The 1,057,500-nt window shown below is 43.8% G+C and overlaps 4 protein-coding genes across 12 annotated transcripts; all 4 read right to left on the bottom strand.

The window, feature by feature from the left end:
• Positions 1–100,906: 100,906 nt before the first annotated feature.
• On the bottom strand, positions 100,907–621,456 carry COMMD10 (COMM domain containing 10). 7 transcript variants are annotated; one of them, XM_073553629.1, is made up of 8 exons: positions 621,227–621,376; positions 602,723–602,813; positions 583,398–583,508; positions 556,687–556,842; positions 519,692–519,802; positions 178,143–178,202; positions 121,517–121,576; positions 100,907–103,384 (listed from the first exon to the last, which is right to left on the bottom strand). In XM_073553629.1, exons 1-8 carry the CDS (start codon positions 621,256–621,258, stop codon positions 103,346–103,348), a joined length of 660 nt encoding a protein of 219 aa, XP_073409730.1. In that variant the 5' UTR covers positions 621,259–621,376; the 3' UTR covers positions 100,907–103,345. The 7 variants fall into 7 exon arrangements, 6 of the variants coding, with proteins under 6 accessions (XP_073409730.1, XP_073409883.1, XP_073409952.1 ...); XR_012221993.1 differs by lacking the exons at positions 100,907–103,384; positions 121,517–121,576; positions 178,143–178,202 and adding exons at positions 482,562–482,795; positions 482,888–482,984; positions 493,014–493,130; XM_073553782.1 differs by lacking the exon at positions 178,143–178,202 and having other exon boundaries at positions 621,227–621,375.
• Positions 621,457–637,514: 16,058 nt separating this feature from the next.
• On the bottom strand, positions 637,515–651,103 carry ARL14EPL (ARF like GTPase 14 effector protein like). Its single transcript, XM_073576243.1, has 4 exons — positions 650,899–651,103; positions 643,195–643,295; positions 638,819–638,952; positions 637,515–638,212 (listed from the first exon to the last, which is right to left on the bottom strand). The coding sequence occupies exons 2-4, from the start codon at positions 643,285–643,287 to the stop codon at positions 637,987–637,989; spliced, it is 453 nt and encodes a 150-aa protein (XP_073432344.1). The 5' UTR covers positions 643,288–643,295; positions 650,899–651,103; the 3' UTR covers positions 637,515–637,986.
• Positions 651,104–699,393: 48,290 nt separating this feature from the next.
• LOC141080544 (uncharacterized) lies at positions 699,394–703,533 on the bottom strand. Its single transcript, XM_073565817.1, has 3 exons — positions 702,857–703,533; positions 700,861–701,145; positions 699,394–700,750 (listed from the first exon to the last, which is right to left on the bottom strand). Exons 1-3 carry the CDS (start codon positions 703,531–703,533, stop codon positions 699,517–699,519), a joined length of 2,196 nt encoding a protein of 731 aa, XP_073421918.1. The 3' UTR covers positions 699,394–699,516.
• Positions 703,534–716,195: 12,662 nt separating this feature from the next.
• On the bottom strand, positions 716,196–941,693 carry LVRN (laeverin). Of its 3 annotated transcripts, XM_073553353.1 has the most exons (20): positions 940,626–941,470; positions 865,562–865,704; positions 863,721–863,860; positions 850,436–850,562; positions 840,654–840,808; positions 838,973–839,086; positions 812,471–812,614; positions 809,861–809,926; positions 809,656–809,721; positions 808,989–809,158; positions 798,214–798,290; positions 788,983–789,119; positions 782,896–782,951; positions 781,725–781,872; positions 777,537–777,631; positions 772,676–772,786; positions 766,433–766,606; positions 760,743–760,874; positions 754,122–754,206; positions 716,196–716,514 (listed from the first exon to the last, which is right to left on the bottom strand). In XM_073553353.1, exons 1-20 carry the CDS (start codon positions 941,381–941,383, stop codon positions 716,356–716,358), a joined length of 3,057 nt encoding a protein of 1,018 aa, XP_073409454.1. In that variant the 5' UTR covers positions 941,384–941,470; the 3' UTR covers positions 716,196–716,355. The 3 variants fall into 3 exon arrangements, 2 of the variants coding, with proteins under 2 accessions (XP_073409454.1, XP_073409408.1); XM_073553307.1 differs by lacking the exon at positions 754,122–754,206 and having other exon boundaries at positions 940,626–941,690; XR_012221962.1 differs by lacking the exons at positions 716,196–716,514; positions 754,122–754,206; positions 760,743–760,874 and having other exon boundaries at positions 766,566–766,606; positions 772,676–772,781; positions 940,626–941,693.
• Between the last annotated feature and the right edge of the window lie 115,807 nt (positions 941,694–1,057,500).

Below are 1,057,500 nucleotides of genomic sequence, written 5' to 3'. Positions count from 1 at the left end.
CAATTAGTGCCAGGAAAGCATGTCTCCCTTCTCTACCATAGAAGAGCTTAACAGTATCAGTTAAAAGAGTGGTTGTCCTCTTCCCCCTGTAGCTGCATTACTGGACAGAGTGATTTGTGGAAGCCCACATGGCAGTGATGGCGGTCATGAGATCTCACTGGCTGATGCAATCATTGGCAATGTGTGAAATGGTACTGGATATTTTTAGGCAACACCTGTGTATTGAAGTGTAAATTGTTTAAATTCACTGTGACTATTCTGTCCTCACTAATTGAAGCAGACTTCATGCAGCTTAAACAGGTAGCTAAACCGCTATACCAGGGTCCAATAAGGAGACTGTAGGTTGAATCTGTATTTTATTGAGAATGGTGGTATATTGATGCGGTGAAACTACAAATAAAACATATACATACACTGAGTCAATGCAAGGTACATCAGGGATACATAACACATTAAGAATCAACATCTGCACTACTAGCTAAGGCCTCTTTCACACTTCCGTTTCTGACCATCAGTCAAAATCCGCCAGATTTTGAAAAAAATGGATCCGCCATTTTTTTTTGAGGATCCGTTTTTTTCCCCATTGAGTTGCATTACTGGCGGATCCGTTTTTGTGAGGATCCGCCACATTTTTTGCGTCCGCCGGCATGCCTGGACGGACCCTGAAACGTTCTTTTGGTTGTTGGATCCGCATTTTCTCTCTCTCTCTCTCTCTCTCTCTCTCTCTCTCTCCTTCCCGGCCAGCAGTTCCTTTAAAATTCTTCATTTTGCGGATCCATCAAAAAATGGATCCTGTTGCATCCGCTCACATCAGAGCAATGGATCCGCTTTTCCGCCTTTTTGGCGGATTTTAACTGACACAAAAAACTGAAGTGTGAAAGAGGCCTAAGGAGGGGAAAACTAACTAGGCAGGCTAATATGGGACGGAAATTAGTTACAAGAAGCATGTTTGCTTACCAGCGATGCTGTCACAAGGGGAGAAGAGAAATGAGATGTTTCCAGGATGCAGGCTGAGAGAAAATTGAGAACTGGAGGGAAAATGGGGGCTGCACTAACCATGATCCTTTGCAAAACTTACCAGGGTGCCTTGTAACTTTCCCAGAATACATTGTGAACGGAGGGCAAATAGAAGCAAAAATGAAAGTAAACTAGAATAACACTGCGGTTATGATTCTGGCCACTAGATGGAGCCAAAAACAATGAAAACATTAGAATCTATAGAAAACTGAACATTCTATATATTCTCAATATATCATTGGAAATATTATCAAATAGACAGTCAAAGGTTGGGAATTAGAGGTCAGAGACAGAACAGTGACCTCTAAATTTCATGAAATTTGACACAAATTTGATTACCATTGAATCAATTCACTCATCTCTAAATTGCAGTACATCACCCAAAAGAATGACTGAAAGATCCTCTGGAACAGAGTTCAGTCAATGTCCTACAATAGTATTATAGAGTCTCTTTTAAATTTGTATTCTAAACTGGATAATATATTACATTCAACATATAAAAACACAGAACAGTGATAACATTAAAACCATCTACCCCCCAACAAACCTAACAAACCTATAAAACAGCTATGACACTTTGAGGTTTGGACTGCACAAACCACTGAAAGCTTTCTGTAATATCTATCACCAAGACAGCAGCATGTCCTTTAAAGCGGTTCTTTCCCTCCTCAGTTCCTTGTATAAAACCTAAAACAAACAGCAAAATAGTGCATTACTTTACCCTCCCCAGATCTAGCACGGTGTTCGTGACACTTCTCCACTGATTTACACAAGGCTGCAGTGGTGAGATCACTTTGACAACACTGCAGCAAATCATTGAGATACAGTATGTGATATACTTGACATGAAGGGATATAGTTGTTTAGGTTAGTGGAACATATCTAAAAAACTTCTACATGAATGCCAAGACCCAGTTCTCCATGGACCAGTTCTGATACTTACCCATTGTAGACTATGACACTTTAGTATGCAGACAGACCGTCCCACACACAGCAAACTGCAAATCGCTATGGCTCCCATTCATCAAGATCGGTGATGAGATTAATAGTTGAGATTATATCATGGTAGTATGACTGAACTACTACTTTATTATTAATTTTTTCTACATTCTGTTCACAGGTGATTTGTGCATTTCTTTTTTTTTTATCAATTAGTGTTTATTAAAGATTTTCAAAACAATACAGTGCCATCAAACAGTAATAACAGTAACAGTAACAGTAACAGAGGTTAACCAAAAATGACCAGAAATAAGTAAGGAAAAGAAAAAGAAGTAGGGGAGAGAAGCGGGAGGAGGGGGTAGGAACGGTAAGGGGAATAGGGAGAAGAGGAAAGGAGTATAGGCATTCACAAGGCACTGTCTAGCAGTTCAGTTATAGACAAGGGTTCCTGGCAAACTATGGCAAAATGAGAATATTATGTCAATGATGCTTACTTATTCCCACTCAAGTAAACGGTCAAACAAGGTGGAGCGGGTTAATAGAGGAATGACCACTATGTAACCAGGGGTGCCAAATATTCTGTCTTTTGGTTTTGGCAGTCATGGAGTGAGCCAAGGCGAGTTCATATTGGCAGTGGACATTAAGTTTATCAATTAATTCACTAATATTGGGAGAATTAGTGTCTTTCCATCTTGAGGCGACTAATAACCTGGCAGCTATTAGAATATGTGATAGTGTACCTCGAAGTATGTGTGGAATTTCCTCCAGGCCAATGTGAAGAATGGCCTGCCTAGGTGACAGATTCAGCTGGATCCCCAAGACCTGTGCAATTAAAAGGTCCATATCTCTCCACCAGGGCCGAAGAATTGGACACGACCACCAGGCGTGTTCCAGAGTTCCCCTGTGACCGCAACCCCTCCAACATTTGTCCGACCCGGCAGGGTCATAGTGAGCCACCTGAACCGGATATTGATACCATCTAAGGTGTACTTTTTTTAATTGTTCGAGATGATTGACGCAGGCAGATACCCGTAACACCTCACCCAGCCCCCCCTCCCAGTCTATCGGGTCAGATAGGAAGTTCAAATCCTGTTCCCACTTGATCATATATGGCAGTTTAACATCTTCTGCTGGGTCGTTTAAGGCTTTATATAATATTGAAATTCCCTTCGGGCCAGAGTCAGGCAACAAGAAATAACCATTAACCCTGTTATTTAAATGTGAGTTGAGAAAAGGCGAGTTTGGGGAATTATGAAGTAGATGACGTATTTGCAAGTATTGATAGAAATATCTTCGGATATTCGGGAAGTTAGAGGCCAAGTGGTCAAAGGGGACAAGGCCAGTGGCACCCAATATCTGCCCTAATGTTACGGATTCCAGCATCAACCCAAGGCTGGAGATTAAGAAATGGGATGTGTGTCTCAAGGGCTTTTAGGGATAGGGAATCATGAGATAATTTAATCAGGGAAGGGACCAGTGCCCTCCAGTAGTGGAGCGCGGTTTTCATGGTTGGTAAGGTAGGGGAATAATCAGTGATTGCAATTGATTCAGCCTCAAGAATTGTGCGGGTAGATCTAGTTTTGGCATAGTAGTTCTCTATTTGGAGCCATCTATGGTCTTTGTCCACCTGCCACCAATCTCTGAGTCCAGTTAGTATGGCCGCTCTATGGTACAGCAGGAGGTTCGGCATTCCCAGCCCTCCCCGTTTGAACGGATAGTACATCAAGGTCCTAGAGATTCTAGATTTTTTGTGTGACCAAATAAAATTGTATGACATAGTTTGTAATTTCAAAATCAAACATTTGGGGATTTTTAATGGGATACACCTAACGAGATACAGTATTTTAGGCAGGATCATCATTTTGAAAACATTAATCCTTGCAATCCAGGACGTCATAACCATGTGAAAATGGTCAAGTTGTGACTTAACCTGTGTGATCAACTTAGAGAAATTCTTCTCGACAATCTGTTCAGAACCCGTCAATATAACTCCCAAGTACGGGATACCCTCTGTCATCCATGTAAATGGAAATTCTGCTTCCATTTTTGACTTGGCCGTGCATGGAACCGCCACCGGAAACAACAAGGACTTCGTGGGATTCAACCTGTAATATGACACATTACTGAATTCCCCGAGTTCCAAGATAATAGCTGTCAAGGATGTCTCCAAGTTGACACAGGACAGGACAACATCATCAGCATATAGGCCAATTCTGTCCTCCATCTGTCCAACCCTGATTCCGGTGATATTAATAGAAGTTCTTATGCGCTCAGCAAGCGGCTCCATGCACAGTGCAAAGATAATAGGAGAGAGTGGGCAACCTTGACGAGTGCCATTCGTGATCTGAAACGAACCAGATAAAAAACCAGACGTCAAGACCCTGGCACAAGGAGTCGTGTACATAGCACAGATTGCTGAGAATATGGGGCCTGACAGTCCAAACTTCTCCAATACTGCCCGAAGGTACCCCCAGTGCACCCTGTCAAAAGCCTTCTCAGCATCAAGTGACAGGAATGCACTGGGCAGGCCAGACAGCTCGGCTATTTTAATCAGATTCAGCATGCGCCGCACCCCATCTTTCGTCTCACGTCCAGCCACAAAACCCACTTGGTCCGGCGAAATTATAGTTGGAATGATAAGCTTTAGTCTGGACGCTATAATTTTAGTGAATATTTTGACATCCGAATTGAGCAGAGCAATGGGTCTAAAGTCACTAGGGCGTGTGAGGGGTTTCCCAGGCTTGGGTATGGTAGATATGATAGCCTCCAAACCAGGAGCCGTAACAGCACCCGAGTCTCTCCACACCGAGAATAATCTCTGCAAATATGGAGTCAACAGCAGATGAAAGGATTTATAATAATCATTCGTCAACCCATCTGGACCTGGGGCCTTATGAGATTTAGTTTGTTTAATCGTCGAGTTAATTTCTAAATCAGTGAAGGGAGAATTAAGGTAGTTTAGCTGCTCAGATGTGATACGGGGTAATTTTATAGAGTCTAGATATTTATAGATAGATTGGTGATCCGGTTGGGGGGTAAAAGGGTCATCTTTTAAATTATACAAGCCGGTATAATATTCTGCAAAGGCCTGGACTATGTCCTGAGGGTTTCTGAGGGCCTTCCCATTTCTATCTAAGATATGGTCCACTCTTGATTTAGCTTCCCTCTTGCGTACTCTGCGTGCCAGGAGTGCACCCGCCCTATCACCTGCAGCATATAGATTAGTCTTGAATTTCTTCATGTTATGTGCATATCTAGCCAAGAGATTTTCTCTCAATTTAAACCTAGTTTGATAGATCTCCTCAGAGATGGAAGGCGTGGGAGCAGACTTGTTAATAGTGTCTAAATATTGCAGGCGGGAGAGTAATACCTCTCTGCCACTCTCCCTCCTCCGTTTCAGGTAGGAAGCTTGTTGGAGGAGCACACCTCTAATCACTACTTTATGTGTCGACCACAAGGTCTCATCAGAAACCTCTCCATTATCATTTATCTGAAAGTAATGTTCCAACTCAGAGGAGATTCTACCCAACACCTCCCTATTCAGCAGCAATGCGTCGTTTAATCGCCACCTAAAGGCTGTGTTAGCTTGGTGTGCCAAAGTAAGACTCAGAGTGATGGGAGCGTGATCAGACCATGTTATTAAGCCTATAGTTGCGGATCTACATCTGGACAGAGTTGCATTGTCTGTTAGAAAATAATCAATACGAGAGTATGTGGAATGCCTGGAAGAGTAAAAGGTATAATCCCTCTCAGATGCATGTGAATATCTCCAATAATCATGCAAGTGGAATTCGCCTGTGAGGAGAGTCAAGTCCCCTCTAGGTCGTCTGCTGCCAGAAGAGCAATCAAGGTCCACATGCATGGGGAGATTGAAGTCACCACATATTATATTACTACCCTTCACATTCGTAGAGACTTCATGAAGGGTTGTTCTCAGGAATTTATGTTGTCCCTCATTGGGAGCGTAAAGATTTGTCAACGTGTGTAACTCACCATTCAGTAGGCACGTAATAGTTAAGCATCTACCCGTGGGGTCATTATTTTGCGCTATCAATTTAAAAGCGATTGTATTTTTCACCATGGTGCACACACCAGCCTTTTTGGTTGGGCCATTAGCAAATAGAATGTGCGGGAAGAGGGGATGACGAAGCCTGAAATTATCCTCGGCCAACAAATGGGTTTCCTGCAAGCAGATAATATCTGCTTTTGACCGCTTCACCTCCCTCCACATCATAGATCTCTTCTCAGGGGAGTTTAAACCCCTGACATTCAAAGAAAGAATTTGTAAACTCATGGTACCATTATACTAAAGTCTATACTGCCAGTATTATCCAGTGACCCCACCAATGGTGTGCCGAAACTTACATACAAATAACTGCCAGTTCCATAATAGCAATCAAAAATCAATATAGACAGAGAATGCCCGGGGATTTGGAGAGAAAAAACCTGGAGGGAAGAAAGGAGAAGGGCAAGTATGTAGTCACATCGGGGGGAGACTCTTAATGTATGCTGAACAGAGTAAAAAGAACCAAAAAATAAAAAGGAGTAAAAACAAAGGAAAAGAAAAAGAAAAAAACAAAAAAAACAAAACATAGGTAATCCTTGTAGGAACGTCGGGAACAGTCCAGACAATCCGCAGAACAAAATCTGCGTGGAGGGGTGGAAGAGAGAGGTTCACAATCCAAAGGCCCACTAAGGGGTGCAGTAGGAGAGCTCAGCAGTCCAGACACTGTCCATGTGACCCTGTCAATCCGTTGACCAGTCCGAGGCTATTTTCCTTCCTGTATCCGCAGGTCTGGGAGCAAAGGGTATTTTCCAGGCCGTAAGCTTCTCCTCTGCCTGTTTGGGTGAGGAGAAGACGACTGTGCGTCCTTCGTATGTGATAATCAAACGCACAGGATTAAACCCCCATCGGTAACGTATGTTGGTGTCCCTCAGAGCTTTACAGACACGGGCATATTCTCTCCTTTTGGCCAGGGTAGCAGCTGACAAATCCGGGAAGACCTGGAGATCCCGGAATTCAGGGGGTAGATCGGGGGGGCTCCTTATCTGCCGCCGGAATGTCTCTTTAGTAGTGTACAGATGAATCCGTGCAAGGATATCTCTAGGAAGAGATGGATCTAGATGCTTGGGCTTGGGTGTTCTATGTATCCTATCCGTCAGTAGGTCTCTAGAGGAAAGTGAGGGCAGGACAGCCTGCATAAAATTCTGGAGGAAAGCAGCTAAATCTTTATCTGCAACATCTTCAGGGATTCCTCTCACACGTATATTGTTCCTCCTGGATCTGTCCTCTAAGTCGTGCAGTTTATCAAACGCCCCTTCTAACTTGCCCTTTATAGCTTGGTTTTCATCCACCAGAGCGTTAATTACAGAGACATATTCGGACATTTTGTTTTCCAAATGATCCGTGCGGGCCCCTAAAGCGTTAATGTCTCCTCTTATCTCCTTCAACATATCCTGCATATCCTCTTTTAATGAGGCGCATATAGATGTGAGGAATTCCTTCATATCCCCCCTGGTCATAGGTGCGGAGCTGCTAAGCTGCTATATTGTGCTCCTGCTGAGGCCTCACCTCTTTCTGAGTCACGGGAACCACGGGAGGAGTGTGATGATCTGGAGGGAGAAGCCGCCGCCATTTTCCCTGCAGCATGTGCGGTCTGTGACCGCGGGAAGAAATCTGGCAGGCGAGGAGGAGAGGCCTTCTTTTGAGATCTACCTCGGGTCATCATGTGCCCAGTCGTGCTACGATGCCAGCAGTAAGCGCCTCAGCGGTCAGGAGAGTCAGTGAAAGCCGATATGAGCCGCTTTATGTCTGGTGGTGCCGGAGCTCGTCACCTCATTTTAGGTCCAGCATAACAAGGTTAGGTGTGGGACAAGCCCAGAACAGTGCACCCGAGAGTACAACCCAGTGATGATGTTGCAAAAGCAGGAATACAGTCAGGGCTGTGATATTAGTAGAGAGGAGAAACATGCAAAAAAGACGCTGTCTCTGATAAATGTCTTATTGTTCTACTGTGTGCTGTTACTGGAGAAAGGATGGGATTCTAAAGAAGTAGTTTATCTTCTTTTATGGAGGAGGGTGACAGTAGCACACACTCAGCTGTGCCCGCTCAGAGAAGAAAGATCTGTCCCAGCCCCCACACTGTGAGAACAGGTCTATTGTTGCAAGCGTGTGCAGGTAGTAATCACCACTCTGCTCAGGGGGAATCTCCTTAATCTGGCTGTGAGCAGGAAAGGATTAGGGAAACTTCTGGGAGATGATAAAAGCGCTGGCCTTTCTGCTGTTAGGTATTTGGGAAGCAAGGAGTGCAGAGAGCAAATCACAGGCCCCCGCTCTCAGGGGAAGCACAGGCCTGTCACACTCACCAGGCCTCCAGGCTCAGGTTCCAGAGATCCCTTCACAGTCTGTAAAATCTATTTTCTTGTGGTCCACCAGGCGCAGCACACTGTCATGGAGGCTTAGACGTTAAGACAAGATGATTTACAGCAACAGTGTGGCCGATGGATGTTGATTTCCAGGCTTGAGGTCAGGAGCCCCTGGAAGAAGCTTCCTCTCTTGATGGTGCCTAGGCCACACCCCTGCATTTCTTTCTTGATGCTATAGGGCACCACTATAGGACCCCAAACTAAGCACCTTCTCTATTTACATGGTATGTCATTGACAAATGAAATGCATTAGAAAGGATATAAGTGGCAGACATGATATCTAGCAGTAATACAAGTCTAGACATAGTCTAATTTAAAAGAAATACATACACACCATTTTAGATCTATTATGTTGAAATTACATTTGATTGATGTATACAGGTTCAGAGCTCAGGAACTAATGACAGTGCAGTGGGTCAATCTATCCGTAATGATACATAAAGCATGTGAACTAATTCTTTGATCTTTACAAGAAAAAAAATTAGCCTGAGCAACTTAATAAAAATAAATTAACAATGTGATCCCCCCTCTCGACAATGGTCAGGTCGCAACAACATTCCTTTGCTCACAGATGTAATTTAGTCCATTCAGTACAGAAATTGAATAATGTATTTTCACTTTTCATTGTATCAAACAGATTATGCAAAAAAGTGAGTCTAAGAACTAACACCTGGGTAGTTGCTAACTCACTGCCTTTTGTACCAGGCACCAGAGTGGTCACTGACTGCTCCTGCTGACGATTCAGCTGCTCCTTGTCAATAGGACAGCTAGCTTTCTTCTTCCAGGGTACTCTGTTGACAGGTGTGACTGCTGGCCTCATGCTGATGGACAACCGGATTCTTACAGCAGGGAGCTGGCTGCAAATCAGAATGACATGGGTAGTCAAGCCCCGTGACCAGTGCAGAGAAGAAAAGAAGCCGCTTCTACGTCAATGTGACATCAGCGGAAGCAACTTCCTTCTGGTTAGTTCTTCGGTACGTTAAAAAAAAAATCCTCAAGTAGTCTCTTTAAACTTATGAGCTGTCAATACACTTCTTAGTGTATCAGTAAAGCTGAATAACACATTTATGTATTAAGTGGTGTTAATCAAGGCATCCCAATACCTCATAGTACGAATATTTCAGAAAATTTAACTAACAACATTTTTTAGGACATTAGCCTGTAATTGTTAAAGTCTATCATCAAGGCTCTGGAGCACTCACATAGGGGCTGATTCATTAAGACGTTCGTGCCAGTTTTGTGTGTAAAACATCTTAATGAGTCTCAACATTTTTGCGCAATTCAGAGGTTGTGAAGAAATAAGTTTTTGCCATGTTCATGGCTACATCCTCCATTGAATTCATTAAAAGCTACGCCATTTTAGTGATGTTATTTATGCAAAAAATGTACTCCAGTAAATGACCAGAGTACAATAAATCTCTGGTGAAGGTGCACAGCATTTGTAAGATGCGCCTCTTGGTCATTTCTGCTGCAAGGAGCCTCAGTCCACACACTGCACAGTGTTTATCAGTCACTACTTGTAGGCGGCTTTGGAGCATCCTATGGGCTTGTGGGGCCATCAATCTGTGAAGGGTTGGGGGCTATGGAGGCCATCATAATAGGTAGGATCAATCCAACTGTGCCAGGAACTGTAGGGGCCATCATACTGTGTGGAAGCATCATGCTGTGTGACTGGGTTATGGGGTCAGTAAACTGTGTGAAGGTTCTGTGGGAGACATCCTAATGTGTGGGTCATGGTGGGAGCCATTATACTATGTGTGTGGATGCTGTGGGCATAATCATACTATCAAAAGGGGTTTGTAGGGGCATCATAATGTTATGGGGTTTGTGGGATCAACACACTTTGTGGGCCATCATATTATGTGGGAGGTGGCTTTTAGGACCATCATATTGTGTGGGGGCACCATGCTTTTTATGGGTGAGTATATGGGGGTATCATACCGTGTTGGGGGCTGTTGTGACATACTGTAAGTGGTTACTTTTGAGGCATCATACTGTGTTGGACCTCACTGTGGGTGCCTCATAATTTGTGTATGGGAATCATGGAGACATTGTACTAGAGGGGTTCATTGTAAGGGCCTCATAATGTAAGTCATGCTGTTTTGGAGGCACTAGTGGACAAGCAAAAGGGTAGCAAAGATTTGAACTTTTGACTATAGATAAGCCCCTGATGGCGGTGGCCACGTCTTATATACCAAAAAATAGGTGACAGATTCCCTTTAATGTATTTTTTTCCCAAACTGCATTTTTCCTGATATTCATGGAAAGATCTTTAACTCACGCTTTATTTTTAGAAGCAGATAGCAGTTTTAACATCAGATCTGTTTTTAGATTTTCCCTGATGCCACCACAGTATATCTTTAGAAATGATTGTAGTCAGCTTCCATTTCCTTCTTATCAGGAGAATGAGATTTTCAATACTAAAAAGTGATGGAGTCTGTGTAATTTGAGCTGAAATATAAGAAAAAAATCAGTTTGATATGTTGATTATTGCCTCTCGAGAACAAAGACTCGGTTGCTACTCACTGCATTAGTTTCTCATAGCAAGGAAATACATTTAGTCAGTACAGCATTTAGATAATTTTATAGAATAATCTATTGGCTAAAATTCCTTTGCAATCCTGCTAAATGCACACTTATTTCATTATCTGCCTCAAAGGTCGGACACTGACAGCTTGGAGCCCCTGTGCAAAAGGTGCATCTAGACCGTTTTCCTTTCATGGTGACAAAGCTATAGATTATTCAGTGAACATAAGGATGAGTGACCTCATGGAGATCAACATCCAACACTGCGGAGACACCATCACATGTTTCTCAACGCAGTGATCTAGAGCAATGCCCCCATCCCTTATGGGAAATATGCAAAAGCATGTAAATCAACAGCCGCGGAGACACCATCACATGTTTCTCAACGCAAGCAATGACTAGCCAGGTCTTTCCCCGGGAAGGAACAACCACGGGAAGGGCAGTCTCCAATGAAGGAAACCACCTATGCCAAAACATGGTATCCATCCACAGACAGCTGTTTCGGGGTATTGCCCCTCATCAGTGTGGAGTAGGAAACTGGCTAGTAGGAGCAATGCCTAGTGAAAGGCTATGAACATAAGGATGAGTGACCTCATGGAGATCAACATCCAACACTGCGGAGACACCATCACATGTTTCTCAACGCAGTGATCTAGAGCAATGCCCCCATCCCTTATGGGAAATATGCAAAAGCATGTAAATCAACAGCCGCGGAGACACCATCACATGTTTCTCAACGCAAGCAATGACTAGCCAGGTCTTTCCCCGGGAAGGAACAACCACGGGAAGGGCAGTCTCCAATGAAGGAAACCACCTATGCCAAAACATGGTATCCATCCACAGACAGCTGTTTCGGGGTATTGCCCCTCATCAGTGTGGAGTAGGAAACTGGCTAGTAGGAGCAATGCCTAGTGAAAGGCTATGAACATAAGGATGAGTGACCTCATGGAGATCAACATCCAACACTGCGGAGACACCATCACATGTTTCTCAACGCAGTGATCTAGAGCAATGCCCCCATCCCTTATGGGAAATATGCAAAAGCATGTAAATCAACAGCCGCGGAGACACCATCACATGTTTCTCAACGCAAGCAATGACTAGCCAGGTCTTTCCCCGGGAAGGAACAACCACGGGAAGGGCAGTCTCCAATATGCTTTTGCATATTTCCCATAAGGGATGGGGGCATTGCTCTAGATCACTGCGTTGAGAAACATGTGATGGTGTCTCCGCAGTGTTGGATGTTGATCTCCATGAGGTCACTCATCCTTATGTTCATAGCCTTTCACTAGGCATTGCTACTACTAGCCAGTTTCCTACTCCACACTGATGAGGGGCAATACCCCGAAACAGCTGTCTGTGGATGGATACCATGTTTTGGCATAGGTGGTTTCCTTCATTGGAGACTGCCCTTCCCGTGGTTGTTCCTTCCCGGGGAAAGACCTGGCTAGTCATTGCTTGCGTTGAGAAACATGTGATGGTGTCTCCGCGGCTGTTGATTTACATGCTTTTGCATATTTCCCATAAGGGATGGGGGCATTGCTCTAGATCACTGCGTTGAGAAACATGTGATGGTGTCTCCGCAGTGTTGGATGTTGATCTCCATGAGGTCACTCATCCTTATGTTCATAGCCTTTCACTAGGCATTGCTCCTACTAGCCAGTTTCCTACTCCACACTGATGAGGGGCAATACCCCGAAACAGCTGTCTGTGGATGGATACCATGTTTTGGCATAGGTGGTTTCCTTCATTGGAGACTGCCCTTCCCGTGGTTGTTCCTTCCCGGGGAAAGACCTGGCTAGTCATTGCTTGCGTTGAGAAACATGTGATGGTGTCTCCGCGGCTGTTGATTTACATGCTTTTGCATATTTCCCATAAGGGATGGGGGCATTGCTCTAGATCACTGCGTTGAGAAACATGTGATGGTGTCTCCGCAGTGTTGGATGTTGATCTCCATGAGGTCACTCATCCTTATGTTCATAGCCTTTCACTAGGCATTGCTCCTACTAGCCAGTTTCCTACTCCACACTGATGAGGGGCAATACCCCGAAACAGCTGTCTGTGGATAGATTATTCAGTGGCATGTAAAAGTTTGCGCACCCTGGTTAAAATTATGTTTATTGTGAACAGTTAAGCAAGTTGAAGATGAAATGATCTCTAAAAGGCCTAAAGTTAAAGATAACACATTTCCTTTGTATTTTATTAAAAAAAAATAGGGGAGGCTAGGTTTTCATGAAGCTGGAAAATTTGCATCACCTGGCCTTTCCTAACAATGATAGTTTACAAGCCATAACCATAACAGGTTAATTAAGGTCTGAAACCTTGGGAGATGAGATCTGAATCTGAGCTCACGCGGGCTCCAGCAGCCATTTTCCCGGAGGCCACCGCATCACAGCAATGGAGCTGCTGGGGGTCACCGGGCTTTGGGCATATGCCGGCGGAGCCCCGAAACAGGACATAGAGCCGCCGCCGACCCCCAGCAACAGAGCCCCCATACTACACAAGAGGAGCCGCTGCCAAACCCAGCACAGAGCTGCAGATAGCACCGCTGCCACCAATGAGGTAAAAGGGGGATGATAACTCCAGTTATATCTTCTCCTGTGAGATGCCCCCTCCCTTGGTCATCGGGACCACTCCCCCACTATATGCAGATTTCTCCGCACCCGGCGTATAAAATGATACACGGCGTATAAGAAGACCCCCCCCCCCGACTTTTAAGAAGATTTTCTATTGGGGGGTCGTCTTATACGCCCAGTCATTTTATATGCCGGAAAATATGGTATATATATATATATTTTTAAATATGGAAATACATATATATATTACTTACCTAAAATACAAAGGAAATGTGTCATCTTTAACTTTAGGCCTTTTAGAGATCCTCTGCTACTCTTGACACAGTGATAGCAACACCGTAGAAGAAATGCTAGTCTAAGGGGGTCAGATTCCTTGTAGGAATGCTCGGACCTGACACACATAATGTGGTGGTGCATCATCTTGCTGGAAAAACTCAGTGAACGTGCCATCTTCAGTGCATAAAGAGGGAAACACATCATCATGTAGAAATTTCAGATATCCAGTGGCATTGAGGTTTCCATTGCTGAAGAATGGCCCCACTATCTTTGTACTCCATATAACACACCAGACTTTTACATTTGGGGTCATCTGAAGGCAATAGTCTATGCTGTGAAGATACGAGATGTGCAGCATCTGAAACAATGGATACTGGAAGCCTGTGCTAGCATTTGACAATCCAACACAATGGGCAGCACTGTGAACACATTTTATAAGCGTTCATAAACTTGTAAATAACTCATGAAAGAATAAAGTTATGTTAAAACCAAGCACACCATTGTTTTTCTTGTGAAATTCTCAATAAGTTTGATGTGTCAAATGACCCTCTTCCCATTGAAAAAAATAAAGTTGGATCCAACATGGCAGACTTCAAAACGGCCACCATGGTCACCACCCATCTTGAAAAGTTTCCCCCCTCCCATATACTAATGTGCCACAAACAGGAAGTTGATATCACCGACCATTCCAATTTTATTTAGGTGTATCCATATAAATGGCCCACCCTGTATATACTGTACATATAATTTGTGAGTAGAATCAATCCACATTAAGTTGACTATCTGGAAGTGCAGGCCATGGAAAGTTCAATAAAATGAAAATGACACCATGATATCGGTGATCCGATGTGTTATTTGAGAGTAATCCACCTTTTTCTTAATATGTAAATGAGCTATTAAGATCTATGAGCTGGACACAGATTATCCCAAGAATCTGCCTTTAGAGCTTATTTTATATGAAAGGGGAAGTTACCAGTGATTGACATATATATTAGGAGAGCAGACTGTCAGTCATTACATGTCTCACAATGGTAATGCCTGCATTATCTGCATTGTCATGTAGATGGAGAGTTGACCCTGCTGACAGATTCCCTTTAAGGATGGCAGTATACATAACAAGAAAGAGTATGGAAAGAGTATGGATCTATGAAACTTTATCTTGATCTGGATGCTGTCTGATAAAAAAAAATCTAGCATCATAAGGACATTTCACATGTATGAATGAAGGCTTAGGGAGGTTATTTTACAAACAACAGTATTACTACTGTTAGGTCCACCAGGTGAGGTGGGTCCTTTAAGTGACAGGTCCGGTTAGGCATATGGACCCCAGGGACTGATGCAGTAAGCAGGAAGGCAACTTGCAAAACCCGACGTGGAGCACAACAAAGAGCAGTGGACTCACGAGAAAGAAGTGGGGGCCAGACTCCATAGGACAGGAGTATAAAGGCCCCTTTACATTTAGCGATGCACCAGCGATCCCGACCACGATACGACCCGGTCAGGATCGCTGGGGCATCGCTAAATGGTCACTAGTGAGCTGCCAAACAGGCAGATCTCACTAGCGACGCAGCGATGCTCGGCAGTCACTCTTACCTTTCAGACGCAGCGATGATGTCTTCTTCCGCCTGCGTCCATGGCTCGCTCGTCGGCGCCAGCAGGAAGCTGATGACAAGAAATGGACCAGGCCGATCTCGCGCAATCAGCGATAACCAGCGGGGGAGCCGGTCGGAGGCAAGTATCACATGTAGCGATATCGCTAGCAATATCGCTGCTGCGTCACAAAATCGGTGACGCTTTAGCGATATTGCTAGCAATATCGCTATGTGTAAAGCCCCCTTTACAGAACCCATCCTCTTAGGGTCCCTCCAAGGTGATTGATTGAGGATGCTCAATGTGATATTTATTGAGCAGGATAGGATCATCTATGTTATTTTTAGGCACCTCAAATCTCTCCTCAGGACCACTAATCATTTCACAGTCCATAACTAACTTGATTGATTTTGTACTCCGAAATGGAGCTGGTAAAGATGCTATCAGGGACTTAGCACCCTCTCTGGACATTCCGCCATGGCTTCACTTTTTTCAAATCTTTTTGCCAGGTACTTTTCTAAATGATAAAAAACCTGCAAGAAACAAAATGAGCAAAAACCCTGCTGTAATTAAATAAGTAAAAAGCAAATGTGCATTTAAATAACACAGAGTTCTTAGTAATACTGTTTATGATCAAAATTAGCAAAAAAGTTGACCCACCATCGACAAGGTGACTCTGAACGGGACGGTCCTACACTGTCTAATATTGAAAACTTTACCATGTGTCAGAGTTGACCTCAGTTTGTGAATAAGGGCAGACAAAAGGACCAGGTCCTGAACTGTGGACACCAGTCTGGGGAAGCCTTTAAATGTAATTGCCAAGTCAGCAGAGGGAGGCCACACCCCGGCTTGCACAGAGTGCAAAAATACAAAGAAAAAAAACACAAAAACTGAGCTTGATTTAAGTTGGTATACATGTAGCAGATAAATACATGTTCACATTGGCCATAAAGCATAAAAAACCCACAAGAGACAAAATGAGCAAAAACCCTGCTGTAACTAAATAAGTAAATGCAAAAGTGCATTTTTTTCTTTGTAATTTTGCATTCTGTGCAAGCCGGGGTGTGGTCTCCCTCTCCTGAGCTGGAAATTACATTTAGGCCGGGGTCACACTGGCGAGGAATACGGCCAAGTGAGAGGCACTAAAAGCACGCATTAGACACGGACAAATGATTCTCTATGGGGTCACTCGCACCAGGCGTATTTTTCTCATCCGTATCCTACGCTCCGTGCCAATCGCAGCATGCTGCGATTGTCAGTGTACTACGCCCGTAGTACGCCAATGCAAGTCTATGGGCGCGCAAAAAATACGGATTACACATGGACCAGACGTGTGACCTGCGAGCAATACGCAGGTCACACAGGAAATGGGCCAATCCATCATCAGGAAGCCTAGACATGCAAATGAGCTCAAAAAGCGCTCCAGACATCCAGGAAGTACGCCTCCACGGAGTACAGCAGCAGCATGGCGTCCACGTACATAAATGTTGAGATGCTCATTGTCCTGGTGCAGGAGCGTCCCCAAATCTGGGACCAACGCGATGCAAATTATGCAAACCGGGCAAGAAAGGAGGCATCATGGAGGCGCATCTGTCGCCAGATGTACCATGACTTTTGTGACCGACCACGTGAGGAGCAGCATAAAATTCGTAAGTACAATGCAAAACATCAGTAACCTTATCGCGCAAGAAAAAAGGAATATAGAATCAGCACCCCCCTTCCTGTGCATGTACTTTTAGCCTCATCAGGCCGTTACATTTGGATGTGACACGTGGCTTCACACAGCCATAATTTGGGGTTAGGCCACAAGCTCCTCATCCTCCTAGACAAAACAATTATTAAGTGTAGCTAAAGAGACCCTGTGTATCTGCCCAATTACATATGCCACCATGGGTAGAAAGCACACCCCAGAAGGCCCCATGCCTAGACTACTGGTAGAAAATGTGACCTCTCAAATATGTGAATTTGACAATATTTCCTGTCACATTGCAGTGGAAGATGTGATGAAACGCTGGCGAACCATCCGGGACCAGTACCGCCGGGAACGCCAGCAGCGGTCCAGGAGTGGGGATGCTGGATATGTTAAAAGGAAGTACATCTACTATGACCGGCTGTCCTTCCTCGCCCCAATTCTAGATCTGAGACCGTAAGTAGATACCTCACACCACATTACACAAATACTTTACAGGGCGAAAAATATTGATGTATTTTTGCCTCTGTTCTATTTCATAACAGAACTCAATCCAACCTTACGGATCGAGGAACGGCCTCAGAGGCAGAGCCCATAATAGATCCTGTAGGGGATGAGGTGGCTGGCCCATCTTCTCCCCCTACAAGAAGGATGGCAGAAGATGAGGCATCACAGGACAACCCAATGGCTGCCAAACACACAACACCACCAGGACGGTCTGCTGCTGCCCCATCACCCATCCTGGAAGAGCCGGGAAACTTGAGCAGCAGCCCAACTGGCCAGATCAGGGCCTCCCCACAGGCTGCTCTTACATCACGGCGAACACGAAGAAGGCGCCAGGTCACTATTCAAGAGAGCAGGACCAATGTGGACACAGGGGTGCTCAATTATTTATCTAGAGTAACTACAGATGATGCCTACGCACGTAGCCTCACCCTTTATCTCCGTGCCCTTACCCGTGAGGTCAGGCTCCATATTAGGGGATGTATTCAGATCCTGCTTGATGCACCCCCCCAATACCCCATATGAGGTATTCGAATTTCTGGAGAGGTGGCAGCTCTCCCCCCGAAATCTAATGCGCATGAGACCATCCACACAGATGCTTGCTCAAGCAGGGTCCGAACAGCCTCTAATACGTGGGCCAACACCTCAACCCCTTCCTCCCACTACCCAACCTTCTATTCCGCAGCCCCAAATGTCAGCCTCTAGCCAACCCCACCAATATGGCCACTTGTACCCACCCAGTGTTGGAGGCTGGTCCCATCCTGGTTGGGGACGATCTGGCTATCTTGGTGGGTATGAGCCACGTGCCTACCACAGCCAACAAGATGCCCCTCACCATCATCATTACTCTGGCCAGTATCCCCAACAGTCCCAGGAGGCAAGACAATTCCAGCATCATGGGCAACAGTATGGCCCCACACAGGGCGATGTTGGCCACAGTGTCCAGCAGCACCCACAGGCTGCTCTTCCACATTCCCCTTCCCCAACCTATGAGGATTTATGAGTCGATGGCCGGAGATGTCCAGTGCGGTTTAACTGGTGCTCCAAATAGAAAGGAAAAACAGGTGTTCTCCATCACCAAACTTTTTTACATAATTTAACATTCTAATTTTCTCACAATGTTTTCCAATCATATGAAAGAATCCATCATGACAGGCAAGGCTACCTCACGCCTTTCAGACAGATATTACATGTGTGTACAAAAGAGAATATTTCAACGCGCTATACTGTAAAATGAAAGGATGAAAATACACTACTCACTTGCTAATGCCTAGGAAAGGCGTGCTGGCCTTAGTGAAGTAGTCACCTTTTTTTGCTAGCAATCTCGAGTAAAACAAATCAAGGCGACCAGCCTTCAGAATATCACGCTTTCTCTATGTCTTAACAAGTGAGTTTTGTTTTTTCATCCTTTCCAGTATAGCATGGTTAAATATTCTCTGTTCTACAGACAGGTAATATCTGTCTGAAAGCCGTGAGGTAGCCTTGCCTGTCATGGTGGAATCTTTCTATGACTGGAAAACATTATGAAGAAATGTGAGTGTTATCTTTTAGCATTTATTTTGGTGATGGAGCTCACCTTTTCTTTTTCAAATCTAGTTTAATATTCTCATGCAGCAATGTTGTTATTGCCTAATCTTTTTTTGGGTTATGTTATGTAATGATACTTTTCAAAAAAGTTAAAGAAGGCACAAAGGGTCATTTTGCCCATTGCCAAAATGTTCTTAAGGCAATATTATGTTTGCCTTTAAGCAAACCAAAAAAAAAGGCAAAACTAAAAATTTGTCTACTATAGTTAACGTCTCTGTGTGATTTTTCACAATCCCTCAAAACATACACTAACCAATGCAATGAAACAGTCATAGAATCATAAGGGGTTGAGTAATATATATTTAGACACACTTAAAGAAACAAATTATAACATAGACACAGCATACTCTTGCCAAGAAGTTGCCACCTCAGGTGAGATAAAGTAATTAGTGAAAATATCACGCACTTTGAGGCCAGAGAGCGGTCTACGCTGAGGGTTCATAGGTGGTCTCACCCTGCGCACATTGTCCAGCCTACGCACAACACCATCAGAGGAGGAACAATCATGTATCCTGGTAAAGTTAGGCAGAACAACACAGGCTTTCACAACTTCATTCACATTTTGTTCACTCAACTGAATGGCAGACTGTAGTACCCGCCATTTGGCACAAAGAATCCCAAAGGAACACTCCACCAGTCGCCTAGCACGTGATAGGCGCAAGTTACAAATTCAGCGCCTGTGGTCAAGGTTGCGCCGGGGATATGGCCTCATGACATTGTGCGATAACAGAAAGGCCTCATCTGCCACAAGGACATAAGGGACTGATTATTCAGGGGAGCCTGGTAGCTGGCGTGGTGGTGGTAGATCCAACTGGTTGGTGCGTAGCCGCCGAGCCATTATGGAAGTATTGAAGACTCTAGAGTCTCCCGTCCTTCCATAGGCCCCAATGTCACCAATTATAAACTTGTATTGAGGGTCTACCAGAGACAACAATGCAACAGAAAAGTATTGTTTATAATTGAAGAATTGGGATCCAGAGTTCGGCGGATTACGCACCCGGATATGTTTGCCATCCAGGGCCCCAATACAATTTTGAAACTGGCAGTCCTCCTCAAAGTCCCTTGATATCCTCAACCAGTCTTCCATCCTGGGCTCGGGCATGACCACTTGATGGAATCTTGTCCAGATTTCTGTACATGTAGACCTCACTATGCCTGAAATGGTTGATCTTCCAATGAGAAACTCATGGTGGAGGGCGGCATAAGACAGGCCAGTGGACAGGAAGCTGTAGAACAACATAAATTGATAAGTTTAGAATGCCTAAAGTCCAAAAACATCAGTTACATGCCAACCAAACTTGGGAGGAATTGAGATAGAATACCACACACATATTTGGTTCCACAATGACTAAGTGATATGCAGTACATATTAGAGCTAACATTCTGGTGTGTAAGTTGAAACATATTTGGAGTAAGATGAGGGCATATAACTTTGTCCAAGAAGGCAAAAAAACATACTTTAGCACACACATTATGAACATAGAGAATGTAGTTGTGTAGTACATACCGTATTGTGAGTAGAAGTCGCTCCTCTGCAGATATCGCTTTGCGCATCCTTGTGTCCTGAAAGGTTATCCCAGGGCGCACTGTCTCCAAGAGTCGATCAAATGTGGAAATGCTCATGCGACAGTACTGGTAATATTTCTCAGGATGCTCCAGCAGAGAAGAATAGAGGCGGTGAAAATGACCTCTTGTGAGTCGTTGCCTCAAAAGTGGATGGACCCACATGCGTCTCCTCCTCCGCGGATCCACTATCACTGGGTATGGTTGCCCAAAGCGCCGTGCCAAAAGCCAGTTCAAGAGAACCTGCTCAGTTGTATTGAATCTCAGACCCTCTGCCATGTTGCACAAAGAACACCAATACACCTCGTGAAAGCAAGCTCACAAATGGACAGTATGGAGGCAGCCACCTGTTTCTGAGTGTAGAAATAGGGTGCAGGCTAATGATTTAAATAGTTAGCAGGCCTCAAAACCGTTAAATGTCCATTTTGCAAGGCTGCGAGAAAATCTCGCCATACGGATTGCATACGGATACCATACGGATTACATACGGATGCAGACATGCGCAAAATACGCGACCGCACCTGGCTTACGGATGACCTACGGAGCACTATTTAGGGGTCATTCATCCGTATTACGCATGTAAACTACGGAGCGTATTTTGCGCTGGTTAGTGTGACTCCAGCCTTAAAGGCTTCTCCAGACTGGTCAGACTGGTTGTACACACGTCGGGACCCAGTCCTTTTGTCTGCCGTTATTCACACACTGAGGTCAACTCTGACACATGGTAATGTTTTTAATATTAGACAGCGTAGGACTGTCCCAATCAGAGTCACCTTGTCGACGGTGGGATGGCTTTTATGCTATTTTTTTTTAATCAAAAACAGTATTACTAAGAACCCTGTGTTATTTAAATGCACTTTTGCTTTTACTTATTTAGTTAAAGCAGGGGTTTTGCTCATTTTGTGTCTTGTAAGTTTTTTATGCTTATTGCCACGTTTATGTGCTGCATGTATACCAACTTAAATCCAGCTCAATTTTTGTGTTTTTTTTAACTTTCTTAATGATGATAGAGAAATCATAGAGAAAGAGCTGGGCAGGAAGCGGAGGACAGTTTCATGCAGCTCTACTGCCATTTTCTACTGTAGTCAATGGATGTTCAGGAACACTCCTGACATGCTGCTAATGATTAGGGCATTCTGGCCATGGGCCCTGAAGCCCCAGGCTCTGGATGTCAAGCCAGATTGGCCTTATTATAAACCACTTCTGTAGTGGCACCCACCCACTTTTGGGCCCTGATGCTACTAAATCGGCACTATGTCCCTGGCCTGCCCCTTCCATGTCATTTTTTCAAGGACCATTTCTATTGTTATATATTTGAATAAAACTCCAGTAATTCAGTACAGGTAGTTTTATATTTGGATTATAAATGTAATTTAGGATCAAACAAGTGTAGGTACAATAAATACACAAAAGCCAAAGTAAGTGACAGTGCCTTGCATAGATCATTTAGGAGGTTATCTCAAGATAATTATTGTCCATATGATATATACATTGCTCAAAAAAATAAAGGGAACACTTAAACAAAATATAACTCCAAGTAAATCAAACTTCTGTGAAATCAAATTGTCAACTTAGGAAGCAACACTGTTTGACAATCAATTTCACAAGCTGTTGAGCAAATGGAATAGACAACAGATGGAAATTATTGGCAATTATCAAGACACCCTCAATAAAGGAGTGGTTCTGCAGGTGGGGACCACAGACCACATCTCAGTACCACTGCTTTCTGGCTGATGTTTTGGTCACTTTTGAATGTTGGTTGTGCTTTCATACTCGTGGTAGCATGAGGCGGACTCTATAACCCACACAAGTGGCTCAGGTAGTGCAGCTCATCCAGGATAGCACATCAATGTGAGCTGTGGCAAGGAGATTTGCTGTGGCTGTCAGCGTAGCATCCAGAGGCCGCAGGCGCTACCAGGAGACAGGCCGGTACACCAGGAGACGTGGAGGGGGCCGTAGGAGGGCAACAACCCAGCAGCAGGAACGCTACCTCCACATTTGTGCAAGGAGGAGCACTGCTGCCAGAGCCCTGCAAAATGACTTCCAGCAGGCCACAAATGTGCATGTGTCTGCACAAATGGTTAGAAACCAACTCCATGAGCACAGTCTGAGTGCCCGACGTCCACAGATGGGAGTTGTGCTCACAGCCCAACACCATGCAGGACGCTTGGCATTTGCCACAGAACACCAGGATTGAATATCACTAACATGTCTATCGGTCCTCTGATTTCCATAATTCCACAACTTTTCTGTTACGGGCTGGGTGGTGGAATCACTGTGCCAAAGCCCAAGGAAGAACTGCAGGGGCATGACTAGGAGCCTCATCCAATCTGACCACGTACATGCAGGAGTTAACGACACTGAGGTCCATGAAGAGACAAGGGAGGTGACCAAGGTGCCACTCCAGGACTGACCTTGGGTAGATGGTAGCTGACCCCTAGGAACAGGTAGCTGGGATGACCCGGGGAAATGTTCAACAGATGCAGGCAGGCAGAGACAATGACAGGAACCACAGGTGCGGAATGAGCATTGGCGGGTGCAGCTGACTCAGCTGCCATTGAGGTACACACTGGAGGGAGCATCTGGCTCGGCTGCCGTTGAGGTAAACACTGGCAGGTGCAGCTAGCTTAGCTGCTGTTGAGGTGTGCACTGGCGGGTGCAGCTGGCTCCGCTGCCGTTGAGGTGAGCAAGGGTGGGTGCAGCTGGTTCTGCTGCTGTTGAGGTGAGCACTGGTAGGTGCAGCTGCCTCAGTTGTCATTGAGGAAAATACTGACAGGTGCAGCAGGCTAGGATACACATACTGGGACCTGACAACTGACAAGCATGTTAGGAACAAACTCACAACATTCCACAGGCACCTCCATGTTGGGGGAGGCGCTTTAAATAGTAAGAGACCTCCAGCTATTGGCTGAGGACACTTTAGAGGAACACATGCGGCACCTTTAAGAAAGAGGAAGTGTGTGTGCCCAAAGCACAGTGCCTGGAGAACTGCTAGGAGTGCACACACCACGGGTAGCAGCATACCTAGAAGGAGCAGGACGGGAGCCTCGGCGGTGAGTACGCTGATGTCTCTGCAGAAAGAGAGGGACTGCAGGCAGAGATGTGGGCGCTACATTTTCCTTCTTCCTGCTACAATTCCAATGTTGAGAAGTGTATGTGTAGCAAACTCGATATGAACCTATGAACAGCTAGATATGTCATATAATATTTCATGAAACACTGAGAATAATGAGAAACACTGTTACCAGTCTCATGTGACAAACACAATTACTTCAAATAAATGCAATTGTCTGCATGAGAGGAAAGAGAGTACCCCATGGACCATTTTGGTGCATATAACAAGTCTACAGGGATTTTTTTTTTTAACCCAAGTCCTTCTGTCTATGCAGAATGTTATATAAATATTTTATGAGGGATATCACTGGACTCACTTGGTCATTATAGATGATCCCAGATTGGTATTTCCTATCTAGACTATGTTTTAGAAATGTTTCATAAATTAAGGTTAATGGAAAGAGTCAGAAGTGGTCTTTTCAATGACCATGATGGAATACAATCTTTAACATCCTAGAAAGGTCATTGATATAAATTAAGAAAAAATAAAATATCATAAATTAAATAATGAAAGTGAAACCTCATAACAAACTATTAGGATGTATGGGTGCTGCATTATTATACAAGGAAACAAGATATTTTATGGGAGAATAAGAATTTCACATTAGTTTAGTGGATCTGTAGACAATGGGGTGGGGAGAGAAAATGATAAATTGAAGGTCGGGTTGGGGAGAGCAAATGATCTAGGGGGAGAACAAATAATGAATTCTGAGGGTGGTTGTATGTAAGGATTCCGGATGTTCCATGGAGATTTTTTTGCCCTTGTCCAAGATGGATTCTGGTACTTTGCCCTGTCCTGAAACTTCCTGTCTGTCCTGCAATTTAAGTCCGGGTCAGGAGATTATCCTTGCCTGAGTATTTTATTGCTGTCTGATTCTGAGCTCCCTCCTGGCTTGCCTCTGGAGTAACTGCTGCTGCTCGTTACTTGGTGCTCTGCCTCTCCACTAACTGTTGTCTTCAGTCTCTGAGCTGCTTCCAGATTCTGCTGGGGTTATCTATTGTCGTACTTATAAGACTGTGCCTGTGCAGGCTGCTGTGCAGGACTTGAGCAGGACTTTTCAGCCCAAAAAGGTACTTCTCCTTGTTATGCTCCACCCGTGTTTTTCTGGACTTCCATGAAAGGCGTCGTCTCCTCTGTCTACATAGTTCTGGACTTCCATGCATAAAGTGCTAGTCGCACTCTTGCCTCTAATTACTGCTGGACTTCCTCATATAAGTACCATTGCATTATTGCTTCTTATTATCGCTGGACTTCCACATATAAGTGCTCTTTGCACTATTGCTTGACTTCCAACGTATCAGTGCAGTTCACACTCTTTATTACTGTTGGACTTGTTTGCTTTAGTGGACGCGCACCGCTATTACGTTTGCTGGACATTTCTGTTTATGCTGTGCATTTTGTCATATATGCAGGAAAGCCACTGTTAGTTTTTGTTGTATTCCTTACTTTGTTAAAAGAAAGTTTATTTGTCTCAACTTTGGTCTCAGATCCATTTTATCTCGCGCTATCAGATTTCATAGTACCTACAGTTAGGTCCATATATATTTGGACAGAGACAACATTTTTCTAATTTTGGTTCTAGACATTACGACAATGAATTTTAAACAAAACAATTCAGATGCAGTTGAAGTTCAGACTTTCAACTTTAATTTGAGGGTATCCACATTAAAATTGGATGAAGGGTTAAGGAGTTTCAGCTCCTTAACATGTGCCACCCTATTTTTAAAGGGACCAAAAGTAATTGGACAGATTAAATAATTGTACTTGGTTGAAAACCCTTTGTTGGCAATGACTGCTGAAGTCTTGAACTCATGGACATCACCAGACGCTGTGTTTCCTCCTTTTGATGCTATGCCAGGTCTTCACTGCGGTGGTTTTCAGTTGCTGTTTGTTTGTGGGCCTGTCTGAAGTTTAGTCTTTAGCAAGTGAAATGCATGCTCAATTGGGTTGAGATCAGGTGACTGACTTGGCCATTCAAGAATATTCCACTTCTTTGCTTTAATAAACTCCTGGTGTCACGGTCACGTGTGTCTGGACGCAGATGTTTCCGCAAGGCGAACCCATAACACACATGACCCTGGATACAGCGCCTCCAGTGGGGCGAATTTAAATAATAATACGTGCAGATGGATACACCGCCTCCACCTGGCGAATTTAGGTATTACACGTTAATATAAATTCTGGAAACCCCGCCTCCAGTACGGCGAATTTAAATAATAAGGGGGACCTGGGAAACATTAACAATGGTGGGCCCTGCGATAGGGAAAAGGGAATTGGAGACCTCCTGAGCTCCCCTGAGCCAGTGTCCCTGCACTCCTAATGTTCCCTATGCCGGTTCCGCACCGGGCGCCGCACACGTACCTCAACGCCCTTGCTCGCCCTGACCCTAAACCCTCACTAGGGAATTGGTCGGTGCAGAAACTAATCCCACCACTGCACTAACAACACACATGAGGGAAAGAGACAATACAGGGGGACACCACTTAGCTTTATGCTCTGTGCTTATGCTCCTGCAACAGAGCCCTCCACCTGCGTGCGTCTTCTCCTCCACCCGGATCCATCACCATAACAGGATCCTTCACCATAGAGCAGCCTTGGAGCAGAGTCCACCACCAGTTGCTGCTGCTTAGTAACAGAGTCCCAAAGATGAGTTCAGCTTCTGACACAAAGTCAAGCATGCTTGAGTCCAGCTCAGCAGCCAAGTCCCACATGGTGAGTGCCACTCTCCATAGTCGCCACTCCACCAGTCCATGCAGACACTTCCCGCTGACACCATCACTGCGACCCCACCACGCCATGCCAGCCCTTCGTCCAGACACCATAGCTGACACACGTCCCCCCTGGCTAAGCTGCGCAGGACTCCTCCTCAGCTCCATCCTTCCACCAGGCTCTCACCAACTCAGAATCCATGAAAGAATGAATCAGTATCACCAGCAGTGATTACACACCCTGAGACTCATTTATAGAGCCCCACACCTGAATCATAATTACAGAGAACTTTAAACTGAAAACCTAAGGTGCGATACCACTAACCACCACCGGGGACAGTCAAGTCACCTTGGCAACTTGCCAAAAGGAAAAAAGTTCACTCTGTGCTTTTAAAACTGTCAGATCAAATTCAGATCATGACAGTACCCCCTCCTTAATGAGGGGCCTCTGGACCCTCAAGACCACCCCTCATTAGGGAAACACCTACAGCGGGGACACCCAGATCCTGAGTTCACTCACCACTACCTGACACATCAGGTTTATGACAACACACCGCTGGTATTGGCAATAAAGTTCATTTTGGAGGCACCACTCATCTCCACAGCGCCGACCTGGGGAACGAGTTTATGTATGTGTATGTTTGTTTGTTATGAGCTGATCAGGCTCCACAACACACTTCCACAAGATGTTTTTTGGTGGCACACATACACGCTCGTTCACACACAGGTCCGGACCTGAACGTTTATTGCACACATTCGTTAGTCATATTTTGGTGAATTCATTCTGGACTCGACAACAGAGGCGTCCCTCCGCTGTCACCACACTCACAACCCCGCTATTCCCCAAGGGACACCACCCTCCAACCCTTTCACCATGAGGTCTGCGCCTCCCAGGGTTGGTTAATGGCGAGGGGTGAGATTTGTCCCTACTCCCCTGCAGCACACCTGCTGCTCACACCTGGAGGTGAAGGGACTGGGATATGGAGGAATATACACTCGATGGTCGCCTCCACACGACCAGGAGGGGCGGCTTCTTCGGTGGTATTTGAAGATTTGGCGTAAGCCCCGTGGACTATCACACCAGTCTGCTCACTACAGGGACGTACCCCTTCACCTTGGGGAACCCCAGACAGCACCATGGGGACACCAATTCCACCCACCTGTCTGGTTACATCCGCCTGTATGAACAAGTCCCGCTCCCCAGCAGCGACTCTAGGGGGCACTTTGCCAGAGCCGCAGGAATATGGAGGAAAAATACACTTGCTGGTCGCCTCCACACGACCAGGAGGGGGCAGCTTCTTCAATGGTATGGAAGATTTGGCATAAACCCCGCGGACTATCACACCAGTCTGCTCACCACAGGGATGTACCCCTTCACCTCGGGGAATACCAGGCAGCTCCGTGGGGCACCATTCCTCCCACCTGCCTGGGTACCTCCCCGTGCATGAGCAAGTCCCACTCCCCAGCAGCGACTCTAGGGGGCTTTTTGCCAAACGCCGCCATTTTGATTTCCTGGTTACCTGAGCAGAGGCCCCAGACCCTGATAACTGCTGCTGCAGCGGCTCTAACACACCATGCCGCTCCCCACTCACCTCAGTGAGGCCCAGCAGCAATTACCACAGTCTCCACATGGCCAAGGCTCACCAGAAAAAAAAAGTATGGGCTGGTGATAATGTCATGGTCACTGTGTGTCTGGACGCAGATGTTTCCGCAAGGCGAACCCATAACACACGTGACACTGGATACAGTGCCTCCAGTGGGGCGAATTTAAATAATAATACGTGCAGATGGATACACTGCCTCCACCTGGCGAATTTAGGTATTACACGTTAATATAAATTCTGGAAACCCCGCCTCCAGTACGGCGAATTTAAATAATAAGGGGGACCTGGGAAACATTAACAATGGTGGGCCCTGCGATAGGGAAAAGGGAATTGGAGACCTCCTGAGCTCCCCTGAGCCAGTGTCCCTGCACTCCTAATGTTCCCTATGCCGGTTCCGCACCAGGCGCCGCACGCGTACCTCAACGCCCTTGCTCGCCCTGACCCTAAACCCTCACTAGGGAATTGGTCAGTGCGGAAACTAATCCCACCACTGCACTAACAACACACATGAGGGAAAGAGACAATACAGGGGGACACCACTTAGCTTTATGCTCTGTGCTTATGCTCCTGCAACAGAGCCCTCCACCTGCGTGCTTCTTCTCCTCCACCCGGATCCATCACCATAACAGGATCCTTCACCATAGAGCAGCCTTGGAGCAGAGTCCACAACCAGTTGCTGCTGCTTAGTAACAGAGTCCCAAAGATGAGTTCAGCTTCTGACACGAAGTCAAGCATGCTTGAGTCCAGCTCAGCAGCCAAGTCCCACATGGAGAGTGCCACTCTCCATAGTCGCCACTCCACCAGTCCATGCAGACACTTCCCGCTGACACCATCACTGCGACCCCACCATGCCATGCCAGGCCTTCATCCAGACACCATAGCTGACACACTTCCCCCCTGGCTAAGCTGCGCAGGACTCCTCCTCAGCTCCATCCTTCCACCAGGCTCTCACCAACTCAGAATCCATGAAAGAATGAATCAGCATCACCAGCAGTGATTACACACCCTGAGACTCATTTATAGAGCCCCACACCTGAATCATAATTACAGAGAACTTTAAACTGAAAACCTAAGGTGCGATACCACTAACCACCACCGGGGACAGTCAAGTCACCTTGGCAACTTGCCAAAAGGAAAAAAAGTTCACTCTGTGCTTTTAAAACTGTCAGATCAAATTCAGATCATGACACCTGGGTTGCTTTGGCTTTATGTTTTGGGTCATTGTCCATCTGTAGTATGAAACGACGACCAATCAGTTTGGTTGCATTTGGCTGGATCTGAGTACAGAGTATGGCTCTGAATACCTCAGAATTCATTCGGCTGCTTCTGTCCTGTGCGACATCATCAATAAACATTAGTGACCCAGTGCCACTGGCAGCCCTGCATGCCCAAGCCATCACACTGCCTCCACCGTGTTTAACAGATGATGTGGTATGCTTTGGATCATGAGCTGTACCACGCCTTCGCCATACTTTTCTCTTTCCATCATTCTGGTAGAGGTTGATCTTGGTTTCATCTGTGGAAAGAATGTTCTTCCAGAACTGTGCTGGCTTTTTTAGATTTTTTTTAACAAAGTCCAGTCTAGCCTTTTTATTCTTGATGCTTATGAGTGGCTTGCACTGTGCAGTGAACCCTCTGTATTTACTTTCATGCAGTCTTCTCTTTATGGTAGATTTGGATATTGATACGCCTACCTCCTGGAGAGTGTTGTTCACTTGGTTGGCTGTTGTGAAGGGGGTTTCTCTTCACCATGGAGATTATTCTGCGATCATCCACCACTGTTGTCTTCCGTTAGCGCCCAGGTCTTTTTGCATTGATGAGTTCACCAGTGCTCTTTCTTTCTCAGGATTTACCAAACTGTAGATTTTGCCACTCCTAATGTTGTAGCAATTGCTCGGAGGGTTTTTTTCTGTTTTTGCAGCTTAAGGATGGCTTGTTTCACCTGCATGGAGAGCTCCTTTGACCGCCTGTTTCCTTCACAGCAAAACCTTCCAAATGCAAGCACCACACCTCAATTCAACTCCAGGCCTTTTATCTGCTTAATTAAGAATGACATAATGAAGGGATTGCCCACACCTATCCATGAAATAGTCTTGGAGTCAATTGTCCAATTACTTTTGGTCCCTTTAAAAACAGGGTGGAACATGTTAAGGAGCTGAAACTCCTAAATCCTTCATCAAATTTTAATGTGGAGACCCTCAAATGAAAGCTGAAAGTCTGAACTTCAACTGCATCTGAATTGTTTTGTTTAAAATTCATTGTGGTAATGTCTAGAACCAAAATTAGAAAAATGTTGTCTCTGTCCAAATATATATGAACCTAACTGTACATAATTGTTACAGTGTAATAAATATATTGAAGGACTCATGAGTTCATGAGTCTTTTTACGTGGAGCAAGACACTACAGAAGACAGTTTGTAGGTAAAAAAGTCTATATTATAAACACATGGTGCTTCAACCAAGTGCAGAGAAAACTCAAGTCCATAACACAGAATAACTGCTTAACAAGTCTGTGAGAAGCCTCAGAGGGAAATGCAATCAGCAAAACTGTCATGATCCAGGACGGAGTTTCACTTTGGCCCGTCCTGGTCTGATTGGGGGTTAATTATTCCGCCTCTCCCTGGCAGACGGCGGCTATTTAATGCTCACTGGACCTAGGTCCTGTGTCAGTTATACTCCTGCCCTCGGCTGAGTTAGTTGACCTTGTGCCTGATATCTTGCTTGCTTGTTCGGTTTTGATTCAGTTCTGTCCCTGTTACTAGTTCTGCCTGTCCCTCTTGTACTGCGCTACCTCTCGTGTATGACTCTCTGCTTGTGACCCGACTTCTCTCTGCTCGTCCCCTTGGTACCGCGTCGCCCTCTTGTGTATGACCTTTGGCTTTGTCTGACCTCCCGTCTTTTTACCCCTTCTGTACCTCGCTGTCCATACTGTGAACGACCTCCGTTTTGCCTGACTCTGAGTTTGCTGTCTTCTGTGAAAGCAGGACGCTAAGCCCGCCCTCTTGCAGTCACATGACCGTAGGTCCCGTGCCGGCTTGCTAAACTGCATCACTAAGGTCCTGTGCACCTATACTTTCTGGCTATTCTGGTCCCCAGGGGTCCCTACAGTGCGGGTGAGTCCCTGCTCAGCGGAGGCTGTACGCCGGCGCTGTCAGGATCCTGATAAAAACAGTCTGTGAAGCGCAGTTTGCACTTGAGAATGCTGGAAACAAGTGGTCCGTGTCTAGTCAATGCACAGATAAGCAACTCCAAACAAGGTGTTAGATTATCCATGGAGGCCACGGTAGGAAGTCTCAGATTAAGCAGAGCATTCCTGAGCTTTGTAGCTAAATAAACAAAGGCAGAACCAGAGCATCAGCCAGCTTACGTGTTGCAGGTGAAGGTCAGCGGCACCAAGGAAACAGCACAACTAGTTAGGTGCAGGAGGAACACTGGCACAGATGAATACAGCAGAACTCAGATAGCGAGGAGCAGGATATTCACACACGTTTGCAGGAGCAGCTGGAAAGCCAGGAAACCACCATGAACAGAACACTGGCAGAATAATCTAGCACAGACTAGAGTATGGGGTGGACTTTTGAGCCAAAAAGACAAGGGGCACAAGAAACAAAAGACGCCATCTTGAAAAAGGCATGCCCAAAAGGTAATCAAAAATATTCAGAGTCCTGACAGTGGGGGAGTAGATGATGTATTGAATGTTGGGTAGAGCAGTTGAAAATGACTAGAGAATGGGAGAGAAATACATGACAATGAATTTGGGGGGGAAGGGGCATGTAAATATAATGAATCGGGGTTAGGGTTAGAGCGGGAGATATATAGTGGAGGCGTTGAGGATGAAGTGACTGGTAATGAATTGGGGAAAGAGTACAGGTGCTAATTAATTTATATATTAAATGGTGAAAGTGGATATTTATAGTTAGTGGGTGCACAGTGGCGGATTATATCTTATATTTGGGATGGTGGGTTACATAATAACCAATTGTATATTGATGGTGAGTGTACATACATATTCCGATGTGTAGTGAAGAAGAAAGGGAAAAAATGGGGAATGTGCTCAGGAAGCGGTGCTCTAGGTAACTGTTGGCAGCGGATTATTCAGGATACTCTCCAAGCATGTGACAGCAGAGCTTCTTTATTTAGGAACAAACAGGAACAATATATGACAAGCTTAATAGATCAGGAATAAATCATGCTTGTGTCTCTAATCTGTGCAGCAAATGCATTCACATGCTCTCCCTGTGTGAGTCTCTGGAAGGTTTTCTTTTTTTACTTTATAAACAGCATACAAATTTAGCAACTAAGCACTCATAGACAGGAAAGGAGTTGGTGCACCAAACATATTCCAACAGTAACTGTTATTTTATGCAGAGATGAGACCTCACTGGAAGAACTGACGTCGGTCTGTGCTGGATGAAAAAGAGAAGCAAAGCTGAAGGACTTCAGCTAGAGATGTCACTGGTGAGTCAGTGTGTTACCTGTACGCTGACACTATACACTGCATACTATATACAGAGCTCCTGTGTATAATGCCACTGGTGATCACTGTATTATCTGTACACTGACACTATATACAGATCTTCTGTGTACAATGGCACTTAGTATTGTGGGTTTTTTATTAATGATCAGTATTGTAGTATTCAGTCACTATGTGGTGGTAATATTTGATCTGGTCATGGTGTTGTGGCATTTGTTCCTTGTTTGTGGTGGTAATATTTGGTCCGGTCACGGTGTGATGATATTTGCCCCTTATATGTGGTATTAATGTTCATTTGAAAGAAAAATGTATTTGATGCATTCCCTTAAAAATAAATATATTTTTATGTATTTTTTTTAACAGTAGAGTAGGGCCCCGTCTAAATAGTCTACCGTGTCATGGCGGCAGCTTAAAAATTCTTTTGGCCAGAACAAAAGCTGCTGGTTATGAATGTGATCTGGTGTTAGATGGGAACTGTTAATATCTGATTGGTGAGGATGTGGTGGAGAAGATGAGTTTTCCCATGAGTGGGTGGTGGGACAGTGGAGATGGAGCTGGGGTGGAGCCTGGGTGGAGTCTCAAGGGGGCCCAAAAGCTTTGTCTGTATGGGGCCCCGAAATTCCTAGTGGCAGCCCTGATTGGCGCAATCAGGAAAAAATGGGCCTCAGTTTGTTGTAAAAAAAAATTCCTGATAGCCCTTAGAAAAATTAAATACTTGGGGCTAAAGCAACATTTTAGTGGTAAAAACATAATTTATTCTTTCTTCACCGCTCAGCAGTATAAAATTCTGTGAGGCACATGTGGTGTCAATATGATCACTGCACCACTAGATGAATTCATTGGGGAATGTAGTTTGTAAAATGAGTTCACATACAGTGGGGAAAAAAAGTATTTAGTCAGCCACCAATTTTGCAAGTTCTCCCACTTAAAAAGATGAGAGAGGCCTGTAATTGACATCATAGGTAGACCACAACTATGAGAGTCAAAATGAGAAAAAATCCAGATAATCACCTTGTCTGATTTGGCAAGATTTATTTTTCAAATTATGGTGGAAAATAAGTACACACATGGTCAAAATTGTTGGTACCCCTTGTTTAATGGCAGAAAAACCCTCAATAGTGACAGAAATAGTGTGAATCTGACAGAAGTAATAATAAATCAAAAATCTATGAAAATGAACAAATTAAATACAGACATTGCTTTTCAACTATGCTTCCACAGAATTTTACAAAAATAAAACTTATGAAATAGGACTGGACAGAAATGATGGCACCCTTAATATTTTGTTGTACAACCTTTCGAGGCAATCACTGCAATCAAACGATTCCTGTAACTGTCAATGAGACTTCTGCACCTCTCGACAGGTATTTTGGCCCACTCCTCAAACTGCTCCATTTATCTCATGTTTGAAGGTTGCCTTTTCCAGATGGCATGTTTCAGCTCTTTCCAAAGTTGCACAATAGGATTTAGGTCAGGGCTCATAGAATGCCACTTCAGAATAGTCCAGTGTTTTCCTCTTAGCCATTCTTGGGTGTTTTTAGCTGTGTTTTGGGTCATTATCCTGCTCCATGACCTGCGATTGAGACCAAGCTTTTCTGACACTGGGCAGCACATTTCTCTCTAGAATCCCTTAATAGTCTTGAGATTTCATTGTACGCTGCACAGATTCTAGACATCCTGTGCCAGATGCAGCAAAGCAACCCAAGAACATAACAGAGCCTCCTCTATGTTTCACAGCAGGGACAGTGTTCTTTTCTTGATATGCTTAATTTTTCCATCTCTGAACATAGAGCTGATGTGTCTTGCCAAAAGGTTCCATTTTTGTTTCATCTGTCCATAGGACTTTCTCCCAGAAGCTTTGTGGCTTGTCAACATGTAGTTTGGCAAATTCCAGTCTGGCTTCTTTATGATTTTTTTTTCAACAATGGTGTCCTCCTTGGTCATCTCCCATGAAGTCCACATTGGCTCATACAACGAAGGATGGTGCGATCTGACACTGATGTTCCTTTAGCTTGAAGTTCACCTTTAATCTGTTTAGAAGTTTTTCTGGGCTCTTTTGTTACCATTCGTATTATCCGTCTCTTTGATTTGTCATCAATTTTCCTACTGCGGCCATGTCCAGGGAGGTTGGCTACAGTCCCAGGGAGCTTAAATTTCTGAATAATATGTGCAACTGTAGTCACAGGAACATCCAGCTGCTTGGAGATGGTCTTATAACTTTCACCTTTAACATGGTTGTCTATAATTTTCTTTCTAATCTCCTGAGACAACTCTTTCCTTCACTTCCTCTGGTCCATGTTGAGTGTGATACACACCATGTCACCGAACAGCACAGTGAGTATCTGTAGCCCTCTATAGAGGCCCACTCACTGATTCCAAGATTGTAGACACCTGTGATGCTAATTAGTGGACACACCTTGATTTAACATGTCCATTTTGTCACATTATTTTCAGGGGTATCATCATTTCTGTCCAGGCCTATTTCATGAGTTTTATTTTTTTTTTTAAATTCTGTGGAAGCATGGTAGAAAAACAATATCTGACTTTCATTTGTTCATTTTCATAGATTTTTTTTTTATTTATTATTATTTTTGTCAGATTCAAGTTATTTCTGTCACCATTGTGGATTTCTCTGTCATTAAACGAGGGGTACCAACAATTTTGACCACGTGTGTATTTGGTCACCTAAAAACATGCAAGATTTCTGGCTCTCACAGACATGTAACTTCTTCTTTAAGATGCGCCTCTGTCCTCCACACATTACCTGTAGTAATGGCACCTGTTTGAATTTGCTATTAGCATAAAAAGTCAATTGTCCCAGAGGGCCAGCGGGGGAGGAGGAGCGGCGGAGCAGCGGGTCACAGAGGCAGGAGTCGGCTGTTGCAGGTGTCACTATGCCCGCTGCTAAAGAGAAAAGATTAATTTATCTTATAGTGCGCACAGTGACACCTGCAGCCACCGCCTTCCAGAAGACGTCCTACTCACCCTCCATATGCGTGGAGCGCATATTCATTACCTTAATGAGTGGGGCCACATGATCGCTCTTCAGGAAGAGCTGCTGGCGCTGGAATGAGATGCATCAGGGAGCGCAGAAAGGTGAGTACGATGTTTGTTTGTTTTTAATATGAAACATGCATACAACGACAGGGACCGTGGAGCCATGCATTATAACGACAGGGTCCGGGAAGCCATACATACAATGACAGAGACCGGGGAGCCATGCATACAACAACAGGGACGGGGGAGCCATGCATACCAGGACAGGGATGAGGGGACAATGCATACCCGGTTTATACTCGAGTCAAGCTTACCCAGTTCAGTATTTATTTTCCACCATAATTTGCAAAATAAATCTTGCCAAATCAGACATGGTGATTTTCTGGATTTGTTTTCTCATTTTGACTCTCATAGTTGTGGTCTACCTATGATGTCAATTACAGGCTTCTTTCATCTTTTTAGGTGGCAGAACTTGCACAATTGGTGGCTGACTAAATACTTTTTTCCCCCACTGTAGATGTAGATACCTTTGCAAGAAATCCTGGAAGTGTAGCATGAAGAGAAAGGAAAACGTACCCTATGACTATCCCTGAAAGAGAGCAACCAATACTGCAAGAACCACTCACCATCTTGCAGTTCATATGTGTTGTGGTGCAGAGTGGTGCTTGCAGTATTGGTTGCTCTCTTTCAAGGTTGGTGTTAGGGTTTGTTTATCTTTCTTTTTGTGCTACACTCCCAGGGTTTCTCACAGAGGTATCTACCTGTTCTCAACTTCTGGAGATCCATTCATGTACTAATGGTGGTTCTTGTGCGGCATTCATGTATTGATGGCGATTCTAACACTGCATTCATGTACTGACGGTGGTTCTGATGTTGCATTCATGTTGTGACCATAGTTCTGGAGTGTGACTGTTTGAGGTTGTGGATAGGTGTCTTTTTTTGTGGACAGGTGGCTGACTAAATACTTTTTTCCCCACTGTAGGGGGGGTTTCTGTTGTTCTGGCACCTCAGGGGTTCTGCCAATGTGACATGGCACCCTCAAACAATTCCAGCAAAATCCGAACTCCAGTATGGCACCTCTTCCCTTCTGAACTTTGCACTGTGCCTCAAAAGTAGCATTCCCCCACATATGAGGTATCGGCATACTCAGGAGAAATTGCACAACAAACTGTATGGTGCAAGTTCTCCACTATCATGAAGTGCAATATGTCTTGAAAAAACAGCCTCAGAATCACCAGGATACCATGAAACATTCCAGAGTTATTACCACATAAAGTGACAGTGGTCAGAATTGTAAAAATTGGCCTGGTCTTTAATTTGCAAACCATGTGTTCTGTCCTCACTCATTGAAGCAGACTTCATGCAGCTTAAACAGGCAGCTAAACCGCTGTACTGGGATCCAATAAGGAGACTGTAGGTTGAATCTGTATTTTATTGAACGTGGTGGTATATTGATGTGGTGAAACTACAAATAAAACATATACATACATTGAGTCAATACATGGTACATCAGGGATGCATATACATAATACATTAAGAATCAACAGCTGCACTACTAGCTGAGGAGGGGGAACTAACTGAGCAGGCTGATCTGAGACAGGAATTAGACACAGGAAGCATGTTTGCTTACCAGCGATGCTGTCACAAGGTGAGAAGAGAAATGAGATGCTCCCAGGATGCAGGCTGAGAGTAAATGGAGAACTGGAGGGAAAATGGGGGCTGGACTAAACCATAATCCTTTGCAAAACTTACAAGGATGCCTTGCAACTTTCCCAGAATACATTGTGAACGGAGGGAAAAATAGAAGCAAAAATGAAAGTAAAATAGAATAACACTGCGGTGATGACTCTGGCCACTAGATGGAGTCAGAAACAATGAAAACAATAGAATCTATAGACAACTGAACATTCTATATATTCTGAATACATCATTGAAAATATTACGAAATAGACAGTCAAAGTTTGTGAATTAGATGTCGGAGACAGAACACCATGCTCTGGGGTAAAGGGGTTAAAGCATTCAAGAGTTATTACCTCCTAAAGTAACACTCATCAGAATTGTAAAATTTGGCCTGGTCAGGAAGGTGAAAACAGGCTCAGGGGTGAATGGGCTAAATTGGTAACTGAGATGTTGAAAAGAAATGGCTAAAATTTATGTAAAATAAAAACATTTTTGATTTCTTGCTGATTCAAAACAGATGTACTAACATTAAATTTAGCTGTCAAAGTAAGGAATGTGGACACTTAGACCACAGATTGACTATAGCAAAACCATGGCGAGATGGAACTTCATTTCTGGTGGCAGTATACAAAAACTCTCAAAGCATCAGTTGCAAGGTGATTTTATTCAATGATGTATATACAGTTGGAACAGAAAGTATTCAGACCCCTTTTTCTTTTTTTCACTCTTTGTTTCATTGCACCCATTAGGTAAATTCAAAAAATTTCATTTTTCTCATTAATGTACACTCTGCACCCCATCTTGACTGAAAAAAAAACAGAAATGTAGAAATTTTTGCAAATTTATTAAAAAAGAAAAATTAAATATCACATGGTCATAAGTATTCAGACCCTCTGCTCAGTATTGAGTAGAAGCACCCTTTTGAGCTAGTACAGCCATGAGTCTCCTTGGGAATGATGCAACAAGTTTTTCACACCCGGATTTGGGGATCCTCTGCCATTCTTCCTTGCAGATCCACTCCAGTTGTGTCCGGTTGGATGGTGAATATTGGTGAACAGCCATTTTCAGGTTCCTCCAAAGATGGTCAATTGGGTTAGGTCAGGGCTCTGGCTGAACCAGTCGAGAATGGTCACAGAGTTGTTCTCAAGCCACTCCTTTGTTATTTTAGCTGTGTGCTTAGGGTCGTTGTCTTGTTGGAAGGTGAATCTTCAGCCAAGTCTGAGGTCCAGAGCACTCTGGAAGAGGTTTTCATCCAGGATATCTCTGTACTTGGCTGCATTCATGTTTTATTTAATTGCAACCAAACATGAATGCAGCCAAGTGGAGGATTGCAGTGATAGTTGACGTTGTGGAACTTTCTCCCATCTCTCTACTGCATCTGTGGAGCTCAGCCACAGTGATCTTGGGGTTCTTCTTTACCTCTCTCACCAAGGCTCTTAGCCCACGATTGCTCAGTTTGGCTGGACAGCCAGGTCTAGGAAGGCTTCTCGTGTGGTCCCAAACATCTTCCATTTAAGGATTATGGAGGCCACTGTGCTCTTAAGAATCTTGAGAACTGCAGAAATTCTTTTGTAACCTTGGCCATATCTGTGCCTTGCCACAATTCTGCCTCTGAGCTCCTTGGCCGGTTACTTTGACCTCGTGATTCTCATTTGGTCTGACATGCACTGTGAGCTGTGAGGTCTTATATAGACAGGTGTGTGCCTTTCCCAATCAAGTCCTATCAGTTGTAAACACAGCTGGACTCCAATGAAGGAGTAGAACCATATCAAGGAGGATCACAAGGAAATGGACAGCATGCAACTTAACCCCTTTCTGCCATCAGACGTACTATCCCGTCCATGTGCCCTGGGACTTAATTCCCAGGGACGGGATAGTATGTCATAGCGATCAGCGGCGCCCACGTGGTGAGCGCCGCTGATCGCGGCCGGGTGTCAGCTGATTATCACAGCTGACACCCGGCACAATGTGTCAGGGGCGGTCACGGACCGCCCCCGACATGTTAACCCCTTGCACATCACATCACGATCGCTGATCTGTCACAGTGATCTGTGATGTGACAGATCAGCGATCTGTCACAGGACAGTGATGTCCCACCTGGGACAATGTAATAAAGTTTAAAAAAAGTGTAAAAATAATTTTAAAAAAATCGCTAAATAAATAAATTAGTAAAAAAAAAAAAATTCCCCAATAAATTCATTTTTTGAAAATAAAAAAAACAAAAACAATAAAAGGACACATATTTGGTATCGTAACGACCCGCCCTATAAAACTGTCCCATTAGTTAACCCCTTTAACGAACCCCTTAAAAAATAAAAATAAAAAACGAAGCAAAAAATAATGATTTCTTATCATACCACCGAACAAAAAGTGCAATAAGGCGCGATCAAAAAGACGCATATAAATATCCATGGTACCGCTGAAAACGTCAGCTTGTCCCGCAAAAAATGAGCCACCATACAGCATCATCTGCAAAAAAATTAAAAAGTTATAGCTCGCAGAATAAAGCGATACAAAAATAATTTTTTTTATATAAAATGGTTTTCATTGCATAAAACCGACAAAACATAAAAAAACGACCTAAATGAGGTATCGCTGTAACCGTACTGACCCGAAGAATAAAACCACTTTATCAATTTTACCGCACGCGGAACTGTGTAAACGCACCCCCCCAAAAGAAATTCTTGAAACGCTGGTTTTTGTTCATTCTGCGTCCCAAAAATCAGAATAAAAAGCGATCAAAAAATGTCACGTGCCTGAAAATGGTACTAATAAAAACGTCAACTCGTCCCGCAAAAAATAAGACCTCACATGACTCAGTGGGTCAAATACGGAAAAATTATAGCTCTCAATATGTGGTGAAGCAAAAACTATTTTTACAATAAAAAGCGTCTTTTAGCATGTGACAGCTGCCAAACATAAAAACCGCCATAAATAGTAAATCAAACCCCCCGTTATCACCCCCTTAGTTAGGGAAAAATAATAAAATAAAAAAAATGTATTTATTTCCATTTTCCCATTAGGGTTAGGGTTAGAGCTAGGGTTAGGGTTAGGGCTAGGGCTAGGGTTAGGGCTAGGGTTAGGATTAGGGCTAGGGTTAGGGCTAGGGTTAGGGCTGAGATTAGGGTTAGGGGTGTGTTGGGGTTAAGGTTGGAGTTATAATTGGGGGGTTTCCACTGTTTGGGCACATCAGGTGCTCTCCAAATGCAACATGGCGTCTGATCTCAATTCCAGCCAATTCTGCGTTGAAAAAGTCAAATGGTGCTCCTTCCCTTCCAAGCTCTGCCATGCCCCCAAACAGTGTTTTACCCCCACATATAGGGTATCAGCAAACTCAGGACACATGGCAAAAAAAACTTTTGGGGTCCAATTTCTCCTGTTACCCTTGGGAAAATAAAAAAATTGGAGACTAATTGATCATGTTTGTGGAAAAAATACGATTTTTTTATTTTCATGCCTGGGCATTATAAACTTCTGTGAAGCCCTTGGGGGTTCAAAGTGCTCACCACACATCTAGATAAGTTCCTTAGGGGGTCTAGTTTCCAAAATGGGGTCATTTGTGGGGGTTTTCACTGTTTAGGTACATTAGGGGCTCTCCAAAGGCAGCATGACACCTGCAGACCATTCCATCAAAGTCTGCATTCCAAAACATCACTACTTCCCTTCAGAGTCCCGACGTGTGCTCATACAGTAGTTTTCTCCCACATATGGGGTATCAGCGTACTCAGGACAAATTGGACAACAAAGTTTGGGGTCCAATTTCTCCTTGTACCATTGAGAAAATAAAAAAATTGGTGCCTAAAAGATCATGTTTGTGGAAAAAATACGATTTATTTATTTTCACGCCTGGGCGTTATAAACTTCTGTGAAGCACTGGGGGGTTCAAAGTGCTCACCACACATCTAGATAAATTCCTTGGGGGGTCTAGTTTCCAAAATGGTGTCATTTGTGGGGGGTTTCTACTGTTTTGGTACATCAGGGGCTTTCCAAGCGCAACATGGTGTCCGATCTCAATTCCAGCCAAAAACGTCAAATGGCTCTGCTTCCCTTCCGAGCTCTGCCATGCGCCCAAATAGTGGTTTACCCCACATGTGGGGTATCAGCGCACTCAGGACAAATTGCACAATATCTTTTAGGGTCCTGTTACCCTTGGAAAAATAAGAATTGAGGGTGAAAAGATCATTTTTGTGGGAAAAAATATGATTTTTTAATTGTACGGCTGTATGTTATAAACTTCTGAGAAGCCCTTGGGGGTTCAAAGTTCTTACCACACATCTAGATAAGTTCCTTGGGGGGTCTAGTTTCCAAAATGGTGTCATTTGTGGGGGTTTCTACTGTTTTGGTACATCAGGGGTTTTCTAATCGCGATATGGTGTTCGATCTCAATTCCAGCCAAAAACGTCAAATGGCGCTGCTTCCCTTCCGAGCTCTGCCATGCGCCCAAATAGTGGTTTACCCCACATGTGGGGTATCAGCGCACTCAGGACAAATTTCACAATATCTTTTAGGGTCCTGTTACCCTTGGAAAAATAAGAATTGAGGGTGAAAAGATCATTTTTGTGGGAAAAAATATGATTTTTTAATTGTACGGCTGTATGTTATAAACTTCTGAGAAGCCCTTGGGGGTTCAAAGTTCTTACCACACATCTAGATAAGTTCCTTGGGGGGTCTAGTTTCCAAAATGGTGTCATTTGTGGGGGTTTCCACTGTTTTGGTACATCAGGGGTTTTCTAATCGCGACATGGTGTTCGATCTCAATTACAGCCAAAAACGTCAAATGGCGCTGCTTCCCTTCCGAGCTCTGCCAGGCACCCAAATAGTCATTTACACCCACATATGGGGTATCAGCGTACTCAGGACAAATTGCACAATAACTTTTAGGGTCCTGTTACCCTTGGAAAAATAAAAATTGGGGGTGAAAAGATCATTTTTGTGGAAAAAATATGATTTTTTAATTGTACCGCTGTACGTTATAAACTTCTGTGAAGCCCTTGTGGGTTCAAAGTTCTCACCACATATCTAGATAAGTTCCTTGGGGGGGTCTAGTTTCCAAAATGGGGTCACTTGTGGGGGGTTTCCACTGTTTAGGTACATCAGGGGCTCTCCAAACGCGACATGGCGTCCGATCTGAATTCCAGCCAATTTTGCATTGAAAAAGTCAAACGGCCCTCCTTCCCTTCTGAGGTCTGTCATGCGCCAAAACAGTGGTTCCCCCCACATATCAGGTGTCAGCTTACTCAGGACAAATTGCACAATAACTTTTGCAGTCCAATTTCTCCTGTTACCCTTGGTAAAATAAAAAAATTGAACATAAAGTATTTTTTTTGTGAAAAAAAGTTAAATGTTCATTTTTTTAAATATTCAAAAAATTCCTGTGACGCACCTAGAGGGTTAATAAACTTCTTGAATGTGGTTTTGAGCACCTTAAGGGGTGCAGTTTTTAGAATGGTGTCACTTTTGGGTATCTTCTATCATATAGACCCCTCAAAGTGGCTTCAAATGTGATGTGGTCCGTAAAAATAAAATGGCGATGCAAAAATAAGAAATCGCTGGTCAATTTTTAACCCTTATAACTTCCTAACAAAAAAATTTTTTCGTTCTAAAATTGTGCTGGTGTAAAGTAAACATGTGGGAAATGTTACTTATCAAGTTTTTTGTGTGCCGTATCTCTGTGATTTAAGGGCATAAAAATTCAAATTTGGAAAATTGCGATATTTTCAAAATTTTCGCCAAATTTCCGTTTTTTTTCACAAATAAACGCAAGTTATATGAATGAAATTTTACCACTAACATGAAGTACAATATGTCACGAGAAAACAGTGTCAGAATCACCGGGATACATGGAAGCGTTTCAGAGAAGACTGAGAGGAGACTTAATAGCTGTCTACAAATATCTCAAGGGCTGTCACATTGTAGAAGGATCATCTTTATTCTCATTTGCACAAGGAAAGACTAGAAGCAATGGGATGAAACTGAATGGGAGGAGACACAGATTAGATATTAGAAAAAACTTTTTGACAGTTAGAGTGATCAATGAGTGGAACAAGCTGCCACGAGAAGTGGTGAGTTCTCCTTCAATGGATGTCTTCAAACAGAGGCTGGACAGACATCTGACTGGGATGATTTAGCGAATCCTGCTTTGAGCAGGGGGTTGGACCAGATGGCCCAGGAGGTCCCTTCCAACTCTACGATTCTATGATTCTATGATTCTATGAGTTATAACCTCATAAAGGGACAGTGGTCAGAATTGTAAAAATTAGTCCGGTCATGAACGTGCAAACCACCCTTGGGGCTTAAGGGGTTAAATATGAGTGTCTGAGCAAAGGTTCTGAATACTTATGACCATGTGATATCAGTTTTTCTTTTTTAATGAATTTGCAAAAATTTCTACATTTCTGTTTTTTTTTCAGTCAGAGTGTACATTAATGAGAAAAAAAGGAACTTTTTTGAATTTACCAAATGGCTGCAATGAAAGAGAGTGAAAAATTTAAAGGGGTCTGAATACTTTCCGTACCCACTGTACATGAAGCAAATTCAATAGGATACATACAGTGGCATGTAAAAGTTTGGGCACCCTTGGTCAAAATTACTGTTATTGTGAACAGTTAAGCAGGCTGAAGATTCAATTATCTCTAAAAGGGCTAATGTTAAAGATGACACATTTCCTTTGTATTTTAGGCAAAAAATATATATTTTGTCATCGTTTACATTTTAAAAATGCAAAAAGTAAAATGGGGCGATGGAAAAATGTTGGTACCCTTCGGGGTTTGTGTGCTCAGATAACTATGACCAAGGTTTCAGACCTTAATTAGCCTGTTAGGGTTGTGGCTTGTTCACAATCATCATTAGGGACCCTCAAGGAGAGTCACCGTGGAGCGGAGACTCCATTTGTGTCCAAGAAGGTGCCAGCCTCCGCTGACAGGCAGGGATCAGGGTAAGGTACAGTATAGGCTCAACACCCTCCCACTCTTATTAATAGCCTTGATACTGGGTATGGTATCTGTGACTGGGGATTTTTTGTGTTCTTGGTTTCTGCTTTTTTTTTTTTTTTTTTGTATTTTAATAGATACTAATAAACAGTGATTTTATGTGTATAATATGGGAATCCACGGGAAATGTCTTCCGGTCTCCCTATTTATACAGCTCACTGGACACTATTGGCACCTGCTGCAACGGCGTGGGGTGGGCCTGTTTATTCATATAGCCCGCTTTGCACCAGTGATATCTCTTGCGATAGCATGGGATGTGCTTGCCTCTGTACTTGCAACCTTGAATTAGGTGTGTGTTTAGACCATTTCAGCTGTATATCATTTTATTAACCTCCCAGTGTTTAATATATTTCCATATTATCCTCTACTTTCTAAACAGCAATTCTATACAGGTATACCACTTTGACTTCATTACTTTGACTATCCCACAGTCTTTTGTTGTTCCTTGGGCACCCTTCCACTTGAGCCGGTGCACTATTATAATATAATATACTGTATATACCATATGTGATATCAATGCATTTTGAAGTGTATAGCTATTTAGCACAAGTTCTCTTCTTTTATTATTATACATAATGTTAGCTTAATAGCTGTCTGCTATATACTGTATGCCCTTTGTGCCTGAAGTAGTCATATGAAGTGATGGCCGGGGGACCAACACAATGCAGGGAGACTACGGTACACAAGATGAGGTGCAAGCAACAAAGAATTAATTTATTTACAGGCAAGGAATGCAGTGTATAGGAAAATGCAGAAACAGAGGTATACAATGAAAACAGACAATTTACAAGGATAATATTCTTTAGCTGGGCTGTCAAACAGCACGGAGCACCAACTATAACAGCTCAGCGTATTTATCCAACTGGCAAGACAAGACAGTACAGTAATGTATGATGCTACACTAACTATAACCTATCTGGCCTTTGCCAACCTGGCCACATGGCTGCCGTGCTCTATCTATTGCAGCCTATCCTAAGCCCTAGCATGTGCACAGAAGGGGTTAACACTCACAGTAGCGTTGGTATCTCAGTCCATGCCCGGGGCCCCTGAAGCTTTGCAAGATGGTGCGCATGTCTTTCCCGGAAGCTCTGTGCAATATGATCTTTTCTTTGTGTGCAAGTTCAATGATGCTCCTGGAACGGTGGATTCCTCCTCTGGATCCCTTTCTTGTCTTTTCTTCGTAGCTTCTCATGGCAAGATGGGAAAGCCACCTTTTAATCCCAAGAATAGTTTACAAAGTCACAATCGCAGACTAAACGTTCTTTTCTTCACAGCTCCAGGCAGGCACCCCTTCTTCGTGCAGAAATCTCGGGTCCCTCCTAAACACAGAAAAGCAGCCCCTCCCCTCTCTAGTCTGGCAGACGAAACCAAACAGTCTTTACAGCAGGGAAGTGCAGAATGTCCCACTGCCCTAACCAAGGGGGTGCTCTCTCTTAAAGTGGCAGCTTGTCTCTACGGTCCATAGCAATGCCACTCCACACATATAACTTAGAAAACAAGATTTTTTCCTGCGAATAGGTTTAATATACATATAATACTGTGTTTACTCTCTAGATATGTGTCTCCACTTAACTATTTCAATCAAATGGATATGTTCTGTTCATTACTTATTGTATGAATTTTTCTATATCTACAGTTGTGCTCAAAAGTTTACATACCAAGGCAGAATTTTTGCTTTCTTGGCCTTTTTTCAGAGAATATGAATTATAATAACAACAAAACTTTTCCTCCACTCATGGTTAGTGGTTGGGTGAAGCCATTTATTGTCAAACTACTGTGTTTTCGCTTTTTAAATCATAATGACCCTGATCAAAAGGTTACATACCCTGGTGATTTTGGCTTGATAACATGCACAGAAATTGACACATTGAAACCTCTGTGTGCAGCCCCAACGAGGAATCTTACGTGAAACGCGCGTTGGGGCTGCACACAGAGGTTACCACAGTGGAGACTATGGGTAAGAGCAGTATTTGGCATTATTTGTGAGGTTATCGATCTCTTAAAGTGATATACACCTTTTTGTTGGATTGTCTTTTTGGATGGGACTATTTTATCGCCCAATATATTTATCTACATTTCATACTTTTCTACATATTTTTGATGAATTTACAATTTTATGATTAAATTTTGAGCGATTTTTATGCCCCCTCCAACAAGCCTTCTTATATTTGATCGCTGTCTTATTAACTGCACTTGGCACTTTCACCTGAGGTTTTTGCCCCTTAGGGTGTGTGCACACGCTGCGGATTCTGCTGCGGATTCGCAGCAGTTTTGGCCCTGCGGATCCGCAGCAGTTTCTGCTGTGGTGTACAGTACCATAATATCCTATGGGAAATGGAAACCGCAGTGCAGACGGTGCAGATTTTTCCGCGCGGATTTGCTGCGGCTTCTAATCCCCAGAAAGAATTGACATGTCAATTCTTTCTGCGAATTCCGCTGCGGTTTACCATCTCCTCCATTGTAGAGGTGATAAACCGCAGGCTAATCCGCACATAAACTGAAGGTCTTTTGACCTGCGGATTTAACTGCGGATTTTGCAAAATCCGCACGGATCAATCTGCAGCAGAATCCGCAGCGTGAACCCTCGCCCTGGTCTCAAGTCATTTGCATTCTCTCTCAGGTTTTCCTCCAGGATTGCCCAGCATTTAGCTCCATCCATCTTCCCATCAACTCTGACCTGCTTACCTATCCTTGCTTAAGAAAAGCATCCTACAGTATCATGCTACTATCACTATGTTTAACGGTGAGGATGTTGTTTTCAAAGTGATGTATCTTGTTAGTCTTCCGCCACACAAAGTGTTTTGCATTTAGTCCAAACAAATCTACCTTGATCTAATCTAATCAGAGCACACTCATCCACATGCTAGCTGTATCACCTACATGGCTTCTAGCAGACTGCAAATTGGCCTTCTTCCTCTTTTCATAAAGGCCAGATTTGTTGAGTATATGACTAAAGGTACTGTCACACTTAGCGATGTACCAGCGATCCCGACCAGCGATATGACGCGGTCAGGATCGCTGGTACATCGCTAAGTGGTCGCTAGTGAGCTGCCACATAGGCAGATCTCACCAGCGACATCGCTGGGGACGGGGATCGCTACTTACCTGTCACACCAGGCGATCCTGCGTCCTCCCGCCCGGCTCCATGCGTCGCTCGTCCTCACAGCAGGAAGCGCCACAGGAAGCTGACGACGAGAAACAGTCCAGGACGTTCTCGCGCGATCAGCGATAACCAGCGGGGGAGCCGGTCGGAGGTAAGTATCAGACACAGAGATATCGCTAGCAATATCGCTATAACGTCACTAGTTATAGCGATATTGCTAGCAATATCTCTTAGTGTGACATGCCCTTAACAGTTGTAAAGTGGATAGAAAAATATTCAGAATTTAGAGTCCTCAGTGGTTGATACCTTTTAAAGGCTAACTGAAAAGATGGTAACAAATTGCAAGCCAAATTGTTAGCCATTAAAAGGTATCAACCACTGAGGACTCTCAATTCTAAATATTTTTCTATCCACTGGCTAACATGGTACAAAGATATACATCTTTCCTGTATCATGTGGATAGATTCTTCCACCTGAGCTGTGGATTTCTGCAGCTCCCCTAGAGTGACCATAGACCCACTTGGCGTTGTCTCTAATTAGTGCTTTCCTTGTTTGAGATGTAAATTTATGTTGGCCATCGTCTTGGTACTGTAAGTTTGCAGTTGTGCGATACTTCTTGCATTTATGTAAGATGGAATGAACAGTGCTCCATGAGATATTCAGTGCGTGGGCTAATTTTTTTTTATAACCTAACCCTACTTTACTCTTTTGCATAACTTTATCCTTGACTTGACAGCTGTATTCCTTGGTTTTCATGATGCTGTATGATTCTTAACATTCTAAAACAAACCTCTCAATCTTCTTCACAGGACAGCTGTAGTTAAACTGTGAGGAAATTAGCCACAAAGGATTTTATTTAGGGGTTTCAGACAACTGGGGGCTGAATACAAATCAATGTCACAATTTTTCAGATTCATATTTAAAAAAAAAAAAAGAAAAAAACTTGTATCATGTTGTATAAAATCCCTCCCAGAATACATGTAAAGTGAAAAAATATGAAAAAGTTTATGTATGTATGTCCACTTCTTCAAGGCACTTTATGCATGTGATTTCATTTGTTGAGCTATCTTGTTATCGTTGCATTGTATGCTGTATTGCAGATGTATTCTCCCATAGAAGCTGTGACAAATTGCACAGGGGAAGGGGGAGTCGACTTCGCTCACCTCAGGGGAGGGGAGAGAAGGACCCAGCAGAGATCGGATCCCTGGCACCACCACTTGCCCCAGATCAGTCAGGGATCAGCACCACTGGCAAATAGTCACCAGAAAGGCTTCCCTTATAGGTACGAGTTATTGAGGCGCTCCTAGTGAGGGGGGATATACATCACCAGTCCAGGCTGGGGATATATATATATATATTATATAAATCCAACAATGTAGACCAGCTCACTCCTGTGAACCACCTGGAACCTCAGCTGACCTGGTTAACTCCGTTGTGCCCGGATCTGGATGTAGGAGTCCATCCATACAAATGTGAACAACGACAAAGCAAAGTCCAGCAATAACGTGAGCAATCCAGGATGCTGTTAAAAAATTATTTCTTTTTATTCATAAATCCATTAAAATGCAATGGTCCAAGCAGTTCAAAACAGCAATAACAATAACGTTATTGCTGTTTTGAACTGCTTGGACCATTGCATTTTAATGGATTTATGAATAAAAAGAAATAATTTTTTAACAGCATCCTGGATTGCTCACGTTATTGCTGGACTTTGCTTTGTCGTTGTTTATATATATATATATATATATATATATATATATATATATATATATATATATATATATATACCTCCCGGCCATCAATGTCAGGGCTTCTCGCTAACACAATACCATATGCTTCCACCAGTTCCTCGTTCGACATAAGCCCCGTCCGACAGCAGGCTTATATCAGGTCAGAAACCAACCTGGGTAGCGTATAATATAACCACTCGAGCGCGCAAGCGTAGGGATTCGTGTATCGAGATAAAAGAGCAGCCCAAGATTAATTTTATATCTAATTGCCGAAAAGGCGCAATAGAAAAATACAGGTATATATATATACACAGAACAATATACATGTCAAGCTGCTACAATACAGGTAGGTGCAGGCTCCACTAGATGGCAGAAGAGTGTAAGCAGGACTGCACCTAAATAGAGCTGGTCTGCAGTCTAGCAGTGAGGCTACCACAAGAGGCAGCAGAATAGTCAAACAAGCCAGGTCAGATCCTAGACAGTAGCGCAGTATTAAAGGAATAAGCAAACTCATGGTCAGAGACAAGCCAGGGGATCAGTAATGGTCAGGAGCGGATAAGCAAAAAGACAGAAGCAGGTCAGGATACAAGCCAAATCAAAACCAGGGAGTCAGCATACTAAAGGGAAACACCGAGTCAAGACGGGAATAGGGGAACACAGATATGGGTTCAGACAGCATATTCAGCAGGACAAATCAGAGAAATCAGAGTCAGCTACAGTATCTCTAGGCAAAAACTATAACTGACATCGTCTGCAGGAAGCAGCAGCGATAAATAGCCAACCTGAGCCCAGACTGAAGCTAAGAAAGGTTAACTCTTGACATGACCAGACCGGGAAAAAGGAAAAACAGGACTCAAAACCTGATCTGGATCATGACAGTACTCTCCTCTCAAGGGGGGTCCACCGGAAACCCAGGTTACCCAAGATGCCGCGCATGAAATGCCCGAACCAATCGATCGGCATGAAGGGATGGCGCCGGGACCCAGGATCGATTCTCAGGACCTTAACCCCCTCCAATAGACCAAATATTGCAGAAAACTGCGGACCATGTGCAAATTCACAATCCGTTCCACATCATACTCCATCTGCCCGTCCACAATAACCGGAGGTGGAGGGGATGGAGACCCACCAGAGGAAGATACAAATGACTTCAGGAGAGACTTATGGAACACATTGGTGATCCAAAGTGACAGATGTGGGCGTAAGCGAAAGGCAACTGGATTGACAACCTCAATTACCTCAGAAGGACCTATAAACATGGGATCTAGCTTAGCAGAAGGAACTTTCAGCCGAATGTTCTTGGTAGACAATAATACTTTATCTCCTACCAGGAATATAGGTCCTGTAGATCGTTGCTTATCCGCAAACAGTTTATATTTGCCCTGAGCTTCCCCAATGTTCCTGTGGAACTCCCTCCATACCTCCCTCAACCGTTAAATGGCCGAATCAGCCCCAGGACACCCTGAGTCCATCCTGGAAAACTCACCAAAATGGGGGTGAAAGCCATAATTACAAAAGAACGGAGAGGTGCCTGTGGACTGATTAATACGACTAAACTCAACCACTGGTAACAAAGAACACCAATCATCCTGCTGGGACGTGGCAAGACACTGCAAAACTTGTTCAAGAGACTGGTCCTCTCCGTCTGACCATTGGTTTCGGGATGTTAAGCCAAGAAGGCCAAACTAATACCTAACCTTTTACAAAAAGCCCTCCAGAATTTGGACACAAATTGTACTCCTCTATCAAAAACAACACTCAAAGGCACACCATGCAATAACACCACGTGCTCAACAAACAACCTAGAAAGTGTTTCAGCATTAGGTAGTCTCGCCAAAGGTACAAAATGCGCCTGTTTACTGAATCTATCCACCACCACTCATGCCACAGTTTTGCCATTGGAAGGAGGGAGATCAGTGATAAAGTCCATGCACAAATGAGTCCAAGGTCTATCCGGAATTGGCAATGGCACCAACTCTCCGGCCGACTGGTTATGGGAAGTTTTACCACAGGCACAAGTATCACAGGAAGACACAAACACGGTGACATCAGAAGCCATAGAGGACCACCAAAACAGCCTAGCAATAGCTCTACGAGTGGCTGAGATTCCAGGATGCCCACTAAGAGAGCAGAATTGTGGAACTCCTGGATCACCCTCAACCGGTACTGACCCGGGACAAAGAGCTTGTTGTCAGGCAATGACGGAGGAGCAAAAGACTGAGCCTCATGAATCTCCCGCTCCAATTCTGAGGACAGCGCTGCCACGACCACCCCGTGCTGAAGAATGGAGGAAGGAGGATCGGGAGGTGATATCGGATCCAAGCTGAGAGATAAGGCATTCACCTTGACATTCTTGGAACCAGGCCAAAAAGTGATAGAAAAATTAAAGTGTGAAAAAAAAGCAACCACCAACCACCTAGCCTGTCTGGGAGTCAAACGTTTGGCCGACTCGATATAAGATAGATTCTTGAGGTCCGTAATCACCGTGATCCGATGAACAGCCCCCTCCAAAAAGTGCCTCTATTCTTCAAAGGCCAACTTGATAGCTAAAAGCTCCCGATTCCCAACATCATAATTCCTTTCAGCGGGAGAGAATTTTTTTATGAAGAAGGCACAGGACCTCAAGTTAGTCAAAGTGGCGGGTCCTTGGGACAACACTGCTGCCACCCCCACCTCAGACGCATCCACCTCAATGATGAACGGTTCAGACGGATCAGGCTGGACCAAGACAGGGGCAGACATAAAGCATTTTTTTAATAAAGCAAATGCCACCACAGCCGGAGCTGACCAGTTTTTGAGATCAACCCCCTTACAAGTCAGATCCGTGAGGGGCTTGACCACCAGTGAAAACCCCTTAATGAATGTCCTATAATAGTTTGCAAACCCCCAAAAAAGTTGAAGACTCTTTAGGTCTCTGGGTTGCACCCAATCCACAATAGCCCGTACATTCCCAGGATCCATACGAAACCCCTTATCAGACATAAACCCCAGAAAGCACAATTATTGGACAAAGAATGAGCATTTTTCAGGTTTCGCAAAAAGCGAGTTCTCCCGTAAACTCTGGAGAACCGCACGAGATAATCCATGTGGACTTGTTTGTTAGGTGAAAACACAAGGATATCATCTAAATACACCACCATAAAGCACCCAATAAAATCAGAAAATACATCATTGATAAAATTCTGAAACACAGCTGGCGCATTAGTGAGACCAGAGGACATAACCCTTCAGAAGTGAGAAATGCCTTTTTCCACTCATCCCCCTCCCAAATTCGGATTAGATTATATGTTCCCCTGAGGTCCAATTTAGAAAACCATTTGGACACTGACAATTGATTGTACAATTTAGGGATGAGCGGGAGGAGATAGATATTTCTCACTGTGATCTTTTTTAATTCCCGAAAATCGAAGCACGAGTGCAAACCACTATCTTTTTTTTTTACAAAAAAGAATCCAGCTGCCACAGGAGAGACAGAGGGATAGATTTGGTCTTTACGTAGACTTTCAGAAATATACTCCTTCATAGCGGTTCGCACCAGGCCAGAGAGGTTGTACAAACGGGTATTGGGCAATTTAGCACCCGGAACCAGATTATTAGCATAGTCAAAAGGGCGGTGTGGTGGTAAAACCTCGGCCTCCTTTTCGGAAAAAACAACCTCTGGAATACCTTCCATATTAACGGATGACACAAGTCCAGAAGGCAACTTTTAACACAATTAGGACCCCATTTGACAATCTCCTGAGATTCCCAGTCTATCACAGGATTATGTAACTGTAACCAGGGGAACCCCAACACTAGTCCTGCAGGCAGAACAAAACATGAAATACATTCCTGGTGCAAGGAACCCACTTTAAGGAGAAACTCCTCCAAGACAAAATTAATGGCATTCTTCACCATTGGTGTTTTATCAATGGCAACAATATTATTATTTATTTATATAGCGCCATTAATTCCATGGAGCTGTACATGAGAAGGGGGTTACATACAAGGTTATAGATATCGTTAACAGTAAACAAGTTTCCACAACAAATTTACAATGACAAACTGGTACAGGGGGGAGAGGACCCTGTCCTTGCGGACTTACATTCTACGGGATATATAGGAGTTGCCAGCCTAACTGTCCCTAACTTACACTTGGTCACCAAGTTAGAGTCATAAAAGTTCATGTATGACCCTCAGTCCACAAAATCAGAAGTGGGCGTGAAGCAACTTCCACAACTAAGTTCCACTTCCAACAATACCTTAGAAAATGAGGAAAACGGTACCCAAGAGTCTGGGTGACCACCTCGACAATCACCCAGACTCAGCTACCTGTTAGTCGGTGGGCAGGAGAAGAAGTCTTTTTCCAATGTCCGGGATCTCCGCAGTAAAAACAGTTTTCCTTCACATCGCCATCTCCTCTTCTTCTCCTTGAGGTTGGTGGCCCCACCTCCATAGGTTCAGATGGTGGCAAAACAACAGGTTGAGCATGGAGCAACGGAACTTCTCGCTGTGTAACATCTCACTCCGCAGCCTCCGATCCATATGGAGTCAAAGCCTCCTGCAATGAGCTGGGTGGTGGATGGAGAGGCAGACTGTCCTTCAGGTGATCCGACAGTCCTCTCCTGAACTGACACCTCAGAGCAGAGTCATTCCAGGACACCTCCGTGGACCATTGATGGAACTCGGAGCAGTACCATTTGGCCGAAAACTTACCCTGAAAAACTCATGATTGTGTCCTCTGCCACGCTGACCCGGTCAGGCTCATCAAAAATCATCCTAAGGCCTCAAAGAACCTATCCACAGACACACGTTCCGGGGTAGAAGCAGGTAAAGAGAAAGCCCACAAATGAGGTTCCTCCCGAAATAAGGAAATGATTATCCCCGCTGATTCTCATCTCCAGAGGATCGGGGTTTAAGAGAAATCAATAGCTTGCAACTCTCCTTGAACGTATGGAACTTCTCCTTTTCCCCAGACAAGGTGTCTGGGAGCCTGACAGTAAATTCAGGAGAGTGCAATTATACATCAACAGTGTCAGAGTGCTTACAGATAGACTGGGAAGAAGATCCCTGCAAAGATTTTAAGGTGTCAGAAAGCTCTCTTTGCAGGTGGTTATGAGACGTGGCCAAGGCCCTATGATCCACAGACAGCTCCTGCATCATTAGTGTCAAACTAGTCATTTGACCTGCCAAAGTGATGAGTGGATCCATAGAAAGCAGAGCAAAAAGAAAAAAAAACGTCTGTTTCTGGTCAGTTATACTGTCACGCTGCAGGTAGGAGCAGGTTCCACTAGGCGACAGTAGATTGGAAGCAGGACTACACCTAAATAGAGCAGGCCTGCAGTGCAGCAGTTAGGCTACCACAAGAGGCAGCAGAATAGACAAACAAGCCAGGTCAGATCCTAGACTGTAGTGCAGAATAAGCAAACTCATGGTCAAAGACAAGCCAGGGGATCAGTAACGGTCAGGAGCTGATAAGCCAAAAGACAGAAGTAGGTCAGGATAGAAGCCAAGTCAAAACCAGGGAGTCAGCACACTAAAGGGGATCCACCCTTTCCGCTTGAGAAAGCACCCTGTGTGAGAGCGAAACGTGCATCGGGGGTCGCCCCCTTGTCCTTGGTTCATGTGCACCACTTGGTAAACTGCCCCTATTTATTATTAATGTGCCTATTATGGCCTGATTATTTTTCCTTATGGGCTTAACTTACCGCCATTGCTGACATTACCATACTTCACTTTGGTAAGCTGCCCTTCTTTATAATTCATGTGCCTACTATGGCCGGGTTATTATTGTCTATGGGCATGACTTATCGCCATTGCTGATATTACCATACGTTACTTGTTCCTTGTCTTTGGATATTATTGGTGCACATGTTCATTTTACTCTCCCCTTCCGAGTCCATCCTGTTTGTTGTCTCCTTTTAGGAACTTTGCTATTTAAAATATATTATATTTGTTTGTGCATTTGATAAATAAAATTTGTAATTTTTTTACATACTATTCTGGAATCCATTACTCCTATTTTTCTCCTTGTTCCATGCCTTTATAACGTGCATGAGACCTTAATCAGACGCTTACTGGAAAAGCATTACAACATCTGTGCATGAGGATTTCCAGAAGGTAAGAGCTTACTAGTAAGAAAACGGAAGCAGCTCTACTAGTAAAGTATCATACACAACTCGAAAACGTTATTTAATGTTTCTCACCAAATTGTCTGATAACAAATATTATTCTGAATTTTCTCCAGTAGCTAAATAGCACCGGCTATTGATGGCAAACATTATTTGGGGCTCTTGATGGCACTTTTTGTTTTGGTAAACCATTTGAAGAAAGACACAATACAATCTCAATGAGATACATCTGTGGTCAATGCCAAAGCATTACAGCAACACAATATAAATTCTAAAATGAGAAAAGCTTATACAACAAAATCATCTTACCACTCAATGTAGAAATATCATCAGGCGTACACTTTTCAGTAAAATGTTACTTATAATATAGCTTAGAAAAGGCCAGGAGGCAAGACTCTTACCTGCTGTAGAATTAATAATTATTATTAGAGCTGCTGAAAGCAATTCAAATTAGGCCCTAGTAGCGGAGAAATATTCAAGGTCACATATTTCAAAGCTATTGAAATCTCATTTGGGAAAGTCTGCACTATTTCATGTTACAGGGTACAAAAAAAGACCCACACATGCATTGTAAAAACCATCCATGCTTCTACTGTTTAGATAGCAATTGTAACAATTGCAAGGGCACACGGAACAGAGACCTTCCAACCTCTACAATGCAACAAGATCCTGAAACACGTTGCACCTGACTCCAAAATGTGAAGTTTTTATTAATTCTCCTTATGGGTAGGTGTCACTGAATTTCACAAGAACATAGGGAGGTTTTAGTGGCAAAACCTATTAGGATGGCAACTTTAAAACAAAAGGCACAACCGAGTCAGATCTGCATCCCGTTTGTTTGCCGTGTCTGCTAAATCCTTCATACAATATCATTCTCAGCTATATTTTCCACCCTATGCTGTTTGCTTGAAGACTTGACTATTAACTCCTTCACTGTGATGTCTGTTTTCACATTCCTGACCAGGCCATATTTTTCAATTCTGACCATTGTTACTTCATGTGGTAATAAATCTGGAAAGTTTCAACTTACCCAGGGGATTCTGAATTTGTTTTTGGGTGACACATTATACTTCATGTGATTGGTAAATTTAGGTTGTTATGATTTGTGTTTATTTATGAAAATATTGAAAATTTGTCCAAAAATGGAGCAGCTTATAAACTTTTAATTTTTATGCAATTAACCCCTTTACATCTCGTCATATGTTGTGTCCCTGCCTCTGCAAGCCAAACCCACATCTTTCACTGCACATGACGGCTGATGTAATCAGACATTATGTGCTTCTAACAGCTGTGGTGGAGCAGAGCTCCACCCATAGCTGTTAACCTGTAAAATACTGCTGTCAATCTCTGACAGCTGCATTCAACACATGCCAACAGGAGGACGCGTCATTCCACGCTCCCATCGGCACGCCTGTGGCATGATCACAGGGCGCCAGGGTTGTCATGACAGCTGGGGGTCTGTGAGAGCCAGCCTGTAGCTAGCATTCATGATTGACAGTACAAATAGAAGTTCAATGTACTGCTATGTATAGTACAAGCGAAGAGATAATCGCAACTTCAAGTTCCCTAATGACTAACAAATCCAGTAAAAAGTGAGAAGCAAATGTTTATAAAAATATGAATAAAAAAATTTCAAATCACCTCCCTTTTGCCCCATTAAAAATAAAACAATTAAAACAAATTAAAAAAAAAACATATATTTGGCATCGCTGCCTTCAAAAAAATCTGATCCATCAAAATATAAAATAAAATAGTCCGATTGGTAAATGGTGTAACAAAAAAACAAAATCAAAAAGCAAGAATTATGTTTTTTGAGCCAATGTAACATTGAAAAAAATGCAACTGTAAAGCCACGGGCCGGGCTTACCTAGAGAGGTGTAACTAAGTGACTACAGGGTATTCACTAGCGTCACTGATGGCAAGGATAGCTTTGGCCTACGATAGTCATGAGGTAACACTCCAATGCAGTCCTCAGGTCTGCAGCAGCTGACTGGAAGGTCAGAAGTACAGTATGAGGTATAGAGGGGTGAAACAGAGGTGTAGCCAGGTGGTCTAAAATCAGGACAGTCAGCATAGGATCAGTAAACGTAGCCAAAGTCAGGAGCGGAGAGGTCAGGCAGGACAGAAAAACTATCCGGGTCGGTAATGGGAAGCGGAATGCATAACCTAAACCAACAGGGTAGAAACCAATGTTTGGAGTGGTAGGAGGAGCTGCCTGATAAAGGTCCTGCTAGAATGGGATAGGCCGGGGAAGCTAATCTCTGCAAGACACAGCAGGGTTATATTCCTGCAGAGACCGGCCACAGCCTCCTAAGGCTAAATAGATAGCATATGCAGCAGTGCTGCAAGAAGCAGACTCAGCGAGATGAGCTGGCAGGTGGAGATACCGCACGGTGAGTAGAGGGGTGCTGTGGAGGCATGCGATTTAATGCCGAGACAGCAATAAGAGGTTATGAAAAGATCTTATCTTCCCCAAAACTGAATCAGCAAAAATGTCAGCTCAGGGCGCAAAAAGTAAGCCCTCACACAGCCCCATATGCCTAAAAATGGAAACTTTATGGGTCTTGGAAGATGGCAACAAAAGCAAAATTTCTTTTCTTACAAATTTCTAAACTTTTTTTCGCCTCTTAAATAATAAAATAAAATATAGAAGTGTTTAGTACCTGCTAGGTCAGTTTTACCATATAGTAAACATAGTAAATAAAAAAAAAACAATTGTAAAATTACACTTTATTTGCAATTTCAGCGTACTTTGATTTTTTTGTCTCGATTTCCAGTACACTACGTGGTAAAATGAATAGTGTTATTCAAAAGCACAATTCATCCCACAAAAAACAAGCCCTCATACAGTTATATTGACAGAAAAATAAAGAAGTTATGGTTCTAGAAAGGAGAGGAAAAAATGAAGAAAAGAAAAAAAAAAAAACACAGAAAATGGCCACGGCATGAGGGGGGGTTAAACCAGATAGTTAAATCACACAAAATAGTTAATTTTTTTTCTGATTTTTGGTTGGCAGAGTGAAGAAAGAATAAAATTCATAAATGTTTTTTATTATATTTTCATGCCATTCACCGCGCGGTAAAAGTAATTAGTCAACTTTATTCTTCAGGTCATTTCAATGGCATGGATACCAGATTTAGACAGGATTTTTATGTTTTGCTACTTTTGTATGCTAAAAATCAAGTTTTTACAAACAATTTCTTTTTCATTGTCATACTCTGATAATACGCTGTAATTTTTTAAATTTTTTACAGCACTATTTAAAAACTTTTTGTGGGACAAGATGACGTTTTCATTGATACTATTTTTTGCATGTGATTTCTTGATCACTTTTTATTCTATGTTTTGTGTGTCAATATAATGAAAAAGCTCTATTTTTGGCTTGTTTTTTATTTAACCAGATGGGTTAAATACGATTACAGTTTACAGATTGGTTCTTTCTGGTGAAACTAAACATGTGTTCATTTTCTCCTTTCCTTTTATTTTTACAGAAAACAGTATTTTTACTTGCAAAATATTTTCAAATTTTTTGGCATTTTCCCTTTTATTTTTTCTCATTTTTTTAAACTTTTTTTTCACTCTTTTTTGTTTTTCACCTAGTCCCAGGATGGGGACATCAAGTTTCCCTGGACTGGTCGCAGGTGTAAGACTGGGTGCCCACAATCTGGATGTAGCAGCACTATGGACGCAGCGTACATTCGCTGCGTCTAAAGTTCTGCGTTTACTTTTGAACTCTGGTAAATCCACATGTGTTCACCGAACTGTGCAATATATTTTATTGGTGAAATTTGACATGCTGCGGTTTTGAAAGACATGTCAGTCTCCGCGGGTGATATGTAGTCGACTATTTCTAGAAATTCCATCCACTATGCTCTAACAGCTGGACATTGAGGGTTTGATGCTGCATAAATACGCAGCAATTACTGACCATGTGCACATACCCTAATACTCTGCTTATGCATTGCAGGGTATTTAATCTGTCTGAGATGACACAAGCAAGAGGCAGCTCAGGTCCCACTCAAGTCAGGACCCGGTAGCAATTTTTCAGCCTGCGGTAACCATGAAGACCATCGGCATAACTCGATCACAATCGCGTTATGCCAATCATAGAAGAGAGGCAGCCTCCTCCCTCTATCACCCTGATCGATGCCACTGTGGTTATTGACAGCAGCATCAGAGAGGTTAAACGTCCATAGATGACGCAAGCACCGATCGCAGGCTTTACTCATATATACCTGACACCCCTGATTTTTTTTCGGCTCTGCTAGTGAGCCGGCGAGATCGTCGCGCTGAACATGTACGTCGGTTTGCGGGAATAGACTTCCAGAGCATTTCGCGAAGGGGTTAATATTACTATATTGCATGTCAGCAAACAATACTATTGTGAAGCTCATGGCATGTCATAATTAGCAGGTCTGGCTTCATACATTAAAGTTTGTGTTGGCATAAACCATGAAAGAAAAACATATAAAGGCAATGAGAATATGAGCATAAAACATAGGCTAATCCAAAACATACAAGGTTTCATGTGATCTATATCATTGCAAAAAGAAGACCAGTAATTTGTTCAGAAGAATCCAATATCTGATGAAAGCAGTCAATTTAGGTATGATGGAAGAAGTAACTATATTCAGCCTTGATAACTTTCATTTAATAGGATGTTTTCCTACTCCTTCACTCCAGTGGCAGTATACAGTGGGGAAAACAAGTATTTGACACACTGCCGATTCTGAAAGTTTTCCCACGTACAAAGAATGGAGAAGTCTGAAATTTTTATCGTAGGTACACTTCACCTGTGAGAGACAATATGTAAAAATGAAACCGGAAAATCACATTGTATGATTTTTAAATAATTAATTTGCATATTATTTCATGAAATAAGTATTTGATCACCTACCAACTAGCAAGAATTCTGGCTCTCACAGACCTATAAGTTTTTCTTTAAGAAGCGCTCCTACTCTGCACTCATTACTAATAGTATTAACTGCACCTGTTTGAACTTGATACCTGTATATAACCTGTCCACATACTGAATCACACTTCAACTTCTCCACCTCTAAGGATACCAGGGACAAAATTGTAGACCTGCGCAAAGCTACAGGACAAAAGGCAAGCAGCTTTTTGAGAAGGCAATAACTATGGCACAATTATTAGAAAATTGCAAAAACAAAAGATGACTGTCAATCTTCCTTGATCCGGGGCTCCATGGAAGGTCTTGCCTTGTGGGGAAAGGATGATTCTGAGAAACGTCTGGAATCAGCCCAGAACTATAAGGGAGGACCTGTTCAATGACCTAAAGAGCGGAGACCGCAGTCTCAAACATTACCGTTAGTCGCACACAACGCTGGTGTTGAGGGAGGGCTAAATTAACCCTTCACGGTTGACCAAGTTATTTCCAAATTAATCCACAAGGCGTTGCTAGCAACTGGGAATGACCAGACGGAGATGTGTGCCTCTGTATGGGAGGATCAAGGCAGATCACTAACCCCGTTTATTATGTCACCTTTTTATAGCATTTTGCTTAATTATGCAATGTACTCAGCTACCAATAGCATCGTCGTAACACATTTACTTTATAAGCCAATAGTATTGCAAGAAAATCGGAATATGTTCCTAGCTGCGTGATGTAGGAAAATAGAACAATAGCGCATTCTTCAGTGTCTCATGTCTCATATCTCATATCTTCTGCAAACTAGAACAGTCTGGTTTTATAACAGCTGCAAACTTTCACCTAGTTGCAAAATTTAACTCGGAAACAAAATGGCGTCGCAAGCACAAAAATGGAGGTCTGGAGAACAAGATGTCCCGTACATCTGAATACTGTACTTCACACTGGCATGGAGTAAAACCCTGCAGGGCACACAAGAATGATCCAGAGAAGGCATGGGAGAAGGTCATGTGGTCAGATGAGACCAAAATATAACTTTTTGCATGAACTCCACTCACTGTGTTTGGAGTAAAAAGAAAGAGGATGAGTACAACCCAAAGAACACCATCCCAACCGTGAAGCATAGGGAAAAAAAATCATACTTTTGGCGTGCTTTTCTGCAAAGCGAACAGGATGACTGCACCATATTCAAGGAAAGATGGATAGGGTCATGTATCACAAGTTTTTGGCTGACAATCTCCTTCCCACAGTAAGAGCATTTAAGATGGGTCATGGCTTGTTCTTCCAGCATGATGATGACCTGAAAAACAGCCAGGGTAACTAAGGAGTGGGTAGCCAGTCTCCGGACCTCAAACCAATAGAAAATCTTTGGGGGGAACTGAAACTCAATGTTGCCCAGTGACAGCTCCAAAACCTGAAAGATCTGGAGATCTGTACGGAGAAGTGGGCCACATTCTCTGCTGCAGTGTGTGCAAACTTGATCAAGAACTACAGGAAACGTCTAACCTCTATAATTGCAAACAGAGGTTTCTGTAGCAAATACTAAGTTCTGCTTTTTTATTGCATTAAATACTAGCAGTATTTCATGCAAATTATGTAAAAATCATACAATGTGATTTTCTGTATTTTTTTATTTTAAGATTCCGTCTCTCACAGTTGAAGTGAGCCTATGATACAAATGACAGACCCCTCCATTCTTTGAAGTTGGGAAAACTTGCAAAATCGGTAGATACTTATTTTCCCCACTGTATATGGAGTAGTCTGTAGTGATACCGGTCATGCACATCAGCACAATCTGAAGCTCCACTTAGACAAGCCTATAAATGATAAACGTGTGTTTATAAGAACAATCATTAAAAATTATCTTCCAGGGGAAAGATGTCGGTGGTCACCTGATGACTGAGCAAAACCCTAATTTTTTGAGTGATTAGATGCCAGCATAAATGCAATATTTTTGGAAGCACATTGCCTCATAAAAACAGGATGTGATGATAAAAAGAAGATACAGTATGGGGACAGAACAATCGTATTACCAACAATTTTACTCCCATCAGTTTTTATAGGCCCATGTAAACAGCTCACTAAATGACCAACAAGCTACTTGTACAGTCAATCAGCATTTGTTTACAGGCTGAGTACAGCCTATTTAAATTGTCCTTAAACGGGTAGAAAAAGAGCAGTGGGTTAATAGAAACTAGATTGTTTTATTTTTACACCTTCCTTATGTTATTCACTCAATAAATGGCTACAAGGCTGCTTATGGTCAATACGTGTATTTCTGTTTTGGGTTATTTTTCTTAGTGCTTCATAAGCCCACAATGTAAAAAAAAATAAATACTTGAAATCTGCAATACTCAATACCAAAAATTGCAAAACCAAGAAGGACAAGCTGTAAGGTTATGCAAATTGAAGAAATAGCAAGTGTCACTAAAATTCTAGATCCAATCTGTGCTGTGTGGGAGGGGCATGAAAGCCAGATTGAAAGCAAATTTTTTTAGCGACATGAAACCTCAAAAATCAGATAAAGTCTTGTGGGAGGATTGCGTTCTGTTTGTCAATGTGCCTGTTATCACCTCTTGGTGCAAAATGAGAGGGACAGAATCCTTAATTGAGAGATCTTGGTAAATCACTACAGCATATCGCCACACAAGTAGGAGGAGATGTCAGCACTCTTCAACGTTGCGTCTCAGTGTTTGGGAGAACAACAAACTGGAATACAGCAACAGGTGCAGAGACAAATCTCGACAGTTTAGAAAAATGGTGTGCAGTGATCCACTGTGTACTGCAAGTAAAATTGGAAATTTATGTTTCTCCCTCTCCCATAATCATAATTCTGCTTCACGTCACTTGTCTCATCTATTGCATTTTTTATGTGCTGTATTGTGCATAAATATGTGACCCTTCAGATTTTGTATTAGTCTATGTCTGATGAAGAGACCTGAGTAGTCTAGAAAGCTTGCAATTTGTTACCATCTTTTCAGTTAGCCATTAAAAGGTATCAACCACTGAGGACTCACCTGTTTATACTATTTCTAATGGATAACTTTTGATGGTTTACTTGCTTTTTTCAAAATAAATGACAAAAGAATGGGAAATCTGTGCAAAATTGTAATAGTGTAAATGCTAAATTTGGAAGTGGCAGATGTGCCTACTTGGGCCTCCTTCCTGGTATCCACTAGACTAATTGTATGGTCATTGCAGACATCATAAAACTGTATTTATTACAAAAGGGAGTTCTAACATACATAACAATTTAGTCTTCCGCAAAATATATTAAACCCATCACCAGTTAACCAATGCAAAACGCCTCGAACAAAGACTGTCTCAACCTCCAGCACAAACTTGGCGTGATTTATTATTGCATTTGCGCCTATTTTTGTCTAGTTTTGCCTGTTTGAAGGATGCTTTTTGTTTTATACCACATTCTGTTTTCATGTTGCATCTGTTTTGAAGTCTATCTTTTACTTGTTTGTCTGTGCACAGAACACAGTGCAATTTCTCCATCTGTTTATACTGCAATTTATTAAATTTATTTAAAGATAAAAAATTTCATATGATTTATGGGTTTAGAATTGCAATATCTAAACGACTGCAGCATCTTGGACAAGTACTACAGAGTTCTTCTGTATTAGTGTATGGAGTGGAATCTTACTTTGGGGTAAACTACCTCTTGAAATGCCATTAATCTATTCCTATTAAATACCGTATTTTGCAGACTAGAAGACGCACTTTTTTCACTCAAAATTTGGGAGGATAATGTGGAGTGCGCCTTATAGTCTGAATGTAGCTTGCCGGGGTGGGTGGCGTTGGTGAAGTGGGAATCACAAGAAGAAGGACAGCCACTGTAGGAAGCGGGGCCTGGGCTGGGAGGAGTGGGTGTCCCGTTGGCATTCTTCAAGAAAATGTTGGTTGTGCAGGCAGGAGAGGAATCCCTTCTCTGTACATTGCTCTCCTGGTGGTGGGCTTCAGGAAAATGGCCTCTGGAGGCATTGCATGTGCAGATTTAGATCTCGGCTCAATAACGCACACTGCTGGGAGAGCTATGTGCAGAGTGGGGACTCCACTCCTGCCTGTACAGCTACCATTTTTTGTAGAATACCATTGGAGACAACCCCTCCTCCCAGCCCAGGACCCATAGCATCGTCCCACTCCTGCTGTCAGCTGCCTGCAGTGATGACCCTGCCTCTTGTGACCCTGCTCCACCGCCGCCGCACCATCAGTAAGCTAAATTCAAACCCCCATTTGACACATTAAACATTTTTTCTTCCTATTTTCCTCCTCAAAATCTTAGGTGTGTCTTATAGTTAGCAAAATATGGTATTTATAAATAGTTATGAAAAAGTACAATGCTTTGGTCTGTCCTGAAGTTTTTTTTTACGTCTTATTGGTTAATTGTTGTAAGGGAAAGTACAACACCAGAGGCATAATAACATCCTCTACTTTTCCTTACTACTCAAAAGCTGACATCATATGGGTTTTTACCCTACCAAATGAACCTAATATATCCACTTGTAAGTTTAATATGGCATAGCATTGTGGTTTATGTATGCAATGAAAGTCCAAACTCAGATGTGAATACAGTTGAACTATATATTACGTTATTGCAATAACTGAGATCTTGGGAGATGCAGTATTTCACTTTAAATTCATGAATCTGCCATACAGGTTTCTAATGCTTTATGGAAAATGAGGCATTCCTTCAAGAGCTTCATTTTTATTTCCGTATATGACTGTATGATTGATATGAGAGTCATAAATTACTATATTAACAAAAAGTGGCAGCTGTGAGTTATTTCTATTGATTATGGCACCTCCCATCTTCTAGTGATGACACACTCTTCTTTGCTTCCAGTCGCGGCTCCAGCGCAGGCACACTGCTCTGCCCTGTTGAGGGCAGAGCAGTGTACTGTAGTGTGCAGGTGCCAGACCTCTCTGACATGGTCCGGCGCCTGCGCACTGCAGTAATCTGCTCTGCCCTCAACAGGGCAGAGCAGTATGCCTGCGCTGGAGCCGCGACTGGAAGCAAAGAAGAGGATGTCATCACTAGAAGATGGGAGGTGCCGGACCCGGACTGCAACACCCATCAGACCCGGACCACCCCAGGGTGAGTATAATTTAACTTGTTTTTCTTATCTTTCAGGTTACATCGGGGGCTTATCGACAGCATTACAGAATGCTGCAGATAAGCCCCTGATGGCAGTGGCCGTATCTCATAGGGCAAAAATGAGGTGACAGATTCCCTTTAAATGCATAAGAAATGGGACTAGAATACCTAAAAAAAACCTAAGTCATATTGCAAGACTTGTTAAAGGGTTGATTGTGACTTGTATGATTGCTGCTTTCAACAGGTGGCGCGACAGAGTTCAAGTCCTCTTTCTCTCTGAAGAGGCAATTTGCATATAAAAATCATAGTATTTCATGGAATCAGCAAAAAGTAGGAAACAAGAAAAAACCCTGTTCTAGCTCTTTACTCAAACAGAAATACAATGCATCTACATACAGTAGGTTATTAAGATGTAGCCTAGAGGACAGTGATCAATTAGGCTTAATTAAAAGAAAGCGTCTCCATACTGTGGGAATTAAGTTGTGTTTAATTTGAGACTGGATTGTTTCACAAATGTTAGTAACAAGGAGATCAATCTATTTCTCAAACTTTCTGCACTTTGAAGTTATTTTATAGAGAACTGTAGTGAAACCTCCACCAGGGGGAGCTGGTGAGGGAAGAGAGGTTACACACTAAGAGTAGCAAACACTGAGCAATAGCACAGGTGTGACAGGTAACGAGAGAGAATGGTCAGACGAACAGAGTCAGAAACTAGCAGAAGCAGACGTACCAGAAGGAGCAGCAATACCCGTAGTCAAAATACCAAGCCGAGGGTCAGAAAGCCAAAACATAAGCACAGGGTCCAGAAACGTGAGGCGAAATACATTGTCGGGGTACAAGCCGGGAAGTCAAATGCCAGAGAGGAAACGTAGGGACAGAGACGAGTACCAAGAGACGGGGTCAGAGATCAGTCCGGGTCATACACGTGGATACTAGTCAGAGGCTGGAGGATCACCAAGGTACAAGGGTCAGAGGCTCTAAACTGGAAGCTTGAGCTATCACTAACACTGGTCTGCAGGCTGTGAGAGACTGAAATAGCCGAGCTAGCTTCAGAACGAGGCTGAGGAGCTTAACCCCCGCATGACCAGTCCAGAGTGAAGACAGCAGAAAATAAACTTCGGACTGGACCATGACAAGAACAAACTAAAAAAAAAAAGAAATAAAAATATTCCTTATTTCCCAAAAAGAAACAAAGTTAAAATGGAACAAAGATATTATAAGAAAAGTTTACTGTGTGGGTTGAACTGTGAGAATTATTTATACTTTCTGTGCTTGTGTGTCCTTGACTAAAGAACTGACAATGAGAGTTATAGAAAAATATACATTATTAAGCTTTAAAGGGAACCTGTCATCTGAAGAACCCTATTAACCCACAGATATGGGGTTAATCTGCATTGTGAACTTGCCCGGCTCCCTTAGACTCACGCTATCTGGAGGAAATGAACTTTATTCCTTCTGTCAGCGTTCAAGTTTTAGTCATGGACGTGGCGCAAGCACGATTTCACTCACCGCTCTCTGCATTGACAACGGCAGCTGTAACCACACCTCCAGCACTGACTGACAGTGACTCCGCATTAGACCCGGCTGTCAGTCAGTTACCCACCACTCTCCATTCACAGACTGGTGACTGAAAGCTGTCGGAGTCACCCCTGTGGCTGAAATCCAAATGCTGGGGTGGAAATAAAGTTGATTTCCTCTCTGCAGTGTGGATCTAAGTGCAGGCGTCAGGCAGGTGCACAGTTTTATCAACCTGCAGGTTAACCCCCATATCTGGAGGTTAATAGGGTTTTTTCAGATTAAAGGTTCCCTTTGATTTTAGGTTTGAATACCCTAAACAAGTATACAGTATTCAAATATGCTATAACGCAAATAAAGTGAATATTTCTTTGAATTTGTGGTTTCTCCTTTTTCTACTGGCTTTAGAACAATGACATACCACAACCTTAATGTTCACCATCTTTAACACCCAAAAAGCCCATAAGTTTTACAAGCTATTGTAAGTCCTTCTGTTTTGATTTTGACCATTTTGAGACATCATTTTGGGTTCTACTACATGTTCTCTGCAAACATATGGCTCTTGTTGCCTTCCTGGTGACTATTTCTGGCTTTGTTAGTTGGATCGGTTTCTACCTGATTTCTTGTTATAAGGGATCTTGCACATTGCAGATTTTATTGCATGGAACTTAAAAAGCAGTTTTTTAAGCTTTATAGCTTCTTTGCAATACTAGTAGGAGAGAATGCCTAATTAGTGTAAACAATCATGTATGCAAAAAATCCTATATATTTTATATGTCTACATACAAAATCGGTGAAACTCCAAAAAGACAACCAAAAAGTCCTGATATAGCAGACATAGGGGAAAATGGTGGACACTGAAGAACAAATAATCCGCACTAATGCATGGATGTGAAGAAAAAGGTGCAAAGACCAGTGAAAACCTGAACAATCTCACATCACATCTATTTATATATCATAATAATCAAAGGAGGTCATCAAATACAAGAGAGATCAATTGTATTAAACTGCCAAGTATGAGTAACACATGTGCACTAAATATAGGAAGATACTGGACACATAATTGGTCTATAGAAAGTCCTTACCAATATACAGTATTGCTTAAATAGCAACCAGTACACTAGGGGTTAATACAGGCACACATGTTAATTACCTCAAAAACAGCAGACAGGCATTCATGGTCCAGACAACCACCCTGACGCGTGTTTCGGATATTTAATCCTTCATCAGGGACTGAAGGATTAAATATCCGAAACGCACATCTTGAAGTCTTAGTTCTCTTATTTTTGTAAGCATTATTATTGTGTGGGAGACATAATGGAAGAGTGTGAAGGGAAAAATTATTACTATGAAGGGGCATTTTTACTGTGTTGCACAAAGGGGACAGACATAAAAGGAAATTATTACTTTGATGGTAAAACGGGGGCATTATTTGTTTAGATTGGTTCGATTACTTTACAGTGGCCACAAAGAAACTAGTGGCTGCATTATTTACAAGTATATTACCAAACATATTGGTGAACCACTATATCTAAGTTGAGTGTCTAACATAAAAAAGTCTTAAAGATATGCATACTTATATTTAAATATGTCCTGTCCTTTAAACCCCAAATCTTTCAAGACTCTACCAATGCCCCTGTTTGTCACTGATGAGACAAACACATTTAAACTGGTCTATTGCAAGTAAAAATCTGCCTCCAAGAGTCAATCTCATGAAAACCTGAGACTGTGAAAATATCCAAAATTAATGGTAACCAGGGACATGCCGATCATGGTCACAAAGATCTGCCTGCCCCTGCACCAGAGTACACCCTGCTAGCCAACTAGAGGCCGGCAGTTGACATCAGTGTGTCATTCACAGGCAGCGCATAGCAGTGACGTCTTGCCCATAGAAGGTATGCTGATGTCAGCTGCCAGCCTCCATGCCAGCTATAGAAGAGGAGTGGAGGAAAGTGAGAAGAAAGTTTTGGTTTTTTTGTGTGTTAGAGAACAGTATCAGAACAGGGATCATTACTACGGGATGGGATCAGGAGCTTGAATATTATACCCGGGAGAGACCCAGGATAGGGGACATACATTACTGGAAAGAGCCAAGAAGGTGACATTACATCAGAATGATGGACATATATTACTGGAAGGAGCTCAAGACATATATTACTGAAAGAGACCAAAAATAGGGAACATACAGTACAGACCAAAAGTTTGGACACACCTTCTCATTCAAAGAATTTTCTTTATTTTCATGACTATGAAAATTGTAGATTCACTCTGAAGGCATCAAAACTATGAGTTAACACATGTGGAATTATATAATTAACAAAAAAGTGTGAAACCACTGAAAATAAGTCTTATATTCTAGGTTCTTCAAAGTAGCCACCTTTTGCTTTGATTACTGCTTTGCACACTCTTGGCATTCTCTTGATGAGCTTCAAGAGGTAGTCGCCGGAAATGGTTTTCACTTCACAGGTGTGCCCTGTCAGGTTTAATAAGTGGGATTTCTTGCCTTATAAATGGGGTTGGGACCATCAGTTGTGTTGTGCAGAAGTCTGGTGGATACACAGCTGATAGTCCTACTGAATAGACTGTTAGAATTTGTATATTGACAAGAAAAAAGCAGCTAAGTAAAGAAAAACGAGTGGCCATCATTACATTAAGAAATGAAGGTCAGTCAGTCCGAAAAATTGGGAAAACTTTGAAAGTGTCCCCAAGTGCAGTGGCAAAAACCATCAAGCCCTACAAATAAACTGGCTCACATGAGGACCGCCCCAGGAAAGGAAGGCAAAGAGTCACCTCTGCTGCGGAGGACTAGTTCATCTGAGTCACCAGCCTCAGAAATCGCAGGTTAACAGCAGCTCAGATTACAGACCAGGTCAATGCCACACAGAGTTCTAGCAGCAGACATATCTCTACAACAACTGTTAAAGAGGAGACTTTGTGCAGCAGGCCTTCAGGGCAAAATATCTGCTAAGGACAGGCAACAAGCAGAAGAGACTTGTTTGGGCTAAAGAACACAAGGAATGGACATTAGACCAGTGGAAATTTGTGCTTTTCTGTCTGATGAGTCCAAATTTGAGATCTTTGGTTCCAACCACCATGTCTTTGTGCGACGCAGAAAAGGTGAACGGATGGACTCTACATGCCTGGTTACCACCGTGAATCATGGAGGAGGAGGTGTGACGGTGTGGGGGGGTGTTGTGAGTTCACTTTCCCCTTCACCATTGAACTCCCTCTTCTGGTGAAGGAAGGTAGTGAGGCTGATTACAAAGCACCTGACCAGAATGATGATGACTGGGTGACTGGAATTGATGACTGGATATAAGGCAGCCGACGCCCTTCTGCCTTGCGGGTGATTTCTCTGAGGGATTCTAGGAGACCAGTCTGATTCCTGCTCCTCAAAAGCTAAGTTTTCTGCTCTTTTTGCATTTGTGTTTTGGTTTTGTTTTGCCTTGTTTTTCTGGATTTCTGCCTTCCCCTGCTGGGTGAGCTGAATTCCTTTTTGCTATGTCTTCAGAAAATACCTGAGTACTGATATAGTCTTTTTGAAGCCTAGCGTCTTCAGGTTTTTTTTCCCTATCAGTCTGTTGGCTCTTGTTTTGAGAGGGTTTTGGGCAGATTGCAGACAGCAGCTTTTCTATTCTGTCCTATTTAGTTAGCTTGGGCCCCATCATTTGCTCAGCCTATCTTTCTATCTGTGTGAGTGTTTTTTCATCTTGCTTCACCGTCATTATATGTTGGGGGCTGCCTATTGCTTTGGGGTCTGCTCTGGGGCAGTTTAGATTTCCCTTTCTGTCTTTAGGCTATGTAGTTCTCCGGCTGTGATCGAGGGGTCTAGGGCACCATAGGAACCCCCCACGGCAACTGCTAGATGTTGTTGTTAGGTTCAGGGGTCTGCAATCCGATAGCTGCCAACTTCTCTGGTTTTCTGGACTTAGCTAGTATTTCTGTTTTTGCCTCCTATGGTGACTCATTCATAACAGGGGTGCTTTGCTGGTGACACTGTTGGGGATTTATTAAAAATTGAAGGCATACTGAACCAGCATGGCTATCACAGCATCTTGCAGCGGCATGCTATTCCATCCAGTTTGCGTTTAGTTGGACCATCATTTATTTTTCAACAGGACAATGACCCCAAACACACCTCCAGGCTGTGTAAGGGCTATTTGACCAAGAAGGAGAGTGATGGGGTGCTACGCCAGATGACCTGGCCTCCACGGTCACCAGACCTGAACCCAATCGAGATGGTTTGGGGTGAGATGGACCGCAGAGTGAAGGCAAAAGGGCCAACAAGTGCTAAGCATCTCTGGGAACTCTTTCAAGACTGTTGGAAGACCATTTCCAGTGACTACCTCTTGAAGCTCATCAAGAGAATGCCAAGAGTGTGCAAAGCAGTAATCATAGCAAAAGGTGGCTACTTTGTAGAACCTACAATATAAGACATATTTTCAGTTGTTTCGCACTTTTTTGTTAATTATATAATTCCACATGTGTTAATTCATAGTTTTGATGCCTTCAGAGTGAATCTACAATTTTCATAGTCATGAAAATAAAGAAAACTCTTTGAATGAGAAGGTGTGTTAAAACTTTTGGTCTGTTCTGTACTGTATATTACTTGTAGGGGCCCAGGATAGGGGACATATATTACTGGAAGGTGTCTAGGATGGGGTACAAACATTACTGGAAGGGGACCAGGATTGGGAACATAAATTACTGGAAGGGGCGCAGGATTGGGGTCATTACACCAGTATGAGGGGATATATGTTACTGGATGGGAGACATATATTACAGGATGGGGGCAGGATAAGGACATTACACCAAAAAGGATAATACTGCTGGAAGGAGTTCAGGATGGAGGACATTATACCAGGAAGGGCCCATGATGGGTAACATTAATACAGGATGAGGGATATTATTGTGTTATGAGGGGGACACACATATGCCTTTATATGGTTTAGAATGCTTCAAGGAATAATCTGAGCAACCTGTAGGTGGGGGCCCAGGTCCAAGTTGTTCACAGGGGCCATCGTATTCTAGATATGTCACTAATAATCACAAGTAGGCAAGTTCAGCTACCTTAAATTGATGGCAAACCCTTATTTTTTTTTATAGAGCTGGGACAAAAGTCATCTGTGTTTACTAACTGTACATACGGTAGATAAATGGATATTTGGTGTCAAAAAGTGGAAAAAAGAAGTGACAATCACTACTGATGTATATTCAAGTCGGTTTTTACTCCAACATGGTGAAGGGGTACATTGTAAAGCTACACCTTGCCATTTGGCAATTCTGGTTTAAAGGGCATCTTTCACCAAATTTTTCATGTCGAACAAGACACGTTATAAAAGTGGCTGCACAGAAGAGTAAAACACTTTTTTTATTTTGCCTATTAGGAGATATTAGAAATCAAAGCATTTGGCACTTAATAAGATAACACCCAGACAGACTTAACAAAAGAGATCAGATAGTTTTCACCCATGTTGTGTGCTTCTCCCTGTATGAGGTTGACCAATCATAAGCAGACAGCTATATACTGAAAAAGATCACGCCCCCACCATGGCCTAGAGCACGATTCTCAGTGTGTGAGATCAAATTATACAGCTCTGATCTCTTAGTCTAACCTCCTGCATAATTAAAAAGTGCTGGGAGTAAAGCACAGATGAGCAACACTGTCCAGATAAGTTCCCTGTGGGACAGAAAAGCTGAATTTAGCCATGTCACATTAGAAACCCTTCTAACAGCTTTCCTTCTCTCATAGCTAGGTCACTTCTGCTGTACTGTCCCTCCTCCCACACTGCCTGTCCAGAGATGAGACAAGGGTGTCTGTAATATCTTATGTCTGTTGTCCTTTCAGCAACTTGCAATCACTCTGCAGTGAGACAAGAGCAGGGTACTGCTGTGTGAGACATATAATGATTGACTGTTCTGTAATAACATTAGTTGAAAGGTATCAGTCATCTGTGCTCTACCCCTAGTACACCCAGAGAAATCTGCTCTAAGCTATTGTGTGGTGTGTTATTTCTGCTTATTGTTGCTGTGTGATTGTTCAGTGTCAAACGGGAGAAGTACACTCCCCTAGTGAAATCTATCTGATAACACCCACGTGGATTTAACAAAAGTTAAATCATTAGGTGTCAAATACTTTGATTGCCAATATCACCGTAATAAAGGGGTGACGTGAAAAAAAAAAGTTTAAATATTTAATTTTGTAATCTTTTCATTTACAAAAAGAAAGAAAAAATAGAAGTAATTGAAATTAACGTATTGCTTTAAAGTTATCCCATAAAGGAATATAATAATTATTGTTACTAGAAGTCTTAGAGCCTTTACCATGGGGAATTTACTGGTTTTAGAATTATAATGTATACCATTCCCAGGCATTTAGTCAACTGGGATTATTGTTTGGCTGAATATGTTCATACTTAAAAGCTATCCAGTTTCACTAAAATTAACATAATATACTGGTATTAAAACTATAATTACTTTTTTCATGAGTGCTATGCCAGGAGCACTTGGGTAAAGACACATTAAGTTTATAGCCAGGGGCAGCGATTGCACTACTGACATTAAGTTCTTTACTAGACAGGAAGGTAGTAAAAGGGGAGGTAGAACCAAAATCACAACCGTACTGAACAAGTTTCAAATAACATGTAATAAATGAAATTATGAAAATTATATCTGCCTCTCTGCTCAGTTTTAGTCTAATTCTTTATACACAATGTTTTTAATGGCTGAAATACATGGTAATAAACCACTTTTTGGAAATTTCCCAAAACATTAAAAAGAACAAGGAATTAAGGTTATATGAACAATAACATAGTAGTGGCTGAGAGATCATGGAGCCTGTTAGGAGCTTACATTTGGACCAAAGCAATCTCCATCAGGCTCTAAGTACATTATGTTTGCATTATTTATTATTGTTATTATTATTATGCATTTATATAGCGCCATTTATTTCATGGTGCTTTACATGTGAAAAAGGCAAATATAGACAAGTATAATAAACATTTTTAACTGAAGTTATCATACCTAAGATTGATCATTTAATATGTCAAAATACATAAAATTGGGCAACGCAAAACATTATTGAAAACCTACAAAACGAGTTCAGCAAAAGCCCAGCCAATGTAAATCTAATGTTAAGCACGAAGACAAAAAGTTTTTTACTGTGCAAAATGTCTTTTTATTTCAATAAATACATGTGTACTAAAAGGACAGACATACAAATAAGAGTATATGTAAGGTGGTAGAACCAAGGTACAGACCATCCAACACACTGGTTAGTCACATTGAGAGGATCTCCATTAGGAGGTGATTAGCATAGAAACAGGTGCATACAAACAATGCAACCCAAATCCAAATAAATCAGTAGTGAATAAAGTTATATGTCATATCACTAATACATCCTCCTTAGCAGGGAAACATGAAGATGTAATTTCTCATATATAGTTGTTAGGCTTATAGCCACCCATTCACTCCAGGTCCCCTCACTCAAAGTTATGGACACCACCATCAACATGACCCCATAAAAATTCTCTTACCCATGTGGGCGATCGGATGGTCCTGCCTGTGCCCCGATGCATTTCGCTGTAAGGGCTTCCTCCGGGGGGCTGTGTGACCGGTATTATGGCCGATTGGACAATTTATACATTCCACAGTGTTTGAAGTGCGTGCGGCCATTTTGACCAGCGCATGCACAGTCAGCGTCTATGTCCCGTTGTGTCATTTCCGGATAAAACCAGAAGCCGCGCCACATTGTGGTACCCATAGCAACTATGGAGACGCGCGGCCGCCATAATTGGGGCACGCGTGGCAGACGTCTGTGTCCCGCGACGTCACTTCCGGCTATCCCGGAAAATGCAACACGTCACAGCACCCATGGTAACCATGGATACCCAACGTGTGCCGGCCCCGTTCGGATGCCTTCCACAGCGCCGCAGGACAGTCAGCCGCGCAGGGGCACAGACTCTCAAAAACGGCATAAAAAAGAGACTCCAATTGGTGTCATATTCTAGAAGGCAGGGATTACATTTTCATAGACCATATATATGTTTTTCTCTTACATCAATATTAGGAAATATCCAAGACCAACAATCTGTATAAGATAATAGTATACATACAAAATATGTGCATCAATTGAGAAAAAACCCACATAAAATATATATATATAATAAAATACGTGTCGCTTCCCCTCAAGGAAAATACAAATATATATATATATAAAATAAACTTCCACAAGTGATGTATATAACAAGGGGTATAAAGACAACAAACCAATAGATGTAGGAGGCACATAGAGCACATAATGCAATGGTTTAAAAAATACACAAATGCAGAAATACAGTAATCCATCTTAATCTGTGTCGTCCAGTATGGAATCCGATGCTTCACGACTTGATGAAGAGTCTCGTCATTCCTGACGTCGTGACAGCCGTGGACTTTCAAAATTCAAGATATAAAAGGCCCAAATATACTCAAAACTATTAAAAAGAGGTAAGGACAAAATTAAAATCAAGCACATAATACAATTAAAAACAAAAAGAGAAACTGATGAAGTTACATCAGAGGAATGGTGAAAAGGAAAGCTTCTCATTAAGACCTCCTGGGGACATAGTACCCAGTGTGACTATCCATCGGCATTCCAATTGTGCTAGAGCTTTTTTCAAGTTCCCTCCCCTAAACCACTTTTTGGAAATTTCCCAAAACATTAAAAAGAACAAGGAATTAAGGTTATATGAACAATAACATAGTTGTGGCTGAGAGATCATGGAGCCTGTTAGGAGCTAACATTTGGACCAAAGCAATCTCCATCAGGCTCTAAGTACATTATGTTTGCATTATTATTATTATGCATTTATATAGCGCCATTTATTCCATGGCGCTTTACATGTGAAAAGGGGAAATATAGGCAAGTATAATAAACATGTGTAAGACAAGGGACACACAAGTACATAAGGAGAGGGGACCCTGCCCTCGAGGGCTCACAGTCTACAGGAATGGGTGAGGATACAGTAGGAGATGGTAGAGCAGGTCGTGCGGTGGTTCAGTAGACCGAGGATCATTGCAGGCTGTAGGCTTGTTGGAACAGGTGAAGGTTCTTCAGGTTCTTCTTGTAGGTTTCCGTTGATGGTGAGTCTGATGTGTTGCGGCAGAGAGTTCCAGAGTATGGGGGAAGCACGGGAGAAGTCTTGTATGCGGTTGTGGGAAGAAGAGATATGGGGGGAGTAGAGAAGGAGATCTTGAGATGATCGAAGGTTGCGTGCGGGTAGGTACCTAGAGACCATGTCACAGATGTATGGAGGAGACAGGTTGTGGATGGCTTTGTATGTCATGGTTAGGGTTTTGAATTGGAGCCATTATAAATAATAATAATTTAAAGGCTTTGTTCCTAAATTAAATACTGTATTATCTCTGCTCGTTTGGGCAAAACAGAACAATTTTGTAATTCAAATCTGTTTTTTTTTTTTGGGGGGGGAACTTGCTCTTATAGACTTGTTCTTGCGCTACCAATGTTTCTCTAATGCAATTCTGCTGTATGAATCCTTTCTGGCATTTCTTGCTCACTGTGATGGACACATTTGCTGGACATTCTGAGGGAAAATAAAAAGAACAGCAGGGGGCACTATAACAAGTATGTGACTCAAACTCAAATAGGCTTTATTGGCAGGACCAAAATATATTTAGTGTTGAAAAAGCAAGGAAAATAGATGTGACAGGGGAGGGGATTATGGGAATGGGGTGTTTGGGGCCACAATTTGGGAAATAATAGTCCATTTGGGGGTTTTAAGGTCCTCTCTGCTTATGACATATGGTGACGTATTGGGCAGCGATCTCCACTGTTGCTGTTGTAACAGCAATATTTACAACAACTCTTTCATAAGATGATTCAAAAATCGTTGTTTTCATGTGATTGAAGAGAGGTATATTTTATGACAAACCTTTTAAGTGAATGTGCATTATATTAAAGGGGTTGTCCGGTCTAAATCGATAAGTTTGCAGTAACTGCAGACTTATGAATCCCTCCAGTGCACGCACTGTGCGCTGCAAGGATTGGAAGGTTTCTAAGCTGGGAGCAGAGGGTATGCATGAGTTATGCAGAATCCCAGCCAGAACCCGTCTAGTGTGCGTGACCTTGCTCCATAAACTAGTATAGAGCAAGGCCGCACCCCTTGCTTAATATTAGTGTTTGGCGTGAGGCCCTGCACAAAAGTCTGGTTCTGGAGTATACATAACGCATGCAACACCACCGTTCCCGGTTCAGAAACGGATGAATCCTCGAAGTGCAGGGTGGGTATGCTGGGGGGATTCATAAGTCTGCAGTCACACACAGTAATTGCAGACTTATCAATTTAGACCAGACTACCCAATTTTTCAGTGCTATATTAAGCTGTATTTTTCTGCATAATGCTGGGTACTAAAAAGACACCTATACTAGCTTTAGTTCATCCCTCTCACAGAATTAGGTAGGATAGTGAAACGTCATCCCATGTCCACTTTCTAAAGGTATGTGCACACAATGTCTTTTTCAGGCTGGTCCATTCTGTATCCCACCTAAAAATACGCTCTATATAGGCTACAAAGAATGAACATACATTTATATTTCAAAAATGACTAACTGTACATACCGTGTATTCAGTTTTTTTTTTTTTTTAACTATTAGCTTCAGGATTCCTTAGGCACAAAGCAGTTTAAGAGAACTTGTCTTCAAAATTTTGCTAAGTTAAGCACACACATGGTGCTGTAATACTGATCAAAATGTTACCTGTGTTGAAGAAATCTGTTTTAGGGATTTCGTGTAATCAGGATTTGAAGTTTTCTTATAATCACAGCTTCGTACATCGGGGCTGGACTGTGGGTAGTGTCTTCGGCTCTGCCATGGCCCTTCCGCAGCTCATGTTGTCTTTATTGTACTCCTGATTTAAATTTTGCTGTAGCATCGTCCTGGCTGCGAGCAGCGCCTGTGCACACTTATGTTCTAACAGTCTTCAGGGAAATGGCATTGGTGGATTTCCGCAGATTTCAATCTCAGCTCCATAACGAGCCAAGATCTCAATTTATGCATGCGCCTGGTGCTATTTTACTGAAGATTGCCAGAGGTCAATTTGCACATGTGCTGCCACTGGCGCAGTTTTCCACTTAACCTCTTCCCGACCGCCCACAGTAGATAAACGTTGGCGCTTGCTGGGCTTTGTGCAGCGCCGACGTTTATCTACTGTCGGCGGTTTTGTGCCCCCCGGGACCCCCACATACCTTACAACGCGGGGATCCCGGTGCACAATGCATGCTGGGACCCCCGACGTCATCGAGACCTGATTGGTTCAGGTCCTGATGACGTCAGCGTCACAGCAGCCAATGGCAGCGATCGCTGGGAAAGCTGCTTGTTTCCCGGCGATCTCACTCATTGTAACGCGGCTTCTCCTCTGATCTCACACTGACAGATGATCAGAGGTGAAGCAGCGTTACTGTGTGACTAGATCGCTGCCTGGCACAGCTGAAAATAAAAATTGGGGGCTAAAAGATCATTTTTGTGGAAAAAAATGATTTTTTTATTTTCACGCCTCTACATTATAAACTTTACTGAAACACTTGGGGGTTCAAAGTGCTCACCACACATCTAGATAAGTTCCTTGGGGGGGTCTAGTTTCCAAAATGGGGTCACTTGTGGGGGGTGTCCACTGTTTAGGTACATCAGCGGCTCTGCAAACGTGACATGACACCCGCAGACCATTCCATCAAAGTCTGCATTTCAGAACGTCACTACTTCCCTTCAGAGCCCCACCGTGTGCCCAAACAGTAGTTTTCTCCCACATATAGGGTACCAACGTACTCAGGACAAATTGGACAACAACTTTTGGGGTCCAATTTCTCCTGTTACCCTTAGGAAAATAAAAATTGGAGGCTAAAAGATCATTTTTGTGGAAAAAAAATGATTTTTTTTATTTTCACGGCTCTACATTATAAACTTTAGGGAAACACTTGGGGGTTCAAAGTGCTCACCGCACATCTAGATAAGTCCCTTGGGGGGGTCTAATTTCCAAAATCGGGTCACTTGTGGGGGGTTTCCACTGTTTAGGTACATCAGGGGCTCTCCAAATGCGACATGGCATCCGATCTCAATTCCAGCCAATTCTGCATTGAAAAAGTCAAACGGCACTCCTTCCATTCTGAGCTCTGCCGTGTGCTCAAACAGTGGTTAGCCCCACATACGGGGTATTGGCGTATTCGGGAGAAATTGCACAAAAAATTTTGTGGTTCATTTTCTCTTTTTACACTTGTGAAAATAAAAAAAAAATGTTTTTGAAGTAAAATGTTTGTGAAAAAAGTTAAATGTTTATTTTTTCCTTCCATATTCCATTCATTCATGTGAAGCACCTGAAGGGTTAATAAACTTCTTGAATGTGGTTTTGAGTACATTGAGAGGTGCAGTTTTTAGAATGGTGTCACTTTTGGGTATTTTCTGTCATATTGACCCCCCAAACTCACTTCAAATGTGAGGTGGTCCCTAAAAAAAAATGGTGTTGCCAATTTTGTTGTAAAAATGAGAAATCGCTGGTCAACTTTTAACCCTTATAACTTCCTAAAAAAAAAAAATTATGTTTCCAAAATTGTGCAGATGTAAAGTAGACATGGGGGAAATGTTATTTATTAACTATTTTGTGCGATATCACTCTCTGATTTAAGGGCATAAAAATTAAAAGTTTGAAAATTGCAAAATTTTCTAAATTTTCGCCAAATTTTGATTTTTTTAACAAATAAGCGCAGATCATATCTAAAAATTTTTACCACCATCATGAAGTACAATATGTCATGAGAAAACAATGTCAGAATCAGTAAGATCTGTTGAAGCGTTCTAGAGTTATGACCTCATAAAGTGACACAGGTCAGAATTGAAAAAATTGGCCTGGTCACGAAGGCAAAAACAGGCTCGGGTGCGAAGTAGTTAAGGATAAGAAAAAGCCAGTATATCCTAAAAAATCCTCCTTCCGAAAAGCTTGGTGAGTTCACACTTGCCTACAAGACATTGTGTGCACATTTTCTAATAGAGGACCTCTGATCTTTACAGGTTTTGTGCATAATGCACTTCAAGAAATTGTATAATTTGCATTATTTTAATTTTTTTTTTTACACATAAGAAAAAAGAGAAATGTGTTCAGCAGCCATATTCAAATAAAAGGGTTCTCCAAGTTTTGTTATGCCATTTCACCAAGTCCTGTGACTACTTACTTGTCTTATTTCAAATCACTAGATTGTCCTTTGTGGGTCTTTCTTCATGGTTTTAAGATATCCCGAGACTAGTGGTATAGAACGAACAGCCTTGATGAACATAAACCTTTCACGTTACTCTGTTGGCCATCTTTTACCAATCATTTCCAATATCTTACACCAAATGTAAAGCTATAGAAGGACAAATCTAAACATTAAACCTACAGATCAGAATGTAATACTGGGAATTCCCTGTGTACAGTTTGCTACCCACAGACTGCAGGTGATTGGGGCTTGGAGGTCACAACTGCTTATTGCCAGTGGACACTTCTCAAAAGATTGTTCACTGAATGTTATGTACAGTACACAACTCGAAGACGGTCTTATCCAATCTATATATCTAATTGCCTTAAATTGTCTGTCATCCACTTCTGTCTGGATGTCCCCAAATTTCACAATCCACTACGCCGACCGCCATATTGAAATACCCAAGTGATGGGTATTTCAATATAGCACCCGCTGGTGGTACCAGGCCCTTCCACAGTACCACCAGCGGGACACTGCCGGGACCCCCCACCGCCGCCGGACCCCCCGCTGCTGCTGGACCCGCCACCGACAGACCCCCCCACCGGACCCGCCGCTGCCTGCCCACCCACTTCCATCACAGCTGGCAGGAAAGACCGCGGCTTGCGGCCTGTGCACAGGCCGCAAACCGCGGCCTTTCCTGCCGGCTGGCCGCCACCATGACCCCCTCCGCCGCTGGACCTGCTGCCGCTGAACCCCCGCCGCTGCTGGCCACACCGCCGGACCCCCCCGACGGACCAGCCACTGCCTGCCCACCATGTACATATACACACACATGTACGTACACACACATACACACTCACATACTCACATATACACACTTACTCACATATTACACACACACACTCACATACACGCACTTACATACACACACACTCACATACACACATGTACTCACATATTATACACACACACTCACATACACACACACGTACTCACATACACTTACATACACACGTACTCACATATTATACACACACACGTACTCACATACACACATACTTACATACATACACATACTCACATACACGTACTCACACACACTCACATATACACACGTATTCACATATACACACACACGTACTCACATATACACACACACGTACTCACATACACACACATACTCACATATACACACACATACTCACACACACACGTACTCACACACAAACAAACACATGTACTCACATCTCCAGCACAGGCCGCAAACCAACCTCTTTCCTGCCGGCTGTGACTGCACGGAGGTGGGTGGGCAGGCAGCTGCAGGACACACACACGTACGTACACACACACATGTACTCACACACACGTACACACATATGTACTCACACACACACCCCACACATACACTTCCCTCCTGATGCGATATCATCGGGCAAACTTCTAGTGGAATATATTTAATCAGTATTAATATAAAGGAGTATGATAAAGCAGGTTATAGGCAGAACATGGCTGGAGAGAACACTGAGTGTGTGCGTCCTGTCAGGATCCTCTGCTCTCACACAGACAGTAGAAAATATATCTGGCCGTTGTTATAAAGTTCTTTACTCACTTCTCTTTTAATAGGTTCAGACAGGTTGAAAGTGCTGTGCCCCAGAGAATAAACCCTACTGAAGGAGTAAAGACAGGCTATTAAAGCAAGGAAACATCACTCAAATTAGTGGTGTGGAGTTAGATGAGGATAAATTGATTCCTAAAAATAAAAAATGTCTAGTCTGTCTGTTACTCATCATGCAGGTGTAGAAAAAAAAAAAACAGGCGTAAAAGTTATTTTTGATGATTTCAGAAGCTGCAAGGAAAATAGACAAGTCTAGCAGTTTATGAAAGCTCATTAGCAGTCAGTGTAAGCTCCACGCCTCAAGTCTTAGCGCACAGTCACTAAAGATTAGGTCCTGCCACACAGCAATAATGCCGGCACCCTACACACATGCAGGTCAGCGCAGGACGCCACTTAACCGAGGATGTCAACAAAATATCTGAAATAAATGTCTCTCCACCAACAAACAGGTTAAATCTCCTCAAACAAACTGCCTTATACTTCAGCACTTGTAGTCCGCTGTTACACAGCCGTAGGCCATAACTTCCCTGAAGTGATTAAATGGTTTATGAGTTTGTGATGGGGAAACTCTGTTAAAGCTTCAAACATTGACAAACTGTGACTAAGCACCTGAATGCAGCAAGCCTGTAGCATTTTATTTTGGCTCCAAAGTACTCAAATCCAATTCCCTTCAGAACAGCCAACAATTTTATGAGAATGACTTTTTTTTACAGCTTTTTTGATCATTGGAAGACATTGCAGTGTGAGGTGAACAGTCCCACCCAGCACTCATATAATGGCCGCAAAAAGAATGCATCATCAGACAACGACTTAATCAGAATGAGAGAAGTACAGTATTAAAAGGAGTTCTCCACTACTATAAAAGCTAAAGGGTACCTTTCATTTAAGGTTTGTTTTTCTGCTATACTATGCCTCTTTAAACATGCAGCTGATAGGTGAGGGTCTGTGTCTTAAGACCCCCACTAATGGATCAAAAACAACTCTGAAGTGCTCTGCTCAGGAGGCCAAAGTGCTCACTCGTGGCATCTAGCGTGCACATGTAAGGGTTATACAGGGACCGTGTATGCTTATCCTTTTCTTCTCCATATGTATATATTGTGGTATGACTGCTGCTATATGTATGCTTTTTAGTACTGTGTATTGTAATGTATATAATTGTAACATAGGGAAAGCGTAGTACCCCAAATCGGACACTAGATGGGGGCACATTAGTGTACATAGTTACTTAGGAGGAGCTAGGTATGTTAAGAGGAGTGTCTTCCTGTACTGAATTAGTAAGGGCCTAGTGCACATGTTGGGCGCATAGCTCCGTAACTTTAAGAAGATGCCCAGTCATTCGGAGTCCTTAAGGACAGAAGTGCAGCTGAAGCAACAGCATGACCACAGTTGAGAGCAGGAGCTTGTGAATTGGTTCTGGACCAGTACAGGGACACAAGTCACTCTCCATGTGGCAAATCATTGCATGGGCTAACACCCACCACTACGGGGCAAAACGGACGAGGGAACTCCCAGGTGTAGTGAGCTTGCACAGGGAGGACGCTGTGTTATCTCAAGAGGCAGTACGACCCAGTAATGTACTGTAGGACATAGGAGAAAGCGCAGGACTTTGTGGAACCTAATGCTGATGTTGTAACTGACATGAATGTGCTGCATCAAGAAGAGTAAAGTTATTCGTTTTAAGTTTGAAATGGACTGTCTCTTATTGTTCAACCATGGAAGCAGCGGAACTTCAGCCAGCCCGATGGGACCCTGATGGTGCAGAAGGTGAAGCAGAAGGTATGCTGCAGAGTGTACAATATCTTCATGTGAAGGGAGGCCAGGGTGCGCCAGAGCCACTTGTGTCAGCCATGACTACGGCCCTGGCCCTCCCACACACACACAGTGAAGTGTATGGCTTCAATAGAATATGTATGGATCCATATACTGTTTCATGCATGGGTTCATAGACTTTCTGTTGCACCTGTACACCGATCATTGTGCACTCTATGCAAGAGCTGAGCACTTCAGCATCCTGAGCAGTGCTCTACAAGGGTGTTTTATTTAGCATACAGGAGCATATAAAGTGCTTTAAAGAAACGTATTAGAAATATTTACCTGCTTTCCAAACCCAAACCATTTACATTACTGGAGTCATAAAGGGATCAACTTGCTTATCTTTTATAGAGCTACACAAAGTGCTGCTCTATCAGCAAGAGATCGCGTTTTGAAGTTCAGTCTGGAAGTGCACCTAGGTGTGACAATGCACTTACAGCTCCTCAGTCTCCACTGTATTTCCAAATTAGCAGCACCATCCCCTGGCTGACTAACAGGTCAAAGGCCAGTGTACCAGAGGAAACAAATGAACACCTTGAACTTAATGATTAAAGGGAATGCACCTCAAACCAAGGGTTCCAACTGTTTAGAAAAAACATAGTTTAAAGATTCAGCGCGTGATCATATGAGATGAGAGTAGTCCCGACCACTCTCTTTACCTTGGCTGGCTTCTTTCTGCACCACTGATTGACAGGTCTGTCCCTAAGTATCTACATGAGACCTGACAGTTTGGGTAGAGGCCGGTCAGAGGTGGCACCGCACTAGTCTCATCTCTTCCTCTGGTCTAATATATAATCCTTTAAAAGTTAAAATGTTACTCCCAAACCCAAGTCATTTATTTCTACAGCAGTGCCATTTCACAAGGATGCATTTAGAATATATTCATTCACGTCAGTAATCTTCTCCAACAGTCATCACTACCTCATTTACTTATACCAATCCTCCATGTCAGGGTCAGACTCATTAAAAAAACACTATTGGAATAGAGACTTACTTCAGGGTGGTCTTGCTGTGGTTAAATTATAGCGGTAGTTCGGTAAGCATATATAGATCCGTTTTGTAAACCGTCAGTAATTACTTTAAAGTTTCTAAAAAGGGGACGATGCACTTGTCAAAACATGAACAATTTTGTTTACATTAGGTTGAATGAAAAAGATAACATTATGGCCGGGCAACTGGAGACTGGTGAGTTCTACCAGCACAGATGCCCAAGAGTAGCTTATTTTTAACAAAGCAGAGGAGACCAGAGTACCTTGCTACGTGACATCTGTTAATAGGCAAAAAAAAATCATTAAGAGACTATGAAAGACACTCCAGAATTGCCATGGATTAATATAAATCTCACTACACAAAGATACAAAATGACAATATAACAATATGCCATTTGATACAAAGGTTATGTGGAGCTGTTATGAGTAAAGCCCTATTAGGAGTTCTAATATAAACAGAAGCATTTCCAATAACAACTAGTCATATCCTAACGCAATCGACATCTAACCCTGGGAAATAAAAAGCAAAATCTCAGTTTGCCAACAGGAACATTACTTTTCTTTTTTTAAATACAATATCCAATGTAATGTTTCCATAGCACATACTGTTGTACGGATTCACTCACTTTCAGGCAGATCTGCATCACTCTCTCAAAGTCTCCGGCTGCAGCCATTTTGCACCAAGTGCAGGAGGTCAAACATCTGGAACCTGGCAGATTTACCAGGGATATGCCAAGCTGAGCCAAGTTCTCCCCCTTGAGCTTTTCGTACTCCATGGCGTCCTGTAGAGTCAGATCTTATGCCTTCTGCAGGTCCCCAGTCAAATATGGTGGCAGCACCTTCACCCACTGCTTTGGAAGCAAATTCCTCAGGTCTCAAAAAAGGTTAGGAACACCTTGTCATCATCACCTGTATTCATTTTCTGTAACACCCTTCTTACAGTCTTCCTCAGCTGGGTATCATCACCTCAGTTTGGGGGTGGTGCGTTCTCCCTGCGCGGACAGCTTCTGTCAGGAGTTCCAACTGTTACTGGTGCTGCTGAACCTAAAACTGCTGCATCAGGAGTTTGTTGATCTCCTGCTGCTGTATATTAGCCTACACAAGCTGCTTAATCAGCTCCTCCATCTTGTCCGATCGCGTTTACACCAATGAAGCTGTTTTCACCCAGGATATACAGCCATTATCCAAAATCACCTGTGTTTCTTGGGATTTCTACCTGCATTCAAAATACCAATTGCAGGGATTCACTCATTTTCAGGTAGCGTTCAAACAGGCTAAAAACATCTCGGTGCAAAGGAAGTTTTATTTGACTTGAGAAAATTCTTCAGGTAACAGAAAAATAGAAATGTCCATCACCTGACATCCAGGCTTTGCAGGCCCTATCAGCCACTTGCAAGGCTGACTAGTTTCCTACAGGTCTGTCAAGCAGACCTAAGGTTCAGAGGAGCTCACACCTCCATAGCTGGGCAGATATGAGCAGCTCATTCCTGACACCTCAACAACACGTATTGCTCCATTAAACCTAAACCTCTCATCAACCTATCAGTGCTAGAGACCTTTTCAATTGTCACATCACTGAGTCCAGATACATAGGTGACACATCCACTCTGTTCCGGAACTGTTGGTAGAATACGCCTTCTTCGTGCCTGTCTACATTGTATAACAACATCAATTTGTAATGTCACACTACCTATTTGCTTCTATCATTTAAAAAAAGCACTTATCTAAGGACCAATATGTTTGTTTGTTTATGACAAAAAATACCCTTTTAATTTTGCACTTATCATTTAAGACTTGAGATGAGCAAATTGATTTGAAGGACTCTGGTCAAGTAGCCACATCAGTAAGCCCTGTGAACCAATGGATACCTGCCAGCATCCCAAGCTCTTTATTTGATTAGCTGTCCTGGCACGACCTCCTGTGTGTGTCACACCACACTAACAATGTCATAGCAGGTCGGCTAATCAAAAGAAGAGCTCACGAGGTGTCAGGTGATTCTTAGGGCTTCTTTCAGTGGCCATGGGATACTAACCAGTATCTTGAAAATTGCATTGTTACTCTCTATTTTAGATTGAATATGCCTTTTAACTCACAACAAGCAAAACTGAATCACTGCAAAGATCTGTCCACTTGGTTTGAACATGCTGAAGAAAATAAACCGCAAGTGGTGTAGATTATGCTATGAATTAATTTTCAAAAATGTTGATTTACTGCAGTTTTCACATTTTTAATTACAATTTTAATCTGCTTTGAAAATACACCTTGCCAATTGACAAACTATGTAGTGCCGCAGCGAGTAGGTGAGATATCATAAAATCTACAATGCTGATACTGTAATATGCAGCTGATTTTCCAACCTAAGTGAACAGGTACAAAAATTAACATTTAGACAGTCATTTAGATGCAGTGGGGACAATTTTTTCAAGTTCATGTCCACTTACAAACTTTAACAGTTACGGTATATAGTCACACACTAGATAGACAGGAGAAAAAAACATCAATAGACAAAAAGCCCCCTAGTAAAGTACGCAAGATGTCATTTAAAGCTGATCTATCACCATAATGTAGAGTAAAACTGCACATATTTTTAAAAAGATCTCTAAGACCTCATGAGGCTGAACTGCTTGATTTGATAATACATTTCAGAATTGTTGTATAATCTTGCCATGGAAATTAGTTCAGCTAAAGAATGAGAGCCCTCATGAGTCCAAGTGTATTCTCCGTCACACAGCCTGCTGGATTCAGCTTTTACTGAGCAGTGTGAGATTTCAGCAGGCACAGGGAGGAGTGACACTGAGGAGCTGTCAATCAGGCTAAATGAGAGGAGGTTAAGATAAAATGTCTAACAATTACACAGCCAATCTATCTTGGATTTGTAAAGTAAGGTCTGGGAGATCTATTTAATAATGTGCTCATTATGGTAAAAGCTAGTGACAGATCCTCCATAGCTGTGTGAAACCGTTTTGGGGCTCTAACAAAAAAAAAAGCTCTGATTACTAGAAAGACAAGCATTAAAGCATCCACACATGATCTTGAACCTGAAAACAACATAACAGTAAAGATTGTATCAAACTGAAAAGTGAGGGGGCCTCTTGATAATATGAGTTAGCAGGGGTCCGGGTCATATAGTGCTATCTCCTGACATATCTGAATTACCGCGGAAGATAGATAAAAGTTAAGTTACTAAACTGATCAAATATCATGCCACTGTGAACTAGAAACTGCAATACCTCTGGTCCCGATAGGATTTATCAGCTTCCTGTAGGCAACATTTACACTTTAATAGGAAATAAATAGAAAGTCAACTTCACACCGTGTGAGTGAGATTCATTCTAATGCCTCAGTCCTCATCTGAAATAACTTCATGTGTATGCAGCCAGGGTCTCCAACAATATTATATAAAGGACAACATTTTGTTTCAGATAAGATCTAATGGTCAATAACGGAGATCTGCAGTGCTGAGCAGAGCATTAATATTGGTTGAAGCTCTTCTAGGAAATATAAAATGAGAGTTCTTACAAACACAAGGTTCTAACTGGGAACCTCATACTGAATCACCTCCTGTTGAGCACAACGGCCCTACTGGGACTCCTGAAGCAGTCACTCTTTATAGTACAGCAGGAGGGGGAAATAAATACTATCTGCCTCTCACCACCAGCTCATATGTCTAGGGACATAAAAATCCATCTTAAATATAAGCAAGTTCAGTTACACCAGAGGATGACTACAGAAAAAATAGAAAAGGAAGCAACAGATGAGCACAAGATAATAAAAACGCTTTTCAACTTCTTTGGGCCAAGGGAAATTTGGAAATAACATTTCAGTAATTATTTGGGGGTGTTTTTTTTTTTTGCTTTTAATAGGCTGATATCAGCTTTGCATTTAGACTTTGACAAGAACTAATAACAGAAAGCAAATATAAGATAAAAATGAAAAATATACATTTTGTAAATAAAATAGCTATACTGCGTAAGGTAGATCTAGGACACACAGGACTAAAAGGGTTTAATTGGCCATGACAGGTTGATTGCGAGCAGCTGAAGAGTTAGGAGAGATGGCTGCTCACCATATCGCAACACCTGGGTGTGGCTCACTTTGTAAAATGAAACCTGTTTGTCTCACACATGTCTGTGTGTGAGGAGGTGTGCAGATCTCCTGGATTGCTAAAGGACTAAAGGCCCCATCACACATAGCGACTCACCATTGATCCCGACAACGATATGAACTTGTCAGGATTACTGGTGAGCTGCCAAACAGGCAGCTTCACCAGCGATCAGCACCAGCGACAAGCACGCGTGTCACTGTGTACCTTAGTTACCAGCGCGCTGGTGACTAAGGTACACAGCGGGTTTCTAAGGGCCCTGCGGTGCTCAGAAACCCACTGTTTACCTTGGTTACCAGCTCCAGCTCGCTGATCGCTGGTCTCCCGCCAGCCATAAGCAGCGATGCGTGCTGGCCAGCGGGAGACCAACAATCAAAAAAAGTCCAGGACTTTCCACAACGATCAGCGATACCCGGCAGGGGGGCCGGTCGCTTATAGGTGTCACACACTGCGATCTCGCTGGTGGGATCGCTGTTGCGTCACAAAACTTGGATGGATGAAACCAGGATGAAACCAGGATGGATGAACACAGAACTTAAGCACATGCTAAAAAGGAAGCAAAAAATGTTTATAAAATGGAAAGAAGGAGGCATATCTAAAGAAGAATATAATGCTGTCTGCAGAACCTGCAAGGCACAAATCAGATTATCTAAAGCTGAAAATGAATTGAGGCTTGCAAGAGATGTCAAAAGCAATAATAAAGGATTTTGGGGATATGTCAAAAGTAAAAGAAAAGTCAAAGATGCTATAGGATTTTTACAGGATGAAAATGATGAAATGGTAAGACAGGATGTTGAGAAGGCTGAACTTTTAAATTCCTATTTTGCATCTGTTTTCTCTCAGAAAGGAAATGTAACATCAACTGTTATTCACTGTCCTATTAAGGGAATAGAAGAATCCAGGATATCTATAAACAGAAAGATAGTGAGGAAACACTTAGCTAACCTAAATGTATTCAAGTCTCCAGGTCCAGATGAATTACACCCCAGAGTACTGAAGGAGATAGCAGAAGAAATTTTTGAACCCCTCTCCATAATCTTTGAAAATTCTTGGAGAACAGGAGAAGTGCCAGAAGACTGGAGAAGAGCAAATGTTGTTCCTATCTTCAAAAAGGGGAAGAAGGTGGACCCAGGCAACTATAGGCCGGTGAGTCTGACTTCTATACCAGGAAAGATCTTTGAACAAATTATTAAACAACATGTATGTCAATACCTGGATAAGAATGAAGTGATTAAACAGAGTCAGCATGGGTTTGTAACTAATAAGTCATGTCAGACTAATTTAATTTCCTTCTATGATGGTATTACTGATTGGGTGGATCAAGGAAATGCTGTAGATATAGTATATCTTGACTTCAGCAAAGTATTTGACAAAGTCTCTCATACAATCCTTATTGAAAAAATGACTAAGTATGGAATGGACAAGGCAACTGTTAGGTGGATTCATAACTGGCTTAGTGATCGGACCCAAAGAGTGGTCGTAAATGGCTGCACATCCAGTTGGAAGAATGTCTCAAGTGGGGTACCACAGGGCTCTGTCCTGGGCCCTGTATTGTTCAACATCTTTATCAACGATTTAGATGAAGGAATTGAGGGTAAACTGATTAAATTTGCTGATGACACAAAGCTAGGAGGGATAGCTAATACTAGAGAAGAGAGAGAGAGGATTCAAAAAGATTTAAATAAACTGGAGAAGTGGGCAGCAACTAACAGAATGGTTTTTAACAGGGAGAAATGCAAAGTACTACATCTGGGCAATAAAAATGAAAAAAGCATATATAGAATGGGAGGAATAGGGCTAAGTGACAGCACATGTGAAAAAGACTTGGGTATACTAATAGATCACAGACTGAATATGAGTCAACAGTGTGATGCAGCAGCAAAAAAGGCAAATGCAATTCTAGGATGTATTAACAGAAGCATACAGTCTAGATCACGTGAAGTAATTATTTCCCTCTACTCCTCTTTAGTCAGACCTCATCTGGAATATTGTGTCCAATTTTGGGCACCACATTTTAAAAAAGACATCAACAAACTGGAGCAAGTTCAGAAAAGAGCGACCAGAATGGTGACCGGTCTGCAAACCCTGTCTTATGAGGAAAGGTTGCAGGATTTGGGAATGTTTAGTTTGCAAAAGAGAAGACTGAGAGGAGACTTAATAGCTGTCTACAAATATCTAAAGGGCTGTCACATTGTAGAAGGATCAACTTTATTCTCATTTGCACAAGGAAAGACTAGAAGCAATGGGATGAAGCTGAATGGGAGGAGACACAGATTAGATATTAGAAAAAACTTTTTGACAGTTAGAGTGATCAATGAGTGGAACAGGCTGCCACGAGAAGTGGTGAGTTCTCCTTCAATGGAAGTCTTCAAACAGAGGCTGGACAGACATCTAACTGGGATGATTTAGCGAATCCTGCTTTGAGCAGGGGGTTGGACCAGATGGCCCAGGAGGTCCCTTCCAACTCTATGATTCTATGATTCTATGATCGCTGTGTGTGATGGGGGCTTTAGAAGCTGGACTCTAAGCCAGGAGGGCTAAACAGCACTGTTGTATGTACTTGTTACTTTATGTTTCACTTTGTGCCGAACAAAGGCTGTATTTAAGTTTTTCTGCGGTATAGTTTATGAAGACTGAAAAAAAGAAACAGCCAGACGTTAAATATAAACTAAACATAAACAGTTCAGGTGTTACCTTAGATTGCTCACAAGTGAGTAGCATTGTTACAACTGTAATACTACGTCAACAAATCAGTGTGTTTCCACTATAACAGATACAATATATAAGATAATCATGGAAGAAGTAAGAAAGAGCTGGGCAATATTTTAGAGCTTTATGCTGAAATACATCTTACATATTTGTTTTCGAATACCATTGGCCCCCATTATTTACTTAGATCATTACTCAGAGTGATTATTATTATTATACATTTATATAGCTCCATTTATTCTAAGGCGCTTTACATGTGAAAAAGGGGAAATATAGACAGGTACAATTGACATGTGCAAAACAAGGGACACACAAGAACAGAAGGAGAGAGGACCCTGCCCGCGAGGGCTCACAGTCTACAGGGATGGGTGAGGATACACTAGGAGAGGGTAGAGCTGGTTGTGCGGCGGTTCAATACACTGAGGATCATTGCAGGCTGTAGGCTTGTCGGAACAGGTGGGACTTCAAGTTCTTCTTGAAGGTTTCCGTTGTTGGTGAGAGTCTGATGTGTTGCGGCAGAGAGTTCCAGAGTATGGGGGAAGCACGGGAGAAGTCTTGTATGCAGTTGTGGGAAGAGATAAGGGGGAGTAGAGAAAGAGATCTTGAGAGGATTGAAGGTTGCGTGCGGGTAGGTACCGGGAGACCATGTCACAGATGTATGGAGGAGACAGGTTGTGGATGGCTTTGTATGTCATGGTTAGGGTTTTGAACTGGAGCTTCTGGGCGCAGAGCTTTTGCTATGGTAGCAGGATCCTCTAATTTAGTAGCACAATTGACTCCTTTTGTGTAGTTAGATATGAGCTACAACAATAGTGAGACCCAGGCATCCACTTATTATGGCTGGCGTACACCGAAGTAAAAGAAAGGACTTTAGCTCCACTTAGCGCCATATACCATCAAAATATTTAAATCACAACTTTACAGGCATCGTTAGATTTTTTTTTCAGTGCAGTATAATGGATTATGAAAAAAAATAAAATCATGATAAAAAGAGACTTACCAGTATTGTATCTAAATGTATAGGTGCCCCATGGGGCGAATAAGCCCCTCACCAGTATTATAAATAACACATAGAAAATGTAAGTTGCCATCTACATTAGTCTTCCGTCAACCAAATTTTACCATGCATAATACATTATTCTCATGTTGGTTAAACTGCCTTCAGAGGTGTGTCAGTGACAAAATCCATCTTTTCCCATTTAAAACACATGTGACTGAATTGAACATGCATTGGTTGCCCACATGTACACAGGAGTCCATTACAGATGTTGTACTGGAGAATTTGAAACATTAAAGCTTTTTGGTAGCTTCAGAATATTTTTCAGAATTGCTGTTATGTGAGCATTCACACTATTCCAGACTGTTCTATGACTTGTATTTCTTCATCAGATTTCCCCTCTGCAGGATCCGTCATTTTTAATTATCAGTCGTCTCTGATCTAGTTGGTGGAGACTAGCTCTTATAAAGTCTTTGACAAATATTACGCAGAAACATAAGGGATTCTTTATTTTTATAGCACATTGTCAGAAGCAGCAGCAACATGAAAGACATTATACAGTGGTACTGAGCAGTGTAGCTATGAATCCAGCACCAGGATATAAAAACCATACTAAAAAGCAGCAGCACGATCCCTCTGCCACTGCTTCTTCTCTTCCTATAGTCTTTCAATAGTCAGCTGTAAACTGACATCTCACTGTAATGATAGGCTGGGGGATGGAGGGATTTCTTATAAGTGGAGAAAGGAGCAAATTTCTCTGATATGTTACAAAGCTTCTTAAATGTGCTTGCACTATTAAGTTATGCAAAGTTTGTTGGAACGATAGTGACCATTTAAGTAATGCCTTTTTGGGATTACTGAAATGCATCATTGGTAAAATACTACTGAAATCAATCAGACCATTGAAATGTTTCTCCTATGAACAACATAAAGGAAACACAAGTGTGAACAGAACATCCAAACAGTAGTGATCATCTTTTCAGGCAGTCTAATGCAGAGCCAATCACAATATACCCAGTAACTTGTAAAAATTGCTGTTATAGCACATCTATTATTAATTTCAGCAATAGAAATCTGTACATGGCACACGGCATCCACAGGACCGAGGGTCTGAAATCTTATCAGAGCAAAAATAAAAACCAATGCAGGGGATAATGAATCAAGACTGGGGCAAAGTAAAAGTGGGCTACTTGCTCATGGCAACTAATCAGGTTGCTGTTTTTTTTTTGGACAATTAGCAAGTGAAATTTAGTTGGCTGCCATAGGCGACTACTTCAATTTTCTTTAATTATAGTTCTGAAACATCTCCCTTACTGTATGCATTTGAAAAGATGGTTTAATATAAATATATATATATATATATAGTAGATCTTGAAATTGTTCCTGAGAATGAAGTATTTCTCCCAGAAATTTATTGCAATTACACGTTTTGCCATACATGTTACTTTCCTATGTGAGTATTGGAACACCACAAAAAAACTGAAAAATAGGCGAATCAAAAAAGACATCACTTCACACAAATCCTCAAAAATGGGCAGGACCAAATTGTTAGCACTTATCCAAAATTGTGGGTAAACAACTTTGATTCAAGAATGTGACGCTCGTTCAAATTCATCCGTGGCAAGTAACAGGTGTGGGCAATATGAAAATCACAACTGAAACCAGATAAAAGTTGACTCAATCTTTGCATTGTGTTTTGAACACTAAACATGGAGAACAGAAAAAGAAAACTGTATGAGGACTTGAGAACCAAAATTGTTGAAAAATATCAACAATCTCAAGTTTACAAGTCCATTTCCAGAGATCTTGATGTTCCTTTGTCCACTTGTGCACAACATAATCAAGTTTACATCCCACGACACACTGTAGCTAATCTACGTGGACGGTAGAGAAAAACTGATGAAAGGTTGCAGCGCAGGATAGTCTGAATGGTGGATAAATAGCTCCAATCAAGTTCCAAACAAATAAAAGCTGTCCTGAAGGCTCCTGGTGCATCAGTGTCAGCGTCGACATTTGAGTAAATATCCGTCGACATTTGAGTAAAATGAAACGCTATGGCACAAGACGCAGGAGGAGCTCACTGCTGACACAGAGACTTAAAAAAGCTAGACTGAAGTTTGCCAAAATATAAATGAGTAACCCAAAACCCTACTGGAAAAGAAGTCTCGTGGGCAGATGAGATCAAGATACCAAGATAGAGCATTTTGGTAAAGCACATCATTCTAGTGTTTACTGAAACAGAATGAGGCATATAGAGAAAAGAAAGAACTCAGTACCTGCAGTCAGATTTTGTGAAGGTTCAAAGATGTTTTGAGGTTGTTTTGCTGCCTCTGGTACTGAGTGCCTCGACTGTGTATAAGTCTTGATGTCTGAAGATTGTCAAAGGATTTTGGGTTACAATGTATTTATGCATCCCAGCTCTTGGAGTTTCCAGCAGGCCAATGACCCCAAAACATACTTCAAGAAGCACCCATAAATGGATAGAAACAAAGTGAGAGTTTTGAAGTAGTGAACAATGAGTTCGTATCAAAATTCCATTGAACATCTGTGGAGAGATCTTAAAATTGCTGTTGGGAGAAGGCACCCTTCAAATAACCTGGAGAAGTTGACAAAAGAAGAGTGGTCCAAAACTCCACATGAGAGGTGTACGAAGCTTGTTGATGTTTATAGGAAACGATTGATTGCAGTTATTTATTCCAAAGGGTGTGGAACCAAATATTAAGTTGAGGGTGCCAACAATTTTATCTGGCCGATTGTGGGGGTTGTGTGTGAAATTATGTCTGATTTTCCTGTTTTTCTGTGTTGATCCAAAAAAACACAAAGGAAATTGTGACATCGGCGGTCGTGCCCGCCGATGCCCCTTTAGCGGCGGTGCCCGCCGCAGCTTCCTCTCACCTGCGCCCCCCGGTTCGCGCTTTCCTCCGCGCTGCTTGCCGCTCTACTGCGGGTGACCGCGGCGGCCTTAGGCCGCGCACGCGCGTTCCCCCGTCCTCTTCCGTTGGCAGGGGGCGTCGCTAGGGGAGGGTCTGTAGGGCGCACTTCCGGTCTCCGCATTTATCAGGCGTCCGCTCTATTCTGAGGGCGCCTGATGATTGTTTGTGACTTGCAGCACCCATCGGCCCTACCTTCTTCTGTGTACCCTGCCTATCCTAGCTGTTCCTTTGTCTGCCCTGTTCCTGGTCCGTGTCTGTCTGCCTGTCTCCTTCCTGTGGTCCTCGCTGCACCTTTCCTGTGGGCTTCCAGCCATTTCCTACTGCCCTCCACTTCGCTACTCCTGCTCTGTCTGCCAGTCCTCCGAGTCGTCCCTGCTGGCTCCGGCTGTCGCGGTTCCGCCCCCTGCGGTCCTGCCCCTAACGATCCCTGTATAGGGGTCGGTCTTCACCAGGTGTGCTCGGCCCAGGGGCTCCGGATCCGCGATCCAGAGGGTCCACTCTTGGACGTATTAGCCAGAGGCGTCACAGTATCATCAGGCCATGGATCCCGCCGGTGCCGCAGCCGCCACACAAAAGGAATTGCTTTTCCTTCGTGAAAATCAGAACCGGATAATGTCCTTTATGAAGTCTATGGACACCCGGTTGTCCGCCCTGCAGACCTCTGACCCCGGGCACGCTCCTCTCTTAGTCAGCCTTCAACAGGAGCTCGTGCAGCAGCGCGACGCCCAATCCCACATCTTGGGTTACATGGCATCCGTGGATGACCGATTGCTGGCCCTGCAATCCTCTGCTGCCGCTGCAACTTCCTCCCCGGATGTAGCCCCTACTCCGGCTCCCCGTCTGGGTAAACCCCCCAGGTACGGCGGAGATCCCAAGCTATGCCGGGGTTTTTTAAATCAATGCAGGCTACATTTCGAGCTTGCCCCCCTTCAGTACCCTACTGACCGCGCCAAGGTGGCGTTCGTTGTGTCCCATCTTGAGGGTGAGGCCCTGTCCTGGGTGAACCCCTTGTGGGAGAGAGATGACCCCGTAGTGCTAAATTTACAGACCTTCTTAGAAACCTTTCGCAAGGTATTCGATGAACCGGGTCGCTTAGCATCCTCCACTGAGGCCCTTTTTAACCTCCGCCAGGGTTCCCTCACAGTGGGGCAATACGCCATCCGCTTCCGGACCCTCTCTTCTGAGTTAGGGTGGAACAATGAGGCTCTAGTGGGAGCCTTTTGGAGAGGCCTCTCCAGCAAGATCAAGGATGAGCTTGCCGGGCGAGACACCCCCACCACTCTGGAGGACCTTATTTCGCTGGCCACTCGCATAGACCTACGCTTTCAGGAGCGCGCTAGAGAGGCAGTCGGAGAGAGAAGGTCCTTTAGGCTGTATCAGGCTCCTGTCCCCCGTTTCCCTGTATCTCCTGTTAGCGCCGCTCCTGAGCCTATGCAGGTTGATCGTGTCAGACTGTCCGAGCAACGCCGCAGGGAGAGGATGACCAAGGGCCTCTGCCTGTACTGTGGTGGGGCCAACCATTTTGTGCGTTCCTGTCCAGAGAAGCCAGAGAGGTCGGGAAATGCCTCCACCTAGGTCAGGTAAGAGAGGACCCCCTAGGTGATCAAAATTCCTCTCTTCCCCTTACTCTTTCAGCTTTGCTAATTACAGGTCGGGGGCGTGGGTCTGTGGAGGCGTATGTGGACTCGGGTGCTGCCGGTAATTTCATCCGCCAGGAGGAGGTTGACAAACTCCAGATTCCGGTGTTGGTATTGAAGAACCCTCGCGCTATTTCCTCCGTTGATGGTAAACCTTTACCCGGACTCATCACCACGATTACCGTCGAAGTAGATCTTCAAATCGGAGCTCTCCACCTCGAAAAGATAGCCTTTTATGTCCTGCCACAACTAGCCCATGCGGTTCTCCTAGGACTGCCCTGGCTCAGACGGCACGAGCCTGTGATTGACTGGCGCTCTGGGGAAGTTCTCCGTTGGGGGCACTCCTGCCAGGAGCACTGCCTACGGGCCCTCACGCGTCCTCGTCCATGCTTGAAGCCTGCCGACTTCCCGGGCTTACCCGCACCCTATCACACGTTTGCCGACGTGTTCAGCAAGAAGGAGGCGGATTCCTTACCCCCTCATCGCTCCTATGACTGCCCTATCGACCTAGTTCCTGGTGCCACTCCTCCCAGAGGGAGAACTTATCCTTTGTCCCCAGCAGAGACCTCGGCTATGTCGGAATATATACAGGAAAATCTGGCCAAGGGGTTCATCCGAAAGTCCTCGTCCCCTGCGGGCGCAGGTTTCTTCTTCGTCCGGAAGAAAGATGGGTCCCTGCGACCCTGTATTGACTACCGGGGTCTGAACAACATCACGGTCAAAAACCGGTACCCGCTCCCGCTGATTCCTGAACTCTTCGACCGCCTGAGGGGGGCCAGAATCTTCACGAAGTTGGATCTGCGGGGAGCTTACAACTTAATCCGAATCCGAGCGGGGGACGAGTGGAAGACGGCCTTCAATACCCGGGACGGCCATTATGAATACTTGGTCATGCCGTTCGGTCTCTGCAATGCTCCAGCGGTGTTTCAGGAATTCGTAAATGAGGTGTTCCGAGACCTACTCTATTCCTGCGTGGTGGTGTATTTGGACGATATCCTCGTTTTCTCGACCGACCTCTCCTCCCACCGGAGAAGTGTACGCATGGTCCTGCAGCGCCTTCGAGAAAATCGTCTTTACGCCAAGATCGAGAAGTGCATCTTCGAGCAAACAGCGTTACCCTTCTTGGGGTACATCATCACGGATTCCGGTCTTAAGATGGATCCGGACAAGCTGTCCGCGGTACTCCAGTGGCCTCGTCCGGTTGGCATAAAGGCCATCCAGCGTTTCCTCGGCTTCGCTAATTATTACCGGCAGTTTATACCCCACTTCTCTACAGTCACCAAGCCCATTACGGTCCTGACCCGTAAGGGGACGAAGCCTAACGTCTGGCCCTCTGAAGCCGAGGATGCCTTTCTTGCCCTGAAACGCTCGTTTGCTTCTGCTCCGATTTTACACCGTCCAGTGGCCAGTAGGCCCTTCATTCTGGAGGTTGATGCCTCCTCCACTGGAGCTGGGGCAGTTCTCTCCCAACAGGCTCCATCTGGACGTCTTGCCCCCTGCGGGTTCTTCTCCAAAACCTTTTCTCCGGCGGAGTGCAACTACTCCATTGGGGACCGGGAATTATTGGCCATTAAAATGGCGCTGGAGGAATGGCGATATCTGCTCGAGGGGGCAGTGCACCCCTTTACTATCTTCACGGACCACAAGAACCTGGCCTACCTGCAATCTGCCCAGAGACTCAACTCCAGACAAGCCAGGTGGGCTCTGTATTTTTCCCGTTTTGAGTTTAAGCTCCACTTCCGGCCCGGCAGTAAGAACATCAAAGCCGATGCGCTTTCCAGGTCTTTGCAGCCTCCGGAGAGGGAGGAGGATCCATCATATATCATCGAGCCGGCTAAAGTTATCTCCGTGGCCCCCGTGAGTTTCTCTAACCCTCCGCCTGGCAAGACCTTCGTCCCTCCAAACAAACGCCTGGAAGTACTGCGCTGGGGACATTCTTCCAAGGTTGCTGGGCACGTTGGGATTAAGAAGACTCTTTTGCTTCTTTCCCGGTATTACTGGTGGTCCTCTCTCCACCAGGATGCAAAGGACTTTGTAGCCTCCTGCAGGTCTTGTGCTCAGAACAAGGTTCCAAGGACTCTCCCCTCCGGCCTCCTTCATCCGTTGCCTGTCCCAGAGGCTCCTTGGCAGCAAATCGCCATGGATTTCGTGACTGATCTCCCTCGCTCGGCTGGGTGTACTACCATCTTAGTCGTCGCTGACCGCTTTTCCAAGATGGCCCACTTTATTCCCTTGGTCGGACTGCCATCTGCCCCGAAGTTGGCCGAAATCTTTATCCACCACGTGTTCAGGCTACATGGCCTCCCTCTGCGAATCGTGACCGATCGAGGGGTCCAGTTTACTTCCCGATTCTGGAGGGCCCTCTGTCGGCTCCTGGGCACGTCTCTCGACTTCTCTTCAGCGTATCATCCTCAAACCAACGGCCAAGTGGAACGGATTAACCAAATTCTGACCACCTACCTACGCCACTTTTCTAACGCCCATCAGGATAATTGGGTCTCTCTTCTACCTTGGGCGGAATTCGCTCATAATAATCATTCCAGCGAATCAACGTCCAAGACACCGTTCTTTGTGGTAACTGGGCTAAATCCTGGGGTTCCATTGCCCTTTTTCGCATCGTCTGGAGTTCCTGCAGCAGACACTCTCGCCAAGGAGTTTTCGCAAATTTGGAAGGAGACCAGAGAGGCGCTCGAGCTAGCCAACGTCCGAATTAAGAAACACGCGGACAAAAGACGAAGGGATCTACCCCCGTACCAGCCCGGGGACAAAGTCTGGCTTTCTACCAAACATATCCGCCTGAAAGTCCCTGCTTACAAATTAAGTCCTCGGTACATCGGGCCTTTTGAAGTACTTGGGCGCATTAACAAGGTAGCCTACAAATTGAGATTGCCGGCGTCACTTCGGGTCCCTAACGCCTTCCATATCTCGCTCCTTAAACCTGTGGTCTTGAATCGGTTCCAACCAACCTCCATGTCCCCTCCCTCGCCAATTTGTTCTGACAATGTCTTTGAAGTAAAGGACATCCTGGCTATGAAAAGGGTCAAAGGTAAGACTCTTTTTCTTATCGACTGGAAGGGTTTTGGCCCAGAGGAGAGGTCCTGGGAGCCCCGAGAGAATGTCGATGCCCCCCTTATCATGAAAAGATTTCTAACCAACCTCAGAAGGAGAGGGCATATGGGAGGGGGTACTGTGACATCGGCGGTCGTGCCCGCCGATGCCCCTTTAGCGGCGGTGCCCGCCGCAGCTTCCTCTCACCTGCGCCCCCCGGTTCGCGCGTTCCTCCGCGCTGCTTGCCGCTCTACTGCGGGTGACCGCGGCGGCCTTAGGCCGCGCACGCGCGTTCCCCCGTCCTCTTCCGTTGGCAGGGGGCGTCGCTAGGGGAGGGTCTGTAGGGCGCACTTCCGGTCTCCGCATTTATCAGGCGTCCGCTCTATTCTGAGGGCGCCTGATGATTGTTTGTGACTTGCAGCACCCATCGGCCCTACCTTCTTCTGTGTACCCTGCCTATCCTAGCTGTTCCTTTGTCTGCCCTGTTCCTGGTCCGTGTCTGTCTGCCTGTCTCCTTCCTGTGGTCCTCGCTGTACCTTTCCTGTGGGCTTCCAGCCATTTCCTACTGCCCTCCACTTCGCTACTCCTGCTCTGTCTGCCAGTCCTCCGAGTCGTCCCTGCTGGCTCCGGCTGTCGCGGTTCCGCCCCCTGCGGTCCTGCCCCTAACGATCCCTGTATAGGGGTCGGTCTTCACCAGGTGTGCTCGGCCCAGGGGCTCCGGATCCGCGATCCAGAGGGTCCACTCTTGGACGTATTAGCCAGAGGCGTCACAGTAATAAACTTGTATAACAAAACATGTGTAATTGCAATAATTTTCTGAGAGAAATAATTCATTTTTTAGGAACAATTTCAAGAGTGCCAACATTTTCGGCCATGACTCTATATACATATATATTATTTACTGTATATTAATTTCTTCAGATTTCTGGGTCTGAAGTAGCAAACTACCAAAAGAAAATTCAAGCTCTCACTGTGACCACCAATTTAAATATCCACTTATTAATGTTGCCATTACTCAGAGAGCTTTTTAGTGAATAGTGGGGCATCAATGTTTGCCCGTTGATTTGTATCCATAAAGCATAAAAAAAAAACAGATAAATAGTACAAGAACATTCACGCTTCGCTAAGATTGTCTATTATTCCAAATTGTCACTTTATTTTGCAACATAAGCCCTAAGGGAAGATCATTGGAGATATCAACATTTTATGCTTCGTGTGTGAATAACAATAACAAATGCGTAATGTTCTGTAAATCCAGCAACAATCACAAAAGCAAGGACATGCTGTGGCCTGTAGGTTTCATTATAACTGTCATGTCTAAAGAGTTAACTTGCAGAAAACGGTCAAAGTTTGTAGCACAAACACTAAACATTGGAATGCAGTTGGAATTGGTGTAATGTTACTGGGAAAAATAGATCACTTTCAAAAATCCGACATTAATCACTTATCATACATTAATGCTCCGAATACTAAAACTAATTCATGTTTACAACAACAGGGAAACAAGTTATCTAATTCTTCAAACAGAAAAGTCAATAAATGATTAAAATGAATGTGTCAGCTGGATTTCACCCCCAAAAACTTTTTATATACACATTTAGTTCTTTGAAAGACAAGTCCAGCAAAAACTTTCTATGCCAGTCTGTTCCTGAGAAATCAGCGTTTGGAGACATGCAATGAGGTTTAAGTCCTTTCAGTACGTGGAAGCACTTCTCCAGCCTCTGTCACTCCAGCTCTATTTACTGACCAGCGCTGTTTTCTCCTGTATTACTCACAGCTCCCAGCTTGAAGTCACCCAGCACAGAAGCGGTAAGTCAAACAGAAGGCAGTGCTGGAGTAAAAAGAGCTGGAATGACAGAGGCTTGAGAAGTGCATTTATGTACCAAAAACACCTCACTTGCATGTCTATTCAAGCGCTGATTTCTCAGTTACAGAGGAACGGATGGACTGGCCACATAAAGATATTGCTGGACTTGTCTGTGAAAGATGTGGGTATAATTTGGGGGCTGAAATCCTGGTGGCAGATTCTTAATTGGGCTCATTGTACAAACTTTTACAGATATTGTACAGTGAAATTTCTATTCCTTTATAAGACCACCCCTCAATCGTGAGATTGTGTGTCTGTGTTTTCTTTGAACAAATCATCCCTCTAGTAGACTATTTTTGTTATGTAGGGCATTGAAAGAAAGCCCTTTCCCAAAAATATCCAGTTTCCCGTTTTTTAAATAAGTTTGCCTATTTTGTTGTATAACATAAAATACTTTATGTAGCAGCTCTGCACTATTTTAAAGATCTGTGCACAGAATAGAACTCTGCTTGTTTACCTTCAGATGCCAAAAATGTGTCCTGCTTTCGAGCAATGGTTACAATGCATGACGATATCTTGTTAGGCTGCATTAAGACATCCGTGTTTCATTTATATGGACAACAATGCCCGGACCGTGACTGTGTGGTCTCCTGACCTGAACTAAAATCCTCATAGGCAAATACAAGGCTGCTAGTTTGGGTCAGTAGACCACCGATGGGTTCATATGAGGCCAGCGAGAAACGAACATCTGAATTCATCCTAGCATTGATACTTGACCGTAACGAAGATTAAGTTAATCTGTTAAAATCTGCTTAGTTGATGAGCACATTTACCATATTTCCCTCATATGAATAACTGATATCATTTATATGTGGAAGCTATGGCTTCTCTATTGAAAAATGTTTGCATGTTGGTTCCAAGTTGTGCAGTTTCTGGATGTAGACAATCTTTCCATTCACTGACAGCGAGCAGAACACTTGCACAGGCATGGGCGTTGAAAAATTATACCACGATTAAGCTTTACTTACAAGGATTAGCCTAGATTCTCTTCCTCAACCAGTAAAAGTAATAGCCATGAACTAGGCGTCTTTGCAGGTATAGGCTCCAATGGCAAGCCTATGCCAGAATTTTTGGCAAGGGCAGAACACTTGGCATTTTGACCTGGCATATCCACTATCCAGCGTGGCGAAAAACTGTTAGGTCTTCTGGAATTGACCGTATAGTTCCATCTTATTCATCTACATGAAGATTGTATGTTAAAATCAGAAACTTTGCAGTTTTTCCATTTGGAGGGTCAGGATTGCTAAAGATCTTTCTCATTATTGATCTCAGTGTAACATTACAACCGTTGCCTATAACACTTGATGGCTAGCATATGTGCATCAAGAAAGGTCTTGAAAATATGGTGTAAATCTCATAGACTACCCTTGGATCATTCTGCTTTGGATAATTTTCACTGATATTAAGGGAATGGTAGAAGTATAAATGGTAATAGATTGATCATTACTTTCTTCTGTGCTATTACAATCTCGTATACTGTACCCAGTATTCACAGAATCCAACCCGAAAAGTCAATTAGACTCTGTGCGCTGTTCACAATGATCTCCCTCGTCTAATGTTGCTCCTCTAAGAGGAGATAAGCCATATAATTTTACAGGAAGCAGCCCATTGATTCCTTTAACAAACACAGCTTGGCAATCTATCTTCTATGCAAAATAATGAGGTGGCAGGAGTGCAGTGGAGGAACCCATCTTCAAGACATCACGTAAGGGAATCCAGCTGTGCTTGGATAGTCTCAAGCTATTAAAAAGAAAAGAGATTTCATATATAAAGATTATTTACACACACGTAACACCGAGCAGCATTGAAGCTTTGCATATTAAATGTGCTTGCGTAGAGTTATTAAAAAACAGCAGAATCTTACAATATCTGTTTCATAAAAAACATTTCATCTGAAAGCTTAAATGAATGTGAGATTTCAGAGAACTCAACACCTGTTTTTTATAATGGCAAATTACGATTTCTCATTTGGCACTACAGTAGAGGCTGAGCCACCGAGGAGGGAAAAAAATCATCTTTGATTGTGCTTAATCTTCTGTGCACAGCGAGGTAAATTAAGTCTCTTTCTGAAGTTGGAAATTAAACTCTCAGTCTCTGAGCAGGTACCTGTATGTACATTCCTGTTTTGTATACCTTTTACATGGTCAATAAATTTACAATTTGAAGCAATAGATTTTGGTTAAATACACAAATGCTTTATATTTCACTGCAGGTTGAATACTGACCTTGGAACTGATTACTTTTGTACAGCGGAAGGTCGGGTTCACATCATGTTTTTGCCATGTATCAGTGGCTATGTTAGAGCTTCTGTCTGAAGCCCTTAAAAAATGGGATTCGGGGGTATCTGCTGACGAGGCCATTGACTTTAATGAAGCCGACAAGGTCATTTTGTGCTCTGTCTGACCTAATTTTTGGTAGTATCCTTCTCAGATCGACCATGTTTTGGGCCTACTACGTTTTTGTGCCACCTTGCCAAAAATTAGTTCAGAGAGAACACAAATGAACCCATATGCTTCATTAAAATCAATGGCCTTGTTGATGGATATGCTTGAATCCCATTTTTCCGGACTTGACAGAGCCATTGACATGTGGCTAAAACGAGATGTGAACATAGCATTCGGCCTTATACACAGAGTTCCCGAGGCTACGGCCCAGATGTCTATTAATCCAGAAATACGATCATGGGGCCTAGGGCTATGTTCCCACAAAACTGTCAAAGAGTTTGGAGAGTTAAAGGAATTTTCTCACAATTGACATTTATCAACTATCCACGGAATAGAGGAATATGTCTGAGCGTTAAGGGCTCCACTGCTGGGACCCTGCCGATGACTAGGATAGGTGTCCTAAGCTCCCATTCCTTCTAACATCATAATCGCAGTGAGGAACAGAGTGAATGGGCCGGCCTCTGGGGAAGACTGACCATACATTCTGTTGATCACTGGAGACCCAGTAAACATACATTTATCGTCTATAAACACCAATTTTGGGGGGGCGTGGCATGGCGAGCGAGGAGTGAGGACGCATGTAAGAGAGCTCCCGCTCCAGCACCGGTGACCGACCCGAACAGAGCCCAGAATACTCACCCCACCTTCTGATGTCGGCTAGAAGGACCAGGGGGAATACGTCCGCGGGCCCCTCAGCACCCGACAGCACTCCCAGAGGCATTTCCCGCTACCTTATAGGAGCGGGAAGAAGGAAGGCCGCGGGCGCCATGACAGGTGTGGAGACCGGAGCGCAGCAGGCCCCGCCGCCACCAGGAAGTAAGGTGGCGGCGGGGCCTGCGGGGCGGGAGGAGAGAGAACTGGTGAGACGGCAGCCGGAGGGGGACCCACTGGGAGGAAAGGGGGCACATCCACGGGGGCCCAGCAGGCAGCGAGGCTATCTCCTCCTAATAAATCCTCTGGGGCCCAGGAGATCCGTCAATCACAGGGGCACCACGCGGACGGTCCCGCGCAGATACAGGCCGGCGGATCAGATAAGAACCCCGGGGGGATGAGTGCAGAACCCCCCGTGTCACAGAGAGGCAGCAGTGTCCCCCCAGACGTCGACATGGCCACTACAGCTGTCCCTGCAGCGTTGGGAGCAGCAGACCCTATGATGATGGACACCGCAGCATCAGATATACAAAATAATGTAACCCACCGACCAGACGCACTCATGACACCGCAACACGGGAGATCATTCTCCTCCACGACAGGGTGCTCCGTGACACCCATGGGAGCTGATTTCAGCCTATTATACAATAAGATAAAAGATATCCCGACGAAGCAGGATATGGAGCAGTACATTGCTCGTCTGGAATGCTCCTATAAGGCTGAACTTTCCGTACTAAGAGATGATATTCAACAATGTGGTGAGAAAGTGGAATCTCATGACCAGCTTATAGCCTCCCTAACCGAAAGAATGGAGGCTCAGGAAACCGCCACAGCCGCACAAGCAAGACAGTTGCAAACTCTAGCAGAAATGCTGGATGATTCTTAGAATAGGGGACGCAGAAATAATATAAGAGTAAGGGGATTGCCTGAGACTATATCCCCCCAAGAGTTGAACACCACTTTGAGAGATATTTTTAACTCGGTACTAGATAGGCCTCAGGATGCCCCACTGGAACTGGATCGTGCCCACAGGTCCCTGGGCCCGCGTCCTGGCGAGCAAGATCCACCGAGAGATGTGATATGCCGGGTTCACAAGTACCAACTTAAAGATGCGGTCATGGGAGCAGCCAGGAAAGCAAAATCTATAAACCACTTGGGATCTCGTATACAGCTCTTCGCAGACTTGTCCAGATGGACACTACAGAGACGCAGAGCTCTCCGCCCCCTCTTAGACAAACTACAACGACGCGGCCTTCCCTATACTTGGGGATTTCCATTCTGTCTTCGGGTTCGGAAGGGAGGTAGAGTGCATTGTTTGAGCCATCCTGGCGGAGTTCCGGCGTTCTCAGCTGCCTTGGATCTAACGGAGGTGGATATACCTGACTGGCCACCCCTGCCTTCATACTATAGACTTGAAGGTCTCCAAAGAGGTCAGAACCCTCAGCAGCAACGTCGTCGCAGGGGCCGGCCCAACGGTCCAGGGCACATGCATCCTGTAGACGACGAGGCTGGATAGTATGCCTTGTCCTAAATTGCAGGTGGCCCTGCGGTGTTATGTTTTGAGGGTTAACTTACAGTCTAGAAGGTTATATTGGTTTTGAGTTTAAAAGCGAAGTATTTATAATACTATCAGTGTTGTCGATATCGAAAATAGTTAAGAATTGGGGCATGTTTCACTAGCCTATAATTAGATGTTATACGTATATTCTCTATCTGTTCAGTTCCCGTTATAAAGGGAATATGATGGTTAAATCATTGCAGGGTCGGGAACCGGGGGAGTAGGTGTCTCCAACTCCTCTTTTTGCTGTACACTTAACCCCCGGAGGCGCTGGGTTGCCATCGAGGCACGCAGCTGTTATATTTTACCTCCAACAGGTTTTCCTGGAGTGTGCTTACTTACACTCGTATAGTTAAAAATCCTATTTCTTTGTCTCCTTTCTCTTTTTCCTTTTTCTAACTTCTCGTCTACTTTCTTTGTTAATACCCACTCCCTTCACTAGCTCTCCCTCCCTCATCAACAACGGGCGAGGACTCCGAAGCCGATCCATCTTGTTAACCGTAGCCTGCATCCTTGACCTCACGCTGCAGATACAATGTCGGGTAAGACCACTGTACAAAAGATAACATTGGGCTCTTTGAATACTAGAGGCTTTAATACTCCGCAGAAGCGGTCACATATTTTATATGGTATGCATAAGAAAAGAGTAAATATAGTAATCCTACAAGAGACACATTTTAAAGTCGGACACATCCCTAATATTCACGACAGACATTACACGACCTGGTTTCATAGTGCTAACCCGGATTCACGCTCCCGCGGGGTATCTATAGCGCTCCATAAATCCCTCCAGCATACCATATTGGACACATTGGTTGATGCGGAGGGCAGATACGTGCTTTTGAAAATTCAAATTTTTTCAACCACATATACTATAGCGGGTTGGTACGCTCCCGGCCGGGACCAAATACGAGCTGCTAGATCTTTCCTGAAGATCGTGGCTGAGTTTGCCGAGGGGGTGGTCATACTGGGAGGTGACTTTAACATAACTCTTAACCCGAAGCTAGACTCCACGGCAGCGAGGTCATATCTTTCATATCGCCAGCTATCCTCACTGAAAAGGGATCTCCAGGATTTGCGACTCACTGATGTCTGGAGACTTTGTAATCCCAATGAAAGAGACTATACGTTCTTTTCCACACCGCACAACTCTTATGGGAGGATTGATTTCTTTCTCCTTAGCCACTGTGCATTGGCCTGGAACCCGAGACCTTCTATCGGGAGTTTTCTATGGTCGGATCATGCTCCAGTGTTTCTGGACATTAGCCCTCCTGACTCGGGGCAGCGGCAGTGGACGTGGAGATTGAACGATAATCTTTTAAAAGATAATACTTGCGTGGCCGACATCAAGTCTACCATAGCGGACTTCTTACAAGACCATGCACACGACACTACTGCCATCCCTGTTAAATGGGAGGCCCTTAAATGTGTTCTCAGAGGGGTCCTCATTAAGCATGGATCTCGCTTGAAACGAATAAAAAGTAAAGAGATTACAGACTTGACAGAAAAGATATTGACGTTAGAGACGAAGCATAAAACGGACAAGGACACGGAAACGCTGATTGACTTGATCAAATACAGAGACGATCTGAAGTCCCTACTGAGTGAGAAATACCGACACCACAGAAATCGCTTTAAAAGTATATTATACGGTCAAGCTAACAAATGTGGACGTCTACTGGCCAGGTTCTTACATCCGCGTAACCAGACTACATACATCTCTTCTCTCCAGCAAAAAGGGGGTCGAGCGACGTCAAACCCGACAGAAATTTTGGACATAATGAGGCGTTACTATCATACATTATATAATATTGGTGGAGATTGTTCCCCTCAGTCACCTTTGGATCCTCAACCATGCATAGAATCTTATATTCACGACACCGCCCTTCCCACACTGGCCACGGATTTAACCATCCCGTTGGATTCGGACTTTACGACAGAGGAGATTGTTGAAGTCATCCAAAACACTCCGGCTGGTAAAAGCCCGGGACCGGATGGGTTTTCCCCTCATTTCTATAAGATGTTTCAGGAACAACTTAGCCCTATTATGACGGGGGTATTTAACTCCATCACAGCTGAGTCCCCGTTCGCCCCACAGTCTTTAGAGGCTTTTATTACGGTGTTACCAAAGCCGGGCAGGGACCCTAAATTAGTAACAAATTACCGCCCAATATCTCTCATCAATGTTGATGTAAAATTATACGCCAAAATACTGGCAATTCGTCTGGCTCCTCTCTTGCCCTCAGTAATACATTCAGATCAGGTGGGGTTTGTGCGAGGAAGGGAGGCGAGGGACGGCATAAGTAAGACCCTCAACTTGACTGCCTATGCTAAATCGAAATGTAAACCGTTGGTTGTACTGTCGATGGATGCGGAGAAGGCCTTCGACCGTGTGCACTGGGGCTTCATGTTTTCGGCCCTGCGACAGCTGGGCCTGGGGAACCGTTTTCTGCATAGGGTCGCAGCCCTATACTCTGGCCCGTCGGCCAGGGTCAAGGTAAATGGAGCAATGTCGGGCTCTATGACCATTGGGAACGGGACCAGGAAGGGATGCCCTTTGTCGCCCCTTCTATACGCGATAGTTATGGAGCACTTGGCAGTGGCGATCAGGAAGAACCCTAGTGTACACGGTCTATGGGTGGACGATATTCAGTATAAAGTCTCTCTTTATGCGGATGACCTCTTAGTGTATATATCCCAGCCACACATAACCCTTCCATCATTGATGGAAGAGTTCCAAAAATACGGAGAGGTCAGTAACTTCAAGATTAACTTTCAGAAAACTGAAGCCCTAAATATATCCCTAGGACAGACTGAACTTACAAGACTTATGGGAAATTTCCCCTTTCGGTGGAAGACTGGGGCCATTCAATATTTAGGCATTCAAATCCCTACTGACACGACAGACTTATATAAATTAAATTATGTGCCTTTGTTGGAGTCGACTCTGAAACGGTTGAGGGAATACGGACGGAAGAACATCTCATGGTTTGGTAGGATGAATTCATTTAAAATGGACATTCTTCCAAGGTTTTTATATCTATTCCAGGCGGTCCCGATAGTGCCGCCGAAGACATTCTTTCAGACCATTAGATCTGCGTTAATCCGCTTTACCTGGCAGACATCTAAACCTCGTCTTAAATATTCTATTCTAACCGCCCCGAAACCCAGAGGTGGAGCGGGCCTCCCTGACCTGGAACTCTATCACAGAGCTTCCCTACTTGCACGTCTGTTTGACTGGCAGTTCGGTCATCATTCTAAACAATGGGTACAATTGGAACAGGTATCTTTCGGCGTTCCATTGCGTCATCTCCCGTGGATCAGACGAACTGAACAGGTTGCAAATGACTATAAGGGACCAACAGGTTTCTTGACTCGAGAAGTTCTACAGGTCTGGAATCGTGTTAAACATAAACAGAAACTGATCAGTAATTTGAACCCACTGTTACCGATATTTGGTAATCCGGACTTTCCCCCAGGGTGTCACAGAGACCAATTTTTAGGCTGGCATAGGAGTTCTGACTTACGATTGGGACAGATACTAGTAGACGGAAATTTTCCGACATGGGATGCCTTACGGGAAAAGTTCCCAAGTAGGACACTCTCCTGGTTGGAGTATAACCAGTTGAGATCGTTTATACGGGGACGTTTGGCCGACCGTGCTTCTCGCCCTCCCATGACGCGGTTGGAAGCTCTCTTACAAATGCAAGACCCTCCCTCACATTTGATTTCCTTTTTATATAAGGAACTTCACTCAGGGGATTCGGAAGGGGTTCCAAGTTACATCCGCGCATGGGAGGAGGAGATGGGTTGCAAGTTCTCGAAGGAGGACCTTGATAAAGCTTTTCTTTATACACATAAAATGTCTCCGGCCGGGGGCGCTCAAGAGAAAAATTATAAGATACTGACTAGGTGGTATCTGTCCCCCGTTAGATTGAAGTCCATCTTCCCGACATTGGATGATACATGCTGGCGATGTGCAATGGAGAGAGGCACGCTATACCACATATGGTGGCAATGCCCTGCTATACGACCCTTTTGGGAGGGGGTGTTTCGGGCCTACCAGGAGATCTCTGGGAAAGGTGTCCTTCCCTCCCCACAAATTGCCATTTTATCAATTCTCCCGGGTTCCATATCAACACAAAAGAAGAGCCTTCTCCGGTTTTGTATTACTGCAGCAAGGATGGTGATCCCGCGCTACTGGCGTACAACGACAAAGCCAACTATAGCAGAGTGGTTATCAGAGTTTATAGACATTTTTCGTATGGAGGAGTTGATGGCTGAATTGGAGGGAGATAATTCCCGTTTGATTCGAACATGGCAGCCCTGGATCGTGTTCAGGGAGACGCCTGGACTACTTCGATTAACTGAAAATGTTTCTTAGAGACCGGCTCGGAGATCTGTAACCCATCCCTCTGTCCCCCCCCCCCCTCCCTGTGAGTTATCCTTTTCTTTCTGATTCCTCTCTCTCTTTGATATTCGTAATATACCCTCACAGGTTATGGGCAAAATGTTGGCGAATCTGGTATAGCTTGGTGTATAACCGTGTATAATACTGTATCTTGTACCTTATGTCTTGTTTGTTATATGTTAAAATCTTTTCAACTTCTTTCAATAAAATAGATTCAACATAAACACCAATTTTGGAAGAACGTATCTTATTTTTGTAAATTCACTTGTTTTTGTGTTAATATAAATGCAGCCACCAATATAAACAAATATAAGAAACATAGGAATAGACACTTGCTCTGTGCTCCTCCATTTTCAAATTACATTCTTTGCGTGAATTTCAATATAGGAAAGAGGGAGCAGTGGAGAGAAGATACAGAGAGGTTACCAATCCTGATTGTTAGTGTTACACTTTGTACTGTGATGACTACATCCGATGACGATCAATACGTATATATTCCACTTACCAGTATGATCAGGAGGAAATGCAAACCAACTCTGCCATCCTGACTGAAAGTCATGGGTATGCGGATCTCTGACTGACCACCAATGTACAAGCTGTGATAGTCTGCTAACTGTGACAGCTGCAGGGCATTATGGCCACACAAAACGGCACTAGGCCACTCAGCGATGGTGTCGAGCAAAGGTTTTTTTTTTAGCAAATTAAATTTCAATGTGTTCAAACTCACCTGAAATCGTACATTTCAGGAAATGCAACTCGACCTTGATTATCTGCAAATTCATCAGCTAATATCTAATGGATATCTTCATATCTGTTGCTGCATTCCTGAGTAATGAGTATTGTCATATGCAAATTAGATGTTAAGTGCTCTAGTTGTGACATAGCATTTAAGGAGCAACTTTCTCCCCAGCTTGTTTCCCCACTCAGCACCAGCCTCTTAGCTTGATAGCTTGCTGCTGATGTAGGGTCAGGCGCCAAGTAAGAAAATCATACAGGGAGCTATCAATAAAGCTGAAGAGGGTGGTGCTAGGCAAAGAAACAACATGAGGAGGCAGTAGCTCCATAAGTGCACTTTCATGCACTGAGCACTTACTGCCTAATTTGTATGAGAATGAAAATGCTAATTACGGAGTAATTCATTGACAAATAGAAGATATATATGAGCAGTATGGTGGCTTAGTAGTTGGCCATGCTATTTTATAGCACTGAAGTCCTGGGTTCAAATCCCAATGAGGAAAACATCTGCAAGGAGTTTGTTTCTTTTCCCCATGTTTGTGTGGGTTTCATCAGGATTCTCCGGTTTCCTCCCACACTACAAAAACAAACTGATTGTGAGCCCTAATCGAGTCAATGATGCACGCAAAATAAATAAATATAAAACAAATATAAAGGTGTCAATGGATTTGCATTTCATATACCTACATGGAATTTTGGGGGTAAATGTTCATCCTCTTAATATATTGCATTCATCATATTATATAGCACTGTGAACATACAATTACTCATTTTGCCTTTCTACCCAGTAAATTCTTCTGTTTTCCATTAAAGTCATTCAGACTAGCTGAATCCTTCTAGGCTCTATGTAGAAACTGGAAGTCTCTTTTCCCTGCACGATTCATCATTAGAACTACAAGTCTACTCACTGCAAAGTCCCTGGCAGCGAGGAGGAGTGCAGGGAAAGTGACTTCCTGATTCTACATAGTGCTTACAACAGTGATTCCCAAACTCCAGTCCTCCAGGTAAAATGTGCAATTGTAAGTATACAGTGTTTTATAAATGGATGGCTGCAAGATATTAGGAGGATACAAACTTTGATGGGAGGAGTGCTTCTTTAAACTGCGTATTTGCTTGGCTATCTTGTCCTACATCTAGGCGTTTGTCTTCCTATGTACCTTTACACTGAGCCTTAAGCCCCCGTCTCACACAGCGAGATCGCTGTTGCGTCACCGATTTTGTGACACAACAGCGATCTCGCTAAGTGTAACACATAGCGGCGACCGGGACCCTGCTGCGATATCGCTGATCGTGCTCGAATGTCCTGGGTCATTTTTTGATCGCTGGTGTCCCACTGGCCAGCATGCATCGCTGTGTTTGACAGGGACAATGACGAACGACCTCAATACTACAGGTCTGAGAGACAGGGTCCCAACGACCGTCGTATCGCTCTGTATCATTGCTGCATCGCTGGTGAGATCTGACTGTTTGACATCTCACCTGCGACCGCATAGTGACGCACCAGCGATCCCTACTAGATCATATCGTTGTCGGGATCACTGGTACGTCGCCAAGTGTGGCGGTACCCTAAGATATGCTCTTTAGTACCAGCAGAAGTGCTAGAGCTTTCTAGGCTTGTAAACTATAGGAGAGGCTAAAGCATTCTAAAACCAAGGAATACTGGTCAGAGAGGTTAGTATCTGTTTTGAAATCTGACATTTGCATTTATTTTTATACTAGATTATGGCCCGATGCGGAGGATGCGATAGCATCACACCTCTTGCCATATTAACCCTCAACACACACACTCCTCTCACCTTTCACCATCTCCACTCGCATCCACTCACTCTTTCACTCCACATACGACCCTTTCTCTCTCACTCCATCTCTCATACTCACACCGTCATCGTCGCTGCCCCGACATCTTCCTCCGCCGCCGCGATCCAGGATCCAGACGTTCTCCAGGCCGCCATGTTCTTGCGGGACGCCATCTTGGATTTCGTGAAATCCCGCGATATTAAAGATGGCGTCGCCGCAACAACATGTCACTGGCGTGGACGACATCAGGATCCAAAAAGATGGCGTCGGCGAAATCTCGCGAGATTACGCCGACGCCATTTTGGATCCCGATGTCGCCCACGCCAGCGACATATTCTTGCGGGACGCCATCTTGGATTTCGTGAAGTCCCGCGATATTCAAGATGGCGTCGCCGCAACAACATGTCGCTGGCATGGCGACATCGGGATCCAAAATGGCGTCGGCGTAATCTCGCGAGATTTCGCCGACGCCATCTTTTTGGATCCCGATGTCGTCCACGCCAGCGACATGTTGTTGCGGCGACGCCATCTTTAATATCGCGGGATTTCACGAAATCCAAGATGGCGTCCCACAAGAACATGTCGGCGGCCTGGAGAACGTCTGGATCCTGGATCGCGGCGGCGGAGGAAGATGTCGGGGCAGCGACGATGACGGTGTGAGTATGAGAAACGGAGTGAGAGAAAGGAACGTATGTGGAGTGAAAGAGTGAGCGGACATGAGTGGAGGTGAAAGGTGAGAGGAGTGTGTGTTGAGGCGGTGTGGTGTGTTGAGGGTTAACATGTGCGTGTGTGTGTGTGGTGACGTCACCGGTTACAACTGGACGGAAGTTGTTACAACCGGAAGCTGGTTAGGGCATTTATTATTATAGATGTTGGTAATGTGGGCAGAAAAATCTATAAAGTCTACAGAAGCACTTATGTTTTAGATGCAAAGGAAAGATTTGGATACACGAGATAAAGGCTTGGCAGGATAATGTGGGACATACGCCACCTAATATTCCAAAGAGCTACTAAATCTGATATTTTTTCATAAAGTTGTTAAGAAATAAAACTTAACATTCACTGATCATGCAACTGTCTGTAATAAGTCTGAATGGGCAGACACTATGGAAACTCTGGGTCAGTAGATACTGTATATATATATATATATATATATATGTAAAAAAAAATAGGCAGCACTCCAAATTAAATGTGAAAAAAAATGGATACCTTACTGATCCTCAGGTGGCAACATTTCAACGGTGACCCGTCTTTATCAAGCCTGATAAAGTGCTGCCTATTTTTTACTTTTATTAACTTGGCTGTTTGGACACTGCTGAATAGGTTTTGCACCAATTGTATAATTTTGGTAGTGCTGCCCTTTTTTTGAGATATATATATATATATATATATATATATATATATATATAGTGAGGCAGTGACACCTGTTACAGCTAGAGGGCTCTGTGTGTTCTCCCCAGGATACGCACGGAGGCGTATTGAGGCTATGGGAATGCCTTGCAGTTACAGGCGTAGTTGGGATTGCAATGGGGAAGCAGTGACCGATGTCACAGGTAGGGGTCCCTGTGTATTCTCCCCAGGATATGTACAGAGGTGTATGAAGGTCATAGGTGTGCATGTCATTCACGGACGTAGCTGTGACTGCAATGCAAACTGATAATAAAAGTGTTAGGCCCCCGTCACACATAGCAACGCACCAGTGATCCCGACAACGATATTACCTTGTAAGGATCGCTGGTGTGTCGCTACATGATTGCTGGTGAGCTGCCAAACAGGCAGCTTCCCCAGCGATCAGCACCAGCGACAGGAGGGTAACAAGCTTGTAACCAAGGTACACATCGGGTTTCTAAGCAGGGCGCAGCACTTAGAAACCCAATGTGTACCTTGGTTACCAGCTCCCTGCACCAGCGCGCTGGTAATTAAGGTACACATCGGGTTTCTAAGAGCTGCGTGCCGCTTAGAAACCCGACGTTTACCTTAATTACCAGCGCGCTGATCGCTGGTCTCCCGCCTGTCACACGCAGCGATGTGTGCTGGCCAGCGGGAGACCAGCGATCAAAAAAATGTCCTGGCCATTCCAGGAAGATCAGCAATAACCGGCAGGGTGGCCGGTCACTGATAAGTGTCACACACAGCGATCTCAGTCATTGCCAACAAAGGGTTTTCAACCAAGTACTAGAAATGAACATTTTATTTACATTTATTTAATCTATCCAATTACTTTTGGTCCCTTTAAAACCAGGGTGGCACATGTTAAGGAGCTGAAACTCCTAAGCCCTTCATCCAATTTTAATGTGGATACCCTCAAATTAAAGCTGAAAGTCTGAACTTCAACTGCATCTGAATTGTTTTGTTTCAAATTCATTGTGGTAATGTTTAGAACCAAAATTAGAAAAATGTTGTCTCTGTCCAAATATATATGGACCTAACTGTATATGTATATACAGTATATATACATAAGAAAAAAAAGAGTTTTTTGGCACAGCCAGCTCACCGCTTTGAAGAAAACCAGGAATAAGTCCAGCCTGTGGTAGCAGTTCGCACGGAAAACAAATTGGGATAAATCCTTACATGTAAAGGAAATAGTTCTTGTTTCTCCATCGATCAGTCCAATGGTAGGGTAAAATATAGCTTTTATTTATCCATTAAAAAAGTACCAGGTTTCTTCAATAACAATTTTGCATACAGTTAGTCCATTTTGGATGACATGTTTCGACACTACATGTGTCGTCCTCCAGGTCCCAGGACCTGGATCTGGCATGCCAATGGAAGGCCTTCCATCCATCCATCCAAATTTTCCTTTCCATATTTTTTCTGCTTAATTTCCTCTTGCTTTAGTTCATTATACTTTAAAATAGAGACCAGTACAAATATTTTGTGTATTATAGGTTTTTATTTCTTCTGAAAACATTTCGCCAAACAGACCTACTTCACCACCCTGATCTCCTCACTATCCAACAATCCCAAGAAACTTTTTGACACCTTTCACTCCCTCCTCAGGCCAAAAGCACAAGCCCCTATCACAGACATTTGCGCTGATGACCTGGCCTCCCACTTTATAGAGAAAATAGACAATATCCGTCAGGAAATCCGCTCCCAATCACCAAGTTCAGTGACTCCCATCCCTCCCTGCATTTCCCCTGGCTCACTCTCCACATTTGCTCCCATCACAGAAGAAGAAGTCTCCAGGCTCCTCTCCTCTTCTCGTCCGACTACATGCACAACCGACCCCATTCCCTCACATCTCCTCCAGTCTCTCTCCCCAGTCGTCACAACTCACCTAACTACAATCTTTAATCTCTCCCTCTCCTCTGGCATTTTCCCCTCCTCCTTCAAACACTCTATCATTACTCCATTACTAAAGAAACCCACCCTCGACCCATCCTGCACAAACAACTACAGACCAGTCTCCAATCTCCCCTTCATCTCTAAACTCTTGGAGTGCCTGATATACTCACGCCTTACCCGTTACCTCTCCACTCACTCCCTCCTAGACCCTTCACAGTCCGGTTTCCGCCCCCAACATTCGACAGAAACTGCACTCATCAAAGTGACCAATGACCTTCTGACAGCAAAACGTAATGGTGACCACTCTCTGCTCATTCTTCTCGACCTTTCTGCAGCTTTCGACACTGTTGACCATCCTCTCCTACTCTCTAGGCTCCAGTCACTAGGCATTAAGGACACTGCTCTTTCCTGGTTCTCCTCCTATCTTTCCGACCGCTCCTTCAGTGTTCTGTTTTCTGGCTCCACTTCATCTCCTCTTCCTCTCACTGTTGGGGTACCTCAGGGCTCAGTCCTTGGCCCCCTTCTCTTCTCTCTCTATACGGCCCCAATTGGACAGACCATCAGCAGATTTGGCTTTCAGTACCATCTTTATGCTGATGACACACAACTGTACACATCATCCCCTGACCTTACCTCCGCTGTACTACAGAACGCCACTGACTGTCTGTCTGCAGTCTCCAACATCATGTCTGCTCTCTATCTGAAACTCAACCTCTCCAAAACTGAACTTCTTCTGATCCCACCATCTACTAACCTCCCTAAATCTGACATTTCCCTCTCTGTGGGTGGCACCATAATAACACCCCGACAGCAGGCGCGCTGTCTGGGTGTTATGTTCGACTCCGATCTCTCCTTCACCTCCCATATACAATCTCTTGCCCGCTCATGCTGCTTACACCTAAAGAACATCTCTAGAATCCGCCCTTTTCTCACCATGGAAACAACAAAAACTCTCACTGTCGCCCTGATCCACTCCCGCCTGGACTACTGTAATGCTCTATTAATTGGCCTCCCTCTCACTCGACTCTCCCCTCTCCAGTCTATCCTTAATGCAGCAGCCAGGGTTGTCCATCTGGCTAATCGTTACTCAGACGCGTCCGCTCTTCGCCAGTCGTTACACTGGCTGCCAATTCATTACAGGGTACAATTCAAAGTACTTGTTCTCACCCACAAAGCTCTCCACAGTGCGGCACCCCCTTACATCTCCTCCCTCATTTCTGTCTATCGGCCTAACCGACCGCTGCGCTCTGCAAATGACTTTCGACTAACCTCTGCCCTAATCCGTACCTCCCACTCCCGACTCCAAGACTTCTCCCGTGCTGCGCCAATCCTCTGGAATGCTCTACCCCAAGATATTAGGACCATCCACAATTTGCATAGTTTTAGGCGCTCGCTCAAAACACATTTGTTCAGAGCGGCCTATCACATTCAGTAATCAAAGTCATGTTTGTATGTGTGTAGCCCATTCACTATCTCCATCTAACCCCCACCCCCTGAAGATGGCTGGACCGTCATTGTAAATACATCATTGTAAATACAAACCTGTGCTTTGTATCTCCCCCACCTCATTGTAGATTGTAAGCTCCACGAGCAGGGTCGTCTTATTTCGCTTTAATTATTGTATTGTTAATGTTGTTACTTATGACTGTTGTGTTTGAAACTGTTCAACTGTAAAGCGCTGCGGAATATGTTGGCGCTATATAAATAAAGATTATTATTATTATATATAAATCATGGTTCTTCCTAATATTCTTACTTTTATTCCTTGGGCACAATTAATTTTTGCATCCTTTTCTGTCTAGTTCTTGCTGTTTTCAGCCGGTTTGTCATTTGATTCTAAGGGTACGTGCACACGCTGCGGATTCCGCTGCGTTTCCGCAGTGGTTTTGGCCGCTGCGGACCCGCAGCAGTTTTAGCTGCGGTGTACAGTACCATTCAAATGAATGGAAAACAAAAACCGCTGTGTAGACGTAGCGGAAAAATCCGCGCGGATTTGCTGCGGTTTTGAAACTGCAGAAAGAATTGACATGTCAATTCTTTCTGCGGAATCCGCAGCGGGTTCCTATCTCCACCATTGTGGAGATGGTGAATCCGCAGGACCAAACCGCAGGCAAAACCGCAGATAATCCGCAGGTCTTTTGACCTGCGGTTTATCTGCGGTTTTTGCAAAATCCGTGCGGATTAATCAGCAGCGGATTCCGCAGCGTCTGCACACACCCTAACTCTTCTTTTACACTGCGCTTCTTTTATAGTAATATTAGTTGTGTTCGTCTGTTTTTATTTTTATGTTCACCATTGTAGGCTGAGTTGGGGGTTTCTAGATGTTGTCAGCTGACTCATTAAATTGTGAGGTCGCAAAATTTTTGTATAAATGTACTCCAGTCCCCTCCTGCATGTCAGATATTTTGGTGCAAATTTTGCGCCATTTTAGCAGAACATGTGTTTTTTTTCAGGGTAAAAAAAATAAAGAGCTGTTTTATTTTGCAAAAAATTTCATCACCCATGTGCCATTTTGATGAATATGGGACAAAAATCTTCAGCAAATAACACAATTAAAAAAAAAAGTGACTTAAACATCAAGGGCCAGATTCATCATTTGAGTTTTTTTTTAAATCTTTTTTTCTACATCAGAAATAGTGTAGTGTTCTCTCTCTTGTTTCTTACTAATTTCCCGTTTTTTTTATGTAAATTATCTTTTTTACTTTCTCATGAACATTAAGAATCTCTAATAAAAGCATTTACCGTATCTCCTATCATGTAATATCCAATATTTTCAAACTTACTGATATCCCAATTCTCTTTAGTTTTATTCTACGAGAACTATTTAGCTTATTTTTTTATTTTCCTTTCCAAGTGTTAGTTGCTTGGGAGGCAATGACAAAGTCTGTCTAAAAGTGACATGCATTATAGAATAACCTTTTGGTTCAGTTTGCAGCATGAAAAGGTCACCTCTCTAATAGGGGTTTTCTGCATATTACTCTTCTATACTACATTTCATGGTCGAAGGTCCTCACTAAAGAAAGATCTTCATTTAATATAAATAATATTTTCCATTAAAGAGGGTACTTTACAAAAAAAAGTATCTAAGCACAAACAGGCAGGTAATTTCAACTTGCCTGCCTGTTGTGCCCTGAGCCATTCTTCCCCGGCAAAGAATGGTCTGTCCTGTCGGGGATTCAGAAGCCTCTGCTGACATCATGTCTACAGAGCAGAGGCTTCTTTTCTGTTCCGTGTGGGCGCGACTTCCGAGGTCATTCTGATTGACAGCCGGATCAGTGCTGCCTAACAGGGGGTGCTGGCTGTCAAACAGAATGACCTCGGAAGTCACACCCCGTCGCTTCAGCAAAGGCAGCTGAATCCCCGGCAGGAGAGATCTATGACCGCTCTGTGCCAGGGAAGAATGGCGTCGGGCACAACAGGCAGTTAAGTTTCATTTACCTGTTAGTGCTTAGATACATTTCTTTTTGTAAAGTCCAGGATACCCCCTCTAAAATGATCAAACTAGATGCTAGCTCATATGGCAACCTTTTTGTATGTATAGTTTTTATGCTTTAAGTTTCATGTTCTCAACTTCTGGATTGCCGGAGGTACCATGTGCTCCTGCTTGATTGACATTTCAGGCCAGTGGTGGTGTTGTGCTGCTAGTCTGAACTCTGCACTTACAATGCTGCTATGGAAGGCACTGTTGTCTCTGCAGCATTGGAAACGCAGTGAAACTGAAGTTAGCCTTATCCGAAAATAACCACATGCTCCAGCAATCCCACTGGCCATCTTCAATGCAGAGCTTACAAGCTTACTATAAAACAGCTTGTAAGCAAGCAATGCACATCCCAATAGCAAGAAGCAGTAAACAACAAAATACATTTATTTTACCAAAATTAGGGGAAAATGGACCAATTTGAATAATTAAATTACAAAACTGATTATTTTTACAAGCACTTTGCAAATTTTCCCATCTTAGAAGATTGGAATAAGTCTTTAACCAGTTGTGGCGGTCAATTGTGACAAAAGTAAGTGCAGCCATATTGTTTGTCACTTGGTTAAAAGTAAAAACCAGAAGAAGAAAACGTCAATACCACTAAGTATAGGTACATACAAGTGCCAGACTTTTGTTATCAGCTTTTTATTTACTTGCATACATATGAGAATGTCTATACTATGGCTGGCAGTGCCCTTTAAAGAACCACTTAAGTGTATTTTTTAATTGCACTGCTGGAGTGGTGCTTTAAATGTAATTTCCCGGCCCCTTGTCTCTTAATCACCGGTAGTCCCTTGTTTCTTTTGTAGCGTCACTCCAGTCAGTTTCTGGCAAAAACTGACCTGCTGGAGTGCATCACAGGTCACTTTTCAATACAAGTCTACGAGTACCTTGTTTTGGCTCTTATAGACTTGCATTGAGAGCGGAGCGGCGTTGGTAAGAGGCGCCGGAGTGTGAGTATATGACTGGGGGAGGGGGCTTACATTTAAAGCGCCACTCCAGTGCTGAAAAAAACAAAACACCAGAGTAGTGCTTTAAGGAAAATTATTTTTTTTAAAAGTATACAGGGCACACAATGTGGATGTCTTACTGATACCTTTGGGTATTGAGAAGCTTAGTATGGCAAGAATTCATCGCATTGAGCTAAAATATTACATGGTGGATGGCAGTGTAAGGATATCACATATGCAGTGACAATATCACTGTGAGCTTTTAAAAATTTTAGAAGGATGCTGGTTATTCTCTTGGATTTCTCTTGGCTGCGTGCAACACGTGTTATATCAAGCAGAGACAACGACAATAAAGAGCGCATATTATTTTCTATATTACTGCTAAGGTATAAAGCAACAAGCTGCGGGTATTCTAGCAGTCCATATGCTAATAATGGCATCACTAGCAGAGCAGTGCTGATCAGCAGATGTGCCTTACACTTGCAGGTTTCACAGCTGTAACAATGAATAGGGCAGAGGTACAGAATACAAATAAAGGCACGTTTGTGAACAATGCATACCTTGTTATAAAACTCCAAAAGTTCCTGGTGGTTAAACTCCACAAATATCTTCTCCACTTTCTAGAAGATAAAATAAAGACTTATTATCTTTATGCCAGAAAACACATCACATTAACATCATCAATTTGAAATGTCATACAGGCATGTATCACACTACATAACAGAAAACAGACAAAGAAAATCCCCTAAATACTTGAGGTTGAATTAGCTCCTATACATGAATTAGACCACCTTCACATAGGGAGCTAATGATATTGAATTCATTGCTTATTCTAGACTTCATGGTCAAGGAGGTGGTCCTAATCATTGATTTACAGCCTTACACTTATCAGTGTACCTAGAGAAAGACTTGTCAATCACTGATTAGCCCCACCCTCTTGACACCTAAACTAAGAAGAGATTTTCACGCATAAAATACAAATTATACTGAATCATTTCCCTCAAAACTATATAAATCGGTTTAGCATATCATATTCTATTACATACTGCTTGCAGATCACACTACATGTATAGTTTGCATTTACAGAATATGAGCACCGTTGGAGACTTATTTTTTCTAAATACATGTAATATTGGCTGCAAAGCATCTTTGGACGGCTTAGCTTCTCCAGCTTCTATGTGTCACAGTTCACAGCTAATCGCAGAATGACTCAATAGTGAAATTCATCAGTGAGCTTGTATGACGGCTGGTTCTCTAGTCTTCTCCTAAACAATCATCTAAGTTGATTTATGGCCAGTTTCTGACCATATACAACTCGTATTACAAAAAAAGCCCTACACTGACTCACTAGGGTTGATCGAATAGCTCCAGCTATTGCGCCTCCCGAATAGCTGCATCGGTAACCCGGATACCTGGAGCGCTCCCGATAATCAGCTGTTTGGCGCCACAGCCGTATGTGTTGCGGCTGTGTGACAGGTACAACACATACATGACATTGTGGTGTTCCTGATGAAGAAGTCTTGTACTTTGAAACGCGTTGAATAAATCCACAACTGAATTAATACATGCCCGGACCTTGAATCATTCAGCAGCGCAGAAAAAATCCAAGGTATACCCAATTCCTTACAACACATACATGGACAGTCCAACACACAGGCTCTCAATACAAACGTTGTGACTGTCAAACAGCCCCGACACATGCAGCTGCGACACCAAACAGCTGATTATCGGGAGCGCTCCAGGTATCCGAGTTACCGATGCAGCTATTCAGGAAGCGCCATAGCTATTTGGAGGTATTCGATCAACCGTAATGCTAACACAATGCCCTTGCCAGAAGACGACCCAAGGCGTCTGGTGGGGATTCGCTGGCAGGAGTAAGTAAGGATGCTAGGTCTCGGCAGGTAATTACATATACATTGTAGGGATTCAGTCACTTTTGGGCAGCTAGTAGGGTTAACAGAGGCACGTATTTCCTTGGTCAAACTGGGAGTTTTATTGAAGTGCATAACCTTACAGAACCACGAAAAACAGCCTTTCTCCAGCATAAAGGAACAAAATAAACAGTCCATATACCGGCAGATGAGGGCTGACCTGTACAGAATAATGTCCAGCTGTCTATCAAGTCCTGTTGGAGATGAACACCAAGAGGTCTTTTCACCTCTCCTCCCAGATATAGACCACAGTCTCTCACCTGTGTATCAATTCTGGCACTTCACCTGGCTCAATTTAGTCAGTAACAGTGATGGTTGAGTGTGCTCGGCACTGCTTGATACTCGATAGAGTGCTCGGCTCTCCGCAAGTGAATTAACTGAGCTGGGTGCAGAGAAAGAGAGAGAATTTTTCTGTCCTCCAGAAAAAAGCTTGAATTTGCAATTCACTTCCATTATGCTCGCTACTCAAATCGAGCACGTCCGAGCGTCAGACCTGCTCGATTCGAATACAGAGCACTCGAGCCTTTCACTGCACGACCATCACTAGTCAGCAGCAAACAGTACTCTGCAACTCCCAGAAGAATCCGCAGACTGCTCCGATCTCCAGTACAGTACATGCCAAGTGAACCTACTTTGTGGGTCAAGACAAAAATAGGCATTGCTTTTTACTTACAACAGGGTCCATGTTCATTTAGTTTCTATATTAGGCTTTGTGTAAAAAAGAAATCGGAAAAAATAAATTATATATACAGTATATATATATATATATATATATATTCATTCCATCAAAAAACCTGCATCCTTGCTGCATGGGCACATAGCCACATGGGCTATTAGAAAAGCACTTTATTGAAAACTAACATGGTGTGCTGCCTTCTTTTTTGATGGACTATTTGGAGGTTTGGTATGTACCTGGAGGGCCTGCACCCGAATCTTTTTCCTATTTTGTGCTTTTTTTCAATTTTGTTCTATATATATATATATATATATATATATATATATATATATATATACACACATACATATACACACATACACATATACACACGGTATACATACGTGTGTGTGTGTCTGTAGCTCAGGCTTGGTTGTGAAAAAAGTTCAGGACATTCTCTACAGGAATGATGTATATCTTTGTACCGTGTTAGCCAGTAGATAGAAAAATATTCAGAATTGAGAGTCCTCAGTAGTTGATATCTTTTAATGGCTAACTGAAAAGATGGTAACACATTGCAAGCTTTCGAGACTACTCAGGTCTCTTCATCAGGCATAGACTAATACAAAATCCGAAGAGTCACATATTTATGCACAATACAGCATAGAAAAAATGCTGCTTTTGCTTTTAAGACCTTGTGGAGGCATCACAACACATTAGGAGACCCCAATCAGAGGACTATAAAACATCCGGACTCCTTATCTATGTACTGGTCCAATATTTATGTTTCTCCCTCTCCCATATTGATAGTTCTGCTTCACGTCACTTGTCGTATCTATTGCATTTTTTCTATGCTGTATTGTGCATAAATATGTGACTCTTCAGATTTTGCATTAGTCAAGCCTGATGAAGAGACCTGAGTAGTCTCGAAAGCTTGCAATGTGTTACCATCTTTTCAGTTAGCCATTAAAAGTTATCAACCACTGAGGACTCTCAATTCTGGACATTCTCTAGCGAGTTACTGGGAAAATGTGCAATAAAGTGTCCTGGCAAACGTCTAGCTAGGTATATCGCTATATATCTGCACACGTATACCTTTTTATAGGTATTCTTTTCAATATAATGAAACATAACATTTGGCAAGCTTTTCATATAATTACAAACTAGAAACTAGAGGGCATACAGAGTTGCATACACAATGGCTGTACGAAGTCGTAGACATTTGGAGATATCTGTTGAAGATATGAACAGAACAAACTTGTAATCCATTAAATAATGCACCTTAGTACGTAAGTATGGGAGCACAATGATTTTCTTCAGAAAGAAATAGACTGTAATACTTACAATAGATTATGCAAGTATTGTTGACATCGAGCTTGATTAAAAGCATTGCCTAGTTTTTACTGATTGGAAATCGCTCCATGCATTCCATCAAACACAGCCGCATCGCCCCTGTACGGTAACTCAGCCACTAGATTCATTACTATTCTGTAGAGAGTTATGCAAAGTCAATAATGCATTAACTCTCCATAAAGTGAATACATGTTAATGCTTCACCACCAGTCAACTTCTCTCTAAATTTAATAGCAAGATGAGAAAGTTTGAGGATCCCACAGAAATACCAATACACCTAATATACATTATTGGAATTCATTCTGCATGGAAACCAGGTTTCAGCCTGTAGCTGCAGCCGTAAATTACAAGTAAAATCTGCAATGAATTTCAACCGATTGGATACAAACAAATATAAAAACACAACTTGTAATTGCTGCCCTTTTTTTTCACCAAATGTATTTACACTAAGAAGTAACCAAGTGCATCAGCCGATCCATACTAGACAGATTTTATCAATGTGGACCCGGGGAAAGCTGGGATAAAGCCCCTATAAGAAAGATACATAATGACTCAAAAGACCCATATTTTACTGATGAGTGCATTGATTACATACAAAGCGATTTCATGTCATTTTTTTGAAAATTTGCTAAAGAGGCAGCATGGTGGCTCAGTGGTTAGCACTGCGGCCTTGCAGCACTGGGGTCCTGGGTTCAAATCCCACCAAGCACAGCATCTGAAAGGAGATCTGTATGGAGGAGTGGGCCAAAATCCCCACTTCAGTGTGTGCAAACTTGGCCAAGAACTACAGGAAACGTCTGACCTCTATAATGGCAAACATATTTTTCTGTACAAAATATTAAGTTCTATTTTTCTATTGTATCAAATACTGATTTCATGCAATAAAATGTAATTTAATTATTTAAGAATCATACAATGTGATTTTCTGGTTTTTATTTTTAGATTTTGACCTCTTTTTTACTAGTGTATATGTATTTATAGTTTGGTTTTTCTTAGTTACCCCCCTTTTTAGAATAAATTATGGGATGTATCTAGGGGTAATTCTACGTTTACAAAGGTTGTGGTCCCGTTCATACCATATTGGTCCATGTGGTAGCATTACATGAATTACAGTGAGGTTGGTTTGTTCTGTACGCATTTGTTGTACTTTTTACATGTTTTTAGATCATGCCTGGTTTGGTAACAAATTATGTGTCATTAATAATGTTGATTGCTTTTATGTCAGGAGAAACAATTTTGGATGTGCTTTTATTATATGCTGGTGTATCTTTTTCTTTTTTTCTTTTTTGAGTAAGGCTATGTGCACACGTATGCAGAAAATTTCTGCATAAAAACAGGACTCCTTCCCAGAAAACGTGTGTTTTTTCCGTGCTTTTTTTCTGCGATTTTTTTCGCGCGTCCCCAGACACACAGAAAATAGCTAGAAATGCGGAATTTACCGCAAAATTAGAAAATCTGGTCCCTTCAGAATCCATAGTAAAATAGAGCATTATATATTATAAATTGATATAATTAAGCATGAACACAAGCTTGGACTGGCCGGCAGGAGAACAGGAGAATCCTCCGGTGGGTCCCTGTGCAAGAGTAGGCCACCACCCTCTTATATGAGCAGCACTTGGCACAATAAACTTGAATCACTAAGTACAGACAAAGGCAGCATCTTATTCATTTAAACGGTTCATGGTTATATAAATGTAATTATCCTCAATGTCACATGTGTATGTAGCTGAAAAGTGGGACCCTGAAGTTGGTTACTGGTGGTCCCTTGGCGCCCCAGTCGGACACTGCATGAATTCCTAGTATATGTCAGAATCACGTTAGGATCCAGAGTGGAAACAGAAGTTACTTGGAGAAGATGTTTCCGTTTGACCAATTTAATACAGTCAAGACCTGTACTTCAAAGTGAACACAATCTCAACATAGATGTACATTTTTACAGAATAAAGTCATGGTCATCAACACAGTCAGCTCATGGAAAGTGGAAAGCTGGAAAATCTGTATCACAGCTGCAAGAGTTTAGGAATAATCATCCTTGGCATGTATGATCACATATAGACCACTTAACAGGTTACACATGAAATATACCATGAAATAATAACACGTCTCTACTGTAAAGATAAAGGAATTGTACAAGGAAACAAATTGCATGTTAAAAGCACTGGGCAGGCTGGACATCATAATGGCAGCTGCATACAATATTGGAGCATACATACAACATCTGGGATCGGTTTCAGAGACACATCACTATTCATGTGCATGAATGTTGCACTGGTAATCATGCACCTACAACAGATGGATATCAGCAGAAAGAAAAAAAACACACTCCCAAGTCATGAATCAAGATGATGTCTTCCACTGCTGAGTACACAAGCATTGGACAGGCAGATAATGAAGTACTAAGTGTGGCAGATGAATGATCAAGTGATATCATAATCAATGTATAGCGAGCTGTGTGTGCTCCTGGGCTTAACTGATGGAAGCAAGATCAGACCATTACTGGGCAAAAATGTTACTAATGAGCAGGTCACTGACTACTTTTTAGGGCAGACCGGACAAATACTTATAGTCCTTAAGAGAAGAGCTGAATATCATAGTGTTGCTGCAGATGGAGAAATGAAATAAAATTATAGAATTATTTTATCCGAATTGGCTGGAATTTTTCTCCTGTCCTACTGCTTGGTTTCTTTCCTGTAAAATAATCTGATTTACAGGGTTATTCGTGACATTGAAATTCATCACCTATTCATGGGATTGGTGATACCCTACTGATCATTGGGCGATGGACCACTGAAACCCTCATTAATCCAGAAAATGGGGCTCTGATATGCCTCATCAGAATGGAGCGTTGCATTCGTATGGGACTGGTAGAAAAAGGCGAGTACTTTATTTGACCATCTCTGGCAGTCCTATATTCAGCTATAGAGTGATCACAGCTTCAATTCGATGATTGACTTCAGAGCCCCATTCCAGGGATTGCATGGCTTCCAGCCGTTAGACCTCCACCAATCAGCAAGTTATCATCTACCCTGTAGATAGGGGACAACTTTGAATGACGGGAATAACCTGTAAGTGGCAATTCTGCATTAAAAAGGATGTCTGAAATAATGTTTTTGTTTTTTTTTACCCTAAAACGGATCCACTCTTGCCAAGGGGTTGCGTCTGTTATTGCACCCCAGTCCTATATATACGGTAATTTCTAGAAAAAAAACAAACCATGATTTCTAAGGAGGTGCTGCCTTTTTTGCTCCATTAAAAAGACTGTGACTGTTAGGCAATGCATTATTAGCAACCATATAGTCTTACATAACTGTTCACTTTTTTCTGCATTTTCTTCTGTTATGTTATTCGTGAGTAGATAAAGCAAATATAACCCTGCACTTCGCAAGAGCAGAGAAAGTAGACACAACGATGGTAAGCAAGCACTGGAAAGTGGAACCATAAATTTCGGCTATCCTAACATTACTTGGCACTTTGAGAATCCGACTCATACATACAGAAGCTGTAATATTTCTGTGTTGCATTCAGCAACACTGTGACACATACCGGGGTATATATGATTATACTTGCAGAATGGTACAGAACTACAGCAGGAGGGCCGTCCATTCACTAGTATTCAGTCACTGTGACTGGCGCTGGCTTTCGAGAGCAGTCTCAGTCAATAACAGTAATACATAAAGTGGCTACAAACCAGAGATTCCTCAAAACCCAAGAAAAAACATTCAACTGAAGATATACCTGACAAAGTAGTCAATAAACAATACAGATTTCAGATTTCTGAGTGAGGAAATGTACGGCACAAGGAGGACACTTTACCGGTGGTCATAAAGCGCAGCTGCTCCGTGGAAAAAGGTTAAACCATTGAATAGACTGGCACACAATTATTTATACTTTATTCATTATTTCACAAGGAGAAGTGTGATCTATACTACAAGCTTTATCAATGGGCACCATGAGTCTTAAGGCTTTTATTGAATGCAATGCCTGCTGTAATGATCTTTGCAGATTTATACAGCAGTAAAACATTTCCTGCTAACTTTTACAAAGACACAATAGCAATGTTGGGAAAAGTGGTACTATAAAGAAGAGCAAAAAAAAATGCAATCTATTACATGATCTGAGCTAGGTAGAACATAGAGCGCCCCTCATGGGTTCCACTATGCCTAAAGTATCATGTAATAATACTGTAATACATGTCAATAATATTCTACTAATCATATATCAGTCTAACACACGTCAGTTTATCATAATAAACATCAGTCAGCCATAGTAATAAAACCTCCAGAAAAATAATCCAGAGGCCCTCTAAAGTCAACAAGTCAATTTTAAAGGGGCTATCTATGACTACTTTAGTTTTTTCTTACGGGGCTATGAGTTGATAGGCAGGTAGTTGCTAACTAACTGCCTGATCTGACTGGCGCCAGTTCACAGCTGTCACAGACTTAAGGTCAACAGAGCTGCTCTACGGGTACCGTTACACCTAGCGATGCACCAGCGATCCCGACTAGCGATACGACGCTGTCAGGATCGCTGGTGCATCGCTAAGTGGTCGCTAGTGAGCTGCCACACAGGCAGATCTCACCAGCGACATCGCAGGGGTCGGGGGTCGCTACTTACCTGTCAGACGAGGCGATCCTGCGTCCTCCCACCCGGCTCCATGCGTCGCTCGTCAGCGCCACAGGAAGCCCAGCAGGAAGTGGCCGACGAGGAATGGTCCAGAAGCTTCTCGCGCGATCAGCGATAATCAGCGGGGGAGCCGGTCGGAGGTAAGTATCACATGCAGTGATATCGCTAGCAATATCGCTGCAACGTCACAAAATCAGTGACTTTACAGCGATATTGCTAGCGATATCGCAGTGTGTAACGGGGGCTTACCTCTTCCAGGCTGCTCTGTCAAAAGTGCAAGATTGCTGGCATCATGCTGATTGACAGCCGGCTCACAACAGTTAGGCAATGGGGACTGAGCTGTCAGCATGACATTGGCAGTCACGCGACGACAACAGAGCAGAAGAGAAGCAGCTGCTCTGCAGGCATGACAAGACTGGAGGCTGCAGAATCGCCAGCAAGGGTCAGCACAGACCACAGCCTGGCAGAACATTCAAGTAGTTAGCAACTACCTGCCTTTAACCTCTAAGGGTACCGTTACACTTAGCGATGCACCAGCGATCCTGACGATATGGATTGCTGGTGCATCGCTAAGTGGTCGCTAGTGAGCTGCCACACAGGCAGATCTCACCAGCGACATAGCAGGGGTCGAGGGTCGCTACTTACCTGTCAGACCTGGTGATCCTCACGTCCTCCCACCCGCATCCACGCGTCGCTCGTCGGCGCCACAGGAAGCCCAGCAGGAAGCGCCCAACGAGAAATGGTCCAGGACGTTCTCGCGCGACCAGCGATGAACAACGGGGGAGCCGGTAGGAGAAAAGTATCAGACATAGCGATATCGCTAGCAATATCGCTGCTACGTCACAAAATCGGTGACGTTACAGCGATATTGCTAGCGATATCGCTATGTGTAACGGGCCCCTTAGGCCCATAAGAAATAAAGTAAATAGTGCCAGATAACCCCTTCAACTTTTCAAGGCATGGACTGCACATGACGTGTGAAAGTATCCTGGGGTGTATGGCATTAAGAACTTAGATTTGCATGTAATTGTTGAGGTGGGGCAACCAACCAACTGACTTGTTTTCAAGCATATCCAAGAGATGCTGCAGAATTTTGAGACCAAACACGTTGACCTCCTTGTCATGTTCCTCAGACTGCTTCTGAATCATTTCTGAATCATTTAATTTACTGTTGAAAGAGGCCACGGCCATTAGGGAATACTCTTGCCATGAAGGGATGTAATTAGTCTGCAACAATAGTTACAGTGGAGAAAATAAATATTTGATAAACTACCAATTTTGCAACTTTTCCCACCAAAAAGAATGGAGGTGTCTGTAATTTTTATCGTAGGTACACAACTGTGAGAGGCAGAATCTTAAAAACAATCCAGACAGGATGTTGGCCAAAATTTCAAGATACATGACCCTATCCATCCTCCCTTCAATAAGGTAGTCGTTCTGTCCCCTTTGCAGAAAAGCATCCCCAAAATGTGATGTTTCACCACCATGCTTCATGGTTGGGACAGTGTTCTTGGGGTTGTACTCATCCTTATTCTTCCTCCAAACACGGCGAGGGGGATTGATATCAAAAAGATCTATTTTGGTCTCATTTGACCACGTGACCTTCTCCCATGCCTCTTCTGGATCCTTTATGGTCAATGGGAAATTTAAAATGGCCCTGGACATGTGCTAACATGAGCAGGGGAACCTTGCGTGCCCTGCAGGATTTTAATTAATTACGGTTTAGTGTGTTACTAACGGTAATGTTTAAGATTATGATCACAGCTCTTTTCAGGTCATTGACCAGGTCCTCCCATGTAGTTCTGGGCTGATACCACACCTTTCTCAGAATCATCCTTACCCAAAATGGTTGAGACATTGCATTAAGCCCCAAACCGAGAAAGATTGAGTCATCTTGTATGTCTTCCATTTTCTCATAATTGTGCCAACAGTTGTTGCCTTCTCACCAAGCTGCTTGCCTGTTGTTCTGTAGTCCATCCCAGCCTTATGCAGGTCAACAATTTTGTCCTTGGTATTCTTAGACAGCTCTTTTGTCTTTGCCATTGTGGACAGGTGTCTTTTATACAGGTAACTAGTTCAAACAGAGGTAATGAGGGCAGAGTAGGAGAGCTTCTTAAAGAAAAACTAACAGGTCTGTGAGAGCAAGAATTCTTGTTGGTTGGTAGGTGATCAAATATTTATTTCATGCAATAAAATGCAATTTAATTATTTAAAAATCATACCATGGGATTTTCTGTTTTTATTTTAAGATTCTGTCTGTTACAGTTGAAGTGTATCTACAATAAAAATTACAGACCTCTCCATTCTTTGTAGGAGGGAAAACTTGAAAAATCGGCAGTGTATCAAGTATTAATATTTTCTCAACTGCTGGTAGATGGAACAAGACAAAATAATATCCAAATGAATGCCAGGACCCAAGGATTTACAACAGAACATTACCCAGAGCATCACACTGCCCTAGCTGCCTTACTTTTTTCTCATAGTACATTCTGGTGCCATTGTTTCCACAGGTAAGCAACACAAATGCTCCCAAATGACCATAAGTTGTAAAAGAAAATGTGATGCATCAGACCAAGCCACTTTCTTCCATTGCTCCAAAGTACAGTTCTTATGCTCACACACCCCTTGAAAGGTTCATTTGATGGCGGACATAGGTCATCAATGGCATTCTGGTCTGTGTAGAAAGCGGTTATGTTTTCTGACCACTTTCTATGATAGCCAGTATTAACTTTTCCTGAAATTTGTACTACTAAAGTTTTTCTGTTGAACAGAGCCCTTGTTTTCCAGGTGCATTAATAAGCCTTTGACATGCATGAATCTGTCATTTGTTCAATGTTTTCTATTTTTTGGGGCCACTTTGCTGTTTACTAACCTCTCTATACCAGAACAACCCAACATACCTGCCATTTTGGAAATGTCTCATCCAGTTGTTTAGCTATCACAATTTGATCCCTGTTGAAGTCATGCACCTATTTATGGCTGCCTATTTTTCTGTTTGCAATATCAACTTCAAGACCTAACTATTCTTTTGCTGCTTAAGAACTTATTCAGATGTCAATGTTTTTCAACTGTGTCCATGACACCCATACCACAATGCAGTAGAGTTTTCTGATACAGAAAACTATAACTTGACATTGTGTATTAAGTGTCCAGTTACAGCTTTCTGCATCAGGGTATTTTTCAGTGACAAAGTATTGATAATGCTTTGGATGTTAGGTTACAAATGCTACATCAGCATATCTCAACCCTTCATGATTACTATTAGCATAATACACAATATGGTATTCTCTTCACCCCTAAGTAGTTTTCATCGCTAAGTGAAATTTGCTGTATATGTATGGATGATTTTGGCAAGAAGAGTATGGCTCAGGAGGTAAGCCTACTCTGCGCACAGTGGGTGCCACCAGTGTCATACAGCTGACACCCATCTGTGACTGATCCATCATTGGGCATTTGGGATAGGCTCTTGGGACTTATGGACAGCACAAATGTAGATGATCAAAAACTGTGAGCTTCCTCTCAAAACTTTAAAATGTTGTTATTCAAGGTGCGGCTGCTCCTTGGGCCTTCACAATTGTTGCCTGCTGTTTCCAATTCCCTGGCATTGGCTACCACAGTGAATTTTAGAATGAAGGTTGGCATATGCAAAATCTGAAGAGTATTTGTTGCTCTAGTGGAGACACATTAAAAAAAATTTCAAATAATCACAAAAAGTGTAAAATAAGTGATATACCTCTTCAAATGGCAGACCAGTCCCTGGTATAATCCAATCTGAAGTGTATATTCACGGCTACAGCAATACAAACATCAATTTCATTTTTATTATCTAATCCCATTGAATCAGTGCAAAACATCTTTGTGTATCCAGCCACAAATCCCACTCCAGAGACTCTGGCAATGATCAACACACTATGGTCTTCCTAGATGAATAAACCAAGTACTAGAAATAAGATAAAGTAGAGGAACACTATGCAGACACCAAGCCTCAACCCCCACTGAGGTGATGAAGTGTAAGCATGGGTATGTTAGGGATTCTGGCAATATCACTCATAGCAAAAATGGATCTACAGCTGTCAATGAAAGTGTAATTTTGCAACTTATTGTCACATCGCTTTATATATGAAATGTGTCAAATGTGGTGTGAAAGATTTCAGATAAAGCAATCAGAATCAGCAGGCCGTGCTGAGAACATGTAAAGAAGATTTCAGTTTACACTGCGCAACCAAATAATCCCTGAAGACCATGAAGATATACAGAAAAGCAGGATAACAATGGGCATACCAAATTATCAACAGACATCATATCAAAACCCTGTATTTAATTGTTCCAGAAAATAAAGTGTTTCTCCTACAAAATTATTGCAGTTACACGTTTTGTTATACACGTTTATTTTCTTTGTGTGTATTCGAACACCACAAAAAAACTGAGAAAAAAAGCAAATTGGATATAATTTCACTCAAAACCCCCCAAAAGGGCCAGCACCTTTGGCACCTTTTCAAAATTGTGGGTAATCAACTTTGCTTCAAGTATGCAATGCTTCTTCATACTCAATTGTGGCAAGTAACAGGTATGGGCTATATGAAAATAACATCGGAGATCAGATAAAAGAAAAAAAAAAAAAAAAAAAAAGTAAAGTTGACTGTGTGTGTGCAGCACTAAACAAGGAGAAAAGAAAGAGAACAGAACTGTCTGAGGACTTGAGAACCAAAATTGTTGAAAAATATCAACAAACTCAAGATTACAAATCCATCTCCAGAGATCTTGATGTTCTTTTGTCCACTGTGCGCAACGTAATAAAGGAGTAATATTGATGAAAGGTTGCAACGCAGGATAGTCCGGATGGTGGATAACCAGTCCCAATCAAGTTTCAAAGAAATTTAAGCTGTTCTGCAGGCTCAGGGTGCATGAGTGTCAGCACTATCCGTTGACATTTGAATGAAATGAAACATTATGGCAGGAGACCTAAGAGGAGCCCACTATTGACACAGAGGTATAAAAAAGATAGACTGCAGTTTGCCAAAATGTACGCGAGTAAATCAAAATCTTCCTGGGAAAGCGTCTTGTGGACAGATGAGACCAAGATAGGGTTTTCTGGTAAATCACATCATTCTGCTGTTTACCGAAAACGGAATGAGGCCTACAAATAAAAGAACACAGTAGTTACAGTCAAATATGGTGCTTTTCAATTATGTTCTTGGGTTATTTTGTTGCCTCTGGCACTGGCTGCCGCGACTGTGTGCAAGGCATCATGGAATCTGAAGATTAGCAAATGATTTTGGGTCGCAATGTAGTGCCCAGTGTCAGAAAGCTGTGTTTGCGTCCTAAGTCTTTCTGCAGGACAATGACCTCAAACAAACTTCAAGAAGCAACCCGAAATGGATGGAAACAAAGCGCTGAAGTGGCAAGCAATGAGTCAGAATCTAAATCTCATTGAACACCTCCGTAGACACCTTAAAATTGCTGCTGGGAGAAGGCACCCTCCAGATATGACCGACCTGGAGCAATTTGCAAAAGAAGAGTGGTCCAAAATTCCTGTTGAGAGGTGTAAGAAGCTTGTTGATAGTTATAGGAAGCGATTCATTACAGTTATATATTCCAAAGGATTTGCAAACAAATATTACGTTGAGGGTGCCAATAATTTTGCCCGGCTATATTCGAGTCATATACACCAGGGGGGTCAGAAGGGGAAGGGGGCGGGGGTGTCAGGTCATACTTACCCGTCCTGGCACAGTCTCTGCAGCCCCCAGCTTCTCCGCAATCTCCCTTCCTTCAGCGGTCATATGGTACCGCTCATTACACTCATGAATATGCGCATATTCACGAGTGTAATGAGCGGTACCACGTGACCGCTGAAGAAAGGACGGGAGATCGCGGAGAAGCTGGGGGCTGCAGAGAGAGCGCTAGGACGGGTAAGTATAGCGATACTCACCTGTCTGGGGTCCATCGCTACTTGCTGTTGTCTGGCACGTCATCTGTCAGTGACGTTCAGACAGCAGAGGGCACGGTGATGTGGTTAGTGCGTGCCACGCCCCCTGCAGTCTGAACGTCACTGACAGATGACGTGCCAGACAGGAGCGAGTAGCGATGGACCGGGAGACAGGTGAATATCTCAGGTGCTAGCAGTGACACCGGCACCTGGCCCCAGCGATGGAGAGGTATGTAATTTTTTTATTTTTAATTGTAGCAGCAGCACATGGGGGAATAATCTATGGAGCATCTTATAGGGGGCAGCATATAGGGGCATAATCTATGGAGCATCTTATAGGGGCAGCATATAGGGGCATAATCTATGGAGCATCTTATGGGGGCAGCATATAGGGGTATAATCTATGGAGCATCTTATGGGGGCAGCATATGGGGGAATAATCTATGGAGCATCTTATGGGGGCAGTATATGGGGGGAATAATCTATGGAGCATCTTATGCGGGCAGCATATGGGGGAATAATCTATGGAGCATTTTATGGGGGCAGCATATGGGGAATAATCTATGGAGCATCTTATAGGGGCAGCATATGGGGGCATAATCTATGGAGCATCTCTTGGGGGCAGCATATTGGGGCATAATCTATGGAGCATCTTATAGGGGCAGCATATGGTGGCATAATCTATGGAGCATCTTATGGGGGCATAATGTATGGAGCATCTTATGGGGGCAGCATATGGGGGCATAATCTATGGAGCATCTTATGGGGGCAGCATATGGGGCCTATTCTATGAAGCATCTTATGGGGCAGCATATGGGGCATAATCTATGGAACATCTTATGGGGTCATAACCTTTATGGAGCAGCATATGGGGCATATTATTCTATGGCACATCTTATGGGGCTATAATGAACTGTATGGAGCATTATGTGGGGCTCCTGGTTCAATAAGGATATTCAAAAACATTTAACCTACTGATGTCTCAATTAATTTTACTTTTATTGGTATCTATTTTAATTTTTTAAATTTACCAGTAGCTGCTGCATTTTCCACCCTAGGCTTATACTTGAGTCAATAAGTTTTCCCAGTTTTTTTGTGGCAAAATTAGGGGGTCGGCTTATACTAGAGTCGGCTTATACTTGAGTATTTACGGTATGTCCAATTTACATTTGTTTTCTGTTTTTTTTCATGTTGTTCAAATACACACAAAGGAAATAAAAATGTATATAACTAAATACTTAATTTTCTGGAACAGTTTCAAGGGTGCCAACACTTCCAGCCATGACTGTACATAACGTCCATATATAATGTTAAAATCATCATCTGACTGGCAAAGGAGGCAGATCCTGGGCTAGCTTCTATAATGTAAATCCTGGTTACTACTGTAAAGTAGTGATTTCCAACCGGGGAATCAAATTAACAAAATTTTATTGAAAAAAATAATATGACAAAGGAACATAAAAAAAAAAACAGTCCCCAGCACGAGTTACAGGTTGAGATATACTGCAGAACATCCCCTCACACACTTATCATTCCTGAGGGCAGCTGGATGGTCAGTATTCTTGCACATACCGAGAGGTTCTAGATTTATCTTACTCACTTATACAGCGCCATTATATTGTGCAGCTCTTTACAGACATCATCATCCCTGTGCCCACTGGGGCTCACAATCTAAATTCTCTATTGGTATGTCTTTGGAATGTTGGGGAGAACATACAAACTATTGCTAGGATTTGAACGCTGCAAAGCTACAGTGCTAGCCACTGAGCTACCGCCACCATAGATGATGCTGTTAGACTGTGTTCACACATTACAGTGGGGTTTTTCTTTCCACCACTGTTTAAGGATATCAGTAATCAATGGATATCCAAAATGGTGTGAGCATCCTGGACCACACCTAAGCTATATTTAGAGATCATAAGACTTTTATGGACTTCCTTCTGATAAAGTTTATTACGTAGAATAATAAAAGGAAATAACTGCAGCTTGAGTCTATTGAATAAAGACACGCACCCTTGTCCCAAGAGATTGGCTATATAAGCATGCGTTACTTCTTTAAAAAAAAGAGAGTTCTGCTTCTGATTCCTGAGAATAAAGTGTGGTTATTCTCTGTGTGTGCATGCACCTCCACTTGATATCAGATTTGGCACCAATTAAGAGGTTTGCATACCCTTAGTGTGTGCCCCCAAAACACCACTGTTGTAAAACTGTAAAATTTTAGAAAATGTGTGAACGCAGCCTTAACATGGCTGTCCAAATCACATTTATAGCCTCTGTTAACTTTATATAATGGGACTTATACATTAACTGGTGGCCAGATAGTGGCATCTGTCACTTATAAGGTCCCAGTGTACAAAAAAAATATACATTTAATGAATACTTCTTCAAAACAATTGTATGGAGTAGCGTAGCAGACTACGCCTATTTAACCCATTTTTATTTGCAGTATAGAAGACAAACAAGTAGTAAAAGGTGAACTTTTTTTTTGCTCTTTGGCCTATGAATACGCTTATTGCGTACATGGGAGCTTTTCTCAGGCTACATGTTAAACCTACATCTCAATTGCTGTGTGAAACCAGACGAAAACCAGTCATGACTCCCTGGCAGGAAGGTTTAAGATACCGCTACATTTAGCAATGCACCAGCGATCCCAACAACGATACGACCCGGTCAGAATCGCTGGTGCATCGCTAAATGGTCACTAGTGAGCTGCCAAACAGGCAGATCTCATCAGCGACGTAGCAGCGGTCGGCGGTCATTCTTACCTGTCAGGCGGCAGGTCTGATGACGACTTCCTCCCGCGTCCAAGAGTCACTCGTCAGCGCCAGCAGGAAACCGATGACGAGAAATGGACCAAGACGATCTCGCGCGATCAGAGATATCCAGCAGGGGGGCCTGTCGGAGGTAAGTGTCACATGTAGCGATATCGCTGTTGCGCCACAAAATCGGTGACACTTTATCGATATTGCTAGCGATCTCGCTATGTGTGAAGGGGGCTTTAGAGTCAATATGGAGTATGAGAAGTTGATCTTCAGTTTGCATGTACTTTTTCATGAGACAGATAAAACATTACATTGTGGGTCAAATAAAAACTCTACAAAGCTGATGAATTGCATAACAGTATGCTTAGTGTAGGGCCAAAACGGGCAAGGAGTCTGGTTATGATTTAACACCCAGTTGCCTTGTGGTTCAACTGGTCTAAAATTAGGGATTTATGGTGCTGTACGGTCACTTCAGTAGATAACGGCGTCCAGACAATATGACTCCAATACAACTGCCTGAATAACTACGGTTTTATTCCAAGATGGAGCTTCCCTTTAAGAAAACATAGTTTCCCATAATTTATCATGGTGGTAGCCTGTATGATACACTCCCTAGCAAAACCTGCATCACTACTATAAAACCAGAAAACCGCATGTGCTGCCTGAATATTGGACCATAATTATGTTAACAGAATGTGTCATTATTATCTTAATGTCTAATTATATAAAGAGGCTCACGTATAACATTTAAAGTTTAATGTGACATTTCCAGCACGAGAAATACACTTCCCTAATAACCCAACCATGGCCGGAGTAAGATTATACAGTCATATCTATGGCTAAATTAAAGAAAAATAATATCAGACTGTGTTCCGGCCAAACGCAGTCTTTAACCGTCAGCAATAATGTCTTTCCCACATAACTCTTCTGACACAAATGGGGCCAATTGTGGTTTTTTGTAAAGTAGGATTTATCTCGCACTCCAAGGTTTTTCTACAATATTGGTCTTAAGGGGCAAAATACATATTTTAACTCAAACGTTCAGCACTGCAGCTGTGAAAACATGAAACATATTACACATCTTGGATTTCAAGATACTGCTGTACATTACTGATGCAGAATCTCAATTATTTTAATGTCAAAATTTACTTTTAAAGAGAACTATTATTTAAAGGTTAATTAAATCTACCGTATCAAGAGTGTTTGATAAAAAGGTGATGGCACAAATTGCACCGGCTTCACTTTTTAATGTAATTTAAAGGTATTTCTATTTTCAGCTATTTACTCACATGATGAAGAATAGCATATATGTTCTTCACTAACTAACCATGTGAAGCCCCCCCAGCTACAAGTGTATTTAATGGGTCACGTCCGTTTACATTAATGAAGGTGGCAAAATCAGAATAATTTATTTTCTTGATTAGAAGTAAGGTCATGCATACGTAGATGTAAACCATGAGTCTTCCATAATTTCTTCTTGAAGAGGACTTCCATCTGGAGAAGAACTGCTTGCTAGCAAGACATGTCTAAGGGTCATGGAAAGGGAGGAGCGAGAGAAAAATGAACTTTATTTTGCTATGGAGAATCATCTTTTTAAAAACTCCATTGTTGCATTAATGCACATTGGAAGCTTTTGGTCTGCACAACATATTACTACAGTGATACAAATGAGAGAGAATAAATTATCTTCTTATAATCTATCTCGGATACATTCCCAGACCGATAGAACATACTTGACTTGGATACAAACAACTGGATCATTGCTACTAGAAATATAACTAATCTAAAGATTTCTGTAATGTAACCTGTCCTTTATGGTTTTATCCAAATCTGAAGAGTAGTGGGGCTGTGGATAATTTACAGGCATCTCTAGGGACATGAGATACACTTACAAAACCGTATGGGCCCATTTACACTGCCCAATCCAGACCACTAAATGACTGCCGATCGACTATGCACAAGTTGATTGACGGTCATTTAGTGACCTGTTTAGACAGGCTGAATGGTATTCTATGAGCACAGAAAGGAAGTTAATATGAATCTTCTGTGTGCATAGGATACTATGTAATCGGCAACGCATCTACTGTTTACACAGGATGATGTGCTTCCGGTAACAATGAGCTTTAAGCTTTCTTAAAAATCATTGCATCCAATGAACGAGTATTTTGCATGCTCGTTGGGTTTGCCAGCCTGGTTAGACAGACTAATAATCAGGAATGACTTATCAACATGGACTGATAATTGGGAAACAAGCATTTATAAGAACACTCATTCCTTATTATCGGCCCGACTCATTCCTTATTATCGGCCCGTCTAAATGGGCTCTATGGCACTGTGAACTGAGAAATGAAAAGCATTATCATACCAAAGACACTGGCATGAAACAATGACAGTAAGTTCTCTGAACTGAGCAGTTAATGGCTCTTTTTATCTTTCGAGCTTACTAGAGCGGTTGCCACTTCTTTACTGCCAACACAGAAGCTTGGTTCCCTAGAGCTTTGGGAACGGTTCGGGCTTTGGTCAGAACTAAAGTAATCCTTATTGCTAACAATGACAAGCATATGTTAATCCATCCAAATCCAGGAGGAGGGGATCGGACTGGTTCCAGGTTCATTATGCAACAGAACAGTTGCCAAGGTGAAAAAGAACACTTTTCAGCATAAATATGAAAGCACACCACAACAGATGGGATGACCTCCACAAAGCCCAGATCTTACAGTAATTGAAGTTGTTTAGCATTACTTGGAAGGACAGAAGTAAGCAAACCATCCGAGTTCTACAAAAGTTCTCCAAGATGACCGGTGTAACCTACATTTTCTTATGGCATACCTAAAAAAAATTAAATACAGCTTTCTTGACAAATGTTGGTTACATGCATTAATGATATCCTTTAGAGTATTAACATTGTTTGCCTCTTCTGCATTTTCATATTAGATTTTTTTTGCATGTGACTAATCCTTTTCCACAGTACTGTATACTGTATCTAATTAAGAATTTATACATGGTACATTGCTATGTTCCGAGTGTCCTCATGATATTTGGTAGGAAATTTTAATTCTGTTTTAAAGGGCATCTGTCAATAGAATCGCCCCTCCTAAGCTGTCTATATGGGCATGTAGGTCATGGGAAGCTGAATAAAATGATACCTTGATATCAATGATCTAATGTCTTATTCCAGAGAAGTCTTTGCTTTCCTTATATGTAAATGAGCTGTTTCAGGCTATGGGCCGGACAGTGATCTGCATGAGACTCCGCCTTCAAAGATTATTTTACATGAAGGGGTATCACCAGCATGGTATGTAATGGCCACTCTCTGCTCTGATCTCACTTGCTTGTTTTTGGAGTGGATGGTTAGCTAATGAGGCGAGGGTAAGTAGAGCTGTGATTATAACTAACACATATGCCTCTCAGCTTCAATCTCACAGGTAACAGGGCTGCAATATTTTAACAGTTCAGCAGAGCTCAGAGAGCTGCAAAAATGAGTTTGCGATAAGACAAAGTTCAGTTTTACTGTTCTTTTTTTTTTAAATTCTTTATTTTCAAGTTTCAATTACACCATAAGACAGATCAACACTTTACAAATGCCTATGGTTAAAGATTGTTTAGGCGTCCATCCAAGGTGTAAAAAACTAATAAATGGGGAAAAAGCAAGAGGGGGAGGGGAAAGTGGATGGGAAAAAGGAAAAAGAAGAGGGGAAGGGAAAGGAGGGATATATAATAACAAACAATAACAATAACATCAAAACAAAGTAGTCGTCGGCATCGACACTAGCAATAAGTGCATGTAATATAAAATTAGAGCAGGTGAACAGTTTTTTACGTAACCCTGGAACCAGCCACCCCAAAAATCAAGGCCACCAAATCTAAGCGAGGTTCAAATAGTATCTGATCCCTCTCCTCGAGGGTTGTCCCTCAAATATCTAGTCCACGGGGCCCAAGTCAACACATAAGATTTGTGACTAAAGACCTCCCAGCTAGACAGCTCTTCCAGACGAGAAATCTGATTTATTTTGTCACACCACTCCTCCAATGTGGGGGGAGCGACATCTTTCCAATGAACAGCTATCAGTTGTTTTGCAGCGCTTAACATCAAGGGGAGTAGGCCATGTTTTTTTGGTAAAAAATCCTTTGATGGGCACGAAAGAAGAACCTCCGTCGCCCCGAGACTGGTCTTAATTAGCTGTAAATTCTTGAGAACCAGCTCGACACCGTCCCAAAAATGTCTCAATTTGGGACAATCCCAATATATGTGTGTATGATGCCCTCCAGGATTAAGGCATCTCCAACAAGCATCATTATCATCAAGACCCCTCTGAAAGAGCTTCGCGGGAGTCCAATGCCACCTGGTCAAAATTTTATAAGAGTTTTCTTGCAAAAGAACACACCTGGAGAATCCCCGTGCACTAGATAGCATCCTAGATACTTGTTCCCCTGTAAACGCAACATTAAGTTCCATCTCCCAGGAGTAAATAAATGAGGGCTTAAAATGTACCCCTGGAGAGATCAGATGTGAGTAAATACGAGACAAGATTTTTAGCCGTGGAAGCGGGAGTTTAATCATAATATCTAACCAGGACCAGTTCGATTTGATCGGGAATTTCTTCCTAAACTGCATGAGCGTGCATCGAATATGCTGGCACTGGAGAAAGTTAGTTGGTTGACTCGTTGCATTTGATGGCCAAGATCCTCCCTGTAATATTTTATTACCGTAAAAGCTATTCAATGTATCTCTAGGGAGGGTAAACCACAGATTATAGGGATCCTGAAAATCAGAATCCAATAAAAACGGTATCGAGCTAATCGGCGTAAATGTCGAAGGGAAAGTGCCCTCCGGTAACTCCCCCAACATCAATCTCCTGGTACGTAATGTAGTAGATGTTATCTCATCAAGTCTAAGGGTAGTCGGTGGTTTAGCCCTAGTCCATAAATAAGGCAAGCCCCTCGGACCCAACAAAGTCAGGTCGACACACGCTCCCTCCCCTCCTTCAGAGCAAGACACCACCTTTAACTATCTGCCAAGGTGAATTGCTTTATAATATACCAAGGGGTCTGGAACTCCCAATTCACCAGAAGCGACTGGGTAAGTAAGAAGCCTATAAGGCAACCTAGCCGGTTTAGATTTCCAGATGAATTTTCCTATCAGTGACTTTAATGACCCAAAAAAGGTCAGGGGTATCTGAATCGGCACCATATTCATGGTATACAAAATGATGGGCATAATATATGCCTTAAATACATTTATGCGACCCAACCAAGATAAAGTAGGTAGGTTATATTTATGCATCAGGTTAGTAACTTTCTTCAATAAGGGAACGAAATTACTTTGAAATAAGTTAGTAGGATCCCTAGTTATAAATATTCCTAAGTATTTGATAGAATCCTTAGCCCAAGAGAAGGGAGTCTGAGTACGAAGAGTGGAAAGTTGGGGATACGGGAGAGTGATATTTAACGCTTCAGATTTAGCTAGATTAATTTTAAAATTGGAGAGGGAGCCAAATTGTTGAAAAATTTGAAGGATGATCGGGAATGCCTGAGGTGGATTGGATATGAGGAAAAGCAAATCATCTGCGAAAGCTAGCGTTTTAAACGTCCCCGTGCCCACCGTCAACCCCTCTATATGTTGTTCTTGTCGGATACGTTGTATCAAAGTTTCTATAACCAAAATGAACAGAGAAGGGGACAAAGGGCATCCCTGCCTAGTCCCGTTGTGAATCTCCAAACTTTTAGATAAGGTGCCGTTTATCCTGACCCTGGCCGTCGGTTGGGAGTAGAGAGAAAGGACTGCTGCTATATACTGAGGAGGAAAGCCAAACTTAATCAACACCTGCTCCATAAATCTCCAGCACACTCTGTCAAAGGCCTTCTCGGCATCAGTTGACAAGAGTACCAAGGGGACCTGTCGGGTTTTAGCAAACATTATGGACTGTATGACCCTGGTGGAGTTATCTTTACCTTCCCTCCCCCTCACAAAGCCCGCCTGATCCGCATGAATTAATTTGGGTAAAAAATTACCTATTCTGCCCGCTAGTATTTTAGCCCACATTACGTCCGCATTAAGTAATGAAATTGGTCTATAGCTGGCGCACAGGTTTGGGTCCTTACCCTCCTTCGGGAGAACCGTAATATATGCCTCTAATGATTGCTTAGGGGGAAGCTGGCCTTTCAAATAGGAGTTAAACAAGGTCACCAATTGAGGTAAGAGTGATTTTATAAACTTTTTGTAATATATAATGGGGAGACCATCCGGACCCGGAGCCTTTCCATTTGGAATGGTGGAAAGAGTATCCAAAATTTCTTTAGGGGTAACTGGAGCGGTCAACAAAGCCTGGCCCTCCGGGGTTATTTTAGGTAAAACTAGTGGAGTCAGGAATTCTCTAATTTTTTCTATAGCTATTATTGGGTCTCGAATGCTATCTGGTACATTTAGATTATATAAGTTATCATAAAAGGATCTAAACTCCTCGGCAATATCAGCAGTCTCGAAAATTGAGGAGCCATCCAGAGACCTGAGTTGTCTAACAAACGTCCTTTCTTGCTGCTTTTTAAGCAATGAAGACATAAGCTTGCTACTTTTATTGCCATGAAGATAGAACCTCTGTTTACATCTCATGTAGGTTTTGGCCGATTGGATATTCAAAAGATTTTTTAGCGAATTTCTTAGGTCCGTTAGTTCAGCTAGTGTCTTAGTTACTTGAGATCTCTTATGTAATCTTTCCAAAGAACTAATTTGATGTAAAATAGACACAACCTGTTTTGTCCTTTCTTTTTTGAGATAGGAACTCAAAGCTATAAACTCTCCTCTCATAACCGCTTTATGTGATTCCCACACCACAGGAGTAGGTGGGCCAGAGTGCAAATTTGTCTGAAAAAAGAAGTCCAGAGTGTCAGTCAGTCTCGTAATATGGGAATCTGAATCTAATAATGTCTCATTAAGCGACCAAGACCCGGCTGGTCGCGGAAGGGTTTTTATGCCCATATCGAGGAAAATAGGAGCATGGTCCGATAGTGTGATGACGTCTATGGTCGTGTTTTTGACTAATGAGAGGTTGGTTGTCTGTGTCAGTATATAATCAATTCTATGGTAGCTACCACATGGATGGGAATAAAAAGTGTAGTCTCTGTCCGAAGGAGAGAGTGTCCTCCAGGGGTCTATCAAATGCAACTTCTGGAAAGAAAGGTGTAATTTTCTCAGTGCCTTTTGGGAAAGGGCAGACTTACCCGTGGAAGTATCTAAAGATGGATTGAGTGGTACATTAAAGTCTCCCCCCATCAGCAGTAAACCTTCAGTAAATAGTTTTAAAGTATCCATCGTCCTGCACAACCAACCAACCTGACCCTTGTTTGGGGCATAGAGGTTACATAAGGTAACTTTGGTATTAGCAATAAGGCCCTTCAGTATAATATACCTTCCTTCAGAATCTGAAAGGCAGTCATGCAAGACAAAAGGAACACCTTTTTTAATAGCAATACTCACTCCTCTAGATGCCGACCCCCCTGTACTATGATACCAGGTCGGGTAACGAGATCTGGACATGTCTGGTACTCTCCCCGCTTTAAAATGTGTCTCCTGTAGAAAGATCACACTAGCCTTTTTTGTATGCAAAAGGTTCAGTATCTGATTTCTCTTACACGGGGAATGTAACCCCTTTACATTATACGAAGCCACTATTATAGAGGCAAATTTTTCCGTGTCACCCATAGTAAGTTAGATGTAACAAAAGAAAAAATAAATAATAAAGTGTCACATGCCGACAGACCACAAAAATACAAAATACAAGGTGAAATAACAGTAACCGATAAATAACAATAACCATCTACCTGCCAGTGGCAGGAGCAGGGGGACCAACGTACCCCCCATGACAGATCAGGGAATCACATCCCCAACACACGAGTAGCACACATTAGCTTGTATAGCAATTAAATGAAAGTGTCAACACCTAGGCAGGCGTCAATCAAGGCAAACACAAGTGAACCAAGCCATTGTAAAATGAAACCAAGAAACTACTGAGTCCAGATGTAAGAAAATGCGACTAGACCCAGTTATACAATATTCATGGGGGCATCTCTCTTCTTGCCTCAGATTTCCCTCGCTTAGGGGGCATGCGTCTCTTCACTGAGGCCCACTCCCCCTGACCTCCTGTATAAGCGTTGATAGGAGGAGGCGTGCAAAGATCCATATCCAAAGGTAGCCAAGAGGGGATATCAATAGAAGCAATGCCAAAAGTGTCCCATATTTTGCTTAAGTCGACAGGACTTCTCACTGTTACTTGCTTGCCGTCTCCATTTACCGATATTCCAAACGGAAACAGCCATTTATAGAGAATTTTACGCGAGCGTAGTATTTCCAATAAGGGTCTCAGGATTCTTCTCTTTGCAAGGGTCGATGGCGCAATGTCCTGGTAGAGTTGTATGGCAGATCCTTCGTAAGCGAGATTTTTAGCATCCCTTGCAGCAGATAGAATAACAATGGTGTCCACATAACTCAACAAGCCGCAGATCACATCCCTCGGGGGTTCAGAGGACTTAGGCCTGGGTCTGAGCGATCTATGGAACCTCTCAATCACAATTTGGTCGCATTTTTCTTGTGGAATTAGAAGGGCAAAGATTTCTTTCGTGGATTTTTCCAATATTTCTGCAGAAACACTTTCCGACAATCCCTTAATCCTTATATTTTTTCTGCGGCTTCTATTCTCTTGATCTTCCAAGGCCAGAAGAGAGTTATTAAGCTGTTCTCTGTGGTATTCCAAATGGTCCCTCATGGCATTAGAGTGGCTAATAAGAGAGGACTGAGATGCTTCAAGGGACTCCACTCTGTTACCAATATGTGACAAATCAGCTCTCATACCGGATATCTCTGTAACCAAAGGTTTTAATGCTTGGGTCAGAAGTTTTTTAAATACTGATCTAGAGAACTTCCCAGAGTCTGAGTGGGTAATGTCACTGCCTGAGACATCTTCACTTGAGTCAGAGTCCTCGACCCGTTCCTCTACCTCAGCATTAGTGTGTAGCTTTTTTGGTGTGGGCCTAGCCGACCCTGATTTATTTTTCAAAAATTTCTCCATTTCGCCTTGCCTGCCCCGATGTGCCCGAGTATCCAGCGATTTTGCACGCTCTTTATTAGATTTGACCATAATGTTAAATTGAAGCGTGCATTTAAAGTCACCACTCGTGCATTTAGGGAAAGTCTATTAATACATGTTCATGGATGAAAAAGACCTCATGCTTCTTAAAGGGTGGAGCGCTGGCATCAGTAAATAAGGCCTTGATATGGTGCCCTATATATATTGTTTCTCACTGCTGTAGTGTGGGGTCAGGCAGGTCCCAGCGTCTCCGGAAAGGGGGAGCAGCACCTCCAAATCTCCAGTCACTATACACAGCAAGGAACGCCCGACCCAGCCACCAGGAGCACTCAGCACTGCGGTCACCCTCTGATCACCAGCCAGGCTTCTGTGTCCAGCTCACCTCCCTCTCCTCCGGTAAGCAGACCTTCTCCTTTCTTTCTGTAGCGGTCAGCGGTCTCCCCTCTAACATAGGCTGTGGCCCTCCACCTCCTCCAACGGCTCTCCGCAGTCTTCTGGCCCACGCCGCTCAGGAAGAAGCAGGAAGACGCGGCAAAGATGGCGCCCGTCCACCTCCGGCGCCAGGATCTGTTCCCCGCGGCCGCTCTCCTCCCCGAGAGCCATGGTTTCCTCCACTGAAACCTCCACCGCTCTCTCCTGGTCCAATTCTCTCTGGGGGGCACACCAAAACCCCCGTTAGGGTCAAAATAGGGCTCCCTTCGTGGCTGGCAGCGGGAGCAACAGCGACACACGTCCTCCCCACAAGCGATCCAGGCCACGCCCCAGTTTTACTGTTCTGAGATAGTTAAATGTCTTTCACTAGTACCTCCCCATTTTATTTAAAATAAGCTCTGGAGGCAGAGTTATCTTCCAAGAAACATTCTCCTCATATTCTGTTAGAGGGAATTTACATGTACGAAAAATGTGGCTTTCTCCGGAGAAAAATATCAGATCTAGATAGCAACGTATCATTTCAGTCAGCTTCTTAAGACCTTCATGCCCATGTAGATAGGTTAGGAGGGTTGATCCTACTGACAGCTTCCCTTTAAGTTGCACAAGCAGCAGGTGATCATAATATTTAAAATGGATGCATTTGATATGGTTTGTTTTCAACGATCTGCCTCCCGATACATGGCCACTATACTTTTATAAATATCCTCATAAATGTTCAGACTTCAAAAGGTATGCAGAAATTTGTATTGACTTGAAATCACATAATTTGCTCAATTTATATTCAAAGGAGCCATCTCTTCACACACCATGAAATATAAATGAAAAGCGAGGAGCAGATGATTGCAACATGAACTATCGCTTTATGCTATAATTTGGCTTAACTCTCTGTGAGTTTAACGAAGATATTCCAGTCCTTGCCTAGGGGAACTTCAGCTCAAGAAACAAAATGCTATGTCGTCTGAAGTGGTAGGGTACAGGTTTCTCTGTCTTGATAGATTCTAGCAAGATTAAATAAGGAATTACATTCTGGCAATATGTACACAGACATTAATTTCACAATTTCTGTAATTCCCGTTTTGACAGCTAAAAAGATGATCTGAAAGATTGCTATCTGAGGAAATGCAGTTTCCTGGGCACAGCCGATATTACAGTGCACACATTTGAATTAGGATAAAGAAAAATATAATGTACTACCTTTACTAGAGACTGATCACCTATCCTTATTGGAAGACGGCACCAACATGAGAGTGTGCAATGATCAGCTTTAGTCAAAGAATAAATAAAATTATTAGTTGCCGATCGGCAAATTATCCAAGGTGAGCAACTACGAGATGACAATCTACCTACCTGCAGCTCATTATGACTTTATGGGAGATATAAATGGAAACTCTGCTGTAAAAACATGTTTTTCATTGTAATGTTTAACTAAAGAGAAGACTCTACTTTATAGGTTCAACAGCCTCAAAATGTGCCTGTTGTAACAGGAAACTAATTAGAAACAGTTGTTGTCTGTGTACAATGATTAACGCTATTTCTGGCCATAATATAACTTGTAGCTTGCAGTTTCCCCACTTTTTCCATTTGCATTTTCTATCTCTAATTTTCAGATGTGTCTGAGCTAATGGGTGAAGACTAGCTGCCTATATGTCTGTTATACACAGTACTCACAGATAGATTCAGACATACATGCAGCAGTACTGAGCTGTGTGGCTGTTAATCCAGCTTCAATATATGAAATACATTCCCTAAAAGCTGCAGCACAATCAGCCAGTGTCTGTCTGGACTATCACTGTGCTGAGTGCTCCTCACTTGCCCCTTCCCAAAGGTAAACTTTAATAGGGACTATAAGCTGGCAGTCTGACTTGCTTGTTTTTGGAGTGGATGGTTAGCTAATGAGGCGAGGGTAAATAGTATTTAATAAGTATAAGTAAAGGAATAAACACATTTATCTGATAAGACATTTGAGAGTTGATTATATTGACTTGTGCCATTGATTTAAGCAAAGTTTGTTGAAATGACAGGGTCCATTTACTATATCTGGGCTGTCTAGTAACTGAAGTTTGAGATTTGGTATGGTGACGTGACCTACAAGGACTAAAAGGCTTGGTTTGCGGTAACTTTAATAATTCAAAGAATGATTTATCCTTTTTAAAAATAATAAAAGTATTCATATTAGTAAAATTAATTTTTATACTGGATAAACTGCTGAATTTACACTCGCTCATATTGGTCAATTACAGCAATTTTGTTCCATAATCATTTGACCATTGGACGCCACAGGTAGACAGCGTTTCGGCAGCATGGTCTAGGAGGTCTTCCGTTACATCTTGAACCACGTGGCAAAACAGGATGCATTTTTTCCACAAATTCCTGCAGGGGCTTCACCTGGACAAGTGGCACATCTCTACATTACAGGCATTCTTAGGTCACAGTTAAGTAGATTGCATATAGAATGGGTAGTAGATACATCATTTATTGTGAGAAATATGCAATAATGAGGGCATCAGCAGTAAATATCACTATATTTTGTGTTGCCCATTGCCAGTAACCAGACATCTAATGCTTTCATTGGATTCTGCTGCATTTATTAGGTTTCATTTTTTATACATTAAGCCAGGCTTCTCCAGCTCCAGTTTTGAACTAGATGTTATTGGTCCTGGATGCCTGGATAACTTGTCATTGATGTAATATTGATGCCATGGATGTAATATTTATAGAATGACGTCTGGAGTGTGAACAGATGACCTAGTTTCCTAAGAAGCTCTTAGCGGGCACGTTACTTTGTAGATTTTCCTAGCTGAAACAGTTAATCCGGGAGCGTCATCCTTACCTTTGTCTCTTATACTCCACACTGCATACTAATCTATTGTCTGATTTCGCACCATCTTTCCCTAGATTTGCATACTTCCGCCCTGTCGTGCTGTGATAAAAGTTATTTATGCAAATCCACGAGTGTGCAACTCGATCTGTGCAGTTAAAGTAGGCTGCGCTAAAAGTTGTGGATTTTTTTTCTCACTTCATAACGTATCTGGATGCTTAGAGCACTGTAATAATCGCATTAAACAACCGATGAATAATACTTTTTCCCTCTGTGTTTCCCTATGTGAAACAAGTATATCATATCTGACAATTGATCTCAGTTTTACATTATGTTCGTAAATATTTGTTATAATGAAAAGACATCAAAATCTTTTAAGAATACATACAGTCATGGCCAAAAGTATTGGCACCTTTGAAATTGTTATTACACAAATGCCCATGAATTCATCTAGTTTTTGTTGTTCATGTCCTATGCAGGTGCACCTGCATAGGAAATAACCAAAGAACTTATGGATACCAGAAGTCATATAAAAGTATTTTTTATTATTGATATTAGCAAATTACTATTGCGCTTAGAGCCACTTGTTTGATGGGGTTTGAAAATAAAATACACTAATAAAATGAGAGAAATCTCCAACCTTTATAAGCAAATACAATGTCACTAAAAAAAATATATAAACATATAAACCAGATTAGGACAAAAAATGGCGATTACAAAATAACAATCAATTACCCTAAGGTGCCAATGTGCCTAAATGAAGCATAACATCATAAAGATAATAGAAAGTACATACTTCATGTACCCACGTAGGGAAAAATCCACCACATATTGGAGAGGTAATCCAAATAGTAGACAAAAGAAGCGGTAATTAGGAGACCAATGTCCCGCGGTCACTGTGGTTTAGGCGTGCTCGACTGTCACGCAATTGCTCATCAGCACAGGACCATTCCCAGAGGAAGGAGACAGGAGTCTCCGAAACGCATAGGAAAGCTTTTTGGTCCTCATTGCGATCCTTAGCCGCTGCAGCCTGGCGTACCACGTCTCTGACGTCACGCAGGTCCTGTGCTGACGAGCACATGCGTGACAGTCGAGCATGGACGATACTGCATTTTTCTCCTGCCCGATAACCTAGCGGCTGCTGCCACCGGCCGGGGCAGTACCGCTATTTGTGTAACAACGGACTATAAGGAACCGGGACTTACCTAGATTCATCTGGATTATCGCCGCCTAAACCACAGTGACCGGATTAGGATTTCTTGTCCTAATCTGATTTATATATTTTTTTAGTGACATTGCATTTGCTTATAAAGGTTGGAGATTTCTCTCATTTTATTAGTGTATTTTATTTTCAAACCCCATTAAACAAGTGGCTCTAAGCGCAATAGTAATTTGCTAATATCATATATCTAACTTTGACATCTGTGGTGACCGTTGTCTTTTACTTGTGTTGCTGGAGTCTTTGTGCACATAAGCGCCATTGTATCATCTATTTTATATTATTGTTCTAAATCTGGTATAACGTAAATCTGTCAAAATGAAGAGCCTTAAATAAATACATGGCAGGGAAAATGGCTACATGAACCCTCAGGACTTTATGACTTGTCAGCAATCAGAGAGTCTACAATACAGAGCTTTCTTGGTAAAAGCAAAAGCTAAAGGGGTTTTCAGGTTTAGAAAAGGGCTGATATGCTACACCAGACACAGTCTATAGATAAAGTCAGCAATGTAAAGTTCTGATAACCCTAAACAACCCCTTCACAAATGTGTTTTTTCCAATCAAAATTACACTTAAAGGGAACCTCTCAGCAGTTTTGGCCGATATAAGATGTGGCAACTGCCATTCAGAGCTTATCTACAGTATTCTATAATGCTATTATATTCTATAATGCTGTAGATAAACCCCCAGTCCAACCTGAAGGATAAGAAAAATAACTTTTATTACACTCACCCAGCGGGGGCGGTCCGGTCCGATGGGTATCTCAGGTCCGGGTCCTCCCATCTTCTTGCGATGCCATCCTCCTGCTTCTTCTTCGCTCCCCGGCATCGCGCTCCTGCGGAGGCATACTTATCTGCCCTGTTGAGGGCAGAGAAAAGTACTGCAGTGCGCTGGGCCTCTCTGACCTTTCCCGAGGCCTGTGCCCTGCAGTACTTTGCCTTGCTCTCAACAGGGTAGAGAAGTATGCCTGCGCAGGAGCGCGATGCCAGGGAGGCATGAAGCAAGCAGGAGATGCAAGAAGATGGGAGGCGCCAGGCCCGGACCTGCAACACCCATCAGACCAGACTGCCCCCCGCCGGGTGAGTATAATAAAACTTATTTTTCTTATCTTTCAGATGTGATCGGGGGCTTATATACAGCATTACAGAATATAATAGCATTATAGAATGCTGTAGATAAGCCCTGAAAGGCAGTTGCCATATCTTATATCAGCCAAAACTGCTGACAGGTTCCCTTTAAGTTATCCACAGTTACTCAAATTACATTGGAAAGTGAAGTGGTGTCAATGAAGCTAGAAACCCACACATTTTCCGAGATGTGTGCAGGGTTGGCAGCTATCAGGATATGTGTATTCATATTAGCAGGTTTGTGGGGTCGTGACGGCATTGGCTCTATTCATCTGCAGGGGATAAACCCTCTAAAGGGGCTAATATTGGTTAAAAATAATTAGAGAAATTAGAGAAATGATACTCTCCCTCACCGATCCAATGCAGATTTCGTTTTGACACTAACCAAGTCACCGCTGGTTTTGTCTAGACACACTGTAAAGGAAAGAAAAAGCTGCTCGGCGAATCACAGGCTAAGGCCGGCAGAAATTGGTAACTGTGGACAATTCTTGATGCTCTACTGGATCCACCATGCGATGGCTATAAAAACAGGTCTCAATGGCAAATGGGTTCTTTTTGGTTTCACTTTTTCCTGCAGCGTAATGCTGCATTTAACACTATTCTTCCTGCCTGACCTAGTGGGCTTAATCACAGAGATTCTGAATGGAATCTCCAAAGCAATGTAGACAGAACCTGAATAATACAGCTGGAGAATGACACCACCATGGCAGTACACACAGACACAAATCTCATAAATGCAGCATAGTGTATTTCAGATTTTATTGCTAAGGTGGGTGGAAGAGAGCAAACATATATTGTGTTTTTCAGCAGAATTGGTCAATGAAAAATGTGAAATTAGGTTTAACTTGTGCCGTCTTTACTGAAGATATTAAATGTGTAGCTAATGTTACACACGACAAAGCTCATCACTCAAAAACATTTCCCATATTGTTGAATGCCGCTTGGTGCCCATTATCATTACAATCCTGCTTTATCAAAGTGTCAGCTATTTCTGCACTGAGGTACATCATAAAGGAGTGTATAGTGCAGTAGAGTGTAATAGAGTGGGAGAATAAAGAAAAGGTTAAAAAGGAAAATGTCATTATGTTTTTCATATTGTGTACATGAAAAGAACTGTAGCAACCTCTACTATAAAATATATATCACAAGTAACATTCCTATATAGAACATTATTCAGCCTTTACAAGATACAAATGTATCGCACATTAGCTAAGCTATAAACGTGGCGTGCCACGGACTTCTGCACTATTAATGGTGAATGTGGAGCTTTCCGACTTAATGCATGTAGCTACTAAATGCAATCACATATAATACTCTGAGACTATTAGAAATATGCATTCAGTTTCCTTTAAAGACGAAAGCTCTGGCCAAAAAGCGCGTCGGGGCGGGTGCGCGGTCATTCAGGGACCCCACTTGGCTACACTGACTAAGGTATTTATGGACAATGACTGCATCATTCTTACATTATGGTATCTTTGTACCTGATACAGACATTGATCTAAGCCACATGGGATGTTGCAATAATAGCATATTAGACGCATCTTTATATTTACATGGATGTTGTGTTTGTAATAACATTGGTTAACATTAGTGTGTGATCCCTGTACGTGAGCCCAATTATTGCATGCGTGCATATTTTATTCCTTCAAAAATTCTATGTCTTAAGTATTATACTGATATAGAAAACATACCCTTTATTTCAATCACTTAAACGGTTAACAGATTTTTACTAAAATTTTTTACCCAAAACGTTATCTGTCCATACTCAAAGAGGAAAAAAAAAGTTGTACCTTAAAAGACCACTAATGTTTCCCTACCTTGATGAGGAGGTTGGCACCCTTAACCTGCACAATGGCACCCCCACTTACCATCGGCTACCCCTCCCTAACCCTATATAGAGAAGAGAGTAGAAAATATGTCCGACAGCAGATTACCATATAGCATGTGAATTAGAGACAGACAGTAAAGTACAAAAAGCTTTGTAGTTATATCAGAATATTGCCTGAAAAACATACATTTTAGGACATCCCGTATATCCTGGGCTATCACGGGCAATAAAGGACTAAATAGAAGTCCACATTTCTTTTCATGGGTCACTAACTTAAAATTCCCAAAACAAAAATGAATATTTATATGAAAAACTATCCATTACTGGTGTACTGTATAGTGTTCATTTAACACCAGTAGAAGAATATCAGTATACTACACACTCAAATAGAAAAGTATATGCAAGGCATCCAAATATCCAATTCATGTTAAAACCAATATTGCACATATTCCCATTAAGCCAAAGTCATAAAGGTTGTGAAAATCCCTTAAAGGGAACCTGTCAGCAGGATTATGCACAGTAACCTACACACACTGTCAGGTTGGTGCCGTTATACTGATTAAAATGATATCTTGGTTGATTAAATCCATCTTGTGGTTGTTGTGTAATCTTTATTTTCAGTTTTGAGTTAATGATATGCTCATGCTTCGGGGCGGCCTGTGGGGGGTCTTCATGTGGTGCTCTGCTTAGCTATTCATAATGTAGACTGTAAAGGTCACTGATCCCTTACTGACCTGCCCCCTAGTTCACATAATGAATATCTGTACATAATTTGAAAGAAAAAACTGCCAGCCATTGCACCTGATCTGCAGCATAATTGCATGATTCATATGCCAATAAAATATGCTCTTCATGTTATTCAGCTAGAAAAAAAAATCAATTTGAAAATGGCGCCCGCCGTGCCTGTGCAGTGGCAACTCTCGAATCACAGCTATATACACTGAACTTATCATGTGTGGTAAGCACCTTGAACCACCAGGTGCTTCACAGAAGTTTATAACGTTGAGCTGTGAAAATAAAAAATGCATTTTCACAAGGGTAACAGGAGAAATTGCACCATACAATTTGGTGTGCAATTTCTCCTGAGTATGCAGATAACCCATATGTGTGTGTAAACTACTGTTGGGTCTCACGGCGGGGCTCAGAAAAAGAGTGACGTTTTGGAGCGCTCTGGAATGTTCTGACAGTATCATGTCTAGTTTGGAGAGCGAATGATGTGCCTAAACAGTGAAAAACCATACACGTGACAACATTTTAGAAGCTAGACCCCTCAAGGAATGCATGTAGTTGCGTGGTGAGCACCTTGGACCTCCAGCTACTTCGCAGAATTTATAACGCAGAGCCGTGAAAATTAAAAACAAATCAAATTTTTCCCACAAAAATGTTATTTTAGCTCCAAGTTTTTTATTTTCACAAGGAGAGCAGGAGAAAATGGACCCAAAAATTTGTTATGCAACTTCTCCTGAGTATACCAATACCACTCATGTGGTCGCAAACTTCTTTTGAGACACAGTGCAAAGCTCAGAAGGGGAGATGCGCCAAATTGGAGTTCACAATTTGCTGGATTGGTTTGAGTGTGCCATGTTTCATTGGCAGAGCCCCTGAGGTGCCAGAAGAGCAGAAGCCCCAATAAGAGGCCCCATTTTACAAACTACACTTCTCAGTGAATTCACCGAGGGGTGCAGTGATTATATTGACACCACAGGTGGGTCACAGAATCTTATAAAATTGTGCAATGAAGAAAAAAAATCTACATTTTTAACACCAAAATTTTGTTTTAGCCTCGATTTTTACATTTTCACACTGTAAAATGAGTAAAAATGGCAACAAAATTTGCCTCACAATTTCTGCTGAATGTAGGAATTCCCCATATGTGGCTGTACAGTACTTATTAGCCACACAGCAAGACTCAGGAGAGAAGAGAACTATTTGCAAACAGCAATATGTTCCTTCTCGAGTCTTGTCGTATGGCTAAGCAGTACTTTTATACAGGAGGCATCCTGGAGTGCAGAATTTTCTATAATAGTTTCGGGACTACATATACAGAGGCCCCAAGTGCTAGAAGAGCAACATCTCCCCTCAAGTGACCTCATTTTGGAAATTATACCCCTTTGGTAATTTATCTACAGGTGTAGTGATGATTTTGACTCCATGGGCACTTTCCAGAAACAAGCAGCAGTCGATGTTGCTGAGTGAAAATTGCAAACTGCAGTTGTAATGACCAGTACGTTGCAGTGCCTGTACTTTGTCCACAGCTCATGCACCCGTAAATTAGGCAGGCTCTCATCGCTACAGAAATGTCAAATATGTGGACACCAACTGTGGTTTAGGCACACTGTGGGGCTCAGATGGGAGGAGGACATTTGGATTCAGGAGTACAGAAGTTTCTGAATTTTTTTTTTTTGGGGGGGAAGGACCATTTCGCTTTTCCAGAGCTTTATACTACCAGTAATGTGTAAGCCCCTATTTTTTCCATTAACAGATCATAGACCTGAGTGGGGACTTGCTTTTTTGTGGATTAAGTTGAAGCTTTTATTGGGAACATTTTACAAAACATTTGGGATCACATTTCTCCGGCGCTCTATGCTGGGTATTTACTTTGGGGCTTCTATCTAAATCTGAGTGACTTGAATCAGATGAAACCCTGAGGGATCCATTCACTATAACGAGGCAACAGCGTTACTCTGGACTCCGTTGGGCCTCAGTTCAGTGGCGTCCGTTTTTTCAAAGGCGCACAAAACTGTGGAATATGGCATATTTATGCACTCCTAATAAAAATACAGACACTGCTGTATCACAGGTCAGACAGCGTCCACAGTGCCTCCATCTGCCTCATTATAGGGAATCACCTATTTCAGAGATTTACACGAAATCCCTGGTGTGAGCGCTCAGCCGAATAGATGTGAGTTGAACCTTATGGCAATCTTTGGGAGGCGGAATGAACAAAAGAACATCAGGTGATGAAAACTGTTTTAATTTTTTTTTCCTCACGCGGTATAAGCAATTATACAACTTTATTCTTCAGGTTGGTGTGATAACCGCAACACCAGATTCAGGTTTTAATGTTTGGCTGCTGTCACACACTAAAAGACGCTTTTTTTTCCCCAAAAAACAATTTTTGCATCTCCATATTTTGCGAGCTATAATTTTTCCATACTTCAGCCGACATAGTAATGTGAGAGTTTATTTTTTGCGGGACGAATTTACATTTTTATTGGTATCATTTTCGGGCACATGACATTTTTTGATTGCTTTCTATTCCGATTTTTGGGAGGCAGAATAAACAAAAAACAACAATTCAGGAATTGATTTTTTTTAATGCCGCTATGCGTATGGTAAAATTGATAAGGCAGCCTGATTTTTCAGGTCAGTACAATTACAGTGATACTACTTTTTTTATTTTTTTTTTTTATAGTTTTTTAATTTTTTTTAATGCTTTTACACAATAAAAACTATTTTAAAGAATAAACAATTACGGTATTCTGAGAGCTATAACTTTTTTTATTTTTTGGCTGATGGAGCTGTACTTGCTTTTTTGCGGGACAAGATAACGTTTTCAGGGGTACCATTTTTATTTATATTCGTCTTTTTTATTGCATTTTATTCCCCTTTTTGTTTGGCAGTAGATAATAAAACATTGTTTTTTGGCTTATTTTTTTCTTTACGGTGTTCACTAAAGGGGTTAACTAGTGGGACAGTTTTATAGATCGGGTCATTCTGGATGCGGTGATACCAAATATGTGTACTTCTATTATTTTTTTTCATAATAATATTTATTTATGGGTACAATATACAGCTCTGGCAAAAATTAAGAGATCACTGCACAGTTTTATAAAATCAGCTTCTTTACATGTCCAACAGCCATTCCATTCCAGTGTCAATTGAATTCCAACCAGAGTACACCTCATTCTACTTAATGTGCTTCTGATTAGGTGATCACCTGAGCAAATTATTTTTTTAATGGAGGAAAGTATAAAAAACCCTGCTATGGTGTTCACAATCCTCTTGCAATAGGACAAGCTGGAAGGCAAAACATGTACTAGTAAAATCCCAAAAGTAATAGGAATGAAAAAAATAAATTTTAACCATGCCAAAGAAGTTGAAAAGAAAAGTCTTGAGTAATACAGTCTTGAGGGATACAGTGAGCGTCATGTTGCCTCCATCCTTAAAATTTCTAAGATGGCAGTCCATTACAACAAAGTCAAGCAGCAGAAATTGGGGACAACAAAGCTACAGACCGGCAGAGGGCAAAAACGACTCTCCACTGACCGGGATGACCATCATCTTACTCGAATGTCACTCAGCAACCGCAGGATGACATCAAGTGACCTACAAAAGGAATGGCAAATGGCAGCTGGAGTGAAGTGCACAGCAAGAACAGCTCATAACAGGCTCCTAGAGGCAGGGCTCAAGTCATGTAAAGCTAGAAAAAAGCCTTTCATCAATGAGAAGCAAATAAGAGCCAGGCTGAAGTTTGCCAAAGAACATACAGTTAGGTCCATATATATTTGGACAGAAACAACATTTTTCTAATTTTGGTTCTAGACATTACCACAATGAATTTTAAACAAAACAATTCAGATGCAGTTGAAGTTCAGACTTTCAGCTTTCATTTGAGGGTATCCACATTAAAATTGGATGAAGGGTTTAGGAGTTTCAGCTCCTTAACATGTGCCATCCTGTTTTTAAAGGGACCAAAAGTAACCCCTTCATGACCAATGACGCCACATAGGCGTCATGAAAACTGGTGCCATTATGACCAGTGATGCCTATGTGGCGTCATGACTTTAAAGCACCCTTGCGGGTCTCGGGTGACCTAGGTCACTGAAAGGTCACCCGACCCGCAGATACAGGGGGCTTTGTACTTCACCACGGGGGCGTGGCTTTGCCCCCACATGGCTACAATCGCTCTGATTGGCTGTTAAAAGTGAAACAGCCAATCAGAGAGATAGTAATATTTCATCAATGAAAATTGATTAAATATTACAATCCAGCCATGTCCGACGCTGCTGTAGCATCGGACATGGCTGGTGACACCGATCCGACCTTCCTCACCGGTTAACGGGGGCGATCTGCCCCCGCCACTGAATGACAGCGGCGATGTGCCGCCGCTGTCATCATCTGCCCCCCCGCCTTCCGATCAGGATTAGGGTTGGAATTAGGGTTAGGGCTGGAATTAGGGTTAGGGCTGGAATTAGGGTTAGGGATGTGTTGGGGTTAGGGTTATGGTGGGAATTAGGGTTAGGGATGTGTTGGGGTTAGGGTTGAAGTTAGAATTGAGGGGTTTCCACTGTTTAGGCACATCAGGGGGTCTCCAAACGCGACATGGTGCAACCATTGATTCCAGCCAATTTTGCGTTCAAAAAGTCAAATGGTGCTCCCTCCCTTCCAAGCCCCGATGTGTGCCCAAACAGTAGTTTACCCCAACATAAGGGGTATCAGCGTACTCAGGAAAAATTGCACAACAACTTTGGGGGTCTAATTTCTCCTGTTACCCTTGGGAAAATTTTTATTTTCACATCTCTGTGTTAGAAACTTCTGTGAAGCACTTGGGGGTTCAAAGTGTTCACCAGGCATCTAGATAAGTTCCTTGGGGGGTCTAATTTCCAAAATGGGGTCACTTGTGGGGGGTTTCTATTGTTTAGGCACATCAGGGGCTCTGCAAACGTAACGACGACCGCAGACCATTTCATCAAAGTCTGCATTTCAAAACGTCAATACTTCAATTCTGAGCCCTTACGTGTGCCCAAACAATGGTTCCCCCCCACACATGGGGTATCAGCGTACTCAGGACAAACTGGACAACTTTTGGGGTCCAATTTATTATGCCACCCTTGTGAAAATAAAAAATTGCTGGCTAAAAATAATTTTTTTGAGGAAAAAAAATAATTTTTTATTTTCACGGCTCTGCGTTATAAACTTCTGTGAAGCACTTGGGGGTTCAAGGTGCTCACCACACTTCTAGATAAGTTCCTTGGGGGGTCTAGTTTCCAAAATGGGGTCACTTGTGGGGGGGTTCAGCATTTCAAAACGTCACTACTTCCATTCCGAGCCCTGACGTGTACCCAAACAGTGGTCCCCCCACATATGGGGTACCAGCGTACTCAGGAGAAACTGGACAACAACTTTTGGGGTCCAATTTATCCTGGTACCCTTGTGAAAATAAAAAATTGCGCATTAAAAATAATTTTTTGAGGAAAGAAAATTTTTTTTTATTTTCATGGCTCTGCGTTATAAACTTTTGTGAAGCACTTGGGGGTTCAAAGTGCTCACTATGCAACTAGGTAAGTTCCTTAGGGGGTCTAGTTTCCAAAATGGGGTCATTTGTGGGGGAGCTCCAATGTTTAGGCACACAGGGGCTCTCCAAACACAACATGGTGTCCGCTAACGATTAGAAGTAATTTGCATTTCAAAAAGTCAAATGGCACTCCTTCCCTTCTGAGCCCTGCCGTGTGCCCAAACAGTGGTTCCCCCCCACATATGGGGTACCAGCGTACTCAGGACAAACTGGACAACAACTTTTGTGGTCCAATTTCTCCTGTTTGCCTTGTGAAAATTAAAAATAGCGTGCTAAAAAAATCATTTTTGAGGAAAAAAAAATATTTTTTATTTTCACTGCTCTGTGTTATAAAGTTTTGTGAAGCACTTGGGGGTTCAAAGTGCTCACTACACATCTAGATAAGTTCCATAAGGGGTCTAGATCCAAAATGGGGTCACTTGTGGGGGAGCTCCAATGTTTAGGTGCACAGGGGCTCGCCAAACGCAACATGGTGTCCGATAACGACTAGAGCCAATTTTCCATTCAAAAAGTCAAATGGTGCTCCTTCCCTTCCGGACCCTGCCGTGCGCCCAAACAGTGATTTATGACCACATACAGTGGGGCAAAAAAGTATTTAGTCAGTCAGCAATAGTGCAAGTTCCATCACTTAAAAAGATGAGAGGCGTCTGTAATTTACATCATAGGTAGACCTCAACTATGGGAGACAAACTGAGAAAAAAAAATCCAGAAAATCACATTGTCTGTTTTTTTTTTCATTTTATTTGCATATTATGGTGGAAAATAAGTATTTGGTCAGAAACAAAATTTCATCTCAATACTTTGTGATATATCCTTTGTTGGCAATGACAGAGGTCAAACGTTTTCTGTAAGTCTTCACAAGGTTGCCACACACTGTTGTTGGTATGTTGGCCCATTCCTCCATGCAGATCTCCTCTAGAGCAGTGATGTTTTTGGCTTTTCGCTTGGCAACACGGACTTTCAACTCCCTCCAAAGGTTTTCTACAGGGTTGAGATCTGGAGACTGGCTAGGCCACTCCAGGACCTTGAAATGCTTCTTACGAAGCCACTCCTTTGTTGCCCTGGCGGTGTGCTTTGGATCATTGTCATGTTGAAAGACCCAGCCACGTTTCATCATCAATGCCCTTGCTGATGGAAGGAGGTTTGCACTCAAAATCTCACGATACATGGCCCCATTCATTCTTTCATGTACCCGGATCAGTCGTCCTGGCCCCTTTGCAGAGAAACAGCCCCAAAGCATGATGTTTCCACCACCATGCTTTACAGTAGGTATGGTGTTTGATGGATGCAACTCAGTATTCTTTTTCCTCCAAACACGACAAGTTGTGTTTCTACCAAACAGTTCCAGTTTGGTTTCATCAGACCATAGGACATTCTCCCAAAACTCCTCTGGATCATCCAAATGCTCTCTAGCAAACTTCAGACGGGCCCGGACATGTACAGGCTTAAGCAGTGGGACACGTCTGGCACTGCAGGATCTGAGTCCATGGTGGCGTAGTGTGTTACTTATGGTAGGCCTTGTTACATTGGTCCCAGCTCTCTGCAGTTCATTCACTAGGTCCCCCCGCGTGGTTCTGGGATTTTTGCTCACCGTTCTTGTGATCATTCTGACCCCACGGGGTGGGATTTTGCGTGGAGCACCAGATCGAGGGAGATTATCAGTGGTCTTGTATGTCTTCCACTTTCTAATTATTGCTCCCACAGTTGATTTCTTCACTCCAAGCTGGTTGGCTATTGCAGATTCAGTCTTCCCAGCCTGGTGCAGGGCTACAATTTTGTTTCTGGTGTCCTTTGACAGCTCTTTGGTCTTCACCATAGTGGAGTGTGGAGTCAGACTGTTTGAGGGTGTGCACAGGTGTCTTTTTATACTGATAACAAGTTTAAACAGGTGCCATTACTACAGGTAATGAGTGGAGGAAAGAGGAGACTCTTAAAGAAGAAGTTACAGGTCTGTGAGAGCCAGAAATCTTGATTGCTTGTTTCTGACCAAATACTTATTTTCCACCATAATATGCAAATAAAATGAAAAAAAGACAATGTGATTTTCTGGATTTTTTTTTCTCAGTTTGTCTCCCATAGTTGAGGTCTACCTATGATGTAAATTACAGACGCCTCTCATCTTTTTAAGTGGTGGAACTTGCACTATTGCTGACTGACTAAATACTTTTTTGCCCCACTGTATGAGGTATCGGTGAACTCAGGAGAAGTTGCTCAACAAATTTTAGGATCCATTTTATCCTGTTGCCCATGTGAAAATAAAAAAAACTGAGGCTAAAAGAAAATTTTTGTGAAAAAGTACTTTTTTTTTTTTACAGATCAATTTGTGAAGCATCTGGGGGTTCAAAGTGATCATTATGCATCTAGATAAGTTCCTTGGGGGTTCTAGTTCCCAAAATTGGGTCACTTGTGGGGGAGCTCCAATGTTTAGGCACACAGGGGCTCTCCAAACGTGACATGGCAACCGCTAAATATTCCAGCATATTTTCCATTCAAAAAGTCAAATGGCGCTCCTTCCCTTCTGAGCCCTGCCGTGCGCCCAAACAGTGGTTTATGACCACATATGAGGTATCAGTGCACTCAGGAGAAATTGCCCAACAAATTTTAGGATCCATTTTATCCTGTTGCCCATGTGAAAATGAAAAAATGGTGCTAAAAGAAAATTTTTGTTGGAAAAATTAAAATGTCCATTTTTTCTTTCCACGTTGCTTTAGTTCCTGTGAAACACCTGAAGGGTTAATAAACTTCTTGAATGTAGTTTTGAGTAGCTTGAGGGGTGCAGTTTTTAGAATGGTGTCACTTTTGGGTATTTTCTGCCATATAGGCCCCTAAATGTGACTTCAAATGTGAGGTGGTCCCTAAAAAAAATGGTTTTGTAAATTTTGTTGTGAAAATGAGAAATCGCTGGTCAACTTTTAACCCTTATATCTTCCTAACAAAAAAATATTTTGTTTCCAAAATTGTGCTGATGTAAAGTAGACATGTGGTAAATGTTATTTAGTAACTATTTTGTGTCCCATAACTCTCTGGTTTAACAGAATAAAAATTCAAAATTTGAAAATTGCTAATTTTTCGCCAAATTTCTGATTTTTTCACAAATAAACGCAAAAATTATTGACCTAAATTTATCACTAACATGAAGCCCAATATGTCACGAAAAAACAGTCTCAGAATCTCTAGGATCTGTTGAAGCGTTCCTGAGTTATTACCTCATAAAGAGACACTGGTCAGAATTGCAAAAAAATGGCCTGGTCATTAAGGTCAAAATAGGCTTGGTCATGAAGGGGTTAAATAATTGTAAATAAAATGTTCATTTCTAGTACTTGGTTGAAAACCCTTTGTTGGCAATGACTGCCTGAAGTCTTGAACTCATGGACATCACCAGACGCTGTGTTTCCTCCTTTTTGATGCTCTGCCAGGCCTTCACTGCGGTGGTTTTCAGTTACTGTTTGCTTGTGGGCCTTTCTGTCTGAAGTTTAGCCTTTAACAAGTGAAATGCATGCTCAATTGGGTTGAGATCAAGAGACTGACTTGGCCATTCAAGAATATTCCACTTCTTTGCTTTAATAAACTCCTGGGTTGCTTTGGCTTTATTTTTTGGGTCATTGTCCATCTGTAGTATGAAACGACGACCAATCAGTTTGGCTGCATTTGGCTGGATCTGAGCACACAGTATGGCTCTGAATACCTAACAATAGTGATCCAGTGCCACTGGCAGCCATGCATGCCCAAGTCATCACACTGCCTCCGCCGTGTTTTACAGATGATGTGGTATGCTTTGGATCATGAGCTGTACCATGCCTTCCCCATACTTTTCTCTTTCCATCATTCTGGTAGAGGTTGATCTTGGTTTCATCTGTCCAAAGAATGTTCTTCCAGAACTGTGCCGGCTTTTCTAGATTTTTTTTAGCGAAGTCCAGTCTAGCCTTTTTATTCTTGATGCTTATGAGAGGCTTGCACCGTGCAGTGAACCCTCTGTATTCACTTTCATGCAGTCTTCTCTTTATGGCAGATTTGGATATTGATATGCCTACCTCCTGGAGAGTGTTGTTCACTTGGTTGGCTGTTGTGAAGGTGTTTCTCTTCACGATGGAGACTATTCTGCGATCATCCACCACTGGTGTCTTCCATGGGTGCCCAGGTCTTTTTGCATTGATGTGTTCACCAGTGCTTTCTTTCTCAGGATGTACCAAACTGTAGATTTTGCTACTCCTAATGTTGTAGCAATTTCTCGGATGGGTTTTTTCTGTTTTTGCAGCTTAAGGATGGCTTGTTTCACCTACATGGAAAGCTCCTTTGACCGCATGTTTCCTTCACAGCAAAACCTTCTAAATGCAAGCATCACACCTCAAATCAACTCCAGGCCTTTTATCTGCTTAACTGAGAATAACATAACGAAGGGATTGCCCACACCTGTCCATGAAATAGCCGTGGAGTCAATTGTCCAATTACTTTTGGTCTCTTTAAAAACAGGGTGGCACATGTTAAGGAGCTGAAACTCCTAAACCCTTCATCCAATTTTGATGTGGATACCCTCATATGAAAGCTGAAAGTCTGAACTTCAACTGCATCTGAATTGTTTTGTTTAAAATTCATTGTGGTAATGTCTAGAACCAAAATAAGAAAAATATTGTCTCTGTCCAAATATATATGGACCTAACTGTAAGGATTGGACCATAGAGGACTGGTAATATTCTCTGATGAGTCTAATTTTCAGCTTTGCCCAACACCTGGTCATCTAATGGTTAGACGGAGACCTGGAGGCGTACAAGCCACAGCGTCTTGCACCCATTGTGAAATTTGGTGGAGGATCGGGGGATGCTTCAGCAGCCAGGCTGGAATTGGGCAGGTTAAACTTTGCAAAGGATGTATGAATCAAGCCGCATACAAGGTTATCCTGGAAAATCAGTTGATTCCTTCTGCTCAGGCAATGTTCCCCAACTTTGAGGACTGTTTTTTCCAGCAGGACAATGCGCCATGCCACACAGCTAGGTCAATCAATGTGTGGATGAAGGACCACCACAAGCCAATTTTCTACAGTAACCTAGTATGGTAATATTAATTATGTTGCAAACTTAAAAATAATTCTCCATAAACGTGATTTTGCTATACTCTCATAAATTTACTGTTTCAGATGCAACTACTTTACTTCTGGATTATTCTTACTACATTGCACTACCATAATTGCATGACTTAAATTAATTACACTTTGTCAATGCTTAATGATATTGCTTACTCTTTGTGTAAAAGTAAATTAGAGCCTAACTTTGAACAAAAGAAGGCTGGCCAAAGTTCTGGATCCTAGGTTCCGAGTCCCACTAGAGAAATGGAGGAAATGGCATCATATCAGCGTTACAATGCTGCATTAGGTCAGATGCACAGTTGTGCTTAACATTCAGTTAGTTTCCCACTGAGTCCTACTGCGTTCTCTGCATGGTACCTGAATGCTAAATGGCTGCAAACATAGATGTTATTGATCTTGGTGTTAAACACGCTGTTAGCATATACCATTTTTACCATCCAGAAGATTCCTGATAGTCAATATTTAAAGGAGCTCAGCAATTTATAAGTGATGCTGTGCAGTCATAAAAATGTAAGAGATATTAATATGATATAAACTGATAAAAGGCTGTAGATCATTTACTGAATTGCAGCTATTTTCTTAGGTTGAGCTCACATTTACTTGTGTAGTGGCTGCTGTCAAGAACTGCAGCTTATCACCTAATTAATTGGTTATCAATTCATAAGGTTTTTCAGTATTTCATATGTTTATTCTGTGTATTTATATTGTATTATATTACAAGATAATTGCATTTAGCTTTAGTTATCAGTGTCCCTCCTCCCTGCTGCAGAAGAAATCTCACACTGTTCAGTACAAGCTGCAGTTGTCAGTCATGCTAGGTGGGAAGAGATTAAATATACATAATCATAAGCCTTCTCTTGAGTTGAAATGCACATTTTAGAGTAATAAATGTACAGTCATTCTTGAAAGGGTTATCAAAGTAAGTAGACCAACCTCAAAGGTATGCACTTTATATTGTAACAAAGTGTCAGGTCCACATTCAGGCACCTAAGTGACTGCCGCAAAGCGACATGCACACATGGACAAAATTGTTGGTACCTTTCTGTTAAAAATAAAAACAATGGTCAAGGGCAAAGTATAGGACTATTCGGATGTGGCTTCTACGAGCTCTGATCTAAAACCTACTGAACATGTGTGGAAGGAGCTGAAACCTGCAGCCTGGAGAAGGAGCCTTCACACCTGAGACACCTGGGAGAAGTTTGCTCACGAGAAGTCGGCTAAAAAACCTGTAGACAGGTGCAGAACTCTCAATGAAAGAGTTACAGAAATCGTTTGCAGTGATTGCAGCAAAACGTTGCGCAACAAAATATCAATTTAAGGGAACCATCATTTTTGTAGAGGCCATTTTCAGTAGTTTGTTTTGTATTCTTCTGTTTAACCACAATTCAAAAGCAATGTCTGATTTTCATTAGCTAATTTTCAGCAAATTTTAATTGAAAATTACTTTTGTTAATTTCAAGTTATTTCAGTGACCATTGTCACAATATTGTCCATGTTTGTATTTCCGGTTACAAATGAAGCGGAAGTGTACTCATTTAAATACATTTTTGTAGCAAATGAAAATGATTTGCTTTCGCCGTTGTAGAACGTAAAACAAGTACTAAGATGTGGAGCGGCAGCACTCGCTTATGGTCACTTTGAGAATTCCTGATACTTTCACCTTAGAGAATAAAGCACAAAAAGATGTCAGGCCACTTGGCACCGCTACACTTACAGTCTGGGCTGAGAAGTGATAATTAAGTGGGCAGGGAGAAATGACTACTTTCAGCCACCAAGCGGGATTTGATTTATACCACTGTGCCGTGCTGGTTCACAAAGCTGCCTGTAAGTAATTCTCAGGAGAGAGAAGGGGAAAACATTATGTGTAATTTCATTAACTTACTTTTATCTATGCAAATTACCTCTTTATTTTTCTTTTTTTGTGGTTTTTTTTTTTTTTACCCTGTGGCTTGGAAAAACGAGCTCTGGTGTGGCAAAGGTTATCACCCGTGTGTGGCTTTCTCCTCTGCCTGCAGTTAGCAATATTGGAGAGCAGAAGGGATTATGGATGCTCAGCCACATTACACTAGTAGCTCACTCTTTAAATCAGCACTAGATGGAAAAAGCCTGACACAAGTTGTGCTATCTTTTATTAAATCAACAGTACATTTATTTACAGACACGATGGCATATAGGAAACTCAAGATCACAGACATATTTTATTCCACTGCATCGCTTGAAGACTTGATTTTTCCCAGTCCGCAATGAGGGGGAAAACTTTAGCACGATGGGTCAATAATCTAACAAATTTTAAATGGCATACATGTATCTACATGACAAAATGTCAATAAATGAGCAGTATAATAGGTGGAGGAGATGAAGGCATGGTTCAGGAGATAAGCGGAGGAAAAATATTTCAATGGATAATACCCCTTTAAATTGAGAAAGTAGAGGTTGTAAGAAAGGCAATGTTACATTTTCACTGTATATTACAATTCCTTACTTAATAGAGGACCAGTAAGGTCAAAACTAGCTAACTTTTGCTCAGACTTTATTTCTGCTGCTCCTTCAAGATTTTACTTGTATTTTTTCTTTTAAATTCAACAAGATTGAGTTTTACAGATTTTTTTTTTATTTTTTAACTCCCATGATGAAAATAAGGTTATTAGTATAATTTTCTTTGTAACATCTTCAATTTTACTCAAAATTATTTGATGTAGAAATAAATAATTCCCACATCAAAAACAATTACATTTAGCATTTTGAAGAAACTAAAAATCATGTAGGTCAAACGGTTTTATTGAAAAGGAAACATCATTAAACATGAAATACATTCAAATTAGAGTACAAGGATCCCCTCGCAGGGGGAAGTACATAGGAAAAGACACAATATGTCATACGTTATCCTTGACTTCGTTATCTTAATTTTTAAATATTTGTAGAAAAACAAATATAACATGACTAATCTAGTCTTAACAGAATGGGGAGGGAAAGAGGGGAGTGTATGATGAGTGTCGATAATAAAGATGAATAGACGTGAGGTACTAGAGAGTGTGCTTTAGAGACCATAACTGAAAGAGTCAATTACCATGTCAGCACGCTATGTGGATAAGGATATCATCCTGGAGAGGTCGTCACCCCCATGGGCCTGAATCCAGGGGTCCCAGATATTTCGAAAAATGTCGAATCAGATCTGATGGCTTCTATTTTCTCGTATAACATTATCAAATTAACCCTTCTCTTCACCTGCGTTATTGATAGCGTACTAGTCTTCCATCTGCTAGCTATGTGGTTTCTCGTTGCCATTGCAATAAAGTCAATAAGACGGCAAGTCCCATTATTAGCATTGATTGGTCTGTCTCCCAGCAGTAGTACTGACGGCGACAGAGGCAATTTCTTACTCAGTAAATTGTCAATTAGTTTTACCACATCTTTCCAGAGAGACTTTACAATCGGGCATGTCCACCATATGTAGAGAGTATCCCCACTATCCGTGCACCCTCTAAAACAATTACCAGGGACTGAGTGGTAGATATTGTGCAGGAAGCTAGGTACGTAGCGAATCCTATGGAACAGTTTAAGGGATGTTTCAGTAAGTGAAACTTGATTGCTACCCCTCATTATATTGTCGTAACACCTGTACCACCTTTGTGGTGTGATGGAGATTTGTAGGTCTGCTTCCCATTGCTCCATAGATTTCAGTTTAGAGCCGTCTCTAGGTTGATTAAATATAGAATAGAGGTGGGATATAAGGCCATTACCCAGGGGGTCATATAAACATTTTAACTCGTACGTTGTAGGTTTTATGTTTGGTGAGCCTACTGTTAGGTTTTGCAAAAAGTGGAAAATTTGTTCCAGTCTGAAAGCCTCAGACCTTGGGACTTGGTATTTTGCAACAAACTCTTGTTTTGACATTAGTTTAAAGTGAGTCGATACATTTTGCAGCCTAGTTAATTTATTCTGCTGCCACCACATGTGATTCCGAGACGTAATTCCTGGCGGAAACATAGGGTTATTAAACAGATTTAAGAGTGGGGAGGGGCGAGATTGTAGTGCGAATTTGAATCTGTTTGCCCTCCAGAGACGCAGGGAGTGAAAAGTATACGGTGAATGTTAAGCCAGATCCTTCGGTAAGGGTCCTGTGGCCCAGATTAGGCTCTCCAAGGAATAAGGTACTATCTGTGAGTTTTCTATTTGTGGCCAGATGGGGGCGTGTTGTTCTGCATTGACCCCTGCCAGCTGGGCAATCTGGGCCGCCCTGTAATAAAGAGTAAAGTTTGGCAGAGAGACTCCTCCCTGTCTTTTGTGTCTGAAAAAAATTTGCTGGGAGATATGGGGCTTTTTATTATTCCACATAAAACGTGTTATGTGCGAGTTTATCACTTTGAAGGTCAGCGGAGGCACTGGAATGGGTAGAGATCGAAACAAATATAAGAATTGAGGCAAGGTGACCATTTTAATTGAATGAACTCTTCCCAAAAAGGAGAGAGACGGGGAGGACCACTTTGATAAAGATTGCGTTAATTTTTGGAGTAGATGGATATAGTTATGCTTAAGAAGTCAATGCAAGAAAGCGGACGGCACCGATGTTACCGTGCTAAGGTCCGTGGCTGGCAGCAGGCGGAGAGCTCACATCCAGGACTCCCGGGTGCTTGACCTCGTAACAAGACGAATGTAGTTTCCAAGAGAAAAAGGTCGCACTCTGCGGGATAATGATGAATGTTTATTGACACTGAATTACATGTCACGTCGGAGATGTGAAGGAGAGTGTGTCAAATGGCTGACTACGGCCGTTTCACGCTACTCGAGCGCTTCCACGGGTCCAAGGAGAGAGACGGGGAGGACCACTTTGATAAAGATTGCGTTAATTTTTGGAGTAGATGGATATAGTTATGCTTAAATAACGTGGATTTGGATAGTGTAAGGTTGATTCCTAGGTAGGTAATATTGTGTTTCGCATGGCGGAGATGGAAGTTCTCTAATATTGAGGTTTGTTCAGTAGGAGAGGTATTAAGGAACATGACTTCTGATTTATCAACGTTGACCTTCAAACCAGAAATTTCCTCAAAGTGTTTAAGTGTATTTATAAGGTTAGGCAGGGACACATGAGGGTTCGTCAGAGTCAAAAGAAGGTCGTCGGCAAACAGACTGACCTTATATTCCTGTTTACATATTGTTTGGCCTATGATATCCGGGTGTAGGCGAATCTTTTGCGCCAATGGTTCCATTACCATAGCAAATAGAGCTGGAGACAAGGGGCAACCCTGCCTAGTTCCCCTATTAATAACTATTGGTTCCAGAGAAGTCGAGGGTAATTTTAAATATGCTACTGGGTTATTGTAGAGGAGCTTGAGTGAGTTTATTAATTGCTGCGATATCCCCAATTTGTGCATTATATTAAACATATATGACCATGAAACGGTATCAAAAGCTTTTTCTATATCTAAAGCAAGTATAGCTAAGGGGGTTTTACGTTTGTTGGCGTTATGAATAAGGTTTGGGTTTTTGCGGATATTACTTGGGGCCTGCCTTGATGGGATGAGTCCAACCTGATCTTTATGAATGAGGCTAGGCAAGCATTTATTAATCCTGTTGGCTATTATGGAGGAAAAAATCTTGAGATCCACGTTCAATAGGGATATTGGCCTGTAGTTTTTGTGAGTAACGGGACTCTTCCTTGTTTTGGGATAACAGTGATGTGTGCTGTGTAAAATTCCGGCGGCAGTGTTTGGCCTGTTAGCATGTTATTGCAATATATTTGAATATGTTTAAGCAGGATGTTTGAGAATTTTTTATAGTATAGTGCAGTCAAGCCTTCAGGCCCTGGAGCCTTCGCAACTTTTAGATGGCTTATTGTGGATGTGATTTCCTCTTTGGAGATAGGAGAGTGTAATGTGGCAGCGTAAGTCGGGGTCAGGGAAGGTAGCGGTACATTAGTTAAAAAGTCCTCCAGCTTGAGCAATGAGAAGTTTGCACTATCAGTGTATAATTTTTGGTAATAATTTTGAAACGTTTTATAGATTTTATTAGGATTAAAAGTAGTTTGGAACTGTTCGTCTTTTATTGAAAAGATGGAGTTTAATCGTTCTTTCTGTTTTAATTTTCGAGCAAGCATTCGATCCATTTTATTAGAGAACCGATAAAATGTCGCTTGCGTCCACCTAATTGCTCTGTGCGGGTCGTTAGCAAAGTGTTTAGTTTTAGGCTAAGTGCACACGTTGCAGAAAATTTCTGCTCAAAAACCTGAATCCCTTCCCAGAAACCGCACCTATTTTTCCGCTGCGGTTTTTGCGCGGTTTTGATGCATTTTTTATGCGTTTTTTTCCGCAGCGGTTTCAAACCGCATGGAAGAAGCCAAAACCTCGGAAAAATCCGCAAAATTAATTAGCATACTGCGGTTTTTACCGCGATGCGTTTTTTTTTGCGGTAAAAAACGCATCAATGTGCACAAAAAGTGCAAAATGCATAGAAATGAGTGGGAAGCTTATTTTTAGCGGTTTTATAGTGAAAACTGCGGTAAAAACCGCTAAAAAAACGCTGTGTGTGAACACAGCCTTAGATCATAAATTTGCTTAGTTAAGTATAGTGAGGGAAGCAACTGGTTGGCAGTTTCTAATTTATAGAGTTCATTCTCAAGAGTCAATTGCTCCTGGAGACGATCTCTCTTTTTTTGGGATGCTATCCTAATTAACACACCAGTGATGTATTTTTTATGAGCCATCCACACATTACCCATAGAAGTGTCAGGGGTGATATTAGAGAGGAAAAAGGAATTGAGCTCCTGTTCGACCAATAGTCGAATCTGAGGATCGGACAGTAAGGATTCATTCAATCTCCATGTGTACAGACGTGTATTCGCTACGTCCAGTTTAAATACAGAGATTACACTATCATGGTCAGAACATGAAAAGGGGACATGTCTGGAATACATTAGCGATGGTATATTCTCCGAGATAGTGAGAATCCAGTCTATCCTGGAGTATGAATGATAAACCCTAGAAAAATAAGTGTAACCTCTAGACTGTCCATGGGATTCTCTCCACGTATCAACCAACTGATGGGCTTGGAGGATATTTTCAAGTAAAATTTTATCCTTCCTTGACATATCAGGCCTCCTATCATTAGAGCTATCAAGGGTTGGGTTTAAAATCAAGTTGAAATCGCCTCCCCATATGATAATATCATAGGGGACGGACCTAAAAGACTTTGCAATAGATTTAATCGTTTTCATTTGTAATGTCGGAGGCGCATAACAATTAACAAGGCAGAGTCGCTTCTCCTGTACCGTACCCCAAGGGATTATGTATCTACCCTTAGTGTCCATAGTCGCACCCTCCTGCAAAAATGGGAAAGAATTATGGAGGAAGTAGAGCTTATGAAAAAATTTGGGGGACGATTTATTGGAAAAATGAGTTTCCTGTAGAAATAACACATCAGGGAAATGTTTCAGGTAGTCAATAAAGAGAAATGGTCACAAGCAATGACCAGTATGCGGGCTAAAGTGTGCCAGCCCATTATTAATAGGGCCAGAAGCAGCAGCAGCGCAAAATGGAGTGGCATATTTACTCCAAGGGCACAGCGCTCGATAACAGGAAAAGAAAAAACAATATTAAGTGTAAATTGTCAAGAATCACATCAAATAGTAATACTTATCAGAACAATGTCTCAGCATTTTGAATGTTCGATGAAAGTGTTCCAGCACATTCGCCGGCAGCGGTCTTAAGAGATAGACTGTTGTGCTGCGGTTTATTGGGTCTAGTACGGCGAACTTCTATCTATTCTCTGCGAGGCTTCTGTCTTTGCAGTAAGGCCCCCAAGTCTGGGATAGGGATGCCAGCTTTTTCCAGTGTTTTTCTACCCTCTTCACAATTTCTTGGAGAGTAGGTGGAATTATTATGTGAGATTAGAGCATGTGGGAATCCCCACCTGTATTTGATATTTGCTTTAATTAAGGCAATTGTTACGTCTTTCATGGCCTTTCTCCTCAGAGTCGCCGGGCAGATGTCAGGGAACAAGGAAACAGCGTCCGGAACGCCTGGTAATTTGGTCAGTCTGCGAGCAGCGGATAATATCAGGTCTCTGGATTCTTCATGATGCATTTTGAGGACAACATCTCTTGGAGAGGCGTCAGGTTTGGGACCTCCCAGGGCCCTGTGGGTTCTGGTTATTTTTAAAGAATTAGGGTCTGCCTGAGGTAAAAGGGTGCGGAAGAGGTTCGGGGCAACTTCCATTAGGTTGGAATTACTTTCTGGAAGTCCTATAACTCTGATGTTACCTCGGCGCGAGCGGTTCCCCAAGTCTTCACACTTAAGCTCCAGAAACTCGAGTCTAGCATCTTGTTCTTGTAGTTGTTCACTATTATGTTCAGTGGCATCAGCAGCGTCATCCATTCTTTTCTCCAAATCATTGGTCCTTCGGGCAATGTCTTGAATTTGTTGCGTGAAATTATCCACAGCAGATGATAACTCAGCTCTGAATGTTTTCTGAATGGTGGCCAGGAGATTCTCCATTGTCATTGGGATCATGTTTGTTGAGGTGGCCAGATCAGGTTGCTGTGATCTTTGAGGGGAGCTCTTGGAGCCCAGTGAAGCGGATTTTGACGCCGACATAGTGTGACTTGTTGGTTTTGTACGTTGAGACAATAGTTGTGTGATTGATCGAGTATTCTCTGAAGTAGATTTTTTGGGGCGCATTGCTCAGAGACCTCCTGCATTCTGAAAGTCATCACATGACAATTACTTATAGGAGAGAGCGCATATTTTTGCCCGTGGCGACAGACCTAGTGTTCCATTATCATAGTCCACCAGGAACGTCCATGCCCTCCGAGTTGGATTTTAGTAAGATATGGGGTAAACTTTATAGGACATAGTATGTCTCTAATGCAGCTCTGTAGTAATCCCCCTTTAATATTTCAGAAATGTGGGGACGGGCGAGCCAGAAAATCAAAGCGACAGAAGATATTGCCAGTCCATCCGTGTTGGATTTTAGCAGGATATGGGGTAGATCTTGTAAGGCACAATACGTCTCTATTGTGGCTCTGTTGCAGACTCAATGAACTGTGTACCCCTTAAAAATTTTAGGAGTGAGGGGGTGGGGGGCCCAGCATATCAAACCAGCAGAAGATATTGTGGCACAAAAAAGGAAAAAGAGTTAATAAGGGTAATGGTAGATGGAGCCCCTGTCAGTGTAATGTGAGGCGGCAGCTGAGAAATATCTCTCACTGTGCCTGTTGAACAGCCTATGCATATATAGTCCGTGTGCTCTAGATTTTCTCAGACAACTGTAATTACACTTATTGTTGCCTCAAGAGCCTTTATATGGGGAAGCAAGTGTCCACTAGTGTGTCACCAGTCTGTTCTGCAGAAGCTCCTTTTGGTGTCTGCCCCACCAGCCTCCCTGTGCACGGCTCCCTCTCCCTTGGAAATCTGTATGAACACTGGTCTGCCTGCCACCTCGTGCACTGATAATCCTCCTGTCACCACCAGGGGAGGGGGGAAGCGTCCGACTGCTCACCTCGGCTGTCTCTCCTCCTGAAGTCCAGGCCGCCCCCACTCCAGCTGCCTTCTTTCCAGCCTGACGCTGCTTCTCTGTTAATCTGCCTGTCACAGTGGGGGAGGGGGAAAGTGTCTGGCTGCTCACAGCGGTGTCTCTGCTTCTGCAGCTCCAGCCTCCCCAGGTCAGCTCTCCTGTCCCAGTCCAACACTGCTCCTCTAATAGTCCTCCTGTCACCGTGGGAGTCTGCCTGCAGGTGAGAGGTGCAGGCCCCACCAGGCCCCATGCTTCCCTGCTGGTCTGGTGTTATCCCCTGGCAGCGGGGGTTTCCACTGTTCCAGTCAGGTCTATATGGCCTTGATGAGGTCTATATCTAGGCTGAACGCCGTTCCTCGCCCCTGGAGCCCTTTTTTTCTTCTTTTTGAGGCTAGATGGCCTGGATTGCCTCAGTCAGATAAGGAGCTCTGTGTAGCACGTCCTGCTGGGTCGGATCTCCGATCTACATGATTTTTAAGAGCATCACGAGGTCTTCTAGGTATGGAAAGAACAAGTTGGTTATATATTGTAACATCTATCGTTTTACATTCTGCAAGAACAACTTTCTTTCTGGTACCAGTTAAAGAAATACGTGTGAAACCAACCAGAATGCGTTTCAATATCGACTCCCCACATCTAAGGAAAGCTTTACACTAGCCTTCTCTTAAGCCGCTTCATCCGGTAGTCACTTAGAATGACTTTCCAATGACTTTCCAAAAGACCTGAAAGTGGTGCTGAGCACTTGTCTGCTTTACCTTCACTCTGCAGTACAACTCAACTCAAACCATCTCTATTGAGTTGAGGTCAGGCAATTGTGGAGGCCATGATATCTGATGCAGAGCTCCATCCCCCTCCTTTGTGGTCCCATAATGTTCACATACCCTGTTTGACGCTATTCACTACTCACAGACAAGCCATGAGGCATGGTAGTTAAGAGGTCTTGGGTCAGATACCAAGAGAGCTTATCGTAAACTAAGGGTAAAGTCAGAGTCGTAGTAAGGTCATGGACCAAGATCAGAATTCTAGGAAGGTAGCAGATAAAGGCAAAAGGGGCTAGGTAAATGGATAGTGAAAGACCAATCTAAAGTCGGGCAATAAAGATCAGAATACAGAGCAAACACACACCACTTCAGCTAAGCTACCACTGTCAGTAATTGGAGGCAGAGAGCCAGCTAAATAGCCAGGTAGTCACTCAGAACATGAGACACATAACAGAAACCCTGCATGTTCCATCCCTAATTGGGCGGCTGTACCATCACTCATAACACCGACAGCTCAGCACGGCCCAGCCTACGACTGTACAGCTGAGCTGTCTATCACCATTCTGACAATTCAGCATGCCCCAGTCCTAGATTGGATGGATGAACTGTCACTCACTACGTGACAACACACCAATAAGAGGAATCATGACATACGGAAGGTTGTTTTGGGTTATTGTCGTGTTACCACACAAATGATGGCCCCACTAAAGGCAAATCAGATGCTATGGCATGTCATTGCAGGATAGATAGGAGTGAATGGAATAAATCAACAGTGTCACCATCATAGCAACCACACATCATTACACCATTCCTTCCGTGCTTCACAGTTAACCCCAAACATTTTGAAACCATCTTTCTCACCTTTTCTGTATCTCACAGACAGCAATTTGACCATAAAGATCTGATTCTCGCAGTCTCTTTGGGACTGCTAATATTGAGTTTTGATTCTTACTTGATGTCTGTGCATCATCTAAGAAAACTGTAATGTAAAGTGCTACCAATTTGCATTTTCCAAGGCTGGTAACCGTGATCAGCTTATCCTCTGCAGTAGAGATAATTATTGGTCTGCATTTCCTGGGGCCATATTCAAGAGAGCCAATATCATCTTAGCAATTGATGGTTTTCATAACTGCACTTGAGGATCCCTTTAAGATTCTGGCAATTTTCCATAGTAACTGTCCTTCATGTCTTAATTTTCACTGCATTCAAAATTATTACACAAATGCTTTTTTCATCTGATTTTCCTAAATGGTCAATGCAAATGAGCCAGTATAAATGTTCAAATCAACCGTTTGTAAGAATCAGAGTACGAAACAAATTTTATTGTACAAAATCAAATGCCTTCCTGATGGTATTAAATGATGAATAAGTATCTGTCTGTACCTATCAGTAGTGAGGACACAAAGAAATGGGCAATCATGAGGTCTGTAGACGCCGTGGTTGGTTAAGAAAACTTGGTGCAGCAGATGAGAGACATCATGCTTACATCCCTTCAAAATGGAAAGATGTCCATCAGTGCCATCAGCTCAGAACAAGCAGCAACCAGTGGGATCCAGCTACAACCATCTACTGTTCGGAGAAATCTGTCCAGAAGGTGCCTTCATGGAAGTATACTGGAGGTTCCTTGCAAGATTGAGGCTAGATTCCAGCAAAGGGAGTTCGGAATTTGGTCAGGAATAATGTTGTCCTCAATACTGAGAAATACAGTCAAATAGTTATCCATCGTGAAATATCATAAGTGAGAAAGCGGATTGGCTCAAAATTTATTTTGCAAGAAGATGATTACCTGAAACAGAGATCCAATATCATTTATATCTATCTTCAGCATGAGGAGGAAAAAGGAGTCCTGGAAGGGATGATATGGCACTAAATTAAATTGTGCGTTATAATGAGAAATAACAGGAAAAAAGTATTGCACGCATGAAGAAAGGCCCAAAAAGCCACGGAAAGTCATTACACCAAATGAAATCTATAAGACATTAGAAAGCAATCTTGTCAGTTAAAAAAAACATCAGCTAGCCTCTAAAAACGTGTCTCATTACCAAGGTGCCACACAAGAAACATCTCACAACAGTAAGCTGTCTCAAGACCTTTGTAATCTTATTGTTGCAAAACGTACAGATGGAATTGACAGAAGAATTTCTAAACTACTGAAGGCTCCAGTGAGCAACATTGGGGCAATAATTCAGAAGTGGGAAGAATATCATTTACCATAAACTGGCCATAACCAAGTCCTCCATGCACGATTTCAGACAGAGCAGTGAAAAGAAATATCAAAACAGTTACCCAAGAGCCAATGACCACCTGTGCAGAGCCACAGAAAGACTGTCAGCAGGTACAACTGTCTCAAAGAAAACTACAAGTAATGCACTCAACCTCTATAGCCCGCATGCATGCTCGCAACGCAAGACTCCACTGCTGCACAAAAAGCATGTTCAAACGTGTTTAAGGTTGATCAACAACATTTAGATAAGGCTGTGAAATACTGGGAGAATATAGTCGGGTCAGATTAGACCAAAATAAAACTTTTTGGATGCCATAATACACACCATGTTAAAATACCAAACCAATAGTGAAGCTTGGAAGTTGGAACATTATGGTATGGGGCTGTTTTTTAGCATACGGCACTGGCAAACTTCATGTCATTGAATGAAGGATGAAGGGACAATTGTATGAAACATTACTGATAAAAATTTGCTGCCATTTACCAGGATGATGAAATGAGGGTGGACATTTCAGGAAGACAGTGATCCCAAACATACAGCAAGGAAACTCTCAATTGGTTTAAGAGAAAGAAAATAAAATCTGCTAGAATGGTTCAACTAATCACCTGACTTGAATTCAATATAACATTTATGGAAGTAATTAAAGTTCAGAGTTCTTAGAAGGAGCCCACCAAACCTTCAGGATGTGAAAAGTGTTTGTGTGGACGAATGGGCCAAAATTACACCTGAGCAATGTATGCAACTAGTTTCTCCATCCAGGAAGCATCTTGAAGCTGTCAACACCAACAAACGTGTTTGTAAATTTCAATAAGTGTGTACAATACTTTTTCATTGTGTCATCTCTCATTATTAAAAATAACGTATTTTATGGTCATTTGTGGTTTGATTTATTTGCCTGCGTGGATTGAATGAGTTATCAACATTTGGTGAGAATTTCATGTAACTAGCACCTTTAGAAACATATTTATTTATTAATTTGGTGATGTGTTCAATACTTATTTCCCCCGCTGTACATATATTATATATATACTTTTTTTTTTTTTTACATTAGCACAAAATATTATAGTATATATCTTAGAAATACAAATTTGGTCTGTAAAATTATGTTCAAAGGTTTTAACATGTAGTAATTAATAATGATACAAATAAGCACATCCAGTCTTTCATATAGGTAATTAGGTGAGCAAAAAGAGAGTTCTTAAGGCATTAATATATGCACATCCCAGTTTCACAGTGAAATTACCAGAAGACAATTAATTCTGGGGGCTGCATCCCTTAGGATATCCTTTCCCACTGAGATAATATGAATATACCTTGAACTAAACAACAAGCCAGTAACATATGAAGCTGAACTAATTCCAATTCTTTTAAATATCTGGACGCTGCTACTGCATTTTGCTGTCCTCTGTTCTTGAAAGGTGAGCTTTAAGTTATCATCTCTCTGGTTTTTCTACGTCAGTAATGCAGAAGGCAGCCTCTGGAGCCAAGCATTACCGATATCACACCTCTATATATTGGCCTGCGCTTGTCTGTACATGAAAGAGCTAATGTGCCAGCACCTAGATCAGACATTATTTTCTGCTGAAGCTGTACAATCGCATAAATATATGACATTTCTTCCACTGGAAGCTTCTGTATTATCTTACGCATCTAGAGGATCAGATTTAATTGTGTTACTACACTTCAAACATCATTTATTTACTGGGAGATGGAGTATAAAAGGTTGGATACATTGATGGTGGAATAACTGTATGGCTCATCATTTTGCATAAAAATCCGCTCTAGTGACTGTTACTTGAGGACTATAGGTCTATTATGTGCATTGTCCATGCTTTAGATAGCACTGAATGCAATTGCCGTATATACTCGAGTATAAGCCGAGATTTTCAGCCCATTTTTTTTAGGCTGAACGTGCCCCTCTCGGCTTATACTCGAGTTATTGTCCCGGGGGTCGGCGGGGGAGGGGGGGCGCAGCTATCAGTTCATACACTCACCCCCTTCTGGCGCGGTCTCTGCAGACCCTGATTCTCAGATGGTCTCCGGCGCCCCAGCTCTTCCTGTGTTCAGTGGTCACGTGTTACTGCTCATTAAAGTAATGAATGTGTCCATATTCATTACTTTAATGAGTGGTACCACACGACCGCTGAACACTGGAAGGAGCTGCTGCAGACCATCGGGGAAGCAGGGACTGCAGAGACACGCCAGGAGGGGGTGAGTATGGAGGGGAGGACGGGGGGAGCCATGCAATATTCACCTGTCCCCGTTCCACTGCCACGCGCCGCTCTGTCTTCTGCGTCCTCTGGCTGTGATATTCAGGTCAGAGGGCGCAATGATGTGGCTAGTGCACGCCCTCTGCCTGAACAGTCACTGCAGAGACTGGGAAGACAGAGTGGCGCACGGCGACAGGTGAATATCGCAGGTGTCGGGGGCCTGAGCCAGCGGCAACACCAATAGCTCGCCAGTGTCCCCGCCTGCTCAGGACACCGGCACCTGGCCCCCAGCGACAAGAGGTGAGTATGTCATAATTTTTTTTTTTTAAATCACAGCAGCATATGGGGCATATTATTCTATGAAGCATCTTATGGGGCCATAACCTTTATGGAGCAGCATATGGGGCATATTCTATGGAGCATCTTATGGGGCCATCAAGATATATGGAGCAACATATGGGGCATATTCTATGGAGAATCTTATGGGGCCATCACCCTTTATGCATTACATGGAGCATCTTATGGGGCCATCAAGATATAAGGAGCAGAATATGGGGCATATTCTATGGAGAATCTTATGGGGCCATAACCTTTATGCAACATTATATGGGGCGTATTTTCTATGGAGCATCTTATGTGGCCCATCATGAACTGTATAGAGCATTATATGGGGCGTATTTTGTATGGAGCATTATATGGGGCTCCTGATTCAATATGGATATTCAAAAATATTTAACCTATTGATGTCTCAATTAATTTTACTTTTATTGGTATCTATTTTATTTTTGAAATTTACTTTACCAGTAGCTGCTGCATTTTCCACCCTAAGCTTATACTCGAGTCAATAAGTTTTCCCAGTTTTTTTGTGGCAAAATTAGGGGACTCAGCTTATACTCGAATATATACGGTACTTTACCTTTACAATAAGGCTGAGTTCACACGTGGCGCTTTTTTCGCATTTCCGCGGCGGTTTTAACCACGCGATTTTGCCGCGAAAACGCGAAAAATAAGCATCCCATGCATTCCTATGGGATTCTGCAATGCTGTGCTAATGCTGCGGTTTTTACAGCAGCAAAGCGGAAAGCGCAAAGCGGAATCGCTTTGCGGTAAAAAACGCAGCATGCTCATTAATTTTGCGGAATCGCGGCGATCCCGCACCCATAGGAATGCATTGTTCTGCTTACTTTCCGCATGTGGCTGTGCACACCATGCGAAAAGTAAGCAGAACAACTGTGGTTGGTACCCACGGTCCGGAGGAGAGGAGACTGTCCTCCGGGCTTTGGGTACCATATCCCTGTAAAAAATAGAATTTAAAATAATTTCCCGCCTCTCTCCATGCTCCCGTTCCCAGTAATCCTTTGCGAAAATGCCCGCGATGTTGTCCGTTCTCGCAGGATCGCGAAGTCTCGCGGTCATTCGCGCGACGTCATCGCGATTTACCGCAAGACGTCGCGATCCCGCGAGAACTTACATCATCGCGGGTATTTTCGCAAAGGATTACTGGGAACGGCTGCGCGGGACGTCGGAAGGTAAGAATAACACCATTTTTTATTTTTTTTTATTATTTTTTACATTTTATCTTTTACTACTGATGCTGCATAGGCGGCCTCAGTAGTAAAAAGTTGGTCACACTTGTCAAACACTATGTTTGACGAGTGTGACCAACCTGTCAATCAGTTCTCCAAGCGATGCTACAGATCGCTTGGAAAACGCTAGCATTTTGCAAGCTAATTGCGCTTGCAAAATGCTAGTTTTTTTCGCGGGAAAATCGCGGGAATTTAAAATGCGATTTTCCCGCGGAATGGAATTCCGGAACTCTCGCGGAAATTTCCGCGAGAGTTCCGCTACGTGTGAACCCTGCCTTACTGTACAAAAGATCTTCGACAACCCCCACAAATGGCCGGACAACAAATTAATAAAATAACGTGTAATTGGTGATGAATAATTAAGATGAAATGTTACAGGGGGAGTATTTTAACTTTATATCCTAGCGCTACTTTTTAACTCATGGGCTCCGTACTAAAGCAGAACTGTAGATCTTGTTATAGGGGAACAGCACAGAGCAATGCTGGTGGTTATGTTAAAACTAAAGGTTTATTACATCCGTTATCATAAATGTATTAGGTTTTGTCCAATATTACATGATATGTATGGACATAATATCAAAACACTTTTCATTACTATATTCGCTATCATATACTACTCACAAAGAGTTAGGAATATTTGGCTTTCAGGCAATATTTATGGAAAATATAAACAGTTCACGCTACTGTGACATTTTATCATGAAAGTAGGGCATTTAAGTAGAAGCATGCAGTGGTGATTTCCTCATCTCGAACCATTTATTGAAAAAAAGGCCAAAAACAGTGGTGGGTATACATCCCAACAAAAAAATGTCAATGTGTCAATAACTTGCCCACTCTACAGAGTCCCCACTTAGTCTATATAGTTTCCTGAAGAGGTTTGTGGATCGGGAGTGGCCCGAGGTAGATGATGAGGCCTACTTCTCATCATAGCTCTCTCCCCTGAAAACCAACTCTCTGAGTCAGCGTCTACTGGGCTTAGCAAGTAAACGAAGATGTTCCTAATCTAATTACATCACTATTAGAAAATTTTTACCATTTTAGGTATTGTCTCTGGTTATTCAAGGCATGTTTTCATGCATATTGTTGACTATACAGTATCTAGGTATTCGCTCTTAGTTAATAGATTGCCATTATATCAATTTTCATCATATTTCGGTCTAGTAGGAAAAACTTTACTTATTGTCTATGCTTTATAGGCTTACTTCTAATTTCCATTATATCTATAACAGGATATTCTGTGGAATATTTTGTCATGCACTAAAACCTCAATAAAATTTGAGTTTATGACTTATGACTAAAACATGTATGAGATTTTTACACAAAAAATTTGCAGAAATATAATCCAGCTGCTAGTGGGTGTAAATGTCTGTTTGAGGCACATGCACAGCCTAAAGAAGCACCAATTAGGGTATGTACACACGTTGTGGATTTTGATGCGTTTCCACAGCCTTCTTGAAGGCGCGGAATTGCCTCAAATCCGCAGTGCAGAGTGCACACAATGTTAATCAATGGGAAATCCAAAATCGCTGTGCACATGCTGCGGAAAATTCCAAGCAGAATCACAGCGTTTTATTTTCTGCAGCATGTCAATTCCTTTTGCGGATCTGCAGCTGCGTTTTCCATTCTGGCACATAAAAATTCTCTCCCTCTCTCAGAGAGTCACAAACCGAATCCACACAGCAAAAATGCATTAAAATCCGCAAGAAATCTGCATGAAAAACACAACATGTGCGCATACCCTTAGGAGTTGTGCGCAGATTTGGCACATCTTACACTACGTTCAGTGGCTCTGTTGGGGCTTATGTCCAAAATTACACAAAATGACATTTGAACGTATGTGCAGACGGGGCCATTGACAGTAATGATGCATGCAGAGTCACAGTGTGGTCTGTCGGGCATCATTTTCCGCAGTATGCACCTAGTTGAGGCTGTAAAAAAGATGTAGTCGACTATGTCTTGCTTCTCGCCTCCAATAGGTATATGAAGCTGAAAACTATTTACAACAGAGCACACTGTGACTCTGCCTGCATCATCACCATCAATGGCCTCGTCATCACATGCGTCCGAAACCAGCTTTGCGAGGGTTCAGACATAAACCCCGACGGTGATATGGAATGTAGATAAAAAGCTATGTGAATATAGCCTAACTCCAGCAGCATTTTGTTCAAGACTAATGTAAAAAAAACTCAATGTTAAAGAGTTCACAGCTATGAGTTTTTAATTTACAGAAATTTTGAATTTTTTTCTAGGAATACTTTTAAAAAATCTACCCGAGAAGTTTATCTTTTTAGGATCATTTGAGGAAATATTAACACATGTCTCCAGAAGAAATCTTAGTTTCTGGAAGCTTTCATGTAATACCTGCATACCGAATAGCAGATCTGTACAAATGACTACGCAGAACCTAACATATTCTCCATATTTGCATATTAATATGGATGTGTATTGGCCCGCTCTTTTCCCCCAACAATAGATGAGCATGAATGCTCTCTGTAGAATGTTTCTGAAATAAAGTAGCTCCCCACTTTCTTACAATTTAGCATGATAATACATTCTGAATTATGCAACCCCATTTTCAAGGATTTTCTGAATCCAACTGTCATATTCTACCACTTCCATTCTGTATTATAGCAAAATTTCTTTGGTCGCTGGTCTCCCGCTGGCCAGCACGCATCGCTGTGTGTGACAGCGGGAGACCAGCGATCAGGTGTAAAAAAATAATTAAAAAAAATAAAAAATATTGTTATTCTCACCTTCCGATGTCCCGTTTAGCCATCCTGCCTCTCTCCACGCTCCGGTCCCAGTGATCCTTTGCACGAATGACCGCGAGATGTCACGGTCTCGCGGAATAACAAAGTCTCGCGGTCATTCATGCAAAGGATCACTGGGACCGGAGCGTGGAGAGAGGCAGGATGGCTGAACGGGACATCGGAAGGTGAGAATAACAATATTTTTTATTTTTTTTTATTATTTTTTTACACCTGATCGCTGGTCTCCCGCTGTCACACACAGCGATGCGTGCTGGCCAGCGGGAGACCAGCGACCAAAGAAATGTCCAGAGGTTTCTTCCAGCGATCAGCGAAACCGGCAGGGGGGCCGCTCGCTGATCGCTGTCACACACAGCGATCTCGCTGGTGAGATCGCTGTTACGTCACAAAAGTTGTGACTCAGCAGCGATCTCGCTACCGAGATTGCTTAGTGAGACGGGGCCTTTAGACCAATTACCACAATAAACAAAGATAGACTAAAGAGATCAACCTAAGTCTGACACTGTTCTCTGACACACGGTGAGTCTCTGAAGACTTGCCAGCTGTCAATGCGTGTTTAAAGCCCTAGATCAAAAGAGGTGACCCATCCCATGTATACAGCTACTTAGCTCATGGTAATAAAAATCTAATGTTTTATGTTCTCCTGAATTACTGCATATTATGTCCACTTTCTCTCTATATAAATTTATATCCTAAAGAAAGTGTATATGTACTTCATTTGACAAGCTGTGAAGTTGGTGGTACAAACCATTAACTGGAGAATTCAGCAGTCTAGGCTTCACTTATCTGTATTCCTCTTATTCTAACCCTGTCCTCAATAAGGCTGGTTTCACATTTGCGTTTTTTTTCGCGGTAATTTAGCGCTAAATAGCGCATGCTTTTTTTTTCCTATACTTTGCATGGGATGCGCTTATGTGCGCATACACATGCGTTTGTACGCGTTTTACCGCGCATGCGTTTTTTTGCGGTATGCGCTCGGACGCACAAAATGCAACTTGTTGCATTTTTTGTGCGTCCGATTTGCCTCAAAAAAACGCATGCGCGCGCAATGCGTTTTTTTACAGCAAGACACCCATTATAAGTCTATGGTGAGCATATGTGCGCATTGGCATGCTTATGTATGCGTTTTTTTGCACATGCGTTTTTTTTTTTACCATTAGTTTAGACAATGGAATTTAGGGGTTTGGGTAAAGTTAGGGTTAGTTAAGGGGGTTTAGGGTTAGGGTCAGGGTTAAGTATGGTTTGGTTAAGGGTTAGGGTCAGGGTTAGGGTTAAGTATGGTTTGGTTAAGGGTTAGGGTCAGGGTTAGGGTCAGGGTTAGGGTTAAGTATGGTTTGGTTAAGGGTTAGGGTCAGGGTTAGGGTCAGGGTTAAGTATGGTTTGGTTAAGGGTTAGGGTCAGGGTTAGGGTTAAGTATGGTTTGGTTAAGGGTTAGGGTCAGGGTTAGGGTTAGGGTCAGGGTTAGGGTCAGGGTTAAGTATGGTTTGGTTAAGGGTTAGGGTTAGGGTTAGGGTCAGGGTTAGGGTCAAGGTTAGTTAGGGTTTGGGTTAGGGTTAAGTATGGTTTGGTTAAGGGTTAGGGTCAGGGTTAGGGTTAAGTATGGTTTGGTTAAGGGTTAGGGTTAGGGTTAGTAAAGTCATGGTTTGGGTTAGTGTGAGGGGCCACCTAATGTTGGAAAAAAACGCAAACGCGGTAAAAACGCACTAAAAACGCATACAAACGCATAAAAACGCTGCGTTTTTTTCATGCATGCTCATAAAAATGCTTGAAAAAAACGCAGCAGTTGTATGCTTTTGTATGCGTTTTTCAATGCGTTTTTTTGCGGGAAAAACGCGCTGCAAAAAAAAGCAAGTGTGAAACAGGCCTAAGGCTTTCATATTTCCTGACCTCAATAAGGCTTTAATTTTCTTCTTTAAACTTATCTTTTTAGGACAAAAACCAGTGCACATCCAACAATTCATATGGAGAAAGAAAATGCCAAAAACAAACAATAACGAATATCCATAATACATGTCTATGGCTTGGAAACTAGAATGTAGACATTAGCAGCATTTACTATGAACTATGCAACAACTAAGATGTTCTGGTCACCAGAACATACAGATGTCTCATATTTTTATTGAAGACACTTGTCAAAAATTCCACTAATTGTATAAACTGTCTATAAAATTGGGAACGGTTGAAAATCCTGGCAAATCTACCTTACCAAGACTTTGGACAGATTAAATAGATATTCCTATTGAGGCACTAAACGGCATACTTATACCACATAGCAGAAATCTTGGCATATATTTACATAGAAGAAATGCTTATTTCTATGCCCGCCAAAGGCTTTCCTTAACCTTTTCAATGTCAATAATGAATTACACAGTTCCTCCAGCTAAAGTACAGCCAACAGTGCAGGCAGCAAAAAGAAGAGAATGCTTAATTTGAAGTGCTTTCTAATTCACGTATAAAATTAACTAAAATGTAGACCCTTTTACCGATCAAGTGGCTCCTAAAATCTCTGCTAATTCAACATACCTTGACGACTATGAGACTATCATATTTCAAGATTTATATTGTAAGGTTATTCTCTGCTGCATAATTTTGATTTATTCACTGCTGTACAATGTTGATTTTGAAAATCTTTTATTATCTGAAAGGGAATTCTCATCTCAAAGATTTATGGCACATCCACAGCATTATAAATGTCTGACAGGTATATTTAAAATAAAAATCCCAAACATGGTGTGGAGGATAGTCAGTGCAGTTCAATCTTAAAGCGTTTCGAAGTTGAACAAACTTCTTCCTTAGGAGAACCAACACGGTAGGGCCCAGGATAAATGACAGACTTCAAAAGTTTAAAATGTAAATGTAAAAAAGAGCACCAATAGAAAAAAAAACGTCCCAGTGCAATACATGTGATCAGACACTTGTCAGATATCAGTAAAGTTGGGAGAAGAAGAAATTTAAAATGGGTAGTTGAAATGTGCATTTGTAAATTAAAAAAAAATTTTCATGAGCCTAACACTTTGACAGTACTGTACTTTTATTTATATCAATAAATACCATGAAAAAAATCATTTGCTTTTGTGTCACCATATTCTGACAGCTATAAGATGTTGTTTTTTTTTTTATCAAGTAAGATATATGAGGGTTTACAGTGGGTACAGAAAGTATTCAGACCCCAGTTTACACTCTTTGTATCATTGCAGCCATTTGGTAAATTCAAAAAAGTTCATTTTTTTCTCATTAATGTACTCTCTGCACCCCATCTTGACTGAAAAAAAAACAGAAATGTAGAAATTTTTGCAAATATATTAAAAAAGAAAGAGTGAAATATCACACTGTCATAAGTATTCAGACCCTTTGCTCAGTATTGAGAAGTACCCTTTTGAGCTAGTACAGCCATGAGTCTTCTTGGGAATGATCCAACAAGTTTTTCACACCTGGATTTGGGGATCCTCTGCCATTCTTCCTTGCAGATGCTCTCCAGTTCCATCAGGTTGGATGGTGAACGTTGGTGGACTCCAGAGATGCTCAATTGGGTTTAGGTCAGGGCTTACGCTGGGCCAGTCAAGAATGGTCCCAGAGTTGTTCTAAGGCCACTCCTTTGTTATTTTAGCTGTGTGCTTAGGGTCTTTGTCTTATTGGAAGGTAAACCTTCAGCTAAGTCTGAGGTCCAGAGCTCTCTGAAAGGTTTTCATCCAGGATATGTCTGTACTTGGCCGCATTCATGTTCCTTCAGTTGAAACCAGTCATCCTATCCCTGCAGCTGAAAAACACCCCCATAGCATGATGCTGCCACCACCATGTTTCACGGTTGGGATTGTATTGGGCAGGTGATGAGCAGTGCCTGGTTTTCTCCACACATACTGCTTAGAATTATCACCAAAAAGTGTTATCTTCGTCTCATCAGACCAGAGAATCTTATTTCTCATAGTCTGGGAGTCCTTCATGTGTTTTTTTAGCAAACTCTATGCGGGCTTTCAAAAGTCTTGCACTGAGGAGAGGCTTCTGTTGGGCCACTCAGCCATAAAGGCCTGACTGGTGTAGGGCTGCAGTGATAGTTGACTTTGTGGAACTTTCTCCCATCTCCCTACTGCATCTGTGGAGCTCAGCCACAGTCATCTTGGGGATCTTCTTTACCTCGCTCACCAAGGCTCTTCTCCCATGATTGCTCAGTTTGGCTGGTTGGCCAGGTCTAGGAAGACTTCTGGTGGTCCCAAACTTATTCTATTTAAGGATTATGGTGGCCACTGTGCTCTCAGGAACCTTGATTACTGCAGAAATAATTTTGTAACCATGGCCAGATCTGTGCCTTGCCACAATTCTGTCTCTGAGCCCCTTGGCCAGTTCCTTTGACCTCATGATTCTCACTTGGTCTGACATGCACTGTGAGCTGTGAGGTCTTATATAGACAGGTGTGTGCCTTTACAAATCAAGTTCTATCAGTTTAATTAAACACAGCAGGACTCCAGTGAAGGAGTAGAACCATCTCAAGGAGGATCACAAGGAAATGGACAGCATGTGACTTAAATATGAGTGTGTGAGCAAAGGGTCTGAATATTTATGACCATGTGATATGTCAGTTTTTCAGTCAAACAAACAAGCATTAAAGTATGCAATGCAATAGATAAATGTAATTTTTGAGACGTTTTATGTCAAACAATAGATTGCTGCAATATAGCCTTGTCATTAAATCTGCTGCACTTGTTACCTCTTAATAAAGAAAAACATTAGTGCACTTGAATTGGCTACCTCACTAGTGGTTTTAGGCTGTTTCATACATTCGAGGTTCATGGTCTGTATTCAGAAAATGATTTCTGGACCAGCTGCGGGTGTCTGGACTCGAGCTCAACAGCCTGACATGTGGCTTCTTCGGAAATCATGGTCTGTACACAGATCATGAAACTCGGATGTGTGAAACTGGCCCAATACTGTACTTATCCAATAATGTTTATTAATATTCTCTAATAGCTCATAAAGACTTTTTAAAGGGATTTCTCCTTGGATGAGTGGGGAGCTGTTAACAAGCAGAACAGTGTATATAAAAATATCCACACACCTCTGTTAAAATGCCAGGTTTTTGTAATATAATAATATCATACTCAGAAGAATAATTTAAGAATTTTTTCCACCTTTAATGTCACCCACCATCTCTACAGCTCAAATGAAAAATAAACTGAAATATTTTTGGGTGGAAAAAGAAAAATAATGAACTAAAATAATGTAATATAATATAATAACATATTTTGCTGAAGTACCCTTTGTCGTTATGACAACATTCAATCTTTTTGAATAGGAGCTTATCAGCAGAGCACATCAAGACTTGGCAAGCTTTTTCCACTGTTCCTTGCATTGGTGCTCAAAATCACAAATGCATCTCTTGTGTATAGCACTCTTTTTAAGTCATCCCACATATTTTCTATTGAATTCAAGTCTGGACTCTGGTTGGTCAATTTCAATACTTTGTTTTCCTTCTGGTAAAACCTTTTTTGTTGATTTGGAGGTATGCTTAGCGTTAATATGGTGCAGAAAGGTGAAATTCCTTTTACTCTTTAGCTTTTTAGCAGAGACCTCAAAGTTTTGTTGCAAAACTAACTGATATTTGGAAGTGTTCATAATTTTCTATCTCTTGAATAATGCCCCAGTTTAAGCTGCCAAAAAACAACCTAAAAGCATAATGCTGCCTCCACCATGAATCACTGTGGGTATAGTGTTCTTTTGGTGATGTATAGTTTTGGCTCTGTGCCAAACATACCGTCTGGAATTATGGCCCAAAAGTTCTACTTTGGTCAGATAACACATTTTCCCACGTGCTTTCGGCAGACTTAATGAATGTTTTGGCAAAATATAGCCAGGTTTAGATGTCTTTGTAAGTAACAGCTTCCATCTTGCCTTTAATGTTGCTGCAGGCCTCTTGGCGGCCTCCCGGACCAATTTTCTTGTTATTTGTGCATAAATTTCTGAAGGTTGTCCAGTTCTAGGTAATGTGACTGTTATGCCAACACTGTGAACATGGTCATGAAGTGGCTTAAATTTGGCATGTCTAATGCCTTGGACATTTTTGTACCTTTCGCCTGATACCGTATTTTTCGGACTATAAGACGCACTTAATTCCCAAAAAATTGGGGGGATTATGGGGGTGCGTCTTACAGTCAAAATATACTTACCAATGCTGAAGCGGCAGTGCTCTGGGCGGCCGCAGCTCTCTGTGCTGCGTGGGGGGCTACACCGGCATTTTGTCAAAGCCCGGAGGCCCCCGCAGCTCCATTGATGTGATGTGGTGGCTTCTGGGAAAATGGCTGCTGGGGGCGGTGCATGCTCAGATTCCGATCTCTGCAACGATATCTCGTCCCGAAATCTGAATTTGAGCATGCGCCGCCCCCCAGCGGCCATTTTCCCGGAGGCCACCGCACTGCAGCAATGAAGCTTTGGTGCCTCCGGGCTTTGACAAAATGCCGGAGGAGCACCCCACGCAGCACAGAGAGCCGCCGCCCCCGAGCAAAGAAAGCCGCCCCAGCACAGAGCACTTCTGCTGCAGCACGCATCACCACAGCCGCACCAGCCTGGAATGGGATTTCCCGGAGGCCACTGCACCAGCCTGGACCACCGAACAACCCCGTTACCACTCCTGCACCTGTACCGATCTGCCCGGTAAGCTGAATTCAGACTGTAAGACGGACCCCCATTTGACACATTTTTTTCTCCCCCATTTTGTTTTTGAAAATTTGGGGTGCGTCTTATGGTCCGATGCGTCTTATAGTGCGAAAAATACGGTAATTTTCAACATTGAGATCCTTTTGCTGTGTTGTAAGTTGTTTATGAACTATGGCTTTTGCTGTAAAATGCAACTAAGAAATTGTAATGGAAATCCTACTAGAACAGTTAAACTTCATAAGGAGTTAATCAAAATCACTCTTTATGATGTCAGCCGTGTACTGACTACTATTTAACATGAGAATGTGCTTGGCTATTTCTGAACACAAGCACATCACCAATTATAATTGCAACCACATCATTTTAGTTTTGAATCTTTATTTCTATCCCCCCCCCATCCTAATTAATTTACGTTTCTCAGTGAATTTTCACAGATTATAATCATAATGGTCTGGAAATGTATATTAATACCATTCAGCAGAATGGTGCTGAGCCTTAACATGGGCAGTTCTAGGGCACAGTACTTGAAATTGCTAGCAGATCCAGTTGATGCTGAAATTTGCCAACCCTTGTAAGTTCAACTATGTGAAAAAAGGTCAACAGCAAAAAACAAAAGGTCTTTACTTTCTTTCTGCCCTACATCTACAACTAAAACTGCCCTAAAGGTAAGGATTATAAAATAATGGGTGAATGCATTAACTGATTGTTCATAGGTTTGGATTCCAGCAAGGTCTATTCTCAACAGATCTGCATACATATTATAATAGGAGAAAAAAGAAATAGGAATACATCAGGGAAATATAATGTATGAGGATCTTATAAAAAGAGGAAACTGGCCTAGTTTAGAATATAGTTGTTCTTGTAGATGCTCATAAGGCGGATGGGAGGTCTGGCCTTCAAAAACAGCTAGAACCGCACTTGACTGCAGTTTATATGAATGCACTCCAGGCTTTAATATTGTGCTCAGTTCTGACGTATTGTGAAATTCTAGTAAATGAAGAGAACAGAGATACTTCACAAAATGCTGAAGCAAAAACAATGACTCAAGGTCCTGACATGAACTGAAGAAAGACATGAGTACAGCAATAATATGATTACATTGTTCTGCCCATGAGACATTAGTTCTGTTCATCCCTCCAATTTTGGACAGTTTCAAAAAGAATTAAATGGAGCCTGTCATCTGAACCATGAGCAGCATGAATCTGACACTGGCTGTATTATCGTCATCATACACATTTTAGACTGAAATGCTGCACAGGCTGAAACGCCAGCCGGATACTGGGTGTCTTGGATGACCAGTCTGAGGCAGATCTGTAGCAGCTTCTAACAGACCCAATCCACTAGACTGGCTGGTGAGATGTGGCCAGGGACCTTATTCGGTCTTGTCATCTTAGACACAGTCTCTGGTTGGCTTTTCGAAGTTATTAAGCGTTGCAGCGTTTTAGAGTAGAACATATATGGTCTTGATAGCACAGCAAGTGTCTTATTCATGCTGCTCATGGGTTGGTCTGTATGAATCAGATGACATGTTCCCTTTAACACAGAAAAAAATACAAAAACTTGTATACTTATAATTCCCTAGTCGGATTTCCTGAATGGATGGAAATTCTCATTTGGAAATGCTGAGTAATTTCATTCTGAGTAGCAAAGATTCATCTATGGTGGGCTAGCAAACGGACAGTCACAGGGCACAGCCTATCATCGAATTAAAAAATGACAAACTATAACCCCTTTACGATCAATAACAAACATAGCACGTCATGAGGGCGTGTCAGTTTCTGCTCCATGACATGCTATGTCGGTCAATGCCTGTCGGTCCTGCAGTCAGATCGCTGTGATCGGTCAATCTGAGAAGTAAAAATGTAATTATTGTTTCTTCACTGCCCAATGGTATAAAATTCTATGAGTCATATGTGGTGTCAACATACTCAGTCATTACACCCCTAGATGAATTTGTTGGGGAGTGTAGTTTGTAAAATGAGGTCACATACTGGGGGTTTCTGTTGTTCTGGCACCTCAGGGGCTCTGCCAATGAGACATGGCACCATTAAACCATTCCAGCAAAATCTGAACTCCAATATGGTGCTTCTTCCCTTCTGAGCTTTGCACTGCGCCTTAAAAGTAGTTTTCGACCACATATGGGGTATTAGTGCACTCAAAAGAAATGGCACAACAATTTTGGGGGTCCATTTTCTCCTGTAACTTTTTTGAAAATAAAAAAATTTGGGGATAAAAGAATTTTTTTGTGGGAAAAATGTTTTTTTTTTACTTTCAAGGCTTTACGTTCTAAACTTCTGTGAAGCACATGGTGGTTCAAGGTGCTTACCACACATCTAGATACATTCCTTTAGGGGTCTAGTTTCCAAAATGGGGACACTTGTGGGGGGTTTCCACTGTTTAGACACATCAGAGGCTCTATAAACTCGATATGGCGTCGGCTCTCGATTCTAGCCATGTTTGCGCTCACAAAGTCACATGGTGCTCTTTCCCTTCCGAGCCCTGCCGTGTGCCCAAACAGTGGATTTCTCCCACATATGGGATATCGGCATGCTCAGGAGAATTTGATCAACAAATTTTGGAGTCCATTTTCTCCTGCTACCCTTGTGTTATTAAAAATGTGGGGCTTAAGTAAAAAATTTTTGTGATAAAAGTTAAACGTTCATTTTTTCCTTCCAAATTCCATTAATTCCCGTGAAGCACTGGAAGGGTTAATAAACTTCCTGAATGTGGTGAAGTGGAGTTTCAGGGGTGCAGTTTTTAGAATGGGTTTTTTTCTGTCATATAGGCCCCCCCAAAGTCACCTCAAATATGATGAGGTCCCTAAAAAATGGTTTTGTAAAATTTGGTGTAAATATGAGATATCGCTGGTCAACTTTTAATCCTTATGACTTCCTAACTAAAAAAAAAAATATGTTTCAAAAATTGTGCTGATGGAAAGTAGACATATGGGAAATGCTATTTATTAACTATTTGGTGTGACATAATGCTCTGGGTAAAGGGCATAAAAATTAAAATTTTTAAAATTGTGAAATTTTCACAAATACATGCAAGTCATATCGAACAAATTTTACCACTATCATGAAGTACAATGTGTCACGAAAAAACAATCTCAGAATCAATGGGATCCACTGAAGCGTTCCAGAGTGATTACCACATAAAGTGACACTGGTCAGATGTATAAAATTAGGCTAAGTCATTAAGGTACAAAGTGGCTTGGTCCTTAAGGATTTAAGGCCCTCAGTTGTCATACAAAACTCATCACCACCCTATATATCATGCAAGCTGCATGCCTCTGTCTAACTGCTTACCGTATTTTTCGGACTATAAGACGCACCGGACTATAAGATGCACCTAGGTTTTAGAGAAGGAGATTAGGGAAAAAAAAAAATTGAAGCAAAAAATGTGGTCAATTCTGTACTCCTCATCCCTATCCTGTTAGGAATGGTCCCCCTCATCCCCATCCTGTTAGGTATGGTCCCCCTCATCCCCATCGTGGTAGGAATGGTCCCTCTCATCGCTATCCTGACAGGAATGGTTGCCCTCACCCCTATACTGTTATGCAGGGCCCCATCTGTACACTAGTATGATTGGCCCCATCTCGGTCCGGGTATGATTGGCCCCCAATCCCGGTCCTGGTATGCATGTCCCATCCTTACCCTGGTATCATTGGCCCCCAACTCCGGTCCTAGTATGCATGGTCTCATCCTTATCCTGGTATGATTGGCAACACTCCCATCCTGGTATGCATGGCCCCATCAGAAAACATTACAAAAGTAAACCATTACACTTACCTTCCAGGTGCTACCTTGCAGTATCCTGCTCCGATGCCAGCAGCTGTTTAATGCTTGTAAGCAGCTAATGGCAGGGACGTCATGCGCTGCTTGCAAGCAGATGCGCAGCTGCCGGATTGCTCAGTACTCTGCACGCCAGGACTGTGTGCACAGAGAGCATTCTTTGCTCTCTAGCGAGCACATTGTCAGTCGGAGCCTTTCTGCTGTTGCCGGCGGTCACATGTGCCGATACATAAGAGAAATGAATATTCACGAACCGCTCCTCCACCTGCCCACCATAGCCAGAGCCGATACATCCGGATTATAAGACGCACCCCCCATTTTCCTCCACATTTTTGGATGAAAAAAGTGTGTCTTATAGTCCGAAAAATACAGTAGATAGTGCAGTCGTTACTAAAGTGGCATCTAAGGAGTTCAATGGCCGGGATTGACACTGCCTTTGATGGCGGTTGTTGCAGGAATGTGTTAGCATGTCTCACCGGACATGTGATGTTGTTGATGCAGTAGATATAGGGTGCATGATGGAGAAAAGGAATGAATCTTTAAATGGCCCTTGATAATATCATGATCACAAAGTGTCCGCTTGCAGAGTCACTCAATGATTGACTGAATTCTGTGAGAAAACTTGTCTATAAGTGTATAATTTTCCCAGCAGACCCACAACCACAGGGTCAATATTAACCCATACATAGATGCCATTTAAATTAATTTTTTGCCCATGTAATGCAGGACAGGACAGGCCCTCCAGACCTGAAAAGATTCTTGGAAAATGTTTCCCCATGCTGGACTAGAGAACAGAGAATTCCCTATCAGGGTGTATGAATATGCATTGTATTGCGTGTAGACGTTTCAGGCATACAGCAATATACTATTTAGCACATTAGTTTATAAGTATAGATGTATAGTATGTCATGAGGAATACTTAAAATACAGAAATTCTGGGAAAAATAACGTTACCGCTAAGGAAACCAGTGAATTCCATTAATTGCCAGCAGAAATAAATCTGTCGGCTTTGTGCTATTTTCCTTGAATATAAAAACAAAGACTTGAGAATTGGATTACTAAGCCAGCAGACTTCCAGAGAGTGCAGACAAGAAGCAAAACCACACTGGATTACTGCCACAGACCGACGCATGGATCGCATCTGTGCATGGAACTGGTGGCCATCTATCTGTACGCATCTACAGAATGATGCACCATAATCCCGATATATGACTACATGTGATACAGTAGAAAGCACAGTAGGATAATGGCAGGACTAAGCAACAAAATAGGAAAATGCTACTTTTATTGTTAGTCTGCTCACATTCAGGATTGGATTTCACTGGAGCTTAAAACACTACTTATCATAAACTCTTATTTATTTTTTAATACACTCACTTAATGAAGTGAGTGGAGCCGAAATACTACTTCAATAGAATGGGGGACACAGTCAGAGGAGAAGGAGGGAAATTGATATATGCCATTTAGGGTCTTTGGCAAATGTGAAGAAGAATTGAAGATCCTTCCAGACATAATAATGGTCTCAGTCAGTGACTGTCACCTTTAGGAGTTTTGTATCAGTAGACCAAGATAAAAAAAGGCTAAATAGAATAATAACAGATATTAGTGGCAGAACTATTCTCAGACTTGCACATAAATGAAATTCCAATCACTCCACTGATTTCGGAGCGCTACCTTATGTATATGGAAGCAGGAAGAGTAGACTCTTCCTCAACAACAGATATCTGGGTAATGAAACATCTTAAAGACCCCATCCCCTTATTGAAAACACAGGCATGTTTAGCCAGGCTATGTGTGCATGTACACTGCTCAAAAAAATAAAGGCAACAGTTAATCAACAGAATATAACTCCAAGTAAATCAAACTTCTGTGAAATCAAACTGTCCACTTAGGAAGCAACACTGATTGACAATCAATTTCACATGATGTGCAAATGGAATAGACAATAGATGGAAATTATTGGCATTTATCAAGACCCACTCAATAAAGGAGTGTTTCTGCAGGTGGGGACCAGAGACCACATCTCAGTACCAATGCTTTATGGCTGATATTTTGGTAACTTTTGAATGTTGGTTGTGCTTTCACACTCGTGGTAGCATGAGACGTTTCTACAACCCACAGAAGTTGCTCAGATAGTGCAGCTCATCCAGGATGTCACATCAATGCGAGCTGTGGCAAGGTTTGCTGTGTCTGTCAGCGTAGTGACCAGAGGCTGGAGGCGCTACCAGGAGACAGGCCAGTACACCAGGAGATGTGGAGGGGGCCGTAGGAGGACAACAACCCAGCAGCAGGACCACTACCTCTGCCCTTGTGCAAGGAGGAACAGAAGGAGCACTGCCTGAACCCTGCAAAATGACCTCCAGAAGGACACAAATGTGCATGTGTCTACACAAACTGTTATATACCGACTCCATGAGGGTGGTATGAGGGCCTGCCGTCCACAGATGAGGGTTGTACTCACAGCCCAACACGGTGCAGGACGCTTGGCATTTGCCACAGAACACCAGGATGGGCAAAGTCGCCACTGGTGCCCTGTGCTCTTCACAGATGAAAGCAGGCTCACACTGAGCACATGTGACAGACATGACAGAGTCTGGAGACGCCGTGGAGAGTGATCTGCTGCCTGCAACATCCTTCGGCATGACCGGTTTGGCAGTGGGTCAGTAATGGTGTGGGGTGGCATTTCTTTGGAGGGCCGCACAGCCCTCCATGTGCTTTCCAGAGGTAGCCTGACTGGCAATAGGTACCGAGATGAGATCTTCAGACCCCTTGTGAGACCATATGCTGGTGCGGTTGGCCCTGGGTTCTTCCTAATGCAGGACAATGCCAGACCTCATGAGGCTGCAGTATGTCAGCAGTTCCTGAAAGATGAAGGCATTGAAGCTATGGACTGGCCCGCCCATTCCCCAGACCTGAATCCGATTGAGCACATCTGGGAAATTATGTCTTGCTCCATCCACCGACGTCACGTTGCACCACAGACTGTCCAGGAGTTGGCGGATGCTTTAGTCCAGGTCTGGGAGGAGATCCCACAGGAGACCATCTGCAACCTCATCAGGAGCATGCCCAGGTGTTGTCGGGAGGTCATACAGGCACGTGGAGGCCACACACACAATACGGAGCCTCATTTTGACTTGTTTTAAGGACATTACAACAAAGTTGGATCAGCCTGTAGTGTGTTTTTCCACTTTAATTTTTTGGGGGACTCTAAATCCAGGCCTCCATTGGTTAAGAAATTTGATTTACATTGATGATTTTTGTGTGATTTTGTTGTCAGCACATTCAACTTTGGACAGAACAAAGTATTCAATGAGAATATTTCATTCATTCAGATCTAGGATGTGTTATTTGAGTGTTCCCTTTATTTTTTTGAGCAGTGTATATGGAGCATACAGGGGGTAGAGTTACCAGAGATAATTGGCCATTTCAAGTAAGTTTTGTATTTTTACAGGACATCATTTCACATTACAGTGCTGGTTTGGTTGGACATTTATCTATATGATTATTTTTATTAATATTTTTATTATCTATCTATAATGATCTGTTAAACCAGTGTTTCCCAAACTCCAGTCCTCACAGCCCCCAACATGTCATGTTTTCAGGATTTCCTTAGTATTTCACAGGTGATGGAAGTATCATCAAGGCATCAGGAATTCTCTCACATGTGTAACACTATGGAAATCCTGAAAACATGACCTGTTGGGGTCCATGAGGACTGGAGTTTTGGAACCACTGTGTTAAACAGATCAATCTTCTTTCAGATAGGAAACATTCAGACGTCCGAATACCCAGTCCGATTGCTGTCTGTGGAAAAAACGTACTTCACACAGGAAAATTTTATGCACTTGTGCTAATCAGATGACCGGTTTTCCACGGGCTGGATCGTCCATATAGCATCCAAATGTAACGAACACATTGCAAATCTTTAAGTCTTTAATTACATATGACATATACAGTAGTTACGTCATATGTTGGCTCCATGCCTTTGATGTAGGCTCAAAAACTCAGCCAGCTTCCTTCTCAGCAGATGATGGCTGCGATTTTCAGAAGTCATCTTCCTCTAACAGCTCCATCTGGGGCTGCTAACCTGTTAAATGCCGCCGTCAGAGATATTCCACAGCGCTTTACAGACATTGCCACTGCTGTTCCTATTGAGGCTCACAATCAGCAAATCACAATCAGCAAATCGCTGGACTGTTGAAGGAAACCGGATAATCCGAGCAAACATGGAAAAAACGTACAAAATCCTTGCAGATGTTGTACAAGATGACATCGCATCAGGATGGAGTTCCGTGCACCTGATGGTCTGGTTGGAGAGCTGGCTTTGGTTTTATACCATTTTCTTTTTATAGTTGTTCTTGGTGGGTGTGAATCCAGGACCTCAGTGCTGCAAAGCAACAGTGATAACCACTGAGTCATGATGCTGCCTTAAAGAAACACTACTCCCATCAAAGTTTTCCTCTTAACATATTGCAGTCATCATATTATATAGCACTGTATACTTACAATTGCTCATTTTGCCTTTCCACCCAGCTAATTCTTCTCTTTTCTCTACTCTATGTAGAAACAGGAAGTTTCTTATCCCTGATTTTATCATCCCCCTCTTCATCCCCTGACCCAGCTGCTCTGCTCTCCCCTCTGCCATAGACTTTTTCAGTGACTCATGACTCATGCAGGGAAAATTGACCTCCTGTTAATACATAGAGCATAGAAGGATTCAGCTGGTCAGTTTTTAATAATGTGATGTCATAGACCTCATGGAAAAGAGAAGCATTAAATGTGTAGAAAGGCAAAATGTGCAATTGTAAGTACACAGTGCTATATAATATGATGACTGCAATATATCCAAAGACATACTGATAGGGAATTTAGATTGTGAGCCCCATCAGGGACAGTGATGATAATATGTTCAAACTGTAAAGCGCTGCGGAATATGTTAGCGCTATATAAAAATAAAGATTATTATTATTATTATTATTATTATTATATTAAGGGGATAAATATGTTGATGAGAGTGCTTATTTTATCTTAATCTCCATATATGAGAGATGACCACACTGCTTACATTTTGCTGCAGCACACAAATACGGTACTTAGTGCTGAACAATCAGCATAAATTAGAATATCTAGACACAAAGTGGAAAGAAACACAGTTAAAAAAAATAAAAAAAGCTGTACAGGAGGTAAGAGCACAAATTATACAGGAATGTAAAGAGCAGCACTGACAGTAGTACTGAGAATCCAGCCAATAACTTCAGCAGAGTCTAAGCCTCCTAAGCCAAATATGTCTTGGTTACGTTTCAGATAAATAACGAGAACCTCCCAGTAAAACATGCATCATTTACCTGTTGATATGGGAAAATTGTAGCATAATAAATGGAACCAGGCTCTGTGACTACAAAGGCAGCTGATTCCAATCCTCAGCCCATGGATAAGACTAACCAAAAATAATTTACTGCCGGCAGTCAATGGGCCATGAAAGAGAGAAACACTTTAGTTGGACACTTAGTAATCAGCAGCTAAATGAACTGATATTAAGAAAAAACACAACTGTGCTTATTAGATCATAATGAAATTAATTATCGCAGTTTTTAAAGGATCCATCTGTCCTCTGCATCAGACGATTAGTTTTTATATCGAGAAGAGCAGCTCTCGGTCTTGCCCATAACCGAATGTTTGGTCAATTGAGCACTCAATGCAGTTCTGCAGCAGGCAGTGGATGGGGAAGCCATGCATATTAATCTGATTAGATGTGTCAGGATCTCAATCTCCGCTTGCCTTCATTTTAAAGTCATCTGACACTTTGGTCTTCGGAATCAGCTAATAGGAAATGTCAGCTTTTCCCTTACGCAGGAATAATTACATTAATTCAGCCCTGCTCGGGATGTGAGCGGTGTGTACTATAAGCTGGCAGGACTGCCTATTCAGCCTGCCACGGGCGGTGCTGCACGGAAGGGACGTGTTCTAGAAACTGGTCTGGCTGGTAAGTGACCAGGTATACCGCTCACATTAACCCATTAGTGTGCTATTCACCCAGTACGGAAAGTCAATGGTGGTCATGATGGAGCATTTCAGTCATTCCATGGCAGAATAAAGCATCTTTAATATCTTCACCTGGACTGGAAACTGTTCTCATTTTTCCTGAAGGCTCTTAAACATGGGGCATACAAGATATAATCATCACTTATTTACTGAAAAGTAAAGTGCAACAGCTAGGTCCAAGCGCTGGGAACCCCACGATCCCTACAACTGGGAACCTCCGCACTTATCCCACCTATAGGCGAAGTCACACTGTTAGCTATTGAAAATAAGTGCCATTTACTTCATGGTGAAAAGTAATTCATAGAAGAGTTGTGAAATCTACTTACACAGTTTGACGCCACCTGGTGTTCAAAGTCTATAGCAACATGCACGCCCACCTGATAGGCTAAAGGTGGGTGGACACACGTGCTCAGTCACTCTGGATATGCTTTCTTCTGAGGTCTAGCTGGTCAGTAATCAATCACTACTTGATTTACCTCCAAACCCCATGGTATTATGTAACCTCCAAAAGAATGTACTGCTATGTACAGATGTAGCCATGTTTAACTTCTCAAGCTACGCTCCTACTTGGTAGCTTGTCACAGAAGGTTACCCGTCTTAAGAGGATCAAGAAAATGTAACATTGCACAAGCCATTGACTGCGGGTTGGTATCAAATCACACATATTTTGCGCTGTGATATCCAAGTACTGGACTATCTGTGCTAGGGTAATCTTGGTTACATCTGTAGACAGCTGCTAGAGAAGGGAAGGGGACCTAATGAAAACTTACAGGGGGCTATACATATGGCTACCAGAGAGGGAAAGGAGACCGTGAACTGGGGGCTATACATTCAGCTACTATTGACTGGGAGAGATCTTACAGACTGGGAACTTACTGGGACTATATATGTATCTACCAGAGAGGGAAGAGGATTGAATGGGGACTAGATGTGTATCTACCAGAGGGGGAAGGAGTTTGACTGGAAACTTACTTGGGACTACATATGTATCTACCAGAGAGAAGAGGACTGTGAATGGGGACTAGATGTGTAGCTACCAGAGGGGGAAGAAGACTGACTAGAAACTTACTGGGGACTATATATGTATCTACCAGATAGGGAAGAGGACTGAACAGGGACTTACTGGGTACTATATAAGCAGCTACCAGAGGGGGGAATGGGGATACATATTTCCCAGTCAGTCTCCTTCCCCCTCTGGTTTATATAGCTGGCAGAGAGAGGAAAGAGACTGACTGGGAACTATATATGCAGCTACCTGAGATGAGAAGGAGACTGACTGTGAGCTACACATGCAGCTGCTAGAGAGAGGAAAGAGACTGACTAGGAATGTATTAAGGAATATATATGTGGCTACCAGAGAGGGGAAGGGTACTGACAGAGGCTTACTGAGGACTATACACTATATAATTTAATGATTCAAAGAAGCTTTATTGGCAGGACTAAATACACATTAGTTTTGCCAAAGCAAGTGTACAGAAGGGAATAGGGATAGGGACTGTAGGGATGTTGGGTAGGGGCTGTAGGAAAGGTGGATGGGGCAGATCCAGGATGAGGCTATAGAAGTCCATGGCATAGGGAAGGTGGATGGGGGGTTGGGGCATATCCAGGGTGGGGGCCATAGAAGTCCACGGCATATCATAGTTCTCTTTCTCGCAGTCTATGACATTCGCTCACATATTGCGCTGCTATCTCCACTGCTCTCGCTTCTTCCCCCAGCAGGATATATGTTTGCTCTTCCTCCTTCATGGTGGTGAAATCCGGGAAGAGATGTGAGAGTCTCTTGAAGTGAGTCTCCCTCACTGCTGAGTACTTGGAGCAGTGTAGCAGGAAGTGGGTCTCATCCTCCAGGGCCTCCTGGTCACAGTGTTGGCACAGTCTTTCCTCCCTGGGCTTGTAGCTCTGCCTGTGTCGGCCGGATTCGTTGGCCAGACTGTGGGCACTGAGTCTATACCGGCTCAGGATCTTGCGGTCTTTGGGTTCCGGGAGTTTCTCCAGGTATGGAGCCAGTCTGTAGTCTCTCTGTAGACTCTGGTACATGGTCAGTTTCTGTGAGCTGATGATGCCGTTCTTCCAGTCACTTACGTACCTCTCATGGCCTTCGTCTACCATCTTCCTGATTCCGGCTTTTGTCAGGTTGTTGTGATTGGTGTTCTGGTCAGGTTGGGTTTGGGTGAGCCGTTCTGAGGGTCCTGGTTTTTCTGTTTCCCCTACATGTGTCAGGGCTTTATGGTGATGGGAGTTTGGATTGCTCCTACGTAGGTGAGCCTGGAATGACACTGCCCTCTTTAGAACCATTAGGTGTAGAGGGAATCTGCCCAGCTCGGCCCGGCAAGCACTGTTGGAGGTGCTCCGATGAACTTGGAGAAGGTGCTTGCAGAATTCCAGGTGGAATATTTCTGTTGGGCTTGAATCCCACCTTGACCAGTCTGGGTAGGTGTGAGGACCCTAGACTTCGCTGCCATATAGGAGGATTGGGGCGATGATAGAGTCCAAGATTTTTAACCAGACCCTCACTGGAGGCTTCAGATGGTAGAGTTTATATGTAGCTGCCAGACAGGGGAAGGGGACTGATTTTGAACTATATATACAGCTGCCAGAGAGGGTAATTAGGGGAACTTACAGGGGATTATATAGCTGCTAGAGATGGAAAGGAGGACTGGTGGTGAAGAGGAACCACGGCGGGTTGAATACAAAGTGCATGAAAGGGATTTTGGGATTTCTAGGCAGAAAACGAAGAAGTGTTATGTAGCTTAAACCCAATAGCACAGTGATGCTGACGGGGACATATAGAAAGGAAAAGCAATCATTTTATCATTTTTCTGCTTCATTTTTACATACAGTTACATTCTTTTTGGAAGCCACACCATTTTCAGTATTCTTAGTCACGTCATTAATGAATACCTCTGTTCAATAAACCTGTGAATTATAACTGACTCATGAACATTTGGATCTTGCATTTTTATTTTATAAACGGAATTAGAAAGTCTGCAGCCTGACAGCTCTGGTGACAGAAAGCAACGGATATGACCCATCTACAAAATGCACGACATTACAGATGGGCAAACAAGCATACAGAAAGCACTGTAAGAACAGAATGAGCATCTCAGGATATCAGACTGATTGGCTGCCATGAATTATCACCCTGTAATTGTATTTAGATATGGTTGTGAATGGCACTCATGTATCTAGTGTTTCGTGGTGAAGTGTCCCTGGACTAAAAGTTCTGATTATTTTTACCCCTTACTTGGAAAAAGCAGCATCAGGTAAATGAGCTGATCTCACACTAAGCCCAATTTGGAACACTATTCAGAGATGACCTAAAAAGTGCAGAATAAACTGTGACACATCACGGGGTAAAGTAACCATAAAAGAAGTGTCCTATCCTCTCACACAAAACATGGAGCAGCTGGAAAAATGCGCAGAATAAGTGGAACCAAACAATGACTGAATGCTCCTTAGAAAACGGCTTGTCTGTACGGCCTCATTATAGGGCTCCGAGCTGTAACATTGAGAGAGAACCAATGCATTTTGCACTCCCATTCTCACAAAATGGCCTTGTTATTTGTATTTAAGAAAGGGCAGAACAAGTCAATTATATGCTCGCCAATATTTTTAGAAATGATTGTTTCTGGGTAAAATGGAGTCCACAAAGTCCCTGGCATGTACCTGCATTCCCAGTGAAATTTTCAAAATGTACTCACTGTGCATTAAATAAAGTATATTCTTCCTTTACTGCAAGACAAAGTAAAGTGAGAGATATATTCAGATTTCTCAAAGAGGCTTTTCAAAGATAAACTCTCCTTCTTGGGTCAGGCTATATGGAGAGACAAAGGAGTTTAGAAATAAAGGTGCACGAAATAAGATAAAGAACGGACTGGAATTTGGGTAACGGGTAAAATTGCAGGCACTAGTCTCAGGAGAGAGTCGGAAATGGTTTATAAAAACATAGTAATGGCTTTCAAATCTGAAATTTACTCAGCTGACATATTTGTTGCACTTTTAGGACATAACACTCAGTGATCCTATTATATAAGCGCTTAGTTCTAACTATAAACTAAAGAAAGCAAGTGCAGACGGAGGGGACTCCTGGATTCTGCCCGAGAGCATTGGGGGCCACAGACCTTCAGGCTAAACAGTGCTTTACATTTATATTGAGATAAAGATATTTTTTTGTTCTACAGATGCAATAACCACAAATTCCTCTACTCCCCATCGCAGTAAGCAATACAGTTCAGGCAGTCTCTTGCCATCACTATGGGAAGCTCACTGCAACATACAGTCACCACTGATCTTCTGTGAACAGGATAACTGCATATCAACTTTGTATTGAGAATAGTAATTAGCTTACTTGCAGAATAAAAAAGACAATCTCACAAACTACCACAAAGGAAAAGTAGCTACAATTTAAGTCAATGTCCGACTCTTTAATGAGCCTTGCAACATGACCAGGAATAAATTACAACCTAGAAACTCATGTACAGAGGAACCTGCTTCAGGGTCCATATACTTCATAGAGAAAAAAGTCTGGCCGGCTGAGCACGACGCCCTTAAGGCAATATAAGGGAAAGTAGAGGTTCTCTTTAAAGAGGATCCTTCATTATTTTCATCATGTTCTCGCAATGACTGAGCTGACCGCAAGAACTGCCACGCGTGTGACCGTCGGCGTTATCTCTGGTCACTAGGCAAATTCTCATGGTCAGCTGACCGAGAGGACTGCAGTGCAAGTGACCGTCGGAGACTGAGTTATCTTCGGTGGTCATCTATAAGCTCTGTTGTGTCTGGATGTCAGGCTGACCCAGGCATCCAGATGTAGCAGATCTGGACTCGTCGTGGGACACTCGTTATTTAGGACTACGTAGGACAGCAAGTATTTGTGTTGATTAATTTTTTATTTTTTTTTCCAGGAGATCGAGGGCGTCACATGGATTAGGTGTATAATAAAAAGGGAAAACTGTGCTGTGTTTTATTTCCATAAAATACTTTATTCTGGCTGTGTCTTTATTTATCATACAACTATAGGGGCGGTCCGGTCGGTTGGGTGTTGCAGGTCCGGGTCGGGCGAACCATCCTCTTGCGCCGCCACTCTCCTGCTTGCTTCCTTGCTCCCAGCATCAAACTTCTGAGCAGGCATACTTCTCTGCTCTCTTGAAGGCAGAGCAAAGTACTGCAGTCCGCAGGCACTGGGAAAGGTCAGAGTCCCAGCGCTTGCACACTGCAGTACTTTGCTCTGCCCTCAACAGGGCAGGGAAGTACGCCTGTGCAGAAGTGCGATGACGGGAGCGATGAAGCAAGCAGGACGACGGCATCACAAGAAGATGGGAGGCGCTGGACCCGGACCTGCAACACCCATTGGACCGGACCAATCCCCCCCAGGTGAGTATAAAAGTTGCAGATAGGACCGGAGGCTTATCTACAGCATTATAGAATGCTGTAGATAAGACCTGAAAAGGCAGCGGCTGCATCTTATAGCGGTCAAAACAAATGACAGGTGCACTTTAACATACTTTAACTGGTGAAGTCTTTTTAAAAAAAAACAAAAAAAAAAAACAGTTGAAACAGTTGCATATGTAGTCTTACAGGCGATGCTCCACGGGAGAAAAGTATGCAGAACAAGAGAGAGTATATAGCAAAGTACCACCTAAAAGAGATGGTTACCGTATATGTCAAATCCAACCCTCCAACAAGACTAGGAATATATGCCTATATGCCACTCTGCTCTACACTAAAGAGGGCCAAACACTTCAAAATAAGCTGCCTGTGGATGCGTTTCTGACTTGGTATTGAATTCTGATAATGATGAACAGCTCGTTAAAGGGTTGGATTTGACTTACAGAGTAGCCACGTCTACTGGGTTGCATTTTGCAAAATAGTCTCTTTTGCGCAAAAAGAGAACTAATTTGCATACCTTTCTACAAGGGAGCATTGGCTTTAAGACGACTTACTCAGCAGATCTTTTTAAGGAGGATTAATATACACATTGATGCAGAGTTCACACTAATGCGACGATCCAAGGATACTTTGTGACAGAAGTATCAAATATGATTGGAACATTTCCTGAACATTTAAACTGGACCAAGCCAGAAAGACCCCATGTATTGCAGTTACAAAATGTTACCCATTATAATTACATTCTCAAAAAGTGCCTTCACTTTACATCTGAAATGTAATTTACATGTCAGCATTCAAAATGATAGACTGCGCTTTTCATCTTCCTGAGCAGAACCCATGCCACTGTTCATAGTGATCTGTCTGCTTCCGCAATATAAGGTTTGGTCAGTACACCTCTGCAACCTTACACAATGAGGGTCTGTTCTTTGAAAACCATTTTCTGCCAATTAAAACGTTTTACATAAAATTTTGTGGAAAAACTGTTCTCAACTATTTATAGGAACCAAATGCTAAAAATTGCATTTTAAGTAGAAATCCAATAGTTTAATAAAACAGCACACCAGGGAGGAAAGGGGACAAATCTAATAAAAGCAAATGAGTAAATCCGATTATATAGGAAGCAATAACACCATCCCACCTTGTTTATGACTGTATCTCAGTACATTCCTTCCCAAATGTCTTCAACAGCAAGTTAATATTTTCAGATTTGCCGTAATGAATTGCTCAGTGCAGTTTCTGATCCAGGCACGCTTGTCCTGGAGGGTCTACATCAAGATGAGTACCTAATTAAATATTCTTCAACAGCCTTTAAAAGACAATTCAAAGCCTGTAACAACATTGACAATCATTGCCTTACTTTATGGATGGCAAATGTAAACTAGATTAAAGTGAAATCTGATAAATGACTTGGCCTCCAGCAAAAGAGGTTACAGCATCTTCAAACGGGTAAGACATGGAAGAATAAAAGAGATTAGCGAGGAAAGTCAGAGATGGGAAATTAACTCCAAATTTGACAAAAACTGAATTTGCACTGCATGATTATTGTGAAGAAGCAATACTAGGAACACTCGTGTTTATGATAATTCTGCAGTGAAAACAGGCTGAAAATTACCGAATGAGTGAACAAAACATTTGATCGTCAGGTGAAATAATCTTTTAGTTTGTAGAAAAGATTATTGTTCTTGGCTGTGCACCGTCCTGTGTAAACAGTCCCTGCACTACTGAGCACACTAGCAGCCTTTGCGCACTGAATGATTTATTATAGACCGTTCAGTGCCGATCTGAAGCGTGGTCTGCCTGTGTAAATAGGTAATCAGCGACCGCCAATCGGCAAACAAGTACCTGATCAATGGTTGTTTAAAGAAACACTCCCACCAAAATAGTCATCATATTATATGGCACTGTACATTTGCAATCAGGGCTGTGGAGTCAATGAGTCAATAAGCCAAACCTCCGACTCCCACTCCCTCATGCATAGCTTATGTTTAAGTGATATATTTAGTGAAGTAAAATGGTAACATAAGACTTCTCATCACCATTATGATACAATAATCAAGCTATTTAGATAGAACATAAAATATATTTATTGGAACACATTTCTGAGATGAGTGCAGGCATTCTCTCCCAGTGCCTTTTTCCTCTGATCGGTAGAGGTGGAGCTTCACTACTGAGCATGTGCATAAAGTGCAGCACAGATTCATCTAAACTAACAGCCACAATCCTTAGATCAGGAACAGAACAGACATTTATAGAACATTTCATAACTTTCTCAAATTCCTATGAAAAAATATTCAGCACTGAACTACTGAATCCTATGTATTATATATTTTAGGAGTAGGTTCATTTTATACCGACTCCAGTAAAATGTACACCAAGTCCAACTCAACGACTCAGATTCCAAAGCATTGCTTCCAACTGCTCATTTTGCCTTTCAATCCAGTTAATTCTTCTCTTTTACATTAGGTCTATGACATCACGTGATTAAAAACTGACAAACTAATTCCTTTTTAGCTCTATATAGAAACAGGAAGTCGGTTTTCTCTGTATGACTCATCAGCCACTGCATAGGTCCCTGGCAGGGGGAGGAGCGGAGCAGGCGAGTCAGGGGTTTAAGAGGGGAATGATAAATGCAGGGGACAAAATACTTCCTGTTTCTACAAAGAGCATGTGGCTGTCAGAGACTTGCATTGAAAAGTGACCTCCAGCTCTCTCCAGCAACCCTGGAAAGATCTGTCATGAATTCTGGATACTGACCGGAGTGGCGCGAATAACAGCAGAAGACGGTGGATGGTGAGTATAAAACTAAGTGCAGGGGCCTTATATTAGTACCATCACTCAAGCGCTGTAATAAAAAAAAAACACACTGAAGTGGTGCTTTAAAAAGTAAAACGTATCTGTTTATTTAGGCATTGAAAAGTTATACATTTTTGTAAAGTAGTTCATTACCTTACTTTACTTCTAACTTTCCAAAATACTGCGCTGTATTACCATGTCACATGGTCACTTCATGCTCCTTTAGAAACTGCTTATAACTGCTGCTCAGACAAGATCTTTACTCTATTGACAATCAGACTAGGGAAATTCATAGCATTTCAGGCTAATTCCTCTCTTTGGGCTCATTCCGACTTGTGATGAAGTCAGACGAGTGTAATGTAAAAATCGTATTGCATTCAGACCAATGTTATACTATCATTGCGTGTTTATCTGCAATTTTTTTTCCAGCTTGGATCAGATCACGATTGGACTGGAAAGAAATCGCAGCATGCTGCGATTATAATCGGAAATTTGATCGCATCCCCGCAATAGAAATCAATGGGTGCAAGAAAAAAAATCTTTACACACCGATCTAATTTGAAAAGCCGGCAATTCATCTGCCGCGTACAGTAAAATCACAGCTTTATAGGTTACAACAGAATAGGTATATATACATAGAATAGATAGATATATAAATGTCAGTGACACACAAATATATTTATATATATTAGATACAGTTGTGCTCAAAAGTTTACATACATTGGCATAAATTTTGCTTTCTTTGCCTTTTTCCAAAGAATATGAATGATAACACCTAAACTTTTTCTCCACTCATGGTTAGTGGTTGGGTGAAGCCATTTATTGTCAAACTTCTGTGTTTTCCATTTTTAAATTATAATGACAACCCAAAACATCCAAATGACCCTGATCAAAAGTTTACATACCCTGGTGATTTTATGCACAGAAGTTGACACAAATGGGTTTGAATGGCTACTAAAGGTATCAACCTCACCTGTGACCTGTTTGCTTGTATTGTCCGGGATCCAGACAGACTCTTGCATCTTTCATCCAGCCACTGACATTTCTGGATTGTGAGTCAAGGGGAAGCAAAAGAATTGTCAACGGATCTACGGGAAAAGGTAGTTGAACTGTATAAAACAGAAAAGGGATATAAAGAGATATCCAAGGAATTGATAATGCCAGTCAGCAGCGTTCAAACTGTGATTAACAAATGGAAATTCAGGGGCTCTGTAAAAACAAAACCACAGCCAGGTAGACCAACAAACATTTTGTCCACAACTGCCAGGAAAATTGTTTGGGATGCAAAGAAAAACCCACAAATAACATCAGCTGAAATACTGGACTCTCTGAAAACTAGCGGTGTGGCTGTTTCAAGATGCACAATAAGGAGGCACTTGAAGAAAAATTAGCTGCATGGTTGAGTCACCAGAAGAAAGCCATTACTGCGCAAATGTCACAAAATATCTCACCTAAAATACTAAATACAGCACAGAGACAAGCCTCAAAACTTCTGGAGTGATGAGACCAAAATTGAACTTTTTGGCCACAACCACACACATTACATATGGAGAAAGGTCAAAAAGGCCTATGATGAAAGGAACACCATTCCTACTGTAAAGCACGGAGGTGGATCACTGATGTTTTGGGGTGTGTGAGCTACAAAGGCACAGGAATCTTGGTCAAAGGTGAAGGAAAAATGAATGCAGCACGTTATCAGCAAATACTGGAGGCAAATTTGCAATCATCAGCCCGGAAGCTGCGCATGTGTTCCAACATGACAGTGATCCAAAACAATCCTATAAAGAGAGCACGGCACTCAGGAATAGTTTGGTTGTTGGTGCTCAAGTCGGGTATCCAACCCATCAATCAAAAATGACAAAAATCTTGGCACTCAATATGTGAAATATTCAGACATCTCTCTCTCCTTTGAATTTTTGATGAAGTTGGAACATATATTTTTGTCATGTCTTTTGTTAGTATGTATTTCTGTGATGATGCGGACAGCAATTAACGCCTTGTTTTTGTTCTTTTTTTGTATGTATATTTCAGTAAACGAGATTCTTCTGATGAAGGTCCTATGCTGGACCGAAAACGTTTAAACCTTTCTGTCTGGATGCACAAAATAAAAGTGTCTGAATATTTCACATATTGAGTGCCAAGATTTTTGTCATTAGTGATCCAAAACAAGTCGACCTGTAGCTTGCTACAGCAGAACAAAGTGAAGGTTCTGGAGTGGCCATCTCAGTCTCCTGACCTCAATATCATTGAGCCACTCTGCTAAGATCTCAAGTTAATGTTAGACAGCCCAGGAATTTACAGGCACTGGAGGCTTTTTGCCAAGAAAAGTGGGTAGCTTTACCATCTGAGAAAAATAAGAATCTCATCCACAACTACTACAAAAGAGTTCAAGCTGTCATTGATGTTAGAAAGGGCAATAAACGGTATGAAGAAATGGAGTATGTAAACTTTTGATCAGGTTCATTTGGATGTTTTGGGTTGTCATTATGATTTAAAAATAGAAAACACAGTTGTTTGACAATAAATGGCTTCACCCAACCACTAGCCATGAGTGGAGAAAAAGGTTTGGTGTTATCATTCATATTCTCCTGAAAAAAGGCCAAGAAAGGAAAAATTCTGCAGGGGTATAGATAGAAGAAAAAACGGTAATTCAGCAGCCACGTACAGAAAAATACAACAGGAGCCGAAAGGATAGAATAGATGGATTACATACAGTAAATACACATAAAATAGATAGATATATAGATGTCTGTGACATATACAATTAGTTGAGTGCGTGTACAGCTTACTGTACATGTTTTTAATTATTAAAAGATTATTTTTATTGAAAAAAATGGTGTGGACGCGCATGTAATTTTTTTAACCAACAGAGGGAAAGCCGACGGCTGGTGGCAGATGTTTATAGTCTGGGAAGAGGGTCATCTTGGAGGAGGAAATTTTGTTTTTTTACTCTAGCAACATTGCGCCGCCAGCGCCTGTGCAATAGCAGCTATCGGATCACCTCTATATACACTGATAGCTGCTACTGCGAAGGTGCTAGGTATACTAACAGATCACAGACTGAATATGAGTCAACAGTGTGATGCAGCAGCAAAAAAGGCAAATGCAATTCTAGGATGTATTAACAGAAGCATACAGTCTAGATCACGTGAAGCCATTATTTCCCTCTACTCCTCTTTGGTCAGACCTCATCTGGAATATTGAGTCCAGTTTTGGGCACCACATTTTAAAAAAGACATCAACAAACTGGAGCAAGTTCAGAAAAAAGCGACCAGAATGGTGACCGGTCTGCAAACCCTGTCTTATGAGGAAAGGTTGCAGGATTTGGGAATGTTTAGTTTGCAGAAGAGAAGACTGAGAGGAGACTTAATAGCTGTCTACAAATATGTAAAGGGCTGTCACATTGTAGAAGGATCATCTTTATTCTCATTTGCACAAGGAAAGACTAGAAGCAATGGGATGAAACTGAATGGGAGGAGACACAGATTAGATATTAGAAAAAACTTTTTGACAGTTAGAGTGATCAATGAGTGGAACAGGCTGCCACGAGAAGTGGTGAGTTCTCCTTCAATGGAAGTCTTCAAACAGAGGCTGTACAGACATTTGACTGGGATGATTTAGCGAATCCTGCTTTGAGCAGGGGGTTGGACTAGATGGCCCAGGAGGTCCCTTCCAACTCTACAATTCTATGAGACCGGCGCAATTTTAAAATTTATGTTTTTTACACTCCTCAGGAAAACCTCAAGCACATTTATTAACTACACATGCAATTATGCTGCAGTGCAGGTGCCAAGGCTGGCATCTGCCTGCAGGTTTTTTTTTTTCATTTGCAGTATGTACACATATTCATTATGTAATTTAGGGGGCAGGTCAGTGAGTAAACCTTTGGAGGGATTTGAAAATCTGTGTTGACCAGCGACAGGCCCAAAACATCACTGCTCTAGAGGAGATCTGCATGGAGGAATGGGCCAACATACCAACAACAGTGTGTGCCAACCTTGTGAAGACTTAAAGAAAACTTTTGACCTCTGTCATTGCCAACAAAGGATATAAAACAAAATATTGAGATGAACTTTATTTAATGACAAAATCCTTATTTTCCACCATAATTTGCAAGATAAATTTTACCAAATCAGACAAGGTGATTTTCTGGATTTGTTTTCTCATTTTGACTCTAAATCTACCTATGATGTCAATTACAGGCCTCTCTCACCTTTTTAAGTGGGAGAATTTGCACAATTGGTGGCTGACTAAATACTTTTTCCCCCCACTGTATATTTTTAGGTCAGTTAGAGTTCCTGCGATTTGAGGAAAATTTATTAATCTGATTCTTTTAAAAATTTGTCTGAATCTGGCAAATTCCAATTTCCAACTCATCTTTATTTGCTACAGAATTTAAATGTCCTCCAGAAATTATCAGACTGATGAGTGACATTGTTGGCGGTATTTTTGGAGCAACTTTGCAGTTTCAAATGCATAAAGGAGAACAAATTGCATGTCAAGGGCAAGAAACAAACAGGAGGAGGCCCCTGTCCCAGAACAGAATATAGGTCACCTGCTCTCCGATATCTCATTATATAGCACCTTTTTATGTATATAAAAAAATTGCTTATCCTAAGTCATATTCCAAGACTCGTTAAAGGGTCGATAGTGACTTGTAGGATTGCTACTTCCAACAGATGGCGCTATAGAGTTCAAGTCCTCATTCTCTCTGAAGAGGCAATTTGCATATAAAAATTTCCTAATAATTGTGAACCACAAATGGTAATAGATCAGTGCCTACCATGCCATCTAATAGTCAGAAACTAATGTAAATGTGGCAGAGGCCCCCTACCCTATTAGCTCTTTCTAGGGGTACAGTATGCCCGCTCCTGTATGTGTCTCGGTACGTTCCTATACACGTTTTCGTTGCACATTTACACTATGGTTACACTACCATAGCTGCAAACTCAAACATTCTACTTAATCAAAAGAGACAAAGCCAAATGAACACAATATAAAATGGTCGAAACGATACAATAAATGTGTAAGTTCTTTAATATTCAATGCACTGAACTGCGAAAGTCACCACGCTTCATTTATGCTTCAGAAGCCATACTCAGTATTATTGTTAACATTTTTGTACAATGTACAGTTGAAAAAAGTCCAGAGCAGGAATGTCTTAACTTTAAAATAATACTGTCAATGGTCTATGTAACGTAGATATCTAGTGACACCCTTCCCTTGTACCCGGAACGTCTTTCTACACCTCAGTCAGCAGGTAGATGGCACTTGGACAACCGTATTCAAAGCTACATCACATCAGTGATGCCTTGGTTGTAACAATGAAGCAAAGGTAATGTACTGAAGACACAAAGGCTGGAAATTGCAAGAGTTTGATAAAGCATATGAATTGACATTCACACTGGATTCATACATGACAGCGTCTCAGTCAAGCATATGATCTGTGAACATTAGGCCCTTGTAGGAATATGGCGAGAACTCCATGTCTTTACATCTACTGAATACCATGAAACGTGAAAACCCCCTTGATAGGAGAGTGAATAGGAGATAAACTTGGATAAAGTCAAAATCTATCAGTAAAAGATGAAGAAAATTCAGATGTCTGACAAGCAATAGTTAACACTAATAAATCCAAATTAATAATCTGTAATTTGGTTTTTGGGCAGGGAGGAAAAATCAATAAGAAAGTTTCTATTTTGTGGAAATATGGGCTCTTATGGCACAAGAAAAGCATAATGATACCCTTATGCAATATGCCAGCTATAGTGCACACAGTGAAGGATGCTTCAAAGGAGTCCGTTACACCCAAAACTCCAACTAAATTACAGATATATGTCAGACTTCTCTATAGGAATCATGCCTGCCCTATAGATTATATTGCTTTCGCTGTCCAGAAAAAATTATATGTTCAACATGAAAATCAGGGCTTTTCGATGCACCCTTGCCAAGGCCTCTGAAGCATCCCCTCCTTAGCTTGATTGACAGTGCTTGTCCACCCAGAGTGAGTGCTCCTTAACTGAATCACATGTGCACAGAGACTCCTGGATCTCAGCAGTGCATTCACAGTGTTAGCGCGTGCACAGTGTTAATGCGTGCACGCTCTCCTTCCTCGCCCCTGACTACAGCAGCCACTCACTACACTGACTGGTATCACTCTGGAGCAAAGAAGTAGAACTTGCACGCACTTAATGCTCCTTTACATTTAGTGATGCACTAGCGATCCCGACCATGATACGACCCGGTCAGGATCGCTGGTGCATCGCTAAATGGTCGCTAGTGAGCTGCCACACAGGCAAATCTCACCAGCGATGTAGCGATGCTCGGCGGTCGTACTTACCTTTCAGACGAAGCGATGACTGCCGTCTTCCGCCCGCGTACATGGCTCGCTCGTCGGCGCCAGCAGGAAGCCATCGACGAGAAATGGACGTGGACAATCTCGCGAAATCAGCGATAGCCAGCGGGGGAGCCGGTCGGAAGTATCACATGTAGCGATATCGCTAGCGATATCACTGCTGCGTCACAAAATCGGTGACGCTTTAGCGATATCGCTATGTGTAAGCCCCCTTAAGGGTACTGTTACACATAACGATGTCTCAGCGATCCCACCAACGATCCGATGTGGATGGGATCGCTGGGACATTGTTAGCTGATGGCTGGTGAGCTGTCACAGACAGCCCCTCCAGCAATCAGGACAAGCGAGCACGCTGGTTACCAATAGCACGCTGGTTACCAACGTAAACATCGGGTTTCTAAGGGCCGCAGGGCCCTTAGAAACCTGATGTTTACCGTAGATACCAGCGTGCACTGCAGGCAGGGCGGGAGGTGGAGGCAGAGAGGCGCAGACAGACCGGCGTAGCTCTGCTATCTGCTACTCTGGTCTGACAGACTGGAGTAGCAGATAGCAGAGCTACTCCGGTCTGTGCGCCGCTCTGCCTCCACCTCCCGCCCTGCCTGCAGTGCACGCTGGTATCTAGGGTAAACATCGGGTTTCTAAGGGCCCCGCGGCCCTTAGAAACCCGATGTTTACGTTGGTAACCAACGTGCAGCGTCGCTCATCGCTGGCTCACGCTGCCACACGCAGCGATGCACGCTGGCCAGCCGGAGACCAGCGATGAAAAAACGGGCCAGGACGATCCAGCACGATCAGCGATAACCCGTGGGGGGGCAGATCGCTGCTGGATGTCACACACAGCGTTCTCGCTGGAGAGATCGCTGATGTGTCACAAAATCAGCGATCTCACCAGCGAGATCGCTGTGTGTAACGGGCCCTTAACACTGTGTGCACCCCATGGGGTACCAAAGGTGTCCGCTCATATGCCAGATTCAGTTAAGGTAGTGCTAGCTTAGGACAAGAGAGTGCTGTAAATCAAGGCAAGGAGCAGTGCATATGCTAATTGTGAACAGTGAGAGTGTGCCAAGGAGCATGGATTTACATATTAACAAACCTAGACAGCAAAAGCAGAATCATTTATAGTACAGGCACAATTATTAAGGTCCTAAGTTCCTTATATGACAGTACCAGAAATGTAATTGAAATTTGGGGGATTGACAGACTTCCTTTAATAATGTTGAAAGCCAATTTCTATATGCTGTAAGTTGCTAACCCCGCAAACGTAATTTTGATTGTAGTGCCTAGTGTCAGTAGTATATCAGCCAAGAAGTCAAGTGCCAGTAATATGGTTTATAGCGTGAAGTGATATTTAGTAATGATGACAATCATATTTACTGCATGGAGATCCAGTAGTCTCTGTCGCTGATATAGCAGCCGAGCTCAACAGTTGACCCAGTCTAGAAGTCTCAGAAGCCACTGAGCTGTGATACCCAGTGTCGGACTGGGGTGCCAAGGGCCCATCGGTAACCAACTCCAGGGCCCCACTTCTGAGCTCCATGCAAATGTGACATTATCTTCAAATCACAAATTCACATCACAATGAACTGGGTAGATTGATAAATGAATAAGATGCCGCCTTTGTCTGTACATGGTGATTCAAGAATATTGTGCCAAGTACTGCTCATATAGTAGGGTAACGGCCACTCCTGCACTGTGGCCCACCAAAGGATTCTCCTGTGGGCCAGTCCAAGCCTGGGTATACCCTCCCAGAGAAGACTCTGAAGAAATGCCCAGTTGCACTACAAGCAGACATTTCACATACTGCACTCCAAAAGCAACAAATGTGAATACCTCTGCAATAAAACAATGCAGTTGAAAATGAAAAGGAGCTGTTCAATTAGGAGCGCTCAGGGAGTCTTGAAATGTATTTTACACAATTTTTTGAGCAAGCAGCAGTTCCTCTGTAAGTGCTGTCCCACCCCTCACATCATTGGTAAAGCGACCAAAAATAGAAAAGCCATATGCATGAAACCCCAAGATTCTAAATACCTTAGAGGAGAGAATGAGAGACCAGAGCCCCCGACTCCACCTCAATCCATAACTTAAGCAGAAGCTGACAAACACAGCACTACGGCACTGCTTAAGCTCCATCCCATAACTTTTCATTGTGGTCATGCAGTGACGACGAATGGTGGGCATGGCATCCTTCATCTGGTGATCACTGGGTTCCCCAGTAAACCTATATTTATATACTCATCTTAATAAAAAGTCTCCTAATCCCTGAATACCACATAGCTACTCCAACCATGTCATCACAGGACCTGAATGAGCGAAGGCTGGTGTCAGTAGAAAACACCTTTTATTCTGGTACCCAACACCTCATTTCTGAAATGTCCTATATATATAAGAAGTAATTCATATGAAGCGGTGGCGTTGATAACTGGGGGTAGCAGCGCAATCATCAGCAATACGGCGTGCTGTTACATCAAAGCTGCGAGGCTCACATACCAGGGTAAAAAGCCAAAGTGGCTGTGAAATAAAGCTAAACCTACAGACTGCCTGCATTATTGCCAGTGGAACGACCAGTTGTGTGACATTTACATCAGCATCTCGGATGGCATTGGCACTCTCTAACTAATTCGGTGGTTTTCCTGAAGCAGCAGGCGAGATGGACGCTTCCTGAACTCTAAGCGGCACATTCCCAAGTCTGAGCTTTATACAGATCTAGCGCGGCACAGCTCTTATACCGGACACTTTGGTTTCTGGTCCCAATTTATCAAGCATGTCATCTTCCATTAAATATCACCAGATGTCACACAGAATTGGAAAGCAGCAATAAGATCCAACAAGGGCAAAATCAATTTAACTTCTCCCAGGTACCAATTTATTTTTGTTTTGTACGTGCCCATGCTATCACGTCAGCTTACTTGTGAGATGAAGTGAATATGGCATGGAAGCTTGGCAATGCCCTGACCGGACAGCAGAATGTCTGACTACCAGAATTACTGGCTACTCCCTATATGATAGGAACATTATCCAAACATTACAGATTTCTAATACAAATATTTAAGACAATAGTTAATAAACAGTGTCCAGCAGAGTTACCACATTGAAATTGGTTTCTAACGAAGGGAACACAAAAATGCCAGAAAGTAAAGCATGGGTTTATATTTACAGTGGTTTACAGTTAACAATTGATTTTGGTGCAGTTATATGAGATCCAAGACCAAGATGGCCACAGTGTAACCTGGAAGACAAATCACAACTCCTGACCCTCTAACCCCACAACAAAGAAATGTCACCGTGGAAAGCATAGTGGGTGACACCTCAGCGCAGGCACTTTGTCGCCCTAGCCTGGGCAGAAAGCAAGCGGCGTATAACAGTAATAAAGTAACGCCCCCTGAGTATACCCACTTTTTGTAAACTAAGTAATCACTTTCCAGAACATGTGCATGTGAATCCTGCAGCCAATCACTTGCCTCTGTAGTCATGTACCAATCTTGTTACCATCACCATTGTGCGCGGTGTTTTCTGTATTGGCGACATGCCGCTCTGGCTGTAATAGGAGAAAATTAGGCGGGAATGTTGAGGGAAGCAACCGGAGCAATCTATACAGTGAAGAGAATAGGCAGGGATTGTTAAGGCAAATTTGACTCTTTTTTTTTACACTTTGATGGATGGTTTAAAAAAAAAAAAATTCTGCAGCCTAAACAGGAATTGTACAGAAAGCCTGGACAACTCCTTTAAGGGGATAGTGTCAGCAGGACTGTGCACAGTAAGCTACAGACAGTGTCAGGTCGGCGCTATTATACTGATTACAATGATACCTTGGTTGATGAAATCCATCTTGTGGTTGTTTCTTTATCTTCACTTTTGAGTTAATGATATGCCCGTGCCCCGGGGCGGCCTGTGGGGGGGTCTTCAGGTGGTGGACTGATTAGATATTCATAATGCAGACTGCTGACAGGTCTCTGATCCCTCACTGACCTTGCCCCCTATTTTACATACTGAATATTATATATATCTTGGGGGAAAAATATTCTCTTTCAGCATGGTCGCATATGTAATATGTATATTATTCATTGGTTTGAGGTTATCCTGAAATTCATAAAAAAAAAAAAGTTTGAAAATGGCACTGGCAGCGCTTGCGCAGTAGTGGTTATCAGTGTTCCAATAGCTGCTACTGCGCAGGCAGCACCGTCGTTGTAGAAAAAAAAAATTCCTCCTCCAACATGGCGCCGCTTGTGCAGTAGCAGCAACACAACACAGCAGCATCTGAGCTAGAATGAATTGCAATGATAATGTAAGGTGGAGAGCGTTTAACCCCTTCTAAAAGTGTAGTTCCCAGTGCACAGATGTTGGCGTCGGCATCTATAGTACAGGGATGCTGATACATAGATTTCTATACATGTACCGAATATGAACCAAAACTCTAGTGGTTGGCCATTCCAATAACACTGGCGTCTCCACGGTCTATAGCATGCTGAAATCAAATAGAAACCCAAATAGCTCAGCATCTAGGAGCCCTTGTGCAGCTTTTATGCATTCACAGTAAATTTGTATATATACGATTATGCTATTTCCAGTTATATACTGCTATAGCGCTGGTCTACAAACCTTGGAAGCCAACCAAGCGGACCCCGGCAGTTTTCTACACTTTATTGTCTAATTATTTCATTGAACGTCTGGCAGCTTAAGCACATTGTATTTAATTGACTGATACCCTGTTACCAGTGTGTTATGGAGTACGGCTAGTTTATGTGTGATCGTATTTTTGGTCTGCGGACTTCAGAAGCCTACCAACCCGACCTCAGCAGCCATTAGCACAAATCTCGCCTTTATGCATATCAGGTAGAGTCTTTCTGTGTCTATCATCTTTACTACCCCAGGGTTTTATGAACTATTGAATGGCTTTTTATTTGTAAAATTCGTTTGCAGTGAAACCGTACAAGCAAATTATAGAGAGCTCTAAAGTACATCATGCTTCTACATTGGGAAGATATTTTAGACCTGTTATTACAGGAGAAAGTCATACAAATCTAGGAGCCAGTGTGTCAGCGCTCACAGCTGTGGGGTATCCTTATATACGGTAGCTTGCGAAAGTATTCACCCCCTTGGCTTTTTACCTATTTTGCTAGTGCCCAGCAGGTGATGAAGTTCAAAACATCTTTACTTGAGTTGAAACGTTACATCCTGTGTATGGAAGAATAAAGATGTTCTGAACTTCATCACCTGCTTTATGCGGTCTACTATTTTCCTATCCATCACTATTATAAGATTGGTGTGGGTACCATACCCAGCACTCCCACTGATCAGCTGATATCTTCTCCGGCAGTGGATATAGGAAATATATGGAGCAGAACGCCACAGCTCTGAGCATCGTTTAGTAGTAATTAGTGTTGAGCGCGTATACTCGTTGCTCAGGTTTTCCCGAGCATGCTCGGGTGTCCTCCGAGTATTTTGGCGTGCTCGGAGATTTAGTTTTCGTCTTCTAATCTGCATGATTTGCGACTTGTAGAAAGGCTGAATACATGTGAGAATTCCCTAACAAACAGACATTCCACACATGTATTCAAGCTGTCTAGCAGTCATAGCTAAAAACTAAATCTCCGAGCATGGCAAAATACTCGGAGACCATCCAAGCATGCTCGGAAAAAAACCTGAGCAACGAGTATACTCGCTCATCACTAGTAGTAATGCTTTCCTGAGTGCTATGCCCATTTGGCTTGGTTCAAGATTGCCCAGCTTCTCTCAGAGAGTTGAGAACAAGGAATATTCAGAAGTTACGATGGTGGCATTGTATTACAGGACCAATTCAATACCTATATGCTTTATAGTATGGTTGATTGGTTGCTGTTAAGCCTCCAAAGTTAAGGTCCTAGGTGTAACCCAATGTATAAAACAATGCCACACCATGTGTCTGATAAAGGGGTTCCTTTATACCATGAAATGCATTGTACGGTTGAGACCATTAAAAATTCATTAGGTTTTGAAGAAGTGCTGACTTCATTGATGGTGATCATTTTCCCAAGTACAGAGGGATTGCGACAGGCCTGCATTTTTCCTACCTCTGTCTTATTCTTCCATGGGATGCAGATTTCATGGCAGAATTTAGGGTTGAGCAATAAATGATAACTACTAATAAGTGCTTTGTACTGTTTTGGGAGTTGAGAACTGAAATCTACTTCCTGTCTAAGACGAGATTCAATCTGGTTCTCCACCATACTTTAAACAGCGGAAAAGGTGAGCTATAGTTTAAAGAAAAATAAATACGGTAAATCAAATTTTGTAACAGCAATTGTGGCGCCCCTGAGGGTTCAGTTACCCACTACCAAGGTAAGGTGGTGGCACCTGACCACACTCTGACACCTGCATCCCACACACACTTAGAACAGCAGGGCACCCTATATGACCCCTGCTTGGTTCATGAAGGGTGTTGGGAGGTGGGTGGAGCTTAGGTTTAGAGCAGGAGAACTGTAGGAAGTTAGGACAGTTCCCCTTAGGGGGAGGAAGTGAGAGGACGTGTCTGCAGCAGCTCCTAGTCAGGAGGTGCTGCTGGACAGAGTAGCTTTGGAAGGAAGTTCCCTGAATGGGAAAGGGGTTCTCCCAGAGGCATGGGTGTACAGGGCTCCCCGTGGGGCTCGTTCCATGCTGACAGACGTCAGGTGGGGGAGAATCCTGCTCGCAAAAGGGTCTCAGCCCCTAGCTTAGTGGAGTGGACAACACAACTTAACTAGTAAGGTGACAGCTGTGGCAACTTTAGGGGCCATTGCCAACAACCACAGTTATCTTCTCCGGAAAGGCAGCCAGAAGGAATTAAGGAAACAGTGGGTCTCATTATCCGACAGGGTTCACGGCAGCTGGCTTGGGACACTGACTGTGAGGTGCTGGAAGGGAAGGCAAGTGGAAAGCAGCACTGTGGAGAAGGCTAGGGAAGGCACATATTGAAGGGAGTGCTGGAAAGGTGTACATCATCTGCTTGGGAGTTGACTGGGCCCCTCACCTGGAGGACACGGCACGAAAGCGGGCGTCTGTGTGCGCCACAACTGTGAGTAAAGCTTTGGAACTGCATCCCACTGTGTCCATTGAATTCTTGCCTCAACACTCACTCAGCACTGCTACATCTACCATCAGCAACCATTTCATCTTTCATCAACCACAACTGCCCTGGGACAACAGCTCTGCCTGTGGAGAGCTATTCCAACACTGCTGCATCACACCATCATTCCCAGAGGATCTGCACTGCAGCGCTGGTCGCTTCTGACCAGAAACCACAGGTGGCGTCACAAACACTTAATACAAAAAAACTCTTTATTTCTCATTCCCTAGTAAATACACCCCCTTTTATTGGACGCCCAGGGCCACGGACCGGGTCACCGCCGCTGTGACACTGCCCCTTTACGAAGCGGCCCGGTACAGAGTACCCCACTGCCCTGGCGGGCGCTCCACAATTATAACATCAATTGTTTTTCCCAAGTAACTAAATCACTATGAAAAAAAATTAAGTGCCATTTGCCACACATACACTGAGGCAATGAGCTGCAATATGGGCGATCTGATCATCTCTTTTAGCAAATTGTATATTGCTCATTCACAAAATCACTGAAGACCTTGACCTTCTCAGGGATGATCTCACAGGGGACATAACTCAAAACCCGTTTTATGAATATGACCTATACTGCATTCAGACTCTCATTTAATTGCTAATAACTTGTGAAATGATCTAGAAAACCTTTTATTTTAGAACATTTCTTACTGCTTGACCTCACTAATCAGAGGTTTCAGGTTTTTAAACCTAAAGACAGTTTTAAAGTCCTCAAGATAAAAAGGGACTATGACTTTTCTCTTAATAAAGATTGACAAGAAGTTATTGGAAGTGAGTCACGGGACCCCAACACTTTGACATTAAAGGGAACCTGTCAGCAGGATTGTGCATAGTAACGTGAGAGAGTGTCATGTTGGCGCCGTTATACTGATAAAATGATACCTGGGTTCATGAAATCCGTCTTGTGGTTTTTGTTTTGTTAGATGCTACTGCGCAGGCGCCGCCGACATCATCTTGATGGAGCATCATTTTTTTTCTCTAGGAAAATGGCTCCACCGCCTGCGCTGTAGCATCTATCAGAATGTGATAGATGCTACTACGCAGGCGCTGCCGCCATTTATTAACCCCTTCACGCCGCAGCCCTTTTTTGTTTTTCGCTCCCCTTCTTCCCAGAGCCATAACTTTTTTATTTTTCCGTCAATATGGCCATGTGATGGCTTGTTTTTTGCGGGACGAGTTGTACTTTTGAAAAAACACCATTGGTTTTACCATGTCGTGTACTCCAAAACGGGAATAAATTCCAAGTTCGGCGAATTTGCAAAAAAAAAGTGCAACCCCACAACTGTTTTTTTGGATTATTTTTTACCATGCTCACCAAATGCTAAAACTGACCTGTCATTATGATTCTCCAGGTCATTACGTGTTCGTAGATACCAAAAAAGTATAGATCGTTTCTTAGAAGAGTGAATGCTCAGAAAACCTGCAAAGTGGAGACCAGCTCTATATTAATGACAAAGGATAAGAATGGGATTCCAAGCTCTGCTTTCTTGGACAAACCAGTACAGCAAAGGAGCACTATGCAATCTAAGTAGGAGGTAATCTGCATTCACCCAGACTGTCTGACTATGGAAAAATACCTGTTTACCAGCCATGTGAAAACTTTAACTCCTGTATAAGACTGGAGGCACAGATCCCTTTGTGCAATTCTGAGTCTCCACGATATAAACGAGTTATCCTTCGTTATAAGTGATGACTCTAGAGGATATCCTGTAAAATGGCATGTCATGAATTATGCCACAAATCAAAGACACATAGAGGTACAGTAAGGCCCATGAACCTCTAGGGATGTCCTATGCTGTGCTGCAAAAGTTGCATTTTCCCCAGTCTAAAACAGCAAAAGTTTTTTGAAAAAAAGTATTCTTAGCCCATTCAAAAAAGACAAAAACAGCCAGACATTACTGATTAACAAAGTCACTAAAAGGGAATTAGCTGTCTTAAGAGGTAATGCTATTATATCTCATATCTTTGTAGGTATAGTCTAATTTAACATCAAAAGTAATGCAGAAGTTGATACAAAAAGATAAAATTCTCTATTTCTGATGCATACTTTACTCTATTTCCATGGAAATATGCCCAGTAGGGGATAATGCGGCGAAATCAGGTTCTGTGCAGACTGCACATAGCACTGATAAAATCTAGAAATACATGAATCTGATACATGTACCTTTAAAACCATCACAACATCAAAAATGGAAAGGTTTGAGCACACTTCAAAAGCTCTGCCGACAGTGTTCATTATTGAAAGCCTACCCTTGCTTTATAAACTCAATCCATATTCTAAAGACAAAGACTGTGACCTCCATCTACATACTTAATATACCAAAACCAATTAGGATGCAACCGGGGAGCTGCTTGAGTACAAAAGATTAATTGCAGCAATTGATGGTGCTCGTATATACATAGGCATTAATTGATTCACTCTTCACTGTACTTAGGTGATCATATTCTGCGGCTTCTGCACTACAGAGACCCCGTCTTCATATTTCCTGTACCACAAGTCCAAGAAATATTCAGATTTATTTCCACATTGCTAGTAAAGATGTAGAGAGATGCTTACGAGAACGTCCTGACATAGAACTGCAAAAATATGTATTCAGCTTTGGAAAATGAAGCGCGACATTTGCTAACCATTCATGTGCAAACGCAGTCAATGAACTAACCAGCGTAGCTGATTAATAGGTAGCGGCGCGCACGGAAAGGATTAACGCCAGGAACTTATCAGTGTGCGTTTCATGTTCACTTCACTTATTATTCGGAACTAAAAAAAAAAAACATCAAATGAAGAAAAAAAGCTGAAGTGGCTTAAGCATGGTAAAGGAGACAAAAAAAAACAGAAAAAAAGAAAGGTTTATGCAAAACATCAGCTGGAAAAAAAACAGAACGAAATACACGGCTTGTAAAATAAATCCTGCTCTAAAGGAAATTGGAATTGTAAATTTGTAGGTGAAAATCCATTGTGTGAGGAAGGGGGAAAAATGTGGAAATCAGCTAGTGCAATCTCTAGGCTGCTAGCAGAAAGATGTGCGGAGAGATAAATGATTAGCTAGCATGCCAGAGAAATGGAGATGCCCCTTCCCTGCGAATGCGGTGTGCACACAGGTTACAGCCCATCGGGCGGTGCAGCTAATTTGTGAGCTTCATCAAGCTTCAGCCTCGCAGTTCTGGAGGTAATAGTGATATTATGGAGCTGGCTGCTGTATTTTATGGCAAAGTAATGAAACTGGACTTCCTATTTTACGTTTCTGCTCCATTAACAACATTTGCACATGGTCATTTGTACCGGTCAGGCTAGCAGCCAGGTACCAACCCTGGGCATGAAGCAATCATTTATCGGTGTAACATTGAGGCCGGATACGCTACAATAAAAAGATTATTGATTACTAAATATATTTGGTCAGTTTGGAACCAGGTTAAATGAGATGCGCAATGCAGGTACGGCTTGTTATGGCCCCTCTCTAGGGGCTACTGGCACTCATGTTGTAAGAAGGTGCAATACCTACAGAGGAGGTTCAGTCCATATTCTTCTCAGTGGCTGCTCAGGTTCATTGTCAAGAACAATAACTGTGGCCTAATTTTGACTTGTCTGGTTTGTTTAAAGGGTTGTTTCCAAAAGAACAGGTTATCTCCTATACACAGGCTAGAGCAGGGGTCCCCAACCTGTAAGCTTGGGAGCCACAATTGGCTCATGGTCCCATGAATTGTGGCTTGCGGCTGTCTTCCAGCTTGGTGCATTAGCTCCAGGTCTAGCAAACAGGTATGAAGAGCACATCTCAAATTGGTGAATTTTGTGGGTAGCCCTGCACAGAAAAGCAGATCTGGATGCACATATCCTGATCTTAGGGGTTTAGAGATAATTTAAGTATGGTACGCTGTAGACAGGATGATACTACCAGTCAGAGAAGGTGCGTGAAGATGGATGTGAGTGTGTTGGGGGTTCTGGATGGGAGAATACTGAATGGGGGAATTGTGGGAACCACTGGATCTAGGTACTCTGCTTCGGGATGATTTCTGGAAAACTTTGGTTATCATTATACCCTTAATGGTGGATTTGGTTGCCACTACAGTACTGTGAGTGGAGCTGGATGTGGCTCGTGACCCTCTATCAGAGCTGAATGTGGCTCTCTAGGTCAGAAAAGTTGGGGACCACTGGGCTAGAGGATGACACGCTGATTGCTGGGACCTCCAACGATCCCAAGATCGGGGCTTAAGAACCCTGAGAATAGCTCTGACCTGAATGGACTGGAGGTGGGCATGTTCGGCCTCCACTCCATTCATTGTTTATGGGACAAGCCAAGTGCTGCCCTCAGCAATCCTATAGGCAATAAAGCTGTATTCAGAACGGGTCAGCAGAGCTCTGTTCTCAGAGCCTGCTCATGGAGCCACTAAGGGGACCAGTGGTCATACCCCCAGCCTGTTATCCCCTATATGATGGATAACTTGTTTTTTTTCTGAAATCTGAAGCTTAAAACAACACTCGCTAATTAGAAATGTGACGCTAGAGTCAAGCAATGTGCTGACACCTGTGATGGATGCTGGACCTTAATCTATGTATAGGCTATTAAAAGAGTTGTTCTATTCCAACAAACTTTGGCCAAAATTCTCAGCTATATGTAAAAGAAAAACTAACTGACTTTTACTCACACTGCCTGGGCCCAGTGCCCAGTCTCTGCCATGGTTTCTGTTGATTGGCTGCAGTGGTGATGTCACATCAACAGCACTGCAGCTAATCTCTGTGCTTAGTGGCTCATTGGTCAATCCTCTTGACATTTATTTAAGTACAATAGCACCTTAAAGGGGTCATCTCAACTTCAGAAATGGATAAAATTGCAAAGTGTCTGTAATAACCAGCACATTTGCCATTCATCCATTATTAAAAATCGTAATCCATTCTCAAGAACAGATGGATTTCTCATTTTATAGCATACAGCTGGATGCCGAGGTCACTGGTCACTCTACAGTCTCAGAGTGGTCGGTAACTTAGGCAAAGAGTGAGAGGTGTAATCAGGCGCCGTGATTTAGAGCCTGCTCGCATCACTCTGAACCTGGTTGGATTGATGAATCCAGACAGCTTCATTCCTCTATGCGTGCTACTGAGACAAAGCTACCTCTGCTAGCAAACTGGGAGAGAGCACAGTTAAAGGGAATCGGTCACCCCATTTCCCATTTTTGCCTATAAGATACGACCACAGCCATCAGGGGCTTATCTACAGCATTCTGTAATGCTGTAGATAAGCCCCAGATGTAACCTGAAAGAGAAGAAAAACAAGTTAGATTATACTCACCCGGGGGTCCGGTCCGGTCCGGTCCATCGCCTCCCATCTTCTAGAGATGACGTCCTCCTTCTTACTTCTCCCGCGGCTCCTGCCCAGGTGTAATTTATCTGCCCTGTTGAGGGCAGAGTAAAGTACTGCAGTACGCAGGCACGGAACCTTTCAGACCTTTCCCGGCCCCTGCGCACTGCAGTACTTTACTCTGCCCTCAACAGGGCAGACAAAGTACGCCTGCGCCATAGAAGTAAGGAGGACATCATCTCTAGAAGATGGGAGGCACCGAACCGCGACACCCAGTGCACCTGCGTGAGTATAATCTAACTTTTTTTCTCTTTCAGGTTACATCGGGGGCTTATCTACAGCATTACAGAATGCTTAAGCCCCTGATGGTGGTGGCCGCAGCTTATAGGCCAAAAATGGGGTGACAGATTCCCTTTAAGACCAATGGGCGAGACCATGCCACTGGTCCCAACAGTCAATCTTCAGGAGCATACCACCCCCACCCCAGCCAGGAAGATCTGAAGATACATTTTGAGAACACCCCTCTAGTACACAGCTTAAAGGGAACGTATAATCATTTTTAAATTGTACTTTTGTGCTGCATGTATTTTTTACTCTTGCCAATTTTTTTTTTCAATTAAAAACAACAAAATCAGATATCTTGCAAATTTCACACTGACCACAGGGACTAGTTTATATTCCTAAATTCTGCATCTTTAGGAAAAGTTTACTGCAGTTTCCATACAATGACAGAGAACACCTCTCTACACAGCTGATAGCACAGGCTCCACCAATCACGACAGACGATGCCACAGCTCCCTGCTCCCCCTTCCTTCTATACACAAGAGAGGGTCTGAGTCTATTTCTGCCTCTGTGGATGTGTCCTGAAAATATGTGAAGTTAAGATCTAAAATAGCCCTGATGGCTGGTGTGATCATTGCAACATGTCTATTTCTATCTTTAATACAGTGTGGTATGGAAAAAAACCCAAAAATAATACTAATTAAAATATATACATTTCACACAACAAACACAGAAACATTTTCTCGTCTCCAAGCTACATTAACAGCAGCACCATTGTATTTAATCAATGCAACAAAGCGGCAGGGCCGGGAGGATGCTACAGACCCCGTCTTCTAGCAGCTGATTACGGCTGCCACTGATGCTTTTTTCACAGTACTGATTGCTGTGGGTTTTATAAATTAGGCCTAAATGTCTTCATATTTTTGTCATTAAAGCATCGGCAAACAGAGGATAAATCTGGACATGTATTAGGGAGTCATTGGGGTAGTAATTGACTGGACCACGCTGACTATATTACTGGAGAACTGGGGGAGCCATGGAAAGCTGTTTTGCACTCCCCGGGAGATACTAATCTAGTTTTTCCCTTAATCTGCTGGCTTATATTTGTTCATAGCTTCATTTCATAAAAGGTGTGATGAAGCCCCATTACACGTACAGTCACTGGTTAGCAGCCTACAGCCAGCACTGCTTCACCCCGTAGACGGCCAGAATAATGCCGCTCATTCTATCGGCACACGAGGAACTCCCCGGAGAGACATTTATTCAGCCTATTACCGAACGTTGACATTTAGCCTCCAATACTCGTTTTCTACTTTGTTCTCAAAGGATGCAATAATTAACTGCTCTGATATTGTCCAATTTCTTGCATCCTCCGAGAAAACTCAATAAAATCGCACATCAGCAAACATCTCTCTGTATTTATGGCTGTAGCAGGCATATTTTATTGGGATTTTTATCAAGAAAAGTTACCACGTGCTGTATATAACGTCAGGAGAGCAGGAGATTGCACAAAGGCAGCACTGAGATATAAGAATGGGCAAAGTCTAAAATGCTGATTACATTAATGGAAATGATGACCCAAAGAATAATGCCCGTACATAAACCTTGATAACTAATCACTACCGGCTAATGAACGTTTCTTTATATTAAATCAGGAAATATTGCCTGGAAACGGCATAATCTTGATTTATTCCTGAATTCTGCCGGATGTGGGATTACTACTATAATTTTCTTTGGGCCACATGTCTGCAAAGCTCCATAAATCAATGTGCAAAAGCAAATACTTTAAGCCATAGTCGCTATTTTATCAGCTTGCAGTTGAAAAACATTCAGTTTAATAGAAATGTGTCTGAAAAAGTTCAGCTTCTACTTGTGTGTGTATATAAATATATCAGCCAAAATATTAAAACCCCATGCTTGGAACATACGCTATCCAGACATATGGGTTTTTACTTAGTCCAAATTTTTATGGCGCTTTTCATGCGGGCGTAGCAAGCAGGGTAACAATGCAGAGCAGCCTAAAGACACACTACCGGAGAAAAACGATAGAATTAGTAACTCAATAAAAAGGCTCTGGTCGTTATGATCTATCTTTCGGAGCGTGGAGGCTGCCTGCTTTAATTCCTGCTGCCTCCCTGAATATTATGGAACCGTATGGCAGACTTAAACTAAAAAAATAAAATCTATAAAAACAAAATTAAAAAACCTGGGAACACTCAGGGGAACAGTGGGAATTACATAGGAGCAAAACTGATGCCTTCTGAGCAGATGGCAGGCCTGCATAAAGTCCTGTAAGTTGGGAGGTGAAGCCTTCATGGATTGGAACTGTTTTTCCAATACATCCCAAAGACAGTACTGCCTCAGACTGAAATCTGGGAAAATTTGGAGGCCACCACCTTGAACTCTGTAATATTCCAAAAACCATTCCTGAAAATTATTCTTCAATGTGGCAGGGAACATTATCATTCTAAGGCCTGTTTCACACTTGCTTTTTTTTGCAGCGCGTTTTTCCCGCAAAAAAACGCATTGAAAAACGCATACAAAAGCATACAACTGCTGCGTTTTTTTCAAGCATTTTTATGAGCATGCATGAAAAAAACGCAGCGTTTTTAAGCGTTTGTATGCGTTATTAGTGCGTTTTTACCGCGTTTGCGTTTTTTTCCAACATTAGGTGGCCACTCACACTAACCCAAACCATGACTTTACTAACCCTAACCCTGACCCTAACCCTAACCCTGACCCTAACCCTTAACCAAACCATACTTAACCCTAACCCTGACCCTAACCCTGACCCTAACCCTGACCCTAACCCTGACCCTAACCCTGACCCTAACCCTGACCCTTAACCAAACCATACTTAACCTTTACCCTAACCCTGACCCTAACCCTAACCCTTAACCAAACCATACTTAACCCTAACCCTGACCCTAACCCTGAACCTAACCCTTAACCAAACCATACTTAACCCTAACCCTAACCCTTAACCAAACCATACTTAACCCTAACCCTGACCCTAACCCTAACCCTGACCCTAACCCTTAACCAAACCATACTTAACCCTAACCCTAAACCAAACCATACTTAACCCTAACCCTGACCCTAACCCTAACCCTGACCCTAACCCTTAACCAAACCATACTTAACCCTAACCCTGACCCTGACCCTAACCCTTAACCAAACCATACTTAACCCTAACCCTGACCCTAACCCTAACCCTGACCCTAAACCCCCTTAACTAACCCTAACTTTACCCAAACCCCTAAATTCCATTGTCTAAACTAATGGTAAAAAAAAAAACGCATGTGCAAAAAAACGCATACATAAGCATGCCAATGCGCACATATGCTCACCATAGACTTATAATGGGTGTCTTGCTGTAAAAAAACGCATTGCGCGCGCATGCGTTTTTTTGAGGCAAATCGGACGCACAAAAAATGCAACAAGTTGCATTTTGTGCGCCCGAGCGCATACCGCAAAAAAACGCATGCGCGGTAAAACGCGTACAAACGCATGTGTATGCGCACATAAGCGCATCCCATGCAAAGTATAGGAAAAAAAAACGCATGCGCTATTTAGCGCTAAATTACCGCGAAAAAAACGCAAATGTGAAACCAGCCTAACAGAGGCCACTGCCACGGAGGGATACTACTATTCTGAAGGCCTTCACAATGTTCAGGTAGGTTGCAAAGTAATATCCAATTGATGTTTAGATTTTCAACCAGTTATTACAATTATATGATTATTCAGAACAGGACCCTGTTTTCTATAGCACCTTAGTCTAGTTCTGATGCTCACATGCCCACTCTAGGTGCTTAGAGAGGAGGACAGAGGTCAGCATGCGCGCTTTGACCAGTCTGCAGATATGCAGAGCCGTACACAACAAGCTCTGATGGACTGGATGTTTTGCATTTTCCTTTCATACACGTAGCGATAAAGAGGTTGTCCATACCTTATTTTTTTATTGAAGGCCTATCCTTCTGATAGACGATCAATATCTGATCGGTGGGCGTGCAACACCAATGAGCTGTTACCAGTGACAGACGTAAGTTCTCAGATGCTGTGGGAACACAACAATTGGTTAAAACCATAGTAGCTTCAGTCGGGTATGACAGACCCATCTCTTATTCATTTGATCTGCATGTGCAGGTAAAACGGCAAAACTCGGTCGCGACCACTATAGGAATGACGGCGCTGCTGTGTTCTGGCAACATCTGAAAGCTACTAGTCGACACCGGTAGCAGCTGATATGTGGAGGTGCTACACCCAGCAACCCGGCCTATCAGATACCGATGGCTTATCCTAAGTAGTCAAAAGTAGCGAACCCCTTTACATTTTTTAGCTCCCCACTCTTATTAATGAGCCTTGGGCACCCATGATCCTGTCATTCTTTGGACCACATTTGTTCGGTACTAAACACTACATGCAGGCACTCCTCACAAAACCTTCTGGTTTGGAGATGCTCTGACGCAGACAAAACACGTGGAATAGCACATACACAGCACACCAGTTTACTAATGGTGCCTGCACTTTCTCTTCAATTCAAGGCGGTCAAATTAGATCAGCACCAATAGGAAGCAGTTGGGATATCCCAGCGTCATGCCATCAATGTTTTTAGTGGGACCGCCTCTTTTAATTAAAGGCAAAATTCCATCTTTGGAACACAACAGAATGAGGTACGGTAGTAGCTTTTCACCTGTGTAAGTGACATTTATTGTGTATTTGACAACACAATTCACTATTTCACCATTATTCCTCCGATTCCTATTTGCCTGAGCCACATTAGTTATTCTCACTGTGCATCCAGGGGGAATCGTGTTACTCTTATTTCCCATTACAAGATCAATTTCCATGTCCTGCTGACTATATGCAACATAATAAAAATCAATACTCACAAAACCCACGTTGTCCTTCCAATTTGATAGCAAGTAAAATATGGAGGACGAGCAAATACATTTTCAAAAGTGCATAGTTTAATTCTGGGTTCCATTTTGCAAAAAAAAAAAAAAAGCATTTTCTATCACAGATGTGAACTGGGAAAATTACCCAAATGAATTGGACTTCAGATTCCTATTACTTTACAATTTTCATGTGTCAAGGAGAAAGAACTGAATGAATTTCTGCTAAAATGATGGTTCTGTGAAATCATTTCCCATTAATAGACCATGTTCCTACTTATCACATCCCTAATGTTCTGACATACCAAGCAGTGATGTCATCATAATTCACGAAGGTTATATATAAATGCTGTCACCGTGCACCCAAATTAAATCAATGCGGAAAGTCAGTGAAAACTAAATAAAATCATCACCATACAAACAGTGCAGGTATATATTATACAAAAGGTAGAATGGAAAGCTTTTCAATTTGTCAATGTTCTTTTCTCAGTCAATTTATCCTGGCCAAGATCCCACCTGTCATAGATTACTTGTAGTGAGTATAAATCTGTCCTGATCACGTACATGATGGCCCACAGATGATAATTACTATACATTTACCAGACAGGAGTTTTTGGAGTTGTTCCATGCACCTGCTTCACGTAGGCAAGACAGATTAAATAATGGCATGCGGAGATCTTGACAACCATGGGTATTGGATCAGAAAGCTGCAAAAATTACATAAATTTTGTTCTACAAAAAATTACTCGTTGAAAACTGAAGTAGGAGCACCTCTTGAAGATTTCTTAGAAGTAAAACGTGTTCAGTTTCCCTTATATACAGTGGAAATAAAAATCTGTCACATAAAACCTGTTCTGGATAGTAGTCTAAAAGAAATGGTCTTTTGAAGAGGTCTCATTGACTGACCATCTAATGTGTATGGTGGCCTCCCAACTATCCCCTGCGTGTATGATTAATAGCAGAGTTGTCAGTGAGATAAGCTATCTCCAGATGTAGGCAAGGATCCCACATATGTGTGTCGAGGTCCGAATGCAGAGTACGATGCATGGATTGGCCGCAAGTCTCCTGACCAGAATTTGGCAGCCTAATATATGTCTATGAGGCTGCCGAGTTGAGGACTGGAGACCCGGGGATGGTCTGTGAATCATTGTTAATTGCTGTTGCAGTTAAATTAACATGCTTGTATGGTCAAAATACGCATGTGTGTGCATGGGGGAATCTGGAGAGATGGCTGTTGGCTAAATTGGGTAAAACCGTTTGATCACAAAAGTGTATGGGAATGACATAGCAAGTGGGATGGAGGCTACCTCAGGCTGTCCTTAGACAATGCTGGCAATCACTGATCATCACTTTGCTAACTACAGCTATGCAGACATCCATCTGAATGGAGGGTAGGTTGACCATGCCAAGCACCACTCCATTCCAAAAGTGCTATGGGACTAGCAAGCAGCCATGTGTTTTACTCAGCTTTCTTCAGAAGTCACATAGGCAACAAATAGAGTGAAGGAGCGCGTGCTCAACCTCCGTACCTTTCAGATGGAGCACCATAGAGCTGCATTCTTAGGATCGATGGGGTCTTGCTCACCTACCGGCTTCCACTTGGATCCGGCACAGGCTCCGTGGTGTGTGCAGAGACAGGAAGCGTTAATGTCACCATTCCACCAGTCGCCGGACTGCTGTGGCCTGTGTGTGGCAGTAGCGGTCTGGTGACTTCAGCAGTCATTCATTGGATGTTTTATGGTGATGTGTTGATCACTTCTTGCCTCTGGCACAGACCGGCCTGCACTAGATCCAGGTGGGTGTTGGCATATAAGCATGGCCGATTTTGTTATTATTCACATAACCCATCCCGGGGGCACAGTTTTATTTTGCCAGCATATCCCCATAAAGGGTTTGCCCACACATTTTTAATATGGACAGCACAGATACCCAAAGAGTATAATGGAAATATACATCCATCCATTATGTTTAATGGATCCATATAGCCATTCCATTAACCCTTTACTGACCAAGTGATTTTTCCAAGAGCCTTTCTTTTGACGGGATGAGTGGTAGTTTTGAATGAGACTATATTTCACCCTACAATGTGCTGGAGCAGGAAAAAAATCCATGTACAGTGATATGGCAAAAAATAAGATGCAATTTAAACATTGCTTTTTAATAGAGTTTCTAGTCTAGTAGAAAAAGATCAGGAAACTTGATTCAGCAGCTCAGTACAAGTATGGTGATACCAAACTTGTTACCAAATTCAATTTTCCGTCTGTTTTTGCAAAATGTCAATGGGAAAAAAAAGTTTAACACCTTCAGTTTTTAAACCGAATAATGAAGCAACATGGATGCAAAACAAATGAGATGTGGGGGAAAGAAAGTCTGTTTTTGCCGAATGGAAATGGAAGTGTCAATGCAGCCTAAGACTTTGGTCAGACGAGCAAGAATTGTTACAAATGGAAAAACCGATCCGAGTGTCATTAGTGTCAGATTTTACCATCACAGGTCAGTGGTCAGTGATTTTCAAATGTAAACAAATAAACCCATAGACTTATACGGGAAATTTTGATCAGTGACTGATCTAAAATGGATGGTCCACAAAAAACCTCAGCTATGCAGTATCTGTGAAAGTCAAAGGTAGAACACGCATGTGATTGACAGACATCTGAATGGGGCGTAATGTGTTTTACCTGTCTAAAAAAAAAAAGTGTGGCTAATTACCATAATTATAAATTTCTATAAAAAGACATTCTTTTTTAATATTCTGTTTGTTGCTTAAAGAGGGCCTTCACCAAATATTCCATGTTGAACTGGACACACGATTTAATATCAGAATAAAAGCTGAAAACGCTTAATATAGTGGAGCTCAAGTCATTACAAAAGGAGTGCCACTAAAAATTACAATATTAAAACCAAGTTTTCTGTTTTCCATATCAGATCTATATTACTACATTGGACTTGCATAGTAATCCACTAGATCTAATCTGTACCAACTGACGCAACTTTTTAAAGTCCAAATCCCCCATCACACACAGCGAGATCGCTAGCGAGATCGTTGTTGAGTCACAAGTTTTGCGATGCAACAGCGATCTCACCAGCGACATCGCTGTGTGTGACACGTATCAGCGACCGTCCCCCCTGCCGGGTATTACTGATCGTGCTCGAAAGCCCTGGACATTTTTTTGATCGCTGGTCTCCCGCTGGCCAGCACACATTGCTGCGTGTGGCAGGCGGGAGACCATGGATCAGCGAGCTGGAGCTGGTATCCAAGGTAAACCGCAGGTAACTAAGGGCGCGCGCCACTTAGTTGCCCGCTGTGTACATTAGATACCAGCGTGCTAGCGCTGGGAGCTGGTATCCAAGGTAAACAGCTGGAGATGGAGTCTCTATATAACACTGAACTAAGAAAATATTCACCCTTAGAAGAAAAATAAAAGATGACATTTATATGAATCGGACATGAAAATTCTCTGTATACCTCAGTATGAAACTGGAGGAACACAAGAGGTACAAGAGCTATACTATGTACTATGGCCCCGTACATGCCCCGGAGGGTCTATGGAACAGGGTGCCTGTGGCACTGAATCCTAACTTTTTTGAAACACTGCGAAAAAGGTGCTAACAATGTTCAGAAATATGCAAGTTATATAGTAAGACCCAACTTGCTGATATAGCTGGGATATATCACTATTTACACCTGTTATGTCACAAGTTCTCTGTACTCCTTGATGATCATTACACATGTCTGGATATATTTTGCGCATCGCAATGATCTGATGTGCTTGTTTTCATCCGTGTCAAACACACCTGAAAATAGACCGCCAAGCTTACGACTTATGTAACACAAGCAACGCTACTACCTCCATCCTGCCGGCAAGAAAAAGTCAAATCAAGTCGCGTCTGTCAGCTGCTCCTGGTCTTATTCCTTTAGGTCATGATTGAATGAATAGACAATGTAGTGTACAGGTATTTTCAGGATCCCTTAAAAGATGGGATATAATAAGTGGCACATTTGATTTGTATCAGTTTCTTACCACATTTAGAGGTTTGATGTCTGCAGCCTGAGGATTATGGGATGTGACAATGCCGGGGAAGCTCCATGAGCTGTCTATTAGATACCAGATGAGAAGACTACATAGAGGATACAGTAATAAATACTCACTATGCACATTATGAAAATCACCTAATAATACGATATGTCTTCGCTAATGTATCTTTTCAGGTCTCTTTGATCCATGACCTTTGGGACCACAAGCTGGGTCATTACAGACTCTGTGTACTGAAGATGCTGACGAATCTATACGTCACGCGGTTTCCATGCAGCTGTCAGCAGACAAACAACAGCCTGTATCTGGTAATGCATTGACAGAATTCCAGCTGCCTATGACGTACACAGTCACTGTATATCAAATCCCCTAATTACAAATCAATGAAAGAGACAAACACTGACCCACTGACAACACCGGAAACTGAATGACATCCAGAGGGGCTCACAAGGGTTTCTTTGATGGGTTCAGGAGGAGCCGATCTCCACTACAAGTCTACAACCTGTCTGCCTGCAGCCACCACTGAGTATTTATTCAGCTCCCATTATCTGCAGTGACAAATGTATAAATCTTATGATATGAGCTAACCCTAGTGGGGTCTTAAGGCAGTTAAAATGTTATTGTGTAACTCTATGGATGTGTGCAGAGAAATCAAAACCTTTGACAGAGATAAGCAGTCAGAACCATTACATAGAAAACAGTGTTAGAGTGGGTGGTCTGGAGTCGGAGACTCCAGGAGTGGACCCTCTGGACCGTGGCACCGAGGGGCCCCGGGCGAGCTGCCAGGTGGAACTGACCCCAATACAGGGACCGTTAGGAGCAGGCCCAGGGGTTCGAGTACCACGGTAGCCGGTACCGAGAGAGGCGGCTCAGGATGGACCAGAGTAGGACTGTGGAACTGAAGTACAGAATGACAGAACAGAGCTGGAACCAGGAGACAGGAATGGAGTAAGACAATAGACTGGAACGAGGAGGGATGACAGGAGTAGGAACACAGGAGAAAAGATGGGAGGAGGACGGAAGGACTGAAGCAGGACGGAACAGGAACACCGGAGGCAGGACTGGAGTAGGACGGCAGGACTGGAGCAGGATGGAACTGGAACACCAGAGGCAGGACTGGAGTAGGACGGCAGGACTGGAGCAGGATGGAACAGGAACACCGGAGGCAGGACTGGAATAGGACGGCAGGACTGGAACAGGATGGAACAGGAACACCGGAGGCAGGACTGAGAGGCTGCTGCAGGAAACAGGCGAGGACGGGAGTATCGGGGTGCAGAGAGCACAATAGGGTAAGGCAGAGTACTGGACCTGAATAGAGCGCACGGCCAGGCAGAGCCACAGCAGACCAAGCCAGGAAGCAAAACAATAATCAGGCACCTCCCATAGGGGGAGGTAGCCTGATATAGCACATGAACGCTACAGCTTCCGGGTCAGGTCCTCATGCATACACGGCATGGGGGAGATGGAAACCTGTGTACGAGAAGTGCGCATGTGCACCAGATGGGACCCCCGGAGTGGGCGTGGCTCCGTCGGGACCAAAGTCCCGCCTCCAGGTGAGCGCAGCGTGACAGTACTTCCCCCTTTACGCCCTTTCTTTCTAGGATGGGAGAACTGCACAATGTCTTTAGGAAAAGAATCCAGGGACCTCCTATTTGCATGTGGTCCTATCTGATCCGAAGTCTCACCACGAGAAAATTTGGCCTCCTGCCATACCCTGGAGAACTCCATGGACAGAGAGTCGGAGGTTGGTATGCCCGAGACAGGACGAACCGGCAGAGGCACACTGAGATGCTTGGAGGTTATCGTATATCAATTCAGCCTTAGGAAGCAAGCTAGCTACAAAGTCTTTGACATCCTGAGAAATAGACGGCCACCAATAGTAGTGGGATAAATGGGAGAGTGTCCTCTTGACTCCAACATGGCTGGCAACCGGAGATGAATGTCCCCAATATAACACACTTTTTCGGTTATTCTTAGCCACAAAGGTCTGCCCCGGGAGCTGGGACGTCAGGTTGATGGAAGCCACGGTAATTACTTCGGGCCGGTTGCTAAGGCCTGTTTCACACTTCCGTTTTTGTGTCCGCCAAACGGATCCGTTTCCGTTTTTTTGACGGAAACTGATGCAAACGGATCCGTTTTTTTGACGGATCCGCGGTAACCACTAATGGAAGTCTATGGGACAAAAAAAACGGATCCTGCAAAAAAATGGCGGATCCGTTTTTTTACGGAAACCAACGGATTTTGACGGATTTGAAAAAACGGAAGTGTGAAACAGGCCTAAGTAGATGTGGGGACTGACTCTCAGCCCCCTTCTTGACAATGTCACTAGTCATAGACCGGTAAGCGGACGGCGGACCTGTAGATGTCGAAGACGGGCAGGTAGAGTTCACCGGAGGGGCGGACAGTAGGCACTTTTTCTGACAGGAAGGTCCCCAGCGGAGTACATCGCCGGACTGCCAGTCCAGGATTGGCCCATAAGTCCGTAACCAAGGAAGACCAAGAAGAAGCGTATGAGGTGAAGTCAGCAATACGTGGAAGGAGATCCTCTCCCGATGACATGTGCCAGTTTGCAGCTCTACTTCTTCAGTGACCTGGTTAACGGTGTCCTGCAAGGGCATACCGTCGACCGGAACTACCGACCTAGGAGTCTCCAGGGATCTGACCGGAATCCGAAGCCTCTCAACTGCCTCGAGATTAATAAAGTTACCCACAGCGCCCGAGTCCACAATAGCCTCCACGGAAAAACTCTTGCAACCAACATACAGTGAAACAGGCACAGTCAGGGGAAGGGAGGAATCACATACACCTGCGGAGACCTCGCTTACCAGTCCCAGGCGGAGACACTTCCCTGGCCTTTTGGGACATGAGCGTAGAAAGTGGGAAGCATTCCCACAGTAAAAACAGAGCCCGTGTGCCTGCCTCTTCTGACGACGCCGTTGGGCTATCTCGAGACAATCCACCTGCATAGGCTCAGGTACCGGATCTACAGAAGAAAGCTCGGGTAACGGATGAGAAGAGTTGCGAGTGGACAAGGAGAGGCGAGAGGACCCTCTCTCTCTGGCCGACTCAAGGGTGTGCTCCTGGAAGCGTAAATCAATGCGTGTCGCGCGAGAGATGAGGTCCTCCAAAATGGTAGGAGTATCTCGGCCTGCCAGTTCATCTTTGATCCGACCGGACAGGCCATGCCAAAAGGCCCCTACGAGGGCATCATTATTCCAACCAAGTTCGGAGGACAAGCTGCGAAAACATATCGTGTATTGTCCATCCGATAGAGTACCTTGACGGAGATTAAAGAGGGACTCTGTGGTGGAAGCAAGGTGACCCGGCTCGTCGAACACCTTACGGAAGGTGTCCAAAAAGATGGAAAGCTGAGAGACGAGCGGATCATCACGCTCCCTAAGGGGGTTCACCCACGCAAGCGCCTTCCCCGCTAAGTGAGAAACTATAAAGGCTATTTTAGCGCGATCGGTGGGGTAATACTGTGGCAGAAACTCAAAATGCAAATGACACTGATTCAAAAACCCGCGACACAACTCAGGGTCACCACTATACCGAGGTGGCTTGCATAAGCGCGGTAGCGAGTGCGGGACCATGGCCTGGGCAGAAACGGATTGTATGGAAAGGAGCTGATTATCTATCGATGCCATATAGTTGAGGATCAGGGCCTGGGAGTCGCGTTGCTGCGCGAGTTCCTGCTGGAGACTGGCCAACTGGGCAGCATTCCCAGGCTCAGAGGACTGTAAGGCAGATTAACAGGACTCCATGGACTTGAGAAATAACATAATTCTAGTCTGGTTTTCCCGGAGGAACGCCAGCTCCTTTTGGACGGAAGCCGTGGTACCAGCGGGGTCCATGACCCAATTATACTGTTAGAGTGGGTGGTCTGGAGCCGGAAACTCCAGGAGTGGACCATCTGGACCGTGCCACCGAGGGGACCCGGGCGAGCTGCCAAGTGGAACCGACCCCAATACAGGGACCATTAGGAGCAGGCCCAGGGGTTCAAGTACCACGGTAGCCGGTACCGAGAGGGGCGCCCAGGATGGACCGGAGTAGGACTGTGGAACTGAAGTATAGAATGACAGAACAGAGCTGGAACCAGGAGGCAGGAATGGAGTAAGACAATAGACTGGAACGAGGAGGGATGACAGGAGTAGGAACACAGGAGAAAAGATGGGAGGAGGATGGAAGGACTGAAGCAGGATGGAACAGGAACACCGGAGGCAGGACTGGAGTAGGACGGCAGGACTGGAGCAGGATGGAACAGGAACACCGGAGGCAGGACTGGAGTAGGACGGCAGGACTGGAGCAGGATGGAACTGGAACACCAGAGGCAGGACTGGAGTAGGACGGCATGACTGGAGCAGGATGGAACAGGAACACCGGAGGCAGGACTGGAGTAGGACAGCAGGACTGGAGCAGGATGGAACAGGAACACCGAAGGCAGGACTGAGAGGCTGCTGCAGGAAACAGGCGAGGACGGGAGTACCGGGGTGCAGAGAGCACAATAGGGTAAGGCAGAGTACGGGACCTGAATAGAGCGCACGGCCAGGCAGAGCCACAGCAGACCAAGCCAGGAAGCACAACAATAATCAGGCACCTCCCATAGGGGGAAGTAGCCTGATATAGCACATGACCGCTACAGCTTCCAGGTCAGGGCCTCCTTTACCATAGAGAGGACTAACCTGAAGACTGAACAGACAGGAGCGCGCAAGCGCATTCACGGCATGGGGGAGATGGAAACCTGACTACGAGAAGTGTGCATGCGCACCCAACAGGACCCCCGGAGCGGGCGCGGCTACATCGGGACCAAAGTCCCGCCTCCAGGTGAGCACAGCGTGACAAACAGTAGAATTATACTTAAATGAAACCTTTCACCAGGTTTGGCCGTTATGAGATACTGCTACCACCTTCCGGGCCTGATATAAGGCATTCTATAATGCTGTATCTGCCCCTAACCTGACTTGAAAGAGAAGTAAAAGACCTTTTATTATACTCACCTGCGGGGTGGTCCAGTCTGATGGGTATCAATGTTCTTGGTCAAGAGCCTTCCTACTTCTTGCGATGCCATCCTCCTCTTTGCTGGTGTGAATGATGCGTCCCAGCTTTCAGTCGCCCAGCAATCAGAAAGTTATATCACCTTTTCTTTGATTAGGAGATAACTCTCTGGGAATAAGCCTAGAATGCCACTGCTGCTCCTGTTGGTTGTAGAGTGAACTATGATGGTATTAAAGGGGACCATTTGGCTTAAAATACTGTATAAAAGAGGCATTGCTGGTAATGATGATGCTAATAATGGGATGGAGTTACTTTATTCGTCATTATATGGGGAAACAATTTATATATCGTATAGTGGCATAGTGTATTTGTACAGCATGGTAGATCAGAACAGTGAATTAAAAGCAAAAAAAATCTTTATTGTGACTTGTTGTAGAGAAAAATTGTAAAATGCATAGATATCTCCAGAGAGGGGACATGTCATTCTCATATTGAACATATAGGTTAACAGGGAAAGTAAGAAAGAGTGGACACTTCATCCTCTATTTAAGTAAAACCTCCTGCGGTGAACAGGTAATTACAGCAGAGATCTGACCTGAAAACCAGATACCAAAGCTCGAATTTGTATATTCAGAGGAGGATAAGTACACTTCCGAGGCAAGAGCTTCCTTTGATCAAAAAGGACTTGTCTCAGACTTTCTGGTGCCATTCAGTGATGAATATTGTGGTTTACATCTATCCGATATATATGGAAGACATATTTTCGGCATCATAGTGAAGGGATGAACAGAACGCATTCACTCACATCACCGTAAGGCTATTCTAACACCTCCAAGTTAATATTGAATCAGACGGATGATGCTATCCATGCCTTGTTTTCTTTCTATAAAAAGGTAAAATCACGATAAGAAACATGAAAATATCTCATGCTTGGGACCTCCAGGGGAGAAGATATCCTGAAAGTTGGGAATCTCTTAATTCTCTAAGGGCTTAGCACATCCCACAACCAGCCCCCCTTATGAGCTCACCAATGGGAGGTATGTGATCTAATAAAAATCAGCGTTTGCATTTCTCTAGTTAATTTATGGAAGACACAGTTTGTTATGAGAGTATTCCAAAGCAAAGAGCTTCCCCCCATAAAGATAAGAGCCACTTCTGCAACATGAGGTATAGAACTTCTCCTTCTTTTAATTTTATGTAATTGTATATAGTATACTGTATTGTTTTGTTCTCATTTTGTAACATCTTTGTATACTTTTAATAAACACTGCCTACTTTTCTGGATTATATATAAAATTGAAAATCTCTGTTCCTCTTGCTTTGTATACCGCATCCATGAAGCCATATGCTACCTGTAACAGGTGTCAAATCAACCTATATAAATGATTAAAGGTGCATATACCGCTCACTGTGAGTTCCCCAATAATTCATCACTCGTCATTCAATTGCGCAAGTGTCCTGATGATTCGCGTCTTACTGACTAATTGTAGAAGAGAGATATTTTACTATGCCTATGCTACTGTTTTAATGAAGGCATAATAAAGAATTGTTTGCTTTTAATTCACTATGCTGGATTGAAAAATCTTCGAACAGAGCTGGTTAATACTTCACAAGTCTTTTCCGTGTACACTGGAGTGTATTTGCCAGGAACCAGATTGGACAACATACGCATATTGGATGGGGTGACCTGTAGCCACAAAGTTTGGTGGCATATTTTCTAAATACACTGAATGGTTACAGGATTCTCTTACTAGTTATGGTATTTGTGTCTATTTGGATTAAACGCTCTTAGCTAGTCTAAATAGGGTATAACATGATGCAATCATGACTGAATATAAAGACAAAAATCACATCATGAATATATTTATAATACCATTGGATAGCATATCACCATTAATACACCATTGCTCTAAAAATAGTCAATTTGTCACTTAAACCAGCTGACATACTTCTAACAGTTTGTTAAAAAAAAAAAAAAAACCTTTCGGGTTGACCTGTGAAGCAGTCGTTCCAGCTCATTACAATCTTCCTGAAGTAAAAAGGCTCAGCATAAATTGACAAGGTAATTCTAAAATTAGAGATCTCAGTGTTTGCAACCTTGTGGAGGAACTTGCATATTAAGTGCGGCATGGTGCAGCCGGCATACAAAGCTCTCAGTCCATTATAATGTCCGCTACCAATTCATTCATTTTCCAATACCATTCCTGGCAGAGATAAGCAAACTGATCTGCAGGACACTGGCCCAGCAGCTATGTCAGTGGTTGCCAGATGGGAGTCCTGCGAACCGCCTCCTCCGACTAGAGTCCCTGCCACCTCTTCTGATTAGAAGGCCTGCCACAAAGTCTTCCTTATGGCATGAAAAGGTGCAGAAAAACAAGGCCGGTAGGATGATGAGTGTAGGCCTTCTATCTGACAGCCGTAGGCTATTGACGGCTGCTGGATCAGGGTGCTACAAGTCCATTTGCTCATCTCTATGACTAGACACACTTCTTTTCTTTATGCCACTGTATTCTTCATTGAAACATTACAAATATAAAGGGGTAATGAGGCAATATTCTTGCTTACATAACATGTCATGTGCCACATTAATTAAGAGTTTTAGTCACTTTTTGCACCTGAATAGACACTTTTACAAAGGGTCTAAAAATGTGGGAGTTTGTAACATACGCCAATTTGTCTTTTGTCTAAAGGTGGTTGTTCTGTCACAAGATACTGATGAATTACACTTAGAATAGTACTGTGTTTGCATGAAACCTAGATCTCCTTGCTGACAGTGACATGACAAGCCTGCCATGTTATGGTGAAGAAACTATAAAGCCTTGCAATGCTCCTTTGGGACATTAAATATACAAATGGTTTCTTCAGAGAGGAGGAGGACTAGAACTCTAGTGCCACCTATTGGACGTAGCAATCCCAAAAGTCAAAATTGACCCTTTAATGAGCCTTGCCACATGACTTAGAATAAGAACCAAACCATAATCTCAGTTTGCAGACACTGTGTTTCAAGGTACAGCCCCTCATCAATACAAAATTTGAGCTCTGGTCTGGCTTGGTGAGGGGCATCTGTTTGGGATCCAAGGGGTAATGTTTCTCCTTGGTTTGGCTTTTAATTTTGCATATGTATGACACCTGGCACCCCCACCAATCAGCTACTATACTCTCAGCGTTGGCCAGATGAAAACATATTGTGCAGAGTTGCACTGTGTAGCTTTATTCAGTGTGTAGCAGCCACTGCAGAGTACTTCAGGACAGTTACCATTCAAGAGAATAAATTAGATGTAACTGAAGGCTAGGCTAAATTTACTCTGTCAGAGGCCAGCTCTATACATCTGACAATAACGGTTCAAGTATGGTCTACTATTTCTGGCCTGGCTGTGGGTCTCGTTACCCGAACTCAACAGCCTCATATATTTGAACTGTGGAGTTCAGGTGAGAAGACCCACAGGCGGTCCATACATGGATGTCGAATGTATGAATCCAGTCAAACAATTACACAGGACTGACGAAACTGCCCCTAAGTGTTTACTCTTCCAACTTTTTCTGAATTCACCATTTTGGTGCCCATTTTTTTAACTTCACTAAAGCGAAAACTGGAAAGGACCAAATTTGTTCTCTGCTTTCTGAAAGCATATAATTGCATCACCAATCCGCCACATGTAGGTTTAACAGTGGGTAAGTGTATTAAAATGAAGATCTGTATAGCATTTAGGGCCTTTAGCAGTATCTGCCATCCACAGTGGTCAACTAGACTAAGAAAACCTACAGAGAGCTACACAGAATAAAGAAGACTTCATGGGAAAAAAAATCAGAGACTTCAGTTATTTTATTACAATGGGGCAATGTTCTTTATTCCTCCTCCTCAGAAGTGGTGCAGTATAACTTGCCAGAGGGTGTACAGTAAAAAATATGTCTTGTTCTCGGTTACTGACTCAAGTTAGGAAGTGGGTTTCTCGGAGAATCCCGGAGTAGCTGCGGCACTGCCAGCTCGGTGCAGTAATCCAGTTCCTGATGGAGCAGGATGTTCAATAGTCGATCCAGCAATACTATTAATTACTTTGGTGACAGCTCCCACTATGACAGTACCTTATACAACCCTCCCGCCCCTCGCAGTCACCCAGCCTCCCTGTCTGTGAGAAAGCCATACTGACGACTGAAGGTAAAAGGAGGAAAATGCCACTTTCTACAAAACCCCTCTGTTCTTTCAGTTCAGTTAAGGTTAAGCAATGGCTTTTTCATTCCCAAACACACACGTGAAGTGCATGCTCAATTATTTATAAAACTTAAGCCAGCTTGACAAGTTGAACACTTCTTCCCATCTGCTCCTTTGCAGTTATGCTTTTCTTTAAAGTGATATATCTATTAAATGCGGTTGAGCACATATCATAGCCCAGGGAATATTAATACACAGTAAACGGCAGGCTGTAATTTCACCAAAATCAATTGGAAGGTTAAAATGTGTGTGGTTTCCTAGCTCATAATCACCGGGTTATGGCTCCTTACACAGCCTAATGGAGCTCTTTCGTAGGGCGCCGGGTCTGGATTAGATATATGATATTGATGATAGAAAGCATTGTCTCACTTCAATGAGCCAGCAATGTGTATTAACTTTCATAGAAATGACAGGACGGTCATCTGCATAGATCCGCCATTCCTCTTTCATGTGCAAAATGACATTAATTTAGTGAAATGAAAGTGGATGCAAGGGGACTGTGTAAATACACTGCCCTCGATTTAGTCCATTAGCTGTTGGATACATTGACAAATGGCTGAGCCATAAGTTCTACTACCACTCGGGTGTGCGCTCTTCTAGTGCATGTCGTGGCAGAATACCAAAAGTAAACAGCGCAGCAAAACTGATGAAAGGCGCTACAGGCAGCATTCCAATATTCACCAGCAGACTGGAAGACATTGAGTGACAGAGCTTTTATCAGCTGAGAAATTCAATGTAAAATTACGCCTCCAACTGGATCCTCAGCGAGAAGAGAAATTTTAGAATAAAGCCTTTCCTCTCCTAATAAAATAAATTCCATCTACTTTAAAAAACAATGATTTTCCAGTAAAATGAAGCAACTTTACAATGAACATCTTTCTATTGCGTTACATCTGTTGTGTTATTTTTCTCCATGGTAACAGACTACACACAAACTACGTGTAGTCGGATCTCAAGGTCAGACTAGTTTCCATCTGTACCCTATTTCTTCATAAAGCATATGTGGTTGGTTAACAAGAAGAAGGGACCAAATGGTTAAGCCCGTGGAGATGCATAGGTTTCCAACAGTGCTGTACACATTGCCCAATAAGAGGGCAACAAGGCGGCTCAGTGGTTAGCACCATAGCGCTGGAGTACTAGGTTCAAATCCCAACCAGGACAACATCTGCAAGGAGTTTGTATGTTCTCCCCGTGTTTGTGTAGGTTTCGTCCCACATTCCAAAGACATACTGATAGGGAATTTTCATTGTGAGCCCCAAGGGGACAGTGATGCTGATGTCTGTAAAGCGCTATATAAACAAGTAAAATTAATACAAAATTGTATTTAAAGGCAACCGTCCATGTGAAAAAATGCTATTAACCTGCACATATGGGGTTAATCTGCAGGTTAATATGATTCTGAGCCTGCCCGGCGCCTGCACTCAGAGCCCTGCTGCCAGGAGGAAATGAAGATTATTCCTCCTGGCAGCATTCAGTCACGGGGGTGGCGCCAGCACAGATTCAGTCACCTCTCTGAGCACAGAGAGCGGCACTGTAACCGCTCCCCCGGCACTGATTGACAGTGGCTCAGCATTAGGGCTGTCAGTCAGTGCCAGGGGAGCGGCTATAGCCGCCGCTCTGTATACACAGAACGGTCACAAACTGTGTCAGCACCATCCCTATAACTGAATGATGAACAATGCGGAGGGGAATAATGCTCATTTCCTCCGGGCAGCGGGGCTCGAAGTGCCAGTGCCTGGAGGAACGCTATTAAAGGGAATCTATCACCTGGTTTTGGCGGGCTATTTAAATGAGGTCTGTCCGGTCCGATGGGCGGTGTTTTGGATCTTTGCCGCCTCCCCATCCTTGGCTGCCGTCCGCAGTTTTTTCATGAATAGGAGGTGTCCGCCATCTTTCGCGCGTGCGCTAAGAATTCTTGGCTCGCGCACGCGCAGTATGCTTTGCCCATTTGCGGGCAAAGCCGAAAAGCCTTACCGCGCATGCGCTGGTTAACTATGCCCCGGAATTATTTTGCTGTGTTCCAGGGCCAAGTTAAGGTTAAGGTCCCAGGCATCCAGGGGGGCCCTATAGGGAGGTACCAAGTGGGAGACTGCCTGGATGAAGGTCTTTACCTGCAAATTGGTAGAAATCCTGTGCTGGAACAGCACAGATAAGGCCGATATCTGTCTCATGAGGGAACTAGGAGCTAAACCTCAGTCTAGGTCAGACTGGAAAAAAGCTAAAAATGTTGAGGAAGGAGAAACTCTGTGAAAAATAACCGCGGTCTCTACACCATGTGAAGAAAACCTTCCAGGTGTGGAGGCAAACACGTGCAGAGGCAGGCATCAGGGTGCTAACCATTGTGGCAACCAAATCCCTGCCGAACCATACCTGGGTCAGGAACCAAGATTTAACGGCCGAGCTGCCAACACAGGGTCCATTGGTGGATCTACCGCTGGGGATTCTGCACACTTCTTTGGAGCTTAGAAACAAACGGCTATCTTGCATCCAGTGCCTTCTGCCCTGAAAAAAACGTTTGTCTGGCCGTCCCCTGTGTCGTTGCACTCTGTCCTCAAATTCTGGGTGAGAGCAAAATACCCTATAAGGCTGTATGGCTCATTTGAATGACACTTTGTGACCACAGGTCAAGGTGGATTCATCATCAATGATTAGGGTCTGGTTGACGGCCTTAATGAGCCTGTCTACTGTTTCCCGGTAGTCAGGAGCATTCAAAATAAGGGGCCATCATTGTCATAATCCGAGCTTTGTTCGCTATCACCCACTGGTGAAGGAGAGCGGGAGGCGGAGCTCATGGATGCCTGAGGGACCAGACGGGCCGGGTGACACTGTATGGGTTCGCTTTCTCCCCTCGTCTGCCTAGCGTGAGAGCGGCCCCTGCAGGACGGAGGCTGTGAGGTGGAGGACTCCTCAAAGACAGGCGAGCCGCTATCCCAGCCCCTATCTGGGGCCCAAAGGGACTCGATAGCTCTCGTTATTGATGCCATAGACTGCGGGGAGGGCTCCTGGGTGCGTTCAGAATCGAAGGCATCACATAGCTGATGACTCTGCATTGCGGGAAAGTGGACCGACGGGCGGTGACTCTTCCCCTAACTTGGTCCCTTTAAACCTGCTGGACCTGCAGCAGTCCGAGTAGCTATCACTGAAAAAAAGGATTGGTGATGCAAGCGGGAGAACCCGTGGTGTGTGGATGGGGGTATAGCAATTACCCCCATCCAGTGCCCCCAAGAGTCCAGAACTGCAGCAGAAAAAGGTCGCTGCCGCTTCTAATTTCCAAAAAATCGCGCCCCGCGAGTGGGCGGGTCAGCCGGAAGTAGTCGCTGGGGCGGAACATCTGGCCGTGGCCTAGCACAGCCGAACCAGGGGCTAAATTTCTGACGTCCGCCTGAGGACCCAGGGGCAGGCCCGCCAGAAGTAGATGTGTCCATGGGGTGGGACTTCCGCCCGAGGCCCAACACCGGCCGGAGCCGGGGCCTAAATTTTCGGGTCTGCCCGGGGACCCGCCGCATAGGTCCAGCCAGGGGAGTAATGAAGACGATACAGGTGGGAGTGCAGACAGCGTCTTGCGGTGGAAGCTGTGGCCAGCGCATGGGACACCAGGCCTTAGTATGGGCCGGGCTGCCACGGAAAACGCTCTCTCCCAGCCCACCCTTCTTTCGTGCCTCCTGCAGTGACCCTTGGATGGAGCGCTTCGGCTGACCAGCTCAGGCTAGAGGGTAGGGGGGGCTGCGTAAAGGACGGTGCAGGCATCCTAACTCCATCTTTCCCTCCGAGGGATGAGGCGAGGGACCGCCCACCACCTTCCATCACCGCAGTCTAGCATTGGTGATGCAGTGGGGGTCGCATGGACTATTCCTAGGCCTCTGTAGAGCCTAGGGTTTCAATACCTTAGGGTGGTCAGGGCTGAGTTCGGCATCTTGTCCCACGTTGTGGGAGAAGATACGTGGAGGCGACACTCCACGTGCTCACCCGTTGTTGCCCCTGTCTCATCTTCATGGCATAAAGAAAAAATGAAAGAGTCTGGAAAAAAGAGTAGACGTGTGTGCCTCCTAGGACACTAAGCATGAACTGGTCTCGCCGGCAACCAGGGCGAGGGTGTATACTGCGGAGGAGGAGCTAACCTTTTTTTCATTCACTTAGTGTCAGCCTCCTGGTGGCAGTAGCATACACCCACTGTCCTGTGTCCACCAATGAGGCAAAGGAGAAAAATGGGAATGGTTGGTGATATCAACTTCCTGTTTGTGGCACATTAGTATATGGGAGGGGGAAAACTTTTCAAGATAGGTGGTGACCATGGCGGCCATTTTGAAGTTGGCTATTTTGGATCCAACTTTATAAATAGCCCATGCAGGTGTATCCATAAAAATGGCCCACCCTGTAGATTAAACCCATACCTGCACGTTAATAGTGTTTTTTTTCACGTGACAGGTTCCCTATAGAAGAGATTTTTGCAATGAAGATGACTTCTATAAGATAATATAAGACTATGATGAGCTATGTAGGGTCATTATAGTACATACACAGTTTCACTCATTTATCAGCCAAAACAGCATAAAGATATAGTGTACTTTCTAAGGCCGATGAATTTATGAGGATAGTGCTTCCGCCCCTCTCCCTCATCTGGAAAGCTTGCTGCTGTGTATCTGTATATACTGTCACCTGTCAGTCACTTTGAGGAGGCTGGGAAAAGATGGGGTAAGTTCTTCCTTAATGAATACACCAATATCCGGTGAATTCTTTCAACACTCCTATAAACAATTTATAACACCCAAAATAAGATTTTATTTATTTATTTTTTTATAGTGGGCAAGCTGCATCAACCCACACCCAACCCTGCTGTTCTGTTCGTTTCCACTATACACTTGTACTGCTCCGGTCATTTTTGACCGGACCTATTAAAATGCTGTTTTAGCTACTTAAAAAATGTTTTTTGAATACCTGTTGCATTATTATACTGTATGTGAACACGGTTGATCATTATAAAAAAAATAAATTAGTAAAAAACTAAATTTTTGTATTTCTTTTGTGTTTATAAAGGTTACAAGGGCTTATTAAATTCTGCACAGAAATTACAAATTTGAGCTTAACTAACTAAAACAACTACTACTACTACTACAACAACTATAACTAACTATAACTAAAATTAATTATAGTATAAAATGCATGCAAACATTTTGAAAAAAATAAAAAAAAAAATCAGTTTTTTTTCAGAAAATCTTCACATAATTCTATTGTTTACATTCAGGACAACAATAATACACAAGTTTATAAGCCTCATACCTGTACAGATTTGCATTCAAGGCTCAGATGTCTCCAGATCTTCTCTCCAACAAAGCTGAGACTGAAATGGCTGGCTGAACTCCTTACTTACTGATAAGATAAGAAAAGAGACACCAGACACCACCCCCTGGAATGCTGAGATAGCAGAGAAGAAAACAAACATTTGGCAGACATGACTCATTAGCTTTTCAGGTCTGCTTTGCACAGAGAACCAACACAAGGAAAATAAAAAAAAAAACTCTTTTCTTTTACAATATGCAATGGTGACAACTGAATTTATTTTTAGAGGAAAAGCAGGGTAAATAACATACAGAGAAAAAAAATTGCACAGAACTGTACTGAAAGCCAATGCTTATGGTTTGTACTGAAAGCATGTGTAAATCTGCACCTAAAGCAACTGTTTACTTCATAAACAATAGTAGATGCAATAAGTAGTCTCAAAAGAAATTATAACTCATCTGTTTTACTCAAAAAATGGCTGAAATTAGCATAAAATGCTATTCGGTCATTTTTGACCGGAACAGTACAAGTGTAAAAAAAAATGTGGCGCAAAATCTAAAAAAAAAAAAAAAAAGGACCCTTAGAAAGAACCCCTCAAATTAGGAAAATAGAGGTAACCACAAGTTTCAGAAATGCATAATGAATTTTTTAAAAAATATCAAAGTTCAAAGACGGTCATTTTTGACCAAACATAACAGCAGGGTTAACCCCTGCAGTGGGAGCTATGGTAGAAATGAAGCTTTATATAGTAATCATTCTTATAAAGAAAAGGACTTCTAGAGCCAATTATTGGATGTAGTCATCCTAAAAGTCAACAAAGACCCTCTAACAAGCCTGATCATATGACTTGGAAGTTCAACTGTAACAGAGGTCCGGACCAGAGGTCAGAACTGGGATATCATGGATATTATTGTTAATCTCGTATTCGGTGAAAATTGTATTAAAATCAGACATTTATGCAGGTTCCAAAATGTTTGACATGTGTGCATGCGCTGGGAAAGGTCAGAGAGGTCCGGCGCCTGCGCACTGCAGTACTTTACTCTGCCCTCGACAGGGCAGAGAATTACATCTGCGCAGAAGCTGCGACAGAAGCAAGAAGGAGGACATCATCGCTAGAAGATGGGAGGCGCCGGACCCGGACCGCGACACCCACCGCACTGGACCGCGCCCCCGATGAGTATAATGTAACTCGTTCTTCTTATCTTTCAGGTTACATCGGGGGCTTATCTATAGCATTACAGAATGCAGTAGATAAGCCCCTGATGGCGGTGGCCGCATCTTATAGTGGCAAAAATGAGGTGACAGATTCCCTTTAAATGAGAAAATTGGGGTTAACTAGGCTTAGTCCCTTGGCCTTTTTTTGCTCCAAAATGTTGGCAGGAGAAAACAGCCAGATGGTATTGCTGCACTACAGTAATATGTGTAGCGGGATTCTGGTAGACCTTCATGGGGAGGTCCTCAAGCTCAGAGTCCTCATTAATTTTAGGGTGTTCATATGTGGAGGCAAGGATTAGCCTGAGGCCTAACTCATCATGTACACAAGTGCTAAGATTAGATACAATTGTGAACTCTGTAGGACCCAGAAATTTGTGAGAAATATAAATACGAGGTATTTAGCATTAAATTTTTAGGACAAAAATTTAAAAAATCTATCATGACCGTATACAGAGATTCCTGCTCTACGTTACCCTGTGCATTGTCAGCATATGCTATTTCTATTGCCGTCCAGTTGAAATCTCGCAATCCTGACACCTGAGTAATTATGTGGAATAATTTCATAACCGGCACCATTGTCATAAGCAGACTCAACAATAATGTGATAAAGAAAATCTTATGAAATGCTAATGTTATAACGTTCTTTCAACGGGTGGAAAAATGACATTCATGCCTTAAATGAAATGTGACAATTCCAGTAATTAATGGTCTAGCAGCAAAAAGCGATGAAATTACATCATTGCTCCTCGAACACAACAAGACAGACCGTAATCCCAGGCTACAACTGTGCGGAGCGCCATATCTTCCCTAAATAACACTAAACCGGGCTCATTTGAATAATTTATAGCGCCACTTGCACGCACGTCAGCCCGGCTGCGGTCTACAGGTGACTATTCTCTGTGACCGTGAAAATATCCAACTGCAATCCGAAAATTCCAGGAAATTATGGTTTACAATCTGCACAGGTGGCTGCCATATTTAAAGGAGTAATAAAAAAAGCCATGATGAAGCTGTATAATCACACAGGACAATTCATATAATCAGGTTATATCGCTTACCGATGAGTGCCACACAAGAACGAGACCGCTGTTCATTGGGATGCTAGAAAGTCTCATCTTTATACCAAGCACTGAACTGAAAAAAAGCTGACAGATCAATGCAGAAGATACCACTGCATAGTAAAAGTTCAGGTGACAGCATTGTGCATTGTTGACTGTTTCTAATAACAACCGGCATAATTGGGAATTAACAAACTGGCATAATGTGATTTAGGATCAAGATGAAAAAGACACATAAATAATCGAGTAAGCAATATTTTAAGAAAGACTAATATTAAATTCAATCAAATATAATACAATAACGTGAGACAGGACATTTAAAAACTAATAAAAGAGTCAAATAAGAAGATCATGTCATGACCCAAGCTTAAAAGTACAAATGAGGCCTCCATCCAAACCAATGATGCATGAGCCTAAACTACAAGTCAGACAATAATAATGTGGTCCTACTTGAGTTAGATAATCAAGAGAAATAGGTTTTTACCACAACCATAATATATTATGCCAATCCAAAAACAGTGGGAATTTGGCAAATGTACAGGGTGTGCACATTGGGGTTATTCAGTTAGGAAAATGAAGGCCTGGTGGGGCGATCTTAATACAATGTAAAAACACAAAGGGACAGTACAGAGATCTTTCAAATGATCTTTTTACACCTAGACCTGCAATGATGTCAATGGGGATCCTCTTCAAATAGAGGAAAGAGGATTTAATCGTAATCACAGATGGTGATTTTTTACTGTAAGAGCAGTGAGACTATGGACCTCTCTGCCACATGATGATGTAATGGTTGATTCACTACAAAAGTATGAGGAGGTCATGGATGGTTGTCTTGAAAAATATAATATTTCAGGTTATGGGTACTAGATTCTGTGATAGGACCTTAACCAAGGCAACTATTCTGATTTTGACTTCCTCTGGATTAAAATGTTAGGCTACAAGTTGATGGACTTTTATCTACTTTGAACCTTAAAAGCTGTGAAACTATGCATCCAAATACATGGTTGGAACACCAGTGCACATAATTAATATTTTCTTTATTCCCACTGGCACAATGTATTACAAAATGTACCAAATGCTGGGATCTTTAATGTATATTTTCTCTAAAATACTGGAGTGTTTCAGAAAAATGATGATTTTTGGTACTCACCATATAAATTCTTTCAGGTAGTCTTCAATGGGGGATGCAGGAACCATGGTTTAGGCTAGTTTCACACTAGCGTTTCACTGACCAGCGTCGGTCTGCGCACGGCTGCAGCTAAGCTCCGCCCCCTGCTGTGCCTCCTCCTGTCAGATCCGCCTATGGGCGCATGTTGCTCCATGCGACCTGCGTACCCTATCTTTAGCATTGGGTACGCAGGTATGCGTTTGCCAGCGCATGCGTCATCTTGACGGTGCGCCGAGCGCACCAAAATGCAACACGGTGCGTTTGGCGCACCGTCAAAAAGAAGCATGCGCCGGCAAACACATACCTGCGCATGGCCTGCGTACCCAATGCCTTAGTCTGCTACTGCCTGGAGGCTGACATTAACAATACATTTTAACAAAAAAAAAATTGGCTCCTCCCCAGCAGACTTTCACTCGCATGGTAGCCCCAGGTATCCTCATTTAGTGAGAAAGCAGTAAAAGCAGCAAAAGAACTAGGGCATAAAGGATTGCAAGATAAAACATAACCACCCCAAGAGAAAAAAAACTTAAATGTACACCAAACTGCGCAACCAAGTGTGGTCATCGATTCCCCAAAGAAGACCACGAGAAAGAGAATTTACGGTGAGTACCACAAATTTTAATTTCTTGGTTGCTTTATTAACAGACACAGGAACCATAGGACATCCTAAAGCTGTCCCTGGGGTGGTAATAACAAAAGAATACTGTATCATTACCACAGAAGTATTAAGTGCAAGATTTGCATCTGCTGAATTAAAGTTATGGACCCTGTAAACGATAGAAAAGGCAAGAACCGATGACCAAGTAGCTACCTTACAGAGTTGCAGAACAGGTGCGAGGTGACGGACATCCCAGTAGGCTCCACAGCCAATGTAGAATATGCCCTAATCCTGAACGGGGAGATCTAGCCTTTACCTTATTTGCTTCAATAATGGCAGATCAAATCCAACAAGCAATGGTCACCTTAGAGGTGGCCAGGTCTCTACACGGGCCATACCAAACAACAAAGAATCCAAACATCTGAATAGAGCAGTGACTGGCTGATAAGTAGCACCGCACAGCTTTGACAACGTCTAGTTTGTGCAAAGCTCTCTTGGTAGGATGGGAGGGTAAAGGGAAGGCAAGACAATGTCCTCATTAAGGTGAAAAGCCGAAACCACCTTAGGAAGACAGGACACTATTAGATGTAATGCCACCTTGTCCAGATGCAGAACAAGGTACAGAGCGCAGCATTAAGCTAAAATGAGGAGGTCTGGTACTAGCAGGCGAGGCATAGTCAACTTTTTTTTTGTAAGATGTATTGTTAATGTCAGCCTCCAGGTGGCAGCAGACTAACCCATGGTGCTTGTGTCCCCCAGTGAAATGACCGAGAAATATACCTGGCTGCAATCGTACAGCTAGAATCAGATTCATTTTGCCAGCACTTTGGGCAGCATGAATCAGGTTATGGGTTCCCTTTAATTATTGCACCCAGTGAATAACTAGAACCCATTAGGATACTAAAACACAGCCAGGACTAAGAACTGCAAAAAGAAACCATAAGGAAGATTTATCACATGGTGAAGGAAAAATAAGGCACTTGCAATTTAAGATTGTTTGTATGTGCAATTTAGAGGTTAAATATTAATACTAGATATTCTTTAGATTTATACTTCATGGGATTAAAGATTCTGAAGGCAGCACCCTCACCCAGACTTTAATAAGTGGCAATATCCATCATAAGCCCTGACTGCATACACAGTGAGCCATTAGCACGCTAACATGAGTCACCACTGAACTTTTGTACCACGATAAAAACATAGAACAAAAAGGGAAGCGCATTATCTACTAATAATTTGTATAAAAACAGGAGTTATCTCCCAATGTAAAGTGCAACTGAATAGAGAACATTTAGAGGATTTATCTAATAGGAGTAATTACCTTTATAAGCATGTACTCATCTCTATATTACTTTACAAGTGTCAAATAAACATACATTTCCAAGAAGCACAAAATGCCAGAAACAATACATTGCATATAATTATTGAATGCATTTAATTCCCTAATACATAAGTAGATTAATTATGGCGGAGAAGGAGAAGAAAGGGTGAAAAGACGATGAAAGGAAGTCCATTCTCATAGGGCAGGCGTGTTGTTCTGGGGATTAGCTGCCTATTTCTGCCTATGTCTTAGTATTAATATTGGCACCAAGACCTAATTTCACCAGCCAACATGAAAAACTACTGAGCAGATGGCAACGGTTAAATGCAATTAGGCATGAATGTAAGATTGGCAACCTGAAGAAGACATGACAGAAGAGGTCCAGAGCCTGGTGTATGATAGACCTATGAACGGATGGAGAATTATACCATCAAGGTCAGGTATACCAATAATACAAGACTTAATGTAGTATTGAAATAGTGGGCTTTCTCTGCACTGCTGAAATTCGGGTAAAGGATCCACGAGTTAGAGGATAACTCAAAATGGCTTATTGCCAATGAGTTTCAAAGTCACCAGACTCCTTCTTCAGGAAAATTACATGCAGCAGGTACATCTGGGTTCCTTTAGCAGAATTTCTCATGGATTCTTTGGCGGAATTTCAGCAGCGTAGAAAAAACCACTATCCCAATACTACATTACATTTGATTCTTGTGGTATCGCAGCAGCTGATATCAGGTGAATATAATGGTTGTGTCAAACACAGCCCCATCAGGTGACCACCTACTGTATTCTTACAACTTTACGTAACCTGGATAAGACCCTATTGGTATTTTATGTTTTTCTCTGCATCAATAATACGAGACTGGTATGATTCTTTGACCTGTAAACTCTTTGTGGTGCCTCCACCATCAAATTACCATTTATTATTTGTTACATCTGACAAGTAGCAAACTGGAGGAGAAAACCATTGAGCATCTTTGGCGGTGAAACAGTGGCATACAGTTGGTCTCCATGTATTCTGGAAACATAAGAAGGCAACTAGCCATGGAGCAAAGAAGAAGAAATGCTTCCACTTTAATCATATAGTACTGATGTCTAGGTCTCCAAAAGTAATGTTACACTGCTACATGCTATAAAACTCCCATCTGGACATATGCCAGATATTTTTATTTCGGGATGTAAAACACTGGCATACTCAAAAAGTTCAACCTCTCTGTGCCCCAAAATTGATTACGCATGTTGTTCTGAATTACTTGTTTTCAATACAAAATAAGTATAGGAACGCTTTCTACATAGATACTTGGATCAAACTTATGATTTCATATGGGTACTAGATTCTGTGATAGGACCTTAACCAAGGCAACTATAATGATTTTGACTTCCTCTGGATTAAAATGTTAGGCTACAAGTTGATGGACTTTTATCTACTTTGAACCTTAAAAGCTGTGAAACTATGCATCCAAATACATGGTTGGAACACCAGTGCACATAATTAATATTTTCTTTATTCCCACTGGCACAATGTATTACAAAATGTACCAAATGCTGGGATCTTTAATGTATATTTTCTCTAAAATACTGGAGTGTTTCAGAAAAATGATGATTTTTGGTACTCACCATATAAATTCTTTCAGGTAGTCTTCAATGGGGGATGCAGGAACCATGGTTTAGGCTAGTTTCACACTAGCGTTTCACTGACCAGCGTCGGTCTGCGCACGGCTGCAGCTAAGCTCCACCCCCTGCTGTGCCTCCTCCTGTCAGATCCGCCTATGGGCGCATGTTGCTCCATGCGACCTGCGTACCCTATCTTTAGCATTGGGTACGCAGGTATGCGTTTGCCAGCGCATGCGTCATCTTGACGGTGCGCCGAGCGCACCAAAATGCAACACGGTGCGTTTGGCGCACCGTCAAAAAGAAGCATGCGCCGGCAAACACATACCTGCGCACGGCCTGCGTACCCAATGCCTTAGTCTGCTACTGCCTGGAGGCTGACATTAACAATACATTTTAACAAAAAAAAAATTGGCTCCTCCCCAGCAGACTTTCACTCGCATGGTAGCCCCAGGTATCCTCATTTAGTGAGAAAGCAGTAAAAGCAGCAAAAGAACTAGGGCATAAAGGATTGCAAGATAAAACATAACCACCCCAAGAGAAAAAAAACTTAAATGTACACCAAACTGCGCAACCAAGTGTGGTCATCGATTCCCCAAAGAAGACCACGAGAAAGAGAATTTACGGTGAGTACCACAAATTTTAATTTCTTGGTTGCTTTATTAACAGACACAGGAACCATAGGACATCCTAAAGCTGTCCCTGGGGTGGTAATAACAAAAGAATACTGTATCATTACCACAGAAGTATTAAGTGCAAAATTTGCATCTGCTGAATTAAAGTTATGGACCCTGTAAACGATAGAAAAGGGAAGAACCGATGACCAAGTAGCTACCTTACAGAGTTGCAGAACAGGTGCGAGGTGACGGACATCCCAGTAGGCTCCACAGCCAATGTAGAATATGCCCTAATCCTGAACGGGGAGATCTAGCCTTTACCTTATTTGCTTCAATAATGGCAGATCAAATCCAACAAGCAATGGTCACCTTAGAGGTGGCCAGGTCTCTACGCGGGCCATACCAAACAACAAAGAATCCAAACATCTGAATAGAGCAGTGACTGGCTGATAAGTAGCACCGCACAGCTTTGACAACGTCTAGTTTGTGCAAAGCTCTCTTGGTAGGATGGGAGGGTAAAGGGAAGGCAAGACAATGTCCTCATTAAGGTGAAAAGCCGAAACCACCTTAGGAAGACAGGACACTATTAGATGTAATGCCACCTTGTCCAGATGCAGAACAAGGTACAGAGCGCAGCATTAAGCTAAAATGAGGAGGTCTGGTACTAGCAGGCGAGGCATAGTCAACTTTTTTTTTTGTAAGATGTATTGTTAATGTCAGCCTCCAGGTGGCAGCAGACTAACCCATGGTGCTTGTGTCCCCCAGTGAAATGACCGAGAAATATACCTGGCTGCAATCGTACAGCTAGAATCAGATTCATTTTGCCAGCACTTTGGGCAGCATGAATCAGGTTATGGGTTCCCTTTAATTATTGCACCCAGTGAATAACTAGAACTCATTAGGATACTAAAACACAGCCAGGACTAAGAACTACAAAAAGAAACCATAAGGAAGATTTATCACATGGTGAAGGAAAAATAAGGCACTTGAAATTTAAGATTGTTTGTATGTGCAATTTAGAGGTTAAATATTAATACTAGATATTCTTTAGATTTATACTTCATGGGATTAAAGATTCTGAAGGCAGCACCCTCACCCAGACTTTAATAAGTGGCAATATCCATCATAAGCCCTGACTGCATACACAGTGAGCCATTAGCACGCTAACATGAGTCACCACTGAACTTTTGTACCACGATAAAAACATAGAACAAAAAGGGAAGCGCATTATCTACTAATAATTTGTATAAAAACAGGAGTTATCTCCCAATGTAAAGTGCAACTGAATAGAGAACATTTAGAGGATTTATCTAATAGGAGTAATTACCTTTATAAGCATGTACTCATCTCTATATTACTTTACAAGTGTCAAATAAACATACATTTCCAAGAAGCACAAAATGCCAGAAACAATACATTGCATATAATTATTGAATGCATTTAATTCCCTAATACATAAGTAGATTAATTATGGCAGAGAAGGAGAAGAAAGGGTGAAAAGACGATGAAAGGAAGTCCATTCTCATAGGGCAGGCGTGTTGTTCTGGGGATTAGCTGCCTATTTCTGCTTATGTCTTAGTATTAATATTGGCACCAAGACCTAATTTCACCAGCCAACATGAAAAACTACTGAGCAGATGGCAACGGTTAAATGCAATTAGGCATGAATGTAAGATTGGCAACCTGAAGAAGACATGACAGAAGAGGTCCAGAGCCTGGTGTATGATAGACCTATGAACGGATGGAGAATTATACCATCAAGGTCAGGTATACCAATAATACAAGACTTAATGTAGTATTGAAATAGTGGGCTTTCTCTGCACTGCTGAAATTCGGGTAAAGGATCCACGAGTTAGAGGATAACTCAAAATGGCTTATTGCCAATGAGTTTCAAAGTCACCAGACTCCTTCTTCAGGAAAATTACATGCAGCAGGTACATCTGGGTTCCTTTAGCAGAATTTCTCATGGATTCTTTGGCGGAATTTCAGCAGCGTAGAAAAAACCACTATCCCAATACTACATTACATTTGATTCTTGTGGTATCGCAGCAGCTGATATCAGGTGAATATAATGGTTGTGTCAAACACAGCCCCATCAGGTGACCACCTACTGTATTCTTACAACTTTACGTAACCTGGATAAGACCCTATTGGTATTTTATGTTTTTCTCTGCATCAATAATACGAGACTGGTATGATTCTTTGACCTGTAAACTCTTTGTGGTGCCTCCACCATCAAATTACCATTTATTATTTGTTACATCTGACAAGTAGCAAACTGGAGGAGAAAACCATTGAGCATCTTTGGCGGTGAAACAGTGGCATACAGTTGGTCTCCATGTATTCTGGAAACATAAGAAGGCAACTAGCCATGGAGCAAAGAAGAAGAAATGCTTCCACTTTAATCATATAGTACTGATGTCTAGGTCTCCAAAAGTAATGTTACACTGCTACATGCTATAAAACTCCCATCTGGACATATGCCAGATATTTTTATTTCGGGATGTAAAACACTGGCATACTCAAAAAGTTCAACCTCTCTGTGCCCCAAAATTGATTACGCATGTTGTTCTGAATTACTTGTTTTCAATACAAAATAAGTATAGGAACGCTTTCTACATAGATACTTGGATCAAACTTATGATTTCATATGGGTACTAGATTCTGTGATAGGACCTTAACCAAGGCAACTATAATGATTTTGACTTCCTCTGGATTAAAATGTTAGGCTACAAGTTGATGGACTTTTATCTACTTTGAACCTTAAAAGCTGTGAAACTATGCATCCAAATACATGGTTGGAACACCAGTGCACATAATTAATATTTTCTTTATTCCCACTGGCACAATGTATTACAAAATGTACCAAATGCTGGGATCTTTAATGTATATTTTCTCTAAAATACTGGAGTGTTTCAGAAAAATGATGATTTTTGGTACTCACCATATAAATTCTTTCAGGTAGTCTTCAATGGGGGATGCAGGAACCATGGTTTAGGCTAGTTTCACACTAGCGTTTCACTGACCAGCGTCGGTCTGCGCACGGCTGCAGCTAAGCTCCACCCCCTGCTGTGCCTCCTCCTGTCAGATCCGCCTATGGGCGCATGTTGCTCCATGCGACCTGCGTACCCTATCTTTAGCATTGGGTACGCAGGTATGCGTTTGCCAGCGCATGCGTCATCTTGACGGTGCGCCGAGCGCACCAAAATGCAACACGGTGCGTTTGGCGCACCGTCAAAAAGAAGCATGCGCCGGCAAACACATACCTGCGCACGGCCTGCGTACCCAATGCCTTAGTCTGCTACTGCCTGGAGGCTGACATTAACAATACATTTTAACAAAAAAAAAATTGGCTCCTCCCCAGCAGACTTTCACTCGCATGGTAGCCCCAGGTATCCTCATTTAGTGAGAAAGCAGTAAAAGCAGCAAAAGAACTAGGGCATAAAGGATTGCAAGATAAAACATAACCACCCCAAGAGAAAAAAAACTTAAATGTACACCAAACTGCGCAACCAAGTGTGGTCATCGATTCCCCAAAGAAGACCACGAGAAAGAGAATTTACGGTGAGTACCACAAATTTTAATTTCTTGGTTGCTTTATTAACAGACACAGGAACCATAGGACATCCTAAAGCTGTCCCTGGGGTGGTAATAACAAAAGAATACTGTATCATTACCACAGAAGTATTAAGTGCAAAATTTGCATCTGCTGAATTAAAGTTATGGACCCTGTAAACGATAGAAAAGGGAAGAACCGATGACCAAGTAGCTACCTTACAGAGTTGCAGAACAGGTGCGAGGTGACGGACATCCCAGTAGGCTCCACAGCCAATGTAGAATATGCCCTAATCCTGAACGGGGAGATCTAGCCTTTACCTTATTTGCTTCAATAATGGCAGATCAAATCCAACAAGCAATGGTCACCTTAGAGGTGGCCAGGTCTCTACGCGGGCCATACCAAACAACAAAGAATCCAAACATCTGAATAGAGCAGTGACTGGCTGATAAGTAGCACCGCACAGCTTTGACAACGTCTAGTTTGTGCAAAGCTCTCTTGGTAGGATGGGAGGGTAAAGGGAAGGCAAGACAATGTCCTCATTAAGGTGAAAAGCCGAAACCACCTTAGGAAGACAGGACACTATTAGATGTAATGCCACCTTGTCCAGATGCAGAACAAGGTACAGAGCGCAGCATTAAGCTAAAATGAGGAGGTCTGGTACTAGCAGGCGAGGCATAGTCAACTTTTTTTTTTGTAAGATGTATTGTTAATGTCAGCCTCCAGGTGGCAGCAGACTAACCCATGGTGCTTGTGTCCCCCAGTGAAATGACCGAGAAATATACCTGGCTGCAATCGTACAGCTAGAATCAGATTCATTTTGCCAGCACTTTGGGCAGCATGAATCAGGTTATGGGTTCCCTTTAATTATTGCACCCAGTGAATAACTAGAACTCATTAGGATACTAAAACACAGCCAGGACTAAGAACTACAAAAAGAAACCATAAGGAAGATTTATCACATGGTGAAGGAAAAATAAGGCACTTGAAATTTAAGATTGTTTGTATGTGCAATTTAGAGGTTAAATATTAATACTAGATATTCTTTAGATTTATACTTCATGGGATTAAAGATTCTGAAGGCAGCACCCTCACCCAGACTTTAATAAGTGGCAATATCCATCATAAGCCCTGACTGCATACACAGTGAGCCATTAGCACGCTAACATGAGTCACCACTGAACTTTTGTACCACGATAAAAACATAGAACAAAAAGGGAAGCGCATTATCTACTAATAATTTGTATAAAAACAGGAGTTATCTCCCAATGTAAAGTGCAACTGAATAGAGAACATTTAGAGGATTTATCTAATAGGAGTAATTACCTTTATAAGCATGTACTCATCTCTATATTACTTTACAAGTGTCAAATAAACATACATTTCCAAGAAGCACAAAATGCCAGAAACAATACATTGCATATAATTATTGAATGCATTTAATTCCCTAATACATAAGTAGATTAATTATGGCAGAGAAGGAGAAGAAAGGGTGAAAAGACGATGAAAGGAAGTCCATTCTCATAGGGCAGGCGTGTTGTTCTGGGGATTAGCTGCCTATTTCTGCTTATGTCTTAGTATTAATATTGGCACCAAGACCTAATTTCACCAGCCAACATGAAAAACTACTGAGCAGATGGCAACGGTTAAATGCAATTAGGCATGAATGTAAGATTGGCAACCTGAAGAAGACATGACAGAAGAGGTCCAGAGCCTGGTGTATGATAGACCTATGAACGGATGGAGAATTATACCATCAAGGTCAGGTATACCAATAATACAAGACTTAATGTAGTATTGAAATAGTGGGCTTTCTCTGCACTGCTGAAATTCGGGTAAAGGATCCACGAGTTAGAGGATAACTCAAAATGGCTTATTGCCAATGAGTTTCAAAGTCACCAGACTCCTTCTTCAGGACAATTACATGCAGCAGGTACATCTGGGTTCCTTTAGCAGAATTTCTCATGGATTCTTTGGCGGAATTTCAGCAGCGTAGAAAAAAACCACTAACCCAATACTACATTACATTTGATTCTTGTGGTATCGCAGCAGCTGATATCAGGTGAATATAATGGTTGTGTCACACACAGCCCCATCAGGTGACCACCTACTGTATTCTTACAACTTTACCTAACCTGGATAAGACCCTATTGGTATTTTATGTTTTTCTCTGCATCAATAATACGAGACTGGTATGATTCTTTGACCTGTAAACTCTTCGTGGTGCCTCCACCATCAAATTAACCATTTATTATTTGTTACATCTGACAAGTAGCAAACTGGAGGAGAAAACCATTGAGCATCTTTGGCGGTGAAACAGTGGCATACAGTTGGTCTCCATGTATTCTGGAAACATAAGAAGGCAACTAGCCATGGAGCAAAGAAGAAGAAATGCTTCCACTTTAATCATATAGTACTGATGTCTAGGTCTCCAAAAGTACTGTTACACTGCTACATGCTATAAAACTCCCATCTGGACATATGCCAGATATTTTTATTTCGGGATGTAAAACACTGGCATACTCAAAAAGTTCAACCTCTCTGTGCCCCAAAATTGATTACGCATGTTGTTCTGAATTACTTGTTTTCAATACAAAATAAGTATAGGAACGCTTTCTACATAGATACTTGGATCAAACTTATGATTTCAGCTCTGAAGCCACAACCCTATATCCTGTAAAAAAAAAAATGAGAAGAGATATCCTAACAAGAGACGAGTGAACACAAGCAGTAGAATAATATTAGGGTAGGCAAACCCACCCTCCATCTGTAATTCTGGTATCTTCCAACAAAAGACACCAGAAGAATGGCCAGGTCACTTCTTTAAACCGCTTCACGTCTTTTGAAACCTATAGCGGATAAAAGACGATCAAAAGACTAAACATTAGAACAGCATGTGGACATAGAAATGTATATGTTCAATCCTTAGAGCATTTTAAGGTATTTTTTTTTGGTGGGTTTCAGAGTGGACCCACCTGTAAAATATGTTGCATACACATACCTTTGGAAAGCTGTGATAGGTAGAAAAATAAATCAAGCTTTTTGTATACTAAGAAAATTACCTATGGTGGGAGATACAGATTCAACTGATATAAAAGGAGTTTGTGGGGTGTGCTAAAGCATTAAAGGGGTTATCCAGGACTAAATATTTTTTTTTTAGTATGAGCAAAAAAACTAACAGTCAAACAGTTGCTAACCTGTTCTATCCGGTGCCATCTCAGAGAGGTCACTGACCGCTCCTGTTGGTGATTCAGCTGCTATCAACGGAGCAGCCCTTCTTTTTCGGGCTGCTCTGTTGTTGGGGCGTGACTGCCGACGTCCTGCTGATTGACAGCCGGATCCTGCAGTTATGCAGTGGGGAGCAGACTTTTAATCAGCATAACATCAGCAGTAACTCCCCGTCAACAGAGCAGAGTGGAAGAAAAGCCAATTCTCTGTCGACGTCGTGTCAGTGGAATCGGCAGAATCACCAGCAAAAGAAGTCTGTGACCACTCTGTGCTGGCAGAGCTGTATGTTGGGAAGAACAGGCAGATATTTAGCAGATTTCTGCTTGTTAGTTCTTAGGCCTGCAGTAAAACAAAATGCAGTCCTGGATAACCCAATTGACGTAACATGTCTATGCAGTTTGCATTATACAGCCTCTCACTTACTTTGTGCTGGAGGTGTCATGTCATCCAAATTGCATACAAACAATCATACATGTGAAGACAAGGGAAAGATAGTTATTTTTTAATAACAAAAGTAATTTAGTCTAAGTGATCACCAAGTATCCTAGTGCAACCAAATTTCCAGAAGTCAATTCAAGGTGGTCAAATAAGTGGCCATAAGGTTGCTCATGGCAGAAAATTCTTTGATTCTGGGGACGCTCACCTATTGATAGGGAGATGAGTGACGCTGATGACTTTACATCTGCACATACTTACAAGGGTGCATGCACAATCGCCAGGAATCGTGCCCTTCTCCTATTTATTAGAAAAGTACAGCTGTCAAAGAGAGAAAGAACCTCCTAGAAAAACAGATTTAGTACACATGCATTAAAAAAGGACCTCGTGAGATGGTCCTATAAAAGGACAAAAGGAAAGTATAACGGTAAAGAATCCTGGCGGATTTGTGCCAATGAAACGTTATCAGCGTCGCTCACCCCTAGTATTATGTTGTGGCTCTAATGCAAAATCGCAGCAAAAAACATCATTTTGATCTTACATTAGCAGTACACTACAACATGTCTGCTACGTGTGAATACTCATCTATACCAGTCAATTACTGATGGAGGAGAACCACATTTGAAGGAAAGAGCTAAAACTGGATTAGCAGCAGTTAATATGAGAAAGAGCAGTCTGGTGTGCAATTTGTAAAAACACCATTTGGCAAGAATAAAACAGGGTTGAAAAGGATATCCAAACCAAAACCTTAAGAAACAAGGGCACTCCATGTTTTATCAAAAGACACACACAGGAAAATCTATCACCCAAACATAGTGTAAATGAAGCCCAAAACCATGTAATGTGATTTCTTCTTTTTTTGCGGAAAATGCATTTTAATCAACAACATTCACTAACTGTTCTCAATGTGATTAAAACCCTTCTGAAGTATAAACAGGGTCCGCATAGAACATATGGCTATAAATGAAGCCACACAGTTGTAAAAGGCAGGTCCGAAAACTGGTCATCTGAAAATAAGCTTGGATAGCAGCCATATCATAAAACCTGCAGAAAACCAGCATCTTATCAAGCTGTTAAATACCTCATGAACCAGGGAAAATAGGATTCTAAATCAAAGATGAGCAACAAACATGTGGTGGAACCGGAAGTGGACATGAGGCATAAAGACCAAGAAAACATTATGGTAAGATCTCGGCTATATTTATTTATGCTACCTGCTATGTGAAGCATTGAAGATGACTTTATTCAGCGCTAAGTACAGGAGCAGCAGGACCCAAGAAGTCTCGAGATTGGGCATAAGGTTCCTCAACACCAGGTTGAATGAACTCATGTTCACATAGTGGTTTCTTGCCTCTATTTCCTGCAAAGAGCCGTAAATATTCCATTCCTTAGAAGAAGCATCAGTCACCCACAGGTTATACAACATATACGCCATGAGAGTCTCAACAGCTTTTAATGATGTATATGTTAAACGGAAGCCGTTTGGGTGTTGGAAGCCAACGACGAAATCACAGGCTACCGAGAAGAAGGCAGAGCGCTCTGTGTCATTTACTTCACTCACTGGGTGGAATAGCATAATCTACTCAATTAGGGCAGTCTCTTGGCATCCATCTGACCAATGGAGCTTTCCCTTTGTATAAACTAAATATATGGCAAAATAGTGATGTTTTTGGGCGATTCCAAAAGTGACAAAGACAAAAAATAATTATCAGAAATGTGGAAACGCAACTATGTAAGATAACCAAGACAATGGGAGGTATGTCAAACATCCAAATCACAATGCTCGTAATAGCTTTCCAAAAAAGCCCAATGTACGGCACAAAAACAACCTACAATTATCGTTTACTACTCACTTTTGTTGGATGGATTCTAGCATTTATAATAACTAAACAGTAGAGTTGGTGCTACTCGATTCATAGCAGTTGGTTTGGTGGCAAGGAACCCTGAGAACCAGCTCTTACATCCCGACATCAAAGGCTCTTCTTATGATTAGTCAACAAGGCTCCATCGATGAGGCGCGATATCACCACGGCTGTGTAGTCGGTAAGCGAAACCTCTGACTCAGACGTCTCACTTTCCACAATCCCGATTCCCGACTCCACAGCCCTTCCTCACTACTGAGCATGTACAAAGGAGCAGGACAGATTCATCTCAACTAAAAGCCGAGCTCCTCAGCTCAGGAACAGAACAGACAATGCATAACATTCCCAAATTCTTATGAAAAACTTACAGCACAAACTACTTTGAACTACTACCCAAGTAATATTTTAGAAGTCAGAGTCGGTCCATTTTATACCAACTCCACCAATATGGACACTGACTCCGACTCATCGACTCCCAACTATACAGCCCTGGATGTCACATTGCCAATTAATCAATAAAATAACCACAGATGCTGTGAGGTAAGAGGCTGTTTTCAGGGCTTTCATCCAATGGTCTCAGATGGCTGACAAGGCCGGCTAGACTAGGTCCTGCAACTTGATTTGAACCATTTCTACTCAACAGGATTGAAACATTTTAAGTTTCTTCTGAATCTAATTTAGATCTCCTTTCAACTCAGTGATGGCCCATGTTCAGTTCAGAAGATATGATCATTATTAACTGCAGTATTAGAGTTGTTTGAAACCAACCTTAGGGAAATCTAAGCAACCTCGTATAATTCAAATAGATATCTTATGATCACAGCATCACCCATACTACACTGCTCCAGAGGACAAAGCTATGTCGCACTAACTTTGGATTTTATTCCAGAGATCAAATATTTGGTCCCAAACATTAGAGAAGAACTTGTGACCTGTAGGGCCATTAGAAATATGAAGTCAAACTTGCAGCCCACCAATTTGACACGAGTCCTCATCAATCATGCCAGAAGCCAAAATAACATTTGCTTCCCATTCACATAATTATCACCATGATACCACAGAAGCACCACTTTGGCACGATTCCTCTTAAAACAATACAATTACCCATGCAGGTGTTTGCCCACCTGGCAGCCATCACAGATGCACTTCACAGGACAGAGTCAAGTCCGAACAGTATGTTTTGCATCTTGTACATTTGCTTACAATAACCCTCTTTGCTACCGGAGTAAAATCAATACCTGGGGGATCTGATTTACTTTAATTACCTCTCACCTAAAAGTCTTGGAAATGAGATACCAGGGGACAATTTCAGATCCTCCACTCAGCTGGCTGCAAGTTCTTTGGAAACGGAAAATGTAGATTTGTTATAGAATGTTTTTTTGAGACACATGTCTAACATAAGATTCATTTTCATATTGCTCTTTTCAAGTTTATTTTAAAAAGTTCTCATTATTGTAGAACTTGGGAGCGTAATAGACAAGGTCTTGGTCCTTCAAGTTCTTCAACAGCTGAAAATGACTGACAGGTCTCGGAAATACATACTAAAGTAAGATTGCATCTGTTTTTCCTTTGTTCTCTTCCAGAATTACATGAAATCAGTTCCAAGAAGGGCGCTGCAGTTACGGCAACATCCTTCGTACTCCCTCCCAACAATCAGCACGGTTATCATGCATAATTCTGTGGTTGGCATGGCAACTGGGATTCCAGCTCCATTCAGTATCTTCAGTGTGTACCACCTCAACATTGAACCCAATTATGGGGTAGCATAATAAATTGAGCGTGCATCTTCCTACTTCCCAGGATGATTAGAGACCAGCCCCATAAACATTTATCACAATAAATCTATCCAATCTCTGTCTTATTGGAATTCTGCGTGGTTCTGCTAAAATGAAATTTCAGGTTGAGTACATTTTGAAATTAACCTATTAAAATTCAATCCAACTGCTTACAGTATATACCACCTTGTTAAAGATCTGCTACCTCGCCTCAAGGTCTATACCTTCAGTGCTTGTTACAGTGTCAGATAAAGCAGCTTTCTTAAAAGAACTGTTTTACACGGAGGCTACAGCAATCCTCATCCAAACAAATCAACACCAAAGTGAGGAGCACTATTCACCTCTGTAACTGTCCTCTATTGTATTAATGTGCTGTCTCTTCACTTTCAGCAGTTTTGCCTTCTATAAATTGCCTAAAAAGCCATTACTACAATTAGAATGCTAACCAGTGCAGAGGAGCTTCTTAATCAAAATATATAGTAGAGCTTGAAAGTTTGTGAGCCCTTTAGAATTCTCCAAATTTCCACATAAATCTGATCTAAAACTATGTCAGATTTTCACATAAGTCCTAAAAGTTGATAAAGTGAACCAAATCAAACAAATGAGCAAAGAATGTTAGACTTTGCAATTTGTTACTGGGGTAGCGATGGTCACGGCTTTTCCCACACAGCTGATATTCTTCTTACAATACACACTGACAGTGCACTCTCTTTCCAGCTCTTTACTTCTGCTCAGAGCTGGCGAGCGCACTGCCGCTGTGCATATTGCATGGTGACGAGGGGGCCAGTACTAAGCACGTCAGAATTGAAAACAACACATGTTCAATAGAACAGGGACTAGCCAAATGGTGGTTTGATTCAGGGTGGGGGAAGAGGATACAACAGTGGCCTCAGCCTCTGCTCCCTAATGATGCTCCATTTGACTATCCTATAACAATTAGGTTATGACATTAAATAGATGGGCATTTAGTATTAAAATAAATGTCAGCTCAGGACCACCAATTTAAGAGTTTACACATAAGAAATTTGTTGCAGAGAACTGCAAAAAAATGCAATAAAATGTACGTGGAGGGATTATAGAAAAAACACTGATGCAGTGTATAAAAAATCAATTTAGCAGCAAGATACCGTAACTACTAATTTTGCATTTACAATTGCTCAGCAGTGAATGGGATTGGTCAATGCTTTCTTTAAAAGGAACCTGGAAGGCCCAGAATATTGCCCTCTGTAGGCAGCATAATGTAATGACAGTTATGCTCATTTTAGCAGTCTGTCACTTTACAGTATTTGTACACTAATATTGTAATACTTACATCTTAAACTTTGAAACGTGTGAAAAGGAAGGAGTCCAATGAATAGTCAGATGATATGAACTTCATGCACAGTAATAGGAAGAAATCTGCAAATGTGCAAACAAAGCGGTGGGAGCACATCTCTAAATATAAAAATGAATGTGTGTGTGTGTGTGTGTGTGTATCACCAACCAATCATGAAGCATCTTTCATTTCACCAGAGCTGTTCAAAAGAAGCTGAGCTGTGATTGGTTGCTATGAGCAACAGTTTTCCTTGCAAACAATCACTAAGCATCTCTCATTTCACCAGAGCTGGTTAAAAGAAGCTGAGCAGTGATTGGTTGCCATGACCAACAGTTTTCCCACTTGACAACACCTCAGCAGACACTGACATGTGGGAGAAATATAACATCCCTGGGAACATAAGCTCTCAGCCACTGTCTGCCCCCCTGAAAGGAGCAGAGAGCACGACAGAAATGAATCACCCCTCCCGTGCCCATATACCCATCACACCTCCTCCATCCCGTAGGCACATCTTCCCTCTTAAAGGGATCATTGGTATGGAAGTCAGAGCAAATCCATCCAGCGCTTTGGTTTTGACCCCATGCCTCTCTTAAAGGGATCCCCATTATGGAAATTAGGACCGTTCCACTCAGCTCTGTGGTTCTGACCCCAGGGTCTCTTAAAGGGATCATTGGTATGGAATTTAGGGCAAATCCACTCTGCGCTTTGGTATTGACCCCAGGCCCTTCTTAAAGGGATCTCCGGTATGGAAGTCAGGGCAAATCCATCCAGTGCTTTAATTCTGACCCCAGGCCTCTCTTAAAGGGTTCCCAGGTATGGAAGTCAGGGAAATTGCCTTCAAATGCTCTGGTACTGACCCCAGGCTCTCTTAAAGGGATCTCCTGTATGGAAGTTAGGGCAAATCCCTCGGTGCTCTGAATCTAACCCCAGGGTTCTATTAACGGAATCATTGGTATGCAAGTCAGGGCAAATCCACTCAGCGCTCTGGTTCTGATCCCAGGCTCTCTTAAAGGGATTCCCTGTATGGAAGTTAGGGCAAATCCACTCAGCGCTCTGGTTCTCACCCAAGTCCTCTCTTAAAGGGATCCTCGGTACGGAAGGGAGGGAAAATCCACTCTACACTTTGGTACTGACCCCAGGCCTCTCTTAACCCCTTCATGACCAAGCCTATTTTGACCTTAATGACCAGGCCATTTTTTGCAATTCTGACCAGTGTCCCTTTATGAGGTAATAACTCAGGAACGCTTCAACGGATCCTAGCGATTCTGAGATTGTTTTTTCGTGACATATTGGGCTTCATGTTAGTGGTAAATTTAGGTTGATAATTTTTGCGTTTATTTGTCAAAAAATCAGAAATTTGCTGAAAATTTAGAAAATTTTGCAATTTTCAAATTTTGAATTTTTATTCTGTTAAACCAGAGAGTTATGTGACACAAAATAGTTAATAAATAACATTTCCCATATGTCTACTTTACATCAGCACAATTTTGGAAACAAAATATTTTTTTGTTAGGAAGTTATAAGGGTTAAAAGTTGACCAGCGATTTCTCATTTTTACAATAAAATTTACAAAACCATTTTTTTTAGGGACCACCTCACATTTGAAGTCACTTTGAGGGGTCTATATGGCAGAAAATACCCAAAAGTTACACCATTCTAAAAACTGCACCCCTCAAGCTACTCAAAACTACATTCAAGAAGATTATTAACCCTTCAGGTGTTTCACAGGAACTAAAGCAATGTGGAAAGAAAAAATGGACATTTTAATTTTTCCAACAAAAATTTTCTTTTAGCATCAATTTTTTCATTTTCACATGGGAAACAGGATAAAATGGATCCTAAAATTTGTTGGGCAATTTCTCCTGAGTACAACGATACCTCATATGTGGTCATAAACCACTGTTTGGGCGCACGGCACGGCTCAGAAGGGAAGGAGCGCCATTTGACTTTTTGAATGGAAAATATGCTGGAATATTTAGCGGTTGCCATGTCGTGTTTGGAGAGCCCCTGTGTACATAAACATTGGAGCTCCTCCACAAGTGACCCCATTTTGGAAACTAGACCCCCCAAGGAACTTATCTAGATGCATAGTGATCACTTTGAACCCCCAGGTACTTCACAAATTGATCTGTAAAAAACAAAAATACTTTTTTTTCACAAAAATTTTCTTTTAGCCTCAGTTTTTTCATTTTCCCATGGGCAACAGGATAAAATGGATCCTAAAATTTGTTGAGCAATTTCTCCTGAGTGCACAGATACCTCATATGTGGTCATAAACCACTGTTTGGGTGCACGGCAGGGCCCGGAAGGCAAGGAGCACCATTTGACTTTTTGAATGGAAAATTAGCTCCAATCGTTATCGGACACCATGTCGCATTTGGAGAGCCCCTGTGCACCTAAACATTGGAGCTCCCCCACAAGTGACCCCATTTTGGAAACTAGACCCCCTAAGGAACTTATCTAGACGTGTAGGGAGCACTTTGAACCCCCAAGTAATTCACAAAAGTTTATAACACAGAGCAGTGAAAATAAAAAATAATTTTTTTTCCTCAAAAATGATTTTTAGCACACTATTTTTAATTTTCACAAGGCTAACAGGAGAAATTGGACCACAAATCTTGTTGTCCAGTTTGTCCTGAGTACGCTGGTACCCCATATGTGGGGGGGAACCACTGTTTGGGCACACGGCAGGGCTCAGAAGGGAAGGAGAGCCATTTGACTTTTTGAAATGCAAATTACTTCCAATCGTTAGCGGACACCATGTCGTGTTTTGAGAGCCCCTGTGTGCCTAAACATTGGAGCTCCCCCACAAATGACCCCATTTTGGAAACTAGACCCCCTAAGGAACTTATCTAGATGTGTAGTGAGCACCTTGAACTCTCAAGTGCTTCACAAAAGTTTATGACGCAGAGCCGTGAAAATAAGAAAAAAATTTTTTTCCCTCAAAAAATTATTTTTTAGTGCGCAATTTTTTATTTTCACAAGGGTACCAGGATAAATTAGACCCCAAAATTTGTTGTCCAGTTTGTCCTGAGTACGCTGGTACCCCACATGTGATGGGGAACCACTGTTTGGGCACACGTTGGGGCTCGGAAGGGAAGTAGTGACATTTTGAAATGCTGACTTTGATGGAATGGTCTGCGGGTGTCATGTTACATTTGCAGAGCCCCTGATGTACCTAAACTATGGAACCCCCCCACAAGTGACCCCATTTTGGAGACTAGACCCCCCAAGGAACTTAGCTAGATGTGTGGTGAGCACCTTGAACCCCCAAGTGCTTCACAGAAGTTTATAACGCAGAGCCGTGAAAATAAAAAATATTTTTTTTTCCACAAAAAAAAAAATGATTTTTAGCCAGCAATTTTTTTTTCACAGGGGTAGCAGGATAAATTGGCCCCAAAAGTTGTTGTCCAGTTTGTCCTGAGTACGCTGATACCTCATATGTGGGTGGGGACCACTGTTTGGGTACACGTCGGGGCTCGGAAGGGAAGTAGTGACATTATGAAATGTTGACTTTGATGGAATGGTCTGCGGGCATCATGTTACATTTGCAGAACCCCTGATGTACCTAAACTGTGGAACCCCCCCACAAGTGACCCCATTTTGGAAACTAGACCCCCCAAGGAACTTATCTAGATGTGTGGTGAGCACCTTGAACCCCCAAGTGCTTCACAGAAGTTTATAACGCAGAGACGTGAAAATAAAAAATATTTTTTTTTCCTCAAAAAAATGATTTTTAGCCAGCAATTTTTTTTTTCACAAGGGTAGCAGGATAAATTGGACCCCAAAAGTTGTTGTACAGTTTGTCCTGAGTACGCTGGTGCCCCATATATGGGGGGGAACTATTGTTTGGGCACACGTAAGGGCTCGGAATGGAAGTAGTGGCGTTTTGAAATGCAGACTTTGATGGAATGGTCTGCGGTCGTCATTACGTTTGCAGAGCCCCTGATGTGCCTAAACAATAGAAACCCCCCACAAGTGACCCCATTTTGGAAACTAGACCTCCCAAGTAACTTATCTAGATGCCTGGTGAGCACTTTGGACCCCCAAGTGCGTCACAGAAGTTTATAACGCAGAGCCGTGAAAATAAAAAATATTTTTTTTTCCGTTTGTCCTGAGTATGTTGATACCCTATATGTGGGGGATGACCACTGTTTGGGTACACGTCGGGGCTCGGAAGGGAAGTAGTGACATTATGAAATGCTGACTTTGATGGAATGGTCTGCGGGCATCATGTTACATTTGCAGAACCCCTGATGTACCTAAACTGTGGAACCCCCCCACAAGTGACCCCATTTTGGAAACTAGACCCCCCAAGGAACTTATCTAGATGTGTGGTGAGCACCTTGAACCCCCAAGTGCTTCACAGAAGTTTATAACGCAGAGACGTGAAAATAAAAAATATTTTTTTTTCCTCAAAAAAATGATTTTTAGCCAGCAATTTTTTTTTTCACAAGGGTAGCAGGATAAATTGGACCCCAAAAGTTGTTGTACAGTTTGTCCTGAGTACGCTGGTGCCCCATATATGGGGGGGAACTATTGTTTGGGCACACGTAAGGGCTCGGAATGGAAGTAGTGGCGTTTTGAAATGCAGACTTTGATGGAATGGTCTGCGGTCGTCATTACGTTTGCAGAGCCCCTGATGTGCCTAAACAATAGAAACCCCCCACAAGTGACCCCATTTTGGAAACTAGACCTCCCAAGTAACTTATCTAGATGCCTGGTGAGCAATTTGGACCCCCAAGTGCTTCACAGAAGTTTATAACGCAGAGACGTGAAAATTAAAAAGAAAAAATTTTTTCCACAAAAATATTTTTTTAGCCCCTAATTTTTTATTTTCCCAAGGGTACCAGGAGAAATTAGACCCCCAAAGTTGTTGTGCAATTTTTCCTGAGTACGCTGATACCCCATATGTTGGGGTAAACCACTGTTTGGGCACACGTCGGGGCTTGGAAGGGAGGAAGCACCGTTTAACTTTTTGAACGCAAAATTGGCTGGAATCAATGGTTGCACCATGTCGCGTTTGGTGACCCCCTGATGTGCCTAAACAGTGGAAACCCCTCAATTCTAACTCCAGCCCTAACCCCAACACACCCCTAACCACAGCCCTAACCCCAACACATCCCTAACCCTAATTCCAACCCTAACCATAACCCTAACCCCAACAGACCCCGAACCCTAATCCCAACCCTAACCATAACCCTAACCACAAGCCTAACCCTAATTCCAACCCTAACCCTAATTCCAACCCTAACCCTCTTTCCAACCCTAACCCTTTCCAACCCTAACCCTCTTTCCAACCCTAACCCTCTTTCCAACCCTAACCCTCTTTCCAACCCTAACCCTCTTTCCAATCCTAACCCTAACCCTCTTTCCAACCCTAACCCTAACCCTCTTTTCAACCCTAACCCTCTTTTCAACCCTAACCCTCTTTTTAACCCTAACCCTCTTTTCAACCCTAACCCTAACCCTCTTTTCAACCCTAACCCTAATGGAAAAATAAAAATAAAAATATTTTCTTTATTTTATTAGTTCTGCCTACCTATGGGGGTGATAATCGGGGGGTTTATTTACTTTTTCTTTCATTTTGATCACTGTGAGAGTGATCAAAATGAAAGAATGGAATCTGCAGCCGGCAGATTCGGGCGGGCGCACTGCGCATGCGCCCACCATTTTCAAAGATGGCGGCGCCCATCATCCGGACCCGAGGGACACCGGGAGGGACGGGGGGACTCAGGAGGTACCGGGGGGGTGAGGGGGGGATCGGAGGCTGGCGGGGAGCAGAGGGAATGGGAGGGGGGCAGATGATGACAGCGGCGGCAGATCGCCGCTGTCATTCAGTTGCGGGGGGCGATCGCCGGTGGGGGGGGTGGAATCGGGTCTCCAGCCATGTCCGATGCTACAGCAGCGTCGGACATGGCTGGATTGTAATATTTCATCAATTTTCATTGATGAAATATTACTATCGCTCTGATTGGCTGTTTCACTTTTAACAGCCAATCAGAGCGATCGTAGCCACGTGGGGGCGAAGCCACGCCCCCTGTGGTGAATTACAAAGCCCCCTGTATCTGCGGGTCGGGTGACCTTTCAGTGACCCAGGTCACCCGACCCGCAGGGGGGCTTTGAAGTCATGACGCCACATAGGCGTCACTGGTCAGATTTGAACCAGGTTTCATGACGCCTATGTGGCGTCATTGGTCGTGAAGGGGTTAAAGGGATCTCCGGTATGGAACTTAGGGTAAATCCCTCAGCGCTCTGATTCTCACCCCAGGCTTCTATTAAAGGGATCATTGGTATGGAAGTCAGGGCAAATCCACTCAGCGCTCTGGTTCTGACGCCAGGCCTCTCTTAAAGGGATCCCCGGTATGGACGTTAGGACCGCTCCACTCAGCGCTCTGGTTCTGACGCCAGGCCTTTCTTAAGGCTGACGGGATAATGTGGGATATTAGTGGTAGTTGTCCAGTGGCACTGGCTGACGGGATGATGTGGGATATTAGTGGTAGTAGTCCAGTGGCTCTCGCTGACGGGATGATGTGGGATATTATGGGTAGTAGTCCGGTAGCTCTGGCTGACGGGATGATGTGGGATACTATGGGTAGTAGTCCGGTAGCTCTGGCTGACGGGATGATGTGGGATATTAGGGGTCGTAGTCCCGTGGCTCTGGCTGACAGGATGATGTGGGATATTAGGGGTAGTAGTGTGGTAGCTCTGGCTGACAGAATGTTGTGGGATATTATAGTGAATTGGGCTATGCGGAATGGACGGGGCTCTACACTCAGCTTTATATAGATATAATCATTATAATTTGTTTTAACTAACCGTAGTTAGTTACTATGCCCGGGCAGCGCCGGGCTCTTCAGCTAGTTTATCATAAAAATCATAAAAATGTTCCTCCATAGCAGATACTTTGCTAGCCATGCACTTTATATTTGTATATACAAATTCTATAAAAGTTATCGGCTGCAGAAATACAAATAGGGCCCTAAAATTAGAATGTCTGTCAATTATTTAGGCTATATGTACTCATGGCATTTTTGCAGTGTTTCTTTCTGCAGTCAAAATGTTCACTCTTGGCAGTAAAAAGGCAGCATTTTTTGCTATGTTTTTTTAGGTGGATTACAAGTATCATTTGTCTATCGTACATGTTAATAAAGTTACCGTACTTTTATTCAACAAAAAAAATCTGCAAAAAAAATGCTGCAAAAGTGCAGCAAAAATGTTATGCTGTATTTTTTTTGCAGCTTTTTTTTCACTTTCTTGTTTGCGTTCTGAGTGAATAAATGCTGCAAAGACACTGAAAGAACTGACATGATGCAAATTTTTAAAAAAAATTTCAATGTCAGACAGTAATTAAAAAAAAAATGTGTGCATGAAGTTTCTGAAATTTCATAGTTTTTGCTGCAAAATACAACTTCTTTCCTGAAGAAAACAAAACCTGCAAAAAACGATACATGTGAACATAAGCTTATGCTGCCCTGAAGAAGACAAATGCTATGCACATGTCCCAACACGAGCGCCAAGTCCTGGCCTTTTCTCCTATGGCCACCTCACTTTACTGTAGTCTGTGCTGGACTTTTCAAGTAACCTGGCGAACTGCTTGACATCGCATCACCCAAGACCTTTTGAGGTCGACTCAGATAGCTATTTGCGGTCTTAGTATTGAGTAAACCTTGTATTCAGTTCCTGTGTGCTTCTGTTTCTTTACCATGTATCTATGCAATTACATGCCGGCTCAGACCTGCGGTTAACCATTTACCTGCTGTGAGCATAATGAAATCTCTTCAGCTAATAGTGCTCTTCACACTACTATAATAATGCAATAGTTTGTAATCTTCTCTGCAGGCAAGTATCCAACTTGCCTGTTCATCACTACTAACTGCATTTAACTATTTATTTGCTGATTGTATGTGTCTGCCAGCAATCTTGTGCTTTCAAAAGCATTTTAAGGCTGGGTTTCAGATGGCTGTTTAAAAAACTGGCCCAATCACATCCGTGTGCCCGCACGATTGTTTGTCTGCATCACGGAAGGGAGAGAGTGCTGCCTTCTAATCCATGCAGTATTCTGGCCTGTGTAATGAACCAGCTTATCTGATCCTCCTAGACTGCAGTGATCAACTCAAGACTATAGAGACTATGATATTCATGTCGGTGGTTTACACGACAAGTGCAGCTTGTGTAAAGCTTTTGCCTTACCAAATGGCCGAATCTCTGCACACCCGTGTATGGTTACAAACAAAATTGCGTGACAATTTACCATCACGGTAAGTGGAGTTTTGGATGCCTTCATTTGTGGTGTCATCCTAAATGTAGGGTGCACATACTCATAAGTACTCATTCAGAAGTAAATGTCTTTCAAGTATGCAAAAGAAGGGTATGTGCATCATCAGTGTTTTGTACCAGTGTTGACCCAGAGTTTGACGAGAGTGTCCTCAGTGTTTGGCGAGTGAACTCAGTGTTTGGCGAGAGTGTCCTCAGTGTTTGGTGAGAGTGTCCGCAGTGTTTGGCGAGAGTATCCTCAGTGTTTGGCGAGAGTATCCTCAGTGTTTGGCAAGAGTATCCTCAGTGTTTGGCGAGTGCGTCATCAGCGTTTGTCGAGTGTGTCATCAGTGTGTTAGTGCGCTATCAGTGTTTGGTGAGAGTGTCATCAGTGTTTGGAAAGTGCGTCAGTGTTTTTTTTAACCCTTTTACCCACGGGGCCATTTTTCATTTCTCCCCAGAGCCATAACTTCTTTAATTTTTTTGTGTATATGGCCATGTGAAAGCACGTTTTGTATGGGACAAGCTGTACTTTTATACGACACCATTGATTTATCATAAAATGTACTGGAAAACGGGAAAAAATACCAAGTGCAGTGAAACTGCAAAAAAAAAAGTGGAATGTTTTCGGGTTTTGTTTTTTACCATGTTCAATAATAAAACTGACCTGCCATTATGATTCTGGAGGTCATTACAAGTTTGCAGATACCAATGTATAGGTTTTTTTTTTATTTCAGTGGTAAAACAAAAGCACCAAAGTTTTGAAAAAAAAAAAAAAAGCGCCACTTTCGGAGACCTGTAGTGTCTACATTTTTTGGAATCTGGGGCTGTGTGAGGGATTATTTTTTTGTGTGTCGAGCTGACTTTTTTTATACTATTTTGGAGTAGATAAGATGTTTTGATCGCCTGTTATTGCAATGTTGCGGAGACCAAAAAAAGTAATTTTGGCATATAGATTTTCATAGAATCATAGAATCATAGAATCGTAGAGTTGGAAGGGACCTCCTGGGCCATCCGGTCCAACCCCCTGCTCAAAGCAGGATTCGCTAAATCATCCCAGTCAGATGTCTGTCCAGCCTCTGTTTGAAGACTTCCATTGAAGGAGAACTCACCACTTCTCGTGGCAGCCTGTTCCACTCATTGATCACTCTAACTGTCAAAAAGTTTTTTCTAATATCTAATCTGTGTCTCCTCCCATTCAGTTTCATCCCATTGCTTCTAGTCTTTCCTTGTGCAAATGAGAATAAAGTTGATCCTTCTACAATGTGACAGCCCTTTAGATATTTGTAGACAGCTATTAAGTCTCCTCTCAGTCTTCTCTTTTGCAAACTAAACATTCCCAAATCCTGCAACCTTTCCTCATAAGACAGGGTTTGCAGACCGGTCACCATTCTGGTCGCTCTTTTCTGAACTTGCTCCAGTTTGTTGATGTCTTTTTTTAAAATGTGGTGCCCAAAACTGGACACAATATTCCAGATGAGGTCTGACCAAAGAGGAGTAGAGGGAAATAATGACTTCAAGTGATCTAGACTGTATGCTTCTGTTAATACATCCTAGAATTGCATTTGCCTTTTTTGCTGCTGCATCACACTGTTGACTCATATTCAGTCTGTGATCTATTAGTATACCCAAGTCTTTTTCACATGTGCTGTCACTTAGCCCTATTCCTCCCATTCTATATATGCTTTTTTCATTTTTATTGCCCAGATGTAGTACTTTGCATTTCTCCCTGTTAAAAACCATTCTGTTAGTTGCTGCCCACTTCTCCAGTTTATTTAAATCTTTTTGAATCCTCTCTCTCTCTTCTCTAGTATTAGCTATCCCTCCTAGCTTTGTGTCATCAGCAAATTTGATCAGTTTACCCTCAATTCCTTCATCTAAATCATTGATAAAGATGTTGAACAATACAGGGCCCAGGACAGAGCCCTGTGGTACCCCACTTGAGACATTCCTCCAACTGGATGTGCAGCCATTTACGACCACTCTTTGGGTCCGATCACTAAGCCAGTTATGAATCCACCTAACAGTTGCCTTGTCCATTCCATACTTAGTCATTTTTTCAATAAGGATTGTATGAGAGACTTTGTCAAATGCTTTGCTGAAGTCAAGATATACTATATCTACAGCATTTCCTTGATCCGCCCAATCAGTGATACCGTCATAGAAGGAAATTAAGTTAGTCTGACATGACTTATTAGTTACAAACCCATGCTGACTCTGTTTAATCACTTCATTCTTATCCAGGTATTGACATACATGTTGTTTAATAATTTGTTCAAAGATCTTTCCTGGTATAGAAGTCAGACTCACCGGCCTATAGTTGCCTGGGTCCACCTTCTTCCCCTTTTTGAAGATAGGAACAACATTTGCTCTTCTCCAGTCTTCTGGCACTTCTCCTGTTCTCCAAGAATTTTCAAAGATTTTCTTCTTGTTATGCTGTTTACCAATTGGATTATTTTTATACTTATAGATCTCGGGTGTTTCTGAAAGTGGCGATACCAAATATGTGTATTTTTTATATTATTTTTATTGTTTTATTTTGAATGGGGCAAAAGGGGGGTTGATTTGAACTTTTATATGTACAGTACATACAGTATATGTTTTTTTACACTTTTTACTTGCTTCAATAATCTCTTTAGTGGACTTGAAGATTTGATCTTCTGATTGCTTAAACCCTGCTATGTGTAGCTAAAATGAACATCTGCATCGGTGTCACGGGTGTGTCATGTGTGACAGACATAATGAGACTAGGAAACAAAAGAGCGCAATAGGGTCTTATCTGGTGATAAATGGAATAGATATGAAAAAAGTCTACTCACCCTTTCCAGGAGAGGTATAAGCATATAGACTCGCCGTCAGCTTGCTGCACGCTCGAAGGTCCACTGCGTGACCTCCAATGCAAATCCTTAAGGATATAAAGTTATTCTCGGGCTTACTGTGCGCTGCTTGACCGGAATGAAATCACCACAATGTGAGAAATTTGACCATTTAATTCCCTACGCGTTTCCAAGTGTGAACCACTTCTTCTTCAGGGGTTGACATGTCAACCCCTGAAGAAGAAGTGGTTCACACTTGGAAACGCGTAGGGAATTAAATGGTCAAATTTCTCACATTGTGGTGATTTCATTCCGGTCAAGCAGCGCACAGTAAGCCCGAGAATAACTTTATATCCATAAGGATGTGTGACAGACAGTCATCCTGGATCCGACTGTAGAAGGTGTTTGCGAGTAGCGCTACAAGCACCTGCTTGATTTTTGCATCTGTGTTATGGAGTGATATGCTTCTCACTCTAGTTCCAACGGTTACCTCCACCTGCTGCTAATTATCTCACCTTTGCTGAAGGTCTAAAACCATTCCGTTTCTTTAGTAGGGTGCTGGCGTTAGCTCAATTTCCATCTGTCTGGTTGGAATTACTAGCGGTCGGCTAGTGAGTTTCTTGGAGTTCCCTTGGAAGATTGTTGCAGCGATATATCGGTGGTTTTCACAAGCTAAGTGTATCCCCTCGTTCGTCCACCCACTGTCTTCAGTTGTAGTGGGGGTGAATAGTGCCACCCTGTCCCCTCCCTATCCAGGGACTATCGTTAGGGTCAGGCAGGGGTTAGGTTCAGAACCTATTTAGGAATGTTTAGGGCAGACAGGGTGCTAGATCTGCCTAAGAATCTCCATTCCCCCCTTCCCTAGTGTTTGGACTTCCCCCTCCCTTTTCCTGTTGTTGTGCACCTTACGTCTACCTCACAGCGTGTCAGCCGGCCAAGGGGCGGCACTCATAGCAGATCGGCAATGACAACAACGGCTATTAGGAGCACATGACAGCTGATCAAATCAACTGTCATGTGTCAGGAAATATGACAAAGCATCTCCCATACTTTACAATGTCAAATGTGGACAGTAGCACATGAAAGGCACACAGATGCCATTTGTGTGCTGTACGTGTTTTACATGGACCCATAAATTTGTATTGACTCTTTTCATCTGTGCTGGCAGAAATAAATTTCATTTTGGTACATGTGGTAGTCCTTTTTGGGAATAAGCCACTGTCTATTTTCGCCAGATTTACATTTAACAGTCTAATTGAGTTTTAATACCTGATAAAGCCAATCCACGGGCACAGACATATTTAGCCTGTGGATTGTGAGCCCCGTGCAGCTCTTCAAAGCCCTCAGTGTGGCTCTTTTAATCCAGCAAATGTTAAAACACCTCACCACACAATAGGGACGCTAAGCTGACTACAATTGAAAGAGCCTTGGTAAGATGCTAACATTGTGAATGCGCCATGCTGAATGGTATACAGCACCGGTGTTACACTATGTGTGTCCTTTATGTCGGAGTCTGGATTATGGAGCATGGTATATGAAAATTAAATATTTACGTGCGCTGACCAGTAAACAGCGCTCTTCATACAAGAATAGGGGTTAATAGGTGATAGTAAAATAAAGAAGGGATCAATGGGGCTAGCGTCGTAAGACTCATCCGTTAATTACCCACGATTCCGTGTGTTTAGACATTGTGGTCTTCTCAGTGAGTATAGATAAAATGGATCCTTTGTAGAAATAAACCTTGGTTATTTTTGATGTAATGTTTCATGTGTCTGTATCATTAGAATACCGGCACTGGGTTGTCTGCATCCTGCTGTTACTCCGCATTATTATTCCTTTGTTGTGACAGAATTTTCTGAAATGCCTTTGTTGTGGATGTATTTTTCCTGAGCAGTTAAGATATAGAAACTAGAACAATGCTCAAACAATGATCGGATCATGGAAGCGGTGAATTTAACCATATACTGTCCACATCCAGCCTCAGTGGTTCAATCACCTCAGACATTGCACTGGAGAGGGCTAGTAGACATCCTAAGTCTGTTAAAGCACCCCTTCAGCGATTTTTTTTTTCTTATTTCAGTATTTTCATCTTCTGCTCTCTCTGATTCCCGGGTTCGCCATCTTGCGACCGCAACTTCTGACTGCCCAGAAGTCAGAGGTGACGATCACAAGCTCTCAGTGTAAGTCTGAGAGCCTTGTTCTGGCTCTCCATAGACTTACCGTACATGGCGTTGTGACTTTGGGATCACTCCGGAAGGTCAAACACTGCTGTAGAATGACCGACGCGGCACGGATAATAGATGAAGACAGCGACTGGTAAGTATGTTAGACTAAAGGGAACCTGACAGGACATTCATGTTCCCCGAACGGCAGGTAACAGGAATCAGATGCTGGTTGCGTTATTACAGCCGTGTACATTTCACTGTGAAACGCTGAGACAATTCATAGAATAAATACTCTAAAAAAAACGACTGGGAACTATTGGACTGGTTCATCAAAGCTTTCACAAAAGAATTCTTGTGTAAAAGCTTGAAAAAGTAGAAAAAATTAGGAGTTGTGCCTGATTTGTCCAATTTTTTATTGTCGTTCTGCCGAAATGGGGGAACTGGTGCGGAACTTGAGTGCCACTGCATGCCTAATTCATGATGTTCTGTAGCACTCCCAACGCCAGATATCTCACTACAGTATCTTTCTGTCAAAGCGTACAGAGAGGCACCGCACTTGACATATATGCTCCAGACTTATGAAGAGGGGTGCACCTTTTCATGAATCAGGAGTGTCTGATTCCAGCTCACCACTTCATCAAGAATAACGTGAGCAACCCCTGCCTTAATGAATCGGGCCCATAGTGCCTGGCCTGCTTATCAACGTATATTTTATCTGGAATATTGCAGTATCTCAGGGTAACTCATACATGGCTGCCATGATATGCAGCAGGCAGAAAGAATCTGCTTTCAGCTTCAGTTTAAGTAGCGCATAGGATGCACGTAGGGTAACATATACAAGCTCCAACATCTATAATAAGTGTCTTACTATCAAGAAACCTCACCCCAATAAGAAAGTGAATTGTAGACTGTTGTTCATCCCATAGCACGTTGCTTTGCTTGACAAAGACCTTCAGGGGTTGAAACGTTGCATCTAGCAGTGGTTGAATAAAGTCTACAGGTCACTTTGTTTTGGAGTGCAGTGGTCTTCTCTTTTTTTATGCGTCTGTCCGCTCTTTTTTTATGCGTCTGTCCGCCAACATGGCAAAACCTATACAGCATTGTACAGGATGGACAGCAAAGACAAGAGACCTTGATAATAAAAAGTAGTTTGGACTTGGATCACTTAAAATTGCCATCAAACCAGGGATTTCAGATTTTGGACTCATGTACACAAGCACATCAAGCTGAATGTTGTGTTAATCCAGCAAAAGCTATCCACAGTATTCTCTGGCCCATGCTGAACAACATCTCGTTACCTCCAAGTTTCACATGAGGGAGATACACCATCTTCCAAGCATGGTTTTATTCCCTAGAAGCACATGGAGGAACCACATGGTCTGCAATATGGGGCTGTGCTACAACATGTGCATATGGCCTTCAGATGTAATATTGATAATTCAGAGGACAGGTTGGTCATTCACACATGAACTCCAGCGGCTTTGTCAGAATCAATGAAGATTCAGCAGTGCAGGCTTCTGATCATAAAGAGATCCTGATAAGAGTTTGGCCATTTTATCACATACACCTGATTCCCTATGTGAGGGTGGCATGCCATAGTAGTAGGGACTGCACTACACAATTGTGCGGGATTGTATAGCTTTCATAAGGTTAGTACGAAGGTGCCAACACCATGAAATGATGATTAAAACTAATAAGTATTTCCAAGCAGTGGTCCTATCAAAAAATATATGCATATGTACAACCCTGTACAAATGTTATATATCCTTTGTAGATAATAAGTATTTGATCACATCATCAATCAGGGCAATAAAGACGACATATAGTGCTCACAGTTACTATAGATGCTTTTATATAATAAATATAAAAAGAAATACAATGATACACAAAGTACTAAAAACCTTTGAGATGCATGTAAAGTATGAAGCCTGCAGCCCCGTTGGCACAATCCTGCTTACATTGTAAAATAAGGGATTTGTATGGATTCACGATTGATTACTATACATTTATCAAAAGCAACATAAAAATTACACTTGAAGGGGAATACAAAACTAATTGCACCTTTCCAATGGTACAAAACAGTGCGGAGAAATGAAGAGTGTCATCATCTCACAATTGCATCTGTTATGTGTGTCACTTACATCACACTCTGTCACCGCATATAAGACCTACACAAGGCAAAGAGCAAAGCGCCTGCAAAAGTCCAGGTCTTTTACAAAAGTTCAATTGAAAGACAGATCCCTTTCATGAATGAGCAAAAACGCTGTCATAACGCAAGGCTGCGCTGCTTTAACACACTGCGCCTCCTCCTGTAGTGTCTTCACATGCACATGGGCACTTTTTTCATGAATTCATTATCGCGCCTTTGCAGTCCTGTGTTTTCGGGGGGGCATTTTTTTTTTAACTTAAATTAAGGTATTTGGAACTAACAATCATGTTAGAATAGGGCTTCATTACAAATTGTGGACTGTTTGGATTTTACAAGATCTTCTTTTACCTGTAAATTCCTTTGATCAGGTCTGTGGTCATCCTGCAGCCTAGAGAAGCTCAAAAAACACAAACAAAAGCGTCACAAACTCTCTGTCCATCAGTAGAAGCCAACTGATAGATTGTCATTTTAGGCATTCTGCAGCCAGCAATATACTGTACAGAGCAACAGAGACACTATAGACGGAAAGCGGTGCACAATTTTTAATGAAATCCAATTGCAACAATATTTATCCCCAAATAAATGCATTTACATAGGCATATACTGTAGATAAATATTATATAAATAAAATGAGGAGAACCCTTTAGCCAATACAAGAACCAAGTGGCTGCAGGCCATGCATTTTCTACATTTGCTGATATTATCGAATGATAATATACACGTAAGGCCAACTGACATGGACAGACAATAAATTGTATTCGTCATGCAATAGGTGTCAGGCACTCTGCACACTTCTGTACTAATTCAGTACATGGAAAAATAGCAGCAAGAAAAGATTTCTGACTTCTACATTTCTTTGAAACCATCACTGTGACTAATGGTTAGTGACAACTCCAAGCCGGTCAGGATTTCAGCCCCCACACAGCATCTGCTTCACAGGTCTCCTAGAGTCCGACATGGCAAATATCACTGGGCATAAATGAAACCTGAATCAAGCACTTCCAGCTAAGGCTAGTTTCACATTAGCGTTTTTTTGCGCAGCGCATCGGGCGCATAAAAAACGCAAAGAAAAACGCAAAACAAACGCGCGTTTTTTTAACGTCATGCGCACGCTGATGTGTAAAAAAAACGCAGCGTTGTTTGCGTTTTACATGCGTTTTTTGCATGCGTTGGCGTTTTTTATGCGCATGCGTTTTTAAGTGTGACGTTTTTTCCATTGTCTAGAGAACATTCTAGACTTGTTTAACTCAAAAACGCATGCGCAAAAAAACGCAAGCGTGCGCAAGACCATGCGCACGCATGCGTTCCCATAGGCTCCAATGTGGTGTTTTTGCGCATTCCATGCGCAAGCGTGCGCATGCGTTTTTTTGACGAGACAGGGCGGAACCAAAAATGCAACATGTTGCGTCTGGCGCGCCTGGCGCAAAAGACAAAAAAACGCATGCGCACGAAAACGCAAGTATGCGCAAGACCATGCGCACGTCATGTTAAGTATAGGTGCGCAGTGCGCATGCGCACGGGTGCGCACGATGCGCTGCGCACAAAAGCGCTAATGTGAAACCAGCCTAAATTGTAACAATATTTGCACAAACATATCCATGTAAAAGAACAATTTTTCATTATAAATGTGGATTAATTTGTGCTACTCTTTCTTTCACTGTGTGCTGTGATGTTGATCAGGCTGTCCGCTATATTTTATGAAATGTGTTGGAGACCAGAGTTGGTGCAAATTGGTTTGCAGGACCCGGTCCATTGGCCATATCAGTAATCTTTGGCAGCTGGACGGAGCCCTGAGACCCACCTCTTTCCTGATGGCATCCACTTCTCTTCTTTTGATTAGCCGGCCTACATATCAGGTACATCATGCCGAAATAATGACGTTGCTACACAAAATAGGAGCCACAAATGGCATTCGGTAAGAAGGGGATCTCAGGGCTCCCATCCAGGAGTCACAGATTACTGACATGGCTCATCCTGTTAGTCGATTTGAACCAACTATATTGGGGACATGATTTGGTGGCACTTATTAATATATATGTATTACAGGTTCTCCTCCTGTTCTTCTTAATGCAGCCTTCTTCACAGACTGCACAGCTCTCAAGTCCATAAAGTGGCTGCTTATAGAGAAGCATGTGACCAGACCTGTCCATCAATCTCGTCCAATTGTATAACACTGCACATGGGAATGCTGCTTCTCAATTGGAGGAGACTGATCACATGCTTCTTCATCAGAAGCCATTTTGAGAACAGGAGAGCTATGCAGTCAGTGAGGAAGGCTATCGAAATGAGGAGAACCTGTAATAATTTTATATTAGTCAACGCCACAAAATCATGACCACAACACATTTAGCGAGAACCTGTTAGTTCTGAAAATAAAGGGTTAATCTGTAGGTCAATAGTGTTAGGAAGATGCCTGGTCTCTGTACTGAAAGTGTAGAATCCAGGAGAAATGTAACCTTATTTCTCCCAAGAGCCGCCAGCTTTCAGTCATGCAGGTGTACCTGGAGTAATTACAGTCACAGATCACAGCACTGAGAGCAGCGGCTGTAAGTACGCCCAGGCACTGACTGACAGCTAGCAGTGCAGTGCAGCATAAGCCGGCTGGTCAGCTAGTGCCAGGACATGCTTACAGCTGCTGTGACTGAGTGGTGACTAAAATGCACACCAGCATGACTGACAGCCTCTCTGTACTGGTGCACTGCACTGCCGCTGTCAGTGCTGGAGTGCAATTACTGCCGCTGCTCTCAGTGCTGTGATCCGTGACTGTAATTGCTCCAGGAACACCTGTATGACTGACAGCCAGCTCTGTACTGGTGCACTGCACTGCCGCTGTCAGTGCTGGAGTGCAATTACTGCCGCTGCTCTCAATGATGTGATCGGTGACTTTAACTGCTCCAGGCACTCCTGCATGACTGACAGCCAGCTCTGTACTGGTGCACTGCACTGCCGCTGTCAGTGTTGGAGTGTAATTACTGCTGCTGCTCTCAGTGATGTCATCAGTGACTGTAACTACTCCAGGCACTCCTGCATGACTGACAGCCAGCTCTGTACTGGTGCACTGCACTGCCGCTGTCAGTGTTGGAGTGCAATTACTGCCGCTGCTCTCAGTGATGTGATCGGTGACTGTAACTGCTCCAGGCACTCCTGCATGACTGACAGCCAGCTCTGTACTGGTGCACTGCACTGCCGCTGTCAGTGTTGGAGTGCAATTACTGCCGCTGCTCTCAGTGATGTGATCGGTGACTGTAACTGCTCCAGGCACTCCTGCATGACTGACAGCCAGCTCTGTACTGGTGCACTGCACTGCTGCTGTCAGTGTTATAGTGTAATTACTGCCGCTGCTTGCAGCGATGTGATCGGTGACTGTAAATGCTCCAGGCACGCCTGCATTACTGACAGCCAGCAGCTCCTGGGAGAAATAAAGTTCATTTTCTCTGTGGAGACACCACTTTTAGTACTGCACTGGCATTTTCATAATGCTATTAACTTGCACATTAACTCTATATAAGCAGGTTAACAGTTCTATCAGACTTATCAGGTTCCCTTTAATACAAAATAAAATAAAGAGGCTAACCACTTTGCGGTTTTAATAAATATTTTGGAATAAATGCAATGTTATATACTAGAAATCCTAGATTCCAGGTCCCTATGGTCTGTATCTGACTCAATGCCCAGTGTAATCATTTGACCATGCAGTCCAGAGAAGCAGATGGAAGTAGTTTTGATGTGTGCCAATTTATGGGTGAGCTGATTTTTTGCCACTAGATAGTCTATGCTTCATACATCACGTGCTCCTACACCGCTTTATAACTAGGCAGAGCTGCAGTTCAGAACTCCGGGGAAGTTGGCTAACAACAGTGATATCGCTTGTCATCAAGTTTTCTCAGAAACAGTTAAAAAGAAAAAAAAAGAAAAAAAAATCTATTAAGCTGTTTCGCATTTCAAAAATGCTGAAAAATCCACGTTATTCTTTGTTTTCATGACAATTCTTTATAATTAAAATCTAACACTTAAATACACTGCATAGAAATAAAACCATTTTATTTCGGAACGGTTCAGGCTTTTCACGCCTGAGTTGTCATGATTAGGTGGAACGGCCCCTCTTATTTTCCTGCTTACATGTATTAATTAGCAGGTAGCACCATGTATTATGCCACTAATAACTTAATTGCCGTAATTATATAGTGACCGAGAATACAAAGGCAACAGGAACTTTCTTTTAAGCACGTTATGGGTCAAACAGGTGTAAAAAAAACCTACATTTCTGAGCCATGCGTGCCACTGATTGCTGGGCTGTTATTTACCAGCTGCTTTATGCATGGCAGAAGAATATGAGCACTCAGAAGCAAGAAATAAACAGTCTACCCCCTGCAGACTGGCGGCCCTCGGAGAATTGAGAGGACTATACACCGAGGCGGTGGGCAGCCAAGCAAAGAGGGCTGCAGAAACGGTCTCGAAGAGCCTTCCTTATGTTTACAGGCTGCAGAACGCATGATCTGACAAGCATAACCTATAATATTGTCACAGTTATTATAAACTAGAACATATGTTTAGGTCTTGAGTAGGAGGGTTAAGCACACACAATTACTGGATTTCAATGGGCCTGTAATGAGATGCTGGAGATGGCAATTAATGATCTGTTGCCTGGAGCAACAAGGGGATTTGGTACAGAATAGTAGTTTTTTGGGGGAGGTAGTAATGATAATTTATTCCAGGAGATCGTGAATAATGGATTCTCTCCGCAGCAGCAACCTTGAGTCGTGAAATGTCCATGTTAATCAATAGATATAAAATGCAGTTAGCAGGGTGCACATTTATGTTTGTTAATCACCAACATTTCCCTGAATTATTTAATAACGCAGGAATAAGGCAAAGCAAAATGTATCATGAATCACAGCATTTTTGGTGGTAATTATGCTGCATTTGCAATAATTAGCTTTAAACTGAGTAATTGTAAATTGTACCTAGTGTGCCTAGCAGTATAACGCTTAAAGAGAACCTGTCATTTCCAAAACAATATTAAAGGGTTAATCTGCAGGAGCCGCTCGCTGTGGCGGCATAGAGCGGTTATATTCACTGCACACTATACTGTGAGCTGCAACTGTACCCACTTCCCTGGCAGCTTGATTGACAGCTCGCTCTACACATTGATTGACAGCTTGCTCTACAGTGTATGTATAGAGCAAGCTGTCAATCAATGTGCTGCGGAGTACAGCCCTGATCACAGTATGATGAGCAATGATTAAGAGCACATTCAGACATCTGTTTTTGCAGACGAGTGCTATCCGTGTTGTTCACGGGCAGAACTCATACCTCAAATAGTGGATAGGGCCTGTGCAAAATCAAAGACACACATCTGAATTTCATCTAAGTGTCAGATCAAAATGGGAAATGCAAGTCTTTGGGTCTGTGCAAAAAAAAATCAGACAGCACTCGGATACCTTCCATGTGGAGGCCAATACATGGTTTCCCTTGGCCCAAAGAAGGCATAGTCTCTCTCCAGTACCTTTGCCCTGCCTTTTAGTGGGTGCACATCAATAGAGACCCCCTCACTGTTACATATGAACATATCCTTAGTGTTTGATTAAAGTGTACCTTAAAGGGAACTTGTCGCTTTCAGTCATAGGGAACCAAGATGTCTAAAGCCCCCGTCATACACAGCGAGCTCGCTAGCGAGATCGCTGCGGAGTCACAAGTTTTGTGACGCAACAGCGATCTCACCAGCGAGATCGCTGTGTGTGACACTTATCAGCGACCGGCCCCCCTGCCGGGTATCGCTGATCGTGCTGGAATGGCCAGGACATTTTTTTGATCGCTGGTCTCCCGCTGGCCAGCACGCATCGCTGCGTGTGGCAGGGGGTAGACCAGCGATCAGCGAGCTGGACGCTGGTAACCAAGGTAAACAGCGGGTTTCTAAGCGCCGCGCGGCGCTTAGAAACCTGATGTGTACGTTAGATACCAGCGCGCTGGTGCAGGGAGGTGGTAACCAAGGTAAACATCGGGTTTCTAAGTGCCACGCGGCACCAGCGCGCTGGTATCTTAACGTACACTGTGGGTAACTAAGCGACGTGCGTTGCTTGTTACCCGCATGTCGCTGTCCTGATCGCTGCTGAGATCTGCCTGTTTGGCGGCTCACCAGCGATCATGTAGTGACACACCAGCGATCCTGACAAGGTCATATCGTTGTTGGGATCGCTGGTGAGTCACTATGTGTGACGGGGCCCTAAGAGTATCACGTCTATGCCATGCTATGCAGTATCACCTCTATGCTGATGACACAGATCTACCTCTCTGGACCAGATATCACCTCCCTACTAAACAAAATCCCACAATGTCTGTCAGCTATTTCATTCTTCTTCTCCGCTAGATTTCTAAAACTTAGCATGGACAAAACAGAATTCATCATTTTTCCCCCCAATCTCATTCGACTCCCCTATCCATTTAAGTAAATGGCTGCTCATTCTTCCCAGTCCCACAAGCTCGCTGCCTCGGGGTAATCCTTGAATCTGATCTCTCCTTCAAACCACATATCCATGCCCTTTCCACTTCCAGCCGACTTCAACTCAAAAACATCTCCTGGATCCGTACATTCCTCAATCTAGAATCTGCAAAACTCTATTGCATGTCCTTATCATCTCCTGACTACTGCAACCTCCTGCTCTGTGGCCTCCCCTCGAACACTCTCACGCCCCTCCAATCTATCCTATTCTCTGCTGCCCGACTAATCCACCTATCCCACTGCTATTCCCTGGCCTCTCCTCTCTGTCAATCCCTTTACTGGCTCCCTATTACCCAGAGACTCCAGTTCAAAACCCTAACCATGGCATACAAAGGCCATACACAACCTGTCTCCTCCATACATATGTGACCTCGTCTCCCGGTACCTACCAGCACGCAACCTCCGATCCTCACAAGATCTCCTTCTCTACTCTCCTATCTCCTCTTCCCTCAATCGCATACTAAATTTCTCCAGCGCATCCCCTACTCTGGAATTCTCTACCCCAACATATCAGTCTCTCTTCTACTGTGGAAACCATCAAAAGGAACCTGAAGACCTACCTCTTCCGACAAACCTACAGTAATCACCGATCCACCAAACCGATGCACGACCTGCTCTGCCCTTGCCTACTGTATCCTCTCCCATCCCTTGTACAATGTGAGCCCTCGCGGGCAGGTACCTCTCTCCTCCTTTACCAGTCGTGACTTGCATTAAGATTATTGTACTTGTTTTTATTATGTATACCACATTTCACATGTAAAGCGCCACGGAATAAATGCCACTATAATAATAATAAATAATAATAATAATAGGGTCAGTACAGGGGACTGTAAGGACTCAGATGTCGGTGATTTTCCAATACGAGAAAAACGGTCAAAGTTTCATCAGTGATTTTTGTCCGTGTCAGTTTTTTAACATCAGAGTTTAAGTCAAAGTTCCATCAGCTTTTCTGGGTTGACAAATGAACAAAGTTTCTCCCATCTCTTCCTATGCAGCAGTCTGTGAAAAATAGACTGCACATGCTGTAATGTGGGGTGGATTTCCTAGTATTCCCCCACAAGCATCCCCGTTCAGAGGACCGATTGTTCAGTTCATTAACTTTCCGTGTAATGGACCACACATAAGACAGCACAGAGAGCACACAGGCCAAACACACATTGATGGAGACCTTTGTAATAATGGAAAGGAGCATGGCTGCCGACAGCCATAACAACAAATTATTACTATATTTCCACATTGCAGCCAGAGCTTGCAGGTCGTCATCATCCTACTTATGTCAAATGCTTAAAAATTGCCCGTGACACATATAATGACATTACAATAATTTACATGGGCAGCAAAACATATTTGAAGGCTGTTATCTCCCTTCCAGGCTAATGAATAAAATAAAAAAATGAGAACACTCTAGTAGTGTTTAGGGGACTTATTTCATTTCATAGAGGAAAATAACTGTCAGGTCTACTTTATTTTTCAGTGCCATTATTTCTGAGTTATATCAGTCACCAAAAAGTTACACTAGATGACAATCACACATAGCTGTCCTAGCCATCCATATATCCTGAATGGCTTACACTGCATTCTTACGAAACTGTATCTCCAATACACCCCTGAATGAGACCTTTTTATTAATTATTTATTCCATTTCCAAGGTATGCAATGCTTCGGCTCTAAGGCCACATTCACAGGTTCAGTATTTGGTCATTTTTTTACATCAGTATTTGTAAGCCAAGTGTTATAGAACATTTCTGTTGCAATTTGTGGCATTAATTCTAATAAATGTGATGCCGGTGCTCAGCCATACCCCTCTCTGCTAAGCTCTTCCCACTTTTGAAAAAATTCCGCGACATTTCAGTTTTGTTCCAGAATTGAGGCACAAACTGTGTGATGTATCAGGGCAAACGTGACAGAGTCACGGACACTTCTGATGAAACTTCTGATGATTGAAAATTTAAAAAGACGTGATTGCACTAAATGTGCCGGCACCCTAACAAAAAAAAAACAAATCTCAAAATATGTGATGTGTGAACTGTGCCCAAAATCTCTTCAAGAATAAAGTTGACAGTAACAAATACCCAAAACACGGTGCAAAAACGAATGGTCAACTCTGCTTACTAGGGGCAACAAGGCTACTATTCGTTCCAGATAGGAAGCTTGTGGTATATCCAGCTAAAACAAATACATCCCTATGCTTTGCATGGTGGTTCCTGGGACTACAACGCCTTTAATGAGCCATACTATGAAAAAAATGAGTTAGTCAGCAGCACGGCTTAGGAAATGAGGCGTTCATAGACCCGATCTTTATTTATTTGCTCTTTGTTATTTCATGCACATGGTTCACAGTGCTGGCGATATGCACCTAAAGTGTAAACTAAAATCCCAACTTCATACAGTCACCCCAGCAAAGAATGTGTTACGCTGATTGAATGGAAAACACCTGCCTATCAGAAATGCTGCTGCCTGTCATGGCCGCTCTTACTAAAAGCCTCTGCGTGCTCCCAGAGAATGAGCCTTTCAAGCTCTCCGTGACTTATCCAACCTTCACTTTGTGTAATTTGTGCTGGCGCAGCATGCGGGTCATCACCGAGCACTCCATCACTATCTCGTTCTGCTGTGCTCTTGTGGCAGCCTATATTCTTCTGATAGCTGAGACAAATAAACAGACTCCACTTTGCTTTGCCTCACTGAGCCACACAGACCTGTCCTTTAAACTGATGCACACATAATTTACATCAGTTTTACTTTGTCACGGGCGGCAAGACCGATCTCTATGGTGTGAAGTGAGAATTACTCTCAGTCTATCAAAGCTGAAAGCCATCTCAGGCTCTAAGTAACCGCAGCTCAGAAATCTGCCATTTTCTTACAAAAATCAGAAAGTGTGTAATTTTTAGTTTACGGAGGCGCCTTGCAATGTGATAAAAGACAACACACTTCTACAGGCCTCGCGGGTTACTCATTATCATCGAGATGACTACTAGAATGTCATGTAAAACTTGTCTTAAGAATCATTAATTCTAAAAGTGACAATTCCAAAGGCAGAATTAAAATGGTTGCTGGATTTCACAATGACACGCAGATGTATAGTTTTTAATACTTTTCTTGTATCTCATACATAGCGGCAGAAAATGCCTTCAGGGTGAGCCCCCATGTATGGCGTTCTTTGCTGATACGAAAATCACCCTCACTGGTCCCAGCAAGGTGCAGCCTGGTCAGTGATTGATGCAGTGTCTGAGTCAGAACAAGTTCAACAAACCTGAACTTACACATTCAGGCCTCCTTCACATGTCTGCTTACTAGTGATGAGCGAGTATACATGTTGCTCGGTTTTGCGACTTGTAGACAGGCTGAATACATGTGGGAATTCCCTAACAGGCAGGCATTCCACACATGTATTCAAGCTGTCTAGCAGTCATAAATCATGCAGATGAGATGACGAAATCTAAATCTCCGAGCACGCCAAAATACTCGGAGGACACCCGAGCAACGAGTATACTCGCTCATCACTACTGCTTACAGTAAGTGTTGTATCCAATTTTTTTCACGGACAGCACACGTACCCATTATAATCTAGGGTGCTATGCACATGTCCATGTTTTCACAAGGACCGGGTGTCCATGAAAAACACACGGAGACATGTCTGTTTTTTACCAGCAGCCCTGATGACAAGGGTCAATACAAGTCTCTGGGTCCATGTACAGCACATGGATGACATCCATGTATAGGAGAAACCTTGGCATTTATTTCTTTATCAAACCAGAAAAATACAAATGACACACGGATGGTAAAAACAGACACACAGATGACACAATGATAGTAAAAACCGACACATTGATAACACACTGATTGGAAAAATGGACACCCTGAAGGTAAAAACAGACACGGATGACAAACTGCTGGTAAAAACAGACACACTACTGGTAAAAACAAACACAAAAATAACACAATGATAAAAATGGACACACTGATGGTAAAAACAGAAACATGGATAACACACTGATCGCAAAAACGGACACACGAATGACACAATGATGGTGAAAATGGACACACTGATGGCAACAATGGACACGCTGATGACAAAAACAGACACAGATGACACACTGATGGTAAAAATGGACACACTGATGACACAGAGTAAAAATGGACTCACAAAGCAATGATAATATCGGTACCGTTTACCGTTGGCATAGTCTAGACCCAAATCTTTCATGTACTATCCAAATTTAAATTTATTGGTTGACTAGCCAGAAAAAAACTTGTATAAATGTGTTTGAAATGCTAACTTACATCACCCCTTGTCTCCCAATTTCACCACCGCTCCCATTGTACTTCCAAATTTATTCCAAAATATAAAAGAACAGCTTGCCGTCACTCTTTTAACAGAATGTTTTTTTCACTTAGTGAACATTTCAGCCACAGGCATTACAAGTCTAAGGACCCCGTCACAAATAGCGATCTCGGTAGCGAGATCACTGCTGAGTCACAAGTTTTGTGATGCAACAACGATCTCACCAGCGAGATCGCGGTGTGTGACAGCGATCAGCGACCGGCCCCCCTGCCGGTATCGCTGATCGTTGATGGAAAGCCCTGGACATTTTTTTGGTCGCTGGTCTCCCGCTGGCCAGCACGTATCGCTGTGTGTGACAGGCGGGAGACCAGTGACCAGCGCACTGGTAACTAAGGTAAACGCAGGGTTTCTAAGCAGCGCGCTGTGCTTAGAAACCCGATGTGTACCTTAGTTACCAGCGCGCTGGTGCAGGGAGCTGGTAACCAAGGTACACATCGGGTTTCTAAGGGGTGCACGCCCCTTAGAAACTCGATGTGTACCTTAGATACCAGCACCCTGCATCAGCGCGCTGGTAACTAAAGTACACAGCGACGCCGCGCGCTCGGCGTCGCTGGTGCTGATCGCTGGTGAAGCTGTCTGTTTGACAGCTCACCAACGATCATGTAGCGAATCAACCAACGATCCTGACACGTTGATATTGTTGTCGGGATCGCTGGTGAGTCGCTATGTGTGACGGGGCCCTAACTCTCTGACACTACAGCATATTAACCCCTTCACCCACAAGCCTGATTTCACCTTACTGACAAGGCCAAATTTTACAATTCTGACCCCATATATGGGGGAAAACTACTGTTTGGGTACACGGTATGGCTTGCAAGAGAAAGGGCGTCATTTGACTTTTGGAATGCAAAATTTGCTTTAATAATTAGCGGATGCTTTGTCGCATTTGGGGAGTCCTTGATGTGCCTTAACAGTGGAAATCCCCCACAAGCGACATCCTTTTGGAAACTAGACCCTTCAGTGAACTTATCTAGATGTGTAGTGAGCGTCTTAAACCCCCAGGTGCTTCACAATAGTTTATAACGTTGAGTCCTGAAAATAAAAGATCATATTTTTCCCACAAAAATATTCTTTTAGCCCTAAATTTTGTATTTTCACAAGGGTAACAGGAGAAAATAGACCCCAACATTTGTTGTGCAGTTTCTCCTGAGTAATTTTGTTTCAGCCCTAGATTATACATGGGAAAAAGGGTAAAAATGGCACCAGAATTTGTCCCTCAATTTCTGCTGGATAAATACCCCATATGTATCTGTACAGGACTGCTTAGTCTTACGACGAGACTTGGGAGGGACGAGAACTATTTGCCTCCTGGAGTGCAGAATATGCTAGAATATTTTGCAGACTCCATATACAGAGCCCTAGAAGAGCAGAATCTCCCCTCAAGTGACCCCATTTTGGAAGTTATACCCCTTTGGGAATTTATCTATATAGGTGTAGTGATGATTTTGACTGCATGGGTGTTTTCCAGAAAAACAGCAGTGGATGTTGCTGAGTTAAAATTGCAAACTGTCATTGTAGTGCTCAGTATGTTGTAGTGCTCAAGATGCCGTAGTGTGCAGTACGTGGTAGTGCCCAGCTCATGCTTCTGGAGACACACCACTAAATGAGTTGGGCTCTCATCGCAACAGAAATGCCAAACATGTGGACGCTAAATGTGGTTTAGGCACACTGGGGCTCAGAAGTAGAGATGAGCGAATATTTCAATAATCAGTTCAGATTATGATCACCGTATTTGAAATATTCGCCAAACGCCATTGGAGTCAATGGGAGTACAGATGAGCAAACATATTTGGAAACGATTGTCAAACATAAAATTGGCAGGAATATGGCACGAATATGGCAAATTCAGAGATCGTTTTCCTAACATATTCGCTCATATCTACTCAGAAGTGGGGAGGGCATTTGCATTCGGGAGTGCAGAATTTGATTAATTTCTTTTTGGGAGTGAGGAGCCATTTTCTCTTTCCCAGAGCCTTTGTACTACCAGTAATATGGAAGCCCCCTATATTTCCATTAACACATGGTGGATTTGAGCGCTTTTGGATTGAGTTGAAGCTTTCATTGGGAACATTTTACATAACATTTGGGATCACATTTATCCTGGGCTCTATGCTGAGCACTTACTTTGGGGTTTCAATCTTTATCTTTGAATGACACAATTCAGATGAAACCCCTGAGGGATGCATTCACTATAATGAGGCAGCAGAATTACTCTGGATTCTATCTGACCTCTCTTCAGCGATGTCCTTTTCAAAAGTGCTCAAAACTGTGGTGGACAGTGCTTTTATGTGCGCCTAAAATATGGACAGACAGATCATAGGCCAGAGAACGTCAACAGTGCCTTCATCTGCCTAACTATAGGGAATTTCTTGCTGGGTGTTCTGTCTGAATCAGGTATTTCATAAATTTACGCAGAAGGGTGTAAGCGCTCAGCATAGTGCGCAGTATAAATGTGAGGTGATCTGTGGGAGACAGAATAAACAAATCAACACTCAGTAGTTTTTGCATCACCATATTTTGAGAGCTACAATTTTTCCATATTTCTGCTAACAGTCATTGGAGGGCTTGTTTTTTGCGGGACGAGTTGATTTTTTTTTGGGGGGGAGGGAGGGGTTTATGTCATTCAGCGTGAGGTAAAATTGATAAAACACCTTTATTCTTTGGGTCAGTATGATTTACAGTGAAACCACATTTATACCTTTTTTTTGTTTCGGCACGTTTAAACAAAAACTGTTTTATAGAAAAATAAATTATTTTTGCTTCGCTTTATTGTGAGAGCTATAACTTTTTTATTTTTCAGCTGATTGAGGCGTATTGCAGCTTATTTTTTGCGGAACAAGATAACTTTTTCAAAGATATATTTATTTATGTTTGTCTTTTGATCGCATTTTTTTCCACTTTTTGTTTGGTGGTATGATGATAAAGTACTGTTTTTGGTCTCGTTTTTTATTTTTGTTTTACGGTGTTCACTAAAAGGGTTAACTAGTTGGACAGTTTTAAAGGATGGGTAGTTACAAACAGGGCAATACTAATTATGTGTACTTTTTTTCTTTTCATAAAAATATTTATTTATGGGTACAATATATTTTTATTTTTTCATTATTGTTTTGTGATTTTTTTAAATTTATTTTTACACTTTTTTTTACCTTAGTCTATGGGCTTTTCACTTTTTGCAGTCTGATCACTGAACCATTGCTATGCTTTACAAACTGTCAGCACTGCACTGACACACAAGCTTAATACACCATGCTCGGAGCATGCTCTGGTGACTATGCTCCCTTCCTCTGCTTGCTTTCTAATGTTGTGATTGCTATATCAATTGCAGCATTTAGCGAGTTAAACTACCGGGAGCAGAATCAGCTGACATCCGGCGGTGATCACCCATGCATGGCTTCCTATGAGCAGGAAATCGCCATGATGTTTATTTACTGCAGTGGTCGCAAACCTAGTGGACCTTATGGACAACCAGATGTCTTCTGTATTTGTATCAAAGCTACAATATCCAAATCTCAGCCATATAGTAGATGTTCCGACACTCGGCCATAAGGTAAAGTTTCAGACACTCGATTATAAGGGCAGATGTCCCAACACTCGGCCATAAGGTAGAGGTTCAGATACACGACCATAAGGGCAGATGTCCCAACACTCGGCCATAAGGTAAAGTTTCAGACACTCGATTATAAGGGCAGATGTCCCAACACTCGGCCATAAGGTAGAGGTTCAGACACTCGACCATAAGGGCAGATGTCCCAACACTTGGCCAAAATAGTAGATGTTCTGACACTCAGCTATAAGGGTAGACGTCCCCGACACTTGGCCATAAGGGTAGACAACCCCAACACTCGGCCATAAGGGTAGACAACCCCAACACTCAGCCATAAGGGTAAACGACCCCAACACTAGGCCATAAGGGTAGAGGTCCCGACATTCTGCCATAAGGGTAAATGACCCAACACTCGGCCATAATGGTATGTGTCTCGACACATAGCCAAAAAGCTAGAATTCCAAGCATGCCTCCATGACTAAAAGTTTTAATACCTACAGTACATTAATGACCAATGCCATGGTGTTTGAAAAAAATCCCACATACCTATTTTAGTACATACTACATAAGGACTCATTCAGAAGGTAGTTTTTGTCACACAGGAGAAAAATGAACTGGGTTTCATCAGTGCTTTTCATCAGAGTTTCATCAGCATCATCAAAATTTCATCAGCATCATCAAAGTTTGATCAGAGAATTATTTTTTTTCTTCGGAAGGAGAGAAAAAAATGGTAATCTGCTCACCTTCCAGTAAAAACAGTTCAGTAGACACACAAGTAGATAAATTCACATAGGAACCCTGGTAGAGATTGTCTGGTGTGTTGCAAGGAGTGTGGGAGCACATCAGGCTGGTATCAAGGTCAGGAATAAGAGAGAATCCATGACGACTACATTCCAGACTTGTGAATGAGCCCTAAGCCTCCTCAGGTTGCGCCCGATTAATATCACACAATCTATTAATTTATAGAAGCTACATTAACTCAGATACATCTTTTATTCACAGCAGAGTGTGTAGGTTGCATTTGATGAGCTCCTCCTTATTATATGCCTAGTATCTGAATCACAACACTTTCTCCAAGAGAACATTTGCTTAAACTTCCCTGCAGTTGCTGTGGGGATTGACCATCATATTGGCCACCTGTGGATGCAGATGCTCTGTACATAGGCTGTGAGAATCTGATCTCCTGCAGCTGCCCTTCAACATAGTGCTGCTCCTCCTTATAATAGCTATAAGGATAGTATACAAGAACAAACTTGCTTGCCATAAGAAAGAAGGGGATGTAATTACCGTACTTGCGTTCTCAGCCAAGAGTCCCTGGATTGATGGGAACCAAGTAGCTTCGTTTTTTACTTTGTAACATTTTCTGCATTTGGCTAAAAACTTTTTAAAAGAGAACCGGTCACTTGAAAAAAAACGTTATTAACCTGGAGATATGGGGTTAATCTGCAGGTTAATACAGTTCTGAACCTGCCCGGCGCTCACATTTAGAGCCCTGGTGCTACAAAGAAATTAACTTTATTCCCCCCAGCAGTGTTCGGCGTTCAGCCACGTGGGTGGCGCTGGCACAACTTCAATTACCGCTCAGTGTATGGAGAGCGTCGGCTGTAACCGCGCTCCCGGCACTGAGTGACAGCCGGCTCAAATGCTGATCCTGCTGTCAGTCAGTACAGGGAGCGTGGTTACAGCACTGTGTGCCACCCCCACAAAAAGCTGCCCAAGACCATTTGTTTTGGCTGACTAGACTGATGAGGTCCCTAGCAGGCTTCTCCTCACCCTTCTCCAAATGACTGACAGGTCTCTCTCTAAGGGTATATAGGGAAAGACTTGTCAGTGAAAGGGATCAGTGTGAGAAGCCAGCCGGAGATAGCATAGAACTAGAGAAAGTCGCCGACTGGCTTTTCAAAGTATGTTTACACTGAAATGCCAGAGCATACGTGGCTCCAATCCTACATCTAATCTTCATTCCATGTTGATCATGGCTCAGGCAGTATGAATCTAATGGCGGGTTCCTTTTAAAGGTATTACCAATTTGCTCCCATAAGTAACATAAGCATTTTTATTATTATTATTATTATTATAAAGTTACATAAGTGACTGATATTTCTGCAATTTCCTAAATTATTTAAAGTACCCAGAAAGGAGGAAATATTGCATTAAATTGGTGCAAAGCTGAAAAAGGGGAGGGTTGCACTGAGTACAGGGTAGATGGGGGATTGACCTCTACTAATGTAAAGTACCACTATTATTTCAGGAGAACTTGCAGCAGAATGTCTGTGTCGGGCTCCTCACTTCCCGTACTGTCCTCTCCATAGAACTTTATGAGCACCAACTGTCATCTTCTATTTTAACAATGGGAAAATCTGTCCTCACTGAAGAGATTTTACCTTTGGACTGAAAGATCAAAACAGGAGGAGAAAGCAGCAAATTTCACTGACAAGAAATGCTTATTTTCATATGAAGTCTAGATTTATTGAAGTATAACGACCGTGACACTTTAAAGTAAATAGACAATATTATAATGCAAATTAATATTATTGTAATTATTTCAAATCATCACGACTGACAATAGAAAGAGCAAAAAAAAAGACCTTCCGAACTGCACAGAGAAAAGCTTATTTCTGATAATACCTAAATAATGCAAAGTGTACATTCCAATTATGAGAGCCCAGAGACAAAACAAAGCCGTCCGGAGAGCTCAGCGAGCATCAGTCATGTGAAAGCATTGCGCTACACATGCATTCATTGTACCCGGGGCTAAGTAAATGCCAAACACAAAAATATCTTTACGGTAGCATCGGAAAGGTTTACTGAGCCTCGGGGCATCTGAATAATACACTCATTGATGTCAGCTTTCTCCTTACATTGTGGATGGTGAGAATATTTTATTATTTACAAAGAAAATGTTACTTCATTATTAGGTGAGGATTTCATAAATATTAACGCTCAGGTGAACCCCAGTATCCTCGCCGGCACAAAACAAACTAAAAAAAGCTGAATACATAGGTTTTGCTTGTCAAGGAACTGAGATTAAAGACCCCGATACATATAAGATGAAGGTCAGCCGAACCTGCCAACGTGTATGGGGGTCCGACCCTCCCCCAAAGATAATGTCGGAGGGAATAAGGATCGGGCAGTTGGAATTTCCACGCCTGAACTTTTTGCTTTTAGGGGAGGTACGATGATGTCAGAAGCATCTTCCAGTGTCTCCTGATACCACATGAATGCTCGGGCGAGGAAAATGAACTTGTGTAAGGGGGAAGTACGGAGAGAGCAGTCTGCTCATCAGACGGTTCGATAACACCTATCTCACGTGCATGGCCATGATTCCCAATAGTGATAACTCCTTGGGGGTACGCTCACTCCGAGTGTGATCTGATTCTCTTACATGAGAGAATTGCAGCACAGGCGTGGAGAAGATTGAGAACCTAATTTTTCCATCCTTTCCATTGTCTCTGTGCGCGTACATCGGACTGTACTCGGATGACGTCCAAGTGCAGTCCGATGTTTCACACAAACCCATGGACTTGTATGCGTGAGAGCGATCCGATCGATCTGAATCGGCATGAGAAAAAAATTGCAGATCTACACTGGCCCATAAGCAGAACATTGGGCTAAGTGCTAGCCGATAAAACCATGGACAGCATGCGGCCATGTTATACAGCAGTGTGAGCGAACCCTAAAATGAAGACTCTGCATGGTCAAAACAATTTTCAATTTGCTAAAGTGGTTGGACATGTTTTAGGTCAATTTTTACTGTACCATAAATCTTTGCGTTTGTGCTATGAAGCTCTATAACTTTACGTGCCCCCGCTGCCCACAGACAGGGCTGTAAAGCATAGGACGTGGTCTTCTAATCAAAGTAAGCAAGATGGCGGCCATAAAGTGATTTATCGCTGTGCTCTGAATTTATACACTTGGGTGCAGGGGCTGAATCCATTTAGTATGTAGCCGAGACAGACAGCAAAAAGGTTTGTGTCTGAACCTATGCAGAATGAATGCATCTTGGTTTCTGTGGGTGGAGAGAATGCTGCGGCACAAGAGAATTCACTGGAAAGTGGCGTACTTACTTAAGGTCCCACATAGCTCACTCTACAGCGATACTTTGCTTAAAGGGCCAATTCTTGTTTGAAATGAACTGATTTTATAAACTAAGCATTGGGCAAAGTTTTGGCAACAGATACCAAAGCCCTGGGCCAGAAAAAAGAGAAACAAAAATCATAAGAACATACTTCAGAGTCTAAAGTAAGTAATAGTGATATTTACACGTCTTTCCTATATAGTTATTTCTTTTAAAAGGTAACTATCATTTAAAAAAAAAAAACGATACAGGGGATGCTATGTATTGCAGATTGGTGGTGGCGTGGGTCCTGAAGCCCCCACATGTCAGTCAAAACACCACTATGAAGTACACAGCTTCTCCATGATATTTGAGTAAATCTACGGGCTCCTCCACCTCTCGACACAGAGCAATATTCAGATACACAGTTTCTATTGATCAGTTATACTGATCAGTGGGGGTCTTAGGAGCTGAACCCCCAAGGATCGACGACACTTAACATCCCCTATGAAGCATAAATATTTTTTGTAACTGATAGTTAACATTTCACTTTCCTACTTTAAGGCTGTGTGCCCACGTTGCGTTTTTTAAAGTGTTTCCGCAGCGTTTGAGCCGGCTCAAATGCTGCAGAAACGCTTAAAATAAGCTTCAAATTAATTTGCATGCGTTTTTGGCTTTTTGTGCCAATGCATTCGTTTTTAAACGCTCAGGAATCGCTTAGCGGCTAAAAACGCAGCATGCTCATTAATTTCTGCATTGCTGAGCATTTTTAGCCTTCCCCAATGTTCCCAGAAAACGCGCGGCAAAAAACGCGTCAAAAACGCACAAGAAACGCGCGGAAAAAAGATGCGCGTTTTCTGGGAAAGGGATCAGTTTCCTGAGCGTTTAAAAACGCTAACGTGGGCACATAGCCTAAATGTGAAATTCCTGAGGGCGCAATCAGACACATATGACGATGATGCAAGGGCGGACTCCGTAACAGGCAAATAGCATGTTATGAATGATCCTACAAGGAGCTTTAGATTCTACTCCCCATATCTGCGATTTACGGGCAGGCATCCCATATTTTACCTGCCATTGTCACCACGTCCGCGCATTGTTCAGCACCACTTAGATCCTGACTCTTCAGTAATACAGTTCTCCGGTGCCATGCTCTCTCCCAGTTATAGATGCATTCCCACTTAGTATTTGTATGTGACGTCAGATTTTTTTTATATAAAGCACAATTCCAAGCCGGATATCATGGAGTTTATTTCTGTCCTAATTTAAAATCTGAAGAAACACAATGAAATGTGCGGTGGCTGCAAATGGGTTTAACATTGCACGGAGTCCAATGATATTCGACTTTCTCCCAGTTCGGTCATAGCAATCGCTCTAAAAATAAACGACAACAATCTATTTGCATAAGACATGTGTTTATCTCTATACAAGGTAAAATCCAACTTCACGCTGGCAAAATCCTTCTTCTCTGCAAATACTGATGAGGACGATGTGACTGCTCCACTAATCACCGTGCCGCGCGCCCACCAGAGTCTTGGCTGCGGAGAAAGCTGGACCGGGTCCTCTGCTCTGTTCCAATTACATTCCCAACAATAGAAAAATACCTAAATCAGGCAATCAAAATCACGCCGACTTGTTTTTTCTGTGTTGTGCGCTCATTCTCTATGGCACTCTGTTTTATGCCAGGCTACAAAACAGTGGAAACTTTAACAGCAGAGAATTTGGTCCTGTCTGGCAGCTGAAGAAAAATCATGCTATTTTTCAGCCATCCAGGAAGGATCGCCCACCGGTCTATTGAAGCAGATGCAACTGCGCATTTGTTGTCAGCATGTGTTTGCAGTACTAGAGATGGAAATAGGACACGGACTCGGAGTCAGGTCCAGCTACAAACGCCCTCTTGACTGTCCCGCAGTGTTTGCTCACTGATTTCCCATCTGACACACTTGCCCTGACCCATTAGTCATTTCGCTTGTAAAAGATTTCATTCGTCAAGGAAATAATTTGTAATAAAACATTATGAGCTGCACAAACAGAACACTACAAAAAGCTTGGCAAGGATGCCGCTATCAAATATCGTCCTGAAGGTGGGAGATAGTTAGGAATTCAATTATTTTGTATTAATATAAAAGCTTTTTTTCTGTTCATCAGTGTAAAAAAAACAAAGCCTAAAATACATTGCTAGAAACAATAAAGAAAATACAAAGGGATTAATACTGAATGTGTGAATGGGCACAACAGAAACTGAAATTTAAACTAATATTTTTAAGCACTTTTTGGGGGATCATGGTAAGACTTGAACCTATCGTGTACTGCAGGTAGCTCATGTATGATTAAATATAATCACACGTTTAGACAATTGTGTTTTCTGATATTTCAGGAGTTACATATGGACCATTTGACATTTCATGTGCAAATGATTTACTGCGACCAACATTCTTGTTACCGTAGGTGTCAGTAACAATGATACACCTTGTAAATGTCAGGCAGCGCTGCCAGGGAAACCTGAATTTTCCATGGACAGGCTTTACATTAATGACTATGTCTAGCAGATCACAGAAGATGCCCTGGCCTTCTTGAACCACTGTACAGGCATCTGGACTTACACAGGAGCTTTTTAGTTGGGTTCACAGAGTGGCTGCTGGCCAAGGCAGCAAGCTGGAAGAGGATGTTTAAAAAGCCTCGTCAACACCAGAAGGTCAGGCAGAAGGCTGGTCAAAACATGGTCCGAGATCAGAAACCGGAATGAGCAAGAGCTGAATAAAAGGAGTGAAGTACAGCAAGTATAAACTTTAACTAGTAGCAATAAGCTGGGGAGCTTAAGTAGGGCAGCTGATCACTCCCAATAGACACCAGGCCTACCCATGTTACAAGACTGGGCGACACTACGGGTCCCAGTCATACTAACATCTCGGACTGGGCAGAGGCAACACTGCTCAGAATTTCTGGCCCTGAAGTTGCATCCATCACTAGAATTGCTCACAAAATTAATTTGGGGGTTCTTGTTGAGAGAAAAAGATGAAGCAAGAGCATATATACATATTTTACCTTTTCCTAATTGATATAGATGCTTTGTAATTATGACATTTACTGTGTCCTTAACAAAGACTATACATATTATATCAAAGTGTGGTCCAAAACTGCCAATATCAATAGAATTTCCATTTGCCACTTTGATCAAATGTATGTAGTCTCCTCTTCAGGAAACACTACATGTCATAATTACAAAGCATCTGTATAAATTAGAAAAGGGTAAAGAAATATATATAGTTGCGTATCACAAATGTAGGTCACTGAAGCGCTGATCATAAAGTCACCCATGTTTACGTCTAACGGTGTCATGATGCTTCACATTTTCCTTTAGACATGCCACAGATATGTTTGGCCTTTATGCTGATAATTCCATAAGATTACATTCCTCAGAAGAAAATCAGGATTAGCGAAGAATGATTTCAGTAACTGGACCTTCCATGTGCATAAGGACTCATGCAGACAACTGTATTTTAGGTCTGAGTGTGAACCAACAAAACATCGGATCACACTCGGACCAATGTCATTGTATGGGGCCGTGCACAGAGTCTGAGGAATAAAATCGCAGCGGGCTTGATTTTCATCCGATATTCGGATCGCACTTGGCCATGCAATCTAATGAATACGTGGAAAAAGGACTGTATTCGGATGAGATGATGGAGAATTTTTCTTCCCATCTTCTCTTCATCCGAAAAAATGGGATCACACTCTGATCAGAGTGTGATTAGCATAATCGGCCCGATTCTCTCTGATGAGAGAAGTATTGTGGTGCCACCTTAGGGCTCGTGCACATGACCGTATTTTCGATCCAAGTGCGATCAGACAAAACATTGGATAGCAAACTCAGACCAATGCTATGCTATGGGGCTGTGCACATGTCTGAGTTTTACCTACAACCGATATTTTCCTCACAGCATCCCAGAGTTGGATCTGATTATCAGATCGGGTGACATCTAAGTGCTCTACGATTTTTACAGACTGACAGAATGGAGATAGGTTTTTTTCCCATCTTCTCATCTGAGAAGTTGGATCACACTATCTATGATCATTCTCTGACCAAACTATCAGAGTTTGATCAGAGTGTGATTAGCATAATCGGCGCCATTCTCACGTATGAGAGAATCAACACCAGTGTGACCCTGGCCTCTTCCTGACCACTTCACATCTGCCTATGAGAGATGGGTGCTACCAATTTTTTAAGTTATTTTTACCTCAAATTACTAGAGATCAGCAGAGACGCAGTATAATCTTTGCTGTTATTTTCTTAGAAGATAAGTTATAGCAGGTAAAGGGAAAGTAACCTACATTCACTGAACCAGTCATGTATTACATTGGAAAATATAAAAACTTATAGATGAAGAAGAGTTTGTCATTTTTTTGGCTAAACATTTTTAGGGTTTTACCAACATTTATAAAAGAGCGACAAGATATGCCATAAATGTACTTTAGGTGGGATCTCACCTATGAGAAATTCTTGCATCTTTTTTGACAGGTGAGGCCATCCACTATGGCCTAATCCAACTCCATTACAGAATTTCCAGACAAAAGTGAAAGAGATATGTCACGACTGTTGTCGGGTGTCCCAGGACCTGGGGCTCCTTCCCTGCCCCTAACACGAGGGGTGCTCTAGCTCTCCCTGTTCCGCAGATTACTTCTGATGGTGAAGACGCCGGAGCCACGTACCTTGCCTTAGCTCCGGAATCTGCCCTCAGTCTGTATGCTTACCTCACCCAGGGAAGAGGGGAGTAAAAGTGTACTGTAACACACAAATAAGACTAACTGAGGTAATACTAACAGGGATAAAGGATAATACCAGTCATACAAATATACAGACATAAACAACAGAGCAACACACTGAGGAGTGGAGGAGGGGGCTAAACCAAAGTAGGAGAAGAAAGGGAATTATCACATACATGCCACACATCTCAAAATATGTCAAGCCAAGAGGAAACATAAGACAGACATATTTATGTATAGAGCTGTTCTCAATGTTTCTGTCACAATCCTACAGAATGCACCAGAAAAAAACTCAAAGAAATCATAGCCATAATATAACTGAGTACACAAGGCCAAAAATGGCTGCCACTTTTAGGTGGAGTCATATAGATAGTAGATGGAGAGAAAATTCTTTATTATTTAATATTACTGCTACCAGAACAGACATTTTTCCCATCACATGTCTCCATAGATAAAATAAATCTTTTTTTTCGGTACTCTGCCTATATTTCATCAGGTTCTCTGATGTGTAATCGTCCAAGTGAACCTGAACATACACCCTCCGCAAGCGAGAGAGAGCTGCTCAAACAGTCCTAGTGATAATGGCGCCACCAGACCAGTGACGAGTTAGCTAAACTTTTCTTATGTCATTTATCTAACTTAACCACACCAGATTTTTTTTTTCTTTTTACTTTTAATGTGCTCTACCTTTGATGTACAACTTTACACATAGGAGTTGAATCCGGATGTTGGCTCACATTTACAAGAATTATGTGTTCTTGGTATGTCACATAAGGATTTTCCATGATAAAATCTAAAAAAAAAAGTCAAAGCCATAGGAAAAAGCTCTGAAGAATTCACATGTGGGTTGAATCAAAGAGTAAAGCAAGCATGCATCTTTTTTTCTTGTCTTCAATTCTTACGTTAATGAAAGCAGTCATGCATAGATTAAGATGTATGCGCATCAGAATTCTGGATTCCATATAGCCGAAGTGTCAGGATTGTGCGGGAACAGGCAGAAAGAAGCAGCGTAAATAGCACTGTTTTATGGCTCAGAAGCCACAGCAGCCAGTTAATTCAGAAATACACAGTGGGGGGCAGGTTTTGTTAAATATCTTTCCATTTGTGGTGCCTGGAGTTACTGCAGTCCAGACTACGCACAATATATTAGTAGGGATTTTTCAGATAAAGCATGTGTGGAAGCATAGAACACAATGCAGACACGTGAGGAGGTGGCAAGTGCAGCCAATGTAATTGTCTGGGAATACTCCAGTGAACATGCTCCATGGTGTGTAACGCAATGCTCAACCCCTGGCGGATTCCAGCAAAGCTAAATACACACAAACCGTGACAGCAAGGAGCACATCCATCTTCTATTCAGTGGATTTTTTTTGGGATAAATTTAGACATTAGAAAAGGTATGGTCGTGTTTGAAATCCCGATTCAATAAAATTATATCTGAACTCAACGCAGCGTCGCAGACTGTACAGGAGGTAAACGTTTCTCTTATTAACGAATGACCATTTAATTGTGAGCTTCCGCCCCCTAGCTGAATGCACAGCAAGTAATGCACAATTCTGGGGCCTTCCTAAAGAGACAGGTTGAAGGACGGAGGTCAAGTGATCTTTAAAAAATAACTTTTTAAGAAAATAACAATATCATTACTTTCCCGATGCCTCTCTGCTGCTCCTGTCTTTGCGGACAGGACTGCAGCCAATCACTGGGCTCAGTGGTCATGAAATGGTGCAAACACTGCAAGACGTGAGAACATTGCTGCAACCAAGGCAACGAAGGCCGATGGGGGATATCGCGGAGTTTGGGCTGAAGTAGAATTGGGAGACAAATGATTTCATTATTGTCACAAAGGTTTAAACTTTAGGACCTTTTAAAGCGACCCCCCCATCCTGTGACTGAGAAATGACTAAACGTATCTAATGCTTTGATACCCTACGTGGTGCCCTCTATTTGCGTCTCAAAGCCTCCACTGATCAGATCTGCTTTCCAATCCTCCTTCTTCTAAGAAACCATAGCAGTACCCAAGGGATGTAGTCGTAAGTCTAGAAAAATCAATGATCCTGAGAATGAAGAACACAGTGCTGATTTAATGTTGAATCCCTCAGACCAGGGGTGAAAACACCATTGGTGCAACCACAGAGACCCAAGAGTTAAAAGGAGCCTACGTCTACCTCCAAAGCAGGTGGAAATGTGCATTGTGGCAAGCTATGGGACTGCAAAGGGCCCACATACTGCTCTTGTACAGAGACCCTCTTCTGTCTGTGCCCATTCATGCCCCTCACCATTTTCTCCTGGCACGGCGGCATCATGGCCACTGGTCATGCTAGGAACTGCTCCTTGCACAGTCGAGTGCACCACTATGGAGCAAAAGCTGGACACTGAGCGTCACTTTACAACGTCCATACCTATGAACATTGATTAAAAAATTGTGTTGGTCATGCCCCAAATTAGGATGCTGCCCTATTTCGCCTCTGATATTAGTGTGACAAACCTGTCTAGAAAGTGACATTTTACTCACGGTCTAATCCCAACTTGTTCCTTCTGCTTTGTGTCTGACAGAAATATCTTTGAAGTTATTTCCTGGAGCCCAAGGAGGACGCGGTCATTAGAAGTAGTTGTCCTCCATACTGATGGAGAGTGATGTGGTGCTATAATAAGAAAGCCATATTACAGGAAAATAAATGATCCTCGCCCCACAATGTACAGGAAGGATCCTGCCCACTCAGGACTGATAAGTGAGAACATGGACGTACAACTGGAGCGAAATGCGTTAAATATTGTGAGCTGCTAACGTCTTTCAGTAGTGACCTTCCCAGTCTGTCCATGTAGGAGAAGATAACAGAATATCTGCTCCTTTTTGTTGTTAGAATGAATAATCTGCACACCAGGATAAAAGCCGGCCTGGCGCCCAGCTCCGATATGCGCTGACCTTCTTCCTGATGTATTATGCTAAGCATGGGCGCTGCCCCAATTTGGCAGGATGCTGCATGACAGGGAGACAGATCTCTCATGCAAAGCAATCACCTAAAACTCAAATAATGCCATCTGAGCATGAGCGGAATACATTATCACACAGGAGGTTAGGAGAATAGGAGAATTTCATAGCAGACTCCTTCAAACTAAATTATAGGAGTATAATATTGGGAAGGATATTGTAATACGTTTGTAAATGACTATAATTTACGCATCTGACTCAATTTCAGTCTGATCCTGACTTTAGCATGATTTGCCTTACGAATAGCGAGTCTCCAAAGCCTATCCTTAGTTTACATCATATTCTTCATATAATGGAGTTAAAAGGAAAAAAAAAGTATTGAAAGTATGTAACTGTAAAGGGAATCTGTCACTAGGATTTTGCTAGCCCTCAGAGAGCTGCATGATATATGGGCAAAGACCCTAATTCCAGCAATGCATCACTTACTGGGCTGTTTGCTGTAGATTTGGTAAAATCCCTGTTTTCTTTACTGTAGATCTACCAGTTCTCTGAATTCTGTATAACCCCGCCCAAACCCAAAGGCTTTCATTCTACACTGTGCACAGGCAGAAAGTTTTCAATCAGTGATGGGGGAGACGTTTTAATAAATATAAACCAGTGATTTTATCAAAACTACAGAACGCAGACCAGTGAGTGATACATCACTGGAATATGGGTCTCTACATTATGCTCTCAGATTAGATGGCAAAAACCTGATAAACTCCCTTTAAGAGAACATGTTCTAGTCTGCTTTTCTGCGCATGTTATTGCTGATCACAATAACAATACCTGTTTCCTGACCGTACTGCCTACCCTGATCCCTGCTTATGCCAAACTACTGCCCTATCACACTACGACCTATGCACACTGCCTTAGTACCATGCACTAGGAATACCTAAAATAGGTTCATAGGTGCTCAAGGCTCATTGATACCCATGCCATAACTTATCTGGTGAAATCCTAGAAGAAAAACTACTGCAGCAAAATGGCAAGAAAATGCCTTGCCTGTCTGGCAGAGCGACCCAGGGCGATCAGCTGATCACTCCTGCTAGCTCATAGACTAAACAGATGTTGCACCAGACAAGGATCTGCATTTGTATCACTTTAGTTGATATGTATGTAATTGTAGTGCAACTCTCTCAGTTTAAAAAGTTACCCTAAGTGAACCTTTAAAATTCCAGTGTTTTTTTGGTCTTTTGCTATTACTCTATGTGAGACGAGCATTCAAACACTTAGCAGTCACCGTCTTCTGGAGCGTTGCCTCTTTCCTGGACCATGCGACCACAGTTGTGAGTAGCCGTCTCACTCCAGCGTTTGCTGTGTCACCAGAAGCCACTTTCTTAATGTAAATTTATGAGACTCAGAACAAGACTCTCATAGACTTACATTATGAGACTACGTAAAGGTCTGCGGAGCGATCCAGGAAGAAAAAGCGGTTGCCAGAAGATGACGGAGAGTGACCGAAGCAGCGCGGCAATCGGCAGGAGACAGACACCAGTAAGTATTTGGATGCTCACATTGAACATACGACAATGATGCCAAACGAATAGTGAATTTAAAAAAAAGCATCCCGGAAGGCTAATGGTACACGCAATGGTGTCTGAGCATGACACATTAAAAAATATAATATTGACACAAAATGTAAAGTTAAAAAGCCAACACATGGCAGGAAAAAATGTAGCGCAAATGGTGCTACATTCCTGGTGTCACCACAAACGTTACATAGAAAGCCGGAATAACACATAGAATAATGAAAGGTACGCTACTATAAATTAGGAGCTTGTTGTATTCGGTTTATCGTTTTTTTCAGCCAATGACAAACTTGGAAGGTAAATGTCAGATTTAAAATTGATGGTGATATAATGAAACATATTGAGCCCATAGTAAGGATGAGCACCTGTCATGGCCAAATTGCGGATTTTTTTATTTCGATTATGGGCTCTCTATAGTAAAAATTTACTACTACTTCAATATGGGCGGCACGGTGGCTCAGTGGTTAGCGCTGCAGCCTTGCAGCGCTGGAGTCCTGGGTTCGAATCCCACCTAGGACAACATCTGCAAGGAGTTTGTATGTTCTCCCCGTGTTTGCGTGGGTTTCCTCCGGGCACTCCGGTTTCCTCCCACACTCCAAAGACATACTGATAGGGAATTTAGATTGTGAGCCCCATCGGGGACAGTGATGAAAATGTGTGCAAAACTGTAAAGCGCTGCGGAATATGTTAGCGCTATATAAAAATAAAGATTATTATTATTATTATTACTACAACTTGTGAATTCACCCTAAGGGCTCATAATCACATGCGAGAAACTCGCACGTCAATACCCGGCACTCGGATTGGAGCATGCGGCTCCATGTATTTCTATGCAGCTGAACGCACCGATCCGAGTACTGCCGGGTACTCGTCAGAGTTTCTCACGTGAGTATGAGCCCTAAAAGTAGAAAATGGAACAGAGTTTTCAGTGCTTCAAAAACTAGTTAATAAATATTAATATACTATATAGTTGTTCTTACAAAGAGATGCTGGAGAAATTGGGCTTAGTTAATAAAAACAAACAAAAATAAAACATCAGTAAATTCTGCAGCATCACACAAGCAGAGCATGGAAATCAACGGCAGTAGTATCCAACGGACTCCATGGCCTATGAGATCCCCTTCAGGTTTCTGTAGTAGGCTTCTTATTTTACTGGACATATTAGCACTATTTTGTCCGACATTTTTAGCAATGTCTGCAAGATAGCTTTCAACACAGAACAGTCCAAAAAGGGTTTCTCTACATTATATTTTTAATGTATTTTATTTTGTATATAAAATATCAATACAAACTAGCAAAAAAAATTCAATTTCTAGAACCATGTAACAGATTAATATACAGGAGATCTCAGTTCAGTGGCAAAAAAATAGAATTTATAAAGGAGGGAGAATGAATGTAAACAGCTTCAGGGAACCTATTCGATGATGTTTGTGGTGCGAAGAAATACTGTTATTACCCCGTAAGGCAAAATTAGCTACAATCCTCCAGGATCCTGCTATGCCGTCCTCAGGATCAAACAGTTGGGTCTGTGAAAGGTTGGACTTCATGGTAACTACCAAGTCATTGTCATGAAGTACACCCATTGAAGTAGTAAGTAAATTCGCATGCCCAATACTGCTTGCGAGAAGAATGATGGTCTACATAATGTAACACTGCACCTGACATTGCATGATAATCCATTCTCTTTCTAAAGCACTTCCGTCTGGCATAGATTAATATTGCAGCTTGGCTTAGGATCACCTACAAAATGAAATGAGTACATTAGGCTGGAAGTCTTAAACACATCCATCAGCAGAGCCTGGACCCGTGACACTCAGCCCCTGGAGGCCTGGTTAACCAGTAGGTAACATTTAACTCTCCCACCCTTGTTGGGAGCAAGGACTAGTGATCTAAAGGCAGGGGTCAGCTGGACCACAATTTGCTCCATGTGTTTCCACTTATAGGAAGTGTGGATCTGTCACTGTGTCAGGCAGGTGACGCTTCTGATGTCGAGCACAAGTGTTTGGAGTCATCTAGGAATAATTAACTCCTCCTTTGAACCCTAAGTGATTTACTTCGGTAAATGGCGCTTTATGAACTCTGCCAGAATGAAATGGAAGGCTTTTTCAAATCTTAATAGCAGGTCATGTATAGGGCGGCTCGTCAAATACTAGTGTATTTACCTTAAGGTATAAACCAATGACTAAAAAAAATAAGTCCCAGGCTTGCCATATGCAATCTCTACACCGGTACTCACCTACAAGCAAGAACTAAGACTGGAATATCCTATAGTGTTATAATTACGCCATAATATCGCTCACTTCTGTCTGCACTAAACTCACAATCACGCCCTCTCTTACCACTTACACCCTATCCTCGTCCAACTTAAAGGAATGACGTGAAATTACAGGTCAGATTATTGCATAGGGCAAAAAACTATCACTGTGTATGACCAGCTGTACATTATCATGTAACCGGGTCATCTCAGGTATCTCATGGTGGATGCGGCCAACAGGACCAGCACAGATTTGTTTCCACAGATTTTATAGGGTAAAAATTAAATCTTCTTCAAGGGATCCCTCAAAAATCCCACATCATAGGCAGACTATTAGACGTTAAAGAGGTTGTCCCGTCCAAATCGATAAGTTTGCAGTCCCTCTGTGTGAGTGCAGACTTATGAATCCCTCCAGTGCATGCACAGTATGCTGCGGAAATTCACCAGTTTCTGAGCTTGGACCGGAGGGTATGTATGACTTATACATACTCCCGGCCAGAGCTCATCTACTTGGAGCAGCCTCGCTCCATACACTTCTATAGAGGGACGCCGCACCCCATCTATAGTGACGCAACTGACCAGTTGATGTGGCCAACTAGAAGGCGTGTATGGGAGTATGGGTGTATGGAAACAAGGCTGCGCCCACTGACAGGGAGTATGTATAATGCATACATGCCCTCCGGTCCCAGCTCAGACACAGAGTGAGTGTAGACTTATCAATTTGAACCAGACAACCCCTTTAAGCTACGGCTATTGATGCACACACAAGTCATAGTCCATCAATAAATACTGATCACTGACATATGCTAAGATTTAATTCGCACTGGCACTAACAATGAGAGTATGGTGTATACACCTCTGATTCCAATGCATGGAATATATGAATATACCCCTGTAGGTCACTGCCAGCTCCGCAATAACATAAAAGGAACCACTACTAGCAGCCACCAACAATCATTTACATTTATACAGGCCGATTGGCCCCGTTACACATAGCAAACGGCTTCAGGGGCGCAGCTGACAATTTTTTATTTTTAATCCAGAAAGAGGCAGTTATTAAAAAAATATAAACGATAATAAAGAAAGGCAATAAAACAATACAATACATACAATTACATAAAATAAAAAGGAATAACGAAAGAGAATAACTAAACCTAAAGTCACGGAAGAGGCTCAGAGCTTGGCTGAGTGAGGAAGTCTAGGAATACTGACACAACCTACAGCCAGCTGCACCTTTCAGGACCTTACAGACCCAAATCCAATTTCTGAGCTTTTTATTAGCTTTAAGTTACGCCCACACACCTCACCTTGATGATCTAACGTGGGGGCTATTCTCAGGATCATTCAGGATTAGATGAGATTCCCAACGTACAATATATCTTCATGTCATATTTTCTATTGTGATTTTACAATTACATAGAAGCCAAATATGACCTAGTTCTCATCATACAATGGACCGATATTAAATTGAGGATTTCGAGTGACCCCAAGGCGATGTGAGTGAATGTGTCACGTCCGTCTCTTCGTTATGATGCCGAAAATCTACATCTCATAATTATCGGATCGATACAAAACCTAATAGTCCTATCTGTACCCCGGAGGCAGCCTCTCCACTTCTCCTCCCCTGCATACACAAAACTCAATCTGGCTGTCTTTTCTGCAGCGGATATCCTGTTTTAATCACCTGTCCATAGCAGGAGGTATCGGCTTCAAAGGGAGCTTGAATTGTTAGCTCTTCCTATGTTTTAATTCGTTTTTCTCACTTCCTAGCCATACATAATTTTCCCTCTTCCACATACAGTATGTCCAATATGAGGAGGAACATGTCCTCTTCCTGCAGAGGTCTTACGGATTTTAATTTTCCTCTATTACAAGGGTTCTTAGAACAATACTGCCTAAAGTGCCAGCACCATTCTTGTATTACAGGTGAAAGGCATAATATAATATCATTCCCATAGAAAATCGGTCAGAGCAGCCACAACACAGGAAGAAGTTCTGTCTAAGAACTTGCTTACAGTACCATGAGCAGTCCCAACAAGCAACATTATAAGCGGAGTGCTTTTATTATTTTTACAGCAAAAGGGATAACCTCCTCTACATTACATAAAGCAAAACTCATACGGCACATATACAATGGTCTGGTTTCACACATGAATGAAAACTTTATTTTCGTTGTGTTTTATCAAGCCTTGGGTAGCCTGTCAAATAACATGTGACACAGAGGTAATATGTCCTCTTCCAACCAGGCTTATAAATGAGCCGGTGTGTATGTGCAGAATAATGATGACATAGTGTATGTGCCAGTTGTCAACTAACAAGTCCACTTAGCAGTGAGATTCCCAGGTGTAAGGAGTCAGCAGCCTCACTATAAAGCACTGCAGCATTGCTCATTAATTAAGGCGATCTAGCTGCTCAACATTACGGAAAACAACGACGTCCGCTGAGGAGTATACAGAAGACTATGCTTATCAAAGACCTGTACACCACAAGCAAATGTGCAAAGCTGGTGTATGAAGAAGTAGCACCATGGAAGTCAAGCACGTAATGCATCACTTTGTGACTAAGCAATATAATACAGAATGGACAGTGATCTACTTCTAGGGCCGATTCTTCAACACCAAGTGTATGCGTCAGTTTCTGATGTAAAAAACACACTGCAACGTTGCAAAGTTGCACAATTTTTTTACTTTTTCTGTTTTCATCCCAGTTTCAGCCAGCTCCGCCAAAGTGCCAAAGCATGGGTAGGACAGGGCATAAGGGCACCGGACTGTCACATTCATTAAGGGTTACACCACTTTAGTGAACTCAGCCACTGAGAAGATGCACCTAATTCACTAAGAGGTGTTTGCCTCTTCAAGGGAAGCCGTCAGCAGGTTTTTTCAATAAAATCTGACAGCAAAATCTAAGACAGAAACAAAATGAACATATACCCTGCTACAAATAAAAAGCAATGGTGCATACATAGGGGACCTAAACACTAATCTTGATTGAAAAAAAGCATAAAGGCCATCCGACCAGCACTAAGGTGCAGAACAGTTCATTTCTTTCGGTTTGGCATAATAATCTAATGGCACCATAAAGTAGGTCAAGAAAGCATGATTCCAGAGACTCGGCTGCTTGGTGAAGTTTTCATAGAATTCCTGCTTTGTCTTATGGAGATGTAGCAGAGCGAAGTCTTCTGCTCTTTGTATAACCAACCCACACCCCTGACCGGCAGCTTCCTGAGTACACTGTGCACTGTGAGCAATCTGCCAATCAGTGGTGGGGGCGGGGTCACACAGATTAGCCTGACTGCTCGTCATGTGAGCTGTAGTCCAGCAGTGTTATTCTCCTGCTGATAAAATGCTGATTGCATTGAAACTACGGCACACAGCCTAATAAGTGACGCATGCATTGAATAGGGTCTCATGCCCTACATTATGCTGCTCGCAGATTAAATAGCAAAAACCTGCTGACAGATTCTCTTTAATTAATTAAGTGTATCTTACCCCAACTTGCCCCTTCATTCAGACAGATGTGTATAGTGCCAGTCGTAATGAATCAGCCCAATAAATTCTAATATGCCACATGCAAAATACCAGTAAAGATTTAAGAAGGTATCTACTCAAGAGTCTTTATGACTGATACTGAATCACATCCGTTTTTTTCCCCATAGACTTGCATTACCGGCGGATCTTGACGGATGGCCATCCGTTGGATCCGTTTTTTTGCGGATCCGACAAGATTTTGGTGTCAGCTGACAAGACTGGACGGACAATGCAATGTTTTTCTGGCTGGCCGGATCCCCACTGTACACTGCACATGCCCAGCAGAATCACCTTTGCAGTAAATTTAACCCTAAATCCCGATCTGGCGGCTGAGAAAAAATGCTCTCTCTCCTCCCCCCAGACAGCGGTTCCTTTAAATTTCTTCCTTCGCCGGATCCATCAAAAAAACGGTCCGGTGGCACACGTTGATGTCCGTACGCAGGCGGATCCGTTTTCCGCCATTTTGGCGGATTACAACTGACAGAAAAAACTGATGTGTGAAACAGGCCTAATACTGACCTACAAGGCCATCTATAACCTGTCTCCTCCATATATCTCCGAACTAATCTCCCGATATCTTCCCTAACGTAATCGCCAGTCCTCCCAAGACATCTTTCTCTCCTCCACACTTATTCGCTCCTCACCCAACCGCCTCCAAGACTTCTCCCTGATAGCCCCCATCCTCTGGAATTCTTTGCCCCAACACGTCCGGCTATCAACCACACTCGGATCCTTCAGATGGAACCTGAAAACCCACCTCTTCAGGATAGCCTACAGCCTGCAATGATCCCCACTGCCTCCTCACCTCTACTGAAGCTACCGCCTCAATCACTGGAGCTGCTGCAACCCCCCAACCTACTGTCTCCTCCCCCACCATCCTGTGTAATGTAAGCCCGAAAGGGCAGGGTCCTCTCTCCCCTCTATATCAGTCTGTGATTGTTAGTTTGTTTACTGTAAGTGATATCTGTACTTTGTATGTTACCTCTTCTCATGTACAGCAGTATAATAATAATGATAAATCAGCTCCAAAAGAAACAGGGGGTGTTGAGGCCTAAACACACTGAATCTTTCATGCTGCAATGAGTACAGGCCTCATTTGACATGGATTTTTCAGGTTGAAAACCCCCATTCTCGATTTTGTATATCAAGGTTTTTTCCTACCTCCATTGATTCAACTGTCAGAATTAGATTTTTTTTCCCAGGCAAGAATTGAAATTGCTTCCTTTTCCAAATGGAAAAAAATATGTACAGTATGGGTATGATTTCCATTGAGATCAAAAGGAAGTTTTAATATAGATTTTGGAGCAGAATCCGTGGGAAAAAAAAAATCAGTGTCAGTCTAAGTTCAGCCTTTGAGGCTTTCCTATGACAATTCTAATGTTTATTTTTTTACAGGAAAATTTGTGGTACAAATCTGAGGTGGACACTAGAAATTCTGTTGTTGTGCTTTAGATCTACATGCAAATTATCCCCACTTTCAAAAAACTCTAGTTAAGGCAATTTTTTTTTCATGTTCATCTGCATGCATTTGTGGTCCATTCTTAGATGTTAATGGATCTGATACAGATTTTAGATTCCTCATCAAAATCATCAACTTGCTCTACCTTACTTAATTTGTGGGTTTTCATCCCTGTCGCAGTCTGAGAGTCACACAATGCAGCCTGCCGAGTATATATGGGAAGACTATGGCACATAAAGGGTTACAATCAAAATCACTTATTAAATGTAATATGCCACTATGAGCGCTGGCAGGAATCTGTAACAAAGGCTCCAATTAAGCTATGCCCATCACAGGTAGCGTGCAATAAATCTAATTACCATCAAAGTAGGGAAAAAAAGTTTAAATAGTGAAAAGGAAGAAAAAAAACGCAAGAAACAAATAAATGGATGACTAGGCACCATCTATCACAATTTAATGTCTGCTTCTGAAAGAATGAATTATGCTATTTATCAAACGCTAAATCAAAACTGGAGGCAAGGAGTCTGTTAATGAGAAGAGATGGAGAGCGACATACTGCGGAATTCCTCGTAGAGATAAGGGAACTGAGTGTGTCCGCAGAGTCTGACCTTGGATCCGTCTACTAATCATCAGGCGACTGCACCTCTGTGGACGAAATGTCTCAAAATCAAAGGGAGAAACACTGCACAAATTAAACGCTGAACTAACTTGTTTACGTCTTTTCCAAGTTGGTAAAAGCAGAGTGAACAAAATATTGAAAATAGTCGTTGATCCAAAATTTCAATAAAATGTAAAACCTTTATTTTCATCCAGTTAAAAACATATCACAAAAATGGCATAATCAACAGAGGAAAAATGCCAGAGAAAAACACCAGCAAGGTTGACGCGTTTCAAAGTAAAGAGTAAAAAGTTGTATTTCAAAACGAGACAACCTTGATTGTATTTTCCTCTTGGATTTTTCCTCTGATGATTATGCCATTTTTTTGTGATATGATTTTTGCTGGATGAAAATAAAAGTTTTACATTTTATTGAAGAGCTGGAGATGGATCGACTCCTATGTTAGGTTTGCTCTTGCTGTGGAATTGGGATCCTGTGGAGTTGCTGGATAGCAGAATATGGCCAAGTAACCTCACCTAGGAGCCACCAGCTTATCAGCTCCCTCAAATATGTCAGAGTTGGAAAAATTATTAAATTTAGAAGTTTTTATACGTGTCCGAAAAGGTAAGCAACTATGTGAATTTTACTAGTGTGTTTGTAATAGAGGAGTCAAAGGAAAAGGGACGATTTATGCATGCACACACTGGTGTCAAAAACTGGTTTATAATATTTGGCGCTAGCCTTCATCGGGGACTAGAACCAAAACACATGTTGGGGCCTGGCACCATTCCAGCAGGAGAAGATGAACACAGATGGGAATATATTCCTTATACTAACCATCTTTTATTATTAGGTCTATGGTCACTTTGTGGTTACCTCAGGGCCGCCATCAGGGCATTACTGCTCTCAATGGCGTATGGGGCCCGGTGAGCAAAGGGGGCTGTCTCTTCTGATCATGGGCTCCAGCAGCAGGATTATGCCGGTGCCAGGGGTGGACATATCATCGGTGCAACTGCACCAGGGCCCGAAGGTGGGGGGGCCCTCTGCAGGCGGAGGCGTACTACCTATAGCGCCACATCATCAGGCCCCTCTCACTTCCTCTCCTCCCATAATCATTCGAATACCAAGAGCCAGGGAGAGAGCAGTGCACAGAGTGCAGGAGTTCAAAAAGGGGGTGTGTCATGCAAGAAGACTCTGGTCAATGAACGCATTCCCTACCAGACTGAGAGCGCTCACTGGCTGCAGTGTCTGTCCTCCTGCATGGCGCATCCTAGTGGGGAGTACTCACCTGTATGTAGTCAGGGGCCCTTGCCGCACAGCACAGGGGACAGCAGTAGAGGAAGAGCAGAACTTACTTCAAGTCTTCTGCCTTCACCACTGTACTATTCCCAGAAGGCTGCATCATCTCAGGGAAGAGGTCGGGGGAGGAGGCTCACTGCACGGGACAGCACGGCAGCACCAGGGGGCTGATATAAGTGCTCTCTGCTCTGTGTCCCTATCCCCCACAGTGGTTTATGCAGCCCTCTCCAGCTGATCTCTGCACTATGTGGCTGACCTCCTCTACAGCTCACTTGAACACCTGTGTGTGTGGTATATGTATATGTGTATGTATTTACAATATATGTATGTATATGTGTGCGTACATATGGGTATCTATGTGTGCGTATGTATGTACTGTATATGTATATCTATGTGTGTATCTATGTGTGTGTATTTATGTACAGTATATGCATATGTGGGTGTGTATGTATATACGGGTAAATGTGTATGTATATTTGTGTACGATATGTGTATACTATGGGTGTATATAAGTGTGTATGTATGCACAGCATATGTGTGTGTATGTATGTACTGTGTATGTACAGTATATGTATGTACGGTGTATGTGTATGTACTGTATATATGGTATATGTATCTGTGTGCATTTACAGTATATGTATGCACGGTATATGTAGAGCAGATACCAGATGATACAGCTACCAGGCATATAATGTAATATAATATCTACATGGTTGGGCTCTGCCGGTTCCAGCAGTTATCACATAACCACGAGGAAGAGCTCTGAACACTTGCTGTCATGTACCAACTAGAGATTCAGCCGCGTCTGCAATGTTTTATTCACTGACAGCGGACACTAGTTGTCACCTGACTGCAAGTATGACTGCGCTGGAAACGACCAGAACCTAATGCTAACGGATATATACAGTATATATATATATACAGTAAATATTTATGTATTACACACACAGTATATATATCTCCATCTCAGTGAAAAAAATATAAATATATATTTTTTAAAGGTATAGGGAGGCCCAAATAGAACTTTTTCTATGGGGTCCTAAGACTTCTATGTATGCCCCTGATTGCAGGGCAGTAATAATGAGGGCGATCTGGCTTGTTGCTCATAGCATGAGGCTCCAGGGGTCCCATAACGAGATTGCCCTTATCATAAGCAGCATACCGGGAAGGGAGGGGGGGACCCAAGCTGTCTGTGTCCGCCCCTGGACAATGCAGTAACTGAATCTGCATTTGAGGCAAGATGGAAACAGATGGGGCAGGATGAAGACAGATGGAGCAGGATGAAGACAGATGGGGCAGGATGAAGACAGATGGGGCAGGATGAAGACAGATGGAGCAGGATCATGGGGCAGGATGGAGACAGATGGTGCAGGATGGAGACACATTGTGCAGGATCATGAGGCAGGATGGAGTCACATGGCCATGATGGAGACAGATGGGGCAGGATGGCGACACATGGTGCAGGATCATGGGGCAGGATGGAGAGAGATGGAGAAATGGGGGCAGGATGGACACAGGGGCAGGATGGATATGATGGAGACACATGGAGCAGGATCATGGGGCAGGATGGAGACACATGGGGAAGGATCATGGGGCAGGATGGGGCAGGATGGAGACAGATGGGCTAGGATCCTGGTGCAGAATGGAGACAGATGTGGCAGGATGGAGACAGATGCGGCAGGATGAAACATTGGGCAGGATGGAGATACATGGTGCAGAAATCATGGGGCAGGATGGAGACACATGGGCATGATGAAGACAGATGGGAAAGGATCATGGGGCAGGATGGAGACAGATGGAGAGAGATGAAGAAATCGGGTAGGATGGAGACACATGGTTCAGGATCATGGGGCAGGATAGATATGATGGAGACACATGGGGCAGGATCATGGGGCAGGATGGAGACAGATGGGCTAGGATCATGGTGCAGAATGGAGATAGATGTGGCAGGATGGAGACAGATTGTGCAGGATGGAGACACATGGTGCAGGATTATGGGGCAGGATGGAGACACATAGTGCAGGATCATGGGGCAAGATGGAGACACATGGTGCAGGATCATGGGGCAGGATGAAGACAGTGTGGGATCATGGGGTAAGATGGATATGATGGAGACACATGGGGCAGGATCATGGTATAGATGGGGCAGAATCTCTTGTGTATAACGGCACTGATATTAGTGTTGTTTTTTTTATTAATGATCAGTATTGTAGCATTCGGTCACAATGTGGTGGTAATATGTGGTCTGGTCATGGTGCAGTGGTATTTGTCCCTTGTATGTGATATTATTGGTCATTTTAAAAACTAAAAATTAAATAAAAATATACCCAAATTGTATTGGATATTTTAGCAAATGTTTAATAAGTTACAGTAGAGTAGAGCCAGGCCAAAAGAGTCTACCTTGTGGTGGCATATTAAATCTTTTGGCCAAAACAAAAGCTGCTGGCTATGTATGTGATATGGTGATGGGAACTGTTAATGTGTGATTGGTGAGGACATGGTGCAGAAGTGGAGTTTTTCCATGAGAATGTGGTGGGACTGTGGAAGGTTCAAGGGGTGAAGCCTGGGTGTAGTCTCAAGGGGGCCCTGAAAATTTGGCCAGTATGGGGCCCTGTAATTCCTAGTGGCAGCCCTGGGTTACCTGCATACAGACTTTGATTACCTTTGTACGTTATCCATTCCTGAATACATTTTTTTTTAATATATACTGTATATATCTATATACGCAGTATATGACCATATATCGGATTCTGTTTACCCCATCTCCTCCTGCTGTTTTGTGTTGCCCCTTGAGTATACTCCTTGTTTTTAACCTTTTGTGACATTTGATACAACCAATAAAGATATACTTTTAGAATCTATCTCTGGCTACATAAATATGTGTAGACGATAGCAAAACGGAGGACAACAGTGAAGAAAGATTAATTGAAAAGGTTTTCCAGGACTTTGATATTAACGAACTATCCTTAGAATAGGTCACCTATGTCAAATCATTGGGAAAACAACATCCGGCATACAGCTGTTAACAGGTCCTGTAGCAGGTATACGTAAGCCATAAAACCATAGCTCAGCACACTGAGTAGTGGCTGTTCTTGGGTACTGCAACTCAGCTCCATTGAACTAAATTTATTCTGAGTTGTACTAGCAGAGAACAGTCACTAGTATGGAGCTGTGGTGTTGAGACCACACGGTGTGCCACCAGCTACCACAGGACCTGCTAGCAGCTGAACGTGAGAATGTTGCATGTTGGCACACATGTGATCAGAACCGGAGTAAAAAATTTACACTAAAAACAATGCTTATACACTTCAAAATGTTTTTTTCTAATAGAGACATTGCCATAGGCTCTAGATTGCATTAAAGCATTGAGAATGATATATCAATACCGTTGTAACATGTATTATCATCCTTTGTAGTGGGACCGCAATATGTTTGGTAAGTCTGAGATTGTATTCTGTAATGTAGGAGATAAACTAATTAAAAAATGATAAAGATGACATTTTACATTGCGCCAAGCTGTCCACAGCGATCTTCTAATTTAGCAGCACAGAAGATATACACAAGAGACCTTTCGGATTAAGTAATGATGTAAATGCACTCTTGCTCTCTGGCATCTACGGTACAGTATGGACATCTGCTGTAGATACTACACAATGTCTTAGAAATCCTCCAATGTCAGCTATCAACAGACCACAAGACTGAGTATATACGAACACCTCTCCACGATAACTTGCCTACATAAGGTCATGATACATTAACATGAACAGCACACGCTAGAGACAAAGACAAGCAGGAAAAAATGCCCTTGCGAAATCTATTTATCACCTCCCCAGCTTAGCTGCCATCAGTATAGCCTGAAAACAAAAAGACTTTATATGTTCTACTTTCCCATCATGTAGCTGTAGCTATAACATATATATCGCAACTGTAGAAAAAAAAAATCAAAGTATAATTTCAAATAATTCTGATTATAACTAAATGTATACTCCTCTATTAAGACGAAACCCAAGAAAAAAAACGTGCACATACTTTGCAGTAAATAAATAGCAACAGTGCATGTTTTTCTCTTGGGTTTTGTCTGTTCAGTGGCCAGTGTGAACATGCACGTACATGATTACATTGCAGTTCACTGCTTTTGCTCTCTATTTAGTCTGTGCACCCTGTGCATATAGGGGCATGGCCTCCCTTTTCTTTCAGCAGGACTTTAGCTGGAGCTTCAGTCCTTCTCAGCCCTTATTCACATAAATGTCATTAGACACATGGTAAGGTTTTAATATTATTTATTATAGCACCATTTATTCCACGGCGGTTTACACAGTAACATGGTGGGATGGCTTTTACGTTTTCTTTTAATCAAAAATATGTTAACCAAGTAATAATAATAATAATCTTTACTCTATATATTATTTTCAAGCACTGTTGCTATTTATTTATTACAAGATACTTGCTCATTTTGTTTTTCTTAGGTTTTGCCTGTTTAGTGGCCAGTGTGAACATGCACTTACATGTTGCATTCACACCACCTTACATCCCAGTTTATTGCTTTTGTCCTCTAGTAATATGCATAAAAGTTGTGAAGTAATACAATAATGGACACATCTGTTACGGAGTCTGCTTTTTTGTGAAATATAAAATATAATACTTTAAAGGCTATGTGCCGACGTAGCTTTTTATTCCGGACACTAAAAACCGGACTCCTTCCCAGAAATCGCGCGGTTATTTCCGTGCGATTTCACCGCGATTATGTTCGCGATTTTGCCGCGATTTTCGCGTGCGATATTCAAGCACTTTCCAAGCGATTTCAAGCATCGCTTGGAAAGTGATTGACAGGTTGGTCACACTCGTCAAACATAGTGTTTGACAAGTGTGACCAGGTTTTTACTATTCAGGCCGCCTATGTGGCATCAATAGTAAAAGAAAGAATGTAAAAATGCTAAAAAAACAAACAAAAAAAAAAGGTGTATATTTACCTTCCGACGTCCCGCGCTGCATTCCCGGCCTCAGCATTCCCAGTAATGCCTTGCGAGACCTGTGATAACATTGGTCTCCCGTTGCTATAGCGATCTCGCGAGACCGCTAGAGTCACGCGAGACTACGTCATCACAGGACCTGGGAACGCATTACTGGGAACGCTGAGGCAGGGAATGCAGCGCGTGACGCCGGAAGGTAAATATACCCCGATTTTTTTTTTTTATTCTTTTTTTTACAGGGTTATGGTACCCAGGGCCTGGAGGACAGTCTCCTCTCCTCCACACCGTGGGTACCAACCGCACATGAGACGCTTAACTTCGCGCATGGTGGGCATAGCCACATGCGGGAAGTAAGCGATTCTCATGCATTCCTATGGGTGCGGAATCGCGGCAATTCTTTGGAATTCTGCACAAAAGAATGACCATGCTGCGATTTTTTCCGCGATGCGATTCCGCAGCGGAAAAAAACGCAGCATTAGCACAGCATGTGCGGAATGCCATAGGAATGCATGGGGGGGCGTTCTGTACACGATTTTTAAACATTTTCACGCCGAAAATCGCAGCAAAAATGCTTAAAAATCGCTACATGGGCACACAGCCTAACAGAAATCAGTGTTAAAAAGCTTAGGTGTCTTTCACATGTCAGTGGGACTGCTACATGTGGTGACAGTTTTCACACTTCCCGGAGACAGTTACACAGGTAGACACATTCAAATGAATGGATCTGTGCGCATGTCAGTGTTTCCACGGACAGTGTGTCTGTTGGCAAAATACGCTCACATGTGCATTTTTAAACAGCAGTACAGATCGCAAAATGTCCCGAACAAGTGCACACGGATTACACATAGGGATGTCATCTGTGTGACATGTAGAGGCGTCTGAGAAGCAGCGGTACAATAAGCCCTGCTCCCCAGCGCCGGGTTCTGAAGAAGGCTCTCATCATTCTCCCCTGCTGTCAGCTATCAGCATGAGCAGGGGAGAATTATGAGCGTTATATGCAACTGATAACAGACAGCAAGATGCGGTTAATGGGACTATTACTTCCATCAGCCTACACCTGCTGCCGCTAATAACAGTGACAGCAGGCATCGGCTGATGGGAGTATTCATCACCCACCGCCTCTGCTATAGATGGATAAATAAAAAAACAGCTGGGTTACCCTGTGTTCTTGATAACCAGCCAGGTAAAACTGACAGTTGCGGGCTGCAACCGTCAGCTGTCAGCATTAGCAAGGCTGGTTATCAAAAATAGAGGGGTCCCCATGCTGGTTTTTTTCAATTATTTATTATTAACTGAGTTCACGGCAGTTCAGATGAGTGAGTTCACCGCAGATCAAAAGCCAAAGATTTGCAGTGAACTCACTGAGCTCAACTGTGGTGAACTCAGTGACTTTTTGTCATGGTGCTGAGGTCAACTCAGTTCAGCCCGGCTGGGAATGCAGCCTCAGTGACCATCGGTAACCTCGATGATGTCATTGCTAAACACTGACGCTGCGCTCACAGCAGCTCATTCATCAGTGGTTCTCAGCCTGGACAATCGCATCTTGGCATCGTGCAGGTCCAAAATTATTTATCCCCAGCCATGGATTACTGCATGGGATAGAACGCCGGACAGGTGAGGGATATTGTTGTTTTTTTATTTTTGTTTTATTACAAGAGACGTTGGCTTCAATGGAATGGGCGTTAGGTGAGAATAGCGGTTATTAAAAAAAGTAAAAGTGTGTTTTGTATTTATTTCTAATAAAAGACTTTATACTGACTGGGTCTTAATTTACAATACAACTATAGGATTAGTAATAGATATGTGTCTTATAGACGCCTCTCCATTACTAATCTGTGGGCTTGACGTCCCCAGACAATACAAAGCTGACATCAGTCGCACAAATATTACCAGGCAAAGCGCCCCACAAAGAACAGGGAAAAGTGCCAGAATTGACACATATAATAGATGTGCCTTTTCTGGGCAGCTGCGGGCTGCTATTTTTAGGCTGGTGGGGTCAATAGCCATGGCTCCTTACCAACCTAAAAATACCAGCCCTCAGCGCTCTGCTTTAGGAAGGTTGGTTGTCAAAAAATGGGGGACGGGAACCCACGCGGTTTTTTTAAGTATTTAAATAAATAAAACAGCATGGGGACCCCTCTATTCTTAATAATTAGCTTTGCTATCGTAACAGCTGAGAGTTACAGCCCCCAGCTACAAGTTTTGCCTGGCTGGTTATCAAAAATACAAGAGAACACATGTTGTTTTATTAATTTATTTATAGCCCAGGCAGCGGCTGATGAATACTCCCATCACCCGGCACCTGCTCTAGCTGTTATAAGTTAAATATAACTTTCCCCTGCTTGCGCCGCTTTCCCCTGGCGCCAGTGCCAGGGAACACCGCTAACTGTGCCGCTGCTTCCCAGGTGCCGGTATGTGTAGTACTGATGAGGCACAAGGTTGCCACACGTATGCCACAAATATTACACAACCACACAAACACTGTACTGGTTTTTACGGTTCCAGAAATATCAGGAAGTGTGAAACCTGCCTTAAAGAGTATTATGAAAACAAGGCTATTGCCTGAAACAGCACCACCTATGTCCATGAATTGCAGCGTAGTTCCATGGGTTGAATCTATCTGAGCTGAAATGCCGCACACAGCTTGTAAATAGTTAAGGCGCGGATTTAGAAATATTGTTGTCATCATTTTTCAGTCCAACTTATAACTCAAAAACAGTGTCTTCCAAGTTGGCTAAGCTCTTATGTGTTCTCGATAAGGAAAGCATTGTAAGCCAGTGTTGTTTGGCAGCAGTTTATCTATCTGGAAAATACACTGCTCAAAAAAATAAAGGGAACACTAAAATACCACATCCTAGATATCTCTGAATTAAATATTCCAGTTTCAAATTTCTATTCATTGCATAGTGGAATGTGTTCAGAACAATAAAACATAACAATTATCAATGTAAATCAAATGAATATCCCATGGAGGTCTGGATTTGGAATGATACTCAAAATCAAAGTGGAAAATCAAATTACAGGCTGATCCAACTTCAGTGGAAATGCCTCATTACACAGAAAGGATGCTCAATATTGTGTGTGGCCTCCACGTGCCTGTATGACCTCCCTACTGTACAACGCCTGGACCTGCTCCTGATGAGGCAGCAGATGGTCTCCTGAGGGATCTCCTCCCAGACCTGGACTAAAGCATCCGCCAACTCCTGGACAGTCTGTGGTGCAACGTGACGTTGGTGGATGGAGTGAGACATGATGTTCCAGATGTGCTCAATCAGATTCAGGTCTGGGGAACGGGCGGGCCAGTCCATAGCTTCAATGCCTTCATCTTGCAGGAACTGCTGACACACTCCAGCCACATGAGGTCTGGCATTGTCCTGCATTAGGAGGAACCAGGGCCAACCGCACCAGCATATGGTCTCACAAGGGGTCTGAAGATCTCAGCTCGGTACCTATTGGCAGTCAAGCTACCTCTGGAAAGCACATGGAGGGCTGTGCGGCCCTCCAAAGAAATGCCACCCCACACCATTACAGACCCACTGCCAAACCAGTCATGCTGAAGGATGTTGCAGGCAGATCGCTCTCCACGGCGTCTCCAGACTCTGTCATGTCTGTCACATGTGCTCAGTGTGAACCTGCTTTCATCTGTGAAGAGCACAGGGCGCCAGTGGCGAATTTGCCAATCCTGGTGTTCTGTGGCAAATACCAAGCATCCTGCATGGTGTTGGGCTGTGAGCACAACCCCCATCTGTGGACGTCGGACACTCAGACTATCCTCATGGAGTCGGTTTCAAACCGTTTGTGCAGACACATGCACATTTGTTGCCTGCTGGAGGTCATTTTGCAGGGCTCTGGCAGTGCACCTTCTATTCCTCCTTGCACAAAGGCAGAGGTAGCGGTCCTGCTGCTGGGCTGTTGCCCTCCTACGGCCCCCTCCACATCTCCTGGTGTATTGGCCTGTCTCCTGGTAGCGCCTCCAGCCTTTGGACACTACGCTGACAGACACAGCAAACCTTCTTGCCACAGCTCGCATTGATGTGCCATCCTGGATGAGCTGCACTACCTGAGCCACTTGGGTGGGTTGTAAAGTCCGTCTCATGCTACCACGAGTGTGAAAACACAACCAACATTCAAAACTGACCAAAACATCAGCCAGAAAGCATTGGTACTGAGATGTGGTCTGTGGTCCCCACCTGCAGAACCACTCCTTTATTGAGGGTGTCTTGATAATTGCCAACAATTTCCATCTGTTGTCTATTCCATTTGCACAACAGCATGTGAAATTGATTGTCAATCAGTGTTGCTTCCTAAGTGGACAGTTTGATTTCACAGAAGTTTGATTTACTTAGAGTTATATTCTGTTGTTTAAGTGTTCCTTTATTTTTTTGAGGAATGTGTATAGGGTTTTTGAGATCACATTGACCAACCCTTATCTCCCCTGACAAATACACTTAAGACTGTCAGTCTGTGTTGCCAAATTCAATGGATATGATAAACAATAATTTAACAAGTGGGTGCCTTAAGGCTATGGGCACATGCTGAGTATTTGATCGCAGAAATTTCTGCAACGTTTCTGCAACTCTAGAAAATTGTTGGCAGCAAAAATTCAATAGAAAAAAACGAGTGGTTTTGATGCAGTTTGCATTCGTTTTTTGTGTTTTGTACAGCAATGAATACCTTTTGGAGCTAAATAAAGATATTGAAAAGTGGAGAAAAAAAAGTTTTGTGGTGTAATTTCCTTGTTCACCATCTTGTTTTTCATGCTTATTTGCCCCATCCTAGGCTAAAAATACTAACCCTCAACTGCACCAGAAATGACACTTCATATTTGAGGTGCCAATTCTGGCACTTAGCCCAGGCTCTTCCCAATGTCCTGATGCAGTTGCATTGGGGCAAGTAATGAAGATGTAGGTTTAGTAATGAAGAGGTGTCAGCCAGACACCTTCATTACGAAACCTGTGAGCAAAGAGTTAAATAAACACACACCAGAATATAATACTTTATTTGAAAAAAAAAAAACAGACACATTCTTTAATCATTTAATTTATCCCAATATATTCACAAGTCTGACAGTAATCCAAGGGTTAAGGCGATGTCCCACGCTGTCACCAACCTATGTAGGAACGTTCACAGATTGAACCTACATAGACCGTAACCATATAGCAGTGACGACGTGCATGGAGTTATTAGGGCTCACACTCATAAGCGAGAAATGCGGACAACAGCAATCCTATAAAAAAGTGGATTACACTCAGACCAGTGTTACTCTATGAGTCTCTGCTTATGTGCAATTTTTTTTTCTCAGCTGAAATCGGACTGAAAAAATATTGCAGCATGCTGCGATTGTCCTCGTATACAGTTTGAGACTCACCAATGCAAGTCAATGGGTGCAAGAAAAACGAATCGCACGTCACTCGGACCATACGAGTGTCGTCTATTTTTTACACACCTATGTCCTTGAAAACCTAACATTTCATCTGCTGCATGCCATAAAATAACAGTGTGCCATGATAAAATAGAATAGAAATATACACACAGAATAGATAGATCTAAAGATGTCAGTCACATATACAAATAGTACAGAGCTTGGGCAGCTTATTGTACATGTATTTTATTACTAAATACATTATTTTCCACAACAAATGGCATGGGGTCCCCTGAAATTTTATTAACCAGAAGAGGGAAAGAATGAGGGTTGATATTAATAGCCTAGCAAGCCCCATGGGTAATACCCTTGGCCCAGGCTATAAACATCAGCTCACAGCTGTATACTTAGCCATTACTGGTTATTAAAATGGGGAACCCCCAAAAATGATGTAGGGTCCACATATTATAACCAGCAAAGGTACTTAGCCTTGTTCTTCCCACTTGCCCTGGTGCAGTGGGCAAATGGGGTGATAGCGGGGTTGATGTCACCTTTGTATTGTCAGTTGACATCAAGCCCAGAGGTTAGTAATGAAGAGGCATCTATAACACGCCCCCATTACTAACCCTATAGTGATATTGCATAAACACACACACAGAACAAAGTCCTTTATTTGAAATCATGACAGACTCCTTTATTAACTCTAAATTAAACCATACTCACATCATCACCCAGTTCACTGAAGTCAGTGTCTCATGTAAATTAATTAAAATAATAAAAAAACATATTCCTCACCTGTCTGAAGAGATAGTCGATAGTGTCCCAAAATGATCCTGATGTCTTTGAGTGCAGTCACTGATGGGATTGCTCTCAAGGACAGTCAGCTACACACTGACACAGCTCCTGCAGTGTGTACACTGAGCTGCAGTGAGAAAGTTCACCGGAGTTCATCAGCTGATGACCCCCAGTGAACCCACTGATGACGCTGCTGCGTGAAAATTTGTAAGCGATCTAAATCATGGCGGGCCAGTATGCATTATGGCAGATAGGTGAGGGATATGGTGGTTTATTATTTTTTCTCCTTTCCAGGTGACATGGGCGATAGGGGTTAGGGTGAGTATAAGGTTTTTTTATTTTTGATTTTTTACACGAGAGAAGGGCTTCAGGGATTAGGTTGGGTGAGTATATAGTGTGTTTATTTCTATTTCAATATTTATTTCTTTATTTTAACTTTTTTTTCTTTACACTGAGCTCAGGTGCAGGCTGATGACTAAGCCCATCAGGCGCCGCCTGCTCCTGCTGTTATCAGCGACAGCAGGTGTTGGCTGATGGGAGTAGAACGCCTGTGACTTGCGGTAAACTACGGGTCACAGTTACATCTGCAGGGTCATGCTGACATCTGACAGCATGATCCTGCAGTGCTCTGACTGATGGTAACGTTAGTGCAAATCAGAGCCTCCACGTGCAAGAAAAAACATAGCAAATCCACAAACATTTTTATACTTGCATTTTTGCTGCATATTTGACTGACTCAATTGAAATCATTGGGTGAAAAACGAGACAAAAATGCAAAAATAATTGATATGCTGCGGATTTAAGAGCAGCACAAATCCTGAAAGGAAAACTAGTGATCATGTACACAGCACTTCAGGATTCACATGGACTTTGCTGGATGAGGATTCCCTAGTGTTTTTGTGCCAATTCTGTGTGGAGAAAATGCAAAAAAGACCGCACAAATTGCACACATCCTAAGATACAAATATATGCAGAATATTTCTTGCTGAAATTTCTCTGCCTGTCCCTTCCATTTGAATGGGGCATGCAAAAAAGCAGAAATTACTTTATTTAGATGTAAAAAAAACCTAAAACTTCTGCAACAAATCAGCTATTTGAATAAACTCTTTTTCCCTAATACACATTAGAAGGCTACTGGCCAAATAAAGGTTCAGCCAATCACTCGGCAATCAGAAATATTTCCCATATACACACAAAAGCGCTCATTCGGCAGAGCGCTCCTGTGCTCGTCATATAAACGCTACTGACAAGACATTTCTGCCAGTGGTTTATCTGCTGGAGACAACACAATCGTCAGTCAGAAATCCAATATGCTAGATTCATATTAGACTATTGGCCGAACATGTCGATATCGGCAGGTGTGGCCAATATTAGATTATTGTGCATAGGGGGCTTTACTCCCTACTCATGTGACAAGTAAGGCTTCTTTCAGATGTCCATGCACTATAATTTTCATGGATCCACAATATAGTTTAACCCCTTCAACCCAGAGCCTGTTTTCACCTTTCTGACCAGGCCAAATTTAACAATTTTGAGCAGCGTCACTTTATGAGGTCATAACTTGAGAGAGCTTCAACATATCCCAGTGATTCTGAGAATGCTTATTCTTGACATCTTTTATTTCATGTAAGTGATAAATTTTGGTCAATATGATTTGTGTTTATGAAAATATTGAAACTTTGATAACAAATAAGAAAATTTTACAATTTTCAAACTTTGAATTTGTATGCCCTCAAATTAGATAGTTATACCACACAAAATAGATAATAAATAACATTTACCACATATCTACTTTACTTCATCATCATTTTTGAACCATTTTTTGTTAGGAAGTTAGAGGAGTTAAAAGCTCATCAGCATTTTTCATTTTTCCAATAACATTTTTAAAAACAATTTATAAGGCATGACATCACATATAAAGTGATTTTGAGGGGCATATGTGACAGAAAATACCCAAAGTGACACTATTTTAAAAACTACTCCTCTCACTGTGCTCAGAACCACTTTTAAAAAGTTTTTTAACCCCTTAGGTGCTTTACAAGAGTAATATGGAAAGAAAAAATTAAAATTGGACTTTTTCCCACAAAAATGTTGGGGCAAGTCCCCACAAGGGACCCCATTTTGGGAACTACACCATTCAAGAAACGTATTTAGAGGTGTGGTGAGGATTTTGAACCCATAGCTACTTTTTAGAAAATTATAATGTTGAGCCGTGAAAATGAAAACAAAAATAATTTTTTTCCTGCAAAAATTTTGCTTTAGCACCAAATTATTATTTTTCACAAGGGTAACAGCAGAAAACGGAAGTTACAATTTGTTGAGCAATTCCTCCTGAGTACGTCAATGCCCCACACGAGGTAAAAAAAACTACTGTTTGGGCACAATGAAAACAGGAGAACCACAGTTTTTTTCTATAAAATTGCAAAAGTTTTATTTAAATATCCAAAAAACTACAAACAACACACAAGTAAAAGTGAATGTGCTCAGTCAGACACCATAAAGGGACAATGGGCTTCCATGTAAAATACATGTATATATGTCATACTGATATATATCCCTGAGTATAGGGTCCCCCCCACACAAAAAATGGATGTATATAAAGGATAACACGTCCTATAACAAATCCTAAAAGGCACCAAAAACTATAATGGGGCCACTTGTTTAATAACAGGGGATAAGATAGCTCTCCCTTTTGTGTCCGATAATGTTTTTACCCATCCTAGCAGAAAATCACTTGCCCGGACTTTTATGGGGAGAAACAGGGGGGAGAAAGTTTGTTCTTACCCTAATGAGTATCAGCGCCCAGTCCCAACGCACCCCAAATGAAAACAAAAATACATTTTTTTCCTGCAAAAATTTTGCTTTAGCACCAATTTATTATTTTTCACAAGGGTAACAGCAGAAAATGGAAGTTACAATTTGTTGAGCAATTCCTCCTGAGTATGCCGATGCCCCACACGTGGTAAAAAAAACTACTGTATGGGCACAATGCAAAGTTAAGAAAAGAAAGGTCACCAGTTGAATACTGGAGTGCAATTTTGGCTGGAATAGATTGTGGATGCCATGTCACATTTGAAGAGCACCTGCCATGCCAAAAGAGCAAAGTCCCCGAAATATGACCTAATTTTGGTAAGGAATTCACCTAGGGGGCTTAAGGGTCTTTTACACATAGCGAGATTGCTATCCATTCGAATGGTAGTCTTCTGTTTTCTGTTTTTACCCTCTCCATTCAACTTTTTAATCAAAGTACGCTGTTCTTCTGAACAATGTCTCAAATTGCCCATATTTCTCAGGCTTTCAAGGAGAAATGCAAGTACAACATGTCCTGTCTTCACCCTTAAATAAGGGCCACCTGATCCACACCTGTTTCTCCACAGAATGATTGACATAATTGAACTCCACACTGCTATTATTTTGAACACCCCCCTTTCAATTAATCATTAAAATCACAGGCTAAAAACCATGCAGATCATGAATGCTGAGCATGTTGGTTTTCTTAGAATCTACAGCATCAGGTAAATTGTTTGACATATGGTAATATAATTCACACCAAAAACAGTGATCACTGGTAGTCATATTGGACTGTAATTTTTTTTGAACACTGCTGTACTACTGTACTATGCTTATGAAGAAATCACTGATGGCAAAAATGGACAACAATGGAGAAAATCTGATCAAGCACACTCATGGAAATTGTTCCATTTTTTTCACATTTGACAAAGAAATGGACGAACTTGACCTCTACTGTCAACGAAAATTAAGTGAATTCACCCCTGGGTTTTATGCATTTAACATTCACTACACAAATGGAAAGAGAATGCTTGCACATACAGTATAAGCCAAAGTCACTCCAGTTGCTGTATCTTGATTAGAATAGGCTTTTAAATTCTTAAAATCATTTTCGTCTTCCTCGGGAAAAAAATATGATGATGCATGCAACTGGGGCAAACACCTAATGTTTTCTCCATTTAAAATGTTGACAGTAAACCCCTGCAAGCCCTTGTGAACTGCACAACATCAAAACCTTGGAAGAAACTGGCAGAAGCTAAATGATGTTTTTAATTAAAAGTAAGAGTATCAGCCTCGTTTTATAATTACGGGAACATGTGAAGGTTGGAGAGTTCCGGTTGAAAACGAAAGGCCTTAGGGACCAAGAAACCTAATTAAACATGGTAAAGGTAGACGGGAGATTGAAGCCTCATTAATAACTTATGAAGGTATCTGATAAGAACTTGCCTTTGGGAGACCTAGATGCAGCCTCTCGCTAATTTATAGGCTCTTTATGATTACCTGAATGCATGCCCTGAACATGAAAGTCTGTACTAATTTTCCACACCAATCTTCAAACAAGAGCATAAAAATGAGTTCATCTCCTGTGCAACAGATGCTTTATCTTGGTGCAACTTCCAAATGAGTGTGTGTGTGTGTGTGTGACCAAAATGAAAACATCTCGATTTATTCAGTATCGAGTATGAGCACCACACACAGATATACATGTACTTACACACTGTGGCATGCTATCAGTGAGGCTTTAATGGTTGTTTGAGGAATATTCTGCTATGCTGAATGCACCTGGGCACGCAAATTATTTGCTAGGAGCTCCCTTTGCAATTGCTGGACAATGACGCCTCACATGTGATTCAAATGAGAAGTCTAGAGCATTGCAAGTTACTCACAGTTTTTCTTTTTTAATAAAATCTGACCTGAAAGATAAGAAAACAAGTTTTATTATACTCACCCGGCAGCGGTCCAGTCCGATGGGCGTTGCAGGTCCAGATCCGACGCCTCCCATTTTCATGCGATTTCGTCATCTTCCTTGCTTCGTGTCGCGGCTCCTGCGCAGGCGTACTGATCTGCCCTGTTGAGGGCAGAGTGTTATGATTGGGTCACCGAGGAGAAGAGCAGGCCCAGGTTAAGCCACAGAAAACCAGAGAGGTTGGTAACTAAGCGGATTGCAGACCCCTGATCTTATCCACACAACTAGCAGTAGCCATGGAGCGTACCTACAATGATCCTAGACGCCTCGGCACAGCCGGAGAGCTAACTAAGCCTAAAGCAAGAAAGGGGAAATCTAAACTACCCCAGAGCAGACCCCAAAGGACTAGATAGCCCCCAAACATATATTGTCAGTGAGACAAGATGAAAACACAAAAGCAGGCAGGAAAATAGCAAATGATGAGGCCCACACTGACTAGACAGGACAGGAAAGGAAAGACGCTGTCTGCAATCACGCAAAAAACCCTGCAAAAAGTCCAACATGTCTGATGCACAAAAACAATGAAGTCGCACGACTTCGCCCCCACTATATCAGCACTCTGGTATATTCTGAAAGCAGAGCAAAAAGAGGCCAATCTAACAGGGGAAAAAACAAACTGGCACAAGCAGTAACATATGGGCGGTGATTCAGCACAACCCCAGCCGGAGCTAGCTGACCCGCACAAAATAGAGGTAGACAAAACCAGATCAAATGCAAACAAAGTAGCAAATGAACCACTTAGCTGAACATGCAGGGACAGAGCTGGAAACATCAGACCTCAGGAGGCACAGGAAGAAAATCACCAGCAGGGATAGAGGGAGTCGGCTGTCTTAAATCCCAATAAAAAACCCCAGATCTCCAATCGTCATCCTCATTATCAGGTGGCAAGCCTCTGTTAATCAGATCAGCTCCATTACCTCCAGTAACCACCAGAGGGAGCCCAGAAAGAGAACTCGCAACCCCTCTGTCAATCTGACCAGCTCCACTACCTTCAGTAATAACCAGAGGGAGGCCAGAAAGCCAATTCACAACAGCAGAGCCAAGTACTGCAGTGCACAAGCGCTGGGTCTCTCTGACCTTCCCCCGTGCCTGCGCACTGCAGCACTTGGCTCTGCCCTCAACAGGGCAGATCAGTACACCTGCGCAGGAGCCACGACACGAAGCAAGGAAAATGACGGCAATGCACGAAGATGGGAGGCGCTGGACTCGGACCTGCAACACTAATCGTACTGGACCGCCTCCGGGTGAGTATAATAAAACTTGTTTTTCCTTATCTTTCAGGTTAGATCGGGGGCTTATCTACAGCATCAGAGAATGCTGAAGATAAGCCCCGAAAGGCAGTGGCCACAGCTTATAGGTGAAAAACGAGGTGACAGGTTCCCTTTAAATTAATGACACCACTGAAACCAAAGTTTTCTATAGTACGAGCTTTTTGTTTAGTGGCAATATATCTGTCAGACTGAGAAATGTAAATGCAAGTTTTTCCATTTGGCTATGGGTAGCCACAAAGTGCACAACTTTGTCGTCATTGCAGCTAAGGCATAAAACACATGGTTGGACACAAAGACAACTGAACTTAGCTTCAAAATTTAATAGTATAACAAGTGATGTGATTTTAAGCGTATGAGAAGTGAAGTTTCACGATAGGGCTATAATGCAAGTTTACTTGGACAATACAAAGATCACAGTTTTGCACTGTAACATTACATTTAATGAGGACCTGTCACCAGGTCAACAGTGGTCGGTTTGGCCCTACCTTAACCCTGATGCACCCCTGATTTCAGAGAGCTTTTTTTTCTAATCTAATATATGGTTCAGTGATAAGTCTTTTTTTTCAGTGCTATTATTTATGGTCTTTACCAGAGAATCATTCTTCACAGGGTAATAATATTGAGCAGCTGAAAAACATACAAACCGGAAATCTTGTGAGCCACGGCCCCTTGGTAATGACCATAACAATCAGCACTACATAAAAAGGCACATATCTCCGGAACAGCATGGTAGATTAAAAAAACAAAGCAAATAATCAAAAAAGTGGAATAATGAGAGCAGCAGCATGAATAAAACAATAGCAAAAACTGGTTAGCTTTCACCTGGTGACAAATCCTCCTTAATGAATGTCAATATGTGACATAACGAGATCACGACTGGGGCCAAAAGTCGAAAACTGCTGGATTACAGGGTGACTCGGCTGCTATAGGTTTTTTTTTCAGTCAAGTGACCACGTTAAAATGTTACACAAAAGCAAACTGATAAATTGCACAACGCATGTTCTTCATTACTTATCATTATCATATCATATCATTGTCTTTAAAAAAATTACTGTATCTTACACCGAAATCGCAAATTGCTTTACGGTTGTGTACGGTCGTTGTTGGGCCTGCCAAAACATCCCTGTATTTTAAAAAACAAGCATAATCATGCCAACATATCATAGTAGGTGCTAAGCTGGGCATGCATGGCAATGTGTTACTGAAATCATGCCACTTCTCAAAATGCACTTTGTGACTGTTGCTAGAAGGGGATATGAACCCCCATTTATTTCCAAACAGATCTCTGCTGTTAACTAAAAAAAAGTGCAATTACATGCAATAAATCCACAAAACTTCCATCATTCCAGAGACACTATGCAATGTCTAGCACTTCCAACACTACCCTATTGAGTTGCATCAATTGACGTATCATTACAATATTTATCTCGCATACTTTACACACCTACTGGAAGCAGACATCAAACAAGAAACTCTAGACAGACACTATTTTTAGTATTTAAGAACAGATAATTCCTGTGAAATAAACTGAGGACACCATCATTATTAAAACTGGTTTTGCAATGTATTGTCACCTGCGCTATGAATAGGCCTCTTTGTATGAATCCACTTTATATACTGCAGCCACTGCAAGCTGCAGGAGTTAAAGGACAAAAGCTATTAAACTGTCGCATTTCGATGAAATATTAAAATATTGTGAATTTAATCAGGAAATGTTTTATGACTCTACTCATGACTTTAATACAAGACACATGTCCTTTGGCAACCACATCAAATTACTCTAATGCTTGCTGGGCATTATTTATTGTTTAAACTGCATATGTAGCGCCAACAAGTCAACGCCATAATGCAGCATTACTGTGTGATTTATCATACACATGCTGCAATATCTTCATTAATACCCAGATATAATAACTCTAGTTTTTTTTCACTATTACTATATTAATAACATCATCTTTGGACAGGTTATCAATAGCAGTTTGTGGGGGTCCGATCTGTTCTGCAGTTCATCTGCAGTACCCAAGAGCAGCCACTATGCAGTGATGCATAAAAGAGGTAGTTTTCTGCTCTATACACTATTTACATCCGGTAACTGCTAATCAGTCGGGATGCTGAGTAAAGGAATCTGTCAGCAGGTTTTTCCTACTTCATCTGAGAGCAACAATGTAGGGAAAGACACTCTTATTCCAGTGATGTGTCATTTAGTTTCCTTGGTGCTACAGTTGTATCATTAGACTTGTCTCTGGTTTAGATGTAGCAGTGCTCAGAAAGATGACCCCTGCTCAGACAACGAAGTAGCAGATTTCCAAGTACACTATATTTTGAAAATAAGCTGATAATCAGTGGTGTGGGCGTGGTTGGACCAGGAAATCCTTGGAGTTTTATGAACACAAGAAAACTGCACCTGTTTAGCACATTGCCTGTGTGAATGCTTCCTAAAGGCTGTTAAGATATATAAGGGGTGCTCACTGCTTTCAAGTTATCTTGCTCTGAAGAAAAAAGTCCAAGTAATAATGAAAACACTTCGGCACTCATAAGATAGATTTATTCACCACTCGTTAAACAAAAATAAGGCAAAATACCACCACAAAAAAAACATGTGAAAAAAGACCCTGGGATAAACAGATATTTTTTTGCAACTTTTCGGCGTTAGTTGCCTTTCTCAAGCAAAATCTGTGAGGAAAAGGGTCATGTCGTGTAACACTAGACGCTGTATTGGACCTGCGGAGTATGAAGTATATGGGCACAGAAATGCGCTCCGGGTGCCTGTGGGACTTAAGGCATGGGGGCTGATACAGGCGTTCCAGGTGTCAGCATCTGGAACGACACCTGGAACGCCTGCATCAGCCCCCATGCCTTAAATCCCACAGGCACCTGGATAAGCACAGGCACGGGGTTTTTATATCAAACAGCATAAAGTTTATTGCCCATCATAAACTTTACAGTCCCAAAATTAAAACAGCTTTTCTCCAGTACTAATAAATAACAAACAGTCCTTTCTTTAGGCTCAATGAAGCAGAGTAAATGTAGCAGCCTCACCAATACCGGTATTCCAGGATGTAGCAATTCAAGCAGTTTTTAAAACACATTCACCAAACAAACACACCTCTGTTTTTACTCCAGCCCAAACTCCACACTGCTGATCTAACCCAGCTGCTGCTATTAGGCCTCTAAGTCAAACCTCTTGGTAAAAACAGCAGGAACATTCACTTATAAAACTGACATCCTTTATTTCAGATCTATTAAAAACAGTTCTGTTGGTTCATGTGTGCATCTCTGATGCGTTTTTGGTGCTACTGCTTGCCCTTAGTCACAGAGACCTCTATGACAAAGGGCGGTTAGTAGAGGCAGAAAAGCATACATGCAACAACAGAATGGTTTTCAAAGTTCCTGCAGTTTTTAGAGAATTTTCGTTTGTTCCTGCTGGGCAATCATTTTTTGCGGGTAAAACATTTGATGTGAAACTATACTATATTTATATATATTTACATATATAAAATGGAGCCCCGACCAAGCATTGAGTGCATTTACTGAACATACATTTCATTATGCCAACATTTTGGATTTTAAAATCATTTTTCAAGTTGGTGTTATAAAGTATTCTAATTTACTGAGGTAAAGAGTTTTGGGTTTTCACTGGCTGTAAGCCCTAATCATCAACATTAACAGAAATAAACACTTGAAATACATCACTCTGTTTGTAATGACTTTATATGAGTTTAACTTTTTATATTGAAGAACTGAAATAAATTAATTTTTTGATGACATTCTAATTTTGTGAGAAGCACTTACACACACACACACTATACATACAGCTCTGGAAAAAATTAAGAGACCACTGCACAGTTTTATAAAAATCAGCTTCTCTACATGTCTGACAGCCATTCCATTCCAGTGTCAGCTGAATTCCAACCAGAGTACACCTCATTCTGCTTAATGTGCTTCTGATTAGGTGATCACCTGAACCAAATCTTATTTACCGAAATAAAGTATTAAAAACCCTGCTGTGGTGTTCAAAATCCTCTTGCAATAGGACAAGCTGGATGACAAAACAAGTGATAGTAACATCCCAAAAGAAATAGCAATGAAAAAAATAACTTTTAACCATGCCAAAGGAGTTGAAAAGAAAAGTCTTGAGTGAGGAAAAGAAGGGCTCAATTCTGGCTTTACTTGCAGAGGGATACAGTGAGCCTCATGTTGCCTCCATCCTTAAAATTTCTAAGACGGCAGTGCATTACAACAAGGTTAAGCAACAGACTGGGGATAACAAAGCTACAGACCGGCAGAGGGCGAAAACGACTCTCCACTGACTGGGATAGACTGTCATCTTATTCAAATGTCACTCAGCAAGTGACCTACAAAAGGACTGGCAAATGACAGCTGGGGTGAAGTGCATGGCAAGAAAAGTTCATAACAGGCTCCTAGAGGCAGGGCTCAAGTCATGTAAAGCTATAAAAAAAGTCTTTCATCAATGAGAAGCAAAGGAGAGCCAGGCTGAAGTTTGTTAAAGACCATAAGGATTGGACCATAGAGGACTGGAGTAAGGTAATCTTCTCTGATGAGTTTAATTTTCAGCTTTGCCCAACACCTTGTCGTCTAGTGGTTAGACGGAGACCAGGAGAGGCGTACAAGCCACAGTGTCTTGCAACCACTGTGAAAATTCGTGGAGAATCAGTTATGATCTGGGGATGCTTCGGCAAGGATGGAATTGGGCAGGTTAATCTTTGCAAAGGACATATGAATCAAGCCGCATACAAGGTTATCCTGAACAATGCGTCATGCCACACGGCTAGATCAATCAATGTGTGGATGTAGGACCACCACATCAAATCCCTGTCATGGCCAGCCCAATCTCCAGACCTGAACCCCATTGAAAACCTCTGGAATGTAATCAAGAGGAAGATGGATAGTCACAAGCCATCAAACAAAGAAGAAACGCTTACATTTTTGTACCAGGAGTGGCATAAGGTCACCAAAAAGCAGCGTGAAAGACTGGTGGATTAAAAATCATGGTTATTGCACAAAATAATGATTTATGAACTCTTCCTGAGTTAAAACATTAGTATTGTTGTTCCTAAATAATTATGACCTTGTTTTCTTAGCATTATTTGAGGTCTGTAAGCACTGCATTTTTTTTGTTATTTTGACAATTTCTCATTTTCTGAAAATAAATACAAAATTTAGTGCTTGGAAATTCGAAGACATGTTGTCAGTAGTTTATAGAATAAAAGATCAATTTACATTTTACGCAAAAATAAACCTATAAAGAGAAAAATCAGAAACTGAAAATTTTGCAGTGGTCTCTAAATTTTTGCCAGAGCTGTATATAAAAAAATTACTGGGATGCTGCCAAGGAAGATCGTCAGGCATTTTTTTCCTACCGTGTGTGAATAAAGTAAATCTTTATTCAGCTGTGTTGTACTATACTTTGTTGCAGATTTTTGGTGCAAAATCAGCATCTAACAAATTACCTGTATTTAGTGTACTGCACTGAAATACAGTAGTATAACTGGCCTGCACTTTTATATAAATTATATTTGATGAATACATACAGTACACACGTCCTTGGACATAACCATGGTAACCAGAAAAACATTAACCATTTGCATGTCTGCATTCAAATGACTTAACAAATGATGCTCAATATATTTTCATAGTAGAAATTAGAATACAGAATTGCAATCTTAAAACTATACAGTACAGTACAATAGCTAGGGCCACTTGTGGTGAATTGGTCCCAATTCCACTCCAATGATGTAGTCCCAAATGTCTGACTGTGTGCATCTTTTCTCCCCATAGGGAAGAATTCTAGGTATATGGTAATTGTGCTTTTAAAGATTTACCATGAGTTTATGGGTTTATATGTATGAGAGGGTTAGATTTTATTGTTCTAAATCATCAATTATGTTCGGAAAGTTCTCGAACTGAGGAGCTAACAAGGAATTCTTGAGGATGCTTATTGTTGTGTAGGTCCAAGTGCTGCCCAGATGAAGTATAGAACCACAGGATCTCTCAAGGTAACCGAACATATTTGACACGCAGACATTAGCAGGTCTATTTAAGTCCTGAAAATAGCGAGGTGGGGCTCTAATATATTGGACTTGTCTTGATAGCAAATCACCCAGTTGATTTAATAGAATGAGATCTGGGGAATTTGAAGTCAAGTGAACATTTTGGACTCTTGGTCATGTTATCAAACCATTTCTGAACACTTTTTCCAGTGCAGCATGCTGCTTTATCCTAATGAAAGAGTTCAACATCATTCAAAGAATGCAATTACCAATTCTAGTCCATATGCAGCAATGCTTAGGTAGTTAGTACACGTGACCATAACATCCTCTTAAATGCCTGGATCCAGGTTTCCCATAACATTGCCCAGAGATTCACACTCCCTCTGCTGGGTGCTGTATTCCATTCTTCTAGTGTTTCCTGGTGACAGCAATTCCGTATGTACCCTGAGATCCACATGATGTAAAAGAAAAAAAATATTCTTCAGACAAGGCTATCCACGTGTTTGGAAGCAGTGACAGTTCAGCCATCCAATCTAGGACAGGGGCGTGCTGAGCTGTCAGTATGGTGAGGGACAACTCAGTTGTCCAATCAGAGGCTAGGGCGTGATCAGCTGTCACTGTGTTGAGTGACAGTTCAGTCATCAAATCAGGGTCCGGGCATGAGGAGGCTTCCTCTGTGTCTGCTATCTGAGTGATTACCTGGCTATTTAGCTGGCTTTCTGCCTCTAATTAGTGCCAGTTGTAGCTTAGCTCAAATGGTATGTACTTGCTTTGTCTTTTGTGTTCCTGTAATTGATCTTTGTTGCCTGTCCTTGGACTTTGATCATCCCTTTGCCTTGTCCTTTTGTCTTGATGCATTACCTGCCTGGAATTCTGACCTCGGACTGTGACCTTACTACGCTTTTGCGTTAACCATTTGTTTATGACAAGCCCTCTTGGTATCTGACCCCAGACCTCTTGACTACCCAGCCTCACAGCTTTCCATGAGTAGTGACAATCGTCACAAAGGCCATTTCCGTCCACTGCTCCATGGCCAAGTTATGATGCTCAGGTGCCCATTGCAAATGCTTTCAGTGGAGGACAGGGGTCAGAATGGAAATAATAGCCAGCATTATTTTGAGATCAGGATCGATTTCACAACAGTTTAGACACATCAGCTCATGAAATGGTTTTCCTTGGTCATATTGGAATGTGCTTATTGTAGATTTAGAGTGAAGGCAGCAAAACCATGAAAGAACACATAGAAACAAGAAAAGAAATGTGACACAAACCAGAATATATGTTAAACCTTAGATTTCTAAATGTACCTCCCTTTAACCCCTTAACCCACAAGACATTTTTCCATTTTTGCAGTTTCATTTTTTGCTCCCCTTCTTCCCAGAGCCATAACTTTTTTATGTTTCAGTCAATATGGCCATGTGAGGGTGTGTTTGTTGCAGAATAAGTTGTACTTTTGAATGACACCATTGGTTTTAACATATCGTGTACTGCAAAACGAGTGCGTGAAAAAGTGAAAAAAGTGAAGTGTGATGAAATTGTAAATATAGTTCAATTCCACACTTTTTTTTTTTTTCCATGCTCACTAAATGCTAAAACTGATCTTTCACTATGATTCTCCAGGTCATTACGAGTTTATAGACACCAAACATGTCTAGGTTATTTTTTTAGCATCTCCATTTTTTGTGATTTGGGGCTGGATGAGGGCTTATTTTTTGCCCACCAAGCTGACGTTTTTATTGATACCCTTTTTGGTGTATATACGATCTTATGATCGCCCATTATTGCATTTATTGCAATGTAGCGGCAAAGAAAAAAAGCGTAATTCTGGCGTTTTTATTTTTTTTCTCATTATGCTGTTTACTGATTGGGTTAATTCTTTTTTAAATCGATAGATCGGGCGATTCTGAACGCGGTGATACCAAATATGTGTATGTTTGATTTTTTTTTTATTGTTTCATTTTGAATGGGGTGAAAGGGGGCTGATTTGAAATTCTATATTTTTTTAATATTTTTAAAAACTTATTTTTTTACATTTTTCATGTTTCAATATTGTCCATGGGAGACTAGAAGCTGTTGTCCGGTCGGCTCTTTTACATACAGGTGATGATCACTTTCTATGAGCGCGAGCCACTGAGCGGCTTTCATAGCAATCTGGCTATGACAACCCTAGAGGTCTGCTGGAGACCATTGGTTGTCATGCCAACCCATTGGTGATCTGCAATCATGTGACAGGGTCATTGATGGGCGGGATTTCCGGTGTGCTTGCCAGAAGAACAAGTTAAATGCCACTGTCAGAGATTGAAAGTGGCATTTAACGGGTTAACAGATGCGGTGAATCGCGATTCAATACAGCTGCCGGGAAAGATGTGGGCTCAGTGCTGGAGCCCACATCAAAGAGAGGGATTCCGATGCGGGCGTATTATTACACCCAATGTCGGAAAGGGGTTAATGATGACAGCTTTTCACCCTTTTGGAATTCATCAAAGAAGCGTCATTACATAGTCACCTGGACTAAGTTTCCAACAGTCTAGAAAAAATGCTGAGCACTTGTTGGCTTCTTTGCCTTCACTTTGTGATCCAACACATCTCAGGCCATCTTAATTGTGCTGAAGTTGGGTGATTGCATAACCCGTGTCATCTGACACTCCATTCATCTCCTTGATCACACAGCCCTTACATAGCCTGAATGTGTTTTGGGTCACTGTCCTATTGAATCACACATGATGGTCCCACTAAGTGCATATCAGATGGTCTGGCATGTCACTGCAGAGTGCTGTGGTAGGTATGCTGGGTAAGTATGCCTTGAATATGGAATAAATCACCAAAAGTGTCACTAACAAAACAACTCATCAGCGTACCTTCCACTCCATGAGGAGCACCACATTTGTCGGAACAATCAGCTCACATTTTGTGTGTCTCACAAAGACATAGCTGTTGGTATAAACAATTCCAAATTTTGACATAACAGATCACAATACAAATTTCTACTGTTCCAACATCCAGTCTTATTGTTGCTTGGCCCAAACAAGCCTCTTATTCTTGTTTGCTGTCCTCAGTAGTGACTTCTTAGCAACAGTTTAATCATAAAGACCTGTGTTTTCCAGTCTCATCTGGACAGATGATGTTGAGATGTATCTGCTGCTTGATGTCTGTGCATCATTTATGAGGGCTATTATTAGAGGTGTTGTCAATTTGTGGCTCGTAACCCTGATGAACTTAGAACTTTTCAGTAGAGGTAATTATTGGTCTTCCTTTTATATGGCATTTCTCAGGACAGCCAGTTTCATCATAGTATTTGATAGTTTTCATCACTGCATTTGAGGATACCTTCAAGGTACTAGCATTTTTTTCAGACTGAGTGGCCTTCAGGTCTTAAAAGTAATGTTTAACTGTCATCTACAGTTGTGGCCAAAAGTATTGACACCCCTGCAATTCTGTCAGATAATACTCAGTTTCTTCCTGAAAATGATTGCAAACACAAATTCTTTGGTATTATTATCTTCATTTAATTTGTCTTAAATGAAAAAACACAAAAGAGAATGAAGCAAAACATTGATCATTTCACACAAAACTCCAAAAATGGGCCAGACAAAAGTATTGGCACCCTCAGCCTAATACTTGGCTGCATAACCTTTAGCCAAAATAACTGCGACCAACCGCTTCCGGTAACCATCAATGAGTTTCTTACAATGCTCTGCTGGAATTTTAGACCATTCTTCTTTGGCAAACTGCTCCAGGTCCCTGATATTTGAAGGGTGCCTTCTCCAAACTGCCATTTTTAGATCTCTCCACAGGTGTTCTATGGGATTCAGGTCTCGACTCATTGCTGGCCACCTTAGAAGTCTCCAGTGCTTTCTCTCAAACCATTTTCTAGTGCTTTTTGAAGGGTGTTTTGGGTCATTGTCCTGCTGGAAGACCCATGACCTCTGAGGGAGACCCAGCTTTCTCACACTGGGCGCTACATTATGCTGCAAAATTTGTTGGTAGTCTTCAGACTTCTTAATTCCATGCACACGGTCAAGCAGTTTAGTGCCAGAGGCAGCAAAGCAATCCCAAAACATCAGGGAACCTCCGCCATGTTTGACTGTAGGGACCGTGTTCTTTTCTTTGAATGCCTCTTTTTTTCTCCTGTAAACTCTATGTTGATGCCTTTGCCCAAAAAGCGCTACTTTTTTCTCATCTGACCAGAGAACATTCTTCCAAAACGTTTTAGGCTTTTTCAGGTAAGCTTTGGCAAACTCCCGCCTGGCTTTTTTTATGTCTCGGGGGAAGAAGTGGGGTCTTCCTGGGTCTCCTACCATAAAGTCCCTTTTCATTCAGACACCGATTGATAGTACGGTTTGACACTGTTGCACCCTCTGACTGCAGGGCAGCTTGAACTTGTTTGGATGTTAGTCGAGGTTCTTTATCCAACATCCGCACAATCTTGCATTGAAATCTGTTGTCAATTTTTCTTTTCCGTTTACATCTAGGGAGGTTAGTCACAGTGCCATGGGCTTTAAACTTCCTCATGACACTGCGCACGGTAGACACAGGAACATTCAGGTCTTTGGAGATGGACTTGTAGCCTTGAGATTGCTCATGCTTCCTCACAATTTGGCTTCTCAAGTCCTCAGACAGTTCTTTGGTCTTCTTTCTTTTCTCCATGCTCAATGTGGTACACACAAGGACACAGGACAGAGGCTGAGTCAACTTTAATCCATGTCAACTGGCTGCAAGTGTGATTTAGTTATTGCCAACACCTGTTAGGTGCCACAGGTAAGTTACAGGTGCTGTTAATTACACAAATTAGAGAAGCATCACATGATTTTTCGAACAGTGCCAATACTTTTGTCCACCCTCTTTTTTTATGTTTGGTGTGTAATTATATCCAATTTGGCTTTAGGACAATTCTTTTTGTTTTTTCATTTAAGACAAATTAAATGACGATAATAATACCAAAGAATTTGTGTTTGCAATCATTTTCAGGAAGAAACTGAGTATTATCTGACAGAATTGCAGGGGTGTCAATACTTTTGGCCACAACTGTACCTTCCCTTCAGTGGTTCTTGGCATATTCTCGCTTATAATAGTGGTGGAATGGAGCTCAAAACTGTATGGTATAGTGTGACAACACACATTATCTTTACAACACACACCTGCTGATTGCAAAGACTATCTTAAGGCTGGTGGTTTCACAAATGAACTCTTAATGAGGAATACCTCCAGAATATAAGCCATTCAAGGTGACTACATGATAAAATTGTTTGAGGACCTGAAGGGTGTAAAGGTGTTATCACAGTAAAAGGGGGGTACTTTGGAACCTAAAGCCCCCGTCACACATAGCGATATCGCTAGCGATATCGCTAAAGCGTCACCGATTTTGTGACGAAATAGGGATTTCGCTAGCGATCTTGCTACATATGACACTTACCTCAGACCCGGCTCCCCGCTGGATATCACTGATCGCGCGAGATCGGCCTGGTCCATTTAGTGTCGTCGGCTTCCTGCTGGTGCCGACAAGCGACTCCATGGACACGGGCGGAAGACGTCACCCTCACTGCGTGTGACAGGTAAGTCATGACCGCCGACTGCTGCTGCATTGCTAGTGAGATCTGCCTGTTTGGCAGCTCACTAGCGACCATTCAGCGATGCACCAGCAATCCTGACCGGGTCATATCGCTGTCGGGATTGCTGGAGCATCACTAAATGTAACGGGACCTTAAGGCTTATTCTGGCTTGTTAAAGATGTGTTTCTTTACACCTTCTTTATATATGTGTTTCTTTTATGGTTTTGCAGCCTTCATTCTGAATCTATTATGTGCACATTCCTGTAAGAAAAAAAAATGCCATGAACACGCGAGTCCAAATTTTTGAACGGCACTGCACATCATTTATTTCTTAACGACAAAAATTCTTTAATCGATTCCGCAGTGATTCTTCTTTGGCACACTTATGGAACAATAGGTAAAGCACTGTACACCAGTAACAAACCAAAATTGTTGCTGGCACACAACTTTGGAGACGCTCTGACCCAACTGTCAAGTCATCATAAATTTGGACTCATCAGTGTTGCTGAAATCCTTGTACTTATCTTATCCATTTTTCCTGCTTCCAACATGTTAACTTCAATAACTTTCTGCTCATTTGCTTTCCAATGTACCAAAACCCTTTGACAAGTGCTAGACTTACAAGATAATGCTCTCACCCAGTCCTCTAGAAATCGCAATTTGGTCATTGTGAAAGTTGCTTAGAGTCTTACTTTTATCCATTTCTCCTATTTTAAGAACATGAAGTTTAATGACACGAATGACTGATCGATTTCTGCCCAGTACATCCCAAGCTTTAATGGGTACCATTGTCAGAAAATAATCAATATTTTTCACTTCAATTGTCAGAGGTTTTAATTAGTGAAGAGCGAATGTGCTCAGATAAGGCAGTGTCTTTGGTGTGCTCGAAAAATATGTTTGAGTCCCCACGGCTGCATGACTCACGGCTGTTAGACAGCCGCAACACATGCAGGATTGCCTAACAAACAGCAGCAGGGATTCGAACATAGCATTCGAGCATGCCCTAGACACTCGGTTAGCACACGAGCATGCTCAGACTCGGATAACGCCTTATCCGAGCACGTTCGCTCATGGCTGGTTTTAATATTATGACAGGTAAAGAAACAGGAAAGGAGATCGTAGTACTGGAGCATGTTGCAGTTTATGATAATGGCGACATTGTGGACAGCAATTGCGCCCACAAGAGTATTCTTACCTCCCCAGGAAGCTACGCAGATGACAACTATTTTTCGAAGGTTTTATGCTTCATCATGTTTGCATCTTTTCCCATCCTACCGAAGTAATCTATATCTCTTCAGTAAGACTGTGTGAACATTCCTATCTGTATAAACCGGTTCTCCTACAAGACTTTTACTGTTAAGTTTTGAAGAGAGGAATTAATTACCTGCTCCAGAAAATCTTCTATTTCTAATATTGTTGTTGATGTGTGTTGAATTATAAAACTTTCTTCTGTGAGTCTAGAAATCCTGTCTTGTGTTACTAATTAGTAGAAATAAAGAAAAATGTCCTGAACAACTATAAAAAGTTGTCTTTAAATGTTTTATAGCTTTTCTTTACTGCCAATAGTCTCTTAACATTGAATTTATGTATTGATGATATCTTTACAATGTCCATATAATGGAGACACAAAAATACTCTGCTGACAGATTAAGGTGTGCAGTCGGCATGGGATAAGTAAACTGCAAAAGTTGCTTACACACAGTGCAAAATGCCTAATAAATTAAAGTTTAAAATAAACTTGTAAATACCAGAAAGTTCATTTTACAGCAATAAACATTACATCAGGTAACCACAATAGACTATTACATGTGGCTTATATCCGAGGCCTGGCATCTTTGGTCCAGACTAATAAGGACTCTAATGGCTAATCTGTCTATGTATGCAGTATGTGGTGCAGTGAGCGCTGTATGGGTCATGCACACAGACATATCCATTGTGGTAATGGAGATAGGATGGTAAATGACCGTTATGTATTCCAGGGTGGGTGGCCCTGGGATGGAAGCTTTAACGTGTGTTGATCAGCCGAGGTACTGCTGAGGTTTTTGTTACAGTGTATCAGGGAGAGCTTCCAGGTGGCTGGTGAGACGGGTGGACCAGTCACCTACAAACCCACTCAGGGGCGTGTGTCTAAACGCCCATAGTAAGCCTGTATGTGTGTATGGCTGGGTGTCTGAAATAGGACCTGCGATGAGGTCATAGCCATGTGATCTGGTGGGCGTGGCTACGGACCATATAAGGTGACCAGGGTAGGTCACATGAGAGTGTGTGCCTGGATCTGTTTGGTCGGTGTGGAAGGTCCCGGAAGGCCGACGTGCTGGAAGAGGTGCTGCCTTCTTTAAGAGCACATGCTGAGGCCGGGGACCTGGTGAGGCCTGTGTTTATTGGCCTGTGTGTGGGACAGTCCCCAGGAGGGAACGGTCATCCTGAATGAGAAGCAGCTAAGAGGTAACCCCAGACAGGGGGAAATAACTGTGTGGCTATAGAGCCTGATTGCTGGACATTACACAACCTGTGTGACCACAAGTCAGAGAGCGGAGCTCTATCATGAACTTTCTGTTGCTGGATATAAGCCTGTTGCAGTATGTGGTTTATGCTGATTAATAAACCGCATGGACTGTTTATGTTGAAAAATCCATGCCGGACCTGGTTATTCGGCTGCCAAGCGAGTGTCCCCAACATGGATAACAAGTGCTACCTTACAAGTGATAAAACAAATAATAATGCATAACTGGGTTATTAAGAAGTCTCGGAAAGCTGGAAGATAACCACCGCGGGAAATGTAAGTACTAGTGTGTCCTAACATAGAACCCAACAGCCAACATAGGACCAACATGTAAAATTTAGTTTATATGGGCTCTCTCAAGTTTTACCAGAGTAAGGCAGGGATCAGCTGATTGCTGCAGGTTTGGCTTCAGACAGCGTCGCTAACAGTTGTAACTAGCCATACATTTGCCAATAGTCGCTGCTAGGGGGTAAATGTACTATTACATGTCAGGCATTCAAGTCAGTGGCCAATCATCTATAACAGAGCCAGAGCTGAATATTCCTTACAAATCAAGTCCTATCAGTTTAATTAATCATAGCTGGACTACAATGAAGGAGTAGAACCATCTCAAGGAGGATTACAAGGAAATGGACAGCATGTGACAACCTCTTCCCGACCGCCCACAGTAGATAAACGTTGGCGCTTGCTGGGCTTTGTGCAGCGCCGACGTTTATCTACTGTCGGCGGTTTTGTGCCCCCCGGGACCCCCACGTACCTTATAATGCAGGGATCCCGGCGCACAATGCATGCTGGGACCCCTGACATCATCGAGACCTGATTGGTTCAGGTCCTGATGACGTCAGATCACAGCAGCCAATGAGAGAGCTCGCTGGGAAAAGTTTGTTGTAGCAACAAACTTTCCCAGCGATCTGCCTTATAAAAATGCTGTTTCTCCTCAGATCTCCTGTCAGTGAGAGATTTGAGGAGAAACAGCGTTACAAGTGCTGCTGGCAACAGCTGTGCCAGGCAGCAATTGTGCTATAAAGTAAAAAAAACAATAAAAAACCCAGATAAGGCAGGTTAGGGCTAGTAACAGTTAGGGTTACTGTTAGGTTAAAGTTAGGGTTACGTCAGTCAGTCACGTGACGTCAGTCAGTCACGTGACGTCAGTCACGTCAGTCAGTCACGTCACGTCAGTCACGTCACGTCAGTCACGACACGTCAGTCACGACACGTCAGTCACGACACTTCAGTCAGTCACGTCACGTCAGTCACGTCACGTCAGTCACGACACGTCAGTCACGACACGTCAGTCACGACACGTCAGTCACGACACTTCAGTCAGTCACGTCAGTCACGTCACGTCAGTCACGTCACGTCAGTCACGACACGTCAGTCACGACACGTCAGTCAAGACACGTCAGTCAATCACGTCACGTCAGTCAGTCACGTCACGTCAGGTCAGTCAGTCACGTCACGTCAGTCAGTCACGTCAGTCATGTCACGTCAGTCACGTCACGTCAGTCACGACACGTCAGTCACGACACGTCAGTCACGACACGTCAGTCAAGACACGTCAGTCAATCACGTCACGTCAGTCAGTCACGTCACGTCAGTCAGTCACGTCACTTCAGTCAGTCACGTCAGTCACGTCACGTCAGTCACGACACGTCAGTCACGACACGTCAGTCAATCACGTCACGTCAGTCAGTCACGTCACGTCAGGTCAGTCAGTCACGTCACTTCAGTCAGTCACGTCAGTCACGACACGTCAGTCACGACACGTCAGTCACGACACTTCAGTCACGTCACGTCAGTCACGTCACGTCAGTCACGACACGTCAGTCACGACACGTCAGTCACGACACGTCAGTCAGTCACGTCAGTCATGTCACGTCAGTCACGACACGTCAGTCACGACACGTCAGTCAAGACACGTCAGTCAATCACGTCACATCAGTCAGTCACGTCACGTCAGGTCAGTCAGTCACGACACTTTAGTCAGTCACGTCAGTCATGTCACGTCAGTCACGTCACGTCAGTCACGACACGTCAGTCACGACACGTCAGTCAGTCACGTCAGTCATGTCACGTCAGTCACGACACGTCAGTCACGACACGTCAGTCAAGACACGTCAGTCAATCACGTCACATCAGTCAGTCACGTCACGTCAGGTCAGTCAGTCACGACACTTTAGTCAGTCACGTCAGTCATGTCACGTCAGTCACGTCACGTCAGTCACGACACGTCAGTCACGACACGTCAGTCACGACACGTCAGTCACGACACGTCAGTCAAGACACGTCAGTCAATCACGTCACGTCAGTCAGTCACGTCACGTCAGGTCAGTCAGTCATGTCACGTCAGTCAGTCACGTCACGTCAGTCAGTCACGTCACGTCACGTCAGTCACGTCACGTCAGTCACGTCACGTCAGTCACGTCAGTCATGTCACGTCACGTCAGTCACGTCACGTCAGTCACGACACGTCAGTCACGACACGTCAGTCACGACACGTCAATCACGTCACGTCAGTCAGTCACGTCACGTCAGGTCAGTCAGTCACATCACGTCAGTCAGTCACGTCACGTCAGTCACGTCACTCACGTCACGTCAGTCACGTCACGTCAGTCACGTCAGTCACGTCAGTCATGTCACGTCACGTCAGTCACGTCACGTCAGTCACGACACGTCAGTCACGACACGTCAGTCACGACACGTCAGTCACGACACGTCAGTCACGACACGTCAGTCAATCACGTCACGTCAGTCAGTCACGTCAGGTCAGTCAGTCACGTCACGTCAGTCAGTCACGTCAGTCACGTCACGTCACGTCACGTCAGTCACGTCACGTCAGTCACGACACGTCAGTCACGACACGTCAGTCACGACACGTCAGTCACGACACTTCAGTCAGTCACGTCACGTCAGTCACGTCACGTCAGTCACGACACGTCAGTCAGTCACGTCACGTCACGTCAGTCAGTCACGTCAGTCACGTCAGTCAGTCACGTCACGTCAGTCAGGTCACGTCACGTCAGTCACGTCAGTCAGTCACGTCACGTTAGTCACGTCACGTCAGTCACGTCACGTCAGTCAGTCACGTCACATCAGTCAGTCACGTCACCTCAGAGTTTTCTATTTCTGGAAAAAAAATAAAAACTAATAAAATGGCCCGTCCGTATTATAGTACAGAGGAAGCTTATGCACTGTTATGTTCTGACAGTGAAGAAAGCGCAGTGTCAGATGGCGATGTGGATTTCGAGGGCTTTAGTAGCAGCGACAGTGATAGCTCAGAAATGAGCAGTGATTCTGGTCCATCTTCACACACAAGGACCAGTACAACAAGAAGGACAAATAGCGCTTCTGGAGAAACGTCTCCAACTCAGGGAACAATGCCCAGTACTAGCGCTGTCCCTAGTGCTCGTGAATTGGCGCACGTCAGTGTCCAAGGGGCTTTGCCTCTTGATGTAGCATTTCCCAGATGGGAGGCTTCGGATTCGGCTACTCCATTCATCCCTAATTTTAATGCCATTCCTGATATAAATGTGGAGGTGGAAAATTTTGGACCAATTAATTTTTTTAATTTGTTTATGACAGATAGCTTGCTAGAGCATATTGTCCTACAAACAAATTTATATGCGTCCCAATTCATCAGCCAGAATCCACAATCCTATTATGCTAGGTCAAATTTATGGACACCAACTAATGTCTTAGAAATGAAAAAATTTTTAGGACTTACATTCGCTATGGGGCTTGTAAAAAAAATGAGCATTCGGTCCTATTGGTCCAACCGCCCTGTTCAAGCCACCCCTATGTTTTCTGCAGTTCTTCCTAGGACCCGTTATGAAATGCTCATGAGGTTTTGGCATTTTAACGACAATAGTCAATCCCTGCCCAGAGATGCCTCAGAACATGACAGACTATTCAAAATCAGACCCATCATCAAAGACTTAACAGAAAAGTTCTTGAGGCTCTACACCCCAACAGAAAACATTTCCATTGATGAGTCCCTTGTAAAATTCAAAGGAAGACTGCACCTCAAGCAATTTATTCCTTCTAAGAGAGCAAGGTTCGGAATAAAGCTCTATAAAATGTGCGAGAGTTCAACCGGATACACAGCTGCTTTTCGCATTTATGAGGGGAAAGATAGCCAACTAAACCCACCAGGATGCCCTACTTATCTGGGGACATCTGGAAAAATTGTTTGGGAGCTGATAACTCCATTTTTACAAAAAGGCTATAATCTGTATGTTGACAACTACTACACCAGCATACCCCTATTTAAAAGTCTGGTTGACCATAACATAGGGGCTTGTGGGACCATTCGCAAAAACCGTCAGGGGTTTCCACAATCGTTGGTCAACGAAAAGTTCCGAAAGGGGCAGTCAGGGGCTTTACGCAATGGAGAGCTGCTTGCCCTGAAGTATAAGGATAAAAAAGATATTTTTATCCTGAGCTCGATCCACACAGATGCCACAAAGGCCATTGCAGACCATCAGGGATCCACTACTCCAAAACCTGTGTCTGTCATTGACTACAACAAATATATGGGGGGTGTGGACCTTGCAGATCAGGTTCTACAGCCATACCAGGTATCAAGAAAATCATATACCTGGTATAAGAAGTTAGTCATTTATTTGTTTCAGGTGGCCACATATAATTCCTTTGTGTTGTACAGAAAAGCCGGAAATACAGATACTTTCCTTGATTATCAGGAAAAGGTCATTGAACATCTTGTTTTTGAAAATTTTGTCCCCGCCAATCCTTTAGAATCTGAAGATGTTAGAAGACTCACTGAGCGACATTTTATTGCACTCATTCCAGCAACTGAAACAAGAAAGAACCCCCAGAGAAGATGTCGTGTATGTTCCAAGAGAGGAATGAGGCATGATACCCGCTATTATTGCCCACAATGCCCATCATTGCCAGCCTTATGCCTCCATGACTGCTTTAAAATCTTCCATACAGAACCACGTTTTTAAACTTTTTTGACATTCAATGCAGTCACTTTTGGGGGCTTATGCGGTTCTGGCACCTCAGGGGCTCTGACAATGTGACATGACATCCTCAAAACATTCCATCAAAATCTGAACTCCAATATGGCGCTCCTTCCCTTCCAAGCTCTGACATGCGCCCACATATGGGGTGTCATCATACTCATGACAAATTGCACAACAACTGTTGGGGTCTAATTTCTCTGGTTACCCTTTGGAAAAAAAATTGAGGGCGAAAAGGTAATTTTTTGTGGAAAAAATATGATTTTTTTTATTTTCACGGCTCTTCGTTATTAACTTCTGTGTAGCACTTGGGCGTTCAAAGTGCCCACTACGCATCTAGATAAGTTCCATGTGGGGGTCTAGGTTCCAAAATGGGGTCACTTATTGGGGGTTTCCACTGTTTAGGCACGTCAAGGGCTCTGACAATGTGACAGGTCACCCACAAACAATTCCAGCAAAATCTGCTCTCCAATATGGCACTCCTCCCCTTCCAAGCTCTGCCGTGCGCCCAAACAGTAGTATTCTCCCACATATGGGGTATCGGCATGCTCAGGAGAAATTGCTCAACAAATTGTATGGAGCAATTTCTCATGTTACCCTTATGAAAATGCAAACTATGCAGCTAAAACAATTTATTTGTGAAAAATGTTGCTTTTTTTTATTTCCATGGCTCTATGTTATAAACTTCTGTGAAGCACCTGTGGGTTCAAGGTGCTCAATACACATCTAGATAAGTTCCCTAAGGGGTCTAGTTTCCAAAATGGGGTCACTTGTTGGGGGTTTCCCCTATTTAGGCATGTCAGGGGCTCTCCAAACGCAACATGGTGTCCGCTATCGATTCCAGGTAATTTTGCATTCCAAAAGTCAAGTGGTGCTCCTTCCCTTTCAAGCCCTGCCATGCGCCCAAACAGTATTATTCTCCCACATATGGGGTATCGGCATGCTCAGGAGAAATTACTCAACAAATTGTATGGAGCAATTTCTCCTGTTACCCTTATGAAAATGCAAAATATGAAGCTAAAACAATTTATTTGTGAAAAATGTTGCTTTTTTTATTTCCACGGCTCTATGTTATAAACTTCTGTGAAGCACCTGTGGGTTCAAGGTGCTCAATACACATCTAGATAAGTTCCCTAAGGGGTCTAGTTTCCAAAATGGGGTCACTTGTTGGGGGTTTCCACTGTTTAGGCATGTCAGGGGCTCTCCAAATGCAACATGGTGTCCGCTATCGATTCCAGCCAATTTTGCATTCCAAAAGTCAAGTGGTGCTCCTTCCCTTTTAATCTCTGCTGTGCGCCCAAACAGTATTATTCTCTCACATATGGGGTATCGGCATGCTCAGGAAAAATTGAAAAGCAAAATGTATAGACCATTTTCTTCTGTTATCCTTGCGAAAGTAAAGAAAAAAAAGTCTAAAGGAAAATTTTTGTGAAAGAAAAGGAAATGTTTATTTTTCCCTCCACATTCCATTCATTCCTGTGAAGCACCTGAAGGGTTAATAAACTTCTTGAATGTGGTTTTGAGTACCTTGAGGGGTGCAGTTTTTAGAATGGTGGAACTTTTGGGTATTTTCTGTTATATTGACCCCCCAAACTCACTTCAAGTGTGAGGTGGTCCCTAAAAAAAATGGTTTTGCAAATTTTGTTGTAAAAATGAGAAATCGCTGGTCAACTTTTAACTCTTATAACTTCCTAACAAAAAAAAATTTTGATTCCAAAATTGTGCAGATGTAAAGTAGACATGTGGGAAATATTATGTATTAACTATTTTGTGCGATATAACTCTCTGATCTAAGGGCATAAAAATTAAAAATTTGAAAATTGCAAAATTTTCAAAATTTTCACCAAATTTGCATATTTTTAACAAATAAACGCAAGTCATAGCAAAGAAATTTTACCACTGTCATGAAGTACAATATATCACAAGAAAACAATGTCAGAATCAGCAGGATCCGTTGAAGCATTCTAGAGTTATGACCTCATAAAGTGACACTGGTCAGAATTGATAAAATTGGCCCGGTCACGAAGGCAAAAACAGGCTCGGGTGCGAAGGGGTTAAATGAGTGTTTGAGCAAAGGGTCTGAATACTTATGACCATGTGATACATCACTTTTTTCTTTTTTAATAAATTTTCAAAAATGTCTACATTTCTGGGGGGTTTTCAGTCAAGATGGGGTGCAGAGTGTACATTAATGAGAAAAAATTAACTTTTTTAATTTACCAAATGGCTGCAATGAAACAAAGAGTGAAAAATTTAAAAGGGGTCTGAATACTTTCCGTACCCACTGTAGAAGAGGATATTCCCCAATAACATTCACATTCTCAAAGAAGGGACATTTATTTAAAGGAACATTTTATCTTTTTTTAATCTGAAAACTAAAAATAAAGATTAAACAACCACAAGACGGATTTCATCAACTAAGGTATCATTTTATTCAGTATAACGGCGACAACCTGACAGTGTCTGTAGATTACTGTGCATAACCCTGCTGAAGGTTCTCTAAGGTGCAAATGATTTTTAATTGCTTTAAATGTAAAATAGACATGGTCTTAAAAACTTAAAGAAAACACTTACTCTACCATAAATGTCATGATAAATATCTGAGTTTGCGCTATCTTTTATAGGGCCAATACATTGTTCAGCACCTTACAAATGGGGAAGTGACAATGAAGGAAATGACTTAAAGGCATGTAGTCTCTATATATAAATCTGAATGTGTGTGTGTGTATATCACCAACCAATCACCAAGCAGCAGAGTGAGACACCAACCAATCACGAAGCAGCAGAGTGGGACGTGGTTGGAGAGCAGGGCTGAGGACGGATACAGCAAGGACGGATACAGCAAGGACAGTGCATGGAGAGCGGGGCTGTGAGGAAGACAGTCATCAGGACAGGGGCCGAATAGTACCGGCACCCTCCCAGCCCTGTCCCGGCTCAGTCGGTGCTCCCCGTCGCTGGCAGCTCCCGGTGCGAGCACGCAGGTTTCTAAGGTACACATCGGGTAACTAAGTGACGCGCGCCGCTTAGTAACCCGATATTTACCTTAGAGACCAGTGCCGTCCTCGCTGGTGCTGATCGCTAGTGAAGCTGCCTGTTTGGCAGCTCACCAGCGATCATGTGGCGATGCAACAGCAATCCTGACAAGGTCGTATCGTTGTCGGGATCGCTGATGCATCTTTATGTGTGAAGGGGCCTTACGATGCAAATAAAAGTGCCCGACAAGCACAGTAAGATACCCCCACTGTAAATTCCTCCACCATACCCTCCACACGCACAGTATGATGACTCTATTGTACCCCTCCTTGACAAAGTTTGGTGACCCCAACACAGTATGATTCCCCCCAACTGTGACCCCCACAGCCCTCCACACAGTATAATGGCCCCACATAGTCCTTCATGTTACACAAGCAGGTGGATCCATTGTGCCATGCGGCGGGGCTTGCCTAGGAGAGGTGTAGCTAAACAGCTGCCAGGTATTCACTGGAGTTCCTGATGGTGGAGTTACCACTCCTAGGCATTACCCGGTACTGCAGCTGTTGAGCACAGGTATGCAGACCTGGATATGAAGCTTGACTTCATTCAGACTACTAAATTCTGGATCGTCTGGCAGAACGGTTACTGACACAGCCAGACTCAGGCTCTGTTCAGACTACTAGGTTCAGCATCCTCATGCAGAACTGTTACAGATATGGAGGAACAGGACTCATTCAGGAACCACCGAGCAGGATTCAGGGTTCAGGTGCCGTCGATGCATCTTCAGTGTTCGGAGACTGGTTGTAGCAGGCCGGAAACACAGAATACACATTTCGGGAACAGGAGCCCTCACAACCTCACTGGTAGAACACCACACTACCTAATGACTCAATGTGATGCTTGGCACCTCCTTATTGGGGAGGGTGCCTTTTAAACAATATCACTCCAAGCTATTGGCTCTGAGCCATCTTTTAGGTGAACATTAAAAGTAAACGTCTCTCAGCAACAGGCTCAAGGCATTTTACTATATATGAGCGCACTGCTCCTTTAAGAGCAGGGGGAGTGTGGGCGCCCTAGGTGTGCCGCCAGTGTTCAGAACAGACAGGAAGCATTCCGGGAGTCCACGCCGCACGGGTGGGGCAGTGAGTATGCCGCCATCCCTGTATGGAGGGGGAGAGGATCCATGCACGGGCACCGGCAATAGTATTTCACTATATGCAATATAATGGCGACGCATAGTCCTCCATACAGTATAATGGGCACTGCATTGCCTTCCGTACAGTATAATGGGCACTGCTTTAGCTTCCATACAGTATAATGGGCTCCACATTGCCTTTCATACAGTATAATGGGCCCCATATAGTCCTCCATAAAGAATAATGGCCTCACAGATTGCTCGGTACAGTATACTGACCCTATATAGTCCTCCATACAGTATAATGGGCACTGCTTTGTCTTCCATACAGTATAATGGGCTCCACATTGCCTTCCATACAGTATAATGGGCTTTACATTAGCTTTCGTACAGTATAATGGGCTCCATATAGTCCTTCATACAGAATAATGGCCTCACAGAGTGCTCCATAAAGTATAATGGCCCTACATAGTCCTCCATGCAGTATAAGGGACCCTGCTTTGTCTCCATACAGTATAATGGGCAAGATCAGCTGTGGCAAAGAATGCTTAATACCACATGTGCAACCCTCAGGGGTTAAATGTCAGTAGCTTGGGGGATTCCCATTCAAAATAAAACATAACCTTTAATAGTTAATTAAAACCTGAGACATCACATAAACAACACAAACATAATAGTGCTCGTACGTATCAGTGCTCATTTAAAAAATGGTTCGGTCTCACCATTACTCATGGACATAGATGCCCCGGCGTATTTTTCAGAGGTCCCCTGCCAGGTATTCGGGTCCATATAGCAGCACAAGACAGCGTGTGGAAAACAGAGGTTAAAGGGTTACAGGTGTGCAGTTTTCCCTATACTCCCTGTCGTGCCCAGGTATTACTTCTGCCCTTACAAGGACAGGCCCCAAATGGACCCTATAGTGTCACCCCCAGTCGTCAAAAGGGGTATTTTCTCCTTACGCGTTTCCTCCCCAATAACGGGGATTCATCAGGGGAGTTATACAAATAGATATAAGGGGGTTTAAATATATTTGTCCATAAAGAAAAAGAGAAGACCCCGCAATGGCTGGGTGCCTCAACTAGCAGAGTGACTGTCCATATCACTGCCAAAAAGTAAGTCCCAACTAACTGGGGGTGACACTATAGGGTTCATTTGGGGCCTGTCCTTGTAAGGGCAGGAGTAATACCTGGGCACGACAGGGAGGATAGGGAAAACTGCACACCTGTACCCCTTTAGCCTCTTTTTCCACACGCTGTCTTGTGCTGCTATATGGACCCGAATTCCCGGCAGGGGACCTCTGAAATATACGCTGGGGCATCTATATCCATGAGTAATGGTGGGACCGAACCATTTTTAAATGAGCACTGATACGTACGAGCACTATTATGTTTGTTTGTGTTGTTTACGTGATGTCTCAGGTTTTAATTTGATGAACTGTTAAAGGTTATGTTTTATTCTGAATGGGAATCCTCCAAGCTACTGACATACAGTATAATGGGCCCAACATAGCCATCCATACAGTCCATTTGTCAGCGTAAAGGACATAAATGTACAGTACAACATCTGGTGAAAATCTGTTGCTGCAATTACAGAGTCATTTTTCAGAGCATATTTTGGATTAAGAAAAGCACTTGAGAATGTAAAGTTTGCAATTATATCTTCCAATATTTTTCTGTTAAGGTTTCTGATGTGTTTGTAGCATTTTTTTTTTTTTCAAACAAGACGTTTTTAGGGTCACATTCTTTTCATGGGTTTTCTTTATCACATTTCAAAAATGATGTGTTTGCTAAGATGAGGGCGAGTGTGACACTACAAGATAGTCACGCAGGTCAGTCACATAAAGCACTGCTTCTCTTACAGCTGCGTATATGGCCAGCAGTATTCAGATATAAGCCTTTTCCCATACAATCAAACAAGTTCTTCATCTCATTTCAATTGAACAGTACTTTATATATCTATAAAGACACATTTACAGCAAGGGACCAAAAATATCAGCAAACAGAAGGCATGGAGGAACAGCCAGCAGTTGTGATAATTTATTAAAATCTCCAGCATTGGGCTAAACCTCCCGCTCCCAGAGGTAGGCACTAGGATCTGTTCATATGCTCATGAATTCTTGCTTGGAGCAGAGTCCCAGGCAATGCCTGTCTGGCACCTGTAAGCATAGTCCGTTCAGCCGGTAGGTGACGATCGAGGAGACTTCTCCGATTGTTGGGTACTGATCCAACATTAAAGCTTAGATTCTCTTTTTAGCATTAAGCAGAATATTATAAAGACTATTTGTGGGACGACGGGATTTCAAATAAAATGACAACCTACTAAACACGGAGTACGAGCCAAGCCAAGCACCTACTTATTCTAACACCTGAACACGGAGATTTTTGAGGTTGGCAAAAACAACAAGTTTTTCAAGCAGAAACTGCATCAGGAAACGCTCCTTCTTTATGGAGTTTTCTAGGAGATTTTATTTCCTGAAGCATAGTGTTTTTATAGCGTTTTGTTAATGCTTCTTAAAGCTTTTTGCCAATGTGTTGTTTTAATAGTTTTTTGTAAACATTTTTAAGCGTTTATGTACAATTTTTTCACGTATTTTTAAAGGAAATATATCAGCAAGTGTTTCTATGTAATGAGGCAGGGACAGATACTCTGATTCCAGGAATGTGTCACTTACCGTAGTTTACTGGGTGCAGCAGTTATGACAATCACAGTTTTCTCTGCAGATCTAGCAGAGCTCAGTTGTTGAGCTGTATATAACCCCATCCACATCACAGATTTCTGTGTACAACATATAGTGACAGAAAGCTGCTAATCCGTGCTAGGGGCATGGAAGGACCAGGAGGCACGAGACAGCTTGTTCTGTAGTGATAATCTCATGCTGATAAAACACTGATTGAATTGAAACCGCAAAACACAGCACAGTAAGTGATACATTACTGTTCTCTGCACCTACATTATGGTGCTCGCAGATTGCATAGAAATAACCTGGTGACAGATTCCCTTTGAATCCACTAAACAATGAATAACACAAGCATTTTAAGAGTGAACAAATGCATACGGAATGCTTAATAACCTGCACAAGCGCCTTTGTGGTATTTTTAGTAGCCTTCCTGTTAACTTCTATTGTAAGGTATGGAGCGACTTGATACTGGGCATCACATGAAGAATGGTCAAGTCATTCCTTTGAAATCATTAGTGTTCTATAAAAACCTGAAGATATTTATGAATGATCAAAAGACTGATCGCAAGAACAGCGAGTAATTTTAAAATAGAAAATAATAAAAAGTCTTTCATTTTTGCAGCAATTCTTTAAAGCATTTTTTAGAAGTCCTCTTGCGTCAAAATACTCCTCAAAAAACTAAATTTGTTTTTGTTTTTCAAATGAAAAAAAATGACTGATGAAACACTAATGGAGAAAACTGACACACTGACCAAACACTGATCCAAAACGCTGATGAAAATAGATTTATTTTTCAAGTTTAAGTAAAATCACTGTTGTCTGATTGAGGTCTAATATTGAGCCTCTTTTTTAGTAAAAATATAAAAAGTATCACTTCAGCTCACCACTCCTGTGTGTTAGAGGTATGTATCCCAGGAGCCTTCCATGGGAGACAGTCTGTGGTCTGGGTGTGGTGTGCGGAGCATGCACCGGTCTGGGCTTCCAGGTCATATAGCTCTCAATGGTCCAAAAAACGATGTGCTCCAGCACCAAAAGAAAATAGCTCAAACTTAGCCTTTGATCACATAGGATAAAAAAATAGCAGAATGTGCACATATTAGAAGTTAATTTCAATATCATTTGTTGCCCTTTTAGTTCAGTTGTTCTTCTAAATAAATTACTTTATGAAAAGGAGGCTTCTAAGAGGATAAAATATGCTACTACTTATTGTAACAGATCCAAATAAAGTGAGAATTAGACATCAGTTTAACAGAATATTATGACTAAAAGGAAGCTGAGGACAGGACACCAAGATTCATCTTCAAATTATAGATACACTAACCTGGACGCAGGACTCCTCTTGGTTCACCAGAGATGTAGCTTCACGGCACTCATTCATGTATTCCGCATGACAAGGCTTTGCAAGCACTGACATTCCACGTAAACAAATGTAGCAATTACCTTTTTGTTTTACAGAAATTTTATTTTAACAATAATAAATTTTTTGCTAGTTAATATCTTTTTTTTATGTTTCATACTCAATTTTATTTACATGTGAAAGGAAGTCCAATTCTCACCCTCACTGACCGTAACTCTTTACATTATGTGGTGGGAGAAGCATCCTTTATATGCATTGATTTAGTCACCATATTAGCTGGTATGGCCATTACATAGATGATCTCCTCCTTACATGGCATCATGGAACTGATAATTCTCACTTCCTTTAATATGTTTCTGAATAATAACAATATGAGTCTAAAATTTTTCTTGCCATCTAGTTTGTCTTTCATCTCTTGAAGAGATATTATGTTATTTCTTCTGTTCTCCAGGGATTTTCTAAGATTCTGGCTAGTGGTTCTGCAATTTCCTTTGCTAACTCTTTTAGTACCCTACAATGTATATCATCTGGACTAGAAGATTTCAATTAATTTAAATTAGCTAAGTGTTCCCTCACCTTCTCTCTGTTTATAATTTGTAATCTTATATTGCTTTGATAGCACCATGAAGATCAATTGATGTTACAATGGCTTTCTTAGAGTATACAGATCCAAAATAGGAATTTAAAAGTTCGGCCTTTTCAATATCATTTTTGACCACTTCACTCTTCATCCGGTGAAAATCCTATAGCATCTTTGACTTTTCTTTTGCTTTTGACACATCCCAAAAATACTTTTTTATTGCTTTTGGTCTTCCTTGCACGTCTCACTTCATTACTGGCTTTACCTCTTCTAACGCTTGCCCTGCATTTCATTTAATATACATTTACATAATATCTATATATTTTTTCATCTTTTACATTTTAAAAAAAACAAAAAGAGAAATCGGCTGCTGCTAAAGTTTGGGCACCCTGCATGGTAAGTATCTAGTAGCTCCCCTTTTGAAAGTATCACAGCTTGTAAACACCTTTTGTAGCCAGCCAAGAGTCTTTCACTTCTTGGTTGAGGTATTTTCATCCATTCTTCCTTGGAAAATTCCGCCAGTTCTGTGAGATTCCTGGGTTGTCTTGCATGCTCTGCTAATTTGAGCCTAGTCACAGATTTTCAATGATGTTCAGATCAGGTGACTGAAGCACTGTGTGTTAAACCTTCAGCTTGCACCTTTTGAAGTAGTCTATTGTGTATTTTGACATTTCAACCTTTGTTTTTTGTTACAGATGATGTTATGCTTGCATCAAGAATTTGTTAAATTTCATTGAATCCATTCTTCCCTCTACCCATGAAATGTTCCCCATGCCATTGGCTATAACACAACCCCAAAGCATGATTGATTGACCTCCCATGCTTAAAGGTTGGTGACATGTTGTATTCCTGAAATTCTGTGTTATTTTTTTTCTCCACACATAACTTTGATCATTGCGGCCAAAAAGTTCTATTTTAACCTCATCGGTCCACAGGACTGGTTTCCAAAATGCATTATCTTGTTTAGATGTTCTTTTGCATACTTCTGACACTGAATTTTATGGTGAGGACACAGGAGAGGCTTTCCTCTGATGACTTCCATGAAGACAATATTTGTGCAGATGTGTTACGGGTTTACCGTGACACTGGGGAACCAGAAGAGTGCAGTGGCTGATTTTGCCTACTACTGCACTGATTAGAAGCACTTCACCTTTTTATTAAACGTTGTATATTTCTTTTAGCAGTGAAGGAGTTAATATGCTCAAGTTCAGAGCTCCTGGAAGCCTTTCTGCATTAAACCTCTCAGCTGTACACTGTTAGCCACTCCTGTCTCCTATATAAACTGGGTCCTGACTAGCACTCATTGTCAGAGACTAGCTTATGCTGCATGGCTGGAGGTTGCTGTTGTTATTATTGGAAAAAGGCATTTGGTGGATTTATCTGTGACAGTTGCTAGGTTTTGAGTATAAGATAATTACCTTTCTTCTTCTACTTTGCTTTAAACCCATCCTCCACTCCCCAATACATTACTCTGTTGTATGTGTGTCTATATTTGTATGTTTAACATTTTCCATTGTCCCTGTTCGTATTATCTTGTTAGCCTGGATAGTGTATTACGGTACACTACTATTCTCCTCATCCCTGGTTGGGGGAAGGGTACAGACTGAGGACGGATTCATGATCCAAGGCCAGATACATGGCCCCAGCTTCTTCACCATCAGAAGTAATCCGGGGAACAGGGTGAGCTAGGGCCCTCCTGGCGGTAGGGGCAGGGAAGGAGCCCCTGTTCCTGGGACACCCAACAACAGAGTTGTGACAAGATGTCTCTGAACAGTAGAACAATGTTCCAAAACTCTAGAGTCTGCTAAATCTTTCTGAAGGTCTTTTGTAGTCAAGCAGGGATTCTGATTTGCCTCTCTAGCAATCCCACGTGCAGCTCTCACTGAAATTTTGCTCTTCCAGACCTCATTTTGACCTCCACTGTTCCTATTTACCGCCATTTCTTAACATTTTGAACTTAGTAAAGAGCAACTTGAAAACACTTTGCCATCTTCTTATAGCCTTCTCCTGCTTTGTGGGCCTCCACCATTTTCATCTTCAGAGTGACAGGCAGCTGCTTAGAAGAACCCATGGCTGCTGTTTTTTGGCACAAGGACACATGAGGCTTGGTTTTTTTTAAAGCTGGGAAATTTGCATCCTCTGGCCTTTCCCAATGATGATAGTGAACAAGCCAAAACCCTAACAGGCTAATTAAGGTCTGAAACTTTGGTCAAAGTTATCTGAGCACACAAATCATCAAAGGTGCCCAAACTATTGCATTGGCCTATTTTCCTTTTTGTAATTTTTAAAATTAAAATATGAAAATATATATTTTTTTTGCCTAAAATACAAGAGGAAATAAGTCATCTTTAAATTTAGCTCTTTTAGAGATCATTTCATGTCCAAGTTGCTTAACTGTTCACAATAATAGTAATTTTGACCAGGGATGCTCAAACTTTTACATGCACTGTATGTCTTTATAGGATCTAGATTCTGGAGGAAAGACTGGCTCTACAGTTCCTAAAGTGCACATACTTGAAGAAAGGACTGCTGTCCTGACTTATTGAAGGCAAAAAACCTATGGTTTAGGCTTTTATCCCAAAGACTCGCTAAAAGGTCAACATTGACTTTTAGGATTGCTACTTCCTATAGGTGGCACTAGAGTTCTAATCCTTTTCCTCTCTGAAGAGACAATTGGCATATTTCCCAGAGGAGAATTGCAGCTTAAAAGTGTTCTCATTTTGGCATGCTTAACATAGAATCATAGAATCGTAGAGTTGGAAGAGACCTCCTGGGCCATCTGGTCCAACCCCCTGCTCAAAGCAGGATTCGCTAAATCATCCCAGTCAGATGTCTGTCCAGCCTGTTTGAAGACTTCCATTGAAGGATAACTCACCACTTCTCGTGGCAGCTTGTTCCACTCATTGATCACTCTAACTGTCAAAAAGTTTTTTCTAATATCTAATCTGTGTCTCCTCACATTCAGTTTCATCCCATTGCTTCTAGTCTTTCCTTGTGCAAATGAGAATAAAGTTGATCCTTCTACAATGTGACAGCCCTTTAGATATTTGTAGACAGCTATTAAGTCTCCTCTCAGTCTTCTCTTTTGCAAACTAAACAATCCCAAATCCTGCAACCTTTCCTCATAAGACAGGGTTTACAGACCGGTCACCATTCTGGTTGCTCTTTTCTGAACTTGCTCCAGTTTGTTGCTGTCTTTTTTAAAATGTGGTGCCCAAAACTGGACAATATTCCAGATGAGGTCTGACCAAAGAGGAGTAGAGGGAAATAATGACTTCACGTGATCTAGACTGTATGCTTCTATTAATACATCCTAGAATTGCATTTGCCTTTTTTGCTGCTGCATCACACTGTTGACTCATATTCAGTCTGTGATCTATTAGTATACCCAAGTCTTTTTCACATGTGCTGTTGCTTAGGCCTATTCCTCCCATTCTGTATATGCTTTTTTCATTTTTATTGCCCAGATGTAGTACTTTGCATTTTTCCCTGTTAAAAACCATTCTGTTAGTTGCTGCCCACTTCTCCAGTTTATTTATATCTTTTTGAATCCTCTCTCTCTCTTCTGTAGTATTAGCTATCCCTCCCAGCTTTGTGTCATCAACAAATTTAATCAGTTTACCCTCAATTCCTTCATCTAAATCGTTGATAAAGATGTTGAACAATACAGGGCCCAGGACAGAGCCCTGTGGTACTACAGTTGAGACATTCTTCCAACTGGATGTGCAGCCATTTATGACCACTCTCTGGGTCCGATCACTAAGCCAGTTATGAATCCACCTAACAGTTGCCTTGTCCATTCCATACTTAGTCATTTTTTCAATAAGGATTGTATGAGATACTTTGTCAAATGCTTTGCTGAAGTCAAGATATACTATATCTACAGCATTTCCTTGATCCACCCAATCAGTGATTCCGTCATGTCACTCTCTGCAAAGAGAAACGTTTCCCGTTGGATGCCGGTCAGACACCTCTCACACAGCCAAACCAGATCTCACACTTTGCTCTAACGAGGGGCAATTCCCTGAAACACAGTGTCTGCAAATTGACATTCCGGTTTTGGCTTTTATCCCAAGTCATGTGACAAGTCTTGTTAAAGGGTCAACATTTCCTTTTAGGATTGCTACTTCCTATAGGTGGCACTAGAGTTCTAGTCCTCTTCCTCACTGAAGAGACAATGATCACTATATTCATTCATGCCACAAATTGGAATCTAAGCCAAATTTGAGATTTCTGATGCTAATTAAAGTAAATCTGATGGGTTGCAGTTGGCCCCATCTCTGCTGAATAATTCTGCCCACTTCTGGCAAGAGGGGAGCCAAATTGAAGAAAGGCGCTAATTTTTTATATTACAAACCTCTCCTTTTGTACAGTCGTAAATTCTATTTTCATTTTTGAGGATTTTATGATGGATATGACATTTTTTGTTTTATTATGGATCCTACTCACCCATAATGGAATTTGACAATAATAGAACACTGAGACATGATGGGACCAAAGCTGAACCCCAAACGCCAAATACTGTACCCTAATCAGCCGCACATTATAGTGCAAGTATAAGAGGAGTATGAAGCCAATTCTTTGTTATCTGTACCCCCACAGCATACACACCATAAACACTTTGTTTCCTCTCTTTGGAAGGGGGTGTTTGTGATGATTTCAAACAAGGTTAATCCATATAACAGGACTGTGACCAGCCAAGCAAGCATAAAATGAATGTGGGTAGCTGAATCAATACAAATAGTTTAATACATCTCACACTGTCACATTAATACTTCCAATAAAATGAGATGACATATTTGGATGGAAGGGAAGAAATAAATCCCCTGAATGGATGACATCTGATCTTTGTCCGCCTAGAGTACATCACATGGGTGTAATGGATGAAGCTCCCAGGCAGGTCGTCCACTGGTTAGAACATGCTGCCGATTATAACGGCACGCATTCATCACCCGGCTCATGAAACCCTGTCACATTCCTTGGCTAAATATTAATAAAGCATGTAGTGTGTAAATGGGGCAGTAAGTGCAGACCCGCGCCTGCCAGCTTCAAAGTGCAAGCAATCCTATTGATATGCATCAATTTCTGTAAATACCAAAAGGACATAAGGTATATGCCAAGGTAGAGGCGGCTGGGAGACGGGAAATTCTCTCTATAATCCACCTTGCATATCAAAGATAATTATTAGTACATTGGTACTTTCTATAAAAGCTGAACCATTTCTATTTACTATCCTTTGACACACTTCTCAGTATTCCAAATATATGATATAAAAAACATACAGAAAAAACTACCTTTAACTCATATTATGTAGCTATATATTCTCACAGACAACAACCATTCAGAAGTGAACATCTGAAACCTTTACAAAATGACTTTGTAGGAGCATGCCATAGATTAGGAACTAAGAAAACTAAGGAAGTCGCTAAAGACATTTTACATGAATTAAATGATCTGATAGCGCTCACCCTGTGAGGTGGAAAAACTAAGCCACAAGTCAGAGTGAACACACAGACCGAGGGCGATGGCACAGCAGTGAGGAACTGCACAATGGGCTATGCTGGACGGCAAGCAAGGAAGCGGAAAAGGACCTGCCGGAAGCCACAGAGCCAGGTGTATGGACGAGCATAGCAGAACAGATAAAGAATTATGTCGTTAGATGGAAGATCTGAACAAGCATGTTGGTGGAGGAGAAACCAAAGGAGTTAACAGATATGATTGCAGCATGATGTAAACAGCCTTTATATAATAGCTTCCAATGCATACAGCTAATGATAGGTTAATTGATATTTGGCCTTTAATAACTGAGAATCTGAAATGGCAATAATTGAGCCAATATAGAAAAAGACTCTCTCATATATTATACAAATTTACTTTCCCTTTTGTAAGGTAGCGCTTATTGTCAGTGTTGGGGACACTCACTTGGCAGCGCATTCACGTCACACAGGAACACTTTCCACTTAAACAGTCCATGTGGTTTATTAAACAGCATAAACCATGTTAGGCAACACAAAGAATACAGTCTTGCATCAGACAGATTAATCCGTAATGATCGTTGTAGAGCTCCGCTCTATCAGTTCATTAGTGTCCATAGAACATCACGGGCACCAACAGTTATATCACCATGTCTGGAGTTACCTCGTAGGAGCTCCGGCTCCAGATGCCGACTCTTTGGTAGCTCTCTCTCTCAGGGAAGCTGCCGAACTTGGATCACCGTCCCAGACAACGCCTTGCTCATCAGGCCACCTGACAGTCCAGATCCACAGACGGACAGTAGCTCCCCAAATGCAGTGCAGTCACAGGCTCTGCTCACACACGTGGCCGGTCCGGGTGCTGTTCAGGGATCCGACCCTGCTCCTTGGGTCTCCCAACACACCGGCCTCACCAGGTCAAAGGTCGCAGCAGGTGCTATTAAGGAAGGCAGCACCCCTTCCAACACCTAGACCTTCCAGGACCTTCCACATGAACTAATCAGGTCCATGCACTCTCTCTCATGTGCTAAAAACACCTTCATTATGTAGCTGTAACCCCACCCCCAGGTGAGGTATGGATCACATGGCTGGTGACCTGGTCATGACCTCACGGCAGGTCCGGAATATACCTGCAGCTTCTTAAGGAAAACAGGGGTACAGCCAGCACCCTCACCCAAAGGTGAGGTCATATGGGTAGCCTGACCCTCCCATCTCTCATAACTAGCTGCAACCCGGACCCAGGTGCACTAACCGTTATCTTAGTGCTCACGTGCACTAATAATACAACACTCCGGGTTGCATCTCAGGGAGCATCCATCTCTGTGACATATATTGGCCATTCACAACCCTGCCAGTCACTATTTCTGCATCACCACAGAGGGAATGCCTGTATGCATGACCTGGGGAGCCCATACAGTGCCCCCCTAGCTGTCACAGGGGTCACTGTATCACACTTTATAAAACAACAAAAAGACATACAAATAAAATGATAAAATTTGCAAAGATGGCAAGTGATGCGGATAAAATATCCAATGGCATAATGCTAAAAAATTAACATATCCAGTACATATCATATAACAGATTATATTCTATACTAGCTGAAGAGCCCGGCGCTGCCTGGGCATAGTAACTAACTGTGGTTAGTTATAGCAAATTATAATTATCCTCCATCCCATAGTCCCGTGCCCATATACCCATCAGACATATCCACGATCCCATAGGCCCGTGCCCATATACCCATCATACATATCCTCCATCCCATAGTCGAGTGCCCATATACCCATCACACATCCTCCATCCCATAGTCCCTTGCCCATATACCCACACATCCTCATCCCATAGTCCCATGTCCATATACCCATCATACATATTCGCCATCCCATAGTCGAGTGACCATATACCCATCACACATCCTTCATCTCATAGTCCCATGCCCATTTACCCATCATACATATCCTCCATCCCATAGTCGAGTGCCCATATACCCATCACACATCCTCCATCCCATCGCCCGATGCCCATATATCCATCACACATCCTCCATCCCGTAGTCCCATGCCCATATACCCATCATACATATTCGCCATCCCATAGTCGAGTGCCCATATACCCATCACACATCCTTCATCTCATAGTCCCATGCCCATACTGTATACCCATCATACATATCCTCCATCCCATAGTCCCGTGCCCATATACCCATCATACATATCCGTCATCACATAGTCCCGTGCCCATATACCCGTCATACATATCCTCCATCCCATAGTCCAGTGCCCATATACCCACCACACATCCTCCATCCCATAGTCCCGTGCCCATATACCCATCATACATATCCTCCATCCCATAGTCGAGTGCCCATATACCCATCACACATCCTCCATCCCATAGTCCCTTGCCCATATACCCACACATCCTCATCCCATAGTCCCATGTCCATATACCCATCATACATATTCGCCATCCCATAGTCGAGTGACCATATACCCATCACACATCCTTCATCTCATAGTCCCATGCCCATTTACCCATCATACATATCCTCCATCCCATAGTCGAGTGCCCATATACCCATCACACATCCTCCATCCCATCGTCCCATGCCCATATATCCATCACACATCCTCCATCCCGTAGTCCCATGCCCATATACCCATCATACATATTCGCCATCCCATAGTCGAGTGCCCATATACCCATCACACATCCTTCATCTCATAGTCCCATGCCCATACTGTATACCCATCATACATATCCTCCATCCCATAGTCCCGTGCCCATATACCCATCATACATATCCGTCATCACATAGTCCCGTGCCCATATACCCGTCATACATATCCTCCATCCCATAGTCCAGTGCCCATATACCCACCACACATCCTCCATCCCATAGTCCCGTGCCCATATACCCGTCATACATATCCTCCATCCCATAGTCCAGTGCCCATATACCCATCACACATCCTCCATCCCATAGTCAACCATTATGACATCATAATGAGTGGCGGGGCTTGCAACCTATGATGACATCAGCATCGCCATGGCAACCATTATGACATCATAATGAGGGGCGGGGCTTGATACACACACACTTTTTTCCCCATTATGTAGATAGGGGCAAAATTGTTTGGTGAATTGGAACGCGCGGGGTTAAAATTTCGCCTCACAACATAGCCTAGGCCACTCTCGGGGTCCAGACGTGTGACTGTGCCAAATTTTGTGGCTGTAGCTGCGACGGTGCGGATGCCAATCCCGGACATACACACATACATCCATACACACACTTGAGCTTTATAAATTAGATTGTAATATCAAAACCAATTTCCTTTACATACATGACTGATACTACAATAGCCTGAATTGCATTGGACATCCCTTAAAAAAGGGTGAGGAGGTAAAACAAAATATAGGATATATTAGAACTCCTAATTATTGGTACCAGGACAGCACAGCGATATATATCCTTCCTAATAAAGTGCTCACTGCAACTAAATGCCTGCAATGGGCAAAAAGAAAGCAGGGCTGTGTCCATTTTGGTAGACTCGGAGTCCGTATAAAATGGACTGACTCTTACTCATAAAATATAATAAATTGTATTCAATGCAGATGTGCTGAATATTTTTTCATAAAAATTTGGGAAAGATATGAAATGTCCTATACAGTAAATGTCTGTTCTATTCCTGATCTAAGGATCTCAGCTTTTAGTTGAGATGAATATGTGCTACACTTTATGTACATGCTCAGAGGTGAAGCATGTACGAAAGAGTTGGAGTCAGGGAAATTGAGGAGTCGGAAGTTTGGCTTACCGACTCCACAGCCCTGAAAGAAAGTCATCAACACAGTTCTTTATTAGCAGGTTACAAATGGATCATACTGCCAAATTTCTACAGTGCCTAGTATTAGCCCCAGTAGAGAGATTTGCTTTAAGGATGGTGTGCAGAATACCTTGGGTATATACACTCACTGGCCACTTTATTAGGTACACCATGCTAGTAAGGGGTTGGACCCCCTTTTGCCTTCAGAACTGCCTCAATTCTTCGTGGCAGAGATTCAACAAGGTGCTGGAAGCATTCCTCAGAGATTTTGGACCATATTGACATGATGGCATCACACAGTTGGCGCAGATTTGTCGGCTGCACATCCCTGATGCGAATCTCCCGTTCCACCACATCCCAAAGATGCTCTATTGGATTGAGATCTGGTGACTGAGGAGGCCATTTGAGTACAGTGAACTCATTGTCATGTTCAAGAAACCAATCTGAGATGATTCGAGCTTTATGACATGGCGCATTATCCTGCTGAAAGTAGCCATCAGATGTTGGGTACATTGTGGTCATAAAGGGATGGACATGGTCAGCAACAATACTCAGGTAGGCTGTGGCGTTGCAACGATGCTCAATTGGTACCAAGGGGCCCAAAGAGTGCCAAGAAAAAATTCCCCACACCATGACACCACCACCACCAGCCTGAACCGTTGATACAAGGCAGGATGGATCCATGCTTTCATGTTGTTTACGCCAAATTCTGACCCTACCATCCGAATGTCGCAGCAGAAATCGAGACTCATCAGACCAGGCAACGTTTTTCCAATCTTCTACTGTCCAATTTCGATGAGCTTGTGCAAATTGTAGCCTCAGTTTCCTGTTCTTAGCTGAGAGGAGTGGTACCCAGTGTGGTCTTCTGCTGCTGTAGCCCATCTGCCTCAAAGTTCGACGCACTGTGCGTTCAGAGATGCTCTTCTGCCTACCTTGGTTGTAACGGGTGGCAATTTGAGTCACTGTTGCCTTTCTATCAGCTCGAACCAGTCTGCCCATTCTCCTCTGACCTCTGGCATCAACAAGGCATTTCCGGCCACAGAACTGCCGCTCACTGGATTTTTTTTCTTTTTCGGACCATTCTCTGTAAACCCTAGAGATGGTTGTGCGTGAAAATCCCAGTAGATCAGCAGTTTCTGAAATACTCAGACCAGCCCTTCTGGCACCAACAATCATGCCACGTTCAAAGGCACTCAAATCACCTTTCTTCCCCATACTGATGCTCGGTTTGAACTGCAGGAGATTGTCTTGACCATGTCTACATGCCTAAATGCACTGAGTTGCCGCCATGTGATTGGCTGATTAGAAATTAAGTCTTAACACACAGTTGGACAGGTGTACCTAATAAAGTGGCCAGTGAGTGTATATCAATTTCTATTTCTAGCAGAGCTAACCGGTATAAATGCTGGTCTCCAAAATGGAGAGCTTTGCACAGTGCTATACAGGTGAGCTCTGCAAGTATAATATAAAATCATTTTGAAGCACAGTCCAAAGAAAATATACAAGTTATAAAGAGTACATCAATAGGAATCAATATTACTAAACACAAATACAACCAGGTGCCCCCTGACATGCATTTTGCATGGCTTCTTCCCTTCGGAGTTTTTTTCTATATCAAATGAATCAAGGTTTATTAAGCAGTAGATACAAGTTGTAACAACACTTGAATTTGCAAAGATGATTGAATCTAAAGGAAGTGGATGGTGGTAAAACACCCAGACAAATGGAAATTGAATACACCACTGACTAAATACTGAAACACTACGTCTGTCCATGTCGACCTTAAAAAGCCTTGGATGATTAAGTTACAGAAGTACGCCGAGCAAATTCTGAAACCTGCTATAATGTACAACAAAAAAGACAGTGGCAATAGGGATTGGGAGCAAAGCCTGGCCCTGGAATCAAGACCAATTTGTTACACTATCCAGCTGCTATCTTATGACAAAGAGGAGTCCAAGTTTAAAATAAGAGAAATAGGCAATTGTACTAAACCGCATGAACATGAAATAGGTCTACATTGGTATAAAAAAAAGAAAAGTTTTTGAATTACTCAACAATAACATTAATATGTACTATAAAATGTAATGCAAACACAATACTGCTTAAACCATTTACTACATGCATCGGCAACAATACCATATTGTACAGTTGTTACCGAAACCCCCAGAGGAGCTTGACACTTAATGTCAAGGAACTGTGGGCACCTACCCGATCGCTTTAACTATGGGCACCCTAGTCTATCACTGTCCCTAGGATTACTCTTGAAGGTGGAGATGCTGGGTTCTCGCACCTATCCATGCTCCTAACAACCCTGATGTGCTCCCTCCCCCAACCAGGGATGTGAGGGCTGAAGTGTATACTTTAGGTAAACACTAACCAGACAGAAAGGGTTAACAGACAGGGATAAAAAGAATACTGCAGTAATACAAACACACTCACAAACAACAGAGTGGGAAACAGAGGAGGTATAGGAACGGGAAACCAAATATGATAGGATAAGGAAAAACACGCAAACCAACTCCACGCAACAAACTACAGAAAAACTCTCCAACTGCCAACTCCAAACACTGAACTTTCTCCTTCACCACCAAAGCAGGAAGCAGAACTATCAGTGGCAACTCCCAAGTGCCAGTGATGAGCATATATACCAGAGGGGACACGACAGCAAGGAAACCTGCACTGTTTAATAGGATGGTGTAACAGTTGTAATAAGTGCAGAAGTTCAAATATCCAGACGCTGCAATCTTCAGGCCCCTCTCTGTCATGGTGTCGCCATGACAGAGCTACTGTGATACCAATCACACCAAGACTTCTTGTAGATATATAAATGGTACTGGACTTTGTTGGTAACAGGAAAGGTCATCTATACAGACTTTCAATTCCTCACAGCTAAACTATTTTATGCAATTTCCAATTACAAATGCAGCAATCCAGGTGATACAATTCATTAGTAAACCACTGGAAAAAACAATTCCTTAAAGTAATATCTAAAATTCAATAAAAAAGATTTACTTTAACTGACTTTAGCTTTTAAAGTCCCCAAACTAACAGTGGTTTTCCCACTTCATTCTGATACCTTTTGTCAAAGACAAAAGTTCTCCTTATCTTACCATTACTGTGTTACGTTGCCTATTGCCTGATGTACACTAGTATTATGGTGAAGCATGTGCAGATTCCTTATGTGGATGGGTGCTTCAGCAACACAGTCGTATGCTGAAGGTATCTACCCTGAAGAGTCTGACTAAGGGGCCATTGACATAAGTGAACTATGGCCACTGAAAAATCATGGATAGGTATATAAACAAACTGGCAGGTGGACAATTAGTAACCTGTTCAGACAAACATGCCAAAATTCTATGCGCACAAACATTGTCACTATGATTATTGGTTGATCGTAGATTATCATTATTGGCAGCACACACCCTGCTGACACAGGACTATGTGCTGCAAAGAACAAGGATTCTAAGGCCAGCGTAAATGCGCGCACATCATGTGACTGCTGGCATGTTTACACATGCCGATAATTGGCCAACACCTCAGGGTTCAGGTTTGCTATTTATCGCCGCTGCTTCCTGCAGGCGATGTCGGTTATAGTTCCGGCCTAGGGCTTCAGTAGCGGACTCTGATTGGTCCTGCTATGCTTGCTATCTGATCCCGTGTCTCTGTTTTTCCCTATTCCCGTACTGATTCAGTGTTTCCCTTTAGTGTGAGGACTCCCTGCTTTTGACTTCGCTTGCATCCTGACCTGTTTGTGTCTTTTGTCTTTGTGTTATCCGCTTCCGACCGTTGTTGATTCTCTGGCTTGTCCCTGACCGTCAGTTTGCTTATTCCTTTGGTACTGTGCTACAGTCTAGGTTTTGACCTGGCTTGTTTGACTATTCTTCTGCCACCTGTGGTAGCCTTGCTGCTGCACTGCAGGCCAAGCTCTGTTTAGGTGCAGCCCTGTTTCCACTCTACTGCCATCTTGTGGAGCCTGCACCGACCTGCATCACAGCAGCATGATATTTAACTGACCCAAAACAGCTAGTTTTTTTTTCTCTGCTCTACTTTCTATGGATCCGCTCCATACCTTGGCAGTAGGATTAATATTCACCGCACACTCAAGTGGAATGATTTGCATAAAGAGTACATTTTATTGTGATACAAACAATAGGCCACGGAGAAGATTTACACATGCGATTAGGCTACTTTCAGACTTCAGTTTTTCTGCATCAGGCGCGATGCGGCGAAAAATGTAAAAGCCGGATCCGGCGCCGGTTGCCACCGGATCCGGCTTTTTTGCCATAGACTAGCATTATCACCGCATTGCGCCTGATGGCCATGCGGCATGTCCGGCTTTTGCCGGATACGGCAAAAAATGCCTGTCCGGCATCTGCAAAAAACATTCCCTGCAACGTTTTTTGACAGCGCCGGACTGCTTTTTTCCACTGCGCATGCCAGAAGACTCTCGCCCTCTCCCTCTCCTGCACCGTCTCTGGCCTCAACAGATGATCCGGCGGGCTGCGGCTTCTACCGGATCAGGTTTGACAACTTTTCGCCGCAGCCTGTCGGATTTAAAAAACTGAAGTCTGAAAGTAGCCTTATAGGTGACGTTTCGACCCTACCAGGGTCTTAATCATATATCGCTGCAAGAAAAATAAATAAGGTGTATAAATATAAACACAATGTACAAAAATTAATTAAGCACAAAAAATAAAAGATCATCCCAAGTACATAGTGGAGAAAAATAGGAGAAGTACACATGGAAATATGCACAATATACACAATGAGCACAGCTAAAAATTGGAGATAAAATTGTACATTTTATGGCATAGCATAATTCTTCTGTAGAGAACAAAACAGACACAGTGGGACAAGGTAAATACCTCTGCTGCACACTCTACCTTCTGCTATATTATGAGCTGCCACTTAGGTAATAACATTGACTATATCCATGACTCTATAGGTCCTATACTGCAGTCCAAGAAGCAACACTGCGCTGTAACAGCGCTTCAATGGCACCTTCCTAATTACACTAGGTAGCCACCTTATTCATTTTATTATTTGTTAAAGCTACCGTATTGCAATTTATATTCTTACCATGCTATAATTCATTGCAGCCTATGGGACCGCTCTTTACCCTTTCGGCACCATTGTGCTTTATTTTCGTATATGCACTGAAACTTCAGGTAATGATTACCTCTTTTTCATGTCTCTGTTTTGTTCTCTACAGAAGAATCTATGCTATGCCATAAAATGTATATTTTTACCTCCAATATTTAGCTGTGCTCATTGTATATATTGTGCATATTTCCATGTGTACTTCTCCTATTTTTCTCCACTATGTACTTGGGATGATCTTTTATTTTTTGTGCTTAATTAATTTTTGCACACTGTGTTTATATTTATACACGTTATTCATTTTTCTTGCAGCGACATATGATTAAGACCCTGGTAGGGTCGAAACGTCACCTATAATCGCATACTGGTAGGGTCGAAACGTCACCTATAATCGCATACTGTATGTAAATCTGCTCCCTGGCCTATTGTTTGTATCACAATAAAATTTACTCTTTATGCAAGTCATTCCACTTGAGTGTGCGGTGAATATTAATCCTATTGATTTGGCACCTTGAGTCCATTACACCGACACCTCAGAATTTCACAGTGCGCATGCTAATCTAATTATTTACCATACCTTGGCAGATCAAATGGATAGTCTGACACAAATGATGCAGGATTTGTCTGTGGAACATAGGGCCTTGGCCTTGTCTCATAACCACATGTAAAGGGAACTTTCTGACTCGGTAAAATCTTTGCAGGGATTTTCTTCCCAGCCTGTCTGTAAGCACTCTAACACTGTTGATGCCTCATTGCACTCTCCTGAACCTACAGTCAGGCTTCCAGATACCTTCTACGGGGAAAAGGAGAGGTTCCGTACATTTAAGGAGAGTTGCAAGCTAATATTTTCTCTTAGACCCAGATCCTCTGCAGATGAGAGTCAGCGGGTGGGGATAATCATTTCCTTACAGCGGGAGGGATCTCAATCGTGGGCTTTCTCTTTACTTGCTTCTGCCCCTGAATGTGTGTCTGTAGATAGGTTCCGTGAGGCCTTAGGACTTATTTTTGACGAGCCTGACTGGGTCAGAGTGGCAGAGAACACAATCATGAGTCTCTTTCAGGGGAAGCTTTCGGCTGAATGGTATTGCTCCGAGTTCCGTCGATGGTCCACTGAGGTGTCCTGGGATGACTCTGCGCTGCGGTGTTAGTTCAGGAGAGTACTTTCGGATCACCTGAAGGATGCTGTGGCTCTCCAACCACCACCCAGGTCATTGGAGGAGGCTATGACTCAAGCCAGCCGTATGGATCGGAGGTTAAGGGAGAGAGGTGTTACACAGCGAGAGGTTCCGTTACTCCTTGCTAATCCTGTTTTGCCACAGTCTGAACCTATGGAGGTGGGGCCACCAACGTCAAGGAGAAGGAGAGGAGATGGCGACGTGAAGGAAAGCTGTATTTTTACTGCGGAGATCCCGGACATTGGAAAAAAGACTGCCCCTTCTGCCCATGACTAACAAGCGACTGAGTCTTGGTGATTGCCGTGGAGGTCACACCCAGACTCTCAGGTACCTTTTCCCTCATTTTCAAAAGTATTGTTGGAAATGGAACTTAGTTGTGGGAGTTGCTGCACGCCCACTTCTGCTTTCGTGGGTCGTCCATGAACTTTATTGACTCTAACTTGGTGACCAGTGTAAGTTAGGGATCGTTAGGCTTGATAATACTATTCATGTTGCCATTGACAAAACATCACTGGCTAAGAATGTCATCAAATTTGTCTCAGAGGAATTTCAACGTAAAGTGGGTTCCTTGCACCAGGAATGTATTTCATGTTTTGTTCTGGCCAATCTGGCTGCGGGACTGGTGTTGGGGTTGCCCTGATTATTACAGTTACAAAATCCTGTGATAGACTGGGAATCTCGGGACATTGTTAAATGGGGTCCTAATTGTAGTAGAAGTTGTCTTACTACTGTACTTCTGTCATCTGTTAATCTGGATGGTATTCCTGAGTACCTGAAGGATTTTGAGGATGTTTTCTCCGAAATGGAGGCCGAGGTCTTACCACCACACCACCCTTTTGATTGTACTATCAATCTGATTCTGGGTACTAATTTGACCCAAGGTCCGTCTGTACAACCTCTCTGGCCCGGAGCGAACCGCTATGAAAGAATATATTTCTGAAAGCCTACCTAAAGGCCACATCCGTCCCTCTGTCTATCCTGTGGCGGCTGGATTCTTTTTTGTATAAAAAAAAAAAAAAAAAGATGGTGATTTGCGCCCGTGCCTCGATTTTCGAGAATTGAATAAGATCACAGTGAGAAATACCTACCTCCTCCCGCTCATCCCTGATTTATACAACCAATTGTCGGGGGCCAAATGGTTTTCTAAATTGGACCTACGGGGAGCATATAATCTTATCCATATTCAGGAGGGGGATGGGTAGAAAACGGCATTTCTCATGTCTGAAGGGTTAGAATTTGATTATGCACTTTGGTCTCACCAATGCGCCAGCTGTTTTTCAGAATTTCATTAACCATGTATTTTCTGATTTTATTGGGCTCTTTATGGTGGTGTATTTGGATGACATGCTAGTGTTCTCATTCAATAAACAGGTTCACATGGATCATCTACGTGCGGTTTTCCAGATGTTATGGGAGAATTTGCTTTTTGCTAACCCTGAAAAATGCATATTTTTTGTCCAAGAATTGTCCTTTCTGGAGTTCATTCTGTCTGACAAGGGGTTTCGTAAAGACCCTGGGAAGGTACGGGCCATTGTGAATTGGGTGCAACCCAGAGACTTAAAGGGTCTTCAATGATTTTTGGCGTTTGCAAACTATTATAGGAAATTTATTAAGGGGGTTTCACAGGTAACCAAGCCCCCTTACTGATCTGACTCGTAAGGGGGCTGATAACAAACAGGTCAGCTCCGGCTGTGGAGGCATCTGCTTTATTAAAGAAATGCTTTATGTTTGCCCCAGTTTTGGTCCAGCCTGATCCGTCTAAACCGTTCATTGTTGAGGTGGGCGCTTCAGAGGTGGGGGTGGGGACAGTGTTGTCCTAAAGACCAGCCACTTTGACTAACCAGAGGTCCTGTGCCTTTTTCTCAAAAATATTCTCGCCTGCTGAGAGAAATTACGATGTTGGAAATCGGGAACTTTTAGCTATTAAATTGGCCTTTGAAGAATAGAGGCACTTTTTGGAGGGGGCTGTTCATCGGATCACAATAATCCGTCTTATATTAAGTCGGCCAAACGTTTGACTCCCAGACTGGCGAGGTGGTCGCTTTTTCACGCTTTAAATTTTCTATCACTCTTTGGCCTGGTTCCAAGTATGTCAAGGTGGATGCTTTATCTCGCAGCTTTGATCTGATATCAACTCCCAAACCTCCTTCCTTCATTCTTCAGCACAGGGTGATCATTCTTGGGGTGTCCTTAGAGTTGGAGCAGGAGATTCGTGAGGCTCAGTCTCTTGCTTCTTCGTCATTGCCTGACAAAAAGCTCTTTGTCCCGCTTCAGTAACGGTTGAGGGTGCTCCAGGAGTTTCACGATTCTGCTCTTAGTGGACATCCTGGAATCTTGACCACTCGAAAAGCTATTGCTAGGCTATTTGGGTGGTCCTCTATGGCCTCTGATGTTGCCGTGTTTATGTCTACTTGTGCCCGTGCGAAGAGCTGCCATAACCGGTCGGCCAAGGAATTGGTGCCAATGCCAATTCCGGATAGACCTTGGGACTCATTTATCCATGGACTTTATCACTGTTCTCCCTCCTTCCAATGGCAAAACTGTGGTCTGGGTGATGGTGGATAGATTCAGTAAACAGGCGCATTTTGTACCTTTGGCGGGACTGCCTAATGCTGAAACTCTTTCTAGGTTGTTGAGCATGTGGTGCCATTGACTGCGTGGTGTGTCCTTGAATATGGTTTCAGATAGGGGGGTACAATTTGTGTCCAACTTCTGGAGGGCTTTTTGTAAAAGGTTAGGTATTACTTTGGCCTTCTCCTTGGTCTATCATCCCGAAACCAATGGTCAGATGGAGGGACCAGTCTCGAACAAATTTTGCGGCGTCTTGCCACGTCGCAAGAGCATGATTGATGTTCTTTGTTACCAGTGGCCGAGTTTGCCTGTAATAATCGTATTAATCAGTCCACAGGTACCTCTGCGTTCTTTTGTAATTATGGGTTTCATCCCCATTTTGGTGAGTTTTCCAGGATGCAATCAGGATTCGGGAAGTCCTGGGGCAAATTCGGCCAGTGGCTGTGGGAGTTATGGAGGGAGGTCCAGAGGATCATTGGGGAAGCTTGGGGCAAACAAACAGTTTTCGGATAAGCGACGATCTACAGGACCCATGTTCCTGGTGGGAGATAAGGTATGGTTGTCTACCAAGAACATTCGGCTGAAAGTTCCTTCTGCTAAGCTGGGTCCCAGGTTTATAGGTCCTTATGAGGTTATTGAGCTTGTCAATCCAGTTGCCTTTCACCTACCTCCTTCGTTGAGGATCCCCAATATGTTCCATAAGTCTCTCCTGAAGTAATTCGTACCTTCCTCTGATGGGTCTCCATCCCCTCCGCCTCTGGTTTCTGTGGATGGTCAGATGAGTATGAGGTGGAACGGATTGTGGATTTGCACATGTTCCGCAGTTCCCTGCAGTATTTGGTTCATTGGAGGGGCTACAGTCCTGAGGATCGATGCTGGGTACCGGCGCGATCAGTTCATTCTGATCGATTGGTTCGGGTATTTCATGAGTGGTATCCTGGGAAACCTGGGGGTCCAGTGGCCCCCCTTTGAGAGGAGGATACTGTCATGATCCAAACCGGGGTTGGAGTCCTGTTTTCCCTTTTTCCTGATCTGGTCATGAAGGGGTTAACCTTTATCAGCCTCTGTCTCGGTTCAGGTTTGTTAGTTATCGCCGCTGCTTCCTGCAGGCGATGTTGGTTATAGTTCCTTCCTAGGGCTGCTGTAGCTGACTAATTGCTCTGATTGGTACTGCTACGTTTGCTATCTCATCCCGTGTCGGTTTTCCCCTATTCCTGTCCTGACTCAGTGTTTCCCTTTAGTGTGCTGACTCCCTGGTTTTGACTTGGCTAGTTCGACTACTTTGCTGCCACCTGTGGTAACCTTGCTGCTGCACTGCAGGCTAAGCTCTGTTTAGGTGCAGCCCTGCTTCTACTTTACTGTCATCTTATGAAGCCTGCACCAACCTGCATCGCAGCAGCATGTTAATTGATAGCTCATATTAATTGGCCTTAAGGAAGTGTGCACTATAATGCAGGCAGTAGAACTACATATGATGCCAACAAGTATGGAAACGTGCAGCTGACACCATAGGCGGGCTATGGGTGATGTTTCTGAGTTAGGACATTGTACAGAGCTGTTTAGGCAATAACTGACTTTGTATGTAAATCGGTATTTGCCCTGGAAGCACAACTAAATAAAGTCTAAGAGATCATGCCATGATATCTTTTATTTGGATTCATTGTAATGAGGACTTATGAACCTCTATGCCAGCTCTATTATAGGTCCGTACAAACCATTCTTGAGCCCCACTGATATATTTGCTACAACAATCAGTTCTGTCGGGTCTTTTCTCCTCGTTGACTGTCTACCCTGAAGAGTTTGATGCTCGACCAGCTTTCTACCTTGGAATTTACTATTAAAGGTTTTCTACTACGAAATCTGACAAAAAAGCCAATTATTGAGGCAGTTGCTTCTCAATCCCCATGAAATATATCCCAGACTCTGAACCAACCTGCATTTCTACAGATAAATCAAAATGGGACATGGGGAGCATGGAGACAAGAAACATGAAGCATTAGTTTGCTGATCCAGACATTTCAAATTATTTTATAGGATGTTACTTGGTGTGAAAGTATACAGCTGATAAAACTCTACCTCAGAAATGAATGCCTTTAATATACGACAACCCAGATGGCAGCAATCTAAATTTAACCCAGTGATCTCAGCTAAAAAAGGATGGTTATATAGGATTTGCAGAGAGATAACTTTTCCATCTGTATTTGATCGTATTCCATCTGTAGCTGTGTTACTAAGGAGGGTTATTCTCATTTTATGATTAATATCAGGGCCGCATGATTGCCTGTGGGTACATTTTTCCTTGGACAGCTACACAGATACATTGAACTATCCAACTATGAGCTAGTAAAATATCGGATCACACATTTAGAGAAAATACATGATCCTATATAGCATTCTGGATAGAACAACTCCAAGATATCTGTTCTTAGGACATCCTAAAGTGATAATGGCAAAACAGAAACACTAAAGGACAGGTATCCACTATAAACTAGTCTTAAAGTTAAGTAAGTCAGTGTGAAAAGTGACAAATTTATTAAGACACGAGTCTTATTAAATTAGCAAGTTTTGGACTGCCTACTGCTAAGGCTACATTGAAAAATATTAAAATTTGAGAGTCCTCAGTGATTGATACCTTTTAATCGTTAACTAAAAATATGGTAACATGTAGCAAGTGTTCCAGACTACTCAGGTCTCTACATCAGGCTTAGAATAATACAAAATCTTAAGAATCACATATTTATACACAACACAGCTCAGAAATAATGCAGTAGATAAGACAAGTGATGTGAAGCAGAACTATCAATGTAGGATGGGGAGAAACAGTCATGGCAGAAAACATTGGAGGAGTTCACAGATGAGGAGTGTGAAAGTTTTGTTGCCATCTGATTGAGGTCTGGTCCAGAGTTGTGATGCCCCCAAATGGTCTGAGGAGCAAATTCCTTAATTGATGTAAAAATAAAAATCCACACATTCATTTCTGCTTTGAATTTGTCAAAGGTCATCATAAGTTTGTACTCCCAGACTCTTTTGTTCTTTTGTCTCTCTGGGATGTGACGTTAACTTTCAGTACCAGCAATTTCATGACCATGATGCGATAATCAGGGTAAATTTGACCATGACTCAGGTATTCCTGACAAAGACCGCTCTATGCCGCTGCTACATAACAGAATGCACGTGAATGGGCGTGAATGGAGTCCAATCGAAACCTGCAGGGTACTGTAAACTGTGACAAACAAGTTGGAAAAAGTCAGACTCAGAACCAGTCAAATTTTTTGTAAATTGCGTGTCACATTTGTGGTACCAGGCGGGTCTCAAATCGACCAATCCACATGCATTACTTTGTTATTTAGCAGGGCCAAAAAATAATCTCTGGCCGCGTGACTTGTGTTGGGGCCAAAGTCACTGTAGACCTGCCCATAACGTTAGAAAATGTAATGTATGCCTGCTATGACTACTGAAGGAATTTGTGTAAAAAATGTGACTTTTTTTGGCCCTTAATTCTAGGGAAACACACTCACATTTTTCTACTTTTGCAAATGTGCTAAAAACTGACTTTTTTACTGGACTTTGGAGAATATTATGATTGACATTTTTTGTCTCAACTTATGCCAAAACTGGCGCAAAAAAACCACCATGGTTACTTACCGGTGGCCGGTTTTTCCGGAACCCATGACAGCACACCTGAGAGAGGAATCCGCCCCGCCAGGACAGGAACCTACTGAAATATAAGGGGCGGCACCTCTCCCCCGCTTCAGTTGGTTACAGAGCATTGAGAGGACTTCCCGGTTAGTTACATGTTTATCCAACACCACATCACACAAATACACTGTTAACGTGCACACCCATACGGTGAAAAAGGGGGGGGAATATACAGGTGCTGTCATGGGTTCCGGTAAGTAACCATGGTGGTTTTCCCTTCACCCATGACAGCACACCTGAGAGATTTTTGGAGACTTCGAACACCTTAGGGAGGGACCACCGCTTGCAGAACCCATCTACCAAAGGTTAAGTCAGCAGAGGAGGATAGATTTAATCTATAGTGCTTAAAAAAGGTTGAGGGTGAGGCCCAGGTAGCGGCCTTACAGATTTGCTCAATCGAAACCTCTGCCTTTTCAGCCCAGGAGGTCGCCACGGCTCTGGTGGAATGGGACTTTATGCCGTCAGGAATCGGAACACCACTAGCTGAGTAGGCTACACTAATGGCCTCCCTAATCCATCTGGCAATAGTCCCTTTTGATACTCCATAGCCCTTCCTGGCACCCTGAAAGGCTACAAATAGGGACTGGGACCTCCTCCACTGGCTAGTCAATGATATGTACTCTAAGAGGGCTCTTTTAACGTCTAGTTTATGGAATTTCTCCTCTCCTGGGTTTTTTGGATTCTCACAGAAGGAGGGGAGGATAATCTCCTGGCTACGATGGAAATCTGATACAACTTTCGGTAAATCAGCAGGGTCTGTTTTTAGGACAACCCTGTCCTGGTACACCTGGGTATAAGGTAGATTAACTGAGAGGGCCTGCAAGTCACTTACTCTACGGGCCGATGTAAGGGCCACTAAAATAATGGTCTTTAGGGTGAGATATTTTACTGGTAGTTGTTGCACCGGTTCAAATGGCTCTTTCGTGAGAGCTTCTAAAACAAGGTTTAAATCCCAGGGAGCTATTTTTGGTAATGGGATTGGTTTAGACCTCTGGCAGGATTTAATGAATCTGGCCACCCATCTGTTTGCTGCTATGTTGCAGTTATATAGAGCACCCAGTGCTGAAACCTGTACTTTAAGTGTATTTACTGCTAAACCTAGCTGTAGCCCTGCCTGTAAGAATTCTAAGATGGCCTTGATCGGGGGTTCTTGGTCCAACGGTTTCCCTAGGAACTGCAGAAACTTATTCCATGTTCTACCGTATATGTTAGTTGTTACTGGCTTTCTACTTTTCATCAGCGTAGCCACCAACCCAGGGGAGAACCCTCTATCTTTTAAAAGTGACCTCTCAAATTCCACGCCGTCAGATGGAACCTCTTGACTTGCGTGTGGAATACCGGACCCTGAGCTAGCAGGTCTGGATTCTCTGGTAGTACCCCTTGATCTGAGAGGGACATCATCTGCAGTAGTGAGAACCAGGGTCTTTTTGGCCAGAACGGGGCTATTAGGATCACCCTGGCCTGATCTTCTCTTATTTTCTTCACCACTGCTGGGATTAGAGCTACTGGAGGAAAGGCATAACCCAGTTTGAAATTCCACGGAATTTCCAATGCGTCCACCGCCCATGGGTCTTCTTTTGGGTTTAGTGAACAGAATCTCTTTACCTGCCTGTTGATTTTGTTGGCAAAGAGGTCTATTACCGGCTCTCCCCAGAGTTGTACTATTTTCTGGAAAACTGAGTGATTTAGGGCCCATTCTCCTTGCCTTAATGTGTTGCGGCTTAGGAAATCGGCTTGTATGTTCTCTACCCCTCTGATGTGTAGGGCCTTTAAAGAGAGTAGGTGTGGTTCTGCTCTGTAAAAAATTTTGTTGGTTTCGTTCATTAAGGAGTGTGACCTCGTCCCCCCTGGTGGCTGATATATGCCACTGTCACTTTGTTGTCCGACATGATCCGGACATTGCAGCCTTCTAGGCTGGGAATAAATTTTTTTAAGGCTTTGTTTACTGCCCGTAGTTCTTTTAGGTTGGAGGATGCGTTTTGTTCTTGGTGTTCCCAGGGTCCCTGGGCTGCCTGTTCCCTCAGGTGCGCTCCCTACCCCGAGGAACTTGCGTCCGTCAGGATTACATCGGACACTGGTCTGTGCCACAATGTTCCTGCTACTAGGTTTGCCCTGTCTAACCACCATCTGAGAGAGTTTTTGACTTTTAAGGAAAGTTCCAGCCTTCCTTCTAAACGTCCTCTTAGCAATTTCTGTGCTGATAGGATCTCTGCCTGCAGTTGACGGGTATGAAATTGTGCCCATCTGACCGCTGGAATACAGGCTGTCAGAGTGCCTAGTAAGGACATCGCCCCCCTCAGGGTCATGTGAGGCTGGTCTATGGCTGTCAAGGTTAAATTCCTCACCTTTTCCACTTTGGCCTCTGGTAAAAGACAAATTTGTTGTTCCGAGTCCAGGATGAATCCTAAAAATATTTGCCTTTTTAGGGGTTGTAGTTTTGACTTTTTTACATTCACCATCCAGCCAAGTCTCTGTAGGGTATCTGTTACCCTTTACACTTGTTCTGTGCAGTGATGTTCTGAGTTGCCCACTATTAGAAAATCGTCTAAGTAGGGTATTATAATCGTGTTGTGGATTCGGAGGAAGGCTGTCATCTCTGCTACGACCTTCGTAAACACCCTCGGGGCTATGGATATGCCGAATGGAAGGGCTCTGAATTGAAAATGCCTCAGGTTGCCCTGGATTTAGAGAGCTACCCCTAAGTATTTTTGGTACTCTGGATGCATCGGGATGTGGTAGTAGGCATCCTTTAGGTCGACTATGGCCATAAAACAATTGTGGTGTAAAAGCTTTATGGCCAAAGTCACTGACTCCATTTTGAAGGTCTGGTTTTCTATCCATTGATTGAGGCCTCGGAGGTTTATAATCGTCCTGAATGAATGGTCTGGCTTTTTTTATCAGGAAGAGGGGTGAGTAGAAACCCCTTCTCTCCTGTTCGCTTGGAACTTCGGTCAGAACGTGTTTGTCCAGCAGACTTAGGATTTCTGCCTCTAGGGCCAACTGCTCTTCTATCCCATTCCTGACGGGGGTCACCACAAACGATGCTCTTGGCCGTTGAAAAAAGGGAAATTTGAGGCCTGTTTTTATAATGTTTAGAATCCAGGTATTGGAAGATATACTTTCCCAGGCTTGATAAAAGAGCATCAGTCCCCCCCCCACTGGGATATTGGCGTCATTGTGGGGATTTCTTTGCGAATGAAGCGGCTCCGCCAAACATGAAACCAGACTCTTCCTTTTGTCCTCCCATCTTTTCCGATCCCCCAAAGGACGGCCTCTGTTGAATTTTCCCCTCCGAAAGGGCGGTCTTGTTTGGTCTCCAGGGACGCCCTTCTTTCTATCACCCGCTTTTTCCACTATGTCATCCAAATTTTTCCCAAATAGAAATTGTCCATCACATGGAATTTAGCTTTTGACTGTAGATCTCCAGGAGAGCCTTTAAGCCATAATGCACGCCTTGCGGCGTTTGATAATCCCGCCGCCCTCGCCGTCAGTCTCATGGAATCGGCAGAGGTGTCGGCCAAAAAAGCGGCTGCTCCATGTAGAAGATACATGTCTCCCAGGATTTTTTCTCTTGAAACTTTAGATGCGAGTTTTTCTTCCAGCTGCTGTAGCCAGATCATTAAGGATCGAGCTGTGCAGGTGCCGGCTATTGCCGGTTTCAGTCCCCCTGCTGCTGCTTCCCATGTATGTCTTAGGTAGGAGTCTGCTTTCTTATCTAGCAGATCTCTTAGTACTCCTGAGTCTTCTAGGGGCAAGGCCAATCTTTTGGATGATCTGGATACTGCTGCATCAATTTTTGGGACCTTGTCCCATATCTCTGTATCTTTAGACTCAAAGGGATATCTCCTTTTTGAGGAGGAAGGAAGGCTACCTGATCTTACAGGCTTCTTCCACTCTCTTTCAATGAGCGCCTGGATTTTCTCAATAACTGGAAAGGTGCACTTTTTCCTTTCCTGTAACCCCCCGAACATGACGTCTTCTAGGGACTTAGTCGCTTTCTCTTCCTGTAGGCCCATGGTTGTCCTAATGGCCTTAAGGAGCGCATCTGTATCCTCTACCGGAAAACACGGCCTGCCCCCAGTATCACTATCTGAGGAGGTAGAGGACATGTGCTCGGCCTGATATTCAGACGGGGAGGAGTCTGATGAGGAACTTGGGGAGTCTCTCCTACTTTTTTCTTTAATAACATTTTAAGTGAGCCTTCTACCTCGGATCTTATGACTGATCTGAGGTTAGTTGCCAGGCCCGGCACCTCCTCCGCCTTAGTTCGCTGGATACAGCGGGCGCAAAGGTCCTTTTGCCAATCTCTCGCTAGGGGGCTCTGGCATATAGCACACTCTCTATTATTTTTCTTGCTCCCTGCTTTTTTGCCTTTTCCCTAAGGAAAAAATCACACAAGAAGGACCCTATTAATATTGGTCTAACTTTCACGAAGATCACTCACCACCCACAAAGTCAGATACCGGACTCGGAGGCTGTGTTGGAGCATGTGGTCTGTGCTCTCTCGACCTCGAGGAATCTCTCGATCTGTGGCTCGGGTGGCTACTGCTTTTGCCGCTTGAACGGCTGCCATGCTTACATGCAGAGGTCTGCAATGGGGGCAGAGACGGTGGAGACGGTGAACGCTCCTGCTGTGACCCCATTGTATCACCTGGCCGCCCTGCTCCTCATCCTCCTTTAAGTAGGTGCATCTGGTGAGCGGCGATCTCTTCCCCTCCCCCCTGCGACCGCCGGCCGCCATTCTTCTTACTGCAGCCGGCGCCGCACCAGGCGCCATCTTGCCGTCGCGTCTGTGACGTCAGCCGGCGCACTCCCAGGGTGCACCGCGCCGCTGATGTCAGACGCCGGAAACCGCCCCCAACTTTCCCTGTCGTCTCAGGGAGAAGGTTCGGGTGCGCACAGGGGGAGGGAGGCACGGAGGAGTGCCCCGCTGCCGAGGCCTCCTTACCGCACCTGCACGAATCCGGGGCCTGCAGGAGGATCCCCGGGGACTGCGCATCCAGGCCACCGACGGCCGGCACTGCAGGTAATCAGACCTGCTCTTCCCGCGCCGGGACGGCCCTGGGTCCATCTTCTTCCACGACAGGCACCGCCGCTGTCAGACTGGTATCGCGTTCCAGGACAGGAACCCAACTGAAGCGGGGTAGAGGTGCCGCCCCTTATATTTCAGTACGTTCCTATCCTGGTGGGGCGGATCCCTCTCTCAGGTGTGCTGTCATGGGTGAAGGGAAAACAATGATAAATTCTCCCCTTAGAGGGGTCACTAACTTTATAATATACCGTACATAATGTGTAAATGTGTAATAAAATAGACACTGACAAAACAATTTCTACATAAAAAGAAAGGGTCAGATTTGTGGTAAACATTTCTATTCTACGACCTTGCCATTCACGTGAAAGCGGCTTCCAAGGATCCATGTGTGTCCACTGAAACAACCCTATTCAGATGAATTATACCAATTTCCAGCCATAGAAATTTTGCAACATATGAATATGCCCTAAGAGTTGTCTAACATATGCAAGCAGTCTACGCTAGAAATATAAGAACTTTCTACATAACCCATTGTTGGAATTTGGATGAAAAGATATTTGCATATTAATTATCGCTTGAAATGCATGAAATCAGAAAATAGTAGAGGGGAGGTGAGCCGAGAAGCCAGTGAATCTGAAAATGAAGATGACACTCAGTAATACTCACCAATCCTTTTCAGTTTAGCCAGTAGCGTAGCTACCGGGGGACAGAGGGGGCGGTGGCCTCGGGCCCCGTGCTCTGAGGGGGCCCAACCGGAGTTACCCTACTGTAACTGTATCGGTGTGCACAGCCTGCCGATTCAGTTACATTCTGCAGCAGAGCAGGGAGAATCAATCTCCCTGCTCTGCCGCCCTGCCGCTACGGGGCCCCTGAGCAGGCGGTGGGGGGCCTGGTGCCAGCAGTGGGGCAACCCCCGTCATCGCAGGGTCAGCTGTATTGGCATCAAGCCGACACAGCTGACCGCACTGATGAGAGAAGGAGCGAGCGCTCCTCCCATCATCCCCCTCTCAGCGTCTGATGCAGACACTGACAAGGGGCATGATGACGTCACTGCCCGATGCCCACTGTCAGGAGATGAGCGGGAGCTCAGAGCAGCGCAGGAGCTAGGATATGAGAAGTGAAACGTGTCTTTCTTGTATTCTCTGTAGCCGAGTCCTGGCTGGAGAACTGTCATTGTCGGTCTGGGCCAGATGGAAAAGACGTGAAAAGTGAACGATTTCATCAGAAAGAACGTTGGCGGTAAGACACTATCTGTAACTCTGTTGTAATCACTTATATTTTCTGTAGGAATGGTATCTACCACTGACCATATGGCGGTAATATCAGTCTTGGTCTTTATATAGAGGTTATTTTCAGTAACATCGCAGTCATCGGCTGAGGCTCTCCTACATCCACTATTAGGGTGCGTCTCTGAGTTGTAATCAAGGTTACCTGGTTAGGGCCCCAACTCTGAAGTTTCCCCCCCTCCCCGAACCAAAACCCTAGCTACGCCGCTGAGTTTAGCAAAAAACTTCAAAAACTGCTGTTAAACTGAGTCTGTCGAAACAAAATGACTGTTCGAACCAAGCACAGAGGCTCAGTGAAAACTTGGCATGGCCAAACAATTTTGTGCACATTCTCACCTACTTTTCCCTCTATCTCTGATACTTCTAGATACATACTGCTCTGCCACAACTGTGCTTCGTTTTAACAGTCATTTTGTGCTGATAAATGCTTTCATGGTTCAGAGTTAAGCATGTGTGGGATCAACACTACATGCAAATAGATCAAGTCTTGGATTGTTCAGCTTCTGGCATCTCAGACCAGCATCCTATGAGTTTTGAAGCATCAACAAAATGACTGTCCTTTTTTTTGGTGCGGATTGGGGGTAATAATGGGGGCTCTAGTTACACTGACAGACCACAATAACCGATTCTTCTGAAATGTTAATAGAAAAATCCAGGAAATACTGTAAAATAAAGTGGAAAACACATCTGCCCTGTACTAAGAACACTTGGCGGCTCTCTGCAAATCTTCACATAACTCTTCAAGGCATTTGCTTCAACAAACTCAGCAACAGCCATAACTTTGTAACAAATGTTGATGCTGTTCTTACCAGCTATGCTTAATGTTACCCTACTGTGTTATTTGTTTTCGAGCATCAAACAATCCTTCAGAAAGGCGCCGCACACAGTGTGATGAAATACCAAACTGCTCTCCAGATCTGCTCTGTGTGCACTTCGCCAAAATCACAAGGTGCAGCGACAGAAAACAGCGCGTTCTACACTATGTGCAGGATGGCGATGCCTGAAATATTAACTGAAAGGATGGGAGATTAAGGCTGTGCGCACACGTTGAAGACTTAGTGCATTTTTTTCTGTGCTTATTTGCGGCAAAACCTGATGCCAGCAAAGTGAATGAGAACCCTGAAGCATCATTCACACGTTGGGTATTTTTGGCTTGCAGAATTGGTGCAGAAAATAATCTGCAGCGTGTCAATTTTCAGGGGGGGTTTTCACCCACTGAATGCACTGAAAAAAAACGCAGGCAAAAGCGCAACATTTTTGAGGCTGCGTTTTCCTGCCAAGAGATGCAGAAATTTTGTCAATCAAATACTCCACATGTGCACATACCCTAAAACAGTCAATGACTGCTCAATGTTAGATTTAATTTTCAGTCAGAAGTATGTATTATTCATTTTTATTCTCAGATACAAATCAGATTAAGAATAGTTAGAAGAGAAAAGCAAAAAAACAAGTCTTAAAACATATCTGTGGGCTAGTCTTGGTGAATCATTTAAATAGTCCCCATCAGTATTTTGAGCTTTTATCTGTAGAGGAAATCAAACTAAGGCCATGTGCACACATCCAGTATTTGGTGAGTTTTTTACCCCAGTAATTGTGAGCCAAAACCAGGAGTGGGTGAAAAATGCAGAAGTGGTGCAAATGTTTCTATTGTGCTTTTCCTCTGACCGTTCCACTCCAGGTTTTGGCTTACAAATACTGGGGTAAAAACTCACCAAATACTCAATGTGTGCACATGGCCTAAATGCAAGATTGGACAAAATTCACCCAAGTACCAGACATTGGCGACGTGGAATATGTTTTTATGAATTCTAAATTCAAATACGCTTTTTGGAAATTATGAGTAATAACGCCTCAATTTCATCCCGTTGTCTATTAGCTAAAGCCAAGAATGGCTACAAAAAGCCGCTCTTGTTATGGAGTGCCCAACACATTATACCAAAGCCGACTCCTTTTATTGTGCAATGCTTCCTTATCCCTTTCGAGTTGCAGTACGGAATTTAAATGGCCTTCTCACCCCCTTTTATGTATAAAAGTGGCCCGGCATGGTCTAAAAACAAAAAGTAAAGCATACTCACCTACTTATCCTCCAACACGCCTCTCCTAGCAGTGACCAGGTCACCCCGCCGGTCTCCTTGCTTCCGCCGCAGCCACTTTTTACCCTCCACCTAATAACACATGCTTCCGAGTCCTCTCATAGATTACAGATTATCTCAGAAGGTATCAGAAGCCGGTCATCCTGTAATCAAGTCAAGACTTTCTAGCAAAATTATTTGTCCAAATCAAACAAACCAAAGATCTTCGGATGTAGAGTAGCTGATGGCAGGGGGAAATGTATCAGGACCACTGTTTAATACGCCAGTCTTGGATCTAAAGCCCCAGAGTTGGGTGCCGCAAATTTATTAAGAACTGAATGTCTCTTAATAAATGTGGCATATCTTTGGGCTCTCAGAAAATTCAATCTAGATTGTAGATTATTTTACCTACAATATTCTAAATTTGCCACTTGGCGGTAAACCATGCCCATCCTGATAAGTACAGCTTACTTTTTTTAGCAAAAGTGGTATACGTTGCAGAAAATGTAATAACTAGCAATTTCATGCACAAATATGGTATGCACCATAATTAGCAATTTGTTTGTGCCAAAAACCTGGCTTAGGGGGAGGTTTGATAAATTCCTCAAAATACGTGCACCACCGTGACAACTCTGTAAACTCCGTCTGCCAGCAATGTATTCAGGAGATCAGTGCAAATGTAAAAATGGATGACAACATCTGGATTTAGTTATTTCTTATTTGACTGAATGCCATCAAAGAAACTTTAAATGGGTTGTCTCCATCAAACAACCCTTTCTCCTCTGCCCCAATAGGGCAAGGGGATGTCACAGACCCCCAAGAAAACTACTGAGAAGATCAAGGTGTACATGTCAAAGAAGACACTGCTGATATTTTATAAAGGCGCGTAAAACTAAAAGTGGAATCAAGTGATCCATTATAGGTTATGTGCTTTGACAATAAAAAAAATATATAGCGCAATAGATTTTAATTCCTTATTCACTACAATGAATTTTAATTAATTGGCTTTTCAACAAAGAGGGGAAAAAAAGGAATCCTAATACAGGTGAGTATATGAACAGCACAATCTGATAATAAACCTAGCCCTGGGAATAAAATAATACATGACTATTACTTGCCCCATTTACGTAAGACTATACAGTGGCTAGATGCACAGCAGACATAAAGGCTTACAAAAGAGTAAGTACAATTTCTCATGAATCTTACTAGTAAGCCAGACTACAAGTCCTAGAATAGGGGCCATTATCTCCTAATTGCTAAGCTTTAGCCATAATTTCCACCTTTATTTCAATCAGATGCACGCATTTATGGGCACATCTGGGCATATTTTTCTGTTAATGGGCGAACCTTTAAAATTGCGTATGGTTTTACTTTAAACCTGGCTGTTCATGTGTCCATAATTCAGTAATTAGAGAAAACAATGCATTATTATGTATATGCCCAGTAAATGCCATGGTTAACCACAGGATTTTGTTCCACGGAAAGCGGCTTTTTGCAATTAGCAGAGAAGACAGCGTAGACGGCAGAGCTGGTTACCATATATCCATGTATGATCTGTACGAGCTGCATTCTCTTAACGTCATAAAGGTGGATTGGCCTGGATTTCTCTCTAACAGCTGCTTTACAATTTAGATATTACGGCCTTAGGCTCATATGTATCAAGGTAGATGTAATACCGTTCAGACAAAAATCTGCATTTCATCGCTAGGCGAACCCAAGGAAATTAATTCAGAACACAGGGATAAGGCTTATTGCCAGTTTTTGCTTTCTGTTCCAAATGTCACTTTGCAGTACTCCATTTTGTACAGAAAGGACCTCCACATTACACACTTCACAGAAATGAGCGGATGCTTTATGCAACCTCAGTCCACGGTTCAGGTCCGTGCTCATTGACCATGCACAGGAGCTGCGCAAATTTCCTTACCCTCCGGAATCCCAAGCTCTGCTTATTATTAGCCAGGCTGGCCAGTTGTCTCCCCTGCACTGCACCCCCACAGATGACGTCATGCCAGGTCGGCAAATCTAATGCTGTGAGGAGGAACCCAGAATTTAAAGTAAATTTGTGAAGCTCCTGTGCACAGTCAGAGAGCAGGGACCTAAACCATGGACTGGGAAGCTCTTCTCTAACAGTTCAGAACTATTTTACAAGTACTAAACCTAGAATAAGAAACTTCCAGTGCAAAAAATATTTCTGGTTTGATTTTTTTTATACCATTTTTCTTGAAAACCGACATGGATTGTTATATTAAAGCACCAGTCCAGACATTTTTTTCTTTTTTTCTCAAGAGGTGCTTCTAATGTAAGATCCCTGTCCTCAGTCTTATACTCACCCCCTCCGGTTTCACCTTTTTCCAGCGCCGTTCGGTTCCCAAAGCGACATCTTGTGAAAGATGGATGTCAGGCGTCACTTCACAAGCTCTCAGTGTAAGTCTATGAAAGACAGAACGAGGCTCTCAGACTTGTATTGAAGATGACCTCCGGCTCACTCCACTGATAAGTCAGTAAGTGGGGTGCACCTCTTCATAAACTAGGCACATTTTATTCCTGCATGCCCCTCATTGAGAGCTTGTGCAGATGACTGTATCTTGTGTCAGAGCGCGATCCAAAAAAACATCAGATCGCCCCTGCACCAATGTTATGCTACGAGGATGTGCACGTTTGACTTTCTCTTCGGACTGAGGCGGTCGATGAATCAGTAACGACCACTCAAAAAAAGTGGATGACAAGTTACAGTGCCTGAGAACTGGGATAGCTCCCGGACATAATAGACTGGCTGTCAGTAATAAGGGCCTTTAAGACCACGATTTTCTTCATGAACAGGACAGGTACATTTTAAGGTAAATCAATAGATTTCTTTGCCCATTGCAGTTCAGGGCAAATAATATTTCATCCTTTGTATTTGCAGGTGTTCTTTCTTTAGCTCTAGGAGCCTCATTTAGCAGATTATTATGCAGCAGGTTCAACTGGATACGAAATACATCCGACAGTGCTGTGTTCTGTGCAAATCTCCCAAAGTAAAAAATTCATACCCAAGTCTCTATACTTCTTTATTAAGTCTGAATACAAGCAGCAGTCCTCTCGGAAAATATTTATTGTCGTCACCCCAAGGTCACCTCATTCTTTATTAATCTTTCGACTCCTCTAATGTGTTTCTTATAAAAGAGTCCCTGAGAGTCACTGCATGACAATGGAGTGGGTGGAAATTCCGGTGTGCCATGGGCTTTAGCAATAAATATACCTGTCTTTTACCTTAACACAATATTCCATGCCGTGTGCCAAAACCTCACTCAGGATTCTCCACATCACACACACTTCGCTGGTTAGCACGGCATCTAAGGCCCTTCTGGCAGAGCGCGAAGAAAGGTGCGAGACAATTAATATCCTCAGACAGCTGAGAGGATGATACTTTGTCTCCCGGTTGCTGGAGGTGATCTGGATTGCATTCATTTTCTGGGTGGAGTTGCCAACATTAAGTGCTGATTTAAAATAATAGAAAATAACATAGAAGGATGGAGCATAGATCTCTCACTACTAAAGGCAAATAAATCTCAGAAATATTACTGGGATAAGTCAGCAATGCTGCATCTGAATGTGTCAAGGCAATCAATTTATTCCTTGTCTAGAGGTAATACAATCCTGTTACGGTAATATATCAAGTCTTATTTTATTATATTGCAAAGCAAAGTACTTTCATTGTGCAATAGAGAAAAATGGAAGCCCATTCTGTGGCCTCTCCCTTGAGCGTTCCGCATGCATAGGTAAAACGACGTGATGCTTGCTTGTGATTTGTTTGCAACTCGTCTTTTAAGACAAGAAAGAAAATGTATTGGTGGCTAAATTTTATTTATATTAAATATATATTCTAGGTTCATTGTCAGCCTAATTCTACTGAAGGGTTTCATAGTTTAAAAGATGAAGCTATGTATCTAGAATAAACCAATCCATGGGATCCAGAGCAAACCCCAGCAGTGCCGTTTAGTCCCATCAGACTCACAATAGTCACACAGCAAGAAAAGTACTACCCAAAATGCTGTCCTTTCAAAATTGACAGGTTGTAAAGGGAATTCATGGGAAATTGTTTAATGGTATGCCAACAATATCAAATCTATGGAGAACTGACTCCCAGCCCCCCACCAATTAGCTGATTTAATGGACCATTTCATAGTCTACCAGAAGCAGCTCCATACGTGAATGAATCTGTTTCCAATTAACAATACAGGGGGAAACTTGCCAAAAATTTGCAGCTCCACAATCAGGCAATAAGTAGAGGTGTCAAGAGCCGAACCCTCACCAATCTTACATTGATGATCTACTCTTAGAAATTCTTAAGATGACCTATCACCAAAGAGGTAGATGTAAATAGTGAACAGAGGTGGACAGAACAGCTCTGTGGTGGTAATTTCAGCTCCTATTCACTTTAATTGAAGCTTAGCTGCAGTACCTCAGAATGTCGACTACCCAGTGACTGGAGCGGCGCTGCTCACCTCTACTCACAGTTTACTGAGGTGCTGGTTGCTCGAATCCCTAGCAATCTGACATTGATCTCCGGATAGGTCGTAAATATAATTTGCCTGAAAACCTCCTGTAACCCAGCAGTTCACACAGTCATGTCCTGCTGTCTCATCATAATGTCCCCTAATTCTGGCAAAGAATTTAAGATTATTCTTTTTTACTTGAAAACGATGGTGTCAAGAGAAACCACCAGGTGGGCACTTACCAGCGGTTTCAGCAGCCCTGACAATGACAGCCCGGAGCCGGCTTGTGACAGCTGTACTTACAGCGTCTGGGAGCTGGGCAAGATGACAGCAATACAGCAGGGCTGGAGTGAGCAGAATGCCTGGTGGTGAGTGTACTAACAGGACCTGCAGTCACGTGACCACAGGGGGCGGGACTTAGCATCCTGCTACTAAGAGATGAGTGCAGGATGCTACTGGGACCCTGGAACAGAGTAGAGGGGAAAGGGGGCCACCGGACACCAGGGAAAGGGCGGGTCATCCAGAGGGAGACGAAATCCAAGACAAGCCGAGGTCAGTAAATGAGAGGCAACGCGGTACACAGGGAGCAGGCTAATCAGGAATAGTCAAGGATGTAGCAGGAGTCAGAAACCAGAGAAGTAGATACACAGTACAAAATCAAAAGGCAAACTCACAACGGGGGACAGAACCGGGTCAGAACCATACAAGCTAGAACAGGGTTCCCCAACTCCAGTCCTCAAGGCCCACCAACAGATCATGTTTTCAGGATTTCCTTTGTATTGCACAGGTGAAGCAATTATCACTTGAGCAATACTAAGGAAATCCTGAAAACATGATCTGTTGGTGGGCTTTTAGGACTGGAGTTGGGGAACCCTGAGCTAGAAGACAGGCACAAGGCACAGGCACACAGGGGTCACCACACTCAGCCAAGGGCAAAAGTATAACTGATGGGGATTGAAGCTTCCCAGGGCTATAAGAAGCTCTCCCCGAACCAAAGAGAAGCCACAATAATTAACCCCAGGTGTGCAGGTCACAGCCTGCACTGGGCTCAAGACATTAACTCCTGGCGTTAAGGTCAAAAACCTGCACTGGGATCATGACAGATGGCAATCTAGAAAGAGTGGTGTTTTGTTTTTTGTTTTTAAAGTGAACCTGACAGCTGATGCATACTGCCCAATCTGCCATCAGCATGTATCAGACCATGGCTGTATGATTTCTGCCATATGTGTTCAACTCTAAAACGCTGCGAAAAAACATAGCTAAGAGACTCCAGGGACCAAGCTGCATGGGAGACAGCCCAGCGTGTTAGTGGCAGCTTGCCTTCGACCACTGCCCTGGAGTGACAGGTCTCTCCCTACACATGCACGCATCACGAAACAATCACTGACCTCAGGGAGACCAGTCAAAGAAAACACTGCGGCAGCCGGCAAAGGCGCTCAATCAGTGAAATCCTAGGTGCAATGCTCCCTGGGAAATACAAATATGCAAATAAAGTCTGTGGAGCCTCATTTAAGAGTCTCAAACACGGGACTAGCTAGATCTTCCTCCAGGGAAGGACCCAGCCAAGGGGTGGCTCATTTCAGAAACCACCATTACCACCATATTAAGTGGCCCTTTAGTTTAAGTCAATATCCAGCTCTTTACGAGTTTACAGATATGACAAGGGAAATACCAAGGCCAGGTATCCATCCACAGACAGCTGTTTCGGGCTGTTGCCCCTCATCAGTGTGGAGTAGGATCCTGGCTAGGTGGGAGCAATGCCTAGTAGACCAACATCACGAAACAATCACTGACCTCAGGGAGACCAGTCAAAGAAAACACTTCGGCAGCCGGCAAAGGCGCTCAATCAGTGTAATTCTAGGTGCAATGCTCCCTGGGAAATAAGAATATGCAAATAAAGTCCGTGGAGCCTCATTTAAGAGTCTCAAACACGGGATTAGCCAGATCTTCCTCCAGGGAAGGACCCAGCCAAGGGGTGGCTCCTTTCGGAAATCACCATTACCGCCATATTAAGTGGCCCTTTAAGTCAATATCCACTTCTTTACGAGTTTACAGACATGACAAGGGAAATACCAAGGCCAGGTATCCATCCACAGACAGCTGTTTCGGGGTTTTGCCCCTCATCAGTGTGGAGTAGGATTCTGGCTAGGTGGGAGCAATGTAGATGTAGGTGGGAGCAATGTAGATGTAGACCAACATCACGAAACAATCACTGACCTCAGGGAGACCAGTCAAAGAAAACACTGTGGCAGCCGGCAAAGGCTCTCAATCAGTGAAATCCTAGATGCAATGCTCCCTGGGAAATACGAATATTCAAATAAAGTCCGTGGAGCCTCATTTAAGAGTTTCAAACATGGGACTAGCCAGATCTTCCTCCAGGGAAGGACCCAGCCAAGGGGTGGCTCCTTTCGGAAACCACCATTACCACCATATTAATGGCCCTTTAAGTCAATATCCAGCTCTTTACGAGTTTACAGATATGACAAGGGAAATACCAAGGCCAGGTATCCATCCACAGACAGCTGTTTCGGGGTGTTGCCCCTCATCAGTGTGGAGTAGAATTCTGGCTAGGTGAAAGGAATGCCTAGTAGACCAATCACTAACCTCAGGGAGACCAGTCAAAGAAAACACTGCGGCAGCCGGCAAAGGCGCTCAATCAGTGGTTTCCGAAAGGAGCCACCCCTTGAATGGGTCCTTCCCTGGTGGAAGATCTGGCTAGTCCCGTGTTTGAGACTCTTAAATGAGGCTCCACGGACTTTATTTGCATATACACATGCACGCAGGGAGACACCGTCACTCAAGGGAAACAGGGAGAGGTCACACAAGAGGGGCGGGAAGGAAGAATCCACCAGAGACCCGCCTGTCCGTCTAGCCACAGAAGTATCAGAGTTAAACATATATAGCGGAAATTATTCAGCAAGTGTCTGATACATGCTGCTTGTGGATTGGGCAGCATGTATCAGCTGTCAGGTGCTCCTAAAACTAGCTCGCTACATTGGTTTGCACCAGAATAAATTGTCCTCCTCCACTTGAAAGCATGAACAAGACTAGGTAACCTCTCCACTAGAAATGTCACAGTATTGAGAGATCCTGCAGCAGAAAAGCAAGGTTTTCTATTGAAGTGTATCTTCTCACATTAAACAATGAGCAGAGATACATCTTGTGTTCACCAAGTTGCATGTGATATGAGCTTCGTTTTCTTGCTCTTTTGTCATAAGAGATACTTTGGTTTGACTAGCAATGCTAATGTACCTGCCTTTTGCATAATGTTTGCTACATTTTGGATGCTTGTAGTGTGTACGATATGTGGTGGAGACATTGCTCAGGTTCACACTCTCAATCAGGAAAGATAAAAGGATCACCACGAGTTTGGTGCTTCTCTTCAAGGGCCAACGATGGAATCTACCAGTTCCTGTATGACCTTGTTGTTATAATTCTGTCTTGAGTTTTTTCATACCTTATGCAAAGTATTATTGGAAAACTAGAAAGTTTCAAGTATTCAGTATTTTGTCAATAAATCATCTTCCTCCTGAAATATAGAATTAGCCCGAGGCCACTGATGAGTAAACAGCATGACTTGTAATAAATGAGAGTAAGTTCTGCCCATATAAAATATTTAAATAGTAAATGAACAAAAAAAAATCTAAAAGGTCTGGGGAGATAAATGTTTATGACTCGAGCTTACTAAGCAATCAAAATGAAATTTAAGACAATGCATATTTGCATACTATTAAATTATTCATACCAAGTGTTTTTCTCAAACGACCCAAATAGTATTCCGCAGAGATGGATGTAAAACTAGCATACATTTTAAAAACAGCAATGTAAAAATGATCAAAGGAATATCAAACTGCTCTTTCTTTATTTTCCCCTTCTGGGTCCTTGTTCACACATTTCATTCTATTATTGTAGGCAAATATCTGATACAAAGACAATGCACCTAACAGTGCTAATAGCCCACAGACTTATAGGGGAACATTCAGCATTCTTTTTGCTCATTTTTAATGGGGACAAAGTTTGGTTGAAAAGTATTTTTATGTTTGCTCCAAATTCATTATGGTTTTTGTGCCATTTTTACACTAGTTTTTTTTCCAGTCTTTGTCATTTTAAGCAATTGCACAAATAACATCACAAGAGAAAAAAGCGCAGAGAAGGGAGACACTGTAGGGAGCTATTAGAAGGAATTTCATTTGCCCCTAATATAGATTGTTCGCTCACCTTTCTACAATGTGTACAGGACTCAACACCTCTGATTGGCTTGAAGATGCTGTTGGAGAATGCAAAAACTGCACAGGTTGTGAATAACTAGAGATGAGCAAATTGGTTTAAATTCATTTGAATTTGCCTTTAATTTTACATAAAAAAATGGATTCTCCTAATTACAATTTTTTTAGGATTTGCTTCATGTGCCAATTAGGCATTTTATGTCATTATGTGCATTGCTCAAGGCCCTAACTAGCTATGTCTTTCTTGACATCAAGGGTCTAGTCAGCGCCGAAAGCCCCAGCGCAAAGTAAATACAGAGGAAGAGAACATTGTATGCTGTGGATCAGTAAAGAACATGCCAGAGTGATCTGTGCAAAGGACCAGAAGGCTGCGGTGGCAGCACAAGTAAGTAGTGATGTATTATAAATTTTTTCCCTTACTGTGTTTATTATGCTCTGGGATTCCCAGAGTGTGATATTAAGAGACACCTAGAGCATAATAAAGAACGGACCCCCTAGAGCAAAATAAAGAATGGACCCCTAGAGCAAAATAAAGAATGGACCCCTAGAGCAAAATAAGGAAGGGACCCCTAGAGCAAAATAAGGAAGGGACCCCTAGAGCAAAATAATGAAGGGACCCCTAGAGCAAAATAATGAAGGGACCCCTAGAGCAAAATAAGGAAGGGACCCCTAGAGCAAAATAAGGAAGGGACCCCTAGAGCAAAATAAGGAAGGGACCCCTAGAGCAATATAAGGAAGGGACCCCTAGAGCAATATAAGGAAGGGACCCCCAGAGCAAAATAAGAAAAGAACTCCAAGAGCAAAATAAGGAATGGACACCTAGACCATAATAAGGAAGAGACGCCCAGTGCATAGTACGGGACCCCCAGTACATAGTAAGGGACCCCCAGTACATAGTAAGGGACCCCCATTGCATAGTAAGGGAACCCCAGTGCATAGTAAGGGACCCCCAGTGCATAGTAAGGGACCCTCAGTGCAGAGTAATGTCTAAATCCCCAGAGTATAGTAAGGAAGAGACCCCCAGAGTATAGTAAGGAAGAGACCCCCAGAGTATAGTAAGGAAGAGACCCACAGAGCAAAATAAGGGAGACTTGTAGAGAAAAATAAGAAAAAAAAAGTATAGTAAGGAAGGTACCCCCAGAGTATAAGAAAGAAGGGACCCCCAGAGTATAAGAAAGAAGGGACCCCCAGAGGATAATAAGGAAGAAACGAACAGTGCATAGTAAGAAAATCTGAGCAAGCTGCTGGCAGATTCGCTCATCACCACAACCATGTGGTCTTAGGTCAAACTGACCCCTTTGTGATTTTTAAGGTCTGCTAAGCAATGTGGGGGTGTTTTACATTAACTAGATAACTTTGGCTAAATTGAAATATCGCACTTTTTTTTTGTAAATAATTTACTCTGGTACCCTAGTAACATACAAAATTGGTCCAGAGTCAGAGACATCCTCTGTAATGACTCGCAGTCTATTAACTAGGAAATAATAAAAAAACTGCCAACTGTATTCCTCTAATGACTGCTATGTATAGCTGTAACAATGACTGACTAACCCGGCAGGGTATATCTTTGCAGTCAGAATGTCATAATATTCTATTAACAACTTAATCATAATCCAATTATGATAGTTATTTCTGCCATACAAAGTGAGAAAATGTACCGCACACCATCCTCCTCCTGGATGTGTCATAAGATGGTTTAAAAACTTGTTACAAAAATGGTTTTCTTTTTAAAAAACAAAACAAAAAAAAACAAAACAACACACTTGACCCCACCATGCTATGTACCGACCCCCAATTTGCCAAGAGTCAACCCCCAACCTGCCATGATCCTAATGGCGGGTTAGTCACTGATGGGACCTAGAGCTGTGAGCATATAAATCTGATGGCACCCTGCAACCTTTATGCCCTTGCTAATTCTAGCAGTTATACGTGGGTGATGCCATTTACAGAATGAGACCCATTAAAGTATTTTGTAGCACAAAAACAAAGTAATGAAAAATGGAGTCAATGAAAAGAAAAAAATGACTGTGATTAGCGGGTGTGTGCAATTAACTAATAAGCCCACCAGTATAAACACACAGTCTATTTCATGCTCCAAGTATTTAAGTTGAACATTAAGCACACTTTTCAGTGCGTTAAATAGGGGAAAAAAAACAAAGGAAAATGCATGAATTGACTTCATGCTTAATGGCACAGCAGCATATGCTATTGATCCAATGTGAAGCGGTGGGTGAATAAGCCAATTATCAGCAAGAAAACTTGGAAGCTTAATTTTAGCATCACAGTACTGGAGATAGCTATTGTATATTGGAATCACTTTCTGCATATGTCAGTGACATTTTAGCCAATGTTGTACCTTACACGGGGGCACAGGCTGATTTCAGATGGCACGCTCCCATGCCCGTTGCATTAAGCATGTATCCCCTGCCCTTGATGCATTGCAGAATAAGGACCTGGAGGAGTCCCTAGTGCTAACGTTTAGGGACTGTGTACAAGGTAATAAGGAAGGTATGAATTACTACATTCTGCTGAATTCTTGAGCACCGTTTGGATGGAGCCGAAGAAGAAGCATTACATAGATGAACAGGACTGGGTTAAGGTGGTCCATGGGGATACTCAAAAGTCAGGGATTTTCTATGTAGATGAGTACATTGAACTCCATTGCTCAATGAATGGTTCCCCTATGTAAATCACCTTAAATGGCTTCATATGTTTACGTCCTGGATACCAAGCCTTAAACGAGAACAAGAGATGTCAACAATTGTTATAGATAGTCATTCTATTTGCACATCCAAAATAAATCTGCAAGATGTGAATGCGATTGTCACTAATTAATCTAAGAAGCAAGATCAAACATAAGGTCTCAAGGTGCTCATTCTTCCATTATTCTTCCGTCAATTACAAACTAATTGCTATAGCACTCAATTATATTTTATTTCACAAAAAAATTAAAGATTAAACTTAATATAGAGAGTTTAGGAAAAAAATTGCCAAAGATAAGAGGCCAGGTTACCCATAGATATCCATAGCAGTCCAGTCATTCCATTTCCCCAAACAATCTTAGATAAACAGGATACAAATGTTTTCTTTTTTTCACAAGCCAAAGAACCAGTAATTATGGAAGTAAATACTAGTAAATATGTACAGTATATATATCCAAAGTGGGAAAAATCCATTTAGGGTAGTTTTTGGTCCAGTTTTTCATGCAGTAGCTTTGAAGCCAGTGCCAGAAAAGAATTTGAAAGGAATTGGAAAAATAGGATCTGTAGTTCTTTTTCCTGCAGGATTCATTCCTGGCTTAGGATGCTATCACACATCCGTCTTTTTGAATCCGGCACGATGCGGCGAAAAGTGTGAAAATCGGATGCGGAATTGGATCCGGTTTTGGCACATAGAATGTAATGATCGCCGCATCGTGCCGGATGGACATGCGGCGCCTCAGTTTTTTGCTGGAAATGCCAAACCTGCGCCATCCGGCGTCAGCAAAAAATGTTGGCTGCAACTTTTTTTGCAGCATCGGACCGGCTTTTTCAACAGCGCATGCCCGGGCACTGTGAGTTTTAACCCCACAAGTGCCCGGCGCAGCACAGCGTGCGCGCGTCTCTCCATCTCTCTCTCTCATCCCCGGTGTGGCTCCTTTAAATGATTTCCAAGCCGGATCAGGCGCCGCATCTGCATTCGGTGTCACCGCTTCAGGCCTGATCCGGCGGTCCGGCTCTCCGCTGCCTGCCGCCGGAATGAACAAAACGGATATGTGAAAGTAGCCTTAGTCTCACAAACTGCATTAAATGATTGTTCAAAGCACAAAAACTCAGTGCACCCTTAGTGTGGCCAAGTGTGCTGGACTTGCTTTCCACTCATCTCCAACCTTTTCTAGTTTCTGGAAAGCTAGAACTGTCAAGTACGTGTGCTTGGTTTGGACAGTCATTTTGTCCTGATAGACTGCCTCTGTATAGCGGCTCCTTAGATTGAGAGTTTCTCATAATTTGGATGGTCTCACTTTGGTGTCTGTATTATGTGCCACCCAACTTGATCCTCAGCAACAGTTCTAAGGCATATAACGTGGCCGAGTGCTGTCTGATGTTATATTATGGAGAAGTGCAGATCTGAAATTATTTTCTCATGCTGATTTGGATCAATAATTATATACAAGCCTATGGATGTGTGTGAAACATCGGACTGCACTTGGAGGTCATCCAACTGCTGTCCGATGCACACTCACAGAGACAATGGAGAAATAAAATTCTCCATATTCTCAGCACCTGTGATACGATTCTCTCATGTGAGAGAGTCGGCTAACACTCAGACGACACGGACAGAGTTTGAGCAACGTGTCATTAATATGAGAGAATCTACGTCAGCGTGCGCACGCCCTTAGTCTGATTCTTTGGAACGGCCTAACAAAATGGGACCTACATTAAAATATTGTTAAGATTGTTTAGCAGCATCTATCTTTTTACTTGTTATACAAGAACAAGTAAACAATATTAATCCAATAAATACATTTACTTATGTAAAATAAAAAAAAAAATTAACATTAGGTATAGCTGCGTCCGAAACGACCTGACCTATAAAAACTGTCCCACTAGATAAATCCTTCAGTGGACACCGTAAAAAATAAATAAATAAAAAACGAGACGAAAAACAATGCTTTATCATCACACCGGCGAACAAAAAGTGCAATAAAAAGTGATTAAAAAGACAAATGTAAATAAAAACGGTACCGCTGAAAACGTTATCTTGCCCAGCAAAAACAGGCCACGATAAAGCTCCATCAGCGGAAGAAAAAAAAAGTTATAGCTCTCAGAATAAAGCGATGCAAAAATTATTATTTTTTCTATAAAAAAGTTTTTATTGTGTATGAGCCAAAACATAAAAAAAATTAAAAAGCAGTATCGCTGTGATCGTACTGACCCAAACAATAAAGCTGCTTTATCAATTTTACCACACACAGAACGATATAAAAAAAAATCTGTTTCTAAATTGCTGGATTTTGATCATGCTACCTCCCAAAAATCAGAATATAAAGTGATCAAAAAAATGTCATATGCCCGAAAATGGAACCTATAAAAATATTCACTCGACCCTCAAAAAAGCAAGCCATCACATGACTCTGCCGGTCGAAATATTAAAAAATTATAGCTCTCAAAAAATATGAAGATGCAAAAACTAGTTTTTAAGTAAGGGTCAGTGGACATTTATCCTGTGCCCTATGCTGAGTTCTTGCACCAGGATTTCCATGTAAATCTCTGATATATGTGATACAGACAGAACCCCCGGCGGAAGATTTCCTATAATAAGGCAAATGAAGCCATTGTGGATGCCATAGGACCTGTGATCCGGCAGTGTACATCATTTTAGGCAAATATAAAAGCGCAGTCAACCAGTTACGTGCACTCCGGAAAAGAAGGAAAGCGCTGAACAGAGTCCAGATGGAGTCTAGAGTAAAGGTCCCGTTACATTTAGCGATGCACCAGCGATCCCGACCACGATATGACCCGGTCAGGATCACTGGTGCATCGCTAAATGGTCGCTAGTGAGCTGCCAAACAGGCAGATCTCACTAGCGATGCAGCGACGCAGCAGCGGTCGTTACTTACCTGTCACACGCAGCGATGATGTCTTCTTCCACCCGCGTCCACGCGTTGCTCGTCGGCGCCAGCAGGAAGCCCAGCAGGAATCTGCCGACGAGAAATGGCCCAGGACATTCTCGCGCAATCAGCGATAACCAGCGGGGGAGCCGGTCGGAGGTAAGTATCACACATAGCGATATCGCTAGCAATATCGCTGCTGCGTCACAAAATCGGTGATGCTTAAGCGATATCGCTAGCGATCTCGCTTAGTGTGATGGGCCTTAACTCTACTGCCTCATTAAAGTGAATGGATCCCTGGAGAGTTTCATCTGAATCACATCACTCAGAGATTTTCATGGAAACCCCAAGTGCTCAGGTAGAGTGCAGGATATATGTGATCCTAAATGTTATGTAAAATGTTCCAAATAAAAGCTTCATCTTAATCTTCAAGCTTAAGCTTCATCTTCAAACAGAGGCTGGACAGACACCTGACTGGGATGATTTAGCGAATCCTGCTTTGAGCAGGGGGTTGGACTAGATGGCCCAGGAGGTCCCTTCCAACTCTACGATTCTATGATCCACAAAAAAAGTAAGTCTCCACTTAGGTCCATCATCTGTTAATGGAAATACAGTATATGTTACTGGTAGCCCAAATGCTCTGGAAAAGTGAAATGACCCTCGCCCTTCAAAAGAATTTTAACACTCCCAATTCCAAATACTACTCCCTTTTGAGCCCCAGTGTGTCTAAACCATATAGCATCCACATGTTTGCCATGACTGCAGGCATGAGAGCCTGCCTAGTTTATGGGTGCATATCTCCAGAAGCATGAGCTGGGCAGAATGTACAGGTCACGACAGCGTACTGCTCACTTCAACATATTGGGCACTACAATGGCAGTATGCAATTTTCACTCAGCAACATCCACTACTGCTTGTTTCTGGAAAACACCCATGGAGTTAAGATCGTCACTACACCTGTAGATAAATTCCCAAAAGGGGTATAATTTCCAAAATGGGGTCACATGAGGCGGGAAACTGCTTTTCTAGCACTTAGGGGCTGTCACGGGTTTACCGCGACAGAGAGGAGCCTGAAAACCGCAGTGTCTGATTTCTCCTACTCCTGCACTGATTAGAAGCACTTCACCTTCATAATAAATAGTGTAAATTTATTTTTGCAGTGCAGGGGTTAATCTGCTCAGCTGAGAGCTCATGGAAGATTTCCTGCATTAAGGCTGTCAGCTGTTCACTGTTAACCACTCCCATCTCCTTTATAAATTGGGTCCTGGCTAGTAGAGATGAGCGAATTTGTTCGGATTTTGCCCCCGAATCTGATTTTGACAAATTCGGGCCATATAAGGACACTATTCGTGCCAAATGTATGTCTTGTGATCAGTCCCGAACATATTCAGTAATTTTTACTCCCATTGACTCTAATGACGTTCGGCTATGTTCGAGGAAAATTGCAAATACAATATTCGAGTCTAATCGTATTAGGAACTGAATCCAAATAAATTTGCTACTGGCGAGCAATCACTGTCACAGGTAACTTATGCTGCATGGTTGGAGGTTGTTGGTGGTTGTTATTGGAGAAGGCGTTTGGTGGATTTATCTGTGACTGTTGATAGGTTTTGAGTGTGTGAAAATTCCATTTCTTCTCCTTTGGTTTAATGCCATCCTCCACTCCCCATTACCCCTGTTGTTTATGTGTGTATATTTGTATGAATGGTATTTTCAAGTGATTAGCGAGTATACACATTGCTCGGGTTTTCCCAAGCATGCTCAGGTGTCCTCAGAGTATTTTAGCGTGCTCGGAGATTTAGTTTTCGTCGTCTTATCTGCATGAAAACCCGAGCAATGAGTATACTTGCTCATCACTAGTATTTTCCTTTATCCAAGTTGGTATTACTTTGTTAGTCTGGTAGGTGTATTTCGGTACACTACTACTCCACTCTTCCTTGAGTGGGAGAAGGGTACAGACTGAGGACAGAGTCAGGAGCTAATGCAAAGTACGTGACCCCAGCGATTTCACCATCAGAAGTAATCCGGGAACCAGGGTGAGCTAGGGCACCCCTAGCGTTAGGGAGATGGAAGGAGCCCCTGGTCCTAGGACACCTGACAACAGAGTCATGACAGGGGCTCTGTATATGGAGTCCGCAAATTATTCTAGCAAAATCTGCGCTCCAGGAGGCAAATAGCGCTCCGTCACTCCAGAGTCTCGTTGTGTGGGTAAGAAGTAATGTACAGCCACATACAGTGGGGAAAAAAGTATTTAGTCAGTCAGCAATAGGGCAAGTTCCACCACTTAAAAAGATGAGAGGCGTCTGTAATTTACATCATAGGTAGACCTCAACTATGGGAGACAAACTGAGAAAAAAAAATCCAGAAAATCACATTGTCTGTTTTTTTTTCATTTTATTTGCATATTATGGTGGAAAATAAGTATTTGGTCAGAAGCAAGCAATCAAGATTTCTGGCTCTCACAGACCTGTAACTTCTTCTTTAAGAGTCTCCTCTTTCCTCCACTCATTACCTGTAGTAATGGCACCTGTTTAAACTTGTTATCAGTATAAAAAGACACCTGTGCACACCCTCAAACAGTCTGACTCCAAACTCCACTATGGTGAAGACCAAAGAGCTGTCAAAGGACACCAGAAACAAAATTGTAGCCCTGCACCAGGCTGGGAAGACTGAATCTGCAATAGCCAACCAGCTTGGAGTGAAGAAATCAACTGTGGGAGCAATAATTAGAAAATGGAAGACATACAAGACCACTGATAATCTCCCTCGATCTGGTGCTCCACGCAAAATCCCACCCCGTGGGGTCAGAATGATCACAAGAACGGTGAGCAAAAATCCCAGAACCACGCGGGGGGACCTAGTGAATGAACTGCAGAGCTGGGACCAATGTAACAAGGCCTACCATAAGTAACACACTACGCCACCATGGACTCAGATCCTGCAGTGCCAGACGTGTCCCACTGCTTAAGCCTGTACATGTCCGGGCCCGTCTGAAGTTTGCTAGAGAGCATTTGGATGATCCAGAGGAGTTTTGGGAGAATGTCCTATGGTCTGATGAAACCAAACTGGAACTGTTTGGTAGAAACACAACTTGTCGTGTTTGGAGGAAAAAGAATACTGAGTTGCATCCATCAAACACCATACCTACTGTAAAGCATGGTGGTGGAAACATCATGCTTTGGGGCTGTTTCTCTGCAAAGGGGCCAGGACGACTGATCCGGGTACATGAAAGAATGAATGGGGCCATGTATCGTGAGATTTTGAGTGCAAACCTCCTTCCATCAGCAAGGGCATTGAAGATGAAACGTGGCTGGGTCTTTCAACATGACAATGATCCAAAGCACACCGCCAGGGCAACGAAGGAGTGGCTTCGTAAGAAGCATTTCAAGGTCCTGGAGTGGCCTAGCCAGTCTCCAGATCTCAACCCTATAGAAAACCTTTGGAGGGAGTTGAAAGTCCGTGTTGCCAAGCGAAAAGCCAAAAACATCACTGCTCTAGAGGAGATCTGCATGGAGGAATGGGCCAACATACCAACAACAGTGTGTGGCAACCTTGTGAAGACTTACAGAAAACGTTTGACCTCTGTCATTGCCAACAAAGGATATATTACAAAGTATTGAGATGAAATTTTGTTTCTGACCAAATACTTATTTTCCACCATAATATGCAAATAAAATGAAAAAACAGACAATGTGATTTTCTGGATTTTTTTTTCTCAGTTTGTCTCCCATAGTTGAGGTCTACCTATGATGTAAATTACAGACGCCTCTCATCTTTTTAAGTGGTGGAACTTGCACTATTGCTGACTGACTAAATACTTTTTTTCCCCACTGTATGAGGTATTTCTACATTCAGCAGAAATTGTGGAACAAACTTCAGTGCCATTTTTACCCATTTCTAGCATGAAAATATCAAATTTTGGGGCTAAGGCTAGCTTCAGACAAGCGTTTTTGCCCGCAGCGCACAGCGGCGCTAAGCCCTGCCCCCTCCGGTCATCTCCGCCTAGTGTCGCACATCGCTGCATGCGATCTGCACACCTTATCTTTAGCAGAGGATGCGCAGACTGTGCGCTGGCCGTGCGCTTGTAGGATTTGCGTGCGCTGCGCCCTTTTGCACCGAGCACACCAAAATGCAACATGGTGCGTTCGGCGCACCATCAAAAGGGCACAGCGTACGCAAAATCCTACTAGCGCACGGTCTGCACACCTTATGCTAAAGATAGGGTGTGCAGATCGCATGCAGCGATGTGCGACACTAGGCGGAGATGACCGGAGGGGGCACGGCAGGGGGCGGCGCTTAGCGACGCCGTGTGCTGTGGGCAAAAATGCTAGTCTGAAGCTAGCCTGACACACAATCTTGGTGGTAAAAATTCTGTGACACAACTGTGGCATCAATAAGATCACTGCAACCTCGAATAATTCATTGGGAGGTTTACATTGTAAAATGGGGCCACTTATGGAGGGTTCTGCTGTTCTGGCACTTCAGGGGCTCTGCCAAAATGTGCACTGTATAATAGCTCTCCTTTCCTTCTGGGCTGTGCACTGTACCACAAAAGTAGTTTTTGACCACATATGGGGTATTGGTGCACTCAGGAGAAATTGCACAAGAAAGTTTGGAGCCTATTTTCTCTTATCCCTATGGAAATACAAAATTTGGGGCTATAAAACATTTTTGTGGGAAAAATGTTTTTTTTTTTTATTTTCACAGCTCAACATCTGTGAAGCACCTGGGGTTTCAAGGTGCTCAATACACATAAGTTCCATGAGGGGTCTAGTTTCCAAAATGATGTCACTTGTGTAGGGTTTCTACTATTTAGGCACATCAGGGGCTCTCCAAACACGACATGGCATCCACTAATTATGTCAGCAAATTTTACATTCAAAAAGTCAAATGGCGCTCCTTCCCTTCCAAGTCCTGTTGTGTACCCAAACAGTGGTTTTCCCCAACAAAAGGTGGTATCAGCATGCCTCGAAAAAATTGCACAACAAATTGTATGGTTCATTTTCTCCTGTTACCCTTGTGAAAGTGAAAAAAATTCTGTCTTTTTTTGAAAAAGGAAAATGTGTATTTTTTCCTTCCACATTCCATTAATTCCAGTAAAACACCTGAAGGGTTAATAAATGTCTTAAACTTGGCTTTGAGCACCTTAAGTGGGGCAGTTTTAAGAATGGTGCCACTTTTGGATATTTTCTGTCATATAGGCCCATCAAAGTCACTTCAAATGTGATGTGGTCCCTAACAAAAATGGTTTTGAAAATTTTGTTGTAAAAATGACAAATGGCTGGTCAACTTTTAATCCTCATAAATTCCTAACACAAAAAAAGTTTCAAAAATTGTGCTGATTTAAAGGGAATCTGTCACCCTTTTTTTGCCCTATCAGCTGCCGGCATTGACATCAGGGGCTTATCTACAGCATTCTGTAATGCTGTAGATAAGCCCCGGATGTAACCTGAAAGATAAGAAAAACACGTTAGATTATATTCACAGGAGGGGGCGGTCCGGTCCGATGGGTGTCACGGTCCGGTCCGGCTCCTCCCATCTTCATACGATGCCAACCTCTTCTTCCCTTCCTGTAGCAGCTCCGGCGCAGGTGCACTGCTCTGCCCTGTTGAGGGCAGAGCAGAATGCTGCAGTGCGCAGGCGCCAGACCTCTCCCGACGCCTGCGTACTGCAGGACTCTGCTCTGCCCTCAACAGGAAGGGAAGAAGAGAACGGCATCGTATGAAGATGGGAGGAGCCGGACCGAACCGAGACACCCATCGGACCGGACCGCCCCCTCTGGTGAGTATAATCTAACGTGTTTTTCTTATCTTTCAGGTTACATTGGGGGCTTATCTACAGCATTACAGAATGCTGTAGATAAGCCACTGATGTCAATGCCGGCAGCTGATAGGGCAAAAAAAGGGTGACAGATTCGTGACAGATTCCCTTTGAAAAGTAGAATTTTCCAAATTTACGCCAAATTTCAGATTTTTTCACAAATAAATGGAAGTCATATCAAAAGAAATTTTACCACCATCATTAAGTACAATATGTCATGAGGAAACAGTCTCAGAATCAGTGGGATCAATTGAAGCGTTCCAGAGTTATGACCTCATAAAGTGACAAGCGCCAGAACTGAAAAATTAGCCTGGTCAGGAAGGTGAAAAAAGGCATTGGGGTGAAAGGTTTAAAAAGAGTAGCCCATTGTGAGATCAAATTATTTGGTTTTTTGACCCCCAAGGGTGGTTTGCATGTTAATGATCAGGCCAATTTTTACAATTCTGACCACTGTCCCTTTATGAGGCAATAACTCCGGAACGCTTCCATGGATCCCGGTGATTCTGACACTGTTTTCTCTTGACATATTGTACTTCATGATAGTGTTAAATTTCTTTGATATAATTTGCGTTTATTTGTAAAAAAAAAAATAATAAAAACGGAAATTTGGCAAAATTTTTGAAAATTAGGCAATTTTCCAACTGTGAATTTTCATGCCCTTAAAACAGAGAAATATGGCACACAAAACAGTTAATAAATAACATTTCCCACATGTCTACTTTACATCAGCACAATTTTGGAGCCAAAATTTTTTTTGGTTAGGAAGTTATAAGGGTTAAAAGTTGAACTGTGATTTCTCATTTTTACAATAATTTTTTTTTTAGGGACATCACATTTGAAGTCACTTTCAGGGGTCTATATGATAGGAAATACCCAAAAGTGACACCATTCTAAAAACTACACCCTTCAAGGTGCTCAAAACCACATTCAAGAAGTTTATTGACCCTTCAGGTGCTTCACAGGAATTTTTGGAATGAATAAAAACAATGAACATTTAACTTTTTTCACAAAAAATTTACTTCAGATCCAATTTGTTTTATTTTACCAAGGGTAACAAGAGAAATTAGACCCCAAACGTTGAACAATTTGTCCCGAGTACGCTGATACCCCATATATGCAGGTAAACCACTATATGGGCGCATGGCAGACCTCGGAAGGGAAGGAGCACCGTTTGACTTTTTCAATGCAGAATTGGCTGGAATTGAGATCAGACACATGTTGCATTTGGAGAGCCCATAAACAGTGGAAATCCCCCAATTCTAACTCCAGCCCTAACCCTAATCTCAACCCTAACCATAACCCTAAACACAAACCTAACCCTAACACACCCCAACCCTAATCCCACCCCTAACCCCTACCTTAACTTTAGCCCCAACCCTAACTTTAACCCCAACCCAAATCCTCACTTTAGCCCCAACCCTAACCCTAACTTTAGCCCCAACCCTAATGGGAAAATGGAAAAATTTTGTATTTTATTATTTTTCCCTAACTAAGGGGGTGATAAAGGGGGGTTTAATTTACTATTTATCGTGGGTTTTTATGTTTAGCAGCTGTCACACACTAAAAGACGCTTTTTATTGCAAAAAAAAAATAGATTTTGTGTCACCACTTTTTGAGAGCTATAATTTTTCCATATTTTGGTCCACAGAGTCATGTGAGGTTTTGTTTTTTTGTGGGACGAGTTGACGTTTTTATTGGTACCATTTTCGGGCACATGACATTTTTTGATCACTTTTTAATTCCGATTTTTGGGTGGCAGAATGAACAAAAACCAGCAATTCATTAATTTCTTTTGGGAAGGCGCTTATACTGTTCCGTGTGTGGTAAAATTTATAAAGTAGTTTTATTCTTCAGGTCAGTACAATTACAGCGATATCTCCTTTATATCTTTTTTATGTTTTGGCGCTTTTATACAATAAAAACTATTTTATATCAAAAATAATTATTTTTTCATCGCTTTATTCTGAGAGTTATAACTTTTTTATTTTTTCGCTGATGACACTGTATGGCGGCTTGTTTTTTGCATGACAAGATGACGTTTTCAGTGGTACTGTTTATTTTTACATCGTTTTAATCGCGTGTTATTCTACTTTTTGTTTGGCGGTATGATGATAAAGCATTGTTTTTTTGCTTTTTTTAATGGTTTTCACTAAAGGGGATAACTAGTGGGACAGTTTTATAGGTTGGGTCGTTACGAACATGGGGATACAAAATATGTGTACTTTTATTGTTTCGTTTTTTTATTCAGATATTGATTTAATGTTAAAAAAAAATAAAAATCAATATTAATTCTATTTTTTTTAAATATTTTTTACAATTATTTAAAAACAATTTTTTTATTTAATTCTTAGTTTTATACATTGTCCCACTATGGGGCACTCATTCTGTGCAGGCTAATCGGTTCAATAGCACACTATAGAAGATGCCAACGCTGCAGTTTCTGTGCACTGACCTGTGAGACTTCCTGACATGCACTGCGCATAACAGGAAGTCTCTCAGGCCTGGAGACCCGGATGTCATCATGATGACATCGGGTCTCCATGGCAGCGATCGGGCCCCTCTGCCTACTCCTGGAACGCTGCGCTGCTGTTAATGTTGAAGATTAGGGCTTACAGCCAATGAAAACCCAAAAGTCATAATCTCAGTAAATTAGAATGCATTATAACACCAGCTTGAAAAATAAAATGATTGTAAAATCCGAAATGTTGGCCTACTGAAATGTATGTTCAGTAAATGCACTCGGAGCTCCTTCTGCATCAATGCGGCGTGGCATGGAGGCGATCAGCCTGTGACACTGCTGAGGTGTTAAGGAAGCCCAAGTTTGTTTGATAGCAGCCTTCAGCTCGTCTGCATTGTTGGGTCTGGTGTCTCTCGTCTTCCTCTTGACAATACCCCATTTGATTCTCTATGGTGTTAAGGTCAGGTGAGTTTGCTGGCCAATCAAACACAGTGATACTGTTGTTTTAAATCAGGTATTGGTACTTTTGGCACTGTGGACAGGTGCCTAGTGCTGCTGTTGAATGAAATTTTCATCACTAGAGATAAGCGACTTTGCCTTTTTTCGGGTCGAGTCGGATTTCGTGAAACCCGACTTTCGCAAAAGTCGGGTCGAACGAAATCGGCCGATTATCGTGAAAAGTCGAAGGCCGACTGAAACACGAAACCCAATGCAAGTCAATGGGGAAGCAAAGTCGGCAGGGAGTGGAGGACAGGAAACACACCTACAGTGCCCTTTTGAATGCCAAAAACATCAATTCTGATTACTGAAGCTTTTCAACCTTAATTAACTTCAGAATACTAGTTACGCACTGAAAAATGGGGGTTATTTGGCTAAATTTGTGGGGGGGTAGGGTTGGTTCCAGGTCTTCATGTGCCCTGGGCCAAAGAGCGCCCCTTTAACACATACCACAACTCATGATGCTCTGATACCGCAGAGAAATAGCGGCATAGTACAATGAAAAATACTTCACTTTTTACATCTCATGACTGATATCCATTTTTAATAGCTCCAAAAACGGACAGTATATTACTCCATACAGTATTATGGCCACCGCATAGTGCGTTATACAGAGTAAAGAGGCCCATATATTTCTCCATACAGAATCAATGGTCCCATATAATGTTTGAAACAGTATATGATGAGCTCCACATAATGCTACAGTATATGTTGGTCCCCATGGATGAAGCTCCACTGTTTTATGGGCCCAAATAATGCTCCATACATAATGGGCCCCATTTCTAATGCTCTAGTGCCCTGTAAATGCTGCTCCAGTGTCTGATGTCCACCTTTGGAATGCTCCAGTGTATGGTGGGCCCCATATATCATTCTCCAGAGTATAGTGCTCCCCAAAAATTGCTGTCCCAACATTGAAAACAATCAAATAAGTCTCCTCGCTAGGGAATCCCTGTACTAGTCTGGACTCCTCGTCGTCCCCATCTTCCATCTCACTGCACAGTATTTCAACCTTGCAAGTGCTGTGATCCTGAGCAAGCAGGGGGGGCACACTCGTTGGCAACGGCACTGGCACAGGGCCCCTGATTGTATGGTGGTGTGTCTGATGGCGGGTGGGCCGAGTATAGTGCTCCCCAAAAATTACTGTCACAACATTGAAACCAATTAAATAAGTCTCCTCGCTATGGAATCCCTGTACTAGTCTGGATTCCTCGTCATCCATCTCACTGCACTTGGCTGTTTAGGCAGAGGGCGTACAGACGTGATGTCATTGCGCTCTCTGATCAGACTACCACTGTCAGGAAACACGGAAGATGTCATGGCGGTGGAGCAGGGAGGGGTATTTCAACTTTGCAAGTGCTGTGATTCTGAGCAAGCAGGGGGACCCACTCGTTGGTGACAGCAGTGGCACAGGGCCCCTCTAATAGTACGGCGGTGTCTGACGGCGGGTGGGGGTCGGGGTGGGCACCCCCGCACCAGCTCAAGGAACCTGCACTTTCATGTGCACCTTCCTCTTTGTCACCGTGTAAGGTGGTATAGTATGCGGGAAGGGGAACCTGAGTTTCCTCTGGGTCAGATTCTGGCTGTATAGTGTGAGGGGAATGTAGTGGTCTGGGTCAATGTACCAGCAGAATCATCTAGCAGTGGCTGGGCATCAGTGCACTTGTGGCGTCCCCAGGAGTACGGTCGCCACAGTGGCATTACCCTCCTCCTAGGGAGTGTGATGTCATGCTTGGGAGCAACGAAGGATCTCTCTAGCAGTTAAACCAACATACAACACATTTCCCACTCACTCCACGCCAGCAAGGAGACCTCTGAACATGACTGCTGAGGAGCTGCTCTCTGTGGTCGGGAGGTAAGTTAGGCCATTCTGTGCAGGGAAGGGGAAGTGTGTGGACGTAAGAAGGGGAGCTGGAGGATGAGCAGAGTTAAGGCTCACTCCTAGCTGGAGCGCAAGGTCCTGATTCCGGTCTCCGAGTTTGTAGGGACACTGATATTCCTGCAGCAGAATCCGGAGGAAGTAGCAGCTGTAAATGCTCTGTACCCAACTGAGGCTCGGAGGCCCCAGCATCGACGTGTGTGAGCCAGAAGGAAAAGGCTACGGCTGCCAGCCATACGAGAAAGTTCCAAAAGAGAGTCAACAGTGGGAACTTCATTGAACTCAGCACTGCGAGTAACTCAGGATAAGCGCTAGAACGGAGGCCACACTACCTATCTGCAGAGAGAGAAATCCAAATTGGCTTCCAGGCTGACCAACTCCTCCATCTGTACTCTGGGTCCTGGACAGCACCTACCAAGTACAGGTAAAGGAACTGCACGACTGTGTCTGTCATCTTTCTCCTGTGCCTGGCACACGGCTCAGCTACATCCTGCACTGCACACACCATCTCCCAACTCTTTCATCTGCCCTGCGACTACGGCTCTACCTGTGCAGGTCTTCTACATCTTAGCTGCACCACATCTGTCCCACAGAAGCGACACTGCAGTGCTGGTCAATCTAATCAGAAACCAGAGGTGGCGTCACGTATCATTCACCTATAAAAGTAATTCACCCCTTTGCATGGACGTCCAGGGCCACGGAACGGGTCACCACCACCGTGACACATCCCTGCGAGACACCGCCCCGATACCGATTAACCCCACTGCCCTGGCTGGCCACCCACACTCCATGTCAGATTCATCTTGGACTGGGGAATTCACGATTTGACTTGATAACCCAGGCATGGTATGATAGAAAGAGCTACATGGACTAATGTGAAGTGTGGCCTGCTGCCTCATTCAGTTTGGGTGGGGGTGCAGGACACAAGGAAAGGGGTTCTTCCTGACCAGGAGCCAGCACTTGACCACTCAGTGCTTGCATTTTTTGAAAATTCAGAAGAGGCGGGCATATTTGATGGAGTCTGTTTCGGCAAGGTAAGCCAAAACCAGTTCCTCATGCTCCTCCTTTAAAAGCGGTTAACCTACTCCCAGAAAAGCTATCATTCCAAGTGCTCCGGAGCCAGACCATGACGCATGCTCAACACCTCCTGCCTTAGCTGCTATTGTGCTTTTGCCACTACCAGCAGATGCACCACCACCATCATCACCAGCTGCACAAAATAGACACAAAATAACATCACATATATGGCACTGTATCAGAAATGTACAGCTCTATTCAGTCAAAGGATAATTGTCAATCTCCTTATATATTCCATCAGTCACACAGAGATGCTCACAGGCTCAGTATGGATTAGACAAGAATATAAAAAGTAGACAACGTGTACAGTATCATCAGATAGCAGGTATATATAGCATAGTTTAAACATTAACAATGTACGTCTATATATCAGGAGTAGTGTTGAGGCACCACGCTAGTGTTTTGGTTCATCACACAGGAGGAAAGTTCGTTGAATGTTCGTCGAACCCCATTGAAAACAATGGCAGGCAAACACATACAAACACATAGAAAACAATTACAAAACAACTTAAAAGGTGTCCCAAAGCAGAGAAAATGCTCAGAAGAAAATTACATATGGAAAAGGGCAACTACATTTAGAAAAGAGGTGGAGGAGTAAAAGGAGGAGGTGGAGGAGACACAGATATAGGCTTGTCAATCCCTTATGAAGTCAAGAAAGGCTGGAAAAAAAATGTAAAATACCAACCAAAAAAAAAAAATTCTGAAATCGAACACGATCATATACCGTCGGACTTCCCACCAATAAATTATGCCAACTGGCGATCGGGCGGCGTTATTCCCACGAACCTCCAAACAGAGTGCATGAAGGCAAAGTGTTTGGTTTCCGGGGGCAGTATGATTGCAAAGCTGAACCTTAAAGGAATGTCCAAAAGGGCACCACCAGGAGTGGAGCCTGCGGCTTAATTGGACTCCACCCGGGAAACCCACAACCATGCCACCTCAAGAAAAGATGCACATATTGAAAGCTTTGTCGATTGTGTGTGTGGTGTGGTATGTCTGTTTGTAGTTGTGCTAGCAATTTGTCAGCTTTATTTCGTTAACGAACGAGACTCCGGCATGCCCCCGCGGTACACATCAAGCTTACTAGAGGGATACGAGAGGCTCTGGCACTATCATGGTCTATCATGGCGTTACATGTCCGGGGCTGCATGCGCGCTACACTGAAAGGACCAGCTTTTGTCGCTTACAGGTGCACATAACCAGCAGAACACCATTAGTGATGGGGATCTGTGATTCCAATTATTCCCCGCGAACGATGATTTCCCAGTAAGTGCAGGTCAACCGCAATTCCTGAATTAGGCCTAATCGGCATTCCTGAAAAAATGCAAAAAATTACGTGTCCAAACCACAGTTGCTGTACCTTGCTTAACAGCTCGGCAGCCGTTCTCATGCCCAATATGGATTCGACAAGATTCTAGAAAGTTGATAAAGGGTACAGTTTCACCGGGTAATGCGTATGTATGTAGCATAGTTTACACATTAAAAACCTATGTCTATATATCAGGAGGCAGGCTCAGACGGTCTCAGGCCCAGTATGGATTAGACGTGATTGGACAAAGGTGAGAAAGGGTAACGTATCACCGGATTACAGGTATGTATAGCATAGTTTACACATTAAAAACCTGTGTCTATAGATCAAGAGGCAGGCCCAGACGGTCTCAGGCCCAGTATGGATTTGACCAGCTTGTACAAAGTTGAGAAAGGGTACATTATCACTGGATAGCAGGTATATATAGCATAGTTTAAAATATTTAAAATCTCCATGTTCTCAGTATGGATTAGACAACAATCTAAAAAGTATAAAAAAGGAAATGTGTTTGAAGTGTACACCAGTATACACTTTTGGTGGTATTTTTAAATCTTCATATATATTTCTGTCTCAGTAAAACAGTCCAGACTCTCTGCAATAGGAAATGAGATGCATACAATTACTGACATAAATTCTAGTGACTACAGAAATCTAGGCATTCCTATTCACGGGATAAACTTCCGTCACAATTCTCAGAGGCGATGCAGACCCTCAATTAATTAGTGTGTGGAGACAGCGAAAACCTTTCTTTGTGAAGAAAGTGTTGCTGTATCGCAGTACCCTTGATCCCATCGCCATTACTAATATCCATATAATTTTGGTCACAGGGAGAGATGTAAACATGGTGCTCACTGCCTATCATGCTCTGTCACGTAACTTTGGAGTGCAAAAGACAGAAGCCACAGGGCGTAGGCGATTCATTTGGATTGGCATGAGAGGGCACATTTTAAAATGTGCGCTGGAATGTCACACGTCTGTGGGTAGGAAAACTGTGAAAGCTGATGAGAAACCACCACTGCATCTCATTGTGAGTCGACGTCCATAAGAAATGGAAGCCATTGATCATCTGAAGCTAGATCCCGGCCAGTGGGACAGGGCATAGCTACGTCTTAACCATCATCTTCTATCAGTTCACCAAATTTGTAGTGGCAGTCCCAGTGAAGGATTTGACAGCCCAGACTACACAGCGGAGGAGCAGGGAGAGGTAAACATTGCAAATGCTGGGGCCCTGCCCAAGCAAGGGGGGCCCACTCGTGGGCGTCGGTACTGGCACTAGGCCCCTCATAGTACGGCAGTGTGTCTGATGGCGGGTGTGCACCCCCACCGTCAGAGACACTTGATTGCACTATGAGGGACCCTGTGCCAGTGCCCGCGCCCAAGAGTTGGCCCACCCACCTGTCCAGGGCAACAGCACTTACACGGTTGCGTGCGCTAGGTGGTGACCCCGGCCATGTGGGGAGGAGGCAGCCCAGTTAGGGAGGTTTACAAAATGGCATATGTTGATGTGGGACATTCACCTGCTGCTAAAGCCGAAATTGGTCAAGTCCCAGGAAGAGGCGGACCAAAGAAAGCCATTTTTCTGTCAACCTATGTGTCATCAGGGTAAGGTGTGACAAAATCCTTGGAAACCCATGCATGGTTCATTTTAATGAAGACTAGATCATCCACATTTTGGGTCGACAGACGGGTCCTTTTTTCTGTCAGGATTGATCCAGCAGCACTGAAGACTCTTTCCGATAGCACACTTGCAGCTGGGCAAGCGAGCTCCTGTAAGGCATATTGTGCAAATTCAGGCCAGGAGTCCAGTTTAGCTGCCCAATAGTCAAATGGGAATGACCTGTGAGGGAGAACATCGATATGGGAGGAAAAGTACAGTAGTTTGTAACCATAGTTGACAAGTGCTGTCTCCTGTCACTTTCAATTGATGCAGTATTACCAGTCGTGTGAGCGGGACTTGAAAAATCAGTCCACAACATGATCATGAAACCCCTGTCTCCAACGCCACTTCTGATGTATGCACCACCAACACCTCTTCCAAGTTGCCCCCGGCCCCTACGGCTCATGTGACAACCATCACCGCTGCTGTGTGCTGGGAATGCCTCAACCAACCGATTTACCAGAGTTGCTTGTTTGTTAGCCAATATTAGGTCAAGGTTCGCCTGTGGCATGATGTTTCGGAATTTGCCTTTATAGCGTGGATCCAGGATGCTGGCCAACTAGTAGTCATCATCGTTCATCATTTTGGCAATGCGGGGGTCCCTATTTAGGATCTGGAAGGCATAATCTGACATGTGGGCCAATGTTCCCGGTGTCAATGATGCACTGCGAGTGCTGGGTGGAGGAGCACTTTCAGGCAAATCCACATCCCTCCAGTCACGCACAAACCCAGTACCAGACCTTGCCACGCCAACATTTTCTCATACCCCACGAGAAGCATCCTCCTCCCCTAAATAATCATCCCCATCATCATCCTCCTCCTCCTCTTCTTAATCCACCTCGTCCACAACAGTTCCCTGAACAGACAATGGCTGACTGTCATCAATGCTTCCCTCCTCCTCTTCCTCATCATCCTCGGCTGCAGACGCCTACTCCTTGATGTGCGTCAAAGTTTGCATGAGCAGACGCATAAGTGGGATGCTCATGCTTATGATGGCGTCGTCTACGCTTACCAGCCGTGTGCATTCCTCAAAACATTGGAGGACTTTACAGAGGTCTTTCAGCTTCGACCACTGCACACTTGTCAACGCCATGTCTGCCCTCAAAGTGCCTGCCCGTGTATCCTCCCACAAATGGATTACGGCCTGCCTCTGTTCGCACAGCCGCTCAACCATGTGCAGGGTGGAGTTCCACCTTGCTGCAACGTCGATAATTAGGCGGTGCTTGGGAAGGTGGAGCAATCGCTGCAGCTTCTGCATACGACTGGAGTGTATCGGCGACCGGCGAATGTGCGAGCACAGTCTTCGAACCTTATGGAGCAGGCCTGTTAACTCCGGATAATTAGTGAGGAAGCACTGCACCACCAGGTTCAAAGTGTGAGCCAAGCAAGGTATGTGTCTGAATTTTGAAAGGGCTATGGCTGCCACAAAATTCCGGCCATTATCAGTAACTACCTTGCCTGCCTCAAGATGTAGACTGCCCAGCCATGACTCAGTTTGTCGCTGAAAGTAGTCGGCCAGTACCTCCGCCGTGTGTCGCTCAAACACATCATCTGCAACACAGCCTGCTGACGCTTTCCACTAGCTGATCGACAGTGGGACACATCGTGTGCACCACTGTCAGCTGCGGATGCAGTGCTCGTGCGACTGTGCTCTGTGGACGAGCTTTTGCTTCTGGAGGAGGGTCGAACGCCTACAGCCAACTGTTTCCGATACCGTGGGCTAGGCAGCACTGTGCCATCACAGCTGTCCCCGGTGGACCCTGCATCCACCACATTAACCCAGTGCGCAGTGCGCAATGGCCCTGGACATGCCTACTGGACCATGCATCAGTTGTGAGGTGCACCTTTCCACTCACTGATTGCTTGAGTGCATGGACAATGCAGTCTTTCACATGAAGGTGGAGGGCTGGGATGGCTTTGCGAGAAAAGAACTGGCGACTGGGTAGGTCATAGCGTGGTACTGCGTAGGCCATGAGTTCGCGGAAAGCTGCGCTTTCAACTAACCGATTGGGCATCATCTCTAACGAGATTAGTTTGGCAAAGTGGGCGTTCAAACCCAGTGTACACGGAAGAGAGGATGAGTACTTTCTTGTCCTACTCAGTCTCTGGTAGGGTGAGCTGGACTTGAGAGCTGCATACGGTGGAAATAGCGGTGGACATGGCGGACTGAGAGAGGGTTGATGATGGTGATGGAGTTGGTGTTCTTTCTGATGGCCTAGATTCAGTCTTTCATTGCAATAACAGTGTGATTCCCTGACTGATTTGCCCTTGTAATGACAACTCAACATTTGCTGCTGGTGATGTGCTAACCGGTGGACTTACAGTGGGGGAAACAATGTAGCGTTGCTGACTACCTTCTTTGGGAGCAGTAGCACATGTGGTACGTGAGTTTTGGTAGTCCGTTCACGTTTGCAAGTGCATGGTGGTTAAATGTCTTAGCATGCAACTGGTATTCAAATTACTCAGATTTTTCCCTCGGCTAAAGGTCTTTACGCACTTCTTACAGATAACCTTTGCCTGATTATTAGGATTTTGTTCAAAAAAGTGCCACACTGCACTCTTCCTACTATGGAAGACATTTTGAAGCCTTGCACGCTGTGCTATTTTGACCGTCTGGCCAAGCTGTCCTGCAACTATTTTGTTTTTTGTAACCTGTTTTTGGACTGCTCCGGGCCTGCCAGATAACAGCTGTTGTGATGTCGATGCCTGCTGCGGATGCTCCTCCTCCTCTTCTGAGCTATTGGTCAGCGACTTTTGAATTTTTTCGACCCGTTTCGCTCAACTCTATTCATCACCAAAAATCTTGTCGATAGAGGGAAGCATAAAATGCTCTAAAATTTCCTGGTAGACAGATGCGCTGACTTTGGTCTTCATAAAACACAGTGCACCTACACCAGCAGATGACATGATGACATGATCACTGATTGTGGAAACTTCACTAGACCTCTAGCAGCTTGGATTGTGGCCTCTCCACTCTTCCTCCAGACTCTGGGACCTTGATTTCCAAATGAAGTGCAAAATTTACTTTAATCATAAAACAACACTTTGGACTACTGAAAAACAGTCCAGTTCTTTTTCTCCTTGGCCCAGGTAAGACGTTTCTGGTGTTATCTATTGGTCATGAGTGGCTTGACACAAAGAATGTGACACTTGTAGCCCATGTCGTGGATATGTCTGTGTGGTGGCTCTTGAAGCAATGACTCCAGCAGCAGTCCAATCCTTGTGAATCTCCCCCAAATTTGAATTTCCTTTTCCTAACAATCCTTTCAAGGCTGCGGTTATCCCAGTTGCTTGTGCAGCTTTTTCTACCACACTTTTTCCTTCCACTCAACTTTCCATTAATATGCTTGGATACAGCACTCTCAACAGCCAGCTGCTTTAGCAATGACCTATTGTGGCTTACCCTCCTTGTGGAGTGTGTCAATGACTGCCTGCAGGACATCTGTCAAGTTTGCAGTCTTCCCCATGATTGTGAAGCCTACTGCAACAGACTAGGGGACCTTTTTAAAAGCTGAGAAAGCCATTGCAGGTGTTTTTTGTTAATTATTCTAATTTACCGTATATACTCGAGTATAAGACGACCCGAGTATAAGCAGAGACCCCTAATTTTGCCACAAAAAAACTGGGAAAACATACTGACTCGAGTATAAGCCGATGGCGGTGCTGCACAAGGGTTAATGGTGATCCAAAAAGATGCTCCATAGATAAATACCCCCATAAAATGCTGCACAAGGGTTAATGCTGGCCCAAGAAGATGCTCCATAGATAAAATACCCTCCATAAAATGCTGCACAAGGGTTAATGGTGGCTCAAGAAGATGCTCCATCGATAAACACCCAACATAAAATGCTGCCCAAGGGTTAATGGTGGCCCAAGAAGATGCTCCATAGATAAATACCCCCTATAAGATGCTGCACAAGGGTTAATGGTGGCCCAAGAAGATGCTCCATGGATAAATACGGCCCATATATCAGTACCGGTGTCCTGAGCAGGTGGGGACACCGGCGCGCTATGTGGGCCAGGTGCCGGTGTCGCCGCTGGCTCAGGGCACTGGCAATATTCACCTGTCCCCGTTCCATCGCCACGCGCCGCTCTGTCTCCCGGGTCTCTGCAGTGACGTTCAGCAGAGGGCGCGCACTAACTACGACATCGAGCCCTCTGACCTGAACGTCACAATCAGAGGACGCGGAGTACAGAGCAGCGCGTGGCGGTGGAACGGGGACAGGTGAATATTGCACTGCTCCCCGTCCTCCCCCGTCATACTCACCCCTCCTGGCACACGGTCTCTGCAGCCCCCTGCTTCTTCCATGGTCTCGGCACTGCAGCTCTTCCAGGTTTCAGCGGTCACGTGGTACCGCTCATTTAAGTCATGAATATACGCATATTCATCTCTTTAATGAACGGTACCACGTGACCACTGAACACAGGAAGAGCTGGGGCTCCAAGACCATGGAAGAAGCAGGGGGGCTGCAGAGACTGTGCCAGGAGGGGGTAAGTATGATCTGACACCCGCGCTCCCCCTCCCCCGCCGACCCCTGGTATATGACTCGAGTAGAAGCCGAGAAGGCCACTTTCAGCCTTAAAAAATGGGCTGAAAATCTCGGCTTATACTCGAGTATATATTATACTGAGATGATGACTTTTGGGTTTTCATTGGCTGTAAGCCATAATCATCAACAACAGAAGTAAAGACTTGAAATAGATCACTTTGTTTGTAATGACTCTATATAGTATATGAGCTTCACTTTTTGTACTGAAGAACTGAAATAAATTAACTTTTTGATGATTTTCTAATTTTGTGAGAAGCACCTGTGTTGTGAGTTCATTCTCTGGTTCACCAGTTGTGAGTTCTCCTTCCACACTCCCTCTGGTGGTAACAGGAGGTAGAGAGGCTGATTTGATCGGTGGAGGTCTGCGACCTAAGAATGAGGATGACGATTGGATCTCAGGAGTCTCAGATTGGATTTAAGACAGCCGACGCCCTATTCAGTTGCTGGTGATTCCTTCTGGCTTGTCAGCTTTTGGTTTTCAGCTCTGTTCCAGTCATCTAAAGCTAAGTTTTTCTGCTAATGTTCACACTTGATTTTGTTGGTCTGTTCAGTTTTTTGGTGTGGTCAGCCAGCCCCTGCTAGGGGCTGTGCTGAATTTCCACTCTTATTAATCAGTATTTTGCCAATTGGCTTTTTGTCCCTTACTAGTTCGGTCTCTTTTTGCTCTGTCTCAGAATATTTCAGAGTGCTGATATAGTGGGAGAAGTCTAGTGACTTCAGGGTTAATTTTGCTATCAGAAGTGTTGGACATGATGTTTGTAGGGTTTTTTGCAGGTTGCAGACAGTGTCTTTCCTTGTGGTAAGATCAGGGATCTGCAATCTGCATAGTTACCAACCTCTCTGGTTTTCTGTGACTTAGCTTGTTTTGCTTTTTTCTCCTCGGTGACCCATTCATAACACACCTGTATCATTAGTAATGTATGGCTCACGGAAAGTGGATTATTGCTTCATTTCTAGGCTCAGACACAGCCCAATATTGCAACTCTAATTATAATCAGTTGCTCCAAGTTGAACTACTATATGATCAGGGTTGGATCCTAAAAGTATTGTATTTTATTAGGACTCATAAAGCAAATATAACTGCAGATTTCACTATTTGCTATCAAAATTAATGCTTGAGAAATGTCTGAGTGCGAATAGAGGGGGTTTGCAGAACTCCATTCACATGTATTGCACTGCAGTTTAGTTGCAGTCTCCAGTTTGATATTAAGCATATTAGATGGCTGATCATTTCATTACCTGTTTGCACAGGCAGTCTGCAGTAAACAATGTGCACTGAGTGATCTGTAGTAGACCGCTTTGTGAGCATAGGCATCCATGGTTCTCGGCGGTGCAGGCGGTTTACAAAGGATGATGCAGAGAGCAAATACTTTTTGAGCTACACAAAAGATCATATTGGCAGCCTGTTTACAGGCATGTGAAACAACCGTTATTAAGAACACTCGTACACCATTACCTGCCAGTGTAAATGCAGCTTAAATGTTCGATTTTTTTTTATAGCCACTGGTCAAATGAAATGTTACCTAGCACCTATTGAAATAAATGGGTTGTTTATGTAGCGCACACGTCTAGTAACCGAGAATTGCACAACAGTCACATGAAATAATCATGCTTGAATCACTTGAGAAGTAAAATCTAAGAAAACCTTACTACATTTCCATATTCTAGTTCAAATAAATACATACTATCATTTACTTCCAATGCTTCTAACAATTAATTAGAGCTTAGCCATCATTTACATTTTTATTTCATAAATCAACACCCATGAAAGCAACTTTATAATAAATCTTAGGAGATTTGCTTCTTTCTCCTCCTGGACTGATCGGTCATTTTCAAAATTCTAGAATTAACAGGTGAAATCTGTATTCAGTGAAGACAGAATATTACATTACTGAAATAAGAGATTGCAGGTGTTACTGATAAGATTCTATGTAGATGGGGAGGAGTTGGAGGCAGAGCTCCACCTTAATTGTCCTTCCTACATAGAACTTTACGAGCACCAATTGTCATCTCTTAACTCAGTAATGTAATAATCCGGCTTTACTGAATACAGATTTTACCTGTGATTTAAGAATTCTGAAAATGATCGATCAGTCCAGGAGGAGAATCAAGAGGATTTCTCTGATAAGATATTTCATAAACTTCCTTATTTTCACGCGCACTGTTGATTTATTAAATAAAAATTGAAACGATGTATACTTTGTAAAGTTACCATTGTAATAGTATGTCAGGGATAGCAAAGTTATTAAAACAAAAATATCAAATAAACCTTTATGGGTGTCTAAGGCAAAACCTTTATAGGCGTCTAAGACAAATAAGCATGTATTTGTCTATAGCACTATGCTAAAAACAGATAAAGCGCCTGTAATTATCTTTTATTACCCTCACTGACACTACAGTGACAAGAACCATCGCTCTTGTGACTCTACTAGATCACCGGAGGACTTGCTTGTCATTCGTATTCGTTTATCATTTCGGAGATATTGGAGACTGCTAGGGTTTGCGTGTAATTGATAACCTACCTTGTGAAGCAATATAGACATTATGTAATGAAATCCTCAAAAACAAAATGCAACCAAACGGAAACATGTCAAAGGTCAAACCCAGTATACTGATTAGGAAAGTAGATTTTCTTCATATTCCATTACCGATACATAAAAGGCGAATACTCTAACCAGCTTCACTAAAAGGAAGCTTTATGTACCGTGCTAACGCATCTACAATAAATATTAAAGACTAATTAGAGAAAATAAGAGTGTTCAGGATACAAACGTGAAACTTTACCATTTGTAACTCTTTTGAAAATGAAATGTCTCATGTATTTTAGCTTCATTAAATAGACATGACTCGGTAGAAGAGAAGTAATGTCTTTTTTTCAATGTATTTAAAATCTCTTACGAGAACGCACGCTTTTTTCTTATAATGTGTGTAGACTATGAAGCAGAATATGTGATTTATGGTGTATTTGAGTCAGTATTCAAAAAAAATGTTAAAGTCTCCATAATATGTTAACTACAGCTCTCCATGTCATAGATTAGGGGGTGACAGTGGAGATACATAGATAGTTTCATCAATAACAGGGCTTATATTACTTGCTAAAATTCAAATGATAATGAAGTGACTCTGCTCATTATGGTACATAGTACATACAGTACATACAGCAAAGCTGAAAAATTGGCTAAATAAAGGAGTCATCTGTTTATAGTGTCTTCTCCAGTGGCAAGTGAGCAAACTGGAATATTTCCATATTTTGTGGACAATGTCAAAATTTAATAAAAATTATTTTTCAACTACAAAATAACTTAATCTTATTTATTTAAATAATGTTAGTTTCTGATCAGTTCTCTTTATATGATTTAAGTAGATTTATTTTTCTCTCCTTCAGTTGTTTTTTATATCTATTGTCTACAATACAAGGAAGACATGAACTACCTATCCACCACACTTGCTCCAACAGATGGCATCTCACAGAGAAATACACTGGCAGCTAATGAGTCTTCTGGAAGGCATAATATATTAGAATTGTGAACAGTAAACACTAATTTGTGTTGTAAACAACCAAAAAGGCAGCAACAAATCAGCAGAATGTTTCCAATATTAGACAAATGGGGAGCCATCATTGAAAATGGTTTACTAAAGTCAACAAAGGGTTATCTCATTGAAAAGCTAGGTTGGGAAAATAAGCACCTACAACACAAAGGTTCTTGTTATGGTGTCTTACACGGATATAATTGACTGTACCATTGCCTAGTCAATATACTGTATATATTTAACCCCTTCACCCCCAAGGGTGGTTTGCACGTTCATGACCGGGCCAATTTTTACAATTCTGACCACTGTACCTTTATGAGGTCATAACTCTGGAACACTTCCATGGATCCCGGTGATTCTGACATTGTTTTCTCGTGACATATCGTACTTCATGTTAGTGGTCAAATTTCATTCAAATAACTTGCGTTTATTTGTGAGAAAAACGGAAATTTGGTGAAAATTTTGAAAATTTCGCAATTTTCCAAATTTGAATTTTTATGCCCTTAAATCACAGATATATGGCACCCAAAAAACTTGATAACTAACATTTCCCACATGTTTACTTTACATCAGTACAATTTTGGAACCAAAATTTTTTTTTGTTAGGAAGTTATAAGGGTTAAAAGTTGACCAGCGATTTCTCATTTTTACAACACAATTTTATTTTTACGGACCACATCACATTTGAAGCCACTTTGAGGGGTCTATATGATAGAAAATACCCAAAAGTGACACCATTCTAAAAACTGCACCCCTTAAGGTGCTCAAAACCACATTCAAGAAGTTTATTAACCCTTTAGGTGCGTCACAGGAATTTTTTTGAATATTTAAAAAAAAAATGAACATCTAACTTTTTTTCACAAAAAAAATACTTCAGGTTCAATTTTTTTTATTTTACCAAGGGTAACAGGAGAAATTGGACTGCAAAAGTTATTGTGCAATTTGTCCTGAGTACGCTGATACCTGATATGTGGGCGGGAACGACTGTTTCGGCGCATGGCAGAGCTCAGAATGGAAGGAGCGCCGTTTGACTTTTTCAATGCAAAATTGGCTGGAATTCAGATCGGACGCCATGTCACGTTTGGAGAGTCCCTGATGTACCTAAACAGTGGAAACCCCCTACAAGTGACCCCATTTTGGAAACTAGACCCCCCAAGGAACTTATCTAGATATGTGGTGAGAACTTTGAACCCCCAAGGGCTTCACAGAAGTTTATAACATAAAGCCGTACAATTAAAAAATCAATTTTTCCACAAAAATGATCTTTCACCCTCAATTCTTATTTTTCCAAGGGTAACAGGACCCTAAAAGTTATTGTGCAATTTGTCCTGAGTACGCTGATACCCCACATGAGGGGGTAAACCACTATTTGGGCGCATGGCAGAGCTCGGAAGGGAAGCAGCGCCATTTGACGTTTTTGGCTGGAATTGAGATCGGACACCATGTCGCGATTGGAAAACCCCCGATGTACCAAAACAGTGGAAACCCCCCATAAATGACACCATTTTGGAAACTAGACCCCCTAAGGAACTTATCTAGATGTGTGGTGAGCACTTTGAACCCCCCAGTGCTTCACAGAAGTTTATAACGCCCGGGCGTGAAAATAAAAAAATCGTATTTTTTCCACAAACATGATCTTTTAGTCACCATTTTTTTATTTTCCCAAGGGTACCAGGAGAAATTGGACCCCAAAAGTTGTTGTCCAATTTGTCCTGAGTATGCCGATACCCCATATGTGGGAGAAAACTACTGTATGGACACACGTCAGGGCTCGGAAGGGAAGTAGTGACGTTTTGGAATGCAGACTTTGATGGAATGGTCTGCGGGTGTCATGTTGCCTTTGGAGAGCCCCTAATGTACCTAAACAGTGGAAACCCCCCACAAATGACCCCATTTTGAAAACTAGACCCCATAAGGAACTTATCTAGATGTGAGGTGAGCACTTTGAACCCCCAAGGGCTTCACAGAAGTTTATAATGCCTGGGCATGAAAATAAAAAAATCTTATTTTTTCCACAAACATGATCAATTAGTCCCCAACTTTTTTATTTTCCCAAGGGTAACAGGAGAAATTGAACCCCAAAAGTTGTTGTCCAATTTGTCCTGAGTACGCTGACGCCCCATATGTGGGAAAAAACTACTGTATGGACACACGTCGGGGCTCGGAAGGGAAGTAGTGACGTTTTGGAATGCAGACTTTGGGAATGTTCTGCGGGTGTCATGTTGCCTTTGGAGAGCCCCTAATGTACCTAAACAGTGGAAACCTCCCACAAATGACCCCATTTTGGAAACGAGACCCCCTAAGGAACTTATCTAGATGTGTGGTGAGCACTTTGAACCCCCAAGGGCTTCACAGAAGTTTATAACGCCCGGGCATGAAAATAAAAAAATCGTATTTTTTCCACAAACATGATCAATTAGTCCCCAATTTTTTCATTTTCCCAAGGGTAACAGGAGAAATTGGACCCCAAAAGTTGTTGTCCAATTTGTCATGAGTACGCTGACACCCCATATGTGGGAGAAAACTACTGTATGGACACACGTCGGGGCTCGGAAGGGAAGCAGTGACGTTTTGGAATGCAGACTTTGATGGAATGGTCTGCGGGTGTCATGTGCGTTTGGAGAGCCCCTGATGTACCTAAACTATTGAAACTTCCCACAAGTGACCCCATTTTGGAAACGAGACCCCCTAAGGAACTTATCTAGATGTGTGGTGAGCACTTTGAACCCCCAAGTGCTTCACAGAAGTTTATAACGCTCGGACGTGAAAATAAAAAAAAATATTTTTTTTCCACAAAAATGATATTTTTGTCCCCAATTTTTTATTTTCCTAAGGGTAACAGGAGAAAATGGACCCCAAAAATTGTTTTGCAATTTGTCCTGAGTAGGCTGATACCCTATATGTGGGGGTAAAACACTGTTTGGGCGCATGTCAGAGCTTGGAAGGGAAGGAGCACCATTTGACTTTTTCAACTCAGAATTGGCTGGAATTGAAATCTGACGCCATGTTGCATTTGGAGAGCCCCTGATGTGCCTAAACAGTGGAAACCCCCAATTCTAACTGCAACCCTAACCCCAACACACCCCTAACCCTAATCTCAGCCCTAACCCTAGCCCTAACCCTAGCCCTAATGGAAAAATGGAAATAAATACATTTTTTTTTATTTTATTATTTTTCCCTAACTAAGGGGGTGATAACGGGGGGTTTGATTTACTATTTATGGCGGTTTTTATGTTTGGCGGCTGTCGCACGCTAAAAGACGCTTTTTATTGTAAAAATAGTTCTTGCATCACCACATACTGAGAGCTATAATTTTTCCGTATTTTGACCCACCGAGTCATATGAGGTCTTATTTTTTGCGGGACGAGTTGACGTTTTTATTGGTACCATTTTCGGGCACGTGACATTTTTTGATCGCTTTTTATTCCGATTTTTGGGACGCAGAATGAACAAAAACCAGCGTTTCATGAATTTCTTTTGGGGGGGTGCGTTTACACCGTTCCGCGTGCGGTAAAATTGATAAAGCGGTTTTATTCTTCGGGTCAGGACGGTTACAGCGATACCTCATTTACGTCGTTTTTTATGTTTTGTCGGTTTTATGCAATGAAAGCTATTTTTTATAAAAAATAATTATTTTTGCATCGCTTTATTCTGCGAGCTATAACTTTTTTATTTTTTCGCTGATGATGCTGTGTGGCGGCTCGTTTTTTTGCGGGACAAGATGACATTTTCAGCGGTATCATGGATATTTATATGCGTCTTTTTGATCGCGCGTTATTACACTTTTTGTTTGGTGGTATGATAATAAATCATTATTTTTTGCTTCGTTTTTTATTTTTATTTTTTAAGGGGTTCGCTAAAGGGGTTAACTAATGGTACAGTTTTATAGGGCGGGTCGTTACGGACGCGGCGATACCTAATATGTGTACTTTTATTGTTTTGGTTTTTTTTATTTTCAAAAAATGGATTTATTTGGGGGAATATTTTTTTTTTTTTTTCTAATTTATTTGGCGATTTTTTTTAAATTTATTTTAACACTTTTTTTTATTTTTTTTTTCACTTTATTAAATAGTCCCAGGTGGGACATCACTCTTCTGTGACAGATCGCTGATTTGTCACATCACAGATCACTGTGACAGATCAGCGATCTGTCACAGGCACTGCAGAAGGCTTCCTCATGCCTGCGCTTTGCAGGCACTGAGGAAGCCAGCTTCCTGCAGGCCCCCGAAGGCCCCAGTCGCCATCTTGGATTCGGGGGCCTGCAGGAGAGGAGCCCCCGGCAGCAGCACTGCACATTGCGCTGCCGTGGGGGGCTCAGGGAAGCACGGAGGGAGCCCCCTCCCTGCCAATGCTTCCCTTTAACTCCCGGTACACCGCGATCATGTTTGATCGCGGTGTACAAGGGGTTAACGTGTCGGGGGCGGTCCGTGACCACCCCTGACACATTGTGCCGGGTGTCAGCTGTGATAATCAGCTGACACCCGGCCGCGATCAGCGGCGCTCACCAAGTGGGCGCCGCTGATCGCGGTAGACGTACTATACCGTCCATGGGCATAGGGGCCCGGGTCCCATGGACGGGATAGTACGTCGGATGTCAGGAAGGGGTTAAGGTGCATATATTAATAGTATAATAGTGCTACAACTAGAACGTTGAGTTACACACAAACGTGCATTTGCATATGATTTTAAAAAAAAGGAGATTTAAAGTGGTATTCATTAGTTTCGGGGCAGTTAAGTATTTTCTTCAGGACGATACATTGTTCATTTGTGTGGATTAGTAAGGTAAAGATTTACATGACCCTGGTCCAGTGGCCACATCGATGGTCCATGGCTGCTAGACTAAAAGCCCCGCGAACCTCCTCCTATGTGCAAGTATCGTCAGGGCTTTTTTGAATTAGTTGATCCCACAAGACGTCATCCATCGCTGAACCAGTCATGCAAATATTTTTGCTCAACTCTAATGTGACCAAAACCAGAAAAGAGTAGGACAAAAAACTATTTTATTAGTTAAAATGCAAAAATATGAAAAAGTTTGAGTACATTAGAGGCTGCTAGGCACACATGAACAGGAACACATACAGGTGGTGATCTAATATATAAATCTCAATGTGTGAGTGTATGTGTGTGTGTGTGTGTGTGTATGTATGTATGTGTGTATGTACGGGATTGGCATCCGCACCGTCGCAGCTACAGCCACAAAATTTGGCACAGTCACACATCTGAACCCAAGAGTGTCCTAGGCTATGTTGTGAGGCGAAATTTTAACCCCGCGCGTTCCAATTCGCCAATTTTGCCCCTATCTACATAATGGGGAAAAAGTGTGATGTCATAATGGTTGCCATGGCGACGCTGATGTCATCATAGGTTGCAAGCCCTGCCGCTCATTATGATGTCATAATGGTTGACAACGGGATGGAGGATGTGTGATGGGTATATGGGCACTGGACTATGGGATGGAAGATATGTATGGCGGGTATATGGGCACAGGACTATGGGATGGAGAATGTGTGATGGGTATATGGGAACTAGACTAGACTATGGGATGGAGGATATGTATGACGGGTATATGGGCAAGGGACTATGGGATGGCGGATATGTATGATGGGTATATGGGCATGGGACTATGGGATTGAGGATATGTATGATGGGTATATGGGCATGGGACTATGAGACGAAGGATGTGTGATGGGTATATGGGCACTCGACTATGGGATGGAGAATATGTATGATGGGTATATGGGCATGGGACTATGGGATAGAGAATATGTATGATGGGTATATGGGCATGGGACTATGGGATGGAGGGTGTGTGATGGGTATATGGGCACTCGACTATGGGATGGAGGATATGTATGATGGGTATATGGGCACGGGCCTATGGGATGGTGGATATGTATGATGGGTATATGGGCACGGGACTATGGGATGGAGGATAATTATAATTTGTTATAACTAACCACAGCTAGTTATAAATAAATGTTAATGTAGATCGATATAGCGTAGTCCCTTACACATAATACTTTCATCGGGTATAACCTTCCCAAACACATATCAGACAAAAGAGGGGCTATAAAATAAGATATAACACTTACATGTAATCACTGCTTGAAATCTTCCCACTGCCGCAACGCACGTTTCATTATGTCTTCATCAGGAGGCATTTGTGTGATGAAGACATAACGAAACATGCGTTGGTGCGCACATCTACATCAATATGTATTTATAATCACCACCTGTATGTGTTATTGTTCCTCCTCATGTGTTCCTAGCAGCCTCTAATGTACTATATATTTTTCGTATTTTTGTATTTTATGGGTATATACACTCTGTAGGCTTTTTGTCCTACACTTTTCTGGTTTTGGTATACTGTGTGATTTATGCCCCCTATTTAGTTCTTTGTATGTGTCCATTGATATTAATTATGAACCCTAACGTGAGCCTATACAGATTAACCTATGGTTCACATACATAGTTGTGGTCAATTGTGTACAGTTACAAAAATACTTTCAATAATATAAATACACTCAAAAATATGTCAAAGAAAATGCAAAAATATTGCTAGATTCACGCTGCTCAGAACATCTACTTTCTGAAATATATCAATATGAGGATGTATTACGAACTGTTCAGTAAAAGGGTTGAGCTTGGCAGATGGTGCACCTGTACTTTTTCCCATTTAGTTTCCACAGTTTTTCTAAACAAAACCCACTGATAGGAAGGACACTGTGTCACTGTGCAGAGAAGACATGGGTCAACTCCAGTGGTGAGCACATGAACCACAGCAGCCTTCATCTTTCATTCTCCCATGCTCTGTACCAGAAGGACAATGCTCAGTTTATTGAACTGCAAGAATACAGACAAGAGAAAAAAATACAAAACAAAACATAATTTTCTGTGGTAGCTGGACCCAAGGGACTATATACGAGAGCTTTCAAGACAAAAAAAAAACTCCTATTCTCGTAAGACACATCTTCTATAGATCAGACTCTGCCGACAAGGAAAAACATATAATGCATAAGTAAATGGTCTGTGTATAGTGTTACGTGCCTGACATACGCATCACATGTTCTATTCACAGACACTGACATCATGGCAGGAATCACAAAGCCTGCTGAGATATTACACAATTAATGGCAGCGCTAAACAGATAACACGTTTTGTCTACTTCAGATTTTTTGTATATTTAAAAAGGGAATCTGTCATGAGGATTTTATATCTTAAGCTACTGACCTGTATATTGTATATATTTTACTCATTTATATAGCGCCATTAATTCCACAGCGCTTTACAGACATTATCGGCACTGTCCCCAGTTGGACTCCCAATCTAAAATCCCTATCAGTATGTCTTTGGAATGTGGGAGGAAAGCGGAGAATCTGGAGGAAACCCTTGCAAACACAGGGAGAACATACAAACTCATTGCAGATGTTGTCCTGGGTGGGATTTGAACCCAGGACCCCAGCACTGGCAGGGCCAACCACTGAGCCACCGTGCCACCCATGTTCTGCAAAGCAATCACGTGGACATAGGCTCCAATAGACAAACTGCCTGACTAAGTTATTCAGGAGTTTTCTTAGGCATGCTCTGATATTAGCAAAAGTAATTGTATAGAGAGGGGAAGAGATGGACTGTGGCCACCATCTATTGTGAAAGGTGGATCCTGTGCTATCTACTATATATTACATTATATAAAAAAGGGTTACCTTTCCTTTTAATCAAGTCTGTGATGATAATGAGACATCTGAAATGTCTTCTGTACAAAACAGGGAGTATGAGTCTTTCAGTGAAATACACTCTTTTGTATAGTATATACAGTATTTCTGGTTTATTAATACAGATGCCAGGGATTAATAGTGTCAAAGACAAAGGAAAGGATCCCTCTGAAATATGAACCAATAGGAACTTTGGGAGCTTGAATAGAAATATGAAACATCCTTGCCAATCCGTGTTATTTTATAACCTTATACACAGGCGATATAAGACAAGATTGATACAATATATACGAAATGGAGTCCATTTTGTAACAAGTCCAGTATCATACCTAAATTTGCCATACACATTAGATGGTTGTCGGATGAACAATGCTTCGACCGATCATTTGGTCAACAGCTGACTGTCCCATACACGGGAGCGCTTGTTTGGCTGAGCGCTCCTTTATTCTCTATGAAAAAGCTACCGACATACATGCGGCCTGCTGGCTTATCTCAGGGAGGGCAATGTGATTGGCTGTCCAAAATTGGAAATGCGCAATCAACATCTCTCCCGACCATTAGTTATCAATATCGGCGTGTTCAGTTGACAATTTTAATGTATATGGGGCTAGTGCAAGTATTGAGATGGGAGTAGGTCCCTGCGGTAAAGCCCTCAGCATTCAGCAAACTATGGACTTGACAATTTGGGAATAACCCTTTAAATATGACTATTCGCTTCCAAATACTCCATTAGGCCCCTTGTCTATTAACTAGAACAAAGAGGAGCTTATGACGAACACCTTTTGGTGGCTTTGGCCACGTGTTACATGAATGGCCATTCACTTTAATGTACCAGTTTTCACTACACCTTCAGCAGCTTACCAGGGATATCAGAAGAAAAACAAACAGTGACTAGTGGCAGAGTCACAATATCTCACCATTTTTCTAACTGAAAAAGAATAAGAAATCTCTTATTTTACACCCAGAAGCTGGAAACCTGTACAGAGCCAATATTGCGAGTCTAATCTGGGCAATAAATTATTCCTAACACCTAAAGCGATCAAGGGGATAAATCAGGTCTGGGAAACTTCTTGAGAGCAAAAGTGATAAATGTTTTACATACATTTTATATATTTGCTTGACTATCTATAGGGTCACAGAACACAATTAAACACATTGACAACACACAGTTACTTAACACATCGATGGAAAGTTAAGACCAGTCATTAATGTTCTGAAATTGAAAACTAACGGAGCCATCCTGAGGCTTAATAGGCACGCTACCATCTTTAACTCATTTAAATAAATTAATTATAGACTTGCCTTGGACGCTTGATTTATTGTCCCTCTAACACTCTTTCACATTAACAACCTTAACTTCATTATGTTTATGTGATGAATGTATGCCAAGCACCACGCTCGTATCAAGGTCTCCGAATTCCTGCTATTACACCACACTCTTATAACCTCAAATAGTCCAACAATCACCATAACCCTAAGGTGTTGGTTTTATCGTCATGGGTCATTCGTATATTTAATTACCTCTAATCAATTTTTAGGTCTTTAATTCAAGGTGGAGGCAAAATGGAGAACATGGGGTTCAACCAAAGTACTACACTTCTTACTGTTATTAATGCTAAGTTATCTCCTCATTTAAAGACATGGTAGCCCACCCTCTACATACAGTTGTGGCCAAAACTATTGACACCCCTGCAATTCTGTCAGATAATACTCAGTTTCTTCCTGAAAATGATTGCAAACACAAATTCTTTGGTATTATTATTTTCATTTAATTTGTCTTAAATGAAAAAACACAAAAAGAATTGTCCTAAAGCCAAATTGGATATAATTCCACACCAAACATAAAAAAGAGGGTGGACAAAAGTATTGGCACTGTTCGAAAAATCATGTGATGCTTCTCTAATTTGTGTAATTAACAGCACCTGTAACTTACCTGTGGCACCTAACAGGTGTTGGCAATAACTAAATCACACTTGCAGCCAGTTGACATGGATTAAAGTTGACTCAACCTCTGTCCTGTGTCCTTGTGTGTACCACATTGAGCATGGAGAAAAGAAAGAAGACTAAAGAACTGTCTGAGGACTTGAGAAACCAAATTGTGAGGAAGCATGAGCAATCTCAAGGCTACAAGTCCATCTCCAAAGACCTGAATGTTCCTGTGTCTACCGTGTGCAGTGTCATCAAGAAGTTTAAAGCCCATGGCACTGTGGCTAACCTCCCTAGATGTGGACGGAAAAGAAAAATTGACAAGAGATTTCAACGCAAGATTGTGCAAGACTAACGCAAGACTAACATCCAAACAAGTTCAAGCTGCCCTGCAGTCCGAGGGTACAACAGTGTCAACCCGTACTATCCATCGGCGTCTGAATGAAAAGGGACTGTATGGTAGGAGACCCAGGAAGACCCCACTTCTTACCCCGAGACATAGAAAAGCCAGGCTGGAGTTTGCCAAAACTTACCTGAAAAAGCCTAAAACGTTTTGGAAGAATGTTCTCTGGTCAGATGAGACAAAAGTAGAGCTTTTTGGGCAAAGGCATCAACATAGAGTTTACAGGAGAAAAAAAGAGGCATTCAAAGAAAAGAACACGGTCCCTACAGTCAAACATGGCGGAGGTTCCCTGATGTTTTGGGGTTGCTTTGCTGCCTCTGGCACTGGACTGCTTGACCGTGTGCATGGCATTATGAAGTCTGAAGACTACCAACAAATTTTGCAGCATAATGTAGGGCCCAGTGTGAGAAAGCTGGGTCTCCCTCAGAGGTCATGGGTCTTCCAGCAGGACAATGACCCAAAACACACTTCAAAAAGCTCTAAAAAATGGTTTGAGAGAAAGCACTGGAGACTTCTATGGTGGACAGCAATGAGTCCAGACCTGAATCCCATAGAACACCTGTGGAGAAATCTAAAAATGGCAGTTTGGAGAAGGCACCCTTCAAATATCAGGGACCTGGAGCAGTTTGCCAAAGAAGAATGGTCTAAAATTCCAGCAGAGCATTGTAAGAAACTCATTGATGGTTACCAGAAGCGGTTGGTCGCAGATATTTTGGCTAAAGGTTGTGCAACCAAGTATTAGGCTGAGGGTGCCAATACTTTTGTCTGGCTCATTTTTGGAGTTTTGTGTGAAATGATCAATGTTTTGCTTTTTGCTTCATTCTCTTTTGTGTTTTTTTCATTTAAGACAAATTAAATGAAGATAATAATACCAAAGAATTTGTGTTTGCAATCATTTTCAGGAAGAAACTGAGTATTATCTGACAGAATTGCAGGGGTGTCAATACTTTTGGCCACAACTGTATCTCCAATGACAAAACTCTCATTCCATTACTTTCCATGCTTACTAAACATCATCACCTTTTTAAGAAGTTGGAATAAAGTTCATATAGTTGAAGGATGAAAAATATGTATTTGAGATCTGTATTATCTTTCGAGGTAGGATTTTACTTAATATCTGCAATGAATTTTTGTAGCAAATTACATCCCACATGAACACACCCTTAGTCAGCTGGTAGCTCGTAGGAAAGACTTCGGAAACCACTCACTCTCCTTCTAGTTTCCATGTTTTATATTTCAAGAAATAAAATCCAGTTTACAGAATTAAAGGTGTTATCCATCTCTGGGGGGTAATTTTTTTGGTTTCCTACCTACATGCACTTGTGGCTAAAAATCAGATTTGCCATTCAGTTTCATAAAAAAAAATTTCACAATTTTCCGTCTACAGGCAGCTGGAGCCGGCTGTCAACCAACATGACTTCGACTTTGACGCTCCGTCAACAGACAAGAGTAGAAGAGATGGAACGACTATCGACGTGACACCACAAGAAGGAGAGTCGCTGACAAGAGCCGTCTGTGACCGCTCAGAGCTGGAAGCGATCTTTGCAATGCAGAACAGTCAGGTATGTAGCAACTACCTGCTGATCAGTACTTACCTTGATAGGTAAAAGGGCCCAGAAAGTTTTTTAAAGTAGAAAACAAAATTGCCCCCAAAAGGTGGAAAACCCCTTTAAAGATAATGTTGCAGTTTACCTACAGTCATGTATGGACAGCACTGAGGCTCAGGGGTTAGTATAATAGCAGTTTTCTAATGAGTATCCAGGTTTCTTTCTGCAAGCAAATACATATTGGTAGGACAATGTGATAAAAAGCTATGCCATCAGGGAATGACGACAGTCCCTGTACAGTGCTCTAGAATATGTTGGTGACGTATACATAAAGGAAAAATGTATACAGCCCCAAATAACAAACGACTTTACTTTTAGCTTTACTGAAAAGCACTGCTCTGCTACATGAGAACTGCATATAAGAGAATGACTATATGTGAATTTCCATTTATATAACTACATGTTCATCTTTGGTTTAATGACTGAATTGCTGCTTTCAACCTTATTTTTGTTGTCCATTGTGGTAATCCAATAAAACCAAATTACGGCAAATTTTAGATCAGCAGTAAATGCATTCACGATCACCACAAAGTACAGTATAAAGGCCAGAGGCAAAGGTTGAATTTCATAGAAACCATCTTATCAGGATAAAAGTATTTTAATTATCTTTACAAATCTGCAAACCTCATATTTTTCACTAGCTGCCAACCAATGAAGCTAAACAACGTTAACACCTCCGGAGTCGCCGGCACTGCACAACGCTTTTTTACCAGTCTCAGACTTGAAAAAGTCAGACTGACCCCATGTTGCCTCTGCAAGAAATCAATTTTACAATTTTCTTATTAAAAGGAAAGGAATATACGGTCCTTGTACTAACTGTGCTGGAAATCATAGTATCTTGGTAAAATTGTACCCATTTCAGTGCCATATAAAAGGTCTTAGAAAACAGCAAGGGCAAATGCTGAACGAAAAGCTTCCATGGCAGTCCCATGTACGAGTTTACAGTTGGAGAGTCAGCCGAGCGGTACATTTGAATAAGTCTTGCCTGCCTGTCTCTCTTGCGGACTAATTTGTGACTCCGGCACTACTAAGTGTACAGGAGTTGGCTTACAAAGCCTTGTTTTGATACATTCTCATAGTAAATGTCACATAAAGAGAATTTAAGGGGACTCGCTGTGCTTCTGCAATAACAAAGAAGGAATTGCTCTCTGTCTTCAGCAAGGTTTTGTCCTCATGCTAGAAATCCAGCACATCTCGTATTGGACGAGACACACATACTTAACACAAATCATCTTTGCATTTCAGCTTGTGATTATTTCTATGCAGGATGGGAGTCATTGGATGAAATACTTCAGATAGAGGATGAGAACTTCAGTCACAGATGGGCTAGATGCCACAAATTTGCCCTTGAACAGGTATAAAACGCCTTGCCCCTCCATACATTTATGATTTAGCCATTCTTGCTTATGTATTTTTTTTTTTTTTTTTTTACTTGCGTTTCTTCCGTGTCCCCACACACAGATCTCATGTATCTCCTCGCAGGATCGGCTCTCCAGACAGCTATAACTTCTTCTTCAACCATCTCGCTCTCTCCAGAGTTTGGATAATTTCTCTTGTTCGTTTCTCTTGCTCAAATTATTTGTTTGTTCTTAACGCATCCGACACAAGAGAGACAACGGGGGAGCATGGCAGTGGTAGAAGATGGCAGACATGTTTTCAGGAAGCAGCTAATTAGGCTTTCTGGAGAGAGGGGTACTTGAGGTCAACAATTCTCATGTTGTATTAGATGTATTAGTTGGGCTTTGTTTTCTTTTCTTATGTTATAAAAATAGTCATAATACACTTGGGGCAAAAACGAGACAACAAAGGAAAAGAAAGCCTAACCAGGTCACCCACTTCTAATCCACTAATGAACCAGTGGCCCACTACTTGCAAAATGAGGCACACTTGACAATTAGAAATGATCACATATTGCTAAAGATATTACCTCATTTTCTGATTTGTGGAGTTCACTGCCAGGACACATGCGATCCTGAGAATAATGGTCTGCAGCAGCATGGCTACTTTATGCATTTTCCCTGCACATCAGAGCTTACATCCAACCCTAGCGCAGTATCCAAATAGACAGAAGAGAAACCCACACCAGTCAAAGTATGGCATATCCATGGGATCAGTTAACTGTATTGTTATCTCTAGGATAAATAACATAAGAAGGGGCTGTCTTATAGCTAATCCCCTCCATACACACTGTTTTAAGTTGCCCATACACATAAGATTGTTGCTGGCTAAACACGATCACTGATCTCTTGTGACAGCTTCAAGTGCATGAATGATCGACTTGGCTGAGAATTAATGAGATTTCAATGAACAAGGAAGAAAAATGAAGCCAGGCAATTCTTGTGGCAGATTCTTTGCTCTCAAGTAAGATAATCGGGTGTTGCTTCATGCCGCCCAAACCACAGGCAGCATACATCCAGGCCTACTAACTTCAAACAGTTATGTTTCTCCATGAAAGAAGACAGTGCTTCAAAGAAGATTTAGTTAGAATAGCTTCACCCAGCATCGCTGCAGGCGACTCACTATGGCAGAAACCTGTCAATCACCTGGAGCAGAACTGTGAAAAGCCAGCCAGAGGCAGAGTTGGAGCAGCACTGGGAAAAGCTGGAGCAGTACTGGGGAAAGCCGGCCGGAGGCAGAGCTGGAGAAGGACTGGGAAAAGCATGGCAGAGCTGGAGCAAGACTGGGGAAAGACGACCAGAGGCAGAGCTGGAGAAGAACTGGGAAAAGCTACCCAGAAGCAGAGCTGGAGAAGGACTGGGAAAAGCCAACCGGGGCAGAGCTGGAGAAGGAAAGGGAAAAGCCGACTAGAGGCAGAGCTGTAGCAGCACAGGGAAAAGCCAGTCACAGGCAGAGCTCGAGCAGGACAGTGAAAAGATAGCCAGAGGCAGGGCTGGAGCAGGACTGGGAAAGCCGACCAAAGGCAGAGCTGGAGCAGGACTGAGAGAAGCCAGCCAGAGGCAGAGCATGGACAGCACTGGGAAAAGCATGCCAGAGGCAGAGCTGGAGCAGCACTAGGAACAGCATGCCAGAGACAGAGCTGGAGCAGCACTGGGAAAAGCCAACCAGAGGTAGAGCTGGAGCAGCACTGGGAAAAGTCGACAACAGGCAGAGCTGGAGCAGCACTGAGAAAAGCCAGCCAGAGGCAGAGCTGGAGCAGCACTGGTAAAAGCCAGCCAGAGGCAGGGCTGGAGCAGGACTGGGAAAGCCGACCAAAGGAAGAGCTGGAGCAGGACTGGTAGATGCCAGCCAGAGGCAGAGCATGGACAGCACTGGGAAAAGCATGCCGGAGGCAGAGCTGGAGCAGCACTAGGAATAGCATGTCAGAGACAGAGCTGGAGCAGCACTGGGAAAAGCCAACAACAGGCAGAACTGGAGCAGCACTGAGAAAAGCCAGCCAGAGGCAGAGCTGGAGCCGCACTGGTAAAAGCAAGCCAGAGCTGGAACAGCACTTGTAAAAGCCAGCCAGAGGCAGAGCTGGAGCAACACTGGTAAAAGCCAGCCAGAGGCAGAGCTGGAGCAGCACTGGTAAACGCCAGCCAGAGGCAGAGCTGGAGCAGCACTGGTTAAAGCCAGCCAGAGGCAGAGCTGGAGCAGCACTGGTAAAAGCCAGCCAGAGGCAGAGCTGGAGCAGCACTGGTAAAAGCCAGCCAGAGGCAGAGCTGGAGCAGCACTGGTAAACGCCAGCCAGAGGCTGAGCTGGAGCAGCACTGGTAAAAGCCAGCCAGAGGCAGAACTGGAGCAGCACTGAGAAAAGCCAGCCAGAGGCAGAGCTGGAGCAGCACTTGTAAAAGCCAGCCAGAGCAACACTTGTAAAAGCCAGCCAGAGGCAGAGCTGGAGCAGCACTGAGAAAAGCCGACCAGGGGCAGAGCTGGAGCAGGACTGGGAAAAGTCGACCAGTGGCAGAGCTGGAGCAGCACTGGGAAAAGCTAGCCAGAGGCAGAGCTGAAGCAGGACTTGGAAAAGCCGGCCAGAGGAAGAGCTGGAGCAGGACAGGGAAAAGTTGACCAGAGGCAGAGCTGGAGCAGGACTGGGAAAAGCTTGCCAAAAGCAGAGTTGGAGCAGGACCGGGAAAAGCCAGCCGGAGGCAGAGCTGAACCAGCACTGGGAAAAGCCAACCGGGGCAGAGCTGAAGCAGGACTGGGAAAAGCCGGCCAGAGGAAGAGCTGGAGGACAGGGAAAAGCCAGCCAGAGGCAGAGCTGGAGCAGGACAGGGAAAAGCCAGCCAGAGGCAGAGCTGGAGCAGGACAGGAAAGAAACCGCCAGAGGCAGAGATGAAGCAGGACTGCAAAATGCCGACCAGAGGCAGAGCTGGACTAGTCTGGTCTCAAGCCCCCCAGATAGAGCTTTTAAGAGAAAAATATACCTTACTGCAGTTGTGCATCAGACTCTGATTTATGCTGCCAGTGGTTTAGGGAGCTTGAATCAAACTGCCCAATCATATTTTCCCGTGGCGTAGGTCCGACTTCCAGTAATCTACATAAATCTGATCCGTATGGGGGACATTAGTCTAACTTCCATGTAAAATGACTTTGACTTATCAATGACAGAAACTCCAGCCATCTAACTCCGAAGTTTTAGCGTCAATAATAACGGCATCACATACACATAGTACACAATAAGAAGTAACATGCACGATACCGCAATAAAATAGAATGTGATAGTAGTTCATGATTCATACAGAGGGAACATTTACCACCGATTGATGGTCTAAACTATTGATGGTCAAATGGAGCGGACTACACAGTCCAAGCTATCTGATAAAGAGAAAAATAATCATTGTTCTGCGTTTAGTCTTGTTGGAAATTTGGAAACCAGGACCTGTGTTGAGAAAATTTTAAAGCATGAAATAAGTTTTAATTTTCGGTGCTGTATAGCCATCTACTCTATGTTCAATTCAAGTCCGCACACATAATATTAGGCTATGTCAGCTTGCAAACACTGCACAAAATTGTAGGCATTATACACATTAATAGATTATTTAAAGGGAATCTGTCACCTATTTTTAGCCCTATAAGCTGCAGCCACCACCTTCAGGGGCTTATCTACAGCATTCTGTAATGCTGTAAATAAGCCCCCGATGTAACCTGAAATATAAGAAAAACAAGTTAGATTATACTCACCCGGGCGTCCGGTCCGATGGGTGTCGCGGTCGGGTGCCTCCCATCTTCTAACGATGACATCCTTCTCCTTACTTCTGTCCAGGAATGATGCTGGTCTACCCAAAGGACAAGACATCAACATCAAATCATTGGGGGTCTAACATCTGGCACCCACCTTCCCTCAATCATCTGTTATCTGCTCTTGCGGCCATGTAATGTAAACAAATACAGAGCCAAAACAGCCTGGCTTTGTACAATTTAGTGCCTGTCCGGGTTCTTGGCTGCTCTCATGCACTTAAACAGGAGATGAGTTGCAGCTTTGAAGAGTGACCACTTAACACTAAACAGCTTTACTGTTCAGACTCTGTACATGTCTTCCTTTCCAGAGCTGATAAGAGCGGATTATTGGGCGTGCCATGTGTCGGATCCCAGCAATCTTATCCTACTCCAGAGTTCTTTACTATTTTACTCCTGGACAACCTCTTAAACCATTTGTCCATATATTACACTTGCTAGAACAATCTTGAAATGATCTGCAGAGCATCTCCTGAAAGATAAAAAAATAGGAGGGGCGAGGGCCATATTTTGCAGACCATATTTGCATGTCTTTTTGAGGAAAGTGTTACTTATTCTGTGTGAACAGTCCTGTTACTGCTATTTATCAATACCATCACTAAGAAGAAAGAATTTTGAAAATGTAAGTCACGTCACTTCTGAGGACCTTGAGCCGAACAGTCTCCTCCACACATTTTTTTTCTTAAGTTGATAAAAGGTCTTTGAAATCATATTCATTTATTTACTGACAGCAATCTAGGGAAATTAGCTCAGTTATGCATCTCTAAAGTGCAAATTAGTCTTTGCATTGATCAGGACCAGCGCTAAAGTCCTGCTGTCTACATTACAAAGCCAAACAGGTTGTGTAACATCCCTGATAAATCCTGCAGTCTTCTAAAAAGATGTCTCTTCTTCTGGTTCTCTGTCAGCCATCTAAACTGTTCTTCAGAACCACGGCTGGGGAAAAGCTAGCTTGCAGAACATTTGAAGAATTGGAACACAGATTCTCCGTTTTTATCTTTCTTTCTACATAAGCAAAGAATACACTTAGAAACACTATGGGGCCCATTAATCAAAACTAGCATTTTCTATGCCAAGCTTTAAGAAAAATCTGCAATAGTAAATTACAGTGAGTTTCCACTAAGCTCTCCTATGTTTTAAGGGTCAGAGCTGCAGGGAAAAAAATAAAATAAAAAAAAAAACCTAATCTAATGCAGTTATAGTTTTAGTAGTTTACAATATTATCACTACATTTATATCGAGCGATAACATGGCATTTGAACAAGCACATGGCTCAGTGAGAGCAGTGATTACGAAAATTGCTCTAAAAGCAGCCAATGATTGGAGATAGTGAGTTTGCAAAATCTGTAGCAGCAGCTTGTCAGGAGCGGAGAGGGCGGTAGATGAGCAGATAACTGCTGTATAAAATGGACTGGAGATAGTTGATTGAAGTGTGAAGAGTTAATTCCATCCCTGAAATGTAACTACTGCTCACAGTCAGTCAGGCTCTAAGGTCTGTGCTCCATGGCAACCAACAATACACCATATAAGATAAAAGCTTTCATTGACGAAAGGTAGCAGATAGACAAAACAAATCAATTGGAAACTTGTTTATTTTTATGCTGTCTAATTAATTACAGCAATTTAAAAACATAAGAACATTCCTTTAACCCCTTTACCCCCAAAGGCTGTTTGTACGTTACTGACCAGGTCAATTTTTACAATTCTGACCACTGTCACTTTATGAGGCAATAACTCTGGAACACTTCCACAGATCCCACTGATTCCCATTCTGTTTTTTCGTGACACTGTACTTTACAATAGTGGTAAAATTTCTTTGATAAGAATCGTGACCGCAGCTGACACCCGGCAGCGATCGTGTACACACAGCCTCAGTGAGCACAAAATTGCCTAGACACATCCATACGTCCAAGGTCATTAAGTACCAGGCGACGTGGACGTATGGATATGTCTAAGGTCGTGAAGAGGTTAAAAAGCAACTGTCATTTTATTATTTTCACAAATCAATAGTACATGTGAAAATAAGAAACTTTGTAATACATTTTATCAGAAAAATCTGCTTCTTCCTATTCGAGAACTCATCTTTTACACGGTCAATGCTTGATTCAGTGGTAAAATCTGTTTTCAGCTAAGACAAATTTTTCCAGTACTAGAAATTGGAGATGAGAGTTGCTACTGAAGATTCTATAGAGAAAGAAGGGGAGCTAGAGTCAAAAAGAAGTGCAACTTTAAATGAAACAATCATTTCATGATAACTTGCAGCAGATCTGTGTCTGCCTTAAGCTCCTCCCTCCTCCATAGAAATTTATGAGCACCAATAGAAATTTATGAGCACCAATTGTCATCTATCTCAGTAATTAGAAAATCTGTATTCAATGAATACCGCCATAACTACTGCTGCCTTGCTCCTCTGCCGGTGTCTAATTACAGGGCCAATTTGCCTATACTGCCATAACTACTGCTGCCTTTGTCCTCTGCCAGTGTCTAATTACAGGGCCAATTTGCCTCTATCGCCATAACTACTGCTGCTTTGGTCATCTGCCTGTTTACTGCCGGTATATGAACAGAGACCGTTGGCACAACCCTGAAGATACCGGAATGGTGCACAAGTAGGATCCCAATCCGTGACTATCAATGTATATAAACTTGGCACACACCCAAACGAATGTTGTTGCAAAATTGGTGATTTTAATAAATGGCATACTGAGGGAATCCAATCTGTACGGAGGTTATTGGAAATGTCCAATTTCCACCCTGAACAAATTGATTTGTGTTGCGAACTACTGTCCATCATTCTAACTAAAAACTTCTTTCTTTTTGAGGACACACACTACCTGCAGACTAGGGGGACCGCGATGGGCTCTAATGCTGCACCCCCTTATGCAAATTGTTAAGTGGCTCACTTTGAGGACCGTATTATCTATCGTGATGACCTCTTCCGCACTCACGCTATAGTGTGGAAGAGATACATCGACGATATTTTTTGCATCTGGGGAGGATCCTTGGATACATTGGATTCCTTTTTCTCCATGCTACAGACATCCTGGCCAGGTCTAAGCTTCACCATGACACATCATCTTAAACAGATTAACTTCTTGGACACACTCGTCATCAAAGATGAGACAGGCCATTTAACTACTGACCTCTACAGAAAACCGACTGACCGCAATAGTCTCCTTCACTATACGAGCTTCCACCCTACCAAAATGAAAGATGCAATTCCTAAGTCACAGTTCAAAAGGGTGCAAAGAATAGTGTCTGAGACAGAGACTCAGAAAATACGTATGGCAGAAATGCGTACTAAATTCCTTGAGAGGGGTTATCCCACAGACACTTTGAACAATTTGGATGCTCCTTCCCCCCGTAAACCAAAGGCTATGAATCGCATTGCCTTTGTTCATGACTATCACCCTTTCGCTTACCGTTTACATTCTAGTATTAGGCGTCACTGGCATCTTTTAACAACAGCCCACCCACAGATAGAGGCTTTTAGGGAACCCTTCCTACCTTGTTTTAGGAGACCACGCAATGTGCGTGACATTCTAATTAAAGCCGACATCGGCTCTCCTGGCCCCCCCAAACATCAACGTTTTCTTTCTAATCCCAAATTTGGTACCTTGCCTTGCTTACAGTGTGTGCAATGCAATAACGTACAGAAAGGCAATATATACTATCACCCCCATACAGGCAAGAAATATAACATCCGTGAATACTACACTTGTGACAGCTCATTCGTTATATATTTGATTAAATGTCCTTGCGGCCTTTTATATGTGGGTGAGACAACACAGCACGTTAGGGATCGCATATCAAAGCACAAGTCCACCATCAGGTGCAAGAATATGCTTCTTCCGATCCCTTTCCATTTCATCACAGCTGGTCACTCTATTGTCCAGCTCAAATTTCAAGTCATAGAGCAAATCCATTTGCCACGTAGAGGAGGTAACCGGATTAATATCTTAAAAAGAAGGGAGGCCTTCTGGATTCATGAACTTGATACCCTGGCACCTAAGGGGTTAAATAAAGATTATGATATACAGGCTTTCCTCCAATCATAATGTTCTGTATCCTTACCATCAGTCTCTATTATGATATATCAGTATTATGGTTACTGTATACATTTTGCTAGTATTTCATCTCCATTTCTACTTTCATTATTATTTTCATGATGTCATTCTATTATATTTGGACTAATGATGTTCTATTTCAATTACAGAACCCACAACTGTGAACTCTTGTTGAATCTTCACCACCTATCACTGAACAACCACTCTTGGCACTCCTGCTATTAACGCTGCGTCTGTAACCACGGTAACCTATGCCTCCTCACTACAGAGCGCTCTAGCCTGACAGGCTGTGACACACTTCCGGGGCCTCAGACCGACACGCCCCCACCCACGCCTCCTCTCAGCGCCTGGAGCGCCGTATGACGTCAGTCATACACACGCCCACCCACTTCCTGTGGCGCGCGTCTGATAGGCTAAGCAGCAATATTCTTGGGCTATTTAACACTGCCACCTCCTCCACACCATAGCGCCATAGGATCTGCGGCGGATACCGCATCCACACGCTGTAGCATTGCACGGTAAGATTGCCTTTTTGTCCATACTAGTAGTCAGTATGGACTTTACATTGCTGCCAGTCACTAAGCGGTCTATATTTTCTCACAGTAGGACGGCGATAGTTACCTCCCTTCAGCATTGGTATGATCAGTCTTCATAATATTCACCTTCACCTATTTTGAATGGCTGTTTTATCAGCTCCATTCCTCCCCTCTTTTCAGGTTTTCCTTGAAACCTATTCACAAAGTGCTCACAGTACATTCTAACGGTATGTGCATCCTCTCTGTAGGTTTCTTGTCTCCGTGATTGTGTCCTCATTACTACATTGTATCTTGTGCCATAATGTGACCGATGTCTCAGCATATTATATAATTTTCTCTGTAAAAAAAACCCATGTCTTTCCATTGTAAATACTTTCTTTTATTCTGTTATTTTTGTTTAATTTTTCAGTACATTGATGAAGGTCATAGACCGAAACGTTTATGTATGTACTGCCATTTATTAAAATCACCAATTTTGCAACAACATTCGTTTGGGTGTGTGCCAAGTTTATATACATTGATAGTCACGGATTGGGATCCTACTTGTGCACCATTCCGGTATCTTCAGGGTTGTGCCAACGGTCTCTGTTCATATACTGTTAACCCTTACGTTGTGCACACCCTTTTCTGGGCGATGTCATCCCTCACATTTTCATATAATGCAGAAGAGACATCCAACATTATAGCACAATCTACTCTTCCTAGTGATTTTCTCAGACTTCCTCCCAAGGAGACCAGAGGTCGTGACTTGGAGAGGACACTTAGGCGGTGCACCAATCTGGAGTTACACTGTGTCACTCTCACTGAATATCTTAAAGTTCAGAGGATACCCCGGGGACTGCGCGTTCCCCTGCGTCCTACTCTTTTCAGCGAATCTAGTGATTTCTGCTCTCGTTTCGAACAAATCATTAATAAATGTTCATTTGATCTCATTACTCTTACTTTGGAGCATCTACATCTAGGAATCGCTAAGTGCAAAGAGGAAATCTCTAATATAGAAACCCAGCTTTCATCTTCTATCAGTACTGAGGACTTTAACAATCTGAAGACAAAGATCAACGGGGCTATTGAACAACATCGGCGAGATACTCAGACAAGGAAAAGGAATAAATTTGCCCGTGATACGGACGACTACGAACGCAACAGAGTCTATAAATGGCGCGAATCCTACAGTTCCGGCAACTTCAACTCCCAGTCCAACTACAGATCCACTACAGACATCTCGTCCTCCGGTTCGGATCACGACAGACAGGGCTCGTCCAGCCATTTTTTAGGACAACGACGCAGAACGATAAAAAGAAGAGGACCCGCAGGGGGAAGAGATATACACAGAAATACGGACCTTGGTCGCATTACTCGCTCACAGGTAACGACCCACTGGTAATTAATATTTCCTCAAAAAGTATTAGTATAGCTGAACACCGGGTATTACAAAAGGGCCTTTCCTTCTGCCCTAGTTATAGCTATAACACATTTAATCTAGACATGGACCTACAAAGGTTTTACAGGTCATTGAGATTGAAGGTGCACTTTTCCAACATCACTGATACACATTATACATCTGGCCCTTCTCATCCCCTTTTGATATCTTCGGATAACTTGGGCCTCAGGAATAAAAGCACCTTCAGGCCACCCACAGGTTCATATGCATTGGAGACTTTTATCTCTTTTATAGATAGTACTTTCCAGAATTTACGAGACGACATCCATAAAAGACGTTTACATTTTCCACCCAATCTCACTGCATTAGATCAACAAGCCCTAAAAAGCTTACAGGATGACAAGGATCTTATCATTAAACCGGCAGATAAAGGGGGAGCTATTGTTATTCTAGATAAGAGTATGTACCTGGGCGAAGTATATCGCCAATTAAATGATATATCAATTTACAAACCACTCGACAGGGATCCCACTAACGAAATTAAAGGGCTCATCCAGACTACCTTGAATAAATATAAATTATGTGGAGTCCTGGACAGCAAAACGTGCGAGTACTTAACCAAACAATTCCCCATCATGCCGGTCTTCTATATACTACCTAAGATACACAAAAACCTTGCTAACCCACCCAGTAGACCTATCGTGGCATCCACAGAATCCATCTTTTCTCCTATTTCCAAGTATTTGGAAAAAATTCTAACACCCCTCATTAAATTAACACCATCATTCCTACTGGATACAGGAGCCTTCCTGGACGTGATCCGTACCCTCGACCATATTCCTATAGATGCTATCTTAGTCACACTGGATGTGAAAGATCTTTATACGTCCATTCCCCATACTGAGGGAATCCAATCTGTACGGAGGTTATTGGAAATGTCCAATTTCCACCCTGAACAAATTGATTTGTGTTGCGAACTACTGTCCATCATTCTAACTAAAAACTTCTTTCTTTTTGAGGACACACACTACCTGCAGACTAGGGGGACCGCGATGGGCTCTAATGCTGCACCCCCTTATGCAAATTGTTATGTGGCTCACTTTGAGGACCGTATTATCTATCGTGATGACCTCTTCCGCACTCACGCTATAGTGTGGAAGAGATACATCGACGATATTTTTTGCATCTGGGGAGGATCCTTGGATACATTGGATTCCTTTTTCTCCATGCTACAGACATCCTGGCCAGGTCTAAGCTTCACCATGACACATCATCTTAAACAGATTAACTTCTTGGACACACTCGTCATCAAAGATGAGACAGGCCATTTAACTACTGACCTCTACAGAAAACCGACTGACCGCAATAGTCTCCTTCACTATACGAGCTTCCACCCTACCAAAATGAAAGATGCAATTCCTAAGTCACAGTTCAAAAGGGTGCAAAGAATAGTGTCAGAGACAGAGACTCAGAAAATACGTATGGCAGAAATGCGTACTAAATTCCTTGAGAGGGGTTATCCCACAGACACTTTGAACAATTTGGATGCTCCTTCCCCCCGTAAACCAAAGGCTATGAATCGCATTGCCTTTGTTCATGACTATCACCCTTTCGCTTACCGTTTACATTCTAGTATTAGGCGTCACTGGCATCTTTTAACAACAGCCCACCCACAGATAGAGGCTTTTAGGGAACCCTTCCTACCTTGTTTTAGGAGACCACGCAATGTGCGTGACATTCTAATTAAAGCCGACATCGGCTCTCCTGGCCCCCCCAAACATCAACGTTTTCTTTCTAATCCCAAATTTGGTACCTTCCCTTGCTTACAGTGTGTGCAATGCAATAACGTACAGAAAGGCAATATATTCTATCACCCCCATACAGGCAAGAAATATAACATCCGTGAATACTACACTTGTGACAGCTCATTCGTTATATATTTGATTAAATGTCCTTGCGGCCTTTTATATGTGGGTGAGACAACACAGCACGTTAGGGATCGCATATCAAAGCACAAGTCCACCATCAGGTGCAAGAATATGCTTCTTCCGATCCCTTTCCATTTCATCACAGCTGGTCACTCTATTGCCCAGCTCAAATTTCAAGTCATAGAGCAAATCCATTTGCCACGTAGAGGAGGTAACCGGATTAATATCTTAAAAAGAAGGGAGGCCTTCTGGATTCATGAACTTGATACCCTGGCACCTAAGGGGTTAAATAAAGATTATGATATACAGGCTTTCCTCCAATCATAATGTTCTGTATCCTTACCATCAGTCTCTATTATGATATATCAGTATTATGGTTACTGTATACATTTTGCTAGTATTTCATCTCCATTTCTACTTTCATTATTATTTTCATGATGTCATTCTATTATATTTGGACTAATGATGTTCTATTTCAATTACAGAACCCACAACTGTGAACTCTTGTTGAATCTTCACCACCTATCACTGAACAACCACTCTTGGCACTCCTGCTATTAACGCTGCGTCTGTAACCACGGTAACCTATGCCTCCTCACTACAGAGCGCTCTAGCCTGACAGGCTGTGACACACTTCCGGGGCCTCAGACCGACACGCCCCCACCCACGCCTCCTCTCAGCGCCTGGAGCGCCGTATGACGTCAGTCATACACACGCCCACCCACTTCCTGTGGCGCGCGTCTGATAGGCTAAGCAGCAATATTCTTGGGCTATTTAACACTGCCACCTCCTCCACACCATAGCGCCATAGGATCTAACGGTATGTGCATCCTCTCTGTAGGTTTCTTGTCTCCGTGATTGTGTCCTCATTACTACATTGTATCTTGTGCCATAATGTGACCGATGTCTCAGCATATTATATAATTTTCTCTGTAAAAAAAACCCATGTCTTTCCATTGTAAATACTTTCTTTTGTTTAATTTTTCAGTACATTGATGAAGGTCATAGACCGAAACGTTTATGTATGTACTGCCATTTATTAAAATCACCAATTTTGCAACAACATTCGTTTGGGTGTGTGCCAAGTTTATATACATTGTTTACTGCCGGTGTCTAATTACAAGGCCAATTTGCCTATACCGCCATAACTACTGCTGCCTTGCTCCTCTGCCGGTGTCTAATTACAGGGCCAATTTGCCTCTACCGCCATAACTACTGCTGCCTTGCTCCTCTGCCGGTGTCTAATTACAGGATCAATTTGCCTCTACCGCCATAACTACTGCTGCATTACTCCTCTGCTGGTGTCTAATTACAGGGCCAATTTGCCAATACCGCCATAACTACTGCTGCCTTGCTCCTCTGCCGCTGTCTAATTACAGGGACAATTTGCCTCTACCGCCATAAGTACTGCTGCCTTGCTCCTCTGACTGTTCACTGCCTGTGTCTAATTACAGGGCCAATTTGCCTCTACCGCCATAACTACTGCTGCCTTGCTCCTCTGCCGGTGTCTAATTACAGGGCCAATTTGCCTCTACCGCCATAACTACTGCTGCCTTGCTCCTCTGCCGGTGTCTAATTACAGGGCCAATTTGCCTCTACCGCCATAACTACTGCTGCCTTGCTCCTCTGCCGGTGTCTAACTACAGGGCCAATTTGCCACTACCACTTCATAACTACTGCTGGGCAATTACAGGGTCAATTAGTATCTGTTTACTCTACAATACTCCAGGGCGCCTTCTTCACTGCCAGATAACTGCCAAATAGACTCCTTTACCTGTGCCAACATGAGTCATAACAAAAAGTATGCCAATGCCAGTGAAAGGAAAGCAGCTTTAGCACTACGACAAAAACAACGCCGTGCTAATGAGACTCCTGAGGAAAAACACCATCGCCTTGAGAAGATTAAGGCTTATAAACGCCGTCGCCTCACACACGAATCCCCTATCTCTAAATCCATAAGATTGGCTGAAGAAGCCTCTGCACGCCGTCACCACCGACAACAGACGGCCTCTTCCTCATCATTATTATTAGACTCACAACAGGATGCTTCCACATCAGCATGTGGAACAATTTACTGCTACACTTCATCCCATATGCGGTTCACTGACATAACTAATCAGCAATCTGTTTCTGCCCTATCAATACCACCATTCAATACCGACGCACAGTATGCCAATGCCAGTGAAAGGAAAGCAGCTTTAGCACTACGACAAAAACAACGGCGTGCTAATGAGACTCCTGAGGAAAAACAGCATCGACTTGACAAGATTAAGGCTTATAAACGCCGTCGTCTCACACACGAATCCCCTAACTCTAAATCTATTACATTGGCTGAAGAAGCCTCTACACGCCATCACCGCCAACAACAGACGGCTTCTTCCTCATCTATAATAATAAATGCCCTAAGCAGCTTCCAGGTTGTAACAACTTCCGTCCAGTTGTAACCGGTGACGTCACCACACACACGCACATGTTAACCCTCAACACACCACACCGCCTCAACACACACTCCTCTCACCTTTCACCTCCACTCACGTCCACTCACTCTTTCACTCCACATACGTTCCTTTCTCTCACTCCGTTTCTCATACTCACACAGTCATCGTCGCTGCCCCGACATCTTCCTCCGCCGCCGCGATCCTGGATCCAGACGTTCTCCAGGCCGCCGACATGTTCTTGAGGCGACGCCATCTTGGATTTCGTGAAATCCCGCGAGATTCAAGATGGCGTCGCCGCAAGAACATGTCACTGGCGTGGACGACTCGAGATCCAAAAAGATGGCGTCGGCGAAATCTCGTGAGATTACGCCGACGCCATTTTGGATCCCAATGTCGTCCACGCCGGCGACATGTTCTTGCGGCGACGCCATTTTGGATCGGCGAAATCACGCGATAGTCAAGATGGCGTCGCCGCAAGAACATGTCACCGGCGAGGACGACGTCGGGATCCAAAATGGCATCGGCGAAAACTCGCGAGATTTCGCCGACGCCATTTTGGATCCCGACGTCGTCCACGCCGGCGACATGTTCTTCCGGCGACGCTATCTTGACTATCGCGGGATTTCACGATACTCAAGATGGCGTCGCCGCAAGAACATGTCGCCGGCGTGGACAACGTCTGGATCCAGGATGGTGCCGGCGGAAGATGTCGGGGATCGTGGAGCAGCGGCGATGACGGCGTGAGTATCAGAGACGGAGTGAGAGAAGGGGTCGTATGTGGAGTGAAAGAGTGAGTGGAGATGGTGAAAGGTGAGAGGAGTGTGTGTTGAGGAGTGTTTGTGTTGAGGGTTAACATGGCAAGAGGTGTGATGCTATCGCATCCTCCCGATGCGATAGCATCGGGCCATAATCTAGTGAGACAATATTTATCTTCGCATTCAGATTAAGAATTTAATCTGACCTTTAAGAGTGAGCATGTGCTGCACAAATTGTACCAATCTTCGCTTAAGCAAAACAACAAACTCCTTTATGCTTATTTTAATATTCTACTGGCTCCCATAAACAATTTTGTAATACAATTTGTAATATTTGCAAGTACTGTGATGAATGATGAAGACCAAGTATCACCATGCTCTGGCTGGTGAGATCCCAGAAGAAAAAGATTTAGAAAACCCGATTCATACTTTAACTTTCCATTAGGTTCCAGTCCTGGTTTTGCCAATAATGGATGTAAATATTTCACTGTTAACGAGGCCATAAAGATTAAAAAAAAAAAAAAAGTCAGGCATTAGTTCAAAGCTTCCAGGAACGTGCATAATAAAAGGAAAAGAAATTAGGGATGGTGTTTCTAAAAGCATCATAAGGCCAAAATGACAGTAATTGCTACCTCTGTTCTGTGTAAACTGAAGTTTAACCAAATATGCTAATTAGGGACCTTATGGCACCACTAGTGAGACCAAGAAGCTCGTGGCACCACTGGTGGGACCAAAAAGCTCATGGCACCACTGGTGAGGCCAAGAAGCTCAAGGCACCACTGGTGAGGCCAAGAAGCTCAAGGCACCACTGGTGAGGCCAAGAAGCTCAAGGCACCACTGGTGAGGCCAAGAAGCTCAAGGCACTACTGGTGAGGCCAAGAAGCTCAAGGCACCACTGGTGAGGCCAAGAAGCTCAGGGCACCACTGGTGAGGTCAAGAAACTCAGGGCACCATTGGTGAAGCACCAGTCAGCCTACTGATTTTAAATGACCCCGCCTCTCAGCACGTGATTGACAGCACTGGCTTGCCTGAGTTTTCACAGCAGAAAGGGCTTGCTCTAACAGTCAATCCAATGTGCTGAGAGGGGTATGTAAAATCAGTGGGTGGAACAGTGCCTCACTAATTGTGCACTAGGCATCCTAATTAACATGTGTGTTTAAACTTCAGTTTCTGTAAAACACTACAGGAGCAATATCTAGATCCCCTATAAGGCTAACTACTACATTTATACTGTCCGTGTACACGGTCTGAGGGGTTGAATCAGTTGTAGAGGTAAACATATGAACGCTTCTTATGGTAAATCACCTGCTGGTTTATTAGAGCACAGCATAAACCATAGCAGTGTTCAACCAAGTAAATGTGGTCCTTCTGGCAAGCAAAAGGTAAAGTATATCAAAGTCCTTGTGTTGGCAGGACTCGCCCACGGAGGACACCACAAGTCTGCAGCTCCTCCTGAACCATGTCTGGAAACCTAGCTCTCTTAACATACAAAAAAAAAAAAAAAAAAAAACATTAACACCCGAGCCACACCCTTGATGTGGAGATATGGTGAGTAGGCATCCAACCATCTCTAACCTACTCACAGAAAACCTAGTCCCTGATAATAGCTGATTAACCCCTTCAGCACACAACATGCTGGAGAGAAACTTATGGGTTTCAGATCACGGAAGAAAGCAATATTCGTTACACATATCTCCCTTACATACAGTGACCCTGTCACAACGGACAGACTTCTTCTAAAGAAAACAGTGGACTAACAAGTACCTGCCCCCTATTTATATTGAAAACAAAATCTTAAACACCTTAAGCAGGCAGGTGGCAGCGCCTGAGCTGCAGTATGAGTGCATGTATAATGTGCATTTAATTCTTGTATATGATGCTATAAATTAATTTAAAAAAAAAGTGGTAAAATAGCACTGGCCGTGTCTGCGATGTAGCAGCTATCGGCGATCCAAAAGATGCTACTGCGCAAGCAGTGCCATCTTGCTAGAGAGGAAAAAAAAAGTCTCCTGCAAGATGGCGCCTGGGCAGTAGCATCTATCGGATCACTGAAAGATGATACTGCGCAGGTGGCGCCATTTTAGTGGGGACAATTTTTTTTCTCGCAAGATGGCGCCACCGCCACCTGCGCAGTAGCATCTATTGGATCGCCAATAGCTGCTACTGCGCAGGTGCGACCGGTGCCAATTCGCCACAGATTTTGTTTTTACTAATTTATTTATAGCATCAAATAAAAAGAATTAAATGCACATTATACATGCAATCATGCCTGCTTGCTTAAGGTGATTTTTTTTTTTTAAATATATAATATTCAGTATGTAAAGTAGGGGGCAGGTCACTGAGGGATCAGTAACCTGTCAGAAGCCAAAGTGATGAATACCTAAGCAGAGCACCACATGAAGATCCCCCCACAGGCTGTCCCAGAGCACAAGCATACCATTAACTAAAAACTGAAAATAAAGATTACACAACAATCACAAGACAGATTTCATCAGCCAAGGTATCATTTTAATCAGTATAACGGCGCTGATCTGACACTGTGTGTAGGTTACTGGGCACAATTTTACTGACCGGTTCCCTTTAATGGAAACAATTTTTGGAAACAGGGTAGGAGAACTTGAAAGTTTCCCTGCACGCGTCCTGCAGCAGGTCTGGTTTGGTTACACGCTTGTTTTTTTTGACAGAATTTTCATTCTAGTCTTCATACTCATTGTGCACCTTATTTCATCCTGATAAAGGTCAGCTACAAATTCATGTCTGATAGAAACACTAGTGTCTCAAACACCATGATCTGCACTTTTATTATGCAGCTATTGAAACTCTGTGTGATTCATTTTTTCTTGCAAATTACAACTTTCCTGCATACACCACTCTATTGTCCTAGAAATCACTGGTTTTAGGCAAGGCTAATAATTTACATTACAGATATCTTTCCATCATTAACAAAATGGCACATTTTCTCATGCGATGATATTCTTTATAAGTATAAAACTGGAAATCTCTCAAAAAATGACTTATGTATGTGCCTTTGATCTCAGCAACCCCGCTCTGTAACTTCACATGGTCTCTACTTTGTGACCAAAATGCTGTGGTCCCCAAGTACTTTAAATTTTCAATAATGACCACTCTGAGGTGATGGTCTAAAACACCGGAGGGAAGAATTGCATGGACTGACGTGTTACACCGGTGACGTCCTATTACAGGACCACGCTGGTATCAGTGAGCTGGTTGGAAAGAGCCATTGTATCACAGTGCTAGTAAAGGTGACGCCATGGCGAGGGGCCGGATTTAATACCCCTATGGTAATGGGAATGAGAAACTTAATTCAATGATTAAAAAGTGCCCAAACTGCTCAGTTCCTGGAGAAAGATTATATAGATGGATAGAATTGTATGGATGGGATTAACATGTACCAGAAAGATGGGAAAAGAACAGTATAAAAAAGTAGAAGTTTTTATGAACTGAAGCACACGTCAAATGGAGGAGGCTGCGTTACAGCATGGGCATGTATAGCTGCAACTGGAGGTAGGCAATTGGTATTTACTGATAATGTGACCAAGGATAGAAGGAGGAGATCGAATTCTGATATTCTCAGATTTAGGTTGCTTTTTTATTATTATTTACCATATGCTATAATTAGAGTTGAGCCAATTTTTCAAAATTCGGTTCAGATTCTGACCCGCGGTAAATACTACTTTTGCAGTATTCGCCGAACATAGCCAAACATCACTGGAATCAATGGGAATCTGTATTCATTATGATTGGTCTAGGCTGCTGTACACACACAGCAGCCCAGCCCTGCCTCAGGGCTCTATTTAATTGCGCGCTGGGTTATGTTCGCCGTTTTTTCTGTATTCATTATGATTGATCAAGGCTGCTGTACACACACAGCAGCCCTGCCCCCAGAGCTCTATTTAAGGCTGCGTTCACACGTCGCCAGTTTTTTCGCCGCGGTTTTGCCGCAAAAAATAAGTATCCCATGCAATCCTATGGGTTTCGCAATGCTGTGCTAATGCTGCGCTTTTTTCCGCGGTGGAATCGCTTTGTGCTAAAAAATGCAGCGTGCTCATTAATTTAGTGGAATCGCGGCAATTCCGCCCACATAGGAATGCATTGTTCTGCTTACTTTCCGCATGTGGCTGTGCCCACCATGCGAAAAGTAAGCAGAACATTTGCAGATGGTACCCACGGTCCGGAGAAGAGGAGACTGTCCTCCGGGCTGTGGGTACCATAGCCCTGTAAAAAATAGAATTAAAATAAAAAATATTGTTATTCTCACCTTCCGGCGTCCTGCGCAGCCTTCCCACCTCTCTGCACCGCTCCTGACATCTTCTGGTCCCAGTAATCCTTTGTGAGATTGACCGCAATGACGTTGTGGTCTCGCGGTCATTCGCGATGACGTCGCGGGAGCGCGACATCTCACGGTCATTGGCGCAAAGGATTACTGGGACCGGAAGATGCCGGGAGCGTGGAGAGAGACGGGAAGGCTGCACGGGACGCCGGAAGGTGAGAATAACAATATTTTTTATTTTTTTATTATTTTTTACATCCTATCTTTTAGTACTGATGCTGCATAGGCAGCATCAGTAGTAAAAAGTTGGTCACACTAGTCAAACACTATGTTTGACGAGTGTGACCAACCTGTCAATCAGTACTCCAAGCGATGGAAAACGCTAGCATTCTGCAAGCTAATTACGCTTGCAAATCGCTAGTTTTTCCGCGGGAAAATCGCGGGAATTTAAAATGCGATTTTCCCGCGAACTCTCGCGGTAACTTCCGCAAGAGTTCCGCTACGTGTGCACATAGCCTAATTGTGCACCTGTGTCTGGGCCTGCATCACCCTTCATCTGTGATTGCTGTGTGGAGGTTAAACCTGAAATGTCTGTTTGGACCTGGTAAACCAGATGAATGCGCTCACCTTTTCTGGCACCATGGGAGTGATTCAGAAACGCTTCAGGTATAGTGTGCATTGAGATTGCCTTGGCGTGGCGGGGTAGCTCAAATGATTGATCAATTTTTTGCTAAATGTCTCATTTTGAAATACAGTTAGAAATTAATATGTGCATATGCACTTTATGTATTGCGTTCTGACCACAAGCAGTGCTGGCTTCTCTCCCTTTTTTATTAAACATGCAAACTACTTGCGGATTTTGTGATTGGTGGTATTTAACCCCTTCATGACATGCGCCAATGGTCGGCGCTCATAGCAAGTCAACAATTCTGCTACATACAGGCGATCTCATCATCGCCTGTATGCAGCAGCGCCAATCGGGTTATGGCAGCTTCTAGTCTCCCATGGAGACTAATTAAACATGCCAAAAGTTAAAAAAAAGCTAAAAATAAAAGTATTTGAAAATATTAAAAAAATTAAAAAAAAATAAAAGTTTAAATCACCCCCCTTTCGCCCCATTCAAAATAAAACAATAAAAAAAAAAATCAAACATGCACATATTTGGTATCGCCGCATTCAGAATCGCCCGATCTGTCTATATAAAAAAAAAATCAACCCAATCGCTAAACAGCATAACGAGAAAAAAAGTCAAAACCCCAGAATTCCGTTTTTGGTCTCCGCAACATTGCATTAAAATGCAATAAACGAGTGATCAAAGGATCGCATCTACGCTAAAATGATATAATTGAAAACGTCAGCTCGCACGTGAAAAATAAGCCCTCACACAACCCGGGATAACAAAAAAAGGAGACGCTATGGGTCTCTGGAAGAAGCTGTGTTGTGAGTTCATTTTCCCCTTCACTACTGAGGCCCGAGGAACTCCCTCTTCTGGTGAAGAAAGGTAGTGAGCCTGATTATCAAGCACCTGAGGCTGATGATGATGACGACTGGCTGAGTGGAGTTACTGACTGGACATAAGGCTGCCGACGCCCTTCTGCCCTGCGGGTGATTTCTCTGTGGGATCCTTGGAGACCAGTCTGAATTCCTGCTCCTCTAAAGCTAAGTTTGCTGCTCGGCTTTTTGCATTGGTGCTTTGACTTTGTTTTGCTTTGTTTTTCTGGATTTCTGCCATTCCCTGCTGGGGTGTGCTGATTTCCTTTAGCTCAAGGACTTTGATATACTTTACCTTTTGCTTTGCCAGAAGGACCACATTTACTTGGTTGAACACTGCTATGGTTTATGCTGTGCTCTAATAAACCAGCAGGTGATTTACCATAAGAAGCGTTCATATGTTTACCTCTACAACTGATTCAACCCCTCAGACCGTGTACACGGACAGTATAAATGTAGTAGTTAGCCTTATAGGGGATCTAGATATTGCTCCTGTAGTGTTTTACAGAAACTGAAGTTTAAACACACATGTTAATTAGGATGCCTAGTGCACAATTAGTGAGGCACTGTTCCACCCACTGATTTTACATACCCCTCTCAGCACATTGGATTGACTGTTAGAGCAAGCCCTTTCTGCTGTGAAAACTCAGGCAAGCCAGTGCTGTCAATCACGTGCTGAGAGGCGGGGTCATTTAAAATCAGTAGGCTGACTGGTGCTTCACCAATGGTGCCCTGAGTTTCTTGACCTCACCAGTGGTGCCCTGAGCTTCTTGGCCTCACCAGTGGTGCCTTGAGCTTCTTGGCCTCACCAGTGGTGCCTTGAGCTTCTTGGCCTCACCAGTGGTGCCTTGAGCTTCTTGGCCTCACCAGTGGTGCCTTGAGCTTCTTGGCCTCACCAGTGGTGCCTTGAGCTTCTTGGTCTCACCAGTGGTGCCTTGAGCTTCTTGGCCTCACCAGTGGTGCCTTGAGCTTCTTGGCCTCACCAGTGGTGCCCTGAGCTTTTTGGTCCCACCAGTGGTGCCACGAGCTTCTTGGTCTCACTAGTGGTGCCATAAGGTCCCTAATTAGCATATTTGGTTAAACTTCAGTTTACACAGAACAGAGGTAGCAATTACTGTCATTTTGGCCTTATGATGCTTTTAGAAACACCATCCGTAATCCTATAGTTGTATTGTAAACAAACACACAGCCAAAATAAAGTCCTTTGTTAGAAATAAAACAAAACACAGTTTTCCATTTTCAGAAGTTTGCAACATTTAGGTGGTAAAAATAACATTTTTTCTTTCCTGCCATGCCACTTTGCATTAATTCTTGAAATGCACCTGAAAGGTTAATAAACTACCTGACAGCAATTTTGAATACGATGAGGGGTGCGGGTTTTAAAATGGTCTCACTTTTGGAGGTTTTCCAATATGTAAACCCCCCCAAAGTCATTTCAAAACTCAATAGGTCCCTAAAAAAATAAATTTTGTAAATTTTCTTGAAAAAATGAAAAATTACTGCTACATTTTTAAACCTTCTAAAATGCTAATAAAACAACATTCTACAAATGGTGCCGATGTAAAGTCGACATGAGGAAAATGGTATTTATTAATATTTTTTGCGTGGTATGAATATCTGGATTAGGCCACATTCACACATTTGGTCAGTATTTCACATCAGTATTTGTAAGCCAAAACCAGGAGTGGGTGAAAAATGCAGAAAAAATGCGTGGTGACGATTTTCTATTATACTTTTCCTCTGATTTTCCCACTCCTGGCTTTGACTTACAAATACTTATGTAAAATACTGACCTAATACTGCATGCGTGAACGTGGCCTTATAGGGAAATCATTGACAGTTTGGAAATTTCTGATATTTCTAAAACCACAAAACATATTGACCTAAATTTACCATCATCATAACATATAATGGGTCATGATAAAAACTGCCTTAAAATCTCTGGGATCTATTGATGTGTTCCAGAATAAATTGCCACATAAATTGACATTGGTCAGATTTCAAAAATTTGTACTCCTCATTAAGAAATTAAACCCAGGACCCCAGCACTACAAAGCAACAGTGTAACCGATGAGCCTCCATGTTAACTCGCAACTTTACGTACCAGGTATGTGCATGTGTCAAGTGTAATTTCTACAAGAAAATTTACACTAGAAATAGTGCTTGATTGAAGATGAAAAAAATAAGTGATTAGGAATCATACTGACAACTGAATTACAGCTTCATACAAACACTCCGTCTTTAAGCCCCCGCATCCTCCGACCACCTGATTCCTATCAGATTCCTATGAATCTGCCCCCAAAAATCTGACAAGTTTCATTGCACGAAAAATGTTGGAGATGTTCACTATTATACAGCTGGTTATAAAGCGGCAAATAGTGAGTCAACAATCAAATAGAGAGTCAACAATCTACGGTGTGGGGACATTGGGACTCAGTGATCACAGGGCTGCCATGTGCGTGGCATTGTGGATGTGAAGCTTCAAAAAATAATTGGTAGAGAGCTCCAAAATGCTGTAAGGAACATCACAAATGCTAAGAAATATCATCAAACGTTAATACAAATACATTTTACGTTTATTGTAATAAACAACCAAATCAAAGAAAATTCAATATTTTCAAAGTAGAAAAGAAACCTGAAATTGCCCCTGACTGGCCATGCATTTACTATGGCCTTGTAAATTGACTAAATTAGTTAAAAATGAAAAATCAATACTTAATTCTGGGACTTTTAGGCACAGCTGGTTGCTCACAATGAAATATCCAGACTTTCACTTTAAAATTTAATTTTATGCTTCGTATCCCCAAGTCACGCTTATTTTCATAACTGGGACTAGACACCTAGCCAATGTGAGGATTTCAGAAGTGATGACCGCCATAGAACTTGCAGCCAAAAATCTGTCAAGGATGAAACCTTTATATTTTACTAATGTGTTAAATTCGGCTATACGAAAAGATTTAATGTGTTAAAGGGGTTCCTTGGTATTTATCGGTTTCGGTTTTCTTGAAAAATCCATTCAATGTAAAAAAAAAAAAAAACCTTCCTTGGGTGCCCAATGAACTGAGCACCTCTGTATGTGCACACTGGAAGGCTGCATGCAGTAGCCAAGGCTACGAATTGGTGGTCCTTGTAGGGAGAGATGGCGAGCAGAGCGCTCCCCTCGCCAGTAGCTTTTTCAGCCTCTATACTCAGCGGTAGGCAATATACATATTTTTAAAAGTATATAATGGACATTATAATAAAAACTATGCATGTAGAATATATATCGTATTTTTCAAACTATAAGATACACTCCCCCCTCCCAAGAAATTAAAAATTAGGGAGGAAAATGTATGTATGAATGTAATATGTATGTATTAAAAACTATGTATATATATATGAACACCTTGCAAAACTGTGGAAAATAATTACAAATATCATTGATGAAGGAAGTACTTGTTACTACGAGTCAGATGTATTCTTTCTTGCTGAGCTTTAAGGCCCTGTCTCACATCGTGAGATCGTTAGCGAGATCGCTGAAACATCACAGATTTTGTGACGCGCCAGCGATCTCCCTACATGTGACACATAGCGGCAACCGGGCCCCCGCTGCGATCATGCTGATCGTGCTCGAATGTCCTGGGCCATTTTATGATCGATGTGGTCCCGCTGGCCAGCATCCAATTTTAGGTTTGACGCCAACGAGCGACCTCGTTGGCGACTCAGAGCTCAGGGACGCAGGTGGGAGTAGTCAGAATAGCTGCTGTGTGACAAGGCACCAACGACCGCCGAGGTCGTTATACGGATCGCCAGATCGTTGCTGCGTCACTGAGTAGATCTGCCTGTTTGGCAGCTTACTAGCAACCATGTAGCGACGTACCAGCGATCCTTACCAGGTTGTATCATTGTCGGGATGGCTGGTGCGTCCCGTAGTGTAACGAAGGACGTTGATCAGAAATGCGCGTCAGGGAGTGCTCCGCACACTGGTGGTCTGCCTACCCTTCACTCAGGTATTTATGGTACCTTTTAAATCTATTTTCGCCAAGCCATTTAATTTTCTGTGGGGAGTGCTTCTGATTCATGACTCTCACAGCATATTACCTGCCATTTCATTGATCTTGTGGTCGCTACCCCTTAGTGCATTCACTGTGCAGTGTTAATATACGAGTCTTATTATGTCCCCCTCACTTTCTATGGCTGGCTAGCAGTAATTATAGGATAGGGCTACTACATATTTATATACCTTTTATATACAATATTTATGATATTTTATATACATTACTGCCAATTTTTTGGTAATATATTTTTTTGTGTATATATATATATATATATATATATATATATATATATATAATGCATCTATTTTAGTGTGTGGACACCCTTATGAAATTGCACTGATTCGCCATTTTTTGTACTAATAAAGGCGCTTTTACTTGACTCCTTCTTGCCTTCTTACCTATTTTCCTTTTTTTATCCCCCTTTTTAGTTTCTACCATATAATATTATATATATATATATATATATATATATATATATATATATATATATATATATACACTCACTGGCCACTTTATTAGGTACACCATGCTAGTAAGGGGTTGGACCCCCTTTTGCCTTCAGAACTGCCTCAATTCTTCGTGGCAGAGATTCAACAAGGTGCTGGAAGCATTCCTCAGAGATTTTGGACCATATTGACATGATGGCATCACACAGTTGGCGCAGATTTGTCGGCTGCACATCCCTGATGCGAATCTCCCGTTCCACCACATCCCAAAGATGCTCTATTGGATTGAGATCTGGTGACTGAGGAGGCCATTTGTGTACAGTAAACTCATTGTCATGTTCAAGAAACCAATCTGAGATGATTCGAGCTTTATGACATGGCGCATTATCCTGCTGAAAGTAGCCATCAGATGTTGGGTACATTGTGGTCATAAAGGGATGGACATGGTCAGCAACAATACTCAGGTAGGCTGTGGCGTTGCAACGATGCTCAATTGGTACCAAGGGGCCCAAAGAGTGCCCAGAAAAAATTCCCCACACCATGACACCACCACCACCAGCCTGAACCGTTGATACAAGGCAGGATGGATCCATGCTTTCATGTTGTTTACGCCAAATTCTGACCCTACCATCCGAATGTCGCAGCAGAAATCGAGACTCATCAGACCAGGCAACGTTTTTCCAATCTTCTACTGTCCAATTTCGATGAGCTTGTGCAAATTGTAGCCTCAGTTTCCTGTTCTTAGCTGAGAGGAGTGGTACCCAGTGTGGTCTTCTGCTGCTGTAGCCCATCTGCCTCAAAGTTCGATGCACTGTGCGTTCAGAGATGCTCTTCTGCCTACCTTGGTTGTAACGGGTGGCAATTTGAGTCACTGTTGCCTTTCTATCAGCTCGAACCAGTCTGCCCATTCTCCTCTGACCTCTGGCATCAACATGGCATTTCCGGCCACAGAACTGCCGCTCACTGGATTTTTTTTCTTTTTCGGACCATTCTCTGTAAACCCTAGAGATGGTTGTGCGTGAAAATCCCAGTAGATCAGCAGTTTCTGAAATTCTCAGACCAGCCCTTCTGGCACCAACAATCATGCCACGTTCAAAGGCACTCAAATCACCTTTCTTCCCCATACTGATGCTCGGTTTGAACTGCAGGAGATTGTCTTGACCATGTCTACATGCCTAAATGCACTGAGTTGCCGCCATGTGATTGGCTGATTAGAAAATAAGTCTTAACACACAGTTGGACAGGTGTACCTAATAAAGTGGCCAGTGAGTGTATATATATGTTTTTTTTTGTTTTTTTTTTCATTTTTAATACTTATTTTTCATTTTTTACCCATTTTCCTTTTTTAGCCCCCCTTTTTGGTTGCTACCAATTTTTATATTTTTTTATTATTTTTTATTTCTTTTACTTATTCATTTATTATCTCTCCCATGTTTTTTAACCCTAGTTTTGGTGGTATTGTTAGGTTCTTTCTTCAGAGTAGTTTGCCATTCAACTCTTTTTGAACATTAACCCTCTATTAGTTGTTTTAGCATATTGGGATATTTCATTTGTGTATAGCTATAATTTATTCCCGTATACAAGCAATTTTTTGGTTTATGTTCTTTTTGTTCGGTTTCCATTTGTCTTAAGTGCAGATTCATAATAAATCTAAGGATGCCTATGTCTTACCAGACACAGGATAGTCAGTATGGGCAAAGCTAAAGTGTAAAGAATGCGCTAATAATTTGGGATATATTCACATGAAAAGGGAATAGGCAAAACCTCTCTTCAAAATTCATATTTATTTACTTGTATTTTTTGTTGCAGTTTTCGATAACATAGAAACCATTTGACTGTCATTTGCTTCACCATTATGTGTGAATATACGCATAAAGTATGTACTCCTACCTTATTAGATCAGCGGCCGCCAAACTAGCTCTCTACCTGTTACTAAAACTACAACCCTCAACATATTAGGTCAGTCACAGGCAACCGGGCCATGAATGAAGCTGGAGAATGTCAAAGTTTGGTGATCACCACATAAGACAAATGCAGTAGAGCTATAGGTAATGATCGTATTTAGTCTCACGGAGCTGAACTAATATTCAGCCTGCAAGTCAATACTGGAAACAATAATTAAGAGGTAAGTATTGCTCATTAAACTAATGACAATGCAGAATAATAAATCAAAATACTTAGAAGTAAGAAACGGGATAAGACCAAGTTGTATAAATATTAGTGAGTTGAATAAATATTAGTGATGAGCGAGTATACTCGTTGCTCGGGTGTCTTCGAGTATTTTGGCGTGCTCGGAGATTTCGCTTTCGTCGTCTCAGCTGCATGATTTGCGACTGCTAGACAGCCTGAATACGTGTGTAATGTCTGTTTGTTAGGGAATTCCCACATGTATTCAGCCTGTCTACAAGTCGCAAATCATGCAGCTGAGACGAGGAAAACTATATTTCCGAGCATTTCAAAATACTCAGAGATCACCCGAGTAACGATGCTACTCGCCCATCACTAATAAATATATATATTTCTTATAATATCAAACAAAAATTGATGCTCTATCTTTAAATTCTTTGGCATGATAGGGGGATCTTCTACTACTTTACTATAAAAAGAAAAAATATTTGGGATGCTGTCTGTTTTTTTGTGCCACTGAGGGTATGTTACTATTCGGGAAACTATTCCCACAGTGACACAGGGTTAAAAAGAAATGCTGATTAGCTAAAATAAAGTAACTAACATAAAGCAGACAGAATATGTTATTGAAGTTCTTCTGAACATTTTTTAACTACAGAGAATTAACAACAGAGATGCAACAGAAACTTATACAACCACTCATCATATGCATCACATTAACAAAGAAGCAAGAACAAACTTCACCTGGTATCAAAGGTGAGAAAAGTCCAGGGAGGAAACTATAGCTGTGAAGGCGTAATAGAAAAGAGGAAAAGAAGAAGAAGGAAACTTCTGAGAATAAATAGGGATCACTGTTCGAGGGGGAAGCATTATCGGAAGATGACACCTGTGTAAGGACTGAGAATGGTTGGCAAGGTAAAGGTTGTTACTGATCGTGGTCTTGTGAGTCTGAGAGTCCACCAAGTGCACAAAGAGGAGATTGAGGAATCAATGCCACAGCCTGGAAACCACTGATTAAAGTGACAAGGACACGCAGCTGATGCAAGGATGAATGATATGAAAGTGCCCGGCCAGGAACCAACATCAGCATGTGACTAAGTGACCAAAAGTTGTCATCAGCATTAATCCTACACCGCAAATACACTACTTCTGACCCAGTGAACTACAACAATTAAAAAAACAACACAAAGAACCTGACAGCCAATACAAGCGGCTCAATGTCAGGTTCCCTTTAACTCTTCACAACGAAGCCTGTTTTCATCTGACAAGGCCAATTTTAACAATTCTGACCACTGTCACTTTATGAGTAATAACTCTGGAACACATCAACAGATTCCACTGATTCAGAGACTGTTTTCTTGTAACTTATTGAACTGTATGACAGTGGTGAAATTTGTTAGATAAGTCTTTTATTTGTGAAATTATCAGAAATTTTGCAATTTTCAAACTTTTCATTTTTATTCTTTTAAACCAGAGTTATGTTACACAAAATACTTGATAAAGAACATTTTCCACGTCACAATTTTTGAAACGTTATTTTTTTTCCCTTAGCAGGTTAGAATGGTTAAAAGTTGATCAGCAATTTTTCATTTTTTCTACAAAATTTACAAACTTTTTTTTAGACAAAATCACATTTGAAGTGATTTTGAGAGGCCAATATGACAGAAAATACCCAAAAGTGACACCATTCTAACAACTGTACCCCTCAAATCCACATTCAAGAAGTTTATTAACCCTTCAGGTGACTGAAAGGAATTAAAAATTAATGTTTTCCCTTTTTTAAAACAAAAATTTTAGTTTAGCCTCATTTTTTTATTTTCACAAGGGTAAAAGGAGGAAATGAACCCCTACATTTGTTGGGCAATTTCTCCTGAGCACGTCGATAGCCCATATGTGGGGGAAAACAACTGGTTGAGCGCACAGCATGGCTCAGAAGGCAAGAAGCGCCATAAACTTTTGGAACGCAAAATTGGCTGGAATAGATAGCAGACGCTAAGTCACATTATCACAGCCCCTGATGTGCCTAATCCACTGGAGACTCTCCACAAGTGACCTCATTTTGGAAACTACACCCCCTCAATGAACTTATCTAGAGGTCAAGTGAGCATCTTGAACCCACAGGTGTTTCACAGAATTTTATATATACATTTTTCCCACAAAAATGTTGCTTTAGCCCCAAATATTTCATTTTCACAAGGGTAACGTGGGAAAATGGACCATACAATTTGTTGTGCAATTCTTCCTCAGTGCACAGATACCCACACATGTGGTAGAAAACTACTGTTTGGTCACACAGCACAGCTCAGAAAGAAAGGAGCGTCAATTGAATTCTGGAGTGCAATTTGGATTGGAACAGATTGCGAATGCCCAATTTGCCAAAACAGCACAAACCCCCACAAGTGACCCCATTTTGGATACTACACATCTTAAAGAATTCATCTAATAGTGTACTGAGCATTTTTAACTCTCAAGTGATACACAGAATTGTATAACATTGCGCTAAGTCAATGGCAAATAACCATTTTTTCTACTAAAAGTTAATTTGACCCCAAGTTTTCCATTTTCAAAAGGGAAATTGGAGAAAATGGACTGCAAAATAAGTTACGCAATTTTTCCTGAGTGCGCCAATACCTTACATGTGGTTGAAAACTACTTTAGAGGTACAGTGCAAAACTCCAATGGGAAGGAATGCCATATTCTAGTGCACATTTTGCTGGAATCATTTAAGGGAGCCATGTCACATTGGCAGAGCCCTGGAGGTGCCAGAACAACAGAATCTTCCATAAGTGACCTCATTTTACAAACTATACCTCTCAATGAATTCATCTAGAGGTGCAATGATCACATTGACACCACCGGTGTGTCATAGAACCTTACACCATTGGGTGGTGAAGAAAAAATAATTACATTTTTATCACAAAAATGTAGTTTTAGCCAGTGATTTTACATTGTTACACAGGAAAATAGGTAAAAAAAGTTACGAAAATTTGTCACACAATTGCTGCTGAACTTGGCAATACCCTGTAAGTGGCTGTACTGTACTGCTTAGGCTGGTTTCACATTAGCGCTTTTTAAGCGCACGCACGGCTAGTTGCGCTTTGACCTGCGCTGCGCACTTTTGACGGTGCGCCGTGCGCGCCAAAATCAAACTTTTCGGATTTTGTCACGCACGGCGCACCGTCAAAAGTGCGCAGCGCAGGTCAAAGCGCAACTAGCGCACGGCCTGCGCACGATCTGCGCACCCTATGCTAAAGATAGGGTGCGCCGATCGCAGGCGCCGCTGTCCGCTAGGAGGCGGCGCTACAAGCAAGGGGCGGGCACGCCGGGCAGAGAGCCGGCTCGGGGGCGGAGCTACCCCCGGCCGTGCGTGCGCTTAAAAAGCGCTAATGTGAAACCAGCCTCAGCCACACGGCGAGGTTCGGGAGGGACAGAGAGCTATTTGACTCTTGGAGAACATATTATCGTAAAATAGTTTGCCAGCTCTATACACAGAGCCAACAAAGTGCTAGAAGAGCAGATTCTCCACTCAAGTGACCCCATTTTGGAAATTACACCCCTCTGGGAATTTATCTTCAGGCGTTTTGGAGTTAGATTTTGACTCCATGGGCGTTTGCCAGAAACAAGAAGCAGTGAATGATGCTGAATGAAAATTGAAAATCTGCCAGTGTAGTGCAAAAATACATTGTAGTGACCATACATTGTGACCAGTTCGTGCTTCTGGAGAGTGCACCTGGAAATTAAGATGGTTCTCATTGCTACAGAAATGCCAAATATTAACGCTAACTGCGGTTTAGGGACACTTTGGAGCTCAGAAAAGAGGGAGGTGTTTAGATTTGGGGGCGCAGAATTCACTGGATTTTTTGGGGGCAAGGAGTGATAGCGCTTTTCCACAGCCTTTGTGCTAACAGTAACATGGAAGCCCCTTATATTTCCATTGACATATGAGGGAACTTGCTTTTTTGTGGATAGAGCTGAAGCTTTTGTTGGAAATAATTTACATAACATTTTGGATCACATTTATCCTGCACTCTACACTGAGCATTTAACTTGGAGTTTCCATCTAAATCTGTGAGTGACATGAGTCAGATGCAGGAAAGATGTATATCTTTGTACCGTGTTAGCCAGTGGATAGAAAAATATTCAGGATTGAGAGTCCTCAGTAGTTGATACCTTTTAATGGCTAACTGAAAAGATGGTAATACATTGCAAGCTTTCGAGACTACTCAGGTCTCTTCATCAGGCTAGACTAATACAAAATCTGAAGTCACATATTTATGCACAATACAGCCTAGAAAAAATGCAATAGATAAGACAAGTGACGTGAAGCAGAACTATCAATATGGGAGAGGGAGAAACATAAATATAAACATTAGACCAGTTCATAGATAAGTCAGATGAAAACTACAAGGGATGAAGTCACTATAATGAGGCAGCAGTTACTCTGGACTCTAATCAATAGTGTCCTTCTTTTCAAAGGTGCACAAAACTGTATCTGACAGCGCTTTTACAGACAATTAAAAAGATGGACAGCGCTGGACCATAGGCAAGACAGCAGCCGTAGAAGGTGAAGAATTGTTTAAATTTATTTTTTATGCCTTTCCTTGTGCGGTATAAGTGATTAGACTACTTTATTTTTTGAGTAGGTCTGATTATACTGATTCAGATTGTTTATTTCCTGTTTGGCTGCTGTCACACTAAGATACGCCTTTTTTTTTCCAAAACAAAATTTTTGCTTCGCCATACTTTGAGAGCTATAATTTTCCTATATTTTTGCTTTTTGCTGACAGAGGGTTTGCTTTTTTATTTTATTTTTTTACACATTCACGGAAAGGATTAATTAGTAGGACAGTTTTATAAGATTAATATTTTTCATATTTTTTGTTCTTTATTTTGTGATTTTTTTAGAAATATTTTAACAATTTTTAAAAACTATTTTTTGACGATTGTCCCAGGATGATAAAACTTTCTCTGCCCTGATTGCTGATCTAATACTCTACAATGCTTATGCATTGCAGTGTATTAGATCAGCGTCTCACAGGCAGGGAGGAGGAGTGTCAGCTCCTGCTCTGAGCAGATGCTTATAGGCCACTGTCACTGGGTGACCCTGTGGCAATCTATCAGCTTGGGGTCATTATGGAGACCATTGGCGCAATCGCGTTGAGCCGATGGGAGCTTCCTCTGCAATGCCCATCCATGTAGGGATCACAATGGACAGCGGCATCAGAGGGTTTAAACGCCAGCGATCATTGCTAGCACCGACAGTGAGAGTTGTTGCAGAGTGTCAGCTCTCATATAGAGTGGACAGCCACATTTGACTGCGGCGGTGTTCGGCATGAGCCCGCGAGATCATCACACACTATCTGTATGGTGGATTGCGGAAATGCAGCTCCAGCAAGTTGGGAAGGGGTTAATCATGTTTTTGGATACATTTAATTAAAGAATAAAAAGCCTTTTTTTTAATCACAATATTTATTTCAAAAAAGTAAAATTAGTCATCTTGAAATTTTCACACTGGCCATTGAGGCTTTTTTTTATACTCTTAAGAGTTTTCTCCAATGCTCCATATCATCAAAAGCAGGATTACTATGACAGGCAACACCTCTATACTCAGCTGACAGTACAGGATCTACGAATCACAATAGGTCATGTCATAGCCGCAGCTGTTCCACCTCTTTCCACAGTCATCTTTGCACAGGCTCATTAGATATGCATCAATTCAAAACATAGGGCCATAGTATGACCACTGTGGCTAATGTACGTGTGTTAGAAGTTGGGACGTTAAATTTAAAAAAAAAACCCAGTAGCCAGTTTGAAAACAGCAAGATTCCTTTTTAATACAAAGTGTGAGTCTTTTACATCTGTGTATCCCAGAATGGGAAAAGAGTATTGCTACTAATGGTATAGTGACCACTCCTGATACTTCTGTGTCTTCTCAGACACCACAGCTTCTGGCCTTGACTCTTACACTTTTGGGTTCCTTCCCACTGCTGAACCTTCTGTTGATCAGGGACGTCCATCTGCTCACAGATATCTCCTTTACGGCTACAAATAATTAAAGAAAAATAAGTAAAAAAAAATGGCAAGATAGGCAATATATTTAAAGCTGTAGCACCATGGACAACTCCTCAACATACTGATATCTTTTCATTTTGTAGGGAGAGGATCAGACAGCGTCCTTATAGGCAAGGTCCTTGTAAAAATGGTCCGGTATTGGAGTCTTTATGTAATTTTCTAAAATGTTAAAAAAAATAAAGGATGAATGGACACGTACTTTCAGCACTGCCCAATTACAGATGATTTGTCATTAAAGATGTGTAGATTACCTTCAATCTTTGCTGATGTATGTCAATTTCACCCCAGAGTCACATACACTTCAGCATATTTTACTTGCTATTTTGTTTTTTTTTTTGATAATATATAATTTATCTACATAATAGAGTGTCTCGCTCATCCCGATCATCTCTTCATATAAGTGATAAATGCAATAATAAATAGATTCTAGGAAATCTCTTCAGGATTCATAAGAGACAGGTTTTTGCAGAAATTTCTTCAACTTATTCATTCATCTGAATGGACTTTCTAAAATCTGCACACATGATACAGAAACAACCCTGTTCAGAAAAATGGAATGGATATATTTTTCAGTATCTGAAATTCCTGCCTCCCTGAAAGCTCAACACATAGCACTTAATGATTGGCCGAACATACTACAGAGTAAAGTACCAAAATAAATGTAATGAGGAAATTAAATAATAAAAAAGCAAAACAAATGAGCCTAGGACCAGCTTCAGACATTAGTGTGGCGTGTTCTTGTGGGGTCGTTCTTTTTTCCAAGACAGCACACTGACCCATAGAGAATCATTGAGCCATATGCACATCAGTTTCAAAAATGGGTCGGTGTCTCCAGTTCATCAAACTCAGTGCATGTTCGATTCTCATCTGTTTTGCAGATTAGACTTCGCCATTAAAGTCTATTAAGATGCAGTGGGTACGGAAAGTATTCGGACCCCTTTACATTTTTCACTCTTTGTTTCATTGCAACCATTTGGTAAATACAAAAAAGTTCTTTTTTTTCTCATTAATGTGCACTCTGCACCCCATCTTGACTGAAAAAAGCAGAAATGTAGAAACTCTTGCAAATTTATTAAAAAAGAAAAACTGAAATATCACATGGTCATAAATATTCAGACCCTTTGATCAGTATTGAGTAGAAGCATGTTTTGAGCTAGTACAGCCATAAAGTATTCTTGGGAATTGCAACAAGTTTTTCACACCTAGATTCTCTGCCATTCTTCCTTGAAAATCCTCTTCAGTTTCGTCAGGTTGGATGGTGAATGTTGGTGGACAGCCATTTTCAGGTCTCTCCAGAGATGCTCAATTGGGTTTAGGTCAGGGGTTTGGCTGGACCAGTCAAGAATGGTCACAGAGTTGTTCTGAAGCCACTCCTTTGTTATTTTAGCTGTGTGCTTAGGGTCATTGTCTTGTTGGAAGGTGAATCTTCGGCCAAGTCTGAGGTATAGAGCACTCTGGAAGAGGTTTTCATCCAAGATATCTCGGTACTTGGCCGCATTCATGTTTCCTTCAATTGCAACCAGTCGTCCTGTCCCTGCAGCTGAAAAACACCCCCATAGCGCGATGCTGCCACCACCATGCTTCACAATTGTGATTGTATTGGGAAGGCGATGAGCAGTGCTCGCTATTCTCCACACATACCTGCTCACCAAAAAGTTCTATCTTCGTCTCATCAAACCAGAGAATCTTATTTCTCATAGTCTGGGAGTCCTTCATGTGTTTTTTTTTTTTAGCAAACACCATGCGTGCTTTCATATGTCTGGCACGGAGGACAGGCTTCCGTCGAGCCACTCTGCCATAAAGGCCCGACTGGTGGAGGGCTGCAGTGATAGTTGACTTTGTGGAACTTTTGCCCACCTCCCTACTGCATCTGTGGAGCTCAGCCACAGTGATCTTGGGGTTCTTCTTTACCACTCTCACCAAGACTCTTCTCCCACGATTGCTCAATTTGGCTGGATGGCCAGGTCTAGCAAGACTTCTGGTGGTCCAAAACTTCTTCTATTTAAGGATTATGGTGTTCTGAAGAACCTCGAGTACTGCAGAAATTCTTTTGCAACCTTGGCCAGATCTGTGCCTTGTCAAAATTCTGTCTCTGAGCTCCTTGGCCAGTTCCTTTGATCTCATGATTCTCATTTGGTCTGACATGCACTGTAAGCTGTGAGGTCTTACTTATAAAGACAGGTGTGTGAGCCTTTACAAATCAGTTAAATTAAACACAGCTGGACTCCAATGAAGGAGTAGAACCATCTCAAGGAGGATCACAAGGAAATGGACAGCATGTGACTTAAATATGAGTGACTGAGCAAAGGGTCTGAATACTTATGACCATGTGATATTTCAGTTTTTCTTTTTTATTAAATTTGCAAAAATGTCTATATTTCTGGTTTTTATCAGTCAAGATGGGGTGCAGAGTGTACATTAACGAAAAAAAAAGAACTTTTTTTTGCATTTACCAAATGGCTGCAATGAAACAAAAAGTGAAAAATGTAAAAGGGTCTGAATACTTTCCAAACCCACTGTACATACAGCCATGGCTGAAAGTGTTGGCACCCTTGAAATTGTTCCTGAAAAACCAGATTACTTACCGGTAATACAATTTTATAGAGTCCACGACAGCACCCACTGAGAGAGGGGATCCGCCCCTAGTAACAGGAAACCTACAGAGATAAAAGGGGAGGTCCCCCTCACTCCCTCAGTTGGATTACAGAGAACAGGGAACCGCCATACATGTTTTAGTCAACAGTTTAAGCAAGCGACTCAATTTTACACATTCTACCCGCTTGCTACACATATGTATACAATAACCTATAACTTTACTCTCCACCACCAGAGATAACCCTGTGTCAATTAAGGGAGGGAAGTGAGCGGATGCTGTCGTGGACTCTATAAAAGATTATTACCGTTAAGTCATCCGTTTTTTTCTCTTTGCCACGACAGCACCATGAGAATTTCAGAGATAATCACATGGTAGGGCAAACTGTGTTTAGTACGGATCTACCAAAGGCCAAGTCTTCGGTAGAGGACAGATCTAGCCTATAGTGACTATAGAAGGTCGATGGAGAAGACCAGATTGCAGCCTTACATATTAGCTCCATTGGAACATTCGCCCTCTCGGCCCAGGAGGATGATATGGCTCGCGTTGATAGTACCTTTATGCCCCGTGGAGGGTCTTCTTTTGCCGAATATGCCATTGAGATCACATCCCTGATCCACCGGGACAGTGTGTCTCTCGTAACTCTAGACCCTTTCTTGTTACCCTGGAAGGAGACAAAAAGAGCCCTGCTCTGCCTCCAGGGACTGGTCCTATCTAGGTAGGCTAGGACTGCTCTCTTCACGTCTAACGTGTGATATCTATCCTCCTCTGGTGTTGTTGAGTTGTCATAGAAGGAGGGTAGGCAGATTTCTTGGGACCTTAGTAGCCCGTTTGGGAAGATAAGATGGGTCCGTTTTTAACACTAGTCTATCCTGAGTTACTGACAGGAAGGGGGGGGGGGTCTACTGACAGGGCTTGGAGATAACTTAATCTCCTTGCTGAGACTAGAGCTACCAGTAAAGCAGTTTTCAATGAAAGGTATTTTATTGATGCCGAGTGTATGGGCTCAAACGGGGCCTGAGTGAAGGTATCCAAGACCAAACTAAGGTTCCACGCTGGTAGCTGAGGAATGTGGACTGGATTCTCTCGCTGACAAGCTGCTATAAACCGGGCCACCCACTTATTACCTGCCACATTGTAATTATATAGGGCTCCTAGAGCCGATACATGGACCTTTAGAGTGTTAACTGAGAGTTTCAACTCTCGGCCTTTCTGCAGGAATTCTAAAATGGCTGCAATAGGTACTTCGCTGGAAAGTGTTGCTGGGTAAAACGCCAAGAATTTTTCCCACACTCTGGTGTAAATCTTCATTGTGGATTCCTTTCTACTCTGTAGAAGGGTGTCAATGAGATTATTTGAGCTTTAATAACCCCCTTTCAAATTCCATGCCGCTAGGCGCAGGGCTTTGACCCAAGGGTGGTAACAGGGTCCTTGTGAGAGAAGGTCTCAACGTAGTGGGAGAATCCACGGGTCGGTTATTGACATGGCTCTCAGCCATGAGAACCATGGCCTCTTGGACCAAAACGGGGCTATTAAGATGACTTTTGCACCTTTTTCCCTTATTTTTCTGACCACTGTGGGCAACAGTACCATTGGAGGGAAGGCGTAGGCCTGTTGAAATGTCCAGGGTGCTTGGAGGGCGTCGAGCAAGTCTGGATTGTACGCTCTGTATAGAGAAGCGAACCTTTCTACACGCCTGTTGGCTCTTGTCGTGAATAGATCTATTTCTGGTCTGCTCCATTTGGCCACTATCATCTCGAAGATGTGCCGGCTGAGCACCCACTCGCCTTGATGCAAAGTCTGGCGGCTGAGAAAGTCCGCTCTGGAATTGTCCACTCCTCTGATGTGGAGCGCAGAGAAGGAGTGGTGATACGACTCGGCCATCTCAAAAAAAGTTCCGCGATATACACGAGTGGCCCTGATTGCGTACCTCCTTACCGATTTATGTAGGCTACTGAGGTAGTGTTGTCTGATTGGATTCTCGTATGGGTTCCTCGTAGCTGTGGGAGAAATTTAGATATAGCATAATATATCGCTGTTAGTTCCCTCATATTAGATGAATTCCCCTTTTCAGACTTGGACCATTGGCCCTGCACCACATCTTCCTCTAGGTGGGCCCCCCACCTCGAGGTGCTAGCATCAGTAGTGACTATTTTAGAGGGGACAACCCACCAAGGAACCACGCCTGTGAGGTTGTTTGGGTCCAACCACCACTTTAAGGAGCTGATCACTTCTAATGATAGGGACATCCTTCCTTCCAACCGCCCCTGCAGCCTATCTGCTTCATGCAAAATGGTCCATTGCAATTTTATGGAATGGAATTGGGCCCACTGAACAGCCGGGATGCATGATATTAGGGACCCTAACAAGGACATGCCTTCTCTCAAGGACATCGTGGGTTTATCAATTGCCCTCCGTACCTTATTAATTATGGCTCGTGTTTTTATTTCTGGCAGGAAGCATTTTTGACTTACAGAGCCTACTTGAAGGCCCAGGAACGTCTGACAGGTTACCAGTTGTAGCCTGGACTTTTCCCAGTTGATCAGCCAGCCTAGCGTCTGCAGGGATGAAATAATATCAGCTATCCTGCCTTTGCATTGGGAAACAGAATTCCCTACTATGAGCAGGTCCAAGTATGGTATTAAGGTGTCTTTCAGCCTTACATATGACATCACCTCGAGCATTAGCTTGGTAAATACGCGGGGTGCCATGGATAATCCGAAGGGCATTGCCGTAAACTGGAGATGTCGTATCCGGCCCTCTAACATGACTGCCACTCGTAGGAATTGCTGGTGCTCCTTGCATATGGGGAGATGGTAGTAGGCATCTTTTAGGTCCAAGATTGCCATATAGCACCGGGGAAACAAGAGTTTTATTGCTGTATAGATTCCATTTTAAAGGATTGTACCCTCAAAAACGTATTAAGCTTTTTTAAATTAATTATGGTCCTAAATAAACCGTCCGGTTTTGGGACTAAAAACAAGGGAGAATAAAACCCCCTTCCTCTTTCGTTTCTTGGAACGTCTATTAGCACGTTCTTAGATAGGAGGCCCCTTAACTCCAATTCTAATGCTTCCTGCTGCTCCGGAGACTTCAGAGAAGTCCAGAAGTTCAGAGGTGGGTACAGAACAAATTCTATTCTTAGGCCCAATGTAACGATATAAATCGCCCACGGGTTAGTTGTTATTCCTTTCCATTGGTGGCTGAATTTTAGTAGCCTGCCACCTACCGGTGAATTGGTGCTACCGGAATCTGTCCCCAGGTCTGAAGGGACGTTTCCCAAATAGACTGCCTCTCTGTTTGGGATCTTTATTGCCCCAGCGGTCTTGAGGCTTGAAATCCTTCTTTTTGCCGAATGACGGCTTTCTGAAGGCCCTCCTGTTGAAGGGAACGTACTGGTTAGGGAATCCCTTCTTTCTATCACCCGCTTTTGTCAGGATCTCATCAAGCTCTGTGCCGAACAGGTACTTACCCTGACAGGGCATGGCGCAAAGTTTGGTTTTTGTTTGCGTGTCGCCTCTCCACCCCTTCAATCACAAGGCCCGCTGGGCTGCGTTAGTTAATCCTGCCGCTCTGGCAGATAGGAGGAGGGAATCAGCTGAGGCGTCAGAAAGGAAGGCCGCTGCACCTTTAATCTGGGGAATAGAGGAATGGAGCTTGTCTCTAGATGTCCCGTTTTTTATTTTCTCCTCCAACTCGTCCAACCATATCATCATGGATCTTCCTGTGCATGTGGCCGATACTGCTGGCTTAAATGCCCCCGTGCATGCTTCCCAAGATCGCTTGAGGAAAGTATCCGCTTTTGGATCTAAGGGATCAGATAATGTTCCCCGAGTCCTCAACAGGCAGGGAAGATCGGCGAGAAGTAGAGGCCACTGCCGCATCCACCTTGGGGGCTCTCAACCAAGACGCCAATTCGTCATCATCAAACGGATATTTTCATTTGGATGTTAAGGGGAGAAAGGTCCTTTGCCCCTGCTTCTCCCACTCTCTTTTTACCAGCTCTTTTATTGATGGGACTACTGGAAAGGCCCGGACCATCTTTTGGGTGATACCCGCAAACATTATCTCCTGCGGAGTTTTGGGGTCCTTCGTATCAGCTAACCCCATAGTATTACGCACAGACTTGACTAAATTATTAACAATGTCTGTGGGGAAGCAAGCCTGCTCTTCCTCCTCTGAGGTTAGGTATTCCTGGGATACATCTGAGTCTATTTCCCCAGTCTCTGAAGGTGACCTAGACGCTGGTGAGATTAACCCCCTGCTGGAGGTCTGTCCTCCTAGACTAGTGGAGCCACCTAAGGCCCGTAGCTCTTCTCGGATAATTGTACTAATGTCCTCCGCTTTTCCCGAGGATTCTTCCCGTAGGGTCTGCCCGATACAGCTTTTACTGTACACAACCTCTTAGGGTAGCTATCTGGGAGAGGTTGAGAACATAGGGCACATTCTCTGTGTTTAGATTTATCCGTTCTTTTGGCCTAAGGATATGCGGGGGGGTGAGAAAAAACAGACAAAAAAAAGAGGACGCCATCAGCTAGAAGCATGACTAAAAACACTCACCCGTGAATTTCGTCAGCATAGTACCGGCTGCGGGGTTCGAGACTCAGGCTGAGGCGAGGCGTGAGATGGTTTCTTCTCCTTACGCTACTTCTCTATGGGCTCGCTCTACATAGAGCAGCCGCTAGAATTCCTCCTGGAGTTGCTACTCCTCCTGGTGCTCTAACTTCTCCTTGCGCAGCCACTTTTCTGGGAACTGTCATGGGGGGGGATTCCTCTGGCTGCTCTAATTGGAGCGAAACAGGGTTGTTTGTAGACGACATAGCTGCGCACCAGTATGCCTCTAGCCGGTGGTTTTATGCAGCTTCCTGGTTTCGCCCCCCATAACACTTTTTTCCCCTTTTTTTCCTCTCTCTGCTCCTGCGCATGCGCGGTCGCTTGTCCCGCGATACCGCAATCTTTGCTTCCTCCCCCGGAAGTTCTCAGTATCCACTTCCGGGTCGCCTTGTCTGCATACCGGAGCGCTGGCCACAACCCGCCCAGCGTCTCCTGACCGCTGCCCCTGCCTTGCCGGATGGACATACCTGACTTCTCTGGGTACTGTCAGGTATGCAATTCTCCCCTTCAGCGCTCTGGAACCACATCGCATCCGCGCGAGCTCAGGGACTCTCTTCGTTCCTGGCCTCGCCCTGTCTCAAGGGGGGAAAAAAAGGGCCATTAACCTAGCAGCCCCGACGCTGTGCCGCGCTCTGTAATGCGGCGTCTCCAGAGGGGGTCTCCCGGTGCCGGCTGTTGCCCTACACACCTGTACGTGAGCTCGGCACACACCGCCAAGGCCTCACCCGCATTACCAGCCAAGGGGAACTGATCTTCTCACCCTCCCGACGCTGCCTCCAGCTCTAGGGGCCCCGCCGCTCATATAGTGCTATGCGGGCAGCTACCAGGCTAGGAATCCTCTCTGGGTTCCTTCTAGGAACAGGAAACCAACTGAGGGAGCGAGGGGGACCGCCCCTTTTATCTCTCTGTAGGTTTCCTGGTCCTAGGGGCGGATCCCCTCTCTCAGTGGGAGCTGTCGTGGCGAAGAGAAAAATGAAGTATTTCTCCCCAAAAATGATTGCAATCACATATCTTTTGTTATACACGTTTATTTGGGTGTATTGGAACAACACAAAAAAAAAAAAGAAAATTTCAAGTTAGACATCATTTCACACAAAAACTCTCAAAAAGGGCAGGACAAAATTGTTGACACCCTCACCATAAAATTTTACTGTACAGCCTTTGGAATAAATCATTACAATCAATCTCTTCCTATAACCCTTCAACAAGCTTCTTACACCTCTCAACTGGAATTCTGGACCACTCTTCTTTTGTAAACTGCTCCAGGTCTATCATATCTGAATGGTGTCTTCTCCCAACATTTTACTATCTCTCCACAGGTTTTCAATGGGATTTAGAACTGGATCATTTGCTGGCCACTTCAGAACTCTCCAGCACTTTCCATTCATTTCTGGGTGCTTCTTGAAGTAACGTATTTTTCGGATCATAAGACACACTTTTTTCCCCAAAAAATTTTGCAGGAAAGTGGGGGGTGCGTCTTATGGTCGCAATATACTTACATCCTTCCATGGCTGGTGCGGGTGCCGCGGGGCTCTGTGGTGCGGTGGTGGCAGCGGGCTGTGCTCCAGTGCAGGGGTAGCGGCTCTGTGCTCCGTGGGGGGCTCCGCCGGCATTTCCTCGAAGCCCGGAGGCCCCTGCAAATCCGTTGCTGGCTGCTGCCATGTTGCGGTGGCCTCCGGGAACATAGACGCCGGGAAGATGGCCACCGGTCCGGGGACGGCGCATGCGCAGGTTCAGACCTCGTCCCGAGATCTCGGGGGAACGAGATCTCGTTACCGAGATTTGAATCTCGTCTCCCGAGATCTTGGGACGACCGGCGGCCATCTTCCCGGCGTCCATGTTCCCGGAGGCCACCGCAACATGGCAGCAGCCAGCAACGGATGAGCGGGGGCATCCGGGCTTCGAGGAAATGCCAGCGCCCCTGCACCGGAGCACAGCCCCTCGCCACCCTCACCCCATAGAGCCTACCTGCCCCAGCTCAGCACAGCTGCCTCAGCCCACCTGCCCCAGCACAGCCCACCTGCCCCAGCCCAGCACAGCTGCCCCAGCCCAGCTGCCCCAGCACAGCCCACCTACCCCAGCCCAGCCGCCCCAGCACAACAAACCTGCCCCAGCACAGCCCACCTGCCCCAGCACCAGCCTGGACCACTGAATGACCCCTGTGACCACTCCTCCACCTGTGGCGGATCCCTTCCCAGGTAAGCTGAATTCAGACTGTAAGACGGACCCCCATTTGACACATTATTATTTTTTTCCCTATTTTCCTTCTGAAAATTGGGGTGCGTCTTATAGTCCGAAAAATACGGTATGTTTGGATTGAGTGAACATATCCCCAGTTTATCTGGTTTCGGGTGTGATTTTCATATTGCCCACACATGTTACTTGCCATAGGTGAGTTTGAATGAGCATTGCATACTTGAAACAAAGTTATTTACCCACAATTATGGAAAGGTGCCAACAATTTTGTCTGACTCATTTATGGGATCTGGTGAGAAATTATGTAAAATTTGCCTTTTTTCTCTCGTCTGTTTTTTTGTGTTGTTACAATACACACAAAGGAAGTAATCAGCTGTATAATAAAACACGTGTAATTGCAATCATTTTCTGGAAGAAATACTTTATTTTCTGGAACAATTTCAAAGGTGTCAACACTTTTAGCTATGATTGTATAAAACAGATGATAGATGGAAGACAGACTTCGTACATCAATGTTCCTTCCGTGTTTCATCCATTTTTTACTGAACTATTGCTAAGAGACAATGAATTAAAATTCTGACAGTCCTGCTTCAGTGAAAAAAAAATGGATGCAACTACAATAACAAGGGGAAAAAAAAATTGGTGCATTTCTCTCTGGTGGCAACACTCCAATGGATGTGTGAATACCGCCTAAACCGCAGAGAAAGCCCAGTCCTTGGCAAGCCCAAAACTATAAACAATATTCACTTTGTAAAAGAAAAAAAATGAATACTGTATATACGTACCAAAGTTTTTGGATGATGAGCATGCAGTCCTCTTCTGCATGCCAAAGAGATGAACTTGCTGTACGTCCCTCTCTTGCATTGGAAACATTGATGTGGTGCTGCATGTTGGTCACTTTCCTAATTGAGGTCAAAGTGTGAACAAATTGTTGGAAGAGAGTATCGAGAATCCGCATATGCAGCAATTGTCATGAATCAAGGACCAGCTGTATTGTTTTTATTTTCTGTGCATTAAGATGGAGCACTACAGGGTGTCTCTGGTAGGATCCTTTTAAAGCTGGAAAGGCCTGGACTAAAGTACACAGATTTTTCTGTCCATAAAGCCTCATTCAGACATTCAAAAAAGGTGGAAAAAAAGTGTGTGTTGGTGGGGGGGGACAACAAATGTTTATCAGTGTTGTGGATCAGATTTTCATCAGCATTTTGTTAGTTTTTCCATCAGTAATTTTCTTCCATGCAAAGGAAAAAAAATAGCAAAGCTTCTCCTACCCATTTCAATGTTAATAACTGGACAGCAAATGAATTACACATGGATGGCATTCGTGTGGATCCGACAACTTGTGTGCATAATTTTGATCCTTAAAAAGTGCATGGGTGGGCAACTATTGAACGCCTCAAATGTAATCAGAAGTGCATCAAATAACACCGTCCATTCTGCAAAAACGACAACAGGTGGTGCCAAGCATGAAAAAAGACCATCCAGTAAACAATCAGGAAGAAAAAGCGACACTCAACATAAGGCTATAATAATAATCTTTATTTTATATAGAGCTAACATATTCCGCATCGCTTTACAGTTTGTACACATTTTCATCACTGTCTCTGTGGGGCTCACAATCTAAGTAACCTATCAGTATGTCTTTGGAATGTGGGAGGAAACCAACGCAAACACGGGGAGAACATACAAACCCCTTGCAGATGTTGTCCTTGGTGGGATTTGAACCCATTATCACAGCGCTGCAAGGCTGCAGTGCTAACCACTGAGCCACCGTGCTGCCCTATGTGAACACAATGTAAATTTGTTGCGGCTACGCAGCGTTTTTTTTCTGCGTGGAATTTGTACCAAAAACGCAAAGGATTCCTAAAGTAAGGTTAATCAATGGGAATCCAGAATTGGTGTGCAGATGATAATAAATAATAATAATAATTTTTATTTATATAGCGCCAACATATTCCGCAGCACTTTAGAATCATAGAATCGTAGAGTTGGAAGGGACCTCCTGGGCCATCTGGTCCAACCCCCTGCTCAAAGCAGGATTCGCTAAATCATCCCAGTCAGATGTCTGTCCAGCCTCTGTTTGAAGACTTCCATTGAAGGAGAACTCACCACTTCTCGTGGCAGCCTGTTCCACTCATTGATCACTCTAACTGTCAAAAAGTTTTTTCTAATATCTAATCTGTGTCTCCTCCCATTCAGTTTCATCCCATTGCTTCTAGTCTTTCCTTGTGCAAATGAGAATAAAGTTGAGCCTTCTACAATGTGACAGCCCTTTAGATATTTGTAGACAGCAATTAAGTCTCCTCTCAGTCTTCTCTTTTGCAAACTAAACATTCCCAAATCCTGCAACCTTTCCTCATAAGACAGGGTTTGCAGACCGGTCACCATTCTGGTCGCTCTTTTCTGAACTTGCTCCAGTTTGTTGATGTCTTTTTTAAAATGTGGGGCCCAAAACTGGACACAATATTCCAGATGAGGTCTGACCAAAGAGGAGTAGAGGGAAATAATGACTTCACGTGATCTAGACTGTATGCTTCTGTTAATACATCCTAGAACTGCATTTGCCTTTTTTGCTGCTGCATCACACTGTTGACTCATATTCAGTCTGTGATCTATTAGTATACCCAAGTCTTTTTCACATGTGCTGTCACTTAGCCCTATTCCTCCCATTCTATATATGCTTTTTTCATTTTTATTGCCCAGATGTAGTACTTTGCATTTCTCCCTGTTAAAAACCATTCTGTTAGTTACTGCCCACTTCTCCAGTTTATTTAAATCTTTTTGAATCCTCTCTCTCTCTTCTCTAGTATTAGCTATCCCTCCTAGCTTTGTGTCATCAGCAAATTTAATCAGTTTACCCTCAATTCCTTCATCTAAATCGTTGATAAAGATGTTGAACAATACAGGGCCCAGGACAGAGCCCTGTGGTACCCCACTTGAGACATTCTTCCAACTGGATGTGCAGCCATTTACGACCACTCTTTGGGTCCGATCACTAAGCCAGCTATGAATCCACCTAACAGTTGCCTTGTCCATTCCATACTTAGTCATTTTTTCAATAAGGATTGTATGAGAGACTTTGTCAAATGCTTGCTGAAGTCAAGATATACTATATCTACAGCATTTCCTTGATCCACCCAATCAGTGATACCGTCATAGAAGGAAATTAAGTTAGTCTGACATGACTTATTAGTTACAAACCCATGCTGACTCTGTTTGATCACTTCATTCTTATCCAGGTATTGACTTACATGTTGTTTAATAATTTGTTCAAAGATCTTTCCTGGTATAGAAGTCAGACTCACCGGCCTATAGTTGCCTGGGTCCACCTTCTTCCCCTTTTTGAAGATAGGAACAACATTTGCTCTTCTCCAGTCTTCTGGCACTTCTCCTGTTCTCCAAGAATTTTCAAAGATTATGGAGAGTGGTTCAGAAATTTCTTCTGCTATCTCCTTCAGTACTCTGGGGTGTAATTCATCTGGACCTGGAGACTTGAATTCATTTAGTTTAGCTAAGTGTTTCCTCACTATCTTTCTGTTTATAGATATCCTGGATTCTTCTATTCCCTTAATAGGACAGTGAATAACAGTTGGTGTTACATTTCCTTTCTGAGAGAAAACAGATGCAAAATAGGAATTTAAAAGTTCAGCCTTCTCAACATCCTGTCTTACCATTTCATCATTTTCATCCTGTAAAAATCCTATAGCATCTTTGACTTTTCTTTTACTTTTGACATATCCCCAAAATCCTTTATTATTGCTTTTGACATCTCTTGCAAGCCTCAATTCATTTTCAGCTTTAGATAATCTGATTTGTGCCTTGCAGGTTCTGCAGACAGCATTATATTCTTCTTTAGATATGCCTCCCTCTTTCCATTTTATAAACATTTTTTTCTTCCTTTTTAGCATGTGCTTAAGTTCTGTGTTCACCCATCCTGGTTTCCTTAAATGCTTCCTATTCTTCCCTCTTTTCGGAATTGTTAACAACTGTGCTTTGAGAATTTCATTTTTCAAGATTTCCCATCCTTCCTGGACATTTTTGTCTTTAAGGATATCCAGCCATTGGATCCCTCCAATTATCTTTCTGGATCCCTTAAAATCTGCCTTTCTGAAATCTAACCTTGACGTCTGAGTCTTCACAGGTCTTCCGCCTCTAGTTATCCAAAATTCTAAAATAGCATGGTCGCTACCTCCTAGGGTTCCAGCCACTTTTACCTCCTCAACCATTTCCTCCCTGTTTATAAGGATTAGATCCAAGGTAGCAGTTCCCCTTGTTTTCTCCCCTACCTTTTGGAAGATAAAGTTGTCAGCAAGAGAGGATAAGAATTTCCTTGACCTGTTAGTTTTGCCTGAGAGAGATTCCCAACAAATGTCTGGATAGTTGAAATCTCCCATGACAACTATGTCATATTTTTTGGAGAACTTGGCCATTTGATGCATAAAGAGTTCATCCATATCTTCAGCTTGCACAGGCGGCCTGTAGTAAATGCCTACAATGGTGTCCTTTCCATTGTTCTGTCCTTGTATTCTTACCCAAACAGTTTCCACAGAACTCCCAGTCTCTGAAGCTTCAATCTCTGTGCAGATATACGCGTTTCTAACATACAATGCAACACCCCCTCCTCGTTTATCAAGTCTGTTTCTTGCAAATAAGTTGTATCCTTCTAGTCTTGTATTCCAATCATGTGTATCGTCCCACCAAGTTTCAGTGATTCCAATGACATCATATTTCTTTTCCTGTTAGTAGTTTCAATTCTCCTTGTTTGTTGCCCATGCTTTGTGCATTAGTATAGAAACATTTTAGTTTGTGATTGGTTTCTCTTTCTCCAATATTTTTATTAATTAGATTCTTTTGTCTTTGTTCTTCCTTTCCACTTCTATTAGCAGAGTTCTCAATAGCATTTGTCAGGTGTATGGCTTTTTCTGGTCTTTTGCTTCCCTTCCCATGTTGTTCTAGTTTAAAGCTCTCCTTACAAGTGTAGCAAGGCGACTTCCAAATACATGCTTTCCAGTCTTCGTAAGGTGCACCCCATCTCTAGCAAGTAGTCCATCGTATAAGTAGTTCACTCCGTGATCCAGAAATCCAAATCGTTGCTGACGGCACCATCGACGTAGCCAGTTGTTCACCTGCAGAATCTTATTCCACCTCCTTGTTCCATGGCCATCCACTGGGAGGATGGAAGAGAAGACCACCTGCGCTCCCAGTTCTTTCACTTTCTTGCCTAAGTCTTCAAAGTCTCTGCAGATGGTTTCCAGGTCATTTCTTGCGGTGTCATTTGTCCCCACATGTAGTAGCAGGAATGGGTAGTCATCTGTAGGTCTGAAGAGTCCTGATATCCTGTCAGACACATCTTTAATTTTTGCACCTGGAAGACAGCACATTTCTCTTGAAGTTATATCCGGTCTGCAGATAGCGGCCTCTGTTCCTCTCAACAGGGAATCCCCCATGACCACCACTCTCCGTTTCTTCTTCACAACATTTTTCTTTCTCCATCCAGGAGGACTCTGAAGGCGTACAAGGTTGCTGTTTGTGGGCAAAGTCTTATCCTGATGTATTTCTTCATTGTTTTCCTGCGTGAGAGCCTGGTACTGGTTTCTGAGCAGTATGGGTGCTGACTGCCTCCTGATCCTCCTGCTTCTCTGGGTCACATGTCTCCATTCCTCTGTTTCTTCAGGTGCACTTCGAATTTCTTCTCTTTCTGTAACATGAAGAGATAATTCTGCTCTGTCCAAGAACTCTTCACCTTCCTTAATGATCTTCAACGTAGCCAACCTCTCCGAGATTTTGCAACTTTTCCTCCAACAGGGACACAAGCTTGCATTTGTGGCATGTGAAGTTTGGCTTTTCCACTGGTAAGTCTGTGAACATGTAGCAAGAAATGCAGCTCACCAAATGGCTCCTGGCCTCTTCCATCTTGAGATTTCTTAAAAACGATGAAAGATGAGCCAAAATTCGCGCCGATAGGCGCGCGGTTTTTCTGATTTCCTCTTTTCAGCTGCAACGGCCAAAACCCAGTGATCGTTGAGCTCGCGGAGACTCTTCACTTATCCCAGAAGGCACTGGGAATATGCAAATGATCTCCTCAAGACTCTTCCCCTGGTTTTCCGATTTCCTCTTTTCAGCTGCAACGGCCAAAACCCAGTGATCGTTGAGCTCGCGGAGACTCTTCACTTATCCCAGAAGGCACTGGGAATATGCAAATGATCTCCTCAAGACTCTTCCCCTGGTTTTCCGATTTCCTCTTTTCAGCTGCAACGGCCAAAACCCAGTGATCGTTGAGCTCGCGGAGACTCTTCACTTATCCCAGAAGGCACTGGGAATATGCAAATGATCTCCTCAAGACTCTTCCCCTGGTTTTCAATTACTTACTTTACAATTAAGCGGGGACATGTACAGGCAATAAATTCAATACAAGTTAAGACAAATCAAACAGTGACATTAGGAGTGAGGTCCCTGCTTGCAAGCTTACAATCTACAAGATACAGAAAATTCCATTCTAAATTGCAGCATTTTATTTTCCGCAGCATGTCAATTCTTTTTGAGGATTGGCAGCATTTTTCACCCATTGACTTCCACTGAGTCACTCAAATCTGCAGCAAAAACGCAGATGTAAAAAGGTTTGCAGATTTGCTGCGGATTTAGTGTGGATTTCATGAGGATTTGGTGCCAAAAATGCAGCAGATTTGTTAAAAGGACATGATGTCAGAAGGAAGCAGAGTATGTGGACAGAATCTAGAATAGAGCCTATCTTGGTTGAAAGCACATCAATAACGGAGGTTGGACTTGAGAATGAATTTTTTTTTAAAGAATACATTTATTTAGCTAACAAATCTGCACTCAGTTCCACATACAAATCCGCATGTAAATCCGCATCACAACGCATCAAATCCACACAAAAAACGCGCAGAATTTCCACTGCATTTTCTGCCAAGAGATTCAGAAACCGAGCAGAAATTTCTGCAAGCAAATCTGCAGCGTGCGCACATAGCCTTAGTGTCTAGTAGCTTTAGTTTGTATAAAAATGTGGCAGCTAGTATACAGCGGGAGGCAGCTGGTGCATGTAGGCAACGGTCGTTTCGCGCTGCTCTGCGCTTCATCTGGCCTATGCACTTCCATCACATTCGTGACTCAAATCAAAAATAGATATGTCTCTCTAATTTTTTTTTGGAGGCAACCAGTTCACAAAAGGACACAGACACGTGAACAGCCCTGTACGGACGACGGAATGAAGTCTAACAAATTGGACCTAATCTATGACCAAGTAAATGCTTGCTGGTGGAGTGGCGCACGGTTTGTAAGGTGTTTTTTTAAAGGCATGTGAAAAGTTCATTCATAAATGTAAGCCTTGCTGAATACAACAGTTACAGTATATGAGAATATTTCACTGAAGCAGATTATAATTTCTGATAATAGGCTGAGTTCACACGTGGCGTTTTTTTTCGCGTTTCCGCGGCGGTTTTAGCCGTGCGATTTTGCAGCGAAAACGCAAAAAATAAGCATCCCATGCATTCCTATGGGATTCCGCAATGCTGTGCTAATGCTGCGGTTTTTACCGCGGCGGAATCGCTTCGCGGTAAAAAAAACGCAGCATGCTCATTAATTTTGCGGAATCGCCGCGATCCCGCACCCATAGGAATGCATTGTTCCGCTTACTTCCCGCATGTGGCTGTGCACACCACGCGAAAAGTAAGCAGAACAATTGCGGATGGTACCCACGGTCCGGAGGAGAGGAGACTGTCCTCCGGGCTTTGGGTACCATATCCCTGTAAAAAATAGAATTTAAAATAAAAAATGGTGTTATTCTTACCTTCCGACGTCCCGCGCAGCCTTCCCGCCTCTTTCCACGCTCTCGTTCCCAGTAATCCTTTGCGAAAATGCCCGTGATGGCGTCCGTTCTCGTGGGATCGCGAAGTCTCGCGGTCATTCGCACGACGTCATCGCGAATTACCGCGAGACTTCGCGATCCCGCGTGAACGGACGTCATCGCGGGCATTTTCGCAAAGGATTACTGGGAACGGGAGCGTGGAGAGAGGCGGGAAGGCTGCGCGGGATGCCGGAAGGTAAGAATAACACCATTTTTTATCTTTTTTTTATTATTTTTTACATTTTATCTTTTACTACTGATGCTGCATAGGCGGCCTCAGTAGTAAAAAGTTGGTCACACTTGTCAAACACTATGTTTGACGAGTGTGACCAACCTGTCAATCAGTTCTCCAAGCAATGCTACAGATCGCTTGGAAAACGCTAGCATTTTGCAAGCTAATTACGCTTTCAAAATGCAAGTTTTTCAGCGGGAAAATCTCGGGAATTTAAAATGCGATTTTCCCGCGGAATGGAATTCTGGAACTCTCGTGGTAATTTCCGCGAGCGTTCCGCTACGTGTGAACTTAAATGTTAAAGTATCATGAAGAAAAAGATCAACAGTTTACATAAGCCCCTGAGGGTATAATGGAGCGCTCCCTCTTCACTTTACAGACTTTTGTTCTTTTCCTATACAACAAGGTTTACAAGATCCACTTTGTGGCAAAAGAGAAACAATGGGGGGACAGTCGGTCCTGAAAGTGAACACTTCTTTATACAGTTCCCATATACTTCACAGGTGAACATTCTCCAAAAACAACATTTGTATCAATAACCAAAGTGTTACATGAGGAGAGACCAGAATTATAGAAGAAGACAGCACAGGTCTTCTCTGGTGGAAGGAGAAAGAATCAGCACACTTTCCAATTATATACCAACAAAAAGATCACTAAAGGAGAAGATCACAGCACTCCAGCTTCATCCAGGGGTTTTATTCACCAGACATGCTGGGCTACAGCTCAAGTGTTGCAGTCTTCTTCTCGCTTACTTATATTTTTGGTGTGTCTCTGGACTAGGATACTTTGCTGCCTGAACGGATATCATGTATATGTAATTGGGAACCATGCCAATTCTTGATCACACTACTACCTGATGTGCTGTGGTCTTCTCTTTCACTCGGGGTTTTGGCGTGTTTCTGGAACGGGGTACGCTGCTGCCTGCACCCATATTGTCGATATGTAATTGGTGAGTATGCCAGTTCTTGCTCATACTAATAGAAAACCAGTATCAACTAAAATAATGTAACCTAAATATTACTATTAAATACAAGAGAATTAAAAAACATCTATAAAATACGTATCATAGCAAACAGATGCTAGAAGGCTCAAGGTACAGGAAATGAAAAAATGGCCTGAGAACTCTGCTTTGCTCTCATTTGGCAGTATAACACCCTACATTCAGTGATAACACAGTTAGCAGCGAATAATCTGTCCCTTGAAAATTTACATTAGCATGATTTCATTTGACTCAATGTCATAATTTGTTTTCTCTAAATGAAGAGCCATCTGTAACCTGAACCCAGACCAACTTCCTATAGCATAAGTGAGATTTATTTCTGTTGCCAAGGTGATTTTATGTTCCATAAAGGGACGGGGTGGAGAATCATAACCAAGCAATATAACAGATACATATGCCCACTTCCTGTGCCCCCCAGTACGAGAAATACTGCCCAGTACATACAGGAGTTCAAAATCAGAAATATGTCCTTGTCATTGTATAGTGTCATCATTTGTTCAGAAGGGGAAGTTTCAGATGTCAGAAAGTAATCTGGTATATCCAATTACTTGTGGTAGCAGTGACCGGAACAAAGCAAGGGAAGCACAGTTCTCCTGCCTCCAAACTTTGTGCTTGATGGGGGCAGGGCACATCTGACTGATTGACAGTTTGAACCATCAGAATTTTCACGCAAACAGTGAGCTCTCAAGGGCTGCTTTGCCTCTGCAGCATCAGAAGAGCGCACTGGCACTGCTTGTCGGATCTTGTGTTTTGGCCAGCTTCAGTGCGGCACTTACAAGCTCTATTGGAAAAAGCTTGAAAGCACAGAACTCCACTTACTAACGATGACAGATAACCTAGTAAACGATCAAAAACCAACCAAATGAAACATTTCCTCTGTTTATGAGAACGGAGAGGATTTGTAATAACAGGTAAATAACAAAGTTGCATGTTATCCATTCATGATGATGAGACAACCCTTAGGATATGTGTCCATGTTGCAGAAATGCTGCGGAATTGTCTGCAGAATTTCCGCAACTCCCTGCCGTGGGTAAAACGCATCCAGAATTCGCATGCGTTTTGCAAGCGGTTTTAGCTTGCAGAATGCTAGCGCTTTTCCAAGCAATTTGAAGCGTCGCTTGGAAAAGTGATTGACAGGTTGGTCACACTTGTCAAGTATAGTGCTTGACAAGTGTGACCAACTTTTTACTATTGATGCTGCCTATGCAGCATCAATAGTAAAGACAGAATGATAAAAAATAATTAAAAAAATAAAAAACATGGATATACTCACCTACTGGTGGCCCCGATTTCCTCAGAAGCGATCCCGGTCGTCAGCAGCACTGCCAGCAAGTTTCGTTCCCAGACGTGCTTTGTGGGAATGACCTTTGTGATGTCGCGGTCACGTGACCGTACGTCATCAGAGGTCATTCTCACAAAGCACGCCTGGGAACGGAACTTGCTGGCAGCGCCGCTGAGGACTCCAGGGGCCGACAGAGGGTAAGTATATCCCTATTTTTTATTTTAATTCTATTTTTTTTTACAAGAATATGGTACTCAGGGCATGTAGGAGAGTCTCCTCTCCTCCAGACCCTGGGTACCATTCGCACATGAAACGCCCACTTTACGCATGGTGGGCATAGCCACATGCGTAAAGTGAGCGTTTCAATGTAATCCTATCGTGGCGGAATCGCGCGATTCCGCAAAATTAATGGACATGCTGTGGAATCCCATAGGATTGCATGGGATGCGTTTTGTTAGCGCTTTTTTCCACTGCAGAAACGCTGAAAAAAATGTAACGTGGGCACACAGCCTTAGAGGGGTAACCTGTGAAGCGCTGCGGTACTCCTTATTTTATTCCTATGATATTTTTATGATATCAAATTGTTAGTGTTTGGATCCCATCATCACATGCTGCATATTCTGGGGTCAACCATTCAACGATTTACGGTAAAGAATCTATTTCAATAAAAGGCACAGCACATTGTACAGCGTATTCTAGTATCAACCCTGCTAGCAAAACAAATATTTAATTAAAAAAAGGGTTTTCAGAGACGAAAAAAAAAAGGATTATCATGCTGACATTCAAAATAGCAGCAGTCGTGCATTCTCACATACGTTTTATTAAAGCTGACTTTCACAGTTATGGACTGACATGAAAGTGTCCTCAACAAATGATTTTTCTCTTTTGTGGCTCCTCGCTGAATAGAAAAAGATTGTAAATGTGAATTTCAAACAGAGTTTGTCTTTGCTCTTCAGAAGGTAGACAAATTCAGCTGCCCGCTCCATTATTGATAGGTGTCCTGTAATCCTTACAAACTGGGCCCGAAAAAGTGGTGTAGAAGTGATTTATGCACAACACAGATATTGTTCTCAGGAAGGCTCCTGAAAGAGCCAAATTAACCCCTTCACCTATGCAAAGTAGCTTTGTCAAGATGACTCTTGTTTACCGTCTGTCTCAAAAGAGAGAATGCCGCGGCGCCTACAGGGAACCAAGAACGATAATCGGAGCAAGGGAAGAGAAAGGACTCGGAATCTAAAGAAAGGCGGCATTGGAGGAGCGCTACGCGGAAACCCTTTAACTGACAGCATGAGTGTTCAGAGCAAGGAAAACAAAATAAGTTTGTGATTCTTTCTTGCTGGAGAGCCCTGTAGAGAATTAAGCGGTGATGCGCGGATGATCTCTCTAGAGCTGCACTGGTTAAATCGCTTGCTGTTGTGCTCTGCCCTGGTTTGATGAATAGGAATTCATTTGCTAGAAGTGCAACAGAAGACCATTGTTAGGCACAGATTAGAAATGTAAACACTTCGCATTTCCCACAGCTACCGGCTTCACAATTGATTCTGAATGCTGCTTTCAAGACAATAAATTTCGGGTGTCAGTGGCGCAGCCGACCAACAGAAGAGCAACAATGCCTCCTAGTGGTCGGATCACAGAAGGTACCAGAGTCCACACAACCTGCCTGCTCTTGTTTATGAGTGACAGGTCTTTAGATTGCAGAAACAAAACCTATAATCCACCCAGATTAAATCTCTAAATTACCAACAATAGAATATTAGCCACTAATGATGGAGCGACGCACATTTCAGAGTTCTAGCTGACACATGGGAAGTATAGCAATGGATTATCAGACAGGAGAATAAATGGCAAGGCTCCCTTTTTAATATGCTCGTCAGGAAGCAAGCCAACACTTGACGTGGATTCAACAAACCCAAAGCTTTTTAGCCCCACCATTGAAATTCCCTGGTTAATAGCTGTCAAAGCAAAGCATCCTTCATAGGCGAGAGCTGCATACAAGGTCTAAAGGTAGATTCCCAGAGGGTCTCCTACCTAGCGACTCCCCTGAAAACCACCTCCTAGAGGGCTCCGTGTCATTGTAAGGTTCCCATCATGAGAGGAAATAAGGTGGTGGGAGAAATGTCAGAGAATTATTTTTGTTTTACTCTAAATTGTAGGTTAAAGTTTATTTCCAGGTAGCGACATATTCAGACCGCTGCCATCGAGACCAACAACCACTCCTGAATCACAACATTTGCTCTCAAATCCAAGCTTTTCTGATGCTTCTATTTTTTTAAACATAAAACCCTTTTTCTTGTAGACTATCTTCTATTCGCTGCTCCTAGAAATATCTCAGTTGCAGCAGGTATTTTTAGTAGATAAAGATCCATTTGATTCAAAAGGCTGCCACACACTGATCATTAGATGTACAGCACCCCTCCACGGTTTCATTTTTGCTAATGTTAGTTCTCTGCATCTGGTCTCATATGACCAGCCACCGTCTTTATCTTTTATTGGCACTGTTTAGGTCAGTCTGCAGAAGTTTGTGACCTGCCAGATTGCTCCGGTGTTTGCGGGGTGATCCGAAAGTCACAACTTAATGTCAGTCTATGAGAAAGAGGCGCTCATTGACTTACATTGAGAGCTTTTGACTGTTACCTTCGACTTCCGGTCAGTCAGACGTTGCAGTCACTATACGGCTGAACAGGACTGGAGTGGCACCAGGAACAGATGAAGACGGCAAATGGTAAGTGTAATACTAGGGACAGGGAACTTAGATTACAAGCGCCATAGAAAAAAATGCTGCAGTGGAATAGGAGTAGGGCTCTGGAGTCAGTAAGCCAAACATCCGACTCAGATTCCTCAATTTCCCCCACTCCACAGCACTGCCTCACTACTGAGCATGTACATAAAGTGCAGCATAGATTCATCTCATCTACTACTCCACAGCCCTGCCTCACTACTGAGCATGTAAATAAAGTGCAGCATAGATTCATCTCATCTACTACTCTACAGCACTGCCTCACTACTGAGCATGTACATAAAGTGCAGCACAGATTCATCTCATCTACTACTACACAGCACTGCCTCACTACTGAGCATGTACTGTACATAAAGTGCAGCACAGATTCATCTCATCTACTGCTCCACAGCACTGCTCACTACTAAGCATGTACATAAAATGCAGCATAGATTCATCTCATCTACTACTCCACAGCACTGCCTAACTACTGAGCATGTACATAAAGTGCAGCACAGATTCATCTCATCTACTACTCCACAGCACTGCCTCACTACTGAGCATGTACATAAAGTGTAGCAAATATTCATCTCATCTACTACTTCACAGCACTGCCTCACTACTGAGCATGTACATAAAGTGCAGCACAGATTCATCTCATCTACTACTCCACAGCACTGCTCACTACTGAGCATGTACATAAAGTGTAGCACATATTCATCTCATCTACTACTTCACAGCACTGCCTCACTACTGAGCATGAACATAAAGTGCAGCACAGATCCATCTCATCTACTACTCAACAGCACTGCCTCACTACTGAGCATGTACATAAAGTGCAGCACAGATTCATCTCATCTACTACTCCACAGCACTGCTCACTACTGAGCATGTACACAAAGTGCAGCACAGATTCATCTCATCTACTACTCCACAGCACTGCTCACTACTGAGCATGTACATAAAGAGCAGCACAGATTCATCTCATCTACTACTCCACAGCCCTGCTCACTACTGAGCATGTACATAAAGGGCAGCACAGATTCATCTCATCTACTACTCCACAGCACTTCTCACTACTAAGCATGTACATAAAGTGCAGCACAGATTCATCTCATCTACTACTCCACAGCACTGCATCACTACTGAGCATGTACATAAAGTGCAGCACAGATTCATCTCATCTACTACTCCACAGCACTGCTCACTACTGAGCATGTACACAAAGTGCAGCACAGATTCATCTCATCTACTACTCCACAGCACTGCTCACTACTGAGCATGTACATAAAGTGCAGCACAGATTCATCTCATCTACTACTCCACAGCCCTGCTCACTACTGAGCATGTACATAAAGGGCAGCACAGATTCATCTCATCTACTACTCCACAGCACTTCTCACTACTAAGCATGTACATAAAGTGCAGCACAGATTCATCTCATCTACTACTCCACAGCACTGCATCACTACTGAGCATGTGCATAAAGTGCAGCATAGATTCATCTCATCTACTACTCCACAGCACTGCCTAACTACTGAGCATGTACATAAAGTGCAGCACAGATTCATCTCATCTACTACTCCACAGCACTGCCTCACTACTGAGCATGTACATAAAGTGTAGCACATATTCATCTCATCTACTACTTCACAGCACTGCCTCACTACTGAGCATGTACATAAAGTGCAGCACAGATCCATCTCATCTACTACTCAACAGCACTGCCTCACTACTGAGCATGTACCTAAAGTGCAGCACAGATTCATCTCATCTAATACTCCACAGCACTGATCACTACTGAGCATGGACATAAAGTGCAGCAAAGATTCATCTCTTCTACTACTCCACAGCACTGATCACTACTGAGCATGTACATAAAATGCAGCATAGATTCATCTCATCTACTACTCCACAGCACTGCCTAACTACTGAGCATGTACATAAAGTGCAGCACAGATTCATCTCATCTACTACTCCACAGCACTGCTCACTACTGAGAATGTACATAAAGTGCAGCACAGATTCATCTCATCTACTACTCAACAGCACTGCCTCACTACTGAGCATGTACATAAAGTGCAGCACAGATTCATCTCATCTACTACTCCACAGCACTGCTCACTACTGAGCATGTACACAAAGTGCAGCACAGATTCATCTCATCTACTACTCCACAGCACTGCTCACTACTGAGCATGTACATAAAGTGCAGCACAGATTCATCTCATCTACTACTCCACAGCCCTGCTCACTACTGAGCATGTACATAAAGGGCAGCACAGATTCATCTCATCTACTACTCCACAGCACTTCTCACTACTAAGCATGTACATAAAGTGCAGCACAGATTCATCTCATCTACTACTCCACAGCACTGCATCACTACTGAGCATGTGCATAAAGTGCAGCATAGATTCATCTCATCTACTACTCCACAGCACTGCCTCACTACTGAGCATGTACATAAAGTGTAGCACATATTCATCTCATCTACTACTTCACAGCACTGCCTCACTACTGAGCATGTACATAAAGTGCAGCACAGATCCATCTCATCTACTACTCAACAGCACTGCCTCACTACTGAGCATGTACCTAAAGTGCAGCACAGATTCATCTCATCTAATACTCCACAGCACTGATCACTACTGAGCATGGACATAAAGTGCAGCAAAGATTCATCTCTTCTACTACTCCACAGCACTGATCACTACTGAGCATGTACATAAAATGCAGCATAGATTCATCTCATCTACTACTCCACAGCACTGCCTAACTACTGAGCATGTACATAAAGTGCAGCACAGATTCATCTCATCTACTACTCCACAGCACTGCCTCACTACTGAGCATGTACATAAAGTGTAGCACATATTCATCTCATCTACTACTTCACAGCACTGCCTCACTACTGAGCATGTACATAAAGTGCAGCACAGATCCATCTCATCTAGTACTCAACAGCACTGCCTCACTACTGAGCATGTACCTAAAGTGCAGAACAGATTCATCTAATCTAATACTCCACAGCACTGATCACTACTGAACATGGACATAAAGTGCAGCAAAGATTCATCTCTTCTACTACTCCACAGCACTGCATCACTACTGAGCATGTACATAAAGTGCAGCAAAGATTCATCTCAGCTACTACTCCACAGCACTGGTCACTACTGAGCATCTACATAAAGTGCAGCACAGATTCATCTCATCTACTACTCCACAGCCCTGCCTCACTACTGAGCATGTACATAAAGTGCAGCACAGATTCATCTCATCTACTACTCCACAGCACTGCCTCACTACTGAGCATGTACATAAAGTACAGCACAGATCCATCTCATCTACTACTCCACAGCACTGCCTCACTACTGAGCATGTACTGTACATAAAGTACAGCACAGATTCATCTTATCTACTACTCCACAGCACTGCTCACTACTGAGCATGTATATAAAGTGCAGCACAGATTCATCTCATCTACTACTCCACAGCACTGGATCACTACTGAGCATGTACATAAAGTTCAGCACAGATTCATCTCATCTACTTTATCTAAAAAAAGAATTAAAGCTGCCAAAAAGGAAACAGAGAAGCACATTGCTAAGGAGAGTAAAACTAATCCCAAGCTGTTCTTCAACTATATCAATAGTAAAAGAATCAAAAGTGAAAGTGTAGGCCCATTAAAAAATTGTAAGGAAAGTATGGTTGTAGATGATGAGGACAAAGCTAATATATTAAACACCTTCTTCTCCATGGTATTCACAGTGGAAAATTAAATGCTAGGTGAAATGCCGAGAGACAAAGAAAACCCTATATTAAGGGTCACCAATCTATCCCAAGAAGAGTTGCAAAACCGGCTAAATAAGATTAAAATAGATAAATCTCCAGGTCCGGATGGCATACACCCACGAGTACTAAGAGAACTAAGTAATGTAATAGACAAACCAATATTTCTTATATTTAGAGACTCTATAGCGACGGGGTCTGTTCCACAGGACTGGCGCATAGCAAATGTGGTACCAATATTCAAAAAGGGCTCTAAAAGTGAACCTGGAAATTATAGGCCAGTAAGCTTAACCTCTATTGTTGGTAAAATATTTGAAGGGTTTCTGAGGGATGTTATTCTGGATTATTCCATTGAGAATAACTGTTTAACTCCATATCAGCATGGGTTTATGAGGAATCACTCCTGTCAAACCAATCTAATCAGTTTTTATGAAGAGGTAAGCTACAGACTGGACCAAGGTGAGTCATTGTATGTGATATATCTTGATTTTTCCAAAACGTTTGATACCGTGCCACATAAGAGGTTGGTACACAAAATGAGAATGCTGGGTCTGGGGGAAAATGTGTGTAAATGGGTAAGTAACTGGCTTAGTGATAGAAAGCAGAGGGTGGTTATAAATGGTATATTCTCTAACTGGGTCGCTGTGACCAGTGGGGTACCGCAGGGGTCGGTGTTGGGACCTATTCTCTTAGAAGATAGTATTATGCTACAGATGGATCTGGATAAGTTGGGAACTTGGGCCGAAAGGTGGCAGATGCAGTTTAACAATGATAAATGTAAGGTTATACACATGGGAAGAAGGAATCAATATCACCATTACACACTGAGCGGTAAAACACTGGGTAAATCTGACATGGAGAAGGACTTGGGGATCCTAGCTAATGATAAACTTACCTGGAGCAGCCAGTGCCAGGCAGCGCCTGCCAAGGCAAACAGGATCATGAGGTGCATTAAAAGAGGTCTGGATACACATGATGAGCGCATTATACTGCCTCTGTACAAATCTCTGGTTAGACCGCACATGGAGTACTGTGTACAGTTTTGGGCACCGGTGCTCAGGAAGGATATAATGGAACTAGAGAGGGTACAAAGGAGGGCAACAAAATTAATAAAGGGGATGGGGGAACTACAATACCCAGAGAGATAAGCAAAATTAGGATTATTTAGTCTAAAAAAAAAAAAGACGACTGAGGAGTGATCTAATAGCCATGTATAAGTATATAAGGGGACAATAGAAATATCTCTCCGAGGATCTGTTTATACCAAGGAAGGTGACGGTCACAAGGGGGCATTCTCTGCGTCTGGAGGAGAAAAGGTTTTTCCACCAACATAGAAGAGGATTCTTTACTGTTAGGGCAGCGAGAATCTGGAATTCCCTGCCTGAGGAGGTGGTGATGGCGAACTCAGTCGAAGGGTTCAAGAGAGGCCTAGATGTCTTCCTGGAGCGTAATAATATTGTATCTTACAGTTATTGTTAGGTTCTTTAGAAGGACGTAGATCTGGGGATTTATTCTGACAGAATTTTATAGGCTGAACTGGATGGACTAATGTCTTTTTTCGGCCTTACTAGCTATGTTACTACTCCACAGCACTGCCTCGCTACTGAGTATGTACATAAAGGGCAGCACAGATTCATCTCCACTAAAAGCCAAGATCATTAGATCAGGAACAAAACAGACATTTAGAGGACATTTCATAACTTTCCCAAATTCTTATGAAAACATTTACAGCACATCCTGCATTGTACTACTGTACCAATTTATTTTTTAGTCAGAATCAGAGTCAGTCCAGTTTAAACCAACTCCAAGATGTGGCTGACCTCTTTAATAGTAAAGCCCTGTTTACAAAAGGGAAACTATGACTTTCTTCGTTTTCAAACAATCATAATGATGATTGCCCAGTTTAAATCAAATTAACCCTTTGATGACTTGAGTGCGTTTTGACCTCAAGATCTTTGTATTTTACCTCCCGCATGCAAACCGTTAAAACATGCACGTCATGATGTGCCAACGATATGGGAAAGGATGGAATAGAAAAAATAAAATTACATTTACATCTTCAATAGCATCTCTCCAAAAATAATAGTAATAATAATAGCCCCAAGAGGAGACAGAGCGGTCCTCACACACAGCGCCTCACCTCCTATGCTCACATTGCCGGAGGGACACTGCTGCACACTGAAGCATGAAGCAGCCGGCACAAGGTCGCCGAGTGCACACAGGGTGACATCATCTCCCTGTACTAGACCTGCAATTAACCATCAGGTTGTACAATGGGCTGAACATTTTCCAAAATACTGCTGGTTACTTAATGACAGATTTATAGATCAGCTCCACAGAACGCATCTGTTTGTGAACACAAGCCAAACTGTCAATCATGGGAACAACGTTGTTTTTCTGACACGCAGGCAACCCTGATTTTGGCTTGTTTTGCTGTTTATTATAGAAGAATATCATTGTATTGTAATCTACACAGAGCAGATCACATTGCTGCAGGAAAAAGCAAGGAAAACAAAATCTGTTTGGCTTCTAAAATTAATCACCATGTGATTATGTGTGGACTATGTGTGAAAAACAGAAAGATGAGATGTTTTTTAAACTTGCGAGTGCGGTGCTGCGGAGTAGTGGGATATAACAGCAGCGATGCCCTTTCTCCTCCTATAATTATTCTAATGGCTGCATTCCTTGTTTTCTTTTAAACAACTGACCATAAAAAATATAAAGTGTCAAGATAAAGGTAATTTCTCAGTAGGCAGCAAATAGTATGAAAGGTGGCCGGACTTTTCTAAGTAGGTGTGCTGCACATTCCACAAAAATGGTGAAATAGGAAAAAAGTCTTTTAGTCAAGATTATGGAAAAGGTAATCTTAAAAAAAAAAACTGGAAGAACACAGAGCACAGGTAAAGGTGTTAGAGAGTGGTCCAGCAACGTATGGGACTTTGTACAAGGGAGGGATAAACTAACTGAATTCTAAGAACGCGCAACCGAAGCAGTGACTGGCACAGGGTGGAGACATCAGTGGATGGATAGGAATAGGAGGCTGGCTGCTGCATTTAGGGTAGACTGGAGAATTGAGGTGAGAATGAATCAAGGTAACAATAGTAGTCTGGCTGTTTTCATTGCAAGAATGCTCCCAAGGTGTTAATGCTACTTACACATTTGTCTAAAGCAGTGGTCCCTAACCTTTCTCACCTTGAGAGCCACATCCAGCTCTGAGAGAAGGTTGCGGGCCACTTCCACCTCTGAGGGAAGGTCGCGGGTCACATCCAGCTCTGAGAGAAGGTCGCGGGCCACATCCAGCTGAGAGAAGGTCGCGGGCCACATCCAGCTCTGAGAGAAAGTCGCGGGCCACATCCAGCTCTGAGAGAAGGTCGCGGGCCACATCCAGCTCTGAGAGAAGGTCGCGGGCCACATCCAGCTCTGAGAGAAGGTCGCAGGCCACATCCAGCTCTGAGAGAAGGTCGCGGGCCACATCCAGCTCTGAGAGAAGGTCGCGGGCCACATCCAGCTCTGAGAGGTCGCGGGCCACATCCAGCTCTGAGAGAGGGTCACGAGCCACATCCAGCTCTGAGAGAGGGTCGTGAATCAAATTCAGCTCTGAGAGAGGGTAGCGAGCCACATCCAGCTCCACACTCCCTCACATTAGTGGCAATTAAAGCCTTCATTATACTGTAGGTATAATGACAGCCAAAGCTTTTCCACAGAAGCAGTATACCAAGATCCAAGGGCTCCCACAATCCCCCCTTCAGTATTCTCCCATCCAGCACTCCCACCACACTGTTGTATCCAGCTTCAAGCACATCCTCTGACTAGTAGTATTATCCTGTCTCCAGCACACCATCCTTAAATTATCTCTAAACCCCTAAGACCAGTATATGTGCATCCAGATATGCTGTTCTGTGCCGGTCTGCTCACAAAATTCACCTTTTTGAGATGCGCTCTTCATAGCTCTTTGCTAGACCTGGAGCTAATGCACCAAGCTAGAAGACAGCCGTGAGCCACAATTCATGAGATCGCAAGCCACATGTGGATATGAAATTATGGATAATATTCAGACTGGCCAATTGGGGAAAATATATTGGGGAGTCAGGCGAGATGGGAAAATGGCTGTCCACCAACAGCCTGACATAGAAACACATAAAGGTCTATAGCTCCAATATAAGCCACAGTGCATACAGCAAACAAGCACTACTCCTTTCTGCCAAGTGATGGTACCACACTTCTTCAGATATGATGCAGTTTGAGTTTACATGCTCATTCCCTTTCTTGTGCCGAATAAGGTCATATTCCATCAGCAAGGAAGTAGGAATAAAAATGTTATAATATATTGTATGGGGGGGTTGCAAATATTGGGGCCATATATAGAATCCCATTCACACAAAAATAGTAGCACTGTGCATGAAAACCTTTCTTCTCCAGCTTTACTTTCAAACCAGCACATAAAATTAACTTTTCTCTGTAGATGTCGTCAACTATTGTTTTACATTGCCTTATATTCTTGCTTTCTTCTGTTCATTTGTGTAAATGGGAATGTGCCCCGGGCATCCAGTACGCTGCCAGTGAGTGTGAGCATTGTACGCAGCCTAAAAAAGTCACAAGAGTAATGTTAGCAAATGATTCTCACAGTAAAATACTTCCCCTGCTGTAGGTGGGAAATTATTAAAGGATATGTTTAAAAGAAAAGTGGAAAATATGTAAAGCAATGTGTGAACGATGATTCAATGCAGTCTGCTCAGCCGGCTCCTGCCAAGAGATCCCATATTGTTACCGTATGCACAGAGCTGCATGGACAGATAATGAAGAGCTTTCCTGGCATCCCAAGTGACTTCTGTGAATTACTACACCTGTACCACAGCCAGACATTGTGAAATGTTGTACTGATATGAAAAACAATGCCCTGGCATTTAGCGGAATAAAAGCATAAACCGATTCCTAAATGTGGAATGGGACTACAAGGGTGAAGGCGCATGTACCAGGAGTCACTCCACGTCCGGATGGTTTCATCACAGCCAAGGAAAGGTTTTAGTTCCCTTAAAGTGAATATTTCAACAGCATTATCTGGGAGGGTTATCAAATTTATCAGAATCTACCAGATACCAAAATGTCATTTTCTATGTTTCTGCTTGAATCAAACCAGAAAGATAAAACCAATGTTTCACTGTGATGGTGCATCTGTTAAGGCTCAGGCACACGTCAGTGATTTCTCACATACTCAGAAACTGGTACGAGTTTCACTAGTGTTTTTGATCAGAGTTTCACCAGTGTTTTTGATCAGAGTTTCATCAGTTTATGAGAAATAATAACTCATGGAGGTTTCTAATAAGCGGTAAACAGACGGCACACGGATGGTATCCAAGTGCTGTACGATTATTTCACGGATTTAAGGGCCTGTCACACTAAGCGATATCGCTAGCAATATCGCTATAACGTCACTGGTTTTCGTGACGTTATAGCGATATTGCTAGCGATATCGCTATGTCGCATACTTACCTCCGACCGCTCGCCCGCTGGTTATCGCTGATCGCGCGAGAACGTCCTGGACCATTTCTCGTCGTCAGCTTCCTGCTGGGCTTCCTGCTGTGGAGACGAGCGACGCGTGGACGCGGGCGGGAGGACGTCAGGATCGCCGCGTCTGACAGGTAAGTAGCGACCGCCGACCGCTACTATGTCGCTGGTGAGATATGCCTGTGTGGCAGCTCACTAGCGACCACTTAGCGATGCACCAGCGATCCTGACCGCGTTATATCGCTGGTCGGGATCGCTGGTGCATCGCTAAGTGTGACAGTACCTTAACATTGTCAAGTTTAATCCAACACCAAGGTTAATACCAGACAAGTCTCTGTACTCCTGTGCGGACCAATTGGTCTGAGGACAAGTGAACTACCCCATAGACTATAAGGCCAGGTTCAGTATTTGGTCAGTATTTTACATCAGTATTTGTAAGCCAAAACCAGGAGTGGGTGATAATACAGATGTGGTGACTAGCTGTAAATTTTTGCATTCTACATATTTTAGATGTCCTGAATTATTCTGCTAAAAAGCCTGCAAAAGGTATTATGGCCCAATATTAATCTTTATTATTATTATTATTATTATTATTATTATTATTATTATTATTATTAATATTTCTATATCCCCAACATAAGCCACAGCACTTTACAATTGAGCGGGGACATGTACAGACAATAAAGACATTACAAAGTAACACAATTCAGAAGTTACAGGAGGAGTGACGGTCCCGCTCACAAGCTTACACTCTATAAGGAAATTGGGGGGGGGACACAATAGGTAGAACGTGCTTGTAATGTATGGTCCAGCAATCATTATAATACATAGGGAATTTCCAATAAGCTGCGTGATCCCCTCATCAGCCGGTAACTATGCATGGAGGACGTAGAGACAGATGAATAGGAAAGGAAATGTAGAAAGCCGGGACAGGGAAGAGTTAGGTTAGTGAAGTGAGGTGATAGGCTTGTCTAAACAGATGTGTTTTTAAAGCGCTCTTAAAAAAGTGAGGGCTAGGTATTTGTTGGATCTGCTGGGGTAGTGCATTCCAGAAAACTGGCTCAGCACGAGAGAAGTCTTGGAGACGAAGATAACGGAAGAAAGCACATTGTAGAAAGCATAAACATCCATCCATTCTCAAGCATTACAGAAAAACAAAACTAGATCAATCACATCAGACAAGCCTATAAATTCACAAACACATGACGTTTCAGATGATGAATCCAGTATAGAGTCATCGTATATATACAAAAACTTTTTCAATGTAATGAAGAACTATCTATAGGACGTAGTCTAAAACGATTTGCTAACGTCCAGCCTGTAACATCATCCTGCACATGATGGCATTTATCAACACTGCACTTTTCATCTACAGCTGTATGTACAGCATCATCAGCAGTTACAAGTGACGACACATATAAGAATATAGCAAGGTTGTGGCATAAATGGCAAATAAATCCCCTGCTGCGGAGCCCCTCATCATCTATCTCTGTTTATTGTCCAGAAGAGATCAATTGCCCTATGCCTATGTGACTACTGCAGCAAGTCACTAGGCTCAGTGGTCTGGTGGCAAGCATGCTATAACACAGCTGAGGCCAGTGACTGACTGCTGCCGTCATATGGCTAAATGGCATGTTACCAGTGCAAAAAAAAAAGTTAAAGGGAATCTGTCACCCCTTTTTTGAGATATCATTCAATTGTGTGTCACATAAGGATTCTCTTAGTACTTTTGCTTCCCCTGACCCAGCACCTTTCATACATAATTACCTTTTTTATATCGGTTCAGATGTATGTAAACTGCCGCTGTCCAGTCCGCTGGGCGGGGCTTATTCAACTGCTCCCCACAGTCCTTCATCAGGGGACGTGTTCCTAAACGCACGCCGGGGTGGGCTCTGCACCTTGAACCGGGGACCACCATTCATTTATTTCCAGGTATTTACTGACGTATTCATTGTATACTATTTCCTTATATGCATTAAGCATGGCCTATTCGGTATACCCTTGAGCAGTAGTATGTCAAATATGACTCTCTATTTGAATATATAATGTTGGGCACGTTGTTCAGTATATATTAGTTATGTTATTCAATCATCTATTTATATTTCTCTAAACTGTATTATTGGACTATGTGTCCACCATACTCATTATCAAATTTAGGTATGGTTATGAGGAATTTGTATATACAGGGTGGTCCAAAAGTAGGTGGACAGAAAATAATAACATTTATTTTGATTTATATATAAAATTATATTTATTAACACAAGCATAACATTGACAATTACATTTTATTCTGAATAATAATACAAAAGCCCTTAAATTTTATCAGCGCAGGAGCTCAAACTGTTTTCCATCACAATTTGCACAGCTTTGAAGTCTGCCTCTTACGCTTCGACAAACATTTTTGCACAAGTCTCTTTAGGTATTAATTTCTTGAAATACATCTCTTATGTAATTTTTCAAATCACTGACACTTTTTGGTTTTCGACTATAAACTTTGTCCTTGAGTACTCCCCAAAAGAAAAAATCCATTGGGATCAAGTCTGGTGAACATCCCGGCCAATCAAGTGGGCCTCTTCGGCCAATCCATTTATTAGGAAATGTTTCATCAAGATACTCGTGGACTACTCTTGAATAATGTGGAAGGGCCCCATCTTGTTGGAAATAAAGGTAATTTGAATTTGGCTGTTGCAGTAACTGGGGAACAATTTGATTCATTAGAATTTCGAGATACTTATCTCCTGTGACTGTTCCATCCAAAGAAATGGTCCAAAAACCCCAAAACTTGAAATACCACCCCAAACATTGACACCAGGCTCATTTAGTTGTTGCTCTAATGTTAAATGCATGTTCTCATTATACCAGTAAATACAATTATGTCTGTTAATATGGCCAGATAATTTGAGAGAAGCTTTATCACTCCACATAAATGTTATCTAAAATTACTGGATTTTCTGCAATTTCGTTAAGAGTAATCTCACTAAACTGCAGTCGCCTGTCTGGATCATCCTCCAATAAACCATGAACTGGACGTGGACCATAAGCTTTGCACCCAATAGATTTCAGGATTCACATGATGGAAGCTAGTGAAATTCCCAATTCTAAAGAGACTCTTCTGGTGGACTTTTTGGACTCTGAACAAATGTTTCAGCAACAAGTTGTTTATTATTTTCTGTACAGGCTGTTTTGGGTCGACCAGTTTTTGGAGCATTAAGGATTGAGCCAGTGGCATCAAATTTGTCGCAAATGCGGTAAATGGTTTGTCTCTTTGGGGCTTGAGTACCAAATGTTTAAACCCAATTTGCTCTAACTGTTATCATTTTGAGATTTCTAATACTCTTTTAAAATCCATTTTCTTTGATCTGTATTTAAATTATTTGCCATTATGGGTTATCTGAATTATCTGAAAACAGATTTGGGGGAGATTTATCTGTGAAAACTGGATCTGTGAAACTGACTCAGTTGCCCTTAGCAACCAATCAGATTCCACCTTTCATTTTCTAAAGAGTCTGTGAAGAATGAAAAGTGGAATCTGATTGGTTGCTAAGGGCAACTGAGTCAGTTTCACTTTACACCATGTTTGAAAAATCTTCCCCTTCATAACCCTATTACACATACTTTCCACCTACTTTTGGACCACCCTGTATATTTTTTTACATGTATTCTGCTGCTATGATGAGGCTTTTCAGCATCTTCATGGAATCCTTATGTATTTTGGTATTGCGCATATTCTATTATTCTATTATTATTTTTATAGTATTATACTCTAGTATTGTGCATGTCCTATTAAATCATTCCATATTTTTATATTATTTATTTCTTTCATTATTTCATTGCTTCCTGGTCCCAAGTTGTTCAGATCAATTGAATATTATATATTCTTACATTCTTTTGTTGTTTTATCGTTTTTTCATTATTGTTTCACAAATGTGCGGGCACTCTTGAATACAGTGCCATTTTGGTTTGCCATTCACTTTTGCAATAAAGGCCTTTTATATTAATTATTCATGTGTCCCATGACCTTTTTTCGCCGGTTAACCATGTTCAAGGTTTTTTTTTGGTTCTCTCCAATACAATTCCAAAAGTGAAACATGGTGGTGGCAGCATCATGCTATGGGGGTGTTTTTCAGCTGCAGGGACAGGACGACTGGTTGCCATTGAAGGAAACATGAATGCGACCAAGTACAGATATCCTGGATGAAAACCACTTCCTGAGTGCCCTGAACCTCAGACTTTAAGCACACAGCTAAAATAACATATAGTGGCTTCGGAACAACTCTGTCACCATCATTCCCAAGAAGACTCATGGCTGTACTAGCTCAAAAGGGTGCTTCTACTCAATACTGAGCAAAGTGTCTGAATACTTATGACCATGTGACATTTCAGTTTTTCTTTTTTTAATAAATTTGCAAAAATTTAAACATTTTTGTTTTATTTTCAGTCAGGATGGGGTGCAGAGTGTACATTAATGAGAAAAAAAATGAACTTTTTTGAATTTACCAAATCGCTGCAATGAAACAAAGAGTGAAAAATTTAAAGGGGTCTGAATACTTTCCATACCCACTGTATACGCACAAGAGATACATGTCACAAAATAAACATAATAAACTTATCACCATAGCAGTGATGCTTGCCGTAACACCATTTGGTACTTCAGAGAATTTGTGAAGACTCAAAAAAACGTAATTAAAGGAAAGCAATTAAAGAAAATAAGATGTAACAAGCCATGACAGCCAGAACAAGCATTTTTTTTGAAGATCTTAATCCTATGCCACACTTGGGATAAGGAGAAGACTAGAGGGGGTACTTTATTTAGCACGTGGCCATATCATGTGTCTGCAGCAACACTTCCTAATTACTTCCCTTGGTGCACAGAGTAAGCAAACTGTTCATCTCCCCTCTAAATGTAATAATGACATATTAACCCAGAGAAAACACATTGAAAACAGCAAGTTTAACCCCTTGTGTGACTGAGGAGCTCAGGAGGTAACCAGCACTGGTCGGATAAAGACCTGCTGTTACCAGCCACCCTGAGGAGAGAAGGGAAGCGCTCAGCAGCAGATGTGTCTTCCTACCTTTGTGTCTTCAGTGCTAACTCCAAGTTCTAGCACAGCCTGGGGAGATTTCATTCTTGCTTGGGTGGATTGAGCCATCTGGAGGTTGAGCTGCCAGGCAGTCGTCTCCAGCTAGACAGCAAAACACAAAAAAAAGCCATAGTTACTTCTTCCATGTGTTTGTGAGCTCAAATACACAAAAAGTCCAACGGCAGTTTCGGTAAACAGCATAGTGTCTCCTTTATGCCATCTGTGCCAGTTTACCTAACATGCGTTAGGTAGGAATCCTAGAGACAACATAACTGTGGCACGAGAACAAAATGCATAAGACGCGGCAGTATGAAGCAAAGCACTAAATCACTGATTATATGGATATGTCCACAAATTAAGAAAATAGATATCCGGCACCGTTGTGTGGAAAAATACCCTGAATGTCTGCACATATATTTTTCACATTAATAAAAAAACACCTTAATCCCACTTGGAACGGGTGCTCAATCCCATATTGAAAAAACAGAACATTTCGTTGTGGAGAAAGAGAAAAAGCAGGATGGCACTCACCGTTCATGTGAATCAAATCACTTTATTTCACATACACAAGGCATCGGCATAGGCACGGGAGCAATGTGCTGGAAGACGGACCGTGCCTATGCCGATGCCTTGTGTATGTGAAATAAAGTGATTTGATTCACATGAACGGTGAGTGCCATCCTGCTTTTTCTCTTTCTCCACAACGATTATATGGATATACAAAGACCCAATATCGAGAGGCTGTAAATTCTGGCCTTGTGAGTAATATTACCAATACTAAAATAAAACTCAATCTGGACATACGATAAGCAGACATGTCTGAAGTATGTAATTATATACCTGTGTATAAAGGGGCACCCCTAGGTTATAAAGTATCAAGACATGGTATGGCCACACATCACAATCGGTGGAGGTATGACCTTGGAAAGTCATACTCATCGGGTGTGCCATTGCTTTGTCACATTGGAATAACCCTTTTAAGTCTTTTGTTTAAAAGACCTTGCTGGATCCTGTTGGAAACTTGTCCTAAGCATTGCATTAGTGCAGTAGACATACCTGCAATACATTATGACGAAGATACACTGTTGTATATGGCACTCAAGAACATCAATTATCACTAGTATGCTCTTGAAAAACGTCCACAGTAACAGGTTAAGACTTGTTGACTTTTATAAATTTAAAAAAAAAAATCCACCATATTATAGGTTTCTATTTAAGTGATGAATGATGACTTACTGCCAAGCAAAAAAAATATTATAGCATTGATTTTACTAAAATAAGTAATAATAGTGAATATGAGTGCACTCACATCTAGGAAAACTGGATTTCTATCAACAGCCACGTCACTGAGACGTTCTTGTCAACCACATTCACTATCATTAGTAGCCAACTAGCAGCGTGAGCTTATCATCTTATGCCGCACACCTATTAGTTGGCATCTAGCCGTAGCCTAATACGCCAGGTAAAATGCCCCCCACATTACACAGAAAACCAGAGGTGGGCTACTGCTATGTCACAGCCCCGACCATGGTGAGTGCGTACTGTAGGGACAAACATCAGTTATATATGGCAGGATGGATTACAGCAAAAAGCATAATGTGAGCAGCGACATCCTTCTTATTAGCTGGATAACACGGCTCTGGGCTGCTAAATATCAGCACTTGTTTACCGTCCTAATATAGATTCCTACCAGCACCTTATCATCACTTTATCAGATCCAGGCACAATTGTGTCTTCATTTCTATTTGGGGACATACACAAGGTGGGAGGTGAAAAATCGCAAGTGACAAAGAGACTGACAAGTAGAAGGAATCGGTAATAGAACGAGACTCATTTCCATTCATTTATTTCCTTAGGAACCCATGACTTCTGCTTCAATCTTCATTTAAGCCCCAAATTATGCATGTGCAACAACCTGGCATCAATGGGACCTGGCATGTGTCACGCTGAGCAGAAATAAGCAATCGACTAGGAAATTCCTCCTTCCAGAGAATGTCATCTGCTTAGATCAATGTCAACCGTCACCTTACATTGCAGGTATGTCTGGGGTCTAAGGGACATGGAAATAAGGTAAGCAAATTAGCCCTCCTCCAAGAGGAGGAAAGCGACTATCTAGTGCCAACTACTGGGTAGCTACCCTATAAGTCAGTTTTGACCCTTTAACCAGACTTTTCACAAAGACTTTTTAAATCTGTATTCTTCATAAAATATTCCACAACAACAGTCTGCTGCATCTGCAGACAAATATTTTGGGGCTCGTCCTCCTTTTCAATGCGTAGAAAGGTACTGTTTGGTTGAGTTTCAGGCCTTTATTAGATGTTGAGGGTACGGTCTCTCCTTGTGGAAGTCGCCAAAGCCGGCACAGGGCACTGCTCCCTAGGAAACAGCTTTCCGCAGATGGAGGTCTTTAACTTTTAGAGAAGACTCTGGTTTGGCTAAATATCCTTAGTCGTGCTGGAAGGTTCATTATCAACACAAGCTTATGGCTGGAACTAAAGAACCTACTATTTTTGTCTTGGAATGGAGCTCATTTGGATACAGGCATGTTCAGAAAACAAGCACACGAATAATAGACAGGCTTAGGCCGGGGTCACACGACTGTATATTCTCTCATCCGAGAGAAACGGGTCAATTGTGCTAATGACACTCGGATCAAACTCTGATCCCAGTTTGTTCAGAGTGTCGGCATAGTGGGTCAGATTCTATCAGATGAGAGAATCGGGGCACACTGTGAGAAGCAGATGGAGAACAGAATGTCTCCATCTTCTCCATTCTGTGTGTCCGCAGAAACTGGACTGCACTCAGATGTCAGAGTGCAGTCCGATGTTGTCCCTGCACCCAATAGACTTGGGGTGAGCTTCTTCCAATTTCAGAGTGAAATTAGTGTGCTGTGATTTTGTTCACACACAGATTCTGTCATTAAAAAAAAACCAGCCATCAGCACTAACCTATTGAATAATATTGATCAGAGTGCTAACAGATGAAAAAAAAAAAATCGGATAGCACTCCAACTTATATTTAACCCTAAATTTCAAGATGACATCATACAAATATTAAAAATGAGATCATATAGATGTACTATTGTTGAAGTCAATAGTGACCACAACATTGTAAGCGATATCACATCACCATAGCTAAAACAGCAGCGTGTCCCGCAACAAAGCCGTGGTTCAGATAGAAAACTTTCCTCTGTCGAGCGCATATACCAGCATCCACCAAAATATATTGTAACATTGAGTCCATTGGATCGCTGATGGTCATGATGAGATACAAAGAAGCAACTATCAGAGCTTGTTCCGGTAACGCAGATGTGAACACAGCCTTAGAGAGAGAAAAAAATACCGCTTGAAATCAGTGCATTGACCCTTATAGACACCAGGAGCTACATCATTTATGTGAGGGAAAACAATCTGTGGAGAGAATATTCTTTTCCTTTGCAAAATATTCAAAGAAATAAAAAAGGTATTGACCGCAAAGGATCATGTGTGTTACACAGCAACTCCCCGGTTCTTCCCGAAAATGCTTTACAAGACCGATCAGCGCCCGTCAACTGTTGTCACCACTAAGCCCATCATTATGGCGAGGTCCCCACTATATCACGCCGGTAAGTCTGGAAACACAGAACTTTAAATAAAAGCAGCGAGACGTACGCGGGGAGTTTTATTATCCTCCTTCTGTAGCAGTCAGGCTTTATACTGTGATTCATATATTTAGATTTTGCATGAATAAATCACAACAATATAAAAGCAGACTTTTTATCACTCCGGCAATTCATCAGCTCATGCTCGGCTGCAACATCTCCGAGCTCATTAAAGGGTTGAAAAAAAAATAAGAACAAGTCATGATGTATTAGAGCGAGCCTGAGAGACGCAATGTTATATTCCTTCCCAATGATTGATGCAGGGTGCGCAGGTCTTCACTGGCAGACTGGTCTACGAGAGCGATTCCAGGAGAGAGGCTCGCCATGTGTCACTTCTAGCGGATGCACAAGTTTCCCCTAGGGTTTAAATTGCATTGCAATGTAGAATAGCAAAAGGCCCTCTCGTTTCAGTATGGGTTTAATGTCAGGATGGGAGTAACAATGTGCGCTCATTCCTGGAGCTAGGCAGACAGGATAGCCGAATTTGTATCCAGAGATTAAGTATGTAGAAATCTCTAACGCATAAACAATAGTGACAGGAGGCTTTACTGTAGGAGCGATCGCCGCAGCACCAAGAATAAAGGAGGCATCGAGGATGTTCAGCAGCATCAGAAGGGGGACGAACCTGGACAGACTCATGGGTGAAATTGGCCTAAATCTGGAGTCATTGCAAAACTTTCATACAACAATTTCTCCCTTTTCTTCATGTTTTGCTTTTGGATTTAATGTAAAATCCGTGTCGAAATCCACATCAAATCCGCAGTCTCATGCAAGTACGTGGTGTGAGGGACGACGGAGATGTCCCTCATCACGTGAAATGTGCCTCCACCCTTGGGATTCCACAGGATCATGGTTTTCCTTTAATTAAACTCCAGGATCAAGCCGTTTGAAGCTCTGTGACTAGCAGTTAGCACAAGGGTGTGAGCTCTCGTGCAGCTACAGCCAAACTGGATTACATTGTCTAACCTCAAGCACCACAGGTCACAGCAAGGCTCTGAGGTATTGAATCAGGAAAATGACCTATAATAACAGAATGCAATATCTCTGATCCTAGCCGAGCACATTAGCGGAACCGGCATTCCTTTCCCCACACGCCCATGCCCGGCAGCCAACTGTAGACCCCTGTGTTATGGACTTATGAAGCATAGCTACCAGTAATTACATACGGAAGGCATAAGAGAAAAGAGGCAGCTCCTCATTTTGCGCTTAGTTTTCTACTGGCAAGAGGATCCGTTAGCTAACATGGCCAGGAAAGCCCGCAACTAAGATTTTGGACCCGTGATCCATCAGCGCCTCCCTGTGGTCACATGCTACATAACATGGTGATTGCAACTTATCTATACTCTACCCTTGTACTACACTCTTGACTGTATTCCTGTATATTGTTCTGTAAATATATGCCTGTATATTTCTAGTGCGCCTTTCAGCGATTAAATATAAAATTAATCTTGGGCAGCTCTTTTATCTTGATACACAAATCCCCATGTCCACACACTCCGTTGGTTATTATACAGTACCCGAGTTAGTTTCTGACCAGAAATAAGCCTGCTGACGGACAGGGCTTATTTCAAACGAGGAACTGGTGGCAGCAGACCGTACTGTTTCAGTGAGGAACTTTGGCAGCAACGGTCGGGAGGTATATTAATATATATATATATATATATATATATACATATACAGTCATATGTTAAAGTTTGGGCACCCCTATTAATGTTAACCTTTTTTCTTTATAACAATTTTGGTTTTTGCAACAGCTATTTCAGCTTCATATATCTAATAACTGATGGACTCAGTTATATTTCTGGATTCAAATGAGGTTTATTGTACTAACAGAAAATGTGCAATCTGCATTTAAACAAAATTTGACCGGTGCAAAAGTATGGGCACCTCAACATAAAAGTGACATTAATATTTCGTAGATCCTCCTTTTGTAAAAATAACAGCCTCTAGTCGCTTCCTGTAGCTATTAATGAGTTCCTGGATCCTGGATGAAGGTATTTGTGACCATTCCTGTTTACAAAACAATTCCAGTTCAGTTAAGTTTGATGGTCGCCGAGCATGGACAGCCCGCTTCAAATTATCCCACAGATGTTCAATGATATTCAGGTCTGGGGACTGGGATGGCCATTCCAGAACATTGTAATTGTTCCTCTGCATGAATGCCTGAGTAGATTTGGAGCGGTGTTTTGGATCATTGTCTTGCTGAAATAGACATCCCCTGCGTAACTTCAACTTTGTCACTGATTCTTGCACATTATTGTCAAGAATCTGCTGATACTGAGTGGAATCCATGCGACCCTCAACATTAACAAGATTCCCGGTGCCGGCATTGGCCACACAGCCCCAAAGCATGATGGAACCTCCACCAAATTTTACTGTGGGTAGCAAGTGTTTTTCTTGGAATGCTGTGTTTTTTAGCCTCCATGCATTACGCCTTTTTGTATGACCAAACAACTCAATCTTTGTTTCATCAGTCCACAGGACCTTCTTCCAAAATGTAACTGGCTTTTCCAAATGTGCTTTTGCATACCTCAGGCGACTCTGTTTGTGGCGTGCTTGCAGAAACGGCTTCTTTTGCATCATTCTCCCATACAGCTTCTCCTTGTGCAAAGTGCGTTATATTGTTGACCGATGCACAGTGACACCATCTACAGCAAGATGATGCTGCAGGTCTTTGGAGGTGGTCTGTGGATTGTCCTTGACTGTTCTCACAATTCTTCTTCTCTGCCTTCCTGATATTTTTCTTGGCCTGCCACTTCTGGGCTTAACAAGAACTGTACCTGTGTTCTTCCATTTCCTTACTATGTTCTTCACAGTGGAAACTGACAGGTTAAATCTCTGAGACAACTTTTTGTATCCTTCCCCTGAAAAGGTATGTTGAATAATCTTTGTTTTCAGATCATTTGAGAGTTGTTTTGAGGAGCCCATGATGCCACTCTTCATAGGAGAATCAAATAGGAGAACTACTTGCAAGTGGCCACCTTAAATACCTTTTCTCATGATTTGATACACCTGGCTATGAAGTTCAAAGCTCAATGAGGTTACAAAACCAATTTAGTGCTTCAGGAAGTCAGTAAAAAGTAGTTAGGAGTGTTCAAATCAAGAAAATGATAAGGGTGCCCATACTTTTGCACCGGTCAAATTTTGTTTAAATGCAGATTGCACATTTTCTGTTAGTACAATAAACCTTATTTGAATCCAGAAATATAACGGAGTCCATCAGTTATTAGATATATGAAACTGAAATAGCTGTTGCAAAAACCAAAATTGTTATAAAGAAAAAAGGTTAACATTAATAGGGGTGCCCAAACTTTAACATATGACTGTATATATATATATATATATATATATATATATATATATATATATATATATACATATACATACACATACACAGTATATATATCTGTCACGGGGTCCTTCTCCGATACCACACAATCAAAAGAGCGAGGGAAGGGTGAACAATCCCAAGACCTTTACTACAGGCAAAATTAGAAGGTCCATAAACAATCCACCACACGGAGGATACAATAGTCCAGAACAAGAATGTAGTCCAGTAACAGGATAAAATGTCCAGGGAGACGAGATTCCAAAACTCTAGCACCAGAGGATAAAAATGGGTCCTTCTCTCTGAAGTGCAGTCTTTACACGATCCTCTCCAAACAGGAACTGACTTGACCAGCTCCTGTTCTCCCCACCCCCTTTCTTGTGTCCAGGGGTAGTCAAACAGGTTGGGTCGGTTTCCAGGCCTCCAAGAGGAGAATAAAGGAGCCTTGGGGATTAATGCACTACAGGGGGTCATCAAGAGACAGACACAGTCAGGCTGTAGACCCACAGGGCATCAAGAAATACACTATGAAAACAAGTGAAAACGAAATATACACAAAATGACATCCACATAGCATATCATACCATCACAGCCCCCCCCCCATAATAAGTGAGCACGCCATGAAGTCTACACAGACCTCTGGCCTGCTCACTTTAGTCCACATTGCTCAGTTATTTATAGTTCCTTGAACAGTGGCAGGGGTAGGTCGTCTGGGGAGTCTATGGTTCTTCTTGTCGAGACAGACCATCGGTGTTCTGGTGTTGGCTTCTCCGCTTGTATTGGATGGAGAAGCTGTAGGGTTGTAAGGACAAGCTCCACCACAGCAATCTTCCATTGTCCCCAGATACGCGGTTCAGCCATGTGAGGGGGTTGTGGTCTGTAACAATTGTAAAGTCTCTGCCATACAAGTATGGCTGCAATTTTTCTAGCGCCCATACGATGGCAAGGCACTCCATTTCAATAGTGGCATAGGCAACTTCCCGATCCAGTAGTTTCCGACTGGCAAAAGCAACAGGATGTTCTTCTCCGGCGGCGTTCACTTGGCTAAGTACTGCCCCAATCCCAAAGGTGGATGCATCTGTCTGCACGAGGAACCTGCATTTATAATCCGGGGCAGCCAAGACAGGAGCAGTGACGAGGGCAGTCTTTAACGGTGAAAAGGCATCCTCGCATGCAGGCGTCCACGTCACATTCCTAGGCATGCTCTTGCGGGTCAGGTCGATTAGGGGCTTGGCCAAGGTGCTGAAGTTAGAAACAAATTTGCGATAGTATCCAGCAGTTCCTAAAAATGCAAGTAAATGCTTTTTAGTCTCGGGTCTACACCAGTTGCTAATAGCTTCTACCTTGGCAGGCTCAGGCCTTAGGGTCCCACCCCCTACTCTATGCCCGAGGTACTGCACCTCACACCTCGCACTTATCAGGGCGAATGGTCAGTCCTGCAGTAAGGATACAGTCTAGCACTATGCCCAAGTGTTTAAGATGTTCCTCCCAGGTTGTGCTAAAAATGGCAATGTTGTCTAAGTAAGCACAGGCAAAGTCCTGACATTGTTGTAACAGTCGATCTACCAGTCTCTGGAAAGTAGCGGGGGCAGTTTTCATCCCAAAGGGCATTCCCAGGAACGCAAAAAGCCCAAATGGAGTAATGACGGCCGAGCGCTCCCGAGCGTCCTCCGTTAGGGGTATCTGCCAGTACCCCTTGCTCAAGTCTAACGTGGTCACAAATTGGGCACTGGCCAGACGATCCAATAGATCATCAATCCTGGGCATGGGATAAGCATCACTCTTGGTGGCATAATTTAATCATCTGTAATCAACGCAGAATCGTGTTGTAACATCCTTCTTGGGGACCAGGACGACAGGAGAGGCCCAAGAACTGTGAGATGCTTGAATAACTCCCAGTTGTTTCATCTCCTCCAGTTCGTTCTTTATCATGCCTTGAACAGCCTCTGGAACCCGGTAGGCAGCCTGCTGGATGGGGCGTTGTCAGGTGGTTTCCACAAGGTGGCTGTGAGTAGTCTTCCCCGGCTTTGAGGAGAAAGCAGCAGCCCTCGGCCTTAGTATGGCGACAATATCGTCCTTTTGTATATCCGATAAATGGGAGCCCAGGGGCACTTGTTCCAGTGATCCTCCCGCTTGGGCAACCTGGAGGAGATCGGGGAGATACTCGGCGGCGGCGGTATCACTAGGGGGTGGCAGACAGCTAGAACAGGCAGAGATAGGTCGTGGTAGTCTTTCACCATGTTAATGTGGACGGTTTTCTGTTGTCAACCACTAGAGTCCAGGGCAATAACATAGTTAGCGTCATTAATTTTCTTGACAACCTGATAAGGGCCTTCCCACACTGCTTGAAGCTTGTTGGCAGGGGAAGCAGTAATCATGAGCACTTGTTGTCCTTCCATAAATTCCTGGTTCCTGGCATTACGGTCATACCAGGTTTTTTGTCTGGACTGGGCCATTCGCTGATGTTCTTTAGCGAAGGTAGCTAGCTGGGCAAGACGGTCTCTGAGATCTAGAACATAGGGAACGATGGGCATTCCGGTATCTGAGATGTCTCCCTCCAAATGTTCTTTCAGAAGAGTGAGAGGCCCACGGACCTTCCGGCTAAACAGTAGTTCGAAGGGAGAGAACCCTGTGGACTCTTGGGGAACCTCCCGATAGGCGAAGACATGTGGCAGGTACTTTTCCCAGTCTTTTTCAACGTCAACAAAAGCCCTCAGCATATTTTTTAGGGTTCCATTAAAGCGTTCACATAGTCCGTTGGTCTGCGGGTGGTATGGGTGGTGCGACTGGCTCGTACACCACATGTATGCCATAGGGACTGGACCAGATCTGACATGAACTGAGTGCCTTGATCCGATAATATTTCACTAGGAAACCCTACCCGGGTGAAGATGGTAACAAGGGCCTCGGCTACCTTTACTGCTGTAATACTGGACTGGGCCATAGTTTCAGGATACCTAGTGGCATAGTCCACCACGAACAGGATATATTTTTTCCCCGACCGGCTGGAGTGAGCCAGAGGACCTATGATGTCGACAGCTACACGTTGAAATGGCTCCTCAATTATGGGAAGGGGTTGCAGGGGTACCTTATGTCGAGCTCCTGGATGCCGCATTCGCTGGCACACATCGCAAGTGCGGCAATAATGGGCTACAGACTGCGAGATGCCCGGCCAGTAAAAACTTTGGGTGAGTCTCTTTTCAGTCCTTTTTCTCCCTTGATGCCTAGCCAAGGGGATGTCATGGGCCAGTTGGAGTAGCTGTGCCCTGTACTTCTGAGGGACAATGAGTTGCCTGGTCATTGCGTCAGGGTTGCCCTGGTTACTGCCCTTTGTTACACGATAATACAGTCCGTTTTCTCAAGTGAAGCCATCCCCATTATCTCCCATGTGCCCAGTTTCTGCCTTTCGCCTAAGGGCAGCTAAGCTAGTGTCACCCCCTATTTCTCTCCTAAACTCCTCTCTGTCCCAAGACTCTCCCAATGTAGTAGCAGCGAACGTATTGCTTACCACCTCTGCTGCGGTTGGTGGTGGTTGCTCCCCGGTGAGGTCCGGATGATGTAGTGCTTGAAGGGCCTGTAGTCGGGTGATTGCTCCCACAAATTGGCACTGTAACTCCCCAATGTTGTTACCAAGTACTATATCTACAGGAAGTCCTCCCATAACTCCAATCCAACACAGTTTTTCTCCACAACCATAATCCAAATGCACAGAAGCTCGCTGTATATATTTGCGGGCACCCCCACACCAGGACAATGGGAATTCCTGGACCCTGGTAAATTGCCTCGAGTCGAACCACACGGGGGTCAACGATAGTCGAGAATGCCCCCGTGTCTCTAAATCCTGACACTTTGTATCCATCAATTAAAACATCCTGCAGGTGGCGTTGCTGTTGCTCTGAGTAGCTAAAGGACAGAGGCCGGAGTCCGCACACTCCAGGAGGAGTATCTATGGTGCCATGGTCGGTGGTTCACTCTGGTGGGGGTGGTGGTAGCTCTTCCTCAGGCGTAGTGGAGTGCACAAGATGCACTGGACGAGGTGGGGCTGCGTGGGGCTCCCTCCAAATCCTGGAGAGATAGCCATACTGTAAATGTCCAGGTTGCCCACACCCATAACACCTCCTCTCTGTGATACCCCCAGGTCGTGGTCGGAACTGTTGGGGTCTAGGATTGTGAGGCGTGATTGTCATCGGCTTGCGACTAGGTGGAAGGGAAAATATTAATGGAGGGGGACGGGGCGCGGGAGCAGGCCGTGGTTCATTGTCCAGAAGTCTCCTCCGTTGCGGCCGGATAGTAAGGGCTTCATCGGCCAGGGCTGCAGCTCTATCCACGGTACACGGCGTGCGCTCCCGGACCCATTCCCGTACCTCTGCGGGGCACTTGGCAAGAACTTGTTCTATAAGGAATGTCTGTATAACATCTTCCACAGTAAAGGCATTTTCTGCTTCCAGCCGTCTCCGACATGCCTGGGACATCTTATGTACATACATCCTAAATGATCCCCCCATGGTGCATGGGAGGTCTCTGAACTTGGCCCTATATTAGTCTGGGGTGATAGCATGTTAATCCAGGATAGTCCGCTTTACAATGTTATAATCCCGATTCCGAGGTGCGTCAATGGTTCGGTAAGCCTCCGCCATGCTTCCGTTCAGGAGCCCAACAAACGCATCCAGCTAGAGTGGGGCACCTCCATCACAGCACACTGCTGTTCAAAGTCTTTGAAGAACCCCTCCACATCTCTGGAAGCCTCATCAAATGGCTTAAACTCTGTCCGGGTGATCCGTACAGGCTCCCGGATCGTTGGGTTACACTCCACATTGCGTTACTCCCTCTTTCAAGCTCCATTGCTTCTTGTTTCCACTGTGCCTGGCGGGCAGCCTCCTCCTTGTACTCCTGAGAGACGCCGGGGCCCAGAACCGCCATCTCTTCTTCATACCACACCAACCACTGGCTTTTCTGGATGAGGATCCCTGTCTCCAGTGCTCGTCCTTCAGACATCTGGGAGGAGGTGGCCGGGCTAGCGCCCACCAGTAGATCGATTAAGGCCTCTTTAGTCAGTCCCTGGTAGTTCAGACCCAGGTCTCTGGCTCTCTCCTGTAAACTGGATACAGTCCAATTTCTGTACTCACTCAGTGGGTGGTTCTCCATTGGGTTACGCTCTGTCCATCCCACTGCTCCACCAGTTGTCACGGGGTCCTTCTCCGATACCACACAATCAACAGTGCGAGGGAAGGGTGAACAATCCCAAGACCTTTATTACAGGCAAAATTAGAAGGTCCATAAACAATCCACCACACGGAGGATACAATAGTCCAGAACAAGAATGTAGTCCAGTAACAGGATAAAATGTCCAGGGAGATGAGATTCCAAAACTCTAGCACCAGAGGATAAAAATGGGTCCTTCTCTCTGAAGTGCAGTCTTTACACGATCCTCTCCAAACAGGAACTGACTTGACCAGCTCCTGTTCTCCCCACCCCCTTTCTTGTGTCCAGGGGTAGTCAAACAGGTTGGGTCGGTTTCCAGGCCTCCAAGAGGAGAATAAAGGAGCCTTGGGGATTAATGCACTACAGGGGGTCATCAAGAGACAGACACAGTCAGGCTGTAGACCCACAGGGCATCAAGAAATACACTATGAAAACAAGTGAAAAAGAAATATACACAAAATGACATCCACATAGCATATCATACCATTACAATATCCCCAGCCTGGACTGGTGATATATATCCCCCCTCACTGGGAGCACATCAATAACTCGTACCTATAAGGGAAGCCTTTCCGGCGACTACTTGCCCTCCGTGCAATTCCCTGACTGCCGACTATTTGTTCTCCTGATGATAAACCAGCCTGGAGGATCTCTAATAGAGAGCACAAGAGCACACGGTTGAATAAGTGTTCCTGTACATGGGAGAGCCGGCATAGGTTTCTGCTGTCCAACAGGTTGAAGCATGGTTCATATGGATCCCTGACACATCCGCAGCTGGAATCTAAATGACATGCTCAGAGATCAGCTAGAGATCCACTAGTACAATACATGTTTAATTTACTATAGACAAATCCTCATAGAGTGATTTTAGCCGTAAGTTAACAGGCATTCACACTTGCAATGTATACAAAGTCTTACAAAGAAGGCTTTCAATTCCACAATAAGACGGACCATGAACTCTGAAGTCAGGTATGTACGGGGCTTCCATTCTCCGACCTGTGCTCTTCACTACCATGTGGCTGGGCCACCATAAGCTGCTCTAAAAAATGCCATCTGACAAATATGGAACACTTTATCTGTATCTAGGAGCCTCTTACATCAGATACATATACTGTAAAAAGGAGACCTGGAAGATGCATTTCTTAGAGGTCAACAACCTAGGCCATGTTCACACTTGCATGTATAAAAGAAACCAAGGCACATAGCCAGATCCGTCATATATAGAGCCATTCTAATATTAAAACTCCTGTGTGACTAAATGATATCATAGAATCATAGTGTGTTAGAGTTGGAAGGGACCTCAAGAGTCATTGTGTCCAACCCCTGCTCAATGCGGGGTTACTGTGAAAGGACCCTGGTAGAACTGCCCAACTTTAGTATTATAGAAGGCACTTAGCTGCCCTTATTAAGAAAATTGTGTGCGCCTCATCATTTACCACAATGTGGTGAATGACAGACGAGCCTGTATAAATGACGACATAGGACGGCTCTCTGGGGCTCTGACCTATAAACTGCAATCACTACATGTACCAACACGCAATGTTCATTACTAATTAAACACTTGTCTGCTAGATGGGAAATGTGTGAGACCAAACTGAAGCAACCCCTCCAGAAGGGCTAGCTATGAGGGTACATTACATTTGTGACAGTCAAGTTAAAAACCAACAAAATCATGTGGCTTTATCGCTTCATTCCAGTTTTTAAGCAATTTTGATGGCACAATTGGAATAAAAAGTCTCATGTAAATGCACCCTAAGGACGCAGTCATATGGCCGTATAACTCGTGCAAGGATAACATCGCAATCCTCAGACTGGCCGTCGGCTCTCCTGCCCTGAGTGCGCCGCATTTATTTCTATGCAGCAGCCATGCTCAGGTCAGAGTGTGACAGAGCCGATGGCCAGTCCAAGGACTGCAATCCGATCCTTGCAGGAGTAATAAGTCCGTTTATCTGGGCCCTTATACTACCAGTTCAATAATAACAATACAGTCAAAATACCAACAAAAAAAAAAAAAACTTCCACTCTTCCATTCCGACACTCACCTGGTCCTCGACATACTGGAAATGGCTACGTCCCCATATCTGGCGGAAATCGCTCTCACATGTTCTAGGTGAGGTAGTGCAATAAATTAAGATTTTACTGATAATATTACAGTTTTACGACATTAATAATTATGTTAAAAGGTTCTCCACTATTATATGAGTTTGTCTAGATGTGCCAAGGGCAGCGAGAGAAAACAAAAACCTATACACATTTCCTCTTCCACCGCTGCTCCTCCATACTACGCACTGCTTCTCCACCTTCCATGCTGTGTCCTCAGCATCGACATCATGCTAGAGACCATGTGACCACTGCAGCAAATCGGCATCAGATTATTGTCAGCAGCGGTCATGTGACATTCCCTTACTGTATGCTGGTGCCAGGAGACTGGCGGGGGACACAGTACAGAGTGCGAAGGAGAAACTCCAGCTTGCAAGGCAGGTTTAGGATTTTTTTGTTTTCTTACACAACCCTGGGACCACTCAGATTAAAGTGAAACTTTCAGCAGATTTTTCTATGTAATCTAAACACAGCATGCTGTAGGGGTTAAAACACAGATTTCAGTGACCATGGAATGGAGTTGGAAGGGACTTAAAGGGTTATTGTGTCCAATCCCCTGCTCAATGTGGGACTCACTAAACCATCTCAGACAGATGTCTGTCCAGCCTCTGTTTGAAGCCTTCCATTGAAGGAGAACTCGCCACCTCTCGTGGTAGCATGTTCTACTCATTGATCACCCTAACTGTCAAAATGCTTTTCTAATAAGTAAATCTGCATCTTCTCCCTTTTAGTTTCATTCCATTGCTTCTCGCATTTTCGTGTGCAAATGAAAATAAGGATGATCTACACTGTGACATCCCTTCAGATATTTGGAGACACCTACTAAGTCTTGGCATTTTGTTTTGCAAGCTAAACATTCCTAGAACTTTTAACCGTTCCACGTAGGACATAGTTTGCAGTCCGCTCACCATCCTGGTAGCTCTTCTCTGAACTTGCTACAGTTTCTTTTTGTCTTTTTAAAAATGTGGTGCCCAGAATTGGACACAGTATTCCAGATGAATTCTGACCAAACAGGAGTAGAGGGGGATAATTGCATTGTAGCGCTAATGCCAGCATGGCTCTCCTTCCCTCTCCATGTAGGGATGCCAACATATTTACCACCCCGGGCCGCAAGAAGTTGTACTTGGCATGCTCCCTGCTTCCTGTTGTCTGTGCCTGTCCTGGAGGCACGCCTATTGCACATTCCCCTGTTCTTAAGGAGGCAGTGCATGCACATGCAAAGAAGCCCAAAGCCAATTGCTTGAAGGCATCCTGTATATAAAGATACCTTTCTCAATAGGGAGGGCCTAAGCAACATTGTTTCAATAGTGTGTTGGTGCGCTACTAGTGAGTTGTTAGGTCCCATTCCTGACCTGAATCCCTGGTATTTGTGCAGCCAGGCCCCGTTCCCAAACCCCTGGTAGCCTGGTCCTGAACTCTGAAGCCGCTCCAGCGGTCTCTGAACCAGTTCCTGACACCAGTGTGTCCAAACGTGCACTTATCCCTGTATTCATTGTTGTCCGGACTGTTATCCCAGTCTTTTAATCCAGAATCCAGCGCTGTGTGACTCCATGTCAGTGTCCGTTCTGCATAATGATCCAGAAGCAGTGTAGTCTGAACGAAACCCGAGTCAGAGTCTGCGAATGTGACCCCAGGGCTGCAGTATGGGAACTCACTAAGAATGGTACTTTGGTGACTACCTGCAGCTGAAGCCTGATTCCAACATCTCCAGTGAAAACCAGGTAGCTGCTTAGCTACGTCCCTCCTAGGCAAGACAGGCTCCGTGGAACAGCAAGTCCCAGAATTACGTGTGCCACTTGCGTGCGTGATATACTTCACGTGATCTAGATTCTATGCTACCTAAGCCTCTTTCACATGTGCTGTTGCTTAGTTCTATTCTTCACATTCTGTAGATGTAATTTCTGTTTTTCTTGACCAGATGTAAAATCTTGCATTTCTCCCTGTTAAATACAATTATATTAGTCGCAGCCCATTTTTCAAGCTTATCCAGACCCTTCTGAATCCTTTCTTATCAATCCTCTGTTATGAAGCTCAGTGCTGTTGTTTATTTGCAATTATTGTTTTAGAACCAGAAGCTTAACATTGCTGGGACATGTCAGCACATGTCTCCAAGTGCGAGGCCTCCCCAATCTGTGATAAGCAGCTCATGATCTATAGAAAATGTATATACAGAGCCTGGTGTGAGGGGCAGTGTTCTCAGGTCTGCTGCATTGCTAAATTTAAAAACTAATACATTGACTGTTTAGCAAGTTTTCCCACCAACAAAGAATGGAGAGGTCTGTAATTTTATCGTAGGTACACTTCAACATTGAGAAAAAGTCTTTAAAAAATCCAGAAAATCACATGATTTTTACATAATTTGCATTTTATTGCATGAAATAAGTATTTGATACAATAGAAAAACAGAAATAAATATTTGGTACAGAAACCATTGTTTGCAATTACAGAGGTCAGACGTTTCCTGTAGCTCTTGACCAAGTTTGCACACACTGCAGCAGGGAATTTAGCCCTCTTCAGACTTTTCAGGTTTTGGGGCTGTCGCTAAGCAATATTGAATTTCAGCTTTTTCCAAAGATTTTCTATTGGGTTCAGGTCTGGAGACTGGCTAGGCCATTCCAGGACCTTGAAATGCTTCATACGGTGTCACTCCTTAGTTGCCCTGGCTGTGTGTTTGGGGTCATTATCATGCTGGAAGATCCAGCCATGACCCTTCTTCAATGCTCTTACTGAGGGAACAAGGTTGTTGGCCAAAATTTTGCGATACTAGACCCCATCCATCCATCCTACCAATACAGTGAAGTCGTCCTGTCCCCTTTGTGGAAAAGCACCCGCAAAGAATGGTATTTCCTCCACCTTGCTTCACGGTTGGGAATGTTGGCACCTTGCATGCCCTGCAGGATTTTAATCTATGACGGCGTAAGGTGTTACTAACAGCAATATTTGAGACTGTGGTCGCAGCTCTCTTCAGGTCATTGACCAGGTCCTCCTGTGCAATTCTGGGCTGGTTCCTGACTTTTCTCAGAAGGGGAGATTTTGCATGGAGCCCCAGACCAAGCAAGATTGACAGTCACCTTGTGTTTCTTCCATTTTCTAATAATTGTGCCAACAGTTGTCTTCTCACCAAGCTGCTTGCCTATTGTCCTGTAGCCCATCCCAGCCTTGTGCAAGTCTACAATTTTGTCCTTGGTGTCCTTAGACAGTTCTTTGGTCTTGGCCATGGTGGAGAGGTTGTAGTGTGATTGATTGGGTGGACAGGTGTGTTTTATACATGTAACGAGTTCAAACAGGTACAATTAATACAGGTAATGATTGCAGAGTAGGAGGACTTCTTAAAGAAAAACTAATAGGTCTGTGAGCAACAGGATTCTTGCTGGTAGGTAGGTGATCAAATACTTATTTCAGGCAATAAAATGCAATTTAATTATTTAAAAATCATACAATGTATTTTTCTGGTTCTAATTTTTATATTCTGTCTCTCATAGTTGAAGTGTACCTACGATACAAACTACAGACCTTTCCATTCTTTGTAGATAGGAAAACTTGCAAAATTGGCAGTGTATCAAATCTTTATTTTCCCCACTTTCATAGAATCATAGAATGGTAGAGTTGGAAAGGACCTCCTGGGCCATCTGGTACAACCCCCTGCTCAAAGCAGAATTCGCTAAATCATCCCAGACAGATGTCTGTCCAGCCTCACTTTAAGTGATACATCATTGGATTCAGCTTCTCTTTGCCGACATCATGCTGCTCTCACATGAGGTAGCAAAAACATGCTGAAAGATTCCCTTTAAATTGTACAGTAGCGCACAACTCCTTTAAAGTCTGTGCAGGCTTGTTGGGAAAACTGCAGTAATATCAGCATTTGGTGTGCCCAAGTAACAAGTTATCTAAAGATGTATAATTAAACCCTATTGCTGCCTACTGTAGAATATACTATCTCTATATAATCCCGACGGTGTAAATACCCCGGGTACACAGTGAAACCATGTGCATGGAGTCCGGACAGCAGGCCCTGAGGCTGTTCAGATACCTGACACATACCCCATGACCAGCCTGCTGTATGGCTATGTTCATAGCAATTCTGTCCTCCTTCATACAAACGTTCCTAGGAAGCTTCTGTGAAGGCCGACCTACCCAACGCCTCTTGCCTCCGATTTGAAGCATAGCCATGTTTTTCAGTTGGATTCAAACAAACGTTTCTTTTCCAAAATGTTAGTTTGCCAAGAAGCATTAATATTATGGAAGACTTTCACTATCATACAGCTGTCCACAGGACACTATTCAGCATCACATGTAATACAGGATAATCCATGTGCGTTACCTTCCTCTACAAGGGTGCACCATATACACAAGGTCTTGGCTTCTCATCCTTGTTTGCACTGGGATAATTGGACAAGTGTCTCAGTTTAATGTGGGTTTATGGACCCAAAATGACATCAACACAAAAACGTATGAAGAAAAGATATATAGCAAAAAAAAAAAAATGCATGAGTGTATAAAACAAACCCATGAAACAAAAGACTTGTAAAAAACAAATGAAAATCATGGAATTTTTATATTATAAACCATTGAGGAAAAAAAAAAAACAAGTGTGAAGGGACAAGGGTCTATGGCCCTGATCTGAACAATGGGGTTTTGTGCAGTGCATACTGACAAATTCATCTCCTAACAGGATATATTGCCATAATTAGTACCATGACACGGTGATCACTTGGGGATTTTTTTTTCAGTAACATCCCCTGAAAAAAGCATTTATCATTGGTCACAATAACCTTGACTGGCCCGCAATGTGAACAGCACCTTGTATGTTATACATGAAGCAAGGGATAGCATTTCACCTAGCAAATACTAAAAATAAAAGTCTAGAACGACCTTCTGACCAAGACTCCTAGAATGATCGAGAACATGATATATACTGAAAAATAACATCACAGTATATAATGTACATCCACTGGGAATTCTTATATTCGCAGTGAGCAACTATAAACCCATAATCCCTATATGGACATCACACGGATAGATAGGCTTACTACAAGCAGACTTGGCCCACCTGTATAATCTATTCCATTATTTCTAAACAGTGTTTTTCGGTGATTCCTTTGTATCCCCGTTCATACTGCACGCACACACACAAATGATACACCATTTGAAAGGTAAACTTGCCCCTTTCAGCAAGAAAATAGCCAAAAAAAACACACATCCACGATTTGATCACAAAATACAGTTTAAACATTAATTTTCATAAACTTGCAGTAAGGAAAAAATGATCTGCAGGTGGCACCACAGTACCCCAAAGCACACTACCAACACATTTGTAAACATGCACTGGTTTTTTCGCTGATTACTTCGCCCCACACACACATGATACAACATTTGAAAGGTAAACTTGCCCCCTTCAGCAAGGAAACAGCCAAACAAACCACACATTCATGATTTTATCACCAAATACAGTTTAAACATTAATTTTCATAAAGCTGCAGAAAGACAATAACCTGCAGGTAGCTCCTCAACCAGAAAACATTTTTGGCCTCTACTTATCAAAACAATTTATTGTATTACCAATCTACATATATAAATACCTGTCTGTGTTCATCAGCTCATGAAATACATTTACATGTGACCAGCTTGCTTTTTCTGAAATTGTCTGCGCCCCCGACGACCAATGTGCAAAAATTTTGCACGGGCCAAGCTAGTACTAAGAATTATGGTGCATTTAGAAAATACAATGTCATCTCGTTAACGAGGGCCAATAAACTATATACATGGCGATCGTTTCTTGTCTCTCTTCAAGGGTCAAATAACAATGATGGAGGAAGAACTTTGCTATTAGGATTAACTTGTCCTCATACAGCTTTATGTCATCGGCAGCACGACACTACAGCAGTTTACATGAGGTGCAGCCAACAGTGAGGGGTTTTAAACAGGTTGTGACAGGGTCCCAGGCGCTGTATGTGAGGGGAGATATGTGTTGCAAAGGTTGCTATCCTGTTTGATCTGAAACCCATAAGCTTCTCTCCAGCATGATATGTGCTGAGGGGTTAATCAGCAGTTACCAGGGTTTGGTTTTTTTTTTGAGTAGGTGTAAGAGATGGGCAGGAAGCCTGCTCACCATATCTCCACCTCAAAGGTGTAGTTGGGGGGAGTTAAATGTCCAGCTACTGTTTCATTTTGCTCTGCTGTGTATTTGGAGAAGGGAAGTCTCCAAAGCTCAAGCTCCGGTGGGAGCTGATGTGTGTTGTGTCCCAGAAAGCTGAAGCCACACTGTGGAGGACACTTGGATGGACTTTTTATTTTAATTTGTGCCAAAAAGTTTTCCTGTGTAGTAACATAGTTAGCAAGGCCGAAAAAAAGACATTTGTCCAACCAGTTCAGCCTATATTCCATCAGAATAAATCCCCAGATCTACGTCCTTCTAGAGAACCTAACTGTAATATACAATATTGTTACGCTCAAGGAAGACATTCCGGCCTCTCTTGAACCCCTTGAATGAGTTCGCCATCACCACCTCCTCAGGCAAGGAATTCCAGATTATCACTGCCCTAACAGTAAAGAAACCTCTTCTGTGTTGGTGGAAAAACCTTCTCTCCTCCAGACACAGAGAATGCCCCCTTGCGACCGTTACCTTCCTTGGTATAAATAGATCCTCGGAGATATATTTGTATTGTCCCCTTACATACTTATACATGTTTATCAGATCGCCCCTCAGTTGTCTTTTTTCTAGACTAAATAATCCTAATTTTGCTAATCTCTCTGGATATTGTAGTTCCTCCACCCACTTTATTAATTTTGTTGCCCTCCTTTGTACTCGCTCTTGTTCCATTATATCCTTCCTGAGCACCGGTGTCCAAAACTGTACACAGTACTCCATGTGCGGTCTAACCAGGGATTTGTACAGAGGCAGTATAATGCTCTCATCATGTGTATCCAGACCCCTTTTACTGCATCCCATTATCCTGTTTGCCTTGGCAGCCGCTGCATGACGCTGGCTGTTCCAGGTAAGTTTATCATTAACTAGGATCCCCAAGTCCTTCTCCATATCAGATTTACCCAGTGGCTTCCTGTTCATCCCACTTTGCACTGATGAGGGGCAGTAACCTGAAACACAGTGTCTGCAAATGGAGATTCTGGCTTGGCTTTTATCCTAAGTCATGTAACTAGGCCCGTTAAAGGGTCAACATTGACTTTTAGGATTGCTACCTCCAATAGGTGGCACTAGAGTTCTAGTTCTCTTCCTCTCTGAAGAGACAATTTGCATAATTAGCCTGTTCAGTGTGTAATGGTGATATGGATTCCTTCTTCCCATGTGTATAACCTTACATTTATCATTGTTAAACCGCAGCTGCCACCTTTCGGCCCAAGTTTCCAACTTATCCAGATCCATCTGTAGCAGAATACTATCTTCTCTTGTATTGACTACTTTACATAGTTTTGTATCATCTGCAAATGTCGATATTTTACTGTGTAAACCTTCTACCAGATCATTAATAAATATGTTGAAGAGCATAGGTCCCAAAAGAGAAAGGCACATTTGCGTTCCTATTTTGGCTTATTGGTTTATGAAGCAATAAACCACCCAGAGACTTTAATACAAAATGTTCCTATGTCTACCTCAGGGAGCAGCTGAATGCGCCAACCTACCACAAGGTATAAACGATCTGATCACTTGATGAATGAGCATGAAGTCTGATCATTGAGAGACCGCCAATAGTAATGAGCGAGCGTGCTCTGATAAGGCGTTATCTGAGCATACTCATGTATTAATAGAGTATCTTCGGCGTGCTCGAATACCATGTTTGAGTCGCCGTGGCTGCATGTCTCGTGGCTGTTGAACAGCCATAATACAAGTAGGGATTGCTTGTTTGTTAGGCAATCCCTGAATGTGTGGCGGCTGAACAGCCCCGAGACATGCAGGCATAGTGTCTCCAACATAGTATTAGAGCATGCCGAAGATACTCTATTAGCACTCAGGCATGCTCCGGTAACACCTTATCCGAGCACGCTCACTCATCACTAATTGCCAGCATTGCAATTTTTTTTTTTTAGAGTGAATGTTCACTAGTTTTCTTACAAAAAACATGTACTGTCTTTGTGTTAAAGGGATTTTAGAGCTCTGACAACATTCATATTTTGGTGGTAAGATCAGGCTTCCTCCTCCACCATGCCCTCCTCTCTGTAGAAAGGCTCTGTTCATATCGATGGTAGTATTCTGCGTTATAGAAACAGAGACACAAGAATAACAGATAACAGCAGTTCCAAACAGACCCCACTGAGTATAATGGGGTCCGTTAGGGTTTCTGTCATGATGTCCAGCATTTGTTCTGGTAAAAAAGATGGAATACTGAGGCGCCGATGCAAATGTGAACAGAACCTTAAAAAGGGACAAAAACTCATTAGATTGGACTGGTGTCTTCTTTACACATTAAAACTATTAAAAAAAATTGCTTTAACAAATAAAATATTTCTTTCTCAAAACATTATCTTTTGAGTACTGTTCACAAAAAACAGAAGATTTGTAATAGAAAAAAACATTTTATTCCAAAACATGAGCCTAATTTAATATGAATTCATACATATGCATATGGCTATAGTGCAATAATAGAGTATTAACAAATACTTGCTGGCACACGAGTTTCATTATGTATATTGATTCACGGCCACTAATACTGCTGTCCCCTTTCAGAAGAAATGTATTATGCGCGATTTTCCTTGACGCTTTTGAGAAAATATGCCCCATTTATATATACGCTAGGAACATGCTTCAAACATTATGTGACCAGCGAAGATTAGCCTTTCTACAACAATAACATAATTAACCTCAATAGCGTCCGACTTTGATGAATGAAGCACTTTAGTTCCCCATACAAGCAAGGAGGTTAATTACATCAGTGCTTTGTGAACACAGTTTTGGGCAAGGGTTGAAGGAAAAATCTATGTTTAGTAAAGGGCTGTATCATTTCATTTTGTCCAAAAAAATAAGACAAAAGATTAAAGGGAATCTGTCAGCAGGCTTTTGCCATGTAATCTGAGAGCATCATGATGTAGGGGCAGAAAACCCAATTCCAGCAACGTAACACTGGGCTGCTTGGTGCAGTTTTGATAGAACCTCTGTTTTCTCAGCTGTAGATGCAGCAGTGCTCAGAATGCTGAGCTGTATATAACTCGCCCAAACCCTGATTGGCAGATTCATGTATATGTAAGGCAGCCAGGGTGGTAGTCGTGGCAACTGGCTGTTCTGTTCCCACACCCTGGCACCTCACAGATGAAACAACAAGTCCTTTCTGCTCTGTATGCAATACTGTACTCACTTCAGCAGCTGGAGTTTCCACGTTCTCTGTTACTTCAGCCTCTGATGCATAAGTCTTAACAATAAAACAGTCTTTACTTTGGCGGCACACATCACATACGGAGTCATTTTCCTTTCTTTCCCTGTCATCCGGACAGGCCCTGTTCTCACGAGCAGCTTCCTCTGCCCGGCAATCCCAGACGTATCTTTTGGAGCAATCCGTGTCCCTCCTGTTCTTCCCGTCACCAGCTTCTTGTCAACCCCATGTCCAGCTCCAATGGGAAAAGGTGCCAGGAACGCTTTCACTGCAGCTCCTGCCCTGGTCATGGACCACGGATCCGAACTAGGGATGATCCCTTTAAGTTGGTGCCCGTCTGCACTGTTCTCTGCCTGGGGCCCCTTACTGTCACCCCAGCATTATCCCCACGGCTTTAATCCTTTGTTCTCTCTCTCTCTGCTCACACGTCCTGCCCGAAGGCAGGCTGCCCGGGCTTTTGACCCAAAACAGGAAACAACCTAACTACAAGCATCTGCTCTATGTTGCCATTCCCAGAAAATTAACCCCTGTGCCGCCTAACTCTTAACCTATCCTCTCTCTATAATGCCCCCCTCTACTCTATCCCAATACTTTACTATATAAGTTCCTACTCTAACCCTATAAACCGTACATTACGGATACTTTACACATTACAGCACATAACAGTACAACGTATAAACATTCATAAACAATGAGGTGCCGCCTGTGACTGTGTGAACAGCGTCCCGTAGAGCGGAGGAACGCGAGGTTCCCCACCACCCTCCTTACCTATACACTGTACATTGTCAGCAAGCTGCCAATCAGTAGTGGGGGCTTACAAAGATTGGCATGAGTTCATGGCACATCACAGCTAGTCCTCCAGTGATAATCTCTGGCTGATAAAACACTGATTGTATTGAAACTACAATCAGACGAGTGACACATCACTGGAATCAGGTTCTAGGCCCCTACATTATACTGCTCTCGGATTCATTAGAAAAAACCTGCTGAAAAACTCCCTCTAAGGGCTAAAGGAAGTCTATTGATGTCATTGCTCAATGCATATTTCCATGGGTACAAATATTTAATACCTTTTTTAATGACAACATCTATATTAAAAGTCCTGAAGTATTGCAGTTTTCACTGATTCGCACAATAGACTGAGCCTTCCTGACATTTTTCTGCTTGTGTGCGTATGGAAGGGAAAGTCAGAGGGCAGATAAGCCAGGGTCCATATCACTGAGAGTAGATGATGGGGACATCTTGCCTCTATCATTTTTGTGGGATTAAGAATGAGTATGCAACTATGCTGGAATCGCTGTCTCCTACTGTATTTTCAAGTCAAAGTCAGGAGTGCATCACAAAAAGAGGCATAAAGGTTTCCAATAAACTTTTTTCCGCGGTTATGCTCCACTACTTGCTTTGGATTTTTTTTTTTTTAAAGTCCATGACCTCTTTCACACTTCATTGACATTGACTCGCAAATACGGATACAAAATCAAGGCCAAGATTCAGTGCAAAATATGACAGATGTACAAGTCTTTCCAGTTTTCCCTATAGGTTCCATTCCTGGTTTTGACTTCCAAATACTGATGCAAAATACTGATCAAAAACTGCTGTGCAAAAGGGTCAAAAGTAAAATGGGGCCTAAGGCTGAACATGGCAGAGGGGGAATCGGACACTGATGAACACATCGCTAGAAGTCATCCTTGCCATACACAATGTTATCCAATGGAGGCCCATGAAGAACAGATCCAGTCACATATACTTCCAATACGGAGCACGTTAGCTCTATGATGACGTTCCGCAAATGATGAAGAAAGCAAGGGAATGATAATACACAGGTCAGCACACAGTCGCGGATTATCTAATAATATTAACGTAAATAGTGATTTTATCTGGAGTTCCCAGTAGATAAAGTTAAAAGAAAATGCTTTCAAGAATAAAGTGTATTACTTGAGTAGATAAGGAATAACACCTCTGGCCATTAGATGACTAGTTTTCTGCATTTTCACCAGATTTGCCCTCTGAGGGCTGTATTTCTAAGTTCCTTAGTTAGCACAGACAGAGGCAGCAGCAGCACAGTGTAAGTTATGTAGCAGGACTGAGCTATATAGCTGTGAATCCAGATCTGGAATAAGACAAAACACTTGATAAAGATATTGCCATGATGTTTCTATGTCTCCATCTGCTTGTTTTCTCATTCTGTGTATGCCGATGACTTTTGGACGAGAGCTGTAGATCAGCTGGTGAGTCGCAGATGAAGGGACAGTTTTGCCGTAAGTGATTACATTCTATGTGCTTTTTCATGGCTGCACCAGCTTTTGGAATAGCAACACAACCAATTGTTTTTTTGTTCTATATTTATTCTTTTACTAGATCCAAAAGACATTGTGCCAAATTGCGAAAATACCATATATTAAGACTATTGCTGTAGCCGAGACACGGTTAGGCACCAGTAACAAAACAATGAAAGGCCCATGCTCTGGTATGAGGCCTCGATGACATAAGATTGGGAAGTTCTATACTAGGTAGCAGGCACTACTCATCTGCAGATCTGCAGGGGGAACACCCTTCAGTAATAATAAAAAAAAAATAAAAAGAAAAAAAGGATTGTATCCTTTGTTGAAATGTGGCCAATACTTTTCCTCCGGGAAAAAGTGTTGGAAGCTAGAATTTTTTTTTTTTTGTTTTATACACAATGTTGTGGGTAAATAGGCAATTTCAAAATTACTTCCACATATACTGGAAGAAAACCAAGGTAGCAACTAAGAAAAATGATCCCTAAAACTTCACTTTTAATCAATATATAAAATCTGGACAATCCCAGTTCATAGGGACTAGGGTAATAAACAACACCAGACACAGAATAATAAATACTCCGGGCCACTAAACTCGCCCTAATAGGCCCTAGCAGTCCCTGCCTGGCCACGGAGGTTGGCACCCTAATTGTAGACGATAGTGGCGCCCCCGCTCAACGTCGGTGACCCTAATACACCCTAAAAAACCCTAGTCCACGACGAGGATACACAGAAAAACACAACCACACAATAAACACCCGAAAGAAAACCCTGGTGGAGAGACTGTATAACGTCTCTAAGATAATTAACTTATCTCGTACTAGAATCATGGGCATATAAACCCACCCTAAATAGTATCTCGTAGTAAAAAATACTGATATATAGCAGCTTTTGTTGACTTATCTCGTAATGAAAAAGGCTTATGCTGCAAAAATTGATAGACCAGATATAGCCCCCCAAAAAAAGGGAAAAAAGAAGAAACGTTTATACAGTAAAAAAGTGCAGCCACAATAATGCACAATCAAAGCACTTCAGGTTAAATAACCACAAAAAATTATATCCACCAGATGGAAATTAGTGGTATAAAAATAATATACAGAACGCTTAGTGGACATAATAGTCCTACATATAGACAATGAGATTGATACTTATCAGCCATCCAAAAATATGAGGCCCAGCCCAACAATAGGTCTATCAGCGTTATAAGATTATTAATACTTATCAGCCATCAGGAGATATGAGGCCCAGCCCGACGCGTTTCCCCCTCCTAGATACCGAGGGTTCATCAGGGGCAAAGAAGAAAAGGGGATTCCATCACCCCGGCCGAAAGATCAGGGCAATGTGCGGCGTCTTTTCCGTGTCTCTGAGGCTCATATTTACCGCGTTCTAACTGTGACATCACTTCCGGTGACGCGCCGTGATCACGTGTGGTATAAGCGGTAATCTCATTGGAGGGGATTTAGAAAAATGAAACACCAAAAACGTCACTTCCTCAATGATCACACATAGTGGGGAAGAGTTTTGATGGACACCATCCTGCCTCCTATCAAACACCAGCAGCGTCACTTCTGGGCTTATACCCCGGAACTTGCGCTTCCTATACATCGCGTTTTAACATCACCAAAATTGTATCAAAACATAAGGGGGAATCATGCAAGTCATAATTTTAGATAATCGCTACAAAATATAATATTACAATCATATATCATTACGAGAAATACTAATAATGACTCAGTAAAGAAATTCTAGGACATCTCCACAAAATGTAATCAGGATATCAACTAGAGAGATATATGAAGGTATCCCTTATGGATAGAAGAACGGACTATAGCATTAGTCTTCATAACAGAGCCCTAAAGAGACCTCTATGTATCCAAAAGAAAAAATAATAAATAAATAACAAAATAGCACAATAGGTACAAAAAATAGCATACTAGATTTGTCGAGTACCATCCTATAGGAAACTGGTAAAATTCAGCTGCTCATTTAAACCATTTGGGCTTTGTGATTCAAGCCAGAAAATCCAACGCGAAACTGATTCCTTGTCTGCTACGGGTCCTTCTCTCAGGACACTGTTCTCTGATCTGCTTGAGGCATTTAAGGAGAATATTAAATCCTGGTGGGAAGTACAATCACTAGAAAATTATATTAAACAAAAAATTGTTCCACGGGGGCTGAGGATTCACTTGACACCTGCCCCTAGATGTAGAACTCCAATATTGTTGAACAAGTGGGAGGAGGAATTAACTTCCTCATCCCTACGTTTAATGCAGGTTTTGCTGGATGAAGAGAAAGTCACTATTGAAAAAAACCTCTCTGAAAGTGAAAGACCTGACAGAGAATGTGCTGAAATTTAAAACTACTGACTTTGCTATAAAGGAGGAGGAGAATCTTAAAATTGCGGTTGAGAAATATCAACTGTATATTAAAGAGAGGAAACATAGGAGAATTATAAGGGATACAACAGAATTTAAAGAAAAGAGGGCATATCCTGCTCTTTCGGATAAGAAAAATTGTCCTACAGATATATCATCCTCAGTGGTGGAGTCTTCAGACGCTGAGGGAAATCTGGGATATCACGGTAAAAAAACTAATTATAGAAGCAGGGGACGCAGTCGTAGAGGTGGTAGTAGAAGATGGCAGGAAACATACAGGTTCCATGGAAGAGCACAAATGAATTCTACCTCGGGGCATATAAATCAGCCTTCCTCTCCGGAACTGATGTCACAGTTAGAACGCAGTAAATATGAGCCTCAGAGACACGGAAAAGACGCCGCACATTGCCCTGATCTTTCGGCCAGGGTGATGGAATCCCCTTTTCTTCTTTGCCCCTGATGAACCCTCGGTATCTAGGAGGGGGAAACGCGTCGGGCTGGGCCTCATATCTCCTGATGGCTGATAAGTATTAATAATCTTATAACGCTGATAGACCTATTGTTGGGCTGGGCCTCATATTTTTGGATGGCTGATAAATATCAATCTCATAACGCTATTGTCTATATGTAGGACTATTATGTCCACTAAGCGTTCTGTATATTATTTTTATGCCACTAATTTCCATCTGGTGGATATAATTTTTTGTGGTTATTTAACCTGAAGTGCTTTGATTGTGCATTATTGTGGCTGCACTTTTTTACTGTATACCCGTTTCTTCTTTTTTCCCTTTTTTTGGGGGGCTATATCTGGTCTATCAATTTTTGCAGCATAAGCCTTTTTCATTACGAGATAAGTCAACAAAAGCTGCTATATATCAGTATTTTTTACTACGAGATACTATTTAGGGTGGGTTTATATGCCCATGATTCTAGTACGAGATAAGTTAATTATCTTAGAGACGTTATACAGTCTCTCCACCAGGGTTTTCTTTCGGGTGTTTATTGTGTGGTTGTGTTTTTCTGTGTATCCTCGTCGTGGACTAGGGTTTTTTAGGGTGTATTAGGGTCACCGACGTTGAGCGGGGGCGCCACTATAGTCTACAATTAGGGTGCCAACCTCCGTGGCCAGGCAGGGACTGCTAGGGCCTATTAGGGCGAGTTTAGTGGCCCGGAGTATTTATTATTGTTGTTTATTACCCTAGTCCCTATGAACTGGGATTGTCCAGATTTTATATATTGATTAAAAGTGAAGTTTTAGGGATCATTTTTCTTTGTTGCTACCTTGGTTTTCTTTTTGTCTTTTGATCCCAAAAAAATTTTTTGGAGGTTTTTTCCACATATACTGGAAAATGTCAGCTGTGGATTCTGTCGCTGATACATAGAAAAATTTGCATATTTTACATGCAGATTTAGGCATGGATTTGCTGAAGATTTCACCTGATGCATTTCATAGGGCTAAACCAATAGGAAAAAAAAGCTTGGGGGCGATACACAATTCAGAAATTACTTGGAGCACACATACCAGAGGAAACTAGAATAGTGACTAGTCTCGTGCACCGAAAATAGAACTTTTCAAAAATTATACTTTCTTCTATTAAGTCACTTAGATAAAAACTTCCAGTGACTTTTCTCTGAAGGGTTGGGAGGCATTTTTTACTAAAAATTAATCTTCGAAAATAAGGTCATTGGAATAACCAATCCCATAGTTTTTTTTATTCCCAAAACCACTGCGTCTCTAAAAAAAAAAAAAAAAAAGTTACATAAACTGTGGTTTGTCAGATGGCTGTGTGATCTTGTACAGTATTAAGCTTTTTTATATTGCGCTTCTTATCTGCTCGATTTTATGATTCTAGTAAAATCCAACCAGTCCCATCCTTCTTTCCGGCGGTGGATTCTGGAAACTATCACATCTCTGGCTAGCTTTAAGTCACATATATATGGAGAACAATCTAAATACACTTCTTTCATTTGCCTCTTTTGTTTTTGGTTAAAGAAAAAATTACATGAGCTGTTTCTGTCTACTTGTTGCCTATAAACAATTTTGTAAAAAAATAAATATGCAGTTTTGCCTTCAGGACGAAAATCTAGACAGAAAAATATAAGAAAATCATGAAAAAATATAAATACAAACAGGAAAAAAAAAATCTGAAGATGATGCGAGCAGAAAAGAGGATATTATACACAATGTTAATCCTCTCCCCGCTCTGTGCTATATACGGTAAAAAGAAAATAAAAGATAGGGCTTTATATACAGCAGATGACAATGCACGCCAAAACCGTGCTCTTCAGATGAGCTGGATTTTCCGTTTTTACCCATCTACACAGACTTTATGGGCAATCCTACATTCCGGATGGAAACTTCACATGACCTTGGGATCGGAACACTGCCACATCTGTCCACAACTGTACAAATATTCTCGCATTTTCAATGTCCACTTCTTTTGTGCACACCTTGCGAAAAGTAAGCAGAGCATTTGCGGATGGTACCCACGGTCCGGAGGAGAGGAGACTGTCCTCCGGGCTGTGCCTACCATATCCCTGTAAAAAATAGAATTTAAAATAAAAAATATTGTTATTCTCGTCATCGCGAATGACCGCGAGACGTCGCGATCCCGCGAGAATGGACGTCATCGCTCGCAAAGGATTACTGGGACCGGGAGCGTGGAGTGAGGGGGGAAGGCTGCGCGGGACGCCGGAAGGTAAGAATACCAATATTTTTATTATTATTTTTTACATCCTATCTTTTACTATTGATGCCGCATAGGCAGCCTCAATAGTAAAAAGTTGGTCACACTCGTCAAACACTATGTTTGATGAGTGTGACCAACCTGTCAATCAGTTCTCCAAGCGATGCTACAGATCGCTTGGAAAACGCTAGCAATTCTGCAAGCTAATAACGCTTGCAAAATGCTAGTTTTTCCGCGGGAAAATCGCGGGAATTTAAAATGAGATTTTCCCACGGAATGGAATTCTCGCGGTAATTTCCGTGAGAGTTCCGCTACGTGTGAACGTAGCCTTATGGTGGAGATAGCGCCCTTAACTCCGTCCTGATGGTGAAGGAAGCAGTTGCCGTGTATCCTATATAATCAATGCAGCAGCTTGTGTATACTTTGTAGTGTGTACAACAGCCTCAGTGTCTCCTATGTGCAGTATATACAGCAGTCTCAGTGTTTCCTAGATGCTGTATATAAAGCAGTCTCAGTGTGTCTCCTATGTGCTGTATATAAAGCAATCTGTGTCTCCTAGATGATGTATATACAGCAGTCTCAGTGTGTCTCCTATGTGCTGTATATAAAGCAGTCTCAGTGTCTCCCATGTGATGTACAGACAGCAGTATGTTCCACTGTTACTGTAAAGACCCCCATACACATTACGCTAATATTAGCCAAAACCTGCTGATATTGACAGGTTCAGCTGACTGTCTAATGCAGGGATCTCAACTTGTATCTCCATTCTTCGGACCTCGAGCCCCTGAGACAATCGTGGTCCGATCCAAGGACAAGGACCAACACTTTATTACAGAATTGGGGATATTTTTACAGGATGAAGAACATTATTTCTGGACAGGGGACATTATTACAGGATGGGGGCCCGAATTACTATAGGGGGGCTAATTGTAAAACAATAATACTGTATGGGCAGTTTGGGGAGCAATAAAAAATAAAACATTTTATAAAACATTTCAAAATACAGCAAGAAAAAAATAACGGAAAAATATTTGGCCACTAAAAATGCTATTTTATGTTAAAAGTTAAGTAAAAAAAGAAAACATGTATCATAACCAATATGATAAACAACATTAAAAAGAATTTTAAAAAATGCCAAAAAATGATCAAAACGATATACAGAAAAATTATGGTATCACTGAAAATGTCATCTTCTCCCGCAAGGACCGCAGCCCTTCAAATTAAATTTTTTTCTGTAAGCGGCCCATATACCCAGCTAAGTTTGAGACCCTGATCTAATGGATATGGGGTCACCATCCGACAGATGGTAGGGAGAGGTATAGATCGCACATGTCCAATTTTGAACTGCCGATTGCAATATTATCCCACCTTACTCGTAGAACAAAGAAGTGCTCTACCGAATGAGTGCTTTTGTATAAAGAAGAGTCGGCTGAGATCTCTGTCACATGAACAATCAGCTTAAACAATAATCAGCTGACAACCATCTAATGTGTATGACTAGCTTAAGTCCGATATACTTCATTACAGAGCGCTGCACAGAAGTGAAACTTGTCTATCAGACATTTATCACATACCCTATGCAATGATAAGGCCACCATACAGTTTAGACTAAAGTTGGCCAAATCTCTTGATAATGGTGGGATCAGCCAACAGTCTACTGTTTATGGGGGCTTCCTGACTGCTCCCTGACTAATGATGTCAGTGGAGAGAAGGATCAGGTCTGCTGAATTTCAGAAGCCAATCCTTTTATTTTTCAGGAAATAGGCTGCCATCAGAGAAGTTTCACAGCAACTCAATCATGGAACCCACCAGCGAGTTATATATGGGGAGTCGAGAGAGACTGCTGTTGGCCAAACAACTCACAGCTATCTAAAGTGGATGGGACCTTTCGACTGCTTCATCTAGGTTTAAAATGTCTGAATATTCAACATAATTACAACCCCTGGCAAAAATTATGGAATCACCGGCCTTGGAGGATGTTCATTCAGCTGTTTAATTTTGTAGAAAAAAACTAGATCACAGACATGGCACAAAACTAAAGTCATTTCAAATGGCAACTTTCTGGCTTTAAGAAACACTAAAAAACAACCTTCCCATCTTCCCATGTTGTTTGTATTGGTCCATATTTTAGACACAGCTGACTGTGAACAACCAACATCTTTTGCAAAATTGCGTGATGATTTACACTCTTTTAAGAGTTTGATAATCCTTTCCTTTGTCTTGACATCTCTAGTGTTGGAGCCATGATTCATGTCAGTCCTCTTGGTGCAACAGCTCTCCAAGGTGTGATCACTCCTTTTTAGCTGCAGACTAACGAGCAGATCTAATTTGATGCAGGTGTTAGTTTTGGGAATGAAAATTTACAGAGTGATTCCAGAATTTTTTCCCTCAGAATTGAGTGGCTCCATAATTTTTCCCCTATGCTTGGTTTAAAAAAGTAACCATTACTGACTACCACATTTTTTGTTCTTGATTTCTTTTTGTGTTTCTTAAAGCCAGAAAGTTGCCATTTGAAATGACTTTAGTGTTGTGCCATGTCTGTGATCTGCTTTTTTTCTACAAAATTAAACAACTGAATGAACATCCTCCAAGGCCGGTGATTCCATAATTTTTGCCAGGGGTTGTAGTAAATATGCCCCACTCAACTCAGTTTAATGCTGGATGACCAACACTACAGGTTCTGCCTTCACGATCCGATGACGTTGCTACTAAGCATGGATGCACAGACTTGGAGAAAAAAAAGTCTTATCAATTATCTATGCAAAAATGCAGCAACGGGATAGGAAATGATTGTATTTTGATATTTTGTCCACATATCTATATATCTACCCAATGAGACCCAAACAACAGAATTTGTATGGATGAAATAAATTAAAATGCTAGAATCACTTATTTTTGTTGCAGGATCCCAGCTAAGACACTTTTAGGTAGAAAAAAAAAGCGGATACATTTTGGAATTGCTGGACCATGAGGCGGTAGATTAAAGGGAACGATAACACAGAACTAACAGAAAAGTCAGAGCCGTAATATGTTGCAGCTTATTGCACTTTGGGTCTCTCAGGAAGCCGACAACATCTTTTATCACAAACGCATAAACTGTGACTGGAACTGCGATGTGGCATTTATAAGATTGTACACAGAGCAATTTCCTGAGAAGTCATAACTCAGATCGGGCGCGCTTTTCCTCGATACGCTCCATGACAGTTAATGATTCTGATCCTATAAGTTTATAGCTAAACAAGGTGTCATATACATATTAGCTGCTGTGAGCGGTTATCAGTTCGCCCATTAAGTGTGGCATAGCAGGGACATGCTCTCCAGACTGCTAATTCTGATGTATGAATCGGCCGCCAAACAGAAGCTTGATCCCTGTCAATAATAGAGATTCCATCTTCAAGTGCCGGGCAGTCACATTGGCTGTGTCTGGGAGTGAATGCACACAAATCCTGTGTCACTACCCAGATACCGGCACACAATCTGCCGGCTGACGAGGATAAAAATCCTGCTTTCAAAGACAATAAATGATAGAGAAAACGGACTGGAGAGCGGAGAATTGCGGGAATATCGTGTAAATTTAGGAAATAAAATATCAATCGAAAAAGAGATTGTATAGGAGATGTAACACACATGGGGAAAGGTAGGACGTCAAAGAACGAAAGCATAATGATACCAAAGGGAACCGGCAGAACGTGCGCACAAATCAGACGAAGTCGGGCACGGCGTCTATAGAAAGAGGTTTTCTGGGTTTACGTAGATTAAAGCTGCAACGTTACAGAATTCTGCGGGTATGGAAAGGAAAATAGCTCCCCGTTTATGGAGACTCCCCCTGTGTCGTTTCTGTTGGCACAAGCATTTACATCTGTGCCTAGAGGAAAGCTGACATAAAAAAAAGATGAAAAAAGTAGGGCTCGTACAACTTATTAAATTAATGTGGTTTTAACATTTACAGCAATAGTGGCGTTTATGAATTCACTAATCGCAGTATGCTGATGCATAGTGGAAGTATAAAGGTGGACAGGTCAAGGTGTGCAATCGACTTCCTAACTTAGCTCCATATGAGACCAGATTCACACGGAGTTCTTCCGCTGAGCTCTTTTGCAGTTGAAGTAAGGTTCTATGCACACAGAGTTCAAGCCTTAAAATTAGTGCGAAAGTCTGAAAAATGTCCCATGCGTAAACATATCCTTACAGTCACATTTACTTGATGGAAGAAAAAAAATAACATCCCTTCTGCCTCCACTGGCTACAAAAATGTATATCACGATGTATTACAGAGGCACAAGCCAGATAAATACGCTGGAAGGTCTCCCAACGTGCCCCACCAGCATACGGATCAGACACAATGCGCGCCACCGGCATACGGATCAGACACAATGTGCCCACCAGCATACGGATCAGACACAATGCGCGCCACCGGCATATGGATCAGACACAATGTGCCCACCAGCATACGGATCAGACACAATGCGCGCCACCGGCATACGGATCAGACACAATGTGCCCACCAGCATACGGATCAGACACAATATGCCCCACCAGCATACAGATCAGACACAATGCGTGCCACCGGCATACGGATCAGACACAATGTGCCCACCAGCATACGGATCAGACACAATGCGCGCCACCAGCATACGGATCAGACACAATGCGCACCACCGACATACGGATCAGACACAATATGCCCCACCAGCATACGGATCAGACACAATGCGCACCACCAGCATACAGATCAGACACAATGCGTGCCACCGGCATACGGATCAGACACAATGTGCCCACCAGCATACGGATCAGACACAATGCGCGCCACCAGCATACGGATCAGACACAATGCGCACCACCGACATACAGATCAGACACAATATGCCCCACCAGCATACGGATCAGACACAATGCGCACCACCAGCATACAGATCAGACACAATGCGTGCCACCGGCATACGGATCAGACACAATGTGCCCACCAGCATACGGATCAGACACAATGCGCGCCACCAGCATACGGATCAGACACAATGCGCACCACCGACATACGGATCAGACACAATATGCCCCACCAGCATACGGATCAGACACAATGCGCACCACCAGCATACAGATCAGACACAATGCGTGCCACCGGCATACGGATCAGACACAATGTGCCCACCAGCATACGGATCAGACACAATGCGCGCCACCAGCATACGGATCAGACACAATGCGCACCACCGACATACGGATCAGACACAATATGCCCCACCAGCATACAGATCAGACACAATGCGCACCACCAGCATACGGATCAGACACAATGCCCGCCACCGGCATACGGATCAGACACAATGCGTGCCACCAGCATACGGATCAGACACAATGCGTGCCACCAGCATACTGATCAGAAACAATATGCCCCACCAGCATACAGATCAGACACAATGCGTGCCACCGGCATACTGATCAGACACAATGTGCCCACCAGCATACGGATCAGACACAATGCGCGCCACCAGCATACGGATCAGACACAATGCGCACCACCGACATACGGATCAGACACAATATGCCCCACCAGCATACGGATCAGACACAATGCGCACCACCAGCATATGGATCAGACACAATGCGCACCACCAGCATACGGATCAGAAACAATGTGTCCACCGGCATACAGATCAGACACAATGTGCTCCACCAGGATACGGCTCAGACACAATGTGCCCCACCAGCATACGGATCAGACACAATGTGCCCCACCAGCATACGGATCAGACATAATGTGCCCCACCAGCATAAACTCAAAAACTCCTTCAAACCATACTAGCAGGCTGATAGACCGTCAGTCAGCACATTCTGCGGCAAGCAATAGATAATGCAATACAGAGGCTATAGAAGGGAAAAGGTGGAAAAAAATTTTGTTAAACTCAATTGCAAAAATTATTTTTAGACCCAAATACATGCATTTACGTATAAAAGCAAAGTCATCCGAGGTGACAAGGAAAACCAGAGTAACAGCTGTTAGTAGTAAAGACGAGAAGGAACCATCACCTCCATCTTTCAGGGACATGATTACCTTTTTAGGAGTAAAAGTCCTCTGTCTAAATCTTTCCACAGTTTCTGGCCCAACGTTTTCCCAGACACTGGCAAAGGCTTCAATTTTACTCTGGTCAAGATGGATGTTCTCCAGCTGCTGACGAAACACTGGTGTTTTTAAATTGTGGTACACAGCCTGCAAAATAATACAAAGCACATCAGGACATTGTGATAAGAAGTCAGCATTCTGGTTTCTGAAAAGGAACGCTAGAAAAAAAAAGAAAAATACTCAGCAAAGAAAAGTACTGCAGTGTGCAGGCGCTGGGAAAGGTCAGAGAGGACTGCAGTACTTTGCTCTGCCCTCAACAGGGCAGATAAGTAAGCCTGCGTAGGAGCGCGATGCGGGGAGTGATGAAGCAAGCAGGAGGACGGCATCTCAAGAAGATGGGAGGCGCCGGACCCGGACCTGCTGCACCTATCCGACCCCCCTGGGTGAGTATAATAAAACAGGGATTTTTATGATAAACTCACCATAAAATCCTTTTCTCCGAGACGCTCATTGTGGGGACACAGGTACTGTGGGGTGTATGCTACTGCCGCCTGGAGGCTGACACTAAGTGAAAAAAAGAGGTTAGCTCCTCCTCTGCCGTATACACCCTCGCCCTGATTGCGGGCGGAAACCAGTTTAGTGCAAAAGCAGGAGAACAACAAAATCAGCCTTAATGCAAGTAACAATATGTCTAGAAAATAACGTCAATGTCAACGAAAATGCACATTAATTAAATAAACAAGAGCCAACTGGCTATCAGGGTGGGTGCTGTGTCCCACAATGAGGGTCTCAGAGAAAAGGATTTAACGGTGAGTTTATCACAAAAATCTCTGTTTCTCCTTCGCCTCACTGGGGGACACAGTTTCTGTGGGACGTCCTAAAGCAGTCCCTGGGTGGGAAGTTGATTCACCGATCCAAGCTACATGCACCTCCTGTCTAAAGGTGCGGCACCGCTGCTTGGAGAATCCTTCTGCCTAGGCTCGCATCCGCTGAAGCCTGAGTATGGATATTGTAATGTTTGGCAAACGTGTGCAGGCTGGACCAGGTTGCTGCCTTGCAAACTTGCTCCGTCGAAGTCTGGTGCCGAAGCGTCCAAGAGGTGCCCACTGCCCGAGTAGAGTGTGCTCTGTTCCCTGCTGGAACCGGCGCACCTCTGATGCGGTAGGACTCCTGAATAGTCAAACGAATCCATCTGGCTATGGTCGATTTCGAGGCAGCGAGTCCCTTCCTGCGCCCCTCGGGGAGCCCGAATAGCGTGTCTGTCTGCCGAAAGGGTGCCATCTGTGACACGTACCTCCTGAGGACTCTTACCAGGTCCAACGTGTGAAGAGCCTTTTCCACGCAGTGTAACGGTGCTGGACAGAATGAAGGCAAGATAATATCCTCATTAATGTGAAACGAGGAAACGACCTTCGGCAGAAAAGGGGGGAGCTGGTCTAAAAACCACCTTATCCTTGTGGAAAGTGAGAAACGGGGCTTGGCAGGATAGCGCTGCCAGCTCTGAGACCCACCTGATTGATGTTATCACCACAAGAAACACTACCTTCCAGGAAAGGTATGACAAGGAGACATCCTGTAGCGGTTCAAATGGCGCTTCCTGCAGAATGGTTAGTACCAGGTTAAGGTCCCAGGCGTCCAGGGGCGTCCTATAGGGAGGTACCAAGTGGGAGACTCCCTGGATGAAAGTCTTTACCTGTAAATAGGCAGCAATTCTGCGCTGAAACAGGATGGATAAAGCCGATATCTGTCTCCTGAAAGAGCTCGGGGCCAATCCTGAGTCTAGGCCAAACCGTAGAAAGGCCAAGATGTTGGGAATAGAAAATCTCAGCGGAGGATAACCGCGGTCTCGACACAAAGAAAAGAACACCTTCCAGGTGTGATGGTAAATCGCGCCGAGGTAGGCTTCCGGGCGCTAACCATTGTAGCCACCACCTCGCACCCAAACTCCGCCTGGGTCAGAATCCAAGATTCAACGGCCATGCTGTCAAACACAGGGCCCCTGAGCTCGGGTGCAAGATCGGGCCCTGGGAAAGTAGATCTGGGCACTCTGGCAGTCGTCAAGGAACGTCGGCGAGTAGCTGCACTAGATCTGCGTACCACGCTCGACGGGGCCAGTCTGGGGCCAGCAGAATCGCTGAAATCCCCTCTGTTTTGATCTTCTTGATGACCATCGGCAGTAGTAACAGCGGGGGAAATAAGTATGGGAGGCGAAACTGGTTCCATGGCAGAACCAACGCATCCGCGGCAATCGCCTGCGGGTCTCGGGACCGAGCGACAAACAGGGGCACCTTGGAGTTCACCCTGGAGGCCATCAGGTCCACATCCGGTGTTCCCCATAGGGTGCAGTAACCATTCCCCGGAATCAAGACCCTGCCGGCTGAGGAAGTCTGCTGCCCAGTTCTCCACACCTGGGATGTGGACCGGCGATATCACAGAGTGGCTCCTTTCGGTCCAGTGAAGAACGTGCCCTACCTTGCGCATGGTTGCTCTGCTGCGGGTGCCCCCTTGATGATTTATGTAAGCCACCGCCGTGGCGTTGTCCGACTGAATCCGGACGGGGCGGCCTGCTAGAAGGTGCTGAAACTGTTGCAGAGCCAGCCAGATTGCTCGTATTTCCAACAAGTTGATTGGGAGGCGTGCCTCCTGCGGCGACCACCGTCCCTGGGTCGTGTGGTGGCGAAAAACCGCTCCCCAGCCGAGGAGGCTGGCATCAGTTGTGACTACCAACCAATGGTCTGGGGGAAAAGGTTTCCCTTGAAGCAGTGCGGAACTGACTGTCCACCACTCGAGTGACTTGACTGACCTGAAAGGACCACCGGCACCGGCGATCGAGCGTGAATGGGTTCTTGTCCCAGGATGACAAGAGGGCGTGCTGCAGGGGGCGAAGATGAAACTGGGCGAACGGGATGACTTCCATCGCTGCCACCATTTTTCCTAGTATCCTCATCCTGAAACCGGATGGTGTGAGGGACCGGTCGGCGAAGCGTCCGGACTCCCTGCTGGAGCGTTAGGGCTTTGTCTCCAGGGAGAATTACCAACTCTCGGCAGGTGTCGAAGATCATCCCTAAAAAGGCAATCCTTTGAACTGGGACCTGGGATGATTTCTTCAGGTTGACCAGCCATCCTAAGCGGGAAAGAGACACCTTCCTCGCATGCCCGAATTGAAGGGCCCTTGACCAAGAGGTCGTCTAAGTAAGGCAAAACGACTATGCCCCGGGAGTGCAGGATGGCCATGACGACTGCCATGATCTTTGTGAACACTCTGGGGCCGGTGGCAAGCCCGAAGGGCAGCGCTGCGAACTGGAAATGTAAACCGCTGATGGTGAAGCGTAGAAACTTTTTGATGCGGAGGGGAAAATGGGGATGTGCAGGCAGGCGTCCTGGATGTCAATAGAGGCCAAGTATTCTCGCTGCCCCATGGCCGATATAACTGAACGGAGAAGACTCCATCCGGAAATGTCTGATCCTAATAAATTTGTTCAGGAGCTTTAGGTCCAAAACAGGCCTGACCGTCCCGTCTTTCTTGGGGACCGCGAATAGGTTGGAATAGAAGCCCTGAGCCTTCTCGTGCTCTGGTACGGGAATAATGACTCCGTTGTGCTGGAGTAATTTGATGGCTCCTAGCAACGCCCTTGCCCAGGTCTCCCCTTTGGGAAGATGGGAGAGAAAGAACCGCTTTGGGGGTACCTGACAAACTCTATCTTGTACCCTGAGGATACCAGCTCTCTCACCCATGAGTCGTGTGCGACGGTGACCCAGACGTGGCGAACCAGAGTAGGCGGCCGTCTACTTTGCTGATGTCTCCTAAAAAATGCCTTGAGTCATTTGGATGAGGCTCTCTGGGACCTGGTTCCCCTCGACCTGGACTGGCGAGCACGCAATCTCCCCAACGGGTTGGCTCTGAGACTTGTCGATCCCTATCCTGTTTGGGCGGAATTGGCCGCTGTAGTCCACCCGGGGTTGCGAAAGGCCAGAAACTGTGCCCGAAACTGGTGGCGAAACGGTGGTTTGACCCTTTGTTGAGGGAGAAACCCGCTCTTCCCTCCTGTGGCGTCGGAGATGAGCTGGTCTAACTTCTCTCCGAATAGGCGGCCGCACTGATAAGGTAGGAAAGTCAAGGACTTCCTGGAGGTTGAATCGGCCCGCCATGTCCTTGACCATAAGGCTCTCCTAATGGAAAATTGTGTTTGCGGCAGCTAGTGCCGCGCAATTGGCTGCATCCAAAGAAGCATTGATTAAATAGTCCCCAGCCATAGCGATCTGACTCACGATCTCTGATACCTCTGCAGGTAGTTCCCTATCCTGCAAGGCTCTGTTCAATGATTCAGACTAAGAAATCATGGCCTTGCTACCCACGTTGCCACGAATGAGGGAGAGAGTGCTGATCCTGACGCTTCAAAAACTGAGCGAGCCAAGCTCTCTATGAGACGATCAGTGGGGTCCTTAATAGAAGAACCACTAGGTACGCATAACAGGGTTTTAGAGGCCAAGCGTGCAACGGGTGGATCCACCATTGGGGATTCCATCCATTTTTTACAGAGATCCGGGGCAAACAGATACCTTGCTTCCAGCGCCTTCTGGCCTGAGAAACGCCTGTCTGGCCGTTCCCTGTGTCGTTGCACTATGTCCTCGGACTTTGGGTGAGTGTAAAAAACTCTATGCGGCCACTTAGCTCGCTTAAATGACACCTTATGGCCAGAAGCCAGGGTGGAATCATCCTCAATCCCCAGAGTCTGATTGACGGCTTCGATGAGGCTGTCCACTGTTTCTGGACACCCCGGGGTACCTAGATCCAGGGGTTCGTCCGAGTCATAATCCGAACTTTGCTTGCTCTCGACTGCTGGTGAGGGAGAGCGAGAAGCAGAACTCACGAATGCCGAGGCACCGGACGGGCCGGGAGACGCCGTGTGGGTTCGCTTCCCCCGTGTCTGCCTGGAGTGAGAGCGGCCCCTGCAGGCCGGAGGCTCCTGTGAGGTGGCGGACCCCTCCAAGACAGGCGAGCCACTATCCCCGCCCCTATCTGGGGCGCGAAGGGACCCGATTGCTCTCGCAAGTGACGCCATAGACTGTGACATTGATAAGACCCATTCTGGAACACTGGGCTCGGTCGCAGGGGAGGGCTCCTGGGCGCACTTGGAATCGCAGGCTTCGCATAATCGCTTGCTCTGCACCCGCGGGAAAGCGGCCCGACAAGAGATGCATGCAGCATATAGGAACGTGTGCGTCTTCGCTTTTCCAGAGATGCTCCATCTGCCAGGCATCAGTACTGCAGCCTGCTGCGGGGGAGGGGGAACATTCCTCGTCTACCCGTAACGTGGCCTCTCGGGTTGGGATGCAGCACTTACCCCTGTCCTGTGCCCCCCACGTGTCCCGGAAGTGCCGGGCGCTACTCCACTCAAAGAAGCGTGCGACTCTCCTGCGGGCGGGCTGTCGGTAGAGGCATCCTGGGCGGTACTTTCGGTTGAGGCCTAGCGCTGGTCTGAAGCCGGGAGCTCAATTTCTTCGTCACCCGCCCAGGCCACGGGAGGCGGGCCGCCGGAAGTGACGCGAAGAAGGGAGGCGGGACTTCCGTCCGCGGCCCAGCTCCGGCCGAAGCCGCGGGCTGGTTTTTTAGCGTCTGCCCGCGAGGGGGGGGGGGGGGGACACCCCTCCGACCTCCAGCCGAAGATACGTGGCCGGACGCCAGAACACGCCGCCATGAGCGACGGGGGTGACTACCTTCGCCCGACAAGGCTAAGGGCTCCAGCCCTGTGGACGCTGCTGCAGGAGCCCTCCCAGGCCATCCCTTCTGTGATGATGCTTCAGCTTCCCAGCTCAGGTAGAGGGGAGGGGGGCCACATATAGGATGGTGCAGGCACCCTAGCTCCATCTAACCCCTTCAAGGGGTGAGGAGAGTGACCGTCCGCCGCCTTGCAGCACCGCAGTCTAGCACTGGTGGAGCAGTGGCGGCCACACAGACTATGCCTGTGCCTCTGTACAGCCCATGGTTTCAATACCTAGGGGTCGTCAGGGCTAAGTCCGGCATCATGTCCCACGTTGCGGGAGAGGATACATGGAGGCGACACACGCACATGCTCGCCCGTTGTTGGTTTGGGGAAATCGGACCCTTTCAATAGGATCCGTTGCCCCTGTCTCATCTTCATGGAAGGTAAAAATAAAAAGTCTGGGAAAAAAAGACCAGACATGTCCCTCGCTGCGGGAGAGGATACGTGGAGGCGACACTCACACGTGCTCGCCCGTTGTTGGTTTGGGGATATCGGACCCTTTCAATAGGGTCCGTCGACCCTGTCTCATCTTCATAGAAAAAGGGAAAAAGAAAAAAAAAAAAAAGAAGTCTGGAGAAAAAAACAGACGTGTGCCTCCAATGGACACTAAGCATGAACTGGTTTCCGCCCGCAATCAGGGCGAGGGTGTATATGGCGGAGGAGGAGCTAACCTCTTTTTTTCACTTAGTGTCAGCCTCCAGGCGGCAGTAGCATACACCCCACAGTACCTGTGCCCCCCAATGAGGCGAAGGAGAAAGTTATTTTTATCTTTCAGGTCGGACTGGGGGCTTTTGTAGAGCATTGTAGAATGCTGTAGATAAGCCCTGAAAGGCGGTGGCCATATCTTATAGCAGCCAAAACAGGTGACAGGTTCGCTTTAAGTGCACAGACTACGACATGGGAGACTGGGGTTCAAATCCTGGCTCTGCCCTGTGAAAAATAAATTTAAATAAATTATATACTAAGCTCCTTCCACTATAATATACTGTTAAAAGTGCACAACCAACATGGGAGAGCTTTGCTCTCTTGAAAATAATATACCAGTAGTGGTCCTTTGGCAAGACTACTAACACTATAGTGCCTACCGCAATAAACAAGAGAGTCATGCCGGCTCGGACGTCGTCCGGATTAGCAAGGTCCGTGTCAGATGTCGAGGAACCAGGACAATCTGATAAATTGGCTACTGGAATAAACCATACATGGACAAGGCGAGAGAACCTGGGCCTTATAAAATGCTATTATAACAGACCAAATGAGAGAGGATATATGAAGCGTATGAGGAAACTATGGATGGATACAAGACCAGCATGTCAACTGACTGAGAAACAACTAGTCACCCAACTTTTCAATCTCATAAAGAGAAAGCTGTTATCACAACTTGAGATGGATCAACTGCACTGCAGAACCATACCACATGAAGACCTGAAAGAACAACATGTGCAACCCCCTGAAGTTCCCGACTGCCAAGGTTCAGCAAAGAAACACCACCAAACAGTATGCTAGAAGATACCAATAGAGAACTTGCATCAATACCTACCACCACCAAAACTCAAACTAATAAACTTGATCTATGCTACTGCCTCAGCAATCATGGAAATGCTTGGCTATACAACCAGGAAGAACAACAGAAGTACAAGCCCCCCTTGGAAAAGAAAACTGGAGACAAAGATCAAGGTGACAGGAAGGGAAGTCCAACAAATAACAGAAATACAGAAAGGTGTAAAGATCAAGAATAAGACCAAGCTGGAGAAGTACAAAGGCCTGACCCCAACTGAAGCCCTAGAGACTGCTAAACAAAGTCTCACAGCACTTGCTGCAAGACTAAGGAGATACGCTAGAGAAGCGGAGGCCAAGAAGATAAATGCCCTGTTCTCCAAAGAACCATCCAAGGTGTACTGCCAACTACAGAGTAACAGCAAAAACGCAGCAACTCCACAAATAGCAGAGACTGAACAATACTGGAGGAACATATGGGAGAAGGAAAAAACACTAGTGCAATGTGGCTACAAGATTTGAGAATGAAACACAGCAACCACCTAGAGCAAGAACCAGTCACCATAACAGAAGCAGACATCCAACAGAGGGTCAACAACATGAAGAGGTGGAGAGCACCTGGCCCAGACATGATCCACACCTACTGGCTAAAGAAATTAAAAGCGCTACATGAACGCATGGCAAAGCAGCTGAACCAACTGCTAGAAGCAAGCCACCACCCAGCTTGGCTAGCACAAGGAAAAACAGTGCTGATCATGAAGGATCCTCGCAAAGGAACAGTTCCATCCTACTACCGCCCAATATCCTGCCTTACAACAACGTGAAAACTCATTTCAGGCATCATAGCCACCAAGCTACAGAACCATATCAACCAATACATGAATTTAGCTAAGAAAGGCATCGGGACCGACACCGGAGGCTCGAAGCACCAGCTCCAAGTAAATAGAGCAGTCGCTAAAGAATCAAGATCCAGACAGACCAATCTCAGCACAGCCTTGATTGACTACAGGAAAGCCTATGACAATGCCACACACATGGATCTGTGAATGCTTGGCTTTCTACAATGTCATCAGGAAATTTAAGTACCTTCATCAGAAACTAAATATGGTTATGGAGAACAACATTGGAAGTCACCTCAAGACAACTAGCACAAGTGACCATCAAATGTGGCATATATTAAAGTGATGCACTGTCTCCATTGATGTTCTGCATAGGCTTGAACCCCCTCAGTCAGATAATTACAGAGTCTGGATATGGATACAAGTTCAAGAGTGGAAGCACCATCAGCCACCTCCTCTACATGGATAACACCAAGCTGTATGCGAAAAACGAACGAGATATCCATTCACTGATCCACCTGACAAGGATCTACAGCGAAGACATCGCCATGTCCTTCGGACTGGAGAAGTGTGGCCGGTTGGTAATATAGAGAGGCAAGGTAGTCAAGACTGATGGAGTGGAATTACCAGCAGGGCACATAGCAAATGTACAGACATGCTACAAGTACCTCGGCATCCCACAGGGATACGGTAACCATGATGAGGAGGCAAGGAAAGCAGCAACATCCAAATACCATCAAAGGGTAAGACAGGTCTTAAATAGCCAGCTCAATAAGAATAACATCCAGGCCACCAATACATATGCCCTGCCAGTTATCAGATACCTTGCTGGCATTGTATGCTGGCCAAAAGAAGAGATGGAAGCTGCAGATGTGAAGACACGAAAGCTCCTCACAATGCATGGAGCTCTCCAACCTAAGTCTAGCACCCAAAGATTGCATACCAACAGAAAGGAGGGTGGTTGAGGCTTGATAAGCATCCAAGCCACCATCACGGATGAAACAAGGAGTGTCCAGGAATACATCAGAAAAATGGCACCAAAAGAGGAAATTCTGAGAGAAAGCCTAAGGCCGGTTTCACATTTGCGCTTTATAGCGCAGCGACGGCCTGGGCACTGCCGCTAAGCCCCGCCCCCTGCCGGCTCCCTGCCCGCCCCATCCGGTCATCGTCGCCTACTAGCGCACATGGCAGCTTGCGATCTGCGCACCCTATCTTTAGCATAGGGTGCGAAGATCGTGCACTGGCCATGCGCTAGCAGGATTTTGCCGTGCGCTGCGCACTTTTGAAGGTGCGCCCGTGTGCGCCGAACGCAGCATCTTGCATTTCGGCGTGCACGGCGCACCTTCAAAAGTGCGCAGCGCACGGCAAAATCCTGCTAGCGCACGGCCAGCGCACGATCTGCGCACCCTATGCTAAAGATAGGGTGCGTAGATCGCAAGCGCCCATGTGCACTAGTAGGCGGCGATGACCGGATGGGGCGGGCAGGGAGCCGGGAGGGGGCGGGGCTTAGCAGCGCCATGCGCTGCAGGAAATAAACGCCAGTGTGAAACTAGCCTAAGGCAGCAAGAACAGCAGATCTGGAAGGAAGAACAGAAACATGAAGCGCCATGGCAAGACAAACCACTGTATGGGATGTACCATCGACAGATAATGGAGGTGGCTGACATGGAGAAATCCTACCAATGGCTGGAGAAAGCTGGACTCAGAGACAGCACAGAGGCACTAATTAGAATGGAACAAGAGCAAGCACTAAGTACCAGATGCATAGAAGCAGGAATCTACCACAGACTATGCAAAGAAACCTCAGAAACAGTTCGACACATAGTGGTAGGATGCAAAATGCAAGCAGGAACAGCGTACACTGAACACCACAACCAAGTAGCGGGAATTGTATTCAGGAACATTGGTGCAGCATATGGGCTAAGTCCCCCTAAGTCCAGGTGGGAGACCCCAGAGAAAGTGGTGGAGAATGAAAGGGCTAAAATCCTGTGGGACTTAAAGATCAAGACGGATAAGCAGGTGTTGGCTAACCAACCAGACATTGTGATAGTAGACAAGGATCAGAAGCCAGCAATCATAAAGGCCCCGTTACACTAAACGATGCACCAGCGATCCCGACAATATGACATGACCTTGTCAGGATCGCTGGTGAGCTGACAAACAGGCAGCTTCACCAGCGATCAGCACCAGCGAGGACGCTGGTTTTCTAAGGTAACTAAGCGGCGCGAGCACGCAGGTTTCTAAGGAACACATCAGGTAACTAAGCGCCGCTTAGTAACCCGATATTTACCTTAGAAAACCAGCATCCAGCGATAAAAAAGATATATTATTTAACAAAAAAAAAAAAAAGAATTGTGATGTCATTTCCTTGTCCAACCTCTTCTTTTACATGTGTCAGCCAGATGACCTCATTAATAAAATGGTACATAAAGAGTTAAATAAGACAGACAAAATTTGCGTGAAACGCATTATCTGTTTATTGTTCAAAAAGTTTTTTAAAAAATTGAGTGGGCTCCCGCGTAATTTTCATAACCAGTAGAGGGAAAGTCGATGGCTGAGAGCTCATGTTAATATCCTGGGAAGGAGCCAATAGCCATAAAGGGTCCCAGGCTATTAATATCAGCTCACAGATATTTGCTTAGCCTTTATTGGCTAGTTTACAGGGGAACCCAGAAAAAAATTGACATGGGGTCCCCCTATAAAATCGAACCAGTAAAGGATAGGCAGACAGCTGCAGGCTGATATTAATAGCCTGGGAAGGGGCCATGTATATTGGCACCCCCAAGGCTAAAACCATCAGCTCTCAGCCACCCCAGAAATGGCACATCTTATACATGCGCCAATTCTGGAACTTAGCCTCGCTCTTCCAAATTGCCCTGTAGTGGTGGCAAGTGGGGTAATATTTGTAGGGTTGATGTCACCTTTGTATTGTCCGGTGACAACAAGCTCACGGATTAGTAATGGAGAAGCGTCAATAAGACACCTATCCATTACTAATCCTATAGTTATATGGTAAATAAAGACACAGCCAGAATAAAGTCCTTTATTTGAAAAAAAGACAGACTCCTTAATTGAATCTTAATTTACCATGCTTACTGCATTGCCTAATCCCCGAATCCCTCGATCTCCAGCAACAAAAATAAAATAATAAACCAATACAAATACTCCCTGTCGGACGTAGTCCATTTTTTACAGAGTGTCCCACGACGATCTCACGTGTAGAGTCACATCAGGAGATGTGACTGCTCTACAAGGCCTCCGGTGATACACTGACAGGAGGTGATTGCTCCTGCAGTGTATCACTGAGAGTTCACCGGAGTTCGTGCTCTCACTTACATGCCTTAATATTAATTATTTTCTCACACAGCGGTGCTGCAAGTGACAGCATGAAATACAATGACCTCTCTCACAGCGGCGCAGTGATACACTGATAGGTGATCCCCCGCAGTGTATCACCGGGGGTTGGGTAGAGTGGTCACATCTTTCGATGTGACTGTTCTACACGTGAGATCGTCATGGGACACTCGTTATTAAATGGACTACAGCAGAAAGGTAAGCATATGTTGGTTTATTATTTTATTTTTGTTGCAGGAGATCGAAGGCATCAGGGATTAGGTGTTTGGTGAGTATGAATGTTTTTTTCCTTTTTACAATTGAACACAGTCGCCGGATGATGGGATTACTATGCCATCATCGGCTCATGCTGTCACTATTATATGTGACAGCAGACATAGCCGGATGGGAATAGTAGTCCCATCAAACGATGCCTAGTTGCATACAGACAGACACGCACATATTCTCCACTCACACAGTCTCTGCCCACACACTCTTTCTCCTTGCTTTACGCATTTTTGACACACAAATCCGTAGCTAATCTGCAGACCTTTTTACAACTGCGGTTAGGTTGCGGATTTGACTGACTCAACGTAAGACAATGGGTGCAGAAACACTGCAGATCCGCAAAAAGAATTGATATGCTGTGTAGAATAAAACACTGCAAATCAGTGCAGAATTTTTCGCAGCATGTGCACACCAATTCTGGATTCCCACTGATTAACATTGCAAATCCCCGAGGAAAAAACGCTGCAGATCCGCAACAAAAGTCGCAACGTGTGTACATAGCCTAATAGGTGTGGCAGTGCCAAGTGACAGCAACATCAGAAGGAAGGAATATGAGAAGCTGGAGAAATACCAGGGTCTGAAAGGAGAACTAGAGAAGATGTGGAAGGTGAAGGCAACAGTGATTCCAATGGTGATACAAGCACTTGGAGAAGTGATCCCTAAATTGGAAGAATGGCTACAAGATCTCAAGAGCAACATCTGAGCTCTGCGCAGAACCCTCAAACTCCCAGGCCTCTGGAAGAGGACCCGAGAATGAGAAAAGACAAAAAAGACCACCCCCATTGGGTTGAGAAGGAAGAGACATACGGTATATAAAGAGGACACAGGAGAGATCACGCAGATCACAACACTGCCACCAATTGTCAAGGATAACAGCCGGGGAAATCACACAGATACCACCGCTGCCACCAGTTTGACAGGGGATGCAACTCCGCTGTCTCCAATCATCAGGACAACTACCCAATTGACTGACGAGTGATGGACGAAGCTACAGCTGTTTCCACTACTAGGCCGGTTATTGGGGAACTCACAGTTGGCATATACACATGCGATTCCAACTCATGGAATATATATATCTATCTATATATACATACATACATACATACATACATACACACATCCACACACATCGGACTATAAGACGCACCGGACCATAAGACGCACCCCAATTTTCAGAAGGAAAATAGGGAAAAAAAAATAACGTGTCAAATGGGGGTCCGTCTTACAGTCTGAATTCAGCTTACCTGGGAAGGGATCCGGCACAGGTGGAGGAGTGGTCACAGGGGTCATTCAGTGGTCCAGGCTCGTGCGGTTGCGGCTCTGTGCTGGAGCAGCTGGGCTGTACTGGGGCAGCTGGGCTGGGCTGTGCTGGGGCAGGTGGGCTGTGCTGGGGAAGCTGGGCTGGGGCAGCTGGGCTGTGCTGGGGCAGGGGCAGCTGGGCTGTGATGAGGCTGGGGCAGCTGGGCTGTGATGAGGCTGGGGCAGCTGGGCTGTGATGAGGCTGGAGCAGCTGGGCTGTGATGAGGCAGGGGCAGCCGGGCTGTGCTGGGGCAGGTGGGCTCTGTGGGGTGAGGGTGGCGGCTCTCTGTGCTCCGGTGCAGGGGCGGCGGCTCCGCTGGCATTTCCTCCAAGCCCGGAGGCCCCCGCACATCCCTTGCTGGCCGCCGCCATGTTGCAGTGGCCTTCGGGAACAAGGACGCCGGGAAGATGGCCGCCGGTCTGGGGACGGCGCATGTGCAGGTTCAGATCTCGTCCCGAGATCTCGGGGGATGAGATTCAAATCTCGGCAACGAGATCTCGTCCCCCGAGATCTCGGGACGAGATCTGAACCTGCGCATGCGCCGTCCCCGGACTGGCGGCCATCTTCCCGGCGTCCATGTTCCCGAAGGCCACCGCAACATGGCGGCGGCCAGCAAGGGATGTGCGGGGGCCTCCGCGCTTGGAGGAAATGCCGGCGGAGCCGCCGCCCCTGCTCCGGAGCACAGAGAGCCGCTACCCCTACACCGGAGCACAGCCCGCTGCCACCACCGCACTACAGAGCCATGATCGGAGGTTAGTATATTGCGACCATAAGACGCACCCCCCACTTTCCCCAAAAAATTGGGGAAACACACACACAGTATATTATATATATACACACACATATATATATATATATATATATATATATATGTATATATATACACACACACACACACACACATATACGTACACATACTGGTACGGTCACTGCCGACTACACAACAAAATGAACCACTAGCTACTACCACCAATTGTTTATACAGGCCGATTGGACACCCGTTACAAGTAAGGTAGCATATGGCTTCAGATGTGCCATTTACAGAGCAAGAGGAACAGAGTTATTCAATTTTATATATTTAAATTCGGAAAAGTAGGCAGTGCTTATAAAGAATATACAAAGATGATACAAAATGGGAACAAAACAATACGGTATATACAATCACAATATAATAGATAACAATAGAACCCATAGCAATCTGTACCTTCAAGGACTGATAAATTATCAAACCCAAATTCTGCTTTTAATTAGATGAAGGTTTTTTTTTGCTTTTTGTTTTTTAAATCAGATAAATTTTTATTATCAAAATACAAAACAGCAGACAAAGTCAATTTGTCAAAGGTAAACAAGTTATAAATATTACAAAATATTTCCCTACCCTTTCCCCCTCCCCCATCCCCTTATTTAAAGCACACAAACAGCTTTTTGACAATGATACTCATTAATACAACACAGACTTTTTGAGATCAACACCTCTCCACCCAGGGATTCCATAATATTTCAAAAGTACTAGCCTTTTTCCTTTTGACATAAATACTCTTTTCTATACCTACAATAAAGTCAAACTGTCCATAAAATTCCCGCAGCGCCGGTGGTTCTTCATTTATCCAACATCTGGCGATCAGTTTTCTTGCAATATACAATAACTTGGCTATAGCCAGCTTATGACAATGAAGTACCCTGATCTCCTTCACATATCCCAAAATACATACCACAGGGTCCCTCTCAATCCTACAATTATATACCCTTCCAATTGCGGCACTCACTAACCAAAATATATTAAGTTTTGGACATTGCTATAGCATATGTATAATCCCTGCCCCCTCAATCCGACACCTTGGACATTCCTTAGTCTGTCTCAATCCAGCTTTCTATAATCTGTCCGGAGTCCTATAAACTCGATGGAGTACATAAATCGGAGAAAGTCTGGCAGGCTCACTTAGTGACAGTTTGGGTATATATTCCATTATCTCTTCCCATTTATCCTCCTCTATCCTTTCTACCTCTTCCTCCCATTTCTCTTTTGATTTGATCAGATATCTTTGTAGGAAGGTAAACAGTAAGTCTCTGTAGATATCTGACACAACTCCTCTTGTCCCCCCTTTTGCACAAATATAATTCACCAGGATGTCTGCCTGAACCTTCAGGGTGTGTGCACACGCTGCGGATTCTGCAGCGGATCCGCAGCGGTTTTGGCCCTGCGGATCCGCAGCAGTTTCTGCTGCGGTGTACAGTACCATAATATCCTATGGGAAATGGAAGCCGCAGTGCAGACGGTGCGGATTTTTCCGCACGGATTTGCTGCAGTTTCTAATCCGCAGAAAGAATGGACATGACAATTCTTTCTGCGGATTCCGCTGTGGTTTACCATCTCCTCCATTGTAGAGGTGATAAACCGCAGAGCAAAACCGCAGATAAACCGCAGGTCTTTTGACCTGCAGATTTACCTGCGGATTTTGCAAAATCTGCGAGGATCAATCCGCAACGTGTGCACACACCCTCATACTGACTGTATTGCTGTGTGTCCTGTAAGCATGATGAAACTGTCTATACTGAAATCTACAGACCTCCAGTAACCCATAAATTTCCTGTAATTTCCTGTACCTGGCCAATGTATTGTATTCCCAATCTCTTCCAAATTTTAAAGTCCGCCATTTTAACAAACTCCAGTAGATTATCGTTTTGCCATATCGGGGAGAAATCAGTCAGATATTCCACCCCCCTAATCTTCTTAATTGCCTCCCAATCCCTATGGATCAGTATCAGAGTGGGGTAAACCAATCCAAACTTCCTAAAACTATCTGCTTCGAAACATTGAACCAATGGACTCCTGCCTAGAATATAAACCAGAATTCTTTGTGTAGAACCCATACCATTCTACTTCCCTCCAGCCCCTCATATGTTGACCCTGTGCAGCTAAATAATAAATCCAAGGGTTTGGAAGTGCCAATCCCCCCCCCCCCCCATCCTTAGGCCTCTGCAGTATTTCTAGCTGAAGCCTCAACTGCTTTTTCCCCCAAACAAGGTCTCTGAAGATAGAATTGATGGTACAAAATCACCTTTTGGGTATCCAAACAGGGGTATTATGTAACACATACAATAATTGGGGCATTAAGATCATCTTAATCAAATTTATTCTCCCCACCATTTATAGACGCAGTCTACCCCCTGCTCCTATTTTATTCCTAAATTTACTCAACAGCGGAGTCAGATTCAGATCCACATAGCTAGAGAATGGAAGCGACACCTGAACACCCAAATATTTAAAGTGACGAACACAGCCAGTTTTTTTCCCTCCCCGTTAACAGGAGCTCATGTTCCCTGCCATCAACCACCAGAATATTGGATTTCCCCCAATTGATCACTAGGCCCAACAAACTCCCAAACATCTTAAGGGTGTTCATCACTCCAAACAAAAACAAACCCTCCAGAGTGTTCCAAGAAGAGCAGCACATCATCTGAGTATAGGGTTATTTTCTCTTCTATCCTTCCATATCTAAACCCTTTGACCGAGGCCGAATTCCTAATTGTCTGCGCCAGGGATTCCACAACCAATGCGGAAAGTAGCGGAGATAGCGGACACCCCTGTCTAGTCCCTCTGTTAAGGCCAAAACTGTCAGACAATTGCCCATTAACTTTAATCCTAGCAGTTGGGAAAGTATATAGTAACTGCACCCATAAAATAAAAGTTGGCTCAAACCCAAAACTCCTCAAAACTTCCCAGAGATATCCCCATTCAACACTATCAAACGCCTTACGCGCATCCAGCGACACCACCACCCTACAACCCCTGTTGTCCAACAGCAGCTGCAGATTCAAAAATAGTCTGTGCAGATTTATCGCTGTGGACTTGTTCGGCTTGAAGCCAGATTGATCAGGATTAACAAGGTCCTGAACCACACTCATTATTCGGGTAGCCAGGACCTTAGCAAGAACTTTAACATCAGCCGTCAGCAACGAGATGGGCCTATAGGATTCAGCCAGTCCCGAATCCTTCCCTCTCATGGACATCGGTAACTCCCCTTCCTTCAGTGCCTCTTCAAAGACTGCCTTCAGTTTGGACATTGTCACCCCCTTTAAATGCATATAAACCTTGCCCGGAAGACCATCCGCCCCAGGGGCTCTATTGTTCGTCAATGACATGATAGCGGTTTAAATCTCCTGTTCTGTTATGGGCTCTTCCAACCTACTTCTATCACTATCCTTAATGATAGGAAGTCTCACCCTCCCAAGAAAATCTTTTCTGTCCGCAGTAGAAGCCTCCAACCCAGATGTATACAACTGCTTATATAACTCTCTGAGTTCCCCCAAGATGTCCCCTGTGGTTTACAACAGTACCCCCTCATCAGTCATTAGTTTGTACACACATGGTGAGTCTTTCTGTGCCGCCAACACTACTGAAAGTAGATGAACCGCTCTTTCTCCTTCCTCATAAAATTGTTTTCTGAAAAGCTCTCCTTCTCTCCGCCTTTTCCAAATGTAGCCTATTATTACTTCCTGGGCACCTCTAAGCTTTTTTTTTGATTTTCCACTGATGGGTCTGTCACCATGTCCATTTCTGCCCTCTCCAATGACTCTATAATCTCCCTATCTTTTAATCTAGTCTTAGACTTACACTTAGCTATTTCCCGAAAAAAGAGGCCCCTCAGAGAAGCTTTCATGGCGTCCCAGACTACCCGTTTACTAGCACTGCCTTCATTAAGCTGCCAATATTCTTTTAATTCCCTCTCTATGACATCCATATTAGTATACTCAAGCCATAAAGGGTGCATACTCCAACCACTCCCTCGCTGAGTCCTCCCTCCTACCCGCGTAATAGACAATTCTATGGGCCTATGGTCCGAAATGACTCTCAAGAGATATTTCACTCCACAGACCATCCGCATCATTAACCCATTACCCAGTGCCATAACTATCCTGGAAAGAGCCCCATGAGTCGCAGAGTAACAGGAATAGCATACTTGATTCTCATCCCTCACTCTCCAGAGATCTACCATCCCTAATTCTTTCATAAAATTTGCAAATGGCGACAATTTCTTTACCCCTTTTATCTATTCCCTTTTTATGTCTGTCCCACCCTTCGTCTATAACATTATTAAAATCTCCAATAAGCAGCAATGGTAGTCCCATTCCCCTCTTAAATAAATCAAATATTTCTTGAACCTAGTTTCTCGAGTATGGGGGCGGTATATACACAGCCGCTATACACATCAGTTGCCCATAAATTTTACAGATTACAAAGACATATTGTCCCTCATTATCCACATGACTCTCTATTTTCTCAAACAGGCGTAGATACTACTATAAGTAGAGAAACCCCCCTAGCATATGAAGAATACGTGGAGTGATATGCCTTCCCAATCCACCTCCTCTGCAACACCTCCACCTTTTCCCTCAATAAATGCGTCTCCTGAAGGCATATCACATCCGGACCTCTATTTCTAACATGTTCCATAATTGCCGTTCTTCGTGTTCCCTCAGACAGTACTCTTATATTTCAACTTTTAATTCTATCCCCCATTATATGATCATATGTACTCAAATGCATACGTTTCGGACCCCGTAAAATAGAACGCAGTTTCATGTGTTTTTTTAGACCTTATTCTAAAGCAACAGACCCCAGCACCCCCTTCCCTTCTCACTCCCCAGCATTTTTTGCTACAATAACCCGCAATCATAACTTTGGTATAATTCACCTCTCCCCTCGGAGAGTGGGTAAACCTGTTACTAATTACCCTCTTAACGTTACCTCTAAAGTCACTATCTATCACACTCCCAAAACCCCTCCGCATGCACATAACTATAATACGGTAATACAAATTCAAATACAATCAGTCCCTCAGTAATCTGTATCCAATACTATAACAGGAACCATCAGACTCTATAAAACGGTAGTCGTTCAATTTTCGCCATTTCAAATTTCACCATCTTCTTCTCACTTTCCCGTTTCCTTTTCCTCTAAGTTTCTTAAGGCCCCGTCACACTAAGCGACTTACCAGCGATCCCGACACCGATATCAAGGTGTCAGGATCGCTAGTAAGTCGCTATGTGATCGCTGGTGAGCTGTCACACAGACAACTTCACCAGCGATCAGCACAGCGATGCCGAGCGCCCGGCATCGCTGGCCATCCTGTAAAAAATAGAATCAAAATAAAAAATATAGTTATTCTCACCTTCCGACGTCCCGTTTAGCCATCCCGCCTCTCCACGCTCCGGTCCCAGTGATCCTTTGCGAGAATGACCGCGAGATGTCACGGTCTCGAGGGATAACAAAGTCTCGCGGTCATTCGTGCAAAGTATCACTGGGACCGGCGCGTGGAGAGAGGCAGGATGGCTGAACGCGACGTCGGAAGGTGAGAATAACTATATTTTTTATTTTTTTTATTATTTTTTACACCTGATCGCTGGTCTCCCGCCTGTCACACACAGCGATGCGTGCTGGCCAGCGGGAGACCAGCGACCAAAGAAATGTCCAGAGATTTCTTGCAGCGATCAGCGATACCGGCAGGGGGGCCGCTCGCTGATCGCTGTCACACACAGCGATCTCGCTGGTGAGATCGCTGTTACGTCACAAAACTTGTGACTCAGCAGCGATCTCGCTACCGAGATTGCTTAGTGAGACGGGGCCTTAAGTGTTTGAGTCCAACCATTTAGTAGCCTCCTCCGGTGATAGAAAAAAATGGACCACACCCAGGGCCACAACCCTGTGCTTTGCTGGGTATAACGTAGAGTAGCTCAATTCCTGTTTTCTCCACCTCTCCCCAGTCTCATGATATTCCTGACTATTTGGCTGATTTTTCTGATGTATTAAGTGAGAGTAAGTCTGCATCTTTGCCTTCTCATAGGAGTGCAATTGAGTTAATGCCCGGGTGTAAATTTCCCAAGGGTCGGCTTTTCAACTTATCGGTACCCGAACATGATGCTATGCGATCTTATATCAAGGAGTCGTTGGAGAAGGGTCATATTAGACCATCCTCTTCACCTTTAGGTGCTGTTTTTTTTTTGGTGGCCAAGAAAGATGCTTCATTAAGGTCATGTATTGACTATTGCTCCCTTAACAAAATCACTGTTAAATATCAGTACCCGTTACCCTTGATTTCTGATTTATTTTCCAGAGTTAAAAGTGCCTGTTGGTTTACCAAGCTTGACCTCAGAGGGGCGTATAATCTTATTCGCATCAAGCACGGGGATGAATGGAAGACAGCGTTTAATACTCCGAAGTGACATTTTGTGTACCTGGTGATGCCTTTTGGGCTCACTAATGCCTCTTCTGTCTTCCAGTCTTTTATGAACGATATTTTCTGGGACTTTGTGGATAAGTTTTTGATCGTTTATCTGAATGATATTTTGATCTTTTCCAGTGATTGGGATTCTCATGTGGAACATGTCCGGACTGTGTTCCGGATTTTGAAGGAAAATTCTATGTATGTTAAGGGATCGAAGTGCCTCTTTGGTGTACAAAGGATTTCAATTTTGGGATTCATTTTGTCCCCGTCGGCTATTGAAATGGACTCGGCCAAGATACAGGCCATTTATGATTGGGTTCAGCCTACTTCTTTGAAGGCCCTCCAGAAGTTTTTGGGTTTTGCTAATTTTTATCGTAAATTTATAGGTAATTTTTCTGGCATTGTCAAACCACTGACTGATCTGACCAAGAAGGGCGCTGATGTGCTGAATTGGTCTCCAGAGGCTGTCTCAGCATTTCAGGAGCTTAAGCGGAGATTTACTTCAGCTCCAATTTTACAGCAACCTGATGTCTCACTTCCATTTCAGGTGGAGGTAGATGCTTCTGATATTGGTGCAGGAGCTGTTTTGTCCCAAAAAGACCCTGTGACTTCTAAGATGAATCCCTATGCCTTCTTTTCTCGAAAGTTCTCCCCATCTGAACGCAACTATGATGTGGGGGATCGGGAATTGTTGGCCATGAAATGGGCATTTGTAGAGTGGAGACATTGGTTGGAGGGAGCTAGACATCAAGTTGTGGTCATCACCGACCACAAGAATTTGATTTATCTTGAATCAGCCAAACGCTTGAATCCTAGATAGGCTAGGTGGGCCTTGTTTTTCACGCGTTTTAATTTTGTGGTCTCTTTTCTTCCGGGCACTTAGAATGTTAAGGCGGACGCCTTTTCTAGGAGTTTCTTTGCAGATTCTCTTGATGTGACCGAGCCTACTACCATTCTAAATGAGGGTGTAGTTGTTTCCGCCATCTCACCTGATTTGAGACGTGCCCTGGAGGAATTTCAGGAGGACAAACCTGAACGTTGCCCTATGGGAAAATTGTATGTCCCTGACCAGTGGAGGAAAAGAGTAATGTCTGAAATTCATTGCTCCGCGTTGGCTGGTTATCCAGGTATTTTTGTTACCAGAGATCTGGTGAGTCGGTCTTTGTGGTGGCCTGCCTTATCTCGTGATATCAGGAATTTTGTGCAGTCCTGTGGGACTTGTTCTCGGTCTAAACCCTGTTCTCGTTCTAGTGGGTTGTTGATGCCCCTACTGGTGCCCAGGAGGCCATGGACTCATATCTCAATGGATTTTATTTCTGATCTTCCTGTATCTCAGAGAATGAGTGTTATCTTGGTGATCTGTGATAGATTTTCTAAGATGGTCCATCTTGTACCACTCCCAAAGTTGCCATCTTCTTCTGAGTTGGTGCTCTTGTTTTTACAACAGGTGGTTCGGTTGCACGGGATTCCTGAGAACATTGTGTCGAACAGAGGAGTCCAGTTTGTTTCCAGATTTTGGAGAGCTCTTTGTTCCAAACTGGGAATACAGTTATCTTTCTCCTCTGCATTTCATCCTCAGACCAATGGGCAGACTGAGAGAACAAACCAGACTTTGGAATCCTATTTGAGATGTTTCATATCTGCTGATCAGGATGACTGGAACTCATTTTTGCCCTTAGCCGAATTTGCGCTAAACAATAGGGCTAGTTCTGCCACTTTGATGTCGCCCTTTTTCTGTAACTTTGGGTTTCATCCTCGATTTTCTTCAGGGCAGGTGGAATCTTCGGCCTGCCCAAGTGTGGATTCTGTGGTAGAGAGAATGCAGCAGATGGTTTGGTTGTCTTCAAAGCATATTCCTATGAAGGTTGCATCTCCAAAATTCAAGCCAAGATTCATTGGACCTTATAAGATTTTGGAAATCCTTAGTCCCGTTTCTTTCCCGATTCTTTCTTTGAAACTGTTAAACTGTAAAGCGCTGCGGAATATGTTGGCGGTATATAAATAAAGATTATTATTATTATTTCCGTTTGGCTCTTCCAGTTACGTTTAAGATTCATAACGTGTTCCATAAATCCTTGTTGAAGAGGTTTGTAGAGCCAGTAGTTCCCATGGCGGCGCCTCCTGACCCTGTATTGGTTAAAGGTAATTTGGAGTATGAGGTAGAGAAAATATTGGATTCTCATTTGGCTAGACGGAGACTCCAGTACCTGGTCAAATGGAAGGGTTATGGCCAGGTGGATAATTCTTGGCTCTCTGCTTCTGACATTCATGCCAAAAGATTGGTTTGTGCTTTTCACCGGGCCCATCCTGACCGGCCTGGTGGCGTGGATGAGGGTTCGGTGACCCCTCCTCAAGGGGGGGGTACTGTTGTGAATTCTCTCTCTGGCTTCCCTATGGAGATTACTGAAGATAGTGGAGCTGGTCAGAATGAGAGTTCTCTTTCTGGGCTCCCTCTGGTGGTTACTGGAGGTAGTGGAGCTGATCTGATTGACAGAGGCTTGCCACCTGATAATGAAGACAATTGGAGATCTGGGGTTTCTGATTGGGATTTAAGACAGCTGACTCCCTCTATCCCTGCTTGTGATTTTCTTCCATTGCCCCCTGAGGTCTGATGTCTCCTGCTCTTTCCCTGCATGTTCAGCTAAGTGGTTCATTTGCTATTCTGTTTGCATTTATCTGGTTTTGTTTAGCTCTGCTTTGTGCGGGTCAGCTAGCTCCGGCTGGGGCTATGCTGAATCACCGCCCATATGTTACTGCATGTGCCAGTTTGTTTTGTCCCCTTTTATATTGGACTCTTTTTGCTTTGCTTTCAGAATATTATTATTATTATTGATATTTATTTATATAGCACCATTGATTCCATGGTGCTGTACAAAAGAAGGGGTGACATACAAATTACAGATATCACTTACAGTAAACAAACTAACAATCACAGACTGATATAGAGGGGAGAGAGGACCCTGCCCTTTCGGGCTTACATTCTACAGGATGGTGGGAAGGAGACAGTAGCTTGGGGGGTTGCAGCAGCTCCAGTGATGGTGAGGCGGTAGTTCCAGTAGTGGTGAGGGGATCATTGCAGGCTGTAGGCTTTCCTGAAGAGATGGGTTTTCAGGTTGCGTCTGAAGGATCCAAGTGTGGTTGATAGCCAGACGTGTTGGGGCAAAGAATTCCAGAGGATGGGGGCTATTCGGGAGAAGTCTTGGAGGCGGTTGGGTGAGGAGCGAATAAGTGTGGAGGACAGAAGGAGGTATTGGGAGGATGGGAGGTTACGTGAGGGAAGATATCAGGAGATTAATTCAGATATATATGGAGGAGACAGGTTATAGATGGCCTTGTAGGTCAGTATTAGTAATTTGAACTGGATACGCTGAGGGAATGGAAGCCAGTGAAGAGATTTGCAGAGGGGAGAAGCGGAGGAGTAGCGAGGAGAGCGATGAATTAGTCGGGCAGCAGTGTTAAGGATGGACTGGAGAGGTGCGAGGGTGTTAGCAGGGAGGCCACAGAAAAGGATGTTGCAGTATTCGCGACGGGAGATGATTAGGGCATGCACAGGCATTTTAGTAGAGTGAGGGTTGAGGAAGGGACGGATTCTGGAAATATTTTTGAGCTGGAGGTGGTAGGAGGTGGAGAGAGCTTGGATGTGTGGTTTGAAGGACAGGGCAGAGTCAAGGGTTACTCTGAGGCAGCGGACCTCCGGTACGGGGGAAAGCATGATGTCGTCAATTGCTATAGATAGGTCAGGTAAGGAGGATCTGTGAAATGAGGGAAAGATGATCAGTTCAGATTTGTCCACATTCAGTTTGAGGAAGCGGGAGGAGAAGAAGGAGGATATGGCTGATTTAGGGGGGGCGATATATCAGAGTGCTGATATAGGGGGGGGGGCGAAGTCGTGCGACTTCAGTGTTTTTGTGCATCAGACGTGTTGGACCTTTTGCAAGGATTTTTGCGTGATTGCAGACAGTGTCTTTCCTGTCCTGTCTAGTCAGTGTGGGCCCCATCGCTTGCTCAGTCTATTTTTCTGCCAGTGTTTGTGTTTTCATCTTGTCTCACCGACAATATATATATATGTTTGGGGGCTATCTATTCCTTTGGGGTCTGCTCCTGGGCAGTGTAGATTTCCCCTTTCTTGCTTTAGGTTTAGTTAGCTCTCCGGTTCTGCCGAGGCGTCTAGTATCATAGTAGGTACACTCCACGGCTACTGCTAGTTGTGTGGACAGGATCAGAAGTCTGCATCTGCTTAGTTACCAACCTCTCTGGTTTTCTGTGGCTTAGCCTGGGCCTGCTATCCTCCTCGGTGACCCATTCATAACACGGTGCGCTCTTTCCACCGCAAACAACCTAGTCAAGTTAGTAGCACAGATTTTTTGTTGGAGCCATTCTTCAATAGACTTTGTAAGATCAGTCCCATCAGCCTTATCAGGGATGCCCACCAGTCTCACATTATTCCTCCTGGATCGGTTTTTCAAATCATCATTTTTATCAGGCAGAGCAGCACATTTCTGCAGGCACTGAATATGGGACCTCTGTACCTTAGTAAGTTGATCCTCCAACATACTCACTCTTTTCTCCACTGCTCCTATTCTAGTATCAACTTTGTTCATGGCAGCCTTCATCTTGGTCACCTCTTTTTTAACCCCATCCACTGTGCGTGAGAGCAGTTAATGTGGTTTTGCAAAATTTGACCAAATCATAGATGTCCCGCAGCGTGGGCTCCCTTACTAGAGGCTCCTCAATGGATTCCTGCTCCTTACTCTCCAGCTCTTGGCGCTCTTCCCCCCCCCCCCTTCTGACCCCTCCTGTACCACCTCTTCTTCTGCATCTTTCTCTTTCACAGTCTCTCCAGATTTTTCCCCTCTCACCTCGGCAATTTCTTTCACAGCCCCCTCAACCCAGGCTTATTTCTCCAGTCTGGCTGCTACCTCCATCCTCCTTGCATAGGAGGCATTTGCAGTGTCTGCCCTCTCACTCGCCTCAGTGCTGCCAGCGTCATCTTGAGCCTGGCTCCCCGCTCCTGACTTGGCGTCCTGCTGCCTTTTCCGACCCATCGTGGAAGCTCCTGGCAACGCTGCACGTCGGGACCAGTCCCCGCTTCCTTCCTCCACCAGCACAAATCACCACCGGCGCTCCGGAGGGACTTTATGACAGGATAATTGGTAAGTTACAGTGGAGGAGCTCCAGCAGCCGTTCGCTCACAACAGATGCCAGGCCACGCCCCAATTAGATGAAGGTTACACCCACATACCTCCCCTTGGTAAACTTATATGGAAGCTGGTTGTGGGATGTGCTAGGTCTTTTAGAATTTTATGAGATACCCAATCTACAGGATATCTTCGCCCCTGGAGTTTCCAGGCGGCAGATAATGTCGTCACATTTCTTTTCATGGCATGGATAGCATCATCTATTGGACCAATATTAAGTTGGAGGGGATCAGCTGGTCTTACAGGGACTTGAGTGAATGCATTATGTTTGTACCTTCACTATGAAACTGAAAATATATCTCCCATAATATCAAGATCGATGCAAACTCCAATATTCATCACCGACCACTGGCTCCAAAACGTTTCAGAGCCGTGCTGTGATCATGCCTGGTAAGTGTACTTCACACTAGACCTTGGAAATCAAGGTGCCAGAATCTGGAGGAAGAGTGGAGAGACAGACAATCCAAGCTGCTTCAGGTCTAGTATGAAGCTTCCACAATCAGTGATGGTTTGGGGAGCCATGTCATCTGCTGGTATAGGTCGACTGTGTTTTATCAAGACCAAAGTCAGTGCAGCCATCTTCCAGGAAATTTTAGAGTACTTCATGCTTCCCTCTGCCGACAAGCTTATTGGAGATGGAAATTTCTTTCTCCAGCAGGACTTGGCACCTGTCCACACTGACAAAAGTACCAATACCTGGTTTAAAAACAACAGTATCACTGTGCTTGATTATCCAGCAAACACTCCTGACCTTAACCCCATAGAAAATCTATGGGTTATTGTCAAGAGGAAGATGAGAGACACCAGACCCAACAATGCAGTCGAGCTGAAGGCTTCTATCAAAGCAACCTGGGCTTCCATAACACCTCAGCAGTGTCACAGGCTGATCGCCTCCATGCCCCGCCGCATTAATGCAGTAATTGATGCAAAAAGAGCCCCAACCAAGTATTGAGTGCATTTACTGAACATACACTTCAGTAGGTCGGATTTTAAAATCATTTTTTCAAGGTGATGTTATAAAGTATTCTAATTTACTGAGTTAATGATTTTTGGGTTTTCATTGGCTGTAAGCCATAATCATCACCTAAACACTTGAAATACCTCACTCTGTTTGCAATATGTAATATATGAGTTTTCACTCTTTGCATTGAAGAACTGAAATAAAACAAACCTTTACACAGGTACATTGATGGTATAGAATTATGGCATTCAGAATGCAGCTCTGCAAATTTTCCTTATTTAATTAGGTGACTCAATACCTGTTCCAAAATGAAGGAAATTGTCTCTAAAACCAATTTAAGACTTTGTTTATCCAATAAAAAGGCAGCTTGAAGTTTCTCCACTTCTTCTTCATTAAAACTCTGTTCTGCCTAAAAAAAAAAAAAAAGGTGACTAAAGTTTACCAAGGAATATATATACTGTATATGTGTGTGTAGTATAAGGGATAATAATTCAGAAAGGCACACGCTTTGTCGATAGGCAAGTCTGCAGCCATATCTTCAGAAAACTGAATTGTGACTGGGTGAAATCTATAATTTCATACCTTTATCTGCATAAGACACATAAAAGCGCAGAGTGTGCAAAACATCCAAACTATTGAGAGCTAATGTGAGGTATTTGTATCTTTTACACAAGTCATGAAAAGCCTCTCGTTATAATCCCAAGGCTGAGATCACATAACAAATCTGAAAAATAAATGGGCTCAGAGGAATAATTGAGAGTCTGCCCGGGCTGCATTCATCAATCTAGTGATGCCAAAGAGAACCTTATCTTGTTCTTTGCACAGAGTTGGATATAGATCCATCAACAGAAGGATGTCAAGTCACGTAAATTAGCACTAAGCAGAACTAAATCCAGTTCTGCAGCAGAACATGAGAATCACATGACGTGTCGATATAATTCCCCTTTGTCCCGCCAGATGTGACATAATGTATGGCCATACAGGTTAGTAACAGAAGCCATCACACAAGGCCAGATGTGTCAGACATCAAATACAGAAGACCCACGGACCAAACTGTCTGATATATGGGGCTATTGGGGTTCTGTTTAAGTTTCCGTGTTGTAGGAAAGCAGGAGGTAAGGTCCTGGATGGTAGATATACAGTGGGTACGGAAAGCATTCAGACCTCTTTAAATTTTTCACTCTTTGTTTCATTGCAGCCATTTGGTAAATTCAAAAAAGTTCATTTTTTCCCCATTATAGTACACGCTGCACCCCATCTTGACTGAAAAAAACAGAAATGTAGAAATTTTTGCAAATTTATTAAAAAAGAAAAACTGAAATATCGCATGGTCATATGTATTCAGACCCTTTGCTCAGACACTAATATTTAAGTCACATACTGTCCATTTCCTTGTGATCCTCCATAAGATGGTTCTTCTTCTTCATTGGAGTCCAGCTGTGTTTAATTAAACTGATAGGACTTTATTTGTAAAGGCACACACCTGTCTATATAAGACCTCACAACTCACAGTGCATGTCAGACCAAATGAAAATCATGAGGTCAAAAGGAACTGGCCAAGGAGCTCAGAGACAGAATTGCGGCAAGGCACAGATCTGGCCAGGGATACAAAAGAATTTCTGCAGTACTGAAGGTTCCTAAGAGCACAGTGGCCTCTATAATCTTAAATGGAAGAAAAGTTTGGGACCACCAGAAGTCTTCCTAGAACTCCAGCCAAGCTGAGCAATCATGGGAAAAGAGCCTTGGTGAGAGTGGTAAAGAAGAACCCCAAGTTCACTGAGGCTGAGCTCGACAGATGCAGCAGGGAGGTGAGAGAAAGTTCCACAAAGTCAACTATCACTGCAGCCCTTCACCAGTCGGGCATTTATGGCAGAGTGGCCCGACTGAAGCCTCTCCTCAGTGCCAGACATATGAAAGCCCGCATAGAGTTTGCTAAAAAACACACATGAAGGACTCCCAGACGATGAGAAATAAGATTCTCTGATCTGATGAGACGAGGATAGAACTTTTTGGTGATAAATCTAAGCAGTATGTGCGGAGAAAACCAGGCACTGCTCATCACCTGCCCAATACAACCCCAACAGTGAAACATGTAAGTGGCAGCATCATGCTATAGGGGTGTTTTTAAGCTGCAGGGACAGGATGACTGGTTGGAATTGAAGGAAACATGAATGCGGCCAAGTACAGAGATATTCTGGATGAAAACCTCTTCCAGAGAGCTCTGGATGTCAGACTTGGCCGAAGGTTCACCTTCTAACAAGACAATGACCCTAAGCACAAGCTAAAATAACAAAGGAGTAGCTTCAGAGCAACTCTGCGACCATTCTTCACTGGCCCAGCCAGAGCCCTAACCTAAACCCAATTGAGCATCTCTAGAGAGACCTGAAAATGGCTGCCCACCAACGTTCACCATCCAACCTGACGGAACTGGAGAGGATCTGCAAGGAAGAATGGCAGAGGATCCCCAAATCCAGGTGTGAAAAACTTGTTGCATCATTCCCAAGAAGACTCATGGCTGTACTAGCTCAAAAGGGTGTTTCTACTCAATACTGTGCAAAGGGTCTGAATACTTATGACTATGTGATATTTCAGTCTTTCTTTTTAATAAATTTGCAAAAATTTCTACATTTCTGTTTTTTTCAGTCAAGATGGGGTGCAGAGTGTACGTTAATGAGAAAAAAATGAACTTTTTTTTGAATTTACCAAATGGCTGCAATGAAACAAAGTGAAAAATTAAAAGGGGTCTGAATACTTTCCGTACCCACAGTAACTGGAATGATAGTGCGCCAATATGACAATTTACATGAGGTGACATGACAAATCACAAAAAATAAACACATTTTGGCATTATACAGTAGGTAGAAATGAATGAGATCAGTTCAGTGATCGATACAGAGAAGGGCCAGAAAGAAAGAGGATCATGTTAAATAAAGCCTCATATAAATGGACAGTTATCAGGAATAACATATTCATTGAAAGTGACAATCTCTATATTTACCTATTCATTGCTGCTTGCCAATTGCATCAATTTAATGTATGAGCGACATTTGCAACTATAGTGATAAACCTGTAAAAAATGTAAGAGGCGACAGAGGATGCCAGAGCAGATGTAACGACACAATGCTCATTACTATGTATTCTCAATCTAAAAAGGCAGAAATGATCTGATAGACAAGACTGGAAAATCAGCCAGATAATGGAAACAACAAACCGCAGAACGTTTCCTTATCTCCCCAAGATACGGCTTCTGCCTGACAACACAATAAGGGGAACATTTTAACTGCAGCTTAAAGGGAATCGGACACCCCTTTTTTGAGATATCATATAATGATATCATTCAATTGTGTGTCACATAAGGATTCTCTTAGTACTTTTGCTTCCCCCTGACCCCGCACCTTTCATGCATAAATACCTTGTTTATATCGGTTCAGATGTATGTAAACTGCCACGGTCTGGTCCGATGGGCGGGGCTTATTCACCTGCTCCCCCCTCCCTGTCTTACTATACACAAGAAGAAATGCATAGAGCAAGACAGGGAGGGGGGGGAGACGGTGAATAAGCCCCACCCAGCGAACCAGACCGTGGCAGTTTACATACATCTGAACCGATATAAACAAGGTATTTATGCATGAAAGGTGCGGGGTCAGGGGGAAGCAAAAGTACTAAGAGAATCCTTATGTGACACACAATTGAATGATATCATTATATGATATCTCAAAAAAGGGGTGACAGATTCCCTTTAAAAGGAAACCAGCCTGTGGTCACATTTCTGTATATCCAACCATATCACAAAATGGCACTGTAAGAGGAAGGCTAATAACAAAACAGGCAGACGGGCCGAAGACTGTGCAACAGGAGGAAGCATCAGCTCTCCCCAGATACCCTACACAAGTCATCACCAGGGACTCCCCATCACCCAATGACAGATCTGATGTGCCCAAGACATAGTCATTTGGGAAAGCACCATGATAACTGTGATGAGGAGGATAAACAATAACATCAATAACAGGCATCTGATAATCATGGCCATGACCCTCCTTTCTGAATCCAACTAAGGATTCGTTCACACAGGACCGATACGTTTCCAGCAGTGAAAAATGGACTGCAAAATATAGAGCAGAAAATCCACATCAAACACTGGAAGATTTTCATTGTGGAAAAACATGGATTTTTGTGAGTACTCACCGTAAAATCCTTTTCTCCGAGACGCTCATTGGGGGACACAGAGACTGTGGGTGTGTGCTTCTGCCGTCTGGAGGCTGACACTAAGTATACAAAAAAAGAGTTAGCTCCTCCTCCGCCGCATACACCCTCGCCCCCAGACCGGGCGTAACTCAGTTTAGTGCATAAGCAGTAGGAGAACGCGCCTTAAATTCAGGCAAGAAATTATACGTCTGGAAAAGGGACCACCCTGATCCTTACATAAGGATTTGTATAACTCAAAATAAGCAAAAGCCAACTGGCTAGTAGGGTGGGTGCTGTGTCCCCCAATGAGCGTCTCGGAGAAAAGGATTTTACGGTGAGTACTCACAAAAATCCATGTTTCTCCTTCGTCTCATTGGGGGACACAGAGACTGTGGGACGTTCTAAAGCAGTCCCTGGGCGGGATCTTAGCTCACCCAATCCATGCTATTTTGCGCCCCTGATTAGAGGTGCGCAACTGCTGCCTGGAGAATCTTTCTTCCCAGGCATGCATCCGAGGATGCCTGGGTATGTACGTTATAATGTTTGACAAACGTATGCAAGCTGGACCAGGTAGCTGCTTTGCACACCTGTTCCGCTGAAGCTTGGTGTCGCAGTGCCCATGAGGCACCCACTGCTCGAGCCGAGTGTGCCTTGATCCCTGCCGGAACCGGCGTGCCACTAATTTCATAAGATTCTTGGATCGTCAGGCGAACCCATCTGGCCAAAGTCGCTTTGGACGCAGCGAGCCCCTTCCGCCGCCCTTCTGGGATCACGAATAGAGAGTCTGTCCGGCGGAAAGGAGCTGTCCTTGTCACATACCTCCTAAGAGCTCTTACCAGATCCAAGGTGTGCAATGCCTTTTCTACCCTGTGCACCGGTGCCGGGCAAAACGAGGGTAAGACAATGTCTTCGTTGATATGGAATGCAGAGACAACCTTCGGCAAGAAGGGAGGAGCTGGCCTTAAAACTACCTTATCCTTATAAAAGGTCAGGAACGGCGGTTTACAAGATAAAGCCGCCAATTCCGAAACCCGTCTAATAGACGTAATAGCTACCAGAAAAACGACCTTCCTGGACAGGTAAGGTAAGGAAACCTCTTGTAACGGTTCGAAAGGAGCCTCTTGAAGGGCCCTGAGCACCAAGTTCAGGTCCCATGATTCCGTCGGCGCCTTATAGGGGGGTACTAAATGTGCGACCCCCTGCATAAACGTCCTAACCTGCCAGACCGAAGCGACCTTTCGTTGGAAAAGCACCGACAGAGCCGAGATCTGCGTTCTGAGCGAACTCGGAGCCAATCCTGCGTCCAGCCCTGCCTGCAGAAAAGCCAGTACGTTGGGGATCGAAAAAACCAGAGGAGCCACTCCGCGATCCCTACACCAACGGAAAAAAACTTCCCAAGTCCGATGATATACTCTCGCCGAGGAAGGCTTTCGGGCACTCACCATCGTGGCTACCACATCGCGCCTGAATCCTGCCTGTGTTAACAGCCAAGATTCAATGGCCACGCCGTCAAACACAGGGCCCCTAAGTTCGGATGGTAGATCGGCCCTTGGGACAGCAAGTCCGGGCGATCTGGGAGACGCCAGGGTACGTCCACCACTAGCTGAACCAGATCTGCATACCAGGCCCGCCGAGGCCAGTCTGGGGCCAGCAGAATTGCTGGAACCTTCTCTCTCCTTAACTTCCTGATGACTCTTGGAAGGAGAGGTAGCGGGGGGAACAAGTACGGGAGACGAAACTGGCTCCACGGAAGCACCAGAGCGTCTGCTGCGATTGCCTGTGGGTCGAGGGATCGAGCGACGAACCTTTGTACTTTGGCGTTCTCTCTGGATGCCATAAGGTCCACGTCCGGTGTCCCCCACCGTTGGCAGATCTGTTGAAAAACCTCGGGGTGCAGGGACCATTCCCCTGCCGCGACCCTCTGTCGGCTGAGGAAATCTGCCGCCCAGTTTTCGACTCCCGGAATGTGCACCGCTGAGATTACCACGCGGTTCTTCTCTGCCCAACGCAGTACCAGCCCGACCTCGCGCATGGCTGCCTGGCTGCGCGTGCCCCCTTGATGGTTGACATATGCTACTGCTGTAGCATTGTCCGACTGAATGCGCACCGGCCGGTGTCTCAGAAAACACTGGAAATGTTGCAGGGCCAATCGTATTGCCCGTATCTCCAGAATGTTGATCGGGAGAATTATCTCCTGACTGGACCACCGCCCCTGGGCTGTGTGACTCTGGAAAACTGCTCCCCAACCATGCAGGCTTGCATCGGTCGTCACCACTAACCACTGCTCCGGGGGAAAAGGTTTCCCCTGGACCAGGGACGAGTCGCGAGTCCACCACCGGAGTGAATGTCCGACCAGCGGAGACAACTTGCACCTATGACTGAGAGAAAGCAGCCTCCGGTCCCATGCAGACAAGAGCGCATGCTGAAGCGGACGGAGATGGAACTGGGCAAACGGGATTGCCTCCATCGCCGCCACCATTCTGCCCAACACACTCATGCCGTACCGGATGGGTCTGGTGCCCGGCTGCAGAAGGTTGCGTACTCCTTGCTTGATTTTTTGCGCCTTGTCCTGAGGGAGGATCACCAGCCCCCGGGAGGTATCGAAAATCATGCCTAGGAACACGATTCTTTGGGCTGGAACCAAGGACGACTTGCTCCGATTGATTAACCAGCCTAGACGGGCCAGGGTATCCAGCGTGATACTGACATTCTCCTGGCACGCCTGAAACGACGGCCCCTTTACCAACAGGTCGTCCAGGTAAGGTAGTACCGTTATGCCCCGAGCATGCAGGATGGCCATAACCACCGCCATTATCTTCGTAAAGACTCTGGGAGCAGTGGCCAGACCGAAAGGCAGAGCAACAAATTGAAAATGTCGCCCTCCGATCGCAAAACGCAGGAACCTCTGGTGTGGAGGAAAAATCGGAATGTGCAGATATGCATCCTGCACATCGATCGAGGCCAGGAACTCCCCTGGATCCATGGCTGCAATGACCGAACGGAGGGATTCCATCCGGAACCGCCTGACTCTGATGAATTTGTTCAGGATTTTTAGATCTAGTACTGGCCTTACTGTCCCGTCTCTTTTGGGGACCGAAAACAGGTTGGAGTAAAAACCTTGTGCCTCTTCGCTTTTCGGCACTGGGACAATGACCCCGTTGCGCTGTAGCGTCATTATGGCCTGTAACAAACCCTCTGCCTGCGATCCTGTTCCGGAAAACCGGGAATGAAAGAATCGCCGTGGCGGGAGTCCGACAAACTCTATCTTGTACCCGGACGATATCAGTTCTGCCACCCAGGCGTCGCGTGCCACTGCGACCCAAACGTGGCTGAACTTTAGTAGGCGTCCGCCCACCCTGTCGTCCGTAGGTACGAAGCGCCTCGAGTCATTTTGCTGGAGGCTTTTGGGATCTGGCCCCCCTCGTTCTGGGCAAACGGCCTCGGCCTCTGCCCAGCGGATTGGCTCTGTAAGAGATTTGCCTTTCCCTAATCTGACCATCATTTGCGGAGGTGGATGCTCTGGCCGAAGTCCCCCTCCAGGGGTTACGAAAGGGCCGAAAACGCCTCTGTGTCTGCCTGAATGCTGGCCAAGTCCTCTGCTGCGGGAGGAAACTACTCCTCCCCCCCGTGGCTTCTGAGATAAGCTTATCAAGCTTCTCACCGAACAACCGATTGCCCTGAAAAGGCAATGAGGTCAAGGATTTTTTGGAGATAGAATCCGCTTTCCATAATCTCAGCCATAATGCTCGCCTAACGGCGATTGCATTTGCTGCTGCCACAGCAGAACACTCGGCCGCGTCCAGAGAGGCGCTGACGAGAAAATCACTTGCCCCTGATATCTGATTTGTAACCTCCAAGACCTCCGCAGGCAGATCTCTGTCCTGGAGGGCATTATGCAGAGCGTCTGCCCATGAAACCATGACCTTAGCCACCCAAGTAGCCGCAAAGGAGGGGGCCAGGGCCGACCCTGCTGCCTCATACACTGAGCGGGCAAGCCCCTCTATAAGGCGATCAGTTGGGTCCTTGATAGAAGAACCGCTGGGTATCGACAATAGTGATCTTGACGCTAAACGTGATACCGGTGGGTCCACTACTGGCGACTCCACCCATCCTTTATGGAGTTCAGGAGGAAACGGATACTTCGCTTGCAGCGCTTTTTGCATTGCAAAACGCTTATCCGGGTGTTCCCTATGTTTCTGGACTAGCTCCTCGAACTCCGGATGTGTGGCAAACCTTCTATGCGGTCGCCTGGTCTTCTTGAAGGAGACCTTGTGACCTGAGGCCGTGGACACATCGTCCTCGATCTCTAAAGTCTGGTTGACTGCCTCAATGAGGCTGTCCACCGAGTCTTGGTATCCCAGGCTTTCTGGATTCCAGGCCTCCTCTCCCTCCTCCTCGCCCTCATCCTGCTCGCTTCCCGAGCTCGGCGACGGGGAACGAGATGCCCTAATACCCGCCGCCGAAACCCCAGAGGGTCCGGCCGACGGGGAACGAGCTCTTTTGCTAAGAGCTTGTCTGGTGCTGGAGCGGCCTCTAACGGTCGGAGGGTCCTGAGACGTGGACGAGCTGTCTTCCGCTGGCAGACCACCATCCTTGTCCCTGCCCGGGCCTCGAAGAGACTCAATTGCCCTTGTAAGGGACATCATAGAGTGTGATAAAGACACCACCCATTCTGGGGGGTCCTGACTTCTGGGCTCTGCAACAATGGGGGGCTCCTGGGCTCGCTCCGACTCGCAGGCTTCACAAAATTTATCTGGCTGCGCCTTAGGCAGCCTGACCCCACAGGAAACGCAAACAGCATATAGGAAAGAATGAGCTTTCCCTTTGCCAGACATATTGCAGGGTAGGGTAGGAGGATAACCCCTTCCTTGACCACTAGTGCGGCACTCGAAACGGGGTTGCACTCACCCACCGGTAATGTCCACCTTGCGTCTCTTCCACGGGGCGTGCGGCGTTACTCGCCGGGGCACTTGCGGCGCACTCCGGGAGATAGGCGGCGGCTTCCGGCCGCACTTTGCGAGGAAAAGAGGAGAGGGAGGGGGGCGGAGCTCCCCGGTGTCTGTGCGCGCCCGCCGCTCTCCACCCCCGGAAGTTAGTGGGCGGGACTTCCGGCTACCCCCGGAAGTCGGCGGGCGGGCGCGCGGAACTCCGGACCTTCCCATACAGCGGGGACCGCGGCCGCCGCTGGCCGCACTACACGTGCGGCGTTCGAGGGAGGAGGGCGGGAGCTCCCCGGTAACTGAGCGCGCCTGCCGCTCTCCGCCCCCGGAAGTTAGTGGGCGGGGCTTCCGGCTACCCCCGGAAGTCGGCCGGCGGGCGGGCGGCTCGGGCCTCACCACACAGCGCGGCCGCCGACGGGGCTCTGGCTACACTCCACGCCCATCAACAAGAGAGGAGAGCCGGGCCTCCCCCCTGTGGCTTCTGCGCCGTGGGCTTGTGGTGCTCTCAACCCCATCCCTGCCAGCCCGACCTGACCGGGAGGGGGAGGCTACTGCACCAGTCTTCGACGCTTCGCTCCCTTGGCTCACCTGCGCCTCCAGGACCACCCCTGGTGTCCTACCTAGGGGTGGTCGGGGCATTAATGCATTCCCACGTTGCAGGAGAGTAACAACGTGGAGGATCACTCACACGTGCTCGCCCGCTGGGGTTCATGGGGAACCGAATCCTTTTATCAGGATGCGTTGCCACCTCTTTAGAAAAATAACAAAGAAAAATAGTTGTCTGGGGAAAAGTCCCAGATGTGTCCCTCGGTGCGGGAGAGAAAACACGTGGAGGGCTACTCACACGTGGTCGCCCGTTGATGATTTGGGGAGATCGGACCCTCTCTATAGGATCCGTCGCCCCTATCTTATCTTCATAGAAAGAGACCAAAAAAAAAAAAAAAAAAAATCTAGTCTGGAGCTCCAGACTGCGTGTGCCTCCATCAGACACTAAGCAAAAAACTGAGTTACGCCCGGTCTGGGGGCGAGGGTGTATGCGGCGGAGGAGGAGCTAACTCTTTTTTTGTATACTTAGTGTCAGCCTCCAGACGGCAGAAGCACACACCCACAGTCTCTGTGTCCCCCAATGAGACGAAGGAGAAACTGCAGATTTGCTGCGGCTTTCACTCTCTGCACTGAAAATTGTAGAATCCGCAGCACAGCTTTACAGTGTGCTTAAGCACTTAGGGTGTGTGCACACGCTGCGGATTGTGCTGCGGAGTTTACCGTGCGGATTTGGCTAAATTCGCAGGTAAATCCGCAGGTCAAAAGACCTGCATTTTACCTGCGGATTAGCCTGCGGATTTCCCCTGCGTTTTGACACCTGGTAATGGAGCAGGTGTCAAACCGCTGCGGATTTCGCACAAAGAATTGACATGCTGTGGATTTAAAACTGCAGCAAATCCACGCGGAAAAATCCGCAGCATGTGCACAGCGTTTTTTGATTTCCATTGAATTTAAAGGTACTGTACAACGCAGCAGAATCTGCTTTGGATTGACAGGGCCAAAAACGCTGCGGATCCGCAGCAGAATCCGCAACGTGTGCACATACCCTAAAAGGCACGAAGATGCCGAATACCTGCCACTTCATTGGGTCGGTGTAATTGCAGCAATACCACGTTTATAGCATTTGTTTTATGTCTGCTGCTTTTAAAAAAAGAAAAAAACTATTTTATAGAAAAATGAATTGTTTTTGCATTGCTTATTCTGATAGCTACAGCATTTTTTTTATTTCTCCGCTGATGGAGCTGTATAGCGGCTTGTCTTTTTTGCGGGGCAAGATGACATTTTCAGCAATACCATTTGTATTTTTGATCATGTTTTATTCCACCTTTTCTTCTGCATTACTATGAAAAAGCATTGTTTTTTGCCACTTTTTAAAAAAAAAATTTATGGTGTCCAATGAAAGAGTTAACTAGCGTGACAAGATCGGGTCGTTCTGGACACGGCGATACCATTTTTGTTTTTACATGAATATACGCATCTACTGGTTTAAATATTTTTTTATTTTTTACATTTATTTTGATTTTTTTTCTCTTAAATACAGTAGTTTTAAAAAAAAGTTGTTTCTTTTTTACTTAGCTCCTGCATTGCAATGCACGAGAACTGTCAGTTTTTACACTGTCAGAAGGGCTGTTAGACCCTGCAGCTGGTTGAGTATGATAGGCCACCATAGCTGGCAGACCTTGGGGTCATCATATAACCTCTGGCAGTCATGACAACCCTTGGCTCCTCCGTGATCACGCTGCGGGGGTGCTGGCTTCACTTCTAAATGCCGTTCTTTTGCAGCGCTGAGGGGCCCGAGCGCTGCGAAACCTCCAATCATAGAGAAACGTCAGCGCCTTGCTCAAGGCCCAGCAAGCGCCGACGTTTATTTACAATCGGCGGTCATGAAGGGGTTAGCCAACTGAGCGTATACCACAGGACTTCTCTGTGGTAGTTTACTTTTTCTTCTCTGAACAAGGCCAGAGACAGAGACCCTGATTCCAGTCATGTAGTAATACATATAGTATAGGTTAAAGGGAGAATTTATTTATTTATTTTTTTGTTATTTAGGGGACATGACTTTGGAACTAAGGGGCACTGAAGCCAAAGAATCAGCAGGGCAGCACAAATTGGGAGAGGGGAGCAGTTTAATTTACAAAACAATCCAGTAAAAGGTCATGCACAATGTTTACTGAGGATATTCCGCTCACAGCTCTGCAAGAAAATATATGCATTCACTACGGGACCATACCTAACCGCTGTGTGTTGTCTCTTACCTGCGACCACATATGGCAGGTAACCTAGTGGATATAACGACACATCTGGCCAAAAATCATGTGATCTTGCACCAGCCTGTCAGAGTATTGCAGGCACAGGTGAGAAACACTTAATGAGTGAGTACATTTTTCACATATGTGGGAAGGTAAAAGGTTTCCACTACATCACGTATACCAGATACAGAGGGCAGTATAGGAAGTGTTGAAAATAGCTTCAATTCAGGTGGTTGCTTTTTTATATTAAAAGGAATCTGTCACCAGGTCTTTTGTTCTCCATATGACACTAGCATGATGTAAGGGCAGAGCCCCTGGTTCTAGCAATGTATCACTTACTGGGCTGCTTGCACCAGCTTTGATAAGATCCCTGTTTAATCTGCTGCAGATCTAGCAGTTCTCTGAATGCTGAGCCCTGTGTAACCCCGTCCCCCACCAATGGTTACACTCTGCCTAGGCAGAAAGCTGGCCAAACACAAAGCTGCCAATAAGTGGTGGAGGTGGGGTCATACAGAACTCATGAGTATGATGGAGGCCAAGAACACTGACCGCTTGTTGCACTTGTGACTCCAATGTGACTTTTCGCTGCCACCACTCACCATTTTGTCTGACCAGAGAGACGTCTACCCTAGTAGACACATGCACCCAGCCTTTCCAAGCACCTGATAGGTACTCTTCTTGCACGCTGGCATATATACGGTAACATAACCAAGCTATATTTTTGCTCATTGATGTTGTGGGCACATTTAGAGCAGGAAGGAATAAACATAATTTAGAGCTCAGATTTAATATAAAAAAAAGTTGAGTGATTGCAAAAATGACAAAAAGAACAAATGATAAAAAAAAGATATATAAACAAACAAAAACAATAAACAGAATGAAATCCAGAAACATCCTATGGATTAGATCTGTGATGGTTTCTGGCAGAGTAGATTGCTGAGAAGATTAGGACAGATCTACAATGCATGTTGTCCCTCCTGGATCTGACAATGGGGGTCTCTGGGTGGGATGTTCTATAAGATCTCAACCCTCCTTCTGGTCAGTAAAAGGAGGATAGTTAATCGTATGCACTCAAATGCGTGAAAAGACCCTATTCATGTCATTTTTTCCCCACAGGAAACTCATGTTGGAATAATACGACTGCCATATTTGCAATCATGCTTTCACCATCCTTGGAGCTCCAAACACAACTACAATATATCCATAATCTAGAATGATATCACATTTCTGTGGTTTCACAAGGCAAGGGAATACAGCAGCTTAAACCCCGCCTGAATGGGCGACATTAGGTCTAGCTTTGGACAATCTTCCCCTCCTCCCACACACAAACTTCATTTATTGGTACCGATTTGGTAACAATAATGTACACAGTCAAAGTCTGCCCTTCTAGAACCTACCCAACTACTAATTAATTCCTCTAAACACAGAGGCTGCTGCCGAGTGACCAGTGATATGGGATTTACCTGATCCTTAACAAAAAGCTACATTTCAGCTGGTTTAATAGTCCTCTAGAGATAATCTCCAGCAGTTTAAAAACTGACCATCAAAACTAAAGCAATCAGCCAGTAAGTGACACATCACTTGAATCAGGGTCTCTGTCTCTACATTATGCTGCTCTCACATGAGAAGGTGACAGAGTCCATTTAAGGGGAATTAGTATTCAGCTGCTCATGGGCCTTAGATAACTGACAGTAAAACATTTATTTGGCCTATAACTATCTCTGCCTCTACATGATGCTTCTCTCAGATTATGCAGCAAAAGCCTGGTGACAGATTCCCTTTAACATCAGTTTCATGAATGTGCTCCTGTTTTCTAAGAAAGGCCTAGAACACGATTTCATAACATTACTTCCAGCCAGCATGAATGTCATGAAGCTGAATGACAGCATGTAGTATAGAAGAAAGCTGCAGGTTTCAGAGAGATCTTCCATCAATATTTGCATGGATCTAGCGGGGGTGATCAACGTTCTGGGAAAATTCCCTTTATGCCTATCAGATAATGTACAGTATATACACTGTACGGGAAAAACTAGCTGTCTCAGTGCATATTGCGAGCACAGGAAGGATGTGAGGAGCATGTCCGCTTCCAACAGCGAAGAGCAGAACTGTTAATGGCAATCAGCGCAGGGCAAACACGTGGCTGTCATGCAGGAATCCTAGAGAGTTTCCAGCACCATTCTCTGGCACGGGGATGAGACTTTACCAGCTCTTAGCCTTCTTTCACATGACAGTAATTTGGTCGGCATTTGCATGAGTATTCAAAAGCCAAAATAATAATAATAATAATAATAATAATAATAATAATAATAATCTTTATTTATATAGCGCCAACATATTCCATAGCGCTTTACAGTTGAACAGTTTCAAACACAACAGTCATAAGTAACAACGTTAACAATACAATAATTAAAGCGAAATAAGACGACCCTGCTCGTGGAGCTTACAATCTACAATGAGGTGGGGGAGATACAAAGCACAGGTTTGTATTTACAATGATGTATTTACAATGACGGTCCAGCCATCTTCAGGGGGTGGGGGTTAGATGGAGATAATGAATGGGCTACACACACACAAACATAACATGACTTTGATTACTGAATGTGATAGGCCGCTCTGAACAAATGTGTTTTGAGCGAGCGCCTAAAACTATGCAAATTGTGGATGGTCCTAATATCTTGGGGTAGAGCATTCCAGAGGATTGGCGCAGCACGGGAGGAGTCTTGGAGTCGGGAGTGGGAGGTACGGATTAGGGCAGTGGTTAGTCGAAAGTCATTTGCAGAGCGCAGCGGTCGGTTAGGCCGATAAACAGAAATGAGGGAGGAGATGTAAGGGGATGCCGCACTGTGGAGAGCTTTGTGGGTGAGAATAAGTACTTTGAACTGTACCCTGTAATGAATTGGCAGCCAGTGTAACTACTGGCGAAGAGCGGACGCGTCTGAGTAACGATTAGCCAGATGGACAACCCTGGCTGCTGCATTAAGGATAGACTGGAGAGGGGAGAGTCGATTGAGAGGGAGGCCAATTAATAGAGCATTACAGTAGTCCAGGCGGGAGTGGATCAGGGCGACAGTGAGAGTTTTTGTTGTTTCCATGGTGAGAAAAGGGTGGATTCTAGAGATGTTCTTTAGGTGTAAGAGGCATGAGCGGGCAAGAGATTGTATATGGGAGGTGAAGGAGAGATCGGAGTCGAACATAAAACCCAGACAGCACGCCTGCTGTCGGGGTGTTATTATGGTGCCACCCACAGAGAGGGAAATGTCAGATTTAGGGAGGTTAGTAGATGGTGGGAGCAGAAGAAGTTCAGTTTTGGAGAGGTTGAGTTTCAGATAGAGAGCAGACATGATGTTGGAGACTGCAGACAGACAGTCAGTGGCGTTCTGTAGTACAGCGGAGGTAAGGTCAGGGGATGATGTGTACAGTTGTGTGTCATCAGCATAAAGATGGTACTGAAAGCCAAATCTGCTGATGGTCTGTCCAATTGGGGCCGTATAGAGAGAGAAGAGAAGGGGGCCAAGGACTGAGCCCTGAGGTACCCCAACAGTGAGAGGAAGAGGAGATGAAGTGGAGCCAGAAAACAGAACACTGAAGGAGCGGTCGGAAAGATAGGAGGAGAACCAGGAAAAAGCAGTGTCCTTAATGCCTAGTGACTGGAGCCTAGAGAGTAGGAGAGGATGGTCAACAGTGTCGAAAGCTGCAGAAAGGTCGAGAAGAATGAGCAGAGAGTGGTCACCATTACGTTTTGCTGTCAGAAGGTCATTGGTCACTTTGATGAGTGCAGTTTCTGTCGAATGTAGGGGGCGGAAACCGGACTGTGAAGGGTCTAGGAGGGAGTGAGTGGAGAGGTAATGGGTAAGGCGTGAGTATATCAGGCGCTCCAAGAGTTTAGAGATGAAGGGGAGATTGGAGACTGGTCTGTAGTTGTTTGTGCAGGATGTGTAGAGGGTGGGTTTCTTTAGTAATGGAGTAATGATAGAGTGTTTGAAGGAGGAGGGAAAAATGCCAGAGGAGAGGGAGAGATTAAAGATTGTAGTTAGGTGAGTTGTGACGACTGGGGAGAGAGACTGGAGGAGATGTGAGGGAATGGGGTCGGTTGTGCATGTAGTCGGACGAGAAGAGGAGAGGAGCCTGGAGACGACTTCTTCTGTGATGGGAGCAAATGTGGAGAGTGAGCCAGGGGAAATGCAGGGAGGGATGGGAATCACTGAACTTGGTGATTGGGAGCGGATTTCCTGACGGATATTGTCTATTTTCTCTATAAAGTGGGAGGCCAGGTCATCAGCGCAAATGTCTGTGATAGGGGCTTGTGCTTTTGGCCTGAGGAGGGAGTGAAAGGTGTCAAAAAGTTTCTTGGGGTTGTTGGATAGTGAGGAGATCAGGGTGGTGAAGTAGGTCTGTTTGGCGAGGTGAAGGGCAGAGTTATATGTCCTTAACATAAATTTGAAGTGTATGAAGTCTTCTGGTGTGCGTGTTTTCCTCCATAAGCGTTCAGCACACCTAGAGCATCGCTGGAGAAATCGGGTTTGCGATGTGAGCCAGGGCTGTTTCACTCTGTGTTTGGAGGTTCTGAGGGTGAGGGGAGCTACTTGGTCAAGGGTGCTTCTAAGAGTGTCATTGAAGTGATGTACAGCCAGATCAGGACAGGACAAAGAAGAGATTGGGGACAATGATGAGTGTAGGGAGTCTGAAAGTGTATGAGGGTTAATGGCTTGTAGATTTCTGACTGAATGGTAGGTAGGAGGGTGCTGGGGTGAGCGAGGATTTGTGAGTGTAAAGGAGAGAATGTTATGGTCAGAGAGGGGAAGCGGTGAGTTATCTAGGTAGGAGATTGAGCAGAGCCGGGCGAAAACCAGGTCCAGGGAGTTACCGTCTTTGTGTGTTTCAGAGGTTGAGAGCTGAGAGAGGCCTAGAGAAGTGGTTAGTGATAGAAGCTGGGATGCAGATGTGGAAGTGGGGCTGTTAATGGGGATGTTGAAGTCTCCCAGGATAAGGGTTGGTAGTTCTGAGGACATGAAGTGCGGCAGCCAGGCTGAAAAGTGGTCAAGGAAGTGGGTGGGTGAGCCTGGGGGCCGGTATATGACCGCTACTCTGAGGGAGAGGGGACGAAAGAGCCTGATGGTGTGGACTTCAAAAGAAGGGAATGAGAGTGATGGAACTGGGGGGATGACCTGGAAAGTGCATTGTGGGGACAGGAGTATGCCGACTCCACCATCAGGTCTGTTTGTCAGTCTCGGGGAATGGGAGAATTGTAAGCCACCATGGGAAATGGCAGCAGGAGAGACAGTGTCAGAATCCTGAATCCAGGTTTCCGTGAGGGCCAACAGATTCAGAGAGTTTTTCAGAAAGTAATTGTGTAGGAAAGGAAGCTTGTTGCATACAGACCGTGGATTCCAAAGGGCACAATTGAAAGAAGGAGATGAAGGAGTGCAAGTGATATTAGTAAGATTATTAAGGTTTCGATGTGAGGTAGGGTAGGGGTTGAGGTTTGGGGATGGTGGACCGGGGTTGGGGGAGATGTCCCCTGAAATCAGTCGGAGCAGGAAGATAAAGAGCAAGTAGTTTTTGGAATTGTATGAAGATTTTTTGTGCAGTGTGTTTGGGCAAGATGGGCTGAGGTTTTTTAAGAAGGTGAGAAGTGCATGGGAGAAGGAAAGAGAGAGGAGCCGATGTATACGAGTCGTGATGGAGGGGGGATTGGTCGGTGAAAGTGGATTGCAAGAGAACATAGGAGGATAGGAATAAAGCACATGGATAAAAGGGACAGCAGAGTGTGGGTTACCTGACTCCAGCCCTGACTAACTGCCATGTAATAACTGCTGTATCCCGACGCTTATCTTCGTGACACTTTGCTTCTGTGATGCGTGCACCCCTAAGAATGGTTCTAAATTTATAGTCCAGACTGCTGGGTCAGAAGAGATGGATTGTGGGAACTGGTTGAGGATAATTTGGCAGCTGGGCTCAGCACACGAGGGTTTTTTTTTTTTTTGGGATGATCAAAGACATTCAGCCTGGCAACATCTATTTTAACACCTCCACCAGATAAGATCTACACTGATCCCAGTCATGGAAATGTAACAGTGAGTTTTAAGTACAATGCACCAAATGATTTATAACAATGAATTAGCAGACACATTAAAATATGTTTCTAGATGGTAAAGCAGCAGATGACACAGCAGACAGCAAGCAGAGGGAATTTTTACCATTAGTCTATTGCAGCAGATGAGACAGCAATCAGAGGTGGGAAGTTGTACCATTTGAATATGTTGCAGAAGACAGCAAGCAGAGGGAATTTTTACCATTAGAGTCTATTGCAGCAGATGAGACAGCAATCAGAGGTGGGAAGTTGTACCATTTGAAAAGCCAAAACCAGGAGTGGGCCCACAGTACAGAGGAGGAAGGCTGAGTTCACACGTGGCGTTTTTTTCGCGTTTCCGCGGCGGTTTTAACCGCGCGATTTTGCCGCGAAAACGCGAAAAATAAGCATCCCATGCATTCCTATGGGATTCCGCAATGCTGTACTAATGCTGCGGTTTTTACCGCGGCGGAATCGCTTTGCGGTAAAAACTGCAGCATGCTCATTAATTTGCGGAATCGCGGCGATCCCGCACCCATAGGAATGCATTGTGCCGCTTACTTCCCGCATGTGGCTGTGCACACCATGCGGAAAGTAAGCAGAACAATTGCGGATGGTACCCATGGTCCGGAGGAGAGGAGACTGTCCTCCGGGCTTTGGGTACCATATCCCTGTAAAAAATAGAATTTAAAATAAAAAATATTGTTATTCTTACCCTCCGACGTCCCGCGCAGCCTTCCCGCTTCTCTTCACGCTCTCGTTCCCAGTAGTCCTTTGCGAAAATGCCCGCGATGACGTCCGTTCTCGCGGGATCGCGAAGTCTCACGGTCATTCGCGCGACGTCATCGCGAATTACCGCGAGACGTCGCGATCCCGCGAGAACTGACGTCATCGCGGGCATTTTCTCAAAGGATTACTGGGAATGGATGCGCGGGACGTCGGAGGGTGAGAACACCGATTTTTATTTTTTTTTTTACATTCTATATTTTACTACTGATGCCGCATAGGCAGCCTCAGTAGTAAAAAGTTTGTCACACTCGTCAAACACTATGTTTGACGAGTGTGAGCAACCTGTCAATCAGTTCTCCAAGCGATGCTACAGATCGCTTGCAAAATGCTAGTTTTTCCGTGGGAAAATCGCGGGAATTTAAAATGCGATTTTCCCGCGGACTGGAATTCCGGAATTCTCGCGGTAATTTCCGCGAGAGTTCCGGTACGTGTGCACTTAGCCTTACCAGTCTTATCACATATCACGTATTTACAAATACTGATGCAAGTCCTGCCATAACAAGGCATTAAGCTAGTGATACATCAGCGTCATCCACAGTATGTTTGGAAATGTCATGATTTTCCCAAATACGTCTCAGGGAGGGAACTAAGGACCGGGCAGCTGGATTTACACATACATGATTGCTTTATCTCAGGGGACATGAGCTGTAATGGTCTCCTCCCCTCATCCAGAATTCATGCAGCCTTCCCGGGATGTACATGTCTATGGGGGCCAGAACAGATGCTGAGCTACCGAACATGCAGGGTCAGCTTCACACACCCAAGGGCTTATCAATGGGTATTAGAGAAATTATACTACAATTACAAAGTATCTTTTTCTTCTTTAGATGCATCTCATACACACCTTCAGATGGAGCTTTTGAACGATCCGTGATAGAAGCCTGGGAAACCTTCCAGCATCCATGCCATTGAGAATGGAGACCGCTTGTCTTATGCTGGTAAAGAAAAGGAGATGATAAGTAAATGTGCATTGTGGTCTGATGTAAATAATGCAGAAATGTCTGCAGCCCAATGTAAAGTCACAACTAACATACAGATAAATGGAACTTGTCACATTGGAAGTGCAGTCCGCTCTGCAGGCAGCAGGTTACAGAGCAGGAGAAGCTGAGCACATTGTCGGTGTGTGGGAAAAGATTCCGCAGAACTTCAGTTTTATTCATTTAAATAATATAATTGCCTTAAATTGTCCGTCATCCACTTCCGTCTGGATGTCCCCGAATCCCACAATCCACCGCGCCGCACCGGAAATACACCGACCACCATTATGGAACACCCAAGTGATGCCGCTCGGATCCAGGACGCAGCTGAGATCCCGAACGGCCGCTGCGGTCCCAACCGCCACTCGGCCCGACCGCCGCTGCGATCCCGACCGAGGCTGGGATCCAGGCCACCGCTGGGATCCTAACCGCCGCTGGGATCCCGGCTGCCGCTGCGATCCCGGCTGCCGCTGCGATCCCGAACGCCGCTGGGATCCCGGCAGCTGCTTGGATCCCAGCCGCCGCTCGGATCCCGGCAGCTGCTTGGATCCCAGCTGCCGCTCGGATCCCTGCTGCTGCTGCAATCACGAGGCTGTTAAAGGGGTGTAACGAGGGGGGTATAACGAGAGGGGTGTAATGAAGGGGGTATAATGAGAGGGTGTAATGAAGGGGTGTAATGAGAAGGTGTAATGAGGGGGAGTAAAGAGTGATGCTGCCGCCGGTCCCCCGCCAGGACCCACCGCCTGACTACACGCGACGGATCCCGCCGCTGCCTGCCCACCCACCTCCGTGCAGTCACAGCTGGCAGGAAAGACCGCGGCTTGAGGCCTGTGCTGGAGATTGGGTGCGGCCACCCTGTGGTGGCGCCGCACGCCATCTCCAGCACAGGCCGCAAAACACCGTCTTTCTTGCCGGTTGTGAATGCATGAAAGTGCGTGGGCCCCACCCCCAGGGCCACAAAGCTGCCCCCATCATGATGTTACTGCCCTCCCGATGCGATAGCATCGGGCACACATCTAGTTTAAATAATAAATGATAATTCATTTCTTTTTCATAAATCAATAGTAACTGAAAATAAGAAACTTTGCAATGTATCTTTATCATGGAATTTCACTTCTTTCTCCCTCAGGACTGATCATTCATTCTCAGTTTAGGGGATATCGCCATTCCTGAGACAGGAGATGACAGTTAGTGTTTATAAAGTTCTATGGAGAATTTTAACTGTCATTTCAGACAAACTTGCGGCAGAATGTCTGTGTCTGCCTCGAGCTTCTCCTCGCCTGAAGAATTTTAAAAGCACTAACTGTCTCAGTAATGGGAAAGTAGGTGTTCCCTGAAAACAGATTTTACTTGTACATTGAGAATGAATAACCAGTCCTGGTGGAGAAAGAAGCCGATTTCTCCGATAAGATAAATTACAAAGTTTCTTATTTTCACGTTGCAGATTGATATATGAAATAAAAATTCTGGGATTAGAAGTCAAATAGGCGGTTCTAATCAGTGATCTATAGCCTTGCTAAATAAAAGCGCATATAGTGATGGGTGTCAATAATTGATTAGGACCGCCCACTTGACTCCTAATCCCAGAATGAGAAGGGATTTCAATAAATAAAACTCAGGTTATGCTAAGCATTTTTTCACAAACCTATTTATCAAGCTGTTCAGCTCCTCCTGCCTGCAGATTACACTGCCTTTTCAATGTATTCAGTGTGACAGCTTCTCTTCAGAAGGGATTATCCACTATGATATTGGTGGGGATCACACATATGTTTAAATATTGACAAATCCTGAATGATAGGCTGCTATAGATTCCAGCAGTGTCCGATTATAAATTGTGAATGAAGACCACAACTCTGTACACAGAATAGTGGCCACTCCAGAGTATGGCACATCAACTCCAACATCTATTAATTAGGGGCCAGTCTGCAGCAGACACTAATCCGCGAACAGAGCTGTGGTCTTCCATTTGTACGCTGTGTACATCCATCCACTGCCGCAGCTGATAACAGCAGATCAGGGATGATTTGTCAATATGTTACCAAATATGCTGAGTACATGATTTTGTGGCATTTACTAATATATAATTATGACAGGCAGTACTTGGAAATCATGGGGCCCCATAGCAGAAGTTTTTCATTAAGTTTTAATATTTGGCAGGGTCACAAGAGAGCATATCTCACAACTTTGGAGTACAAAGTAATTTTACTCATAAAGAAGCCCTAGATTCCCTTTCATTGTACTCATAAACTATGATGCCAACAAGAGTGCCCCCCACAACACAGTGTGATATCCCCACAGTGAATTCTTCCACACGCACAGTATGATGACCCTACTGTACCCAATCTCAACTACCCCGGCAAAGTATGGTGACCCCCAACACAGTATGTTAACACAACTGTGACCCCCACCCAGCCCCCAATAAAGTACAATGCACTCCCCAATAGTCCTCCATACAGTACAATGCACTCTCCCATAGTCCCCCATACAGTATACTGCACACCTCCATAGAGTACAATGCACTCCCCCATAGTCCTCCATAAAGCACAATGCACTCCCCGATAGTCATCCATACTGTACAATGCACTTCCCCATAGTCCTCCATACAGTACAATGCACTCCCCCATAGTCCCCCATACAGTACAAAGTGCACTCCCGATAGTCCTCCATACAGTACAATGCACTCCCTCATAGTCCTCCATACAGTACAATGCACTCCCTCATAGTCCTCCATACAGTACAATGCACTCCCTCATAGTCCTCCATACAACATACTGCACTCCCCATAGTCCTTCATACAGTACAATGCACTCCCCCGTAGTCCTCCATACAGTACAATGCACTCCCTCATAGTCCTCCATACAGTACAATGCACTCCCTCATAGTCCTCCATACAGTACAATGCACTCCCTCATAGTCCTCCATACAGTATAATGCACTCCCCCATAGTCCTCCATACAGTACAATGCACTCCCCCATACAGTACAATGCACTCCCCCATACAGTACAATGCACTCCCCCATACAGTACAATGCACTCCCCCATAGTCTCCCATAAAGTACAATGCACTCCCCCATAAAGTACAATGCACTCCCCCATAAAGTACAATGCACTCCCCCATAAAGTACAATGCACTCCCCCCGATAGTCCCCCCATACAGTACAATACACTCCCCCATAGTCCTCCATAAAGTACAATGCACTCGCCCATAGTCCCCATACAGTACAATGTACCCCCCATAGTCCCCATTCAGTACAATGCAGTCCCCCATAGTCCCCCATACAGTACAATGCAGTCCCCCATACAGTACAATGCACTCCCCCCTAGTCCTCCATACAGTACAGTGCTCTCCCCCATAGTCCTCCATTCAGTACAATGCACTCCCCCATAGTCCTCTATACTGTAGAATGCACTCCCCCATAGTCCTCCATACAGTACAATGCACTCCCCCTGTTACGGGCTTGCGGAACGCACCAAATAATATAAGATGGTATAGAGGTGCGTTCGCAGCCCAGAGTCCACAGTGCAGAGATGTTAACTGCTGCTTGGTAATGGCGGTTAACCGCTGACCCGGTGTGTACAGGAGCGAAATCAGTTACCTCACTGAGCTGCTGGAACAAGTGAGAGAGCCTGTTTATTCTCACAGGACTTGGCAGGAGAGCGCTAGAGCTAAGACACAGGACTCTGCCCCAAGGACACAGGGTTAGAGCCCCTCTAGTCCCACTAGCGCTCAGCACCGCAACAGTGATGCGAGGAAAGACACTTATAGAATGCTGTGCCCTGTTAGCAGTCACAGGGTGCAGCTGCATGTTGCTTACCGCACTATGTCAGTACTGCGCAGCTCTGGCGGACTCCACTAACCAGCCTAAGCTCAGGGCTGGAAAGCGCATAGGACGTGCACGGCGTTGCTCTAACGGATGCTGCAGTACCTGCAGTAGCGTAATGCCTTAGGTAGTGTGGCGCACTCTGGCGCTAGCATGTGTGAGAAGCTGGGAGCACTGCGGCGCTAGGCATTGCCACAACTCAGCGCTGACTCAGGACTCTAAACCCTACCAACATGCGTATCAAAGGGAAGGGGTTTCATAATGATCATCACATACATCACTACCAATTACTGTCTATATTAGCACATGGCCATGCGACTCCTTTATAGCAGCGTCCTTCCGGGACCTTCCCAGTGGTCCAATGGGAGCAGCAATTGGACCTGAGCATGTAACCTCAGACCTCCAATGAGAGGACTTCCCACGGGCATGCTCAGTGGGCCGAAAGAAGGACTTAGTCCCAAGAGCTGCTCGCTGCTAGCTATTGCAGGTTACTATAGCTGAACCCTGATAGGCAGCAGTAACTAATTCAACAGTAGTAGACTGAGCAAGACACAGGGAACAATGTCTTTGCTGAGCAGGCTCCTCTGCGGCCAGAGAGAAGAAGCCACAGAAGGCAAGGCTCGAGATTCCTCCTGTGCAGAGGCAGGAACCCGACGCCTAACATTACCTCCCCTTCCTAGGGCCCCCTCCCCCCTGTGCCTCGATATGCTCAAAGGCAGCAATGAGCAAGGGAACACAAATATTCTCCACAGGTTCCAAGGTCCTATCCTCTGGGCCATGATGACCCTTCCAGTCCACTAGATATTTTTTCCCCTGTACTACCTTACACCCCACGATGGCATTCACCTCGTACTCATCCGAGGACAAGCTTGATGTCCCGGTAGGTGACTCCGAAAACCTGGACATGTGAATGGGCTTAAGACGGGACATGTGGAAGGTGTCAGTGATACCCAGGTGTGGAGGAAGAGCCAAACGGTAGACCACTGGGTTAACCTGCTCAAGGACCTTGAAGGGACCAATAAAAGCGAGACGTGAACTTAGTGGACTCAACCCGCAGCCTGATGTTACGAGCGGAAAGCCATACCAAGTCGCCGGGAGCAAAGGTGTGAGCTGGGCGCCGGTGTGCATCAGCGGAGGACCTCATTCTCTCCTTGGAGGCCCGGATGGCATCCTGAGTGCGGTCCCAAATGTCACGTGCCTCCACCGCCCAGTCAGCCACCCTAGAGTTGGTGGATGACACAGACATGGGCACAGGAACGCGCAGATGCTGGCGGTAATTAAGGAGGAATGGGGTCTGACCGGTGGAGTCGGCCACAGCGTTGTTCAAAGCAAACTCCGCACGGCAGCAAGGATGCCCAGTCATCCTGCCTGGCCGAGACAAAATGTCGTAGATATGTGACCAGGTCATAGAATCGTAGAGTTGGAAGGGACCTTCTGGGTCATCTGGTCCAACCCCCTGCTCAAAGCAGGATTCGCTAAATCATCCCAGACAGATGTGTCCAGCCTCTGTTTGAAGACTTCTATTGAAGGAGAACTCACCATCTATCGTGGCAGCCTGTTCCACTCATTGATCACTAACTGTCAAAAAGTTTTTTCTAATATCTAATCTGTGTCTCCTCCCATTCAGTTTCATCCCATTGCTTCTAGTCTCTCTGTGCAAAAGAGAATAAAGATGTTCCTTCTGCAATGTGACAGCCCTTGAGATATTTGTAGACAGTTATTAAGTCTTCTCTCAGTGTTCTCTTTTGCAAGCTAAACATTCCCAAATCCTGCAACCGTTCCTCATATGACATGGTTTGCAGACCGGTCACCATTCTGGTCGCTCTTTTCTGAACTTGCTCCAGTTTGTTGGTCTTTTTTTAACCCCTTAGCGACAGAGCCAGTTTGCAGCTTAATGACCAGGCCAATTTTTACAATTCTGACCACTGTCACTTTATGAGGTTATAACTATGGAACACTTTAATGGATCCCGCTGATTCTGAGATTGTTTTTTCGTGACATATTGTACTTCATGTTAGTGGTAAAATTTCTTCGATAAGTCTTGTGTTTATTTATGGAAAAAAACGGAAATATGGCAAAAATTTTGAAAATTTTGCAATTTTAAAATGTTAAATTTTTATGCCCTTAAATCAGAGAGATGTATCACACAAATTTCTTAATAAATAACATTTCCCACATGTCTACTTTACATCAGCACAATTTTGGAAGCAAAATTTTTTTTTGTTAGGAAGTTATAAGGGTTAAAAGTTGACCAGCGATTTCTCATTTTTACAACAAAATTTACAAAGCCATTTTTTTTTTTTTAGGGACCACATCATATTTAAAGTCATTTTGAGGGCTGTACATGACAGAAAATACCCAAAAGTGGCACCATTCTAAAAACTAGACCCCTCAAGGTGCTCAAAACCACATTCAAGAAGTTTATTAACCCTTCACGTGCTTCACAGGAACTAAAGCAATGTGGAAGGAAAAAATTAACATTTAACTTTTTTTTGCAAAGAATTTACTTCAGAACCAATTTTTTTTATTTTCACAAATGTTAAAAGAGAAAATCAACCACAAAATTTGTTGCACAATTTCTCCTGAATACGCCGATACCCCATGTGGGGGTAAACCACTTTTTCAGCACACGGCAGAGCTTGCAAGGGATGGAGCGCCGTTTGACTTTTTCAACGCAGAATTGGCTGGAATTGAGAACCGATGCCATGTTGCGTTCGGAGAGCCCATAATACGGTATTGCTAAACAGTGGAAACCTCCAACAAGTGACCCCATTTTGGAAACTAGACCCCTTAAGGAACTTATCTAGATGTGTGGTGAGCATTTTGAACCTTCAAGTGCTTCACAGAAGTTTATAACGTAGAGTCGTGAAAATAAAAAATCATTTTTTTTAACACAAAAATTATCTTTTCGCCCCCAAATTTTTATTTTTACAAGGGTAACAGGAGAAATCATACCCCCACAGTTATTGTGCGATTTGTCCTGAGTATGCTGATACCCCATATGTGGGGGGGAACCACTGTTTGGGCGCATGGGAGAGCTTGGAAGGGAAGGAGTGCCATTTCGGAATGCAGACTTTAATGGAATGGTCTGCGGGCATCATGTTGCGTTTGCAGAGCCCCTGATGGGCCTAAACAGTGGAAACTCCCAACAAGTGACCCCATTTTGGAAACTAGACCCATTAAGGAACTTATATAGATGTGTGGTGGGCATTTTGAACCTTCAAGTGCTTCACAGAAGTTTATAACGTAGAGCCGTGAAAATAAAAAATCCATTTTTTTTCCACAAAAATGATCTTTTCGCCCCCAAATTTTTATTTTTACAAGGTTAACAGGAGAAATTATACCCCCACAGTTGTTGTGCGATTTGTCCTGATTACGCTGATACCTCATATGTGGGGGGGAACCACTGTTTGGGCGCATGGGAGAGCTTGGAAGGGAAGGAGTGCCATTTTGGAATGCAGACTTTGACGGAATGGTCTGCGGGCGTCATGTTGCGTTTGCAGAGCCCCTGATGGGCCTAAACAGTGGAAACCCCCCCACAAGTGACCCCATTTTGGAAATTAGACCCCCTAAGGATCTTATGTAGATGTGTGGTGAGCACTTTGAACTCCCAAGCGCTTCACAGAAGTTTATAAACGCAGAGTCGTGAAAATAAAAAGTCTTTTTTATTTCCACAAAAGTGATTTTTAGACCCCAATTTTTAGACCCCCAAAGTTGGTAAATAGTGGAAATCCCTCAATTCTTGCTCCAACCCTAACCCCAACACACCCCTAACCCTAATCCCAACCCTAACCCTAATCCCTAATCATAATTCTAACCCTAATCCTAGTTCACCCTAACCCTAATTCTAACCCTAGCCTAACCCTAATGGAAAACTGAAAAAAAAATATTTTCTTTATTTCGTTATGTTGGCCTAACTAAGGGGGTGATAAACGGGGGGGGGGGGGGGGGGTTATGTACTATTTTTTTTATTTTGATCACTATGATAGTTTATCATAGTAATCAAAATGAATGAATGGAATCTGCCAGCCAGAGCCGGCAGATTCTCTGCGGGCGCACTGTGCATACGCCCGCCATTTTCTTCCGGATCCAAGATGACGGCGCCCACCGGAGGACGCCATCGGGACGCGGGACCACAGGGAGGGGCACTGGACCATGGAGAGGTATCGGGGGGGGGGGGATTCAGGGACCCTAGTTCTCTCTCCTCTGATGTGCGATCACATCAGAGGAAAGAGAAATGTAATGCAAAATCGCGGCTTTTTTTTTGCGGTCGCTGTTATAGGGTTAATAACTGCGATCGCAAAAGTGGGGTCGGTAAAAACCGACCGATTTATGTTCTCTGGGGTCTCGGCTACCCCCGGCTGCCGAGACCCCGGAGAAAATCCGACACTGGGGGGCGCTATTCACTTTCTCCACAGCGCCGTGAATTAGCGGCGCTGTGGTTTATGTACACTTAATTACCGCCGTTAAAAGGCGTATCGGCGGTCTCTAAGGGGTTAAAATGTGGCGCCCAAAACTGGACACAGTATTCCAGATGAGGTCTGACCAAAGAGGGGTAGAGGGCAATAATGACTTCACGTGATGTAGACTGTATGCTTCTGTTAATACATCCTAGAATTATATTTGCCTTTTTTGCTGCTGCATCACACTGTTGACTCATATTCAGTCTGTGATCTATTAGTACACCCAAGTCTTTTTCACATGTGCTGTAGCTTAGCCCTATTCCTCCCATTCTGTATATGCTTTTTTAATTTTTATTGCCCAGATGTAGTACTTTGCATTTTTCCCTGTTAAAAAACATTTTGCTAGTTGCTGCCCACAGCTCAAGTTTATTTATATGTTTTTGAATAGTCTCTCTCTCTCTTCTCTAGTATTAGCTATCCCTCCTAGCTTTGTGTTATCAGCAAATTTAATCAGTTTACCCTCAATTCCTTCATCTAAATCGTTGATAAAGATGTTGAACAATACAGAGCCCTGTCGTAACCCACTTGAGACATTCTTCCAAATGGATGTGCAGCCATTTACGACCACTCCTTGGGTCCGATCACTAAGCCAGTTATGAATCCACCTAACAGTTGCCTTGTCCATTACATACTTAGTCATTTTTTCAATAAGGATTGTATGAGATACTTTGTCAAATGCTTTGCTGAAGTCAAGATATACTATATCTACAGCATTTCCCTGATCCACCCAATCAGTGATCTGTCATAGAAGGAAATTATGTTAGTCTGACATGACTAATTAGTTACAAACCCATGCTGACTCTGTATAATCACTTCATTCTTATCCAGGTACTGACATACATGTTGTTTAATAATTTGTTCAAAGATCTTTCCTGGTATAGAAGTCAGACTCACCGGCCTATAGTGGCCTGGGTCCACCTTCTTCCCCTTTTTGAAGATAGGAACATTTGCTCTTCTCCAGTCTTCTGGGACTTCTCCTGTTCTCCATGAATTTTCAAAGATTATGGAGAGCGGTTCAAAAATTTCTTCGCCTATCTCCTTCAGTACTCTGGGGTGTAATTCATCTGGACCTGGAAACTTGAATTCATTTAGGTTAGCCAAGTGTTTCCTCACTATATTTCTGTTTACAGATATCCTGGATTCTTCTATTCCCTTAATAGGACAGTGAAGAATAGTTGATGTTACATTTCCTTTCTGAGAGAAAACAGATGCAAAATATGAATTTAAAAGTTCGGCCTTCTCAACATCCTGTTTTACCATTTCATCATTTTCATCCTGTAAAAATCCTATAGCATCTTTGACCTTTCTTTTACTTTTGACATATCCCCAAAATCCTTTGTTCTTGCTTTTGACGTCTCTTGCAAGCCTCAATTCATTGTCAGCTTTAGATAATCTGATTCGTGCCCTGCAGGTTCTGCAGACAGCATTATATTCTTCTTTAGATATGCCTCCCACTTTCCATTTTATAAACATTTCTTTCTTCCTTTTTAGCATGTGCTTAAATTCTGTGTTCATCCATCCTGGTTTCCTTAAACGCTTCCTATTCTTCCCTCTTTTCTGCATTGTTAACAATTGTGCTTTGAGAATTTCATTTTTCAAGATTTCCCATCCTTCCTGGACATTTTTGTCCTTAAGGATATCCAGCCATTGGATCCCTCCAATTCTCTTTCTGAATCCCTCAAAATCTGCCTTTCTGAAATCTAACCTTGACGTCTGAGTCTTCACAGGTCTTCCTCCTCTAGTTATCCAAAATTCTAAAATAGCATGGTCGCTACCTCCTAGGCTCCCAGCCACTTTTACCTCCTCAACCATTTCCTCCCTGTTTATAAGGATTAGATCCAAGGTAGCAGTTCCCCTTGTTTTCTCCCCTACCTTTTGGAAGATAAAGTTGTCAGCAAGAGAGGATAAGAATTTCCTTGACCTGTTAGTTTTGCCTGATAGAGATTCCAAACAAATGTCTGGATAGTTGAAGTCTCCCATGACAACTATGTCATATTTTTTGGAGAACTCGGCCATTTGATGCATGAAGAGTTCATCCATATCTTCAGCTTGCACAGGCGGCCTGTAGTAAATGCCTACAATGGTGTCCTTTATATTGTTCTGTCATTGTATTCTTACCCAAACAGTTTCCACAGAACTCGCAGTCTCTGAAGCTTCAATCTCTGTGCAGATATACGTGTTTCTAACATACAATGCGACAACTCCTCCTCGTTTATCAAGTCTGTTTCTTGCAAACAAGTTGTATCCTTCTAGCCTTGAATTCCAATCATGTGTATGTGGGTCTGGTTGGCTTTCTCTACCAACCCGATCATCTCGGGATGATAGGCAGAGGAGAGATTTAGCTCAATGCTGAGCAGACTACAGAGCTCTCTCCAGAACCGAGACGCAAACTGGGGACCCCGGTCGTTGACAATCATGTCCGGCATGCCGTGCATGCGGAAACCGTGTTTAATGAACAACGCTGCCAGGCCCCGTGCAGAAGGTAACAGGGAGAGAGGTACCAGGAGCACCATCTTGGAGAAATGGTCGGTGACAACCCAAATGACCGTGCTACCACTGGACTTGGGCAGTCCCACCACAAAGTCCATATCGACCATCTCCCAGGGCCTGTCCACTACCGGCAGGGGGTAAAGTAGCCCAGCGGGCCGCTGCCGAGGGGACCTATTCTGGGCGCAAGAGACGCATGCTCGAATGTAGTTCCTGACGTCACGGGCCATATGTGGCCACCAGTACGTCCTTGCCAGAAGCTCAGAGGTCTTGTCCGGAGGTACTGACTCAAGGGCGACCGGAGCCACAGTCCTCAGGCTCTCGGATGGGACGATCAGTTGAGGCGCCTCCTTCTCCGATGACACCACGGAGCGGGAGAGAGCATCGACCCAGACATTCTTCTCCCCGGAGAGAAAATGGAGGGTGGAGTGGAACCGGGAGAAGAACAAGGACCATCTGGCCTGGCGAGAATTTAGCCGCTGGGCTGTTTGCAAATACACCAAACTCTTGTGGTCGGTGAACACCTGGAAAAGGTGGCGAGCCCCCTCCAGGAGGTGTCTCCACTCGGAGAAGGCCAACTTTATCGCTAGCAACTCCCTGTCCCCGATGGAATAATTCCTCTCTGCCGGTGTGAAGGTCTTGGAGAAAAAGAAGCTTGGGTGCTTTCGACCTTGCGTGTCCTACTGGAACAGGACCGCTCCAGCACCGTCGGAAGAGGCATTTACTTCCAGAATGAAGGGTGTATCTACATCGGGGCAATGAAGAATTGGAGCGCTAGCGAAATGGGACTTAATGGAGAAGAAGGCCTTGGAGACACGTTCCGACCACAACTTGGAATTTGCACCCTTATTGGTGTGGGCCACCAAGGAGGCTACCAAAGTCGAGAAGTGGGGGATGAATTGGCGGTAATAATTTATGAACCCCATAAAGCGCTGCACCGCTTTGAGAGAATGGGGCTCCTGCCAATCCATCACCACCTGTAGCTTGGCAGGATCCATGGCCAATCCCTGGGCGGAGATGATATTGCCCAGGAAAGGCAAGGACTCCTGCTCAAACACACACTTCTCCAACTTGGCGTAGAGGGAGTTTGCCCGTAGGAGGTCGAAAACTTTGCAAACATTTCTCCGGTGAGAGTCAATATCTGGAGAGTAGATGAGGATATCATCCAGATATACTACAACTGAGGTGGTGAGCATACGTTGGAAAATGTCATTCACAAAGTCTTGGAAGACGGCTGGAGCATTACAGAGCCCGAAGGGCATCACCAGGTATTCATAGTGCCCGTCCCTGGTGTTAAAAGCCGTCTTCCATTCGTCCCCCTCACGGATGCGAATCAGGTTGTAAGCCCCCCGCAGATCAAGTTTAGTAAACACTCTCGCTCCCCGTAGCCTATCGAACAGTTCCTATATCAGGGGCAAAGAATACTTATTCTTAATGGTGACAGCGTTAAGACCCCTGTAATCGATGCAGGGACGCAATTCTCCATTCTTCTTCTGGACGAAGAAGAATCCCGTCCCCGCTGGTGACACCGACTTCCTAATGAATCCTCTTGCCAGATTCTCCCTGATATACTGAGACATGGCCTGTGCCTCCAGGAGAGACAGGGGATAGACTCGACCCCAGGGAGGCTCAGCACCAGGCAAGAGGTCAATAGGACAGTCGTAGGGGCGGTGAGGCGGAAGGGTCTCCGCCGCCTTCTTGGAGAATACGTCTGCATACTGTCGATAGCATTTGGGGAGATAGGAGAGATCTGCAGGGACTTCAGTGGAGGCAACCTGAACGCACTCCCTCTGACACCTACCCTCACAGGATTTACTCCACCTGAAAATTCTCCTCGAGGACCACTCTATAAGGGGAGAGTGATGACGCAACCAGGGGACCCCTAAGAGGACCTGGTCGATACCCTCGGGCATAACGAGGAGAGATAGCGTCTCCTGATGGGAAGGAGACAGCGAGAATATCAGCGGGGCGGTCTGGTGGGTGATCTGAGAGGGTAGTGTCGCTCCATTGACCACTCTGATGGTGACTGTCTGAAGTCGTAAAACCAGAGGAATTGCATGCCGTTGGACGAAGGCAGACGACATGAAATTGCCCTCTGCCCCGGAGTCCACACAAACCTTCACCGCCAAAGTGGAAGAGCCAAACTCAAGTGTCCCCGCAAAGGACAGCTTGGAGGAAAATGTTGCAGTATCTAGTAGGCCTCCTCCAACAGCCACTAGACGCGAGCGTTTTCCTGGCCACTGTTGGCACCTGTTGGCAGGGTGACCAGACTGCCGGCAAATGTGACAGACCACGGGTGCTCGCGCGGACCGAGACCTGGATCCCGCGCAAGTATTCCCCATGGCCTCTTGGAGCTCGGACGCTCGATCAGGAGGTTCCGGAGGTTTAGTAAAACTGGGTGCCAACCTAAACCTCTGCCTACACTGGGACGGCTCCAACCTCCGCTCCAAAAAAAGAAGGTCTATGCGGGTGGAGATGGTGATAAGCTCCTCCAGTGTGGCGGGAATCTCCCTGGGGCCAGGGCGTCCTTTACATGGTCAGCCAGACCTCACCAGAACGAGGGTCTTATCTGACCACTCCAGTTCTGAAGCCAGCATCCGGAACTGGAAGGCATAATGGCTGACCAGAGACGAGCCCTGCGATAATGCCAGCAGCTGGATTGCGGTATCATGGGTGACTCCCGGTCCCAAAAAGACCTGCTTCAGAGTGCCCAAGAACCGCGAGGCACTCTGCACCACATGATCACCACGCTCCCACAGCGGTGTGGCCCACTCCAGAGCCCTGCCCAACAAGAGGAAAATAACAAATCCCACTTTAGCCCGCTTGGAGGGGAATCGTACAGCCAGCAGCTCCGGCTGTATGGTATACTGGCGCACGAAACCCCTACAAGAAGCACTATCGCCTGAGAACTTCTTGGCCAATGGAAGGGGGGAAAAAGTTGGGGCAGGGATGGCAGGGGTCACACGGGAGACAGCCTCCGTGGCTGCCTTAACAGTGACTGAGGTAACATCCACAGCTGAGGCTGAGCGCTCAAGAGCCGCTAGCCTGCCCTCCAGCTGCTGGATGTACCGCAACAGTCGCTGTTCGTCTGCCAACACTAGGCAGACCCTGGCGCTAATATAATGTTACGGGCTTCCGGAACGCACCAAATAATATAAAATGGTATAGAGGTGCGTTCACAGCCTGGGGTCCACCGTGCAGAGATGTTAACTGCTGCTTGGTAATGGCGGAGTACTAACTAGACACCAGCGGGTTAACCGCTGACCAATTGTGTACAGGAGCGAACTCAGTTACCTCACTGAGCAGCTGGAACAAGTGTGAGAGCCTGTTTATCCTCACAGGACTCAGCAGGAGATCACTAGAGCTAAGACACAGGACTCTGCCCCAAGGACACAGGGTTAGAGCCCCTCTAGTCCCACTAGCGCTCAGCACCTTAAAAAGCGATGCGTGGACAGACACTTATAGAATGCTGTGCCCTGTTAGCAGAAAAAAAAAAACCTCATCCATCATCTAAATATGAGTACCCTCTTTTTGTTATCAACAAATTGTTATTGGCATTTGCATTTTATCTAATATTTATTAGATTTGCCTTCCTTACATATCATTGTCATAACCCTTCTCTGATTATTAGCCACAATAGGGCGACTTTTAGGGTGAGCCATAGTGGAGCGGGGGCGCCATTCCGCTGACCAGTAGGGTGCCTACCTCCGCAGACAGGAAGGTGTTCGTTAGGTACTCTAATTTGCACATGTCACTTTATGTCTTGTCTTTTGCACTTTTTCTATTGTTGCCTACCCAACTACCTGTTTGGCAACCCCTGTACACTCCTTTTCTGGGTGATTGAGTGACTAAAAGTGTGGCACTTACTCAGGGTCATCTAGGAGCTTCAGGGTACAGCCGTCGTGGAACGGGGGCGCCAATCTCGTTTTTGTGTAGGGTGCCAACCTCCGTTGTCACGTAGCTTGTGATATCAGGATCCTATTGTAGTATTTAGTAGGTGACACGGTTGTTTGTTTTGTGTTCCATGTGGACGTATTTGTCTTTTATCATGATTGCAATAAAGGTTAAGTTTAATGCATATCTATATCCATTGCTGTAAGGGTCCCTGTTGATATACCAGTCACAGGGTGCAGCTGCACGTTGCTTACCGCACTATGTGAGTACAGCGCAGCTCTGGCGGGCGCCACTAACCAGCCTAAGCTCAGGGCTGGAAAGCGCATAGGACGCGCACGGCGCCGCTCTAACGGATGCTGCAGTACCTGCAGTAGCGTAGTGCCTTAGGTAGAGTGGCGCACTCTGGCGCTAGCATGTGTGAGGAGCTGGGAGCACTGTGGCGCTAGGCAGTGCCACAACTCGGCGCTGACTCAGGACTCTAAACCCTACTAACATGCATATCAAAGGGAAGGGGTTTCATAATGAGTCATTCAGCGGTTCACAAGCATCCATCATCACACCCATCACTACCAATTACTGTCTATATTAGCACATGGCCATGCGACTCCTTTATAGCAGCATCCTTCCGGGACCTTCCCAATGGTCCAATGGGAGCAGCAATAGGACCTGAGCATGTGACCTCAGACCTCCAATGAGAGGACTTCCCACGGGCATGCTCAGTGGGCCGAAAGAAGGGCTTAGTCCCAAGAGCTGCTCGCTGCTGGCTATTGCAGGATACTATAGCTGAACCCTGATTAGCAGCAGTAACCAAGCCAACAGTAGTAGACTGAGAAAGATGCCGGGAATGACGTCTTTGCAGAGCAGGCTCCTCTGCGGCCAGAGAGGAATGGGAGACCGCAGAAGGCAAGGCTCGAGATTCCTCCTGTGCAGAGGCAGGAAGCTAACACCCCCATAGTCCTCCATACAGTACAATGCACTCCCTCATAGTCCTCCATACAGCACTCCCCATAGTCCTCCATACAGTACATTGCCCTCCCTGATAGTCCTCCATACAGTACAATGCACTCCTCCATACCGTACAATGCAGTCCTCCATACCGTACAATGCACTCCTCCATACCGTACAATGCAGTCCCCCATAGGCCCCATACAGTACAATGCAGTCCCCTATACAGTACAGTGCACTCCCCCATAGTCCTCCATACAGTATAATGCACTCCTCCATACAGTACAATGCACTTCCCCATAGTCCTACATACAGTATAATGCACTCCCCCCATAATCCTCCATACAGTACAATGCACTCCCCCCATAGTCCTCAATACAGTACAATGCACTCCCCCATAGTCATACATACAGTACAATGCACTCCTCCATATAGTACAATGCATTCCCCCCATAGTCCTCCATACAGTACAATGCACTCCCCATAGTCTTCCATACAGTATTACAGTCACTAAACTGTCCTCACACATAATAAAAAAAATACAGCACTCCTCTCCTCATTCCCCTGCTGCTCCGGTCTCTGCAGCGGGCATTCTGTAGGGACATCATCACGCCCGCTGCACTGAGACATCAGGCGTCAAGTGTAAAAGACTAAAGAGGGTGCGTCAGCTGGTGCTGGTACACCACTGATGACAGGTTCTCCTCCAGCACTTGTCAGTACAGACATCCTTAGAGATTCTACAACCCACAACTCCATAAAATAGCTGGTGATGGAGAAGCATGTAGCTGACTTGTCCATCAGCCTCCCCCAATATAACAGCAGCTTTGCCATGTGTGGTGCTATTGAACTGGAGGAGGCTGATGGACAGGTCTGGTTACATGCTTCTCCATCACCAGCCATTTTCAGGACAGGAGGGTTATGCAGTCTGTGAGGGAAAACTGCACTAACAAGTACTGGAGGAGAATCTGTAATACCTACATATGGGCAAGTGCCACAAAATCATGTGACCAACATCTGTTATTATATATTATAAAGATTATATAAAACACATTTCGGGAACAAGTGCAAAAGTAATGAGACAGTAATTAGTATAAAGTCCGGAGACAGTTGGATGTCTGTTCCCTTCACGTATTACCCCACATTACAAATCACTGTCCATAACTACGCAATTCAAGCTGGATTTTGTTTTTAGTCTGGGGTCCTATAATTCCATGTGTGTGATCAGTGCAGCCCCGAGGAACATTATGGCCAAAAATGTACCTGGAGCCTAGGAAACCTGTGGGAGACACGGCTAAAAGCAGTCAATGAAATCAGCAGGTGGACCTGCATCCAGAGCTGTGGGATGAAGAGACATGGACATACCAAAGATAAGAACAGGGGTGACCGGACAATTTGCCAATGGCCCAAGGAAGAGAAAAGCAGCCGACAGCACGTCAGTCCCAGGACGCACGCTCCACATCCAGTGACCCAATTGGAAATAGAGTAATCCAAAAAATGAAAAGGAACAGCATCCAGTCCAGGTGAAGAAGACCTGTATTCTGCCAGAATACGACAATTCGACCAGTATTGTTTTTTATCAAGTTTGATAGAGACCAATACTGGTCGAAACGACATATTATGGCGGAATAAAGGTCTTCCTCACCTGGACTGGATGCTGTTCCTTTTCATTTTTTGGATTTACCAATGACCGTCAAGTCTGCAAAACTCACTCTAAACATCCGGGACTGAGGGCGCAGTCTGGAGCTGCAGGCCTGGGTACAGGGAGGGCGTCTCCCGTTCCTGAATACAATCACTGATTCTACTTCTGTGTGTGTAAATCTTACTTAACCAAAATCTTCTGCCCTCATAAAGGGCTACTCCTGCTTTTTCAGACTCGAAACGGTCAGACAGTGCATGTAAAAGCAGGCACTTCTGCCATTCCCCACTTACTGATACTCGCTGCTGTTCTTGAGATTCACACTTTTCTCTAGTTCCCAGCTAGCTGCCTAGGACACCGACCACCTCTGCTGTGTAGCCTGTAAGCGTTGCTGTAAACCTGGCTGAGATTAGGAGGTAGCAGTGCATCCCTGGTCATCTTCACAACTGTGCTTACAAGCTCAATAGAAATGCACTGGTAAAAGCTGCACGACCTTCCGTCTAGCAGTGCTGGTCGGTATCCATGGCAACACGCTTTGCCTTGGAGACTGACAAGTGCTGGGGGGCTTTCACACTGCGCACCTGTTTGTTGGTCCCTCAGAGCTTAGGACCCAACCCCCTGCAAAATGGGATTGGGACGTTGGGGCCATTGACCATAACGGTGCTGACCATGCGCTCTGCTGGGCATCAGGCGTCCACGCCTGCTGGAGGTGGGCACCCAAGTGCAGGTTGCGTCTGAGCGCCCGCCTCTGTAGGCGCATACACCGAAAACGACGCACGGCGGAGCGCACCGTCACTCTGCACCATTATAGTCAATGGCCCCATCAGGGCATACGTCCCAATCCCATTTTGCGGGGGGTTTGGACCTAAGCTCTGAGGGGACCACCGAACAGGGCTGGAGCGCAGCGTGAAAGGAGCCTTAATATCTCAGGAACGGCTGACATTTTGAATAGGCAGAAAATTGGTAAATTGCCCTTATGTAGAATCACTGTCTGACATCGGCCATGTACGTAGACGGGAACTCAAGGTACATGTGATGCCGCACGGATAACGAAGCAGACATGGCTGCAGACGCCCCCTCCGGTGATTACACAATACAGTACCGGGTCCGTTCCCCTCACACTACCTCACAGTCTCCCTGAATACCGCTGTCGCCATGGTGACAAGCTCCGTTTCGCGCCGCCGGTCTTGCTTCAACTAAGTGAAGCGACAGGAGAAGTCACGTGATCAGCAGTCAGCTGTCAGCGCTTCCTATACTGGTACGGTGGCTCGCAGGAGTCCAAACGCGGTGAAAGTCGTTTCCTGCGGCGGTATTGCTGTGCGGCTTCTGTCGTTCTTTGGAGCTCGGACTTTGGTCGATTTTCTCTGTGTGTTGTGCGTCATCAGTGTGAACAAGGTCCTAATAGCTGCTGCCCCTGCTTCCCATAGATTTGACATCAGTGAGGCCTCAGATACCTGTCTCATATTCTTTATGATGGATGTTGTGGATTTAGCATTTAGTGTAGGAAAAGTATTTCACAATGAATTGGCTGGTTTTGGTCTTTATTGTACAATGATCACAAATCTCTCTCCATTGCCTGACATGCAAAAACGATTTCTGTAGGAGGGGACGATCACGGGGCGATAACCCCCCCCCCCCTAAAAACAACACAAAAGTGCTGCACCTGCAGTGGAAGCTGATCTTAGAACAGCTCGGGTCTGTGGTCATAAAAGAGCGGATATGTGGCTCCTCAGTGCTGTGTATCGTCCACACTGATGTGCAGCAACGCAACTGGTTTTATCTCTGGCTCCAGTGCATGTAAAGTAAAGGGATAGAGTAAGAAAATCCTCCGCACCTGGCGGTGACCGCTGCTGAAGGGGCATGCAGAGGGTACTACATCAGGTTCATACATTGGGTGCTATGAGGCTGAAAGATGGGTTAATATTAGGGATGAGCGAGAGCTGAAATGTCGCACTTTTACTGCACTTTAAGGACTGACAATAAAATACTCCAAACCATTAAAATAGGTCTGGATACACATGAGAGCATTATACTGCCTCTGTACAAATCCCTGGTTAGACCTCACCTGTGTACAGTTTTGGGCACTGGTGCTGAGGAAGGATATTAGGCCGGTTTCACACGTCCTTATATTTCCAGTACCCGGAAAACCGGTACCGGAGATATCAGTGTCTGTGTGTGTACTACGTGCGGCACACTTGTGGTAACCGTGTGCCGCATCAGTACCACACGGACGGCCACCGTTGAAGTAGCGCTACTGTAAGCCACTCTTCCCCGGCGGCTGGTGCTGAACGTGGCTTTCATCCATTCTCCCCTGCTATGCCGGCGATCAGAGGAGAATGAATGAAAAACTGACCTGCTGTGACCTCATGACCAATGGAGAATGCAAGTGATGAGGTCACTGTGTCAGAGCTTCAGGTCAGTTTTTCATTCATTTATTCAACTCTGCTCTTCCTCCAGGGTCTAGTCCTATCTAAATATGTTATTATGGCCCTTCTCATATCCAGTGTGTGAAATCTTTCTTCCTCCTGATTTGTAGGGTTATTATAAAAGGAGGGAAGGAAAAGCTCTTGTGACCTATGGAATCTAGTGGATACTTTAGGCAGGTAAGAAGGGTCTGTTTTCAGAACTATTCTATCTTGAAATATTGATAGAAAGGGGGGATCTATCGACAAGGCCTGAATGTCACATACTTTATCGGGGCTAAGTGTAGTGGTTCAAATGGGAATCCTGTCAAAGCATCTAGTACTAAGTTGAGATCCCAAGGCGGTATTTGGAGAATATGCATTGGGTCTGCCCTTTGACACGCTGAAACGAAGCGAGCTGCCCATTTGTCCCCTGCAACATTGTAATTATATAAGGCTCCTAGAGCCGATATTTGTACTTTCAAGGTGTTGACCGAAAGACCTAACTCACGCCCCTTCTACAGTAACTCTAAAATAGCAAGAATGGGTACGTCTGTGGAAAGGGCCGCTGAATGGAAGCTAAGAAATTTTCGCCACACTCTTACGTAAATTTTGGTGGTGGCCTCTTTTCCACTTTGTAAGAGGGTATCAATTAGGTTCTCTGAGAAACCTCTTAGTCTTAGTAATTGCTTCTCAAATTCCAGGCTGTTAGCCGCAAGCCCTTCACGTGAGGGTGATAGAAAGGCCCCTGAGACAGCAGGTCTCAATCCCAAGGGAGAATCCACGGGTCTGAGATTGACATGGCTCTGTGCCAGGAGGACCATGGTCTCTTGGGCCAAAACGGGACTATTATAATCACGTTCGCCCCTTCCTCCCTTATCTTCCTGTTGACTGCTGGCAAGATTATCATTGGAGGAAATGCATACACCCGATGAAAGGTCCAAGGGGTTTGAAGGGAGTCAAGAATATCTGGGTTGTCCATCATGTATAACGAAGCAAACCTTTCGACTTGTCTGTTGTTTTTTGTCACAAAAAGATCTATTCCTGGTATGCACCACATTTCCATTATCATTTTGAAAATGCGATGGTTGAGTACCCATTCTCCTTGGTGCAGGGTATGGCGGCTGAGGAAATCCGCTCTAGAGTTGTCTACTCCTCTGACGTGCAGAGCTGACAAGGATAGGAGATGCTTTTCGGCTATTGTTAGGATTTTGTCCGCAATAGACATGAGAGCTCCTGATCTTGAACCTCCTTGATGATTTATATACGCCACGGATGTCATGTCTGATAGTACCTTTGTATGGGTCCCTCGCAACTGTGGAAGAAATTTACGTATGGCATAGTGAATGACTTAACTCCCTTACATTTGATGAGTGACTTGCTTCGCTAATAGACATTCGCCCCTGAACTACCTGTTCTCCTAGGTGCGCTCCCCATCCCCTAGGACTGGCATCCGTGAAAATTATTTTTTAGGGTTATTATTTTATTACCCATGGAACCCCTTGTCATGATCTGACAGTTTTAAATTGCACTGGGTGAACTTTTTTGACTTTGGAAAGTTCCAAGGTGTCTTGACTGTCCCCGGTGGTGGTTAGTGGTATTGCACTTTAGGTTTTTGTGCACTTAATTATGTATCAGGTGTGACACCCTATAAAGGTGTGCTAGGGGTGTGCAATCACTGCCTGTGATATTGTGAGATTGTGTTCACTCTGAGTTTGAGAGCCTGGTGGAAGGATGGAGCTGGAGAGGAGTCCTGCGCTACTTAGCCAGGGGGGACGTGTGTCAGCTATGGTGTCTGGACGAAGGGCTGGCATGGCGTGGTGGGGTCGCAGTGATGGTGTCGGCGGGAAGTGTCTGCATGGACTGGTGGAGTGGCGACTATGGAGAGTGGCACTCACCATGTGGGACTTGGCTGCTGAGCTGGACTCAAGCATGCTCGACTTCGTGGCAGAAGCTGGACTCATCTTGGGGACTCTGTTACTAAGCAGCAGCAACTGGTGGTGGACTCTGCTCCAAGGCTGCACTAAGGTGAAGGATCCTGTTATGGTGATGGATCCAGGTGGTGGAGAAGATGCACGCAGGTGGTGGGCTCTGTTGCTAGGAGCGCACGCAACAGAGCAAAGCTAAGTGGTGTTCCCCCTGTATTGTCTCTTTCCTCATGTGTGTTATTAGTGCAGTGGTGGGATTAGTCTCCGCACCGACCCATTCCCTAGTGAGCGTTTAGGGTCAGGGCGAGCAAGGGCTTTGAGGTACGCGTGCGGTGCCTGGTGTGGAACCGGCATAGTGAACGTTAGGAGTGCAGGGACACTGGCTCAGGGGAGCTCAGGAGGTCTCCACTTCCCTATTCCCTATCGCAGGGCCCACCATTGTTAATGTTTCCCAGGTCCCCCTTATTATTTAAATTCGCCATACTGGAGGCGGGGTTTCCAGAATTATTGTATAACGTGTAATACCTAAATTCGCCAGGTGGAGGCGGCGTATCCACCTGCACGTTTTATTATTTAAATGCGCCCCACTGGAGGCGGTGTATCCAGGGTCACGTGTGTTATGGATCCGCCTTGCGGTAACATCTGCGCCCAGACACACAGTGACCGTGACACCCCTCCTGAGAGATGGTCTGGTTCTAGCTACCAAGTTAGAGATTCAACTGCTTCTGCTGATAGGGACATTAAACCCTCTAAATGACCCTTCTGGCTTAGATACCAGAAATAGAGGGGAGTAGAACCCCTTCCCTCTTTGGTGTGCTGTAACTTCTACTAGAATCCGTTTGTATAATAGACATCTTATTTCCAACTCCAAAGCCCCCTGTGGAGATTGGGAGTTTAAAGAAGTTATTAGGAAGGTTTCCGGGGGGGACCCAGGCAAATTTTAACTTTAAGCCGGATGTCACAAGGCTAATGGCCCATTAGTTGGACGTTATCCCCCTCCATTGTTGTTAGACAAAAGATAGTCTGCCACCCACCGGCAGGTCAGAATTAACATGGCTTATCTTCAGTTCTGAAGGGATGTCTGCCGAACAGGGCACCCTTTTGTTTGGTTTCTTTGTGGGGCCAGCAGTCCTGGTCTCTATAGTCCTTCGTCCTGTTAAATGCAGGTTTTCGGAAGGCTCTCCTATAGGATGGAATATAAGTATTAGGAAACCCCTTCTTCTTTTCACCCGCCTTGGTGAGAATCTCATCCAATTTTGTGCCAAACAGGTACTCACCCTGGCATGGTAGGCTGCAGAGCTTAGATTTGGTCTGCACGTCGCCCTTCCATCCTTTTAACCATAGGGCCTGACGTGCTGCATTGGTCAACCCTGCTGACTTGGCCGCTAGGCGTATAGAATCGACTGAGGCATCCGCCAAGAAGGCTGCCATGCCTCTGATCAGAGGGATGGAGGACATTCATTTATCTCTGGATAGGCTTCCTTTTATGCCTTCTTCCAGATCGTTTAATCATACTAGCATGGATCTTGCCGTACATGTAGCCGATATGGCCGGCTTGAATGCTCCTGTACATGATTCCCAAGATCTTTTTAGAAGCAAGTCTGCTTTACGGTCTAGGGGGTCCTGTAGGGTCCCTGAGTCATCCACTGGTAACAAGGATTGTCTTGATGTGGAGGCTACGGCTGCATCCACTTTTGGGGCTTTTGCCCACGTAGACAGATTTTCATCATCAAAGGGATAACGTCTTTTGGATGTTGAAGGAAGGCCTTTTTGTCCTGGTTTCTCACATTCCTTTTTAATTAACTCCTTTACCGCCTGAATCACTGGGAATGCTCGTCTCTTTTTCTCAGAGTCCTGCAATATCCTGAGGGGTCTTGGGATCTTTAGTGTCCATAAGACCCATGGTCTTCTGAACTGACCTGACAAGATTGTTGATACTCTCGGTTGGAAAACATGTATATTGTTCTCCTTCCGAAGAAAGGGATTCTCGGGAGGAATCTGAGCCTCTATTGTCGGTATGCGAGGAACGCTCTGATCTTGGGGAGTCATATTCCCTATTGGATCTTATTTCCGTAACACTACTTGAACCTTTTAAGGCCTGCAATTCTTCCCTCATCATCAGTCTGATATCCTCTGTTCTTATAGAGGACTCTTCTTGTAGGGTTTATGTCCAATGCATATCTGGCACATCCTTTTGGGGTAGCTGTCCGGAAGGGGCAGGGAACAAAGGGCGCATTCTCTATGTTTAGACTTTACAGTTCTTTTTGCATAGGGTGTTGTGAGTTCATTTTCTGGTCCACCAGTTGTGAGTTCTCCTTCCAGGCTCCCTCTGGTGGTAACGGGAGGTAGTGAGGCTGATTTAATCAGTGGAGATCTGCCACCTGATAATGAGGATGATGATTGGACCTCAGGAATCTCAGACTGGATTTAAGACAGCCGACGCCCTATTCTGGTGCTGGTGATTCCTTCTGGCTTGTCAGGTCTTGGTTTTCAGCTCTGTTCCAGTCATCTAAAGCTAAGTTTTTCTGCTAATGTTCACACTTGATTTTGTTGGTCTATTCAGTTTTTTGGTGTGGTCAGCCAGCCCCGGCTGGGGCTGCGCTAAATTTCCATTCTTATTTATCTGTATTTGCCAATTTGCTTTTTGTCCCTTATTAGATTGGCCTCTTTTTTGCTCTGTCTCAGGATATTTCAGAGTGCTAATATAGTGGGAGAAGTCTAGTGACTTCAGGGTTAATTTTGCTATCAGAAGTGTTGGACTTTATTTTTGTAGGGTTTTTTGCAGATTGCAGACAGTGTCTTTCCTTTCCTATTAGTTAGTTTGGGCCCCATCGTTTGCTCAGCCTATTTTCCTGCCTGTGTTTGTGCTTTCATCTTGTTTCACCGTCATTACATGTGTGGGGGCTGTCTTTCCTTTGGGGTCTGCTCTGGGGCAGTTAGTTTTCCCCTTTTCTTGCTTCAGGCTTATTTAGTCCTCCGGCTGTGACGAAGCGTCTAGGACCATCGTAGGTACGCTCCAAGGCTGCTGCTAATTGTGTGGTTAGGATCAGGGATCTGCAATCTGCATAGTTACCAACCTGTCTGGTTTTCTGTGACTTAGCTTATTTTGTTTTTTTCTCCTCGGTGACCCATTCATAACACTAGGGTATACAGAAAGAAGGGGGCTATCAGCTTAATAAGTGGGACGATAACACTCACCCAGTGAAGCTTCTGTCAACATGGTACCGGTTACAGAGGTGAAGGCACAGGCTGAGATGTAGAGCGACCAGATTTTCTGTCTTTTCCACTTTTGGTAGAAGAACCGCTCTGTTTAGAGCATCCACTGCCGCTTCTGTGGTTGCTGCGTGCTGATGCTGCTGTATCCTCCAAGGGAAGTACAACAGTCTCTTTAGGGGATGCCATTTTGCACACCGGCTCTGGCCGGTGTTTTTATGCGGCTTTCCCTCCCCTTAATGCCGGAAATTCATCTCCATTTTTTTTTTCCCTCACCCGGAAGTGATCACCTCTTACGGGTCCCGGATGCACTGTGCGCGCCTGCACGGCCTTGCCGCTCTGTACAGGCGCATCCTTTCGCCTCCACAGTACCCCCCAGAAGTTAACCAAGGACTTTCGGGGAAGAGTGCTTCTGGGGACTCTGTACACACACGCACGCAGGCAGAATCGCCACGGTGGCGCGCCTTTTGGGGACCGTGTTACCTTCTTCCAGCCAACTTCATGTGCAGCCCCGGACAAGCACCGACCCATCCTGCCACGTCACGCTCTCCTAGTGAGCCAGGGCGACACCCCAGATCCCGGGCTCACGGTGTCCTATTAGCTGAGGGGGGAGTTGGACACAGGAGTCCCCCGACGCTGCTTCTGGTGCTGGAGCCACTGCCGTTTCTACAGCAACCGCACAGTTGGCATCACAGTCCAGGAATCCTCTTCTCTCCACAGGTTCCCTAGGAACAGGAAACCAACTGCGGGAGTGAGGGGGACCGCCCCTTTTATCTCTCCGTAGGTTTCCTGTTCCTAGGGGCGGCTCCCCTCTCTCAGTGGGTGATGTCGTGGCGAAGAGAAAGAAAAGGTATGTACTGTATTTTCGGACTATAAGACGCCCTTTTTTCTCCAAAAATCTAGAGGAAAGGGGGGTGCATCTTATAGTCTGGATCTATCTGCTGTGGATGGTGAGGTGGGAGAGTGGCAGCGGAGGATGAGCGTGTCTCATGTGGCAATAGCTGGCTGCTGCAGCTATCCCTGTGCCTGCTGGTAAAGAGAAATGAATATTCACTGCTTCCCATGCCCACAGACCACAAGCTCCCCAGCAATAGATATCCCCAGTGCATTCAGCTTTCATTCCGGTTGGATGGGTACTCTTTTTCCATTTAAGTGGCTCTCTGCATTTGTGCTATTGGTAACACTCTATGGCTATAGCTTTGGGAGTATTGAGTATTTACATGTTTTAATGGTGATTTGAGATATTGGGCTTACTCACTAATTGTCACATTATACCGATATGTGGGGGACAGGTGTGTAAGTGCCATTCCATCTCTTTGGTACCTGCCTTAATTGTCTATGTCCAATAATCATCCTGTGCTATTCTTATTTAGGATGTACATCTGTCATATTTAAGGCTAAACTGTTCTACAGGATATTGGTCACAGCCTGTGTGCAATATTGATTTATGGGGGAGTTTTTTAGCTCTATTCTGGGCTAAACAGGGTATGTTCATTGTCATGTTTTTGACTTTTAAATGTTTTTAATTGGTTATGTCTGTTATGTATCCAATAAACTTGTATTTGTCTATTCAGGTGATTCTTGCCTAAGTCTGTAGCTTTTCTTCTTATAATTCACTAGTGTTGTTTTACAGACTTCTTGTGTATCCCTGCGTGTGGTGCCCTCTAGTCTTCTTTATTCGAGCAGTGAATATTCATTTCTCTTTAACAGCGTCACAGTGTTAGCAGCTGTGGGAGTGGAGAGCAGTGAATATTCATTCTCTTTAGTAGCAGGCATTCACGATGGCCCTGCAGCTGCTGCTAACACTGTGCCGCAATTAAAGAAGATGAATATTCACTGCACCGCAAGACCAGTGTCCCAGGCATGAGGAGCAGTGAGTATTCTGGCAGCTGTCCGCTGTAAGCAGCGCATGATTTCACTGCCATGTGCTGCATAAATCAGCTGCTGACATCACAACAGGACGCTGTGAGGGAGGGCAGGAAGGTAAGAATTGTTTAGGTTTTCTTCTGCTGGGGGCCATGCCTACCAGGATAGGGACAAAGGTACCATGCATACCAGGATGGGAACGAGGGAGCCATGCCTACCAGGATAGGGACAAAGGTACCATGCATACCAGGATGGGAACGAGGGAGCCATGCATACCAGGATAGGGATGAGGGGGCCATGCATACCAGGATAGGGATGAGGGGGCCATGTATACCAGGATGCGGATGAGGGGGCCATGCATACCAGGATAGGGATGAGGGGGCCATGTATACCAGGATGCGGATGAGGGGGCCATGCATACCAGGATAGGGATTAGGGGGCCATGCATACCAGGATAGGGATTAGGGGGCCATGCATACCAGGCTAGGGATGAGGGAGCCATGCATACCAGGATGGGGATGAGGGGGCCATGCATGCCAGGATGGGGATGAGGGGGCCATGCATACCAGGATAGGGATGAGGGGGCCATGCATACCAGGCTAGGGATGAGGGGGCCATGCATATCATGATAGGGATTAGGGAGCCATGCATACCAGGATGGGGATGAGGGGGCCATGCATACCAGGATGGGGATGAGGGGGCCATGCATACCAGGATGGGGATGAGGGGGCCATGCATATCAGGATAGGGATTAGGGGGCCATGCATACCAGGATAGGGATGAGGGGGCCATGCATACCAGGATGGGTATGAGGGGGCCATGCATGCCAGGATGGGGATGAGGGGGCCATGCATGCAAGTATGGGGGATGAGGGAGCCATGCATATCAGGATAGGGATGAGGGGGCCATGCATACCAGGATGGGTATGAGGGGGCCATGCATGCCAGGATGGGGATGAGGGGGCCATGCATGCAAGTATGGGGGATGAGGGAGCCATGCATATCAGGATGTGGATGAGGGGGCCATGCATACCAGGATAGGGATGAGGGGGCCATGCATAGCAGGATGGGTATGAGGGAGCCATGCATGCCAGGATGGGGATGAGGGGGCCATGCATGCAAGTATGGGGGATGAGGGAGCCATGCATATCAGGATGCGGATGAGGGGGCCATGCATATCAGGATAGGGATGAGGGGGCCATGCATATCAGGATAGGGATGAGGGGGCCATGCATATCAGGATAGGGATGAGGGGGCCATGCATATCAGGATAGGGATGAGGGGGCCATGCATATCAGGATGGGGATGAGGGGGCCATGCATACCAGGATGGGGATGAGGGGGCCATGCATACCAGGATGGGGGATGAGGGAGCCATGTGTATCAGGATAGGGATGAGGGGGCTATGTATACCATGATGGGGATGAGGGAGGCATAACGATCTGGATAGGGATGAGGAGGCCATGTATACCAGGATGGGGGGATGAGGGGTCCATGCATACCAGGATGGTGATGAGGGGACCATGCATACCAGGATAGGGATGAGACGACCTCTACCTCGAACCCACTTCTTCTGGGTGTCTTTCCAATTGGGCTTGTAAGCACTGCTATTTTTGAAGCTGGCAGTGCACTGTTAGCTCCTAATTCTACCCATCTTCAGCTCAGTGCTTACAAACTAGACAGCAGCAGTGGTTGGTCTCCTCGGCAACAAGCTTTAAACAAAATAAAAGTATTATCTCAAGAAAGGATGCAAAATTTAATAAGTAGTATATTGCAAAAGTCGTTGTTTGTACAAGTGCTAAATAACAATATCGATCTATGACGATGGGAATCACCCTTTCAATCGCTATTAAGTTTTTGAAAGAAACTTCCCTATGCTTGAGGGAGGACTCTGAAATGTTACGATAAGCCCTGATCCGAGGGGCATGGAAAGACTCTAAAGAGAGACGTTCTCAGAAGATACAATTTGAAGATTATAACATTCCATATGTTTCTTGCCTTTAGGCCGGGATCACACACAGCGAGATACGTCCGAGTCTCGCAGGTTAAAACCAAACTCTGGTGCCGGCACTCTGGAGTGGAGCATGCAGCCGCACAGCAATACATGGAACTGCACGCTCCGCTCCGGAGTGCCGGTGCCAGAGCTTGGTTTTAACCTGCGAGACTCGGCCATATCTCGCTGTAGTATGATTCCGGCCTTACTGAACTTGGGAAGTAAACTGTAATAATTGAAAAAAAATAAACTAAGATCTAGATGCCGAGACAGCAAAACAAGGATCTCGTTCATCAATGCAAAAATGTCATTATTGGTAGAATGGTAATCCTAAATTAGAGGAATGTGCAAGAAAAAAGTGATAGATAAGGAGGGATCAGAAAAAAATCATCTGTATGTCAACAAAAATATGTTGAGAAACCAAGGAACAAATCTGACTAGAGCTTAGAAAGCCAAAAAGAATTTTTTTTTATTTTCATTTGACCTAAACAAGTGAACATGGCAACAATAAGAAACAAATAAAATCCACATATAAATACACAAAACTTATGAAAAATAGAAATAATTCTGAATATAAAATTTAACAGTATTTGTCCAAAATAGAAAAACAAAATATAAAACCTGTGCCAAAGTACCAAAAATTAGAAATATACGTATAAAACGAGCATAAACCTGAATTATAAAAAGAGACAAAGGACATAAAAATAACAGAACGTATATTTCAAGCAATGGCTTGCACGGTCACACATTAGAAAATAAAATGTTAGTTCTCATCTCTTCTCAAAATACAAACTTCAAATAAAATAAATAAACTACAGGATTAACAAAATATAACATTCAAATATTTTTGTAAACATTCTGGAAAATGCTGCCGAAGTCCTCATGTGCACAGCAGAACTCCATCGCCTGAGCCTGGAACGCAGCGCACTTTCTGATCTATGGGGTTCTGGGCACTTTGATACTTTAAAGAGTAACCATAGTTTTATTTATACTTTCATAAATCCATAGTATAAGTGAAAATAAGAAACTTTGTAATATATCTTATTACAGACATCCTATTTTCTCCTCCTGAACTGATCTTTTATTCCCAAAATGCACAATTCACTGGTAAAATCTGTCTTCAGTAAATCAAAATGTTCCTATGACTGAGAATGGAGCTGGCAGTTGGTGCTCATAAGTTCTATGTTGCAGGACAACTCCCAGTAGAAGGTATGTCTTTGCCACTTCCTCTCCATAGAATTTTAAAAGCACCAACTGTCATCTATCTCAGTAACGTGAACATCTGTCTTCACTGAATACAGATTTTACCCATACATTGAGAGAGAAAGATCGGTCTAGGAGGAGAAAAAGGCAGATTTCTCTGTTAAGATACATTAAAAAGTTGCTTATTTTCCAGTATACTATTAATTTATGAAATAAAAATTACAAAGATGGTTACTCTTTAAAATGATCCTATTAAGCAAGAACACCTCCAATAGAATATGCCACAAAGAAAAAAAACAATATATTCCTTCGATGGGCTCCAGGACAGATGGATATAAAGCAGAGTCTCATACACGTCTGAGTTTTGCATTACATGCCACACAAAAATCCCAACTGTACTGTCTGTAGCTTTACACCTTAGTACACCGTCAATAAAAGCTTAAAAGGCTGCCAATAAACTATCCATTTACATAAACAGACGTTAATGGGATTGTTACAGAAATGACATGACCCAAACCAGGTCAGTTCTTCTCACCGACACTTAAAGGGAACCTGTCACCATGAAAATGCAGTCCAATCTGCAGGCACCATGTCATAGAGGGGACTGACATATAGTTTTGTGAGAAAAGATTCAGTATAATCTGTGATTCAATCAATTTAACCTCTGCTGGTTCTGAGATTTTGGGTCCAGTGGGCGGTCCTATCAGTGACTGACAGCCATCTCTCTATACACTTATACAAAGAAAGCTGTCAGTCACTGATTGGTCCAGTGGGCGGTCCTATGATAACAAACATATAATCACTGGTTATACTGAATGTTTTCTCACTAAACTATATGTCAGTGTTCTCTGCTCTCCCCTCTATAACATGGTGTCTGCAGATTAGACTGCCTTTTCTTGCTGACCGGTTCCTTTTCAGTAAGAGTGACTGGACCACCTTTTTCCAGTCAGGACTATGCTGTGGGTCTGTTAAGTTTAATAGCAGCTGAACAGAAATGATTTAAACTTGTATGACTTATCTGACTGACATACAAGTCACTTTTGGGATAATTCCTACTTATTTAAAGGGGTTGTCCGGTCCATATCGCTAAGTCTGCAGGTACTCTGTGTGATTGCAGACTTATGAATCCCCCCAGCTCACGTACTGTGCTTTGTGGGGATACGGAGGGTATGTATAAGTTTTACATGCTCCGGGTCAGTGGGCGTGGCCTCACTTCCATATACTTGTATTGCGCAAGGCCACCACCTCTAGTCAGACGGCCGCATCACTAGATGGGGTGCAGCGTCCCTCTATACAAGTGTATGGAGTGAGGCCACAGCCTCTAGTCAGATGGCCGCATCACTAGATGGGGTGCAGCGTCCCTCTATAGAAGTGTATGGAGTGAGGCCACAGCCTCTAGTCAGACGGCCGCATCACTAGATGGGGTGCAGCGTCCCTCTATACAAGTGTATGGAGTGAGGCCACAGCCTCTAGTCAGACGGCCGCATCACTAGATGGGGTGCAGCGTCCCTCTATACAAGTGTATGGAGTGAGGCCACCACCAGAAAGACGGCCGCATCACTAGATGGGGTGCAGCGTCCCTCTATACAAGTGTATGGAGTGAGGCCACAGCCTCTAGTCAGACGGCCGCATCACTAGATGGGGTGCAGCGTCCCTCTATACAAGTGTATGGATTGAGGCCACCACCAGTCAGAGGGCCGCATCACTAGATGGGGTGCAGCGTCCCTCTATACAAGTGTTTGGAGTGAGGCCACCACCAGTCAGAGGGCCGCATCACTAGATGGGGTGCAGCGTCCCTCTATACAAGTGTATGGAGTGAGGCCACAGCCTCTAGTCAGACGGCCGCATCACTAGATGGGGTGCAGCGTCCCTCTATACAAGTGTATGGAGTGAGGCCACCACCAGTAAGACGGCCGCATCACTAGATGGGGTGCAGCGTCCCTCTATACAAGTGTATGGAGTGAGGCCACAGCCTCTAGTCAGACGGCCGCATCACTAGATGGGGTGCAGCGTCCCTCTATACAAGTGTATGGAGTGAGGCCACCACCAGAAAGACGGCCGCATCACTAGATGGGGTGCAGCGTCCCTCTATACAAGTGTATGGAGTGAGGCCACAGCCTCTAGTCAGACGGCCGCATCACTAGATGGGGTGCAGCGTCCTTCTATACAAGTGTATGGAGTGAGGCCACAGCCTCTAGTCGGCCGCATCACTAGATGGGTTGCAGCGTCCCTCTATACAAGTGTATGGAGTGAGGCCACCACCAGAAAGACGGCCGCATCACTAGATGGGGTGCAGCGTCCCTCTATACAAGTGTATGGAGTGAGGCCACAGCCTCTAGTCAGTCGGCCGCATCACTAGATGGGGTGCAGCGTCCTTCTATACAAGTGTATGGAGTGAGGCCACAGCCTCTAGTCGGCCGCATCACTAGATGGGTTGCAGCGTCCCTCTATACAAGTGTTTGGAGTGAGGCCACCACCAGTCAGAGGGCCGCATCACTAGATGGGGTGCAGCATCCCTCTATACAAGTGTTTGGAGTGAGGCCACCACCAGTCAGAGGGCCGCATCACTAGATGGGGTGCAGCGTCCCTCTATACAAGTGTATGGAGTGAGGCCACAGCCTCTAGTCAGACGGCCGCATCACTAGATGGGGTGCAGCGTCCCTCTATACAAGTGTATGGAGTGAGGCCACCACCAGTAAGACGGCCGCATCACTAGATGGGGTGCAGCGTCCCTCTATACAAGTGTATGGAGTGAGGCCACAGCCTCTAGTCAGACGGCTGCATCACTAGATGGGGTGCAGCGTCCCTCTATACAAGTGTATGGAGTGAGGCCACAGCCTCTAGTCAGAGGGCCGCATCACTAGATGGGGTGCAGCGTCCCTCTATACAAGTGTATGGAGTGAGGCCACAGCCTCTAGTCAGACGGCCGCATCACTAGATGGGGTGCAGCGTCCCTCTATACAAGTGTATGGATTGAGGCCACCACCAGTAAGACGGCCGCATCACTAGATGGGGTGCAGCGTCCCTCTATACAAGTGTATGGAGTGAGGCCACAGCCTCTAGTCAGACGGCCGCATCACTAGATGGGGTGCAGCGTCCCTCTATACAAGTGTATGGAGTGAGGCCACCACCAGTAAGACGGCCGCATCACTAGATGGGGTGCAGCGTCCCTCTATACAAGTGTATGGAGTGAGGCCACAGCCTCTAGTCAGACGGCCGCATCACTAGATGGGGTGCAGCGTCCCTCTATACAAGTGTATGGAGTGAGGCCACCACCAGAAAGACGGCCGCATCACTAGATGGGGTGCAGCGTCCCTCTATACAAGTGTATGGAGTGAGGCCACAGCCTCTAGTCAGACGGCCGCATCACTAGATGGGGTGCAGCGTCCTTCTATACAAGTGTATGGAGTGAGGCCACAGCCTCTAGTCGGCCGCATCACTAGATGGGTTGCAGCGTCCCTCTATACAAGTGTATGGAGTGAGTCCACCACCAGAAAGACGGCCGCATCACTAGATGGGGTGCAGCGTCCCTCTATACAAGTGTATGGAGTGAGGCCACAGCCTCTAGTCAGTCGGCCGCATCACTAGATGGGGTGCAGCGTCCTTCTATACAAGTGTATGGAGTGAGGCCACCACCAGAAAGACGGCCGCATCACTAGATGGGGTGCAGCGTCCCTCTATACAAGTGTATGGAGTGAGGCCACAGCCTCTAGTCAGTCGGCCGCATCACTAGATGGGGTGCAGCGTCCTTCTATACAAGTGTATGGAGTGAGGCCACAGCCTCTAGTCGGCCGCATCACTAGATGGGTTGCAGCGTCCCTCTATACAAGTGTTTGGAGTGAGGCCACCACCAGTCAGAGGGCCGCATCACTAGATGGGGTGCAGCATCCCTCTATACAAGTGTTTGGAGTGAGGCCACCACCAGTCAGAGGGCCGCATCACTAGATGGGGTGCAGCGTCCCTCTATACAAGTGTATGGAGTGAGGCCACAGCCTCTAGTCAGACGGCCGCATCACTAGATGGGGTGCAGCGTCCCTCTATACAAGTGTATGGAGTGAGGCCACCACCAGTAAGACGGCCGCATCACTAGATGGGGTGCAGCGTCCCTCTATACAAGTGTATGGAGTGAGGCCACAGCCTCTAGTCAGACGGCCGCATCACTAGATGGGGTGCAGCGTCCCTCTATACAAGTGTATGGAGTGAGGCCACAGCCTCTAGTCAGACGGCCGCATCACTAGATGGGGTGCAGCGTCCCTCTATACAAGTGTATGGTGTGAGGCCACAGCCTCTAGTCAGACGGCCGCATCACTAGATGGGGTGCAGCGTCCCTCTATACAAGTGTATGGAGTGAGGCCACAGCCTCTAGTCAGACGGCCGCATCACTAGATGGGGTGCAGCGTCCCTCTATACAAGTGTATGGTGTGAGGCCACAGCCTCTAGTCAGACGGCCGCATCACTAGATGGGGTGCAGCGTCCCTCTATACAAGTGTATGGAGTGAGGCCACAGCCTCTAGTCAGACGGCTGCATCTCTAGATGGGGTGCAGCGTCCCTCTATACAAGTGTATGGAGTGAGGCCACCACCAGTAAGACGGCCGCATCACTAGATGGGGTGCAGCGTCCCTCTATACAAGTGTATGGAGTGAGGCCACAGCCTCTAGAATTGCCCTGGCCAGGAGTATGTATCACTCATACATACCCTCCAGCCTCCGCTCAGACACTGGAGAATTCCCGCAGCATACTGTGTGCGCACTGGGGAGATTCATAAGTCTGCAGTCACACAGAGAGAGTGCAGGCTTGTCAATTTGGACTGGATAACCCCTTTCAAAAAGTGCCGCCAAAATTTTTTTTTTCACAAACTGCTATAAGTACTTATGTATTTTAATGTAAGTGTATTAATGATCTTATTGATCGTGGTCTTTCCCAGTTTCCAGCGTCGGTCTGCTGCTCTGCTAGCCCCCTCATTGAGCTCTGACATCGGACCGATTATCATGGACATCTGAAATAGCCCTAAGTCTTTGGAGGCTCGTTCTGAGGCGCCATAGGCTTACATTGAAGGAACTAGCTCTGTCCTACACAACGGGCACTGTGTGAGCCGACAAAAAGAGGAGCCTTCATGTGGGACCGGAGCACGGACGACTCTGGAAACTGGAAAAGATGGCGCTATTACAATACACTTACACCTCGTTACATATGTAATTAGGAAGATTTACAAAATACAAATGTTGTCTGTCTTCTCCATTGAACACACCCCTTAGATAACGCTGTAGAAAACCTTCCGCTATTAATCGGGCACATAAAACGGCAGCTTGCTAATGATGTCGCCAGCCTCGGTCTGTATTCGGTCATACACCCACTTCCTGTTGCAGCGACACTCGGGGCCACATTTGCAGGAGCCGCACTTGGGGCAAGGATAGAAGCAGCCTTTGCAGCTCTCCTCCAGGCAGTCACACAGGTCCCGGTTATTACACAGGAGTTTACCCTTCTTGTCATATTTCTTGACAGCGACCCTGAGAAAGACAGGACAGTTGTGTCAGATGATACCGGATGCCACCATCACTGTTCCTCAGTCAGCGTAGGGCGATTCATTACTTCATTTTAACATATTGCCAAAGACAACTCATAAACTAAAGACCTGAATAAAAAACATAACTTATTCTATCAATTAATAATTAGAAGGAAGTGCACTAAAAATTAAAACCACACAGTGCGATGGATAAAAGTCCTATATCGAGATTACCGCAACTTTTATAGGAATTTCCATAATTATCCCCGTATATAGGGCGGTAATAGATTATTAATTACTTATATCTGAGGGCTGCGTGGCCGCGGTCCACAGTGTATTCTGATCCCTATCCATTGCTTTGAGCCCACCATCACACTTGCTGTTACAGGCTGAGAACCATTAGCCTTCCCAACATGTTTCACCAAACTGGTGTCATCAGGGGCCTGAGACTATAAGGAGACAGACTGCCCTTATGAAGGTTTGGTTGTGTCACCACTCTGTGACCACTCTTGTTTCCTGCCCATCTCAGCTGGATTGACAGATGTCTCCCAACCCACAAAGAATAGAGAAAACCAATGTGCCCAGTTTGATGTACTCCTCTACGCCTTACTTGTTGGTAGTGTAATATCCATTCATCTGAGACATGTAGGCTTTCTTCTTTTGTTTTCGAGTTTCAGGATTAAAGTCGGCGACCTGAGGTCCAGGGTTCTGGAAAGCTAAACATTTCAGCTGTCTCTCAATTTGCTGGGAAAACAATAATGACAAAAGTGATAATGAATTATCTGTACCTTATGTAGTCTCCATGCTATGCCCACGACTCTATTACTATTATTATCATGAACCTGGCATGTACTATAAAGGACATTTGCAAAAAGTTTTGTCTGTGAAACTATTGTTCTGATAACAGTTTTCAGACAATCCTGGTGAAGTTGATTGAGGGCAGATGGTGGACAAAGTATTCTTCATAATGTGATTGGTTTCTCAGCAGTAGTTTGTTACTCACCATCCCTGCATCGAGTCTCTAGCATTGCTCCCGATGTCCAGTAGTGGCTGCGGTGCTGACGACACGCTGACAGCACGGTAGTCAATCGGTGAGAAAACAGAACACCCACCTACTTCAGAACCGCTAAGCTCACTGATCGACTGCCACGCTGATGACGTAACGTACGTACCGCACACCATACCGGACACTGCGAACAGCATCAGAAACTCAGCACTGGGGATGGTGAGTTTGTTACTTTATAATAAACTGGAACTGGGGATGAAGATTTCCTGAAAGGAAACAGCCCCTTTAACGCGCTTTATAGCAGAATGCCAAGCACGGTATACCGTTTTCTGAATTTCACTTTATAAATCTTTGCACATAGAAATGTATGCTGTTATAATCAGTTCCCCTTTAATGCATGACAATTTGAAGAGCTGTGGAATATGATAGCGCTATATAAGCAAAGCATAATAAATAAATCATTTTACAGAATTTACTAAACACTCCCCTTCCCAAAAAGAAAGATCACCTAGAAGAGTTGGCATTTCTCATTGGTGGTCCAATGGAGGCAACGGGGGCGAATGACTGCACCGTAGAGTGGCATTTGCTGTGAGCATTATAGCTAGCACTCTAAAAGAAGTATTGTGTATATTACTAGTTCAGGTGTAACAGGCCAAATTAACCCGTCCAGATTAAATTTGGGTATTGTTTGGCCCAGGCCAGAATGTACCCCGGGGGATAAACTGTCCTAGGCCAAACTATACCCCTCCAGGCTACCCCTCTATTTTATGAGACCTTGTTAATGAGATAGATTTTAGATGCTATTTTTTAATAACTTAAAACTGACTTACACGTAGTGGGAAGGTATGTGTGTTGTTAATCACAGTGTGACAAGTAACGGACAATAGTCATTACATCTGAGATTACACTGCTGTCCAGTAAGTTAAGGGCCTTTACCTTAGGGTACCGTTACACATAGCGACCCTCCAGCGATCCCAACAACGATACGACCTGGTAAGGATCGCTGGTACGTCGCTACATGGTCAAACAGGCAGATCTATTCAATGACGCAGCAACGATACGGCGATCCATATAACGACCTCGGTGGTCGTTGGGACCTTGTCACACAGCAGCTATTCTGACGACTCAGACCTCGATAGGCGTGCTTCAGCGTTGCCTTTTCCACGCCCCTCTGCTCCGATTGGTGGCCACTACTGCGCTATCACTACGCGGTTTACTTCAGCATCCCTGTCTGAGTCGCTAGTGCGCTATTTATTCGTGGATCCACAGTCACTGACACGGGGACACACGATTATTATAACTGATTGCATATAATTGATAGCTGACCTATAAAAGGAAACGCTACAAAGATCCTAATTTGAGACCACCAATCGGAGCTGAGGGGGCGTTGAAAAGACAAAGCAAAATCACATCTGTGTCCCTGAGTTCTGCATCACCAGCGATGTCGCTCGTCGGCATCAAACACAGCGATGCGTGCTGGCCAGCGGGACGCCAACAATCAAAAAATGGCCTAGGACATTCCAGCACGATCAGCGATATCGCAGCGGGGGGCCGGTCGCCGCTATGTGTCACAAGTAGCGAGATCGCTGGCGAGGTCGCTGTTGCGTCTCAAAACCTGTGACGTTTCAGTGATCTCGCTAACGATCTCGCTATGTGTGAAGTACCCCTTACAATGCCATTGTACCTTGATCTTATCACGTCGCTGGCTTTCTCACCCTGTCTCTGATTGGCTGAAAAGTGTGCCGATCTCTTACTATCAGACACACGGCTGCTGGTAATGTGTGACTACTGATAAGTGCGGTACAATCTTTATCTCATTAAATCATTGTCTAGTATTTTTACTGATTGAAGTTTTTCTGGTTCAAGTAATAAAAATCTGTGTTTAGAACCTAAAGATTGTCAGTTATCTTCTCACATAACTTACAGTGGGGCAAAAAAGTATTCAGTCAGTCAGCAATAGTGCAAGTTCCACCACTTAAAAAGATGAGAGGCGTCTGTAATTTACATCATAGGTAGACCTCAACTATGGGAGACAAACTGAGAAAAAAAAATCCAGAAAATCACATTGTCTGTTTTTTTTTCATTTTATTTGCATATTATGGTGGAAAATAAGTATTTGGTCAGAAACAAGCAATCAAGATTTCTGGCTCTCACAGACCTGTAACTTCTTCTTTAAGAGTCTTCTCTTTCCTCCACTCATTACCTGTAGTAATGGCACCTGTTTAAACTTGTTATCAGTATAAAAAGACACCTGTGCACACCCTCAAACAGTCTGACTCCAAACTCCACTATGGTGAAGACCAAAGAGCTGTCAAAGGACACCAGAAACAAAATTGTAGCCCTGCACCAGGCTGGGAAGACTGAATCTGCAATAGCCAACCAGCTTGGAGTGAAGAAATCAACTGTGGGAGCAATAATTAGAAAATGGAAGACATACAAGACCACTGATAATCTCCCTCGATCTGGTGCTCCACGTAAAATCCCACCCCGTGGGGTCAGAATGATCACAAGAACGGTGAGCAAAAATCCCAAAACCACGCGGGGGGACCTAGCGAATGAACTGCAGAGAGCTGGGACCAATGTAACAAGGCCTACCATAAGTAACACACTACGCCACCATGGACTCAGATCCTGCAGTGCCAGACGTGTCGCACTGCCTAAGCCTGTACATGTCCGGGCCCGTCTGAAGTTTGCTAGAGAGCATTTGGATGATCCAGAGGAGTTTTGGGAGAATGTCCTATGGTCTGATAAAACCAAACTGGAACTGTTTGGTAGAAACACAACTTGTTGTGTTTGGAGGAAAAAGAATACTGAGTTGCATCCATCAAACACCATACCTACTGTAAAGCATGGTGGTGGAAACATCATGCTTTGGGGCTGTTTCTCTGCAAAGGGGCCAGGACGACTGATCCGGGTACATGAAAGAATGAATGGGGCCATGTATCGTGAGATTTTGAGTGCAAACCTCTTTCCATCAGCAAGGGCATTGAAGATGAAACGTGGCTGGGTCTTTCAACATGACAATGATCCAAAGCACACCGCCAGGGCAACGAAGGAGTGGCTTCGTAAAAAGCATTTCAAGGTCCTGGAGTGGCCTAGCCAGTCTCCAGATCTCAACCCTATAGAAAACCTTTGGAGGGAGTTGAAAGTCCGTGTTGCCAAGCGAAAAGCCAAAAACATCACTTCTCTAGAGGAGATCTGCATGGAGGAATGGGCCAACATACCAACAACAGTGTGTGGCAACCTTGTGAAGACTTACAGAAAACGTTTGACCTCTGTCATTGCCAACAAAGGATATATCACAAAGTATTGAGATGAAATTTTCTTTCTGACCAAAAACTTATTTTCCACCATAATATGCAAATAAAATGAAAAAAAAACAGACAATGTGATTTTCTGGATTTTTTTTTCTCAGTTTGTCTCCCATAGTTGAGGTCTACCTATGATGTAAATTACAGACGCCTCTCATCTTTTTAAGTGGTGGAACTTGCACTATTGCTGACTGACTAAACACTTTTTTGCCCCACTGTACCTGACAAACCTGAACCCCCGATAAGATGTTGAGAATTTAAGTAATTCCTGTGTATCTCACTCAACACTGCTGATATCAAGTGGGGTACAATCTGGCATAAGGGGATATAAAATGACTTGGGTCATACTATACCCGGTATAATTAAGCCTAGGTCGCTTTAACCCCGGGTATAGTCGGGACTTGGGGTCTACTATGGCCTGTTACACCTGGGTTACTGTGGCCTTCAGTATTTCATCTTTCTTTTCTGGGGTGAGGATTACCGGTATCTCCCTGTAAGCAGACAAGTGTCATCTGTACATAGTATATTTCTGGTTCCTGCAGTCACAGTACTGAGGTAAGGTCTACTAGAGAGCCGAAATGTAAATGTGGAATAAGTGATCCATTTATGTATCTATAAGAATTCTAGGATGGACTGATTAAATTGAAAGGAGCATTATGAAATTCCTACCAACTGCTTCAGAGGTCTGGGGTTGTCATCTTTCACAGTATCCATCCCCATGCCTTCTTGTCCTTCATTATTTTTAGCCAATTTTTCAGTCATTGTGTTTGCTAGAATATAAAAAGAAATGTATTTGTAGAATAAGAAGCAGAAATACTTTATCAGGTGTTTTTATTTTTTTCAGAAATAAACTAGTTTTGAACACTGTTCATCTTTTGTATATGGACATCCATGGGCGGACACTGTGCAAGGGTCCCCCATTCTAAAGGGCTTTTCCCTTTTAAGGGTGTTGCCTGGTCAAAAGCGATAATTCTGCAGTCACACTGTGCGCTGCTGGGATTCAAAAGTTTCAGACCCGGGACCGGAGTGTATGTACGAGTTAGGCCGGGGGTCAGACTTGTTAGAAACTTGCACGAGTCTCGCACGTCAATACCCGGCACTGCCATCGGCACTCGGGACCGGAGCGTGCGGCTGCATGTATCTCTATGCAGCTGAGCGCTCCGGTCCCGAGTGCCGGGTATTGACGTGCGAGATTCTCGCAAGTCTGACCCCGGCCTTATACACCCCTCCAGCCAGTGGGTGTGGCCTTGCTCTTCGTACACTTGTATGTATAGAAGTGTATTGCGCGAGGCCCTGCCCACTAGCCGCAGGTATGTATAGCTCATAAATACCCTCCATTCCAGAGTGACTGCAGACTTCTCGGTTTTAACCAGACAACTCCTTCAAGATTTTTTATGCCAATTGGCTTTTACTGGGCAAAAAATAATAAACCAGACTTCCTGAATCCAGAGATGCCATGCCTCTCCGCTGCTGCTCCAGTCTATGATTACAGGCCACAGTGGTGATGTCACGATTAAACAAACGTGACCTCTTCAGCCAGTTACTGGGTTCAGCAGTTTGCGCTACCTTGGCATAACTGCCGAGCTTAGTGATTGACTGCAGTGGTCATGTGTGGTGTAGATACGACATCACCACTGCAGCCTGTAAACATAAACCAGAGCAATAGCAGAGAGAAACTGGGGAGAAGAAGTAACTCTGACTTTATTATTTCGTGCTGGTGCAAGCCAATGGGCATAAAAAAGGTGGAAATGGAAAATCAGATTAATTATCCTATTTCTCAAAACAAAAACATGTTGAACATACATCTGAAAATCACAGTGCAAATGTCATGTAGCACACCATGCAGCATGCACCGAAGTACAGCACACACATACAGCAAAGCACATACATCAGACATGTCACACAAGAACAGCACACACGTCTCACACAAGAACTGCACACACATCTCACACAAGAACTGCACACACATCTCACACGTCACAGAAGAACTGCACACACATCTCACACGTCACAGAAGAACTGCACACACATCTCACACGTCACACAAGAACTGCACACACATCTCACACGTCACACAAGAACTGCCCACACATCTCACATGTCACACAAGAACTGCCCACACATCTCACAGGTCACACAAGAACTGCCCACACATCTCACACGTCACAGAAGAACTGCACACACATCTCACACGTCACAGAAGAACTGCACACACATCTCACACGTCACACAAGAACTGCACACACATCTCACACGTCACACAAGAACTGCCCACACATCTCACATGTCACACAAGAACTGCCCACACATCTCACAGGTCACACAAGAACTGCCCACACATCTCACACGTCACAGAAGAACTGCACACACATCTCACACGTCACAGAAGAACTGCACACACATCTCACACGTCACACAAGAACTGCCCACACATCTCACATGTCACACAAGAACTGCACACACATCTCACATGTCACACAAGAACTGCCCACACATCTCACACGTCACAGAAGAACTGCACACACATCTCACACGTCACACAAGAACTGCCCGCACATCTCACACGTCACACAAGAACTGCACACACATCTCACACGTCACACAAGAACTGCACACACATCTCACACGTCACACAAGAACTGCCCACACATCTCACATGTCACACAAGAACTGCCCACACATCTCACACGTCACAGAAGAACTGCACACACATCTCACACGTCACACAAGAACTGCCCACACATCTCATGTCACACAAGAACTGCACACACATCTCACATGTCACACAAGAACTGCACACACATCTCACACGTCACAGAAGAACTGCACACACATCTCACACGTCAAAGAACTGCACACACATCTCACACGTCACAGAAGAACTGCACACACATCTCACACGTCACAGAAGAACTGCACACACATCTCACACGTCACAGAAGAACTGCCCACACATCTCACACGTCACACAAGAACTGCACACACATCTCACACGTCACACAAGAACTGCACACACATCTCACACGTCACACAAGAACTGCACACACATCTCACACGTCACAGAAGAACTGCCCACACATCTCACACGTCACACAAGAACTGCACACACATCTCACACGTCACACAAGAACTGCCCACACATCTCACATGTCACACAAGAACTGCACACACATCTCACACGTCACACAAGAACTGCACACACATCTCACACGTCACAGAAGAACTGCACACACATCTCACACGTCACAGAAGAACTGCCCACACATCTCACACGTCACACAAGAACTGCACACACATCTCACACGTCACAGAAGAACTGCACACACATCTCACACTTCACACAAGAACTGCCCACACATCTCACATGTCACACAAGAACTGCACACACATCTCACATGTCACACAAGAACTGCCCACACATCTCACACGTCACAGAACTGCACACACATCTCACACAAGAACTGCACACACATCTCACACGTCACAGAAGAACTGGCCACACATCTCACACGTCACACAAGAACTGCACACACATCTCACACGTCACACAAGAACTGCCCACACATCTCACATGTCACACAAGAACTGCCCACACATCTCACACGTCACAGAACTGCACACACATCTCACACGTCACAGAAGAACTGCACACACATCTCACATGTCACACAAGAACTGCACACACATCTCACACGTCACACAAGAACTGCCCACACATCTCACACGTCACACAAGAACTGCCCACACATCTCACACGTCACAGAAGAACTGCACACACATCTCACACGTCACACAAGAACTGCACACACATCTCACACGTCACACAAGAACTGCCCACACATCTCACACGTCACACAAGAACTGCCCACACATCTCACAGGTCACACAAGAACTGCCCACACATCTCACACGTCACAGAAGAACTGCACACACATCTCACACGTCACACAAGAACTGCCCACACATCTCACATGTCACACAAGAACTGCACACACATCTCACATGTCACAGAAGAACTGCACACACATCTCACACGTCACACAAGAACTGCCCGCACATCTCACACGTCACACAAGAACTGCACACACATCTCACACGTCACACAAGAACTGCACACACATCTCACACGTCACACAAGAACTGCCCACACATCTCACATGTCACACAAGAACTGCCCACACATCTCACACGTCACAGAAGAACTGCACACACATCTCACACGTCACACAAGAACTGCCCGCACATCTCACACGTCACACAAGAACTGCACACACATCTCACACGTCACACAAGAACTGCACACACATCTCACACGTCACACAAGAACTGCCCACACATCTCACATGTCACACAAGAACTGCCCACACATCTCACACGTCACAGAAGAACTGCACACACATCTCACACGTCACACAAGAACTGCCCACACATCTCATGTCACACAAGAACTGCACACACATCTCACATGTCACACAAGAACTGCACACACATCTCACACGTCACAGAAGAACTGCACACACATCTCACATGTCACACAAGAACTGCACACACATCTCACATGTCACAGAAGAACTGCCCACACATCTCACATGTCACACAAGAACTGCACACACATCTCACATGTCACACAAGAACTGCCCGCACATCTCACATGTCACACAAGAACTGCCCGCACATCTCGCATGTCACACAAGAACTGCCCGCACATCTCACATGTCACACAAGAACTGCACACACATCTCACACGTCACACAAGCACAATGCACACACATCTCACACGTCACATAAGAACTGCACACACATCTCACATGTCACACAAGAACTGCCCAGACATCTCACATGTCACACAAGAACTGCACACACATCTCACATGTCACAGAAGAACTGCACACACATCTCACACGTCACAGAAGAACTGCACACACATCTCACACGTCACACAAGCACACACATCTCACACGTCACAGAAGAACTGCACACACATCTCACATGTCACACAAGAACTGCCCACACATCTCACATGTCACACAAGAACTGCACACACATCTCACACGTCACAGAAGAACTGCCCACACATCTCACACGTCACACAAGAACTGCCTACACATCTCACACGTCACACAAGAACTGCCCACACATCTCACACGTCACACAAGAACTGCCCACACATCTCACACGTCACACAAGAACTGCACACACATCTCACACGTCACACAAGAACTGCACACACATCTCACACGTCACAGAAGAACTGCACACACATCTCACATGTCACAGAAGAACTGCCCACACATCTCACATGTCACACAAGAACTGCACACACATCTCACATGTCACAGAACTGCCCACACATCTCACATGTCACACAAGAACTGCACACACATCTCACATGTCACACAAGAACTGCCCGCACATCTCACATGTCACACAAGAACTGCCCGCACATCTCACATGTCACACAAGAACTGCCCGCACATCTCACATGTCACACAAGAACTGCACACACATCTCACACGTCACACAAGCACAATGCACACACATCTCACACGTCACATAAGAACTGCACACACATCTCACATGTCACACAAGAACTGCCCAGACATCTCACATGTCACACAAGAACTGCACACACATCTCACATGTCACAGAACTGCACACACATCTCACACGTCACAGAAGAACTGCACACACATCTCACACGTCACACAAGAACTGCCCACACATCTCACATGTCACACAAGAACTGCCTACACATCTCACACGTCACAGAAGAACTGCACACACATCTCACATGTCACACAAGAACTGCCCACACATCTCACATGTCACACAAGAACTGCACACACATCTCACACGTCACAGAAGAACTGCACACACATCTCACACGTCACACAAGAACTGCCCACACATCTCACACGTCACACAAGAACTGCACACACATCTCACACGTCACAGAAGAACTGCACACACATCTCACACGTCACACAAGAACTGCACACACATCTCACACGTCACACAAGAACTGCACACACATCTCACACGTCACACAAGAACTGCCCACACATCTCACACATCACACAAGAACTGCACACACATCTCACACGTCACACAAGAACTGCCCACACATCTCACACATCACACAAGAACTGCCCACACATCTCACACGTCACACAAGAACTGCACACACATCTCACACGTCACACAAGAACTGCACACACATCTCACACGTCACACAAGAACTGCCCACACATCTCACACGTCACAGAAGAACTGCACACACATCTCACACGTCACACAAGAACTGCCCACACATCTCACACGTCACACAAGAACTGCACACACATCTCACAAGTCACACAAGAACTGCCCACACATCTCACAAGTCACACAAGAACTGCCCACACCTCACACGTCACACAAGAACTGCACACACATCTCACACGTCACACAAGAACTGCACACACATCTCACACGTCACACAAGAACTGCACACACATCTCACACGTCACACAAGAACTGCACACACATCTCACAAGTCACACAAGAACTGCCCACACATCTCACACGTCACACAAGAACTGCACACACATCTCACACGTCACACAAGAACTGCACACACATCTCACACGTCACACAAGAACTGCACACACATCTCACACGTCACACAAGAACTGCACACACACCTCACACGTCACACAAGAACTGCCCACACATCTCACATGTCACACAAGAACTGCACACACATCTCACAAGTCACACAAGAACTGCCCACACATCTCACAAGTCACACAAGAACTGCCCACACCTCACACGTCACACAAGAACTGCACACACATCTCACACGTCACACAAGCACAATGCACACACATCTCACACGTCACACACGTCACACAAGCACAATGCACACATCACTGAACATATACAACAGTCACACAGCATGTGAACAATTAGTGCACAAACCACATCACACATGTGTCGGTCATACAGCTAGGCTTACAGCGCAGGTCACTTTTCTAGGAGTCAGACTCCCCTCCTCTCTGGGCCTCTGCATACATCCAGTGTTTATGGAATCATTAGGGGCTTCCGACCCCATAATTTTGACCAGGGCCATGTTTACTACTGATTTGTTGCGAGCACAGGGAACAGAACATCATATAACCCAGCTAAGTCCTCTTCCAGGAGCCAGGAGGTGTGTGGGCATCACAGAGACATCCTGGTAGTAGTGTCCAGATACATCCTCCTGGTGGAAGCAGAGAATGGGCTGGTAATGTACAGAAGTGACAAGTCCGACTGTAACAATGTGGAAGCCAACAAGGAGACCATACTGCTGCCACATAAAGAGGAGTCTGTGCCCGTGATCGGTTGTGTCTCTTGTAGTGATAAGCGAGTATACTCGTTGCTCGGGTCTCCCCTAGCATGCTTGAGTCGTCTCCGGGTTTTTTATCGCGCTCGGAGATTTAGTTTTCTTCGTCTCAGCTGCATGATTTGCGACTGCTAGACAGCCTGAATACGTGTGTAATGCCTGTTTGTTAGGGAATTCCCACATGTATTCAGCCTGTCTACAAGTCGCAAATCATGCAGCTGAGACGACAGAAACGAAATCTCCGAGCACGCCAAAATACTCAGAGGACACCTGAGCATGCTAGGGGAGACCTGAGCAACGCGTATACTCGCCCATCACTAGTCTCTTGTCACCGTGTTGCTCCTGCACTAGTGTCTGATGTGACTTGAGTTCCGAGCACTAATGTGCTTGATTTCTACACCAGTCACCACCTCCGGAGTAGAGAATAACACACTAGATTCATTCTTTTGGATACAGGGCTGACAGGACGGCTCTAGGGAGGCAGGGTGGGTGTGATCTGCTTCACATCTCGGGGGTCCTGTCTAGGCTCCCAGGGTCTGTACTGTTAGGAGACTGCAGGGATCACTGAGGCCGGAGCAGCGCTCTCCATGTCCCACTTGTGCACTTGGTGCTTCCTTGCTGACACAGCTGCACCATCTTCTGTGTGTGGCTGAGATCTGGAGCAGCTAAACTGGAGCATGGAAGCAACTGTGTGTTCTGGGGTGATGCTGTATACTGATTTGTTTTGGTATTTTACTGCCCTCCATAAGGCTAGACAGCAGGGCGTATTATGTGTGACTGGAGTGTGGCGTGCTCCCCTGCTGGTACCTATATTAGAAGGCAGGATCTGATCTGTATGGTTTACAGAAGGTCTTGGTAAAGAGATTGTAAGACCCAGAGAGCCAAATAATTTCTTTATAAGCTAATCTGTGCTGTATTGTGATTACAACAGCCCTTTACATTAGTTGTTTTTGTTTCTGCCTTTCCTTCCTCCTGAATTTCACTTAATTCCCTGCACCCAGAATGATTACCTGCGGCTCTACTGAAGGTGACAGCTCCTTGTGCTTTATAATCCCACCTCACAGCCAGGTGGCCCCAGGGCCCAGCACCGCCCTCTGCTCACTCATTGGCTGCCGGTAATCTGCCCCTGCGCTGACCTCTGTCTCATCACTCCAACACTGGAAGTAACAGAGCAGAGTCCTGTGTAGTGATGGGAAGTTCGGCTCTTTTTGGCGATCCGGCTCATTCGGCTCCGCTCACCATAAAGAGCCGGCTCTTTTGGCTCTTTTAACGGCTCTTTTTTAATATTAATCCGTTTTCCACAGTCCTCGTTCCAGGCCTGTACAGTGAGGCCTCATTATACCCCTGTATAAGGATCTAGTGATGCAGTGTAGACTGTTATTCAGCATTGCTGCTTCCTCAGATTGTCAGCTCTTGTGATCAGGCCCCGGCTCCTTGCTCCGGTCTCTCCTGTACAGTGAGGCCTCATTATACCCCTGTATAAGGATCTAGTGACACAGTGTAGACTGTTATACATTGCTGTTTCCTCAGATTGTCAGCTCTTGTGATCAGGCCCCGGCTCCTCGCTCCGGTCTCTCCTGTGCAGTGAGGCCTCATTATACCCCTGTATAAGGATCTAGTGACACAGTGTAGACTGTTATACATTGCTGTTTCCTCAGATTGTCAGCTCTTGTGATCAGGCCCCGGCTCCTCGCTCCGGTCTCTCCTGTGCAGTGAGGTCTCATTACACCCCTGTATAAGGATCTAGTGACGCAGTGTAGACTGTTATTCAGCATTGCTGCTTCCTCAGATTGTCAGCTCTTGTGATCAGGCCCCGGCTCCTCGCTCCGGTCTCTCCTGTGCAGTGAGGCCTCATTATACCCCTGTATAAGGATCTAGTGATGCAGTGTAGACTGTTATTCAGCATTGCTGCTTCCTCAGATTGTCAGCTCTTGTGATCAGGCCCCGGCTCCTCGCTCCGGTCTCTCCTGTGCAGTGAGGCCTCATTATACCCCTGTATAAGGATCTAGTGACGCAGTGTAGACTGTTATTCAGCATTGCTGCTTCCTCAGATTGTCAGCTCTTGTGATCAGGCCCCGGCTCCTCGCTCCGGTCTCTCCTGTGCAGTGAGGCCTCATTACACCCCTGTATAAGGATCTAGTGAGGCAGTGTAGACTGTTATTCAGCATTGCTGCTTCCTCAGATTGTCAGCTCTTGTGATCAGGCCCCGGCTCCTCGCTCCAGTCTCTCCTGTACAGTGAGGCCTCATTATACACCTGTATAAGGATCTAGTGACGCAGTGTAGACTGTTATTCAGCATTGCTGCTTCCTCAGATTGTCAGCTCTTGTGATCAGGCCCCGGCTCCTCGCTCCAGTCTCTCCTGTACAGTGAGGCCTCATTATACACCTGTATAAGGATCTAGTGACGCAGTGTAGACTGTTATTCAGCATTGCTGCTTCCTCAGATTGTCAGCTCTTGTGATCAGGCCCCGGCTCCTCGCTCCGGTCTCTCCTGTACAGTGAGGTCTCATTACACCCCTGTATAAGGATCTAGTGACGCAGTGTAGACTGTTATTCAGCATTGCTGCTTCCTCAGATTGTCAGCTCTTGTGATCAGGCCCCGGCTCCTCGCTCCGGTCTCTCCTGTGCAGTGAGGCCTCATTATACCCCTGTATAAGGATCTAGTGATGCAGTGTAGACTGTTATTCAGCATTGCTGCTTCCTCAGATTGTCAGCTCTTGTGATCAGGCCCCGGCTCCTCGCTCCGGTCTCTCCTGTGCAGTGAGGCCTCATTATACCCCTGTATAAGGATCTAGTGACGCAGTGTAGACTGTTATTCAGCATTGCTGCTTCCTCAGATTGTCAGCTCTTGTGATCAGGCCCCGGCTCCTCGCTCCGGTCTCTCCTGTGCAGTGAGGCCTCATTACACCCCTGTATAAGGATCTAGTGAGGCAGTGTAGACTGTTATTCAGCATTGCTGCTTCCTCAGATTGTCAGCTCTTGTGATCAGGCCCCGGCTCCTCGCTCCAGTCTCTCCTGTACAGTGAGGCCTCATTATACACCTGTATAAGGATCTAGTGACGCAGTGTAGACTGTTATTCAGCATTGCTGCTTCCTCAGATTGTCAGCTATTATGATCAGGCCCCTGCTCCTCGCTCCGGTCTCTCCTGTACAGTGAGGCCTCATTATACCCCTGTATAAGGATCTAGTGACGCAGTGTAGACTGTTATTCAGCATTGCTGCTTCCTCAGATTGTCAGCTATTGTGATCAGGCCCCAGCTCCTCGCTCCGGTCTCTCCTGTACAGTGAGGCCTCATTATACCCCTGTATAAGGATCTAGTGACGCAGTGTAGACTGTTATTCAGCATTGCTGCTTCCTCAGATTGTCAGCTATTGTGATCAGGCCCCTGCTCCTCGCTCCGGTCTCTCCTGTACAGTGAGGCCTCATTATACCCCTGTATAAGGATCTAGTGACGCAGTGTAGACTGTTATTCAGCATTGCTGCTTCCTCAGATTGTCAGCTATTGTGATCAGGCCCCGGCTCCTCGCTCCGGTCTCTCCTGTACAGTGAGGCCTCATTATACCCCTGTATAAGGATCTAGTGACGCAGTGTAGACTGTTATTCAGCATTGCTGCTTCCTCAGATTGTCAGCTATTGTGATCAGGCCCCTGCTCCTCGCTCCGGTCTCTCCTGTACAGTGAGGCCTCATTATACACCTGTATAAGGATCTAGTGATGCAGTGTAGACTGTTATTCAGCATTGCTGCTTCCTCAGATTGTCAGCTCTTGTGATCAGGCCCCGGCTCCTCGCTCCGGTCTCTCCTGTGCAGTGAGGCCTCATTACACCCCTGTATAAGGATCTAGTGAGGCAGTGTAGACTGTTATTCAGCATTGCTGCTTCCTCAGATTGTCAGCTCTTGTGATCAGGCCCCGGCTCCTCGCTCCAGTCTCTCCTGTACAGTGAGGCCTCATTATACACCTGTATAAGGATCTAGTGAGGCAGTGTAGACTGTTATTCAGCATTGCTGCTTCCTCAGATTGTCAGCTATTGTGATCAGGCCCCTGCTCCTCGCTCCGGTCTCTCCTGTACAGTGAGGCCTCATTATACCCCTGTATAAGGATCTAGTGACGCAGTGTAGACTGTTATTCAGCATTGCTGCTTCCTCAGATTGTCAGCTATTGTGATCAGGCCCCGGCTCCTCGCTCCGGTCTCTCCTGTACAGTGAGGCCTCATTATACCCCTGTATAAGGATCTAGTGACGCAGTGTAGACTGTTATTCAGCATTGCTGCTTCCTCAGATTGTCAGCTATTGTGATCAGGCCCCTGCTCCTCGCTCCGGTCTCTCCTGTACAGTGAGGCCTCATTATACCCCTGTATAAGGATCTAGTGACGCAGTGTAGACTGTTATTCAGCATTGCTGCTTCCTCAGATTGTCAGCTATTGTGATCAGGCCCCGGCTCCTCGCTCCGGTCTCTCCTGTACAGTGAGGCCTCATTATACCCCTGTATAAGGATCTAGTGACGCAGTGTAGACTGTTATTCAGCATTGCTGCTTCCTCAGATTGTCAGCTATTGTGATCAGGCCCCTGCTCCTCGCTCCGGTCTCTCCTGTACAGTGAGGCCTCATTATACACCTGTATAAGGATCTAGTGATGCAGTGTAGACTGTTATTCAGCATTGCTGCTTCCTCAGATTGTCAGCTCTTGTGATCAGGCCCCGGCTCCTCGCTCCGGTCTCTCCTGTACAGTGAGGCCTCATTATACCCCTGTATAAGGATCTAGTGATGCAGTGTAGACTGTTATTCAGCATTGCTGCTTCCTCAGATTGTCAGCTCTTGTGATCAGGCCCCGGCTCCTCGCTCCGGTCTCTCCTGTGCAGTGAGGCCTCATTATACCCCTGTATAAGGATCTAGTGACACAGTGTAGACTGTTATTCAGCATTGCTGCTTCCTCAGATTGTCAGCTCTTGTGATCAGGCCCCGGCTCCTCGCTCCGGTCTCTCCTGTGCAGTGAGGCCTCATTATACCCCTGTATAAGGATCTAGTGAGGCAGTGTAGACTGTTATTCAGCATTGCTGCTTCCTCAGATTGTCAGCTCTTGTGATCAGGCCCCGGCTCCTCGCTCCGGTCTCTCCTGTGCAGTGAGGCCTCATTACACCCCTGTATAAGGATCTAGTGAGGCAGTGTAGACTGTTATTCAGCATTGCTGCTTCCTCAGATTGTCAGCTCTTGTGATCAGGCCCCGGCTCCTCGCTCCGGTCTCTCCTGTACAGTGAGGCCTCATTATACACCTGTATAAGGATCTAGTGACGCAGTGTAGACTGTTATTCAGCATTGCTGCTTCCTCAGATTGTCAGCTCTTTTGATCAGGCCCCGACTCCTCGCTCTGGTCTCTCCTGTACAGTGAGGCCTCATTATACACCTGTATAAGGATCTAGTGACGCAGTGTAGACTGTTATTCAGCATTGCTGCTTCCTCAGATTGTCAGCTCTTGTGATCAGGCCCCGGCTCCTCGCTCCGGTCTCTCCTGTGCAGTGAGGCCTCATTATACCCCTGTATAAGGATCTAGTGATGCAGTGTAGACTGTTATTCAGCATTGCTGCTTCCTCAGATTGTCAGCTCTTGTGATCAGGCCCCGGCTCCTCGCTCCGGTCTCTCCTGTGCAGTGAGGCCTCATTATACCCCTGTATAAGGATCTAGTGACGCAGTGTAGACTGTTATTCAGCATTGCTGCTTCCTCAGATTGTCAGCTCTTGTGATCAGGCCCCGGCTCCTCGCTCCGGTCTCTCCTGTGCAGTGAGGCCTCATTACACCCCTGTATAAGGATCTAGTGAGGCAGTGTAGACTGTTATTCAGCATTGCTGCTTCCTCACATTGTCAGCTCTTGTGATCAGGCCCCGGCTCCTCGCTCCAGTCTCTCCTGTACAGTGAGGCCTCATTATACACCTGTATAAGGATCTAGTGAGGCAGTGTAGACTGTTATTCAGCATTGCTGCTTCCTCAGATTGTCAGCTATTGTGATCAGGCCCCTGCTCCTCGCTCCGGTCTCTCCTGTACAGTGAGGCCTCATTATACCCCTGTATAAGGATCTAGTGACGCAGTGTAGACTGTTATTCAGCATTGCTGCTTCCTCAGATTGTCAGCTATTGTGATCAGGCCCCAGCTCCTCGCTCCGGTCTCTCCTGTACAGTGAGGCCTCATTATACCCCTGTATAAGGATCTAGTGACGCAGTGTAGACTGTTATTCAGCATTGCTGCTTCCTCAGATTGTCAGCTATTGTGATCAGGCCCCTGCTCCTCGCTCCGGTCTCTCCTGTACAGTGAGGCCTCATTATACCCCTGTATAAGGATCTAGTGACGCAGTGTAGACTGTTATTCAGCATTGCTGCTTCCTCAGATTGTCAGCTATTGTGATCAGGCCCCGGCTCCTCGCTCCGGTCTCTCCTGTACAGTGAGGCCTCATTATACCCCTGTATAAGGATCTAGTGACGCAGTGTAGACTGTTATTCAGCATTGCTGCTTCCTCAGATTGTCAGCTATTGTGATCAGGCCCCTGCTCCTCGCTCCGGTCTCTCCTGTACAGTGAGGCCTCATTATACACCTGTATAAGGATCTAGTGATGCAGTGTAGACTGTTATTCAGCATTGCTGCTTCCTCAGATTGTCAGCTCTTGTGATCAGGCCCCGGCTCCTCGCTCCGGTCTCTCCTGTGCAGTGAGGCCTCATTACACCCCTGTATAAGGATCTAGTGAGGCAGTGTAGACTGTTATTCAGCATTGCTGCTTCCTCAGATTGTCAGCTCTTGTGATCAGGCCCCGGCTCCTCGCTCCAGTCTCTCCTGTACAGTGAGGCCTCATTATACACCTGTATAAGGATCTAGTGAGGCAGTGTAGACTGTTATTCAGCATTGCTGCTTCCTCAGATTGTCAGCTATTGTGATCAGGCCCCTGCTCCTCGCTCCAGTCTCTCCTGTACAGTGAGGCCTCATTATACCCCTGTATAAGGATCTAGTGACGCAGTGTAGACTGTTATTCAGCATTGCTGCTTCCTCAGATTGTCAGCTATTGTGATCAGGCCCCGGCTCCTCGCTCCGGTCTCTCCTGTACAGTGAGGCCTCATTATACCCCTGTATAAGGATCTAGTGACGCAGTGTAGACTGTTATTCAGCATTGCTGCTTCCTCAGATTGTCAGCTATTGTGATCAGGCCCCTGCTCCTCGCTCCGGTCTCTCCTGTACAGTGAGGCCTCATTATACCCCTGTATAAGGATCTAGTGACGCAGTGTAGACTGTTATTCAGCATTGCTGCTTCCTCAGATTGTCAGCTATTGTGATCAGGCCCCTGCTCCTCGCTCCGGTCTCTCCTGTACAGTGAGGCCTCATTATACACCTGTATAAGGATCTAGTGATGCAGTGTAGACTGTTATTCAGCATTGCTGCTTCCTCAGATTGTCAGCTCTTGTGATCAGGCCCCGGCTCCTCGCTCCGGTCTCTCCTGTACAGTGAGGCCTCATTATACACCTGTATAAGGATCTAGTGAGGCAGTGTAGACTGTTATTCAGCATTGCTGCTTCCTCAGATTGTCAGCTATTGTGATCAGGCCCCTGCTCCTCGCTCCGGTCTCTCCTGTACAGTGAGGCCTCATTATACCCCTGTATAAGGATCTAGTGACGCAGTGTAGACTGTTATTCAGCATTGCTGCTTCCTCAGATTGTCAGCTCTTGTGATCAGGCCCCGGCTCCTCGCTCCGGTCTCTCCTGTACAGTGAGGCCTCATTATACTCCTGTATAAGGATCTAGTGACACAGTGTAGACTGTTATTCAGCATTGCTGCTTCCTCAGATTGTCAGCTCTTGTGATCAGGCCCCGGCTCCTCGCTCCGGTCTCTCCTGTGCAGTGAGGCCTCATTATACCCCTGTATAAGGATCTAGTGACGCAGTGTAGACTGTTATACATTGCTGTTTCCTCAGATTGTCAGCTCTTGTGATCAGGCCCCGGCTCCTCGCTCTGGTCTCTCCTGTGCAGTGAGGCCTCATTATACCCCTGTATAAGGATCTAGTGACGCAGTGTAGACTGTTATTCAGCATTGCTGTTACCTCAGATTGTCAGCTCTTGTGACCAGGCCCCTGCTCCTCGCTCTGGTCTCTCCTGTACAGTGAGGCCTCATTATACACCTGTATAAGGATCTAGTGACACAGTGTAGACTGTTATTCAGCATTGCTGCTTCCTCAGATTGACAGCTCTTGTGATCAGGCCCCGGCTCCTCGCTCCAGTCTCTCCTGTACAGTGAGGCCTCATTACACCCCTGTATAAGGATCTAGTGACGCAGTGTAGACTGTTATTCAGCATTGCTGTTACCTCAGATTGTCAGCCCTTGTGATCAGGCCCCGGCTCCTCGCTCCGGTCTCTCCTGTACAGTGAGACCTCATTACACCCCTGTATAAGGATCTAGTGATGCAGTGTAGACTGTTATTCAGCACTGTCGTTTCCTCAGATTGTCAGCTCTTGTGATCAGTCCCCTGCTCCTCGCTCCGGTCTCTCCTGTACAGTGAGGTCTCATTATACACCTGTATAAGGATCTAGTGAGGCAGTGTAGACTGTTATTCAGCATTGCTGCTTCCTCAGATTGTCAGCTCTTGTGATCAGGCCCCGGCTCCTCGCTCCAGTCTCTCCTGTACAGTGAGGCCTCATTACACCCCTGTATAAGGATCTAGTGATGCAGTGTAGACTGTTATTCAGCATTACTGCTTCCTCAGATTGTCAGCTCTTGTGATCAGGCCCCGGCTCCTCGCTCCGGTCTCTCCTGTACAGTGAGGCCTCTTTATACTCCTGTATAAGGATCTAGTGAGGCAGTGTAGACTGTTATTCAGCATTGCTGCTTCCTCAGATTGTCAGCTCTTGTGATCAGGCCCCGGCTCCTCGCTCCAGTCTCTCCTGTACAGTGAGGCCTCATTATACCCCTGTATAAGGATCTAGTGACGCAGTGTAGACTGTTATTCAGCATTGCTGCTTCCTCAGATTGTCAGCTCTTGTGATCAGGCCCCGGCTCCTCGCTCCGGTCTCTCCTGTACAGTGAGGTCTCATTATACACCTGTATAAGGATCTAGTGACGCAGTGTAGACTGTTATTCAGCATTGCTGTTTCCTCAGATTGTCAGCTCTTGTGATCAGGCCCCGGCTCCTCGGTTGCAGACAGTCTTACCATGTATTCCTTTCTAATCTGTGGCGTTTTTTGTACATGTCCTGTTTTTATTAGTAAGTGCTGCAATCTGTGTTGGCGCTGTATTAGAGTATAATCCGTAATAGGTATGTTGGAAGCACTGTACACACACACACTCCAAAATATGTGTGCAAAGCATACTGAATGGTAAAATCAGACACTAAGAGCAGCTGACTGGCCGGGGTGCTTGGTGTCGAACCCTCACTGGTCAGACATTGCTGACCTATTCTAAAGGCCCCGTCACACATATCAATCTCGGTAGCGAGATCGCTGCTGAGTCACAACTTTTGTGACGTATCAGCGATCTCACCAGCGAGATTGCTGTGTGTGACAGCGATCAGTGAGCGGCCCCCCCCTGCCGGTATCGCTGATCGCTGGAAGAAACCTCTGGACATTTCTTTGGTCGCTGGTCTCCCGCTGGCCAGCACGCATCGCTGTGTGTGACAGGCGGGAGACCAGCGATCAGGTGTAAAAAATAAAAAAAATTAAAAATATAGTTATTCTCACCTTCCGACGTCCCGTTCAGCCATCCCGCCTCTCCATGCTCCGGTCCCAGTGATCCTTTGCACGAATGACCGCGAGACTGTTATCCCTCGAGACCGTGACATCTCTCGGTCATTCTCGCAAAGAATCACTGGGACCGAAGCGTGGAGAGGCGGGATGGCTGAACGGGACGTCGGAAGGTGAGAATAACTATATTTTTTATTTTGATTCTATTTTTTACAGCGATGGCCAGCGATGCCGGGCGCTCGGCATCGCTGTGCTGATCGCTGGTGAAGCTGTCTGTTTGACAGCTCACCAGCGATCACATAGCGACTTTCTAGCGATCCTGACACCTTGATATCGGTGTCGGGATCACTGGTAACTCGCTTAGTGTGACGGGGCCTTTAGGTTAGCCAGCATTAAAGTCATGGACAACCTCGCAGGTGCACTTATTTGAAGCCTGCAAAATGATTTGGACTAGGGACAGTTTTCTTTACATATTACACTGAAAAGATCCTTTCTGTTCCCCCACGTGGCACCCATCCTCCTGACTCCCCTATTACTGCAGTGTAATAACGTCATGTGCAGTAAGAATAGTTTCATATCGGCACTGGTGATCTGATAATGAACCAGCAGTAGCCCAGCGGGACGTCTATTCCCCCAGACTAGGAGTCCGCACCTTCATTGCTGCAGTCATTCCCTCTTGGACGCGATTTATCCGCATCCGTGTTTTTTCTGCAAATGGATGCAAACGCATGGAACTGCACCCTAATGAGGATCTGGTTGGAAGGCTGGAGTCACACACAACCATTAAAAAATCGGTCCCATTTTAACGGTACGAAATCGCACAAAGATTTCTTGTCCAGGGATCCGTCTGTCATCCCATTTTCCGGCGATGAACCGATTTTATTCGCATCTAAGTATCCAATTGACATCCAATGCCAATGCCTGATGCTCTTTCCTGTTGACCTGGAGAAGTCTTGCGATTTAATCGCAAGTCACACGTGTGGTGCGTTTTCCATGCGATTTTTAATCGCATCCATTGACTTGCATTGTTGAATCCGATCCGAAAATCGGTGACTATCGCAGCATGCTGCGATTGTCTCGGTCCGACGATCGGATGCGATAAAAAATCACATGATGTGAGCTGCCCCATAGAATAACATGGGTTCGAATGCAATGCGATTTTTTTATCGCATTGCATTCATCCGTTTTAATCGCCAGTGTGACTCCGGCCTAAATGTGAAATTCTGACTTCTGGGGCAGAGGATAGGGGGAGAGAGAGACTGGTGAAAGAAAAAAAGAAAATGTGGCTCGAAGCCTGCGCAGTATGAAATCCGCATGCAGATTGGACGCAGGCATCCTGATTCAGGTGCGTCTACAGTGACAATCATATGTTTTTGCTGACACATATCAGGATGTCTGCAGATTTTTTTTAACACCCAAAATTCGCAACAAGCTGCATTTTGGGAAAACATGGAAAATCCTGATGCATCCTGATCCTGATGCAAACGCAGGTCCGTGCCTCCCTATGTTAAGTATAGGGATCTAATCTGGATCAGGAGTGCTACGCTTCACAACACACAGTACCACAACGCTAGTGTGAACGCAGCCCCACTCGTGCAGCCCCTAACCAGGAGCCCCCATGTCATATACATGCTCCCAATACATTTTATTATCATTACCACACTATAACACAGGGCACAAGCCCTTCTAGTGAGGCAGGAAAGATCACTGTATGACAGAGCAGCATGCGGGCATAGTCTAGATTATGTCTGCAGTCTGTTCCCATGCAGATTCATCACTTTCCCATACAGCACATCCCTCACTTCCGAGCATCAGTGCCGCAACACGGATCCCTGCACATGGACCCGTGTTGTCCTGGATCCGTGCTCCATAGAGCTCCATGTTAATTCGAGACGTGTAGCCACGGATCAGTGCGTCTCCCTGCGCCTGCGTGTTTTTTAGATGACACAAAACTGCAACAAGTTGCGTTTTTGTGCATCTGATAAAATATGCAGACACAGCGATCCATGGGAAAACGGTGACAACTGGATGCACAGTCCCATCCGTCACCACTGAAAGTCAATGGAGACGAAAACGGATCCGTGTGCAGACAAAATATGCAAGTGTGAAACCAGCTTAACCCTATAAGGCCATGTGCACACGGTGCAGATTCTGCTGCATTTCAGGCTCTGTGGATCCGCAGCAGCTTTAGCTGCGCTGTACAGTACCACTGTTTGCAATGGTAAACTGAAAAACGCTGTGCACATGCTGCAGATTTTTCCGCGCGGATTTGCTGTGGGTTCAAATCCACAGCATGTCAATTCTTTGTGTGGAATCCGCTGCGGTTTCAAACCTCCATTGTAGAGATGCTAAACCGCAGGGCTAAACCGCAGGCTAAACCGCAGGTCTTTTTTACCTGCAGATTTTTCCAAATCCGCAGCACCAAAAATTGTGTGCACATGGCCTAATTATTGGGGCTGGACCTAGATCTCTGCACAGTCTTGCCTGAAATCACTTCATTATATTGCTTACCCTTACCCTACCCTCAGCAAAAACTGACGCTTCTCCCTGTAGGGTTCCTGTTCTGTGTGACTGTCCTGAATCCTCCTCACGCAGATCGTGCGCTGGCTGTGCGCTAGCAGGATTTTGCCATGCGCTGCACACTTTTGAAGGTGTGCCCGTGTGCGCCGAACGCAGCATGTTGCATTTCGGCGCGCACGGCGCACCTTCAAAAGTGCGCAGCGCACGGCAAAATCCTGCTAGCGCACGGCCAGCGCACGACCTGCGCACCTTATGCTAAAGATAGGGTGCGCAGGTCGCAAGCGTCCATGTGGGCTAGTAGGCGGCAATGACCGGAAGGGGCGGGCAGGGAGCCGGGCTTAGCGGCGGCCGTGCGCAGTCCGTCGCTGCACCATAAAGCGCAAATGTGAAACCGGCCTCACTCAGTGCTGCACTGCTGCTGAGCTGAGTCAGGGGACTTTAACTAATAGTATACGTGAGAGTCTACATGAGACCAATTTGCTGAGTCACTTGAGTTTAACCCCTCTACAGTCACATGCCATATACTGTATGCCATGCATGCATGTCTGAAGCTAGGAGGAGTGTATCACTTTAAATATTTCCACTCACTCCAGCACAGACAGCACACATTTCTCTCTGTCTCCTGGCAGTACTGCCTCCTCCCAAATGAGTCACTGCCACTGCCTGGCGCCAGAAAAAGAAAAAAAAAAAAAAAAAAGAACCGTCTCGTTCACAGTGCAGAGCCGCCTCATTTCGTTCCCAGCGGGGAGCCGGCTCTTTGAATCGGATCGTTCATGAACGACACATCACTAAATCACTGCACTCCACATCCACAGTGGTGATAGAGCGTCACGTGTCTCCGCATCACATCCACAGTGGTGATAGAGCATCACATGTCTCCACATCACATCCACAGTGGTGATAGAGCGTCACACGTCTCCACATCACATCCACAGTGGTGATAGAGCGTCACACGTCTCCACATCACATCCACAGTGGTGACAGAGCGTCACATGTCTCCACATCACATCCACAGTGGTGATAGAGCGTCACACGTCTCCAGATCACATCCACAGTGGTGATAGAGCGTCACACGTCTCCACATCACATCCACAGTGGTGACAGAGTGTCACATGTCTCCACATCACATCCACAGTGGTGATAGAGCGTCACATGTCTCCACATAGCATCCACAGTGGTGATAGAGCATCACATGTCTCCACATCACATCCACAGTGGTGATAGAGCGTCACATGTCTCCACATCACATCCACAGTGGTGATAGAGCGTCACATGTCTCCACATCACATCCACAGTGGTGATAGAGTATCACATGTCTCCACATCACATCCACAGTGGTGATAGAGTATCACATGTCTCCACATCGCATCCACAGTGGTGATAGAGCGTCACATGTCAACATATCACATCCACAGTGGTGATAGAGCGTCACATGTCTCCACATCACATCCACAGTGGTGATAGAGTATCACATGTCTCCACATCACATCCACAGTGGTGATAGAGTATCACATGTCTCCACATCGCATCCACAGTGGTGATAGAGCGTCACATGTCTCCACATAGCATCCACAGTGGTGATAGAGCCTCACATGTCTCCACATCACATCCACAGTGGTGATAGAGTATCACATGTCTCCATATCACATCCACAGTGGTGATAGAGCGTCACATGTCTCCACATAGCATCCACAGTGGTGATAGAGCGTCACATGTCTCCATATCACATCCACAGTGGTGATAGAGCGTCACATGTCTCCACATCACATCCACAGTGGTGATAGAGTATCACATGTCTGCACATCACATCCACAGTGGTGATAGAGTATCACATGTCTCCACATCGCATCCACAGTGGTGCTATAGCGTCACATGTCTCCACATCACATCCACAGTGATGATAGAGCATTATGAAGCACCCCACAGGACCTTTGGTTACTCGGTACAGGGCCGGTCAGGTTCTTTAAAGGGGATGTGTCACGGTGGCAGTGACCCGGTCCGTGGCCCTGGGCGTCCAGTAAAAATGGTTGTTAAATGGATGATGGATGATAATGGTGGAAGATGATGGTAAAATGGTAAGGAAAATGAAGTTGTGACACCGCCCGTGGTATTCGGCAAGGGTAGCCGACGCTGCAATACAGATCCTCTGGGATGGTGTTAGGGCAGCAGAGATGGTGAAGCTCTCCATGGGTAGAGCTGTGTCCCAGGGCAGTTAAGGTGGTAACAGGTGAGTTGGTGACTGTGATGGTGCATGCGGTATGGAGCAGGCAAGACGCAAATGACACGAAGGACACAGTGGGATGCAGCTTCACAGTTTTTACTCACGATTCTTGTGCACACGGTGATCTGCTTGGCACTGTGTCCTCCAGGGAGGGGTCCAGCAAACTCCCAGGTAGATTGGGATGCACTTCTCCAGGACTCCATTTTATGTTCGCCTTTCCTGGCCGTCTCACTGCGCCAATCTGTATCTCTTTTACCCTGCGTCTTCGCAAACAGTGTCCCCAATCCAGCAGCCACGGACATCACCGGGCGACGTGGGTCATGCCCCGGGATTCTCTATAGCTGCCTTTTCAAATAATGAATGCAGTTGCGGCTGAGGTACTTACAGTAACCTCAGCCTCCGGCTTGCTAGCTGAGCCTGATTCTTCTCCACTAGACTTAGGGGCCGGCTCCCCCACTGCGACCTGGTCCTTCCTCTTCTCGATACGGGCCCCACGGGTGACTACCCGTGCCCCTAGCACCCCTTCTGTCCTTCCGGAAGCTTCCTTCAGCTCTCCTCACTCCTCTCTTCCACCTGTCTGACTGACTCCTCCGCTGTCCCATCACCAACTGACTCATTCTAGAATGATCTACCTTTTACTTCAGCTTTAACTCCGCCCATCAACTGTCACTGATTGAATACCCTCTCTCACACCACCTCCTAAGCTCCTCCCCTTCTACCTACCTTTCCCCACTGACTCCCCAACACCCTTTCCTAGCCAGACTGGCATGAGGCCATCCTCCCAAAGGGTACACCCAGATGCCCTGGCTGAACTAGCGTGTGTTGGGTGCAAGTGTTGGAGTCCTAGGTGGTGCTCCCTCCTTACCAGAGGGTGGGGTACCATATCTCTGGATCAGGTGCAGTACCTCTGTGGCGACTGGACCCTCAGCGACGCCACAATTACATGTCTCCACATCACATCCACAGTGATGATAGAGCGCCACATGTCTCCACATCACATCCACAGTGATGATAGAGCGTTACATGTCTCCACATCACATCCACAGTAGTGATAGAGCTTCATGTCTCCATCCATATCACATCCACAGTGGTGACAAAGCTTCACATGTCTCCACATCACATCCACAGTAGTGATAGAGCGTCACATGTCTCCACATCACCACATCACATCCACAGTAGTGATAGAGCTTCATGTCTCCATATCACATCCACAGTGGTGATAAAGCTTCACATGTCTCCACATCACATCCGCAGAGTGATAGAGCGTCACATGTCTCCACATAGCATCCACTGCGGTGAAAAAGTGTCAAATGTCACCACATCACATCCACAGTGGCGATAGAGGGTCACATGTCCCCACATTACATCCACAATGATGATAGATCGTCATGTCTCCACATCAAATCCACAGTGGTGATCGAGTGTCACATGTCTCCACACCACATCCAAAGTAGTGATAGAGCTTCACATGTCTCCACATCAAATCCACAGTGGTGATAGAGCATCACGTCTCCACATCACACCCACAGTGGTGATCGAGTGTCACATGTCTCCACATTACATCCAAAGTGGTGATAGAGCATCACATGTCTCCACACCACATCCACAGAGATGATAGAGCATCACATGTCTCCACATCAAATCCACAGTGGTGATAGAGCGTCACGTCTGCACATCACATTCACAGTGGTGATAGAGCGTCACGTCTCCACATCACATCCACAGTGGTGATAGAGTGTCACATATGCCCAATCACATCCACAGTGGTGATAAAGCGTCACATCTCCACATCACATCCACAGTGGTGATAGAGGGTCACATGTCTCCACATTGCATCCTGTCCTACCCACAGACCGCCACGAAGCACAAACAGTCTGTCTCTCCCTCTCTCTATGATGAAGGATATGTTTGTGCTTCGGGGCAGCCTGTGGGCAGGTCTCTCTCCTTGGTTTCTCTGGCTTAGAGCAGGAAGATCAGACTCTGCCTACTGTCTCGCCCCGGAGCACAAGCATATCATTAAGGCTAATTTCAGACTAGCGTTCTGAGGCGCAGCGCAGGGTAGACGCTAAGCTCCACCCCCGGCCGCGCCTCCTAAGGTCAGCTCCACCTATGATCGCATGACACATGTGATCAGCGTACCCTATATTTAGTGTTGGGTACGCTGGCCGTGCGCTGGTATGATTTTCCCGGCGCTTGCGCCCTTTTGGCGCCAAGCGCACAAAAACACACCTTGTTGCATTTTTGTGTGCTTGGCGCAGCGCCAAAATGGCGCAAGCGCCGGCAAAATCATACCAGAGCACGGCCAGTGTACCCAACACTTATTATAGGGTACGCTGATCGCATGCAGGGTCATGTGATCATAGAACGAGATGACTGGAGGAGGCATGGCCGGGGGCGGAGCTTAGCGGCGGCCCTGCGCTGCGCCTCAGAATGATAGAAAGTAGCCTAACTGAAAACTTCCAACACTGATTACACAAAACCACAAGACAGATTTCTTCACCCCAGGAACACTGCCAACCTGACAATGCCTGTAGCTTACTTAATAAAATCCTGCTGACAGAGATGGCACATGACTGCCACACCCTTCATATGGGGACACCCCCTTTGTGTTGGCATATGACTAGTGACATCCTTGAAGGGGACTGACTATCATACTCATTTTATTAGCTAAACCCACGCGCTTCTCCATCACTTCTGATGCAGAGACAAAGAAGGACTATGAATTTTTGTGTTGGAGCAAAACTGAGAATTAGAGCTGGAAGGTGCAGAAAATTGAAAGACCAGGGCAGCAGTCGTAAATAAAATATAGTAGTAAATTAAAAGTAAAGTTTGTTTTAAAAAAATAAATTAAAAAATGCCAGGTCCTCCACTGAGTCTGCGTCACTTCTTCCTGTGTCTTATTGTTTGCCGCACTGACGTCATATTGCCCATGCTGCAGCCAATAACAGTGCTCTGACCGAGTATATGGCCGGAGGCACTGAGCTCACTGATTGGCTCCAACACTACACTGCTTTTCAATAACCGTCACTAGCAGCAGCGGCAGACACCCAGTACTGGACCTGGGGAGGATTTAACAAGTTTGTTTTTTTTAAACAATATGCGCCTGGGGAGTGGGATTTTTTGAACCTGGAATAATTATACCGTGGTAGATGGGCAGGGATACCCTGAATTAGACTAAACATGTTCAGGCACCTCACAATTTCCATACCTGGGAATATAAAAAAATATTATATTTGTGCCATAAATCCTATTTTATATTAAGGCAACAAAAAAAAAATTTCCCTAGGGACTTGGAGCAGTAAAATATAAGCTGACCACTGCAGAAAATCACAGGCTGTAACAATTCTGCTGATGGTACAATGGTGACGGTTCCTCTTCCATCTAGCACGGACAACCCAAGCGGACTGCGCTGGATACAGACAGGTTCCGCTGGGCAACTTTGTTATTTTTTACAGCTCCAAGCCTGTGGGGAATTTTTCTTTTCACCTTGACATCCCCTTCAATGTTGCCTTATCACTTAGTTCTCATTCCTGATGAATACATAAAAAAGATGTTTATTACCCAGTTAGCGGGCGAATGATGTTGTTATGCTTTGTATCCAGCAGATGTCGCCATTGGGCTTTGGCTGATATTAACATAGCAGTATAATAGACATTGTATTAGTAACAAAAAGGACTTCTTGGAACCTGAGAAGTATTGTGCAGACCTAAAAGATCTGGGTGTATAGCGTTCTCTGTTTTATACGATTTCCTAAATACTTTAGTTGTCAAAATAAAATGTGTCAATCCACATCAAAAGAAAGTCAGCTGATCCAGAGGCTGGCCGGATGGAAGATGTGCCATCGCCAAATCAGCCTATCATCAGCTTATTCAATTCGCCCCATCGAAATCACATTTAGAGGATTTTTAAATGAAAGAGCCGAGAGCTTTTAAAATTATATGGCCAGTTTTCCTGTCCACTATGTATCTTGTTTCTTTTTTTATATCTTCATTAGCAGTGTTATCTTATATCAGATAGAAATATATTTACTATCTGGCATTTTGCCTGTTTTGCACCCTTTACAGCGCTAACGTATAAGATGGCGCTATACAAAATATTAAAGTAAAATATACACTACAGATATGGGGTTTTGCATTTAATTTCATGTAATTTCCCTTTAAACATGTCCCCTTGACAGATCTAATATTGTACATGCTGCTAACACTCAGCTATAGGCAGGGGTCAAACTTGCAAGAAACTCGCACGAGTCTCGAATATCAATACCCGGCACTGCCGCTGGCACTCGGACTGGAGCGCTCAGATGCATAGAAATACATGCAGCCGAACACTACGGTCCGAGTGCCAGCGGCAGTGCTGGGTATTGAGACGCAGGACTCGTGCAAGTTTCTCGCAAGTGTGACCCCGGCCGTAGCAGCGGTTTCTCTTCCTGGAGAAAAAAGATCAGATCATTAAAAATTTAAAATATTAATATTATTTTTGGGCTGTGGCCACACAAAATAGATTATTGGCAGATTCTGTACAGTGCACTGCATTAATGTGTATAACTGCAAAACGAGTGAAAAAGAAATTTATCAATGCAAAATTATTTATCAAGTCAAAAGGTTGACATATTAAGAGCTCGGACACTTTATATATATATGAAGTGCTGCTGCGTCTTCAGTATCCTCTGACTGTGCCTTTTTAGGTCAGAGGGCGTGATGACGTGATTAGTGTGCGCCCTCTGCCTGAACAGACACAGTGCAGAGAGCCAGAAGAAACCGACACTGAGGACTCCGGAGCAGAGAAGCAGCCAGCGAGGAGAGGTATTTCATTTTTCTTATTTGCAGCAATATATAAGGTTTATCATATGTGACCCATCATATTTGGATCTTCATATGAAGCCCATCATATGGGGCACATCATATATGGTGCATTATATGGGGCCCATTATATATAGAGCATCTTATGGGGCCCATTATATATAGAGCATCTTATGGGGCCCATCATATATGGGAGCATTATAAGGGGCACATCATAAACTGTATGGAGTATTATATGGGGCCCATTCTTTATAGAACAATATATGGGGCCCATCATAAACTGTATGGTGCATTATTTGGGGCTCATTATGTATGGAGCAGTATATGGGGCTAATTATACTGTATAGAGCAATATATGGGGCTCATTATTCTGTATGTAGCAATATATGGGGACCATTATTCTGTATGTAGCAATATATGGGGTCTGTTATTCTGTTGGAGCAATGTATGGGGCTCATTATTCTGTATGAAATGATAGCATTATTTGTGGCTCATTATGTATGGAGCAGTATATGGGGCTAATTATACTGTATAGAGCAATATATGGGGCTCATTATTCTGTATGTAGCAATATATGGGGACCATTATTCTGTATGTAGCAATATATGGGGTCTGTTATTCTGTTGGAGCAATGTATGAGGCTCATAATTCTGTAAGGAGCACTATGTGGTGTCAATAATACTATATGAAGGACTATACTGTCCGGTTTCTGAGCTATTGTAAAATTTACAACAGATATCACTCATGTAATGTAAGAAGTAAGTGAAATCTTTGGTATTGTACTATACCTATATTTCTCTGCCGTATCTGTGCACCATGAATTGTGGTATATGTTAAAGGGGCCCAATGAGAGTCTTTCGCCCCGGGGCTCACAGACACCTGGAGCCGGCCCTGTATGTCTTGGTTCAGGTGCCAGGCCACACTTTGTTTCCCTCACAGCCTGCTCATGTTGCTCTAGTGTGCATTTGGTTCAGGTTGGTTCAGGCCAATATCCAGGTAGTACTGTATATACTCGTGTATAAGCTGAGTTTTTCAGCACATTTTTTGTGCTGAAAGTGTTCCCCTCAACTTATACATGAGTCATTGTCCCAGAAACCAGTGGGGGAGGAGGAGCTGCGGAGCAGCGGGTCACAGGAGGCAGGAGCTGGCGGCTGTGGCGGTAACTGTGCCCGCTGCTAAAGAGTAATGAATATTCACTGCACTGGCAAAGAATATTCATTTCTCTTACAGCGTGCACAGTTAATGCTGCTGGCTTCCAGCAGCTGTAAAAAAAAACCCTACTTACCTTCCCTGTGCGCCCTCGCGTCTTTTAAATAATCTTTACTTATCTTGTTCCGGCTTCCAGCCGCTCCTGTGGCTGAGCCATCACGTGTCCCCCTTAATGAGCGGGGACACGTGATGGCTTGGCTGGAAGAGCTGCTGGAAGCCAGAACAAGATGCTGTGAGGGCACACAGGGAAGGTAAGTAGGAGATTTTTTATGCTTTTCTCATGGGAGTCATGCATACAAGGATAGGGATAAGGAGCCATGCATACAAGGATAAGGGATTAGGAGTCATGCATACCAGGACAGGGATGAGGAGTCATGCAGACAAGGACGGGGATAAGGAGCCATGCATACAAGGATAGGGATGAGGAGCCATGCACACCAGGACAGGGATGAGGAGCCATGCAGACAAGGACAGGGATAAGGAGCCATGCATACAAGGATAGGGATGAGGAGCCATGCATAACCAGGACAGGGATGAGGAGCCATACATACAAGGAGAAGGATAAGGAGCCATACATACAAGGACGGGGATGAGGAGCCATGCATACCAGGACTGGGATGAGGAGCCATGCAGACAAGGACGGCAATAAGGAGCCATGCATACAAGGATAGGGATGAGGAGCCATACATACCAGGACAGGGATAAGGAGCCATGCATATAAGGATAGGCATGAGGAGCCATGCATACAAGGACAGGGATGAGGAGCCATGTATACAAGGACAGGGATGAAGAGCCATGAATACCAGGATGGGGATGAGGGGACAATGTATACCCTTATACTCGAGTGAATACGTTTTCCCAGTTTTTCGTGGCAAAATTAGGTGCCTCGGCTTATACTCGGGGCGACTTATACACGAGTATACACGGTAAGTGCACCCTAATACCTCATGACAACATCAGCACTGCTATCAATAGGTTCTGCTGTACCAAGATGCTGTTTTCACACTCAGCTCTCCTACATCAATGTACCAAACTGCATTTCTGGCTCTGCTGTTGAAAAGTGCTGTCTACACACTAGGCTCTACTATAGATATGCAATGGTGCTTGTCTGTCAATTTAGCTCTGCTATACCTCAGTGCCTACCAATAAGGCTCTGCTACTCCAATTTGCTGCTTGCACATGTAGGAGGAGCCATCCCCGCTGTGTGCCCGGGCCCGGAACCAAGGGGGCTGTCACCAATGTTCCTAGGGAAACTTTCCAGGGGGCAGAATTAGAGGACGGGACATAGAGAGTTCCAGAGAGGTTCGGGGAGGGGTCACTATAAAAAGGACTGAGGACGCCAGGAGGAGTGAGTCAGCAGAATGGGAGAGGAGGAGGAAGGAGGCCAAGAAGCGCCAGAGCAAAAGCCAGAGCAGAGCAGGGAGAGCAGCGACCAGAGAGACTGCAGGGAGACTCACGGTGGACTGCAGGGAGACGGCACTGAGCCGTCCAACAGAGAGACAACACCCGGCTCTGCCCCGCAGGTGTGGCCGGTCCGCTCCCACCCGCGGCAGCCGGCGTCCGACTCCACCCCACGGGTGCGGCCCGTCCACTCCCGCCCGCAGCAGCCACCGCCCGACTCCACCCTGCGGGTACGGCCCGTCCACTCCCGCTCGCAGCAGCCACCGCCCGACTCCACCCTGCGGGTACAGCCCGTCCACTCCCGCCCGTGGCAGTCACCGCCCGACTTCACCTGCGGATGTGGCCTCTCCGTTCCCGCTCGCTGCAGCCGCCGCCCGACTCCAGCCCGCGGTTGCAGCCTGCCCACTGCTGCCAACAGCCGTTGCCACTCCAGCCCGCGGCTGCGGCCTATCCGTTGCCACCATAGCCCTGCTGCAGCTCGCAGCTGGGGCCTGCCCCTCGCCCTCAGTGGGGCTCTCTGCACAGCCCCAGGCTGTGCCTGCGGCCTACCAGCGCCACTCCGCATAACTGTGGCTCGCCCCTGCCCGGGGGCTGCGGCCTCCTTCATCCCGCTAGCAGGCGGAACCCCGCTGCCCTCACTGGGGGTTGCTCCGCCAAAGGACTCGCCTGGGTGTAGGAACGCCCGAAGACTTCACCAGATCCTTGCCTGTTGGGCAATCCTCGCCGGCTGGGCCCAGCGGCTCCAACACCAGAGGATCGCCGAACAGCACTCCGCCGGACATCAGAAAGATAAGTGACACATTGGAAATAAGGACCCGTAGTCGGCCATACCGCGGCCCTATAGTGACCGACCTTTTCCGTGTTAGTCGTGCTCGCATTATCAGTGTATTCTTGTGATTGGTCCCTGCGAGGACAATTATTGTTAGCTTGTTTCTTGGTTGATCAGGACAGCCCCAAAGTCATCTATAGATATAAAAGTTACACCTTAAAGCCCAAACCGCCTCACGCCTCGTCACTGCATCCCCCGTACCTGCGAGTACTACACACACTCAACTTTGCTGCATCAAGGTACCTGTCTGTCTTCACGACTACTGTTCAGAGGTGCTGTCTGTAAACTAACTGTGCTATACCAGGATACTTGGTGGCAAAGTATGTGTGGATAGACATTAAAATACATTACCTGCTCAGTGAGTTCTTGAGCGGTTCATATTATGTCTTAGCACTTCCATCCAGGCACAAGAAATATCAGGGGAATGAACTCTTATTGTACAGACAGTATTTATGGCCCCAGAGAAATCTGGTAATTTTACACTCCAATTGGGAATTCTGTATAATTATTACTCCCTGTAACATACTAAACAGTAAGAACATCTGCTATGCTGTGATGAGTTATAGCAAAAATTGCATTCCGAGAGATTATGTATATACTAATTTCTGAAAAGTCAGCCAGTACTGTCTTTTAAAGGGCTTGTCCATGTTTGAGAGCAGTCTACAGCCACTCTGTGTGACCACAGACTTCTCAATCAAGATAGCGTGCTGTCAGGAGTCGTTGGTATTGCCAGTGCAAAGGAACGGTCACATAACTACAGGTATTCCATTTACTTACCGTATTTTTCGGACCATAGACGCACTTTTTTCCCCCAAAATTTTGGGGTAAAGTGGGGGGTACATCTTATGGTCGCAATATACTTACTTGCGACCATGACTGGTGGCTGGTGTGGGTGCCGCGGGGCTCTGTGGTGCGGTGGTGGCAGCGGGCTATGCTCCGGTGCAGGGGTAGCGGCTCTCTGTGCTCCGTGGGGGGCTCCGCCGGCATTTCCTCGAAGCCCAGAGGCCCCGCACATACGTTGCTGGCTGCAGCCATGTTGCGGTGGCCTCCGGGAACATGGACGCCGGGAAGATGGCCGCCGGTCCAGGGACGGCGCATGCGCAGGTTCAGATCTCGTCCCGAGATCTCAGGGGACGAGATCTCGTTGCCGAGATTTGAATCTAGTCTCCCGAGATCTTGGGATGAGATCAGAACCTGCGCATACGCCGTCCCCAGACCGGCGGCCATCTTCCCGGCGTTCATGTTCACGGAGGCCACCGCAACATGGCGGCAGCCAGCAGCAGATGTGCGGGGGCCTCCGGGCTTTGAGGAAATGCCAGCGGAGCCTCCGCCCCTGCACCAGAGCACAGCCCGCCTCCACCCTCACCCCACAGAGCCCACCTGCCCCAGCCCACCTGCCCCAGACCAGCTGCCCCAGCACAGCCCACCTGCCCCAGCACAGCCCACCTGCCCCAGCACAGCTGCCCCAGCACAGCTGCCCCAGCCCCAGCAAAGCCCACCTGCCCCAGCACAGCCCACCTGCCCCAGCACAGCCCACCTACCCCAGCCCAGCCCAGCTGCCCCAGCACAGCCCAGCTGCCCCAGCACAGAGCTGCTGCCACCACACCAGCCTGGACAACTGAATGACCCCTGTGACCACTCCTCCACCTGTGCCGGATCCCTTCCCAGGTAAGCTGAATTTGGACTGTAAGACGGACCCCCATTTGACACATTATTATTTTTTTCCCTATTTTCCTTCCGAAAATTGGGGTGAGTCTTATGGTCTGGTGCGTCTTATAGTCTGAAAAATACGGTAGATGCAGTCACCTGCCGACTAGTTTTATGCAAATTCTCTTAATAGAAGTGAATGAGTGAAACCGAAAACTTTGGCGCATGTCTACTCGCACGCATGGGCAATGCCAGAGAATCGTGACTCAGCGTGCGCATCACTCACTGTCATGACTCAGAAGTCTGGAGCCACAAATAGTAACTACAGGCTCTCATACCTGGACAACCCCTTTAATCTCTCTCCTTTAGCTTTCCTTCACATCTTCTTCTTAGGATGGTGGCTAACATTTTATCAAGTTGCCTGATATTTGTTCTTTCTAGGTAATTGGACCTTCTGGTAGATAGAACAATCATGAAGTCTGTCATTTCACACCACTGCTTTTTTTCTAGATTGAAAGTGCTCTATGAAGTACTCAGACCCCTATGACACAGCCTATAGGTTTCTGGTACCAGAAATTGACACAATGGAATGTGAAATTCAACACAAACTGAGTAGAATTAGTGCAAATAGGCTGTTTTGGCCACTAGGGGCCTAAGAAACGTACAAGGTCCTATCGCAGGAGCGAAATGTTAAGTGACCAAGGGAATACAGGATCAAGTCTGGTTGTAGGACTAAAAAAAATAAAGTCAGGACATGTTTAAAGAAGGAGGGGCTGCAGGGTGGTAAGCAGCAAGTCTTAGAGAAGTTTTTAGGAAGTTAGTTCAGATGGGGCCAGGGTGCACTGGTGTCCCCATGGGCTATAGGCCCGGACAGCTTGTCAGCCATGTAACGTTCAAGTGCTGCAACCCACATTACCCATGGCCACTGTGTCTCATAGCAGTGGGCTGGTACAGAAAAGGAAGAATGTGGTGACTCATTGCCTGGGCAGAATCGGTTGGACAGCTGAGATGAAGGAAGTTGGAGCTTCGATGAGATCGGTACAGATGGGCCGAATGCTTTATCAGAGGCAACCAAACTTGATGACTGATGATTTCGAGTCTGGGGCAAAACAGGCAGGAGGAATTGTCATCGTGGAGAGGTCAGGCCAGGAAGGAACTGGGGAGCAGTCTAGGACAGTTTGGTCCGGGCGTGTACTGCACAGAAGTGACAGCCAGAAAGGGAGAGCTGAGGAAACCAGTAAATGTCTTGATGTACCAACTGTGGATGTAACGTGTGAAGTGCTCAGTAAAGAAAGTTAACTTGGACTGTGTCTCCATTGCTGGTGGTCACCTGAAAGAGGGGCCATTGTTGCCTGGGAAGTGCCCAGAGGAAGATGAATCTGGAGATGCAGGTATGCAGAAGAGAAGAGTACAGTTTTCTGTAGGGGAAGGACTGGACATGGATATAGCAGTTATTCAGGTCATGACTATAGTCCTGTCCCTCCCTTACATTTGGCGTAGTCGGCAGGATGCGACTACCTCACAATGTGGAGGAACGTCAAAGAGAAAAGCTGATGATTTGAGTGTAATTGATATGGCCATAGAGAATGTGTTGGAAGCAGCAAGTAAAGTTATTGTGATTGAATATGCAGAGGGAAAAAACAGCGATGCTCTGCAAGAGTCAGACAAAATGGACCTGACTAAAATTTTGAATCCAGGAGGAGCGGATGCCCAGGGAATGGCAAGTAACTTAAATGTAATTGCTGTGCTCTTGGAGAGTGAAAGACCGGATGTGACTAACAAATTGGACTTGTCTAAAAACCTGAAAGAATCTGACTTTGTGCTGGCTAAGATGGCGGCCATGAAGATGGCAGGAGATGGTGACGAAGCAAACAGCAACGAAAACCGCATCCTTCGTGGTGGTTGCCGTCACCTCTTGGCGCCGAAACCTGCCAGTCAGTATGCCCTGCTTCGCCCATGGTGGATGCGGATGAAGAGAAGGTCTCGCCCCCTGCCACTGATCAACACTGGAGGGGAGGAGCAACTGGAGGCAGTCTCACCTGGTGACGGGCGGGACCTAGAAGAAAATTCCAAGTGCAACTGCGGCAGCCTAGGCCGCATGGAAAGGAGATGGCGACAGACGGAAGCCAAAAGAGCCTGGTGTCATGGGGCGATTGGCCCTGCGTGACGCGACCCAACGATTGGTCGGTCACAAAACCAACAAAGACAAACAAGGGGACACCGGGGAAACAATTACAACGGTGGGCCCTGCAATAGGGAATGGGGAAATGGACACCTCCTGCACTTCCCTAAGAAAGAGCCCTGAACTCTCCTCATGTTCCCTATACAGGTTCTTTCAACCTATCGCCAACCAGAATACCTAGGTCCCTCACTTGCCCTGCACCTATCCCTTACTGGGGAACTGGCAAGTGCGGAAACTGGTCCCACCGCTGTACTAATAAGACAATAAGGAAAATAACAGACAGGGAAAAACAAACAACACTTATCTTGCTCTGCATTCATGCACTGGACCGCATAGTAAAGCACCCGAACACAGCTTCCAGCAGGAAAACCACTGCTCCAGATCTGCTGCAAACACCACTGCTCAAGATAGCTTCTCTCTTCAGAATGGTTGGCTTCCAAATGACCTGTATAACCAACAGTGAGCTGCAGAACCAGGTGGCCCTATAAAGGGAGGTGGGAGTGGCACCCACCTGCACAGATAATTAATCACAATGCAGTAACACCAGCAGCCACCGGGGGGAAAAACCCATAAGCAGACTAACTAAAGTTGTAGTAACACCAGCGGCCACCGGGGACAAAAACTGACATTAACCCCCGATGGCCTGAAAGGGAAAAAGTTTATATATGAGAATCCCACACAGACGCAGATCTGAAAATGGATCGTGACACCCGGCCTGCGAGAGAGTGGAAAGAAATCACAGAGCAGCCCACTTACCAGCATTTGGAGAGTTCTTCAGCACAGAGTCGGCGGCTGCCAGAAACAACAGCATCCCGAGGACTGTAGCCCTTGAGTGTGGAGCCGGCACCTCGACGTCCTCTTCAGCGGGAACAATCAGCTGAGCCATCGTCTCAATGCTCTTTGGAGACGGAATCATTGGCACGACGTCAGGCAGGGGAACCCTGTTGACCGGAACCTTTGTTGTTAGTTCAGCAGAGACCAGAACTGGTGTCCGCCCTGAAGGAACCATTGCTGGAAACCAAGAACGAGCCAGAGCTCTATCTACCAGCCGACTGCGCAGGCGTCCCCGAGGAAGGATCCAGCATTCCCAGGACGGCCGCTGCCTATGTTCCTGCGTCTGAGCGGGTGAGTGCACCTCAGCCTTTATCTAACACTCAGGCCTCCACAGCAGCTGCTACTCCATGGTAGCCTGTGGCCTCTGAGGCTTGGGATCCCCCCCAGTCCCAAAACCGGGTCGGGGATTCCGCCACTACTGGAGCAGCATGAGACGCGTGCCGCTGAAAAAAAAAAAGTTTGTTGCTTGAATATTAAAGAAAAGGACTGTTCTGTGTCCCTAAGGGCAGTGGAGCCTTCGAGCACCCCCAGAGTCGGGTGTAATGCGTTCAGATGGCCTGAAGTGAATGGTGAATTTGTTTTGTTTTGTTGCATCAGTTGCGCTCTCCCTGCTCTATAGCAGGGCTTGACTTTTCTAAAAAAGGGAGTAAATGGACTGATGGAGTGTGCGGGCTGCTTCAGCACAGGCAGTCTGCATGCCAGCAAGGACAGTGCTCCTCACAAGGAAAGGGGGAGCTCATCCCCCACAACTGCTGTCCCACCTGTGGGAAATGTAAATATGTTCTTATTTATTGAAAGGAGCTGCTAACGGTGAAATTCTTTTCCCTGGGGGACTGGGAACCAGGAATAATACCTGTACGACACGGACTGCGGTGCGTACTGGATATGGCTTGAATTAAGCCAAGTGACTTGTTTTCTACCTCATACAGTGCTGTGCAAATTAATTTGGACAAACATTTTTTTAAGTAAAATCGTAAGTTGGTTACCAGTCAGTGATTCAAACCAGTGTTAACTGCTTTGAACAGGTGTGAGTGCCTGTTCAAAGCAGTTAAAACTGGTTTGAATCACTGACTGGTAACCAACTTATGATTTTACTTAAAAAAATGCTTTGTCTCAATTAATTTGCACAGCACTGTATCTCCCTGCGAGGAGTATACATTGTAACCAATAAAGTTTGATAACGTTTGGTCGAGGATGACCAAATTTAAGGAAAGGAGGAGTGTAAGGGGGTGACATAGGATTACCGCCTTGCTCTGCTTCCCCTAATTGTTCTTATTATTTTGATGTTTACATGTGCTAATGATAGTAGCATCTTTGTTAATATTCCGTGGTACTGCTAAATGGAAAACATGTATTACCACTACTAACTAATGGTATTGCCACACTCTTACATGTGTTACCATTCTGTAGAGAACGGTATTATATTGTCTTGTGTTCCTGTATGTGATATTGTGTTGTAGGTATGGAATGTAAAGTGCACCCTTCGGACACTAGAGGGGGCCACTTTAGTGTTTATTGTTCTTAGCAGCTTAGGGTAAATGTAGTTTTCTGGTTGGCCACTAGATGGTGGCCATTTCAGTACATACAGTTCTTAGATTAATATACAAGTCAGGACATGTTTAAAGTAGGAGGGGCTGCCGGGTGGTATGCTGCAAGTTGTAGAGAAGTTTTTAGGAAGTTAGTTCAGACGGGGCGAGGGTGCCCTAGTGGCCACATGGGCTATAGGCTCGGACAGCTTGTCAGCCACGTAACGTTCAAGCGCTGCAACCCACATTACCCACTGCCACTGTGTCTCATAGCAGTGGGCCAGTGCATGATAGGAAGAATGTGGTGACTCATCGACTGGGCAGATGCTTTTATTGCAGGAATCGGTTGGACAGCTGAGATGAAGGAAGTTGGAGCTTCGACGAGATCGGTACAGATGGTCCGGATGCTTTACCAGAGGCAACCAAACTTTATGACTGACGATTTTGAGTCTGGGGCGAAACAGGCAGAAGGAATTGTCATCATGGCGAGATAAGGCCAGGAAGGAACTGGGGAGCAGTCTAGCACAGTCCTGTCCGGGCGTATGCTGCACAGAAGTGACAGCCAGAAAGGGAGAGATGAGGAAACCAGTGAATGTCTTGATGTACCAACTGTGGATGTAACATGTGAAGTGCTTAGAAAAGAAAGTGTTAAAGTTAACTTTGACTGTGTCTCCATTGCTGGGGGTCGCCTGAAAGAGGGACCGTTGATGCCTGGGAAGTGCCCAGAGGAAGCTGAATCCGGAGATGCAGGTATGCAGAAGAGAAGAGTACAGTTTTCTGTAGCGGAAGGACTGAACATAGATATTGCTGCTGTTCAGTTCATGACTACAGTCCTGTCCCTCCCTTACAGCATCATTCCCATGAAGACTCATGATTGTACTAGCTCAAAAGGGTGCTTCTACTCAATACTGAGCAAAGGGTCTGAATACTTATGTTGGCTTGGTTTTCTGTATGATGCATATATAGTGCTGGATAGCCTGCCTGCTAATACTATGGGCGTGATCAATAGGCTGTTATCCAGACACTTTGTATCACACTTACCTGTGTGACTAGCATCCTATGCAAGCCATATCTGTGTGCATTTTTTCTTCTAGGCAGCCATAGGCAGCCAACCCCTCCAATATCTAGGTGAGTGGGTGGTTGTTCTGATCAGTAGAGTGCACCTGTGCTGCTCCAGCCTCTATCAGTGGGGGCCTTCTGTATCTTGCTAGTGCAGTGTCATTTGACAAGGTTTTGGTGAGGCTATTTTTCATGATGTGTTTTTTTCTGAATATTTATGACCATGTGATATTTCAGTTTTTCTCTTTTAATAAATTTGCAAAAATGTCTACATTTCTGGTTTTTCAATACGATACACTTTATTGAACCTGAGGGAAATTATGGTATTACAGCAGCGTTACAAACAGCATTCCAAACATTACAGCATTACAAACAGCAGTACACAAAGTAATTCCTAGACACAGATCTTCCACATGACTAACCACATTACGTAACAAACAAATGTGTGTAAGTGAAGGTACTTAAATCTCTGATCATTGCTATTAGTGCACCAGTCATAGGTCATTGTCGTCTCTCACACTCAGGAAATTGTTATATATCCCCATAGCAAAAGGCACAAATGATTTCCTGAATTTCTCCTTTTTGCACCTAAGTAGGATAAGAACAGCTTGTATAGTGGGTGTGTATTATTGTTCATTATAGCCCTACACTTCTGAATCCTATCTTCCACTACCTCCTCAAAAGAGTCAAGATGGAGGCCAACAGCCGCGCTTGCCTTCTTGATAAGTTTGTTGAGCTTATTAGCGTCAGCTACTCGCACACTACTGCCCCAGCAAATGAGAGCAAAAAAAGATGGCGCTTGCTACAACGGACTGGTAGAACATTTCCAGCATTTCACTGCACACATTGAACGACCTGAGCTTCCGTAGAAAGTACAGTCTGCTCATTCCCTTCTTGTAAACCTTCTCTGTATGACACCTCCAATCGAGTTTGCTGGCAAGGTGGACCCCCAAATATTTGTAGCTCTCAACCATCTCCACCTCCTGGCCAGCAATTGTGATCAGTAAGTAATCATCCTTTTTCTTCTATAACTCACCACCATCTCCTTGGATTTCTTCACATTCAGATCTAGACAGTTAGTCTGGCACCAATCCACAAATTCCACAAAGTCAGAAACCACCCTTCTATATTCCTCCTTCCCTCGGTCCCCCACAATGCCCCCTACAATCACTGAGTCATCTGAGAACTTTTGGAGGTGACAGAGATCTGATTTATGCTGAAAGTCAGCTGTATACAATGTGAAGAGGAAGGGCGACAGCACTGTACCCTGAGGGGCTCCAACACTGCTATGTACACTGCCTTATACCACCTCCCCCCATCCTTACAAACTGCAACCTGTCCGTCAGGTAGTCACTTATTGTCACGTGCCCCGTCCTGTGTGACACGGCCAGCAGGCCGGTAACTAATACAACAGGTCACGGCACGTGTAATTGTCCAGTGTGACGCGGCCCGCAGGCCGGTAACTAATACAAAAAGACACAGGGGATAGGGTTGGCCCTGCGATAGGGAACAGGGGATGTGGAGACCTCCTGCACTCCCCTGAGTCAGTGTCCGTAACACTCCTAACGTTCCCTATACAGGCTCCTCACCTGTCGCCGATCAGGATACCTGACACCCTAGCACACCCTACACCTATTCCTTACTAGGGAGCTGGGTGGTGCAGGCACTGGCCCCACCACTGTACTAACACCAACATGAGGAAAAGTGACAAACTGGGAAATACTTAGCTTTGCTCTGATGCACTTGCTCCAGGCAACAGAGTCCAACACCTGAGTGCATCTTCCTCCCACCGTGTCCAACACCTGGGTGCAGCTGTCCAGCAACGGAGTCCAGCACCTGAGTGCAGCCGTCCAGCAACGGAGTCCAGCACCTGAGTGCAGCTTCCAGCAAAAGAGTCCAGCAACTGTGTGCAGCTCTACACCATAGCTGCCACTCCACCATGCTTTACACGAACTCCTCGCTGACACCATAGTTGCCACTCCAGGACTCTGACTGAGTTGTCCTGGACGCTCCTCAGCTCCCAGCACCTGAGTGCAGCTGTCCAGCAACAGAGTCCAGCACCTGAGTGCAGCTTCCAGCAAAAGAGTCCAGCAACTGAGTGCAGCTCTACACCATAGCTGCCACTCCCCCAAGCTTTGCAAGAAATCTTCACTGACACCATAGCTGCCACTCCACCATGCTTTACACGAACTCCTCGCTGACACCATAGCTGCCACTCCAGGACTCTGACTGAGTTGTCCTGGATTCTCCTCAGCTCCTTCCTTCACCCAGCATGGTTGGAAAAGCCAAACAATATCACCAACATCAGTGAGCACAACTGACACACCTTTATTGAGTAAACACACCTGTTAGTGATTAATGTGCAATTACACTAACCACCACCGGGGCAAAACTATCTCTAAAAACACCAGTGCAATGACCATACTGGCCACCGGGGGCAAACAGAACAAAAGACACCACTGTGTAATAATCCTAATGGCCACGGGGGCAAACCCAACTCCGAGTGCACAGCTCAAGGAAAAAAAAAAAAGGTTACTTTGCATTATATCAGTCATGATCCAGCATAGATCATGACACTCCAGTTCACCATCCCCTCATCTACCACCATATCAGTCAACTTATTTCGTAGTAAGGGTGGCTGTAAGGTATTGAAAGCACTTGAGAAGTCAAAGAAAATAGCGCACACTGCAGTTCCCTCATTGTCCAAGTATGAAAGTACTGTATGTAGCAGAGACACTACCGCATCATTCACCCCCAATCTCTGCTGGTACGCAAACTGTAGGGGGTCATTGTAGGCCCTCACCCTCGAGCACAAGTAGGCAAGTACTATTCTCTCCAACGACTTTATAGCATGCGATTTTAAGGCCACTGGACGATAGTCGTGTAGGGAAGTCGGAAAAGTGATCTTGGGAACCAGCACCAGGCAGGTGGTCTTCCACAGCATTGGTACTTTCTGTAATTGCAGGCTCCTGTTAAACAGGAGTTGGAAGACAGTACACAGTTGGTTTGCGCACGCTCTAAGGACACGTGGACAGCTGCTTTGCCAATGACTAGTTTACTAAACTATTTCCTCACATCGCTTGGGGAGACAGAGAAAGCAGACAGTTTATAATATGGGGTGCAGAGTGTACATTAATGAGAAAAAAATGAACTTTTTTAAATTTACCAAATGGCTGCAATGAAAAAAGAGTGAAAAATTTAAAGGGGTCTGAATACTTTCCGCACCCACTATAGATAGAAAAAAAAGAAGCAGCACAAGCAAAAAAAAAGGTTAACACGGGTGCAAGTTCCAATCCTCCAGATAGCTAAAAAAAAAATGAAAGCAGCATTCCATTAAAGGATTAGAAAAACTGTAGATTAGAGTTGAGCGAAAAAATTCAAAAGTCGCCGACTTTCGCCAAAGTCAGGTTTATGAAACGAAACCCGACCTTAGCGTGAGGTCAACCACGAGGTCGGCGACCATCGCGCCAAAGTCGAGTTTCAAAAGATGCTTTAGCGCCATTTTTCAGCCAATCAGGAAGAACGGACACTGTGGGCAACGTGATGACATAGGCAGCGGTCACCACCATCTTTGAGAATGGCATGCAAGTGATTGGCTTGCTTTGTGTGGCATCAAAGGGGGTATAAAAGGGCGTGCACGCCGACCGCCATGTTACTTATGCTGATCTCACAATAGGGAGAGCTGCTGCTGATGATGATTCTGTAGAGAGAGCGTTAAGAAGGCCAAAAGAAAAAAAAAAAACTGCTTCTGCTTATAGCGCTTTTCACTGTAGTTAGTGTGCAGTGAAAGGTGAAGATTTTTGCTTTTGTGCAGCAGCGCTGGTGGTGATTAGGCTACCTTTTAAGGCTACCTGCATTGCTGTGTGCACACTCGTGTTCAAACTGCTTTTTTAAAAGCAATCCAAATTTTGTTGTTTTGTCCTGGTGATGTACTGACCGGTCATTTTTTCACACACCGCACAGCGGTGTATGCTCCTCAAACAGTACCGTGTACCGGCTGTTATCACAGCCAAATTGAAGCTATCTGTGTGTGACTCTGTAAGGTAAAGCCAAGGAGTTTGTCCGTTCTTACAGACCTACACCTTAGAGTTTTGTCCGTTTTTCAAACAGTTTCGTATACAGTATCTGCTGTTTGATTACATTCAAAACTAGAGAGAGACAGCGTGTGTCAGTCCATATACAAAAACACGGAGCTTGACAATATGTGTGTGACTCTGTAAGGAAAAGCCGAGGAGTTTGTCTGTTCTTACAGACCTACACCTTAGAGTTTTGTCCATTTTTCAAACAGTTTCGTATATCTGCTGTTTGATTACATTCAAAACTAGAGAGAGACAGCATGTGTCAGTCCGTATACAAAAACATGGTGCTTGACAATCTGTGTGTGGCTCTGTAAGGAAAAGCCAAGGAGTTTGTCCGTTCTTACAGACCTACACCTTAGAGTTTTGTCCGTTTTTCAAACAGTTTCGTATATCTGCTGTTTGATTACATTCAAAACTAGAGAGAGACAGCGTGTGTCAATCCGTATACAAAGACACAGAGCTTGACAATTTTACATACACACACCATACAGTGGTGTACGTGTACGCTCCTCACACAGTACCGTGTACCAGCTGGTATCACGGCCAAATTGAAGCTATCTGGGTGTGACTCTGTAAGAAAAAGCTGAGGAGTTTGTCCGTTCTTACAGACCTACACTCTAGGGAGATTCCAATTCTGCCCAATTCTATATACACCTTGTAGTTTGTCATACACTAGGCAATTTCTGCCTGTTACATTGCGGTGTAATATACATAGGGCCTGACAGAATCCAACTGTGTCCTGAAGTCTGTAGAGAGATTCCATTTCTCCCCAGTCGTCTATACACCTTTTTTTACACCATCCAGAATCAGCCTGTTAATTTGAGGTGTAATATACCCAGGGCCTGACAGAATCTAACTGTGTCCTGAAGTCTGTAGAGAGATTCCAATTCTCCCCAGTCCTCTATACACCTTTTCTACACCATCCAGAATCAGCCTGTTAATTTGAGGTGTAATATACCCAGGGCCTGACAGAATCCAACTGTGTCCTGAAGTCTATAGAGAGATTCCAATTCTCCCCAGTCCTCTATACACCTTTTCTACACCATCCAGAATCAGCCTGTTAATTTGAGGTGTAATATACCCAGGGACTGACAGAATCCAACTGTGTCCTGAAGTCTATAGAGAGATTCCATTTCTCCCCAGTCCTCTATACACCTTTTTTACACCATCCAGAATCAGCCTGTTAGGCTGGTTTCACATTTGCGTTTTTTTGCGCTTGAAAAAAACGCATACGTGCGCATGCGTTTTTTCCCCTATATTTAACATGGGTGCGCATACCTGCGCGCTGGCATGCGCACGTATGTGATTTTCATGCGCTGAGTTTTTTTGGGGTGTGCGTTTGTATTTTACAGACGCTACATGTTGCATTTTTTGGTCCTGCAAAAAAGCGCATGCGCACGTATGCGCACGTTTAGCGCTAAAAATGGCCATTATAGCCTATGGATGCGCATACGTGCGCACTGGCATGCGCATGTATGCGTTTTTTTAGCGCTGCGTTTTTTTGGTGGTGTCCACTTGTTGTACTAGTTATAAACTTCTAAAGTCAAAAAAAAAAAAGTCTATATAAAGGAGGTGCCTGCCAAAACTCTGCCACTACTACACTGACAGATTGGAGAGCAGACAGTCACCAAGGAACCCATCTTCTATCAGCGTCAAGAATGTGAGTATATTACATTATATGCCTGTCCTTTTAAATTATGTATGTACTAATGATTTTTATTATTTTTACATGCAGTATGTCTTCAGAATCCGAATATTCCCCATCGCGGCAGGAATTGGCGCAAGCAGACCGTGAGGTGATTATTTTTGTGCATCTGGTAAGTATATCTGCTGCTACTCCAAATCTCTTACGTTTTTTTCAACTTTTTTAAGACATCATCATCATCATCTTCTGCGGACGGGACTAGTGAGGGCGAAGAGCAGGAGCAGCGAAGCCAAGTCCCGGTGGTGATACGAAATGTATGTATCAAATGATTTGTAATGTTCTTTATTTTTTATCTTCTATTTTTACTCTTTCTTATGTTTCTTTTTTTTGTAACTTTTTATTCAATTTAAATTTGATTATTCTAATGAATGTGTTTTGTCTAGGTTCCACAACGGGATGAAGACGTCTACCTGGATAATGAGCAGCTCATCAGCCTGGTCCAGGAGCGTCCGCCGTTGTGGGACAGCCGTGACCGGCTGTACAAGGACAATGTGGTGACCCGGCGGCTATGGAATGAGGTGGCCGCAGCGTTGATGGATGGCTGGGACAGCGCCACAGCATCCTCCAAAAAGGCGTTTAGTGAGTATTTCCCTGCTCTGTATTGTGCCGCAGTGACTGTTGTCCTTGACGGCACTGTTGGGTTTCGTGCTAGGTATATTCTAGCAGGAAACCCAACAGTGTCATCGGGCTCTACAGTGACTGCTTTGAGTATTGTATTGCTATATTGTGCCGCAGTGACTGTTGTCCTTGACGGCACTGTTGGGTTTCGTGCTAGGTATATTCTAGCAGGAAACCCAACAGTGTCATCGGGCTCTACAGTGACTGCTTTGAGTATTGTATTGCTATATTGTGCCGCAGTGACTGTTTTCCTTGACGGCACTGTTGGGTTTCGTGCTAGGTATATTCTTATTTTTATTAAGCACGTTAGAAAAGTACATTGAAAATCTACAAAAAAGCAGAGTGCCCAGAAGGGGGAAGTGTATATCATCTAAAGTATACAAGATAAAAAAATGTTCCTATGCTAATATTGCAAATGCCCAGCACAAGACTATATCAAAAAGTGCCTGTCCATGTATGGGTCTAGATCAAAGTAAATTATGCTAATCCATAGTAAAGAGTCTAGACAAGGGAAAAATCCTAAGTAATTTTTCTTGTGCAATACAAAATAGAAAGACATAAATCTCAAATGACTTAATAGAATTTATAAAATATATGAGCAGCATAACAGGCTCGGACCAATACAAGTATAGAGACCATGTGGGTAATAAACATATATCATAAATATGTATACATTTTGTGTATATCTTGATGAGAGACAGAAGCACAGGTAAGCAGATGAATGGCGCTTCCCCCTCACCCCAACGCACGTTTTTCCATTACTTTAAATTTATGTATATGCACCCTCATCATTGCTTTAGAAAGTCTCATTGTAGCTGAAACGTCGCCACACCACCAGGGCTATTAAAGTCCCTTTTGTGTTTTGGTAAATACTGGAGTGCTGCCTCCTTTTTCCATTTTTATCTATCAATCTGTTTATTTCTATCAATATCTATCTACCTGTCTCATATCTATCTATCTATCTATCTATCTATCTACATATCTATATTTCTATCTGTCTATATATATCTATCAAATATACAGTATATATAATATCTATCTACATGTATATATCTATCAATATATCAGCTATTTATTCTATCTGTCCATCTATCTATTTATTCTATCAATCTACCGTATCTATCTATCTAATCTATCATCTATCCATTATCTATCTATTCTATCCATCTTTCTCATATCTATCTATCACATTGCTATCTATCTATCTATCTATCTATCCATCCATCTATATCATATCTATCCCATTACTATCTATTGTATCTATCTATCTATCTATCTATCTATCTATCATCCATTCTATCCATCTATCTCATATATATCCCACTACTATCTATTCTATCTATCTATCTATCTATCCATCTATATCATATATATCCCATTACTATCTATTGCATCCATCTATCTATTCTATCTATATTCTCTTTGTCTCCATGCAGGAGATCCCGTGGATGGTGACATACCTGTGGATTCTGTTCACCTTTTCTCTTCCATGTGAAGTGACACTATAGCTGTAGATCCTTGTAGGGTGGAGACAGCCATGTCAGTATCTTTTGAGGATGGATCTCTTGAGAATACCTGCATTTATTGCCAGATGGCCCCAACAGTCATATTACCTAACCCCTCTGTGTAACCAGATACAATTATGTCACTGTTTTACATAGATATTCTTACTATATTTTACTATTGGTCAATATGTTTATGTGTGAGCTGCATAAAGATGTTAACTATTATTGAAAGCAGTGTTGTGCCCTTTCCAGAGATAACTGCTCAAAAAGCAACAATCATCAAATTAAAGGATGACAAGTGTGCATAAACAAATAATGGCACATCATATCAGGGGTCCAGACCACAAGTCATTTTTTCAGCACTTTTTTTTTTTGCCAATTATTTATATTAGATAAAAACTGGATTTTGGGTGGAGTGTGTTCAAGCAGTTCCCGTCTGTTTTACACAGAAAGCCCCCCAATATCTTCAGTGATTGCAGCTACATCTGCAGTCATCAACAGTTTATCCCCAGTAAAATGCTAACAGTGACCATGACATCTTAATTGATTAGACTAAGCGGTAGGGTCCTCTATGACCCTCATTGGGACCTTGGAACAAAATAATAGGATCCTGATGGGTTGTTTAATGGCAGTTATGGACACAATTTGGATCATAGCTATGGGGCCCCAGATAGCTCTTCACTCCTGCCTGTAAGTTAATGTGCAAACATAAATTAGAAGCTTTATTAAGCATATTATTAAAGGGAGAGGAAAAAAATCAAATTGGACCTTATGAAAAAAAGCCTTTTTTTCTGATCTAAACTCCCTTTCATCGTGTGTGTTTTTTTAGTACCTGTTGCTCTGTATCCTGTCTTCCCAAATGTTTGCAGTGAACAAGCATGTGCATGGACAGTAACAGGTTCTCTGTGCAAGTCCTCTTCAATGTCGAGTGGTGCAGGACGTGGTCATGGCCACTGATCATCTTGCTCTGGAGGCCAAACAATGGCTCTGTGCAGGTGCAGGAGAAAAGCTCTGTGCAGGTGCAGGAGAACAGCTCTGTGCAGGTGCAGGAGAAAAGCTCTGTGCAGGTGCAGGAGAAAAGCTCTGTGCAGGTGCAGGAGAAAAGCTCTGTGCAGGTGCAGGAGAACAGCTCTGTGCAGGTGCAGGAGAAAAGCTCTGTGCAGGTGCAGGAGAACAGCTCTGTGCAGGTGCAGGAGAAAAGCTCTGTGCAGGAGAAAAGCTCTGTGCAGGTGCAGGAGATTAACTCTGCAGGTGCAGGAGATTAGCTCTGTGCAGGTGCAGGAGAACAGCTCTGTGCAGGACAACAGCTCTATGCAGGTGTAGAAGAACAGCTCTGTGCAGGTGCAGGAGAACAGCTCTGTGCAGGACAACAGCTCTATGCAGGTGTAGAAGAACAGCTCTGTGCAGGTGCAGGAGAACAGCTCTGTGCAGGACAACAGCTCTATGCAGGTGTAGAAGAACAGCTCTGTGCAGGTGCAGGAGAACAGCTCTGCAAGTGCAGTAGAACAGCTCTATGCAGGTGCAGGAGAACAACACTGTGCAGATGCAGGAGAACAGCTCTGCAGGTGCAGGAGAACAGCTCTGTGCAAGTGCAGTAGAACAGCTCTATGCAGGTGCAGGAGAACAACTGTGCAGATGCAGGAGAACAGCTCTGTGCAGGTGCAGGAGAACAGCTCTGTGCAGGTGCAGAAGATCAGCTCTGTGCAGGTGCAGAACAACAGCTCTGTGCAGGTGCTGAACAACAGCTCTCTGCAGGGGCAAAACAATAGCTCTGTGCAGGTGCAGGAGAACAGCTCTGTGCAGGACAACAGATCTGTGCATGTGTAGAAGAACAGCTCTGTGCAGGTTCAGGAGAATAGCTCTGTGCAGGTGCAGTAGAACAGCTCTATGCAGATGCAGGAGAACAGCTCTGTGCAGGACAACAGCTCTGTGCAGGTATAGAAGAAAAAGCTCTGTGCAGGTGCAGGAGACTAGCTCTGTGCAGGTGCGGGAGATTAGCTCTGTGCAGGTGCAGGAAAAAAGCTCTGTGCAGGTGCAGGAGAACAGCTCTGTGCAGGACAACAGCTCTATGCACTTGTAGAAGAACAGCTCTGTGCAGGTGCGGAAGATTAGCTCTGTGCAGGGGCAGGAGAACAGCTCTGTGCAGGACAACAGCTTTATGCACATGTAGAAGAACAGCTCTGTGCAGGTGCAGGAGAACAACTCTGTGCAGGTGCAGGAGAACAGCTCTATGCAAGTGCAGTAGAACAGCTCTATGCAGGTGCAGGAGAACAGCTCTGTGCAGGTGCAGAACAACAGCTCTGTGCAGGTGCAGAACAACAGCTCTGACCTGAATTGTAGGGTTCCTGTGAAGAAGCAGCATAACACAGGGTTTGTTTAATTCTGCTGCTCTTATTTATCTTCTCTCTTTGCCTGTGGCCAAGGAGAGATAAGAAGCTTGAAATATCTTCCTGCCCAGAAATTGGGATGTTCGCTTTTTTTTTTTAATTCAAGAAGTTTTTTTTTTTAAATAATGCATTAAATGCTTAAAATTATTTTTACAAAAGCCCTCCATTTCACAGGTTCAGGTCTCTAATGCATGAACACTAAGTTTGCCAGGATTTTACTGCTGCCATCTTCAGTTGCTGCTTTTAGTTTTATCCTCAGTAAGTAAAACACATGATCACATGACCCATTACTTTACCTTAAGATGCTATTGAATTGCCTTAGCGGTATGTTGTGGTCATTCACATTCTCAATCTGTACAGTAAAGTATAGTCCTATGAGTTGCAGCACTTGAGTGAATCTAAGGAGGATATCTCCTGCAGGCCTCTATACCAGGGGTACAACCTTGTCTAACCCGAAGGCCACATTGAGAGACCGAACCAACCCAATGGGCCACAGTATATTATCATAAGCATCACAACATAAATATGTAATAGGTGCTGATTCCATTTTACAGACTCCCAACCATCAGCAGGACAGAGGTCCTCTTCTCTCTGGTTTCACAATTCAGAAAAGTAGAGGCCATAGATTCAGCTTTTTCCATTGTAGATTATGCGAAATGCTGACATGGTGGATTGTTTCGCTTCTCTAATAAATACATTGATTATAGCAGCTACCAGGGCCAACTTCACGTTTTCGTAGGCCACAGGCAAAAGAGTTTCAGTGGGCCCCTTTACCACATACCACAATTGATGATGCACAGATACGGCAGAGAAATATAGGTGTAGTACAATGCCAAAGATTTCACTTACTTCTTACATTACATCTATTGTAAATTCTAAAATAGCTCAGAAACTGAACAGTATAATCCCCCATACCGTTTTATGGGTACCACATAGTGCTCCATACAGAATAATGAGCCCCATAGATTGTTCCATACAGTATTATTGGCACCACATAGTGTGCCATACAGAATAATGAGCCCCATATTTTGCTCCATACAGTATTATGGACACCATATAGTGCTCCATACAGAATAATGAGCCCCATATATTGCTCCATACAAAATAATGAGCCCCAAATATTGCTCCATACAGTATTATGGGCACCACATAGTGCTCCATACAGAATAATGTGCCAAATATATATCTCCATACAGTATTATGGGCATCACATGGTGCATCACATGGTGCTCCATACAGAATAATGAGCCCCACATATTGCTCCATACAGTATTATGGACAGCATATAGTGCTCCATACAGGATATGATGGGCCTCATATATTTCTCCATACAGAATGGGCCCCATATATTGCACCATACAGTTTAATGGGCCCAATAAAATGGTCCAGAATATGATGGGCACCATATATTGCTCCAAACAGAATGGGTGACATATAATGCTCTGTATATAATGGACCCCATATGTTGCTCCATATGTAATTGGCCCCATAAGATGCTCCGTATGTAATTTGCCCCATATACTGCTTCATATGCAATTGGACCCATATACTGATCCATATATAATGTGCCTCATAAGATGCTCCATATATAATTGGCCCCATGTATTAATCCATATATAATTGGCTCCATATACTGTTCCATGTTATTGGCTCATAAGATGTTCCATATATAATTGGCCCTATAAGATGCTCCATATGTAATTGGCCCCATATACTGCTCCATATGTAATTGGCCCCATAAGATGCTATATATATAATTGGCCCCGTACACTGCTCCATATGTAATTGACCCCATATACTGATCCATATGTAATTGGCCACATATACTGCTCCATATGTAATTGGCCAAATATACTCTCCATATATACAGTGGGAAAAGAAAGTATTTATTCAGCCACCAAGTGTGCAAATTCTCCCACTTAAAAAGATGAGAGAGGCCTGTAATTGACATCAGAGGTAGACCACAACTATGAGAGTCAAAATGAGAAAACCAATCCAGAAAATCACCTTGTCTGATTTGGCAAGATTTATTTTTCAAATTATAGTGGAAAATAAGTATTTGGTCACCTAAAAACATGCAAGATTGCTGGCTCTCACAGACCTGTAACTTCTTTAAGAGGCTCCTCTGTCCTCCACTCATTACCTGTAGTAATAGCACCTGTTTGAACTTGTTATCAGTATAAAAGACACCTGTCCACAACCTCAAACATTCACACTCCAAACTCCATGGTGAAGACCAAAGAGCTGTTGAAGGACACCAGAAACAAAATTGTAGCCCTGCACTAGGCTGGGAAGACTGCATGTGATTCAGGTAGAACCTGATTACCTCCAATGAGTCAGATGGAGGCATGGTGTATGGCATAGGACCTGTGATCCAGTGGTGTCTGTCTTTTTAGGATTGCATAAAAGTGCCATCAGCCACAGTTTTGTGCACTTCTGAGAAAAAGGACACCACTGAACAGAGGCCAGATGGAGCCCAGAGTAACTCTTCTGCCTCATCATAGTGAATGGATCTATCGGGGGCAGGGCTGTATTTGTCATCCATGCTGCCCTAGGCACTTTTCGTTGTCGCGCCCCTTACTGACATCACACACTGAGTATGTGCACACGACATCTATTTAAGGCAGATCTACTCTGTAAAATGCTTTAAAAAGCGCTAATTAAACACTAAAAAAATGAACGTCTGCAGGTAAAATCAGGCTTTTTAGCCAAATCCTGATCCTTTCAGGATTCAGTTTTTGCCCATTCACTTTAATGGTGTCAGGTAGAATTCAGTTATTTCAGGTTGCATCCTGACACTGCACCCCTAGATGAATTCATTGAGAGGTTTACTTTGTAAAATGGGGTCACAGTTTAAACTGTGGTGCCTGTTCACATGGGATGCATCTTGATAGTGATGGGCAGTCCGCCTGATCTAATAGAAGGGCGTCACTAACAGGCTGGTAACCTGGATGTTGTGCATTACCACTGTGTGAACAGCGCTACATACAAGTCCTCATTGTGAAATCATATACTAAGCAGCCACCCCCTCCATGGATTGGTAGATAGTGAGTGGCTGTCTCATCAGTAACTTTGCACCTGTGTTACTGCCATCTTAACCACATGGGCCTGCTGCGCCATGAAGTGCATTTGGCTGGAGGCCTAGGCAGGTAAAAACATTGCTGTCTTTTCTTCTAATGCCTTTTGAATTTTTGGAGGATTTTAGTCCTCTTTTAGTTGATGCTGTCTATTGTCATGGATTAGTGTTAGGGACTTGCAAGGGTGAGGACCCTTGACACTGGGTTGCGGGCTTGTATACTTTGGCCAGAATATCGACTAATACCTCACATATTGTTAGGGCTGGCGGAACGCACCAAATAATAAAGATGGTAATAAGTTGCGTTTGCAGCCCGAGGTCCACCGTGCAGGGGTGGTAACCTGCTGCTCAGTAATGGCGGATGCTATATGGCGGTATACTATAAAGACACACGCGGGTTATCGTCACCCGGTGTGTACCGGGGCGGACTCTGTTGCTTCACAGACCCACACTACCACTGAACATAAACGCCGGAGCCTGTTTGTGCTCACAAAGCTCGGCTAAAAGAGCGCACAGTGTACGGCCACAGAACGCTACCCCAAGGACACGGGGTTAGAGTCCCTCTAGGCCCACTGAGCGCATGGCATAGCTGCCATGAGCGCCGCTAAAGACGCTGGCAGTGGATTGTGGAGCACGTGCACTGAGGCGTGCTGGATCACTGGTGAAGACCAATGTCTGACTCAAACCCTGACCTACCTACACCTAAGCCTGGGCGCTAGCAGGCTAGGCTGCACAACACATGCGTACCAAGGGTAGGGGTTTCATAATGAGTCAGTCACCAGATACATTCATACGTGCATACATCTCTCACACCTTATAGTCTGTAAATACAGTCTATCCTAGTGTATGGGAGAATCTCGCTGCTGAGCAGCATGCATTTTCATAGCTGTGCTAGAGGTGGCAACAGCAAGCAAACCCACGGAGTTGGCCTGGGCAGAGTGCCGGGACTGATGAATCTGCTGAGCAGGCTCCACTGCGGCCGAAGAAGAATGGGAGACTGCTGGGTGTAAGGCTCTGGATTCCTGCTGTGCAGTGGCAGGAACCTAATGCCTAACACATATTTTATATGTATTTTTTTGCACTTTAATATCAGGGTGCAGCTAGGCCCATATTGTCTTGTAAACTGTGGTGCCTGTTCACATGGGATGCATCTTGATAGCGCTGGGCAGCCCGCCTGATCTAATAGAAGGGCATCACTAATAGGCTAGTAACCTGGATGCTGTGCATTACCACTGTATGAACAGCGCTACATACAAGTCCTCATTGTGAAATCATATACTAAGCAGCCACCCCCTCCATGGATTGGTAGATAGTGAGTGGCTGTATCATCAGTATCTTTGCACCTGTGTTACTGCCATCTTAACCACATGGGCCTGCTGCGCCCTGAAGTGCATTTGGCTTGAGTCCTAGGCACGTAAAAATATTGCTGCCTTTTTTTCTGCTGTCTTTGAATTTTTGGAGGATTTTAGGCCTCTTTTAGTTGCTGTCTATTGTCGAGAATACCAAAGTACTTTAACTCTAGGGTGGGACTACTGCCTGCAGAACCTTCTGGCTGAAGGCCATCTTGCTACTCGCCAAGGTATCTAGCTTATAATGCCTACAAAATGTGTTTAAGCTAGACCATGTAGCTGCACTACAAATTTGATCCACCGAGGTCCCTGCCCTTTTGACCCAAGATCTTGCTATCACTCTGGTGGAATGGACTCTTAGTGCCTCGGGAATGGGCAATTTCTCGACCTCGTATCTAGGGAGATAGCGGTTGTTATCCATCTAACTAATGAAGATTTTGATGCCTTTTTTCCCCTATTTCTTCCCCCTCACTGGACAAACAGATTAGTGTCCTGTCTACACTCACAAGTCGCTTCTAGATAGCGAATGACTGCCTGCCTAACATCCGAAGAGTGGAAGAACTTTTCTTTAAGGTTTTTTGGGGCATGGAAGAAGGAGGGAAGTATTATCTCTTGATTTAAGTTTCGAGAAGAAACCACTTTTGACAAAATAAACAGGGTTCAGTCTTAGAATTAAACGATCGTCCAAAATCTGAATATAAGGGTTCGGGATTGAAAGAGCCTGAATTTACCCTAGTCTTTTAGCTCAGGTGATGGCCACTAAAAAGACTGTCTTGAGTGTGAGCTTCGCAATGTTAATGTCATCCATCAGCTCATAAGGGGGCCTACACAGGGCGTTGAGAACTAGATTTAAATCCCACGGAGGGACTGATTTCCTTATTGTGGGCCTTAATCTCTGAGTGGCTCTAGACAAACATGCTACCCATTTATGTAATGCCAGGTGAAAAATAAAAAAAAAATACTCAGGGCTGCTATCTGCACCTTCAGCGTGCTTGGCTTTAACCCTTTATTAAATCCTGCCTAGAGAAAATCCGTGATCTTTGGGATGTCAGGCCAGAAAGAGTCTATGAAGAAGCTACCACATTCCAGACAAAACTTCTTCCAGATATTATTGTGAATTGTGCAGGTCACAGGTTTACGGTTGGCCTGGATTGTGGAGATCACCTGGTCAGACAGACCCTTAGCTTTCAAGATCTTCCTTTCAGGATCCACGCTGATAACTGAAGACTCCTCTGATCTGAATGAAGAACTGGACCCTGGGAAAGCAGGTCGAACCTGATATCAGTAGAAAGTCATCCAAATATGGGACAATGACCACGTTCTTCTGTCTCAGTTAGGCCATGATCTTGGTGACCAGTTTTGTAAATACCCAAGGTGCCGAAGCAAGACCGAAAGGAAGAGCGCAGAACTGGGTAGCACTTTTTCCCTAACTTTAGGGCGAACCGTAGGTATTTTTGTGAATGCGGGTGAACATGAACGTGGTAGTATGCGCTCTTTAGGTCTGTATTGCACATCACTGCATTTTGTCTATGAGGGGAATGGTGGTCTTTAGAGACTCCATTCTGAACCTCTTGTATATTATCCACCGATTTAAGGGTTTCAGATTTATTATGGTGCTGCTTTCTCCTGATGATTTTTTTTTTTTTTATTGTGAACAGGGTTGAGTAATGTCCCAGACCCACTTCTGGTTGTGGAACTGGGATCACCACTCCTGCTTTTAAGAAGTCCTTTATGTCCTTCCATGTAGGGTAGGTGGCGGTTCTGGATCGGGGAACTGTCACCACAAACCTTGTTGGGGGTCTGACAAATTCTAAGGTGTAAGGCTAGTTTCACACTTGCTTTTTTTTGCAGCGCGTTTTTCCCGCAAAAAAACGCATTGAAAAAACGCATACAAATGCATACAAACGCTGCGTTTTTTTCAAGCATTTTTATGCGCATGCAGGAAAAAAACGCAGCGTTTTTGCGCGTTTGTATGCATTTTTTGTGCGTTTGCGTTTTTTTACAGATTTTGGAAAAACCCCACAAAAAAGAAAAAACAACCATTCAACAACACACAAGACCAATGGGACTTCATTGTGGGTGTGGTATGTTAATATATAGACCCTGTCTACAGTATTCTTCACATTTGCTTGATTCTTCTCGTGACCATGGATCTGCGCTGGAAGAGTTTTCACTTCAACTTGGATTTGGACATCGCGATGGCTCAGGCGTATGCAGTTGCTTGCCATGAACAAAGGAAGAGAGAGAGGCAGCGAAGACGGCGGCGTATGTGGATACATCCGATTGTTGAACTCCGGGAGAGCCGTGGGGCATACCACTCTACAGCGAGCTCCAGTCAAACCCGGAGAAATTTACAGATTATATCCGGATGTCCCACGAAAGTTTCATGGATTTGCTTGCTCGTGTCCAACAATCCATCCGGAGACAGGACACACAGCTCCGTCGTGCGATTCCTCCTGAGGAACGGCTACTGGTGACATTACGGTATGTTTTAAAAACCAAGGGGTGCGGTCTGATGTTTTTTTTTTAAATTTAGTATTCAAAACCTTGGGTAATTAGTTTTTGTGAATGTACTAATATTTTATTTTATAGTTTTTTAAAATAATATACATAAATATTAATTTTACTTCTTTGTCTGTTCACAGATTCCTGGCGACTGGAGAAACCCTATCTTCACTACACTTCCAGTACCGTATTGGAATCTCTACCTTGTCTGGAATTGTTGCTGACACCTGCCGGGCTCTCTGGAATGTTCTTTGTCCAGAATTTATGCCCCTGCCCACCGCTGAAAAGTGGATGGAAATTGCTGACAAATTCTGGACAGTATGCAATTTTCCCAACTGTTTGGGAGCTGTTGATGGTAAACACATACGGATCATCAAACCCCAAAGAACGGGATCTGAGTACTATAATTACAAAAAGTACTTTTCAATAGTACTCATTGCGATTGCGGATGCCGGATGTATGTTTGTAGCAGTGGACATTGGAGCATTTGGCCGTGGTAATGACTCACAGGCTTTTAAAAACTCAGACATGGGCCGGAGGTTGTATGGCAACCAATTTAATTTCCCTATGCCACGGCCTCTTCCTCACACCAAAGCTCCGCCACTGCCCTTTGTAATGGTTGGCGATGAGGCTTTTCAAATGTGCGGAAACTTACTGAAACCCTACTCCAGCCGGGACTTGGACCACACCAAAAAAATATTTAATTACAGGCTGACCAGGGCCAGAAGAACTGTCGAGTGTGCTTTTGGGATTCTTGTCTCCAGATGGCGAATTCTTGGCACGGCCATTAATCTTAAACTTGAAACAGTCGATGAGGTGGTGAAGGCCTGTGTGGTTCTACATAACTTTGTGATGGCTAAAGAGCACCCGACCTTTGAACTGGACGATGATGCTCCTAACCCATTGCCTGAATTCACTCAGCACACTCTCAGGTCATCCGTTGAAGTTGGCCAAATGAGGGACCAATTTGCGGCCTACTTTATTTCTGATGTAGGACGGGTGCACTGGCAAGATGAAATGGTGTAATGTTTTTGTTTGTTTATGGTAATAAAAAACCTTATTTGATACCATTACTGAGTGCACTATATTTTTTAAACTCCAATACTTCCCATGTATAACTGAATTTTTTGATGTTCACACACCTGGGCAGGTAAATACACATATGAGTTAAAATGCAGCATTGCTAGTCTGCGTGAAATATATTGGAACGAGCAAAGCTGCAGGCCATGAATCAGGAAACCAATTTTTTTCAAGAGAAAATTGTGCAACTAGTTGAAAAAAAAGTATGTGATTTTCTCAAAACACAACCCTCAAAACCCAACCCCAATGAAAGTCCATGGGGAATACAAGTCAGCATTGAGTGGATGAATGTAATCTGCTCCATTCCAACTTACAAGTTATTACACTAGGCCTTGGAATGACTATACTAGGCCGTGGTATTTCAAATATGAGTATAGTAGGCCTTGGGCCTACTAGTATAGTCATATGTGAAATACCACGGCCTAGTATAGTCATACCAAGGCCTACTCGATTTTTACCAACTAGGATCTTGTTTCACGAAAAACAAACTGGTGAAATTTGACAAGTTTCAACAGTTTGTTTTTCATGAAACCAGATTCTAGTTGGTAAAACTAAAGTTATTACACTAGGCCTTGGAATGACTACACTAGGCCGTGGTATTTCAAATATGAGTATAGTAGGCCTTGGGCCTACTAGTATAGTCATATGTGAAATACCACGGCCTAGTATAGTCATACCAAGGCCTACTCGATTTTTACCAACTAGGATCTTGTTTCACGAAAAACAAACTGGTGAAACTTGACAAGTTTCAACAGTTTGTTTTTCATGAAACCAGATTCTAGTTGGTAAAACTAGAGTTATTACACTAGGCCTTGTAATGACTACACTAGGCCGTGGTATTTCAAATATGAGTATAGTAGGCCTTGGGGCTAGTAGTATAGTAATATGTGAAATACCACGGCCTAGTATAGTCATACCAAGGCCTACTGTAATAACTCGATTTTTAACAACTAGCATCTTGTTTCACAAAAAACAAACTGGTGAAACTAGAAAGAAACTTATTTTTAAGACAAGTTTCAACAGTTTGTTTTTCATGAAACCAGATCCAAGTTGGTAAAACTCGAGTTATTACACTAGGCCTTGGTATGACTATACTAGTCCGTGTTATTTCACATATGACTATACTAGGCCTTGGGTTGGTTTTTAACATGTATTTACCCATCAGTGTGTGTGAGCGGCGCAAACAACATTAATGAAACTTTGTAATGGTGAACCACAAATGTAAATTTATTTTTAATCACAAAAAAAAAACAAAAAATTATTTTTTCCGGCGTTTGGGGGCAGATGGTTTCAATTTGGGGGTGTGCAGGGAATATGCAACACTTGCAGTTGAAGACGGTGTTTGAGGGGAAGGGGCAACAAAACTTGTGGGGGAAGGTAGTCCAGTTAAGGGAATTAAACTAGGAACACTTGGAGGAGAGGAAATCTGTTCAGGTACATTAGTTGTAATGGCATGTCGCCGTAGGCTTGTGTGCCTGGACCGACTTTGGCCCAATGCCTTGATAGATTTCGCCTTGAACTAGGGGCAAATATTGAATGTAGGTCCCCCGTCTGCTGGTGTGGCTGCTGCTGCTGAGGTGGCTGCTGCTGCTGCTGAGGTGGCGGCTGCTGCTGAGGTGGCTGCTGCTGCTGCTGAGGTGGTTGCTGCTGCTGCTGAGGTGGTTGCTGCTGCTGCTGAGGTGGCTGCTGCTGCTGCTGAGGTGGCTGCTGCTGCTGAGGTGGCTGCTGCTGAGGTGGCTGCTGCTGCTGCTCTTCGTTGGCAGTGCTCGTCCTTGCAGGAGGACTGGTGGCGGCAGTGATGGTCCAGGTTTGCAGAGTGGTGGTGGCAGGGCTACTACATGTTGTTGTAGCGGCAGGGCTGTTCCATGTTTGCCTAGTGGTGGCTGAGCTCCACGCATGCATGGGAGTGGCGGTGGTGCTCCAGACAGGAGCAGCGCTTGCCATGGTGGTGTCGGTGAAGTGACCAGCTGCACTCAGACTTGTGGTGGTGTAACGGTGGGTGTCCTGGCTTTGAATAGAGGTGTCCGTGCAGTGGTATGCAGCACAAGTCGGTAGTGAGGTGAAGCGAGTCAATGGTGGCACAGGTGGAAATGACACCACTGACTGCTGACCGTACCGATTATGCTGCATAGCCTGCAAGAAAGCATTGTTGCAGGCCTGCAGCACATTCAGCTGTTGCTCAGGACTAAGGTGTTCCGCCATGCCCTTTTCAATCTTACTAAAAAAATGGTGTGCTGGTCTGTTGAGGTCGGCCTCCAGATGGTCAAGGCGCTGTTCTACAGAATTGAAGCGGTGTTCAAAGTGGTTAAAACCACGTTCCATGAGTGCAAAACCGCTTTCAACTCTGTCGGACAGTGACTTGAGGCTGGAATTAAAGGCCTCGCTCAAATGCATAAACTCGGGCAAGACATTCCTGTCCAAGGCCCTCTGCCGCTGGCGGGTAGTGCCCGCATAACCAGTGGCAGAGACCTGGGACAGGGGAACACCTGATGGCCCAGCTTCCTGGTCACCAGCTGTGTGTGTGGTTGACCTGCAAGGTGCTTCCTGGCTGTCGGATGGCTGGGACGGGTCAGAGGACGTCCGAGGAAGGACCGCTCCAGGGCCAGGTTGCAGGGTGCTGCTCCAGGTGCTGTGGAAGAAAGGAAAATCATTACTACCATGCCTTTACAAGAAGCATCAGCTGTGGATTAGAAAAACACAGATTAATAAAAATAAAAACCCAAAATTTATAATACTTACGATCTCGTGGCAAGGACCGGTCTTAGGAACTGCAACGCGTGATAGTGACGGTATCGAGTTCTGGTCCTTGACGCAGATCCACTGCGAACCTGGCCCTCAGCACGAACATCACTGTTGAAGCGGTCCTTGATCGAACGCCAACGTGTTCGGACTTTGTCCACTGTTGTTAAAAAAAAAACAGTGCCGTCAAGGACAACAGTCACTGCGGCACAATATAGCAATACAATACTCAAAGCAGTCACTGTAGAGCCCGATGACACTGTTGGGTTTCCTGCTAGAATACACCTAGCACGAAACCCAACAGTGCCGTCAAGGACAACAGTCACTGCGGCACAATGTAGCAATACAATACTCAAAGCAGTCACTGTAGACCCCGATGACACTGTTGGGTTTCCTGCTAGAATACACCTAGCACGAAACCCAACAGTGCCGTCAAGGACAACAGTCACTGCGGCACAATGTAGCAATACAATACTAAAAGCAGTCACTGTAGACCCCGATGACACTGTTGGGTTTCCTGCTAGAATACACCTAGCACGAAACCCAACAGTGCCGTCAAGGACAACAGTCACTGCGGCACAATGTAGCAATACAATACTCAAAGCAGTCACTGTAGACCCCGATGACACTGTTGGGTTTCCTGCTAGAATATGCCTAGCACGAAACCCAACAGTGCCGTCAAGGACAACAGTCACTGCGGCACAATACAGAGCAGGGAAATACTCACTAAACGCCTTTTTGGAGGATTCTGTGGCGCTGTCCCAGCCATCCATCAACGCTGCGGCCACCTCATTCCATAGCCGCCGGGTCACCACAATGTCCTTGTGCAGCCGGTCACGGCTGTCCCACAACGGCGAACGCTCCTGGACCAGGCTGATGAGCTGCTCATTATCCAGGTAGACGTCTTCATCCCGTTGTGGAACCTAGACAAAACACATTCATTAGAATAATCAAATTTAAATTGAATAAAAAGTTACAAAAAAAGAAACATAAAAAAGAGTAAAAATAGAAGATAAAAAATAAAGAACATTACAAATCATTTGATACATACATTCCGTATCACCACCGGGACTTGGCTTCGCTGCTCCTGCTCTTCGCCCTCACTAGTCCCGTCGCAGAAGAAGATGATGATGACGATGTCTTAAAAAAGTTGAAAAAAACGTAAGAGATTTGGAGAAGCAGCAGATATACTTACCAGATGCACGAAAATAATCACCTCACGGTCTGCTTGCGCCAATTCCTGCCGCGATGGGGAATACTCGGATTCTGAAGACATACTGCATGTAAAAATAATAAAAATCATTAGTACCTACATAATTTAAAAGGACAGGCATATAATGTAATATACTCACATTCTTCGCTGATAGAAGATGGTTTCCTTGTTGACTGTCTGCTCTCCAATCTGTCAGTGTAGTAGTGGCAGAGTTTTGGCAGGCACCTCCTTTATATAGACTTTTTTTTTTGACTTTAGAAGATTATAACTAGTACAACAAGTGGACACTACCAAAAAAACGCAGCGCTAAAAAAACGCATACATGAGCATGCCAGTGCGCACGTATGCGCATCCATAGGCTATAATGGCCATTTTTAGCGCAAAACGTGCGCATACGTGCGCATGCGCTTTTTTGGAGGGCCAAAAAATGCAACATGCTGCGTCTGGAAAATACAAACGCACACCCCAAAAAAACGCAGCGCATGAAAATCGCATATGTGCGCTTACCAGCGCGCAGGTATGCGCACCCATGTTAAATATAGGGGAAAAAACGCATGCGCACGTATGCGTTTTTTTCCAGCGCAAAAAAACGCAAATGTGAAACCAGCCTTACCCCAAGAGATAGTGTTTAAGACCCATTGATTTTGGGAGACGAGTCTCCATGAATCTATGAATTCCCCCAGGCGACCCCCTACCGACATGGCGTCATTGCCTTCTGATCTTTGAACTGGACCCAAAGCGTGAGGGTGGAGCTCTACTTTTACCCCCTTAGGGTTGTCCCACCAACTAGCTTTCCTTTTCCTCCGAAATTCCTGCCTCTGGGAGGGAAGGGTCCTCTGAAAGCGATAATATATCCTAGTTTTCTCCTCAGGGAACCTTTTTTTCTTGTCAGTGGCATTTTCTAGTATATTTTCTAGAACTGGCCCGAACAACCTTAAACCTGAAAATGGTTTGGCACACAGCTTATTTTTAGACTGGTAAACACCCAACCAAGTCTTCATCCATACGGCTCTACGGGCTGCGTTGGATAAAGAGTTATTCCTGGCAGCAAACAGTACAGATTCCGCTGAGGCATCTGCCAAGAACCCGGTGGTGAGTTTTAACAGGGGAAGAACTTCTAACATGCTACTTCTAAAAGTCTTCCCTCTTAACTGATCCTCCAGCTGGTCAATATATATGTGCAAGGATCTAGCCACTGATGTGGCAGCAATATTAGCTTTCAGGATTGCCGCTGATACTTCCCAAGTGCTTTTAAGGAGTCCATCCACTTTCCTGTCCATAGGCTCTCTGAGGCTAGATGAATCCTCAAATGAAATTGAAGTCTTTTTTGACACTCTGGCTACCGGAACATAAATTCTCAGAATTTTGGCCCTGGTCTTTATATCGTCCAGGTCAAACGGCAGACGGAGCCTGAAATCCCGAGGAATGACCAAATGCTTCTCCCACTTCTCCATAATCATTGCCCGGATGTGGTCGTTCACAGGAAACACACAATGAATCTGTGACCTCAGGCCCCAAACATCTCATTTTGTACTGATTGAGGTTTCTGGGATTCCTCTATCTGCATTGTGTTTCTAACAGCCCGGAGTAGCTCATCTGTGTCATCTGAGGAAAAGAGGTACTTCTTGCCCACCTCAGAAGGTTCCGAGGTAATTTCCTCCTGTTCCTCCATGTCCGAGTATATAGACTGGTTCTCCTCCTCTGAGGATTAGCCCATTTCCCATCTTGACCTTTTAGGACGGGGACCCTGCTGGGGTGATTGAGCTGGTAAAAGGCCCGAGATGGAAGCTTGAACTTCCTCTCTATCCATTGTGCGCATTTCCGTCAGAAAGGAAGACTGCTTGTCCTTGATGACTTTCAGGATGCATACTTCACAAAGCTGTTTAGCTCAGGCATCTAGTAGCTTGCTATTACAGATGGCGCATCTCCTGGTCTTCCCCAAGGACTTGCCAGTCCTCCTGGGCGCAGGTGTCATCGTGCCTGGCATTGTGTCTTCCTAATCAAACACATGATCGTTTATTAACTCCTGGAACCTTGGCCAAAGTACCCCTGCCTCTAAGGCTACTCATGATCATTGGTGACTCGGGGGGGGGCAACACTCCTCATAGGGTCCTCCATGCTGATCCAGAGGTTCACTCTGTCACATCCTGACACAGAACAAGGCAGTTTTATTCCCTACCTTGTTGTCTCACCGCTCAACAGGTCCCTTTCCGGAATTCCATGGGCTGCATACCGGCATTGTTGCGTCTGACTTCACGCGCCCTGTCACACTCTGCATTCCAGCCCGGTTTTTCTGCCGCCCTGGAAGTGACGCATGCGGCTGCATCTGCTGGAAATGGACGCCGAGAGCCATCGCTGGAGGGAAGCAGCTTCAAACCCTGGAGCTCCCGTTCAACAGGGCACCTGGCTGAGGATTCCCCCTTCGGGTGGGAGTTGGCCCCGGATGTCTTGACAAGGGAAGGAGAAGATGGACCCCCAATCCCCCTGCGCCTGCAAGGTAAACTGGGAAGCGCCAGAGCTCCAAGCCCAACCTTCCCTCTTCTCTGATGCCTGTGCTCACAAGGAAAGGAAAAAACACTGGGGAATGTGGGTGGGAGGGGTCTTTTAATCTCTTGTGTGTTTTCCTGTCCCTATAAGGAAGGAAGGACAACCTCCATGGTGCTGTCAGGAGGGACGTCCTGGAAAATCAAATGATGCTCCTTTTCTTCCAAGCTCTGCTGTGTGCCCAAATATTGATTTTCCCCCACTTGTGAGGTATCGGCATACTCAGGAGAAATTGGAACACAAATTTTGGGGTCTATTTTTTCCTGTTACCCTTAAGAAAATTAAAAATGTGGTTCTAAAGTAAACTTTTTGTGAAAATATGTTACATTCAATTAATTCCAGTGAAGCACCTGAAGGGTTAATAAAGTTCTTGAATGTGGTTTTGAACACCTTGAGTGGTGCAGTTTTTAGAATGGTGTCACTTTGGGGTGTTTTCTGTCATATAGCCCATCAAAGTCACTTCACATGTGATGTAGTCCCTGAAAAAATTGTTTTGCAAATTTTGTTGGAAAAATGAGAAGTCGCTGTTCAACTTTTAACCCTTATAACTTCGTAACAAAAAAATTATGTTTCAAGAATTGAGCTGATGTAAAGTAGACATGTGGGAAATGTAATTTATTACTTATTTTGTGAGATTTAAATCTCTGATTTAAGGGCATAAAAATGAAAAGTTTGAAAATTGCAATTTTTAAAAAATTTTCACCAAACTTCCCATATTTTCACAACTGAAGGCAAGTCATATTGAACAAATTTTACCATTATCTTGAAGTATAGTTTGTCACGAGAAATTATTCTCAGAATCAGAGGGATTTGTTGAAATGTTCCAGAGTTATTACCACTTAAAGGTACACTGGTCATAATTGTAAAATTTGGCCTGGTCAGGAAGGTGAAAGCAGACTTCGGGGTGAATGGGTTAAAACTAGTGATGAGCGAATGTGCTCAGATCAGGTTTTATCTGAGCATGCTCGTGTGCTAACCGAGTGTCTTCGGCGTGCTCAAAAAATATGAGGCAGCATGTCTCATGGATGTTAGATAGCCGCAACACAAGCAGGCAGGGCCGGTTTTAGGCAAAGTGGGGCCCTAGTCAAAAGTTTAAAATGGGGCCTCAAAAGCTAACATATTGCACATCATACAGAAGCATTTCGATTGTATTTACATGCACTTAGTTCAGGCCGCTAAACGAGTGTGATCGACAATACTGAAGTCGTTCAACGCTTGTTTCCTGGCCTCTTTACACCAACTGAGAAAGAATGATGGGAACAGAACAATCACTAATAGATCAATCTGTCCCCATATAGTATCATGTTATCAGCAGCACATCTACAGTTTACACTGGCGATGTGCTGCTGAGAACAATGTTTTTTGTTCCAGCATAAACAATCCAATCACTTGATGAATATGCAGCATTTTGCTTGTTTAGTATAATACACCCCATAGTCCTCCATATATTATAATGTGACCCATAGTCCTCCATATAGTACAATACACTCCTCATAGTCCTTAATATAGTATAATACACTCCCCATGGTCCTCCATATAGTATAATACACTCCCTATAGTCCTTCATATAATATAATACACTCCCTATAGTCCTCCATGTATTAAAATACACTCCTCAGTCATCCATATAATATTATACACTTCCCATAGTCCTCCATATAGTTTAATACACTACTCAGTCCTCCATATAGTACAGTACACTTCTCAAAGTCCTCCATATATTTAAATACAATCCTCAGTTCTCCATATAGTATAATACACTACTCAACCCTCCATATATTAAAATACACTCAGTCATCCATATAGTATAATACACTTCTCAGTCCTCCATATAGTATAACATACTCCTCATAGCCCTCCATATATTAAAATACATTCAGTCCTCCATATAATATAATACACTCCTCAGTCCTCCATATAGTATCATAGACTCCTTGTAGTGCTCCATAAAGTATAATTCACCGCCAAAGTCATCCATGTAGTACAATTCACTTCCCATAGTATAATGCACCCAATAGTTCTTCATATAGTATAATGTATTCCCTATAGTCCTCAATACAGTATAATGTAGCCCACATATAGTATAATGCAGCCACCCCACAGAGTATAATGCAGCCACTCCACAGAGTATAATGCAGTCACCCCACAGAGTATAATGCAGCACCACCATACAATATAATGCAACCCCCCATAGAATATAATGCAGCCCCCCTCATATAGTATAATGCAGCATCTCCATAGAATAAATGGTAGCCCCCTCATAGAGTATAATGCAGCCCCCACAGAATGTAATCCAGCCCCCTTATATACTATAATGTAGCCCCTCCACAGAATACAATGTAGCCCTCCTCATAGAATATAATGAAGCCCCCTCATATAGTATAATGTAGCCCCCTCAAAGAGTATGATGCAATCACCCCTCATAGAATATAATAAATATAATACAGCCCCCAATATAATATAATGTAGCCCCCCATAGAATATAATACAGCCCTCCCATAGAATATAATGTAACCCCCATAGAATACAATACCGCCCACCCATAGAATATAATACAGCCACCCACAGAATATAATGTACCCCCATTGTATATAACACAGCCTCCTCCATCCCCATTGCATATAACACAGCCTCCTCCATCCTCCCCCCATTGTATATAACACCGCCTCCTCCATTCTCCCCCCCATTGTATATAACACAGCCTCCTCCATCCTCTCCATTGTATATAACACAGCCTCCTCCATCCTCTCTCCATTGTATATAGCACAGCCTCCTACATCCTCCCCCCATTGTATATAACACAGCCTCCTCCATCCTCCCCCATTGTATATAACACAGCCTCCTCCATCCTCCCCCCATTGTATATAACACAGCCTCCTCCATCCTCCCCCATTGTATATAACACAGCCTCCTCCATCCTCCCCCCATTGTATATAACACCGCCTCCTCCATTCCCCCCCATTGTATATAACACAGCCTCCTCCATCCTCCCCATTGTATATAACACAGCCACCTCCATCCTCTCTCCATTGTATATAACACAGCCTCCTCCATCCTCCCCCCATTGTATATAACACAGCCTCCTCCATCCTCCCCATTGTATATAACACAGCCTCCTCCATCCTCTCTCCATTGTATATAACACAGCCTCCTACATCCTCCCCCCATTGTATATAACACAGCCTCCTCCATCCTCCCCCATTGTATATAACACAGCCTCCTCCATCCTCCCCCCATTGTATATAACACAGCCTCCTCCATCCTCCCCCCATTGTATATAACACCGCCTCCTCCATTCTCCCCCCCATTGTATATAACACAGCCTCCTCCATCCTCCCCATTGTATATAACACAGCCACCTCCATCCTCTCTCCATTGTATATAACACAGCCTCCTCCATCCTCCCCCCATTGTATATAACACATCCTCCTCCATCCCCCCCATTGTATATGAGACAGCCTCCTCCATCCCCCATTGTATATAACACAGCCTCATCCATCCCCCCCATAGCGCCACAGTCCAGTACTCACGGCTATATTAAAAAAAAATCCCACACACAATCCTCACCTCTCCTCGTGCCCCGCGCTGCTCCCGGCTCCAGTCTCAGCAGCTGCAGCCTGCCCAGTACACAGTGGGTGTGCGATGATATGACGTCATCGCGCACCCACAGTTTCAGAGGCAGAGGGGAATGATGGGAGATGGAGCATCAGCTGACGCTCTCTCCTCCATCATTGCTTTGAACTGTACAGGCGTCTATGATGCTGGTATAGTTCAATGCGGCGGCGGGAGTCGGCGCTGGTGGCAGGCGGGCCCCCACCTCATGGGCCCCATAGTGGCTGCATTATGTGCCGCTAGCTGGGGGGCCCCTGGGGGAGCGGGGGCCCTAGGCAGTTGCCTGGTCTGCCTGCCACTAACACTGGCCCTGCATGCTGGTGTTGCCTAACAATCGGCAATCCCCTGCATATGTTGCGGGGACTCAAAACTTATTTTTCGAGCACGCCGAAGACATTCGGTTAGCACACGAGCATGCTCGGATAACACCTTATCTGAGTATGTTCACTCATCACTATTAAAATACCTCTAAGATCATCTTACCAACAACTTCCCACAACCCAGCTATATGAGTGCAGGACCAGAACTTATGGACAACAGAGCAGAGGTTGTTCCCTATCATATCAACTCAGGATCAGTACAAGATAAGTAATACAATGCACCAATGTACTGTGTACTTACAGTTACTTAAAAAGTTGGTCATACATTTTAAAGTTTGTTTTATCCACGAGTGTATGGATATAGACTATTATGTCGCTTTCTCTTTCTTGACAAGCCTTGGGTATTAAGCTCATAAAATTATAATAATCTCCTGAATAACAATACAATAAAAAAAACTGTTGCAATAATACAAAGTGATAGTACAGTTACATTTATTTCCAGAATAAATCTATTTAAAGTTAAATGGGTGTTGCCCATGGGAAAGCATCATACTGCAGGCAGTTGGAAACCTGATGAAAAAGACAACTTTGAGAAAATACTTTGACCCCTTTTATGAGATGTCACATTGTGAAAACATCTTTGTTTTAACCTTCAGCCTTATTCACATGGATCAGCATTTTCATAAATACCACATTAAATCTTTCAGTGCATTGTTCGGCAAACTAGACAGCACTTTTTCTATCACAACTCTGTAATGGTATCATCATTAGGCTTTTGGGTCAGTTCCCCTGCACCCACAGAGTGACTTATATCTTTTCAGTTTTTTACGTTCTTTCAGATTCTGTATAAAAGATCCAATTATTTGGTTCTGCCTATAGAAAATTATACAAATATTCTCCCTATGTAAGCAGAGAAGGTGTGAAAATAATGCTGGTAATTGGGATAGGCACAATGGTGTTTCTCCCAGATTCTGTATGACACAGTAAGATGGAATTTTTAGCGATAATTTAAAATGTGTTTTATCAGTAATGACTGTGAATACTATTGAAATTCATTATAATGATAGAAATATACTATATAGCAAACGTATAAAAACTCATCTCTAAATCGCTGAACTCAGGTTTTACAGTCAATCCCATAACCACAGGTAATCCAGTCTTGCCCCATCCATGCCGTCTGCCTTCATTAAAATTCGTTACACTGAATTCGAACATGGTGCTTTCATAGGATGCCTTTTTGTAACAGGCCAGTTCGTCAGATTTCTCCCCTCCTATATATATATTTCAGCAACAAAGGAGCAGCAGTATTTACCTGCCCAGGTCATGCACTCTCAGGATGCAGCAAACCTACGTAGGAAAGATGGTGGCAACACAGGTGCAAAATACTGAACTGGGCCACTTCACACGGGAGTGTCCGCGGCGTGGGAAATACCCACCCCGGCGGACATTAAACTAGAGGGCTCCGGGCATGGGGGACGCTGCTCGGAGCAGGAAGCCACAACAAGGGGTGGTGAAAGTCCCGAAGAACTGGTCGCTAAGTGCCCAATAGTATGGGCCGAAGTCGAAGGTCGTGCTGTATGGTGCCTAGTGGATACAGGGTCGCAGGTAATGACCATGCCGGCAACGTACTTCCGGCAGCATTTTCCGGAAGCGGCAAGGCCCCAGTGGGGGCCCATGATACGACTAGTGGCCGCAAACCAACTGCCGGTACCTGTCGCCGGAGTGGTGTGGCTTCAGATGACATTATGTGGTAAATCCCTCGGCCGCTGGGGTGTGTTCCTAACCCAAGGAGAGACTAACGACTGTCATCCGATCATCTTGGGTATTAAAATACTGCGGGAGTACGGCAATCTACTCCTCAATGATACCACGCAGGAGACCCTAAGTCAGTGGGGTTCTCGCACGGCCCAGGGGCAGGTCTTCGAGTGGTTGGTGTGGGAGGCGCGAGTGCTCCAGGAGTGTTAGGAGGGTGAGGCGCTGGGCAAGGTCATCGCACCGGCGGCCCCTCCACTTGTGCTTCCTCCGGGGCAGACGGTGGTCGCTCTGCCGATCCACGCCCCGATACCACTGGAGGGCGTGGAGGTGCAGGTGGAACCATGTTACTCAGAACGCCTGCACCCTGGCATCCTAGTGGCCCGCTCCCTGGTCCAGTTGAGGGTGCAACCCGAAGATCCCTGGGCAGTGACGGTACAAACCCAAAATGCTGCCACATCCTTGGCCCAAGAAAAAGGTCGAGTCATCCTGGAGAGAATGCGGGCCGAGCTTTCCGACCTAGCGCCAGCCCAGCTTCTCCAAGTAGAGACACTTCTTGGACAATTTTACAGTGTCTTCGCCAGCCACGAGGACGACTTTGGATGTACCACGGCCATCACGCATGGGATCCCCACGGCAGGAGCGGCCCCCATCCGGGAGCGATATCGGCAAATACCACCGCAACTATACCAGGAAGTGAAAACTCTGTTAGCCCAAATGCTCTGGAAGGGGGTCATACGAGAAAGCCAAAGCCCTTGGGCGGCCCCTATTGTCCTGGTTCAGAAAAAAGATGGCACTTTGCGTTTTTGCGTGGATTATCGGAAGTTGAACGTCTGCACCATCAAGGATTCGTATCCACTGCCCCTCATAGAAGAGTCTCTGTCCGCCCTGGGGAATGCGACGTACTTTTCAACCCTTGACCTGGCCAGTGGGTACTGGCAGGTGCCGATGTCAGAGGAAGACAGGGCCAAGACGGCATTCATCCTTCCCATGGGACTGTTTGAGTTCAATCGGATGCCGTTTGGGCTGGCCAGTGGCCCAGGAACTTTCCAGCGGTTGATGGAGCGGTGTCTAGGAGACCTCAACTTTGAAGCCACATTGATATACCTGGACGATATTATCATCTACTCCGCCACGTTCGAGGACAACCTGAAGCGGTTGGGGCAGGTGCTCAGTCGGCTGCAGAAGTACGGGTTAAAGGTAAAGCCCCAGAAATGCCACCTGTTCCGCACCCAAATCGAGTACCTGGGGCATACCGTCTCGGCAGAGGGTGTCTGACCAACCCTAGAAAAGGTCGCTGCCATCCATGGGTGGCCCACCCCCGAGACAGTGAAGGACGTGCGGGCCTTCTTGGGGCTGGCCGGCTATTACCGTCGGTTTGTGAAGAATTTTGCATGCCGAGCTCGAGCCCTGCAGGACCTGCTGAAGGGGGCTCCTGCCGGGGCGAATCGACGGAAGATCCGGTGGCAGCAACCGCAAGAGGATGCGTTTCAAGATCTCAAGGCTGCTCTCTCGGATGCCCCGGTATTAGCATATGTGGATATCTCACAACCGTTCATCCTGCATACCGACGGGAGCCTTCAGGGACTAGGAGCTGTGTTGTCACAGATGCAGGACGGCCGGGAGAAAGTGATCGCCTATGGTAGCTGATCGCTGCACGACTCAGAACGCAACCCGGACAATTACAGCTCCTTAAAGCTAGAGCTCCTCGCAGTAGTGTGGGCAATGACGGAGCGGTTCGCAGAGTACCTGGTGGGCTCCGAGGTAGTAGTGCGGACCGATAACCCATTAGCCCATTTGGAGAATGCCAAACTGGGGGCCCTTGAGCAGCGGTGGGTGGCTCGGATGGCTAAATTCAATTATAAGATCATCTACAAACGGGGAGCTGAAAACGTGCACGCCGACGCGCTCTCCAGAATCCGACACACCACGCCAGGGAGAAGTCAAGACGACGAATTAGAGGCGCCGTTCGCCCTCACCACCGCCGCGCTTACAGTCCAGAAGCAAAAAGTGCCTCAGCCGGACTCCTAGGAGGGATGCTGGAACAGCCCCGCGACAACTGGATCCAGCAGCAACAAGACGATACAGAAATTAGACTCCTGCGCCGATGGGTGGCCACTGGTAAATTGCCCACGGGCTTACAAAGACAGACTTTGACCCAAGATATGTTGCTGATGTGGCGCCAGTGGGAAAAAACTAGCCATCAAAAAAGGACTTTTATATCGAAAAGCCATGTCACGAACCACGTCAGCTACGATATGGCAGGTGATCGTGCCCGGAGCCCATCTCAACCAACTGGCCCGGGAAGCCCATGAAAAGGGGGCTCATTTTGGTGCTCAAAAGACTTTACAATGGCTGCAGTAGATAGTGTACCACCCACGCTTGCACGCTGCTGTAGAACAAGTTTGTCGAACCTGCCGCCCGTGTGAGCTCGCCAAACCCCCTGCGCAATGAGCCCCGGTGCAAACTATTGTAACATCAGCCCTTCTGGAGCTTCTTATGGTGGACTATCTAACCATAGGTCCTGCCTATCAGGGGTATGAACATTGTCTCGTTATGGTGGACCATTTCACCAAGTTTGCTGTGGTCACCCCCACCCGAGACCAAACAGCGGAGTTGGCCGCCTATGCGATTTGTAAGAACTTTATTCAAGTGTACGGCTGTCCACAACGAATACATTCGGACCAAGGGATGTGCTTCCTAGGAAAAGTCATGGAAGAGCTACACCATCTTTACGGTATCGATAAATCGCGGACTACGCCATACCACCCGCAGGGAAATGGAGCTTCAATTGATTCAATCGTACGCTAATCCAAATGCTGCACACCCTGGAGAGCAACCGCAAGGCCCGCTGGCCTGAATATGTTCCCGAGCTGGTGTGGGTATATAAAAATCGGGTGCATCGAGTGACTGGTTACACCCCCTACTCATTGCTGTTTGGGTGGGAAGGAAAAGGAATTACGGAGGTGGAATTGAACCCGGAAGAACCCCAACCCTGGACCGGGGTATCCTCGTGGGTCTGAAACCACCGGCACTGGCTGCAGACCCTCCACCGTATCGTCCATACAAAGCTCCAGGATCCAGAACACCAGGGGAAGCACTGCCCCCACCCATTGACTTTCAGACTGGGGATCGGGTACTCGTACTTGATCAACGCCCCCAAAACAAGTTAGAACCACAGTGGGAAGTGAACCTGTACCGAGTGTTACGCCGAATGAGCCCCGACGGGCATGTGTACGAAATACAATCTGAAGGAAACAACGCGGGCCGGAGAGTGTGGGAGGAACGACTCCCATCGAGTGTCCGGGCCGGAACCTAGGGAGCTGTCATCTGGGTTCCGGGGGAAATTGTCCCCGGGGGGCAGAATTCAGGGACATACCGTTGTGACAGATAGATGGGCTGGGGGAGGGACCAGTATAAAAGAGGAGGGGAATTCCCAGGACGATGAGTCAGCAGACCGACACAGAGACAGCAGGAGACTGTGGGAGTGGCTGAAAGCGAGAGCGACTCACCAGTGCCAGGGAGGACGCTCACCAAGGACTCCAGGACGGTACCGAGGTGATTATCCGGGACTTGCTGCCCCTCTCCAGCCCGCGGCCACTGCGGCCCCAGTTCAACCAGCAGCCGCTGCCACCTCCCCTCAGCCCGCAGCTGCGGCCTACCCGCGGTCACCCGCGGCTGTTACCGTCTCGCCCCAGCCCGCGGCTGTGGCCTGTTCCCCGCCACCTACAGCCGCCCTGGTCTCACCAGTGGCCACGGCAAGTACAGTACCGCTGGCGGCCACCACTGTCCCACTCTGTTCCGCAGCAGGGGCCGGGCCTCTGCTGACCGCGAACCTCCCGTCACAGCCGTTAGCTGCGCAGGTGGCCTGTCATTCGCCACCGCACATCGCTGCCGCTTGCCCCAGGCCAGGGGCTGGGGCCCAACCATTCAAGGACTCCACCTGAGCCTGTGGGGCTCCAGTGTCATCAGCGCGCCGGAGTGCGTGAAGACTTCGTCATCGCCTCAGCAACTGGGCCCAGCAACTACTACGCCGAAAGACCACCAACCCGAACGACGAGGAACGTCTGGATGGCTAAGTTGACTTTGTAATTAAGGACCCATAGTCGGCCATACCTCGGCCCTATAGTGACCAGCTGTTGCCGGAAGTAGTCATGTTCTACCCGTTTGTGTGTGCTTGTATTGAACCCCTGCGAGGGCAACCCGTGTTACCCCTTTTGGTGATCAGGCCAGGACTGAGGAAAGTTCCCTTTAATCTTATAAACATTAATATAGAAAGCACCTAATTGTCTCGCGACTCGTCACTGCATCCTGCGTACACTGCCGCCGGCACTCGGATCGGAGCGTTCAGCTACATAGAAATACATGCAGCTGAACGCTCCAATCCGAGTGCCGGCGGCAGTGCCGGATACTGACGTGCGAGTCTTGTCCGAGTTTCTCGCATTTGAGTACGAGCCCTTAAAAAGAGTCTTTCAATGTTGCCGCATATTGTTACGGGTTTACCGCAACAGAGGAGCCGGAAAACCGCAGTGTCTGATTTCCAGCACTGCTGCACTGATTAAAATCTCCTCACCATCATATTAAATGGTGCAGGTTTCTGCTAGCAGTGCAGGGATTAAACTGTTCAGTAGAGAGCTTGTAGTGCTTTCCTGCCTTGATGGTCTCAGCTGTTCATTGTTGGCCACTCCTCTCCCCTATATATACTTGCCTCTGGCAATCAGGGATGCCAGTGTTAGTTGCATGCTGCCTGGCTCTGGAGCTGGAGGAGTTGGTTGTCTGACAAAGGCATTTCGAGTGTTTATCTAAAGACTGTTGCTTGGTTTTTCGGTTGTGTGCAAATTCTCATCCTCTCCTATATGTTTTTTTCCTTCCTTCACTTCCTGGTGAAGCAGCTGCAGCAGCTCAGCTTGAAGGTAGCAGATCTGTGCACTGTGGTGGCACAACAATCTGACACGGCTGGTTTAGGGACAGCTACTCCCAGGCAACCCCAGGTAGAACCGAAGCTCACTTTGCACGACAGGTTCTCTGGAGGGGCAGACAAGTTTGTTGTTTATAGGGCACCCTGTAAGCTATACTGAGGAGTATTTCTCCGAGTTTCAGAGGAAGTCCACTGCTACTAAGTGGAATGATCCCGCACTCCGTAGTCAGTTCTATCAAGAGTTATCTATAAAGGTAAAGAATGCCTTGCCCTTGATGAGACTATGGTTTCCCTTGAGGCAGCCATGTACATGGTCATCCGAGTAGACCACCATCTTTGTCACAGACATAAGTAGATACTTCAATTTGTGGGGGGCACGGGGTCAAGGGAACTTTGGCCTGAGTCAACCGAGGAGCCCTTGCAGTTCAGTGGGATGACATGTTCAGTTGGTCCAACTGTAGTTTGGCGTAAAGGGGGAGTGTGTTTCTTCTATGGTGGAAAGGGTAATTTTGTGGGTGCTTGTGCTTCCTTATATCACATCATAAACAGCCGTCAGAAAACTAAGGAGCCCAGGTTGTGAGGAGGATCACAACTCGGGTGTACTTATTTCATCCATATGTAGGTCACATTTCTTTTTTACCGGCCAAGATCCATCTTGGCAAAATTAAGATGGTAATTTCTGCTTTTCTGGACAGTGGGGCGGGGTTTAACTTGATAGAATCGTCCAGGTCCGTGACAACGAACCACCTACGCTGTCTAGACTTGCGCCGCGTCCAACCCTCAGCGTCCAGATGTTACAGCATAGTGGATGGGATTTCATGAAATCCCATGCCCACAATGCTTGCACAGATGACCGCGGATCACCCGGTGAGACAGACGTGCGGCATGTCTTTCCAGACCGCAGCATGTCAATTTATTTTGCGGAGACGCTCCCTACCTTCTAATTTCTTGATTTTAATAAAACAGACAATACAAGTAATAGTAAATCAGCACATTTTTATTGATATCCCCAAATGTAAAAAAATATATATCAAGAATTTTGCTTTTTAGGCAAAATATAATTGGAACTTTTATATATATAAAAAATATTTAAAAAGGCTGCAAAATTTCAAATAAAGCATTATGAATGGTAGATTTCAGAAATTTGAATCCAGTGTATTCCTCTGTAGCCAGTTAATAATTCTTGTGTTCACAAAATTTATCCAGTCTAACCGGGTTTTCTTTTTTGCTTGCAGCGATTCAAGTTCAATGTCTCTACTGCTTTCATCCATGGTAGTTGTGATGAATAACTCCAACTGAAATATATAACCAAAAGAAAAGAAATAAGATGTACAACAAATGTATTTGTGAAAAATACTGTAGGTATATTCACACATCAAATGGTTGTTCATGCGACTATACCAATTATATATGATGCTTTTCTTGTTCTGATGAAGAAGTCTGAAGTACTTTGAAACGCGTTGACTAAATATAAAAAAGCATGTACCATATTTTTTGGATTATAAGACACATCCCAAATTTTGAGGAGAAAAAATAGGATTTTTTTAAAAAAAAATAAAATGGTTGTGCTTCTTATAATCCATGCGTCTTATTTCTTACTGGGGGTAGTGGATGCGGTGAAGCGGGGACCCAGAGTCATTGCTGGAGGAGGTAGGAGTGGGGTGATGCTGCAGGCCGCAGGCTGGGATGAGGGGTTGTTCCGATGTACGGTGTGCCGCTGCGTGTGTCTGATGCTGCGAGGGCTCTGCCGACATTTTGTGAAAGGCCAGAGCCCCCGCAGCACCGGAGACACTCGCAGCAGCATCGAACAACCCCCACAGCATCGCCAGACACCACCTCAACACCACCTGGCACCCATAACACTGCTGGACACCCCCTCATTCCAGCCTGTGGCCTGCAGCAGTGGTACCGGTAAGGTATATCCGCATTATAAGACACACACCCATTTTCTCCCCAAATTTGGGGGGAAAAAGTGTGTCTTATAATCTGAAAAGTATGGTAATTTTGGTCTGGATTTAGATTTATTATATGGGATGCCAGCAGCGCATTTTAATCCGCAAATCCTCCTTATATGGCCGGAGTCATACAGTATGTGTGAGGACTACGGACGATCGCTTTGCAATAAAACACTGCATAGCACTCGGACTCCTGTTAATCCATCATCATTTTTTTTCGACCGTATTATGTGTGCGAGTGAAATCTCAGCATGCTGCGATTTGTTGCGTATATCGGCCGAGACTCGCCAATGCAAGTCTATGGGTGTGAGAAAAAAAAATTGCACACCACACGTACCATCCGCGTGACTTGCGAGAAATATGCACCGGTGTCCTTTGAAAAGCTGTCAATTCAAGTGCGCTGTTCAGTAAAATCACACTGACAGGTTAGAAAAGAATAGATATATACACATAGAATACACAGATGCAGATGTCAGTGACACACACGCATATCTATAGACAGTGTGTATATATAAATATATATATATATACACTGCATATATATATATACACACATATATATATACTGCTCAAAAAAATAAAGAAAACTCCAAGCCAGTCACACTTCTGTGAAATCAACACTGATTGTGATTCAATTTCTCCTGCTGTTCTGCCAATGGAATAAACAACAGGTAGAAATGATAGGAACGTCACTAACATCCATGTGTCTGCTCAGTAAGAGTGTCTAGTGTTCCCTTTATTTTTTTAAGCACTATATATACTGTATATTGTGGCAGGGCTAAGGGTCGTGTAATCGATGGGAGATATGTGCCTCATAAATGGCTTGTTTCTATAATGTAAGGCATAAGTAAAGCGTACCAGATATTATTATTGTTGTTGTTTGAAGGACCTGTGGTGAGGTCACAGTCATGTGACCAGTCAGCTGCTGAGTTCGTGGGTGTGGCTACAGCCTTATAATGTGGCCTGCTCCTGAACCAGGGAGCTGTATGTGGGGAGGACTAAGCCTCCCATGTCTGCTGTGACTCCTGCTCTGAGTCTATAACCACGGACATTTTGTGTTATTTTGCCTGAGCTAAAGGCTACTTTTTGGTGTTACGCTGCCTTGAGCGTTTATGACGTGAATAAACCGCAAGCACTGTTGAAGAACCTGTCTCATATTTGTCTCCCGCTGCACCTAAGCGAGTCACATCCCCACAATTGGTGGTACACGTGCGGGCAGCGGTCCCAGCAGCGACTTGAAACAGTTGCTGCATGTCCTGGGTGAAGTTTGCAGCGGGGCAACAAGCACTGCCGGGAATCATGGAGGACCTGCTGAAACACCTGGTCCAGTCCCAGGTTCTGCAGCAGGAAACCAACAAGCTGTTGTTACAGCAGATCCAGCAAAGCCAGCAAGAGCAGCGTCAGCAGTTCCAGCAGAGCCAGCAGGAACAACGGCAGCAGATGCAGCTTCTGGCAACCGCCATCCAGGAGGGCAGGACGAGCGCCCCAACCCCAGGTCGGGCTGATGCCACCGACGTCGAGAAGGTGGTAAGACGCGCATTACAAAAAATGACCCCTGAGGATGATGTTGAGGCCTTCCTGATGGTGTTTGAAAGGGTGGCTGAGAGGGAAAAACTTCAGCCAGAGCGGTGGGCGGAGGTACTGGCCCCATACCTAACGGGGGAGCCCCAGAAGGCGTACTTTGACCTGACGGTACAAGATGCCAGAGAGTGTCCCAAATTAAAAGCGGAAATTCTCGCCCGCTTGGGGGTTACAATGACTACCAGGGCACAGAGAGTTCATCGTTGGGCCTATCACCGGGACAAACCCCCGCGCTCCGAAATGTTTGACCTGTTGCACCTGGTCCAGAAATGGCTGCAGCCAGAGTCGGCTTCCCCTGCACAGATGGTAGAGCGAGTTGTGATGGATCAGTTTGTGCATTCCCTGCCGAGACCTCTACAGACTTGGGTTGCCCAGGGTGATCCCCAAAATGCTGATGAACTGGTTGGGCTGGTCGAGAGATACCAGGGGATGGAAGGTTCCTTGGGGAAGCAGCCCATTCCATCTTGGGGGTCCCAGCAGGGGGCGGAGTCACAAAAAGGGGTGGTGCGTCCAAGGTCAAAAGGGGCGGGGGAGGCGGTGCCCAAGGTCCCCTCGGGTGTTATTTGCTGGAAGTGTCATGGGCCAGGACATATAGCGGCCCGTTGTCCCCAGACCACTGAGCAGATGGACTGCAGCATGGGGCGCCGTAGTTCATACTACGCATATCCAGCTTGCAGTGTGAACTCGCTACCTAACAAGGGGCCACAAGCGTGTCCCGTGAAGGTGAACGGTCGAGCAGTAAAGGCGCTTCTGGACTCCGGGAGCTTGGTGACCCTTGTGAGGGCCAGTTTTCCTCTAAACATACTCTCAGGTAAAAAGATTGGTGTTCGGTGCATACATGGCGATGCCAAGGACTACCCTATGGCTAGGGTGAAGATTGAAACGGCGCATGGCACCGAGTCGCATGAAGTTGGCGTTGTTCGAGACTTGTTGCATCCCATAATTATTGGCCGGGATTTCTGTCTGTTTTGGGATCTGTGGGGGATGGGTTCTGAGAGTGCTAGCAAGAGCCGGGAACCAATCCACCCCACTGAGGTAGCGCCACCACCAGACGCAGACGAGTTTCCTTTATGTATCCTTGTGGGGGATGAAGAGGAAGGGTCCCCTGTACCTGACATCCCGGAGTTAGGGGTGGCCGGGGAGAATTTTGGGACTGCCCAACATAGGGACCCCACACTAAGGGAAGTCTTTAACAATGTCACCGTCATTAATGGGGTTGCACAAGAGCCGGGAGCAGACACAAGGTTTCCCCATTTTATGTTGAGTGGGGAATTGTTGTACCGGGTCACGAAAATAAGGGAGGAGGTGGCAGAGCAGTTAATAGTACCAGGCCCCTATAGACGAAAAGTGTTGGACATGGCCCATTCACACATCTTGGGGGGACACCTGGGGGTGGAAAAAACCCAGGAATGGATTGTACAGAGGTTCTATTGGCCTGGGTGTCACCGGGAAATAGTAAACTATTGCAGGTCCTGCCCGACATGTCAGTTAACTGCCCCCACATCTCATTTTCGGAACCCTCTTGTGCCACTGCCCATTATTGAAGTGCCATTTGAGAGAATTGCCATGGACTTGGTTGGTTCCTTAGTTAAATCAGCTCGGGGCCATCAGTATATATTAGTCATCCTGGACTATGCCACACGCTATCCTGAGGCCATTCCCCTGAGAAACTCCTCCGCGAAGAGTATAGTCCGTGAGCTGGTCCATGTGTTTTCCCGGACGGGTTTGCCGAAGGAGATCCTGACCAACCAGGGGACACCTTTTATGAGCAAGGTGATGAGAGAATTGTGCAGAGTCTTGCAAATTTCCCAGTTGAGGACTTCAGTGTACCATCCGCAGTCAGATGGCCTTGTTGAGAGGTTTAACAAGACCCTGAAGAGCATGCTGAGAAAAGTCATAGAGGAAGATGGTAGAGACTGGGATTGTCTCTTACCGTATTTACTATTTTCTATCCGTGAAGTTCACCAGGCCTCCACGGGGTTCTCCCCCTTCGAGCTTCTGTACGGCCGGCATCCGCGAGGTCTCCTAGATATAGCCAAGGAAACCTGGGAAGCCGAAGTCACGCCCCACAGAAGCGTCATTGAGCATGTGGCACTGATGCAGCAGAGGGTTGCGAAGGTGATGCCCATTGTTAAAGAACATCTCCGCCAGGCACAAGAGGCTCAGGCCAGGGTCTACAACCGGTCAGCCAGAGTGAGGCAGTTCAATCCGGGAGACCGAGTTCTCGTGCTAATCCCGACGGTGGAAAGTAAGTTCTTGGCCAAGTGGCAAGGGCCATATGAGGTGGTGGAGAAGCTGGGAGACGTAAACTACAAGATCCACCAACCCAGAAGACGGAAGCCATACCAGGTTTACCATGTTAACCTTATCAAGCCATGGCATGATAGAGAGCCAGCGGTAACTCCGTGTTGCTGGGCAACCTAGAAGGGGAAGTTGGAGCCGTTACCATAGCGGAGACTCTATCGAAGGCCCAGAAACAGCAGTGCCGGGAGTTACTCCAGAAAAACAGCGACCTGTTTTCAGAGTTGCCGGGGTGCACGAAGGTGGTGGAGCATGAAATTCTGACCGAGCCACATGTGCGGGTGAACGTGAAACCCTATCGTATTCCTGAGGCCCGGCGAGAGGTAATCTCCAAGGAGGTGCAGCGTATGTTGAAGCTCGGGGTCATAGAGGAATCCAAGAGCGGCTGGTCGAGCCCGATTGTCCAGGTCCCAAAACCTGATGGTGAATGGAGGTTCTGCAACGATTACCGAAAGCTGAATGAGGTCTCCAAGTTCGACGCTTATCCCATGCCACGCGTTGATGAGCTCATCGAGAGACTTGGACCGGCCAGGTACATAAACACTTTGGATCTGACAAAGGGATATTGGCAGATTCCCATGGCACAGGAAGCCAAGGAGAAGACGGCATTCTCCACACCAGACGGGTGCTTCCAGTATGTCCGGATGCCGTTTGGCCTACAGGGAGCTCCGGCAACCTTCCAGAGGGCGATGGATAGAATCCTTGCGCCTCATAAGCTATATGCTGCCGCATATCTGGATGATATCGTCATCTTTACCCCAGACTGGGAGACTCACCTGGAAAAGGTCCAAGCAGTGTTTGACGCTCTAAGAGAGGCGGGGTTTACAATAAACCCGAAGAAGTGTGCCTTGGGGAGAGAAGAAGCCAAGTACCTTGGATATGTAGTGGGGCGTGGCGAAATCAAACCCTAAATCAATAAAGTGGAGGCAATTCAAACATGGCCGAGACCTCTGTCAAAGAAGCAAGTTAAAGCCTTCCTGGGGATTGTGGGATATTACAGGAGGTTCATCCCAAACTTCGCCACAATGGCTGCCCCTCTAACTGATCTGCTTAAGGGGACAAAGTCAGCAATGGTCAGCTGGTCCGAAGAAGCAGAGTCAGCCTTCCAAGAAATGAAGGGAGCTCTTTGCAAGCAACCCGTTTTGGTGGCCCCAGACTTTAAACGTGAATTTGTCCTCCAGACAGATGCCTCAGATGTTGGGGTAGGAGCAGTCCTCTCCCAAGAGATACGTGGGGAGGAGCATCCTGTTCTCTACTTGAGTAGGAAGTTGACTTCTTGTGAGAGAAATTATTCAGTTGTAGAGAAGGAGTGTTTGGCCATAAAATGGGAAGTGGACACATTACGGTACTACCTGGTGGGACGGAAGTTTAGGTTAATATCCGACCATGCCCCACTCAGGTGGATGAGGGAAACAAAGGGCAAGAATGCTAGGGTCACCCGCTGGTTCTTAGCCCTACAAGACTTCAGCTTCCATGTAGAGCATAGGGCCGGGAAGCTACATGGGAATGCCGATGCCCTCATCAGAATCCCTTGCCTCGTAGGTGAAAGTGCCAAGCCCCACGGCTTTAGGCAGAGGGGGGAGGTATGTGGCAGGGCTAAGGGTCGTGTAATCGATGGGTGATATGTGCCTCATAAATGGCTTGTCTCTATAATGTAAGGCATAAATAAAGCGTACCAGATATTATTATTGTTGTTGTTTGAAGGACCTGTGGTGAGGTCACAGTCATGTGACCAGTCAGCTGCTGAGTTTGTGGGTGTGGCTACAGGCTTATAATGTGGCCTGCTCCTGAACCAGGGAGCTGTATGTGGGGAGGACTAAGCCTCCCATGTGTGCTGAGACTCCTGCTCTGAGTCAACAACCACGGACATTTTGTGTTATTTTGCCTGAGCTAAAGGCTACTTTTTGGTGTTACGCTGCCTTGTGCGTTTATGACATGAATAAACCGCAAGCACTGTTGAAGAACCTGTCTCATATTTGTCTCCCGCTGCACCTAAGCGAGTCACATCCCCACTATATATATATATATATACACACTACCGTTCAAAAGTAATTTTGTGTTTTCCATGAAAACTCATACTTTTATTAATCAAATGAGTTGCCAAATGAATTTAAAATATAGTCCAGACATTGACTTTTTCGAAAAAAAGATTTTTATTTGAAATAATAATTTCCTCCTTCAAACTTTGCTTTCGTCAAAGAATGTTCCCTTTGCAGCAATTACAGCATTGCAGACCTTTGGCATTCTAGCAGTTAATTTGCTGAGGTAATCTGAAGAAATTTCACCCCATGTTTCCAGAAGCCCCTCCAACAAGTTGGTTTCGCTTGATGGACACTTTTTGCGTACCATACGGTCAAGCTGCTTCCACAACAGCTCAATGGGGTTGAGATCTGGTGACTGTGCGGGCCACTCCATTACAGATAGAATACCAGAATGCCTGCTTCTTCCCTAAATAGTTTGTGCATAATTTGGAGGTGTGCTTTGGGTCATTTTCCTGTTGTAGGATGAAATTGCCTCCAATCAAGCGCTGTCCACAGGGTATGGCATGGCATTGCAAAATGGAGTGATAGCCTTCCTTATTCAAAATCCCTTTAACCTTGTACAAATCTCCCACTTTACCAGCACCAAAACAACCCCAGACTATCATATTACCTCCACCATGCTTGACAGATGGCGTCAGGCACTCTTCCAGCATCTTTTCAGTTGTTCTGCATCTCACAAATGTTCTTCTTCTGTGCGATACAAACACATCAAACTTGGATTCATCTGTCCATAACACTTTTTTCCAATCATCCTCTGTCCAATGTCTGTGTTCTTTTGCCCATATTAATATTTTCCTTTTATTAGCCAGTCTCAGATATGACTTTGTCTTTGCCACTCTGCCCTGAAGGCCAGCATCCCGGAGTCGCCTCTTCACTGTAGATGTTGACACTGGCGTTTTGCATGTACTATTTAATTAAGATGCCAGTTGAGGACCTGTGAGGCGTTGATTTCTCAAACTACAGACTCTAATGTACTTGTCTTGTTGCTCATTTGTGCAGTGGGGCCTCCCACTTCTCTTCTTACTCTGGGTAGAGCTTGTTTGTGCTCTCCTCTGAAGGGAGTAGTACACACAGTTGTAGGAAATCTTCAGTTTCTTGTCAATTTCTCTCATGGAATTGCCTTCATTTCTAAGAACAAGAATAGACTGTCGAGTTTCACATGAAAGTTCTTTTTTTCTGGCCATTTTGAGAGTTTAATGGAACCAACAAATGAAATGCTCCAGAATCTCAACTAGGAAAGGAAGGTCAGGTTTATAGCTTCTCTAATCAGCCAAACTGTTTTCAGCTGTGCTAACATACTTGCACAAGGGTTTTCAAGGGTATTCTAACCATCCATTAGCCATCTTACACAGTTAGCAAACACAGAGTACCATAAGAACACTGGAGTGATGGTTGTTGGAAATGGGCCTCTATACACCTATGAAGATATTGAATTACGAACCAGACGTTTGCAGCTAGAATAGTCATTTACCACATTAACAATGTACAGAATGTATTTCTGAATCATTTAATGTTAGCTTCATTGGAAAAAACTGTGCTTTTCTTTCAAAAATAAGGAAATTTCTAAGTGACCCTAAACTTTTGAACTGTAGTGTATATCTTTGTATTTCATAGAGAGATAGATAGAAGCAATAGAAATCCCATATAAATTACTGAGAAACCAGAAGGTGGGAGCAAATAATTTTGCCCACCCCTGGTAGAAGCTACATCAACTCTAACAATTAGTAAAAACTGCAGAAGAAAAGGAGCAAACGATGAAATACAAAAATATCAATTAATTTTATTAGGTATCATATAAAGTGCACAAAGTCATAATAAAGTGCCAATCAAAATGCAGATGAAACACACCCACGACGACCCACCCCTCCCACCAAGATGGTGAGAAAACCCTCCAATAGTGGTATATTCCACAAATGTGACTACGTACCCGGAATATATATGCCCTTACCAATATATAATGCCTAGTGGCCAATTAGAGAGGTTACAGGATCCCAAAACAGGGTCACAGAATAAGGGGGGCATCCACAGTACGTCCTAGTGATGATTCAGCCTGTATATGGGGCTGACAATTAACCTGTCAGGAACATCGCACAGCATTTGCTCACTGAGCCAGTGCACGTGTCCTGAGCACAAAGATACCTGCGGAGCGGGGTCTCAGTGGTGATGATGCATGCTCCAAGCTCACAGGACCTGAAGCATGTGACTGCTGGGGGCGTGGCCTCAGCGCCACAGAGCCAGGAGCTGCAGGGAAACTCCTAGAAAGGTAACTACTGGACAATGTAACCAAGGGGCATAGACAAAGACAGAAACCAGATCAAGCTGGGTCAAAGCAAAGGACGTAGCAATAGATCAGAAAACCAGAACTGGCAATAGACGGTACAATAGGGACAAACTGTAACGGAGTAACGATAGCCAAGCCAGGAGGTCAGAACCGGAAAAGACAATACTACCAAAACGAGAGACAGAGTACAGAGTGAGGGAACGGACCGGGTCATACATGGGAAGAAAACAAGCAATGCAGAATACACGCACACCAGGGGTCAGACACACCAGAGCAACAGTATAGCTGACAGACCCTGGTAAAGAGTGAGTATAAATACCCCTCCCAGATCCAGAAAGAGGCTACAAACACTTAACCCTGTGAGCGCAGGGCAAGAACCCTGTTCAAACCATGACAGTACCTCCCTCTTAACGGGGGGCCACTGGACCCCCAGGCTTGTCTGGGTATCTGGCGTGGAAAGCCCTCACCAGACGATCGGCATGCACCGAACTGGCCAGAACCCATGACTGACCCTCCAGAGAGTACCCCCTTCCAGTGTATCAGATACTGGGGTCTCCGGCGCACCCACCGGGAGTCAACAATGCGCCCTACTTCTTACTCCAGCTGCCCCTCTACCAGCACTGGCAGAGCATTTGATGAGGGATCCCCTCTCACCATTCCCACAGGCTTTAACAGGGACCTGTGGAAGACATCAGAAATTTTAAAGGAGGTGGGCAGCTGCAGTCGGTAGGCTACTGGGTTAACAACCTCCAGAACTTTGCATGGGCCAATAAACTTGGGGCCCAGCTTTATAGATGGTACCTTAAGCTTGATATTGCAGGTGGATAGCCACACTTTCTCCCCTACTGCAAATGCTGGACCTGACCCCCTCCTCCTGTCAGCAAACCGCTTATAGTTTTCCTGGGCCTTGGAAATATTCCTCTGAACCTCCCTCCAAGGAATTCTAAGACGTTGTGTCGCACCCTCAGCTCCAGGACAACCTGAATCCAAGCGGGAAAAAACTCTCCTAAATGTGGGTTAAACCCATAGTTGACCTGAAAGGGAGACTTCCCAGTAGATTGACTCACACGACCGTTGAATGCAAACTCTGCCATGGGCAATACCTCACACCAGTCCCCCTGCCTGGAAGAGGCCAAGCATCTCAGAATCTGCTCCAAAGATTGGTTCGTGCACTCCGTCTGTCCATTAGACTCTGGATGGTAGGCAGAGGAGAAGGACAACGAATCCCCAGCTTTTTGCAAAAAGCCCTCCAAAACCTGGCTACAAACTGTACCCCTCTGTCTGACACCACATTCATAGGCACTCCATACAACCGAATTATATGCTGCAAAAATAAATGGGCCAGGGTTTCAGCAGATGGTAACGCGGGGAAACTCCTAGAAAGGTAACTACTGGACAATGTAACCAAGGGGCATAGACAGAGACAGAAACTAGATCAAGCCGGGTCAAAGCACGAGATAGCAATACAGTACCAAAGGGTTAGACAGAATGGATAGTCAGGACGTAGCAATAGATCAGAAAACCAGAACGGGCAACAGATGGTACAATAGGGACAAACTGTAACGGAGTAACGATAGCCAAGCCAGGAGGTCAGAACCGGAAAAGACAATACTACCAAAACGAGAGACGGAGTACAGAGTGAGGGAACGGACCGGGTCATACACGGGAAGAAAACAAGCAATGCAGAATACACGCACACCAGAGGTCAGACACACCAGAACAACAGTATAGCTGACAGAAAACCCTGGTAAAGAGTGAGTATAAATACCCCTCCCAGATCCAGAAAGAGGCCACGAACTCTTAACCCTGTGAGTGCAGGGCAAGATCCCTGTTCAAACCATGACATAACCCATATAATTGTCCAAAATGTGGGAGCTTACCAGAGAGTGCGGAGGGAGAATGGGAGCCTGGCAGTGAACCCCCGACGTGCGTTTTTCGGCACGCAAAGCCACTTTGTCAAGAGAAGGTGAACTGACAGCATGGGAAAAAGTTCAGAAACTTTCCCACGCTATCCAGTTCACTTCAGGTCAGTCAGGGACTCCGCGCAGCCTCACTGACGTCAGCAGTCGTCGGTGAGGCTGTGCGGAGTTCCCGACTGATCTGAGGTGAACTCAGGAGAGTGGGAAAAATTTCAGAAACTTTCCCACGCTAATCAGTTCAGCTCCGGTCAGCCGGGGCGCCTGCGCAGAGATGAATTAATTCTGCAGTGGATAACAGCATGGCCGGTAGAATTAGCACCGGTCCCTGTTGTAAACTAGTTAATCCCTTGTCATGGATTGCAGAGGGGGACCTGACTGAACAGCGGAGAGGTAAGTATATTGTTTTTTTATTTTATTTTTTTACAGAACAAGGGCTTTTTTTGGATTGGCAGAATAATTAATTTGGTCAAAAACTGTGTATTTATTTCATTAAAATAATTTTTAATTAATGTGTGTCTTTTTTTAACCCTTTACTATTCTAGGGTTAATAATGGAGAGGTGTCTTATTGACACCTCTCCATTATTAACCCGGCTTAATGTCACCTTTCAATAGCAAGGTGACATTAACCCATTATTATTAACCCATGATCCACTGCTAAAGGCCATGGAATAGAAAGTAGAAAGGCTAAGTGCCAGAAAATGCACATCTTATAGATGCACCTTTTCTGGGGAGGCTGGGGGCAGATTTTTTTAGCCAGGGGGGCCAAAAACAATGGTCCCTCTCTAGGCTATTAATATCTGCCCTCACTCACTGGCTTTCCCTCTCTGGCGGAGAAAATTGTGCAGGAGCCCACGCAATTTTAGGCTGGTTTCACACTAGCGTTTTATCACGCAGCGCATCGAGCGCTATCGGGCGCACGCACAGTGGCCCCTATATTTAACATAGCGGGCGCAGGGTCTAGCGCTTGCACGCGTTCATCAGCGTTTTCGTGCGCTGCGCATTTTCCAGTTGTGCGCCCAGACGCGCAAGACGCTGCATGTTGCATTTTTTGTTTGCCCAACCTCGTTAAAAAATCGCATGTGCACGGGTGTGCAAGGAATGGCAAAAATATAACATTACAGTCTATGGGGTCGTTGGCGTGCGCATGGACGTGCGCACATCAGTGCTTTTTGCACGCACGCGATTTTAGAGTAAACAATGTCTAGACACTTGTTTAAACCACCCCCTACACAAGCAATATTGTTTGGGAGGAGTGTACATAAAAGGTGTCTACAGTGCCAGACCACTACTCTACAGACAGCCTGGAAGAGACCAGACAGCCTTGCAAATCATAACCCTTTTGATCCAAGCTGCAGCAGCCAAAATATGAGTATTAAACCTAATGTCTGCCTGTCCTTTCAAATTTATCATGTACTAATGTTTATTTTTTTAAATTGCAGCATGTCTTCTGTATCGGAATACTCTCCATCCCAGCAAGAACTGGCCCAAGCAGAGTGTGAGGTGAGTAATCTTCCTGCCTTTGGGTAAGTATAGCTGCTGCCTCTAGAAATGTGTAATAATTTTTTTTCTTTACAGACATTGTCATCAGACATGGCAAGTGAGGCTGAACAGATGGAACAGCCTAGCCAAATCCCGGCGAGGAGACGGATCGTAAGTATATAGTCTTTCAATGTCCCTTTTTTAATTTATTTTTTCTCTTCCTTTTTTTCTGTCCTGTTTTTCATCTTCTATCTTGCTTCTTTTATTTATATTTTTCTATCTTTTTCCTTCTAAAAAATTTCCAAGATTATAATGTTTTTTTTTCTAGGTTTCACAACGGGTGGAAGACACCTATTTGGACAACGACGCCCTGATCCGCCTGGTCCAGGAGCGTGTCCCATTGTGGGACAGCCGTGACCAGCAGTACAAGGACACTGTGGTGACCCGACAGCTCTGGAATGAGGTGGCCGCAGCGAATATGGATGGCTGGGAGAGTGCCTCTCCAACTTCCAAAAAAGGCGTTTAGTAAGTATTTCCATGCTCTGTGATGCCACATTGACTCTTGTTCCTGATAATACTGTTGTGTTTCCTGCTAGATATATTCCAGCAGTAAACACAACAGTGTCCTCAGGATCAACAGTGACTGCATTGTGTATTGTACTGCTGTATTGATCCTGCTTTGAATCTTGCTCCTGATGATACTGTTATGTTTCCTGCTAGATATATTCTAGCAGGAAACACAACATTGTCCTCGGGATCAACAGTGACTGCATTGTGTATTTTACTGCTGTATTGTTCCTGCTTTGACTCTTGCTCCTGATGATTCTGTTGTGTTTCCTGCTAGAATATATTCTAGCAGGAAACACAACAGTGTCATCAGGAGCAATAGTGACTGCATTGTGTATTTTACTGCTGTATTGATCCTGCTTTGACTCTAGCAGGAAAAACAACAGTGTCATCAGGATCAACCGTGACTGTATTGTGTATTTTACTGCTGTATAGTTCCTGCTTTGACTCTTGCTCCTGATGATTCTGTTGTGTTTCCTGCTAGAATATATTCTAGCAGGAAACACAACAGTGTCATCAGGAGCAATAGTGACTGCATTGTGTATTTTACTGCTGTATTGATCCTGCTTTGACTCTTGCTCCTGATGATACTGTTGTGTTTCCTGCTAGAATATATTCTAGCAAAGATCAGAAGTGGCAAAGAATGCTTAATACCACATGTACAACCCTCAGGGGTTAAATGTCAGTAGCTTGGAGGATTCCCAATCAAAATAAAACATATCCTTTAATAACTCATTAAAACCTGAGACATCACATAAAAAACACATAAACAGACTGTTGTGAACTCTTTTTCTGGTCTGCCTCTAGTTTCTAGTGAAGGAGCTGTGTTGTGAGTTCATTTTCCCCTTCGTCACTGAGGTCTGGTGAACTCCCTATTCTGGTAAAGGAAGGTAATGAGCCTGATTATCAGGCACCTGAGCCTAATGATGATGACTGGCTGAGTGGAATCACGGACTGGATATAAGGCTGCCGACGCCCTACTGCCCTGCGGGTGATTTCTCTGTGGACTTCTTTGAGACCAGTCTGATTCCTGCTCCTCTAAAGCTAAGTTTTCTGCTTTGCCTGTTAGCATTTGTGTTTTGTTTTTGTTTGCCTTGCTTTTCTGGATTCTGCCATTCCCTGCTGGGGTGAGCTGAATCTCCTTTTGCCGGTTGCTCTGTCTTCAGAATATTCCTGAGTACTGACATAGCTTTTTGAAGCTTAGCATCTTCAGGGCCTTTTTTCACTGTCAGTTTGTTGGCTCTTATTTTCATAGGGTTTTTCACGGATTGCAGACAGCAGCCTTCCTGTCCTTTCCTATCTAGTTAGTTTGGGCCCCGTCTTTGCTCAGTCTATCTTTCTGTCTGTGTTAGTGTTCTTTCTTCTTGCCTCACCGTCATTATATGTTGGGGGCTGCCTTTTGCTTTGGGGTCTGCTCTGGGGCAGTTTAGATTTCCCTTTCTGTCTTTAGGCTATATAGTCCTCCGGCTGTGATCGAGGGGTCTAGGGCATCGTAGGAACCCCCACGGCTACTGCTTGTTGTGTTGATAGGTTCAGGGGTCTGCAATCCAATAGCTGCCAACTTCTCTGGTTTTCTGGACTTAGCTAGCATTTCTGTTTTTGCCTCCTACGGTGACTCATTCATAACAGAGCTGGTTGTGTTGACAGAGGAGTCGTGAGTTCTCTTTCCGGGCTCCCTCTGCTGGTGGCAGGAGGTAATGAAGCTGATTTAATAAACAGAGACCTGCCACCTGATAATGAGGACGAGGATTGGACATCTGGAGTCTCAGACTGGATTTTAAGACAGCCGACTCCCTTTTCCCATGCTGGTGATTTTTTCCTGCCTCCTGAGGTTCTAGTTTCCAGTTCAGTTCCTGCCTTCTCAAGCTAAGTGTTCTCTGCTATTGTTCACACTAGATTTGGTCTGGTCTATTCAGTTTCTGTGTGGTTAGCCAGCCCCGGCTGGGGCTGTGCTGAATTTCCATTCCTATATCACTGCATGTGCCAGTATGCTTTTTGTCCCTTATTAGATTGGCCTCTTTTTTGCTCTGTTCTCAGAATATGCCAGAGTGCTGATATAATGGGAGAAGTCTAGTGACTTCAGGGTTTTTTTAACAATTATTTCCTGCTTTTGAGTACCCTAGAGTCTGTGGTATTGGCTGGTGATTCTGTTATGATTGGGTCACCGAGGAGGAAAACAAAACCAAGCTAAGTCACAGAAAACCAGAGAGGTTGGTAACTAAGCGGATTGCAGACCCCTGATCCTAACCACAACAACTAGAAGTAGCCGTGGAGCGTACCTATGATGATTCTAGATGCCTCGTCACAGCTGGAGGACTAAATAAGCCTAAAGCAAGAAAAGGGGAAATCTAAACTGCCCCAGAGCAGACCCCAAAGGAATAGATAGCCCCCACACATGTATTGACGGTGAAACAAGATGAAAACACAAACACAGGTAGGAAAATAGGCTGCGCAAACGATGGGGCCCACACTAACTAGAAAGGACAGGAAAGGAAATATACTGTCTGCAATCACTCCAAAAAACCCTGCAAAAATGTCCAACACTTCTGATAGCAAAAAAAAACCTGAAGTCACTAGACTTCTCCCATTATATCAGCACTCTGGGATATTCTGAGAACAGAGCAAAAAAGAGGCTATATTCTAGCAGGAAACACAACAGTGTCATCAGGATCAACAGTGACTGCATTGTGTATTTTATTGCTGTATTGTTCCTGCTTTGACTCTTGCTCCTGATGATACTGTTGTGTATTCTAGCAGGAAACACATCAGTGTCATCAGGATCAACAGTGACTGCATTGTCTATTGAATTCTTTAGTGATTTAGCCGCCATTGACTGTTTGCCAAGTTCACTCAGGTGTGTGTGATGATACAGATGTTGCCATCTGTGCATTGTATAACGTTTTTTCTTTGTTTTTCCAACAGTGAACAAAGTCCGCACACGTTGGCGCTCAATGAAGGACCGCTTCAACACTGATGTTCGTGCTGAGTGACAGGCTCGCAGTGGTTCAGCGGCAAGGACCAAAAAAAATACCGCTATCATCGTGAGCTGGCTTTCCTAAGACCGGACCTTGCAACCAGAGCGTAAGTATTTTTTTTTTTTTTTGTTTAATCTGTGCTTTTCTATTCCACAGCTGATGCTTCTTGTAAATGCATGATAGTAATGTTTTTCTTTTCTTTCCACAGCACCTGGAGCAGCACCCTGCAACCTGTCCTTCATCGGACGACTTCGGACCTGTCCCAGCCATCCGACAGCCAGGAAGCAACTTGCAGGTCAGCATCACAGTGTTAAGCGTCGGGTTCCTGCCACTGCACAGCAGGAATCCAGAGCCTTGCACCCAGCGGTCTCCCATTCTTCTTCAGCCGCAGTGGAGCCTGCTCAGCAGATTCGTCAGTCCCGGCGCTCTGCCCAGGCCAACTCCGTGGGTTTGCTTGCTTGCCAGCCCTAACATTATCCTAGCGCCAGGGTCTGACTAGTAATGGCGGATGAACAGCGACTGCTGCAGTACATCCGGCAGCTGCAGGGCAGGTTGGCGGCTCTCGAGCGTTCAGCCTCAGCTGCGGATGTTACTGTGGTCGCTGTTCAGGCAGCCACAGAGGCTGACTCCCGTGTGACCACAGCCATCCCTGCCCCGACTTTGTCCCGCCTCCCGCTGCCCGAGAAGTTCTCGGGGATAGTGCTTCTTGTAGGGGTTTCGTAAGCCAGTGCTCTATACAGCTGGAGCTGCTGGCCGCACGATTCCCCTCTGAGCGGGCTAAAGTGGGATTTATTATTTCCATCTTGTCGGGCAGGGGTTTGGAGTGGGCCACACCGCTGTGGGAGCGTGGTGATCATGTGATGCAGAGTGTCTCGCGGTTCTTGGACACTCTGAAGCAGGTCTTCCTGGGACCACGAGTCACCCATGACACCGCGCTGCGGCTGCTGGCATTGTCACAGGGGTCGTCCATGGTCAGCCACTTTGCCATCCAGTTCCGGACGCTGGCCTCAGAGTTAGAGTGGCCAGATAAGATCCTCATTCTGGCATTCTGGAGAGGTTTGGCTGGCCATGTGAAGGATGCTCTGGCCACCAGGGAGATTCCCGCTACACTGGGGGAGCTTATCACTGTCTCCACCCGTATAGATCTTCATTTCGCCGAGCGAAGGTTGGAGCGGGACCACTGTAGGCAGAGGTTTAGGTTGGCACCTAGTTTTGCTAAACCTCTGGAATCTTCCGATCGGGCGTCCGAGCGTCAGGGGGCTTCCCATGGAGGATCCAGGCCCCTGTCCGCTCGAGCTCCTGTGAGCTGTCATGTTTGCTGGCAGTCCGGTCACCTTACCAACCGGTGCCCACAGCAGCTGGGAGAACGCTCGCACCTAGTGGCCGTAGAAGGCGGCGCACTAGAATCAGCGGCGTTTTCCTCCAAGCTGTCCTTTAAGGGGACACTTGAGTTTGATTCATCCACTCTGGCAGTGGAGGTTTGCGTGGATTCCGGGGCAGAGGGCAATTTTATGTCGTCAGCCTTTGCTCAACAGCACGCTATACCCCTGGTTATGATGTCTACACCAGTCACTGTCAGAGTGGTGAACGGCGCACTCTACCCTCACAGATAACCCAACAGACCGCCCCCTTGTTACTCTCACTGGCTCCATCTCATCAGGAGATCATATCCCTCCTCGTCATGCCCGAGGGTATTGACCAGGTACTTCTAGGGGTGCCCTGGTTGCGGTACCACTCCCCCCATATAGAGTGGTCCTCAGGGAGGATTATTGGGTGGAGTAAATCATGTGAGCGTAGATGTCTGAGGGACTGCGTTCAGGTTGCCTCCACTGAGGTTCCCACAGATCTCTCCTCGCTCCCCAAACACTATCGACAGGATGCGGATGTGTTCTCCAAAAAGGCGGCGGAGACCCTTCCACCGCATCGCCCCTATGACTGTCCTATTGACCTCTTGCCTGGTGCTGAGCCTCCCCGGGTCGAGTCTATCCCCTATCTCTCCCGGAGACAGAGGCCATGTCTCAATACATCAGGGAGAATCTGGCAAGAGGATACATTAGGAAGTCAGTGTCACCAGCGGGGGCGGGATTCTTCTTCGTCCAGAAGAAGAGTGGGGAACTACGTCCTTGCATTGATTACAGGGGTCTTAATGCCATCACCGTTAAGAATAAGTATCCTCTGCCCCTGATATCAGAGCTGTTTGATAGGCTACGGGGAGCGAGGGTGTTTTCCAAACTTGATCTGCGGGGGGGCTTACAACCTGATTCGCATCCGTGATGGGGAGACGGCATTTAACACCAGGGATGGGCACTATGAATACCTGGTGATGCCCCGGCCGTCTTCCAAGACTTTGTGAGCGATATCTTCCGGAATATGCTTACCACCTCGGTTGTAGTCTATCTGGATGATATTCTCATCTACTCTCCAGATATTGACTCCCACCGGAGAGATGTTTGCAAAGTTTTCGATCACCTGCGGGCAAACTCCCTCTATGCCAAGTTGGAGAAGTGTGTGTTTGAGCAGGAGTCCTTGCCTTTCCGGGGCTATATCATCTCCGCCTGGGGATTGGCCATGGATCCTGCCAAGCTACAGGCGGTGATGGATTGGTAGGAACCTCATTCTCTCAAAGCGGTGCAGTGCTTTATGGGGTTCATAAATTATTATCGCCAATTCATTCCTCACTTCTCAACTTTGGTAGCACCCTTGGTAGCCCTCACCAAGAAGGGTGCAAATCCCAAGTTGTGGTCGGAACTGGTCTCCAAGGCCTTCTCTTCCATTAAGTCCCATTTCGCTAGCGCTCCCATTCTACATCGCCCCGATGTAGATAAGCCCTTAATTCTGGAAGAGGATGCCTCTTCCGTTGGTGCTTTAGCGGTCCTGTTTCAGAAGGACACGCAAGGTCGGAAGCACCCATGCTTCTTTTTCTCCAAGACCTTCACACCGGCGGTGAGGAATTATGCCATTGGGGACAAGGATTTGCTACGATGAAGTTGGCCTTCTCAGAGTGGAGACACCTCCTGGAGGGGGCACCCCACCCTTTCCAGGTGTTCACCGACCACAAAAACTTGGTGTATTTGCAAACAGCCCAGCGGCTAAACTCTCGCCAGGCCAGATGGTCTTTGTTCTTTTCCCAGTTCCACTTCACCCTCCATTTTCTCTCCGGAGAGAACGTCCGGGCCGATGCTCTCTCCCGCTCCGTGGTGTCATCGGAGGAAGAGGAGGAAGAGCCTCGGCTGATCGTCCCATCCGAGAGCCTGAGGACTGTGGCTCCGGTTGCCCTTGAGTCAGTACCTCCGGGCAAGACATTTGTCCCTGCCCGTCTGCGACCAGAGGTCCTCTCTTGGGCTCATTCATCAAGGGTGGGTGGACATTTCGGGACAAAACGGACCTCTGAGCTTTTGGCGAGCACGTACTGGTGGCCGCATATCGCCTGTGACGTCAGGGACTATATTCAGGCGTGCGTCTCTTGCACCCAGAATAGGTCCTCTCGGCAGCGGCCCACTGGGCTTCTTTTTCCTCTGCCGGTAGCGGACAGGCTCTGGGAGATGGTCGGTATGGACTTTGTGGTGGGGCTACCCAAGTCCAGTGGCAGCACGGTCATTTGGGTTGTCACCAACCATTTCTCTAAGATAGTGCACTTGGTACCTCTGTCCCGGTTACCTTCTGCGCGGGGCCTGGCAGTGTTGTTCATTAAGCATGTTTTCCGCCTGCATGGCATGCTGGACAAGATTGTCAGTGACCGGGGTCCTCAGTTTGCATCCCGGTTTTGGAGAGAGCTTTGTTCCCTGCTCAGCATTGAGCTGAATCTCTCCTCGGCCTATCATCCCGAGACAAACGGGTTGATAGAGAGAGCCAACCAGACCCTGATCACATATCTTCGACATTTTGTCTCGGCCAGGCAGGACGACTGGGCATCCTTGCTGCCGTGGGCAGAGTTCGCTTTGAACAATGCTGTGGCCAACTCCACCGGTCAGACCCCATTCCTCCTAAATTACGGTCAGCAACCGCGCGTCCCTGTGCCCATGCCTGTGTCATCCACCGACTCCAGGATGGCAGACTGGGCGGTGGAGGCATGCAACATTTGGGATCGCACCCAGGATGCTATCCGGGCTTCCAAGGAGAGAATGAGGACCTCCGCTGATGCACACCGGAGTCCTGCTCCGACTTTTGCCCCTGGCGACTTGGTGTGGCTCTCCGCCCGAAACATCAGGATGGGGGTAGAGTCCGCTAAGATCGCACCGCGCTACATTGGCCCCTTCAAGGTCCTCGAGCAGATCAGCTCTGTGGTCTACCGTCTGGCCCTTCCACCACACTTGGCTATCTCTGATACATTCCGTGTGTCCCTCCTTAAGCCTGTTCACTTGTCCCGGTTCTCCGAGTCATCTGCCGGGACATCAGACTTGTCTTTGGACGAGTTTGAGGTCAATGCCATCGTGGGATGCAAGGTGATGCGGGGCAAAAAGTTTTATTTGGTGGATTGGAAGGGTCATGGTCCAGAGCCTCGGACCTGGGAGTCAGTGGAGAACATCCATGCTCCGCTCCTCATTGCAGTGTTTGAGCGTAGTGAGGCTCAGAGGGGAGGGGTCACTAGGAGGGGGGGTAATGTTAGGCGTCAGGTTCCTGCCACTGCACAGCAGGAATACAGAGCCTTGCACCCAGCAGTCTCCCATTCTTCTTCAGCCGCAGTGGAGCCTGCTCAGCAGATTCGTCAGTCCCAGCACTCTGCCCAGGCCAACTCCATGGGTTTGCTTGCTGCTGCCACCTCTGGCACAGCTATGACAATGCTTGCTGCTCAGCAGCGAGATTCTCCAGGGACTAAGTCCTCATGTCGGGCCACTGAGCATGCCCGTGGAGTGATCTCCCATTGGAGATCGAGGGTCATGTGCTCAGGTCCTTCCGAGAAGCCAGGAAGGTCCCGGACGCCCGTGGCTGTAAAAGGTTCGCATGGCCGCTCGCCCATGCGCTAAGATAGTCTGTAAATACAGTCTATGTGGAGTGAGTGATGTATGCACGTATGAATGTCTCTGGTGAATGACTCATTAAGAAACCCCTACCCTTGGTGCGCATGTGTTGTGGGTAGGTCTGAGGTTGAGTCAGGCATCAGGCCTCACCAGGGACTCTGCACGCCTCAGTGCACGTGCTCCATAGCCAGCGTCTATAGCGACGCTCGCGGCAGCGACGCCGCGTGTTCAGTGGGCCTAGAAGGACTCTAACCCCGTGTCCTTGGGGTAGAGTTCTGTGGCCGTACACTGTGCGCTCTTTTAGCCGAGCTCTGTGAGCACAAACAGGTTCCGGCGTTTATGTTCAACGGTAGTGCGGCTCTGTGAAGCAACAGAGTCCACCCATGTACACATCGGGTGACGATAACCCGCGTGTGTTCTTATAGTATACCGCCATATAGCATCTGCCATTACTGAGCAGCAGGTTACCACCCCTGCACGGTGGACCCCGGGCTGCGAACGCACCTTATTACCATCTTTATTATTTGGTGCGTTCCGCCAGCCCTAACACGGTTATGCGGGCACTTCCCACCAGCGGCAGAGGGCCTCGGACAGGCCTGTCTTGCCTGAGTTCATGCACTTGAGCGAGGCCTTTCAGGCCAGCCTCAAGTCGCTGTCAGACAGAGTGGAAAGCGGTTTTTCACTCATGGAATGCGGTTATACCCACATGAAATACCGCTTCCACTCTGTCCACCAGCGCCTTGACCAGCTGGAGGCCGACCTCATCAGACCAGCGCACCATTTTTTCAGTAAAATTGAACGGGGCATGGCGGAACACCTTAGTCCTGAGCAACAGCTGAGTGTGTTGCAGGCCTGCAACACTGCTTACTTGCAGGCTATGCAGCAGAATCGTTACGTGCAGCAGTCAGTGGTGTCATTTCCAACTGTGCCACCACTGACTCACTACACCTCACTACCGACTTTTGCTGCATACCACTGCATGGCCACCTGCATTCCAAGCCAAGCAAGACGTCACCACACCACACCAATGCCGAGTGCTGCTGGACACTCCACCCCTGCCACCACCATGGCAAGCGCTGCTCCTGTCTGGAGCACCACCACCGGTCAACCATCTTGGAGCACCGCCACCACAGAACCTGCCTGGACCACCGCCTCCTGTTCGGAGCACTGCCACGACTTCTCCGTCTAGGAGCACCGCCACCATTCATCATCAATATAGGAGCACCGCCACCACTTCTCCTTCTAGAAGCACCGCCACCACTCCTCATCATTCTAGGAGCACCGCCACCACTCCTCATGATTTTAGAAGCACCGTCACCACTTCTTCTCCTAGTTGCACTGCCACGACTTCTCCTTCTAGGAGCACCGCCACGACTTCTCCTTCTAGGAGCACAGCCACCACTTCTTCTCCTTCTAGGAGCACCACCACCACCGAGCATCAGTGGGGTGACCCACATTCCCTCTTTTACCCATGAAGGCCATGGTCCAGCAGCTCAAGGCGGTCGAGCAATGTAATGCGGTCACACGGTGGAAGTCGGTCCAGGCAGGAGACTCCTGCCCCAAAGAAGCAAAAAAACTTTGTTTGTCCCTCCCCCTCTCCTCCTAATGTGTCTCACGCTGCCTCCAGTTCCATCCCTAATCTCCCTTCCCCCACTACTTTTGTCGCCCCTTCGCCTAGAACCCCTTCCTCAACTTCCAGCCATTCCTCGTCTCTCCATACCCCCAAAGAATCCCAATCTTCCCCCAAACGTCCTTCACAATAAAAACTTTTTTTTTTTGTTTAAATAAATGTGCAATTCTGCTTTCACCTAATACGGTTTGATTAATGTGTCTTTCGCCGCCTACACACACTGTGCCATACACACACTGCGCTGTACACTTTGCATTTTTGATACCACATAGCTCCATTACTGACACGTTTCTTGTGTCAGTCCTGGAGATATGTGTAGTCAAAAACACAAATCTATGACTTGTATTTTCACCACCAATCTCTTCAGACTGCTAATATTGCACAGACTGAATAGAGGATGGTGTTGAGTGCAAGGCATATCTATTGTTACCTTGCCAGGTATCATAAAAACTTAATTGAGGATGGTGTGCTTTTACCATCATCATTTAACTATTTGTGAGACAAGGCAAGGGGATTCTAGATATACCTTGTAATTAACCACATCCTCTATTCAGTGTGTGTTGAATAAACTGAGGAGATGATGGGGAAAATACACGTCATATGTACAATACCCTGGCCTTGTATCATAACTATCACACCTGGGCAGGTGAATACACATGAGTTTTAACCTGCAGCGTCGCTTCAGTCTGCATATATTTCAAGCAGACTGTAGCGACGCTGCAGTTTAACTCATATGTGTATTCTCCTGCCCAAGTGTGATAACATTCTGAAGTCAGGATGTGTTAGTTTGGGCATCCTCACTTCAGCATGACATAACCAGGCCTGGGGATTGTAGAAGTTGTATAACCTTTATTATCTCTACAGTCTGCATTAAAACTCAAACCACAGTGGTGAACCTACATATAATATTTATAGTCACATGGTCAAGTGTCATAAAGAGTGACGGGTGCTAGTGCATCCCCAAATCACTATTTGTAACATCAGGCCAGATGACACAAATATTAGTTGTATTATCTCCACCGTCGCTGCAAATTGAACACAAACTGTAGAGATGATAAAGGTCATACAACTTGAGTGTGTGTGTGTGTGTGTGTGTGTATCTATAGTCACCTGGTCAGGAGTACTAGTAAATTCATGATGCACAAAACACAGTATCATGAATTCACTGGTACACCTGGCCAATTGATTATTGTATTGGAGTGTAAAAACACAGAGTGCACCCGGTACAGGTATCAAAACAGGTTTTTTATTAACATACACACAAGAAAATTTTTTTACACCATTTGATCTTGCCATTCCACCCATCCTACATCTGAGATGAAGTAGGCCGCAAATTGGTAACTCATTTGGCCAACTTCAACAGATGATCTGAGAGGGTGCTGAGTGAATTCAGGCAATGGGTTAGGAGCTGCATCATTGAGTTCAAAGATCGGGTGATCTTTAGCCATCACAAAATTATGTAGAACCACACAGGCCTTCACCACCTCATCCACAGTTTCCAGTTTCAGATTAATGGCTGTTCCGAGAATGCGCCATCTGGAGACAAGTATACCAAAGGCACACTCTACAGTTCTTTTGGCCCTGGTCAGCCTGTAATTAAATTTTTTTTTGGTGTGGTCCAAGTCCCGGGCTGGAGTAGGGTTTGAGCAGGTTTTGGCACATCTAGAATGCCTCATCCCCAACCATTACAAATGGCTGTGGTGGACCTTCAGTGTTGGGAAGAGGCCGTGGCATGGGGAAATTGAAATGGTTGCCATACAGCCTCCGGCCCATGTCCGCGTTCTTAAAAGCCTGGGAGTCATTCCCACAGCCAAATGCCCCAATGTCCACTGCAACAAACATACAGTCTGCATCCGCAATGGCCATGAGTACTGTAGAAAAGTGCTTTTTATAGTTATAGTACTCAGATCCAGTTCTTTTTGGTTTGATAATCCGTATGTGTTTTCCCATCAACCGCTCCCAAACAGTTGGGGAAATTGCAGACTGTCCAGAATTTTTCTGCTGTTTCCATCCACTTTTCGGCGGTGGGCAGGGGCATAAATTTAGGAAAGAGAACGTTCCACAAAGCCCAGCAGGTGTCCGCAACAATTCCCGACAAGGTGGATTTTTCAATCTGGTACTGGAAGTGGAGTGAAGAGAGAGTCTCTCCAGTAGCCAGGAATCTGTGAAACCGAGAAAGAACAAAAATTAATATTTATGTATATGGTTTTTTAAAACACACACAAAAAAAAACATGGCATAAAAATAATTCTGCAGCCTTTTGTTTACTGCATGGCAGAACAAAGAAAATTATGCAGGCATTTTGCAATACGTACCGTTATATGACCAGGAGCCGTTCCTCCGGAGGAATCGCACGATGGAGCTGTGTGTCCTGTCTCCGGATGGCTTCTTGGACACGACCAAGCAAATCCATGAAGCTTTGTTGGGACATCCGGGTATAATCAGTAAATTTATCTGGGTTTGCCTGGAGCACGCTGTAGAGGGTGTGATACGCTCCACGGCTCTCCCGGAGTTCAATAATCAGATGTATCCACAGCCGCTGCCGTCTTCGCTGCCATCTTCGCTGTCTCTCTCTCTTTGTTGATGGCAAGCAACTGCATAAGCCTGAGCCATCCTGATGTCCAGATCCAAGTTGAAGTGAAAACTCTTCCAGCGCAGATCCATGTTTCACAAAGGAAAATGCAAGCCAATGTGAAGAGTTCAGCTGTAAACAGAGTCTATATAAAGAATTCCCATAACACACGCCCACTGCTGTCCCATTGGTGGAGTCTGTTGCAAGAATTTTACAAGGATCTTCCTCCTGTGAAATGTGACACCTAGGACAACCCATGCGCATAAAAAACGCAAACGCATGGAAAAATGCTTGAAAACACATACAAACACTGCATTTTTTTCGTAATGTGCACGATGATGCGACAATAAATCGCAGCGTTTACAAGCGTTTTTTGCATGCGTTTCATGTGCGCTCGAAACGCTGCACAAAACGGCGCAAGTTTGAAACTAGCCTTATAGCCTTAAATTATAATTCCAAATTTTTCCTAACACAAACTACTAAATTGTGTCAAGAACACCGCACTGCACTTGCTCACTGAGCCAGTGCGCATGTCCTGAGTAAGACAACCTGTGCTCAGAGATACCTGTGGAGTGGGCAGCAGCAGAGAAGATATGTGCTTCAGACCCACAGGACCTGAAGCATGTGACTGCTGGGGGCGTGGCCTAAACTCCCGAGAGTGAAAGAGCTGCAGGAAAACTCCTAGAATGGCAACTACGGAACAAAGTAACTAGTAGGCATAGACAGGGAAATAAACCAGATCAGGCTGGGGTCAAAGCACGAGATATCACGACAATTACCAAAGGGAAAGACAGAATGGATAGTCAAGACATAGCCAAGAAGTCAGAGAAGCAGATATACAGTACAGAATCAACAGGCAAACTCACAACGGGGGACAGAACCGGATCAGAACCATATAAGCAAGCTATAAGACAACGAACAGGCACACAGGGGTCACAACACTCGGCCAAAGGCAAAAGTGTAACTGACAGGGATTGGAGTATCTCAGGGCAATAAAAAGCTCTGCCTGAACCAAAGAGAAGCCACAATAATTAACCCTAGGTGTGCAGGTCAAAGCCTGCACTGAGCTCAAGACAATAACCCCTGACGTGCAGGTCAAAACCTGCACTGGGATCATGACAAATTGATTAAACAATGACATATATAAATCATTTTGATATGGCATGGTTTACTATATGTAAACCATGTGTCATGTCATGTCGGGTTCGGGAATGATTTTACTGAAGCCGGCAATTGATTTAGCGGCTATTATGCTATGTAGAACTCTATGAACTGTAAATATATATATGTGTCTCAATGACATGTATATATACATATACAGTTAGGTCCATATATATTTGGACAGAGACAACATTTTTCTAATTTTGGTTCTAGACATTACCACAATGAATTTTAAACAAAACAATTCAGATGCAGTTGAAGTTCAGACTTTCAGCTTTCATTTGAGGGTATCCACATTAAAATTGGATGAAGGGTTTAGGAGTTTCAGCTCCTTAACATGTGCCACCCTGTTTTTAAAGGGACCAAAAGTAATTGGACAATTGATTCCAAGGCTATTTCATGGACAGGTGTGGGCAATCCCTTCATTATGTCATTCTCAATTAAGCAGATAAAAGGCCTGGAGTTGATTTGAGGTGTGGTGCTTGCATTTGGAAGGTCTTGCTGTGAAGGAAACATGCGGTCAAAGGAGCTCTCCATGCAGGTGAAACAAGCCATCCTTAAGCTGCAAAAACAGAAAAAACCCATCTGAGAAATTGCTACAACATTAGGAGTGGCAAAATCTACAGTTTGGTACATCTTGAGAAAGAAAGAAAGCACTGGTGAACTCATCAATGCAAAAAGAACTGGGCGCCCACAGAAGACAACAGTGGTGGATGATCGCAGAATAATCTCCATGGTGAAGAGAAATCCCTTCACAACAGCCAACCAAGTGAGCAACACTCTCCAGGAGGTTAGGCGTATCAATATCCAAATCTACCATAAAGAGAAGACTGCATGAAAGTAAATACAGAGGGTTCACTGCACGGTGCAAGCCACTCATAAGCATCAAGAATCAAAAGGCTAGACTGGACTTTGCTAAAAAAAAAATCTAAAAAAGCCAGCACAGTTCTGGAAGAACATTCTTTGGACAGATGAAACCAAGATCAACCTCTACAAGAATGATGGAAAGAGAAAAGTATGGCAAAGGCGTGGTACAGCTCATGATCCAAAGCATACCACATCATCTGTAAAACATGGCAGAGGCGGTGTGATGGCTTGGGCATGCATGTGTTTATTGATGATGTGACACAGGACAGAAGCAGCCAAATGAATTCTGAGGTATTCAGAGCCATACTGTGTGCTCAGATCCAGCCAAATGCAGCCAAACTGATTGGTCATTGTTTCATACTACAAATGGACAATGATCGAAAACATTAAACCAAAGCAACCCAGGAGTTTATTAAAGCAAAGAAGTGGAATATTCTTGAATGGCCAAGTCAGTCATCTGATCTCAACCCAATTGAGCATGCATTTCACTTGTTAAGAACTAAACTTCAGACAGAAAGGCCCACAAACAAACATCAACTGAAAACCACCGCAGTGAAGGCCTGGCAGAGCATCAAAAATGAGGAAACACAGCGTCTGGTGATGTCCATGAGTTCAAGAGACTTCAGGCAGTCATTGCCAATAAAGGGTTTTCAATCAAGTACTAGAAATTAACATTTTATTTACAATTATTTAATCTGTCCAATTACTTTTGGTCCCTTTAACCCCCAAGGGTGGTTTGCACGTTCATGACCAGGCCAATTTTTACAATTCTGACCACTGTCCCTTTATGAGGTAATAACTCTGAAACGCTTCCATGGATCCTGGTGATTCTGACAATGTTTTCTCGAGACATATTGTACTTCATGTTAGTGGTAAAATTTCATTCAAATAACTTGCATTTATTTGTGAAAAAAATGGAAATTTGGCGAAAATTTTTAAAATTTTGCAATTTTCCAACTTTGAATTTTTATGCCCTTAAATCACAGAGATACGGCACATAAAAAACTTAATAAGTAACATTTCCCACATGTTTACTTTACATCAGCACAATTTTGGAACCAAAATTTGTTTTTGTTAGGAAGTTATAAGGGTTAAAAGTTGACCAGCGATTTCTCATTTTTGCAACACCATTTTATTTTTACAGACCACATCCCATTTGAAGCCACTTTGAGGGGTCTATATGATAGAAAATATCCAAAAGTGACACCATTCTAAAAACTGCACCCCATAAGGTGCTCAAAACCACATTTAAGAAGTTTATTAACCCTTCAGGTGCGTCACAGGAATTTTTTGAATATTTAAAAAAAATGAACACTAAACTTTTTTTCACAAAAAATACTTCAGATTCAATTTTTTTATTTTACCAAGGGTAACAGGAGAAATTGGACTGCAAAAGTTATTGTGCAGTTTGTCCTGAGTATGCTGATACCTGATATGTGGGGGTGAACCACTGTTTCGGCACATGGCAGAGCTCAGAAGGGAAGGAGCGCCGTTTGACTTTTTCAATGCAAAATTTGCTGGAATTCAGATTGGACGCCATGTCACGTTTGGAGAGCCCCTGATGTACCTAAACAGTGGAAACCCCCCACAAGTGACCCCATTTTGGAAACTAGACCCCCCAAGGAACTTATCTCGATGTGTGGTGAGAACTTTGAAACCCCAAGGGCTTCACAGAAGTTTATAACGCCCGGGCGTGAAAATAAAAAAATCGTATTTTTTCCACAAACATGATCTTTTAGTCACCAATTTTTTTTTATTTTCCCAAGGGTAACAGGAGAAATTGGACCCCAAAAGTTGTTATCCAATTTTTCCTGAGTACGCTGATACCCCATATGTGAGAGAAAACTACTGTATGGGCACACGTCAGGGCTCGAAAGGGAAGTAGTGACGTTTTGGAATGCAGACTTTGATGGAATGCTCTGCAGGTGTCAAGTTGCATTTGGAGAGCCCCTAATGTACCTAAACAGTGGAAACTCCCCACAATTGACCCCATTTTGGAAACTAGACCCCCTAAGGAACTTATCTAGATGTGTGGTGAGCACTTTAAACCCCCAAGTGCTTCACAGAAGTTTATAACGCCCGGGCATGAAAATAAAATAAAATTATATTTTTGCCCCCAATTTTTTATTTTCCTAAGGGTAACAGGAGAAATTGGACCCCAAAAGTTGTCTTGCAATTTGTCCTGAGTAGGCTGATACCCCATATGTGGGTGTAAAACACTGTTTGGGCGCATGGCAGAGCTTGGAAGGGAAGGAGCACAATTTGACTTTTTCAACGCAGAATAGGCTGAAATTGAGATCAGATGCCATGTTGCGTTTGGAGAGCACCTGATGTGCCCAAACAGTGGAAACCCCCCCAATTCTAACTCCAACCCTAACCAAAAAAACACACCCCTAACCCTAATCTCAGCCCTAACCCTAGACCTAACCCTAGCCCTGGCCCTAACCCTAATGGGAAAATGGAAATAAATACATTTTCTTTTAATTTTATTATTTTTCCCTAACTAAGGGGGTGATAACAGGAGGTTTGATTTTCTATTTATAGCGGGTTTTTATTTTTGGCAGCTGTCACACGCTAAAAGATGCTTTTTATTGTAAAAATAGTTTTTGCATCACCACATATTGAGAGCTACAATTTTTCCATATTTTGACCCACCGAGTCATGTGAGGTCTTATTATTTGCGGGACGAGGTGACATTTTTATTGGTATCATTTCCGGGCACGTGACATCTTTTGATTGCTTTTTATTCCAATTTTTGGGACACAGAATGAACAAAAACTAGCGTTTCATGAATTTCTTTTGGGGGGTGCATTTACACCGTTCCGCCTGCGGTAAAATTGATAAAGCCCTTTCATTCTTCGGGTCAGTACGGTTACAGCGATACCTCATTTAGGTCTTTTTTTATGTTTTGGCGCCTTTGTGCAATGAAAACAATTTTATATAAAAAATAATTATTTTTGCATCGCTTTATTCTGTGAGCTATAACTTTTTTATTTTTTTGCTGATGATGCTGTATGGCGGTTCGTTTTTTGCGGGACAAGATGACGTTTTCAGCGGTACCATGTATATTTATATGCGTCTTTTTGATCACGTGTTATTGCACTTATTGTTTGGCGGTATTATAATAAATCATTATTTTTTGCTTAGTTTTTTATTTTTATTTTTAAAGGGGTTCGCTAAAGGGGTTAACTAGTGGGACAGTTTTATAGGGTGGGTCGTTACGGACGCGGCGATTCCAAATATTTGTACTTTTATTGCTTTGTTCTTTTTATTTCCAAAAAATGAATTTATTAGGGAATATTTTTTTTTTAATTTATTTAGCGATTTTTAAAACATTTATTTTTACACCTTTTTTTTTTCTAAACTTTATTACATTGTCCCAGGGGGGACATACCTGTCATGTGACAGATCGCTGATCTGTCACATCACAGATCACTGTGACAGATCAGCGATCTGTCACAGGCATTGCACAGGCTTTTCTCATGCCTGCGCTTTGCCGGCACTGAGGAAGCCAGCTTCCTTGCAGGCCCCCAAAGTTCCCCATCGCCATCTTGGATTCGGGGGCCTGCAAGGAAGGAGCCCCCCACAGCAGCGCTGCACATTGCGCTGCTGTGGGGGGCTCAGGGAAGCACGGAGGGAGCCCCCTCCCTGTCGATGCTTCCCTTTAACCCCCGGTACACCGTGATCGTGTTTGATCGCGGTGTACAAGGGGTTAACGTGTCGGGGGCGGTCCTTGAACGCCCCTGACACATTGTGCCGGGTGTCAGCTGTCATAATCAGCTGACACCTGGCCGTGATCAGCAGCGCTCACCACGTGGGCGCCGCTGATCGCTGTGACGTACTATCCCATCCCTGGGAATTAAGTCTCAGGGCACATGGACAGGATAGTACGTCACATGACAGAAAGGGGTTAAAAACAGGTTGGCACATGTTAAGCAGATGAAACTCCTAAACCCTTCATCCAAGTTTAATGTGGATACCCTCAAATGAAAGATGAAAGTCTGAACTTCAACTGCATCTGAATTGTTTTGTTTAAAATTCATTGTGGTAATGTCTAGAACCAAAATTAGAAAAATGTTGTCTCTGTCCAAATATATATGGACCTAACTGTAAATATACATATGTATTCTATGTGTATATATTTATTCTTTCTTTTGTGTTTTAACCTGTCAGGAGCATGCTCAGTAAAAAAAAACCAGATCCGTCGCCGGCATCTGTCATTTGACAGATGACGACGGATCCTGCGCCTATAGGCTTTCAATTTAGCAAACGACGGACAGCAACAGATCCGTCGCTGTCTGATTTTTCGACGGACACAAAAAATGTTGCTTTGTGCGTCGTGTCCGGCTGCCGGACAAAATTTTTTGTCGGATCCAGCGAACAACGGATGAAACGTGAGGCCATCCGTCGCTAATACAATTCTATAAGAAAAAAACGGATCCAGTGGTATCAGTCACCGGGTCCGTTTTTTTCAAAAAACGAGGGATTGTGACTGATGGCAGAAAACTGAAGTGTGAAAGCGGCCTAAGCCATTGCTCTCACAATTGCAAATCATATGTGACCCTTGTGGCTGAAACTTATTGTGCCTTTTTGTTATGGGCGCATATCTATAATTTGTTGGTACTCATTATGTTCGTACGTTCCTTATATTATAATGACAGTGTTTATGCTTGTTACTACTGTCTGGCTGTATTTTGCATGATTTGTTAATGCTATTCACATATAACATATAGGTTTACCCTGCACACACAGGATTATTCATTTTAAGACAGGGGTGTTGTGACATTGCTTTTAAATAGTTTTATTTTGTTGTCAATAAAATTGTCTATTATTATTTTTGTACTTAGGTGTGCACAACTTCATATGCATTGGCCTTTTTTCCTTTACTTCATGGTTTTCCTATGGTGATGAGCTGCGTTGATTTGGCGCCAGACATAGCGTTTACCTTGGTGGCCAAAAAGTTCAATTTTGGTCTCAGCACCTTCCTCCTACATGTCTTTTGGCAAACGCAAAATGAAAATTTAGATATTGTTCCCACACTATTCACATTTATAGGACACCTAGGCAAAGGGATACATGTGTATGTATATATATATATAAACTGCACAACACAAAAAAACACCCCTGGTGGTGTATTACTAATGAGATTAAAAATGAAAAACCATCTCTGTGTGATATTTAGTCCTATAAGATGCCATCCATACTAATCCCCATCAATTGTGCAAATGCCTGCTTGATAAATTGAGTTGTTAGTCACGTATAGCAAACTGCTTGATGGCATGTGCACACATTGCGGATTCGTGTGTGGATTTTTCCGTGTGGAATCTGCAGAATCCGCAGGTCAAAATGCCTGCAGGGGAGAGCTTTGATGCCTCAAGATAAGAGTGAAAGAGTTGACACCCGACATCCCCCACCCCTCTGCACCTCACTGCATCATGGTATAGCAAAGCTCCCAACCATCCCGATTCCTACGGGACAGTCCCGTTTTTGACACCCCCCCACCCATGTCCCGCCCAGGACGCTAGTTTTCCCGTATTGCACTGAGCCGCCACACCCCTCATGCATTGACCCCTTCCTCGCCGTCACAGAGAGATCCACCACAGCCTGCAATGATGTGGCTGGGCTGTGTGTTCTTCGCGCACAGGACCTGTGATGAGGTCACAGGAGGGGAGGAGTCAGGGGATCACATGATCAGGGGCCATGTCTGCAGGACTCTGCTGTGCTGGTTGTCATGGTGCTGGATGAGGTGAAGTTTCTGTGTGGGGTCAGGAAGGGTTTACAGAGTGGATGTAGCAGAGCTGTGTGTGTTCGAGGTGTACAGAGCGGAGCCACGCATGTACGAGGAGTAAGGAGCGCAGCCGTGTGTGTACGAGGTGTACGGAGCGGAGCCACACATGTACAAGGTGGACGGAGCAGAGCTGTGTGTATACAAGGTGTACGGAGCAGAGCCGCGTGTGTACGAGGTGTACGGAGCGGAGCCGTGTGTGTATGAGTTGTACGGAGCCACATGTGTGTACAGAGCGGAGCCACGTGTGTACGAGGTTTGGGGAGCGAAGCCGAGTGCGTACGAGGTGTACGAAGCGGAGCCGCGCATGTACGAGGTGTACGGAGCGGAACCGCACGTCTACGAGGTGTACGGAGCCACGTGTGTATGAGGTATACGGAGCGGAGCCATGTGTGTACGAGATGTATGGAGGGGAGCTGCGTGTGAACGGAGCGGAGCCGCATGTGTATGGGGCATACGGAGCAGAGTCGCGTGTGTATGGAGCGGAGCTGTGCGAGTACGAGGTGTACAGAGCGGAGTCGTGTGTGTACTTGATGTACGGAGCGGAGCCGCGTGTGTATGGGGTATGTGGAGCCGTGTGTGTACGGAGTGGAGCCATACAGTTGTGGCCAAAAGTATTGACACCCCTGCAATTCTGTCAGATAATGCTCAGTTTCTTCCTGAAAATTATTGCAAACACAAATTCTTTGGTATTATTATCTTCATTTAATTTGTCTTAAATGAAAAAACACAAAAAGAATTGTCCTAAAGCCAAATTGGATATAGTTCCACACCAAACATAAAAAAGAGGGTGGACAAAAGTATTGGCACTGTTCAAAAAATCATGTGATGCTTCTCTAATTTGTGTAATTAACAGCAACTGTAACTTACCTGTGGCACCTAACAGGTGTTGGCAATAACTAAATGACACTTGCAGCCAGTTGACATGGATTAAAGTTGACTCAACCTCTGTCCTGTGTCCTTGTGTGTACCACATTGAGCATGGAGAAAAGAAAGAAGACCAAAGAACTGTCTGAAGTTTAAAGCCCATGGCACTGTGGCTAACCTCCCTAGATGTGGACGGAAAAGAAAAATTGACAAGAGATTTCAACGCAAGATTGTGTGGATGTTGGATAAAGAACCTCGACTAACATCCAAACAAGTTCAAGCTGCCTTGCAGTCCGAGGGTACAACAGTGTCAACCCGTACTATCCGTCGGCGTCTGAATGAAAAGGGACTGTATGGTAGGAGACCCAGGAAGACCCCACTTCTTACCCCGAGACATAAAAAAGCCAGGCTGGAGTTTGCCAAAACTTACCTGAAAAAGCCTAAAATGTTTTGGAAGAATGTTCTCTGGTCAGATGAGACAAAAGTAGAGCTTTTTCGGCAAAGGCATCAACATAGAGTTTACAGGAGAAAAAAAGAGGCATTCAAAGAAAAGAACACGGGCCCTACAGTCAAACGTGGCGGAGGTTCCCTGATGTTTTGGGGTTGCTTTGCTGCCTCTGCACTAGACTGCTTGACCGTGTGCATGGCATTATGAAATCTGAAGACTACCAACAAATTTTGCAGCATAATGTAGGGCCCAGTGTGAGAAAGCTGGGTCTCCCTCAGAGGTCATGGGTCTTCCAGCAGGACAATGACCCAAAACACACTTCAAAAAGCACTAGAAAATGGTTTGAGAGAAAGCACTGGAGACTTCTAAGGTGGCCAGCAATGAGTCCAGTTTGGAGAAGGCACCCTTCAAATATCAGGGACCTGGAGCAGTTTGCCAAAGAAGAATGGTCTAAAATTCCAGCAGAGCATTGTAAGAAACTCATTGATGGTTACCGGAAGCGGTTGGTCGCAGTTATTTTGGCTAAAGGTTGTGCAACCAAGTATTAGGCTGAGGGTGCCAATACTTTTGTCTGGCCCATTTTTGGAGTTTTGGAGTTTTGTGTGAAATGATCAATGTTTTGCTTTTTGCTTCATTCTCTTTTGTGTTTTTTCATTTAAGACGAATTAAATGAAGATAATAATACCAAATAATTTGTGTTTGCAATCATTTTCAGGAAGAAACTGAGTATTATCTGACAGAATTGCAGGGGTGTCAATACTTTTGGCCACAACTGTATGTGTACTGGATGTACGGAGCGGAGTGTGTATGAGGCATTCAAAGTGGGCTTTTCCCACAGACACAGGAGTACACGGCGGAGCCCCGAGGAGCACTTTAAAACTCTCACATGACGTTCCACCGGAAGTGATGTGCTGGAAGCTGACCGGAAATTAGGTAATTTCTTGAGGAGATTGTGACTGAACCAGGAATGCTTCAGATCCATCACCATGTCCTCCTCCGACAGCGTGGACAGCAGGATCGTCTTGGAATCAGGGATGCCGGCCATGTGAGTGGATCATGATATGTCCTGCACTGGGAGGCTTGGGTGGGCATTACAATGGGAGCCGGGCTGCTATAGTATCTTTATAGAATCTTTCTTTCTTTCTCTCTCTCTGTTTCATTCTTTCACTGTTCTGTCTTTCCCTCTCTTTTTCTTTCTCTCTCTAATCTTTCTTTTTTTCTTTCTTTCTCTCTCTGTTCTTCATTTCCCTTCTTTCTTTCTTTCTTTCTTTCTTTCGTTCTTTCTTTCTTTCTTTCTTTCTCTCTGTTTTTTCTCTGTTCTTTCTTTCTCTCTATCTCTCTGTTCTTTCTTTCTTTCCCCTCTTTCTTTCTCTCTGTTCTTTCTTTCTTTCTTTCATATTTTTCTCTTTCTTTCTTTCTTTCTCTCTCTGTTCTTTCTTTCCCCTCTTTCTTTCTCTCTATCACTCTGTTCTTTCTTTCCCCTCTTTCTTTCTTTCTTTCTTTCATTCTTTCTTTCTTTCTTTTTCTCTCTGTTCTTTCTTTCTTTCTTTCTTTTTCTTTCTGTCTATTCTTTTGTTCCCCTCTTTCTTTCGCTCTCCCTCTGTTCTTTTTTTCTGTCCCCTCTTTCTTTCACTCTCTGTTGTTTCTTTCTCTCTCTCTGCTCTTTCTCTTCTTTCTTTCTCTCTGTTCTTTCTTTCCTTTTTTTCTCTCTCTGTTCTTTCTTTCTATCTGTTCTCTCTCTGTTCTTTCTTTCCTTCTTTCTTTCTTTCTTTCTTTCCCCTCTTTCTTTCTCTCTCTGTTTTTTCTTTCTCTCTCGGTGTTCTTTTTTTCTGTCCCCTCTTTTTTTCTCCGTGTTCTTTCTTTCTTTTTCTCTGTTCTTTCTTTATTTCCCCTTTCTTTCTCTCTCTGTTCTTTCCCCTTTCTTTCTCTCTCTCTCTGTTCATTTTTTCCCTCTGTTATTTCTTTCCCCTCTGTCTCTCTTTGTTCTTTCTTCTTTCTCTCTCTGTTCTTTCTTCTCTCTGTTCTTTCTCTCTCTGTTCTTTCTTTCTCTCTCGCTCTACTTTCTTTCTCTCTCTATTTTCTTTTTTCTCTCTGTTTTCTTTCTTTCTTTTTCGTAGCACCAGTCACTGTGCCCATACTGCCAGCCGCTATGCCCCCAGTACCAGTCAGTGTGATCAGCAGTGCTAAATGGGTGTGGCTAGGCGTGGACATGGGTGTGACCAGTTACAAAATGGGTGTGGTCGGGGCGTGGCCTACAATTTGTGGCGGCACAGCCTTTGTCCCTCTTTCCCTTCTTCAAAAGTTGGGAGGTATGGTATAGTGCTACACAGAGCCTAATAATATGTGAAGAGAAGTCTGTGAGAAGACTTTCATATATGTTTGCTGAAAGCATCAGTCCCCATCTGGAACAGTGTAATAACTGCATGCCTGAAAGCTGTTACCTCACATGACTGAAAGATTTTGGTTAATGGTGGCCCTGAGTAAAATCCCTTCAAGATTCCAAAGAACTCGTGTTACTTTTCTCTGCCTCCATATACTGAGTGGCGGACATACACCGCTAGTCTACATTTGAATAGTATACAATATTACTACAGACCACCTGCCACAACCACAGACTCCATGAAAAAATAAAAGTGAAGAGGAAGGATAAGAAAAAAATGGGTGAACTATCTGGACTAGATGTCTAGCTAACATGACCATGGAAAAGTGTTTTTCTACAAGAAAATACAGCTGAGATCAGAAATGATCACAGTCAATAACTGGAGCTTTCAATGCTCTTTTAAATGTCATAAATGTTACTGCATTTAGCAGGCAGCTGTGACATCACTCAAAGTAAAATGGAGAAAATAAGGGGAATTTCCTATAGACCTAATGCTCTGTGATCGAATACCAACATAACATAGCTCCATGCACAGCCAATAACTACAGTCAGACCAAAAACAGGACGTGTAACAAAATTAAAGGGATTCTGCACCAGATTTTTGCTACCTCATCTGAGCACAGCAAAATGTAGGAAAAGAGACCCTGATTCCAACTATCAAACCTACACAAAAGCCAGATGAGTTCAAAATGCCCAAATCAATGTATCAAATTTTACTCTGAGACCCTGATTCCAACTACGTATCACTTAATTTACTGCTTGCAGCAGTTGTGACACAATCAGAGTTCTTAGATGTAGCATGAAGGAGAGCTCAGATAGCTAACCCTGTCCACACCATGGCTTTCAAAGTACACGCTCTATTGACAGTGAACTGCTTTTTAGAAGAGAGGATGTGGTTGGTCTAACATGCATGTTAGACCTAGTCCACATGTGATAATTTCCTGCTGATAAAACCTTAATTGTAAGTACGGTAAACAGCACATAATGACACATCACTGAAATCTGTGTTTCAGCCTCTATCTCCTGCTGTCTTCAGATTACATAGCAAAAACCTGTTGACATATTCCCATTAAAACCTAAAACTGAGGACTGAATAATGTGTACATGACAGGACACAAGTGTGGCAATCTCACCTCTTGGAACTGCAGCTCCGAAGTGACTTTTAATCCCAAGTCTCGTAATAACATTTCATAAAAGTGATTGGAATCTTTCATGTTACTGAAATGAAAATTGTACACAGAAGCATATATTAAGTATTTGGAGACATATTTATAGAAAGTTTCTAGATATGTTAGAGCTAAAGGTGACAAAGAAAACTCATGTCCATCAAGTTCACCTTCTCCAATACAAGTTCCTTCACACGTCACTGCAGTTAAAAAGTTTTTCTGGATCAATTTAACATATTTTTCATCCTTATTAAGTTGCATCTGTGCCCTTCATATGCTCTATTAGTCAAAATGGCATAAATCATTTCATGAGGTGAATACTCCCATCTCTTCTTCACCCTTCTCTCACAAGGGATTGATGCTGTCTTTCCTTTCACCAGGCATCTAGGACACATGCTCTAGATCCTTGAGTAGAGGCACTGGATCTCCTGATGGGCAACACACTGAACTGTATTGGCATCATAATGTCAAAGGCTTGCTACCTTCCTGCTGTAGTCTTATTCTGATAGGCTACAGGATGCTTAAAAGTCAAATACAAACACATGGACCGTGCATACAGTGAACAAGTCTGTAGGACAGTGTTCACACCACCAAAAGACAAAGACATAGTAAAACAAATGTATAAAAATACCCTGTTGTAAATACGTAACAGTAATCAGCAAGTGCTAGTAAAAAGATGATAAAAACAGAGTATTTGGTTGAAATGTTTTTTGCAAAAAATGTATACTAAGCTGCTCTACCAAACGTGAAGGTGAGCCATATCAGAGCAGTCCCTAACTGACGTATTTAAGAACATGATGAAGTGTATAGTACCTATATGAGCAGGCCATGGACATAAAGGCCGTCCTCTGCACCGTGTCTACATCGGGCATTACCTGTCTGAATCCTGCTCATATAGGTACTATACACTTGATCAGGTTTTTAATTCCTTGATAGGAGCGATCTCCTCATAAACCCATGCTGATATGGCGTTAAACAGTTATTCTCACTGAGATAATTCAGAATAACATCCCTCAGAAACACTTCAACTATTTTACCAACAATAGAGGTTAGACTTACTGGCCTATAATTTCCAGGTTCACTTTTAGCGCCCTTTTTGAATATTGGTACCACATTTGCTATGCGCCAGTCCTATAGAACAGACCGCATCACTATAGAGTCCCTAAATATAACAAATAATGGTTTGTCTATTACATTACTTAGTTCTCTTAGTACTCATGGGTGTATGCCATCTGGACCCGGAGATTTAACTATTTTAATCTTATTTAGCTGGTTTCGCACCTCTTCTTGGGTTAGATTGGTGACCCTTAATGTAGGGTTTTCTTTGTCTCTCGGCATTTCACCTAGCATTTCATTTTCCACTGTGAATACCGTGGAGTAGAAGGTGTTTAATATATTAGCTTTTTCCTTGTCATCTACAACCATTCTTTCCTCACAATTTTTTAAGGGGCCTACACCTTCACTTATGATTCTTTTACTATTGATATAGTTGAAGAACAGTTTCGAATTAGTTTTACTCTCCTTAGCAATGTGCTTCTCTGTTTCCTTTTTGGCAGCTTAAGGCTATGTGCCCACGGTGCGTGTTAAAATGCACACCAAAAACCGGACTCCTTCCCAGGAATCGCGCAGTCTTTTCACCGCGATTATGATCGCGATTTTGCCGCGATTTTCGTGTGCGATATTCAAGCACTTTCCAAGCGATTTGAAGCATCGCTTGGAAAGTGATTGACAGGTTGGTCACACTCATCAAACATAGTGTTTGACAAGTGTGACCAGGTTTTTACTATTGAGGCCGCCTATGCGGCATCAATAGTAAAAGATAGAATGTTAAAATGCTAAAAAAAATAAAAAAAATCAGGGTATATTTACCTTCCGGCGTCCCGCGCTGCATTCCCGGGCCACAGCGTCCCCAGCGATGCCTTGCGAGACCTGTGATGACATAGTCTTGCGTTGCTATAGCGATCTCGCGAGACACGTCATCACAGGACCGTTCCGCAAGGCATTACTGGGAACGCTTAGGCCAGGAATGCAGCGCGTGACGTCGGAAGGTAAATATACCCCGATTTTTTATTCTTTTTTTTACAGGGGTATGGTACCCAGGGCCTGGAAGACAGTCTCCTCTCCTCTGCACCGTGGGTACCAACCACACATGAGACGCTTAACTTCCCGCATGGTGGGCATAGCCACATGCGGGAAGTAAGCGATTCTCATGCATTCCTATGGGTGCGGAATCGCGGAAATTCTTTGCGATTCCGCACAAAAGAATGAGCATGCTGCGATTTTTTCTGCGATGCGATTCCGCCGCGGAAAAAAGCGCAGCATTAGCACAGCATGTGCGGAATGCCATAGGAATGCATGGGGGGCGTTCTGTACACGATTTTTAAACTTTTTTTAACGTTTTCCGAAAATCGCGGCAAAAACGCTTAAAAATCACTACGTGTGCACACAGCCTTAATCAGTTTTTTAGATAAAGTATTTTTCTCCCTATAGATTTTTTGAGCCTCAACGGTGCCATCCTGCTTTAGTAGTTTAAATGCTTTTTACTGTTAATTGCCCCTTTTACTTCTTTGTTTAGCCACATTGGGTTTTTCCTATTTCTTGTCCTTTTATTCCCACAAGGTATAAACTGCTCACAGTGCCTTTTAGGATGTTCTTAAACATTTCCCTTTTATTATCTGTACTAGATGGTGGTCCAATTGTAACGCATCTAGTATTCTAAAATATGTATGTAGTTTATTTAAAGGGAATCTGTCACCCCATTTTTACCCCGTAAGCTGGGGTCACCGCCATCAGGGGGTTATCTACAGCATTCTGTAATGCTGTAGATAAGCCTCCGATGAAACCTGAAAAATAAGAAAAACACATTAGATTATACTCACTGGGGGGCAGGTGCGGTGGGTATCGCGGTGCGGTCCGGCGCCTCCCATCTTCATACGATGATGTCCTCCTCCTTGCTTCTCCCTCAGGCTCCTGCGCACGCGTACTTTATCTGCCCTGTTGAGGGCAGAGTAAAGTACTGCAGGCGCCGGGAAAGGTCAGAGAGGTCCGGCACCTGCGCACTGCAGTACTCTGCTCTGCCCTTAACAGGGCCCATAAAGTATGCGTGCGCAGGAGCCGAGGGAGAAGCAAGGAGGAGGACCTCATCGTATGAAGAAGGGAGGCACCGGACGGGACGGCGACACCTATCGGACATGACCGAACGTCGGGGTGAGTATAATCTAACTCTTTTTTCTTATCTTTCTGGTTTCATCAGGGGCTTATCTACAGCATTACAAAATGCTGTAGATAATCCCCTGATGGCGGTGGCTGCAGCTGATAGGCCAAAAATGGGGTGACAGATCCCCTTCAAATTCCACGCCAATATCGCTGATTGCGATAAATCCGTGCGGCAGGAGATGAACCGCGGCAACCGTCGGGAGATCAGCAGCTAGCACTGCAGATCTCCCGACGGTAGAGGTGGCGTGCATCGTTCGAATTCCGCGCCAATTTGAGGCCAGACTGCGCGCGACCAATCAGCGACGCGGGATTTATCAGCGACGCGGGATTTCTGTTACAAAGAGACAGACAGAATTAGACGATTATATAGTAGATTCTTATATCTTATGTCCCAGTCAACCAGATTAAGGGCATCTCTAAGCTGGTCAAACTTTGCTTTCCTAAAGTTCAGTGTTTTTGTGACTCCCTGACATGTCCCCCTAGTGAAGGACAAGTGAAACTGTACAATATTGTGGTCGCTATTTCCTAGATGCCCAATGACCTGCAGATTTGTTATTCTGTCTGGTCTATTAGATAGTATTAGGTCTAAAAGTCCTGTTCGTCTGGTTGGATTCTGCATCAATTGTGAAAGAATTTTTCAGCCTACTACATTATGGGCGTGAGCCCGACACAGCTTCCTTATATGTGGCATGAGCCCCACACAGCCTCCCTATATATGGCATGAGCCCCACAGAGCCTCCCTATATACGGCATGAGCCCCACACAGCCTTCGTATATACAGCATGAGCCCCACACAGGCTCCCCATGTACAGCATGAGCCCCGCAAAGCTTCCCCATGTACAGCATGAGCCACACACAGCCTCCCCATGTACAGCATGAGCCCCACACAGCCTCCCCATGTACTGCATGAGCCCTGCTTTCTGCCTATACTGCATGAGGCCCCACACAGCCTTCTTATATACAGCATGAACCTCACAGTCTCTCCACATACTGAATGAGGCCCCACACAGCCTCCCATATACTGCATGAGGCCCCCACTGAATCCCCATATACTGATTGAGCTCCACACAGCCTCCCAATATATTGCATGAGAGTATACAGCCTTCCCATAGCCTCACCATGTGCAGCATGTCACCCCCATAGCCTCCCCATGTGCTGCATGACACCCCCATAGCCTCCCCGTGTGCAGCCTGACACCCCATAGCCTCCCCGGTTGCAGCCTGACACCCCATAGCCTCCCCATGTGCAGAATGACACTCCCATAAAATCCCCATGTTCACTCACATAGAATCCCCATGTTCACTCCCATAGAATCCACATGTTCACCCCCATAAAATCCCCATGTTCACTCCCATAGAATCCCCATGTTCCCTCCCATAGAATCCCCATGTTCACCCCCAAAGAATCCCCATGTTCACCCCCATAGAATCCCTATGTTCACTCCCATAGAATCCCCATGTTCACCCCCATAGAATCCCCATGTTCCCTTCTATTTGATCCCCATGTTCACCCCCATAGAATCCCCATGTTCACCCCCATAGAATCCCCATGTTCATCCCCATAGAATCCCCATGTTCACCCCCATAGAATTCCCATGTTCACCCCCATATTCATACACATGAAAAAAAAAAAAACACCACATACTCACCTCGGTCCCATTCCCAGGCACCCTGCTTCTGCTGCAGTCTCTGATGCGCTGACTCTCCGTCGGTACACAGCTGACGTGATGACATGACATCATTGCATCAGCTGTTTCACACGCTGATTGGTGGAGGAAGTGGCTGGAGGCCCCTCCTCCACCAATGCTGACTGCGGGAGACAGCGAGTGAGCGGCTGGGGACGGTGCAGCCCGTGGACCTCAGGTTTTCAGCCCCACAGCTGTCTCAGTCCGGGGACTGGACTGAGACAGCCAGAGGGCCGGATGTCTGTCCTAGAGGTAAAAATTCGGCACGCAGTTTGGCAATGCTTTCCAAGCAGTTGGTCCCGGATGTACCCAACGATCTTCTTGCTGAGGGAGACTCTGCCTTTCCCAGAAGGCACCTGGAATATGCAAATTGTCTTCTTCAAGCTTCAATCCCTGGTTGAAGTGGGTAAGTGAGAAGAGTGAGGCTAAGTGCCAGAATTGGCCCATCTTATGGATGTGCCATTTCTGCGGTGGCTGAGAGCTGATGTTTTTAATCTGGAAGAGGGCCAATATCCATGGCCCCTTCCTAAGCTATTAGTATCATCACGCAGCTGTTTGCCTAGTCTTTAATAATAATAATTATCTTTATTTTTATATAGCGCTAACATATTCCGCAGCGCTTTACAGTTTGCACACATTTTCATCACTGTCCCCGATGGGGCTCACAATCTAAATTCCCTATCAGTATGTCTTTGGAGTGTGGGAAGAAACCGGAGTACCCGGAGGAAACCAACACCAACACAGGGAGAACATACAAACTCCTTGCAGATGTTGTCCTTGGTGGGATTCGAACCCAGGACCCCAGCACTGCAAGGCTGCAGCGCTAACCACTGAGTCTTTGCTGGTTATTAATTAAAAGGGAACCCTATGTCATTTTTTTTTTGGGGGGGGCCCCATTCTAATAACCAGTAAAGGCTAAATATACAGCTGTGAGCTAATTTTAATAGCCTCGGAAGCTCTATGGGTATTACACTCCCAGGCTTTAAACATCTGCTCCAAGCTGTCCGCTTTCCTTCTGCTCGTTAATAAAATGTTGGGGGACTCCACGCCATTTTTTGAGATTTATTAATTAAAAACATGTACAGTAAGCTACACAAGCACTGTACTAATGATATATGTCACTGACATCTTTATATCTATTCTATGTGTATATGTCTATTCTATCTATTCTCTTTTGTCGGGTCACTCTGTGATTTTACTGTACGCGGCTGGTGAAATGTTGGATTTTTAAGTACATTGGTGTGTAAAAATCGGACGGCACCCGCATGGTCCGAGTGCTGTGCGTTTTTTGTTTTCTTTATCACACCCACTAACTTGCATTGATGAGTCTTGTCCAAGACACAAGCACAATTGCAGCATTGCAGCTCGATCTGAACTGAGAAAAAAATTGCAATGAGCAGGGACTCATAGATTAACACTGGTCAAAGTGCAATCCGATTTTTTAGCGGATTGCACTTGTCCATTTTTCTCGCAGATGAGTATGAGCCCTAAAATCAACTTCGGGAGAATTGTTCACCTCTATTAGAGACTTTTAGTTTAGTTTTGCATTTTCTGTAATTTGCAGTAAAATTCAGGAGAGTGAGTAATCTATGTGTTGTCATTATAAGAAAAGGCTGAGGATGTGTGTTAAAAGTAATATATCAGCAAGTTAAACAGCAATTTGCAGGCAGAACACCATGAATACTCACATGTCATTTAATTTTTGCCAGTTTTCTTTCAAAAAGTCCCAAGCTATGTGTCTTCCTACATCAGTCTTAAGCATATTCAACAAAACATTCAGCAAATCGTGAGATTCGCTATTCATGCTATCCTTTAAGTACCTGTAAATACAATGAGTGTAAGGAGTAAAACATAACAAATGAAGAGATCAACAAGTTTTCTTTTTACTGCTTGAAAAACTGAAGTTCCTGTGGATGAAATAAGGAGGACCAATTTTCTCTACATCTAGGCACATACGGTAATTATAGAGAATTGGTGCAATTTAATTTGCATGTCTTGGTCCATCAGTCTCGTTGGTAATCTGTTTCCACCGGACGAGAGCCCTGTGAATCGTCTCTTACCTGAGGGCATTCCAAACTCCTCTTTTGATTAGCTGGCCTGGCGCAACATCACCAATGCTGCATGAATCATGCGCGACATCATGCCAGGCCAGCTAATCAAATGAGCTGCGGCTGCTGACAGGTAGGAGGCAATACTCAAGGCTACCATCTGATGGTAAGAAATGCTTAAGATGGACACTTATATTGCAAATAGTTTTGTACCATCTCTAGATCAATGGAAATTTACTGTCTGCTACAAAATTCTATGATGCTGCAAGTCTTAAAGTGTTTGTCAGGTATTTTACTGTAAGTCGCCGCAGTGTGCTTTTAGGATTCAGAAGTCTGCAGTCACACACAGTAGCTGAAGACTTTAAAGCTATGTGCACACATTAAGTATTTACGGCATCAAAACGTGCCTCTTAGAAGTAAAAGCTGAGGTTTTTCACCTGTTTTTGTGTGTGTTTTGTTATTGATCAGTGGGTGTTTGCTAAATATGTTGATTGACCATTGTGTGGGTCCTGTGGCTTGTTGACCAGCAAAACAGATAAGGACAAACTATGCAGATTTATTAAATACTCAAGCAATGCAATCTAATCTCATCACATCTCCCACTTGACCTCTGGATAATGGCTTGAAGGACAACAGTTGTGGACTATATAAAGGGGATATGTCTCTGTAACAAAATAATTAAGTGACTTGACAGACCAACAGCCAGGACACCATAACTACTTAAAGAAAACTCTACTAGGACAACATAAGAGGGACATAGATTTTACATTCTACAGGATGTCAGCTTAGGGGACCATGGCCCCGGCTGAAAAAATATAGATCTACTCCTTTGACCATCACTGAACCCATGAATACGTTTGGGGAAGCCAGAATTTGGACCCACCCTTTTGCTTGAGCCCCATGGATACATTTGAGGAAGCCTGGAGATATTCAGAAAAGCCAGGTTGTGACCATCTGGTCACCCGGCCACATGCCTCAATGGATTGGCAGCTTCCTAAATAAACTTGTTAACTCCTCTCTCTGGGTGTCACAGGTGGGGTTGTCGGCCCTGGAAGCCTCGAAGTCTAAGGGTACCGTTACACTTAGTGATGCACCAGCTATCCCGACCATGATATGACCCGGTCAGGATCGCTGGTGCATCGCTAAGTGGTCGCTAGTGAGCTGCCAAACAGGCAGATCTCACCAGCGACATAGCAGCGGTCGGGGGTCGCTACTAACCTGTCAGACGAGGCATACTGACGTCCTCCCGCCCACGTCCACGCGTCGCTCCTCGCCACAGCAGGAAGCCCAGCAGGAAGTGGCCGACGAGAAATGGCCCAGGACGATCTCGCGCGATCAGCGAAAATCAGCGGGGGAGCCGGTTGGAGGTAAGTATCACATGTAGCAATATCGCTAGAAATATCGCTGCTACGTCACAAAACCAGTGACGTTACAGCGATATTGCTAGAGATATCGCTTAGTGTAACGGGCCCCTTAGCTGCTACAATCCTGGTGAGTCAGCAGAAGGCTGAGACTCTGTAATTTTGCACCATCTTTGGCATTTTGCTGGGACAGTTCTATGTGTTATTGTCTGTTTTGTGGTTCAATAAAATATTACCAAGCTGTTTTACCTTCACCCTGTGTTGTCTGAATAGTACTCTGCACACAGTAAAAGGAGAACAGGAGTTCAGTGGGATGAGCCCTGGTCCATGCGGTCTTGGGCCAGTGGACTATAGCACGCACTGATCTCTGTGTCTCCACAACATGTTTTGTTATACACATATTTATTTCCCTTGTGTGTATTGGTACAACAGAAAAAAACAGAGAAAAAAAAGACAAATTGGGCATAATTTCACACAAAACCCCCTAAAATAGAATGGACAAAATTGTTGGCACCTTCCAAAACTGTGGGTAAGCAACTTTGTTTCAAGCATGGAAAGCTCGTTTCAAACTCACCAGTGGAAAGTAACAGGTGTGGGCAATATAAAAATCACACCTGAAGCCAGACAAAAAGGGAAGAAGTTGACTCAATCTTTGCATTGTGTGTCTATGTGTGCCACAGTAAGCGTGAAGAACAGAAAGAGGAAAAGAGAACTGTCTGATGACATGAAAACCAAAATTGTTGAAAAATATCAACAATCCCGAGGTTACAAGTCCATCTCCAGAGATCTTGATGTTCCTTTGTCCACAGTGCGCAAAATAATCAAGAGGTTTTCATCCCATGGCACTGTAACTAATCTCACTGGACTTGAATGCTAGAGAAAAATTGATGAAAGGTTGCAACGCAGGATAGTCTGGATGGTGGATAAGCAGTCCACATCACGTTCCAAAGAAATTCAAGCTGTCTTGCATGTTCAGGGTGCATAACTGTCAGCACTGGCATTTGAAGGAAATTAAACGCTACGGCACCCCACTGCTGACATAAAGACTTAAAAAAGGGAGATTGCAGTTTGCCAAAATGTTCGTAAGTCAAATTCCTTCTGGGAAAGCATCTTGTGGACAGATGAGACCAAGATAGAGCTTTTTGGTAAAACCCATCATTCTGTTTACCGAAAAAAGAATGAGGCCTACAAAGAAAATAACACAGTATTTACAGTGAAATATGGTGGTTCAAAGATGTTTTGGAGTTGTCTTGCTGCCTCTGGCACTGGGTGCCTTGACTGTGTGCAAGTCATAGTGAATTCTGAAGATCACCAAAGGATTTTGGGTCACAAAGTGTCAAAAAGCATCCTTGGTCATGGGTCTTCCAGCAGGATTATGACCATAAATATACTTCAAGAAGCACCCAGAAATGACTAGAAACAAAGTGCAGGAGAGTTCTGAAGTTGCCAGCAATGAGTGAGGATTAGTGATGAGCGAGTATACTCGTTGCTCGGGTTTTCCCGAGCATGCTCGGGTGTCCTCCGAGTATTTTGACGTGCTCGGAGATTTAGTTTTCGTAGCCTCAGCTGCATGATTTGCGGCTGCTGGACATCCTGAATACTTGTGGGAATTCCCTAACAAACAAGCATTCCTCACATGTATTCATTCATTTTATAGATTGTGGTATTCTGAAAAAGAGGAACACAAACTAAATCTCCGAGCATGCCAAAATACTTGGAGGACACCAGAGCATGCTTGGGAAAACCCGAGCAACGAGTATACTCTCTCATCATTAGTCAGGACCTATATCCCACTGAATACCTGTGGAGAGGTGTTGGTTTTGGTGTTGGGAGAAGGCACCCTTCAAATATGATAGACCAGGAGCCGTTTACAAAAGAAGAGTAAACCAAAATTCCATTTGAGAGGTGTAAGAAGCTCGTTGATGAAATTATAGGAAGCAATTGATTGCAGTTATTTTTTGCAAAAGGTGTGCAATCAAATATTAAGTTGGGAGTGCCAACAATTTTGTTCAGTCCATTTTTAGGGTTTAGTGTGAAATTATGATCCAATATACACAAAAGAAATAAATGTGCATAAGAAAACGTGTGACTGCAATATTTTTCTGAGATAAATATTTAACTTTCTGGAACAATTTCAAGCGTGGCAAACTTTCGGCCATGACTGTATACTAGAACTGTCAGATATTTTAATCAGGATATTTCAAAGTGGCACCATATCACTAAAAAGGCCATACTTAATGATATAAGGGCAGGTTATAGTGTAGGGGAAAGGGCCCCTGAGAAAGGGCCCCCCGTGTGCCTGGGCTGGAACTAGGGGGGCTGTCACCCGGGTTCCCAGGGGGTACGTTCCCGGGGAGAATGATTGCAGGCCAGGACCGACAGTCGAGCAGGAAACGTGGGGGCGGGTCAAAGAAAGGTTACGGGGCAACTATAAAATGAGCGGTGGAGACCAGCAGGACTCTCTCGGCTGGGAGAGACAGGAGTGAGACGAGAGATAGGAGGGAGGAGTCTAAGTGGCGTCCAGGAGCGATAGTGAGTCAGCACTTTCGACACAGGAGAGACGGGGGATCACCTGACCAGAGAAGCGGACGGCGCCGAGCAGCACGAGGAAAATATCCAGAGAGACCAGCAGCCTGTACAGCGAGACCCGCGGCCGCCACTGCCCAGCTCCGTACTGCAGCTGCGGCCTGTACAGCGAGACCTGCGACCGCCACTACCCCGCTCCATACCGTGGCTGCGGCCTGTACAGCGATACCCACGTCCGCCACTGCCCCGCTCCATACCGCAGCTGCGGCCTGTACAGCGAGACCCGCAGCTGCAACTGCCTAGCTCCATACCTCGGCTGCGGCCTGTACAGCGAGATGCACGGCTGCCACTGCCCTGCTCCATACTGCGGCTGTGGCCTGTACAGCGAGACCCGCGGCCGCTACTGCCCTGCTCCATACCGCGGCTGTGACCTGTACAGCGAGACCCGTGGCCGCTACTGCCCCGCTCCATACCGCGGCTGCGGCCTGTACAGCGAGACCCGCAGCTGCCACTGCCTCGCCTCCCGACGAGGCAACCCTGGCGGTGGGGGACCTGTACCTCCCACCCAGCACCAGGGCGTAGGAATGTCCGAAGCCTTCGTCAACTCTTCTTCGACTGGACATGGTGGTTGAGGTGCCGACCAGACATCTCCGGCACAACCACTCTGCAGGATGTAAGAGATTGATAAGTGACACTCTGTTTGTTCATATTTAGTCCAAGGACCTGTAGCTGGCCATACTGCGGCCCTATATTCGCCACTTCTCGCCGTACCGTTTAGTATTGTGTTACTGTGTATTTGTGTCTAGCTTCCCTGCATGGAAAACCGTTGTAAGCTTTTCCTCTTTATCCATATATGGTATATAAAAGTTAAGTTTAACCCTTGCTCTGTCTCCGGCTCGTCACTGCATCCTGCGTACCTGCGAGTACCACAATAATATCATGCCCCAGCAGGACAAGGAGAGAGAAGCTGATGGGAAGGTTGCATACGTGCAAAACACTGATGAGTTGCATAGGCATCATCACTTTTCATAGTGATAAACTGATCTTCGAATTAAAGGGGTTGTTTACTACATTTTATTATTGTACGAATGAGATCATTATGGTGGAAACCTTAGACACACATGCTTTCCTCCAGTACTCCTTAACATGACATCTGCTGGTTTTCTTACTGTTTATTATGGCTTGATTAAAATGTGACCGCTATAGTCAGTCAATGGTCACCTGATGCCATATGCCAGAAGAGAAAGAGAGGTGAAAAATGGGGGACACATTATGGAGTGCAGAGGAGCAACACCATTCTGATCACTAAGTATGTGAGATTTTCCTATATTTCCAACACAATGAGCCCATTTATATAATAATAAAATGAAGTGGACAAAAACTTTAAGACTACTATATTACTAAATTATGTAAGATGTACGGTCATTACTGTTGCATGCTTACCGATATAAGAGCCATGGTTCTCTGGTGCAACTCAAACCCTGTTTGAGGGAGGTCAGCTCCCAATGATCTTCACTGTCTGATTTGTTATAATAATTCCAAGCAAACTCCCATTCTTCTTGCCCCCCTTCCGCAATGCCATAGCAATAAACTGAGCCTTTTATAGATTGTGGTATTCTGAAAAAGAGGAACATAATACACATACATTACAAAAAATAAATAATGTACATTTTTTATACTGCTATTCAGATATGCTGATTTGAATAGACAGACTTGCCTATTATGGAGACTATACACATTAGCAATATTTAAATTGTCAAATCTCATCGGTCATGATTCCCATAGGTGGACAACACCAACAAATTACACATTAAAAAAAGGGAAAAAGAAAAAAAAACGTGATTATGTGAAATTAACTTTTATTTATTTATCAAATAATTTATTTTAAAAGCAAATTTGCATACATCCGCATTAGGGTGTATATAGGGTCACAGTAAAATGAATTGTTATGTTATAATCACTGTGACCCCCTAGAGTCATGTTATAAAGCTAGACTGCTGATATATATATTTATTATTTATAGGATCCCTAGCCATGATTCTTTATAAATTATGGGTCGGGTTTCATATATCCATTTATATAGGGTATCTTAATGCCAGATCTATATGTGTGTATAATGAATTCTGTAATGCTGTAGATAAGCCCCAGATGTAACCTGACAGAGAAGAAAAACAAGTTAGATTATGCTCACTAGGGGGCGGGGTCGGGGGCGGTGGGTGTCGCGGTCCAGGTCGGACGCCTCCCATCTTCACGCAATGATGTACTCCTACTTACTACTGCTGCGGCTCCTGCGCAGGCGTGCTATATCTGCCCTGTTGAGGGCAGAGTAAAGTACTGCAGAGCGCAGGCGCCGGGAAAGGTCAGAGAGGGAAACCGTGTCTGCAGAAAGGTCCGGCGCCTGCGCACTGCAGTACTTTACTCTGCCCTCAATAGGGCAGATATAGTACGACTGCGCAATAGCCGTTGCAGAAGTAAGAAGGAGGACGTCATCTCTAGAAGATTGGAGGCTCCGGACCGGACCGCGACACCCATCGGACCGGACTGGACGCCCGGGTGAGTGTAATCTAACTTGTTTTTCTTATCTTTCAGGTTACATCGGGGTCTTATCTACAGCATTACAGAATGCTGTAGATTGTCATGATCCAGGTTGGATATGACAGAGATAATGCACAAGTAACCTTTTTTTCCTTTGGCTGTGTGCTAAGGTTTGTGCCCCCGGTGGCCATTAGGATTATTGCACTGTGGTGTCTTTTGTTCTAAATTTGCCCCCCCCCGGTGGTGGTGAGCGGCACTGCACTCTATTTCTTTAGTTTAGTGCACATAATTATAAAACAGCTGTGATTGCTATATAAAAGAGTGTCAGGTGTGGTAATCACTGTTGGTGATAAGTCCTCAGTTACAAGCAAGCCTGGGTGAAGGATGGAGCTGAAGGAGAGTCCCGGGCAGCTCAGTGAGAGTCCTGGAGTGGCAGCTATGGTGTCTGCGAGGAGGGCTGGCATGGCTTGGTGGAGTTGCAGCTATGGTGTCAGCAAGGAGTTCTTGCATGGCTTGGTGGAATGGCAGCTCTGGTGTGGAGCTGCACTCATGATGCTGGATTCGGTTGCTGAAAAGCTGGACTCAAGATGCTGGACTCTTTTGCTGAAAGCTGGACTCATATGCTGGACTCTGTTTCTGGACAGCTGAACGCAGGTGGTGGACTCTGTTTGCTCCAAGGCTGCACTATGGTGTTGGATCCGGTCGGAGGAAAAGATGCACGCAGGTGTTGGGCTCTGTTGCTGGTAGCGTAAGCAACAGAGCAAAGCTAAGTGGTGTTTCCCTGTTTTGTCGCTTTTCCTTATGTGTGTTTTAGTCCAGTGGTGGGACTAGTTTCCGCACCAGCCACTTCACTAGTGATGGTTTAGGTGCCAGGCGAGTCAGGGTTTTTAGGTTCCTGATCGTCGCCCGGTGCGGAACCGGCCTAGGGAATGTTAGTAGTGTAGAGACACTGACTCTGACCGTTCCTTATCGCAGGGCCACCATTGTTTTTGTTACCCAGGTTTTCCCTTTTATTGTTTAAATTCGCCTTACTGGAAGCGGGGTTTCTAGACATAGTTTATTTCCGAAATTCGCCTGTTGGAGGCGGCGTATCCAGCTGCACGTTTTATTATTTAAATTCGCCCAACTGGAGCCGGTGTATCCAGGGTCACGCTGGTCATCTAAATCCGCCCTGCTGGAGGCGCTGTGTCCAGTCGTGCGTGACCGTGACATTATCACCCACCTTACATTTTTTTTTCTGGTGAGCCTCAGGCTATGTTCAGACCTGTGAGCATTTGCTGCTGGGCCTCACTGACGTGAGTGAGGAGCTGCATGGTGCGTAAGCAGTTCCAGCAGCAGTAGTCAGGGTCTGGGGCCTTACCTCTGACTTAACCGGAAAATCAAATAGCGGCTGGCAATGAAGCCCCCTAGAGTCGCTGCTGGGGAGCGGGACTTGCTCATACAGGCGGACGCACCCAGAGAGGTGGATGGAGTTGGTGTCCCCATGGTGCTGTCTGGGGTTCCCCGAGGTGAAGGGGTACGTCCCAGTAGTGAGCAGACTGGTGTTATAGTCCATGGGGCTCACGCCAAATCTTCCATACCACTGAAGAAGCCACCCCCTCCTGGTCGTGTGGAGGAAGGCGACCAGGGAGTGTATTTTTCCTCCATATACCAGGCCTCTCCCTCACCAGTGTGAGCAGCAGGTGTGCTGCAGAGGAGTAGGGGCAAATCTCAATCCTCGCCATTAGCCAACCCTGGGAGGTGGAGTCCTCGTAGTAGGAAGGGTTGGAGGGTGGTGTTCCCTTGGTGAATAGCGGGGGTGTGAGTGTGGTGACACAGGAGGACGCCTCTGTTGTCGATCCCAGAATGAATTCACCGAAATATGACAAACGAATGTGTGGCAATAAACGTTCAGGTCCGGACCTGTGTGTGAATGAGCATGTATGGGTGGCCACCAAAAAAACATCCTGTGGAAGTGTGTTGCGGAGTCTTACCAGCTCATATCGAACATGCACATACATAACTCGTTCCCCAGGTCGGCACTTTGAAGATGTGTGGTGCCTCCAGAACATACATTGCCTATACCAGCGGTGCGTTTGTCATTAACCTGAAGTGTCAGGTAGTGGTTGGGGTGAACTCTGGATCTGGGCGTCCCCGCTGTAGGTAGTTCCCTAATGAGGAGCGGTCTTGAGGGTCCAGAGGCCCCTCATTAAGGGGAGGGTACTGTCATGATGCAGGTTGGATATGACAGAGATAATGCATAAGTAACCTTTTTTTTCCTTTGGCTGTGTGCTAAGGTTTGGTTTTTGCCCCCGGTGGCCATTAGGATTATTGCACTGTGGTGTCTTTTGTTCTAAATTTGCCCCCCGGTGGTGGTGAGCGGCATTGCACTCTGTTTCTTTAGTTTAGTGCACATAATTATAAAACAGGTGTGATTGCTCTATAAAAGAGTGTCAGGTGTGGTAATCACTGTTGGTGCTAAGTCCTCAGTTACAAGCAAGCCTGGGTGAAGGATGGAGCTGAGAGTCCCGGGCAGCTCAGTGTGAGTCCTGGAGTGGCAGCTATGGTGTCTGTGAGGAGGGCTGGCATGGCTTGGTGGAGTTGCAGCTATGGTATCAGCAAGGAGTTCTTGCATGGCTTGGTGGAGTGGCAGCTCTGGTGTAGAGCTGCACTCATGATGCTGGATTCGGTTGCTGAAAAGCTGGACTCAAGATGCTGGACTCTTTTGCTGAAAGCTGGACTCATAAGCTGTTTGTGGACAGCTGCACATAGGTGGTGGACTTTGTTTGCTCCAATACTGCACTATGGTGATGGATCCGTTCGGAGGAAAAGATGCACGCAGGTGTTGGGCTCTGTTGCTGGTAGCGTAAGCAACAGAGCAAAGCTAAGTGGTGTTTCCCTGTTTTGTCTCTTTTCCTTATTTGTGTTTTAGTGCAGTGGTGGGATTAGTTTCCGCACCGGCCACTTCACTAGTGAGGGTTTAGCTGCAGGGCGAGTCAGGGTTTTTAGGTTCCTGATCGTCGCCCGGTGCGGAACCAGCCTAGGGAACGTTAGGGGAGTGCAGAAGGTCTCCACTTCCCCGTTACCTATCGCAGGGCCACCATTGTTATTGTTACCCAGGTTTTCCCTTTTATCGTTTAAATTCACCTTACTGGAGGTGGGGTTTCTAGACATAGTGTATTTCTGAAATTCGCCTGTTGGAGGCGGCGTATCCAGCTGCACGTTTTATTATTTAAATTCGCCCAACTGGAGGCGGTGTATCCAGGGTCACGCGTGTCATCTAAATCTGCCCTGCTGGAGGCGCTGTGTCCAGTCGCGCGTGACCGTGACATAGATAAGCCCCTGATGGTGGTGGCAGCAGCTCATAGGGCTAAAAATAGGTGACAGATTCCCTTTAAGGCCACTTTTTATCATCGATGGTACTATATACTGTCAGAAAAATTATATAGTGGTATAATTATGCCACTGCTAAGATGGCTAGCATACTGCTGTTAATCCACACATAAGTTGCTAAGAGGGTTGCGTAGCTCATTCGGAATGCAGCATATGTATATTGTCGTTGCCCTCCGATATACTCTAGTACACCAACCACCTATGTGTGTGTGGTCAGCAGGACAGGCTTCCTGCAGGTGTATTAGCCACAGACAATATACTCACCGCCAGCATGCTAGCATGCCAGCCGCCTGTATGTGTGTGGTCAGCAGGAGAGACCGCACACAAGTGTGTCAGCTGCAGACAATACACACCGACACCGACACCGACAGTGCATTAACACGCCAGCCACATATGTGTGTGGTCAGTGGGAGAGAATGCGTGCAGGTGTATTACACGCAGACAATATACTCTCCGCCAGCGCACTAACACGCCAGCCGCCTATGTGGGAGAGACTGTGTGCAGGTGTATCAATCGCAGACGTGGTTTCCCTCTATGAATGAATACGCAGGTCCTGTAGTGTTTCGCTGTTATCAATATTGCTGCGCACATTGTTATTAACTATTCCGGCAGCGTTCATGACTGGTATTCTGACATTCTGACCCTATTCATTCTCTGTTGTCAGGCATATGAACCGGACACAGGTCAAGACAAACAAGGGAAGATGGACAGGGATAAATGAAAACAGACATACAACATACACAAACCAAACAACAGAGTGGAACACAGGGGAGTTAAAGGAAGGAGAAACCTTGAGGACACGGTTTATGACATCCATATGCAATAACCAGACATATGGAAGGGGTGGTGAGGTTTGAAAACCCTTTAATGACCACCATTAGATATTTTCACACAAGTTGTTCAGAAGTTTTAATTCTGATGTGCTATAATTTTATAGTCCATATAAAGCAGAGATGTCATAATACTGTCCATTGTTTTTCTAAATTGGAGAAACTATTGCCTAGTTGGCAATCTTTTTATATTAGACAATGTAAGGGATAACATTAGAAATGCTTTGTCTTGGTCTTCATGCTTATTGTATAATGGCTGTATTGCTAAATCATGGTGCTGCACTATGGAGAGGTAGGGGACTTTGTGCCCTCATTCAGTTCTCTATTGGGTGCCTAATGAACCGAGCTCTTCTGTCCTAGAAGTTACTCCAATGAGAAATCTCTCCATGCTTATGTAAGCAATCAGACACCTAGAAGTACCGGAAAGGGTCCAAGCATTTTATTGGGATCCTGTAAGCTGATTCACACTGTCCAAACAATGGGAAGCATGATTCAGACACCGACTGTCTTATTGCAGCCGTGAATGTTTTATTCTGATTAGGTGCGGCGTTTCATAAAACACACTACTGAAAAGTAGGACAAGGACTATGCGTCTTGGCTACGACAGGTCCTAGATGGTTTTTCCCTGCCTGTTCCTCTAACTGACAGGTCTTTCCCTATACAAAAACATAATGAGAGACCTGTTAGCATAGGGGAGTGGTGCGGGAAGACGCTGCCCCAGGGGAACTGCCTTGGACTAGTCATCTGAGATGCATAGTCACCTGGCAGCTTCTAAAGGTATGTTTTCTCTGAAACACCGCAGCACTTCAGAGAAAAACATGGCTGCAATAATGCAGACAGTGTTGTATTCATGCAGAGCATAGTTCGGACAGTAAAAGTCAGCAGACAATTTCCCTTTAATGGGTGTACTTTTGTAGCTCTGTACATGTATACAAAGTATGTAACTTACTCGTTAGTGGAGGTGTTAGCCATCCATTTTGCATAGAGGTCACTTGCCAGATCTAGACAATTTTTTAAGCCAAGAAAACAGGCAGTCTTGAAGATTTCATCTATTCCTGTACTTAAGAAAAAATAAAACAGCAATCAAAAAATGTAAGAAAATTACAATTTGAATAGCAGGTCAAGCATGTACACCCGTATATGAGCTCTACCTAATGTCGACTCGTACCGAATTACAGCTGGCAGCCAATTCGAGCAACTCTACCCCAAAGGAATGAGGATAAAGTAACCCTACCGATCAGCTGATTAATGGTACTGCCACACTCCAAAAGTGGCACACCTCCATACATTGTATAGTGACCATAAATCGTACAGCAGGCTTTCTCTCATACAACTGGAATTGAGCTTGTTTGCAGAACCATTGTCTTTCCAAACAAGTATAAACTGCTGCAAAAATATAATCTAGACATGAAATCCTATAATCACATGATCTACAATAGTCCACTAGTCACTGATTGATAGCTTTGCATGTTGTTATTAAGCAGAATTTTGTGTTCATCACAGGTTCCATCAAGTGAATGACTGCATCTGTCACATTAATTTTGTTTCACAAAGCATGCTTGCATATGAAAGAAAAATACATTTCTGTATGAAGTTTTGCTATAGTTTGTAGTCACATGTATCCTAAATCCTGTGAATTCTGTCATGTCACATGATTTATGAATCATACAGACAGTATTGCATTATCATTGTGTTGTTTTATGCTGTCTTGTAAAAGGATTTGCCCCCCCTCTCTCCATATACCTCCGATGTAACTCTCATGTTAGTAACCCCTCCATTCTTTTTCCTCAATCTGTATGTCAACCAATTTAAGAAGCACATATGTGTGCATCTCTTTATCAGAATAAGTTCTTTTTACTGACTGTAATTGTGTATAACTACAAGATTTCATCTGGAAAATTAACCTTCTTCTAGAAACATACATCCTGCAGTCGAGTTCAAGCTATCTGATGAAATCACTTCATTAGTATTGGCACATAGAAAGCCACAGAAACGGTATCTCAAGCGTCCCACATGATAAGAAGTCAGAATAAATGTGGCTGAGGGTTTACAAGCTAATGTCACAGGGTACTCCCAGCCTCCCAAAGGAAGCCCACATGAAACGCGCAATGGGGCTGCTGGAGCCCATCCAGGTTGTAAATATGGGTAATAAATAACCTTATTTAACTATTCTTTACTTTGACTTCATGCATTGTTGAACTGGCGGGAAACCTGCCTGGGAACAGTTATGATTCTCTTTATTTAGTAGCATCTATGGAGTGATATAATGCACATTGTTAGGATCTAATGTAAGACTTAAGCACTGGCACTTTACTAATAGCATTTTTCTATAAATATACACTTGTTCTTGGCGTACATCGCATACCCCTTATGTAATTCCTGGATGCAGGGTTGCCACTAGGAATTTCGGGGCCCAGTGCTGGCAAAATTTTTGGGCCCCCTTGAGACTCCGCCAAGGCTCCACCCCAGCTCCGCCTCCATCCTTTGAACCTTCCACAGTCCTACTGTCCAAAACTCAACTTCACTGCCACGTCCTCACCAATCAGATATTAACAGTTCCCATCAAACACCATATCATATTCATAGTCAGCAGCTTTTGTTCTGGCCAAAAGAATTTTTAAGCTGTCACCACGACAAGGTAAACCCTTTTGGCCGGGCCCAACTCTACACTAACCTACTAAATATTTCCTGAAGCATCCAATACTCTTTTAGGTATATTTTTATGTATTTATCTTTAAGGGATTGAGTCCCATACATTTTTTTTAAATGACCATTAATACCACATACACGGAACAAATTGTCATGATCCAGGTTGCATATGACAGAGATAAAGCACAAGTAACCTTTTTTTTCCTTTGGCTGTGTGCCAAGGTTTGTTTTTTTTTTTCTAAATTTGCCCCCCGGTGGTGGTGAGCGTCATTGCACTTGGTTACTTTAGTTTTGTGCACGTAATTATAAAACAGGTGTGATTGCTCTTTAAAAGAGTGTCAGGTGTGGTAATCACTGTTGGTGATAAGTCCTCAGTTACAAGAAAGCCTGGGTAAAGGATGGAGCTGAAGAAGAGTCCCGGGCAGCTCAGTGTGAGTCCTGGAGTGGCAGCTATGGTGTCTGCAAGGAGGGCTGGCATGGCTTGGTGGAGTTGCAGCTATGGTGTCAGCAAGGAGTTCTTGCATGGCTTGGTGGAGTGGCAGCTATGGTGTAGAGCTGCACTCATGATGCTGGATTCTTTTGCTGTAAAGCTGGACTCATTTGCTGGACTCTGTTTCTGGACAGCTGCACGCAGGTGGTGGACTCTGTTGCTGGGAGCATAAGCAACAGAGCAAAGCTAAGTGGTGTTCCACTGTTTTGTCTCTTTTCCTTATGTGTGTTTAGTGCAGTGGTGGGATTAGTTTTTGCACCGTCCACTTCACTAGTGAGGGTTTAGGTGGAGGGTGAGCTAGGGTTTAAAGGTATCATGAGCGGCTCCCGGTGCGGAACCAGCCTAGGGAATGCTAGGAGTGTAGAGACACTGACTCAGGGGAGTGCAGGAGGTCTCCACTTCCCCGTTCCCTATCGCAGGGCCACCATTGTTATTGTTACCCAGGTTTTCCCTTTTATTGTTTAATTTCGCCTTACTGGAGGCGGGGTTTCCAGACATTCGTGTATTGCCGAAATTCGCCTGTTGGAGGCGGCGTATCCAGCTGCATGTTTTATTATTTAAATTCGCCCAACTGGAGGCGGTGTATCCAGGGTCACGCGTGACCATTACAGAAATACTGTCACACTGCAACCAGACCATATATTATCACCATGTAGTTACCGAATAATACCACATGCAAGAGACAAATACCACCAGACCATGACCAGACCATATATTACCACCACAGAGTGACTGAAAAATACCACATACAAGGGAGAAATACAGCCACACCATGATCAGACCACATATTACCACCACATAGTGATCAAATACCACCACATACAAGGGAGAAATACAGCCACACCATGGCCAGATCTCATATTACCATCACATAGTGACCAAATAATACCACATACAAGGAAAAAATACCACCACACCATGACCAGATCACATATTACCACCACATAGTGACTGAATAATACAATATTGATCATTAATTAAAAAAACACAATACAAATTGCCATTATACACAGGAGCTCTGTATTTACTGTCAGTATACAGATAATACAGGGATCACCAGAGACAGTAAACACAGGAGCTCTGTATATAGTGTATAGTGTGCAGGTAATATAGCGATTACCAGTGACATTATACACAGGAGCTCTGTATATAGTGTCAGTGTACAGATAATACAGTGATTACCAGTGACATTATACATAGGAACTCTGTATATAGCATCAGTGTACAGATAATACAGTGATTACCATTGACATTATACACAGATGCTATGTATATAGTGTCAGTGTACATGTGGCACCCCAGGAGTCCAGTTGCCACAGTGGCAGTGCCTCCCTCACAGGGGGTGATGTCATGCCTGGAAGCAAGGAGGGTTTCCCTAGCCAGATAACACCAGCATACAACACCTTTCCTGACTCCAGACCAGAAGGGGGAGCTCAAAACCTGGTTTCAGGAAAGCTACCTTATTAGTTCTGGCCTGGATGCGGGGTTGGTCAGTTTGAGAGAGTCTGTACAAGGGACAGGAGCTCGTCCCAAGAGCAGAGCAAAGAGAGAGGAAAGTGGAAGTTTAGGAAAGCCTGGAGATTGGAGCTGTGACCAAGCTCATCCTAGGGATAAGCGCTTGACAACTGATGCCGGAGTCCTTGGCTGCATGGGTACAACAGTCCCAGCAGCCAAATCCGGAGGGCAGGAGACTGCAGACCTACTGGCCCCATCACACACCTGAAGGCACAGCAGCATATCAGAGCCGGAACCACCATGAAGGTGTGACATCTGTAAAAGGCTCAAGCTGCCTGCCATACAGGCAAGGACTAAAGAACAGTAAGGAAAGGAGGACTAAACATGGCTTTAAGCAGCAAGGACCTCAGAGGACAGTGCAGAAAGGAGGCCTCCAACCCATCTGGCTTAGTGGATCCTAAGTTGCTTTCAGGCTGCCTGGATCTCCATTACCATCTGTACTCAGTGCCCTGGTCTGCACCTCAAACTGTGAGTAAAAGTGTGAAGACTGCACCCCGCTGTGTCCTCCTGTTTATTTGCTGCGTCACCTCAGCCATGCAGTGCAACCATCATCACCATCATTTTACACTATTACTGCCCTGGGGCTTAGCTCTACCTGTGGAGAGCTGTAACAACTCTGCTGCATCATCATCAGCCCCAGCGGTCTCTTCAAGCAGCGTCGGCTAACATCTAATTGCCGAATACCACAGGTGGCATCACAAACTATCTTTCATAAACTTTATCATTCCCTTATCATCATTTTAATTGGACGCCCAGGGCCACGGACCGGGTCACTGCTGCCGTGACATATCCTCTGAAGAACCGGCCCGGTAGCATGTATCCCCACGGCCCTGGCGGGCGCTCCTTACAGGTAATACAGGAATCACCAGTGACATTATACATGGGAGTGCTGTATGTAGTATCAGTGTACAGGTAATACAGGGATCACCAGTGACATTATACACAGGAGCTCTGTATATAGTGTCAGTGTACAAGTACCACCTGAGCTTTTGTATTGACCTTATCTATTTATGTATACGTGTATTTGTTTATATATCTGTTTTGTAATCTTTTTGAATAAAATGATACATTTTTAATGGATTTTCTGACTCCATGTTTCTTGGTGATTGAGCTTGCTCCCAGTAAATTAAGTATATCGATATTTTAAAGTACTTACTGAACAAAAATATCATCAGCAGTTTCATCAAAATCTCTGCGAACAATATTTCCATAGTGTTGAAATATTGGGTTCATTCTTTTCAAAATATATTTCTATGGAAAAAGAATACACGTGAGTAACTGTAATTTCTTTACATATATGACAAATGAAAGTGCGTATTAAAAGCAATATTATGTCATGTTAGTGGATTATTGAGGATTAGAAGTTGTACGCTCAAATATTAAAGGCCCCTACACTAAAGTCATCCAAACCCACTAATATCGGCAAAATCATCCAACATTATAATCATCCAAACCCGCCAATATTGGCAGAATCATCTGACATTATAGTAATCAAAACACGCCAGTATCGGTGGCATCAGCCAACAGTCTAATGTGTATAGGACGTTCTGTCTTTCCATTGACAGATGATTTCGGCACATTAGAATTTCACCAGCTGATCTTTTTATTCTTTGCTGAAATTAGCCGCTGCCAAGGCAATGCTCAGTCAAGCGAAGCGTTGTTTTAGGGAGTTGAGTGAGGTAACTGTTGGCTTATAGATCGTATCAGATGTGTATGGGGGGCCCTTACATTTGGGCACAATCACTACTGCCAAATGGCCTACTAACGGCCAGTCAGAAATGCGGAAAATACATTTTCACGTATATTTGTAGGAGAACTTTTTGACTTCCCTGCTCTGATTAGGTTTTCTTTGCTTGCTATTTTCTTTTTTTATTTTTATTTTGCCTGAAAAACTGACAAATAGTATATTATCTATATATATAATTGCCTTAAATTGTCTGTCATCCACTTCTGTCTGGATGTCCCCGAATCCCACAATCCACCGCGCCGAACGGAAGTACGCCGACCGCCATATTGAAATACCCCAGTGATGGGTGTTCCAATATGGCGCCCGCTGGTGGTACCAGGACCACCAGTCGGACACCGACGGGACCCCCCCGCCACTGCTGGACCCCCCCACCGCCGCTGCCAGACCCCCCCACCGCTGCCGGACCCCCCCTGCCACCACCGGACCCGCAGCCGATGGACTCCCCCGCCGCAGCCTGTCCACCCACCTCTGTCACAGCCGCCAGGAAAGACCGCGGCTTGCGGCCTGTGCACAGGCCACAATCCGCGGTCTTTCCTGCCGGCTGGCTGCCACCAGGACCCCCCCGCCGGACCTGCCGCTGCCCTCCCACCCACCTCCGTCACAGCCGGCAGGAAAGACCGCGGCTTGTGACTCAGCAGCGATCTCGTTGTGTGTGACAGGGGCTTAAGCCTCTGCCAAACCTGAAATGTCCCAACAAGAAAGAAAAAGGCACATCACCAAGAACAATAGAAGAGCTGAAGCCCCACATGTATCATCATTCTTATAAGCAACTTCCTGGTCTTATTATTACATCTACTACTTTATTGGGATAGGATCTTGGAGATGGGAATACCCCTTTAATGCTCTGATTATTAGTGATATGTCTTTTTTAAAACACCATTTCTTTATTGCTAACACTATTGATTCTACCCAGAGCTTTATTTGTGTCAGGATTTCGAACCCAGCACTTCTGGTGCAGCTTTTCCTTTTGAGCTATTTCCGCTCTCCATACAGTTCCTTGTTAACTTAGTACCTGTGTAATTCCCAGTTGGCTCAACCTTGTAAATCTCCTGATTGAACTTTCCACTGCACTTCCTTAGGAGATTATTGAGCTCCCAGCCTTTATTCAAGCTCTCCTTTCACCTGCTAATTCATTCAAGACTATGCTGCTGTTACCGTGTAGCGACCTCAGGCTATTCTGGACTATGCAACCTGCTGATCCTTCAACTATACTGCTGCTCCCGTGTACCGATCTCTGGCTATTCCTGACTACGCTACCTGCTGGTCCTGCCCCTAGTGGTTGCAATATCACTACTCCAACCCAGGTCATCAGCAGAATTTGCCTATAATAACTCAAAACACAGTTCTACATCTCAAAGTCCATTTTTTGCTAATTATGACTTACATCCAGTATTTAATCCTAATCTTACAGTTAATACTTTGGTTCCTGCTGTTACTAACAGACTTATAAAATTGCAGAAAGCTCAGAAAGAACTAATCGAGTTGTTACAAAAGGCCCAAGAAGATTATAAAAGAACAGCAGATAAACATCACAAAGCCCCCCCACCCTTCATGTCGGTGACAAAGTTTGGCTATCTACAAAATATCTGGAAACGTACGTACCATCTTCTAAATTGGGTCAAAAATTCATAGAACCTTTTAAAATTTCTGCACAAATAAACCAAGTTGCTTTCCATTTAAAATTTCATAACAGCCTGAATATTCGCCCTGTGTTCCATGTATCCTTGCTCAAACCATTCAGTGAGAACCTGTTTCCAGGAAGATCTCACCCATCTTCTCCACCAGAAAAAGTCCATGGTGAAGAAGAGTACATTGTGGATAAATTCTGGACTCTAGAAGATTTAGAGGAATATTACAATATTTGGTGCAATGGAGGGGTTACGGACCAGAAGATAATTCATTTGAGCTGGAGTGCAACATCCATGCACCCAGGCTTACAGCAGTCTTTCATCAGAGGAATTCAGAGAAGCCAGACTGTCAGGACTCGAACCCAGCACCTCTGGTGCACAAAGAGGCAGTTCTTCCATTGGAAATATTTCAGCTCGCTGTACAGTTCTTTGGCTATTCCTGACTAAGCAACCTGCTGATTCTTCAACTATACTGCTGTTCCCGTGTACCGACCTCTGGTGATTCCTGACTATGCAACCGGCTGATCTTTCAACTATACTGCTGCTCCCGTGTACTGACCTCTGGTTATTCCTGACAGGGCTACCTGCCGGTCCTACTCCTAGTGGTTGCAATACCACTACTCCAACCCAGGTCAGTCCATAACAATTTGGCTTCTATTGTTGAAGTTTTTATTTCCCACTAGTGATAATGAATAGTTGTTTATTTGCTGTATGCATAGTGTTACTTTAAGAATTGGATAGGGCTCCTCTAATTTTATTTTTTTTGCTCTTCTGCCACTCTTTTATCATGATTTTTTAATGTGCTTTTGTGATTTGTTTCATATCAACGTATGTTATTTCTATTGAGAGTAGAGTAGAGGATTTTGTCTTATTTGGATGGTCCATTGGAGATGTACATACATAAATTGATTTAAGTGTTTTTATGTCCTGCTTGTGTTATAATTCACTTGCGGGGGGCGGTACTGGTATTTGCACTCTGGGTAGACTTGCAGCACATACTGACAATGTGATATGTTGCCAGCTCATTACTGATCTGAACAGGTGAGTTGGCGAGAGAGTGCACTATCTTTGTGCACATAGCGCATTGACTAGCCCAGTGCCTGAGATAATTCGTTTCAGAAGGGGCACAGAGGCTGCAGCAATGCATTCATGTACTGATGGTGGTTCTGGTACTGCATTCATTTTTTTATTGTGATTCTGCATTCATTTACTGATAAGTGGTCACATGAAGTGCTAAATGGCTATGTTAACACCCAAAAGCTCTCAAAACTTTGTGATATGATGACAAGCTTTTGGTGAGTTTCTGCACCAAGTTTTTTGGAGGAGAAACTGTGCAGAAATTCTCCAAATCCTTCTCAGTCTCAGAACTTACTTGGTTCTGGTGATGTATTCATGTAGTAACAGTGGTTCTGGTGATGTATTCATGTAGCAACAGTGGTTCTGGTGATGTATTCATGCAGTAACAGTGGTTCTGGTGATGTATTCATGTAGTAACAGTGGTTCTGGTGATGTATTTATTTAAGTAACCCTTTACATTATTTTGTGGCCCTTGGGACCAAAAAATGTTGTGCACCTTTGGAATACACAATCACAGAGTGTAGGGACACAGCCCATTGAAATTGGTGACACCCAGTTGTCATGCAGTTCTGAGAAGAACAGCTGATAATGATACCATTTAGAAATCAAGCTAAAAAATTTTTTATAGATAAATACAAGAATTTATTGAACTGGACATGTCAATGAAAATGATAATTTTTTTTAACACTTGTCTTCATTTTTTTTAAATGTACAAATGAAGTAAGTACCAAATGAATGCGCATTTCCTATTTTGGCACAATACCTTTGCATCTAAAATATGAAGTTATTAGATGACAACGCTATGCAAATGGTAAAAGTGTACTGTAATGATTATTCATTAGTGTCAAATGAACAGTCAACTGCACTAAGTATGATAAAGAATTATTAATACCTTTATTAGTGGAAAGGAGTGATATGTAATCAGAGACTTTCTATTGTTATTTAAGTGTTTCAGAACTCTATGCCACACCAGGATTTCTGTTTCTTTTTCCAGATATCTTGTTAAATTGAGAGTCGTTTCATAGTCCATATAACCAGCGCTAGAAATAAAAATAACATCAAACCAATTAAAGCATAGCCAAAATGACTAATAATAAAATATGTAACTAATCCACTGTGATCTTGAATTTCCTGGGATACTAAATATATTTACTTGCAAATGTAATCTTAGACTACTGAGGAAGTGTATGTTCTGCCTTGTTTTCAAAAGGAAGTAGATAAAAGGGTATGAAGGCGACATGGTGCCTGAGAGGACCCAAAACCCCAAGAATACAGTAATATAAATTGCAAGTGAGAGTTGGGGGCTCCTTTTATAGATGTTAAATTTGTCCTAAAAAATCTCATAGTTGACTTGTATTTGACAATGTACTGCAACAAGGAAACAACTTTCAAGCTGTGGATATTAAATAACTGCCGTGAGAAAGTAATTGCCCAGCGGTTATCATACCCTATCCCCCATTATTATAAATGCTTGGCTCTGACAGATGCCTTTGTGCATACACAGTGGACCAGAGAATACCAACTTTTGTTTTGGCTAAACAGGTCTAGAACTTGACAGAATAAAATTCTAACAATGTAAATTATAAACTAGCTTAGCTCTGTATCTAAATCTTCACAACTCTCTTTTTCATGGATTTATATTCTACTCACACGTTGTATAACAATAAGATTAATTAGTGTTAAACCCCCATACATTCAATTTCCAAATAATCGTGCTATCCATTTTTTTATGCATAGAATGAGGACACATTTTAGTCTATGGGTTATTCAATGTGTCAAAAAAAGAGACATGTCCAAGTTCAGTCCAATTTCTGGACCAAACTCACCCATTCCGGTCAATGGAAAAAAACAAACAGCACACAGATACCGAGAGTGTTTCTTCCACGTGCTGTCTGTTTTCACTGATTGCTAGAAAGACCTTGAGAAATCATTAATTTTTAAAAAAAAAAATCGGACCTTTGTTCATACGAGAAGAAAAAAACTGATGCATGAATTCAATCTTATAACATTTTTTCTTTTCGCATTTACTAAGCAATCAAGCTGTCAGCAATTCCTGTACTTACTTTGCCAGCATAAATGCATCATCCATGATCTGCACCCTATTAACCACTGGAAAAGGCTGCCAACAAATGAAACAAAATGTAAGAAGATGCAGGAGAAGTAACAAATAGAATGTTAATGTTCATTATTTTTAGTCTTCATGATACAGTGACAATATATGGTGGGGTAAAATAGAATAGCCAATTTTCACATTCTATTTCATTTTGCCAATGAATTCAAAATAAATCATGAAACCACTGTACAAATAGTTTTGCTTTAAAATATTTTACCATTTTTGTTTTACCTGGACTTAAGGATCAGGCTACAAGAATTTGATGTCTGTTACCAAGTCATGGACTGGTATGACTGTAGGATAAAGATGGGAATTGAGTTCTTGAATTTTACAAAAATCATTATTCTCATGAATTTTTTGCAATTTGTTCTGCGTGAATAAGGCAAAATGGAGGTCAGCTGGTCGCCATTCTACTTAATCATAGAAGACTGGCAAATGATAACTAATACAAAAACAAGCTATTCCTCAACTCACCACTCACTAAATACTTTACTACTAATTGATGCTGTCCGGTCCACAGGACCTTATTTCTGTCAACAAGCTCCTCATCTCCTTTGTCTTCACTCCATAACAGAACGTCTGCCCGAATTAAGGCTTGGTCGTGTCCCGAAGTCCCATAATAGGAGTGAGGACACTGGAGATGCAGTGTGCAATGATAGATGAGCGATGAAGCATTAGTTTTTTGTTTTTTTTTACATCTTCCGCTTATTATGCCCTTGGGGTCTAGACACCCCAAACCATAACAAAATTCCAAGGTCAGAAAGTGCAAATTGAAGAAGGAAATTTTTTAGAACCATTATAGGAGTACTAATGGACAATATGAAACAAAAAGGGGACCATCGGACATCAAATTATTACACAATGAGAAAAACCGAAATCAACGTCGAGTATTAATGTAAATATTTATTAAAAAATTCCAATCAATAAAATAGATGTGGGGGTGGGGAAAAAATACCAAATGAGGGGGCAACACAGGAGACAGATTGCATAGGTAACATGCACTTAGATATAATGCGGCTTTATAAGATATTATAAAAATGTAAACAGAATGAATAAGCCATTTCATAAGTATAAAGTGCAATTGGGATAGTTCTGACGAAGGCAGACGCCGAAACGCGCGTCGTGATCCGGCTCATCCTGCACGCTGGCATAAGGTATTATCTGGGCACTTCATATGGTACATTTTTAAATCTGTTTGGAGTGGCAGAAGATCACCACATGTTCCACAAGGAATACATTTTATTTTTAGCTGCACATATATTTTCTATACATGATTAGTTACTATTGGACTTCTTAATACTCTCCATTGTGCACTTTTTCTTTTTATGACACACGTCTATGTTTTCATATGACTATTTACTATTGCCATCCTAGTAACTTCTTTATTATATGATTATGTGCCTAAAGCCCATTATATTCTTACTATTAATGTTGCACATTGCACTTTATATATGAATTATCCTGCATCTACCTGAGCTTATGAACTATCCCAATGCTGGAGTGCTGATATAGTTGGCGAAGTCGAGTGACTTCAGTATTTTTCTATCAGACGTGTTGGACATTTTTTGCAGGGTTTTTTGCGTGTCTTTCCTTTCCTATCCTGTCTAGTTAGTGTGGGCCCCATCGTTTGCTCAGCCAATTTTCCTACCTGCGTTTGTGTTTTCATCTTGTCTCACCGACAATATATGTTTGGGGGCTATCTTTTCCTTTGGGGTCTGCTCTGGGGCAGTTTAGATTTCCCCTTTCTTGCTTTAGGCTTATTTAGTTCTCCGGCTGTGTTGAGGCATCTAGAATCATCATAGGTAAGCTCCACGGCTACTGCTAGTTGTGTGGATAGGATCAGGGGTCTGCAATTAGTTACCAACCTCTCTGGTTTTCTGTGCCTTGGCTTGGTCTTGCTTTCCTCTTTGGTGACCCAATCATAACAGTCCACTCTCTTGTTAGATATAAAATGACTGCTGATTGCGGAGCCAGTGACCAGACTACCAGTCCATCATCTCCTCCATTAAAAAAGAAGGTTTCACATGTTCCATCAGCCATCATTGCAATATGTATCTAACAAGAGAGGATGGTATGTAATAAAAAACAGGGCTCTATATAATCCAATATGTAAGGGACGGTTCTGTACATAGCAAGAGAGGACACTGTATAATGGACAGCAATACACATCTGTGACAGATCGCACAGGGGAAGGGGGTGTTGTCTTCGCTCTCCTCGGAGGAGGGGAGAGAAGGACCCAGCAGGGATCGGCTCTCTGGCGCCACCACTTGCCCCAGGTCAGTCAGGGAACTGCGCCGCAGGCAAATAGTCACCGGAAAGGATTCCCTTATAGACACGAGTTAATGAGGCGCTCCCAGTTAGGGGGGATATACATCACCAGTCCAGGCTTGGGATATATATAAACCTCCCGGCCATCACTGCCAGAGATCCTTAAAACAGTAAGATTTGCTGCCACCAGTTCCTCGTTCGACATAAGCTCCGACCAACAACAGGCTTATATCAGGTCAGAAACCAACCCTGGTAGCGTATAATATAACCATCCGAGCGTGCGGACATGGGGATTCGTGTATCGAGATAAAAGAGCAGCCCAAGATTAATTTTATATTTAATTGCCGAAAAGGCGCACTACAAAAATACAGGTGTGTATATATATAAATATATACAGCTCTGGAAAAAAATTAAGAGACCACCACATCAAAACCCTGACATGGGCAGCCCATTCTCCAGACCTGAACCCCATTGAAAACCTCTGGAATGTAGTCAAGAGGATGATGGATTGTCACAAGCCATCAAACAAAGAACAACTGCTTAAATTTTTGAGCCAGAAGCATTGTGAAAGACTGGTGGCAATCATGCCAAGACGCATGAAAGCTGTTTTTAAAAATCATGGTTATTCCATAAAATATTGATTTCAGAACTCTTCCTGAGTTAAAACATTAGTATTGTTGTTTCTAAATGACTATGAACTTGTTTTCTTTGCATTGTTTGAGGTCTGAAAGCACTGTTTTTTTTTATTTTGACTATTTTTCTTTGTCAGAAAAAAATACAAAATGTATTGCTTGGAAATTCGGAGACATGTCAGAAGTTTATAGACTAAAAGAACAATTTACATTTTACTCAAAATATACCTATAAAGAGAAAAATCATTATATCAACAAAAAAATCCAAGAAATAAGTAGGGCACTTCATACATATACATTGCAACCAGTCTCCCATATATATATGAAGGGCACAAGAAGAGATCCCACAATGATAGTCAATTAAAAATATACATTTTATTGAGAAATATCTAAAAACAGAGTAAAACAAGCAAGATTGCCATGATAGGGGACACCAGATCAAAAAATTAATGGGCTATAGCAACGCCCAGTACACAATACAATACACTGTTGTGAATTCTCTCTCTGGCTTCCCTCTGGTGATTACTGAAGGTAGTGGAGCTGGTCAGATTGACAGAGGGGTTGCGAGTTCTCTTTCTGTACTCCCTCTGGTGGTTACTGGAGGTAGTGGAGCTGATCTGATTGACAGAGGCTTGCCACCTGATAATAAGGAAAACGATTGGAGATCTGGGGACTTTGATTGGGATTTAAGACAACTGACTCCCTCTATCCCTGCTGGTGATTTTCTTCCTGTGCCCTCTGAGGTCTGATGTCTCCTGCTCTTTCCCTGCAGTGTTCAGCTAAGTGGATCATTTGTTATTCTGTTTGCATTTGATCTGGTTTTGTTTATCTCTGCTTTGTGCGGGTCAGCCACCTCCGGATGGGGTTGTGCTGAATCACGGCCCATATGTTACTGCATGTGTCAGTTTGTTTTGTCCCCTGATATATTGGTCTCTTTTTGCTTTGCTTTCAGAATATACCAGAGTGCTGATATAGTGGCGGCGAAGTCATGCGACTTCAGTGTTTTTTGTGCATCAGACGTGTTGGACTTTTTGCAGGGTTGTTTTGCGTGATTGTAGACAGTGTCCTTCCTTTCCTGTCCTATCTAGTCAGTGTGGGCCCCATCGTTTGCTCAGTCTATTTTTCTGCCTGCGTTTGTGTTTTCATCTTGTCTCACCGACAATATATATTTGGGGCTATCTATTCCTTTGGGGTCTGCTCCGGGGCAGTTTAGATTTCCCCTTTCTTGCTTTAGGCTTAGTTAGCTCTTCGGCAGTGCCGAGACATCTAGGATCATCGTAGGCACGCTCCACGGCTACTGCTAGTTGTGTGGACAGGATCAGGGGTCTGCATCAGCTTAGTTACCAACCTCTCTGGTTTTCTGTGGCTTAGCTTTGGCCTGCTATCCTCCTTGGTGCCTATTCATAACAATACACCTTATACCACCACAATCAATGTGCAAGGGAACCCTAAATAGAGTTATCCCATAGTAAGGTAACTACAGTACTATTACGTTAACAATTAGTTATCTGGAAGGTATAATGTAAAAAATATAATAAATAACCATGTAATGAGAATATGAGCATAGCTCTAATGATACAATGAACCAAATCTCATGTAAAATCAAAGTGCAAAAAAAGCCCTACACGTTTGAAAGCCCCACAGCAGTGCAATGTACAGACAAATTAAGTCAATTCTAAGTGCAAAAAGGAGCTAAACAAATTATTTACCTGTGGCAAAGAATTTCCTGGCGTGCCCTCACCCCGACGCGCGTTTCTCCGCCAGTTCAATGCATAGTGTTGACGGACTGCATTAATGGTACTGTCATATTGTGATCGCATTTACCGATCACGCTAGTGCAGCTTCTCTATCTGCGCTAGCTGTGACGGACCCTGAACGTTGCAGACCGCGTCCGAGGGTCTGTCACAGAATGACGGCACATCAATAGTGATGCGCTCAGTAATGAAAGTGAATGGTAGCGTTAACGGATGCGTTAATGCCGCGGTGTAACACGATCCGTTAAACAGACCTGCCAAACGCTATGTGAACCCAGCCTTACTCAGAAAACGCTCCTCTCTCTCCTTTTTCCTCCAAGGAAAATCCCCTATTGATTTAAAATAATATGGATAGAGACCGTATGCCTACATATGCACACCCTGAAAAAAAGGCAGCAATGTTTACCTACCAAGGCCTCCAAATAAATGCAGCGGATTCATTTAGTTAAGATGGCGGCAACACAAGTGCATAAATACCGATGAGACAACCACTCTCGGCCTACCAATTCATGGAGGGGGTGGTTGCTTGGTATATTAAAGCACAATAGAGGCTTGTGTGCGGCACTGTTCACATACAGATGATGCACAGCATCCAGGTTAGCAGCCTATTAGTGACACCCATACTATTCAATCAGGCTGGATGCCCAGCGCTATCCAAATGCATCCCATGTGAACAGACATCACAGTTTACAAGAACAAATGGGCACAGCTGTATCCTGAAAAATAAAGTGCAGAAAATACATATAAAAATACATGAGGTATTAGTCAACATTTTGGCCAAAATTTGCAAGCTCGCATCCCGACTAATTGACTAATGCCTCAGGCTAACATCCGCAGCCTCATCAGGTGCATGCCCCAGTGTTGTAGGGAGGTCATACAAGCACGTGGAGGGCACACACACTACTGATGATAATTTCCTTGTCTTGAGGCATTTCCACTGAAGTTGGATCAGCATGTAATTTGATTTTCCTCTTTGATTTTGATTATCATTCCAAATCCAGAACGCCATGGGATATTAATTTTGATTTACATTGATCCTTTTTATGCTTTATTGTTTTCAACGCATGCCACTATGTAATGAATAAAGATTTGCAAATGGAATATTTCATTCAGTGATATCTAAGATGAGGTATTTTAGTGTTCTCTTTATTTTTGGGGGCAGTGTATTTTATATTTTGAAGGGGGAATGGTAATTGTAATTCATGATTTCTTTGTACGCCCCTGCTGACTTCCCCGATTGCCAAATGTAAAAGCAACCAAATGTATGTGTTTGTAGAATGTGTGTAAGTAGAAGTGAATATGTGTGTAAAACTATATTTGATATTTGGGACATAATTAATAAATCTATAAAATACTATTATAAAAAATAACAAGCAGATTTACCCCAATATCTTCTTCAAGCTTGTTTGCGATGCTGTTCCAATTTTTGACATCATAATTTGTTTTGTAGTAACTAGTGACATCAATATTTAATATAATCCATTCATCATCACTTGTTGTCTTCATTTCTGGGACATTTTCTGAGAATGTAAAGTAAAACTACATTTTGAATGTTAATTTGCCAAATAATGTTGTCTCAATGAATCAATTATAAAACAATAAATCAAAAAGTGGTGTGATAATACATTTATAATTGGTGCTTTACACTGCTCACTCGGTTTTCATCTAGCTAAGGGGCATAGTTACTAATGAACTAAGATATTATAATCAGGACAGTATACTCGTAAGGCCGGAGTCACACACAACGTATAAAAAATCTGTCCGTTTGTCACGGACGAGAATCACACAAATGTTTCATGAATAGTGATCCGTATGTTATCCGATTGTAATGCCGAGGCTGCAATTTTCATGCATGTAAGCATGCATGTGACATCCATATGGCATCCGTATGACGAGATTTTCTCCCCGGCTTGCAAAATGGACATATAATGGAGTCCAATGACGGGTTAAAACAGAAACAAAAGAATAGATATATACACATAGAATACATATATATTGTGATAAAACACTCCGGGATCTCCTTTGCTGGGGTCAAAGGTCACGTGCGTTCAGTATGAAACTCAGGCGCAGAGCTGGATTCGGGTATAACTGACACTGGGTCAGGTTTATTCAAGGTGAAAGCAATGCAAAAGGAAATAAAACATAAAACAAATCCTTGCCTGTCCGGCACTAACTAAACAAAGTACAACCTAACTACCAACTGGCGGGCTTCTCCCGTCCAGCCAAAACCACAGTTGCAGTGGGCACTGCTTCCACTCACGTGTGTGTCTCTCACACAGACAGGCTCTCTGTGTTCCCAGGCTGAGACACTCACACAACCACCTTGCATCCTTTTATATCCACCTCCCATTATCCATTAGTAAGCAGGTGCGATACTGACCAGACTAGGCCACATAGGAAAGGAATCTGGGCGAGATATACCTGCCCTCATCCACTATTCCCACTTGATTCTCACAATATTTATAGTTCGTAGAGTTCTACATAGCATAATAGCCGCTAAATCAATTGACGGCTTCTGTAAAATCAATGCAAAACCTGACATGAAATGACACATGGTTTACATACACTAAACAATTTCATTTCATTAATTTTTTTATATGTCTTTGACTAATAATTAGATTAGGGTATTTGTGTAAAATCTTGGACATATAGGTGTTAAATTAACAGATAAATTAGTTGAAAAAAATTGTGTTGGCTCCCGTGGTAATTTCTCCGCCAGAGAGGGAAAGCCAGTGAGAGAGGGCAGATATTAATAGCCTAGAGAGGGATCATTGTTTTTGGCCCCCCCGGCTAAAAACATCTGCCCCAGCCACCCCAGAAAAGGCGCATCTATAAGATGCGCCTTTTCTTGCACTTAGCCTCTCTGTTCCCATTGCCTTTAGCAGTGGCTCATGGGTTAATAATAATGGGTTAATGTCACCTTGCTATTGAAAGGTGACATTAAGCTGGGTTAATAATGGAGAGGTGTCAATAAGACACCTATCCATTATTAATCCTATAATAGTAAAGGGTTAAAAAGAGACACACATTAATTAAAAATTCTTTTAATTAAATAATCAAAGTTTTTGACCAAATTTAGTATTCTGCTAATCCAACAGAATCCCTTGTTGTCCTGTAAAAAAAAAAATAAAAAATAAAAAAACAACAATATCTATAACTTTCCGTCGTTCAGTCAGGTCCCCCACTGCAATCTATCATAATGGGCTAACTAGTTTACAACAGGGACCGGTGCTAATGCTACCGGCCCTGCTGTAAACCACTGCGGAACATAACAACCCTGCCGGCATCACTGCATGTCCTCCCATCCCCCCACACCAACTTACTCACTGCTCCAGGCCATACTGTGAGTTCTGTCTGCTGCCGGCTCCATGCTGTGTGCCTCTTGCTTCCTGCCTGCTCTCTGCAAGCTTCCTGGTTGTCTGCATAGGGGGATGGCGCTGGCACTCTCTGGTTCTTATGGAATCTGTGTGCACCTGCCTAATGTGCTCCTGGCCAATCACAAAGAGGCCGCTAGTATTTCGGGCAGGTTCACCCAGTGGAAGCTGCCTGAGCTATGCCTTTACTCAGTTAGTGTCTTACTGCTGAGTTGCCACGTCCTGTCCTGTGTTTCGCCTTCTCTGGAGGTTTGATTCCTAGTCCTGTATCTTGTACCTGTCTGTCTACCCTCCAGGAGGCAGAATATCCTGGTCTCTGAGTCCTTGTTCCTAGCCATGTCTTGTACCTGTCCGTCTGCCCTCCAGGAGGCAGAATATCCTGGTCCTTGTGCTATTGCTTCTTGCCTTGTCTTGTACTGGTCCCTGTGTCTTTGTTCCTGTACCTTGTCTCGTACCATTGCCTTGTCTGAACTCAGTCCTACCTCTGTCTCTCAGTCTCCTTGTCTATGGCTCCTTTCCCTGCTGTGTCTTTCCTTGTGTCCTCTTGCGGCTCTGTTTGTGCTTCGCACTCTTGCAGCTCTGCCTGTGCTCCGCACTCTGGCGGCTCTGCCTGCTCCGTACTCTTGCGGCTCTGTTTATGCTCCACACTCTCACGGCTCTGCCTGCTCTGTTCTCTTGTGACTCTGCTTGTGCTCCACAATCATGTGGCTCTGCCTGCTCCATACTCTTGTGGGTCTTCCTATGCTCTGCACTCTTGCGGCTCTGCCTGCTCCGTACTCTTGCGGCGCTGCTTGTGCTCCGCATTCTTGCGGCTCTGCTTATGCTCCGCACTCTTGTGGCTCTGCCTGCTCCGTACTCTTGCAGCTCTGCCTGTGCTCCACATTCTTGCGGCTCTGCCGATGCTCCACACTTCTGCGGTTCTGCTTTGATCTGCTTTGTTCTGCTTCTGCTGCTGCGGAACCTCTTGCTGCTCACTGCAGCTCCTCTCTGCAGCCTTGCAGTTCTTCTCCAGTGTGAACAGGTCCAAACCAGTTCCTTCATACCCATCCTTCCCGTACCAGTACCTGCACCTCTTGTGCTCCTGTGTGAACAAGTCCTATTCCATACACCACTCCTTCCTGCTCGAGTCCCTGTGCCTTCCCAGTCAGCTGTGCCCACCTGCTAGTGTCTTAGCCATGCTCACCTGTCAGTGTCTCAGCGATGCTCACTTGGCAGTGTCTCAGCCGTGCCCACCTGCCAGTGTCTCAGCCGTGCCCGCCTGCCTGTGTCTCAGCTGTGTTCGCCTGCCTGTGTCTCAGCCATGCCTGCCATGCTCACCTGCATGTCTGCTAGTCGTGCCTGTCGTCTGCACCTGTTCTAGCATTCTGTTCCCCAGTGGGATCAGCAGCCACAGCCAGACACCACCCTGGAGTGGCACCTGGCAGCTACCTGCCACGGGACCTGGCAGCTACCTGCAGCTCAAGCCTGACCTCACCATTAGAGGCTCCAAAGAAGACCAAGGTAGCTGCATTAGTTATACCCCTTCCAGGGTAGTCTGGTTTGAGGCACAGTGGGTCCACATTCCTCTCGCTCACGCCAAGCTGCCAAGGCATGTGCGTGACACAATGAATGAAATCATGTCTGCACAGGCGCCCCGGCTGACCGGAGATGAACTAATAAGCATGGGAAAGTTTCTGAACTTTTTCCCATGCTGTCAGTTCACCTCTGGCCAGCCGGGGACTCTGCGCAGCCTCAGTGACATCAGCGGTATTCAGTAGGCTGCGCAGAGTCCATGGCTGACCTGAGGTGAACTTAGGAGCGTGGGAAAAAGTTCAGAAACTTTCCCACGCTTATTAGTTCATCTCCAGTCAGACATGATTTCATTTATTCTGTAGTGGTTTACAGCGGGGCCGGTAGCATTAGCACCGGTCCCTGTTGTAAACTAGTTAACCCCTTGTGATGGATTGCAGCAGGGGACCTGACTGAACAGTGGAGAGGTATGGATATTGTTGGTTTTTTATTTTTTGATTTTTTTACAGGATAACAAGGGATTCTGTCTGATTGGCAGAATAATAAATTTGGTCAAAAACTTTGTGTGATTATTTCATTAAAAGAATTTTTAATTAATATGTGTGTGTCTTTTTTAATCCTTTACTACTATGGGGTTAATAATAATTATTGACACCTCTCCATTATTAACCAGGCTTAATGTCACCTTTCAATAGCAAGGTGACATTAACCCATTATTATTAACCCATGAGCCACTGCTAAAGGCAATGGGAATAGAGAGGCTAAGTGCCAGAAAAGGCGCATCATATAGATGCGCCTTTTCTGGGGTGGCTGGGGGCAGATTTTTTTAGCCAGGGGGGCCAAAAACAATGGTCCCTCTCTAGGCTATTAATATCTGCCCTCACTCACTGGCTTTCTCTCTATGGCGGAGAAATTACAGTGGGAGCCCATACATTTTTTTCAAGGCATTTAACCTTTAATTTAACACCTACATGTCCAAAATTTTACACACATACCCTAATCTAATTATTAGTCAAAGACATATAACAAACTAAAAGAAATGAAATGGTTTACTGTAAGTAAATCCATGTGTCATTTCATGTCAGGTTTTGTAATCATTTTACAGAAGCCGGCAACTGATTTAGCGGCTATTATGCTATATAGGACTCTATGAAATATAAATCTATATATATACTGTATATATGTCCACGATTCCAAAGGAAAAAAGAAGGCAGCACCGCTAGTACTGCTGAATCTATGTGCCACAGGTGTAATGAACAATTGCAGGCTATACCTCAAGATTCCGGGTGCTCCTCCAGAAAAAACATCATGATGAATTCCATTGAAGAAAGAAAATGGATAGCACTCACCAATCTTTAAAAAGTTCCATACTTTATTCAGAAGTGATTAAAACATCATGGCCGTGAGAGTGAGGACAGGAGTGTACGGTTGCAGGTGCTGACGATGGCGCAAAACGGCTGTCGTCAGCACCTGCAACCGCACACTCCTGTCCTCACTCTCCAGGCCATCATGTTTTAATCGCTACTGAATAAAGTATGGAACTTTTTAAGGATCGGTGAGTGCTATCCATTTTCTTTTTTCAATGGGATATATATATGTGTCTCAATGACATGTGTATATTTATATATATATATATATGTATTCTATGTGTCTATATCTATTCTTTCTATTCTTTATTAAACATGTCAGTGTGATTTTACTGTATCGCAAAATGAATTGCCAGCTTTTGTTAAAGGACACCGGTGTGTATTTCTCGCAAGTCAAACGTCTGGTCCATGTGAAATCCGATTTTTTCTCGCACCCATAGACTTGCATTGGGAAGTCTCAGCCAAGAAACGCTGACAATCACAGCATGCTGCGATTTCACTCGCATGTGACGCGCCCCAGAGGCTGTGGGATACTCGACCCCGGGCCCGTTAACTTCCATGGGAAATGTCACAGTGGCAGTGACCCGGTCCATGGCCTCAAGCGGTCATGTAAAAGGGGTAGAATTGAATGGGGAATAAGTTTATATAGTGATTCGTGACTCCACCTGTGGTTTCTGGTCAGATTGACCAGCGCTGCAGTGTTGCTTCTCTGGGATAGATGTTGGGTGCAGCTAAGATGTTGAAGCCCTCCACAGGTAGAGCAGGAGTCCCAGGGCAGAAGAGATGAGTGGTAGATGTTGAGGTGATGTAGAAGGGAAGATGAAGCAGTGCTGGATGAGTGGCGCAGAAAGAATGTGGAGGACACAGTGGCATGTAGTTCAATGGGCTTTACTCACAGTTCTGCTGTACACACAGATGCCCGCTTCAGTGCTGCGTCCTCCAGGTGAGATGTCCAGCCAACTTCCAGATAAGATGAAATACACCTTTCCAGCTTTCCCAGTCAGTATGTACCTTTCTTGGCCGTCTCCAAGCAATATGCTGCTCTTCCGCCTTACTGCCACTCCAGCACTTCACAGTTATCGTTCTGGGCCAGCAGCTGTGAATCCTGTTCAGACAACGCCTCACCGCTTCTGTGACTCTATATAGCCACCTTTCCAGTTGGACTAACTGTGGTAGGGGCGATGGTCCGTAAAGTAACCAAACCTATTGGCTTGCTAGTGGCACCCAAAGGAATGCAATCTAGGCTAGGGGCCATTCCCTTTGTGACCAGTTTCTGCCTCCACCTGACCTGTAGTCAGCATGGATAAGGGACCCACGGGGAGTTCGCTCCAGCCGTGTCCCAGAAGAACCTTCTTTCCTAGGGAGCTTCCCTTGTAATCCACCCCGTCCAGCAGCCTCTAAGCAGTAGAGCTGCTGCAGACACGTCCTTCTCTTTTCCTCCCTCTGAGGGATCTGATCTCACTTTCTATCCTGCTCCCGCTCTAAGCTACACTCCACTCATCTCCCAGCACTCTTCGTGTTCCAAGGAGGGGGCCATAAAGGGTGCTCTGCTACACTACTAGTGTGTGTGGGGTGTGGGTGTTGGAATCTGGTCGGTTGCACTCCCCTTACCTGGTTGTGGAGTACCACACCTCTGTGTAAGGTGCAGTACCTCTGTGGCGACTGGACCCTCACGGGTGCCACACATGTCTAAAACGACCGAGAAAAAAATCGGATCATGAGAGCTGCCACATAGATTAACATTGTTCCGAGTGCTATGTGATTTTTTCTCGCATAGCACTCGTCCGTATTTCTCGCTAGTGTGACTCCGGCCTAACAATCAAACTTGCACACCACCAGCAGACTTGCCTAAAATATTGGCTACAAGACTAACCCAAAATCATCTCACCTTTCCCAATATAAACTACACCAAATTTAACATAGATGCATCCTTACATAACAAGCTGGCAAATAAAATAGAAATGACTGGGACAGAATTGACACATGGGCCATTGTGTTTAGAAGTCCAATAATGGTGAAGTTAATTTTACCAGTTCCTGCTGTATGTACAAGCAAAAATGTAAGAATGATAATAAGGTGCAAGCTACTAGACTCCGACTAATACAGGATCTAAGGGATCTAGTTAAAAAAAAGCTGGACTCTTGTATCACACATTTACAAGACTTTTCAGCCCCTAAAACTAATGTCAAAGCCTGTTTCTGCTTGCTGACAGCCCAAATTTTTCAAAGCTATCATGTTAGTCATATCCAAGTGATTCTGAGACTTTCTTTTCACGACACATTGTACTACATGACCTTAGTTAATTTAGGTCACTATGATTTGGGTTTATTTCTGAAAATATTTACAATTTTACAAAATTGTGAAAAATTTGTAATATTCAAACTCTGAATTTTTATGCCCTTGTAAACAGTCATACTGTTAGGGTTGGCAGAACGCACTAAATGAAATATAATAAAGCTCGTTCGCAACCCAGGTTTCACCATGCAGATATGTAAAACTGCATCTAATGGGAACAATGGTGAACTAAAGACAGTGAGCAAACTCCAAAATAGGACTGCATTAACTCCATGCAGTATGAACAGAACACAACACTCAGCAGTTAGCTTCATAGAGAGGTAAAGCTAAAGGGTTGCGCTTGCTCTGTAACTGAGCCATGCCAATTGCACACGTTGCTGAAACAGAAGCTGAGACACAAGAAAAATGAAGAACTGATGCTAACTACAAACCCTGCAGACTTCACAGGGAAGCACAGCTCTATGGTTGGAACGTGCTCTGTACGTCCACTGTGCTAACAGCACACATGTGGGAAACAGGTGATAAGCCAAGCGGATACAAAAAGCCCTAACTGGCTAAAACTCAGAAGAAAACTAAACACACTCACATGCATACAGAGTGGTAGCATATCCACTCACACACCAATCATAAATGATACTAGCACACAGGCATGCACCCTTGCAGGTCCTTGACTGTGGACCAATCTGAAGCTGCCACATCATCAGAGCAGCTGACGTCCGACCACCAATGAGAAGACGACACATCACGGACATGCTCAGTGGGGTAAAATCTGGACTTAGGCTCCAGAGTACAATGCTGCATGTGTATACCAGTAGTCACCAAAGGCTTAGCTGGAGAGCCAGCAGTAACTACACGTGCAGCACGAGCTTGGGCAAGGCGCTGGGTCCGGAGTCTGTGTTGAGCAGTCATCCCAGCGACCAACCCTGAACGGGAGACCGCTGCACCAGACCAGGCTTGGGATCTGTTCCATGCAGTGGGAGAATCCCTGCACCTAACACATACCACCAAAAAATAATATTCACCACGTTTTTACTTTACATCAACATCATTCTTGAAATAACTTTTTGTTAGTGTGTTAAATTGCTAATAGTTCAGAAGCAAATTTTTCATTTTTTTCCATAAAATTTACAAAACATATCTTTTTAGGAACCACTTCACATTCACATTTGAAGTGACTTTGAGGGGCATGTATGTCAGAAGACCCACAAACAAGATCTGTCTTTAAAAATCTGCAGCCCTTATTATATTTAAAATTACATTCAGTAAGTTTGTTAACCCATTAGATGCTTCGAAGGAAGTAATGCAATTACATTATTTTTTTTTTTACTAAATTGTTGCGTTACCCCCATTTTTTTATTTTCACAATGGGAAAAGCAGAAAATGGACACAAGAATTTGTTGTGCAATTTCTCCTGAGTACACTGATACCCCAAATGTGGCTACTGTTTGGGCGCATGGCAGGGCTTGGAAGGGAAGGAGCGCTCTTTGATTTTTGGATATTAGATGGGGGATAATGTCAAAATTTGAAAATACCCCTTCAAAGACCTCTTACACAGACCCATGATCAGATGATGGGCATTCAAGTGCATGCACTTAACTTCATATAAATATGTTTATGGAGTAAACAATCAAGCATTTCTTTGTAGCTAGCATCTTTTATTCGGAAAGTAAAATCATTATTTATTGACAGCACATGATCCAATGTAAACAGGATTATGCCGCCAAGAATAATGAAACTGAATGTGAGTCAATGATAGCACTAACAATCATTCACATGCAGCGCCAGTGATTGATTCATGCAAATGGTACTGTACGAGTAAAACTTGCTGTATAGTCGACCGGCGCTTGTTTCTCTGTATCAGCAAACCCCAGCATTTGGAATCTTGCTCCGACAGATACAAATCATACAGAATAAGCAGCACTTCAGACTTGTACAGTGACATTATAATCCCCCCAATGTGTTATGTTTCAACCTATGAGAACAATCTTTTTAAGTATGCAGTCCCAAAACTCAGTAACACAAAGCATGCCACAGACACTAAGAATAATACTACTAATACTAATACCTACTCGTTATAGTATCTAGCCATATTGATGGCTGCCGGACTCCGTTTTTCATCCAAGAAATAGGAATAATCCATGTATGACTGTAGAAAAAAAAAAGTGCTCACTACACTTTGAATATTATTTTAGGAAAAATATAGAACATTTGCATTAGTACAAAAATGATGCAGGTTAAATGTATTGGACTTTCTGAACTAAGTATAAGGGTTGCTTAGTTGGTTATTTTAGGTCTGCAGCATTCAGAATAGCAGGGGGCACGCACAGGATATCAGAGTCCTGGTACGATGATGATATCATGTCGCTCTGCCTGGGTTGGGATGCTGACTATGCCAGCGGACTCCCCAGGATCCACGGTTAGGTGAAAATATATAGCATTTTTTTTATTTTTTGCTGCGCTATTGCTTTTTTTGTAGGTGAACTCATTATTACTTTATGTGCAGGAGACACAGGGGCCATTATTACTGTATGTGGGGATTTAGAGGCCAATATAACTAAACAGTATATGCAGGAGCTCAAGAGGCATTATTATTATATGGGGGGGACTCAAGGGGGGTTATTGGGCGTTATTACTCTATATGAGGGTCACAGGGGGTATTATAACAATACAAGCAGGAACCTGTTGGGACTCTATTACATTATGTGGGGTGAACTCTGGGGCTAACATTACTATACATGGGGAAACTCAGGGGGCATTATTACATTATTACATTACTATACATGGGGAGACTCAGGGGGCTTTATTACATTACTATACATGGGGAGACTCAGAGGCATTATTACATTACTATAAATGGGGAGACTCAGAGGCATTATTACATTACTATACATGGGGAGACTCAGGGAGCATTATTACATTACTATAAATGGGGAGACTCAGAGGCATTATTACATTATTATACATGGGGAGACTCAGGGGGCATTATTACATTACTATACATGGGGAGACTCAGGGGGCATTATTACATTACTATAAATGGGGAGACTCAGAGGCATTATTACATTATTACATTACTATACATGGGGAGACTCAGGGGGCATTATTACATTACTATACATGGGGAGACTCAGGGGGCTTTATTACATTACTATACATGGGGAGACACAGGGGGTATTATTACATTACTATAAATGGGGAGACTCAGAGGCATTATTACATTACTATACATGGGGAGACTCAGGGGGCATTATTACATTACTATACATGGGGAGACTCAGAGGCATTATTACAATACTTTACTATACATGGGGAGACTCAGAGGCATTATTACATTACTATACATGGGGATACTCAGGGGGCATTAATACATTATTACATTACTATACATGGGGAGACTCAGAGGCATTATTACATTACTATACATGGGGATACTCAGGGGGCATTAATACATTATTACATTACTATACATGGGGAGACTCAGAGGCATTATTACATTACTATACATGGGGATACTCAGGGGGCATTAATACATTATTACATTACTATACATGGGGAGACTCAGAGGCATTATTACATTACTATACATTGGGATACTCAGGGGGCATTAATACATTATTACATTACTATACATGGGGAGACTCAGAGGCATTATTACATTACTATACATGGGGATACTCAGGGGGCATTAATACATTATTACATTACTATACATGGGGAGACTCAGAGGCATTATTACATTACTATACATGGGGATACTCAGGGGGCATTAATACATTATTACATTACTATACATGGGGAGACTCAGAGGCATTATTACATTATTACATTACTATACATGGGGAGACTCAGGGGGCATTATTACATTACTATACATGGGGAGACTCAGGGGGCTTTATTACATTACTATACATGGGGAGACTCAGGGGGTATTATTACATTACTATAAATGGGGAGATTCAGAGGCATTATTACATTACTATACATGGGGATACTCAGGGGGCATTATTACGTTACTATACATGGGGAGACTAAGAGGCATTACTACATTAGCCGGCCGCTTCCTCATGATGCATATTGGTGCTGGAAATGGGGTCATTTGTGCCTGTGGAACTTTTTGCGTTACCATTGTGAACCTGAATTCGGTCATTATTTTTGGGCGCACATGCGCCGTTGGAAGAGGCGCATTTGACGTTTAATACCGGAAGTCGGTCATTATTCCTGGGCGCACACGCGCCGCTGAAGAGGCGCACATGATTCTTAATACCGGAAGTCGGCGGCTTTTGCATAAGCTGCACCGGAAGTCGGTCATCACTCTTGGGCGCACACGCGCCGCTGGTGAGGCGCGTATTACTTCTAGTGCCGGAAGTCGGTCATTGTCTCTGGGCGCACACGTGCCGCTGGAGAGGCGCTCATGATTTTTAATACCGGAAGTCGGCGGCTTTTGTATAGGCTGCACTGGAGGCGGAGCAATGCTCGTGATGTCCTCCCTTTGGCGTGCGTTCCACGACCGGAAATGGCATGAGCAATGGCGCCTGTCAGGGATTTATGGATGCGATATTCAAGGTAATTAAATCCTTTGACAGATGTTACCAATTAGATGTGACTGCTTATGAGGTCATCTATAAATATGCCCTCCTCCCTCCATTTCCCGTGGACAGCATAGGGAGTGGAAGTTTTCCTCTTATCATCAGCACTATGGCACTTTACAAGTTTAGTCCCCGGATGATTGTACTTGGATGAAACACGTCGGGACATCGCCTCAGGGAAAGTGCAGGGCATGTGTTGTTAGGGTCAGCTGTGGGCTGCCCTTGTTAGGGCAGGAGTCTGGGGTTTGAGCCAAAATTAGGTGTTAGGGATGTGACAGGGTATTGTCTTCCCCTATTGCATCCTCCAGTTGGATTGAACAGAGGATCCTCCCGGACTCCTGACCCATCCATCCATTGGGTGAGATTGTTCCTCTTTTATTATTATTATTCTCACCTGACTGTCAATTTTTGGTCCTTGGTGACCTTTTTTGCTAAAAATTGCATTATTCTTCTATATATATATGCAAAAGGGTTATGGCATTTATGGGAAAAGTGATCTCAACTGCTGTACCCTATAGATGTTCTTGCACACCCATATAGAGATCTTTGGGTGACCATCTACATTTCTATATTCAGGTTTGGCTTTTTCTCTTCTTTAAGTGAAGGCCTATATGCTTGACAAGCAGCTGTATGCTGCTTTTTATTTTCACAGGGTGACACATGATTAGTACTTTTAATTGACTGATTAAAGCTTATATTTTATATTTCACCTATTGCTTTATACTGCATTACTACATTACTATAAATGGGGAGACTCAGAGGCATTATTACATTACTTTACTATACATGGGGAGACTCAGAGGCATTATTACATTACTATACATGGGGATACTCAGGGGGCATTATTACATTATTACATTACTATACATGGGGAGACTCAGGGGGCATTATTACATTACTATAAATGGGAAGACTCAGAGGCATTATTACATTACTATACATGGGGAGACTCAGGGGGCATTATTACATTACTATAAATGGGGAGACTCAGAGGCATTATTACATTACTATACATGGGGATACTGAGGGGGCATTATTACATTACTATACATGGAGAGACTCAGTGGGCTTTATTACATTACTATACATGGGGAGACTCAGAAGCATTATTACATTATTACATTACTATACATGGGGAGACTCAGGGAGCATTATTACATTACTATAAATGGGGAGACTCAGAGGCATTATTACATTATTATACATGGGGAGACTCAGGGGGCATTATTACATTACTATACATGGGGAGACTCAGGGGGCATTATTACATTACTATAAATGGGGAGACTCAGAGGCATTATTACATTATTACATTACTATACATGGGGAGACTCAGGGGGCATTATTACATTACTATACATGGGGAGACTCAGGGGGCTTTATTACATTACTATACATGGGGAGACACAGGGGGTATTATTACATTACTATAAATGGGGAGACTCAGAGGCATTATTACATTACTATACATGGGGAGACTCAGGGGGCATTATTACATTACTATACATGGGGAGACTCAGAGGCATTATTACAATACTTTACTATACATGGGGAGACTCAGAGGCATTATTACATTACTATACATGGGGATACTCAGGGGGCATTAATACATTATTACATTACTATACATGGGGAGACTCAGAGGCATTATTACATTACTATACATGGGGATACTCAGGGGGCATTAATACATTATTACATTACTATACATGGGGAGACTCAGAGGCATTATTACATTACTATACATGGGGATACTCAGGGGGCATTAATACATTATTACATTACTATACATGGGGAGACTCAGAGGCATTATTACATTACTATACATGGGGATACTCAGGGGGCATTAATACATTATTACATTACTATACATGGGGAGACTCAGAGGCATTATTACATTACTATACATGGGGATACTCAGGGGGCATTAATACATTATTACATTACTATACATGGGGAGACTCAGAGGCATTATTACATTACTATACATGGGGATACTCAGGGGGCATTAATACATTATTACATTACTATACATGGGGAGACTCAGAGGCATTATTACATTATTACATTACTATACATGGGGAGACTCAGGGGGCATTATTACATTACTATACATGGGGAGACTCAGGGGGCTTTATTACATTACTATACATGGGGAGACTCAGGGGGTATTATTACATTACTATAAATGGGGAGATTCAGAGGCATTATTACATTACTATACATGGGGATACTCAGGGGGTATTATTACATTACTATACATGAGAAGACTCAGGGGGCATTATTACGTTACTATACATGGGGAGACTAAGAGGCATTACTACATTAGCCGGCCGCTTCCTCATGATGCATATTGGTGCTGGAAATGGGGTCATTTGTGCCTGTGGAACTTTTTGCGTTACCATTGTGAACCTGAATTCGGTCATTATTTTTGGGCGCACATGCGCCGTTGGAAGAGGCGCATTTGACGTTTAATACCGGAAGTCGGTCATTATTCCTGGGCGCACATGATTCTTAATACCGGAAGTCGGCGGCTTTTGCATAAGCTGCACCGGAAGTCGGTCATCACTCTTGGGCGCACACGCGCCGCTGGTGAGGCGCGTATTACTTCTAGTGCCGGAAGTCGGTCATTGTCCCTGGGCGCACACGTGCCGCTGGAGAGGCGCTCATGATTTTTAATACCGGAAGTCGGCGGCTTTTGTATAGGCTGCACTGGAGGCGGAGCAATGCTCGTGATGTCCTCCCTTTGGCGTGCGTTCCACGACCGGAAATGGCATGAGCAATGGCGCCTGTCAGGGATTTATGGATGCGATATTCAAGGTAATTAAATCCTTTGACAGATGTTACCAATTAGATGTGACTGCTTATGAGGTCATCTATAAATATGCCCTCCTCCCTCCACTTCCCGTGGACAGCATAGGGAGTGGAAGTTTTCCTCTTATCATCAGCACTATGGCACTTTACAAGTTTAGTCCCCGGATGATTGTACTTGGATGAAACGCGTCGGGACATCGCCTCAGGGAAAGTGCAGGGCATGTGTTGTTAGGGTCAGCTGTGGGCTGCCCTTGTTAGGGCAGGAGTCTGGGGTTTGAGCCAAAATTAGGTGTTAGGGATGTGACAGGGTATTGTCTTCCCCTATTGCATCCTCCAGTTGGATTGAACAGAGGATCCTCCCGGACTCCTGACCCATCCATCCATTGGGTGAGATTGTTCCTCTTTTATTATTATTATTCTCACCTGACTGTCAATTTTTGGTCCTTGGTGACCTTTTTTGCTAAAAATTGCATTATTCTTCTATATATATATGCAAAAGGATTATGGCATTTATGGGAAAAGTGATCTCAACTGCTGTACCCTATAGATGTTCTTGCACACCCATATAGAGATCTTTGGGTGACCATCTACATTTCTATATTCAGGTTTGGCTTTTTCTCTTCTTTAAGTGAAGGCCTATATGCTTGACAAGCAGCTGTATGCTGCTTTTTATTTTCACAGGGTGACACATGATTAGTACTTTTAATTGACTGATTAAAGCTTATATTTTATATTTCACCTATTGCTTTATACTGCATTACTACATTACTATAAATGGGGAGACTCAGAGGCATTATTACATTACTTTACTATACATGGGGAGACTCAGAGGCATTATTACATTACTATACATGGGGATACTCAGGGGGCATTATTACATTATTACATTACTATACATGGGGAGACTCAGGGGGCATTATTACATTACTATAAATGGGAAGACTCAGAGGCATTATTACATTACTATACATGGGGAGAATCAGGGGGCATTATTACATTACTATGCATGGGGAGACTCAGAGGCATTATTACATTATTACATTACTATACATTGGGAGACTCAGAGGCATTATTACATTATTACATCACTTTACTATACATGGGGAGACTCAGAAGCATTATTACATTAGTATACATGGGGAGACTCAGGGGGCATTATTACATTACTATACATGGGGAGACTCAGGGGGCATTATTACATTACTATAAATGGGGAGACTCAGAGGCATTATTACATTACTATACATAGGGAGACTCAGGGGGCATTATTACATTACTATGCATGGGGAGACTCAGAGGCATTATTACATTATTATATTACTTACAATATTATAAATGGGGAGACTCAGAGGCATTATTACATTACTATACATTGGGAGACTCAGAGGCATTATTACATTATTACATTACTTTACTATACATGGGGAGACTCAGGGGGCATTATTACATTATTACATTACTATACATGGGGATACTCAGGGGGCATTATTATATTATTACATTACTTTACATGGGGAGACTCAGGAGGCTTTATTACATTACTATACATGGGGAGACTCAGGGGGCATTATTACATTACTATAAATGGGGAGACTCAGAGGCATTATTACATTACTATACATGGGGAGACTCAGGGGGCATTATTACATTACTATGCATGGGGAGACTCAGAGGCATTATTACATTATTACATTACTTACAATATTACATTATTTACAATACATGAAGAGACTCAGAGGCATTATTACATTACTATAAATGGGGATACTCAGGGGGCATTATTACATTACAATACATGGAGAGACTCAGGGGGCTTTATTACATTACTATACATGGGGAGACTCAGAGGCATTATTACATTATTATATTACTATACATGGGGAGACTCAGGGGGCATTATTACATTATTACATTACTATACATGGGGAGACTCAGGGGGCATTATTACATTACTATACATGGGAGACTCAGAGGCATTATTACATTACTATACATGGGGAGACTCAGGGGGCATTATTACATTACTATACATGGTAAGACTCAGGGGGCTTTATTACATTACTATACATGGGGAGACTCAGAGGCATTATTACATTACTATACATGGGGAGACTCAGAGGCATTATTACATTATTATATTACTATACATGGGGAGACTCAGGGGGCATTATTACATTATTACATTACTATACATGGGAGACTCAGAGGCATTATTACATTACTATACATGGGGAGACTCAGGGGGCATTATTACATTACTATACATGGGAAGACTCAGGGGGGTTTATTACATTACTATACATGGGGAGACTCAGAGGCATTATTACATTATTACATTACTATATATGGGGAGACTCAGAGGCATTATTACATTACTATACATGGGGAGACTCAGGAGGCATTATTACATTACTATACATGGGGAGACTCAGGAGGCATTATTACATTATCACATTACTATACATGGGGATACTCAGGGGGCATTATTACATTACTATACATGGAGAGACTCAGTGGGCTTTATTACATTAATATACATGGGGAGACTCAGAGGCATTATTACATTATTACATTACTATACATGGGGAGACTCAGGGGGCATTATTACATTACTATACATGGGGAGACTCAGAGGCATTATTACATTACTATACATTGGGAGACTCAGGGGGCATTATTACATTACTATACATGGGGAGACTCAGAGGCATTATTGCATTATTACATTACTATACATGGGGAGACTCAGGGGGCATTAATACATTACTATACATGGGGAGACTCAGGAAGCATTATTACATTATTATATTACTATACATGGGGAGACTCAGGGGGCTTTATTACATTACTATACATGGGGAGACTCAGAGGCATTATTTTTTATGTGGGAAACTTGTGGAAAACATTATTACTTTTGTTAATGCACTTGGTATATTACTAATTGCTTAACAGATACTAAGGAAATATTATTACTTTTAATGGCATTCAAGGGACAATATTACAAATCTATTGAGTGTATTGTATTTATCAAATGGGCACACAGGATACAATATTAATTTCTAGAGGAAAGGACAAACTGAGCATTTTAGTTCATTCACAGAGGGCATTAATATTTTCTAGGGTGCAATTGTTAGAGGTCATAAACGGGACATTTTACAATCTAAGGGGCACAGTGGTGGGTATTTTTACTATGGGACACTTAAGAACAGTACTGTTACAATGTCACACAGCAAGTCTAGTAATAGGAAGCAATATGGCTGCAGTGTGTGCAGGTTGAGAATAGATGGGGCCAGTAATGTAGATGTTAGAAGTCTAATGTGTCCTTGTAAACTCTGCAGAAGAATTGAGACTGAAAACAGTCGTAATGGTGGTTAGATGGAAAAATGAAAAAAGTGAACTACTTCATCAGAAAGAACGTAACCTGTAAGTCACTACTTATAACTGTACTGTAGTCTCTTAAAATGTTCTGCAGAACTCCTGCATATATACCACTATAGGAGGCTGGACAGACATCTGTCTGGGATGATTTAGTGAATCCTGCTTTGAGCAGGGGGTGGGACCAGATGACCCAGGAGGTCCCTTCCAACTCTACCATTCTATGATATAGTCAACGTATGGCAATAATATTGATCCTGGTCTTTATATAGTCATTTTTTCAGTAACAGCATGGTCATCTGTTGAGGTTCTCCTTTACACAGTATGATTATGGCGTAAAACCAAAGTTGCAAAAATGGCTGCCTAGGTTATGAGCTCACATAGATGTGTTTTTCCCCAGCCTGTGCTGAACCCCTAGCTATGCCTCTGTCTTGAACACAAAATTTTCTGGAGAATAACCTAATAATAAATTGGAGGAAGGTTTTCAATTGTTCAGCAGTGTCACAGTCAATTGTGAAGGGTCATTGAATAGTGTGAACACAAAGTGGTGCTCCAGTTTCCAACATAAAATATCCAAAACTTTGATTTGTAAAAAAAGACACAATATTGATTTACCTACTGCCACCCCAGCTTTGCCTCTCTCAAGCGCACCACTGCTCTCTGCTGACATGGCTGCAGCAGTGACATCACATTGAGAGCATGGCACTATTGCAGCCAGATCCTGAGCTGAGTCATTGACCGTAGCAGGCACATGCTATGACTTAAACATAGACTATTGAGGAGCAGCAGAGACACGGTGCTTGAGCAGCTGTGTGTAAATAACAATTATTTTGTTATTTTTATTTAGATCAAACTTTTGGAATTTTTTGCTTTAAATTTAAATGAACATTTAAACATTTCAGGATGTATTTTAATATACAATAGAGGGTATTAAAGGAAATGAAGAAAAAAAAAACATCTACACTGCCAATATTTTATTATAAAAATATCTCTTTAACACAAAATCTTGAAAAAATAAGTAATTTTTTCACAATAGGTTCCTAAATGTTCAGAGACTGGGCCTGCTGCAGTTGCAATGTAACTGTTACTTGGGCACTCAGCTCCATTGCAAATTAGGCTTATTAGCAACTGTAACAACCCTGATGGCATCGTTGCATGGCCGCCCATTCCCCACTCTCCAGCTTGCTCACTGCTCCAGGCCATGCTGTGATTTCTGCATAATGCCAGCTCCATGCTCTGTCCCTCTTATCTCCTGTCTGCTGTGTTCATGTTTCCTGACTGTGTGTATAGGGGGCGGCGTCTGAACTCTCTGCTTCTTATGGAGTCAGGGTGCAGCTGGCTAATGTGTCCCTGACCAATTACCTAGAGCCCTCTACTATTTAGGCCTACCCCACCCACTGGAACATTGCCGGAGCAATGTCTAAATTCAGTTAGTGCCTTGCTGCTGAGTAAGCCAGGCCCTGTCCTATGTCTCGCCTTCTCTGGAGGCTACACTCAGTGGCGGATTATAATGAGGTCAATCTGGGCGGTAGTTTGCTGTTTACCATGTGCTGCAGCCTGTATACCATGTGGTGCTGTATACCATGTGGTGCTGAATACCATGTGCCACTGCCTGTATACCATGTGCCGCTGCCTGTATACCATGTGCCGCTGCCTGTATACCATGTGCCGTTGGCTGTATACCATGTGCCGCTGCCTGTATACCATGTGCCGCTGCCTGTATACCATGTGCCGCTGCCTGTATACCATGTGGCTCTGTTATATACCATTGGGGTATATTATGTTCTATGGGGGAGGCTGTATTTTATAATATGGGGGGGCTACATTAATATGTAGTTTGACAAACAGTAGTTTGACAATAAATGGCTTCACCCAACCACTAACCATGAGTGGAGAAAAAGTTTTAGTGTTATCATTCATATTCTCTGAAAAAAGGCCAAGAAAGCAAAAATTCTGCAGGGGTATGTAAACTTTTGAGCACAACTGTACAATTGTTTACACTATTGCCATAAGTATTTAGTACTCTTTTACAGTGAGTAATACTCCTGTTTTGCATTATATAGACATACTTGGAGTCATCGGTGATGTTTTCATGATTGCCTATCTTCAGCACTCCTTGACTTAGCGTACCAGTAGATGTGTCGAGTGTTACCAGAGGCATGCCTTTTTTCCATGTCCATGAATCCATAATGTTTTTCAGTGGCACTGGTAAGTTAACTTCATCCTGGTCATCTATAAACTTAGAAAATGAGCCATGTTGTTGTTTGTATCAACAGTATTTAATAGATATACATAAAGAAAAAACATTAAAATTACATTTTTTAAGTGTTCATTTCGTAAGTCTTGGTATCTCTACCTGTATATCAAATATATGGATGCTCTATACTATACACTATCTTTGCACCAGCAGTGGACTTGTATTTACCGTATAACCATACTCCATTACTTCATTAATGTTTGTTTGTTAGGCAATCTCTGCAAGTGTTGCGGCTGTCGATGCAGCCGCGGTGACTCGGATACTCTATTAGCACACGAGTGTGCTCGGATAACTTCTTATTGCCGATGACACTCTATTACCACACGAGCGTGCTCAGAGCTCGCATAACACCTTATCTGAACGCGCTTGCTCATCGCTAATTATAAACTATCTGATACAAATTAATGAATGTTAAAAAGGAATTGTGCAATTAAATATTTTATGCATGCCGCAGTTTGAAAGAAATATAGAAAAAGTACCATTTGTAAATGATTCCACAAACCATCCTGGTCAGCATTTGAAAATGCAAATTTCTTCAAGTATGACTGTGATGAGACAAATGGAAGGTCATTACTTCTTCAGGTGGTAAGCAGAGATCCATGTAGTATCAATGAATCAGATGTGTCTGTCTAGTCTTATATTGCCAAAAGTTCATAAATTCCAAAAATGATTTTCTAAACTCACGCTGATCCCTTTGAGGAAGAGTGTCTCTGTCAGGAAGGTTGAAGCCATTCGGATTAAAGCAGCTGCCTGTTGTGAGAAACGAAATTCTGCTTCATTGTCTGCAGATATCGCATTTTCTGTAACAGGTAATTGTAAAAAATTTGTATGCACAAAATAGAGAACTAGTTATACTATGTTCTAGATACTTAATAATCTTTTAAAAATGGGCCAATGGGGATGCCAAAACTAAAACAAAAACATTCATCTACATATTCATCTACTGCTTGTCCTATGTTCTACTGCCGGTAAAATGCGCTGGTTTCCTGGCTTCTTCTTCCAGTGGGGGAGCACCATGTGTCCAATACAATCAATCAGGAGCTGCTGGTTAACTACAGCCATTATGTTACATCAGAGTTAGAAGATTGAAGGTACGTGCACACGTTGCAGATTTGGCTGCGGATTTTTCCGCGCAGATTTGGCTGAATCCGCAGGTAAAATGACCTGCGTTTTACCTGCGGATTTAGTGCAGATTTTGCCTGCGTTTTTACACCTGCGGATTCCTATAATGGAAGAGGTGTAAAAACGCTGCGGATTCAGCACAAAGAATTGACAAGCTGCGGAGAATAAACCGCTGCAAATCTGCACAGAATTTTCCGCAGCATGTGCGCAGCGGATTTGGTTTTCCATAGGTTTACATAGTAATATAGTTTTGAAGGCTGAAGGAAGACCTTATGTCCATCTCGTTCAGCCTATTTTTAGTGCAGCTGTTCTGCATTGTTGATCCTGGGGAAGGCAAAAAACCCACAGAGTAGAAGCCAGTTCTCTCCATAGGGAAAAAAATTCCTTCCTCTAAGCTGGGACAACCATCTACCTATAATATTATGTTATTCATAACCTTCTATACTGTTACTCACAAGAGAAGCATCCATTCCTTTCTTAAATTCATTCAGTGAGTTGGCCATCACCACTTCCTCAGGAAGAGAATTCCAGAGCCTCACTGCTCTTACCGTGAAGAACCCTCTTCTATGCTGGTGCAGAAATTGTCTTTCCTCCAAACGAAGAGAATGCCCCCTTGTTCTTGTCACAGTCCTTGGTACAAACAGTTCATTGGAGAGATCTCTGTATTGCCCTCTGATATACTTGTACATATATATTAGGTCTCCCCTAAGTCTTCTCTTTTCTAGAGTAAATAGACCTAATTTTCATAACCTTTCTGGGTAATGTAGTGAACCAACTCCATTTATCATTTTAGTAAAGAAAATAAAGGAACGGAACGTACAGGTTGTTTTCTCATCAATCCTCCCAGTCGATGGCCATGCCATCAGAAGATGGAATAGGATACTAGAGGTGAACAACTGGCTACGAAGGTGTTGCAGGCAGCAAGGATTTGGATTCTTGGACCATGGAGTGAATTACCTCTACGATGGATACACCTCACAAAACCTGGGAAACACACATTCACCAGAAGATTTGCCACACTCATCAGGAGGGCTTTAAACTAGAAGAAGAGGGGATGGGAGGAAAAACAGCAGTACATGGTACTGTACACCTTACGGAAAACTGCTGCGGATCTGCAGGGCCAAATCCGCAACGTGTGCACATACCCATAGTCTCCTTCTTTCCTCCTTCCCAAATGCAATGTTAATGCTGCAGCCAATCAAGGGATGCTGATTAGCTGTATTGGTCATCTGCTGGAAGAGAATGCCAGGATACTAGCAGGAGACATCAGGGGTAGAACAGAAGAGTGTGGAATTGAGCATGTGATTTTTTTGGTCCCAAGTTGGAGGTATAATACCTTAAATAGAATAAGTGATAAGTGATGTTGTTTGAGGGAACCTGACCAGTCAAACTCCCTCAAATCTTGAAAACCATACTCAAAAATGGGTCTCTGTAAAGCCCCAAGTAAAAAGAATGGCAGTTAAATAAATGTATCACTGCTTCACTCCATATATTCACATTATTGTAACATTTACAGAAATTAATTACTGTCTGCTCTCTCATTTTAAGGGTAGGCTCAAATGAGTGTATAAAAAAAATCGCTTAGCATTTCATCCAGAAAACTCTGACGATTGTGTTCTCACTAGTCTTCCGTCCATATGAAATCTCTATTTACAGCAGCAGCCATTAATCTTTTACAGGACCATTTACAGTTTCCTATGTTACAGAATTGCAATATACCTGTAAAAATTGGATGCTATACTGTTTCTCCGTATGGAATCTGATTTTTTTTTTATGCACCCAAAGACATGAATGGGTGCGTCTCATCCGATTTATGGAAGAAACTAGTGCATGCTCAGATTTTTCTCACATGCAGATTCGGTCAGGGAAAAAAAAAATCGCTCATCTGCACTGCCCCAATGAATATCATTGATCCGAGTGCTGTCTCTTTTTCACCAACAGCACTCGGACCGAAAATACGGTTGTGTGAGTGAGCCCTAACAGAGATTTTCTATTTTACACTCTTGAGCCTGGCTCCCATAGTGCAGTTTTTATGCATAATCATAATCAGGAGTTAATCCCACTAAGTGGAAGAACACATCTCGTCTTTCTAGATCCAATCTTAGCCAAAGATTACTGTACATACCGCATGCAAAAACTTCACAGCCAACATTATTGCTAATTAGATGTTACCTTGTTATAGGAGAAGAAATCAAATAATGGATCAATGAGCTCCACATTATTAATGTCTTCTTCTTTCACAGATACAGCCCTTGCAGATGCTCGGGTGTCCTTTTCAAAAATGTTTATTAAGTTGTGCATCATAAATAGCTCATTCTGAGGAGAGAAATATACAGCATATAGTGCATATTTGGACAGTAATGTAAACTTGTCAATGTAATGCACCTATGTGATGAGTACATTTTATCATTAATTAAAATAAAAAGTTTTACTTTTATTAAGATTTAACCTATAACAGTGAAATAAAATGGAAACGAACCAGTCATCATTCCCTCACATTTTCTACGAGAAGTCATTTGTGATATGTTTATAAGACATTATAATCATTTTCTACAAGAAGTCATTTGTGATATGTTTATAAGACATTATAATCATACCTAACAGACCGAACATTTAGTGTCTCCCTCTCACACACCACCTCCTCACCTCGCCCCCTGTCTGTCGGTGTTCCCCAAGGCTCTGTCCTAGGACCCCTACTATTCTCCATCTATACCTTCGGCTTGGGACAGCTCATAGAATCCCACGGTTTGCAGTATCACCTCTATGCCGATGACATGCAGATCTACCTATCTGGACCCGACCTCGCCTCCTTACTGACTGAAATTCCACAATGTCTGTCTACTATCTCAGCCTTCTCTGCTCGCTTTCTCAAACTGAACATGGACAAAACAGAATTCATCATCTTTCCCCCATCTCACTCTACCCCTCCACCAGACCTATCCATCAATGTCAACAGCTGCTCTCTTTCCCCAGTCCCGTATGCTCGGTGCCTTGGGATGATCCTCGACTCTGCGCTCTCTTTCAAACCACATATAAACCACATATCCAAGCCCTTGCCTCCTCCTGCCGCCTCAAACTCAAAAATATTTCCCGGATCCGCTCATTCCTCAACCATGAAACCACAAAAACACTAGCGCATGCTCTTATCATCTCCCGCCTTGACTACTACAACCTCCTACTCTCTGGCCTTCCCTCTAGCACTCTGGCTCCGCTCCAGTCCATCCTACACTCTGCTGCCCGACTAATCCACCTGTCTCACCGCTATTACCCAGCCTCCCCCCTATGCCAGGCCCTTCACTGGCTTCCTATCGCCCAGAGGCTCCAATTCAAAACCCTAACCATGACATACAAAGCCATCCACAACCTGTCTCCTCCATACATCTGTGACATGGTCTCTAGCTACCTACCCGCATGCAACCTTCGATCATCTCAAGATATCCTTCTCTACTCCCCCCTTATCTCTTCTTCCCACAACCTCATACAAGACTTCTCCCGCGCTTCCCCCATACTCTGGAACTCCCTGCCGCAACACATCAGACTCTCATCATCAACGGAAACCTTTAAGAAGAACCTGAAGACCCACCTGTTCCGACAAGCCTACAGTCTGCAATGATCCTCGGTCTACTGAACCACAGCATGACCTGCTCTACCCTCTCCTACTGTATCCTCACCCATCCCTGTAGACTGTGAGCCCTCGCAGGCAGGGTCCCCTCTCCTTATGTACTTGTGTGTCCCTTGCCTTACACATGTTTACTTTACTTGTCTATATTTCCCCTTTTCACTTGTAAAGCGCCATGGAAAAATGGCGCTATATAAATGCATAATAATAATAATAATAATAATAATAATCCATGGATATGATTTGTTTAGGAGGAATCGTAAAAAAAGGAAAGGAGGTGGAGTCTGTCTATATATAAAGTCCACTTTGAAGCCCACACTAAGAGAAGATATACAAGAGGGAAATGAAGAGGTGGAGTCTCTATAGGTGGAGATACAAGGAGGGAAAAGTAATAAAATCCTCATAGGGATTTGTTATAAGCCACCAAATATAAGATAAGCCACTGAAAATCTATTATTGAGACAAATAGACAAAGCAGCAAATCACAATGAGGTGATTATTATGGGGGACTTCAACTACCACAACATAGACTGGGAACTGAAACCTGCGTATCTCAGAAAGGAAACCAATTTCTGTCAGTGACCAAGGATCATAGAATCATAGAATCGTAGAGTTGGAAGGGACCTCCTGGGCCATCTGTTGCAACCCCCTGCTCAAAGCAGGATTCGCTAAATTATCCCAGTCAGATGTCTGTCCAGCCTCTGTTTGAAGACTTCCATTGAAAAAAAAGTTTTTTCTAATATCTAATCTGTGTCTCCTCCCATTCAGTTTCATCCCATTGCTTCTAGTCTTTCCTTGTGCAAATGAGAATAAAGATGATCCTTCTACAATGTGACAGCCCTTTAGATATTTTTAGACAGCTATTAAGTCTCCTCTCAGTCTTCTCTTTTGCAAACTAAACATTCCCAAATCCTGCAACCTTTCCTCATAAGACAGGGTTTGCAGATAATTATCTGTCACAACTTGTGCAGGGCCCAACTAGAGGGACAGCCCTTCTGGACTTAATTTTAAGCAACAGGCCAGATAGAATAACAGAAGTACGAGTCGATGGGCACCTAGGGAACAGTGACCACAATATAATACAATTCCACTTGCCCTTCAGTAAGGTGCCCTGGAAGGGGGTTACAAAAACGCTGTATTTCAGGAAAGCAAAGTTTGATCAGCTTAGAGAAGACCTTCACCGAATTGATTGGGACAATATCCTCAAAAATAGGAGCACAGAAAATAAATGGGAAATATTTAAATCAGTTTTACACACCCACTGCGAGCTAGCCATACCGTACAGATATAAAAGGGCTAGGAACAGGAGAACACCAATGTGGCTAAATAAGGATGTAAAAAGGGCAATAAAGAACAAGAACAAGGCATTTAAGAAGCTAAAACAAGAAGGCAATGAAGAAGCATTAAAAAGTTATAGAGAAAAAAATAAAATGTGTAAAAAACAAATACATTTAGCAAAAGTGGAAACTGAGAGACTCATTGCTAAGGAAAGTAAAACAAATCCCAAACTATTCTTTAACCCCTTCACCCCCAAGGGTGGTTTGCACGTTCATGACCGGGCCAATTTTTACAATTCTGACCACTGTACCTTTATGAGGTCATAACTCTGGAGCGCTTCCATGGATCCCGGTGATTCTGACATTGTTTTCTCGTGACATATTGTACTTCATGTTAGTGGTAAAATTTCATTCAAATAACTTGCGTTTATTTGTGAAAAAAATGGAAATTTGGCAAAAATTTTGAAAATTTCGCAATTTTCCAACTTTGAATTTTTATGCCCTTAAATCACAGAGATACGGCACACAAGAAACTTGATAACTAACATTTCCCACATGTTTACTTTACATCAGCACAATTTTGGAACCAAAATTTGTTTTGTTAGGAAGTTATAAGGGTTAAAAGTTGACCAGTGATTTCTCATTTTTACAACACCATTTTATGTTTAGGACCACATCACATTTGAAGCCACTTTGAGGGGTCTATATGATAGAAAATACCCAAAAGTGACACCATTCTAAAAACTGCACCCCTTAAGGTGCTCAAAACCACATTCAAGAAGTTTATTAACCCTTTAGGTGCGTCACAGGAATTTTTTTGAATATTTAAAAAAGAATGAACATCTAACTTTTTTTCACAAAAAAAATACTTCAGGTTCAATTTTTTTTATTTTACCAAGGGTAACAGGAGAAATTGGACTGCAAAAGTTATTGTGCAATTTGTCCTGAGTACACTGATACCTGATTTGTGGGGGGAAACGACTGTTTCGGCGCATGGCAGAGCTCAGAATGGAAGGAGCGCCGTTTGACTTTTTCAATGCAAAATTGGCTGGAATTCAGATCGGACACCATGTCACGTTTGGAGAGTCCCTGATGTACCTAAACAGTGGAAACCCCCTACAAGTGACCCTATTTTGGAAACTAGACCCCCCAAGGAACTTATCTAGATATGTGGTGAGAACTTTAAACCCACAAGGGCTTTACAGAAGTTTATAACGTACAGCGGTACAAGTAAAAAATCATATTTTTTCCACAAAAATGATCTTTTCACCCCAATTTTTATTTTCCCAAGGGTAACAGGACCCTAAAAGTTATTGTGCAATTTGTCCTGAGTACGCTGATACCCCACATGTGGGGGTAAACCACTATTTGGGCGCACGGCAGAGTTCGGAAGGGAAGTAGCGCCATTTGATGTTTTTGGCTGGAATTGAGATCAGACACCATGTCGCGATTGGAAAACCCCTGATGTACCAAAACAGTGGAAACCCCCCACAAATGACAACATTTTGGAAACTAGACCCCCTAAGGAACTTATCTAGATGTGTGGTGAGAACTTTGAACCCCCAAGGGCTTCACAGAAGTTTATAACATACAGCTGTACAATTAAAAAATCATATTTTTTCCACAAAAATGATCTTTTCACCCTCAATTCTTATTTTTCCAAGGGTAACAGGACCCTAAAAGTTATTGTGCAATTTGTCCTGAGTACGCTGATACCCCACATGTGGGGGTAAACCACTATTTGGGAGCATGGCAGAGCTCGGAAGGGAAGCAGCGCCATTTGACGTTTTTGGCTGGAATTGAGATCGGACACCATGTCGCGATTGGAAAACCCCTGATGTATCAAAACAGTGGAAACCCCCCACAAATGACCCCATTTTGAAAACTAGACCCCCTAAGGAACTTATCTAGATGTGAGGTGAGCACTTTGAACCCCCAAGGGCTTCACAGAAGTTTATAATGCCAGGGCATGAAAATAAAAAAATCGTATTTTTTCCACAAACATGATCAATTAGTCCCCAATTTTTTTATTTTCCCAAGGGTAACAGGAGAAATTGAACCCCAAAAGTTGTTGTCTAATTTGTCCTGAGTACGCTGACACCCCATATGTGGGAGAAAACTACTGTATGGACACACGTCAGGGCTCGGAAGGGAAGTAGTGACGTTTTGGATTGCAGACTTTGATGGAATGGTCTGCGGGTGTCATGTTGCCTTTGGAGAGCCCCTAATGTACCTAAACAGTGGAAACACCCACAAATGACCCCATTTTGGAAACGATAACCCCTAAGGAACTTATCTAGATGTGTGGTGAGCACTTTGAACCCCCAAGGGCTTCACAGAAGTTTATAATGCCCGGGCATGAAAATAAAAAAATCGTATTTTTTCCACAAACATGATCAATTAGTCCCCAATTTTTTTATTTTCCCAAGGGTAACAGGAGAAATTGAACCCCAAAAGTTGTTGTCCAACTTTTTCTGAGTACGCTGACGCCCCATATGTGGGAGAAAACTACTGTATGGACACACGTCGGGGCTCGGAAGGGAAGCAGTGACGTTTTGGAATGCAGACTTTGAGGGAATGTTCTGCGGGTGTCATGTTGCCTTTGGAGAGCCCCTAATGTACCTAAACAGTGGAAACCCCCCACAAATGACCCCATTTTGAAAACTAGACCCCCTAAGGAACTTATCTAGATGTGAGGTGAGCACTTTGAACCCCCAAGGGCTTCACAGAAGTTTATAATGCCAGGGAATGAAAATAAAAAAATCGTATTTTTTCCACAAACATGATCAATGAGAGCCCCTGATGTACCTAAACTATTGAAACTCCCCACAAGTGACTCCATTTTGGACACTAGACCCCCCACGGAACTTATCTAGATGTGTGGTGAGCACTTTGAACCCCCAAGTGCTTCACAGAAGTTTATAACGCTCGGACGTGAAAATAAAATCATTTTTTTCCACAAAAATGATATTTTTGCCCCCAATTTTTTATTTTCCTAAGGGGAACAGGAGAAATTGGACCCCAAAAATTGTTTTGCAATTTGTCCTGAGTAGGCTGATACCCTACATGTGGGGGTAAAACACTGTTTGGGCGCATGGCAGAGCTTGGAAGGGAAGGAGCACCATTTGACGTTTTCAACTCAGAATTGGCTGGAATTGAGATCAGGCGCAATGTTGCATTTGGAGAGCCCCTGATGTGCCCAAACAGTGGAAACCCCCAATTCTAACTCGAACCCGAACCCCAACACACCCCTAACCCTAATCTCAGCCCTAACCCTAACCCTAACCCTAGCCCTAACCCTAACCCTAACCCTAGCCCTAACCCTAGCCCTAACCCTACGCTAACCCTAACCCTAACCCTAGCCCTAACCCTAGCCCTAACCCTAACCCTAATGGAAAAATGGAAATAAATACATTTTTTTTATTTTATTATTTTTCCCTAACTAAGGGGGTGATAATGGGGGGTTTGATTTACTATTTATGGCGGTTTTTATGTTTGGCAGCTGTCGCACGCTAAAAGACGCATTTTATTGTAAAAATAGTTTTTGCATCACCACATATTGAGAGCTATAATTTTTCCGTAGTTTGACCCACCGAGTCATGTGAGGTCTTATTTTTTGCGGGACGAGTTGACGTTTTTATTGGTACCATTTTCGGGCACGTGACATTTTTTGATCGCTTTTTATTCCGATTTTTGGGACGCAGAATGAACAAAAACCAGCTTTTCAAGAATTTCTTTTGGGGGAGTGCGTTTACACCGTTCTGTGTGCGGTAAAATTGATAAAGCAGTTTTATTCTTCGGGTCAGTACGGTTACAGCGATACCTCATTTAGGTATTTTTTTATGTTTTGTCGGTTTTATGCAATGAAAACTATTTTATATAAAAAATAATTATTTTTGCATCGCTTTATTCTGCGAGCTATAACTTTTTTATTTTTTCGCTGATGATGCTGTGTGGCAGCTCTTTTTTGCGAGACAAGATGACGTTTTCAGCGGTACCATGGATATTTATATGCGTCTTTTTGATCGCGCGTTATTACACTTTTTGTTTGGCGGTATGATAATAAATCATTATTTTTTGCTTCGTTTTTTATTTTTATTTTTTAAGGGGTTCTCTAAAGGGTTTAACTAAAGGGACAGTTTTATAGGCCGGGTCGTTACGGACGCGGCGATACCTAATATGTGTACTTTTATTGTTTTGTATTTTTTTATTTCCAAAAAATGGATTTATTTGGGGGAATATATTTTTTTTTTCTAATTTATTTGGCGATTTTTAAAAAAATTATTTTAACACTTTTTTTTATTTTTTTTTAACTTTATTAAATAGTCCCAGGTGGGACATCACTGTCCTGTGATAGATCGCTGATCTGTCACATCACAGATCACTGTGACAGATCAGCGATCTGTCACAGGCAGTGCCGAAGGCTTCCTCATGCCTGTGCTTTGCAGGCACTGAGGAAGCCAGCTTCCTGCAGGACCTCCGAAGGCCCCCGTCGCCATCTTGGATTCGGGGGCCTGCAGGAAAGGAGCCCCCCGCAGCAGCACTGCACATTGCGCTGCCGTGGGGGGCTGTTATGATTGAGTCACCGTAGGAGGCAAAAATAGAAATGCTAGCTAAGTCCAGAAAACCAGAGAAGTTAGCAGCTATCGGATTGCAGACCTCTGAACCTATCAACACAACTAGCAGTAGCTGTGGGGGGCTCCTACGATGCCCTAGGCCCCTCGATCACAGCCGGAGGACTACATAGCCTAAAGACAGAAAGGGAAATCTAAACTGCCCCAGAGCAGACCCCAAAGCAAAAGGCAGCCCCCCACATATAATGACGGTGAAGCAAGAAGAAAGAACAAAACACAGACAGAAAGATAGACTGAGCAAAGATGGGGCCCAAGCTAGCTTAGATAAGAAAGGACAGGAAGGCTGCTGTCTGCAATCCGTGAAAACCCCTATGAAAATAAGAGCCAACAAACTGACAGTAAAAAATGCCCTGAAGATGCTAGGCTTCAAAAAAGGCTGTCAGTACTCAGGAATATTCTGAAGACAGAGCAACCGGCAAAAGGAGATTCAGCTCACCCCAGCAGGAAATGGCAGAATCCAGAAAAGCAAGGAAAACAAAACACTAATGCAAAAAGGCAAAGCAGAAATCTTAGCTTTAGATGAGCAGGAATCAGACTGGTTTCCTAGAAGTCCACAGAGAAATCACCCGCAGGCCAGAAGGGCGTCGGCAGCCTTATATCCAGTCATTAACTCCACTCAGCCAGTCATCATCATCAGCCCCAGGTGTTTGACAATCAGGCTCACTACCTTTCTTCACCAGAAGAGGGAGTTCCTCGGGCCTCAGTAGTGAAGGGGAAAATGAACTCACAACAGTACCTCCCCCTTGAGGAGGGGTCACCGAACCCTCAACCACGCCACCAGGGCGATCAGGGTGAGCCCGATGAAAGGCACACACCAATCTTTTGGCATGAATATCAGAGGCAGAGACCCAGGAATTATCCTCCTGACCATAACCCTTCCACTTAACCAAATACTGGAGTCTCCGTCTAGCCAGACGGGAATCCAGTACTTTCTCTACCTCATATTCCATGTTACCTTCAACCAATACAGGGTCTGGAGGTGCAACCCCCGGAACAACAGGTTCAACAAACCTCTTCAACAAAGATTTATGGAACACATTATGGATTTTAAATGTGACAGGAAGAGCCAAACGAAAAGAGACCGGATTAATAATCTCCAAAATCTTGTAAGGTCCAATAAATCTAGGCTTAAACTTAGGAGAAGCCACCTTCATAGCAATATTTTTTGATGATAACCACACCATATCACCAACCTTAAACTGGGGACCAATGGTCCTATGTCGGTTGGAAAACCGCTGGGCTTTTTCCTGGGAGAGAGATAACTTATCCACCACTTGGTCCCAGATCTGGTGCATTCTCTCCACCACAGTGTCAACACCTGGGCAGGCAGAGGGCTCCACCTGCCCTGAAGAAAATCGAGGATGAAACCCAAAGTTACAAAAAAAAGGTGACATCAAAGTGGCAGAACCAGCTCTATTATTTAAAGCAAATTCGGCCAAGGGCAAAAATGAAACCCAATCATCCTGATTAGCAGAAATAAAACATCTCAAATATGACTCCAAGGTCTGGTTTGTTCTCTCTGTCTGCCCATTGGTCTGAGGGTGAAAAGCAGAGGAGAAGGACAACTGAATTCCCAGCTTGGAACAGAAAGTTCTCCAAAATCTAGACACAAACTGGACTCCTCTGTCAGATACAATGTTCTCAGGAATCCCGTGCAAGCGAACCACCTGTTGTAAAAACAGGGGCACCAATTCAGAGGAAGACGGCAACTTAGGGAGTGGTACAAGATGAACCATCTTAGAGAACCTATCACAAATCACCCAAATAACAGTCATCCTTTGAGAGACAGGCATATCAGAGATGAAATCCATTGAAATATGGGTCCATGGCCTCTTGGGGACAGGCAAAGGCATCAACAACCCACTAGAGCGAGAACACGATTTAGACCGGGAGCACGTCCCACAGGACTGCACAAAATTCCTGACATCACGAGACAAGGAGGGCCACCAAAAAGACCGACTCACCAGATCTCTAGTACCAAAAATACCTGGATGACCAGCCAAAGCAGAGCAATGAACTTCAGACATCACTCTCTTCTTCCACTGGTCAGGAACATACAACTTTCCACTGGGACAACGCTCAGGTTTGTCCTCCTGGAACTCTTCCAGAGCACGTCTCAAATCGGGCGAGATGGCAGAAAGAACTACCCCTTCGCCTAAGATGGTAGCAGGCTTGGTCACCACAGGAGAATCAGCAAAGAAGCTCCTAGAGAGGGCGTCAGCCTTGACATTCTTAGTTCCAGGAAGAAAAGAAACCACAAAATCAAAACGTGTAAAAAACAAGGCCCACCTAGCCTGTCTAGGGTTCAAGCGCTTAGCTGACTCTAGGTATATCAAATTCTTGTGGTCAGTGAGGACCACGACTTGATGCTTAGCTCCCTCCAACCAATGTCTCCACTCCTCAAATGCCCTTTTCATGGCCAACAGTTCCCTATTCCCCACATCATAGTTACGTTCAGATGGAGAGAACTTTCGGGAAAAGAAAGCACAGGGATTCATTTTAGATGTTACAGGATCCTTTTGGGACAAAACAGCTCCTGCACCAATCTCAGAAGCATCCACCTCTACCTGGAACGGAAGTGAGACATCAGGTTGCCGCAAAACCGGGGCGGAGGTGAATCTTCGCTTCAGCTCCTGAAAGGAAGAAACAGCCTCCGGAGACCAATTTAACACATCTGCACCCTTCTTAGGCTGGTTTCACATTTGCGTTTTTTAGCGCTGGAAAAAAACGCATACCTGCGCATGCGTTTTTTCCCCTATATTTAACATGGGTGCGCATACCTGCGCGCTGGTAAGCGCATGTATGCGATTTTCATGCGCTGCGTTTTTTTGGGGTGTGCGTTGGTATTTTCCAGATGCAGCATGTTGCATTTTTTGGCCCTGCACGTTTTGCGCTAAAAATGGCCATTATAGCCTATGGATGCGCATATGTGCGCACTGGCATGCTCATGTATGCGTTTTTTTGCATATGCGTTTTTTTTTTTAACCATTGAATTTAGGGGTTTGGGTTAGAGTTAGGGTTAGTTAAGGGGGTTTAGGGTTAGGGTTAGGGTCAGGGTCAGGGTTAGGGTTGGGGTTTGGGTCAGGGTTAGGGTTAAGTATGGTTTTGTTAAGGGTTAGGGTCAGGGTTAGGGTCAGGATTAGGGTTAAGTATGGTTTTGTTAAGGGTTAGGGTCAGGGTTAGGGTTAGGGTTAGGGTTAGGGTCAGGGTTAGGGTTAGGGTTGGGGTCAGGGTTAGGGTTAGGGTCAGGGTTAGGGTTAAGTATGGTTTTGTTAAGGGTTAGGGTCAGGGTTAGGGTCAGGATTAGGGTTAAGTATGGTTTTGTTAAGGGTTAGGGTCAGGGTTAGGGTTAGGGTTAGGGTCAGGGTTAGGGTTAGGGTTAGGGTTAGGGTCAGGGTTAGGGTTAGGGTTAGGGTTAGTTAGGGTTTAGGGTTTGGGTTAGGGTTAAGTATGATTTGGTTAAGGGTTAGGGTCAGGGTTAGGGTTAGGGTCAGGGTTAGGGTTAGGGTTAGGGTCAGGGTTAGGGTTAGTAAAGTCATGGTTTGGGTAGTGTGAGGGGCCACCTAAAAATGTTGGAAAAAAACGCAAACGCGGTAAAAACGCACTAAAAACGCATACAAACGCATAAAAACGCTGCGTTTTTTTCATGCATGCTCATAAAAATGCTTGAAAAAAACGCAGCAGTTGTATGCTTATGTATGCGTTTTTTCAATGCGTTTTTTTGCGGGAAAAACGCGCTGCAAAAAAAAGCAAGTGTGAAACTAGCCTTAGTCAAATCAGTCAATGGCTTGGCAATACTAGAAAATTTTGCTATAAATTTCCGATAAAAATTAGCAAAACCCAAAAACTTCTGGAGGGCCTTCAAAGAAGTGGGCTGAACCCAATCGTAAATGGCCTGTACCTTGGCCAGGTCCATTTCAATAGTTGACGGGGACAAAATAAATCCCAAAAAAGAAATCCTCTGTACTCCAAAAAGGCATTTAGATCCTTTGACATACAGGGAATTCTCCCTCAAGATCCGGAACACAGTCCGAATATGTTCCACATGAGAATCCCAATCCTTGAAGAAGATCAAAATATCATCCAGATAGATAATCAAAAATTTATCGACAAAATCTCGGAAAATATCGTTCATGAAGCACTGGAAGACAGAAGGGGCATTAGTGAGCCCAAAAGGCATCACCAGGTACTCAAAATGTCCCTCCGGAGTATTAAACGCCGTCTTCCATTCATCCCCATGCTTAATTCGAATAAGATTATACGCCCCCCTGAGGTCAAGCTTGGTAGACCAGCAAGCACCTTTAACTCTGGAGAATAGATCAGAAATCAGGGGTAACGGATACTGATATTCAACAGTAATTTTGTTGAGAGCACGATAATCAATACAAGGTCTTAATGATCCATCCTTTTTGGCTACAAAAAAAAACCCGGCACCTAAGGGTGACGAGGATGGTCTAATATGACCCTTCTCCAATGCCTCCTTAATATAGGATCGCATAGCCTCGTGCTCGGGTACAGATAAATTGAAGAGCCGACCCTTGGGAAATTTACACCCCGGGCTCAGTTCAATTGCACAGTCATAACTCCTATGAGGAGGCAGAGACGCAGACTCATTCTCACTAAATACATCATAAAAGTCCGCCAAATAATCAGGAACATCATGCGACTGAGGAGAGGTGGAAAACACCAGAGCCTCACTAAAGGCACACCGACAACCCTAACTCGCCACAGACACAGATTTCCAATCCAAAACTGGATTATGAATTTGTAACCAGGGAAACCCCAGAACAATAGTATCATGCAGATTATGTAACACCAAAAACCTGCAATTTTCTTGATGGTCTGGGGCGACCCGCATTACCACCTGGGTCCAAAACTGAGGTTTATTTTTAGCCAAAGGAGTAGCATCAATCCCCCTCAAAGGGATAGGCGTCTGAAGAGGTGTCATCGGAAATCCACGTTTAGCAAAATCCAAGTCCACTAGGTTTAGAGCTGCTCCCGAATCCACAAAAGCCTTGGCGGAAAATGTGGACAGGGAGCAGATCAGAGTAATAGCCAGAAGAAACTTAGGTTGAACACCACCAACAGAAAACGTGTGTGCAAAACGTTTCTCGCGTTTAGGACAGACAGAAATAATATGCGAGGCATCTCCACAGAAAAAACACAACTTATTACGCCTTCTGACCTCCTGACGCTGCTCTCTGGAAAAAACTCTATCACATTGCATAGGTTCAGACATCTGTTCAACAGGTGGCAACACCTCTCGTGCAGCTCTGCGTTCGCGCAAACGCCGATCAACCTGAATGGCTAATGACATAGAATCGTCAAGACCAGAGGGAACAGGAAATCCCACAATAGTATCTTTTACGGCTTCTGACAACCCCTTCCGAAAGAGAGCAGCCAAGGCATTATCATTCCAGGTAGTAAGTACTGCCCACTTTCGGAATTTTTGACAGTACAATTCTGCAGAATCACGACCCTGGTTCAATGCCAGCAGGGTCTTTTCAGCCTGATCAATGGCATTAGGTTCATCATACAACAACCCCAAGGCCTGAAAAAATGCGTTCACATTAGTCAGAATAGGATCATCTGGTTTCAAAGAAAACGCCCAATCCTGGGGATCGCCACGCAGCAAAGAGATGACAATTTTAACCTGCTGCGCGGAGCTCCCTGACGAGTTATGCTTCAAGGCAAAAAATAATTTACAATTATTTTTGAAATTCAAAAATTTAGACCGATCCCCAAAAAATACCTCAGGTGTAGGAATCTTTGGTTCAGCAGCATGTGAATGAGCAAGGTAGGCGGAAATTCCCCGCACTTCCGCAGCGAGCTGCTCCACACGATCAGACAATTGCTTTATCTCCATTGAGAGAAAAAAAAATTCCCCCTATGGCCTCAGAGATATAGAGGAAAAAATATACACACCTTTTTTTTTTTTTACAATTCTTTCCTGCAATTGAGTACCCTAGGATCTGCGGTATGGCGGGTGATTCTGTTATGATTGAGTCACCGTAGGAGGCAAAAATAGAAATGCTAGCTAAGTCCAGAAAACCAGAGAAGTTGGCAGCTATCGGATTGCAGACCCCTGAACCTATCAACACAACTAGCATTAGCCGTGGGGGGCTCCTACGATGCCCTAGGCCCCTCGATCACAGCCGGAGGACTACATAGCCTAAAGACAGAAAGGGAAATCTAAACTGCCCCAGAGCAGACCCCAAAGCAAAAGGCAGCCCCCCACATATAATGACGGTGAAGCAAGAAGAAAGAACAAAACACAGACAGAAAGATAGACTGAGCAAAGATGGGGCCCAATCTAGCTTAGATAAGAAAGGACAGGAAGGCTGCTGTCTGCAATCCGTGAAAACCCCTATGAAAATAAGAGCCAACAAACTGACAGTAAAAAATGCCCTGAAGACACTAGGCTTCAAAAAAGGCTGTCAGTACTCAGGAATATTCTGAAGACAGAGCAACCGGCAAAAGGAGATTCAGCTCACCCCAGCAGGGAATGGCAGAATCCAGAAAAGCAAGGAAAACAAAACACTAATGCAAAAAGGCAAAGCAGAAATCTTAGCTTTAGATGAGCAGGAATCAGACTGGTTTCCTAGAAGTCCACAGAGAAATCACCCACAGGCCAGAAGGGCGTCAGCAGCCTTATATCCAGTCATTAACTCCACTCAGCCAGTCATCATCATCAGCCCCAGGTGTTTGACAATCAGGCTCACTACCTTTCTTCACCAGAAGAGGGAGTTCCTCGGGCCTCAGTAGTGAAGGGGAAAATGAACTCACAACAGGGAAGCACGGAGGGAGCCCCCTCCCTGCCGATGCTTCCCTTTAACCCCTGGTACACCGCGATCGTGTTTGATCGCGGTGTGCAAGGGGTTAACGTGTCGGGGGCGGTCCGTGACCGCCCCTGACACATTGTGCCGGGTGTCAGCTGTGATAATCAGCTGACACCCGGCCGCGATCAGCGGCGCTCACCACGTGGGCGCCGCTGATCGCGGTAGACGTACTATCCCGTCCATGGGCATAGGGGCCCGGGTCCCATGGACGGGATAGTACGTCTGATGTCAGAAAGGGGTTAATTATATTAACAGTAAAATGATTATAATTGATGGTGTCGGCCCTTTAATGAACAATGAGGGTGAAATCATAGAGAGCGATGTGGGAAAAGCAAATGTTTTAAACACTTTTTTCTCAACAGCGTTCACACAGGAAAAGGATTTGTCAGGGGAAATGCAGAGTGATAATGTAAACTCCCCATTAAGTATTACCTGCCTAACCCAGGAAGTAGTGCAGAAGTGCCTTAGTAAGATTAAAATTGACAAATCACCAGGCCCTGATGGCATTCACCCTCGGGTATTAAGGGAGTTAAGTAATGTGATAGACAGGCCTTTATTCCTTATATTTAAAGACTCTACAGAAACAGGGTCTGTTCCTTTTGATTGGCGGCAAGCAAATGTGGTACCAATATTCAAATAGGGGTGTAAAAGGGAACCTGGAAACTATAGGCCGGTAAGCTTAACATCTGTTGTGGATAAAATTTTTGAAGGGTTTCTAAGGGATACCATTATGGAATATCTCAATGTTAATAAATGTTTAACTCCATATCAACATGGATTTATGAAGGATCGCTCCTGTCAAACTAACCTGATCAGCTTCTATGAGGATGTAAGCTCTCAAATGGACCAAGGAGAATCATTGGATGTCATTTATCTCGACTTCTCTAAAGCATTTGACACTGTCCCACATAAAAGATTTGTAATTAAGAGAAGAAAGCTTGGGCTAGGGGGAAATGTGTGTAGATGGGTAGGTAGCTGGCTTAGTGATAGAAAACAAAGAGTGGTTATTAATGGTGCATACTCAGATTGGGCCAGGGTTACTAGTGGGGTACCACAGGGTTGTGTATTGGGCCCCCTACTATTTAATATATTTATTAATGATCTAGTGGATGGCTTACACAGTAAAATATCAGTATTTGCAGATGATACAAAACTATGTAAGGTAGTTAACACAAAGGAGGACAGTTTGCAACTACAGACAGATCTGAGTAAATTGGAGAATTGGGCTGAAAAATGGCAAATGAGGTTTAACACAGATAAGTGTTGGGTTATGCACATGGGAAGGAGAAACAGATGCTACAATTACTTACTAAATGGGAAACTGCTTGGGAAATCAGACATGGAAAAAGACTTAGGCATCTTAGTCAATAAGAAGCTAAATTGGAGTGCCCAGTGTCAGGCAGCTGCCACCAAAGCAAACAGGGTCATGGGATGCATTAGAAGAGGTCTGGGGACACGAGATGAAAACATAATTCTCCCTCTGTACAAATCACTCGTCAGACCACACTTGGAGTATTGTGTGCAATTTTGGACGCCGGTGCTCAAGAAAGACATTACTGAACTTGAAAGGGTTCAAAGGCGGGCTACTAAAATGATAAATGGAGTTGGTTCACTACAATACCCAGAAAGGTTATCAAAATTAGGTCTATTTACTCTAGAAAAGAGAAGACTTAGGGAAGACCTAATATATTTGTACAAGTATATCAGAGGGCAATACAGAGATCTCTCCAATGAACTGTTTGTACCAAGGACTGTGACAAGAACAAGGGGGCATTCTCTTCGTTTGGAGGAAAGACAATTTCTGCACCAGCATAGAAGAGGGTTCTTCACGGTAAGAGCAGTGAGGCTCTGGAATTCTCTTCCTGAGGAAGTGGTGATGGCCAACTCACTGCATGTATTTAAGAAAGGAATAGATGCTTTTCTTGTGAGTAACAGTATAGAAGGTTACGAATAACATAATATTATAGGTAGATGGTTGACCCAGCTTAGGGGAAGGAATTTTTTTCCCTATGGAGAAAATTGGCTTCTACTCTGTGGGTTTTTTGCCTTCCCCAGGATCAACAATGCAGAACAGTTGCACTAAAAATAGGCTGAACTAGATGGACATAATGTCTTCCTTCAGCCTTCAAAACTATGTTACTATGTTACTATGTAATAATGAGTAAATGAATGAAAGCAGACCCTTTTCTCTTATATCAGACATTTTCAGGTGGATCATAAGGACTACAATATACAAAACTAAAAAATAATCAACAATAGTGCAAAGAAAAAGTGGAAAAATTGTCCACAGCCATAATAGGGTCACTTTTGGAAACGGATTTATTACTATGGACGACTGCTCCTCAATTCTCACGTTAAATTTGATAAATCTCTTCAGTGATTAATTCCTTTTAAAGTTTTTGTAAATCTACAGTTTTCGATATTGAAATTGCAAATTTTTGTGTTTCCGTGCGGTCGACGCACACGTCAAATCGCCGCATGTGGACGCATCAGCATACAACGCATGTCCCTGTGTACCCAATGTTAAAGATAGGTATGCAGGGTAACGCAGGATGCATACAGAAGTAGGCAGAGTGTAGGCGGAGCTTCAGGGAGGAAGAAAGGAGGAAGTAGGCAGCCATCCGCAGCCCTCCTCAACGCAAATGTGAAACCAGCCTATGAGGTCTCTGACAGGGAGTGTACCAAGTTAGCATAGTGAGACTTATAGTCCATGGAATGCTCCTCTGAGAATTTAAATATACAAGTATCCAATTCAGAGAGGAAAAGGATTTGAAGTCTAGTGCCACCTATTTGATGTATCAATCCTTAAAGTCAATATAGACCCTTTAAAGTGCTTTTATGGTGCTCTGAAGATTACCTTGTGAGCACTGGCCCTTTGCTAAAGATAATATCACTAAATAAAAAGGACCAATTCTCTGAGACCAAGAAACAAAATCGAATACTCTAAGGAGCAAAAAATGACCACTTTTGAAATGAGTGGGCTTTTTTTGTGGTTTTATTTATGGGCTGTGCCTAATTTTATAGCTTAAATTGAAGGGGCTGATTTGTTAAAAAAGGTGTGCTGTTTTTAGAATAAAAAGGCAATGATTTTTCTAACATTATGCCACATCTTCAAAGTTAAGTAATTGTTCATCTACTTGTAGCTTCTTTTCTTTGCCTGTGTTCAGTTCTCCGTGTACGCTCAACTAGAAGTCTACAGTTCTTTGGGCACACCATAGAAATTATTCTGAGGCCAATGTTACATCTGTTCAGCCCATGAATATGAATACTAAGAATACAGATAATAAATTGGAAATGTTTAAGAACATCCTAAATAGGCACTGTGAGCGGTTTATTCCTTGTGGGATTAAAAGAACAAGAAATAGGAAAAACCTAATGTGGCTAAACAAAGAAGAAAGAGGGGCAATTACCAGTAAAAAGAAAGCATTTAAACTACTAAAGCAGGATGGCACCGTTGAAGCTCTAAAAAAAATATAGGGAGAAAAATACTTTATCTAAAAAACTAATTAAAGCTGCCAAAAAGGAAACAGAGAAGCACATTGCTAAGGAAAGTAAAACTAAATGTAATCCCAAACTGTTTTTCAACTATATCAAAAGTAAAAGAATCATAAGTGAAAGTGTAGGCCCCTTCAAAAATTGTGAGGAAAGAATGGTTGTAGATGACAAGGAAAAAGCTAATGTATTAAACACCTTCTTCACGATATTCACGGTGGAAAATGAATTGCTAGGTGAAATGCAGAGAGACAAAGAAAACCCTATATTAAGGGTCACCAATATAACCCAAGAAGAGGTGCGAAACTGACTAAATAAGATTAAAATAGATAAATCTCTGGATCCGGATGGCATACACTACTAAGATAACTAAGTAATATAATAGACAAACCATTACTTCTTATATTTAGGGACACTATAGCGACGGGGTCTGTTCCACAGGACTGGTGCATAGCAAATGTGGTACCAATGTTCAGAAAGGGCTCTGTTATGTATGGGTCACCGAGGAGAAAAAAACAAAACAAGCTAAGTCACAGAAAACCAGAGCGTACCTACGATGATCCTAGACGCTTCGTCACTGCCGGAGAACTACATAAGCCTGAAGCAAGAAAAGGGTAAAACTAACTGCCCCAGAGCAGACCCCAAAGGAAAGACAGCCCCCACACATGTATTGATGGTGAAACAAGATGAAAGCACAAACACAGGCAGGAAAATAGGCTGAGCAAACGATGGGGCCCAAACTAACTAGAAAGGATAGGAAAGGAAAGACACTGTCTGCAATCTGCAAAAAACCCTACAAAAATAATGTCCAACACTTCTGATAGCAAAATTAACCCTGAAGTCACTAGACTTCTCCCACTAGAAAAATTACCTATAAATTTACGATAGAAATTAGCAAAACCCAAAAACTTCTGGAGGGCCTTCAAAGAAGTAGGCTGAACCCAATCATAAACGGCCTGTACCTTGGCCGGGTCCATTTCAATAGTCGATGGAGACAAGATAAATCCCAAAAATGAAATCCTCTGTACACCAAAGAGGCATTTCGATCCCTTAACAAACAGGGAATTCTCCCTCAAAATCCGGAACACAGTCCGGACATGTTCCACATGAGAATCCCAATCACTAGAAAAGATCAAAATAGCATCCAGATAGTCGATCAAAAACTTATCCACAAAGTCACAGAAAATATCATTCATAAAGGACTGGAAGACAGAAGGGGCATTAGTGAGCCCAAAAGGCATCACCAGGTTCTCAAAATGTCCCTCCGAAGTATTAAACGCCGTCTTCCATTCATACCCATGCTTGATGCGAATAAGATTATACGCCCCCCTAAGGTCAAGCTTAGTGAACCAGCAGGCACTCTTAACTCTGGAGAATAAATCAGACATCAGAGGTAACGGGTACTAATATTTAACCGTCGTCTTGTTAAGAGAACGATAATCAATACACGGTCTTAATGAGCCATCTTTCTGGGCCACAAAAAAAAACAGCACCTAAAGGTGACGAGGATGGTCTAATATGACCCTTCTCCAATGACTCCTTAATATAGGATCATATAGCATCATGTTCGGGTACTGATAAGTTGAAAAGCCGACCCTTGGGAAATATACACCCAGGCATTAACTCAATTGCACAGTCATAACTCCTATGAGGAGGCAAAGACGCAGACTTGCTCTCACTAAATACATCAGAAAAATCGGCTAGATAATCAGGAATATCATGAGACTGAGGAGAGGTGGAGAAAACAGGAGCGTCCCTAAGAACACACTGACAACCCTAACTCACCACAGACCCAGATTTCCAATTCAAAACTGGATTATGAGTTTGCAACCAAGGAAAACCCAGAACAATAGTATCGTGCAAATTATGCAGCACCAAAAATTTACAATTTTCTTGGTGGTCTGGGGCAACTCGCATTGTTACCTGGGTCCAAAACTGAGGTTTATTCTCCGCCAAAGGAGTAGCATCAATACCCCTCAAAGGAATATGCGTCCGCAGAGGCGTCATGGAAAAACCACAATGTTTAGCAAAGTCCAAATCCATCAGATTCAACGCTGCTCCTGAATCAACAAAAGCCTTCGTGGAAAACGTGGATAAGGAGCAGATCAGTGTAATTGCCAAAAGAAACTTAGGTTGTACACTGCCCACAGCAAATGTGTGTGCAAAACGTTTCTCTCGTTTAGGGCAGACAGAAATAGTATGAGATACATCTCCACAGAAAAAACACAGCTTATTACGCCTTCTAAACTCCTGACGTTGCGCCCTAGACAAAACCCCATCACATTGCATAGGTTCAGACGTTTGTACAAAAGGTGGCAGTGCCTCCCGTGTAGTTTTATGTTCACGTAAACGCCGATCAACTTGAATGGCTAATGACATAGAATCATCCAGACCAGAGGGAACAGGAAATCCCACCATAACATCTTTTACGGTCTCTGATAAACCCTTCCGAAAGAGAGTTGCCAATGCACTATCATTCCATGTTGTAAGGACCGCCCACTTTCGGAATTTTTGACAGTACAACTCTGCAGAATCCTGACCCTGGTTTAATGCCAACAGGGTTCTCTCAGCTTGATCAACAGCATTAGGTTCATCATACAACAACCCCAAGGCATGAAAAAATGCATCCACATTAGTCAGAATAGGATTTTCAGGTGTCAGAGAAAAAGCCCAATCCTGGGGATCGCCGCGCAGCAAGGAGATGACAATTTTAACCTGCTGCACAGAGCTCCCCGATGAGTTAGGTTTCAAGGCAAGAAATAATTTACAATTATTCTTAAAATTCAGAAATTTAGACCGATCCCCAAAAAACACATCAGGAGTAGGGATCTTAGGTTCAGCAGCATGTGACTGAATGAGGTAGGTGGAAATTCCCTGTACTTCAGCAGCAAGTTGCTCCACACGATCAGACAATTGCTTAATCTCAATTAGGAAAAAAAAATCCTCCTATGGCCCCAGAGAACAAGAGGAAAAAATATTTAAAAAAAAATTCTGACACTTTTTTTTTTCTAACAACTTTTTCCTGCTTTTGAGTACCCTAGAATATGCGGTATGGCTGGTAAGTCACAGAAAACCAGAGAGGTTGGTAACAAAGCAGATTGCAGATCCCTGATCCTAGTCACACAACTAGCAGCAGCCGTGGAGCATACCTACGATGATCCTAGACGCTTTGTCACAGCCAGAGAACTACATAAGCCTGAAGCAAGAAAAGGGTAAAACTAACTGCCCCAGAGCAGACTCCAAAGGAAAGACAGCCCCCACACATGTATTGACGGTGAAACAAGATGAAAGCACAAACACAGGCAGGAAAATAGGCTGAGCAAACTATGGGGCCCAAACTAACTAGAAAGGATAGGAAAGGAAAGACACTGTCTGCAATCTGCAAAAAACCCTACAAAAATAATGTCCAACACTTCTGATAGCAAAATTAACCCTGAAGTCACTAGACTTCTCCCACTATATCAGCACTCTGAAATATTCTGAGACAGAGCAAAAAGAGGCCAATCTAATAAGGGACAAAAAGCAAATTGGCAAATACAGGTAAATAAGAGTGGAGATTCAGCACAGCCCCAGCCGGGGCTGGCTGACCACACAAAAAACTGAATAGACCAACAAAATCAAGTGTGAACATAGCAGAAAAACTTAGCTTTAGATGACTGGAACAGAGCTGAAAACCAAGACCTGACAAGCCAGAAGGAATCACCAGCACCAGAATAGGGAGTCGGCTGTCTTAAATCCAGTCTGAGATTCCTGAGGTCCAATCGTCATCCTCATTATCAGGTGGCAGATCTCTACTGATTAAATCAGCCTCACTACCTCCTGTTACCACCAGAGGGAGCCCGGCAGAAGAACTCACAACTGGTGGACCAGAAAATGAACTCACAACAGGGCTCCAAAAGTGAACCTGGAAATTATAGGCCAGTAAGTCTATCCTCTATTGTTGGTAAAATAGTTTAAGGGTTTCTGAGGGATGTTATTCTGGATTATCTCAATGAGAATAACTGTTTAACTCCATATCAGCATGGGTTTATGAGGAATCGCTCCTGTCAAACCAATCTAATTAGTTTTTATGAAGAGGCAAGCTATAGACTGGACCAAGGTGAGTCATTAGACGTGGTACATCTTTATTTTTCCAAAGCATTTGATACCGTGCCACACAAGATGTTGGTACACAAAATGAGAATGCTGGGTCGTGGGGAAAATGTGTGTAAATGGGTAAGTAACTGGCTTAGTGATAGAAAGCAGAGGGTGGTTATAAATGGTATATTCTCTAACTGGGTCGCTGTGACCAGTGGGGTACTGCAGGGGTTGGTTGGTGTTGGGACCTATTCTCTTCAACATATTTATTAACGATCTGGTAGAAAGTTTACACAGTAAAATATAGATTTTTGCAGATGATACAAAACTATGTAAAGCAGTCAGTACAAGAGAAGATAGTATTCTGCTACAGATGGATCTGGATAAGTTGGAATCGTGGGCTGAAAGGTGGCAGATGCAGTTTAACAATGATAAAGGTAAGGTTAAACACATGGGAAGAAGGAATCAATATCACCATTACACACTGAATGGGAAACCACTGGGTAAATCTGATATGGAGAAGGATCCTAGTTAATGATAAACTTACCTGTAGCAGCCAGTGCCAGGCAGCGGCTGCCAAGGCAGACAGGATCATGGGGTGCATTAAAAGAGGTGTCATGATCCATGCTGGATTGTGACAGAGAAAAGCACTTGTAACCTTTTGTTTTCTTTAAGCTGGTTGCTTAAAGTGAGTTTTGCCCCCGGTGGCCATTAGGGTCATTGTACTGTGATGGTTTCAGTTCTAGTTTTGCCCCTGGTGGCCGTTAGGGTCATTGCACTCTGATTACTTTAGTTTAGTGCACGTGATTATGAAGCAGGTGTGATTGCTGGCTCTTACCTATAAAAGAGTGTCAGGTGGTTGCAATCATTGTTGGTGATATTGCTTATTTCCAACCAAGTCTGGTGGAGGAAGGAACTACAGAGAGGAGTTCCTGGCAGCTTAGGGGAGCTCTGGTGATATAGCTTCAGGTGGAAGCTGATTTCAGGTGTCGAGCTTCAGGGGTGAAGCTGAACTTTGGTGTCGTTCTCTGTTGCTTGGAGCAATAGCAACAGAGCAAAGCTAAGTGGTGTTTTCCCTGTTTGTATCTTTCCTTTTGTGTGTTTCAGTGCAGTGGTGGGATTAGTTTCTGCATCGTCCATTTCATTAGAAAGGGCTAGGTGCAGGGCGAGCTAGGGTTCTTAGGTTCTAGCTCGGCGACAGGTGCGGAGCCTGTATAGGGACTGTTAAGAGTGTAGAGACTGGCTCAGGGGAGTGCAGGAGGTCTCCACGTCCCCGTTCTCTATCGCAGGGCCCTCCATTGTATCAGTTTCCCTGGTGTTTCCCTTTATTATTTAAATTCGCCCTGCTGGAAGCGGTGTATCCAGTTATACGTGTAATACTGAAATTCGCCTGCTGGAGGCGGTATATCCGGCTGCACGTTATATTATTTAAATTCGCTCTACTGGAGACGGTGTATCCAGGGTCACGTGTGTCCAGTCACATGTTGACCATCACAAGAGGTCTGGATACACATGATGATAGCATTATACTGCCTTTGTACAAATCCCTGGTTAGACCGCACATGGAGAATTGTGTACAGTTTTGGGAAACGGTGCTCAGGAAGGATATAGTGGAACTAGGGTGAGTACAAAGGAGGGCCCCAAAATTAATAAAAGGGATGGGGTAACTACAATACCCAGAGAGATTAGCAAAATTAGGATTATGTAGTCTAGAAAAAAAACGACTGAGGGGCAACCTAATAACCATGTATAAGTATATAAGGGCTAAATACAAATATCTCTCCGAGGATCTGTTTATACCAAGGAAGGTGATGGTCACAAGGGGGCATTCTCTGCATCTGGAGGACAGAAGGTTTTTTCATCAACATATAAGAGGATTCTTTACTGTTAGGGCAGTGAGAATCTGGGATTCCTTGCCTGATGAGGTGGTGATGGTGAACTCAGTCGAGGAGTTCAAGAGAGGCCTGGATTTCTTCCTGGAGCGTAACAACATTGTATCTTACAGTTATTAGGTTCTTTAGAAGGATGTAGATCTGGGGATTTATTCTGACGGAATATAGGCTGAACTGGATGGACAAATGTCTTTTTTTCGGCCTGGCTTGCTATGTTACTATGTTACTATGAGGATCAGACCCTAAGAGAAATGGATGAGATTCAAAGGAAGCTCATAATTAGGCAATATTCTGCTGGACCTCTGGGCCACTTTTGCTTGAGAGGCCTATTATTCTGTTGTTGTTCACTAACCAGAGCTTCTTAGTGTGACCCTAGATAATAGTACCAGTGATGAAAAAAATGTAATCATCTGGTGGACAACCTCAAGTTTGAGGAGCAGTCTCTGCACATGATCTTTCAAAACCAACACATTTTTGTCAATATGATTCTTCCAAAAGAGGCAAATGATGGCTTCTAAATGTGCAATTGCTCTTCTATTCTGATACCAACCCTGTCCTGCTTAGTTCAGACAGTTCAGTCATAATAATGTACATTTATCAGTTTTTCTAACTCTTGCAAAAATATTTTTGGTTCAATATTGATTTGGGTATTTTTTTTAAATAAAGAGCTTTAGCAATCCTTCTGCATTACTCTAAGCTGTGTATGGAGAGGAAAACGCTATTTGCTATCTGAATGGCACAGCTTGCTCCTTCTCAGAGCATAAGTGATAATTACTCCAGGCTCTCACCTACCAGCACATTTATTTCCATTTTGAGGTTAATGCTTTTTATGTTGAAATCCATAGTAAACTACATACTGCCAGGATGAAAAGAACAAAAGAGAATCACCATGACTGCCCATAAAAGCTGCCATAACAAATGTTTTACAAGAGACAGAAGAAAAATATACCTGAGATTGCTTCCTTTTATAAATGAATCCTAAAGTTACTCTTGACACACTCAGTGACCTCCGTAAAATATTTTCGATTTGCTATTTTTTTGGAGCTCTCGTGTAAAAACTTCAGATGATTCATTATTTATCATGATTATTGTCCCATTCTGTGCAAAAACCGAGTCGAGTAATTTACATAAATGGCATTATCGTTGCCCCTGCTATTGAAAATGGACATTGTAAGATGAGAACTTTTGTAACTGACCTGTAGATCAAATGTTTTTATCTATTAATCTAAGTATTACTAATCTATCTATTCATTGTAACATGTTCTAGTCCATTTCAGTTCCTTGCTGGTTCATGGTCACTTGACCTTTAATGAAATAATCACATTGCACGTTTACCTATAGCTGATCTTTATATTGATTGCCCTGGTCTTCTACACATGTTTTTCATAAGTAACATTTATTTCTAGTCCTTATTGTGCTGCTAAGCCTCTATTGATAGTTTACACTTTTATTTGAGAACCCTTTACTTAAATTTTAAATGAACACTTTTTAATTTATTCCTAATAAAATATTCTAATTTTTAAATCTCTATGTTCATGCCTGCAGCATTTCCGCAACTCTCCGCCGCGGGTAAAATGTATGCGGCATTAATAGTAAAAGTGTTAAAAATAATACAAAAAAATAAAAAATAGAGATATACTTACCCTCTGTCGGCCTCCGGAGTCCTCGCAGTTCTCAGCAGTGCTGCCAGCAACTTCCGTTCCCAGGGATACATTGCATGAATGACCTCTGATGACGTAGCGGTCACGCAACCGAGACGCCATCTGGGGTGACTCTCGAAATGCATTCCTGGGAATAGAAGTTGTTGGCAGCGCTGCTGAGAACCGCGAGGACTCCGGGGGCCGACAGAGGGTAATTATATCCCTATTTTTTATTTTAATTCTATTTTTTACAGGAATATGGTCTCCTCTCCTCCAGACCCTGGGTACCATCCGCACATGAAGCACTCAATTTACACATGGTGGGCATATGCGATTCCGCAGCGGAAAAATCCGTAGCATTGGCACAGCAACTGCGGAATCCCATATGATTGCATGGGAAAGCGTTTTTTAAGCGTTTCCGCAGCAGCAAAAACGTGTCGGAAACGCTTAAAAAACGCAACGTGGGCACACAGCCTTAATGAGCCTTGTCACATGACTTAGGATAAAGGCCAAACCAGAATCTCAATTTGCAGACACTGTATTTCGAGGTACTGCCCCTCGTCAGTGCAAAGTATGAGATCTGGTCTGGCTGGGTGAGAGGAATCTGACCGGGATCCAAGGGGTAACGTTTCTCCTTGCGGAGCGCGACATGTCAAGCATGCTGAGGAGGAGACATATTTAGTTATACACATGTTTATTTCCTTTGTGTGTGTTGGAACAAAAAAAACTGAGAGAAAAGGCAAATTGGACACACACTTAAAGGAAATAAACATGTGTATAACAAAACAAAACACAAAACAAACAAAACAATAATTGCAATAATTTTCTGGAACAATTTCAAGGGTACCAAAACTTTTGGTCATGACTATATATATATATATATATATATATATATATGTATATATATATATATATATATTCAGGGTGGGTCTGTCAGCAAGAAATGACTGTTCCAACCAAGCAGAAGCGCTCACTCTTCTCTTGGAAAAGCCAAATAATTCAGTGCATCTTTCCATCTACTTTTTTCCATCTATACCCCCCCTACTCAGACTTTTGTAAAGATAGATAAATGCAAAATAAGTAGGTGGGAAAATGCACTGAACTGGCCATGCCAAGGGTGGACCTGTGCTTTGTCTGAACAGTCATTTTGTGCCAACTGACTCACTTTAAGCATGCGACCAATGATTGAATGTATAATGCCTACCAATTTCAATTTAGGGTCAATGAAACTGGCACCTATGTATTCAAAGTAAGAGGCGAATCCTTCATTGAGCCAAATGTCATTCCACCACTTCATGGTAACAAGATTTCCAAACCACTAGAAAAGAAAAAAGAAACATAAAATGACAATTGCTTGCGTGATCACCAATTTTACTCATTCCAAGAGACAGTATAAAAACATGTAACACAAAATATACTTGTGTGAAGCGGGCCAATGTGCATATAATGCCTGTGTAACTTGCTAGAGAGCACGTTAGGTGAGAATTCGAGTGTTTCCCAAACCACAAAAAAATGTGATATTCACATCTGATTCATCAAACACCTCAGTAACTGCAAACTTTCATCTATTTTAACAGCGTTAAGTTTACAGAAGTTTACACATCCCATTCACCTATGAACTAGATCTACAAGCAGCAGAATTATTGCAGATAGTTATGAAACTAAAATGCTCTTGTCCTTCCATTAGGTTAATTATGTTTCTACTATTTCTGACAATCTAATTCACTTGAATGTGACAGTAGAAGGTGGCCAGCGCAGAGAAAACCTGAGACCAAAGAGCTCTATTATACTCAGAATCAGTAGAGGTCTCACCATTCATACCCTCAACAATAGGTTTATGTACTTTTAGTTCAAAAGGGATTTTCCACGACTAAATCCTTAGGATTGGTCACCAATATCAGATCAATCAACAATGGCCATATGTCCATATTGTATGGAACAGAACATGACAGCTCCGTCACACTGGTTGGTGACTGCTGCAGGTATTGCAGATCAGCTATTATATCAGTAGGATAGGTCATCAATATAACTGTAGTGGAAAACTCTTTTAAAGGGGTTGCCACTACTTGGATCTGAATCCCTATGTTTCCCGCCATACAATGTTATGTGACCAATGAGTGCTGGCTTCACTCTCCCGTACTTTAAATAAATCAAGACATATGGAGGAAGCGATAATTGCTACTGCCCTCTTACTTCCTCTCGATGTCAATTACATCCATAGGAAAGGAGAGTGAAGCCAACGCTTATTAACCACAGGGATCGCATGACATTATGTAACACGAGCCCTGAGAGTGCCAGTGTTGACAGTTTTGGCATCGGGGGTGCGGGCTCACTCACACATCGCATAGCACTCGGACCAGTGTTATACTATGGGGCAGCTCAGATCTGCGATTATTTTCTCATGCTAATTCGGCATGAGAAAATAATCGATTGCATCCGAGAATCGGTTTGCACACACCCATACAATTCAATGGGTATATGTAAAATATAGGACTGCACTTGGATGTCATCTGAGTGTAGTGCGATCCCCTTGGTTGCTGGCAATGGAGTAGATGGAGAAATTACTTTCTCCGTCTCCTCCGCACCTGTGCAGTGATTCTCTCCTGCGAAAGGATCGGAGCACAATGCACTGACACTCGGATCGGATCACCTACACTAAGGTGACCCTGGCCTAAACGTTATTATTTTACTGGGGGGAAACATAGGCATTCAGAAGGGGATGTTCGAATAGCGGACAACTCCATAAAAATGACATAAGACTTTGTTTTCATGAAAAACAGAATCATGACTTTTGTTAGAAAGTATCATTACCATAGAGTTCCAGTTTGTTTTTAAGAGATAAGAAGTAACAATGAAATAAAGATTTGGGCCATTTTACCACATGCCTGGTGTCCTATCTCATGAGCAACAATCAAGCATGTCAAAGCCTTGGAATTGCTGAACTTCTGTTTGGGATCATACATCAGCGAGGTTTCTTGAAAGGTGATTAAACCCCAGTTCTCCATTGCAGCAACACCGATGTCAGGCATTGCTACAAGATCTGAAAGAGAGGAGATATTTGTTTCACCATTCCATGAGCTAGAAGTGATGCTATGTTGTAGTATAATATTTCTCTGAAATAAAGAATATGATGTTTATAGTTTATTGGTAGAAGAAGTGTTAGGCATGGATCCATGGGAAGACTGACAATAAAGAGAAACTTGTTTTCATTTTATAATTAAACAGTACACATTAACATAATTAAACAAGTGTGTAATATAACTTATCAGAGAGATCTGATTCTTTCACCTCTTGGACTTTTACTATCATTGAAGACAAATTTCCTCATTATTCAACTAAGAAATCGCAATTGGTACTTTTAAAATTCTATGGAGAGGCGAGACAAGAGGAGCTGGAGGCAGATACAGATATTGTGCTGCAAATTGTACTGAAACGAGAGGTGCAGTTTTCCATACAACTTTATAACCACCAACGGTCATTTCCTATTTCAGTAATTTGAAAATCTGTGTTCACTGAAGATACGGTACATTTCACCAGTGAATTGTGACTTGAGAATGACTGATCAGTCCAGGAACAGAAAGAAGATGATATGTCTTTTAAAACATATATGGATTTCTGATATAAAATTAAAATGATTATTACACTTTAAGATGTTTGTGGAGACTGAAGGAAGAGACTGGGAATGTTACCTCCCACATCTTTTGTTTGCTTACAGAGAGATACAAATACACTATTTTGACCTCTATCTTTGGTCTGTACTTTTCTTATTTTCCCAGACTAGAGAAAAGATGGGGTGAAGGAGTAGACATACTTCATTCCTTATAATGGACTTTCTAGGTTTCCCCCTGGCACTTTCACTTACATTCTCCTCATTCTCGACATACTCACTACGAGTGGATTATGGATCAACCCATACCAGTTCTTTAGTATTTTGATGTAAAGCCCCCGTCACACACAGCGAGATCGCTAGCGTGACACAAGTTTTGTGGTCCATCAGTGATCTCATCAGCGATATCGCTGTGGGTGACACCTATCAGCGACCGGCCCCCCTGCCGGGTATCACTGATCGTGCTCGAATGGCCTGGACTTTTTTTTGATCGTTGGTCTCCCGCTAGCCTGCACGCATCGCTGCATGTGGCAGGCGGGAGAGCAACAATCAGCGAGCTCGCAGCTCGTATCCAAGGTAAACAGCGGGTTTCTAAGCACCGCGCGGCGCTTAGAAACCCTCTGTGTATCTTAGATACCAGTGCGCTGGTGCAGGGAGCTGGTAACCAAGGTGAACAGCAGGTTTCTAAGCACGGCGCTTAGAAACCCACTGTAACAAAAACAAAGAAAAAGATAGGCCATAAAAGGGGGATCACCACAAACCAGGAGATAGCGTTTAGAAGCAAATTTTATTGGACGTGAATGCACCAACACACACATTTAAAAACATTTAAAAGTCATCCATGTGACATAGCTATAACAACCCTAGGCTCATAATACAGCCTGCAACCTATAGCAATACTCCAAAAAAGATTGTGCAAGTGTCAGCCAAATGATCATAAAAACAGCATACCAAATAGTGGTTAACAGTATAAAATGCCCTACCAAGGATACAAAAAACCATATATTATATCTGATCTGAACCTCTGAACCCTGCAAGGCATAAGTCAGCAAGATGACAAATAATCACAAGAGCCATACACACTAGAAATATATATGAACAGTGACAAAATGGAACAATGAGTCACTGAGATCACAAAGATGCATGCAGATGGAGTGCATATGGGTTCAGGAATGAGGTCATGATTGTTAGTTACCACTAGGATAGCTGTTCAGATATACAGGTGTTAGAACCACAGGCTAGAAAAAACACTCATGTTAGATTCCATGAGGGAAATAGTACTACATATAAAGACCCATATGGAGTAGAGCCAAGTGCAATGTATGCCCGACGCGTGTCGCCACCCGCAGTGGCTTCGAATAACTGTACCCGAACAGTATTAACTACAGAGCTTTTTCATACACAAGATAGGAGTGGTAGGAGAGGTACACAAGGTATTTAAGTGTGCTGTTAGTCTGCACATACGCCAGTCAGGTGCGTGGTTACACCCCATTGCAAGGTCAGTCTGATGCGTGGTTACACCCCATTGCGTGGTTCGTAATCTCAGCGTGCGCCCGAAGGGTGTGCAATCACTCGTCCTGTTTAACCCCTTCATAACCCAGCCTATTTTGACCTTAATGACCTAGCCATTTTTTGCATTTCTGAACAGTGTCCCTTTATGAGGTAACAACTCAGGAACGCTTCAACGCATCCTAGCAATTCTGAGATTGTTTTTTCATGACATATTAGGCATCATGTTAGTGGTAAATTGAGGTTGGTAATTTTTGCGTTTATTTGTGAAAAAAATGGAAATTTGGCGAAAAGTCCCTAGTCTCACTTTATGCCATTGCTGCGTGGGAAATTCCCACACAGCAATGGCATAAAGTGAGACTAGGGACTTTTTTTTTTTTTAAGTGGCGGAGGAATACAGTGCGGAAGGATACCTACCTTCCGTCATTGGATTCCTGCAGCCCGTAGAGAACGGCAGCATAAGCTGATGCTGCAGTTCTCTACCCAAGATCGTCGTGGGACACACTCGTGGACTGCTTCGGATCGTGGGTGAGTATTTTTGTGGTTTGTTATGTTAATATTTATTCCAGAAAAGACAATGGCTTCGGGGAACAATGTGACAAGTATTGGTAAGTATGTTACTCTATGTTATATGTACTGTATGTCTATGTATGTATTGTATGAATGTATTGTATGTATGTAGTATATATGTGGTATGTATGTAGCATGTAGTATGTATGTAGTATGTATGTAGCATCCATGTAGCATGCAGTATGTATGTAGCATGCATGTAGTATATATGTAGTATGTATGTGGTATGTATGTAGCATGTAGTATGTATGTAGCATGCATGTAGTATGTATGTAGTATGTATGTAGCATGCATGTAGTATATATGTAGTATGTATGTAGCATGTAGTATGTAGCATGCATGTAGTATATATGTAGTATGTATGTAGCATGTAGTATGTATGTAGCATGCATGTAGTATATATGTAGTATGTATGTAGCATGTAGTATGTATGTAGCATGCATGTAGTATATATGTAGTATGTATGTAGCATGTAGTATGTATGTAGCATGCATGTAGTATATATGTAGTATGTATGTAGCATGTAGTATGTATGTAGCATGCATGTAGTATGTATGTGGTATGTATGTAGCATGCATGTAGTATATATGTAGTATGTATGTAGCATGTAGTATGTAGCATGCATGTAGTATATATGTAGTATGTATGTAGCATGTAGTATGTATGTAGCATGCATGTAGTAAATATGTAGTATGTATGTAGCATGTAGTATGTATGTAGCATGCATGTAGTATATATGTAGTATGTATGTAGCATGTAGTATGTATGTAGCATGCATGTAGTATGTATGTAGTATGTATGTAGCATGCATGTAGTATATATGTAGTATGTATGTAGCATGTAGTATGTAGCATGCATGTAGTATATATGTAGTATGTATGTAGCATGTAGTATGTATGTATCATGCATGTAGTATGTATGTGGTATGTATGTAGCATGTAGTATGTATGTAGCATGCATGTAGTATATATGTGTTATGTATGTAGCATGTAGCATGCATGTAGCATGCATGTAGTATGTATGTAGTATGTATGTAGTATGTATGTGGTATGTATGTAGCATGCATGTAGTATGTATGTAGTATATATGTGGTATGTATGTAGCATGTAGTATGTATGTAGCATGCAGTATGTATGTAGCATGCATGTAGTATATATGTAGTATGTATGTAGCATGTAGTATGTATGTAGCATGCATGTAGTATGTATGTAGTATGTATGTAGCATGCATGTAGTATATATGTAGTATGTATGTAGCATGTAGTATGTAGCATGCATGTAGTATATATGTAGTATGTATGTAGCATGTAGTATGTATGTAGCATGCATGTAGTATATATGTAGTATGTATGTAGCATGTAGTATGTATGTAGCATGCATGTAGTATATATGTAGTATGTATGTAGCATGTAGTATGTATGTAGCATGCATGTAGTATATATGTAGTATGTATGTAGCATGTAGTATGTATGTAGCATGCATGTAGTATGTATGTGGTATGTATGTAGCATGTAGTATGTATGTAGCATGCATGTAGTATATATGTGTTATGTATGTAGCATGTAGCATGCATGTAGCATGCATGTAGTATGTATGTAGTATGTATGTAGTATGTATGTGGTATGTATGTAGCATGCATGTAGTATGTATGTAGTATATATGTGGTATGTATGTAGCATGTAGTATGTATGTAGCATGCAGTATGTATGTAGCATGCATGTAGTATATATGTAGTATGTATGTAGTATATATGTAGTATGTATGTTGCATGTAGTATTTATGTAGTATGAATGTAGCATGTATGTAGTATGTATTATGAATGTAGCATGTATGTAGTATGCATGTTGTATGTATGTAGCATGTATGTAGCATGTAATTTTTTTTTTTTTTTTTTTTTACATTCAACACATTAGCCGGATGATGGGACTACTACTGTCCCATCATTGGCTAATGTGTCAATCACTGTCATGGTAGCAGGCATCGCCCGATGGGACTTGTAGTCCCATCGGACGATGCCTGCACAGACCCCCGGCAGGCCGGCACAGCCCCCCGGCAGGCCGGCACAGCCCCCCGGAGCCTGCACAGACCACCGGCAGGCCGGCACAGCCCCCCGGCAGGCCGGCACAGCCCCCCGGAGCCTGCACAGCCCCCCGGCAGGCCGGCACAGCCCCCCGGCAGGCCGGCACAGCCCACCGGAGCCTGCACAGACCACCGGCAGGCCGGCACAGCCCCCCGGCAGGCCGGCACAGACCACCGGAGCCTGCACAGACCCCCTGGCAGGCCGGCACAGCCCCCCGAAAGGCCCGTACAGACCCCAGAGAGGCTGTACAAGGCAAAAACAGGGTTTTTCTTATTCCGATACCGGAAGTCCCATAGACTTGAATGGGACTTCCGGTATCGGAATCGGCGATACCGATACTTTTTTTAAAGATCGGCCGATCCATTCCGATCCGATACTTTGAAGTATCGGACGGTATCGCTCAACTCTAGTGACCACCTCACATTTGAAGTCACTTTGAGGGGTTTATATGGCAGAAAATACCCAAAAGTGACACCATTCTAAAAACTGCACCCCTCAAGCTACTCAAAACTACATTCAAGAAGATTATTAACCCTTCAGGTACTTCACAGGGACTAAAGCAACATGGAAGGATAAAATGGACATTTTAATTTTTCCAATAAAAATTTTCTTTTAGCATCATTTTTTTCATTTTCACATGGGTAATAGGATAAAATGGATCCTAAGATTTGTTGGGCAATTTCTTCTGAGTACAACGATACCTAATATGTGGTCATAAACCACTGTTTGGGCACACGGCAGGGCTCAGAAGGGAAGGAGCGCCATTTGACTTTTTGAATGGAAAATATGCTGGAATATTTATCGGTTGCCATGTCATGTTTGGAAAGTCCCTGTGTGCCTAAACATTGGAAATCCCCCACAAGTGACCCCATTTTGGAAACTAGACCCTCCAAGGAACTTACTAGATGCATAGTGAGTACTTTGAACCCCCAGGTGCTTCAAAAATTAATCCTTAAAAAAAAGTACTTTTTTTCACAAAAATGTTGTTTTAGACTCAGTTTTTTTCATTTTCACATGGGCAACAGGGTAAAATGGATCATAAAATTTGTTGGGAAATTTCTCCTGAGTACACCGATACCTCATAAGTGGTCATAAACCACTGTTTGGACGTACGGCAGGGCCCGGAAGGGAAGGAGCGCCATTTGACTTTTTGAATGGAAAATTAGCTCCAATCATTAGCGGACATCATGTCGCGTTTGGAGAGCCCCTGTGTGCCTAAACATTGGAGCTCCCCCACAAGTGACCCCATTCTAGATGTGTGGTGAGCACTTTGAACCCCCCAAGTGCTTCACAGAAGATTATAACGCAGAGCAGAGAAAGCAAAAAAATATTTTTTTTCCTCACAAATGATTTTTTAGCCCGCTATTTTTTATTTTCACAAGGCTAACAGGAGAAATTGGACCCCAAAAGTTGTTGTCCAGTTTGTACTGAGTATGCTGGTACCCCATATGTGGGGGTAAACCACTGTTTGGGTGCACGGCAGGACTCAGAAGGGAAGGAGTGCCATTTGACTTTTTGAATGAAAAATTAGCTCCAATCGTTAGCGGACACCATGTCGTGTTTGGTGAGCCCCTGTGTGCCTAAACTTTGGAGCTCCCTCACAAATGCCCCAATTTTGGAAACTAGACCCCCCAAGGAACTTATCTAGATGCATAGTGAGCACTTTGAACCCTCAGGTGCTTCACAGAAGTTTATAACGTAGAGCCGTGAAAATAAAAATATTTTTTTTCCTCAAAAAATTATTTTTTAGCCCGCTAATTTTTATTTTCACAATGGTAACAGGAGAAATTGGACTCCTAAGGTTGTTGTCCAGTTTCTCCTGAGTACGCTGGTACCCCATATGTGGGGGGACCACTGTTTGGGCAAACGTCGGGGCTCGGAAGGGAAGTAGTGACGTTTTGAAATGTCGACTTGATGGAATGTTCTGCGGGCATCATGTTACATTTGAAGAGCCCCTGATGTGCCTAAACAGTGGAAACCCCCCACAAGTGACCCCATTTTGGAAACGAGACCACTCAAGGAACTAATCTAGATGTGTGGTGAGCAATTTGAACCCCCAAGTTCTTCACAGAAGTTTATAACGCAAAGGCATGAAAATAAAAAATATTTTTTTTCCTCAAAAAATGATTTTTTTAGCCCACAATTTTTTATTTTCACAAGCGTAACAGGAGAGATTGGACCCCAAATGTTGTTGTCCAGTTTGTCCTGAGTACGCTGGTACCCCAAATGTGGTGGGGAACCACTGTTTGGGCACACGTCGGGGCTCGGAAGGGAAGTAGTGACGTTTTAAAATGTCGACTTCATGGAATGGTCTGCAGGCGTCATGTTACGTTTGCAGAGCCCCTGATGTGCCTAAACAGTAGAAACCCCCCACAAGTGACCCCATTTTGGAAACTAGACCCCCCAAGGAACTTATCTAGATGTCTGGTGAGCACTTTGAACCCCCAAGTGCTTCACAGAAGTTTATAACGCAGAGCCATGAAAATAAAAAATCTTTTTTTTTCCACAAAAATAATTATTTTAGCCCCCAATTTTTTATTTTCCCAAGGGTAACAGGAGAAATTAGACCCCAAAAGTTGTTGTGCAATTTTTCCTGAGTACGCTGATACCCCATATCTAGGGGTAATCCACTGTTTGGGCACACGTCGGGGCTCGGAATGGAGGGAGCACTGTTTGACTTTTTAAACGCAAAATTGGCTGGAATAAATGGTGGCGCCATGTCGCGTTTGGAGACCCCCTGATGTGCCTAAACAGTGGAAACCCCTCAATTCTAACTCCAACCCTAACCCCAACACACCCCTAACCGTAATCCCAACCCTAATCATAACCCTAACCACAACCCTAACCCCAACACACCCCTAACCCTAATCCCAACTCTAACCCTAACTACAAGCCTAACCCTAATCCCAACACCAACCCACCCCTAACCCTAATCTTAACCCTAATTCCAACCCTAACCCTAATCACAACCCTAACCCTAATCCCAACACTAACCCTAATTCCAACTCTAACCCTAATTCCAGCCCTAACCCCAACCCTAACCCTAATTCCAGCACTAACTCTAATTCCAACCCTAACCCTAATTCCAACCCTAACCCTAATTCCAACCCTAACCCTAATGGAAAAATAAAAATATTTTCTTTATTTTATTATATGTCCCTACCTATGAGGGTGATAAAGGAGGGGTTTATTTACTTTTTTTTATTTTGATCACTGTGAGAGTTTCTCAGTGATCAAAATAAATGAATAAATCTGCAGCCGGCGCACTGCACATGCACCCACCATTTTCCAAGATGTCGGCGACCTTGATGCAGGTTACCGGGACGGCCAGAGGGACAGGAGGTACCGGGGCTGGTGGGGGGGATCGGGAGGCTGGGGGGAGTGAAGGGAAGGGGGAGGGGACCTGATGATGAGTGCGGCGTCCAATTGCTGCCGTCAGTCGGTGGCGGCAGCCGATCGGCGCCATCAGTCGGTGGGTGAGGGGTCTGATTGCTGTCTCCAGCCATGGCCGATGCTATTGCAGCATCGGCCATGGACCAATTGTAATATTTCACCAAATTTAATTGGTGAAATATTACAATCGTACTGTGCATGCGCCCGCCATTTTCAAAGATGGCGGCGCCCATGCAGGAGGGACGGCGGGACACCGGGAGTCCGAGCGGGATGTGATAGGTACCGGGGAGGGTGAGGGGGGATCGGACTGCGGAGGGGATCGGAGGGAAGGGGAGGGGGGGCAGATCGTGACAGCAGTGGCCCATCGCTGCTGTCAGTCCGTGTCGGGGGCCGATCGCCCCCGCCAGTCAGTGTGGGGGGGTTAAATTAGTGTCTCCAGCCATGTCCGATGCTACTGCAGCATCGGCCATGGCTGGATTGTAATATTTCATCAAATTTCATTGATGAAATATTACTATCGCTCTGATTGGCTGTTTCACTTTCAACAGCCAATCAGAGCGATCGTAGCCACGTGGGGGCTAAGCCACCCCCCTGTGGTCAAGCATAAAGGGTCCTTTGTGTGTGGGTCGGGTGACCTTTCATTGACCCCGGTCACCCGACCCACAGGAGCGCTATTTATAGCATGACGCCTATGGGGGCGTCATGGGTCGTTTGGGCATGACTTTTCATGACGCCTACGTAGGCGTCATGGGTCAGGAAGGGGTTAAGCCAGAACTGTAGGAAAAGACAAAATGTAACGCACATCTAAAAATCATACATTGATCTATTGTCGCTATGCAAAAATGTACAAAACTGAGCATGAGGTTCTCAATTTGTTCTGGAATTGTGAGGACTCAGCCTTGCTGCATGACTACTGTGAGGCACCAGGTCACCCACCCTGATGGGGCACTGTCGCTGTAGTGGTGGTTGGCACATGGCACTGCATTTTTTAGCCTAGGGACCACTGAGAGGTTTTCCGTGACGTGGCAGGGGGCTTCAGAATGTTAAACTAAGAATCTCATGCTCAGCTTTGTTAATTTTTGCCTGTCGGCTACAGATCAATGTTTGATTTTTGGATGTGCAGTCCATGTTTTTTTTCTACAGTTCTGTCCATTCTGTTTATTCAATTAGATTCAGCTGTTGATCACTTACAGCGGCATTTAAATGGCTCTTTCAGACTTTTTTACCCGAGTGTTTGTAAGCCAAAACCAGGAGTGGGTGAAAAATGCAGAAGTGGTGACGTGTTTCTATTATACTTTTACTATGTTCCACTCCTGGTTTTGGCTTACAAATACTGATGTAAAATACTGGCCAAATACTGAATGTGTGAATGTGGCCTTAAAGTAAAACATGTATCATGCTGCCTGTGATGGGGTTAGCATCAAACCGACGACAGTTTCATTTTAAATGAATTGGGCAATCTTTAATTTTATGTAATAATGCAAAATTTAAAGTGAGAACAAAGCACACCTGTTTTTTGTAACGGATATGTTACATTTAATAGATCCTCCATAAAAGAAAGAATTGGCCCCACGATATCCAAAGAAAAATTAGCATATCCTTTCTTGATTACTTCCTTACGTGCCCAAACTCGTATCTAAGATGACAAGAAAAAAATGATTACATCGCGGGAAACAAAACATTCATTATTATATTCATACCACAGCTCAGCAAGTTGTACAAATCAGAAATAAATAAATAAATAAAACAATCAACTAATTTCTAAGAAATGGGTTAAAAAAACTGAAGACTAGAACTTAAAAAATTAAAATGAAGGTTTCAGTGTAATCAATACTAATCTTCTCTCCAATTATCCACACTGAACACAATTCTCTGTGCAGATTACTGTCATACTATATCTTTGTAGAAGTTGGAGCCTCTTTTTTTCTGATACAAAGCCCAAATCAATAAAAAAGAGTTTATTACATGGACATGAGAGACATTTATAACCTTTCCACTGGAAGGGTGATAAAACGTTTGATTAGTGGGTGTCCAGTAGCGGGAGCTGTGCAGTGTTGCAAATAAGAACATCTTTTCACACTGGCCACTGGGGCTTTTTTTTACTTTAAATTCATAGCCAAAATAGTTGGCTCCTGACCCAATCTATTCTGACTCATGGATATGTAGAACGTATGGTGCCTGGATAGACCTCTCTTTCTGGGCCCCTTCCGTATCGACCTGTACTCACGTTCATACCGATTAATCAGACAGCTTAACTCAGCCACGATCTCATGTAAGAAGACTCCAGGAAAAGAGGGATGCTTTAACTGAAATTCTTGTATTATGATGAAAGCAGCAGGTAAAAAGGAATATTCTTCAGAGGACATGTAACAGGATGCATACAGATGGAGGGACGATCACAAAATGGAGAATGAAGGAGGGAACAAACATACATCACAGGACTACAGGGAGAGAGTTGGAACAAAATACAGGGAAAGGCAAACTTCTGCCTAGCAACAGAGATGCAACACAAACAATGCAAATATTAAATGATTTCCCAAGTCGTGGGACATGACACTCCCCGTCTGAAATCCTTGGATTTCACGATGTCCGTAATTCTTCGAAGTCGTTCGAACCTGAAAAACAAGAGAAAAGAGAAAAACATATATGCAATAATAAACATCAAATATTTTTAAAGTCCAACTCGTTGTTGTTGACCCGTAGATCACACCGGAAGATAAGTCCAAGACTATAAACCCATCTTCGGATTGGGGAAGCCGGAAACATGCCAACTCTTCCACCAACCCAGCAATCCAATGGAAAATGTCAATGTTCAATAAAAAACTGGGGAATGAGGAGGAATGCTCCCCGCCGTGAGCAACGTCCAGGAGCAATGTTCAGTTCATGTGACGTCCTCCTTTGGCAGTAGCAGCACGAGATCGGTGACCGGACGGAGGAAGGTTCGGGTAGAGCCCCCTTTTGTCACCTTAACTTCTGTCTTACGAGTCTTTCCGTCCTCGCTGGGCATGACCTTGGTGATAAGACCCATTGGCCAGTCGTTACGATGAGCCTCTTTGTCTTTTAAGAGAACAAGGTCTCCTTCTTGGAGATTGGGACTGGGTGTCTGCCATTTGTGACGGTTTTGAAGCAGGTGCAAGTATTCGGTCTTCCAACGGTGCCAAAACACGTTGGCTATGTGTTGTACTTGCTTCCACTGACGTTTGTAATGTCCTTGTTATCGAAATTCCCGGGAGGAACTGTAGCAGCTCCAATCTTCTGTGTAAGAAGTGTAGCTGGGGTAAGAATCATTGGAGAATAACAACGTGGGACTTGGAGTTGCTCTAAGAACTTCAAGGACTTCTTCCATGTCTCCCACCTTTGCTGTTTCTGAGTCGGAAGCGGGGTGTCCCAATCAGTGTTCTCGGCAGTGAGCTGTCTTAACAGTATCTTGCCTTGAATAGTGATGGATGCTACAAACCCGAGAGGATCGTAGATGCTGTTTATGACAGATAGGACTCCTCGTTTGGTAAAGGGTTTGTCACAGGGCGACACTTGGAAGGTGAAGGTGTCCTGTTTGATATCCCACAGTAGACCAAGGCTGCACTGTGTGGGAGGAACATCAGAACCTAGGTTGAGGTCCTTTAGGTTCGTGGCATGGTCCTCAGATGGAAACGCGCTCATTACTTCTTGACTGTTAGAGATGATATTGTGGAGTCTGAGGTTTGATGTGGATAGCATTTCCTGTGTCCTGGAGAGTAGGTCAATTGCCTCTTCACTTGTGGGCAAGGACTTGAGCCCATCGTCTACATAAAAGTTCTTCTCTACGAATTGACGAGCATCGGATCCGTACTCTCTGTCACCTTCCTGGGCTGTCCGTCTCAGTCCGTAGATCGCCACAGCAGGTGAAGGACTGTTGCCGAAGACATGGACCTTCATCCGGTAGTCTATGACTTGATTGTTGACATTGTTGTCTTTGTGCCATAGGAATCTAAGATAGTTTCTGCTGTCTTCCTTCATGATGAAGCAATGAAACATCTGCTGGATGTCGGCCATTATAGCAACAGGTTCTTGTCTGAAGCGGATCAATACTCCAAGGAGGCTGCTGTTCAGGTTGGGTCCAGTTAGTAGCAGGTTGTTGAGAGAGAGGCCTTCATACTGAGCACTGGAGTCAAACACCACTCTGATCTGGTTAGGCCTCTTTCACACTTCTGTTTTTTACAATCAGTCACAATCCGCCAGGTTTTGAAAAAAAACGGATCCTCAATTTTTTTTTGAGGATCCGTTTTTTTCCCATTGACTTGCATTAATGGCGGATTGTGACGGATTGCTGTCCGTTGCATCCGTTTTTTGTGAGGATCCGCCAAAAGTTGCTGTCCATCACCATCCTCAAAAATGTCAAAACGGAGCTTGTAACGTTTTTTTCTCTGGCGGATCCTGCAAACACTGATTTAACCCGAATTTCTTTCTGGGTGCCGGACAAAAAAAAATTCTCTCTCTCTCTCTCTCTCTCTCCTTCCCAGCCAGCGATTCCTTTAAATTTCTTCATTTTCAGGATCCGTCTGAAAACGGATCCTGTGCCATCCGTTCACATCACTTTAGAACGGATCCGCTTGTCCGCCTTTTTGGCGGATTATAACTGATGAAAAAAACTGAAGTGTGAAAGAGGCCTTAGGCTTGCGAGGGTGATAGACACCAAAGGATAGAAGGTACCAACATTCTTCTCCTTCCTTCTGTGGTGGCGCAGGTTCAGCATGATCTTTGTCAAAGATGTTCTGCATAAAGTCAATGAAATGCTTCTCCATCTCTGGTTTCCTCTTTAGGGTACATTTTAAGGATGAGAACCTTGCAGTTGCTTGCTGCAGGTTGTTTGGCAACCTCGCTCTTGGGAAACAAAAGGGTAAAGGAGCTACCCAACTGTTGGAGTCATCTTGAACAAATTCTTTGTCCATAACCTTTATGAATTCTTTATCTTCCCTTGTGGGTGCTAACTTGTTGTCTTCACTTGTGGAATCGAACACTGTTGACCCGAGGTTTTCGTCCCAGGGCTGGAGCATGTTCATGTTGTTGAAGGATTCCTGTTGCCTCTTGGTGTTGCTCACTTTCTCTTTCACCCAGTAATGATGTGGGCATGGCTGAAAATGAGTGCTGCGACCATTTGGCAAGATGTGTGTTTTGTAAGAGGACATGTTATTAAGTCTCTTCATCTTGTGAATGCAAACATCGCCTATAATTACCCAGCCTACATCAAAGCGTTGGGCAAATGGTGCATCGTGTGGTCCGTTAATTTGCTGACGTACCTTGTGCAGCCGGAGAATGTCTCTGCCAAGCAGAATCAGGATATCTGCACTGTTGTTGAGGGCTGGTATCTTGTTTGCTATCCCCTTGAGATGTGGGTGATGAAGAGCAGCCTCTGGCGTTGGGATCTCTTCTCGATTGGATGGAATCTGGTTGCACTCGACAAGTGTAGGTAAGGGTATCTCCACGGTGTTGTCGAGGGATGTCGCTATAAGACCTCTGGCCCTTCTCCCAGAGACCTCTGTAACACCGCTGCAGGTACCTAAGGTGTAAGGGTAAGCATTTCCCTTTAAGTTAAACATATCAAAGAGTTCTGACCTTGCAAGTGATCGGTTGCTCTGATCATCCAAGAGGACATACACCTTCACGGCTTTCTCTGGGTGACCATTGGGATATACGTTCACCAGGCAAATCTTCGCACAGGACTTGTCCCAGAGACCTTCTCTGCAGACTTCTGTGCATGAAGAAGATATTGTGGTATGACTTGCAGTTTGAGCTGCGTCCTCCCCGCCATGGCTCGTGGTGGGGGAAGGAGTACGTGTAGAGTCAGGACGGTATGGGTGGAGTGCTTGTACGTGATCCTCACTGTCACACTCCATACACTTAATTGTAGTTTTACAGTCTTTAGCAAGGTGTTCAGTAGAAGCACAACATCTGTAGCATACCCCGAACTTCTTTAGAAGTTCCTTACGTTCTTGGAGCGGTTTCTTCCTGAAGCCGATGCACTTTTTTAAGGGATGTGGCTTCTTGTGGATGGGACACTCACGATTTGGGTTTTCTATCTTTTCACCCTTGTTGCTCTTGCCTGGGGCTGATGTTGGTAAGGGAAGAATATCCGTCTTCTTCACTGACACTGGACCCCTGCAGTTTCTGTCATTCGAGTGTGTGCTCACGTATTTAGAGGGAGGTGAAGCTGGGCCACTGGATTCTCTGTAGGAAAAGCTTGGGTCGTTCTTACGCTCTGCAATGTCTTTTATAAACTCACAGAAGTAGGAGAACGGAGGAAATGACACTTGATGGTCTTTCTTGTATTTTGACCCTATTGCAGTCCACTTCTCTTGTACATTGTATGGTAGCTTGGAGATAATGGGGTTTACTCCACGAGCAGTGTCCAGGTAGCTAAGGCCAGGTAGGTGGGTGTCTGCCTTGGCCAGCTGGAGCTCTAACAGCAGGTCACTGAGCTCTAGGAACTTTGAACTGTCCTTGCTGGATATTTTTGGAAAACTCTGTAGTCGCTTAAACAGTGCATCCTCTATGGCTTCTGGACTGCCAAAGTTTCTCTCTAGCCTTTCCCATGCAGCCATGAGACCAGCCGTTGGATTACTGATATGTACAGACCTGAGTCTCTTGACACGCTCTGTGGATTGTGGTCCTAACCATCTGATCAGCAGGTCCAGCTCTTCCGCAGCAGTGATGCCGAGGTCACCAGTTACGGTTCTAAAGGCACTTTTCCAACCTCTGTAATTTTCAGGTTGGTCGTCGAACCTTGTGAGACCGGTTTTAGTAAGTTCACGGCGAATCATGTACCTTGTGAAGTCGGACATGTCTGTTCTTTCTGACTTAGGATGCACAATTGTAGGCTGAGCGGTGTTGTACATAGAGGTGGAGACGTCTTGGCCTTGAAACATGGGGAAGTATGGAGTGGCATATGCATTTAGTCCAGCAACTGGTTTGGTGGGTATAGTTTCTGCTACATGTGGAGGTGGCACTGTGTGGTTGTCGAGGGTATAATGACCTTGAATGCAGGATTCTGTAAGTGGATCGGCATCCTGGTGCTCTAGAGAAGCGTCAACACCATCAAGAGTGTTAGTGATGATCTGCGGTTCGCCATCTTGGCTTAGCACGTAGTCTCTTGTGCGTTCAATAGGGTCTTCTGCCTCCATTTCACACAAACTGATGCTGTCTCTTTGACTCCCACTGACAGCCTGCTCGAGTACCTTTAATTCTGCCATGGCTGTTGCATGCTCACATTCCTTCTCTAGAGCTTCCTTTTCCGCTTTCACGCGTGCCGCTTCTGCATCCATTTCTGCTCTCTTTTGTGCAGCAGCTGCATCCATTTCTGCTCTCTTTTGTGCAACAGCTGCGTCCATTTCTGCTCTCTTTTGTGCAAAGGCAGCTTGTACCTAAGTAGTTTCAGCCTTAGCACGTGCTCTTATAAGCTGCTCAGTAAGAGTAGAATATTTCGATGAACTTGACCTAGATGAACGTTTTGAGAGCTTACACGATTTGGATGAGCGAGTTGATGCATCTGGTGTTCGTGCGATTCTAGCCTCTATCTTGGCTTTAATGTCACGTACAGTGCAGTCTCTATCAGAATTAAGCTGCTGGAAACCTTGCAATTCGTTTAAAGTCTCTGGGAGATTCAGTTTCTTCAGGAGAATAATGTATTGGTCACTCTTCTCCATATACATTTGGTATGCTGTGCATAATTGTTCTAGGACTCCCTCTGGTGGTAACTCATGAGAAGCAGGCCTTGATGCAGTGTCTATATGACTCAGCACTTTCTTCCATACTGAAGACACATCACTATATAATTCACATTTTGCAGTCTCTAAATTCTCCATGACTTTCCATGTGGGTTTGACTGTACGTTTTCCCCTTTCGCTAGATGGTGGATGGGGGTCTGGGTCTCTTTCCTGTGCTTGTAAGTCTGGTAGGGACATTGTATTCCTTGCTTCAGACATGATTAGATTGCAGGCAGGAAGAGTTGATGATGGGGGTTATACTTCCCACTGTTCAGCAACAGGAAATACACAGACACTCTGCACAGAGTTGATACTTTGTATCTAATGCTGGAGCAGCTGCAGGGTCCTGTGTAATGATGGGAGTTATATTCCTCTCTGTTCAGCTGCAGTGTGTGGCTTCTATGCACGCTGGGGTCTGGCTGGAACTGGGTTACAATCTTTTTGGGAAATGTCCTTTTCCACTGAGATTTAGCACAGACCTTGAGTTACTGTCTCTGAAGGCAGGTTATTCCTTTTTACTATTCTGACTCATGGATATGTAGAACGTATGGTGCCTGGATAGACCTCTCTTTCTGGGCCCCTTCCGTATCGACCTGTACTCACGTTCATACCGATTAATCAGACAGCTTAACTCAGCCACGATCTCATGTAAGAAGACTCCAGGAAAAGAGGGATGCTTTAACTGAAATTCTTGTATTATGATGAAAGCAGCAGGTAAAAAGGAATATTCTTCAGAGGACATGTAACAGGATGCATACAGATGGAGGGACGATCACAAAATGGAGAATGAAGGAGGGAACAAACATACATCACAGGACTACAGGGAGAGAGTTGGAACAAAATACAGGGAAAGGCAAACTTCTGCCTAGCAACAGAGATGCAACACAAACAATGCAAATATTAAATGATTTCCCAAGTCATGGGACATGACACTATCTTTTGTATTGAAGTGTCAAAAGAGCCTGTTCATTGTGAAGAGAGAAGATCTGGTGTGAAATCACATTGTGTTATTAGCTGGGTATAGAGGTGTTAGCTGTCATTGTAAATCTGCCTCTGATGATAAGGAGCCTGCTGAAAACACTTTCTGAAGGAGAAGAAGTGTATGTCTAAAAAGTCCTAGTGGCCATTGTGAAAATTGCAGGGTGACTAAATTTTATTTTTTTTCGATAAAGCTCATAATATTACTAAAAATAAATTGCCAAAATGTTTTTACTAATATATGTAACACGAAACTTGATTTAAACAAGTCATTTTCTGATGATCGCTTCCCTTTAAGCATCATATCATCATATGCTGTTGGCGTGTATTTGGTATCATCTTTTTCCTTAAGAACACAAACTTGGATGCAGTAAGGAGGAATATGGGAACAGACATTATGTCCCATGGCTAGTGTTTCCTTTATTCATTGGAAATGTTTTTATACAATTACAAGCTTCCGCGCAATAATCGAGCAGGGAACACATATAGAAATGAGAACAAGGGAGCAACTTCTTACAAAAGCCATAGAGCAGACTCCAACTAATAAGAAACAATCTCTATTTATACCTTAATGCTTACACATAATAGTCTTACAACTCAAGTTCAGCATAATTAGAATAGTAACATACTATTCAGAAGTAAAACTCATTCTGATATAATAACATGTTCAGGCTTTTTTACGCTAATTTACAACATAACAATCAACATCTGCTTTCCACAGGGCTGTTTTATATGTGATTTTATTACTATGTTATTTAAAGCCGAGCTCCAGAAATCTTCTGATTGCCGCTCTTAACATTCTACTCTCTGCAAAACTGACATGAATGTTTCCATTCTTTTGATGCATGTTCCCTTCTTCTGCTTCGTCTCTATGCCCTCCAGAATATGCGCCTTTTTATTGCTTCACCTTACAACTAAAGTCAACTTACAGCACAAACTATACCAAAAAAACAGAAATCGTTTACTAGGCAGACAGGTCTAGGAAATACTGTGACAGGTAAAGGGAACCTATCATCAGGTTTCCCCTTATTAAACAGCTGCCACCTCATTATATACTTCCTAACTGAGATCCTAACAATCCATCCTGTGTGCCCCTTCGGCCAGGCATACCACTACATATGATCTTTATACACCACCAGGGTAATCAGCGCTCATCAGTCCGATGGGTGGGAACGGACCAACCTCAGCGCTTGCTAACCTGGCCCCATCTATCAAAGGCAGAGGGTCTGGTTAGCAAGTTCACAGTAGGCATCGAGGTTGTAACATCAATGACTTATAGACCGGGATTGCATGAGCGTATTTCACGGTCCATATGTGGTCCCAATGTCTGCAGTGACCGCTGGCCTCCTGACCCAAGCTTACTACCTCATGGACACATATGATGCTGTAGGTTCATGTCAGGAGACACGCAGTCAATGTGGGCATTACGATCCATATATGTATGAGTCAATATATGTATGTATGGGACAATAGCACCAGATCTAACGAAATCGCTCCATTATGAATGATTTCCAACTGCACCTAAAGAGGTTAGGCTAGTTTCACACTAGCGTATGGAGGAGCTGCGGATGGATGTGAACTTCCTCCGTGAAGCTCCGCCCATGGTCGCACCTCCTCCGGTCAGCTCCGCCTCCGTAGGCATGCGGCCTGCATACCCTATCTTTAGCATTAGGTACGCAGGCCATGCCGATGTACATGGATGCCTCCGCATGCGCTGTTTTGACGGTGCGGCGACCTGCGCCAAATGCAACGTATTGCATTTTGGTGCGGTCGCCGCACCATCAAAACGACGCATGCGGAGGCATCCACACACATTGGCATGGCCTGCGTACCTAATGCTAAAGATAGGGTATGCAGGCCGCATGCCAACGGAGGCGGAGCTGACAGGAGGAGGTGCGGCCGTGGACGGAACTTCACAGAGGAAGTCTGCATCCCTCCGCAGCTCCTCCATACGCTAGTGTGAAACTAGCCTTATCCAGCCTTAAAAAATATTAAAAAATGCTTCAGATGTGATGAAAAACTAAATAAAATAAACTCCTCTTATTGCCCGGTGATCCAGCACAGACGTTCCAGCAGGGCATCCAGTCTTTCACTTTATAGGCCCTATGCAAAATGCTTGTACATATGTATGAAGTGCACTGCTGGAGCTTCGGTGCTGGATTGCAGCGTCCTTGGGGAGGGCGAAGAAGAAAGTAGTGTTCATTTGTTAGTTTGTCACTTTTTTATGGTTGGATAACCCTTCTGCAGTGCAATCCACATTGAAATATAGTATGCACCATTTATTGCAGATTCACTGCGGACTACTTCTCGTAGAAAATTTGAACAGGATATATCAATTGTGAATGTGCCCTAAAGATACTGTCCTGGATAATTAAAACATAAATGCTTTATTTCAGTTTTGGTGCCACACCTGTCCTGCACTGTTTCTCGTGTGGCAGCTCAGCTCCTGTAAAATGCAATACCACACACAACCTGAGGACAGGTGTGGCACTGTTTTTAAAAGAAAAAAGTCAGGAGCGGTTTAATGCAGTGTGAAAGGATCAAAAAGTCTGTATGAAATAAAAACAATAAAAACTAGCATAAAAATTTAAAAAGTAGATATGTGGTCTATGGATTGATGGCTGTGGTTCGACATCTAGGGAACTGCCTCAAATTAAACTTCTTTGAAAATTACTAAAAATGTTAATAGTGTTTTTACAAGCTATATGTAATTGGTTTGACTACTGTTACTATGTTCAAATATTTATTAATCTAATTTCACTGGTTTTGCAGAGCCAAGATGTATAAATAACGCATGAATAATGTTTCTTATGGTTGGGGAGTGGAGAGGTGTGTTTCTTCAGTGTTTACCTGGTTGTTATTGTTTTTCTCTTTGTGTTAATCTTTATAATTCAATAAAAAAAAATTAGATTTTAAAAAAATAAATTTTTTTTAAAAAGTTGGTGCTAATGACAAGCAAAAAGTGACTGATACCACAGAGGGGATATGAAAATTAACAGGAAACCATAATTTTGAATATGGATTTGACTAAAAAGGTAAGTCAAGATTAGTTTAAGAGAGCAATGTATTTGAAAAAGATTAATGTCACATTTGATCTTAATAACGTCTATTCAGATACTTAAGAGAGCATCTCAGATATGTAAGGCTATGGGCCCACGTAGCGTTTTAAAACGCACAATGAAAACCGGACTCCTTCCCAGAAATCGCGCGTTTTTTTCCCGCGTGATTCCACCGCGATTCTGTTCGCGATTTTGCCGCGATTTTCTCAAGCACTTTCCAAGCGATTTGAAGCTTCGCTTGGAAAGTGATTGACAGGTTGGTCACACTCGTCAAACATAGTGTTTGACAAGTGTGAGCAGCTTTTCACTATTGAGGCCGCCTATGCGGCCTCAATAGTAAAAGATAAAATGTTAAAAATGATAAAAAAATAAAAAATCGGGGTATATTTACCTTCCGACGTCCCACGCTGCCATCCTGGGCCTCAGCGTTCCCAGTGATGCCTTGCGAGACCTGTGATGACGTTGGTCTCTTGTTACTATAGCGATCTCGCGAGACCACGTCATCACAGGACCTTGCCGCAAGGCATTACTGGGAATGCTGAGGCCCGGGAATGCAGCGCGGGACGTCAGAAGGTAAATATACCCCGATTTTTTATTTTTTATTCTTTTTTTTACAGGGGTATGGTACCCAGGGCCTGGAGGACAGTCTCCTCTCCTCCACACTGTGGGTACCAACCGCACATGAGACGCTTAACTTCCCGCATGGTGGGCATAGCCACATGCGGGAAGTAAGCGATTGTCATGCATTCCTATGGGTGCGGAATCGCGGAAATTCTTTGCGATTCCGCACAAAAGAATGACCATGCTGCGATTTTTTCCGCGATGCGATTCCGCCGCGAAAAAAAGCGCAGCATTAGCACAGCATGTGCGGAATGCCATAGGAATGCATGGGGGGCATCATGTACAAGATTTTTAAACGTTTTCGCACCGAAAATCGCGGCAAAAACGCTTAAAAATTGCATCGTGGGCACACAGCCTAAGAGAACTCCTCAGACACATAAGAGAGCTCCTCAGATACATAAGAGAGCACCTCAGATATGTAAGAGAGCACCTCAGATATGTAAGAGAGCTCCTCAGATATGTAAGAGAGCTGCTCATTTATCTAAGAGAGCTCCTCAGATACATAAGAGAGCTCCTCAGATACATAAGAGAGCTCCTCAGATACATAACAGAGCATCTCAGATACATAAGAGAACACCTCAGATATTTAAGAGAGCTCCTCAGACACATAAGAGAGCTCCTCAGATACATAAGAGAGCACCTCAGATACATAAGAGAGCACCTCAGATAAGTAAAAGAGCTCCTCAGATATGTAAGAGAGCTCCTCAGATACATAAGAGAGCATCTCAGATACGTAAGAGAGCACCTCAGATATGTAAGAGAACTCCTCAGATATGTAAGAGAGCTCCTCAGATATGTAAGAGAGCTCCTCAGATACATAGGAGAGCACCTCAGATACATAAGAGAGCACCTCAGATATGTAAGAGAGCTCCTCAGATACATAAGAGAGCTCCTCAGACACGTAAGAGAGCATCTCAGATATGTAAGAGAGCTCCTCAGATACATAAGAGAGCTTCTCAGATACATAAGAGAGCTCCTCAGATATGTAAGAGAGCACCTCAGATACGTAGAGAACGCCTCAGATATGTAACAGAGCTCTTCAGATACACATGAGAGCTCCTCAAATACATAAAAGAGCTCCTCAGATATGTAATAGAGCTCCTCAGATACGTAAGAGAGCACCTCAGATATGTAAGAGAGCTCCTCAGATATGTAAGAAAGCTCCTCAGATACATAGGAGAGCACCTCAGATACGTAAGAGAGCACCTCAGATACGTAAGAGAGCACCTCAGATATGTAAGAGAGCTCCTCAGATACATAAGAGAGCTCCTCAGACACGTAAGAGAGGATCTCAGATAAGTAAGAGAGCTCCTCAGATACATAAGAGAGCTCCTCAGATACATAAGAGAGCTCCTCAGATATGTAAGAGAGCGCCTCAGATACGTAGAGAACGCCTCAGATATGTAACAGAGCTCTTCAGATACACATGAGAGCTCCTCAAATACATAAAAGAACTCCTCAGATATGTAATAGAGCTCCTCAGATACGTAAGAGAGTGCCTCAGATATGTAAGAGAGCTCCTCAGATATGTAATAGAGCTTCTCAGATATGTAAGAGAGCTCCTCAGATACGTAAGAGAGTGCCTCAGATATGTAAGAGAGCTCCTCAGATATGTAATAGAGCTCCTCAGATATGTAAGAGAGTGCCTCAGATATGTAAGAGAGCTCCTCAGATATGTAATAGAGCTTCTCAGATATGTAAGAGAGCTCCTCAGATACGTAAGAGAGTGCCTCAGATATGTAAGAGAGCTCCTCAGATATGTAATAGAGCTCCTCAGATATGTAAGAGAGTGCCTCAGATATGTAAGAGAGCTCCTCAGATATGTAATAGAGCTTCTCAGATATGTAAGAGAGCTCCTCAGATACGTAAGAGAGTGCCTCAGATATGTAAGAGAGCTCCTCAGATATGTAATAGAGCTCCTCAGATATGTAAGAGAGCTCCTCAGATATGTAAGAGAGCTCCTCAGATACGTAAGAGAGTGCCTCAGATATGTAAGAGAGCTCCTCAGATTCAAAAGAGAGTGCGTCAGATGCGTAAGAGAGCTCCTCAGATATGTAATAGAGCTTCTCAGATAGGTAAGAGAGCTCCTCAGATATGTAAGAGAGCTCCTCAGATATGTAAGAGAGCATCTCTTATGTATCTGAACAGATTGTGTTAAGATGCTGCGTGCTATGAATCATTCTTTACCGAAGTGTTCACAGGCTGAGATGTAAAGTGTCACACCTGTGATCAGGAGTGCGAACTAAAGTATGAAGTGTTATTTCATTAAGTATCACAGTGATTAAGCAGACATTATCCTGAAAGGTTACTATTTCATAATTCCCCGTGTGCAAGAAGGTTCTCATCTTATCCGAGCTGCTAAAAGCTTTATTAAGTGGCTAAGTACATTATTCTTACCTCATTGCCTCTTTCAGTTGTCCTGATGTAATCAAAGTCGCACACGACAAAAGCAGTGATATAGGTTGACATTTTCAGCGTAGTGTTAAATGTTGTAACAGTCCATTTTATTCCATCATCATCTTCCTTTTCGGCCGCAGCTAGAGAAAATGTAGAAACAAGTACCTGTTTGGTGGAGGTGATTGCTGATAAAGGGATTTACTGTACATATTGATGAATGCATGGGTTCACTTGTTCCTACACAATACTGTAATGTTTACTCAATGTGCTCAGTAAAAAAAAACATCGATTCTGACATTGTTCATGTTGTATTAGTTTAGTTTGATTGTGTTTGTCTGTAATTTTGACTTAGGTACTGATCTGTCCACATTTTATTAGTAATACAGAAATCTAGGTAATCCCTTCACCCATCCACCTGATTGTCTGTCCCACTCTTCTCTTCACTTAATCATGGTGTCCTTATATCCAGACTGGTCATCCTCCTCTTTATTCTCTTTTGCCAGCATTATGATTGTCAGATTTCACACTGCGTTTTTTTATTCTGTGCTCTGACATCAATCCCAATCAGTTCAGCATCACAATACCAGCTAAAACCAGTGCCAATTCTGCCTGTTGTGGGGACAGTGAATTTTTCCTTCTTTTTCTTACAAATAAACTAATAGATTAAAAATGTCCTTAATTTTTTCCAGATTAACATATCGAAAAAAATATATCAAGAGACATAGAAACTCAAAAATTATATTAAAAATGGAGAACCAAGAGTCCATAAAGCTAAGATAAAATAATAATTTTATTGTAAACAATAATTTAAAAACACACATACGATATGTTATTTCAATGAAATAATCCTAGGGAAAAGCCGGTAGGCTACTGCAGCAACAAAAGGGTTACACTGTATTTGAGTAATGCGTTATACCGGAGTCACATAAATATACTGTCACTGTGTATTGTCTATTCTCTAAATTAACATATGATATTAAGTCAGTATTCGTGAGTACATCACATGGTAAAAAACTGGTGCAGAATATATTTTATTATTATTTCATCTTTTTAGATCAGCCAATGGCATAAGATCAGATACCTGTATTTGAATTATCTTTAATTGTTATTTTATCATAGCTTTATGGCTCTTGGATCTCCATTTTTTGACACGTTATTATAAGTTTATAGTCAGAGAGGATAAATGTGTTTTTCTTAATTAGAACTTGGCAACAAGAGATGTCTAATCATCATCAGTAACTGTAAAATGCGTTTCTGTCCCCCTGTTAGAGAACTTCAGTGGTATGGTCCATGCAGTTTGTCCTACGGCTAAGTCATCAATATGTAAGTCAACCCCTGTAATAGTTTATATTCAGAATGCAACAAGTGTAGCTCAATGGACCCAAATTTTGTCCAGGTACCAAATGCAAAATATCGACTGTTTTACTGTACATGGGTAAAATATGCTCCTCTAGGTGAGCTTTAACCCCTTTATGATCTTCCTGTCTGCAGGTAAATGTATGGAAAGGGTTGGTGGTAGCCAGTGGTTTTCTTTTTATGAAAAAAAAACCAAAGGACAAATAGCAGATAAATAAATCTATATAATTTATTATGCCTGCAGAACCACTAGTAGTCCAGTGCCAAGACTTAGCTTCATGTACCTGAGAAAGTGTGGTGGGGAATGGGTTTATTTCACTTATGAAAGTTTTGCTTTTTAGTGGAATAAAGTTTTAAAGTAACAATTAAACTTAAACCCTGCAATAACAAACAAGGCATTGTGTCAATCATTCACCTTTATCATTCAACCTCAATTCTGACGAAAAATTAAAACAATGAACATAACAATAACATGTTGGACATACCTATAGCTGGCATGTTAGATAAAGCCACAAAGCTTGAATTGTGCACAATTCTAGTTTTAAAAGTTGCTTTAAGCGCGGGTTCATCAAAGCATGGGTAAACTGTCCTAGCAGACGTCGGCTCCAGTTCTGATGCAACTAGGACCCTGTGAACAGAAACTGTGATAGTGATCATGACCTCATGCAGCATGTGTCTGAAATGTTCTGTACAAAACACAGAAAGAATCTCATTAAAACCAGGAACAATAGAACGCGCTATAACAATTAGATGAACAGGTGAAATTTGTACATATAGTCTAATTGTAAAATGTTGAAAAATAATTCCGGTGGTATTATTTCTATTTAAATGAAAATGGAGAAAATGCATTAATATGAAACTTTACATGTAATCTATCAAAGAGGACCTGTCCATTGCCATTAACCTATAATTGTTGTATCTGTTCTTCTGAATCTAGCAGGTAATTTTCATTCCTGTGCATCTCCATTCCTGAGATATAACTCCTTGTTCCATTAATATAAATCTAACCTTGTTAGCCAACTGAGTGTGACCCCACAGATAAGAGTTGAGGAACATGTTCCTCAGTTCAAAAGAATATACTATTAAGGGCCATGTCTCAGGAGCGTTAAAGAACAGGAACCAAAAAAACGCCACAACACCACCAGATTTAGGAGAATAGCAGTGTCAGGATCCTGTCAGTGCCGGCGTGCAGCCTCCGCTGAGCAGGGACTCACCCGCACTGGAGGGGGGCCCGGGGTCAGGTACAGCCGGAAAGTACAGATACACAGGACCTGTGGATGCTGAAGTTTAGCAAGCAGTCACAGGACCTACGGTCATGTGACTGCAAGGGGGCGGGGCTTAGCATCCTGCTTTCAGAGATGGCAGGACACTATACAGAAATACTCAGAGTCAGGCAAAACGGAGGACATACACAGAGATATCAGTAAAGTACCAGGGATGAGACAGAATGGAGAGTCAGGGCCAAGCAGAAGTCAAAACCAAACAGACATAGAAGGTACCAAGCAGAATCCAAAGCAATATCCAGAGAACAGAGCGAGTCGTACACAGAGAATCAAGCAACCAGAACACAGCACAAACACACTCAGGGGTCACCACACAATGCCAAGGGCGAAAGAATAGCTGACAGGGATTGGAGTATCTCAGGGCAATAAAAGGCTCTGCCTGAACCAAAGAGAGGCCACAATAAAGAGAGGCCACAATAATTAACCCCAGGTGTGCAGGTCAAAGCCTGCACTGAGCTCAAGACATTAACCCCTGACGTGCAGGTCAAAACCTGCACTGGGATCATGACAAGCAGCATTCAGACCATGGAACATTACATATTTGCGGTAAGTAACAGGCTCTCTTTAAGGCCGTAGGATTGTAAATAAGATTGTCTATGACTATATTATGGATCCAGCCATTCAGTCTAAAGTCTTCAAAAGAGGCCATATCACATTGTATTATTGATCATTGGGTGGATCACTCCCCTCATGTCTGGACATTGATGATATATCCTAGTTATACGTCAGCTTCTGGCTTGTTAACAAAAAAACGGCGAGCATAGCGCATCTTTGTTATGAAACACAAATTAAAGAAGTCCTTTTATTTAGACTTCATCAGAGACATCTAAGGAGAAACACGACTTTAGGCCCATTTACGCAAGTAGAAAATCATCTAAGAGATCAACAATAAGTTCAGCCTAAATGCTCTGTACTCAATGGCAGACTAAAATTTACCCCTATCAAGAATGACGTAATAAATTGTCATGTGTGATCATTTACTTGCTACATTGGAAAAGTCGGGCGGAAAAGTCATTGAAAAAAATGTTAATGAGTTGCATAACGAGCAACCAATTTCCATTTACATTGTACAAATAACAAACGAGCAATGCTAATTATTTTGCTGAATGAGCGTTTTTACACATATCATTCGGGTGTTCGATCCATTTACATTACACAATTATGGTGAATGATGAGTTGGACGCAATAAAATGATTATCTACTCGTATGAATAGGCCCTAGCTTGTACAAATATATGAGGCCTATATAAAAATACTGCGAAACGCTGTTCCATATAAAAATATCCTTATAAATCAAAGGGAAAAAAGGTTCAATTTCTAGAGGTGCCAGTCTTTTTTTTTTTTTTTTTTTTTACCATGGGCTTTATTAATCTGTGGAACAGCCGACCTCAGGAGTTGGTCAATCATTGCTTATTTAACAAATGTCTAATGGTACCCCTTCCTTTCATTCATATCCACTTTATCCCTTTTTAGTTTAATTTGGTGGATATTATTATCTGTTATATTTAAAAATTGCTTACACTGACATAATAATTTTTAAATTGTGACATAAAATATTTTAGAAAGTTGTGTAATTTCTTAATATGTCAATGCTTATAATGTGAAATCCGCTGGAAAGATTACATCCATTATCTAAAAAAAATTGAACACAAGTTTACACAATGACTTTGATGTAAAGCATCTGCTCAGTTCAGAATCACCAAGCAGAATCCAAGTACACCCCATTCCTCAAATGTATTTGGGGAATGAAAAAGTACATTTTATCACTGCCCAATTCTAGCTGTAAAAGACCTGATATACCGAAGAGAAAGAAGGCTAAATGAAATGGAGTGAAGGAAATGTGGAAATGACCTGGCATTGTGCTATGCTGTAACTTAGATTCATTTCTCATGTAAATTCTTAATGAAAAAAAAAAGAAAATTAAAGCTACTTTACAAATAGTTTTATGTAATCATTGAAACATACTTATGTGTACATTTCGCTACTAGAACAAGGAACTTTAATCCTTTCCAAATCTGTGAATAATGCACCGCAGTGTGAACATTTCAGGATTTTTGCCTGAAGTTTCATTGAAATAACAGCCAATGTGGGCACTTAACTCTTTATTTTATATTTTGTACAATTTCTTTTTTTGTCCAGAGCTATAATTTTAAGATTGTGCAGTGATTGCAGACATTATTCTTTGTGAGCTAATGACTTTGCACCTTGTAGAGTTTTAATCCCATAACCCATTAACTATGGATTATTGTATATCATTTATACAACTCAAAGTAGATCAGACTTTATTTTCTGGAAACTTGCCTTTCTAAAGTAGACTTTTCACATTTTTGTTTAAAGCTGTATTACTTTGTCAATCAATCTGAATACTCAAGGGTCTCGAGCAAAAAATCATATAAAAAAACCCTATAAACAGGTAAACTTTATTATTAAAAAACCCCTTGGGGTCACACCACAAAAAAGACGACAAAAAAACAAAAACCAAAAAGTGTCCACCATTATAAAAACATATGTGGGGGATAACCTAAGTGTCCCTGATCATGTCTATTACTTGCTCCTTCCTTGCCGCGGAGGTTGGCACCCTAGGGGGAACGTTGTGGCGCCCCCGCTCAACGGTGGCTATTCCTAGGGGCCCTGTTGCACCCTAGCACCACTAGGGGATCCCTTCCCCAAAACTAAAGGTACCCCTATCGATAACAGAGACAAACCTATAATAAGGAGGACCCTAGACTCCACAATTAAACATACTTAGGAACACATACACATAGCAAATAAGGTGGTTCTTAGAACATGCATGGTGGCCTCTCTGCGGTTAAATGATAGGTAAACATCCACCATTGGAGCTCTCAATTGGAAATGTATGCACTTCAGCTATTCCAAAGGGCCAAAAAGTGCAAATGTAAAAAATATAAATAATATAGATGTTTATCAGCAATGGGCAATCATTTTCATCCCACCAATTTGTACACAATGATTCACAAATATATATAATGTCCATATGGAAACATAACCATGAGAGACCCAATAGAGCATGCATCTGAGATCCCAATCATAAGGTATTTATCCACAATGTCAAACAATGAGTGCCATCATCATATTAGACAAAATATGCACAGATATCATTAGTGGAATACTTGATTGGATATACTAATACTCATCATATCCTCCACCGACTGCCATGTAGCCTGTTACGCCTCAACGCGTTTCGCCCCATCTGGGCTCATCAGGAGGCCCGATCTCCAATTGACTAGTGTCCTGCTGTGGTCTAGTGGCTGAACTGCCACGATATCCCTCCATTTAACTATACCGCCACAGCGTGCGCCAGCCCCGAACGCTATGTAGGGACACGCCCCCTGTCTTCTTTGTGCAGGTCTCACTCACCCAGGCATCATGCTCAAATCCATCTTTCCACTGCTCAAATCCATCTTTCCATTGCGCATGCTTCATCTCACGCGCATTCCTGTGACCGCATATAGCAGTTCTCGTGCCACAAAAAGCGACACCAGTGTAGCGTCATCATTCCGCGTCCCGCACCAGTGGGCATCTCGCACCAAACGCGCGTGCAGCCTCTCCATCTGCATCCCGGAGCTGACACAATATTTCCGGGTCAGAGGACATATCTGTCACTGCGCATGCTCCATAAGAAAGGCAATGTCAATACTGCGCTCATGATAAGTGCACAGACTCCCAGCGGACAATGATAGTAAAGGATGAGCAGCTACCAGCACGCATGCTCCCCAGGCATGAACAATGCACCCATCGTACCAGCACGCATGCTCCCCAGGCATGAACAATGCACCCATCATGCCAGTTGCGATCTCATGTCCCATGCACAGATACACGACAACACCACATTCAAGAGTCAAGAGTGCCACTGACCTGCAAAGATATTTCTATATGTCTATATAAAACACAGATCCACATTCGCGAACCCCATAAAGATATATAACACGGGGGTAAACGCAACATTTCCAACAATATGCAGTATCTTATAACTCGGTAGTTCATTACATACCATCCAATACATCTAGAGGACATAAGGATTAACACCCTGTCCCCATTGCTTCTGCATATTTGGTTTTTGTTTTTTTGTCATCTTTTTTGTGGTGTGACCCCAAGGGGTTTTTTAATAATAAAGTTTACCTGTTTATAGGGTTTTTTTTATATGATTTTCTGTATTACTTTGTGTCATTAAAACCGTCTTTGCACATAAGTGGTTTCTCTGCGTATCGTAAAATAAACACTTAGAGTGCTATCTCCAATAGTCAGATGTCATCTATACAAAGACTGATTTACTAACACACTAATCCCTATCCTGGGAACATATGTTAGAAATTCATACATTGCAGGATATTTATAACATATCACAAATTTGGAAAAATAAACTCCAAATACGAAGCATTCCATTAAAATGCAATTTATTTCAATATATTTTTAAAAAAGACATACAGAATAAAATAAAACAAAATGTCTCCAAAATGAGACGTCACCAAAAATTATTTAAACTACTATCAAGGCTAATAATTATAACCATTCAATTCAGAATACATAGTATGTTTTTTATATTTTTGATATATGCCAAATAATAAAAAGAGACTAATACACTTTATATTTAGATTGGTATGTATATCAAAAAATCAAACCATATAGAGACAAAGTCTAGCTATCAACTTCATAGTCATATATTATTACCAAAAAATAGTTTATACGTATCAGCAAAGACCAGCTCCATGATCACATAATTATTCCCAGCAAAGAGATTCTAGATATAAAATAATACAAAATGTATATTAGGCACCTAATAAAGGAATTAAATTTATACCTGATAGTGTATAATGGTGGCGTCTCAGTACCCCGACGGGCGTTTCACGGTCTGCTTCTTCCGGGGACCCCATATTTGGAGTTTATTTTTCCAAATTTGTGATATACTAATGGTTGGAAGTGCCATCTATAATTTCTTTGTGGACAAGTTGGATTAATCTAGGATATTTATAACACTGAGTCATAATGTGATGAGAATTTTTGGTAAGACAAAAAGGTGTGTAAATGTTTCTTATCCTTGGGTTTAAACAGTGTGGCTGCCACACAATTAAAACTGTAGAAATATCTAAATACCAAGGAATGATGATCTTCCCGTTAAAAACAATTGCCACCACACTTTACAAGTTAATTGGACTTAATTGCAACCATTAGAAAATGAATCCAATCCAAACTAAAGATCAGATCAAATCAATTTGATGCAAATTAAATTCATGCAAAATTTTATGAAATTCGCAAGTCCCAACAAATTCGAACAATTTGACATTTGATTTGTGCAAGTCGCCAAAAAAATTATTCACAGTGGGCTTAAATTAATTCAAGCACAAACACATGTGCTAAGCATCTCTGGGTACTCCTTCAAGACTGTTGGAAGACCATTTCCGGTGACTACCTCTTGAAGCTCATCAAGAGAATGCCAAGAGTGTGCAAAGCAGTAATCAAAGCAAAAGGTGGCTACTTTGAAGAACCTAGAATATAAGACATATTTTCAGTTGTTTCACATTTTTTTGTTAATTATATAATTCCACATGTATTAATTTATAGTTTTGATGCCTTCAGAGTGAATCTACAATTTTCATAGTCATGAAAATAAAGCAAACTCTTTGAATGAGAAGGTGTGTCCAAAATGTTGGTCTGTACTGTACCTAGAATTTCTTTTCATATCCTTTTGGGCAAAGGTTTACACATTGGGTTTGAAAGATTGTCAGAATGTCATTATAGTGTTGGACAAAATACATTGTGAAATATAAAGTGGCTATGGATGGGGTAATGTAAAAGAAAATAAATAAACCCAAATAATGGTTATAAATATGCCAGAATCTGTGTCACTAAAGGCAACAGAAACACCACCACTGGTATCAGCCGTCTGAGCCGTAGGACTACCAAATGCACGGTCTCAATTGGCCTACTTTAACGTTGGAAAACATGTTAGTAGGGAGGAAGCAAGAGGCGTTATGAAATATATGGCATATTGCTTTGATATTGTAACCAGTGCTCCCACCTCTCTTATGTCATTTGGTTTCTGAACTCTGGCTTACATATTATAACAGGATGTATACATACTAGAAAACACCATGTACTTTTATCTTGTATATTTTTTAAAATCTGATTAATATTCTATTGATCACTTTTTTTATTTTTCATTCAGTCTGTAAGCCATGATTCTCTCTTATATTATATAATAATAATAATAATCTTTATTTATATAGCGCCAACATATTCCGCAGCGCTTTACAGTTGAACAGTTTCAAACACAACAGTCATAAGTAACAACGTTAACAATACAATAATTAAAGCGAAATAAGACGACCCTGCTCGTGGAGCTTACAATCTACAATGAGGTGGGGGGGATACAAAGCACAGGTTTGTATTTACAATGATGTATTTACAATGACGGTCCAGCCATCTTCAGGGGGTGGGGGTTAGATGGAGATAGTGAATGGGCTACACACACACAAACATGACTTTGATTACTGAATGTGATAGGCCGCTCTGAACAAATGTGTTTTGAGCGAGCGCCTAAAACTATGCAAATTGTGGATGGTCCTAATATTTTGGGGTAGAGCATTCCAGAGGATTGGCGCAGCACGGGAGAAGTCTTGGAGTCGGGAGTGGGAGGTACGGATTAGGGCAGAGGTTAGTCGAAAGTCATTTGCAGAGCGCAGCGGTCGGTTAGGCCGATAGACAGAAATGAGGGAGGAGATGTAAGGGGGTGCCGCACTGTGGAGAGCTTTGTGGGTGAGAACAAGTACTTTGAATTGTACCCTGTAATGAATTGGCAGCCAGTGTAACGACTGGCGAAGAGCGGACGCGTCTGAGAAACGATTAGCCAGATGGACAACCCTGGCTGCTGCATTAAGGATAGACTGGAGAGGGGAGAGTCGAGTGAGAGGGAGGCCAATTAATAGAGCATTACAGTAGTCTAGGCGGGAGTGGATCAGGGCGACAGTGAGAGTTTTTGTTGTTTCCATGGTGAGAAAAGGGCGGATTCTAGAGATGTTCTTTAGGTGTAAGCGGCATGAGCGGGCAAGAGATTGTATATGGGAGGTGAAGGAGAGATCGGAGTCGAACATAACACCCAGACAGCGCGCCTGCTGCCGGGGTGTTATTATGGTGCCACCCACAGAGAGGGAAATGTCAGATTTAGGGAGGTTAGTAGATGGTGGGAGCAGAAGAAGTTCAGTTTTGGAGAGGTTGAGTTTCAGATAGAGAGCAGACATGATGTTGGAGACTGCAGACAGACAGTCAGTGGCGTTCTGTAGTACAGCGGAGGTAAGGTCAGGGGATGATGTATATAGTTGTGTGTCATCAGCATAAAGATGGTACTGAAAGCCAAATCTGCTGATGGTCTGTCCAATTGGGGCTGTATAGAGAGAGAAGAGAAGGGGGCCAAGGACTGAGCCCTGAGGTACCCCAACAGTGAGAGGAAGAGGAGATGAAGTGGAGCCAGAAAACAGAACACTGAAGGAGCGGTCAGAGAGATAGGAGGAGAACCAGGAAAGAGCAGTGTCCTTAATGCCTAGTGACTGGAGCCTAGAGAGTAGGAGAGGATGGTCAACAGTGTCGAAAGCTGCAGAAAGGTCGAGAAGAATGAGCAGAGAATGGTCACCATTACGTTTTGCTGTCAGAAGGTCATTGGTCACTTTGATGAGTGCAGTTTCTGTCGAATGTAGGGGGCGGAAACCGGACTGTGAAGGGTCTAGGAGGGAGTGAATGGAGAAGTAACGGGTAAGGCGTGAGTATATCAGGCGCTCCAAGAGTTTAGAGATGAAGGGGAGATTGGAGACTGGTCTGTAGTTGTTTGTGCAGGATGGGTCAAGGGTGGGTTTCTTTAGTAATGGAGTAATGATAGAGTGTTTGAAGGAGGAGGGGAAAATGCCAGAGGAGAGGGAGAGATTAAAGATTGTAGTTAGGTGAGTTGTGACGACTGGGGAGAGAGACTGGAGGAGATGTGAGGGAATGGGGTCGGTTGTGCATGTAGTTGGACGAGAAGAGGAGAGGAGCCTGGAGACTTCTTCTTCTGTGATGGGAGCAAATGTGGAGAGTGAGCCAGGGGAAATGCAGGGAGGGATGGGAGTCACTGAACTTGGTGATTGGGAGCGGATTTCCTGACGGATATTGTCTATTTTCTCTATAAAGTGGGAGGCCAGGTCATCAGCGCAAATGTCTGTGATAGGGGCTTGTGCTTTTGGCCTGAGGAGGGAGTGAAAAGTGTCAAAAAGTTTCTTGGGGTTGTTGGATAGTGAGGAGATCAGGGTGGTGAAGTAGGTCTGTTTGGTGAGGTGAAGGGCAGAGTTACATGTCCTTAACATAAATTTGAAGTGTATGAAGTCTTCTGGTGTGCGTGTTTTCCTCCATAAGCGTTCAGCACACCTAGAGCATCGCTGGAGAAATCGGGTTTGCGATGTGAGCCAGGGCTGTTTCACTCTGTGTTTGGAGGTTCTGAGGGTGAGGGGAGCTACTTGGTCAAGGGTGCTTCTAAGAGTGTCATTGAAGTGATGTACAGCCAGATCAGGACAGGACAAAGAAGAGATTGGGGACAATGATGAGTGTAGGGAGTCTGAAAGTGTATGAGGGTTAATGGCTTGTAGATTTCTGACTGAATGGTAGGTAGGAGGGTGCTGGGGTGAGCGAGGATTTGTGAGTGTAAAGGAGAGAATGTTGTGGTCAGAGAGGGGAAGCGGTGAGTTATCTAGGTAGGAGATTGAGCAGAGCCTGGCGAAAACCAGGTCCAGGGTGTTACCGTCTTTGTGTGTTTCAGAGGTTGAGAGCTGAGAGAGGCCTAGAGAAGTGGTTAGTGATAGAAGCTGGGATGCAGATGTGGAAGTGGGGCTGTTAATGGGGATGTTGAAGTCTCCCAGGATAAGGGTTGGTAGTTCTGAGGACATGAAGTGCGGCAGCCAGGCAGAGAAATGGTCCAGGAAGTGGGTGGGTGAGCCTGGGGGCCGGTATATGACCGCTACTCTGAGGGAGAGGGGACGAAAGAGCCTGATGGTGTGGACTTCAAAAGAAGGGAATGAGAGTGATGGAACTGAGGGGATGACCTGGAAAGTGCATTGTGGGGACAGGAGTATGCCGACTCCACCACCAGGTCTATTTGTCGGTCTCGGGGAATGGGAGAATTGTAAGCCACCATGGGAAATGGCAGCAGGAGAGACAGTGTCAGAATCCTGAATCCAGGTTTCCGTGAGGGCCAACAAATTCAGAGTTTTTCAGAAAGTAATTGTGTAGGAAAGGAAGCTTGTTGCATACAGACCGTGGATTCCAAAGGGCACAATTGAAAGAAGGAGATGAAGGAGTGCAAGTGATATTAGTAAGATTATTAAGGTTTCGATGTGAGGTAGGGTAGGGGTTGAGGTTGGGGGATGGTGGACCGGGGTTGGGGGAGATGTCCCCTGAAATCAGTAGGAGCAGGAAGATAAAGAGCAAGTAGTTTTTGGAATTGTATGAAGATTTTATGTGCAGTGTGTTTGGGCAAGATGGGCTGAGGCTTTTTAAGAAGGTGAGAAGTGCATGGGAGCTGTACATGGGAGAAGCAAAGAGAGAGGAGCTGATGTATATGAGTCGTGATGGAGGGGGGATTGGTCGGTGAAAGTGGATTGCAAGAGAACATAGGAGGATAGGAATAAAGCACATGGTTAAAAGGGACAGCAGAGTGAGGGTTACCTGACTCCTGTCCTGACTAACTGCCATGTAATAACTGCTGTATCCCGACGCTTATCTTCGTGACGCTTTGCTTCTGTGATGCGTGCACCCCCACATGCGTGCACCCCTATGGATGGTTCTAAATTTATAGTCCAGACTGCAGGGTCTGAAGAGATGGATTGTGGGAACTGGTTGAGGATAATTTGGCAGCTGGGGTCAGCACACCAGGGTTTTTTTTTTTTTTTTTTGGGATGATCAAAGACATGTGTCCTTACCTTGGTTTCAATAATGTAACAATGATTAAGGTCGATTGTAAATTGTAAAAGGTCATGTAATGAAATTCTCTCAGAATTTTATCAACAATTTCACATTTCCTTTTAATAATATCTTTGCCATAAATAGTGTTTAGCACTTGACCCAGAACCTTTTGAAATGTTTCTTTCATTTGCTCTCAAGAATAATTATGATTTGTAAAATATCACACCGAAGCCTCAGATTAAATAAATATTTATATATATATATATTTTAACTGAATTAAATAAAAGTTAATACGTTTCTTCAGAAGTTAAAATCCCGTTTTTTTTCAATGCTACATGTTTTTCCAAGTCCATTCTATTTAAAAATATTTTGGAGATTTATCAATATAGCAGAGTGAGCATCCAGCCACGTCTCTACCTTGAGGAGTAGTGATGAGCGAACGTGGTCGGATAAGGTGTTATTTGAGCATGCTCGTGTGCTAACCAAGTGTTCGGCATGTTTAAAAATCATTAAACAAAACCGTTGGCACAACCCTGTAGTATTAGTGGTGCTCAAGTAGGATCCCAATCCGTGACTCGTGATATACAAAAACTTGGCACACACTTGTGGATTCTGATGCAGAAAAGTGATTGATTTTAATAAAGTACAGTACATACAAATAGACGTTTCGGTCTATGACCTTCATCAGTGTACTGTAGGCATGAAACAAAATAAAAACAACAATAAACATAGATACAAGGAAAGTATATACAAAAAACTGGGTCGCTCGAACAGAATCGATCATAAGCATATGCAGAGACATCAAATTCATTAATGCACATATGTGTAAGGTGTATATGAAAAGGGAATAGTGGTGGAAACCAAGGTCTACTGAGTAAGAGAGACACATACCGTGAGACTGTACTGTGAGCTCAAAAATAACTGGGCATAAATCTAGAAATCCTATGAGAAAAAGGGTATTGTTATAGGACTTAAGGTACACTGAGTGGTGGGAGTATAACATACCCGGATTACATACCAATAAATGAGGAGGCACAAAAGGCCGTTTCTCTGCAAAAGAGAACATATGGAGCTAATGAAAAAGTCCCATGTCAAAATATAGATAAATTAAGTATCCATAAGGGCTTACCGTTGCTTGTAAATAGTAAATGGACGCGGTATCCACCGCAAGTCAATAGCGCTATGCTATTGGGGAGCGTCAGGGTTTATATCCCTGAGAAATGTGGAGGCTGAGTGAAGGAGCGCAGACCGGAAGTGCGCAACCGGAAGTGAGCCTGGCGTGCGCTCCACTAACATCATCGTGCGCTCCAGGCACTGGAAAATGACAGGGAGGGAGCGTAGATAAGAAACGCCAGTGTGTGTGTATGAATACTAATGAGTGGGATGGATTGGGAGGAGGTGCAAGGTGATGACTAGGTTACCATAGTAACCGCTAGAACATAGTTACAGGAAGTGCCAGGGAATAAGGCAGAGAAAGTTCAGTGCTCTGGTGACGGTGATTTCAAGACAATTCACAATTGTTGGTTCTGAAATAGAGATGAAAACAGATTAGTATGCGGTATGCAAATTTTAAATACATAGTATGTTATCATATAGATCATACCGCCTCGTATCCCAATAATAATATCATATGATAGCCCATAAATTGCAAATATGGTTACGATGGAAGGAAAGATTGTATATCATAGTCCTTATTTAACCCCTTGTGCGCCAGGGTATTGAGCTCATGAATCCAGTAGGCCTCTCTTCTTTTTAATATATTAATCCGGTTACCCCCCCCTGCGTGACGGATGAATTTGTTCTATAACTTGGAACTTCAGTTGTGCAGTAGTGTGTCCAGCAGTAATAAAATGATGAGGAACCGGAAGGAGCATATTTTTACATCTGATAGTAGATTTATGTTTGGATATCCGATCCCTTATGTGCTGTGCAGTTTCCCCCACATATAATAAGCCACAAGGGCATTTAATGATATATATCACAAAAGAGCTGTCACAGGTATAATACTCTCTAATATCATATTTTCTGCCTGTGTGGGGGTGATGAAAGGTATTTCCTTTCTGAATGTTATTGCACTGTGTGCTCTGAAGGCAAGGGAAGGTACCATATTTAGGATTTTTAAGAAAGCGTTGTTGACTATAGGGACGAGGAGAGCCTATGTCTGCTTTAGTTAAAATGTCACGTATATTTCTGGGTCTCCTAAAACAAGGGAGAAAAGGTTTTTTGAAAGCCTCTATATTCGGATAGGCAGTTGTCAGAAGGTGCCAGTGGCGTCTTATGTTAGAATGTATTCGATAGGCTAGGGGATGGTAATCATGTACAAATGCGATCCGGTTGGTTACCTTGGGTTTGGGAGGGGAATTTAAATCTAAACTATTCAATGTGTGTGATGGATAACCCCTCTCCAAAAATTTAGTACGCATCTCATTCATGCGTACTTTCTGTACCTCCGTGTCTGAGACTATCCTCTGAACTCTTTTCAATTGCGATTTGGGGATAGCATTCTTCATTTTTGTCGGGTGAAAGCTTTCGTAATGAAGCAAGCTATTACGATCAGTTGGTTTTCTAAAAAGATCGGTGGAGAGGTTGCCCAAGTTGTCTTTAATGACTAGTGTGTCCAGGAAATTGATCTGGTCATTATGATGTGTCATTGTAAAGCTGAGGCCTGGCCAGGATGTTTGTAACATGGAAAAAAAGGCATCCAAGGTGTCAATTGATCCACTCCAGATGCAGAAGATATCATCGATGTATCTCTTCCACACTATAGAATAGGTGCGGAAGAGAGCATCTTGATATATGACACAGTCCTCAAGGTGGGCTACGTAGCAATTTGCATAAGGGGGTGCAGTGTTAGAGCCCATCGCGGTCCCCCTAGTCTGTAAATAATATTTGTCCTCAAAAAGAAAAAAATTTTTTGTTAATACTATAGACAGGAGTTCACAGCAGAGGTTAGTCTGTTGTGGATGAAATTTAGACAATTCAAGTAGCCTACGTACTGACTGGATACCCTCCGTATGAGGAATAGACGTGTATAAATCTTTGACATCAAATGTAACCAGGCCCTTGTGGCTTATTATATGTGGGGGAAACTACACAGCACATAAGGGATCGGATATCCAAACATAAATCTACTATCAGATGTAAAAATATGCTCCTTCCGGTTCCTCATCATTTTATTACTGCTGGACACACTACTGCACAACTGAAGTTCCAAGTTATAGAACAAATTCATCCGTCACGCAGGGGGGGTAACCGGATTAATATATTAAAAAGAAGAGAGGCCTACTGGATTCATGAGCTCAATACCCTGGCGCCCAAGGGGTTAAATAAGGACTATGATATACAATCTTTCCTTCCATCGTAACCATATTTGCAATTTATGGGCTATCATATGATATTATTATTGGGATACGAGGCGGTATGATCTATATGATAACATACTATGTATTTAAAATTTGCATACCGCATACTAATCTGTTTTCATCTCTATTTCAGAACCAACAATTGTGAATTGTCTTGAAATCACCGTCACCAGAGCACTGAACTTTCTCTGCCTTATTCCCTGGCACTTACTGTAACTACGTTCTAGCGGTTACTATGGTAACCTAGTCATCACCTTGCACCTCCTCCCAATCCATCCCACTCATTAGTATTCATACACACACACTGGCGTTTCTTATCTACGCCCCCTCCCTGTCATTTTCCAGTGCCTGGAGCGCACGATGATGTTAGTGGAGCGCACGCCAGGCTCACTTCCGGTTGCGCACTTCCGGTCTGCGCTCCTTCACTCAGCCTCCACATTTCTCAGGGATATAAACCCTGACGCTCCCCAATAGCATAGCGCTATTGACTTGCGGCGGATACCGCGTCCATTTACTATTTACAAGCAACGGTAAGCCCTTATGGATACTTAATTTATCTATATTTTGACATGGGACTTTTTCATTAGCTCCATATGTTCTCTTTTGCAGAGAAACGGCCTTTTGTGCCTCCTCATTTATTGGTATGTAATACGGGTATGTTATACTCCCACCACTCAGTGTACCTTAAGTCCTATAACAATACACTTTTTCTCATAGGATTTCTAGATTTATGCCCAGTTATTTTTGAGCTCACAGTACAGTCTCACGGTATGTGTCTCTTACTCAGTAGACCTTGGTTTCCACCACTATTCCCTTTTCATATACACCTTACACATATGTGCATTAATGAATTTGATGTCTCTGCATATGCTTATGATCGATTCTGTTCGAGCGACCCAGTTTTTTGTATATACTTTCTTTGTATCTATGTTTATTGTTGTTTTTATTTTGTTTCATGCCTACAGTACACTGATGAAGGTCATAGACCGAAACGTCTATTTGTATGTACTGTACTTTATTAAAATCAATCACTTTTCTGCATCAGAATCCACAAGTGTGTGCCAAGTTTTTGTATATCACGAGTCACGGATTGGGATCCTACTTGAGAACCACTAATACTACAGGGTTGTGCCAACGGTTTTGTTTAATTATAGTAACCCTTACGCTGAGCACACCCTCTCTGGGCTATGTCTTCATTGACTTTTTCGTATAATGCAGAGGAGACATTGAACATTATAGCACAGTCTACCTTGCCGAGTGCTTTCCTTAGACTTCCTCCTAAAGAGACCAGAGGTCGTGATCTGGAGAAAACACTCAGGCGATGCACTAACCTTGAGTTACACTGTGTCACTCTAACGGAATACCTCAAAGTTCAGAGGTTTCCTAGGGGGCTACGGGTCCCCTTACGTCCCACTCTTTTCAGTGATTCACATGATTTTTGCTCGCGGTTTGAGCAAATTATTAATAAATGTTCCTTTGACCTTATCACTCTAACGTTAGAGCATCTGCACCTGGGAATCACTAAGTGCAAGGAAGAGATTTCCAACATCGAAACACAGCTAGCATCTTCAACTACCACTGAGGAATTCAACAATTTGAAAACCAAGATTAACAGCGTCATTGAGCAACATCGACGGGACACCGAGACAAGGAAAAGGAATAAATTTGTTCGAGATACGGAGGACTACGAACAGAACAGAGTGTATAAATGGCGAGAATCCTACAGTTCCGGGAACTTCCACACTCACTCAAATTACAGGTCTACCACGGACATTTCTTCCTCAGGTTCAGACTACGAGAGACAGGCCCCATCAAGTCATTTTTTAGGACAGAGACGCAGACCTTCAAAAAGAAGAGGACCCAGAGGGGGAAGAGACCTACGCAGAAATACGGACTTTGGTCGCATAACCCGCTCGCAGGTAATGACCCACTTGTAGTTAACATTTCATCAAAAAATCTAGGTATAGCGGAACATCGTATGCTACAGAGGGGTCTCTCGTTTTGTCCTAGCTATAAATATAACACATTCAATCTTGATATGGACCTTCAAAGGTTCTATAGATCATTAAGACTTAAATTACATTTCTCTAGTGTTATTGATAACAGAAACGAATGTATACCGTCGCTCTCACCATTGATATCATCCGACAGCCTGGGTCTTAGGAATAAGAGTAATTATAGACCACCCATGGGGTCTCATGCCCTAGAGACTTTCATCTCTTTCATAGATGACACTTTTCAGAGCCTCAGGGGTGATATCAATAAGGGCAAGGTCCATTTCCCGTCAAACCTTACTACACTTGATCAACTAGCTCTCAAAACCCTACAAGATGATAAGGAGATTATCATCAAACCGGCTGACAAGGGGGGAGCCATTGTAATTCTAGACAAATCCATGTATTTAGATGAAGTTCATCGCCAACTTGGCGATACGTCGGTTTATAAACCACTTCCTCATGATCCTACCAATGAAGTCAGACTATTAATCCAGGACACTTTATCCAAATATAAAATTAGTGGAATGTTGGATGACAAAACTTGTGGTTATTTAACTAAACAATCTCCAATCACACCTGTCTTTTACATTCTCCCTAAAATACACAAAAACTTAAATAATCCACCAGGTAGACCGATTGTGGCCTCTACAGAGTCTATCTTCTCTCCCATCTCGAAATACTTGGAAAAAATTCTGACACCTCTCATAAAATCAACACCATCTTTCCTACTAGACACAGGAGCCTTCCTTGATATTATCCATAATCTAGGCCCAATTCCCCAGGATGCTATCCTGGTTACATTTGATGTCAAAGATTTATACACGTCTATTCCTCATACGGAGGGTATCCAGTCAGTACGTAGGCTACTTGAATTGTCTAAATTTCATCCACAACAGACTAACCTCTGCTGTGAACTCCTGTCTATAGTATTAACAAAATTTTTTTTTCTTTTTGAGGACAAATATTATTTACAGACTAGGGGGACCGCGATGGACTCTAACACTGCACCCCCTTATGCAAATTGCTACGTAGCCCACCTTGAGGACTGTGTCATATATCAAGATGCTCTCTTCCGCACCTATTCTATAGTGTGGAAGAGATACATCGATGATATCTTCTGCATCTGGAGTGGATCACTTGACACCTTGGATGCCTTTTTCTCCATGTTACAAACATCCTGGCCAGGCCTCAGCTTTACAATGACACATCATAATGACCAGATCAATTTCCTGGACACACTAGTCATTAAAGACAACTTGGGCAACCTCTCCACCGATCTTTTTAGAAAACCAACTGATCGTAATAGCTTGCTTCATTACGAAAGCTTTCACCCGACAAAAATGAAGAATGCTATCCCCAAATCGCAATTGAAAAGAGTTCAGAGGATAGTCTCAGACACGGAGGTACAGAAAGTACGCATGAATGAGATGCGTACTAAATTTTTGGAGAGGGGTTATCCATCACACACATTGAATAGTTTAGATTTAAATTCCCCTCCCAAACCCAAGGTAACCAACCGGATCGCATTTGTACATGATTACCATCCCCTAGCCTATCGAATACATTCTAACATAAGACGCCACTGGCACCTTCTGACAACTGCCTATCCGAATATAGAGGCTTTCAAAAAACCTTTTCTCCCTTGTTTTAGGAGACCCAGAAATATACGTGACATTTTAATTAAAGCAGACATAGGCTCTCCTCGTCCCTATAGTCAACAACGCTTTCTTAAAAATCCTAAATATGGTACCTTCCCTTGCCTTCAGAGCACACAGTGCAATAACATTCAGAAAGGAAATACCTTTCATCACCCCCACACAGGCAGAAAATATGATATTAGAGAGTATTATACCTGTGACAGCTCTTTTGTGATATATATCATTAAATGCCCTTGTGGCTTATTATATGTGGGGGAAACTACACAGCACATAAGGGATCGGATATCCAAACATAAATCTACTATCAGATGTAAAAATATGCTCCTTCCGGTTCCTCATCATTTTATTACTGCTGGACACACTACTGCACAACTGAAGTTCCAAGTTATAGAACAAATTCATCCGTCACGCAGGGGGGGTAACCGGATTAATATATTAAAAAGAAGAGAGGCCTACTGGATTCATGAGCTCAATACCCTGGCGCCCAAGGGGTTAAATAAGGACTATGATATACAATCTTTCCTTCCATCGTAACCATATTTGCAATTTATGGGCTATCATATGATATTATTATTGGGATACGAGGCGGTATGATCTATATGATAACATACTATGTATTTAAAATTTGCATACCGCATACTAATCTGTTTTCATCTCTATTTCAGAACCAACAATTGTGAATTGTCTTGAAATCACCGTCACCAGAGCACTGAACTTTCTCTGCCTTATTCCCTGGCACTTCCTGTAACTACGTTCTAGCGGTTACTATGGTAACCTAGTCATCACCTTGCACCTCCTCCCAATCCATCCCACTCATTAGTATTCATACACACACACTGGCGTTTCTTATCTACGCCCCCTCCCTGTCATTTTCCAGTGCCTGGAGCGCACGATGATGTTAGTGGAGCGCACGCCAGGCTCACTTCCGGTTGCGCACTTCCGGTCTGCGCTCCTTCACTCAGCCTCCACATTTCTCAGGGATATAAACCCTGACGCTCCCCAATAGCATAGCGCTATTGACTTGCGGCGGATACCGCGTCCATTTACTATTTACAAGCAACGGTAAGCCCTTATGGATACTTAATTTATCTATATTTTGACATGGGACTTTTTCATTAGCTCCATATGTTCTCTTTTGCAGAGAAACGGCCTTTTGTGCCTCCTCATTTATTGGTATGTAATCCGGGTATGTTATACTCCCACCACTCAGTGTACCTTAAGTCCTATAACAATACCCTTTTTCTCATAGGATTTCTAGATTTATGCCCAGTTATTTTTGAGCTCACAGTACAGTCTCACGGTATGTGTCTCTCTTACTCAGTAGACCTTGGTTTCCACCACTATTCCCTTTTCATATACACCTTACACATATGTGCATTAATGAATTTGATGTCTCTGCATATGCTTATGATCGATTCTGTTCGAGCGACCCAGTTTTTTGTATATACTTTCCTTGTATCTATGTTTATTGTTGTTTTTATTTTGTTTCATGCCTACAGTACACTGATGAAGGTCATAGACCGAAACGTCTATTTGTATGTACTGTACTTTATTAAAATCAATCACTTTTCTGCATCAGAATCCACAAGTGTGTGCCAAGTTTTTGTATATCATGTTTAAAAAGCATGTCCGATTCCCCACGGCTGCATGTCACGTGGCTGTTTGACAGCCACAACATATGCGGGATTGCCTATTTGTTAGACAATCCCTACATGTGTTGCAGCCATCAAACAGCGGAGAGACATGCAAGCTCGGGGACTCAAACATATTTTTCGAGCACCCTGAAGACACTCTTTTAGCACACGAGCATGCTCAGCTAACACCTTATCCGAGCACGTTCGCTCATTGCTAATGAGGAGAGAGCATTCTTCTTCTAGCAGATGGTGAGGAATCTAATGGTCAGACCACCACCAATCATTTTGGGGGAAAGAATGACTGGACCCCCATCAAGAAAAAACTATTATTCCTATTTGCTGTGGATCTAGATTAGTATCTGTATGTGATTTCTTTAATAATAATCTTTATTTTTATATAGCACTAACATATTCCGCAGCTCTTTACAGTTTGCACACATTATCATCACTGTCCCCGATGGGGCTCACAATATAAATTCCCTATCAGTATGTCTTTGGACCATGGGAGGAAATCGGAGTACCCGGAGGAAACCCACGCAAACACGGGGAGAACATAAAAACTCTTTGCAGATGTTGTCCTTGGTGGGATTCAAACCCAGGACTCCAGTGCTGCAAGGCTGCAGTGCTAACCACTGAGCCATGTTATGTGTGGATGTATCCTGATTGTGAATCCATGGAAAAATGAGGTCGACCATATAATGTATTTTTGATTCTAGGAGAAAATATCTTTGTGATAAGTAGAGACACCAAATGTACCATGAGGTGATCATGAAAACTTTGCTTTTGTGTGCGGGTCAGGCACATGTGTCTCCCTGCAGCATAAGTATCACTGCAGCAAAAGTATCGCGAAAATGCAGTTATTACTATGGCTGAGAATTAACATCAAGCTCCTCTCCTCTCTTCACACAGATACAATCTCTGCTCCTGCTACAATCCCTGTTTGCTGTCATCTAGTGCAACCTTTCATTTAATGGTACAATCTCCTCCTGCTACAATCCCTGTTTGCTGTCATCTAGTGCAACCTTTCATTTAATGGTACAATCTCTGCTCCTGCTACAATCCCTGTTTGCTGTCATCTAGTGCAACCTTTCATTTAATGGTACAATCTCTGCTCCTGCTACAATCCCTGTTTGCTGTCATCTAGTGCAACCTTTCATTTAATGGTATATAACAGTGCCTACTGAATGTTTGCTAAATTCATTTGTTGCATTGAACTCAATACTTATTGCTGTATAGCCATCTTGGGGCCAGTAGAGATGTTATCTGGTGTAAGGGGTTACTATCATATGGATGTAGCCAGGCCCTGTGCCTTTGATTGTCTAACATTCCCTGGTGTGCTAGGCAATTGGTAATTTATCCCAAATCAGTTCCCACAATCCCTCTCACCTGATCCTCTACTCAGTCCTATATATTCAGATGCCTTCTAGGGGGGCATGTGGGCGGGTCAGGCACGTATGTCTCCCTGCAGCATAAGTATCACTGCAGCAAAAGTATCGCGAAAATGCAGTTATTACTACGGCAGTTAGTATCAGCAGGAGTCAGGACCCCACACTATCTACCTGTCTCTTTTGGGTATGTCTGCTGAGTAAGCCATTCTTATTACTTGGACCTAGCTTTTCTTAACCTATCTTATTTCTTCACCATGTTTACATATGCCCTCACAGTGTTTGCTCCTTTAGTCCTCACTCTCCTTCGCTATCCCCAAACCCCAGCAGCCTCTAACCAAATAATCATCTCCCCTTCCCTCTTTCCTCCCTACCTGACCTCCTCTGCTGAACTGCTCCTCAACCTCAAATCTGTCCGAATGAAACATAAAACAAGCTGCCCACTCTCCTTCTCCCATCTGCTCTCCCTTTCTCTGCTTCTCACTGCTGGCGACATATCTCCCAATCCTGGACCCCCACAGCTCTCACCCCTGACTACTTCCCCTTCCTACCGCTCCCTATCTAATAAGAACTACCACAATCTTTCCAACTTAAAACCTGTGCCATTGACACCCAACCCCCTGCATTCCTCTCTCGGGTGCCCTTTGGAATGCCGCTCCATATGCAATAAGCTCCATGTGATTCATGACCTCTTTCTCTCTCACAATCTTGCCTTCCTCGGCCTCACAGAAACATGGCTGACACCCTCTGACACCACCTCCCCTGCTGCGCTGTGTTACGGCGGTCTCCACTTTACCCACACTCCTCGCCCTGGCAACAGACACGGTGGAGGAGTTGGTCTTCTCCTTTCTTCCAACTGCACCTTCAACCCAATCCCACCTCTTCCATCCCTAATCCTCCCCTCTTTTGAAGTCCACTCTGTCTGCATCTACAATCCCTCCAACCTCCAAGTGGTCATCATATACCGACCTCCAGGCCCGACCCCTGCCTTCATTGACCAATTCTCTACCTGGCTTCTTCATTTTCTTTCAACTGACACCCCCCACTATCATCATGGGTGACTTCAACATCCCCACTGATACCCTTCAGTCAGCAGCCTCCAAACTCCTGTCCCTTACTTCATCCTTTGGACTCACTCAGTGGTCCTCCTCAGCCACCCACACAGATGGACACACATTAGACCTGGTCTTCACCCGTCTCTGCTCTCTTTCTAACTTCACCAACTCCCCTCTCCCTCTATCTGACCATCATCTATTCACTTTCTCATCCCTGTCCTCCTCACCTGGCACCCCTGTCCAGCAACACGCACCCCCCCGCAGAAACCTTGCACACCTAGACACCCATGCGCTCTCTGACTCTATTCTACCACTGGCATCCATATCCTCACTCCATGACACAGACAGTGACACTGCTTTCTACAATGCCACTCTTGCATCAGCTATCGTTCATGGCAGAATGCGACGTATCAACAGACAACCCTGGCACAATAACACCACTAAAAAGCTCCGGCAAGTGTCCAGGATTGCAGAGCGGCGCTGGAAGAAAACAAATGCGCAAGATGACTTTACCACATTCAAACAGGCAACACTCGATTTCAAATCTGCCCTCACCTCTGCTAAACAGGCCTACGTCACAACCCTCATATCTTCCCTATCTTACAACCCAAAACAGTTATTCAAAACTTTTAACTCCCTCCTCCACTGCCTCCTCCAACCTCCCTCATCTCTGCCGAGGACTTTGCCACACACTTCAAAAACAAGATTGACCAAACAAGGAAAGTCTTCATCACTCAATCACCACAACTCCTTTGTATACCAGACCAATGCCCAAACCCCATAACCTCACTCTCCATCACTGAAGGGGAGCTTAATCGCCTCTTTTCCAAATCGCACCTCACAACCTGTGCAATTGACCCCATCCCATCCCACCTCCTCCCCAACCTTACCACCACACTTATCCCATCCCTAACCCACCTCTTCAACCTATCACTAACGTCCAGTACCTTCCCATCTGCTTTCAAGCATGCCACAATCACGCCTATCCTTAAAAAGCCAACCCTAGACCCAACCGCTATGTCCAGCTATTGCCCAATATCATTGCTTCCGTTCGCTTCCAAACTCCTGGAACAGCATGTCCATGCTGAACTTTCCTCCCACCTATCATCTAACTTGCTCTTTGACAATCTACAATCTGGTTTCCGCCCCATCACTCCAGTGAGACAGCCCTGACCAAAATTACTAATGACCTACTTACAGCCAAATCAAATGGACAACACTCTATACTCCTGCTTCTAGACCTGTCCTCTGCATTTGACACAGTTGACCACTGCCTCCTACTACAGATCCTCTCCTCCTTCAGCATCAAAGACCTTTCCCTATCCTGGATCTCCTCATACCTTTCCAACCGCACATTCAGCATCTCCCACTCCCACACCACCTCCTCATCCCACCCTCTCTCTGTTGGAGTCCCCCAAGGCTCTGTTTTAGGATCCATACTCTTCTCAATCTATACACTTGGTCTGGGGCAACTCATAAAGTACCACGGATTCCACTACCACCTTTATGCTGATGACACTCAGATCTACCTCTCTGGCCCATACATCACCTCTCTGCTGTCCAGAATCCCAGAGTGTCTATCAGCCATATCCTCCTTCTTCTCCTCTCGCTTCCTCAAACTCAATGGAGACAAATCTGAACTCATCATCTTTCCTCCATCTCACAGATCTTCTTTACCCGACCTAACTATAACAATTAATGACATCACACTTTCCCCAGTACCAGAAGTCCGCTGCCTCGGAGTAACCTTTGACTCTGCCCTGTCCTCCAAACCGCACATCCAAGCTCTTTCTACCTCCTGTCGCCTCCAGCTCAAAAATATTTCCAGAATCCGTCCTTTCCTCAACCCTCAATCTACTAAAATGCTTGTGCATGCCCTCATCATCTCCCACCTCGACTACTGCAACATCCTTTTCTGTGGTCTCCCTGCTAACTCCCTCGCAACTCTCCAGTCCATCCTTAACTCTGCCACCTGACTAACTCACCTCTCTCCTCGCTACTCCTCCGCTTCTCCCCTCTGCAAATCTCTTCACTGGCTCCCATTCCCCTCAGCGTATCCAGTTCAAATTACTAATACTGACCTACAAGGCCATCTATAACCTGTCTGCCCCATATGTCTCTGAACTAATCTCCCGATACCTTCCCTCACGTTATCTCCGGTCCTCCCAATACCTCCTTCTCTCCTCCACACTAATTCGCTCCTCACCCAACTGCCTCCAAGACTTCTCCCGAATAGCCCCTATTCTCTGGAATTCTTTGCCCCAACAAGTCCGACTATTAACCACATTTGGATCCTTCAGACGGAACCTGAAAACCCACCTCTTCAAGAAAGCCTACAGCCTGCAATGACCCCGCTACCTCCTTCACTCTCACCACTACTGATGATATCACCTCAACCAACACCGGAACTGCTGCAACCCACCAACCTATTGTCTCCTTCCCCACCATCCTGTAGCATGTAAGCCCGAAAGGGCAGGGTCCTCTCTCCACTCTGTATCAGTCTGTCATTGTTAGTTTGTTTACTGTAAGTGATATCTGTAATTTGTATGTAACCCCTTCTCATGTACAGCACCATGGAATCAATGGTGCTATATAAATAAATAATAATAATAATTTTGTATGGAGCTGTTTGTGGGCCACTGTAGATGGAGACAAAACTGTACATAAGTGCTCCTTCCATTTGGTACACCACCATACAGAGGTTTTATCTGATGGATTTTGACAGTTGTACACTATCATAAAGGTTCCATGTACAAAGCCTTGACTTGTATATAAACTGTAATAAGTTACCAGAGTGCACATGGCTTCATAGTACTCAGCAGTAAAGAACTTCATGTACTACCATATCGGTACCATTAACAATGCTCTGCCATGTGTATGGGGCTTAAGGTCCCAATTCTTTATTGGAGTTTCGCCTATTTTTGTGTCTAGATTTTCCTGTTTTAAATCTACATTTTGTACTGTGCCAAAGTCTTCTTTTATTTTGTACTTGTTGTGATGTCTATTTTTTACTTGTTCGGCTGTTTTTCATTCTTTATTTGTCACTGTGGGTGTGTTTTTTTATTTGTAATTCAGATTTGAATTGATCATGAGACATTTTGCTCTAAAGAGACTCAAAAAAGTAAACCACACAAATAAAAAGCATTTTTATTTTCTGCAAAACTCCTGAATTTGCATGCACCATTTTGAAGAATTTTTCACTGGAGATGGCACTAGATACTACAGGCCAAAAGAAAAGTGACTTAAAATAATGATCAAATTGGACCCAAAGTGTCAGTCTGTATAGTCTGTACATCCGTGCTTCAGGGCCAAGACTTGCGGGAATGCACATAAAATGGATTTGAAGAAGGTAGCTTATAATTAAAAATGTGACAATCATCATTTATCACTGTTATATAACTAACTGTAATCTTTAGAGCTGTAAATTGCTTTCATACATTGTCAGTCATGTTGAATTATGCCAGTATATCACACATGATGCAGGGCTTATTCCACTGTCTACTTCTTTACCAAAGCCTCTGTACGTAGTTAGGGAATTACAGAGAATCTGTTCATTTAGTCTTCCCACAAAAGCAATCATTTGACTATGTAGGCTTTAAAAATACAATCATTCTTTATTAAAGAAAAATACTATTTTATTGCTGAAAAATCCACTTTTGAAGTCTTAAGTAAATGAGTCCGGAAGTGCTCTCATGAGGATATAGCACTTCCACTGCCTCGGCTTCCAGCTCCATTCTCTGTCTAACTCTGCCAACACTAGGTGATTGACAGTCATCACTGCTGCAGTCAGTCAATCAGCTAGTGGAGTTAAACTGAGACTGGAGCTTAGAAACCCAAAAGTGATTTGCTCTCCCCAGAGCAGAAAAAAAGTTTTTCCACCTTGTCTACTCAGTCTATCCGTGAAAATTGGCCGCACTGGCCTATCATCCCAGTGAAGTCCAGTGTTTTCCAGGGACCCATAGACTTGAATGGCAGAATAGTGGAGGCAAATTGTTCATGCTACATATTCTGCCTCTTCCTGTATGGCTGCAAATCCCAAGTGTTCTATCAGCTTCTTAGATAATTGTATAACTCATACTCACACCACCAGGCATCTGCCGATAGATTTAACTCCACCGGCACTGCAACTGTAAAAAGACCAGGAGAAACGATGCTGTTTTCTTCCAAAATCTTGTATTAGTTACAATGAACAGTAGGTAAAAAGGAGTAATCTGTACAGGGCAGTATACATTTGTCTAGAGTAATGGCTGCTGTAGACTAAACTGAAGAAGGGAGGAGCAACCTAATACAGAGCCCAACTATGGGAGGGACATAGGGACAATCTTCACACAGTCAAATTCTACCTAGCAACAACAGGGAATTTTGCTGCTTGGAGGAAAAAACTCAACACAGGGAATATACATTACAGGTTGTTCCCATTCGTGGGACACAACACTCTCCGTCTAAAATCGTCAGATTTCATAAGGCCTTATGCGACGAAGGGGTCAACTCTGTCCCTCGACGTCATGAAATCTGCAATGAGAGGAGAGAAGACAAAACAATGCAACATAATGCAGAAACCAAATCCATACTTTCAATAAAACGTAGACCTTGAATGAAAAATTAAAAAATAAGTCCAATAGAAAAACCCATCTTCGGATTGGGGAAGCCGCAACATGCAACTTTTCCACCAACCCAATGGCATAAGTTGTAATCCACAAGGGGAAGTTCAAAGTTCAGTTGGACACTGATAGTCCTGTGTGCTAGCATGGCAGCAGCATGCGGAGGCACGCTCCCCGCCAGGGCAGAGTCCAACAACAAAGTTAAGTTCAAGTGACTCCTGCTCGAAGGAGCCAGTAGATAATGAACTTGAAATGGATGTCAGCAGGCATGATGGCTGACCAGCTGGAGGGATGTCCAAGCTGATGAGATCTCAGCTTCTCTACTGGCACCTTGGACAAACAACTTGTAATGCATGTTGGCTCGAGATTCTTCCTAGACTCTGATTCTCTTGGCTCAAGTTTGTTAATGAGTTCATCACGAGGTGATGCTTGGGAATTGAACGTGTCTTGTTTGACATCCGGCAGTGTGCTGAGGCTGTGTTGCGTGGGGAGAACGCCGCTAGCACCATCAGTAAGAGGTAGGCTGTTGAGAGAGGGGCTCTCAATCTGAGCACTAAAGTCTAGCATGGCTTCGGCTTGACCAGTCATGTGAAGGAGACAGGCATCAAAGGTTGGGAAATTAGCAATTACTTGCTGCGGATCCCTTGGCAACTCAGTAGTCTTTGGTGGGTTTAATGCTCATGACCCTGATGATCACCTTGTCTTCCTCTGTAGGTAGTGAGTTGTTGTCCTTGGTTGAAGGATCGAATGCTGTTGTCTCGAGGTTGTAGTTTCGAGGATAAAGTAAACTAGAATTGTCAGATGGTTGATGTTGCCACTTAGTGTCGTTTGACTTTTCCTTCACCCAGTAGTGACGTGGGTATGACAGGGGGGACAAGTCGTGGTCGTCTGACGTGATAAGGGTTTTGTAAGAGGAGATGTTGCTTGGATCCTGTGCATATGGTTAATTGAGTAGTCCGTGGATTTGTTGACGCATCTTGTGCAGTCGTATAATGTCCCTGCTGAGGAGAATTAGGATGTCTGCCTTGTCATCCAGGGGTGGCATCTCTTTGGCTATCATTCTGAGATGAGGATGCTGAACAGCGACTTCTGGCATTGGGATTTCTTCCGTTGAATGGTATTTGGTTACACTCAACAAGCGTGGGTAATGGTATCTCCATGGCGTCCGTCTCAAGAGAAGTTATTATGAGGCCACCAGTCCTTCTTTCAGGGGTTTTTATAACGCTGCTGCAGGTGCCCAAGGTGTAGGGATAGATGTCTCCTTTTAAGTCAAACAAGTCGAAGAGTTCTGACCTGGCCAGTGATTTGCTACTCCGGTTGTCCAGACTAACATACACCTTGACTGCCTTCTCTGGATGACCCTTGGGATACACCCTTGCCAGGCAAATCTTCACGCAGGACTTGTCTCGAAGACCTTCTCCACACACTTTGGTGCATGAGAAAGATAACAAAACATGGCTTGTCGCTTGGTCTGAACTCTCCCAGCCATGGCTTGTGGTGGGAGGTGTAGATGCAGAGTCAGGCTGTGATGGATGGCGTGCACTTGTACGTGGTCTTTGCTGTCGCACTCTAGACACTTGATAGCAATGACACAGTCCTTCGCAAGATGTTCGGTAGAGGCGCATCACCTGAAGCATACTCCAAACTTCTTAAAGAGCTCCTTTCGTTCTTGAAGGGGTTTCTTTCTGAAGCCGATGCACTTCTTCAGGGGACGTGGCAGTTTGTGAAATGGACACTGGCGGTTCGGATTTTCCACTTTCTCACCTTCACTGCCTTTGTCTGACGCTGTTGTCGGTGTAGGCAGAACTTCTGTCTTTTTTGCAGGCACTGGACCGCCGCAGTTACTGTTGTCAGAGCACGAACTCTCGTACTTAGGAGATGACGCAGAGCCGTTGGGTTCTTCATTGCAGAAGCTGGTGTCGGTTTTGAACTCTGCAGTCTCCTTGATGAAGTCACAGAAATAGGAAAATAGAGGAAAAGAGACTTGGTATTGTCTTTTGTAGTTTGACCCTCGCATGGTCCACCTTTCTTGTATGTTGTAGGGTAACTTGGCAACTATGGGTTTTACCCCATGAGCGGTGTCCAGGTAGCTGAGGCCAGGTAGGTGTGTGTCTGCCTTGGCTAACTGGAGCTCTAAGAGCAGGTAGCTGAGCTCCAGGAAAATGAACTATCCTTGCCGGATATTTTGGGGAAATCCTGTAGTCGCTTGAACAATGCATTCTCTATACCTTTGGGACTGCCAAAGCTACATTCTAGTCTTTCCCATGCAGCCATGAGACCAGCTGCTGGATTACTAATGTGGATGGAGCTGAGCCTCCTGACCCACTCTGTGGATTGAGGTCCGAGCCACCTGAGTAGCAGATCCAGCTCTTCAGCAGCAGTGATGAGGTCACTAATTGCGGCTTTAAAGGCACATTTCCAACCTCTATAGTTCTCTGGTTGATCATCGAACCTTGTGAGACCGGTCTTAGTAAGTTCACGGCGAATCATGTACTTTGCAAAGTCAGACATGTCGGTTTTCTCTGACTTTTTGAAGACAATTGCTGGCTGAATAGCGCTGTTCATATGGTCTGTAGCGTCTGGACTTAAAAAAGTAGGATAGTATGGTGCGGCATAAGCATTTAGTCCAGTAAACGGTTTACTGAGAATAGTTTCTGCCATAGATGTGACTGGAGCTGTATGGATTTGATGGGGTGTAGGATATGGCTGTGTATTGAAGCATGAAGGAGGTTCGAGTTTGAATGTTTGTGGCACACTGGACTGACCTTGAAAGCTGGGAGCTGCATGCGGATCGACATCTAGATGCTTTGGAGAGGGGTTGGTACTGACGGGAATGTTGTTGGTGGTCAGAGGTTCGCTAGCTTAGCTCAGCACGTAGTCTCTTGTGCGCTTAAGTGAGTTTTCTGTGTTGAATTCGCACAAATTGAGGCTGCCTCCTTGGCTCCCACCTAAGGCTTGCTGGAAGACCTTTAGCTTTGCCATGGCTGCTGCATGTTCACATTCCTTCTGCAGGGCTTCTATGTTCACCCTCTCGCATGCAGATTCAGCTTCCATCTCTGCTTTCTTGCATGCAGATTCAGCTTCCATCTCTGTTTCCAGTGTGCAGATTCAGTTTCCATCTCTGCTTTCTTGCATGCAGATTCAGCTTCTATCTCTGCTTTCCTGTGTGCAGATTCTGTTTCCCTCTCTGCCTTCCTTTGGACGAAAACGGCTTCCACTTTCATAGATTCCGCTTTGGCATGCGCTCTTATGAATTGCTCACTGAGGGTTGAGTACCTAGATGAACTTGACTTGACTGAGTGCTTTGAGCTCCTAGCAGACCTGGATCTGTGCGATGCCACTTCTGACATTTATGCAATTTTTGCTTCTGTATTGTCCACAATATCATGCACGGTGCAGTCTCATATGGCATTGAGCTATTGGAAGTCCTGAAGATCTCTTAGAGACCCTGGCATATTTAATTTCAGCAGAGTAGAGATGTATTTTTGACAAGTGTCTTTATAAGACTGGTATGCAAAGTACAATTGTTCAAGGGCTCCCTCTGGTGGTAACTCGTGAGAGTCAGGCACAGTTAAGACAGTGTGTGGTGTAGCAATTCAATTTTGGTGGATTCTAGGTTCTCTTTGACCTCCCCTGTAGGATTGGTTGATTGATTGGATCTTTCACTGTGAACTGTGAGAAGTTCTGTTTCCATTATTTGCTGCTGCAGGACTGGCAGTGAAAGGGTTCTTTTAGTCTCGGACATAGCAGCAGGAGTGCTAGGGTGGGGGCTGTTCTGCTCCTGGTTGTCAAGGAGACCAATACAAAGTTGCAACTAAATGAGCTGAAGAGCACAGAATGTGATACAAGTCTATGAAAACTGCAGCTTATCAATAGTTTATAGATGGTCCTTTCTCTGGATTACAAACTGAACTGTTCTTAGTAACAGGTTAAATCTTTCACTGTGCAATTTTCTGAGGCGAAGAGCAAAGAGAATGTCTGCAGCCATGTAAGCTGCTGTTGTTGTGGCTTTACATTAGCCTTACAATCCTCTTCTTGGATTACAGCTGTATACTATTCCTGGTCACAGCTATTCCAGTTTTCCAGGGACCCATAGACTTGAATGGCAGAAAGGCACAGGCAAATTTTGCATGCTACATATTCTGCCTCTTCCTGTATGGCTGCAAATCCCAAGTGTTCTAATTATCAGCTTCTTAGATACTTGTATAACTCCTACTCACACCACTAGGCATCCGCAGATAGTTTTAACTCCACTGGCACTGCAACTGTAGAAAGACCAGGTGAAAAAATGCTGTTTTCTTCCAAAATCTTGCATTAGTTACAATGAACAGTAGGTAAAAAGGAGTAATCTGTACAGGGCAGTACATATGTGTCTAGAGTAATGGCTGCTGTAAACTAAACTGAAGAAGAAGGGAGGAGCAACCTAATACAGAGCCCAACTACGGGAGGGACATAGGGGCAATCTTCACACAGTCAAATTCTACCTAGCAACAACAGGGAATTTTGCTGATTGGAGGAAAAAACTCAACACAGGGAATATACATTACAGGTTGTTCCCATTCGTGGGACACAACACTACGATTTTTTCCTTGGACCACTTTGCCCAAGGAATAAATCGGACATGTGCACAGCCTCATTGAATAACATGGGGTCAAGTGTTATCTATCAAGATGACGGACAGCAGTCGTCCGGTTTTACAGTTGTGTGCAAGAGCCGTTGAAGTGAAATTTTTGGCAATACAGCAGCACTTATTTTCAATAAAGATACAGAGTTAGTTATATTCCCATAGCAAACACAGTCATGTAATCAAATTTAGGAGGGAGGAGGGTTGACTGAACTGATAGATTACCGTTAAGGAAGGAAATCTCTTAGGATGTAAGTTAGTTATGTATTGGGCTTTTATGGAAAGTTAGATTTGCTATTTCCCTGTAAATAAAAAGCAAATTGAAACGATTCAGCCAGTGTGAAGGTTAGTTTACCCAACCTGCCTCTTTACTTGCCTTACACAGTGTGAAATAAATTTTGCTAAAGAAGCAGAATGGCATGACCATCAATTGCATGATTTTCATCTTTTTAAAATTGTATCTAAGGGAATTGTAAATGCAAAAGAACATATTATTATGCTGAAAAGTGATTTCCATTATATTATGCGGTGTGCAGTCTCAGCTTAATAATGAAGCAATTGTTCAGGAGTCTCTGACTGCTGGTAAATAAGCGTAGAGATATCAAATCTAAGCCTCACGCTCCAGTTCAATTCTCCGAGAATGTGGAGCACTGACACCCCCAAGAAGCAAGAGGACTGATTCTGAAAAACTTCTACAGTGTACAGGGAGAATCTAAGGCTGAAATGAACAGAGAAATCAGCAAGTTTTGCTCTGAAAAGTTACATTTATTAGACAGGATACAATGCCAATGGTAATGTGGAGACAATTTTCTTCCAGCGGCTTGATTTTTTATATTGTCTACATGTGTTGTAAATAAAGAAGCCGATCGCAGATAAAATAAATTCACACAATTCAATCTTACTAAACACAGATGCAGGTTCGAGTCAATAGGAGGCCGATGTGCAGTGTCCTGCTGTGGCCACTATCAGAAGATGGAGCAGCTCCGTAATCCGAGCAGGTTCGGTCGGCAGTTGATGCCAACACCGAGAACAGATCGACGGGAGTGCCGCGCGTCAGACCCTGACTAATCAGACACTGATAACTTGTCATAAGGATAAGTCATCAATGAAAATGTAGTGGTCTACTGCTTTAAGTTACTCCTCCTTTGTATAAAGGAAAAATGGGACAGAACTACTAATCCTGCCAATTATTTAGACAGCGCAAAGACTGGACCGTTAGAAAATAACAAATTGCAAAGAAGTATGCAGGATAATACTGCATCTTTAGACACTATTCTCCACCCTTACACCACCTATTTGTTGGATTTGTTGGAGTTTTATACAGCTAATTTTTCTTGTAGTTTGTTGCATATTGTGGCACTTAAACAGCGCATCCATCTAACTCATGTCCCCTGTGTCAAATATACTGCAAAAAATGTTTTTAGGCGTTTAATTGCAGTGTTAGACTGGAGAACACAGGGCTCATCAGAGAATATCATTCTTGAGGTCAAACATCTATTTAGTATAGAAATACAAAAGGCTAAAATCTGCAACAAAAAAGGAGGACAGTGCTGTGTGAATTACGATAAGGCGTGTAAGTCTAAATATCAGAAATTTCTTTCATTTTTCTTATCACTATATGGCCTACTGTAACAACCCTGCCAGCATCACTGCATGGCCTCCCGTCCACCACACACCAACTTACTCACTTCTCCAGGCCATACTGTGAGTTCTGTCTGCTGCCGGCTCCATGCTGTATGCCTCTTGCTTCCTGGCTGTGTGCATAGGGGGCGGCACCAGAACTCTCTGGTTCTTATGGAATCAGGGTGCACCTGTCTAATGTGTCCCTGACCAATTACCCAACGGCCTCTAGTATGTAGGGCAGCTCCACCTGGTGGTAGCTGCCTGTGCAATATCTTAACTCAGTTATTGTCTAGCTACTGAGCTGCCAGGTCCTGTTCTGTGTTTCGCCTTCTCCGGAGGTTTGATTCCTAGCTATTCCTTGTTCCTGTCTGTCCGCCCTCCAGGAGGCAGAATATCCTGGTCTCAGTGCTTTGCTTCTGACCTTGTCTCGTACCTGTCCTTGCCATCCTCCAGGAGGCAGAATATCCTGGTCCTTGACTTTGTTCCTGTACCTTGTCTCGTACCATTACCTTGTCTGTACTCAGTCCTACCTCTGTTTCTCAGTCTCCTCGTCTGTGGCTACTTTCCCTGCTGTGTCTATCCTTGTGTCCTCTCAGTCTGCCTGCTCCCTACTCTTGCAGCTCTGCCTACTCCTTACTCTTGTAACTCTGCCTGTGCTCCATACTCTTGCGGCTCTGTCTGCTCCGTACTCTTGTGACTCTGCCTGTGCTCTGCACTCTTGCGGCTCTGCCTGCTCCGTACTCTTGCAGCTCTGTCTGCTCCGTACTCATGAGACTCTGCCTGTGCTCCGCACTCTTGCGGCTCTGCCTGCTCCATACTCTTGCGGCTCTGCTTATGCTCTGCACTCTTGCGGCTCTGCCTGCTCCATACTCTTGCAGCTCTGCTTATGCTCCATACTCCTGCGGTTCTGCCTGTGCCCCGCTTCCGCTGCTGCGGAACCTCTTGCTGCAAGCTGCAGCAAGTCTCCATAGTCTTGCAGTTCACCTTCTGTGTGAACAGGTCTCTACCTGTTCCTTCATACACCATTCCTTCCTGCCAGTACCAGTACCTGCACCTGCTGTGCGAACAGGTCTCTACCTGTTCCTTCATACACCATTCCTTCCTGCCAGTATCAGTACCTGCTCCTGCTGTGTGAATAGGACCCTACCTATTCCATACACCACTCCTTCCTGCCTGTGTCCCTGTGCCTTTCAAGTTGGTCCCTGCCTGTGTCTCAGCCTTGCCCACCTGCCTGTGTCTCAGCCTTGCCAGCCTGCCAGTGTCTCAGCCGTGCCCGCCTGCCAGTGTCTCAGTTGTGCCCGCCTGCCAGTGTCTCAGCCATGCCCATCTGTCAGTGTCTCAGCCCTGCCCGCCTGCCAGTGTCTCAGCCATGCTTGCCTGCCAGAGTCTCAGCCGTGCATGCCTGCCAGTGTCTCAGCCGTGCTCCCTAGCTTGTCTACTATTCGTACCTGTCCTAGTGTTCTGTCTCCCCAAGTGGGATCAGCAGCCACAGCCAAACACCACTCTGGAGTGGCACCTGGCAGCTAACTGCCGCACAAGCCTGACCTCACCATCAGAGGCTCCAGTGAAGACCAAGGTAGCTGTCTTAGGCATGCTTCTTCCAGGGTAGTCTAGTTTGTGGCACAATGGGACCACAACCCCCAGGCTCACACCCACCAGTCAGGGCGTGAGCGTGACAACTACATTGATTTGATGGATTACGTTGGACCAAGATGGGATGTAGTTGGTTAATAAAATGAATAAAGGGTGGTGATGTAGAGTGGTGTTAGTTTTTTTTAACAAAGTATTTTTTTGTAACACTTTTTTATAGCATAAGTAATGGAGGTATCTGATAGACACATTTAAATTATTCTCACCTGGGCTACTGTCAGACAGCGCTATTTTTTGCCTCAAACATTGACACCCCCATACTATTAATTCACTGCCTAATGCACACGTGGAATTGTGAAGGAGTTGATTACCCCCAGAAACAGACCACCCAATGTGATTGTCTGTGCCTAGGGCAGCAGTAAGCTGTCATTTCTAGATTAGAAAGTACCCCGTATAGTGTTGAGCATTCCGATACCGCAAGTATCGGGTATCGGCCGATACTTGCTGTATCGGAATTCCGATACCGACTTCCGATATTTTTTCAATATCGGAATTCGGCATCGGAATCAGAAGTTCAAAGTTGATTGACAGCCTGACGTCATCATGATGCGCGGTGTGTGCGCATCATGATGCGCCGTCATTTCGGGCCTTCCGGGGGTCTCTGCCGGCCTGCCGGGGGGCTGTGTGGACTGCCCGGGGTCTGTACCGGCCTGCCGGGGGGCTGTGCCGGCCTGCCGGTGGTCTGTGCACCCTGTGGGGGTCTGTACCGGCCTGCCGGGGGGCTGTGCCGGCCTGCCGGTGGTCTGTGCACCCTGTGGGGGTCTGTACCGGCCTGCCGGGGGGCTGTGCCGGCCTGCCGGGGGGCTGTGCTGATGTCCGGGGGTCTGTGCAAGCATCGTCCGATGGGACTACAAGTCCCATCTGGCGATGCCTGCTACCATGACAGTGATTGACACATTAGCCAATGATGGGACAGTAGTAGTCCCATCATCCGGCCAATGTGTTAAATGTTAAAAAAAAAAAAAATACTACATACATACTACATACATACTACATGCATGCTACATACATACTACATGCATGCTACATACATACTACATGCTACATACATACTACATGCTACATACATACTACATATATACTACATGCATGCTACATACATACTACATGCTACATACATACTACATATATACTACATGCATGCTACATATATACTACATGCATGCTACATACATACTACATGCTACATACATACTACATGCTACATACATACTACATATATACTACATACATACTACATACATGCTACATACATACTGCATGCTACATACATACTACATACATACTACATACATACTACATACATACTACATGCATGATACATACATACTACATACATACATACTACATGCATGCTACATACATACTACATGCATGCTACATGCATGCTACATACATACTACATGCTACATACATACCACATACATACTACATACATACTACATACATACTACATGCTACATACTACATATATACTACATGCATGCTACATACATACTACATGCTACATACATACCACATACATACTACATACATGCTACATGCTACATACATACTACATATATACTACATGCATGCTACATACATACTACATATATACTACATGCATGCTACATACATACTGCATGCTACATGCATGCTACATACATACTACATACATACTACATGCTACATACATACCACATATATACTACATACATACTACATACAATACATTCATACAATACATACATAGACATACAGTACATATAACATAGAGTAACATACTTACCAATACTTGTCACATTGTTCCCCGAAGCCATTGTCTTTTCCGGAATAAATATTAACATAACAAACCACAAAAATACTCACCCACGATCTGAAGCAGTCCACGAGTGTGTCCCACGACGATCTTGGGTAGAGAACTGCAGCATCAGCTGATGCTGCCGTTCTCTACGGGCTGCAGGAATCCAATGACGGAAGGTAGGTATCCTTCCGCACTGTATTCCTCCGCCACTTAAAAAAAAAAAAAGTCCCTAGTCTCACTTTATGCCATTGCTGTGTGGGAATTTCCCATGCAGCAATGGCATAAAGTGAGACTAGGGACTTTTTTTTTTTTAAGTGGCGGAGGAATACAGTGCGGAAGGATACCTACCTTCCGTCATTGGATTCCTGCAGCCCGTAGAGAACGGCAGCATCATCTGATGCTGCAGTTCTCTACCCAAGATCGTCGTGGGACACACTCGTGGACTGCTTCGGATCGTGGGTGAGTATTTTTGTGGTTTGTTATGTTAATATTTATTCCGGAAAAGACAATGGCTTCGGGGAACAATGTGACAAGTATTGGTAAGTATGTTACTCTATGTTATATGTACTGTATGTCTATGTATGTATTGTATGAATGTATTGTATGTATGTAGTATATATGTGGTATGTATGTAGCATGTAGTATGTATGTAGTATGTATGTAGCATGCATGTAGCATGCAGTATGTATGTAGCATGCATGTAGTATATATGTAGTATGTATGTAGCATGTAGCATGTATGCAGTATGTATGTGGTATGTATGTAGCATGTAGTATGTATGTAGCATGCATGTAGTATATATGTAGTATGTATGTAGCATGTAGTAAGTATGTAGTATGTATGTAGTATGTATGTGGTATGTATGTAGCATGTAGTATGTATGTAGCATGCATGTAGCATGCATGTAGTATGTATGTAGCATGCATGTAGTATGTATGTAGTATGTATGTAGCATGGATGTAGCATGCATGTAGTATGTATGTAGTATGTATGTAGTATGTATGTAGCATGCAGTATGTATGTAGCATGTATGTAGCATGTATGTAGTATGTATGTAGTATGTATGTAGCATGTAGTATGTATGTAGCATGTAGTATGTATGTAGCATGCATGTAGTATGTATGTAGTATGTATGTAGTATTTTTTTTTTTTTTTTTAACATTTAACACATTAGCCGGATGATGGGACTACTACTGTCCCATCATTGGCTAATGTGTCAATCACTGTCATGGTAGCAGGCATCGCCCGATGGGACTTGTAGTCCCATCGGACGATGCCTGCACAGACCCCTGAAGCCTGCACAGACCACCGGCAGGCCGGCACAGCCCCCCGGCAGGCCGGCACAGCCCCCCGGAGCCTGCACAGACCACCGGCAGGCCGGCACAGCCCCCCGGCAGGCCGGCACAGCCCACCGGAGCCTGCACAGACCACGGCAGGCCGGCACAGCCCCCCGGCAGGCCGGCACAGACCACCGGAGCCTGCACAGACCCCCTGGCAGGCCGGCACAGCCCCCCGAAAGGCCCGTACAGACCCCAGAGAGGCTGTACAAGGCAAAAACAGGGTTTTTCTTATTCCGATACCGGAAGTCCCATAGACTTGAATGGGACTTCCGGTATCGGAATCGGCGATACCGATACTTTTTTTAAAGATCGGCCGATCCATTCCGATCCGATACTTTGAAGTATCGGACGGTATCGCTCAACTCTAACCCCGTATCTAAGGACCTTCCCATCCCGAAAGGATCAGTTTGTGGCTATTGGTTTTGTGCTGGCTAGTTATGAAAATGTGCTGACCCACAAAAAATGAATAAATAAATAATTTAGGTTTTTTCACATGCCTACATTTTATCCTGTGTTAGCGTGAAAATGTATCCAGGTAATGTATTGAACTAATAATTCCTTACGAAAACATTATATAGAAACAGAGAATGTCCCCAGAAATTCCAAAGAATTTGGGAAAGGTGGTGTAACTCACCCTTGATGCATTTGGCTCCTAATGCTATGGTCTCCTCGATCTCGCGATACAGTCCCTGATGTATATCCCCTCCAGACCATGAAAGTGATGATTTGTGCAGCCTTAAGAATATGTGTCTATTATAATTGTCATGCCGCCTGTCATGCTGCTCTCCCCTGGGGACCGATGTCACCACTTCCAGTGTCACGGCCGCTCCGGGGGTCACGTCGAGTGTGCACGCGCACCTCTCGCACTTAGTTCCATGGCTGCAGAACGTTGCTAGTGCACATGCGCGCTCTTCTCGGCTCTAGCTGCAGCCATGCCTTCTCTATGGTCCTGGAGGACCTGACCTGGAAGTCCCTGTGCTCTTTCCCTATATCAGGCTACCTCTTCCTATGGGAGGTGCCTGATTATTGTTATGCTTCCTGGCCTGGTATGCTTGGTCCTTGCCTGGCTGCGTGCTGTCCTCTGCCTTGTTATCCATACCTGTACTCTGCCTAGTGCTCCGTACCTGTACTTTGCCTAGTTGCCTAGTGCTCCATGCCTGTACTCTGCCTAGCACATGTTCTGTCTTTGCCTTGTTCTCCGTCGTGCTGCTTAGCACACGATCTGCTCCGTGCTCTGTCGTGCTCCTTGCACACGCTCAGCTCCTGCCTTGTGTCCTGTCATGCTTCTTGAAAAAAGGAGGATGATTGACCTCATGGAGATCAACATCCGACACTGCGGAGACACCATCACGTGTTTCTCAACGCAGTGATTCTAGAGCACTGCTCCCATCCCTTATGGGAAATATGTAAAACATGCAAATATATAAGCCGCGGAGACACCATCACATGTTTCTCAACGCAAGCAATGACTAGCCAGGTCTTTCACCGGGAAGGAACAACCACGGGAAGGGCAGTCTCCAATGAAGGAAACCACCTATGCCAAAACATGGTATCCATCCACAGACAGCTGTTTCGGGGTATTGCCCCTCATCAGTGTGGAGTAGGAAACTGGCTAGTAGGAGCAATGCCTAGTAGCAGACCATGAAAAAAGGAGGATGATTGACCTCATGGAGATCAACATCCGACACTGCGGAGACACCATCAAGTGTTTCTCAACGCAGTGATTCTAGAGCACTGCTCCCATTTTTCATGGTCTGCTACTAGGCATTGCTCCTACTAGCCAGTTTCCTACTCCACACTGATGAGGGGCAATACCCCGAAACAGCTGTCTGTGGATGGATACCATGTTTTGGCATAGGTGGTTTCCTTCATTGGAGACTGCCCTTCCCGTGGTTGTTCCTTCCCAGTGAAAGACCTGGCTAGTCATTGCTTGCGTTGAGAAACATGTGATGGTGTCTCCACGGCTTATATATTTGCATGTTTTACATATTTCCCATAAGGGATGGGAGCAGTGCTCTAGAATCACTGCGTTGAGAAACACGTGATGGTGTCTCTGCAGTGTCGGATGTTGATCTCCATGAGGTCAATCATCCTCCTTTTTTCATGGTCTGCTACTAGGCATTGCTCCTACTAGCCAGTTTCCTACTCCACACTGATGAGGGGCAATACCCCGAAACAGCTGTCTGTGGATGGATACCATGTTTTGGCATAGGTGGTTTCCTTCATTGGAGACTGCCCTTCCCGTGGTTGTTCCTTCCCGGTGAAAGACCTGGCTAGTTATTGCTTGCGTTGAGAAACATGTGATGGTGTCTCCGTGGCTTATATATTTGCCTGTCATGCTTCTTAGCACAACTTCTGACTTGACCTGGCACTCAGGCGTGCTCTGTCTTACTCAGTACTAAGGTGTGCTCCTTTGCACATGCCCTGCTTTGCTTGCCTGCGGGCATGCTTGTCTATGCTTGCCATACGTGCTCCCGTGTACTTGCATTACACTATCCAGTATCTAGTGTACTGCCATGTACACGCCTTGTATTGTCCTGTACCCTTCGTGCTTCCGAACAATCGCCCTGTACTTTCCTATATCCTGCGTGCCCCTGTGTCCACGCTTTGCACACTCCTGTTTTCTGCACACTCCCTGTTGTATCCTGCAGACACACTCATTTGTGTCTCCTGTGAGCCGGCCACCTGGTTCCAGCAGTTGTGGCACCTTGCCCCATTGGGCCTGCCCCTGACACTCCCTGTATAGGGGGTGGGCCTCACTAGGTCAGCTCGCCCTAGGTGAGTTGGTGCCACGACCCAGAGGGTCCACTCCAGGAGTCGTCACAATAATCTGACCTGGTACGAGGTCAAAACTCTTATAAAGAACCTGTTGGTTAGGAGGTGCAATGCTTGGTAGGGTACATTATGTTGAATGCTATGTATCATTTGTTTCGTTTGTTTACTTTATTATTGAAAGTGTGATTTCATATCTATGTCACTGTGAACGGTGATTATATGAATTATTTTGACTTTATACTACATTGTCATATGTTTGTTATCTTATTCTGTGGAATCTTTCAATAAAAAGAGTTTAAAAAATATAGAACTAAAAGGGGGAACAACACTGGCTGATATCCAATTCCAGTGATAGTAATGGAGTTGTCTGTCAGAAAAATTAATAATGCTGTAATAAAGTGTTATATCATTAAAAATACTTTCTTAAAATAAAAAACCTTCCTGTGACCTCTCATGTGTAACCCAGAGGAGCATTGTACGGCAAATAAGCCTCCTTACCTTGACAAGCCAGAGCTGGTATGTCACTCTCCACAAGGACAAACCTTTTACCCCTTAGATCTCAGTCCAGAGCCTCTCCCCTAGCCAAATCAGTTCTCATACTTTGCACTGACGAGGGCCAATAGCCCAAAACACTGTGTCTGCAAATTGAGATTCTGATTTGGCTTTTATCCTAAATCATATTGCAAGACTCGTTAAAGGGTCGATTGTGACTTGTAGGATCGCTACTACCAACAGGTGGCGCTATAGAGTTCAAGTCCTCTTCTCTCTGAAGAGGCAATTTGCATGTTATTAAAGACATGGATGGATCCCATGATGGCCCAACATAGTCCATCAAATCCAATGCAGACCAAACATAAACCTACAAAAAGTAAAGGCACAAGGAAAATATGACAATAAGAAGAATTACATAAATCTCTTATATTGCTGATGCAATCTGCAGAAACTCTTCCAAAATGTATTAATACATATCAGATCAGGACAACACACTAATAAAACATTCTGTATGTACAGCACAAAGGTGCCATCTAATAGAAAGGACCCACGATCCCCCACTTACCCAATAATGAGTGACCAGTATAATAACAAAATACCAGGTCAGTAAACAGAGAAGTACAATGGCAATAAATAGACTTCTACAGGGATTTTAAGCCATCACTCGAATTAAAAATTGGCATATATTTGTAATTATTTTGCAGTGCATATGCACGCTTCTCAAAAAAAAAAGATATGTGAACAGCTCCATAGAATATAATGGACACGTGTTCTGTGAAAAACATGGATGGAATATGTATGTGAAAATAGACGTCTTAATGTGTCTACTGAAAGTATGGCCTTAAATAATGAATATGGACAATTATTACATCCAATTAATTATAACCCGCTGTGGTTCTTGTTCTGTCCTCACATGAGGCGAATGGAGGTGTAGTTGATTGGGGCTGGGAGAGATTCCTACCTTCCGTTTCCTCAATGCAGAGCAGACAGGACCATTGGTGCTGTTCAGCGTCCGGAGAGATAATGCACACCAGGGATTGTGAAGTCCCGACTTTTGTATTTGGAAATCTGGACAAACAGCATATGATTGGTAATGCAGTAGGTTCTCCAGACGTGCAGAATGTTAACAACAAGATGTCAGCAGCGAAGTGTGAGCAAAGTGTGCAGCAAATTGGTTAACAAGGTGGTGCAGCAAAGTGGTCGAAAAACTGATGCCTTTCACAGCTCGATACAGGAGTGTCTCTCCCACAGAAAATGAAACTAAGAATGACTGCTAGCAAGAAGAGAAGCCCTGAACCTTGACCCGGATGTGAAAGGCATGTACAATAATTACTTAGTTACAGGCTGCTATACAGAAAATGGACAGCAGGTGGCAGCAGAGCAAATGCAGGACTAGATTATACACAGCATGGAAAATAACACAGTCCATGAAACCATATATGCATAACTTAGACGGAACAGCACACTCCCCGTCTGAAAATCCATAAGATATTTCACTATATTAACGTTTTTTTTTTTTTTTTAATAAAGTTCAATAACCTAGAAAACAAACACAAATATACATGCAATGATAACTTCAAAATGAGGTAGATGACAGACAGTTCCTGAGACAATCCAAAGGTACCCATCTTCGGATCGGAAGAGCCGCACGAGGCCAAACTGTCTCCGACCCAACGGTAATCCAATGGATGAAGTACTAGGGCAGTGTTCTGTTCATGGTTCAGCACGGTGGCTCAGTGGATAGCACTGCAGTCTTGCAGCGCTGGGGTCCTGGGTTCGAATACCACCAAGGACAACATCTGCAAGGAGTTGGAATGTTCTCCCCGTGTTTGCATGGGTTTTCTCTGAGTACTCCGGTTTCCTCCCACATTTCAAAGACATACTGATAGGGAATTTAGATTGTGAGCCCCATTGGGGACAGTGATGATAATGTGTGCAAACTGTAAAGCGCTGCATAATATGTTAGCGCTATATAAAAATAAAGATTATTATCCTACCGGAATGTCCTCGGCAGAGAATGATTAATGGCAGACGTGCCAACCGTGACAGTCTTTGTCTGCACATGAGTTGTGATAAGGTCTCGCAATGTGGACAAACCTTGTTATAGTCTTGACAAGTTCCATCCAATTGGAGAAGCATTCGAAGCACTGGCAACCGAGGCTGGAGGTTGGTTTAATGTTCGTCACCAGAGCACTGACCTCGGAGCAGACTTCTTGATTGCCATCCGGATCCTGGATGCTGGACACATTCACTTCCCTTTTGTTCCAACAGAAACTTAGGACCTGAAAGCCAAGAAGAATTAGCAAAGGCCCTTATAGACATAGGTCATGCTGGCATGGTCAGCTGGATTAAGTTCAGATGGGATACAGTGCCATTGTTCAGGCTTGGAAGACCTCCTTATTCTCTCGATGCGGTTACTGACGTAACGTAGAAGCGCCTTGCTTGGTTGTAGATTTAACCTAAGACAACCCTACTGTCACTGTTGTATTGAACGTCATCTATGTTGGTGTCCAGCTCATGCTGTATAAAGTCTGCGAGTTCTACTGCAAGCACGGTCGCACAGAGTTCAAGCCTGGGAATAGTGTGGTCAGGCTTGGGAGCCAACTTAGCCTTGCTGAAAACGAACCCAATGTGATCTTGATTGTCGGGTCCCGTCACCTTCAGACAGGCAACTGCTGCAATGGCCTCCGTGGATGCATCCAAGAACACATGGAGTTCCTTCCTAGTGCTAGCAGCAAGTGAGGTTCTGGTGTAGCATTTCGGTATGTGAATTTCATCCAAGGCACACAAGACTGCTTCCAGGTTTCCCATATTAGTTCCATAGCAGGAGGGAGTGGGGCATCCCAGTCATTGATGGTTTCAGAAAGCTGTCTCAGAAAGGGTTTACCTTGTATGGTAATTGGTGCTACGAATCCCAGTGGGTCGTATAAACTATTCACCACTGACAGGACACCATGTTTAGTGAATGGCTTGTCTGCACAGTTGATTTGGAAACTGAAGGTGTTGACTGACAGGTTCCACCTCAAGCCTAAGCTTCTCTGCACAGGCGGACAGTCTGGTCCCAGGTCTATGTCCTTGAATCCTGGTGCATGGTCACTTGACTCAAAGGCTCTCATGACAGCCAGGCTGTTTGAAGCAATTTTGCGCAATCTAAGCTTGGCTTGGTACAGCATACCTTGGTTCCTCTTGAGTAGGTTGATCGACGCTTCTTCTGTGGGTAGAGATTTTAGTCCATCATCTATACAGAAGTCTTTCTCTACAAAGTCTCTGGCGTCTGTTCCATATTCGGACTCTCCTTCTTGTGTGGTTCTCCGCAGGCAATAGGTTGCCACTGCGGGGAAGGGCAGTTCCTGAATACGTGCACCCTCATGCGATACTTCACCATCTCTTTGCTAGGGTCATTGTCCTTGTACCACAGGAACCTGAGGAAATTCCTATGGTCCTCTCTGACTATGAAACAGTGGAACATCTGTTAAATGTCAGCGGTGATGGCAATGGGCTCTTTCCGGAACCTCATCAACACGCCTACTAGGTTGTTTGTAAGATTAGGACCCGTGAGGAGGACATGGTTGAGAGATACGCTTTGATGTTTGGCGCTTGAATCAAAGACAACTCTAATTTGCTAAGGTTTCCATGGGTGATATATTCCGAATGAGGGTAGATACCAGCACTCCTCGTTTTCCTTTAAGGGAGGCACTGGCTCCGCATGGTTATTCCGGAATATCTTGCTCATAAAGGTGACAATGTGTTCTTTCATCTCTGGTTTGCTGCTAAGTGTGCGCTGGAGAGAGTTGAATTTGGACAAGGTGTGGTTGGTGGAATGCAGCTTCTGGGGTAGGAATCTCATCCCTTTGGCTGAGTATTTGATCACATTCGATTAGCAGGTAGGGGTATTTCTACGCCTCTGTTGACAGAAGCAATGAAACCTTGTGCCCTCCTGCTGCTAGTCTCTATGCGACCAGAGCAAGTATTCAGAGTATAAGGCGTTGCTGGTCCCTTTATTCCAAAATCTTCAAAGAACTTAGGTCCAGCTAGGGATCGATTCCTCTGATCGTCAATGATGGCATACATTTTTATTGCCTCTCTGGCTGCCCTTCTGGATAAACTCTGATTAGGCATATCCTGGCACAGCATTTATCACTTTAGCTCTCCCCACATACCTCTGAGCATGAGCAGGAGACAGCCGTGGTAGACTTAGCGTTATTCTGTGGCTTCCCGCCATGGCTTGTAGCCGGACTAGAGGTAACTGCGACTGCTGGATCGCTGGTGGCTGAGGTTGGATACAAAGCTGATGGGTGTTTGTTACTATGACACTCTTCACACTTAATGGCAGATTTGCAGTCCTTGGCCATGTGTTCTAATGATTCGCAGCACTTGAAACACACCCCAAGTTCACTGAGAATTTTCTTGCGCTCTTGCATGGTTTTGGACCTGAAGCCTCTACATGGACAAGGCAACTGTTAGGTGGATTCATAACTGGCTTAGTGATCGGACCCAAAGAGTGGTCATAAATGGCTGCACATCCAGTTGGAAGAATGTCTCAAGTGGGGTACCACAGGGCTCTGTCCTGGGCCCTGTATTGTTCAACATCTTTATCAATGATTTAGATGAAGGAATTGAGGGTAAACTGATTAAATTTGCTGATGACACAAAGCTAGGAGGGATAGCTAATACTAGAGAAGAGAGAGAGAGGATTCAAAAAGATATAAATAAACTGGAGAAGTGGGCAGCAACTAACAATGGTTTTTAACAGGGAAAAATGCAAAGTACTACATCTGGGCAATAAAAATGAAAAAAGCATATACAGAATGGGAGGAATAGGGCTAAGCAACAGCACATGTGAAAAAGACTTGGGTATACTAATAGATCACAGACTGAATATGAGTCAACAGTGTGATGCAGCAGCAAAAAAGGCAAATGCAATTCTAGGATGTATTAACAGAAGCATACAGTCTAGATCACGTGAAGTCATTATTGCCCTCTACTCCTCTTTGGTCAGACCTCATCTGGAATATTGTGTCCAGTTTTGGGCACCACATTTTAAAAAAGACATCAACAAACTGGAGCAAGTTCAGAAAAGAGCGACCAGAATGGTGACCGGTCTGCAAACCCTGTCTTATGAGGAAAGGTTGCAGGATTTGGGAATGTTTAGTTTGCAAAAGAGAAGACTGAGAGGAGACTTAATAGCTGTCTACAAATATCTAAAGGGCAGTCACATTGTAGAAGGATCAACTTTATTCTCATTTGCACAAGGAAAGACTAGAAGCAATGGGATGAAACTGAATGGGAGGAGACACAGATTAGATATTAGAAAAAACTTTTTGACAGTTAGAGTGATCAATGAGTGGAACAAGCTGTCACGAGAAGTGGTGAGTTCTCCTTCAATGGAAGTCTTCAAACAGAGGCTGGACAGACATCTGACAGGGATGATTTAGCGAATCCTGCTTTGAGCAGGGGCTTGGACCAGATGGCCCAGGAGGTCCCTTCCAACTCTGACGTCACCGCACACCTCTTTCCATGTTAACCCTCAACACACACACTCCACTCACCTTTCACCATCTCCACTCACGTCCACTCACTCTTTCACTCCACATACGACCCTTTCTCTCACTCCGTCTCTCATACTCACGCCGTCATCGCCGCTGATCCACGATCCCCGACATCTTCTTCCGCCGGCGCCATCCTGGATCCAGACGTCCTCCACGCCGGCGACATGTTCTTGCGGCGACGCCATTTTGGATCGGCGAAATCCCACGATAGTCAAGATGGCATCGCCGCAAGAACATGTCGCCGGCGAGGACGACGTTGGGATCCAAAATGGCGTCGGCGAAAACTCGCGAGATTTCGCCGACACCATTTTGGATCCCGACGTCGTCCACGCCGGCGACATGTTCTTCCGGCGACGCCATCTTGACTATCGCGGGATTTCACGATACTCAAGATGGCGTCGCCGCAAGAACATGTCGCCGGCGTGGACAACGTCTGGATCCAGGATGGCGCCGGCGGAAGAAGATGTCGGGGATCGTGGAGCAGCGGCGATGACGGCGTGAGTATGAGAGACGGAGTGAGAGAAGGGGTCGTATGTGGAGTGAAAGAGTGAGTGGAGATGGTGAAAGGTGAGAGGAGTGTGTGTTGAGGAGTGTGTGTGTTGAGGGTTAAAATGGCAAGAGGTGTGATGCTATCGCATCCTCCCGATGCGATAGCATCGGGCCATAATCTAGTGTACACAATAAATACATACCCAATAAATATATGCAGAGAAAACCTTAGTTTACAGCTGAGTTTCTGAGTTCAGGTACTTAGGCTTAGTGTAGCTGCAGTATCGTTATGCTATGCGGTATCGTTAGCTGTCATTGCAAGAGGAGGAAGTTCATCTGATGCAGTGAGTAACCGGAGACAGAGAAGAGGTTAACAGTTTTCACTAAGCAATCGTTCACAGCAATATTCCTCATAGGGAGGCAATGAAAAAGGATAACAAGAACATGCAAAATAAACAGTGAACTTATCGGTTGAAGTTCTGGCAGGGGGAAGGCTGGAATATCTCCCAGTGGCGTTGCAAATGGTACACAAAGTCTCTGGTTCTGTTCCGCAGGAAGGAATAGCACTGTCGCCAGACAGTGCCAAAGTATTCAGTCCTCTTTTTCTTTAATGTGCTGTAACGTGGAAACAATCCTCTGGTTGAATGTCCCAGGAATGGCGTCGGGCTCGGGTCGCAAGCACGTGCACTATCCACAACAGTTCGCGGTCTCTCAGAGTAGTCTCTAGGCTGTGCCAACAGTATCCCAGGGGAAACAACAGTATCCAATGGTTTGCTCACAGACGGTAACTCAATAAAGGGGTAAATTCCAAGTCAGCATACAGAGGTCTGGAAGCAGGAGAGTGGTCAGTAGGAGCTGCGTAGAGGGAGTGAACCGTATTGTGTCGCCTTCCCGCCAAGTCTGCTCTGTTCCCACGCTCAGGCCCCCTTAAGTACCCCGCACCCCCTGCTGTCAGACCAGATGGTTTCTCCCTCCCAGGGGAAATCTTCCTCGCTAGCAGTGGTGACAGCCCCGATAGTTCCATCCTTTACCCCTTTAGCCCCAAGGGTGGTTTGCACGTTCATGACCGGGCCAATTTTTACAATTCTGACCACTGTCCCTTTATGAGGTAATAACTCTGAAACGCTTCCATGGATCCCGGTGATTCTGACAATGTTTTCTCGTGACATATAGTACTTCATGTTAGTGGTAAAATTTCATTCAAATAACTTGTGTTTATTTGTGAAAAAAATGGAAAATTGGTGAAAATTTTGAAAATTTTGCAATTTTCCAACTTTGAATTTTTATGCCCTTAAATCACAGAGATACAGCACACAAAAAACTTGATTACTTTACATCAGCACAATTTTGGAACCAAAATTTTTTCTGTTAGGAAGTTATAAGGGTTAAAAATTGACCAGCGATTTCTCATTTTTGCAACACCATTTTATTTTTACGGACCACATCACATTTGAGGCCACTTTGAGGGGTCTATATGATAGAACATACCAAAAAGTGATACCATTCTAAAAACTGCACCCCTTAAGGTGCTCAAAATCACATTCAAGAAGTTTATTAACCCTTTAGGTGCGTCACAGGAATTTTTTGAATATTAAAAAAAAATGAACATTTAACTTTTTTTCACAAAAAAAATATTTCAGGTTCAATTTTTTTTATTTTACCAAGGGTAACAGGAGAAATTGGGCTGCAAAATTTATTGTGCAATTTGTCCTGAGTATGCTGATACCTGATATGTGGGGGGGAACCACTGTTTCGGCGCATGGCTGAGCTCAGAAGGGAAGGAGCGCCGTTTGACTTTTTCAATGCAAAATTGGCTGGAATTCAGATCGGACGCCATGTCACGTTTGGGGAGCCCCTGATGTACCTAAACAGTGGAAACCCCCCACAAGTGACCCCATTTTGGAAACTAGATCCCCCAAGGAACTTATCTAGATTTGTGGTGAGAACTTTGAACCCACAAGGGCTTCACAGAAGTTTATAACGTACAGCCGTACAATTAGAAAATCATATTTTTTCCACAAAAATGATCTTTTCACCCCCAATTTTATTTTCCCAAGGGTAACAGGACCCTAAAAGTTATTGTGCAATTTGTCCTGAGTATGCTGATACCCCACATGTGGGGGTAAACCACTATTTGGGTGCATGACAGAGCTCGGAAGGGAAGCAGCGCCATTTGACATTTTTGGCTGGCATTGAGATCGGACACCATGTCGCGATTAGAAAACCCCTGATGTACCAAAACAGTGGAAACCCCCCCAAATGACAACATTTTGGAAACTAGACCCCCTAAGGAACTTATCTAGATGTGTGGTGAGAACTTTGAACCCCCAAGAGCTTCACAGAAGTTTATAACATACAGCCTTGCAATTAAAAAATCATATTTTTTCCACAAAAATGATCTTTTCACCCTCAATTCTTATTTTTCCAAGGGTAACAGGATGCTAAAAGTTATTGTGCAATTTGTCCTGAGTACGCTGATACCCCATATGTGGGGGTAGACCACTATTTGGGCAGATGGCAGAGCTCGGAAGGGAGCAGCGCCATTTGACGTTTTTGGCTGGAATTGAGATTGGACACCATGTCGCGTTTGGAGAGCCCCTGATGTACAAAAACAGTGGAAACCCCCCACAAATGACACCATTTTGGAAAATAGACCCCCCAAGGAACTTATCTAGATGTGTGGTGAGCACTTTGACCCCTCCAGTGCTTCACAGAAGTTTATAACGCCCGGGCGTGAAAATAAAAAAATCGTATTTTTTCCACAAACATGATCATTTAGTCAGCAATTTTTTTATTTTCCCAAGGGTACCAGGAGAAATTGGACCCCAAAAGTTGTTGTCCAATTTGTCCTGAGTACGCTGATACCCCATATGTGTGAGAAAACTACTGTATGGACACGTCGGGTCTCGGAAGGGAAGTAGTGACGTTTTGGAATGCAGACTTTGATGGAATGGTCTGCGGGTGTCATGTTGCTTTTGGAGAGCCCCTGATGTACCTAAACAGTGGAAACCCCCCACAAGTGACCCCATTTTGGAAACTAGACCCCCTAAGGAACTTATCTAGTTGTGTGGTGAGCACTTTGAACCCCCAAGTGCTTCACAGAAGTTTATAACGACCGGGCGTGAAAATAAAAAAATCATTTTTTTCCACAAATTGATATTTTTGCCCCCAATTTTTTTATTTTCCTAAGGGTAACAGGAGAAATTGGACCCCGAAAGTTGTTTTGCAATTTGTACTGAGTAGGCTGATACTCCATATGTGGGGGTAAAACACTGTTTGGGCACATGGTAGAGCTTGGAAGGGAAGGGCCACCATTTGACTTTTTCAACTCAGAATTGGCTGGAATTGAGATCAGACGCCATGCTGCATTTGGAGAGCACCTGATGTGCCCAAACAGTGGAAACCCCCAATTCTAACTCCAACCCTAACCCCAACACACCCCTAACCCTAATCTCAGCCCTAACCCTAGCCCTAGCCCTAACCCTAACCCTAGCCCTAGCCCTAACCCTAGCCCTGGCCCTAACCCTAGCCCTAGCCCTAGCCCTAACCCTAATGGGAAAATGGAAATAAATACATTTTCTTTTAATTTTATTATTTTTCCCTAACTAAGGGGGTGATAACGGGGGGTTTGATTTACTATTTATGGCGGGTTTTTATGTTTGGCAGCTGTCACACGCTAAAAGACGCTTTTTATTGTAAAAATAGTTTTTGCATCACCACCTATTGAGAGCTATAATTTTTCCGTATTTTGACCCACCGAGTCAAGTGAGGTCTTATTTTTTGCGGAACGAGTTGACATTTTTATTGGTACCATTTTCGGGCACGTGACATTTTTTGATCGCTTTTTATTCCGATATTTGGGACGCAGAATGAACAAAAACCAGCGTTTCATGAATTTCTTTTGAGGGGGTGCATTTACACAGTTCCGTGTGTGGTAAAATTGATAAAGCCCTTTTATTCTTCGGGTCAGTACGGTTACAGCGATACCTCATTTATGTCGTTTTTTATGTTTTGTCAGTTTTATGCAATGAAAACTATTTTATATAAAAAATAATTATTTTCGCTTTATTCTGCGAGCTATAACTTTTTATTTGTTCGCTGATGATGCTGTATGGTGCCTCGTTTTTTGTGGGACAAGATGACGTTTTCAGCGGTACCATGGATATTTATATGCGTCTTTTTGATCGCGCGTTATTGCACTTTTTGTTCGGCGGTATGATAATAAATCATTATTTTTTGTTTCGTTTTTTTTATTTTTTAAGGGGTTCGCTAAAGGGGTTAACTAATGGGACAGTTTTATAGGGCGGGTCTTTACGGACACGGCGATATCAAATATGTGTACTTTTATTGTTTTTTTTTTATTTCCAAAAAATGAATTTATTGGGGGAATAATTTTTTTTTTCTAATATATTTGGCGATTTTTTTTTAATTATTTTAACACTTTTTTTTTTGTTTTAACTTTATTACATTGTCCCAGGTGGGACATCACTGTCCTGTGACAGATTGCTGATCTGTCACATCACAGATCACTGTGACAGATCAGCGATCTGTCACAGGCAGTGCAGCAGGCTTCCTCGTGCCTGCGCTTTGCAGGCACTGAGGAAGCCGGCTCCCTGCAGGCCCCCCGAAGGTCCCCGTTGCCATCTTGGATTTGGGGGCCTGCAGGGAAGGAGCCCCCCGCAGCAGCGCTGCACATTGCGCTGCCGTGGGGGGCTCAGGGAAGCACGGAGGGAGCCCCCTCCCTGCCGATGCTTCCCTTTAACCTCCGGTACACCACGATCGTGTTTGATCGCGGTGTGCAAGGGGTTAACGTGTCGGGGGCGGTCCGTGACCGCCCCTAACACATTGTGCCGGGTGTCAGCTGTGATAATCAGCTGACACCCGGCCACGATCAGTGGCGCTCACCACGTGGGCGCCGCTGATCGCTATGACGTACTATCCCGTCCCTGGGAATTAAATCCCAGGGCACATGGACGGGATAGTATGTCATATGGGATTAAGTGGTTAAAGGCACACCTATGATTCCTTCTGTCTCATCTTCTTACACCCCCACTCTTTTCACTCACCATTACATGGGAGAGGCATGTGGAACACAACTGGGAAGTTTACTTTCAGTTTCAGCGGTTTGCTGCCAAAATGAACTGTTCTTGATTATACCGAATGGGGGGTGGGCAGACATGGTTCGCTCGGAGCGACGTAGATTGGAAGAAATAGTGGAGTCTTCTGATATGTGCAGGACCGAATCCTCATTTGCCACAACTTTCCCAGGAATCTCAGGGCCTTGACCCGTGGCCGTACCTTCAGATGGTCGTCGTTTGAGATCTTCCTCCTCTTCCTCCTCCACTTCCCTTTGTCTGGGATCTTGAGAAAGGCATGGCCGGAGCATATTCCTATGGAGCACCTGAGTGGGCGCATTCTCTTCTTCTGGAAGAACTTCATACACAGGACCCTTCACACCAACTCGATGCTTCACTCTCTAGGGCCTACTCTCTCATCGGTTCTCCAGTTTGTCACGGGGACCAACACTTGATCGCCCACTCTGCTGCGTCTGACAAACTCAGATATGCTTTACCTCTAAATAATAATATCATCTTTCCCACTGGCGGTCACAGACAGAAAAGGACCCCAGTGCAAAAGCAATATATTGGTCCTTTGCAGCCAAAGAGCTCCTAAAAATGCAAAATTGCACCTGCTTTGGAGGTATGATTGGGACCTTTTAACTCCTGAGCCCCTGGGCGGTCGCACAGGTTCCACGAAAGATATATCCGCCCCAGACCCCTCCCTTCTGTTCTCGTCTTCCATAGCTAAGTGAGATCATCATATAGATGCCAATTAATACTGAACAAACTCCTAGAAAATACAATAAATAACTGCAATGCATTTCTACATGACTGTAAGTCATAATTATTCTGGTGGGTGGACAAATTGGCTCTATAGATCAATTTCATCTTATCTTCTATGATTGTGTATGTAGAAAATTACAGGTGTTTCAACAACTATTATAAAATGTGTCTTTCACATTCATACATAACTTATCATTTCTGATTACGATATTTCAGCTGCAAGTAAATGTCCTTTACAGAATCTTTAAAATATGTGTATATGGAGCGCCCCACCAGGGCCTAGCGGGGTACTCGGTACCGGGCCCGTTGATCTCAATGGCAGTTGTCACGGAAGCTGTGACCCGGTCCGTGGCCCTGGGGCTCCATGGCAAAAAGGGGGATGAATGAACAATGAAATAAAGTTTATGAATAGTTCGTGACGCCACCTGTGGTGTTCGGCAAGTGAGGTGTTAGGCCGACGCTGCATGCAGATCCTCTGGGACTAGTGGGGGGTTGCAGCCAAGATGGTGAAGCTCCCCACAGGTGGAGCTGTAGTCCCAGGGCAGTGTAGATGTAGCACTGGAGGAGAGGCACAGGCGGTGTAGAGGCTGGTGCCCAGATGTAGTAGTGCGGGGTGTAGTGGTGCGGGAATAAGTGGAGGACACCAGGGCATGTAGTTCCAAAGCTTTACTCACATTCTGCAGTTCACACAGATGCCTAACTCCGTGCTGTGTCCTCCGGGTTCTGGGCTCAGTCAACCTCCAGGCAAGATAGGATGCTCCCTTTCCAACACCTGGATGGTGGGGCACCACACCTCAGGAGGAGGTGCAGTACCTCTGTGGCGACTGAAGCCTCAGGGGCGCCACATATACTTTTGAAAACTAAAAAAAATCTGTCAAATATCTTCCAGCAGCCCCCTATCTTCTAGTACCAATCATACATAATTCATTGTGGATGACTGGCAGATGCAATCATCAGGGACTAAAAGCAAACAAACAAACTAATATCAACATTACACAACATCCCATCGCCTTACTGTATTTCTGAATCTAGGTGCAGTCTCTTAAATCAATCATGACAGCATTCAGCAAACTGTATATACAAGTAGAAAAGACCTTTCTTGTATAATCTGGAGCTGAGTTTCATAGGTAAAAACACAAGTTGCTGACAGAATAAGACCTGAACAAGGTCTTCATAACAGAGAGTTCATTTAGGATTTTTATATGGCACTGGCAACAAAGAGATCCTGTCCAAAAAAGTGTGTCTGAGCCCCCAAATCTAGACAAAGATAAATATATATATATACAGTATATACATATGTATATATATACACGAGTATATACAGCTCTGGCAAAAATTAAGCGACCACCGCATCAAAACCCTGTCATGGGCAGCCCATTCTCCAGACCTGAACCCCATTGAATACCTCTGGAATGTAATCAAGAGGGTGATGGATAGTCACAAGCCATCAAACAAAGAACTGCTTAAATTTTTGCGCCAGAAGCAGTGTGAAAGACTGGTGGCAATCATGCCAAGACGCATGAAAGCTATTTTTTAAAAATCATGGCTATTCCACAAAATATTGATTTCAGAACTCTTCCTGAGTTAAAACATGAGTATTGTTGTTTCTAAATGATTATTAACTTGTTTTCTTTGCATTATTTGAGGTCTGAAAGCACTAGGTTTTTTTTTTTTTAATTTTGACCATTTTTCTTTGTCAGAAAAAAAATACAAAATTTATTGCTTGGAAATTTGGAGACACGCTGAAAGAAGTTTATAGACTAAAAGAACAATTTACATTTTACTCTAAAATATACCTGTATAAAGAGAAAAATCAGACAAACTGAATATTTGAAAGTGGTCTCTTAATTTTTGCTAGAGCTGTACATATACAGTAGATACGTGGCGCCCCTGAGGCTTCAGTCGCCACAGAGGTACTGCACCTTCTCCTAAGGTGTAGTGCCCCACCATCCAGGTAGGGTGGGAACTCCTGACCACGATCCACACCTGCATTCCACACACAGGATAGTTCAGTGGGGCCACCTAACAGCTTCAGGCTGGGGGTTAGCAGAGCACCCCTCGTGGAACCCTGCTTCGTAACACGAGATGTGCTGGGAGGCGGGTGGAGTAAGATGATACAAAAGAGTGGGAAGAGTGAGAGTTAGGGAGAGTAGGAGAACAGAGTTGGAGAGGAAGGAAGATGGATGTCTGAAGGATGTGCTGCAGCAGGTCCCAGTGATCTGGGCTGCTGGCACAAGAAAGACAGAGAAAGAGACTGATAAGATTGATAACCTGACCTTCCATAAGAGAGATAGAACAGATCGGAATGAAGGAGAATAGAAGGATGGTGGGAAGCTGGTTGAAGAAAGATAGAGAACCCTTCCAGTCCAGAGAGCGCAAAGGCCAGGGCCCGGTCCCCGAGGTTGATTGGATCTTTATGTCCGGCAACAGACACCGGAGGAGTAGTGAGCCGCAACGCCTTGCTCCCATCATAGACTTGGGACACAACAGCGAGCCGGGACGCAGTGAGGAGTCCCCGAAGCAGGCTACAGCTGTCTGTCATACAAGTAAAGACTAGGAACACCTAGAGAGAGGTATTCCAGGGTAACTAAGTACTGGAGTGCTTCGCACCTAAAGGTGCATTGGAGGAGTCGTTCAGTAAGGTACATGTTGGCGGAGTGTGGAAGGGAGAATCCTATCCTGCCTGGAGGTTGGCTGGAGCCCTGACCTGGAGAACACAGTATGGAGGCAGGCAGTTGAGTGAACTGCAAACAGTGAGTAAAGCTTTGGAACCGCATACTCGGGTGTCCTCCAGTTATTCCCACACCACTACACCTGGGTACCAGCCTCCATACCATTCTGCGCCTCTCCTCATCCATTGCACCTACACTGCCCTGGGACTACAGCTCCACCTGTGGGGAGCTACACCATCTTTGCTGCACCACACCATCAGTCCCAGCGGATCTGCATGCAGCGTTGGCTCAACATTTTACTTGCCAAACATCAACATCTTACTTGCCAAGCGTCACGAACTATTCTAATAAACTTTAACACCATTAACATCACTGCCATTGATATTGGGTGCCCAGGGCCACGGACCGGGTCACCGCTGCTGTGACACATTCCCACCTTGACACCGGCCCGGTACCGAGTACCCCGCTGCCCTGGGTGTGTGAGGGCGACCCAGATACTTACTGCATAGCTCCCAACCATCTCTGATTAAGAAGTACAGTCCCAATTTGGGGGAGCTGTCCTGCTGGTCAAGCTTTATCCCAACATTCACTTACTATGTGAATTATTTCATCTCCTATTCTGCAGTAAAGCTTGTGTGTGTTACTGATCATTATTTCCATTATTGTCTTTTTTTTACGTCAGGTCGTCCCCAGAATTTGAACACCCAACCTGTAGCATTTGAGGCAGCAGCAACAGTTATAATCCACAGGCTCAATTGTGAAGTATAGGAGAATTTTCCATACCAATGTGACTAGTATGCTTCATCACAGGCATATTGTACTGGTACAGTGCATTGCGAAATTATTTGGCTCCCTGGAACTTTTCAACCTTTTCCCACATATCATGCTTCAAGCATAAAGATACCAAATGTAAATTTTTGGTGAAGTATCAACAACAAGTGGAACACAGTTGTGAAGTTGAATGAAATTTATTGGTTATTTTAATTTTTTGTGGAAATGCAAAAACTGAAAACTGGGGTGCACATTGCTGCAAGTCACTTGGGGTATGTCTCTATCAGTTTTGTACATTGAGAGACTGAAATTTTTGCCCATTCTTCCTTGGCAAACAGCTCGAGCTCAGTGAGGTTTGATGGAGATCGTTTGTGAACAGCAGTTTTGAGCTCTTTCCACAGATTCTCGATTGGATTCAGGTCTGGACTTTGACTTGGCCATTCTAACACCTGGATACATTTAGTTGTGAACCATTACATTGTAGATTTTGCTTTATGTTTGGGATCATTGTCTTGTTGGAAGACAAATCTCTGTTCCAGTCTCAGGTCTTTTGCAGACTCCAACAGGTTTTCTTCAAGAATGGTCCTGTATTTGGCTCCATCCATCTTCCCATCAATTTTAACCATCTTCCCTGTCCCTGCTGAAGAAAAGCAGGCCCAAACCATGATGCTGCCACCACCATGTTTGACAGTGGGGATGGTGGGTTCAGGGCAATGGGCTGTGTTGCCTTTACGCCAAACATATCGCTCGGCATTGTTGCCAAAAAGTTTGATTTTGGTTTCATCTGACCAGAGCACCTTCTTCCACATGTTTGGTGTGTCTCCAAGGTGGCTTGTTGCAAACTTTAAATGACACTTTTTATGGATATCTTTGAGAAACGACTTTCTTCTTGCCACACTTCCATAAAGGCCAGATTTGTGAAGTACAACTGATTGTTGGCCTATGGACAGACTGTCCGACCTCAGCTGTAGATCTCTGCAGTTCATCCAGAGTGATCATGGGCCTCTTGGCTGCATCTCTGATCAGTCTTCTCCTTGTTTGAGATGAAAGTTTAGAGGGACAGCCAGGTCTTGGTAGATTTGCAGTGGTATGATACTCCTTCCATCTCAATATGATCGCTTGCACAGTGCTCCTTGGGATGTTTAAAGTTTTGGAAATCATTTTGTATCCAAATCCTGCTTTAAATTTCTCCACAACAGTATGATGGACCTGCCTGTTGTGTTCCTTGGTCTTCATGATGCTCTCTGTGCTTCAAAAAGAACCCTGAGACTATCACAGAGCAGGTCCATTTATACAGAGACTTGATTACACACAGGTGGATTATATTTATCATCATTAGTCATTTAGGACAACATTGGATCATTCAGAGATCCATAATGAACTTCTGGAGTGAGTTTGCTGCACTGAAAGTAAAGGGGCCGAATAATATTACACGCCCCACTTTTCAGTTTTTGAATTTCCACAAAAATTTAAAATTACCAAGAAATTTCATTCAACTTCACAATTGTGTTCCGCTTATTTTTGATTCTTCACCGAAAATTTACCTTTCGTATCTTTATGTTTGAAGCATGATATGAGGGAACAGGTTGAAAAGTTCCAGGGGGCCGAATACTTTCGCAATGCACTGTACGTACGTATCAATGCATTTCTATGCACCTGTTTTTTAGAGGTGAAATAAAAGTTCAATATTTTTTTTCTTCACATAAAACTACTAAAAAATAATGAAAAACAATTGCAATAATTACATACACTTAAATTCAGTTAAAAAAAATACACATCACAAATCAGCAAATATCACGGACACATTGATAAACCTGTAATTGTAACTATCTGTACAACAGAGTCCGCACAGTGGTTGCAGTTTCCATGAAATCACATCCACTTTGATTGGGCAGTTAGGCCATGTTCACACAGAGCAAGTGCATTGTATTTCTCTGTTTGTTTGTTTTTTTAACTGTCCAAGCAAAGTGGATGTGATATCATGAAAACACCTACCCACTGGGAATCGAAAGACACAGATGAACTAATTGCATGGTATTTGTGCGTTTTTTTTCTATAGGCTTCTATGGGGAGCCTAAAAAAAGCATGTAAAAAAATGCAGCTGTGCTTTTAAGTGCAAAATCAAAGTCTATGCAGCTGCTACATATGAACAGTAGCTTACAGATGTATTTGTCAAAAATAAACTTAACAACTACTGGTAGTCTCACAAAAAAAGCAAAACCTCATATAGTAAAGCTTACATAAGAATGAAAAAATATGTCTGTTACAACTTTGAATGAATGAATGAAAAATAAATCCTGTTATAATAATTGCAATAATTGTAATAAAGTCCTTTCTTTTATGTACAGTACAGACCAAAAGTTTGGACACACCTCATTCAAAGAGTTTTCTTTATTTTCATGGCTATGAAAATTGTAGATCTGTGCTTTGGTCTGATGAGTCCAAATTTGAGATCTTTGGGTGAACGAATGGACTCTACATGCCTGGTTCCCACCGTGAAGCATGGAGGAGGAGGTGAGATGGTGTGGGGATGCTTTGCTGGTGACACTGTTGGGGATTTATTCAAAATTGAAGGCATACTGAACCAGCATGGCTACCACAGCATCTTGCAGTGGCATGCTGTTCCATCTGGTTTGCGTTTAGTTGGACCATCATTTATTTTTCAACATGACAATGACCCCAAACACACCTCCAGGCTGTGTAAGGGCTATTTGACCAAGAGGGAAAGTGATGGGGTGCTATGCCACCCAATCGAGAAGGTTTGGGGTGAGCTGGACCGCAGAGTGAAGGCAAAAGGGCCAACAAGTGCTAAGCATCTCTGGGAACTCCTTCAAGACTGTTGGAAGACCATTTCCGGTGACTACCTCTTGAAGCTCATCAAGAGAATGCCAAGAGTGTGCAAAGCAGTAATCAAAGCAAAAGGTGGCTACTTTGAAGAACTTAGAATATAAGACATATTTTCAGTTGTTTCACACTTCTTTGTTAATTATATAATTCCACAGTTTTGATGCCTTCAGAGTGAATCTACAATTTTCATAGTCATGAAAATAAAGAAAACGCTTTGAATGATGTGTGTCCAAACTTTTGGGCTGTACTGTATGTATATATATATATATATATTTATTTTTCTGTATATATAGATATATATATATATATCTATATATACTAGCTGAAGAGCCCGGCCCTGCCTGGGCATACCGGGCATAGTAACTAACTACGGTTAGTTATAACAAATTATAATGATTGTATCTACAGTATATATATAAAGCTGAGTGTAGAGCCCCGCCCACTCCGCATAGCCACATTCACTATATCCCACATCATCCCGTCAGCCAGAGCCACCGGACTACTACCCCTAATATCTCACATCATCCCGTCAGCCAGAGCCACCGGACTACTACCCCTAATATCCCACATCATCCCGTCAGCCTGGGGTCTGAACCAGAGCGCTGAGTGGAACGGTCCTAACTTCCATACCGGGGATCCCTTTAATAGAGGCCTGGGGTCAGAACCAGAGCGCTGATTGGATTTGTCCTGACTTTCAAACCAATGATCCCTTTAATAGAAGCCTGGGGTGAGAATCAGAGTGCTGAGGGATTTACTCTAACTTCCATACCGGAGATCCCATTAAGAGAGGCCTGGGGTCAATACCAAAGCGCAGAGTGGATTTGTCCTCACTTCCATAATGGGGATCCCTTTTAAGAGAGACTGGGATCAGAACCAGAGCACTGAGTGGATTTGTCGTGACTTGCATACCAATGATCCCTTTAATAGAACCCTGGGGTCAGAATCAGAGCATTGAGGGAATTGCCCTAACTTCCATACAGGAGATCCTTTTAAGAGAGCCTGGGGTCAGAACCAAAGCGCTGGATGGATTTCCACTGACTTCCATACCGGAGATCCCTTTAAGAAAGGCCTGGGGTCAGAACCAAAGCGCAGAGTGGATTTGCCCTAACTTCCATATCAATGATTCCTTTAAGAGACCCTGGGGTCAGAACCACAGAGCTGAGTGGAACGGTCCTAACTTCCATACCGGGGATCCCTTTAAGAGAGGCCTGGGGTCAAAACCAAAGCCCTGGATGGATTTGCTCTGACTTCCATACCAATGATCCCTTTAAGAGGGAAGATGTGCCTACGGGATGGAGGATGTGTGATGGAGATATGGGCAGGGAGGGGGGGATTCATTTCTGTCATGTGCTCTCTGCTCCTTTCAGGAGGGCAGACAATGGCTGGGAGCTTATGTTCCCAAGGAATGCTAGATTTCTCCCACCATGTCAGTGTCTGCTGAGGTGTTGTCAAGTGGGAAAATTGCATGTATGACATTTCTGTTCCTAGACTTAGAAACTCTATTCAGCTGACGTATTGTGAAGACATGGGTGTAACATTTGTGAATGCTAGCTGGCTTTCCTAATCTTACATGCAAATGAAGGAATCATCCCTTTCTCTTCTCTGGTAATGTAGATTGGGGAAGCTGACAGTTAAGCATATTCCAACAAATGTACTATTTTGCAAACTTTGTATTTTGAATGCCCTTCTGTTCTATTTAAACTCAAAGAATCTGTATTGGGGCAGACAGCTGCTCACATCTGCTTCGACTAAAACTCCACTGACAAATCCATACGTTCCAATTATTCTGAATACAGCAGGACCGTTCTGGACTTGGATCTATGCCCTGCTGTCCCAGTCGGTCTATCGAATGTGCTTCACTGCCACCATGCCACCATTACAACATTAATAAATTTGATCCTTGTATTCGCTAACGAATTCATAGCTTTTCAGGGAGTGTGTGGTCTTTTGTGTTTCGATCAGTAATATATATTTCCCAGACTCATCACCCCCGTTGTCTAATGAGTGGTGGAATGTGTTGTGTATGGTTTCTCATCACCATGGAGACTATTCTGCGATCATCCACCACTGTTGTCTTCCGTGGGCACCCAGGTCTTTTAGCATTGATGTGTTCACCAGTGCTTTCTTTCTTTCTCAAGATGTACCAAACTGTAGATTTTGCCACTCCTAATATTGTAGCAATTTCTCAGATGGGTTTTTTCTGTTTTAGCAGCTGAAGGATGGCTTGTTTCACCTGCATGGAGAGCTCCTTTGACTGCATGTTTTCCTCACAGCAAAACCTTCCAAATGCAAGCACCACACCTCAAATCAACTCCAGGCCTTTGATCTGCTTAATTGAGAATGACATAATGAAGGGATTGCCCACACCTGTCCATGAAACAGCCTTGGAGTCAATTGTCCAATTACTTTTGGTCCCTTTAAAAACAGGGTGGCACATGTTAAGGAGCTGGAACTCCTAAACCCTTCATCCAATTTTAAGGTGGATACCCTCAAATGAAAGCTGAAAGTCTGAACTTCAACTGCATCTGAATTGTTTTGTTTAAAATTCATTGTGGTAATGTCTAGAACCAAAATTAGAAAAATGTTGTCTGTCCAAATATATATGGACCTAACTGTATGTTCACTTTACAGCCTATAACAGAGGTTGAGTGCAAGATTGAGTAAGAGCAGAGAAGAGATAAATTAACCCTTGTAGTCGCTCCCCATGTCACATAGTAACATAGTAACATAGTTAGCAAGACTGAAAAAAGACATTTGTCCATCCAGTTCAGCCTATATTCCATCAGAATAAATCCCCAGATCTACATCCTTCTATAGAACCTAATAACTGTAAGATACAATATTATTACGCTCTAGGAAGACATCGAGGCCTCTCTTGAACCCCTCGACTGAGTTTGGTTCCCCACTGGCCACAGTGACCCACTTAGAGAATATACCATTTATAACCACCCTCTGCTTTCTATCACTAAGCCAGTTACTTACCCATTTACACACATTTTCCCCCAGACCCAGCATTCTCATTTTGTGTACCAACCTCTTGTGTGGCACGGTATCAAACGCTTTGGAAAAATCAAGATATACCATGTCCAATGACTCACCTTGGTCCAGTCTATAGCTTACCTCTTCATGAAAACTGATTAGATTGGTTTGACAGGAGCGATTCCTCATAAATCCATGCTGATATGGAGTTAAACAGTTATTCTCATTGAGATAATCCAGAATAATATCCCTCAGAAACCCTTCATCTATTTTACCAACAATAGAGGTTAGACTTACTAACCTATAATTTCCAGGTTCACTTTTACAGCCCTTTTTGAATATTAGTACATTTGTTATGCACCAGACCTGTGGAACAGACCCCGTTGCTATAGAGTCCCTAAATATAAGAAATAATGGCTTATCTATTACATTACTTAGTTCTCTTAGTGCTCATGGGTGTATGCCATCTGGACCTGGAGATTTATCTATTTTAATCTTATTTAGCCAGTTTCGCACCTTTTCTTGTGTTAGATTGGTGACCCTTAATATAGGGCTTTCTTTGTCTCTCGGCATTCCACCAAGCATTTTATTTTCTACCGTGAATACCGTGGAGAAAAAGGTGTTTAATATATTAGCTTTTTTCTCGTCATCTACAACCATACTTTCCTCACAATTTTTGAAGGGGCCTACACTTTTACTTTTGATTCTTTTACTATTGATATAGATGAAGAACAGTTTGGGATTAGTTTTACTCTCCTTAGTAATGTGCTTCTCTGTTTCCTTTTTGGGAGCTTTAATTAATTTTTTTAAAGTATTTTTCTCCCTATAGTTTTTAGAGCTTCAATGGTGTCATCTTGCTCTAGTAGTTTAAATGCTTTGTTTTTACTGTTAATTGCCCCTCTTACTTCTTTGTTTAGCCACATTGGGTTTTTCCTATTTCTTGTCCTTTTATTCCCACAAGGTATAAACCGCTTACAGTGCCTATTAAGGATGTTCTTAAATATTTCCCATTTATTTTCTGTATTCTAATTTCTGAGAACATTGTCCCAGGCCACCAGATTAATGGCATCTCTAAGCTGGTCAAACTTTGCCTTCCTAAAGTTCAGTGTTTTTGTGACTCCCTGACAAGTCCCCCTAACGAAAGACAAATGAAACTGCACAATATTGTGGTCGCTATTTCCTAGAAGCCCGACGACCTGCAGATTTGTGATTCTGTCAGTTGTATTAGATAGTGCTAGGTCTAAAAGTGCTGCTCAAAAAATGTCCACAGGACCAGGGAAGAAATATCAAAAGTGCAATCATAAAATCCTTAAAAATATGAAACTTTAATAAATTGAGGTAAAAAACACCCCCCTAGTGCAATAACACAATTGACAAACTCTATACAATAATAACCTACGATAGCCCTACATTAGCCTGCTATCCCTTCCTGACAGTGGAGGTTGGCACCCTAAAAGATATGATTTGGTGCCCCCACTCTGCGGCGGCTGTCCCAGACTCGCCCTAAATGACCCTTATAAACTACAGGTGGGAAAACAATAAGCAAATAAAAGAGATGAAAGATAGTGCTTAATATAATACACAGGCTATTAATGCACAATATATAAAAGAAAGGCTATTACATGTAAACATAGAGAAACCTCTTGTATAACCAGTAGATAGTGGCAATCTTGTCTTTTTGGGTATTAATAGACCACAGAAAATATAGTTTCCATATGCATTATCAAATGAAGCCAAAAAAAACAACTCTCTGCAGTAAAATCAGACAAGCACAGACAAGAGGTAAAAAATAGCGTGGTTCAATAAAGGAACATCAGAATTATATCCATATTGGGTCCCATAGAAGGCAATGGATGATACCTATTGCCAAACTAAAAAAAAAAAAACCTCACATCCATGAATTGGCTGGTTCCTTAGGCCATGTGCACACGCTGCGGTTTTGCTGCGGTTTTGGCCCTGCAGAACTGCAGCAGTTCCGCAGACATGGTACTTCACCATGTTAGCCTATGGGTTTTCAAAACCGCAGTGCTCACGCTGCGGTTTTTTACCTGCAGAAAAGCTGCGGGTTTTTTTCCGCAGCATGTCAATTGTTTCTGCGGATTCTGCTGCGGTTTCACACCTTTAACATAGTAGAGGTGTGAAACTGCAGGGCAAAACCGCAGCAAAACCGCAGGTCACTTTACCTGCGGTTTTACCTGCGGTTCTGCAGGAAAAAACCCGCAGGTGAATCTGCAGTGTGTGCACATACCCTTATTGTGCCTCCTGGTGAACCGTGTGGACGTGGAAACGCGTCGAGGCTGGAAGCTAAGTTTTGGTTAATCCCCAGCTGTTTCTATAATTTTTTTTTTTTGTTTGGCAATTGACATCATCCATTGCCTTCTATGGGAATCAATATGGATATAATTCTGATGTTCCTTTATTGAACCACACTATTTTTTACCTCTTGTCTGATTTTACTGCAGAGAGGTTTTTTTTTGGCTTTATGTGATAATGCATATGGAATCTATGTTTTCTGTAGTCTTTTAGGGTGCCAACCTCCACTGTCAGGAAGGGATAGCAGGCTAGTGTAGGGCTATCGTAGGTTATTGTTGTATAGAGTTTGTTAGTTGTGTTATTGCTCTAGGGGGGGTGTTTTTTACCTCAATTTATTAAAGTTTCATATTTTTAAAGGGATTATAAGATTGCACTAAAAGTGCTGCTCCTCTGGTTGGAATCTGCACCAATTGTGAAAGATAATTTTTCTTGTTTATTAGCAGAAAGCTGTTGGCTTTAAGGGTTTCACAGGTCTCTGTTTCCCAGTTAATATCCGGGTAGTTAAACTAATTCATTATGGGTTACAGCTTCATCTATCTGCCTTAGTAGTAGACTTTCCATGATTTTGGCTATATTTGGGGTTTTTTAACAGACCCCAATGAGAATTTGGTTATTATTTTTCCCTCCATGTATTTCGACCCATATGGACTCGATATCTTCATTCCCTTCACTAATATCCTCCCTTAAAGTTGACTTTAGACAATACTTTACATAAAGACAAACCCCTCCTCCTCTCCGATTTTTACGATCCTTTCTAATCAGACTGTAACCCTGTAAGTTAACTGCCCAGTCATAGCTTTCATCTAACCATGTCTCGGTTATTCCCTCTATATCATAGCTACCTGTAGATATTTCTGCTTCTAGTTTTTGCTGACAAGTTAGTTCATGACAGTTAGTATAGATGAAAAGATAACTGTTCACTGCAAGAGGTTGTGCTTAAATTAAAAATCCTATGTGAATGTAAGTTGCGCACTGTTACTCCTCCACGGTGCATTGATTGACAGTCTGCTCTACATATGACTCAATCAAAGCTCCAGGGAGCGATTATAGCTTTGCTCACTGTGTTTCAAGCAGAGACTGTGAGGCCATGTTCACACGTTCAGTATTTGGTCCACATTTCACATCAGTATCTGTAAGCCAAAATCAGGAGATGGTGATAAATGCAGAAATGGAGACAGGTTGTTGTGAAATACTGAACGTGTGAACATGGCCTAATCATTCCCTGCAACACTCCAAGGACTGTAAGGTGTGTGCACACGTTGCGGATTAGTCTGCGGGAAAGGGAATCCGGAAAAGACTGGTTCACTTTAAGTAGAATACAAACTCTTAATGTTTTGCTTTGTAATAAAAGGTGCCGAAGAGCAAGAAACATATTATTCAGTATTACGCTAATATTCATCAGTATGTTTATTGAAATGTTAAAGTAATTGTTAGAGTGTATAACATGGCTAGGTGCTATGTGATGTTTTATCAGATATTACTCGGCCCAATGTTATACTATGGGGCAGTACATCCGATATTCGGATCACGCGTACCCATACAAGTCTATGGGTGTGTGTGAAAAATCAGACTGCACTCGGATGTCATCCTAGTGCAGTTCGATGTAAGCACACAGAGATAATGGAGAAGATGGAAAAATTAAGTTCTCCATCTTCTCCGAGAGAATCGGATCACACTCATATGACACTCGACTCAAACTCTGACAGATTACATGGAGCACAACTGACACTAAAAGTGACTCAGAGATATTATGGATATCGTATTGAACCTTTGGAACCAGTGTCAGCTACTGCCAAGACTCAAATCAGAACTTAATGCATATGGCCGAACCAATGTGATTGTCCATGTGGTTTGAGCTGTTTTATCTGAAATGTCTACTGTAGGTAAAACTGATACTTGATGGTATACTAAGTGCAGAATGGAGCATGATGGAAAGACGTCTTCTTTGGTGCTTAGTGAATCCTAGGGATGGGCGAATCTACTCGTTAGGACTCGTTACTCTGCGAGTAGTAGGGGACTCGCAGGAGTCGGTACTCTGTGAGTTTCCAAGCGATTACTCGCACAGTAACGAGTCCAATGCAAATCAATGGCAATCCTAGTTTTTTCAGTTTAATACAAGCAATCCTAGTTTCTTAGCGATTTTGTGTCCCGCTGTCAGCAGCGAGTCTAAGCGAGTCTAGGACTCCTATATACTGTATTCGGGACTCGCAGAATACAGAATATGTTAATTTTCAGAGACAGCCTAGTTTGTTAGGTGAGAAAACTATGAAGAGCACTACTATGATTGGCTGCTGTCCATCGTGATGCCTATGTCATGTATCACAGGCAAGGCTGTATATAAACCCTGCCCCCGCCATTTTGGGCACATTCCTGTGACGATCTGAGCTGGTGCAGGGCGAGTTGGAGACATAGAGCAGATCTAGGGACTGTTAGTCAGTGTAGGACCTCAAGATTCCTCACATATAACACAAAAGTTCTTTTCAGAACTACCAGGACGGAGGAGTACTTTAGAGGACTGTAGGCAGGGAGAAAGGCAGGAGCAGCCTTACAGTGCATACAGCACCATCCTCAGAGCTTAGCTTACTCACTCAGCTTCCAACAGAGCTGAAATCAGAAGCATAGCTGAGCAAATTTTCTTTTTTTTTTCCACCAGATATTATTGGGGTCATTTTTACCCCTGCAGCGTTATTGTTTATGTGGCAGACCAGAGCGTTGCTGCTATCTATCCCACCAGCTAATAGCACGCACGCTGCCTGCTTGTGTGCACTAAACAATTTTTTCAGGGAGAGTGCGTTGCTTCTCTGCTAAGTTACAGCACGCAATTCACCCCAGAGCGGTGACGCAGACAGCACCACAGTCCACCTAGGTGACTGCCTTTGCGCACTAAACAATTTTTTCAGGGAGAGTGCAGGGCTTCTCTGCTACCAGCTAATAGCACGCACGTTACCTTCCTGCTGTGCCAATACGCATCACTAGCCTTGATTGTCCTCCTATTACAGTCCCCTGTAGTTATCCCCTTTGCACTGTGCATCCCCTGAGACTACAGCACGGGTCACATCACATCCCCCAGTGAAGCAGACCCCGGCCCGGTGCTGGGTACCACGGTTTCAGTGCGTCACAGACGCCAATGGTGACACTAGAAATCTCACTCTCTCCTAATCCAAAAAAGGGTACAGTAAAAGAAAATAGAAGAAATGACATCACATAACTCTTACCCATGTTTGCCTGCCCATCTTCTCCAGCGTGATCAAATGACGGGAACATACTTCTGGCGATGGACCTCCAAGCCATATTTCGCTGTCTTTCATCACCATAGCCAGGGTGGGTGGGCTGCCACAGCTGGGGCCACTCTTCAACCAGGCCGATCAGCCTCTCTGTATCACGTCTGCTACACATCTTTGGTGGGCCTGTGTGTGCAGATCTGATCGCCCTGTGTGTGCAGATCAGATCGCCCTGTGTGTGCAGATCAGATCTGCCTGTGTGTGCAGAATATCAGATCAGCCTGTGCAGTAAATCGGTTAGCACAGGCGACTTCCTGTTTAGCTTCTAGCGTGATGTAGAAACGATTTTCTGTGCTTTAGGGATGAATTCTAAATCGCTAAGCTAGGGGCCACTTGCGAGAGTAAAGAGTAAAAAAAATGGCAGCACAGGAATCGCTGCAATACTCGCATCCCCATTCATTAACATTGGACTCGCTAGACTTGCAACGAATAGCGAGTTTCCGAGTCGGACTCGTTAGAGTCTAGCGATTCCGAGTATTTCAGGATTCGCCCATCCCTAGTGAATCCCTGTTTCATTCACCCCTCAGGGCCTGCACCAGACAGCACAGAATGAGTTTTACCCAAAAAAACTCCTTAAAAATAAATGTTGAAGCCTTTGGAAGTAGTATGGTTTGACATTCACAGGTACATCACAAAAAATAGAAAAGTAGAATTACTATTATTGTAATAAAGCAATAAAACTAGAAAAATAGATGGAGGATATTACAGCGTAACATGTTGTTCTGGGCAAAATGCTCACGGTATTGTGAATAGAGCTGATCCTGTGCAGGGCCGGTATAAGACAAGTGTGGACCTGGGTAAAATATATAAGTGGGGGCCTATATTCTATAGTCACATTACAATATTACTGTCATGCTACTGTAGTGCAGTATAGCGCAACCTCCACCAGGGGGTGCTGATGAGGGAAGAGAGGTTGCACACACAGCATAGCAACACTGAGCAGTAGAAAAAGCACCGCCAGGTGGCGAAAGAGTGGTCAGACAAGCCGAGTTAGAAACAGTCAGGAGCAGAAGTACCAGAGGTCACAGCAGTGCACGTGGTCAGAAATAAGCCAGGGGATCAGCAACAGCAGGAAGCGGATAAGACAAAGACAAAAGACAGAAGCAGGTCTGAATGCAAGCCAAGTCAAAACCAGGGAGTCAACAAACTTACAGGGAAACACTGAGTCAGGACAGACAGAGGGGATAAACAGACACGGGGCAAGTCAGGGATCACAGCAGGACTAATCAGGGTACACCAGAGTCAGATACACACGAAGAAGGCAGAATTATAGCTGATACCGCCTGCAGGATACAGTGGAGCTAAATAGCAAACCTAAGACCAGACTGAGGCTGAGAAAAGTTAACCCCTGAAATGACCAGAAAGGAAACATGGAAAGACAGGACTAAAAACCCCGTCTGGATCATGACAATTACCAGTATGTTCACTACCTAATAACCTGAGTAATACAACTTTTCCTACTCATGAGTCCCGTCAGGCACAGGTATATACAGACTTGAGGTGTCACCTCTTGACACAACAATTGGTTCCAGACAAGCACTTTATGGTTAAGTCGAGAGATTCATTTAACCTTTTTCTACCATTTCTTTTAGACACAGCTATGTTGTGCCTTATGGATGAAGTGATTTACTTCATCTTTTTGATACTGTGTTCCAACCCAGTCAACATAGCAATATGAGGGTTTCTTTTTCTCGAGTACAAGTGGTAATTTTTTAATGGTACTATTTCAAAGAACATATAATGAGTTGAAAAACTTTTTGTATGTCTTTTAAAAAAAAATTGTAATTCTGCATTTTTTTTTAAAGATTTTGTTTCAGTGTTCACCATGTGGTAAAAGTGACACATTAACTTTATTCTACAGGTCAGTATGACAATAATGATCCCAAACATATATACTACATGTCTATTATTGTTCTCACTAGTACACCCAGTTTCATCAGGCTCTCAGCTAGGTATATGTCAGGCTCTTGACACATGAGTGTAGAGGCAGTGCCCAATAGATCAGCCTGAAGAATATATCTCACACAGCACTATTTTACCATGGCTCATGAGTCAAATATATACAGCATGTAGAATTAAAGAAGCACTCATCCCATGAAAGTTTTTAATCCTCTTAATATATTGCAGCCATCATATTACATAGCACTGTGTACTTACAATTGCTCATTTTGCCTTTCTACCTAGTAAATTCTTCACTTTTCTCTGCTCTATGTAGAAACAGGAGTCTCTTGTCCCTGCATTTATCATTCCCCTCTTCACCCCCTGACCTAGCTGCTCTGCTTCTTCCCCATGCCATTGACTTTTGCTGACTCATGACTTGTGCAGGGAAAACAGACCTCCTGTTTCTACACAGAGGTTAGAACTATGCAGCTAGTCAGTTTTTAATGATACAATGTCATAGACCTAATGGAAAAGAGAAGAATGAATTTGGTAGAAAGGCTAAAAGAGCAATTGGAAGTACACAGTGCTATAGAATATGATGACTGCAGTATATTAAGAGGATACAAATTTTGATGGGAGGAGGGCTATTTAGAGGATTAAGCAAATTTTTAATTGTTAATTTTTAAGAAATAACGTTTTATTTTTTTTCTGTGGATACAGCTACAATATAGGAAAGATTATTTTTCGAAGACAAGTTGTATTTTTCAAAGGCAATATTTTGAGACACATCAAACTTATTTAACTGTATTATCACTTTATGAGGTGGAATGAAAAAAAAACACAAGTGCCACCATTGTGTTTCTGTTTTTCCTTCTGTTTATTGTGCAGTAAAAATAACAAGTAAACTTTATTATGCAGATTGGAAGGATTGTGGTGATTCTAATTCAGCTGAGGGTTTTTTTTCCCATTTTTTAACTTTTGCGCAATAGAATCATGTTTTACTGGAAAAAATAATTTTTGTATCCCTGTATTCAAAGATCTATTCTTTTTTTTTTTTTTTTAGTTTTTAATTTATATAGTCACAGTAAGCCTTGCTTTTTATATTTTTGTATGACTGGTTGTAGTTTTTAATATTACTATTTTGCGGAACACATCATTTATTTATTACTTTTTATAATTTTTCCAACAACAATTTAAACACTGCTTTTTTACTTTCTTTTAAATGCTAAACTATTTAAAAAATGTTTTATTTTATTTTTGGGGAGGTACTTTTTATTTTTTTATTAAACTTAATTTTCCTTTCTGGGGGACTCCTTCCCCAAACCTAGAGAACTGGAAGGACGATTGTTTGATCACTTTTATAACACTCTGACAAGCATCCCATTTAACCCTGTCATAGCTGCCTTGATGGTAAGTATCAAATAACAGCTGCCATAGCAACTTATCAGTACCCTGCAGCTGTGCTTATCAGTACCCTGCAGCTGTTCTTATCAGTACCCTGCAGCTGTGCTTATCAGTACCCTGCAGCTGTGCTAACGTCAATGTTGACTGTTGCATTGGCGGAAAATGGGGGCTAAGCAGCCACAATTGTAGCTAGCTTTGTGCATAGCCTTTTCAGCAGGATGTAAGCTATGTAACACAGCATACACCTGCTGCAGATGGCACAGAACAGCTGCTGTGGCTGTGTCATCAATTGCACATAAGTGTACAGTTGTTTGTGATCAGGCAATAGAAAAATGAATGTACAGTTTCATCCATTTGTGACAGAGTTATAGTATTTCTCTGAATGTTAATGTACATGTATGGGTATATACTGTATATCTGAAAGATTTGTACACATTGACATTTACAGTGGCTTGTAAAAGTATTCACCCCCTTTGCTTTTTACCAATTTTTTTACATTACATCCTGTGTTTAGATATTTTTGTAATCTGATTTGTGTGTGATTCATCTACACTAAATAGTTGGTGAAGTGAGAAAAATATAGGCATAAATTACATTTATGGTATCAAATAACTAAAAATTGTCATATGTATATGTATTCATCCCTTTTGCCCTGAAGCCCCTAACAATTTCTGGTGCAAGCAATTCCCTTCATAAATCACATGATTAGTGAAAGGAAGTCTATCTGTGCACAATCTAAGTTTCACATATCTGTCAATAAATATACACCTTTTTTGAAAGGCCACAGAGACTGCAACACCATGAAGCAAGAGGCACCACTAACCAAACACCATGAAGACCAAGGAGATCTCCAAACAAGTCAGGTACAAAATTGTTGAGAAGTTCAAGTCAGGGTTGGATGATAAAAAAATATCCCAATCTTTGATGATCCCCCAGAGCACCATCAAATCCATTATCATCAAATGGAAAACACATAATACCACAACAAACCTGCCAAGAGTGGGCCGCCCACCAAAACTCTCAGCCCCTGCAAGGAAGGCATTAATCAAATATGCAGCACAGAAACCAAAGGTAACCCTGAAGGAGGTGCAGAATTCACAACCAGAGACTGGGACTGGAGGATCTGTCCACACAACCACAATAAGCTGTACACTCTATAGATGTGACCATTATGGAAGAGTGGGAAGAAAGAAGCATTTACTGACACAAAATTTGTAAGGCTCATTTTGTTTGCCAAAAGGTTTGTGGGAGACTTCCCAAATGTATGGCGGAAGGTGCTGTGGTCAGATGAAACCAAAATTGAACTTTTTGGCCACCAAGGTAAGTCTGGCACCAAACCAACACAGCTTATCACCCCAAGAACACCATCTGCACAGTGATGGCACCATCATGCTGTGGGGATGTTTTTAGGCATCAAGGACAGGGAAAATGGTCCGAGTTGAGGGGAAAATGGATGGATTTGAGACTGGGGCGGACGTTCACCTTCCAACAAGACAATGACAAAAAAGGATACTGCTACAGCAACACTTGAGTGGTTTAAGGGACAACGTGCAAATGTTTGTCGGGGCCTAGTCAAAGCCCAGACCTTAGCCCAATTGAGAATCTGTGGTCAGACTTGAAGATTGCTGCTCATCAGAGGAAACCATCTAATTTCAACCAGCTGGAGCAGTTTTGACTTGAGGTATGGGCAAAAATCTCAGGGGCAAGATTTCAAAAGACTTATCCAAAGTTACTTGCAGCTTTAATTGCTGCAGAAGGAGGCTTTACTGACTTTATGGGGGTGAATAGTTAAGCACACTGAAGTTTTTAATACTTTTTATTTTTATTTGTTTTTAATTATTTTTTTATTAGGTTTAACATTAACAAAATTTGATTTCCAAATATAACTATTAATAATAATTTTTAGCTATAAAATAACAGGGTTGGGTGGGTAGTAAAAAGAAGTCGTTGGGCTAAAGGTATAAACAAAATAACAGGGTTGAGGGAGGCGGAAAGGGAGAAGGAAACAGGAAAACAGATAAAGAGGGGGAAGAAGAAAAGGGAAAAAGGGAATCAGAACTACTTAATGGTCGAACAATTGACCAGTAAATATTATAATAAACAATTATACTTAGATTTTGATGTTTCTAGGATCTGTATAAGGTTGTCAACTGCCTGAGAGATGGTACTGCTAAGCAATCAAAGATAAAAGTTGTCCCAAATTTTCTACTCCAGAGAGACCAATTTTTTTCATATTTTGCAATGTTATCGTTTTTAAGAGCGTAGTAATGTTCATAAATGTTATGGGCCGCAATCCTTTCAATAATATCTTGCATTGTAGGGGGATCTTTGTTTTCAATTATTTTCTCCTATTTGTTGTTTGCTTTACAATAAAAAAGAAAAACAAATGTTCACAGTTGTAGGCATGTTCTTTACATGAACTGATGCAAACCCTCAAGAAAAAAGTGAAATTCCAGGTTGTGAGGTAACAAAACACAAAAAATACCAAGGGGATGAATACTTTCATAAGCCACTATACTAAGCTACTTATGCCAGTGATGTGGCTCACATGTGTATTGTGGTACAAAGAAGTTATCATTTAGATAAGTGATAAATTATAGATTGGCACCAACTGATGTGACTGAACATCAGAATGGGGCACTGTTAGAAATGAGCGTCAGTGCACACGCTCAGACGTACATTCTCTGGCAGTCCCATGGGGAAAGTTGATTGTGTGCACTGCAGTTCCATTCTATACATGATAAAAGTGCACCGTTCTGGTGATCATTGGGAGGGATCTGGCTATTGAACACATGCAACCAAAAAGTTATCACCTATGGATTAAGGAATAAATTAAACATATAATGGACAACGGCCGTTTCGTGCCTTCCTGCACCTCAACAGGTCCTTGAATTCAAGGACCCGATGAAGCCCAGGAAGGTGTGAAACGGCCATTGTCCATTATGTGTTCAATTTCTCCTGCATGCATGTTTTAACTTTTATTGAATAAAGAAGCTTTTAAGGGATGATGAGTGCCACCTTTCTTTTTCTCTTTCACAATTTGGATTGACTTTATTTTTTGGTGCTGCACCCAAGATCCCTCTTGTCTGGTGGTAAAACACATCCACAAGTAACAGGATATTGAGGTGGATAAAGGATATATGGTGCCGGAATCTTTCCCTATTACAATGGTCAGCTTCTTAAAGGGAATCTGTCAGAACAGAATGACTGTTCAAATCAAGTACAGCCGCTCGGTGCATCATTGCGTGGCCAAATATTTATACGTATGCACCTTCCCACCTGCTTGGTATCCATCTATCTCCTCCTTTCTCTGGCTCTATGAAGACAAAGCTGTCAATCAAAGAAGAGGGGGTGGAGATTGAGAGAAAACAAGCAGATGGAAAGGTGTATATAAACAATTGTCACCCCCGTGAAGCACAGAGTGGCGACACTTAGTTTGATGAACAGTCATCCTATGCTGACAGAGTCCCTTTAAAGCGGTACTATAAAAACAAAGACAAATTACTGCAGGAAAATAGCACCTACAATATAAACAAATAACTCAATAACTTCTTATCGAACAATGAAACTTCACAATTTTATGAAGGTATCCTTCAGAGCAGTTGATCTTCCTGTAACATACATTTGATGTTTATGACGTTGTGATCTGATGACTAATTGATCAATGAAATATTCACAGTGCGGGTACAGTGGGATTACTTTTTAGGAGTTTGTAAGCAGCTAAGAGTTTACAAATAGAGTTGTCTGTGAACACTAGCTATACTGTGTGGTTGTACGGTTTGTGTACTCTACATAGTGATGTGCTCATGTGTCTGTAATTTATAATAAGTAGCCTAAAAGCAAACATTGCTTCTGCTCATAAACCCTGTCCCCAGGACCAATGCTCCGTGATGATCAGAGCGCTTTCTTAACACAATACTTGTAGTTTTCCTGGTGTTTTATTCCCCTGAACTGTTCCCCTTTCTATCAAAAACACTTGTATTCATAGTAAGGAAGCATTTTTACGGAATAAAAATCAATGGGACATTGTAAATAGCTTTCTGCCTCCTCTGCTTTGTACTTCTGCAATCATGAAGATCAGAGATCATCTCTGCAATTGCTTTGCTACATATGGGGCTTGTTTAAGATACATTCATGTGGACAGCAGATGCCATTCCTTTGCTTTAACTAATAATTTTGGACAAAGCATTAATATTAGAACTACGTGTAGTAAGATCATGCAAGTAGCTGGAGGAAATGCAGCCATTAAGGGAATGGCACTAAATCCTAACTGCATGCAGCATAAAGGGTTAAAAGGACAAGTTATTAATCACTTACTTGTCTATGTCAAAGTCTTTGTAATGTGCTATGAAGAGTCCTGAGTAGTCCTCACTCAGAAAGCCTTGGAAGTCCAGCTCCAGCATGTACAGGGTCCCTGCCACAAGTGGCATCTCCAGCTCCAGCACCAAGTACTGGTGGAGCTCTGAATGCCATAGCTTAGTGATGGTGATGTTCTGCCCATGGTCTGGGAAGCTGGCACTTGTGTCTTGGAAGTGTGAGGAGGACACTTCTCCTCCGTAGAGGTTGACTCTGTTACTTAGTTTGATTCCTGTTTTGGACCTTTTGCTTTGTGTTTGCTCATTCTTGTAGTTGAACTGAGTGAGTGGTGCCAGCTGTGCCCGGCTTATGTTCAGGTTGGAGCTGTGTAGGAGCACAACGCCTGTGCCATGGAGGCAGCTGATGGTGATGTTCACCTTCCCAGACAGGTGGTAGTAGCCTTCTGCATCTGCCTCTGTTCTTGGCCACAGCTCCAGGTCATAGTGTAAGGGCACCAAGTCTGGTGGCAGCCTGGGGTTGTCCCATATGCCAGGTGGTCCTGTGGCTTGTGTAGGCAAGGTAAATGGGACAGGAGGGGTGCTCATGTTGGTAGTGGCACTGTTCGTGCCCATCTGCTCCTCAGTCAGTTCTGCTTTCCTAGTTCTGGCATATAGAGATCCCAGCACTATCAGTGCCAAGAGCAGAGCAGCCAGCAGCAGTGCCAGCAGGGCAGCAGAGGTCCTGCTCAGGTAGAAGCCAGAGGAAGACTTGGGTCCCATGTTGTCGAGTGTGTACCCCTCTCCAGAAGATAAGTCCTGGGATCTGCTGCTAGAGTAAGTGCTGGGTGTGTCACAGGGTGGCAGGGGGGAGTGCAGGCGATCGCTCCATGAATTTTGGGGCTGGAGGATGTGCAACAGGAGGAAGCGAGCAGCTGATTTACTCTGGATACAGAGACATGTATATATACACAACAGCAGAAACATCAGGGTGGGAAGGAGGGGAGAGCTGCTGGGACTCCTGCTAATGGTACATAGCCTCACAATCAGAGGCTGGGAGAGAAGCAGCACAGAATAGCAATCCATGCAGAGGAAGCAGATGGGACAAGAATAGGAGAAATGGCAATAATTACAGACAGGAAGGGTGAGAGCAACATAAGAGAACACTGTACAACTGGGAGGCAATGACAGGACATGTCAGACCTTTACATTACTAATCCAGCTTTAGGTTACTGTGCCCCCCCTGGGGAGCTAGCACTGGTTACGAAGGGTTAAGTATATTACCCCAGGTGTAACTCCCTATGTTGCTTAATTCAGTTATAGAAAACAAAGGACTGGTACATAAGGCATGATTCCTCTGTACATACATATTACCTTCAAATTTTCAGAAATTGCTCAAATTTCTCAGTCTAATTAATCAGAATTCATGTCATTACAAGAAGAAATCTGATCTAAACCTGCTGGCATTTATTTGCAGACTGCTCCTCTCCAGCTTTGAAAATAGATGTGTATTAGGCTATGGTCACACAGGGTATAAAAAAATCCTTCAGATTTGCTTCCAGAGAAGTTGAACAATTTTTTCTTCTAATTTGTCATCAGTTTACAATCGTTTTTTTTTTGTTTTTTTTTTGCAGCAGCTATTAATCTATTGCAGGACCATTTACAATGTCCTATGTTACAGAACTGCAATGTAGCTGTAAAAATCAGATGTTATACTGTGTCTCTGTATGGCATGCAATTTTTTTCTCACACTCATAGACTTGAATGGATCAGTCTCATCCATTTTTAGAGGAAAATCGGGCATGCTACCATTTTTTTCATTAGCAGATGCAGTTGGTGAAAAAAATCATGCATTTGCACTGCCCAATTGAATAGCATTGGTCCGAGTGTTATCCGTTCTTTTAATGAACAGTGCTTGGAACGAAAATACGGTTGTGTGCACGAGCCCTGACGTGTGACCCTAGCCTTAAATGTAGGCTAAGGTCAGACGACTGTAGATTTTCTATCCGAGAGAATTGGCCGATTATACAAATGACGCTCCTAATAAACTCTGATCAGAGTGTCTGCATAGTGTGAGCCAAATCTCTTGGATGAAAGAATTGAAGCACACTGCGAGAAAAAGATGGAGAACAGAATTTCTCCATGTTCTCCATTCCTTGAGTCCGTGGAAATCAGACTGCACTCTGATGAAATCAGGCCGATGTTTTCCAAGCATCCAGAGACTTGAATGGGTGAGTGGCACCCAATTTCAGAGTTAGGCTGTGTGCCCACGATGCGATTTTTAAGCATTTTTGCCGCGATTTTCAGCGCGAAAACACTGCGAAAATGTTTAAAAATCTTGTACAGAACGCACCCCATGCATTCCTATGGCATTCCGCACATGCTGTGCTAATGCTGCGCTTTTTTCCGCGGCGGAATCACATCGCGGAAAAAATCGCAGCATGCTCATTCTTTTGTGCGGAATCGCAAAGAATTGCTGTGATTCCGCACCCATAGGAATGCATGAGAGTTGCTTACTTCCCGCATGTGGCTATGCCCACCATGCGCAAACTTAGGCGTCTCATGTGCGGTTGGTACACACGGTGTGGAGGAGAGGAGACTGTCCTCCAGGCCCTGGGCACCATACCCCTGTAAAAAAAGGAAAAAAAAAGAAAAAATCGGGGTATATTTACCTTCCGACGTCCCGCGCTGCCATCCCAGGCCAAAGCGTTTCCAGTAATGCCTTGCGGCAAGGTCCTGTAATGACGTAGTCCCGCGTGACTCTAGCGGTCTCGTGAGATCGCTATAGCAATGCGAGACCAACGTCATCACAGGTCTAGCAAGGCATTACTGGGAACGCTGAGGCCCGGGATGGCAGCGCGGGACTTCGGAAGGTAAATATACCCCGATTTTTTATTTTTTAATTATTTTTTACATTCTTTCTTTTACTATTGAGGCCGCATAGGCAGCCTCAATAGTAAAAAGCTGCTCACACTTGTCAAACACTATGTTTGATGAGTGTGACCAACCTGTCAATCACTTTCCAAGCGATGCTTCAAATCACTTGGAAAGTGCTTGAATATTGCACGTGAAAATCGCGGCAAAATCGCAAACATAATAGCGGTAAAATTGCGCGGAAAAAAACGCGCGATTTCTGGGAAGGAGTCCGGTTTTCAGTGTCCGGATTTAAACGCTACGTGGGCCCATAGCCTTAAATCGCAGCATGTTGCAACTTTTCTCACTTTTAGATTATTCTGATATTGCTGTATGATTGTAAGAAAAAACAGCTAAATTACAAACAGGTCACAATCACATCACAGTCACATTGGAAAAAGATTATGGTTCCTGAAGTCAAGATCTTTAGCAGCAGTTGCACTATGGTCGTGTCGTGTAGCAACGATGTTACACTGGAAAAGAAAGAGACACGTTCACATAGGGTGATAAAGGCCAGTAAGAGAGGGCAGGGGTGAGATGTGTGCCCACCTGAGGGGGTCGTCAATTAATCATCCCCCACATCTTTACTCTGCAGTGCTGTTACATTGATATCATTAGATACAGTCTCAAGAACACGACAGTCATATTGTCGTGTGACAAAAAGTCGCCATATAGCCCTATCCTATTCCTTAAAGTTTATCAGCTACACTTTTTACAGGGGTATTCTAGGGGCCATCCATATTCATGGGTTTTTTCCTAAATTTCCGCTCAGTCTCGTTTGCTTATTTTTTACTTGCTACTGTTGAAAAAGCATGAGAGAGGGTGTGAATAAAGAAAACAGATAGGGGTATATTTGTAATAGAAATGAGGTACAATTCCAGATACAGTCAAGTCTGTTGCTGATTCAGAATAAAAGTTACTTCATTTATGAGGCAGTTTTAGAGTTAATGTTAGGAATAAATGCACATAGAGTAAGAGTTAATCAAGCTTGATCACGGCTTGGTGATGCTGGTTAGCAGCCAACGCATGATAAATCTCATGGCAGAGGATGTCCTGGTCTGTTGTGGTTGTCCATTTTCATAAAACAATTATCCTCATTACTGCAACAATTCCTACCTACAGTCCAGGATCTTCCTACTAGGATAGTACTGTCATAATCCCACACATACATGTATACAACCACTATCTATCTATCTATCTATCTATCTATCTATCTATCTATCTATCTATCTATCTATCTATCTAATCTGATCTACATTTGCCGTCTGTTGTAATTTTGATGGAACAGATCTAGCTTTGGTCTTTGTCTTGTACAGTTCTCAGTTTTACCCTTTTTTGCTTGAAGCTTATTTCTCTTGTAATCTTCTACATGTTAACCTTGTGTCTATATTCTGTTGCCAATCTCTGGGATTTGTTTTGTTTTGTTTTACCCCTGATACTGACAGACACAAGTTGTCTTTCCATTGTAAGCTGTATATGGTCATTTATGTAGTCCTCAAGTTAAACTGATTCCCTAAGAACTGTGACGAACCATCCAGAGAGTGTCCATGCATATTGGGACATACTGCTGATCAGGCAAATGTTAATGATCTTGACTCTAGGATGTCACAACCAGCTCCTTTGATGTACACTTGAAAGCAGGGGCTTTTCAGACAAGTAGTAAATCCTAGTAGTCCTTTTGAACCTGTAATTAATGTTGGCGGACTCTTTCAACCTCCCATCAATATTAGTCAGCATTATCCTCCTGTTACTTTCTGTATCTCTAGTGCTGATGGACGCAAAAAATGTTTAGTACATTTTATTGAAATTGTATAGAGAATTAAAGCGCAATATGACATTTCTTCAGGAAATTAATCTGGATACTGTCTGCCAATCAACCTCTTTCCAAGTTATCTATATACTACTGGATATCCTTTCTAGCTTTTATTCCTGATAATGACTCTTGCATTCCCTTTTGTGGTCAGTCACTGTAGGTCAAGTGTTTATTACAGTAGCCATCTGGTATCCATATTTTGCCTCCTAAAACATATTGTGTAGCAGCAACCATAATTTCAATTTGAAGATTATCTGAAGGTAGGTTCTTCCTACTACACCTGGTTCCTCCATAGACTTGAACATTTCTTAAACTGATCCTGGGCTACCAGGTGAATACATTTAGAAGCCCTCAGCCTAGAAAGTACATTTTTATCTTTTCAACTTGTATTTTTCAGGAACGCTGATTTTGTAAGTACTGTTCATCAAACCATTACTTACATTGTTCCACTGTTTGTTGTTGGGAACATTTTTACTATTGATGCAGAGCAGTGATGCAAAAATATGCTGTGAATGTATTATGGCTCCTTAACTTTGATGTCTGATCCTACGTATAGTGACTTTTAACCATCTGTTTAAAGAGGACCTTTCACAATTATTTACAAGTTGAACTGGATACAGGATATAATAGGTGCTGCAGAGTGGAATAAAACTTTTCTGTTTTTTAATTTCACCTCTCTGTTGCATGGATCTTAGCAATCAAAGTTTTTGGGGCTTAATCAATTAACTTTTTTTTAAGTCCAAGTTGGTGTTATCAGACAGTTTTTACTGGAGGCGTTTACTTCTTACTCCTGTATGATGCTGACCAATCATAAGCAGATAACAACACTCAAAAGAAACAAATACACGCCCCCCTACCATAGCTTAGAGTAGGTTTCTCAGTGTCTGAAATGTAATTATAGAGCTTTTATCTCCTAGTCAAACCACCTGCATTAGTCAGTGGGATATAGGGGCAGTGCTGCCTTTGTTTAGCTGTGTTACATTGCAAACCCTTCTATAAGCTCTCCTGGTTACCGAGTAATCACACTATATATCTGCAATGCTCACACCACATGTAATCGCTCTGTCCTTTGATTAGAGCTGTCATGTCTCACACAGGAGTAACCTGCCTTTTCTGGACTGCTCCTGTGTGATATGTAATGAGTAACAACAGCCTATTCTGATCTCACTACAGAGTGATTACAAGTTGAGCATGACAGACATAACTCATACGTGTGATATTGACACTCTAAACTCTCATCCCCGCATAGACAGTGTGGTGGAGTGGGAGTACAGCAGAATAAAAATGCCATTTAATGAGGAGAGCTAATAGAAGGGTTTTGTAATGTGACAAATTTTACTCAGCCACACTGCCCTTCCCCTTATACTGACTCATGAAGGAGGTTAAACTAGGAGATCACACTGTTTCATTATATTTCCAGTTCAAAAAAGAAAAATTGGGTGAAAAGTCCTCTTTAATCAAAGATATTAATCGGATGTCAGATAATTTGATTAATTACAAAAACATTCTGGGAGCCTAGAGCATTTGAAGGGAACCTGTCATATGGAAGAAGGAAGAAATCATGAGAAACCTGGCTTTGTCTAGTCAGCCAAGACACATAGTTCCTGAATGGCTATTCAATGTATATTTTCTCTGAAATGCTATCAGCCAGAAAAAAAGGCAGCCAGAATCTGATTCATGCTGCCTTTCATTCAGGAAGCAAGAATAAGCTGACAGTTTCCCTTTAAGAAAAGGGTCTGAATGAAGTGAACAGATCAACAATTGTATAATTTACAGTTATGGCTTATCCTTAAAAATTGCTTGTCTGTTTATGAGTAGGTGGAAAAATCTCAATAAATGTGCTTACCTTTTTCTATATCTCCCATGGAGCTAATGAAAAGTGACTGCACATGTGTCCAACTCTGCCACATATCAGGGACTTGTTTTTGGACTTGGAGACTTCCCAGTGGTTAGTTTCCCAATCATTAAACATTTAAAATACACTGCTTCAAGTAGACATGTCATAAATATTCACTGTGGGAGAAAAACTTTCGAATATCAGTTAAAGAAGCCCTCTCATTATTTTTTTAATAAATGTGTGTACAGTACATGCATATACTGTAGTGTGAGTGCCTTAATATAGTCACCTAATGCCGCTCTCTCCAGGATCCAGAGCCGGAAGTGGCTTTTATAATGTACACTGGGGAAAAAAGTATTTAGTCAGCCACCAATTGTGCAAGTTCTCCCACTTAAAAAGATGAGAGAGGACTGTAATTGACATCATAGGTAGACCACAACTATGAGAGTCAAAATGAGAAAACAAATCCAGAAAATCACCTAGTCTGATTTGGCAAGATTTAATTTGGAAATTATGGTGGAAAATAAGTATTTGGTCACCTAAAAACATGCAAGATTTCTGGCTCTCACAGACCTGTAACTTCTTTTTTAAGAGGCTCCTCTGTCCTTCACTCATTACCTGTAGTAATGGCATCTGTTTGACCTTGTTATCAGTATAAAAGACACCTGTCCACAACCTCAAACTGTCACACTCCAAACTCCACTACAGTGAAGACCAAAGAGCTGTCGAAGGAAACCAGAAACAAAATTGTAGCCCTGCACAAGGCTGGGAAGACTGAATCTGCAATAGGCAAGCAGCTTAGTGTGATGAAATCAACTGTGGGAGCAAGAATAAGAAAATGGAAGACTCACAAGACCACTGATAATCTCCCTCGATCTGGGGCTCCACGCAAGATCTCACCTTGTGGGGTGAAAATGATTACAAGAACAGTGAGCAAAAATCCCAGAACTACACGGGGGACCTAGCGAATGACCTGCATAGAGCTGGGACCACCGTAACAAAGGCTACCATCACTAACACACTACGCCGCCAGGAACTCAGATCCTGCAGTGCCAGACGTGTCCCCCTGCTTAAGCCAGTATATGTCCGGACCCGTCTGACGTTTGCTAGAGAGCATTTGGATTATCCAGAAGAGTATTGGGAGAATGTCATATGGTCTGATGAAACCAAAGTAGAACTGTTTGGTAGAAACGAAACTCGTTGTGTTTGGAGGAGACAGAATGCTGAGTTGCATCCAAAGAACATCATACCTACTGTGAAGCATGGGGGTGACAACATCATGCTTTGGGGCTGTTTCTCTGCAAAGGGACCAGGAAGACTGATCCGTGTATATGACATAATGAATGGGGCCATGTATCGTGAGATTTTGAGTGCAAACTCCTTCCATCAGCAAGGGCATTGAAGATGAACCGTGGATGGGTCTTTCAGCATGATAATGAACCCAATCACACCACCAGGGCAATGAAGGAGTGGCTTCGTAAGAAGCATAGGAAGGTCCTGGAGTGGCCTAGCCAGTCTCCAAATCTCCACCCCATAGAAAACATTTGGAGGGGTTTGAAAGTCCGTATTGCTCAGTGACAGGCCCAAAACATAACTGCTCTAGAGGAGTTCTGCACAGAGGAATGGGCCAACATACCACCAACAGTGTGTGCCAACCTTGTGAAGACTTACATAAAACATTTGAACTCTGTTATTGCGAACAAAGGATATATAACAAATTATTGAGATGAACTTTTGTTAATGACCAAATACTTATTTGCAAAATAAATCTTGCCAAATCAGACAAGGTGATTTTCTTGATTTATTTTCTCATTTTTGACTCTCATAGTTGTGGTCTACCTATGATGTCAATTACAGGCTCTCTCATCTTTTTAAGTGGGAGAACTTGCACAATCGGTGGCTGACTAAGTACTTTTTTTCCCCTCTGTAAGTCTATGGAGCATCAGAGCAAGACTTCTGGCAAATGCATAGTGCATGGAGTGAGCCTACTAGACGTAACTGCAGTGATAACACTGAGAATAGGAGCAGATCTGGGGCTTGGTGAGAGCTTATTTTTTGTACGCCGAGCTGATGTTTTTATTAATACAATTTTTATGTAGGTACAATGCTTTGATCTCCTGTTATTGCATTTTATTGTATTATTGCGGCGACCGAAGAACTGTAATTCTAGCATTTTGTATTTTTTTCATGTTACATCGTTTTCCAAATTAATCAATTCTTTTTATATTTTGATAAATCTGGCATTTCTGAATGCAGCGATACCAAATATGTGTATTTTTTATATTTTTTTATTTTTTTACTTCAAATGCGGCAAAAGGGTGGTGTTTTGAACTTTTTAAAATATTTTTAAAAATATTTTTTCAACTTTTTACTTGCTTGGAAAAGTTGTGGCCACGAGGCGGTGCTCATAGCAGATCAGCGATGAGAACCTTGGGGGTATCCTGCAAATCCCCAGTTGTCATTCAAACCCATTGACGCCCCGTGATCATGTGATAGGGATTAGTGATGGGTTACTGGCGCAAGCTTTTTAAATGACGCTGTCAGAGATTGACAGCGGTATTTAACATATTAACAGCCGTGGATGGATTGCGATTCTGCTTGCAGCTGTTAGGGGCACATGACAGCTGATCATGGGCTGGAAAGGAGCATGCATCTAAGGCAGGTTTCACATTTGCGTTCAGGCGGGCTGCAGATGGCTGCCTACTTGCTCCTTTCTTCCTCACTGAAGCTCTGCCTACTTCTGTATGCGTCCTGCGTTTCCCTGCATACCTGCATACCTATCTTTAACATTGGGTACGCATGGACATGCGTTGAAAGCGGATGTATCCGCATACGGCAATTTTATGTGTGCGGTGACCGCACGGAAACGCAAAATTGAATTGCATCGTAATGGTAAAGATTAGAGTTGAGCGATACCAGCCGATACTTGAAAATATCGGATTGGAATGGATCGGCCGATCTTAAAAAAAAGTATCGGTATCGCCGATTCCGATACCGGAAGTCCCATTCAAGTCTATGGGACTTCCGGTATCGGAATAAGAAAAACCCTATTTTTGCCTTGTACAGCCTCTCTGGGGTCTGTACGGGCCTTTCGGGGGGCTGTGCCGGCCTGCCAGGGGGTCTGTGCAGGCTCCGGTGGTCTGTGCCGGCCTGCCGGTGGTCTGTGCAGGCTCCGGTGGTCTGTGCCGGCCTGCTGGGGGGCTGTGCCGGCCTGCCGGTGGTCTGTGCAGGCTCCGGTGGTCTGTGCCGGCCTGCCGGTGGTCTGTGCAGGCTCCGGGGGTCTGTGCAGGCATCGTCCGATGGGACTACAAGTATGTAGTATGTATGTTGCATGCATGTAGTATATATGTAGTATGTATGTTGCATGCATGTAGTATATATGTAGTATGTATGTAGCATGTATGTAGTATGTAGCATGTATGTAGCATGCATGTAGTATGTAGCATGTATGTAGTATGCATGTTGCATGTAGTATATATGTAGTATGTATGTTACATGTAGTATATATGTAGTATGCATGTTGCATGCATGTAGTATATATGTTGTATGTATGTTGCATGCATGTAGTATATATGTAGTATGTATGTTGCATGACAGTGACAGTGATTGACACATTAGCCAATGATGGGACAGTAGTAGTCCCATCATCCGGCTAATGTGTTGAATGTAAAAAAAATTACATGCTACATACATGCTACATACATACAACATGCATACTACATATATACTACATGCAACATGCATACTACATACATGCTACATACTACATGCATGCTACATACATGCTACATACTACATACATGCTACATACATACTACATATATACTACATGCATGCAACATACATACTACATATATACTACAGTCATGGCCAAAAGTATTGACACCCCTGCAATTCTGTCAGATAATACTCAGTTTCTTCCTGAAAATGATTGCAAACACAAATTCTTTGGTATTATTATCTTCATTTAATTTGTCTTAAATGAAAAAACACAAAAAGAATTGTCCTAAAGCCAAATTGGATATAATTCCACACCAAACATAAAAAAGAGGGTGGACAAAAGTATTGGCACTGTTCGAAAAATCATGTGATGCTTCTCTAATTTGTGTAATTAACAGCACCTATAACTTACCTGTGGCACCTAACAGGTGTTGGCAATAACTAAATCACACTTGCAACCAGTTGACTTGGATTAAAGTTGACTCAACCTCTGTCCTGTGTCCTTGTGTGTACCACATTGAGCATGGAGAAAAGAAAGAAGACCAAAGAACTGTCTGAGGACTTGAGAAACCAAATTGTGAGGAAGCATGAGCAATCTCAAGGCTACAAGTCCATCTCCAAAGACCTGAATGTTCCTGTGTCTACCATGTGCAGTGTCATCAAGAAGTGTAAAGCCCATGGCACTGTGGCTAACCTCCCTAGATGTGGACGGAAAAGAAAAATTCACCAGAGATTTCAACGCAAGATTGTGCGGATGTTGGATAAAGAACCTCGACTAACATCCAAACAAGTTCAATCTGCCCTGCAGTCCGAGGGTACAACAGTGTCAACCCGTACTATCCGTCGGCGTCTGAATGAAAAGGGACTGTATGGTTGGAGACCCAGGAAGACCCCACTTCTTACCCCGAGACATAAAAAAGCCAGGCTGGAGTTTGCCAAAACTTACCTGAAAAAGCCTAAAACATTTTGGAAGAATGTTCTCTGGTCAGATGAGACAAAAGTAGAGCTTTTAGGGCAAAAGCATCAACATAGAGTTTACAGGAGAAAAGTACACGGTCCCTACAGTCAAACATGGTGGAGGTTCCCTGATGTTTTGGGGTTGCTTTGCTGCCTCTGGCACAGGACAGCTTGACCGTGTGCATGGCATTATGAAGTCAGAAGACTACCAACAAATTTTGCAGCATAATTTAGGGCCCAGTGTGAGAAAGCTGGGTCTACCTCAGAGGTCATGGGTCTTCCAGCAGGACAATAACACAAAACACACTTCAAAAAGCACTAGAAAATGGTTTGAGAGAAAGCACTGGAGACTTCTAAGGTGGCCAGCAGTGAGTCCAGACCTGAATCCCATAGAACACCTGTGGAGAGATCTAAAAATGGCAGTTTGGAGAAGGCACCCTTCAAATATCAGGGACCTGGAGTAGTTTGCCAAAGAAGAATGGTCTAAAATTCCAGCAGAGCATTGTAAGAAACTCATTGATGGTTACCGGAAGCGGTTCGTCGCAGTTATTTTGTCTAAAGGTTGTGCAACCAAGTATTAGGCTGAGGGTGCAAATACTTTTGTCCGGCCCATTTTTGGAGTTTTGTGTGAAATGATCAATGTTTTGCTTTTTGCTTCATTCTCTTTTGTGTTTTTTCATTTAAGACAAATTAAATGAAGATAATAATACCAAAGAATTTGTGTTTGCAATCATTTTCAGGAAGAAACTGAGTATTATCTGACAGAATTGCAGGGGTGTCAATACTTTTGGCCATGACTGTACATGCATGCAACATACATACTACATATATACTACATGCATGCATCATGCATACTACATATATACTACATGTAACATACATACTACATATATACTACATGCAACATGCATACTACATACATGCTACATACTACATGCATGCTACATACATGCTACATACTACATACATGCTACATACATACTACATATATACTACATGCATGCAACATACATACTACATATATACTACATGCATGCAACATGCATACTACATATATACTACATGTAACATACATACTACATATATACTACATGCAACATGCATACTACATACATGCTACATACTACATGCATGCTACATACATGCTACATACTACATACATGCTACATACATACTACATATATACTACATGCATGCAACATACATACTACATATATACTACATGCATGCAACATACATACAACATATATACTACATGCATGCAACATGCATACTACATATATACTACATGTAACATACATACTACATATATACTACATGCAACATGCATACTACATACATGCTACATACTACATGCATGCTACATACATGCTACATACATGCTACATACATACTACATATATACTACATGCATGCAACATACATACTACATATATACTACATGCATGCAACATACATACTACATATATACTACATGCATGCAACATACATACAACATATATACTACATGCATGCAACATGCATACTACATATATACTACATGTAACATACATACTACATATATACTACATGCAACATGCATACTACATACATGCTACATACATACTACATATATACTACATGCATGCAACATACATACTACATATATACTACATGCATGCAACATACATACTACATATATACTACATGCATGCAACACACATACAACATATATACTACATGCATGCAACATGCATACTACATATATACTACATGTAACATACATACTACATATATACTACATGTAACATACGTACTACATACATGCTACATACTACATGCATGCTACATACCACATACATGCTACATACTACATACATGCTACATACCTACTACATACATAATACATATATACTACATGCATGCAACATACATACAACATATATACTACATGCATGCAACATGCATACTACATATATACTATAAATACTACATGTAACATACATACTACATGCTACATACATGCAACATACACACTACATGCTACATACATGCAACATGCATACTACATACATGCTACATACATACACACTACATGCTACATACATGCAACATACATACTACATACATGATACATACATGCAACATACATGCAACATACATACTACATACCACATGCATGCAACATGCATACTACATATATACTGCATATATACTACATGCATGCAACATACATATATACTACATACAATACATACATATAGACATACAGTACATATAACATAGAGTATATACTCACCGTCACTTGTCACTTTGATCCCCGAAGCCATTGTCACCTGAGGGATAAATATCAAAATAAAAAAACACCAACATACTTACCCCGATCCGCAGAAGTCCACGAGGGTCCCACATCCATCTTGCGTGGAGAACAGCAGCATCAGCTGATGCTACCGTTCTCTACCAGCTCCAGGAATACAATGACGGAAGGTAGGTATCCTTCCGCACTGTATTCCTCCACCACTTTAAAAAAAAAAAGTCCCTAGTCTCACTTTATGCCATTGCTGCGTGGGAAATTCCCACGCAGCAATGGCATAAAGTGAGACTAGGGACTTTTTTTTTTTTTTTTTAAAGTGGTGGAGGAATACAGTGCGGAAGGATACCTACCTTCCGTCATTGTATTCCTGGAGCTGGTAGAGAACGGTAGCATCAGCTGATGCTGCTGTTCTCCACGCAAGATGGACGTGGGACCCTCGTGGACTTCTGCGGATTGGGGTAAGTATATTGGTGTTTTTTTATTTTGATATTTATCCCTCAGGTGACAATGGCTTCGGGGATCAAAGTGACAAGTGACGGTAAGTATGTACTCTATGTTATATGTACTGTATGTCTATATGTATGTATTGTATGTAGTATATATGTATGTTGCATGCATGTAGTATATATGCAGTATATATGTAGTATGCATGTTGCATGCATGTGGTATGTATGTAGCATGTATGTAGTATGTATGTTGCATGTATGTAGCATGTAGTGTGTATGTATGTAGCATGTATGTAGTATGTATGTAGCATGTAGTGTGTATGTTGCATGTATGTAGCATGTAGTATATATGTAGTATGTATGTTACATGTAGTATATATAGTATATATGTAGTATGCATGTTGCATGCATGTAGTATATATGTATTATGTATGTAGTATGTAGCATGTATGTAGTATGTAGCATGCATGTAGTATGTAGCATGTATGTAGTATGCATGTTGCATGTAGTATATATGTAGTATGTATGTTACATGTAGTATATATGTAGTATGCATGTTGCATGCATGTAGTATATATGTTGTATGTATGTTGCATGCATGTAGTATATATGTAGTATGTATGTTGCATGCATGTAGTATATATGTAGTATGTATGTAGCATGTATGTAGTATGTAGCATGTATGTAGCATGCATGTAGTATGTAGCATGTATGTAGTATGCATGTTGCATGTAGTATATATGTAGTATGTATGTTACATGTAGTATATATGTAGTATGCATGTTGCATGCATGTAGTATATATGTTGTATGTATGTTGCATGCATGTAGTATATATGTAGTATGTATGTTGCATGCATGTAGTATATATGTAGTATGTATGTAGCATGTATGTAGTATGTAGCATGTATGTAGCATGCATGTAGTATGTAGCATGTATGTAGTATGCATGTTGCATGTAGTATATATGTAGTGTGTATGTTACATGTAGTATATATGTAGTATGCATGTTGCATGCATGTAGTATATATGTTGTATGTATGTTGCATGCATGTAGTATATATGTAGTATGTATGTTGCATGCATGTAGTATATATGTAGTATGTATGTAGTATGTAGCATGTATGTAGCATGCATGTAGTATGTAGCATGTATGTAGTATGCATGTTGCATGTAGTATATATGTAGTATGCATGTTGTATGTATGTAGCATGTATGTAGCATGTAATTTATTTTTTTTTTTTACATTCAACACATTAGCCGGATGATGGGACTACTACTGTCCCATCATTGGCTAATGTGTCAATCACTGTCATGGTAGCAGGCATCGCCCGATGGGACTTGTAGTCCCATCGGACGATGCCTGCACAGACCCCCGGAGCCTGCACAGACCACCGGCAGGCCGGCACAGCCCCCCAGCAGGCCGGCACAGACCACCGGAGCCTGCACAGACCACCGGCAGGCCGGCACAGCCCCCCGGCAGGCCGGCACAGACCACCGGAGCCTGCACAGACCACCGGCAGGCCGGTACAGACCCCCGGACAGTCGGCACAGCCCCCCCGAAGGCCCGAACTGACGGCGCATCATGATGCGCACAGACAGCGCATCATGATGACGTCATTTCGGCAGCCAATCAGAGCCACTTTTGTGGCTCATTGCATTTTGGACTTCCGATTCCGGTATCCGATACGAAAAAAGTATCGGTACTCGGTATCGGAATTCCGATACGGCAAATATCGGCCGATACCCGATACTTGCGGTATCGGAAAGCTCAACACTAGTAAAGATCTGAAAAAATGAAAGAAGAATTAATATGCATAAAGCAGTATTAAAACATATGAGACAAAGCTCTGGCGAAACGCGCGTCGGTCAGGTGCGGGGTCTCTTTCTGGTCAGTATACTGCTTTCATCCTCTTTATTGGGACTTTCTTACACATTGGTACTTTATACTGAATAGATTATTGCACTTTTTTGTCCTTTGTCACTCGGACTATTACTATTGAGTTTTAATTATTTTTCAGCATTCAAGCACATGTTAGCTTCTTGTGTATTTGAGGATACTTATTTATTTGTTATTTATTATTTTTATGCAGTAACTGTCCTGGTTATTAGTGTATATTTATATATAACTGTGCACCTTATGCCATGATATTCTAATTTTATTGAATTTTATATACTGTATATGGCAATATTTACTGTATGTTTTGGTGCTTTCGATATATATGTACCCAGTACCACCCCGCATATATTTTTTCCACTTACTGATTTTTGTCCTTCCCCTGTTTTGAATTAATTATGTATAATCATGTTTTTTAATGGTATCAATAAATAATTATTTTATATACATATTTTAGTTGTGTATCACGTTTGTAGGTGCTATTATCCAGTGGGTACACAACTTTTTCATGCTGGTTTTCTCTTCATGCACTTACATTGTGCATACACATTAACTTACTTTTCTCAGTTCAGATTCATTTTTTTATTCATTTCATTGTGCATTCAGTGCATATATGGGTGTGATCGCCCTCTTTCTGAGCTGGGAAAACCATCCTGTCTGGCCTAAGGTTTTACTAGTGGTTTAGTCGCTCGATCCTTGTTCACATTGACGTCACTTGGCAAGTGAAAAGGTTTTAAATACTAGAGTAGGGACTGTCCCACAAGGGGTGACGTGACGTGGCGGGATGTCTTGAACATTATTTTGATCAAAATTATGTTTACTAAATACCCTTATTATTATTATTATTATTATTATTATTACCTTTATGCATTATCTGCAGTTTTTTACTTCTTAGTTCAGGATATTTGTGTTTTTTGCTTTCTCTGGTTTTCTCTTTGTGTATGTATCTGATGTACTCAGCGTAATATCTTAATGTGAAGATATATTATAGGCAGTTACTTATAAAAAAAACAGCTAGAAATACATGCACAATGGTTATTACACTTTTCAATTTGTCTTAATAACTTTGTTCCTATTCTGCGGGGAAATAGTTAAACTTTTCTATAACCCTGTCTAGCAGCTGGAAATATTCTCCATGCACCCTATTGAGGATAAATATGTTTTCTTCCTGGAAAACAATACAATAAACAAATGTTCTAGAAACAAACCCAGGAGGATAAAATCCTTCTCCAGATCGAGAGTCGGAGCACCGTCATTACAGCTGTTTATCATAGAGAAAAACCTTGTCCAAATTCACCCAATGACCTTCTATACTCACATGTGAAACAGACTGGTAACAGATGCAAATGTCACCATATTGTGAATGACTGATTGATCATCTCTACAGGGAACACAACTTCATGAAGATTCTTTTTCTTGCTTAAATTGTAAACACACGTTAACCCTGAAGTAAAAAAGGTGGGTCTTTCCTTGATCAGTGGTCTTAAAGTGGACTAGTCACCACATCAAAAGTGGCAAGTTTTTCTTCTTATTTTATTGAAGCTGCTCCGCCATATGATTTTAGATATACGGGACTTTTTATGTTGTGCAAATGTTTATGGTGTTTACCAAAGGAAGTGTTGGTCACAGAGTTTTTTAGGGTCATATTTAGGCTGCATTATTCTCCCTGTGAGCGACACCTCAGTGTAAAATACTAAACGAAGTAGAACTAAATAAAATATAGTATATCCCTGATACATTAGGGTGGATTAATTAAAAAATAACAAAAAAGAAAAAAATGAATACTAAGGCGAGCAGTTTGAAAACAATAGGAGCAAAAGTACTTCCATGTTTTTTCACGTTACACCCAGAAACTTAAATGCATTTTCTTGGGATTTTATATGATATACCATCACAAAGTATCAAGTGTTTTTGAATTGTAAGGAAATGATACATGGTTTTCAAATTATTTTAAACATATAAATCTGAAAATTGTGCCGTGCATTTGTATTCAGTCCCCTGTAGTCCAGAAGTCACATAATTAGTAAATTGAGTCCACCTGTGTGTAGCTTATTCTCAGTATAACTACATCTGTTCTGTGAAGGCTTCACAGCTTTGCTTAAGAACATTAGGGATAAAATATCTTCATAAGAACCACAGAGCACAACAGACAGGTCAGGGATAAAGCTTTGGAGAAGAGTAAAGCAGGGTTAGTTAATAAAAAAAATAGCCCAATGTCTTGCTGCAACGTTTTTCGGTAAGGAAGTGGAGCCTCAAACTGTCCCTGGAACTGGGACCCTAACTATCCCTGGCCATGCCCTCTCCTGCGGTAAACAAGACACAAAGATAAAACAGAAATAATCATACAAAAATACTAACCAATAATAGGGCTAAGGATAGGGACAGTGAGGAATAAACTAAATGGGAACAGGGACCAGGAGATAAACACACACATACTACAGCAAACCAGAAAACTCTACTCCAACCACTTTCCTTTAGCACACTGCACAGGAAGGCGAATCTTCAAATCTTTCCCCTTCAGGGAAGAGGTCAGACTAGTTTTTATAAGAAGTATAAGAAGAGGTAATGACTAGATCAAAAGCAGCTGAAATGGAGCTGCATGTTTCTGACCAGCATAGAAAGGGTCATTAACCTTTTCAGCACCAGAGGAAACTAAATCCATTTAATATGGGACACAAATCACACCATCTCTAAAGAAGACCTGTGATTTATTACCCCACGTCGCAGTCTAACTCCAGATCTTCCAGGGGGATGTGACACCCTCATAACACCCAAGCTCTGAATATTTCACATAGCACTGTTCAATCCATCATCCAAAAATGGAAGAAGTATGGCACAACTGCAACTCTACCAAGACAAACCATCCACCTAAACTGACATGACAAGCAAGGAGAGCACTAATTAGAGAATCAGCCAAGAGGCCCATGGTCAGTTTGGAGGAGCTATAAAGATCCACAGCTCAGGTGGAAGAATTTCTCCACAGGACAACTATTAGACTTCTGCTCCGCAAGTCTCGTCTTTATTGAAGATTGGACATAAAAGATTGGACATTGGCAGCACGGAGGCTCAGTGGTTAGCGCTGCAGCCTTGCAGCGCTGGAGTCCTGGGTTCGAATCCCACCAAGGACAACATCTGCAAGGAGTTTGTATGTTCTCCCCGTGTTTGCGTGGGTTTCCTCCGGGCACTCCGGTTTCCTCCCACACTCCAAAGACATACTGATAGGGAATTTAGATTGTGAGCCCCATGAGGGACAGTGATGAAAATATGTGCAAAACTGTAAAGCGCTGCGGAATATGTTAGCGCTATATTTATTTATAAAAGCCATTTTTGAAAGCAAGCCCTAAGAAGTCCCATTTGTAGTTTGCAAACTGCCATGTAGGGGACACAACTAGCATGTGGAAGATGGTACTATTGTCAGATGAGACCAAAGTAGAGCATATTGGGCTTAATGTAAAATGCTAGGAGTGCTGGAAGACTAACACTGCACATCACCCTGAAAACACTCTCCCCACGGTCAAACATGGTGAAACCTGTCAGAGGGTGCAAAAGACTTGAGAGTGGGATTTAGGTTCACTTTCCAGCATGACAATGACCCTAAGCATACTGTCAGAACTACAGTGCAATGGTTTTGATAAAAGCATAATCATCTTTGAATGGCCCAGTCAAAGTCTAGACCTAAATTCATTTGAGAATCTGTGGAAAGACTTAGGCTGTTCACATACACTTTCCATTAGTGATGAGTGAACGTGCTTGAATAACGTCTTATCTGAGCATGCTCAGTGTTATCCGAGTATCTTGTAGTGCTCGTGAATTATGTTCGAGTCACTGTGGCTTTATGATTTGCAGCTGTTAGACAGCCTCAACACATGTGGGGATTGCCTGCTTGTTAGAGAATCCACATATGTGTTGAGGCTGTCTAATAGCCGCAAATCATGCAGCCACAGAGAGGCAAACATAACATGCGAGCACTACAAGACACTTGGAAAACACCTGAGCATGTTCTGATAAGACGTTATCTGGGCACGTTCGCTCATTACTACTGTACATCCAATCTCATTGAGCCAGAGCTAGTTTGCAAAGAAGAATGGGCAAACATTTCAGCCTTTAGATGTGCAAAGCTTGCAGAGACATACCCCAACAGACTTGTAGCAATAATTGCATCCAAAGGCGGTCTTAAAAAGTATTGACTAAGGAGCACTGAATACAAATATGTGACACCCCAGAGTCCGGTTTTCATAGTGACATTACCTCCCTCTAATGGGTAAAGTCATGCTTCGAGGCAGAAAGGGACCCCATGCCAGGCAGCACCGATTTAATCATAATTTCCTGCAGCAGGTCAGAAAAGGGAGATGCCTTATAAATTCTGGCCAGCAGAGGGGGTTGGTGAGTCAGCTAGAAATCAGCTGAGGGAGTTGTCATGGAAACAAAGCAGCTGTGAGGAAAAATGACAGTGAAAACGTGAGGAGGTGAGGTAAAGAGATCTTTCTGGAAGATCCTGTCAGATGAAGACAGGGAGCTGATCTGTGAAGAGGGAAAGGACAAGAGCAGAGACTGAGAGACTATAGAGAAGCTAAAATACTGCATATAGAAGACCCCTAAGTGAAGCTCTAATAAAGAGAAAAGGGACATCAGAGTCCTTGGCTGACAGGAACTGTATGCCCTGATAGCCCAATCTGAAAGTACAGGGGATTGTAAATTCCTGTACACATTGATCACCTGAGGGCACGGCAGCGGATAAGGAGCCCGGGGCCGATGGTGAAGAGAGCAGAACCCGTGGAATATGCTCACGCTGACAGCCGTACAGGTTAGTGAAACCATCACGAATAGAGGGTCGCAGCATAGTTATATACAGCGGAGACCCACACACACAAAGCGCATAACGGAAGGTCCTAAATCCCCACCTGGCAAGGTGAAGCCCCTGAATGCCTCCAGGCGAGCCGGACTCATTCCATCACCTGTATGTGGTACTCCGGACTGCAACCTATTACCAGTAAAAGGTAAAGAAACTGCACCTCTCTGTGTCTTTCTCTCATTTATGTGCACCCCAACGTTTACAGCCATTTTTACTATTTATTTAACATCTTTGCCCTGGGACTACAGCCCTACCTGTGGAGGGCTACAACATCATAGCTGCGTCCAACATACTTCCGAGAGAAGCAATACCGCAGCGCTGGTCACCTCTGACCATATTACCACAGGTGGCGTCACGTATTTCACCATCTAATACTTTATTTTCATTTTTACCACATAAATTCCACACAACTTTCCCCTATTTTATTACTGGACGCCTCTGGGCCACGGACCGGGTCGCCGCCGCCGTGACACCGTCCCCCATGGAAGTCAACGGGCCTGGTACCGAGTACCCCCAGGCCCCACGGGGCGCTCCAACTACACATCACAATTTTCAAATGTATAGTTTAAAAATATTTAGAAAACCATGTTTCATTTCCTATATACTTCACAAATGCTTTGTGTTGGTATATCACATAAAATGTGAATAAAAAAAATGGATGCAATATGAAAAAATGTGGAAAAGTTCAATGCGTATGAATTTTCAAAGCACTGTACATACTGTAGTAAGTTATATTCAGTGGGGAAAAAATATTTGATACACTGCTGATTTTGCAAGTTTTCCCACCTACAAAAAATAGAGAGGTCTGTAATTTTTATCTTGGGTAAACTGCAACTGTGGGAGTAAGAATATAAAAAATAAAGATCTAGAAAATCACATTGTATGATTTTTAAATAGTTAAATTGCGTTTTATTGCATAAAAGTAAGTATGTGATCACCTACCATCCAGCAAGAATTCTGTCTCTCACAGACCTGGATAATATCTGAGAGGAGTGGGCCAAAATCCCTGCTGCAGTTTGTGCAAACTTTGTCAAGAACTTCAGGAAACATCTGACCTCTGTACTTGTTTTCCACAGTTAGGGTATGTCTCCATGTTCCGGACTGGCAGCACTTTGAATTCAGCAAATACCCGCCCCGCCCACAGAGCTTCCCCCTTTTGTATGCGTGGTGATTCCGCACGTGTTCATTGGTCAATAGGAGGAGCTGTTTTTCCAGGCAAGTCAAGAATTTTCTTTAGTCTGGAGGATGCCTTCAGGGAAAGCAGAACACACGTGGAGGAGGTTTTTACCTCAAGATCTTCTGCTGGCGTAAAAGCCTAAGTTCCCTCTAACCTGTTCAGACATCATTCTATTTCTGACTGGATTCACCACATGTAAAGTATTGCTGACAGGATTCACCACATTTAAAGTATTGCTGACTGGATTCATCACATCTAAAGAATTGCTGACGGGATTCACCACATCTAAAGTCTTTATGACAGGATTCACCATAGTTTCTACATTCACCTATAAGTACTTGTGCATGTGCCGTGACACACTGTGGAGATAACTCCAAGTACAGGTCTGTAACCTCCAATTGCTGTGTCTACCTCCCTCTGTAAAATACAAAAAGACACTGTCCAGTGCTCTTAAAGCTCCAGACCCCAATCACATGTCAGCATCTAAGTGTGAACTGTAATTGCCGTGGACTACCCATGAGAGACTGTTCCTTATTTGTTCCAAGTTATAATTCCCGTTCCTGCTGAAGTAAAAGCAACTGTTATCCCCGAGACCGGTGTGTGTCATAATTCCTTCGGCTGCGGACACCGTGTGGGGGTGGATAGCAGGGAACGTTCAGACTGGTCATTACAAGGCAGAAAAAATGGCGTCACGAACAGGATTTATTCCTCTGTGCCTGTTTACTGTTACTGCACTACAAGTCCCAGCACTGCTCATTAACCTCATCTTGCTAGTGAATACTGCTAAAGACTGTCTTGCTGCTCCTGCTTGTATTTTTGTGTGAAGCCAAGAACTGTGATCCTTGTGTTTCTCACGGCTGGACGATGCCTGCCTGTTTTGCACACACTGTGACCGACTTCTGCAACAGCTTCTCCCCTCTCCTGCCTCTCAAGTTATACAGATAAGGGCAAATTCTCGTTTCCAGCAGTGCTATATTCAAGAGGGGGAGCCTTCCATTTCGCAAACTGTGTTGCTGTATAATTGTGCATTTCTTCAAGTTACAGTGTTCTTCCTTATTCTTAGAGACAGTACCGGTATTAACACCAAAATGTCTGACCCTCTTCATAATGACCAGGCAGGGTCCACTAACTCTACACCATCATCGTCATCAGCTAGTGTTCCAGTTTCACAGGCTAATGCCGACAACCCGGTTCCAGCCCCTGTCATGGCCACTGGCATGCCATTCTTCATAGGAACCTCTAGTCTCCTAATCTACAGAGGAGATCCCCATACATTTGCTGGGTTCAAAGAAAAACTAATGTACACTCTTGAACTCTTCTCACTTTCTCCCCATCAGCGGGTACAACTTCTCCTGGGTCAGCTTGAAGGTCTAGCAGCTGAAGAAGTCCGTTCCTGGCCATCTACTGAAAAGACCAGCGTAGAACAGATCCTCACCCGCCTGAGAGAAACATTTGAGCGCCAGTCGCCTATCGAGGTTCGTCTAAAATTTTACAACCGATGTCAGGAACCAGGTGAGACCCTCCGGGACTACGCATTAGCCCTTCAGTCTGCATACAGGGCTTTACAGCAAATAGGCAAACTAGATTCTGCTGTTACAGAAAACATAGTCACTGACAGATTTATAGAAGGTGTGGTTTCCAGACTCGTACAAAGTCAACTCCGCATGCAAGAAGCACAAAACACCAGCATGACTTTCTTAGACTTTAAAGCTCTAGCCTTGCAGGTAGTGGATAATGACTCACCTTGTCCCAGCTATGCTCCTGCTCCTTGTTCTCTAGACCTGGCTGCCAGAATATCCACTGTATCTCCACCTTCACCAGCTTCATTTATGCAGGCAACACAGTATGTGCCAGCCCCTACCCTCGGTCATACTCCTATTACCACAGATGCACTTGTCCAAGTCCTTGACTCTGTATGCCAAGCCTTAAAGGAACAAAAAAGTCAATCCCCTGCACCATGCGAGTCATCCGTAAGTTGGGCAGTGTCCCCAAAACCACGTTCTAGTCGCCCAGGTGCTGGAGGGCTTCCATCTGGAGATTGTGTCTACTGTACTTATTGTGAGCGTCCTGGGCACTGTAAGTATCAATGCTATAAGTTAAACGGATCACCCCTGAGGTCGAGGGCCGCCCCTCGGGACGTGAATCCAAAGGCCCAGAGGGACTATCATAATGGGTCTCCTGATTTGTCTCCAAATGCCCCTATATAACCATATGGATTGATGGTGTGCCCTTGGAAGCTTTGTTAGACACTGGTTCACAAGTTACCGCCAATGACCGCCGAACTTTTGAGAAGAATTGGGACCATGATATTCTGAATGCAGTGCGCAAAGCGAAGTTACGTGTGATTGTAAGTAATGGTCAATCTGTTCCCCAGCTAGGCTACTGGGAGCCCATCATCCAAATTGGGGATTGTAAGTTACCAGGTCAAGGTGTAATTGTTACTGAGGCTAAGGGAGATACAACAGCAGTAGTGCTAGGCATGAATGTTATGTGTCATGTGTTTCCTGAATTGCTCAATGCCTTGCATACTTCTCTCCCTTCTGCTTCTCCCCTTACAGGAAAGTTGTTCAACGGACCATCAAAGCGCTCTGCGCCCAACAGAAGTTTGCCAACTGTAAAGGTTAGAGCTGCCGTGTGCGTATCACCGACGCACGACCATTGCCTTGTCGGCCAACAGTGAGACTTTAGTCTGGTGCCGAGCCCAACCAGGAATTAACAGCAAAGACTATGAAGCACTTCTCGACTCCATCCCAATTGAAGGACAGCCCCTGATAAAAGTTACCAAAAGTATTGTCACTGTCTCAAATGGTAGAGTACCAGTACAGCTAATCAACCTGAGTGATGCACACATCGAGCTATACAAGTTTAATTCAGTTGCTTAACTGTACAGCTTTGATCCTGAATAGATGTCAGGGTGTAACCAAAGTTGCTAAATGACACAGCCAAGCTTTCAGCAAGCACCCACTTGACTTTGGCAGGACATCCCTGATACAACACGGAATCCAAACAGGTGATCATCCTCCTATCAAGGAAAGATACCATCCAGTACCTCCTGCTATCAGCAAGTAAATACATTGTTAAAGGAGATGAAAGATTCTAAAGTTTTTCGAGAAAGTCAAAGCCCATGGGCTACACCAATCATCCAGGTGAAGAAGAAGGATGGTAACATCAGGTTTTGTGTCGACTACAGAAAGCTGAACAGCGTTACGCACAAAGATGCCTATCCTCTTCCACGGATTGAAGATTCCATCACGGTACTTGACTCAGCTGCATATTTCTCCACTCTTGACTTGACCAGTGGCTATTGGCAGGTACCCATGGCTCCTGAAAATAGAGAGGAGACAGCCTTCACCACCCCGATGGGACTCTATGAGTTTGACGGTATGCCATTGGGGTTAGGCACTGCCCCTGCTACATTTCAGTGACCCATGGAGAGATGTCTTGGTCACCTCAACTTCCAAAGCGTTCTGTTATATCTCGATGATGTGATCGTGTATTCCCGTACGTATGAAGAACACTTACGCCATCTTGCAGAAGTATTCCAGGTACTCATTGAACATGGCCTGGAACTAAAACCATCAACGTGCCATCTGCTCAAGCTGAAGGTCAAATACCTGGGACATGTAAGTGCCAAAGGTATTCAGCCTGATCCTGACAAAATATCAGCTGTGAATGACTGGGATACTCCAAGAACTGTGAAAGAAGTCAAGAGTTTCCTAGGGTTTGCAGGCTACTACCACCGCTTCATCCCTCATTTTGCGCAAATAGCAGAACCCTTTACAGAACTGCTATGAGGTTGCCCTAGAGAACACTACGACAGAAGACTTCCAATTGATTGGTCTGAACGACAAGAAACTGCCTTTCAGGTGCTTAAAAGCTTACTAACTTCCCCTCCAATTCTGGTGTATCCTGACTACTGCCACCCTTTCCATCTCTACACGGATGCCAGCTATCAAAGCCTCGGGGCGGTACTATCACAAGTCCAGAATGGCAAAGAGAGAGTCATTGCCTATGCCAGCCGAAGCTTGAGAGGCGCTGAGAGGAATGATAACAATAACAGCTCATTCAAGTTAGAGCTGCTAGCTCTTGTGTGGGCCATCACCGAGAGGTTCAAAGATTACCTCGCGTCTACCCCCTTCACTGTTTACACAGACAATAATCCTCTCACTCACCTTAATACTGCACAGCTAGGTGCTCTGGAGCAGAGATGGGCTTCAAGATTGGCGAGTTTCTGCTTTGACATTAAGTATCGCAGTGGCAAGATCAACATCAATGCATATGTGTTTTTTCATTTGCACATAGTAGAAGAGCATCCTGAGGAAGATCTGTGGGAAGATGTCGAGATGCCTCCTTTCTATCAAAGATTTTCTACACAGAACGCCACTGCTGCTACACAAACTGATGCAGTCTCTCAACCGAAACCGGATTTGTCCCAAGATCATTGAGATGGCAAACCCTTCAAAAGGAGTCTCGAGTTCTAGGAGAGATGCATGAATACCTGACTACTGGAAGAACACCTGCCCGACGACGCAGACGATGTCCTGATGTTGAGCTTAATTGTCTATGGAGACAGCACAAAAGACTTCATTCAAAAGGGCTTGATCTTGCTCAATTCCTTGGACCCTGTTTCAGGTGAAAGATTACATCAGATTCTAATCCCATGGCAAGATGCCAGAATTGTTCTTGATGCCTACCATGACCAGTCTGGGCACTTTGGCATACACAAAACAGAAGCTACCATATGACAACACTTCTATTGGATTGGGATGCGTTCAGATATAGAGAATTGGTGTAGTGCATGTTCAGCTTGCAATCTCACTAAAGCTGGTAAGAAAGATGCCAGAGCTCCTCTTCATCCAATCCATTCTCAGAAACCAAACAAACTAGTTGCACTTGATCACGTGAAGCTAGCTCCAACTCGTTCGGGCTACATTTATGCCCTTACCATGGTGGACCACTATACTAAGTGGTTTGCCGTTATACCGGTGAAAGACCTTACAGCTCGGACTACAACTATCACCTCCTACCACGAATGTGAGACATTACGGTGGCCCTGAAGCAGTCCTCACAGACCGTGGACCTTCCTTTGAGTCCCAACTATTTCAAGACCTCTGCCAATTCCATGGGTGCAAGAAGCTAAAAACCACTGCCTATCATCCACAAGGGAATGGACTTTGTGAGAAAGTCAACCAGATCTTCATCAATATGCTGCGAACAGCATCTGTTACCAAACAAGCTGAATGACCTCAACTACTTGATGAGTTAGTGGAAACCTACAACAATACTGTCCATTGTTCTACCAGCTACTCGCCATATTACTTGATGTTTGGAAGACAAGGTCAACTTCCAAAAGATCGTGCTTTGGGAATCCAGGTTCCTGATGTGATCAGTCCCCTGCCTAAAACTGATTGGGTCTCAGAGCATCAGCGAAGAATACATGAAGCCCAGCAGATCGTTGATCACAGCATGGGCGAAGCTCACCGTCAACAGGAAGAGAGCTGCAATCAAAGAGCTAATGCTTCTCCACTTCACCTTGGAGACAAAGTCTGGCTAAAGAAGTGCCACCATACAGGGAAACTGGATTCACTCTGGGAAACAGAGCCCTACACAATTCAATTACAGCTATCATATATCTGAAGTCCGATGTATATGAAGTGAAGAAACCCAGAATGACCCCACAGATGGTGCACAGAAACCACATGAAGTTATGTGCAAAATAGAATCCGCTGGTGATGTCCTCACCTCCTCCACAAATCATGCCGAATTACACACCAAATCCTACCTTGGCGCCACCACCCAGACAACCTATGGTGGAAGAGTCTCCTTTCCACTACCAATTTATCCTCCCGTGTTATCAATATGTCCCCGTCTCGATTCCTACTCCAGTTGTTGCTCCTTTGCCAATCCCAATTGCCAATTTGTGTTTTTTGCTTTTTGTTTTCTCTGGTTAATGGTCATGTGTTAATATGCACTTACATTGTGCATACACATTAACTTACTTTTCTCAGTTCAGATTTGTTTTTTATTCATTTCATTGTGCATTCAGTGCATATATGGGTGTGACCGCCCTCTTTCTGAGCTGGGAAAGCCATCCAGTCTGGCCTAAGCTGTTACTAGTGGTTCAGCCGCTCGACCCTTATTCACATTCACGCCACTTGGCAAGTGAAAAGGTTTTAAATACTAGAGTAGGGACTGTCCCACAAGGGTTGCCGTGACGTGGCGGGATGGCTTGTACATTATTTTGATCAAAATTATGTTTACTAAATACCCTTATTATTATCATTACCGTTATGCATTATTTGCAGTATATTTTTTACTTTTTAGTTATATTTGTGTTTTTTGCTTTTTGTTTTCTCTGGTTAATGGTCATGTGTTAATATGCACTTACATTGTGCATACACATTAACTTACTTTTCTCAGTTCAGATTTGTTTTTTATTCATTTCATTGTGCATTCAGTGCATATATGGGTGTGACCGCCCTCTTTCTGAGCTGGGAAAGCCATCCAGTCTGGCCTAAGCTGTTACTAGTGGTTCAGCCGCTCGACCCTTATTCACATTCACGCCACTTGGCAAGTGAAAAGGTTTTAAATACTAGAGTAGGGACTGTCCCACAAGGGTTGCCGTGACGTGGCGGGATGGCTTGTACATTATTTTGATCAAAATTATGTTTACTAAATACCCTTATTATTATCATTACCGTTATGCATTATTTGCAGTATATTTTTTACTTTTTAGTTATATTTGTGTTTTTTGCTTTTTGTTTTCTCTGGTTAATGGTCATGTGTTAATATGCACTTACATTGTGCATACACATTAACTTACTTTTCTCAGTTCAGATTTGTTTTTTACCCACCTGAACCAGCAGAGAGTTTCATTCCTGCTCAAGAGGAAGATGAAAGGTTGAGGCGTTCAGAGCAAAGCACAAAGGGAACACTTCCAGCACGTTACAGAGACTAAAAAAAATAATAATATCCTGTTTCATATGTATATTTAGTTAGCTAGTCAGTTTACTAATGTTTACGCCTCTGCACCTAGATAATACCATGCAATTTTGCTTATTGTTTGCATTATTTTCCTATGCAGACGTGGACGTATTATGGACTGGTGGTTGCCAATAAATTGCCTTTCCAGAGCCTTTCATATGGACGATAGTATATTGCGGAAAAAGATTCTATTTCACACTGGCACTTCCACCTTCATGTTTTGCAGATGTTTACTGCATATTGTTCTCCCATATATCTGAACATGCTTGCCTGCCTTGGTTAATATATGGTTTCCTTGGTTAATATACATTAACTGTATATTTCCTCTACCACTCTCACAGTCACTGAGGATGGCTTATCTTCAGAGGGGAAGTATGTAGGGACCCAGTCCAGCGTGTGTCTAATTCTTTAAGTAATAAAGAATTGTGAGTAGCTTCTGTACACTACTGCTTACTCTCTAACTGGCCCTCTACATTATTTGTGAGCTGTAATTCTCCATTTATAGTCACCTTTATTTTAGATGCAATACATTTCTCGTTTGCTGTGTTCTGTTGCTATCTAATGGTGAAAGTGTACAGTGACTGAATTATTGTTTTTTAAGGATCTGAGATGTGAATTCGGTCTCCTATTGGCCAGCTCCTAGTCACATCGTCAATAGGAAGAGCTGTTTTTCCAGGCAAGTCTAGAATGTTCTTTAGTCTGAGGGATGCCTTCAGGGAGAGCAGAACACATGTAGAGAAGGTTTTTACCTCAAGATCTTCTGCAGGCGTAAAAGCCTAAGCTCCCTCTAACCTGTACAGACATCATTCTATTTCTGACAGGATTCACCACATGTAAAGTATTGCTGACAGGATTAATCACATTTAAAGTATTGCTGACAGGATTCACCACATCTAAAGAATTGCTGACAGGATTCACCACATCTAAAGTCTTTATGACAGGATTCACCACAGTTTCTACATTGACCTATAAGTACTTGTGCATGTGCCATGGCACACTGTGGAGATAACCCCAAATACAAGTCTGTAACCTCTAATTGCTGCATCTACCTCCCTCTGTAAAATACCAAAAGTCACTGTCCAGTGCTCTTAAAGCTCCAGACCCCAATCACATCTCAGCATCTAAATGTAAACTGTAATTGCCGTGGACTACCCATGAGAGACTGTTCCTTATTTGTTCCAAGTTATAATTTCTGTTCCTGCTGAAGTAAAAGCAACTGTTATCCCCGAGACTGGTGTGTGTCATAATTCCTTCGGCTGCAGACACCGTGTGGGTGTGGATAGCAGGGAGCGTTCGGCCTGGTCTTTACAAATACGCCACATGGAAACATACCCTAATAGCACCAGACCATGGGCCCACAAGTTGGGGAGAGGGGGGGCAATGCCATTATCGGCACTTGGTCCCTCCCACACTGCATCATACTTTCCAGTATGCAGATATAGTTAAAAGCAGTGATGGAACAGGGAGCAGTCAGCTTTCTTCCCCATCATTGTTGCTGTGCATCTATTTGGAGGATTGTGTTGGGGGTCATTAAACTATTTGGGGTACTTTGTTGGTGGTCACCATAGGATGGTAATATACTATCGGTGTTAGGGTTTGTATAGAGATTAGAGATGAGCGAGCACTAAAATGCTCGGGTGCTCGTTGCTCAAACTTAGCAATTCCTAATACTTGCATGCTCGCTTCGAATAACGAGTGTAATTGAAGTCAATGGAAAAGACGAGATTTTTTCTGGCAGACCCTACAAAGAGGTCTGGGGGCAGTAAAAATGTTCAGATGGATGGGAAAAGTGCTGAATGGAAGGAGAACAGCATGGAGAAGACCCCTGAAAGGATCTCTGACTCCCAGATCGCTACTGAGAACAATGGTGTCACAATTTTACTCCACTTTAACCCCTTTCTGACATCAGACGTACTATCCCGTCCAAGGGACCCGGGCCCCTATGCCCATGGACGGGATAGTACGTCTAGCGCGATCAGCTGCGCTCACAGGGGGAGCGCAGCTGATTGCGGCCGGGTGTCAGCTGATTATCACAGCTGACACCCGGCACTATGTGACAGGGGTGGTCACGGACCGCCCCGACACGTTAACCCCTTGCACACCGCGATCAAACAGGATCGCGGTGTACCGGGGGTTAAAGGGAAGCATCGGCAGGGAGGGGGCTCCCTCCGTGCTTCCCTGAGTCCCCCACAGCGCTGTGCAGCGCTGCTGCGGGGGGCTCCATCCCTGCAGGTCCCTGAATCCAAGATGGCGACGGGGACCTTTGGGGGCCTGCAGGGAGCTGGCTTCCTCAGTGCCTGCAAAGTGCAGGCATGAGGAAGTCTGCGTCTATGCCTGTGACAGATCGCTGATCTGTCACAGTGATCTGTGATGTGACAGATCAGCGATCTGTCACATGACAGTGATGTCCCCCCTGGGACAACCTAATAAAGTTAAAAAATAAAAAAAAGTGTAAAAATAATTTTAAAAAAATCGCTAAATTTAAAAAAAAATAATTCCCTAATAAATTCATTTTTTGGAAATAAAAAAAAAGCAATAAAAGTACACATATTTGGTATTGCCGCGTCCATAAAGACCCGCCTATAAAACTGTCCCATTTGTTCCCCTCATACCATGCACTGTCCTCCCTCCCCCACTGCATCTAACTCACTCTCTGATTTTGAACCAGTCACAGAAGAAGAAGTAAGCAGGCTCCTTGCATCTTCTCGCCCAACTACTTGCACCAGTGACCCATTTCCGTCACATCTCCTCCAGTCCCTTTCCCCTGCTGTCACCCCTCACCTAACTAAAATATTTAACCTCTCTCTCTCTTCTGGTATTTTCCCCTCCTCATTTAAGCATGCCATCATACATCCACTACTTAAAAAACCATCCCTCGACCAAAATTGTGCCGCTAACTATAGACCTGTCTCTAATCTTCCCTTCATCTCTAAACTCCTGGAACGCCTGGTCCACTCCCGTCTTATCCGCTATCTCTCAGAAAACTCTGTTCTCGACCCTCTCCAATCCGGTTTCCGCTCTTTACACTCCACTGAAACTGCCCTCACTAAAGTCTCTAATGATCTGCTAACAGCTAAATCAAATGGTCATTACTCCATGCTAATTCTCTTGGATCTCTCTGCAGCATTCGACACTGTGGATCATCAGCTCCTCCTCACTATGCTCCGTTCCATTGGCCTCAAGGACACCGTTCTCTCCTGGTTCTCCTCCTATCTCTCCGACCGCTCCTTTACTGTTTCTTTTGCCGGTTCCTCCTCCTCTCACCTTCCTCTTACTGTTGGGGTTCCTCAAGGATCGGTTCTAGGCCCCCTCCTCTTCTCCTTGTACACTGCCCCTATTGGTCAAACAATCAGTAGATTTGGTTTCCAGTACCATCTCTATGCTGATGACACCCAATTATACGCTTCTTCTCCTGACATCACGCCAGCCTTTCTAGAAAACACTGGCGATTGTCTAAACGCTGTGTCTAATATCATGTCCTCACTATATCTGAAACTGAACCTATCAAAGACTGAACTCCTTGTGTTTCCTCCCGCTACTAATGTACCTACACCCGACATTGCCATTTCCGTCTGTGGTTCCACTATTACTCCCCAGCAACATGCCCGCTGTCTTGGGGTCATACTTGATTCCGAGCTTTCCTTTGCCCCCCACATTCGATCACTGGCTCGCTCTTGTCATCTGCACCTCAAAAACATTTCTAGAATTCGACCTTTTCTTACTTTTGACTCTGCAAAAACTCTTACTGTTTCTCTTATTCATTCTCGTCTCGACTATTGTAACTCTCTTCTAATCGGTCTCCCTCTTACAAAACTCTCCCCTCTCCAATCTGTCTTGAATGCTGCAGCCAGGATCATATTCCTCACCAATCGTTACACCGATGCCTCTACCTTGTGCCAGTCATTACACTGGCTACCCATCCACTCCAGAATTCAGTATAAACTTATTACCCTCACCCACAAAGCCCTCCATGGCTCAGCACCACCCTACATCTCCTCCCTTGTTTCAGTATACCACCCTACCCGCGCCCTCCGTTCTGCTGATGACCTGAGGTTAGTATCCTCAATAGTCAGAACCTCCCACTCCCGTCTCCAAGACTTTACACGTGCCGCGCCAATTCTTTGGAATGCACTTCCCAGGTCAATACGATTAGTCCCCAGTCCCCACAATTTTAAGCGTGTCCTGAAAACGCAATTATTCAGACTGGCCTATCGCCTCAACACATTAACCTAACCTATCCCTGTGTGGCAGAGCCAAAAATTTTACCATAACCAGGTTCCCAGCATCATGTTCCCACATGCTTTATGCATCCATTAGCCCTCTGTGTCTGTACTGTTACACACTTAACATTATGGCTGGTCCATACAATCAGGGCAACTGTTACCACCCACCTTTCGTGTCTACCTCTTTCCTCATAGACTGTAAGCTTGCGAGCAGGGCCCTCACTCCTCTTGGTATTTGTTATAATCTACTGTATGTGATTATTGTTATGCTGTAATGTCTATTGTCTGTACAAATCCCCTCTGAAATGTAAAGTGCTGCGGAATATGTCGGCGCTATAAAAATAAAATTTATTATTATTTATTATTATATTATTATTTGTTAACCCCTTTAGCGAACCCTTTAAAAAATAAAAATAAAAAACTAAGCAAAAAATAATGATTTATTATCATACCGCCAATAATACCGTGCAATAACGTGCGGTCAAAAAGACGTATATAAATATTCATGGTACCGCTGAAAACGTCATCTTGTCCTGCAAAAAATGAGCCGCCACACAGCATCATCAGCTAAAAAATAAAAAAGTTATAGCTCGCAGAAAAAAGCAATGCAAAAATAATAATTTTTTATATAAAATTGTTTTCATTGCAGAAAAGCGTCAAAACATAAAAAAACAACATAAATGAGTTATTGCTGTAACTGTACTGACCCGAAGAATAAATGCGCGGAACGGTGTAAACGCACCCTCCAAAAGAAATTCTTGAAATGCTGGTTTTTGTTCATTCTGCATCACAAAAATCGGAATAAAAAGCGATCAAAAAATGTCACATGCCCTAACATGATACCAATAAAAGCGTCCACTCGTCCCGCAAAAAATAAGACCTCACATGACTCTATGGGTCAAAATACGGAAAAATTATAGGTCTTAAAATGTGGTGATGCAAAAACTATTGTTACAATAAAAAGCGTCTTTTAGCGTGCGACAGCTGCCAAAAATAAAAACCTGCCATAAATAGTAAATCAAACCCCCCGTTATCACCCATTTAGTTAGGGAAAAATAATGAAATAAAAAAAAATGTATTTATTTCCATTTTCCCGTTAGGGTTAGGGCTAGGGTTAGGGATAGGGCTAGGGCTAGGGCTAGGGCTGACATTAGGGTTAGGGAAGTGTTGGGGTTAGGGTTGGAGTTAGAATTGGGGAGTTTCCACTGTTTGGGCACATCAGGTGCTCTCCAAATGCAACATGACGTCTGATCTCAATTCCAGCCAATTCTGCGTTGAAAAAGTCAAATGGCGCTGCTTCCCTTCAACCTCTGCCATGCGCCCAAACAGTGGTTTACCCCCACATATGGGGTATCAGCCTACTCAGGACAAATTGCAAAACAACTTTTGGGGTCCAATTTCTCCTGTTACCCTTAGGAAAATAAAAATTGGGGGCAAAAATGTCATTTTTGAGGAAAAAAATGATTTTTTTATTTTCACACCCGGGCGTTATAAACTTCTGTGAAGCACTTGGGGGTTTAAAGTGCTCATCACACATCTAGATAAGATCCGTGGGGGTCTAGTTTCCAAAATGGGGTCACTTGTGGGGAGTTTCAATAGATTAGGTACATCAGGGGCTCTCCAAACGCACATGACACCCGCAGACCATTCCATCAAAGTCTGCATTCCAAAACGTCACTACTTCCCTTCCGAGCCCCGACGTGTGCCCATACAGTAGCTTTCTCCCACATATGAGGTATCAGCATACTCAGGACAAATTGGTCAACAACATTTGGAGTCCAATTTCTCCTGTTACCCTTGGGAAAATAAAAAAAATTGGGGACTAAATGATCATGTTTGTGGAAAAAAATTTGACTTTTTTTATTTTCACGCCCGGGCGTTATAAACTTCTGTGAAGCACTGGGGGGTTCAAAGTGCTCAACACACATCTAGATAAGTTACAAGGGGGAGGTCTAGTTTCCAAAATGGGGTCAATTGTGGGGAGTTTCTACTGTTTAGGTACATCAGGGGCTCTCCAAAGGCAACATGACACCAGCAGACCATTCCATCAAAGTCTGCATTCCAAAACATCACTACTTCCCTTTTGAGCCCCGACGTGTGCCCATACAGTAGTTTTCTCCCACATATGGGGTCTCAGGGTACTCAGGACAAATTGGATAACTTCTTTTGGGGTCCAATTTCTCCTGTTACCCTTGGAAAAATAAAAAAATTGGGGAATAAAAGATCATGTTTGTGGAAAAAATATGATTTTTTTATTTTCATGCCTGGGCGTTATAAGCTTCTATGAAGCACTGGGGGGTTCAAAGTGCTCACCAGACATCTAGATAAGTTCTTTAGGGGGTTTAGTTTCCAAAATGGTGTCATTTGTCGGGGGTTTCCACTGTTTAGGCACATCAGGGGCTTTCCAAACGCGGCATGGCGTCCAATCTCAAATCCAGCCAAAATAGACAAATGGCGCTGCTTCCCTTCCGAGCTCTGCCATGCTCCCAAATAGTGGTTTACCCCCACATTTGGGGTATCAGCGTACTCAGGACAAATTGCACAATAACTTTTGGCATCCTGTTACCCTTGGAAAAATAAAAATTGAGGGTGAAAAGATTATTTTTGTGGAAAAAATGTGATTTTTTAATTGTACGGCTGTACGTTATAAACTTCTGTGAAGCCATTGGGGGTTCAAAGTTCTTACCACACCTAGATTAGTTCCTTGGGGGGTCTAGTTTCCAAAATGGTGTCATTTGTGGGGGGTTTTCACTGTTTTGGTACATCAGGGGCTTTCCAAACGCGACATGGTGTCCGATCTCACTTCCAGCCAAAAAAGTCAAATGGGGGTGCTTCCCTTCCGAGCTCTGCCATGCGCCCAAATAGTGGTTTACCCCCACATATAGGGTATCATCGTACTCAGGACAAATTGCACAATAACTTTTAGGGTCCTGTTACCCTTGGAAAAATAAAAATTGAGGGTGAAAAGATCATTTTTGTGGAAAAAATATGATTTTTTAATTGTACGGCTGTACGTTATAAACTTCTGTGAAGCCATTGGGGGTTCAAAGTTCTTACCACACCAAGACATATCTAGATAAGTTCCTTGGGGAGTCTAGTTTCCAAAATAGGGTCACTTGTGGGGGGTTTCCACTGTTTACATACATCAGGGGCTGTCCAAACGTGACATGGCGTCCGATCAGAATTCCAGCCAATTTTGCATTGAAAAGTCAAATGGCGCTCCTTCCCTTCTGAGCTCTGCCATGTGCCGAAACAGTGGTTCCCTCCCACATATCAGGTATCGGCATACTCAGGACAAATTGCACAATAACTTTTGCAGTCTAATTTCTCCTGTTACCCTTGGAAAATAAAAAATTGGACCTGAAGTAATTTTTTTTGTGAAAAAAAGTTAAATGTTCATTTTTTTTTAAACATTCAAAAAATTCTTGTGAAGCACCTGAAGGGTTAATAAACTTCTTGAATGTGGTTTTGAGCACCTTGAGGGGTGCAGTTTTTAGAATGGTGTCACTTTTGGGGATTTTCTATCATATATAGACCCCTCAAAGTGACTTCAAATGTGATGTGGTTCCTAAAAATAAAATGGTGTTGCAAAAATGAGAAATCGCTGGTTAAATTTTAACCCTTATAACTGCCTAACAAAAAAAAATTTTGGTTCCAAAATTGTGCTGATGTAAATTAAACATGTGAGAAATGTTACTTATTAAGTTTTTTGTGTGCCGTATCTCTGTGATTTAAGGGCATAAAAACTCAAAGTTGGAAAATTGCAAAATTTTCAAAATTTTTGCCAAATTTCCGTTTTTTTCACAAATAAACGCAAGTTATATGAATGAAATTTTGCCACTAACATGAAGTACAATATGTCAGGAGAAAACAATGTCAGAATCACTGGGATCCATGGAAGCGTTTCAGAGTTATTACCTCATAAAGGGACAGTGGTCAGAATTGTAAAAATTAGCCCGGTCATGAACGTGCAAACCACCCTTGGGGGTAAAAGGGTTAAGGAGTGACAATAAAATATTCCAAACTAACGAGAAATTGCATTTTACAGGAAAAAAGTTGCAAAACATTTTACTGTATAATGACTTGTATAAAAGGCAAAATGTAAAAATAATTTTTAAAAAATCTAATTTTAGTAAACAAATTTTTTAAAATTAAAGAATAGGAAATTTCAGTTTAATCTATGAAAGAAGCAATAACTGCCAAAAATAAGATACTCTAATACACCCTGTATTAGACATAAAGGAGGACCTTATACAAATTTTGGTCAAATTATCATGTATTGGTACTCCTAGACTCATAAAGGCTCTTTTGAGGGTTATATACAAAGGAAATGTACTCCATACCACGGAATAGACTATGAGTGAGCAATATAATACCGATTCGGTAACGCAACAAAAACGCAACAATTCTGCAACATGTGCACACAGCCTAAATTTTTTAACAATTTTTTTGGGGTTATACATTAACGAAATGTACCCAAGAAGATGTAATACCCTATGGTTAAGCAGTATAAGACTGATATATTTTGAACAAGTTTCTTGAGGGTTACATACCAATGAAAATATTCTCCAGACCACGGAATAGTCTATGGATGGGCAATGCAACACCAATAAAATTTTGAACAAGTTTTTTGAGGCTTTTATAGCAGCAAAATGTGCCCAAGAAGATGTAATACGCTATGCGTGAGCAATATAGTAGTGATAAATTTGCTGAGGCAGTGCTTCAGAGCTTCCAGCTAATGTGGACGACGTGCTCTGAGATAGCACATCGGGAAAAGCTGTCAATGATAAGGATGAATAATAATAATAATAATTTTTTCTTATATAGCGCCAACATATTCCGCAGCACTTTACAATTAAATGCAATGCACATGGAAACGCAGGAAATGACACCATCACCCATAAATGAAACGAAAACGTGGTGACTAAACTAATTGGTCAGAGCATCTCATAATCGCAGGTATTATGGAGTGTTCTCAGTATGTAGTAGTTAGCCAGGATAAATAATCAGTAAACAAGAAGATGGTCATGGATGCTTAAGACTTCTGGGTTTATGTAGGGAGTGAAGAACCGCCTCTCTGGTCCAATCGCACAGAAGAGCTACTATAGCACCAAAAAAAGCTAGCACTTATGCTGGCTTTTACAGATATCAGAGCACAGACATTATAGTTGCAGACCACCCATACTATAGAAAGAAAGAAGGCTAGCAAGGGCTGCGTGATGTTATGGGCAATATTCTGCTGGCAATCCTTGGGTCTTGGCAAATTGTTAACTTTGTCACTGTTGCCAACTTAGGTCACCCTTTTTTGACATCTATATTTTCCAATGCTAGTGGCCTCTTTTAGAAATATAATGCACATTGCAAAAAATGTTCAAAATGGCTGGAGAAACATGACAAATAGTTGACTTGACATCCAAATTTCTGAAATTTCAATCTAATCGAGTATTTGTGGGAGAGTAATGGCAAAATAGACTGATACATTGAGGCCCACTCTCACCAAGTTATATACCTCATGTTATAGGTGCTGATAATGTGACTTGTGATGTCATTCTGATGATGTTCTGTATTCATCTCACATAGATTTCAGCCTGAACTGCACTGTCCAGTATAAGTAATTTCACTGCTGATTTTAGAATATGGACAGTGTTAAAATTATAGGATCGAGCATGCGCAATCCCTGATTCCTTTTCTGCACATTCAGCGATGTAAAAATATTTGGATCAGGCGCATGAATGAGTAAAGAACATAATACCTGCTCCCTCTCCTAGAGTACACAGAACTCCTGATTATCAGAAGTTCTGTGTGCAGCAAGAGGGAACACATTAAATCCTCACTTTGAGAGGACGTGATGTGCTTCAGAATAGAGCTGTATATCATGGAACTAAGAGGAGCGATATACTGCAGGAGGAGGTTGTATACCGAGGAGGATAAGAAGAGCAATGTACTGCCTGGAGAAGCTGAAAACAAGAACCAACAGAAAGAAACCCGATTAAAGAGTCTGAAATTAAGAGTATTACATTAAAATACTTTATTTGTGTGCAATATGATACGTGGTGGCAAAGAAGAGTGTATACACACATAAATATATATGAAATTTTAACCGGAAAGTCCTACTAAATAGTTAAAGCTGTTGTACAGATACCGGGAAAAGAAACACCCATCAATGGTGCTGTGGTATCAAACCATTCCTTGTAACGCCATAGCGAAAATCACACAAGTATAATAGTACAATGCGATTGGTCTAATCGATTGGTCCAGGCAGCTCTATGTGTATCACGATGTGGGTGATTCACTTCAAATATTCTTTATATAAAACAACATGCTGGATAAGCTACATATAGAGGGTCTGAGAGCAAAAATGTGCTACAAGATGGAACTTTTTATAAGGGGGTAAAAAATCAATGTAGTACAGGAATATACTGTGTATACAGGGGCAGCTGAGAGGAGCAAAATGCAGTAGGATGGGACTGTATATAGAGGGGCTTAGAGGATTGATGTACTGCCGGACAATACATTATATAGAAGGGATGAGAGGCGTGATATGCTGCAGAATAGTACACTATATAAACGGGCTATGAAGAGTGGTGTACTGTAGGATGAAGCTGTATATACAGTGCCTGAAAGGAGTAATGTATTTCAATACAGATCTGACTTTCAACGATAGATAGAAATGGCAATTGACAGGCAACTGAGCAAGGTAGGTTCACCATAGCAGTGTGGAAACTGTACTCTCAAATAGCAGTAGAATGATCTTTATATGCAGGGGTACAGAAAAGCCAGTGCTGCAGTGGCCCTAACATAGGGAACATAGAGAATAAATTACAGGGGTGGGGTGAAGAGTGAGCATGCAATAGGACAATTCTGATAGGAAATATAGTTTGTGAATATAAAAGAATGCCCACTACCAGGATGTAAGAAAACAAAGGTAAACCTGTGTTTGTCTGCCTAAAAAACATCTGTCTGGCCCTATAAGTGATCAATTCTGAACTACTTATGAATATTTGGAAGGTTTTTAGATTTTGACATGAATTTAGAAAAACCCCTTTAAAATACTGTACATGTTGCTATTATCTTGGTGGTAGAAGGGTCTTATGGAGACCATACCTTGCTTTGATGTCTCAGATCTGTTTTTTTAAAGCAGAAGAGTAACTTACACAATACTAGGCAGATGGTTTTAATTTTTAGGTCTGATTTGTGTGTATCAGTTTCACAATTTTCCAAAGACAGTTGGAGCCATCAACAGAAGAAACTCTAAAAATAAAACTTTATTGATTACCCTTTAAATTACTGTTACCAATAAAGTGTATACCTTCTTCTGTTTTACGAGATGTATGGATGTACCAAGTGTTCATCATTCACCGTTCAGTTGAATAATAAAAGTGTATTATTGATATTAATGTAGCCTTATTTTTATTTATCATGTGACATTTACTACCCCCATAACTGGACGGCATTTGCTTTGAACTTATGTGTGCTTCATATTAGTGCCTGCATGTTCAAAATGCCTTTCAACCACTGATTTACCAGCAGTGTTTTAATGGGTAGTCATTAAAGTTGTTTTTAGACCTTCTTCGGATGATCGATCCAACTTTCCTAAAAGTATTGTCCACACATGATTGTCCACCAATCAGACCCTGCCCCTCCCTGACTAATCCCATAACAGAGGAAAGCACAGCAAATGAGAATGATCTAGCCATTCACAGTCTTCAAGGTGCGAATATTATATACTACATTTTTTAAAATAAACCCTGATACAATTAAATATTTTTTTTTTATTCTTATTTGTTTTAGGGGAGGAGAAGGTAGGGGAAGGGTTATATTCTGTTCAGTATGTTTTGTCTAATAAGTGTAAGAATTAATGACAGTAACAACTTTTAAAAATACTTTTCTTATATAATGGAAAATACTTTTTTGTGCAATTTTTTCAGACAAGTTTTTTTTTTCTTGGGGCTTTGTACAATTTTTGTGACATGTCTCAAGTGACATTGAAAGCTTGCTACAGGCCACGCGGTTTCCAGAACAGGTCACTTTGAAAGTTCACCAGCCCATAGCATAATATACCTAAGAGGCAGGTTGGATCAGGAGGACCTGCATTCCTTTAATTTCTGAATCCCAAACTCTTAGCTTAAACGTGTTAGTCACAATTTCTCTTTCATATTGATTCTATAAGTTTCCACAGCTGAAAACAAGTTTACCATTGGTTATACAGTCAGCAAACCTAAAACCTAGCATCCTTGTAGTACTTTTTATACTGTTTACCCTTATTTTTTTGGCTAATTTTTACTTTATGTGGTTGAATATTTTAAATCTGTCAAATTTCTTGGGTCTCATTTTGGCTTAATTTTTTGATCAACAGAACAGAAATATCTGATGCTCTTTCATAGTTTAATAAACCTGCCATATTTTTCTCATTTTGTTTAACCTCATTTTTCTTTTTATTTATTTAATTACAGCAGGGTTTTTCTCATTTTGTCTTTTGTAGATTTTGTAAAATCATGCACAAGTACGATAGCAAGGGGTGACAGCAAGTTGAATGGGCTTAGTAGCGTTGCCTAATAGCAATGGCCCAGAATTAAGCTACAATCAATGCTGTCAATGGTAACCCATCAATGCAAAGTGCCAAGTTGTTTTCAGACTAAGGAAATCTTCATCATCCACCACTAGACCATTGTTTGTTGAGGCGTTAAATGCAATAATGAGCATGAAGGAGATTAAAGCAAAATATAATATACAATAAAAGATTTATTTTACACATGCCATCTTTGGTCAGTTCAGGTTTTTAGTGGCCTTTTCACCCTAGTTGACAATCAGTACAGCCCTTATGTAAGCCACCTACGTATGAATTTTCACTCCCTTTCTAATATTCTTCTGCTTGTTTCTGTTTCATCCTTTTGTTTTCTTTTTATTTTTTCCTTGTTCACATAATTTGAGACCTACCACATAAACCAATTTCTGTTTTCATATTAGCATTATAAATGACAATTATCTGTAGGATGTAAAATGTATATGTGTGCTAGCTAATTCTATTAATTCCTGATGTCTTGATGCCAGATCGATGCTGGGTACTGCCACACCATGACTGGACCACATACAGTTGAAACCAGAAGATTACATACACTATATAAAAGGACACATACGCACATTTTTCTTAATATCTGACATGAAATCAGAATAAACCTTTCCTAGGTCAATTAGGATTACCATAATTATTAATATTTGCCAAATGCCAGAATAATGAGAGCGAGAGAATGTTTTAAGGCATTTTTATTACGCAATGCAAAGTCAAAAGTTTACATACACTAAGATTATTAGGCCTTTAAACAATTCTGAATTGCCCATATGATGTCATGTGTTTGGAAGCTTAAGGTTTTTTTGGCAACATCTGAGTTAACTAGAGACACACCTGTGGATGTATTTTAATGCACACCTGAAACACACTGCTTATTTGTGTAGCACCATGGGAAAATCTAAAGAAAACAGCCAAGATATCAGGAAGAGAATTGTGGATTTGCACAAGTCTGGTTCATCTTTGGGTACAATTTCACTATACCTGAAGGTGCCTCGTTCATCTGTACAAACAGTTACATGCAAGTACAAACAAGCTGGAAATGTCCAGCCATCATACTACTCAGGAAGGAGACGGGTTTCCAAGAGATGAACGTTCTTTGGTCCAACATGTGCCTATCAACCCAAGGACAACAGCAAAAGATCTTGTAAAGATGATGGCGGAAGCTGGCAAGATTGTGTCAAGATTGTGTCAAGATTGTGCTATTTTATTTTTGAAGTACAGAATTGTATGGAATAGATTGTGGAATAGATTGCGAACACCATGTCACATTTGGAGGGCAGCCAAGATCTAAAACAGCAGAAACCCCAACAAGTGACCAATTTTAGAAACTACACCTCTTGAAGAATTTCTCTAGGGGTGTAGTGAGCATTTTAACCCCTTCCGACATCGGACATATAATTATGCCGATGTCGGACTCCCTCCCTTTGAGAAGGAGGGGAGAGAAAAACGAAAACGCAAAACCGAAAAAAAGCTCCAGGGGTTAAAGGGTTAAACCCACATGGATTTCACAAAATTATATCAAATTGGGCTGTGAAAATGAAAAGTTACATTTTTTCCACTAAAATGTTTTTGATTTTCAAAAGGGTTAATAGGTGAAAGCTGACCACAAAATTTGTTACGCATTGTCTACTGAGTATGGCAGTGCCTCATATGTGGTCAAAAAACTACTTTTTAGGCATAGTGCAAAGCTCAGAAGGAAAGGAGTGCCATATTGTACTGCAGACTTGCCTGGGATGGTTTGCAGAACATAAGTGACCCCATTTTACAAACGACACCTCTTAATGAAATTATCTAGTGAAATCACCTGAGAAATATACCAGAAATAGTCCAGAAATCGGTCAGACGGTAAGACTAACCACTGCTTTCTTACTTTACTTGTGTTTTTTTTTACTCTGCTCTTTAACCATGCTCACATTTGCCATCACCGTTTTTGCTCCACTCATCTTCACTCTCCTTCGCTAACCTCGAACCCCTGCACCCTTGAACCAAATAACTATCTCCTCTCTCTTACCCCCCACCCCGCTTCATCTGCAGACATATTCCTTAACCTCAGACCTCTCCTACTAAAATACAATACAAGACGATCACTCTCCTTCACCCACCTGCTTTCCCTTTCTCTGCTTCTTCTCACTGCTGGTGACATACAGTATCCCCCAATCCTGGCCCCCCTCATACATTCTACTAATCCTCACCCCTATCTTTCTCACGCTAAGAGAAACTACCGCAATCCCTCACACTTAAAACCTGTGCCTCTGACCCCCACCCCCCCAGCACCCTCTTTCTGGAGCACTTTGGAATGCTCGCTCCATCTGCAACAAGCTCCATGTGATCCACGACATCTTTACCTCCCGCAACCTCTCCTTCCTGGCCCACACTGAGACCTGGCTGACACCCCCTGACACGGCCTCCCCGGCCGCATTGAGTTATGGCGGCCTCCACTTTACCCACACTCCTCGCCCTGGCAACAGACATGTGGAGGAGTGGATTTCCTCCTTTCTAAAAACAGCTCCTTCAACTCTATCCACCCCCACCCTCCCTTATCCTCCCTTCTTTCGAGGTTCACGCTGTCCGTATTTACTCTCCCTCTAATCTCCAAATGGCTGTCATATACCGACCACCGGGCTCAGCCACTGCCTTCATCGACCAATTCTCCACCTGGCTCCTCCACTTTTTGTCTGCTGACATCCCCACCATCATCATAGGGGACTTCAACATCCCCATTGATACCCACCAGCGAGCAGCCTCCAAACTCCTGTCACTTACCTTATCCTTTGGACTTACTCAGTGGTCCTCCACAGCCACCCACACAGATGGACATACATTAGACCTCATCTTCACCTGCCCCTGTTCCCTATCTAATCTCACAACCTCTCCCTTCCCCCTATCTGACCACCATGTACTCACCTTCTCATCCTTGTCCTTCTTACCTGCCCCCCATGTCCAGCCACTAGCACATCCTCGAAGACACCTCGCACACCTAGACACTCACAGACTCTCAGACTCTATTCTACCTCTGTCCTCCATATCTTCACTCCACAACACAGACAGTGCCAACGCTTTCTTCAACGCCACCCTCACATCAGCCATAGACTCAGTCGCCCCTCTCATGCATGACAAAGTGTGACAAATCAATAGGCAACCCTGGCACAACAACCTCACCAAAAAACTTTGACAAGCATTCAGGGTCGAGGAGCGGCGTTGGAAGAAAACACGCCTGCCAGACGACTTCACTGCTTTCAAACAAGCTACACTTGCCTTCAAATCAGCCCTCACCTCTGCTAAACAGACCTATTTCACAAACCTCGTAGCTTCATTATCCCACAACCCAAAACAACTGTTCAGCACATTTAACTCTCTCCCCCACTCACCACTGCCACCTCCTACTCCCCTCATCTCTGCTGAGGACTTTGCCACCTACTTCAAAAACAAGATCGACCAAACAAGGCAAACCTTTACAGTTCCACCACACCAACCACTCCACATACCAGACCTCTGCCCTTCCCTAATAACCTCCCTCTCCAACACCACTGAAGGAGAGCTTACTCGCCTCCTTTCCAAATCACACCTCACCACCTGTGTACTTGACCCCATCCCTTCCCACCTGCTCCCCAACCTCACTAACATGATCATTCCAGTCTTAACCCATCTCTTCAACCTATCCTTATCTTCTGGTAACTTCCCCTCTGCTTTCAAACATGCCACCATAACACCCATTCTCAAAAAATCAAACCTTGACCCAAATGCTATGCCCAGCTACCACCCCATATCACTGCTCCCGTTTGCTTCCAATCTCCTTGAACAGCATGTCCATGCTCAACTTTCCTCCCACTTCTCATCTAACTCCCTCCTTGACATCCTCCAATCTGGCTTCCGCCCCCACCACTCCACTGAAACTGCCCTGACCAAAATTACTAATGACTTACTCACAGCCAAAGCTAACAGACAGTTCTCCATCCTCCTCCTTCTCGACCTGTCCTCTGTCTTTGACACAGTTGACCACTGCCTACTGCTACAGATTCTTTCTTCCCTTGGCATCAAAGACCTTGCCCTGTCCTGGGTTTCCTCATACCTTTCTGACCGCACATTCAGCGTTTTCCACTCCCACACTACCTCCTCATCCTGCCCTCTCTCTGTTGGAGTCCCCCAAGGCTCTGTCCTGGGGCCCATACTTTTTTCCATCTATACTCTTGGCCTAGTATGCAGCACTCACCGATATAGCTGAAAAACTGTGCGTCTTTATTTCACATAAATTCCATCAATAGATATGTGGACATGCAGGACGTTAGAGGAATGCTAGGGGAGGGAGGTGCCGGACAACGGCCGTTTCACGATTACTCGCTTCTACGGGTCCATCTATTGATGGAATTTATGTGAAATAAAGACGCACAGTTTTTCAGCTATATCTGTGAGTGCTACATATTTCTCCATTTTTCGCTGCACATTGAAATATTCATGTTTTTTCATGCAAGCACCTCCGTTTTTTGACTGAAATATATACCGCAATACTTCAGATAAATAGCTCCGTCTGTTAATGTGGTGATTTGTGCGTCCTAGTATGCCGTTCATCTGTTTGCTCTTTGCTGGAATACTCTTGGCCTAGGACAACTCATAAAGTCCCATGGCTTCCAGTACCACCTGTATGCGGACGACACTCAGATCTACCTCTCTGGCCCAGATGTCACCTCTCTGCTGTCCAGAATCCCGGAGTGTCTATCAGCCATATCCTCCTTTTTCAACTCTCGCTTCCTAAAACTCAATGTAGACAAAACTGAACTCATTATCTTTCCTCCATCTCATGTATCTTCCCTACCCGATCCATCTATTATGGTAAACGGCATCACACTCTCTCCTGCATCTGAAATCCGCTGCCTCGGAGTAATTCGACTATGCCCTGTCCTTCAAACCTCACATCCAAACTCTTGCCACCTCCTGTCGCCTCCAATTCAAAAATATTTCCAGAATCCATCCCTTCCTCAGCCCTCAATCTACTAAAATGCTTGTACAAGCCCTCATCATCTCCCGCCTTGACTACTGCAACACTCTCCTCTGTGGCCTCCCTGCTAACTCTCTTGCACCACTCCAGTCTGTCCTCAACTCTGCTGCCCGACTAATCCACCTCTCCTCACTACTCCCCTGTCTCTCCCCCCTGCAAATCCCTCCACTGGCTCCCAATTCACCAACGAATCCAGTTCAAACTACTAACACTGACCTACAAAGCCATCCACAACCTTTCCCCTCCCTATATCTCTGAACTAATCTCCCAATATCTTCCCTCACATAATCTTCGATCCTCCCAAGACCTCCTACTCTCCTCCACACTTATTCGTTCCACACACAACTGCCTCAAAGATTTCTCCCAAATATCCCCTATCCTCTGGAATGCCATGCCTCAGCACGTCTGATTATCCACCACACTCGGATCCTTCAAACGGAACCTGAAAACCCATCTTTTCAGGAAAGCTTACAGCCTGCAATAACCAGTCTGCCACCTCACCACCACCCGAGCTGCCGCCTCATCACCACCAGAGCTGCTGCACCCCCAACCTTCTGTCTCTTCCCCACTATCCCATAGAATGTAAGTCCGCAAGGACAGGGTCCTCTCCCCTCTGTACCAGTCTGTCATTGTAAATTTGTTTACTGTTAATGATGTCACTAACTTTGTACAGTATGTAACCCCTTCTCATGTACAGCACAATGGAATTAATGGCGCTATATAAATAAATAATAATAATAAATAATAATAATCTAGTGGTGCAGTGATAATGATGCCACCACTTGTTTTTCACAAAATTTTATACCATTGAGCAGTGAAGAAAAAAACTTACGTTTTTACCACTATAATGTTGCATTTGCCCCAGATTTTATATTTTTACAAGGGAAAAATATTTAAAACTGACCACATAATCTGTTACATGATTTCTTGTGAATTTTTCAATACTCAGAACCTGGCTGTATATTACTGTTTGGCCATACGGTGAGACTGGGGAGGGAAGGAGCGCTATTTGACTCTTAAAGAACAAATTTTCGTGGAATAGTTTACAACTATTTGAGCAGGGGGTTGGACCAGATGGCCCAGGAGGTCCCTTCCAACGCTACGATTCTATGATTCTATGAACTCAGTTGACCCCAATTTGGAAATTGCACCCCTCTGGGAATTTGTCTACAGGTGTAGTGATGATTTTGACTCAATGGATTTTTTCCAAAATCAAGCAGCAATGGATGTTGCTAAATGAAAATTGATAAGTCAAATCTGTCATTGTAGTGCCAGTACAGTGCGCCCAGCTTGTACTGGAGAGACACACCCCGTAAATTAAGTGGGTTCTTCTCACAATGTTAATGCTAAACATGTGAATGCTAACTTGCAGTTCAGGTACACTGTGGTGCTCACGAGTAGGTGGCATTTGGATTTTGGTGCACAGATGTAGCTTATGCTACCAGTAATGTGTAAACCTCCAATATTTCTGTTAACAGATGATGGACCTGAGTGTGTACTTTTTGGGGGGTTGAGTAGAAGATTTTATTAGTGGGTACAGAGGATTTTGAATCAGTACACATTTATCCTGTGCTCTATTCTGAGGACTTACATCAGAGTTTCCATCTAAATCTACAAAATACGTGATTCAAATGAAACCCTTGAGGGATCCATTCACTAATAAGACAGCAGATATACTCTGGACCCTGTGTGGCTTCTGTTCGGCAGTATTCGGCTTTTGAAAGGTGCACAAAACTGGGGCGACCGCGCTTTTATGCATGATTAAAAAGATGAGCATGGCTGGTTTATAAGCCAGACAGCTTCCACAGTTTCTCCATCTGCCTCAATATAGGGAATCTTTTGCCAGAGGTTCCGTCTGAATCAGGTATTTAAGAGATTTACAAAGAATAATAATAATAATAATAAATTTTATTTTTATAGCGCCGACATATTCCGCAGCACTTTACATTTCAGAGGGGATTTGTACAGACAATAGACATTACAGCATAACAATAATCACATACAGTAGATTATAACAAATACCAAGAGGAGTGAGGGCCCTGCTCGCAAGCTTACAGTCTATGAGGAAAGAGGTAGACACGAAAGGTGGGTGGTAAACAGTTGCCCTGATTGTATGGACCAGCCATAATGTTAAGTGTGTAACAGTACAGACACAGAGGGCTAATGGATGCATAAAGCATGTGGGAACATGATGCTGGGAACCTGGTTATGGTAAAATTTTTGGCTCTGCCACACAGGGATAGGTTAGGTTAATGTGTTGAGGCGATAGGCCAGTCTGAATAAATGCGTTTTCAGGACACGCTACGCTACGCTAGGCGCTCACCATAGAGCGCAAGATAAATATAAGTTGAGTCTTACTGCAATGTTTGGGAGGCAGAATAAATAAATCAACAGCAGATCAAGAATTGCTTTTACTCATTTTTTATGCTTGTCACTGTGTGGTATAAGTGATAAGACAACTTTGTTCTCCGGGTCGGTGCTTTTACAATGATACCATATGATATTTTTTTTTCGTTTTGGCTGCTATCATATACTAAAAAATACCCTTTTATTTACAAAAAAAAGTTTTTGTATCTCCATATTTGGATGGCGGGGGTTTCACAGGTCATCATAACTGGCACACCAAGAGGTATTTTTGTCATGAGAACCATCAGCTCCCCGTGATTTCATTGCAAGGGTGCCGATAAGACTGTGAGAGTAAATCCACTCCCTCTCAAAAACTTCAAAATGCTGTGATTGATATCAATCGCGGCATATGAAGGGTTAATCAGCCAGCAGCAGTGCAGGCAGTGGCCCTGGCTGAAACCACAGGAGCTCGGCTGTCAGCTGCTCCGAGCTCCCAGCGGTGATCATGCAGTGAAGTGCTAATATTTCAGCATTTCCTACCGATTATGTGCTGTGATTGGTCAGTCAGATTGACTGACAGATTGTAACAATCAGACAGTGGGAACTGCTGAACTAGGTCCCCACATCTCTGGCTTTGCCACTCTGCTGTCAGTGACTGCTGTCGGCACGGAACCGTCACTGAGTATTTTCACAGCTTAAAGTCATGATGGGTATAGTAAGTCATGATTAGCGAACTGACACCTGCTCATGATGTACTATACCAGTAATGCGGCGTTAAAAGGTTAATATAACCAAAAGAATTTTCAGGGTACATGTACAAACAACTTCAGACACTACAGAGCAACACATAACTCAAAAATTCAAACCAAATTGTGCAAGAGTACTGCTTGTAAACTTACAATCAACAAGGAAGTAAGGGTGTCGCAAGAGGTAAAAGCTGCTAATTTTATTACAGTTGAGTCCTCATATATAATCCAGTGGGGAATTCATGTAACGCTTCATTAGCATGTCATTAGCCAGTATTTTTGTTTATATAAAGATGTGAAGTACTGCTTAGTGCATCGAAGTGTCACGGTTCCACCCCTCAGGGTGTCTGGGATGCAGTTACTGACAGCTCGGCCGTCCAATCTGGTGTAGGGGCGTGCTTATGCTGTCAATACTTTGATTGACAGCATGACCATCCAGTTTGGTTCAGGGGCGTGCTGAGCTGTCAGTGTGTTTATTGGCTCAACTAGCCAGTTTGTGACTGGGAGGCGTCGGCTTTCTCAGGTGTTCACTTTCCCGGGTAATGACCATGCCTACTTAACTGAGTAGCTTTCCCCAGACCACTGCCAGACGTACATTCATCTTGTGAGGTTTGTGCATTGTGCTTTCTTGTGCCTTGAGTTCTATATGCTTGATCTGTTGCCTGACCTTGGACTTCATTCTGACCATCCGCCTGTTTAACCCCTTCAGCTCTGATCCGTTATCCTCCCGGTACTCTGACCTTGGAACGTTACCTGACTACACTTTTGTCTCTTCCTTCTGTTTATGATGTACCCTCCTGGCTTCAGACCTTGGACTCCCTGACCACTCTGACTCATGGCCTAGCCATGAGAAGTGACTAGCGTCACAGTAGGATACTGCTCAAGGAAGGGACCAGTTTCTAATAAAAAAAATGGAAAAAGAAGGAAAGAAAGAGAAGTTAGATTAATCTGATTGGCTGTGGTAGTGTATTCCAGAGAGCTGGTACATCACCAAAAGTAAAGACGATGAGAGAGGGAAATTTGGATTATGGAGGATGTCTTGGATCATTAGCAAAATGGATAGCAATGACAGGGTGGTAGACAAAGACGATGGAGGAAAAGTAGTGCAGAGCAACACTATGGACATCTTTATCAGTGAGTTTGCTATGTTTTTTATTGTTTTTTACAGTGTATAGGAAACCAATGCAGTGACTTGCCCAAGAGGAGATAAATGATGTAGAGGTTGGACAGAAATATAAGCCTACCTTCTGCATTCTGCAGAGATTTGAGAGATGATAGATTAGTAAGGGCAAGACAAAGTGTGACCAGGGATCCAGGGATGAGCGGACTTATAGAAGTTCGGGTTCAGCTGAAATTGAGTCTAGAGTTTGATTTGGTTACCCGAACTTGACCCATGATCAGAACTCCACATAAGTCAATGAGGACCCAAACTTTGGTGATGTAAAATAGTCCTTGTAAGGGCTAGGGGGCTGCAAAAGGAAGCAAATTGGGAGTAAGAGCAGGACAATTGCCCTATATACGCTGTAAATGTGGATAGGAAAATGATTTAAAATAGCATTGAATAATAAAAGTAAAAAATAATCTTCAACAAGGAGGTGGAGGTCCAAGTTGAGGAGTGGAGTACTCCCTTGTATTTTACTGTACTTGTTAATAAATTAAAAAAACAACATTGGGTCCCCCTATTTTCAAGAACAAGCCAAAGGAAAGCAGACAGCTGTGAGCTGGTCTTAATATCAGCCCTGAGCTGTCTGCTTTCTCTTTGCTGGTTATTAACCCCTTCACCCCAAGGGTGGTTTGCACGTTCATGACGGGCCAATTTTTACAATTCTGACCACTGTACCTTTGTGAGGTCATAACTCTGGAACGCTTCCATGGATCCCGGTGATTCTGACATTGTTTTCTCGTGACATATTGTACTTCATGTTAGTGGTAAAATTTAATTCAAATAACTTGCGTTTATTTGTGAGAAAAACGGAAATTTGGCGAAAATTTTGAAAATTTTGCAATTTTCCAACTTTGAATTTTTATGCCCTTAAATCTCAGAGATATGGCACCCAAAAAACTTGATAACTAACATTTCCCACATGTTTACTTTACATCAGCACAATTTTGGAACCAAAATTTGTTTTTGTTAGGAAGTTATAAGGGTTAAAAGTTGACCAGCGATTTCTCATTTTTACAACACCATTTTATTTTTACGGACCACATCACATTTGAAGCCACTTTGAGGGGTCTATATGATAGAAAATACCCAAAAGTGACACCATTCTAAAAACTGCACCCCTTAAGGTGCTCAAAACCACATTCAAGAAGTTTATTAACCCTTTAGGTGCGTCACAGGAATTTTTTTGAATATTTAAAAAAAAATGAACATCTAACTTTTTTTCACGAAAAAAGTATTCAGGTTCAATTTTTTTTATTTTACCAAGGGTAACAGGAGAAATTGGACTGCAAAAGTTAATGTGCAATTTGTCCTGAGTACGCTGATACCTGATATGTGGGGGGGAACGACTGTTTCGGCGCATGGCAGAGCTCAGAATGGAAGGAGCGCCGTTTGACTTTTTCAATGCAAAATTGTCTGGAATTCAGATCGGACGCCATGTCACGTTTGGAGAGTCCCTGATGTACCTAAACAGTGGAAACCCCCTACAAGGGACCCCATTTTGGAAACTAGACCCCCCAAGGAACTTATCTAGATATGTGGTGAGAACTTTGAACCCACAAGGGCTTTACAGAAGTTTATAACGTACAGCGGTACAATTAAAAAATCATATTTTTTCCACAAAAATGATCTTTTCACCCCAATTTTTATTTTCCCAAGGGTAACAGGACCCTAAAAGTTATTGTGCAATTTGTCCTGAGTACGCTGATATCCCATATGTGGGTGTAAACGACTATTTGGGCGCATCGCAGAGCTCGGAAGGGAAGCAGCAACATTTGACGTTTTTGGCTGGAATTGAGATCGGACATCATGTCGCGATTGGAAAACCCCTGATGTACCAAAAGAGTGGAAACCCCCCACAAATGACACCATTTTGGAAACTAGACCCCCCTAAGGAACTTATCTAGATGTGTGGTGAGAACTTTGAACCCCCAAGGGCTTCACAGAAGTTTATAACATAAAGCCGTACAATTAAAAAATCATATTTTTTCCACAAAAATGATCTTTTCACCCTCAATTCTTATTTTTCCAAGGGTAACAGGACCCTAAAAGTTATTGTGCAATTTGTCCTGAGTACGCTGATACCCCACATGTGGGGGTAAACCACTATTTGGACGCATGGCAGAGCTCGGAAGGGAAGCAGCGCCATTTGACGTTTTTGGCTGGAATTGAGATCGGACACCATGTCGCGATTGGAAAACCCCTGATGTACCTAAACAGTGGAAACCCCCCACAAATGACACCATTTTGTAAACTAGACCCCCCAAGGAACTTATCTAGATGTATGGTGAGCACTTTGAACCCCCCAGTGCTTCACAGAAGTTTATAACGCCCGGGCGTGAAAATAAAAAATTCGTATTTTTTCCACAAACATGATCTTTTAGTCACCATTGTTTTATTTTCCCAAGGGTACCAGGAGAAATTGGACCCCAAAAGTTGTTGTCCAATTTGTCCTGAGTATGCTGATACCCCATATGTGGGAGAAAACTACTGTATGGGCACACGTCGGGGCTCGGAAGGGAAGTAGTGACGTTTTGGAATGCAGACTTTGATGGAATGGTCTGCGGGTGTCATGTTGCCTTTGGAGAGTCCCTAATGTACCTAAACAGTGGAAACCCCCCACAAATGACCCCATTTTGAAAACTAGACCCCCTAAGGAACTTATCTAGATGTGAGGTGAGCACTTTGAACCCCCAAGGGCTTCACAAAAGTTTATAATGCCCGGGCATGAAAATAAAAAAATCGTATTTTTTCCACAAACATGATCAATTAGTCCCCAATTTTTTCATTTTCCCAAGGGTAACAGGAGAAATTGGACCCCAAAAATTGTTTTGCAATTTGTCCTGAGTAGGATGATACCCTACATGTGGGGGTAAAACACTGTTTGGGCGCATGTCAGAGCTTGGAAGGGAAGGAGCACCATTTGGTCTGCGGGTGTCATGTGCATTTGGAGAGCCCCTGATGTACCTACACTATTGAAACTCCCCACAAGTGACCCCATTTTGGACACTAGACCCCCCACGGAACTTATCTAGATGTGTAGTGAGCACTTTGAACCCCCAAGTGCTTCACAGAATTTTATAACGCTCGGACGTGAAAATAAAAAAATCATTTTTTTCCACAAAAATGATATTTTTGCCCCCAATTTTTTATTTTCCTAAGGGTAACAGGAGAAATTGGACCCCAAAAATTGTTTTGCAATTTGTCCTGAGTAGGCTGATACCCTACATGTGGGGGTAAAACACTGTTTGGGCGCATGTCAGAGCTTGGAAGGGAAGGAGCACCATTTGACTTTTTCAACTCAGAATTGGCTGGAATTGAAATCAGATGCCATGTTGCATTTGGAGAGCCCCTGATGTGCCCAAACAGTGGAAACCCCCAATTCTAACTCCAACCCAAACCCCAACACACCACTAACCCTAGCCCTAACCCTAACCCTAGCCCTAGCCCTAACCCTAGCCCTAACCCTAACCCTTGCCCTACCCTAACCCTAACCCTAACCCTAACCCTAATGGAAAAATGGAAATAAATACATTTTTTTTATTTTATTATTTTTCCCTAACTAAGGGGATGATAACGGGGGGTTTGATTTACTATTTATGGCGGTTTTTATGTTTGGAGGCTGTCGCACGCTAAAAGACGCTTTTTATTGTAAAAATAGTTTTTGCATCACCACATATTGAGAGCTATAATTTTTCCGTATTTTGACCCACCGAGTCATGTGAGGTCTTATTTTTTGCGGGACGAGTTGACGTTTTTATTGGTACCATTTTTGGGCACGTGACATTTTTTGATCGCTTTTTATTCTGATTTTTGGGACACAGAATGAACAAAAACCAGCGTTTCATGAATTTCTTTTGGGGGGGTGCGTTTACACCGTTCCGCGTGCGGTAAAATTGATAAAGCGGTTTTATTCTTCGGGTCAGTACGGTTACAGCGATACCTCATTTAGGTCTTTTTTTATGTTTTGTCGGTTTTACGCAATGAAAACTATTTTATATAAAAAATAATTATTTTTGCATCGCTTTATTCTGCGAGCTATAACTTTTTTATTTTTTCGCTGATGATGCTGTGTCATGGCTCGTTTTTTGTGGGACAAGATGACGTTTTCAGCGATACCATGGATATTTATATGCGTCTTTTTGATCGCGCGTTATTGCACTTTTTGTTTGGCGGTATGATAATAAATCATTATTTTTTGCTTCGTTTTTTATTTTTATTTTTTAAGGGGTTCGCTAAAGGGGTTAAGTAATGGGACAGTTTTATAGGGCGGGTCGTTACGGACGCGGCGATACCTAATATGTGTACTTTTATTGTTTTTTTTTTATTTTCAAAAAATGGATTTATTTGGGGGAATATTTTTTTTTTTTTGTAATTTATTTGGCGATTTTTTTTAAATTATTTTAACACTTTATTTTTATTTTTTTTTTACTTTATTAAATAGTCCCAGGTGGGACATCACTGTTCTGTGACAGATCGCTGATCTGTCACATCACAGATCACTGTGACAGATAAGCGATCTGTCACAGGCAGTGCTCAAGGCTTCCTCATGCCTGCGCTTTGCAGGCACTGAGGAAGCCAGCTTCCTGCAGGCCCCGGAAGGCCCCCGTCGCCATCTTGGATTCGGGGGCCTGCAGGAAAGGAGCCCCCGGCAGCAGCGCTCCACATTGCGCTGCCGTTGGGGGCTCAGGGAAGCATGGAGGGAGCCCCCTCCCTGCCGATGCTTCCCTTTAACCCCCGGTACACCGCGATCATGTTTGATCGCAGTGTGCAAGGGGTTTACGTGTCGGGAGCAGTCCGTGACCGCCCCTGACACATTGTGCCGGGTGTCAGCTGTGATAATCAGCTGACACCCGGCCGCGATCAGCGGCGCTCACCACGTGGGCGCCGCTGATCGCGGTAGACGTACTATCCCGTCCATGGGCATAGGGGCCCGGGTCCCATGGACGGGATAGTACGTCTGATGTCAGGAAGGGGTTAAAAATGGGGGACCCTACAAAAATGATGTGGGATCCCGCCTATTTTTAATAACCAGCTAAGCAAAAGCAGACAACTGGGGGCTGATATTAATACTCTCAGAAGGGCAATGGATATTGGCCTCTTCCCAGCCTTACACGACCAGCCCTCAGCCGCTTAGCCTCAGCTCTTCCCAATTTACCTGATGCATTGGCAATTGGGGTAATGGGATTGTGGGGTTGATGTCAGCAGCTGGTGCTGACATCGAGCCCATGGGTTATTAATGTCAGGCACCCACATTTTTAACTCCATAGTCAAAAGAAATAAACACACACAGAAAAGTCCTTAACGTGAAAAAAAATTACTCCTTCACAGTGACGCCACTTCTCATCATTCTGGGTCTCCATAGACTGGAGCAGCAGCCACTGCCGGGTCTCACACTGCCCTTGTGAGAATCGACCCCTGTGAACTGAGGTAACTTTACTGACGTCACCTCAGTTCACCATGGCCTGATCTTGCCAAGTACTGCGTGAGACCCGGCAGTAGCTGCTGCTCCAGTCTATGGACCTTTAGTCTCTGAACGGAGCTCCATACACTGACGAAGATGGGATCGTTGTGGGACCTCCATTTGGATTATGGCGTACCGGTGTGGATTATTTATTTTTTTAATAAATGGGTGAAAGAAAGAGATTGTTGTGGAGCTTTTTTTAAAATAAAGATTTTTTTTCAGTGGTTTTTTTCTCTTTTTACTTACTAGGTTAGAAATGGGGGTGTCTGATTAGACCTCTTTCACACTTCCGTTTTTTGACGTCAGTCAAAATCCGCCGTTTTTATAAAAAAGCGGATCCGCCATTTTTTGGGGGCGGATCCGTTTTTGTCCCATAGACTTGCATTAGCGGCGGATTCTGACTGATAGTCGTCCGTTGCATCCGTTTTTTTTTGGATCTGTTTGAATTTTAGCATCCACCGGCTGGAGTAGACGGACAAAGGAACGTTTTATTCCAGCGGCGGACCACTATTTAAAACTGCGCATGCCCGGAAGATTTTTCCTTTCATGCATTTTAACCCTACATGGCATTCTGGAAGTGGCGAAAAATTCTCTCTCTCTCTCTCCAGAGTCCAATTCCTTTAAATTTCATACACTGGCAAATCAATCCACAAAACGGATCCGATGCATCCGTTTGTTACATAGCGGAAACGGATCCTGTTTTTTTTACTCTTTGGCGGATTTCAACTGACGTCAAACAACTGAAGTGTGAAAGAGGCCTTAGGCACTAGGGATGAGCGTACCCACACTGTAAAGTTAGGGGTTCATACTGGACATTTAGTGTCTGGTACCGAACCCCGTACACTGTTTTCTGGAAGTCTGGTTTACTGTTCGGTTTGGATTTCTAATAAAATTAGTTGAAAGGCTGCAGCGCAGCCAATCAACAAGCTTTTAGGCTGTGGGCACTCCCAGAGCCATCACAGCCATGTCAAGTATTAGTTGTGGCTGCTCTGTTCCTGATACGTGCCCAAATACAACAACTTCCTCTGGTGCACACAGGCGACAGGTCATTATGTGCCATTTCGTAAGATCAAATACTGCTGCACGAATGGTGAGGTGAAAGCATGTTGAAGCAGTGTAAGGTTGGATGGCTGAGAGTGCCTCCAGGTCCTTTGCATTATCTTCCACCCAGTCCACTTCATAAAGAGCAGATTTGGCACCTGCTGACCATAGTCATCTGGCTTCAACCTCACCCTCTTGCAAATTAGCCAAGTAATCTGAGCCTAGAGTCATTTAGCAGTCATTTCTTTTTGATGACTACGCTGGCTGTGGTTCTGTGGGTCATCCAGGGCCGCCATCAGGGCATGACAGCCCTTACATGTGTATGGGGCCGGTGATTAGGGGAGCCCGAGCACGCTGGCAGCCTGGTCTGCACTAGGGCCCCCCTAAATTTTATTCAGGCTTCTCCAGCTTTATTTATAATCAAAACCCAGTGCCTGCTGGGCCCCCCGGGGCCCCCTGTGCAGGCCCCCCCACACCATAGTCCAGCCAGCGCCGCAATCTCCCCCTTCACAATGGTCCAGGCCAGGCCACAGCGCCGCCCTCACCTGACGTCACACACTGCTCTGTATCTGCTCCACTTCCTCATTCCCAGAGCAGAGGAGCTGCAGTGTACCACCATGTGGGACTGGGAGGCTGTGGGAGCAGTTGGACTTGCAGAAGATGGTGGACGGCGAGGCGCAGACCAACAGCAGGCAGAGCCATGAGGCAGCGGCAGGGTAAGTAGTCTGTCTGTGTCTCAGTCTGTCTCTCTCTCTCTCTCTGACGTCTCCGGTGTGTGTGGCTTTTAGGCTGTGGGCACTCCCGGAGCCATCACAGCCATGTCAAGTATTAGTTGTGGCTGCTCTGTTCCTGATACGTGCCCAAATACAACAACTTCCTCTGGTGCACACAGGCGACAGGTCATTATGTGCCATTTCGTAAGATCAAATACTGCTGCACGAATGGTGAGGTGAAAGCATGTTGAAGCAGTGTAAGATTGGATGGCTGAGAGTGCCTCCAGGTCCTTTGCATTATCTTCCACCCAGTCCACTTCATAAAGAGCAGATTTGGCACCTGCTGACCATAGTCATCTGGCTTCAACCTCACCCTCTTGCAAATTAGCCAAGTAATCTGAGCCTAGAGTCATTTAGCAGTCATTTCTTTTTGATGACTACGCTGGCTGTGGTTCTGTGGGTCATCCAGGACCGCCATCAGGGCATGACAGCCCTTACATGTGTATGGGGCCCGGTGATTAGGGGAGCCCGAGCACGCTGGCAGCCTGGTCTGCACTAGGGCCCCCCTAAATTTTATTCAGGCTTCTCCAGCTTTATTTATAATCAAAACCCAGTGCCTGCTGGGCCCCCCGGGGCCCCCCGTGCAGGCCCCCCCACCCCATAGTCCAGCCAGCGCCGCAATCTCCCCCTTCACAATGGTCCAGGCCAGGCCACAGCGCCGCCCTCACCTGACGTCACACACTGCTCTGTATCTGCTCCACTTCCTCATTCCCAGAGCAGAGGAGCTGCAGTGTACCACCATGTGGGACTGGGAGGCTGTGGGAGAAGTTGGACTTGCAGAAGATGGTGAACGGCGAGGCGCAGACCAACGGCAGGCAGAGCCATGAGGCAGCGGCAGGGTAAGTAGTCTGTCTGTGTCTCAGTCTGTCTCTCTCTCTCTCTCTGACGTCTCCGATGTGTGTGGGTCCAGGTTCATGATGGATGGGGCGGGAGTGAGGCTGTGGGGGACAAATCTCCAGCGTCCATAGGCATGCCGCATGTTGACTGAGTCCTACATGCCTGGTGCAGACACAGGCGAGGGCTCTGCAGCTGCTACCTGACACACACAGCACTGCTATATGCCTGCCAGGCATGTAGCAGAGCTGTGTGTGTCAGGTAGCAGCCGCAGAGCCCTCTCCATAATGGGACAGGCATGTAGTAGAGCTGTGTTTGTCAGGTAGCAGCTGCAGAGCCCTCTCTGTATAGGCCAGGCCAGGCATGTAGCAGGGTAGTGTGTGTCAGGTAGCAGCTGCAGAGCCCTTTCCATAATAGGACAGGAATGTAGCAGAGCTGTGTTTGTCAGGTAGCAGCTGCAGATCCCACTCTGTATAGACCAGGCCAGGCATGTAGCAGAGTTGTGTGTGTCAGGAGCAGCTGCAGAGCTCTCTCCATGATGGGACAGGCATGTAGTAGAGATGTGTTTGTCAGGTAGCAGCTGCAGAGCCCTCTCTGTATAGGCCAGGCATGTAGCAGAGTTGTGTTTGTCAGGTAGCAGCTGCAGAGCCCTCTCCATAATGGGACAGGCATGTAGCAGAGTTGTGTTTGTCAGGTAGCAGCTGCAGAGCCCTCTCCATAATGGGACAGGCATGTAGCAGAGCTGAGTTTGTCAGGTAGCAGCTGCAGAGCCCTCTCAGTATAGGCCAGGCATGTAGCAGAGATGTGTGTGTCAGGTAGCAGCTGAAGAGCCATCTCCATAATGGGACAGGTGTTATGAATGGGTCACCAAGGAGGAAAAAAACTAAAACAAGCTAAGCCCCAGAAAAACCAGAGAGGTTGGTAACTATGCAGACTGCAGATCCCTGAGCCTAACCACACAACTAGCAGCAGCCATGGAGTGTGCCTACGATGAACCTAGACGCCTCGTCATGGCCAGAGGACTAAATAAGCCTAAAGCAAGAAAAGGGGAAAACTAACTGCCCCAGAGCAGACCCCAAAGGAATAGACCTGACAAGCAGAAGGAATCACCAGCACCAGAGTGGGGCGTCGACTGTCTTAAATCCAATCTGAGATTCCTGAGGTCCAATCATCATCCTCATTATCAGGTGGCAGAAAACCATAAGGGGTTCTAGGGGAAGGGGCGACGAAAGTAGTGGGGGAAGGGAGCTCAGGGATGGAACTGGAGGCAGGGTGAGACACATTAGGAGGAGAGGGGGGAGAGACAGACAAAGTCTTTTGCTTTTTTGTTTTTTTCTTTTGCACTGGAGTCTCCTGGCTGGACCGCCTTAAAGTACTTGACCGTCTGGAGCTGGTGGACCTTGTCCTTGAACCAAAAAAGAGGGGATGCGGATCACCCCTCTGATGCTAATGCTCAGTGGTGGCGGTGGCGGTGCTCCTATGAGGAGGAGCGCTGGTGGTGCTCCTAACTGGATAAGGAGTTGTGGCAGTGCTCCTAGGAGGAGGAGTGCTAGCGGTGCCCCTATCAGGATGAGGAGTGGTGGCAGTGTTCCTAGATGAAAAAGTGGTGGCGGTGCTCCTAGCAGGATGAGGAGTGTTGGCGGTGCTCCTAGACGGAGAAGTGGTGGCGGTGCTCCTATCAGGATGAGGAGTGGTGGCGGTGCTCCTAGACAGAGAAGTGGTGGCGGTGCTCCTAGCAAGAGAATAGGTGATGGTGCTCCAAGAAGGTGGTGCGGTGGCTGTGCTGAAAGCAGTTGGAGCAGTGGCAGTGGTGGTGCTCCTAGGAAGAGTGGTGGTGGTGCTCCTAGCAGGAGAATAGGCGACAGTGCTCCAAGAAGGTGGTGCGGTGGCGGTGCTCCAAGCAAGTGGAGCGGTGGCAGTGGTGGTGCTCCAGACAGGAGCAGCGCTTACCATGGTGCTTGTGGGGGAGTGTCCAGCAGCACTCGGGGCGGTGTAGTGGTGTCCAGCTTGACTTGGAATGAAGGTGGCCGTGCAGTGGTATGCAGCAGAAGTCGGTAGTGGGGTGAAGCAAGTCAGTGGTGGCACATTTGGAAATGACACTACTGACTGCTGCAAGTACTGATTCTGCTGCATAGGCTGCAACTAAGCAGTGTTGCAGGCCTGCATCACATGCAGCTGTTGATCAGGACTAAGGTGTTCCGCCATGGCCCGTTCAATTTTGTTGAAAAAATGGTGCGCTGGTCTGTTGAGGTCGGCCTCCAGACGGTCAAGGCGACTGTCGACAGAGTGGAAGCGATGGTTCATGTGGTTAAAACCACGTTCCATGAGGGCAAAACCGCTTTCCACTTTGTCTGACAGCGCCTTGAGGCTGTTCTGAAAGGTCGAGCTCAAGTGCATGAACTCGGGCATGACATTCCTGTCCAAGGCCCTCTGACGCTGGCAGGAAGTGCCCGCAAAACCAGTGGCAGAGACCTGGGACAGGGGAAGACCTGACATACCAGCTTCCTGATCTCCAGATGTCTGTGTTGCAGAGCGGCAAATACAGATAAATAAGAGTGGAAATTCAGCACAGCCCCAGCCTGGGCTGGCTGACCACACAAAAAACTGAATAGAACAACAAAATCAAGTGTGAGCATTAGCAGAAAAACTTAGCTTGAGCTGACTGGAACAGAGCTGAGAACCAAGACCTGACAAGCAGAAGGAATCACCAGCACCAGAGTGGGGCGTCGGCTGTCTTAAATCCAATCTGAGATTCCTGAGGTCCAATCATCATCCTCATTATCAGGTGGCAGAAAACCATAATTTAACATTTATTTTAAATTAAAAAAAAATAAATTTTATTGGGAATGACAGTTGGGGGAAGATGGTTGCACTTTGGTGGTGTGGAGAGACAAGGAATGGCTGGAAGGTGAGGAAGGGGTTCTAGGGGAAGGGGCGACGAAAGTAGTGGGGGAAGGGAGCTCAGGAATGGAACTGGAGGCAGGGTGAGACACATTAGGAGGAGAGGGGGGAGAGACAGACAAAGTCTTTTGCTTTTTTGTTTTTTTCTTTGGCACTGGAGTCTCCTGGCTGGACCGCCTTAAAGTACTTGACCGTCTGGAGCTGGTGGACCTTGTCCTTGATCCAAAAAAGAGGGGATGCGGATCACCCCTCTGATGCTAATGCTCAGTGGTGGCGGTGGCGGTGCTCCTATGAGGAGGAGCGCTGGTGGTGCTCCTAACTGGATAAGGAGTTGTGGCAGTGCTCCTAGGAGGAGGAGTGCTAGCGGTGCCCCTATCATGATGAGGAGTGGTGGCAGTGTTCCTAGATGAAAAAGTGGTGGCGGTGCTCCTAGCAGGATGAGGAGTGTTGGCGGTGCTCCTAGACGGAGAAGTGGTGGCGGTGCTCCTAGCAGGATGAGGAGTGGTGGCGGTGCTCCTAGATGGAGAAGTGGTGGCGGTGCTCCTAGCAGGATGAGGAGTGGTGGCGGTGCTCCTAGACAGAGAAGTGGTGGCGGTGCTCCTAGCAAGAGAATAGGTGATGGTGCTCCAAGAAGGTGGTGCGGTGGCTGTGCTGAAAGCAGTTGGAGCAGTGGCAGTGGTGGTGCTCCTAGGAAGAGTGGTGGTGGTGCTCCTAGCAGGAGAATAGGCAACAGTGCTCCAAGAAGGTGGTGCGGTGGCGGTGCTAAAAGCAAGTGGAGCGGTGGCAGTGGTGGTGCTCCAGACAGGAGCAGCGCTTACCATGGTGCTTGTGGGGGAGTGTCCAGCAGCACTCGGGGCGGTGTAGTGGTGTCCAGCTTGACTTGGAATGAAGGTGGCCGTGCAGTGGTATGCAGCAGAAGTCGGTAGTGGGGTGAAGCAAGTCAGTGGTGGCACATTTGGAAATGACACCACTGACTGCTGCAAGTACTGATTCTGCTGCATAGGCTGCAACTAAGCAGTGTTGCAGGCCTGCATCACATGCAGCTGTTGATCAGGACTAAGGTGTTCCGCCATGGCCCGTTCAATTTTGTTGAAAAAATGGTGCGCTGGTCTGTTGAGGTCGGCCTCCAGATGGTCAAGGCGACTGTCGACAGAGTGGAAGCGATGGTTCATGTGGTTAAAACCACGTTCCATGAGGGCAAAACCGCTTTCCACTTTGTCTGACAGCGCCTTGAGGCTGTTCTGAAAGGTCGAGCTCAAGTGCATGAACTCGGGCATGACATTCCTGTCCAAGGCCCTCTGACGCTGGCAGGAAGTGCCCGCAAAACCAGTGGCAGAGACCTGGGACAGGGGAAGACCTGACATACCAGCTTCTGATCTCCAGATGTCTGTGTTGCAGAGCGGCAAGCTACTTCCTGGCTGTCGGATGGCTGGGACGGGTCCGAGGTTGTTTGATTAAGGACCGCTCCAGGGACAGGCTGCAGAGTGCTGCTCCAGGTGCTGTGAAAAGAAAAGAAAAGCATTAATATCATGCATTTACAAGCGCCATCTGCTGTGGAATAGAAAAGCACAGATTTAAAAAAAAAAAATACAATACAACAAAATACTTAAGCTCTGCTGGCAAGGACCGGTCTTAGGAATGCCAACTCCCGATGACACCGGTATTTTCTTCTGGTCCTTGCCGCTGAACCACTGCGAACCTGTCCCTCCTCACAAGCATCCCTGTTGAAGCTGTCCTATATTGAGCGCCAACGGGTTCTGACTTTGTTCACTGTGGGGAAAACAAAGAAAAAAAATTAAACAATGCACTGATGGCAAAATCTCTATCATCACACACACCTGTGTGAACATGGCCAACAGTTAATGTGGCACCAAATAGCAATACAATACACAATGCACTCACTTTTGGCCATGATATCACAAGTGTGTACCATGCTGGAAAATATCCAGCATGCCACACAACTGTGTTATCACGCCCAATAGTCAATGCGGCACCAAACAGCAATACAATACACAATGCACTCACTTTTGCCCATGATATCACAAATGTGTACCATGCTGGAAAATATCCAGCATGCCACACAACTGTGTCATCACACCCAAGGTGACTGCGGCATCACAGAGCATTTAAATACTTAAAAAAATCCTTGCGGACCCTGGCACAGGTGTGGTCCCAGCCATCCATCAGCCACCTCATTCTATAGCGTCTGGGTCACCGTCGTTTCCGCGTGCTGCGGATAACGGCTGTCCCACAATGGGATGTCTTCATCCTGCTGTGGAACCAAGAAAAAAAAAAACATTAGAATCTTGGAAAAATTTGTGAATGAAAAAGATAGAAAAAGATACAGAAAGGAAGAAAGATTGAAGATGAAAATCAGGACAGAAAAAAAGGCAGGAGAAAAAAAAAACGCAAAAAAAAAATAAAGTCTATACTTACAGCCCGTCTCCCCGCCGGGACTTGGCGTGGCTGCTCCTGCACTGCTGACTCTGATACCGTGTTCGAAGATGTCTGAAAAAGATCAAAAATTATTGTACACATGTGTAGATGCAGCAGCTATACTTACCCAAACTGTTGGGCAGGAAGATACTCACATCACGCTCTGCTTGGGCCACTTCTTCAAGGGATGGTGTGTATTCTGATCCAGAAAACATGCTGCAATAAAAAAAATAAAAGGCATTAGTACATAATACATTACAAAGGACAGGCAGACATTAGGTTTAAGAATGCTCACATTCTTGCTGCTGCAGCTTGGATCAAAAATTTCTCAGGTCTGTCGCAGGCTGTGTCTCTTGTCAGTGGCAGGCTGTATGTTCTCCTCCAGGCTTTCAGTAGATAGTGGTCAGCCAGTGCACACACCTTCTTTTATCTCCACAACCCACAAACAATATTTCTTTGCGTAGGAGGTGGTTTAACCAGTGTCTAGACATTGTTTACTCAAAAATCGCAAGCGCTCAAAAGCGCTGGAGTGCGCATGACCAAGCACACGCCAGCGACCCCATAGCCTGTAATGTGATTTTTTTTTGCGCATTCCGTGCGCACGCGTGCACATGCGCTTTTTTGACAAGGTTGGGCAGAACAAAAAATGCAACATTTTGCGTCTAGCACGTCTGGGCGCACACCTGGAAAAAGCACAGCGCACGAAAACGCATGCAAGCGCTAGACCATGCGCCCGTCATGTTAAACATAGGGGAGCATGGTGCAAGCGACCGATAGCACACGATGCGCTGCGCGCAAAAACGCTATTGTGAAACCAACCTAAGATGTTCTTCTGCAAATAAATCCAAATAAATAATTCCCTACAAATCACAAGAGTAGAAACAAAGTAGTGTAAGCTAAAAGATTTTTTTATTGTAACATGCCTCAGTCTGGTCTCAGGTTTGCTATTTAGCTTCTGCATCCTGCAGATGGTGTCAGCTATAGTTCTGCCTTCAGCGTGTGTATCTGACTCTGGTATATCCTGATTTGACCTGCTGTGATCCCTGACTTGCCCTGTGTCTGTTAATTCCCTCTGTCTGTCCTGACTCAGTGTTTCCCTGTAAGTTTATGACGCCCTGGTTTTGACTTGGCTTGCATTCAGACCTGCTTCTGTCTTCTGTCTTTGTCTTATCCGCTTCTGACTGTTGGTGACCCCAGGCTTGTTTCTGACCACATGTATTGCTGGGACCTCTGCTCCTGACTGTTTCTGACTCAGCTTGTGTGACCACTCTTTCACCACTTGGTGGCGCTTGTGTTGCTGCTCAGTGTTGCTAAGCTGTGTTCGACCGCTCTTCCCTCACCAGCACCCCCTGGTGGAGGTTGCACTGCAGTAGCATGACATTATAGCTGACCTATACATTTAAAGGGGATTTTGCTTTTTTTTTCTCTGATCATGGATCCGCTTTGTAAATTGGCAGATCAGGTGTCCAAGCTGACCCAAATGATGCAGGATTTGTTAATGGAACATAGGGCTCTTGCTTCCTCTCACAACCAACTCCTGTGGGAGGTTACTCAGACTGTTAAATCTTTTCAGGGTTCCATGGCTAAATCAGCTGTTTAGGCAATCTAAGCCCACTGATGTGTCCTTACACTCTCCTGAACCTATGGTCAGGCTCCCTGATACTTTCTCTGGAGAGAAGGAGAGGTCGATTTCATTCAAAGAAAGTTTCAAGCTATTCTTTTCCCTTAGACCCAGATCCTCTGGAGATGAAAGTCAATGGGTGGGGATAATTATTTCATTACTCCGGGTGGGGCCTCTAACCTTTTTCTTTACCTGTTTCTGCCCCTGAATGTACATCTATGGACAGGTTCATTGAGGCTTTAGGACTGATTTATGATGAACCAGACCGGGTCAAGGTAGCAGAGGACATGATCGTGGGTCTCTCCCAGAGTAAACTCACTGCTGAACGGTATTGTTCTGAGTTTAGATGGTGGTCTACTGACGTGTCTTGGGATGACTCTGCTTTGAGATGCCAGTTCAGGAGAGGACTTTCTGATCATCTCAAGGACGTGCTGGCCCTCCATCCACTACCCAGTTCCCTGAAGGAGGCCATGACCCAGGCCATTCGTATGACCGGAGGTTACGGGAGAGAGAAATTATCCAGCGTGAGACTATGGAGGTTGGTGCCACCAACTTCAAGGAGAAAGAGAGGAAGCGACGACGTGATGGGAAACTATGTTTTTATTGTTGAGATCCTGGACATTTGACAGAAGGACTGCCCCTCTTGTCCGTCAAATAACAAGCTGCCGAGTCTGGGTGATTGTCGAGGAGGTCACCCAGACTCTCAGATACCATTTTCATCATTTCAGAAAGTTTTGTTAGAGGTGGAACTGTGTTATGGAGGTGGTTTTGCATCCACTTCAGCTTTTGTGGATTGTGGATCTTCCATGAACTTCATTGACTCTAGTCTCGTGTTCAAGTTAAAGTTAGGGACAGTTAGGCAAGAGACTCTCATCCATATCATTGCCGTTGATAAGACACTGTTGGCTCAAACTGTTAAGTTTGTCTGTGAGGAGTTCCTCCTCAAGGTGGGTTCCTTGCACCAGGAATAAATTTCATGTTATGTTATGAATAATCTTCCTGCAGTACTGGTGTTGGGGTTCCCGTGGTTACAGAGGCATAATCCTGTTATAGTTGTTATAGACGGGGGATCTCGTGATATTGTTAAAAGGGGTCCCAATTGTTCCAATGGTTGTCTTTCTGCTGTTTTTGTGTCTGCCATTAGTCCGAAGTGTATTCCAGGGTACCTGAAGGACTTTGGGGACGTGTTTTCCAAAAAAGAGGCTGAGGTCTTGCCACCACATTGTCCTTATGATTGTACCATTAATCTTATTCCAGGTTCTAAATTGCCCAAAGCCCATTTGTACAATCTTTCTGGCCTAGAATGTACCGTTATGAAAAACTATATCTCTGATAGTCTACGCAAAGGCCACATCCATCCCTCTGTCTCGCCTGTGACCGCTGGATTCTTTTTTGTCAAGAAAAAAGATGGTGGTTTATGCCCATGCCTCGATTTCTGGGAACTAAATAAAGTTACGGTGAGAAATAACTACCCTCTCCCACTCATTCCTGATCTCTATAACCAATTGTCTGGGGCTAAGTGGTTTTCCAAACTTGATCTCAGGGGAGCATATAACCTTATTCGCATTCGGGATGGGGATAAGTGGAAAATGGCATTTCTCACCTCCGAGGGTCTGTTTGAAAATTTGGACATGCCCTACGGTTTCACGAACATGCCCACAGTGTTTCAGAACTTCATGAATGATGTTTTTCCTGATTTTATCAGGCGTTTTATGGTTGTATACCTGGATGATATCCTTATTTTCTCGCCAGACAAGGAATCCCACATTGGTCATTTACGTGCTGTTCGTCAGAGGTTACGAGGAAATTTCTGTTCGCTAAACCCGAGAAATGTTTGTTTTGTGTCCAGGAGCTTTCCTTTCTGGGGATCATCCTTTCTGCCATTGGGTTTTGGATGGATCCCGGAAAGGTACAGGCCATTGTTAATTGGGTGCAAGCCAGAGATCTGCAGCGTTTTCTGGGTTTCGCCAATTATTATCGAAAATTTATCAAGGGGTTTTCTCAGGTGGTCAAGTCACTCACCGATCTCACTCGCAAGCGGGCTTATCTCAAAGTCTGGTCACCCTTGATGGTTAAAGCATTTACTACTTTAAAGAAGTGTTTTATGTCTACTCCTGTATTGGTTCAGCCTGATGCATCAGAACCGTTCATTGTAGAGGTGGACGCATTGGAGGTAGGACTAGGGGTGGTGTTGCCTCAGGGACCCATTACTTTGACCTATTTAAGACCATGTTCCTTTTTCTCCAGGCAGTTTTCTTCTTCAGAGAGAACTATGATGTTGGTAACTGGGAGTTATTGGCCATAAAATTGGCTTTTAAAGAATGGAGGCATTTTTTGGAGGGGGCGGTTATTTTTCTATCACTTTTCAGCCCGGTTCCAAAAATGTCAAGGCGGATGCCTTATCTCACAGTTTTGATCCCCCTGAACCTCCATCCTCTATTATTCAGCATGGGGTGGTTGTTGCTGGGGTATCCTTTGAATTGGAGTGTGAAATTCGGGAGGCTCAGTCTCATAGAATCATAGAATCATAGAATCGTAGAGTTGGAAGGGACCTCCTGGGCCATCTGGTCCAACCCCCTGCTCAAAGCAGGATTCGCTAAATCATCCCAGTCAGATGTCTGTCCAGCCTCTGTTTGAAGACTTCCATTGAAGGAGAACTCACCACTTCTCGTGGCAGCCTGTTCCACTCATTGATCACTCTAACTGTCAAAAAGTTTTTTCTAATAACTAATCTGTGTCTCTTCCCATTCAGTTTCATCCCATTGCTTCTAGTCTTTCCTTGTGCAAATGAGAATAAAGTTGATCCTTCTACAATGTGACAGCCCTTTAGATATTTGTAGACAGCTATTAAGTCTCCTCTCAGTCTTCTCTTTTGCAAACTAAACATTCCCAAATCCTGCAACCTTTCCTCATAAGACAGGGTTTGCAGACCGGTCACCATTCTGGTCGCTCTTTTCTGAACTTGCTCCAGTTTGTTGATGTCTTTTTTAAAATGTGGTGCCCAAAACTGGACACAATATTCCAGATGAGGTCTGACCAAAGAGGAGTAGAGGGAAATAATGACTTCACGTGATCTAGACTGTATGCTTCTGTTAATACATCCTAGAATTGCATTTGCCTTTTTTGCTGCTGCATCACACTGTTGACTCATATTCAGTCTGTGATCTATTAGTATACCCAAGTCTTTTTCACATGTGCTGTCACTTAGCCCTATTCCTCCCATTCTATATATGCTTTTTTCATTTTTATTGCCCAGATGTAGTACTTTGCATTTCTCCCTGTTAAAAACCATTCTGTTAGTTGCTGCCCACTTCTCCAGTTTATTTAAATCTTTTTGAATCCTCTCTCTCTCTTCTCTAGTATTAGCTATCCCTCCTAGCTTTGTGTCATCAGCAAATTTAATCAGTTTACCCTCAATTCCTTCATCTAAATCGTTGATAAAGATGTTGAACAATACAGGGCCCAGGACAGAGCCCTGTGGTACCCCACTTGAGACATTCTTCCAACTGGATGTGCAGCCATTTACGACCACTCTTTGGGTCCGATCACTAAGCCAGTTATGAATCCACCTAACAGTTGCCTTGTCCATTCCATACTTAGTCATTTTTTCAATAAGGATTGTATGAGAGACTTTGTCAAATGCTTTGCTGAAGTCAAGATATACTATATCTACAGCATTTCCTTGATCCACCCAATCAGTGATACCGTCATAGAAGGAAATTAAGTTAGTCTGACATGACTTATTAGTTAGAAACCCATGCTGACTCTGTTTAATCACTTCATTCTTATCCAGGTATTGACATACATGTTGTTTAATAATTTGTTCAAAGATCTTTCCTGGTATAGAAGTCAGACTCACCGGCCTATAGTTGCCTGGGTCCACCTTCTTCCCCTTTTTGAAGATAGGAACAACATTTGCTCTTCTCCAGTCTTCTGGCACTTCTCCTGTTCTCCAAGAATTTTCAAAGATTATGGAGAGGGGTTCAAAAATTTCTTCTGCTATCTCCTTCAGTACTCTGGGGTGTAATTCATCTGGACCTGGAGACTTGAATTCATTTAGGTTAGCTAAGTGTTTCCTCACTATCTTTCTGTTTATAGATATCCTGGATTCTTCTATTCCCTTAATAGGACAGTGAATAACAGTTGATGTTGCATTTCCTTTCTGAGAGAAAACAGATGCAAAATAGGAATTTAAAAGTTCAGCCTTCTCAACATCCTGTCTTACCATTTCATCATTTTCATCCTGTAAAAATCCTATAGCATCTTTGACTTTTCTTTTACTTTTGACATATCCCCAAAATCCTTTATTATTGCTTTTGACATCTCTTGCAAGCCTCAGTTCATTTTCAGCTTTAGCTAATCTGATTTGTGCCCTGCAGGTTCTGCAGACAGCATTATATTCTTCTTTAGATATGCCTCCCTCTTTCCATTTTATAAACATTTTTTTCTTCCTTTTTAGCATGTGCTTAAGTTCTGTGTTCATCCATCCTGGTTTCCTTAAATGCTTCCTATTCTTCCCTCTTTTCGGAATTGTTAACAACTGTGCTTTGAGAATTTCATTTTTCAAGATTTCCCATCCTTCCTGGACATTTTTGTCTTTAAGGATATCCAGCCATTGGATCCCTCCAATTCTCTTTCTGAATCCCTTAAAATCTGCCTTTCTGAAATCTAACCTTGACGTCTGAGTCTTCACAGGTCTTCCACCTCTAGTTATCCAAAATTCTAAAATAGCATGGTCGCTACCTCCTAGGGTCTCAGCCACTTTTACCTCCTCAACCATTTCCTCCCTGTTTATAAGGATTAGATCCAAGGTAGCAGTTCCCCTTGTTTTCTCCCCTACCTTTTGGAAGATAAAGTTGTCAGCAAGAGAGGATAAGAATTTCCTTGACCTGTTAGTTTTGCCTGAGAGAGATTCCCAACAAATGTCTGGATAGTTGAAATCTCCCATGACAACTATGTCATATTTTTTGGAGAACTTGGCCATCTGATGCATAAAGAGTTCATCTATATCTTCGGCTTGCACAGGCGGCCTGTAGTAAATGCCTACAATGGTGTCCTTTCCATTGTTCTGTCCTTGTATTCTTACCCAAACAGTTTCCACAGAACTCCCAGTCTCTGAAGCTTCAATCTCTGTGCAGATATACGCGTTTCGAACATACAATGTGACACCCCCTCCTCGTTTATCAAGTCTGTTTCTTGCAAATAAGTTGTATCCTTCTAGTCTTGTATTCCAATCATGTGTATTGTCCCACCAAGTTTCAGTGATTCCAATTACATCATATTTCTTTTCCTGTGTTAGTAGTTCCAATTCTCCTTGTTTGTTGCCCATGCTTTGTGCATTAGTATAGAAACATTTTAGTTTGTGATGGGTTTCTCTTTCTCCAATATTTTTATTAATTAGATTCTTTCGTCTTTGTTCTTCCTTTCCACTTCTAATAGCAGAGTTCTCAATAGCATTTGTCAGGTGTATGGCTTTTTCTGGTCTTTTGCTTCCCTTCCCATGTTGTTCTAGTTTAAAGCTCTCCTTACAAGTGTAGCAAGGCGACTTCCAAATACATGCTTTCCAGTCTTCGTAAGGTGCACCCCATCTCTAGCAAGTAGTCCATCGTATAAGTAGTTCACTCCGTGATCCAGAAATCCAAATCGTTGCTGACGGCACCATCGACGTAGCCAGTTGTTCACCTGCAGAATCTTATTCCACCTCCTTGTTCCATGGCCATCCACTGGGAGGATGGAACAGAAGACCACCTGCGCTCCCAGTTCTTTCACTTTCTTGCCTAAGTCTTCAAAGTCTCTGCAGATGGTTTCCAGGTCGTTTCTTGCGGTGTCATTTGTCCCCACATGTAGTAGCAGGAATGGGTAGTCATCTGTAGGTCTGAAGAGTCCTGATATCCTGTCAGACACATCTTTAATTTTTGCACCTGGAAGACAGCACATTTCTCTTGAAGTTATATCCGGTCTGCAGATAGCAGCCTCTGTTCCTCTCAGCAGGGAATCCCCCATGACCACCACTCTCCGTTTCTTCTTCACAACATTTTTCTTTCTCCATCCAGGAGGACTCTGAGGGCGTACAAGGTTGCTGTTTGTTGGCAAAGTCTTATCCTGATGTATTTCTTCATCGTTTTCCTGCGTGAGAGCCTGGTACTGGTTTCTGAGCAGTATGGGTGCTGACTGCCTCCTGATCCTCCTGCTTCTCTGGGTCACATGTCTCCATTCCTCTGTTTCTTCAGGTGCACTTCGAATTTCTTCTCTTTCTGTAACATGAAGAGATAATTCTGCTCTGTCCAAGAACTCTTCACCTTCCTTAATGATCTTCAACGTAGCTAACCTCTCTTCGAGATTTTGCAACTTTTCCTCCAACAGGGACACAAGCTTGCATTTGTGGCATGTGAAGTTTGGCTTTTCCACTGGTAAATCTGTGAACATGTAGCAAGAAATGCAGCTCACCAAATGGCTCCTGGCCTCTTCCATCTTGAGATTTCTTAAAAACGATGAAAGATGAGCCAAACTTCTGGGAATATGCAAATGATCTCCTCAAGACTCTTCCCCTGGTTTTCCGATTTCCTCTTTTCAGCTGCAACCGCCAAAACCCAGTGATCGTTGAGCTCGCGGAGACTCTTCACTTATCCCAGAAGGCACTGGGAATATGCAAATGATCTCCTCAAGACTCTTCCCCTGGTTTTCCGATTTCCTCTTTTCAGCTGCAACCGCCAAAACCCAGTGATCGTTGAGCTCGCGGAGACTCTTCACTTATCCCAGAAGGCACTGGGAATATGCAAATGATCTCCTCAAGACTCTTCCCCTGGTTTTCCGATTTCCTCTTTTCAGCTGCAACCGCCAAAACCCAGTGATCGTTGAGCTCGCGGAGACTCTTCACTTATCCCAGAAGGCACTGGGAATATGCAAATGATCTCCTCAAGACTCTTCCCCTGGTTTTCCGATTTCCTCTTTTCAGCTGCAACCGCCAAAACCCAGTGATCGTTGAGCTCGCGGAGACTCTTCACTTATCCCAGAAGGCACTGGGAATATGCAAATGATCTCCTCAAGACTCTTCCCCTGGTTTTCCGATTTCCTCTTTTCAGCTGCAACCGCCAAAACCCAGTGATCGTTGAGCTCGCGGAGACTCTTCTCTTATCCCAGAAGGCACTGGGAATATGCAAATGATCTCCTCAAGACTCTTCCCCTGGTTTTCCGATTTCCTCTTTTCAGCTGCAACCGCCAAAACCCAGTGATCGTTGAGCTCGCGGAGACTCTTCACTTATCCCAGAAGGCACTGGGAATATGCAAATGATCTCCTCAAGACTCTTCCCCTGGTTTTCCGATTTCCTCTTTTCAGCTGCAACCGCCAAAACCCAGTGATCGTTGAGCTCGCGGAGACTCTTCACTTATCCCAGAAGGCACTGGGAATATGCAAATGATCTCCTCAAGACTCTTCCCCTGGTTTTCCGATTTCCTCTTTTCAGCTGCAACCGCCAAAACCCAGTGATCGTTGAGCTCGCGGAGACTCTTCACTTATCCCAGAAGGCACTGGGAATATGCAAATGATCTCCTCAAGACTCTTCCCCTGGTTTTCCGATTTCCTCTTTTCAGCTGCAACCGCCAAAACCCAGTGATCGTTGAGCTCGCGGAGACTCTTCACTTATCCCAGAAGGCACTGGGAATATGCAAATGATCTCCTCAAGACTCTTCCCCTGGTCTCTTGCTCCTTCATCTTTGCCTGATAATAAGCTATTTGTCTCGGTTCAGTACCAGTAGAGGGTTCTCCAAGGAGTTCCACGATTCTGCTCTCAGTGGGCTCCCGTGGATCTCAGCCACCCAGAAAGCCATTGCTAGGCTGTTTTGGTGGTCCTCCATGACCTCTGATGTCACTAGGTTTGTGTATGCTTGTGATACCTGTGCCCATGCTAATCATTTGGATTTAGCAGAATAAAGATGGCAAAACTGTGTGTTCTTTTATTTCATTAAAATACTTTATTCTGCATGTGTGTGTGTTTATTAACCCTTTACAAACTTTAGGATTAGTAATGGATAAAGGTACTGTCACACTAAGCGATATCGCTAGCAATATCGCTATAACTTGTGACGTTATAGCGATATTGCTAGCGATATCGCTGTGTGTAATACTTACCTACAACCCGCTCCCCCGCTGCTTATCGCTGATCGCGCGAGAACATCCAGGACTGTTTCTCATCGTCAGCTTCCTGCGGCGCTTCCTGCTGTGACGACAAGCAACGCATGGAGCCGGGCGGGGGGACGCAGGATCACCTGGTGTGACAGGTAAGTAGCGACCCCCGTCCCCAGCGATGTCGCTAGCGAGATTTGCCTGTGTGGCAGCTCACTAGCGACCACTTAGCGATGTACCAGCGATCCTGACCGCATCATATCGCTGGTCGGGATCGCTGGTACATCGCTAAGTGTGACAGTACCTTAAGTGTCTTATTGACACTTCTCCATTACTAATCCAGGCTTAATGTCACCTTGCAATACAAAGGTGACATTAACCCATTATTACCCCATATGCCACCGCTACAGGGCAGTGGGAAGAGAGATGCTAAGTGCCGTAATTGGCGCATCTTACAGATGAGCCTTTTCTGGGGTGGCTGGGGGCAGATTTTTTTAGCCAGGGGGTCCAATAACCATGGTCTGTCTCCAAGCTATTAAGATCTGCCCTCAGTCACTGGCTTTCCCCCTCTGGTGCAGAAAATTGCATGGGAGACCACACCAGTCTTTTCAGTGAATACATTCTTTTAGGAAATACATACAAGTCTCAAATTTGACACACACATAGTACTAACAGTATTAGACACTGACACATAGTACTAACAGTATTAGACACTGACATATATAAATCTAACTGTTATGCATGGGTTTACTGTTTGTAAACCATGACTCCTATCCTGTCGGGTTCTGCAATGATTTTAAGAAGCCGACTTCTATTCTGCTATCTATCTCTGTATGAAATATAAAGACATATATATGTGTCTCACTGACATATAAATATATATACTGTATATATGTTTTGACGAATATTTGAGGCCATGGATCAGTTATATGTCCATTTTGCAAGTGTGCGAGAAAATAAAGGCATACGGATGCTATACGGATGTCACATGGATACTTAGATGAGAGGAAATCACATCCTCGCATTGTAAAAGGAGTAGATACAGATCACTGTTCAGGGACCATTTGTGCGATTCTCGACCGTCAAAATCGGACCGATTTTTTTTAATACGTTAAGTGTGACTCCAGCCTAAGAAACTGTATTTTTGAAGCAGCAAAAATATGCAGTGTCAAAAACGCACTAAAAATTAATTGTCGTTATGCAGCCTAAAGCTTTATTCACACATCAGTATTTTGGATCAGTATTTGAATGCCAAAACCTGGAGTGTCTCCAACACAGAAAATAGAAAACACAGAACAGGTGTCAATCTTTCAATTATTCTTCTTCTCTGGAAGTTCCACTCTTGGCTTTGGCATAGAATCACTGATGTAAAATACTGACGTGTGAATAATTCCTTATGGTAAGCAGGATTCTCTCTCTTTGGCCGGGGTCACACTTGCGATTGCAATGCGAGAAACTTGTGCTAGTCTCTCGCCTCAATACCTGGCACTGCCACCACCTGTTCAGACCAGAGCGTTCAGCTGCATAGAAAGACATGCAGCTGCACACTCCGGTCCCGAGTGATGGCGGCAGTGCCGGGTATAGAGGCGAGAGACTCGTGCGAGTTTCTTGCATTGCACTCGCAAGTGTGACCCCGGCCTTTCTTTCTCTCTGCTTTCTTCCACGTGTATTTTCTAAGCAATTACAAGCTTTCCAGTATTGAGGTTTGCACGAATTTATTGGCCGCAAATCAAATTTTTTAGAAGAATTTTTAGAATAATTTGTCAGCAAATTCGAATTTAAAAAAATTCAGGCGTCTCTAATTAGGATAGATGTTACATTATGACTTTGCATTTGTCCGGTGTAGTCAATGCTTAAGATGTTCATCTCCAATTAAACAGTGTGATTCTCTTTAAGACTGGAGTCACACATAATGTATAAAAATCGGTCGGATTTTGACGGCTGAGAACCACACCGATGTTCTCCGTATGGTGATCCGTGTGCAATCCGTTTGTAATGCGAGGATGCGATTTCCTTGCATTTAAGTATCCATGTGACATCCGTATGGCATCCATAGAGCATGTGTATGCTGTTATTTTCTCTTAGACTTGCAAAATGGAAATTTAACAGATCCATGGCCAGAAATTAATTAAAATCATAATCATCAACACTATTTATTGCCTCAACAACAGGTGACACCCTCCAATCTTTGCATTAGAGTCCGTTCTTGTGTTGTGGTATTGCTGCTTTGTGTCAAACATGTCAGACAAGGGCAGCACGGTGGCTCAGTGGTTAGCACTGCAGCCTCGCAGTGCTGGGGTCCTGTGTTCGAATCCCACCAAGGACAACATCTGCAAAGAGTTTGTATGTTCCACCCTGTGTTTGCGTGGGTTTCTTCCCACACTCCAATAAAACATACTGATACAGAATTTAGATTGCGATCCCCATTGGGGACAGTGATGATAATGTGTGCAAACTGTAAAGCGCTGTGGAATATGTTAGCGCTATATAACAATAAAGATTATTATTATTAAGACAGGCTTACTTTCAACACTAATGAATGGGTGCTTTTCCACTTGGTTTTGTCCTGATGTTTTGTGGAGCCATACCCAGTGATTGTGGATCCGAGGAGGCGGAGACGAATGTGGGTACATTCGCTTTTGAGGCGACGGCTGACTAAAGGCCATTTCCACCATCTGTATGCTTCTCTACGCAGCCATCCTGACAAGTTCTTCCAGTATTGTCGGATGAGCATGCCCACATTTGACATTCTGATGGAGATTGTGTGCCCTGGGCTCACCTTCAAGGACACCAAGATGCGCAAGTGTATTTTGCAGAGGAACACCTTTTACTTATATTACGGTATGTATTCATCCACTATGTTGATGATGTATTTTACTTGTGTTTTATCAAAATACAGTCATCCATTCCTTTTGCTGTGTTTTTTTTTTCCTTTTTAGTTCTTTATTTTTAGTCTCATATTTTACCTTTGACATTATATGCTGCTTTGAATAGGAGCAAAAGCACTGAATTGTGTTTTATTTTATGAAGACAGGGCTTATGTTCTATTGCCCATAACTTTTAGGAAGGCCTAAACTGTTTTTTTGAGGCATGGATTTGTATTATTTTTTATATTCCCTTATAGATTCCTCTCCACTGTGGTCTCCTATGCAGCACTGCATCTTGTTTTCTTAATAGGCAAATCCACCATCTCAGGCATTGTCCGTTCTACGTGCTCTGAAATATGGTCACGACTGCATCAATCGGTCATGCCTGAGCCCAAAATAGAAGACTAGCTGCGAACAGCCCATGGGTTTGAGGAAAGGTGCCAGTTTCCAAACTGCGTTGGAGCCCTGGATGGGAAGCACATTCGTGTGCGTAAGCCGCCAAACTCAGGCTCCCAATATTATAATTATAAACAGTATTTTTCTGTAGTTCTTTTGGCCCTGGATAATAGAAAATAAAACAAAAAAATAGTGAGGTTTACAATTAATCTTACAAGTTCTGTTAGGTTGGGGGTGGTGATGGCGGAAGGCCAGCTTGTGAGGTAGGCCTAGTTTGTTGGCCAACCTGACGTTCACCCTGTGGGATGGATGATGCTGAGCCAGGATTAGGGAGCAAGGAAGGATCCTTTTGGGGAGCATAGTAGGGGTGGATGATATGGCTGTTGGTACTCCTGGGTAGTGGTGTGGCTCATTTGTTCATACCCCCAATATGGCCATGTCAAGCATACCCATGGTGGGACCTGCCTCCAACAGTGGGTCTGCTCAAGTGGCCATATTGGGCAGGTGCTGTATGCTGATAAAATTGCACATGTTGCGGATGTTGGGTTGGGGGGCTGTGGCTGAGATGTTGGCATACGTGGGGGAGGTGGTGTAGCAACTAATGCATTTGCAGTAGGTTATTGGTTGACATTTGCCCCTTTTCCAGGAAAACAAATACTGGGTTGGGATTGTTTGGGGGTGTGCGCGCATCAATGAGAATTTGTATGGCCCCTCTGGCCTGCAGCCTCACCTCACGGGAAATGGCACGTAAGTAATCTGCCAGACTGCATGTGTATGCTTCCTCCCCATCATCATTAACAGTTCTGGAAAGATAGTCCAACAACCCAGTGTCCACTTGCCTCCTGCTGCCTGTGGTGGTAAGCTCCCTCCTGGCCAGCCACGGCGTGGGATGACAGCAGCCTGGGGTGAGGTATCCAGTGGCAAAGTTGGGCTGCTACTGTGGCCCCGGTCCTCCTCCTGGGTGGCAGAAGCCGCAGCTAGAGGTGGTGGTTGGGTGCTGCTTGATGGTGCTGAAGATGGGCCAGCCACTTCTTCACCTTCCCTCCCTAGATCTATGTTGACCTCTGAGTCAGAAGCTGTCTCCCACTCTGTAAGGTTTGACTCCGTTCTGTCTTTAAACACAAAGTAGAAAAAAACTATTAAGATTTGCCCATAAGACCATGTGTAAAATGTGGTGTCATGCAGGCACTTATGGTCTGAGATCCATAACGAGAGTGTCATGATCCATTTTTAGATCTGTATCAGAGTCTGGACTCTCTTATATAAACCTTTTTCCTTTCTGGCCCTCAGGGGTTAATATGGAGTTTTGCCCCTGGTGGCCACTGGTGTTACTACAACTGTAGTTGGTCTGCTGATGGGTTCCCCCCCCGTGGCTGCTGGTCTTACTGCATGTTTAATTAGTCTGCTGGAGACCACTCCCTATATAAGGTCACCTGGTACACCAGCTAGCTGTTGGTAATACTGGTCATTTGCTAACCAACCTTGAAGAATACTGGACCTACCTGGTGCAGGGTTGTTTCAGCTTATCTGGTTCAGTGGTGAAACTGCTGGATGCTGATCGGGTGCCTTACTCTGCTGCTGGGAGCATTGGCAGCAGATAAAGCTAAGTTTTGTTTTTTGTTGCTTTAACCCCGTGGTGTCTGTTTTATATTTCCTTTTGTGTTATTGGTGCAGTTCACTTTATTCCCTGTCTCACCTCCTGTTGAGGGGGTTTAGCTCAGGGCTAAACAGGGGATAGGGACAGGTCGGGGACTTGGGCCTCACTACCATCAAGTGTACCCCCAAGATAAGGAAAGTCTGGGCACCTCCTTAGCCTAAGGGGCAGTTCAGGGGCCCAGGTTCCATGTCTCCTGTTTTCCTCCTACTGCCCCGTGACAGAGAGCAAGAAAATGAAGTCTATCGTAATAGAGGTATTTTCATTTTTTGGGCGCTGCATCGCCACTCCTGGCCTGCTGCTGTCGCTCCCGCCAGTACTGGTCTCGGCACCTGCGCAACAGTCTAGTGACATCATTGACTGCAAAGTAACACAAGAAATGTATTATCTTTCAATCACAGTGTTTAGCTTCCAAAATGTAGACTTCAGTGTAATGTGGCCTGCTACTTAGCATGTGTAAAGTCTGAAATAGGCAACATATTATAAACAACATCACATATGATGATGTTATGTTCATTGGTTTTCTCATGTGGAACTTTTAATAGTGCTTTTTTATGATTGTACTTACTAATTTGTTGCTGGGCTTCATGAGGTCTTTCCTCAAAGTCGGGGAACATTTTGGGTGCAAATTCGCCTCCATGCTGCATCCTTACGTCAGCGGTCCGCAAAATGTGCATCATGTTGGTCCCATTGTTCTGGCCTCTCCTGAACCAGAACTATGAGCATCTACACGTTTATGTGTCTGGTCATGCTGCTGGACTCTGTGGTGTTGTGTTCCTGGATTTTCCTAGAGGTTGCCAGGGAAATTTGCATGCCAAAGCTTCCTGATAATGGATTATTCAATTGCTTGTCACTTGGAAAATGCTTGCGTGTTTCTCGCAAGTCACATGGATGGTCCCCATAGATTAACAGTGGTCCGAGTGCTGTGCGATTTTTTTTTTTTTCTCGCATAGCACTCGTCCGTATTCCTCTCTAGTGTGACTCCGGCCTAACTCAGAATAATCAAAACATAGAGTAAACCCAATAGCAATTTTTTTATTCTAAAATGCAATTAGCAAACTCATAAAATGGCATAGGATACTCCGCACAATAATGCTATTTAACCCCTTTACCCCGAAGGGTGGTTTGCATGTTAATGACCGGGCCAATTTTTACAATTCTGGCCACTGTTCCTTTATGAGGTAATAACTCTGGAACGCTTCCATGGATCCCGGTGATTCTGACACTGTTTTCTCGTGACATATTATACTTAATGGTAGTGGTAAAATTTCATTGATATTACTTGCGTTTATTTGTGAAAAAAAACAGAAATTTTGTTGAAAATTTTGAAAATTTTGCAATTTTTCAACTTTGAATTTTTATGCCCTTAAATCACAGAGATATATCACATAAAATACTTAATACGATATGATACGATACACTTTATTGATCCCGAGGGAAATTATAGTATCACAGCAGCGTTACAACAGCATTACAAACAAAACATTACAAACAGCATTACATAGAGTAATTACTAGACACAGATCTTGCACATGACTAACTACAATACATAACAAAGAAAGGTACACAAATCTCTGATCATTTCCCTTAGTGCACCTACCCTAGGTCGTAGCCATCTTTCACACTTAGAGAATTGTTATACATCCCCATAGTAGTACGCACAAACGATTTCCTGAATATCTCCTTCTTGCACTTTAGTAGGATTAGACAGCTGCTGAATGTGCTCTTCTGATTCAAGAACAGCTCATATAGTGGGTGTGTACAGTATTATTGTTCACTAGCTGAAGAGCCCGGCGTTGCCTGGGCATTGTAACCAACTGTGGTTATTTATAACAAATTATTATGATTATATTGCACATAAAAACCGTGCATCTAATCCTATCTTGTGTGATACTGACTGCTGAGCTGTGTATCTAATCCTATCCTGTGTGATACTGGGCTCCCCCTGCTGTCTGTGTCAGAGGGTGGTCTGTGTTGGCACGGTAATAAATTGTGTTATTTCCAGCTTTACAGAAGGACGATACCACCATAGAAATGATAATAATAGGCCTCAGTTACCACAACTGTCTACAAAGAAAACTGTTGCTGATAGCAAGCAATCACAGCTCATTTTTCATCTTTTAAACAGCTCTGGGACAGCGTGGCGAGTTTTGAGTGGTGACTTTTGTGTTTCGACTTTTATGTGGCGAGGTTGGTGTATGTGTGGTGAAATGTGTGCTGAGGGTGGTATATGTGCTGAAGCACGTGGTAGTGTGTGGCGCATTTTGTGTGTGTTCATATCCCCGTGTGTGGTGAGTATCCCATGTCAGGGCCCCACCTTAGCAACTGTACGGTATATACTGTTTGGCACCATTGCTCTCAATGTCCTCCTTGTTCACATCTGGCAGCTGTCAATTTGCCTCCAACACTTTTCCTTTCACTTTTTCCCCATTATGTAGATAGGGTCAAAATTGCTTGGTGAATTGGAATGCGTGGGGTTAAAATTTCCCCTCACAACATAGCCTATGATGCTCTCGGGGTCCAGGCGTGTGACTGTGCAAAATTTTGTGGCTGTAGCTACGACGGTGCAGATGCCAATACATACATACACTTTTTCCCCATTATGTAGATAGGAGCAAAATTGTTTGGTGAATTGGAATGCGCGTGGTTAAAATTTTGCCTCACAACATAGCCTATGATGCTCTCGGGGTCCTGGCGTGTGACTCTGCAAAATTTTGTGGCTGTAGCTATTACGGTGCAGATGCCAATACATACATACACTTTTTCCCCATTATGTAGATGGGGCAAAATTGTTTGGTGAATTGGAACGTGTGGGGTTAAAATTTTGCCTCACAACATAGCCTATGACGCTCTCGGGGTCCAGACGTGTGACTGTGCCAAATTTTGTAGCTGTAGCTGCGACGGTGCGGATGCCAATCCCGGACATACATACATACATACATACACACATACATACACACCCACATTGAGCTTTATACATTAGACTAGCTGACGAGCCCGGCATTACCTGGGCATAGTAACCAACTGTGGTTAGTTATAACAAATTATAATGATTATATTGCACATAATAGCCATGCATCTAATCCTATCCTGTGTGATACTGAATGCTGAGCCGTGTGTCTAATCCTATTCTGTGTGATACTGTCTGCTGAGCCGTGTATCTAATACTGTTCTGTATGATACTGTGTGCTGAGCTGCGTATCTAATCCTATCCTGTGTGATACTGCCTGCTGAGCCATGTATTTATTCCTATCCTGTGTGATACTGACTGCTGAGCTGTGTATCTAATCCTATCCTGTGTGATATTGACTGCTGAGCTGTGTATCTAATCCTATCCTGTGTGATACTGCCTGCTGAGCCATGTGTCTAATCCTCTCCTGTGTGATACTGACTGCTGAGCTGTGTATCTAATCCTATCCTGTGTGATACTGACTGCTGAGCCGTGTATCTAATCCTATCCTGTGTGATACTGGGCTCCCCCTGCTGTCTGTGTCAGAGGGTGGTCTGTGTTGGCACGGTAATAAATTGTGTTATTTCCAGCTTTACAGAAGGACGATAACACCATAGAAATGATAAGAATAATAGGCCTAAGTTACCACAACTGTCTACAAAGAAAACTGTTGCTGATAGCAACCAATCACAGCTCATTTTTCATCTTTTAAACAGCTCTGGGACAGCGTGGCGAGTTTTGAGTGGCAACTTTTGTGTTTCAACTTTTATGTGGCGAGGTTGGTGTATGTGTGGTGAAATGTGTGCTGAGGGTGGTATATGTGTTGAAGCACGTGGTAGTGTGTGGCGCATTTTGTGTGTGTTCATATCCCCGTGTGTGGTGAGTATCCCATGTCAGGGCCCCACCTTAGCAACTGTATGGTATATACTCTTTGGCGCCATCGCTCTCATTCTTTAAGTCCCCCTTGTTCACATCTGGCAGCTGTCAATTTGCCTCCAACACTTTTCCTTTGACTTTTTGACCATTATTGTAGATGGGGGCAAAATTGTTTGGTGAGTTGGAACGTGCGGGGTTAAAATTTCTCCTCACAACATAGCCTATGACGATCTCAGGGTCCAGACATGTGACTGTGCAAAATTTTGTGGCTGTAGCTACGACGGTGCAGATGCCAATACATACATACACTATTTCTCCATTATGTAGAAAGGGGCAAAATTGGTGAATTGGAATGCGTGGGGTTAAAATTTTGCCTCATAACATAGCCTAGGACGCTCTCGGGGTCCGGACTGTGACTGTGCCAAATTTTGTGGCTGTAGCTGCGACGGTGCGGATGCTAATCTCGGACATACACACACACATCCACATTGAGCTTTATATATTAGATTACAGCCCTGCACATTTTTTGAATCCTATCCTCCACTACCTCCTCAAAAGAGTCAAGATGGAGGCCAACAGCCGCGCTTGCCTTCTTGATAAGTTTGTTGAGCTTATTAGCGTCGGCTACTCGCACACTACTGCCCCAGCAAATGATAGCAAAAAAATGGCGCTTGCTACCATGGACTGGTAGAACATTTCCAGCATTTTACAGCACACATTGAAAGACCTGAGCTTCCGCAGAAAGTACAGTCTGCTCATTCCCTTCTTGTGAACCTTCTCTGTATGACACCTCCAATCGAGTTTTCTGTCAAGGTGAACCCCCAAATATTTGTAGCTCTCAACCATCTCCACCTCCTGGCCAGCAATAGTGATCGGTAAGTAATCATCCTTTTTCCATCTACAACTCACCACCATTTCCTTGGTTTTCTTTACATTTAGTTCTAGACAGTTAGTCTGGCACCAATCTACAAAGTCAGAAACCACCCTTCTATATTCCTTCTCCCCCCACAATTACCCCTAGGTAGGAGGTGACAGAAATCAGATTTATACTGAAAGTCAGCTGTATATAATGTGAAGAGGAAGGGTGACAGCACTGTACCCTGAGGGGCTCCAACACTGCTCCGTACACTGCCAGATACCACCTCTCCCATCCTTACAAACTGCGGCCTGTCCATCAGGTAGTCGCTTATCCAGTTCACCATCCCCTCATCCACTGCCATATCAGTCAACTTAATTAACATTAACATTTCCCACATGTCTTCTTTACATCAGCACAATTTTGGAACCAACATTTTTTTTGTTAGGAAGTTATAAGGGTTAAAATTTGACCAGCGATTTCTCATTTTTACAACATCGTTTGTTTTTTTTTAGGGACCACATCACATTTGAAGTCACTTTGAGGGGTCTACATGATAGAAAATGCCCAAAAGTGACACCATTTTAAAAACTGCACCCATCAAAGTGCTCAAAACCACATTCAAGAAGTTTATTAACCCTTTAGGTGCTTCACAGGAATTTTTGGAATGTTTAAAAAAATGAACATTTAACTTTTTTTCACAAAAAATTTACTTCAGATACAATTTTTTTTATTTTGCCAAGGGTAACAGGAGAAATTGTGCCAAAAAAGTTGTTGTTCAATTTGTCCTTAGTACGCTGATACCCCATATGTGGGGGGTAAACCACTGTTTGGGTGCAGGGCAGAGCTCAGAAGGGAAGGAGCGCCGTTTGACTTTTTCAACGCAAAATTGGCTGGAATTAAGATCGGATGCCATGCCACTTTTGGAGAGCACCAGATGAGCCTAAACAGTGGAAACCACCCCACAAGTGACACCATTTTGGAAAGAGCCAAAAGAGCAGGGGAGAATGATGAGAGCCGTGTTCAGCAGCCGGCGCCGGTGAACAGTGCTTACTGTAATGATTCTTACCTGGCGCCCATCCTTGTGGTAGTAACGCGTGCCGCAAGTATTACACATATGGACACTGACATCTCCGGTACCGGAAATATCAGGGTGTGTAAAAGAGGCGTTATAGCGGGTTTTTATGTTTGGCTGCTGTCACACACTAAAATATGCTTTTTATTGCAAAACAAAGTTTTTTCATCACCATATTTTGAGAGCTATAATTTTTCCATATTTTAGCCCACAGAGTCATGTGAGGTCTTGTTTTTTGCGGGACAAGTTGGCATTTTTATTTGTTTCATTTTTGGGCACATGACATTTTTTGATCGCTTTCTATTACGATTTTTGGGAAGCATAATGAACAAAAACCAGTAATTCATGAATTTCTTTTGTGGAGGGGGCGTTTACACCGTTCCATGTGTGGTAAAATTGATAAAGCAGCTTTATTCTTTGGGTTAGCATGATTACAGTAATGCCTCATTTATAGTGTGCGACCACACTTAGAATACTGTGTACAGTTCTGGTCTCCGGTGTATAAGAAAGACATAGCTGAACTGGAGCGGGTGCAGAGAAGTGCGACCAAGGTTATTAGGGAACTGGGGGGTCTGCAATACCATGACAGGTTATTACACTTGGGGTTATTTAGTTTGGAGAATCGAAGGCTTATGGGTGATCTTATTACAATGTATAAATATATTCGGGGACAGTACAAAGACCTTTCTAATGATCTTTTTACTGTCAGACCTGTGACGGCGACAAGGGGGCATCCTCTACGTCTGGAGGAAAGAAGGTTTAAGCGTACTCACAGATGCGGATTCTTTACTGTAAGAGCAGTGAGACTATGGAACTCTCTGCTATATGATGTTGTAATGAGTGATTCCCTACTAAAATTTAAGAAGGGACTGGATGCCTTTCTTGAAAAGTATAATATTACAGGGTATATACACTAGTTTCCTTAATATTGCGTTGATCCAGGGAGCTAGTCTGATTGCCGTATGTGGAGTCGGGAAGGAATTTTTTTCCCCAATGTGAAGCTTACTGTTTGCAACATGGGTTTTTTTGCCTTCCTCTGGATCAACATGTTAGGGCAGGTTAGGACAGGATATGGGTTGAACTAGATGGACTTAAAGTCTCCCTTCAACCTTAATAACTATGTTACTATATCTTTTTGTTATGTTTTGGCGCTTTTATGCAATAAAACATAATTATTTTTACATCGTTTTATTCTGAGAGCTATAACTTTTTCATTTTTTATGGTGATGGAGCTGTATAGGGGCTTGTTTTTTGTGGGACAAGATGGCGTTTTCAACGGTACCATGTTTATTTATATCCCTCATTTTGATCACGTGTTATTCCACTTTTTGTTCATCAGTATGATGATAAAGCATTGTTTTTTGCCTTGTTTTTTTATGGTGTTCATTAAAGGGGTTAACCAGTGGGACAGTTTTATAGGTCGGGTCCTTACGGACGCGGCGATACCAAATATGTGTAATTTTATTGTTTGGATTTTTTTTACTTAAATATTTATTTAGTGATAGAATATATATTGATTTTTTTTACTTTATTCTAACTTGTACACTTTTTCCCACTATGGGACAATCATTTGCTGCAGGATGATCGCTTCTATAGCATACAGATGATGCAGCATCTGCATGCTATTGAAGCTGTCATCGCTGCACTTACTGCACACTGACCTGAGAGACTTCCTGATCATGCACTGTGCATGATCGGGAAGTTTCTCAGCTCTGGTAACCCGGATGTCGTTGTGATGACATCGGGTTACCATGGCAGCGACCGAGACCCCGCGGCTGTCAGCCCTCTGCCTGCTCCTGGAATGCTGCGATAATGTTCGAGTGCAGCATTTTGGGGGTTAAAGTGCCCGGAGCGGTCTGTGACCGCTCCTTTCACTTAGTGCCGGGTGACAGCTGTAAGAATTAGCTGACACCCGGCCGTGTTCTGCTGCCGCACACCACCCTTGTGCGCGGCCGACCACGATCACGTACTATACCGTCCATGGTCAGACAGGCCCAGGTCACATGGACGGTATAGTATGTCAGCTTTCAGAAAGGGGTTATTTAGTTTTGCCTCTTCTTCAGGGATATGTGAACATGGCACAACTACTTCTATTTAATGCACATACACTAACTCATGAAAAAAGCTGAAAATGTTAATAACATGATAAAAAATGTATCTATTAAAAAATAAATATACAAAATATACACACAGAGGTCTCCTACTTTCAAACAGTGGTTCATCATTTCCATAATTATTAATTAGCACATGAAAGAAAATATGAATATTTTTTCACACAAACACCGACCTAATGCACAGTCAGGTAGTATGTCTATTTAACCGAATTCCCACAAAACATGTAGTCTATATCCAGACAAATGACTGTTCATATATTGCAGACTTTGTTGCAGAAAACCTAATGAAAATTTTATATATATATATATATATATATATATCAATCAAAAAATAGCAGAAAAGAACGGCACTCACCGGGTAGTGTAGTCAAGGCTTTATTGTAAAAGCATATCAGTGGGAGAATGGGTGCAAAAAGAAAAAAATTGAACAAAATTGAAAAAAACAGCACAAAATAGAAAAAGGATTCAGGTGCAGGACCTCCAGGTACCTACCAAACCTTATCAAACAGAAAACAGCACACCATGTTAGTTTTCAATAAAGTGCTTTTTTAATAGCCCATGTGGCTATGTGCCCATGCAGCAACGTTTCGGTTCAATGGGTGTGAACAAGGTTCACAACATGGTGTGCTGTTTTCTTTTTTATATATATATATATATATATATATATATATATATATATATTTCTAATATGGAAATAAGGAAATTGCTGCAATGAGGTAGCAGTACAGATAATTAAAACTCAGTGGTACGAAAAAATTATTTATACACCACCAAACCGAGGTGTGCAGCTAAAAATTCCCTGCACTGTACTGCTCTTGTGTAAATGTCGCTCAAGGAATACTTTGGAGAAAAGTCTGAACTTTTTCTGATAAATGCAGTCATGCCTACAATTAATTACACATTATTGCTCTTTTTTTAGGAAGATGTCCACATAACGTTTTGTTCTTATCAACCCAAACTGCATGTGATTCATATCGGCTAAAACACTTTATAAAAAAACATTGAAATTAAATTTAAAGTCCATGTGATGCTAGTGTTTTTACATTTAAAATCTCTTACCCTTCCCTTTGACTCATTTTTTTAATTATATCCACCCCTCTCCAATTATAGTTTAAAACTTCTATAGCATGAATCTTTTTTCTTATGAACAAGTGCATAATGACAAAAAAACTTTGATATTAATTTTACCTTTTTTTAATATTGTGCTCACCCAAATGTTTCTTTAATGCTCTTTTCTTTAATTATTTTTAACTGCAAATGCATTTTAGAGTATACATCGCACCCCTACTGTCATAAGTACAAAAATCATTAAAGGGAGTCCATACTGTTCTTGTTATATACCACTTAAACAACTGTTATTGCCTTTATGTCTCAACAGGCATCACTTTCCACACTAGGCCAGTGCCCATCATAGTCTCTAAAAACACCTCTAAGGCTGGTTTCACATTAGCGCTTTTTAAGCGCACGCACGGCCGGGGGTAGCTCCGCCCCCGAGCCGGCTCTCTGCCTGACGTGCCCGCCCCTTGCTTGTAGCGCCGCCTCCTAGCGCACAGCGGTGCCTGCGATCGGCGCACCCTATCTTTAGCATAGGGTGCGCAGATCGTGCGCAGGCCGTGCGCTAGTTGCGCTTTGACCTGCGCTGCGCACTTTTGACGGTGCGCCGTGCGTGCCAAAATCAAACTTTTCGGATTTTGGCGCGCACGGCGCACCGTCAAAAGTGCGCAGCGCAGGTCAAAGCGCAACTAGCGCACGGCCTGCGCACGATCTGCGCACCCTATGCTAAAGATAGGGTGCGCCGATCGCAGGCGCCGCTGTGCGCTAGGAGGCGGCGCTACAAGCAAGGGGCGGGCACGCCGGGCAGAGAGCCGGCTCGGGGGCGGAGCTACCCCTGGCCGTGCGTGCGCTTAAAAAGCGCTAATGTGAAACCAGCCTGATCGTTACACTAGCCCTAGCAGGGGTTACCAATATTCAATTATCAATAAATTAGTAGAATCATCTCAAGGAGGATAATCATACTTATGACCTCATGATCTTTCAGCTTTTCTTTTTAATAAATTTGCAAAATTTCTACATTTCTCTTTTTTTTCAGACAAGATGGGGTGCAGAGTTTGTATTAATGAGAAAAAAATGAACTTTTTTGAATTTACCAAATGGCTACAATGAAGCAAAGAGTGAAAAATGTAAAGGGGTGTGAATACTTTATGTACCCACTGTAGTTGAGAGGAAGCTTGTCGATGGCTACAGGAAGCGATTGATTGCAGTTATTTATTCCAAAGGAGTACAACCAAATATTAAATTGAGGATGTCAACAATTTTGTCAGGTCAATTTTTAGGGTTGTGTATGAAATTATGTCCAATTATGCCTTTTTCTTAGTTTTTCTGTGTTGTTACAATACAAACAAAGGAAATGAACATGTGTATTTGAAACGTGTAATTGCATTAATTTTCAAGGAGAAATACCTCACTTCCTGGAACAATTTCAAGGGTCCCAACACTTTCAGCCATAACTGTATGTAAAATATTAAAATCCCCAATCCACATTTCAGTAGGGTATTTGATGTTACCCGTCTCCCCATTATCATCTAGCTCAATAGATTGTCCTCAGTTAATCTGGGAGATTTAATTATATTTGATTCTAAGGGCATACTAAATCACTGTCCTGTGAATAATTATTTATGCTAAATAGATAGATACATAACATGGTGGAATTGGATTATCACATTTTATTGTTTATAATAAAGGTTACATTTTATCATTATAATCCACCATGGTTAGTGATATTATAGGATTTTAATACAATTTTACAAGGCATTAGTGAGGTGGCGATGTAGTTCTCTGTTCCAACATTTATAATACCTAAAAAGAATCAAAAGTTAAGCAAGCTAATGCCATTAGGTACCGAGATGAGATCCTCAGACCCCTTGTGAGACCATATGCTGGTGCGGTTGGCCCTGGGTTCCTCCTAATGCAAGACAATGCCAGACCTCATGTGGCTGGAGTGTGTCAGCAGTTCCTGCAACATGAAGGCATTGAAGCTATGGACTGACCCGCCCATTCCCTAGACCTTAATCCAATTGAGCACATCTGGGACATCATGTCTCGCTCCATCCACCAACGTCACGTTGCACCACAGACTGTCCACGAGTTGGCAGGTACTTTAGTCCAGGTCTAGGAGGAGATCCCTCAGGAGACCATCCACCGCCTCATCAAGAGCATGCCCAGGCATTGTACAGTAGGGAGGTCATACAGGAACAAGGAGGCCACACACATTACTGATCTCAGGAAGATTGTGAGCCAAGAGCTGAACAATCAGAAAGTTGTGGGAAGCAGGGTGTGTTGCAGTCCACGCTGCCGAGATTCACAAATCACCTGGGATACAAGATGTTGTAGCAGTGTACTCATTTATTTCCTCCTACGCGTTTCGGCGCCCTTCCTGGCACCTTCCTCAGGGATATATCCCTGAGGAAGGTGCCAGGAAGGGCGCCGAAACGCGTAGGAGGAAATAAAGGAGTACACTGCCACAACATCTTGTATCCCAGGTGATTTGTGAATCTCGGCAGCGCGGACTGCAACACACCCTGCTTCCCACAACTTTCTGAAGGTTTTTCCACGTGCGAGTGGTTGGTGGAGGTCCTGCAGCAGCTGATTCTGTGATATGCTCTCAAGCCAGTTGTGGGTTACACAACTGGAATAGGTGAGTGGAACTGTATTATACCGCTCATACTTCAAATGTCACTAGTGATAGGGCACTATTGCGCCTCTTGTTCCCCCCACCATTTTTGTATTGATACAAGAGCTGAACAAGACAGTCACCCGGTCATGGCAGATGTCTTGAGGGAAGTGTCAGTGGTAAACCAGGAGCCGTCTGTCCATGAAGAGAGTGAGGCTTCGCTCTTCAAGTATGTGATGGAGGTACCCAAAGACATGCGAGAAGCGTGTGCCAATGAGGGTGCGCATGAGGCCTTTACAAAGGCAATAAATGTCTATAGTGTGAACTGGGCCCCGGAGACGAACCAGTTGGTGATACTGGCAGATAGGGAATTCATAGAGAAGTGGGCGACTGTCCTGAAGGAGATGCACCTACAATGCCTCTGCACGAAACAGATGATCGTGTTGGGTAACATGAAAGCCGCTCGATGCCTGGAGCTTGCGAGGGAGGCTCAAAGTTGGCTGGGCTTTGTGGAAGACATAATTCTGATACCGATAGGTCTGGTGGGGAAATTCGTTGGAAGGCTTGGAAAGGTGATGCAGGAGATGGTAAATAGATCCAGTGTGAAGAGAGTGAGGATCCCAGCTGCTGGTGAAATCCAAGTAGCTGTTGAAGATGACATGGTTCCAGTCATTGTTGTTGGCTCCGTGGAAAGCCTTAGGAACATCCGAATGCTCCTGGAATATCGGGCAGCATACCTACGAGAGGTAGAACAGGTGATCCGGGAAAAACTGCAAATTAAAGTACAGCTACAGCTGTTGGAAAGAAGTGGGCGACCGCTTCCAGCCCAAGAGATGGAGAAACAAGGTGCTTCTCTGGAGACTGGCAGTACGCGGGCTGAAGCAAAGGGGGTTAGAGGTGGTGACTCCTCTGTTAACTCAGGGCTTAGTATAAGCAGGAGACCTGGTGGTCGACATAGCAACAAAGGGTCAGACTCAGACCAGCCAGTTAGCTCGACTGGACGTGAGACTCATGACCGTACCAACCGGGAGAGCTGGTCATTGAGAGAAAGGTTGGGTGGCGGAGCATACGGCAGAAATGTGGAGAATAACAAGGTTCTAGTAACACAGATGGACTGTGACTTAAGGGCCAAAGCTCAAGGCCGACATAAGGACAGCTAGGGGCAGGGGAAGACTAACAGACGGACTCTGAAACAGGAAAGGACAAAGTCCGATAATGTGTTGGTCACAGAGAGGGACACAGAGACAGTGATGGACTATGTCTCGGGAGCTGACGCTCAAAGACGACTAAGAGGGCCTTCTCAACTGGTAGGGCAAGGTGACATGGGTCCCAGGTCTCGAGGCCCCTGGTTTGTGACAAGTGTTCAAACCCCCAAGTTTGAATAGAGGGGGGTATGTGATGCAGTGACCCCTGTGACAGCTAGGGGGCACTGTATGGGCTGCCCAGGACATGCATGCAGGCATTCCCTTTGTTGTAATGGGAAAATGGTGAGCAGCAGGATTATAAATGGTCGATATGAATCACAGGGGTGGGTGCCCTGTGATGGAAGCTTGAACGTGTGTTGATCAGCACATCTACTGCTGAGGGTTTGCTACTGTGTATTAGGGAAGCTTCCAGGTGACTTGGTGAGATGGGTGGGACCAGTCACCTACAAACCCACCCAGGGGTATGTGTCTGAACGCCCAAAGTAAAGCCTGTGTGTGTGTGGCTGGGTGTGTTAAAAGGACCTGCAGTGAGGTCATGACCATCTGATCTTTGCCTCAGCTGTGGGCGTGGTTATGTACCATATAATGTGCCTGAGGTGGGTCACAGGGGAGTGTGTGTATACCTGAATGGTTCAGACTGCAAGGTCCTCTAAGGTCTGTGTTGGGAGATCCTGGGAGGAGGATCGGATCCCTGGAGCATGTGGCGAGACTTTGGACCTGGTGGGGCCGGTGTGTTGGGAGATCCTGGGAGTAGGATTGGATCCCTGAATAGCACCCTGTGAGGCGTGAGTGTTGGATGGCCTCAGGAGGGGACGGACGTCCTGAATACCACCCGCTGAGGCCCTGGACCTGGTGTGGCCGGTGTGTTGGGAGACCCTGGGAGTAGGGTCGGGTCCTTAAATAGCACCCGGTGAGGCCTGTGTGTTGGACAAGTCCAAGTGGGGGACGGACGTCCTGATCAACACACAGACAGGCCACGTGATGGTCTCAACCCCATTTATAAGGCAAGAAATCCCACTTATTAAACCTGACAGGGCACACCTGTGAAGTGAAAACCATTTCTGGCGACTACCTCTTGAAGCTCATCAAGAGAATGCCAAGAGTGTGCAAAGCAGTAATCAAAGCAAAAGGTGGCAACTTTGAAGAACCTAGAATATAAGACATATTTTCAGCTGTTTCACACTTTTTTGTTAATTATATAATTCCACATGTGTTAATTCATAGTTTTGATGCCTTCAGAGTGAATCTACAATTTTCATAGTCATGAAAATAAAGAAAACTCTTTGAATGAGAAGGTGTGTCCAAACTTTTGGTCTGTACCGTATATATAATTATATATACAAGTCAGAAATGGAGCAGTATACTCTGGAAAGAGATTGTGAAAGTTACTTGTTCTGTTCATTTTTAGCATAAAATATTTTACTAAAACATTTGTTCACCGCCTGTGAAGAAACCAGATTGTATCTTAATTTCCCAGACAACCATGTTTTTGCAAACCAAGAAGAATTGACTTTTTATCTGCATATTGGCTTGTGGAGTTAAGTGTTTATTTCTGCGGGGTCAAGAAGACAGACTTGCAAACCGATATACCATTTAACATATTGTGTAAGTCTGTAATAGTGACTTGTATATTGTGTGTATTTATCTTTGTTTATTGTATGCTGATATGCTAATTATGTGTTCTATTCTGGAACAGTTTGTTGATTTCGAAAGTAGATAGGGAAAGGCTGTGAGGGTGGACTAAAGGACACTGGGTAAATCTAAAAATAGCTCACATGCCTCGGGTATAAAAGAGACTTCTTTTCTTCTGGTTGGGGTCAGTCTTCAGGATCTCAGCTGAGCGTACATCGGACCCAGCTGAAAGAACACAGGACTGCTCTCGGTTATCTCCCTACGCTTGTTGTTACCTCTTCTCTGTGTGTGTGTATCACAGGTGGAATAGCGATCCTGGGATCTCTGATGTAACATCTACCATTATTCCGGCGAGTCAGCGGAAGGATGAGACCCTGTAATGTGCACCATCTTGGGGGTAATTGCTGGGATTGTTGTGTTTGCTATTGGGTGTTGTGGTTCAATAAAGTATTGCCACACTGCTTTATCCTAATGCTGTGTTGTTTGTGTAGTGTATTGCCCATGGGGAAATATAGCAGGCGTTCAGTGGAATGAGCCCTGATCCATGCAGTCTTGCTAAAGGCAGCCAGGCCAGCAGATAAGAGCACCACTGACCCCATTTCTCTACACCGCCATTATTACATTTTAAATGGTACTTTACCTATAATCTAAGCCAGTTCCTCGTGTACTGCTGTACATATAACTTCATGTCAAGTAGGCTGCACAAATTGCCTTTATTATTTTGCTGGAATACCATTGCAAAGATACTGATTAAGAAGCTTTAAAGTTCAAAAATCCGTTACAGCAAAACTGTCTTTGTCCTACATTGCTCTTTATTTATTGTAGTGCTTTTAAACTTTTTTTAACAATTAGCACAGAAGAAAGCATCATGCCATACAGTTAGCATCTTTACTTACAAAACCTTTTTGGAGCAGAATGTGCATAAGCAGTTTCAAAACTGTTACTTAATGTGAGAAATGGTAAGCACAGTTTCTTTTATGGCATTTATTGCTGGGAAAACTACCACAGAGTCCAGCTGTAATTGTAGTTGGTAACTGTCAATATAGAAGAATTCTGTTGACCCATTTCTGTGGGCTATAATATGCAACCTAGAGTACTTTCACTCTTTCTGGTTTAGTGTTATCTACAAGAATCAAAGAGAGATCACATTGTCTCATCAAAACAAATGCTTGACATGTTAAAGAGGGAAATGGCCACACCAGCCTTTTTGTAAACATTACACGCTAAATTGGGGCGCTCAAAACCCTGGCATCCCAAACATTATAAGCAACGCAAACATTGTATGAAATTAAACAGCTGATAGGTCTGGTCCAGAGGCATAACCCAGAACCTTACAAATTTTCTCACTGGCCACACCACACCAGCCCAGAGAGTGAGGTATTAATAACACTTATTTAATACCCCTAACTTTGCAGGACCTATGCCTGCAAGTTACCTTGGCCTATAACAGAAGCCACCATAACCCAATAGTGCCTTCCCACCAAAGGCCATCACTAGTTGACCAGTCTCTAACCTAGTCCAATACTCCCGCCACAGACCGGCCATGTGACACCTTACTTGGCCCGAACCCATCACAAATCCACAGCTTATTCAATAACATCCCTCAAACACAACATCCACAAATCAGTACTGAGATGGATCCCATCCAACCTCATATACTTCCATGAAGATGTCTCCATTTCCTTTTGTTTCATCACTATCCCCCATTCCTGACAACAAAGTGTACCAACACCTTATTTACTTTAATCCGGGCCTTGTTAATTCTGTATATCAACCTTGCGTACCTCCCCGTGAACCACACCAAAATGTTCGGCCAGATGATGATAATCTCCGGATATGCTGATCACAACCTCAATATGTCAACCTTTATATCTCAAATTAATTACCGAGATGATCTTACTCCATTGTCATTTCCTCCCACATGCAACACCAGTACATTCAGTGGACAGTCTATTCTGCAATAATAGGAGAATTCTGGTAAGACCCTTCCCCAAGTCATACCTCGGATTCAAATACACTTGACCAATGCAGTTGATCTGTCTTGCCCAAGTTGCCGGTCACCAGTATGAACATCTGTCCGCAATGCCCCCAAGAACACATAAGAGAGCCCTAGGATCCATATTAACTATGCAGCTAAGGCAAAACAAAAACAATTACTATAATAGTAACACATATCAGTCCTCTATAACACCATTAAAACAGGGCGAACTAAAACGCGATGATTGCCACCGCCTGATATGGCAAACCATCTTATCACCCAAGTCCCATCGTGAAGCCTCAGTTGCGGCCCCAATAAGAAGGGAATTCCATCCATATTCTGTGGTCTTCTCAGCTGGACACAACAAACATTCTTTCAACACTGCTATAAACTGATATTCTGACAGGGGAGAACCATCCAGATGTCTTAAGAATGAACAAGGACAACCACCCCTAATGGCCAAAAAACATCTTACTCGATTAACAGGGCATATCTCATGCCCAGGAACCACGTACAACACTACCAACTTGCCACGCCCAATTTGATCATTTTTTGAACGCCGTAAAAGGCATGCCACCCCGTCATCTAACAGACAAACATCACTCAACCTTAACCCCCCCTACCACCAACTTTGCCGGGGTAACCAATCTGCTGATATAAAAAGCACCATAAAAGGGACAAACAAAAGCCACTGCAAATAACTGCACCTCATAATTTGAAAAATAAATTGACCTTAGTAGGAAACTGGCCTCCTCTTGTCACAGCTATACATTCTCCTCTGAAAACCCTTGAATGCCTGTTTTACTAAAAAATCCTTTGTCATGTCACTCATGCCTTGTAATTTAAACAAAAAGGCTAACACCGCTAGTCTCTGCACTACAGCTGATGCCGACTTATCAGACACAAAATCATGACCCTCAAGGGACAGTAACAGAAATAGCCTATAAATTGTAAGCCGAACTTCCGCCACCATACCAAACTCCTCCCGTTCAGCCCAAAATGTTCTATATTTGCACCAAGTAGCTTCAGTCACCAATTGCCTAATTAGACTGAAAATCACAGTGTTACCAAGCTCCACAGCCAGGACATTCTGCACCCATTTTGTCGGCACATGGTAGCAGACTCCGAAACCTGTTGAACTGAAAATGGGACAATGCATCAGCCACATCATTTGACACACCTAAAACATGTTTAGATACAGCATATACACTCCTCTTCAAACACCACAACACCAAATGATGTAGACATGCTACTGGGAGCGACTTAGAGAGCTTATTTATTGCATTGTGGTGTAGTGACCACTGTGTCCACTAGGGGGCACTGTGTGGGTGTCCCAGGACAGGCGTATAAGCATTTCCAGTGTCCTGATAGGAGTAGGATGCTGAATGATCGTAATGTATCTCAAGGTGGGTGGCCTTGAGATGAAGGCTTGCTTATGTGCTGATCAGCAGAGCTGATCTTTCATTCCAATGTGTCAGGGAGAAGCCTTCAGGTGATTGATGAGACGGGTGGGATCAATCATCTACAAATCCACCCAGGGGTGTGTTTAAGAACGCTATAGTAAAGTGTATATGAGTGTGTGTGAAGGACATGTGATGAGATCATAGCCATGTGACCTGGTGGGCGTGGCTACGGACCATATAAGGTGGCCAGGGTAGGTCACATGGAGTGAATGCTTGGACCCGGTTGGGCCATTTGAAAGGTCTCGCTGGAAGATGTGTCTGCCTTCCTGAAGTGCCTGTGAGTAATGGCTGTAAAGTGTCTGACAGTTCCCAGGGAGAGGGGATGAATGTCTGCAGTGAGCTGAAGCAACCATGAGATAACCCTGACGGGGTGAGAACTGTGAGGCTAGAAAGCCTGCACAATGGACATTGCATAACCTGTGTGAGTACAGGGCTAACAGAGTGGAGCTCTGTCATGGACGCTATGCTGTTTATATGAACTTTATGTTGCTGGTCATGGTTTATGATGACTGAATAAATCGCATGGACTGTTATTGTTTTATGGAAAACCTGTGCTGGATCTGATTATTTGGCTGCAAGCGAGTGTCCCCAACCTTGAATGACAGCACTACCTTACAATTGGTGGAGAATTGCAAAGGGCAATGCTGTAGCCTTGTTGCTAGGGGCAACGGACGATGTCTGCAGAATTCGGTTGCTAAGGGCAACGGTTTCCAAAAGCACATGTTGCAGTGCTGGCAATGCTGAGCCAAGAGGGCTGACGGTCTTGAAAGCCATGTGATATGCTGTCTGGGGTCAGTGGAAGAGACTTATAGGACACCTCTGCGGTAGAGGGGTCCGAGAACCTGCGTGGCCGGCAGGTGACAGTCGTGAAAACTGTGTGATATGCTTACCGGGGTCAGAGAAAGAGACTGTGGATTGTGATAGGGTGCCTCTGTGGATATGAGGTACTCAAGGACCTTTGTGGCCGACACAGGTAATGGACAGATGTTCGTGTTGTACTGACTGGGGTCAGTGAGAGAGACTGTGTACCTGGAGGGTTCAGTGTGCAAAGGTCCTGGAGGGTCAGTGTTGGGAGGTTCAGGGAGAAGAATCGGATCCCTGGAGCACATGTGACCTTGGACCTGGTGAGGCATGAGTGTTGGGCAGTCTCAGGCGGAGACGGATGTCCTGAACAGCAGCCGTTGAGCCCCTGGACCTGGTGAGGCCGGTGTGTTGGGAGACCCTGGGACGAGGGTCGGCTCCCTGAATAGAACCCGGTGCGCCCTGTGGGTTGGATGGTCTCAGCAGAGGAGACGGACATCCTGAAGAGCACACAGACAGGACACGTGAGTTTTGTGTTTTTTTTTTTTTTTCTTTCTTTTCCCTTTCAAGTCAGCCTGCGGTGGCTCAGTGGGGATCAAGAAGGTGATAAGCGGCTTGCTATAACTCGGCGGGGTTACAAAGGTGACAAGCGGCTTGCTGTAATTTGGCGGGGTTACGAAGGGGACAAGTGGCTTCCTGTAACTCGGCGGGGTTACGAAGGTGACACCAGCAGCTCTGTGTGAGCGGCAGCCGGTGGTGTCGGAGATCGGTGACAGCAGGAGCTGTGGTGGTGCCAGCAAGGACTTGTGTGGTATCGTAAAAGACATAAACTGTTTTGGTGTGAACTGTGGTTTAAGGAGACCTGTAGAAATGACATGGGAAAATTCTGAAAGGGGGCAGTGACCCAAAAAGGGGTGGAGTCCCAGAGGGAGGTGGTGACCCAAATGGGGGTGGTAACCCAAAAAGGGGTGGTAACCCAAAAGGGTGGAGTACCAGAGGGAGGCGGTGGCCCAAATTGGGATGGTGGTCCAGAAAGGGGCCGAGTTATCAAAAGGGGCAGCACTGGGTACCTCAGTGGACATGTCTGGGGAACCGCAGTGTGTGTATGTCTTTTGAGGAGTGTGGCATGTATTTTCCAGATAACGATGGGCCACAGGTGTGTACCGTGATGCTGCACCGGGAAGGAGTCTCTGGGAGGCTGGACTCAAAGAGTCAGGTGATGTCATGGGATGCCTAGGTAACTTTAGGCTGAAACCCCGGGGCCCTTGCGGTGTCCCTCAGACTAGGGGAAACCCTGTCTGTCCCTCAACCCAGGGTTTACACCGAAGGTGTGCCTGCCTGGGCCTCCACCCTGTCCTTGTCTCCTGTCCAGCTCTAAGCTGAACCCACCACCCTCCACCCAGTGAGGAGACCAAACACCGGACCCCACAAATAAGTATGGACAGGGATAAAGGAAACGCACCACACCGCGTACACACAGGAGAATACAATACTGTGCAAGGGCAACCAAAAAATACAACACAGGGAGGCAAAATGGCAACAACGGAATATACTACACCAGAAGCCGTATGCTCCTTAGACCACCACTCCAAACCGGTATCGCTAGCACAAGGCAAGAGCTATAGTCGGCAACGCCCATAGTCACGCAGGACAATTTAAAGACAGAGGGCATGGCTAAGCCCTCAGCCAGAATGACAACCTGGTTAACCCAACCCAAGCCGGATCAGAAGACCAACCAGCGCCGCTGAGAACCAAGTGGTAGGATGGGGCATTACCGCTGTCTGCCGGACACCCTAGTGCGAACAGTGTCCGACATGACAGGTGACTCTGACAGGAACTCCTCTCGTTTTATCTCTGACCGAGAAAAACGTCAGGGTTCGCTGCGACCATGGGTTCATTGTGAACTATACGGTGGACAGAGTCATGATTGAGATGACAAAGGGGGTTAAGTGTCAAGGTGGTAGTATGCCACCAAACTTAGTACATCCCTTTGAGAGGGGCCGGGACTTTGTCTTGTTTGATGATATAAGGCAGGGGGATGGAGACGTTTCTGCTGTTGGGCTAACAGACATTGAGTCGGTGACACCTCCTAAAGTGGACAGGTCAGATGTAGAAGTGACCGGAGAAAGGGGTACATCTGCCCAACTTACGGACCTGACGTCTCGTGACATGACAGATGGTGAGCTGGGAGATGAGATGACTGGACTAGACACATTGGTGGATAGTAACTGGAGGGTTCACTTGACCGACGGGGCTGACCCAGTGGTAGCCATTAACAATATAACTAAAGAAGTCATGGTGTGGCACGTGCTGGCCAAAAGAGAACAGGATCATGAGATACAGCTGATAAAAGAGACAGTGGAAGAACATGTCGAACGAAAAAGGGTCCTGAGTAGTGTTGAGCGATACCGTCCGATATTGAGAAATATCGGATCGGATTGGATCGGCCAATACCCAAAAAGTATCGGGTATCGCCGATTCCGATACCGGAAGTCCCATTCAAGTCAATGGGACAGAAATATCGGAATTAAAAAAACCCCTTTCTGTACTTGCACATCCTGTTCAGGAGGGGGGAAGAGTGTGGGCGGTGCGTGGGCGGACACTGTGCGTGTCTGTGTGTGCGGGCGGGGTCTGTGCGTGCTTGCTGGGGGTCTGTACGGGCCTGCCGGGGGTCTGTACGGACCTGCCGGGGGTCTGTGCGGACTGCCGGGGGTCTGTGGGGGCCTGCCGGGGGTCTGTGCCGGCCTGCTGGGGGTCTGTGCGGGCTGCCGGGGGTCTTTGTGTCTGTGTGCAGGCATCGTCCGATGGGACTACAAGTCCCATCGGGCTATGCCTGCTACAATGGCAGCGATTGACACATTAGCCAATGATGGGACAGTAGTAGTCCCATCATCCGGCTAATGTGTTGAATGTAAAAAAAATAAATAAATATATGCATACTACATACATACTACATATATACAACATTCATACAACATACATACATACTACATACATAAGTCATATATACTACATACATACATACTACATACATACTACATACATACATACTACATACATACATCATATATACTACATTCATGCAACATACATACTACATATATACAACATTCATACAACATTCATACAACATACATACATACTACATACATACTACATATATACAACATTCATACAACATACATACATGCTACATACTACATACATACTTCATATATACTACATTCATACAGCATACATACATACTACATACATACTACATATATACTACATTCATACAGCATACATACATACTACATACATACTACATTCATACAACATACATAGATACTACATACATACTTCATATATACTACATTCATACAACATACATACATACTACATACATACTACATATATACAATATTCATACAACAAACATAGATACAACATACATACTTCATATATACTACATTCATACAGAATACATACTGTACATACTACATACATACTTCATATATACTACATTCATACAACATACAACATACATACATAGTACATACTACATACATACAACATGCTACAGACATACAACATACATACTACATACATACTACATACAATACATTCCTACATTCATACAATACATATAGACATACAGTACATATAACATAGAGTACTTACTCACCATCACTTGTCACTTTGATCCCCGAAGCCAGTGTCATCTATGAAAAAAATTAGAAAAAAACAAACAAGCAATATACTCCCTGATCCGCAGAAATCCACGAGTGTCCCACGCCGATCTCCCGTGGAGAACAGCAGCATCAGCTGATACAACCGCTCTCTAGGGTCTCCAGGAACCCAATGACGAGAGGTAGGTATCCTTTTGCACTGTATTCCTCCGCCACTGTAAAAAAATAGTCCCTAGTCTCACTTTTGGCATTGCCGTGTGAGAAAGTTCCCACGCAGCTTTGGCCATAAAGTGAGACCAGTGAACCATAGTAACCTCTCAGTGATGCAGTGCAGCACATCGTCGTGGGACACTCGTGGATTTCTGCGGATCAGGGAGTATATTGCTTGTTTGTTTTTTTCTAATTTTTTTCATAGCTGACACTGGCTTTGGGGATCAAAGTGACAAGTGATAGTGAGTATGTACTCTATGTTATATGTACTGTATGTCTATATGTATGTATTGTATGAATATAGGAATGTATTGTATGTAGTATGTATGTTGTATGTCTGTAGCATGTTGTATGTATGTAGTGTGTATGTATGTTGTATGAATGTAGTATGTATGTATTGTATGAATGTATTGTATGTAGTATGTATGTTGTATGTAGTATGTATGTAGTATGTATGTTTTATATATGTTGTATGTCTGTAGCATGTTGTATGTATGTTGTATGTATGTAGTAAGTATGTAGTATGTATGTTGTATGAATGTAATATATATGTATGTAGTATGTATGTATGTATGTTGTATGAATGTAGTATATATGTATGTAGTATGCATGTATGTAGTATGAATGTAGTATATATGTAGTATGTATGTATGTTGTATGAATGTAGTATATATGTAGTATGTATGTAGTATGTATGTTGTATGAATGTAGTATATATGTAGTATGTATGTATGTTGTATGAATGTAGTATATATGTAGTATGTATGCAGTATGTATGTTGTATGAATGTTGTATATATGTAGCATGTATGTAGTATGTATATAGTATTTTTTTTTTACATTCAACACATTAGCCGGATGATGGGACTACTACTGTCCCATCATTGGCTAATGTGTCAATCACTGTCATTGTAGCAGGCATAGCCCGATGGGACTTGTAGTCCCAACGGACGATGCCTGCACACACACAAGACCCCCGGCAGGCCGCACAGACCCCCTGCAGCCAGCACAGGTCTCCGGCAGGCCCGTACAGACCTCCGGCAGCCGGCACAGGCCCGTACAGACCCCTGACAGCCGCCACAGGCCCCCGGCAGGCCCGTACAGACCCCCAGCAGCAGGCACAGGCCCCCGGCAGGCCCGTACAGACCCCCGACTGCCAGCACAGGCCCCCGGCAAACCCGTACAGACGCCTGGCAGCCAGAACAGGCCCCCAGGAGGCCCGTACAGACCCCCAGCAGCCCGTACAGACCCCCGGCAGGCCCGTACAGACCGCCCGCAGTCGGCACAGACCGCGCATCATGATGCGCACAGACCACGCATCATGATGACATCATTTCAGCAGCCAATCACAGCCACAACAGTGGCTCATTGCATTATGGGAACTTTCGATTCCGGTATCCGATATTGAAAAAATATCGGTACTCGGTATCGGAATTCCGATACAGCGAATATCGGCCGATACCCGATATTTTCAGTATCGGAATGCTCAACACTAGTCCTGAGATAAATGGCCCAGCACAGGGTGGAGGGGCTCGAGAAAGAAGTCTTGGAGCTCAGAAGTCACCTGTCAACGTGGCAAAATGTGAACAAGACCCTTAGGGAAGAGATGGAAGAACTCAGAGGGGTAGTAAAAGGTCTTCTGCGGGAGAAGAGCTTGGATGAAGCTTTACAGTGGCCGGTGTCAGGAACACCGCACTACACTCGCTCACTGAGCCAGTGCGTGTGTCCTGAGTACAGAAACAGTGCTAAAGATACCTGTGGAGCAGGGCAGCAGAGGTGACAATGCGTGCTTCAAACTATTAGTGTCAGGGTCCAGTCAGCGCAGGAAAGTAAAGAGGCACAGGACCTGCGGACACTGAAGTTAGCAAACTGGCACAGGACCTATGGTCAGGTGACTGCAAGGGGGCGGGGCTTAGTGTCCTGCTTACAGATATGACAGGACACCATACAACAACTCAGAGTCAGGCAAAACGGAGGTCACAACAGTACGGGCAAACGAGGCACAGGAGGGACAAACAGACGGGTAGTCAGACAAAGCCAAAGGTCATACACAAGAGGGCGACGTGGTACCAAGGGGACAAGCAGAGAGAAGTCGGGTCACAAGCAGAGAGTCATACACAAGAGGTAGCGCAGTATAAGAGGGGCAGGCAGAACTCGTAACAGGGACAGAACCGGATCAAAACCAAACAAGCAAGCAAGATATCAGGCACAAGGCACACGTACGCACAAGGTCAACTAACTCAGCCGAGGGCAGGAGTATAACTGACACTGGACCTAGGTCCAGTGAGCATTAAATAGCCGCCCTCTGCCAGAGAGAGGTGGAACAATTAACCCCCAGTCTGATCAGGACGGGCCAAAACGAAACCCCGTCCTGGATCATGACAGTACCCTCCTCTCAATGGGGGGCCACCGGACCCCCAGGTCTCTCAGGGTACTTGGCATGAAAGGCCTGGACTAACCGATCCGCATGGACCGACCGAGCAGGAACCCATGACCATTCTTCAGGACCGTAGCCTTTCCAATGTATCAGATATTGAAGGGCACGACGGACCAACCTAGAGTCGACGATTCGTTCCACCTCGTACTCCGACTGCCCGTCTACCAAAACCGGTGGTGGGGAAGCTGATGATCCCTCCCCACTGGATCTCACAGGTTTCAAAAGGGCCTTATGGAAAACATTTGGGATCAGCAGAGATGGCGGGAGCCGCAACCGAGAAGCCACCGGGTTAACTGCTTCGGTAATTACATAGGGACCTATAAACTTGGGTCCAAGCTTCGCAGAGGGGACCTTGAGCCTTATATTCTTGGTGGACAACCATACCTTATCCCCAATCTGAAACACCGGTCCCGCGGATCATTTTTTGTCCGCAAAAAACTTAAATTTGTCCAGGGCCTTCGTAATGTTACTGTTACTGTAATTACACCCCAGAGTACTGAAGGAGATACCAGAAGAAATTTCTGAACCCCTCTCCATAATCTTTGAAAATTCTTGGAGAACAGGAGAAGTCCCAGAAGACTGGAGAAGAGCAAATGTTGTTCCTATCTTCAAAAAGGGGAAGAAGGTGGACCCAGGCAACTATAGGCCGGTGAGTCTGACTTCTATACCAGGAAAGATCTTTGAACAAATTATTAAACAACATGTATGTCTGTACCTGGATAAGAATGAAGTTATTAAACAGAGTCAGCATGGGTTTGTAACTAATAAGTCATGTCAGACTAACTTAATTTCCTTCTATGATGGAATCACTGATTGGGTGGATCAAGGAAATGCTGTAGATATAGTATATCTTGACTTCAGCAAAGCATTTGACAAAGTATCTCATACAATCCTTATTGAAAAAATGTCTAAGTATGGAATGGACAAGGCAACTGTTAGGTGGATTCATAACTGGCTTAGTGATCGGACCCAAAGAGTGGTCGTAAATGGCTGCACATCCAGTTGGAAGAATGTCTCAAGTGGGGTACCACAGGGCTCTGTCCTGGGCCCTGTATTGTTCAACATCTTTATCAACGATTTAGATGAAGGAATTGAGGGTAAACTGATTAAATTTGCTGATGACACAAAGCTAGGAGGGATAGCTAATACTAGAGAAGAGAGAGAGAGGATTCAAAAAGATATAAATAAACTGGAGAAGTGGGCAGCAACAAACAGAATGGTTTTTAACAGGGAAAAATGCAAAGTACTACATCTGGGCAATAAAAATGAAAAAAGCATATACAGAATGGGAGGAATAGGGCTAAGCAACAGCACATGTGAAAAAGACTTGGGCATACTAATAGATCACAGACTGAATATGAGTCAACAGTGTGATGCAGCAGCAAAAAAGGCAAATGCAATTCTAGGATGTATTAACAGAAGCATACAGTCTAGATCACGTGAAGTCATTATTTCCCTCTACTCCTCTTTGGTCAGACCTCATCTGGAATATTGTGTCCAGTTTTGGGCACCACATTTTAAAAAAGACATCAACAAACTGGAGCAAGTTCAGAAAAGAGTGACCAGAATGGTGGCCGGTCTGCAAACCCTGTCTTATGAGGAAAGGTTGCAGGATTTGGGAATGTTTAGTTTGCAAAAGAGAAGACTGAGAGGAGACTTAATAGCTGTCTACAAATATCTAAAGGGCTGTCACATTGTAGAAGGATCAACTTTATTCTCATTTGCACAAGGAAAGACTAGAAGCAATGGGATGAAACTGAATGGGAGGAGACACAGATTAGATATTAGAAAAAACTTTTTGACAGTTAGAGTGATCAATGAGTGGAACAAGCTGCCACGAGAAGTGGTGAGTTCTCCTTCAATGGAAGTCTTCAAACAGAGGCTGGACAGACATCTGACTGGGATGATTTAGCGAATCCTGCTTTGAGCAGGGGGTTGGACCAGATGGCCCAGGAGGTCCCTTCCAACTCTACGATTCTATGATTCTATGAATGAGTCACCGTAGGAGGCAAAAACAGAAAAGCTAGCTAAGTCCAGAAAACCAGAGAAGTTGGCAGCTATCGGATTGCAGACCCCTGAACCTATCAACACAACTAGCAGTAGCCGTGGGGGGTTCCTACGATGCCCTAGACCCCTCGATCACAGCCGGAGGACTATATAGCCTAAAGACAGAAAGGGAAATCTAAACTGCCCCAGAGCAGACCCCAAAGCAAAAGGCAGCCCCCAACATATAATGACGGTGAAGCAAGAAGAAAGAACACTAACACAGACAGAAAGATAGACTGAGCAAAGACGGGGCCCAAGATAACTAGATAGGAAAGGACAGGAAGGCTGCTGTCTGCAATCCGTGAAAAACCCTATGAAAATAAGAGCCAACAGACTGACAGTGAAAAAGGCCCTGAAGACGCTAGGCTTCAAAAAAGTATGTCAGTACTCAGGAATATTCTGAAGACAGAGCAACCGGCAAAAGGAGATTCAGCTCACCCCAGCAGGGAATGGCAGAATCCAGAAAAGCAAGGCAAACAAAAACAAAACACAAATGCTAACAGGCAAAGCAGAAAACTTAGCTTTAAAGGAGCAGGAATCAGACTGGTTTCCTAGAAGTCCACAGAGAAATCACCCGCAGGGCAGAAGGGCGTTGGCAGCCTTATATCCAGTCCGTGACTCCACTCAGCCAGTCATCATCATTAGGCTCAGGTGCCTGATAATCAGGCTCATTACCTTCCTTTACCAGAATAGGGAGTTCACCAGACCTCAGTGACGAAGGGGAAAATGAACTCACAACAGTTACTCTGGACCTCCCGCCATACCTCCCCCAACCGCTGGATCATCTCATCCGCCCCAGGACACCCAGAATTCAAACGGGAAAATTCCCCAAAATGAGGATGAAACCTGTAATTACAGAAAAAGGGAGATGTACCCGTAGACTGGATAATGCGGTTGTTAAATGCAAACTCGGCCAACAGTAACACAGAACACCAATCATCCTGTCGGGCTGAGGTCAAGCAACGCAAAATTTGCTCCAGAGATTGATTGGTCCGCTCGGTCTGCCCATTAGTCTCAGGATGATAAGCAGATGAAAAGGACAGACCAATACCCAACCTCTTGCAAAAAGCCCTCCAAAATCTGGAAACAAATTGCACTCCTCTATCAGACACCGCATTCAAGGGTACCCCATGCAACCGCACCACATGCTCAATGAACAATCTGGACAACGTTTCCACAATAGGTAGAGCTGCCAAAGGTACAAAATGTGCCTGCTTACTAAACTTGTCCACCACAACCCAAACGACGGTATTACCCTTGGAGGGGGGAAGGTTGGTGATGAAATCCATGGACAAATGAGTCCATGGTCTCTCAGGAATTGGCAGTGGTACCAATTCCCCGGTCGGCTGGTTATGGGGGGTTTTTGCACTGGCACAAACATCACAAGCAGACACATATTCCCCAACCTCAGAGGCTAAAGCAGACCACCAGAATACTCTAGCAATGGCCTTCTGGGTAGCCGAGATCCCTGGATGTCCACCCAGAACTGAGTCATGGAACTCCCGGAGGACCTTGAGGCGAAACTGAGCTGGCACGAAAGTTTATCCACCGGCTTAGTCGGAGGTGCAAGAGACTGAGCTTCCTGAATCTCCCATTCCAACATATTAGAAATATCTGCCACCACCACCCCAGGCTGAAGAATGGAGGACGGAGGTTCCGGGGGGGGACACCGGATCTAGACTGCGTGACAAGGCATCCGCTCTGACATTTTTAGATCCTAGCCGAAAAGTGATCGAGAAATTGAACCGGGAAAAAAAAGTGACCATGTAGCCTGTCTGGGAGTCAACCTTTTAGCTGACTCAATGTAAGCTAGGTTTCTTGTGGTCCGTAATTACTGTTATAGGATGGACAGCCCCCTTCAAAAAATGCCTCCATTCTTCAAAGGCCAACTATATGGACAGAAGTTCTCGATTCCCCACATCATAGTTTCTCTCCGCAGGGGAGAACTTCTTTGAGAAAAAGGCGCAAGGTCTCAAATTGGTCAAAGTGGCGGGTCCCTGGGACAATACCGCCCCCACCCCCACCTCTGAGGCGTCTACCTCAACAATAAATGGTTCCGACAGGTCCGGTTGAATAAGAACCGGGGCAGAAATGAAACATTTTTTTAAAAACTGAAACGCCGCTACCACTGCAGCTGACCAATTCTTGATATCGGCCCCCTTTTGAGTTATGTCTGTGAGGGGTTTAACCACCTGTGAGAACCCCCTTATAAATTTACGGTAGTAATTGGCGAATCCTAGGAAACGCTGCAGAGCCTTCAAATCACAAGGCTGAACCCACTCGACAATGGCCTGCACCTTATTAGGATCCATGCGATACCCCTCAGCAGACACTATAGCCAAGCCATCAGATACAATCGTATATGTTCCAACCCCATGGATAGAGACAAACACCTTGGTCGCCTCAAAAAGACCTTTTTGAATCAGGGTTACCATCCAAGAACAATTGAAAACCAAATTATAAGAGCCACCAGATTGTCAAGGAATCACCTGCTACATTACAAAGCTAAAGAAGAAAATAACCGAGTGCCTCTAGTAGTCACCTACAACCCAAATCTGGAGGTGCTAAGGGGAGCTGCACGGAAATTACAACCTTTACTACAAAAAGATGCCCAATTAAAATCCATTTTTCCAGACCCCCCACTGCTGTGTTTTAGGCAGCCCCCAAATTTAAGAAGCATCATTGTCAGAAGCTCCCTGTCCTCTCCAACAGCTGCAGGAACCTTTCCTTGCAACCAGAAAAAATGTAAAACCTGTCCATTTATAATGACCACGGACAAGATAAAGATCCCCAACTCACATCAGGACTACAAGATCCCAGGTACGTTCACCTGCATTACATCTAATGTGGTGTACTTAATTATTTGTACTAAATGTCCAACTGGGGGTCTGTATGTGGGGGAGACAGGGCAAAAGCTTAGAACAAGGATGAATGCTCATCGTCACACAATAAGAGAAAAAAGAATGGATCTAACTGTGGCAAAACATTTCTGTATCCCTGATCACAGCAACGTGGATATGAAATTACTGGTATTGAAAGGTAACTTCAATTCTCAGAGAGAGAGACGAGTTTGGGAGTACAAATTTATGACGAACTTTGACACTCTCAGTGCTGGAATGAATGTGTCGCGTTGATTTATGTCTTTTTACATCAACTAAGGAATTTCCTTTTAAAACCTCGTGGGGGCATCACAACACAGAACTAGACCCCAATCAGAGAACCATAAAACATCCGGACTCCTTATCTATGAACTGGTCCAATGTTTATATTTATGTTTCTCCCTCTCCCATATTGATAGTTCTGCTTCACATCACTTGTCTTATCTATTGCATTTTTTCTAGGCTGTATTGTGCATAAATATGTGACTTCAGATTTTGTATTAGTCTAGCCTGATGAAGAGACCTGAGTAGTCTCGAAAGCTTGCAATGTGTTACCATCTTTTCAGTTAGCCATTAAAAGGTATCAACCACTGAGGACTCTCAATCCTGAATATTTTTCCATCTACTGGCTAACACGGTACAAAGATATACATCTTTCCTGTATTAAAGTTCAATGATGAACCGCAATCCACGAAGGCAGAAGTGGATGTAGAGACACTCCCAAAGCAATGTTCCACTTGTAACAACATTTTAGAGAAGGCAGAAATGGGTACCTGAGAGCCTGGGTGACCTCCATGACAATCACCCGGGCTCAGTCGCTTGGTCAGTGGACCGGAGGGGCTATCCTTTTTCCAATGTCCAGAATCGCCACAGTGAAAACAGCATTTTCCCATGCGCCGTTGTCTCCTTTCATTTTCTTTAAGGTCGATGGTTCCCATCTCCGTGACTTCCAATGTATGACTGGCTCCCCTTCCTTGGGAGAATAACGGTCTCTCAATTTGCACCACTCCCCTCGCCCGTAGCCTGCGATCCATTCAGACAGCCTGTGTAATAGCCTCTTCCAGGTTATCAGGCGGTGGGTGGAGAGCCAAGGCATCTTTCAGATGTTCAGACAGGCCTCTACAGAACAAACCCCGGAGGGCAGCGTCATTCCAGCAGACCTCAGCAGCCCAGCGTCTGAACTCTGAGCAAAACCACTCGGCTGAGTGCTTCCCCTGGCACACACTCATCACCATGTCCTCAGCCATACGCATTCGATCAGGCTCATCATAAATATGCCCCAGGGCTTCAAAAAAATGCATCCACATTCATACGCTCAGGGGCCGTGGTCGGAAGGGAGAAAGCCCAAGCTTGGGGGGCTCCCCTTAACAGAGACATAATGACCCCCACTCTCTGACCTTCATCCCCAGAAGAGTGTGGTCTCAATGAAAAAAAAAGCTTACAGCCCTCCTTGAAAACCCTGAATTTCCTTTTATCTCCAGAAAAGGTATCTGGTAACTTAGCCGGAGACTCAGGGGAAACTAATGTAACATCCCGAGCCCCCGATGAGAATACCCCCGGCACAGTGTTAGCGATCAGCTGCTGAGACTGAGCCAGGACTCATTGTTCTCCAAGGAGTTTCTGAGACAACTGAGTCAGGTGCCTCACCTGCTCAGAAAGAGCGTGCATAGGATCCATCACATACACAGGAGAATGGGAGCAGAGAAAAAAAAAGGTTTGGTCAGTTATAATGTCAGGAACACCGCATTACACTCGCTCACTGAGCCAGTGCGCGTGTCCTGAGTACTGAAACAGTGCTAAAGATACCTGTGGAGCAGGGCAGCAGAGGTGACAATGCGTGCTTCAAACTATTAGTGTCAGGGTCCAGTCAGCGCCGGAAAGTAAAGAGGCACAGGACCTGCGGACACTGAAGTTAGCAAACTGGCACAGGACCTATGGTTAGGTGACTGCAAGGGGGCGGGGCTTAGCATCCTGCTTACAGATATGACAGGACACCATACAACAACTCAGAGTCAGGCAAAACGGAGGTCACAACAGTATGGGCAAACGAGGCACAGGAGGGACAAACAGATGGGTAGTCAGACAAAGCCAAAGGTCATACACAAGAGGGCGACGTGGTACCAAGGGGACAAGCAGAGAGAAGTCGGGTCACAAGCAGAGAGTCATACACGAGAGGTAGCGCAGTACAAGAGGGGCAGGCAGAACTCGTAACAGGGACAGAACCGGATCAAAACCAAACAAGCAAGCAAGATATCAGGCACAAGGCACACGTACGCACAAGGTCAACTAACTCAGCCGAGGGCAGGAGTATAACTGACACCGGACCTAGGTCCAGTGAGCATTAAATAGCCACCCTATGCCAGAGAGAGGCGGGACAATTAACTCCCAGTCTGATCAAGACGGGCCAAAGCGAAACCCCGTCCTGGATCATGACAGCCGGGCCCAACTGATATCAAGACGGAACTGCCAGTACCCATCTTGGCAAAGAGTCATGAAGATATAAAATCTCATAAAGTTTGTGAGCTAAGAACTGAAGAAGACAGGCACCCGGTCAGAACAACTGTAGTGAGGGAAGTGTCCGTGGCAAAGCCAGAGCCTTCTGTCTAGGAAGAGAGCAAGACCATGACCTTCAAGTCTGTGATTGAGGTACCCGAGGACATGCAAGAAGCCTGTGCTGAAGAAGGTGTGCATGAGGATTGTAAGGAAGCTGTCAAAGCATGTAAGGTGCACTGGGCACCTGAGACTCGGCAGTTGGTGATAATATCAGCCAGGGAAGATACAGCAACCTGGGTAGCTGTCCTGAAAGAGATGCATTTGCAATGTCTCCACGCCAAACAGCTGGTCAAGTGGAGTAATATGAAAGCTGCTCGGCACCTAGAGTTAGCAAGGGAGGCTATGGATCGGCTGGGTTTGCGGAAAGATGTGATTCCGGTACCCAAAGGTCTGATTGGGAGAATCATTGGAAGACTCGGGAAGGTAATGCAAGACCTTGTAAATATCTCCGGTGTGGTGATGATGAAGACCAGGTATCCAGTCAAGAGGGTAGGATCCCCATCATGGTGGTTGGCTCCGTGGAAAGCCTGAGAAACTTTCAGATGCTCTTGGAGTATCGAGTGGGGTACCTGCAAGAGATTGAGCAGTTGAGGCTGGACCGTCTGCAGATCAATAAAGAGGTACGGAACACCAGGTGGCGGCCGCCTTCAACCCAAGATGTAAGAACCCAAAGGGTTCCTCCAAGAAGTGACATGGCAGGTGGCTGAAGAATGTCAGCAAGTGGCAGTGCGGCGGGCAGTACAAGGCTGAGAGACCTTAGGCCCTGTGAGACTAAACAGTGTCTGATGACGCAGACAGACTTTGACGGAAACGTCAGAGACCAAGGCCGATATTCTGACCGCTGGGGGCAGGGGAGGCCTAATGTAGAGATGAGGCCCTGTGACAGACAAAACAGATGGAGACGGTACTCTCGACCTGTTGGGCAAGGTGACATGGGTGCCTGGTCTCGAGATCCCAGGGTAATGTTGTGTGTTCAACCCCACAAGTTGAACAGAGGGAGAATGTATGTGGTGTAGTGACCACTGTGTCCACTAGGGGGCGCTGTGTGGGTGTCCCAGGACAGGCGTATAAGCATTTCCAGTGTCCTGATAGGAGTAGGATGCTGAATGATCGTAATGTATCTCAAGGTGGGTGGCCTTGAGATGAAGGCTTGCTTATGTGCTGATCAGCAGAGCTGATCTTTCATTCCAATGTGTCAGGGAGAAGCCTTCAGGTGATTGATGAGATGGGTGGGATCAATCATCTACAAATCCACCCAGGGGTGTGTTTAAGAATGCTATAGTAAAGTGTATATGAGTGTGTGTGAAGGACCTGTGATGAGGTCATAGCCATGTGACCCAGTGGGCACGGCTACAGACCATATAAGGTGGCCAGGGTAGGTCACATGGAGTGAATGCTTGGACCCGGTTTGTCCGTTTGAAAGATCTCGCTAGAAGATGTGTCTGCCTTCCTGAAGTGCCTGAGAGTAGTGGCTGCAAGTGTCTGACAGTTCCCTGGGAGATGGGATGAACGTCTGCAGTGAGCTGAAGCAACCATGAGGTAACCCTACGGGGTGAGAACTGTGAGGCTAGAAAGCCTGCGCAATGGACATTGCATAACCTGTGTGAGTACAGAGCTAACAGAGTGGAGCTCTGTCATGGACGCTATGCTGTTTATATGAACTTTATGTTGCTGGTCATGATTTATGATGCCACATGGACTGTTGTTTTATGGAAAACCCGTGCCGGATCTGATTATTTGGCTGCCAAGCGAGTGTCCCCAACCTTGAATGACAGTGCTACCTTACAGCATATACAACAAATTGTCACAATGAAAGAGAACCTTTTCCTGGCTAAATCTGACCCCCACAGCTCCATTGCTACCAGAATTGGAAAAATTTCAAGAAGCGTTAATTTCCTTACTAAACCTGCTACATGACACGCCTCTAGGTACTGCTCTACTCATGCCCCTGGAAAATTGTACCAAAACCAGCAGAGCTTTGAGTACCCATGTAAAGCTGCACACAACTATTAGAGACCCCTTTTTCCTTCCACAAGACATGACCATTGTACTTTTCCAAGAAAGAATCCAAAATACGTAAATAAGAGTTAATTTCATGATTAATGCGAGCAAAATGAGTTGGGGAATTTTTCCTCTCTATATCGACTGTCATTTGCTTGGAGAATAAATGGCCCAATGGCAAAATACGGCAAGAAAAATTAAGCTTCCCTAACAAAGATTGCACAAACCTCAAACGCACTTTCTTAGCTTGCTTCAACGCCACTACTGATTAGCGTAAATAAATCAACTTATCCTCGGGGACCTTGCATTCCAATGCCACAGAGTCAATCTCTATACCAAGGAAACACATAACTGTGGCTGGACCCTCTGTCTTATCTGGTGCCAATGGGATACGAAATGCTAATGCAACTTTATTTAACTTTAACAATAATATTGAGCAAACTTCCAGTCCTACTGGACAAACATAAAAGAAATTGTCCAAGTAATGAATTAACAAGGGAATACCAGAGAGATCTCTCACTATCCACTTGGCAAATTAACTAAAAGCTTCAAAATAAGCACATGAGATGGAGCAACCCATGGGTAAGCAACAATCAGCGTAAAACTCATCATCCCACATGAATGCCATCAAATGCAAGCTGTTGGAGTGCACATGAAGCAAATTAAATGCCACCTCAACATTGGATTTTGCCATAAATGCCCCCAACCCAGCTTTCCTTACCAAATCCAATGCCCTATCGAATGACAGGTACGACAAGGACGATAACTCCATATAGATACCATCATTAACTGAAACATCAGCTGGGTACAATAAATGATGCTGAAACTTATTAGGTTCACGTTTTGGAAACACCCATAGAGGGGAAATCCTCAAGTTAGACAACAGAGAGTCCTTAAATGGACCCGTCATATGACCTAAATCCATGTCCTTACTCAGTTTTGCTTTCACTACCCCATGTTCCTTTGCCAACTTTAAATTTCTTGGCTGAAATATCGGGGTCCCAAGATCAAATGGAATCCTAAAAAACCTAAACTAATTAACTCTGCCGCCGCTTCCAAATCTGGGTATCTATTTAAAAACGGAACCATCACTGCAACCTTCACCGGGATCCTCCCTCTTTCTAGCGCTCTCACTTGGCTTACCCTGTAACTACTTAAGCCCTTGGACCAGCTATGACTGCCTCCACAACTGGAACACTCATGCTTGAACTTGCGCAAGGCGCCAAATTTACACTGTCCCTTATTGAATTGCCAACAAAACTCCTTTCTTTGAGAAGACGAGGACCTGCTTGCTGAGCTGGAGGCCCTGGCACCCCCCCCCCCTGAAAGGGCTGAGAAGCAGGAGCCATCATCAGGCTCATCCACAAGGATATGTCCTTATGGTCCCAAGGTATAGCCGGCCACATAGCCTTCCTCTGCCTAAATTGTTCATCATAACGCAGCCAAAGATACTGCTGGATCAAGGAAGCAAGAGACAATAAGATTCCTCCTCTTTCCATTAAATAGCTTCCCATAACCCTGACCCCAATTCCTCCACCCACCAATAAGACTCCATGCACATACACCACAAAGATCCACCCCATTCCTATTTTCAAACCAGTTAACTCCCTCACTCCCACCCTCTAAATTGTCATGAGACCTGTCCAGACTATGGGCTCGCTGGCCTTTCTTTATGAATTTAAGGCATGTTTAGCTTCTGAGCTGGAGAATAGAGTATCCCACTGAACAAAAGGTATGCAGCCTTAAAGAGAACTTGTCACCATGTAAATGCGGTCCAAACGGAAGACACCATGCTATAGAGCAGGAGGAGCTGATTAGATTAACCCCTTTCTGACATCTGACGTACTATCTTATCCATGCGACCCGTGCCCCTATGCCCATGGATGGGATTGTACGTCAGTGATCAGCAGTGCTCACGTGGTGAGCACCACTGATCGCGGCCGGGTGTCAGCTGATTATCACAGCTGACACCCGGCACTATGTGTCAGGGGCATTCACCGACCGCCCCCGACACATTAACCCCGACACACTGCGATCAAACACGATCGCAGTGTACCGAGGGTTTAGGGAAGCATTGGCAGGGAGGGGGCTCCCTCCGTGCTTCCCTGAGACCCCCGCAGCAGTGCAATGTGTAGTGCTGCTGCAGGGGCCTCCTTCCCTGCAGGTCCCCGGATCCAAAATGGCGGGGACCTTCGGGGGCCTGCAGAGAGGCGGCTTCCTCATGCCTGCAAAGCGCCAGCATGAGGAAGCCTGCAACACTGCCTGTGATGTGACATCAGCGATCTGTCACATGACCGTTAAAGTTAAAACAAAAAAAAAGTGTAAAAATAATTTATAAAAAAAAATAAATATTCCCTAATATATTCATTTTTTGGAAATAAAAAAAACAAAACAATAAAAGTATACATATTTAATATTGCCTCATCCGTAACGACCTGCCCTATAAAACTGTCCTATTAGTTAACCCCTTTAGCAAACCCCTTAAATAAGAATAAAAAACAAAGCAAAAAATAATGCTTTATTATCATACCACCGAACAAAAAGTGCAATAACGCACGATCAACAAGACGAATATAAATAACAATGGTACCACTGAAAACGTCATCTTGTCCTGCAAAAAAACGAGCCACCATACAGCATCATCAGTGAAAAAATAAAAAAGTTATAGCTCGCAGAATAAAGCGATGCAAAAATAATTATTTTTTATATAAAATTGTTTTCATTGCATAAAAGCGCCAAAACATAAAAAAGACATAAATGAGGTATTGCTGTAATCATACTGACACAAAGAATAAAACCGGCTTATCAATTTTACCGCATGCGGAACGGTGTAAACGCACCCCCCAAAAGAAATTCTTGAAATGCTGTTTTTTGTTCATTCTGTGTCCCAAAAATCGGAATAAAAAGCGATCAAAAAATGTCACGTGCCCGAAAATGGTACCAATAAAAACGTCAACTCGTCCCGCAAAAAATAAGGCCTCACATGACTCGGTGGGTCAAAATATGGAAAAATTATAGCTCTCAAAATGTAGTGATGTAAAAACTATTTTTACAATAAAAAGCGTCTTTTAGCGTATGACAGCTGCCAAAAATAAAAACCTGCCATAAATAGTAAATCAAACCCCATTTATCACACCCTTAGTTAGGGAAAAATAATAAAATAAAAAAAAATGTATTTATTTCCATTTTCCCATTAGGGCTAGGGTTAGGGTTAGGGCTAGGGTTAGGGCTGAGATTAGGGTTAGGGGTGTGTTGGGGTTAGGGTTGGAGTTAGGCCATGTGCACATGCTGCGGATTCACCTGCAGATTTTGCTCTGCGGATTCGCAGGTAAAATGACCTGCAGTTTTACCTGCGGATTGGCCTGCGGTTTGACACCTGGACAATGGAATAGGTGGCAAACCGCAGCAGAATCCGCAGCTTTTCCGCAGTGAAAAAACTGCAGCCTGT

This window comes from Dendrobates tinctorius, unplaced genomic scaffold (assembly GCF_039654945.1).
Source record: "Dendrobates tinctorius isolate UK_male_01 unplaced genomic scaffold, ASM3965494v1 ptg000003l, whole genome shotgun sequence".
Lineage (NCBI taxonomy): Eukaryota > Metazoa > Chordata > Amphibia > Anura > Dendrobatidae > Dendrobates > Dendrobates tinctorius.
Note: the sequence above shows the minus strand (reverse complement) of the source record. Positions and strands in the feature narration are given on the sequence as shown.

Bases quoted from the DNA above. Each gene is read 5' to 3' on its own strand.
- LVRN (XM_073553307.1), bottom strand. From the start codon at position 941,686: ATGGATTGCTATTCTGTGCTGCTTCTCTCCCAGCCTCTGATTGTGAGG. The intron at 850,563-863,720 runs GTAAGAATAATG...TTGTCATCTTAG, and splicing joins CAACTGAAAGAGGCAATGAG to ATACGAGTTTGGGCACGTAA. The intron at 772,787-777,536 runs GTAAGTACTTTA...TTTTTTCTTAAG, and splicing joins GCTGATGATATTTTTGTTCA to TACAGGAATAGATGAAATCT.
- COMMD10 (XM_073553474.1), bottom strand. From the start codon at position 621,258: ATGGCGACAGCGGTATTCAGGGAGACTGTGAG. The intron at 583,509-602,722 runs GTGTGTATGAGA...TTTTTTTTTTAG, and splicing joins TTCAAAAGCTCCATCTGAAG to GCAGAACAGAGTTTTAATGA. The intron at 517,314-519,691 runs GTAGGAAGACAC...ATTGTTCCCCAG, and splicing joins TTAGCACTGAAGACACAAAG to TTACTGCAACAGCCAAATTC.
- LOC141080544 (XM_073565817.1), bottom strand. From the start codon at position 703,533: ATGATTATGGAGAAGTGGGAGAAGCATTTGGTCATTCCTCGGGATTTC. The intron at 701,146-702,856 runs GTGGGACAACCC...GTTTCGTGCTAG, and splicing joins AGGAAAAGGAAAGCTAGTTG to GTGTATTCTAGCAGGAAACC. The intron at 700,751-700,860 runs GTAAGTATTATA...TTTCTTCCACAG, and splicing joins CCGGTCCTTGCCACGAGATC to CACCTGGAGCAGCACCCTGC.
- ARL14EPL (XM_073576243.1), bottom strand. From the start codon at position 643,287: ATGACTGAAAAATTGGCTAAAAATAATGAAGGACAAGAAGGCATGGGG. The intron at 638,953-643,194 runs GTAGGAATTTCA...TTGTTTTCCCAG, and splicing joins CCAGACCTCTGAAGCAGTTG to CAAATTGAGAGACAGCTGAA. The intron at 638,213-638,818 runs GTAAGGCGTAGA...TGTCTTTCTCAG, and splicing joins GGATATTACACTACCAACAA to GGTCGCTGTCAAGAAATATG.